The sequence below is a fragment of the Lissotriton helveticus genome, chromosome 11, assembly GCF_964261635.1.
Source record: "Lissotriton helveticus chromosome 11, aLisHel1.1, whole genome shotgun sequence".
In the NCBI taxonomy this organism is placed as follows: Eukaryota; Metazoa; Chordata; class Amphibia; order Caudata; family Salamandridae; genus Lissotriton; species Lissotriton helveticus.
In genome coordinates, this window is record NC_136072.1 from 292,946,349 (window position 1) to 294,099,781 (window position 1,153,433).

The window sequence follows — 1,153,433 nt, forward strand, 5'->3', positions numbered from 1 at the left end:
AGAACAGAATAACAAGGGGCATTGTTTATCGACCTTGCACATCGTGCTCAGACTAAACTCCAGGAACCAGCAGAGGACACAGAAAGCAGACCGTTCTCATGTGAAAGGCTCAAACAGCCTTGCAAAATTAAGTCATATGATAACGTGCGCAAAAGCAGCATCATGGCTGCAGGGCTCAGGCTAACTTAGCAATGCTGATAATGACCCTAATGGCCATATAACACCCGCCCCCTGGTAAGGTCATAGTATATAGACAAAAGACCAAAACAGATTTCAAAGCCAAGCAGAGTTCAGAAGCACTTGAAAAACCCAAATTGGAAAAAAAATGTTGGGGGATGTTCATTTTTTGGGGGTTTCATGACAAATGGGATTAGGAAGGAGGTGGCAAATGCATCAAAGTACGGGAACCTAAGAATGCAGTTAGTTTCAAAAGGTCATCCATATCGTTAGTAGAAAAATGGTATGCCATCAAATCAAGTAGGCCGAAGGAACAGACTTGCTCCTTGTAATCCGATGCTTCCAAGAGCATTTCTGGGCAACTTGCGTAATATTCGATGAACTCTGTTACATGAGGTTCTGCGCAGCCGCACAGATATTCTACTCAGCCAAGACTCCAAGTGCAGCCGCACGTGCCAAATGGCCATTACCAAAACAGGCCTTCTCAAGGGCCACTAAGGGACCCATTAACTGGTCATAATCCGGGTCTGAACATGATGTATTTAAGAGGCATAAGTCCTAAGCCCAATTGAAGGGGCACCGCTGACCGTACGACTCAGGTTGCAGGCAAGTGAAGTAGGCAAAGTGAAAAGTCAGTCCATAACTAACGCTAAGGGTTGCTAATGGCAAGCATCCAAAAAGTTGTTGCATTCGGTCATGGTACAGTTGCAATTGTCCTGGTCTGTGCATTACCACAAGATGAGCAGTCATTGCGTAGTAGGAGCTGAAGAATCAGGATTCCACCAGCTAGCGCCAGTACCAAAGGGAACCCTCAGAAGACGCTAGAAAAAATGGAAGGAATAAAATCCATTATTACTCCAAATATCTTCTAAAAAGAAGTCACAAGGCCGGATCCCACAAGTTTGAAAAACATTAGCAAGGCCTTTGGTGCCATACGCATAAAATATTTGATGTATAAGCTCCCCTAAATGAAGTGAGAGGTTCTTGTTCAGAAGTGACTGAATATCACTAGATGTTCTAGCCACCTGAAATTCGAAGGTCTCTCAGGCCGAAGGGAGAGCCACTTCCTGTTGAAGCAATAGCACTTTGAGTCTGCGTAATTTGTTGAAATCTGTTTTTAAAGTCAGAATGGAAGGCCAAAGGGAACTATCTACCTTCCCAAGCAGGGGCGGAAAAAGCACATTACTATAACAAGTAACCTGTTGTGAAACTCTAAGTATATATGGGATTCCTGCCTGTAAAACACAGCAGTCGTGGTTGTTCAAAATAAGATAACTGCCATTAGTAAGCAAGGTAAAAGCGGGAATTATTGCTGGGACTGGAGTTCCTTCAAAAAAACAAGCAAGATTAGGAGCGGATACATTACAAGCGCTGTGCAACTTAACGTGTTTACAAACCAGGGAATGTACTACTGTGGAATCACAGTCCTCCCCTGTTAGGAAAAATTCCTTATCCTCCCGTTGAAATCTGTGAGCGAATAGTAGCAAACATAATTCATGGAGAACTACACTACCCAGGGGTTCAAAGCAGCCTATCAGATAATGTTTCTTACATGATTTGAATTGAAACAGCAAAAATGGGAGAGAGATAACCACATGAATTAACCATATAGATGAATCTGTCTCCGCCACAGAAAATGGCAAGTGTTCTAATCGTTTAATGTGTAATAGCGTGTATATAGCATCGTTCATGGACATAAATCTGTTTCTCAGTTAGATTAAATGGTAAAAACAAAGCATTCAAATAATCCCAAGCGACTTTTCCCATTTTGTGAGTCTGTAACGCCCATGCAAACTGCATCACTGATTGTAATTAATTATGACCATGATATAACACAGATACATCATTATGAACAATATCAATAACAGATGAAACCATATTATCCAAGATATAAATGTGTGAAGACCGTGTATTGATACTATTGTTGACCACTGCAAAGACTTTTTCTAAATTTGCTTTGTCAATTTTGAGCAGACGAAGCGCAGCCTCAATATGCAAAAGTTTCCAAACTTCATTCTAAGCTGCATAGATGAACCTCTTTGTTCTAGGAATCCTAGGACCTAAGATAAAATCAGCCAAATTGAAGTCACTTGACAAGAGTAACAGGTGTTGTTTTGCTGATGACAAGGTGGAATGTTCCCACCATTGTTGGCAATTTACCCACCGAGTATGTGGTGACCGAATATGAATGTGGAAAACGAAGATCCGGTCTAGTCTGTGTGAAACCAGGCGTTACATTAGAAAAACGCAATCGGCATGCATTTGAATCGGTTTGCCACACTAACCATGCAGACAGGCCAACATTAGAGACACTGAAATTGTCATTTCAAAACATAGCTTGTAATACATCAATCATAACATTTGTTTGTGTATGCCAATTGACATATTCTGCTAAAGACAAAATGGATGGGATATTCAAATGTTTTTGGCAGTTGCCAAGCTAAAGCAAGCAGTTTAGTGCACTGTATAATTTAAAAATATTTGAGTCAGGATTAGGCAAGCATGATGCAAAACTTCCATTCCCTGAACCTGCCTAGCCTTGGTGCCCCAAATTGAATTTAAATCCATGGTATCTCTCAAGTGATCATAACCCTGTTTGGCTAATTGAGTTCTAAAGGAATTGGAATAGATTTATTTAGTGTGGGTTAGAATAAATTTGGGCTGAGATGACAACTGCAATTTAAAGAAATGGGATTCCAGACTGGATGTGTTATAATCTGTGAAATAGGTGAATTTATCCCCAAGGGTTTTAGAACACCCCTGTATGGAAATCGGACAAAATTCCCATTGCGTGTAATTAAAAACTGGTCTTAACTTGTTTGTTTTGTGTAACAAATGATGCCCATAGTGTTGATAACAGAATAAATCTGCATAATTGGCAGAATTTAAATATAAATCTTCAGCATAAAAAGCAGCATAACACTTTAGATCAGAAAACAATGAATTTACTGCTTGTACATCCCAATCATCAGAATGTATGTCCTGTGTTACCACATCTCCTAAGGAGACGCAAAACACGTATCCTATCTTGAGGACTTCCGTTGGGCTGTGAATTTCAAAAGCTACTTTATCCCAAACGATGCCGTCTGCAACCAGGAAAGCTAAAAATGTTCACAAGAGTTTGATCACGTTACATGATATGGTGATGTATGAGGGGCCAGAATTCCATCGACCAAGCACACAGCAGAGTGTTCTGGCAATTAATGACCATTGATGAGCAAGAAAAATATTGTCACAAATCCAATCGACATGAAGCGGAAAATCAGGATAAGTACCTACCAGATGTAGGTGACTGGGGGGACCAGGTAAGTCTTTTTGAACCAAAGGAGGAAGTGCCAAAGTGTAAGACAAGGATGAAGAGTTATAAGAGAAGCTTGCACAGTCCCCCAAATAACCGCTGGCACCCATGTTAATTAAAAGTGGTAGGGCAGCATCAACTTGATGTTGTTGAGGACTGTTCGGCTCTTCACTGTGGGACTCATCTGCAAGGTAAGTATACTCTACTTCTACGTTGGGAGAGGATGGAGGCAGAACAGGCAAAAGGTCAACAGTAGTTTCCATCTCACCCTCAGTGATACGGGCATTAGTCGAAGAGGATAAAATGACTGGATTCAAAGAGAAAGCGTTGCAAGAAACTGCAGTTGTTACACAATTCAGAATCGGCCAGACTGTGTAGCTTGACATTGCCCACTGAGATGTATCTGTTGTCTTTGCAACCAGGTAAAGGTGGTAAAATGACTGTACGAGTAACCTTCAATTTCTAATACTGGAACCAGTGTATGATAAAACGGACCAAATTCCTTTTTGTTCTCCAGCTTATCTTGTACCAGATCTCCAATCTTAGGAAGGCAACCGGCAACCGGAATCAGCAGTGCTGCATCATTGGATGAGGGTAAATGTTCAGTCACTAAGCGGTCACAGGTATTTTATAGTTCCTGTAACATAGTAGAATGATTATCTACGTCAAAGGTTGCAGCAGCTGCCACAACGTCTAGACCATCAAGGTCTGGCACAAACATTTTATTGCCAATTCGTATGGGGTCCGCCCACCCAGAGAGCTTCTAGGGAGATTGAGTGCACACTGAACTCCATACAAATGGGCCTGCCACTTCCTGCCAGTACCTAAGACCCTAGCTGTTAAAGATTGCTTTAAGTCATGGTTCATTTGCTCCACTATAGAGTTGCCATCAGGCCTGTATGGAGATGAAAACTGCACCAGCACCTCCATCAACTTCGTGTCCTTGTACGCCTTAGAGGGGAAGGCTGGACCTTGGTCTGAATGGAAGGTGCCATAGGCAAATATCCCGTCAAAGACACGCAAATCTCTAATGACTTTTCGTGCGTCAGCACTGCGTTGAGGCCTAATCCAAAGGAATCTAGTGCATGAGTCAACCTCAACAAAAATGTATTTATATGCGTATCAGAAGGGAACGGACCGCAGTGATCAAGATATACACAGCCAAATGGCTGATCAGAAATACATGGTTGTATTTGTGGTGGGCCTGAGACCATAGACGGTTTGATTTGCTGACAATTGTCACAGGAGAGTAAATATTTACGGGTCGGTTTATATAAACCACGCCACCAGTAACGTTGCTGTAAATTGGAGACAGTCGCAGACACCCCACCATGGGTTGAAGCCATGCCTTTGTGTGCGGTAATGATCAAAGCAAGTCTGCGGTCCATGTTGGGAATCGGCTGATCCCACCTCGTGGTATTTTTGCAAAAGGAACTTGTTCGGGAGATAGATGATAAGAATACTTTGAAGGAAAGCCCTGCTGAGAAGCAGTTCCATCCTTCGTAGCAACTATAGCTGCCAAAAGGTCATTATTTATCTTAGTCATGGACCTTGTAACTGCTGCACCGGAACACGTGGCTACTGCAGATTCGGCTGCCTTGTCAGCCGAAGAATTACCAACAGCATGTGCTCCCTCACGCTGATGACCAGGAGTATGTATAACTTGCGTGAGTGGCAGACGTTGTTTAAGTTCTGCCACTCGAACCCAAAGTATTTTATGCTCGATTCGGCTGCGTTTAGAGTCTCTATATTCATTCTGAGACCAAAAGAATAAGTTGTTATTAAAAGACTGAACAAAGTAGTAGAAATCGCATACAATAAGAGTTTGCACATTAGGATCAGCAAACTTGAGAGCTAGAACAAGAAAACGCAGCTCCTCCAATTGCGCTGTACAGTCTCCAAGTGCCTGTATATGCACTATGGAAGACTTAAATTCTCCATTAACAATTGTACCAGCCACAATTGCGCTGGCTGCCGAATAAGCATGTTTGGAACGGATGGCTGGTGAGCCGAGCCATAGGTATAAATGATACGTTTGTACTCATCCAAAGAAGCAACAACACGGAGGAGGATGAACATGTTCATACTCTAAAAACTCCTGTGTCTGAAGAGCTGGATCAAAGATAAACGTGACATCAGCTGATGTCAAAGAAATGGCCCATTGTATCCAAAAGAAGCAACACAATGGAGGAGGATGAACATGTTTATACTGTAAAAACTCCTGTGTCTGAAGAGCTGGATCGAAGATAAACGTGACATCAGCCGATGTCAAAGAAATGGCCCCTTGTATCCAATGGGGATGTAATGCCTTAGAGTTAGGCACACTTGCCTTAGTCACTGCTTCTAAAGCAGGGAGAGGTGTGACCATAAGAATGCGTTTTCCCTGCGCCAGCGAGCGTTCTTTCAGTATCGCCATTTGGACCGCCATCAAACCTTTTCAAAATTCAAAAATTGCATTTCAGCCACATTGTACAAATGTGATTTGTATGAAATAGGTACTGTGTCTCCCTCATTGAACGTCCAAGTAAGTGAAACCAACTGTCCCTGGTACTATACGTATCACCAGGTTTGAGTTATTATCTCGCGTCAACAAGAAGTTAGTCGCAAGCAGATCTGACTGCAAAGATTGTAGAATAGAGGTATGTTCCAGAAGCCAGCTGACAGAAGAATTTGTAGGTTGTATCACCGCATAGAGCGGTTTGATACGCTGGGCGTAATCAGGGATGTAAGTCCTCCCAAAATGCAAAAATCCCAGGAAAGACTGAAGTATCTTCAGCGTAGACAGAGGTTGAAGTTGTACACACTTCTCCAGAAAGTGAGGGGCTAAACCCCTGCCTTCATTATTGAGCTCGTAGCCCAAAAAGAACACTGCAAAACAAGCAATGTGGGATTTAGAAAAATTGAATTTGTATCCATAGTCGGCAAACAACAGAATAATTCAGTTGACTCGGACAAGATGCAGCATCAGTTCGTCTGTCAGATAATATCATCAACGTACGGGAACGCATCAGGATCTATGCTTTCTAACAAAGAGACATGTGCAGCATAAGCCCCGAGGTAATTCTTATACCCCATAGGCAAACGTGTAAATTTTTTCTGATTTCCAACGGCGGGACATGCTGTCAAGTCACGGCTCTCAAGAGCCAAGTTGTAACTATAGACACCATTATATATATATCTAGTGTAGTTTTGTATTTCTTACAAATAATGCTGTTAACTAGTGCAGAGCTTCGTGTGTTTTGTACCGCAAATGTACGACAATGACTATTCAAATTTCAATATTCTAGTACAATGCGATACGCCCCATCAAGTTTTGATACCGGAAAAAGAGGATTATTCATCGTTGATTCAATCACTCCTTGATACTCCAACTGAGTTAGAATGTCACAAACCGAAGCGTTAGTCTCTCGTGTGATAGGATATTGCAGCTGTGGCATAGACCGTAACTGTATTTCATGTGCTGGTGAATCTCTATCCCAGCCTACCTGATTATGGTACACCGCGGGGCAAAAGCCAAAGCCCACTCAGATGTGTAAGCCTTTGAATGTTCCTCAGGGATGTAACGTGAATAACTCAGAAGAATGACGTCCTCCCCTCTAGACACAGTTTGCACAAATGGTGGAGGCTAATCTGCCTTTCCGGAGGGGGGGTGGGGTCAACTCTTGTATCTGCTGTTTCTACTGAATTAAGAGGTATCAGTTGCTCTCGCCTCCAGAAAGGGACGCAGTGCCTCCCGCACTATGGTAACCTCTGCTGCGCTGTCGAGCAGAGTCCCTGCCCATGTCCAGTCTAGAAGCCGCGTTCCTACCTTCTTAGGCATACTTCGTGGTTAAATCAGCAACTTTTTTCTTCTGATACAGGGGTCAAACACAAGGTAGATCCTCTTGTTTGGCTTTAAAGTCAAACTGCCACTGTTGATCCCGTCCCTGTTGTGTGGTTGCACCTTTGCCACAATCCTGGTGTTCACCACCACCGACCTGAGAGGCCGATGTGGCCTGTAAAGAACGAGGAGAGCACTGATCAGGGACTTCAAATCTATCAGGCGTCTTAATTTTCTAGCGGTCGTGCAGGTCTTAAGTACACTCAGAAGACTGGTGTTGGTAAATTAGCGCGCGAACCCTGCTTCTGTGGTTGCTGCTCCTGTTTTTTATTTCTCCAGTTTTTTAGCAAAGAACGGGCCCCATCTTTATCAGTCTGGGCTTTTTGTTGAGTTTGAGCCTGAGTTTGCGGTTGAGTAAAAGACTTAATTCCGAGGCTCTTGCACCCTAACATTTTATAGAAATAATCTTTGGCAATGTGCGCTGTTTGTCTGCGTCGGCCACATCCTCCAAGCGCCACTTGTAAGCTCAAAGCATCACCATTAATATTAGCAAGGATCATATCGCAAACAATATCGAACACTCCCACCAGTCTCATTCCCAACTCCAGGGCCGTTTTGGCCCCATGTTCATCTTGAACACGTATAATTACGGAAGGGAGAATGGTCATTGAGGGAGTGCAGAAACACATTGAATATACTGCTGCAAACACTCTACCCCAAGTGTTACAATCAGCTAATTCCGGAACTAAGCCTTTAGGCAGACTCATGGTCAATATCCTGTGTTTCTCCACAGGCGTGGTATTTGGTAAAACAGCTTCGAGTTGTCCAAACTTTTCAGCAAGCCAATAAGTAAGTTCATCCTTATTTTGTGGACGCTTGCCCATCACAGAATTAATCATTAATGGACTAATGATTACACCACCAAGTGCAAGTGGTTGTGCAGCAACACAAGGTGGTCTCACCTGGAAGTTGCGCGACATGAACTGAATAATAGCTATATGTATATGTACTAAGGAAGTATGCATTACACGAAGCCCACCACAAGACATTGGCCAACCACAATAATACAGCACCTAGACTACCAGGACGCACCTGCATACCCTGGTGACTTGGAACCTGGATGCAGCCATAGATAAGTATTTTGTCGATCAGTACTCTTGTAGCGATGTTTTGTGACAATCAAAAGGCTGCTACTATCTCGCACATAATTTCTGGGGAGCAGAGTAGCACCTGTTTGTGTGTTCTGTATTGTGCCTCTGTTGAGGTTGTGTGTTTGGAAGTCAGAAGGATGTGAAGAGATGGGGGAGAGACAGCACACCTGACATAAAATATGTCATATTTCTTATGGTAGGTTCCTGTTCTAAATGTACTACATCATTTATACATACATGTATTGACTATTAGGAGAGTGTGTGTCAATTATGTTATAATGAGAGTATGTTTGAGAAGCAATCCTCCTGATTTATATGTGAAATATTATAACTTACCTATGAGTTCCATGAAAACAACTGATGTGCAAGAGATGACTTAAGGAAGAGATAGCTGTTGTGTGTGCTTCCATGATTTGCAGTGTACACATCAGTAAAGCTGCTACTGGAATTGCAGACTACTTGCTTGTTGTTCGAGTTCCAGAGGTGGGTGTTGCAGAAAAGGTGTTTCCTTTGGGAGGTGGCTGAAGTGAAACATGGGTGCAATTGATGGAACCTTATAAATGGGTAAAAGCATGGAGTTCCCTTAAATGCTTTGCCTTCCCTCCAGCCATAGTAGCATGGTGTTAAACTGCTGAACTTTGCCAGTGTTGCATCTCGGTGCCTGCTGCCAGCATCATGATTGGATTGCTTTTGAGATACTGAAGTTGTCAGAAGTGACCTGTTGTAAAGACCGACTGATCATGAAATTGGGAGAAGCCAGTATTTTGACATGGGCAATCATGTAGGAACAGGCTGGAGATGAACCAACATCCTGCTCCCAGGGTGCAACCCTGTCTGGTCACTTCAGGTGTCAATTGGCATTGGAAATTACTGCTTCACAGACTGCCACCAAATATATTGATCCTTTGCCTTTAAAATCTCCTCCTCCTCAAATAACTGTTCCTCAAAATAACGGGTGAAGACATCCACTGTCTGAAAACCACAAAAAGTTGTTTGGTGTGTGTTTTTTTTTCTTATGTGGTCAGCCTCCATGTGAATGTTGAATGTTTCACTTGTTGATGGGTGGAGACGTCACCCATTTTGCTGTAATTATTTTCCATCTTCCAGCCACTGCCCCACCCCTGCATGTCTCCTACATGTAATACAAAAACATATATCAAAATGTGCATAGACCGCCACACAAGTAGAAGAGATGGGCATCTCCAGGTCACAAAATATCCCTATCACCTCTAGAATCCCCTAGTACACCATACCGTCTCATTTCATCTTCAACCTTTGCATGGAGCTGCTTGGTGCTCTACTCACAGATACCAACATCAAGGTTCACGAATATACTGATACAACTGTACTTTTAAGTGTCCTCTACTTCAGCCATCCAACACCTCAAACACTACCTGCACATCATACAGAACTGAATGTCCAGAGCCTATCTGAAGCTTAACCAAACAAAGACGGAATTCCTGTTATTTGCCAAAAACAATTGGGAGACGATGTAGCCTTATGGCTAGAGCGGTCTACCTCGAAGCTGCGTAACCGGATTCAAGTCTTGGCAACGACGCTCAACTTCCTGTGATTCTGGGTAAATCACTCACTCTACCCGTGCCTAAAAAAAAATTCATGTGTCGTCCTGTAACGAAAGCGGTGCTCATGTAAAGCACTTTGATACCCGATGTCTCTGGTCTAGTTCAGGCTATAGAAAACTCCCAAAAAAATAAATAAATACAGAGCATACAGTCCAAACCGGGCTCAATTACAGCTTTGAACCCCAACTTTCATGAATGCCTAGTCACTTGAATTTACCCTGGCCACCAAATTCACCCTCCAGGAACACACTGCTAAAAAACCAAAGATGGCCTAGAGCCAGCTGTCTTTTGCACAGAAAGTGTAAACATTTCTTCCACAAATTAACTGCAGAACTGATGTTCAAGCTGGTGGTGATGCCCTTTTCCATGGCCTTCCAGGCTGCAGACTTCCACCTCTTAGGGGCACCCCACATGCAGCAGTACACCTCACCGAAGGACTAAAGAGAATTGATCATAGCCCCTCTTATTGTAACTCAATTGTCTCCCTTTGCTGGCCAGCACCATCTTTAAAACAAGAAGCATAATTTACAAAGATGTAACCAACACCCCTGCTTATCTTGCAGACAAGTTCACCATCTCTGGTGAATCTCTGCACACCCGCAGCCAGGACACTATCAGTATGCAGATCAAGAAGTGTAAAAAAAAAAAAAGACAGCAGGCCTTTTCCATTTATAAACTAGGATCTGGAAAATAATCCCTGTATCCACCAGGACCACCCCAATGCACCTCTAATTTAGGAAACAGTTGAAGACTACTCTGATTAAAAATAGATTGATTGTCCACATCTCAGCTTCCTATCATTGACGTTATGCTTGTCTTTGATTATTATTTTTGTGTTTTATAGAGCGCGAACGTCCCATGAGGGTATCAGAGCGCTCTACAAGGTATACATTGTTGAACAAACAAAATGATTAAGGTGCAGGGACAAACAAGAACAACAAGTATGGTTACAGTCATCGTCCGAGTCAGAAGCAAAAACAAGGTTCCAAATGTTCTCGTTGAGGGCGGTTGGTGATAAGGGAAGGCGGTAGTCATGGAGTAGCCGGCTCAATGGGGTGGTTGAGAGCAGGCCTTAGGCGAGGAATTTACCCATGAGGTAGGTTTTGGTCTCATTTTTGAAACGTGCTAGAAGAGGGATTTTCCTGATGGAGGGTGGAAGAGAGTTCCAAATTCTTGGTGCTACTCCGGTGAACGCCCTGTTGTAGTTTTTTTTTTTTATTTTTTTTTTTTATAAAGGAGGCAGGTTGGAGCTGGAGGTTTCTGGCAGACCTGGAGTTCCTGCTTCCCCCGGATATCACTAGTTTCTGTGCCAAATAAGCAGGGGAGTTTGTGTATAGGGCCTTGTGTATAGTGCAGGCCAATTTCAACTGGATTCTGGCTTCCAGGGGGAACCAGTTCAGCGCCTTCATGTGTGGAGAGATGTGGTCAAACTTCCTGGTACCTGTGAGTAGTCTGGCAGCTGCGTTGAGGCAGGCTTTTAGAGGCGCTAAGGAGGTCTTAGGTAATCCTGTGAGGGTGGAACAGCCATATTCAAGTCTGGAGATGACAAGTGCTTGAACTGCCATTTTTAAGTCCGGTGCATCGATGAAAGGTTTCAGTTTCCAGAGGTAGCTCAAGTGGAACCTGGCCATCGAGTTAATGTGGCCTCTCATATTGAGGTTACTGTTGAGGATAATGCCCAGGGATTTTGCAGAGTCCACAACGGTCGGTGGGCAGTTCAGGGCTGTGATGGCCTTAATCCAGGTCTGAGTCTCTGGGTTGGCCTTTGATGGGGAGATTAGGAGAAATTCAGTTTTCTTTACATTCAGTTTGAGTTGGTTATTGGCTAGCCATTGGACAGTTAATTTCAGAGTCTCGTTCAGGGAGAGGATCTCATTGAGGGAGGAGATGTTGATGTATAATTGGGTGTCGTCCGCATACATATGGTAGAAGATGTTGGCGGAGTGGAGAACTTCAGTGAGTGGCTCTAGGTAAAGGTTGAAGAGGGTGGGGGAGAGGGTTGAACGTTGGGGGACTCCCACAGTGACCGGGGTGGGAACTGATAGTTTGCCGTTGATGAGGAATCTCTGAGAGCGGTTGTGGAGGAAGGACCTGAACCATCTAGTACAACGCCATTCAGACCCATTCTGAGTCTGAGGCGTTCAAGTAATTTTTCATGGTTGACCGTGTCGAAGGCAGAGGATAGATCAAGGAGGATTAGAAGGCAGGTTTCGCCTTGGTCTGGGGCTTGGAGGGCATCATCCACGAAGTGAAGCATAGCAGTTTCGGTGCTGTGACCTGGTCTGAATCCAGATTGGTAGTCATCTAGTAGGTGGAAGTTGTTGATGTGCTGGCTAAGTTGCTGTTGAACACACTTCTCCAATACTTTGACTAGTAGCGGGATATTGGAGATAGGTCTGAAATTGTCAGGGGAGGCTCGGTCCAGTGAAGGTTTTTTCAAGATGGGGAGGACTTGGCCGGCTTTTATAGGGTCCAGGATCAATCCCTGCTGGAGAAAGGCGTTGATAATTGTAGTCCATCAAGGAACGATGGATTGGGAGGCAACGGCGAGGCAGTTGGAGGGTAGCGGGTCATTGAAGTGGTTGTTTGGTTTTAAGGTAGAGAGGATTTTTGAGATGGAGTTTTCATTATAGTATTCGAAGTCAGTCCAGCGGGCTTTGTTTTTAGGAGAGGCCGAGATGGAAGGAGCGGAAGAGTGAGGCAGAGCAGGCGGGGGTTGGGGGAAAGTGGTGGTACTGAGTTCAATTCCTAATGTCGTGATTTTATCAGCGAAGAAGGAGGAGAATTCATCTGACGATATTAGCGATTTGGGGGGATTCTTTTGGTGTTTCAGCCAGTTTATTAGATTGGAATTTGACCAGTTCAAAGAGCTTTTGGGGTCTATTCTTGGCGTTCCCCAATTCCGATCTGAAGTATTCTTTTTTGCAATTGATGTGCTTGTTGTATGCATTTCTTGCCTGACACAGACGTTTTAGATGCGCTGCAGAGGGGTGTTGTCTCCAAATTCTTTCAGATTGACGTAGGGATCTCCTCTCTATGTTAAGGGAGCCAGTGAACCAAGGGTTTCTGTCTTTGCCTTGTGTTCTTTTTAGTTTTAGAGGGGCAAGGTTGTCCAGAATGTTTGAAATGGACGATGAGTAGTGTTCATTGAGATCGCTAACCTTGGTTATGTGCAGGGGGGGGGGGGGGGGGTAGGTCAGATCTGCAACGAGCCTCGAGTTTCATAAAGTCTAGGTTCTTAGTGTCTCTGGTCCAGCGTTTGGGAATCACCGGTTGAGATGACTTTGTTTTGCGGGTCCCAGGTAAAATGAAGGATATGCAGTGATGGTCAGACCAGTCACAGGGGTCTATGGAGATAAGCTTGATAGCGGACTCCTTTGAAATGATCCAGTCAAAGATGGCTCCTTTTGAGTGGGTTGGCATAGAACAGGCTTGGGTCAGGGCTTGGTCAGTTAGAAGGTCTTTGAAGGCATTGACGTAGGGATCTTTAGCGTCATTCCAATGCAGGTTAAAATCACCCAGGAAGACCTCTGTGGCCTTGGAGGAAATCCTTGTTGTCATGATTTCCAGAAGGTGATCAGTGAAAGCGTCGTTTGGACCTGGTGGGTGGTAGAAGATGTGCAAGTTAAAGAGGAGTAATGAGTTGCTGCAAACGGAGAGTGCAAGGTATTCGCAGGAGTCTGATCTGTCCGTTACGAGTTCTGTGACAAGCAAGGAGGAACGGTAGATGCAGGCTATTCCTCCGCCTTTCTTATTGGAGTGTCTATCCAGTCTGGCGATGTTGTAGTTGGGCGGGACTAATATATCCAGGCAAGGGGAAGAGTATTCCTTTAGCCAGGATTCGGTTAGTATGGCTAGGTCTAGGTTTTTGACCAGGATGAGGTCCGCAATATCAGCGGCATGTTTGACTGCTGAACGGCAGTTATTTAAAAGACCAGATAAGGGGGTGTCGGGAGGAGAGTCAGGAGCCTGGACAGATAGAATTACAGGCCCTAGATTGCTTTTTACCACACTTCTGTTGTGTAGGGTAGCTAACCTGTTTGGGTTGATGGTGACTGTGCTGATGGGGTGTTCGGGATTCGTATTTAGCGCACGGGGGATGGCTGGGGTAGAGTTGTGGTCTTGGAGGATGGCTAGGATTTTGTTACCCGTGAGGTCTAGAGGATTAGAGGAGGTGGTGGGAGCGTTGTATGGGAGTGCGAGAGACAGGGATTCCTCTTCAGAGAGGAGGCATGGTTGTTTGCGTGGGTGTAGATGTCTCAGCGGTAGCAGGAGAGGTTGCTTGAGAGGCTCGGTGTTCAGTGGGGGGGGGGGTGCGGTGAGTTGAGGTTAACCAGTGTGATCTTGGCAAGGTGAAGGAGGTTCATAAGGTCCAGAATGGAGCTATGAATGTACTGTCCTTTGCTTCCTTTTGTCTAGGTTTGTGATACACAAGTACAATATCCATACATATCTGGTATGTCTATATCGCAGAAAAGATGTCCAGCAGGCGGTTTATGAATTGCATCTTGTAGTAAGTAAATAGTATTGCTAAAGTACTACTTTAGGTACTCCAAAATGCAGTTTGTGAGTTAGGTCCAAGTACCACATAATTGTTATGGATTGCCTCCATCAATAATCTACATGAAGGAAGTAAGTGAGGTGGGCAAAAGAGGTTTCAGTCATCTCTCTAGATAAAAGAGAAAGGAAAATGTACGGCATCATAGAGTACAGCATCACTTAGGATGATCATCAATCGACTTTCAACAGTGCAGTAGTTCAATCAATTCAATTCAAAACTTTATTCGGCAGCATTGTGGCAGCCATAAAAGTTATTCATGAACAGAAAATGATAAAAGCATTTTGCAGTAGTTATGTGAGTGTAGAAATATACACACAGTCTGTACTGTAGGTGATTTTGTGTTCAGAGCTTGGTATTCATTTAAATGAAGTAGTGTGCTGAGGCCTCCTAACCTGATTTCCTGGCCAGTGCTTTGACCCTTAAAAGTATATGTTTGATTGGTTATACTCAATTGTCATAAATTAACTTACTTGTACGTCTCTAGTATATGGTACTAGCATTACTTCGAGTCTGTAAGTTAAAGTGTCCCTCACGGATTGCAGCAATATTTCTAGTACCACGATTGTGGCAAAGAACGGCTCCCTGCCTAACATTGCTGGCAGGCAGAGCAGTTGCTGAGCTGCTAACTGGACCTGGCCATCGAAAATCATGACCAAGCCCAGCCCTTCCTTTTAATATATACATATTTCCTACTGGTTGGTCATCAGTAGGAAGTTAAAGATAGGACCTAGTTTCTGTAGACAAAGATATTATGTTTTGCTCAGAACTTGGACACCTTTTGATGATTCTTCTCAGGATTTTCAACACTAGTTTGCCACTCACATGACCTGCTGTCTAGAAAGTTTCGGGGTGATCTGTTGATCGGGGGCTGAGAAAAAAGAGGGCATCGCAAAACTTGTTTTCCAATTCAATTTCCCCTAGGGACTTTAGATATCACTACAGCCCGAACCGGAATGCAAATCCTATGTGGATCTGACAGATCTCATACTGAGAACTGATTGGCAGCCAACACTTCAAATAAGAAGTGTTGGCAGCCATCTGAGGACTCTGACTCAGCCAAGTCCCAAGAAAAAAGGTGAAAAACCCATAAGGGGGCAGAGTACGAATACCCTGACCCCCTAGGCCTGGTGGTGAGGGTCCCATAAACTTTTTTTCGGATTTTTCCACGGCACTGCGGTCTCTCGCTCTTGTTTTCTATATGCCCCTGGGTGGGTCAGGTCCCAGAGGGTGCAGTTAATATTCTAAAATGGGGAAGGGGGCTCATGGGCCATATTCGGTCTCAGGGACCACCACCTTCCCAGAGGCCCAGAGGTGTAATTGGAAGGGGGGCATGCAGCCCCCTCCCCTGGCCGCAATCAGCCCCAGGGATCCAAACACCCAGGGCCTGGCCGTGCATTTGAAAACGATGGGGCCGTGTGGCCCTCTATCTGGAGCCATTAATGGCCCTGAGGACCCCATCCCCCAGGGCCGTGCTCAGCTATGCCCTGGGGTGCCCACCCTTGACACATAGCGGAGTACCTGCCCATACTCTGGAGCAATTTAAAGCTCCTGCAAGGCAAGAGCAAACAGTCTTCTGCCAGCTGGGGGAAACTTAAAAAATGCTCCTGCCACCTGGGATAAGACTTTTCAAACAGATGAAAAAATTGCTCCCTCACACAGTGTGTGCGGGAACAATGCCTGCTCCTACTGGAGGTGGGGAGCCGGCTGAGGCCGTGGGGGGGATTGGATCCCCACATCACCTCTTTGTAGTCTTGACTTCTCTACAGTTAGGTTCAGATTTTATACGCACAAAAACACAGAAATGTTCCAGTTATAGTTATACTTATCTCAAAAAACTATAGCTCATGCCCAAAGGTACCTCTAACTTGTGCCCTTGCCATGCACTGCTAATTACCCCACATATTACATCACTGACCTCTCCTATTAAATAAATAATATCACTGCAAATTCTGCAGTAAAATTATTGGAGAGAAAACAGTGCATGGCGGGGGTGCACGTTATAGTTTTGTGAGAAGTATAACAATAACTGCTGAATATGGTTTTGTATGTGTAAAATCTGAACCAATCTATAACGTCCCTGTAACCTTTGTTTTTTTAGCGAATTTCTGTGTTTTTATAAATTAATGGTATTTCCTAATTCTAAAGTCCATGTAACCTTTGTTTTTTTCCAGTGAATAGATATATATAGATGTCACGCCAAAGATAAGCTTTTCAAACCCTACGGCACGGTACTATATGTTAAAATGCAGAACATGTGCTTAGCATGTTCATGCAGTAAAAACCCATAAATTGCCGTTTTTACTTTAGAAAGGCTAAGTAGCCCCACTAGCGAGTATAGGGTTACAAGCTGACAACTCAGCTGTGCTAACGTCTCAATGGGACTGCTTATGTTGGTGCTTCAAGTTATGGAAACAATTGTTACATTAAACCTGACTTGATGCCCAGGCCAGATTTAATGTAACTTTTATGTAAATTGCAACTTTAGATAGTGGCCTCTCTGTTCCCGAACGTTTTATGGTGACTGTTTATGGTTGCTGGCATTCTGCTCTTCTGGGAGGAAGTGTTAATGACTCGGAATGCGGGGGGGGGAGGGATAAAAAGTACCTGTCCTGAGAAGGTGTGACCTCTTTCTGGCATGAAAGCCAAAAGGGGTATGAGCCCAAAAGGCAAGCCTCAAAGGGAAAGCCAACTTTGAAGGGAAAATTGTGGACACACACTGGAGGGGCTGCTCTTTAGTTCTGGTAGACAGGCTGGTGTTGGGGACAGAGAGGTGGAAACAGTTGTCAAATCAGTTTTCCTGTGGGATGTGGCCCTCAGGTAGCCACATGTCTTGGGTGGGCTACTAAGCTCCACTAACTCAAAGGGGGTTCTGCCATCTTAGGAGTGGGCAGAATATTGCATTCTCGAATTGCTAGATTGCACACTTTGGTAGAGCTCATCATCATGCAGGAAGGGACCTGGTAGTGATGGAGCGAGATAGAAAACAGAATTCTGTTTAAACTCGTGAAGTTCCATTTCCATAACATAAATAATAATATTAACGTTTTGTGTTTCGTTTTGCTAATACAACCTAGATTAAACTTTACACATGGGTTGGTAACGTGTGTGCTCATAAACGTGCATAAACGTTGCATCTTTTTGTTCGTGCAAGAATAATAAAATAATTTGTCGTTTTCGTTTTTGTCATACTAAACTGCAGCAGATTTTAAAAGAGCATGTGCTTATTTTGCTTTCCTTGTCTATGTGATGTCATTTCTACTATTCTAGGTGCACATAAGGTTTCATGGATTCATGAAGACTGGTAGATATAAAATGCTGCTTATATGTTGCTTGATGCTAGGTAACGTTAGACTAATTGGGTGGGTTAATCAATTAGTAAATGAAGGGTGGATACAGAATAAATGACAATTCTTACATTAATACTTTCCTTGTGTTTGTTTTATACTAGAAAATTAAGTTGCCTGCTTTTGGGCCTAGTTTGCTCGAGTTTGCTAAACGATGAATTTAATTCTGCAAGGAGCACGAGATGTCTCTGAGAAAGAAAAAAAAAAAAAAGCTTTCCATCAAAGTTGCATTCATTCAGCAAAGATGATGTGCTGTCATTATTCTGGCGGACGTGGCCAAGGTCAGAAACCGGTAGAAAAGACTTTGCTATGTTGGCATCCACGGAAGTGCAATGGAGTCAGTATGAACTCTTGTTCTAAAATGTTGCAAACCAAGGATGTGTTGGAACTCGTACAAGAAAGACAATGGTCCCAAAGAATATGACCGAATGGAAGTTTTGAAATGTAGGTGACATGTCACTTGTCACCCTTCGTCCAATAAGATCTCGTCATTTGCAGAAAATTTTCTTTTACTTAGATTAGCTAGCATAGAAAGGTATAAAAAGTCCATGCCCTGGGGATGGGCTGGCTGCTGCTTTCTGACTTTCTGATGAGGGTGTCGTGCTGATGGACATTGCGTGGAGCACGTAAGAATCCTCCAAGAACTTTACTTTATTTCCATTTTATTTAGCTCAGTTAGGGACTTAGGTTTTAGAAATGCTAAACTTATATTTTCTTGCTTAAACTATATTTTCTCATGATTCTTTGCAAACATGCTTTCTACATTGCTAATAAAATTGCATTTATAAAATTATATTTTGAATTATCTACAATTAGTTAATAAAATCTTACTTTTGAAACAAGCTGGTCTTGGTTATTCAGAAGTGTAGGTTACTATTAGCTAGATGCCATCGCCATGGTGGTCATTTAAATAGTTAGGGTTTGTTCTAAATGACGTCAACATTTACCGCGGTTGTATATAATGTGTATATAGTTTGTGAATAAGGTGTATAAAGATTTAATTTGATCACCTGATTCAGTAGGTCAAATATGTCATGTTTGATTAATGGGTCCATGAATTAGAATAGTATTTTACGTAACAGATTATAGAGTTGGGTAGCGTTGGTTATGGCATATTTCCTATAGGCCGCTGGATCAATTCTTCTGGTAGCAGAAATTGATGGTTGCTAAGGGTAACCAAAGCGTTGCTAGGGGTAACTAAGGTGTTATTGATATGTTATGGTATAGAAATAGGATCGATGTTTAACATATGTTGAGTTAGTTTTCGTGCTATACGTGAATTGTACCGGTACAGATTGTGTGATGAGAAGGTAGTCACGCAAGACATCTGATCTGTTTGTGATATCGTCGTGTATCACAAGTGATATCGTCGTGTATCACGTGTTGTGGTCGTGCAACACCGTGTTGTGGTCGTGCAACACAGTTCTAGGGCTAGGTGTGAATCTTGTTTAGTGAGGGTTTTTCTAAGAAATTAGAGCAGCATGAGAATAGGGACAAAGCGCCTGTTATAAAACTCACTGTGATAAAAGTATTCGTTATATTCGAGCTTGAGTGAAGGGTAGGATAGCGTCGGTATATGATTACCTATAAACAGGTGAGAGTCCTGTAAGGGTACATATTTTATATCTAGAAACAGGTGAGAGTCCTGTAAAGATAACGTCGTTATTTTGCCAACGGTGCATGATTTCTATAAACAGGTGAGAGTCCTGTACGGATTTCATGTGTGTTTGAAGTAAGGGATTTTTTCCGTGTGAAAGTGCGTGATTGTTTTGTAAGGTGTGTTCAAGTGGAACTTTCGAGCAGTCACTTAGTTGTGCGTTCAGAGGGAAGTGAGTTCATATTTTACTCGATAGAAGGGTAGAGTAAGAGTTGCTCTACTGGCGAGTGGAAATTATTCTATGAGAATAGCGTCGACTATTCCAAGTTGTGAATACTTGAATGCGTGCAAACTATCCTAATTAGAGAAACAGTCAGATGAGTCCTTATTGTCATTGTTAAAGATTAATTTTAACAGAAAAAGCGTTCTCAAAATGGCGTTGTGAAAAGATTTTGTGAAGGAGGGGTAAGCGCAAGGAGTGAGAAGCGAAAAACCGCAGCTGCTGTGTACGTCACAGAGCCGCGCTGGGATTGGGTGACATACGTCACAAGCTGTGCTCTGATTGGTTCTTGAGTCTCTGATGAACTGTAAGCCGATTGGTTCTTCAGAAAATCTTCATTTTGATTGGTTGAACAGAAAAGTGACGTAGCTCAACCCTCATTGGCCTGTCGGTGTGTTTCGCGTACGGATTGGTTGTTTTAGCGGAACATCCCGGAAATATTTTACGAACAATTTTGTTAATTGAATTTAACTCTTAAAAATGAGTTATCATTTTAAACACGTTGAGAAAAAGCCAACGTTGTTTCAGAAATTTAAAAATTTTATATCGCCTGACAAGAAAATTGAAACGCGAGGTGGTAAATTACTTCATAAGTACAAAACACCTGCAGCGTATATGGAAGGTGAATATGGTTATCATACTGTTTTGTGGTTTGACGCTTGGAAACAATATACAAAGGATGATGGTGTTTTAGCCTGGCCTGATGATGGTTCATTTAATGTAAAGGTTTTGAGAAATTTGCGAGAGAAAATGAATGCTCTTAAACCCAAGCCAAGAACAACTCAATTTGAGGCTTTAGTTGAGTGGGAAGATGAAATGTACCAGTTACAAAGGGAAGCAAGTGGAATGAAAAGATCTTCTAAACCTCCAAGTTGGAGGAGAGAGACACATGAAGACAGGATGCGAATGTGGAGACAGGGAAACATGAGTGAGGGACTTTTTGTAATTAGAGAAATGGTTTCAGGTTCTCCTACTGGAAAAGAAACCGAAAAAAGAAATAGTGCTCCTTTGGAAAGTGAATCGGAAGATGCAGTTTTAGAAGAAATATACACTACAGATAAAAGGAATCAGCCTTTTAGACCTCCTAGGTCATGGTCTACTCCGGTGGTTTCTACAGAAACTTCACCAAGTGCACCTCCAATGAATGAAGCTCCGAGACTTTACCCAAATAATTGTGAAATTGTTGAAACTCCAAAAAGACCAGAATTTGAAAATGTCCATAATGAGGGTAGATATTTTTCAGCGACTCCAAGAGCAAGGAAAGCTCCAAAAAATTATGTGAGAGAAACAAGAAATGTTGAGACTGTTGACTCTTCTGAGTATTTAAGATCAAAAGAAGAATTAATTCGACAAATAACGAAAAGCATGGAAGCTGTGACGGTTCCAGTAACAATTGGTCCTGTTCAGCCTGTTTTTGAACAAAGAGAAACTAATAAGACAGGGTTAACTGTTCCTTTAAATGCAGAAATCCAGAAGGTTGCTGAAAAATTTTATTCAGATTTATCTGAAATTAACTCTTCAAAATCGAGAATGCCTGATTTAACTTTTAATGAAGATTTATCTCCAAAAACACCGATGGGTGCAGAATCTGATGCTGAGAGTCCTGAAGTTAGGGTGACCAAACCTAAACTTGATGTTGCAAAATTAAAAGCAAATATTGAGGAATTAATAATTGGCACCATTGGTCCTGACAGTCTAAATTACTACCGAGATGATGAACTACTGTTCATTTGCAAGAGTATGCAATGGAAAACGAAAAATAAATATGACCAGTTGGAAGAACTGGCAGCTGAACTAGAAATTGATGTGAGCAGACAAAAGAATTTTGCAAAGCATTACAGATTAGACTTTTCAGAAAATGACATTGAAAGCTTGAATTCAATGGGAAGAATAATGCACATAAAAGACCTGATTGTGTACATTAAAAAATTAGGAGAACTGAATAAGTGGAGAGTAAAATGGACTAAAAAGAAGGAAGATGAGAAATTGGAAAAATTGTCAAAACAATTTCCAATGAGAGAGATTGCAGGTGGAGGATATGTTCAGGTCCCATGGTCAAGACAGGACATACTACTGTTCACAAATGATTTTCCAAAACTGAGGGAAAAGCCAGTGGAGTGGTATAGGCAAGTGGATAGATTTATCAAAGTCTCTAAAGTTCTGTGGATTGATCTGGATGGATTTTTTGACATAGTTGTCCCATCAGATCTTTGGACAGAATGTAAAATATCCATAAGCTGGCCAAAAACGGAACCTGAGAGGGTTAAGGAAACAGGTGCTCCAAATCCTCTTGTAATGGATTTTTATGAAAAAGTGATTGTTTGGATGAAAAACAAAATTCCACCAAAAGAAGTTCATTGGGTTAAAATAGAAAGAACAAACCAGGAAACAAAAGAATCAGTTCATTCATTTTATGAAAGGTTACTGTTGATTTTTAAACAATACAGTGGCTATGAAAAATTAGACGAGAAGGATATGAGTCATTTTGTCTACAGATTTGTTTATGGTTTAAAACCAGAAATTGCAGATATGATCAGAAATAGTATTGTCGGATGGCAAGCACTATCTGTTGATGACATTTTGAAAAAGGCGAAGTACTGCAGTGACGAGCTGGAAGTCAGACAAAAGAAGCTCAAAGAAAAAGCCATGTGGGCTCAGGTAAAGGTGGCTGAGCAACAGATTGCCAGTCTTGGTAATAAAAACACAAATTTTGTGCAGACTACAAATCCGAACCAAGGGCAAGGAAAGTTTAAAAATAATACTTTTGTGAGAAAATTTAATCCAAAAATTGAAGAGATGAAACAAAGGTTACCTTGTTTTAATTGCGGCGAAATTGGACATTGGAAAGACGAGTGTAAGAAACCGCCTAGAAATTTAAAAAGCCCATTATTAAATCCACAGATGCAGAATGATGTTGACCTGCAGCAACAGCTACAGTTGCAACAGAGTTTAAATGAATTGAGTCTTCAACGACAGTTGCAGCAACAGGTAAATCAGCAACAGGTGAATCAAGTGAATAACCGTCAGAATCAGTTGCCTCAGGCACCGTTTCCAAATTGTGGGGGAACGCAGAAATATAATGTAGGTGTGGGATTTCAAGGAGAAGATCAGATAATAAAACCGAAAAAACAGAGAGTGCAAAATACCGCACAACAGTTTTTGTTAACAGAAAGTCAAGAGAGTGATTCTGATGATTGTTACTGACGGTGCCCGAGAGAGGAGGAAGAGTGTGTTGTTGGAGCCACTCTTGAGGTTGACCAGTCTGGTCCATTTGTAAATGGGAAAGTTAATGATGTAGACATCACTTTTCTAGTGGACACTGGTGCTACCCGTTCTACTGTTAGATCAGTGGAAATTGAAAACCTACCTCTCTCTGGGGATACCATCCAAGTTGTTGGAGTAAGTAATCAGCAAATCAGGACTGATTTGACTGAACCAGTACCAGTTGAAATTGGAAACTTCAAAGACAAACACAGATTTGTGGTTTGTAATAGTAGTCCAGTGAATCTATTGGGCAGAGATATATTGTGTAAAATGAATTGCAGAATATATTGTTCTCCTGAAGGAGTTGAATTACAAACAATGGAAGAAGATGGTTTGTACAGATTGACAATGATGTTGATGGAAACAGAGGAAACAAAATTGTTTCCTGCATTTGAAAAAGAAAATCTACCAGAAGAACTTAAAGAAACAGTAAAATCTGAAATTTGGGATTTGACTGGGAATGAGATGGGTCTGATGAAACATGTCGATCCAGTCAAAATTACATTGAAACAGGGAATAGAATTTCCTAATATTCCTCAATATAAAATGAAAGCGGAAACAATTGAGGGAGTGATACCTGTGATTGACAAATTCATCAAACAAGGTGTCTTAAAAGAAATTGAGAGTAGCTCTTGTAATTCACCAATTATGGGAATTAAAAAGTCAAATGGAACGTATCGGATAGTTCAGGATTTAAGAAAAGTTAACCAAATTGTGGTTCCATGTTGTCCTTTGGTTCCAAACCCAGCAGTAATTTTGTATCAGATTCCACATGATGCTGAATGGTATACTGTCATTGATCTTTGCAATGCATTCTTTACTGTTCCTTTACATCCAGACAGTCAGGAGATTTTTGCTTTCAGATTCCAGACTAGGACCCTCGCATGGTGTAGAATCCCACAGGGGTATACAGAGAGTCCTTCTATCTTTAATGAGCTGTTGAAAAGATCTTTAGAAAATTTGGACTTACCAGGTAGGTCTACGTTGGTGCAGTATATTGATGATCTGTTGATAGCTGCTAAAACGAGAGAGAATTGTGTGACAGACACAATAACACTTTTGAATCATCTTGCAGATGAGGGACATAAAGTGTCTCCAGCAAAATTACAGTTTTGCAAACAGGAGGTGAAATATCTTGGTCACAGAATTGCAAAAGGAAAAAGACAGGTGACAGTTGAGAGAATTAAAATGATTCAAGCAATGCAACCACCCAGAACACAGAGACAGGTTCGAATGTTCTTGGGAATGGTTGGTTACTGTCGACAATGGATAAGTGGATTTTCGGTAATTGCGAAACCACTACAGAGACTGACCAGATCTGATGTGAAGGATCCAATTATTCTCAATAAGGCTGAGATGGAATCCTTTGAGAACCTGAAAAAGAGTTTATGTCAAGCTCCTGCTTTGGGTATGCCGAATTATGAGAAAGATTTTGAACTGTATTGCAGTGAGAGAGAAGGATGTGCATTGTCTGTGTTAATTCAGAGACATGGGAATCTAAAGAAACCAATTGCATATTTTTCTGCAGTTCTTGATCCCATTGCAAAAGCATTACCAGGTTGTTTAAAAGCAGTTGCAGCTACAAGTGTCAGTCTTGAGCAGAGTGAAGGAATCATAATGGGATTTCCTGTGAAAGTTTTTGTGCCTCATTCAGTTGAAATATTACTGACAAGAGGTAAGACTCAACATTTAACAAGCAGCAGACTAACAAAGTATGAGAAAATCATACTAGGAGCAGATAATGTTTCCATTTCAAGGTGTTTAAATCTGAATCCTTCAACATTACTGCCTGATTCTGAAATTGTTGATGAAAATGAAGTGGAACATGAGTGTTTGGATGTCATGGAATTTTGCACCAAACCAAGGCAGGACATTAAAGATGTACCATTGCCTGAATCAGATGTTGTCTACTTTGTGGATGGCTCCTGTCTGAGGACAGAAGGAGGTGTTTTGAAAGCATCATATTCTGTCTGTACAGTTGCAGATGTTGAAGAAGCATCATGTCTTGAAGGAATTCGTTCAGCACAAGTGGCTGAATTGATTGCTTTGATTCGTGCATGTGAAATATCAAAAGATATAAGAGTTACCATCATTACTGATAGTCAGTATGGATACGGGGTTGTACATGATTATGTACAGCTCTGGTCTCAGAGAGGTTATTTGACCTCAGCAGGCTCACCAATTAAAAATGCAGTCTTTATCAAAAGATTAATTGAGGCCATACAGTTGCCGAAAGAAATCGCAATTGTTAAATGTGCTGCGCACACAAAAGTAGTGGATTATATCTCAAAAGGCAATGCCTATGCAGATGAGACAGCAAAATATTGTGCAAGAAAAGGTCGTGCATTCAATCGGGAAAAGAGTAAAGAAACTGATTCAAATTCATTAATGCTAACAACAGTGGTAGAAACATGGAATGAAATCAGAGATTTACAAAATGAAGCAGATGATGAGGAAAAAGATCTATGGTTGCGATCAGATTGTAGACCACGTGATGAGGATGGAGTATGGGTCTATAAAGATGGCAGAGTAGTTTTACCAAATTGTTTGATTGCTGATATGGCCAGATTGTATCATGGCCCAGCTCATCTTGGAAGAGATTCTATGATCAGACTTTTCCGAGAGACTTGGTTCAATACAAAATTTAGAACCATTGCAGAGTCTTTTTGTCAAAGGTGTTTGTCATGCCAACAAATGAATCCAAACAGAAAATCAGTTGTGGGTACAGGGATAATTGGTCGAGAAAGTGGTCCTTTTACCAGATTGCAGATGGATTTCATTGAAATGCCCTTACACAATTGTTTGAAATATGTTCTTGTAATTGTTTGTCTGTTTTCAAGGTGGGTGGAAGCTTTCCCTACAAGACATTGTGATTCAATCACAGTGGCTAAACTGCTACTGAGAGAGATCATCCCAAGGTACGGTTTTCCAGTCACTATTGAGAGTGATGGAGGAAGCCATTTTGATAACAAACTGATGAAATTGATATGTGAAGCATTAAGCATTGAGCAGAAAATATACTGTGCATACAGACCAGAGGCATCTGGGGTGGTTGAGCAGATTAATGGAACAAATAAAAATAGAATTGGAAAAATGTGTATAGAGACAGGTGTAAAGTGGACTGATGCTCTTCCGCTTGTTTTAATGTCACTGAGAAGTACGCCTGATAAAAAGACAGGTTTGAGTCCTCATGAAGTACTGATGGGAAGAGTCATGAGACAGGCTTTTGTACCTGTAGGCAAATTGTTGAGTATAAATGACAGTGCTATTTTGGATTACTGTAAAAGGTTATCTGATATAGTGACTTCTGTGTCTAATCAGGTGGGAACTGAAGGACAATCAAATGAGAAAGTTCTAACTCATAATTTGAGACCTGGTGATTGGGTCAGAACAAAAGTACATCGGAGAAGAAATTGTCTGGCTCCTAGGTGGCAGAAGCCTAGACAAGTAATTCTGGTTACTACAAACGCAGTGAAATGCAGAGGATTGAAAAGGTGGATACATCCGAGTCATACCATTCCAGTGCCTACTCCTGAAAGTTCTGATGTTGAAAGTGATACTACAGATGATTCTGATTCAGAAGTAGAAGGTGAAACAATTCCAGAAACTGAAGATCGACAGGGAGGTCGACATCTGGAACCTGTGTCTGTGAATGAAGGATTAGTAACAAGAAAAATGTCACGATCTGTCTCCACAGGATCAGGGCGATGCTCAAGGGGGTCCACCTCCTGACTGCCCGAAACTCTGACAACTAAGTACACAGAGCCTCTAGGAAATCAGGCGAGGGAAAGGTAAGGGAAGGGGCTGGAACGGAAGGGACCACTGAAACGAGAAAAAAAATAAGACACAACGTTATAGCACAATTCACTGGCTACTCTCATATATTTCTCGCTAGTGGAACACCTACCCCAGTTACTCCACTGGATGCAACCCCCTCTCTTGAAAGTAAACGATAGATACGTCTCTATCCTTATACCTAATAATCAGAAAAACACAAACAGTATTATTCCTGGTTGATGCATATGGAATCCAGTAAATCACCACAAACGCACCATACATACCATTCCCACTTCCTTTTCACAACTAAAAATAATCCCTTCTCCAGTAACCGAGTATTGAAGGAAGACGTATAAAATAGAGTTCCGCTGTCAGTAAGTAACCCAAAGATGACTGACAACTCAGAAAGTTCCAATGTTCCAAAACAAACAAAAGTCAGAATGCCCGTAACCAGTACAAGCAATGTTCCAAGCAAAAGTTCCAGATTCTGGCTATTAACAGATCAGCAAACGCAATGTTAGCAATGTTACTTATCTTTCTCACTGGGAGGTTTGGAAAGGAAAGAAGCCGCCCGCTTCTGTGAAGATGAGGCAACGTCTCAGCCGAGAACGCTTGTAGGCATGGACCGCCGCATCCGCAGGCGGATAAATCCAAAGTAGGTTTCCTTCTTGAAGAAAGGCAGCCGCCCTTCTTCCGTGTGAGTACACTGAGCGTCTCAGCCGAGAACGCTCACAGGCAATGTCCGCCGCAGCCGCAGACGGAATAGCAGCAAAGTCCTTGCTTGATTGCAGAGAGACAGCCGTCCCTCCTCTGAGAACAAACACAGAGCGTCTCAGCCGAGAACGCCCGGAGGCAGAAACCGCCGCAGCCGCAGGCGGAAAGGAACTCCGGTATAGTTCAGGACCCGAGAGAGAGCAGCCGCCCTCTCCGAGCACAAATGTCCAGCGCCTCAGACGAGGACGCCTAACCAGGAAGAATCCAGGGACACCAAAGAAACAACAAGGCAATCAGGAACAGTTCCGAAGGGAATCACGTACAACTAACGTCTGCATCCCAGAAGCCTATATACTATTGACTCCTCCTACTCCACAGCCTCCTGGGAGTTGTAGTCCGTAGGCGCAGCCTGGCAAACCGTGACAAAAAAGTTCTGAAATAATTGAAATAGATTCTGGAGAAGAAGAGAATCTATTAGAAAGAAAAACGACTGAGGAGTCAATTAAGAAGAATAATGGAGTGATTTCCATTGAAGACAGTGAGGCTGAACCGAAAGAAATTTCTGACCAGGAGAGTATCGAAAAGCAGAAGTTAAGCTCTGAAGTAAGGAACAGAAGTCCAGAATCTGGGAAGTTGGAGGTAATTGAAGAGGAGGAGGAAGACGAATTGCCGAGTACCAGTGCTGGAAGACAAAGTGTTCCTGAAGGAGTGAAACTGCCGAATAGAGAAGTTCCTGAGTCAATAATTGAAGTTTCAGACAGTGATTCTGGAGAAAGTGATGTGGATGGTGAAAATAGAGGTTCAAAGAAAAGATCTTGGAAATCTGAGTTGAAAACTTCAGAACCAAAGAAAAGGTTTGTGAAGAAAGCAGATTACTGGCCTGGTGGAAGATTGAGAGTTAGGTTGATAAAGAAACCAAAGGACCAGGTGGAAGAAATCAGTAGTCAAAAGGATTCTGAGAAGGAAGTTGGAGTTGGAAGGAAAATTGAAGTTATAACGAGAAAAGGGAAGAGGATTGTAAGGCCAAATCAAAAGTACAAATCTCCTGAGTGGACTTATCTAGTAATTCCACCTGTTATTGACATTTACGATAGTAGTCAAGAAGAAGAAGAAATTGAAGAAATCAGTGACAATGAGTAGAGTACAGAAATTTTAATTGGGTTTTAGTTTTGGCAAAAGGCTGAAGAAATCTTGTTAGGTGACACTAGGTCGAAGAAAAGTTGTTTAGTTGAAGAAAAATTATTTGTGACATAAGGTCGAAGAAATACTGTTAGGGTACTTAAAAAAAAATTTATTTTAAAAGGGGGGTGTAAATAAAATCTTTTAGTTAAAATTTTATTTAATTTTAAAATAGTTGTAATTTTTTCTTTTTAAGGCAAAACTAATCAAAGATGCCTTATGTTATGGAACAAAGTACTTCGAGATGTTCCATTTTTAGGAGATGCTGTAAGATGACTCTGGTGTGTCTGCTCATTTTAATTCTGCTCTGGGTAGTTTTAGCTGTTATTATTCCATTTGAATATAACAAAGATTTTCACAAAGTCAATATGACAAGCAAAGCTTCAGTTAGTCAAAATAAAAATAGTGCAACTGGCAAAGTTATTGATCATCAACCTAACATTCATCAGGATAATTCTATTAGTGATTTTTCAAGCAATACATTCACAAAGCTTTTGAGTGAATACGTCAAGGTAATGGATGCAAAAGACTGCTATGTCTGTGTCAAGTTACCTGCTTCTGTTTCTGAGGGAGTGACATACAATATGCTTCCTCTTACATATGGTGTAACATGCAGTGTGTTAGCTAGTCTGTTCTATCAGACTGGACGCTTAGAATACTATTATTCAGATTTTGACGAGATTTTTGCTAATTTAAAAATTGAGGGTGCTTTGAATAAGCATAAGAGAGCCAAAGAGATGAGGGAATTTTTCCTTGTTACTAATGAACTTACCTATGAGTACGCTTACAAAAATAATTTAACTTGCAAATTAAGTGCTGAGGGAAAGAAGTTTTTGAACCTGGTCGAAGAAAGGAGAGCAATTTACAAGAGAAATGAGATAGTCAAGCAGACTAAATCCAGGTTCTGGCAGAAAGAAGACGAGAAACTTAATGGCAGAATGCTTGATAATGTTGCAATTCACATAGACAAACCAGTTAGTGGTAAGCTTTGCATTAGAAGAGACAATACACTTTTTGATAACTACTTTGTGGGTGCGAGTAATTGTGAAGATACTTATCAGATCATGGGAGGTTGGGGATTCAAAGGTGGAAAAGATCCAATTTTCCCTGGGATTTATTTTGTGTGTGGTGACAAAGCTTATTATAATCTTCCGGACCATTGGTACGGAACCTGTTATGTTGGGATTGTGTTTCCTAAGATATTTCATGTTGACAGAGATTCAGAGGGTTTGTTCAAAATTCATAACCATGTAAATAGAGTTAAAAGAGAATCTTTTACAGAAGTGATGGGAGATATTTTTCAAGCAGTGATACCTATTGTAGGTATAACCCTGAACTCAGGTAGGATCAGAAAATTGTCCACAATTGTTGACAGATTGTCAACAGACACAGCTGATGGGTTCCAATTAGTGAATGTTGAGGTCATTGCAATTAGGTCCATGGTGATTCAAGATCGTCTTGCTTTAGACATACTCCTGGCAAAAGAGGGAGGAGTCTGTGGCATATTACATGTGCAACATTGTTGTACCTATATCCCTGATGAGAGTAAGAACCTTGAGATGTACATTAAAAACATCACAGAGATGCTTTCAGAAATAATTCCGTTAGAAGAAGAAGATTTTTCAGAAAGACTTTCAAAAAGATTCCAATCAATCAAAAATTGGTTTCATGACATTGGAAGTTCAGTTCTTGGCAAGATATTGGCACCTTTGATTGTGATAATATTCATTTTTATTTTGACAAAAATTGGTTGTTTGTTGCATAAGAGAAAGAGACAAATGAAAGAGAAGAAAAGAATTTATGAACTCAAAAAGGAAGAGGAGAGGGAGATTGAGTTGCAGGAATTACACCGAGCTCGTTACGATAATTGCAAGGATTTTGCAGAAACAGATTTCTAGAAATACTGACACAGATGAATTTGAATCATTTTCCTGAAAGTTTAAATTTCCAAATTTTGGGTGGTGGTGTGGTGATTTGTTAATCACCAGATGAGGGAGTTGATGGAGCGAGATAGAAAACAGAATTCTGTTTAAACTCGTGAAGTCACATTTCCATAACATAAATAATAATATTAACGTTTTGTGTTTCGTTTTGCTAATACAACCTAGATTAAACTTTACACATGGGTTGGTAACGTGTGTGCTCATAAACGTGCATAAACGTTGCATCTTTTTGTTCGTGCAAGAATAATAAAATAATTTGTCGTTTTCGTTTTTGTCATACTAAACTGCAGCAGATTTTAAAAGAGCATGTGCTTATTTTGCTTTCCTTGTCTATGTGATGTCATTTCTACTATTCTAGGTGCACATAAGGTTTCATGGATTCATGAAGACTGGTAGATATAAAATGCTGCTTATATGTTGCTTGATGCTAGGTAACGTTAGACTAATTGGGTGGGTTAATCAATTAGTAAATGAAGGGTGGATACAGAATAAATGACAATTCTTACATTAATACTTTCCTTGTGTTTGTTTTATACTAGAAAATTAAGTTGCCTGCTTTTGGGCCTAGTTTGCTCGAGTTTGCTAAACGATGAATTTAATTCTGCAAGGAGCACGAGATGTCTCTGAGAAAAAAAAAAAGCTTTCCATCAAAGTTGCATTCATTCAGCAAAGATGATGTGCTGTCATTATTCTGGCGGACGTGGCCAAGGTCAGAAACCGGTAGAAAAGACTTTGCTATGTTGGCATCCGCGGAAGTGCAATGGAGTCAGTATGAACTCTTGTTCTAAAATGTTGCAAACCAAGGATGTGTTGGAACTCGTACAAGAAAGACAATGGTCCCAAAGAATATGACCGAATGGAGGTTTTGAAATGTAGGTGACATGTCACTTGTCACCCTTCGTCCAATAAGATCTCGTCATTTGCAGAAAATTTTCCTTTACTTAGATTAGCTAGCATAGAAAGGTATAAAAAGTCCATGCCCTGGGGATGGGCTGGCTGCTGCTTTCTGACTTTCTGATGAGGGTGTCGTGCTGATGGACATTGCGTGGAGCACGTAAGAATCCTCCAAGAACTTTACTTTATTTCCATTTTATTTAGCTCAGTTAGGGACTTAGGTTTTAGAAATGCTAAACTTATATTTTCTTGCTTAAACTATATTTTCTCATGATTCTTTGCAAACATGCTTTCTATATTGCTAATAAAATTGCATTTATAAAATTATATTTTGAATTATCTACAATTAGTTAATAAAATCTTACTTTTAAAACAAGCTGGTCTTGGTTATTCAGAAGTGTAGGTTACTATTAGCTAGATGCCATCGCCATGGTGGTCATTTAAATAGTTAGGGTTTGTTCTAAATGACGTCAACATTTACCGCGGTTGTATATAATGTGTATATAGTTTGTGAATAAGGTGTATAAAGATTTAATTTGATCACCTGATTCAGTAGGTCAAATATGTCATGTTTGATTAATGGGTCCATGAATTAGAATAGTATTTTACGTAACAGATTATAGAGTTGGGTAGCGTTGGTTATGGCATATTTCCTATAGGCCGCTGGATCAGTAGCACATTGACTAGTAGTCACCAAATTAACCAATGGCAAGTTGTGAGCATAAACGTGGCACCCAGACATCAGATCATGTCCGCTCCGGAGAGAGGATCAAAAAAGGACTGCTCTTCTCTGTACCTGGCAAAGAGTGACTGCACCAAAGACTGGACTGCTCCTGCTGATGCTTGGGTAAGCAAAGAGAGGTTTGTGACTGTAGTGCTGTGCTTGAGGAAAAGTTGTCCCTGAGCACAGACAGAAGAGTTGACTCCAAGAGTCAGTTGGCTGACTTCCTGTTATAGCTCCAGGGCCACAAAAGCTGCAGAATTCTGCCTTGACAAGTTGATAGCCTCAATCGCTTGATCACCACTGAAGCACAGCCTGGGAGACAGAGCCTTGATGCTCAAACATTCCAGAGTCTGCTGTACCAGAGAGCATCATCAGAGTGCACCTTGGTTGTCCAAGACGGACACTAGTCTCAGTTGAAAGGAACTGCTGGATCCGCTCTAGCAGCAGACCAGTGGCAACTGGTTCTTGGCTGGATTCCAAACGGTCTTCGACGGACATAGAACTCTGTGGCCAAAGTTGACCCACCATATTTGTGAACCGAGAAGTGGCCCAGAGAGACCCCCTGTCACTGGATCAGCATCCTATCTCCCTTGCTTCAGGACCCTCCCATTGATTTCTATAGCAGTGCACCCATGGAGCCTGGAACTGGACTGGAGACTGCTTTGACTGCAAGGTAACTGTCCTGCTAAGCCATATTGGCCCCTGTGACTTGCCCGCTGCTAGAGATGATCAACCAAAGCAGGCCCAGAGTAACTAAACTCAACTTTACAAAAGTGTTTAAAAATTCCCTAAGTAAACGCTAACCGTGGTAGTTGCCAATTCTTGTTTGTGATTTCAATGAAAAGTAGTGATTTATAATTTGCATAATAATTTTTCTCCAGAATTCTCCGGAGGATTTTGTTCATTTTGATGTCTAAAAATTCATAAAAATAAGATCTATTCATTTCCTTTGTGCCATGTGTCTTTCTTATTAAAATGTTTTGGTACGTCCAACTGCTTTGCACTTGTTCCTGTGACAAAGCCTGACTTCTTGAAGCCACAGCTACCTCGGATTGAGCTATGGTTTTGCAAACAAGCCTGAGAGGACTTAATATAGAGTTGTGAGTGTATTACACGGTGAGGTTGCACAGTCGCACAATATAATAAAATGCTTTCCTCAGAATCTGTGAACATCCATTAAGTGATTGATAGTAGTATGAGACTCAGTGTTATATCATGAGTTTCAATAAGCAAAATGCTCAAACCTCATAAAGCATGGAATATTGAACCAAGGAGAGAACTTGGGGTGAACCTAGGAATTGAGGGGTAAAATCAAGGCAACGGTAGAACATACACCTGGTTTAGAGAAGGAAGGTTAAGTATAGTTCAAGGCCTACTGAAAGGGAAAAAATGACTGCTGAAAAGATATCCTCATCACTACCTGCGTGAACTCTGTTCCAAAGCAACTTGGAATTAAATTCATAGCAAGTGAAAGATGATGATGAAACGGTTTTATAAAGCGCACAGATGCTCCAAGGAGTGTCCCCACGCTAGTCCACGAGCAAGCCAGATTACATAGTGCATAACCAAGTTTTTAATCCCTTCCTAAAAATAGGTTCTGACATTTCTCGTCTCAGATGTTTCGAGAGGAAGTCCCACGCAGAAGGCCCTAACAAGGGAAAGGAGCGCCCTCCAATACTTGACAGTCTCATAATGGGCTCTCTGACCAGAGCCAGATGAGAGGACCATAGGCTCCTCGCTGGATTGTAGAAAAGAATACGAGAAGCCAGGTATCCCAGGCCAATATTGTGGAGAGCCCAAAACATCATTACCAAGGCTTTAAACAGAATTAAAAATGGAGAATGGGAAATGGAGAAAGCACACACTAACAAGGGACATATTTCAAAGAAACAAATGTATAGTCAGACCTACGATATATTGTGATGCATAGGCCAAACTGACAAGATAATTTTTTTAAGCTCTCCAAATCAGCAGCCACCATTCCATGTTTCTGCTTAGCCATATGTTTCATAACAAAAGGCAGAATGCATAGTTGACAGAAATACAAGAGAAAGGGAGGCCTGTAGAATGCTGGCCAAAATGTGCATAGCAAGCAAGCACCTGGTGAAAGACCTCTGTGTGTTACTGCGTGCATATTGGGCCAGTAGCAGAAACCATACTTGGAAAGCATCAGGAAATATTGAATGACGTACCATTATAACTCTGATTGTTAGTAATCATTTGTCCATTAATCTGCAAAAACCAAAGGTATGTGCTTTAAAACCTAAGTGCTCGCAAATGCAGTCCAGAACCCTACAAAAGAAGGTCCGCATGTCAGGAAAAGGTCAACAGGCCCATACCATTGGAAAAAGATGGACTATTGGGAAGGGGACCCATTACAGTGGTAAATAATAACTGTCAGTATTATCAAAAATTGGAAAGCAAATATAGTGGACCTGAGTGGGTTCCAATACATAGTTTGCAAGGAAGTTTTACTACCTATGATTTTAAGAAGTTTAATAATTTTCATCTTAAGCTACATTTTCTCAGATTTTCTTGTCAATGGCAGCCATCACGAATTGTCAAAGGGTTGTCAAGGGGTCTTGTTCTGTATATATCTTTCAAAGTCCATAATAAACTAGGCAAATGACAAATTGATTGCCCAATTACTAATCAATGTTGGAAAAGAATAAGCAAATTCTTAGATATCAATAGACAAAATGTCAGCTCTCTTAAGAACACGCAGGTGAGTATTCTGTATTAACTCTTCACTTTAATTCCAAAAGAAGCCAATGATGGACAACATCAGCAACACTACTTTTTCCTTACACATCTGCAAATTGATAGTCCAGAACAAAAACCAATCATTGGCCATCAAGACCTCTGTAATCCTCCGTGATGTTTCCCTCACCCTTCATGTACATCAGTTACTCCGTCTGAATGCTTTTTTGTCACTCATGTTTCTGCTTTGTGCCTGCATTATAAAACAACATTCTTTTATTAATCCACTACAATACCTCACGGTCCTCATATAAACGTAATCACCAGTAAGAGTGTCATCTGTTATTCATACATCAATTAACTTCATAAAATGTATACGTACGCATCAAATGATTTACACCAGGCAGCCTATCCAGAAACCACCACATCTTTTATAACAATGTTAATGCCTGGTGGGATAACGCTTGACTTCGTGTCCCTAATAGAACGCAAACTTTTGTTTATGCTTGCTGGGAAAATTTTTATTTCTTCTCTGGACCGAAGGCAAGGATTATGCTAGTTTAAAGCTTTCTGGCCACCAGCAAAGCTGTATCCACTACCGGCTTTAAAATAAAACTGATTGAATGTAGAATGGGATGGAGAGTCCACTGCATTTATAATGTTATTCAAGTGGGTGTCAAAAGCCTTAGATGCCACTGCTTCTTTGGCCAAGTGTGTCCCAAGCATGAACACAACAACACTGCTTCCTGCATTACCCATCTCACTCACTGTTCTATTGTAGGTAAACAGACTGCAGAAAAAGACTTTCTGATAGAAATCAAAAGTTGTCCTACTCCCGGAGGATGAATCTCCTCTGTCATCTTCTCGTATAGCCTAATACACTGGACCACTCCCACCTTTGGAGTCTCAGAACGTTGGGTATGATATCGTTCAAGTGGTTTTCTGGACTAGTGGTGGTAAATGTAACCCTATGTGGGGTAAACATCCTAACTTAAATGGCCATGATTGAACATTAAATTGTATAATAAGTTGTGTTATACTTTTATGTTTCTGTTTTTATGAATCGATATAAAGTTTTCAAATGAATGATTGAACATCCAGGACTCTTCGACATGATTTTACACGTTGGAGCATAGCAAGTGCCCCTGACAAAAAGTTTGCTTGTAGACATTCATTCTGCCACCTTGACATGAACCTGTTCAAAACTCTGTTAACATCCCAGACACTAGAGTACCTCACCCCTCAGTACCAAGGTGTTAACACCCCTTAGCAATCTATGAACCAGGGAGTACTTCCCAGCAGAAAATGCAGCTTAAGAGAATTTGCCTCACCCTGCAAATAAATAGCTGATCTGAAGGTGTTTACTGACATGTAAGCCTGGCTTTCTGTTTTCAGTTATGACCAGAAGAACATATACAAGATCGCGCCCGACCAGACCCTTTCCGCACACCAATAAGCCCATTGTCCCATAGCTGACTTGTACCTCTTGAACGTACTATAAGCCAATTATCTTCTGATGAGCTCTGATGTACAATCCTGAAATGCCTGGGAAGGCCCCGATGTGAACTGTAATCTTCCAGGCCATTAGGAGAAGGTCCCTTCTCCACCAACAGAAGTACGGAGAGTAGGGGGAATGAGTCAGCAAGTTCTGATGGTGTTTAGCTTGAGGTAGTTCACTTCATCCAGTTGCCGACTTCGGTCATGCAGGCTGTGAACTTTTTCAGTGCATTTTGGGTCTTGTCCAACAGCGAGATTTTGAGTTGCTTGTCTTCGGTGTAGGAGAGGATGTTGATGCTGTTGTCATGGATGACCATGGCTAGAGGGATGTAAGCATTGAAGAGTGTAGGGCTGAGGGACAAGTCTTGTAGCACTCCACTGAGTTTCTGATGAGTATGGGGCCAAGCAGACAGCTTATGTTCTGATTGTCAGAAAGGAGCAGATTTGGTGGAGAGCGGGCCCTTGGATGCCAATCTCCTGCAGGCATCACATAAGGATGGGATGGGTAACCATGCCAAATGCTTTAGAGAGGTCCAGGAGAATGAGGCCAGATGTGTCTCCTCTGTCCAGGATCATATGTATGCAATTGTGTTGTGGTGATGAGTACTCTTTCTGTGCTGTGGTCTTTTGTGGTGATACATGGCATGCATAGGTTTTCATTAGGTTCAGGCATTGCCTACAGGTGCTAAATACATGGATTTTGGCAATTTTGGAATAAACCAAGCAGTAATAGTGTTTTGTGGCTCTTTTCCTTTGGTGATAAAGCATTGTCCATGAGGGCTAGCTCAGGTGTTTGGAGCAGAACCTCTTGATTTACTGAGGGACAGCATGGCTATGTGAATGCTATATATACAATGTATGCGTAACCCGAAGCACATCTCTGCTGCCTACAGCAAGAACCACTGCAATCTGATTTTCCTAGTGCAAACAGATCTAGAAATTGCTGGAAGGGTGTCTATGGAGAGGAAGTACAGTGTAACAGCAGTACTTCCCTTGTATAGGTATTGCATCACTCTGTCGTGCCTTTCTAACTAGGGTAGTATTTCTATAGCTGTTCACCCATGGAGCCTGGAACTGGACTGGAGACTGCTTTGACTGTAAGGTAACTGTCCTGCTAAGCCTTATTGGCCCCTGTGACTTGCCCCGCTGCTAGAGATGGTCAACCAAACCGGGCGCAGAGTAACTAAACTCAACTTTACAAAAGTGTTTAAAAATTCTCTAACTAAACGCTAACCGTGGCAGTTGCCAATTCTTGTTTGTGATTTCAATGAAAAGTAGTGATTTATTATTTGCTTAATAATTTGTCCCCAGAATTCTCTGGAGGATTTTGTTCATTTTGACGTCTAAAAATCCATAAAAATAAGATACATTTTCCTAAATTGGTGTCAGATTTCCTTTGTGCCATGTGTCTTTCTTATTAAAATATTTGGTACGTCTAACTGCTTTGCACTTGTTCCTGTGACAAAGCCTGACATCTGGAAGCCACAGCTACCTCGGGTTGAGCAAAGGTTTGGCAAACAAGCCTGACAGGACTTAATATAGAGTTGTGAGTGTATTACACGGTGAGGTTGCACGGTCGCACAATATAATAAAATGTTTTGCTCAGAATCTGCTAACATCCATTAAGTGATTGATAGTAGTATTTGAACTCCGTGTTATATCATGAGTTTAAGCAAAATGCTCAAACCTCAAAAAGAATACAATACTGAACCAAGGAGATAACTTGGGGAGAAGCTAGGAATAGAGGGGTAAAATCAAGGCAACGGTAGAACATACACCTGGTTTAGAGAAGGAAGGTTAAGTATAGTTCAAGACCTACTGAAAGTGAAAAAATGACTGCTGAAAAGATATCCTTATCACTACCTGCGTGAACTCTGTTCCATAGCAACTTGGAATTAAATTCATAGCAAGTGAAAGATGATGATGAAACAGTTTTATAAAGCGCACAGATGCTCCAAGGAGTGTCCCCGTGCTAGTCCAAGAGCAAGCCAGATTACATAGTGAATAACCAAGTTTTGAATACCTTTTTATTTATTTATTTATGTGTATTATAGAGCGCGAACTTGAACCGTTAGGGTATCAGAGCGCTTTACAGAAGAGCAAAGCAATATACAGACAGGTTTAGAATCAACCAGTAACAGATCGAATAGTAGGGGGCGGGGTGCCGGATACATTAAGGAAAGAAGAGCACGTATTTGCAGTTTACCTAACCGTATTCTTGGGCAAGCCCCATAGAAGGCCCGATTGTAAGTTTTTTGTTTTTTTCCGAAAGCATGCAGGTTGGAGCAAGAGGTCTCTGAAAGATCGGGAGTTTCTGGTTCCTCCGGAGATTAGGGGAGTTAGAGTATAAGGCTTTCTGCGTGATGCATGCTAGTTTGAGCTGTATTCTTGCCTCCAGGGGAAGCCAATTGAGAACTTTCAGGTGTCGGGAAATATGACTGTATTTCCTTGTGCCGGTAAGAAGTCTGGCGGCCCCATTGAGACAGGCTTTAAAAGGTGCCAGGGAGATCTTGGGGAAACCCAAGAGGGTTGAGCAGCCGTATTCCAGTCTAGAGATTACATGTGCTTGGACTACCATTTTTAGGTCGGGAGCATCGAGGAAGGGTTTTAATTTCCTAAGGTAGCTCAGGTGGAATCTGGCTGTTTTGACCATCGAACTGATGTGGTCCTGCATGTTCAGGTTGCTGTCAAGGGTAATTCCGAGGGATTTGGCTGAGTTCACAATGGTCGGTGGGCAATTTAAGGCGGATGGCCTTAATCCACGATTGAATCTTGAGGTTGGTATTGGGAGGGGAGATCAGGGGAAATTCTGTTTTCTTTGCATTGAGTTTGAGTTGGTTGGATGCGAGCCATTGGACGGTGAGTTTCAGGGCTTCGTTCAGGGAGAAAATCTCTGCAAGAGATGAGGTTTTGATGTAGATCTGGGTGTCATCAGTGTACATATGATAGGAGATATTAGCTGCACATGATACTTCGGTAGGCGGTTCTAATTAAAGGTTGAAAAGGGTGGGGGGACAGGGTTGATCCTTGAGGGACTCCAACCGTGACCGGGGATGGTGATGATTGGTTACCATTGATTAGGAATCTCTGTGACCGGTTATGGAGGAAGGACCTAAACCATTCTAGAACAGTGCCACCCAATCCCATCCTGAGTTTGAGGCGTTGGTAGTTTTTCATGGTTGACCGTGTTGAAGGCCGAGGATAGGTCCAGGAGGATTAGGAGACATGTTTTGCCTTGGTCAAGGGCTTGGAGGTCATCATCCACGATGTGGAGCATGGTGGTTTCGGTGCTGTGCCTTGGTCTAAATCCGGATTGGAAGTAATCAAGCAGGTGGAAGTTGTTGATGTGTTGGCTTAGCTGCTGTTGCACACATTTCTCCAGCACTTTGGCTAAGAGGGGGATATTGGAGGTGGGTCTGAAGTTGTCCGGGGAGGCTGGACACTAACTCTGCTGTCAAATGCAGCATAACTGAGCATAATAGGTTACGAATACAAAAGCATTACACAAGGAAACACACTTCTTTGTGCGCAACACGTTCCAATGTCTCAATATGTACATCACACTTTTTTCTGTAATTACTAAAAGACATTTAAGAACCTTTTCTACAGAGACTGTAGTCATTCTCCCAGAAGGCGTTCTGAAGAAATTAGTTACAAATGACACAATTTATCAAGCACATTGCCCATTCAAGATTTACATCTAATATATTTTAGTAGTTTTGATACTGTATGTGCTGTGGGTCTTAAAGAGAATTGAAAGCTGGTTGTTATAATGTACGTTATTACAAGTGTTGGACCTGACCCTTATGGCAGGATTATCCCCCAAACTTTTAGCCTTCTTCCTCCTTTTTTTCTGACCTGTTTTTGCTGGATTTAGGACTCTAGTAGTGGTAAAGTACCCTGTCAGTGCTAAAGAGCTGATGCTCTCTGTGTAAATTGTATTTGTGATTGGTTTATCCATGATTGGCATAGTTTAATTACTAGTAAGTCCCTAGTTAAGTGTACTGTGTGTGCCCAGGGCCTATAAATCAAATGCTAATAGTGGTCATGCAGCACTGATTGTGCCACCCACATAAGTAGCATTGTAACCATTTCTCAGGCTTGACACTGCAGAGGCAGCCATTGCAGTTTTAAACTGCCATGTCCACCTGGCAAGGGCACCCACTTTGCAGGCCCAACCTTTCTCTTTTACTACATGTAAGGCAACCCTGCAGTAGGTCCGAGGTAGCCCCATGAGCAGGGTGCAGTATATATGGAAGGTAGAAGATGTACTGGTGTGTTTTACCTGCCCTGATAGTGAAATACTGCCAACTTCATTATTGAAAGGCCTATCTCTCCCATAGGTTATCATTGGAGGTGCATTGTAACATCTTATATGTGTAAGTTTTAATTGGGAAGAGATTGAGATTTGGAGTTTGGGTTCCCTGAACTCGGAAATTTAAAATACAAGTTGTTTTTTAAATTGTGTGTTTCAAAAAGCCACTTTTAGAAAGTAGAAAGAAAAACCAAAGGAAATTATGGACGGAGTGTTGACAATGCAAGCACTCACCCCCAGTCAACTGATCTGGGTTTAATCCATCACCGTTCTTTAGCCCACTCTGCCACCCCAATTCAGACATGGCCATATGCAAATCAGTCTGACCCTGTGCCTCATGGGAACAGTCCAGCCCGAACTGCCAAGCCATGCCTTCCCTGGACCGGAAACAAGCTACCGAGGACCGGTTTCTGGCATTTCAGACGTCTTCAGCCCGGCTTGCTTGAATCCAGTGGCAAAGTGAGCAAGGGACTCACGTCTGAGCATACCCAGCCAACTTATGGCGAACAAAGAAAAACCAAAGGAAATGATAGACGGAGCGTTGACAATGCAAGCACTCACCCCCAGTCAACTGATCTGGGTTTATTCCATTTGTCACCCCGAGTGGGATGGGTATGCTCAGACGTGAGTCCCATGCTCTCCACACCACTGGAGTCAAGCTATCCTGGCTGAAGACGGCTGATAGCCAGAAACCAGTCCTAGGATGCTTGATTCCGGTCCAGAAAAGACATGGCTTGGCAGTTCGGGCTGGACTGTTCCCATAGGGCACAGGGTCAAGGCTGATCTGCATAGGGCCATGTCTGAACTGGGGTGGTGTGGAGTGCAAAAAAACGATGGATTTAGGCCCAGATCTCTGTACTGGGGTGAATGTATGACATTGTTCTGCATTCTGTCCATTAACTGTTGGTTTTGCATTTGTCACCCCGAGTGGGATTGGTATGCTCAGACGTGAGTCCCATGCTCTCCACACCACTGGAGTCAAGCTATCCTGGCTGAAGACGGCTGATAGCCAGAAACCAGTCCTAGGATGCTTGATTCCGGTCCAGGAAAGACATGGCTTGGCAGTTCGGGCTGGACTGTTCCCAAGAGGCACAGGGTCAAGGCTGATTTGCATAGGGCCATGTCTGAACTGGGGTGGTGTGGAGTGCAAAAAAACTATGGATTTAGGCCCAGATCTCTGTACTGGGGTGAATGTATGACCTTGTTCTGCATTCTGTCCATCAACTGTTGGTATTGCATTTGTCACCCCGAGTGGGATGGGTATGCTTAGACGTGAGTCCCATGCTCTCCACACCACTGGAGTCAAGCTATCCTGGCTGAAGACGGCTGATAGCCTGAAACTGGTCCTAGGATGCTTGATTCCGGTCCAGGAAAGATATGGCTTGGCAGTTCGGGCTGGACTGTTCCCATGAGGCACAGGGTCAAGGCTGATTTGCATAGGGCCATGTCTGAACTGGGGTGGTGTGGAGTGCAAAAAAACAATGGATTTAGGCCCAGATCTCTGTACTGGGATGAATGTATGACATTGTTCTGCATTCTGTCCATCAACTGTTGGTTTTACTTTTAGAAAGTAGGCATTTACTTGCTTTACCATTCTGTGTCTCCGCCTGCCTGTGGAATGAATGTCTGGTTTAGACTGACAGGGGCTGTTTGTGCATTCACTCAAGACAGTCACACAAAGGGAGCTCAGGTGTGCCCTGCATAGCCTAATGGCCCATCACCAGGCTGATGGGTCTTCCTGAGCTAGACTGGTGGGTGGGAGGAGTTGTCACTGACACATGGATAGGGCTGTGCCTGCCCTCTCACAATGCTGTCTCCACCTCCATATGTTTCTCTGGAGTCAAGGCAGGGCCAGGCAGGATCTTCTGCAAGGCTTTTCTTTGAAGTATGCTTACTTCAAAGGCCAAAGGGGTATACATATTCGACTTGTAACCCCACATTTTTTAGAACGCTTCTGGATCAAAAGGAGATTCTGCCAAAAGAAGAGCTGAAAAGCTATCAGGAGGAGTACTGCCCCTTTGCTGTGTTGCTTTGCTGGAATGGCCTGCAGTTGTTGCTTCTGTTATGGGCAGTGGAATGACTAGATTGTCATTCCTATCCTGAATGCCAAAGGTTCTCCGAGGGCTGTGTGTGCTTGCCTACGATTTTCTAGAGGTCCCGGGACATAAGAAATCTCTTACTACAACTGACTGACCAGGGTACTCAAGTTTACAGGCGTGTGCCAGTTGTGGCCGAAGACTTGAGTGTTTCCTGTGGGCCCTACATGCACTCACTGCACGGAGCTGCTTCTTTGACTTGTGGTTTTCCCCAGTGCTCCCGTTTTTACAAGTACCATGGACAAGCACTGGGGAATTGTTGGCGCCTGTTGCGAGCATCACGGAAGGCCACCCTGGTACTGCCTGAGAGCAAGCCAAAATATGCTTGAGAGGATCACTGCCCCAATGCCCCAACAGAGAACCTTACCCACCCATGCTGCTGTCTCCCGCTGGAAGGTACTGTGACAAACAAACCCGCTGATTCCCAGCCACTCAAGGGCACTTTGTTTCCAACAACATATTCTCCATCATATAGTGCCGTAGTGACAGCACAGTTGCACATCCCCTCATGAGGCCCTGAGCACCGTACTGGAGAGGCATTAGATTGTAGTCTCTGTCGGGGAAAGACTCACTTGTGCTTTGTATCCCTGGGCAGAGCCGCTCCAAATCTCCCCGTTCTCAGCAGAGATGGCCGTAGGGTGGGGGAAACCTCCAGCAGTAGTGTAAACTCCCTTAAAAGGAGTGCCCGCACTTTGTGTTCTGAAATTATAAATCTGTGGGGCATATCGCCTGCTGTTGAAATGTGCTAGCACTGCTAGCTGAGATTATTGTGATACTTGAGGACAGACTGCTTTTCTTTACTTCGAACCCGGTGGGTTCCAACGTGCTTCTTTAACGGTCCTCGCTGACTTCACAGATACCAAAATTGCTGTGCTAAAAGTGCACTAGCTAAAAGAGTCATCATTATCCATGCCACAGGGGGTGTTTAAGTCTCCCAAAGTACAACAAAATCATTCCTGCTTGAAATAGGTGATATCTATGTTTATGTATGTTGGATTTTTGTCGCTTTGCTCTTGTTTGGTTTAGATAAAGATTGGTTATTTTTCTAAACAGGTGTGGTGTACATTTGTAGTGTTTGCAATGTGTTACTGTATGTTTTATGCACAAATACTTTACACATTGCCTCTGAAATAGGTCTGACTGCTCGTGCCAAGCTACCAAGGGAGTGAGCAGGGGTTACCTTGGGTGTGTAACTTCCTTACCCTGGCTAGAAAGAAGGGTTTATACTTGGACAGAGTGCAAGCCACTGTCAACTAGAGACCCCCATTTCCGACAACAAGACACTATTTCAGTTTTTTTCAGGGTGAGGTAGACACAGGAAAAAGCACCAGCTTGGTGGCTTACTGCATGGATGAAGATCAATCATGTATTACATATGAGAATAACTCCATGTGGGATACTAACAACAACAATGTTATGCTTAAGATAGTGCAGATACATGGCATTTCAAATAACATGTTATAATATTGCTTACTAACTGGTATTCAGTCTATTTCAGGAGGAATAAAGGATGAATCCGGAGTCAAACCTTTCACTTGCTAGTCGTACACCCCAACTAGGTGTGTTAACCCACTAAGCTCAGTTTTGTGAGACGTGCATGAGTGCAGCTTCTAACAAGCATATGTTGCAAAATCCTGATGAGCAGACTGTAAACATACCTTTGGCCAATAATCAGGCAAAAGTGCCTTTCTATAAGTAATGAGCATGTTATTCTGCCAGGAAGGAATTGTCAGAGAATTGTCAAAAAGGGCTAACATTGTTAAATAACTTTATGAAAACTTGCTTAATGTGCTTTGTACTGACATCTGTTCAACTTGCTTGTTACTTCATTTCTCTCAACCCCTCCTTTAGAGTTCTGTGTAAGTAGTCTATAAACGTCAAATCCAAACAATCTTATTTGCTCTAATAGTATTGGGTTTGTCCATTATGTTTAAATTACACAGTTCATCACTATTTTGTTGTATTGGCTCTGAGGATAAGTCTGCTTCCCATTGTTTGAAGTATTAGCTCCTCCTCCATTGCTTGAGGTATCACCCCCCCCCCAAAGTTCCGGTCTAGTTGCCCCCTGGCTGTGCATACTTGCCAACCCTCTCGATTCAGGCGGGAGACTACTGTGGGTGGAAAAATCTATTGAACAAACACCAAAAAAAAACAGATTGACACAGTAATATGGGTTCATTACAATACTGTAGTGTAAATCACTCACTAGATCAGTTAATCTCTGAGGAGATGAACTTGATGTCTGGAGTTTTAGCTCAGAAGCAGACCTATTCATTCTTCCAAACCACAAAGGAAAAGGTTGCAAGTTCAGCACTGATGTAACCAAAGTTCACACAGGACATACAAAAATAGCATCAGTAGATGTAACAATTTCTGGGAAACAGAAGCGCAGGTATATGGGTCTAGCGTCACAGGATGAGTGTGGAAACCCCCTATGTGTGTTTTGGCTCTCTGAATTAAAGCGGAGTAAAGATATATTTATCTAACTGTGAAGTGAATGGTTATGTCCTGCTCAACGCTGATTGGCCAAGCTTATCTGACCTTTTGTATTTAGTTTCTTCCATCAAACCATCTAGCTGGTTAGGTGTGAAGCTGGGGTTTCTGCAGAAGCGACTGACCAGCTGTCTGACCATTATGTGTGATCTCGGCAGAAGTGTGCACATACTAAGTGTACGCGTGTAAGTACTAAGGCAGGATGTGCACCTGGTATTTCATCCTATGTACATGTTCAAGCTAAATCTGTAAGAAACTGCAGCGCTTCAGAGGAAGCTTGAATCATTCCTCCAACAGATCGAGATTGTGGTAGCCTATTTTTGTCGGCTCTATGCTTAAGCACTGATGGTTTCCTGAGTCTGGAGGGAGTTGAAATCTAAGCTTTATGCAGTAGCTCAACTTCAACCTGCCATCTGCAAACATCGCTCATTCACACAAGCCCTTGAACGCCACCCTTCTTCAACCAGATTCTCCGAGTAACCCAACTACCTACTCTATTCCAACCATCACCTCTGTCAGAACCAAGCATCCACCTAAACCCTTCCGTGCACCCCCATATAGGTATAATATCCCTATCACCCGTCTTAGCCCAAGTGCCCCTGTCACCAAAACAGTCTCGACAGAACTGCGCTGTCTGCTCCACAACTGCAGATCCGCAATTAAACACAAACTCGAAATCTCTGATACCATCACCCTTCACAATATTGACCTGTTGTTCCTAACAGAGACCTGGATCAACGATACCTCCCACACTGTTTGATCTCCTGCTACCCACAGGATATTCTATTTTCAGGAATGACAGACCTATCAAAGTTGGGGGAGGTGTTGCAGTCATCTTTAGAAACTCCCTTCAACTCAAGGCCTTTCCCATTAGCGCCTTCCGCACTTTTGAGTGTATCTCTTGAGCTTCAAGTACACCACCGCTCACCCCTCAGATTCCATGTCATATACCGCCCTCCTGGCAGCAGCCCGTCGTTTATGGAGGAACTCACTGACTTCATCAGCGACCATTAGCACAAAGTGACAATCAGACCTTCGTGGGGGACTTTAACCTCCACTGGGGCTCCCTGCAAGACTCTTCCGCGAACTTGCTGGCCACCTTCCTCTCTACAAACGATCTTATCCAACACTGCACAGAATCCACACACTCTAAGGGCTCAATCCTGGACCTTGTTATTTCTAAAGCAGGCATGCTGTCTATCGCCACCCCTATTCACGTAGACTGGTCTGACCACCTCCTCATTCCATTCTCTCTTCACCTAGCGCACTCTATAACTCTTGGCCAACCTAAGAGGGCTACCTCCTGGTTCCGTGACGCTAAAAACATTGTCACTGTTTCCCTCTGTGAATCAGCTTTGCTGTCACTTCCAAGGTTAGACCCGAACCTAGATGTTGATGAGCTTACCTCACAATGCCTCTCAGTCCTTGCAGTCGAAATCAATAGCGTCGCTCCTCTCCAAAGCAAAAAGAAAAGGCCCATTCCCTCAGCACCCTGGTTCAACAAATCCCTATATGAAGAAAGGAAGCACCTAAGACTTCTGGAGAAACAATGGAGGCAAGCACCCTCCACCGATAATTTGGCTACGCTTCGTTCAGCAAGATCCAAGTACCACAAGCACATCTTCCTTGGGAAAGCATCACACTTCAGAACCCTCCTTGACTCAGCCAAAAATAGACCCAAAAAGCTATTTGACCTCATCAAGAATACTAACTATTCTCCCCTAACCTCCAAATTGGAGGATTCTACTAAGAAAGCTGCTGATTTTGCTGTAGTCTTTGACGGAAAAGTGAAATCACTTGTGGTTCAGGTTGCTCATCCTACCCCTCCAGAGGAGTGCAAATCTCTAGCCATTTGGCAGAACTTCGACCCCATCTCTGAAGAGGTCCTCCTCAAGTGCATCCTCGAAACAAAGCCCTCCAACCACTCGCTTGACCCCATCCCTAGTGCCATTGCCATTGACTTCTATACCCGTTCTCTTCCCTATTGGACCACTTTGGTCAACCTCTCCCTCTGTCAAGGCTCCCTTCCTGTTCCCTTCAAAACTGGGCAGGTCACCCCCCTGCTTAAAAAACCCACTGCGGATGCCAATGACTTCAACAACTTCCACCCCATCACTAACCTACCCTTTCTTGCGAAGATCACAGAAAGATGTGTTGCGAAACAACTCTCTCGTCATATCAAGGACAATGATCTTCTTGACAATCTTCCGTCCGGCTTCATCCAAAACTGCAGCACTGAAACTGCCCTGCTGCAAGTGATCGATGACGCGCTGCGAATACTAGACTCGGGGGGGATCTTGTCTTCTAATTCTCCTTGACCTTTCGGCAGCCTTTGACACTGTCAATCACAACACTCTCCTCAACACTCTTCAACAGAGAATGGGCATGGAGGGCACTGTACTTAAATGGTTTAATTCTTTCCTCTCTGATAGATCCCAAATGATCAAAATAGCGGACTGTCTTTCATCTCCTCTGGTGGTGGGTCAAGGTGTTCCCCAAGGCTCTATTCATGCACCCACATTGTTCAATCTCTATTTTGAACCTCTGGGAAATCTCCTAAGTAAATCTGGGGTCAACTATCATCTCTACGCAGACGACACTCAAATCTACCTCAAGGTTGCCTCCACTCACGATCTCTCCGTCCTAAGCTCTACCCTCGACTCCATTCAATATTGGATGTCAACACATCAACTGATTCTGAATCCCTCCAAAACTGAATTCCTCCTCCTCTCCTCCTCTCTTTCTCCTCCCCCGGTTCAATCATGGATGGACCAGATGAATCTGCTGAACAACAAACCCAGCATTGTCGACAGCGCAAAATCCCTCGGTGTCATACTCGACACAAAACTCAATCTACTCTCCCACATTAATTCAATTGCAAAGTCTGCCCGATACCAACTGTGCCTTCTATGGGGGATTCGTCGCTTCTTCCCGGAGCATGACCTTAAAACCCTGGTCCAATCGCTGGTCCTCTCTAGACTGGACTACTGCAATTCTCTTCTGACTGGCCTCCCCAAATCCCACCTATCCCCCCTTAAGTCTGTTCTCCATTCAGCAGCTCGTTTCATTTATGGGGCCAAAAGAAGCGACCACATCACTCCCATGTGATCCACCCTCCGCTGGCTTCCCATCGAGGCTAGAGCTATCTATAAGACTGCCTGCATCACCCACAAAGCCTTGCACTCCTCATCTCCGCGCTACCTGGCGAATAAACTGAAACTCTCTCGAGGCTCTAGACCATCACGAAATGCGGAAAATCTACTGCTGGAACCTCCCATTTTCAAGAAGGAAAGATCGATGGCCCAATCCTTTTCAGGCAGCGCAGTGAGAGTCTGGAACTCACTTCCGCCTCAGCTCCGGACCACCACCTCCTCCCAGGCCTTCAAAACTGACCTCAAAGTTCTCCTCCTTCAAAGACACTTCCAAATGTAATCCATGCCCTCTCTTTTATCTGTAGGAAGCCCTTTTAATTATTGAAAAATCTACTTTGCATGACTTTGGAAGTGTCCTCTCAGTGTGTTCTTGTGGTTTGAGAGTTTGCCATTTTTTGCAGTATTATCCTACGTGTGTTTGGACTCATGTGTAACATGCACCCGTCACTTTCTCTTGTAACACACTGTTTTCTACCTCTTAAATTTGTTTGTTTTGATACCTGCACAAGTGCCACCAGTGCCTACGTAACGTTTGATCTTGTGCTTGAGTGTCCTCCATATATTACTGTATTTTACCTCTATGTTTATTTTGTACGCTTTTGTAACCTGCACACGTCACTTTTTCCTCCTGTAATGCACCGTTTGCTACCTCTTGTATTTTGTTGGCTCACGATTGTCACTTTTGTAATGCACAGTTTGCTACCTCTTGTATTTTGTTGGCTCACGATTGTCACTTTTGTAATGCACCGTTTGCTACCTCTTGTATTTTGTTGGCATTTAATGTAACGTTTGCTTTTGTATTTTGCTCACTTGTAATATTCTCATGTATCAGTTCTGTTCCTATTGTGAAGCGCTCTGACACCTTCGGGTAAAGTCTGCGCTATATAAAAACGCATAAATAAATAAATAAATAAATAAATAAACAAACCTGCTAATTGCAAGATGTATCCTGACCTGTTTCCTAACGAACAATGTGACCTATTTATCTCAGCTAGACATATTGTTCTCCTAAGTCACTACTTCTGTGCAGAGGACTGTACTGTTACAGGGACCTAAAACTGTCTCTAACCTGAAAACTTTGCATGGAAGTCTCAGGCCTCGGGTCTGTGTATAATGTATGACATTTTTCCCTATATCATTCCCCCCTCTAGTAGATTTTTCAACTACTTCTCATGACCAGGACAACCTCATACTCACTACTCTGTCCCCTTCCATCCCTGGCACCTTTCCTTACCATAAATACTCTGCCTATGTTAGCTGTCATCCTTTTGCAGTACGCTTTTATCACCTGAAAAATAAGAGACGTCAAGGGCAAAACAACAATCAGAGGCAACAAGGCCTTAAACAACCCTAACACCCAGAACGGCGCCCAGTCAAACAAGCCCTTGAATCACTCATCCGATGCACCCCGATCTTCAACCATCTTCTTGTGTGGATCATGCAATGTCTGATAGGCCTCAGCCCATGTCTCACTGTCCTCTTGCACCCCCCCCCCCCCATCATGACTGTCATTATCAACTTAAATCTGGTTCTACTTCAAAAGCAAGTGCGGGCGAGCTCACAGGGGTCTTCCAAACTGTTTCTAGGCCTACCCAGACAGTCTCTGCTTCTCTTAGGCCAAAACTCCGGTGGCTACCCTAACAACTGCCACCACGCTACTTATGACTACATGCGTCATTGAATAGTCTGTGTTCCTGTGGGATGTTTACCCAAACTACACTGCAATAGTATGCTGCAGCTCATTTCTATTGTTGATGGTGAAACAAAGTCTTTTAGACGGCTCATGGGATGGTCATACAAATTGGAGTAGTCCTCTGCAGGCATCACCAGGAAGAGCGTGTGTACAGTCACAGAGGACATTCCAATTTGGGGGTAGTTGCATGTGGAGCTGGGTCCTGTACCGACAAAAGTGATCCATCAGGCCCGAGGTACCCACCTGCATGTTGGCGTTATCCATGGTAGTGTTGCAGTTGAGGTTACTTCCCACCTTTACTGTCCCATTTCCTCTGAAATGAAGAGACCGTTGTGTTAGTTTCATTGCTGTTCTAGGGTGTTTGTTAGTTCCTGTCCATGTATATCCCTGTATCCCTGCCCTTTATTGTGTATCCCGTGGGGAACCCCCTTCTATGGTCCAGTATGTCATTTGTCATAAGCAGATACTGATCCTGTGACATTGAGTACTGGCCTACCTGTGCAATCGGAGGGCAGAGGTTTAGCCAAATAATTACTACAGTCGGATGATGGTTGCGCTACCCCAGTCTAATATCCGTTTTTCACACTTTGGCCAATCTCTCTTTTGACCTACTTTCCTCATTCCTCAGATCTGATCTCTTTTCTCAAGTCTATCTGTCAAGAGCTGTAGTACTTTAAGGGATGGTATCAAATGGGGATGTATGACACTACAACGCATGCATTTACATCGCATGCCTTTACAACGCAAGTATTACAACGCAGTCCATTACAACGCACAGTGCTTTGGGGCGCTGGATAGTGAATAGTTTAATTTACTATTCCAACTCCAGTCCCCGTGGACACTAGGGAAGGTTATTGGATAGTAAATTAACCTATTCCCTATCCTAGAGCGCCCCCCAGAGCAATGCGTTGTAATAGTTTGCGTTGTAATGGTTGCGTTGTAAAGGCTCTGCGATGTAAACGTTTCGTTGTAAGTGTTGTTCACCATCAAATGGAGTTGTTTTAACTTGCCCAGTAATTGGGGTAGTGTGTGTTGATTGCGCCTGTGCATTTATTCTAAATAAAAAAAGGTGCAAGAGACAGTATGTCAATGCTTGGGGATACCTCTTTAGGGTAATGCAACATGGGGGATGAGAGAGCATATATAACAACTGGTGTTAGATGTAGATATGTGCATGTGTTGGCACCTGGTACCACATATCTTCAAACAAAGCAGTGTGGAGAGGATGATGGTCAGTATCATTATCATCAGTTCTGTGCATGTGAATAATAGTTGATGAAGCATAAAAGACAAGTGCCATAAGCATCAGTATTACTGCACCAAGAAAGTAAAATACAGAACTAAGGTACATAACTTTGAATAAGTCTCTGTTGTTAAAGCGGTGGAGAGAGCCTTTACTCCAGTTGATTCTCCTTTTCTCCCACCACTTTTTCCTGCTCTGGGTCCGAAGGGATGGATGGCACAGCTGGGGCAAAGCAGATGTTGGAGAAAGAGATCCATGGCTTGTAGCTGAGAATTTTTTCATGTTTCATTCCAGTGACTGTGCTGTCAGAATCTGTCCACTGGTGAGAAAGTTTCTGTTGCAATTGGAGTTCCCAATGGCAAGGGTGACTGTTGGTCATGCACTGGAGGGGCGTTGACGCATGTGTCAGTGACAGTGTACGCTGTTTAGAGATGAACTTGACACGTGTTAGCTGAGACAAATAAACAGACATTTCAGGTTGTACTACTTCAGGTGCACTCCCAGTCTGCCACCTATGTCTAGTTAGTGACACAACGGCGTTCATCATTCTCCCTGTCACTATCTGATATGGGGTCAAATGGTGGTCTGACCCTGTGGTGCTTCTCAAAGTGAACAGTGCTAGTGGGAGACAGTACAACCATTTATTTTCCAATGTTATGCACATTTTACTTGTTTTGTTTTTAGGAGGCTGTTGAAGCACATCAGGATGTCATTATTGGGATTGGTAAGCTAATAAAAGTTTGTGTGTCATTCCTAGCAAAGTGGTGAGGTGGGAAAAGATATTATTGAGGGAAGTCTGTATGGCAATGTCGAATCTAATCACCTCAGGAATGCCCCACCCGGGCCTTACCCTACAGACCAGAAAATTAACAGCAAATTGGCATCACAATGGGCATGAGGTCTGACTTTATCAATGACGGCACACAGTGCAACAATGTTTGTAGGCACTCCCCAATGACCACCTCTGCCACTGATTCCCTCACTCAAACCCATTAACAGTGCCCCTGAAGTCTCCATAAGCACCCTCTCTCAGATGCATTTAATTTGTTCTGTAGCACCACTCATATGAGGGTAGGCTGTCAGAACACTTCATACCTCACCTACATTACATAGAGACAATCAAGAACAAGAGGGGAGGGAGACTTGCAATTATCGCAAGAGAAGGTTTGAGAATAACGGGAGGTATGAGCAATGGTTCACCTGACTGTGAAACGCTGCCTTTCCAGATAAAAATCAACAATAACTATACTTTTAAAGGGCTTCTTTTATATCGCCCGCAAAAGCCCAAGCTTCGCTGTTGGAAAATATCAGTCTTTTTTTAGAGGATAGTATAAACAACTCTGACTATACAGTCTTAGGAGATTTTAATTACCATCTGGAAAAGATAGATGACACCAATATCACTGCATTTACTGATGAAATGGCTAGCTTGTCCTTGAGGCAGATGGTTAAACAAGGGACTCACAAGGCAAGACACACACTAGATGGAATATTTACATCTAACAACAGGATAAAAGTATTGGAAATCACCCCAGTGACTTGGTCAGATCACAAAGCCATTATATTCATAATACGGGACACCCAGCAACGAATAACACCATTAACTGCTCCAGGCATAGGTTTTTTTGTGTGCTTTATTTAAACCTTTATTTGTCATTTTAAAAAAAAAACAGTTGCATTACAACAGCACTTAAACGAGTTGCGAGCTCCAGAAAATAGCACCTCGCAGGGTGCGACAACATTACCAACAGCAGCCATCTGTGAAACAGTATGTAGTGAAAAGGCAGCCGGTATGCTGCTCAGGTGATGGTTAGGTGGTATTATGCCAATGTAGTGGCCGCTCCACTGGGCTTGACCAGCAGCCAGGTAGGAGCACCGATGTCATAGATGTAGCTTGACCAGAAAGGCAGAGGGGAAGGGTCAGGCAGTCGCCGGCACCAGCGGCCGCCACGGGCCAAGGGCCGGCAGGAGGCGCGGGAGTGACAGTCGATAGAGGGAAGAGCAGGCAGCGCATGCGTTGAACGGGAATAAATGGGGAGATCAGGTAATGGCCGCCTCCACGGCCACCGTGGACCCGGGGCCGGCGGGGAGCGCAGGGGACGCAGCACCACCCGATGAGGAACGGGAGAGAAGCTAGGCAACCAGGGGACCCCAGATGTCAACATGACGCAATTTAGCAGGCATCAGATCCCAAAATTCGGAAAGGAGCGTTTGACAACGGGACGCATCAGCAAGCCAGTCCGCAACGGTAGGAGCGGGTCGGCGGCCCCAGCACACTGCCACCCTGCATCTCGCCAGCAGCAGGGGCATAGCGATGAGCCGACGTGAGGCATCTGGACACGGCTTGACAAACCCGAGAAGACATATTAGGGGGTCTGGGCCTACAGCGGTGCCAGAGATCTCCAATATCGTAGTGCATGCCCCCATCCAAAACCCCTGCACCCTCGGACAGAGTCAGGCCAAGTGAGCAAAATCAACAGCTGGCGTCGAACATCGCCTGCAGGAGTCCTCCGGGCTCAGTCCCAAGCGGTGAAGCAACGCCGGAGTGCGATACAACCTGTGCAAGAACTTGAAGTGAATCAAGCGGAGTCAGTAATTCGGGGAGGTCTTAGTGGTCTGATTGCAGCAGTACGACCAGTCAGCGTCGGGGATGTACATGCCGAGGTCAGCGCTCCACGCATCCCTCGCCAGGGTTGACGAAATGGGGGAGGCCTCCAGCGCAAAAGCATATAATCTAGTGACGAGCTTACATGGGGACTCCGAAGTGTACACGAAGTCCAGTGCCGGGAAAGTGGGTGGCGGGTTCGGGAAAGTCGGTGCATTTTCCGACAGGTGGCACGCAGTTGGTAGAAAAGAAGCGTATCCATCAAGGAGGGGGACTCAGAAAGGTTGTAAAAGGACTCGTGCGGATAAAGATCCGCAATGGTCTTTAGTCTACAAGATGCAGCATGACGAGACATGCTGGATGACTGCAAGGGCGGGAAAGCCGGATGATCGACGATAGGCACGGCGTTTGCGGATAGAAGAGTAAGACCTGATAGTCGTCAGAGTTGGGGCCATGCCCAGCGTAGTGTCTCGACGGTGTTTATCTCCGCCCGAAAACGAGCCGCAGGAGCGAAGAGCACTGTGGAAAGAGGCCAGGGGGAGGCAACATCAAGTTCCACTGCCACATGAGGCTGGTACGGGTAGGGATGCAGCCAGAAATGGAGGAAACTAGCCTGCGCGCAAAGAGCGTAAAGTTTGAAATCCGGAGCGCCCAGTCCGCCCGCCGACATGGGCAAAGTGAGAACTTCATAGGCAATCCTGGGTTGTCGCCCGGCCCAGATCAGTGACACAAGCAGTGACCGAAGACGGCGAAAGAAATAGGAAGTGAGGGGAATAGGTATGTTGGAAAAGAGGTAAAGAATTTGGGGAGCACCACCATCTTGGCTATGGCAACTCGGCCCGCCAGTGAAAGTGGGAGCCGACTCCACTGGGGGACCATAGTCTTGAGCCAGTACACCGCCCAACCAAAATTGGAGCGCCAGAGCGCGTCCGGGTCCCTGCTCAGCCAGATCCCCAGATAAAGTGTGGGGCCACCCGCCCTTCAAAAGGGTAGTCCGGCGTGAAAAGGTGAGTGGCGTCAGTCAGGGGAAAAAGCACTGACTTGTTCCAATTAATCTGGACTCCCGATAGGCCACCGAAACGGATCACCTCCCGCACCAAGGGACTCAGATTATCTTGAGGGTGCCGGACATAAAGAGTAACATCGTCCGCATACATGGAGACCAGGAGGGATTGAGATGAAAAACCGATACCCCTGTCGGTGTGGTGCTGTCGCAACCGGGCAGCCAGGGGCTCCATTGCGATGGTGAAGAGCATGGGCGACAGCGGACACCCCTGCCTGGTACCGCGCGAGATGGTGGTAGGGTCAGAAATCTGTCCATTTACCCGAAGGCGAGCCGTCGGAGCCGTATAAAGCAAATGGATGTTCTGCAGACAATGGGGACTGAATCCCATTCGGGGTAGGATGTAAAAAAGAAAGGACCATTCCAGGGTGTCGAACGCTTTCGTTGCGTCGAGCAACGCCGCCACAGCCGGAAGATCGGGGTTAATTTGGTGCAGTACAGAAAAGATGGTGCGAAGGTTATGTGAGGTGGCCCTGCCCGGAATAAAGCCGGATTGGTCAGGCAGAGCGATGGTGGGCATCAGTAAAAGAAGACGGGAGGCAATCAATTTAGTGAAAATCTTATTGTCAATGTTGATGAGGGAGAGGGGGCGGTAGGAGTCGCAGCGGTCGGCGGGTTTGTCGGGCCTGAGAAGAAGAGTCAACGAGGCCTCGCGGAGAGACGGGGGGAACACCTCAGTGTCGAAGGATTCATTAAATACTGCGGCGAGATGTGGGACAAAAAGATCGGAGAACGTTTTATAAAAAGCAGCTGGCAGGCCATCTAGGCCAGGTGCCTTTTCACTCGGGAGGCAGCTAATCGCTGCTGGAATCTCCTCCCTCGAGAAGGGCTCATCGAGAAACTTCCAATGGTGATCCACCAGCCAGACCAAGGGTATAGATTCAAAGTATTGGTCAAGATCCGCCGATGAGGGGGAAGAGCCCGCGGAGTATAGGGTGGAATAAAACTTAGTGAACTGGGTTAAGATTTCCTCCGAGGACGTGGTGCGATCCGGGCCACCATCGCTGAGGGCGGTAATATACGAAGCACGCGGGGGGGGGTCGCATAAGATTGGCGAGACTGCCCCCGGATGATCTCCCTCCCCGAAGCGGCGGGCACGGCCCTCTCTGCCCAGAAAGGACAGCTCACGACCTGCCTCATCCGAGAATTTGGTGTGTTTCTGTGGCAGGTGTGCAAGCGTTTCGGGGCTGGGATTAAGCAGCAAAGCCGCGTCCAAGTCGTGGATCTCACCCTCCAGACGAGCAAGCGCAGAGCGGATGGACCTAAGAACGCCCGATTGCTTGGAAATGCATTCCCCTCGATTGAAGACATTGAAGCTCTCCCAGAGGGTCGAGGCTGAGTCGACCGATCCCACGTTAAGCTGAAAAAAGGTAGTGATGGAATTAAGGACTTTGTCACAGAATACCGCGTTCTTGAGGGCAGTTGGAGAAAGGCGCCAGGAGAACGGCTGTCGCCGAGAACCAGGTGGCCTGAGGAGGAGCTGAACCGGCACGTGATCGGACAGGGTATGGGCCATATGAGTGGCATCCACCGTCCAGGACAGTTCGTCTGGCGAGGCGACCCAGAGGTCTTTCCTCGACCAGCAGCCTCGCGCCCCCGTGATGCAAGTACCCTCCCTGGCGTCCGGGCGCAGATGACGCCAGACATCCGAGAGCGCATTATCGGAGAGGACAGAAGACAAAGCAGTAGCGGCCTGCAGACTAGCTCGAAAGGCGCCCGACCTGTCCAACGTCGCTGAGAGGGCGACATTGAAGTCCCCACCCCAAATAACAGCAGCCGGACCGCAAGAGGAGATCAAGTGCCAGATGTGGTGGAAAAAATCGGGGTCGTCAGAGTTCGGGCCATAAACCGCGGCAATGGTGACCGGCTGCGCTAGCAGGAGGCCGTGGAGGATCACATTTCTACCCCCAGAGTTGATGCAGGCCTTAGCAAAATGGCGTAACAAAATGGAGACCCCTCTGCGTAAGAGGAGTACGTTGAGGAGTGGGTTTCTCCCCAGTAGCGTGCCTGTAGCCTGGACACCAAGCTGGGAAGCAAATGGGTTTCCTGCAGTAGGCAAACATCCATGCAGTGGCGCTGTGAGCATGGGTCAGGCGGGCCTTACGATAGTCATTCAGGCCTCGGACATTCCATGTCCAGCATTTCAGATTAGCCATGAGGGGGCACGGAAAGGGAAGTGTCGCTAGGGGAGCGTAGCGGAGAGTCTAACCAGGCCGCACAGCCGGGGAGCGCGGGATAGACCGGTGATCCACTGAAGGGAGCAAGACAGCTTGCAGCGCTATAGAAAACAAGCCACTCAGGGGGAGGAAGGGACTCCCACCTATGAAGGAAAGGGCCTGTGCCAGTGCAGGAGCGCCGGTGTGATGTCGCAGGCAGGTGGACGGGGTCAAACCATCTACCCCGCGAATGTGCGACGGACCACATCAGGGAGCCACCCAAGCCCGACAGGAATAAGCAGAATTGCAAGCGCAGCATGGCACATATCAAGGAGCATACATAGCTAATCAAAGGCAACATAGAGACATTTAAATAGTTCGACCATCCCTCCAAGAAACAACACCACCCCCGCCCCCCCCCCGGCAGCATTGCAATCCCCGCACAATAAAGGAATAGCTAACCTTAAACTAGATGAAACAGGAGCATTGGCACAACTGGTAACACAGAGCATCATTAAAAAAACAGTGCGACAAAGCCTTTTTGCTGCCAAGAAAACTAAACAACAAACCCACCCTCCACCAGGCAGAAATAACCCCACATATGGTGTGTCAGGAACGATCAAGCATGCAGGAGTACAGAGCATCAGTAAAAGAGCAACCCAAGGAAGTCATAAAGGCGGCAAAAGAACGAGACCACCCACCCACCCTCCACAAGTCGCAGACCTAGGTCCGCAAAGAACGGCACAAGCGGAAACATCACCCAAGTCACCCCCCCACCACCCACTCCAACCCCCCCAATCAGGTTGAGAAACCCCCCCATCCCACCCCAGGGACCCCAAACTTGGACGGGGTAGCAAAACCAATGAGTAGGGAATCATCCCTGGTAGGGCATGGCAGGGCTCGGCGTACACCCCCGTGGTAAGGCAGGGTGGCCAAGCTAGAGAGGGACAGCAGCCTATTAACAGACAAAGAGCTAACAGTAAGTCCACACTGCCCAACCGCTACAAACATACACAATGGTAAAAAACTACCTGTGGGAGAGAAGGTCCAGAGAAGAAAAAGGGTCGCACACAGCAGCGACGCATTATCCAGGAGAACATCACACACAATGCAAGATAAGGGAGGGGGCCCATGAGCAATAGAAATGATATTAAGATGGAGGAAATGCGGGGCCAAACCAGGGCCAGCAGGGGAGAAGCAAATAGCAATAACAAACAAAGAGCACATAACGGAGCCAGCAAAACCCATCAGTCATTGTCACTCAGCTGGTTGGCGGCCTCGCGTGAAGATCCGGCAGGTGAGTGTCTGTATTCCTTGTCCAGTGCTTCCCTCGGGTCTGGGAAAGTCAACGTTTTTGTGCCCTGACGAACCCTCAGTTTGGCCAGATAAGCCAAGGAGTAGGCCACCTCGTGCTTCTGGAGAATCTTCTTAGCTGGTAGGAACTCTCTTCTGGCAGCCTGCACCGACCCGGTGTAGTCAGGGTAGAAAGAAAGAGTGTTGCCCTGGTGGGTGATGGTGCCCCTGTCCCTGGCCGCCCAGAGGATGGCATCACGGTCGCGGAAGTTTAGTATTTTAGCCACGATTTGGCACGGGGGCATGGCAGTACGAGGGCGCAGCCCCAGCGAGCGGTGTGCCCGTTCCACTACGAAGAAGGATGAAAGGACGTCGCCGCACAGTTCTCTGAGGAGGTCCTCCATGTAGTCCTCCATCTTCGAGATACTTGTGGATTCCGGAAGACCCGTCAGGCGGAGGTTGCTCGGGCGGGAGCGCGCCTCAAGGTCCTCGTTTTTCTCTCGAATAACAGCCAGGATTTTGTCCATCTGGAGCAGCTTCTGTCTGTCCTGGGTGGCAGCGTCCTTCGCATCCAAGACCCTGGATTCGACGTGAAGAAGTCGATTGTCGTGCGAGTCCACCTTGGCTTTGACCGCGTCGAGACGAGCCGAGAGCTGCTCCAGTTGGAAAGCAATGCCGGTGACCGCTGACTTTACCTCCAGCATGATCGCCTTGAGATCGTCATCTCGGCCTGGGGGAGCCTCCGAGGCGCCACCAGAGTCCGCCGACTCGGGGCCCGCGCCATCCTGGCGGGAAGACCTGCACAGGTCAAAGGCAATTTTAGGCTGCTTGGGATCTGACTTTCCCATGACGCAGCAAAGCACTGTGGAGCCGGTGAACAGCAGGAGAGGCGTCGGGGCCCAATCGGCGCCACAAGGAGTGGAGTGCTCAGGATCGCAGCCAGGGGGCCCCAGGGGGGAGTCGAGGCTATCAGGCGCCAGCAACCACAGCACCACGAGTCCACACCGTTGAAGGGGAGCAAAACGGACCAGGAATCGCCGATCCCACCAGGCCAGCCAACCCCAGGGCTCTGGGGCAGCTCAGGGGGCACGGGGTGGAGGCACAGAAGAGTGCCAAGTTGGGGCAAGGAAGGGGCCTCTGGTCAGCGTCCTCTCCAATCAGCACTGGCACACCACCCGGGACGATAGCTACCAGACCAGGCAGGGCACAGCAGGACTTAAGCACCAGGGACTGTCACCAGAGCAGGCCACAGATCCTCAACACTGGGGCCGGTATTGCACCCCACAGCACAAGTGGCCCACCAACCTGCAGGCTGCGAGCAGATGTCAAGGAGGAGGCTCACAGGCAGAAGCAAAACCTGGAACAGCTGGATGCCGGAAGGCTGGGGCCCACACGTGGAACTGAGGCGCCGCCTCAATGGGCCCCGTCGTGAGAGCAGTCAGAGGGGTGAAGTGTCAGACGGCGCCCCCCAGCGCCACTCCTCGCCGACGAGTAGATGCTCCCCGAAAGGTAGGAGGGTAGGTCGGGGGGCCTCAACCAGGGAGCCCCGTAGCCGCCGGGAGCGCCGCGCCACCAGAGTCGGGGACGCGCCGGAGGCCCCAACCACGCTCGAGCCGCGATGGCAGAGTCCCCAGCCCGGCCCGACCACAGCCCGCAGAGTCCAGAGGCCCGAGCCCCACGGAGGGAGGTGCCGGCCCGGTGGGACTCAGAACTACCGCCGCACTGCCGCCGCAGCCCAGCTAGCCCCGTGTCCAGGCCGGGACCAGGCCGCCAGGCAAGGCCGCAGCCGGCACTAGGCCCCAGCCCGACCACAGCGCCCCAGGAGCAGAACGGGCAGCAGCAGCCCACAGCCCACCCCCAGCCGCCCCCCCCGGGGAGTGCCACTCACCGGTTGGTGATAGATGTCCCACCGCAGACGCCCTCCTAGCGCCGCTGCCTCCGGCTCGACACCGCAAGCGGGACGGGGAGACACACGAGGCCCGAAGGCAGCCCCGGACCAGCAGCCCCGTCCTCAGCCCCAGCACTTCCGGGATCAGCAAGAATGGCGGCAGCCGGTTCCAGACGCCCATGCCAACAGGTAGGCAGTGTGGGATAGCAGCAGAGATCACTCAGGCTGCAGGATTATTGTCGGATGGAAAGCTTGGCCGGCAGAGCCCGCTCAAGGTGCGGCCATCTTGCAGCCGGCCAAGCCACACCCCCAACTGCTCCAGGCATAGTTGTATACCAGGACTGTAGTAAAATTAATTCCACAAACTTTCAGACTCAGCTAAAAATAACTAAACCAAATCGAGATTTAGGTGTTAACAACATGGTCAATAAAGTAAATTCCTGGATCAAAGCAGCGGTAGACCTAACTGTCCCTAAAAAAAGGTTACGATCAAAAAGGAAAAGGCCATCTGAGCCTTGGTTCACGGATAAACTCAGAGAACAGAAAAAAGTATGCAGAAGATTTGAAAGACTATGGAGAACAGACTACGCGGAGGCAAGCAAAAGAGAATATTCAACTAGTTTATCTGATTATAAAAAAATGATTGTCAAGGAGAAAAGTAATTATTTTACTCAAAAAATCTTAGAATCTAAAAACTCCAGCAAGGACCTTTTCAATACAGTGAAAACATTTGCTAAACTTCCTGAGAATCAACAAAAGATAGAAAACCCTGAATTCTGCAGTATACTGGGAGAATGTTTTACCTACAAAGTGGAGGAAGTGTACAAAATGTTCAGAGATAACATAAATAAACCGGTGGAGATAAAAACGCCGGGGTTTCACTCCTCAGCCAATGTTTCAACCTTCTCTTTTCTCCCACCAACAGATGAACAGATCGCCCAAGTAGTAAAGACAACAAAGGCAGGAGCTCCGTCAGAACCCTGCCCTCCAAAAATCTTTCATTTATGTCCAGAGCTAATTGGTGAACAACTCAAACCAGTTTTCCTAGAAATAACTCAGTCAGGCATTTTTCCAGATTCATGGAAAATGGCTTCGGTTTGGCCATTATTAAAGAAAGAAGAATATGGATCCGACAGAACCCAAAAGCTGCAGGCCAATATCTAGGATTCTCTTCTGCGCTAAAGTGTTGGAAAAGCTGATTAACAGGCTGATCATGTCCTTTATCACAGAGGGTGAACTACCAGACCATTCCCAGTATGGGTTCAGTGAAGGCCATGGAACCGAGACCGCCTTGGTGATGGCAGTAGAGGAATTAAGAAAAACTCTGGATGAGGGAAAGAAGGCTGCCTTGATCCTATTAGATCTATCGGCGGCCTTCGACATGGTCAACCACCAAATCTTGATCGGTAGACTTGTTGAACTGGGTTTTCAAGACAGTGCCATTAAGTTACTGACTTCATTTTTAACTAACAGAACATTTTCGGTAGAAATGGATGGTAGGATCTCCAAATCTTTTGAGCTGCCATGCGGGGTGCCTCAAGGCTCATCTCTGAGTCCCACACTTTTTAACATTTATGTGGCCACGCTGGCAGAAATTATTAGACAATGCGGCTTCTCGGTTATATCATATGCCGATGATACACAGGTGGTGATCTCAGTATCAAACAATGTTGAGGAGACGGCAGACCATTTCATTATTTGTATGCTGCAGATTAACACTTGGATGCAGAAGAATTGCCTCAAATGGAACAGCGATAAGACAGAGGTTTTGATACTAGGCAATAATACCTCCTTTGGTCCCCAAAGTGGTGGCAGGCCGATTTGGACGATTGCCCAGTACCGGTTTCAAAGGTTAGAAACCTGGGGGTCATATTTGAACAAAGACTGACCTTCGAAGGTCAAATTAACAAACTTACCTCCACCTTTTGGGGTATCCTAAAAATCATTAGGAAGATTTGTCCATTTATTCCTATGGATGCTTTAAAAACGGTGGTAACAGCATTAGCTATATCGCGGCTGGACTACGGAAATGCTTTATATATAGGACTTCAGACACAGCTCCTGCTTAGACTCCAACGGATGCTGAATGCAGCGGCAAGATTAATCTTGGATATCCTTAAACATGAACCAGTAACTAATCGATTGAGGGAACTCCACTGGTTGCCGGTGGGCAAGAGAATTATATTTAAGTCTGTGTCTTGCATTTAAAGCATTACAGGGGAAAGGTCCCCTTTATCTTAGAACACACCTCAGGAAATATGCTCCTCTCAGAAACCTAAGATCAGCACAGGCACACTTATTGGTAGTTCCAAGGTACAGGCAGCTACGCTGGGGGGGAGGAGTTTTGTCGTTGGCACGGCTAAGGTATGGAACTTCCTTCCCTTACAGATTAAAAACAGCAACTCCTTGATGTTGTTCAGAAGTCGGCTGATAACATGGCTGTGTAAAAACTAATTAGCCATACAAAATAAAATTTAGTTGGTATTCTATTTCAGCGCCAAGACTCCCTTGGGCATATGCTGCGCTCTATAAAATGTAAAATAAAATAAAATAAAATTCCTCACATGTAAATCAATATATAAGAAATGTTAAAGAGAAATAAAAGGTGTAGGAATCACAAGTCATCCATACTGATAGGTAGTATAGTTTAAGAGTGCTTGATCTGGAGAACCACAAACTCAGCATTTTAACTGTTACACCATGGTTAGGAGTTCTCTTAATCAATAAGAATTTCTTTCTACCTTTTGCAACATTAGAATAATGAAAGACAGGAAAACAAATATCACTCTAATTTATACCTTGTAGTATCTCTACAGCTCTTTGGTGACAGTTAATAACTTACTGCTATATATTTTGAGTTAAACTCAAGAAACTGTAACAAACAAAAGGATCTTGCTGAAAAAAACAGGAACCCATTGTGCTATTTACATTGTGTGCAATTTGTGATTTGCTGGAGGCAAGGAATGCTAGCAGATGCTTTGAAGTCTATAATGTACTTGGTAACCCTTAACCCAAAGTCCAGTGCCCGGTGTGGTAGCACCAGTCACACTGCCCTGATCCTCAATGTCAAAGTATTGTGAAAATTATAGCCTAGAAGGTGGAGTTTAATAATCCCTGCTGGCATACAGCAAAGCTGTGTACATACACTTTGGTCATCTCATGCAAGTTGGGAACAAACCAATCCTGGCGTATTTGGAGAGACATGATGTCTTTAGCAGCGTGTAAAGGGAAATGTAGCTGGTTTAGGGCTATACGCAACAATGCTCGGATATCTGTCTATATATCAAACCACTTCCTGTCTGTGTGCATCCAATGGGCCTGAAGGTGGCAATGTTTTACTAGCTAACAAAGCTATGGTATGTGTGTTGCTAAGGGGGTGTTTTGCACTGTGGTGGTGCCATAGGCTATATCAAAGTACATAGTTATTGCTTCTTCTTGCCCTTGTTTAAGTGCTGGCACTAAAAGCTACTAGTTCAGCACCCTGAGTTTAGTAATAAGGTGGCAATGTTATCTGGTCTGGTATCAACAATATAGCCGAAGAGTAATGCTGCATGGCTTTGTCCACTACTGCACCAGTTTGTCTTAATCTTATGTCCTAATATATTGTGGAAAACCCATCTACTAAGTATACAACACTGCCTGTAATGGTGTCTTCTTGTGCTTGGCTACACTCATCTGGAGTATATGTAGCCCAGTCATGGATATCATCGCCTGTATCTGAAATGGGGTATGCAAAGAAAACAGCTGTGTAGACTTTGTGACACTTAACAACCTTAATGTGAGTCAACTGAGGAGGACATTGGTTTTCTCTTGATGTCCCTTTTTCTGCTTTATGGCTAGGACCCTCTGGCTTTGGCCATTTTGGGGCCTCCCTCTTTATAATGCCTTTTGGTCTGCCTCTGAGTCTCTTCACGGTGGGATAACTGGCAGACTCCTCACTTTTCTTTGTACTACCCTTAGGTTTGGCCTGGTTCTCTTTGGAGTGGGAGGGCTGGAAGGCTCCTGGGGCCATGGGTATGTGTGGTATTTAGTGGCTTTGTGCCATTCTGTACAATGTTTTCCTATCTGGGCTTTGTTTTCTGTTTCTGTTTGCAGGGAACCAGGTGTTCTACAGGGGACCCCATGGCACTTTGATGGACCTTGTATTCATATTTGAATATGGAGATTACACTGGACAAAGCATCAAAATCTATTCCATTAATAGATCATCCACCTCTCTTTCCCAAACCTCAACCCCCCCCCCCCCCCACCTTTAACAGGTAGGGAGGCCTGTTGACTTAGTACCTGTATTTATTTCAACTTTTTATATTCCTAAATTCTTTCATATGATCATATCCTTACATGTATTCCTCATTATCCTGGAGACCCATCCGTCTCCTACTCTTTGCACACTTTCCCATAAATACAACCTGTTTTTCTTCCCTTTTAACTCACTTATTCTCATACATTCTTCCAAATAATCCAGTTTCTTTTGGCTACTGACCTATAAGCAAAGACTAGTCTAATGTCTTAGACTCTACACATTTAGATATGTGAGACAAACATTTCATTCCCCTTTTATATTTATATGTTAAAATGTGATTGCAATCTCAACAAGCATTTGTAATGCAATTGGTCCTGCCTTTTGGACCTTGTAAGTGTTTAGCCTTTCAACACATATATGACATCTTACGAACAATGTACTTATTTTAAAAATATGCATTGAATTGCTGCTGCATTGGGCAGCCCTATGTGAGCTGAAGAGATATTTCTATGTATTCTATTTCTATTTATTGTACTTATAGAGTGCCCAAATCACCCCATTAGGGTATCTCCACGGTAGGACCGCACAGTGAGCTGGAAAGGACGATTAGAACAGTGAGGTTTTCACCAGCCTTCTGCATGCCAGATAACCCAAGCATTGACACATATGAATGGGGAATTCATTCCAGTAATGTGGGGCTAGATGGTTAAAAGATTTTCCACCTAGTCGTTTTTTTTTTTTAAAGCGTGGGACTTGGAGCAATGCTTTAGCTACCGAGCGGAGGGGTCTGGCAGGAACATAGTTAACAAACTTATCGTTTATGCAGTTAGGGCCTAGGTTGTTTACTGCTTTGTATGCCATACAGCAGATCTTAAATTTGATCCTCTTCCATATTGGCAGCCAATGCAGTCTTTGAAGTCGAGGGAGTGATGCAGTTCTTGGGGGGGGGGGGCATTGGTCACCAGTCGGGCCACTGTGTTCTGAACCACCTGGAGTTTGTTTAAGGAACTTTCATTGGCTGAAATCAGAAGGGCGTTACAATAGTCCAAGCGGCTCAGGATTAGAGTCTGGATCAAGGTTTTCCTGGTTGAAAGTGGTAATAAAGGGAAAACTCTTCTGAGTAGGCTGAGGCTATGGAAAACATGCTCCGGTAGTGGAAGAGGCATGATCGCCCAATGTGAGTTCAAACTCCGAGATTTTTTTACCACTTGTTTCGGTCATGGAGTAGGACCTAATTCTTCTGGCCACCAGCTAGGGGACCATTTCAAAGTGGCTTCACCAAATAGCAAGATATCCGACTTAGCAGCATCGAGTTGGAGAAAATTGGCTTTCATCCACTCCGCTATGGCCTTCATTCCTTCTGCAAAGGTGTCCTGAATGTTGGAGTTGCATTTGCCAAATGAAAGGAGTAGTTGGGTATGTTCAGCGTAAGATAGGTGGATAATTCCCAGCTTCCTCAATAATCTCACCAACGGAGTCACATAGATGTTAAACAAGGTGGCAACATGTTCTGAGACGCTGGACTCAGCCAATATTAAAAATGGGGGTCTCTTGTTGGCAATTGTTTGCACCATTGTCCAAGTAGGGACACTTCTTCCTAGTCAGGATATGGGAGTTACACTCCTAAAATACCCCCTGCTGAACCCTTTGTAGTTTGGCACGAGCAGTCAGACTTATCTCAGAGGAAGTGTGTAAAGCATTTGCACATAACCGTAATATAGTGAAGACTCAACAACAGGACACCACACCAGTGTAGAAAAATATCCAATATTTCTATATATCCAAAACAAGACCAGAACGATAAGAATCCAACATTCAGTACTTAAAAATATAGACTTCACAAGATATCCTTAACATTGCAGAAATATCTCAAAAACACAGTTCTTCTGAGTCAGTAGCTCCTTCCGGGGAAGACTCTAACAGTTCCAGCCGATGCAATGGTACGTGCCAGCTAAATTGTGGACAGACTCGTGAACAGTACCTTTTGTAGTTGCAGCTGGCACGTTGTTGCGAGCCGGTCGTGGCAACCATTGCGGTTGCTTTCCAAAATGGAAGCGGTGCAGGGTGCATTGCCCTCATGATGCGGTGCAGGCAGCGGCTCGGTGACGATTGTACAGGTGGTGTCAGTGAGACCAAGGTTCACGGTGCAGGGCGAGGCAGTGCTCAGTGCGGTGCTGGCAGGTTGCGGTGCAAGCGACCAAGCCGGTTGGCAGAAGCTGGCTTCAGTCAGCCCAGACTGCTGTGTGGGACAAGGCGGTGCATCGTGAAACTTACGAGTGGTGCCCCAATCCACAATGCTGTCATTGGTGTAGAGGTCAGTAGGCAGCAACGTCGTCAGTGAGACCAGCATGGTGAAGTGAGGTGAGGAGTTGTGTTGCGCAGTGCCCACAGGTCATGGAGCAAGCATCAGCTCAGTGGCGACAATGGCGGTCATCGTCGGTGAGACCATGGTTGCGGTGGGAGATGCAGATGGTGTCCTCTGCGGTGCTGTCAGGACACAGATCCAGCGATGGAGTTGGTTGCTTTTCCCTTCTCTGTGGTAACTGAAACAACAGTTCCAGAAGCGGTACCCAGAGGTTGGTGAAGTCTTTGCAGTCTCTGAGATTTCAGAATAAGAGGCAAGCTCTATTTCAAGCCCTTGGAGATACTCAGCACCAGTACAGAAAGTCCAGTCCTTTCACTGCCAAAGGCAGAAGCAGCAACTGCAGACCAACTCAACAAAGCAACAGCACACTAAAAGGGGCAGTACTCCTCCAGGCAGCTCTTCCAGCTCTTTTTCTTGACAGGTTCTTTGAGTCCAGCGAGTTATCTCTGTTCTCTGGTGGCAGAGAAGCCATGTGCTCGGTCACAACCAGTTCTGTCCTCTCTGGTCCGGCTTTCCAGCAGGAGGTGGAGATAGCATTGTGTAAGGCAGGCCAGGCCCATTCAGGTGCAAGGAAATCTCCCCCATACTCTAAATTAAGCATGGGCGTAAAATTTGTTCCGCTCGCGGATTTTGCGGATTTTGGGCAAATTTGCAATCCGTGAACTCTCGCAAATTTGCCGAAAATTCGTAAATCCGTGCGAAGCGGATTTTTTGCTTGGTCGCACTTGCCAACTAGAATACTATACAATTTTGCGGCGCGCAGCGTTCACTTGCCGTCATTCAGCGTTTGCAGAGTTGTTATTCTCCATGTTTGCGTGTGCTGCGCCATTTTGGATCTTGCTGCGGGATCCCGCGGGAGTTTGTCGACGTCATCGCGGCTTGCCACCTTGCACAGCGAGAGTTTGGCAACGCGAGTACGTCATTAAGGCCCGTGATCACGCATCGTGGGAGTAAACACTTGCGAACACGTAGATGCGGCGGGCAGCGACAATCTTGCAATTGCGAGATTGCAAAATTTGCAATTTCGCACAAGAAATCCACCAGCAGGCAGCATAAACCTTGAAAATTATGATTTTTATCAGAATAACTCCTCAGGTTGACATTTGCCTGCACTTTTTTTTTGCAAGGAGTCCATTGGGGGGGCGGGGGGGTGGGAGGAAGGAAGTGCCCCACAGTCTCCAACTTCCTGTTCCTGTCCAGCAGGCTCCTCCCAGTGCTTTCTTCATGTGCTGGTCACTTTTGATTTGGATCTTGACCTGGAAGGGTTACTTTTTGTGGATGCTGCTGGATATTTGGATTTTTGCAAAACTGAAAGCACTCAGCAGGTGCAAAAGTTCAATCTTATCATTAGTAACCATTCCCTGTAGTGCTTCCTGAGGGGCCCCTTCAGAGTTCAGTTGCCTACTTGCAACTATTCCATGACCCTGCTCTGACCCTCTCAGCAGGCGCAGAGAATAGCTACAAGTATACAACAAAGGTCCTGTTAAAAAAATTACACTGCAACAGAAAGCAATTACAGATAAGGAAGCAGGTGCCAGCCTGAAAGTTCACAAATTCAGTGACACATTAATCAGCCCCTAATTCATTCATGTCAGTTGAGGCAGGGCATGTGTGCTTTTCCCCCCATAATCTACAGTGATGAACTAGAGGGTGGCATGGGTGAGCCAGAGGGTGGCATGGGTGAGCCAGAGGGTGGCAGTGGTGAAACAGAGGGTGGCAGTGGTGAAACAGAGGGTGCTGTGATGAACCAGACGTAGAAACAACATGGTCGCGACCGTTGCTACTCGACAAGTAAGTTCGCGTTTGCCAACTGGTAAAAAACCCTTGTGAAATGGCAGAAACACTGGCGAATACAAAAAAAAAAGGAATCCGCAAAATTTGTGAGAGTTCGCGGATTGCGAATCCGTAAATACGCAATTTCGCGGATTGCCAATTCGCAAAATCCGCCCATGCTTACTCTAAATGCAGCCCTGGCCTATTCAGCCCAGCCCTGACTCATTCAGGAAAGGCAGGACACACATCAACCACAGCCCCATCTCCCCGGTGGCTGTCTGAGAGAATGCACATCCCCAGCCCATGTCACTCCAAAGCCAGACAGTCAACACACAAACCTAGCAGAGGCACACTGGATGGCTGAGTTACAAAATACCTACTTTCTAAAAGTGGTATTCAAACCCAGAATATAAAAATCATACTTACTAAAAGATGCATCTTTATATTTTGAGTTCAGGCATACTAAACTCCATTTTCCTATCTTGTCCCAATGGGAAGTTATATTTCTAAGATGTTATAAATAACCTCCCATTCTATCCTATGGGACAGACAGCCTTTCAATAGTGAAAAACGAGATACACTGTATTTCACTATCAGGACATGTCACACACCTCAGTACATGTCCTACCTTTCACATACACTGCACCCTGCCCATGGGGCTACCTTGGGCCTACCTTAGGGGTGTCTTACATGTAAGAAAATGGAAGGTCAGGGCCTGGCAAGTGGGTGCACTTGCAATGTCGACATGACAATACCAAACTGCACACAGACACTGCAGTGGCAGGTCTGAGTTACATTTACAGGTTGCTCATGTGGGTGTCACAATCAGTGCTGCAGGCCCACTAGCATCATTATGGTTTACAGGCCCTGGGCGCACGCAGTGCACTGTACTAGGGGCTTACCAGTAAATCAAATATGCAAATCATGGAATCTCCAATCCATAAACATAATTTACAGGGAGAGCATATGCACTTTAGCACTGATCAGCAGTGGGAAAGTGCCCAGAGTCATAGAACCAAAAAAACAAGGTCCAAAACAGGAGGCCAAAAAGCAAAAAGTCTGGGGATAAACCCGCTGGACAAGCCAGGTTTAACAGCCAAGTAATGAGCGCTTGTACTACATGAACCATCCTGGCGCCACCATGCTCATGGTCACCCAGAGGGGTGCTCCTCAAGCTTCCTGAAGTATGGATGTGAGTCACAGTTGGATTGTGAAAAGCAACACTGGTCTATATATGTAAATCTTGAGCTTGTTTGTTTGCCATGTAAGCGTCATGATTTCCAGAAAAGGAGCATAGACAAACCTCATAATTTGTCCTCTCCATGATGGTGGTTTGCCTAGTGGATATTAACAGAGGTTACCAGTCCAAGAAAAAGTAGAATATATTCCTCCCAACTCAGTTTCATTAGTACCATATATAATGAGGCACTTTCAAGGTCAAGGGTAAATCGCAACACATTTGTACGCTTATTTTTTGTTACATGCATCACCCTTTTAATACCTTTTTTGTCCCTCAATTTTGCTCTGTGAAGTTACAACATTCTACAAAATGCCTCTTCTCAATAACTTTTCATTACTCTTGTCTCCTTTCTGATGTTTGCAGGAGTTTGGTGCCTTGCTATTCTCTTTGGTACTAATATTCATCTTCAGTCTGACCTGCCAAAGAGGATTTTTGAACCCTTTGTGAATCATTTCCTTTTAGTTGGGTACTTTTCAGAAGACACTTGTCAACTTTCACGTATATTAGATCTGCTGTGCAGTGAGGCAATGACGCTACTGAGAGGAGTCACCCTTTCTTCAGGCAGTCAGGAAGCGGACACACCGGACCTTCTTAGGGACTCCTCATTGAACATTTACTTAGCCAAGCAATTGTATAGAAACAATAAGATGCAGGCACATCCTTTTATTAGGGCAGAGAACTCAGAGGTGACTTGAACTAATGGAGAATAACATAGTCACATGGCTGGACTAGCCATTGCGCCACTCTAGCATGTTACACTTGGCCTCTGGGATAGAGGGGCTGCTTTAAAAGTTGGATGCTCTGATCCAACAATGAAAGCCTCAGTGGACACATTTTAGTGTTGGACTACTACTGCAGTGTGGAGAAGGGCTCTTTTGGTACTTTGTATTTCTTACAACACATGGGTCACTGCCTCACTTTGCTTGAATGTCGCTTTTGTCGACTTCCTCACCTCCTTCCATTGCTATCAAGAGACCCATAAATGCAAAAATATAATAAATAAATCAACACATTTTCTAAAAATGGGCTTATACCGTGGTCTTAGTTAATCAATCAATCCTTTTCAGAACGCATGTCACCAGGGCTTTTCGCTATGCCGTGGTGTACTTAACAGCTGGATGCAAAGCAGCCACACGGGGAGAGCAGGCACAGCACTGTACAGGTCCCCATGCAAACATTCTGTGACTCCATGGACTTTACAGACCCCGGCGAACACGTCTCCTTCCCTGCCTTTGCAGCCCCTCTGTACTGTTCTGCCTTCATGTCCTCGTTTGACTAAGAGGACATTGCTTTCTTCCTCTGTTTCACATCATTAGAAATTTTGAAAAGTTGTAGACAGAATGGAGTGGTGGTGTGCAAGGAATGATGTGTAACCAGGCGAGGTCGCCCCCACACACCCCTGCTACTGCCTCCATCAGCCCTCTGGTGACCTCTGCTGCCTTCGTTCTTTGCTGCCTAGTTCTTTTTTACCCGTTTTTTTACTCGTTTTTTACTCGTTTTTTTACTCGTTTTTGTCTTGCGTTTTGCCTCTTTCTTCCCTTTTACATCTGCCATCTGGTGCCCTTAGTGCCCTTTGTTACCTTCATTTCTGCTGCCTTAGTTTTTTTCTTCACTCGTTTTTTTTTCATCTTGCGTTTGTCCCACAGGGCGACCCAGCCGCCGCTGAGCCGCCCTCTGCCCTCCTTTCCCGCTGCTGCCTCCCTGCGGCCCCGCACCCCTCCTGCCCATTCGCCGCCCCACTCCCACCACCCAGCTGCTCCTCCCTCCCAGCTCCTTCTTAAGGAGACAGCGCAGAGGTGCAGGGAGCGACCGCTGAGCCTGTAACCAGGCGAGGTCGCCCCCACACACCCCTGCTACTGCCTGCATCAGCCCTCTGGTGCCCTTGGTGACCTCTGCTGCCTTCGTTCTTTGCTGCCTAGTTCTTTTTTACCAGTTTTTTTACTCGTTTTGTACTCGTTTTTTTACTCGTTTTTGTCTTGCGTTTTGCCTCTTTCTTCCCTTTTACATCTGCCATCTGGTGCCCTTAGTGCCCTCTGCTACCTTCATTTCTGCTGCCTTAGTTTTTTTTCTTCACTCGTTTTTTTTTTCATCTTACGTTTGTCCCACAGGGCGACCCAGCCGCCGCTGAGCCGCCCTCTGCCCTCCTTTCCCGCCGCTGCCTCCCTGCGGCCCCGCCACCCTCCTGCCCATTCGCCGCCCCGCTCCCGCCACCCAGCTGCTCCTCCCTCCCAGCTCCTTCTTATGTCGCTCCCACGAACGCGCAGCGTTGACGCGCAGCGGGTGCGCCGATTGTGCGCCGAAGGCGCGCCAAAGGCAAGCCCGTCTGCGCCCGTCTGCGCCTGGCCCGCGCCGAGCGCCAGGACCCCTGGCCGACGCAAGACGACCCGACAGACCCGACAGACCTACGACGCCGCCGCCCTCAACGCACTCAATGCCGGCCGGAACCCCGCCTGCTGCCGGGCCACCCCGAAACGCATCCACGGACCCTTCACCTGCAAAACCTGCAAGTTCACCTGCCTCCGGACCTGCACTGCACCCACCAAGCCAAACACCAGCAGCAACCACCTCAAGTGCATCCTGCTCAACACCCGCTCCGTCCACAGACACGCCGTGGAACTCTGGAACCTCCTCGACACAACATCACCAGACATCGCCTTCCTCACAGAAACCTGGATGAACGCCTCTTCAGCGCCCGACATCGCCATTGCCATCCCGGACGGGTACAAGATCATCCGGAGAGACCGCGTCAACCAGACTGGAGGAGGCATCGCCATCGTACACAAGAACACCATCCGCATCATGAACGACTCCAACGACACCTTCGCCGCCGCCGAGTATCTCCACTTCCAGATACACACCGACCCAAAGAAGACCCTCAGAGGCACCCTCGTCTACAGACGCCCGGGACCACGCACACAATTCAGCGAAGACATCACGGACTTCATCAGCCCGCACGCCCTCCCCTCCGCTGACTACATCCTCCTAGGGGACCTCAACTTCCACCTGGAGAACAACAAGGACTGCAACACCGCCACCCTGCTGGAAAACCTCGCCAACCTGGGACTCAAGCAACTAGTGAACACCCCGACCCACTACGCCGGCCACATGCTTGATCCCGTCCTCTCTTCCAGCAAGCACATCACCTTCAGCCACGCCACCGGACTCCATTGGACCGACCACAGCTGCGTCCACTTCAGCTTCAGAAGAACCACGACCCACCACCACCCGCAACAGGTTCCTCACAGGAGCTGGAGCAAGATCACCGCCGACCAGCTCACCACCTCCCTCAGCCAGAGCCCACCCGCCAGCACAACGGACCCCAACGAAGCAGCCCGCAACTTCACACAGTGGCTGACCGCCTGCGCCGACGACCTCGCACCACTAAAGAAACCTCCCAGCAGACCCAGAAGCAAGAAGGCCTCCTGGTTCACCGACGAACGCAAGGACTCCAAGAAGAACTGCTGCACCCTCGAGAAAACCTGGCTCCTCGACCAGACCACAGACAACATGACCGCACTCAAACAAGCCACCCGCAAGCACCACCAACTTATCCGCACCACCAAGAAGAAATCACTGAAGGAACGGCTGGACAACAACACCCATGACAGCAAGGAACTCTTCAACATCGTCAAGGAGCTCTTCAACCCAAGCACCGGCAACAACGACATCACTCCTTCACAAGATCTCTGCGACTCTCTTTCCTCGTTCTTCCACCGCAAGATCGCCGACATCCACAACAGCTTCGGCGCACCATCCACACACCCAACCGCCGAACCAACGCACCCCACGGCCACCCTCCGCACCTGGACCACGGTGACCACCGAAGACACAGCCCGCACGATGAACACCATCCACTCCGGATCTCCGACCGACCCCTGCCCCCACCACGTCTTCAACAAGGCCAACTCCACCATCGCACCCCAACTCCGGAACATCATCAACACCTCCTTCAACACCGCCACCTTCCGGGAGAGCTGGAAGCACGCCGAGCTCAGCGCCCTTCTGAAGAAACCAACAGCGGACCCCACCGACCTCAAGAACTTCCGCCCCATCTCGCTCCTCCCTTTTCCTGCGAAAGTCATCGAGAAGATCGTCAACAGACAGCTGGCCGCCTTCCTCGAGACGAACGGATCCCTCGACCCCTCGCAGTCCGGTTTCAGAGCCAACCACAGCACCGAGACCGCCCTGATCGCAGCCACCGACGATATCCGAGCCCTGCTCGACAACGGGGAAACATCGGCACTCATCCTCCTGGACCTCTCCGCAGCGTTCGACACTGTCTGCCACCGCACCCTAGTTCAACGCCTCAGCAACATCGGCATCCAAGAGAAGGCACTGGAGTGGATCATCTCGTTCCTCACCGGAAGAACACAGAGAGTTCGCCTCCCCCCGTTTCGATCAGAGGCCACCGAAGTCATCTGCGGCGTACCACAAGGATCATCACTCAGCCCCACCCTTTTCAACGTCTACATGAGACCTCTGGCAGCCATCGCACGCCAACACAACCTCAACATCATCTCCTACGCCGACGACACCCAGCTGATACTCTTCCTCACCAGGGAACCCGACACCGCCAGAACCAGCCTACACGAAGGGATCACCCAGGCACTCGTCACCAGCCGACTGGACTACGGAAACACCCTCTACGCCGGAACCACAGCCAAGCTACAGAGGAGACTCCAACGCATCCAGAACACCTCCGCCCGACTCATCCTGGACATCCCCCAGCCACATCTCCGGCCACCTGAGGGACCTGCACTGGCTCCCCGTCAACAAGAGGATCACGTTCAGGCTCCTCACCCACGCACACAAGTCTCTCCACGACCTGGGCCCCAAGTACCTCAACGACCGACTGACCTTCTACACGCCCACCCGCCAGCTACGATCTACTAGCCTCGCCCTCGCCGCCGTACCACGCATCCGAAGAGCCACTGCCGGAGGCAGATCCTTCTCCTACCTGGCAGCCAAGACATGGAACTCCCTCCCCATCCACCTTCGACTGACCCAGGACCATCTCGCCTTCAGGAGACAACTCAAGACCTGGCTGTTCGAGCAATAGCGGACCCCTTCCCCCAAGCGCCTTGAGACCCTCACGGGTGAGTAGCGCGCTATACAAGTGTTATGATTGATTGATTGATTGATTGTGTCTGGGAAAAGCCATTTAATTCAAGCCTCAAAGGTGGTTGAGTGCCCAACAGGTCTGCCTCGCTTCAGTGTGCTGCAGACCGTGGGGTAAAGGTGGGTGGGAGCTGCAGGGTGTTGATGGTGGTACAAAAGGGGTGGTGATGGACAGAGCATCTGAACCAATCAAACACTCACACCCAGTCAAACAGATCTGGGTTTAATCCATCACCGTTCTTTAGCCCACTCTGCCACCCCAGTTAAGACATGGCCATATGCAAATCAGTCTGACCCTGTGCCTCATGGGAACAGTCCAGCCTGAACAGCCAAGCCATGCCTTCCGTGGACTGGAAACACGCTTCTGAGGACCTGTTTCTGGAATTTCAGCCGTCTTCAGCCCGGCTTGCTTGAATCCAGTGGCAAAGTGAGCAAGGGACTCACGTCTGAGCATACCCTGCCAACTTATGGCAAACAAAGTGGTACAAAAGGGGTTGGTGATGGACGGAGCATCTGAATCAATCAAACACTCACACCCAGTCACACCCAGTCAAAGAGATCTGGGTTTAATCCATCACCGTTCTTTAGCCCACTCTGCCATCCCAGTTCATACATGGCCATATGCAAATCAGTCTGACCCTGTGCCTCATGGGAACAGTCCAGCCTGAACTGCCAAGCCATGCCTTCCCTGGACCGGAAACAAGCTTCCGAGGACCAGTTTCTGGCATTTCAGGCGTCTTCAGCCCGGCTTGCTTGAATCCAGTGGCAAAGTGAGCAACGGACTCACGTCTGAGCATACCCTGCCAACTTATGGCGAACTTATGGCAGTTCGGGCTGAACTGTTCCCATGAGTCACAGGGTCAGACTGATTTGCATATGGCCATGTCTGAACTGGGGCGGCAGAGTGGGCTATAGAACGTGATGGATTAAACCCAGATCGATTGACTGGGTGTGAGTGTTTGATTGGTTCAGATACTCCGTCCATCACCACCCCCTTTTGTACCGGGTGTTGATGGTGGCATGCATTGCTCGCTCTGGCTGCAAACCCAGCAGGACGTTTACTGAATTTCGGAACTCCAGAAGGGAGAGGCAGGGAAGTATAGGTTTGGGTGGGTGTCCCTGGTCCTGGGAAGTGTACGACAGCTCAAGAGACCCAATTTTTGCACACAAATCTTTTTAGATTCCATTCAAGGGGTTTTCTTTTTTTTAAAAAGCGCCATGTCTGAAGTCTAGCTTTTCAGGGGAGAGGGGGGTAGGTGGGGGAATCAACAGCATGCTTCTTTATGAACAGCCGTCGATAAACCCTGACACTGCTGCTGACAGGCCTTGTTTGTCTGCCTGCCACTTGCAGTGCTTGTAAATTGGGATGCAAAACAGCTGGAAGTTACATCGCAGCTTAGGGAAGTTATACAGAACCAAGGACCACTGTCACATTATGATTGAACGCCCCTGGCATTTCAATTCCTATACAGGATAACATTGACAGGCCATCACACGCTGTACAGTATGATGGCCAACCAAAATGTTCTCTAAGTGAAATTGCAGGAAAGAGAGCTAAGCACACAAAGGAGGGACATTTACAGAATGCACAAATAGCAAGCCAGCATTTCTAAGTGCCACAGGAAATAACCAATGGCAATTGGGGGGTGGACGAGACCCATAGAAGTGGATACAACAGGTCGATCAAGGCTTGACCTAAAAATAATCCAAAAAAGCATATGGTTGAAGGGGCTGATCCACAGACCACTCTGTTTATTGTAAAAAAAAAAACGTTTTGCCCCCAGCTGCGTTTTAAACTGAGACCTAAAAATGGGGGTAAATCCACTCTGATCGAGGTGCCTTACATAATTTCAAAAATGGTCTCTCTGTGGAAAGAAAGGAATTAGGAACCAAAAGAGAAAAACATATGAATGCTGTTTACAAATGTGATATGCTTTTTTTTCATTTCCATTTTTTGCTACACTCAGCATAGGAAGAAACACGTCAGATTGACAAAATAGTTATTCTAAGATGTACAGTTTCCTTTCCAGTATATAAGGCATAATTAACACCCATTTCGATTTAAATTACTTCCATTCAAACTACTCAGCAATGTCTTTTTGAAAACGCATTTAACCTGTTTCACTGGATACGTGTTGTACATGGATTTATATAAGACAAAAGCAGATGAGACTGATATTTAAGCCTGGAACCTATAAATTAGCACGACAAGATGACAGGGAAAGAAATCTGACATTATTACATCAATGTATGTTGTCCTTAGACCTAAAGGTGATGTGGTGTCAATTCCTAGATGCTCAAGAATTTTTCCCATAAAGGGATTATTAGGTGGTACTGGTAGTCTACTGGGTTCGGTGCTGTTGGAGAAACCTGCAACCTGACTGTTTTAAAGATAGACAATTAATAAAGGGGCCTTTTGTGATTGATCACTCAGGAACTCTTCAGAAAGTTGCCTTACTTAACATAAACAAAATAAAACAGCAACATGACATTCATATGTGGCCACATTTTTGTTTACATTTACATAGACATACTTATCTACTCTAAACTACATACTAGAGCAAAAAGACTACTGGTCATCTCTCCAGGACTCAGGAAAGAAAACCTTTCACTGATTGTACCTACAAACTCTGACTTCCAGGCTTAAAGTCTGGGGAGTCTGACTTTAGTGTTCTGCCTTTCAGAATGTACGCCTGCTGTCCAGCCTCAAGTCCTACTAGGCAAGAAGAAGTGGGACTACTGGCTGGCTCACCAATATGTGGGAGGGAAAATCTATTGAGCAAACACCAAGGAAAACAAATTGACACAGCAGTATGGGTTTGTACTGTAGTGAAGATCAGTCACTACAGGAGAGATCAGTTTACCTCCACGGAGATGAACTTGTTGTCTGAAGTTTTAGCTCAGTAGCAGTCCTATTTATTCTTCCAAACCACAAAGGAAAAGATTACAAGTTAATCACTGATGTAAGCAATGTTCACACAGGACATACATGATAGCATCAGTAGATGTAGCAACTTATTGGAAACAGAAGCGCAGGTAGATGGGCCTAGCTTCAGATGATGACCGTGGAAACCCCCTATGTGGGTTTCAGTTCTCGGAATTTAAGCAGAGCAAAGATATATTTATCTAACTGCGCACCGCGTGATGTCCTGCTCAATGCTGATTGGCCAAGTTTATCTGACCTTTTATATGTGGTTTCTTCCATGAAGCCAACTAGCCGGTTAGGTTTCTGCAGAAGCAAGTGACCAGCTATCTGACTATTAGGTGTGATCTTGGTAGAAGAGGGCACGTGTGCGACAGTATGTACTAAGGCAGGATGTGCACCTGGTATTTCTTCCAATGAATGTGTTCAAGCTAAAGGTGTGAGAAACCGCAGCGCTTCAGAGGAAACTTGGCTCATTCCTCGACCAGATGGAGATTGTGGTAAGCTATTTTTGGAGGCTCTTCGCTTAAGCACTGATGGTTTCCTGAGTCTGGTGGGAGATAAGATCTAAACTTCATGCAATAGCTCAACTTGCTAACCACAAGATATTTCCTGACCTGTTTCCTGACCTTCTTTCCTAACAAACAATGTGACCTATTAATCTCTGCTAAACATATTGTGCTCCCAAGCAGCCACTACTTCTGTGCAAAGGTCTGTATTGTTACAGGGACCTAAAACTGTCTCTAACCTGAAAACTTTGCATGGATGTCTCAGGCCTCAGAACTGTGTGGGGCTGTGTGTAATGTATCTCATTTCTCCCTATATCACTAGTGATTTCACGGCTGGTCTTCCACCTGCTGATTCCTGCATGAAGTAACCCGATTCCTTGGTGGGCTTCAGCTGACCGGGACTGATCTTGTATGATTTGGAGCATTCATTTGAGCACTCACTACCAGTAATGTGCTCCTGCAGGCCAGTGCACAACACCTTTGTCACGCTCTCTCCATCCGCCATAGCGCTTTCTCTGGGCGCCTGACAGAGAAAAACAGATATTTACATTTCTGATACCTGATCCTGCAGCAGCATGCTTGTAAGTACCATACATGTGGCCAATAGGCCTGATTCAGGGCTCAGTATAAGTAAATAGGAGAAATACATTCTCCCGATTATTTTTGTTTAATATATACCACTTTCCTCTTCTAAAATATTGGCATATATGGGTGTGTGGTTGGGAGGGTGTTGTTTTTGTTCTGATCCTATACAGGAAGCATTTTCATGTTTTGTGTGAAGACCATGGATGTCTGGTGATCGTGTTATGAAAGGCATTGCCTGGAGGTGTGATGGGTGACAGACACACACATTAATATAAGAACGAACCTGTGTTGCCAAAGTGGAAGTAAGATGATGGGTGTCTGTTAACAAAGTAGGGTAATCTGAGATGGGCCAGTAATTCATAGAGCAAGATGCTCAAGGCAGAGATGCTGTTGAATGAGTATAAGGATCCCCAAAGTGCAAGTATGGGAATTGGTAACATAAACATCAGACCTGTCAGCTCGCATGTGCAACCGTGTGCCACACGATTTCTGATCACTTCACACGGTCAGGGGCTGGAAACAACTGTAAACTGTAGGTTTCCAGCTCCATGTCCCTAATAGGTGTGAAAACACCCCATGACATGATTGGCAGGAGCCTTAATGACCCTTTTGGTTTTTTTGGAAGGGGGTGGGGAAAGGGCTTGGTGAGGGGCAGGGTACCTTTTAGTTAGCTCTGGGCTCCAGGCCCCGCCCCCTCCTCATAATGTGAAAATATTTTGTAAATTAGCAGGTACGAAGGGATAAAGCAATATTCAATTGCACGAATTAAAATACTTAAGTGTTACAGTGAGTTTTCTGTGTGCTTCTTACACAAGAGGACGAGTGGTGACTGCTATTCTGCAACTATTACAATAAATGTAACCCTCTATGTTACGTAATACATTTTTTCAGTGACCCAGTTACGAGCATAACGGCCCCTATAACATTTGACAAATTAAACTCCTAAACTAAAACACGAGCTACATACAGTTCATATTTAATGTTTTAATTCACACCCTTTACGTTTTACAACAGCAGTTTTTAAAATACTGTACTCAAGTCTCAAGTGTACGAAACATGCATCAACATAGGTGTCAGGTGTCATTCCTTACCCGTGGGCGCGCTACCTTCCGTCCTTCTTTTATTTCCCTGACTTGTGTACTGTAGTCAAAGCAACAGCAGAGGAAAGAGAGGAAAGAGAGGAAGGTCCTTCCAGTGCTGTCTTCATTGGTTGCTTCCCGGCGTTTATTTTCTCATGGCTGCAGTAAGGAAGGGGGCTCCCTGCTGTCCTTCAAACCCCGGCTCTAAGTTACCAGGTCCGCTCTCTCTATTCACTGAAGTTCCGGAGGATGTGGGCACAGCCGTGGAGAGGTTGCTAACTGAGAGCCGATCTGCTGTGCCGCCGCAAGGGACCTTTATTATGGGGAGAGGTAGGAGTCTCTGGGTAGTGCAGTTTGGAGACAAGGATATAGGAGACGCTGCCTAAATTAACTACAAAAGATTACGTTACTGAACTGAGTTACATTTAATGAAAGTATAAAATAAAACATGAAGCATTCAATAATATCCCATGCTATTGCAACGTTACCACGAGTTACCCAACATGCCTCAGTTTGCTATGTATCTTATTTATAATAGCCTGTATTGTTATTAAATCGGAAACAAGATGATTATAAATTGACCATATATAAGTGAGTATTAAATAGAGTGCAGATCCTGTCCTGAATTACTTTATTGTTTTCTCATACAGGGTGGTTAAGAAAAATGATACACAATGAGGTAAAGTAATGGGCCGTGAATCACACAATTTGGTCAAGGGTGGTGTGGTAAATAAATAATTAATTACCGGTACTATTTTTCTATACATTAACTAAAACAGATAGCTCAATAAATAAGAGGCAGGATCCGGGGTATCTGAGTTGAACAGGCTTTAATCAGGCACAAGGGAAGGGACAGGATCGGAATAGCCTGGCATGAAATGGAATGGCAGCTGCAACGTTTCATCAACAGTACATGATATATATAGTAAAACAGTACAATTATATTGCATACAGTAGGCGTAACAAGTGACAAACGTAAGATAAGAACACATGGGCGTAAAAAGAAGGCGTGCACAGGGCGTGCACGAAGACATGTGATGTAGACGTCACAGAAGTGTCATAAATGGGTGGATACATGGAGGGGGCTACCTGGGCAGCTGGAACCTTTAACCTAGTGGTGCGCGCAAACGGACCATGACGTGTAACTGGGGAGAGCTGGGGGCTCTGACTTCTGCACTAGAAGAGGAGACTAAAGTCTGCGATGTCAGGACGACATGTACCTATAGCATATCTGGTATCTGGTGTTTGGAGTACATGTTGATAGAATCTAAAAGTCATCAGAGCAAAGGCTACTTGACACTAAGGCTGGTGCATGCATATATTCCTCATGTATTGCGTGTGCTATGAATCTTCTATGAATATTAATTCAGTAGTTCTCTTGCATGGAGACAGAAAGACTAGACTATAGCTGAAGATGTTTATGCGGTTCGTTAGCTTAGGAATGTGAAGACGGAGAGCTGAACTGATAACTGGAGGCATAACATATTCTTGGCAGACAGGCAGGCAGAGCCAGGCTGGGCACCGCGCTGCGCGGCAGGAAGTAAGCGAAGGGTCAGGGATGCAGGTGGGGGCTGCATCGCTCCTCGGAGTGGTTTCAGGAGACTGGAGCTTGAATCTGGTGTTCGGGCCCTTTGAGGCCTAGTAACGGGGACAATTCGATGAATTTAACGTGCACAATGTAAAAGGTTGGCAACATAGGACTAGAAGCCTAATTCACGTTGCTTTCACGGGGACTGGATAACTGACATACTAACGTTGGACACAACTATAATGGCGTCTTTATTCGGTCATAGGGGGATATATGCATATTAATCATGCACATATTACATAGGATGGGGAACACGTAGGCACACATGAAAAGGCAAAATTCAATTTTCCTCAGTGGATGTTGGGATTTGAGTCCATGACTGCATATTGTACAGTTCAGAGACTAAGATTATATATTTCTCTCTTCCGTTTGACACCTAAGGTCCTTCTTTTTATGTTCAGTCATTCAAGTATTGTTATTCAGTTAGTTTTAGTATTTGTAGTTCGATAAATAAACTTAGCACACCTTAAATCAACCTGACAGGATATACATGTGCTTAGTAAAGTTATGCTTTTCTATTTGGAATGTTTCCACAGGCACTGATTATCAACTAGTGACAGAATATGCCTGTCTGAAATCATGCTGCAGGAGCAATCTCTGTGGGGGCTCTGAGACCTCTTCATTTTTTCTCATTATTTAATTGTCGACATTGAGGTGTGACAACAGTAACATTAACATGAAATAGCATCCTCTTCCTTCAATGCTGGCTCATCTGGCTTGACAAACAGACCAAATTTAGGAGAAGCTGAATACCTTTGTGTTTGCAACTAAATAGTTAACAACCAAAGAGGTCATAGAGCCCCCACATCTTGCTCATGAAGTTACAGTATTTAAAGGAGATAGCTGATGTGTAGCATGGCTTCAAAGAGACATGTTTGTCTGCCACTGTCTAATCTTCAGTTTCCACTTCAAAATCTGGAGGTTATTTTGTTCTCTGCACTTCGAAAACCGGGGGAGGGGAGGATACATTCTCCCTGTCCCCAACAGTTTCTATTCTCATGAATGAAGGCAATGGAAAGGAGCCACCAGTCAAATCTGGTGCTGAATTTGAGGGCACAGATTGTTGGCTGCATTGCCGCCTAGGTGACTGTGATGTTTATTAGCATTACTTAATTTGTAGACCTGTATGCTTCATACATAACACTTCCTCTGATGGTAAAGGGCAAACGTGAAATTCCTTAACAAGTCTAAGAATGTACCCCAGAAGCAGCAAACAACATAGTGAAGGAACGAATGTTTGAAATAATCTCAACAATTGGTGATCATACAGGGCTGTGTTACGTCGTGGGCTCTAGGCCCACATGCTGATTAATGACTGACGCAGACACCTTGGCTATCGTTGATCAACTGGCCTCAAGCACGTGCACTTGGGCCCTTTTTATTAGCAGGCTTACGTCACTTGTGACACCTGTGAATGATGCATGTGGGGTGCCAGTGTGCCCACTCCCACAGGGGAGTGGCTACTAACTCTGTGCCTGTCGAGACACTAGAACGTGTCTCGCAGGACACAACATTCCTACCAAATTTTAATAAAAACAAAGATTCCCTAGTCCAACCTGTAGGGAGAAATAACAATGAAATATACACCACAGGGTCCATCAGCTTCTCAAGTCAGGCATCCAGAAGACAGCAGACCAGGATTGGGGACTCCGACGGTAGCAGGACGATCTAGGTGGGCCCTCATCATTTAACCTGTGTGTTTCAGGACAGGAACACTCGCTTGGAGATGTCCTCTGCAGTCTAGTAACAGGCCGGTGGAAGCATGCCCTTTGGTCCCAGGTGGCTTCCTTTCGCTGACCTTGAGGATGGTATGTGGTGATTAATAACTGTTCATTAACTAGGTGCGTCAAGATCATGGTTGGAGTCCATGGTGAAAGTTCACTGGATTATTTCTGGATCACCTGAAGTCTCTCTTAGGCTGTCTTGCTGTGTCCGGTGACCTGTCGGTGGGGAAATGTCTCTTCCAGCTCTCCCGCCTGGGGAGGCCCTTCTTCGGGCTTGCCACGGGACTGCTGGTAGGCTGCGATTGGGGCTGCGTATGTGCCGGCTGGGGGCAGCTGCAAGCCCCGAGGAGCCAGTAGCTAGTCTCTCGCACAAGCCTCAAGGGTGTATTGAACTTGGTCAGGACATGCTCTCGCTGCCGCAGTTCAGGTGCAGACCAGGACAACGGCGGGTGATGACTTGCCTTGATGGATGCCGGTGTCTAGTCTCGAGTCGATCCCTTGAGGCAGGGAGTGGCCAGGTACCTCCATGTTCTCTGGGGAAGCACTTGCTTTAATGTACTTTGACTTCTTGGGCTGTTGGGACTTCTATGATGGAGGAGTGATGAACATGCTGAGGAACGTACGACTTGAAACTCGGTTCGCGCTGGCTGTGCGGCTTACTCTCAGACTCTCGCTGTGCGGTTGCCAGTTCCTTCTCGGGTTATCCCCCTCTTCCCTTGCTGTTGCGGTGTCAGGACTCACTCCTGTTGTAGTTTGGGTTTCTTCATTGTCCGGCCCTGCCACTCACAACTTCCCCTTCTGACCTCAGCTGGTCATCCGATTCCTGGTGTAGACCCTCCGGTTTCACTTCCACGTTTCTAGCTGAGTGCGGTGTCACGCACATGGCACTGATGACGTAGCTGCCATTGGACCTGGACATCAGGTGGCGATGATGAACTAGGAGAGGAGGTTTCTGGTTGAACGTCATAGTCACTTGACTGCCTCTTCGGAATCTTCTCTTGCACCTCTGGCATTTGTGATCAGGGGCAGGGATGCCGTTCGACTCCAACTGCAGACACTCAGGACTGGACAGTCTCACTGTGAAGCGATATGAGCAACGCAGTTTGCGCTTGTTGTGGCTTACGTGTGGTTCTCCCTTGGTGCTGTCTCCAGGGCCTTCGGTCTGCCTTGGTGGTTGTCTGGTGTCTTTGGAGGTGTTCTTGTCTTATGGTGCTATGAGTCCTCGTGCTTCTCCTCTCTTTGTCTTTGACACACCTGCATCTGTGCCGCTTCTTCTGGGTGACACGGTTTCCACTCTTCTGCTTCTTCTCCGGGTGCAGTGACATGCACCATGTTCTAACAAGGCCAACGGCCCTATTAACTTCAATGGTCTCTTGACCATCCAGGCGAAACTTCAGTTGCTCTACTCAGCTGCATTGCAAGCAGCCACTCATCTTTGGTGCTCCTTCTTCCCGCAACTGCTTGACGCTCCTACTCCGGGTGTTCCCTCTCCAGGGAATGTCTTCCACGGGCAGTGGAGAGCTGTGGTGGCGGCTGGCCACTTGTGGTGTACAACTCTCCTCTCTTCAGCCTTGGGTCACTGACGACTCCTGCGTGAGGCAGTTTGAGGGAGGACACTGTGTTCGTTTGGCCCCTTCCGCGCTCCGTTGCTGTTGTGGAGATGTATGGGATCTCCCTGCTGGTTTCAGCTGTGCTTCTTTCCTTTGGAGAGATCTCTTTCCCTCCTGGGCGTTCCCCTCTACTGACATTCGTCTGGGTGCACACGTCACGCACTTCGGACGGCGTGCGCTTCGCCTTTCCCTCTTCCGGCACTTGCCATGCCTGCTCTCCTTCTTTGCGGTGGTGCTTGTTGACCGCCAGGGGCATATAACGCTCTTCTCACGCGTGGTGGCGTTGGGCCGCCGCTGATGATGCGCTTTTTGCACGAGTCTTTTCTTGCACTTTTAGCAGGAGGTAGCCTCCCTTGAGCTGTTGCTTGATCAGTGACCACCTTGCTGAGACTGATTCTTGTCAGCGTGGCTTCTGTGGACTTTTAGCCTCTCTTCTTTGGCTGGACGTTACATGGCAGCACCTGGGCAGGCTTTCTGTAGAGTGAGCAGTCTCTCTATGTCAACCTGACATGCAGTCCATGGGGCAGGTGGCACTATTCTGATCCGTCTATTACTGTGACGTCTTGACCATTGCACAGTGTCTCCCACTCTGTCCTCTCTTTGTGTTTGGGCTGCGCCGTGACCAGTACAGTGGGTGTGGGCGCTTGTTGTTTTAGGTGCAGTGTTGTGTTACTTCATGCACTCACTGTGTTGCTGCGCACGTGCTTGGCGCTGTGTTCCTGAAGTTCTGGCGCTTAGCTGTGCATTATCTCTTCATCCTTGAAGCTGTGTAGAGGCTTGGCACCACTCTGGCACTCACCTTATGCACACGTCAGTCCTCACTGTGTCCTTGTCCAGTGTTGCCTTTCATTTTTTCTTTTTTTAAACATCTACCTTTCACTTTATTTAATACCCCCCTTTGAGACCTTTGTTACACTCGTAGTCTGTTTTTCACTTTCTTTAACGGTTGGAATTCACTTCCGAATGACGCGTATTTACATCCGAAGCACGCCTAAACCATTCAACTTCCTTTGCGGTGTTCAACGATAACTACCATGCTTGATGGATTACTGGGTTACTGTTCTCAGGTACGCTGGGTGACCTTTAGATTTTCCTTCCCTAACAGGGTCTCTCTGGTATGATAGTACGCGGGCATGCTGCATGGAAGATTTCTTCTGCTTTTTCTTTTTACGCATTTGTTTCCTGCATTCGATAAGCACCAGTTGAGTTTTAACATTGACGTGTTAGTGCGTTTTTCACGTTTTAGTTCTCTCTTCACATGGGCACAGGTGGTACTTGTTTGATTCATTCTACATCACATCACTATAATTGGGGATATTTTGCGGACTTTTTTGTTCACGCTCCCTTCTCACGCTGCTTCTCTATTTTTCTGATACAGAGACTTGTATCCCATCACTCTGTAGACTCTGTTCTAGCGCATTCAGGATATTCTTGGTCCATGAACACACTATTTTTCATTCATTTTCAGAAATTCCCCTGGACGAAGAGCAAACGCCCGAAATGCATCGGGACAAACCTAAAATTCTGTGACGTAACTGTACATTTGTATACTCCTCAAGATGTTTACATTTCTTTTGGATTGGATAAACACATAGACAAAACATACTCATATGAAGAAGTATGTATGGATCATCTGAAGAATACATTTTGTTTATTGGAAACTGCAAACCTTTTGCTGTGAACCTTTATTAAAGCGACACGTTTGCCTAAGGAGTGCTTTAGATATAGCCCTCCCAGAGGAAGGGTATACTCTTCATTAGTTTGATTCATCACCTCATGAACAGGAGGCGATCATCTTCAACACCCTAACTTTCATTAGTTTTTGTGAAGAAGAGATTGCACATTTGTCATACTCTTTGGAGTGCAACGGTTATTTCATTTTTTGCACATTCAGCATATGCCATGGTGACGTGTCCTAAAGTCATGGATGACCAGATAGGAGTTGGGATCATCACTATCCTAGAATACCTAATGGACTGAGGCAAAATATGCATGCACATTGCTTCCTCCAGATCTTCTAATAGTCTGTCCCTCACGGTGTCACAATACATTAACAAAACCTAATTTGGGAATCATCACCACCAGTTTTATTCTGCGGACAGTCCTTAATGACAGCAAGGATCTCCTTCCTATTTAATGAAGCATCCATAATTACTCAGCGCTTCTCTGGGAGTTTCAATGCAAGGGTGACTATATGACTTGATGTTTAGTCATTGTCTGAATTTGCGGTTATAGCGGATTCAGGTCATCATTAAACGTCTTTATGATGCTCTCATCATTGTGCAACATATTTTAAATTTCAAGGATGATGGATACCATGGGGAAGGTTCCTTCTCCAGGTGACAGGCCAAGAGTCTTCTCTGTTTGTTAACTTCCTGTGGCACCATTTGCCAATATGACCTGTTCTGCAACATGTCCAGCGTGTCCACCAGCGTCTTTAGCATGTTTCAGATCTGCCATCCGACCTTTCACCCCTTTTCAGCTTCAAATCTTTTTCTCAGTCTAAGTTATACGTCTCAGGCATATAATCACAAGTCGCATTGTGTAGTGAAAGTCAAAATATAAATCTCATGCTTCAATATTGATTAATCCACTTATATTATATTGGATCTTCATGCATTATTACACATTCCGTTGTGAACTTGTATTCCAAGAATGAATTGATTCCAATTATAGGTGAAGAACATGATAACACATTTTAATCTTTAAATACATTCATGAAATGCCCAATGCATTTTGACCAGGTAGTCCTTCGTCAGGGTCAATAGATCTTCCATTCCAATGCAAAATCTAGAACCAAACATAATTTAAGTAACAAAACTATGTATACACCTTGTCGCCTTAATGACTAACTTTGTTCATGAATGTAACCCATGTTGAAAAATAGATTCGAAGAGTGCAAAACCACATTGGCTTCATGATCTTTCTATCTATAAAAAGCATCACACGCAACTAGTGCCAATTTTTAGACACCATAAAATGGTTCGGTGTTCCAGTGTGTTGGAATGAAAAATTAGAACTAATCAATGGGAAAATAAACAATAGAACAAACCACACACGTGAAAATAAGGCTATACAGTACCTAAGTCTTTCGGTGCCACAAGGGATTTAATTACTTCTAATATTACAGTTTCTAATTACAACGAACAATTGAACAGAAGGTAAAAAAAAAGCATGTGAATGTCAAAAATACCAACAAAATGGCACAAGTAAATGCAGTGTCGAAATAATAAGAGATTTGGTTATCTCACATGTTTGTGAGAGAATTTACCATCGGACCGAAGGTCTATCATTTCCTAGGCACCAGGTTAGTGTCCCATAACCATTACAGACCAACTAAAGGGTAGTGTTCGCATATGTTGCTGTGTGCAAAGCGACGCTAGCTCTTGTTAGTCGAAAAGCGATCAACACCGTAGCGGCCATATTGAAAGGCTGTAAAACATTCTTCTAGACTATATGAAAACATGCTATTCTGAAATGCAAGTCGCGGTTTGTCACTGTTGAGATATATGAATTTGTATTGCAAAGACGTAAAATCTAATGATTGGAGAATCAAGTGCAACTATGAAATTTGTTGATATAATAAGAATTGGTGATTATGTGCAGCAACAAAAATATTGTGGAATCACATGAAATTAAATGTCAATTGTGTGTGAACAAATCCCACTAGGTGTAATTAAATGTTAGGGGCTCAATTGTCGATGTATGGTAACTTGTGTGGCGTGTTCACCTTTGGTGTTTAGTATACATATATTAATTCAACAAAGAAAAATCATCTACTTTAGTTTGTTGGGCTGCTCATAGGAGAACTACTTACAGGTAGCTGGAGAAGCCTGGTTTATAGCATGGTGTAGGTCAGTGCTCTCAGTTTATTAAATAAGAACTCTTAACAAGGAGCAAACATGACATAATTCTAAAATGTACTCAATCATCCATAAAAACAAGCTATTTCTATAGGATCTTTAAGTCCTTTTGTTTGTATCGTATCTAATCTTCATATCCCGTATAATTCTCTTTGTGATAATCTTTTTTTCTGGTGTTCATTTCTGGATTGCTTCCCTCTTGTTTCAAAATCTGAAATCTAAGCTGTGAGACGTTTTACCCAATTGGTTGCTTACACCAATTGTTTTTTATTGCATAAGGTTACACAATATTTTTCTACTGTATCCGATCACCAATTCACATTTTATTCACAAATGTTACAGCTATACTCCCTTCTCTTATCATTAGATTTCAAGTCTTGGAGCGCTTATATAACATCTGCTGCCTCCTATACGCAATACGTATCTGCATATCTTCACAAAGTGGCAAACCCCCGTCGCATTTCAGAACAGCATTGTCTCGAAGAATGTTTTACACCCTTTCAATATGGCTGCTTCACTGAAAGGCTCTAGCACCATTATGCACACACCAACATGTTCAAACACCACCCTTTAGTTGGTCCCTAATGGTTATCGGACAGAAACTTGGTGTCTAAGAGATGATGGACCATTTGATCTGAGGTTAAATGTATTATTATTTCGACACCACATTTACATTTGCCATTATGACATTTGCATGCTTTTTTCACCTTTTGGTCACTGGATTGTTGTCATTATAATATTAGAAGTAAGGCACTGGAACATCTAGGGAATTGTATAGGCCGATTTTCACATTTCACAGGTGTAGTTTGGCCCATTGTTTACTATTTCAATGCATACTTCTAATTTTTCATTCCAACAAATTGGAACACCAAAACATTTTACAGTGGCAAAAAATCGACACTTTTGGGGAGGTAGTACTTTCTATTGATAGAGAGCTCGAGGTCGATGTGATTTTGCGCTCTTTCAATCACCTTTTCAAATGCGTTCAAATTGTAATCAATTCATTCATGTAATACAAGTTCACAATAAAGTGTGTAAGAATACATGAAGATACCAAAAAATATAACTGGATTAATAAGTATTGTAGCATAAGGCTAATATTTTGAAAGGCTCAGCCTTTACACAGTGAGACTTGGTATTATGTTGTCTGAGACATAAAACCTATATTGAGCATTATTCTAAGGCCGCAGGACAACAGGCCTAACATGGCAACACAACACAAATTACACATTTTTGATGAAAGCATTACTGATCAGCAGTGCCATAAGAATCTTACACATCTTATTATTCTCTACACATCCTTTGTTTATTGTCCACAGCCTTCCTTTCTAGAACCCATGAGTGCTGTGACTCTTCCAGTGGTATGCCTTCTCCCTACCAAGTTCATCGCCTCCCACTCTAAATGCCCTATGGAGCCAGATTCCACATTGACCGTGAAATAATGGACACTTACCCGAGTTTGCTTGTAAAGTTGGGGGTCTAATAGAGAGTCATTGTTGTGCCACCTTGTAGGGACTTTGGGTCTCACTTTCCCACAATTCCACATCAGTATCAGTGGGCAGTGATTGGTGGTAACAGGTGGCCAAAGTGATGCAGTAAACTGTCTGCTGCCTAGAGTCTTGAATGGAAAAGGGCAACTAAAACATGCAGGTGGTGGGGATTCAGAACCAATTTCATTCTGGTTCTTATAAACATTCTGGTTTGCCATGGAAAGCTGAGCCATTTCTGGATGAGTTCAGATGGTCTCCATGGAGTTGGGTCAGATGTGAGCCACCAGTACATATGGAATTTCCGGACATGCGCCTCCTGAAGGTGCAGGGTGCAACCACTTACAAGGTTTGAAGATTGAATGGAGTCACAGGATTTCTGCCATCCACCCACAGTCTCCCTCTCCTCCCACTGTCAATGTTGTGCGCTGCCAGCCTTGAACAAATACAGCCATTAGCCACTCTAGGTGTAAAAAGTGCCTTAAAGTTGGTTTGTATTTTCTGCCATAGCTGAAGCCAAGAGTTGGCTGTGTGATCTGTGTAAGAGTTGGGTTTTTGCCGGTTAATTGGGATTACTTTCTTTTCTGCCTATCAAGGAATTTCTCTGGTTGTGTGATGGTCTCCTATTCCGCTCACCCATAGATTTTAATAGGATAGTTATATAGGCACCTGACATTCCTATATTTGTTCTAAGATTGTTTCCATTGTGCTCCTCCCTTTAGAATGCATACCCTCATGTCTTTAAATTATGATTACAGCAGTTCTGGATATATAAACTGATCCAACTTTTAACATTGTTTCTTAGATAAATTGTACAAATTTGATATACCAAAACATTTTCTTTGACAGGGCTGTGCGAAGGTCAAATACTTATGAAAAGTAATGAAAGCAATGTGCTTATAAAGAAGGCTTATGCATTTTTTATAATAGGTACCTACTAAAAACATGCAAAAATAATAGTCTGAGGGTTTTGGAAAAAAGAAATTAATACCACTATGACTATTGTGACTTTGTTTCTTTCATTATCTTATTGTGCATTATGTGAAATATTCTCTCCATTTTTCTGTGGCTAGGTTGTTTAAATCTGCCCTGTTAATATTGTTGAGCTGAACTTGTATGGCAAAAACATACTACTGTTTTTGTTAAATGGAGCTGAATATATTTTATTTTTGTGTGTCGAATTTTTATGATCAAAGGCCTGATCACGCATTCGTGGTCCATCGGGCTGCCGAACTCCTGATGGAGGTGAGGTGGTGGTAGGGGACCGCCGCACCAGTGGTCCAGCTGAATTAAACTACGGCGGTCAGACCTCCATGGTACCACCGCAAACAGTCAGGGATCCACTATCCCTGGCGGTGGTGCAGTAGTGTGAGGCCGCAATATGCTTGGCAGGGCAGCTGCGGCCCCGCCAAGCATATTACGAGTTTTCCTCTCTGCCAGGATTTCATGGAGGTGTTTACGCCATTATATTCTGGCAGTGAGGAAACAAAGGGGGCCCTGCAAGGGGCCCTGTTGCCTCTGGGCCATTGGGCGCATGCAGGGGTGCAAATAGTGTGCCCCTTGTGTGCATGCACTCCCTTTCCTGCACGGCATGGACTTAACAGTCCATGCCGTGCAGAAAAGGGCTTTGGCATCCCCATTGCGGTGCTTTTTCAAAGATGCTGGTGTAGGAACACCAAAGGACAGCCTGCGAGACCAGGAGAAAACTCCTAATCTGGCAGCCCAGTTACGTTTGGCGGTGCGGGAGTGGTGGCGTGCTGCCCCGCTCCTTCACCGCCAAACTCGTAATCAGGCCCTAAATCAAAATTGTACATTTATAATTTGATTGGTTGTATATCCTATGCAGCTTACTTAGCACATAGATAAACCAGGTGTATTTCGCATTCCACATGTTCAAAATGGTAAAGGACCCTAACTCCAAAGTGGAAACCTTTTACTTTTTTATAGACACTTTTTGGCATAAATAAAAATTGCCAAACTCCTTATATATTAAAAAAAAATCCCAAAACGTGATTTACATTATTATTTAGTGAATATACGTCAGTTGATAAACTAATATTTATTCCCATCGGTCAAATTATAAAGGCCCAATGTCAGAGAACCTTACATGGTAGATTATAATTTTGGAAAAATAATTAATTACTTGACTGGCGATTAACGTTTGCACACATAAAAGTAAGTTCAGTGTAATATCGCAATGTTTGTTCATAAATGTATTTTTCAGTACTTCTGTTTTCTAATACATTGTCTTTTTATTGTGACTGCCAAGTGCCCTCCTATGCTTTTACATTCATTTATCCAGAAAAAACTTTCTGAAACGAAAAAGATTTTCACCATCGGAGTGGTTTTAAAGTGTCAACGTTAAAATTACTATCTACTGAGGTACGGGCATGGTTCTCACTTGCTTCTGAACAAATACGTGTGCCACTGCATGCATGAAATCATTTATCACGCAAAGGATGCACTTTGGGAGCTTTGCCTTTAATTCATGTATTACAATGGTTCATATAATTAATGTTCTGTAGAATTTAGTGAGTGACCTGCAGACAGAGAGAAAAAAGTAATACAATCCTGGAACTGCATATTGAATTAAAGCTTTCAGAGTGAGAATTTAATGGAGGTTCCATTGGTAATTTACCACAATCATTTTCAAGTATGTGCATGCAGAAAGATTACTTGATTTTTGCACGTGTTTCAGAGTCAATCTTTTTACAAGTCTGATTAGTGTGTTTTAAGTTTTCTGTTTGAATTGTTTAAGACAATCATTGGTAATGTTTTGTGTGGTAGTACTGTGGTTTATGTAATCATTGTTTACATTAAATGTGCTATATTTACTTTTCTAACCCGTGTACTTATAAATCATGTATCAGGTAATTTTCTGCTGTTAAAAAAAAAAGTTTTCAATATTATTTCATGCTATTTTCACAGAACACTAGTTAAAAGCCCTATTGGTGCATTTCAAATATAATAAATATCAACAGGAAAAAATACATATAAAACATTCTGGGAGCTGGCAGAACTGTAGCTTATCAAAATCACAGGCCAACTTTGTTTCAGATTCACAAAAAATGCACATACAAGCAGTGGGACTGTAGGACTGAATTTCTCTCTAGAGAGAGCATATATAGTTATTTTCTAGAGGAATGACCAGTATTTAATATTGAAAATGATGACTAGGTATTGAGGAATAAGGAGAAGGAGAAGTAGTATTTTGCGTAAACTGGATATTGATGGCCATTACTAGTTTATTTGTGACAAGAATCATGCTTCATTTTTATGTTGCATTTTTCTAAGTTACTCTAAGTATCCCATACTATTCTCTTATTGGTCATGACCTCCTTTAACATTACTTCACTTCATCAACATGACTAAAATCAAATTTACACTACACTGTTTCATCCATTTATTCCACAGAGATTTACTTTTATTTGCTCACCTTCAGGTCTAGACACAGATACTTCATTTTGGGATTTTTTTATTTATTTTAAGGTACTGGATTGGGTTTATGGCTAAATTGAATATGCACTGGCATTGTCAAAATGCAGAGAAACGTGACTAGTTTTTCGATAAGAGGTGTGATAAAAATGTTAGTGTTGGGATTCTTTTGAGGGGTTTATTTTGGGTCTCCGGTCATGTTAAATACATCCTAAGCTAGCTCCTCTGCACTAAACACACTCTTTTAATTTCATTAGCACATAAACTGCACTTTACTTGGACTTACCTCTTTCTATAAGCTCCTCCTTTTTGGTGAATGATTGAAAACATGCAGGATAATATAAATTACATGATCGTAGCATAGAAAAATTATCCAAAATGTATAGTAATAGAGAGATCTACCTGTGCAAGCCATGTCTATTGTAGGACCAAGTGGACTGACAGACAAAGGTGAGGCCATTGGAATCTTCAGCCACACATGGAGGATGTCAAAACTTGAACTACCATAGGCTGCAGGACACAGAATTGTGGCTACTGTGGATTTATGGTTTACCCGCACATTCCGTTGAAAAGGAATATTTGGATTTGCCTATACCTTTTGACCTCCTGGACGAATTTGCACCAGATTTGTCCGTCAATTGGCATAGTTAGCTAATGTCTAGACAATTTTGTGTGGATCAGTGAAGGAGGAGAAACTTAATGGAGGGGAGGTGAAAAGAGGTGTTTTCCCTTTCCCACAGCCCACACCGCTGAACTTACTTACACCAAACTTGACATGAAGGTAGAACTTTACTCAGAAAGTGTGTTTTTCTTGGTTTGGTGTAAATCCATGTAGTAGTTTTTGAGATATGTGAACACAAAGAGTTGGGGTTAAAGGGTTAAACACTTGTGCGTATCTGTGTCATTTGAAATTTAGTGACTCCTGTCAATCACATTTTGAATTTCTTGACAATTTTAATTGGCTGGAGAAGAGGTCAGAATTTTTTTCCTGCATCTTCAAAATCGCCTACATATTAGCTATTTTTGTGCTCTGGAAAAGAAATTGTGCAGCCAATAGAGCCATTCACACAGGTGTACAACACAAGGGAAGTGCTGAAGAGTATCCAAAGGCATTTTTGTAAACATTTTGTGATCTGCTTATTTTTGATGTTGAAACGAACATGCATGACTATGAAACTACGCTGTGAGAGACATGTGGCCCGAGCATCTACTATCAAGCGTCAATCCCTAGAGTTTGGCAAAAAATACTCATTGTGCTCCTTCACATCAAGTGAGTGGTTCTTGTGTAGTATGTTTATCTAGGGACCTGTATCGATACTCCTATTTTCTGACCCTTGTCCGGTTATTATTCACTAATGTCCATATAACGGCACAGAAACCCGTTTTCAAATTAAGTCATAGCGCATGCTGTCACATTGAGCAAGCACTATTCCTCCAGCCCCCTAGAAAGCACACCGAGTTCTCTAAACAAACCAAGCCTCCAGCAAACCTGGGAAATCCCCGCTGCTATTGTTTTGATTTCGTTCGAGAACTCCTGTAAAGAATGTAAGAACGACCAGTTCTTCATGACATCTTTTATTGACGTCTTATGTCCATCCTTACGTCAAACCCGGCACCTTTCAGGTATAAATATACCGACGCTGCCCTAAGCAAAGACACGGTGGTGATGAGCTTGGAGCAGTGACTACTTGCCGGAGAGCCCAGCTGATGCAGGAAGCCCACGGACACTGCCCCTCCCTCTTGACGCGCTGAGAGAGACGCTGCCTTTTCTCCTGCCGAGAAATCCAGCTTCCAGCGTTTCCAACTTGCCCTTGCGGGTGATTGGGATACCGAGTCCTGAGACAGAGATACCAGCCCTCCTACCTTCTAAATCCCAGGTACTGAACTGACTAACCCCTTACAGAGAATTCTTGAGTCAGATTCTTGGCAAAACAAACTTAACTTAAACTGCTACTTACTTACTCCCTCCCACGTATTAGGCTTAGGTCAGGTACACCGGGGTAGGCGTAGTTAGAAGCACCAGTTGAGTATGATTAGTCAATGTATATATGTATGTATATCTTTTATCCATTTTAAAGTATCATATGGCTAAGAAACCATATCAATGCTTTTACAGTATTATTTTATAATCCTACTTTTACTGTATGCACTTTACTTAACCTTAAGTATTGCTACTGTAGCGATTCATTTCTCTTGTATGAGAAAAAGAGACTGATCAATAAATAACACCTTTTATTGACCACGCCCATCTCTTATTTCTCTACAATCTGGTGGAACTAAGTATGCACGTACTGACTGAGTAAAATAGTTGTCTTTTGTTTTCACACGACTCTGGAGATATACTCTTGATTAGGGAGAGCAAAGTTGTCATGTTCTGTGGTTGTCAGAAACTAAATCCCTTCTTGTCTATCCAGGGAGGTTAAACTCCTCCTCGCCTATTCGAGAAAGTTTCTAGTGAACTCTGAGCTAGCTGGCTCTGTGGTTCTCGAAAATCCGGACCCTGGTGTTTTCCCGATATCGAGGTCCAATACCCGTGTCACAAAATCTCAACGCACCAAGACGATTTTGGTATCTATGAACCGATAATAATTAGGACATCATTCCTATGTATTTGCGTCACAATCAAGGGTTGCCAACACCCCAAAATCGTAGTTTCCGTCCCCATCCCTTAAACTCCATTTTGTGAACGGCATCCATCTTGCATCTTGCCCTCATGTTAAGTCAATTAAAGGTCGAGCTTGATCAAGAGGGACACGTCCACCTTTTCGTGACTTCCCCCTGACCTGTCCCAACTGACTCCATTGCCTTCGGCCAAACCTGTTTGGGCAGCTCCTCGCCCAGAGGCCGAATACGATAGCATCAATACATAACATTCCACAAACCATTCACGACATACAGACCATGCTTTCTGCAAACATGCACCTGTCCACATTCCTTGTTTATGGCCAGTTTTATGACTGGGTTGTACCTTTCTTTATTAAGGTTTCATCGATATCTGATGGGAGTTCCAGGCCTAACTGGGTAATCTATCAACAAACTGGACATCTAAAATATGGGCTTGCTTACATGACTCTGCTCTTTGTATTATTGTAGAAATATGTGTATAGCCATATCATAAACTCAGGAATTCTTGCTTGCAGCTATTATTTTTGTATATAAGGAGACGGCTGGTTCTGTAAAAACGAACAGTCTCCCGAGAACCTACACTCCGTGTGGTGTACTTCTGGGACACGTGTTACTTGGTAGCTACCAATAAAACTTGATCTTTGACGGTAACTAGAAGACTCCGTGTTTCTGTGGTCCGGAACAAGGGAGAACTCAGAGGTCCTCGGGTGCTACCCCCTGGCACCACCGGGTTCCTAAAAACCCGGCACCTCAGTTGGCGCCCAACTCGGGGCGATATCAAGCGGTGACGGTCCAAGCCAGATGTTCGTGAGGAGCTTCGTGTGAAAATTCCGGAGGACGGCCAGCCACTTCAGCGACCCCTGTATGTCGACGTGGTTCCGAAGGTCTTTGCTGCGAGGTTCCCCGCGTCCCGACGGCTACGAAGGACTGCTGCCCTGACTATCGCCTTGTTTTGGACCCAGTGATCCTTGGTAGAGCGAAACGATAGACGAGTCTTCTAGCGACGTCACAGATCTTCAAATACTTCAGTTAAGTATAAGTGGAGCGTCTCCCAGTCCTTAGTTTGTCCTTAGTTTTTGGTATCCTTGAGATACGCTTTGATTTGGTACTTGCAAGCCCCAAAGCCGAAGGACTCGTGTATTCACGAGATATATCGTAACAGATAATCCTTTGAAGTTTGAAGCTAGACTAGTGAGCGAAGATGCCTGGTTTTAGCAGACTTGGAAACTTGTTTTGTCTTGGTTGTAGTAAGGACTCCCGATTAGAGGAATCTTGTCCGGTTCCTCCAATTGGAACTCCAACGTATGAGCTCTATGTAAAGCACGGCGTAGGTCCTATAACATATAACGAAGTATGGATAAAATACACCCGCAAGGATGGTGTTTTAAAATGGCCCCAATATGGTAGTTTCGACTCAGAAGTTTTAGATAACCTAGAAGTCAAACTATTCAAGAAGAAAGCCCGACCGGCGATGTTTGACTCTTTCCGCTTATGGCTTAAAGAGGCCAAACAGAAGGAAATTAAATTAGAAAAGAAGAATAAGATGGAAAGAGGTATTTCAGTAATGCAAGCCGCGATAAAATTTAAAGACAACGAAGAGGATCAAATAAGTGAGCAGTTGCACAGGCAACGTAAAATGGCAATAGATAAATGCTATCCCGTTTTGCCATCTCTTCAGCGAGAGACAGTAAAAGAGCGTGAGAAAGATCCATTAATGGCTCATTTGCTAAGTTCGGCACCACCCTATGCACAAAATGCCACAGCACCTCCGCAACCTTTAGTTGCACCTCTGGTAGCTGTTATACAGGCTCCTTTTTCCGCACTCACCGGCTACTCTTCAGCTGGCTCCTGTTTCTCTGGCGCAGCCTCCTCAAGGCTCACCGATCACATCTACTTCTCCTACTGTTCCTTCTAAAATTTCGCCTAGCACATCTTCTAGTCTCTCTGATACTCGTTCTACGAACATTTCTGTTTCTACTTTGCGTGACTCTGTTCTACCACCAGTTATTCCCCCACTTTCACCTTCCGTCTGGCATAAAATGACCAGCATTGTTACTAACCTTCCTTAACCACTTTTTCGGTCGCCTAAAACGACCCCTAACACGGAACGAAGACAATTACGAAGCCAAATGCCCGATTATCAGGAAAGGGAATCATTGAATAAGTTAGCACGAAATTGGGCTATGGACACAGCAAGATATGATGTAGAGTCTGTCATGAACGTTTTCCGTCAATGGGATGAACCAACGCAAAGATACGTCTTTGAGCAGATGTGTGTTTTTCTGTGTGAGGATTTGGTAGATAATGGTTAGAAGACCAACGAGCAAGAGTTGTGTAGTGTACGATTTAAATTTGGGGAGGGTATGATAGTTGGTCCCGACGTTGAAAAAGCAGTTGAGATATTATTATCACATAGAAGTACGGGTGGTAATTCTGGGTCATCCTCTGACAGTGGTACATCCAGCAGGAAAAGAGCGAGACAGTACCCCATGAGAGAGGTTCCTCCGGTCTGGAGGGAAGGTGACGCAACTGCAGTTCCACCGGTTCTGCCTCATTTCCAGCGTGTATGGGTACATGTCCCCTGGAAAAGATCAGAAGTTTTAGCACTAAAGCAGACGCTACCCGATCCCCGTAAAAACCCGACTGGGTATTATAAGGAGTTATCCCAAACTGCCAGCTCATGTATAATGAATTTAGCGGATATAGACATGTTGTTTGGTAACGTTGTTCCACATCCTTTATGGAGTAAGATACGTCATACAGATCATGACCAAGAATTAGGTGACTCGTGGGCGAACCTTGCGACTACAGATGCTAGACAAGTCGGTGGTTTCAAGCCTGAGCCGTTAATAGCTGAACTTCCCGGTAGAATTATTGCGTACATGAAGACAATTATGCCTGAAGTACGCGTAAACTGGGACAAGCTATCAGCGTGCAAGCAGAAGAAAGACGAGAATGTGTCTGACTTTTTCACGAGATTTGAGGAAACTTTCACTGACCATAGTGGTCAGGATATGGCTACCGAGGGTGGCCAAAGATTGTTTGTAGACAAATTTGTACACAATCTGCTTCCCGAACTATGTGCTAAACTAAAAGATTCAGAGAGTGCTTGGGCTGTCTCTACGTCAGCGCAGATTCTAGCAACAGCTCAGTACTACGAAAACAGGCGCAAAGACGAGCTAGACAAGGCAGACAAAAAGACGAAAGATTTAAAAACTAAAGTTCTTCTCCAACAGGCCTATCCGCCTCGTATGGCTAGCCAGCCCAATTATCAACAGAATAAGCAGTATTGTAGAGACGCGCAGGGAAACGAGTCTTCCCACCAGCGTGTTCCCTATGGCCCGAATCAATGTGCGTATTGCAAGGAAGAGGGTCATTTTAGGAGTAATTGTCCGGCTCTTGCGCGACGCTTAAACGGTTTTTCAGCTGTAAGAGGGAGAGGTGTTCAACACGCCCCCAGAGGTAGGGGCCGTGGAAATTTCTCCCAGAACACAGTTTCTTTTCCGCCTCAGAATTCCATGAATAGCTTTGACCAACAGAATAACGCATCGTCTAGGTCAGCTCAGTACTATGCTGACGACTATTACACCGAACACGACAATGAGGGTAACGATTGCTAGGACAGCCATGGACAAAGAGAGGGAGTTGTTTCAGTTCCAGTAGACCAGGATGGACCTTATGTCAAGGTAATTACCTCAGGAGTGTCAGAGCCATTTCTGCTGGATACTGGTGCTACGAAAAGTTCTATTATGCACTCAAAACTTCCTGGCGCACCTTTGTCTGGCGAAATGAATGTCTCAGTAGGCTTCTCTGGCGCCCCTGTTAGGAACCCGATCTCTAGTCCTATACCCCTTTCTGTTGGCCCCTGTGAATTAGAAGCACCCCTCATTCTTACAACAGGTTGCAGTGAAAATTTGTTAGGATTGGATTTGCTAAAAAGGTTGTATGCGACTTTGTACTGTTCTCCCTCGGGAGTACAACTTACCTTAGGGAAAAAAGTCATTTCTCCAATGTATTTGTCGAAAGAAGGTATTCCAACCGAATTGTCATCACTTCCTGATATACTGTGGGCTAATGGTTCCAATGACGTAGGTCGTTTGGAGATAGCACCGTATGTCATAACTTTGAAAGCCAACGTCGGATTGCCACGTATTCCCCAATACAAAATATCTAACGAATGCGAGAAGGCGTTGTTAACGATCATTTATGATTTGATCGATAAAGATGTTATTGAAGAAACAACAGGGAACGTTTGTAACAGTCCAGTTTTACCGGTCTTAAAACGTACTGATCCTTCACAGCCCCCTGTGTATAGGTTTGTGATTGACCTCAGAGAGGTAAATAAGGTAGTTATCCCACGGTTTCCAGTTGTCCCCGACATTACTGCTTTATTGACAATGGTTCCAGCTTCAGCAGACTGGTTCTCGGTGATTGACCTGAAGAACGCTTTCTTCAGCATCCCGATCGCCGAAGAGAGTAGAGACCTTTTCGGCTTCAATTTAGGAGGACGAAGCTTCCGCTTCAAATGCGCTCCTCAAGGCTACTGCGAAAGCCCATCTATATTCAGTCAGGCACTGAAAACACAACTAGACACAATTGTGCTGCCAGATGGGTCAACTTTGATCCAGTACGTAGACGATCTACTGATCGCCGCAGACACTGAGGAGATTTGCAAACAAGCCACGTTGTTACTATTGCGTCACTTATGTGACATGAAGCACAAAGTCTCTCTTTCAAAGCTGCAATTTTGCCGACAAGAAGTAACCTACCTAGGTCACATCTTATCAAAGGAGGGAAGGAGACTGACACCAGAAAGAATACAGGCAATTACAGAACTAAGTGCCCCAAGGACACAGAGAGAGGTTCGAGCCTTCTTGGGCATTACATCGTACTGTAGACAATGGATACCGAATTTCTCACTACTAGCCAAGCCCTTGCTGGCACTACTCCGCAAAGACACGCCTAATCCTATGCCTTGGTCTGAAGATTGTCAGACGAGTTTCCACGAGTTGCGCGATGCATTGTGTTCGGCCCCTGTGTTGGGAAACCCCAACTACAGTAAGCCTTTTACATTGTATGTCCACGAAAAAGAAGGTTGTGCATTATCAGTCTTAACGCAACACTTTGGGGACAAACAGCGCCCATGCGCGTATTTTTCGGCAACTCTGGATCCAGTGGCTAAGGCACTGCCAAGTTGTCTAAGAGCAACCGCCGCAGCAGCTGTCTGCATTCAACAGTCTGCTGGATTAGTCATGAATAACACTCTGATCGTTATGGTTCCGCATTCAGTTGACATTTTGCTAAATAGGACCAAGACACAACATCTTACTAGCGCTCGATTATCCAGTTACGAACTTACCCTGCTAGCAAGTCACATCCACATAAAGAGGTGTGATACACTTAACCCCGCTACGTTATTACCCATCCCGACAGAGACAGACAAGATTGACAAACACGACTGCTGTTTCAGGACAGAAGAAGAGACAAAAGGGAGAGTAGACTTACAGGACACTCCCCTTCCCGAATGCAATGATACTTTATGGGTTGATGGTTCATGTTTCAAGTTGCCGAATGGTGATACGACCACAGCATACGCCGTAACGACATTACACACCATTGTAGAGACTGCACGCATTTCCCACAATTCTGCACAAGCTGCAGAGCTGATTGCGCTTACTAGAGCATGTGTGTTGGCGAAAGGAAAGCGAGTGAATGTGTACACTGACAGCCAATATGCCTTTGGTGTGGCTCACAGTTTTGGGAGATTGTGGCGTGAACGTGGGTTCCTTACGTCCCATGGTACGAAGATACAACATGGCCAGCTAGTTAATGAGCTCCTTGAGTCACTCACCTTGCCCCTACAAGTCGCCATTATAAAATGCAGTGCACACAAAAAGATTCAGGATGATGTTGGCCGCGGAAATGCATTGGCAGATGAGGTTGCGAAAGAAACTGCAAGGAACACAATGAGTCGGATGTATGTTATGGGTCCCGCTAGATGGACTACTGACGTGGGAATGTGTGAGGACACCATTGAAAGCGTAAAATCGATACAAGCCGAAGCAACTGAGAACGAGGTGAATGAATGGAGAGAAAGCACAGGTAGATTGGATGCGAATGGTTGTTGGGTCGAACTATCAGAACACCAGCGATGGCTATTACCTAATGCATACGTACTTGCAGTAGTAACGATGGCTCACGGAATTGCACACATCAGTTCGAAAGGAATCTGTAAACTATTGGCCCCAGTATGGCAGAATAGCAATATCCCAACATATGCAAAGAATGTGGTTAAAAAGTGTATGGTGTGTTTGAAGTACAATCCCGGTAGGGGAACCCCAACTCCAACTGGTCATTTTGCGCCTCCAACGTACCCGTTCGAGGTTTTACAGCTCGACTTCATCCACATGGAGAGGTGCAACAACCTCAAGTATGTGCTCGTTGTTGTCTGCGCCTTTTCAAGGTGGGTGGAAGCGTACCCCCTTAAGGACAATACCGCTTTATCACCTGCCAAAGCACTCGTCAAAGAGTTCTTTCCGAGGTTCGGAATGCCTAGAATTGTCTGGAGTGATAACGGAAGTGAATTCGTAGGATGCGTGATGAAGAGAGTGTGTGAGTGTTTAGGCATCCACCAAAAATTCCACGCTGCAAATCACCCCCAATCATCTGGATTAGTAGAGTGCTACAATGGCACTCTAAAACTCAAACTAGCCAAGATCCAAGCCAGTACAGGTCTTAAATGGCCTGACGCCCTGCCTCTAGCGCTTTTGTCAACCAGAATGACTGTGCATTCCAGATTAGGACTTAGCCCCCATGAGATCGTGTTTGGCCGCCCAGCCAACGTCTGGGGCGTGCCAAGACCCAAGAAACTAAGTGAGATAGAACACCCCGTACTACTTGACTATTTGTGCGAATTGACAACTAAATTGCGTGTTTTACACCAACAGGTTCACAGTTCCTCTCCACCAGCCTCTGACGATCCAGGTCACCTCATCGAGCCCGGTTTGTGGATTTTGGTGCGGAATTTCCAGCGCACCAACAACGGACAGCCGAGGTGGACCGGACCGCACCTAGTGCTGCTTTCAACGAGATCTGCTGTTCGGGTGGAAGGCAAGAAGAATTGGGTACATGGGACCCACTGCAAACGGGTCCCTCTACCCCTTCCATACGACCGGTGGGTCAACAAAGGACTTGCCGACTCCGAGACCGAATCCGTACCTCGCTTCATCCCTTTCAGCGATGCACGTTTGAAAGAAACTAGTACTGAAAAGGAGAGTGATCATATTTTACAAGGACTTGTGTCACCGTCTATGCAATTGGACACTACCGAACCTGAGACGCTGTTTGAAGACCACACCATACCTGGGAAACGACGATACGACCTGCGGTCTAAACAAAGAGACTAATAAACGATTGACCTAATGTGTATTCCCTTTTCCCCTAAGAACTATTTTTTTTGATTTTTCAGCTCTCTGGTCCCAGGGGAACTAGCTCATTTTTGATTTTTCGAACCGCCATCCGGTTCTGCTGCTAGGGTCGCGGTTGAAGTCTGGGGAGTGCAACTGGGAAGTTCTAGGTCCACGGTTCTGATTGGTACACGGGAGTTACCCCGGACTGAGCAGAGCGCGCTCCCTGGGAGAATCAATCAACCACCGCGGGCAGCAACCAGAGGATGGAGTTTACAAGGGTAGAGAGACCTATCAGACTCACGAACTTCGGAAAACAGTTATGTACAATACTGTCCAAAAGAAGATTCCTGATGCTATGTGTTTTAATGTTATGTAGCATACTTGTGTTTTTTACTGGTTATACTCTGTTCGTATTTAAAGTTACCTTTTCGAATGACACCCAGCCACCATCTCCTCCCACTATTTCTCCACACTACTTTCACCCTCTACCTGAACACGAGTCTGCCCGAAGACTCGAATTTGTAAACAATTCTTTCATTCAGCTCCTACACCAACACCAGTCCGTAATGAACATATCAAACTGTTGGATATGCGGACTTATGCCACACACAACCGATAAGGGGATCCCATACCTCATTTTGCCATTCAGCTACTATGGTTCTCTGTGGGCTTTCCAGACCATGTTCCTATTCGCCCTAGAACCATACCCGACCCGTTCCACTGCGAGCGATTCCAATAACAAGGCACTAATTGCAGGGATAAGAAATATGAGTAGGGATATCGACACATATCTGACAATGCCCAAAGATGAACTCAGTCCCTACACCCGTCGGAACGTGACTAAACATGGGGTTTACCTGGTCAAGAGCCAGGCAGCAAAGAAATCCCGCCCAGTTTGGATAGTGCCCCACCGAGGTCACTTATGCTTACAGGGTATTGGTAGGGACCCCACAGCACAGTTAGGAAAGAGCATTTGTACGGAAACATATGTATTTACTTCCCAAACTTCCCCTATACTTTTGGCAGCCAAAGGCACGTATTTCGTTTGCCACGACCAAGCCTACACGTGGTTGCCCCCTGATTTCTCAGGTACATGTTTTATCTCATTTCTGCTGCCTCCCACCTACACGGCCAGAGCAGATTACCATCGGACAAGGACAGCTAGGGGTGTCGTGAGTAAAGACGACACCGCGGGTCAGGAATTCGCTGACTTCGCAAAGGGTTTTCTGCCATTTTGGGGGCCTATGGTGAACAGCAGAAATATTCGCCAGTTATCGAGGATAGTTGAATCCGCCGTGACTACGACGGCCGGAGCACTTGGCAATCTGACAACCGAGCTTCAGTCGGATCGACTTATGACCCTTCAGAACCGAATTGCCTTAGACATCATACTCGCCGATCGTGGTGGTGTGTGTAGAGTCATCCAATCCAGTTGTTGCATATTCATCCCTGATAACGCACCGACAGTATACCAGGCCATCTCCAAACTACACGAAATATCTGGTTCCCTTCACGTTGAGAAAGGGGACTGGTCCCTGCTGGGGTGGTTCTGGGAGCTGATCACTGCCTGGGGATGGAAAGTTTTGATCTTCATTGGGATGACCTTGGCACTTCTGTTCATGTTTTGCCTATGTATACAGTGTGCTCCTGCACTATGTGGCCTCTGTGCTACCTCGTGTGTACGGAAGCCTGTGTCACAGGACGAGCTGAGTAACAGAATGATGCTACAGCAACATCTCCACGAATTTCTTCATACCGATTTGGACTCAGATTAGCATGAGTTTTTGCCTTATATGAGGGCAAAAGGAGGGTCTGTGGTTCTCGAAAATCCGGACCCTGGTGTTTTCCCGATATCGAGGTCCAATACCCGTGTCACAAAATCTCAACGCACCAAGACGATTTTGGTATCTATGAACCGATAATAATTAGGACATCATTCCTATGTATTTGCGTCACAATCAAGGGTTGCCAACACCCCAAAATCGTAGTTTCCGTCCCCATCCCTTAAACTCCATTTTGTGAACGGCATCCATCTTGCATCTTGCCCTCATGTTAAGTCAATTAAAGGTCGAGCTTGATCAAGAGGGACACGTCCACCTTTTCGTGACTTCCCCCTGACCTGTCCCAACTGACTCCATTGCCTTCGGCCAAACCTGTTTGGGCAGCTCCTCGCCCAGTGGCCGAATACGATAGCATCAATACATAACATTCCACAAACCATTCACGACATACAGACCATGCTTTCTGCAAACATGCACCTGTCCACATTCCTTGTTTATGGCCAGTTTTATGACTGGGTTGTACCTTTCTTTATTAAGGTTTCATCGATATCTGATGGGAGTTCCAGGCCTAACTGGGTAATCTATCAACAAACTGGACATCTAAAATATGGGCTTGCTTACATGACTCTGCTCTTTGTATTATTGTAGAAATATGTGTATAGCCATATCATAAACTCAGGAATTCTTGCTTGCAGCTATTATTTTTGTATATAAGGAGACGGCTGGTTCTGTAAAAACGAACAGTCTCCCGAGAACCTACACTCCGTGTGGTGTACTTCTGGGACACGTGTTACTTGGTAGCTACCAATAAAACTTGATCTTTGACAGTAACTAGAAGACTCCGTGTTTCTGTGGTCCGGAACAAGGGAGAACTCAGAGGTCCTCGGGTGCTACCACCTGGCACCACCGGGTTCCTAAAAACCCGGCACCTCAGCACACAAAACTTAAGTCTAATATTGTTAGTAGAAGACCTAGTTAACCTCTGTCCTACGTCTATACTATTGAAGATATTATTCCAATGCGCAGAGCCTATTGGGATAATAGGAACTACACTACACTTGTCTCCAGTTATATGAACTTGTTAAATATGAAAGGTCACTGATATTATGGTTCTCGACTCCTCCTGTTTCCTGTGAGTGAAATAGGGCGAATAAGTGTGACTAGTTTCTCAGGTCGAGATAAATTAGTATATAGTTATCCATTGTTCATTTTTAGCAGTGTCATATAAAGCACAGTAAGTTCAGTGCTATACAATTTTTAGTGAACAAATGGAAAGAGAATAAAATAACTTTAGCATGAAGAAGAGTGATTAAAGAGAGCGAATGTTTATTTCATTGACCTGATTTAAAAACGTATCCCAAACCAAATGACTGAATGAGAAGTGACAGAAGGTGATTGTCTAATTAAAGGGCATGCCAGTTATCTTTGATATAAAATTTGTATTAGCCCTTTCAGTAGAATGCAGACACTGCTGCACCACGTGTTTATGCTTGGGACTTTTCTGACAATGTCTGTTAAGAATCTCTTGCGCTGGGTTGTCATCTATGTTTTTCTTTTGTTTGTACTACACTTCACACTTTTGGCACTACAAATTTCATCAATCCAGTGCCCAAAAGGGGGATGAATACCCTCTTTTATCTTTCTACCAGTCATCACTTTAGCTTGTTCAGTAGCTCATAGGATCAGGTATTCCATCACTTTGGAATGAGCTGCAGGCGAGGGCCTATCACAAGGAAGAGGGCATTTAACAACTTGTATAGCCAGAGGCAGAAGGGCTAGAAGGCTATTAGAACATTACACCCACTAAGGGTAGAATGTTCTAAGTTGAAAAGGGAGAAACAGAAAGACAAGCATTGTTGGAGCGGAAGACTTATATTAGCTATTGTAGTCCCTAAGACACTTCATTGTTTTCAGTGGCGCTCCCAAAATTCCAATGTTCTTGTTTTAGATTAAAGTGAATAAAGACTTGGGTTGTGCAAAGTTTGCATAATTTGCTTCCATGTAATTGTGCATAATTTTGGATAAAGTGTGCAGAATTCCGTGTAATTACACAAAACGTGGAGCTGTTATTTACCACTATAATTTTTGACGCTGGGGCACATTTTAAAGAAACAAAATAGCACAAAATCCTCAGCTGCCACAAGCAATGGCTGCTCTTTTTCCAGTCATTTTATGCGTTGTTCCTGAGTGCTTGTGGTAAACTTTTGCCAGAAATAAGTAATTATGCATTGTTTAATAATGGCTTAATTTAAGAAATTTCACATCCAAGCGTAATGCAAAATTCCCAAATTATGCAAATTTAATTTAAATTTCACCCAGGCCTAGTAAAGAAGTTATCTGAATATTTTAAATGGTGTGTCGAAAAAAAAGATAAGGAGAATTTAGAATTATTGCCTTGATATTCAAACAAATGATTATTTTCAGCTTGCAAAAGCAACATCATTTTGTAATCCTGATTGAGCTACAGAATGGATTGTAATGAAGAGCATATCTGACTGGAGAAATTGTGGCTTTGGACCACCTATTTGGGATAACAATTTTTGTAATGCATTATTTGCCAACATTAATGGGTTTTTTTTCGGGTGGGCAATAGTTTCTTAACGCCTTTAATAAATTATACCTGTACACCATCTGTACGTAGAATCGTTGTTATTAACAGTGCCCTTATTCCTCTAAGTAATTTCTCTTCTCTACTATTTGATTTTGTCTAAGTCTCTTGCCTCTGACTGGTTGGAATGAAGATCCTTACACTCATCACAAAACACTTCTGTTGTTTTCATCGGTTTTACAAGATGCTTTATTCATTTTACCATTCCTTATTTTTCTAAAATAATTTAATCTATATTTTTGTTTTGTTACCACGTTCAATATTTTGATCTGGTAGAGACTATTTGTCTTAACTACTGTTACTTTACTGTTACCGGTTCTTTTTCTCGTTGAGCGTGCTGAGCCGGTCGTGGCTGTCCAGCTTCCTAATTGCCGCGGGTCCATCACGTTGCCGGTGATATCTCCCACCCGTGATTGTTGTGGAGCAACCGGGCACAGTTGCCTAGTGCCTGAAGTTGTAGTCTCTCCTCATCGATGGGCCTGTTCATGTACACTTGCTCGCACTAGAGGTTGGATCAGGCGGTGTTTGCTTGGCACAGGGAGTGCTAGGATCCACCCGGCTTGTACTTTTTGGAGCATATCTGTACTTGACTTGAAGTGGGTCGTCTTGCTGTGTTTTTTTTTACTTGGGTCACCTGGTGCCTCTCGCTGATGCAGGGCTTGCTTGGGTGTTTTTTTTTCTGCTCTGTTCTCTTTTTGACCATTGTATTTGAACCTAGATGGGGGTGCTCTGTGGTGGGCCCTATCCTGCCCATCATTTTGATAGCCTCCTCTTCTTTTTACCTTTTGGGCTTCACAAGATGGCGATTCAGCAGGCCTAGTGAAAGGAAAACAGGACTCTTTCAAGCTCAGGTTTCTATTAAAACTGAGGTAGGACTTTGCACATTGCATAGAAATAGAAGAATGACTTCCTACCCTTTGAGCCAGTAAGAATTCCACTGAGTCTTAACTGGTCGGCCAGATTGGTGCAGTAATTTTGGCGTTCCCTCAATCCCTTTACTTCCTTAACTCAGGCAGGACTTTGAACATTGCATAGAAATTGAGGAAAGTCTTCTTACCCGTTGCACCAGTAAAAATTCCACTGAGCCTTTAACTGGTCTGCCATAATGGTGCAGTAATTTTGGCGTTCCCCCAACCCTTTACTCCCTAAACTCACACTACTATCCAACTAATTGTCACATCATCCATATTTAAAGATTCTTTCCTCTCCCCCTACCCTGTACTAACCCTAGACGGCTCCTTCCCTCTCCTCTGACTCAATGTGTCTCTGAAGTGCATCCCTGCAGAACCACTCTTTACAGTGACAGTGCCTGAGGTGTGCATTATTGACCTCTCTAATGCTTTGATATTACCTGTGTGGCTCTTTCATATTGTGGTGGCTCTCTCTGTCTAGCATTTTCTAGCAGAAATTCTCTGTCCAGTGTTTTCTAATAAGAAACATCCCAGTCTTAGACTGCAACTTTTCTATTCTTATAAATCCCCCTGACTCTGCTCTCGGTAGTCATGGCCCAAACTTGTGAAGCATCATTTATCCAACAAACATCTCTAAGAACGCCAAGAAACATTTCAAACATAGACTATTGAAACGTATCCCTGAAACGCTAATAGTGGATACCTACCACAGCCTGTTTAGTACCGCGAAGAAAACGGACTTTATATTCTACTCCAAACGTCCGACTAAATGGAAAAACATCTTCCTTCTCCACCGTCCGATTACTAAAGCAATCAAAATTCCATATGGAATTAAACTGATGACTACCCCCTCCCTTTCGTTCAATGGGGAAATTGTTATAATCATATTCAGTACTGGGAATATTCTCATTCAAGCATCTGACCCTCCCCTCAACATTTGTGACAGACATTTCAGCACTATGGCCACTTTGCTCTCACAACTGGGCCAAAAACCCCAATCACCCCAATGGCCTCTCTCCTATGTGACTCAACTCACTCTCCCCGATCAGTCTCACGTTCCGCCTCCTCGTAACCTGCTATCCTTATTAAGGCCCCGCTGGAATTGTTCCATCAACCCAATCTCCCCTTCCAAATCACACTGCCGTTCCTTGTCCTCCTTAGTGACTTCTCTGCCCTTCCAATGTTCAACCTCTCTAACACTATCCTTAATAACTCGCATGCCTCACCTAGGTTTGTGGGCCCCTCTCACAGTCCTGCTTCAGCAAATCCTAGAGCTGATGCCTTCCCTCCCAGCGGTACCCCCTCTCCACCCTTGCTGATGTGAGTCAACCTCAGAACCTCAGACATGGATTCACCTCACAAACTAGAAACGCATACTCACCTACTCTCTTCAATGCTCGATCACCCCCTGACCCAACCAACTTCCCAGTTTCACCTTGAACACTCATCCTATTCAATTGCCTTCTTTATAGTATTCTACTGCTCTCTCCTCAATGTGCAGTGATACAGCAACTAATGAAGTCCATTTCAACCAGCACAATGAGGCTTTTTCACTGAGAACACCTTCTTACAATTACTCTTCCAACTCGAACCCCCTACTAATGGCAGACCCTTAGCAAATCACTCAGAGCTTATTAAATCCTAGTCAGAATGTAATTAACCACCATACTAACGTGGGTTTTCCCTCCCCCGTCATTGACCACTCTCCTATTGTATGGTTTCCTCTGCATCTACACTGATCCTCTGTGTCTCCTCTCACCCTCACTACGGGTTACCCCTCAAAATCTCTTGCACAGATTCCTAACAGAATGGATCTCAAACTCAACTCCCTAGCTACAGAATTAACATATCTTAGACTGGATCTCTCTAACCAGAACACCCGGACCCCCCCAACACTTATGATACTTCACCTTCTAGTTCTCCCAAGATCTCTCAAATTCCCCCCTTGGCTGACCATCCCCCTTTCCAGGCAGGCACACCGGCCTTACCAAGCTCATTGCTCTCTCTCCACTTTGGAACTAAACGCCCTTAGCAAATCCTATCTCTTTAAATTCAAGGCGACCAATCATTTCCCCTCCTCCAACATCTCAGTAATAATGGGCTTATATCAAGTCCCTGCAACTCACAACTCACCCAGACCTCCTGTGCAATACACCACCATCCACACCCTCAAATTGGCTAAGGATAAGCCTAACCCTCGTTCTTGCATGCTGGTTAACTGCAGGTCCTTGGATGTTTGATTCCGGTCTAGGAAAGACATGGCTTGGTAGTTCGGACTGGACTGTTCCCATGAGGCACAGGGTCAGAGCTGATTTGCATATTGCCAGTGTCTAACCCAGGGTGGTGTGGAGTGCAACAAAATTATGGATTTAGGCCCAGATCCTTGTACTGGGGTGAATGTATGACATTGTTCTACATTCTGTCCATCAACTGTGTTTTTTGCAATTTTCACCCCGAGTGGGCTGGGTATGCTCAGACGTGAGTCCCAGGCTCTCCACACCACTGGAGTCAAGCTATCCAGGCTGATGAAGGCTGATAGCCAGAAACCGGTCTTTGGATGCTTGATTCCAGTCTGGGAAAGACATGGCTTGGTAGTTCGGACTGGACTGTTCCCATGAGGCACAGGGTCAGAGCTGATTTGCATATAGCCAGTGTCTAACCCAGGATGGTGTGGAGTGCAAAAAAACGATGGATTTAGGCCCAGATCCTTGTACTGGGGTGAATGTATGACATTGTTCTACATTCTGTCCATCAACTGTGTTTTTTGCAATTTTCACCCCGAGTGGGCTGGGTATGCTCAGACGTGAGTCCCAGGCTCTCCACACCACTGGAGTCAAGCTATCCAGGCTGATGAAGGCTGATAGCCAGAAACCGGTCCTTGGATGCTTGATTCCGGTCTGGGAAAGACATGGCTTGGTAGTTCGGACTGGACTGTTCCCATGAGGCACAGGGTCAGAGCTGATTTGCATATAGCCAGTGTCTAACCCAGGGTGGTTTGGAATGCAAAAAAACGATGGATTTAGGCCCAGATCCTTGTACTGGGGTGAATGTATGACATTGTTCTACATTCTGTCCATCAACTGTGTTTTTTGCAATTCTCACCCCGAGTGGACTGGATATGCTCAGACGTGAGTCCCAGGCTCTCCACACCACTGGAGTCAAGCTATCCAGGCTGATGAAGGCTGATAGCCAGAAACTGGTCCTTGGATTCTTGATTCCGGTCTGGGAAAGACATGGCTCGGTAGTTCGGACTGGACTGTTCCCATGAGGCACAGGGTCAGAGCTGTTTTGCATATAGCCAGTGTCTAACCCAGGGTGGTGTGGAGTGCAAAAAAACGATGGGTATAGGCCCAGATCATTGTACTGGGATAAATGTAGGACATTGTTCTACATTCTGTCCATCAACTGTGTTTTTTGCAATTTTCACCCCGAGTGGGCTGGGTATGCTCAGACGTGAGTCCCAGGCTCTCCACACCACTGGAGTCAAACTATCCAGGCTGATGAAGGCTGATAGCCAGAAACCGGTCCTTGGATGCTTGATCCCGGTCTGGGAAAGACATGGCCTGGTAGTTCGGACTGGACTGTTCCCATGAGGCACAGGGTCAGAGCTGATTTGCATATAGCCAGTGTCTAACCCAGGGTGGTGTGGAGTGCAAAAAAACGATGGATTTGAGCCCAGATCCTTGTACTGGGGTGAATGTATGACATTGTTCTACATTCTGTCCATCAACTGTGTTTTTTGCAATTTTCACCCCGAGTGGGCTGGGTATGCTCAGACGTGAGTCCCAGGCTCTCCACACCACTGGAGTCAAGCTATCCAGGCTGATGAAGGCTGATAGCCAGAAACGGTCCTTGGATGCTTGATTCCGGTCTGGGAAAGACATGGCTTGGTAGTTCGGATTGGACTGTTCCCATGAGGCACAGGGTCAGAGCTGATTTGCATATAGCCAGTGTCTAACCCAGGGTGGTGTGGAGTGCAAAAAAACGATGGATTTAGGCCCAGATCCTTGTACTGGGGTGAATATATGACATTGTTCTACATTCTGTCCATCAACTGTGTTTTTTGCAATTTTCACCCCGAGTGGGCTGGGTATGCTCAGACGTGAGTCCCAGGCTCTCCACACCACTGGAGTCAAGCTATCCAGGCTGATGAAGGCTGATATCCAGAAACCGGTCCTTGGATGCTTGATTCCGGTCTGGGAAAGACATGGCTTGGTAGTTCGGACTGGACTGTTCCCATGAGGCACAGGGTCAGAGCTGATTTGCATATAGCCAGTGTCTAACCCAGGGTGGTGTGGAGTGCAAAATAACGATGGATTTAGGCCCAGATCCTTGTACTGGGGTGAATGTATGACATTGTTCTACATTCTGTCCATCTACTGTGTTTTTTGCAGATCTACAGCACTTCATGCTACGGAGCTTGCGAAACGATCCTCAGCGAGGTTATTGACATTTCTTTCCTCTCGGGAACCTGGCTCAATGACCACTCGATTGCCATCCTTGACCTACTTACTCCGCCCGGCTACTCCATCATTATACATGACAGACATGATAGAACAGGTGGAGGTCTAGCCATAATCCACAAAACCGAATTTCAACTCTCCATTCAAAAGAATGCTGAATTTTGGAACTTTGAATACCTCACCGTTAAACTCAATGTCAAAGGCTCGCCCACCTAACAAACTGCATAATATCTACCACCCTCCTGGCGAGCTCCTACCCTTCGCCCAATAGCTATCTGACCTTCTTTCTCATTTCTCCCTTTCTGACTCGAAGAGTGATTTTTAGGAGATTATAACATTCATTGAATAATGCAGAAGATCCCGCTGCCGGGCGCCTCGCTAACCTTCTTGAGATGAATGATTTAAAGCAACTCTGCAACAAACCTACCCATATCAAAGGTGCTACACTTGACCCCATCATCACTAGTAATGATCTGGTCTCCCTTACTGACATCAGCCCCATCGACTGGTCTGACCACCATCTCATTCTGTTCAACATCTTGACCTGACGGCCACCAATGAAGGATGTACGGAAATTGCCAGCTTCTTCACAGCCACAATTGATCAATCCTACCCTCAAACCATGGCTTTTCCTATTTGCCAAATCTCTCTTACCACTTCCCTTTCTCCACTACAACCCTTCCTCATGATCCTTTCTTCAATCAATCTACTCCAATTGATACTGGTGTCATCCTTTTCAACACGCAACTGAAAAACGACACCACTCGGACTCATTTCAAACCCATTTCAAACCTCATTGCAAAATTAAAGTCAACCTCTCACACCAAAGACCCACTCCCTGCAAGTACATCATTGCCCCTTGTTGGACAAAAGTTATTTACACCTCCTTCGCCTCTGCGTGTGTCCCTGACTCCAACAACCTCTGTCCCATCTCTAACCTCCCACCCCTAGCTAAAACCTTGGAGAAATGTGTCTTACAACAACTCGACAGACACATGGCCAAATACAAACTACTGGAATCCTTCCCGTCTGTTTTCAGGAAAGGTTGTAGTACTGAAACCGCCATGCTTAACATTGCTGATGACATTCATCGGCCCTTAGAGAATTTGGATTCTTGCCGTCTTATCAAGTTCAAGTTTATTTATTTATGATTTTGGAACTCAAATGAGATCCACATAAAGAAACAACAGACGCAAATACATTTACAATACAATCACAAATAAAGATTGCAAAAAAGAATAAACAATTAGAACCCTCTAATATATTTCTAGAAAACATTTTAAAAAGTTAAACATTTTATGACAGAACATTTCATTAGGGGGATTATAGATGGAATCTAACAAGGCTGGGGCTGAGAGAATACTTAATTGAAGACAAATTGGTCTCAGCCATTTACGCCTATAAGGGATTAAAGCTGGACATACAAAGAGCACATGGGTGATATCCTGGGTAGAAACATTGCAAAGATTACACCTAGCTGAGGAGCCGTACCATCTGGACAATAATTTATTCAATGGAAGTAGATCCTGCCTTAATAAAAATAGAAATCTGCGCACACCATGGGGAAGATTCCGGGTAACATATGGTTGCGCTTTCTTTATTAGGCAGGTATCAATGATCATAGAGACATCTTTCTTCATAATACGAGCTTCCCTATCCATCTTAAAACTTAATTCCCAAGATGCCAGCTTCAAGGTGGATTTCAGTTGATATGCAGATAAAGTGAATAAAACTGATTCATCAAGTTGTAAAAGATTAACTGCGGTTCTGAAGTTTTTCACAATTAAAGAGTGCTCTTTAAAGATTCCTAACAGTTCTTTTTGAATAAGATGTCTTAATGTGCCAGATTCTCCCCTTGCAAGGTTAAAGACCCATCGCACTATCCCTGCTAGGCCCTGGACCCAGCTACTACGCAGGCCAAATTCCAACCTAAGGGCGGCTGTAGAACATGACTTATTGACTGTGGTTAGATACCGCAGAATGTTGCCTTCCGTAGTATTTAAGAAACCCCAATTACTTATATAAAGTAGTTCAATACCATATAGTAACGATGCTGGGATTTTAGCGCGGTAAACTTCTAACAAAATAGCAAAGTGTCTTTTACCTGTAGAGTTGTAGAGGGAGAATAAACTTTTACCTTGAACAATTGCTTTCCGGGTGTTATTTGCTATGTGAGCCTTTTCACTTAGATTACCAACGATCGTTTTTTCCGAGGAAGACATAAGATTTTACCACTTCTAGTCTTTGTCCACCTACAGACCAAGGAAAGCTCACATATTTTGGTTTTTTCCTTCACGTCATGCACATTACTTTACTTTTTGATACATTTATCTTCAAATATTGTGCCTCAGCATATGCATAAAGTGCCTTCAGACGATTATATAATCCTTTTGGTGTTAAATCCAGAATTAATATATCGTCAGCATATAACAGACAAACAATTGGTAAACCCCCCAGGATAGGTGCAATTCCTTCACTTGTGGACAAGACATAAGGGAGATCAGATATATAAAGGGAAAATAGTAAGGGGGCCAGTAAACAGCCTTGTTTTAACCCATTAGCAGAAGGGATTACTTGGGACAGTCCTCTTTCCCCACCTAGCAAGATTCTACACCAGGTGTTAGAGTGGAGAGCCTGAACTAGATCCAAAGGTCCGATAGCTTCCTCCACAGCAAAGACCGATCTACTTTGTCTAAAGCTGTGGAGAAATCTATAAACGCTCCATAGACTCCCTCCTCGAACCTTGATATATTTTTCACTTATGATCTGCAATGCCGTCAAATTGTCCATGGTACCATGCCTTTGTCTGAAACCCGTTTGCTCAAGGGGCAGGATTTCCTCCTTAACCACCCAATCATTAATCAACTTAAGCAGACATTTCGCAAAAACCTTACCTATGGCATCCAAGAGGGCAATTTGACGGTAATTGTTTGGGGCATCCCGTTTTCCCTTCTTATGAAGGGGAACCAATATGCTCCCCTTCCAGGAGGGGAGAACCAATTTACGGGTGAAAAATTAAAAACTGGGTAGAGAATTTTGCTCCACATCTCACTGTTTTGTTTTATAACTGAGATGGGAAGCTCATCCGGACCCATTGCTCCAGAGGATCGCAAGCCCTTAATAGCCAATTCAATATCCTTTTCGGATGGAGGTCCATATTGGGAGCTATCCACATACGTTCTACCATATTCATGCACCAGTCCATTACTAGCATATACATTCGCAATGTACCCAACCCAAATGTGTTCTTCAATTGGTATTGGTAGTGGTCTAGATCTTAATCCGCAACCTTCCCCAATAAGTGACCAAAATGTCCTAGCTAGACTCTTGCAAACTGCTTCCCGTAGTTTAACCCATAAAGAATCTTCACTCTCACGTTTCAATTTGGCCTTCGCCCTACTCCTCCTTCTTCTTAATAAAACTATACTGTGGTATCTTTCAGGAGAATAGATCAAATACTGTTCCCTTACTAATTTATTTATTTCGATATTAAGATTCCGAAGACAACTGGGAGTTGCTTTAATATTACTTATTGGATAGGATTTTTTTGCCATAGAAGTTACTCTAGTCATAAAATCGGCAAAGCTTATAAGTTCAGAGCCCTTCCAATAAATCAGATTCTCCACAGTTGCCTCTAAGATACTTGCCATCCCCTTAATAGCCCTGAAATTCCAATGGCATCTACCAGATTTGTCTCCAAAGCTTACCAATTCACTATTTAGTGACCACGAGTCCGTTGACGGTAGGTTCAAATTTACTGTAATAGTGAGTACCTTGTGATCACTAAATACGGTATTGGAGACCGACAGGTCTTTCAGAATGGAAAAGGAAGAACTTCCTACTACCACATAATCAAGGATGGATTCACTATTGTTGGACTTGTGAGTAAAATTTGCCGGGGTATCAGAGGTCATCCTTCCATTACCTATAATACCATCTACTTCTAACAATTCTTCCAAAAGTAATTTCCCTCTCTTATTAGTTTTTATATTTCCCGGAAAGATGGCTTGAGGTATCTGTAGGGATTCTTCCTTAAGCACATTTCTAAAGAGCTCCAAACTACAATTAGAGATTTTACAATTAAAATCCCCTATTAAAATTATGTGGGGAGAAGGATCAGTATCAAGTATTTTCTTTATATAAGAGAAAACCTTCTTTAAGCCTACATTATAACATGTTTCTGGGGGAATATAGACATTTATCACTATAATTTGTTTACTAGGGTTGTCGTTTACGACATTGCGCAGTGTTATTGCTTGAAAGAAATTACTAGGATCTAAGTAGTGAGCAAAATTCCATTGTATCTTGTTAGACAACAAACAAGCTACTCCACCCTTAGCATGGCCTCTCCTAGAAGAAGTGGCTCTACCATCTAGCGAATAGTAATCCTTACCCGCAAATAATTTCACATCACAGCAGGTCTCTTGGAGACAAATCATGTTGGCATCTAGGGTGTGCAGGTATTGTAACTTTTCTGGACTATTCTTTATACCGGCCACATTCCAGGATATTATTTTTAGGTCAATGCTAAAGATGAGAGTACAATTTGGAATTGATCTTAGATTTACTTGACAAAACCCCAGGCAATCAATTCCATTTGAGACACTTCTCTGTCGCACTCAATTGACAGGCGGGGGGGGGGTTTAAGTATGTCACATGCCTTACATTTTGTGAGATACAGATTTTTAATTCATCGGTTACACCAGGCTTATTTATACTACTCCTTGGTGCCTCCGAGGGTAGAGACTTATTCGCGGGATTTCTATTTCGGGAATCCGCTAGATAAGGAATGACATCAATCCCCCTACTTTGTAATCCTTCAGACCAATGTAAGATATGGTTTACAACAAGTTTAGAGTACAATCTAACCCTTGTTAAATTCCCAGCCTCTAGTTGCATAATGGTAACTATATCTATATCATTAGTTTGAATAAGTTTCAAGCTTTCAATCTCCCAGAAACATTTGAGGAGCGAGTATCTATTTAACATGACATCTGAATCAAACAACGCGAAAAAATCAAGATGAAGGGTGTCTATATTTTCTTTTTCAAAAACAGTATTTGGCTGGAAAGTATCTATATTTTCCTTGTCACGAACAATATTCCTTAGCTTAGTTGCCTTCTCACATTCAATCATAGCGGGGAATGGTTTAGCTAGAGGGTTAAGAGCTGTTAAAAGAGGGCTAACTGGTTTTATTTGTTCGACTAGACTAATACTGTTAGAAGGCCCCTCTGGTACAGAGAACATAAGTTCTAAATCCGATTTAGATTGCCCGGTCGTATCATGGGATACATTAGGCAAAGGGTTTAGAATGGAATTTTTTCCTACGGAGGTATCTAGATTTTCTTCAAAGTTAAATTTCCTCAGTCTTTTTTTGCAAATCTACGATTAGGTTTCCTCTTTTTTCCTCTAAACTTTTTACTTTTCCCTTTTATTTCGTTTTTCTCCTCATATGAGGCATCCAATGTACCCTCTTTCTCTTCCTTTATATGAGGTTTGAATATAGGGAAGGGCTCCTTATCTATCATTTTTTCAGGGCCCATCAGGGTTTCAATTTCTTGATTAAGCTCAACAGCACAGTTATTTACTACTGTTTTTAATATGTTTACCTGGGGATTCCCCAGAGTAGCTACTGATTTCTTCCTATCAGTGACGAGGGAAATCTCATTTTGTCCTATTTGAACTAATCCTAAATTTTGAATAGTGCTCTCGAGCTTCTTCTCTACCATCTTGTCTTTTAATACTTGCTCCTCCACTGGAGATGAATCAAACTGTGCGCTAGATTTAAACCCTGATTTACTTGTCAGTAATACATTGAGTATTTGTGTTACAGTTTCCAGCACACAGTCTGAGCCGCCAACAAATTTTTCCAATAAAAGTAAAATAGAGGAGAGCAGATGTTCTAGGGAGATCAAAGATTCAGAAAAAGGTTTGTCCTGCCTAATGGAATGGTTAACATGAGTATCAGTAATGTTACACTCAGGACTAATGGATATGTTTGACTGAGACATAGAAAAATGAGAATTATTAGATGGGGTACTACTATAAAGTTGGAGCCCTTTCGGGACCGGGGCTACAGGAGTATTTTCTAGATCTATTACCTTGCTGGAATCATGGGTGACATATCTCTTACAGAGCTCAATATCTATATCGGGGAGAGTAAAATCATTACCAGAGTCGACCACGGGATTGGATAGACCAAGAGAGTTTTTTATATCTTCGTTTTTGTGGAAGGAGGAGTTGTGCACATGCACCTCAACTGTTTTGAAAGTGAGACCGGGGAGTGGCCCCATACCATTTATGCATGTTTCCCTGGATACCTGCTTTAGTGGCAACGGTAGCATAAAAGGGTCAGAGGGCCCATCCACCCCAACGTTGGGAAGAACATCAACCTCAATAAAATTTACCAAAGCAATAGAGGTGTCTTGATTACTATTCTCTCTCGTTGTAATTCTACCTTGTTCAATATTTCTTTCATTAGTATTTGCTGACGTTAAATCCCCAGTCTGGACCATCTCCTTACCTCTTTCCCATAAGCTATATAATTGACATTTTCCCTTTAACTGCATGACAGCAACGTCCTTATTTCGTAGGGGATTTGATTTGGTCTTAGAGCAAGTCTTACCCACCAATAACCGGCCCGACCTCAACTTTTTTGCCGTCATTTCAAAAATCAAATCACTGAGAAAGAAGTACGAAATCCCAAAAAGTTAAAAGGCAGTAAAAAGGGAGCTACAGCTTTACACCTATTGGGTATTCCCTGGTTTCAACTGTATTACAAATCACAACTAACTCTAGGTAAAGCAGCCTTTAGCACACAAGGACCACAATACAATAATAGTACAGTCACCCAAAAGGTAACATAAAAAGGTGAATACTAAAAAAGGCTGCCCCAGCCCAGCCGTCTCCAGCCTCGGAGGGCCTCAGAGGGCCCGCCCTTGGCCCGGGCTTCGCCCCATGCTCCGTCCCTCGCACGTCCCGCGGGCCGCAAGAGAGGACGTGGTTAAATATGGGGAAATAGGGGGCGGGAAGAGACACCAGCTGCGCTGCGTTGGCTGAGCGCTGGGAATGCTGGGTCTCGCATTCCCGGCCCCTGCAGATGTTGGTAGGTCGCCCTTAATCGGCTTGCACAGCTCACCCCCGGAGTCCTCTGTGGCAATCCTTCAGTATCAGCAGCAAAAAATCCCAAAGTCTGAAGAGCAGGGAAGAATCCACACACACAATCGGCTTACGAGCGGCACCCGCGGAGCGGGGGCCTCGAGCCGTAAGTAGCCTGCGGGGGAACATGGAGCGGGAAGAGACACCAGCTGCGCTGCATTGGCTGAGCGCTGGGAATGCTGGGTCTCGCAGTCCCGGCCCCTGCAGGTGTTGGTAGGTCGCACTTAATCGGCTTGCACAGCTCACCCCCGGAGTCCTCTGTGGCAATCCTTCAGTATCAGCAGCAAACAATCCCAAAGTCTGAAGAGCAGGGAAGAATCCACACACACAATCGGCTTACGAGGATACCACCTTGCTCGAGGCCTGGGCGATTCAGCGGCGACCCAGCCAGAGCCGTACGCCGACCCCCGTCTGGCAACCGGGACTATGGTGGCCGTAGCTGTATCTGCGGATTGGTGCAGATTGATGGTAAAGGTCAAAGGTGAAGGCAAAGGGAATGACAGCAAGTCCAAGTGCTGCCCATTTGCCTACTCAGCTGCGACTATTCTCCACTACTCACCAATGACCGATCTTAGATTCAGACCATGGATGTTGCTATTAGCTATTAGCTGAAATCATCAACCACTTAGATGTTTAATCTTTAAAGTAAAAAATGTGACTCCTACTGCTTTTCCTAATTTAAATTTAGTGGCTCCTGGCTCCTCGCGCCTGGCTTCCGGCTCCTGACTCCTGTCACGTTCAGCTCGGGTGCCCAGTCCAAATAAATGACAGTTTTTGCGGCAATAACAATTTCGGTTCGCAAAAAGGCCCCGGTTCCCACTGTGTTCCAGTGTATACTAGTGATACTAGTAATACTCCTGCATCCTGTAGCCTATGTCCTGACCCCGCTGGGTGACGGCAGAGCACCCAGCAGCAGGGACCGGAAACCACGTCCAGCCCAGAGCACAGCTCGGAGCACAGACAGAGTATGGCAAAACACCCACGAGCCCAGGGGCCTGAGGCTGACAAGAGACCCACAGCAAGAGACCCACAGCGGCGTCGATGGAGACCGGGTCAGGTGCAGGCACAAACACTCGGCAGTATGTAGGGTCAGTACGTGGGGGGGGGGTGGAAGCGAGCAGCAACTCCTGACTCCACCTCGCTCACCTGCCGACACCGCGGCGGCCGCCACCTCTCAAAGTTTGTCTCAGCCGCTTGACCACCGCAGACAGTCCGCATCCAGCACCGGGCACCGGACTCTCCAGGCCCACCGGGCTCTCCCTCCAGGCTCTCCCAGACTCCACTGAACTCTCCCGGACTCCTCGGGTTCCTCGTCTCCACACCTCCTCGCCCCTCCGGATGGCCCCCTCCTCAACTCCGGGCTCCGGGCTCTGGGCAGCGAGATGCGGCGAGATACGGGCCACAGCACGGCTATGAGCATGCCACGCCAGCTGCGGCTCCGTCCGATTACTCCGTCTCCAACGCTCACAATAGCTACCAGTGTGGCTTCACAGTACTCCCGTCTTATCCTACTAGACCTCTCCGCTGCTTTCGATACAGTCAACCATTCATCCTTTCTGGAATCTCTCAAGTCTCGTTCTGGCCTCAATGGCACAGTCCTAAAGTGGTTCACTTCCTACTTCCAACACCGAATACAACACATTAAAATCAACTCCTGCCTCTCCAAACCTACTCCTGTCTCTCTGGGTGTTTCCCCAGGGCTCAATTCTCTCCCCGTCTCTCTTCAACCTCTTCATGGAACCCCTTACTATCATTTTGAAACAAGCCAGGATCAATTATCTCCTTTACGCTGCTGACACGCAACTCTACTACAAAATCAAATCACACAGTGACATCCTTCATCTTAACAACACATCATTCATTTCTCCCCCAAACAGAACCACCTCCCTATCCAAAGTTGGATCACCGACCTCCTAGCCCTAAACTGTCCGCTCACTGTAGCAAACACAGCTAAATCCTTAGGTTTCATCCTAGACAAAAATTTGTCACTGAAGGGCCACATCAACAACTCAGCCAAAGGAGCACTAAACACCTAAAAAAAAATCAAACCCTTCATCCCTTATGATGACTTCAAATAGGTTTTTCAATCACTAGTGCTTTCTAAACTTGACTACGGGAACGCTATACTCACTGGAACCCCTAAAATTCACCTCGCTTCCCTCAATAAGGCATGCCAACTGGTACCACAAGGCATGTAGAAAAGCTTACACGTTTTTGGCTGCAGCAATCAAATCAAAAGCTATGGGTAAAATCAAACAAGCACAATCTAATTATAGAGCCACAAAGCTAAAAGCAAAAAAAGACTGGGATGAACAAAGGTGGCTCTATCTCTCTCTGACTAGCACAGAGAAAAACCCACAATCGTTCTGGCATTTTGGTTAAATGGGGGAGCCGAGGGCAGGCGCCAACACCACAAAACCATGTAGCACCGGATTTGTGGGTCACACATTTCGAGGCATAATTCGCTGCCGATGAAGAGGGGGAAACTGACGAATTGGGGAACCATTGGTTACATCACGGTCTTCACACAATGACTTGCGCTGGATGGCGCTCGATGCTAAGGAATTGTATGATTTACTATTCCAACCCCTTCCCTACTGTAACGTAGGCTAGAGTTGGAATCGTAAACCATACTATTCCTAAGTCCAGAGCCCTCCAGCGCAAGTCGTTGTAACACCTTGAGTTGTAATGCCTGCGTTGTAAAGGTAACATCACATATTCACAATTTGTCTATAGTCCGCCAACCCAACATAGCCTTGTTTTTTGACATTGAGGAGGTTGCATTAGCACTGGGAGCAGTACCTGGAGGAAGAGCTCCGGGTCCCAATAGTATACCAGCAGATTTATTCCTGCATGACTGGGATAGCTGGCAAAGATACATACAGCAGCTAGCAAATGCAATAGCTAGTGGAGCCTCAATACCCGAATTCTGGCGGGGTGCAGACATCCTACCCATTTACAAAAAAGGTGATCGATCCAGCACCTACAGGCCAATCAGTCTTATAGACTCAATACAAAATATAATGGTAAAGTTAGTGCTGAGTAGAATACAGGAATGGATTGCTGTTGCCACATATTAACTCAGCTTCAGGCAGGATTTTGCACCCATGTGAGCACCATTGACCAGGTTTTCCGCTTCATTGTAATCTACAGGCGGGTTGTAACGATAGCCGGTGGTACCATCCACGCAGCTTTCATGGACCTTAAGTCAGCATTTGATATGGTTCCTCGGAATAAACTGTGGGTGGTTCTAAAGGACCTAGGGATGCCACTTGAACTACTATCTATTATTGTGAGACTACATGAGGACAAATATGCCCAGGTGCGCTGGGGCACACAGGGTAACAACACAGATCACGTTCCCGTATCCAAAGGGGTCCGTCAAGGGTGCGTTATGGCTCCAACACTATTTTCATTATTTTTAAATGGGGTCTTAAACTACTTTTCCTCCTACCTGACAGATGACCCCTTTCTTGCAGGTATAAAAGGACCAATACTTATGTTTGCGGCGGACACGCTTGTCATTTTGAAAACCCAAAGTGGGTTGCAGAGAGCACTAACGCGCTTCGACTGTGGCCTTGTGATAAACAGAACAAAATGTATGGTCCTTCACAAACACAGAGTAATAAAGAGTAGGGTACACTTAAACAAGGAATATTTTGGACAGACAGACATTTTAACTACTTAGGGATCACCCTTGAAAAAAACACTAAATTGGAAACCCCAGATCGAAACAATGGCCCTAAAGCACCGCCAACTAGCAGGTGCACTGCTGAGAGAACATAAGACCTTGCAAACCAAGCCCATAGGCCCTGCGTTGCAGATTTATAATATAAAAATTACGGCCTCAGCACTCTATGGTGCTGAACTATGGGGCTTCAATAACCTGACATCGTTAGTCCTAGCTCAGAACAATTTTTTGAGAGCCTCAAAGGTCTTCCGCAAAATACCCAGCTAAAGCCCTTATATCATGATTTAGGATGGAACCGCCTGGATGAGATAGCAAGGTTTTGTCCGATTGCATTTTGGTGCAGATTATGGTCCACTCCAGAGCTATCACATTATGCCAAAGCACTAAAGGATGTTAGAGAAGCCGACACCTCCTGCAAGATAATCTGTCTACAAAAGGTGAATGCAAAAAACACAGTTGATGGACAGAATGTAGAACAATGTCATACATTCATCCCAGTACAAGGATCTGGGCCTAAATCCATCGTTTTTTTGCACTCCACACCACCCTGGGTTAGACACTGGCTATATGCAAATCAGCTCTGACCCTGTGCCTCATGGGAACAGTCCAGTCCGAACTACCAAGCCATGTCTTTCCCAGACCGGAATCAAGCATCCAAGGACCGGTTTCTGGCTATCAGCCTTCATTCAGCCTGGATAGCTTGACTCCAGTGGTGTGGAGAGCCTGGGACTCATGTCTGAGCATACCCAGCCCACTCGGGGTGACAATTGCAAAAAACACAGTTGATGGACAGAATGTAGAACAATGTCATACATTCATCCCGGTACAAGGATCTGGGCCTAAATCCATCGTTTTTTTGCACTCCACACCACCCTGGGCTAGACACTGGCTATATGCAAACCAGCTCTGAACCTGTGCCTCATGGGAACAGTCCAGTCTGAACTACCAAGCCATGTCTTTCCCAGACCGGAATCAAGCATCCAAGGACCGGTTTCTGGCTATCAGCCTTCATTCAGCCTGGATAGCTTGACTCCAGTGGTGTGGAGAGCCTGGGACTCACGTCTGAGCATACCCAGCCCACTCAGGGAGACAATTGCAAAAAACAAAGTTGATGGACAGAATGTAGAACAATGTCATACATTTATTTTTATTTAATTGCTTGTATCGCGCCAGAATCGACCCATGAGGTATCTCCGCGCTTTGCTCGCATACGGGCTGAAATATGTTGTCTAAGTGGAGTACCACAGGGTGGATTATGCTTCCTGAAACAGAAAAGTTTTTAAAGCTTTCCTAAAACACAAATGGTTGTCATTGTGTCTTAGGTCAGATGGAAGCTTGTTCCACATGGTAGGGCCTATAAATGATAGGGCACGTCCACCTTGTCTGACTTTTTTTATAGTGGGGATTTCCAGTAGACACTGGTTGCTGGAACGTAAAAGGTGCTCAGGTTTGTATATCTGAAATTTTTGTGCCAAATATCTAGGGCCTTGCCCATAAAGGCATTTGTGCACTGAGCAGCAGATTTTAAATCTAACACGTTGTCGTATGGGCAACCAGTGAAGGTATCTTAACAGGGGTTTGGACGGGGTTCTTGCAGGAGCATTTAGAATTAGTCTGGCCGCCGTATTTTGGACTACCTGCAAACGATTAAGCGCCTCCTCATTTGCTGATATGAGGAGGCCATTGCAGTAGTCTAAGCGGCTTATCACCAGGGCCTGTACAAGAGTCTACCTGTGGATGTCAGGCAGCAGTGGGAAGACTCGCCTTAACTGGCCAATTGTTCTAAAACAAGCTCCTGTGACATAATTAGCATGCTCCTTTAAACTCAAATTTTGATCAAGTTTCACCCCCAAGTTCTTAACAGTAGGCTTTGGGCATGGGACAGGGCCAAGATCTAAAGGCCACCAATCGGGAGACCAGAGCATGCTAGCTTTCCCAAAAAGCATTACCTCTGTCTTCCCGACATTACACTGGAGGCAGTTGGTAGCCATCCAGTGGATACTGCTCTCGGCAAAATTGTTCTTCACATCAGGCGTAAGAGTGTTGAAAGGGAAAAGCAGCTGGGTGTCATCAGCGTATGACACTGGAGTGAACCCAAACCTTCTCACAATCTCTGCAAGGGGGGCCACATACACATTAAATAATGTGGGGCTTAGACATGAGCCCTGTGGCACCCCCTTGGTGAGTACAAACAAACTCATCTGTGGGGCGATAGTTGGTGGCCAGCTGAGCTCGGTCCTACCCCTACCCCCGTTTCTGAAGTGAAGAACCTCGGGGTTTGGTTCGACTCCCAATTGAGCTTTTGCACCCATACTAAAAAGATTGCTGCATCCTGCTTTGGGATTTTGCGTCAGCTTCGGTCCACTTTCAAATACTTTGACGCTCCCACTCGACAACTGATTGTGCAAGCCATGATCTTGTCTAAATTAGATTATGCCAGCTCCCTTTTTCTTGGAGTCAATCACGCTGAGCTCTCCCGTCTCCAACGCGTCTAAAACGCTGCTGCCAGGGCCCTGGTTGGCTTGCCCAGATTCTGCTCAGCTAGAAAAACCATCTCTAATCTTCATTGGCTTCCGGTGGCACAGAGAATAAAGTTTAAATCCCTGATACTGACATTTAAAATTTTAAAGCTCTCTTCCCCTCAGATTTTGCAGCAACTTATTTCCCCTTATGTCCCTGCTCGTTCTCTGAGGTCCTCTGCTCTCCACCTTGCCATTGTTCCTCGTTTCAAGAGATCCAGGACTGGCGGTCGATCCTTCCAAGTCCTCGCCGCCAAGTTATGGAATTCCTTGCCTGTCCACATTCGTGCCATTAATGAGCTCCTCGCTTTCAGGAAGGCTGTTAAAACCTTTCTCTTCCCCTTGGGTCCTTAGTTCTGTTGTTGTGTTGTGTTTTCCACCTTCTGTCCGTTTTTTGTTCTGCTCTAGCTCCAGGACGCCCCTTTGCTGGGGCATCTGTGCGCTCTATAAATCCGGATAACATAACATAACATAACATAACAGTACCCTCGAGATGGAACGATAGGGTCCCACGCTGACAGATTGTGAGCGGCCAGGGAGAAAACTCTCCAACCAGGACAGTGGCAATCCTCCAATACCCACTCTCTGCAATCGGCCGAGAAGAATCTCATGAGACACAGTATCAAAAGCAGCCGACAGGTCTAACAGCACCAGAATCATCGATCCTCCTCTATCCTGTGACATCTTGATGTTATCTGTCACGGAGAGGAGTGCCGACTCTGTGCTGTAGTTGGGCCTGAACCCAGATTGTGATGGGTCCAGGCCCCGTGTCGCCTCTATGAACCTGGAAACATGGATGTTTACATGCTTCTCGGCCAATTTACTTAAAAAGGTAAGAGAGAGATGGGGCGGAGGTTGGAGAGTTCTGTCCATGGCAAGGCCGTGTTCTTCCGTATTGGGTTCACAACTGCCTCCTTCCACTGCCGAGGGAGCTGACCTTCTTTAAAGGAGAGGTTTAGAATCTTTTCAATTGTGGGGCAGAGTATATTGTTCAAGGTGACAGTTAGCTTGGCTGGTATCAAATCAAGAGGGGATCCTGTTTTCATGTTGTTTATTAGTGTCTGAATATCACTGTAACTAAGCTCCGGGAAGGTGAGTAAGGTGCCTTTGGATGTGTCGGGGTGTGTCATGCTGGAATGATCCAGGTCCCTGGGGCATTGAGCAGTGATGATTTTTTTATAAATTGTCTCAATTTTATCCTCGAAAAATTGAGAGATGTTATTACACAAAACTTGTGTAAATTCGTCTGGACTTTCACATGCAGTTGGTTTAGTGAAAGTATCCAAGATTTTATACAGCTCTCTGGAGGAGTTGCCAGTTTCAGCTAACTGCGCAATAATGCTGTTCTTTCTTGCCTGCTTAATGCTTTTATAATAGACAGACATAGCTTTTTGGTAGTTGATCTTATTTTCACTGGTATGGGTTTTCCTCCAGAGTTTTTCCAGCTTCCTACATCCTTGCTTTTCTAATTTTAAGGATTCCGTGTACCGTACCTCTCTCTTAGCCGCAGAAGGTTGTTTAATTGTTTTTTGTGGCGCCAAATGATTCAACATGTCAGATAGAGTGACATCAAATTTAGACAAGGCTGACCCAATGTCATCAGAATCCAATATTACAGGCTCATTCCAGACTTCTTCTACTGTTTCTAAAGTGATCTTGTGCCAGGGCCTTCGTTTAATGGTCGGGACGGTAGGGGGTTTATTTGGTTTATTTAGACCCTTGAGGATGAATTCAAGCATACTATGGTCTGACCAATTAACTGCTTTAGGATGATGACAATATACCGAAGTGCAATTAGTAAATATTAGGTCCAATGTATGGCCGACTTTGTGAGTGGGCCCACTATTCTGCAGCTCGAGACCCAATAAAGCCAGGTCGGACATTAAGGTCTTTGTCTCTGGATGGTCTACATTGTCCACATGAAAGTTAAAGTCTCCCAATAAAATGAACTTTTCTTCAACTTTCATATGTTGTGCCAGTATTTCCATCAGCGCTAAGGTGAAGCCGGCATTGGGTCCAGGGGGGCGATAAACTAAGGCACCCTTCCAGTGCTCCTTAGGTCCTATCACAATTTTAAAAATCATAACTTCCATAGCAGGCTGATTGATCTGTTCAATGACGGTCACTTTGAGATGTTCTTTATGTATAATGGCGATACCACCACCGATTTTCTCAGGACGATCTTATCTTAGAATTTTATACCCAGTGGGAATCCCCAATGTGAATGAAGGGGTAGTATGCGGTTTTAGCCACGTTTCAGTAAGGAAGCTGATTTCAGGTTTAAGGGTATGGATAAGATCCCATATTTGTAGGTGATGTTGCGGTAGGGAGCGGACATTAAGCAGGAAGCTTTTCCAGCCTTTCATCATAGAAGTGTTCTCCCTAACATAACCCCTGATAATTGAAGTATGTGTAGCCTGAAACCTACATATAGCACATGAAAAAGGTCCTTCTGGACTTGGCCAACAGGTACTAATACATCTCTCCACCCCCTGAGGCTGCAGGTTTAATAAAACTTGAGAGGAGTACCTGAGTCGTGTGGCTTGCAAAGATTCCATAACCATAAGAGAAGAGTAAGAGGCCCCTGGCCCCGTTCTGGCACGGACGGGCACAGACGGGCCACTCTTTGGCTACTCTTCGGCTCCGCTGCGCGCTCCCGCTGCGCGCACACAGAGGGGCGAGGGCTAAATAGCCCCGAGCTAGTGACCAGCTAGAGCGCTAACCGCTAAGCGGTATCCAACCAGGAAGTGGTGTCCTCCCACCCTTTCTAAATCAGGGCTCAGGAGGAAGCGAGTAACGGGCTGCAAAGCGGCTAGAATGTGCAAATGAACCACCAGCAGTAAGTGTAGAGGCAAATGTGTGCAATATAGAGTCTCACAGATCAATTTTAAAAATTTTCGTACTTTTAAATCAGTAGTAATAAAAATGTATCAGAGCATAAGCGCACTCAGCACAACATAGATTTTCTATCTGGAAGCTCAGGCGAGTGAGCGGATCGGGATGACGCTGCCACAATCACCCTTACCGCATCGCGCCGATGTCAGGCTCCGCCTAAATAGCCCCGAGCTAGTGACCCGCTAGAGCGCTAACCGCTAAGCGGTATCCAACCAGGAAGTGGTGTCCTCCCACCCTTTCTAAATCAGGGCTCACGAGGAAGCGAGTAACGGGCTGCAAAGCGGCTAGAATGTGCAAATGAACCACCAGCAGTAAGTGTAGAGGCAAATGTGTGCAATATAGAGTGTCACAGATCAATTTTAAAAATTTTCGTACTTTTAAATCAGTAGTAATAAAAATGTATCAGAGCATAAGCGCACTCAGCACAACATAGATTTTCTATCTGGAAGCTCAGGCGAGCGAGCGGATCGGGGTGACACTGCCACAATCACCCTTACACAATTCATCCCAGTACAAGGATCTGGGGCTAAATCCATCGTTTTTTTGCACTCCACACCACCCTGGGTTATACACTGGCTATATGCAAATCAGCTCTGACCCTGTGCCTCATGGGAACAGTCCAGTCCGAACTACCAAGCCATGTCTTTCCCAGACCGGAATCAAGCATCCAAGTACCGGTTTCTGGCTATCAGCCTTCATTCAGCCTGGATAGCTTGACTCCAGTGGTGTGGAGAGCCTGGGACTCATGTCTGAGCATACCCAGCCCACTCGGGGTGACAATTGCAAAAAACACAGTTGATGGACAGAATGTAGAACAATGTCATACATTCATCCCAGTACAAGGATCTGGGCCTAAATCCATCGTTTTTTTGCACTCCACACCACCCTGGGTTAGACACTGGCTATATGCAAATCAGCTCTGACCCTGTGCCTCATGGGAACAGTCCAGTCCGAACTACCAAGCCATGTCTTTCCCAGACCGGAATCAAGCATCCAAGGACCGGTTTCTGGCTATCAGCCTTCATTCAGCCTGGATAGCTTGACTCCAGTGGTGTGGAGAGCCTGGGACTCACGTCTGAGCATACCCAGCCCACTCGGGGTGACAATTGCAAAAAACACAGTTGATGGACAGAATGTAGAACAATGTCATACATTCATCCCAGTACAAGGATCTGGGCCTAAATCCATCGTTTTTTGCACTCCACACCACCCTGGGTTAGACACTGGCTATATGCAAATCAGCTCTGACCCTGTGCCTCATGGGAACAGTCCAGTCCGAACTACCAAGCCATGTCTTTCCCAGACCGGAATCAAGCATCCAAGGACCGGTTTCTGGCTATCAGCCTTCATTCAGCCTGGATAGCTTGACTCCAGTGGTGTGGATAGCCTGGGACTCACGTCTGAGCATACCCAGCCCACTCGGGTGACAATTGCAAAAAACACAGTTGATGGACAGAATGTAGAACAATGTCATACATTCATCCCAGTACAAGGATCTGGGCCTAAATCCATCGTTTTTTTGCACTCCACACCACCCTGGGTTAGACACTGGCTATATGCAAATCAGCTCTGACCCTGTGCCTCATGGGAACAGTCCAGTCCGAACTACCAAGCCATGTCTTTCCCAGACCGGAATCAAGCATCCAAGGACCGGTTTCTGGCTATCAGCCTTCATTCAGCCTGGATAGCTTGACTCCAGTGGTGTGGAGAGCCTGGGACTCACGTCTGAGCATACCCAGCCCACTCGGGGTGACAATTGCAAAAAACACAGTTGAAGGACAGAATGTAGAACAATGTCATACATTCATCCCAGTACAAGGATCTGGGCCTAAATCCATCGTTTTTTTGCACTCCACACCACCCTGGGTTAGACACTGGCTATATGCAAATCAGCTCTGCCCCTGTGCCTCATGGGAACAGTCCAGTCCGAACTACCAAGCCATGTCTTTCCCAGACCGGAATCAAGCATCCAAGGACCGGTTTCTGGCTATCAGCCTTCATTCAGCCTGGATAGCTTTACTCCAGTGGTGTGGAGAGGTTGGGACTCACGTCTGAGCATACCCAGCCCACTCGGGGTGACATTTGCAAAAAACACAGTTGATGGACAGAATGTAGAACAATGTCATACATTCATCCCAGTACAAGGATCTGGGCCTAAATCCATCGTTTTTTTGCACTCCACACCACCCTGGGTTAGACACTGGCTATATGCAAATCAGCTCTGACCCCGTGCCTCATGGGAACAGTCCAGTCCTAACTACCAAGCCATGTCTTTCCCAGACTGGAATCAAGCATCCAAGGACCGGTTTCTGGCTATCAGCCTTCATTCAGCCTGGATAGCTTGACTCCAGTGGTGTGGAGAGCCTGGGACTCCCGTCTGAGCATACCCAGCCCACTCGGGGTGACAATTGCAAAAAACACAGTTGATGGACAGAATGTAGAACAATGTCATACATTCATCCCAGTACAAGGATCTGGGCCTAAATCCATCTTTTTTTGCACTCCACACCACCCTGGGTTAGACACTGGCTATATGCAAATCAGCTCTGACCCTGTGCCTCATGGGAACAGTCCAGTCCGAACTACCAAGCCATGTCTTTCCCAGACCGGAATCAAGCATCCAAGGACCGGTTTCTGGCTATCAGCCTACATTCAGCCTGGATAGCTTGACTCCAGTGGTGTGGAGAGCCTGGGACTCACGTCTGAGCATACCCAGCCCACTCGGGGTGACAATTGCAAAAAACACAGTTGATGGACAGAATGTAGAACAATGTCATACATTCATCCCAGTACAAGAATCTGGGCCTAAATCCATCGTTTTTTTGCACTCCACACCACCCTGAGTTAGACACTGGCTATATGCAAATCAGCTCTGACCCTGTGCCTCATGGGAACAGTCCAGTCCGAACTACCAAGCCATGTCTTTCCCAGACCGGAATCAAGCATCCAAGGACCGGTTTCTGGCTATCAGCCTTCATTCAGCCTGGATAGCTTGACTCCAGTGGTGTGGAGAGCCTGGGACTCACGTCTGAGCATACCCAGCCCACTCGGGGTGACAATTGCAAAAAACACAGTTGATGGATAGAATGTAGAACAATGTCATACATTCATCCCAGTACAAGGATCTGGGCCTAAATCCATCGTTTTTTTGCACTCCACACCACCCTGGGTTAGACACTGGCTATATGCAAATCAGCTCTGACCCTGTGCCTCATGGGAACAGTCCAGTCCGAACTACCAAGCCATGTCTTTCCCAGACCGGAATCAAGCATCCAAGGACCGGTTTCTGGCTATCAGCCTTCATTCAGCCTGGATAGCTTTACTCCAGTGGTGTGGAGAGGTTGGGACTCACGTCTGAGCATACCCAGCCCACTCGGGGTGACAATTGCAAAAAACACAGTTGATGGACAGAATGTAGAACAATGTCATACATTCATCCCAGTACAAGGATCTGGGCCTAAATCCATCGTTTTTTTGCACTCCACACCACCCTGGGTTAGACACTGGCTATATGCAAATCAGCTCTGACCCCGTGCCTCATGGGAACAGTCCAGTCCTAACTACCAAGCCATGTCTTTCCCAGACTGGAATCAAGCATCCAAGGACCGGTTTCTGGCTATCAGCCTTCATTCAGCCTGGATAGCTTGACTCCAGTGGTGTGGAGAGCCTGGGACTCCCGTCTGAGCATACCCAGCCCACTCGGGGTGACAATTGCAAAAAACACAGTTGATGGACAGAATGTAGAACAATGTCATACATTCATCCCAGTACAAGGATCTGGGCCTAAATCCATCTTTTTTTGCACTCCACACCACCCTGGGTTAGACACTGGCTATATGCAAATCCGCTCTGACCCTGTGCCTCATGGGAACAGTCCAGTCCGAACTACCAAGCCATGTCTTTCCCAGACCGGAATCAAGCATCCAAGGACCGGTTTCTGGCTATCAGCCTACATTCAGCCTGGATAGCTTGACTCCAGTAGTGTGGAGAGCCTGGGACTCACGTCTGAGCATACCCAGCCCACTCGGGGTGACAATTGCAAAAAACACAGTTGATGGACAGAATGTAGAACAATGTCATACATTCATCCCAGTACAAGAATCTGGGCCTAAATCCATCGTTTTTTTGCACTCCACACCACCCTGAGTTAGACACTGGCTATATGCAAATCAGCTCTGACCCTGTGCCTCATGGGAACAGTCCAGTCCGAACTACCAAGCCATGTCTTTCCCAGACCGGAATCAAGCATCCAAGGACCGGTTTCTGGCTATCAGCCTTCATTCAGCCTGGATAGCTTGACTCCAGTGGTGTGGAGAGCCTGGGACTCACGTCTGAGCATACCCAGCCCACTCGGGGTGACAATTGCAAAAAACACAGTTGATGGATAGAATGTAGAACAATGTCATACATTCATCCCAGTACAAGGATCTGGGCCTAAATCCATCGTTTTTTTGCACTCCACACCACCCTGGGTTAGACACTGGCTATATGCAAATCAGCTCTGACCCTGTGCCTCATGGGAACAGTCCAGTCCGAACTACCAAGCCATGTCTTTCCCAGACCGGAATCAAGCATCCAAGGACCGGTTTCTGGCTATCAGCCTTCATTCAGCCTGGATAGCTTGACTCCAGTGGTGTGGAGAGCCTGGGACTTACGTCTGAGCATACCCAGCCCACTCGGGGTGACAATTGCAAAAAACACAGTTGATGGACAGAATGTAGAACAATGTCATACATTCATCCCAGTACAAGGATCTGGGCCTAAATCCATCGTTTTTTTGCACTCCACACAGGTGAAGAGCACATTGTCCAACATGGGCCTGAGCCACCTATGGGAAGAAACAGAAAGCCCTTCTAAAAGAGAAATTAAGAAGCTCTATTGATCCATGGTCACCACAAACAGCAGACCTACCATAGAGAGTACCACATTGTCAGGCATTTCCATGGAATTAAAGCCCAGTCCCATGTACGAAGCCTACTGGGATGTTATAACTAAACCTATTGATAGGAGACTATTCTTCCAATTCTGGGTTGGCACACTCCCGGTTAAATCTAATACCTATAAATGGTATAATACCAAATACAGCAGATGCCTTCTTTGTATAGAGCAGGAGGAGACAGTGCCACACATCCTTTTTGTATGTCCGGCATATAAGGCCCCAAGGGATAAATGGCTTAAACATGTATGCAAAAAGCTGGGCACAAGATCCAGCGCCACAACTGTAATATTGAAGTCTAATACTAACGAGCTCTGTGTGATATCCATCGCTAAATTTCTAAGCTGGACATGGTTAATTCACAACAAAATGCTAACAATGTTGGTGGTAACCCAAATTAGCAGCTTACAGTAAGATAAAGTTGGTGCGTCTCTGATAGGCGTACAACAGCAAATGGCTCAATTAGGACTATGGCCCAGCCCAATATATGAATAGGACAGCTGAAGTAATGGCCAATTACAGTCACTTAGTCTGTATTGGAATACACATATTTGATAGTATGGTCATATAGATCCATATATGCACTAACCCCTTGTCCTATCGGTCCAAGTACTACCTTTTCTTATCTTCATGATTTTTTAAACAAAATAGATATCTAAAAAAAATCTTTAATAGAAATAAGTGAAGATAAAGTGTATAATGGTTTTTACGGGTTCCTGTTTTAATAACAATTTTTAAACCTTTAATGATCTTGTATTTGATATTGCTTTTTATGTATATTTGTATATTGACAAGTGCTGAGGCCAGAATGGACGGTTTATTTTTAACAAAACAGTTCATTTATTTTATGTAATATTGTGAATGTCTTTTAAGATCTGTGTGATCGAAATAAAGATTATGAACTGAGCTGAACAATTGGGCATTATTTTAAGGGTTCTAAAAGTGTCTTTCACTTTTTTTTTGCAGCAAAACATCTGTTGCTTATGTATTTGCATTCTCCCATGATGAGAGTATTCATTTGGTGCAACAAGACGTCACCCTTCATAAAGCTTTTCCTTCATAACTTGAATTTCTTAAGGGGAAAAAAGTAGCCCTCATTAAAAATGCAATGTGCTTCAGAATTAACTTTTATTTCTTGACATCCTAGACACTATATTCTCATGCAAATGTGTATGTGTTGAGCACTATTCCCTTAGTTTTTTGTTTTGTGTGTTAGCTCTAAATTCGAGGCTGTTAAAGGTATTTATCAAGGATGTTTCTATTTTTCTTTTATGACTATTGATATAGTTATACATGTTTGTAAATTCCCAGTTTCCAAGTAAAGATTTTTTGAGTGTTTTATGCCCATATGTACACCTATCAGCCCTACTAGAATAGCCTTTGATAGGTGTTCATGCAGTTTTAAGTAGCAAGGCAACTTCAATTCTCTCAGGGGTCCCATGGCACAAAGTTTGAATTGCAAGCTCATATTTTTTGATTCTTCTATTTTGAGACACAATTTTGTCTGCATTTGATATTAAATACTGTAGTATTGCTCTCTCTTTCATTCCCATCCTCCCACTTAATGTTCTGTGAATTTAAATTCATAATTTGGACTGTGATAGGGAAACCACAACTCCAAATTGAGAAATAACTAAAGGCTTCAGTAGCAAATTGACAATTGCTTCACATCAAGAGTTAAAATGAAGAACAAAATACCCTTTTGGGTTAGTTATGCATTGTTAAGTTCCTTATGCAGCACCTAAATACATCTCAAGTCTCATCAGTTCTGTGTGCACAGGTCCAGATCAGAGCACCTACACACAAAGTTGGTAATCGTGGAGAAATCAGCACAATAACTGCCATTAATTATTGTGCCTCTGAATATTACTTGCATATGTGTGACTTCCCCTGAACATAACCCCTCTCTTAGACCTGTCAGCCATAGGGTGAGCTTCTACTAAACGTTTGCCTTCTCCCTTCCTGTTTTCTGAAATTAGATTTTGTTCGCTCAAGGACTCTGCACGTTACCACTGCTATTCAGTGCTCACTACTTATAAACATGGCAAAATTAGACTACACATGATTGGTACATTTAATTTACCTAAGTCTCTAGTAAAGTGGTACATCATGTACCCAAGTCCTGTAAATTAAATACTACCAATGTACCTGCAGCACTTACTATGCCACCCACTTAAGTTGCTTTTTAAACACGTCTTTTAAACTGCTAATTCGACCTGGTTAAATTTGCCAGGCCTATAACTCCCTTTGTAGAACATATAAGTCACCTCTATGGTAGGCCCTAAACAGCACATTGGGTGAACTGTGTTAAAAAAAAGTTGGATATTTGCTCCTAAGTTTTACATGTCCTGGTAGTGTAAAACACCAAAATGTGTTTTTCACTACTAAGATGTCTACCTCTCCAAAAGGATAACATTGGGTTACCTTTTTGTATTTTGTGATAACTTTTGTTTGGGAACAGGTAGAAATCTCATGCTTTAATTCACAGTTCTGTAAATGCCATTTTACAAAGTTGAGATTTTCTTCCCTAACCATTTGGTGCATGCAGTCTGTGTCCTGGGTCACTTGACAAGGTGTGACTGGCAGTTGGCCTTTTCCTCCCAGACACTAACACAAAAGTGGATTAGTTGCTGGCAGGATGAGCTATTCTGACAGTATGGGGTCACTTACATTTCACAGGAGCTGCCTCAGCACACTCACAAAGAACTTCACACCAGCCTTTTGCGACCCCCAGAGCCTGTGGAGCCTAGGCAGTGAGGAAGGAAAGTACAGAACCGGGGGCGCTAGAGGGCGCACATGCAGAATGGCCGCACGTGAGTGAGGCTCCTGCAAGCTTGGAACATTAATCTTTTAATTATCCTATAAACTGACACCAATTCCGATATAAATGCTCACAGAGGTCGGAGATAAGCAGCCCCGGACTGGGTGAAACTTTGGCTGCATTCTGTCGCACCAGGCCGGTAGAAACAACGATGGAGTGACTGACCGGGAGCTGCGCTGGAGACTGGGGCGCTGGAGGTCCGGACACCGACAACTACTTTACCCCGCGGCTTCCGGCCGGACGTCTAGGCCTTGAGAACGAGGACACGACAAGCGGGCCTACTCTGACAGCTTCTCCCCACATAACCCCGAGGGTGATATCAAAATAAGGAGGAGGGTCACCAACTGCCCTATGAGACTAGCAAAAAGGTACCTGCATTGCTGGAAACGGTGAGAGCACAAAGTGAGCCCGGAGGCCGGGGCGCGATTGGAGGCCGCAGCGGGCTCCACCAGGAGACCGCCGGAAGCAGCGATAGCTGATACCGCACTGGAGGGTGTAGAGACGCCGGAGGCCTTGCGACAAGATGGCAGGGGCTAGCGGGGCGAGGGTGTCGCCAGCTTGCCCCCCCCACACGCAGGGTCGCACGAGTGGAGTGTCACAGAGGAGGCTGGGTTGTGCGTGCCACGGCACCCTAAAGGGCCCGCCCGGCTCCTCCGCCATTGCTGCCAGTGCGGGAATCACCCTGACCGGACTGCAGGAGTGAAGGTTGCTGGTGCACTCTGGGGGGACTGACCCTTGCGGCTCTCAGGCAGACATCCGATCGTCCGTCCCCCTCGCAGCAGAGCGGACCGGGAAGTGGAATTTCTTGATGTGGCTCCCCACGCTGACTGCAGGTTGCAGATGTAGATACCTCACCAGACTTGTGAGTACCTGCAATAAGGGAGCTCGGAGATCCGCTGCCTCCACCTCACTCCCCAAGGGATAGATACCAGCTTTATTGGGGTGAAGCGCACCCGGTGCACCTGACCGCACTCTGCTGCCTCCCCACCCCCCCCCATGACTTGGCGAATACAACAGCGGTTATACAGCGGGGCTGGGCCTGATTCTATACATACTTCAAGAGGGCAAACCGGGATAAGATGACGAATTGAGGAGTGGCGGCGGGGCCTTACCTGGTCGCGCTGGGCCGACCCTCCCCCCCCCAGGGTGTCGCACTTCTCAAAAGCGTTGCGGCAAGCACCTACTTAAATAACTGTACGTCCTGCGAGGGTACCGTTTAATGTAGTGCTGCGCACTTTCACTTAAAAGTACATGAGTGCCTTCCAGACATAGATCATCGGATTGCGCGCCCATCACCTCTCATTGAAAAAATTGCATAACGAATGGGCATCGGATGACTACGCCTCGCTACCAATATCTCTTCTGCCTGCATGCCACGCTCCCTCCTCGGATGGGCTGCAGTGACCACCGGTGGGGCATGACTACACTCATCTCCCTGCCTCTACGGTGCCTGAACTACTGATACCACGGGCCCGTGTGATGTGATTGGTAGGGTCTCCAATCTAGCGTGTCCCGAGGCGTAGCACGTCGACATTCTATCTGTGGCTGCGGACTTCAGGGCCCCGACTCATGAGGCTGATCTCAGAAAATACCTTGGACCACCACAGCACATTGCGGCCCTTTCACACCCAGGCATAGAGACATACAACAGGTGCTTCTGGGCTACGTCCACCTACTCCCTGCGGTCCACGAACAGACAGCACCGAATTGATGAGCAAAGGCTCCAGCCACCTCCGGGATACCAGCATAAAGCACACACAACCGGGCACTCACAGCCCCAGCAGCTGCATCACCATGGGCAAACTGGACAATCGTCAGTCAAAACTATCCTTTGACTCCACGACTACCAAAAAAGGGTCAAGGCACGCACCGGACACTGGGGGTTCACAGAGCCCATCGACGACAGGGGCGGGCCCAAGCTCTCCCACCGCAGATATACAACAGTTGGTACAGGAAATGAGGCAAGGATTCGCCACTGTTGTGGATAAAGTGGACCGCATGACGTCCAGGATGGATGCTATTGCACACAAGTTAGATGTACACGATGAAAGAATTAAGGAAACCGAAAGAAGGATTTCTGATAATGATGACACCACGACCTCTCATACCATACAGCTCTAGAGAATGGACAATATCCTCAGAGTAATCGCTGCTAAGAACGAGGATTTGGAAGCTCGCAGCCAGCGCAATAACATCCGCGTGATAGGCGTGCCAGAATCCACAAACACGGGGTGCATGGAGGACTATGTAGAAAAGATACTCCTTACGGCGGTCGGACCCTAGGTGTTTTCTAAACAATTTATAGTTGAAAGGGCGCATCGCTCACTTGGTCCTAGGCCTAAACCTGGGGCCCCGCCCAGACCTATCATTGCGCGACTCCTAAACTACCGGGACCGTGATGTGGCACTAAGAGCAGCACGTAATAACCAAAATCTTACATGCGAGGGCGTGGGCTTCTCAATTTATCCTGATTTTACGCCAATGGTGCAGGAGCAGCGGCGTAAATTTCTAGAGGTAAAAAAAAAAGCGAAGCTGCGAGTAACCCACCAAGGAAAACAGCATTTCTTCGTGAACCCGCAACAAGTGGATGACTTTTTGAAGAATCTACGAAAAGCGCAGCAAGGGAATGGCAATCGCGAGGAAGACCGGCGAGAAGACGAGCAAGCATCGGATGGCGATCTTTGATCTGGCGGACTGGGTAGTCAGATGCTGCATTTTCCAAGAGACGTTCTCTATGTGGCCCAGTCGAAGACTTCTATTGATCTGGGAGCTGATGCAGGGCCGGAGTATCATGGATGGCACTTGGACTGTTGGTGGTAATGTATTCCAGGCACCACTCCCCTCCCTTGATTAAGCCCACACAGGGCCGGACAGGACGGAGGGCCAAGGTGAAGGGAGTGGTTATGTGCATACCTTAGATGTCTCCCGAAGGGAATTCCCCTAGGTTAATGTCTGGTACACGGCAGATACTGGGCTGTTTCACTACTGATGTGGGAGGGGGGCGGGATGGGGATTCTGGCAAGTTGGGGATGCTTCAGTGGGAGGGGGGTGGGAGGGTGTTCATTGGGAATTGCATAGCATTGCATGCTGTTAAGAGAGGGTATGATATTGTTTTACAAGTTAGCTACAGACATGACCATAGGCTGCATGGGATAGATAGGTCATTCATGGAAGGGACGTTAGGGCCGACCATGGCGGAGCAGTGCATAGACTCTGCGAGGTACGAAAACATGATTATGACTCACATTGCGATGCAGGGCAGTGCAGGGTAGACCACATATGCCGACCTCTCTTTATGAGGGGGATACCAACCACTTAGGTCATATATGATGGCACTTACTGATTTAAATCTTATGACATGGAACGTTAGAGGACTTGGAGATCCGCGGAAAAAAACGCCAGATCTTGGCGTATCTTGACAGGCACCACATACATATAGCTCTTCTGCAGGAAACCCATATCAACCCCGGACTAATAATACCTTTGCCTGCAGGTGGGCTAGTCATACTAATTTCTCTTCATACTCCACCTATGCGAGGGGCACTGCTATCCTAATTAAGAAGGGGACATGATTCACTGTCCTGGGTATGAAAATTGATGCGCAGGGCAGATATTGCATGACATGGGGCCGTGTGGGACACTTGTCGGTTACACTGGTATGTTGCTATGGCCCGAATACCGATGATCCAGGGTTCTTCACAGAACTGTGGGCTGCCGTTGTAGATATAGGATCCGACCAACTTATATGGGGAGGTGACTTTAATGTTGCAAGAGACCCAACACTCGATAGGTTACAGCCTTGCCCACATCATTACACCCGCGCACAGGCCGCATTACACGTAATACTACAGGAACACTCGCTGATAGACGCATGGCGGCACCTACACCCTGACAGGCGGAAGGGTACGCATTTTACCGCTCATGCCGGGACATGGGCCAGGATAGATTATATCTTCCTGACGGTAGGGCTGTGTCCGGCACTTACTACGGCCACACACCTTGCTAGAACGTACTCTGATCATGCACCGGTCTGTCTAACATTGACAGGTGACGAACTAGGGCCACAAAGATCGAGCTGGAGGTTACAGCCCACCATGCTGTTGGATGAGGTGTTTCAGGAGGAGCTTCGAGAAGAGGTATTAGATTTCTTCCAACGCAACAAAGACACTGTGGATAGCGTAGAGACTATCTGGGAGGCGTTCAAGGTGACGCTGCCCGGGATATGTATTGCAAAGCGCTCTGGAGTACTTAAAAGCATTCAGCGCTCATTGACTATTCTAGAGCAGGAACTGAAGGCACTGGAGCACTCCCTAATTGACAATCCAGAGGGGGAGACCTATTCCAAAATTAGAGAGAAATTTTCGGAATATAAGGAGGAAGCTGTCAGGGAAACGAAATTCAGGGGGAAATACTGGACAGCGAGACGATATGGAGAGGGTGAGAGGCCGTGGAAGGCTCTTGCCGCAACAGTCAGACTAGAAAGGCCCATAAATGTAGTGATGGAAATTGAGGATTACGAGGGGAAGGTATATAGGGACACGACACACATTCTGAACTCCTTTGTACGACACTATGCAACTCTGTACACATCTATGAGAACTACCTCACCAGATTTCTCTGGGTACCTGAGTGATGTGACATTAGGATGGCTAAGTGATGCCCAACAACGTTTTCTGAGTACCCCATTTGAGCTGGACGAAGTCCGTGATGCAATTATGCATATGCAATCTGGCAAAGCCACTTGTACAGACGGGATACCAGTTGAATTTTACAAAATTTACATAGAGTTTATGGCCCCTATACTGCGGGAAGTATATAAAGATGCGTTTGAGGTGGGACATCTCCCCCTTCCAAGAGGCTAGCTCTCATCTCCTCACTGATAAAACCAGGTAAATCACCACAGAGCTGCGACTTTTACAGACCGTTATCCTTGCTTAATTGCGATGTAAAAATTCTGGCTAAACTTATAGCGACACGGCTCAGTCCCCTTATAGAAAATCTAATCCTACCGGACCAACCAGGGTTTGTACCTGATAGGGCAACATCCCATAATTTGCGCATCTTTTTTACCGTATTAAATAATATCTCTGACGACTTACCCATGGCGGCCATTTTTCTAGATGCTACGAAAGCATTCGATTCTCTAGAGTGGGATTACCTGTTCGCAGTGATGACTCGCATGGGATTCCCACCAATCTTTTTATCCTGGATCAGACTTCTATATGACGCCCCCACAGCTAGAGTTCTGATAAATGGGAAATTGTCCGATGAAATACCAATCTCGAGAGGCACGCGACAAGGTTGCCCATTGTCACCCTTCCTTTTTGCGATTGCGGTAGAGCCGCTTGCGTCTAAACTGAGACAACACCACAATCACAAGGCGCTGAGGTGCGAACTGCGACAAATATTGATATCGTATGCGGATGATATCACCCTGTACATACGAGACCCCCAACAAAATTTGAATCCCATTCTGAGAGAATTTGTAAAGTTTGGCAGAATGTCCGGAATCCAGATTAACTGGGGGAAGTCCTGTTGCTTCCCTCTAACGGCGGGGACGACAGAATTCCATATGGACTACCCCATACCTTGGTGTGAGGGCGATTTCAAGTACTTGGGTATTCGCATAACGAAAGATAGGGATGAGCTGTTGAGGCTGAATTATGGGACTACTATGTCCCGGATATCGAACAAAATCTCGCGTTGGATTACGCTACCGTTGTCCATGGCAGGGAGGGCATCCCTCATAAAAATGGTCATTCTTCCACAACTTTTATATCTCTTCCTAAATATACCCTTTTTCCCCGGGATTTTTTTTTTTAAGGTCTTGAAGACCGAGCTGACCCGATTAGTCTGGGGAGGTAAGTCCCCAAGACTTGCATGGGAGGTGCTGACCCGACCATACATCCAAGGGGGTTTCGGGATTCCCGACTTTGAAATGTACTATTACCGTGCACAAGCCCACTACGCATACTTCTGGATACATCAGCCCCGATACATGCCTCAAGTGGCGGCGGAACATTGGCTGGCCTTACCAGTACCGATAGAAGGAGCGCTGTATGCGCCGACGAAAGGCAGAGACAAGACACCCTCTTCCGTAACCTTCAGAAACGCATTTGAGTCGAGACTTGGGGTGATCTTTATCACGAAGGTAGAGTCCGCACACTAGACCACCTCTTTGCAGGAGTTGCCAGAACGCCCCTTGATGTCTTTTTATACATTAGACTGCGACAGGGTCTGAGGGTTATCACTCCAAATTTCCCTGATGAGCCTCCGGTCTTTGAGCCCCTGCAGAGGATTTTGCAGGGTGAACAGGCTAAAAAATTGGTGTCGGTAATATATAAAACGGTACACGGGTTACGGGATCGCCCAGACCCCATTGCTAGAGCCAAATGGAACCAAGAGCTGGGTATAACGCTAACTGATGACCAATGGGGCTTCTGTGCGCAGCCGACAGAGAGGGTGTCTGCTAATAGTAGACTCAGAATTATACACTACAGGTACCTACATAGGCTTTATTGTACTCTTGCGCGTATGCACAGACATAACTTGCGAGACACAGATAACTGCGATAGATGCCCAGCTCCGGGAGCTGATTTTCTACACCTCGCTTGGGATTGTGAGAGCGTCAAAGCGTACTGGGAGCAGGTATTTAGCGCACTGTCCACAATGATAAATACTGCCTTGACTTTGTCACCAGTTCTTGCACTCCTGGGGCACGTGACACCGCTACCGACGGTGCACCGTAAATTCGTTGCCTTTGCACTACTGATGGCAAAACGGCGGGTGGCTTGTCGATGGGGTCGAGGGAGGGCACCTAAGTTTAAGGATTGGCTGAATGACCTGATTTATTGTCAGGAACAATTATTGACATATGCTGAACTATTGCCTGTGGCCTCCAGACCAACAGACATCTGGGCCCCCCTGAAATGCTATCTGCTAGGGCAAGAACGGCCCGTTACCCCGTTATGATATTCTTCCTTCCTATGACACACCCGCTGGTATGGTATACAGTGATTGCTGTACACACGCTGATGTAGTGATGAGGATGTAATGGAGTTGGATGTGTGGTGTTGCCTTGTTGCTTTATGTGCCCCGAACTGTGCCAACCTTGTCCTCTGTTTATTGCCATCTATACTAATTCCGATGTACTGTCTGTGCACTGTGTTTATTATGATGACTTCTTATTCTGTGTACCTGACCTGCCTTCTTACTTGTGTTCTTTGTATGCTTTACAAAACCCAATAAATAAAGTTTAAAAAAGAAAAAAAAAAGTACAGAACCATCTCTGGGGAGAAAACTCCACACGTTTCTTCCACTTCAAAGCTGGCACCAGGTATAACAAGCATTGGCATAGCCAATAGGTCTCGCCTTTGGGACCTTATAAGTGTTTAGTTATCCAGCACAATATCCTTGGTGCAACAACATCAAGTGTTGCATGGCTAAACACTTATAAGGTCCCAAAGGCGAGACCTATTGGCTATGCCAATGCTTGTTTCAAGAGAAAGTCCTTCTGTTCCCTTGCCTACCGAACTTGATAGTGTGTTAATGCAGTAAAGTTGTCAATGGCAGGCAGGCAGGCAGGCAGGATCGTCCCAAAGGGGACCTCTTTTTCAAGAAGTCCTAGCTATTGTTTAGTTGCAATTTGGTCAAAACAGAATGTGGATCTATACTGACCATTTCTATATGCAGCATAGTGAGATCTTAGCAGCGTTTGACAATTATTCATCTCCGACCACTCAGCAAGGGGTGTCGGGACCTAACAACTTTTGAGTCCTTTGAGGAGATAGAAAATGTGCCTGGACCATTTCACGAATAGTAAGGTCTATTTTCCTGTGACTTGAACATCCAGTTACTTGTTTATGGTGAGGGGAACAGTCAACAGTGTAATATCAGAGGAGGAGGAGCTTCGCGCGCATCCGTGATGGCCGCGTGAGCACAGGGCTCCCGAGAGCCTCGCCGCCTCCCGCATCTATCCTGGATAATATCCTGATTTGAAGGACGATCATTGAGGACACAGCCCGGCTGATGTACTAGCTGCTTTCAGAGACAAAATCGGACCTCGGGTTCCCGAGTTACGCCATCCTGTACTTTGTGGCCTTCTCCTATGGAGCCGCCTGGGCCTTGAGTTGTGGCTACACCCGGACAGTAATTCAACAACAACGGACAACGGGGTTCAGCCCTCAGCCCCACTCCACTTTCGGTTTTGTTTCTCCTGCCTAGCGTCTCCCCTCATCGGGGTGAGTGCTGATCGCGACTGGCTTCCATGCCAGTTCATTGGGCTTGGGGCTAGCAAAGGCGCGGCTGTGGACTCATATTGACTCGTCTCTGCCTCTGGCGTTCTTGTGGGTGAACTCTAAGGAGCCATTTGGACCAGGTCTCAAGCTTCCCTTCGGGGCACTCGGCTTGCCATGACGGGCAGGCCCGAGGGTGACAAACGGAAAGTCAAGACCACCTTTCGAGGAGGCTCAGCCCAGACGAATGTCATGGACCGCTACACACTTCCTAAAGGATCCCCCGGTGGCACACCTAGGATCCGTGATGAAGCGATCGACGACCCTACTATGTCGGCAGACTTAACGCTACAGGACGTAATGGGCGCCATTGCTGGCATCAGGACCTCGATCGGCCAACAATATGAAGCCCTGGCCCTGAAACTGGATACAGTGGCCATTGATGTCAATCTAATCAGAACAGATCTGTCTAAGACAAACAAGAAGGTTAAGTCTCTTGATTTAAAGACATCCAGCCTCACGACGGATATGTCTGACTTGCAAACAGAAGTACGCAACCTGAGAACTGCCAATGACTTCTTTGCTCGTCGCTTGGAGGATTTTGAGGGCCGTGCACGACGCAACAGCGTGCGTATTATTGGGGTCCCGGAGAACTCTAGTTCACCCTCCACTGATCTTCGTGTCGAGGACCTTATCCTCAATCATCTCGCGCCCAAGGAACTGAGCAAATTCTTTGCGGTTGAACGCGCACACAGGGTGCCAGGGGGACAGGCAAAGCCGGGTTTCCCGCCCCGTCCGATCATCGCAAGAATCTTTAACTTCAGGGACCGAGACGCCATCTTGCAGGCTGCACGGACAAGAGGTCCTACGCAGTTCGAGAACGCAGCGGTGAACTTTTATCCGGACTTTTCCCAATCTGTTCAGAAGCAACGAATGGGATTTCAAGGGGTGAAACGGCAACTCAGAGACATGGAGTTGAAATATGCGATGTTGTTCCTGGCCCGGCTGCGTGTGGAATATGACGATCGGACATTCTTTTTTGTCCGGCCTGAAGAAGCGAGTGATTGGTTGGACACGCTGCCTGCTCGTCGTGCTGGCCGAGACCAAACCGGTGGCGCTGAGGGGGGCCTAATGGACCAAGAATAACAATGGTGCCTTAATCCTGAACACTATCCACCATGGACAGCTGCGGCTCACTGACTTCTCTGATCGTTCTATGTGTAACCTTGGGGGCGGCGGGACGGAGGGACCCTTTCCTCCTCTGGGGTTTCTTTGTGTAGATTAGTTGTTTTTTCCTAGGGCGACAGGCACACTGCAAATTGGGGGGGCTTCTGAGTCTGTGCAGGGGTGCAGGGTGGGGGGAGTTTTGGGTATTGCTGGGGGGAGGGGGGAAGTGTGTGGGGATTGTTTCTTTTTTCTTTTTCTTCAAGGCAATGAATTGTTACGACTTCGGACATTGGTGTGGTGCTCGTTCTGAGATGGGAGTTCATCGTGGGCTTGGATGGGGATAGGGGGTTGAAGCTACTGTGCTGGAATGTGAATGGGTTGGGAATACTTGCCACGCTCTTAACAGGCGGGGTTATCGTCTTGTTGCTCATTCTGGATTTACTTCTAGTTCTAGAGGGGTGGGTATATTGCTTAAGACCTCACTCCCCCTCGAGGTTGATGACGTGGTCTTTGACACTAGGGGTAGATATGTCGCACTTGTGGGTAGGTGGGAGGGGAGAATAGTTTCATTAGTGTCGGTGTACGTTCCTCCTGGCTTACAATCCACAACATTTGCAGACTTGGGGCGGGTGGTGTTGGGTCTCCCGGAGGGTGATCTGATATTAGGTGGTGATTTTAACTCAGTCGTTTCTGGCAGAGCGGATCGCTATCCACCCAGAGACCTTACAGTTGCGCAATCCTGGATGGGTGACTTTTTGGAGACATTAGGGCTTGTGGATTGTTGGCGGCTTATGCATCCAGAGCAGTCGCAGTTCACTTTCCACTCGGGTGCATATGGTAGTCTTTCTAGATTAGATTATATCCTGGTGCCGGCGGCCCAATCCTCTTCGATTGGGGAGATTAGGCACCTAGCTCGGGGTGTATCGGACCACTCCCCTCTCTGGTTTCATTTTAACCTGAACACAGGCGCTGAAGGGAGGGTGGCCCCGATTAACCCCTGGTATCTTCTTAACCCCAAAACCCGTACTGAATTGATTAAATCATTAGATTTGTATTTTGCTGAAAACGTGGGATCTGTGTCCTCGCCCGTTTCATTGTGGGAAGCCTTCAAGACTGTTATCAGGGGATAGGCATTGTCTTTGATTGGGTGTGCTAAGAAATGTAGGAACGAGACAGTTGTACGACTCGAGACAGAAATTATTGAGTTAGAGAGTGCATTGGAGCGAAACGTTACTCGAGACGCATTGCATATCCTCAGTCTTGAGCAATTAGAATATAAAAATTTAGTTACTGATGCGGCCAAGATGATGAGTAGGGAACAGCAGGGACGACTGTATGATGTGGGCGACAAGGCAGGAAATTTGATTGCCTGGTTAGACAGAAAGGAGAGAGCGAGCCGTGTGATTCCAGTGATTGAGAAATCGGATGGTGTGCGTGTGACAGACCCTATTGACATTGTTGAATGTTTTGCTGATTATTTCCGAGAGGTTTATACCTCGGTGTCCGACAGGCCCGAAGAGGATTCTTAGTCGTTACTTAGGGATATCGCATTGCCTTGTTTGTCAGAGTCTGATCAGGACTGTTTGGGTGCCGCACCCTTGGTGGATGAGGTAGCTCTTGCGGTGCGCTCTATTCGCTCCGGAAAGGCTTTGGGTCCCAATGGCCTTCCCATCGAACTGTATAAACTACGCCCTGACACGCTAGCGCCATATCTCCGAGATATGTTTTTGGCGGCGCGAGAAACTGGCTCCCTCCCTCGGGATCAGCGTCTTGCGACCATTGTGGTGATTCACAAGGAAGGTAAGCCACGGGATCGTTGCGCCTCTTATAGACCTATCTCGCTCCTGAATGCTGAGCCTAAGATTCTTGCCAAGTTACTCACTAACCGCCTGATTACAGTGATCAGTGATCTGATTCATCCGGACCAGTCGGGCTTTATCCCACATCGTAACACAGCATTGAATTTGCGGCGTTTGCATGGTGTTCTCGCGAGGGCAGCGTCATTGAGTGAACCGGCCATCTTGGCGTCCCTGGATGCCACGATGGCCTTCGACACAATCGAATGGCCGTATCTTTGGGCCGCACTTGCCAAGTTCGGTTTTGGCGCTGGCTTTATTAGCTGGGTGAAACTCCTGTACGAGACACCACTGGCGCAGGTAGTGGTGAATGGTCGGGTCTCCGTGCCCTTTGCTCTTGGGAGGGGCACGCGGCAGGGTTGTCCTTTATCCCCACTTCTCTTTGCTCTTGCATTGGAGCCACTTGCTGCTTGGCTGCGGTGGGAACCCTCGCTGAGGGGTATATCTTGGACTCCGGACTTTGAAGATCGGATTTCATTGTACGCGGATGATATTTTATTGTACCTCACGTCTCCCCAAAAATCGCTTAATGTGTTGTTCGACGTGCTTAACTCCTTCCGGAAGTACTCGGGCCTTGTTATCAACTGGTCCAAATCCCATATTTATGTGCTCGCGGGTGGTGTCCCCCTTCTGCCCTGGGGATGTCCCATCCAGGTGTCGCAGTCTGGTTTTAAATACTTGGGTGTGTTTATCTCATTGGACCCTGCGGTCCGCTACGAACGTAATCTGCTCCCCCACTCCAACGTTCGGATGTAGTGAGCTGGCGCAAATTACCGTTGTCTCCGCTGGGGCGTGCGGCCCTTTTTAAAATGATGTCCTTACCGCAGTTTCTATATGCACTCCAGAACAGTTTTGATGTGATTCCGTTGAAGTACTTCCGAGAGGTAGAATCCTTGCAGAGGCAATTGATATGGGGTGGACATTCGCGCATCGCTCTTCCAAAGTTAACGCTTCCCTGGTATGATGGCGGCATAGCACTTCCGGATATTAGACGGTATTATTGGGCTTCCCAACTTGCTGCCATCAACCATGGGATGTATGGTCCGGCGTTGAATCCAGCGTTTGAGATGGACAGGTGGCTGCTACCGGGTGGTGACTATAACAGGGCGCTCTATTCGGGATCCTCCCGTCTGCAACTCTCAGGTCCTACCGCTATAGCTGCGAGTGTGGCATAGCGCGACTGCGGCTATGGGCTGGAGAGATAGACTAACCCGTGCAACTCCGCTTTATGCCTCCGCAAAATTGGGTTGTAAAAAAAACAAAAACAGTGTAATATCAGTCCAACTTTGGTGGCATGGATTAGCTCCTACTGAGCCTCCAGACTGCTGAGTCTGGCGACATTATTTGTGAGAAGTGGAGGTCGCAGAGGCGGGCGAGATGGAGTTGCCAATCTCACCACTTGTGTTTACTATGGCATTGGAGCTGTTGGCAGCTAGCCTTCACCACAACTTGTTTAGATTGGTGAAAGATTGGAAGCAACCCGACATGTGATGTCCTTGCATGTAGATGATGCCGTGATGCATTTACATGACCTGATTGCTGCAACCCCCCACTTTTTGGTACAAATGGTGATCTTACAGATAGATCTCTGTGGACTGACCACGTAAAAGGTGATGGGTATCTTCTAAATATTTGGGTACATGGATCACGCACAATCTGAGGGATAACCTGGATTGTAATATAGGGCCCACGTATATTTCAGTGGCCCAGCCCGTTCTGCCAAGGGGAACAGAGTAGTCTACTCTGGTGGAGGGATTGTCTGCCAAATGTATAAATGACTGCCAAGTTGGTGGTCATTTATAAAGCATCATTTATAAAGCATCATGGTGGTTCCTGTCAATACTCTTCGCTGTTTGGTGAAGGGCTTCAGCTACATGATGGTGCAGGGCTCAGGCTATATGACGGAGCCCTGCTCCAAACAGTTTTATGAATCAGGGGGGCATATTTACAATGAAATGGCACAGCTTGGTGCTGCAAGCAATTTTGCTATGCCGAGCTGCGGCATTTTAAAAAGTCAGGGATGTGCTGTATTTACAAGAAAACGGTGCACCCCAGTGCTCTCCCCTGCGCTGCTACTAAAACAGCAGCCGTGCTTCAATGCAGGCACCATTGCATCATGATGCAAGGTTGCCTTTATTGCAGGGATGATTGTTTTTGTGCAGGAAGGGACACCTTCCTGCACAAAAACAATAATTAATGGCATTTTGCTACTTCTATGTGTGCCACAGAATGCAGCACACATAGAAAGAGCAAAAACGAGAAGAAATAAAAGTTTTTCTCCTTGCACATCTGGGGCAGTGTCAAAAAGCCATATGTGTTGGATGGGAACACCCACAGCAACACCCATAACACGCCCCTTTAATGCAGAGTAATGAATGAAAGAGGGCCATATTTCCAAGGCTGTGTAAAGCCATGCACAGTGGCTTTGCGTGGCCTTGTAAATATGGGCCAGCACACAGCGCCACCAAAGAGTCAAAAAAAGCGATGCGCCGATGGCGCTAGGGGCTTTTAAATATGCCCCAGGATTTTATTATTGAAAAGAAAAAAGACAATGCACCCCTCACCATGGGATTCATCTCCAATGGTGAGTGGTACATTATTAGTTTTTTTACTTTCCCTTACCGGCAGGATGTGCCTGGCGGTGACGGGCAGTAAAAAATGGCTACAAGTCCGCTCATCTGAATTGGGTGGGTGGATGTGTAGGTATTTCTCTAACGGCCCTTACACTGTTCTGCTGTCGCAGAGGTCTGGCTATGGTGGTGACGGAGTAGTCTCCACTGTTGCCAAACCTATGGTCAGCCTGCATCTAAATCGTAGGGGTGCACCATTGTTTTGGTGGTAAACATACTCTTTCACGGTTGCAATAGAGTATGCTTAGTGCCAAGCTATATATTGAGACCATAATCAGAATTATGGAAGTTTTTTGTAGATTAGAACTGGCATTGTTCCTAATGGACACAATGACGCTGGTTAAAATTATAATGTTGCCCAGAATTCCCCATGTGCGACAAGGGGTGATGGCTGTGATTTCATGCAAAATATTTAGGTGTTGAAGACATCCTATTTGATTACACAACACCCTGAAGTACCATGTCTTTAAAAGGGAAGATGTAGATACACGCTGGTTTCAAAAAGGAGGTACTGATATGGGGCATCAGAGGCTCAAACACAGTGTGAAGTGTAGAGTGTACAGTCCTTAGTTTATTCCATGTTGTGTTTGTGTACTAGTTTGACATGGGCAGAATCCTCACAACAACTTCAGGGACAATCAATCAATCAATCAATCAGGGGTTTTTAAAGTGATAGGGTCTCAAGGCGCTGGAGGGGGGGTTGCACTGGAAGTAGTTCTTGGTTTAGTGTTCAGTAAACATAATATGTCTAACTTATACAGGGCACTGCAGGTTTCCAATTATAAACACTCTATATTAAGAATTAAAAGACAGTAGGGTGAAGATTCTCGCAGGTCCCTTCCAGACTTGGAATAGAATCAATCAATCAATCATTCATATCACTTGTATAGCGCGCTACTCACCCGGAAGGGTCTCAAGGCGCTTGGGGGAAGGGGGCCGTTACTGCTCGAACAGCCAGGTCTTGAGTTGTCTCCTGAAGGCGAGGTGGTCCTGGGTCAGCCGAAGGTGGATGGGGAGGGAGTTCCATGTCTTGGCCGCCAGGTAGGAGAAGGATCTGCCTCCGGCGGTGGCTCTTCGGATGCGTGGTACGGCGGCGAGGGCGAGGCTAGCGGATCGTAGCTGGCGGGTGGGCGTGTGGAAGGTCAGGCGGTCGTTGAGGTACTTGGGGCCCAGGTTGTGGAGAGACTTGTGTGCGTGGGTGAGGAGCCTGAACGTGATCCTCTCGTTGACGGGGAGCCAGTGCAGGTTTCTCAGGTGGCCGGAGATGTGGCTGCGTCGAGGGATGTCTAGGATGAGTTGGGCGGAGGCGTTCTGGATGCGTTGTAGTCTTTTCTGTAGCTTGGCTGTGGTTCCGGCGTAGAGGGTGTTTCCGTAGTCCAGCCGGCTGGTGATGAGGGCCTGGGTGACCGTCTTCCTAGTTTTGATCGGGATCCAACGGAAGGTCTTGCGGAGCATGCGGAGGGTGTGAAAGCATGAAGAGGAGACGGCGTTGACTTGTCTGGTCATGGAGAGGGAGGAGTCCAGGATGAAGCCCAGGTTGCGTGCGTGGTCTGTCGGCTTGGGGGCGGTGCCCAGGGCAGGGGGCCACTAGGAGTCGTCCCAGGCAGAGGGTGATGGTCCAAGGATGAGGACTTCCGTCTTGTCTGAGTTCAGTTTCAAGCGGCTGTTCTTCATCCACTCGGCGACGTCTTTCATCCCTTCGTGGAGGCTGGTTCTGGCGGTGTCGGGGTCTCTGGTTAGGGAGAGGATCATCTGGGAGTCGTCGGCATAGGAGATGATGTTGAGGTTGTGTCGGCGTGCGATGGCTGCGAGGGGTCTCATGTAGACGTTGAAGAGGGTGGGGCTGAGTGATGATCCTTGCGGGACGCCGCAGATGACTTCGGTGGCCTCGGAACGAAACGGGGGGAGGCGGACTCTCTGTGTTCTTCCAGCTAGGAATGAGATGATCCACTTCAGTGCCTTCTCTTGGATGCCGGTGTTGCTGAGGCGCTGGACTAGGGTGCGGTGGCAGACAGTGTCGAACGCGGTGGAGAGGTCCAGGAGGATGAGTGACGCTGTTTCCCCGTTGTCGAGAAGGGCTCGGATGTCATCGGTGGCTGCGACGAGGGTGGTCTCGGTGCTGTGGTTGGCTCTGAAACCGGACTGCGAGGGGTCGAGGAATCCATTCGTCTCGAGGAAGGCGGCCAGCTGTCTGTTGGCGATCTTCTCGATGACTTTGACAGGAAAAGGGAGGAGCGAGATGGGGCGGAAGTTCTTGAGGTCGGTGGGGTCCGCTGTTGGTTTCTTCAGTAGGGCGCTGAGCTCGGCATGCTTCCAGCTCTCCGGGAAGGTGGCGGTGTCGAAGGAGGTGTTGATGACGTCTCGGAGTTGGGGTGCGATGTGGAGTCGGCCTCGTTGAAGATGTGGTGGGGGCAGGGGTCAGTCGGAGATCCGGAGTGGATGGTGTTCATCGTGCGGGCTGTGTCTTCGGTGGTTACTGCGGTCCAGGTGCGGAGGGTGGCAGTGGGGTGTGTTGGTTCAACGGTTGGGTGCGAGGATGGTGTGCCAAAGCTGTTGTGGATGTCGGCAATCTTGCGGTGGAAGAACGAGGCGAGGGAGTCGCAGAGATCTTGTGAAGGGGTGATGTCGTCGTTGCCGGTTCTGGGGTTGGAGAACTCCTTGACGATGCTGAAGAGTTCCTTGCTGTCGTGGGCGTTGTTGTCCAGTCGATCCTTCAGTGATTTCTTCTTGGTGGTGCGGATGAGCTGGTGGTGCTTGCGGGTCTCGTGTTTGAGGGCGGTCATGTTGTCAGTTGTCCGGTCGAGGAGCCAGGCTTTATCTAGGGTGCGGCAGGTCTTCTTGGAGTCCTTGAGTTCGTCGGTGAACCAGGGGGCCTTCTTGCTTCTGGGTTTGCTGGGGGGGGTTCTTCAGTGGTGCGAGGTCGTCGGCGCAGGCGTTCAGCCATTGCGTGAAGTTGCGGGCTGCTTCGTTGGGGTCCGGTGTGCTGGCAGGTGGATTCTGGCTGAGGGAGGCGGTGAGCTGGTCGGCGGTGATCTTGCTCCAGCTCCTGTGAGCAACCTGTTGCGGGTGGTGGTGGGTGGTGGTTTTTCTGAAGCTGAAGTGGACGCAGCTGTGGTCGGTCCAGTGAAGTCCGGTGGAGTGGCTGAAGGCAATGTGCTTGCTGGATGAAAAGACGGGGTCGAGCGTGTGGCCGGCGTAGTGGGTGGGGGTGTTGACCAGTTGCTTGAGTCCGAGGTTGGCGAGGTTGGCCAGCAGGGTGACGGTGTTGCGGTCCTTGTTGTTCTCCAGGTGGAGAATGAACTTAGTTAAGTTCAGGAAGTCCTATAAAGTCAGATTTTAGCTTACCTAGTTTAAATTGTTTTCCCAACGTGTACTTGATCCTGAAAATCTCTCATAAAATTCATCCTGCTAGTGTCCGAAATGCTGTGAATCGGGAACCAATTTTATATTCATGGTATGGACGTGTCTGGTGATTACGAGGTAATTTCCACACATTTAATTAAATTATAAATATATGCTCATACTTTGACGTCTGTCGTGTTTTAGCAAACTAAGCAGCCAAATATAACATAACAATACAACCACAGGTAAGCATTGACATTAAACTACAAATTGATGTTGACATAGGTCAATATTTAATTATACCTCACCTGTTTTTAAATCCCCATGCCATCTGTCTATCTGGTCAGTTGTCAGGCTGTAATTAATTAAAGACATTATGAAAAGGAACTCAAAAGAAGCATTTTTATGTAGAGATCAGTAAAAACAGAAAACTGGGAGCCCTATTTTTAATGCATATTGAATTATTAAGCAACTGTTGTGGTGCTCATCTCTAAATAAAACAAACCGTGCCACCATGTGGCAGACTGTCATACCGACAGGCACAAATTATGCACTGAAGTCAGGCCCTACGTCTTCAGGTTACAGTAAGGGAATGGACATAGCACGTTTTCTTTGTGTCAATAACAATCATACTTTCTTGTGATGTACACTAAAATTTGACTTTCCATTCCTGCTCCAATCGTTCTATTACCATTAAACACAATTGGTAATTTTTATAACTTAATATGTTAACGTGATGGCAGCGTTTAGGCACGACCTTGTTTTATTTTCCTGACTTCTTTTTGTGTTTGTAACATATGGTTTTTTGTTTTCTTTTAAATGCTTATCGCATCCACTTTCCAAGACCAGTCCCATATGTAAGATAGTTACAAACTTACAATAAACAAAGGCAGTGGTTTAAAAACTCTGCAACTATTGACGCTTTTTTCTTCCTTAGGTTCTAACTGCAATTTAAATCCTTCCTTGCTGCTCTGCAAGTGAAAATAATACTTGTTGTAGTCTATGCAAATTTGAATCTCAACTAAAAAAACATCGTGTCAAAGAAATATTCTCTTCCTCTTAGAGATTTTTTCAGAAAATGACTGCTCCCTTATTTTGCATGAATACGAGGGTATCTTTATTAGTCCCTAACATATTTGTAGCTGTGAGACTCGCTGCCTGATGGCAAATCCGGAATAGCTGTCAGCGGGAACCGGCAAAGTAAGAAGAGTGCGAATATAGATATATATTAAATTACCCAGTAAAAATAATGCAGTTCTCAATTACACCACGGCTGCAGGCAGGACAAAGGCACTGTATTTGTTTTCCGAAACGAGTGCACAACATTTTAAACATTGTGTTTCCTTATCTTTCAACCATCGCCTGAAGAAAAAAAGAATTTACAATTAAAAAAAAAGTCTTTTGAGGAGACATTTTAAGTGGGGCGCACAGGGCGGTAATTAGCAGCATCTCATGTTCGGTGTAATCTGACACTGGGCCCGCGGAGGAAACACTTTTGTTCTGTAGCCCACTCCTTGGGTTGTCAGTTCATAATTTTCAATAACGGCGCTGTTCTTGCAGGGGGAGGGGGGTGGTCGGCAGCCACCTGAGCGCTCTGATGTCCGGCGAGGCTCAGGTACAGTGCTCTGTTTATGTACTCCCCAAAGTGTATCTGTGAGAAGTTGGCCTGATGTGTGATGTCTCCAATTCTGGGGGCACCTTATATCAGTCCAAACAGTCCCTTATGGTGGTGGTTTTAAGTCAACCTTAAAGACAAGCTATCCTAGAGGTAGCATGGACTAAGCAGCCTAAAGGCTTAACTCAAGAGGACATGTGAAGCCAGCTGTTTTACCATATGCAATCCTGTAATATCAAATGAAAGGACACCACGCAAGTTATATATTATAAAAATATATGTATTTATTCTCAGAATAATCCCCTGTACTCTTTATGAGTATAGAAGCACAAGCGTTTAAACAAAAGCACAGTATAACATACGAAAGTTGCACAATTATGGATGAGGCCGGTGGCCACTCAAACCATATATCAAAAAAGTGGTATAAGTATCACTATTCGATCAGTGGTAAGGCCTAGGGCCTTGGGAATCGCTGGGACTACACTGGACTAACAGCAGTTAGGACGGGAGTAGCACGCAGGAATCGGGTGCAGCGCTAAAAGCACACGCATGCACCAATGCAAAGTCCATGGTGCGTAAAAGTTATCGAGTTACAGTTTTAAGGGTCTTCCGACTGGACTAGAAGAACAAAACTTTAGACTTAGACACTAGAGGTGTAACCCACTACAGGAGCACCGGCGTTCAAGAGTTACCTCACCCACAGGAAGCGGGTGCACAGGTGCAAAAGCGTGTCGGGTCTCGTCGTGTAGATCTAGGCTGCCTGGAGATGAAGATGCTGCAGGCGGCCAGTAGAGAAGAGTCCGGTTGGATCCAAGGGTGGATCGAAGATGTAGAGTACCTGAAAGCAGAGGGGACAGAGTCTGGGTCACTAGCCAGTGACCAGGAAGGAACCAGGAAGGAACCAGGTAATGTCGGGCGCAATCAGGTGGTTGTCGTGAAGCTTGTCTCCGCTGCCACGTGGACTCTGGGGCACCGAGGATGTCCTGGAGTGAATCACGAGCTGTCCCACGAAGGCTCTCGCTGTCGGCGGTGTCGGCTTCCGGATCGGAGTCAACAGGCCTTGGCAAATGCAACCCACGCAGGCTTCGAAGATCGCTCCTTACTCAGACCAGCAAGGTCAGAGCGGGTGCTCCTTTTCAGGGGAGCGAGGGCCAGTCTGGAGCAACCAGACTAGCAGAGCAAATTCAAAGGTTTGTCGGTACTGGGGCCACAAGCCAACGGGCAAGCGACCGGACCAACGCGTCAAGCAGGAAAATGCAAAACACGCAGCACTCGATGAGTGTGGAGGGGTGAGCTTCGGTGCAAAAGCTGCTCGGGGCTGGAGCTTCTCAAATTCCAATGCACAGCTTCGAGGGAGCCTCGGATGCTGCACGGTCAGCACTTCGTCGTTTTTCCAAGATGGCCGGCCCCACGCTTCAGGTCGCCTCGACGGGTGTCAGCTTTGCAGGGACTGTGGATCGGGCTGTTGGAAGGCAGGAACGCTGGGTCTTGTCGATCTCTGTCGCTCGAGTTCCGGAAGGAACTGCAACAAAGCAAACGGTGACGAGCTGGATGGTGCCTGTTTGCACAGGGTGGTCACTCCTTGACCACAAGGGAGATTCTTCAGTCTTCCACGTCGAGTGGGATGTCTAAGGGTCCAGAGTTTCGTTTCATAAGTTTCAGTCAGGATAATCTGATGTGCATCTGCACAGCTTCTACCTTTATTCCAAATCAAGGGGCTGGATTACCTGCTAGGTCCCTCCTATGGGTGGGACCCAGGAAGGGGGTGGTTACACTCCTTTCCCTTTGTCCAGTTTCGCGCCAGAGCTGGGGCTGGAGTGCCCCAGGATCGGTTTGACTGGATTTTGCATGGGACACCTTGTGTGCCCCAGGCAGTGTCTAGTTTCTTTCAACCCTCCCTGCTCCAATCCACTATCTCCTGTCTGGGGTGGTGTAACACCTCCCTGTGACAGGAAACCCTTTGTCCAGGCCTCCCCTGCCAAGTTTCGGTCAGCAGCAGGAGGTCAGACTTGTGTCGGGGCAGCAGCATCCATTTTGTGATGCTGAGGCTCTGGTTAGGATTAACCGCGTTTTAAGTAAAGTAACATGTCTTCTCCCTCTAGAAGGGTGGAATGCTACCCCCGTCGCCAGAACTGGCGAGTGTCACAAAGGATACAGATTGACTAACCTTAGAATCCCGGTACAGCAGGAGCGATGCAGAGGCTAGATTCGCTCCTCCCTAGATATGGTACCACAAGCGAGCGAAAGACTCACACACGCCTATGAGGACCTCACCCAGGGAAGGGGAAAAATGGAGAAATAAAACATAAAGGAGTGGCAGCCAGAAACCATCTACAGGACTCGACAACAGGAGAACGCCAAATGTTGGGTCTGTAAGTAGGTACCTGCACAGAGACACAAAAGTAGGAAAGTTACACACTTCCCTATGGTACACTACCACTTCTATGTATACAAGAGGAAGACATACACTTACATTATAAGGCTTTCACAATCGTTCTGAGCAAAGAGGGCAAAATAGGAAAAAATAAAGTAAAAGGAAAAGTAAACAGGGAACTGCCCAAGAACCCTAAATCCAAAGAGAAGCAGGAAGCTTCTCACGTACTCCACAGGACAGTCAATGGAACAGCAACTCCATGAATAAGGCAGAGTTTGTCCGTGACTTCAAAGAATGATGTATCACTAAAGCCGAGCCTCTCAACAGCTCTCAAGGAAACAAAAATGTTCGGCAGAGTTCAAATGCCAAAACCCCAAAGGTCCAAGTCTTGAACAAAAACACAAAGAGTTAATATCACTCTTCCTACGCTAGCTATCCGCTAGCTGCTGATCCGATTAAAAATAAACGAAGCAAGGGAGAATAGCGTGTTAGAACTATCACTGGCCGTGAGTTCTGTATACCTTTGCCTTGGCTCCAGCACGGCTCTCTCCCCGACTGCCAGCGCGGTTACCAGCGCGAGTCCTTCTCCGGCTGTCAGCGCGGCTCCTCGGCGGCACTCAGTTCAAAGGTCGGAGCACCACACAGCTGCTCCGTGGCGCCCGACAGAAGAAATGCCCCCAGAGAACGGCCAGGAATAAAGTCTCCCCAACACACTCTCAAGGACTCAAATACTCCAAATGCGCACAAAACTCCTGATAATCAGAACTCGAAGATATGGCTAAGCACAGGTGACAAGCACCGCGGAAGGCATACAGGAGACTGATATAGAAAACAGGCAGAGGGAGAAAAGAATAAACAGTGAAAGCGGACTAGCACCAAGCATTCTGGGACCTGTAGTCACCCTATCCGTGATTGAATCGTGACAGCGAGGGGGTAGTATTCCAAAGTGTATGACACCAAACACAACATGTTTTGATAAAGCCAAACCAAAGTTAGCATTAACCGCGAGGATTATAATGCACTTAAGAGTATGTGGTATGGCAGTATCACTGGAACAGCAGTAAGGAAATGGTTCCGAACACTGCAGACAGGCTCAGCTCATGCTAGATCACCATCTCACATAGAACCAAGCACTCTGCCTCTAGGATTGTAAAGGCCTGCCATAGGAGTGACTTATAGGTGCATATGTGTCCAGATATAGGTTTAGACATAGGTATACTATATCTAAGCAAGGGGTGAGTACACCACCTTGCCCCAGCTGTGTGAATAGCCAGTTGTGTCGATTTAAGTACCAGCCAGGGGTGGCAAAAGATATGCTGCAGCCCCTGGTAGGCCTTGGTTGCACCTATGCCCTGAGCACCTATAGTGCATGGTACAGGGGCTGACAAGGTGTCCAGTACCAAATTGGTGATGTACCTATAGCACATGATTATGAATTTAGAGAGAGAACAGCAGGCTCTGGGTCTGATTAGCAGGCCCACAGGCACTTTAAGTCGAAAACCAGTGAAGCAAAAAGCAAAAATTGGGGTGACCATAGGATAGCAGACCCTACTCTCCTACACGACCCCCCCCCCACCAAATGCAGGGACATTAAACTTAACCTTGACCAGATAAGTCTTCATGTTCTAAGTGGAAGTACCTGGAGAGACCATCTGCATTACCATGGTCAGTCCCTGGTCTGTGCTCCACTGTAAAGTCCATCCCCTGTAGGGAAATGGACAACCTGAGTAGTTTGGGGTTTTCACCCTTCATCTGATTGAGCCACAAGAGGGGCTTATGGTCTGTCTGAATTAGGAAGTGAGTACCAAACAAGTATGGCCTCAACTTCTTCAGGGCCCAAACCACAGCAAAGGCCTCCCTCTCAATGGCTGACCATTGTTTCTCCCTGGGGTCAGCCTTCTGCTAATGAAAGCAATGGGCTGGTCTTGACCATCTACATTAAGTTGTGAAAGCACAGCTCCCACCCCCAACTCAGAAGCATCTGTCTGAACAATGAACTGTTTGGAGTAGTCAGGATTCTTAAGGATTGGTGCAGAGCACATGGCCTTCTTCAGGTCATCAAATGCGCTTTGACAGCTAACTGTCCACTGAACCTTTTTGGGCATCTTCTTGGATGTCAGATCATTCAATGGTGTCACAATGGACCCATAGTTCTTTACAAATTTCCTGTAATGCCCAGTCAGGCCCAAGAAGGCTCTGACTTGTGTCTGGGTAGTTGGAGGAGCCCAGTCCTGTATGGCCTGGATCTTGCTCTCAAATGGTTGAACTTGGCCTCCACCTACTAGGTGGCCCAAGTACACAACCTTGCTCTGCCCTATCTGGCACTTGGTAGCCTTGATAGTCAGGCCTACCTTTTGCAGGGCCTCCAGAACCTTCTTCAGGTGGATCAGGTGATCCTCCCAGGTAGAGCTAAAGACAGCAATATCATCTAGATATGCTGCACAAAAGTCATCCAACCCAGAAAGGACTTGATTCACCAACCTTTGGAAGGTGGCAGGTGCATTCTTCAAACCAAAGGGCATCACCACAAACTGATAATGTCCACGGGGGGTAGAGAACGCTGTTTTGGCCTTAGACTCCTCAGCTAACCTGATTTGCCAATAGCCAGCTGTCAAATCAAATGTGCTCAGATATTTGGCAGAAGCCAATTTATCAATGAGCTCATCTGCCCTTGGAATGGTATGAGCATCTGTCCTAATGAAAGCATTGAGACCTCTATAGTCCACACAAAATCTCATTTCTCTCTTTCCATCTTTGGTATGAGGTTTTGGCACAAGGACTACTGGGCTGGCCCAGGGGCTCTCTGATGGTTCAATCACTCCAAGTTCTAACATTTTCTGCACCGCAGCCTTTATACAATCCCTGACATGGTCAGGTTGCCTGTAGATCTTGTTCTTCACAGGCAGACTGTCACCAGTGTCCACCACATGGGTGCACCAGTTAGTTTGACTGGGTGTAAGAGAAAACATATGTCTGTGGGACTGCAACACCTGTCTGCAGTCCATCTGTTGCTGTTCAGAGAGGCTGCCTGCCAAGGCTACACCATCCACTGAACCATCATCAGGGTTTTGGGATAATCAGTCTGGGAGAGGATCACTCTCTTCCTCCTGTTCCCCATCTGTAGCCATGAGTAAACCCATGTCTGCCCTGTCCACATATGGTTTCAATCTGTTTACATGGAGCATCCTGTGGGGGCTCTCAGGGGTGCCAAGGTCCACCAAGTAGGTGACCTCTCCCTTTTTCTCAAGTATGGTGTGGGGTCCAGACCATTTGTCTTGGAGGGCTGCTGGGGCCACTGGCTCCAACACCCACACCTTCTGTCTAGGCTGGTACTCAGGCAGGACAGCCTTTTGGTCATGCCAAGCTTTCTGTAATTCTTGGCTGGCCTCCAGGTTTTTGGTTGCTTTTATCCATGTACTCAGCCATCCTGGAGGGGAGACCAAGTACATAGTCCACAACATCAAGTTTAGGCTTTTTGAGAGGTAACTCCCATCCTTCCTTCACAAGACACAATGGACCCCTCACAGGGTGGCCAAACCAAAGTTCAAAAGGGCTGTAGCCAACCCCCTTCTGTGGGACCTCTCTGTAAGCAAAGAGTAAGCAGGGTAAAAGGATATCCCATCTACGCCTGAGCTTTTCAGGTAATCCTTTTATCATTCCCTTTAGGGTCTTGTTGAATCTCTCCACAAGCCCATTGCACTGAGGATGATAGGGTGTGGTGAACTTATAGTTCACTCCACACTCTTTCCACATTGCTTTTAAGTATCCAGACATGAAGTTGGTACCTCTGTCTGAAAGTACCTCCTTAGGAAAGCCCACTCTGGAGGAAACTCCAAGTAAGGCCCTTGCCACAACAGGAGCTGTTGTGGTCCTCAGGGGAATTGCCTCTGGGTACCTGGTGGCATGATCCACTACCACCAGTATAAATCTGTGCCCAGATGCTGTTTGGGGATCCATTGGTCCAACAATGTCAATCCCAACTCTCTCAAAGGGCACCCCCACCACAGGTAGAGGTATAAGGGGGGCCTTTGTGGTGCCACCTGATTTGCCACTGGCTTGGCAGGTGTCACAGGAGCGACAAAACTCCTTGGTATCTTCTGACATGTGAGGCCAGTGAAAGTGAGGGACAAGCCTGTCCCAAGTCTTGTTCTGGCCTAAGTGTCCTGCAAGGGGAATATCATGGGCCAAGGTTAGAAGGCAGCCCCTAAATTGCAGAGGTATAACCAACCTCCTGGTTGCACCAGGCTTGGGGTCTCTAAACCTCTGAATAAAGGAGCCCATCATCCCAATACACTCTATTGGTACCTTGAGCATTCCCAGCAGGCTCAGCAACAGCTTGCTGTCTGAGGGGTTCAAGAGAAGGGCAAGTTAATTGAGCCTTCCCCAGATCTGCCCTTGAGGGTCCCCCTGTCCCAAGAAACTCAACCTGATCAGGCTCAACCTCTTCTGGGACAGTCTCCTCTTGGATCTCAGAATCACCCTCCTGTGAGGTCTGATCCTCACCCTGGGGCAAGTGGGAAGGCACTGCCTTGACCTTCTTGCTCTTTCTCTTGGGTTGTGGTTGGTCTATTGTTTCAAGATCCACCACAGGTTCGGGTAGGCACTTGTTGTCCTGGGACCTGGTTACAGCAAGGACATGTGCTGAAATCCCTAGCATTGCTGCATGAGTCCTGTACTCCACTTCTGACCATAAAGATCCCTCAAGATCATTGCCCAAAAGACAGTCAACTGGGAGGTCTGCACTAACAACAACTTTCTTGAGGCCAGTTACCTCTCCCCAGGAGAATTTAACGACAGCCACACTATGTGTAGTAGTGGCATTGCTAGCATTGGTCACTAGGTATTTCTCACCTAGTATCATCTGATCAGGGTCCACAAAGTTAGGTGTCACCATAGTGACACTGGCACATGTGTCCCTGTAGGCCTGAGCCAGTTTCTCATTGATTAAAGGTGTCTGCCTGTACTTGCCCAGAGTATTAGGACTTATATTAGAGGACATAGCTATGTCCCCATCACAGATCAGTATTGCCTGAGTAGGGATTCTGACTAAGCCAGACTCCATCTCAGTTCCCAGGGTTAACCCTACTATCCCCTTGGGTTGTGCACTACCACTGCTAACTGTACTAGGGGGTGCAGGTGCCTTAGGGGCTGCAGTGGTAGGAACTGGATTTCTCTTAGTGCATTCCCTTCCCCAGAGGGAAGTGGATTTACAAGTATTGCACCAAGGTTTCTGTGGGCCATCAACCTTCTTTTTCTTGTTTCCATTTTGGGAACCACCCTCCTTATTAGAATTATTTTGGGGGCCTGTAGAAGACTTCTGGTCTTTTTCTTTCTTATCTCCTCCCTTCTGGTCTGCCTTCTTTTGATCACCTCCTTGGTTCTGGGGTTTCTGCTTAACCCTTGTTCTGACCCATTTGTCTGCCTTCTTACCCAATTCTTGGGGAGAGGTCAGATCTGAGTCAATAAGGTGTTGATGCGGATGTATGACGGTACCACGCGTACTTTTACAACGCGTACCGTTACAACGCTACTTTTACCACGCAAGTCGTTACCACGACTTGCGTGGAGGGGCGCTGGATAGTAAATTTTTTAATTTACTATTCCAACTCCAGTCCCCGTGGACTCTAGGGAAGGAGTTGGATAGTAAATTAAACAATTTACTATCCTGGAGCGCCCCCCAGCGCAAGTCGTGGTAACGACTTGCGTGGTAAAAGTAGCGTGGTAACGGTACCGCGTTATAAAAATGCGTGGTAACCGTTGCATACCGTTGATGCAATTGCTGGTTAGGGCAGTTATTAAGGATCTGCTCTCTCATTATAAGATTGTACAATCCTGTATAGTCTGAGACTTTACTTCCCTGCAACCAACCCTCCAGAGCCTTAGTGGCAAAATCAACAAAATCAGTCCAGTCCTGAGTCTGTGCTTTTTGGGTGTCTCTGAACAACAACCTGCATTGCTGAGTGGTTAGGCCAAACCCTTCAATAAGAGCACTCTTCAAGACAGAGTAGTTTTTAGCATCCTCAGGTCTAACAGTGAGGAGCTTATCTCTCCCTTTCTCAGAAAAGGAAAGCCACATGATTGCTGCCCACTGATCTTGAGGGACCTGCTGTACCATGCAGGCCCTCTCCAGAGCAGTTATCCATTTGTGGATATCATCCCCATCTCTGTAGGGGGGCACAATCTTACTCAGGTTTCTATGTTCATAGGACCTGTCTTTATCCTTAGGGATAATGCTGCCACCAGTGGGTGTCTCCCCACATAATCTTTGTTCTCTTGCCAAGGCAAGTTTACCTTGGGCCAGGGCTACTTCCTCCCTCTCTATTTGGAGTCTAACAGCTCTCATCCTGGCCTTATGCTCTTTCCTCTGGGGGGAAGTCATTCCCCTCTGAGATTCTCTTGAGGCACTAGAAATGTGAGAATCCCTGGAAGGATTTCTCTCTCTTCTATTGCCTGGGATAATTCTGCTATTGGGTCTGGAGAAGTGGTTCCCTTCTCCATTCCCATGTAGGACCAAGTTGGCTTGGCTAAGCCTCCCAATTGGTACCTAGTTATCCCCTTGATGATTTTCTACATCATCATCTGACTCTGGGTCCTCCTCCTCCTCTTCTGGGGTGGTGTTCTCAGTATCTGGGGGATTCACTCCTTCTCCTGACCCTGAGGGAACTATTCTAGCTTTCTCAAGATCACCCTTCTCCAGATGCCTATCAGGATGGGAATGGTAGGGTTGTGATCCTTTTTCAGCTTTCTTGCAGTGCACAAGGCACTCAAGTCTCTATGGCTGAATTTGTCATAGCTGGAGGTTGCCTGTGGAAGGTCAACCAACACAGGTAGAGAGCTGGGAGCATCACCTGTGCCAGACATGACTCTAGTGAGGTGTAAGTGATGCACTTACCTACACTAAGTGTTTTCCTACTGTACCTTGCTAGTGAGTTTTAGTCAGGGTGTGCTAAGCCCTTCTACCTACAACTACTAAGTTCAGTAGAACTTAAATATGCTAAGCTTTGTTTATATGTACCTATGGTACTTAATGTGATCTTTCAATTTGATAAAACAACAGCAAGCTCAAATCCGCACCGCTGCTCACCAATGTGAGACGTTGGCCTGATGTATGATGTCTCCAATTCTGGGGGCACCTTATATCAGTCCAAACAGTCCCTTATGGTGGTGGTTGTAAGTCAACCTTAAAGACAAGCTATCCTAGAGGTAGCATGGACTAAGCAGCCTAAAGGCTTAACTCAAGAGGACATGTGAAGCCAGCTGTTTTACCATATGCAATCCTGTAATATCAAATGAAAGGACACCACACAAGTTATATATTATAAAAAATATATGTATTTATTCTCAGAATAATCCCCTGTACTCTTAATGAGTATAGAAGCACAAGCGTTTAAACAAAAGCACAGTATAACATACGAAAGTTGCACAATTATGGATGGGGCCGGTGGCCACTCAAACCATATATAAAAAAAGTGGTATAAGTATCACTATTCGATCAGTGGTAAGGCCTAGGGCCTTGGGAATCGCTGGGACTACACTGGACTAACAGCAGTTAGGACGGGAGTAGCCCGAAGGAATCGGGTGCAGCGCTAAAAGCACACGCATGCACCAATGCAAAGTCAATGGTGCGTAAAAGTTATCGAGTTACCATTTTAAGAGTCTTCCGACTGGACTTGAAGGACAAAACTTTAGACTTAGACACTAGAGGTGTAAACCACTACAGGAGCACCGGCGTTCAAGAGTTACCTCACCCACAGGAAGCGGGTGCACAGGTGCAAAAGCGTGTTGGGTCTCGTCGTGTAGATCTAGGGTGCCTGGAGATGAAGATGCTGCAGGCGGCCAGTAGAGAAGAGCCTGGTTGGATCCAAGGGTGGATCGAAGATGTAGAGTACCTGAAAGCAGAGGGGACAGAGACTGGGTCACTAGCCAGTGACCAGGAAGGAACCAGGCAATGTCGGGCGCAATCAGATGGTTGTCGTGAAGCTTGTCTCCGCTGCCACGTGGACTCTGGGGCACTGAGGATGACCTGGAGTGAATCACGAGCTGTCCCACGAAGGCTCTCGCTGTCGGCGGTGTCGGCTTCCGGATCGGAGTCAACAGGCCTTGGCAACTGCAACCCACGCAGGCTTTGAAGATCGCTCCTTACTCGGATCAGCAAGGTCAGAGCGGGTGCTCCTTTTCAGGGGAGCGAGGGCCAGTCTGGAGCAACCAGACTAGCAGAGCAAATTCAAAGGTTCATCGGTACTGGGGCCACTAGCCAACGGGCAAGCGACTGGACCAACGCGTCGAGCAGGAAAATGCAAAAGGACCCCACGCAGCACTCGATGAATGTGGAGGGGTGAGCTTCGGTGCAAAAGCTGCTCGGGGCTGGAGCTTCTCAAACTCCAATGCACAGCTTCGAGGGAGCCTCGGATGCTGCACGGTCAGCACTTTATCGTTTTTCCAAGATGGCCGGCCCCACGCTTCAGGTCGCCTCCACGGGTCTCAGCTTTGCAGGGACTGTGGATCGGGCTGTTGGAAGGCAGGAACGCTGGGTCTTGTCGATCTCTGTTGCTCGAATTCCGGCAGAAACTGCAACAAAGCAAACGGTGACGAGCTGGATGGTGCCTGTTTGCACAGGGTGGTCACTCCTTGACCACAAGGGAGATTCTTCAGTCTTCCTCGTCGAGTGGGATGTCGAAGGGTCCAGAGTTTCGTTTCATAAGTTTTAGTCAGGATAATCTGATGTGCATCTGCACAGCTCCTACCTTTATTCCAAATCAAGGGGCTGGATTACCTCCTAGGTCCCTCCTATGGGTGGGACCCAGGAAGGGGGTGGTTACACCCCTTTCCCTTTGTCCAGTTTCGCGCCAGAGCTGGGGCTGGAGTGCCCTAGAACCGGTTTGACTGGATTTTGTATGGGACACCTTGTGTGCCCCAGGCAGTGTCTAGTTTCTTTCAACCCTCCCTGCTCCAATCCACTATCTCCTGTCTGGGGTGGTGTAACACCTCCCTGTGACAGGAAACCCTTTGTCCAGGCCTCCCCTGCCAAGTTTCGGTCAGCAGCAGGAGGTCAGACTTGTGTCGGGGCAGCAGCATCCATTTTGTGATGCTGAGGCTCTGGTTAGGATTAACCGCGTTTTAAGTAAAGTAACATGTCTTCTCCCTCTAGAAGGGTGGAATGCTACCCCGTTGCCAGAACTGGCGAGGGGGTAGTATTCCAAAGTGTATGACACCAAACACAACATGTTTTGATAAAGCCAAACCAAAGTTAGCATTAACCGCGAGGATTATAATGCACTTAAGAGTATATGGTATGGCAGTATCACTGGAACAGCAGTAAGGAAATGGTTCCGAACACTGCAGACAGGCTCAGCTCATGCTAGAGCACCATCTCACATAAAACCAAGCACTCTGCCTCCAGGATTGTAAAGCCTGCCATAGGAGTGACTTATAGGTGCATATGTGTCTAGATATAGGTTTAGACATAGGTATACTATATCTAATCAAGGGGTGAGTACACCACCTTGCCCCAGCTGTGTGAACAGCCAGTTGTGTCGATTTAAGTACCAGCCAGGGGTGGCAAAAGATATGCTGCAGCCCCTGGTAGGCCTTGGATGCACCTATGCCCTGAGCACCTATAGTGCATGGTACAGGGGCTGACAAGGTGTCCAGTACCAAATTGGTGATGTACCTATAGCACATGATTATGAATTTAGAGAGAGAACAGCAGGCTGTGGGTCTGATTAGCAGGCCCACAGCCACATTAAGTTGAAAACCAGTGAAGCAAAAAGCAAAAATTGGGGTGACCATAGGATAGCAGACCCTACTCTCCTACAGTATCAAAGCTCAGATCCAGGGAAATAAAAGAAAACTCAAGCAAAACAAGCATTAGACTGTGTTATAATGAGCAGATACAAAATATTACCTGAAAGGAATAGATACCGAAATACAATTCCATGTTACAGCGAATGCCGCGAAAGTGAAACTGATCAAAGTGATCGCGTGGCCAGCAGAGAGACGCGTCTGTGTTGGGGGAGGGAAGTGAAGCACAGAGAGAGGCACGCAAGGGGGGGGGAGGGAATTGCACCCGGAGAGAGAGACGCAAAGCGCTTGCCTGCGCACATGCACTCAAGCTCTAGGCCGGCCATGGCAGCATCTAGTAGCACTTTTTTTTACCCCTTACTAAAAGTCGAGCAAGCAGCGCATGCGCTGCTCTAGGCTCGACCTAAATATTGGACCCTCAGACCCACTCTTCAGTTCAGCCCTGGACCTGCAGAGGCACTCAAAAGGCCTGTCCTGCACTTTATGGGACTTCGTTCCTGCTCCAAGTCTGCTTTTAACTTCATAGGACTGCCCTGCTGCTTAAAGCCTGCCTTGAACCCTCAAAGGACTGCCTTTCTGCTTGAACATCAAAACTACCAGTGTGACATCAAGCAGGGCTCGACAAATCCGAAAAATGGTACTAGTCCTGCAGGTCTAGTACCATGGAAAATCCCCTCGACCTGACTGCAACCCACTTGACCTCCGTCTCTGAAAACGGAGCAAAAGTGACAAGATAACAAGGTTTAAAGGCATCTTTATTTCTCATTCCCTTTGTGAGCAATAAAAATGCCTTTAAATCGTGTTATCTTGTCACTTTTGCTCTGTTTTCAAAGACAGAGGACAAAAGTTAGTTTGACTTCCTACTCGCCAGAAAGGGCGAGTAGGTCCTAAAAATAGCTCGTCCTCATCCATTCTCCCTCGCAAATGCGAGCTGGCGAGTGGATTTGTCGAGCCCTGTCAAGGGCTGGTTTGCTGGCCTCCTGTTCAGAGGTACATGGATGTAACCACCTCTAACAAATTGAACCCTGCCTCAGACCCTGCCTGAAGTGAGTCCTACCTTCCAAGTGCTACCCACTCAGTCCTTGATCCTTGGAAGAGCTGCTAAAGGTACCCAAATAACCAAACTTGGGACTTAGAACATCTCTCCCAAAAAGTGCAGAGAACCTACAGAAGAATGAGCCCTACCTGCTTGCCGATCCACCCATGGTGCATCGCTGGTCGGCCTGACTTTACGGAAGCACCTGCTATGTTTTTCTATGTAGCAGCAAATCCTGTTCAGCTGCTTCTCATTGGAAGGGTATCGTGGAGCACTAGTCGGCTACAGCATGCAGCTTCATCCCACGAGATTTTTGACTTACAAATAAGAGACTTAGGGCTAGATGTAGGTAAATAGGACTTACCGATTCTAAAATACCGAATTTTACCGATTCGGTAAATGCTATGTAGCTAATAATTCGGCCTGGAGGCCCATAGGAATGAATGTCAATTACCGAATCGGTAATTACCGATTCGGTAAAATAGGGAAAGTGTCCAGGGTGGCAGGGTGTCACTTTGACACCCTGTTGCACCCCTGAATAGTGCTTGTATGCACATGTGGCACACATACATGCCCTGTCTGTCACATGGCACAGGTGTAAATGCACAGATTTGCATTTACAGAGGTATTCGTTATTTACCATCAACTAATAGTTGGTGGTAAATAACGGATCCTTAAAGCACAGAAGCACTCTTCAAAGTGCTTCCTACATGTAATTTACCGATATGGTAAATACCGAATCAGTAAATGATGATTCGGTAAATACCGATTCGTTATTTACCGAATCCTCCCCTACATCCCAAATGCCCAATACCGGTCGGTAACGACCGAAATTCGGTAATTTCGGCCGTTACCGACCGGTATTGGGCCACCTACATCTGGCCCTAAGTCAGACATAGAAATCTTCACCACGACTGCAGCCAGTGGAGGGGCTCCCTGGGGACCGCTTTTCCTCCTCCGACTTTGTCGGCTGTTTTGCCCCACTGAACTTTACCTTCTGTGACAATTTTACTTCAAATTCCAAAGTAAAGGTAGGCAGAGACAGGGCCCAATCCACCTGGTGTATCCGAAGTGCACTTCATGGCGGTCAGCCATACCTTTGGACTTTTTCTTGTCTTTTGACTTACTCTCGAGCGACTAGATGCCCTCAGTTAGTTCTTTGATCATTCAGGTGCTAGGGTTTACTAAAAACTTTAAAAATTAATAACTCTGGTTCTACTGATTGGAATTTTGTTTTGGGTGTCAAATAATTTATTACATTTCAACTCTATTTTTGTAAATTGTTTTGGGGATGTTCTTGTGCTGTGTTTACACTTTATTACTGTCTTAGTATTGCATAAATACTTTACACATTACCGCTAAGTTAAGCCTGACTGCTTTTGTGCCAAGCTGTTTGAGGGTTAAGCACAGGTTCATTTTATAACTTTTTGTGGTTCACCCTGGGGAGGATTGTCGTTTCTGCTAGAGAAGGTTTCAATTTCTAACACCCTCAATGGCCCACCACAGTGTGGAGCCATAATCTTTCATATCAGAGAGGGGGAGTGAATGCAGTTTGCTGTGAGATTGATTTTATGCAGTAGCCACATGTTGTAGTGTAGGATTGTGGTCGTCCCATTGCATCAGCAGCAAATACAGCACTGGAGAAGTGGTTTGAGTGTTCTAATATTAGCAAAGCATGCAAGATGTCCACACCACTGCAACAATTATTTTTCTTTGCAAAGCTGCAGCAAACATATTAATATCACAAATTCACCTCTTCTTCAGTTGATAAAGAATTCCTACACTTCAGATACCATGTTGCATCTGATAAATAAAAGCCACCAAAGCTGATAGTTAAAGTGAAAACCTCGAGAGCCAAATACCAAATGAAACTTCCAGGTGTGAAAAGGTATTTAATATCTCATTCACAGTTGTGACAAGTCTGTTTGGCGCATTCCATGATTTCTTCAATTGTTTAAAGTTCAATATATGATTGTCGGAAGAATAGCAATGTTCTAAATGTTATGTCCCAAAAACCATCTCTAATAGCGCAGAGCAAAATCCTAAGAAAAAGCATTTGAGAACTTCATCATCAACAGAAAGAACTGAAACACAGTCCAGCCAGCTTGCTCACAAACGTGGCTCTCCTTCAAAAGGCAATCCTGTTCTGTCCACTTCCCCGTAAGTGGGTGTCAGAATGACTACTGAAAGTCTTCTTCCCCAATTCACTAAAGATTTCATGAGTAAGGCAAGCAGTACTACAGGAGTACTCTTACACGGTTTTTGTAAATCTGCCATGAAACGTCCAACTCCCTATAGTAAAAGTGCAAGGTGAGCAAAAATACGTCTGTTTGCACTAACAGTGTGACAGTTGTGTGAAAATTCCCATTTTCGATGTTTTTGTGCCACTTCACAAAGGCATGTAAGTTGATGTTCAAGAGTACTACACGGGTACTAGTTTATGTACTCCAAAACAGCTTTGTGAATAAGCCTTTACACATTTTGCATGTGGAAGATGAAAGGTTTTTAAACTACACTTCATTTTCAGTCATAGATAAGAGAAGTTTAGTCACTGCACAAAATAGATTTACATATTCTCTGATGTAGAATGTGATAATGATGACAAGTGCCTTAGATAAATGCACCTAAAATAGCAAGATAGTTTCATAGCATCAACAACAGAGCTATTGTACTTGGTTCTTTTTAATCCTCACCAGAGGCTAAAGAGTTAATTTACAACCAGGTAGGTAGACCGCAGGCCTGCTGGGTCAGTAGATGCATGATTCTGCACCTTGTGGCAGACTGTGCCTGCCATATTTTAAGTTCCCTGCTACATGGGACAGGCCTTGAAACTTTCATACATTGATTGAGGCTGCCAGTCAAAGGTATCAGACAGCTGAATGAATTGAGACTCAGCTCTTGAAAACCCGGTGATTTGCCCACCTCACAAGACCAGCTTGGAAATTTGTGAGAACTGCTCATTTACAGTCAATCAGTCAAAACTCTTTATTTCGGCTATATGCCATAAAAGAGGCATACAAATAAAAAAATAAAAATACGAAGTCAATGTGACTGTATGCAATATACAAAATCAATATAAATGGCCTGCAAACTTAATATACATGCATTAAAAGTAGTTAAACCTATCAATAAAACGTTATCCACATCATGTATATTCAAACGTGACACTGCATGTAAAAAATAGAATCTTTGATTGTCAGAGGCCAAACAGTAAATCTATCAATTTGATACAATGCACCAGTGCACAGATTTGGGTCAAAAGGTTAATTGGAGTTTCAGCCCAGACACCAGTCTCACATGTGAGGGTCTCCTAACGACTTTACATCGTTATTGCCCTTTCAAATGGCCAGTAGTAAAACATTTTTCCTCATTCGCCACATAGCAAATAAGTATCTAGTGACTACAAATCCAATGTGCTTCTAGTGTCCGTTTGTAAAATTCTGCAGGCCTCCATGCACTGTGTGGTTCCTGCAAATTGGTATAATCCATTTGGCCCTGACCCTACTATACTCAGGACAAAAAAACAGGGCATTAGACACAGTTTCTTCACCGTGGCCACAGGATGGGCAGACCATCTCAGCCAGACTATCTGAAGTCACATGATTGATTGAATTGGTAGTTACCCATCCCTACAGTGAACATACAGCTTTTTGGTCACATTTGGTTCGACTTCATCTAAGTACTGCTCAGTTTTGTAAAAGACCTTTACCCTTAAAAAGGAATCAGTCAAAGAGCCCAGGGCCAAGCTTGACATGAAAATACCAGATTGGAGGTTCTTGAAATGCCTCTTAAGCTCCAATTTGCTTGTTAGTTAGCCAGATCCCCCGGCATTTTCCAAAGTTTAACTAACCCCCTGCTTAAAAGTGTATCTCTAACATATTTAATCCAGGGATGGTTGGCAGCCCCTGGGAGACTAAGTATCTCTTCTAGACCATAGGGGTAGTGAAGCAGTTCAGGAGTAGCCCAGAGGTTTCTCCAGTGCATTTCTGCAATTCTTTCTGAGATTGGCCTGAGCCCAAATCGAACCTTAACGGTACCAGGGGAGTGCTAACCGGAAGGCTCTGCACTTGGCTCAGGAAATTATACTCAACTACTTCTACGGGTTTAGTGGCCTTATATCCCCAGAGCTCGTCTCCGGAAAAAGCCACACCCAGTGCTTGATAGGTATATATCTGCACTATCAGAGTGACTGGTTTGAAAAAGAAGCCTGTGTGAACCTTTAGCAACCCACCGACATATTGGTCCAACTTAATCCTTCGTTCTGAGATAATTGGTGCCCACTCTAACTTCTTGTTCAGAGCGATACCTAGATACTCAAACAGATGGACCTGCTGTAGCGGGGACCCATTCAAGGTGAGATTTGCTTGTGTTGTACGACACAGGTTGAAAACCATATACTTTGTTTTGCTGACATTTATTACCAACATTCTTTGCTTACAAAAACTACTGAATTCATCCAGGATTCTTTGTATGCCCATGACCGATTTAGATGGAAGTAATGCGTCTTCTACTAACATTAACGCTAGAACCCTCATATTTACTGTTCTAGGGGCATCATTATCATAGGTGTTCAGGAGGGCAACCGAATCATTGACAAACAATGTAAATATTGTTGAAGCAAGAACACAGCCCTGCCTAATGCCCCTATTGACTGCAAAGGGTTTTTTCACTTCTCGTAGCCGGCCACAGTGGAACTGGGCAAAGTTCTGTTCATGGGGCCTTTCAATGATTCGGCATAAATAAATTGGGACACCCATCTCAGCCAGCACCTTCCATAACACATTTCTGAGAACCAAATCGAATGCAGATCTTAGATCGACAAATATAATGTAAAGTCTGCCTCTTTCAGTAACAATGTTTTTCCAATATATTAGCTGCAGCTTAAACACTTAGTCTATTGTTGATGTGCGATTGCGGAATTCTGCCTGCATTGGGCTTAAAATGTTGTTAGCCTCTAGCCATTCTTATAGTCTTAATAAAAATGTTTCTACTGAAACGTTTCTGTGGTGTAAATCAGGCTGATAGGCCTGTAATTTACTGGCACTAAGTAGGAGCACTTTTTTGATATAGGGATTATTTCCGGCCCCGCCCATGTTTGAGGGGTTGGTAGACCACTCATGATGGCATTAAAAACTACCAGGAGATAGGGACCCCAAACATCCCTCTCTGCTAGAAACATGTCACCTAGATTTTTGATTAGGCCAGGGGCTTTGTGTGAACAATCTTCCTAATAGCCAGGACCACTTCATTGTATGTGATAGTCGGGTACTACATTAGTGGTGGTGACCCCCTCCATAGCTAACAGTTGGGGCCTCCTTTGGAGGACTCGGAGTGCGGTATCTCCCGGAATTGTAAAGTGTGAATTACAGTCATCGGCGGCAGTGTTACTTTCGATAGTAACAATCTCCTCAGTGTTCCCTGTAGCAACTATGTTCCAAAATGCCACTTGGTCTTTGTCCTTGGAGGAGCAAGGAGTGTCTCCCATTCCCCTTGATCCCATTCTCTCTTGGCATTATTGATAGCCCTTTTAAAAGCTGCTCTTGTGGCTTGAATTGCATGTCTACCGTGGGACTTAATTGCAGTAATCAGATCGAATTTGGCAGAACTACAGTGGCTGTTAAACCACGACGGCGGGTTTCTCCTCACTCCCACATTTTTTTTAGATCGGCAAAGAGTTGGTTATGGACTTCCCTAATCCTTGCTGATGAAGTTTCCTGGTCCGAGCTAGAAACTATATTACATAGGTCTCCAAGACTCTTCGTCCCTAGCTTTTAGATAGACTTGACTGAGTCCTAGGAACTCACCACTACACACCAGTTTATCCTGCACCTGTTTGTTGCAAGTTAATATCTACCATCAAAGGGTTGCGCTTGCTTGGCTGTGAGCCTGGTGAAGGGGAGGCCCAAGTCTAGTGTGAGTGCATTGTGGTCGCTATCTTGCTTTGTAATATCTGTCATGTCAGTGATGAATCGCCATAATCTGCCATTGATTACTATATAGTCCATCATGGTGGTACTTGCCAGTCTATTAAAAGTGTGCCTCCCTTCCTTGTATGAGCGTGTTCTTCCATTACAGGTGCTCATGCTGTGGTTCAAAGAAGGGGCATTAAGTTGGAGGGCCAGCGATGACCAATTCTTTATGGGGCGTGGTGCTAGGTTCTAAAAGTACCCTATCCTCCTTCATCACAAGGTCGCTACTGGTAATGTCCCGGGGCTCAAACGAGCAATTAAAATTGCTGCCCACTATTTTTAAAAGTACTACCGGGAGACCCGGCATATGGGATGTGAGCTGACCAACTTTTGGAGATTCCTGTCTGTTGCTCATAGGTCTGAAATAGATGTAATAGATACAGATTGGTAGGCCTGATGAAAATGAAAGAGTGACACACAAAATGTCATCTAATATTACGTCAGCCTTTTCTACTTTACAACTCAAGTGGGTTCCCGCCCGTGCCAGCGACCCCCTAGGGGCTCTACCCTACCCCTGGCTTTAACTTCTACATTAAATGTTGCAAAGCAAGCTTCCTTTACCTTTGGGTTAACCAGATCTTTTGGAAGAGACAAACTTCAAACTAGTTGCTAAAAAGCCCCAATCTCTGCTAGCTAATTTAGTGCTTAAGCTTGTGACATTCCATGACAAGACCCTTAAAGTGAACTTGGGATCTGCATCTCTTGTCAACGTTATGTCATGTACTCGAGCCACTATTTCATTGAGATTTGCAATTACAGCTGCTGGAAAGAAGGCCCTGTTACTATGTTCACCAGTTCTACTTCATACTGGGAATTGATATTGTCCAAAAAGGATATAGGGGCATATGTAGGTAGGCGTTTGCGAATCGCAAACGCCCTTTTGGTATGTAGGTGCCACTTAGCAAAATAAGGAATCGCAAAAATTGTGATTCCTTATTTTGCTCAAGCATTTAAGGAATCGCAATTTTGCGATTCCTTAAATGCTATGTAGGGGTGCCTTTCAAATTGCGATTTTGGCTTAAAGAATCGCAAAATACCACCTACTTCAAGCAGATGGTATTTTGCGATTTCCTGTCAAAATGCATTTTTTAAAAAAATTCAAAGTACCATGTGGCGCACAGACATGCTCTTAGGGCATGTATGTGCGCCACATGTACTTACAGGCACATTCCAGGGGTGGAACAGGTGTCCTTTGGACACCCTGGCACCCATTAGAATTGCGATTCTCAAATTGCAATTTTCTCATAGAAAATCGCAATTAGAGAATGTATCCCCATTCATTCCTATGGGCCTCTTGGCCCATAGGAATGAATGGGACACTAATTCCTTAATTGCGATTCGCAATTTGCTAATCGCAATTAAGGAATTTTAGAGATTTGCAAAAATATTGCGATTTTTTTTTTTTACCTACATTCCATTTTGCAATTCTCAAATAGCGATTCCTTAAAAATCGCTATTTGAGAATCGCAAAATGTGAATTACCTAGATATGCCCCATAGGTCGTACTGTAATGACCTCACCACCCTCCACAGGATCTGGTTCAATGCCTTTAGTGGCTGCTTGGGGAAAGGGTGGAGTATCAGGCAAGGGATCTACTTGGAGGCCACCCAAAGATGTGCTGTGCTTGTTTCTATTGATTTGTGAGGGGGGTCTACCAGACTCTCAACCCCCTTTTTTCGAAGCCCTTCTATTAGAACAGAAAGAAAAGAAGAGCCATCTATGTCATTCTCGATGGAGTTGGGGAGCGTGACTCCTCCTTGTTTGCTAGTCAGTCTACTTAATCGAGAACATCAAACTGATTGAACACAGGGACAGTATACGGCCCAGCAGGCCAATGCAGTCCATTTGGGGTACACTTGGATAAGTGTGTTGTTGTGGCGAGGAACGGTTGCAAGACCTATGAAATAGTGGACCTATGCAAAATGGCGGCTTGTAAAAATATCCCATAAGAACGAAAGTAGATTGGCCCACTCTTATGTGCGCCAGATCAGATAACAGCTTTCGAACCAGGGTGGGGTGATTGAAGTTGATAATAACACAATCCCCTGGTTGATCCTTCCGACTTTTCTCAATTCACCGCACTCTACGAGTAAAAAGTATATTATGACAAAGTAAAACCGGTAAATTCTTATTCTTCGTGAGCCATTTCAGACACTTATTAACCACTTTTTCATGTGTCTCTTTCTACTCTTTACCTAGTCCTGGGACTCCTGTCAAAATTGTCACATACTGGCATGCTGCAGGGGGCAGATAACAGGAAAATCCCTAGTCCCTTATGGTGGAGCAACATCCCCATTGCGCCCAGTGCTGCTCCCCTATTGGTGGTTTTGCATTGGTCATTGGCCCCTCTTTGAGTTATCCCTGTTTTCATTGTGTTTGTACTGTTGGTTGTCATTGGGACGTAACAGTTGCATTTGCATTGGTATTGCTCGACTTATCATACTCTGTTTGTACAATTGGGGAGTTTAGAGGGGTTGGCACAGGGTCCCTTCTGTCAGAAGACTGATGGGGAAGTGGCAGGGATTTGCTGATGTCTTTGAGTACTTGATCCATTGATGACAAACATGCCAGAATTAGTGATAGTTCCATTCTCAAAATCCCTTCAAACCTGCCACCTAGCTCTTCCACCCAATTTGCCGCCTAGCTTGGTTTTGTATTACGATCTGTACCATCCGCTGTGCAGTGGGGTTTCAAGCTGCATGAGAGACAAATGGAGAGTTAACATGTGAACTATACTTTGGCTGTTTATTTTGAAAAGTCCTCACACTCTGTTGGCAGCTTGCTGGTGCTCCTCATGCAGGATCTCAGGGAGTGGTAACCATTGCAAATTATCAGACATTTGATCGAAGTCCTCATTCGACCCGCTAAGCTCTACCTCGGGGGTGCTCCCAGTTGCTCCTGGTTGGGACAGCTTCTCACGGGCCAGGCAGTGATTATGCAAGCTCTCCAGGACCAATAGAGAGTTTCCACTCGGTCAGCTCGATTTCAGTAGCTACAACCCTAATCGCCCTCCGGAGCATCACATCTATTGAAGTTGACCACGTCCAACACAACACCTGTAGCCCTTCCCCTCACCTGCAACTGTGCCATACCTGCCCGTCTCCACGAGCGAGTTCGATACAGTGATGGCAAGCAGAGACAAAAAAGCGTCTGCATCTTTAACAGTGGTGGTAGCCTCAAGAACCATGAGAGTCCTAGGAGCTTCAGCAGGTCCTCAGAGAAAGCGATACATTCTGGAAAACAGAATGAGTTGACTGCAGCAGGATCATGATGAACCAGAAAACCCTGGTAGACACCGATGCGAAGAGGGATAGGCGCCCATGGCGTCAGAAGACTTTTTCGGTACCCAACGGACCATCAAGCAGCAACCAGGCAGCTGCAGCCTCCCTCCAGCTCTCTCCTGGCATATGGGCACATGTGGGCGGGCACGAGCAAGGTTGATTTACTGTGATTTTCCTGGTCTTCCAAACCCTAAATTACTCCATAGCTCTCACACTCAACAGCTCGTCCCAAGATTTGTACTATTGTCCCCAGCTGACCAAAGTACCGTTTGTGCCAATAAACTCTATGGCGAGCATTCAGCTTTCTTGGAAATGGAATCTCACCACTTAAACTATTTTTCAGTTTTGTGTGCATTCTCAATTTACATTTCATGATGTCCTTGTAAAGATTGTTTATTGCAGCGGCTATATCTTGAACATTTGTGCTGTTGAGATATTTTACTTTGTTTCTTTAGCTTACATTCTTGTAATTTTCAATGCCTAGAAATTAGAATTTTGTTTCTTACCTTTTTTTAATAGTATAGTGATGTCTTGAACAGACGCTTATGTCCGGCTTCCTATCGAAAGGTTAGTTATGATAATTGTGACAAACTTTTGCTTTCTCTTTGTGTGTGAATTTTTGGTTAGCATGCCTAAGTCTCTATCCATACAACTTCACAGTGATGTTGATAGTGGTCTGAGAAGCACCCGCCCTCTACGACTTCCGAAAGGAGCTGAAGAGTCGCCCCTTCAAAGGAACATCTTGTCCATCATCAGTCATGTTTACAGCACAGCTGTGATACCTCGTGAAACAGAACTAGTATATCTCACTCGCTCTGCACAGGGCTCTTTTGCTTTATAGCTAGGCTTGGGCTATGCAAGTATGAATGCATGTGATCATGTATGCATGCAGGCATACATACATAAAGGTTTTGTCAGCTAATTACCTCGCTCCCCTCAAGTACTGCTGCCACTTCATTCCCACAATGAAGTCTACAGTCTGCCTGAAGTTTGTGCTGGCTAGATGGCTAAAACCGCCTGTATTTGCCATGTTTCTTGGTCACTTCTGAGAAGAGTGACCCCTCTCCAAAGCCTTTCCATAGTTTTATCAGTGTAAATGAGCGAGAGATTCCATCAGCTGAATTTACACTAGTATTGAGTGAAACCAGGACTATGATCCATTCTCCCTCTTCGGTCAGACCGTTCTTAAGCCATTGCAAGGCGGTTTGCAGTGCTTGACAAAAATCACAAATAAGCAACATTTTAATACCACCCGAAGCAGTATCTGCTCCCTAATACCCAAAACAAAACACACTCAAATGCATATATGACTGTTATCCTTGCAGTTACTAGGCCTCTCCAGAAAAAAACAAAAAAAACACAAATTTGTTTCGGAAATATATTTTCATTTCAGCGTATAAGACTGTGTGAATTTCCAATCTGTCGCTGTAAATGGCTTATGGCCTTGTTACAAGTTTGTCATATATAAGACACAAATGGTGTTTGCACTTGAGGACATTCCGAGTGCGGCAATAATGTCAGTCCTACCGTGCACTTTTCCCTCGTGCAAATTCATCTAATTTCTTTGGCGGAATGGAGAAAAACAGGCATCTTTCCCTTATGAGAAACCCAAATTACATATTATCCTCATTCAGACACGTGGCACTTGGCATGAGGAGGCAAAATTGCACTGGAGAAAAATGCAAGGTCTAGTACCTGGGGCAGTTTTATGACTCTCTATTTCCCACCGGCCCTCAGACCAAGAACTTAAATGGTCTGCATAAGACTACTCTTGTATCACCACAAACTATTCTAGGTCCTGCAATTATGAAGGTGGAGAAAAATATGATCATAATACTCTATCCCCACACTGCGTGAGCACCCCTTGGCTCCATAAAAAGATCCATACTCTTTAAATCCCTCTGTTTATTTTGCAAATCACTGATCACAAAGAGGCCCTTCTACCTTTCAGACAAGTGCTCTATCTCTGCCTGTACAGTATACATTGAGAAGTACAACCTGTCCCCTGAAGTTGATGGAAACAACACCCACTACAAAATAGCGATGCCCCCTCACTCTTTCATTTGAGGAAGGAATTGAAAAGGTATTTCTTCGATTCATTCCTCCTTTACTGTGGCTGAGGAATAACCTTACTAAAATTATGTGATGTCTTCCACAACCTTTCCACCGATACCTTAAGCTTCTCTTCCAGGGGATCCTCATTAATAGTCCTAAGCACTAGAATATTCCCGCCTATGCGCGGGCCCCGGAAACACAATCATATATTTGGCCCATATATATATGTATGTGTGTATATATATATATATATATATATATATATATATATATATATATATATATATATATATATTCACTGAAAAAACCATAGGTTATAGACCATATATAGTTAGGAATTAGCATTTAAAAAACCTTATTTTACTCACACAAAACCATTGAAATTCCATATATAGTTAGTTGCACTAACTATATATTGCGCACCCGCAATCCACTGCTGATCATGTCACATATTACATCATTCATGACATGGTCAGTGACATCACTGATGACATCACTGATGACATCTCAAATGACATCACTGATGACATCTCACTTGACATCAATGATCACATCACTGATGATATCATTCATGTGATAATACAATGCATCTCCTCACACTCTAATATAACCTCCGTTACACCCAGTGTTAAATACAGAGTATAATTTTTGAAACCATTGACACACCAATACTAGTTACTACATACGCACTCACTGATTCCTATGTCTACACACACATTCACTCATACAATCATTCATACATACAATCACTCATCTTGACAACACTATCATATGCACTCATACACCTATACAGACACTCACACTCTGCCACTCATCCATGGAGTTACTCACACACCTAGTCAGTCCTGAAAAGAATCAATCACACTTCCATTTTCTCATCTATACAGTTAAACACAGAACACCTTACATTTTTTAAACATATACTAACACATACTTACTCTCTTATAGAATCACTGATACAAGTACACATTGATCTGCACAGAGTCACACACCTCCCAGCCAGCCATACACACACTCAGTCTCCCATACAAATACTTGTGCAACCAATCAATAACCCATATAGCTACTTATATAGCTACTGATCAACACATGAAGCAGCTTGCACAACAACAGACATACTGATGCACACTTTCAGACAGTTTAGTCACTAACCCGTGCATTCAGTAAGACGCATTTAATCACTCACTCATACAGTCAATCACGCACCTACTAAAACCTTCATTCAGACACTTATACATCCACTCATTCTTCAATATGTAAAACATATTTAAACTTTACACAAACACATAATCACTGGATGTTGTCATCAGTGATGTCATCAGTGATGTCACTGACCATGTCATGAATGATGTAATATGTGACATGATCAGCAGTGGATTGCGGGTGCGCAATATATAGTTAGTGCAACTAACTATATATGGAATTTCAATGGTTTTGTGTGAGTAAAATAAGGTTTTTTAAATGCGAATTCCTAACTATATATGGTCTATAACCTATGGTTTTTTCAGTGAATTTTCAAGGTTTTGTAAATGCTAATTCCTAACTATATATGGTCTATAACCTATGGTTTTTTCAGTGAATTTCAATGGTTTTTTAATAGCAAATATCATAAGCTGTCGAATGTCAAGTACGTGGTAAGTGAAAACATTTTCGTGTTTATGCACACTGATCTGCTTTGAATGGTGCCCCCCCCCTCATTTCTATTAGGAGTACTCTCTCTTTGCAGATAGTGAAAGGTAGTTAACGCAGGCCTTTGCCCCCGTTGTAATCCGTCGTGCCTGCTTCTCTCTCCATTTGATTGATTGTTATCCAAGTATTTACTGTTTTAGAATTAGTTCTCTTTGGTTCATTCTCTATTTACAAACAAACACAGAGTCGCAATACTCTGTTTAGTCTTTGCAGATAACGAAAAATCGTGTAAAAAAAAAGAAAAGGAATCGAGCAAAATCAGTAGGCCACTAATGGGATCTCTTTTTGACCTCGCTAAAATAGAAACATTAGGAACAACCCCTCATGACAAATACAAAACTAGTGAGATGAACTGAACTCCACACAATGATGGCTGCAAAACAGCTCGGCTCCGCCACCCACCCCGCCCAAAATAACGATAAAGAGCGGCTGCCATGATTGGTTGCGGAATGGCCACGACGGAGCTACGAAATGATGCTGCTCTCATGCTAACCCCAGCTTCAGTCTGAAACATCCAGAAACACTGTAGACTACCAATTCGATCAGTTCCGGTAGCGCCCCAATGTAACCCGGTAGAGAAGAACTAGCCCTCCCCTCTTTCACTGATGGTTCTTGTTGCCTGTCCCTTCTGTTCTCATTTAACAGAACTATTTAGCCTGCTGAAAGGGGTTGTGTTCCGACCGCTGGTTGGTGGAGACATTTTGACTATATTCTGGACCTGCGTTGTCGCGTAATGCGTCATATGACGCGCCGCGTTAGCGCATCCGGAAGTCATCCGGGGCGCGCAGCGCGTAACGTAAGCATAACAAGTCATGTGACTTGTTAATAAAACTTTTCATTGGTTCATTTTACTTTTCTTATTGTAATGATGAAAGGCTTGGTCATATGACCTAAAAATTACGCTTTTCATTACTTCCGAACATTATTTTTTCTTAAATATATGTTATAATGTTCCAGGCTAATGTACTTTCCCGGAAATTTTACAACTGTCCTGCAAGTAAAATATATTCTTTTTTCGAGAAAAAGAGCGTTTCTTCGTCCCATGATGGAGCCGTTGAGCAAAAGAGGGTCGACCTGCTGTCTTAGTCGCCGATACGCCTGAATATGAGATTCTTATCGATCACTTTATGTTGCAGGAATAGAAAACACAACAGCCCTTGACCATTTATCTTTACTGCGTTCCTTCGTATTATACCTTTTACCCTTCATGTAATTGGTCTGCTTTATTTCACTTGCCTTTTAATGATTCTAAAACAGTGACTATTATTACAAACTTTACCAATGTATATACTACTACCATGTTTTCTTTTAAAAACCTTTATTGTGAAAATTTCATTATACAAATACGAGCCTATAACCACGTGGGCCGGCCACGGAGCAAACTGTAATCGTATGTGATGAGTAGACATTTACACTGTAGAGGAACGTAACGGGCGGGCCATTAGGTTGCAAGAACTAAGGTGTCTAACAGTTACGGAATCGGTGGACGTACATTTTATAATTAAAATACGACAGGGCCAGTTACAATAAAATTATCTAGATATACATTTGCGGGCAAGTACCATGGGTGACGTTAATTCGAACTTTCAACAGTACAGTAATCAATAACACATCAGAACTTAATATCAATAGGGATGTCGAAATATTCAATCAATTCTCGTCCCCGCCCGCCATGTGCTTCAAAACTGCATACGTATCTCGTGATTTCAAGGTTCTGCAACCAGTACACAACAAGGAGTTACGAGTCCCATTTATTCCGGCGCCATTTTGGGCGAGGACGGGCAGGTCCAGGATATAGTCAAAATGTCTCTACCAACCATCGACTATGATGATGTTCATATGCTGTATTTATTAGAGTAACACTCATCTGTCCACATGAAATTAATTTGCCACAATCTAAACATGTCATTTTAATCTTTCCAAAGTTCTTCTAAATATTTGGGACCGTTTCCCTTGCCTCTGAAGCTCTCAGTGCCACTTCTTTGATGAATGTACTAGCAGGTCAGGGGTTCTCCTCCAAATCTCTCTTTTATGCAGCACTATAATTAATTGGTGCCACCTCTCCATATGACGATGCATGGTATAGTTACCACAACTATATTTTTTTTCGGTTCCTCTGGAGAGTTCATCGTGGCAGATGAAGCGTGTAACGTACCGGGCATTTACCTTTTTTTGCATGTACAGGAAAGGAAAAAAAAATCGAGCGTCCGAGTTCTAAGGTGTCCCAGGGCCATTTTAGTGGAGGACATGATACAGCGATAATGCCCTGGATAAGGACACTTCCTTCGGGCACCCCACGCCGTCTTTCGGCGCAGCATTGTAGGATGGCCACACCAGTGCGGCAACTTGCTAGACACCACCTCGGTGCCATCCGGATCTCGGCGCCCCACTGCAGATGAACTGCCTCCACATGGAGAAGCGGGAGAGGCTCGTTTGCGCCGCCTCCCCCCCCCCCTTCGGGCACCCCACGCCGACTTTCGGCACAGCATTGTAGGATGGCCACACCAGTGCGGCAACTTGCTGGACACCACCTCGGTGCCAACCGAATCTCAGCGCCTTGTGTTGTCTTCCATTCCGAAAATATTGTTGGCAGCATTTTGAAAGGAAAGACAAACAGCCGTTTGTGGCCCTCACTACACCGTTCTCCTAGTGAGTCTCACATTGTTACATTTAGGAAGAATGTTGAAGAGTAGTATGTTGAAAATCTGAAGCCATTGTTATACAAACTCTCAACCAGCCTTGGATGGAAAAATCCTGAAGAATGTACAAACTGAAAACCAGTTTTTCTCTGTATAGCATCAGCAGCAACGCTTGAGTCAGCTTTGTGTGAAGCCGCCATTTTGATTCAATCAATAGCGTCCCCCTGCACACATTCAGGGACCTGGTCGTGTCTTCAGGTCAAACGGATTGTGGGACAAGATGCACAAAGGAAAAGGAAAAAAGTTCCGCCGGACCCCGGGAGGTGGCCGCCTATGTCATGGGCGATCCTAGGCCACACCAGGGCAATAGTGAAGCTGCAGCAGGTGCAAATAAGCTTCAGACAGTGTTACAAGCGCTGCTCAGAACTCTCAACTATGACACCACCTCGGTGCCATCCGGATCTTGGCGCCTTGTGCTGGTTCCGGCCTATTCACACATCGGTCCGCTACTGACGCCACCTCACAGGCCAACGGGGCACCCCACGTCGACTTTCGGCGCAGCATTGTAGGATGGCCACACCAGTGCGGCAAATTGCTCGACACCACCTCGGTGCCATCCAGATCTCGGCGCGTTGTGCTGCCTTCGGCCTATTCGCCACAAGTGCGCACGCAACTCAGCTGCATAGCGAGTGAAACACCAAGGGGCGCCCCACTGCAGCCGAGGAACCTCCATCTTGGGGGCGACGCACAGCATCACATTGCTTTCCAATGCAGTCAGATCCTCAAACAGCCCCCACTGACTGACGCGAACTCACAGGCCAACGGGGCGCCCCACGCCGACTTTCGGCGCAGCATTGTAGGATGGCCACACCAGTGCGGCAAGTTGCTGGACACCACCTCGGTGCCATCCGGATCTTGGCGCGTTGTGCTGCCTTTGGCCCCATTCGCACATCAGTCCGCTACTGACGCCATCTCACAGGCTAATGGGGCGCCCCACGCCGACTTTCAGCATTGTAGGATGACCACACCAGTACAGCAACTTGCTAGACATCACCTCGGTGCCATCCGGATCTCGGCGCCCCACTGCAGATGAAGTGCCTCTCAACTATGAAACCACCACTGTGACATCCGGATCTTGGCGCGTTGTGCTGCCTTCGGCCTATTCGCACATCGGTCCGCTACTGACGCCATCTCACAGGCTAATGGGGCGACCCACGCCGAGTTTCAGCATTGTAGGATGACCACACCAGTGCAGCAACTTGCTAGACATCACCTCGGTGCCATCCGAATCTTGGCATCTCAACGCCTAGTGGTATCTTCCATACAGAAAATATTGTTACGCTACCTTTGGCCCCATTCGCACATCAGTCCGCAACTTAGACATCACCTCGGTGCCATCCGGATCTTGGCATCTCAGCGCCTTGTGGTGTCAGTCAGAAAATATTGTTGCGCTGCCTTTGGCCCCATTCGCACATCAGTCCGCTACTGACACCATCTCACAGGCCAACAGGGCGCCCCACGCCGACTTTCAGCATTGTAGGATGGCCACACCAGTGCGGCAACTTACTAGACACCACCTCGGTGCCATCCGGATCTTGGCGCGTTGTGCTGCCTTCGGCCTATTCGCACATCGGTCCGCTACTGACGCAAACTCACAGGCCAACGGGGCGCCCCACGCCGACTTTCAACATTGTAGGATGGCCACACCAGTGCTGCAACTTGCTGGACACCACCTCGGTGCCATCCGGATCTTGGCGCGCTGTGTTGCCTTCGGCCTATTCGCACATCGGTCCGCTACTGACGCCGCCTCACGTGCCAACGTATTTTCTCCGCATTTTATACCCTATGCCGCATAACAGGTCATGTGACTTGTTTATAAAACTTTTCATTGGTTCATTTTACTTTTGGTTTCCTAATGATGGAAGGCTTGATCATATGACCTAAAAACAACACTTTTCATTGGATGAAAACTTTTTTTTTTCCAAACGATGAAAGCCCCACCTTGTTTCTGGATGTTTCAGACTGAAGCTGGCGTCAGCATGAGAGCACCACCATCTCGTAGCTCCGTCGTAGTCATTCCGCGAGCAATCATGGCAGCCGCTCCCCACCAGAAGCCTGCAGGAGTCGGGGGCCCCCAAAACTTTTGATGAATTCTCAAGGCGGAGGGGACGCTTTCGAGAATGGGGTCCAAGACCTAGCAGACAAGCGTCCGATTTCCAAGGTGTCCCAGGGCCATTTCAGTGGACCAGGCCCAAAAAGGAAAGAGCCTGCCGCCATTTTGAGAGTCCTGTGACAGCCGCCTATCGCTGCACCGCAAGAGTGGGCGCAACTCAGCTGAATTGCGGCTTTTGACACAGTGGACCAAAAACGGACGGAATGGCAACTGAAACGGTAAAGGGGCGCCCCACTACAACAGATGACACTCCACCTGGAGAGGCCCGTTCACGCCGCCTCCCCCGGGGCGCCCCACGCCGTTATTCGGAGCAGCATTGTAGGATACCAAAACCAGTGCGGCAACTTACTGGACATCACCTTGGTGCCATCGTTCTGCTGCCTTGGAACTATTCGCACAACAGTTTGCTACTGAAGACCCACCCCCCGCGACGCCCCACGCCGTTATTTGCTGGGTGGCAACTTACTAGACATCACTTTCGTGTCATCTAGATTTCAGCGCGTTCTGCTGCCTTGGAACTATTCGCACAACAGTTTGCTACTGATGACCCGCCCCACGCCGGAAATCTGGACGTTGTGCTGCGTTGGGACTATTCGCACAGCCGACCGCTACTTCGTTGTTTTTCCCTAAAAATGTTTATATGTTATTACTATTTTTGTTTTCTTGTATATATTTATAAATTATTAAAGTTTTATAATCTTACTACTTTGTCGGAGTGCTATATATTTTTAATGTGACACATAATTGTAAAAACTTTGATGTACAAAGAGTCATCCCTGGAATCTTCCGCTTCACGCTCGGTCCCCTCCCCAATCACAATACAGGATGGTTTTCAGATAATAGCAACGCTTCTGCTGTGACGGATCTCATCGAGTGTGGGCCTTGATCTACTATAACTCCTTTGAAGAGGGGTGAATCTTTACAGCTGTGGCCATAAACTACATCTGCAGGGCTAGCTGATACCCTAGGACCAGCCTGGACAATCGGACACAGAGGAAAAGGAGTGTCAGAGGGTGCAGTAGTGAATAGGGCGAAAGGGAGGTGTCGGGCGGGCACAGGGTGTGATTCTCAGGAAAGAGCAGCGCAGATGGGGGGAGGTTTATTACCCATGCATAAGACAGAGAGCGGGGGTGACCACTGCCTGGGGGAGATGCTTGCGAGTGTGGGGAGCCATGCTAAGGATCGACAGCGTGCACAGAGTGGGTCTGGTCAAGGCATCTAAAATGGCTGCCGTGCACGACAAAAGTGTGGCATTTGAAAAAAGACAAGATGGCGCAGACAATGTTTTTCAACACTTCCTGATTTCCTTCGAATCGAACGTTAACAGACGTTGGGGCATATTACCAAAGTTAAGCGATATTTATCCCTAACGATGCATTGCAAAGATTTTTTTACCGTCAGAAATTATCGCAGATAAACCTTGCTATTATCAAAGTTTATCGCAAATACGATAAAAACCGACCGCAATGCATTAATATCGCTGAAAACTCAGCGATATTCATGCATTACCGAGCTAATCCTCTTAGCCATGTTATCCACCTCCCATAGGATAACATGGCTAAGAACTGCTCAGGGCAGCTGTTACTTTTTGGAGATATTCGCGCTTATCTCGAATATTTCCAAAAGTTGATAATAGGAGATAGCGATGTTAGCGACTGTTTCCAGTCGCTAACATCTTGGCATGCCCACTTTGCATGTCATTAGTGATAAATATCACTCACATGCAAAGTGGGGCCCAAGATGGTCGCTATCTCCTACTAGCCGTCGCTAACTGGTGTTAGCAACAGCTAGGTAATACAGATATAATTTTATCTCCGCGAAGCGGAGCGCTGTTACAGATATATATCTTGTTTTTGAACGTTAATTTCTCAAAATGCACTGAAGCACATATATTGAGACCTAGCAAAGGCACATCGGGCTACCAGTCCCTAATATTTTACCAAGTTTCGTGCAAATCCATTCAGCCGTTCGATTATTATTATTATTTATTTTTTTTTCCCCGCGGGGCCCTTTTAAAACCTCCACATCAAACCTAGGGGATCAGCGAGGATCTACTATGCCCCCTTATGGTCATTTGCCCCTTCGCTTTGGCCTCCTCTTGTCTCTCGATCCTACCGAGAGACAAGATGGCGGCCGCTACGGACTGTTTGGAATGTTTACAGACACCGGAGAGCCAATCAGCTTCGCTTCGCAAAGCTCCGTAACGCGAAAAGTACGCGAAGCGGTGCGCTGTTACAGATATATATCTTTTTTTGAACGTTAATTTCTCAAAATCCACTGAAGCACATATATTGAGACCTAGCAAAGGCACATCGGGCTACCAGTCCCTACAATTTTGCCAAGTTTCGTGCAAATCCATTCAGCCGTAAGATTATTATTATAATTTTTTTTTTTTGCCCCGCGGGGCCCTTTTAAAACCTCCACATCAAACCTAGGGGGTCAGCGAGGATCTACTATTCCCCCTTATGGTCATTTGCCCCTTCGCTTTGGCCTCCTCTTGTCTCTCGATCCTACCGAGAGACAAGATGGCGGCCACTACGGACTGTTTGCGGCCACTACGGACTGTTTGGAATGTTGACAGACGCCGGAGAACCAATCAGCTTCGCTTCACAAAGCTCCGTTGCGCGAAAAGTACGCGTCCTAGGCCGCTGCCCGGTCCGCGCTTACAGATATATATCTTTTTTTAAACGTTAATTTCTCAAAATCCACTGGAGCACATATATTGAGACCTACAAAAGGCACATCGGGCTACCAGTCCCTACAATTTTGCCAAGTTTCGTGCAAATCCATTCAGCCGTTCGGGCTAAAAGTGAGGCCAACCGCCCTATGGAAATTAACATGGGAAAAACGCGTTTTGGGACCCCCCTTTTTTCTCGGCCCCCCCTTGACGAACCCCCCCCAAATTTTCAAAGGCTGCTCAGAAACAAAATGTGCCATTTTCCTGAAAATTTCAGCCAATTCCGTCCACAAACGGCAAAGTTATTAGACATAGAATTTTCAAAAATCCCATAGAGAAAAAATCCTAACTATATATACCTACTGGCGACCGCCAGTAGGTAATATATATTGTGATGACTATGACGAAGACAGAGACCGGACACTAGGACCCTGTGGGTCACAGGGCGGTGACCAGGTCACCAGACCACTTCCTGTGGACGGACAGGAAAAGGACATTATGCAGCAGGACGAGGACGAGGGCGGACGTGCCCAGACAGACGGAAGACATACAAAATAAAGGAGTACCTGTACACCCGATCTGTGTCCTGTGTGTTTCCTGTGTGTGGCGCGATACACAACACGACATCTGGCGACGAAGGTTCGACGGACTGCATGCTGTGCCCATCGGAACATCGTGATTTAAACCAGGAGCCCACCCTGGATTGCGTCGTGGTCAAAAGGAAGAGGGAAGAGTGAAGCGCCATCCAGAAGAAAGCAGCGACGTGGGAGCCCACCCCGACCGCCGCCGCAACCGAAGAAGAAACGAGCCCGGTAAGCGCCAGCCGAAGAGCGCGAGTTTCAAAGAACAAAGGGAAGCCAGCGCGAGCTCTCGCGAGAGTCTCGGCGGCCATATTGGGGCCAGGCGCGAGGACCAATAGGGACGAAGAACAAGCGCGGCGGCCATTTTGAGGTCAGGCTGCATCGCGATTGGCCGCGAAGTCTCGCGAGAAGACGGCGGCCATCTTAGAATCAGGCTGTACAAGCCAATAGAAATAGAGGATAAGCGCGGCGGCCATCTTAAAGTCAGGAAAAGGCGAAAAAACTGTGGAAAGTAAGAAAAAGAAGGAAAGTAATAAAAAGACACAACAAAGCATAAGCAAAGGCAAAAGGAAGCAAATTAAGAAAATAAGGGGTAAGAAAAAGACACAACCAAGCATAAGCAAAGGCAAAAAGAAGCAAATTAAGAAAATAAGGGTTGAACAAGCAACAATAGAAGAAAAGAACAAGAAAAAACAAGAGAAATGTCAGAAACAAAGCAAAGCGCACAATTCCGCAGACCAGTGCCTTTCATTGTATCGGAACCACAAGTGGGCATCCGATGGGAGAAATGGATCATAAAATTTGAACGATACATGAAGGCGACTGACGTGGTGAAAGAAAAAAAACTGGATCTATTCCTAAACTACGTGGGGGATGAGGTGGATGACCTCCTCATTACACTGCCACAGAGTGAATTAGAGACCTATGAGAAGTTAAAACAATGTCTAACGGCCAAGTTTGACCCCCAAAGAAATGTCGACTTTGAGAGATATTCCTTTCACATGGCATATCAGCAACCAGAAGAGTCAATGGATGATTTCGCAACAAGGCTGAGAAAGCTAGTAGCACATTGCGAATTTGAAAAATATGACAATGAACAGGCACTTCGCCTCAAACTGATAGAAGGCTGCCGAGACACGGAATTCCGCACAAGACTACTAAAAGAACCGATCACCCTAGAAAATTTTTTAGATCTAGCAAGGGCCGAAGCAAGAGCAATGATACAAGCGAAAGAAATGGACCGAAAGGGAGAGCAAATACATAGACTGTCAGACGTAGGCAAGAAAGGGAACTGGAAGGGAGGACACAAGGAACAAGCGGCGAAGAAACAAGGTTCCCAATGCTACAGGTGCGGTCTGGAATTCCCTCACAAAGGACCATGCCCAGCATTCGGTCAAACATGCAAGAAATGCAACAGAAGCAACAATTTCGCTACCATGTGCCAAGGTGGGCACTTTAAATATGAACGTGGCAGGCCCGGAAGGCCAAGAACAGCAACAACAAGACATGTAAGGCACATGGACGCGACGGAGAGGAGCTCGTCTGGAGAGTCAGGAGGAGAAGAGGAAGAGGAAGAAATAACAAGAAAAGTAGAACGCCTATACCTCATGACCACAGATGGAGAGCATGAAGAGGAACACATCAGGCTAATAGACAGGAAGTCAATAAAGAAGACGGACTGGGTGACCATTGAAGTAGGGCCCCACCAAACGGAATTTGTACTGGACAGCGGAGCCACGTGCAACATCATGTGTGCCACCGAATATGACAAGATGAAGAGGAAGCCACCGTTACAACCATCAAGCGTAAGAGTATTTACGTGGGGTGCACAAAATCCCGTCACGAACATGGGAAAATTCACGGACACCATGACGCACAAGGGCAAGACTGTCACAGAAGAAATACACGTGTTACGAGGAGACATTCCCGCACCGTGTCTACTAAGCAATGTAACAGCAAAACGAATGGGCCTACTGAAAATGACGTACCACATGTCGGAAAAGGAGAGCATACTCCAGGAATTCCCGACCCTGACGGAAGGACTAGGAAAGCTGAAAGGAAGACAAATACCGCTGCACATAAATGAAGCTGTCAGGCCAGTCGCACAACACCACCGAAGGGTACCAATACATCTACAACCTCAGGTGGAGGAAGAAATAAAGGCTCTCCTAGCACAGGACATCATTGAGCCAGCAGAAGGGCCAACGCCATGGGTGTCCCCAATAGTGGCTGTACCAAAAAAGGACACCACACAGATAAGAATCTGTGTGGATATGAGAATACCAAACACAGCCATCGAAAGAGAACGGCACCCAGGGCCACATCTGGACGACATGATAAGTTGCCTGACGGGAATGAGAAAATTTTCCAAACTAGACCTGTGCAAGGGATACCATCAATTGGAGCTGGACGAACAGTCCAGATACATAACGACGTTCTCAACGCACCTAGGTTTGTTTCGCTACAAAAGGCTGAGTTTTGGAATATCTTCAGCAGCAGAAATATTTCAAGAAAGGATCAGGCAGATAATAAGACCGATAAGGAACAGTCTCAACTACAGCGATGACATTCTGGTCTTTGGGAAGTCAGACGGCGAACACGACACGGCACTAAGGGCAGTGTGCTCACGGCTAGTAGAGGTGGGCCTGACAGTAAATGAGAAGAAATGTGAACTGGGAAGGGAAGAATTAGTATTTTTCGGACACATATTCTCACGGAAAGGAATGAGGCCAGACCGGAGCAAGATAGACACGCTTGAGAAAACGAGTGAACCAAAAGACGTCGCTGAAGTGCGATCCTTTCTGGGCCTTGCCAGCTACTGCGCGAGGTATATCAAAGACTTCGCAACGGTGAGCACACCATTGAGAGAACTAACAAAACAAGGACACGCATTTGAATGGACCACAGAGTGCAAAAAGGCGTTTGAAGAAATAAGAGCGTCCGTAACGGCAGTAGACCATCTGGCATATTTCGACCCGAACTTATGCACTGAACTAACAGTAGACGCCAGCCCGGTAGGTCTGGGCGCAATACTAGCACAACACAAACCTGGAAAAGATTCACCTCGACAGATAGTAGCCTACGGAAGCAAGAGTCTGTCAGATGTCGAGAGAGCATACTCTCAGCCAGAGAAGGAGAGCTTGGCAGTAGTATGGGCATGCGAACACTACCACATGTTCATATATGGAAAACCCTTCACAATAGTGACGGACCACCAAGCACTAGTGACCATATATGGCAACCCAAATGCGAAAATACCACCAAGAATAGAAAGGTGGGGAATAAGGCTGATGGACTATAATTTCAAAATAGTGCACAAACCAGGCAAAGACCAAAACCCAGCTGACTATATGTCGCGGCACCCGCTCCCGCACCAAAAGGGCGGTACCACAATGGCAGAAGACTATCTGAACTTCATTGTGAAGCAAAACACTCCAGCGTCAATAACAAGTGAAGAGTTGGAGCGGGAGACAAAAAGAGACCCAACAATGAAAGCAATAGGGGCGATAGTGAGGCTACAAAGATGGAGACACATCAATAGCAACACTGTCACAGAAGAAGGGGTCGACAAAGAAGAACTGCTGGCGTTCAAAAAGATTGGCGAAGAGCTGTCTGAGACGGAGAACGGAGTCATGATGAGAGGTCCAAGGATTGTAATACCGCATCGGCTGAGGAAAAGGACCGTTAAGATAGCTCATGAGTCACACAGAGGAATGGTAGCGACAAAGAAGATGTTGAGAGAAAGAGTGTGGTTCCCAGGACTGGACAGAATGGTGGAGGATGAAGTGTCACAATGCCACACCTGTCAAGTAACAGGGTCGTCTAGTAAGCCCACACCACTGAAGATGTCGGAACTGCCCTTGGCAGTATGGACAGAACTAGCAGCAGACTTCTATGGGCCACTAGAGACTGGAAAGTACTTGCTGGTAGTGATTGACGAATTTTCAAGATTTCCAATAGTGAGGGAAGTGTCGTCGACATCGGCAGGTGCCACCCTACCGGTGTTAGACGACATATTTGCCGCCTGGGGATCACCACAAACACTGAAAACAGACAATGGGCCTCCATTTTCAGGAGAGGAATTCCGCAGGTTCATGGACTACCTGGGAATAAAACACAGGAAAATAACTCCTCTGTGGCCACAAGCAAACGGAATGGCAGAACGGTTTATGGGGACAATCAAAAGAGCAATTCAGCGAGCAAAGCTGACACAGATCTCAATTGGGCAAGCGCTTTGTCAAGTGCTGCGCGACTACAGGAACACCCCTCACAGCACCACGGGCAGATGTCCGGCAGAACTGGTGTTAGGAAGAGCAAGCAGGACAAGGCTACCACAGACAGAGGCCACCGCGGACAACAACAGAAGAGAGATTGCCGAAAGAGACAGTCAAGAGAAAAAGAAAATGAAAGAATACGCTGACAAAAAGAGAAATGCAGCTGAACACAAGCTAAAAGAAGGAGATTTGGTAATAGTGAAACAAACACAGCAAAGGAAATCTGACAGCCCTTTTTCAAAAGACCCTCTAGTAGTGACTGGAGTAAAAGGGTCGATGGTGACTGCGATCTCAGATCATCGGAAAATAACAAGAAACAGCTCACACTTCAAGGACCTCAAGATGGAAGAAAGGGAAAGGGCAATAACAACACCGGAAGGGGAAGACAGAGAGCAAGGAACAAAAGGAGAGATGACAACACACAAAGAAGAAGGCGGAGAACATGAACAGAGCGGAGAACAAAGACCACGAAGAGAGTGCAAAAAGACAAAGAGACAGATAGAAGAAATGTAGAGTCTCTCTCTCTCTCTCTCTCTCTCTCTCTCTCTCTCTCTCTCTCTCTCTCTCTCTCTCTCTCTCTCTCTCTCTCTCTCTCTCTCTGTAATGCACGCACCTTTGTCTCGGAGATGTCCTGGATCCTCGCCGCTAAAACCCTGCTTCCCCCTGTCACCCCTCGGAACACAGGAGTGAACACTGAATCCCAAGTTGTAACAAGGGGGAACACAGGGGAACAAAACAAGGGTAGGAAAAGGGAAAAGAAATACGCCTCTTCTTTCTTCTTTGGGTCTGTGTAAGACAGTATGTGTCTACTGCACCTGGATCTACAATAAGACAAAAGAAAGAAAACGTGAAAACCACCCCCCTATTGCTCTGTTATGTGTTTCTATTCTGTTCTAGAAGAACTACCTACGTGTACCTGTAGTAGAATGTACCACCACTCGAACCAGTATTCAAACTATACCAGGCGAACTTCCTGTAAACGACTTGAGTGTTTTCATCACACACAGCGTCTGTATATAACATAAACGATTAAGGCACTGCTTCCGAAATGCTGACTTTAAGAACCCTACTATTATGCAAGTCACTCACCACTTAAATGTCCGAACCGAACTCAAAATGGAAGCTAGAGTCTCTGACCAAAACACGGAACTCAAATATAATCAGACTCTACTTTTCTCCAAAGGAAAAATACAGCTCCACAGGACGTGAGTCTAATGGGGCAGACCTTCGCACATGAAACCAAGAGGCAAAATAGCATACAAAAGAAACTCTGCGAGCCCACAACAAACTGACTCGACTATCTACTGAATCAATCCCAGCCCTCTACACCCGGAGCCTGGGTTTCTGCGATACAAAGTGCCGACACCCTACCTCCTCGGACGCCGACCTCAACAACCGACCCGGAACGAAAACAGGAACAGCTAAGCAAAACGCGAAGCACTTCCTTCATTCATGGGGCGGGTTTTATTTCGTTTCATTACCTAGTGCGCATGCGTGCAGACTGCGCATGTGCACCAATCTATGGGGCTTCTTTTGCCAACCACTGCCAACCACTGTTCGCGTTGGGTCATACCCCCGTTTCTTCTACTTGCGCTTCACCTATTTGCCCACGCAATCGGCAGGCATGACACTCTCTCTCTCTCTCTCTCTCTCTCTCTTATATATATATATATATATATATATATATATATATATATATATATATATATATATATATATACCAGGGATTTGTGCATGCCGAAAAGACTTTGTTGCGACAGGGGGGGAGATGTGATGACTATGACGAAGACAGAGACCGGACACTAGGACCCTGTGGGTCACAGGGCGGTGACCAGGTCACCAGACCACTTCCTGTGGACGGACAGGAAAAGGACATTATGCAGGAGGACGAGGGCGGACGTGCCCAGACAGACAGAAGACATACAAAATAAAGGAGTACCTGTACACCCGATCTGTGTCCTGTGTGTGGCGCGATACACAACACGACATATATATCCAACAAAAGAGTCATCCCCATTTAAAGAGCCACATCCAGGTAGGTTTTACAAATTTCGTTTTTTAATTGCAGGAAACCAGCGTGAAAAGATAAGAACACAGTCCCTTCAAATTGTAAGCCTGACGCGTTTCATGCTCTCCCCGAGCATTTCCTCAGAGGCTTCTGTGAACTCTGTTCGGAGGCTTGGAATTTCAATCATTAGCACCTGCTCTGAGAAGCAGCTTACTGAAGCTTGATTTATGTGACTACAAGCACCAGCAGGCTCCGGGGGCGCCAACGCCCACTTGAGCAGGTGCTAATGATTGAAATTCCAAGGCTCCGAACAGAGTTCACAGAAGCCTCTGAGGAAATGCTCGGGGAGAGCATGAAACGCGTCAGGCTTACAATTTGAAGGGACTGTGTTCTTATCTTTTCACGCTGGTTTCCTGCAATTAAAAAACGAAATTTGTAAAACCTACCTGGATGTGGCTCTTTAAATGGGGATGACTCTTTTGTTGGATGTGTTTACCGGCCGATCCCCGGTCGGAGAAGAGCCCCAACCACATGAAAGTGGTCCAAGCTGCAGTCACCTGGCTTTCAGCAATATTTGGCAGGCAAGGTCGTTTTGCAGGATGTTACTTACAGCGCCGAGCAGATTGAACATTTTCCAAGCCCACTGAGGTTTTTATTTTTTTAACAATTACACTCTGAGAAGCAGCTTACTGAAGCTTGATTTATGTGACTACAAGCACCAGCAGGCTCCGGGGGCGCCAACGCCCACTTGAGCAGGTGCTAATGATTGAAATTCCAAGGCTCCGAACAGAGTTCACAGAAGCCTCTGAGGAAATGCTCGGGGAGAGCATGAAACGCGTCAGGCTTACAATTTGAAGGGACTGTGTTCTTATCTTTTCACGCTGGTTTCCTGCAATTAAAAAACGAAATTTGTAAAACCTACCTGGATGTGGCTCTTTAAATGGGGATGACTCTTTTGTTGGATGTGTTTACCGGCCGATCCCCGGTCGGAGAAGAGCCCCAACCACATGAAAGTGGTCCAAGCTGCAGTCACCTGGCTTTCAGCAATATTTGGCAGGCAAGGTCGTTTTGCAGGATGTTACTTACAGCGCCGAGCAGATTGAACATTTTCCAAGCCCACTGAGGTTTTTATTTTTTGAACCATTACACTCTGAGAAGCAGCTTACTGAAGCTTGATTTATGTGACTACAAGCACCAGCAGGCTCCGGGGGCGCCAACGCCCACTTGAGCAGGTGCTAATGATTGAAATTCCAAGGCTCCGAACAGAGTTCACAGAAGCCTCTGAGGAAATGCTCGGGGAGAGCATGAAAAGCGTCAGGCTTACAATTTGAAGGGACTGTGTTCTTATCTTTTCACGCTGGTTTCCTGCAATTAAAAAACGAAATTTGTAAAACCTACCTGGATGTGGCTCTTTAAATGGGGATGACTCTTTTGTTGGATATATATATATATATATATATATATATATATATATATATATATATATATATATATATACATATATATATATATATATACACACATATATAAAATAAGCAACTGCAGCCTTATATACTCCAGAGCTGAATAATGCTGTAACGACTCCCCATTATATCATAAAAGCATACATTAAAAACAGGGAAAAATAACAGCAAAACATGTTTTGAATCTGTTTTAATGCTTAGCAGTCAGAAGAAACTCTCACATAGGACTGAAAGCATATACAGCTCCCAGGCTGCATTGCAGAAACATAGTCTAAAAAGATTGAAAAACTAACTCATAGCAACATAGAGATAAACTGCCACCGTGCCTTTAAGGCAGTCATGACCCCCAGCTTCCCATCATGCCTCAGGGGTGACAGTTAGGCCAGTTGTTCTTTCCGGATCCTTCAGGAAGGATCCTGGTTACACAGCTCCATTTCTTTCTGATTTTAGTCGGAAATAATCTTCACTTTTTTTAACAACTTTGACTTACTTCGACGTTTTTCACCTTCTGAAGTAAGGTTCTGTCTTTTTTGACAGTTTTGGGCATTTTATTCCACTCAAAATGCCCTCACTTTTTGACCCCTGCCCTTCTTGTGGTAAAAAGGAGGCCAGGTCAGACTCTCATGAAGTCTGTATCCTTTGTTTGCCTAAGGACCATGTCCCTAAGGCTTGTCCTCATTGTCAGACCCTGTCCAAAAGGACTTTAAAGGACAGAGAAAGAATTTTTCTGTATGGGCTGGCAGAAAAGTCTTCAAGAGGCAGGTCACTGGTGAAGAAGGGTTCCAAGAGGTCTAGATCTCCATCCAGAAGCAAGATCCCTCTCCCTTCTACCTCAGTGTCGGGCTTGGCGCTGAAAAAAATACCACCGGTAGGTCATTTGTCCAAGAAAAGGCCATCTACGGCGGGCTCACAGTCGAGAAGATATCGACTTTCAGGTACGTCGTCGACGTCGAAGACTTGTGATCCTCCGCCATCGTCAACCTGGCGAAGATTGACGTCGAGGAACAGAAGCCCTCCGCCATCGTTAACTCTGCGACGATCGGCGTCGAGGAGTATCAGCCCTCCGCCGTCGTCAACCCGGCGACGATCGACGTCAAGGAGTAGAAGTCCCCCGCCGTCGTCGGCACGACGTTCGGCGTCGAGAGCAGGCTCCCCTCCGTCGTCGTCAGTCCATCGGCGGTCGACGTCGAGGGGCAGGAGTCCTCTGCCGTCGTCAACCTGGCGACGATCGCGTCGAGGATGGGAACTCCTCAGCCGTCGTCTCGACGACGATCGGCGTCGAGGATCGACACCCCTCCGCCGTGGTCTCGACGATGATCGGCGTTGAGGAAGAAGAGCCCTCCACCGTCGTCAACAAGACGACGTTCGGCGTCGAGGAGCAGAGCCCCTTCATCTAGATCTGCACGACGATGTTCGACGTAGAGTCGACGTTCGACGTCAAGACGAAGGGATGTCCAGGCGTCTTCTGCAAGGGATTCGACATCGAGGGGTAGAGAAGCGTCGAGACCGGTTCCAACATCAGACCAGAGATTGACGTCGAGGAGGAGGTCCAGTTCGACGTCGAGAGGTGCACGTCCGACGTCAAGGCCTACCTCAGTGAGGTCTGGAGAAGGATCAGTGGTTCTGGTGACAGAATCCGCCTTACGCCATTCTTCCTCTCATTCCTCCAGACATCCTTCCACGAGATCAGCTTCTTCAGAAGGACGTTCCAGCAGACCTGCTCATAAGTCTCCATCACACAGGGAGGCTTCCCCTGCGGTGCGCTTGTCTCCAAGATGGCTCCTCCCCCTGCATCACTGGGACAAGGATACGGGGGCGACGCAGCCGATGCAAGAATATGCCAGTCCCATCCAGTCCCATCCATAGGTCACGTTTACAGAGGTTGGTGCAGGAAGTGGACAGATCGCGTTCCCCCAGACGTGAGGAACACACAGGAAGGTCCCGGGAACGAAGACATAGTTCCCATCGCAGAACGAGAAGGACACTGTCGTGATCTTCTTCCACCCGATCATTGAAGAGGGATTATTCCCCTACCCTATCGGACAGCCCAGTTTCGAGAGTGTCTCCAATAGATGACATCAACACCTACCATGATGTGCTTCAGAGAGGGGCTCAGAATCTGAACATTGAGATGGCCGCCCCTCAGGTGGCCACAACGGTGATCTTTGAGACTCTGCATCAGAGGGCCAAAACCAAATTCATGGTTTTGAGGGGGCACAAGCAAATAAACGCCAGGGTTTTCATGGGGGATATCCCCCTGGAGCAAACTAAGCATTTCACCTACCTGGGAGTTACCTTCAGTGACACGTTGAGCTGGACCCATCAGATTGAGCTCATGACTTTGAAACATCAACAGCTGGGCGGGGCACTGATTAAGGAGCACAAAGGGTCATTTACGAGGCCAATGTCCCCGCTTATAAAGATCTATGGTGGGAAGGTACTATCAGCGGTCCTCTATGGTGCGGAACTCTGGGGTGTCAGTAATCTGAACCCATTAATACATGCCCAAAATAAATTTGTAAGGTTGACTACAGGCCTGCCACAGTCGACCCCTTTAACCCCTCTTCTTTATGATCTTGGGTGCCATTCGGTGGTGGACCAAGCAAGACTTCGTCCTTTGACATTCTGGCGTCGTCTGTGGACAACACCTGAACTCCACTATTATGCTGAAGCATGCTTGGAGGTTAAAAATAGTCCTGGTGCCACGAATATTGGTTGGTTCAGAGACCTTAAGGCTACTTTATTAGCTTTGGGTCTTGGCTCTCTGTGGTCCTCGCCTGAGTCAGCCATTTTTCCCTCTAAAAGGGATCTTAAAAAATGTTATTGGGATTGGGTGACTCTTAATATGTACCCGAAGTCGAGCCCTAGCAGCCTTACCGGTCTGTTTATTGTACATAAGGATGCGCCCAAGCTTGAATGGTATTGGGACACTATAACTAAACCCCTGGACCGCAAACTATTCTTTCAATTCAGATGCGGTTCGCTTCCCATTGGGGAGTTCACTAAAAAGTGGGGAACAGAAAGGACGGGGTTCTGTCCTAAGTGTTATGGTACTGGGGAGAGCCTGAATCACTTTTTGTATGTATGCCCTCTATATTCTGCCCCCAGAGCCAAATGGCTTGGACCGGTCTGCAGACATTTAGGTACCAGAATGGCTGTGGAAGCAACCAGATTGTTAAGAACTAACTTAGACTCCCTTATTGTTGTCGGGGTTGCTAAATTCCTAGGTTGGGCCTGGGTGCTTAGAAGTAGGCATATTAAAGGTACTCAAATGGTGACAGCCTAGTTTTTGGTAACAGCCTGACCTACGGTTGCATTAGAGCTCCTATGTAAAACTTAGCATATTTGTACAAGAAATTGATTAGTTTTAAATGATTTAAATACTCGTTTTAAATTGATCTTTGGTTGTATTTAAGTCCTTTTATAAAATTGTTTGTTTATTTGTACAAGAAGCTGATTAGTTATAAATGATTTAATACTTGTTTTTAACTGTTCACATGTATGTTTATATTGTATTTTATGTCTTTTATGATGAACTAATCGAATAAAGACTTCTTGAATTGCATCAGAGGGCAGCGCCTCGTCAATTACTTCCCTTGATTCCTGGGTTTCTGGAACCCATGATGGACATCTTCCTGATGCCAGCTACAATCAAGGCTGCACCAGTTCGAATTCAGAAAAAATACAAGCTGGCTTCCTGTAGGAGAGTAGGGTCTGCAATCCTATGATCACCCAGATTTTTGCTTTTTGCTGCACTGGTTTACGACTTTCCCTGGCTGTGGGCCTGCTAATCAGACCCACAGCCTAGCTGTTCTCTCTATCCAAATTGTACTCAGGTACTGAATTGGCACTGGGCCCTCTCCAAGTCCCTGTACCCAGGGCTGAGGTGCACCCAGAAGTCTCCCAGGGGCTGAAGCATGTATTGTGCCACCCCTGGATTGACTAACTAAAACTGACACAACTGGCTGCACGACAGCTGGGGCAAGGTGGTGTACTCACCCTTTGCTTTAGATATAGTATACCTATATCTAACCCTAAAATGGACACACAGATCTCCTATCAGTCACTCCTATGGCAGGCCTTAACAATCCTGAAGGCAGAGTGCTTGGAATCGTGTGAGATGGTGCTCTGGCATGAGCTGAGCCTGTCTGCGGCTTTCGGGATCCATCCCTTAGCCGTTTCCATGATATCGCATACCATATACTCTTAAGTGCATTATAATCCTCGCGGTTAAATGCCAACTCTGGTATCGCTTTATCAAAACATGTCGAGTAAGGTGTCATACGAATTGTAATACTAACCCCTCGCCAATTCTGGCGACGGGGTTAGCATTCCACCCTTCTAGAGGGACACGACATGCATGTAACCTATAACCCGGTTAAAAGTCAGACAGAGCCTTAGCATCCACAAAATGGATGCTGCCACCGAGACACAAGTCTGCCCTCCTGCTGCTGGGAGTCCTCCCAGAGCAGGAGATAAGGACAAAGGGTTTCCTGCCAGGGGCGGTGCCAGCACCGTCCCAGACAGGGTTTTGTGTATTGTAGGTAGGCAGGGCTTTAGAGGAAGGTGACTGCACGTGGCACCCCGGTGCTCACTGTGCGTAGGCTGGCTGGAACCAGTTCCAGGGTCACTCCAGACCCTGTGCTGGGGAAAAGCCCGCCAAGGAAGTGGGTGTAACCACCCCCCTCCTGGTCCCACCCATAGGGCAGGACCTAGTCGCGTGCCAGCCCCCTTTTCCAAGATAAAGGTAGAGACTGGCCCCCTTCCAAATCAGATCATCTTTGAATCCTGAAACTACTTTCCACGAAAGGAACTCAAGACTTCTTCCTAAGATTTCTCCCTTGTGACTAAGGAGTAGTCACCCTGCATCCGCAGGCACCATCTAAAGAACACTGCGGTCTGCTGCAAGTCCTTCCTCCGGAATCCGACTGCCCAGCTCGACGAGAACCGGCTTCCCTGGCACCTCCGACCTCTACCCACCTCTACAGCCCAGCTGAGAACCGTGGGTGCGACGAGACCTCAAGGGACCGGCCATCTGCAAGACTGCACGACTTCTTTCCAGCAAGCCCGCCGAGTGAATTCCTGGTGAGTGCTTTGGGGTCCGAGAAGCCCCGACCCTGAGCAGCTCCAGCACCGAAGTGCCGCCCCCCAGCATCTCCACGATCTGCGTGGGGCCCTTCTGCTTTTGGCTGCTCACCGCGTTGTTTGGCTACTAGCCCGCTGGCTTGTGGCCTTCCTGACGACGCCCGACGACATTTCTGCTGCTGGTCTGGTTGCTCCAGACTGGCCCTTGCTTCCCTCCATCGGAGAAGTACCCTGGACCCTCCTGGTCCGCCCAAGACGCCATTTTAGGTCCACCGCGTGGGCCTTGCATTTGCCAAGACTTGTTGCCCAATCCTGGGTCCAGCGACGTCGACAGCAAGAACCTTCGTGGGACAGCTCGCACCTCCATCCTGGTCGCCGACAACGCCTCCTGGTCCGAGAGACTGCAGAGCCCAGCAGCGCCCACTCACCTGACGGCGGTGACTTCGCCCGGTGCCATCCTGGTGCCCACTTAATCACTGGCTAGTGATTCAAGAACTTGGTCCCCTCTGCTTTCAGGTTTTCTTCTTCCTTGATCCAGGCTTGGATCCATCGAACTTTCCTTCACTAGTCGCCTGCCAGCAACTTCCTTCTTCCAGGCTCCTGGTCCGGCAACGAGATCCCCGACGTCTTTTCAGACCTATGCAGCTGCAGCCCCTGGGCTAGGTAACTTCGGCACTTCGGTGTCCCAGCATAGCCTCACTATCCTAGGGTCAGGATCCACTGTCGTTTTCTTCCTACCAGGTCGGGTTCGCCCGTGAACACTAACTTTGCCTTTACTAGCCTCCATAGACTTTGTCCCGCATCCCGCGTGAGAGTGCACACTCTGCACCCGAGTCCCCTAGGTCTCCTAGAAGTAATCTAACGATTCCCTAGTCAAGTCCTAGCGATTCCAAAGCCTATTAGTACTGTTACTTACCTGCTAGTAATTCGCATTCCACTTTTAGAGTATATGGTTTTTCGTGCCCCTCGGGCATTTGTGTATAACGTGCTAACTTAAGTATTTTCGTAAGAGTTTTGTTGTGTGCCTAGCACCCTGTCCTCATAAAGAGTACAGGGTTGTTGTGATTCTTATAAATACACTGTTTATTTTCATAACAACTGGTGTGGTGTCCTTTCACTGGGTGTTCAAGGGGTAATGTGATGGTAAAACAGCTGGCTTAACACGCCCTCTAGAGTCTTAGCCTTAGACTGCTCGTATCCATGCTACTAGGATAGCTGGTCTATAAGGTTGACTTACAACCAATCATCAATAAGGGTTGTTTGGACTGATATATAGTGATCACTAGAATAGTGAGCACTGCACATCAGGCCAACTTCCCACACTTCCTCAGACCCTGTCTTCTTGAAGACGAATCCGCCTGCAGACTCAGTGATCATTGCGGCAGCGAGGAAAACTCATGCGGTGGCTGTGTCTTCATCAGTTCCTCCCGATAAGGAAAGTAGGTCCCAGGATTCTTGGGGACGTAAGGTGTGCAGCTTGGCAGCTTCATCATTAAAGGTCTCCAGTGCAGCAGCCTTATTAGGTCGCTATGATAGGGCCTTGTGGGACTCCTTGGACCGCTTCAAAGAGAAGCTGCCAAAAGAGGATCAGAAGGATTTTGAAGAGATCATCACAGAGGGGTCACTTGTTGCCAACCAGGTGATCAGTACGGCAGCGGATGGCGCTACTCTATCGGCGCATTCATATGCCCATGGGGTTTGTGCCAGAAGATCCTCCTGGTTGAGGATGACAGCACTCAAGTCAGATGCACAGCAGAGAATCCTAAATCTCCCGTTTTCCGGCTCCTCTCTATTTGGAACCCATACAGATGAGGAAAAGGGCAGGATGAAGGCGGAACTCGACACCCTCAAAGCCGTGGGCTTGGAGAAGAATAAGGAGTACAAACGTCGATACAGGCCAAACCAGTGCAAGAGATACCAGCTGAGGCTTCAAACCCCTCAATGGTCCTAAGGAAAAAACCAAGGCAAGTCACAGTATCAGGGCCGTAAATCCAACAGAGGTAGAGGTGGTCACCAGCAACAGTCCTCTAGCACGGCCAGATCGGCAGGGAAGCAATGAACAGGAGCTTCCTCTGGCGCCGTTGCCCACTCCAGTGGGAGGAAGTGCTTCACATCATCTGGCAGAGTGGTGCAGCATCACAAAAAATCGTTGGGTGCTCAATATACTGCACAATGGATACGCACTACGTTTTCCTGTGCTTCCAAAGGACATTCCTCCAAAAAGATCTCGTCCTCTCCAACTAAAGTTGCTCCGGCAGGAAGTGGCAACCCTTCTGCAAAAAAAGGCCATAGAAGAGGTTCCTTCTGCACAGCGAGGGACGGGAGTCTACTCCAGGTACTTTCTTGTACCCAAAAGAGACCAGGAGCACAAGTTCAGACCTATCCTGGACCTTAGCCTGCTGAACAGAGTTATCATGAAGGAGAAGCATGTTGGCCCTTCATCAAATATGTCCACATCTGCAAGCAGGAGATTGGAAGTGTTCGGTGGACCTCCAAGATGCGTACTTCCATATACCCATTGCTCCGCGTCATCGCGAGTATCTGCGGTTTGTGGTCGGAGACAAGCACTATCAATACAAAGTCCAACCCTTCGGGCTGAAATCTGCCCCACGAATCTTTACCAAGTGCATGGCAGTGTTGGCGGCCGCCCTACACAGAAAAGGTCCACTCGTCTGCCCTTACTTAGACGATTGGCTCTTCAAAGGGCCATCTCATCAACAAGTAAGGAACGATTTCCAAGTCTGTCTACAACAACTACAAAAACTGGATCTTCATGTCAACATAGAGAAGTCTGTACAAAAGCCCACCCAGATGATCCACGATCTGGGATCGACTCTGGATACAAACAAAGGAAGAGCGTTTCCTTTGGAGGAGAGACTTTCTTCAATGCAGCAGAAGTGCAAGGCTCAGCTTCAGATAGATCGCCCAGAAGTCCGACAAGTGGCATCTCTGCCGGGGTCGATGGCCTCCTGCATATTTCTCATCCCCAATGCCAGGCTGAGAATGCGTCCGTTGCAACAAGATCTAGAAGACAAGTGGGACCAAGCAACGGGTCACTGGGAGGATCGGATCGTGCTCTCCCAAGCAGCGAAATCCTCCATCGAGTGGTGGACTCGGCCACAGAATCTGTTGGTGGGAGTCCCTTTCCATCAACCAGTTCCAGTGCAATCGTTGATAAAGGATGCATCTCTACAAGGATGGGGGGCACACATGCCTTCAAATGCAGGGCCGGTGGTCCACGAAAGAACAGTCCTACCGCATAAACATGTTGGAGCTACGAGCAGTCCATCTTGCTCTGAAAGATTTTTTGCCTTCGGTCAGGTCCAACTCGGTCCTGATCCAAACAGACCACACGACCACCATGTATTATCTAAACAAGCAGGGTGGTACGCGCTCTCGCCCTCTCTCCCTGGAGGCTCAAGCGATCTGGCACTGGCTTCTTGCTCGGAACCTCTCCATAATGGCAGTGCACCTTCCGAGAGAGCAGAATGTCAAAGCAGACACACTCAGTCGTCACTTCGAAGATCAGCCAGACTGGGTGCTGCACGATGAGGTGGTGCCAGACATTTTCCAACAGTGGGGTCGTCCATCAATAGATTTATTTTCAGACGACAAAAACAAAAAATGCCACGCCTTCGCATCCAGATTCCACCGTCCAGGGACAAGGGGGAATGCGCTTTTGATGGATTGGTCAGAGACATTTGCCTACGCCTTTCCTCCTCTTCCTCTGATCCCGAAGGTGGTGTCCAAGCTCATCAGATCCAACATGAAGATGATTCTGATAGCTCCAGACTGGCCACGGCAGTGGTGGTACCCGGACCATCTTCAGTTATCGGTACCCTCCCACAGGAGGCTGCCGCACAGAGCGGACCTACTGACCAAGATGGACGGGAAGATTCTCCATCCCAGCCTTCCCTCCCTGAACTTGGCAGCATGGCTCCTGAGGTCCCACAATACGGACACTTGAATCTGCCGCAGGACTGCATGCATATCCTGACAGAGGCTAAGCGACCCCCCACAAGAGCGTCATATGCCTTTAAATGGAAGAGGTTCTACCTATGGTGTGTTGGCAATCATTTTGACCCTACGAAGGGGCAGGAAGACGTCATTCTTCCTTACCTTCTATATTTGGCAAAAACGGGTTTGAAATATGCCTCAATCAGGGTTCATTTGTCAGCCATTACGGCATACTGAAAGTAACCCAGCCACCCTTCCTTTTTCCAAATGCAGGTGGTTAAGGATTTCTTACAGGGGTTGAAGAAAGTGTACCCCTGTTCGAAACCCTTCTCCTTCCTGGGAGTTGAATCTGGTGCTGTCTAGATTAATGGGTCCTCCTTTTGAGCCCATTCATAAAGCCTCTTTGCAGCACCTGACGTGGAAGGCCTCTTTTCTGGTAGCAATAACATCAGCGCGCCGAGTAAGTGAGATCCAAGCGCTGTGTGCAAAAGAACCTTATACTGTGTTTCACCACAACAGGGTAGTGTTAAGGGCTCACCCTGCCTTTTTGCCAAAGTTGATATCTGATTTCCATATTAATCAGTCAATCTCCCTACCGTCCTTTTTTCCAAACCCCGCGACTCCTGCAGAGAGGTCGCTGCATTCCTTGGACCTCAAAAGAGTGCTTTAATTCTATCTGGAAGGTACCAAGGGCATAAGGAAATTGGATCAATTGTTTCTGAATTATGGTGCCATGAGAACAGGTTTCCCAGCCTGCAAAAGATCCATTTCAAGATGGATAGTGTCCTGTATAAAATTGGCTTACCAGTTGGCACATAAACCCTTGTAGTCTCCTAAGGCACACTCTACTATAGGAAAAGCGTCCACAGTAGCTTTTTAGCATGATGTTCCAATGTCAGAAATTTGCAGGGCTGCAACCTGGAGATTGGTTCACACTTTCACAAGGCATTATTGTCTAGAATCCGATTCCAGGGCTGATACTCAAGTGGGCCAGGTCTCCCTGAGGAATCTATACGGATATTAATCTATCTATCTATCCAGGTTTAGTTATCTGAGCTGATTGGTTAATTTACAGTTATGTTTCCTTTGCCCGCAGGGGGATGAGGTGAGGCTCGCTATTCTATTCTAGTGCTTATGACTATTGATCAGGATCCCCTGGAAGAGAAGGATTAGTTACTTACCTGTAATCCTAGTTCTCTTCCAGGTGTATCCTCATCAAAGTCATAAGCAACCCTCCCACCTCCCCGGGCAAAGGATCATTGTGTTTTTTTTTTTCAAGGTTTTTTTTTGGGGTGGAAACTTTTTTTCTATTTTTATTTTTATTTGCATTTCATTATCAGGGTGTTACATACATCAATCAACTACAGTCTTCTCCGTGTACAGTGATATAATACAATTTTCAGACACCGTCTACTCCACCAGGTCGTTCAATACTGTTAAATCTCCCTTTCCTTGGTATTCAACCCTCCCTCACCTCCCCCATCCCCACCCTCACAATTGCCGGCTACAAACTCAGTAGGAGGGCTCCCCACCAGTCAAGGGCTACTTTCAGGGGTTGATGACTCACACAGTGGTTCACAAACGTATCCCCAGGATTCATTCCACTTCCCCCAGATTCTCGTCTACTTTTTGGGGCAACCTCGATGGGTGTAAACTGCTTTTTCAGCTACCATAGCTGTGTCCATATCATGTTCCCATTGTGACTGCGTGGGTAGTACCCCAGACCCCCAGTTCTGTGCTATATTCCGCTTCGCTGTCACCATCCCCAGTGTTGCCCATGCTTTCAGCCCCATGTTCAGGTCCGTTGGTCGCCATATATTCAATAGGCAGCACTTGGGGTCTGTCTGGATCTCCACCCCACTCACTTCTGAAATCTGATTTACAACATGCTCCCAGTAGGATTGTATCTTTGGACAGTTCCATATTATATGAAAGTATGTTCCGATTTGTCCGCAACCCCTCAGACAGAGTAAATCAAGTGCGTGACCCAGTTTGTGTATCGTGGTGCGGGGGTAATATACTCGATGCAGTACTTTGAGCTGTTTTAATTTTAAGCGAGACGGGATCGTCGCCTCCCTGGCCGATGCCAACGCATTTAGCCAGTCTCTGTCCTCTATATCCCCAAGTTCCACCTCCCATTTGCTACGCAAAACTACCGTGGGATCTGGGAGATTATTTATTAATTTGCGAAATGTCTGCGATATGGCTTTTTTGTCCATGTGGTCTATCTTCAAGGGGTAAAGGGTCAGCCAGTTTAGTGCCCGGGGGGATAGCGCTTTGGAGTTCGTGTCTGATTTGGATGTAACGGTATAATTCCGAGTCAGCCAGTCCGTATTTCTCTTGAAGTGCTGTAAACTGGATGATTTCACCTCTTACCCACAGATCGCCAATGCTTGTGATGCCTATTAGGTCCCATTGCTTGACCCCTTTAGTGTTTGCCAAGGTGCCCAGTCGGCGTGTCTCCCAGAGTGGAGTGGCCAGTGTAAGCTTCCCTTCCCATTCCAGAGCTCTCTGTGCGGTGTGCCAAATGTTGATCGTGTGGGCCTTAGGACCTGTCAGGTTGTGGCGTCTCTTGGTTGTGTAAAGGGCCTTCATTAAGCGATCTACCGGCAACACATCCCTGTCTAATCGGTATGCTGGGTCGTCGTGTGGTGCATGAAACCATTGATTGATGATCGCTAGCTGTGCAGCCCAGTAATACAACTTGACACTTGGTAGGGCTATTCCCCCGTCATACCAACTGCGTATCAATTTGGAATGTGCTATGCGAGCCGGTTTCCCATTCCATAATAAGGAGGCGACTTCTGCATCGATGGCCTTAAAATACGAGAGTGGGACCGGGAAGGGGGTATTTTGGAGTGAGTATAGGAACCTAGCGAGTGCAAGCATTTTAAAGAGTGCTGCCCTTCCCAGCAGTGTTAGGGGGAGGGACCGCCAATGTGAAACGTCGGCCTTCAGTCTCCTTAGGGGTCTCATTAGGTTTTCCTCCACAAACACATTCTCCTGGGGGGCGACATATATTCCTAGGTACTTAAATCTCCTGGTCACAATTTGCACGGGACAGTCTAGGGGAAGTGTTGGCACTGGGCCGTGCAACAAATAGAGCAGCGATTTCGACCAATTTATGGTATAGCCTGACTTCTCCCCATATGCTGTGAGGATATCTAAGAGGGCCTTCAGGGACTCTGTCAGGGACGTCAAATATATTAACACGTCGTCCGCGTAAAGGGAGATTCGGTCTTCCCAACCCGCCTCCCATGCTAGCCCCCGGAACAATGGCGTCGTGCGTATCCAAGTTGCAAGAGGTTCTAATATTAGGGCAAAGAGGAGTGGTGAGAGCGGGCAGCCCTGCCGTGTCCCTCTACCCAGTGCAATCTCCCGTGATATATGACTATTTGCCATCACATGTGCCAAAGGTGCTGTGTACAGCAACCTAATCCACCACAAAATTTGGGGCCAAAACCCATCTTCCGAAGCACTGCGAATAGGAATGGCCATTCCACGAGGTTGAACGCCATTGTCGCGTCTAAGGACAGCATGGCCACATTGTCTTGGAGCAGTGGGGTACGGGCCAGAACCCCGTTGAGGCGTCGCAGATTAAGGGAAGTGTTACGGCCAGGCATAAAGCCTGATTGGTCCGGATGGACCAGCGCCGTAAGATGGGGCTGCAGTCGTAATGCTAGTGTTTTCGCCAATATCTTAGCTTCTGCGTTTATTAGGGATATTGGTCGATAGGAAGAGGGTTGCTCCGGAGGCTTCCCCGGTTTGTGTATCGTCACAATGGTGGCCAACCTTTGGTCCCTGGGCAGCGTCCCTTGTGTTAGGCAATCAGTGTATCAGATGGGGGGGTATCTTACTTGCCACCTTTTTATAGAGTTCCACCGGTAAACCATTGGGCCCCATTGCCTTGCCTGTGTGCAGTGCCGCCAATGCCTTTCCCACCTCTTCTGCCGATAAGTCGGCTTCGAGTGCTTCCATATCTTCTATCGATAGAGTGGTCAGTGGTTTGTCCTCTAAAAACTGCATGCACTCCTCTGTCGCTTCTACTCGCGGTGTGTATACCCGCTCATAGTAGGTTGCTAACTCTTCCACAATCAACTGGGGGTCTGTTGTTAGTGTACCGTCCTCTGGTGTCAGTTGGGCTATCCACCTATCCGCCCTCTCATTTTTTTCAAGCCATGCGAGCATTTTCCCGTCTTGTCTCCTAGTTCGTAGATCCTGTGCATGGTGTCCGAGTGCCTCGTCTTTGCCATGTCCTCAGCATATGCCCTGAATTCCTGAGCTGCTAATGTCAGGGTCTGTGCTGTGGTCTCGTTGGGGTCCATGGCGTGAGCCCTTTCCGCCTGCAACGCTGCCGCTTCTAAGGATTCAATGGTTTGCTTTTGTTCCCGCTTGTGTCGGGTGATAGTCGAGATGGCTTGCCCCCGGGTGAACGATTTGTATGCCTCCCAAAGCGTGCATGGTGAATCTACTGTCGCCGTATTTTCGGCAAAGTAGTGATCAGTGGTTGTTACTAGGGCCTTAGCAATTTTACGGTTCTGGAGGTATCCGGGATATAGGGGGTAGATTCGCTGTCTTTTTGGGAGCTGCATAGTGTAGGTAAGTTGTATCGGGGTGTGGTCCGCGATTCCCCTTGCTAAGTGCTCAATCACTGTGACCTTCTCCGGGGCTATCACTAATGTCAGCATCTAGTCTATACGGGAGAGACTATTATGTGCTCCAGAACAGAATGTGAATTGCTGTTCTGTGGGGTGTTTGAGTCTCCACATGTTCGTTAATCCCATGGCGACAAAGAAGTCCCTAAGGGCCTGATTGGATCTATTGTCCTCTCTGGGTGGGTTACGGTCGATGGCTGCGTCACATACTGCATTGAGATCCCCCCTAAGATCAGTTCGCCCTCGGGTAAGTCTAGTAATAGTTTCCCATGATCGTGAAGAGCTGTCTGGTGAAGTGTCGGGGGATATACACTGAGATCAGATTGTAGATGCGCCCCTCCCATTGACAAGTAAGTGCGGCGAATCGCCCATTTTCATCCGTCCATGTTTTCGTGACCACCAGCGGAGAGCTTTTATGAATTAGTATACCAACCCCCTGGGATCCTGAGGAGAATTCTGCCTGCGCTGCCATTTTGAACCCACACCTGTTTAGTGCTTTACTTGCCATCCACGTCAAATATTTTTCCTGAAGTAATACCACCGCGGGACTTTCTTTTTAGATATTGCAGGACTAGACCGCTTTTAATTTTGTGGCCCAACCCGTTCACATTCCATGATATGACAGTCAGGGGAGGGGTGACCATTCGCGGTGTCTGGGAGCTATGTCCCGATACTTCGCTGCTTGGCATTGCGTTCGTGAGGTGGAGTGTGTCTTACGGTCGCTTTGTTCATCACCTGCAGCGTGAGGACACTCCGTCTGTATGGAGGCCCGCCATTATCATTAAACCACATCTGTATTCGCGCACCGAGTGCCCGGGTCCATTTGAGTGTCGATCTGAGGAGAGACTGTGTAACTTTAACCTGTAAACAAAAACGCACAAACTTTGCATTACATAAAACCCCAACCCCCCACCCTGCCTCCCTGCCCGGCGATCCAGAACCGTCCACCTCCCCAACTAAGCAGAGCGCTTCTATTCCCCCGTACCCTGCTTAACTTGTGAGGGTGAGACCTTGGTGACCCTTACGAAGCCCCCCTCTAGGAATTAGTCCCGTCATTGTACTTAGGTCCGATAGTTCCTATCTGCTGCAGTCTTCGTTGTCTGTCCGGCAGTGTCTGCTGCATGCTCCGGTAGCCTTCAATTTCAACATCACCCCCGCCACCCCCAGCAAAGCTCGCCTACGGGTCGTGTTCAATGTACATGACTGTTCCTCCGGGACTTCGGTTAAAACTTCAGTCCGTGGTCTGTGTTGAAATCGCCTGTTCTACCCATCCTTCAGTGTCCATCAACTCTGTGATGCCTTCCTTCATCCGGATCACTGCGCGCCGTACCTCGATTCCTGGGTCCACGTGCCGGCCTCCAGCCCTCCAGCCAGTCCCTCGCCTCCCCTGGGGACTCAAAGAACCAAGTCTTTCCTTCGGATTCCACGCGTAGTCGTGCTGGAAAAATCATTGAGTACTTCATTTCTCTGGTGCGAAACTCCTTCTTCACCTCTGTGAAGCTCCTCCGCTGTTGCGCCACGGCCGCTGTGTAATCAGGGTAAAAGGTGACTTCTGAATTCTCGATCTTGATCGACGGGGCAATCCGTGCGGCTTGTAATATAGCGTCACGGTCACGAAAGTTAAAAATGCATGCCAAAATCGGGCGTGGCGGATTCCCTGGGCGCGGTTTACCTCCTGGCACGCGGTGGGCCCGTTCCACTAAAAAGTAATTAGATAGACCTCGAGGTTTAAGCTGGTTTTGAATTATGTCCTCCACGAAGAGGTCAAGGGCCGTACCCCCGGTTGTCTCCGGCACGCCAACCAGGCGTACACTATTGCGTCAGGATCTACCTTCTTGCTCGTCCAGCTTAGCCTTCAGCATGGTGTTGTCCTGCTCCAGTGTGCGCACTCTGACCTGTAAGTCCGCCGTGTCTGCCGATAGCCCAGTCACTGTTTTCTCCACTTCTCCCAATCGGTCCGATACTTTGGCGAGGTCAGCTTGCATGAAAGAAATGTCTGTGGAGATTGTGCCCATGGAGGATTGCATCGTCTGTAATGTCGCCATTACATCTTTGAGGGTGATCTCACCGGTGGCCCCAGGGCTGTGGGGCGCTTGGGTGGATGGCTGCGGCGCGTTCACTTTTGCCGAGTCCGCGCTGTCTTTGTTGTAGGCATATTTCTCGAGTCGGGGAGCCTGCTGCGCCCGTGACCCCCTGCCGCTCATTGTTGCTTGCCGTGGCGCACCTGAATTTGGTCTACCTGGGGCTGAGGAGTAGTAGTATGCCACTCAGTATCTTCGTCGCCCTCACCACATCGGCGCCGTCCTGGGACCAGAGCCGGGTATTTTCGCCCGGCACCCCCTTATCTGGCCTTCGCCTTTCACGACGCCTCTCTGTTGGGGCCCCTGGATGTCTATGCGTGTCCCTGTTCATTTGCGCCACAAACGTTAGGAGGCACGCCTGAACAGCGTGTATGTGATTACATGTAGGCCTGTGCAGGAGCTCCTCCCGGGTTTTCCACTGGCGCCGAGTACCTCTTAGGATTGTGAGGCCTTGCAGCCTGGTGAACCTCTCTGCTTATGTGGCCGGTGTGTCTTTGCTCCACTCAGGGGGGATGCCGTTTGTAGCGGGGCAATGTATGGGTCTCCGCTTACCTCCTCAACTGCTCCAGGGCCCTGGGTGTGCCTCAGGCCGCCCGCTCCGCTCCCGCCTTAATTCCGGGCCTGCTCGTGTCCGTTTCTGCTGCAGGAGTGCTCCCCCCACCAGGACTGATGTCATCTAGGGTCCCGGTGCGCGGCGCTGGCCACCGGAGTTTGGTGCCCTTCCCGCCGCACTGGCCTCCAGGTCTCCATCCTAATTTAGTCCCCGGCTCCGGCGGTTAGAGTAGGCCTCGATTTTCACAGTGGTGGAACTTGGCCGGGGCAGGGTGCTCCGTGATGCAGGTAGGCTCTTCTTGCAGCGCGGAAGCTCCGGTTTCTAATCTTCTGCAGTGTCGCTGTTTTCGGGCAGGATAATTATGCAGAGTTTGTGGGGAAGCTCTCCGGGTCACAGAGCTCTCCTAGGCTGCGGCCATCTTGGTTGGACGCTAGCCACGCCCACCGGATCATTGTGTTTTTAATGTGGTAATGTCAACTCTTTGTGTCATGGCTTTTTGAGTCACCGCAAAGAACAACTGGCCTAACTGTCACCCCTGAGGCATGATGGGAAGCTGGGGCTCATGACTGCCTTAAAGGTACGGTGCCAGTTTATCCCTATGTTGCTATGAGTTAGCTTTTCAGTCTTTTTAGACTATGTTTCTGCAATGCAGCCTGGGAGCTGTATATGCTTTCAGTCCTATGTGAGAGCTTCTTCTGACTGCTAAGCATTAAAACAGATTCAAAACATGTTTTGCTGATGTTTATCAATGTTTCTAATGTATGCTTTTATGATATAATGGGCAGTCCTTACAGCATTATTCAGCTCTCGTGTATATAAGGCTGCATGGGTGGGAATATTCTAGTGCTTATGACTTCGATGAAGATACCCCTGGAAGAGAACTAGGATTACAGGTAAGTAACTAATCCATTCTTCCCACACTGTTTAAGTGTAAATGCCCACTAGGGTGCACGCTTGCTGCTCATCCCAAAATCTTAGTTTCCAAAAGGTCTGTGTACGTCAATACCGGGTGCACCTTTTAAAATGTGCGCCAGGCTCAAACCATAACAATACGCCCTATTCCTAAGTATGCTCTGCCCCCAGGGCAGCCGTGAAATTGCGCTGCCTCGAGAGTAGCCGCAAACTCGCACTGCCCCCAGGGCAGCGTTTTCATGTGAAAATATGGAGGGGCTGCTGGCAGCCGCTCTGTTTTTTCAAAGTGCAGGCGGCAACCTGCCTGCACTTTTAAAGAGGATTAGAGTTCCTCCGGCAAGGGGATGTCTGGGGGTCCATAGGACCCCCTATCTTCCCTCCAGAGGGCTGTCTCAAGGGGCGCATTCACAGTGCACCACTCACAGTGAGTGTGCCCCCTTAGAGCTTCTTTGTCCCTGCGCCTGCATCTGTAATATGGCGCGGATAAAGTGGCAAATTAATTCCTTCATTTGCTTAGGGCAGACCCCTATGCAAATGAAGGAACGCCCCCCTGAAGGTCGCATCGGTGTCACTGAAGGGGTCGGTCAAGCGTCTGCGCCCCCTTCAGAAATACCAAAGTGTCCCTGGGGTGCGCAAAGCTAGCGCAAACGCCTGTTTCTCCCCCAGGGCTCTTATTGTACTAGCCTCTGTACTAGCATGCTATTCCTACTTCCATTTATATACCTCAGCTACTTCACAAAGCTAGGTATGTGCTTAATTAATGTTTGTAGTAACATTCAAAAAAAAAAAATGTCCTTCCTCTTTGAAAGGGTAGAGAAATAATGACCTAATCTAATTTAGTCAGATGCCAGGAAACTCTCAGTCTTTGTGCTAGTTACATGAAATAGTCTGTGTTCTGGTTTAATGCACTCTGCACTCCTCCATATAACATAACATAACACGTGTATTTGTAAAGCATACGTTCACCACTACGGGTATCTTGGCGCTGAATAACAGATGTTTGTTGTTACCCGACTCAATGGTACTCATTTTATCGACCTCAGAATGATGAAAGGCTGAGTGGACCCACCGGGATATGAACCTGTAACCATGAGGTCGAACACAGGCCCCTGCAGTAGACGCATCAGTCCACTGAGCCATCAGACCCAGCTATAAATTCTAATTTGAAGATACATCCTGACAGACTGGCTACATTGTTACCCGACTTGTCCAATTACCAGCATTTCTGTAACACAATTGACCTTACGATATACTTGTGCTTTTACAGTGGTTATTGTTTGTCAGTTGCTGTGCTACTAGAACGTCTGCTCTCTTTGGAACCCTGCACAATTTAACTTCTCTTCAGGCAAAAGTGTTTGCCGAAAATAGCGTGCTGACTTTTTATAGTATTGAGAAGCCTAGAGAACTTTATTTTTTTAGTTAAATTATTTGAAGGTACTAAAGGATGTAGGTTGAATCGGTCACAGTGGAAAGATTGGCAAGATAAATCAAAGGATACGATGTTTAATCCAGAAACCAGGAGATATAGATTTCCCAATTTAATAAATACAGACCACAGGTTGCACACAATTGCCAGCAAGGTATACATAAGAATTCTCTTTACTACATACGCCTGTTTAAATGCCTGCATTGCTAACCATTGTAAAATCAATGACATTCTCCAATACCTTTTCTGTCAGGATTCTCCACTAGGACGGTGTTGTTGCCTAAGCCCCTTTTCCCTAATCAATTATATTTTAATAAGATACCACCCACCATGTTCTCATGCAGTTTCCTGTGTATAGGTCATCCTCTGTGACATGATCCTAGACCCTGTGACCTCATCCTGCCTTCCACAGGTGAGACTCTCATATTCTCCACATTTCTCTGTTCTCAGTTTGCCAGGATGATGACGGCCAACCTTGGGTGCCTACTGTTGTGAAGAAAGCCTGGCTGCAGATCACAAATGACCCAACGCTGAACCACGAGTACCTTCCTGCGTTGGGCAATCCGGAGTTCTGCAGAGCAGCCTTGGAACTGGCAATTGGAAAGGATAGCACTGCTGTTCTGGAAAACCGGGTATAATGTTATTGTAGTCTTATAATAAACAGTCATACCTGTGCTTGCGCTCCGGATCTGTTACAATGGCTGGAGGGGGATATTGATTGCTCAGAATTCTTTTTGCAAACTACTCATAACATTAGGTTAGTTTTGTATAAGTATAAGGTTCGATGTGTAAAATGAAGCGAATAAAAGAAGTTATGGGTAAGCAGAAGTAAAAGGCAGAGGTCAAGAGAAACAGATACGTTGCTGTTTATTTCAATTGTTGGTGCCGAAAGTGGGCAAGTACCTATACCCCTTCATCAAAAAAGATCACATCAGTTTGCCTTATCATGAGGACATTTCATGCTCCTAAGTCAAGTCTGTGCAAAAGTGACCAGAGAAATGTGTAGATCTTGGTGCAGAGAAAAGGATAAATAATGAAGTTACAGTTTATGCTTGGAGACTGGATACTACATGTTTTAGTTCAGGCTGTTACAGCAACTGTTAACAGCTACTGCAAAACATATCTTAGTATTACCCTGAAAGGCCTGCCTTTGCACCTGAATTCTAGGATTATTGGGACTAGGATGTGCCTATTGCGTCCACTGTGCACCTATTGTCTTTAGTCACTTGAACGATAGTGGCTGGTTTTTTACTCCTCAATGTTTGATATAGACTTCTAGCATCATATTCCATACCTTAGAATATCCCCAGGTGTCACACTGGATCTGGACATTTTTCATGAGCAGTACCCCTGTGACCCGGTAGGTGGCATTGTTCAGCTCCACATGGAGTCAACTGTGCTGGAAGTGACGTGTGCAGTGCCTATATAGGCACCACCCCCATACTGTTGTAAGTTCTTTTCTTTCCATGCCAGTCAGCGCAGAACTGGGAAGAGTGACCCCCCCAGTCAATTTTGACTGACCCTTTTTCGATTTTTTTTGTCAACAATTTTTCAAGACTTGTCTCTTGGTGTGCCGAGGATGTCAGCTAGTAAAGGTGGTTTCAAGTTGTGTGGTGCCTGTCACCTATAGATATCATTGATAGACCCGCATTTAGTGGGCCTTTAGTGTTTGGAGTGCGACCAGGACCCCCAACACCTGAGTTGATTGCTGCACGATGCACCCCAAGGCCTTGAGGTAGGAGTCCCTCAAGCTCCTCGCTGCTCGACATGAGACGCTTACAATCTCCGTAGAGAGGAATGTCCCAGGAATAGTCTCGGAGCCACTCTAAGTTGCATTTGAGGTTGTTGGGGAAGTTCCACAGATGCAAGAAGTCAAAGAGATCTTTGACTTCGCCACATCTGTCGCAGTCATCCGGTGGGACGAGGGAGCATCGCCACTCAAGGCCTAGCTCTGTGGTGGAGCTAATGTCTGGGCTGTCTCTGCTTCTACCAGAGTTTCCAGGAGCAGAGCGACCCCTGCCTGTTTCGTGCATTTTATAAGGCCATGCACCTCATATTTGGGGGGGCCTGTCCCCGCTGGAGTACCTTTGGGCCCCACAGGCTAGTCATCCTCCGGCGGGTTCCTCCCAGCACCAGTTGAGCCCCCTCAGATCTGTGGATGGATCTGAAGCAATGCGACTCAAGCCACACTGACCTTCCCCTGTGCTGCTCTAGTGCTGACACCCACGGCTTCGCTGGAGCCCCACGTCGGCGCCATCCCCATTGTCATCCCAGACTCCAACGCAGAGCCCTACAGGCGTCATCCAACGCCGACACGGGGCAGACTCCCCATGACAGAGCCAGTGCCTTATTCCTACAATAGGCCTGTACTGGGAAATGAATGGAAGGCGGTGGTCCCTTGTGGATACAATTTAGAAGAGCCTTAGGGCAACGTGTATGAGGATCTGGTAAATCCCAGTGGTCTAGACACCTCTCCCCATACACTGGTCTGGTCTCTCACCTAACCGTAGCTATGGAGGAGGGTGCTTTTTTCGCAGCAGTGGTGCAGAGAGCAGCTGAGGTCCTAGTCCTTAGGCTACCCTTGGTAGCAGTCAGGATGAACGTCTTGATGGAGGTGCATTTCAGCCAAGGATTACAGATTTTTAAGCATTACTCCCATTCAATGAAGTCGTACAGAAGTCCTGCTGGGGGTCTAGTTCAAGGCCTGCACAGGGGCTCCTGTACAGAGGATAATTGCCAGCTGCAATTGCCCCACCCCAGGGGACTCCTGTTTCCTCATCCAGAACCCACCCTGGATATCTTGGGGGTCTAGGTTTCCACCATTAAAATGAACCATGATCATTCTTTACCACTCCACCGTACAGGGAATCAAAAAGACTGAATACCTTCAGGAAGAAGATGCTCTCTTCCGTGAGCCTGGCACTGTTGTCAGTGAACACAGTATGCCTCTTGGGCCGATACGCCCACACCATCTCGGACTCGTTTTCACAAGTGTTGCCCTAGTCTCAAAGGAGGCCTGAGCCATACTCTCTCAAGCAGTTGCTGATGGGAAGGACACAGCCAATGTGACCATCCGATGTGTACTGGATACGACTGACTCGCTGAACCGAGCAATTTCATAGACAGTGGCCCTTAGACGCCACGCCTGGCTGAGAACCACTGGTTTTTCAGGGGATATTGTAGTCTCATTCGGTTGTTCAAGCAGAAGACTAACTCTGTGCTTGAACGCTTTAAGGATAGCAGAACAACAGTTGGGTCCTTAGGCCTTTCCGTGGCCCCGTGCCAACCCCCAGTTTGACTTCCTCCCCTTTCATGTCCACAGGAGGGGCTTCCAACTGCCTCGTTACATGCCCAGCTACCTCGGCTAGCAATCCTCAATCTTTTCATGGCAGCGTACATAGTTTCCGCAGACCACGTGGGGCAGGTAGCCAGAGGTTGAGCCAGTCCACTATCCCCCTGCCACCGCAACTCCAAACCACTTTAGTATGCCCATCGACCATCAGGGGCATCCAGTGGGGGATAGAATACGCCATTTCCTGCACCACTGGAGGTCCATAACATCCGATCCTAGGGTTTTGAAGCGCCTCCAAAGGGATCCCTCCCTTCCCTATGTGACCACCCAACCCCCATGTCATCTACTTATGACAAGCTGACGGAGGGCGACATCTCCTTGCTTTGTCAGGAGGTGTTTACTCTCTTGGTCAAGGGAGCCATACAGAAGGTGCCGGCGTCAGAAGTACATGTATTAGTAGTTTGTGGTTGCTATTTCTGCTCTTTCTGGTGCCCAAAAAGGATGAAGGACTTTGCGCTATTTTAGACCTTCTTCATCTAAATCTCTTCCTCAAAAAGGAGAAATTTAAAAAAAAAAGCATATTTTTACATGCCCGCCCTGCCTGCCCACAGGTGCTACCTGCGGTTCACTGTAGATTAAGAGCACTTTCTGCTTGCTGTTCTCTCTTTCTGCCTTAGCAGCGCCACTAGTGTGTTCACTAAGGTGATGGCGGTGGTTGCAGCTCTTCGGCAGAGGTCAGAGATTAGTCTTTCCCTACCTCAACCATTGGCTGTTAAAGGCAAGCTCGCCTGGCCTGTCGTCACCCACCTCCAGACTATGGTGAAAGTTCTGCACTCACTGAGGTTCACTATTAATATGCCAAAGTTACACCCGACTCCCTCTCTGATGCTCCCTTTTCTCTGAGCTATTCTGGAAACAATGCAGTTTCGGGTCTATAATCCTGAGCAGTGAGTCCAAGATATTCAGCCCATGATACTGATGTTTCAGCCTCTATCCTGGATTTTGGTGAGACTGACTTTGAGGCCTCATGGCCTCCTGCATCCTTCTTGTAACACATACCTTCTGGCATATGAGGGCTGTGCAGTGGGACCTGAAGTTCCAGTGGGCACATGGCATAGTCCAGTTCTCAGAAGGAACTGTAAAAGACCTGCAGTGGTGGCTAACAAACCACAAACCCCTTTCCCTTCCCCACCCAGAGCTGACTCTGGTGACTGATGCATCACTTCTGGGCTTGGGTGGCCATCTGGGAGATTGGGAGCTCAGCGGACTGTGGTATCATGCGATATTTCGACTCCACATCAACCTTTTGGAGCTCTGAGCGATCCCTCTAGTATTGAAGGCCTTTCTTCCTTCAAAAAAGGAATGCTGGTTCAGGTATTCATGGACAACGCCACCGCCATGTGATATTGCATCAAACACGGTAGGATGGAGAGGTGGACCCTTTGTCAAGAGGCTCTGCCCGCTGGACATGGCGGGAACATGGTGGCATATCCCTGGTGGTTCAACATGTGGAGGACACTGAATGCAGGGCGGGCAAATTCAGCTGTCCATGCCTAGCGGTTTACGAATGGTGTGGAGGTGGTACAGTGTCTCTTCCAAGAATCAGGAGGGCCTTTGATGAATCTGTTTGCCTCAGTCAAGAATGTGCAATGCCAGCAGTTTTGAACGCTGGAGTTTCCAATGCTGCTCTCGCTTGGAGACACTTTTCTTCTTGAGTGGAGTTCAGGCCTCCCGTACGCCTGTCTACCAATTCCAACCTGCCCAGAGTTCTCAAGAAGATCAGGAAGGACCGGGTCCAAGTAATTCTGGTGGCTGCAGATTGGGCACAGAGAGTCCGGTATCCCGAGCTGTTGAGCATGAGCCCTCCGATCACACTGCCTCTTCGGGTGGATCTTCTATCACAGCAACAGGGCAGGGTGTTACACCTGAATCTGCCAATGCTTCGCCTTCATGCATGGAGATTGAGCTGTGACAGTTGATAGCTTTCCACTTTCCCCCAGAAGCCTGCTTCATTAACTTGACAGCAGGTGTCACTCCAAGAAGACGGTATACGCCTTCGTTTGGAGCAATAAACATCTATTATTTAGCGCCAAGATGCCCTTCTGGGTGAACATGCTCTTTACAAAAACACATGTTATTTCATGTTAAGTTTGTGACATGATGTACAGATAAACAAGTTGTCCCCCTATCTGCACCCCTTTCCAGTTTTTTTAGTTTATTCGTACTCCAGCCCAGCAGTGCTCTGCTTTGGGCATCTTTCTGCATTCCTGCAGACCAGCCGTTCTTGTTCAATTCCCCTATTGTACATAGGTGCTTGAGAGGTCTTCAATACTTGCTCGCACTTTCACCCTTCATTGTACTTCAGTGGGACCTCAATTTAGTCCTTAATTTTCTGATGTGCACTCCTTTCGAGCCATTACACAACCGCCCTATCAGGATCCTGACTATAAAAACAGTCTTTTTAGTGGTAGTAGCATCTGTCCTGAGAATCAGTGAGCTACAGGCTTTGGCATCTCAGCTTACGTACCTTAACATCTACCTAGACAAGCTGGTTCTTCGGACTAGAGCATCTTTCCTACAGAAGGTGTTCACTCCTTTTCATGTAGTCCAGTCCATCACCCCGTCTACCTTTTATGCTCCGCCTCACCCCTCTAAAGAAGCGGAGAGAGTCCATTGCTTGGACCCAAAAAGAGCTTTGTCATTCTACCTTGACTGCACAAAAGAATTCCGGGTGGACAATTAACTCTTTGTGTGCTACGGCATAGAAATGGACCTTCACACGATGGATAATGCTCTGCACCACAATCTGCCACTCATTGGCCAAAAAGTAGCCTTCTGAAGGTTTGCGAGCCCATTCTACCAGAGCCAAAGCTACGACCACTGCGATAGCTCGTGGAGTACTCGTCCTGGATATGACGGGCAACGTGGGCTTCCCTACGCACTTTTATGAAGCACTACTGCCATGACAATTCGGTTAGTCAAGACAAGCATTTTCCTCATTCGGTCCTACATGACTTTCTAGTATAATCTGTGTCGTAGCCAAACACACCAGGGAGTTATCTATTCTAAGGTAAGGAATATACAGCTAGAAGTTTCTATCAAATGAACAAGATACTTACCTTTGGTAATGCCTTATCTGGTAAAGACTCTCCCTAGCTGCAGATTCCTTACCGACCCACCCATCCCGGTGGAACGGGATTCAAAGAGAAGGGCTGTGCTGGGGTGGAGCCTACGTAGGCACACCTCACACCACTTCCGGTGTGGGCGATGCCACATGGAGTCTGACAAAGCCACCTACTCTCTTGTTGGGGTAGTACTCATACAAAACACCTCCATCCATCCTGACGCCTGGGAATTATTCTAAGATCACAAATCTGCAGCAAGATAGTAAGTACCTTGTTTGACAAGGAGTTTGTTTATGGTTCAAACATATCACATATGTAAAGTTGTCACATTATTGTTTTTCCTGTCATGATTGCATTCTTGGTACTGATTTCAAAATCTGTATAAACATATTGTATATCCCTGTAATAAATGTAGAGAATTCTTAAAGGTACCTCAATTGTTCATCCCAAGACACAGATTTTAGGCTAACATTGAGTTCTCGCTATATATTTTGCCCCTTATCAATTTTTTAGCATTTATGAGGAAAATCTGATTTTTACTGCATAAAGTCATGATGAAATTCAGAATGACTAAAAGCAAAAATGACGAAGAGCAAAAATGACAAAGAAATTGAGCAGAAATCATAACTAACTGCAATATTCTGCCAACACCCATTACCGTCACACTTTACAGCCAGCATATCAAATTAATCTTTACTATACCGAGGTGAAGGGAGAACACACTACAGGCTTATCAGCATCCCCATTGCATTCTTGTAATTGCAGATCGTAATAGTTTCATTAACTGACAACAGTGTAGCCAGTAAAAGTACTCCGACTATCTCCTAAACTATATTTTCCTCACATTGATAACAGTGCTTGAGCAGTAATAACAAACTCTAGTGGGTAGTGCATGTGTCACTAACTAGACAAGTGTACAAGCCAAATGTACGATAAAGCTCAAGCTCCAAATCTAGCTTGAATAAAAAGATATTTATTGATAATTGAGGAGCTGAAGCAATCATTTTGGAATCCGAGAACCAGTAGGTTTTAATGACCAGAAGATGACCCAAACTAAACTGTAGGCACAGTAAGGGAAAGAATCAATACATAATTAAACAAAAATCCAGGTCACCTCAAGATGTTGTCGTATTCACACTCAGATTGGTGGTTGTGCTGGTGCTGTGCTCTATGGAGAGAACAATGTAGACTGCTGATGCGAGGTGCAGATGTGGTTCAGAGTATAGTAATGGCTAGGAAGTTGAACTTCTATGGGCTAACCATACCTGTGTCTGTAATTCCCAATCACATGTCCTGTGAAAATGTTGCAAATCCTTGTTGAGTTTCTGGGTTGTCTTGAAGCTGAAAATCACCCAACCTGGCCAGAAAGTTTCAAACTTATTTCTAAGCTATCCTAAATGTTCAGGTTCTTCTTAAAGGAGCTGACCACACGATGAGTAGTAGCATGGACTTTCCTAAATGGCAGTTAAGACAATGATAAAGAAGCCATACAACTACCTTAGGGTCAGTAGTCTTCAAAAGCCCCAAGGGAAACTTGCAGGTTATAGATACTTTTAGCAAATCATGCTTTCATGATTTTCTTCCTAAGAAGCCAACAGGAGGTTGTCTTGTTACAACTTGAAGTCTTTTCCAGAGTCTGAATTCCTATCTTCCAAAGGTGATTTTGTGGAACCGGCAAGGCTTTTTGAAGGTTGCAAGCCTATTCTGTAGTTAAAGTTGTGGAGTGGCCTAACAGCCAGAGCTACCGCCTTTGAATTTGAGAAACCGGATTAGGCAAACCGGGTCCGAGCCTCTGCGTCGGCTCAAAATAATGTGATTCAGGGCAAATTACTTATTCTCCTTGTACCTTTCAAAATGAATGTGTCCTTGTGTGATTTAACTGCTGCTCGTGTAATGCACAACAAAAGTCCTGTTTAGGTGGCGGGGATAATCTTGAGTCAGTGCTCCTTCCGCTTCTTAAGCAGTGGCGGCTGCCGCAAAACTCTAGTGGGCATGGGGAGGGGGATGGGACGGAGGATTACTGAAATAATTGTAACAAGAAAAAAAAAGTACTTATTCTGATGCTTCTGCCGCATAGGTGCTCCTCTTCTCTCCTGATGGTGTCCCAGCAGCCCCTGGGACACGAGCAGAGGCCCCCCACCCAATGCAGGTGGTGCTCTCAGTAGCATGAGAGCAGCTCCAGGATTGGTCTGAGCTGCTTGGTTTGACGCTCAGACAGCACCTGGGAGTATGTGCTATTTCTCCAACCCGGCTGTGCAAAACAGTGGGTTGGAGCAACATAAGTAAGCATGACGGTTTGGCTGGCTTAAGACGTATGGCCAAACCGTCATGCACACTTACACTGTGCACTACCCCTCTCCTGCTTGCTGTGATGACAGGCAAACTCCACCCTGACCAGACTTGGCTGACTCTAGTGGGAAACAGGAAAACATAAAATGATAATAAAACCAATTACTATTCCCGTTTCCCTCAGCAGGCTCTCAGCAGGAGGGGGCACTCCTCCCCCATAGAGGAGGAGCTGCCACTGTTCTCAAACCCTGTTTGCTTACAGCAGCCACGTGAAGAGCACAGAAATCTAACATCTTTGTGCAAACACTTCAAGGGTCTTTGTTGTGCACTTGTAGGTATATTGCAAGTAGCTTGAACAGAATTGGCTGGAGAAGAAAGAAGTGCATTCCTTAGACTCCGCCCACCCCTTGGCAGGCTGCTATTTTTGATGATTCTTGCGGGGGAGAGGCCAATTGGCCCGCTTGAAGTGTTTGTATTTTGTAATTCTGTGCAATAATTGCCTATTATACTGTCAGCAGAGGTGGCCATACTTTGACCTGCGAGCCGCGTCACACCAAAAACTGTGTATGTGACATTATTTATATTGTAGATAGCTTGTCTTTGTCCTACATACTTTAACTCTTACATTTGTGGCTAGGCCAATCCATGCGCAGTCAAATTATAGTGATGACACTTTTGTGATAGAAGATTGGACTGTTAAGGTGCAGACGGCCAGATCCATGTGCCAGTGGCTGAAATACAGATGCGTTACAGCTTTTAAACATAATGTGCATTTGTACGATATATAACACAGTCAAATCTCACAGCAAAAATATAGACTCCTTAGCCTGTATTATGTAAAGTAGCTGTGTCCTTCAGTCAGCCCTCAGTTTGGTGTGCCCAGGACTGTCAGGAACAGTGTGCAGTGTACTGTCACTAGTAGAGTTGCAAATTTATGCTCAGCAGATTGACACCACTGGTCTGTCTTTTGATGCAGGTGGGCTCAAAGAACTGTGATAAAAGGGACATGGACCTCCTGCCCACGCAGGTATGTGACTAATCCCACTTACACGGGAGGCCAGGAGAGTTCCTAAAACTCCTGTATCTCTACACAGCACCTTCGTGGAGAGAGTGCACTGACTGGGCGCAGCTTAATATATAGCACCCAATCATGCTGCATCCTGATGGCCTTTACGACACTCTGCCCCTATTTGTAATACTGTGCAAGGACAAAGGCTTTCCTTTATTTGAAGGGAGCCAAACCCCACATTTCTTGCATGAGAGGGAATGATACATTGGGTTAGCGAGGGTGCAGAACGTCTTATGATGTGATATATGTTAGACCTGGATCATCACAGTGATTGTGAACCTTTCTGTAATACCAAAATGGCAAAAATGGAAGCAGTCACCCATTGTGTCCCTTTAGTTACATACTGTAGTAGGGTCCAAGCCATCCAACAAAGGCAAAAACTGAAGGGGAAACATGCTAAGCAGTGGAGAGTTCTTTCATCTCCCTTCAATAAAATCTGTGTTCCCTTGTCTTTTTTTAGGTCGAGCATCAGCGTGCATGCGCTGTCTGCAAGACCTATTGTCATCAATAAAAGCACTCTATTCCCACCCCCTGCTTACAGTTGGCTCATTTCAGAGTAATTCTTTTTTGCAGGCTCCTCTTTTGTACTGGCAGTGGATACGTCACTTCCGTTCAGCCTTCCTTTCAGCTGAGGAGCACCGGTAAAGTACGGTGTTCGTGCTCGTACTTTCTTCGTTTTCTTCAGCTTCAGTCGTCGCTGCTTATTTCCTTTTACTTGGTCTAACCTAGGGAAGAGGTGTGGCGCCGCGGCCAGGGCGACTGACGCTGGAATCTGGGGACCACGGTTCGATCCCCGGCTCCGGCGGCAGGTTAGCCCAGCACCATGTGACTCTGGGCAATAGCTCGCTTAATCATCCCGACGGCCCCCAGCGCCTAGAGACCCTTACGGGTGATTGTGCGCTTTACAAATGTGGACTTTTTTAACTTAGATTCTGAAAATTCAAGGTTTGTTCTTTGCTTCCTGCTTCAATTACCTCTTTACAGCTGAAGCCACACAGGCGGCTGCTCCGAAAAGAAACATTTGCAATGCAATATGTCTAAATCTACTCGAAATGTGAGCTATTGGGCTGCAGATACAATTTTTTTTTCTCGTTTCACATTATGCCAGCAGTAGCATAATAAGAAAAGAAATTCCTTTCACAAAGAAAAGGGCGAAGTACCACAAGCTGTTTCAAGGTGTCCGTAGATTTTCTTTTCTAGGTGTCCCAGGGACACCTAGTAACAGCTGGTGGTTCTGCACCCTTTCCTCCTTGCAAATAATTTATTTGCTTATTATGCTTCTTCTGGCATAATTTGAAATGGAGAAATCTATTGACATTGATCCCTTTACAGCCGCAGCTCCTCTCGTTGGCAGAGGCCCTGCGTGGAAGGTTCCTCCAGCGCCAAAAAAACACAAATAGTAGCATATAGAGCTTCGAGGCAGGTCACGCTAGTAGCTCAGAGAAGCTTCAATGCAAACAAATCTTGCAAAAAAGTTTCTAAATAGCAATGCCACGTATGGGATGGTGAGCGCTATATACATACAACTCATGTATGAGCACAAACGTCTACAACATACGAAACTTTCAAGTATGTTTCTGATCAGACGTCTCTGGTATCCTTGTAAAGGAAACCTTCTTACCCTAATGAAAACAAGCAATATTGCAAGCACAGTGCTTCTCAGAACGTATTGTATTTATTGAAATTAATATACATTTGGAGTTGTAGCATAGCGACGCTGTATGTTGCCCTACGGTTACTTTAGGCCGCTATGCTAGGAACAAAATGTGGGAAGTTAGCGTTATAGGTTTTGTATGGTCTATTTGAACAATGACTTAGCTGAGAGCTTTCAAAAATGCTTCAATTACTCCTTTTCATTGCACGCTCAAAACGCACGTTAAAATGATAACACGCAGCTAACTCTAAAAACAACAAAAAAAGAAAATAAGCTGGAGGGCTAACACAGTTGTGTTCTCCAGAAGCCTGTGAAATAAGGCGTGCATTTGTGGGAAACGAGGCTTTCCAGCTACAGTTATCAATATGAAAACTATGCCCTGTGATAGATCGGTCAGGCTCCTAGTTGCATGGTCCAGTGAAACGCCGCAGATACATTTGCAATATTATGCAGTTCGTCTTTAGTGCCCAGTGTTGCAAACTTGTAAATGCGTGTTTATGTTGGCACAGCACTCCCATATCGAAGTTGCGACAGGGAGATAAAGCTACTTTGAAAAGATGAAACTGCAGTTCATGAAACGAGTTATGACAAATGTAATTCAAAAAACGTTTGTTTCATGAAGGAAAGGGCGCAGTAGCACAGGCTGTTACCAGGTGTCCCTGGAACACCTAGAAAATAAATTCCTTTCATGAAGGAAAGGGTGCAGTACCACAAGCTGTTACTAGGTGTCCCTAGAATTTCTTTTCTTGGTGTCCCAGGGACTCCTAATAACAGCCTGTGGTACTGCGCCCTTTTCTTTGTGAAAGTAATTTCTTTGCTTATTATGCTTCTGCTGGCATAATTTGAAACAGAGAAATCTATTGACATTGTTCCCTTTACTGCTGCAGCAACTCTCGTGGGCAGAGGCCCTGCTTGGAAGGTTCCTCCAGCACCACAAAAACGCAACTAGTGGATTCATGCAGCATATAGCACTTTGAGGCAGGTCACACTAATAGCTCAGAGAAGCTTCAATGTAAACGAATCTCGCAAAGAAAGACTGTACATAAAAATGCCTCGTCAGTGGTGGGGAGCGCTATATACATACAACTCATGTATGAGCACAAATGTGGTACAAAAGGGGGTGGTGATGGACGGAGCATCTGAACCAATCAAACACTCACACCCAGTCAAAAGATCTGGGTTTGATCCATCACCGTTCTTTAGCCCACTCTGCCACCCCAGTTCAGACATGGCTATATGCAAATCAGTCTGACCCTGTGCCTCATGGGAACAGTCCAGCCCAAACTGCCAAGCCATGCCTTCCCTGGACCGGAAACAAGCTTCCGAGGACCGGTTCCTGGCATTCCAGCCGTCTTCAGCCCGGCTTGCTTGAATCCAGTGGCAAAGTGAGCAAGGGACTCACGTCTGAGCATACCCTGCACACTTATGGCGGCCGAAGCGGTACAAAAGGGGGTGGTGATGGACGGAGCATCTGAACCAATCAAACACTCACACCCAGTCAAAAGATCTGGGTTTGATCCATCACCGTTCTTTAGCCCACTCTGCCACCCCAGTTCAGACATGGCTATATGCAAATCAGTCTGACCTTGTGCCTCATGGGAACAGTCCAGCCCGAACTGCCAAGCCATGCCTTCCCTGGACCGGAAACAAGCTTCTGAGGACCGGTTTCTGGCAATACAGCCGAGCACAAATGTGTACAACATCTAAACTTTCAAGTTTGTTTCTGATCAGAAGTCTCTGGTATCCTTGTAAACGAGGACGTTCTTACCAACACTCCTAATGGAAACACCTCCATTATAAAATGCAAACATTCAAAAAGTCTATTTTTCATTGATTAAAACAAGCAATATTGCAAGCACAATGCTTCTCAGTACTGTGCACAATTTAGCACCAACGCCTCTGCCCCGTTCTCAGTCGTCTTTTACAAGAAGCATACGTTCCCTTATTGTTGCGTAAAGAGAGATACCAGTACAACTGAGATAAGTAAACACACCACACTGTGCCAAGAGTGGCGGGACAAATCACAGGGCCTAGCTCTTCATCAAGTTTCCTAACAAGCAGCTGTGGTTTCCTGCTCTTCCACACACGCGACTCTGCGCGCCCCTGTTATCGCTTGGGACCTCAACTCTGTCCCTTACAACTTAATCTTGGTATGCCTAAGGTTTCCTACGACCTTGCGCCCATCCACCCCGGACTTCTGATAGTGTGCCCCCAGGCCACTGCCATATAAATTATCGTAACCTGGTCCTGATGATGGCCTAACACCTCTACAGGCCGAAATGCCGCCGACTTTTACAGCGGAACTCTCGGCGCTCCCCTCAAGGATACCCTACTTGATTATTTTTGTATTCACTATCATTTATTGCTTGGCCACTCTTATTCTGTATAATTTGAAACCTCACTTGCTCGTCATTGCGCCCTTCACCGTCGCTGTACATAATACCTCACGTGTCACTTGCGCTGTCACAGTCCTTCACGAGCACTTGTGCACAGGATCCAACAGGTTACATGTCATTCAATGATATGCAACTCTTCCTTTGTTTGACCATATGAAACTGAGTATGTCAAATGTGTAAATGCACTAATACAATTTGTATTGCAAAGAATGTCAAAGTCAAAGTCAAAGAATTTTTATTTGCTTTGGTACTCAGCTGAGGACCACAAATTTGAAAACAATTTACAAAAAATAAGCATACACATCAATATAGTATTAAAGAAGATTTTAAAAATTTGTAAAAATTATAACAAACCCATTCGTCTGTCGGTTGTTTACATAATAATAATAAGCTGTTTACTGTAGTAATGTTGCATTTCTGATATATCGGCTCAAGATATCTTATCCGTGCTTTAACTACACTTGCGTGAGGACAAACAAATAAGATGTGCACAATATCTTGATCACCACCTAGACAGAGGTTACAAATAGGGGAGTCTCCTGGTGACCATTTAAATGTAAAAGCGGAAACAGGTAGAGTGCCTAAGCGCAACATAGTTATAGATCTTCTTGCACCGTGTGTAAGACAAAGCCCCAGATATGGCCGTAGTTGCTTATATTCCAGTGACTCTATGTAAATTTTATATGTAGATAACTTGCTACAATGCATAAAGTCGAGATCGTAACTTAATCTTGGAGTAAAGCATTTCAAAAAAAGTTTTAACTGGGATTTTGACCAGGTTAACAGAATATCTTTAGTAAGGTTCGCTATTTTAAATGCTTCAGACATATTCTTGGAAAAGTTAAGTTGTCAGGAATCTGTTATAAATATCTCAGTCTTTAACAAGAATCTCAGTGTTCCTTCCTTTGCATGCAAGATGTTGTAGGCCCATCGGATTACATTTGCCACAGCTGTGGCATACAAGCTTGTTAATGCAAATTCCAGTCTGAGGGCCTGTACAGATGTTGATGTAGAAACCTTAAGTATTCTTTTCAAGATGTTTCCTTCGGTTATGTCCATGAAAGACCATTGTTTTGTTGGTAAGTGTTCAGTTGCATAAGACAGAACCGAGGGTATTTTTACTTTGTACACTTTGAGCAGTGAGGAGAAATGCCTATTTCCTGTGGCAGTATACAATCTAGAGAGTGCCCCAGCATGGATCTCAGATTTTTTCATTAGATTGTTCATTTGTTTAAGATTTTGTAAGTTCTTTGTAAAGGTCCTCCCAAGGTAAGTATATTCATCTACTTCCTCTACTCTTATCCCGTCAAGGTTCCAGCGATATTTAGCACTTTTTTTCCGGCCAGAGAACGCTACCACTTTTGTTTTCGTTAAGTTAGGGATTAAAAAGTGGTCCTTCGAGTAAACATTTAAGGATTCCAATAAATTTTGGAGGCCAAAAGGTGTGAGGTCTAACATAACTATATCATCAGCGTATAGCAGCGCATGTATGCTGTGAGAAGCAACCTTTGGAGGCAGGCTAGTGCATTGTTGCAGGTGAGATGGTAAATCGCTCAGATATAGTGAAAATAGAATTGGTGCAAGCAGGCATCCTTGCTTGAGACCGTTTAGAGTATTAATTGGTTTCGTCAGACCTTTTTCACTTCCCATTTGTACCTGGGACCAGGTGTTCGTATGTAACATGATTATAAGTTGGAGTAAATTGTCAGAGATCCCCAGTTTTCTCAATTTTTTCTATAAGGTTAGCCTATCAACGCGATCAAACGCGGTGGAATAGTCTATAAATGCAGCATACACTGGTTGTGATTTCCGCCCAATGTATTTGTCAAGTATAGTCTGAAGAATTGAGATGTTATCTATTACTGAGTGATTAGGACGAAAACCGGCTTGATACATCGGTATTATTCCCTGCGAGAAGCACCAGTCTTTTAATCTATCCAGTACCTCCGCAGCGAAGATTTTGCCTGTCGCGTCCATTAGTGCAATTTGGCGGTAGTTACTAGCAACGTTATGATTCCCTTTTTTGTATATGGGGATTATAGTACTTCCCTGCCATGATTTTGGTATTCTCCTGGTACAAAAAATAAAATTAAACAGTGATGTTAACATCTGACTCCATTCCTTAGGATTTGACTGCAAAACTTTGATCGGTATCAGATCAGGGCCTGACGCAGAAGTATTCCTGGCTTTTCTAATATGTGTTTCGATAGAAAATGCGGTACTTTTTTCTATTGGTGATGATTTATTGTCCAAGAAGATTTCAGCAGCATTACTGTCGACTTCGGTTGAGTTTGCTTTATATAGGTCAGTTAGATAGGCTTCCCAATCCTGGGGTGGTACTGGTATGGCGTATAATTTCTTATTAGTCCCAGTTATTTTGCCTATCAAAGACCAATATTTTCTTTGGTTGTATTGTTTTGCCGCCTCGTGAATATCCACCCAATTTTTGTCCTGTAGCCTTCTTTTTTTACTATTCTTATCTCTTCTATGTTGGTTTTTTAATTTATTTATTTCTTGCTGTATTGCAGGTGAATAATTTAAAAATTGCCCTCGTATAAGTTTGTTGAGTTTCCTCCTGTTTACATTTTCGTTGGAGGTCTTGTAAATTTTGTTTTTGCATGGTTTTTCCCTGTTAAGCAAAGTTCTTTTAAGATTTGTCATGATACATTAGAAATTTATTATTTGATCTTCCGAATGTATATTGGTTAAAATATTATTTTGTAGAATCTTTCCATTTATATAGTTCAGGGTCCCAGAATTCCAAAAGATGCGCCTCTGCTTATTATTAATTTCAATATTCCCATTTAGGTGCATAGTTGGATTCAGCGGAGAAGATTTTAGCGACCATCCAGTATTTAGGCATAGAAACGCGTGGTCGCTGTCTTCTGTAAAATTAATTTTCAGGTGATGGAATGTGTCCGCTATCTCTATGCTGCATATTAGGTAATCGATGATTGAAAGGGAACCGTTTCCTCGCCTTGTGAAAGATGCAGGTCTATCACCCTCTACGTAACCGTTCAAGATTGACCCATTTATGCTTGGGAGTGATGCTAATAACATTTTCCCTCTTTTGTCGGAGACTTTTCCTTTTGGAAATATCGGAATAGGTATGTCTAATGTTTCGTCTTCGTATGTTTTTGCCCATTTGCCAATTTCAGCATTAGAAATTTTCCCATTCACATCGCCCACGATCAAAAACGGAGTGTTTGGTCGGTCTTCAATTAACTTAGACATTGAATCAATAGTTTCTAAGAAAATGGCATCCTGAGGGGTGCCTGGAGGAATGTACATGTTAAAAAACAGAAGGGCCTTTTTATGGTCAGAAGTATTTGTTTTTAATATAACCTTGATGCACTGAAAATTGTCAGATTTAGAGTTGATTATTTCTTGAGACCATTGATATTCCTCGCTTAAGAGAATAGCCAGACCACCCTTGGCATGTCCTCTGCTTGTTGCTATAGCCGGGATATCATAGACGTAATAACCCTTCTGTTTGAATGGTTTTGTAGCCCATGTTTCCTGTATGGCTAGAATATCAGGGTTGTTTTTTAGTACTATGTTCATTTTATTGGTGGTTTTTCCGGCTAAATTCCACGAGGTAATCTTTAAATTACTGTTAAACAGTGCAATGCGATCGATGTATTTGTTTGTTACTGTTTAAGGCCTCGGATACCCAAGCCCAAGATTCTGTTGTTTTTCTGACCTCTTTCTCTTCGTAATATTGGCTCCATACATTCCTTTGTCCGTTATTTACTTGAATTTTCAAAATATCCTTCCTAGAGCTAATTCGTCCCAAATCAACATGATCAAAGATGTTTGTAGACCAGTTGTTTGATGTGGTATTCGTGATAATATTTTGGGAGCCAGTCAATTTAGTTGTATACTTCTTTGATGGTAATATTTCTATGACATCATAGCCATGTTTATGTAATATCTCTTTTTCCCTTATGATGATCCCAGGAACAACAGATGACCAAAAGGCTACTTTCGCGATTTTACGATTTTCTTTTATAGGAAATGTTACTAAATCTATTTCTTTACTAGTGATGGATTGTAGCGTATAGATTTGCTGCAGCAGATTGATTATCCTTCCTCGATTTAACGGTAGATCATCAGTTGGGAAAAGTTCTTCAAACTGTAGATGTTTAGTCATAGATTGGTCACCACCAAAGGATAACATCATATCAGTCCCGCTTTCTTTATTTGTTTGATCAGTACTACTTTTTGTTCTGGAGGGTATATATTCAGGAGCTTTATGATTCAATTGTTTTATGGGTAGTTTGTTTTTTACTTCATTTAGTTCCTCTACCGAAGATTGTTTAGTTGTTGCTTTGTCAGAAAGACCTTCCTCATTATTGTGATCAATGGTTGCATTTTTAAATCTGATCTTTCTCGATTTCTTTTTATTAATTCTTCTTAGTGGTTTCCTATTTCTGATTTTTCCTTTTGATCCTTTGTTACATTTCATTTGGGAGGACTTTTCTGCTCCAACTTCGTCTGGTACAGGTGCGAGAGTAGTTTTTTCATCTCCTTCGTCAGTGACTTTTGTCGTATTGGTATTCTTTACCACTGAGAAGATCGGATACTCCTTAGTTATCAATGAAGGCTCCTCTCTAAATAGTTTCTTTAAGGAATATATTCGGACCTCCTTAGTGTTTTTCTTGGTTTTAGTGTTAAATTGATATACTGATTTTTGGTCAGATGTTTGAGTACTATTGTCACATTTATTTTGAGAATCAGGAGTAGAAGTTTTAGTTGAGAGAGAGGATTTAAAGACCTTCTTTCTTTCCTCCTGGGACTGTGTACTCTTTGTTAATTCCATATGTTCTTTTTCTTTTTTCCTCTTTTCTTCTACCAAAAATTTCAGAATGCCAATTTGAACGTCCAGAGTTTGATCCGAATTTTCTAAGATGTTACCTAAAAAAGAGAGGACAGATTCAAGTATTTCTTGTAGAGTATACAGAGCCTTTGAGATGGGAGTTGCCGTATTAGTAGAGTTCATATTATTTGGAAGAAATGTATCCAGTGATGTGTCCAGATCAATTTTAAAATCAAGGCGTTGTTCTTGAGATTCAGTTTGTAAATTATCCGGATTTAATAGTATCTCAGAAATATTTTCCATCGGTTTTATACCGTTTGGACAGAGATCCTCGATGTCCGAGAGGTGATTTATTTGTTTTATTGGTGTGATAGTATTTAGATTTGAGGAATCGAGAATAGATATTTGAGACTCCTGAGTGGAGCGTAAGATCTGAGGTTTAGAATGAGAACCTAGATCACTTGCAATTGAAGTAGTCTGTACATCCAAAGAAGACATGTCAACAGCCTCTTTGGATGGAGTTTTTCCCGATGTTACAGGCAATTTGCGAGATGGGTGAACAGGATTGAATTTTAGGAGATAGAGCTAAAAAATATTTGCTGATAGCAGGGGTTCCAGTTAACTGACCTTGTTTTACTGCTTTCACAGAACTTTTTCTTACAGCTTCTTCAGTACCCATTCTCCTCATAAAAATGGTACGAGATCTTAGTTTTTTATATGCCATAGAAATTATCTCAATCAAATAAAAGGTATTATGTTGATAGTTACCGTTATGAAGTTAGCTGAAGAGATTAGCAGTATAGATGGTCAGCAGGCAAATATTAAAAAGGATAACTTTCCGCGTTTTAGCTGGTTTCTCCTGTTATCGAAGACTCTATGGCAAAACCGTTTTTGTCCAGGTGCAAGATACAAATTTAAGATCAAAATAAAAAATGAAAATGGGGTGGCCCGGCCCGTCCTTATACGACCTTTGATGGCCTTAGACGGCCCGCCCTTTGCCCGGGCTTCGCCCCGTGCTCCGTCCCGCGCGCGTCCCGCGATGCGCGTTACAGGTAGGAGTTATATAGGGCAATGGGTTGTGGGGGCGTGGCACTGGTCAAAAAGGGTTGGTTTAAAAATTGGGGGCCGGCGCCTCTCCCTCCTCTGCGGCCACACGAGTCAAAAAGGGTTGGTTTAAAAATTGCAATAACAGCAGCTGCAGCGCAGGGTAGATGCTACTCCAGTAGCGAGGACAGAGAAACGAGCACTTCTCACAGCGTTCTTCACGAGCGGCTCCCGCGAAGCGGGGGCTGCGAGAAGTTATCCGGATTGGCTGGGGCGTGGCACTGGGAGGGGGCGCGGCTCCCGCGGGAAGAGGACCAGCTGTAGATGTGGAATGCTGGTCCTCGCAGTCCCGGGGCCGGCGCCTCTCCCTCCTCTGCGGCCACACGAGTCAAACAGGGTTGGTTTAAAAATTGCAATAACAGCAGCTGCAGCGCAGGGTAGATGCTACTCCAGTAGCGAGGACAGAGAAACGAGCACTTCTCACAGCGTTCTTCACGAGCGGCTCCCGCGAAGCGGGGGCCGCGAGAAGTTATCCGGATTGGCTGGGGCGTGGCACTGGGAGGGGGCGCGGCTCCCGCGGGAAGAGGACCAGCTGTAGATGTGGAATGCTGGTCCTCGCAGTCCCGGGGCCGGCGCCTCTCCCTCCTCTGCGGCCACACGAGTCAAAAAGGGTTGGTTTAAAAATTGCAATAACAGCAGCTGCAGCGCAGGGTAGATGCTACTCCAGTAGCGAGGACAGAGAAACGAGCACTTCTCACAGCGTTCTTCACGAGCGGCTCCCGCGAAGCGGGGGCCGCGAGAAGTTATCCGGATTGGCTGGGGCGTGGCACTGGGAGGGGGCGCGGCTCCCGCGGGAAGAGGACCAGCTGTAGATGTGGAATGCTGGTCCTCGCAGTCCCGGGGCCGGCGCCTCTCCCTCCTCTGCGGCCACACGAGTCAAAAAGGGTTGGTTTAAAAATTGCAATAACAGCAGCTGCAGCGCAGGGTAGATGCTACTCCAGTAGCGAGGACAGAGAAACGAGCACTTCTCACAGCGTTCTTCACGAGCGGCTCCCGCGAAGCGGGGGCCGCGAGAAGTTATCCGGATTGGCTGGGGCGTGGCACTGGGAGGGGGCGCGGCTCCCGCGGGAAGAGGACCAGCTGTAGATGTGGAATGCTGGTCCTCGCAGTCCCGGGCCGGTGCCTCTCCCTCCTCTGCGGCCACACGAGTCAAAAAGGGTTGGTTTAAAAATTGCAATAACAGCAGCTGCAGCGCAGGGTAGATGCTACTCCAGTAGCGAGGACAGAGAAACCAGCACTTCTCACAGCGTTCTTCACGAGCGGCACCCGCGAAGCGGGGGCCGCGAGAAGTTATCCGGATTGGCTGGGGCGTGGCACTGGGAGGGGGCGCGGCTCCCGCGGGAAGAGGACCAGCTGTAGATGTGGAATGCTGGTCCTCGCAGTCCCGGGGCCGGCGCCTCTCCCTCCTCTGCGGCCACACGAGTCAAAAAGGGTTGGTTTAAAAATTGCAATAACAGCAGCTGCAGCACAGGGTAGATGCTACTCCAGTAGCGAGGACAGAGAAACCAGCACTTCTCACAGCGTTCTTCACGAGCGGCACCCGCGAAGCGGGGGCCGCGAGAAGTTATCCGGATTGGCTGGGGCGTGGCACTGGGAGGGGGCGCGGCTCCCGCGGGAAGAGGACCAGCTGTAGATGTGGAATGCTGGTCCTCGCAGTCCCGGGGCCGGCGCCTCTCCCTCCTCTGCGGCCACACGAGTCAAAAAGGGTTGGTTTAAAAATTGCAATAACAGCAGCTGCAGCGCAGGGTAGATGCTACTCCAGTAGCGAGGACAGAGAAACGAGCACTTCTCACAGCGTTCTTCACGAGCGGCTCCCGCGAAGCGGGGGCCGCGAGAAGTTATCCGGATTGGCTGGGGCGTGGCACTGGGAGGGGGCGCGGCTCCCGCGGGAAGAGGACCAGCTGTAGATGTGGAATGCTGGTCCTCGCAGTCCCGGGGCCGGCGCCTCTCCCTCCTCTGCGGCCACACGAGTCAAACAGGGTTGGTTTAAAAATTGCAATAACAGCAGCTGCAGCGCAGGGTAGATGCTACTCCAATAGCGAGGACAGAGAAACGAGCACTTCTCACAGCGTTCTTCACGAGCGGCGCCCGCGAAGCGGGGGCCGCGAGAAGTTATCCGGATTGGCTGGGGCGTGGCACTGGGAGGGGGCGCGGCTCCCGCGGGAAGAGGACCAGCTGTAGATGTGGAATGCTGGTCCTCGCAGTCCCGGGGCCGGCGCCTCTCCCTCCTCTGCGGCCACACGAGTCAAAAAGGGTTGGTTTAAAAATTGCAATAACAGCAGCTGCAGCGCAGGGTAGATGCTACTCCAATAGCGAGGACAGAGAAACGAGCACTTCTCACAGCGTTCTTCACGAGCGGCTCCCGCGAAGCGGGGGCCGCGAGAAGTTATCCGGATTGGCTGGGGCGTGGCACTGGGAGGGGGCGCGGCTCCCGCGGGAAGAGGACCAGCTGTAGATGTGGAATGCTGGTCCTCGCAGTCCCGGGGCCGGCGCCTCTCCCTCCTCTGCGGCCACACGAGTCAAAAAGGGTTGGTTTAAAAATTGCAATAACAGCAGCTGCAGCGCAGGGTAGATGCTACTCCAGTAGCGAGGACAGAGAAACGAGCACTTCTCACAGCGTTCTTCACGAGCGGCTCCCGCGAAGCGGGGGCCGCGAGAAGTTATCCGGATTGGCTGGGGCGTGGCACTGGGAGGGGGCGCGGCTCCCGCGGGAAGAGGACCAGCTGTAGATGTGGAATGCTGGTCCTCGCAGTCCCGGGGCCGGTGCCTCTCCCTCCTCTGCGGCCACACGAGTCAAAAAGGGTTGGTTTAAAAATTGCAATAACAGCAGCTGCAGCACAGGGTAGATGCTACTCCAGTAGGGAGGACAGAGAAACCAGCACTTCTCACAGCGTTCTTCACGAGCGGCTCCCGCGAAGCGGGGGCCGCGAGAAGTTATCCGGATTGGCTGGGGCGTGGCACTGGGAGGGGGCGCGGCTCCCGCGGGAAGAGGACCAGCTGTAGATGTGGAATGCTGGTCCTCGCAGTCCCGGGGCCGGCGCCTCTCCCTCCTCTGCGGCCACACGAGTCAAAAAGGGTTGGTTTAAAAATTGCAATAACAGCAGCTGCAGCGCAGGGTAGATGCTACTCCAGTAGCGAGGACAGAGAAACGAGCACTTCTCACAGCGTTCTTCACGAGCGGCTCCCGCGAAGCGGGGGCTGCGAGAAGTTATCCGGATTGGCTGGGGCGTGGCACTGGGAGGGGGCGCGGCTCCCGCGGGAAGAGGACCAGCTGTAGATGTGGAATGCTGGTCCTCGCAGTCCCGGGGCCGGCGCCTCTCCCTCCTCTGCGGCCACACGAGTCAAACAGGGTTGGTTTAAAAATTGCAATAACAGCAGCTGCAGCGCAGGGTAGATGCTACTCCAGTAGCGAGGACAGAGAAACGAGCACTTCTCACAGCGTTCTTCACGAGCGGCTCCCGCGAAGCGGGGGCCGCGAGAAGTTATCCGGATTGGCTGGGGCGTGGCACTGGGAGGGGGCGCGGCTCCCGCGGGAAGAGGACCAGCTGTAGATGTGGAATGCTGGTCCTCGCAGTCCCGGGGCCGGCGCCTCTCCCTCCTCTGCGGCCACACGAGTCAAAAAGGGTTGGTTTAAAAATTGCAATAACAGCAGCTGCAGCGCAGGGTAGATGCTACTCCAATAGCGAGGACAGAGAAACGAGCACTTCTCACAGCGTTCTTCACGAGCGGCTCCCGCGAAGCGGGGGCCGCGAGAAGTTATCCGGATTGGCTGGGGCGTGGCACTGGGAGGGGGCGCGGCTCCCGCGGGAAGAGGACCAGCTGTAGATGTGGAATGCTGGTCCTCGCAGTCCCGGGGCCGGCGCCTCTCCCTCCTCTGCGGCCACACGAGTCAAAAAGGGTTGGTTTAAAAATTGCAATAACAGCAGCTGCAGCGCAGGGTAGATGCTACTCCAGTAGCGAGGACAGAGAAATGAGCACTTCTCACAGCGTTCTTCACGAGCGGCAAAGAATGTTGTCGCCCTGCATTTCTCCCCTTCTTGATTTTTTCTTCAGCAATTAATTGTGCTAATTGTATTTGACCTCCAACTGACACTCTTTTGAGACATTGTTGTATGTTACAGATGTTTGCCCTAGTCTCCTTAGGGTATATGGGCTACCTCTTGTAGTCTGATACTGTTTAGCTGCCATACCTAGCATACTATAACTGCCTACTATATTAGTATTAGTATGTTTATTATTTGATTCAATATTTACCATTTAAAATAATAAAAACACACAAATCTGATAGATCATGAGTAAATTAGCTATCGGCGTTTACCTAGCTATTATGTCTAACCTACCTCCTCTTCTGTAATATATACGTCTTACACAGTCCAAAGACGGTGGTTTTATGAAAAGTGGAAATGTTGGGGCCAATGGGTTCTCCATTAACCCGTTCCATGCTGAAGACGGCCCCCGGCCGACCGACGTGACTGTGGGCCCGATGTCCCCCGCACATGCCCACAGTCACGTCGGTCGGCCGGGGGCCGTCCAAACCCCGCCCACTGATTAAAATGCCCGCACCACAGCGAAATTCGTGCAGCGGTCAACGGGTTAAGGGCTTAAGCTGCTGCAACCTGTTACAGAAAGCACTTGTGTCTAATTTGAGGGGCCTCTATTTATACGAAAGTGCAGATTAAAGCTTTTGAAGGGCTTTAAACTATAATTGTAGTTGCTTCTTTAAACAAGCATTTGCAATGCAATAGGTCTCGCATTTACGCAAGTTTAAGCTATTGGCATTGTAAATGACAGTGCCTCTTATCTATGTTTTAAAAACGAAAACAAAAATAAAAAGCATTGTTATTTGCAATGTCAATAGCTCAAACTCGCGTACATGTGAAACCTATTGCATTGCAAATGCTTGTTGTTTTTTTTTGCAGTTATCTTGTTTCCCCAGAGGACAGTTTAAATAGGGTCTTAATGTCTTGATTTTACAGTAGGTTTGTGAATAATTTGAACTTATCTAACTAACACAGTTGGTATTTACATGGTTCTTACAAATCAAATTCATGACTGATTGGTGAGTAAGGCCAGTAGTATAGCCTTGGGATTAGGAACTCACCATATCTATACTTTTGATTTCAATGTCTACATAATCTGAGGCTTTTCACACAATACAGTAATAGTGTCTTGAAAACAATTGTGTGCCTCCATGTATAATTTGTGCATGGCTGTGTGCAATATGCCAATAACAAGTAAATTGTACTAACCCTGGATTCCTAGGCTGCCTGATCATGATATAGGTATGTAGGCGAATAATGAAGCGTACTAGTGTGGAAGTAGAAGCTTTGTTGTTAGTTGTTGTTTTTGTAACCATGGTCTCCGAGAAATGTTGACTTCACTCTGCACACAAATAAAGAAAATGCTCAGTCTATCAGGGAGGTTATTTTATTTTTTTATTGTGCGAAGAAAGACCCTTCCTTGTCTTCGGAAGAAGGAGCAATTGCTGAAAGGTTTGCATGCCACCAATGCAGGGTGAACTTACCCCAGCTGTTTTTTGTCATGCAAAGAACCTCCATGGAGGCAGGAACTGCTTTGGAGGTGGGATAGTATGGGTGAAAAAACAGCAACCAATACAATGTGAAACTTAAAATTTGGCAGAATTGGGTTGTTGGACTGAGATCTTTCTACAGGGCTACCCCAGATTTTGGGCTCTCTTTGCCTTCCTTTGCTGAACTTCTTTCTTTGGGCTTTTAGGACTGCACGTTTTTCTTGCTAATCAGTGGTAGAGTACTTGCGCTCTCCCTTATAACCATGATTGGTACATCATGATTGGTACATTTAATTTGCATGCTATTCCCTAGTAGATGGTGCTACAATTACCCAGGGCCTATAAATTCAATGCTACTAGTGGACTGTATCCCTCATTATGCCACTCACAAAAAATTGCCTTTTAAAACATGTCTCAGGCCTGCCACCGCAGCCTGTAATGCAGTTTTTAAATGCCATTTCGATCTGGCAAAATAAATCCTTTGCCACGCCTAAACCTTCCTTTTTATTACTTAATGTCACCCTTAAGTTTGGCCCTAATGGCTTCTAGGGCAGGGTGCATACTATTTAAAAAGGAGGACACGTGTACTTAAGTTTGAATCTCCTGGCAGTGAAAAACCCCTAAAGTCATTTTTCACTGTTGTAAGGCCATTGTCTCCCATTGACTTACACTAAGTTACCTTATTAAATTGAAGAAGTGCTAACTATTGATTGGTATAATGAAAAAAAGAGGAAACCCAGTATTTATACAACCGCAATTTCTTTACTGCACATAATCAGAGTAAGAGAATCTTCATCTGATTCGTTTTTTTATTAAACATGAAATATTTTCACCTTATAAATGTATGTAAATGTTTTAGAAAAATGTGGATATGACCCACTTTTAGTCCATCAACACAACCACATAACAACATTACATATATTTACATACATTTACAAAATTTACAACATTTGACACAACCACATGTAATCACAATAACATCAATCAAGTACATCACCCAATGTGGACCAGCTAATAAATTCTTAGCTGAAATACACAGCCAAATTCAAATGCCAATATTTTTCACTGATGATTTCTTTTAGTGACTCGAAACACGAGAATTGTGACTAGAACATCCAAACTCATTAAGATGCCAATTAGTGTAACTGCCAACACGTTTCAAGCCACAGAAGACTTTGGGGCTCTCATCAGGGCTTCTTAATTATATAAACATTCCAGTGATCTAAAAGAACAAACAAACAAAATCAAAATCACTAAGTTTGCTCCCTTACCCAAAACACAAGTTAATGCTATCCATTCAGAAAAGTCTTTTTTGGAAACTAACAAGCCATACCTGATGGTGGGCATTTCTTTCCATCAGTCTGACTGCTGTTTAAATCATAAATGGGACAGAGGAGGCCCTATCTTCATTGCAAAAAGGGAGCACAACAATTCTTAAAAAGCTTTCCTCATATTTCCATATGATTATGTGCATTAACACCTTGAATGCTATGGGGATTTTTCTCCTGTGCTGGGATCCTACAGATACCACTTTACATGACGAGCTGGGCTCGTCATCAGCGTAGCAGGAGGCTACTGCATGACGAGCCCAGCTCGTCATGAGCGTCGAAGGGGTTAAAGAAATTGTGGAAGTTGTATAAATACTGGGTTTCCTCCTTTTTTTCATTATAGTATTAAGGCCCTACCCGGTGTTTGTCCCCCCAGACCCAAACCCCTTTTTGTGTCAACTACTGATTGGTAGCACATATGTTGTTTACACTCAAATGAATTGTAATTTAAAATACTTTCAAGGATAACATTGGATTTTATGTCACAATTCTGAAAGTACCAGTTTTAAAAAAGTTGGAGTTTTCTTGTCCCAAAGATGTGTGCCTTCGGACAGTGCCTTAGATTACAGGACTGGGAATGGCTCTGCTGTTGGGGTTTGGGGTTTATGTATTACTCCCAGACATTGAGGCAAAGAAAGCCTAAGTTTGACGGCATAGTGTCTTCCTGTGATACTATGCCGTCAAACCTAGGCTTTCTTTGACTCAATGTCTGGGAGTAATACATAAACCCCAAACCCCTAGGTTTGATGGCATAGTGTCTTCCCATGACACTATGCCGTCAAACCTAGGCTTTCTTTGCCTCAATGTCTGGGAGTAATACATAAACCCCAAACCCCTAGGTTTTATGGCATAGTGTCTTCGTGTGACACTGTGCCATCAAACCTAGGCTTTCTTTGCCTCAATGTCTGAGAGTAATACATAAACCCCAACAGCAGAGGAGCTGTACTCTGCTCTGATTACACTTCAAAGGGCTCTGCCTGTTCTACACTCAAAGGAGCCTAACACCAGGCTTGCTCTTGCCTTTGTCATCCTAGACAGTTTGGAACCAGGGGAATAACTGACCAGACCAGTTTAAAAGGTAGCCCAGGGTATTCCCCCCCCCACCTCAAAGGTTGGCACCAAATATAAATGTGGGAGCTTCAGAACCTCTCATCAGAACACTCCAGTACCTGTGGAAGATTCAGAAGAAGGGCTGCCCTGCTACCCGATGGACTGCCTTGCTGTCTGAAGAAAAGAAATTGGATCTGCTTACCTTAATCCCATGCTACACAGAGTGACTCCAAGGGTCAGTTGGTCGACCTCCTGTGTAAGCAACAGGGACACAACAAGCTTCCAGAGGCCTCCCTGCACCTGTCGAGCTGACAAGCACCAACATGACCTGCCTGTGCCCTGCTACTGGTGTCTGCTGGAGTGAGTCCTGATCCCCCAAGAGGTGCCCCCTGTTCCTGGGCACTTGACTGGCGTCAGTGAGAAGTCCCATGAAGAAAAGGTGGAGATTCAGAAATGTTGGTCTCTTTGTGACTGCAAAAGAACCTCTTCAGGCTGTAAATAGACCACCCACCATGACGATCCAGCGGGATCTGCTCTTCGTACCGACTGTGACCGTCCGCAACGACCGGCAACGCAAGACCTGCTCTTCATGCTGATAGCGACTGTCTGCGATGATTAACCATCGCAAAACCCCAGTGACTACTGGCTCTTTGTGCTGTAGCAATCGCCACTCTCTACCTGCTTCTCACGCTAAAAGTCTCCTCCTTATGCCGAATGCCTCCTCTTTGCGCCCCCCTCCAACTTGAACTGTACTCTACATATCAGACTTGAGAAGGTAACACTTCAGAGAGACTAACCGGGCCCCTTTATCAGTCCCGCGCTCCAGCACTGTCGGCTTGAACTTATGACTTATCCCCAGTCTAGCGTGGTCAAATAACCACAAGTGGCTCTTTGTGCTTCTTGGTCTTATTTTCACAAAATAAAAAAATTAAAAGGGGTCTCTGTGACTTCTAAAGAACTGCAGAGCACCATCACTGCACTTTATTTCCAGCTGGTTTAATAAAAAGTATTGGAAACCTCTTCAGGAATTGTGGTTAGAATTTCAAAGACAGAAGATATGTGGTAGTAATGTGAAGGATCTTTATTATTGGTTACAAACTTTGAAATCTGTACTTATTTTACACCTGCAGGAGTAATAGTATTTCGTGCAGGCACTCTTGGAGGACCCGCTCAAATATGAGTAATTACTCCTCCTTGTCATTTGTTTTTTCAAAGACACCAAGGAAAAAGATATGTTTTGGGATTTAAGTTAGTTTGCCCATATTAATAGTGTAAACATACAACACCATTTAGTTGTTATTACTATTAATGGTAATTGACCTTCAAAAATGTAATTAATAATATATGTTAAATTCACAAAAATTACTGTCACAATTTCAACACACACATTACTTTTATGACACATCTGATGCTGCCCCATGAAATTCTACACAATGTTGGAACCCAGTCCAGATAGTCAAAAGGATAGGTCAGTAAGGGGCAAGTTGTTAAGCCTGGTACTGCCAGCTCCTGAAAACCACTCGTGGCCCACTCTCTTGTCTCTTGATCTGAAAGTGTGGCTTCTGCACTTTGTGGAAAGATATTTGTCTGTTGATGTACCTAGTGACTCCCAGGTTCTTTACAGAGAGCATAGCGAGAGGGTGTTACAGTGGAACCTGGCTAAAAAGAGCAGACTCCCATTTTCCTGTGGTAGGACAGCTGAGGAACTCCCAGTCTTAACATTCGTCAGGCTCAGGGTAAGCATGCTGTCCAAGAGTTTGGTACAATGTGCAATGATATAGCTAAACCACTGACCAGGAGAGCACAGCATAGGGAACCTCAGTAGGCCCGATGGTTCAACTCCGAATGCACCAGAGCCCATAAAGAATTGCAAAAAGGGCACTCCATGCACTTGCACAATAGAGATTTGATTAAAGCTGCAAGGCACTAGTACAAATTTGTAATTGAGGAAAGGAAAGCTGAGATGAGAAGCTCTGCATTGGAAGATCTAGAGAGAGCCGGAGCCTTAAAAGACACACAAAAAAATTGGGAATTCATTAACCGCCCGTTTTTTACTGAAGAAGTAAGGCAGATAGACTCACTTATTTTGTCCGAGGCTTGGGTAGCTCATTTTTCTGGTATCTTTAACCCGCTAGGCAAGAAGGTAGAATGTTTTTCAGGGCATCGGCCTGAAGATTCATCTGCAACCACCCAACTTAGTCTCTGTATCACAGTATCCGAGGTGGAGGAGGCAATAGCACAGGGGATCTGTTCGAAAGCGCCAGGCTCAGACGGGGTGCCTCTCGATCTTTGTCCCATGCCCATGTCCTGGAAAAAGGTTCTAGTGGTCCCAGTTTTTAAAAAGGGCTCAAATCCAAGTTGCTACAGGCCGATCTCCCTGATCGATAATACTTTGAAAATCTTGGGGAGGGTATTGTACAATAAGATTAGGTCATGGGCCGAAGAATGTCAGATCTTACATCCGTGTCAGTTGGGATTTAGGAGCAACATTGGCACTGTGGAACAATTCCTTCACCTCAACTTGATTATTAGCAAATACAATATAGCTAAGAAAACACCTGTATATCTGGCATTCATGGACATTACGTCGGCCTTTGATTTTGTTAATAGATCTCGGCTGTGGACTACTCTTTTAAATTATGGATTGGAAGAGTCCCTTGTTTCTTTTTTAGCTTATTTGCACAAAGATCAACATGCCTGGGTACGTATTAGCAGGGGTGGTGAGGTCTCTAAAGCCATTTAGGTAGGTAGGGGGGTCAGGCAGGGCTGCGTCCTGTCCCCCCTCCTATTTATTTAATACATTAATGATCTAAACAAGTCTCTAGCGACAATAACTCAGGATGTCCCACTTATCAATGGTAATAAACTCCCTGCATTTTTATATGCTGATGATGCGGTGCTGATGGGGTGTACCCCAAAAGCTCTTCGCATCTTGATGTATGGTTTCATAGAGTTTATGGCAGGCCTGGATCTCTACACCAATTTAAAAAAATCTTTTTTAATGGCTTGTGAGTCTAAGAAGTATTTTAACTTATTTATAGTTTTAAATTTTAATTGTTTACAGAGCACTCGCACTTTCCCATATCTTGGTTTGGTATTTGCATCTAATGGGTTGTGGACTGATCATGTGGCCTATTGTAGGAAGAAGTTCACAAACTCTATTAACACAATACTTGGGCTTCCTAAGCCGAGGAATATAGAGATCGTGTATGCAACTGTTAAGATCTTCAGACTCCAATGCATACCAGTGGCAACCTACGGTGCTGAAGTCTGGGGGCATGCCAACAGTGTTAGCATCCAGGGTGAAGAGAATAGATTTTGTCGCAAAATCCTGGGTGCACCCATCTCATCATCCAAATATGCTAGTCACTGTGAACTAAACCTGCCTTATATTGAAGACTACATTAAGGCTCGCCCAGTCCTATTTTGGTTGAGAATCTGGAAAACTCACCAGAGAGATAATTTCAGACTGTCTGAAATGCGATAGGGGGATGGATATACCATGGCTGGCTGTGGTTCACAAAAGCTTAGTTAGTGTGAACCACAAATCCGTATTCCTTAATCCCTCAGACCTTGGTACCATCAGTAGTAAATCCCTCCAAAGGGCCCTCTATGCATGGTACAAAAATGCAAGACTGGCCACAGAGCGTACAAAAGTCAGTCTTCAAATATATGCACATTGAGAACATCTCTTGCGCGGTCTCCAGTTATTTGTTAAAACTAATTGGCCGTTGGGAAAGGGACTTACTCTTCCAGCTGAGGACTGATACTATGAAATTTATGCTCTCATTTCCCGTGGGTTTTATTCCTAATCTTGACCTTCTGCCTTGTCCATGCAATAACCAACACAAACAATCGATGCTGCACTTTTTATTTTTCTGTTCCTTTTATATAATTCTCACTAAAAGGTTTTTGATCCCTTATTTTAAAGCTTCATCTGTGATTGATTATAAGGCAGTTTATGGGATGGTCATTGCTCTAAATGATGATGAACTAACCTTTCGAGTTGGCTCTTTTTTTAAGGCAGCGGTGCGCACCCGTAACTCTATGCGCCCCTGCTGAATTATAGCACTTTATTTCATTGTTTTTAACTTGAACTGTCAAATGTTTTTAATGATTTGTTTCATTATCAGATTGTGCACAGTATTACTGGAGGTCCAATTTGAATGTTAATTTTAGTGGATGCCCTAATTGTTTTTCTGTTACTGTACTTTTATGGATATGTATTTTTATCTGAATAAAGTTTATGTTGATATTGATTGATTGAAAAAGGGCAATAGAAGTTACCCAATTTCATTTCTTGACTCCACGGTTAAGGTCTGGTGCAGAGTCCTCCTCGACCATTTGGAGACCTGGGCATTTAATGTAGGGGTCTCCCTAATTATTAACAAATATGCAAAGGCCAGGAAGGGTTCAATCCACTTCGCCTTCATGGACTTGTCTAGTGCCTCTGATACAGTTAATCGGGACAAGTTGTGGGCCATGGTGAAAGGTATTGGCGTAGAAGATGCACTGGTATCCCTTCCCCAGAGGTTTTACTTTAACACCACGGTCGCCATAAGATACGGCATCCAAGGGCAAACAACAGAGTTGATCGCATCAACAGAAGGTGTTCTCAAGGGTGTATCCTAGCCCCGTCCTTGTTTTCAATATATATTAGTGGTTTGGAGGCCATTTTATTAAGCAGGGAGCTTGATTTCCTTAAAATTGGCAGCAAATATGTTCCTTTATTAGCTTATGCAGATGACACAGTGCTAATGCAACAACAGCTAATAGCCTTCAGAAAGCCCTGAATATTTTTACAGACTTTATGTCTTCACTCAACCTAAAGTTAATTTTACTAAATCCTATATAATGGTATGTGGTCCTACGTCTACAAGAAATAGGAACTTTGTTGTACGGGGCAAGAAACTAGGAAATGTAGACAATTTCATGTGTTTGGGGAACTTGTACAACAATCAGTTGAATTGGCATCCACTTGTTACAGCAAGGTTCCCATCTTACAAACAGGGCCATGGATAGGCTATTTAGTTTTGCACACAGATTGGGCCACAAGCCAGTGAGGGAATTAATTACTGTATATAAAGCAAAATGTCTTTCGATTTCAACCTATGGGGCAGTTGTTTGGGATACCACTCAAGCCGCCAGCCACAAACACTGGAAAATAAATTTACCAAAAGGTTATTAATGACCCTGAATAGTGCTTCCAACCACCTATAACATCTGGAATTGGGTCTAGAGTTTGCAGAGGATCGTATATTTAGTGCTCCCTTGTTTCTAGGGTAAAAAATGTGTCTCTCAGAAGAGTTAACGTTCTCTTGTGAAGTAATCACAGATTGCCATGATTTGGCCCAAAAAATTCCATGGCTTTGCTTTGTGAAGGACACTTATCAAGAGATAGGATTGGGGCATTAATATGATAACCCGGGAAACATTCCACTAAATGCTAAAGCCATTATTAAAGAGGTGCTCTTTTCTAGGGCCAAGTCGCGACATTTTTGTACAAGATAACTACTACAATTTTCCCTTGCCCGCTACTATTCCATTTAACTTTTACTACCGATTTGCAAACTAGGTTTTATTTGACAAGATTCCGTTTATGCACTGTGCACTTTTTACTGGCATTTCCATGCCAAAGTGGTTGGGCTGAGAAGCTCGTACTTTGTCCGTGTGACAATTTAACAAACCAAAGCACTATGCACTTTAACTTAATTTGCACTTTATATGAAACGGTGAGGAGACAATTTGTATTCCCATTATTAAGGAAAATTCGCCCCTGCACATATGTGGATGGTTTTAATCTTTTGCACTCACTGGCTGCCCCTAACATGTGTATTATGGTATCCAATTACATAAAAGCTTCTTTGGCTATCAGAAAACACTACAAGGAAGTATCTTTGCATAGTGAATGGTTCTTATAGTAGGCTGTTTAAAATTGTTTATTATAGATCAAGAACTTTTATCAATTTGTATAAGCCATATACTATTACGCTGTTTTACTGTAATTATTGTATGTAAAGAATTCTAAATTTTCCTGTTAATTTGTGAAATACTCTTCTTTTAATTTACCGTTTGCAATTGTTGGGTAAATTATGATGATCTTGGTTTGAACTTTTATGGTTCAGATGAACCGAATAAAGTTGTTCTCGCCTCGGGTGCTGTACTTTTTAGGTGCCTAACATAGCACCTACGTTCTGGTGGGCGCTATAACAGGTGAAGGAGGCTGCTCTGGGAACCTGATGGTAAAGAACAAGGCCGTATTTGGAGTGGTGTTTTACTTTAAAGTAGTTAACTGACTTCAAAGCTCGCAGGACAGTGGATAACCCTTGCCTATCATTCCACACGTCACGTATGAAGCAAGTTTTGCTTTGGAGGGGCCTATAGATTTCCTAGTTAGAATCAAGGTTAGAGCTGCTTCATGTGAGGGAGGCTGCTCCATGGACCTGTCAGTAAATAACAAGGGAGCACAGAGTGCAAATGATACACGTAGAACTCACACTACCTCAAAACTGACAGGACAGCTGAAGAGCTATGCTACTTCATTCATTCCATGTACCCTTCTCAGATTTCCACAGAAATGATTGCAGGAATTTGGCACATGAGCTCATCATTTATTTGCTTGGGCATTGACACAGGTGAAGAGATGGAATCTCATTATGCTACCAAAACTTCAAAGTTATTTTCAACAAGTCACTTGGGTCTGAAAATTGAGTGACTAAGCAGGACTGGAAACTGCACGGGCAGAAGTGGCTATTATTGAAGACTTTTCCGGGGCTAATATATGTGTTCTAATTAGGCCTGGGCTGAGTTCTGCTACGCGGAACTCCGTGAAGTGACAGAAAAACTCAGCGCAGTCCCACAAGTGGTGGAGTGCAGAGCAAACTGTAGTTAGTGCTAATTTTCCTGCCACTCGAGTAGAAATTCTACTTGAAAAGGCAGCTCGCGCGCGCCAACTTACCGCTGGCGAGCCGGGAAAACACTCCCACTCTGTGAGCTCAGCTCAGGGCAGAAAACTCCACAAACGGAGTTGAGTTTACCGCCCAGGCCTAGTACTGATGAGTCTAAAGATTTGCATTCAGAAAACTCTAACGAAAAGCATCAATAATGGCAAAACCTTTTGGTGTATGTTATCCTTTGTTTTGGTCAGGGACTGAAAGGGTGAACATCCTTAAAACCTATGCATCTCAAGAGGTGGTTCCATGATAAAAGGGATCTCATTACAATATGACCCACATTTTTGAGGATTCCGTTTATGCTTTATGCACACAGGTTTGGCTCTGGGGAACAACTGACGGGCTCTAAAGAAAATTACTGAATATTGTCCATTTCCTGTGTATTCATTAGCCAGCAACCATCTTTGGAGACATACATCTTGTATTATTTGCATCCTGTTCAGCACTTATTATAAGCTCTGTTTTCTGTCTTTTTTCAAATAAGGCATCTGGAATTCAGACCCCTGGAGGGAGTGCAGCCATCTGGATTGGAGCTGTATTCCTCCACCGCTGGTACAATGCACGTGCTCTAAATGGAACAGCAGTTTACATCTCTGAGCTCACCTGGGGTAAGTTGCTATGCACAGTTTTGGGAGGGTGGTGTATGTTGATGGCTGTCATTAGAAAGGTATTACTATAACCCAGAGAAAGAGGTTTAGTATACTGGAAGACTGTGGCATAGCTGGATTCAACTTGAGTCTTCTAATTTGTTGTGGCCGGACCAGATTATTGAATGTGTAAGTTAAGCGATCTTTACTAGATCTTCAGGTTGGGGTGACTCGTGGTACTTGGGCTAGTTGGAGGTGGGTCTTCTGCTGAGTTTTGTGGGGTATTTTATAATAAGAACCTGTTGATTTTGTTTGCCTCATCAGTTGCAATGATCATGATACAGAGAGTCATTGGGCAGCTGAATCCCTGTTTTTCTGATGGGACATTAATCTTACTGTTCCGAAATTCATCTGAGTGACTGTGGTAAGGAAGGAAAGGTGACTACCGCAAGATTAATGCACCCTGGTGTGCTTTAATATTAGCCGTGCAGCACTGGAGGTTACCCGTTCTTAAAATATCACCTAATGGATAGAGGCAATAATTTTCCACAGGTATCTTAATAACTTACTCTGAGAAGTCCTGAAGTTAGTCCAGTTAGGTAGGATGTTGCTACTGTTTGTCCTCAACAATCATTGCAGCTTTGTTTGAGCATTTGAGTTGCCATATGTTTGATTTGCCCATGCTACACACCAGTTCCTATGGAGGCTCGTACTGGAGTTTGTGTAGCATGTACATAGGCTGACATTCAAGGATATTTGCATGCTTCTTTCAGGAAATATTCCCTTCTTACAGAGACCTATGCATTCAATGGTAATGTCAGTGTGACAACTCGTAGGCAACCTTGTTATTGTCTACAGTGTTTATTTGAGTGCTGGGACCTTGTCCAACATCTGTGCCCTCAGATCAGCTCCTCTACAAATAACTGAACTCCTATTTCAAATATCTACATTTTGTATGTTAGCATGTGGATTATGAACACATGCCATTCTATCCATTACATTCTATCCTTACATCACTTCATCTCCCCCCTCCTTAATAAAAAAGAACAAATAAATAACAATAGCAAATAAATACATAATATATAAATCAATGAGTCTTTTTGGTTTTTTGAGTATTTATGTTGTTCTTCTAAAGGGCCCACAGTCATTTTCTTTTACATTATCTCCAATGTATTTGTTTTATGTGTCTTTCTGTTGTCTCTGTATTTGTATCTTTTGTTCTTGAACAGGGAAATACATTTTTCAAATGTGCTTTATTTCTCACTATTATTCTATTTTCCTTCCGTGCAGTTATTGCAGATTCTTTTATTTTTGTTATTTCTAGTTTGGATGTAAGAAATCTACTCGCAGATTCCCTTAATTGACTTTGTTTCGCTAATGCAAGATCACCAACCTGATAGCTTTTTCCTTGAATGTTTTTCTTTTGACCCGCATATTGTTTAATTTTTTTCCTTCATCTCATCTTTCTTTGCAATTTGTTCACGTTCTCTAGGGGGTTTCAACGGTAATTGCGGCAAACATGTTTTTCTGGATTGCCCAAATAACAACTCTGCAGGACAGTCCACTGTAGAACTGTGAAATGTGTTTCTATAGTCACAAAAAACCTGGCACACAGCTTGATATTTTGAGATTTTTGATAGCTTGGCTTCTTGAATAGATTCTTCATAGTATCCATCAATCCATTAAAAGGTGGACCATTGTCTGTCTTCAAAATGTTTGGTATACACCACGCAGAAAAAATGTATTCAGAATTGGAAGTATTAGAAATTCAGAAGTGGGTGATACCATCTTTACAATTGGAAATCAGGAATATTCCTCAATTATGACAAATATTGTCCAGAATGTAATGGTCCATACAAATTACATGCTAATTTAGACCACTCAGTATTTTGGAGTTTAGACATATGTAATTCAAAATTTTTCTTTTCTTTCATAGTTCATTGACAAATATGGCAAGCTTGTACAATTTCTTCAACTTTATTATCAAGTCTTGAAAATCACACCTTTTCTTGTAGAAGACTTTTTGTTGCTAATAACCCTCTATGACTTTCATGTGCTAGATTATTCACACATTTCTGTAAAGTATGTGGAATAAAAATAACGATAACTAAGACTTGATTATGTTAATTTTTCTGTTGTACCAAATACTAGTATGTCATCACTGTTATTCATTGAGTTTTTCACAGGTCTGGTGACATTCTTTGATTTCTTGAAAAATGTCAGCCTCTGAACAAATCCTAAAGTTAAGTCTATTATAACAGAATGACCCTAAATGTGTAGAGAAAGTAGTGATATATATTGAACATTCATCAATTTCTAATAGATAATCTCTTTTAAACAGAGGTCTAATTGTGGAAAAACTGTTGCTCCATTCAAGATGCTAATCATATCATTCAGGGGTGACCCTGGGTGCCTTTCCCTCTTAATTGCTGTGTTTGATACCCTAATATCTACATAGATCCAAATTTGATCTGTATTCTTTTTAGGCACCACTACTATTGGGGCTACCCAGGGTGTTGGACCTATTACTGACTCAATGATGTCTTGTTTAAGTAGCAAATTTATCTCTGATTCCACCTCCTTTTGTAAATTAATCGGAACTCTCCTGTGCATGTGTGCCACAGGTTTTACTGTTTTGTTTATGTGCAGAGTAATGGTCCTATTCTTTAGTTTGCCTAGGCCTTCAATCAGAGCAGGATCTTCTCTTAATATAGGATGTACTGCTACATTGAATGCCATTGCCAGTAGTCCAATTAACTGAGCAGTGACATTACTCAGTAACCAAGGACCAGCAACATCTCCTTTTAACGCATGCACTTCTTTTTTTAGAGACTTATATGTTACACTTTCTTCAAATTTTCCCAAACATGTAACAGGACGTTAAGCTCCCCATTGAAATACATTGACATTAGAAGAGGCAAGCAAGGGCTTCTCATGCATCTTATCATATTCAGTCATGCACATAATGTTACGTGTTGCGCCACTGTCAAGAACAAAAGGTACTTTTTGAGATCCTACTAATATCTCAACAGATGCCATGGAAAGGGCTTGGAGCAGGGTTTCCTAAATAAAAACAAATATGCGTTCTTCAATAAAGATCACCCTGGTATACCGGTACTCTATACCCTACCCACAATTCATAAAATACTGGACAGTCCCCAGAGGAGAACCATTATGTCGGGTGTGGGTCCATTCTTGAGCCACTTTGCCAATATCTAGATATATTCCTGAAGCCCTTTGTGCCACTTACTATCGCCTACGTCAGGGTCAGCATGCATTTTATCAACATGAATGAAGGGACGAGTTTTGATACCAATAAGGACATTCTAGTCACCATGGATGTATAATCCCTCTACACTAATATACCACAGATGGATGTGGTAAACATAAGGACTGACATACTAAATAGGCTGGACAAACCTGTTCAGGTTAAGACTGATTTCTTGATATCACTGCTAGGAGTAGCCATGGGCAAGCACTATTTTCCATTTGACAACTGTTTCTACTACCAAATTGAAGGAGTTGCCATGGGTGCAAGCTTCGCTCCCGACTTAGCGAACCTTTTCATGGCACATTGCAAGATGAAGAGAATCTTAACTGATGAGAATCCATTCTGAGACAAAATACGAAAATGGTCTAGATATATAGACGATGTGTTTATGGTTTGGACAGGCACACTAAAGGATTTACATCTTTTCCATACATGGCTCAATACCTGGTCAGTTTACATACAATTCACTTTGGAACATAGCAAGATCAGCATTCCACACCTTGACCTCACGGTAGACTCTGATCAGGGCACCATTTATGTATCATTATTAGGGTTCCCCAGTTTTATGGTATTTATTTTTTTGCCATTCCTGTCTGTATTTAACCATATTAATTTTTTCCTAATTTTAACTGTAATTGCCCGTATTTATTTTCGGTTTTGTGGAAAACTTAAGCGGAAATTAGTATATTTCCACATTTATTTAACCAATAAATATGCACTCATGCACAAATGTATGCCAGGTTTCAGTGCTGTGAACACCGGCAGAAGATAAAAAAGTTATGAATCAACCTTGTTCATAACAACTGCTGTTAAAGGCTCTTTAGAATTACTCAAAAAGCAACTAAATTTCCATTTGATCCATGTTTAAAAATAAGTACAGGCAAGAAAATGAATGTTTTCTGTCTGTATTATCTGTAAAAATCAGTAAAAATGGCAAACAGGAAGCCTTGATCATTATACAGGAAACCGACAGAGGAACACTCTGCTACATTATTTAAGCAGCCAACCAAGAAGCCTCAGGGATAACTTACCCTTCGGGCAATTCTTGCGTATTCTTCAGGGAGTCAGATATCCTCATTGATAGGCTCATTGACAGAGGATGCCCTAGATGACTGGTCAAAAGGGCCAGAAAAAGAACATGGTACAACCATCAGGAGGATTTACTCGAAATCAACACGAGGGCAAACACCACTGATAGAATTGTCTGTTTTACTTCCTTCAGGCCCATTAATAACAAGGGCAAAAAGGTAGTAAGAAGACATTGGGGTCTTGTCGAAGATCATCTTCCCACTGAGGAGGAACCATTGTTCTCCTTTAAAAAGGGAACACATTTAAAGGGCTCATTAGTCAGGGGGTCTCTACTTGTACCACCGAAGGCCACCCTGAATACTCCATGGGGATTATCAGCAATTGTAGGCAACTTCAAATGTAACCAATGGATGGCATGCCAGTTTTGCATCAGTGCCAAAACGTTTATCCATCAAGATGTGAATGTGGTCCTAAAAACATTTAGTAACTGTAATACGCAGGGTATGATAGATGCTATATGGTGTCCGTGCAATTTATTTTACATTGAACGCTGAAAGTAAAATGCAGAATCCTCCAGCATAGGATTAAGTGCCGTACGAGTGGAGCACCACTGGTTGAACACTATAAAAGCCAATGAGACAACAGTGAGGACATCAAATGGCAAGTGATTAAACAAGTCAAACTTGCACCAAGCAGTGGTGACAAGGCAAGCCTGTTCTCAAGAAAAGATGCATGTAGACTTGGGTTTAAATAATTGATACTTACAAGTCATTGACCAACATCCAACTGGTATGTACGACTCAATTGTAGCCAATATCATAGCTATTACGAATTAACATGTAGCATGGGCGATACACATAAACCCATATCTTACACTTTTTTCTTTACTTCTAGGTGTCTCCTTTCACTTTTCTGTCCTGATGATGACCCCATTTTAAATCATTATATTAAGGGGTCGAAACGTTGACAAGACTCTATGTGGACTGATTTTAAATTGTGATTGTGTCACGTGATGCTCATTTCAAGAGCCCTGGTTGTAACAACATATTGCCACAATCAGTCACATGTATATATTCTGTATATAACACAAGTGCACCACTTAGTCACTATATTCACTTACACTGCGCTGACGAATTATAGGAGCACCTTGTTTCTGTCTATTGAAAATATTTTTGGAAACATTCTGAATGGATATACTTATCGCAGAATCAAAGGCAGAACTGTTCAATTTCTTGAGTATATCACTATTGCTGTGGAAGTCCAAGATTACACTTCCCCCCTGGAGACCACTTCTTTTGATCAACACCTAGCTGGGCTCAAAGCTAGCTGGATTGTGTGACGACAGTGAGGCCACAGAGAAGCCTTTTGAGAATTTAGGCTTATTTAATTGTCCTTGAGTCAGACCGAAGTATACATCACGTCATCCCTGGTTGTTGATCACCTTTCAAGGTGAAGCCATTGACCTGGGACCCCCTTTTGGGGCCCCCAAATAGTGAAATGTCACCATTTTGGAGATCAACACCATTCATCCTAAACCCAGGAGCTATATTTACCTTTTGTGAGCCAGTAAATGAACCCTACAAATCATGGGGCATTGTTTCCTTCTTTTGCTAATTACCAGGTATGCTCTCCATCATTTGCCATTCCATTTTTTGGCAGTATTAAGTTCACTCATTTTCCAGTGTATTGAGCAGGATCAGCTTGTGGTTATCGAAAACAAAGAGAGCTTGATTGGGATGGATATATACAAAATTCGAATTGGAGGTTGACTTATTATTTTTAACCTCTGGCGGGTTAACTCACCTCATAATATGAAATCGTTTTTGTTCAAACAATGTGTGTCGCTGTAGATAATAGAGGTATTGCTGCACCACAGTAAAAAAAGGCACTGACTACAAATATTATTTATCATATAAACGTTTACTTATTTTAATTGCCTTGGTTGCACAGTACATTTATTATTGCTCCACCTGCTGCTCTGAGCCTCTTACTGCACGACGTTTCAATTGTCATAACAGAGGCGACAATGATGGGCCCTACCTTGTAATAACGACGTGGGGGGAAGATTCCTTTTAACGTCTGGGTCAGACTTCCAGCTGTGCTTCTTAACAGTGCAGCTAAAATACTAAGCTAAATAGCTTAGCATACATAACAACACGTTTAATATGCTAAGCTGTTTCTCTTAATAATAAACGAATTACATAATAGCTTGTGGCAGTGTTTGCCACTGAAAAGGGATTATTGTGATTAAGTATTGGGACAATTCACTGCATCGCTGTTGTATTATTTAGAGGTGGGCGAGCCAACAAATAATAGAGAGAGGTAAGCCAGAGCTAGCAAATGATATGGCTCGATTCTTGGACCCCGTGCATTAGCCAAGCCCTTAGAATGTTTGCTATGTAAATTATATAACAAACATCACGTAAAATATTATAAAGTCTACTCAAAATTCCAAAAAGTGAATTTCTTTAACACATGGAGGTTTTCACATTAATACATCACATTATAGCATTGCACTGAGAAGTACTTATGTAAAGTGATGTTTTTTAAACATGAAACACCAGTGAACTATGAGGCAAGACAGATGTCCTGTAAACCCTGTATGTGACCCAAAGTATTATAAAGCAACACTATAGCCTAGTAAATCAAACACAATAGGTTTTTGTGCAAGTGGTATTCTGAACTTACAGATTTGAAGCTGCTTTCATACACGATAATGATGAAAAAGGAGTTTTGGTGAGATAAAATATTGGTCTAAGATTACACAATGTAAGCGGGGAAGCCACAATGTATCTAGGTATTGTGGTTGCACTTTGCAAATCATCCAAAAAATGAAGATCTATTTTCTTTCATTAAGTCATTATTTTTACCTCTGTGTGAATTTTTCTGCAGATTTTATATAGTGCAAACTCAACCCCCAGATTTTGAAGCGTAATTTTTTTAGGCACGGGGAAATTAAGTGATTTGCCAACAATCACAGGATTTTGAGCTAATGGTGAGATTCGAAACTAGTTCCCCAGTTCCAAAGTCAGCCGCCTTGACAATGATGCCACATCCTGGATAGATGCAGGGTTGCCGGCATAAGCCGCATGAAGCCTCGGTTCGTCATGAGCTTGCAATGTCAACAGAACCTTGAGCTGAGCCAGAGCTACATCTAGTATTATCTAACCATGAGTCAGTGTTAGTGGCTTGCACCCTGTCCAAGTAGGGACCATTATTCTAGTAAGTGTATGGGAGTTACACACCCAAGAAACCCCTGCTCACCCCCTTGGTAGTTTGGCACAAGCAGTCAGGCTTATTTCAGAGGCAATGTATAGAGCATTTATATGTACACAGACAGTAACACAGTTAAAACACTGCAGATACACCAATTCAGTTTAGAAAAATAATCAATATGTATCTGAATAAAACAAGACCATGTAAGGATCCACAAGCTGTTTAAGCAGGAGTGCCAGGAACCGAAGGGAGGCCCAACCCCTCCCTCCCACACCACTGTGTCTATCAAACCATAGAACACAATGGTGAAAAAGAGGGAAAGGAGGGAAAAAACAAGGTAAGGAAGGGAAAAGACTCCGTGGACAGGACGCTCCAGCAGGTTAAACACAGGCACTGTAAGAAAGGGGACAGTTAACAACTAACAGGAAAAAACAGATATAACACCCCCAGTTCCCTAATCCTTACCTTAATTACCTAAGGATGATCTTGAAGTCTTCTATATTTCTGGTCAACAAACATGTATTCCCAGGTGAACGCAAGGACTGGATCTCAACACTAGCTACCTTTAGTAACCTAAATGGCAAAAGATAATATCTATACAAGGTATGTTATCCAAATCTGTGTGAATTGTACCTAGTAATAGAGGACTTACCCCAGTGTGAGATGTAGGGGCAGGGAAGGAGGTCACAATTTTAATGAGGCGTTGATCTGCTGGTAAACTCTGTAACCAAGGAAAACCTACTCACACCACAGTTATGTATAAGTAGAAAGAATATAATAAAAGTAGCGCCAGGCGCCTGTACCAGCTCTTCAAGCACTCCAAAGCGGTGACTCCTGCCAGTTCTCAAGCACCCACTGGATGTCCGGTGGAAAGGAGTAAAAAATGAAGGGGAACAATATCACAAAAAAAGGGAAGATCACAGGCGAACCACCATTACCATAATGCCCCTGGAGAGTCTCCCTGCCTGTCCTACCCATGTCCGGCCGGCCGACGGAACCTAGAGTCCGGCCGACAGGCGGAACCGGGAGAAACAGACGGGATACTCCCCCCAGGGAGCAAAGGAGAGGATAGCCGGCACTGTGGTGAATGACTACACCGGGAGACGACAATCCGCTTAGCAGGCAAGTAGGCGGAATCGTCTGACAGGAGTACGGCATACTCCCCCCAGGGAGCAAAGGAGAGGATAGCCGGTACTGTGGTGAATGACTACACAGGGAGACGACAATCTGCTTTGCAGGCAAGTTGGCGGAATCGTCTGACAGGAGTATCCAGATTTAGAGGGCTGAGCGGGGATACGAACAAGAGCACGGGGCAAATACCAAACGCTCAGTAAGGATAAATCCGGTATTTCTCCCGGGAAGAAATAATACCAGCACGGCGAGTTCCCAGACGGGACAGAGAGTGAAAGTGGCTTGGGCGGAACTGACGCGACGCGGACGGTCCACACACTAGAGCGCGAAGCGTCGCTCACTGGGGAAGTCAGGCTTTTGACTGCTGCCTGGCTTCCTCACTCATGCGCAGTGCGGGGCGGCCATCTTCAGTGGTGCACGCAAATTGGCAGGCGTGACAGACCAAAAGGACAAAAAGTAAAGATATCACTTTTGAAGATTAAAACAGTTCAGTTCATAGAAATCTATGGATGTGTCACTTTTAGCACAAAGTACCTGGGATGCGTCAAAATCAAAGAAAAAAACAGGGGCAGGTGAGGTGATGTGCTGGAAAAGGAATGTGATGTGTTGGTTCTTTACTTCCAGGGGAGGTGATGCGTTGGTTCCATACTGGCAGGGGAGATGATGTGTTGTTTCTTTACTGCAGCGCAGGGGAGGTGATGCGTCTGTTCCTTACGGTCAGGGGAGGTGATGCGTTGGTTGCTTACTGTAAGGGGAGGTAATGCGTCGATATCCGTTCACGCAGCCTCTGTTCCTTACTTTTGGGTAACGTTGATGCAGAACTAGGTGCGCATGTGCCAAAATCCAGAAGCACTGGGTCGATGCAGCAGTATCGAAACAGGCGCTGCATCAATTTTCCAGCTGCGGGGCAGTTGATGCGTCTATTTCTTCAACCACACAGCAGGGCCTGTGACTGAGTCGGGCGGTTGTCTCGGACATCAGAGACATGATGCTCAGGACTTGGGCTGCAGCAATCTTTCAGCTGCACAGCAGATGCTGCATCGATTCTTCGCTCCCACTGTGGCAAAGTATTGATTGTTCAATCGCATGACGCGCTGCGTCAGGAAAAGCAGGTGCTGGAGGTCGATGTGTTGCATTTCAGGCTTCTTTGAAGCAACAGCCACCTCCAAGGGCTACGGACTTAAATTGATACCACTTGGCAGGTCAGAACGCCCAGCAGAGGAGTTTAGGTGGTGCAGATGAAGTCTTTGATGGCCCTGAAACTTGTTAACAGGAGTCAAACACACAGCAGCCCTTGGAGAACCTTGGCACGCAGGATACAGAATATAAAGTCCTGTCCTTTCACTGCCTAGGACACAAGCAGCAAGCAGTAGGCCTTCACAACAAAGCAACAAGCATAGTGGCAGTTCCCCTCCTACTGCATCCAGCTCTTCTTGGTAGAATCTCCTCTTAGTCCAGAAGTATTCTGACATTTTGGTGTCACAGATCTAGTACTAATGCCATTTTCTGCCTTTGAAGTATGCAAAGTTCAAAGAAATGTCTTTGTAGTGCACAAGACCCTGCCTTTCCCTAAACTTGCTCCAGACACACTACAGTGGGGTGGAGACAATTTTGTGTAAGGACAAGAACAGCCCTATTGAGATGTCAGTGACAACTCCACCCACCACTCTAGCTCAGGAAGACAAACCAGCCTGGTGATGGGCCATCAGGATATGCAGGGCACACCTCGGCTCGCTCTGTGTGACTTTCTAGAGTGAATTCACAAACTACCCAACAGTCACCCTCCCTCAGACGTGGATTCCACAGGCAGGCAGAGGCTCAGAATGGTAAAGCAAAAAAATGCTCACTTTTTTAAAGTGACGTTTTCAAACATGCAATTTAAAAAATAACTTCACTAAAAGATGTATTTTTAAATGATGAGTTTAGGGACCCTAAACACTGAATCTCTATCGCTTCCCAATTGGAAGTTATACTTGTAGGAGGTTACAAGGGAGCTCCAATGATAGCCTATGGCAGAGATAGTCCATGCAACAGTGAAAAACGAGATTAGCAGTATTTCACTGTCAAGACATGTAAAACACAGCAGTACATGTCCTACCTTTCACATGTGCTGCACCCTGCCCATGGGCAGTAAAAGGGAAGGTTTGAGACTGGCAAGTGGGTGCACTTGCCAGGTCGGCATGGCAGTTTAAAATTGCACTCACAGACACTACAGTGGCAGGCCTGAGACACGTTTGCAGGGCTTATCATGTGGGTGACACATTTGGTGCTGCAGGCCCTGAGCCCTGGGCACACCTGGTGCACTTTACTAGGGACCCACTAGCGAATCAAATATGCCAATCAGGGCTAAACCAATTTCAGATGCATTTTAGATAGAGAGCATATGCACTTTAGCACTGATCATCAGTGGTAAAGTGCACAGAGTCCTAAAGCCAATAAAAACAGGTCAGAAAAAATAAGAGGAAGAAGAAAAAACATTTGTGGATAACCCAGAAAAAAAGGACCAGGCCCAACAGTCAGCAAAAATAGGATATTTCACAAAGACCAGGCATGCTTATTGTAAAGACCTGCTTGCAGAACTGTTGGGTTTGCACTTATGGTACGCCCATACCATTGAAAGGGTATTTAGGAAAAGAAACAGACTCCTGGTGCATACAGGTACACCTTATATGCTAATTTCAACTCAGACCATAGTTTGAGCACATGTCTGAACCTCTTGCAAATGACACCCACATGTAGCCCCTCAATGATTCAACTATATGACTGCTCTCTCACCACAGTGCATTGATGAGAGCACAGCCAATCTACACATTCACAAAATATGCTTTTGCTACACATATGTTTACTGTGTATGTTTACTGCAGCTGTAGAACCACTCCAGTACTCATTAAATGTGAGAGTTTAATTCAGGGGGTCTTAGAAGAAGGGAAGAGGGTGCAGCAGACTACACAGACCACTTTGGTTGGAGAATATGGAAGACCGACCCTTAGAGGCTGGTCACACATTCACAGACCTACAGATACGGACACTTCTGGGTTAGGAACAACAGAGGCCGGTAGTCATGGGCAGTATTTCCGGATCCCTGTGTAAAGACAGAACCGGAATGATGGTGCTTGGTAACTTTTGTGCTATGTTTTGTTCCCACTCGGTTCCCCCTGGCTTGGCGTTCTTCACATTTGTTATTTTGTATTCCTTTGTTTGGTTTTGCCTTACTTCTTCAGTGACTTCTGATGTTATTTCCTGCATTACCTGCAAAGATTCTGAATGCTAAGACCACTTATTTGTGGTCTTTCGGGTCTACAGTCACAGTCTTATACTGCATTGCACTAAGGTTTCTTCAATGGTCAATAAATCCTTATTCGATTTGTGGTTTTGACTTATTTGCATTAAGGAGCAGACAATACCCAAGTGTAAACAGGATACCATAATTAAATTAAATATTTTCTGAGGTGTGACAGAAGACCGCAGCATCTTTGTGTCTTTTCTTGTTTCCTACTTTGTTCTCCCATTTTTTCCAGGCAGGACCCTCCCTTGAGGCGTATGTATATATATATATATATATATATATATATATATATATATATATATATATATATATATATATATATATATATATATATATATATATATATAGCACTCTGGGGATGTGCGTTTGAATAGATGTGGGATTGATTTCTGAATCTATACCTCCGTGATCCTCTCATCAAATACCGTTCATTTGCTCCTCTGATTCACACATACAAACTCTGCATGCCTCCGCATACAATTCTCGAAGGCAGTGCCAGGACAATCACAATGGCAGTAATCAACGTATTCTTGAAAACAAAGAGGTGATTGATAAAACACTTCCATTTAGCATGGCGCTAATGGATGGAGGATCCCTTTCTTTGATTTTGTTTAAATCCAAGCTGTCAAGCAACTATAATATCAGATTTGGACATGTTGTGCCTATTAAATAGGAGAAGTCAACATACACACAACAAATCCATATTAGATCAAGAAGGGTTTGAACCTTATTCTGTGATGAAATTCAATTTAATATTTCAGCATGAAACTTTTGCTCCACCTTTTCAATCTAGTTCTGCATCCCGAATACTGTAACAAGAAAGCAGTTGGATGGTTTTTCACCTTTCATTACTGTTACAATCTTTACTTCACCTTTTACTCTAACTGTAAAGCAACCACATGATCTAACCTTAAAGTCCAATGCACCATGGAGCCTCTGGGATAAAGCCTAAGCTCCACGAATGCTTTGCGATCAAAGAAAATTCTCCCCATATCACTTTTCCTGGGGTTTGAGATACATATGGGGGTTATAATGAAAGTGAAACAGATGTCACTTGTGGGGGCCTGCGACTCTTTGTCAACTGCCTGAGCCATTATTTCCCATTAGTGGTGCCCCTGCTTCTCATGGGGTAGCAGTTCATCACAGTATGCACATTTTTATAGCCCTGTTAGTTTTATGGGTACACTGACCTGTGAGCCATTGAGTAAGCTGCCACAGGCTGGTACATTGTTCCTAGGGACCCCATATGGACATTTCAGTTGGCCATGTGGGAGCCTATGTTTATGTGGTTTGTCTGGCATCCCTGTACAATCCGGCTGCCAGTCAGGTAGCCAACAGTTCTTGATCTCCTCTCGCCTACCTACATGGTTGTGCCGCTGGAAGGAGCCTGGTTTTTGCACTTGACTCTCTTGCCTCTGAACTGTTGAGTACAATAAAGTATTTTCAGCCAGGGGGAGCCCTTAGCAAATGAGCCACCCTTAGTGGCCATGGGCTTCCTGGATCTGATGTAATTGTCAGAGTGTTTCGCACCTTTGATGGCTTTGCCCCCAGGACACTGGCACTCAACTGCAGATTATTTCTGAAAACCCCTGAATGTATTACACATTTTCTTGGCTTGATGACTTTGTGGACTCTGCAACTCTTCTGCTAAGAGGAGCAACCCCTTTTTTTCTGGCCCCAATTTCAACAATTTTTTTTCTTTCCACTTCTGGTAGAATACTCCAGCCTCCAGGAGAGTCAGACTTGGGTCTCTGGGCCTCTTAACATTGTGAGATATTTCCTGGAGCTGATTTTTGACTGCTTTTCCTCTGAAGAAGGAGAGATCATGGACTTGCCCTCCTGCCTCCATATCTCCTAATAGTCTTTTTGGAGCTTCTAGACTCTTTTTAAATCTCTAGAACAAAGCCCTGCCTCCTTCCAGGAGTGGGGACTTGTGAAGATCCCAGGAGTTGCTCTCCTGTCTGGGATCTTGGAATTCTCCTCAATCTGCGTTGTTCAGCAGCACCCTGTAGTCATCAAGGAAGTTTGAAATGCCTGCCAGCCAGCCTCCTGGTCACTTCCAGGCTACCAGTGTATTCCTCAAGAGGTAGCTCCCTTCAATGGTATCCACCATAGGAACAGTCCACCGAAGACCAAGGGAACACTCTCCTTCAGGGTCTCCAGCATGTTCACCCTCTACTGTCTCACAGACGAGTGGTGGAGGTTGGGGGGTGGGTAGGGCTACTTGCCCTGGTGACAAGAGACTTTATTTCTCTCCCAATGATTCCCTATCAATCAATCAATCAGTAAACTTGTAAAGCGCGCTACTTACCCGCAAGGGTCTCAAGGCGCTGTGGGGAGGGGGTGCTGCTACTGCTCGAAGAGCCAGGTCTTGTCTTGAGGAGCTTCCTGAAAGTGAGCAGGTCTTGCGTCTGCCGCAGATGGGTGAGGAGGGTGTTCCAGGTCTTGGCGGTGAGGAAGGAGAAGGATCTGCCGCTGGCGGTTGTTCGTTAGATGCGCGGGACAGCGGCGAGGGCGAGGGCGAGGTTGGCGGAGCGGAGCTGGCGGGCGGGGTGTAGAAGTTGAGTCTGGTGTTCAGGTAGGCTGGTCCGGTGTTGTGGAGTGCTTTGTGTGCGTGGGTGAGGAGCTTGAAGGTAATCCTCTTGTTGACGGGGAGCCAGTGCAGGTCTCTTAGGTGGGAGGTGATGTGGCTGCGTCGAGGGATGTTGAGGATCAGGCGGGCGGAGGCGTTCTGAATGCGTTGCAACCGTTGTAGGTGTTTGGCCCAGATTCCTGCGTAGAGTGCATTGCCATAGTCCAGCCTGCTGCTGACGAGGGCTTGGGTCACCGTTCTTCTTGTTTCGGTTGGGATCCACTTGTAGATCCTGCGAAACATTCGGAGGGTGTTGTAGCAGGAGGAGGAGATGGTGTTGACCTGCTTCGACATGGAGAGGGAGGAGCCGAGGATGAATCCAAGGGTGTCGGTGCTGTTCCCAGTGTGGTTGCCCACCAGGAGTCATCCCAGGCATAGGGGGTGGGGCCGAGGATGAGGACTTCCATCTTGTCCGAGTTCAGTTTCAGGCGGCTGCTCCTCATCCACTCAGCGACAGCCTTCATTCCCTTGTGGAGGTTGGTTTTGGCGGTGTGCGGGTCCTTGGTGAGGGAGAGGATGAGCTGGGTGTCGTCGGCGTAGGAGATGATGTTCAGGTCGTGCTGGCGGGCCAATTGTGCGAGGGGGGCCAGGTAGACGTTGAACAGGGTCGGGCTGAGGGATGAGCCCTGGGGTACGCCACAGATTATGTCAATGGCTGTGGATCAGAAGGGTGGGAGGCGGACTCTCTGGTTTCTGCCGGAGAAGAAGGATGTGGTCCAGTCCCGGGCCTTCTTCTGGATCCCGGCTTCTTAGAGGCGAGTTCTTAGTGTGCAGTGGCAGACCGTGTTGAAGGCTGCTGACAGGTCCAGGAGGGTGTGGGCTGAGGTTTCGCGACGTGGGTGCTTGTGGAGAAGACTGGGTCGAGCGTGTGGCCGGCGGCGTGGGTGGGTTCAGTGACGAGTTGTCGGAGGCCGAGGTTGTCAAGATTGTCGATCAGGGTGGCGGAGTTAGCGTTGTTGTTCTCGAGGTGGAAGTTCAGGTCCCCGAGGAGGATTTAGTCAGTGGAGGCGAGTGCGTGGGTGCTGGCGAGGTCGGCGAGTTGACCGGAAGTGGTCGTAAAATGGGGCTGAATAACAGAAGCACACAATATCTACTTGACAATGAACACTACACAGGGCTAAGTGAAGAATACAGCACACAGAGCAAACCCAAATGTCATGGCGGAGAGCAGCGGTAGATAGGACACACAGCGGGCACGAACTCGCGCACAGGTAGCAGCAGGCAGTCAGATGGTGGAGCTGTTGGGCAGAAGGGAGGTGACCTGGCCTCCAAGCAGGGTCAGGGGTCACTCCTGCTGTCGAGCAGCGGCCGCCATTTAGGGCGGGGAGGGAGGGAGGAGCAGCTGTAAGGCGGGAGCGGGCCGGTGAGGGGCGTGGCCGCAGGGGACAGCGGAAGGAATGAGCGGGATTCAGAAGAGAAAAGGTGGGGGGGGGGCGAGTTGACCGGAAGTGGTCAAAAAACGGGGCTACATAACAGAAGCACACAATATCTACTTGACAATGAACAGTACACAGGGCTAAGTGAAAAATACAGCACACAGAGCAAACCCAAATGTCACAGCGGAGAGCAGCGGTAGATAGGACACACAAAGGGCGCGAACTCGCGTACAGGTAGCAGCAGGCAGTCAGATGGTGGAGCTGTTGGGCAGAAGGGAGGTGACCTGGCCTGCAAGCAGGGTCAGGGGTCACTCCTGCTGTCGAGCAGGGGCCGCCATTTAAGGCGGGGAGGGAGGGAGGAGCAGCTGGGAGGCGGGAGCGGGGCGGCGAGGGGCGTGGCCGCAGGGGACAGCGGTGGGAATGAGCGGGATACAGAAGAGAAAAGGTGGGGTGGGGGGGCGAGTTGACCGGAAGTGGTCAATAAACGGGGCTACATAACAGAAGCACACAATATCTACTTGACAATGAACAGTACACAGGGCTAAGTGAAAAATACAGTACACAGAGCAAACCCAAATGTCACAGCGGAGAGCAGCGGTAGATAGGACACACAAAGGGCGCGAACTCTCGTACAGGCAGCAGCAGGCAGTTAGCTGGTGGAGCTGTTCGGCAGCAGGGAGGTGACCTGGCCTGCAAGCAGGGTCAGGGGTCACTCCTGCTGTCGAGCAGCGGCCGCCATTTAAGGCGGGGAGGGAGGGAGGAGCAGCTGGGAGGCGGGAGCGGGGCGGCGAGGGGCGTGGCCGCAGGGGACAGCGGTGGGAATGAGCGGGATACAGAAGAGAAAAGGTGGGGTGGGGGGGCGAGTTGACCGGAAGTGGTCAAAAAACGGGGCTACATAACAGAAGCACACAATATCTACTTGACAATGAACAGTACACAGGGCTAAGTGAAAAATACAGCACACAGAGCAAACCCAAATGTCACAGCGGAGAGCAGCGGTAGATAGGACACACAAAGGGCGCGAACTCGCGTACAGGCAGCAGCAGGCAGTTAGCTGGTGGAGCTGTTCGGCAGCAGGGAGGTGACCTGGCCTGCAAGCAGGGTCAGGGGTCACCTATGGAGAGTGAAGGGGGAACTCCTGCCCAGCGTCTCACATCATTGCCACAGATCACTAGCTATGCCTGTGCTCAAGAAGCGTAAGTAAGGTGTTGCCATTTCAATTTCCCTCCAAGCCTGATTTCTGTGAGTTATGATGGCCTTGCAGCTCTAATTAGTGCACGTAGCCCTGCAACCTTCAGAGAATGAAAAATTGCATTTCTATGGCTAAAATAATAGTCAAAAATAAATTCAACAAATCAACTCTAAATCTTAGCCAGTTGCGCAACCTGAAGTTAAACTTAATGTTAGCTTTAGGCATAACCCTGAGTCCAACACCAGCTCCGGTTATTCCTCCAAATCCCCAGGGACTCTGACATACTGGGTAATCCTTCTGACAAGTATTGACTGCTATCTTTATCTTCAGAAACTGAGTTCTGCTCTGCAACACCTTCCACCGATCTCCCTTCTGGGGTCTTACTCCTGGGAAGTAGCGTCAGTTCATCTGCCAAGAATAAATCTCGGAATGTCAGTTAACTTTAGCAACTCAGACAGTTAAACTGTGAGTAACACAGAATAATGATTTGCTTAGGAAACACTGTTTCTCAAAGCATATATTAAGAACATGTATTGTGCTTCATTTGAAGAGTATGATATAGTAGTCCTCAAGCATGTTTACTCAGATCGTGCAGATTAGGATGGTATAATGTGGCTCTCTTCTAACTTTGTGTGCTGCCTAGAGTCAGAGGACCTAGGACTCCCAGTTAAGAGTAGTGTGCACATTTTAGAACAGTGAAGTACGTGTAAATTCTCCTCTCTAGTGTCTAGAACTATCATCATATACTGGCAACCACCAGCCTCCTCTTAGCCTGCTAAGCCTTCTTAAGAAAGGATATGATGTTGCATACCTCTTCTCCAACAAATTCTAGCACTCTTTTACAAAGCAGCATCTAACTCACCATTCAGAGGCCCTCAGAGATAGGTTTCACTGATCACAAACGGCACACAGTCTCCCAGAATTGTACAATCAAAACTGGCCCCTACTAACACTGTCCAAAAGTCCTGATCTTGTCCTTGTGTTAACCTTAAACGTTACTGTAGTATTGTACCTAAGCATAACTCTAACCCTAGGCCAAATGTGAGGGAAATGTTAAACTCTCAGCAAATATGGTAAAGCAGAATACATTTTGTGTATTTCAAGGTTAAAACAACTGTTAGATATTGAGTAGGATGTTACTGTCATTGAACAGATCTAGTTTGGTTTATCGCACACAGTGGTCTTAAAACTACTGTAGCCACAAATCGCTGGAAGTCGTGAAGCATCCTTGTTTCCTTATTGGTTGCTGCATTTTACAAACTGGAATCTCTGCAATGTGATTGCGCTGGCTATCACTACAGTGGATGCTGGTCTTTGCTTCTCTGCCTTCTTTCTCCTTCCAAGAAGGTATACTAGGTCTCACAAGAACATGAGTTATTAATTACAGATTTTAACACATGGGAAACCCATTTTTCCATGCAGTACTTCATACGTAGCACATTTATAATAGTCCAATAACTCCATCTTTGGTTCCTGGTGGTCTGCATTATGACTGCCCCTGTGGTTGGAATAGTTCCCGAAGCCTCCGTAGATCCAAAGAGCTCCTCTGCTCACAGCAGATTTTTCAAGAGGACCGCATTTAAAGTTTTGGTTCCAGCCTCACGTCACGTTTGGGACAGTTTATAGATTTTGACAGACGGGAGACTTCATCACAAATGTGGTGGAAGTCCCATTCACTGTACTACAAGAGCATTATAGTTTATGCAGGGCCGGCTCTAGGCTCACGGAGGCCCTGAGCAGGGAGTGTAGGTAGGAGGCCCGAGGCCGCCAAATCCCTGCCAGGGGCCGCCACGCAAATATGTATCTAAGGATATATATTGGCGTGGCGGCCCCTGGGGTTTCGCGGCCCTGTGCAGGTGCACAACTTGCACTTGCCTAAGGCCGGTCCTGGTTTATGGTAGTGGTCTGTAACATTTTCACTACTGAGGATCCCACTAAATAGATACTGGAACCCGGGGTCACACACTGAATTATTATTGGATTCCAAGGACCCCCACTGAATCATTACAAGAAGCAGGGGAACCCACCCTAAGCATTTTCAAGGATTTGAAGCGCAAAACTATACACAAAAGAAAACATGTATTCATCATTTAACACACATATTATGACATTTTATTTAAGTCACAAACAAAGATAAAAATCTGATTTTAATAGGAAGATAGGAGTGTTTCTAAATTCAATTGAGGCCATTTATTGTCCATACTATATTCAGTTTGATGCACTTGACTGCTCCCACTATTCAATCAGACGTTATCTACTTTTTAGCTTCCATTTTCCAATTCCTTCACATTTACAGCAAGTTTTAAAATGTTCATCTGTACATTTTGCTTTTTCACTCATGTACATTTTATTATTCTGTTAATACTAATTTCCAAGGCAGTCGTGGACCCCAGAGTAAGCTTCACGGACCCCAGGGTTTCCCAGACCACAGATTAAATACCCCTGGTCTATGGCACTTATAATATGATGGAAGGGATATCTGTCACGTTTTGATGGAGTATCCTGTCTGCCAAACTCTAATCAAAACCCTTAGTCTTGTAAAAGTAAGGGCTCAAGCGAAGCACCAAATGTGTGAGTGTCACTCTCAATAAGTGATAATTGAGGTGTTAGTCACCAGGGGGCATATGTAGGTAATTTCCATTTTGCGATTCTCAAATAGCGATGTTTAAGGAATTGCTATTTGAGAATAGCAAAATGGAATGTAGGTAATAATTCGCAATTTTTTTGCGAATCTCTAACATTCCTTATTTGCGATAAGCAAATTGTGAATCACAATTAAGGAATGAGTGTCCCATTCATTCCTATGGGCCTTTGAATGGGGATACATTCTCAAATTGCGATTTTCTGTGAGAAAATCGCAATTTGAGAATCGCAATTCCAAGGGTGCCAGGGTGTCCAAAGGACACCTGTTGCACCCCTGGAATGTGCCTGTAAGTACATGTGGCGCACATACATGCCCTAAGGGCATGTCTGTGCGCCACATGGAACTTTGAATTAAAAAAAAAATGAATTTTTAAAGGAAATCGCAAAATACCATCTACTTGAAGTAGGTGGTATTTTGCGATTCCTTATGCCAAAATCGCAATTTTTAAGGCACCCCTACATAGCATTTAAGGAATCTCAAAATTGTGATTCCTTAAATGCTATAAGCAAAATAAGGAATCGCAATTTTTGCGATTCCTTATTTTGCTAAGTGCCACCTACATACCAAATGGGCGTTTGCGATTTGCAAAAAGCCTTCCTACATATGCTCCTACATGCTCTGCCTTAGACTTTATGGTTTATTTTCATGTCACTGGAACTCCTCAATTGCATTGTAGGACTTTAATACATAGTAACCAATTGTGACGGTGTATGTGTGTATATGTATACAACTCTCAAGGATATCAAATGTTCTTCTCTGATTAAGACCTTTGGTGGGATGCCCATCTTGAAATTCAGACTGATGAGTGCTGTAACTTCATATGTTCAGTGGCATGCCAAGTGTTTTTTTTAGACCATAGCTTAATGCATCAGCGGAGCGGCCCACAATAAGGTGATGTTTAAGTGACCTGTCGCTGTTCTTCTTTCAGGGAGCCACCGCCAAATATTTGAGGAAGCGGGGTTCACAGAGATTCGCTCTTACCGTTACTGGGACAATGAGAAGCTGATGCCTGATGTGAAAGGACTGATGGATGACCTTGAGGTACATGGAAAAACTTGAAAAATATTTTAATATTGACTCTACAGTAGACAGACAAAGCTTCCTTATTCACTAGTTCACTTTGTGAACAGAGGGAATCGTGGACAAGTCACGCACACAATAACTAACTAAGGATTTTGATTTAAAAAGGAACAAGGTTCAGACAATGTGGCGAATAACATGTTGGGTGTTCTTCTGGCCACCAGAGCAGGAGCACAGTGCAAACGTTGAACCACTGCATAATTCTCCAAAATGAGTGAGTAGAACTACTCAGTAATAAACCCTATACAAGAGGTAGGTATAGAGTTCAGAAAGGCGTGGTTAGTTTTTTAAATTTGTGTAAGCCGTCAAACTCATGAGTTTGTGGACATTCAAAAACTCCTACATGACACTTTCCCACCCCAGGAACTGTTGGAGTTTTACTTCAGTAAAGGACTGGAATAACTTCTCTAGTAGGGTGAAAAGTGTGATAGATCACCTCCAAACATTGGTTCTTGAGATTGGAGGGAGAGAGATTTGCAATATATTTTCCCTCTGTGGGAAAAAATTAATAAAATGTGCATTTGCACCTCAGGTTGCATTTATGCAGTCCTTGAATGTATGCTATGTATAGATTTGGAGAGACAGGCGAAAAAGCAACCTCACACAACATTCCTAGTAGTACGTCTGGAAACCTGCACCTTGTCCAGCCTTCCTAGCATACTACTGGCTTGTTTGCGAATAACCCAAAAGTAGTGAAAACTGCACGTATTCGGGGATATCTTACTATTGGCACAGATTTACTCATTTTTTGTGTGGGTCGGGCCCTGTCTCCATTGTAGATGTAATGAAACAAACGTAACGTGGTTATTCTTATAGGTTTCAGGCGCCAAGGGTTTGGAATTGCACTGACTGTAGGAAACTCTCAAATTAATATCACGGTGCTCAAAGGAATGGGGAACCACTCAACCCCATAAACCAAGAGACGATGTCCCTCATAAGACAATTTCAAACTCCCAAGCACACGTGGATTCTTAACAAACGGTTTCCCTTTTTCTTTCAAAACAGATAAGCATATATGGTAATCAAAAATATAAATCAATAATTTCGATTTTCAAACAAACGCTGAGTATTCCTTCGCCATCACGTCATTCGTGACGAATGATGTGATGGCGAAGGAATACTTGAGGAGCCACGCTACTCGAAACCTTTAACTAAAGAATCAGATACGACTTTAAAAAGAAGAATATTTTGCATGAGGGAAACCAGCAACGCATACTGAGCGTTTGTTGCCATCACCAGAACCCACGAGTGGTTTGGAAATATCACCACGCGAAAAAGCACAGCATTGGAGAATATAGCCTTGAGAAAGTCGCAGGACTACCACCTGTAGCGACGAAACGCGTTGGCTGTTGTTTGCTGTTTGGAGAAAAACCGAATAAACAAAGACAAGAATTTGTTTGAAAATCGAAATTATTGATTTATATTTTTGATTACCCTATATGCTTATCTGTTTTGAAAGAAAAAGGGAAACCGTTTGTTAAGAATCTACGTGTGCTTGGGAGTTTGAAATTGTCCATTGTAGATGTAGTCTGTCAGCGGAAGGATGTCTGTCATTTGAGGGTGTAAGTTCCTTTTAAAGACATCCATCTCTTTCCCCAGAACAGACGTCTTTAGACTGTGGCACAAGCCTTCTGGAGGCCCATAATGATCCGGGAGCGCCAGACTCCAGCCAAGGGGGCATTTATTATGCCCCTGGGAAATATAAACTAATGCCAGGGTTTGGCCGGAAGTAGGTGTCAAAAGGGGTGTGCTTAGGCTCAAAACATCCCTCAAAGTTCCTCCCTCATATTTCTAATAAAACATCACACTTCTATACTTTAACACTTTTATGGCGATCTGGCTGCCAAAAGAATGTCAATAATCTTGTATTTTAGTGCATTTTCAAAAAGGGTAAATTAACATAACTTTAATGTTTGACTTGCTATCTTCAAAGCTAGCAGTTTTGAGTTGTGAGAAAATATGTTTGACATTCTGGGGGCCCAGATTAGTTTTTTTTCTACTTTTATGGGCACATGCATCAAAGGAAATTGCATTCGCAAATGGTGCAAATCGCAAAATTCGGTCGTTTGCGAATGCAATTTCCATTTTTGGGATGCATTAACATTTTTTTATTTTTCGCTATTTAAGAAATCGCACAATTGCGATTTCTTAGATTGCGATTGCATTTAAGGAATCTCAAATTGAGATTCCTTAAATGCAATGCATCAAACTCTAAAAATGTGCGAATTCGCAAATTAGTGGAGCAAATTACCATGAAGTTGACCTTCATGGTAATTTGCGAAAACTTTGAAAAATGCACTAAAGTGCATTTTTCAAAGTTCCATTTTACACACACACATGCCCTTGGGGCATGTGAGTGTGCAAAATGTACTTCTAAGCAGATTTCAGGGGTGCAACAGGGTGTCCTGTGGACACCCCTGCACCCTTGAAATTGCATTCTTAATTTGCGAATTTCTAATGGTGAATTGCAAATTAAGAATGTCTTTCCATTCATTCCTATGGGCCTCTAGGCCCATAGGAATGGATGGGGAGGTATTCCTTAATTGCGATTCTCAATTAGAGAATCGCAATTAAGGAATTTTAGGAAATCGCAAATTTTATAGCGATTTCTTGATGCATTGCAGTTTGCAATTCCTTAATTGCGATTCCTTATTTTTTGCAATTAAGGAATCGCAAAATGCAATATTGATGGATGTGCCCCTTAGTGTGTGTGCGGAATTAATACGTTTGAAGACATTTGCGCCAGAAGATAATAACAGTGGAATCAACACTAACGCCTGTGACTGTAAATTTCAAGAGAGATGGCCTATGGCATATCAAAGATACTCTAAATTAATGTGGGTACTTCTGTAATCATCATTGAGGGCCCAATTATAATCTTAATTACCGTCTGAACTATAATTGTTTATTGGTATTCTGTATAGGACTTCTCAATGTCCTGGGTGCCCTCTGTTGTCTCTCCTGCCCCCTGCCCCTACTTTAAAAAACACGTGTCCCATCCAGGCACATTTCTAGGAAACCAGTAAGACAACATTGCGCAATTGTCCTCGATTCCAAGTATTAGTCGGTGAACCATGGCTTTGCGAGGTTTTCATGCTACTTTTTTGGCGCCTGCGCTAGAACCTCCTGGCACATGTTTCTAAGGATTTTAAAGGCTGTGTTGTACTTGTTACTTACAGCTGTATTTCGCATCTGTTTTAATATACCATGGTTGGAAAGTAGAAAGATTTACGTTGCTGAAACCTTGAAAGGAGACAGAGAGAGAAAGGCAGTGCTGTATTCCACACTTATGTGGGAGCTTCCTTTTCCTGGCATTTTAAAGTATTTTAACGACATCTTTGTTCTTATGTTTTAGTGCCCAATGTGCAATAGATGATTGTTTTCCCTCCTTTGAAGAGTAAAGCATACCTTGCTGGTCTGTGAAATTCTAAAATTACAGATGCAATGTAGCATCTGATTTAAAGTTAGATGGACCCCTCCAGATCCAGCCTGCCGGTTGCCAACCGGCTAATGCTAGTCTCTGTTATGGTATGTTATGTTATGTTAAGTGCAACTTATGGAGCGCGCTAACACCAAAAGGCTTCATGGCGCTTTAAGACAGAGTGAGTGAGGGGGAAGCGTGAGTGGCGATGTTTTTAACCAAGGGGTGGGAAGAGGTGAGTTTTGAGTGATTTTCTGAGTCTCTGCTCAATTAACTCTTCAAAAGTAATTTAGGGAATTTATTTTAATCAGAAAAAATGGTGTACTGCAATGTGGAAAATGAGGAATACAGGAGGAGAACGTGGGTCAGGGTAAGCATACTTTTGGTATATTGTGTACATATTTATTCAGGTTTTACCTTAGATACATTTCTAGTACAATAAATCCTACATACCGAATAAGAGACTGACCATTGAGTGACTTGTAGAGGAGCTAGAAGGAAAGGATCCTTAGGTTGGTTGTTATAATATGGGACTAGTGGATCTCATGAGAACAGGTGGATTACAATAATGACCTTGCTTGTACAGCCTTTCATATACAGTTGTGTGGTATTGGAGTTATATTGTTTCTTGATTCTATAGTCACAAGGAAGGCCTTCAAGGTGCTTCTTCTACCAGGTAAACACCACAGGGAAAAGGATGGGTAGTTTGGTTACTCCACCCGCAAGTAATTGGTCCCATTAGGATTGGAGGTGGCATTCGGTGCTCATTTTGTGTTGTCATGGGTTTTGTAAATGCTAATATATTACCTACTGGCGGTCGCCAGTAGGTATATATAGTTAGGATTTTTTCTCTATGGGTTTTTTGAAAATTCTATGTCTAATAACTTTGGCGTTTGTGGACGGAATTGGCTGAAATTTTCAGGAAAATGGCACATTTTGTTTCTGAGCAGCCCTTGAAAATTTGGGGGGGGTTCGTCCAGTGGGGGCCGAGAAAAAAGGGGGGTCCCAAAACGTGTTTTTAACATTGAGTTTTCCATAGGGCGGTTGGCCTCACTTTTAGCCCGAACGGCTGAATGGATTTGCACGAAACTTGGCAAAATTGTAGGGACTGGTAGCCCGATGTGCCTTTTGTAGGTCTCAATATATGTGCTCCAGTGGATTTTGAGAAATTAACGTTTAAAAAAAGATATATATCTGTAACAGCGGACCGGTTAGCGCTCTGGTTCGCGGACTTTTCGCGCAACGGAGCTTTGTGAAGCGAAGCTGATTGGTTCTCCGGCGTCTGTCAACATTCCAAACAGTCCGTAGCGGCCGCCATCTTGTCTCTCGGTAGGATCGAGAGACAAGAGGAGGTCAAAACAAAGGGGGAAATAACTATAAGGGGGCATAGTAGATCCTCGCTGACCCCCTAGGTTTGATGTGGAGGTTTTAAAAGGGCCCCGCGGGGCAAAAAAAAATAATAAAAATAATAATCGAACGGCTGAATGGATTTGCACGAAACTTGGCAAAATATTAGGGACTGGTAGCCCGATGTGCCTTTGCTAGGTCTCAATATATGTGCTCCAGTGGATTTTGAGAAATTAACGTTCAAAAAAAGATATATATCTGTAACAGCGCTCCGCTTCGCGTAACGGAGGTTTGCGAAGCTGATTGGTCATTCTGTCACTGGGCTATAGTTGGGCTACATCTGGCTGATATTTGGGCTACATTTGTTTTTTTGTGTGTCTGGCGGCCATCTTTGGGCTACATTGGGCTACATTGGGCTTCATTGGGCTACATTCGGCTAATTAGCAAATAGCTCATCGCAAACTAGGAATGGTAAAGAATCGCTATTTATTCCTTAAAGTTCGCTATTTAGGAAATGCAAATAACTTTGATGATACATATGGCGGTTCATCTCTAACAAGATAAGAAGCATAGGGATAGATTTATGATGACTGGCGCATCACCAGGGATGTGTTAGTCATTCTGTGCCGCTGTTCCGTCACCTATGGTGTGCTGCATTTACAATGCGGCGCATCACGGGGCAAAAACAGCACAGATGCGTGATGTATCTGTGCCGTAAAGGTGGCGCATTGCTGGAGTTGTATCGCAAGTGTGATGAAGGTCCAGCAAGGGTCGGGGGTGCCCCTGTCGCAGGGTTTCTGTTCTCACACAGAACTGTGGACAGAGGATTGGAACCTCGGCGAATTAGGGTGTCCCAAAACTCACGTTAGTAATCAAAAACTATTTAGCAAGCTAGGTACAGTGTCACATTGGATATAACAAACTCTCAATGTTTAGACAATCCAGAATATGAACTTATAGTACCTCAGGATACGTGGAACTCATGAACAGTCGGTCGTTATAGATTTCTTAGAAACCAGAACATGGAGTTAAGAAGAACACATCTGTATTTGAAATGTTTATTTACTAATGCCGTCTTCTCAGGCGTAGTACCTTAGATAATAAAAGTACACATATTATCAGTAGCAAAATTACCAGCATAGTTACTAGTACATAAAAAGTGAATGGTGATAGTATGTTAACATGCTGTAAATGAATAAGAGTTAGCAACACTTATAAGCAGCCGCGGGCCGTGGAGGGAGTTACGGTGAGGCAGGGAGGCGGGGAGGGGGAGAAGCAGGGTGGAGAATACAAGTACACATATTATCAGTAGCAAAATTACCAGCATAGTTACTAGTACATAAAAAGCGAATGGTGACAGTATGTTAACATGCTGTAAATGAATAAGAGTTAGCAACACTTATAAGCAGCCGCGGGCCGTGGAGGGAGTTACGGTGGGGCAGGGAGGCGGGGAGGGGGAGGGGCAAGGTAGAGAGGGCTCCACCCTGCTTCTCCCCCTCCCCGCCTCCCTGCCTCACCGTAACTCCCTCCACGGCCCGCGGCTGCTTATATCTCACCCTCCCTAATACACATATTATATTATTTGCTAAGAAGGTCTCTTTGTGTTGGTTTAGGGCGTGCCCATACTTTAGTGTCTTAGATTTGAAGGAATCACATCAGCATACACCAGCTCTCTCTTCATGTGAACCGCATCAACTGTTGTGTATGTGTGTTCGGCAAAGCAATATAAAACCCGCCTCATGCCCAGAATTGGCAGAAGTTGCACTTATGTTATGAGTATGAAGTCGTGGAGATCAGACCTCATAACAATTCTGTACCGTGTTGTTCTTGAAACTTTAGCACTCGCTGTACAGATATAGTTTAACAAGTAAAGCAGATAGTAGACCAATAACATATTATTCTCATGTAAACCACGATGAACTACTAGGTGGAAAGCTAAAGCAACAACTAAATGTCGTGTGCAGAAGTTGCAAAAAAGGAAAAATGGCGTTTAAACCGGTAATGAGCCCATGCTAACTTAACACGGTGTAAAGATATCCAGGACCTAGATGACACCTCCTCATGATCCGGAAACGAACTGAATAAGATAATAGAAGTGCCATCTCATGAGAGCAGATTGCAAGTTTATATGTGGACGGTCCGCAAGGTAAAGCATTAAAAACTAGGAAAATTCAATGCTAAAGAAAAATAAAACAGCCAAGTACTTTATCGAGTCTTAAGCCAATAGGCAAGGTAAATAATAAAAACTTGACAATTAAGTCAATGAATTGTCAATGAAATGCTAGTACTCAGCATATGAAACATGAAAAAGGTCTATGACATAACTGTGTATGCAAAATAAGCTGCAACAGCCTCCAACAGGAAGTCACCGTCTTCATCCGAAAACAGTTCAGCCATCCAATTTAAAAGCGGAAAAGAACATACGTGCTCTCCCAGCACCGGATCCTCTATCACCATCAGAGGACAGCTCGGTGGGTTTTCAAGAAAGCTGTGTTCCAAGAAAGACTGTGCTGCCGCCAGTAAATTCCAGGGACCAAGTAGTCCATGCATCAATGCCACAGCCATAATCCTTTCGCCAGGACAAATCAACTCGTGAGTAATGATAGCAGTCATCAGCTGATTAAAGTCGACGTCAGGAGAAACCGGTCTGCAGAGACACAAATCAATGGCCCAATCGAAATCACAGGTCAGGCAGTGAAATACAGGCTGGACACAGGTGAAGTAGGAGAACCGAAAAGATAATCCATATGCCGTGCTTAATATCGCCAACGGCATTGTGCCATAATATTCTAGCATGCGATTGCGGAACAGTGTCAGCAGCTGCAGGGTCGGAGGTTGCATAGGAGGGACATCCATATTTAAAAATGTAAAAAAGCACAAGAGCGTCCGCTGGTAATGCAAGTAAAAATGCAATCCACGAACCAGAGTGGAGAAAATGGAATGAAAGGGAGCAGGGATGACTCCAAAGATTTTCTCAAATGAAGTCACGAGACCACTGGTAACAACTTTAAAAAAGTGTGCCAGGGATTTTGTGGAGGATGCGTTAAAGATAGTCGGAAACATGTTGCTGAAATTGAAAGGCAAACCTGTGTACGGGTGTTCGCTATGTGAAGTACGAAAGTTTCACGGGCCGAACTCAAGGCCACCTCTCTCTGAGACAAAAGAGCTCTTATTCTTGTCATGCCGTTGAAACGTGTCCCAAGGTTGGTATTTGTGGCCAGATTGAAAACTCCCTATGTTCATGTGTGGGAGGAAATAGAACATTTCTGCAGCAAATAACCCGTTCACTTACTGTTACGATAAAAGGAATACTTTTAATTAACTCAGAACAATCTTCATTATTGAGCATCAAATAACTACCATTTTCCAACAACTTGAACGTGGGGATGATAGCAGGAACTGGCGTGCCTTGCATCACGCAAGCCATATTTGGTCGGTGTTTGTTGCATGAATCGTGTAACTGTATGTGCCTACACATTAGTGAATGATCTGGCGTCTCAGTGCATTCCTCTCCATTCAGATAAACTTCTTGATCATCTTTGAAACATCTGTATGTGTATGGAAGCGACCAGACCTCATGAACAAAAGCACTACCTAAAGGTTCATAAAGACCTATTGGTATATATTTCATACAATTTGAAAACTTATATAAAGCAAAAGGCAGCGTTATTAAACCGTCGATAAGGCATGTTGCCAAAAAACCCGCAATCCTCTGCTGATGATGTCACTGAGCATGTCATGAATGATGTAATATGTGACATCATCAGTAGTGGATTATGGGTAATAGTATCTCTAGTTTACTCCCCTATAGCTGTCTTTCTTTTAACATAAGTGTGTGTTTCCTTCCCTTATACTTACTGTTTTTGGTTCGCTTCCAGTTCGCGTACCAGCGAGCGAACTAGGAAGCGAACTAAGAGAAATAGAGGTTGGCACAGTTCCAAATATTGTACCAATTTTTTAATAACGGGGAGGTAGTTCTGAAAAGAACTTTTTTTTTTATTTTTCTGAACATTTTTTTACTGTAAGGTTCCCGATTCGCGAAGCGGGAACGAAGAAAAAAAAATATTTAAAAAAATAATTATTCATAAACATATAAAATATATTTTTGGATTTAAAGAAGAATAAATTTTACAGCTACAGATATTAGCTGTTAAAAAACCAATGAAATTCACTGAAAAAACCATAGGTTATAGACCATATATAGTTAGGAATTAGCATTTACAAAACCTTGAAAATTCACTGAAAAAACCATAGGTTATAGACCATATATAGTTAGGAATTAGCATTTAGAAAACCTTATTTTACTCACACAAAACCATTGAAATTCCATATATAGTTAGTTGCACTAACTATATATCGCGCACCCGCAATCCACTGCTGATGATGTCACATATTACATCATTCATGACATGGTCAGTGACATCACTGATGACATCACTGATGACATCTCAAATGACATCACTGATGACATCACTGATGACATCTCATTTGACATCAATGACCACATCACTGATGATATCATTCATGTGACAATACAATGCATCTCCTCACATTTTAATATAACCTCTGTTTCACCCAGTGTTAAAAAGAGAGTATAATTTTTGAAACCATTGACACACCAATACTAGTTACTACATACGCACTCACTGATTGCTACGTCTACACACACCTTCACTCATTCACCCATACAATCATTCATACATACAATCACTCATCTTTACAACACTATCATATGCACTCATACACCTATACAGACACTCACAGTCTGCCACGCATCCATGGAGTTACTCACACACCTAGTCAGTCCTGTAAAGAATCAATGACACTTCCATTTTCTTGTCTATACAGTTAAACATAGAGCACCTTACATTTTCAAACATATACTAACACATACTTACCTTCTTATACAATCATTGATACAAGTACAGATTGATCTGCACAGAGTCACACACCTCCCAGCTAGCCACACACACACTCAGTCTCCCATACAAATACTTGGGCAATCAATCAATAACCCATATAGTTACTCATATAGCTACTGATCAACACATGCAGCAGTTTACAGAACAACAGACATAATGATGCACAAATTAAGACAGTTTAGTCACTAACCCATGCAGTCAGTGAGACACATTTAATCACTCACTCATACAGTCAGTCATGCACCTACTAAATCCTTCGTCCAGACACTTACACATCCACTCATTCTTCAATATGTAAGACATATTTAAACTTTATAGAAACAAAAAATCACTGGATGTTGTTATCAGTGATGTCATCAGTGATGTCATTTGAGATGTCATCAGTGATGTCATCAGTGATGTCACTGACCATGTCATGAATGATGTAATATGTGACATCATCAGCAGTGGATTGCGGGTGCGCGATATATAGTTAGTGCAACTAACTATATATGGAATTTCAATGGTTTTGTGTGAGTAAAATAAGGTTTTCTAAATGCTAATTCCTAACTATATATGGTCTATAACCTATGGTTTTTTCAGTGAATATATATATATATATAATATGATTAAACACCCTTGGAATTGATATCTGGTTGGTGAATCTTTGTCTGAGAGCGCACAAAATTGTGGAAAACTTTTTACGGAGATTGATTACCGGCGTGCTCCGCCGGCGTGTGTGCCAATTCCCGTGGGGCCGTGGGAGGTCAGAAGGAGCGACAGTGTGGAGATATATATATATATATATATTTAAAATATATTCCTATTCCTGCTCAGTGCCAGTCAAAAATCGTGGTGGTGGGTCCACGGATTAATAGCCAGCTCAAAACTCCCAAAAAGGAAGAGACTGCACTCAAGTGAGAGGTGAAGGACTCGATTTATTCACTGAGTCACACAACAAACAAGAAGCGTTTCGGCTCCCGCCTTTTTCGACTGTTCGTACATTTGCAGCATCGCCATGCTTATATTTACAACCATGATTCAGATGTCCGGTTATGTATTCATCATTTTATAAAAAACAACATTCTGATGGCAGTAAATGATTCTGTTCATTATCATTCTTATAAAATCTAAAGAACTACATTTATAACTAATCATGATTCATTGGTATCACAAATTTAAATAAAATAAAACAGAGTACTGTAAATTGGACTTATTGTCAATTTTCTAAACTAGTTTAAGGTATCCTAGATGAATTGCTGATTCTTCTTCTGTGTTCAGACCCAAGAGCACCCTTGTTTGCAGGTCTGCAATGAATTTCTATTCCAGTCTACGTAACCTCGTTATACTATCTCCACCTCTCTAATTCGGCAAGACTTGATCTAGGCAGTAGTCTGTTTTTATTTATATTTTATAAGAATGTTGTAAATTCACTATGAATTGATGTCCCAAGATTTAGTACTGATATGGATGAATAGTCGTTTAGTAATTGGATATAGGCTCATATAGAGCTTCATTACTCAGTGAATTGTGAAAGGATGAAGTGTAATGATAATGAACTGAATCATTTATTGCCATCAGAATGTTGTTTTTTTATAACATTTTGAATTCATTCTCAAAAGCCACATAATACACAATGGCTTGTATGCATTTGCAAGAATAACAATGTGACATTTAAAGATGGCGCTCTTTTTCAAAGCATTGGTCTGCTCTTAAAATGCAAGTCTGTTTTCTATGCTTATGTACGTAATACGTAACCAGACATCTGAATCGTGGTTGTAAATATAAGCATGGCGATGCTGCAAATGCATAAACAATCAAAAAAGGTGCAAGCCGAAACGCGTCTCCTGTTTGTTGTGTGACTCGGTGAATAAATCGAGTCCTTCACTTCTCGGTCTCTTCAGAGTGTGTTCTCTTCATTTTTGGGAGTTTTGGCCTGGAGCGAGAGATATATATATGTGACCAAGAGCTGGATAGCTCGAAACGCGTCTTCTTTTTTGCCCGAAAATAAATACGTGTTCCCGAAAACTGGATTGGTGTTGCTTGTACTTCTTCATTTTAAGGAGTTCCCTGTTTGATATATATATCTGGTTCTTCTGCCTTGTGGAGTTACTAAAGCGAACCCTTCATTCAGGGCCTGCCTGAGAAATTGTACTGGATGCAGGATCAAACAAATAATTTTATTGCTGAGGAGCGCAGAGACACCACCAGCTTCACTGGTGTCCCTCCAACAACTGCCCCTAGAAACCATCAGCAGGTTGAATACAAACATTCCAGGAATGCTTGCTAGTCAAGTAACCAAGCAACACAACACATCCCCCCTTCTTTTCAACAAATTAAATAAAAAAACAAAAAAATATGAAAAGGTAACAAGGGAAGTTAGGAAACAAGAAAAAGAACAAGGGGAGGAAGGATGAATAAGAACATATGTACAAAGGACTTTTGATGTGTCTAGTATAACCTTGACTAAGAATTGCTATTACGAATTCCTCACCACATAATCTTTCATCCAACCAGGTACCTTCCTTTCCCTTACATTTTTTTTTTATTTAAATCATGGTCAGCACGAGGAATTGTTTTACTAACAATGTCATTAGTGGTAAGGGGTATGATTGCCCTTCCTTGCCTAGCTGACTCGGCCATTTCTTCAATTCCAGTGGAATTGGGCGGAGTAAGTACACCTTGACTCATTCTAGATTCATTACTAACACCATCATTCATCCATTAAAAATTACTGCTTGAATTCCCAACTTCACTCACACCGCCGCATTTGGCCATTTTTTTAAAATTCCAAACTTTCCCATTCCTGAGTTGAACCACATTCCGCAAAACTTTCACCACTTTTTCAGCGTTGAAAGAGGTACTATCTACTTTACTTACAAATCCTGGCTTCTTAATGCGTGCCTAATCACCAACTTCAATTTGGGCTGGTCTCACACCGTGTTTAGCATCAAAATATTCCTTGCTCCTGTCATGCATACTTTCCATTCTATTCCTTACCTCTTCTATTGACCATTGTTCCACACCAGATGCACATAACCACTCAAGATTAAACTTAGAACTGGGTTTGTGCTCCCGCATTATCACCTGCACTCCAATTACAGCCATGCTTCACTAAATATCCGGTGGGCAGAGGAGTCCATTGCCCCTGTTTGCACTCGGGCCCATGCCAATTCTCTTGGGACTCTGTAAACTGTGTCAATAAGACCAACAGAAAACAGAAGACTTAGAAGGCTATGCACCAGCGTCCGTTTTTTTACGCTTTAAAATCGAGCCAACCCAGTATAATTCAGAGTTCGATAAACTGAGCACCATACATTTAGTTATTAGAAGGCTCTGATATATTTACATAGCAGCAAATTGGTGACAAGGCGATACATAGAAACACCTGAATACATTAATTATATATAGGGTCTTTTTGATGATTGCACAGGCAGCTTCTGCTCCTGTGACCAGGTTTTTCTAAACGTGAGGCTGTGAACACCCCTATATGTATGTGCATGATGTGTGCAGTCATGAACTTATGGGTGAGGAGTGTACTGTCTTATTGTATGGTGTGTAAGCTAATTATTTCTAAGAAATGTTTACAATTACAGGGCCAAGGCCCAGGGAGATTACCTGTGCCCTCTGGTCACTAGTTGAAGCAGGACATAGAACGCCTGCCTGTGGGATGAAAGTAAATGCTTTTGGGTGTATAGGATATACTGGCGCTCATATAGTTATCTACACACACTTTGTCCCAACAAATAATACGTTTGGTGCATCCAAAAGCTGGGGAAGAGAACACCCTACTTTCCTTAACTCAATCAGAGATTGAACAATGCTTAAACAGTATTTCGGAGCACGCATGCACTTTTAAAGTTCAGTATTAGATATGATAAAATAATATTTGTGGATAAGAATACTGAGATAACGACGCATTAATTCTTCAGTGAGGTAGGATTTGACTTACATAACGGAATGGTTGTTGACTAAGTGCTAAACTGATAAAGCTTTGCCTCACGTGTTCTGTTTAAGCTGTGGGATGAAAGGGCAGATAGAGACACCAAGATGCCTTATGCCACCTGGATCAGATTGTACCTCGCCAGTCCTGTTTTTTTTTAATAACAGTTTGGAAGCTTGCTCTTGCTGTCCACCAGCAGTGGAAATCAAAACATCAAGTGTCAGAATGTACAGAAATCCACTCATTCAAACCTGCCATAGGCCGGTCTGAGATCTCTGGTAAAGTGTTGTTCATGTGTGATGTTAACTTTCTGGGCTTAGTGTTCAAGCTAACAAGTTTTGAAATTGCATATACAAGCACACTTGGATTTTTTTCAATTTTGCTGGGAATTCGCCCAAAAATCATGGCAAATTTGAAAAAAAGTGCTTTTTGGCCCTAACGGGACCCCAACACCACACCAAGGCGGTCAGGGTATTCCGACGTGACCCCTTCTCTATTTTTTTTTAATGTTTTTTGTTTGGGACACAGCTCAGTCTGACTCCCAAGATGGCTGCCAACACTTTCTGGTTGAAGAGTTGTCAGCCAATCCGATCTCTGCACAAGATTGGGAAGATTCGCTGAGGGTTCGTGCCTCTAGATATACAAATTTGTTTTTTATGTAATTTCTCAACTAACTACTGAATGGATTTATGCCAATTCACGGTCACTTTCTGGATCAAGATCTACCTTTCTGCCAAATTTGGTGTAATTCCGTACAGCGGGCTGTATTCATGTCTAAAATCTGTATCGGAATTTACATGGGAAACACACGGACGGGGCCTTTTTCTCGGCCTCGCTTGACAGTTGCCCCCAAAATTTTCCATGCACAACTAGACAGAGTACAGACCTGGCACCATTGGCGTTGGTCTCCTTCCATTTTTTGCTGTTTCCTCCTGTGTTTTTGCTATGTTTTTCTTGGTCTAGATGCTCTGGGCACTTTGCCACTGTTATTCAGTGCCAAAGTGCAAGTGCTCCCTATTGTAAATTGTTGTAATGGATTAGTGACTCCATGATTGGCTATTTGATTTACTTGTCAGACCCTAGTACAGTGCACCATGTGTGCCCAGGGCCTGTAAGTGAAATGCTGCCGGTGAGCTTGCAGCACTGGTTGTGCCACTCATAGAAGCAGCTTGTAAAATATGGCTCAGGCCTGCCATTGCAGAGCCTGTGTGCAGTCTGGGACTGCCATTTCGACTTGGCAAGTGCACACACTTGCTAGTCCCTAAACCTTTCAGTTTCTACATGTTTGCCACCCCTATGGGCAGGGTGCATTGTATGTGAAAGGTAGGACATGCCCTGGTGTATGTGGCATGTCCTGATAGTGAATGACAGCCAATTTCTTTTTTCATTATTGCAAGGCTACCTGTTACCATAGGCCAGCATGTGCAGTTTAATTATAACATCTTATAATCCTAACTGACACAGGGAACAAGGTAGAACAACAAGTTTAGTATGCCTGAACTCAGAATGTTAAAATACATATTTTAGTGTGGTTGATTTTTACATTCAGTGTTGAAAATACCACTTTTAGATTGTAGGTATTTGCTTGCTTAACCAACCAGTATGCCTCTGCTAGGTTTGTGTATTTCATGTCTGGGTTGTGAGTGACAGGGGTCTGGAGAGGGCTTTGGCTCCAGAAGTCTCGTGAGAGGACATTTCTTTTCAGCTACCTGGGCCAGGTCTGCTTTCAACAATGCTGTCTCCACCTCCTGCAAGGAAGCTGCACCAGGGAGGACAGAACTGGTTTTGACTAGGTACAGAAACTCTCTGCCTTCAGAGAACAAAGGATTTAGTAGTATAAATATTGGGGCCCAGACCCCAGAACTTTAGATCACTTCTGGGAATCAAGACGAACCTTTGCCAAGGAGAGAAACCAAGAAAGCTGAAGGAGAAGACTGCCCCTGTGCTGATTGCTGTTTGGGGTTGGCCTGCAGTGGTTACTTATTACCAAGGAAAGGAGAAGAGGAACTTTGTGTGTACTTTATCATCTTGAGGAAGATCTCCAAGGCCGTGAAGCTGAGCTTACCTCCTGTTCTGAAGACTGAGGGACACAAAGACTGCTCCACCAGCTCCCCTGAATTTCCTTGATGGGAATTCTACTTGCAGAGACGTGCCTGATGCTGTTTCTGGGACCTCTAAAGACTGCGTGTCACTGGGAGTTGGAAGCGCGACGCAACGAGGAAGAAGCGTGTCGCTGCTGCAGCTGTTGCTGTCGCATCGCAGAAGAAGCAGAGGTTGCCGTTGCATCACCAGAGAAGCGTGTTGCAGGGCCTGTTGCGGCTCAAGAGTTTATTGAGTTCGCTGCATGGCCGTCAGGAGTGCACGCATCGCATCCAAGTTGTCGCATTGCATCAAAGACCCCATTTTGTCGTATCGCTCCGGATCACCACATCGCATCGAGGCGCCATCTTGTCGCATCGTAACTGGAAAGCAGTAAGAAATAGACGCCTCGCCTCCTCTCCGGTAAGTAACAGATGCATCGCCTCCCCTGCGTCGCAGTAAGGAACAGGTGCGCCGCCTCCCCCAAGCAAGGAACCGACATATTGCCTTCCTTGTGACCCTTTTGTTTGTTTTGCGTGACGCATCCAAGGTACTTTGAGAGTAAAGTGTCGCATTTACCATCTACGTTGAACTAAGCAATTTCTACCATTTTAAAGTCATATTCTTGATGGTGTATTGTGGATTTTTGTTGTTTGGTCTTGTGTTAAGTCTAGTAAAGATTACTTATTTTTCTAAACTGGTGTGGTGTCCATTTGTAGTGTTTTCACTGTATTACTGTATGTGTTCACAAATGCTTTACACACTGCCTCTGAGATAAGCCTGTCTGCTCATGCCAAGCTACCAAGGGGGTGAGCAGGTGTTATTTTCGGAGTGTATCCCCCTTTCCCTGACTAGAAGCAAGGGTCCCTATTTGGACAAAGGTGAAAACCTTTGCCAACTAGAGACCCCCATTTCTAACAAGAACTGTTTGGGGGAAATTTCACGAAGATCCATAAAACGACACCAACGTTATAAGCAACTAAAAAAAATGCTTTTGCCATGGAAACTAGCTCTAACTATAACTGCCTACTGGTGACACACACACATGTACAGTAAGAAATTGGGTTACTAGTTGTAATGACCTGATAATTCGGCCAATCACCAGAACATACTGACCCTATCCCCTCCTGGGACCCAAAAGGATATGTTTGTTTGTATAACTTTATTCGATATACAATATCATAAAAGTATAAAAGCAATTTATAAACAGGTTAAAAAGGGGATAGAGAGAAACAGCCTTTAATTATTACATTCACAAAGTATATACAAAAGATATATAGCGTTTCAATCCTCAATATTTGATATATACAAATGATCATGATAAAAAAATACGGAACATGAATTTAAAAAGTGGCTCATCATTTAAAACAGAGCACAGCCCAGTTGGAGATGACGATCTACAAGAACACGGCCTGGCCCTGGGTCCCCCTAGAAAGCTTCATTCTTGTCAACCAGGCACAGCCCAGGTACTTAGCTGTCCCACAGATCACGCTAGGGATCGAGGTCTCAGATGTTAGGATACGCAGTGCCTCCCTATGGTTTTTACATCCCAGATTGGAGCAAACGGGTTTCAGCCACTTTCTTCTCTCCTGGCCATACGCTGGGCAGGCGAAGAGAAAGTGGGCAACGGATTCCGTAAGGGAGGCACAGCCCGGGCACCCTGTATCCCTCTCCCTAGACCTCCTCCAGCCTGTTCTAAAATCGTTCAGTGGGAGGGTACCAAACCTAAACTTTAAATAAAGTGCCCTATCTTTCGGGGACTCAATAAGATCCAGGAAGGGTTCTAGTTTAGGTGCAGACTACGTGTCCAAAAAAGTTTCCCTCAAGGTGCCATGATTCTGATTTCTTGATGCACCTGCAGAGACCCAGTCCCAATAGGCCTTCTTTACAACCTGCTTGGACGGTGGGTTCTGGCTCGCCCAGGCCTCCCCCAATCCAATGTCCCCCACTAGCTGTTTCAGCTTGGATAGCCAAGCTATCTTATGTCCTACGTCTAGTTGGATTAGCTCGGACAGTGCAGAGGCATAATTACTTAATTCCGGGATCTTTCTGAGGCGTGTCCAAAACAGTAGGGGGCGCAGCCTTTCCACTTCATTTATTAGGTGTCTCCCGAGATCATAACGAAGCGGGACTAATGGGGTCGATGGTGGAAGCGAGACCAGATCTCTGAGAAACTTGTTCTCTGACCTTAGTAGATCTGTGACATTCTCGAAACCCCACAGTTCCGCCCCGTATAATGATGACGGCAGGGCTTTTCCCTCGTAGTCCTTAATGGCAGAAGCCACGGACCGACTATGCGAAAGGCGCTGATGTTTAGCAATGGCCCCCGACACGCGTTTTGGATTAAGCAGCATTTTTGCCAGATGGGAGGACCACTTCATCCGGCTGTTAATCCGCACTCCCAGGTAGTCAAAGGCTTTGACAAGTTCCAGAGGGGAATCGTTCAGCTTAATGTTGTTTCTAAAACTTTTCTATGGCGCCAGTGCCATTAACTTTGTTTTAGAGGTATTTATAGTCAGGCCTCTGGCATCACAGAACTGGGTGAAGCGGACGAGAAGTTTTTGTAGCCCCATGGGGTTTTTTGAAACCAAGAGGGTATCGTCCGCGAAGAGCAAGGTGGGTATTTTTTCCCCCGCCAGGGTTGGGGCATCGGCCGTGTCCTCCCTCAAATGGTCCACCACCCCATTGACAAATAGGGAGAACAGGGTCGGGGCCATCACACAACCCTGGCGGACCCCCCTCTCGACCGCTATCCTCTCGGTCAGTTGGCCCTGGCTACCCCACCTCACTCTGGCACAGTTCCCCTTGTGGAGACGTTTAATAAGGTCCAAGATCAAGGGGGGGTACCTAGATCGAACAAAATCTGCCATAGCTTGGCACGAGGGACCAGGTCAAAGGCCATCTTAAATCTATGAACGCTAAATAGAGGCTGCCTTTTTTGATGGTAACAGACTTCCAGAAAATTGCAAAAAATCTGAAGACCTGGTCCATCGTGCCAACCCCCTGTCTGAACCCAGCCTGGAAGTGTGACAGAATGCCAACCTCATCAATCCACGTCCTCAGTCTCATCAGGAGGACCCAGCCAACCACTTTCTGAGCTACGTCGATCAAACTGATCGGTCTGTAGTTGGCAGGATCCTCCCTGTCCCCCTTCTTGTAAATGGTCCCCACCTCGGCACCCTTCCAGGAGTCTGGCACTGGATGGCCGCTCACAATGAGGTTGAGAATCCGTAGAATAAAGAGCGCCCATAGGTTTTTATCATAGAGCATTAGATCACCAGGGAGTCCATCGGGACCGGCAGCCTTCCCCGGCGCGATTGTTGCAATTGCCGATAAGACTTCACTTAAACCAAACTGATCCCCCTGCTTATGGGATTCGGTAAAGGCCAACCCGATTTCTTGCTCCGAAGGCACATTCACTGCCCCACTGGAATACAAGCCATAGAAATGCTCATACCATTGGCGCCCTTCAATGTGATTTGGTACAGGGTCTACTCCTTTCCTTGTGCTAATCCTGATTAGCTCCCAGAATCTAGTTGGGTCTTTCATCGGGGCCGCAGATTTTAATTCTTGCCAATGCGTTTCTTCCCACAGACGCTTGGCTTTGTCAATGGTCCTGTAGTAGGTCTTTCTCGCTACAATTATACCAGGCTGATCTTATGCTCCTAGGGCCATCGACAACTCCTGTCTCCTTACCCTACATATCTCTGAATACCACGGGTTTTCAGCCTTTGGGCGGGGGGCTTTACGGCCACCTTTTTCTTTAATCAAGAAAAACTCCCCTACCTTCCCCAGAGACTCCTGGTAAACCTCTGTGAGCTTCGAGTCCTGTATGGCCACTAAGATGGGACTCGATATAGCATCAAGTTTTGCGATGCTCTTTTCCATAACCTCCCTGATGGTTACCAGTATTGCTTCTTGCTTTGCGACCTTAGGCCATCTCAAGCGACGGCTGCAATTGGAGGGCGGCCTCGTGGAACCAGCCAGCTCAATAAAGGCAGTAGCCCATGCTCTCTTCAACTGCATACATAGAGGGTTGTGGTCGCTGTCGCACCTGGGGATCACCTCCATGTCAATAAGGTGAGCCCACAGCCCCACATCAAGTAGTATGTATTCGATGCGCGACGGGGAACTAGATCTATTGTAGGTGTATGCTCCCATGGGGTCAGATCGAGTTCTGCCGTTTGCTGCTCGTAAATTGTGCTCCAACGTCAGAGCATTTAATTGTATGGCTCTTTGTGACCATCTTTTAATTGGGGCTAAGCTAAGTTGAGGAATAGCCCACTTGGAGTCCTCGTCACCAGTGCCCAGGATATCTTCACTGCACAGGGGTTCAAAGGTGCAATTGAAATCGCCAGCAACAATGATCCCTGTATCAGTGGTGATGGCTGACAGTTCCGTATCAAGAGTTGATATAGTAGAGCTAACTTGGGCTCCTCGTGACCCTCTGGCATAGATGTTAAAAATTTCCAATTGCGCATTATTTTCGTCCCCTCCAGTAGATAAATGGAGGATGTCCTGGGAAAGGGTGTCATGGTTAGATACTAGCCAGTTCAGCTCGATGTTCACCCAGATCATAAGTCCCCCCGATGGGCGTCCCCTACCCGAGGTGGTCGCGGGGATATGGTATGTGGTAAACCCCGATTTATAAAGAGGAACTAGACTCCATGTCTCCTGGAACAGGATGATATCATAGTTACCTATGAATTCATTCCATTCAGGATCGGCTAGGTTTTTTTGGAGGCCCGCTATATTCCAGGATATTAACTGGATTGCCCCCGGTGTTTTACTGCTAGAATTGGCCTTGTATAATAACCCTTCACCCACTGTACCAGAATTATCAGGCGCGGTCTCCTCGTTGGTCGTGGATACATCAGCAGCTTAGTCAGAGGGAGCTAGGCTCGTGGCCTCCCCACCTAGTAGGTGTAGATCGAGACCCAGGGGAAGAATGGGTACACTATCTAGTCAGTCATTTTGGCTCAGCCCGGAGTCATCTGGCACATGGGCCTGCTGCCAAAGAGGAGACCGGCAGATCTGGATGGAAGAGTGTTCAGGAGGAGATGTTCTGAAGTTCATAATTAATAGATTTTCTGCTATAGTGGGGTCCAGCAATTCAATCTCCACGCAATCGGTCGTGGAGTCAGCCCTAGAGATCCGTCTTACTCTAGCCATATCTTCTCTTATAATAGATCTGCACCCCCTTGTGTGCCTCAGCCAATGGATTGCTTTATTGTGGATTGACTCTTTACTTTCAAAGCCCCCAGCCATGACCAATTTAGGAACATGAGTCATGTAAACAGTGGGCCTAGCAGATAGACAGTGTGGTGGAATGGCTTGTGCGCCCAGATTTAGTGGAAACTTGTTCACAGCTGGAATAGGGCGAACCACTGGTTGCTTAGGCCTCGTGAGTGGGGCTTGGACCAGGGGGGGCCCTGTTGACCTAGGGCGTCTCACAGAGGCTGCATATGAAGTGGGGATGTGAGATGGTCTGCATACCCTCCCACCAACCTTTGTGTTGTTAGCCATTGGTGAGGGGATATTTGAAGAAGCCTCTCTAGGTTGAGCAGGACCTACCTTGTTAACAGTTTTGAGTTGTCCCTGTGGGGTGGATGGAACAGAGTCTAGACACCTGGCCCTGCTTCCTTGAGCTAGACCCGCCACCTTCGCAATTAAAGATGTCACTAGATTTTCCAGAGACTGGATCCTATCTAGGAGCTCCAACTTAGTGGTCATGCATAGGTTGTAGCTAGCATCTCTCCCTCCAGAGACACTATCAGAATAACCGCTCACTGCCGACTCAGAAGTGACTATTATGTCTGTGGGAACCGAGTTCAGGGGAGCAAACCTATTTGAACATGGGACCAAAGGCATAACGTAATCCTGATCAGGCCCCTCACAGGGGTCTGGCTCTAGTGCCTTATGGACAATAATAACTTGTTCTGATCCTACCTTTGGTGAGGCACTAAGGCTCTGCTTGCGGAGATTCTGTTTGGCAAACATTGGGGGAATTAGTTTTCTTTGCAACTTAGGCGAAGCCCTGGCATACTTTTTTGCAGGAGCATCTAGCACATTAGTACTATTCCCAGCTAAAACCTCTTCACAATCATTAACTAGGTCTTCAATTCTAGTTAACACACAGTTCATTGCTGCATGGGGCGTTTTTTTTGCCTTTTTCCCCTTTTTCCCCTTTTTACTGGAGGGTACACCCCCACCCTCCATGACTTTCCGTTTTCCCATACCAAGGAGGTAGGGTTAAAGGGAGACAGACAAAAGTTATTACCAGCGGGACAGAGGCAATGTCAACAATACAGACAATTGGACCTGTAAAGAGCAGCAAGGAGTGTCCAGTATGGATGAACAGTAACTCCAGCACCCCCTCTGATAGCAAGGTTGTAGAGACAGTACCTTAGGGGGCCCGCAGCATCGATCAGCAGATGAAATGGGGTAGGCCCAGCCCGGCCTCCTCTGGCCCCGGACGGCCACAGACGGCCCACCCTTTGCCCAGGTTGTGCGCATCCCGCTTAGCGGTGGATACAACCACTTAAGTAGTACTGGTGGGCGGGGAAACAGTGGCCTCAAGTGTATGCTGCAGGGGCTCTCGGGCGATGTAGTCCCCCTGTCCGCCTCAAACAATGTCCCAGCAGCGCTTCTTCGGCTACGAGCGGCTCCCGCGGAGCGGGGGCCGCGAGCCGTAATACGGGAGCTGGAGGCGGAGAACCAGTGGCCTCAGGTGTGTGCTGCAGGGGCTCTCGGGTGATGTAGTCCCCCTGTCCGCCTCAAACAATGTCCCAGCAGCGCTTCTTCGGCTATAATCTGAAACTCTTTGCTGAGGACGAGTGCTGCTTTGCCTGTGATCCTCTGGGACTGTATGGTTGTATGGGCTGAGGAGTAAAACACAGCAAATCCCTTCCAAGTATTACGTGGTGTCGGACCACGAAGCACCCGAACGTGGAGCGGCGATTCTGTCATCTGATAGTTTCTGCGGAGGATTCCTGAAAAAGTCGCCTGCTTCGAGGCCCTGGACCCGAGGAATTCACTCAGAGCAAGGTAACTGGATTAACTGGCGTTTGGTGGGGCGGGAGGCTTTGGGATAAGAGCTAGGGGTAGTAAAATGGTTTCTCCGGTGGGGGGGTCACTATTGCTTTGCCCGCTATGCTCTACACCCGATAACCAAACGCCGCCGAGATTCCAGACCAGGATGCCGGTTGCTTTAGGATACAACACTTCACGATACTTACCCAAGAAAGGAATAATACTAATGATTACCTAGAATATATGGCTATTGCCAAGGAGCTCGCAGACAGCAAAAACAACGCAAGAACAATACAAGTAGCGACAACAACGCAAACAACCCGGAAAAACAATGTAAACAAGGGGCCACTCTGTAAAAATACACAAAACAAAGCCCACCCAGGTGGGTCTGTATAAACAACGTATGCCCCTCCTAACAATGCCTCGGGGTAGAATACTTACCACTTTAGGCTTCCCTGGATGAGAGCGGGACCTCCCTCTTTCTACAATTACCTGCATGAAGGCAAACTTACCATCCTTCCGATGCTACAGCATTTGGCTCAGAAGGGCCCTGACCTCCCATCCCAAGGAACACAGACACATAATTATATACTCTGGGGTTTCTTTATTTCACAATGATAGAATGACAAAAGAAAGAAATTACTAATATGTCACAATAGGCCTTCCTCACATCAATCCCTAAGCAATTGCTAAATGCAATTAGGATGTACATATACAGAACTTATATGTATATAAATATAAGGAACCCGAAAATAGGAGAAGATAGTTAGATAAGAACAGCTTGAAAATAAGAGTTACTGGAACACCTTACCAAGTTTCTACACATCCTGCTTCCACATCGCCAGAGGGTAGTCCTTTTCTCCAGCCGAATCAGGATTCTCTGCTCTACTGTCACAGCTACACGTCTGTACTGTGATGAACTACCAGTGGTCGAGACCCGAACACCCCCTTTAGTACAAGTGGAAACGTTGGTCAAAGCTTCTAGCAAGCCTCACCCCCTGTTCCCATCAGATTCCGTACCACTCCGCGCCAAGGCCACAGCATCAGCTAGCTAGGCATTTGTTATGACTCCGGGGCAGAGCGGGCACATTCCTCCGACAAGAACCGGTTTCTACCAGCATACGAAGTGCAGAAAACAAGTGAGAAGTAAAACATGACTCCTCACCCAGAAAAGCTTAGAAGATGGCGACAGCTTAGAAAATGGAGTCACTTAAGCATAGAATTATACTCCCAAGCACATGTTTTAAATTATAGCAAGGTTTCCCTCTTAGTAACAAGCAAATGCAATATTATAGAGACAGGATATACACAATTTCTTTCCGTTTTCTTGTTCACGCTTTATTCTGGTGTTTTCAGCCACAACCAACACGTGTTTTGTTGCAACAGAGTGTGATCCCGCGACCAAAAATTTAAAGGAATTGTACTTTGGATCGATCCTGAAAGTGACTAGAACCCCTGTGTGGGTCGGAATTAACACCACATATAAACATCACGTACTTGGACGTAATAGCCTTGAGAAAGTTACGGGATCACACCCTGTTGCGGCGAAACACGTGTTGGTTGTGGCTGTAAACACCAGAATAAAGCGTGAACAAGAAAACTGAAAGAAATTGTGTATATCCTGTCTCTATATTATTGCATTTGCTTGTTACTAAGAGGGAAACCTTGCTATAATTTGAAACGTGTGCTTGGGGGTACAATTTTTTGTTGAGAGCCTCGCACTTGTCCTGCGGAGTTTAGTGGTTCTCCACACCTTTATGCACCGTTAATCTAACTAAGAAATAGAAAATAATCAGTGCAACTCAGCCCTGTGGCCTCAAATTCCCTATACGCACAACCACTCCTTTGTATCGCTTAAGCATAGGCCACTATTCCCACAAAGAGCCCGAATTAGTATGCAAGATGGCATTAGAGTATGCCAAAGCCAATAGGTAAGCCCTGCCTTTGAGCAAGATACAGTTAGACACAGAAAGAACATTATCGAGTCTTCCTTTACAGCTAATTCGTATTATGTAGGCCTACGCAGCACTATATTAGAGCAAAATATACTAAGATGGTAGTGGGCAACGGTCATAATCGAGCCGTTTCCATACAAAAATGGCTCAATCACTACACTAGTTGACTGGGGTGTGAGCCCTGGTCAAGTCAGCAACCACAATCCTAGTTAGACACAAGCACCCCCACATTAACCTGTGCTCAGCCCTCTGGTAACTTCGCACATAGCAGTCAGGCTTAACTTAAAGGCAAGGTGTAAATATTTGTGCAACACTTCAAACAGAAAAACAGTGAAAATACTACACATCGTACACCTGGTTAGAAAAATAAAGGTTAGTTTGATAACTAAATCAAGAAAAAAAACACAAAAAAATCCAGTTATAAATTTTCAAGAAATAAACTTCAATATAGCACCTAATAGCATAAAGTGTAACCCGCAGCTATCTGATCGCACTGGACATCGGAGTTGAAAGTTCAGACCAACTGCGATGGAGTGCTGGTCGGATACAGTCTCAGATTTGCCGCTGAAGTTTTACCTTTGTAAGTTTTTGTGCCAAGAATCCTGTTCTCGTTGGAGAGTGTCATGGGGCACAAGAAGGACGTTACTGGTGTGGTTGGTGTGGTGCGAAGAGCAGTTTGATTGTCATGAGCGGGCTGGAGCTTCGCATTGCTTGCTGTGCACATAGATGGGCTGGCGGCGACTGCTGCAGATCTTCGGTGCAAACTGTGTACACAGTCCTGTTTGGGGTCGCGAAGAGCCAAAAAGCTTGATTTCAAGAACTCATGAGCCACACTAAGGGTCCAGGACTTGAGGGACGCCACTTTTGGGTCAGGAACTCACTGAAGACAGATCCAGGAGCATGTTGGGGTGCCTGTTATGTCCCTGTGGCTCAGATACGGAGGCCAGCAGACATGGAGTCACTCTGGGATCCTGGGTTCAAGCTGAAGTTGCAGGCCCAGTTCTTCTTCCCCAGGCAAGAGGGCAGCAGGTCAGCACAACAGGGCAACGGTTCCTTTTGAGCAGCAGTCCAGAGGAGTGTCAGTCCTTGAACTAGTACAGCAGTCCTTCCTGACAGAGTATCTACAGGTCCAGAAGTGTGCTGAAGAGTTGGTGTCTGAGGTCCTTCTTTTATACACACTTGTGCCTATGAAGTAGGGGGGAAGCTTCTAAAGGCATGCCTTTAAAGTGGACAGATGCCCTGCCTTCCCTGGCTCCAGACTGACTACTGGGCATATGCAACCCTTTTTGTTGAGACAGGACAAAGCCTATTCAAGTGTAGGTAGGGCTGTAACCAGCCCCTCCCTCTTACATATTACAGAGGAGAACAAAAGTGAAACCTTTGTACACCCCTTATATTTCCAGTTCTCAAGCAAACTATGGATTAGATGCATTTCCGCAGTCGATGTACATACCCATCAAGCTTATTAAAAAGCTGAAACATACCTGGTTTAAAGCTCTTTGTGCACATGCGGGTGGAAGCCATGACAGTGCACAGCTGGCCGTTTGTTGGCATACGTTACTACGCAACATTGGCACGTGACTGCACAGCTGCCGCAGACTACTTTAGTCGTATGTTGCATAATAATTAGACCAAGATTCAAATTGTTTTGTTCTGTGGTGAAGCAGGAATGAATATGCTCTTGATGTGTGTTGTAATGATGTCATGGGTCGTGAGCCCATCTGCTTTGTGACGCACTACATTCCAAGGCCCCCTATTGGCATCCTATGTCACCCCATCCCCAACATTCCTCTGCTGAGGGTTACTGCTGTCAGTGTACGGCAACAGCCAGCACCTCACAAGCACGTGGCTGGGGCTTTACCTTATTACACTTATTTTCTTATACTTACTGCTACTTGTCATCTCTACAATGAGTTAGTTGGTTCATTCATCATTCCCTGTTAAGTCTTGTTTCATTTGGGCTTTTTTACATTTAACTTGTCCTCCAACTCCCCGTTTTCTTCTCTGAATCTGATGTCACGTCTGTTTGTTCTCAGGGCACGAGGCTTGTCTGGGCCTAATACATTCAAGATACCCTGTCCCATGTATTTGTTTTATAGAGCGTCAATCTCAGATGATATACAATGGAGGTTTGGAAATGAAAGGGTTCTCATTAAAAGTTGGGTGGAGTAGGGTGCGCTATTTTCCACATGTGGTAAATAACAATTCCTGAGAGTTGAGGTGTTTACCACGAGGGGTAAATGCCTCATATTCCAAGTTTTCAGCCTCACAGTGACGCATAACGTGCTACATCCGTATTAAATATAATACATTCTACACGTATTTCCTTTTTATGGTCTTTTTATCATAATAGATCACAGGCCGGGCAAACCTGCGCTCATTTGTCAGGGGGAAACCTCGAGGGTCACACAACTCTTAATTCCGATCCCTTATGAATATACTACACTTGACACTTAATACACGGTCTGATTCATAATTTGCTTTTTCATTAAATTATTTGTGCTGCAACATTCCAAGAGTTCATTAAAAAAAATGCCTGCTATGGTGCTGCCCGGGGACAGACACTTTCAAAGGTGAACTGGCCACCTTTTAATTGCTGATTCCTGTAATCAGGTGTTAATCTGGTACTAATGAGGTGAAACATTTGCCCAGGCTGGATCATTATGTGTTATAATGATAAAAAAAAAGAATAACGTGCTACATTACACAGGAAATGTTTCCTTTCCTGCCTAATTAGTCATTGAACCCCACTGCATAATTTGACCCCCGTTGCCACATAATTCCAGTGGCCCCCGCATATAAAAAACAATTGTATTTTATGTACAACATTTGCCATAATTTTCACAGCGGTATTAATGACTGGATCCCTACTGGTATGTACAAATAGTATGGATGATTGATACAAATCAAAAATATAATGCACAACTAAGCAGAGTTTGACATTAATACATTGGTTTTACACAACTCGGCAAAGCGTGCACTGTGAACCAGAAAACAGACGAGAAAGGGGAGATATTAGGGAGATGTGAAAAACACAGTGAGGATTAAAATACTGTAGAGAATGAGAGAATGTCAATTGTGGCTCCCAGAGCACTAGTTTATGTTCTTCTGTTCAGTGGCATTTAGACAGCACTGTCATCCAGACTCCTAAGCCACTCCATGTAAATCAGAGGTCTTCAAAACTTTTTTGCTGTGAGACCCACTAAGTAAAATGTTTTGAAGTTGGGCGCCCATCCAAAACTTTATGGTAGTACTTGGGAGAACGGAAGGGACAGGGCTGAATGCAGATGGCTGGGGCTTATATCAGGGTAACATTTCTGTAGCTCATAATCCACACTAAGGGGCTCATTAGGATGGCGGACGGAAGAGCTACCGCAGCCCTGGAGTACGCGGAAACTGCCTTTTCCGTGTCCGCCTGCCGCGGACACTCCGTCCGCCATATCAGGATAGGAAAGAGAGTCAAAATTCCGTCCGCGACGGAAGAGCACGCACCGCCGCCCAACTACACCCGACCACGCGGCGGACGTAACCAATCCAGATACTCCGCCGTACGGACTAACGTCTACGACCGTCCCCCAAATCAAGATGGCGGAAAATACACATAAAACTGCTGCGGAAAAACAACCTGTCTGAACACGGCGGATTCCCCACAGCGAAGATAACATACATAGCAGAGATACCCACCGCAAGCTGTTCGCCACCATGGACCCAGCGCTACACGCTTTCCCGATGCTCTTCGCGATCCACCACGTCCTAGTCTTGGCCCACTATCGACGACGACGCAGGTAAGGCACACACCATTGGCTGTCTGGAGGGGAATACCTGCAAGGGTCGTGACGTTGGAAGGGGGAGTGTCATGTTACCGAAACCACTGATTCGAAGCAAATAGAAATACACATTTGTAGTACTCAAGCAGGAATGACTACGACAAACCACGACACATGATTTACTACCTTTATTACACATAATAGGGGTGCAATCACAGTGTATGCGTGAGCATGGGCAAAGCGGGCACCAGAGCATGAACATCAGAGGCAGCACATCAGAGGGCAGAATGCAGTATCAGAGCATCAACAGGGCATTGTGGACAACAGAGCATGAACATCAGAGGCAGCACATCAGAGGGCAGAATGCAGTATCAGAACAGCAACAGGGCATTGTGCCCAACAGAGCAGGTACATCATTGGCAGCACGTGAGAGGGCAGAATGCAGTATCAGAGCATCAACAGGGCATTGTGGACAACAGAGCATGAACATCAGAGGCAGCACATCAGAGGGCAGAATGCAGTATCAGAACAGCAACAGGGCATAGTGCCCAACAGAGCAGGTACATCATTGGCAGCACGTGAGAGGGCAGAATGCAGTATCACAACAGCAACAGGGCATAGTGCCCAACAGAGCAGGTACATCAGAGGCAGCACGTGTTCCAAGCAACCCGTCCCAAGGACCACAACAGTGCAAGGCTGTTATCAATGGACAATGTCCACACCATGTGCAATAACATGTGAGTGAAGTGAACAGCACCTCACATCACAGAATCAGGTGGACTGCGTGAACTACCTGCCTCGGACACACTGCCAGCACCAGAAACAGGAGTGTGAGACACAGCCACAGCCTGAGTGACACACACATGGGCCACATACCCAGACACACTGCCAGCACCAGAAACAGCAGTGTGAGACACAGCCACAGCCCGAGTGACACACACATGGGCCACAGACCCAGACACACTGCCAGCACCAGAAACAGGAGTGTGAGACACAGCCACAGCCCGAGTGACACACACATGGGCCACAGACCCAGACACTCTGCCAGCACCAGAAACAGGAGTGTGAGACACAGCCACAGCCCGAGTGACACACACATGGGCCACAGACCCAGACACACTGCCAGCACCAGAAACAGGAGTGTGAGACACAGCCACAGCCCGAGTGACACACACATGGGCCACAGACCCAGACACACTGCCAGCACCAGAAACAGGAGAGGGCACAACGGAGACTGTGCTACTACATGATGCATGACAGCAAACAACAGACACAGTGCCACTATCTGATACATGAGAGTCAACTGCACCTGCGCCACTGGGACCACTGATATGATGACCCACAGGGCTGTATGGGCCAGGAGGCATGGTAGCCCTGGGAGCTGGGGATAGCTGTACTTGAGCGACATCGGGGTGGGCAGGTGTCAATGGTGTGTGTCTGCGTTTCTTAGGGATATGTGAGTGCACCCTGGACAGGACAGGACTGGCAAGTGGTGTGGACTCAAAAGAAATATCACCCACCATAGGTGGAGCATCTGCTTCCGGGGATCGGCTTTCTGGGGACGTGCTGGAGCCTGCTTGTCGTTTGCTGTGTGCCTGCCGCCTGGACTCAGAATCATGTGTAATGGGGGATGCAAAAACATGGGACTCCCTCCTCTGCTTCTGACTGGCCTGGATGGGAGTGGAGGTATGGGGGGACTCCGCCGCGGTGACATCTGTTTTCCGTTCCTTCAACAACATCAGCCTCAGTGCAGCCAGGGGTGATGTATGCCTGTCCTTGATTGCGCCAGTGTCCATGGGAGAAGCCTTGTCCCTAGGATGTGCCTTATCCGTAGGAGGAGTGTTGACTCTGGACTTTCCCTGTGCCCTGGACGGTGCCCTGTTCCTGGCAGCAGACTTGTCGTCTGTGGTGTACCTGTCTCCAGAAGACACCTTCCCTCTGTGTGTGTCACTGCCCTTGGGTGATGGCCCTTGCTCTGTTGTGTGCCTGTCCTTGGGACTCTCCCTGCTCTTAGGAGGTGCCTTTGTCTTCTGACTGTCCTTGTCCCTGTCCTTGGGAGTGGCCCCTTCCTTGGTATTGACCTTGTCCTTGGGACTGTCCCTGCTCTTAGGAGGTGCCTTTGTCTTCTGACTGTCCATGTCCCTGTCCTTGGGAGTGGCCCCTTCCTTGGTATTGACCTTGTCCTTGGGACTCTCCCTGCTCTTAGGAGGTGCCTTTGTCTTCTGACTGTCCATGTCCCTGTCCTTGGGAGTGGCCCCTTCCTTGGTATTGACCTTTTCCTTGGGACTCTCCCTGCTCTTAGGAGGTGCCTTTGTCTTCTGACTGTCCATGTCCCTGTCCTTGGGAGTGGCCCCTTCCTTGGTATTGACCTTGTCCTTGGGACTCTCCCTGCTCTTAGGAGGTGCCTTTGTCTTCTGACTGTCCATGTCCCTGTCCTTGGGAGTGGCCCCTTCCTTGGTATTGACCTTGTCCTTCGGACTCTCCCTGCTCTTAGGAGGTGCCTTTGTCTTCTGACTGTCCCTGTCCTTGGGAGTGGCCCCTTCCTTGGTATTGACCTTGTTCTTGGGACTCTCCCTGCTCTTAGGAGGTGCCTTTGTCCTCTGACTGTCCTTGTCCAAGGGAGTGTCCATGGACTTGGGAGTATCCTTTGCCTTGGGAGTACCTTTTGTGTGGAATGCCCGTGTAGCATGTGAAGGCATGTCCCCCAACACCACTTGTGGATCCTGTGTGTGTACTCCAGTGTATCTGACGTTGTCTTTGTTAACAGATTTTGCAGACGTAGGGGATGGTGTCTGTGCCCTCCGTGCCCTGACGTGCTGTCTGACGCTGCTTCTAGTGCAATAACCTGTATTAGAGTCCTGGTCAGAATATTCACTTCCCCCTGAGACATCCAGTGGTGTAGATGGGGAAACAGAAGTAGCACCCTGTCCATGCGACTGTACAATGGCAGACGACACACTGCTTGCCAATGACTGAACTGTCCTGTGTAGTCCAGCAAGATCGCCATGCATCCCTTCCATGAATGCCACCACCTGCCCCACCTTCCTATCATGGTCTTGGAATGCATTTGTCATATTGGTCTGCCCCACACACAGCTGTCGCAGCAGATCAACAGCCTCAGCACAAAGTGCATTTTGGGTCACCGTGGCAGGGGCAGCGGTGCCTGCACCGAACGCCACTCTGCTCCCCCTACTCCTGCGTGCACGAACAGTACATGGTGCAGTTGGCGGCAGTGTGGGCCCTGTGTGCTGTGTCCCGACCGAAGGTGTTGATTGCCCACTCCCAGTCTGTGACAACAGTGCTGGCTCACCAACACTGTCGGAAGATGAGGAGGATGGTGTCTCCACATGCGAGTCCTCAGGGACGGTCCTGTCCCCCTCTCCGGCGCTGCCCTCCTCTGTGTCAGTCTGCGTGTGCGCGAAGTCTGATCCGGATGCATTGCCTCCACTCATCTCCGCCGTCTGTGGCTGAGTGCCCTCTGCCAAAGCTGAAATGCACAGAAAAGAGGTGTAAGTCATGGGCACACTCACGTACAGAAGGACAAGGAATCCCTAATTCCATTGCTGACAAAGTTCTTCTGGCCCCCATCCTGCACACGGCCCACCTTTACCACCTCTACCAGTCATCCTCAAATTACATAAGCGTTGGTGGTCGTGACACATGTACAGCATGCGGACAGGGCAGGAGCACGTACATCTGCACACATGTCTTGCCATGGGGCCACGGACCACTACGGCATGTGCTTACATACTCAACTACTAAGCAAGTGGCGTGTCAACATGCCGGACCTGAACGTCAATTCACACTCACCCAATGGCACCAACATGGCATCGCAGCGATACATACGCACCACGGAAGTCAATACTGTGTCTTCGCACCAATACATGCATTGCACTCCCAAGTAACATACACAGACAGTCTGCTCACCGCTAGTTTGCTGTTGATCCACACTCAGCCGTTCGGACAGGTCAGGATGCGTCACAGCAATGATACGGTGCATGAGAGGGGTCATGGAGCGTCGGGCCAGACGTGGCGTCCTTGGGATCATCCCCAGTGTCACTTCCGCTACATTCTTGCTCAGCCTGGAAATGTCGTCCCAGCGTCTGTTGCACACCCCCAATGCCCGTACATCACGTGCTATGCTCCTCCACACGTCCTTGCGAAGGTGCAGCTTGACCTACCATGATGGGAGACAAAAGGGTGCAAGTCAGTGGACAGTTGGCCTGTCACACAGATAGGGGCAACACGTATCTGTCAGCAGCCATGCACATTCCTAATAATATGTCTAGCCCACAGTACACAGCTAAGATTGCAGAAGCCAGGAGTCATTGACCACCTCATGCACACCAACATGTCCCACACTGCACTTACCACCTGTCCGGGTGCGCCGTAGAGCCGTCCATAGTTGCGGAGCACACCGTCCACGAGGACATCAAGCTCCGCCGCGGTGAAGGGACGAGACCGGATCTCTTTGACTCTCGACATGGCAAGATCACGGAGTATGGCAGTAGAGCAGCAGTCGGCGGTCAGCTCAGCAGCAGCAGGTCGAGGTGATGGTCACAGGCAGCAGTCGGCGGTCAGCTCAGCAGCAGCAGGTCGAGGTGATGGTCACAGGCAGCAGTCGGCGGTCAGCTCAGCAGCAGCAGGTCGAGGTGATGGTCACAGGCAGCAGTCGGCGGTCAGCTCAGCAGCAGCAGGTCGAGGTGATGGTCACAGGCAGCAGTCGGCGGTCAGCTCAGCAGCAGCAGGTCGAGGTGATGGTCACAGGCAGCAGTCGGTGGTCAGCTCAGCAGCAGCAGGTCGAGGTGATGGTCACAGGCAGCAGTCAGCGGTCAGCTCAGCAGCAGCGGTCGAGGTGATGGTCACAGGCAGCAGTCGGCGGTCAGCTCAGCAGCAGCAGGTCGAGGTGATGGTCACAGGCAGCAGTCGGCGGTCAGCTCAGCAGCAGCAGGTCGAGGTGAACAGGCAGCACTGGTACCCAGGGTAGGATGTGTGCTTTTTGACATCACACGTGTCAGTGGCATACGTCGCAAGCAATTGGTCAGCCCTGGATGCGTGTTCGTAAAAGGGCCAATGACTGGCCCTGGTGTTGCGGTGCACTGCTTCCGCTACTTTTGATTGGCCATACGCGGCCAGCGTTCCCTCTCCCCATTGGCTGCATGTGCAGGGACCGTCACGCTCACACATCGGCAACCGCATGTGCAAGCTTCCGGCACGGATGCTTCAGTTGCAACAATGTTCTATCACTGGCGCCACCATGGCGGTGCACGTATTCTGCGGGGGAGGTGCAGGCCTACACACCCTTTAGATGTAGTCAATGGACATGGCAGTTCATGACCCCCCTTACAGTCACATTGCATCCTCCACCGTACACCGGCCACACCAGCCCGGCCTGGGACCGCCGTGCCAGGCCATGTCCACAACAGCCGTGCCAGGCCATGTCCACAACAGCCGTGCCAGGCCATGTCCACAACAGCCGTGCCAGGCCATGTCCACAACAGCCGTGCCAGGCCATGTCCACACCCGCCGTGCCAGGCCATGTCCACAACTGCCGTGCCGACCATGTCCACAAGAGCCGTGCCAGGCCCGGTGGTTGTGGACATGGCCGGCACGGCTGTTGTGGACATGGAAGGCATGGCGGTTGTGGACATGGCCTGGCACGGCGGTCCCAGCATTTGGTAAATGAGGAGGAATAAAAGGTTTCCATTTTTATAACACACAAAGAACAAATGAAAGAACCCAAAAGAAAAAGAAACGAGGCAAATTTACTAATATAGAGGCTGCTACGTGTGACATGAGGGGGAAAACGAAAAGCGAACATCAGGAAATCATGGAGATGGGGTGTGGGGACCAAGAGCGAGCAATACTTTACATTGGACAAAAATTCAAAATTACTGGAACGTACAATCAGGGAGAACCAGTATCATCATGGGACTCTACAAAAGGAGGGTCACAAATCCCACCACGATACGAATTCCACGGACCCCAAATTCTACCCCACTTCTTAGGCCTACCCTGGGAGACGTATACATTTTTTCCCCTAAATATGCACCAGTCCATGTTCTCCTCCCAGGTCAAACCAGTGGCGCCCTATGAGACCCCCAGAGTTGAGCAATATCTCTTTTGGCAATAATATTTCCCAGTGTGACCCATTGAGTCTGGGCAACGGTGCAGTCATTCGGTTCCCAAATATTCAGCAAGCAGCGCCGGGCCTCAGGAAGTAGCCCGACGCCCGTCACCTCTCCCATCACCTCATGCACTCGATTCCAAAAAACCGCTACCACCGGGCACTCCCATATAATAGGGAGGAAAGTAGCAAGCAAACCACATCCACGCCGACATAGCCCATCCATCGAGTAACCCATATGCATCAATCGTGGACCCGTGACATAGGTGCGATGAAGAATCTTTAGCTGCACCAGTCGGAGACGCGCCGGAATAGCAACTTCCTTTGGGGTAGAAACTGCAGCCTGCCAGTCTTCGTCGTCTAGCTCCAGCCCGTCACCAGTCCATGCCTCACGCAGCTGTATAAGAAGGTCCGAACGGACATTAATAAGTTTCTTGTATATGAGGGAGATAGTGCTGTCGGGGCATGTCCATCAAGCACTCTATCCTCCAAGGGAGAAGACTCAGGGATCGAGGTGCCAGCAGGGAAAACTGAATCGAGCGCATGGCGGATCTGAAGGTATCGAAAATATTCCCTATCACTCAGCTTATATTCCCGTTGTAATTCGTCAAAAGTTTTGACTCTATTGGTGGCCCAAAGATCACCCACTTTGCTGATACCGATAAGGTCCCACCTATCGAATCCCTTCGAGGACCACAGGCCACCTAATCTCTCAGCTGCACAGAGAGGAGTCGCCCTAGTGAGTTTATCAGTCCAACCCGTGGCCGATGTTGCACTGCCCCAGACACGCAGTGCCACTGCAGTGGGACCTGTCAAACACCTTCTGTCACTCTTGGAATAGAGCGCTCTATTATAATCGCCCCCCGGGAGTTGCCACTTATCCATATCATAAGCGGGATTAGGGACAGGGCCATACATTGCGTGATTAATAGCACTCAACTGGGATGCCCAATAATAACGTTTGACATCCGGTAAAGCTATCCCACCATCATACCAGGGCAAAGTCAATTTCGCCAGTGCTATACGCGGTCTCCCGCCCCAAATCAATTTCCGCTGGAGGCCCTCGATTTCACTAAAATAGCCAGCTGGAACCGAGTCCAGCGTGTTCTGGAGTGCGTATAAGAATCGGGGAAGAGACATCATTTTAAACAGGGCTGCCCTCCCCAGAGGGGAAAGAGGCAGTCCACACCATGCCGCCACATCCGACCGAAGTCGGGCAAGTGGAGGCAGTAGATTTAGCTCAAATCGGACCTTAGGGTCCATAGAGATGTAAATCCCCAAGTATTTGAAACCACCACTGGAGACAGGTATAGGGCAGAAGCGAGGCAGAGAAGGTTGTCCACCCGCAAGCGGGTAAATACAGGATTGAGTCCAGTTAATAACCAAACCAGAATTCTTCCCGAAGGAGCTCAGGACATCGAACAGAACTCCCAGTGACTTACGGGGAGAAGTGAGGTACAACAAAATATCATCAGCATAAAGTGATACCCGATCCTCAAAGGTAGGAGACCACCGTATGCCCTGGAGCGAGGGCTCCCAACGGAGCCACGCGGGAAGGGGTTCAAGAGCAAGCGCAAAAAGGAGAGGCGACAAAGGGCAGCCCTGTCTTGTGCCACGTCCGAGGACAAAGGGATCCGAGGCCCTTCCGTTAACCACCACCTGCGCAAGCGGTTGTTCATACAACAGTTGAACCCATCCAATGAACTTAGGACCGAAGCCAAATTTAGCGAGGGCAGCCCACAAATAGGGCCATTCCACCGTGTCGAAGGCCATCGAGGCGTCAAGGGAAACCAAGACGGCCGGTTCCGCAAGAGACCCCGCCCTCGCCAAAACACCGTGTAGACGGCGAAGATTGAGGGCAGTGTTACGGTGGGGGATAAACCCAGATTGATCAGGGTGCACAAGGTCGCCGATCACCGTGATCACGCGGTTCGCCAAAATTTTAGCAAGAACCTTAGGCTCCACATTCAGAAGCGAGATCGGCCGATATGACGAACAATGTTCCCGGGGCTTTCTGTCTTTGTGGATGACCACAATGGACGCCAGTCTCTGATCTCGGGGAAGAAGCCCGAGATCTCGCAACGCCAAAAATGCCCGACGAAGGTACGGCGCCATTTTATCAGGACACAACTTATACAGCTCCACTGGTAAACCATTCGGGCCCAAAGCCTTACCAGAACGAAGTGCACGGATAGCGAGCGCTACTTCATCGGTGGAAAAATCCCCCTCCATAAGCTCTCTGTCCGAATCCGAGAGGCTAGGCAACGTGATATCGCGGAGCAACAGGTGCGAGTCCTCCCCAGGTCTGTCTGAGACCGGCGAATACACCTTCCGAAAGTGCTGGGCAAAGACCTCAACGATCTCGACCGGGTCCACAACTCGCATACCATCCCCTCGCTCAACAACAGGCACAACACGATTCACTCTATCCCGCTTATCAAGCCAAGCAAGTAATTTCCCCGCCTTATCACCCAAATCATACAAGCGTCCCTGCTGTTCACGATTCATCGCTTTAGCCGCATCAGTCACCAGAGCCCTGTATTCAAACTGTTTAAGCGCCAAGGAGTGTAGGCTAGCAGGCGTAATCCCCGATTCCATCCGTTCTTCCAATTCAGAGATATCGTTTTCAAGCCGTACCACTTCTTTAGTTCTGTGCCCCTTTCGCTGGCAATCAAAGAGAGTGTCTGCCCCCGGATCACAGTTTTACCCGCCTCCCACAGAGTAACAGGCGAGGACACTGACCCTTCATTCTCAGCAAAGTAATAATCCATACATTTAACCACTTCCTTGCGAATGTTGGGGTTACGAAGATGCCACGAATTAATAGGAGCAACACGACCCCCGGACTCTAGCCGCACATCAATGGTGAGCCACAGTGGGGAATGATCTGAAATCCCCCTCGCAAGATGTCTAATTTCTCTCACGGAGACCATCTGTGCCGCCGGAATAAGAATATAATCGAGTCGCGATAGACTACCATGGGCCCCCGAGAAAAAGGTGTACTGGAGCTGGCCAGGGTGGAGTTGTCTCCAACAATCCGCTAATCCCAGTGTATCCATGAAACGGCCCAACCACAACTGCGACGTGGGGAGGGTTCTACAAGGGTGTCGATCCTCCTCTCCACTGACCACCGAGTTAAAATCTCCACCCACTACTAGCAAACCATCGGGGAGCCCCAGGATTATTCCACCCAAATCCGAAAATGTGGTAGACTGTAGACCGGGGGGAACATACACAGACAAAATGGAAATCGTCTTCCCCTCCCATCGACCCACGACAGCAGCATAGCGACCCCTATCATCCAGCACCTCGTCATCTACCTCGAGGGGGAGGGAGTTCCTAACCAAGATACCCGCCCCCCTCGACCCAGTGGTGAATCCAGAGTGGGCCACCAAACGGTAGCCTCTTCTATTCAGCGCACGGCACGTATTGCCCACCAAATGCGATCTTGTAGTAGAACAATATCCGGGGCGTGGCGCTTCAAGAACTGCAAAACTATCCCCCGTTTAATTCAATCCCCGAGACCATTAACGTTCCAGCTCAGCACCCGCAGCCCCCTATCCCCCATCCCATACAAAAAACAACAGTCCCCCCCCACCACAGAGCAAGCACAAAGGATAAAAGAGCGACCAAATCAGAGCCTCGAAATAAACAAACAAGAAAAGACCACCCCCCAAAGAACCCTAAACACACAACCCCCCTCCCTGCACCCCTGCGGTAGACCAGAAAGCCACCCCAACTTGCAGTGTGCCTGTCGCCCCATTTAACTAACCTACAAGAAGAGAGAAAAGTGTCCCCTGAGGAGGAAGAGTCCCGAGTCCAACCACCCCCGGGTATTCGTTGCGTATACACATCAATATCACAGAGCCACTGCAAAGCGTCCAATAACGGCTCATCGGCACCGACTCACTACTCCAGGTCTTCCAGGCCGCCCTCGGCACCCCTCATATTCTCCGAGCTGGCATGCTGTGTCGGCAAATTGTCCAGCCAGTCACTGGCCGCCTCAGGGCGATCAAAGAAAAATGTACGTTCGTTATGCTCAATCCGCAGGCGAGCCGGAAAAAGCATGGCATATTTCAGGTCCATATCTCTAAGGCGTCGTTTCACCCCCGTAAAGGCCATACGTTGCTTCTGCACTGCCTGGGTGAAGTCCGGATAGAAGCTGATCGAAACATTTTCAAACTTAGTGGGACCATTGACACGGGAGGCCTGCAGGATAGCGTCTCTGTCCCGGTAGTTAAAGATCCTGGCTATGATAGGCCTCGGAGCGGCCCCAAGCTTGGGCTTCCCGCCTGGAATCCGATGAGCGCGCTCCACTGCAAAAAGACTACTAAGACCCTTTGGTGACAAATAGTTCTGGATAAGGTCCTCAACCAGAAGATCCGTCGGTACTTCCGTGGAAGTCTCCGGAACGCCCACGATGCGGACATTATTTCGTCTGGCCCGGCTCTCGAAATCATCCAGCCGACGGGCAAACGAGTCCCTGGCCATGCGAAGGTCACGGACCTCGGTCTGAAGATCCGAGACATCCGCAATTAAGCTCGCCGTCTTCACATCCAACGATTTGACTCGTTCGTTGGTTTTCCCCAGGTCTGTCCTGATAAGGTTGACCTCAATCGCAACCGTATCCAACTTAGTAGCAAGAGTTTCATATTGCTGCCCCATCGCAGTCTGGATATTGGCAATGGCGCCCATAACATCTGCCAAAGTCGGCTCCTCATTCACAGGGGTACCGTCACCAGCCTCTCCGGGGGACTTACTCGATCCCCCCGGGGATCCCTTCGGGCGAGTAAAGCGGTCTATAGTCTGGGTCTGAGCGGCTCCCCCTCGATTCGTGCCTCTGGCATGGCGCCTCTCGGGGTCCGTCCTGCCCGTCATAATGGTCGACGAGCTCCAAAGGGTCTTCCGAGACCTGGTCAGAATGATCACCCCTACGGCAAACTGAAGGAATCGAGAGGTCGAAGAACGACAGCCGAATGAGAGTCTGCGACTAGAGCAGAGCAGCAGTGTCTACCAGCAATGAGTCGGCACCAACAATGACCGAAATCGAAACCGAAAGTACCACAGGGGCAGCGGAGGCGTCACTCCAGCCGTTGTTGTTCAATTGCCACCTGGGCACCTCGGGAACGCGAGCCCCTGGATGGCCACTGCCGTAGGCCTCAGATTATGGGGTGCAACAAGTCCAGTTCCCGGCGGCCAAATCGAATTTTGGAAAAAGCTTTCGATATCAGCAGGGCATCAACGAGAAGCACCCGTCGTCTAAATCAGGATCTGTGGCAGGATAGATAAGGGTGGCGGAAAGGGTCTCGGGAACCCTCTGCTCACGCGTCCATCTTGGATCCGCGCGTAGCTCCTCCCTTGACGATGTTTTTATATTGTCAGACGCTGCACCGTGGTGGTGTGTTGTCTGCAGTTGCGTCATGAGGGTTGTGAGCGTGATAGGGAAACTTCATATGTCATGCACTATTCCATGTGTGTCCATACTATGCCCATCGGTGGGCACACAATGTGCAACAGGTGTGCATGTCGACGTGTTGACGTCGGGTGTGCCCTACAGACGTTTTTACATCTTCACATCTACACAGTACATCACGGCTGTATCGCCACATTCTGAATCGGTTGTCAGTGTGTGATTCATGCGTGATCACTACAATGGTGGGGGTACACATGCATTCAGTGTATGTGTGTTGCCTGTTGTGTCAACATGCGTGTAATGACCGTATGCTCACCATTATTGCTGTTGGCATTGGTGCATGATGACATGGTGTGTGTGTATCATTATCGTTTGTGTGCATGCACTTGCATGTGTGTCTGTGATGTTGCTTCCTCACATTAGGGTCATGACACACGTCTTGTCAGTAATGTTGACATGAGACTAAGTAGCGTTCTACGTGTTGACACACTTCCTGTTGCAAGTGGCTGCACATTGTTAATGGGACACTCCGTATTGCAGTAACTTTCAGAGATGTCACACATATGACCATTGTCTAAAACATTTTTCTTCTTGCTAATGTTGGCTTACATGTGATGGAGTTGCACACCTATGCGTCGTTTGTAAGTTGACTCAAGTTACATCTCTCTCCCACACAGGAGGGCTCCAAATGTGCATCGGCCATACACTGTGCTGGAGGATATGGTTGACGAGGAGGTGATCAGGAAATTCAGGCTAGATCGCCGTCGATTGATGGAGCTTGTTGCCCAATTGTCTCCTCATCTGCAGCCACGAAGGACGTATCCTGGTTCCATTACACCCACAGCAAAGGTGATGGCGGCACTACACTTTTTTGCTACTGGCACCTTTCAGTACACAGTTGGACATGCCGGGGGGATGTCACAGGCCATGTTCAGCACGGTACTTTGGGATGTTCTAAAAGCTATGATGCTGTACAAGGATGACTACATCCATTTTCCACGGCCGGAAGAGTTGCCAGCAGTCAAAGCAGACTTCTATGCACTGGGCCAGATACCACACGTAGTGGGTTCCATTGATGGCACACATATCGCTCTCATTCCACCACGGGCACGTGAGCAGGTTTACAGGAATTGGAAGCACTTCCATTCGCTGAACGTGCAGGTGGTGTGCCTGGCCAACAACATCATCTCCCATGTGTGTGCAAGATTTCCAGGCTCCGCACATGACGCCCACATCATGCGGAGCAGCATTGTCCCCCAAATGATGGCAAATCTGCGTCTGCAGTGTGGACTATTGTGATTTCTGTGTGGCATGGGGTACCCACCAAATCTGGTAGTGATATTTGTGTCTGTCATCCCCCTACATAGGCGTCGGCGTACCCAAACCGGCCCTGGCTCCTCAGTCCCATACGTAATCCTACTACAGCGGGTGAAATGCGCTACAATGATGCACATGGAAGGACACGTAGAGTGGCTGAACGTACTTTTGGACTGCTAAAGTCTAGGTTTCGGTGCCTGGATAAGACCGGAGGGGCCCTGCCTTACTCACCAGGCAAAGTATGCAGGATCGTGATTGCCTGATGCATGCTCCACAACCTGGCCGTGCGCAATGACATGGAACTGCTCTTGGACCCTGAAGACGAAGAAGTTCCTCGGCCTCCCATCCCACCCATGTCGACTGATGAGGATAGTGGTGAGGAGGAAGGTCTGGACCAGAGGCGGCAGCTCATTGATCGCTACTTCCCTTGAATGTGAGTAACTACCTCTTGTGCCGGTTGACAATGCCTTATGTATGTATGCTGGTGTTGTGTGGATGTGGTGTGCATCACCTGTGTGTTCTGCTGTGTGATGTTTGCATGTGTGTGTGTTCATTTATTTGGACATGCAAGTCTCCATGATGTGTGTCCTCTCATTCAATGCTTTAGTGATGAGTGTGGTTTGTGGGATGTTGCTGTGCAGTGTGTTGTGATGGGTGTGAATATGTTTCCTGACGTGTGTTTGCTGTCTCTGGTGTTCCCTAGGTCACTCCTGCATCGGCATGATTATGTACGACTTGGATCCCTGCACCTGGTTACGTCTGTTTCTGAGGCAATCATGTGATTAAACATGGAGGCAACACATCATTGAGTGTGTAAGTGGTATTTATTTACAGGTTGTGCATTGGTGCTGGTGAATATTTACAAGTACGTGTGGGGTGGAGGAGTGGGAGTTGAAGGTAATGGCAGATGAAATGTCCGTGCTGACACCACATTGGGTGGTGTCAGGCTAGTCCAGCAGACCTGTGGCAATGATTGGCTATGTGGGACAGGATAGTTGGCAGGGTGAATGGCTGGCTCAGGCAGTGTCAGAGTCATTGGCGGCCCCTCTTGGACCGTGTGGATGGAGCACCCACACTGCTCTCACCCACTTCCAGCCTCGGACGGCCCCTCCGTCTTTGAGGTGGAACGGAGTCAGCTGGGGGTGCAGGTTGTTCAGGGGCCACATCCGTCGCCAGGGGCACAGGTGGTGTTGGCGGTGGCGGTGGCGGTGGTGTTGCTGGCCGTGGGCTCTGGACACTTGGTTGAGGGGGGAGGGGGATTGTTGCGGGCTATCCATTCCCTCCACATTGTTGTCTGCTGGCCCATGATGTCCACTATCTGGCCAAGGTAGCCCGAAATATCCCGCAACATGTTTGTGTTGTCCACCGAGTCCTGGTGGGCACGATCTGCCTGTTCCTGGCTACGGTCGTACGAAGCCTGGCACCTGGCTAGGGCTTCAAGCGGCTCTGCCACAGGATGGGGTGGGTGTCCTTCCTCAGCGCGGCGGAGTGTGGGTCTCCTGATTGGCTGATGTGGCCTGGCCTCGCTCCTTTGTGGCCCACTCTCCCTGCCTGGGTGGGAGGCCGATGGCCCAGCGTCGTGCGGTGGGTTAGGCAGGGTGGCACAGGCAGGAGTGGTGGTACTAGTGGTGGTGGTTGTGGTGGGTAGTCTGCAGATCACTGTGGCCGGTGTTGCGGTAGTTACACGGGCGACGGTTGTCGGGGCCGGGATTTGCTGTGAGCCAGATGGCCCTGGCTGTCTGCTTGGGCCCGCACCATCCTCAGCACCAGAGCTGCCGGTGTCATCGTCCCCAGAGAGTCCGGTATGGGTGTGCGGCGAGTCTTGCGGCCGGGTGCTGGTTTCACCAGTCAGAGTGCGATCACTTGAGGGACAAGATTGTGCTGATCAGTACTGTGGCCATTACATGTTAATATCCATTTGATTACATTACAGTGTCCTCTCACACACACCCCACACACCACCACCGCCCTCCCTGTGGACATGGGTGCCTGTTGGGAGTTGTAGTGCTGGTCTCTCACACACACCCCACCTTCCACCACCCTCCCTGTGGACATGGGGGCCTGTTGGGAGTTGTAGTGCTGGTCTCTCACACACACCCCACCCTCCACCACCCTCCCTGTGGACATGGGGGCCTGTTGGGAGTTGTAGTGCTGGTCTCTCACACACACCCCACCCTCCACCACCCTCCCTGTGGACATGGGGGCCTGTTGGGAGTTGTAGTGCTGGTCTCTCACACACACCCCACCCTCCACCACCCTCCCTGTGGACATGGGGGCCTGTTGGGAGTTGTAGTGCTGGTCTCTCACACACCCCACCCTCATCTCACACACACCCCACCCTCCTCTCACACACACCCCACCCTCCACCACCCTCCCTGTGGACATGGGGGCCTGTTGGTAGCCATTTACATTTTGGTGAGTATGTGTCCGACGTGCATGGGTTGGGGCCTGGGAGATGTGTCTTCTCAGTTGTGTGAGGCTGACCATGTCGTTCTGTTCGTGGTGCTTGGTTTGTACTTACCAGCCTCTTCTCCTTCCTCATGTCCGTCTAGGCTCTCTGGGTGAAGTATAACCAGCACCTTCTCCTCCCAATCGGTGTAGGGTATGGGCTCCGGGGGTGTGGCGCCGCCAGTGTGATTGGCTCTCGCATGGTTTTTGGCACGGATGCCTTTCACCCTGGTTTTCAGGTCATGCCACCGCCTCTGTATTTCGTGCTTTGTCCTTGGCACGGTCCCTGACGCATTCACTCGACTGACGATTCTGTCCCACATGTTATTTTTTTGCGCCACAGTGGTCTGCTGGACTTTGGCCCCTAATATGTGGGGCTCAACACGGACTATTTCATCGACCATTACCTTCAACTCGGTGTCCGTGAATTTAGGTTTTTTTTTGGGTGCCATGGTGTGTTGTGCTCAGTGTGTGGGTTGAGTGAGTTGGGGTGTGCAGGTGTGTGGTGTGTAGGAATGGTGTGGTGGGTGTTTGTGTGGTGGGTGTGGTAGGGTGGTGGTTGTGTGTCTTCAATTGGAGTATGCTGTCGGTCGTATTGGGCCTCTTGCTGGCAGCTATGCTGTGATGCAAAGGATTGTGGTAGTGGGTGGGTGTCATTTTATAGTTGTGTCTCAATGGTTGTTGGCAGTCAGGTGGTAGGTGGGAGTGTTGACTAGTGTGCATTATTGGGTACTTGGGGGGGTGTCATTGTGGCTTGTGATTGGTGTTGGTGTTTCAGGTGGGGGGGTTGTCCTTTTTGGTGTGTTTGCAATTTACTTTCGGAGAGACTTTTTGTCATTGGTTTGACGTTAGGGATGTTGTTCGTGTTGGCCTTCCGCAGTGATGCACTGTTTCTCGTTGCATTATTTCCGCCGCGGACGTGAATGGCTGTGCGTACCGTGGTACAGGCGGCGTTATCCTAATCGCGGACACGGAGTCTTCGCAGATATGGCGGTAGATGTGGCTGTTTCCGCGGTCATGTCCGTCCGCGGCGGTGGGTGTTCATTTGGTTATGTCCCCCGCGGACGGTGTTGGATGTGTTCCGTCCGCCGCGGACGGTGTTTTATGTGATCCGTCCGCCGCGGTCGGAGTTTCTTGATATAACTATCCTAATCGCAACCGTGGATTCTCCGCGGTGTGGGCGGGAGTGAATTTGCCGCGACCTTGGCGGACAGTATCCGTTTCCGTCCGCCATCCTAATCGACCTCTTAATGTGAGACTTATGAAAGAGAAAATACAACAAAAAATACAGATATTGACCAAAAAGCACACTACTCCCCACAGTTGGGATGTTATGAGGCCCTCTCACTCCTGGGACCCAGAGCAGCTATATTTGCTGCACTAATAATGAGTAGCAGGCTGTGACCTCTGCCTCTTTCACCAATTCCCCATCATGCCTGGCCATCACACCAATCTTGAAACAGATTCAGTTTCCATTTCAGAAACAAAATGAGCTCTACTCTATTGCCCGCCTCTTTAAAGCAAGGGTGCCCACAACCCTAATGCTAGCAGGGAAATGAGCATCCATGCCTTTGATTTGTAAGACAGTCATAATCGTGATGCTGGGGGCTCCTTGAACTCCTGGGCCCAAGTACCACTGTACCTGCTTCACTAATGACAGCGACTGCCTTGCGAAGCGGACAGCCTTCCTTCTCCCTTGTTGAAAACAAGGGCCTCCATCTTGTCCAATATCCCCGCTCTGCCCTTTCTCTGAGGCCTAAGCTAAGGCCTATCCTCTGATTCAATTTTCCCCTCTCTCTGGTCATTGGTTTGAGGCCTAAAGCAACTCTGGCAAAGCAATGGTGCACTAGGCCCTAATATAAACAAGGAAGGAGGATAAACAGCATGAATCAGGGTTTATTTGGCCCCTCTCACCTCTAAATCCAGTGTCATTACACCTGCAGCACACATGATACCTACTCCCCTGCCCACTCCACTGGGCCATCACTCATTGGCCTCAAGTGGAAAGTAGGTTGTCTACGTCTTTCCGTAAAAAAAAGGGGGAAAAGTCCCACCTCTCACCCCTATGTTACTTGGGACCTGTTCCCTACTTAGCTAGGGCGACCAGAGCCATAATGCTATCAAGGAAAATTACTCCCTACCCACCGGTTTGCTACTAACACAGCCATGATTTGGGTACAGTGCTCCTTCATACCACTTCCCCAGTGCCACTGCATCTGCTGCACTAATGGCAGCGATGCTCACTTAAAAATAAATTGCCCAATTCTGTCTCCACCTTCTTCAGGGCATCTCTCTGAGGAACCTGTCTCTGTCTATTTCTAAACACACAAGTGAGCTCCCATATACCTCACCCTTCATTGGGTTACCTTTATGAAGATATCCAGTGATCTCGCTCCTTTCCGCTTTCTCCCGGCACATGTTGCCGCACAGATCAGATGAAGCCCATCGCAGAGGTTGACTGGCCACCTTTCGGTGGCTTATTGCTGTATGTGGGTATTAAACTGATGCTAATATGGGGAACCCTTTCCCAGGACCGTGTTAACATATGTGAATGTAGGCGTGGGATTAGGGACGACCGTGACACCAAGTTGAGGGGTTAACGATGGCTTTATTTTTAACACCCTGACAGGTTTAGACATTAAGGTCTTTTTGTTCCTCAGAGTCAGTCTTTCACGGGCAAACGCGCTGGGGTCCGTGGCGGAGGTCTGTTTTCTCCTTTCCTTGGTCGTGGAAGGGGTTAAGGCGGTTCTGCCGTGGCTTCGGAAGATGGATGGCTCTCCGTGGCTTCAGGCTCCGGTGCATGCAAGGGAACCAACAGAAAAGGGAGCCGTTAGGGTTCAGTCCTCAATGAGGTCTCACCAGGGGGGTCCGGGGGATGTGAGGGAAACCCAGTGTACAGTGCCGCTTCACTCTCCAGTGCTCTCTGTGCTCGTGAAGGGGAGGGAAAATTAGGTAGAAGTAGGGGGGGTAGGGATGCGTGGAAGGGGAAGGAACACAACACAGGGTAGGTACGAACTGGGGCTGTACACGATCTACACGTTCTCACTTCTCCTCCCCAACCAAGCCGCCCAACGCCGCCGTACCTGTGACAGCCACACTCCTCCCTCGGGAGCGTGGCACGGCGGTCCGCAGGGTCGTTGGCCTCCTGGCTTCTCTCCGTTCCTTCCGGGTTGGTCGTCTGGGCTGGGCTTCTTCACGCTCTCCTCCTCACTCTTCTCCTCGCCGCCTCCGTCCTCCGTTCCGCTCGCTTCCGCCTTTCTCTCCTCCTCCTCCGGGGTGCTTGCACACCCGACGTACAGGACTTCCCGGCTTTTCTCCAATCCCGTCGCCCTTACGTCACTCGGGGGCAGGTCCTCCTTACTCTCAGCATACGCCCAGTTAAAGGAGCCGCTGATGTTATCTTCTTCTTCCGGATAGCACCGTCCTTCGTTCCGCTGACCTGGCTGAAAGGAAGGAGTCGGTGGATGGTCAGCATTGCGAGGAGTCGGTGGAGGGTCCCACCAGTCATGTATGGTAGGCGCACCCACCCCGTTACACTCCTCCCCCCCTGGATTCTCCCGTTTGGGGGGAATCGGCATCCTGGAAAGGAAGTCTGCGTTCCCATTGTCCCTTCCTTTCCTGTGTATCACTGTGAAAGAGAATGGTTGTAGAAACAGAAACCACCTTAGGATCCTTGCATTCTGTGACCTGTTCTTCTGCATCCATTGCAGTGGGGCATGGTCAGAGAAGAGAACGAAGGTCTTGCCTTCCAAGTAGTAACGCAGTTTGTCGACTGCCCAGCGGATGGCCAGGCACTCCTTTTCCACCGTGGGATATTTACGTTCCCTTGGGTGTAGTTTCCGACTCACAAACAGTATGGGGTGTTCCACACCATCCTCACCTTCCTGGGACAACACAGCACCAATACCGCAATCGGATGCATCAGTAGCTAGGGAAAATGTTTTTTCGAAATTCGGGGGTATGAGGACCGGACTGGTAGTCATAGCTATCTTTAGCGCCTGAAAGGCGGTTTGGGCTATTTCGGTGGGAGGCATCGGTAGGGAGTTTTTGACGTTTTTCTGGAGTAGGTCAGTCAGGGGACTGGACAGGGCAGCAAAGTCCTTAACGAAGCGTCGATAATACCCAATTAGGCCTAGAAACGCTCGTAGTTCCCTTTTTGTAGACGGAAAGGGGGTCTGGGTGATGGCTTTAATTTTCTCCTCTTGTGGGGCTATCACTCCTTCCCCAAGCATGAATCCAAGGTATTTCACCTTGGGGAAAGCAGCTCTTGATTTTCGTGCGTTCACGTGCAACCCCGCTTCCTGTAGAGCCTTCAACACATTGGCCAGGTGTCCTAGGTGTTCCTCCCATGTGGTACTAAAAATGACTATATCATCCAGATATACGGAACTATATCGGACATGGGGAGCTAACACCTTGTTCATAAGCCTTTGAAAGGTGGCAGGGGCACCGTGCAGTCCAAAAGGGAGTACATTAAATTCAAAGAGTCCATCCTCTGTTGCGAAGGCGGTTTTATGCCTGTCCTCCTCCCTCAATGGGACCTGCCAATAACCCTTGGTAAGGTCAAGGGTAGTGATGAAACGAGCCTCCCCTATCCGTTCGATCAATTCGTCCACCCGCGGTATGGGGAACGCATCGAAGGACGAGATAGCATTCAAAGCACGGAAGTCCATACAAAAACGGGTGGACCCGTCAGGTTTCGGGACCATGACAATGGGAGACGCCCAGTTGCTCCTGGATGGTCGTATTACCCCCAGGCGTAGCATGTCCTGTACCTCCCTCCTCACATCTGCCCTTTTTGCCGCCGGTATGCGGTACGCCCTTTGTTTCACTACCTGTCCTTCCTTGGTTTTAATCCGGTGCTCTGCTAAATGTGTACATCCCGGGGTGTCCGAGAATATAGCAGAAAAAGGGCTCAATGTATGGAACAGTTCCTTTCTTTCTGCTTCCTTCAGCTCGGTGTTTACCGGGAGATCCCCCAAAGTGGTGGTTGGGACGCTGGAGGGTAACACCAAATGTGCGGTTCTAGGAGGTGGTCCTAGCCACCGTTTGAGATGGTTTATGTGGAAAGATTGTCTTCGAGAGGGAGACATTTGTAACTGGTAGGTTGTTTTCCCATAGGTGTCTAGAACTTTGTATGGACCCTTCCATTCACTTTTAAACTTTTGTGTCGAAGAAGGAAGGAGTACAAGGGCCCAGTCCCCTACTACTAGGGTTCTCCACTTCTTGCCCTTGTCATAATATTGCTTCTGGCCTCGTTGGGTTTTTTCCAGGTTTGAATACGCTAAGTCTCTGAGCTTTCCCAGTCTGGACCTCAGTTGTTGAGTATACTCCAGAAGACTCCTTTGTTCGGCCGCCTCCTCCCTCTCCCAGGCTTCCCTTGTGATTTCAAGGAGGGATCTTGGTTGCCGTCCATAGAGGAGCTCAAAAGGTGAAAACCCTAGACTGCTCTGTACTTGGGCTCTCACTACGTACAGGGCTAGGGGCAACATCCTATCCCAATCCTTGTTTTCAGCGCTCAACAATTTCTTTAGAGTGGTTTTTAGTGTCCTGTTGTACCTCTCCACGAGGCCGTCCGTTTGTGGATGGTAGGCTGATGTTCTGATATGGTGGAGGTCCAGCAACTTGCACACCTCCCCCATCATCCGAGAGACAAACGGGGTGCCTTGGTCCGTTAGGATCTCACGTGGAAACCCCACCCTGGAAAACAGCTCTACTAGTTTTTCCGCTACGTTCTTTGTGGTCGGTGCACTGAGAGCAAAGGCCTCAGGGAACCGTGTATTGTAGTCCACCACCACTAGAGCGTATGTATGCCCTCTGGTGGTCCGGGGTAAGGGACCAATGAGATCCATCCCTACTCTATCCCATGGGTTGCCGATAATCGGCAGAGGTTGTAGGGGTACCGCTGGGGGTCGTGTCAGGTTCTTTTTCTGACAGACTTCACACTGCTTACAGTATGTCTCCGCCTCTTTGTATATCCCGGGCCAGAAGAATAAGCGTACTATGTTCTGGGTTGTTTTTTCTGCCCCACTGTGTCCGGCCGTAAGGTGAGCGTGGGCGTAAAACAGGATCTGTTCCCTGAACTCTTTTGGTACGACCAGCTGGGATGGATCGCCCGCTTTCCCTTCTCGGTACAGTAAGTCGTTCACTATCCTGAACCTAGGGAACCCCGGGGTAGGGGTACTTTGCGCGACATGAGCCGCTTCCCACGCATTCAGTAGGGTAGGGTCGTTAGATTGCGCAAACTTAAAACCCCTATCTAAAACCCATGGTTCGACCGACAGGTATGCTTCGGTCGGGTGATCTACAAGTTCCCGTTTGAATAGGGACAAAAAATCAGGGTTATCTACCCCCAATATGAGTTCTTCGGGCAAGGACTCCACCACCCCCACCTTCACCAAACAGGGCTCTCTACCTATCGGGTGTATGGTTATGTGGGCTAGAGGGTACGACTTTACGTCACCGTGTACGCATCTAATATGCACGGTGTCCTTCCGGCCTATCTGGTCAGGACGTAACAGTTTCCCCTGTATTACCGATTGCCGGCACCCTGAATCTAGGAGGGCCTTTACTTGTTTGTGATTTATCCGTACCTGTATGTAGAATGAAGGACCCATTTCGGCCGAGTACATCACGGCTTTAGGTATGTAGCCGACCTCCATAGGTTCCTCGGTGCTTCTTCGATGGGAGCACATTCGGGCTATGTGTCCCCACTCTCCGCACTCATAACATTGGGGCCCTCTCATGGGGGAAGGTCCTTCCTGTCGATATTGTCGGGGTTTAGGAGGTTCGGGGACTGGTTTCTTTTTCTCCGGCTTGGCAGTACTCGGGTTCGGCTTGCCGCTCTTGTCCATATCCCATGTAAAAGACCTGGGAGCTGCCCTATTGTAATTGGAGGCCATCTCAATGGCTTGTGCGGCCGTTAATCCCGGATGCTGTCTGAGCCATCTTTGGGTGCCATATGGCAGTACTTCCATGAACTGTTCAAGGATAACACTGGTCATTATGTCTTCCTTGGTATGGATGTCGGGTCTCAGCCATTTCTCTGCTGCCATTTTCACCCTCAGATACATGGTTTTGGGGTTCTCACCGGTGATTCCTTTCTCTTTTCGGAAACGGAGCCTGTATGCCTCCGCATCCATGCCTAGATGGTCTAGAATCACTGCTTTGATGTCGACATATGAGGTCGTACCGGAATGGTTGGCCACTTGATAGGCGGCCTGGGCTTCTCCTGTCAACAAGGGAGCCAGGAAGAACGGCCATTTCTCCTCAGGCCACCCACATGCCCTCGCCGCCCGCTCAAAGTTCAGCAGAAATGCGTCCGGATCTTCCCCAGTCATATATTTCTGCAGGGCCACTCCCGAGGGGTGATGTCCTCCTAGTCGGGGTACCGCTGCACTTGGGGTCTGTACTACTTTATGGAGATTGTCCATCTGTTGTGTCATGGACGTTCTGAACAACTCTCTGTCGGCATCCGCCGTGTTGATTTGCTGACCTATTGCCCACTCCAGTTTTTGTTGCCCGTCTATGAGGGTCTGGATTACTTGTTCCATTGCCATGGTCGGTTCTGTGGAGGTAGATCCCACTTCTGACACCAGTGTAGGCGTGGGATTAGGGACGACCGTGACACCAAGTTGAGGGGTTAACGATGGCTTTATTTTTAACACCCTGACAGGTTTAGACATTAAGGTCTTTTTGTTCCTCAGAGTCAGTCTTTCACGGGCAAACGCGCTGGGGTCCGTGGCGGAGGTCTGTTTTCTCCTTTCCTTGGTCGTGGAAGGGGTTAAGGCGGTTCTGCCGTGGCTTCGGAAGATGGATGGCTCTCCGTGGCTTCAGGCTCCGGTGCATGCAAGGGAACCAACAGAAAAGGGAGCCGTTAGGGTTCAGTCCTCAATGAGGTCTCACCAGGGGGGTCCGGGGGATGTGAGGGAAACCCAGTGTACAGTGCCGCTTCACTCTCCAGTGCTCTCGGTGCTCGTGAAGGGGAGGGAAAATTAGGTAGAAGTAGGGGGGGTAGGGATGCGTGGAAGGGGAAGGAACACAACACAGGGTAGGTACGAACTGGGGCTGTACACGATCTACACGTTCTCACTTCTCCTCCCCAACCAAGCCGCCCAACGCCGCCGTACCTGTGACAGCCACACTCCTCCCTCGGGAGCGTGGCACGGCGGTCCGCAGGGTCGTTGGCCTCCTGGCTTCTCTCCGTTCCTTCCGGGTTGGTCGTCTGGGCTGGGCTTCTTCACGCTCTCCTCCTCACTCTTCTCCTCGCCGCCTCCGTCCTCCGTTCCGCTCGCTTCCGCCTTTCTCTCCTCCTCCTCCGGGGTGCTTGCACACCCGACGTACAGGACTTCCCGGCTTTTCTCCAATCCCGTCGCCCTTACGTCACTCGGGGGCAGGTCCTCCTTACTCTCAGCATACGCCCAGTTAAAGGAGCCGCTGATGTTATCTTCTTCTTCCGGATAGCACCGTCCTTCGTTCCGCTGACCTGGCTGAAAGGAAGGAGTCGGTGGATGGTCAGCATTGCGAGGAGTCGGTGGAGGGTCCCACCAGTCATGTATGGTAGGCGCACCCACCCCGTTACAGTGAAACAGACAGAATAATGAAGCAATGCTATCACAACAAAAAATGGTACACTAAGTCGTGTATTTTGCCTTTTATTGCTGCGTAATTTGGTCAACCCTGCCACATTATTTGATTGTCCCCATCCGGATAAGTCCAGTGGACCTGCTTATACTGTCTGTAATACAATTGTTACTTGCATATTCTCAGTGTTTTGTGCTACAGGCTGGGACATCATAGCATTATGAATTCAAGTCACTATTCCACACTGCACCAACCAGAATGAAATTATTTGACTTTCTAGTCTTACAAACAGATATCTGCAGTGATTGCATTAACTTATTCAGGTTTTAAAATGCAAAAGAGAGCATTCCCAACGATTAGCCTAATTTGCATTAATTTTTCATTTGTTATGTTCATTTTTTTATATGCAGCTGGCTAAAGGTGAAGACATAGCAAAATACTACCAGAATACATTATTCTCTTAAGCCACAGCTTTGACCACAGAATCACAGTAACCATACTTTTTTGTTCCCTTTAACTGCTAAAGGTAAATGCTTCCATTTCTAAAGATAATGGCATTACTCCTAGTCCTACTCCCTCGCCTTCCTTCGAGGACCCTCCCTCCCTCCCGGTGCAGTTCAACTGAGTGCTAGCTCGGCTTGTTTACGTACAGGTGGAGGTGGGGGCGGGCAGAGTTTTTATGCTGGGGGTGGGTCTGGGTGGGAGGCGGGGCCTCACTTGTATTGAAGGAAGGCGAGGGAGGGACGGGAGGTAATAAAGTCAGCCTGGAAACACGATAAATAAAAAAAGCTGCGCTTCCAGACCATCTTCAGTTACAAGTACTTACAGAGGTATATGTGCCCTCCTGGGAACACAGCCATGGACCGCCATGTGGGAATGCCCCACGGTCTGATGTAATACCCTGCAAGAACCCTGACGGAACTAGCATTCTATGTCGTTAGAATTTGTTAGGGATTTGAGAGACAGTGGAACATTTCAAATGAAGACAAGTCTTGTGTGGAAAAAATACATTTATCACCTTTTTACCTGTTGTGATAAAAATGGATGAAGAGCTAATGCAACCTGCGCGTGCTTGGTTTCTCACACATTTTTCCTCAACCACAGCGCTAAGTGCTGTCATGAGATAAAAGCACCACTCTGGTCACTCATGCACAATACCAAAACGCATTCCACCCAGGGCCAGGGCAAGTACAGCACCCTTCCAAACAAGCATTTCCTCACAGTGTAGCATGCTACCTACCTGATAATGGGCTTCAGTGGACCGCTCTGGGGTATTAAGTGCTAAATAAATGCAAATACAATGCAATATAAATACATATTTATATTGTGCTATAAACTTTGAATCCCTCTGTTGAAAAGCTTAAAAATCTGTACACAAATGTGCTTTTCTCCCGAAACCAAGCCTGAGGTCTTAACAGCATTGCATTGGGTTGTATTAGGATGTACTACAATTCCATCCCGGTGTTCCCCGATTTATCCAGGAAAAACCTGCATAATGGCAACATATGCTACACCTACATGGCAGAGAAAAAAGGCGAACGAGGAGACCGATGGTGGATGTGCCCACATGATGAATATTTCCAATCTTCCACATATTCGCTTTTGTACGCTATATCGTTTATATAAGTAAAGCTGCATGTCTGTGTTAAATTAGTGGCAATTTCAGTGGAAAATGTGCTGTCTAAAAATTACAGTGCGCTACATTCACCTGGCGTTAGTAATACATATTTGCCACTGTGCTCCAAAATGCACAACCGGCTGTTGGACTTGGCCCTTTTTGCCTAAAGTTCCTTAAACTTTTTGCCTTTCTCCTAGACCTTTTTCTGACATTATGTTGCCGACTTAGATGATTTGGGCATTTTGCCACTGCTGATCAGTGTCAAAGTGCAAGTGCTCCCTGTATAAAATGTTATGGTAATTGGTTGTCCATAATTGGTATGTTTGTCTTACTAGTAAAGTCCTTAGTAAAGTGCACTATGTGTGCCAGGGCTGGTAATACAAATGCTACTAGTGGGCCTGCAGCACTAATTGTGCCACCCACACAAGTAGCCCTAAAAAGAGATCTCAGGCCTGCCACTGCAGTGCCTGCGTGCAGTGTGTTAACTGCCTTGTTGTCCTTACCAGGCACTCACTTGCCAGGCCTTACCCTTCCCTTTTTATGCACATCAGACACCACTATAGTAGGCCCAAGGTATCTTCCTGGGCAGCGTGCAGTGTATGTGAAAGTTTGGACATGTAATGAGGTGTGTACCATGTCCTGACAGTGAAATACTGCCAAATTTGTTTTTCACTGTTGCAAGGCCATCTTGCCCATAGGACAGACTTGGGAATGCTGCGTCCCATGTTTCCAGCAAATCTTCCATTGGCATAATATGGAGAAATGGTGCTTAGTGCGCCTAATCCCATAATTTAATAACACATCTTTTTGTGAAGATGGTTTTTAAATTGTGTGTTAAGAAACTACGCTTTTAGAAGTGGCTGGTTTCTTGTTTTAAACCATCCTGTGTGCCTCTGCCTGGTTGTGTATTGCCTGCCTGGGTTTGGATGTGACAGGGTCTGGGAAGTGTCATGACACCAGGGAAGAGTAGGTGAGACAGCAACAAGTTGGCCTGCATTTGATGTGGGGAGAGGAATAGCCCCCTGGATGTGAAGAGGGCTGTGTTGCTGCCACCAAAGGATGGCTCCACCTCCTGTGGAGTGTCTGAGGCCCAGACCTTGACTATCAAAAGAAGAGGGTGTGCGCTGGCAGTAAGACACCCAGGTCTGGTTTGCACCGGGCTCAGAGCCCCCTGAACACAAAGACTTCAAAGACATTTAGGGGTATAAATGTAAGAGCGGAAACCCCTGAACTCAAGAGTGAAATCCAGACTGAAAAAGGATTGAAACTACTTTGTGATCAAGAGGAACCTCTGCCAAAGAATAACAGCTGAAGAGACTGAAGAGGACTGCCCTTGCTGTGTGTTCTGGAGCTGGCCTGCAGTTTGCTGATTTGACTAAGGAGAGGACAAGGGACTTTGCTGTGTGCTGTGTCCCCCGCTTAAGAGGACTTTGCTGTGTGCTGTGTCCTGAAGTAACTTGTCTCCAAGGGCCCGAGGAGAGCTGGTCACCTGTACTCCGGAACATCCAAGTTTCCAACCGTGTCTCAGTGACGCTTGGTGCGTGTGCTTTTGCACGCCTGAGACTGCCTTGTGGTCCGTGGTGCTGTTTACGAGGTGCCCCGTGACTGCATTGCCCCTGCAGCGTGAAACATCGTCCACGCTGCTGCATTGCTGTTTGTGGCCCGAGCCGTCATCGTATCTGAGGCTGTGAGTAAGGATCGCCACTGCCGGCCCGAGCCGCAATGTGCTAAAGGATTACTTGAAGCTAAGGAAGCTGCAGGGTGAAAGGGATCATGATTGTTGTTCGCCAAGAGGAATCTACCCAAGATCGTCAACGAAGGAGAAGGCAGCGCTGTAACCTGTCCGGCTACAGCATCCATTAACAACGGAGCTGCAACGTCATCGGGCTGCCCAGCAGGACGTCTGACGAGCAAGGAGAAAGCGAGAGTGAGTCAGCGCACCCCCCAGGTAAGGCTTGACCTCCGGTCTGGAGCTGCAAGCATGTGTGGCCTGGGGAGGCGTGCAGGAGGAGTACAGGAGTGCTCCGATCTCTCTCCTGCTGTACCGCGTTAGACGCGCTGAGTCCCAGAGCGGCCCGTACCTGCCCAGCAGTACCGGGCCGCCCCTTTAAGCTTATGACAGTTGTCTCTGCTGTTGGGGCCTAGTGGTGCCCAAGTTGACCGTGCAGATTGGTTTAATGCATTATTCCTTGCATTACGAACTGCCTGATTCTTGCAGTACAAACCGCATTATTCCTTGCATTACGAACTGCCTGATTCTTGCATTACGAACTGCATTATTCTTGCATTACGAACTGCCTGATTCTTGCATTATGAATAGTGTTATTCTTACATATGAATTGCCTTATTCTTGCATTACGAACTGCTTTATTCTTGCATTACGCCCTGCATTATTCCTGCGTTACGAACTCCATTAGTACGTGCATTAAGGACTGTCTTATTACTACATTATGAACTGTATTACGAACTGCATAGCATTGCATTAGGACTGCATTAGATCATCGTGAACTGCTCATTAATACCGCTAGAACCTAAAAGTAATTGCTGGCCTAATAGCCGGCAAAGTGAAATATTATGAATACGCATATGTTAAATTTCTATTGTTTGGTCTCATCGTATTCCTTTTGATAAAGATACCGCTATTTTTATAAAACCAGGGTGGTGTCCATTTGTGGTGTTATCACTGTGTTACTGGGAGTGTGGCTGCAAATACTTTATACATTGCCTTGGAGATAAGCCTGGCTGCTCATGCTAAGCAATCAGGGGGTGAGCAGGAGTGTGTCCCTCCTTTCCCTGACTAGAAGCAAGGGTCCCTATTTGGACTAGGGTAACTACCTCAGCCAACTAGAGACCCGAGTTCTAACACCGGCTACATGCCATACCTTTATCACTATCCTGCTGAATTGGCATGACTCATTTGCTACATTTGGTCTATGTGTGGCTCTTGGATTTTTCGCAATCCCTATGACTTCATTGATGTAACATTAATAGCTGCACCCTCTCTCTGAAAATTGTTCCAACACCACCAGTGTGAACCGGAGTTGCTGCTGCAGATAAATAATGCTCCAGGACATGTGTTAGGGGTTGTAATAGGTGCTGCCAGTGCTTAATTTGAACTGGTGGATTCTGGTGCTCGGCACTGGCACGTCATTGTCAACACTGGTGCTTTTGACAGTCTCCACAAGGTGGTGGTGTCTGGCTAATTTAGAGATGACCACAACTACAGTCAATTATTAATTCAATATACATTAAAAATAACTCCTATTTTCCACCCAAGCTATTTTTAATAGCTTTGGTGACCTCAAATAGCCCTAATTGTTACCCTTGTAGGAGTGTGATGGGTAGTAATTGTGTTGTTGCTATCATTGGCATCATTGCCAGGGTAATGTGTGGTGCAAGCTGCAGTGGTGTCCTGACAAGTACCCTAGTAGGACATATATTATTTTTTTTATACAAATTAATCCCTGTTGGCACCATTCCCCATGGTGTCACACTTGGGACCTGTTGCTCAAATGTCACAGGGCAGAGCCAGGAACAGAAAGTAAGCAGCGCTTCGAGAAAACATCTGTGGTTCCCATGCCTTGCCCCTTTCCTAGCCATTCAAAAAAGCTCCTATTTGGAGCTGAGGCGTTTTTCTCCTTGTCAAGCATGTGTATTTTGCAGCAATCATTGGTGCGCTCACCCTGCGGTGTGGAACAAATAATTGATGATAACGTTTTTATCAAAATTTGAATTGCCTCAGTGTGCTCATTTTGCAACCAAGGTTTATTTATATACATTCTCGTTTCTTAGAGAGATCCTTTTGCTTCCGTGAAACCGTTTTTTCTACATAAATAGAAAATAATCTCCAACTCGCATTTAAACAGTTCCCTTATTTTCTTCCCAATGCATTTTGTGAGCGTTTCCTCCGGGGAAAACCTGTAAACAGCAGGAGAATTAGTCAACCTTCAGAATCGTTCTGAAAAGAAATAAGTAACCTCATTTCTATGTTAAAAAATAATACATAATTTTTTCGATCTGCATACTAATTTCGAATTGCAGATAATGATGTGTTTGCCTCTAAACGAACGATGTTTGTCAATATTTTAACTGCAGTAATATTATTCTCTAGCTTAATAATTCATGCTTTCGAATGCACATAATGCCATACACTGCTACTGTTAGAAAAAGGGGGTCTCTAGTTGACATAATTAGGTACCGTTGTCCAAGTAGGAACCCTTGCTTCTAGTCAGGGTCAGGGGCATACACACTTTAGATAACCCCTCCTCACCCGCTTGGTAGCTTGGCGTGAGCAGACAGGCTTATCCTAAAGGCAATGTGTAAAGTATTTGTTCTCCAAATACACAGTGGAACAGTGTAAATATCACAAATGGACACCACTCTCGTTTCGAAAAATGAAGTATCTTTATCTAAACCAAACAAGACCAAAGTGACTAAAATCCAACATGTATATATCAAAATAGCACTTAAAAACAGTTACTTGCAGAAATAGATCTTGAAGAAACAAATAGCTCCACCCAGGGCTATTTCGACGTAGTGATTGGCATAAATCCAAAGTAAGGCGCCGACATGTGGTGCTTTGCGTCGGGAATGGAGTCACACGGACAGCCAAACAACAGTACCTTGGAAAAGGAATTCTGTGCACGAGGCACGGCGTTGTGGAGGTGAAGTGTCGATGCCGAGGCGGTTCCCTATTTCCACGGGGGAGGCGAGGCGTCTTGTCTGCGAAAAGGCGACGTGTCGAGTCCAGGACAGGGGATGACGGTGGCAACGGCGGTGAGGCGTCGGTTCCAATGAGTTGGTGCGAATTCTAAGAGTTTGTGAAGTCACACTTGTCAGATACTGGATTTGAGATTATGGGATTCAGGCATTGGCAGAGACGGTGTCTGTGCGAGCGCTGGCGTCGGGAAGGCTGATAACTGCAGGTGTCGGCAGGCATCGAAGGGCGTTGGAGCTGTGGTGCAGGTGGGGTGATGCATCGTGCACGTCACCAGTGGTGCCCGTGGCCTTGGTGCAGGTTGCAGCATCACTTGCAGCGTCGCTGAAGGCGTTGGAGTTGTTTTTCTTGCCTTTTTAAGTTTCTTCCAGCTCCCAACAGCAGTAACAACCTCCAGAGGCCCAAAACTGGAATAGGCACCTCCTGGCAGCTCAGAACTCCCAGCAGTGGAGTTCAGGGAAGCTGACGGTGAAGTCTTTGTGTCCCTGAGACTTTAAAACAGGAGGCCAGCACACACAACCCTTCGAAGAATCTTCTTCAAGCAGTTTCTCAGCAAAGTTCCAGTCTTTATCCTTTTCCTTGGCCGAAGCAGCATCTGCAGGCCAACCCAGCAGAGCACCTAGAGAAGGGGCTGTACAACTCCTTATATCTCTTTTCCTTGGCAAAATGTTCCTCTTGGTTCCCGAAGTGACCTAATTCTCTGGGTTTAAGGTCCACTACTCATACCCCATTTTGTCTTTGTTCCCTTTGTGGCAATGGTCTCTGAGCCCAATCCAACCTAGTTCTGTCCTCTCGTGCAGTATCACTACAGGAGGTGGGGACAGCATTGTGCAATTCTGAGTTCAGAGAGCCTAAACTCCATTTCTCTATCTTTTCCCAGTGGAAGGTTATACTTGTAAGATGTTACAAAGTAACTCCCATGTAAACCTATGGGACAGATAGCCTTTCAATTGTAAAAAACAAAATGCACAGTATTTCACCATCAGGACATGTCATAAACACCAGTATATGTCCTATTTTTCACGTACACTGCACCCTGCCCATGGGGGTACCTTGGGCATACCTGAGGGATGTCTTACATGTAAGAGAAGGGAAGGTTAGGGGCCTGGCAAGTGGGTGCACTTTTCAGGTTGACATGGCAGTTGAAAACTGTGCACAGACACTGCATTGGCAGGTCTGAGATACCTTTACGGAGCTACTCGTGTGGGTTGCACAATCAATGCTGCAAACCCACTAGTAGCATTTGATTTACAAGCCCTGGCCAACTCAGTGCACTTTACTAGGTACTTACCAGTACATCAGACATGCCAATCATGGATAACCAATCCTTATTCTAATTTACACAGGGAGCACTTACACTTTGACACTGATCAGCAGTGACAAAGTGTCCAATGCATCTAAGCCATCAAAAATGAAATCCAGCACAGCATCAAAAATACAGGAGGTAGAGACCAAACATTAGATGAAACCATGCTAACGATGCCAAGTCTAACAGCTTCCTTCGCTGTAAATGCTTGGAATTCTTAATCTTCGTTCATATTACTGCGTCTCATGTCTGGTTTGAATTCGTCCTCTACTCATGTTTGCCAATATACTCCAAGCATACATCTTTGGTTCTGTGCATAGTACATGTATAAATATTCTGGTTTGCTTTATACTCGCTCTTTCTCCCTATTTTCAGAGTCTTTTGCCTCAAACTGGTTCTCAGTTCATGATGGGACTTTCATATCCTGACTTGGGGGAGATAGTGCCTCAGCCCTTTCTCTCCTTCCTACCACGATTAGATTGGCTGCTCCATAAGGCACCTCCCGTGCTTAGATTGAATTTGGGAACAATCAAAAGGACATATCCTTGCTGTGCTGTCCGGTAAAGAATTATTGGGGGCAGGCAGCCTGGTGCTAGAAGGTTTAAGAATTTGTATGTTAAGCAGGCTATCTTGATTGTGGAAGTTGTCCATGGCTGGAAGCCAAAGAAAAGACCTCAGGACAACTAAAAGTGGCCCCTTTTATAATGCCATACATCAGCTATGTTGTTTAGTCCATAGTAAAGGGGGTTACTGTAATTGAGGAGAGAATTAATTTCTGTTCCTACTATCAAAGCTCCCTTTACCAAAGTTCATTCTTTCATGACGAGTGGGAGAATAGACTCTTAATTCCTTAAGCGGGTGAAATTTCTTTACAAAAACCTAGATGATCTGAGAAGACAAGCAAATGTCAGCTCCAAACTCCTCTGCAAGATTTTTGACTTTCTCTGCTCTTTCCGGGTTAAAATCAAAGAGTCTTGACCTTTCTTCCCCATTCCGTTCTTCTTTTTTTTTCTTTGCGTTTCGGATCTATGCTGTTCTTACCTTATATTTATCTTCACCTGAACATTTATTCTTTATTTGAGCCAGGGACTCAGTAGTAGCTCCCCTGGTGGTGTGACTTCTTTCGGACCACCAGCTGGCCATTCCAACTAAAGCAACCTTTAAAACCAAACAATCTGTATAGATGAGTTCCAATCTAGCTCCAGCGGTAGTCAACGTACATAGAATACCATCGTGCAAATTACCGAAGATTCTTTCGGAATTATGTACAATGAAGAATCTTGCCTGCTTATCCTTCTTGACATTTCAATGACCATTGATATGGCCAACCATGACATCAGGGTCTGTACCCAGAAAGACCTTATGGGTTTTGACAGTAAAGTCCTAGAGTGGTTTATGCCTTACCTAGAGAATAGCTCACAATCGATTAAAGGGAAATGTTTTGGGTCTAATCCTTCAGCAGTCTTCCAAGGTGTCCCTCAGGATTCTGTTTTATTCCCAGTCCTCTTCAAACCCTACCTGGAACCATTGGGTGATCTCATAAAGGATTCGGATATTTTCTATCCCCAATTCACAAATGACATTCAGCTCTACTTGAAGATCTCCTCCCTCCGCTGACTTCTTCTGACAGAACTCTACTCTGGACAAAGTTCAATCCTGGATGACCTTGCACCATCTCAAACCTAGCGCATCTAAGAAAGAGTTCCTCCTCTCCGCACTGAATTTTTCTTCCACATCAGTCTAAGAATGATGTTCTACCAGCATCTCCTAAGTGCCACATTTCTTGGTTTCACCCTAGACAGACTTAATTTCCTTAACCTTATTAGCGCCTCTACAAAGAATGCAAATTATCATCTTAAACTTATCTTTCCCTTCTTCTTGCCCAAGAGTAGAAAGTAGTGATTCAAGCCTTTGTCCTATCTAGGCTGGACTATGGAAATGCCATTCTAGCTTGAATCCCCTAGACACACTGTTAAAATGAAGGCATCACTAAATGCTGATGGTTGCCTGGCCTCCCTCAGGGTCTTTCTATTTTGACCGGGTCACTGCTATCTTGCCTTCTCTTAATTGACTGCCTATTGAAGGAAGATCTATGCTTAAAGTTGGCTGCCTAGTTCTCAAAATTGGCCACTCCGATCAATTGTGCTATCTTGCTTAGAAAACTGAAAGCCTGTGGTGGGCTCGGGAACCTCGTAGCACTGACTCCTTACTATTTGAAATACTTCAGAAAAAAACTGAACTTGAATCAATTCTTCTCTGGATGTACCCACAGAATGTGGAACTCAGTTTGAACCTTAAACTCTCTACCGGTTTTCAAAAAACAACTCAACTGTTCAATTTGATCTACCCAAATGCGATCCATATCTAGATCGTTTTGATGCTCTATAGCATACCTAATTGCTTTCATGCATTTTTTTTAATATTACCTTCTCTTTGAATGGATCTGTGGCTAGGAATTGACTCTTGTCCAATGCCCCCATTTCGTAAAGCATAATTATTTATCTGATTCTGGATTAGGGGTGCACTTGCCTCCCTCTACCTTCTGTGTGTGCATCCAGTCCTGCTTAATAATTTGTGTTGGCGCCCCAGATATGTCATAGATTGTACATCCCCCAGTACCTACTTATGTGCCCTCCTGTTGTACTGTAACTTACAACCCTGGAGACTTGCCCTCATACAAGTTGTCAGTGTGCTTTCTTACAATTTCTTTCCATACTCTCCCTTCTATTGCTGGCTATCTGTACAATGTGTGCTGTGTTCTGTAAAGCATTCTGATGCGTTCAGCCCTTGTACTTGCTATTTAAAAGTTTATAAATAAATAACTACATTGATCCACTTCTTCCCCTACTGATATCTTACTACCCCAGCTCTTTTATCCTCTACTCTAGGCCTTTCCAGCATCATCTCCAGTGTTCCCCTGAAGATCAAGCACTCCTTGAGCTTCTCTTATTACTATCCATATTCATTTCCTTCAGCAACTCCACCCATGAATTCTTCGTATTCCTCCCATACTCATCCACCACCGTTCTAGTGTGGGGATGAGCTATATGCAGGACAACTGGCAGTGCTAAAGCATTCTCTTTCGCTCGGCTTGGAGAACCTGCAGGGATTTGGCTCCCTCATCCTCCAAAGAAGTTCTGTGACATGTTTGGCTTTTTTAGCCAGCGCGTAAGACTGAACCCTGTGGGGTAGTGATTGGATGATTTAATTGTGCTGCATGGTGGCCAGGTAGTTGAGAAATCAGCGGTAATGAACAGTAATGAGTATTCATTACCTACCTCATTTTTATCAGCGGAAAGAGGTAGTGTTCTTTCTTAACTCTGTTCTTCTTCCCTCCCCAGGTCCACTTCCCTTTTTCTGACAGGTCACTATGTGGTCAACATTTAATCTTTGTCAGTTTGTTTCTTTCTAGAAGAGGGAAAGGGAACTCCAAACTCTAGAGCCCTTTACACACCGTCTGCCACACAATTGTAAACAGTGACTCCTTTGCGTAAAGCTTGGAGGGGCCATGTGTCCTGTGGTACTTGAGGAAAGGCAAAATATGGCAGGTGGCATTTTCATTTGCTTGTGCTGTAAGACTTAAGGCCTCCTGAAGTGGATGATCAAGCTCTACATATTACACAGTTATTGCTTTAGACGATGCTGAAGCTGTGTTTATTAACAGATCACACGGTCACCCATCGCTGGCTCCTCCGCTTAGGCGGAGGCGCGTCACCTCACACGAAAAATAAAATGATAATAACATAACGCTATTATCATTTTATTTTTACGGTACTGGCCCAGTTTTGTTTAAGGGGCGGGACTGGCCTGGGACCCAGTGGGGGGAGGAGTTATATGTGCATGCAAGTGCGCATGACGATGTCACTGCTAGTTTTGGGCCGGCCAAATCGTCATGCACACTTTGCATGTTCTCCACTCAGACTGTATTACAGCCTGGGTGGAGAACATGCCTAGGCTCCCACTGCCTGTCTGAGCACCAAACTTCGGTGCTCAGAACAATCACGACGCGGCTATCAGCAGCGTTGTGATTCACTGGGATTGACTGGGAGCCTGGGTGCTTCCTGTTCCTGGTTGTTGACGGAAGAAGAATGTAAGAGAGGTGCCAGCCAGGTAAGTGCAATTTCCTTTTTTTTTATTAACCCCCCACCTGCCCACGCTTGTTCCACCACCATTGCCCCGTAGCAGCCACTACTGATGTCACGTATGGTGTTCATACAGATCAAGTATGTCGTCTTTGCTGCATAATTTGCGTTGGCTCAGGCCAAGTGACTGTGATTTGAAATGTTGGTACCCTTGATGCACAACAAGGAAACTAAGGAGGAACATTTTCCATTTCAATGCAATCATTCTTATTCTAGCACTGCGAGGAAGGAAGGCACAATGGAAATAAGAATGCATTGAACAGGTAAAAATAAATAGCTTGCAAGAAGGGAACACTGAGCTCTTAGGGAGAACATGAATAGATAATTTAATAGCGTTCATTATTGAACAACAGGAGGACGAATAGGGAACGATGGTTTAGAACTTGATATAAACATTCTCAGTTGGTAAGATTATTGACCTACTTAATGGATATTTTGTTTATCTTTCAAGTGGAGTCCCTAACTGAGAACTCTCAGCATTAACTTAGAATCCCATTCTGTTCAACTGGGCTTGGGCATGAAAGAAAAGGTTCTTACGCGTTCTGATATAACGTCAGGATGGTAGTCTTCCTTTTAATAGTGTTTCCTTGCTAACTCTCCATGGAGTGGTTCAAGAGTGCTAACCTACTGCCTTTGATTGTCGAGAGTGCTTTGCCTTTCTTATATTGTAATGTAATTTCCTGGTTGCTATTGTAGGTTGAATTACTGCCCTCCAACCAGCAGAGGTCACTCTAGCAGAACTCACTATCACAACATGTGCCTGACAATTTCTTCCACCATTTACACTCTGGAGCGAGGGTTGGATTGGGATTATAAATCGGCCCTGTCACGCAAAAATAAAGTGCCCCACATTTGCATATTGCCCACCCCGACTATGACAGCCCCACCCCGAATGCTACCTGCACCAACCAGCTGACCTCCTGGTCCCACGTCAATGACGAAGAGACCCGCAAGGTAATGAACTCCATCCACTCAGGCTCACCAACAGACCCCTGCCCACACCACGTATTCAACAAAGCAGACACAGCCATTGCACCCCAACTACGGAAGGTCATCAACATCTCCTTTGAGACAGCGACATTCCTGGAAAGCTGGAAGCACGCCAAAATCAACGCCCTCCTCAAGAAACCCTAGGCGCACCCCATGGACCTCAAGAACTTCCGGCCTATCTCCCTGCTCCCTTTCCTGGCAAAGGTCATTGAGAAAATCGCCAACATGCAACTGACCCGCCACCTCGAGGACAACAACATCTTAGATCCATCCCAGTCCGGTTTCAGATGGAACCACAGCACCGAGACAGCCCTCATCGCCGCCACAGACGACATCAGATGCCAACTAGACAACGGCGAAACATCAGCCCTCATCCTCCTGGACCCGTCAGCCGCCTTCGACACGGTCTGCCACCGCGCACTAAGGACAAACCTCCAAGAAGCCGGAATCCAAAAGAAGGCCCTGGACTGGACCACGTCCTTCCTCTCCGAAAGAACCCAGAGAGTCCGCCTCCCACCCTTCCGATCCGAAGCCACAGACATCATCTGCGGGGTACCCCAGGGCTCATCCTTCAGCCCGACCCTGTTCAACTTCTACATGGCCCCCCTCGCACAAGTGGCCCGACAGCACGACTTGAACATCATCTCCTATGCCGACGACACCCAGCTCATCCTCTCCCTCACCAAGGACCCACACACCGCCAAAACCAACCTCCACGAAGGAATGAAGGCCGTCACCGAGTGGATGAGGAGCAGCCGTCCGAAACGGAACTCGGATAAAATGGAGGTCCTCATCCTTGGCCCCACCCCCTCTGCCTGGGACGACTCCTGGTGGCCGACCTCACTTGGAACAGCACCAACACCTACGGACCACGCACGCAACCTAGGATTCATCCTCGACTCCTCTCTCTCCATGTCGAAGCAGGTCAACTCCATTTCCTCCTACTGCTACAACATCCTCCGCATGCTACACAGGATCTACAAGTGGATCCCGGCCGAAACCAGAAGATCGGTGACCCAGGCCCTCGTCAGCAGCAGACTGGAGTATGGCAACGCACACTACCAGGAATCCCGGCCAAACACCTACGACGGCTACAATGCATCCAAAACGCCTCCGCCCGCCTGATCCTCAACATCCCTCGTCACAGCCACATCACCCCCCACCTAAGAGACCTGCACTGGCTCCCCGTCAAGAAGAGGATCACCTTCAAGCTCCTCACCAACGCACACAAGGCACTCCACAACACCGGACCAGTCTTCCTGAACAGCAGACTCAGCTTCTACACGCCCGCCAGCTCCGTTCTGCCAGCCTCGCCCTCGCTGCCGTCTCGCGTATCCAACGAACAACCTCCGGCGGCAGAGCCATCTCCTTCCTCGCCACCAAGACCTGGAACACCCTCCCCACCCATATGCGGCAGACCCAAGACCTGCTCACCTTCAGAAGACTCCTCAAAACCTGGCTCTTCGAGCAGTAGCAGCATCCCCTCCCCTCAGCGCCTTGAGACCCTCACGGGTGAATAGTACGCTCTACAAGTTCACTGATTGATTGATTGATTTCTGCAAAACACTGTTTCTGCGAAATTTAAAAAAATGCACAGATTAGTTTACACTGGTGAAACACACCTGAAAACAAGTGAGACCACTTCTGCTCATTGCCCCCTGCCCCCGCTCAATATGCATACATTAATGAATCATCCCAGCGAGAGAAAGGGAGTGACACCATTGATAAAAGGGAGGTAATGGATGCCCATCTATCTCCAGAAAGGCCACTCAGGCACCCACTGGGCCGCTGGCGGCATCGAACAATGCAGAAACCGGCCAAATCGGCCCCCCCAGGCTGCTCAAAAAAGCAACCCTCAGCTGGAATTCGGATACCGGCCCCTGGGGCATTGCCCGAGTGCCCGCTTTACCAATCTGACGCTGTCTGGAGCACAGAGTTGTTGTCCAATAAAATATCCCACCTCTGAGGTAATCAGCAGAGAAGCACATGCCCACATGCCACGGATCAAGTACCACGGACTCAAGAATAGGAAAACATAGGCCTGAATCCCACCAAATCCGCTGGAAACGTGAAAGCTTTGGTGAACTCGGCTTCATGTGTCCTACTAACCCAGGTGATCCAGAAGAATGTTGTCGTGAAGCCGAGGATTTGTCTGGTGCTCTGTGTTCGCTGCTGGAATATAATTATCGGAGGTGAGCCCCAAATCGGTTGGGAGCATTTGAATCAGTATTGTCTTCCTTCGTGAAGGTGGTGAGAGATTCTTTGAGGAATGCATGGAAGGTGTGCCTCTCCCTGGTTGGGCACGGAGGTTTTGCCCACAGTATAGAGTTGGCCAATAATTGTAAAAACCTTCATTGTCTTATCGAAAAGAAAAAAAAAAGGTCCGGTGCATTTGATGGCAGAGGAAATTGAGAATGAAGAGTTAAGGATTAAATTAAAATAATAACAAGGAAAAGAGGCAACTTTGGTAATGGTTAGAGATGAAAATATTCATATTACGTTTGTGGTGTAATGGGAACAAGGAAATGGGGCAGCGTGTAGAAAATGAAATAAACATAGCAGCTTTTGCCTGGTGAAAATCTGAGAGGGATGTTATTGTCCTAGAAGATCACCAAGGCATATATGTTAAAAAGAGCTGTTTATATAGAAACGGATGGTCGGGGGGCGGGGGGGGGGGGATAATCTATCTTAGTCTGACACCAAGTCTGTTGCATATGGTTTTTCTGAGGCCTTTTTGCTGCTTACACCACAGCGCAAGTCATGTTGCTGACTGAAAGAGTAACGCAGTTGTAGCAGGCAACAAAATATGTGCAGACACAGTACACAGGAGCAGAGGTACGAAGGGGGGGCCTGTACCTCTGCTCGGGTGCAGAGGAAACTCCCATTAAGAAACAAAAACCATGAGGGCACACGGAAGACTCCCTCATGCACCTAAAAATACTAAAAATAGAAAAAGGCGAGCCACGGAAGCCCGACTTCTCATCCTGGGTGAGGTTCACCCCCCCCCCCCCCCCCAAATAGAAACAAAAAAGCTACTCTTCCAGTCAAAATACAGAAACGTGGCAATAAATTAAATAAAAGGTGCACAAGGCAATTGAGATATGGGAAGCAGAAAGGGAACAGGAGACAGGCATATCTCAGTGAGACAAACAGCTACCAAAGAGTAAGTCATTATGAGCCATGTAGTGAAAAGTATGTATACTGTATTGTTTTGAGGACTCCTCCCTCTCGATGACCAGACAAGTCAACGCCGTCTCCTCATCGTGCTTCAACACCCTGCGTATGCTTCGCAAGATCTTCCGCTGGATCCCGACCGAGACCAGGAAGACTGTCACCCAAGCACTCGTCACCAGCCGACTGGACTACGGAAACGCCCTCTACGCCGGAACCACAGGCAAGCTACAGAAAAGACTCCAGCGCATCCAGAACGCCTCCGCCCGACTCATCCTGGATGTCCCCCGACGCAGCCACATCTCCAGCCACTTGAGGAACCTGCACTGGCTCCCCGTCGACAAGAGGATCACGTTCCAGCTCCTCACCCACCCACACAAGTCTCTTCACGACCTGGGCCCCAAGTACCTCAACGACCGCCTGACCTTCTACACGCCCACCCGCCAGCTACGGTCCACCAGCCTCGCCCTCGCAGCCGTACCACGCATCCGAAGAGCCACCGCCGGAGGAAGATCCTTCTCTTACCTGGCTGCCAAGACATGGAACTCCCTCCCCATCCACCTTCGGCTGACCCAGGACCATCTCGCCTTCAGGAAACAACTCAAGACCTGGCTGTTCGAGCAGTAGCATACCCCTTCCCCCAAGCGCCTTGAGACCCTCCCGGGTGAGTAGTGCGCTATACAAATGGTATGATTGATTGATTGATTGATTGCCTCTCTATAGGTACATCGGTATTTCTGTTCAGATTGATTTTTAGCTACTTTATTTAAGACTTGTAATGTCACATCAGAGCTAAGGTTTATATGTTGATGAGAGGCAGGCTTTCCTTGCCTTGACTTCCGCATCTGTGCTGTCCTGCTTGCTTATGACATTGCCCACGTAGGTGAAGGTCTCAACCTCTTCCAGCGCATCAACTGCAAGAGTGTCTGCAGTTGTGCTGGCTGTGTTGGCCTACAGGATGTTGGTTTACCCTTGTGGATGTTGAGGCCAAGTTCTACTGAAGTGGCTGCAACTTTGTTGGTCTTCTCTTGCATCTGCAGATGGGTTTGGGAGAGTAGGACCAGGTCATCTGCAAAGTCTAGTTCATCGAGGTACGTCTACGGTGTCCACTGGATCCCATTCCTTCTCCTTGCTGGACTCTCTGTCCATGCTGTCTAATACCTTCTCATATGCAATTAAGTTGAGATAGAGGGGAGAGTTCCATTCCATCGACTGCTCAATGATGATGCACAGTGTTGCAATCTGGTCTGTGCAGGATCTATCTTTGTGGAAGCCAGCTTACTGGTCTTGCAACTGAGCGTCGACTTGTGCCTACATTCTGTTCAGGATGACTCTTGTTGGACTTGGCCCTTCTGGCAGGTTCACCCCTAAAACTTTTTGCTTTAAATGGTGAATTGGTGATGGTGATTTTTGGGTTCTGCGCACTTTCACTGTGTCCCAGTGGAAAGTGCGTGCACACTTTGAGTGCATGTGGTGAGATAGGCCTGCCCTCCCATAGGAATGAATGGGGAATGTCTGTGTCCCTGGTAGTTCCTGATGCGTGAGGTGTGCATGCTCGAGTTTGGTATGTGCGGACTAGTGTGATTAAATGCTTCGCAATGATGCATGTGGCATGATTGTGTCTTGTGCGGAAGTACCACTTCTAGACATGGCTATGTGTGTGCTGTGAAGGTGCTGGCGTGTGATTGGCTGGAGCTGGCTGGGATGCCAGGCTCCATGAGTCATGATGGGTCTGCCCGGTGGTGAGAGTGGAGATTAGCATGCTGATGGCTGGGGAGGAGTGAACCTGTGTCCTGGATGGGGCTGGGTTTCCCCCACACAATGCTGGCTCCGCCCCCCTGTGGTGCGTCTAACGACCCTAGCCCTGCCAGTGAATAGAGTGAAGTGATGAGCACATCCAGGGTGCTCCAAAACCAGCTGCGACTGTTTCTCCCCCACCCTGCACAAAGACAAAGGAATGTGATGTATAAAAATGGGGCTGTGTCCCCACAGAGGTTGTTCTCTTCCAGGATCCTGCCTGAGGGGGCTGCTGCTGTTGCTGGGCCAGAGGACCGCCACTTGGACTGTCTCCCTGCCTGGAGACCCAGTGAGCTGGCTCTGGGCCGAGCCTTCCCCCCCCCTATCGTCCTTCTGCATTTCTCTACGTTGTCCCTGGACTTTTGGGACATCTGCAGCCTGCTGGCGCTTGGGAGCGCTGTAATTGTCTTATAGCGCTTGGGAGCGCTGTGCCTTCACCCCAGCGCTGGGAGCGCTTTACTTTCCCTTTTGCGGCTGCCCACGCCAATTTTAACGTCTCCTGGCAGGTGCCCACCCCGCTAGGGACCTTGCGCTGTTTTTAGCCAGATCGAGTCCCCACCTCGATTTATTGTTTAATTTTAACCAGCCGGTGCCCACCAGGCATTGCCCCTCGAGATTCACCGCCGCAGCCCGGGGTGTTTAGAAACGTTGCCGGGCCGCTGCCAAGTGCGACCCGGAAGTGCCCGCCTCCCTGCTCGGGGCCGCGCTGTCATTGGCGGACACCCGAGGCAGGAAGCCAGGCAAGCTGCAGCAGGACGTGGTCAGGCCTGTAACAACCCGGAAGTCCCGCCCCCGCAGCCTGGGAAGAGGAGAGGGCTCCCGGAGCCGAGGAGAAGCTTGCTGGTGCCCCCGCGGGGTCTCTCCCGAGGAAGAGAGCCCAGCCCGCTGCCAGTACCCGGCCCTAGAAGTGGGACCGGGTGAGGAGGAGGCCGCCGCACCAGACGAAGCCAGAGGAGCCGGCTCGGGAAGCAGCAAGGGATAGAAGTCCCCGCGCCAAGTCCCGGTGAGTGGGGCCGCGTGGTGTTGGGTCTTCAAGGAGGGGGAGGCGTCGGGGCACATTGCCGGTGCCCGCCCCCCCCCGCATTGCTGGCCTAAAGTGTTGGGGCGCTGGTGGTCGTGAGAGCCCGGGCAGAGTCCTTGAGCGGCCCGAGTGGCAGCCGGCCGCTCCAGCGGTGTCTCCACCCCCCCCAGGGCCCGAGGGCAAATCCTGGTTCGAGCCCCCCGAGTGGGACTCCAACGAGCAGGCCAGAGCAAAGTCAGAGCCACAGAGGCTCTTAGGGGCATGTTTGCGCTCCACCAAGCGGGCAGTAGTTGGCTCGAGCCACGAGGCTCTGTTGTTGTTTAGAGCCCTGAGAGGCTCAAGGCAGGCGCCACATTTGTTTGAAGAGCCCACGAGGCTCTGGGGGCATTACTTGGTCTAGAGCCACGAGAGGCTCTTGAGGGCATTTTTGTATTTAGAGCCCTGAGAGGCTCGAAGTGGCAGATTGTTTATTCAGAGCCCAGCGAGGCTCCAAAAAGGGGACAGTCATTTCTGCAGCGCATGTGAGGCTCCCACATCGTGTTCGCCCTGCCATTGCTCTTGAGCCCAGAAGGCTCCAACGTTGTCCCCACCATTGTTTCACAGCTGCCCAGCACTTCGTGGGCAGCTGCCACGTTTAGGCCCCCTGACTGTGGACACAGGGCGTCCTAGCCCTAGAGAGGCCAGTTGGCCTAGGGACTGCCACAGGTTGTGGCTAATGTGGTTCTGGCGCATTTGTAATTTATGTGCCAATGTGATTACTGCGCAATTGTTATTGCTACACCTCTGAATGTGTTTTGATGCATCATGTGTTTTCCTTCCTGACACCGCTGAATGTAGGTTCTGCATCACGTGTTTTGTCCCCAGGTCTATGCCCCTACTTGTATTGTGATATTTAGGTGGTTGTTCTCCTAGTGCAGGTGGTGCTAGTGAGGTCCTGGTTACCAGTGATTACTGGTTGTGTACTACAGTGATTTTACACTCTATGTTTTGTATTCTAAGTTCTAAAAGTGCTGATTCCTGACAGTGGTCCAGGTGGCCCTGTCTTGTACATATCCCCTGTAAATTCTGCCCGTGCCTCTGGCACATTGTAAAGTGTGTGTTTTTATCTAATGTGTTTTGGTGTAATACAAAGGCTATTTTTAAACAACCTTGTGTGGAGTTTCCTTTGTGGTGGGCCTTGGGGGTTGTTGCTGGGGTGCATGCGCAAATACTTAACTCACATCTCCTCCGAGTTTAGCCTTGCTGCTCGCGCCACGTTACCTAGAGGGTGAGCAGGGGTTATCTTGGCGTGTAACTCCCTTGCCCTGACTTAGGAGTGGTGGTCTCTGACTGACTTTGGCGAAAGCCCTGGCCAGCCAGGGATCCCATTTCTAACAACTCTGTTGAACACTTTGCCTGGGGTTGATAGATGAGTTATCCCTCTTTAGTTTGCTTAGTTTCTCAGGTCACCTTTCTTATGGATCTTGATCAGGTATCCCTCCTTCCAGTCTGACAGCACCCTTTCCTCTTCCCAAATCCTTCCAAACATGGAGTAGAACATGTCTAGTGATGTTTTAATGTCTGTCTTCAGTGCCTCTGCAGGAATATTGTCAAGTCGTGCTGCATATTCCATTTGTCAGATGTTTGAAGGCTGGACATATTTCTTCCTTGGTTGGTCTGCTGCAGCCGATTGGCAAGTGCTTGTCAGCTGAATGTATGTCTGCTAGACACTGTGGCTCAGGCTGGTTCAGCAGTTCTTCAAAGTGCCCCACCCATCTTCGTTGTTGGCCTTCTTTACCCATGATTGTCTTCACAGCTTTGTCTTTAACAGGTCTTACTGGCTTGCTGTAACTGCCTGAGAGTATCGTTGTTATGTCGTAGAAAACTTTCAGGCTTTCGTGGCTTGCTGCTTCCTGGGCTTCTGTGGCAAGACAATCAATGAATCTCTGTTAGTCTGCTCTTAAGCTTCTCTTTTCTTCGTTGTTGGTTTTAGTGTATTGAGCTTTCGCTTTTACTTCTGTTGTTCTATAGATGTTGACTGCAGCTTTCTTTTCCTTTCTCGCTTTCATTTTGCAGAGTATTTGTGGAGATCCATCCTTATGCTGGTTTTTGCTGGCCGGTTGATGTCACTGTTTCTTTGATCTTCTTCCACTGGCTTCCTACTGGGTCTCTTTCATCCTCTAGTTCTTGCAGGACTTGAAACTTGTTACTGAGGGTGACTGAGTATTCACTCGGTTTCTGTGCATTATTGAGGAGGGTGGTGTTATATCGCTGTTGTTGGTTTTTCGGTTCCTTCCATGCTTTCTTCACCTTTAGCTTTAGCCTTAGCCTGGCCATGACAAGTTGATGGTCTGACGCCATGTCCCCTCCTGTCATCAATCTCACATCTTGTAGGGACTTTTGGAACTTCTTGGCAATGCAAACATAGTCAATCTGATTCTCTGTTTAATGGTCTAGTGACACCCTCTTTGGCTTGTGTATTCTTTTGTGTGGGAATTCACTACTGCCTATCACCAAACTGTTCAGGGCACAGAGATCTGCTAGCCTTTCACCATTCCCGTTCATGTTGCCAAGGCCATGGTTGCCCATGACTTTGTGTTTTCACTTCAAATCTTGGCATTGAGGTCCCCCATCAGTATGGTGATGTCTCTCTTAAGGCATTTCTCCAGGATGGACTTAAGTCTGTTGTAAAACTGTTCTTTTTTCTCTTCTTAGCTGTCATTTCTAGGTGCATAGCACTGGCTAACATTCATGTTAATCCTCTTTTACATTTTTTCTTTGTGCAGAAGGTCCCTGTGATGATTCTAGGACCGTGGGCTTCCCATCCAATCAGAGCTCTGTTGGCTGCTGGCTTTAGCATCAGTGCTACTCCCAGAGTATGTGGGACAGTCTCTTCCTCATGTCCAGAATACAGCAGCATTCCTCCTGGAGCCAGTTTTTTTCTGCCCGGACTGTGTCCATCGAGTTTAACTGATGCCAAACTGGGAAAGGTTGCATTTTTCACCTCCACTGCCACTTGGGCTGTCTTGCCTGTCTCGTACAGCATCCTCACATTCCATGTCCCGATTGTAAGGGTCTTGGTCAAAAGCAGGTTGATTGGGTTTGTCTCCTCCAGGGATCTCTGACTTTCACCACAAGCCGTGCTAGCTCTCAGTGAAGGAGATTCCTCTCTGCCCAAAGCCAGGATGTCTTTTGGTTGACGTTTCTGTAGCTAGGATTTATTTTAAATGGTGGGATAGCTAGCCCTATGCATAACCCTTCTCCTTTCGCAACTGGGCTTTGGACTGGTTACGGCATAGTTGTGATAAGGAACAGTTAAGATCATTTCTTTGGGTGGATCTTTCCAAATTCGTACCAGCTTTACATTAAGTATATGCATGGCGAAAGTTATGGAAGGAAGAAAATATTTGGGAATGGAGCAAAGAATTAAAAAAGCCATTATTGGGCTTAAAGAAGGATCTCCTTTTGTCACATTTATTATAGATTTGCATAGTTTAATGCAGAACAATGTTGAATTTCATTGGGCAGGGTTATGGTGCTTGATTGACTAGTTTAGAGGTTGTCAAAGAGGAAAAGATTGGAATTGGCCGTATGAAATCTAGAATTATAATGAAACACAGATAAGGAGTGCTGAAGGACAGTGTAAGTGGCGCACAGATGAGTTATGAGGGTGTGAGCTAGTGGCTACCCCGATCGCCCTGCTCTCCTGCCAACATGAACACTGGAGACAGTATGGATAGTGTTTGGTCTCTTTTATTAAGGCTCTCTTCCTGTTTATCCCAAAGCTCTTTGGGTAAATAAGTCCAGTCATGGACTTATGGTTGTAAAGAAATGAAAGTCACAAATGAGGGTAAAACAAAATGAAGTCCCGGGGCACAGGAAGCTATCTTCTTGATAGGACTCTGTCCCAGCCTTGCTTTTCTCCTCAGGGGGATACCGGGAAAAGGAACACAAAACCGAAAGTACATAGTCAGATCACTTTGATCTGGTGCCATTTGTAGAGAAGAGTGCTCCCGTCACCCGTCCTCTCTATTGTGTCGTACCTAGGTTCCAGGAGGGATTCAGTGTTTCGAGGTGATGTGGCCCATAACCCTCGCCCACCAGCCCCTAAAACTACTGCAATGCCCTATTTCTTGGAGCTCCTGAATACTTTATAAATAGACTACACAGAGTCCAAGTAGCAGCAGCTAAACTTGCTTTAAACAGACACTGTAGATCCTCTGCATACAATGCCCTGAAGGAGTTGCACTGGTTTCCTCTGAAGCAGAGTATCATCTACTTGGTGGCTTAAGGCGGCAAGTGCAGTGATTTTATCGATGGTAGACGCTCCTCTCCAAAAGCCTGTATGAAAGAATGGATGGAGCTCATTGTCCAATACCCAGGCCTCTAGTTTTTTTAGTAGTAATCAGGTATATGCTTTGGCCTCAAATCAATCGATAATTGGTCGGGATTGTTGGGTTTCCTTTCTTAAATATCGGGCATAAAGTAGAACCTCTCCAAGCCTATGGAATTTGCACAGAAATAAAAGCATGGTTAAATAACGGGGTTAAGTCAATTTCCCAGCCCTCCGGGGCACATTTCAAAATTCCAGCTGGAAGTCCATTGGGACCTGTCGCCCTGTACTTTTTAATAGCCTTGATACGTTTGGTGATTTGGGCTGGTGAGGTTGGCTCCATTTGGCCCAGTGGGAAAGGTCCCTGTTTGTCCATACAGCCTGATACTACGGGGTGGCTAGAGAAAGATCTGTTCCATGTCTCATCCATCCGCCTTCTGAGACCCCATTTCCCCTTGTTGAATTTGAGGGTTTTAGTTTGTTCACTTAGTTGCAGATCCGCGAACGAGTTCTGTCTTTCAGCATGTGATGTATTTTTAACCACTCCTTTTCTTCCAAGGCTTTCTTTGCTTGCCATATGGCTTTCTGATATGCCTTACGTGATTTTGTCACAGGCCTCACAATTTTGATAGTAGGGTTGAACTTGCATTTGCCATGGCTGCTCGTTAGCTTCTTCTGCTTCGTAATGATTCCCTGATTTGACAACTGATTATGCTGAGCCTTCCTTGTTGAAGTTAGGAAATGTTGACGGCACCCAGTACCCAGTATGGAATCTGTCATGTGATCAGTGCACCCCAGTTATTTTACAGCACCCCTGAATAATATTGGGGTTAGTGGTCACCGTGTAGCCATTTGGAGACCTGGGAGGTGTCCATAGGCTTCCATTTGATCCTCCTGGCTAGCTTTCTTTCTTCTGTACTTGTTGATGTGCCCACTGCATGATATTTGGCAGGCACTGGAAGTCCAAGGGTCAGGGGATTGTGATTACTTTTGTCCCAGTTGGGGATTTTTTTTAATTAAATAAATGAATTGCCAGGCAACCAGATATGAAGATGTAGTATATACTAAATATTCCTTTAAAAGTTGCGCTGGGCTTGTGGTGAGAATCCAAGCCCATTAGCACATGTTCAGCAGAGATTAATTTGAAAGAGGCCAATAGATCATTCATTTTTTCCTGTTCCTTGGTTATTCAGTGGTGATTGGATCTTTTCCTAATGCTTTAATATTGAAATCCCCTGCAAGCACAATTTCATGAGAGGGATGGGCCAGAAGTATATCTTCTAGACTGTTACAGAGGACATTGATTGCTCGTTGTTTAGGATTCTTCTGCGTGTTATGATATCAGTTAATCAAGAGCAGGGAGAAATTCTTCTGACCTAGTGTTAACCCTGATATTGTTGCAACTTGCGTCTTCAAGTTTGTCAGTTTGCTATATGAAGATTGAGAGGCTGCTCGAAGGCCATCCAAATAAGTTGGTACGTTTGGCAGCTCAAAGAAGCCATACAAGACTGTGGGGTGAAGTGCCCACGTTTCCTGTAGGCAAATGATGTTACTTTTATGCAAAAATGCCAATCCATGTTTAGATGACAGGGTTGTTTTCAATCCTGCACATTATATGATGTAATTAAAAATGTATTCTCCATTAACTGTTCATGTGGATGGGAGCAAAATGGTTGAAGGGTGCTAGGAATAAATATGTTGGGTGTTGCTCTGGGGGTTATCCACTGGTTCAATCCGTTGGTATTGTGAGACCTTGGCTAATATCTATCCCTAGACGAGAGCCAGTACTATGGTTGGTTGTGGAGCAGACTTGGCGAACTAGAACTGGCTACTGATACCAGGAAGCAGCTCCATTGGCTTCTAGTCATTGATGGCGTGAGTGATCTTCAATTGACCTTTTTGGCTAAGCAAAACCATTGTTCTGCCTACGACAGTATATATAACGATCCTTCGAATTCTAAATCGGTAAAAAAAGCATTTGCTAATTAATTAAGTTCTTACGGATAGATGGTTCGCTTAGCAGTTGTTTGGAAATGTTTGATCTGCTACCGGTTAACTTTTTACTTTCTCCTCTTATCACTCCTTGAGCTCATAATGTTTTTTAAACTAAATCCTATGTAAAATCCCTCCGAGTTATGCCCTCGTGACAGCAGGGCGATCCGTCCAAAGCAGTTCATGCCTAGACTCTGGTGTAGTCTTCTACGACCTAGATCAGGGTTCTCCAAAGTCGGTCCTGGAGGCCCGGATCCATGCCAGGTTTTAAAGATAACTACATTTATCTAAATGGGGGTATGCTAAAAATCTGGCATGGATCCGGCCGCCAGGACCAACTTTCGAGAACACTGATCTAAAGCAGTGGGTATTAACATTTTCGCTTCTGTGGTCCTGCACTGAATGACTGTTGGAAGAGAGGGGCTCCAATCTAAGTAATATTCGCAAAAAAAGAAACGTCTAATTCTATTTAATTTCTAAAAAGTCGTATGTCCCCAGCAACGGCATAACACACAATGATGTCCCCACCCCTGCACAATGTGATGCGGGGCCCCCGAGTCTCCCATATCTTACGTATATCCTTGGCCATGGGCTGAATAGGGCCTCTTGAATGGTTGGGGCCTCCTGGAGGGCTTGGCCTCTGTTCTTGCGCAAGAGGGGCTGCCAGGGTCGGAGTGGGACAGAAAATAGGCCCGGGCTAAAAAATAAAAGTAGCCCTCATTACTTAATTAGCTACAAAAAAAAGTGGTCCCTGTTTGCAAATTGGGGCCAGTTATGACATTTTTAAGGCACGCTATTTAATTGTTTGATAAGGCGTTGAAGGTTGCATGGATTTGAGTTTGATACAGGCAATATTTGTTTTAGTGTCAGTAAAACCCGGCCCAGAAGACCATAAAACAGACTCATTAATATCCAAAAAGCCGGCAACACACTGACCCTTAAGACAAGCCAGGGGCCACTGCCTGATTGCCCTATAGGCCTTCCCGACCCTTGGGGCTGTAGGGGCCTGTGGTACCCCCTGGGCCCCGGAGGTATGGTTACTTCACGATCCACAAGAGTCGGATTCAATGTTGTTTATACACGAACATTGGGTCGTTTTCCTGCACACCACCACCATCTAGTGGTTTCAGATTCCATTGAAATGTAATGAAGTTAATCAGAAAATAAAATTTTAGAATAACAATGCAATTCCCTTGGTATTCTACTTACAGAGCAACATCAGTGATGAAATGTAACTCAAAATAAAGCTACAGCAATCAACCAAAACTTGGAGCCATCACAGTCAAAACAAACAGTTATGTCTATTTGGAAAAAACTTCAAACAAGAAAACTCGTTTGCAAATTTCTAATTCTAATTACCAACAGATGCACATCAGGTAAGTAGGAGAGATAGGACTTCCCAAAAGGGGCAGAATAACCTTGAGGTCAACCTCCGTTATACGTCACGGCTGCTCATTTGAGCGTCAGCAATGGAACACACATTGAAAATAGGATGAATTAAGCAGGCACAATAAGTAATAACACAAACTGAGATGGCCAATGCACAATATCGTAACAAGCATTCAATGCAATCGGTCCCGTATTTATTTGAGTTAAAGCTATTGGCACTGTAAATGTTAATGTCTATTACCTATTTATTATGGAGCGTATGTATGTTGTGTGTAATGGAAATATGTGAGTTGGATTGGATTAGTTAGTTGTGGAATTGTGTGGTATGAAGTGGATTTGTGGAGTGTAATTATATGGCCTGGTGTACTGTGGAATTATGTGGATAGTAATTATGTGGTATTGAGTGTTCTGAAATTATGTGCAGTGGCATTGTGTGTTATGGAGTGTAATTATGTGGAATTATATTTTGTGGAGTGGTATGTTTACAGCAACAAAGGATTTAATTACATATGAAACATTCACCTACATAACAAACACACATCTGCACAATCCAGCCCGTCCCTAAAATACGACACCACCTATAAAGAAAGAGTAAAAAAAAAAAATCACACCAAGCACAGTATAAAATATTGCAAAACTTGCCTGCTTACAAAAGATGGCTTACAGGCGAACCTTGACCCTTTTCTTCAGGCAGGTCTCTCCCCACGCTGTACACCACCACCTGTGTGTCCATACCCCTGAGCCGGCTGCTGCCACTTGCTAGAAGTTCGAGGACCTAGGTTCTGTGTGCTCTCTCTCTGCCCCCTTTTTGCCTGTCTGCCTTGATGTGATTTTGCTTTCTGTTACTGAGTTGTATTCTGTTTTGATTCTGTTATTGTGTTGTATTCTATTTTATTCTGTTTTTTTCCCTTTTATTCATCTTGCATTGTACTGTGCCCTTCTGTTTTTCCGCCAGTTCTAACCTCCCGTTTTTCCCGCTGCTGCGTCCCCTGCCCCCCAGCTCGCCCATTCGCCACCCCGCTCCCGCCTCCCAGCTGCTCCTACCTCGCACCTACCCTTATGTGACGGCCACTGCGCGGCCGCACCGCTGGCGTGCCAAAGGCGCGGCTAAGGTGAGCCAGTCTGCGCCCGTCCGCGCCTGGACCGTGCCCAGCGCCAGGCCCCCGCGAACGCCACCACTCCTGGCGCCACTACAGCGCCAACACCCTCCACGCACTCAACACAGGACGACCACACACCTGCTTCTTGGCCGCCCCGAAGCACTTCAAAGGACCCTTCTCCTACCGGAGCTGCAGCTTCATCAGCCTCCGAGCCGCCAAACCGCCCACCGTGACAGGACGCAACCACCTCAGATGCATACTACTGTACACCAGCTCCGCACGCAAACACGCTGGCAAACTCTGGGACCTGCTCAACACATCCTCCCGGACGTTGCTTTCCTGACAGAGACCTGGATGAAGGCCTCCTCGGCACCCGACATCGCCATAGCCATCCCGGATGGCTACAAAATCACCTGCAGGGACCACACCAACGGAGTAGGAGGTGGAATCGCCATCATCCACAAGAACACCCTCAGGGTCTCGCCCAGCACTGACGACACCCTTTCGGCACCGCCAAACACCTGTACTTCCAGTTCCACACCAATCCCAAAACCACCCTCAGAGGAACTCCGGTCTACAGAGACCCTGGACCCTGGGCTCTGTTCAGCGACTCCATCGCCGACTTCGTCAGCACCCACGCCCTTGCCTCCACAGATTACATCCTTCTCGGAGATCTGAACTTCCACCTCGAGAACAACAACGACACCAACTCCACCACCCTGATTGACAACCTCGACAACCTCGGACTCAGACAGCTCGTCACAACGCCTACCCTCTCTGCCGGCCACATGCTGGATCCCATCTTCTCCGCAAGCCCCCACGTCTTCTTCAGCCACACCACGGAACTCCACTGGACCGACCATCGCTGCATCCACTACACCTTCCAGAAACCCACCACGCACCACTGCACACAACAGATCCCCCGCTTCAGCTGGAGCAAAATCACCAAAGACCAGCTAAACACCACCCTCGCCCTAAGCCCACCCGCCGACACCACCGACGCCGACACCGCCGCCTGCAACCTCAGATGTTGGATCGACAACTGCGCCAAAACTCTCGCCCCGATCAAGAAACCCTCCAAAAGACACACCAACAAGAAAGCCAGGTGGTTCACCGCAGACCTTCAGGCCTCCAAGCAAACATGCCGTACACTAGAAAAGAAATGGCACCGCGAACAGACACCAGACAGCTACGCAGCCCACAAGAACGCCATCCGCAGACACCATGACCCCATCAGATCCTCCAAAAGGGCCTCCTTCAAGGACCGACTCGACAACAACGCACGCAACAGCAAAGAGCTCTTCAACATCGTGAAGGAACTCTCCAACCCCAGCTCCAACACCAATGACATCCCACCATCACAAGACCTGTGCAACTGTGCGGTAACCACCCACATCAATCCCCTACACCATCAAAATCATGAACACCATCCACTCTGCCTCTCCGTCAGACCCATGCCCACACCACATCTTCAACAAAGCTAGCACCCCCATCGCACCCCATCTCCACCAGGCCATCAACATCTCCTTCAAGACCGTGATCTTCCTGAAGAGCTGAAGCACGCCGAGATCAACGCCCTACTGAAGAAACCCAGGGCGGGTCCGAGGGACCTCAAGAACTTCCGGCCCATATCCCTGCTCCCGTTCCCAGCTAAGGTCATCGAGAAGACCGTCAACAGACAGCTGACCGCTACCTCGAGGAGAACAACATCCTGGACCCATCCCAGTCCGGGTTCCGCAGGAACAACAGTACTGAGACTGCACTCATCGCCGCCACCGGTGACATCTGGGCCCTGCTGGACAACGGCGAAACCGCGGCCCTCATCCTCCTGGACCTATCCGCCGCCTTCAACACCGTCTCCCACCGAACCCTACGCATACCCCTCCAAAACGTAGGGATCCAAGACAAGGCTCTGGAATGGACCACCTCCTTCCTCTCCGGCAGAACCCAGAGCGTCCGCCTCCCCACTTTCCACTCCGAAGCCTCCGAGATCATATGCGGTGTACCCCAAGGATCATCCCTCAGCCCAACATTGTTCAACATCTACATGGCACCGCTCGCCCACGTCGCCCGACTGCACTACCTCCATATCATCTCCTATGCCAACAACACCCAGCTGATCCTCTCCCTCACCAAGGACCCCCTCACCGCCAAAACCAACCTCCAGGAAGGAATGAAAGCCGTCGCCGAATGGATGAAGAATAGCCGTCTGAAGCTGAACTCGGAAAAGACAGAGGTCCTCATCCTCGGCTCCACCCCCTCAGCCTGGAACGACTCCTGGTGGCCGTCCGCACTAGGAGCAGCACCAACACACACCGACCACGCACGCAACCTGGGGTTTATCCTCGACTCAACACTCTCCATGTCCAAGCAAGTCAACACCGTCTCGTCCTCCTGCTTCAACACCCTCCGCAAGATCTACAGATGGATCTTTACCAAAACAAGAAGAACGGTCATCCAGGCCCTCGTCAGCAGCAGGCTGGAGTACGGAAACGCCCTTTTGGCAGGAGCCTCGGCCAAACTACTGAAACGACTACAACGCGTACAGAACGCCTCTGCTCGCGTAATCCTCGACATCCCACGCCAGAGCCACATAACACCACACCTGAGAGACCTGCACTGGCTCCCCGGCAACAAGAGGATCACCTTCAAGCTCCTCACCCACGTGCACAAGGCACTCCACAACACCGGACCGGCATACCTCAACAGGCGACTCACCTTCTACACCCCGAACTGACAGCTCCGCTCCGCCGACCTTGCCCTCACCACCGTCCTCCTCATCCGAAGAGAGACCACTGGCGGCAGATCGTTCTCCTACCTTGCCACCAAGACCTGGAACACCCTCCCCATCCTCCTACAGCAGACCCAGGACCTACTAACCTTCAGGAGGCTTCTCAAGACCTGGCTTTTCGAGCAGTAGCAGCCCCCCTGCCCCCCCCCCCCCAGCGCCATGAGACCCTCACAGGTGAGTAGTGCGATTTACAAATGGATTGATTGATTGAGTAAATGAACACCTTATAATGAATTATACATGGACGAACCTACATAAAACAAGGCGACTTAAAAGTTTAAAAAGTGTGGGCAACCTTTTATTGCTGTTTTGCCAGTTAAAGGGAAGATTGCTATGACATCAGTCCTGCACAATGGAAGCATCCACTGCTGTCTGGCCTACAGAAGTAAAGTGTTTACCACAGTCTGACCTGTAAAAGAGGAGACTGCACTGCTGGAAAGCTTCTAAAGCTGCCAGACACGCGTAATGGAAGGTTGCACTGCTGTCCTGTGTAAGGGAAGCTTTCACTGCTGTCAGAAGGTGAACTTTCTTTGTTGTCTGTTCTTGAAAAGGGCATTTTTCACTACTGTATGCAGGGCACAAGTCCTATAAAAAGAAGTGGGGGGACTGACCAAGTAAGACAGTATGCAAATGACATCATTACGTCATGATGTAGCGCTATAAAAGAAATACATTTGTTGTTTTTAAATTATTTGTGTAAATACTGGGACAGACTAACCCATCTGACAGTCTTACAGTGTCTGCACTTATATACAGGGACAGAAAAAAAGCTGCCTCATTTAAGTACCTGTGAACAGAAGGCAAGCTGTGCATCTTTGTTTCCCTGTGTGGCATTTATATTTAAGTGTGAGGTTCCAGGAGGCCACGAGTCAGCATATGCAAACAAATGGAGGCTGGATGGCCCCTCAATTTCGGCCTGGCTCGAGGTGAAAAAAGACTCCCTCGCTGCCTGCACGTTGCTGCTGGGAATGGAAAGTAGACAACGTACAGGCGCTGCTGAGCATATCCCGGTGTCTTACACTGGGACAAGTTTAACATATTTCTGTGGGGCCTAACTTCCCGGCAGGGGGGACAGCTTGCACCCTGTGAAAAGCGTGGGTGGACGCCGTGTACCTGCGTGTACCCCCGACTCGTGCCCTGACTGTGTGTCCTGTGTAACAGAAGCTTAGGTACCTGTCCTGCTTAAGTGAAACTAGCACTGGTCTCTGTCCTCATGAGAACCTTGAATGAAATTAATCCAGTGCAAATTAAGCTTGTGCTCTTGTCTGTGCTGGGCAAGGAAAGTAGGCACTGCTGTACAACACTTAAGGGTGAGAACCATGGCGTTGCCAGGCATTTTAAGGAGCAGCATCAGAGTAACTCCTATCGCCCTTAAATATTTTGTGATAGATGCAATCCCAGTGAACATTAGGGAAGGCAATCTAGAGAAGTCATTAAGGAGATTAGAATCCTGATATATAGTGGAGTTAAATTCCAAAACTCTGCATGGGCTCAACATAGAGGAAAACCTCCATACTCATCTTTTGTCCTCAAATCCCTCTCATAGAACATGAGATAAAATGCATGACTGTTAAATCTTTACACAGGTGTAGGGGTGGCATATTTGGATGCAACAGGTACATAACACCCATGTTAGGGGTCTATGATTGTAGACACTGATTCAGTTTGCCAGAGAATTATCATCACACACTAGAGAAATACTGTATGTTTAATATGAGAATGCGGAACTGGCCTTATGGTACATCTCAATTATTGACAATATATGTTTGATTCAGAAATGTTGTTGATAACAAATGAGTAAACTGATTTTGTAGCACACCGATGCCCACTTGGACTTAACTTTCGTTATGAGTCTATCTTAGTGATAGTCAAAGTGATATGGTCTTTTATAGCGCAACATATCACTGTTAGGTCTCAAGGCGCTTGCAGACACAGTAAGGGTCATCAAAGCTATTAGTTGGGAAATAGCCAGGTTTTTAATTCCTTACGAAAGGACATGTGATCTGAAATAGAAGAGATATGTGGGGGGAGCTTGTTCCAGAGATGAGGGGCCAGATAAGAAAAAGACCGTCCACCTTGTCTCGTGGTGCGCACTCTCAATGGTGTTAAGAGATATTTAGAACTAGATCTCAGGGTTCTGTTCGGTTGGTATTTCCGCAATTTATTACCTAAGTACCCTGGGCCAGAATGGTAGAGGCTCTTGTGTACGAGGCAAAGAGTCTTAAATTTGCCTCTCAGCTTAATTGGTAGCCAGTGTAGAAATTTCAAATTGCACTGGAGGATGATCTCCTGGGTAGATCCAAAATGAGTCTGGCAGAATTATGGCTATCATATGGCACGATGGATAGGAACCTATTGTTTATGTAGCCGAGTATCGTTGCTCTCTTTGGACATCATGAGGTATATTTTAGCACCTCACAGAAACGTTTTTAAATCTGTATGTTTTGTGCCACAGCCCACTTGGGCTAGATTGTTTATGAGGTTGTTTCATTTCCACAGCAATTCATTCTGGATCTTTTGTTACAATTCTTATTTATAGCAACATCCTGTAGCAGCGTATTTTGGAATATCGGAATGAACTATGACTACTTTTGTTGCATAATAATGCCCAGGAAAATGTGATTTGCAACAATCAGTGTATGAAGGATTTAGTGTCCAATGTGATAGACGTAAGCCCATTCGGTGTATAAAATTAAATGAATTTGCCCGCCGCCTGGTAGCAGCTTATAGACATATGTAAGCCCACTTGGGGCCCAATATGCAATGAATTGGCCTGATCGAGTTTGCACACTGGTACCTAATGTACGAAGTACAATATTAATTTGTGGTTTGTGAAATCATGTTTGTGTTCACGTGTGTTTATATAAGACATGAGATATATACATTTAACGTATTTAATTTATAAATGATATACGGTGATTGTAATAATGTGAATGACAGACACAACCCTATTGAAAGCATTGACCATGATGATGTCACATGCCACTCTTTGTAAATATGTTTGAAAAACAATGTTCCAATATCAGTGAGCAAGGCTGCTGGACAGCTGAAACGTTTCCGGTGGTTTCTCGGCAGCACACAATACATTTGGAGCTATAAAGTAAAACCGCATGACTGCAGTTTTCTTTGGCACAGCTTTGGCTCCTTCCCCACAGCAAGAAAAGGACAGGCCACAGTGTTAGGTGGAGATTGCTGACTCAACCATTTACCGATGCGCCCTTTGATCTGGTGCACACTGAAAGCCAGTAGTGTTTGGAAGCATATCTGACATTCACCGTAAGCTACTTATAAATTGTGTCCCTGCCATGCACTGCTTATTACCTCACATATTTCATCACTCATGACATGTTTATGAGGAAAGTGATGTATTATGTGGGTTGGTTGTGAGGCCTCACCATGTAATACACTCACAGTACTGCCTTAGGTCCAGTCTGTCTCATTTTTAAAACCTTTAGCTCAACCCTAGGTATCTCTGGCTCCGAGCAGTAAGGCTTAAACAAGGAACCAAGTGTAAAGCATTTAGAAGTAGCAAACTCTCACAACACAAAACAAATACAACATCAATTTATAAAAATAGATCATATTTTTATGAATTTTTAGATAACATAAGAAAGAAAACCCACCAGAGGGTTCCGGAGATATAGATTTCAAAGTAAAACGTAAATCACTGTTTTTCAATTAAAATGTAAATTTGGTAACTACCATGGGTAGTGAAAACTTTGGAAATCTTTTATAGCTTTGTGTTTGGGTACTCTGGCCCTGTTTGGGTAACCAGCTCTGGTAGGTAGCAGGTCAAGGGGGCCAGTAAGCAGTTGTATGACAGTTACCTCGTCACCAAAACAGTGTCAAGTCCAGTACCAGGTTCTATGAGCGAACCGCCATCTACATCAATGGAGTGGTCCTGATGCAAGGTACAGAGGATGCTGAAGATGCTTTAAGATGCTGAGGATGCTGTGCAGTCGGCGGGGGACTTCCTGGGGCTACTCATTGGTCCACTGTCCTGGTGGGGCGACTTTGGCCACAGGGGTCAATGTCCCATGAAGTCCTGGTGGGTCCAGCAATAGTCCAGTTGACACTGGACTGCTGGTTTCCGAAACAAGTGGTTCCCTCTGGTGGAGGCTAGTGTCCTCCTTGGCTGACCAAACTGCAGTATGACAACTGTCCCTGGTCTGGTAGAGTCAGGTTCAACTTTTGACCCTTTAGGACTTGGTCTCCCCAGCTGCGCGTATGTGGTCAGTGCTGATCAAGCGAATATGGCTACTGACTAGCCAAGGCGGCTTCATCAGCATTTGTGGATCTGGAGCGGTTACAGGAATCAGCCCACTGACTGTTGGAGTTCATCCCTTCTCTCTGGGGCTCAGACGTGACTTTTTCTCGAGCCAGGCACCACAGGCACAGTCCAGTCGTTGGTGCAGCATCTCTTGACCGGGTCCAGGGAACCGCAGGGCAGTCCTTCTTCGGTCCTCTCTCCAGTCCAGATGTGATTTGAGGACTGGGTACCAGGGTTGTCATATTTATTTCCAGAAAGTACCCTCCGTGATGCTGTGATTACTAGCCAGTGGGCCACCAGGTCCCCTCACACCTGACGATATATTCCTGCCGTGTTAAATGAGCAAACTCATAGACATATTCAATTTGTTGGAAAAAAAGCAATATCTCTTTATTTATTTTAATATTTTTCTCTCACTCTATCTAATAATAAAACCTATGTAAAAAGAAAGAGTCATAGACATGTATTTTAATAAGAATTTATCAAATATTTTTCAGGTAATAAATATTAACAATCATTGCATTGTGAGTACCACTGCGGCTAACCCCTGCCTCCTTCATGCACTGCTAACTACCCCACATATTACATCACACATGACATCTATGACATCATTGATAACATCACTGCAACATTTTCAATTAAATTATTGCTAAGAAAACTGTGCATGGCGGGGGTTTAAGGTAATGTTACCTTAGGGCACAAGTTGTAGTTATCTAATATGAAGCCACCATAAGTCACGAAGCCACAATAAGGCACATGTTTAACTTAACTTACACTTAACTTTAATCTCTATTTTAATTACAATGTTGTATTTATGATACCAGAAAAAATATGGTTAATACTGGTACAAGCTCTTTATTCTTGGAGATATTTAGTTAGTTCTAAAAAACTTTTCCGGAAGTTTTTTTATTTATTCAAAGGTCAGCATAACCCCGGATCTGTGTCTTGATTGTCTAGCCGCAACCTGAGACACAGGCACTCATACTGCCTTAGAGCTTTGCATGCAGCCAGGCCCTGCCACCAACCTCCTGCATGCAGCCAACCCCACGCCGCGGATCCGCATACAGCATACTTGGCTGTGTGAGTGGGTGCGTGAGTACTTGTGTCTCAGATGGTGGCCAGCCATTCATGGCATTGCCATGGTGGATCGGCGTCTCTAGGTATACATAAATCTTTTTTCTTTAATAACTTCAAAACTACTGTACAGATGTATACCAAATAGAAAAAAACACTCTTTCCGGCCCAAGATATTGCTTTCTGCCTAATTTGGTGTAATTCTGATCAGTGGTTTGGGCTGTAGTTGTCTTAAAAATCTCTTTGAGAATTTGCATGGGGAAAACGTGTTTGGGCCCCCCCTTTTTTTCGACCCCACTTGACGGATCACCCAGTAAGTTACCAGACAGCAGCTGATGTATGCAGCAAACTAGTCTTTAAAATGTTGTGAAGATTCTGCAAACTGCGCCAAAGTTATTAGCTAAACAAAAAACTATTTTCCAATGGAAAAAGTTCTAACTATAACTACCATATATATGTATATATTACCTACTGGGGGTCCCCAGTAGGTAGTTATAGTTAGGACCATAGTTTCCATAGGAAAAGCGTTTTTTTTGTTTTGCCAAGAACTTTAGCGCTGCTCGACAAACCCCATGTTTTCCCAGGTCAGAAACCCTCTACCGAATGAAAAAACCATGGTAAGGTGCTTACTGCAATAGAACAAAGCACCTTACCATGTTATTTTCATTCGGTAGAGGATTCCCGACCTGGGAAAACATGGGGTTCCCAGAATGCAACATAATGTAATGCTTATACTTGGTTATAGGTCCCCTACTGAATAATAAAGGTAGGGATATATGCCGATACACAGCTATAACAAATGTATTACCTAAGAATGTCAAGATGCATGATTTGGATAAACACATGTGAAAGTATTTGACTGAGCAGTCTAACTAGCGCATCTAGCTACGTTAAAAGATGGCGCTCATGTTTTGCTTAGGTAATGTTGTCCCTCGTTTGTGTTGACATATTTGGGGCTGTGAAAAACTTTATTAACGCTCTAAATTCAAGGTGCTACGAACACCGAAGAAGGCTTGACACCGAAACGCGTCTGTTTGTATTGCATTAAAAAATCTATGAACGCGTCCCCCCGTGTGTGCGAGTCTTTGTACAGATTGTGCAAAATTGAGCGAGCATATATATATATATATATATATATACATATATATATATATATATATATATTGCTGCAACACATTCGTTTTTTAGCGAAAGTAGATGTCACTTCAAGTTGCTTTTCCAAAGTGATTTTATTGGCAGACCCCTTGCCCCCTCGACAGACGCGTTTCACCTATACGGCTTCGTCAGTGTCAACCAGTGCATTGTAACAGACACCATTTTATCTCCGCCCGTCTCCCAACATAGAAAGAGGACTAGTCGTGTTAATACATTTCAGCGGCCATCTTGCAATATACTTCATATTAAAAACAATTCAATACTATATATATTCGAAGAAATGGTGTCGATAAAGTGCTCGTGCCATTAAAAACAACATGGTTTTAGCCACAGTTCATCATTTGTTGATTTTCTCTACAACGCATTCCACATATAGTAAATATCGGGAAAAACAAGTGAGGTTACCCAACTTTCCAGATCATCAAGTGTATTTTGATATATCCTTGGGCCCCAATCATGTGTATGTTATATTCTAAAAGGGCACACACTGATTTCTCATTATGGAATATGCTAAATAATTACACTAGTTGATAAATTCTGTGGTAACTATTTGTTTTGATCATATTTATACCAGTTGTATTCCCTTATTTATATGTATGTTGGCGTTGATATCCAGCCCTGAATGGGCCTGCTCTACTATGAGATATCAATTCATAGTGTGGTTTCGCCCTGAATGGGCATACATGTCGGGGTGGCCTATACATCCATTATACGATAGAGGGGATGGAGAGGGATACAGTCTTCATGTCTGTCTGCCTATGTACTCAGTATGGTGTATATCTGTTATCTGTCTGTACTATGCTCATTCTAAGTGTACCCACAGTTCTTCATCGTTATTTAGCCCTGTCGGTTGCATGCTTTGGAGATCAATGATGTATTTTGATTCCAGTACCCTCAGGGCTCTAACCCTGTCTCCACCTTGTTCCTTCCTGTCTATTTGATCTATGAGAAAGAAAGTCAATAAATCTCGAGAAAAAAAAAAAATATATATATATATATATTACCTACTGGCGGTCGCCAGTAGGTATATATAGTTAGGATTTTTTCCCTATGGGATTTTTGAAAATTCTATGTCTAATAACTTTGGCGTTTGTGGACGGAATTGGCTGAAATTTTCAGGAAAATGGCACATTTTGTTTCTGAGCAGCCCCTGAAAATTTTGGGGGGGTTCGTCAAGGGGGGGCCGAGAAAAAAGGGGGGTCCCAAAACGCGTTTTTCCCATGTTAATTTCCATAGGGCGGTTGGCCTCACTTTTAGCCCGAACGGCTGAATGGATTTGCACGAAACTTGGCAAAATTGTAGGGACTGGTAGCCCGATGTGCCTTTTGTAGGTCTCAATATATGTGCTCCAGTGGATTTTGAGAAATTAACGTTTAAAAAAAGATATATATCTGTAACAGCGGACTGGGCAGCGGCCCAGGACGCGTACTTTTCGCGCAACGGAGCTTTGTGAAGCGAAGCTGATTGGTTCTCCGGCGTCTGTCAACATTCCAAACAGTCCGTAGCGGCCGCCATCTTGTCTCTCGGTAGGATCGAGAGACAAGAGGAGGTCAAAACAAAGGGGGAAATAACTATAAGGGGGCATAGTAGATCCTCGCTGACCCCCTAGGTTTGATGTGGAGGTTTTAAAAGGGCCCCGCGGGGCAAAAAAAAAAAATAATAATAATAATCGAACGGCTGAATGGATTTGCACGAAACTTGGCAAAATATTAGGGACTGGTAGCCCGATGTGCCTTTGCTAGGTCTCAATATATGTGCTCCAGTGGATTTTGAGAAATTAACGTTAAAAAAAGATATATATCTGTAACAGCGCTCCGCTTCGCGTAACGGAGGTTTGCGAAGCTGATTGGTCATTCTGTCACTGGGCTATAGTTGGGCTACATCTGGCTGATATTTGGGCTACATTTGTTTTTTTGTGTGTCTGGCGGCCATCTTTGGGCTACATTGGGCTACATTTGGGCTCCAACATATATATAGGCCAATGTAGCCCAATATATATTTTTCAAAGTTAATTTTCGTAAAAACCACTGGAGCATATATCTTGAGACATAGCAAAGGCACATCGGGCTACCAGTCCCTACAATTTTGCCAAGTTTCGTGGAAATCCATTCAGCCGTTCGAGCTAAAAGTGAGTCCAACCGCCCTATGGAAATGAAGGAAATGAATGTGTAATTTGTAATTAGCAAATAGCTCATCGCAAACTAGGAATGGTAAAGAATCGCTATTTATTCCTTAAAGTTCGCTATTTAGGAAATGCAAAAAACTTTGATGATACATATGGCGGTTCATCTCTAACAAGATAAGAAGCATAGGGATACATTTATGATGACTGGCGCATCACCAGGGATGTGTTAGTCATTCTGTGCCGCTGTTCCATCACCTATGGTGTGCTGCATTTACAATGCGGCGCATCATGGGGCAAAAACAGCACAGATGCGTGATGTATCTGTGCCGTAAAGGTGGCGCATTGCTGGAGTTGTATCGCAAGTGTGATGAAGCTCCAGCAAGGGTCGGGGGTGCCCCTGTCGCAGGGTTTCTGTTCTCACACAGAACTGTGGACAGAGGATTGGAACCTCGGCGAATTAGGGTGTCCCAAAACTCACGTTAGTAATCAAAAACTCCTTAGCAAGCTAGGTACAGTGTCACATTGGATATAACAAACTCTCAATGTTTAGACAATCCAGAATATGAACTTATAGTACCTCAGGATACGTGGAACTCATGAACAGTCGGTCGTTATATATTTCTTAGAAACCAGAACATGGAGTTAAGAAGAACACATGTGTATTTGAAATGTTTATTTACTAATGCCGTCTTCACAGGCGTAGTATCTTAGATAATACAAGTACACATATTATCAGTAGCAAAATTACCAGCATAGTTACTAGTACATAAAAAGCGAATGGTGATAGTATGTTAACATGCTGTAAATGAATAAGAGTTAGCAACACTTATAAGCAGCCGCGGGCCGTGGAGGGAGTTACGGTGGGGCAGGGAGGCGGGGAGGGGGAGGGGCAAGGTAGAGAGGGCTCCACCCTGCTTCTCCCCCTCCCCGCCTCCCTGCCTCACCGTAACTCCCTCCACGGCCCGCGGCTGCTTATATCTCACCCTCCCTAATACACATATTATATTATTTGCTAAGAAGGTCTCTTTGTGTTGGTTTAGGGCGTGCCCATACTTTAGTGTCTTAGATTTGAAGGAATCACATCAGCATACACCAGCTCTCTCTTCATGTGAGCCGCATCAACTGTTGTGTATGTGTGTTCGGCAAAGCAATATAAAACCCGCCTCATGCCCAGAATTGGCAGAAGTTGCACTTATGTTATGAGTATGAAGTCGTGGAGATCAGACCTCATAACAATTCTGTATCGTGTTGTTCTTGAAACTTTAGCACTCGCTGTACAGATATAGTTTAACAAGCAAAGCAGATAGTAGAGCAATAACATATTATTCTCATGTAAACCACGATGAACTACTAGGTGGAAAGCTAAAGCAACAACTAAGTGTCGTGTGCAGAAGTTGCAAAAAAGGAAAAATGGCGTTTAAACCGGTAATGAGCCCATGCTAACTTAACACGGTGTAAAGATATCCAGGACCTAGATGACACCTCCCCATGATCCGGAAACGAACTGAATAAGATAATAGAAGTGCCATCTCATGAGAGCAGATTGCAAGTTTATATGTGGACGGTCCGCAAGGTAAAGCATTAAAAACTAGGAAAATTTAATGCTAAAGAAAAATAAAACAGCCAAGTACTTTATCGAGTCTTAAGCCAATAGGCAAGGTAAATAATAAAAACTTGACAAATAAGTCAATGAATTGTCAATGAAATGCTAGTACTCAGCATATCAAACATGAAAAAGGTCTATGACATAACTGTGTATGCAAAATAAGCTGCAACAGCCTCCAATAGGAAGTCACCGTCTTCATCCGAAAACAGTTCAGCCATCCAATTTAAAAGCGGAAAAGAACATACGTGCTCTCCCAGCACCGGATCCTCTATCACCATCAGAGGACAGCTCGGTGGGTTTTCAAGAAAGCTCTGTTCCAAGAAAGACTGTGCTGCCGCCAGTAAATTCCAGGGACCAAGTAGTCCATGCATCAATGCCACAGCCATAATCCTTTCGCCAGGACAAACCAACTCGTGAGTAATGATAGGAGTCATCAGCTGATTAAAGTCGACGTCAGGAGAAACCGGTCCGCAGAGACACAAATCAATGGCCCAATCGAAATCACAGGTCAGGCAGTGAAATACAGGCTGTACACAGGTGAAGTAGGAGAATCGAAAAGATAATCCATATGCCGTGCTTAATATCGCCAACGGCATTGTGCCATAATATTCTAGCATGCGATTGCGGAACAGTGTCAGCAGCTGCAGGGTGGGAGGTTGCATAGGAGGGACATCCATATTTAAAAATGTAAAAAAGCACAAGAGCGTCCGCTGGTAATGCAAGTAAAAATGCCAATCCATGAACCAGAGTGGAGAAAATAGAATGAAAGGAAGCAGGGATGAGTCCAAAGATTTTCTCAAATGAAGTCACGAGACCACTGGTAACAACTTTAAAAAAGTGCGCCAGGGACTTTGCGGAGGATGCGTTAAAGATAGTCGGAACCATCTTGCTGAATTTGAAAGGCAAATCTGAATTGAAAAGTGTGTGCACCTCTGTACGGGTGTTCGCTATGTGAAGCACGAAAGTTTCACGGGCCGAACTCAAGGCCACCTCTCTCTGAGACAAAAGAGCTCTTATTCTTGCCATGCCGTTGAAATCTGTCCCAAGGTTGGTATTTGTGGCCAGATTGAAAACTCCCTATGTTCATGTGTGGGAGGAAATAGAACATTTCTGCAGCAAATAACCCGTTCACTTACTGTTACGATAAAAGGAATACTTTTAATTAACTCAGAACAATCTTCATTATTGAGCATCAAATAACTACCATTTGCCAACAACTTGAACGTGGGGATGATAGCAGGAACTGGCGTGCCTTGCAACACGCAAGCCATATTTGGTCGGTGTTTGTTGCATGAACCGTGTAACTGTATGTGCCTACACATTAGTGAATGATCTGGCGTCTCAGTGCATTCCTCTCCATTCAGATAAACTTCTTGATCATCTTTGAAACATCTGTATGTGTATGGAAGCGACCAGACCTCATGAAGAAAAGCACTACCTAAAGGTTCATAACGACCTATTGGTATATATTTCATACAATTTGAAAACTTATATAAAGCAAAAGGCAGCGTTATTAAACCGTGGATAAGGCACGTTGCCAAAAAACCCGCAATCCTCTGCTGATGATGTCACTGAGCATGTCATGAATGATGTAATATGTGACATCATCAGCAGTGGATTACGGGTAATAGTATCTCTAGTTTACTCCCCTATAGCTGTCTTTCTTTTAACATAAGTGTCTGTTTCCTTCCCTTATACTTACTGTTTTTGGTTCGCTTCCGGTTCGCGTACCGGGGAGCGAACTGGGAAGCGAACTAAGAGAAATAGAGGTTGGCACAGTTCCAAATATTGTACCAATTTTTTAATAACGGGGAGGTAGTTCTGAAAAGAAATTTTATTTTTATTTTTCAGAACATTTTTTTACTTTTTTTTAATTTTTCTGAACAGTTTTATATTTTTTTGGGTTTTTCTTGGAGGGGGCAATGAAAACGATTCATTGTAAAGGGCTCAACAGGAGCAACAAAACAAAAAAAAGAAGTATTTATTATTTTGGGCGTTTCGTACAAACTTGCATATGATAGTCAATAGCTCTGTTGATCAGAGTGATGCTTTTTTCTCCGTAGGAAATGAATCCATCGCAAAATACGCAGATGTGTTTTACATCACCAAATCTCATTTGTATATTTGGCACCATCTCCCTGCCCTCTGGTCCCGTTACTTCCGGTACAACAGATCTTCTGGCCATAATAGGGAGGTTATCTAGGTCGTTCCGAAACTGTGCAGCACTGTAGTTGTTAGGATGCCACCTAGTCATATGGCGATGCATTGTGTAGTTTCCGAAACTGTATTTTTTGTCGGTCCCTCTGGACAGTCTATCTTGACATATAAGGCAAGTTACGTATCTTGCATTTACTTTTTTCTGACCTTTGGGAATTTTAAAAAATTGCCAAATGAAGTTTTCTTTCCGGTGAGACGTCCTGGGCTGCTCAGGCAAAAACTGCCTCTCTTCGTGCTCGTCCTCCTGTTCCTCTTCTTCCTCTTCTTGTTGAATTATAACTTGAGCAGGTGGTCCACTCTTCCTTGGATGTGGTGGAGGTGGTGGGGAAGCACCAGCTGAAGCTACTAAAGAAGCCATTGCTCAGTGATCACAAAGGGTCTTTCTCTCACAATGATGAAAGTCAGAGTGAGGAAAGAAGGAGGGATTTTCATCATTTGGGAAAAACAAGAGTTCTCAACCAATCAAAAGTGTTCATTTTAGATTATATGACCTAGTCTTACATCATTAGGAAACCAAAAGTGAAATGAACCAATGAAAAGTGTTATTACCAAGTCACATGACTTGCTGTGTTTACGTTAAGCGCTTTGCAGGGCCTCCCGGTTTGCTTCCAGAAACCTGCGCTTTGCGACTCGCTTCGCGTACCAGTTCGCTAACGTTGTACGTCATATGACGTATCACGCGACAACGTGAAACGTCATGCGGACGGGAGGCGTCACGATGTTGTTTTCTAACGCGGCACTTGCGGTAAAGAAACGTTTACCGGCTCGCGGTCTATTTCGCGGCATCAAGGTCAGCTAACGGGAAGCTTCCCGATTCGCGAAGCGGGAACGAAGAAAAAAAAATATTAAAAAAAAAAATTATTCATAAACATATAAAATATATTTTTGGATTTAAAGAAGAATACATTTTACAGCTACAGATATTAGCTGTTAAAAAACCAATGAAATTCACAGAAAAAACCATAGGTTATAGACCATATATAGTTAGGAATTAGCATTTACAAAACCTTGAAAATTCACTGAAAAAACCATAGGTTATAGACCATATATAGTTAGGAATTAGCATTTAGAAAACCATATTTTACTCACACAAAACCATTGAAATTCCATATATAGTTAGTTGCACTAACTATATATCGCGCACCCGCAATCCACTGCTGATGATGTCACATATTACATCATTCATGACATGGTCAGTGACATCACTGATGACATCACTGATGACATCTCAAATGACATCACTGATGACATCACTGATGACATCTCAAATGACATCACTGATGATATCATGACACACCAATACCAGTTACTACATAAGCACTCACTGATTCCTACGTCTACACACACATTCACTCATTCACCCATACAATCACTCGTACATACAGTCACTTATTATTACAACACTATCATATGCACTCATACACCTATGCAGACAGTCACACACTGCCACTCATCCATGGAGTTACTCACACACCAAGCCAGTCCTGTAAAGAATCAATCACACTTCCATTTCTTCATCTATACAGTTAAACACAGAACACCATACTTCAGTGACATCACTGATGACATCACTAATGACATCTGAAATGACATCACTGATGACATCTCAAATGACATCACTGATGACATCATGACACACCAATACCAGTTACTACATACACACTCACTGATTCGTACGTCTACACACACATTCACTCATTCACCCATACAATTACTCATACATACAGTCACTTATTATTACAACACTATCATATGCACTCATACACCTAGTCAGTCCTGTGAAGAATCAATCACACTTCGATTTCCTCATCTATAGTTAAACACAGAACACCATACTTTTCACACATATACTAACACATACTTACTCTCTTATACAATCACTGATACAAGTACACATTGATATGCACAGAGTCACACACCTCCCAGCCAGCCACACACACACTCAGTCTTCCATACATCCAGTCATTCTTCAATATGTAAAACGTATTTAAACTTTACAAAAACACACAGACACTAGATGATGTCATCAGTGATGTCATTTGAGATGTCATCAGTGATGTCATCAGTGATGTCACTGACCATGTCATGAATGATGTAATATGTGACATCATCAGCAGTGGATTGCGGGTGCGCGATATATAGTTAGTGCAACTAACTATATATGGAATTTCAATGGTTTTGTGTGAGTAAAATATGGTTTTCTAAATGCTAATTCCTAACTATATATGGTCTATAACCTATGGTTTTTTCAGTGAATTTTCAAGGTTTTGTAAATGCTAATTCCTAACTATATATGGTCTATAACCTATGGTTTTTTCTGTGAATATATATATATATATTGCGCTCAAACCTTCCTTCCCTTTGCAGAAAAGGCACAGCACTCAAGGAGGATTGTTATAACCACAAGATTTAATCAGGGAAACTGCACAGAAGCGTTTTGGCGTGCTGCCTTCGTCAGTGTGTCAGTTACACAAAACAATCAGCATGTTGATAAAGTTTCACCAAATCATGGACACAGACATAGGACTAACCCCTCAACCAACACCATGAGCGCCATATTGGAATATATTTCCTAAGTCTCATTACATATGTAAGATACTCACTACGCCCACTGATGGACTGCGTATTCATGGATAGAGGGTCTATTCATTACATATGTCTAAAGATATAGACAAGAAATAAAGCCGTGGATCGGCTAATGTCCTATGTCAAAATGGTCCCATCATGATTGTAGTACAGTTAAAACATACCGAAAAATATACACTCATTCATCATATTCAACATTAGAGCTAATCAAATTGCACGGGCAGTTGCAAAATACATTGATGGTACATGTAATAAATTGGTTCAATCAATAAATACAATCTATTCAATTTAAAGATTTCACTGATGAGATCCAAATCGGATAACAGTAACCACATGGCTAGTGTGATGTTTTCGCCAGTCTAGTAACAACTAGATAGATACATGAATGCAAATCAGACCAAAGAAAGAACCCAAAAATTAAAAAATTAAAAATTCAAATTTTCAGAAATTCGAACATTTAAAAATGAAACCAAAGAAAAGGCCCAGAGATAATCTGTGTATGTAAACACATCTTTCATATATGATTCTCAGAAGAAACCGTGAGATTCATTAGTCACAGAATTAACAGATTAATAGTAGACCATCACTATATATTTGGGTGATCCCTTCAGAGATGGTGCATACAGGTGGAAGATGTAACATTACTTTCCTAAATGAAACGCCATCTCTTCTCCACTGTTAAGCCCCCTGGGATGTTTAGTGGAGAGAACTAAGATGTACCTCGACTCCAACCTGCGGAGTCTTCTCAGGCGATCACCTCCCCTAGCATTGGGTGGGACGATGTCCAACCCAAAAAATTGGAGTTTATCTCGATCCCTGCTGTGTGCCTCGGCAAAGTGCCGGGCCACCGGGTAGGCAGGATCCGCCTTTTCGATGGCCCGCAGATGTTCTAGTATCCTCAATTTCAGTTCTTTGATTGTACTGCCGATGTAGCGAAGGCCACAAGGGCAGAGCAAGCAATATACTGCAAATTGTGAACTGCACGTTATGAACTTTTTGATGGCCATTGTTCTCCCTGTATCTGGTATTATGTAAGACAAGACTCTTTTGCTGTCGGCACAGGCCTTGCAGCGTCCACAGGGAAAGAACCCTTTCATCTCTTTGAGAGTCTTCACTTTGGATATAGGTTTCTCTAAGTGACTAGTAACTAACATATCTTCTAAAGACCTCGCTTTACTGAAGGTCAGGAGTGGGTATGTCGGTAGATCTTCCTTCAGTACACTGTCTGTTTGCAGGATATGCCAGTTCTTTTTTAGCATGGCTCTGAGATCGTTAGCACCTGATGAGTAGGGGGTGATCAGCCTAAATTTCCCCTTGTTGGTAGCTGCATTCTTCTCACGGCCACCTCCCTGGGTTTTGGCGGTGAGTAGGGTCCCCCTCTGAATCTTTCTCACCTTTCTAAGTGTGCTCTGTAGCAATTCCTCACCATAGCCCTGATTGCAAAGCACGCTATGCATTCCGAGGCATGTATTATGTATGTCGTCCCATGGCATTCTCCTCCCGAACAACCACCCAGCGGCACACAGATTCCAAGGCAGCCAGGTGTCTTAGCAATTCAATTTCATTGTGTTTAACCAACTTTTCTTCTTGGCACAAGAAATGAAAGATAATTAATCGACTGATGCGTTTCTGCTGATGCCTTCCACTGGTTCTCAAAGACTCTTTGATGTGTCATGTTTAAAGCATTGTCCTTCCTTCACATCAATGACCCTGAGAAGCTAGAACAGCACTCTATTTTTCATCCTCCATATTGAAATTTTCACATACACTGTCAAATTCAAACACTAACAGTGGAAATTTGAGTCCAAACATATCGAGTCCAGATTTAAATCCCCAAAATATAAAAAATAATATATATATATATATATATTCACACAGCACCTTATTATATACAATCACTGTGAGAAATATTTTTAAATTTTTTAAAAAGTTTCATTTTCCTCAGTCCATGCCACCTACTTCTCCCACCACCCCATGAATAAATTAGTGTTGGTAGGCACGAAGGAGGTGCCCATCGCTGTGCTTTGCTGTTGCAGGTAATATTTCCCATCAAAAATAAAAACATTGTGGGTCTCACATTAGCTCAATATTTCCACCATCATTCTAGTGTGATAAAACTGTTCAACTGGACGATCCCCGAGAAAATGTTCATAAGCCAGGATTTCTTTGTCATGATCTATAGATGTATACAAGACTGCATCTAGTGTACTACTATGTAATCTTGTTTCCTGTATTTTAGGTACGATGGAAGGTTAAGTACATACTCCTGTAAAAATTGATCAAAATATCTTGAACTGTTCTCTAGCAAAGATCCAATGAAACTCACTATGGGTCTCCCCGTGGATTATGGAGATTTTTGTGAATCTTCGAAAGAAAATAGATGGTGGCTATCTTTGCATTTTCTACCCAAAAATTTTGATATTCCTCCCATTCCAAAAGATGATTTCAACTTCAAATTATTTTCCTTCTCTAATCTTTTCATGGGGTTCCCAACCAAGCAAATGTAATGCAATATGTTGTTTAACTGCTTTCTCATTTCCAACAGATAGGTTTTTCGATCCATTAGAACGATGTTTCCACACTTATCTGAGGGTTTTATCATTTTTGATGGATTGTTTTTTAACTCATTAATATTCTTCCAGCCTTTTTGGGAAAAATAATCTTGTTGGGATTATTCTGCCATTTTTTGCAGAGCTCATTTAGGTCATCTACGACTAATTTCTGAAATAAATCAACCCGATTCCCTGGGGGAAGTTAGGGACAGAATCTACTACGTGGTTTAAATCCACTCTCTACACGATGATCTGTTCTAAATCCTATGTCCCTTAAGATGTTCCCTTGTTTTACATATCCCAATTCGTGAATTTCTACTCTCTCCATCATCTTGGTGGATACTCACTCTTTGTTTATGGGAATGTCAGTCGGGCTTTCTGTTGACAATTGCTGAATATTTACAAGGTCAGGGACAACTGAGATCTTGAACAGGGAGGGTGCAGATTGTGTTGTAGTCATAACTTCAGTCTTCTTGGGTTTCATTTGGTGGTACTTATGGAGCTTTAATTTTCTTACATACTTGTAAATCTCAATCCTTGAATTTGTAAAGTTAGGACGTGGTGATGGACAAAATGTTAAGCCCCAAAAGAGTAATCTTTCCTGATTGCTGTTTTATGTTGTTGATATATTTGCAACCAAGGGCTTATCCTCTAAATGCAAATCCAAATCCATTGTTGTTATCTGCGGTTCCTGTTTTTTCCTTGCCACCTTCCACTTACTCCTCCATGTTCTACTGTTTCTTCTCCGAGGTGCTGCTGTAGTTTCTCTCTTCCCCCTTGTATATGTCAAACAAAGGGAGGATTTTGTTTTTAGTTAAGGGAGGGCTTTTGAGTAGGTCCAGCGTACTAGCCCAGTGAGCAGTAAACAAAAGAGAGGGTACGCAGTTCCTAGGTAACAAGGTAGTCACCAGTCTCCAGCTAGTCAGGGGTGTCTAGCGGAGAGAGTCAGAAAGGTGGTGACTAAACAGGGGCTAAAGAACAAATGGAAGGAGGAGGGGAATTCCTCCTTGTGGAACTAGGGCTCTCACACACCCAGCAAGCTAAGTGTCATGCTTCATCATTTGAGCCTGCTCCTCGTTGGGCCGGCGCTGCAATGCCCAACGGGCACCCTTAAAGGGGCTCTTTGTCGGAGATCTTTTGTTCTGCCATAAGGGTGCAGTGGGGGTGAGGGGCCTAGTCTAGTGTAGATGTCGGTGTCGTGAGTTAAAATAAGGTTAAGGATTCCTTAGTGATACTTTATTCAATTAGGTACCTTACCTAGGTTAAAATACTAACAGAGAGGGTAATATGTTCTCTGAATTAGGTGCAGGAAACTCTACTCTACTCCCTAGTGGTCAACATGTTTCTCGCCATCTAGTTGTCTAGGAGAGATCTGGGGCGATTCTTCAGGATCGTGTGCGAAAGTGAAAAGGTGTGTACTATCTACCGTTGTTCAGTGGAGAGTGTCAAAGTAATACTTGCCACTTGCTAAGTCCAACTAGGGTGATCCTTCTAGGGACATATGGCCACCTGTGAAAAATAAAAAGGTTAGGCAGAGCTGGCATATACCAAAGTATCGCAGTAAACACAGTACATTTGATTAGTGAGAACCTGCGAAGTAAGCCAAAGCGAACTGCCAGTTAAAAACAATGATTGCACTCCTAAAAACCAGGAAGAGATTGTGATATCATATACAGTTGTGCATTGATAATAGCACCGATGTAGCGGCTATCTATACAAGACTCACCTAAAGTGGTGTAAGGACAGACTTCATCTGGAAGCAACGGTATGGAGACACGCAACAGTAGTGTCCCTAGGATAGGTTAAAATAAACACTGTTATAGGTAATGTGACAATTCAGACCCGCCTTCTTGAGGGGTCGTCAGACTGTTCCGGCGTACCGCCGCCAAACGCCACTAGAGGTTCAAGCAGTAGCCCATAGAGCGTCCGCTAATTCTAATGACTGTAGGGCATAGCCTAGGGTGGCGACACAGGGGTGAGTGGGCACCTCTTGTCACCATCACGGGGAACATGGCTCGGCACAATCTCTCAGTCGTCAGGTCTAGACCCGGGTCAGAGGGCAAGCATGGCCCACCCAGTAGCGTCCCGGCATGAGAGAGAAGAATCTGCAAACAGCCGTTGAGCAAAACGTGGCGGACCCACAACAGAGCCCCCGGCTCGAGTCCAACCTCGGATAACCACCTCAAAGGGCCGGAGGGGAGGGGGTTGTAAAACGTAGGAGCCCGAGGACCGTGCCGAGTCTATTAACCTTGCTTGGTGGTGATCTGCAAGGGTCCATATCAGGGGGGTCACCCTTAATCTACTCCGCAAGCAGCCTCAGTGACACGAAAATGCTATCTGAGCCGTCCTCTTCCCTCGTTGGGTAAGGAGCACTAAACCGACTCAGTCTGAACAAAACCCCCCGCACCCAGAAGGATCCGTATCGTTGCTTACCTCCATTATAGCAGACAATGGCTAAACAACCTACCCCAACCGCCGCTCATCAGGGTGGTGATGGCTAATTCCAGGTCGCTCCTATAAGTACGTTTCGCGCTAAGGTGGTGGCGCGGTGGTTCCGCAAAAAAGGGGGGGTGTGGCTACGTGATTAGTAAGTCGGGGCTGAAAAGGCCCTTGCGTGGCGGTGCAGATGTCGGCCATCTTAGAGTGTCGATACTCCCCTATAAATGAATGGTAATCACTAGTAATTCCTCCGGTATAACTCAGAACACGTTAGGATGCTGTGTGTGATCTACATCTAGACAGATGTTATTTAATCCTAAAATGTTCTGAAAATTCAGGATTATGATTGATCCTGATAATAGTAATAATACTGGCAGTCGAGGTACAGAAAAAACGCTACCAGGTTGGCGGCCATCTTAAAGAGGGGAGGAAAAATTCATGAATGTACTAAAAAATGTTGAAAGACCATAACAAAAATCAATGGTAAAGGTGAGTGATTGGTAATGGTGCCGATCACTGGTCTCATTTTGTGGTTGACTAGATGGTGGATGTAAATGATATTTCATCCTAAAATATTCTGAAAGGCCCTTTTCAGCCCCGACTTAATAATCACGTAGCCACCCCCCCCCTTTTTTGCAGAACCACCGCGCCACCACCTTAGCGTGAAACGTACTTATAGGAGCGACCTGGAATTACCCATCACCACCCTGATGAGCGGCGGTAGGGGTAGGTCGTTTAGCCATTGTCTGCTACAATAGAGGTAAGCAACGAATACGGATCCTTCTGGGTGCGGGGGGTTTTGTTCAGACTGAGTCGGTTTAGTGCTCCTTACCCAACGAGGGAAGAGGACTGCTCAGATAGCATTTTCGTCTCACTGAGGCTGCTTGTGGAGTAGACGAAGGGTGACCCCCCCTGAGATGGACCCTTGCAGATCACCACCAAGCTGGGTTAATAGACTCGGCACGGTCCTCGGGCTCCTACGTTTTACAACCCCCTCCCCCCTCCCCTCCGGCCCTTTGAGGTGGTTATCCGAGGTTGGACTCGAGCCGGGGGCTCTTTTGTGGGTCCGCCACGTTTTGCTCTACGGCTGTTTGCAGATTCTTCTGTCTCATGCCGGGATGCTACTGGTCGGGCCACGCTTGCCCTCTGACCCGGGTCTAGACCTGACGACTGAGAGATTGTTCCGAGCCATGTTCCCCGTGATGGTGACAAGAGGTGCCCACTCACCCCTGTGTCGCCACCCTAGGCTAAGACCTACAGTCATTAGAATTAAAGGACGCTCTATGGGCTACTGCTTGAGCCTTTAGTGGCGTTTGGCGGCGGTACGCCGGAACAGTCTGACGACCCCCAAGAAGGCGGGTCTGAATTGTCACATTACCTATAACAGTGTTTATTTTAACCTATCCTAGGGACACTACTGTTGCGTGTCTCCATACCGTCGCTTCCAGATGAAGCCTGTCCTTACACCACTTTAGGTGAGTTTAGTATAGATAGCCGCTACATCGGTGCTATTATCAATGCACAACTGTATATGATATCACGATCTCTTCCTGGTTTTTAGGAGTGCAATAATTGTTTTTAACTGGCAGTTCGCTTTGGCTTACTTCGCAGGGTTCCCACTAATCAAATGTACTGTGTTTACTGCGATACTTTGGTATATGCCAGCTCTGCCTAACCTTTTTATTTTTCACAGGTGGCCATATGTCCCTAGAAGGATCACCCTAGTTGGACTTAGCAAAGTGGCAAGTATTACTTTGACACTCTCCACTGAACAACTGTAGATAGTACACACCTTTTCACTTTCGCACCCGGTCCTGAAGAATCGCCCCACTAGGGAGTAGAGTAGAGTTTCCTGCACCTAATTCAGAGAACATATTACCCTCCCTGTTAGTATTTTAACCTAGGTAAGGTACCTAATTGAATAAAGTATCACTAAGGAATCCTTAACCTTATTTTAACTCACGACACCGACATCTACACTAGACTAGGCCCCTCACCCCCACTGCACCCTTACGGCAGAACAAAAGATCTCCAACAAAGAGCCCCTTTAAGGGTGCCCGTTGGGCATTGCAGCGCCGGCCCAACGAGGAGCAGGCTCAAATGATGAAGCATGACACCTAGCTTGCTGGGTGTGTGAGAGCCCTAGTTCCACAAGGAGGAATTCCCCTCCTCCTTCCGTTTGTTCTTTATCCCCTGTTTAGTCACCACCTTTCTGACTCTCTCCGCTAGAAACCCCTGACTAGCTGGAGCCTGGTGACTACCTTGTTACCTAGGAACTGCGTACCCTCTCTTTTGTTTACCTCTCTTCCCCCTTGTCTCATAGTTATTCTTAATAGTCGCAGTTCCTTGTGAAAATCCGCCTTCTCTGTTAATCCTTTGCCCGCACTGGATACTGCATCTGAACTCATTTTTCTCTCACTTGGGATATGATTTGATTGTGTTTATGTCTTTTCTTTTTCTTTTCCTCTCAAGCTATCAAACATTTCAGGGAAAAGTATAGACACGACCATACTGATAATCCAATCTATCCCATGTGATCTTCCTTGCTTTGTGTCCCATGATCTTTTCATCATATTCTCTCAACGTTTTTCCATTTTTATAATTAAATCCTTTATCATCACATCAACCTTATGTTTCGCCAATTCTTTATTAATCATCTTGCTCTTTGCAATTCCATTTTCTTTTGGCATGTTTAGTCAAGGTTTTCATAAATCTTACTGATAATTCTTTGTTTTCACACCATTCATTAATCAGATCTTCATCCATGTCTTCGCATGTTGGTAATAGCATGATCCTTAATCCTCTCGGAACTCTTTTGCATTCCACATATTTGGTGAGGGATGTCATCTTCCACCATTGTTTGGCGTCTGTTTTTTTTGCTCTCTCCAAATCCCTCACCTATTGAGTCAATGTTCTATTCACAGCATTCCATGTGCTCTCATTTTCCATAGTACTCGAATTCTTTGAAACTGTACGCTCTGCAACTAATATCCATTTTGCTTCTCTGTCCTCCATCTTATTTGTTTCTTTAGGTTTCTTTTGGTCTTTTCTTCCAACTGTGTATATATTACAATTTCATGAGTGTTTTGACTTCACTCGCTCTGGTTTTAACTGTGACTACCACACCGCATTCCTCACAGTCTTTCAACTTCCTTATTTTGTGCCAATCATTTATTTCCCAGCATATAGCAAATTTTATTCACATCTCAATGCTTACTTTCTAACTGTTGTTCTATGGGTGCCATACGCTGATCGTTTGACTCATTTTCTGATAGACGTTAGTGCATATTAGCAATGCTTCTGCTTGCCTTTTTCAATTTAGGACTACACTCATATTTCAAGTCCTTCTCCGGGTACAAACAACATAGGGGAGCACTGGCTAACGTAGTAGGCAGTTAGTGGTTACCCCTGCCCCCTCCAACGCACAGACAAACTTACCTCTGTGTGTGTGGTGTGTATATATATATATATATATATATATTTTTTTTTTTTCCAAAAGTCCACAAGGTTGAACGCACACTCGGAGGTTATGGATGCTGTAAATAGGTTTTATTTCTTAGAACCGCTACGTGTTTCGACACACACCTGCACACACCTGTGTCTTGATCAAGACACAGGTGTGTGTCGAAACGCGTAGCGGTTCTAAGAAATAAAACTTATTTACAGCATCCATAACCTCCGAGTGTGCGTTCTACCTTGTGGACTTTTGGAAATTGAACATTTGACCGGCATGGGTTTTGCCGGCTAACGCACCACCTGACTACGGAAGGACCCGCTCTGCTTTGATTCATATATAAATATATATATATATATATATATACACACACACACACACACACACACACTCCCCAACAGCAGTAGTTTTTTTGCCTTTAATGTCTTTCTGTTTAGACGTTTATGTTGTTTGTTTAGTTATGTTGACCTTTGATTAGATTGAACTAACTAAATATCTCCAAAGATAAAGAGCTTGTTCTAATATTAACCTTAGTTTTTCAAGTAATGGGAACTCAACATTTTAAATAATATAGAGATAAAAGGTAAGTGTAAGATAAGTTAAACATGTGCCATATGGTGGCTTTATTCTAGGTAGTAAGTTTATAATAGACTATTACAGTGATATCTGTATTTAGAGTGGAGTACACTGTTGTAGAGTGGAGTGTCATTAAGTGTAGTGTCATGGAACTCTATTGTAGAGTAGGTGTCGTTGAATAGATTTCCATACATTGGAGTGTCGTACAGTGGAGCGTGGTAGAGTGGAGTAGCAGAGTAGAGTAGAGTGTCATTTCGTAGAGTGGAGAGTTGCAGACTGGAATGGCCTACAGTGGAATAGATTGTCGGGGTGTGGTAGAGTGGAGCGGCACAGAGTGTAGTAGAGTGTAGAGGCAAAGAGTAGCGTACAGTCGAGTGGAGTAGAGTGGAGTAGTGTGTCATAGAGTAAAGGGGTGTTGAATGGTGTAGTGGAGTAGGGTGGGGTGGGTGGCGTAGATTGGAATACAGTATTGTAGAGTAGAGCTGCTTTTAGAGGCACAGAGTGGAGTAGAGTGTAGTAATGTGTCATAGAGTAAAGTGGAGAAGAGGATGTTGCATAGAGTGGAGTAAGTGTTGTAGAGTGGCATGTTGTAAAGTATAGTGGAGTGGTGAGTCATAGACTGTCTTAGAGTGGAGTGGCTTGTCGTAGAATGGAGTGCAGTGTCATAGAGTGGAGTATTATTATTATTATTGTTATTAGAGTGGAGTAGTGTTGTAGAGGAGAGTGATGTATCAAAGGGTAGAGTGGAGTGGCATGTCATAGAGTGTCTTGGAGTGGAGGGATGTGAAGTGGAGTAACGGGTGGTAGAGTTTGAGTGGCATAGAGTACCATAGGATGGAGTGGCATGTCATGAGTAAAGTGGCATTGACTAGCAGAGAGGGAGTTACGTAGAGGTTTTATTGTGGAGTAGAGTGGCATAGAGTGTTGTAGAGTGAAGTGGAGTGAGAGTTGTCGGTCATGGTAGGTGAAATCATAAGAATAGAACTAAAATTGTTTGTAGTCCTCGTTCACAATACTTCTATCAGTCAGAAAAGGGAATTGTGGGCCTGAATAGTAGACAGATTGAATGCTGGAGCTATCACCCAGTGCATATTTGAGGACATTTGAAAGAGGTGGACTGACCTGAGGGTGAGGGTGCTTACCCTGGCCTTCAAGCATCACCTGGAGGCCCAGAGGACTGGTGGGAGTCTTCCCAGCACCCAAGCACATCTGTTCCCTGGGAGGAGAAAGTCTTGCAGATCCTACATACTGAAGGCTTGACAGGAATACCTGGGGAAGTGGAGTCTGGTAAGTTACACCTCACTAACTGTCACAATGCCTCAATGTCCTGTTTGCTCTCAACTCAGATGTTGCCGTTGTAATGTGTACATATTTACCTAACAAACAAAGCTCAAAGTCTCAGAGATGTTGGATTGTTTGTGTGAATGTTTATTGTTGCATATACGATCACTTGTATCAATCTCCAATACATGGCACATGATGGAATGGTGTCTGCACTTTATGTTAAAAAAAACTATATTTTCCGATTGTCACATTGTAAATATATTGTCTTTCCCAACTGCATATTGTCAACAGATATGATACACTAACCATTTTGCTAGTGTTGGCAAGGTGACTTTCACATTACTACAAGGACCATGATGCCCTGTTTCTGTAACTCGAAACCAGATGAAAATGTGATTTTGTCCATTGTCACTTGTCTGACATATCTCAACAGATGTTCAGTTCTCATACTCTGAGCAATCTACATTCAATGTTTTCTCCAGAGACATGTCTGCCTTCTTTCCTATATGTTGTCCTGGTCACCTCAACTGAACAACTGATGGCATGAGTGACACCTTACCAAGTGTATTGCTCCAATATTTGTAAGGTGTGAAGTTAACTCAGCTTATTAGAAGTGGCAGGTAACCCATTGGCTCTGCACTGCTCACATTTTTTTTGAAAATCTGTTTATTAGCAAAGTATGTGAAGCAGTTACACACATTTCAATTTCAGCACATCAAGATAAACCATGGAGATATCCGCTTAAAACAAATCTGTAGCTTTGTCATTTCGATTTCACATTTTACATTTTATGGCGATCAGAACTGTCGCAGTTAAACAAACCCCCATCTTTAGAAACCCTCCCACCACCCTCGAACAACCCACCCGACACTCTCTTTGCAGCTATCAAATGAAGTGAATAGAACGAACATTTATCTGGGTCACCCTTATTAGTACAACATGTAGTCTCTTTTTCAGTACACTTAGTCGGTGCGAGGCAGCAAGCCAGTGATTGGACGGTCCTCAACCCATAACCTTGCAACACAGCCGGTGACAGTGTGTGAGATGAAAATCCGGCTTCGGACATTTTATTCCATATTCGGTGTGTCACTGTTATCCCCTTCCTCCCCATCATCCCCCGTTTCAAACTCCCCCAACATGGTAAACCAGTCCAGTGAGATCGGCCTTTTTCGCAGCCCTCTGTATTCTTCGCGTTGCAGCGCTTCTCCCTCCGCCCTGCTCCAGCGCACTACCTCTGCCTTCCATAATTCAGGGTTGGGTGGGTTAGGTGACTTCCATCTCATTGTGATAGCTCGCTTCGCCAATAATAAGGCCAGATCTGCAAAGCGTGACGCCACTGTCCTGCTGCGCTGGGAGGGTCTCAGCCCCAACAACGTGCCTTCTAATGTAGGAGATCGGGACAGGGCTCCTGCGCTCTCAAGTGATGTATGGACCGTGGTCCAGTAGTATCCTAACTTGGGGCATTGCCACATCATATGTATCAGTGATGCATCTTCAGTGTCGCAGCGGGGGCAATTGCTTTTAGCATCAGGAAACATCGTATGTAAGCGGTGCGGGGTCAGGTAGGCCCTATGTAACAGCATTAATTGTATGAATTTGAACTTGGGGTTCCTGGCTACTTTCCTGGGAAACTGCAGTATTCGGTCCCATTCCTTGTCTCTCAGGGGTCTACCAATATCCTCCTCCCATGTCTCCTTGAGAAACGAGAGAGGGAATGTCCTCCCTTCTCTGATGCCCGCAGCAAGCCATCTCGTCAGATGTGCACCCGGTCCCATTAGATAGTGCATCTTAGTGAGGGGGTTTGTGTCAGGTTCCTGTCCCTCAGGTGCCCATGTATGTGTGATATAATTGCGAAGACCGGCGTACAGAAGGAATGATCCCCCGGGTATGCCTTGTGTGGTTCTGAAGTCTTCAAAGGACAACAAGTGGCCGTCTGTAAACAGGTCACCTACATGCGATACTCCCACGTCATGCCATGTGGTTAGTGCGGTCATCGTGAGAGCTCCTGTGCCCAATGGGATGCCCAGAAGTGGGATAGTGGGGGCATAGGAAGACTTAGGCGAAGTGTATTTCAGAGCCTTCCTCCAGTAAAGGATCGCTAGTCTAAGTAGTGGTGGGGCATCCCTCGGTATGTTCGAATTAGGTAGGAGTAGTGTGTGCAATTTCCCTCCACCGTAGCCCTCCACCGACATGTCGATCTCTTGGAGATTACGGCCAGCCACCCAGTAAGCCAGCCATTGAAGCTGACACGCGTAGTTGTAAGCTCTAAAGTCCGGCAGGCCCATACCTCCCGCGCCAGAGGGGAGTTGCAACTTAGACAAGCTTATACGTCTGCGGCCGTGCCCCCATATGAGCTCAGTAAGGAGAGTGTCCAGGGTCTTAAATGTCGCCGCTGGGATCAGGTAGGGTAAGTTGGTGAAATAATAGATAAGACGGGGAAGCATCACCATCTTTGATATCGCTATTCTGCCGGGTATGGAAAGTGGGAGTGTCAACCAGAATTGAATCTGTGATTTCAGTGCTCTGATGGCCCTCCCAAGGTTTCCATCAATCATCAGGTCGGACTCCCTATATATTTGCATCCCCAAGTATCTAAAGGTGGTTTCCGCCATCTGGAATGCATGAGGGGCGAAGGGTAAGGGTGTAATCAAGCCCGTTGCCGCAAACGTGTAGCCATAGGACTTAGATTCGCTTATGGTCAGACCAGAGATCGCCCTAAAGTCCTCGAAGACCTGGGAAACAGAGCTCAGGTCTCCCCTCAGGTCTCGGAAATACAATATAATATCATCTGCGTAAGCAGATACAATATGTGCAGTCCCGTGTCTGCGTATTCCATATTGGGGAGCCATCAATCGAAGCCGACAAAGCATGGGCTCAAGGGCAAGGACAAAAAGGAGGGGGGATAGCGGGCAGCCCTGCCTGGTGCCCCTTGCTATGGCTATAGGAGCCGATATAAGTCCAGAGGTGCGTACTCTCGCTGTGGGGACGGTATAGAGCAATCTGACCCAGTCAAGGAATTCAGAGGGTATCCCGAATTTGGACAGGGTGGCGAACATAAAGTCCCACCTAAGGGAGTCAAACGCTTGTTTCAAGTCCAGGGATATGCAGCCCTCTGAGTGTACGTCTCCACCGCCTCCGAGCATCAGTTGTGCTAAACGTCTAAGGTTCATGGCCGTGCTACGACCCGGAATAAAACCGCATTGATCCGGGTGGATCAGTTGCGGCACGTATTGCACTAGTCTCGCTGCCAGTACCTTGCTCAATATCTTGGAGTCAGTATTGAGGAGGGATAGTGGCCTATAATCCGCCATTTGCAGCCCTTCCTTGGCAGGCTTTAATATAGATGTGATCAACGCCTGCATTGACGACTGTGGAAGGGACGACGTCCGTAAGGCCTCAATATAAATAGTGTGCAGGCGCGGTGCCAGGAGGTCTACGAATGTCGCATAAAAGTCGGCCGGTAGGCCATCCGTACCAGGGGTTTTGCCCTTGGGGAGAGCTCTTATCGCCTGCCTAATTTCAGCGATCGTAATGGTGCGTTTCAGGTCTTTGGCCTGACTCTCAGTGAGTTGAGGTAGAGTCAGGTCCCTCATGAAGGTCTCGAATGCATCCTCGGGTAGGGGCTGCGGAGGGCTGTAAAGTGTTATATAGTAGTCCTTGAACGCCGTATTAATCCCAAGTTGGGTGTTAGTTGGGGTGCCCGCCTGATCCAGAATATTCAGGATGGGATGATGAATTGGGGAGTCACGGAGAATGCGAGCTAGCAGGGGGCCGGCCCTATCCGCCTGTGTATGCTGCCTGTTCGTGTACTCCTTGTAGTCTAGGAGCCTCAGGTCTTCCAGTAGTTCCGCTTGCCTAATGCGAGCCTCCTGTAGTGGCGTGAAGGGTGCATTGGTGCCAGCTGCCTCATTTTCTAAGGGCGCAAGTGAGTTCTCCACTTCCTTCAATTGGGCAATTACCGCCCGTTTCCTACCCGTCCCAGCAGCCATTGCCTCCCCCCTCAGGCAAACTTTAAATGCGTCCCACTCTACTAGTCGGGAGCTGGCCGTGTTAGTATTTGTGGAAAAGTATGAAACTATAGCGTCAGACAGGGAGGCCCGAAATACAGAGTCCTCAAGTAGATCTGGAGATAGTCTCCAAGTTGGGATGGGGGTCAGACGCCTACCCCACTGCCAGGTGAGTTCTACAGGACTGTGGTCAGACAGAGTTTTCCCCATGTGTTGGGTTCGGACTATGGAAGCCGCTAGGGAACGGGAACAGAAAATGTGGTCGATTCTGGTATGGAGCTGGTGGGGTGGTGAAAAAAAGGTATATTCCCTGTCTCGTGGATGTGCACTACGCCACACGTCTGTCAGATCCCATCCCTCGGACCATCTCGCTAAAACCTCTGCCTGTTTTTTACTCTCAGCCGCCTGCAAAGGGGGATGTGACCTATCCAAAGCAACATCAAGCACAGCATTAAAGTCCCCTCCAATCAACAATTGATGATCCGCCCAGTCTGCAAGTACCCCGTTCACTGTCAACAAGAACTCCGCCTGATTCGAGTTCGGCGAGTACACACACCCAAACACAATAGCCTCCCCGTCCAGCAGCCCCCGCACAAATACATATCGCCCCTCAGTATCGATTCTGTGTTCCAGCAACTGGAAAGGGACAGAGCCGCGGAACCAGATCGCCGCCCCCCTGGAGAACGCAGAATAGGAGGTAGCAAAGAGCTGACCCCTCCATTTCTTTCGGAGTTTCATGTTCTCAGCAGCATTCAAATGCGTCTCTTGGAGGCAAGCAATCTGTGTCCCCCTGCGGTTAAGTTGGGCTAATATCCTATGGCGTTTATGAACCGCCCCCATGCCACGCACGTTCCAAGTGCACATTTGGTATTTATTAAGCGGCCCCATTTCCATCTATGAGACTCAGCCGGATGATAAACCCGGGTACCCATGGTAGTCCGGTTCCGTGAAAGGATGAGAGTGTCTTACAACCCTGGATTCCCTGAACAAAAGGGTTCCCAGGCAAACGTGCCCGAGATCCAAACCATGGTGCCCAACGTGGGCACAAGTCAGTTAAGTTTGTATGCATCTCGGGGGCGACAGGCCTCTGTCAGTAGTCTCTCTCTCTACGGCCTGCATTAGTTCAACAGCCCACCCAGAAATAGGCCCCTCATGCAACCCACCACCTACCATACAAGTGGGGGGGAGACAGTCATACGTTACCACCCGGAGGGGAGCATACTTGCAGCAGTTCAGAACTCCTCCGCCATCTGGGCTGTGACCTTCGGGAAGAGCGGCAAGCTGTCGACCGAACCAGACACCTCAGTACGGGTGTCAGTGGAGATGGTGTGCCTGTCTGCAGCTGCTACCGCGTCGTGCGCTGCCAAGGCCTCCTCCGTTAGCCGTTGTCGCTGTAATGAAGATGGGTGTCTGCCTGTGAGGGCACCAGAATGGTGCGGCTGCGCTGGTACACCCTGGGAAGAGTGTTGTCCCGGGCTGGGGCCTTTGTCCTGTCGAGTCGGAGGGTTCCCACGGTTTTCGCCCTGGCGATCTTCAAACGGGTCCTGTGAGGCCGGCGGTGATAGGGTGACTTCCATCCATTCTTCTGCCTCTTCTGGCGAATCAAAGAAGTGGGATCTGTTTGCGTGCAGAATTTTGAGCCGTGCAGGGAACAGGAGCGCATATTTCATGTTTCTGTCTCTTAGTTTGCGTTTTACATTCATGAAGGTGGACCTGGCACGCTGTACAGTAGGAGTGAAATCAGGGTAGACCGAGACGTTCTTGTCCTCAAAACGTATCGGCGCCTTCTCCCTGGCTGCCCGCAGGACAGCGTCACGATCCTTGTAGTGAAGGAGGCGTGCGATCAGAGGACGAGGGGGAGCTCCAGGTTTGGGGGGTCGCGGCGGCATCCTGTGTGCCCGTTCCACACTATAGAGGGCAGTGAGATCTTCTTGGCCCACTAACTGCCGCAGCCAGTCCTCCACAAATTGGGTAGGGTTCCTCCCCTCGCTTCTTTCCGGAATACCTAGGATGCGGACGTTGTTGCGACGGGCCCGCCCTTCGGCATCGTCCACCCTATCCCACAGTTGTTTAAGTTGTTTCTCCACACCTTCCAACTTAGTGGAGTGTTCCGTCTGTTGCGGTACAAGGTCATTCAGTGTGATCTTTTGTTCCGCTACCCGTTCTGCCAGTTTGTTGTGATCAGCCCTTAATAATGATAGTCCCGTCGCCATAGTATCTATACGTGATTCCAAGGCTTCGCGAGTCGCGCGTATCTCGTTTAGGATGAGGTCCAATTTTGCATCCTGGGAGCCCCTTCCGGTCGGTGGGATGATGTCCACATTGGAGGAGGCCAGTGGGTCTTCAGAGCCCGTGGATTGCACGTCCATCGCGGCTCCCTGGCCATGGGTCTTGCCCCTGGGCTTGCCCATGGATCTCGTGTGCAGGGTGACGCAGCAGTGGGTACCTCCGGACGCCGTTGCCTACTCCGGAGACCAACCAATACGCAGTCCACGGCCACCGGGGATACAGGATGTAGTGGTCAAAGAGGGCAGAGCGTATATATGGTCTATGCGCGCTGCACTGTAGTTGGGGAGCCTGTAAGTCTACTGGGGGCAGCAGACAGTCGTCTCCCCTGCTTCCAGGGAGTAGAAGAATAGGGACCGTGTGGCCCTAGGTGTTGTTAGGCACGACTCGGAATCCTGAACAGGAGCGTGATGGGCAGCTATGCTGTGAGTATATGGCCAGGCGGTAATGCTCACGTCGCACTTCCACGCAACGGGCCGGTGCGGGTCCTCCGGCTCTCAGTGGTGTGTCCCACCCTGCAAAATGTCCGGTCCGAGGGGAGCAACACCTCGGTTCAAGGCTCCGTCTCACCTTCAGGGCGCCGAGGGTACTGCTCGGCTGTGCTGGCAAAATGGCGCCGGAGGCAGTCAATACACCATAGCTCCGGTGCACTCAGAAAGGTCCAGTCAGGGTCGGGTACTCCGGTCCGATGGCCCAGGGAGCGGTAGCACTGTACCTGCAGGCCCAACCAGAGCTGCCGAGGGCAGACGCCGCAAGGACGAAGGGCGAGCCGGCAAGCCAATCCGGTGAGGTTCCCGCGCGTCCCGCAGGTCTCACAGCAGGGAAGCCGGAAAGTGCGCAGTGTTGGAAGGCAGGCAGCAGGGCCACGGACATGTGAGGGTGTCCGTGCGTGCTCCGGAGCCTCCGCTGGAGTCCACAGTCACTTCTGATCAGGGGCCCCGTTTGGACCGCGCTGATGGTGCAGTGCGAGTCGGGCAGGCCACCCAATTGAGCCCGGGGCTTCGCCTCGTCCCGAAGGCCGCTGCAAGGGCCGGTGACGCAGCGCTCTCGCGCTGCTGGCCGAGTGGAATAACACCTCACCGCTGCTTCCAGCACCCCCCCGGGGGCTTCCGGAGTAGAAATCAGGTGGGCTGCCGTATGGGGCTGCAGGATATATTGCTAGTATTTTTGGGCTGTGGACGGAGCTCTGGAACTACGCGTCCACCATCTTCGGCTCCAGGCCACGCCCCCCGCTCTGCACTGCTCACATGATGACTAATGGCAAACATGCAACCAAGTTGTCTCATCAGCTGTTTGTACACAGCTAGGCCTTGGAATGGCAAAATACACTTTGCCTCTCCACTGTGTTGGCTTAAATGTTTGGGAGATGTCATGTTCATTTCCTCATCCAAAACATCTCAGGAAATCTAATGAGCTGCTTAATTCAAGTACATCTAAGCTAAATCTCGAAATTTTTGGTTAACAAGTTCAATATCACTGACATTTATCACAATAGTAATCTCTACCTATTTTGTTTTTCCTAGATTTCTACTTACTAGGTCACAAATGAGTTGATGTAGATACCACACTTCTATCAATAACAATGTTCTCTATTTTTCAACAGGTCTATCTAGAACAGCATGTGGCCAGATTACAGCCACAGAAGAGATATCCACTTCAACCGATGACCCAGCCTTCAGTGATGACAACACTCCTGTTGATCTGGATGAGGATGATGGTACTGGTCCATCTGGTCAGCCAGGGCAGAAGGCAACAGTGAGTCTCACTGGGCCCACAGCAACACTTCCCACCCCAGCTGCAACACCTCATCCAACATTAGTCCCACACAACCTGTGTACCATTGCACAGTAACACCGATCAAGTGCCTCCCAGTCCTGGATACTGATGTGAGAATTACCACCCTAGCTATAGAAGAGCCAGGACATAGTGGGATAGGGTGGCCTGGGCCAAGGGCACAGGCTCATGGGGGTAGGTGCTGTGGGAGGGATACTCTGGGGCGGCAGAGTGAGGCCACTGGGGCCACTTACACCCAGACCCCCATTGACCAAGTCTTGGGAGCCTGTCATGAGTCCCAAGGCGTGATGGGTCAGGTACTAACCAAAATCCGGGAGATGAAGCAGTTGCAGAGAGACATACACAATCAGACAGAGGCCCATAACTCTAACATGGGCTCCCTAATTTGGGTGCTACATGACAGGCACACCCATCTGGTCAGGACAATTCCAGCACCTTCTATCTCAGGAAAGAGAGTCCTGCCTGAGGAAGACACACCTGCAGACACCCCAGTCTGTGCAGCTGTGGATCCCCCGCACTGGCAGGTGGGGAAGTTTGTGCAGATTTCCAGGAGGTACGGCAAGACCACTACCTCCACCAGCAAGACACATCAAACCTAAATCCCACCAGTGTGTGTAACACATTCACTCTGTGGACTATTTCTGATACATTCACCTTTCTGGTGGCAGTAGTGTTTTGGACATTGAAGGTCAAACAATTTGGCATCTACAACTATGGCTTCATTGACCATGACCGTTTTCTTCACTTTTGTTTTTCCTGTTTGCTTTTCCCAATGTGTTATTCCTTCTTGTTAACTTAAATAAATTCACTAGGCTGAAACTTCTTGCCTGCTGTAGTATATCTTAAATCTAGCAATGTATACATGTACTCCCATCTGAACTTCACAATGCCAATAAGATTAACTTGTGTCAGGATGAATATTTTGCATGTACATAATGTTTCGCTCAGGTTCACAACCATGTCTCACGAAAACATACATACAAGAGTGTTCTCATAAACCATCTTTATTCCATCGTACCAACAACAGGCTGGCATTATGTCAAAAACATACTAAATCATATATGACCCCAATGTTCTGTGCCAGTTATCACATTTTCAGTTCCAGACCTTACTGACATGGAAGAAGGGGATACATCAGACAATTTCCCATTGATTAGGCACATTAATATTGGTCAGTATCATCATCTGGAACCATATCACTTAGCTCACAAAAGGAATCCCACATCTGTAACACTAATAGACAAACACACGTCAGTACAACATTTTGTGATCACAGGTTCATTTCAATCCATTGATTCAGTATCTGGTGGAATGTCACCACCAAATCTGAGTGGTGTGCCTCAAGAACTTTGGCCTACTATGAGGAGGCACATCAACAGCTAAACCCACTTTACACACAATGAGGATTTAGCTAATGTGAAGAGATTAGCTACCACTACCACTACCACTTTTTTTTTAGTTATTATTGTCACAAGTATTGCATTAGGACTAACACACTACAGGGTACAAGTCCAAAGGATTCCTCAGAACTTCTATCCTATCACTTTACAAGCTGTATTGGAACAGGATTTGTACACCCAAAGTCTGTCTCTCTCATTCCCAGTAAAAACGCATGTCTCATTTTTACTGCCAAACAGCACCATATGCCAACAAATGTCATAACTCTGTAATGTCCAAATGAAGATGACATGGTGAAGGTACCTAAACAGACCACAACAAAGAAATTAGCTATCAAACCACACACAAAAGACAATTCACATAGTCAATGTCTGGAGAACACCATCTATGACAAAATTCAGAGCAAAGTAACAGTCAAAATGACTATGTGTTTATACCTTCTTCAACAAACACCCTTCCCTAGATGTCCCAGATCTTGTCCTTCCTAAGTTTTTACCTTAACATACTCCTCTCATCATCAAAGCAAGAGTAGCTGTTACAGTCAAAGTTATGGCATTTGATGAACTACTTGCACTCATGAGAAGAAGCTGTTGATGAGATATTGACTCAACTCCTCCCTCTTCACCACTATCTTCTTCATTTGGCATTTCAGGATCGTCACCCGGTGGCTCTTTATGGTCTCCATCCTCTGCAATATTTGGGATGTTCCGTCTTAGTGCGATGTTGTGGAGCATGCAGCAGGCCACAGTGATTTGACACACCTTCCGGGGTGAGTTGAGGAGGGCTTCCCCAGTTTTGTCCAGACATCTAAATCTGGCCTTCAGGAGCCCAAAAGCTCACTTAAGGGTCAGCGGACTCGACAATTCTCGCCTCGGTGCCTACTCAAACCAGGGGATCACACTCGGCAACTCTGGGCATTAAGCTTGCCTCATCTCTACAACGGCCCCCCACAGACACCAGGGATGCCTGGTTTCACCTTGGAGATACCCAGAAGGGACCATCTCACAGGGAAAGCCAGGACGGGTTCCCCAGCGGTCTCCAGCGCCGGGACGCTTACGGGCAGCCGCGCGCTTTACATGTCCAACACATTTACATTTACACACATTACATTTACATTTACACCCTGTCCTTCCATGGGCCTCATTGAAGCGGGCTTCCCCTGGCGTTGTTGAATTCCTTAGCAGTGCCAACAACCATGGACAGTCGGGATAGGCTGAGCCTCCTAGATGGAAGACAGACATAAGCACAACAAAAAGTTACACACTTTTAGATTATCATACTTGACATTACCCATACAAAGTTAGGACAGATCATGCTTACCAACAAGCCAGGCCCTCTCTGGTAGGAGTTGTGACATCAGCTGGGGTATGGTGCTGTTACGCAGTATAAAGGAATCATGGGCTGATCCGGGGATCCGGGCATAGACGTTTGAGATATACAAATGTACAAGGAGTCAACATGCACGTTGATAGACTGGAAGTTCTTCCTGTTACGGTAAAATTGTTCCTTGGCATGCAGTCGTACTAAGGCAATATGGGTGCCATCAATGGTTCCAACCACATGCGGTGGGCGACCAAACCCTTAGAAGTCAAACTTTACATTGGCTAAATCTCCATGTCTGGGGAACTGGATGTAGCTGTCAATGTGTCTCATCATTACCGAAAGCACATCTTGTTGTACACCACTGAAAGCTGGTTGTGACATACCACCAGATATTGCCATAGTGTATTGAGAGGAACCTGTGGCTAGAAAATGCAGTTACTTCTCCCATGGTCTAAAGGTCTGTCACAATGTCCACTGTAGCATATGTGAAATTAAGCACAAATAGTACATCACTGGATCAGAATGTGAAAACCATTTTTCACAGAGACAGGGCATTATGTCCTTCATCCATCACTAATCCCAATTGTGGCCTTGACATATCTATTTAAAATAAATGTGTAAGTAATACATCTCAAATGTTTTATTTACACCTTTATTTTTATTTTAATGTAATTTCCTATATTACCATCAACTGAGCTGTACACTATACCAAGCAAATATAGCATTCGACAACAGTAACAAACTACACAAAAGATAAGTCTTAACAAAATAAAATCTCAAAGCATGTGTCAATACATCAACTTGTTAGGCCTCAGGAGTGTTGGTGATGGTTAACAGTCACCAACCCAGTTGTTTTCACTGCTAAAAAGGCAGCTACCTAACCTCGCAGAGTGGACATTTGGCATCAGATGCCGCCAGTGGAAGTCGACTGTGCAGTGACTCCGTGACAGACCCAGCCATCGCCTAACGTTGGTGATTGTAATGGTAGATCCCCAATTGCTATATCCGTCTTAGGTGATGACCGTGTACATGTACGCCACAGTTTGAAAAATAGCTCACTTGCCTCCTGACACTGCTGATATCAAGACCTTCTCCACTATTGCTCGGTGAGCAATCATGCCAGTCCAATCAAGTGAGAGGGCCACTACCTTCTCAGCAGAGGAGCGGGTGCTGCTGATAGATTAGGACCTTTCCCTCTATGGCCAGCTCTATGGTTTTCTAGAGAAGCAGGCTATTGTTTGACATACATATGTTAGTCTGTTTGACTGCCTTATTGCCATCTCCCCAGGCTAAAATGTGCCTCTGAGTTCCAGAGTTGTAACATATTGTGGGCCTTACATAAGACACTATTTTTAGGAATTGTTGAGCACTATACATTGTGTAACTAACATCTGTGGAATGTGTGAAATGTTGAAAGCTTTAGATTCTACTTGGGTTATATGTAGCCATCTATGCATGTATACATTTCTTGGTCCCTGTACCATTTGGACAACTCAGATAATGCTAAACGTGATGACAAATCTATACCCCCTTACATCATGAGCTATGAATGTACTCTTTCCAGTGCCAATGAGGATGATGTTAGCTATATGTATATTCCCACATATAACTCACCCCAGGTCAGGGCTCTCCAAACTGATGTCTGGGACCTATCAATAGCTCCCAGACTCTTTCAAAGTGGTACACAGCCTTGACGTCCCGTATTGGATGGTCACAAACGTAACATTTTTATTTTAAACAGGTGAAAGGTGCTGTTCATATGACATCATTATGCTTAGCCTGCAGAGAGCAAGGCCTGACAATGAGCTGTGCCCAGAAAGTACCATGGGCCATGCTGGGGCTAAGTCTCTGTGGCAATACAACTGATGCACTGAGTTACAACCCTATTAAACTCTATATCCTTTGCTGGAAACAAATTGAGTTGTGACCAACTATTCTACCCCTGCACTACATTTGCAAAGGTGAGTGAGGTAACCTCTTGAGTGGACACCTTATTCATCAACATTTTCGAAGTGTCTGCTTTCCTAAAAACAGGCCCCTTACTCCCACAGGTCAATTTTTACTGGTCCATAAGTCATGCTTGCACTGTACAGCCCTATCTCACATGTGACACTTTAACAGCGCAGAGACTTGGTTACATAATATGAGGTGTTGTGTAGGAGATTACTCTACACATTCATAGTTCCCCAATACAATGGACGTACAATGGTATGTTAATGTCATCTGTGTAACAGTGCCACATTTGGAAAAAGATGTGTCGTGTGATGCTGCTACATACCACACACTCAATCTGCCGTAGTAGGATATCCAGTTAATAGGTACACATGTCCACACATCCCCAGAGAGGAAGCTCTCACTCACACACATGGCAGCCCTTTCATAGTGCCCTTAGTCATAGGATGTAGTCTAATGTATGGTACCCACACCCACGACCCTTAGGCAACAAGTCAGTGTGGCAGGCCGTGAAGGTGTCTGCTAAAAATGTACGCGTTGTTGAACCTTCAAAAGGTCACAATGTTTTACCGTGTTTCATAGTAGCGCACATCACAGTAAATATAAGAGGCCCCCGCGCTAGATGGTGTTACTGGACTGGATTATTGAGTTTACGACACAACAAGGTATGCAGATAGTTAGCAGCTTACAACAGAAGTGTGTATTTATGTATTTTTTTGTAGTGCTCTGCATGTGAAAACTACACAAGTATGGTAATCTAGGAGCTATGTTTGTGGTAGATGTAGTCACATAGTGTGAAATCAAAACAGATATACAAAAAGTTACTGGAATATTCTTTTTCTTGCATCTCTTGTATCCATACAGGTCAATGCCATCAGAAGTGGTACATTTGGGCCATCCCCAAGAAGGTGTGGATTCTGAGGTTCTACAGGCGGTGCAGCGTCCATTGTCGGAAGAGGTAGGAGGACCTAAGGCGCTTGACCTGGAAGATGGCAGAGGCCCAGCTGGGGCTGTCCTCCTAATGTGTTTGGGCGTGAGCCTCATCCTGACCCCCCTGATGGCCCACATCCTTGCAGTGGCCTATCCTGAGCTTGATTGGAAGTTGAGGGCCCAGCATCAGCAACAAGAGGATAAGACATGGCCAGAGTTGGACCTGTTACATGACCCTCTTTGGGTACAGCTAGACATTTCTACAGCAACAGTTGTGAGCCATGTCCAATGCACAAGACGAACTCTTGCATGTGTAGCTCTAGTAGAAGGTGCATGATGATGTGCTTAGCCTGTTGTCTTTGCCCAGTAACCTGGCAGATTCCTGTCCACTACCAATGTACTGTATTGAGCAGACACATGGTTGACTAAAGTCCTAAATCACCTCATCTAGACTGATGCTATGGGTGGCAGTTGAACAAAACAGGCCACTGCTCATTATTGTTTTAGGTATGATTCTTCTTTAGTACTGTTATTCATGTACTGGTACATGTTACATAGCATACATTGCACTTTTGATACATTGACTGGATAACACTTCCCATTGGTAAGTTGGGATTCTTCACAAACATGAGTGCGCATACATCACTGGTGCCATCAGTAGTAGTGCCTATGTGTTGGTATGTCTACATTTCACTCTTGTTGTTTCATCCGCAATACTGTTTCATACCTGATTGCAGTGTCTTTATCCATTGGTGTCTGGCTCCTTCACAAACATGTATGTGTAGGCCAGTCTGTATTCTCACAAATAACTGTGATAGGTATGCAGTTATTGTGAAAACACAGACAGGACTGTGTACACATTGCTGGGTGTGTGGCACATACCCTAAGGCATTACTCAATGTTGTTGGACATGTCAAAATGATGAAGCAACAAAGGACACAACTGGTAGACTTACAGTGATTTGGCAATATTGAAAAAGTTACATAAGGTGTATGTGGGAGTATTCACCAATGTGAACTTGACATCTTGATTTTTCCTAATTCATTACCTGACTGTTGACATGCATCGAGGTGTGACGTGTAGAAATGTAGGAATCATATGTGAGTGTTTACACTCAGTATGAAATGACAGTTGGTGATAGAGTAAAAATGTTAGTGTGATGTGCCATTGCATTAGGACACAAGTGAAACCATCTCTTTTTGTCATAGATATTTACTGAGACACAACAACCTTCAATGGTCTTCCACTACTTTGTCACTGAATGTGTCCAGGCTAGTTATCTATGCTGCATGTGAGACAGCAAACCTACTTAGGTCCAGCTTTCATTGGCCTATTTTGACAATGGGCATATGAGGAGGGGTTAACTACAAAGCATCATCATTGTGAAATGCCCATTTGCAGGTAACCTGATTTTTTGGGGGACATATTTGAGCAACAGTGCAGTATTAACTGACTCTCATTCCATCATGCTGAAGTTTTAGGAAAATGCCACGTTGATTATTTCAGGGACTTGTGTCAATACTGTCCAAATGTATTTTTCTCTACATATCTTATTTGGTGACATCAGTTCACTATTCTATATTACAAGGTTCAAAGAATGCAAAGTGATAAACTGTCCTATTGGATGCATAAGGTGGGAGTGGAGACAAGTTAATTCATGATATTTGAGCTATCTGGGTTAATTAGATCAGTGTGAGGCAATGTGGTACGCATATGCAGCATGTGTGCATGTGCTCATGCTAACGGTGAAGCCAAATGCTATTAGGTCACCTTGAAGCAGGTATTATCTGTACACTTTGGAAACCGTTTGTGTTCATAGGTCATGAATAGTTGTGTTGAGGCAGATTCCATAAACCTATTGTATATGTCATCTCAGCATCATCACAAGCAAGCGAAGGAGAAAGGGCCAACATCGGCGGCTAAACAGCTGGCCACAGTGGTTCCGGTCCTGAGTCAACGGACAATGAGGGAACCAGTGGCCCAGAGGGTGAGGGGAGTGTCATGGAGGACAGAGGCTCAAGATCATCATCAGAGTTAACCTCCAGTGGACAATCCCTAGTCATGGCTGATGCCGCAGGAACTTTGAGCCCACCATCCTTGTCCGCCACCCCCTTACCATCTCCAACTCCCTGTTGCTCCCCACCCAGTTGGCCTGGCCCTCACCCCAAAGAGGGGTGCTGTCTTCTTCGCTCCAGGCACCTCAGCCCGTGCCCCTGTCACCCCCATAGTGCTGAGGGAGGAGGTGATTTTGTTGAACTCTAGAGGAACATTTCTGTAGGTCAGACTGCACTATTAAATGCCATCAAGGGGCAAGGCAGCCAACTGCAACAAACAGTGGTCTACCTGGAAGTCATTCACAGTGCAATGTCTGGCCTACAGAGATCTTTTCAGACTCTGGTCTCCTTCCTCACTACAGCCTTCCATCTCTCCCAACCTTGTGGCCCATTCCCCATCCCAATACCCTATCCCAATTCCCTATCCCTAAACCTGTCCCAAAAACACACATGTGCACGCACCCACCCATACAGACCCAAGCAGCACATCTACACAAATCATACAAGAAACAGTTACGCAGATCAAAACAGACCCCACACACACACCACCACATCCAGAAGGCCCACTACCCACATTACATCCACACCCAGCACAGACAACACCACACCCCACCCCATCACACCCACACACAGCACAAAGAACAACACACACTCATGCTCACACCCCACCCCATCAAATCCACACACAGTACAGACAACACTGCACCCACAATCACGCACCCCACCCCACCACATCACATCCACACATAACACCGATGACACCACACATACTTGCACACACCCACTCCCATCACATCCTTACATAGCACAGACAACACCACAGACTCATGCATACCCCACACTACCACCATATCTACACCCAGCACACATACCACCACACCCACATGCACCCCAATTGCATCTACACACACTGCACACACAACCACACCTACAGTCCCCAATACATCAACTTGCACAACACCTACACCTTCTCATCCACAGCAACACCCTCCACAGTCACACCAATCCCACAGTACACACCCAAGAAACACTCTCACAATCACGTACCCTACAGACACATGAGACCCAAGACACACCCAGACTTGCAGTACATACACCCGACCCACAAGCAACTGCACCCTCAACAGTCTCAAAACCTCAAACCACCTCTTCCAAACACTATCCCACCCCTCACACACACCAAAACCACCCCTTCCACATCAAAATCCTCCCCTATTACAGACCCACCCACCCCTTCCACTTCCTAACGTACCCCTTTCAAGCAGCAATCCACTCCTTTCACTCTCAAAACCACCAATGCTAAACACTAGTCCACCTCTTCCTCTTCCAAAACCCCCTTATAAACATTATGCCACCTCTTACTCTTCCCAACCCACCTCTTCCCAACAGAAGGACACCCCTACCAAACCCAAACATCCCTCTACCAAATAACATCTATGAGGTGCCTGCCCTGCCCAACGAATGCCCCTTACTGAGGAGGTTTCCCTGGCAGTGCACTTTGAGGCAAGATTGGTGGCACAGCACTCTGCATAACAGAAATGTTTATTGCAGGACTGGCTAATGGCCTTCAGTTCTGGACAGGAATTGTCTCTTTTTGAAAATAAATGTTTGTTCATATTTGAACACACTTGTCCTAGCATTGCTCAGAGAATCTGGAATGCCCTGCCTACAGAAATCAGACTGAATCCCTCAACATCCTCTTACAAAAAAGAAGTCAAAGCACTTCCTATGTATACGTTCTAAACTTGTAATGTACTTACTCCCCCGGAAAAATGCGCTGAGGCGCCCTCCTCACACGTCTGCTCTTTTACTGTATTTACTGTATTTATATGGTGTTCTGATACTGTGGTACTCTTGTTTACCCGTTTATCCTGCCCTGTCAGATTGTTATTTTACCCACCTGTCTCCCTCACTGTTATCCTCGTCATTATGTGAAGCGCTCTGATACCCGCTTGGTTCATGTTCGCGCTATATAACATTTTATAAATAAATACATAAAATAAAATTACTTTAGCATATCTATTATTGGGTACCTAGCAATGTTGCTGAGCTTAGATTGTGTAATTTATTTGTTTGCACATTATAACATAATGTAACATTACATGTGTATTTGTCAAGTGCACATTCACCCAGAAGGGTATCTTGGTGCTGAATAACAGATGTTTATTGTGAACTCAGTGGTGCTCATTTTAGCAACCTCTGACGGATAAAAGACTGAGTGGACCCGCCGGGATTTGAACCTCTGACCATGAGGTAGAACACAGACCCTTATAGTGGACGCATTAGTCAGGTTATTCAACATTTACATTTACAGTGTACTTTGTTATGAACATACAGAGGTTGATATGCTATGTGATGGTCATTAGATGTTATGCTCAGCCATTTATCATAGTAATGATGACTTGCACCACCCAATTGATGTGAGATGATTCCTTGGGATGTGTGACTACAGGTGTGTTTGTTTGACTCTCACTGCTGATCAATATGAAGAGGTTTGTATCTATTATCCTTGGATCCAGTGCAGGAGTTACACAGGAAAGGGAAACTGTTGCATGGAAGGATATGTGGCACAATTCTAACTTGGAACTGACATTGATTTGGGTGGTATTTCAAATGCTAAAGGTTACAGCTTGTCTACAGCAATATCAACATCCTGTTTCATTTCGCTTCTCCCTATGATGTGTGTTGCATATGTGTTAAATGTGTGCAAGTTAGATATTTGTCTATCCACACCTAGGAGGTGAATAATTGTCATACATTTTCAGTGCTCTTTGATGCCTGTGGCCCTTTTTAGGTCTCGCTAGACGTAAGCAAAAGCGAAGCTTTTGCTTGCTGTCTATGCGAGACAACTATAGTAGTTACTTTTCGGGGAATGAGGACAGGAAAGTGCCACGCGCATTTGCAGGCCGAGATTCGACCTCGTGAGCGCGCACGTCGTCACTCACGCATGCGCACAAAGAAAGCCATACACACACTGCATATACTCACACGCACCCCCCCTTACAACATACACACGCGCACACAGACAGACAGACAGACGCACGCACAAACACACTCAGAGACACACACACGCGTACACCCCACCCCCACTCACCCCTCCTCTCACTCAACACACTCACCTGTTCTGGCGGTGCTCGGCGGCGGATCTGCATCTCGGGTGGCGCTTCACCACATGAGAGCCCCGCCTTCCCCATGCGCCCGGCCGCTCTTCACCCGGTCCCCCATCTCGGGACCGGGACTCAATGCGGAGCCTTCGTGGCTCCTCGGGCAGCTCTCTCTCCCTCTCGCCGCGATGGGGCGGGACTTCCGGTTGGGGCCGCGCTGTGATTGGCCGGCTTCCCAACCGCTTCCGGGTCGTCGCAGGCAGCGCGGCGGGCCGGCGGGGATTTGTTTTTTCATTTGCAGTTACTTTCGTAAATTTTCCTACGCCAAATGAACACTTGTTAATTTAGAAATTAACTAAATCACAGTTGCAAACATTTGCAACGTTGTAGGCATTATGGATATTAGACATTGTTGATGTTACATTTGTGGTGTCGTGTAATAAACAAGCACGTCTGCTGATCAGGAGCCTTGAGCAGTATCCTGGAGAAATTAAATGGCCTTTATTATGTTTGTGATCATCAGTCGTACTTGAAATGCACAAGCACCTAAAACGTCTTTCCCTCAATGAGTGAACGGAGAATGCAACACCTGGCAGTGCAGAACTCTAATATAAAAGAATGAAAATTCGGCGGTATCACTTTAACGTTCAGAAGTTCTGCTGCCATTAACAATACAAGCATTTGCAATGCAATAGGTCTCGCATTTCCGTGAGTTTAAGCTATTGACATTGTAAATGACAATGCCTTTTATTTACGTTTAAAAAAAAAATAATAGGCATTGTCATTTACAATGCCAATAGCTTAAACTCGCGGAAATGCGAGACCTATTGCATTGCAAATGCTTGTTTAAAGGTAGGTTCCACCAACTTTCAACACGGGAATCGAGTGCTGTTACAAGTGTGTTTGTTTTGATACCTTGCACTTCAACATTACCCACATATGCATTGCATTTGGTTATGCTATTGGTTGTCCAAGATATTTTAAAAAAACACGAGTCCTGTATATCTGTTAACTGACACGTCAATGAAAACGGGCAAGTGTGGGGCTTACCGTCGGTTGCGTCGACAACGGTGTTGTTTTGGACGTCATCAAGCAGCAACGGCAGGACTTGTAGGATCGGTTCATGGTGGTACAGGAAGTGTGAAGGTGAGTAATGGTCAGTTTGTGCCTTATATCCCTTCCATTCTGCCAAATCAGGTGTGGAGGGTTGACCCCCACAGTCATGTCGGAGGGAAGGAACATCGTGATTGGGCCAGCGGGGAAAGAGGCGGACCTTCCTCCGACAGCAGCTTTACCCTATCCCGCCGACAACACTGTCGAGATTTCCTGATGCTGACGGCAGGACCGCAGAGTCTTTCCTCTATGCAAACACATGCTTCGTAATAGGGCGAGTGGACCGCCAAGCTGGTAGTCAGGAAATCCAATGCTGTTTTGACGGCTGGACCATTTCCACCAAACTCATAATCAGGCTCTTCTTTTTTAAAAGAATTGAAGTAACATGGATTTGTGAAAGAGATTTGAAATGGAATCAGTTACTCCCTCTACTTACATATGTTAGTAAATGCGACCATCCCTTTTTTATTGCCATCCACTGTGGTGGCAATAATGTAAAACAGTTAACTGGAGTAACGATTTAAATTGAGATGGAGAGCTTTTCCATCTTAATGTCTGTTTCCGAACACATATTTTGTGTTTTCAAATACTTGTCAAAGATAAAAGTGGAAATATTCTATTGTAAATGCTGCTAAGTTTGAAAAGACTCAGACATGTCAGCAAGGCAGTGTCATCATTTCTTCAAGATCGTAAACTGTCTTCCATTTTTCATTTCAATATAAATTGTCCAATGCAGTGCTGTATCATCACAATGGTGTACATTTTACAACCTATAGAAAAAAGCTTTTCATTTCAAACCTAAAATCTTGGCTTGATAAACATATTTAAATATGTTTAGTTAAAAAAGGCTCTTTTAAGAGTCACCCTATATAATGTCTAATTGTAATTTGTCATATATAATTTTTTTTTTTTTTACATTTCAATAAGTACTTTCTAGATACTTTTGTGTGAGTAATACCAGTACTCCAAAAACGTTAACAAAATATATAAATCCACAAAACTACTTTTCCATACCTCTACAGAGTTTGCCAAACTGCCTCACTTGTTCCTCTACATTAAAACAAAGGTAATATCCTTTATTGCAGATTAAAACACAGAACAAAGTAAAAGTGTGGCCTCTACAATATAGGTGCATTCTCATTTTGCAAGGGCTTTCATTAACCAGTCATATTGGGTTTCGTCATTGACAGGTACCGCCGTATGCTGCTATGGTACTGCTGTATACTGTTGCCCAATATATCTCACATTAAATAACAAAAATGACCCTTTCCACACCATAATCCATATGCCTGCCAAATTGCATGAAACTCAGTACAGCCATTTTGCAGTTACGCCTGTCTATAAAGTCTATGAAAAATGCATTGGTAGAAATACTGGTTTTGGGATCCTTCTTTCATTGATTGTACCCCTTAACTAATCACCACAAAATGTTGCATCATTAGCCAAAGTAGGAAGAGGAACAAGTCTGCAAAGTTTTCTAGAGATTCATCAAACGGTGGCAAAGTCATTACCAATCAAAAACCTGAGAATTGATAGCTTATGGAATCTTAACTACTATAACTACAGAGTGGGTAGGGAGCAGGTTTGTATGTGGGTAGATATGCACATGATCAGTGATTGCAGTGATCTGCTGTCTAGTGGATATTTCATCATCCTGGCCCTCTAACAGATTCTTCCCTTGTCTTTAAAATAAAAATAAAAAAGTGTGCAAGGAAAAATAATTAACTAAAGGTTTGAAGTGGAAGATGGCTCTTAGGAGAACCTTTGGTATAAAAAGAGTTCGGTTCATTTATAAAATAATGACATGAAGAATTTTTTGTATATATTGAAAAAAGAAAAGATGTGGTTGCCAGAATCAGTCAAGTAACATTTTTTTTCTAAAGATATTTTGCGCTTCAAATTAAGTATTATTGTGAAAGTTTGGTGGCGTACTATGAACTTGCGAGTATGCTGTGACAGCCTTGCTGACACTGTCTGAGCTTTTAAAAACTAAATACAAAGCTTGGTAGTCCAAAGCCACTTTTACCTCTGTGTTATGTTTGAAAACATGATGGATGTTGAAGGGTAAAGTGACTTTGTTTCCCTGAAATTTACATTCATATCATTTGTTAGACTAACACCAGCACAGAAAACATTAAACTACTTTAACCCTGTTATGCCTGTCAATAAGTAGGAAAGTTATGCCTGTCAAAATAATGTGCTAATCTGGAAAGCCCAGTGAGAAAAGCACTACCAAGGTTTTCAGCATAAATACTCAATCAATGGATTTTCATGTCTGCAAGCGGACAAATCAATGTCTTCTTTTGACCAACAGAAAATTAGAGAGCACTTCTGACTCAACGGTCCAGAAGATGAAGCCGGGACATATTTGAAAAGGCTGTAAAAAAAAGATGATTTCATTGGTGGATGGACTAGGTTATAAAGACTATACTGCTGATGGGATTGATGCAAGTTCTGCTAGTGCTTTGCTGAGATGAAAAAGAGACTATTGCTAGGGAGCAAAGAAGGGACTACTAGCATGGGATTAAAGTAAAGGCAGTCAGACAAGGAGCAGTCACTCACAGCGGTTACATAGCACTGAACCTGTGAGGTGACAAGTATTCCCATACTTCAAACATAATTTTAGGAACAGTGAAAGCCGTTTTAAATCATTTCTGTTGAGAGACCAATGCCTACCCGAACTTTTACAAGCAGAAGAAACTGATGAACAAACCTGAAAAACACTTACAGCTGAGATAAATTAATCTATTTCAGAATTTCTTTTTGAGTTTTCAAAAGACAAAAAGAACACCAAACTAATAGTGTCTAATAAAAAGGTAGGAATTAAATCAGATCATCAGCTAAGGATGAAGCGAAGAGAAAAATTAGAAAGTTAACTATGTGCAAAACATGTTATATTGATTGAAAAGGCTGTAAGCATGTAATAAGAAAACATGTAAGGAGTACATTTTACTTTAGGGGCGCAAAGCTGAATAACATTTAAGTATTCACAATTCGGACTCAATTAATTAGAGCAATAATAGTCCCGAGTACAACCACTCCAATAATTGTAAAATACAAAAAATATAGAGTCCATCCAATTCTTCTTGTGTTCCAGACCGCTTTATTCTTATGGACTTAGTTTCATCGGTAGTCCCTTAAAGCCAAAGCCAACATGTGTTTCATCAGATCGATGCATTAGCACTACTGACTTCATCAGGGCTACAAATTAAGTATATACATAATTAGAATATCACACAATTAATTTGCATCCATCACCCAAGACACCCAGGTGTTCAGGTTACGGGGGAAAAGTGTTAATTCTCAAAGTCCTATTCCCTGACAACAGTATTCCTTTACAGAATAATAAATAAATAATAATGAGCTTATAATGCGAATGGTTACACTGAACTACTGTGTCCCATGCACCGGCCCCTAACCTCATCTTGTGTGGTACCCTCAAAGTCTTGTTAGCAGGAGCTCCTTATGTGCGAAAAAGCCAGGTCTTTTTTTTCCCGAAAGATCCTCTCCACTGGTTCTGTCCGGAGGTCGAGAGGGAGGGCATTCCAATGTTTAGCTGCCAGATGGCGAAAAGACAGGCCACCCATTCTTGCTCTTTTAATAATTGTCATCTTAATCAATCCAGCCCCCAAGACCGCAGGGCCAGAGTTGGAGAGTAAGGGGGCAGTAGGCTATGTACGTAGCTAGGTCCTTAACCCTGCAAGATACGGTAACTCGTGCATAAGGCTTTAAAGATTATTCTCTCCTTCACCGGGAGCCAATGCAGGGTAGCGAGGGCATTTCTAGAAGACGCTCTCCTTGGTAGCATCAGCACAAGGCATGCCGCTGCATTCTGTATGGAAAGGGAAATGTCATCCTCAGTCTTGTATTTGTTAAATAAGAATGCATTGTGATTTTCTCCCAAAACTGTAATAAGTTACATGTACAAAACAGTTTTATCGGTGAAGAAAAGCATCCTAGAGGGAAAAGAATCAAAAGAACAAAAAATACCCGAAGGTGCATCTCACTGTCATCCATGTGCAATTATCGGCATAAAATACAAGAGTCGTAATATCGATGTTCAGGCTCACCTTATCGTGTATTAGCAGCAAAAAGTGTCATATAGGTACTGTGTGGAATTGTCTACCTATAATCAAACGCACATCAAAAATAAAGAGCTAGAAATTCACCCAATCATCAAAAAGTTATGCGCCCTGGTCCTAGTTTAAGGGAAGTAATCTTACCTCCACAAATCCAGCAAATATCATATTTTGACATCCGTTTGTTAGTTGTGTTATTCACCTGTAACCAATATATCCCCATTTATTAGTTTCCTCTTCGTATATTACTGTCATATAACCTGTCTCTTTGTCATATATGTCTAAAATATCTGCGTGCTAACAGGGATCCCTGTTTTTACTAGTTATCTTATCAGAGACACTGCCAAATTATATCATGTGATGATGTAAATAAACATCCTAAAGTAGTATGTATAAATACTTCAGCGCACCTTCTGTTAACTATGATACATATCCTAAAAGCTCTTCTCGCGCATTATAAGTCGGTATCCGTGTGCACAATTTCTTTTCAATATGCCGTGTATTGCTAAATATCGTTTTTTCCCCTGTAACCTGAACACCTGGGTGTCTTGGGTGATGGATGCAAATGAATTGCGTGATATTCTAATTATGTATATACTTAAATTGTAGCCCTAATGAAGTCAGTGATGCTAATGCATTGATCTGACGAAACATGTGTTGGCTTTGACTTTAAGGGACTACCGATGAAACGAAGACCAAAAGAATAAAGCGGTCTGGAACACAAGAAGAATTGAATGGACTTTATATTTTTTTGTATTTTTAAAATTATTGGAGTGGTTGTGCTCGGGACTATTATTGAATTAGCGTTGCTGGGTTTCCCAGCCACTGTGGGAGCGAGAGTGGCCGCTCTCTCGCTTTGAGCACAACATGATTTGGAATACGTCCAGTGACTTTGGGAAGAATAATTGGGTTTTGTGCAGGTGGCCCAGCCACATTATATGCTTAAACTAAATTGATTTGAGGTTTCAAAATTAAATAACAGAGAAGTTGAAGAAAACTTGTTTGAAATATTTAAATAAATATACAGTTTTTTATGAAGTTGAAATAAAATTAAAGTCATGTTATAATGTAACAAATCAATACACATTCATAGTTTGGTTGTATTAGAGGGCCATGAGCTTTATAACTGAGAAGATAACTTTTTAAAACATGGCAGTGGGTTATAATCCTATAGTATAGCCTGTTGTGAGTTAGGAAATAAGATATTTATTGGCACGAGGGATATATGTTGAAGTTGTAACTGAATATGTTATATTGAAAAATATGTATTTTCTAAAACTATGTTAAATAAGACAGTGGAAATAAATGTGAAGATGGTTTAGAAGTGAAGTCGGTAGTCTAATATTCTGTCTGACAAAATCATTGTTTTACATGTTTTTCAAACATTTGAATGTGGAGAGCTTCTTTGAAGACAAAAGAATAGCCGTGGTAATAATGTCTGGTACAGATGCTGTGCTCGAAAAGTCAATCAATCAAAATAAGCTTTATTCAAATTCACACATAATTCATAAAAGCTACAGATATTTACATATAGAAAATTTAAAAAGCAGAGAGTAAAATGTAAAACATGTTGATAATAAAAAGGAATGCAATACATAGATACTTTTGCAAATACAACAAGCCAGTGTATACTCAATTTCATTTTTTTGGTAATATATTGATTAAAAAAAAACTACAGCACATGGATACTAGTGCAAATACAATCGTCAAATGTACACTCAGCTACATTTCCTGGTATCAATCTGTAACATCTTCCTGCAATTAATTACAGCCCATAGAAATCGAGACATTACAACACATATATAGATATTAGGTAACATTTGCAGGTATAGGAAGGCTGGCTGGCATCGCACAAAGCCAGCTGCTGTAACAGGGGTATCTCATGTTTCTAAATACCCCTCACACACTAAGAATCCCTTAGTGTCATGCTTCATCATGGGGGTCTTCCTGTCCCTCTACGGGGCGGGGCGTGCTGCGACCTACGAGCTATGTGGGAGCACTAATTGTTGTGACAGTAGGCTATGTGTGGTGCAGTGTAGGTGATATCAGTGAAGTGTAGGGACCTATATATGTGAATGCAAAATAAAAAATTCCCTGGCTAGTAGAAAAATATTATTTATTAACTTCTCTGACTGGGAACATTAAAAAGGGGGTTTTGTTGGTAGAGCTTTTTATGCTTGCTACCTGGTCAACATGTTTCGTAAGCAGTCCCCTACTGCTTACTCATCAGGACCTCTGATGGTCCCTACTAAAAAATACTCAATTTTGAATTCTAAATAGTATGCCTAAAGTTCTACAACTAAGTAGCAAAAATTAGCTAACTAGTTTGGATTCCGGGCTTGAGTGGGCCCAAGGGGAAGCGTAGAAAAAATTGACCTAATGTGGTCTCTGTAAAGGAAAGCGGGAGAAAAAGGAATACAAGAAACATGTAAAATCAATGCTACATGAGTCTTTTCACATAGTTCTCAACGTCTGCATTCTTGCGAGGGTCACACTGTCATTGCGTGTGTGTTCCTCCATGACATAAGCGTTAGTGTTTCGCTTAATGCGAGGAGAGAAAAGCTTAATACACTTTTCTTGGTGATTATGTTACTCGTATTGGCATAATTAGTCATACGTTTTTTTCAACCACATTATACGTGGGCAAGCAGATCTCAGAGCGCACACACACATGTCTCAATACAACCGAGTCACACCCCCAACAAAAGCGGACCAGGGCCAGGGAGACACAAGTGCTTTCACTGATAGTGGCGATGTAGTGGTTCAGGATTAAAATTAAAGGGAAAAGCCTTCTTTGTATCTCAATGCTTTGGTGAAAATGCAGATACATTTAAAAAAAAGTGTTTATCACGTGTGACTGAATAAAGAGTGCATACATACTGGTAAGACACATCTAGCGTGCCTCATGAGCTGGCAAGCGAAGGGTTTTCCACGCGGTAGACTGAAAAGAAAAACCGCATCCTTCAGTCATTTCACGATACTCGCAAGTTATTTTACCTTTGTAGTGTACGCGACCAAGTTTAGAGACTTATGGTCAGAGTCTTTTACTTACGTTACCACTTCTTAGAGCAATGCCTTAGTCATACCCTTGTGCCGCTCTGAGGGATAAGGTGGCCGTGTCTCTGCAGTCTTTTAACCTGAGTGAGAAACTGTGTGGTCATCTCTGACTCTGCATCGTATCGGCGGTATAGGCTAGAGCGCTAACCCAAGATGGCCAAGGTTCATGGCATAGCAGTGTGAAAAAGACATGCTAGTGGAGTCTTTCTTCTGTTTTTACGTCAAGTTTCTACATGCTGAAAATTAATTATTTTCAATGATGAGGAAGACCAATGTTATTCATTGGGCCTAGGTTTGAAATACCTCGGTGATTTTCTCAATAGTGAGAAAGGGCGGTTCCTGCATGTACTGCATTGTCTACGTTGGTTATGAGGAAGTACAAAGGCTAATCGTGGTACATTATTAAGAAACACATTGTCAATTTCCCAATGGTGAGCCATGGCAGATACTTGCACACACAGCTGGTTTTGGGCTAGTTATAATCTAGGCAGTGCTCGGGAGGTGGTAATGCGTGAAACCTGCTCCTCATGGCGGGTTTTGATGTGACTTATATTATATGCAACCCCCAAATTAGGATGATGGCGAGCACACACTATAGTTGTCCCCATGGGATTTCATCTTTAAGGCCGGTTTTATTTGAGTTAATGCGGAACACCCATCTCTGTTCTTTCTCTAAGAGGCTTTCCTCATTGTTAACTGATTCAATTACTGTCCAAGTTATGTCCTCGGGTTTGTGACTGCTTTCCAGGAAATGAGTGGTCAGCTTGGTACTGGCTTTTTTGCATTTGATCGTGCTCTTGTGTTCCCCTAGTCTGTTCTTTATAGCCCTGCTAGTCATGCCAACGTATTCCAGATGGCAAGGGCATGTGATGAGGTATACCACGTTGAGACTGTTACAGTTTGTGAAGCATCTCTGCTCCCAGGTAGTCCCATTCTGGAAGGTCAGTCTCTTGCTCCTTTTGGTTAAACAGCAGACTTTGCATTTACCACATGGGTAGTGCCCTTGTAAAAAATTTGGGTTTTTATTGGAGTTGTTTTTTTCAGTTTTTGGTCTCGTGTGGACCAATATGTCCCTTAAGCTCCGCCCCTTTCTATGGGAAAAAATGGTTTTTGGTATCTGTAGGCCTCCACTGTTAAGGATCTTCCAATTCTTGTTCAAAATTTTGTTGACCTGGTTGGACCTGGTATTGTATGTGGTTATACAAATAGGTCTCTGTTCCTCCTCTTTAGGTGCCTTCGCTTCCAGAAGTCTCTCTCTGCAGTTGTTTCTCGCCCTCTTATATGCCTGGTTAATAATTTTGTCCGGATATTGGCAGGTTTCCAATTTTTTCCGTAGATCTTTGGACTGGAGTTTGAAATTCTCAATTTCTGTGCAATTCTTCCGCAAGTGCAGAAATTGACCGTAGGGCAGATTGTCCAGAGATGAGTGTTCCGCATTAACTCAAATAAAACCGGCCTTAACGACGAAATCCCATGGGGACAACTATAGTGTGTGCTCGCCATCATCCTAATTTGGGGGTTGCATATAATATAAGTCACATCAAAACCCGCCATGAGGAGCAGGTTTCACGCATTACCACCTCCCGAGCACTGCCTAGATTATAACTAGCCCAAAACCAGCTGTGTGTACAAGTATCTGCCATGGCTCACCATTGGAAAATTGACAATGTGTTTCTTAATAATGTACCACGATTAGCCTTTGTACTTCTTCATAACCAACGTAGACAATGCAGTACATGCAGGAACCGCCTCTCTCACTATTGAGAAAATCATCGAGGTATTTCAAACCTAGGCCCAATGAATAACATTAGTCTTCCTCATCATTGTAAATAATTAATTTTCAGCATGTAGAAAGTTGACGTAAAAACAGAAGAAAGACTCCACTAGCATGTCTTTTTCACACTGCTATGCCATGAACCTTGGCCATCTTGGGTTAGCGCTCTAGTCTATACCGCCGATACGATGCAGAGTCAGAGATGACCACACAGTTTCTCACTCAGGTTAAAAGACGGCAGAGACACGACCACCTTATCCCTCGGAGCGGCACAAGGGTATGACTAAGGTAGTGCTCTAAGAAGTGGTAACGTAAGTAAAAGACTCTGACCATAAGTCTCTAAACTTGGTCGCGTACACTACAAAGGTAAAATAACTTGCGAGTATCGTGAAATGACTGAAGGATGCGGTTTTTCTTTTTGGCCTTGTAGATGCTCAGACTTTCTCTTGGATGTTTAATTCCTTGAGTGGTAGCAACCTATAGCAGGTCCCTTGTAGTTCTTTTAAATTGAAGTTGCCTAGATTCTATAGCCCATTGCTACTTTACGTTATGACTAAATACTATCCCAAAATAAAAGAAAGTGGCTGTGTGCTGAATTTTTGTGCCCTCAATGAAGATATCCCGACATCGAGAGGCCGTACGCCAAACATTCATGGCAAAAGTTTTGCCAATGTTAATTTTCAAGCCATGATCCTGCATGAAAATAGCAAATTTGTCACCTATGCCTTGGAATCCGAGGGGAGAGCGAGCAATTAAAACGGCGGCCTCCGTGTAAAAAACTGCTTGGATTGGGCGATGACCTACTTGGGGTAAGTCAGCGCACTTGCTTTTAAAGGTTGCCCCTACCTATTCAAATCAAGATTAAGCAAAAAGGGGGCTGGATTCATCCTTGTTGTACCCCTCTATTTACATTAAATGCCTCTGTACTATTGCCTTTGATGGCGTAGCGTACTCTTCCGCGGCCGAGCGCGTACAAGTCTCTGAGAAAATATACAATAGTGCAATATCCCAGGTTAGTCATAGTGAACCATAGTTTTTCATGTACCACAAAGTCAAAAGCGGATGATAAATCCACAAAGACTAAGTGCAAATTACCTTCCTTAATGTGCGTGTATTTGCCAATTAAAAAGTCCAAGTTGATGGCTTGTTCTGTGGTCTCCAGCCCAGGCCTAAAGCCGTACTGCCGGTCAGGGAGAATGCTTTTAGATTCTGCCCAGTTCTGCAGTTGGTCTAAAGGAATGAGTCCCACCCCCTTAACTAGGGAGTCTAAGAGGGAAATTGGCCTTTAGTCTGCTGGACTGTTTCGATCGCTCTTTTAGTTTATTGGGGCAATGAGAGATTCGGGCCAGGTTTGCAAGAAACCATTTTCCTGACAGGCTCTAAATAGCAAAGTAATAATGGGGCCCCACAGGTCAATGTTCGGTTTAAATAGGTCAATAGGGATCCCATCTGGACCCGGGGCTTTACTGCCCTTGCTAGATTTCAGTGCTGCAACCACTTCATCTAAAGTGAAAACCGGGTAATTCCTTTGTTTAGGTAGTGAGGTTGGTGCCGGCTCCCCAGGAAAAAGTACAGTGTTCTGGGGGGTCATAATGTCATTCGTGGTGGAATATAAGTCTTTAAAGTGGGCTAGCCAAGTGGCCTCAGAAATAGCTATCTCGACACGAGGGCAACCCACGGGGTCATAAGAAGGAGAATTATTAATGCGCCAGAACTTAATGTTATTGTTAGAAAAACTGGCTTCAAGTAGACAACCCCAGGTATCCTCCTTTAAAAGCTTTTTCCGTTGCTTAATGGCCAATTTATACGCGGATCTACATTTGCGTACCTTTCGCGGCTTTCTAGCTAGGGCGAGTTTTAAAGTTCTGTGTGCTTTAGAGCAGGCCGAATCAAACCAGCCAGGGTGGGATGCCCTGGTTTTGCTTTGATTAACATGAAGCTCTTTGCCTGTGCCCTTCTTTATATGGTCAAAAACTTGGATGAACTCATGTGACTCTGTGTTCTCATCAAGGCATTGTTTGAAGGCCTCCCTCATTTCCAAATTAATTTTGCTAAGAAGTTGGATGTGTCCACCAGGGACCATCTTATAGTGTACAGATTAGGGCAGGAAATATCAATGTTCTCCAAAGTAATGGCTCTATGTGGGTCCCTCCTCTGAGTCAAAAGATTGATATGTGGAGTAACACTTTGGGGGGAGTGATCGCTGATTATGTTATCATGTATAGAAAACCCTAGGACCAGCTCAGCGTGCCACTAGGAAAAATTTAGAAAATCTATCACGCTGTTCTCGCCTCTACCATTATAGGTGCTACTCGCTATGAACGGAGTGCTGCTAAGCTCATTGCAAAAGGACAAGTTATGTTTAAAATGCAAGTCGTTTAGGGAATAACCATAAGCTGAATGGTAAAAATGGTTAATGTCACTATTATCAGAGGATACCAAGCCACAAATCTTATTGGATGGGTGCGGGCATGTGCGGACATTAAAATCACCCCTCCCCCCACAAGATTATTGGGTTCTTACAGGCCACTGGAAAGGCTGTCTCAAGGTCATGATCTAACTGATTGAGGGCTAAAATAATTTCCTGTCTGCAAGCATTTTTATAAAAGTTGACAATAGCAATGGAGGAGTGCACAGACAATTGTAAAATGACAATTTGGTCAAAAATATTAGTGGCAATTACAGTATTATTCAAAGGGGACAACACGTTTGATTCATTAAATACACAAGCCCCCTTCGGGATGTCCGCTATTAGATTGAATCACTGGACAATGATGTGTTTTAAAACCATTTAAATGTATTGGGTCCACTGACCACGTTTCCTGTAGACATAAAATGTAAAAATCATTAATAAAATCCAGCCACTCACTCATAATAGTTTTGTTGCTTAAGCCAGCAACTTTCCAGTGCAAAGTTGTAAGGTCTTCCGTGGAAGGCTTAGTAACAGGAGGGGTAAGTCTCGATGATGTGTGATCAACAACAGTACTAGAGTTGGGTAACCTGACAGGGCAAGGATCATGGAGATTACAAACATCATTGATTTCCGGGCAGTGGACCCGTGAACATTCTGAATGTATGGTGGGACCACACAATTTACCATCACTAGTATGGTTACAATCCTTCAGTCAGCCCACACCACAGAGAGTGGAGAGGGGATCAAACCTGTTAGAGATTTCAATCGGTGAGAATTGAGAGGCAAGAAGATGTGCCTGGTGTTGTAGGCAAGCTCCAGGTTGGGATGGGGCAGGTGGCTTATAAAAGAAGCAAAGAATTAAGACAGCAATCTGCTTAGTCGTGAGAGGTGGTAGACTAGCTCTCTCTAATATTAGCTTTACTACATTAGGAGATGTGAATGAGAGCACCACACTATCACCCTCCAGGGTTTTGCTACCTTGACCTACCCATTTAACTCTCATTTTTAAGTCTGCAAAAAGTGCCCCACCAAGGCCTACCCTTGCATGTAGCCAATTTGAGCTTTTGTTTCACCTCTAAAGAAGCAGGAGTGGGAAGGGTAGGAGGCAAAATACTAGGGTCAGATTGAAATGATATAGGCAATGGAACAGGATTAAGTCCACTCTCCATGAAGTTGTTTATAGCTCCTACCCTCTCTGGAAGAATAAACAGGGGGTGCAATTTGCTTTGTAGGATAGACGGGGAGGGACTGTTTGTGTCGCTGGCCTTGCAGGAACTATAGAAGGAGGGTAATAAATGCCGTAGGGGGTTTTGCGTAGATTCCAACTGAGAGGGATGTTGTGTTGGTGCTGAAGGAACCCGGGGGTGCTGAGGGTGGGCTGATATTGTCTGAGTCAAACCCAGCTTATCTAATCGAGATATCACGTTCCTCTCGAACCCCTTTAATTGCTCAGTAAGGGAGCCGAGAGTGGTCAGGAGTGGATGTACGACATTACAACGCATGCTTTTACCACGCATGCTTTTACATCGCAAGTTTTACAACGCATACCATTACAACGCATAGTGCTTTGGGGCGCTGGATAGTGAATTATTTAATTTACTATTCCAACCCCAGTCCCCGTGGATAGTAGGGAAGGTGTTGGATAGTAAATTAAATATATTCCCTAACCTAGAGCGCCCCCCAGCGCGATGCGTTGTAATGGTTTGCGTTGTAAAAGCTGCGATGTAAAAGCATTGCGTGGTAAAAGTTGCGTTGTAAGTGATGTTCCCCGTCAGGAGTATATCACAAAGGGTCTGTACAAGAGCAGTTAAGGCAACATGTTCAGGGCACTGATGGTTAGCTAGGTCTTTTGTGGATTTGGACTACCAGGGGTGTCAATAGGTGTTACGACTGGGACAGATGGTATCAGAGCAGAGTTACCAGTACTACCAGATATTGTTTGCGCAATTAGTTAAGGATTCTTCAACACATGTGATCTGCTTTTCCAATGCCCCCATGGCACCCATGATATAATTCAAAATGGAAGAGTACGGCAGAGGGTCCCACAGTGATGTTGCCCCCCCCACATCCTCCCCCCGGATGCTTTCTTTTTGCCATAATCAATGTAGATGGAAAGGACCCAATGGGTAGCGTTGATGGGACATTTTGTTACTGTTATTCTTTTTTTAAACTAAAGACGGATAGCAGGCAAGTAACGGTTATTCAAAATTAGAACAATGGACAGTGGAAAGTGATTGCGCTATCAATCAATCAATTTCACTTTATTTCGCCAACGGATAGATCGATGGCATAAAAAGTATACTACATAAATACAAGATAAAATACATTACATTGATCATTATATCCATAGATAAGATATAAATTACAGATCATGATAAAAAAAAGATAAATAGTTAAAAGAAAGTAGATAAAAACTCTCAGAGCAGGCAAAAAATAATTTTTCATGACAAAGTCAATTTCCTCCTTTTTAGAGCACAATGTATAAAGGAAGCCAAACAAAAGTATGTAAAAAGATTTGGTAGACTTTAAAAAAAGTATAAAGCTGGGCGATACTGTCTGAAATTAATTCTGCGCAAGAGTGGCAATATATATCTCTTTCTTTCCTCCCGATAAAATCTATAAAAGAATAAAAAATGTAGGTCACAAGGGCAGGGTGAGAGTGCCTCCATAGAAAATGTATTAGGGGGATAGGCCAGCATTAGCGGAATAAAGTTCATACGAAACCTGACTAATAGAAATCTATGTTTAAGATTTGTCACACAGTTCCGGTACGTGCAGTCCTGCATGCTTGGTCTAGGTGCTGGAAGATATAAATTGGCCCTAGGCTTTTTATCATTAAGGTAATTGCTTAAATACTTCTCTTTAGCCAAGAGAAGGCCCTTCAACTTGCTTCCTGATATAGCGCTGCATGCAAGGGTATGACCAAAAAGATTGGCTTGCCCAACCGAATAAAAACTATTCTTAATATATTGCAACCATTTAACTTTAGCTACGCCATCATGGTTTAATAAATCAATTAGTATCTCATGTGTCAACATTAAATCTTCCCTTCTCCATACCGAATGCCACAAAGTGGGGGAGCAATATGGATCAGGTCAGATATGAAAGGAACGTCCAGTTCCAAGTGACAGATATATGAAGAACAAGACTTTTGGGGGGCCTAACAAACGCTTCCAGAAACAGTCCTCAGTTTGTTGCAAAGCCTGGGTACTGGCAATTCCCCAAATAGCAGACCCATAAGTTGCAACAGATGTGACTTTTGCTTCGTAGATATTTTTGATTACTTCCACTGGCCTTGTTCCCAATCTTTTCAAGAATCTGGACAGTGCCCCAATACTTCTCTCCATCATATATCTTCTGTTATCCACCATAGCTTGCCAGGTATTTTTGTGATCAAAGAGAACCCTAAGATAGGAAAATGAATCCACCACTTCCAATATTCAATTTTGGGATTTTCCTGTGCACTATCACTCCTCAGACCCCATGGATTTCGAAACCAAATATCTACTTCCTCGGCGATCGTGAAGCACGGGTCAATGACAGCAGTAGAAACAAAGTCTAGTATATGAAAGACAAATCTTGGCTGAAGGGTCAGTACGCACTAGATGCTCCAGGTCCTCAGATCACTGATTCAATATAATAAAAGCCAAGGGAAGAGGCCCTGCCATGCCTCTTCTGTCGCTGATGGGCTAGATGGGCAGGCTCGCGTGCGTCCCGCGTCGGGGGAGGCTGCTGTTGATTTTAAAGCGCCTCCAGGCCTGTAGGCCCATAGGCCCATAGAAATGAATGGAAGGCATTTGCGAGTCACAATTAAGGAATGTTTAGGAATCGCTATTTGTATAGCGATTCCTACATGCATAGGCTTTTGCGATTCCTTAATTGCGATTCCTTAATAATCCATTTAGTGTTTTTCTTTTGCAGCCACGGCCCGTGGAGGGAGTTACGGTGCGGCAGGGAGGTGGGGAGAGGGAGGGGTAGGGTGGAGGGTGATAAAAACCAGCATATGGATAATTGCAGGTAAGTAAACAATTTATTAATAAAACGAATTTGGTCGTGCGCCTTGCATCACAAAATGCGATGCAGTGGGTGCTACGTAATTTGTTTTATTAATTAAATTGTTTACTTACCTGCAATTATCCATATGCCTGTTTTTAGCACCCTCCACCCCGCCCCTCCCCCTCTCCGCCTCCCTGCCCCACCGTAACTCCCTCCACGGGCCGCGGCTGTTCTTTTGTGAATTAGGTAGCGGTAACAGTGCAAGTGGGACATATCATAAAACTATTAATATTGCAAAATTATGATACATCAAAAATGAAGTTGCAATCTTTTGAGTGTTGGAAAAGAAATCAGAAGATACTTTTAAAGATAAGACAATACATGTGTGTTAAAAAAAGCGGCACAAAATCCAATAAGAAAAGCAATGAAGGAAGCACAACTGAATATATTGGGAGGTTTTTGTGTCAATAGTGGTTAATAAACTCCAGTGATTGCCTATATATTTCTTCATATTTATTCTATAAAATTCTATCCCTTAGTATGTGGAATGTGCTATTACTAATATACACTAATGCTTAACGGCGAACTGCTTATTAAAGCGATTCTCCTTTGTTGTATGACATCAGTTGTGGTCAGGTCTATAAATACCATTGAAGAGGAGACCTGTGAAATTCAGTACTGTTTTGGGCAGTGGGTATAATGCTACGCATTAGTCTAATGTTTTGCAAAATTACAGGTTTACATTGAAAGGCTAGAAATATGTTGAAGACATATATGGATTTATTATTGTAAATGTAGCAACTCACTGGAAAAACTAGATGTAACTTGAAAGTAGACAGGAGCAAAAGCAACAAAGGAGACCTTAGAAGTTGCTGCTTAGGGTATACTTGAATATGGAATGAAATATAAAAAAGGAAGCAATTGCAGATAGGAGAGCCAAAGAGGTTATGTGTATTATATAGTATATGAAAATTGGTAGGAAACATGACAATGCCAAAAGGTGACATATTAGGGACAGAAAAAAACGAGAAACAAGAACAATTCAAATATATAATACAAGTTGACAAGTAATGTGATCACGACTAGCCAGAGTAGTAAATCTCCAAAAACTAAAAGGATAGGAGAAAAAACGGATATATTTAGATTGAGTTATTTTTTTAAGTAAGTAAATGGGATTCAGCAGCAGGCAGTGTAATACATGTAATTAAACTTCACAGGACCCTAAAAAAAAAGAAAAACATCCCTAAAAGAAAACAGCATCAAAACAGGTATTCAACAGTGCGGAATAGCAAATCAAAAGGGAGCTCGGAAACAAACACAACAGCAATAGAAGAAATTGATACTCTAAGAGAATAACTAAAAGACTCGGGGCTCACTGATAAATTCGGTCTAGGGTTGCTTATGTTCCCATCTGGAGGTGGTCTGGTCCTGGCAGTTAGGGGTGGACTATTCCTATTGGAGCAGGACCAAAACTGATGTGCCTAAGCAGGTTTCTGTCTCCTTATTTATTTCCCTAAATGTATTTTAACTAATTGATTGTGGCGTGATATAGTTTAGTGTACACTATTGAATAACTCATCAAGTAAAAACATGTTAAATCATCGATGCTTGATGAAACAATAGTCTGGTTTCTACAATTGAGAAAATATTTGATTGATGGTCTTGGAGGTATTCTCTATGATAAATTATGCATTTATCCAGCCCCCTAATCCTCATCTGGATCACGCTGCTTTATGATTAGGGTACTTGGTTTTATGGTATTTATATTTTTGTCATTTCCGTCTATATTTATCCATATTTCTTTTTTGCAAATGTTACCTGTATTTATCCATATTTATTTTATGTTTTGTGAAAAAATGAAGTTGCAATGTGCAATTTTCTGCATTTATTTAACTAGTTATTGTGCACTAGTGCCTGAACTCCTGGCAGGTTTCAATGGCAAAATGTGCACTTGTAGGAAAATATATTCATTTTTATATCAAGGTTGTTGAAATCTACTGCTGTTAAAGGCTCTTTACTAAAATCCCTTTTTTTGTTTTTTTAGATCTCCTTGCCTGTCAATTCGCACAGCTATTGGCCTGGCAGTCATGATTGACAGCATTTAGAATCACTCAAAAACAACCCAATTTCCAATTTTGTACCAACATTTAAAAATAAATACAGACTGGAAAATAAATGGTTTTTGGTCTGTATTTATCTGTAAAAATCAGTAAAAACAGGGAGGAGCCAAGCTGGCGACAGAGATGGCTGCATAGACGCTCGGCTCCGTGAGCCTTCTCACCCCGCGCATACATCCTGGCAACTATCCTGAGCCGTAACGGCATATTTAAGTAGGCGAAGGACAACTTTCACTGACCGTTTGCTCCTGAGGCTTTCACGTGCGGCAGACCCGTGGAAATGTCCCCGACTGTTTTGCGGCCTTCACAGAGCTGGGACCGGGGTGTCGAGTGGGGAGAGTAGCCGGCCGCGACTGCGACAACAGCGGCCTCTGGTGGAGGTGAGGAGTCGGCCGGAGGGCACCGGAGATCTGATGGGCCGATGGCGATAGTGCCGACCCAGTCCATCTAGCGGAGTGCCTTGTGGGATGTGCGGTAAAGCAGGGTCGAGGGGAGTGCACGATACTTGGCCCCCTTTCCAGTGTTGTATCCGGGCATGACTAATGACTTCTCCCGGAATCGGCGGGCGGCTCCCAGGGAGCGGCGGAGATTTTGTTTAGCCTTTTGGTGATTGTTCGCTGGGAAGCCTGCCTTGACTTTCGGGGTCTTCGTGGTGAATCCTGTTGCGCCCTGGTGTGGGGCCCGGTCCCGAGGTGAGGTGGAGAAGGACGAGGCCGGATCAGCTAAGATGGCGGATAGCACCCTCTTACGCAGACCACATCCAGGCAGAGAAGCTGCTGTGCGGGAGAGTCCTGAGGTCTGGCGACACGAGACAGAGCCCACGTCCAGAGATATACTGGCTGCGCTAACAACCCTGCATACGACCCTGATCCGGGACTCCCGGGATCTGGGAAGAAGGATGGCCGCCATTGTTGTCCCACCTTTCCACACGGGCATAGTTCGATCTCAAGGAAGCGCCGATGTGCCCGCCTCTGCGTCAGTGATGAGTGCTCCAGCTACGCCTATGTTCGTGGAGACGCTGGAAGACCCGGTTCATGAGATCGCTTTGGACAGATCTGTTGTACATGTGAGTGACTCGTCGGGGCACGTATCTTTTCGGCGGCTGGGGAAACAAAGTCGATCTATGGTTTGGGCTGCCCTGGCGGCGTTTCAGCGCTTACCGGATGGTGTGACTCTCCATCCCTGGCTGGTGAGACTGTGTTCGGACTGGAGGATGTTTTCAGGGTCGATACTGACACAGACGGATTTCCGCCATACATATTCGGCTGGGTTTTGGTGGCTGAAGTCCCATGGAGTAACAACACTGCCCGGTCCGCCCGGATCACTTGGACCCTCCACGTTGCTCTGTATGCCGATTGATAAGTGGACGTATGTTGGTACTACTGATAGAAAAGGCCAGGGGTGAGACCGTCTAGGACATAGTGGAACTTATTGTTGGCTGACGGTGATTTGGGGGACACTCGGCGGGGGTGTTATTGATTGTGCTATCGGTGATTAATGTTTTCCATGGCTATTCTGATCTTGCTTTTAGGATGTTTACTGTGCGCGGTGGTGGTGGGGGGGCCGGGTGGCCAGATCGATGGCCCTTCCCCACATTTTTCCTCTTTTTCTTCTTTTCTCTTTTTCTATATTTCGGGTCTCTTATTTAGGGCGACAGGCACGCTGCTGGGGGGATAGGCCGTAGCCTTCTGCAGGGATGCAGGGTGGGGGGTAGGGGGATGGGGTTTGTTAATTTGTCCTTTCTTTGTTTCTATGGCCCTTTGTCTTTCTTCCTTTTTGGTGTCGTCGTTTTTCATGTTTCCTACAGTATGTTTCGTTTTGAGGGGTGGGGTGCAGCTTTGCTACGAAACGTGTTTGTTTTTACATTTATCCTGACTCGTATGCCTTACCCCCAATACTTCACACGTATTTGCACTATTTGCGGATTTCCGGCTTCATGCTTGCTATTGTAGGACCATGTATGACCGTATGGCATTGATTCTGAGTTTTTCTTTATTGTAAAATGGACCTTCTCGAATCCTGAATCTTGCACAGTACGCTTGAATACAAGTTATATCCTGGACACTTATTAGACTCCGATTTTCGGGCTGCTGTATTTTTCTACATTGATTTGCTGTACTTACGACTTGACTAGCGGCCGGCCGGGGTGGTTGTAGGCCCATGCTTGTATTTACTTGAAGTAACAATAAAGGTTCTAAAAAAACCAAAAAAAAATAAAAAATCAGTAAAAACGGAAAACAGGGAGCCTTATTAATGATACACACAATTGGAATATCATGGCATGAACTTTGCTCCAGGTGTAAGGCTGGGCTATAAATTAGAAAAGAGAGGGGTTGATCTGGAATAAAGTGTCTTGTTAATAGCAGGACAAAAAAAGTATTCCAGCTGAGTATTAACTCTTATGTAGAGTCAGATTTCATGTAGAGCCATGTGTTGTAAATAGAGCAATGGGATATGTAATTGTCTACTACAATTCCAAACAGGAATGACATTGAGTTCATCCTAATACAGTGTGGTCTTATAGTGAAATCACAGATAATAGTGAAATATAGCAAAGGGTTCTTGTGTGTTGGGATATGTATGTGTTCAGGCAGAAATTTCCACTATGCGTGGTGTCTGCCATGTAGGGATTCTCAGGGATGAAGAAAATGTACACAAATTAGGAAAGGTTTCCTGTGCCAGGAAGTAAAAAGTAAGAAAACACCTGAAACAAGTGTTGGATTTTGATTTTCAACCAAAAGTGCAGTTAACTCTCACCGTTTGCCTTAGAACCACTCAATGTCTGGAAGGAACAGGACTAGAAACATTTCCAGACAGAAGAGCAGTGCACAGTGCAACATGCATTTGACAAGCAATGTCTGCAGTCTGCCAGAAGCAAGAATACACAAATGAAGAAGCAACGGTATGTTCAAAATGTAATGATCGATCGTTTCAGTAAGCTGCAGGAGAAAGTTAGTGCACTATGATTTTTTTTTAATTTGATCTTTGATTGGAAACACACAAGTACAGATTGTACCCACATTGAAGAAACAGATGTAGGGCAATACAAGTTTGTCTACCTAAAGGTTTGAAAGGAATGCAAATTACAGTTTGAATGTCTCACAAAAGATGCAAATAACAAAATTGTGTGTTGATGTGTGCACATGTATTACATCAACAATCCTGAGAGTAAAGCAAATTGAGAAGAATCTCATACTAATGTTACTGTGATGTAATGAGGTTAGTGCAGTTGCGAAGAAATTTACAATTTCAAGTACAGCCAGATAGAAATCTTTGGATGGCAAATGTATTCTATTGTATCCATCATTTTCCACAAAGACAGCACTAATACTTCAGGATGCTTAACAGTCTTCTTGAAGAAGATTGTGGGGTGAACAGAGGGCAATGAAAGCAGTGAGAGCACATTTGCCATGAACGTTGTGGAGGAAATTTTCAACTTAAGACTAGTCATGTAGGAAAATAGAAAATGTTTATGAACCCGAAATGAATTACAGATCTTGCTGTATGACTGCCTAAGTATGGAAATTAAAAAAAGACCTACATCGCAAAAAAAGAAAGGGAATGAAAGAACAAGATAATGAAAGACTAAACATTACTTACTAAAAGAAGAGGGAACTTAAGTAAAAGAAATTAGAGTAGGGTTTGGAAAAAGTTGACAGATTTGTCAGCAGTACCATATTCTATTCTGGCATGTTAACAAAAATTTAAGGTATTGACCTTCAAATCTGCCATACGTTAAGGAGGGAATTTTTTTCTCCTTCAAAAGGATTATTTCCTGTCCTTCAAAAAAGGAACTAAGATGATGAGAAACTAGAAGTAACCACTTTCTATAATCAAAGAGCTGTACAAGTGAAGGTTGTGCTAGTTAATGTGCTAGATAAATCTATGAATCCCCCCAAAAAACAAAAACCTTTTTCCGTACAGTAAAAAAAAGGATAATATTTGTTAACCTTGTCTTTTTGCTCCGGTATCGTTCATTTTAAAAGAAAGACTAAAGTAAGGGGCAAAAAGGGTAGTTTGAGGGAGGGCGATAAGCAAGCCATTCATCCTGAAACTGCAAAAAGGTAAGAAGCATAAAAATGCAAGATGAGCATATTATAATTACCGATTTAAAAGTAATATTGAAAAGTTAAAAAACAATTGATTTAAAGACAAAACTACAAAGGGCACTATTCACAAAGGCAAGTTTGCATGTGTAGATTGCCTCACATGTAGACCTACATTTGTAACTCGTCGTAAATCACCTCATGGGTAATATTCACCATTCTCACTTGTAGATTTACACCTAGATGTAGAATAATAAGTCGCCAAACCTCAAACGAGAGGTTTAGATTCCTTCCATAAAATTTATGACTGAAAAGTTATGATAAGTAACTTTTTGGTGTGTTACTTGAAATGTCTTCCGTCAGAGATCTCCCAATATTAAGTAATAGGGATTTTTGCAAAAAATATTTTTACACTGTAAAACATTTATATTAGAGTTAAAAATATTAAAACACATTTTCAGAGCTCATATTCGTCTAGCGTTACCACAGTAACAAGGAACAGCACACTTGCGTTAAATTTTAACAATATATTACATTTAAAAAAATTTTTATTTAAATTCTTTTTTCAAATTAAATAACAATTTGATTCCAACCCATCGTTTGCAGAATTATTTGTATTGAATGGGTCACAGTCTTGGATGCAAGTTATATATTATTTTATTTGTTATTTAAGTCAAACAAAATAACTTATCAATTACAGAATATTTTATTAGAAAGTTTTTATGAATTAAAACATTAAGGGGCATATTACTACGGTCGGAGGCTTTCTGACCGAGTTCGTCGGTTTCACTTCCGACCACCTAATTACAGTTTAGGCGGTCGGAAGTGAAACCAGCTGGTCATTCCGACTGGATTCCGATGGGATCCTTGAGCCCGTCGCCCAGTTGTTGACCGGCCTGTAATCTGTATGGACTGCGTTTTATGCCGTCCGGATTCTGATACACGGTTTCAGGCAGGCTTTCTATGCCGGGCTTTCTGACATGGAAAACCTATCAGAAAGTGTGTTTTGGGGCCCCTAGCAGGGCCCCCTTCTCTTTGCGGCCTCCGGTTGGGGCCCCTGTCCATACCTGCACCATGTAGCAGGTACCCTGAGGTGCCTGCCATGTGGTGCAGGGATGAACACAATCTCCCTTTTCTGTATGGGAGCTTGTGCTATGGCCGGTTTACGGTAGTATTTCCATCCCTAATCCTGCCTCCAGTTTCCCATAGCCACACCTATTTTGTAGTAAGTATTCCCTATTTTCCAACCACTCCTCCCATACCGTCCATGTTTACTACTAAAACCATTTGTGGGACAGCTATCTCTGTGCAAAAAAGATAGGAGAGGCAAAGGCTGAGATCTCTGAGCTTTTTAAATTGCATTTTAGAGTGACATTACGTAAAGTAGCTCTACTGTATGTACCCCAAAATTACGCTTTGAGTGTAGGCCACAGAGCTTAAGTTCTGGCTCAAAATCATGAAACAAATTACATTTACATGTTATGCTTTGCAGCACAAACTATAACTCATGGTACCCACTTATGCTGCACATGGCGGCACATAAAGCATCATTGATGACCTCACTGATGAGTTCACTTACATCAGTAGTGACATCACTGATGACATTATTGTCATTAAACAAAGTTCGCTACATGAGAGTATAATAAACCAACATAAAAGAAAAAGACCTGAATATTCTTTTTTTAATTGAATAGAAAAATAACACATTGAGTAGTACTATAGAATACAGTTTAAAAAACAGCTTTAGTATGCTAATATAGGGATAGAGAAAAAAAGCAAATATAGTTAGGTAGGAAATCTGTACCAAAAAACAAACTCTAACCACAGCTCATTAATACGAAATGTGAAAAAAAACATTTAAAAATACGTTTGTCTTTAATGATTTTGGTGTTGTCACCACTGATGACAATATAACTACAGAAACAAGTACAAAACAAAATATACAAAACACCTGTAAAGTAAATGCAAACATAGCGCTCCTTAGAAGAAAAGATAAAAAAAGTAACTCAATTGGGCATTCTGAATTAATATCAGGCAAAGGAAAAGAGGAAAAAATAGGGAAAATTTCAAACAATTGATTTTATGACCAAATAAATGTAAAGGATTCCAAAAAGTTATGGAAAGGTACACTTAAATAGCATAGACAAAATATCATCCAAAGAATCAACAAAGTTAGTACATTTCAAAACAAACTAAAAACACTCATCAAAAAAAAACACAGAACGATCCCCACTGTGTAGTAATAGTTAGGTCTGAGTTTCCATAGGGTGAATATTTCTTTTGCTAAGACCTTTGGCACTTTGTGACAAACCTTCTCAAAAGTTTCTAAAAAAAGGTCATTCACCTTTGAACTATGCACTGAGGGCTTGCAACGGTCGTACACCGTCAGACAGCCCCTCATTGTGTACTTTCAATAGGAAGGACCATGAATCGAGGTTGGACTACATTTTTGTCGACCTCGGTCTGTGGTCCAGGGTCCATGATTTCAGAGTATCCCCAAGAACGGACAGTGACCATAATGCTCTCATACTGGATCTGAAACACCCCGCTCCTGCGCCTGACCCACAACCTCCCAAATCTCTTGATGACCCAGGTAATTTGGCTCTCTCTTCCAATAGGCGAAGGGTTAAATGGGGCAAAATTGTAAGCTCAGAGGAAAACATTAGAAACATTTTTGAAATAGCTCTTCCGAAGTTTATAGAAATAGATGTTCTAATTGAAGAGCCTAGATCCCAAGATTTCAATAGTAAATTGGCAAGCATCCATGAAAATCTGGTAGGATCTCTAGCGGAGGTCTTTTTCCCAGTGGCAGCCCCACGGCGCAAGCAGACCCGAGTACCAACGTGGTATAACTCAACCTGTAAAAAGGTTAAATCTGAGATAATTGCCGCTATTAAAGCAGGAGTAGGAAGGACCCCAATTGCCAAACTTAGGAGCCAGTATAAGGAAACAATGGCCTTGGCGAAAAAAGAGTGGGATTGGAACCACTGGCATGACCTCTCTTCGGCCCTAGAATCTAGGGATTCGAAATTTTTTTGGACCCTGGTGAACAATGGCTCGGGAGAGGTCAAAGCGGCAGTGGACACCAACATCGCATCATCCGCCTGGGAAGGCCACTTTGGCAGACTGTATCAAGATTTTGAGCAGCCTGCCCATGAAGTGGCCTTTAGTGACACATCCACCTCCGGAGAGGGCCTAGTATTTACCCTTGCTGAGGTGGTTAGTGCAATAGAGAGATTGGCAATGGGGAAGGCCCCGGGATTAGATCGATTACCGGGCGACCTTTTCAGACAACATCCTGAGATCTGGGGCCCATACCTCCTTATTCTCTTTAATGCCATCCTAGGAGGTATGGAGATCCCCTGTACTTGGCTGGGAGCAGAGATAGTGCCTATTTACAAAAAGGGTTCCCCTCTTCTCCCAGCCAACTACAGGCCGATCAGCCTCATAGACGTTCCCCAAAAACTCTTCTCTCGCCTCCTTTTGGACCACCTCAACGATTGGATGGAGGAAAATGAAATCTTGAGTCCCCTCCAGGCTGGCTTCAGAAAAAACACGTCCACCATGGATCAGGTCTTCCGCCTCATCCTCCTGTATTGGAAGACGGTGAGGATTGAGGGGGGGAGGCTATACATGGTGTTCGTGGATCTGAGGTCAGCCTTTGACCTAGTCCCTCGGAAAAAACTCTGGCAGGTCCTCAGGGAGATGGGTGTCCCATCCCATTTGTTGCACACCATAACTAGGCTCCATGATGGCAATTTTGCGCAGGTTAGGTGTGGCAGGGACGGCGCGTTGTCATCAAGGTTCCCTGTTCGCAGAGGGGTAAGGCAGGGCTGCGTCTTGGCGCCAACCCTGTTTTGCCTCTTCGTTAACAGCGTTATATCACACCTTGATGACGTTAAAGATAATGACGCCCCCCTTTTGGCCGGCAGGAGGGTTCCAGCTGTCATGTTTGCTGATGACACCCTCCTGCTCTCCAAAACCCCCATGGGGATCCAAAGGATTCTAGATGGATTTGATCTTTTCTGTAGACAACATGGTCTAGAGATCAACACAGAGAAGACCAAGTTTATGATCTTCAATCCATCTACAAAAACTAGACCCAATCCCACTCTGGGTTCTGTTAGTTTGGAAAGGGTCACAACCTTCCAATACCTGGGAGTAACACTACACGAGAACCTATCCTGGGAACCCCAAATTGTAAGATCTCGGCTTAAGCTGTCTCAACTCTCTGGTGCTATTTTGAAGGTTGCAAATTCGTCAACATTCAAACCAATAAGCCCGGCACTGGAAATGTATAAAATGCAGGCCAAAGTGGCCGCTTCATATGGCAGTGAGCTATGGGGGCATAAAGCAGGTTCGGCTCTCGCCACCGTCGAAAATAATTTTCTTAGACGTCTTTTGGTCCTCCCCCGGAGTACACCTTTGTTTCCTCTGAGACTCGACATGGGTCTACCTTCCATCACTGCAGAGCTGGAGTCTAAGCCAATAAGATTCTGGCATAGGCTGTGGTCCACCAGTGAGCTTGCCCATTATAGGAATGATCTTGTCCATGTAATGGGACTGAATCAACGTGACAAAATTCCCTGGTTGACCTACATAAAAAAAGAACTGTATCGGCTAAAATTACCTGAACTATGGGAGGCACCTGAATCGGGATGTCAAAGGCTTTCCCGCAAGCGTTTGGTACAGATCCATAAGGAAAAAAGCTCGGACCTCCTCCTGACCTCGACTAAACACGGCACCCTAACCGAACGCTTCCTACAATCCAAAAATTTATATGAATTCGAAAGTTTTATGGATATCATTTACCCAATTTTAGCAAGGAAGCTGTTTATACAGTGGAGGTATGGCACCTTACCAGTCAAATCCTTCACTTGTAACTGGATTCACGTTGATGATAAAATCTGTCCAGGGTGCAACTCCCATGATGAAGATGAAACACACTTTTTCTTTTTCTGTCCTGCATATCAGAGACCAAGGAAACGCTGGTTGGTCCCACTATGCAGGAATCTGGGATTTAGGAGCCACATGCATGCGTATAGAGTATTAAGAACTAGTACCTTGCCCCACATAGTTTTCGCAGTGGCAAAATTCATCCATGCTATGTGGCTGATTAGGAAAAAATTGTTAAATGCACAACTGCCGTAAATACTGAAAACTGTTTCTACATAACGGACTGTGCTTTTAAATTATCTCATGAACTGTCTTTCCCAATGATGATCTGGTGTTTCTTCCCATCTGATTTGAACATCCTGGCAATCAATTTGCATGATGTTTTTTATTTTTTATTAGCAATCAATTTTTATGGTGTATTTTTATTGCATTTCTCTTTTTTATGTATGTTTAAATGTATGCGCATTGTATCTTTTATGGTCTAGATGACCGAAACAAAGAATTTTTGGATTGGATTGGATTATTACATTTAAAAAAAATGTTGTTTTAATTATTTTTTCAAATTAAATGACAATTTCATTCCAACCCATCGTTTGCAGAATTATTTGTATTGGATGGGTCACAGTCTTGGATGCAAGTTATATATTATTTTATTTGTTATTTAAGTCAAACAAAATAACTTATCAATTACAGAATATTTTATTAGAAAGTTTTTATGAATTAAAACATTAAGGGGCATATTACTACGGTCGGAGGCTTTCTGACCGAGTTCGTCGGTTTCACTTCCGACCACCTAATTACAGTTTAGGCGGTCGGAAGTGAAACCAGCTGGTCATTCCGACTGGATTCCGATGGGATCCTTGAGCCCGTCGCCCAGTTGTTGACCGGCCTGTAATCCGTATGGACTGCGTTTTATGCCGTCCGGATTCTGATACACGGTTTCAGGCAGGCTTTCTATGCCGGGCTTTCTGACATGGAAAACCTATCAGAAAGTGTGTTTTGGGGCCCCTAGCAGGGCCCCCTTCTCTTTGCGGCCTCCGGTTGGGGTCCCTGTCCATACCTGCACCGTGTAGCAGGTACCCTGAGGTGCCTGCCATGTGGTGCAGGGATGAACACAATCTCCCTTTTCTGTATGGGAGCTTGTGCTATGGCCGGTTTACGGTAGTATTTCCATCCCTAAACCTGCCTCCAGTTTCCCATAGCCACACCTATTTTGTAGTAAGTATTCCCCATTTTCCAACCACTCCTCCCATACCGTCCATGTTTACTACTAAAACCATTTGTGGGACAGCTATCTCTGTGCAAAAAAGATAGGAGAGGCAAAGGCTGAGATCTCTGAGCTTTTTAAATTGCATTTTAGAGTGACATTACGTAAAGTAGCACTACTGTATGTACCCCAAAATTACGCTTTGAGTGTAGGCCACAGAGCTTTAGTTCTGGCTCAAAATCATGAAACAAATTACATTTACATGTTATGCTTTGCAGCACAAACTATAACTCATGGTACCCACTTATGCTGCACATGGCGGCACATAAAGCATCATTGATGACATCACTGATGAGTTCACTTACATCAGTAGGGACATCACTGATGACATTATTGTCATTAAACAAAGTTCGCTACATGAGAGTATAATAAACCAACATAAAAGAAAAAGACCTGAATATTCTTTTTTTAATTGAATAGAAAAATAACACATTGAGTAGTACTATAGAATACAGTTTAAAAAACAGCTTTAGTATGCTAATATAGGGATAGAGAAAAAAAGCAAATATAGTTAGGTAGGGAATCTGTACCAAAAAACAAACTCTAACCACAGCTCATTAATACGAAATGTGAAAAAAAACATTTAAAAATACGTTTGTCTTTAATGATTTTGGTGTTGTCACCACTGATGACAATATAACTACAGAAACAAGTACAAAACAAAATATACAAAACACCTGTATAGTAAATGCAAACATAGCGCTCCTTAGAAGAAAAGATAAAAAAAAGTAACTCAATTGGGCATTCTGAATTAATATCAGGCAAAGGAAAAGAGGAAAAAATAGGGAAAATTTCAAACAATTGATTTTATGACCAAATAAATGTAAAGGATTCCAAAAAGTTATGGAAAGGTACACTTAAATAGCATAGGCAAAATATCATACAAAGAATCAACAAAGTTAGTACATTTCAAAACAAACTAAAAACACTCATCAAAAAAAAACACAGAACGATCCCCACTGTGTAGTAATAGTTAGGTCTGAGTTTCCATAGGGTGAATATTTCTTTTGCTAAGACCTTTGGCACTGTGTGACAAACCTTCTCAAAAGTTTCTAAAAAAAGGTCATTCACCTTGACTCCGTCTGGGAAAGTTTTGTGCTGTCAACCAAGGGCCGAGAAAAAGGAGTGGGGGTTCCAAAGTGAAGATGTCCTATAATAATTCCCATAGAAAACTTTGCTCTCCGATACTGAAAAAACAGCTGACTAGAATTCTACCACATTTTAGAAAAAGTTAGAACTTTAATCAGAAAAGAAATATTTTTTGTAATTTGATGTTAATCCATTCAGCCTTTTTTCGAGAAATTAGCATTTAAGAAGATGATCTTGCCAGGATCGAAGGGGTTGAAAAGTTAGGCATATCTGGAAGATTGGTCCATCTGTTTTTCCATGACGACAAACATTTTAAAACGAATTCAGCCATCTAGCCCTCTAATTGACTGAGGGAGCTTTCAGTATGTTGGACATCTGCACTGGATGGGCGCCCCATTTGGCCTCTGCTGTGCATGGCCAAATGCTGTGTGCTGCTAGGATAATTGCCCATAGGGGGCAGTTGGATGCAGCAGGAGGTTGGCCACTTGATGGTGGTTGGGTGCAGGTCCTGCTAGCATGGTAATCCCTCCCTTCTATTCCCCCTCCCCCCGCCAGTGTGGACACTTGGGCTTAGTTTGGGGTACAAGCTTTATCAACTCTCCCAAATTTTCCTTCATTCGAATTGATAGGATAACTCCTGTGATTTTGCCAAATGAATTTCCTGTGCAGTGCACAGTCATGACATTAGGGTTCCCACAGTTTGAAATGCTTACCATCACAAGCAGTAGTTGATGCCATGTCATCCCTCCATGGCAAATCCAAGCATTGTCCACTTTGGGAAACACTAGGTGCTTGTCATTGTTGCAATTTGTTGCATACTCACAAGCCCAAAGGTCAAAGAAGTGAGACACAATATAGATGCAAACCATGATGCAGGTATCATAGGGTTACACAGAGGAGTCTGTACCAGAATTAGATGTGTTCTGGAAGAGTATGTGATTTGTGATACGTTGCTTTGATGAGTTAGAACAGTAGGTTGCATAGCAAATAACTGTCATCTGTATTGTGAATTGTGATCGAAAAGAGGGTGTTTCAAGTATGGGGCTTTCTACTATTGGTTTAACCTCAATTGTAGGATTAAAGTGCTACCAATTATAATATTTGGAGACTTCTTTGGAGCACATTATACTTGTTGAACGTTTGAACTGGAGGCAAACTTTTATCAGGGTCTGATTTGGTTGCTTAGGAAACTGGTGTAGAGTAAGGGGGAGGGTTCAATGTGAACGATTTGCTGCAGTTTAATAAGTTATTTTTATTCAAGTACAATGTAATGTAAAGGTCTTTAACTTCTTATTGAAAATTAAAGTTGAAAAATAGCATGAGGATTGTATAAAGAGGTGTTTAGACATAATATCGGAAAAGAAATCTCGTGTGGGCAAAATTTCATATCACGGATATCAAGGACAAAAATATTGTTGAGATAAGCTTGTATGGGAAAGCAGAGATTTACCATATATAACTCATTGACCTTACCTTGAAGGTAGAGTTGAGAATAGTAAACCTTCACTTACCTATTTGCCCTTACCTTCTCAATATTTTGGTCTGGGATATTTTTGACACGATATTCTGTCCACACAATATGTTAGTTACCGGTATTCTGTCAGTGATCCATAGGAGGATAGAAAAAGGGTCAAATTATTCGAAATTTATAAACAGATAAGCAAAGACAACAGAGTCAACCAAAAGTACACTCTTGTACAGCCTCCTTTTTTTTGAAGATGTATTTTATTGATGTTTAGTCCACTCAAACAAACAAAAGAGAGTAGCAAAACAAAAGGTGCCTTCAGCTATAAACAAGCGGTCACCGTTCAAGCTGACATTGTATACAGTCATAACCATCTACATTGCACGCATCTGACATTTCATACAGTCTCTGTTAAGTGCTATATAAACAACCAAGTGTCTTGTAAGGGGATTGAACCCTTCCTGGTTCGCATCAATTATTGTACACATCTACAAGAAGGGAAATAGACAAGACTGTGCCTGCTATAGGCCAATTTCCCTGTTGGATTCATCAATAAAGATCCTTGGCAGAGTGATTTTAGTTAAATTGCAAAATTGGGCGGAGGAGGCGGGGGTAATTCGCGATGTACAATTTGGATTTCAAAAGGGCATAGGAACAATAGAGCAGGGCCTACATTTGTTTCTGATTCAGCAGAAACATATTGTGATAAAAAGGGAGCGTCTATATTGTACATTTGTTGATCTTACATCAGCTTTCGATTGTGTGTCCCATAGTAAATTATGGGACGTGATGTCACAATTGGGCGTGGAAAAGCCGATAATCCAATTCTTAAGGGAACTATATGCAGGAGCAACTGCTGTTGTACGTTTTGGCAAGAGGGGGGAATGCAGCAGATCTTTTGGAATAGGGCGTGGAGTGCGCCAGGGGTGTGTCCTGGCGCCCTTCTTATTCCTTATCTATATAAATGGTCTGGAAAAGTGCCTGCTGCAAGAGTGTAGGGATATGCCCAAGATCGGAAAGAGATTTATCCCCGCACTCTTGTACGCAGATGATGCTGTTTTAATGGCACGTACCCCCATGGCCCTACAAAAAATGTTAACATCTTTTAATCAGTTTATGCTTAACCTTAATCTAAAAATAAACTGCAGTAAGACTTTTTCAATGAACTGTGGCATGCGCACTAAAAAACAAATGAAAACAATGTACATAAACAATGCCCCCTTAGAAAGAACATCTACCTTCCCCTATCTTGGAATTTTGTTCCACGAAACTGGTACCTGGTTAAGTGCGTTGAAGGTACGAACGCTCCTGTTCTCTAAGACAATCATGGCATTAAAGAGTTTTATACGTAAACTGGGAATGAAACCAATCAGGGAAATTTTAACTGTGTACAACGCAACGTGTGTATCTGTGGCATTGTATGGAGCTGGCCTCTGGGGTTATTCTAATATAAAGGCACTTCAAATAGTTGAAAATAAATTTTTAAGGAACATTCTATCACTTCCGGAGAGTACAGCGAATTCTATATGTCATGACGAGTTGGGGTTGCCTTATATTACGGACATAATTAGAGTACAACCCATCTTACTATGGCACAGAGTATGGACAGTGAATGAATGTGTATTAAACCGTGCCATAATACAGGATGTCCTAAAAACGGGGAGAGCAAATGGCGTCGAATGGCTAAATTACATTAAAACGTTTCTTAACGAAATAGACCGTTCGCATTATTACGATGATCCGCCTTCTATGGCATACATCCCCAGAAAAGAACTGAAAAAACTATGTATGGAATTCCTCATAGATAAAAGACAGCTTGAAGAATTGAATAAAAATGCTGTCACTTCCCCTCATCTAATTTTAATAAGTGACAGATTACAGCCATACTTAAGTTTATATATGCCTAATTTTGACAGATTACTTCTGACACGTTTTAGAGTTAACATTATTTTTAGACTATTTACTTTCCCTGTAATGAACTCATGGTCCAAAGAACTCCCTCTATGCCCCTGTGATGAAATATCTATGCAATCCAATATATATGTTCTATTTTTTTGTAAATTCTATACACTGCCTCGTAGAAAATTGATTGTCCCCATTTTAAAGGAAATGAATGTGAACAGGTGTCGCCTGGCGTATTTAGAACTGCAAAAAATGGACAATGTTTTTACTGTGGCCTCGTTAATTGAGTATTTTAAACAGGTTTTTAAATTTAGGAAGTCGCTTCGTCTGAACGAAATGTAATAGTGTAAATACTATGTATTGTATTAATACCCTCCTTCATTGATGTAATACTGAAAACTGTAAATGAAATGTGATTGTCTGTTGCTTTTATGGTTATATCTTTTTTAGCCGAATAAAGTACTTTTTGACTTTGACTTTGAAACAACCAAGTGGTCTAAAACTGCACAGTTGCACACAGAGTGGGTCTTACAAGTGTATTATTATAGGATGTGGTCATGGAAATATACTAAAAACTCTGAAGAGGCTCAAGCGTCCTAATTCATCTATATTTTCCTCAATTGACTTTCAGGATATAGGAGATCATTCTCCATTCCCCCTCCCCGACCCCCCCCCCTCCCACACCAGCACACTTGCCCTATCCCACCTCTTCCCATTCACCCACTATGATTGAAAGAGACAACTGGTCCTTGGTCTTCCCTCGGTTTTTTCTGTTTAACATAAGTCCCAAATCTCCCAAAAAGATATGTCGCTGTATGACCTGATGTGCAATAGGATTGCACAGGTCTTGGTATGGACATTGTCCTTTCCATTTCCTGCCCTCGTTTGTGTTTTCATGCCTCAAATATAAAAATATTGCTATAGTTCAGTTAGTTTCTTACAATTCATTTTTCATTATATTTGTGCTTGACCCTTTAGTCTTTTTCTTTGCCAGTGTTTTAAATTAATTTCAATATCTGTTTTAAATGTTTTCCTGTATTCAAATTGTGTAAAATTGAAATGTAAACCGTTGAATATATTTATATGCTTGCATAAAAGGGTCTGCGAAACCAACATCGCTTACAAAACTTCACACAGTCTAATTTTCCCTAATGTCACATAGAGGTCTCGATGTAACAAAGATACTCAATTTCGGGAATGTTTACTAAAGGGAGCACAGTTAAAGAGAATGTTTGCAGAAATGTAACAAAGGATTGACCAACTTTGTGGCCATTTTTTTGTATTTGTTTATAGTTGATTAAAGAGAGAACTATAATTGTTTCTGAAGCAAATCTTCTACAAAAAGATTTAAAAATATAGGCCCGAAATACTAAGGAGGGGTTGTATAGCAGTCGGTGTTCTTTGGACATTGACTGCTGTGGCTGACCATTTCAGAGACCCAAAAGCTCATAATCTGCAGTGCATGGCTGCAAATGCAGGGATGGATGCCACTGAATATCATATTTTTTCGAATATTATCTCTGACAGGAAAAGTGTCTGCTTTCAAAGCTAAAAGTTGCCAACCCATAAATGGCATTGAGTGATCATGCACAGGTCCTCCGGACCGCTTTCTGCTCCTCCTTATTCCAGTGGCCTCCAATCACTAGGTGAAAGCTGTCCGTTTGGGATCGAAAGCAGTTCTCCACTTTGCGACTGCCCAATCACCCCTTTTCGTGAGTCAGTAACAGTTCAATGTTTTTCGATCAAAATTTTGATTGTAAAGCATTGATAAATTACTTAGCGAATTCAAAATTGGAATCGGATGCCTGTTTCTGGACTTCTTTGGTTTGTTGTGGGATGCAGAGTGCACTGTGCAAGTCAGAAAAACAACTCCAACTCCCAACGTGTCTTTTGTACATTGGAACCTGCATTTTGTGGTCTCAAGGCTTGTGATTTTGCAACTCGCTGGTTTTAGACAACAACAATTCCTCGGACATGTGGCCATAAAATTGTTCAGGCACCTGTGCTGCTTACTACCGTTATCAGGTTCTTTTATTGATTTTGCAGAGGAGTATGACAACTGGATTCTATGTGTGTCTTTGTTTTGGCGTTTAAGAACAATGGGGCACATGCATCAACCTAAGGATTATGATTCCTTAATAGCAATTTTTAAGGAATCACTATTAAGGACTCGCAATTACCTATGAATGTAGGAATCACTAAATAAATTGCAATTTCTACACATTTCCTATTAGCGAATCGGAAATTGCTATTCACTAATAGGGAATGCCTTCCCATCCATTCCTATGGGCCTTGAAGGGGAAACCACTTGCAATTTGCGATTACCAAAAAGGTAATAGCAAATTGCGCATGCAATTTCAAGGGTGCTAGGGGGCCAAAATGGCCGAAATGGCATGAGCGCACATGTGGTGCACACACATGCCCAGAGGCGTGTGTGTGCCACATAGCACTTAGAAAAATACATTCTTGAGCATTTTTCTAAGGAATTGCCAATTACCATCAACTTGAAGTTGATGGTAATTTGCGATTCCTTAATGCAAAGTCCCATTCTCAGAATGCTTCTTGTATTGCATTTAGGGAATCGCAAATTGCGATTCCCTAACTGCATTCACAAAATAGGTAATCGCAAAAATAGCAATTACCTATTTTGCGAATGCCTCAGGGCTTGATGCATCCCAAAAAGCTAATTAGCAGTCGCAAACGGGCTATTTGCGACCGCTAATTAGCTTGATGCATGTACCCCAAGATCACATGTAGCATAATTACGCACTAACCTATAGAAGTGTGTGTGTAATTGCAGTAGGGTAGTATGCTATGGAAGTGTTGTCTCCAGGTCCCCTAAATTTTGTTTTGTTTTTTGGTCATTCCCCGTCCTTGTAACTGGTTTCTTTTGCCGTAGCACAGAAGTCAAAGCCATTCCACAAAGGAGGAGTAGTGGTTGCAATTTCTGCTCACCAGTGGCATGCAATGTATCACTTAGCCACTGCCTACCTACCTAGTTATTTCCAATAGTATACATGTATGTCTAAGTCTTCCCACCTCATGTGTGATCCCCAGGATAGCTGCCTTCGGGTCAAGTGCTATAGGCCGTCCCACAACTCTCTTAAATGCACAGTGTGTCCCTGACCAGTATTTGATATTAAGGATGTTTCTGGGCTAAGTTGGAATGATTAATTGCCTCCTCAAAAGCCCTAACATTGTCTATGACCAACCTAGAATCCAACTTGATAGTATCAATCTCTATGTCCGGTAAGGCAAGAGCGTTTTGGGACACTTGCATTTCTTTGGCACTAATGGTACCCCCTGGTTTTCTTCCATGGCCTGAAACATGCTCATCTGTACTCCGCATATCTTTGATTCCTTTCTCCCTATAGCCTTATAAGCATAAAGTCAATCGCAAAGTGTGCTGTGCCCTGCAAACCACTCTCCTCTACTCAGCATTACTATAGGAACATGTGCTGTGCTCAAACATAGCGTGTAACTTGCACACTCTATGGACAGACACATATCAAAGTAGCACATGCTGAAGCCCAGCAAATCATCTACTTTCCAAAATGCGTTTCCTGTCTGCTATTGCCAGCAGTGCAGTTTCAACCCTCTCTCTCGCCATAATCATGACTTTATCAAATAATGGATGGGGCGCCACAAAATTCCCCCATCAAATATGGTGTTTCACTGAGTTCAGGTATCACATGTACTCTCCTGAAACCTTCTTTGACACCACATCCAAGGGAATATCTTAATATCTTCAAATGGAATGACCTTAAAAGAGGCTTGATCTATTTCCCAATTTCCTTTGTTAGAGCTAATGGCCTCATCCATGATTATTAGGGCTTCCAGTTTTGTAGTATTTATTTTTTTGCCATTTCCGTCTATATTTATCCATGTTTATTTTTTGCTAATTTTATCTGCATTTATCCATATTTATTTTAGGTTTTGTGGAAAAATTTAGCTGAAAATAGTATATTTCCACATTTATTTAACTGATAGATATGCACACATGCTTGAATGTCTGCCAGGTTTCAGTGCTGTGAACACCCACAGGAGATAAATCAGTGCACTCACATGAAAATATGCAAAGTTCAGTATCAACCTTGTGCATATCTACTGCTGTTAAAGCCTCTTTACTAAAATTCCTTTCTTTTTTAACCTCCCTTATGTATCAATCCACACATATTAGCCTGGCGGTCATGACAGTATTTAGAAGTACTCAAAAAGCAACCCTATTTCTGTATTTATCCACATTTAAAAAGAAATACAGACAAGAAGATGAATGTTTTCTGTCTGTATTTATCTGTAATAATCAGTAAAAATGGAAAACAGGGAGCATTAATGATGATTAGTAGCTACAAAGGACACCAGCATCCCCGTATAAGGAATAGAGACTGTCTGTAAAACACTACTGTAGGTAAATTGATTCTGCTTCATTCCCAAATCCTTCAATGACTTGTCCAGCTCACTGGTACTGATTGGGGTGGAAGTAACCCATCAGAGCTCTCTCTCTCCCTTGATTATGCTACTGTTGTTCCTTAGTTTCTTGGTCCTGTGTTGTTCCCTTTTACAGGAGCTCTTCTGCTACGGTTCAGTAGGTAAGGAAAAGTCTTGTTCATTGTCTGCAGGCTTGATTATTATATTTATTGTCCTTTAGCCTGTTTTGCTCTGCTTTAGAACTGACTATGCTCTGGATATTAAAGGTATCTCATCATAGTCTTTCTCCCAGTTTGGGTCAAGCGCTCATGCGTGGAATGCCATATATTTTCTTCTCCTAAGTTTTGCTAGCAAGTTGCCTTTTGTAAATGGGAAATATAAATAGTTATGGGTGTTAGCCGTGTGTACCTGCCATGGGAATTGCTGGCACAAAAGCCTTTGATTATCTTTTATGCTTGGAGCAAAAATAAATGTATATTGTGCAATAAATTCATGATCCATTTTCATGTGATTTTTTTCCAGAATGCTCCAGATTTCTCCATTGTTTTCTTAGATTGCTCAATGTACAATCCGACTGGGATTGGGCTGGCCTCCAATGAGTGGGAGTGGATCTCAGAAATGGCCATGGTAAGGACTTGATGTTTTTAATTTACAAACTACTTAATCACTCGTTCACCTTCTCCATTCAGAGCGGCCATCCTTTGGAACTCGCTGCCCGCCCACATTTGTGGGCTCAACAATTACTTAGAATTGAGGAAAGCCATAAAAACCTTTCTCTGTCCCACTCGGTAGGCCTTCCCTGGGCCCCCTCCCTTATCTTGTCCACCTCATCAATATCAGCGCTGGGACGCCTCTTTGCTGGGGCAGCTGTCGCGCTTTACAAATCCTTTACCATTAACATTCATATTTCAACCTCAAGAACTTCCCAAACCTGGATGACTGCACTGTGGTATTCACCCAAGTATGGCCCAATTTAATATATATTTGTGCTTGAAGCTCTACTGTGGTTGTAACATCTGACCCATCGTCCTAGATATTAACTCAAGATGCATTTTCGTTTTGAAGATGAAATTCTGTCTCAGCAGTTCACGATGCGTTTACTCCAGAGCATTGTAATCAATTTATCTTTGTGTCTTTCAGCGGAAGAATTTGTTACCCTTTTTTCACGTTCCTGCCCAGGGACTCATTTCTGGCGACCCAGACCTGGATTCCGGGCCAGTTCAGTTCTTTGCCGAGAAAGGGTTGGAGCTCTTTTGTGCCCAGTCATTCTCCAGGAACTTTGGATTGTATGGTACTTCTTCTTTAATAATGTATATAATGTTGACAGGGAGTTACATTATGTTTTTACACTGTTCAATCTGTGTTCATTCCTAATACAAAATTAGGCTCATGGGGTGTTAGAAAGTTATGATTATGGTTTGGCAGGAAGCACAGCCATACCTAAATAATAATCAGGGATATCTATTCAGTCAAACTCTCTTGGCAATGGCTTAAATAGGCATCAAAATGCCACTAATGCCTCACCAGTATATGCAGAGATTAGAAGTAATGTCTAGGATTGTGAACTTTGCTTGGTGGCACCACTTTAAAACATATCAAACACCTTGTGTAAGAGAAAGGTCATGAGCAAAATACATATATCCTGAACTCCAGGCTTGTCCTCCAGCTGCCAGAGTATCTCACTCCTTATAGGTGGAGCAGGGTTGGGGGGGGGGAGAGAGAGAGAGAGAGAGAGAGAGAGAATCATCTTTATATCAGTCTGATATGCATACCCTGTTGAGGACAGTCCCTGTTCTCCATTTACATGACATTCAACAAAAATGAATTTAAATAATTAAAGTTTGTCATAACTGTTTTCAAAAGTCTGTGTGAAAATGGGAGGAAAAGCTTACCTTAGAAGCGGATGATTTCTAATTGGCCTTGAATTGCTCTGGTTTGTTCTGTTAGATATACTTTGGGCTTGATTTAGATTTCGGCGGGCGAGTTACTACCTCTCAACCGTGAAGGATAGCCTGTCCCCCGAAATATAAATCCCATAATTTCCTATGGGATAACATTGCAGTTTTTTAAAATCCAATTTCGTTGGGAATAACTCCATTGCAGAACACATTTCTTGCAGATAAAAAAATGTAATTATTATGTTCAAATATGTTTTTACACTTTTCCCTTTTTCCGTGAGTGTGAGCACGCTTGTTTAACGCTGCATAGTTTTTACTATCCCCTTTGCAATCCATACTTTGGAGTCAGCGAGATGGGGCCTTCCGATGTGCTTTCTACATATTTTATTTAAGAAATGCCCAGGCCAAATGTTTGTCTCTTTACCCACAAGACTATGATTGCAAAAACACCCTGGTTGTGCGATTCCCTTTAGTTGTTTCATAAAACTGGCAAAAATAACATTTTATTTTTTCATATGAAAAATAATTTTCCACAAACTATGTTTTTCTATTAATTACTTCAGTGGTCAATTTGTATCTGTGATATTGTTATCTTCTGGCTTGTCCAAAAAACGGGTTGAGTCACAAATTTATTTTCACCACTTTGTTGTAAATTTAGTAAAATTGTATTGCTGTTTATCAACTTTTCATGTTATATTTTGACGTTGTGGTGGCAATTAGTCATTGAAACAGGTGGAAAATCATTAACTGAACCTAGTAAGAGGTCAGTTTCTAAAAACGAGATAATATTCTAAATTCAGGAAAGGGCTATCTCTATACACAGGCAAACATTTGCCTGCTAAGGATTTCCCACAAATTCACCAACACATTTTTAGGTCGAGCCTCAAAGATCTGTTGTATCCTATTCTGTTGGCTTTTGGAACACCCACCGATTGCCATTGGGTGTTATATGTGGCATTCAAAAATGCTGGTGTTATTGGTGTTTGTCTGTTTTGGTCCCTCCTTTCTCTGTCTGTTCCCACCCCATTGCGATTTCACTAATGGTTTATTTTGGTCGGCTGCAATGCTTCTTCACTACGTGCAATGGCACCTCCTCCCATCTGGGCATTGCAGCCTTAGTATTCTTTTGGGTGTCCATAGTTGGCCCTTAGCTGGTGCCGAAAATAGAGCAAGCAACAGAAACAAAAGTGGCCCTTGAGGCTTCTTTTACATGAGGACTCAACAGAGTGCTCTCAAGCGTCTCCGTGATTGCTGTGGGCTGTTTCTCCTGGTCAGCCATTTTCAAAGAAGGCGATCAAAGACGGATGAAATGCACTCACAACTATTGTATAATTGTGCTGCTCATAGGAGCAATAAATAACAAGGCCACTAGAGGACAGTATGCCATTAAAGATCAATGTACACTTTTCAGATTACACCTTTGCAGCTTCCTTTTGGAACTGCATTCCTTCTAATTTACATCGCAGATGACTTTGATAGATTAAATCCTGAACCTTATCTTATTTTTAAGTGATCATTTGCACCCACGCACAATATTAGAGCTGCACAGTTTAAAGGTCGCCAATTGAAAGTTAGAAATATATGATGTTTAAAATAAAATCAGGGAAAAATAAACCGACACGAGGTGACCTCCTGGACTCGAGCCAACACGGTCGCTCCCCCACGCCTCCAGACCTCCTAGCATAGCGCCTACTCTCGAAGCGCTTCCCCTGCTTTCAGCCACTGCAAGATCTGAGATCGAGACCAGACGCTTGGTATCGTTACATTCTATCGATGTGATTTATCATTGTGAGCCCCCTCTGCCGGTTTCAACAAATTACTCCGCAATATCACATTTAACTGAGCAGTTTGTCAGCGCGACTTCTGTTTACCATTTAGAAAGCCTGCGCTTGCCGTGATTGTTTATTTTGCATCTCTGTTATCAGCCCAGCCTAAGTTTCGTTTTTGGGTGCCCCGACCACCATCTTGTGTTGTGCTTCCCTGACCCCGCCTACCCGCCCCACTACCGCCTCCCAGCTGACCTCCAAACCACGGATACAGCGCTCACCTCCTCCTGTGCCGCTGTGACCGCCTGGACTCGAGCCAACACGGTCGCTCCCCCACGCCTCCAGACCTCCTAGCATAGCGCCTACTCTCGAAGCGCTTCCCCTGCTTTCAGCCACTGCAAGATCTGAGATCGAGACCAGACGCTTGGTATCGTTACATTCTATCGATTTGATTTATCATTGTGAGCCCCCTCTGCCGGTTTCAACAAATTACTCCGCAATATCACATTTAACTGAGCAGTTTGTCAGCGCGACTTCTGTTTACCATTTAGAAAGCCTGCGCTTGCCGTGATTGTTTATTTTGCATCTCTGTTATCAGCCCAGCCTAAGTTTCGTTTTTGGGTGCCCCGACCACCATCTTGTGTTGTGCTTCCCTGACCCCGCCTACCCGCCCCGCTACCGCCTCCCAGCTGACCTCCCACGCTCCGCCCCCCCACTCACCATTTATGACAGATGTCCCAACGCGCAGCGTCCACGCGCTGCGGCCGCGCCGAAGGTGCGCCAAAGGTAAGCCCGTCTACGCCCGTCCGCGCCTGGACCGCGCCCAGCACCAGACTCCCTGGTCCCCGCACCACCCACCCCTCCCGCATTACATACAACGCCTCCACCCTCCTAGCACTAAACCCCGGCCGACTCCCCAACTGCGCCCAAGCCGCACCTGGACACACCCATGGACCCTTCACATGCAACTCCTGCAAGTATGACGGCACCAAGACCAACTCCACATCCACAAACACCAAACAGAGATCCGACACTAACCACCTAAAATGCATCCTGCTGAACACCCGCTCGGTCCACAGACACGCCATCGACCTATGGAATCTACTAGACACCATTTCTCCGGACGTCGCCTTCCTAACAGAAACCTGGATGAACGCCTCTTCAGCTCCGGACATCACCATAGCCATCCCAGAAGGCTACAAGATCATCCGAAAGGACCGCACCAACCAAACAGGAGGAGGCATCGCCATCGTCCATAGGAACTCCATCCGCATCTCAACCAGCTCTGACGACAACCTCGCTAGCGCCGAACACCTTCACTTCCAGATCCACACCGACCCCAAGACCACACTCAGAGGCACACTCCTCTACAGGCCACCAGGACCCCGTGCACAATTCAGTGAAGACATCACTGACTTCATCACCCCACACGCCCTCCCCTCCGAGGACTACATTCTACTGGGAGACCTCAATTTTCACCTAGAAAAGAGCAACGACAGCAACACCATCACTCTTCGGGACAATCTCGCCAACCTCGGACTCAAACAACTAGTTAACACCCCCACCCCCACCCACAACGCAGGACACACACTCGACCCTATCTTCACCTCCAGCAAACACATCTCCTTCAGTCACACTTCAGTTCTCCATTGGACGGACCACAGCTGCGTTCACTTTGTCTACAAAAAGACCACACCCCACAACCATCCTCAACCTACTCTGCAAAGAAACTGGAACAAAATCACCATCGACCAGATCTCCTCATCGCTTCTTCAAAACCCCCCTGCCCACTCATCGAACGCCAACCAAGCAGCCATTAACCTCACTCAATGGCTAACCAACAGCGCCGACAACCTAGCACCTTTGAAAAAACGTCAAATCAAACTAGGCAGCAAAAACGCCCCCTGGTTCAACGATGATCTTAAGAAATCCAAGAAACTCTGTCGCTCCCTTGAGAAAGAATGGAAAAAAGACCCAAACACCAGCACCAGAGACGCCTTCAAAAACGCCACCCGCATACACCACCAACTGATCCGAACTGCCAAGAAAGCTGCATTCAAAGACCGACTAGACAACAACGCCCACAACAGCAAGGAACTATTCAACATTGTCAAAGAATTTACCAACCCCACTGCCAACTCCAACGACATCACTCCCTCTCAAACCCTTTGCGACTCCCTAGCTTCGTTCTTCCACGACAAAATCGCAGCCATCCACAACAGCTTCGACAACCAACCCGAAGACCAACCCACCCAACCTTCTACCGTACCTACACCCCCCTTGAACATCCTTAATGACTGGAACCCAATCTCCACTGAGGACACCATCCGCCTGATGAACTCCATCCACTCAGGATCCCCCACAGACCCATGTCCTCACCACATCTTCAACAAAGCAGACTCCATCATAGCACCCTATCTCCAAGACGTCATCAATTGCTCCTTCAAATCCGCCACCTTCCCGGAAAGCTGGAAACACGCCGAACTCAGCGCCCTCCTGAAAAAACCCACAGCTGATCCCACCGAACTCAAAAACTACCACCCCATTTCGCTCCTACCATTCCCGGCCAAAGTCATCGAGAAAGCAGTCAACAACCAGCTTGCCACCTTCCTCGAAGCCAACAAATCCCTCGACTCATCACAGTCCGGCTTCCGAGCCAAACACAGCACTGAGACCGCCCTCATCGCAGCAACAGATGACATTCGAACACTACTGGACAATGGAGACACAGTCGCCCTCATCCTCCTTGACCTCTCCGCAGCCTTCAACACAGTCTGCCACAGCACCCTTTTACAACGCCTCAACAACATCGGAATCCAAGGAAAAGCACTGGACTGGATCACCTCGTTCCTCGCCGGAAGAACTCAGTCCGCCTTCCACCGTTCAAGTCGGAGGCCACCGAAGTCATCTGCGGCGTGCCACAAGGCTCTTCACTCAGCCCCACCCTCTTCAACGTATACATGAGCCCCCTCGCGGCCATCGCACGCCAACACAACCTCAACATCATCTCCTACGCTGATGACACTCAGCTGATCCTCTCCCTCACCAAAGACCCAAACACCGCTAAAACCAACCTACATGAAGGAATGAAAGAAGTAGCCGAGTGGATGAAGAACAGCCGTCTTAAACTGAACTCAGACAAAACAGAAGTCCTCATCTTAGGTACTTCCCCTTCCGCCTGGGACGATTCTTGGTGGCCAGCTGCCTTAGGAAAAGCACCCATTCCAACGGACCACGCACGGAACCTGGGCGTCATCCTGGACTCCTCCCTCTCGATGTCCAGACAAGTCAACGCAGTTTCCTCATCTTGCTTCAACATCCTCCGCATGCTCAAAAAAACATTTCGCTGGATCCCCACCGAAACTAGAAAAACGGTCACCCACGCACTAGTTACAAGCCGCCTGGACTACGGAAACACCCTATACGCCGGTACCACCGCTAAACTTCAGAGAAAACTCCAACGCATCCAAAACGCATCAGCCAGACTCATACTAGACATCCCGCGTAAAGACCACATTTCCGGTCACCTAAAAGACCTCCACTGGCTCCCTGTCAATAAGAGGATAACGTTCCGCCTCTTCACTCATGCACACAAAGCACTCTACGAACTTGGACCAGAATGCCTCAACACGCGATTATCCTTCTACTCCCCCTCCCGCCAGCTACGTTCCTCCAACCAAGCCCTCGCTGCGATTCCACGCATCAACAAATCCACCATGGGGGGAAGATCCTTCTCCTACCTAGCGGCTAAAACTTGGAACTCCCTCCCCATTCACCTCCGCCTCACTCAAAACCGCCCAGCCTTCAGAAAGCAGCTTAAAACCTGGATTTTCGACAAATAATTCCCCACCCTTCCTCAAGCGCCTTGAGACCCTCTGGGTATGTAGTGCGCTATATAAATTATTTGACTTGACTTGACTTGACTTATTTTTAAGTGATCATTTGCACCCACGCACAATATTAGAGCTGCACAGTTTAAAGGTCGCCAAATGAAAGTTAGAAATATATGATGTTTAAAATAAAATCAGGGAAAAATAAACCGACACGAGGAATCACGAAAAAGAAGATGATATGAAAAGTGCTGGTACTGAAGAATAAAGCAGTTCAAGCAAAGTGAATCACCTCAGGGTGCTCTGCATCTTCACACCGCCTTGTTCCTCTGACGTGTTATAGCACTTCTACAGAGTACTGGGGTGCAAAGTAATTGCAGTTGTAGAGTGGTTTAGCCACTGGTGACATGAACCCTAGTGCAAGCAGTGGTCGAAGTGGGCGGGAACTGCAGGGCACTGCGTTCCCCTACTTCTTTAATTCTGTAGATTCGGTTCCCCTACTTTTTTATTATGAACATGCGTCCCTGGACGTTAGAAATATTCTGTTCGTGGACGGGCGGAGAGCAGAGAAGGAAAAGGTCTCTGTCACTTACTTCCTGCCCAGGCAAGACAAGGAAGGTGTCCGCTTCTGCTCTGCCGCTGGCAGCTGCCCCCTCTTTCTTACTCCTATTCCCTCTCCTTCTGTCTAACTCCTTCTCACTTTTCCGAAAATCATGAATCAAGAAATGGTTCTCACCGTCTCTTCCTGTTGTCCATTTGTACCCCTGTGAAATGGTTGCAAAAAAGAAAATCACTTTTGCTGGAAATGCAGTTTTGACATTTTTCTATTCCAAAGTGCAGCCTCAGTAATAAAATGTTCAAACTCTGAAAAATAATTAAATAAAGCAAGATGGAGTGTTCTTAAAGTGGCCAGATAATTTTTTTCAAACCCCAACACATTAGCGCCACTTTACAGAGTTTGCCAGTAAAGCGCTACTTTTGTTTTCTTGTCTTTCTTTGAACAGCATTGTTTTCCTCCAGTACCTCCTACCTGGAGGCAGGGCGGCGCTAGGCATGGGCAGTGTGGGCAGCTGCCCAGGGCCTGGCACTCTGCCTGCCAGGATGGGGCCCCCCACAATGGCAATTTACAGCCCACTAGTCCTCGTGTATGTCTACCGATCATAGTGAAAGAAATGCTTCACAAACGGGCTCATGGGAGGGGGCCCCCCCCTCTTGGGGCCTCTAAGGGATAGTGTGAGAAGGCCTAGGGGAAGGTACACCTCTCAGGCAGCCAGTTCAGAGACTCGGCAGGGCGCCCATTGTCAGCACTTTAGCCCACACAGGTTTAACTCAGCCCCCAAGCAATTATCACACCTTCAGTTCGAAATGGGCTGTACAAGAGTTGCTTGGGGTGGCTGAGAAGAGGAGCTGCGGCCCAAGTGGAGTCTGCACAAAGCAGCTTCCCAGAGATCAGAAGGTGTCACTTATGTAGATTTCAGGGGCCTCCCACATTCCCTTTGGCCCAGGGCCCCGAAAATCCTAGGACCGGCCCTGCCTGGAGGTACTGCAATACCTGGTTGATGGGTGGATTGGAAAACGAAATGTGTACGGCGGCTTTGTGTTCACAAATGTGGTCTTTTGAAACCATATTGCTTACGTTTTGTAAGCATATAAGCAGTTGACATAAAAATGGGTCCTTTCTGGGCACTGTAGTTATGTCCTTAACTTTTCAGGCAAAAATACTTGTTGATTTCTGAATAATGACTGTAAAAGCGTTAAGTTCACCATGTTCCTGCTTACATTTTACATGCTTTATTATGTGCCTGCTGTAAAGAAAATGTTCCAGGCCCATCACAAAGTGCACTTATTTTAAATAGGTCAGTGGGTTACTGCTTTTGTCAGTGAGATCCTTTTGCTACTTGCAGTTTATAAGTTAAAATCCTAACAAAGAACAGTGAGCTGTTAACTTTCATCTAAGAGCTGCATACAAACTGCAAGGTATAAACTAGAGCGTTTTGGTTTTTTCCTAAGCCTTTGATTATCCTAATGTTGCAAAAAGTGTTATTTTTGATACAAATCAATAATGATTTTTAAAGAGAACCCCCAATCACGGTATTAAGTTTTAAATTCTGAGTTTGTGTTTCTCCAGGCCAATCACTATTAAACTATACTGTCTACTAGTATGGTTATCATGTGACTCCTACACCTTGCAGTCCTTTGTCTTATGTAACATTTCCTTTACAGTCATTTACACACGTAAAATTGATTATCTCTGTGTATATTGCTGACAACAGAAACTCCATGGCTCGGAAACAAATGGCTCGTGCTTCCACTGTTAAGCATTTTTGGGACATTCTGTGATTAAAATAAATTCACAAAGTGTAATATGGTTCTAATGTCAATAGCTCATATTAATCGTTAAATAATCATGTGTATCCATTGGTTGAATTACACAACATAATAAGCTGTAACTGGTCAGTGAAAAGCCACACAAATACTAAAGATTGGGATGTTTTGCGCATCCTGGCCACACCTCTAACTCCGCCCACTGATCCAATCCTTAGGTTATTCCCGCCCTCTGATTTTCCGCCCACGGTTCCCCTACTTTTTTTTCCCCACTTCGACCACTGAGTGCAAGAAAGGAAACGAGTTCCCCAGCTGATAAAATGATAAAAAACATCAATAGTCATGGTTCAGTTGGCCCTCTCAGACCCCTGTGCCCCGGTGCCACTGCCCCTGCTGCACCAAGAGAACTATGCCCCCTGCATTTCCGCCTTTTGGTATGTGGCGTATTCCCTCAAAAAGGGGTAAACCTCAAACATGACTTCCACAGCAGCCGGAATCTGCCTGTGCTCTCTCTGCAAAGCGGTGAGTCTTGGGACAGAATGAACTATGCATTCTTGAGACTAAGCTCAATAGCCAGATCAACCAAACAGATCCCAGCGGCCAACCTCATCACTTTCCCTTGGTGCCCCTGTGGACCACATGATCATCCGTCTTGGCAAGATCATGGGGCATATGTATGAATGTTTGGTTATGCGACTCTCAAATAGCGAATTTTAGAGAATCGCTATTTGAGAATCGCAAAACAAGATGTATGTAGGATTTGCTAAAAAAGATTTGTAAATCCTACATATGCCTTATTTGCGAATCACAAAGTGCGATTCACAATTAAGGAAGCCCTCCCCTAGGCCCATAGGAATGAATGGGAAGACATTCTCAATTTGTGATTAGCAATTAGAGAATTGCAAATTGAGAATGCAATGTCAAGGTTTCAAGGGTGTCAAAAGGACACCCTGTTGCACCCCTGAAATAAGCATGGGTACACATGTGACGCACCTACATGCCCTTAGGACATGTACTTGCGCCACATTTCCCTTTGAAAAATGCATTATTCAAAGAAATCGCAAACTATCACCAACTTGAAGTTGGTGGTAATTTGCGATTCCTTAAGGCCAAATTGCACTTTTTGGTGCTTCTTACATTGCATTTAAGGAATAGCAATTTACGATTCTAAAATCAATTGAGAAAATAAGGAATCGCAAATTTTGCGATTCCTTATTTTGCGAGGCAGTTTTTCATTAATACATACCACTAAGCCCAATTGCGATTGCAAACGTTTGCGATCGCAATTTGAAATGATACATATAAAACACTGGAAAGGGGTTTTTTTAGATTCAGAACTTTCCGGCGCACTACCTCACTTATACGTTACACGGTATGGATTGACATGTAGGTGTGCAGTGCGTAAAGAGCAGGCGGAAAAACACCCTTAACCGCCTAAAAAGTCAAGGGACTAAGCAAATATATACATTTATGCTCTCGCTACTACAATAAGTTATCACACAGCAGTACAATGACTGGTAGTTATTCAATGAGACAGAAGCAGATTCTTTGGTGTGTTCTTGGTTACAGCAATGAGATGATTTATTTTTCCAGACTCAAGGAATTTCATACAAAGCCAGCCGACACGTGTTTCGTCGTGTACAGTTGAGTCAACACGACTCTTCAGGGCTTCAAGCTCAGTACAATCTTGGTAATCAGGTCTGGACTAGTATTCAGGTATTTGACGTTTGAGTCAGAGAGAGACAATGATTAGTAAAAACGTGACTAAATAGAGACTGTAGGTTCTTTTAAGGATAGTCACGAAGAAAGCACTTGTGACTAGGCAGTCTGCCTAGTTGATTGTCAAAAGTCTTCTACTTAGAGCACTCTGACTACTGGTGTGTGTCAGGCAGAAACCGGGAGGGGATCCTTCTTGTCCAAAGCTCGCTAGAAACGGGTGCGTTTCTTATATGTCGAGGCGCCGTTATCTGGCATCCCTCCTCCTACAGTTCCCGGTCGCCGTCTCTCTGTACGGACCAAGAGTCGTGTTGACTCAACTGTACACGACGAAACACGTGTCGGCTGGCTTTGTATGAAATTCCTTGAGTCTGGAAAAATAAATCATCTCATTGCTGTAACCAAGAACACACCAAAGAATCTGCTTCTGTCTCATTGAATAACTACCAGTCATTGTACTGCTGTGTGATAACTTATTGTAGTAGCGAGAGCATAAATGTATATGAAATGATACATATGGCCCTATGTCTTGAAATTACTGCACGCTAAAGTAATCAGATGCACACACCCATCCAGCCTCTCAGATTTTGATCAACTACTCATCCATCCAACAATCTCTTCACAAATGTGCACATTCATCAATGTGCCAACTCATTCATCCATTTATCCCTTGAGCATCCATCAACTCTATGGTCGACACACGGCCATTCACTCACTCATCTTGCACCCACCTATCTAGATAGAGGCCTGTGCACTCGCATACCTTCTTGAACTAGTCACTCAGTGACCCACTAAATCGTCTACTCAATACTCCATCTATTGATCACCATGCATTGTATCAACCCTCACTCAGCTTTCCACTCACTATTTTTGAGATCATTTTAGCAGTTTTTTCACCGATTCCGTGACTACCTGTAAATTGCATAATCATGAACTCACTGAGTGGTTGGTCTGTTTACTGATGAACTTGTATGATTTCTAGTTTAGGGAAGACATAACGCAGCAGTGAGTTTTGTTTTCATCCATGTGGTGTTGGGACTTGCTGGCATTTCAGTCGCTGGTTCCTGTGCCATTTGAAGTTGAGTATGAGAGGGAAATCCTCTTATAATAATTGGGGTTCCTTTGTCCTCAAACGTTGAATGCGTGGTAGGAGGTATAATGGTAATATTTCTTTGAAGATCAAGAGGGATTTATTCAATATCCTCTCCAGACTCACAAACAGGCTTGTTTCAGTCACTAGGAGGCGCTGTGCTGCAGGCAGGCCATCTCCTGTGGTTAGTAAGTTGCAGGTCTGTGTTACACTCTCAGGTGGCCCACTTCTTTCCCTCTTTGTTGAACAGTTCTCCATACCTACAGGTGGGTGTAAGAAGCATAAAGCTGGAGGTTGAACCCACCCCACACTTTTCAAGAAGTCAACAGCTCCTTCACACTTTATTTACTCCCTCAGGCAGTGCTTTAAATGGGCCGGTACTCACTGGTACTGAGTACCAGCACTTTTTAATTTTCGCCCCTAGAGTACCAGATCTTTTCCTAGGACAAGGAGAGTACTGGTACTCATTGTGGGCCTTGCCTTGATACAGGTGGTGCTCTTCATTTTCTCATGCCTCTACAGCACTTTAAACACGACCAGATCTTATTTTGCAATCCTGAGCTGAGTTCGTAGTGGAGCGCCAGAAGAGCAGCTCTTGTCACCAGGACACAGCAATCTTGTGCTTCTCTACAACTCTTCCAGCAGCGTGGGGCGGCAAGGTGTTTTGTTTACCCTTTGATCCTGCACAGTAGGAGTTGAGAGTCCACTATAAAACTAATGGAGAGGGCCTGGGGCACATTCTACAGGGCAGTACAGCTTTTTAGCATGCCATTGTTTTAAATGACTGTAAATGTTAGTTCATCATCCATTTAAATTAGGCATTGTTAATCGAATGCAAATCCCTGCCCTTGCCACCAATTTTACGATTACCCTTTAACAAAAAACACTTTAAGGGCAACACAATTTTTTTTGGTTTGGTGCATTTAAACTGCTTTTTTAGTATGGAAAACCATGTTTAACCCAAATGCGACAGGCAACTCCATGGAATGCTTTAGACTTTCAGACAGTTATAGATTTTAGCTGGTAATGCTTTTGCATGCTGGGACTCGTAGTTCTCCTTTCTCATAAGTAAGGGTTTCTGAAAATTCCAGCATGCAAAGCGTTGATGGCAAAATTCAGAGACGGTTTTGAACATACCCTTATTATTAGTAGGGCCATAACCATAGGACAGATAATTCAGATTTTTTTACTCTGCACTTGGATTTCTTGCATATAAAGTTTGGAAAGGTTGAAACCCTAGCCCACCCCTGGCTCCGCCCCTAGCCCCGCCCACACTCCACCCCCACTCCACCACTCCTTTTGGTGAGTACCTACACTTATTTTTTTCCATTTAAAGCACTGCTCCAGGGGTGCACAATTTTACTTTATATTAGCCGCCAAACTAGCCCATGGTGTAGAATTTTAGAGGGGGCTGCATCTGATTATTTGATTTTGAGCTTACACAGTGATACATTTATAGCCACGGAAATCAACGTTGCACTAATGTGCATTATGCTGCATCACTAGATACTTATTAGGTCCCAAAGTCGAGACCGGTGGCATTGCAAATGCTTGTTATTAAATAGTAGTTACTATATAAGTGTGTGTAGCTGTAACTTTATTTTAAATGTGTTCATGAAAGCAATATAAACAGTCTTACCCCTACTGATTATTATTACATACAATTGATTTTTTGTCTTACATGCAAAGCCTTTTTGCAATCAAAACACTGCAGTTTGCAAAATCACACGGTTTTTGTAAGAAAGCTTTTACACAAGTCGGAACAGTATTTCCAAATTGTAAAAGGGCTTTGTACCCTTTCCGAATCACAAAGAGGGGAGGGGGGGGCGTAAAAGGGACATCCCCTCCTATTTGATCTTTGGGAAGGCATGTATCAATGGTTTGTGATCACAGATGTTTCACCAACCATTGATCAGTTAACGACCTCCGAATTGGGATGGGAACCACTGCGTGCAACCTCCGATGTAGTGCAAAAATTGAAATATTTTATTTAAAGCAGCACTTGTCCATTTAGTGGGCTTAAGTTGCTTTTAAAAAATCTTTCCTGTTTGGGGGTGGAAATGAAGATATAGAGGTCTTCCATGCCCTGCAGGCCCCCATCACTGCATTCACAGCCATCCAAAGGGGACATGCCTAATTAATATTCATTAAGCAGGTGTTGTGAGACCTTAAGCCGTTTGGATACCAAAGTAAGCTCTGCATTTGTGAAAAGTCGGCTCGATAGTGACCTACCTAAAACAAAACCATATAACATTTCCCATAAAATCATACTCCGATAATGTGGTAACAAGAAATGCCATCACACTTGTATTTTCTCATTTCCCAATGAACATTATACCTAACACCTGTGAACTGTTCAGTTCAGTTAGTTTTTATTTCGACAATTAAAAATCATCATAAAAATACATAATATCAATACATTTTAACAATACGCCTAAAATATCATTAAACTACATTTCTGATCTTTACAATAGTATTTTAAAATACAGTTAAATAATATTAGATAAAATTAACCCCCAGCAGCGGGACATGTGAATCAGAAGTAGAGGTGGGCATTAGTTTAAATTCACAGTTAGATCAGTTTCTTGTGTTTCTCAGTCTAACCGCTACTTTTAAAAAACTTGAGATGGCACACAAAGTGTACATATCACTTGCTTTCTGTAGGAATAGCAGGGCAGCTTTCACGTGACGTAATTTCTGTTTTCTCAGGATATTAACCAAGAATCAGCGCCTAGGCAATTGATAAAATGAACATAAAAGTACAAAATGAAGGGTGTCCTGCGGAGACCTATTGTCGCAGCCGCAGGCACCCTTCTGCTCAATCGTTATGGTAAAACCAGAAGGATAAGCTAAAATGTTAGGTAAAAGATTGAGCCTAAAACGAAACATTAAAAATCTCGCATGTTGGTTATGCATCAAGAACAAATAAGGTTCCATGCCTACCCCATTGGCTACTAGGCCATATGCCATTACTGTCGTTTTGGCCTTTGCCGCATTAGATCTGCATGTTTCAGACTTTTCTAGAAGCAAATTCTTTATAGTAAATGTACAATTATTCGTAATTTGCGACACGTCAAAGAACAAGTGTGACTGATCAATGTCTATCAGAGTATTTTTAACGTATCTTAGCCAGGGGATTTGCATCGCATTGTCCCTTTGCAGGCAGTCTTTGACAATTTCCCTTGTTAATTCAGCCTCAGGGTTAGTCCATATTCTGATCCAGGCCGTGATTGGCTTAATCTTCACTTGATCCGAAATGTATTGGATCCCCAGTTCTGAGTGGGCAATATCACCGGCAGTGGAGGGGGGGCTTTAAGAATTCTCCGAAGAAACTTATCTTCTTCGATTTGCAGTTTTTTCGCATCCCTGAATCACCACACCTCTGCACCATATAGTGCCTTTGGCATTGTAACTGATCTGTACAGGGTCATTATTTGTTCAGGGCACCACCGACCCAGTCTGTGCGCAAAACCTAGGATTGCTCCATTTGAAGACACCAATTTAGAACAATGTTCCTCCAATAGGGGTTTAAAATGCATATCGCCATCCAACAAGAGGCCCAGATAGGGAAAGGTATTCACTATTTCCAACTTGTGTGTCCCAATTTTAAACATAGGCTTCTTGGTTGGTTTCTTGCCGGCCATCATGACAAATGATTTTTTTAGATTTACAGACAAATCCAGGTCGGCCATAAACTTCACAAACCCATTCACCAGATGTTGTAGGCTGTTCGGTGTACGGGCCAGGAGGACCGCGTCGTCCGCATATAACAGTACTGGAATCTGGCGCGGTCCTACTCTCGGTCAGTCCAGGGCAAGGGAAGTGAGGTTGCTTTCCAGGTCATTGATATATAATGAGAAAAGAAAAGGCGCAAGGATACATCCTTGCCTTACGCCCTTTGAACAGGGGAATGGTTCAGTTCGCCCCCCCTCGGAGCTGTAACGGACCCTAGCCGAGGTGTTCCAATGGAGCTCCTTTAAGATATTTATGAGCTCCACCTCCATTCCCATGTTATACATCATAGCCCATAGTTTATTTCTGTTGACATTGTCAAAAGCGGCAGCCAGATCCATAAATCATATATATATTGTGCCGCTGCTAGCTTTCGTGTATTTGGCCGTTAAGAGATACAGATTCAAACACTGATCACTAGTAGATCTGCCCATTCTAAAGCCGTACTGTGTCTCCGCTATGGTGCGATGTTCCTCTGTCCAGTCCGTTAGTCGATTTAAAATCACACGCCCTAGTATTTTCGCAGAGACATCAATTAAAGAGATCGGTCTGTAACATTTAGGATCTTCTCTGCTCTCTTTCTTGAAAATGGGCATAATCAGAGCGGTGGACCAAGAACGTGGAAGGCCTGACCTAATGGCTGCATTAAGGGCCATTGTTAAAATTGGTGCCCAGAGATCTATGTTACTTCTGTAAAGGTCTGGGGGTGTACCATCGGGTCCTGGTGCTTTATTGGGGGTAAAACCTTGGATCACCGTTTTTAGCTCTTCCACTGTAAAGGTTACTTCTGCACTCCTGCCTCCCTCCCATTCTCCCTCCTGCATACCTGTGTTAGTGTTGTTATACAGGCCCTCAAAGTGCGTAACCCAATCATCTGGGAGGATTGTAGACGTAATGGCTGGTGCTGTATTGTCGTGGAAACAAGGTCTATTCACAATTCTCCAGAATTCCGAATAATCCCTGTTTTCACCTGCCTCTCTTAGATCTGCCCAGACTTGTGCCTGCAGTGCTGCTTTCCTTGCCCTAACACAAGACTTGTAAATTTGCCTACAGTTGGCTACTAGTGCCGTGTTCCTTGGTTTAGATTTGAGGGCTTTTTTTAAATTCCTCAATGCCTTAGAACAGGTGGTGTCAAACCAACGTGGGTGGTTCATTTTTGGCTTGGCAGAATCTTTCACTTCCAGTAGTTTATCTGCTAATTTTGTTAGGGCTTCAAACACTGCTACTACCTCTGTGGCTTCTATTTGGGGGTTCAGGCATTGATCTACATATTTCTCCCCTTTTTGGACTAAGGCTTTATAAAATTCCTGAGGGTTTATTTTTGTCCATTTTAAACGCCTCCCCTGGTCTACCGGCTGCAACCTACCCTCCATTTTTTTTAATCTTTCTCCTGCAGCCCATGTACCTTAGTTCTAACACTAGTGGGTTGTGATCACTAAAGGGACTCCACTTTGTAATAGCCTTTGTAATGCGGGGTGTCGCAAAAGCTGATATGAATATATAATCAATTATTGATGAACACCCTCTCCCCTTAAATGTAGGGACAAGCGTACCCCCCTTCTCCTGTCCTGCCATATCAATAGTGTGGACTAATGCATGAGTCTCTATTATTGTAGATAGGCTTGTACCTTCCTGGGTGTGCTCAAAGTGCGGCCCCTTTTGTAATGGGCAAGCATCCCAGTCTGGTAGTATAGTGGGAAGGTTTGGGCAGAGGTGAGAGTTAAAATCACCCATCAGAAGTATTATTGGGGTCCCCCCATCTTTTCTCTGGTCAACCTTTTCGCTTAATCTATTGTTTAGCTCTGATATAGCAGCGTTCTCCCCTTGTGAGGACCCTGGATTATAGATGTTAAAGAGTTCTAATTTCAGTCCTCTACTTTGGAGTGTTACTAACTGCAGGGTATGTGACGCCCATAATGGCACTACCCATTTCCCTTCTATGGTTAGGTGAACATAGACAGATAAACCTCCTTTCGCTCTCCCTGCTCTACTTTCCTGTGCGGGGACAGCAAAGCACTTATAACCCTCTAGCTGGTACAATGCCGGGTTCAATGCCCATGTCTCTTGAAAGGCGAGTATCTGATAGCCTTCAAGTTCCTTCCTCCATTCTGGATTTTCAAACTTAGCGGCTAGCCCTGCTACGTTCCAGGATATAATGTTTATCTTTCCCTCCTTCTCTTCTTCTTCAATGGGGACCTGGGGCAGTGGCTTACGCTTGATCACTTGACTGTTCCTTTCCCCATTTTTTCCTCTATCTATGTGCAGTGCAGAATCCGTTTCCCCCCCCCCCAGCGCCAGGAAGCCGCTTGGCCACAGTGCGCTTAACCAAGTTTCTTTTCATTTCATTTCATTTCAGGCCTTCCCTGGTTAGTCCCTCTGGTTGCAGTGCAGAATCCGTTTCCCCCCCCCCAGCGCCAGGAAGCCGCTTGGCCACAGTGCGCTTAACCAAGTTTCTTTTCATTTCATTTTTCATTTCATTTCATTTCATATCCATAGGTGGGGAACAATGTATCTCCCTAGAAAGGGAGCAATCTACTTCAATGGGTGGGGTGCAATCTCTCTCCCTATCTTTGGAAGGTTCTGTAGCTAGCATTCCTTGTCCCTTGCTAACCTCACTCGCTGCCGGATCCTTATTCGGGGCCCTGCTCCTCTTAACCAGTTCAGTCTTAGCTAGTAATGCTAGTCATTCATTGTTGTCTAAGGTCAGTAAGGGGCTAAATCTATTGGTCCACTGAGGGGGTGGCTGATGTTGGTAATACTGGGTCGTGAGATCATTGTGCCTAACCCAATGGTCATCTACTATTCTGCCTCTGGTACCCTGCTTGGGGTTTGGGGGGTATGTATCAAATATTCTAGGGTAAAAGTAGCCTAAAGGCATTGTCCTAATTGTGCTTGTGGAGTTTCTATTTTGATTGTCTAGAATGTATTGCACTAAGTTTGGGTTTTTGAAGTTTGCAATAATGCAATTACCTTCTCTATCTTTTCTCCTCCTTCCTACCCAACTTACCCTTCTTACATTTAGAATTTCCCCCTGTTCACCCCCCTGCAGTGGTCTATGAATATTTAGCCAATTGACAATCTTGCCTTTTAGTTCCATCTGCGATTCTCTCTGTCCTATTCTAAGTTCAGGAACCCCCGCGAATATAACTAAAAAAGGACTAGCTTCTGGCGGTAGGTTTACATATGGCAAGTGAGCTTGGTGTCTATCATACTGCTCAATACCAGGTTGCGGGTCAAACTGTTTGGAGCTAACAGATAATCCTCTATTCGGGTGTCCAGAGTCTCCCTGTCCCGGTCCTTTAGTATTTTCTCTAGTTCCCTGATGTTTCATACTGCCTTCCTGCCCCCTATTAACAGTAGGCGTTGGCTCGGGATGCACCTCAACGATGCTGCATTGTTCATTACTCACACAATTGTTGTTAACTAGGCGAGTTAGTTGGGGTGGAGCAGCAGTTTCAGTGTTAACATTCCCTTGTTGATTGACAGTTTGTGCCTCCTTGATCTTACCCTGCTTCAATATTTCATGCGCTATTTTATCCAGTCTACTGGTCAGTGGTTTGATTTGGCTTATGATAAAAGTTTCTAAATGCTTTTGGAGATCTAAAATTATCTCATTCACCCATCCCGGAGGTATACAACGGCCTCTCGTTTCTGTTATATAAACATCTTCTCCCCTATCTCCTGGTTTTTCACTCGTTGTGGATTTCTTCCAGTTTTGTGTTTGCGGGTATTTCCGCCCCCCTTTTCTGCTTCTTTTGTTAGATCTTACAGTTTTCCCTGCCTTCCTCAGGGGTTCATCTTCTATCGCTATCTGGGCACATGGGACGTCATTGATGGAGTCATTCTGGGTATCGTTTGGAGACGACAAACTACCGTTAGCATCCTCAGTTGGCGTGGGCGAGAGCGGCACAGTGGTTAGTGTCATAGATATACGTCTTTCAGTCCGTTCTATCTCGCCCGCCACCTTTTGCAGCATTAAATCTATTGCAGTTGGGGTATTTTTATGGGTTGCCGTGATAGTAGTCAGTGTTCCTAGCTTTTTTGCTGTCTGTGGTGTGTCTGGTTTACTTTTAGTAGAACGAGTTTTAGGTTTTGTAGCCATGATATTTGTATGGGTTTTTTTTACCGTTCGTTCCTCTTCGGACCCAGACGCCTTATTCCTCTTTGGTGTAATACTATTCAGCTCCCTTGTGGGCTTTTAATAGGCACACTTTTGTATCGTTCACTAATTAATACCCCAAAGAATTAGAGGCCGGAGCAATAGTACCTTATCATGCAGCCAAGATTTGTTGCCCGTCCTGTCCCTGGTCGTCCCCGGACGGCCACAGACGGCCCGCCCTCTGCCCGGGCTCAGCCCGGCATCGCCCGCGTGCGTCCCGCAACGCGGAAGGAGCGTCCTGTTTTTGTAGCGCCTCCGGGCGCGCAGCGTCAGGCAGCAGGAAGTGGGCGGAAGTGGGCGCAAGGCTCCCTGGGAGCTGTGGTCTCCAGCCGCAGGCCACGAGATGGAGCTTTGCGGCGCGGCGAAACCACAGCGTTAGGAGCCCAGGAGTCACGAGCGCCTGTCCAGCAGGTAGGAGTTGTTACAGCAAATGCCCGTGAATGCCAGTAATGGTCCCCCCTTCCAGGCTGCCTATTGAACCACTCCCTTTACCTCCTACACTTCCTCCTGCGCTTGTATTGTTCGCACGCCGCCTGCTGCACCCTGCAGCCAACGCCGGTCCTCCTGGGCTCCTGGACTCACGGAGAGGTCGCAGCTCCTGGTTCTCAGTCGCGGCCGATAGTTGGTGGGCCGCGAACAGTGATTCAAATCCCTCAGTTTCGCGTTGCCGGTCACACAATTCCTTGGCGGCACCACGGCACAATGGTTGCGGTTACTGGTCACTGATCACCGCTGCCGCCACACAGCTCGCCACTGGTTCTGGTGCAGTCCGCCCCCTGCGTGCAGTGCACTCCTCACTCCTCCAACCGCTGGTATCGAACCTGCCGCTGCCACTCTGTGGCTCCAAACAGACCGGCAGGACCAGGGGATCCGAGCGGCAGTCACGGTGGCAGTTTCTGTGAACTGAGAAGATGTAGAGGTATGTAACCTTTACAACGAAACTTTTACAACGACCTACCATTACAACGCAACTTTTACAACGCAAACTATTACAACGCATTGCTCTGGGGGGCGCTCTAGGATAGGGAATAGGTTAATTTACTATCCAATAACCTTCCCTACTATCCACGGGGACTGGAGTTGGAATAGTAAATGAAACTATTCACTATCCAGCACCCCAAAGCGCTATGCGTTGTAATGGTATGCGTGGTAAAAACCGCGTTGTAAAGGTAGGCATTGTAAAAGTATGCGTTGTAACGTCATACATCCGATGTAGAGGAAGGCTAAAACAGAATCTGCATCAAGTGTTTTGCCCACTGCAACCCATACAGAAAGCCTATACATTTTTTAAAGTCTATGTCCTGTTTTTATTTTTTTTATCTCCTAAGAAATTCTGCAAGATGTAAATGGCGCTGATTGTGCAATTGCTTAATATATGTATTTGTCAACCACTTTCAGTAAAACCTTTAAAGACACCCTATTTCCTCAAGTTTACTTTCTGACTAACTCAAAGCACCAAAAGACCCATGGGCACAGCTGGCACTCAAAGCATTAATTTAAAAAGGAGAATAGTTGGATCATACTTATGTGTCCCTGATATCAGCTTGGCCGCCACTTTCTGGAAAACTGGAGCCATGTACAAAAGTATTGAGGTAGCTCCAGTAGAGGAACTTGTACTAGAAAGTCTAGCTCCCTCTGCAGTTGCAATCGTAGTAATACACTCTGAACTGTTAAGTAAAGCAAGATCCTTCTTAAGAGTTTAGAATCCTTCAAATTGAAAAGACTACGATCTAGGAAACTATTCAAAGGTCACCATCTAAATTGACTTTTGGGTTACAACCACTCCTACAGAATAATAGCTGTTTCCCAGTTCCTAGAGCCGAAAGCATGACCTTGCCTATCCCAACTGTGACTGATGACCATTACGGTCTTCATAAGATGTAAGCATACAGTAGTTCATGGGTACTCACAAACTTTCTCTCGGGGGCCAAATTTACAGTGTGGTTTGTGGCTGAGGGCCGCACTAGTGGGGGCGTGGTCAGAGGGGGAGGGGGCGGGGCTAAAACAAAAAATGTGTGACCATGAGGTTGAACATAGGTCCCTGCAGCAGACGTCTTCGTCCACTGAGCCACCAGACCCGGCATACACACATCTCTCTCTCTGTCTCTGTCTCTCTCTCTCTGTCTCTGTCTCTCTCTGGCTCACTCGCTCTCTCTCTCTCTCTCTCTCTCTCTCTCTCTCTCCCTCTCTCTCTCCCCCTCTCCCCCTCTCTCTCTCTCTCTCTCTCTCTCTCTCTCTCTCCTTCTCTTTCTCTCCCTCTCTCTCTCCCTCTCTCTGTCTGTCTCCCTCTGTTGCCCTCCCTATATCACCCTCCCTCTGTCGCCCTCCTCCCACTGTCTCCCCCCGTCTCACTCACTCTCTCTCTCTCTGTCTCCCTCTCTGTCTCTCTCTCTCTGTCTCCCTCTGTCGCCCTCCCTCTGTCTCCGTCCCTCTGTCTCGCTCTACTGTCTCCCTCCCTCCTCTGTCGCCCCCCTCCCTCTGTCGCCCTCCCACTGTCGCCCTCCTCCCACTGTCTCCCTTTCTCTGTCTCCCTCTGTCTCCGTCCCCCTCTGTCTCCGTCCCCCTCTGTGTCCGTCCCCCTCTGTCTCCCTCCCTCTGTCTCCCTTTCTGTCTCCCCCCTCTCTGTCTCCCTCCCTGCCTCCTACCCTCTGTGTCTCCCTCCCTCTCTGTCTCCCTCCCGCTCTGTCTCCCACCCTCTCTGTCGCCCTCTGTCTCCCTCCCTCTGTCTCCCTCCCTCTCTCTCGCTCTGTCTCCCTCCCTCAGTCTCTCTCCCTGTCTCTCTCCCTCCCTCTGTCTCCCTCCCTGTCTCCCTCCCTCTTTCTCCTTCCAGGCCTGGAACACAACCATACATTGTTGAGATTTGGTTGAATGACACCAAAGGTTAGATCCCTGGATTTGGAAACAATGAGCATGGAGATAATTTGTGACTTTTTAGTGAGAAAGGGCCTGGGCAATTAAACTATATATTAATTCCCAAGGGCACGGAGACGCTAAAACAGGACATATAGTCAAAAGAGTCAAGTGCTGCCGCTAAATCTAGAAATTTTAGTGCACTGACCGTGCCGACTCGAACACTACCTCCAAGATTGAGTTTACACCCTTGTAGAGTTCGACCTGTTATCGAATTCCATTTGGCTTTGGAGTTGGTGAGCTCCAGAACCTTTCATGCAAGAGGGAGAAGAGATATCAGGCCGAAACGCTACAAGTTAGAGCTGCACTACCTTTCAGACTATAGCAGGGACTGCCCCAGCATTCAGCTCATCGGCCATCAATGTTTATCGTCCCAATAGAGAACTTCGTTCCTCCACTAAATTCCTTCTTTCTGTTCCCCGGTTCAAAAAAAGCAGATTAGGGGGTTTGAAATTTGCTGTTCTAGCCCCTACTTTTTGGAACACCCTCCCCCTGTATATTAGATCCATCTCCTGCTATCTTGAATTCCGTGGGGCCCTTAAGACTTTTCTTTTTTCACACGCCTTCCCCCCCCCCCAGTAATTCCTTTGCTCCAGCCCTCGGTTAGGCATCTTCCAGCACCACGAAACCGCTTGGTAGACGTGCGCTATATAAATGCCTGTAAATTCAAAATTCAAGTTATTGAATAGTTTTAATAGCAGAGGAGTAACTGTGACGGTTACATATTTAAATTTGTGGCCACACCTTAGACACGAGATTTATTCAAACACAATCTGTGCTGGAATATTAGAAGACCCACCTTATAAGGATATTAGCCTGGTATGGATCCAAAGAAAAAAACAGATCTTAAAGTGCCCAAAAATGTAAATACCTGATATTCCTCTAAATAAGTAAAATCGCCCAGTAATTTGAGAATAATTTTGAAGACTCCACTTTCCTGTTCTGATAAGCTGTTATCTTAATGATGTTAGCTAAACAAATGAGAGTGGTCATCTAGGAAGGTCTGAGAGAGCTCTATAACCCTACAAAACAGAGAAAGACTATGCAGTTCGACAATAGTAATACTGAATGCTTCTTTTTATCCGTTGGTTAGCTTCAGTGCTCAATTTGAGCATTTATATGCACTAAATGTACATTATATCTATAGGAATTTATTATTAAGCAATCAAAATATTTTCCCAGCTCCAATCCACTGGATGTAGGCTGGTTTGCAGGACAGTAGTGTAGAAGGAAACATGGTGCAGGCTTGACAAAAGGGGCTTTGATGTTTAATTGGATAGATACTATTTGGACAAATGCAGTAGATAGCCATTCCGGGGAAACTTATTCTCTCTCCACATTACCTACATCCGCCCCCTACCTATGGCACCTCAACTATCACAAGACAGTTGCTGATTGTTTCACTAGTTGGACAGAATGCAAATTGTTTCTTCAAAGACTATCCTTTTGCTATATTGCCTTCTGATTTAAGCCTGTCTTTGTGTTTTTAGTTTTTAATTGGTATGGATCTTTTCTTTTGCATCAACCCTTATTTAGTGCAAACAGGAGGCAAGTCGTACTCGGCAGCTGGCCCTCATAAAACTAGGACCTCAAGCGTAGGTCATTTTTAACTATTGAATACCTGGTCATTTTGTGCACTTCTTCAGATTTTCCTCAGGGACCAACTGCAATATATGTCTAGAAAAGTTCTTGTACCTCACAAGACACTAGTCTTCATAGTTAGACGAAAGCTGTTTTATTTAAGTAATATGGATTTACTTATAGGAGGAAACAGGTGCAGTGGATTAATTTGATGAAGGCTGTGTTCCGGAAGGTTCATGTTGAGGTCATCTATTCCGTTTGCTTCATTCTTATTCTGGATGTATCCATGGCGTCTGAAACCTGACCTTTTATATGCATGGTAAAACATTTGTAAAAGCTATTAAGACTTTTCAAACAAACCGTAGAACACCAGCTGCAGCTAGCTATGACCAACAGTATGTACTTTGGTTAAAGGTCAGGGTACAAGTCGTTTGTTCGTTCATAAGTGTTGGAAGGAATGATGTGAATCATGGCAGTATATTGTGATAGTCAAGAGAGGTGAGCTGTGGCAAACATCCTGACAGTTCTTTTCTTTCCGCACCAGCAGTGCAGATCCGTGAAGAGGACTACCCTCTGTCACTTTTTGACAGGCGTTTTTTGACGTTTTGTCGAGCATTCTTTGGTGTGTAGGTTTTTTCCAACATGTCAAAGAAGACTTCTGGATTCAAACCTTGCGGTGCCCGACACCACACCATGTCAGTGACAGATCCACACCTGATTTGTCTTTAATGCCTGGAGCACAGCCACTACTCGAAGTAGTGCTTCGACTGCTGGGCCATTACTCCGAAAGCTTTGAGGGAGCAGTCAATTAGCTGCTTGTGGCCCGGCACTCGGCTCCGCGTCAATTGCTTGTTCTCGTCCCGGTCAAAGGGATGGTCCAGGCACCACTGCAGGAGCCCCAAGTACTCATCCTCCCATTTGTAGTCCTAGAGTAGGTTGGGTAAGAGAAACGAGAAACACAAGAATTTGAAACGTGCTTCGACTTCTCCCCGTCTGTTGGCTGGCGTGACGGAGGTACCATGGCACTCGAGGACTCGCTCTGCAGAACCTGTGCCTCAATCGGCTCCGTGCTTCCTTGCCTTCCCGGGTGCCGGCACAACCACTGCCCTGCTCAAAGAATTTTTATGACATCATGTGCCTCATATATAAACGGGCTGACGCTCCTGGTGCAACTTCAGGCTACGGAGGTTTAGAGGGGGCTCAATTGGGTACCCTGCAGGCTGCTCTGCCCCCGGTGCCGGTGACCCCCAATGGATCCTGTAATGGATTTGGACCGGTGCTGGTCGTGCCACTGTGACCTTCCCTGGCACCAGCTGCCGTGCCTTGACTTCTGACACCACCGAATGGGCGCCCCTTGGCAGCGCCAGCTCCATTCTTATATCTATCGACCAGAGATGTATCAGCACCTACCGATGCTGATTCCAGTGTCAATAGAGCTCTTGGGTCATAGGTTGGTTCCTCAGCCTTATTTTGAACGGCTAGGGATGGAGGAAGATTGGGAGGGATTGCTGGACCCTTTACAAGACCAGCCTCTATACAAAATGGACTGGTATGAGAAATTGGATGACGTAAGTGGACTGGATACCTCTCCAGATTCTGGCCTGCTTTCCCCCTACCGTGGCTATGGAGGAGGGAGCTTCATATGCTGTGGTGGTGAGATGGACAGCTGAGGTCCTGGACCTTCAGCTCCCTTTAGTGAAAGTCAAGACAAACATCTTGACGGAGGTCTTGCAGCTGGGTGTCTCCTCTTCGAAACCTTTCCTGCCATTCATTGAGGCCTTTACTGATGTTCTTCTGGGAACCTGGTTCAACCCCAGCACAGGGACACTTCTGACTAGGACAATCACCCACCGCCATCACCCTGCACCGGGTGACCCAAAGTACCTCATCAGCCACCCTACCCTCAAGAGCTTGGTGGTCCAAGCCTCTACTTCTCAAGGCGTGTTTCCTTCCGCATCTCCCGGACAGGGACTCCTAGAGTCTGGACAGTAAAGGGTAGGAGAATCTTTTCTTCCGCCAGCCTAGCATTGTGGTCAGTGAACACCTCATGCCTATTGGGCCGTTATTCCCACTCCTGTTGGGAAACAGTTGCACAAGTGCTGCCACAGGTCCCCGAGAAGGCCAAGGCCATTTTCTGCCAAGCGGTATAAGACTGGAGAGATGCATAAAGTTTGCCATTAGTTGTGGGCTTGACATCACTGACTCGCTAGGCAGAGAGATTTAATCGACGGTAGCTGTTATGACGCCACACCTGCCTTAGCACATCTGACTTTTCTGGGGATGTCCAGGCTTCCCTCATGGACATGCCCTTTGATCTTCCCTCATGGACATGCCCTTTGATGGCACCCTTCTCTTCAGAAAAAAAGCAGACAAGGCCCTGGAGCGCATTAAGGACTCATGAGCTATGGCCAAGTCCTTGGTCTGTAGGTTGCCACACGGCCCCATCTGCTTTCCACCCCTTTCATGGTGTAAGGATCCAGGTGGTGTTTCTGCAGGAGTGCCTGGAACTGATGACAAGCCCAAGCCCTTCCCCCCTTCACCTCTTGTGTCTATCAAACCCTAGAACACAAGGGTGATATGGAGGGAAAGGAGGGAACAAAACAAGGAAAGGAGGGGAGAGGCTCCTTGGACGGGAAGGACGTCGTTCGGTTGGCAGAATACAGTCACTAAGAGGATACTTGTGGTCTCTCTGTACGTAGATGAAAGCCTTCTTCTGTTGTATTTTTCTCTAAATCTGAAGGTGCAACTAGACTCGCCCTAATAAACCATCAGTGGCAAGTGAAATCTGAATATCCTTCTAGTAGCCTGCACAACTGTAACATCAAGCAGCTGGGAAGAGCTGTAAATGTATAAAGACTGTTACGCCTAGATACATATATAATGCCTTGTACTTCAGAAAAATTAGCGCTATGCGCCTGTACCTATTCTTTGTAATGGTGCAGCTGCAACGATTGCCAGGAAGCCAATAATTCAATGGGTCCAAAGATGGATAAAAAGTGATGACGTACCAAAACAAGGGAAGGGTCTTAATAATGGGTAGGGACCACAACTCCCATAATGCCCCTAGTGGGCCAACGGAACCGCTCCAGCCCAAGTCCGGCTGGCCGGCGGAACAGCAAGTCCGGCCGGCAAGCGGAACCGAGAGAAGCAGCCCGGCCAGCCCACAGAGACTCTCAGAGAAATGGCGAGTCTAACAGAGAAGGAGCTGGAAGGAAATGAACGGGAAACAAATGGAATTAGATCAAAGAAATACCACCCGCACGAGTTAGGCTCCGATAATTGGGAGGGAGCTCGGGGGCGGCCAGAATAGTCACGGGGCAACTCGGCACCCCAACAGGATCAAATAGCCAGGAAATGAGGTACGCTTGATCCCGAAGCAAACAGGGAAAGGAGTAACATGGCGAAAGCGGCAGTGACGCAGGAGATGCGGACACTAGAACGCAAAGCGCCTTGTCAAGGGGAAGTCAGGCTCTTATGGCTTGCCTGACTTCTTCGCGCATGCGCGGTACGGGGCAGCCATCTTGGAGGGAACATCGGAGCTGGCAATCGTGACACATGGCTACAGAAGGGACTTTCAGCCGCGCTAGCCATATCCCAGTCATAAAGCAGTGCAAGTTCAGCAACCTCTGTGCGGCCGTGGGTGCAGCTCATCCCAAATCCGTGGGTCGGGTGACCAGAGGCCTCCAAACCCAGGCGGCCAGTTGGTGGCAGGATCAGCCATCACCTCCATCACTGCTAAAACATTACATCAGACAGGTTGGTTCTTCAGATAGTTCAAAGGGGCTACACCCTTCCCTTCGAAAATACCCCTCCCTCCATGCCTCCAGCTTTTGACCGGCTGACAGAGGATCATCTGCCTTTGCTTCAGGAGTAAGTCTCAACTCTCTTGACCAAGGGAGCTATAGAAAGGGTTCCGGTGCCAGAAATAGGCGGTGGTTGTTATTCCCACTACTTTCTGGTCTCAAAGAAAGAAAAGGGCGTGCGTCCTATCCTAGAACTGCGAGCCTTCTATCCTAGAACTGCGAGCCCTCTATTACTTCCTCAAAAAGGAATAGTTCAAAATGCTCACTCTAGCCCAGGTCTGGTCTGCCATGTACCTCGGAGACTGTATGCTAGCTTTAGGCTTGCAGGACAACTATTTTCACATTCCCGTCCAACCTGCCCTTTGCCGCTACCTGTGGTTTATGTTAGATCACACGCACTTTCAGTTCACGGTGCCCCCCTTGGACCTTACCTGCATCCCTCCGGTGTTCACCAAAGTGATGGCGGTGGTCGCAGCTCATCTGTGCAGATCAGGCGTGCTGGTCTTCCCCAATCTTGACAACTAGCTGTTGAAGGTGAGTTCGCCCCAGGCTGTCGTCTCCACCTCCAGACTATGGCAAACCTTCTGCACTCGCTTGGGTTATCTATCACCATGCCAAAGTCACACCTGACTCTTTCTCAGACACTCCTTTTCATCAAGGTGTTCTGGACACTGTCCAGTTTCAGAGTTATTCTCCCGAGCAGTGAGTCCTGGATATTCAGGCTATGATACTGATGTTTCAGCCTGTATCCTGGATTTCAGTGAGAATGGATCTGTGGCTGCTGGGCCTCATGGCCTCCTGCTAATTGCTAGTGACATAAGCCTGATGGCATATGCAGACTCTACAGTGGGACTTGAAGTTCCAGTGGGGGCAGAATCAGGGAAACTCTCAGGCATGGTCCAGATCTCGGAGAGAACTGCACAGGACCTGCAGTGGTGGCTAACACACCGTGATTAGGTCAAAGGCAGACCCCTCTCCCTTCCCCAACCAGACCACCCAGTAGTGACAGATACGTCACTCCAGGGATGGGGCGGCTATCTGGGAGAGGTTGTGATCAGAGAAATCTTGTCTCCACCGTAATCCGAATCCACATCAACTTCGCTTGGCATTGAAAGCCTTTTTTCCTTTAATAAAGGGAAAGCTGGTTCCAGTGTTCACAGACACCACCGGGGTGGGGTCTTGGACTCTTAGTCAGGAGGCCCTGCATCACAGGACATGGCTGGAACAGCAGGGCCTTTCCCTGGTGGTTCAACAACTAGCAGGTTCTCTGAACCCCAGGGCGGACAAACTCAGACACAAATGCCAAGCAGGTCACTAATAGCGTCTCCAGCAGTGGGGAGAGCCTTAGTTAGATCTGTTTGCCTCTGCCAGGAATGTGCAATGTCAGCAGTTTTGCGTGCTGCAGTTTCCAAGACAGCACTTGCTCGGCAAAGCTTTTCTTCTTGAGTGGAGCTTAGGCCCCCAGTATGCATTTCCATCTTTATTATTATAATTATTATTATGGATTTGTAGAGCGCATGGCTGCCCTGGGGCTTCCCAGCGCTGAGCAGTCAGGTACTGAGTATGGACAGATTAAACCTTAAAGATATTGCGTAAAGAGCAATGTTTTGATTTTTTTTACTTAATTCTATATCTCCGTCTCTCTGCCTGTATTCCAGTGGTAAGGAGTTCCATAGTTTGAGAGCAAGGTGGGTGAAAGATCTTCCTCCCCATTTTTCCCTTCTGACCTTTTTCTGCTTTAGCTGTTCTTCTATGCTAGATTGCAACTGCCTCTTTGGAATATAGGGGGAAATTAACTCTAAAATCTTTTGGGCCCTTTATTGTGTCGTGCTCTATGTGTAATGACTAATGCCTTAAATTTTATTCTGGCCTCCACTGGAAGCCAGTGTAGTCTTAATAGATGTTTTTTTTACCAATTCCCGAGCTGGGATGTCACACAATAATCTTGCGGTAGCATTCTGGGCTATCTGCAATTTCTGGGTGACATATTTAGGTGCCCCCAGGAACAGTGAATTTCCATAGTCCAGTCGTGAGGTTACCAACGAGTGGATGACTGTTTTCCTTAGTTGTGTGGGTATTCTGTCTAACATGTTTAGTAGACTTCTGAGAAATGCAAAGCAGGTTCCTGTGACCTTGTTGGCCTGTGAGATCATAGAAAGATCTTTTTCTAGCCAGAACCCCAGGTTTTTTTTACAGTTTCTAGCGGGGTGGGTGGTTTACCTAGGCATGCGGGCCAGTCTATTGTGGGCCTGGGTATTGCCTTTTTTCCAATGAGCAATAGCTCAGTTTTGTCTCATTCAGCTTTAAGCAGCTTGCTGTCATTAATTCTTTTACTTTAACCAGGCAGAAAGATAGTCTCTCCCCCATCCCTGCAGTTTTTTGGGTCCAGGGAGATAATCAACTGCGTATCATTGGCGTATGAATTCATGAATATATCAAATTCTAGTCCGATTTTGGCAAGCGGTTCAACATAAACATTGAAGAGTGTTGGACTCAGTGAGGAGCCCTGTGGGACTCCACACTTCAGGGACATGGTTTTGGAAAGAATGGTATTTTTCTGTACTTGAAATGTACGATCACTCAAGAATGATGTCAACCATGTGAGTGCCGAACCCCTTACTCCTTTGTCTGAGAGCCTTCTACACAGTATACAGTGATTTACTGTATCAAAAGCAGCACTTAAATCTAATAAGAGCAATGCAGCTGGTTTTCCTTGGTCTAGTGACCATTTTAACTCCTCCACTACCACCAGCAGGGCAGTTTCTATACTGTGCTGTGCCCTGAAGCCCATCTGTGTGTGGTGGAGGCCACTCCTGTCAAGAGTGCTCAAGAAGATCACGAGCGACCGGGCCCAAGTCATTCTTGTGGCTTCGGAGTGGACACAGAGAGTCCGGTAACCCGAGCTTCACCAACTGATAATTGATCCTCCGATCAGGCTGCCCCTTCATGAAGATCTTCTGTTGCAGCAGCAGAGGAGGGTCCTCCACCCGAACCTGTCAACTCTATGCCTTCTTGCGTGGAGATTGAGCGGCGGCAGTTGACAGCATTTGACCTTCCCCTTGAAGTCTGGTATGTTATTTTCGAAGTCAGACATCCCTCTACCAAGTGTCCGCCTGTCAGTGTCACAAATTTGGAAAACATTGTACAGAAAGATCTATTGGTCCTCTTTCTGCTTCCATTTTTCAAGTCCTTATTTTTTTTTTACCCTTGCCCAGCAGGGCTCTGCTCTGGGCACTCTCAAAGGGTACCTTTTGGCCCTGTCTACCTTCTTGAGGCTGCCAGACTGTGGGAGGGAACAGAAGCGAGGAGCCCGTATGTGCGTAGTTGCGAAGGGTGTTTATTCCAAATTATAAATCCAACATATACAAGTAGGAGCTCTTCTCCAAATAACTAATCAAGTTATAGCAATGGGGTTCTTCTCCCAGGGAAGGGCTGCCAACGAGTGTGAGATCCTTCCCGTAAGTCCTTTTCTTTTGGTTCCATCTAGGCATTCCGGTGTCCCAGAGAGGGTCCCAGGAGGCTTGTTGGGGGAGCAGAAAAAGAGAGAAAAAGGCACAGTAAGTATAGTTGTAGCCCCACGTAATTTTTAAGTTGAAGTTAAGGGTTTTATGTAGCGCTCGATCACCGTGCGGTTTCTTGGCGCTTTTTAATGCTTTTTAATTTTAATTTTAATGTCATATCCTTCACCACATCGCCATGGAGGTGTTTGTGCCAAAGAAATTAGGAAACAGCTTGGAGGTGTTAGTGCCAAATAAATGGGAAAACCAGTCAATCGTTGTGTTTCTAGAAGACAGATTTTTTCGTGAAAGTGAGTGAGGTTTTCAAAACCAGTATAATTACCGAATTGCATTTATTCAGAAAGGTAACTATATGGTATTAAAAATACAAGGACGGTGAGAGTGGGGGAATATTATTGCCCCCTACTGTAGTGGTTAATTCTGAATAAATGTAATTTGGTCATTATACTGGTTTTTAAAACCTCACTCACTTTCAAGGGCCGCCACTTAGTTTTAGAAGTGCCTCCCTGTCTTCAGGTGAAGGCCCGCCTTCTACCAAACCTGTTTCTAGAGAGCGAGGACTGCCGATGATGAAGCATGACACCTGGTGGTGTGTGAGGACAGTCCTTCACATTTTGTTAGATGCCAGCATCTTCACTTTGGATTTGAGAGAGTTTCATTCAAATAATTAGGAGCAGCTTCTTTTGGGTATTCACCTTAATTTGGTTCTCACCTTCCTGATGTGTGCTCCATTTGAACCTCTGCACAACTGCCCCCTCCGGCTGTTCAGCATCAAAACAGCTTTTCTAGTGGCCATATCTTCAGCCAGGAGGTTCAGCGAACTTCAGGCTCTGTCTTTCAGGCCTCCTTACCTGACCATCTTCCCTGAAAAGTTGGTGCTTCACATTAGGGCCTCTTTCTCACAGAGAAAGGCGTAACTCCCTTTCACATGGGGCAATCGGTCACCTTGCCCACTTTCTACAATCCTCCTCATCCCTCTAAAGAAGAGGAGCAACTCCACTGTCTGGACCCAAAAAGAGCGTTGTCATTCTACCTTGACCATACAAAGCAGTTCCGGGTGGGCAACCAACTCTTCCTGGGATACGTTGGATCAAAGAAAGGTTGTGCGGTGCACAAGAGGGGTATCCCACGATGGGTCATCCTCTGCATCACACTCCGACCAAAAAGCAGCCTTCTAAAGGCTTAAGGGCTCATTTCACCGGAGCTAAGGCTGCTACCACTGCATTGCAACGTATTGTTCCAATCCTCGATATTTGTCACGCAACAGCGTGGGCATCCCTGCACAGGTTTTCCAAGCACTACTGCCTGGACCGTCAAGTCCAACAGGATGGCCTTTTTGACTGCTCTGTCCTTCAGGACTTACTGGTCTAAACTTGTCAGCCGTCCCTCCTCCGGGGATGGTATTTCTTGGGTATCGATTCTAAGGTCAGAAATCTGTGGCTAGATGAATCTATCAAATGGACAAGTTACTTACCTTCTGTACCGCCTTATCTGCTAGAGACACAATCTAGCCAAAGAATCCTTACCTTCCCACCCATCTTCCAGCACTGCAGACAGGTTTTTGGGGTCAGGACAGTTCCATTTCGAAGCCCTAGTTGTTCTAAACACACCATTGTCAGTGCATTTCATGGCTTCGGTCTCAAGGCGTGGAAAGATGTGAAAAAGTAACGTCAGCGAGCTGAGGTGGTGCCTACATAGGTGATGCAGCGTGTACGATGCCAACAATGTAAGCGGGGTCAACCGAAGCCACCTACTGGCGCTCAAGGGTATTGCTCTAGCCAAAATCTTCTGGATTCAGCCTGACGCCTGGGAAATTCTAAGGTAAAGAATCTGCGGCTGGATCATGTCTCTACCAGATAAGGTGGTACCAAAGATAAGTAGCTTGTTCTTTCAGAAGAAGAATCAATTGCTGATGATGTCTCTGCTCCACAACAGCTGATTGTCACAGCTAGGAGAGAAGAAAGATCACCTATACCTTCATTTTCATGTGATACTTTGGGTTCTTCATCACATTTCTGCATATTCCACATTACTTCAAGAAAAGAAGCAATGCTTACTAATGGTGCAGAAAATATGGCAGAGTTGTAATGCAGCATTTATGACTTTTGTTTTATCAGAACAGTTTGTATTTGACGTGACAAATCATATTAAAGTCAAATTCATCTAGTACAAGTTACAACGGGGTACAATAACCGCACCCTCAGAAGCTGGATCTTTAACAGAACCTTAACCACTGCCTGTTGAAAATGAGTATTCTTATCCGACACTGCTAAAGAACTAGACGATGGGCCCAGGTACGGGACCCCGATGATTCTGCCAAAGAGGATCTATGCATCCAACCAAGCAATCTCAATTGTCATGGAGGTGGTAAACCTTCTTCAGCCTTTTAGACATATTTCCTCCAGTTTTTTTTGTGTTTCATTTCAGCATCTGTAGTTATACCCTTATTAATCATGGAGTCAGTCTTAATGATGCAATCATTATTTGCATGGATAAGAGCTTATCAGGGCTGTTTGCTTCTAAAGCTGTGGATACTAATTACAAATTAGCTCTAGATGAACTATTTGTCATTTTGGGGAATTTTGCAGACAAAGTTGCTATGGTTGCTATAACCCTGTGAAATGGTAAGGGAAAAGGTTCTGCTTCTTAGACTTCATCTATTCTGGGAAGAATGGCAGAGTAAAATGTCTTGCCCCTTTTCCCTGTCTTTCCACTGACAGATTGGTGTCTCTTCAATCAACGTTCCTTCAGAGATGGCACTTATAAAATGTAGACTCTGGAAAATGCAGGAATGTTGCCAAATTCCTTACCGCAGTTGCTGCAGTGAAGTTTCTCTTCTGGTAGCCCTTCGGCAATAGCAAAGTTGTAGACAAAAGTGCGAACTCTGTGATTAGCTATGTGTAGGAAACTGGGTTTTTGGTTGAGTAGGGTGAAGACCCTTTTCAAACAGCAGCCACAATCCCTGTCAGGGTGAAACACAAAAGGTCATTAAATTAACCTGTGCTTAACCCCTCTTGTAGCTTGACCCAAAAGCAGTCAGGCTTAACTTAGAGGCAATGTGTAAAGTATTTACGCAGCACTCAAACAGTAATTAAGTGAAAACACAACGCAGGAAAAATTACACACAATTTAGAAAAATGTAGTACATTTTAATAATTAAAATGATAACAGATCATCAGAAAATCCAGTAAGGTAATTCCCTTTCAAGATTCATGTACCTACAGCTATCATCATGGGTCGCTGCCAATGTACAGGAGATTGGGGGCGGGGTGGGAATTTGACTCAAAACTACAGGATGGGTCCCCCAGGAAAAGGAGGTTTCTTATTGGCACTGGTCACTACATGACGCAGATGACAGGAAACTGAAATCACCATGCTCGGTATGGGAAGGAGTCATTCAGGGGACTGTGCTACAAACAATTTGGCAACTCTCTTTAAAACTGTTGTACTCGCTGGTTAAACCAGCTGATCTGAAACGGAATCATTTTTTTACCATCAATAGGCTTTACTGGACGCCCTAGATGATAGCAACATGTGTCCAAGAAGGCATACAAAGATGCTGTAGATGTGGTCTTCTGGCAGCAGATGACCAACATATGTTTTTTAAGTGCCCAGCACTACAGGCCTTTTGGCAGATGGTGGAGACAGTGGTTAAGGATATATGCGGGGCAAATATAATACTGAGCTTAGCATTGGTGTTGATGGGGATAGAAGTCTGCCCCAGTCAACTCTTAACAAGAGTTAGGAGGGCCCTGCTGTTTTATTTGATGCTCCTAGCTAGAAGAGAGATTTGTAAGTGTTGGACGGATCCCCAACCTCCCAAGGGGGTCGATTGGCTCCAGGCAGTCAGAAGCATACGAAAGAATGGATATTGGCTCTGGATCTGGGGGGGAGGGTTTCGTAGCAGGATATGGGACAATTTCCAAAGATGGTGTGGGATGGCAATAACTTAAGGAAGTGTCCTATGATTACACCTGTGTGAAACCAGTAACCTGGAAACGGGTAAGACTGGATCGGCAGCGCCAGAGATACTATGCAACTGGCCTGACGGTAGGACAGGTTCTACAGAAAGGCCTGGTTTTGCAGATATTGGTGATACGTGGATGAAAAAAAAACAAATCCAGTCAGTAGAACTGGAGATATGCAATTTCAGTTTTAGGTAAGTATTTAGCGTGCTAGACCTCTAGAAAGTCACATGGTCAGGTAGACCGCAATAGAGGGTAGGCTAGATACAGGGACCAGGTTAGTTGGCTGAAAAAGTTACCTTCTCAAAGTCTGTTGCGAAGTCTTCAATTCGTGATTGAGGAGGCAGCAAGAAGAACGTCACAAATGGTAATTGCTGTAGCGCAAAGAGCTGGCTGGGCGTCGGGGACGGTCATCGCTGTAGCACGTGAGGAACGGCTGTTCCTGGACCTTTGCATTGGCGGTCACGGTGGGTTGTTGCTGTTGTAGGGAGCAATGCAGATCTTGCATTGCCGGTTGTTACTGGAGACCGCTGTAGCACAAAGAATCAGGTTCACCAGAGCTTCACATTATTGTTTGTCACAGGCAGCAAAGTCTCGGCACAAACAGGCCCATTTGTGATCACAAAGAGCCCAAAATTTCAGGATTTCTCCTTTTCTTTCAGAGAAGTGCACTCTTATGCCAACCAACGTTCCAGGACCTGGAGAGGCACCTTATGGGGATCAGGAACTCACTCTAGCAGAGGCCAGCAAGGCTCAGGCAGGTTCAGTGGCAGGTTGAGGCACATCCAGTTGCAACAGGTTAGCTGAACAGTTGCAGGAAGATCCTTGGAGCTTGTTGTGTTCCTGTAGCTCAGAACAGGAGGCCAGTCAGCTAGCCTTTAGAGTCACTCTTGCGGTCCAGAGATAAAGGAGCAGGGCCAGGCTTCCTTTCTCAGGCAACAGTGCAGCAGAGTGGTCCTTCCAGCATCAGGATAGAAAGACAGTCTCTCTTCTGAGTCTTCCACAGGTCCAGAGTGATCAGGTGAGTGGTTGAAAAGGTCCAATATTTATACCTGGTGACAGTTCCCTTCTTACCACTGCACAGGCTTCAAAGGGTTTAGAGTGACAATAGTCTGGTGTGTTCTTGAGGTAACCTCTTTGAAATGTAAGAAGACGGGAAATAGCTCTGCCCCAACCATCCCGCCAGGATAGCCCATCCTGCCAACACCTAGTAAATCTTTGTCTCGCTGTTTGGCAGGACTACACAAGGGCAGCTGCCAACTATACCCAGTCAAATTACCCCAAATAAAGGCTGCAGGCACCAAATTGTTAGGACAAGATAATTCCACCTTCTAAAAGATTTTTTTTCACATTTGTGACTTAAAATGCGATTTTACCATTAAAGAGGGTATTAAATTTCAATTTATTTGAGTGTAAACATAATTTTTGTATCTCCTAAACTTAAGGTATCACTTATTAAGTGTAGTGAGGTGACCCAGGGTTATCCTATGGGAGATGAGCTGTGCAATAGTGAAAAATGATTTTAGGAGTTTTTCACTACCAGGACATGTATCACTTTAACTCACATGTCCCATTTTTAAGTAGAAGGCACCCTGCCCTACGAGCCTTTAGTGTCTACTTTAAGGGTGACCTAAATGTAATAAATAATAAAAAGAAAAGTTTAGGCTTGGCAAAAGGTTTATTTTGCCAGGTCAAAATGGCAGTGGCAGGCTTGAGACATGTTTTAAAAGGTTACTTTGGTGTGTGGCACAGTATGTGCTGCAGAACAAGTGGTAGTGTTTTATTTACAGGCCCTGTGTGCATGGAGTACCATTTTCTAAATATTTACAGGTAAAGTAATAAAGCAAAACAGGAGGGGGGAGGCAAAAGATTTGGGGGCTACCACAGTTGGGTGTCAGGTCTAACACTATGTTTATATGTAGGGCACATGGTTACAGACCGTACATTTATACAATAATATTAATGACTATGTCATGAATTTGCCCATTAATGGTATGACCTTGCTTTCAATGGGAAGACCTTGCTTTCTCCTTGCGATGATGTCTTGGTGAAACGCGAGACTCTTGTTATTGCTAGGCCTTGACAAAAATGTTATTTTACTTGTACATTTTGCGCAGTCGCAGGTGCTACCTGGAAGCAGCAGTGGGGCGTACTGGGGGGGAAGGGGCGGGATCGGGAAAAAAATCACTTACCTCCCAGCAGCCCTCATTGCCTTTCCTGTGTCCTCTTCCTGGTTTCTTGGGGAAACAGGAAGAAGTAAACACCAGGGCTCCCACGCTCCCTGCAGCCAATGCATTGCAGCGTTGTGATTGGTCTGAGCGCCGTGGTACAGCACTCCAAGGGAGATTCCTTCTAGTATCTTTATTGCCCACAGTCCTGGAGAGGAACCTGGATGAAGCACAGGCACAGGTGACGAAGAAGGCTTGCAGAACAGCAGAACGAGGAGCAGCAGGAATCTTGCTTGATGCAGGCTCTGTTTCAGGCGAAGTCCAAGGCGCCCAGACGGTCAAAGTTGAAGTGGTTTTGGGTTTGAATCTTGTCCCACAAAAAATCTGAAGAGCCACCCACAGGTTGGCCCTTGAGTACCCTACGGAAAGGGTTGGTACATATCAAGGGTTCTTCCCAGAGGAGGGGCTGGACAGAGGGAAGGATACTCCCATGTCCTTTGTCCAGTTTCGTGTCAGAGTGGGAGCCAAGGGCTCGCTGAACTGGTTCCAGCTGGAGTATGCAAGGAGGGCACCAAATGTGCCCTTGAAAGCAGTTTTGTGGCACTGGCAAGCGCACCCACCCCAGCCCAATACACTGCGTCCTGTCATGGGTGGTGGTCACACCTCCCTGTGACAGGAAACCTATTGTTTTACCTTCCCCTGCTTGAGCCAAGCTCAGCAGCAGGAGCGCAGAATCATGTCTGGGGTCGGCAGCAGCACTAGATTTCTGGCAGACCCTGGAAGGCTGTTACCGGGAGCACCAGGGGCTTCCCGGAGGAGCCCCCTGGTGCATGAAATCAGACCTCCAACACCGATAACGGTATTTGGGTATGGTTCCAACATGTTTGATACCAAACATGCCCAGGTTCAGCACAGCCAATAAATAGTTAGCCTGACGCTGGCCACAATATGCATCAGAATGGCTGACCGCACTTAACTTCATCTTAGACTATGAGGGATCAGAAGCCCTTATCCTGCTGGACTTATCCGCAGTGTTTGACACAGTAGATTATTCCACACTGATACACCGTCTGGAAGCAAACAGCATAAAAAACCTTGCCTTGAAATTACTTTCATCCTTCCTGTCAAATAGGGGAAACACTATTAGTTTATATGCCTTCTCTTCAAGCTCATTTAGCCTGCCCTGCTGGGTTCCACAGGGTTCCTTGCTCAGCCCGACTCTTTTCAACTTATACGTCACAGACCTAGCCCCCCTAGTCGAATCCTTCAGGTTTTCTCTTACCTCCTATGCGACAACACGCAAATCGCGTTAACAGCCTCCCAGGATGCCAACGGCACTGGTGCTCGCATACATGACTGCATGAAAGGTATCAATAGTTGGATGAATAGACACCATCTTTAGCTTACTGTGGGAAAGACTGAGGTGATCTTACTCGGCAATAACCCTAACCTTTGGTCTGCCCCGTTTTGGCCTAGGGAGATGGTCCCCCTTCCCATACCGACCAGGAAAGCGAAGAGTCTGGGCGTCATGATTGATACTCTTGGGAAACCAAATTAACGCAGTGGTCTCCTCCTCATATAACATATTGAGAATCTTATTATTTTTGCCTATGTCAGTCAGAAAGTCAGTTATTTCCACACTTGTATTATCTAAAATTGATTATTGTATTGGCCTGTACATCAGCCTGCAAGCTCAATATCTGAATAAGTAGCAGATTCTTCCGAATTTGGCGACCAGACTCCTTCTTGACGTGCCTAGGCAGCCTTTTGATTTCCACTGCTTTCAAGAATCTCCATTGGTTGAGAGTCAAAAACAGGATCACATTTAAAGCCCTTTCCCTGACCTACAGTGCTTTCCATGATTCGGGCCCCTGCTTGCTCAAGAAAGCCCTATCATGGTATACTCCCTCAAGAAATTTAAGATCAGCAGAGCAAATACTATCAGATTAAAAAAATATAAATGGGGTTGACGCAGTTTCGTGGTTAGAGCTGGGACAGCCTGGAATCTCCTTCCACTCAATCTCAGATCAGTTCCCTCCCTATCTCAATTCAGGAAGCTGCTGAAAACCTGGCTTTTTAAGCAATGAGTTCCCTTCTCCCCTCTCGCTGCTTACCGTATCAGCGCCAAGACACCCTCGGGTATTCGCTGTGCTTTATAAATAATTTAAAACTTACAAATCTTGGAGAATCGACTCCGGGATTTGTAGTGGGTGTCCTGCTCGTGCAGGGCACACTCACACTTATAACTTAGCACCCTGCCTTCAGGATTGAAAGGCCTACCTACCTTAGGGGTGACTTATAGCTTTTAAGTGCAGTGACCTCAAATGTATGAAAACCTATATCTATCATAAGTGGTGCTAACATCAACTTACACAGACTGCAATGGCAGGCCCGTAGTCACTGTTTGAGTGTTCTCTCATGGGTGGCACAATACATGCTGCAGCCCATAGGATGCCCTGGGTACCTCAGTACCATATACTAGGGACTTAGAAGCGCACATCAGTAGCCAATTAGGACAGTACCAATGTACCTACTATAGTCCTATATAGGGAGAAGGCACAGTGACTGGGGTCCTAATTAGCGGGATCCCTGTCAGACTAGTCCAAAACACTCCAACACCAGGCAAAAGTGGGGGTAACCATGCTAGAAGGATCCTACCTTTCTACAACGGCTAAACCCAAATTGAAGGCAGCCTTATTATCAAAGCTTGCTGGCCACTATAATCATGTATAAATATGAAACATTACAGGTTGAACAAGGAAATCGTAATGTAAAAAGTAACAATTGATACCACCTGAGATACCGAAACTCTGAGAAGGCACAAATGGAAGGGAGGCACAGTGTTGAGGTCCTATAGCTCTATCAGTTTCTACTGAATGAAGCTCACACTGCTGAAGTTTTACAGGACGAAGAGGGCAATGATGAAGCATTGAGATATCACTGTTCCATGAAACTCATACTGCTTAGGTCCTATCACTTTGAGAAGGCACCTCTGAGAGAATCATCACACTGCTGGGGTCCTAGAATACGAACAAGACACTGGTGAAAGAAGCTCAACCTGGTTTCCTCTAGCAGTGATGGCACTCATGGTGGGGACACTTTCTAAGGCTGCAGTGGCCTTCTAAAGGACAGCCAAGGCACTTTTGATAAAGCATACACTGCTCTAGCCATCTATCAATGAGAAAGAACTCCTGGCTAAAGTAGAGAAAGGTCACATATTGTGGTGGTGCAATTGCAAATTGCACTGACAAGACATCACTGTGCAAAGCTCGCACTATTATAGTACCTTGTATTTTGAGAAGGCACTACTTAGATTAGATTAAAGCTTATAAAGTGATTGGTTACTCCAATGTATTGTCCCCGCGCTGAGACACCTCAGCCTAACAGAGCCATATCCCCCCCAGAAAAACCCATGATCCCAGCATAGACGGTATATCCGCAGCAAGAGCGCTTAATGCCAGTCCCACGGTGATGACTGAAGTCTTAAGTTTTCTGCAAAACATCACTTCAGACAGATGCACCCTCAATTTCAAAGGTAGCTTGTACCAAGCTTTGGCTGCTAAAAAGCTAAAGGATCTGCTCCCAAATGTGCTTTTTGAACTTTTGGCACTACTAACTTAGCAGTTCCCATGGACCTGAGATTCCAGGTAGGTCTGTAGAAGGTGAGTAGAGGGCGCAGTCACCTAAGCCCTTTCTCATTATAAATCCTGTGGCAGAAACATAGAGCTTTAATAGTGGCTGTTGCCTGTGCTGGTAACCAAATTAGCTCCCTTAAGGCAGCTCCCACCGGGGTGTGCCTCGGAATGTTCAGTATCATGCAGGCTGCTGCATTTTGGACCTTCTGTAGTATATTCAAATTCAAATTAGCTTTATTCGATGAAACCTTTATCATAAAAGCATACTACAATATAAAAAATCGCATTTTAAGATCTTAAAAACAATTTTCATAAAAGTATACAACATATATGGAGGTCACATTCTAAAATCTTAAAAATAGAAAAAGCAAATTCATCCTGTATATGAGAGTTTTTTACAATTTTACAAAAATAAACATACAGTTAACCATAAGTAGCAACTGTGGGAACAGGTCAAACAGCAATATAAAATAGGTAGATTACTGAGGTGGTAAAGATCGGAGCTTATGTCTTATTATCCAAGCATAGCCCTGGTACTTGGCCGCGCCACAAACCAGAGATAGAGAGGCAGTGTTGGTTTTTAAAATGCGGAGTGCGACACGATAATTCGTGCAGCCAAGTTCTTTACATACTGAATTGAGCCATTTGGCCCTTGCCGTCCTGTACGCACGACACGCAAAAAGAAAGTGAGCAACAGATTCTTTGGGAGCAGCACATCCTGGGCAGGATTCAAGTAATGTATTTGATCTATTCCATGCAGTGGTCATGCTGTTATGTGGAAGTGTCCCCAATTTCAAGTTCATGAACAGAGCCCTGTCCTTAGGAATTTGTATAAAATCTAGGTAGGGTTCTTATCTTTGTATGGATTTATGCTCAAAGAACTCCTCAGTAAGTTTCCCAAGTTTAGGGTTACAAATCTCTCTATTCTGTACCCATTTCCAATAGGCCTTTTTGAGCTCCTGCTTGGTCAGAGGAATCTGGCTAGCCCAAGCCTCCCCAAACCCGATGTCAGCTAGGAGCTGCCTAAGGTTAGTCAACCATCAAACCCTATTCCCTGTATCAGCTAGAATCACTTCACTGAGTGCTGCTGCATAGTTGGCAAGCTCTGGGACCCTTCTAATACGGGCCCAGAAAAGTAAAGGATGGAGACGTGCAATATCCTGGATGGAACGCCTTCCCATATCATAATATAGGGGTTTTAGCGGAGTAGATATCGGAAGGGAAACGAGGTCTCTAAGAAATGTATTCTCTGATTTGACAATTTCACCAGCATTTTCAAAGCCCCATAATTCCGCCCCATAAAGGGCTGGAGGCAACGCTTTACCCTCATAGACCGCGAGTGCGGGGGCTACTGGTCTACTCGAGGAATGGTGTTGCTCTCTTGCGCTATTTCCCCCGAAACCCTTTTGTGGCTATTCAAATTGCCTTTTGTAGCCCCTAAATAGAGGATGTTGCAATAATCCAGACGAGATGTAACCAGGGCCTGCACAATGGTCTTTATGGCATCTAATGGTAGAATATCTAAGATTTTGCGTAGCATTCTTAGAATGCCAGAACATGTGCTTGCCAGAGCTGATATTTCACATGTAAACAATAAGGTGACGTCAAATCAGACTGCCAAATTTGTACTCTTCGGTTTGGGAGTCGGGGTTGGTTCTAGTTCTTCCAGCCACCACATGTGGGACCTGATGGAGGGTTGTTTGCCAATTACCATGACCTCAGTTTTGCCTGCATTTAATTGCAGGCAGCTGAGCTTCACCCAGCTCGCCAGAACACTCCGGCAGGCTATGAATTTGGCGCTGCCTCTACATCCTTTTGTTCTAATGTGACAATCAGCTGAGTGTCATCAGCATATGACACCAGTTTCACCCCATGTTTCAATACAATATCCGCCAGTGGGCGCATATACAGATTAAATAATGTTGGACGGAGGGCGGAACCCCGGGGTACCCCTTGAGACAGAGGACATATCTCGGACTCAAAGGGATGTTGTAAAAACTGTAACGATCTGTTCCGTAGGAAGTGTTTAATCCATTCCCATGTGCTCCCTCTGACACTGGCCTCCCAAAGCCCCTCCAGGAGAAGGCTGTAGTGTAGTTCCTAAATTCCCAATAGGCTCTGCGCATTGGAATAACATAAACGATAGTTTAGACGTAGGACTGAGGTCGACTAGGTCTCTACTGAATATGTTAGACTTAATTATGAATGTCAGCTAGCTCAGAGGTCACTAGAAACGTTCTCGAGTGAACAGGAAGGAGTTAACTTTCCTGAATAGACAAGAAGGGATTAGTTTCTGACAACCGCATAAACATGACAACTTTGCTCCCTCCAGAATAATGAGTATATCTCTAGAGTCGCAGAAACAATAGATAACTATTTCACTCAGTCAATCGTGCATACTTAGTTTCACCAGAAGCGCAGAGAAATAGAGGGACGGCGTTTTCAATAAAAGTGGTTATTTATTGAATAGTCTTCTTTCTCATGCAAGAGAAGTGAGTTGCCACACTTGCAATACTTGTTATAAAGTAAAGTGCGTACAGTAAAAGGAGTATTATGAAATAATACTGTAAAAGCATGGTACAGTTTCTAAGCCATACCGTGTTTAAAATAGATAAAATATATACATATATAAAACAATGACTAAACGTACTCAACTGGTGCTTCTAAGATACGCCTACCCCGGTGTACCTAACCTAAGCCTAGTACGTGGGAAGGAGTATATGAGCTGAAGTTTAAGTTGAGATAGTTTTGCCAAGAATCTGAATCAAGAATTCTATGAGGATCTAATCAGCTCCGTACCTTGGTTAGAGAATGAAGGAGGTCTTGTATCTCGTTTCTCAGGACTCGATCTCCCAGCAACCCGCAAGGGTGACTGGAAACACTGGAGCTGGATTTCTCGGCAGGAGAAAAGACAGCGTCTCTCTCAGTGCGTCAATGGGAGGGTCGGCTTCCTTCGGCTCTTGCCACAGCAGGGCTTCGGGCAAGTAGACAGCTGATCTGCTCCAAACCACCGTGTGTTTGCTAGGGCAGCTGTTGGTATATTTATACCTGGAAGGTGCCGAGTTTGACGTAAGGTTGGACATAAGACGTCACTAAGAACTTACAGTTCTTTCAGGACTCAAGGAGTTCTTGGACAAATCAAAACAAAAGCAGTGGGAATTACCGGGCTGCTGGAGGCTTGGTTTGTTTAAAGAACGCGTTGTACTTTCTAGGAGTCTATGGGAGTAGCCTTGCCGTATTTGGACTGCATTGGCTCTGACTAAATATGGATACGATTCTTATGCCTTTATAAGGATATGATTTGTTATAACCACATAAGGGCATAAATCGGGAATATTTAAATAGGGTCCTAGATACGTTCACAACAAGGCCAAGGGAGACAGTATTGAATGCCGCATTCAAATCCAGCAATATCAGTGCTGCCTTCCTTCCCTCATCTGCTGCTATTTTTAGCGTCTCTGAAGCCAGGAGTAAGGCCGACTCAGTGCTGTGAAGTGCTATAAAGACAGATTGAGTTTCATGAAGTACCTGGTTCTCCTCCATGAACTTAGTCAGTTAGGTATTTAAGAATTTCTCTGTAATTTTTTCAAAGAATGGAAGCAGAGATACTGGTCTCAGATTTTCTGGGAGTGCAGGATCTTAAGATGTTTTTTTTTACTAATGGCACCACCATTGTGTGTTTCCAGTTATTTGGAACCTGCCCAAAGTCGAAGGACATATTCAGCAAGTTTGTGAGCACCGGTGCAATAGCATCCCTCCCTCGCAATAGCATATTTGGAGGTCTAGCATCCAAGGGAGAACCCGATTCGACTACTGACATGAGTTGGAGTACGTCCCTTTCTACTGGTGGATGGGAAATAAAACTTCCCTCACCCAATGTTTTATTTTTTGGTGGAGCAAAGACATAGGGCCAGACGTAGGTCGGTCGGTAACGGCCGAAAATTGGTATTTTCGGCCGTTACCGACCGGTATTTCAGAAATGCTATGTAGGGGCATTATTTTACAGAATCGGTAAATTTACCGATTCGGTAAATTTACCGATTCTGTAAAATACCGAATCGGTATTTTTACCGATTCGGTAAATCTGAGATGTAGGTGGGACTCTTCTGAGTCCCACAAGCCTTACTGAATCGGTATTATACCATCAAATCCAATTTGATGGTAAAATACAGATTCCGGTGCCCGAGCCTGTTTTGGGGGGGCCAGAGGGTGTCAAAGTGACACCCCCTGCACCCTTGTGAAAATCGGTATTTATCGATTCGGTAAATACCGAATCGGTAATGCCCATTCATTCCTATGGGCTTCAAAGCCCATAGGAATGAATGGGCATTACCGATTCGGTATTTACCGAATCGGTAAATACCGAATTGTTCCGATTCGGTATTCCAGCACATCTGGAATACCTACATCTCCACCCCTCTGATTTACCGATTCTTAATTACCGAATCGGTGAAATTCGGTAATTAAGAATCGGTAAATCAATTCTACCTCCATCTGGCCCTAAGTGTCTGCTGGTTTCAGGGAAGGTGGCATATATATTCTCAATTTGTCCCAGCAAGAAACTTGCTACTTTATTACAGTAATCTGCAGATGCTGGCAGTACTGTTGTGACGCGCTCTAAGGAGTTAAGTTGTTTGATAATATTGAAGATGTTTTTGGGATGTTTTTAGCAGAATCCATTTCTGTATATAGAACTTCCTGTGTGTTCTTCTAATTTGTTTGTGATAAGACTTACGGCCAGATTCATCAACGTAAAATCAGCTCGCAAAGGGCCAGATTCTGAGAATCTGGCCCTTTGCGAGCGCAATTTTTGCATTTGGGATTCCTCATCCCAAATGCAAAAATCGCTCTTATAAAATTCGCAAATTTGCGAGGAATTGCATTTAAGGAATCTCTATTTGAGATTCCTTAAATGCAATTCATGAAACATTTAAAAATTGCGAATTCGCAATTTTGGGCCGCTATTTACCGCAAAGTCAAACCTCGTGGTAAATAGCGGAAACTTAGAAAAATGCACTTAAGTGCATTTTTCTAAGTTGTATGTTACACACACACATGTCCTTAGGACATGTGTGTGCGTAACACCAGCGTCCAATATCATTTCAGGGGTTCAACAGGGTGTCCTTTGGACACCCCTGCACCCTTGAAATCACAAACTCAAAATGCGAATCGCTAATAGCGATTCGCACATTGATATGTCTTCCCATTCATTCCTATGGGCCTTTAGGCCCATAGGAATGAATGGGGAGTTATTCCTTATTTGCGATTAGCAATTAGCGAATCGCAAATAAGGAAGCTGTAGGAATCGCAAAATAAATTGCAATTTGTACATTAATCCCGGTTTTGCGAGTCTGTAATAGCGATTCCTTAATAATCGCTATTACAGACTCGCAAAACTGGACTTTGATGAATCTAGGTGTTAGGCACCTCAAGATAGTTTAGCTTCTTCTCGATCTGATAGTTCGCCCTCCAGCAGCGTTCAAGGTGTCTACATTCTTTTTTAAGCAGTACTACTTCCTCTGAGAACCATTCCGCTGAAGGTTTTAAGCGGGCACTCTTTCAGGGTTTCAGAGGTGTTAAAGAATCCACTGCATCCTTAATCCAGCAGGAGACTTATTTATCTGCCTACTCGGTGTCGGCCACTAATTCTGATGCGATTGAGGCCATTTTGCCCCTAAACTCTTCAAGAGTGAGTAGCGCCCATTTCCCAATCATTATGGACTCTGACCATTGTCTCAATTTACCAGAGACGTTTATAGGGTTCTCAATCCAAAATGGGAGGAATGAGTGGTCAGACCAGACTATAGGCATAGGTGGCAAAGCTTCCACTTGAGTACTATTTAAAAAGATACTTTCTAAGATATGACCCTTAATGTATGTAGGGGTATGGACTAGCTGTTCTAAACCCAAGGCATGTAGTCCCATTGTCATCTCACCGATTTCTCGGTTTTCCTTGTTATCCAAGTGTAAATTCAAATCCCCTAGGATTATGAATAGCGGATGGCACAAGTGGGCACTGTTTTGACCAAATCATTGATAAATGCTCTAGCCGGGCTCGGAGGTCTGTAAATAAGGAGACCCGCAACTGACCAATCGCTGTTAGGAGACATATTAAAAAACGCTGCTTCATATCCAGACCTTGGCAGTTGAACCATTTTTACCTGGTATTCCTTTTTAAACATCACTGCTAGCCCCCTCCCCCCCACCCGGATCTATCGCCCCTCACAGTAGCATATCCTTCCAGCAATGCTTCCAGAATATCTGGTGCTGATTGTTCATGGAGCCAAGTTTCTACTAAAAATAACCCTGCTGGTTTTTGATCTATTAATAGGTCACACGTATCAAGGCTATGTTTACTATGAGTCCTGCAGTTCAGAGATAGGCAAAGTACGTTGTCATTGACGGACTCCAGAACCCTTTCCCTTTCCCCTCCCTCTGTATCTGCCCTAGCCAAAAAACTGCATTTCCTACAACCTTTCAATCCTGAACCTACTGTAATGGAGTGAAGGCAATCTTTGTCAACTGTGTTCCTTAGAGCCCAAATCTCTGCTGATGAGTAGCACACTGGGTCACTTGCGAAACAAGCAGGGGTCCTGGCCCCTGGTGCCGTCCAGGTGCAGACGGGCATGCCTTTGGTGCACCTTTGGCATGCCCGCGGTGGGTCCGCTGCGTGCGTCTGCTGCGTTCCCGCTTTAGCATGCCTTAAGTAGTGTGTAGGGTACGTCGCAACGCCCACTGCTCAAACAGCACAAGCCGCGGCGGACCAGGGCAGGAGTATCCTCAGGCTGAGATTGCCGTGAAATGAAGAGCAGAGCATGCAGTAAGTGACCCCACCTTTCAGGTCAGGAATAGTAATGTGCTTCCAACAAAAGCATTTTAAAAATGTATTTCTAAAAAGCCAGAATCAGAATCATACACCTAAAAAGCCATAAAGAATACGAAGACGCACATGCAATGCAGTAGAGTTACTGATGTCCGCTGCACGCCCGCTTTAGCATGCCTTAAGCAGTGTGTAGGCTGGGAGCACTAGACCGTCCCACCGAAACACGCACACTGTGACTGGAGACAGGACCTGAGGATCCGACGCAACGCCAACTGCTCAAACGGCACAAGCTGCAGCGGACCGGGGCAGGAGTATCCGCAGGCTGAGATCGCCGTGAAATGAAGAGCAGAGCGCGCAGTAAGTGACCCCACCTTTCAGGCCAGGAATATTGTTAGAATTGGGGGTCTCTAGTTGGCACAGGTAGGTACTTGTGACAAATAGGTACCCTCTCCTCTAGTCAGGATAAGGGGATTACACTCCTAAAATAACCCCTGATCACCCCCTTGGTAGCTTGGCACGAGCAGCAAGGCTTTATCTCAGAGGCGTTGTAAGTTAAGCATTTGTGACCACATACAGTAACCCAGTGACAACACTACAAATGGACACCACACAAGGTTTTATATCAAAAATAAGTATATTTTATATAGAGTTACCACAAGACCAATAAATGAGAAAAAGAATCCACAGTACTATTAGATTTCAAGAGTTCTGGTTAAAAGGCTTAATTCAAGGTTCTGTGCGAGTCGGTAGCCCGGTCTTGCTACCGCGTTGTTGAAATAACACAGTGTCTAGCAAATCCAGCGGACCGCGTCTGTACGGGCCCACTCCAATGTCGACAGACTAAGTCACAGTACCTTTTACTTGAGGCAGCCGGCACAGATGTGCGATCCGGTTCCGGTGTTCGTTGCGGTGCAGAAAAGAAAGCGTTTCAGGACGCCTTGTCCCTCGATGCGGTGCAGACAGCGACCCGTTGACAGAGTCGGTGGATCCAAGGCATGTGTAGCAGGGCGAGGCGGTGCTTCAATGGGGTGCTTGCAGCTTGCGGTGCGGCGACAGAGCCAGAGTTCGGGAGCTGGCGTCGATCAGTCCGGACAGCGGTGCGAGTCGGGCTGTGCGTCGCAAAGCGTGCAAGGCGGTGCCCAACTCCGGTGCATTCACAGGACTCGAAGTCAGCAGCAGTGACCGCGTCGGTCAGACCAGTACGAGGTGGTGTAGCGAGGCGTTGCACATCGCGGTGTCCACCAGTCGCGGTGCAGGCAACGGCTCGGTGACGGTGTCAGGACGGAGTCGTTGAGCTCAGAGCTTGCGTTGTTCGAAGTGGGCATTGCTTGATGCGGTGCCTACTGGACACCGGGCCGGTCGTGAGAGTCGGTCACAGCTCCCTGCCTCTGTAGCCATTGAAACAGCGTTTCCAGCAGCAATCCACAAAGGCTGGTGAAGTCCACTGGTCCTGGGACTTCGGTCAGGGGGCAAGCTCTGTTCCAAGCCCTTGGAGTTCTTTGCATAAGTTGAAAGAAAAGTCCACAAAGTACTTTCTCCTCTCTTTGGCAGTCAGGCAACCACTGAAGGCCAATCCCCCAAGCAGCACTTCAGCTTGGGAATAGTTTCTCCTCAGTTTCTTCAGGTTCCTCTCCTCAGCAGAGGTTTTGTTTTGTAAGTCCAGAAGTGATCTGATTTCATGGGATCAGGGTCCCAATATTTATACCTCAAAATCCTTTGTTCTCTGAGGGGAGAGGGGCCTGTGCCCAGTCCAAACCAGTTCTGAAGCACTCTGATTACCAGACTTCTCCTTTCCTTTCACAGCACTGGGCAGGCACATCAGACGCCCCGCGGGAGGTGGAGCCAGCATTGTGGAAGGCAAGTACAGCCCTGGAGCACTTTGTTGACAGTATTCCTTCTCTTCTTTCAGTGTGCTGGGCAGAGACAGCGGACACACCACAGGTGGTGGAGCCGGCATTGTAGATGGAAGGCCCAGCCCTACTCAGGTCCCAGGTGCAACTCCTCCCTCCCATCTAGATGCAGATCTCTCTATTCACCACGGGCTGCCCCAACCTGTCTCCTGGAATCCCCCAGCCCTGTCACTCACAAACCGAGACAAAGGAATACATAACTAGCAGAGGCAGGCTTTGGATAGTTAGACAAGCAAATACCTACTTTCTAAAAGTGGTATTTGCAAACACAGATTATTAAAATAAACTTCACTAAAAGATGTATTTTATTATTCTGAGTCCAGGCATACTAAACTCGAATTTCTACCATGTTCTCTGAGTCTGTTAGGATTATAAAATGTAATAACTCTCTTAGCCCATTCTGGCCTATGGAGAACAGGTAGCCTTGCAATAGTGAAAAACGAAAATGGCTGTAATTCACTACTAGGACATGCCACATACATCAGGGCTTGTCCTATCTTATACTTACAATGCGCCCTGCCCTTGGACCTACCATAGGGGTGACTAATATGAAGAAAAGGGAAATGTTTAGGGACTGGCAAGTGGGTGCACTTACCCAGTCAGCATGACAGTACCAGACTGCACACAGGCTCTGCAATGGCAGACCTTAGACATGTTTTACAAGGCTGCTTCTGTGGGTGGCACAATCAGTGCTGCAAGCCCACTAGCAGCATTTGGAAGTTCATGCCCTGGGCACACTCAGTGCACTGTACTAGGGTCTGACAAGTAAACCAAATAGTCAGTCATGGAATCACCAATTAGTACATTCATTTACAGTAGGGAGCACACGCACTGTGGCTCTGGACAGCAGTGGCACAGTGCCCAAAGCATCTAACACCAGCAAACACAAATGAGGCAACAGCAAAAATGGAAGGGAGGCCCACGCCAATGGTGCCCGGTCTAACAAATAGTAATGTGCCAGAATCAGAATAATACACTTAAAAAGGTGTAAAGTATACCAAAACACACATGCAATGCAGTAGACTTACTGATGCTTAACGGAATGGGAAACCTCTGTGACTCACAATTACTTGCTTTTACCTTCTTAGGAGCCATAAAATATTTATAATACATCACTTGTGGTCTGTGCCACAGTGTGTTGTGGCTTCACACATGCTTCTCCTGCCTCTGGTATTATTTGGGAGCTAGCAGAAATGTATTGTGGTTCATGTACAGGTGTTTCTGGACAGTTTTATCATGACCTTTCCCTTAGTCAGACTACTCTGAAGGTTGGTGCTTGACATCAACCTGTTTTTGGGTCTACAGTGGTTGTGCTTTGGAGATGGTTCTAGCTTAGGGCTTTATGGAGCTGTCTGGGAAAGAAAAATGGAGATCCGCCACCTATCCCTCGACCTTAACCAGCCGTATTTATTTGTTTAAATCACTTCCCTTGACATTGAGTCGGCCATAGCACCACATTTTAGGTGATGTTTTTTGAGTTGCTGTCTGAATATTCCTGATCGTGGTGATGCAACCTAAAGCACTGACAGTGATAACTCCCTGTCATTGTGGTAAAGTATGGGTGCAGTCGATTACCGAACTCTGCCTCCCACTTACATCAAGTTATGAGAGTGGTCACAGATGTTCTATCCGGATATAGCTGAGCTCAGTTTGAAGAGTTAACTATTACTACTTATTAGGCACCTATGTGCCAGTTAGGTGAAAGCAGCTTGCACTAAATTGCTTTTTTCCCATACTTGCTAGCTTTTTACTTAAAGAAACTTTTAAGAATTACTTTGGTGTTTTAAAAATCAATCAATCAATCAATCAGGACATTTGTAAAGCGCACTACTCACCCGTGAGGATCTCAAGGCGCTGGGGGAGGGGGGAAGGACTGCTGCTACTGCTCGAATAGTCAGATCTTGAGTAGCCTCCTGAGGTTAGTAGGTCCTGGGTCTGCCGAAGGAGGATAGGGTCTTAGCGGCGAGGTGGGAAAACGATCTGCCACCGGTGGTCGCTCTTTGGATGCGGGGGCCGAGGGCGAGGTCGGCGGAGCGGAGCTGGCGGTTCGGTGTGTAGAAGGTGAGTCATCAGTTGAGGTATGCCGGACCGGTGTTGTGGAGTGCGGAGCTTGAAGGTGATCCTCTTGTTGATGGGAGGTCAGTGCATGTCTCTCAGGTGGGGTGTGATGTTGCTGTGTTGAGAGATGCCGAGGATCAGGCGTGCAGAGGCGTTCTGTATGCGTTGGAGTCGTATCAGGAGTTTGGCCGGGGCTCCTGCGTAGAGGACTTTTCCGTAGTCCAGCCTGCTACTGACGAGGACCTGGGTGACCGTTCTTCTTGTTTTGGTGGGAATACACATGTAGTTCTTGCGGAGCATGCTGAGGGTGTTGAAGCAGAAGGACAAGACGGCATTGACTTGCTTGGCCATGGAGAGTGTTGAGTCGAGGATGAACCACAGGTTGCGAGCCTGGTTGGTGGGTGTCTGCTCCCAGTGCAGTCGGCCACCAGAAGTCGTCCCAGTGTGTTAAACGATTGCTTTTACCAAATCAGATTGCCTCATTAGCTCCTTGGAGGGAACCAATCTAAGCTAATCTGAGAATCACAGATCAATCAGAACACTGCCTTTTATTCATTGTTGGTGGGGCTGCAAGAGCTATTGGCAAATGACGTAAGCAGAGCGGATTCGCAGCAGAGACATTTAGGTGAAAGCCACTTGCACTAAATTGCTTTTTGCACATACTTGCTAGCTGTTAGACCTGTCAGCCTTAGGGTGGTCTCCCTTACATTTTTGCCCTTTTTGCCTCCCATTTTTATCCTATATTTTGTTGGACTTAGGACTCTGGGCGCCTCACCACTGCTAAACAGTGCTGAGGTGCAGGTGCTCTTCCCTAAAACCTTGTGAGGCTGGCATATCTGCCACAAGCCACTGCTACCGCAGTAAGGTTTAATCCTCCAATAGGCTAACATTGGAAACCTCCACTTATGGAATAACTTCTGACAGGGACCTAATAAGTCTATCATGTTTGGTCTTGTTGGACTCGGGGCGGGGAACCCTTTCCAATGATATATAGGGTTTGGGCATTACTACGCTAGGGATCCCACTTTTATAAAGGGGACCTTTTCCTGCCTACACTTAGATTAGGCTGCAGACTACCCCCTCCCCTCTGCGTACTGATAACCTGCCTGGGTTGGGAGGTGGGAGTGGTGATTCACACTTTCTTCCCTGGGATGAGCTGTGACGGGCTGCCCACTGTAGCCTTAACGGCCTGTCTCTCGTCACTGTGACAGCTAGGTCAGGGAAGGTAGGGAACATACCAGAACACCCTGGACTCTTCCAGAAGCCCCTGCCCCCAGACCCTTCCAGAGACTTCCACCACTTTCTAGCCCTTAGACTAAAAAGATATATAAGGGAGGGTCCTGGCCTCACATTCTTGTTACACTGCTGGACCTGGAAGAATCCCTGCTGGAGTGAGGACTGCTGCACAAGAGGATTGCCACTGGGAAGGAGGCTGACTGCTCCAAGGAACTGCTGCCCCACAACCAGCTGAGCTGCCCTACTGTCTGCTGATCCTGCCCTGCATGGGAGACTGCAACATCACCACCAGAGTGTCTCCACAACATCCCAAAGGAACTGCTTTTCTTTGAACCACATTTTAAAGAGTTTTCAACCTTTTAAATATTGCCTTTTTGGGACTGCACCCTTTTTAAGCTAAAGGAAACTACCTGTCCTTGGACAACAGCGTTTTAAAGACTGCCCTTTGGAACAGCAACAACACTCTCAAGATTTGCCCTGCAACGCTGTGCCTGCCCTCAGCACTGCTTGCCCCGTGATCCTCCCGAGGGCTCTGTGATTGCCTCTGCTTCTGGCGCAAGCCGACTGAAACTGGCCCCGAGGTCACCGCCACTGGGACCGGAGCGCGCTGTGTAGCGCTGAGAAGCGAAGCGCTGTGTGGCAGGAGGCTCCGTCGTTGCCCAGGACTTGGAGGCACTGTTAAGCGCTGTGCTAAAGGAGCGCTGTGTGGCTGTGACCCCCACCCATGCAGCGCCTGCTGAGCCCAAGGCCCCAGGGGGAGAGGAGCCTCGCACCCGCGCCCGCAACCACCACCCCAGGTAACGCCTCAGTGCAACCAGGCTGCTGCGAAGGGGCGGGGTGCGGGTTGGCCGGGTACCTGGAGTGTGAACTTTGTGCTTGGCTGGGAACCGTCCTTCACTGACCGGCCTACGGGGGCATAATTACTTGGTAATTGACACTGGGGCATTTTTTAGCATTACCAGCAGCGCCTGGGCAGCCGCACTTCCTACGCTGGGAGCATCATTTCTATGAGAGGCACACTTATTACGCTACAAGGGAACTTTGGCCTAAGAACCTTCCCACAGTGAATTTTGACCATAAGAACCTACCTCAAGTGAACTTTTGCCATCCAAGGACACTGTGAGAAAGACATTACCAGCAGGAGCCCTTGGCACACATGAGCTTTTGGTGATTTGATCAGGCCTGGGAACTGGATTCATTCTTATTGATTATTAATCTTGCTTGGAAACTGGAATCCTTTTTATTATTGATCAGGCCTGGGAACTGGATTCATTCTTATTGATTATTGATCTTGCTTGGAAACTGGAATCCTTTTTATTATTGATCTTGCCTGGAGCTGGATTTACCTGCTTTTGGTTCTCGCATAATTTTTAGATAAAGAAATTCTTATTCTTTTACAAAACTGGGGCCTCATTAGGATGGCGGTTTTTCCGCATCCTCCGGGCCGGCGGAAGTGTCCGCCGGCCTGGAGGATGCGGAAACACCGCGGCGGAGACTCCAAAGACCCACCGCCAAATTAGGATGGCTGGTGGGTCTGGAATTCCGTCTGCCGCTTTTCCGCCGCGGTCGGCTTCCGACCGCGGCGGAAAAGCTATAACATGGCAGGCGGTGTCTATGAGACACCGTCCGCCATATTATGATGTTGGTGTAAATATGCTTTTCCACGGCGGCTTTTCCGCCATGGAAAAGCATACGGACATTCACTTTGGGGGCCCGTTGCGGGCCCCCTGGGTGAATGGGGGGTGGGGGGTGCACATGGGGGGTACCTATGGTACCCCCCTGCATTTGCGTACACAAAGCAGCAGGCACCGTGCGGTGCCTGCCGCTTTGTGCATGTAAATGTAACACATGCATTTTTAACATTGCGGCGGGTGCAGCTTGAAGCTGCACCCGCCGCAATGTTAAAAATAGAGGATGTGACCGCCACCCTGGCGGTCACATCCTAATCAGCACGGAGGGAACGCCGAAGCCCCTGCGGACGTTCCCTCCTCCTCAAGGGTGGCGGACGGACGCAAGTCCGTCCGCCATCCTAATGAGCCCCCTGGTGTGGTGTTCCTTTTGTGAGTGTTTTTACTGTGTCATCGCCGTTGTGTGTTGCACAAATACTTTACACATTGCCTCTGAAGTTACGCCTTTGCTGCTCTGCGCCAAGCTACCAGGTCGGAAGCGGTGGTCCCTACTTGGACTAGGGTGCATACCCCTGCCAACTAGAGACCCCGGTTCTAACACTAGCTTTTTACTTAAAGAACTTTTTAAGACTTTGGTGTTTTAAAAACTGTTGTGTGTTTAACGTTTGTTTTTACCAAATCAGTTTACCGCATTAGCTCCTTGGAGGAACTAATCTAAACTAATCTGAGAACCGTGGTCCAATAAGAACACTGCCTTTCATTTGTTGTTTACAAAAAGAACAATTGATGGACAGAATGCAGAACAATGTCATACACTCACCCCAATACAGAGATCTGGGCCTAAATCCTTAGTTTTTTGCTCACCAGGCCATTTCTAAGTGCTCCAGGTATCCCCAGACGTGGGTCCTGGGCTCAGTGTGCCACTGGAATCAAGCTATCCTGGCTGAAGAGGGGTGAAACCACAAAACCAGTACTAGGATGCTTGCTTCCGGTCCAGGGAAGACCAGGCTTGGCAGTTCGGGCTGGACTGTTCCCATGAGGCACAGGGTCAAGACTGATTTGCATATGGCCAGGTCTAAACTGGGGTGGCATGGTGAGCAAAAAAATGATGGATTTAACCCTGATCTTTTGCTTGCGGGTGAATGTATTGATTTGTTCTGCAGTCTATCAATTGGGTGCCTTTTGCTTTCATTTGTTGTAGGCAGGGCTACTAGATCTATTTGCCACAAATGACCAAAGCAGAGCAGATGCACACTGTGGGTGCACACTGTGGGTGTGGTGATGGTGGCCACAGACAAGCCTCTCTACACCCGTCTGACTGGGGCCAGGGGCCAGCCACTATGACCTAAATACCCATAATCTCACTTATTCATCTGGCGACATTAAAAACCTACACACAATAGAGTATAAAATTGGCCCCTCAGTCCTGCAAAAGTTAGATAAATTAGGAATCTTAAAAAGCATTGCCACAGCAACTGAACTCACAGAAATCAAATAACTTGCGCTGCCCATTAAAACCACCAAGATCAGCCTCAGCACCCGTGGTCCCAAAACTAATCGATTAACATTTATCTATCTAAATACTCGATTAATAGTGAAACATCAAATAGAGATCTACAACCTACTATACAGCGAAGCTCCGGACATTCTACTACTCACAGAAACTTGGCTCACTGGTGAGTCTACTCCTAACATCCTTGCTGCCCTGCCCAACAATTATTACATCCCTTATACCACCGACCTGCTGGTAAAACAGGTGGCAGCATATCCCCAGTGATAAACTATACAACCTTATAGTTTGCCCAAGTGCATGGTCCGACCATAGTTCCATTACATTCTCAATGACAGAATTGCTCCCCCAAAATCTTTCCCTCTCCCAAAAAAACTCTCTAGGAGCTAGTCACAGGTCGATCTGAGTATATTCTGCGACTAAACAACACAACTGTACCTCGGCACTCTCCAAAATTTATATCACTATTTTTAATAGTGTAACCAGTTTATGATTCAAAAAACAATATGACCACTCACAGGAAATTAGTACAAGAAATACATTCTGCAAAATTCTATTTAATAACAAATGACAATGTTTCATTCAAGTTGTGATAACCCAATATTCAAGATACAATCCAAAACAAAGACCTATATTGTTTTACAAGAGTGTTAATATTGCTAGTTGTCCCACGGAGGTCCTATTCATAAAACCTCCCTGTTGGCAACGATGGAAACAGCCGACACATGTTTTGTTTCGATTGTAACTTCTTCAAGGCTTATACGTACAAACCTGTTGATCCAAAAGATTTGGATTGTCCAATATGTAAACATTTCGCTACTTAAGAAACAGAGCTGGAAGACCATTTGGATTATGTCAATCTCTGGCCAGTCATAGGAAATGTCCCCAATAAGAAAAGTAGATTAAGGAAGAAGTATCCAGCATTTATCTTCACACAATAGGTACGTACTCTAATATGTGTGTCCCCCACTTTATGTAGGTGGCGAGTGTATTTCAGAGCAAATAGATTCGTAGTGAAGGTCTTGTCAGTGGAGTGAAAAAACGATGGCTATGATATGCCCCTCTATTCCCGGCGCAATCGCCGTATTTCGGCGTTGTGTCTACAGTCAGGCAAAGATTGTTGTACCATTGCCTTGAGCGGCACCAATACTGCTGAAAACCTGGCTATTCATTCAAGCATATAACGAAACCCTTTCCTACAGCACTCTTACCGTACTGGTCCAATTTCAGCGCTATGAAACAGACTTTGTGTACGTGTGCTCTACAAATATTCATAACATAATGTGCTTGACCCAGGGGCAAAGCACATATATGAGAGTGTTGACCTGACAACAAAGTGCTTTGTATGCAGTAAGTATCACTTCTGCCCCTCACACGTGCGATTTTTCTGTGTAATGTTGTATAAACTGAAAGCCTGAGATCACACACATTGCAGACTATTGTAATTTTTGTATATGGTTTCCGAATTGCAGTGACCCACACATTACCTCTCATATACACTAATTATGCCCTTTGTAATTTGTTTGCAGATGCTAGAGTTGGTAACCTTATCATCGTAACAAAGCAAAAGGAAGCCGTCCTAAGCAGTCGTTCACAGCTGGAGAAGCTTGTAAAGGGGGCATGGGGAAGTCCACCTGCCCTTGGAGCGCGGGTTGTAGCCACCATTCTGAATAACCCCACTCTTTATGCTGAATGGTGAGCAAATTACATAAATGAATATTGTGGTCTCTTAAGCGGAATATTGGCCAGTGGACCAAATTATTTCATCTGGTGCTCATGAACCGGCAGATAAAACTCCTACAATATCTAGCAGCAGTGACATCGGAAAGACATATTCTGTACCTTTTCCTTAAAAAAATGTAATTGGACAAAGGTAGAGTTTCAGAATTTCCTTTTGACCGTAAACTGGAGGTAAACATTCAAGGATTTAGCAAAAGTCTAAAGGTGTCAATTTTCAATCCGTTCCAGCAAAATATAACAGATTAATGGCTCATCACATCAACTATCAAAACCCCTTGTGCTTATGGCACCAACAATACTAGCATGCTAGAGCAGCCCTTGCCGGTATGGCACTTTCTATAAAAAAATCCTCCAGACGTCACCTGGTTGGTTGCACTGAAGGGATAACAGTAACATTTAATTGTACTTCTTTTTGATGTATTTTGCCCCACACTCTAAAAAGGAGTAACCACACAGCACCACTGATTTGACATTCTGCCCTTTGCCTTGCCTTATACCACACAGCACTGCTGCTACCTCTCTCTACATGACTCCTCTACTGTGTCACCCCCATTGTTCCAAAAATACCTCCACTTGTTTCTTCTACTGTTTTTACGTGGTGGGCTAAAACTGTAAAACATAGTAGTTTCCATTTTTTAAATTAAAGGGTACGTCTAATTCTTTCAGTCTGCTTGGGGCAGATAACCTTGACCAAAGCCTGATTTAGACAAAAAATACTCCTAGTTTACCTACTGAGTGCCCTTTCATAGCAACTACAGCCAAAGGGTGAAAGCGCTACTTACCACAAGAGTTTATTTCTCTTCAGTTAGTGCTGCTCTGGGCGAAGGAGTGTATTCTGGGTTGGTGGACGTAAGGAGGAGCTGAGTTAGAATCGTTTCAGGAAGCTTGATGTCGCGTAAAGACTTTTGTGGCTGATCCAAACATATAAAGAAATTGTTACTCTTCTGTCCAGGTATTGATATTGCAACCTTGCCAGTCCCTGCCTGTGTCTCGCACAATGACATGGGGGTTCAGGTATAGTTTGCATTATCATGCACAAACCCTCCCAGCTCCCACTGTTTTGGCTGGCTGGGCTTTCAAAGGATCACATGAGCTAGGTAACTGGTTGATTAAGTCCCTAATCACCCCTCCTTGTGAGGTATTTTCTGGGATGGCAGTTAGATATTTGTCCAGTTCCCACCTCTGACCTTGCTCTTTTGTGGCACTAGCACAACACATAGTTCGAGGATGTGTGGCTGTAGATACACATGCTCTGCATACTTCCACCATCTAGTGTTGGGTCCGAATGTGTGCAAGTCTTTTTTCTTCGAAGAAGTCTTTCATGTCACAAGACAAAGTGACTTCGCCTCTTGGTGATAATCTGGATGGGCATCGCCTTCCTTGCTAGATTGTTTTCTGTCTGCCGTCGGATTCGGACGTCTTTTGTGGTGCTCCGTTTCGAGACCGTCTCCGGCTCCTTTCGGTTCACTGTTAATTTCCACCCTTGTCTGTATTATTTTGCTCGTGTTTTCCATTGTCATGTCCTGAAAACCAGAGAACTTTAACCCGTTGATTCGATGTGCTCCCATTGCAGCCTTTGGGCCTCACCTGTTCGGGCCTACTCTTTCTTTCAACCAGCTTTGACCGAGAAGGAGCTGTTAATGGAATGAATTCTATTGAGCTTCTGCCCCAGGTGCCAGACAAAGTACCCGAGAACCGACCTCCATCAGGTTTGCAACTTATGTCTGTCTTTGAACCATCAGGAAGTGGACTGTGAAGCGTGTTGATCCTTTTGTTTGAAAAAGACATTGCAGGACCATTGGGCGCATTGCAGAGAGATGCAGCCCAGAGAGATCGAGGAGATACCCGACATCTTCGGTCAAGGTGTCGAGCAGGAATGGGAAAAGCTTCATGAGGCCTCCGCAACTGAGGAAAGGGCCTTTTCCATCTATCACTCTGGATCGGGCTTCGCCTCTGTCTCTGACCTCAACACTGGTCTCCAGATTCACCATCTTCCTTTGGGCCAGTGTACATTGAGTACCCATGTCCCTGTTCTACCTCCCAAAAAGCATTTAGTTTTGACTGACTTTTCAGCTACTGGGCCACCACTGCCAGTGGGCCATGGTAAGCACTGACCATCTGCTACAGATGCCCGCCCTCAGGATCAGCGCCAAAAGCCGAGCCGAAACAGCTCCCCCCTGCACCAAGCCTATTGGACTCGGCACTGAACCGACCACCTACCTCTTCAGTTCCAAGCACTGTGCTCCCAGCCCCAGCTCCGACCACCTCGGATCGGAAAAAGAAAAGTGCGTTGGTACCGAAACCTTAAGGTTCGACATCCAAGTTGCCTGCAGTACCAATCCTCCAAATCATGAGGTAGCAGCTCGTTCTAAAGCAGCCTCGCACAAGCTGTATTTTTGCTCAGTCTTTGCACTCAGTGTCCAAGGCACCAGCTTTCCTTTGCGGAGGCCCTAGATGTACCTATGCCTGCTAAAAAGAAGGACATTGAAATCAGCCCTTTGCATCCTCCTCTTCCTCCTTCTCCACAACCTCAATCACCACCTCCACCATCTTCTCCACCACCTTCACCCTCTTCACCCCCACCTCCACCCTCTTCACCACCACCTCCACCCTCTTCACCACCACCTCCACCCTCTTCACCACCACCTCCACCCTCTTCCTCACCACCACCTTCACCTTCACCACAGCATTCACATGGTGAACCAGATGTCTTCACATCACAAGGGTCTCCACAGCCTCCCAGCGATGATCAGGGGGGAGGAGAGGATTCGTATCCACAGCCCATAGATCCTTGAGATAATTAGGATTCCCTAGGTGATACAGTCCTAGATCTCTACCCAGCCAGACCATCACCCCCTGATGATTCTTCATCTTTTCAAGACCTCATCATTATGGCAGCATCATATCACCAGGTTTCCCTGCACAATTACCATGTTGCTGGTGATTTCCTTTTTGAAACATTATCCATTGTGCATAGATCTTGTCAATACCTTCCTATGCTTAAAAGTATGCTTAGACACGCGGAGGAAGTTTTTAAAAGACCCAGTGCGTTCATGTATAATTACGCCCAGGGCCGATAAGAAAAATAAGCCTGCACCCTCAGACCCTATTTACATTAAAGGTCAGCTCTCCCCAGACTTAGTTGTTTCTAGTACCCGTAAAAGAGCCAATTTTCAATCCTCAGCAGATGCTCCTCCACCTGAAAAGGAATCCAAACTCATTGATGCTTTAGGGAAAGGGGTGGCAGCACATTCCTCCAGTCATTGGTGGATTGCTAACACTCAAGCCTTGTTAGCAAGGTACAACAGGGCACATTCGGATGAGGTGGAGGAGCTTCTCCAACATTTCCCTCAGGAGTATAAAAAAAGGGGACATGAGATTTAAAAGAGCGAAAGTTAATCTGTAATAATTCCATTAAATGTGCCCTAGACTCAGTGGACACAGCAATCAGGGAAGTCAACACTAGTGCATTATTGTTCAGACATGCTTGGCTACGTATATCTGGCTTCAAGCCTGAGGTGCAACAAATACCATTAAATCTGCCTTTTGATAAAGAGCAGCCCTTTGGTCCCCAGGTGGACCAAGCATTGGAAAAAATGAGGAAAGACACCAATGTAGCTAAATCAATGTGGGTGCTACAAACTCCTGCTTCACATGGATCCTTTTGGCATCCCTTCTACAAACAGGGCACCAACCCCAAACCCCCTGATACCTCTACCTCCTTCTATAGGCAACAACAAATCTCCATATCAAGCGGGTACTACAGAGGCACATATAGAGGAAATAATTCAAAAGGTAGAGGTGTGGGTGCCTTAACACATTTTGCCCACTCCACCTCCAATCAGTGACTCTCTGCTCATTCGCCAACCACTTAACACCTGTTGGGGGATGAATAAAACATTTCTTCGTTGCCTGGAAAACCATAACATCAGACCAATGGGTGTTGGTGTTGCAAAGTCATCCTCTGCCCTGGGCACCCCCATTTTTAGCTGACGGGAACTGGTGGTAAATGACTGACTGTCCCTGGGCTCTACTTAACCAGGTCCAGGACCCACATTAGGGTACCCTATGGGTTAGGGTACCCCTATGATTGGCATGACCTACCCTATAAGTCCCTACTACATAATAGAGCACGGGCATTGAAACTACCTTTAAGTCACTATTATATATTAGGGCATGCAAGTTTAAAGGCCAGCAGCCCTTGCTGCACTTGCATGTGTGCACTGCTGAGAACCCGAGGTCATTTTAAAAGCAGCCCTGTGTTGCAGGACTGCTTTTCAATGTGAATTGTGCCCAAACTCGACTGTGGCGGTAGGGGCACTTAAAAATTGATAAACTACAATATTGTGGCATATTAGAAAGAGGACCATTATAAAAGATGTTGTACATGCCCTGGGGATAGAGAAACTGTCCATTTCCCTTCCCTCATTGTAGTAAAGTGCTTCCCAAAACCGACTATTGAGGTAGGAGCACTGTGGAGTGAGGATCTACATTGTTTGCATATTCAGGACCCCTAAAGATGACTCCCCTAGGTGTCCCAGGGTAAGGGGCCATGTAGCTATAAGCAGGGTCCTTTTAAAAGATGTTTTATAGACCCTGGTGTTGGAGAAATTGGACATTACATTTTCCCCATTGTAGATCCACAGACACATAGGTTAACATTGCAATAGTTTATGAACTCATACCTACCACTAAGAATGAATGAAAATATCTTTCAAGGACTTAGGAGAATGGTATAGATAAAACCAACAATATGTTGTTGTTAAAATGATCCTGAAATATACAGAAAAGAAGTTATAAGACTTTCTTCTCTGTAAGCCAAAATTCAACCTTCCTGTGGTCTCCCCTGATTGGTCAGTGTTAAGAGGATTAGCCAGGCTGCTTTGATGAAGTAATAATTGGCCCCCGGGTGAGGGGCTATCTGGGAGGAGAGGGTTCTGCTGCACAGGAATGCCAGAGCAGGGGGAGGGGTCGTAAACCATGAGCTTCTAAGGAAGAAGGGGACAGGCAGAAAAGGCGAGGTCCATCTACACCCATCCCCTCTGAATCCAGCCCGATGGCAGGATTAAGGAATGAATTTGCAGATGTCAGGGGTAAAGAGCCATGTAAATGAGCCATACTTGAGGTATGTTTAACTAGTTCTTGCTCTTCTGCTGAGATTTCAGCCATATTGAATTTTGGAATACTGCTTTCCGTTAGACCATTATGCCACACTTTGGAGGAACCTGCCATGCTCTGGGGTGTTGCCTTGCACCTCATTGGACAGGAATGCCCTCCTGCTTGAACCCTGCACACACTGAATTAATATCTGGGAGGGGCGTGCCTCTCAGATCTGCTTCTTGAAACTAAGAGAGGAAGAAGGAAGGGTCCATGCTGGAAGTTTCATTTGCACCAAACAGGCCCTGCACTTTGACTGAATGCGCCTGCTGCAAAATCTGGAACTACAGCCCTGTGGACCTACCTTGCTTCAAGAGAAATAAAGAGTGTACTCTGCCACAGTTTAACTGAGGTCAACTGGATCATCACAATCAAGTATCCCCAGCCTGGAGCGTTCCAGTGAATTTGTAAGGGTTTTATCCAAGTGGATTGTGGGAACTGAAGTCCCAAAATTTCAAGAACCATCTTGGAGATTTCAGACTCATTGACTGTGTGTTGGACACTTCGGAACCCCCCAGAGAAACTTGAGGAAGAAGTTCCAAAAGTTTTGAGCAACTTTGGAAAAAAGCTCCATAAGTGGACGGACCCAAGCCGGCGACCCTCAACAGTGAGCTGGCCTCCCTGCTGATCTTCCCCACTGAAAAGCTCCGGCGGTCTGACTTCCCAAATTTGCCCGGGAGCTCGTCAACAGTCAAGCTGGCATACCTTCACCGATCCCAGCCTGGTGAAGAGCATCAAGGGACCCTGGTGGAAAAAGCTGCATAAATGTTTCTAAGTCCCAAGATAAAATATGGACCGGCTCCACAGCGAGAGTCAAGCCGCCCAACTTCAACCAAGAGCCAGCCTGGGTCCCTGGCTCATCCCACTGAAAATCTACACAGGTCCGACTTCCAGAGTTTGTCCGGGACCTCCTCAAAAGTCAAGCCGGCAAACCCTCACCAAACCCAGACTGGTAGAGCGCATTGAGGGACCCCGGCACATAAGCTACAGGAAAGTTTCTAAGTCAGAAGGTAATAACTTTGAGCGAGTGGTAGCTGCGCAGGGCTCTATTGCGGTCAGCCTAAAGCTTTGATTTTGTCCCGGTTTAGCGCGACTAGATGTCTCAATCCGTGCCGTAGGTTTCTAGGTGCTATATAGTGCTAAATCTTTAAGAATTCCTATCTCCGGTTTCCTACATTGGATTTTTTTCATTTTGGTGTCGTTTTAAAGATACAAATATTTCCTATTTTTATAAATTGATGGTGGGTTTTCATTTTGTGTTGTGTTTTAATTATGTACTCTATTTGTGTTTTTAAATGCTTTACATGTCTCTGAAGTTAAGCCTGCCTGCTAGCAGCCAAGCTACCAAGGGTTGAGTATGGGGAATCATTTTCCGAGACCTATTATGAGCCCTAGACTGTGTTAGTGGCCTTATTGCCAGTGGTAGATGCACATTTACCACTACTTATATTCCACTTTCCAACAGTTGAACATTATCCAACATGGTTATTGTCTGGAGCTCATAACTACACCTCCAAACATTCCTCCTCGCAAACACAATCTCTCCTTAGAACATCAAAACCTGCTGAAACAGGAAGTGGAGGCTCTTTTTTGATAAAAAGGAGCCATAGAGCCCATCCCTTTTCAATATCAACTTGAGTACTCCCTATACTTTCTAATTCCCCAAAAAGATGACTCACTACAGCCCATGTTAGACCTCAGGTCCTTGAATCATTACATACTATGAGAACACTACCATATAGTCAGTCTTCAGGATGTGATCCCACTGTTTCAGGAAGGCGATTTTATGTCTGCACTAAACTTAAAGAATGCTTACTTCCACATTACTATCCATCCAGCACACCGCAAATAACTCAGGTTTATTATATCTGGAAGGCATTATAAGGTCAAAGTTCTCCATTTGGGGTCACTTACGCACCCTGAGTGTTCACGAAATGTCTAGCAGTGGTAGCAGAAATTTACACAGACAGAACATTCATGTCTTCCCATATCTAGACGACCGGCTCATTGGAGGCAGTACACATCTCATGTGTCAACAACACACACATTGACTACTCTTCATCTTCTCCATCAACTGGGGTTTACTGTCAGCATACATAAATTGCATTACCAACCTTTACAGATTCAGCTGTATTTAGAGGCCATGCTCAACACACAGTTGGGTTTGGCTGACCAAAATGTGGCTACAACAGTTTCAACCCAATCAACACATAATAGTCGAAACAATTATGAGACTCTTGGTCATGATAGCATCTTGCATTGTAATAGTACCACATGCTCGACTTTATAGGCGATCGCTACAAGAGTGTCTGGCATGACAATAGTGTCACTCACAGGGTCAGCTACAAGATCTAGTGTTGGTAGACAGCTCCATTCACTGCTCTCTGCAGTGGTGGAACACACAAAACCTATTGAAGGGGCAGCCATTTCTCGACCCTGTTCCCCAGATCATTCTCACAGCAGATGCATCTCTTTCAGAATGTACTACTCACCTTCAGGATTTCACAGATCAGGGTCTATGGGATACCAAATACCATGTGTAGGAGACTGTCTCAGTATATAGTGTCCACCGATAGTGAGGTACTGTGCATTGAGTCCAGGCAACCCTAGGTGATCGTGTTCAGGTCCCTGGAAACCAAAGCTTTCGAGGGGTAGCTGTGGAGAGCAGCCAAGGCTTATCCTAATTGCATGTACCACAATGTCGGTCAGTAATATTTTCACACAAGAAAGAACAACACCAGGTGAGTACAAAAATACTTTACATTTATTACTACACACTAGACACTAACTTGGTACATCAATTATACACAAAGAATACTTAGAAACGAGGTACGTAGCCTAGAAAAACACATAGGTCCCTACCAGGGGGCCAAACCATATAGTAAAATAGTGGGGTGTGAGGTGACTACCAACACGGAACTAGTACCCAGGGTTGGAGGACCCCAGAGGAAACACCCAAGGTGAGTAGCCAGGGACACCAAGGTGCCAGGGTGCGGACTGATTACACCGAGTCAAACCTCCATAGGACAACACAGGGTAAGTTGCAGCTGGAAAGGTTGTGGCCCCTTCCCAAAGGACTAGAAGGAACCACTTGGATCAAGGAAGGTTGGAGAGTCACTTCACCTGTGGATACCCAGAAGATACGGATGCCTGCATCAGGGAACCTGGGTCCATAGGGGTGAAGTGGTGTTGGAAATCTTCATCGCCGCCAATGGAGGATTGTGGAAGTACAGCAGCTACAGCGCCTGGTGGACCAGGCCAGTGGAACCGGGATGAAGATTCCAGCCAAGAAGAACATGAAAGCAGAGGTGACAGAGTCCAAATGACCCGGAGAGGAGCAGGAGACACAGGAGAACAATACCAGCCCTGGTTTAACGTCCTAGGTGTAGCACGGAGTAGAAGAACTACAGCTGTGGAAACCAGGCGACATTTTAGGAGCCTTTCACAAGCTGTTCCACCCCGGTCAACTAGTGCAGGAAGGTCAGTGGCTGGCAAGACCACCTACAGGTCTTGGCAAATGCAAACAATGGTTCACAGGAGAAGGTGCTTGGTTGCAGACCAGCAATATCTGTGGGACTAAACCAGCAGAAGTAAGTCAGGGCTAGCCCTCAGCACACAGAAGGGCCAGCAGGAATCGATGGAGGCCCCTCAAGGACCCTCTGGCAGCAGCACATAGGCAACAAAGGCTCATGATGCAAAGGATGCAGGCAGGACGATGTGCTTAGAGCTGTGCCGTGCTGGAGGCAGGGGCTGCTTGGAGCTTGAAGATCTTCGGTGGAAAGGGCAAATAAGCCTTGGTAATGCCAAACAGACACGGTGCACAGTGAGGCTGTTGTACGTTGGCTGGAGAGGGATTACAGTCTCCCATGGAGGAATGGTCAGGCCTTTAGAGAACCAACACACTATCACCTGTGTTGCAGAGTGTGCAAAGTCCCTGGGACAACAGGATCAGCAAACGTCAACGTGCCTGCAGATGCAGGGAAGTGACTCCTTCACTTTAAGTGTGATTCCTCAGGCTAGGATGCAAACTGAGTCCTTGGTGAATCAGTGGATGCATGGCCACGGAGTTGCAGATATTTGGGAAGGCACAGGGACGAAGATGTAGCAGGACTATTCCTATCGGAAGCAGTGTTGTCATTAGTCCTGGCTTGAAGAACAGGAGAGTTCCAGTGTCCACCAGTAGAAGAGTCTTAGAACAATCGTCAGCAACAGGTCGTCGGTTCCAGAAGTTGTTGTCGGGATGAACCTATGGACCCACCCTCAAGGGGAGCTCTTAAGTAACCCTAAAAAGAGGAACGACCTTCTCTGGTGACCCACCTATCAAAGACGGTGAGGGGCGCTACTCAGATGTCCTAGCCAGTCAGATGCACCCAGGGGCCCAGATTCAACATGCCAGAGTCAAGTGGACACCCAGAGGAGCTCTGGGCACCTCCCTAGGGAGGAGCTGGACAGGGGAGTCGTCACTGACACAAATATTGTATCCTGTTGTTTGCACAAATATCATCCCATTGGCTATTTGTTTTCTATTCTTGCCTTCTTTGTAGGAGATATTTAAGAGGCAATATTTTTGTCATATAAAATTCTGAAAAAGATATTCTGTTACTCCATCTCTGCAAACCCTTGCCCATACTGCATGCCAAACATACAGATCAATGATCGAGATGGAAGTTCTGTAGAAACTGTTGGGGTCGGGGAGGCTATCAATATTTCACCTTTTCAGAGTGTGTGAAAGGAGAAAGAAAAGTTCTGATGGAAAACTAGTTTCTAGGAGAAGAAACACGGGAAATGTTAAAAATGTTTTAATAATTTTCCATTGCCGAGCTTATAAAATTATCTGCAATGCAGGAACTTCTCAAATTAGGGTGGGGTAAAACTGATAAACACCAGTAATGTTTGTGCTAGTATGTTCTGAAAACTTTATCCACGATATCTGGGATTTCTGTGAAGCTAGCAGTTAGTGGCATGCACCAAAGTAGCGTCTAAATGTACAAATCCTTGTAACTCAGATAATTAATCTTCAAATCTGAATCTCGCCCTTAAGAAATTATAATAACCCCCAAAAACAATATCGGAGGTTCTTCTATGTGTGCTATTGAGATGCTTTTCACTGCCTCGTTTATCAATACGTGTCATTTTCGGATAATTTATTGCATATTACTTTGAATGTTGTCCTGAATTACCCCTACTTTTTGGTATATTATCGAATCCTTATTTTGCATTCCTAATTAGTAATATTCATTTATGTTCAGTGTACGTAATGAGGAATCTACATTTGGGTTAGTGTGTCTAATAAGGATTGTTCACGTTCTCTAGTTATGCTTTAAGAATGTGGATTCATTTCAGATTTGTGTGCATAACAACATGTATCAATTAAAGTTCATACATATTTTAATAACATGCACATAGCATGAGGGTACCTAGGAAAGGAGGTGCACTACTTGTCCATGCATACAATGACCGTTCATTCCCTTTTATAGTAATGAGGATATAGTATTGGCCTGGTATATATTGACCAATTTAACTTTACCCTATTTACTCTATTTGTGTTTTTTAAACATCTTGTGGGTGCCAGCGGCTGTACACTATTTTGTTCAGTGGGACAGTTCCCTGTATTTAGTTTCATAAAATACTCATCATGCTGCCTGTTCTGTCTATAGGAAAGAAGACCTGAGGGCGAAGGTTGAGCACACAATACTGGTCAGAGAGAAAATAAAAGAGGAATTGAGAATTATTGGAGCTCTGGGGAACTGGGATCACATCACTGAGCAGGCTGGAATATACAACTTCCTTGGACTGAATCGTGAGTAACATGTCCTTGCCGCATATTCTGTTGGGTATGTCTTGAGATGTAACAAGATCTTCAGACTGGAATCTTTAGCATCACTATATTAAACAGTCATATGTTGTTGCACCATCTGTACTTATTTATTTAAATTGTTGCAAGAGTTTTTAAAAGGATATTTTTAGCATAAGGAGAATATTTACTATGATATGAGCTTTATAGTAATGCTGCTTCTCATTCTCTCATTGATCTTTTGAAACGGTATTGTTTAAAACAAAGGACTCCAAGTTATGGCTCTATATTTTTAGCAAAATTTCCGCAAACACAGCAATTCCAGGTCCGGAAATATTACTATTCTTTCCCAGCTGCGGATTGATAGAATCTCATCATACTTTGAACTGTGGTAAACTAATTAAAACCACCACCAACAGACCAACTAAAGGCAATACTTCGTCTGTCCCTTGGGTAAGTTCTGCTCTTCAGGAAAGGCCTAACTCCTCCGATCCAACCCAGACTAAAGGCAAACTGCTTCTGTGGTCAGTTGTGTGCCTTTCTGGGGGTTGGGTTGCATCCCAGAACTCCTTCATTCCTAAAAGGAGCACAGCCCCAAAAAAATTCTTCCCATGCTTCAGTTCTACCTTCCTTCCGAGTAGTGTTGTTCCCTCCAGGGAGTGTCTAATCTAGACTTGGAAGCAGCCTCCAGAGTTGCTAGAGATTTTTACTTTCTCTATTCAGGGATTGGTTCAGCAAAGGTGAAGGGCAGGTGCATAGAGCAGGTGTCTCACCAGAGTTAAGCTTCTCTTTAGTAACAACAATGGGGCACTGCTAAAGCATCACACTTTGTTGGTGTCTACAGTAGTATGTATTGGATGCCCGTCTAGTCTCAAGGATACATTTAGATAGCAGCCGACTGGTCAACCTGGGGCAGAGGAGGAATTATCAGGGCTGAGTGCCCCACGAGCAACTGCACAGAAATAAAACAACATATATGTGAATCAAAGATAATAGACAATCATAGGTATTTTCCCATTATGAGAACTGATGGACTTGATCAGAAAATCAGTAGCATAAATAATTAGGAGCAAATAACTTCCTAGCCAAAATCCCCAGAAAATACCTCCAACCTTCCGGTCCAGAAAGTAGGCCTCCTCAGGTGGACAGTGCCAAACTAGACACCAAGGTATTGCCAGCCTGGAGACGAAAATTTGTGAAAAGGAAAAAAACAGAAGGCATGCTTTCTCTGTGTACACTTCTGTTTTATGGAACCGCATCCCACATGACATCAGACTTGGTCCAACTCTTGTGCTGTTCAGAAATAAACTGAAGACCCACCGCTTCATGGCATACCACCTCCGCTCAGTAAGAACTAACTATGGGCCAGATGTAGGTAGCCAAATACCGGTCGGTAACGGCCGAAAATACCGATTTTCGGCCGTTTCCGACCGGTATTGAGCGTTCGGTATGTAGGTGATAGGAAATAGTCCGAATCGGTAAATTTACCGAATCCGTAAAATTACCGATCGGTAATGTTACCGATCGGTAAATTTACCGATCGGTATAGTTACCGATCGGTAAACTTTCCGATCTGTAAACTTACCGATCGGTATAGTTACCGATCGGTAAATTTACCGAATCGGTAAATAAGAATAGGTAAAATTGAACATTGAGATGTAGGGAGGCTCTGAAATACCGATTTTGCCTCAAAATCGGTATTTAAGAGTCGGTATTTACCATGGATTCAAATCAGGTGGTAACCAGGTGCAGCCTATAAAAAAGGACCCAAAATGCAATTCAGTTTGCACAATGGCGGCATTTTATGTAATTGCAAGACGGCTACGGCTACGGGAGGAAGGAGAGAGGGAATGGCTGAGACAGGAGCAGGTCTACAGGCAGAGGGTGACCCTGTTCATGCTCACAGAGGAAGAGATACTTCAAAGGTACAGGTTGGCTCCAGACACCATCTTGGAGCTCATCAGGGACCTCAAACCACTGTTGGAGCACCCCACCCCAAGGGCACATGCAATTCCAACACATGTACAGGTGCTGTGCAGCCTCCACCTGCTGGCGTCCGGGAGCTACCAGAGCGTGGTTGCTGCGGTGGGAGGGGTGACCCAGAGCAGCCTCTCAAGGTTTTTTCACAAATTCCTTGACGCCATGTTGCATAGGATGGAGCATTACATTTCTTTTCCATCCACCCATGCTGAACTTGTTCAAACAAAATCTGAGTTCTACCAGATGGCAAGATTTCCCCATATCATCGGATGCATTGATGGCACACACATCCCCATTTGTCCCCCTGCTGCCACAGAATACATTTACCGCAATAGGAAGTCAAGCCACACCATCAACGTCCAGGTGATTTGCAATGCAAAGTACGTCATCACAGACCTTGTCGCTAAATTCCCAGGAAGTACCCACGACTCCTATATATTTCAGAACAGCGGCATCTATGCACGGCTGTCAGCAGGGGAATTTGGCGAAGGATACCTCCTAGGTAAGACAGAGTCAGCGACCCCTTCCACACCTATTGCAGTGAGAATGACAAGTATGCATGTGAGTAATGTATTCCCATTTCCCTTTTAGGAGACAGTGCATATGCCCTACGTTCATTTATCCTCACTCCCTACCTCAACCCCTCCACACCCAGCCAAAGGAGGTATACCCGGGCCCACAAAAGTACACGCAATGTGGTAGAACGGACCTTTGGCATCTGGAAGAGCAGATTTAGATGCCTTCACAAGAGTGGAGGCGCAAGGCAGTATACCCCCACCACCTGCTTCAAGATCATAGCTGCCTGTGCCATGTTGCACAACTTGGCTGTGAGGAAGGGTACAGAGGTCGAGTTGTCTGACTACGAGGATCATGACGACGACAATGCTGTGCCTGACAGACAACCTGCTGGAGTCACAACACCAAGTGATGGCAGATACAGACGTGAGGAAATAACAAGCAACTATTTCTGAGTAAGTAATGAGACACAGACAGGTTGTGTATGGGACAAAAGTATTTATATGTTGCCACAAAGTTAAAGCACTTAAGTGCATCAATGTAAATTAAAGAAAGGTGGGGACAACATGTCCTGGGTTACATCACCCACTGGCAAAGTCATATTCGCGCGCGCTTCCCAGAGCCACTGGGATGTTCCCCACTGCCTTCCTCCTGGCCTGCAGGCTCAGCTGGGCGCCTGCTGCTCCTACGGGGCTGCACCACAGCGCTTCCCAAGCTGCTGCGGCTACTGCTGTCCTCTCCCTCAGGCACATCCAGGGCAGGATTGTGTGCTGTTTGAGAAATCATCATTGCCTCTAGGGCACTGGTGATTCTGGCCATGCCCCTGGTGACCTCGGCCGTGTTCTGGGTGAGGCTTTCCTGCATGTTATTGCCTCTACGGCATAGCTGTGCTGTGGCAGTGGCGAGGCGATTCATGGCCCTATTGGTTGCTCGGGCGTCCCTGCGCCTTGTGTGCTCTATGTTGCCAGTTTTGTGCACAGCTGCGTGATTGCAGAAGTAATTCCTGCAGCTAGGTCTGCATTTGATTTTACAATGTCCCTGTTGCTTTGTGCAATGTCACTGATGCCCTTCCCCATTTCTCCTATTGTTTGGTTTAGGGCACGGAATTGGCGGTGGCAGGCCTGTATATATTTGCCCTGCATGCGCTGGATGCACACCATGCTTCCCTCCAGCCCACAGAAGACAGTGCCATCTCCAGAGCCACCTGCACTGCTGGGCATGCGGCGACGTCTGCGCATGGTGTCAGATTCTGTGTTGGGCTGCAGTGCAGCATGAGGCATAGGTGCAGTGTCTTGAGCCTCAGCTTCTGCTGCCTCCATCATTGGCAGTGGGGCCACGAGTCGCCTCCTGGCTGGTGGGGTTGCAGGTGCAGCCTGTAACATTGATGGGGATGTCTCAGGAGAGAATCGCAATGCAGGGGATTGGGAAAGGTGTGGGGAGTGTGGAAACTCGGGGGTCTGGACTGTCTCCTCTTCCTGTGTGATGGCAGTTGTGTCCTCCTCATCCTGCGATGCATGGACATGGCTTGGCCCTGCCTCGTCACTCTCCTCCCTCGCTGCTGCAGTCCCTGTTGTCGGTGTGACTTGACTGGCTGATGGTGCCCCTAGGTGTAAATAAGCGTATGTCAACTGAGTGCTACTGTGTCACAGTGACTAAAATAAAATCTTTACACATTTTACTTTCATTAATCGACATTACTTTCACTGCCTTGCTGATGTCTGTTCAGTTATACATGGTCTAATATTAGCTGACTACATTTCCCATAATGCATTGCTCCTGTATAGTGCTAGCAGTACTGGACTGGGGTTGGCCTGTGCACAAAGGGTTAAGGGATGCTGCTTGGTATGGGGTGTTATGCTGCGCATGCGTCTTACCTTTTGCTTTGGCTCTGGCTGAGCTGTCCACTTCTCCCAGTCCCACGACACTGTCTGGCTCGATGGTTGACGCCACCAACTCCTCCAGGTCAGTCAGGGGGGGTGCTGGGTTCCTGCCTCCACCGGTGAGACCAGCCTGTTTGTGCAGCTCTGACATCTTTTTCTTTGTGAGGCTCCTGATGTCGTAGAACCTTTTCTTTAAATCTTCCAAGCTCCTGCTGGTGACTCCCACAGCATTCACCCTTTCAACAATGTGTAGCCAGAGCTTGCGTTTTGCTGACTCAGCTAGAGTGAGGGACAGCTTTCCAAATAGTTGTGTGTGGACTCTAACCACCTCCTCCACTAGTACCTGCAGCTCCATGTTGCTAAACTTTCTTTTTCTTTTTCTGTCAGCTCTCTGTGCTGCTTGCCATTCTTTCAGTATTACACTCAAAACAAATCTCTCCCTGCTGCTCTGTCTCTCTGCTCAGCTCTGCCTGCCTCCAGAACCTTCTAATGAGTTGCAGCTGCCTGGGCAGGCACTTCCTGGTAGGAAGGGGGAGGGTGGTTGCACCTGATTGGCTGTTGTGTTAAGTTTCACTTTTGTTTGCTGCACGTTTTTGAAAATACCGATCGGTATTTACCGATCGGTATTTACCGATCGGTATTTTCAATGCATTCCTATGGGCCAAAAGGCCCATAGGAATGCATTGGAAATACCGATCGGTAAATGCCGATCGGTAAATACCGATCGGTAAATACCGATCGGTATTTTCCGATCGTCCGATACCGACTTTTACCGAATCGGTAAAAAATACCGATTTTTTTATCTACATATCATTTACCGATTTTTAAATACCGAATCGGTAAAATTCGGTATTTAAGAATCGGTAAAATGAAATTACCTACATCTGGCCCTATGTCCCTTGGCACAGCTAAAACCCCTGATGTATTGGAAGGTATTTGGTCAACTCCTGAGTTACTAGAGTATAGAGATACATTGAGGGACTTGATGAAGATGACTGGTGCTCCAAAAATCTCTTGGTTGAAATACATTTTGACGTGGTGTTTGAGACCTGTGCTAACCAGATTGAGGAACAATCCTGGAAAAATGTGTAAAGCCAAGGCTGCTGTTCTAAAGACAAGATATTTGGCATTTGTGTATGATCTGTATTCACAGCCGGACTGGGAACAACAACCAGCCCTGGCAGATTGCTGCTCAACTGCCCTGGGATTTTTTCTGCCTCATGGTTACACACCCCATTCTTATCAAGCACCTGCATGAGATAGGCATCCAAGGACCAGCTCTCTGCTGGATCTGCTCCTTCTTAACAGATAGAACACAAGTTGTTAGCCTGGCATCTTAGCCCCCAGAAGCCCGTAAACTCATCTGTGGACTGCCCTAAGGTTTCTCGCTCAGCCACTATCTCTTCGACACATACATGATCCATCTGGCCAACATCATCCGTGCAAACAGCAGCAACATCATATCCTACACAGACGACACACAACTCATAGTCTCCCTCTCGGACAAGACTCACAACACAATAAACAAGTCCACCACCTGCATTACAAAAGTCTCCTACTGGATGAAAGCCAATTGTTCCAAGCTCAGCACCAACAAGACAGATATAGTGATCTACGACAAGAATATCTCAACAGGACACTCCTACTGGTGGCTGGCTGAACTCGGACCCAAACCCACACACAAAACCCATGCCAGAAACCTCAAAACACTTGAAGATGCTGAGGAAGTTCTTCAAATTGCTCCCTGGCAACTCTAGAAAAACTGTGACTCATGCCCTAGTCCCCAGCAAGTTGGACTATTGAAACATCCTTTACGCAGGATCAGCACGCAGCTTACTAGAAGACTACAGACCATCCAGAACTCAGCAGCCAGACTCATCCTCAACCTCCCACACAGAACTCGTTTCACACCACACCTCAGGGAACTACACTGGCTCCCAATACACAAGCATGCTCAATTCAAGTTCCTCACACATATATTGAAGGCACTAAACAACAGGCCCCACCTATCTGAACAGTTGCATCTCCTTCCATCAACCATCCAGACACTTGCGCTATGCAGGACTCCTACTTGCACACATCCCATGAATACAGAGAACTAGATCAGGAGGACGGTTGTTCTCTTACATCACTCCTTAGCATGGAATAACCTCTCACTCCACATCTTAGCCTCCTCCTTTCTTCTTGAATTACGCCACATGCTAAAGACCTGGCTTTTAAACTAACCAACCTACTTGGCAGGGCTAGTCACACATACTTTTTCAGTTCAGAGCCAGGATACCCTCAGTGGTGATAGTACGCTTTATAACACACTAAAAATAACCTAACATGGTGAGGCTCTCTGATCCTATTTTGTGAGGTTTTTACCCCGTTTTTTTAAATAAAATAGTCTGCATTCAACATTGCTCGCTTAGCTTTTGCTTTTCCACTTTCGTTTTGAAAATTTGAAAAGCTATTTCGGAGCTATGTCTTCACTATTTCTGAAGTGTGCTGTCTTTGAAAGGAAGTACGCTAACTCTGATCCACATAATTTATTTGCGATGTTTTCCTATTTGATCAAGAGTTATGAGTTTTGTAGGAAAGTGTCCAGAAGGATGTTATATGCCTCAGAGTAAAGATCGAAGAACTCAAGGTGATGAAGAAGAAAAAAAGACGACATAGGATTGCCAGGAAACTAGACATTTCCATTGAAATCGGACTCTGTCAATAGACTCCTATAAAGGTAGACCTAGGGAGCAGAAGAGGAGTTGTTATTATCATTATCGTAATCGTCATCATCATCATAATCATCACAATTTAAGTGCATTCCTGCCACTCAGTGATCATCAAGATTGTACCTTTTGGTGTCAAAGCTCACCAAAATACCAGAGTTTACACTTTTGAAGACCAACAATACTGCAGAGTCAACAATAGCTCAAAGATGTAAAGACTTCATAGGAGGTGTCCCATCAGCTATAGGCATCAAAGCATTTAGCATCATCCCAGCATTCCATGTTGCGGAATTCCTCTACTCATTGTGTGATGACAAAAATATTAAAAAGACATTCAACATCAAGGATATGTTTGGTGTCTTCGTGTGATATCAATATTTATATCGCCGTCACCACTGGTAGATTGTCTTTTTATGCGTCACCGGCTCCATTACCATCATGACTGTCTTTTATTGTTAAACCAGCAAAAGACCCAGTGCAGGATTTGTTTCAACCTGTGCACCTTCCTCAAAGCTGCATATGGTGCAAAGGCATATCACCATGCCGCTAGTTTGAAAAATGAACCTCCTGTCTTTTCTACCTTGACTAACAGGGGAGGAAATATTTCCTGTGGTTTCTCCACAAAGACGCAAGAGGAAAACAAAAGCATAATTTTTATCTCCAAGTAGGATGAATTGTCCTGACACAGCATCCTCATTCTCATTCTATGCTCCTCCATCACCAACAAGCTTGTCACTTATGAATGACATCATCCTTCAGGACATTTTGCTGAGGCAAGCAGCAAAATTATTCACAACAGATAAGTTACCGCACACCTCAGTTTCGGGAATTATGGAGACAATGTAGCCTCACTCATCTCCTAGACCACTTTTGCCTTTAGTGTTTGGGTTCACCAACAAGATCTTGACATTTGCAATGACTACAATCACCCTACTGAGACTGCAAAAATGTAAAGCATCAGAGTAGGACCCAATCTTCCTCCAATAGGAGCCAAAACAGGACTCTGTTATAGTGCCAGCAGTAAAGAGGAAACATGCAACAGCAGCAAGATATCTGTTCGGCCTGACAGGAAGTGCAAACAGATTGATGTGATGGGAAAAAAGGTTGGTAGCACAGCATAACCAGACTTCAAGATGGGCAGCATTTTGGCACTTCTGATAGAGCCTTGTAACCATAGATTTTTCACCATGCGAATTCCCCCAGGAATCAGACTAGGTCTGGAAGATTTTCATAGCAATTCCCTTGGGCGATGATAGGTGGCATTGTGTGGCTCCTCCCCTGGTCTGTCCGCCCCTGGTATGATATTGGGGACACTATATCTGTGCCACCTCTGTGCTTAAATGAAAGTTTTTTCTTTCTGCACTTTCTGATGGAGATCTGAGCTTTCTCCCTATAGTCAAGGTTGACAGAATTTTAGTGACCCCAAAGATTTTCCTGTGTGCAAGTGCTGTGTTTCCTCCTAATATTTAAACCATTTAAGGATTGCCACAAGCAGATGTCTGTGACAGACCCACAGGAGGTCTGTCTCTGGTGTCTCAAGGACCATTTAGGGTTGTGTGACACGTGTGCCAAGATGAACCCTATTAGATTTGGCAACCGCTAAGCCAAGTTGTATGTCATGGAATGTCGATGGAAGTTAAACGGACCAGGCGAGTTTGTGGACAGGCCCCCTCTCCTGGGTTACCCATCTCAAAATCAGTCATCCTCGAAGTCGAAGCCGCCAGGTAAGTCTAAAAAGAGTAAACAGCGTTAGTATTAGAAGCCCAAACAAGCTCTCCCTCATCCCGCCACTCCTATCACTCTAAGTTACGCAACACCTCGGCCAATTCTGTCTCTTGTGCCTTTTTTTCCTGACTTTCTAGGACCCTGGGCAATGCTACAACAACTTTGTGACATTAAAGAGGGGGTGGAACAAATGTTGTGCCTGGTGTGCCTTTGGGCACCAAGTATTTACAATGACCTCCTTTCAGGACCACCGCCTGTGGTTCTCCCCCAATGCCAACTGTGGCATCCACCTCAAAGTCACCACTCCCTGCTTCTAGCTTGATGCCGGAGGACACCATAGTCCTCACCACAGGCCAGAGCGTTGATTTGTGCAGCAGAGCTGAAGGGAGAACCTGTTGTCTGTTTGGACTCATAGGCAAACCCGGACTGACCTCCACAGACGTCTCACTGACTTCACCTCTACCATCATTCTGACCTTGAATCATTCACTTAAGACCAACATCAATTCGGAGAAGATGATGATGATTCCAATAATGTTTATGATGAGGAAACCTTATTTATGGACCTGCAGGAGGCCCGTAGAATGGAGACATCTCTTGGCAATGGCCTCCACTCTTCTCTCCCAAATGTAGCCACAGAAGAGTCTGCCTCCTTTGTCACAGTGATATGGAGGGCAGCAGAAGTCTTAGACCTCACACTAACCTCCACTGAAGTAAAGACTAATGTGTTAACAGAAGTGCTTTATCCTGGACAAACTAAGCCAACGCCTCTTGCTGTTCAATGAGGCCCCTACAGACACACTTTTGGGCTCCTTGGCTAAACCAGGATCTTGCCCATCAGTCAATGGGCAGATCACAGTGCAGTACAAGCTTACTCCAAGGCACCCTGTCTTCTGCCTCCAACATCCTTCACTTGAAAGCCTGATGGTACAGGCTTCTACCAGCCATCTGTACCCCAATTTGTTTCTGAGCATCCAGCAGACAAAGTCAAAATACATGGAGGCATTCGCCAAAAGATGTTCTCCTCAGTAAGCTTTGGCCTCTGTTCCGTAAAATCTGTGTTGCCTCCTCATCAGATACATCCCTGCCTTATGGGACATGGTGGTAGATAGCTTGACCACGGTCCTAGGTGATGGAAGGCCAAACCACCAACGCCTTATTCAAGATGGACAAGACACTGCAAGATACTCCTGAAGAGTGGGTCTTAGGTGCCTGGCCATGTTTGGACCCTTTCCATTGGATCCTCCAGTGACGTCCAGCAGTCACTGATGGATTTGCCCTTTCATTAGAGCTGTCTCTTCAGAAACATGGCAGATTAAGCCGTAGTGGCATGGGCATTATTCAGTAGGTAGGAATCACAACCACAGTAAGTGATTCCCTCACTTAATGAAATTTAGTAGTTATTACATTAAGTGAGGCAATCACTTACAGTGGTTGTGATTTCTATCTACTGAATAATGCCCACAGCACTCTGAAGATACATATAATACTTACCCCTGTCCAGGTGGTATAATAGGTGGCCCTTGTCATAACATGCAAGATTCAGCTTTAGAATGTTTCATGAACAGCAAGGCAACGGCACGCTGTCTTGAGCTTGCTCTGGAAGTGCACCACTTCCACCAGCTCTTGTTCCCCTTTTGAAGCTCCTTGAGAGGACACCACCAGAGGCAACTCCAGAACGTGGCCATGGTATTGGAGGAATGTAGAGTTCAGAAGGGAGACAAGTAACTTTTATGCTTGTGGTCTTTGGAGAGTTTGCGATGAGTTGTTAGTCAGTAATAATCTGCTCTTGAGGTGAAAGTTGATTCTACCATATGGAGTTAGAGATCAACTAGTTGACCTTGCACATGAGGTTCACATCGGTATCTGTAAGACTTAAGAAAGGTTGAGGAGTACCTACTGGTGGCCAAGGATGAATATCTGTATTGAAAGGAAGGTAAGGGATTGGATGAATGAAGGTTGAGTGATAAAACCCCAAAAATAAGGACGTATCCAATGGTATGTCACAGAGTCCCAACTAAAGTATTTGTTGTTCCTGAGGTTTTGAGGTGTCCTGAAGTAGGTGTAATCCATGAAGTTACCTCTGCGTCTGTGATGAAGTTCATATCCGAAGTGTTTTACAGAGAAGGGTGTCCAAAGTGTATTCCCACGGATAATGGTGTGCAATTGACTTCTAGAGAGTTTAAGAAACTCTTAAGCGAAAGAGGTATTCAGCACAAGAAATGCTCTTTATATCATCCCAAGTCAAGCGGGATGTATGAGAACTTCAATTGCACGCTGAAGAAGCTGTACAGATTGCCTGATCTGGAAGTAAAGACTGGATAGGGGTATTAAGGAAAAGGGTGGAGGAGCATAGATTCACACCCCACAGTATGACAGGAAGTTGTCCTTTTGAACTGTTCAGAAAACGAAAGCCCTGTAACATGGACTGCCCTTCTTGGACACGTCAGTACTGTTCGAGGTGCTTTGATGCAGAAAAACGCATTGGAGAGGGAAGGAGGAAAGAAATCTTGTTGCAGGAAAAGAGGGAAAATCGTTATGGTAAGTGCAAGCCTGTGAGACCTCTGCAGGTCAAGGTAGGAGATTTAGTAAAGGTCAAAATGTCAAGGAGTGCAAATAACTCGAATTTGTCTGGTTTACACCATGTAACAAAGGTATTCAAAGGGGTGGTGAAGCTGTAAAATGGGAATATTTGGAATTTTAACAGAATTGTCATTGAAATGCTTTCTTGAATAGTCACCCATAGTGTTTGTGTTATCAGCATTTCTATTTTTGTATTTTAGTGCCTTCGCAATTCTACTTTAGAATCATATATTTTCAACGTCATGTAGTATTGTTGTCAAATGTAGTTAGTAGTTTAACCTTTAGAGTTATGTAGGTGTTCTTACTTTTCTCATTGTTGGGGAAGGGGGTATGTGGTATTGAAGAAATGTGTAGTTGGTATGCTCCTTTCTCCGCCTTTTATTGTTTCCTGTGGGTTGTTCTGTAGGACTGGAATGTTTGTGAAAAATGTATTGTTTGGAATTGTAGACAGCTCTAATGAAAGGGCAAATCCATCAGTGACTGCTGGACGTCACTGGAGGATCCGATGGAAAGGGTCCAAACATGGCCAGGCACCTAAGACCCACTCTTCAGGAGTATCTTGCAGTGTCTTGTCCATCTTGAATAAGGCGTTGGTGGTTTGGCCTTCCATCACCTAGGACCGTGGTCAAGCTATCTACCACCATGTCCCATAAGGCAGGGATGTATCTGATGAGGAGGCAACACAGATTTTACGCACAACAAGGGTCACACCCTGGACCAAGTTTACTATACCATTCTCATTGACCTTCAAGCACCACAGCCGGTGTTATGGTCTGATCATTATTTAATTACTTTCCTCCTTTCTTGTGTTCCATCTTCTAGATCTAAATTTACTACCCCTCTCAAGCGAACATCTAGACCCTTCCACCTTCTCTCTAACGAGATGCTACTGCAGGCTATGGAAGGTGCACCCTGTACCTTGTCAGGCAACGTGGAAGATGATCTAGCTCACTTTGTCGAATGGCTCACGTCAAGACTGGCGTTTCTTGTTCCCGAGAAAATAGCCAAGTCTGGGTATAAACGGCCTTCTGCCCCTTGGTTCTCCTTTCAGCTCAGGGAAGCTCGCCAAAACTGTAAGAGAGCTGAAAGAGCTTGGAGGAAGGAGTATAATCCCTTGGAGAAACTAAAATTCAAAAATTTGACTAGATATTACCATAAGTTGTTGTGGAATGAGAAAAAATCCTATCTTGAGCGTCGCATTGATGAATCGGGAAACACATGTAAGGAAATTTTTAGAATCGTTAAAGATTTTACGTCACCGTCTTTAGGCACCCCGGTTCAGTTCCATTCAAAATCTTGGCTGAGTGAATTGGCTCTCTATTTTGTTAATAAGATAAAGTCCATCCAAGCTTCTCTTGCTGTCTATTCCAAACACAATAAGGTTGATCTACCTGTTGCCCACTCTTCCTCAAAACCTGTTCTGACCCCCACCCTCTGGGAATTTCCCCCGCTGAGTCTTGATTCCTCTTTAGACCATCTGTCCGGGTTGAAGTCCGGCTCACCTCTTGATCCTTGCCCAGCTTCATGTTTCAACAAAATAGCCCCAGCCCTAAATGGTCTTATTAATTCCATCCTTAACTCCTCACTGTCTTCTGGTGTAGTCCCTAGGGCTTGGAAGTGTGCTCTCATTCTTCCACTTCTAAAAAAACCAGCCCTAGATCCTACCATCCATGCCAACTACAGGCCAATCTCCCTCCTCCCCGCTCTGGCGAAAGTGGCAGAAAGACATGTGCACAGATCAATCTCGAATTTCATCGAGGAGAATCATCTGTTGCACAACACTCAATCTGGTTTTCGTACTAATTACAGTACGGAGACCGCGTTACTGGAAGTCACAGTCGCTATTAGAGAGGTGTTGGATGCTGGAGGAAAGGCCATGTTGGTCATGTTGGACCTGTCGGCGGCGTTCGACACCGTTCCCCATGATACCCTCCTAATACGACTCTGGGAGTGTGGTCTTCGGGGGACGGTGTGGAATTGGCTGAAATCCTTTCTAGCCGACCGCCGACAAACGATCTGGGCGCCCCCACACTCCGCCGTTATGGCACCTCTGGAGGTAGGGGTCCCTCAGGGGTCTATTCTTAGCCCCCTGCTTTTTAACATCTTTCTGGCCCCCCTAGCAGAGGTGGCGGAGTCTTTCGGCGCTCAGATCGTGTCCTACGCTGACGACACCCAACTCTTGTTTACATGTGGCAAGAATGAGGTGTTTGATGGGACTCTCATCAGAAGCTGTTTAGAGACAGTCTTTGGCTGGTTCAGAGGGCATGGATTAAAATGCAACTCCGACAAGTCGGAGCTGCTTTTTTTTGGCTGCACCACCGAACCAAATTGGAAAAGCTGGTGGCCGCAAGACCTGTTTCCACCTGCAAATGCGAGTATCAAAGCTAAAAACTTAGGAATTATCGTCGATAATGACCTAGCTTTCGGACCCCAAATATCTTGCCTTTCCGGGAAATGTTTCGGCATCCTCCGGATGCTTAGAAAATTTCTCCCACTGATCTCAATCAAGCATAGAAGGGTCATTGTGCAATCACTGATTGGGTCCAGATTAGACTACGCAAATGCCCTTTACCTAGGACTCCCTAAATACCTTATGAGGCGACTTCAAGTAGTCCAAAATTCAGCGGCCCGTGCCATTTATGGGCTCCCCAGACGTGCTGGTGCCTCTGATTTGTTAAAAGAACTGCACTGGCTTCCTATAGCCAAGAGAGTCCTTTTTAAAAGTTTGACGTTGACCTTCAAAGCCCTTCACGACATTGGCCCTAGTTACATTAGGAATCGCCTGGTTTTTTATAAACCTAACAGAGCTTTAAGGTCTGCCTCCTTGTCTAAAATGATGGTCCCGACCATCAAACGCGCAAGACGGGGTGGCCGTTCCTTTCACTACTTGGCTCCTCGTGCCTGGAACGAGCTTCCCCTCTCTCTGAGACAGATCCCTAGCCTTATGTCGTTTAGAAAGGCTTTAAAGACTTGGCTTTTCACCCGATAGGGCCTTCGCCTTTCCTTACTTCTGTTATGTAGTTGCCCCCGGAGGACCTCTTCGCTAAAGCGCCGGGACACTCCGTTCGGAGTAGCTGTTGCGCTATAGAAGAATGTGTTAACATAACATAACATAACATAACAATTATGCGAGTTGAAGAAAGCTGCATGGGAGCTGTGATTATGGCAGGAGTTTCTTAGTTGTACAATAAATCTTATACTCTTCATCATCACATGAGACTGCTGGGACTAATGTCACAGTGCCCCAATAACAGCAGGATTCTAAGTCCATTCAATGTAGAGGCAAGTGATCAGGTTGCCAGAATACACACACTCAAGGGAAACAATCTACCCAAGCCCCGCCTTCAGCAGAAGCGTCAACATTGCTTGGCGTGGCCTGGCGTGTGAGGATGGAGACGTGCTCTAGGCGAGCTTCCAGAATTCGGCGTTATCTGCCCATTTTCCTGCCCACCACGCCGTCTAGGATGGCAGCTACACTGTCAATGACTTTGAGGTCAGGACCACAGCTATTGGAGGAAGTCCCGGTGATGTGGACCACCAACGGGGAAGCAATGTGACAAGCGACCGGGGTTCGCACCTTGGGCCTGCTTGGTGTGCAGCGCTATTGTCATGGGTGCAGCTCTGCTAGGCCAAGCTGCGGTGCTCCAGAGACCCACCTGTGCCTTGGATCCGGGCCCGTGGTGAGTGGTGTCACTAGTGCTGGCTTGCAAAGGAAGGCAGGCTGCACAAGCTGCGGAGGGAGCTGAGGGAGTTGGGCCGGGCCTTGTGATCTGGTCTTTCCGGCTCCGGGTCCTATAGAAGAGGAACCTCCTGCTGTAACAGTGACGCGCCACCACGGGGCTGTTGTAGCTTCTTGGACCAGGACCCGCAGTGAAGGGGATTGCTGGCCGGACCCTGCTGTGAACCTAGTGGGTTGGCTGCACCGCCGGATATGATCATTGGCAGCAATCAGGTTTGTTAAGCTGGTGATTGAACTGCGGTGGGCCTGCCTTGCTGAGGACAAGTGGGTGCGGCCGGGGTTGCACTGCCCCTGCCTCTCTCTGGAGATCCAAGCATCCTGGTGGGCCCCCTGACGATTGAGGGAAATACTGGGACTGGAGGTCAGGTTCCATGGCCTACCCCGCCTTTATCAACAGCTCCTTCCTGAGTTCCATGGACACATGTGAGCGAGGCCTCTTCAACTTGGATACTGGCCGCTTGGCAGTGAGGCGGTAGACTTACGCTGATCCTTGGAGGGCCTATTTGGTGGCAGGGGGGGTAGCCACCGTTGGTGTGGCCATTCCGGTGTGCAGGGTATTTCCCTCCCACTTGGCCCTCTCTGTCATGATCCGCCAGGCAGGGGGGGTTTTGAGACTCGTTTTCCATGATTCCAAGACATCGGAGTAGCAATAGACTACAACTCCCATCATGCCGAAGGGCGTCACGCAAGGTACGCACAGGACGTGTGCAACGAATCATCAAAAGAGCATAGAGGAAGAAGCTGTTGCCGATAATTCCGAATGCATCCTGGTGAACGTTTGGTGAAACACAGAGGAAGCGGTAAGGTAGCGGTCTCATTCCGCAGCTGGGATACGTTGCCGACATTGCATAACAAGTTGGAGCTCTCGCAAGAACGTGGGACTCCAGTTTCACGTTGATTTTCCTCTCGGCGGAAGGGAAACAACCGGGCTGGGTGTGAGGTTAACACCCGGCATCTCTGTGTTCTGACTTTTGGCTTTTGGCGTGCTCAGCACAAGTGCGCGAACTATTGACTCTTTTGGGTTTTTTCCCTCTCGGCTGAGGGGAAGAAACACCCGGACATCTTTGTTTGTCGAGTGAGGTTTGCCCTCGCCAGAACCTCGCTAGAAATTTAAATAACGAGTGGTTTGCTAAGGAGTTTCTCCGAGCTCGGAAGACAGCATCCTTACAAGTACAATACATTGTTTAACCCACGGGTGACCAAAACATTCCAACCACGAACGTGGGGGTTTACCCGTTTCTGGTGTGACTTAACGCCAGGTTTTGTGCAATAACCTTTTCTGTTGTGCTTTACAGTGATTTTGCTTTCCATTACATGTCACTTGTTTATTATGTTTTGCATATGTAGGAGACTCCGAGCGGGGTGTAATCAGAAAGAATTAACTCCCCCATTGAGGATTGTATTTTGTGCACCTTAGGTAGGTGTAGCCGGTAAACCAGTATAAGAACAGTCCCTTGGAGTTAGGGTCTTTTCCTGTAATCGTGTTTGTGCTTTGTCATTCTTGCAGTGGGGTGGAGTGCCTGGTACCTCAGCCCTGAGAGTCTCCTACTACATCACTCACGTCTTTTTTTCTTCTTTACAGGTACGACTGGGAGGTAGAGGTTCATGCCTGGGTGGTAAAGAGAGTGAACTAAGAAGGGGGAGGGCTAGCAGTACCTGAGTGGGTGGGTTTGACCTAAACCCGTTGTTCTTTGTCGTTTCAGGTCTCCTTCCCTGCTGTTCCCTTCTTTTCCCTCCCCGGTTGAACACCCTTAGTAGTCTGTGCATTCTCCTTCAGACTCTGAGGCGGTTCAGATGGGGAGGTTATAGGTCTAGCAACACAGCCCCGAAGAGGCCAGAAAGCAGAGCCTGACAGAATTATCGGCCTAAGAATTCTATCCACTTCTTGGCTGTGTTGACCCCTAATATGACGACCTTAGATGATGTGTTAACAGCGTTAGCGCAGGTCCAGGTGGAATTAACCGCGTCCAATAGAGAAGTGGCCGCATCCCGAGCCGAAAATGCTCAACTGCGAGCACGCATAGATAGAATGCCTACCGTCCCGGCAGCAGGGGGTGGGGGAGCTTCGGCAGCCACCTCTGTAGTGGTTGAAATGCCCGCTCAAATCCCATTAGCCCCACCTGAAAGGTTCTATGGGGATAACAAAAAGGTGCAGGTGTTCATAACGCAACTTTAATGCACTGTATGTGCAAACCCAAGATGTTCGCCACTAACCAGGCTAGGGTGGCCTTTCCGATCTCGTACCTAGGGGGTGAGGCAGCTCAGTGGGCAGTCCCTGTGGTTCTAAGAGACGATCCCCTTCTTTACGACTGGGATGAATTCCGTGCAGAATTTGAAAAGACATTTGATAGAAGAGGGGAAACGTTCACAGCGGATCGAGAGCTGCTGAAACTCAAGCAGGGAGATACAGACTTGGTTACATATCTAAACCACTTTCGTCGGTTGGTGGCAGAAACCGATTGGCCTGAAGCAAAACAAACCGCCTTGTTCTATCAGGGACTGAACGAAGAACTCAAAGATGTTCTGGCCCAAATCGATCCACAACCTCGGACGTGTAAAGCCCTTATCGAACTTACCTTACGTCTAGATCATCGAATGAAGGAACGCAAGGGGGACCATAAGAAAAAAGACCGACCTGTCACACCCTATGAAAGTCCTAGTTCGGGAGAGAAGGCCAGTCCTCAAACTGAATCCATGGAGATAGGAGCGGTGAGGGCTTCCCTTACAGCTGGAGAAAAAGACTATCGTCGCAAACAAGGTTTATGCCTTTACTGTGGGAAAAAAGGACACTTCCTTCGGGAATGTCCAGTAAAACCCAAGTCTGGGAGGACGAGACCCGGACAATCCTCAAGTGTTCTCTCCGGGATGGAGTCGGGAAACTCCAACGCTTGAAGGTGTATGAAGGGGAACCGTCAAGCAAGTTCACTATCCCTTCTATAAATCCTGACGTGGACCAAGGAAAAAACCATTTATTTTTGAAAATGACACTGGTGATGGGTGACGAGGAGAAAGAGGTGCGTGCCATGGTGGATTCAGGGGCTACTGGGTGTTTTATGGACTATGCTGAAGCCCAGAGGCTGGGAGTGAAACTTCTTCCCAAAGAAAAGCCCGAAATCGTGTACGCTGTTGATGGGAAAGAACTCGAGGCCGGACCCATCACACATCACACAGCAGAATATGGGCTGACACACGAAGGGGTTCATCACGAAACCTTGGCATTCAATATAATTCAGGCACCTCAATATGGCATAATCTTGGGGCTTCCATGGTTACAAAAACACGAACCGGTGATCCAGTGGATGAAAAGAACGGTTCAGTTCTTGTCTCCTTATTGTATGGAACATTGTCTCCCTGGGCTACGCAATCCATCGCAGGCACTGGCCACGGCAGCCCGGATAGCGACGGCCGCCGAAAAAGAAGTGTCTCTCCCACCATGTTACCAAACCTATGAAGCGTTTTTTAGCGATAAAGAAGCGGAGACGCTCCCTCCGCATCGGGCATATGATTGCCGTATCGACCTTGTACCAGGGGCGGCCATTCCCAATGGTCGGATATATGCCCTCACATTACCAGAAAACGAAACCCTCCGGGCTTACCTAGACAAGTATCTTGCATTGGGGTTTATCCGTCCTTCTAGATCACCTGCAGCTTCGCCATTATTTTTCATCCCGAAGGCGAACGGCGAGAAACGATGTTGCATCGATTATAGGGCGTTGAATACCATCACCGTCAAAAACCAATATCCGTTGCCGTTAATTCCTGTTCTATTAGAACAGGTAAGATCCGCTGCAATATACACCAAGTTAGACCTTCGAGGTGCCTATCACCTTGTACGGATTAGAAAAGGAGACGAGTGGAAGACGGCTTTCAAGACGCGGTATGGGCTCTACGAATACCTGGTCATGCCCTTTGGGCTCTGCAACGCACCAGCCGCGTTCCAATACTTCCTCAATGAAGTATTGAGAGAATACCTCGACCGTCACGTCATAGTGTATATCGATGATATACTCATCTATTCCAACTCCACAGAAGAACATGTACAACACGTGCGGCTGGTCCTACATGCCCTGCAAGCGCATCACTTGTTCTGCAAGATCACGAAATGTGAGTTCCATGTGACTACGGTGGAGTTCCTAGGAGTGATGCTCACCCCCTCCGGTCAAGTGATGGCAGAAAGGAAGGTCCAAGCAATCAAAGACTGGCCTCGTCCGTGCAACGTCAAAGACATTCAGAGCCTGTTAGGGTTTGCAAACTTTTACAGGTGTTTTATTCAAGGATTTTCGGGGATGGTGGCCCCTCTGACCCGTCTCACGAGGAAGAACGAACGTTTCCAGTGGACTGTTGACACACAATATGCCTTCGACAAATTGAAGGCAGCCTTTTCGGCAGCGCCCGTGCTTTCGCATGCCAACCCTGACCTGCCTTTCATCGTAGAGGCAGACGCCTCTGAAGCCGCTTTGGGAGCCGTGCTGTCACAAAGAGAAGAAAAACCAGGCCTGTTACACCCCATTGCCTACATGTCGAGAAAACTCAGCCCGGCGGAGAACAACTATACCATCGCGGAAAAGGAACTACTGGCCATTCGCGACGCCTTCTTGGAGTGGAGACATTGGTTGTTGGGGGCGAAATATCAAGTCACCGTGTATACGGACCACGGAAATCTACAATTCCTTCGTGCAGCAAAACATTTAACTCCTAGACAATTACGGTGGATGTTTTTTTTTGAGGAGTATCAATTCATAGTAACCTACAGACCCGGCACACAAAACAGAAAAGCGGATCCTCTAACATAGCAGGAAATTCCTATCCAGCATACCAAGACACCCGTGCGAGCCATCATTGAACCTTCCAATGTCATAGGAGTAACCCAAACGCAAGACTTTCTAACAAAAGTGAGAACCGGAAGTCAGACGTGTGTGTGGAGGACCTGGCTAAGGCTCCACCCTGAGTGGAAGTTGAAACACGGAATCCCGATGAGGGGAGCGCAAGTTCTTGTTCCTACAGTTGCTTTACGTCGAACCGTTTTCTCGTGGTGCCATGAAGTTCCCTGCGCAGGACACATGGGATATGTAAAGACACTTGAGAAAGTCTTGAGACAATTCTGGTGGCCTTCGGTTAGGCTGGATCTCCATCAGTGGGTTGCCGCATGCACGAAGTGCGCTCAGATGAAGGCGGATCGTCAACAACCACAGGGACTGCTACAAACTATGCCCACTCCGGAGCTCCCCTGGGAAAGGTTTTCAGTTGATTTTATAGTGGGACTTCCCAAATATCAGGGGAAAACAGCCATAGTGGTAGTAGTCGACTACTTAACCAAAATGGGGCACTTCATTGCGTGTTCTCAGGTTCCAACGGCAGGCCAGTTGGCACACATACTCCTTGTGAATGTTGTTAGGTTACACGGGCTCCCGAGGGACATAGTATCAGATCGGGGAGCGCAATTCACAGCTCGATTCTGGAAGGCTTGGTGTTCTGAACTGCATATTCAGTCTTCTTTGTCCACAGGCTTTCACCCTCAAACCGACGGACAAACGGAGAGGCTGAATCAAACGTTGAAACAGTATCTTCGTTGTTACGTGCAGGAAAACACTGATTCGTGGGTGGATTGGTTATGGGTGGCGGAAATCGCCTACAACAACTCCCAACATTCCTCTACTCTACATTCCCCGTTCCATAGCTCTTATGGTTTTCACCCCCGGTTCACTCCCATGTTCTCGCCTAATGCCTGTACTAAAGTGCCTGAGGTCAGGGAGAGGTTGTTACGTGTTCGCAAGGTTCTCCTGGCCACACGGAAGAACCTGATGAAAGCCAAGGCTCGCTACAAACATCAAGCGGACAAACACCGTAGACCTGGTCCGGTGTATAAGAAAGGGGACCTGGTGTGGTTGTCCAGCAAAAACATCAAGTTCAGGAAACATAGTGTGTTCAACCCCCGGTTTATAGGGCCTTACAGGGTGTTGGGACATGTGAATCCGGTGGCGGTACGGCTACGTTTGCCTGCACACTTTAGGATACACCCTGTGTTTCATGTATCTCTTCTGAAGCCCTCTCGCTGTCCTGTGCGCCGGGCCCCCCTGCCTCTCTGGGTCCAGCAGGACAGGGAATACGAAGTACAGAGGGTGCTTGATTCCAAGTGGGTGCGGGGTCGCCTACACTACCTGATTTCCTGGAAGGGATATGGTCCTGAGGAGAACTCGTGGGAGCCGGCTGGGTCGGTGCATGCTCCCAAGTTGGTGGCCCAGTTCCATCGCCTTTGTCCGGATCGTCCTGCGGCCGGGTCCGTCCCTTTGTGAGGGGGGATGTACTGTCATGATCCGCCAGGCAGGGGGGGTTTTGAGACTCGTTTTCCGTGATTCCAAGACATCGGAGTAGCAATAGACTACAACTCCCATCATGCCGAAGGGCGTCACGCAAGGTACGCACAGGACGTGCGCAACGAATCATCAAAAGAGCATAGAGGAAGAAGCTGTTGCCGATAATTCCGAATGCATCCTGGTGAACGTTTGGTGAAACACAGAGGAAGCGGTAAGGTAGCGGTCTCATTCCGCAGCTGGGATACGTTGCCGACATTGCATAACAAGTTGGAGCTCTCGCAAGAACGTGGGACTCCAGTTTCACGTTGATTTTCCTCTCTGCGGAAGGGAAACAACTGGGCTGGGTGTGAGGTTAACACCCGGCATCTCTGTGTTCTGACTTTTGGCTTTTGGCGTGCTCAGCACAAGTGCGCGAACTATTGACTCTTTTGGGTTTTTTCCCTCTCGGCTGAGGGGAAGAAACACCCGGACATCTTTGTTTGTCCAGTGAGGTTTGCCCTCGCCAGAACCTCGCTAGAAATTTAAATAATGAGTGGTTTGCTAAGGAGTTTCTCCGAGCTCGGAAGAAAGCATCCTTACAAGTACAAATCATTGTTTAACCCACAGGTGACCAAAACATTCCAACCACGAACGTGGGGGTTTACCCGTTTCTGGTGTGACTTAACGCCAGGTTTTGTGCAATAACCTTTTCTGTTGTGCTTTACAGTGATTTTGCTTTCCATTACATGTCACTTGTTTATTATGTTTTGCATATGTAGGAGACTCCGAGCGGGGTGTAATCAGAAAGAATTAACTCCCCCATTGAGGATTGTATTTCGTGCACCTTAGGTAGGTGTAGCCGGTAAACCAGTATAAGAACAGTCCCTTGGAGTTAGGGTCTTTTCCTGTAATCATGTTTGTGCTTTGTCATTCTTGCAGTTGGGTGGAGTGCCTGGTACCTCAGCCCTGAGAGTCTCCTACTACATCCCTCATGTCTTTTTTTCTTCTTTACAGGTACGACTGGGAGGTAGAGGTTCATGCCTGGGTGGTAAAGAGAGTGAACTAAGAAGGGGGAGGGCTAGCAGTACCTGAGTGGGTGGGTTTGACCTAAACCCGTTGTTCTTTGTCGTTTCAGGTCTCCTTCCCTGCTGTTCCCTTCCTTTCCCTCCCCGGTTGAACACCCTTAGTAGTCTGTGCATCCTCCTTCGGACTCTGAGGTGGTTCAGATGGGGAGGTTATAGGTCTAGCAACACAGCCCCGAAGAGGCCAGAAAGCAGAGCCTGACACTCTCTTCCGTGGGCCGGTGGTAGCGCAGACGTCAAGTGCATTTCACAGGGTGGTGCTCCGCTATGGGCAGCGCACCTCGGCCCGCTCTTAGTTGCGGAAGCGGTCAGGCTAAGTCCTGGTGCAGTTTGTGGCTTTGGAAGACCAGGACTGCAGAGGGATCGGCGATTTGCTGCCTTCGCTTTCCTGCGGTCCCCGGAGTGGGAAAGGGCCTGTCTTTCCCTGGTGGTAAGGAGTGCCTGCTCCTCCACGATGTCTAAAGATAAGTCTACATCAGCACCAGCTAAACAGAGCACTATGGACCAGTACACAAGTGCCAACCGTGAGAGCACTGATCGGGTGAGGTCCCTGTCACAGTGTCCTGACAACGCCATGCTGCTTGTGGCCATCACTCAGTCCAGAGAGGCATTGGAGGCTAGGATCAGGGCGGTGAGCTCCAATGTGACACTGTTAATCCAGGATCCACAGAAGGCGGTGGACCATATCCCAGGGGCAGAAACGAGAGAATCTGGGGTCGAGGACTTGATGCAACCTTACAACAGAAAGTTGCCACCTTAACTAACGGCCACAGCCAGGGAACTGGCAATACGGGTTGAAGACGTGGAGGGCTGCACTCAATAGAACAACCTGCAATGGAAAAATTCCTGATGCAGTGGTTGAAATCAGGGGGTCCCACTGGAGAACCGGGTGCCTTGTTTTTTGATTGAAAGAGCCCACCGGGCCTTGGTGAAAAAAAAAAACACTGGGCGCGTGGCCTAAGCTGGTCATTGTGAAACTCCTGAACTTCTTAGACATGGACGCTATTCTATGTTACGCCCGGAGACAAGAAAACGTTATATATGAATCAGCCCATATCATGATCTTCCTGGATTACACCAGGATGGTCCAGCAACAACGACACTCCTTCCTGGCGGCTATACAAAAATGATCAAACCTTAAGATCCAGTACATGCTCCTGTATCCGGCTCGGTTGCAGGTGGTCTACAACTCCCAGACATTGTTTTTCGACAGGCTGGAGGCTGCCTTCCAATGGATAGATGAGTCCGTGGCAATCAAACCTCATGCTTCGCCCAGGATAGACTCCAAATCATCACAGAGTGATCAACGCAACCCTCCCAAGAAGTCCACCTCCAAGCGCTGCAACAGTTCACGATCATCCTGGAGAAGTTCACGCGCTGACGATGAACATTGACAATGTCATTATGTAGCTGTATCACATGAGACTGTTGCATTGGTTTCTATATCTGACTGCTACTGTGATATTGATTAGAACTTCCTGTTTAGATGAGATTGCATGCCTTCTCTTTCCTTCTACATAGTGCCTGTGCACAATGTGCTCATGGTTTGAGTACTAACATGTTCTGGGCGCTGGCGGGTCGGGCGCCTTCATGTGACTGCCACTCTACAGAGACATAACCAGGAACCCCTCTATAGACTGTTTTTTGGGGGTTTCGGCACCGGGACGCAATAGGTATCTTGACCTTAGGAGATGTTTTGCATGGTTCAGTTCTGAAGTCTTTTCAAGAACTACATGCAGACTTTCAACTACATAGACACCAATTCTACAAATATCTTCAGCTACGCCACACTCTCACCCCCTGTCTTCCTGACCTCCATCACCTACCAGAGTTCAACCCTAAGGAGGGCAGACTACTGTTGGGGGATTGGAGTACACATAAAATCCCTTGGTAGTGTTCTAACCCTTGCCTCCTGTTGGGGCTCGGCGGGACACAAACTTTGAAGATACTTCTTGTTCATTTAAGTAGGGGGTTGGGGGACAATTGTTGAAATTAAGTGTTGTTTATTCATTTGTAGATGCAGTAGCGTCGCTCATGTTCAGACACACATTCAACAACGACACATACTTATCACTACACCCTCGCTGGGGATCTGCTCCGCATCCTTACATGGAATGTCAGGGGTGTTCTTGATCAAACGGGGAGCGGTCCTCCAGCAGGCGAAATGCATGGGGCCGACGTTGTCCTATTACAAGAAACCATCTCCTGGGGACGAAGACTCCATGCCTTGCTCTCCATGGCTATACACAGATATTCCACTCGGGGTTCAAACGAGATTCCTGGGTTATGACCATTTTAATCCACCGCAGGGTACCTGTCTCACCTCAGAAATTCTGGTCGGATGCCTATGGTCGTTATGTTGTGGTTGTTATGTTGTGGTGGTGGGTGAACTTCATGGAGAGAAACTCACTTTAGCCAGCATCTATGCCCCTCTCCACTGGGTGCCACTTTCATTGAATATTTCATCCGTGTGGGGCAAAATGCCTGGTGGTCTCTGCCTGGTGGGGGATTGGAACAACGTTATTTACCCTGAGGTGGATGGATGGCAATCACGGAGTGGACGGGATACCCCTGATGATTTCAGGCTGTCTACACTTGTGGCCACCTTAGGCTGGGCGGATACATGGAGGGTCTTTCGTCCCGCAGAGAACGGATATACATATTATTCGTTGGTTAACAGGTCTTTCTCCCTAGTAGATTACCTGTTCATCCCTTCTAGATATCACCGTAAGGTGTCATCGCCCGCATCCACCCGCAAGGACTTTTGGATTACTCCCTCGTGTCACTGGATTTCCATACTGGGGCAAATCAACCCCAGATTCTGATGGCGAATGTTGCCATGGCAGCTTCAAAACCTGACGTATAAGGCAACTCTACAGGAAACAATTACAGAATACCTAACATTCAGTTCGCCCACTGCTTCTTTGTAAGTGGTTCTGTGGGAAGCTCTTAAGACAACCATTAGAGGGGTCGACATCAGCTTCTGCGTGGGTGACCGTAGGTGTAGAGGTCAGGAGCGGGGGGACCTTGAAGCACAGATTGAGAAATTGGAGGGAGACTGACGCGGACTGGGAAACAGGGCGGCAAGATTGCAGCTAAGCCTGACCCAACAATTATATCAACTGCATCTGTTAAATGAGGCAAAGACGGCGTGGCAGGCCACGCAGCACCGAATATATTAATGGGGGGATAAATTTGGCTGTATGCTGCATTGGTTGTGCCAGGCAGCCAGGGCAGTGTCGCCAGTACCGGTGGTGCAGAAAAGGGGGGTTGGTATAGGGGCCCTGCAGGGATCGCCCAAATCTTTCCAGACTATTACAGAGTTACGCTAAAAATTACCATATTAGTGCAGAACTGGTTTAGAAATTTCTTAGAGGTATTCTGCCGCGCACCCTGGCAGCCGATGCTCGCACACAACTTGAAGAAAAAAATCACGATTGAGAAGCTGTCGTGGGCCTTGGCCGAGTTGCACACGGGGCGTATCCCTAGGCCCAATGGTTTCCCGAAATAATTTTTGAAGCTTTTATGCCACAACTGGGCAGTGCTCTTCTGAGGGTTATCCAGAAGGCATGGTGCAGTTCCATACTTCCTCAGCACTGGTGACATGCGGAGATCAAAATATTTCCGAAACCAGGGCGACCAATCTCCCTCCTCAATATTGAGGTAAAGCTTTTGGATAAGACCTTGGCTATTAGGCTGTTGAAACATATGCCTGATCTTGTTTATTTGGACCAGGCAGGTTTCATACCCCAGAGATCCACACGCCGCAACTTCTGGCGTGTTTATAATGTCTTGGCTATGGACTGATTGGAGCAGCCGGCAGCTGTGCTTTTACCCGACATGGACAAAGCTTTTGATTCAGTCAGCCGGCAATATTTATTTGCTCTGCTTCAGAGCATCAACCTCAGTCTGCACTTCTTAAACTATGTCTGACTCTTGTATACTGAACTGACTGCCTCGGTTCGGGACGCAGGGGCAACAATGGATACACTCGGACCATCTAGTGAGAGGGTTTGAGTGGTCACAGGAACTCTCGGATAGGGTCGTCCTGAATATCGACCATGCATTATTCTTCCTTACCAGTCCCTGATCTTCTGGCCCTCGGCTGTTGCAAATTCTGCTTGTTTTTGGTGAGACCTCGAGACTGCGCATGAACGTGGGAAAATCTGTGGTGTTTTTTATGAGGGAGATATCAGGTGACTGGACCTGGGCCTCTAGGTTGACCTTAGCTGCCTCCAACTTTAAGTATTTAGGGGTATACATTGCCCTGGATCACGATATGGCTTGGGTCTACTATATCGCTCTGATCTTACCTAGAGTGAGACGTGAGATTAAAGTATGGTCCCGCTGCCTCTCTTTCTCTATTGGGCCACTATGATATTCAAAATGGTCTCCATGCCGCGAATCTCATACCAACTACAAAACTATCCCTTCATTATCCCTCTAACGTGGATCCAACAAGTCAATGCGGCTCTTACGCAGTTCCTTTGGGTCGGGGGTGGTATGCATTGCCCACAGGACGTGTTTCCAGTCTACCTTCAGTAGGGGCATCTCTGCCCCAGATGTCTACTTAAATTATGTTGCATCCCATCTCTTACTCAGACCCAGCATATGCGACGGAGTGTTGGGCAATGGGGGATGTGCCACTCTTAGACCTCGTCTATGGTGGGAGGATGGAGAGCCATATTCCACCGGCAACACAAACTGTGCTCAGTGTATGGATACAGGCACTCATGCAGATGAGTTGGTGGGCCTGACTGACTCAGATGACACCGCTATCGGGCGGAAGCTTCCTAGGTCAGGTAGCCTCCCTGTTGGAGCTTCGGCAGTGGGACGCAATAGGTATCTCGACCTTAGGAGATGTTATGCACCGTTCAGTTCTTAAGTCCTTTCAAGAAAAAGCAGACGTTCGGCTACATAGACACCAATTGTACTAATATCTCTAGCTACGCCACACTCTCACCCCCTGCCTTCATGACCTCCATGACCTAACAAATTTCAACCCTTTGGAGGGCAGACTACTCTCGGGGGATTTGGATACACATAAAATCAGGCAGATTTATCAGACATTAGTAGCACATAGTACAACCACACTCCCAACCCTACAAAAGACTTGGCTGAAGGACATACCCACACTTGAGGGTGATGATTGAACTTAGGCTCTAATGGCCCCACGTGAGGTGGCAATATCGTCCAGACTTTGCCTTAGCGAATTAAAATTCCTGCACAGAGCTTATTTTACCCATCATCGCCCGTGGCCCATGAGTCCCATAGCCTCATCGGTGTGTGGGGTGAATGAGGGTATCCTTCTGCATGCAGTGTGGGAATGCACAACGCTTTCGGGTTTTTGGCAAAGTGTGGTGGCGTGTCTGGAATGTGTCCTGTCCTGGGAGATCCCATTTCACCCAAAACAGATCTTACTCCATAGCACCGAAGGAACTGGTGGCGATAGGTATAAAGGACACCTACTGTTCCTTGGCCTAACTCTGGCACAACAAGATGTTTGAAAAGCAGTGGAAAGATGTTTCGCCACCCACAGTGGGTACCAGGATGAATGGAATGGATCTCTGTATGGGTATGTAAATAGTGGTTCATCAAGCTAAGGGGTGACCGCAGAAACATACAAAAATATGGCAGTGGTGGGCGAATCAGGGAGGCATAGTCTTGGCCCCGGTCCCCATAGTGGATTCTCTTATTGATACTGAGGTTGGCAATGGGTTGTTACTGCACTGCATGATTTACCGAGCCATGTTGGCCGGAATGTAATGTCAAAACAAAAATCAATGTGAAAATTTGTGACCCAAAAAATTGCTTTAAGTCACACTCTGCAGCGGATGATCGCTATGTGGGAGGTTGCATCACCTTTCTCCTCCCCAGAATGAAGAGCATCATATCCGACCAATTGGTGCTCCAATATGTGGGATGCATTCTTCATTTAGCACATTCAAATCTACAGTTTGCTTATAAAAGCTTTTCTAGCAGCTATTCTGGTCATAAATTACGTTTTGGAGGGATATAAGAAAACCTGTCCTCCTAAAAATCAGCCTTCTCCACCGTGGGAGCTCAGTTTGGTTTTATATAAGTTGATAGCTCCCACTTTTGAGCTAAAGCAAAAGGCTCATTGTAACATCATACCAGGAAAGTTTCTTTTCTAGCACTCATTACTTCAGTTTGCAGAGTAAATGTGCTTCAGATTCTCTGCCTTTGAGCCTTATGTAGTTTTACATAGAGTGAAGGTTGTTATGAGAACGCATATTTTCTACCAAAAGTAGTATCTTATTTCCACATCATTCAGCCTATTTCTTCACCAGTTTCTTTAGCAATCCCATGTCTCCTTCAGAAAGGTCTCTTGATTCTTGAGTTGGTAGCAGAGTCTTAAGATTTTATATTGACAGAACAAAAGATTTGAAGAAATATAACTAGTTTTTTATTAATCACGGACAACTGCGAGCTGGATTTGCCATTTCTAGATTGATAGTCTTGTGCATTTCCTTGTGCTTCAATAAACCAAACAATAAATCTCTACCAGGTATAACCAAAGCCAGTTCCTCCCTGGACAAAGTGACTGCAGCATACTGTTTGAAAAATGTTTCAGTGTTAGGCGTGTGCAGAGCAGCTTCATGGAAGTCGTTTCATACCATCACCAAACATTATCATCTGCACGCAGACGCTAGAGCAGAAACTGTATTTCGTCAGACGGCTCCAGGGGATATTTTAAACGTTTTTGGCTGTTTTACCATTTAGAGCATGGAGACAACAGTTTATTTAGCATAAGGTTGCTCTTCTCTTCTTAGTGAATGACTGTGTGTGACGACCCTACAATGCAGAAGGAAATGTTACTTACTTGTAATCCTTGCTCTGCATCATAGGTATCCTCATTGAAGTCATAAGCAACCCTTCCTCCTCTCCGCTTTTTTCTTGCTTCTTTGCATGTTTTTCCCTAAAATAGAGCTGGGGCTGTGAGGCAACTGCCAGTGCAAGGTATGCTGGGGTATGGAAATTGATTGCTCCTTGACAAAGCAGTACATAGTTTCATTTCTCTGTGTGTAAGGGTGATTATTCCTTTATGTACTTTAATTCTGAGTTTACAGATTTGATGCTTTGTTGCAACACATGCGAGGGCGTATATGCCAATGTTGCCTTACATATTATTAAAGGTTAAACAAAGAATTCAGGAGAAAAAAAAAACATCCCTGCACTTCCAATTCTGAAAATTCAATTGAACGTGCAGGTAAGCATCTCTCCTACTATTGCCCATAATTTGTGACTCACCTTTGAAGACTCCTTGCTTTTTCACTTTCCTCTCTATGTCTACTAGTCCAGCTTTCCCTGACCTGTGGACTCAATGCCAACTGGCCAATCTTGCTACAAGTATTGCTTGGTATTATATAAGCACAAGAACAAAATTCCACTGGAAATGTGATTATTATTCCAAGGCCTGACTCGGTTTCTATTTATTTCTACATTGTTTAAGTTAACCTTTCTCCTCAGTATTATGCTTGACATCACTGCATTCTTACATACTTGCAAAACTGTTTATAGAATTTAAAGTATTAGGTAAGCCAATTAGGTGAATCCAATGGTCACTCCATGTTTTAGGAGGCGAGTTCACAGAGTCTTAAAGCCAGCAAAGCCATAAAGGAACAACTGGAAGGAACCATGGCAAAAATGGTGCCTTTTCCGGTGGATACTTCTAACCTCAAATTCCTCAACTTTAGAACATTCCCCAGGTGCCAGATTGGATCCAGAAACATTTCATAGTAGTGCCCCTAGGTGGTGCCATGTAGCTTCATTTTGACTTCATTCTGCCCTGGAAGTGACTTAGCATAAAAGCTGCACCCCTGCACATCGAGGTAAGTTTCTTTCATTGCATGCCTTTGAACGCACTCCACTATCTCTTCTGTCAGTCTTCAATGACTTTCCAATCTCTAAATCCATTATGCAAGGGAATTATGTTCTTCAATGCCTTTCCAATCTCAAAATCCATTGCACAAGGGAACAATGTCCCCACCGAAACTACAGGGTTCAAAACATGCCTTGACTGGAGAAAACAGGTTTCAATACCAGACCTGCACAAGGTGCGAATTCAGTGTTTGGTGTCAGGGCACGTGCAGTGAGTGCATCATCACGCACCCAAAAGCGATCCAGGACTGTGAAGCAACACTGTATGTTCCCGAACATTGGAAGAAGTCACACTCCACTCAGGGCCACAGACCCACACTTTCACTCTTACTAGACAAGGTAAAGGCTTAAGTAGCACACCAATTATTGTTCAATGTATCACAAACTAGATTATCCTAAACTTCTTTTAGGAAATCAAAGAGTCCAAAGTTCATCAAATGGATCTTGGGAAATCAAGTATAAACAAAGTCCAATTCTTGTATAATATCAACGGATTCAGAGATCCAAACCAGGTAGTGTTTCTTCACATTATTTATTAAAAGTTCATATATAAATAAGACTTCTCAGCTCACACCGCCGGTGATTTCCTAAAAGAAGTTTAGGATAATCTAGTTTGTGATACATTGAACAATAATTGGTGTGCTAGTTAAGCCTGTACCTTGTCTAGTATGAGTTGCACCTTGTGTGCTTACTAACACTCCTGGTGGTGAGTGTCTATCAGGCTATGTAAGCACCCAAAATTGGTTGATGAAACATCCAAGAAAAACTCATAAATTCACGTATAATTTTGGAAACCTGAGATCTATTACTATATGTGCGGATGTTTCTCCTTGTTAACGGGGACACTACCACCGACCTCCACACTTGCACTCTGCCAATAGGCAGCAAGTCTTCTTTACGGTCAAAGTCATCCTGTAAGTCGAATTCAGAATCAAAGAAGAAACATAAGAAGACAAAGCAGGACTCAACCTCCATGCCACCACTCTGTTTCCAAAGACTGGTCACGAGGATATCAAGGTGACACTAGATCTCACTTCTGATCCCCGATTAAGAAGCTTATTCTGCAATGAATCCTAATATGCCCAAATTCGCCCGGGCCATTGCTAAGTCCACAGCAGGTTGAAGTCTTTAAGGAGGCAATGCTGCATATTATTGACACTATTCGTGTCCCCTCTGATGCGACTTCGGGCTCCAAGGATCCGCAGCAGCCTCTAGTTTTGTTACCCCTAGTGGATCTTATCTTGGTTTCTGCAACGACTCCAATGCCAACTTTCACTCCAACTCCAATACCTGTGCCAGTTCCTCTTTCATTCAACAACAACCAGAAAACAATTGCCAATACTGCTACTATTTGCTACACTAAATCCACAATGATATAAGAACTGACCATCAAAATATCATAAAGCTCATGAATTGCTTTTTATTTTATAGTCTTATTTCATTTTTTAGAAGAGAACTTTATCAATTTTTTATATACATAATACATGTCACAAAAGCCCACGAATTAACTGTACACAATACCACATAATACAATACTATCACATCAAACACTCTTCTTCAGACATACTTCATTCATACTCATACCGTATAGTACATCATATACAATAAACCAAACGAAAATTTCACATAAAGGAAAACTTTTTCCTACAAGATACAAATATATACATTTATACACATTGATAGCATTCAATTGAACTTTATCGAATTGCACAAATCCTTTTACTATATGTGATAGCCCTTAATGAACACAAAATAGTTTGGTTTATCCTAAGGTGTACGCGTTTCAAACCCCTCTGTTTCTGGGGGTTCTCATCAGGACCAAAACCTCACTCTCCGTGAAGACAATTGGGCGTGTGCCTACTAATGGCACAAGTTGTAAGTGATGATTGTGGAACTCAGGCTGTTGTGCGGGAATTGTTAGAAATTGATGGGTTTGTTAAATCATTGGAAGCGCCGAGTCTGATTGGAGACGTTTGCTCTCTCCTCTGTTGTAAATTATGCTCACGTCTCCGGAGGGGGACCCGGAAGTGTCTCTCTAATCACCGCACGTTTTGGCCAATCAAAGCATTGATTAACAAACCCATCAATTTCTAACAATTCCACGCACAACAGCCTGAGTTCCACAATCATCCCTTACAACTTGTGCCATTAGTAGGCACACGACCCAACTTAGGACTAACACCAAACTAAATCCATTTCTAGTCAGGGCAAGGTCAAGCTCGGACCCCACTTCAGCCCGCCTGCTTCCTGTACAAAAATGATTCTGACAGTACACCTCCACAACCACGGAGCCATCCTCAAAAGCTTTATCATATTTTTAGTCCTGAATTTGACTAGAGCTTACCACCATCCAGAGATGGGAATAGAGACAAAGGGGATGACTTAGGCCTAGATTATGTTGATGGCAGTTTATATATGAATTTACGAGAAGCCTGTGGGCTGAATACTTCCCCTGATACAGGGTTGATTCCCTCCCCCCCCCCCCCCCCCCCCCAGGGCTGTCATTAGAAGAAAGTGTTTTCTGTGCTTTGTATACTAGACTGACGGCTGTGGTCCTGGACCTAAATTGGCTTCTGTTGAAGTTAAGACAGATGTCCTCAGAGAAGTTCGGCGCCCTGGGCTAGCTTCCTCTGAACCCTTACTTCCATTCAATGATACCCTAACTAACACTCTAATGGGCACTTGTTCTAAAGCTTGCTCTAGCCTGCCAGTGACCAAGCAGGTGCCCTGATGCCACAAATTGGTTCCCAATGGCACTGATTTTCTTATACAGCATGCTGAGAGTTTGGTGGTCCGAACTTCCACCACCACAGTGAATCTTAATGCATTCCACAAGATCCCCCTCCCCCTCACCCCTCTCACTCCAGACAGGGAGACAAAAGTAATTGAGGTGTTTGGAAAACAAATGTCTTCAGCCAGCTTAGCCTTCAGGTTTGTCAACGTGGTTTGCCTAATAGGCGATATACACCTGCCCTCTATGACATACCCAGCAACATCTTGCAAGCGGTCCCGGAAGACCTCAGGGCCTCCTTGGCCGTTCAACATGGTCAGGATGCAGCCAAATACATGAACCATGGGTGCCTAGATGCTACTGATTGCTTGGGGCAAGCAAGTGCCACTAGGTGGTTATCTGCTGCCTTCTTGGATGAGATCCACAGGTTTTTCAGGAGATGTGCAGACACCTCCTATGGATATGCCTTTTGATTGATCCCATCTAGTCAGCAAAAAAGCTGATTCCACCGTAGAACCCTTTAAGGAAAGTCAGGCGAAGGTGCCTTTTTACACCTCTTGACCCCTGCCAGGCAAGCTCCTCATCAGTTTTTGGCTTTTCTTTAGGCTACTTCAACGCCATGCCCCCACAACTCCACTGAAGATACACCAATTCCTTCATGGCCAGGGACGTGGATCCTGCATGGTAACCTGCTCGTTGGTCTTCCCAGTCCCCCTTCCCTGTGTCAAAATCCTCCAAGCTGCTTTAGTTTTCCCTTAGCAGCACACAACCATCCTGTACTAGGCTGGACCCAACTCTTTCTCCCAGGATGGCAATCTATCACATCTGACATATAGGTCCTCCAGATCGTTCAACATGGCTATGCCCTTCTATTTAGTTCCAACACACCACAGCTTCCTCCCACATCAGAGCGGCTGTCAGAGGAGCACCTAACCATCTTTCTGCTAGAGGTGCGAGATCTACTTTCCATAGGGGCAATCAAGAGAAAAATGGAAGGGTTGTTATTCTTGCTATACGCTAATGCTGAAGAAGGATGGAGGCCTTCAGCCTGCTTTAGACCTTTTCACCTTAAATGCATTCCTGCGGAAAGACAAATTCAAAATGGTCACGCTGGCCCTGGTATTGTCTGCCCTCCATCAGGGCAAGTGGATGGTAGCCTTTGGTTTGCAGGATATGTATTTTTATATACCTAACCCGCAGTATTATGAAAGTGATGGTGGTGGTTGCCGCTCATCTTTGGAGGTGTGGGCATACCACTTTTCCTCTACATCGAGGACTGGCTGTTGAAGGTTGGCTCACAACAATCAGTGATGAACCACCTCCCAACAATAGCGACCCTCCAGACATCATAGGGGTGTTCCATAAATGAACCGAAGTTGCACCTGATTTCTTCGCAAACATGTCCTTTTATAGGAGCTATCTTGGGAATAGTGCAGTTTAGGGTCTTTCCACCATCACTATGAGTCAAGGACATTGGGGCTGTAATCCTGATGTTTCAACATCGTCATGGATCACAGTGAGAGCAGTCCTGAAGCTTCTCTTCCTCTACAGTGGAATCTGAAGTCTCAGTGGGGCAAACACCAAGGAAACCTGCCAGGTGCCATCCAGTTTTCGGAGGAGACGTCATAAGATCTACAGAGGTGGCTGCTCGACTACAATCTGACCACCGGCAGACCCCTCTCCCTAACCCATCCAGAGCTTGTGAAGGTGATGAATGCATCACTGCCGGGCGTGGGAGGTCATCTGAAAAGATATAGCCCAGAGGACTCTGGTTTCTGCTGGAAACATGGCTCTATATCAGTCTGTTGGAGTTCCAGGCAATTTGTATGGTTCGGAAGTCCTACCTTCCATACGTCAAGTGGTGATTGGTGCAGGTTCTAATGAATAAATCCACTGCCATGGGGTAATGCAACAAGCATGGTGGAGTGGGGTTCTGTTCTTGAAAACTCTGCGCTTTTGGAGGTGGTTGTAGTCATCAGGGCATCTCCCTGATTGCGACCACCTGTCAGGATCCTTGGACACCAGTGCACGCTAGCTCTGATGGCGGGTCCGAGCGGATCAATAATGGCATCTGCATGCAGAGATGAGACAGGGTGTTTTCCTCCAATGGGGAGAACCCTGGCTGAATATCTTCACCACCCTCAAGAACACGCAGTGTCCAAACCTTTGTGCATTGTAGTTTCTGCAAGGGCTCTCACTAGGGTGATGCATTTCTGCTGTATAGTGACAAATGGGACTTTCAACCTCTGCTTTGCCTGCTCAGAGTTCCAAAGATTATAAGGACTAACCTGGCCCTAGTCCTTATAGTGGCTCTAAATTGGGCCAGGAGAGTGTGGTACCCAGAACGTTTAGGTATGCGCATCAGCCCTCTGATCAGGCTACCATTGGGAGGATCGGCTGTTGAAGTAGCAGGGCAGGGGTTTCCACCTGACCCTACATAATCTGCATCTTCATGCATGGGTTTTAAAATTAAGAACAGAACACAATAAAGCAATCACACCAAATTTTCTAAATTGGTTTGTGAATGTTATTGTGCTGTGTTCTTTATTTAAAAATAGTTGGCAATGCTTAAACCCAACACACATTTCTTTGGTGGAATTGCCAACTGCTTGTAGAATAGCAACCAGGGATTGAGCAGACTTTTGTTCTCTAACCAATTTAGAAAAATAAAGAAACATTTGATGAGCAAAAAGACACCAAAATCATTCAAACTGGAAAAGAAAAACTGAAAATGTGAATTTACAAAGGTGTACGGTAAAAGTGCCAGGAAATTGTAAAGTGCCATTACAAATAGCAATTCACCAGTTCCTAGGTAGAGCAGTGGTCAGATACACTAAGTGGGTTTTCATGTTCAAAGTGGATATCTTCTGGCTTGAGCATTATATAGCATTTTGGGGGCTTTACCATCCTAGGGTAATACAGTCTTGCTAAACTGGATGTAGACTGTGCAGAATGCTGCAGCCCAGCTACGGTGTCCTATCCCTTGTAATAAACCTGTCTGTCAACACCTTTGCAAGCTCAACAGGCACATCAAATGCAAGACACTGTGCTATGTCTTTAAAGCCATGCACCGAGTGGGTCCTGCATATATACACTCTTTTATACATCCTTGCATCCCTAAGCGAGAACTTTTGCTCTGGGAATTCCAATTTAGCCTTTACTCTCAAAATTAAATGGGTAAGATAAGGAGGTTGCTCCTTTGCTTGCTTAGGCCATAAGTTATGGAATAATTTGCCAGTCGAACTGCGCTCATTCAACTCATATACACTGTTCCGGAAATCACTTATGACTTGGTAATTTTGAGGTCTTGAATGGCTTTACTGGTCACTGATCCAGTAGCTCTGGCAAATGCCGGTGGGGTAACTAAGCGCTCTAGAACTCTGATTGAGTGAGTCTACTCTGATCCACCAGGGCAACGGAGGCATGTCCTCTGCTCCCCTGGCAGACTACAGCCACCAAATTTGGAGATCTCCCCTAGCCTGGTGGAGATCGCTATGCCTTCAGAGGAGCTGCCACCATAGTGAATCCCATGAAGGCAGTTAAAGTTTGTTGCTGAGTCGATGCCTTGCTTCAGGAGTCCACTCAGCAAACATTTGTGCTTTTAAAAAGCAAGCTCACCAGGTTTGGGGGTCATTTTAATTTTTTTAGGTCTCGCCTGCCAATGCGCTTGTGCATTGCTGGCGAGAGATATAGAGGGGCACCAGAAAATCCTACCAAGAGGGCTTTGGTATGCGATTATGGCCAGTGCATGTGCGACGGGCGCGCGCTCGCCATTTGCTTCCCCCGCCCCCCCTTCAGACTTGAAAGGAAGCCGCTCGCAAACCACCATTTGTCTGAGCCTCGGCATCAGACTTCAAAGGCTGCCGCTCCCCCGCCCACCCCCCTGCCACAGCAATGCCGAGAGCTTGTTTTTTTAATATTATTTGATTTCGCAGCCACTGCTTGTTATTAGTACATGCCTTTGAGTAACTTTTTGTGGGGTTCACTTTTTAGCCTGCAGGGCTTTGTTTACGTGTGTGGCTTTTGAAATCATCGTAACGCTTTGTATTTCTTCCGTTTTAGCAACAGCACTCATTTTTTAAATGCGTCTATGGTACAATTCTAACCAGTATTTTTTTTATACCTACGCTTAAACAGCATCATAATACCCCGTAACTATATCAGTTTTAAACTTCATGCAAACACTATAACTATTAAAGCAGGAGGAAACATACAAACAGCACATCTGTTTTATTTTATTAGTAGCTCCTTCAGCCTCTTTCTTCACCGTCCCACGTCTGCCCCATTCCCCGTCGACTCTTTCTTCCGGATTCTCCTCCTTTCCTGTGTATCCTCTGCCTGCATTCCACAGTCTCTCGCTAACCGTTTGCTTTCAAGCTCTCAATTACCCTTCCCTCCTATCGCAGTCTGCCCTTTTCTATAGGTCTTTCTTCTCTGTGTGCCCGCTCTGCCTCCTCAGTTTCCTCCTCTGTTTCACTGTCAGTCTTTCTTTTGCGACCTTCTCTCCCTCCCTCTTTCCTTTCAGTCTACACACTATTTACTTCACCCTCATTTCTCTTTCGCCGTGTGCCTCTCTTGTCTCTCTCCCTTCCTATCTTTCCTATTACTCTGCCTTGAACCTCGCTCCAACCTGTCTCACTTCCTCTGCCTCTTTCTAATTCGATGGATCCCCACCGAAACAAGGAAGACGGTCACCCAAGCACTTGTCACAAGCCGACTGGACTACGGAAACCCCCTCTACGCCGGAACCACTGCCAAACTGCAGAAAAGACTTCAACGCATTCAGAACGCCTCCGCTCGACTCATCCTAGACGTACCCCGCCACAACCACATATCCAGCCACCTGAGAGACCTACACTGGCTCCCTGTCAACAAGAGAATCACGTTCCGTCTCCTCACCCACGCACACAAGACCCTCCACAACCTAGGACCAAGTTACCTCAACACCCGCCTGACCTTTTACACCCCTACCCGTCAACTACGATCATCCAACCAAGCCCTCGCCACGATTCCACGCATCCGGAGAGCCACCATGGGAGGAAGATCCTTCTCCTACTTAGCGGCCGAAACCTGGAACTCCCTCCCCACCCACCTCCGCCTTACACAGAACCACCTCTCCTTCAGAAAGCAACTCAAGACTTGGTTGTTTGATCAGGAATGAACCCCTCTCCCTCAAGCGCCTTGAGACCCTCTGGGTGAGTAGTGCGCTATACAAATTCCTAACTTGACTTGACTTGACTCTCCGTTTCACCCCCTTCAAATTCTGGAGTTTTGCGCTTCTTTCTCCAAGTCGCCTCCCCGTAACCTCTATTTAATTTTTTTCATTTTTTCTTTCTCTCTATTTCATCTCTCTTGGTCTCATATTTATTTTGCTCTTTCTGTTCCGGCCCACTTAAGACTGACTCTTGAACATCCCCGCCTCACACTACTGCACGCCTCACACTGCTGCACACCTCACACTGCTGCATGCCTCACACTGCTGCACGCCTCACACTGCTGCACGCCTCACACTGCTGCATGCTACACTGCTGCACGCCACACACTGCTGCACGCCACACACTGCTGCACGCCACACACTACTGCACGCCACACACTGCTGCATCCCTCACACTGCTGCACGCCTCACACTGCTGCACACCTCACACTGCTGCACACTGATGCATTACTCACACTGCTACATGCTGCACACTGCCGCACGCCTCACACTGCTGCATGCCTCACACTGCTGCACGCCTCACACTGCTGCACACTGCTGCATTACTCACACTGCTGCATTACTCACACTGCTGCACGCCTCACACTGCTGCACATATCACATTGCTGAATGACACACACAGCTAAATGCCTCACACTGCTGCACGCCTCACACTGCTGCACGCCTCCCACTGCTGCACACCTCACCCTGCTGCACGCTGCACACTGCTGAAGTACTCACACTGCTGCATGCTGCATACTGCTGCACTCCTCACACTGCTGCATGCCTCACACTGCTGCACGTTATTGGGGTTGTGAGGAGCACTCCTGTTTAAACCCGGAGTTTTTTTAAATTTTCCAATGGTGCACTGGTTAATCAGGAGAGTCACTCCTGGTCTGTGTAATGAGTAGTGATGGTGAGTTTTAGCCCACCTAACCTTGCACTGTTCACCTGGTGCTCCGCACCTTAATAAATAAAATTGTTTAAACTAACTCTTTGTTGTCCATTGTGAACAATTATTCTTGCATTTATTATACACTTTTTTTCAATTGATTGCTGATGTTATTTTATATTCATAACATTTGTATTAAACATTTGTCAACATATGAGCGTCAAAACTTATGTACACAACATTATTCTTTAAACGATCATGAATGAGCACACATTTGTGATATAGGCCCGATGCATTTCGGCACCCGAAGTGGTGCCTTCATCAGGGGCAATGCTGTAAGAAATGAAAAAAATTCAATGTAATGATGTACTGCATTAGGTTGAACATGGGGGTATGTATTTGCAAGGAAATATCAGCATACCTGGTTTCAAGTGGGGTTGTTGAGAAAAATGTACTCAAGTGTTAAGCTGTATGCCTGGAACGCTGTGTGGATAAATAACAAGAAGCTAATAGTATACAGCTGAAGGATAATATTATCCCGATCATATCATGCGTTAAGCCTGTTGCCCTATTTAAACATACCTGTTGGTTTGATGCTTGTGTGACTGAAACGACAAGCGATATTGAAATGAAAATCCCAATCATGTGTTTGAAACCGCAGCATTAGCGTGTTTCAATAAAATCAATAAATGATAAAAAATGAAATGCCCTACCTTATCTTCATTAACCAGAGTTCTAAATCTACGGAAGCGAAAAAATAATGACGTCGTTAATAACTAAAAACGTCTCCAATAGCTCGATACTTGTGCTATGCATTATTTTAATGGTAAATACCTGATTCGATGAAAACACGCGTGGTGTATAGATATTGCCACTGCTCGTCGCGTGTTGGTTCAACATGAACTGAAGAGCACTGAGTTTTTGACCCCGATTCTTCCCTACGCGTATTGCAAAAATTGCAAGAAAAAACGGACTTCAAGCGAGAAGGTCGCTTGGTAAAGAGATTGTTCTAAGCGCCATCTTAGAGTAGTGTTTATACCGATAGAACTGGCTAAATTCCGTAACTTATTGTTAGTTGGGCAAGAGTTAGGCGCCCATACTTCGATAAGAATAACTGTAATGATGTTCCCGAATCTTAGTGTACGGTAATAAGGAAATTGAAGTGTAAAGCTATGACTATTGGGAATTAATGATAATGTGCGTGCTTACAGGTACTACCTGCTCACGAGAATCGGGGATGGGTGTTAAAGTGTATGTCGGGTAATGTATTTATCTCGTGCAATCAGTACACGTTAACATCAAGTGAACAATTGTGGAGGAAGTCTCAAAACATGTGGAACATGCGAAACTCAAAATATACATGAAATACATATTGACTAATACAATTAAATGAATCCCTATATCAACAGTGCTACAACAAAAAAATTTTGTGTAGACCATTTTACCATAAACACTAGCAAAACTCTGATTTAGACAGGTCTGATGCTTATTAGAACGTTATAAAAAAAACGTTATAACATAATTTAGGGCGAACATTATCATATAGACAGTCTAAGTTGGTATACTTGTTGTAAATATGACTTGGTGTTATTAACAGTTTAACATGATCCTGATGTCCAGTGAAGCTTCCTATAGGAAGCACGTCAAATCATATTTGTCATTGAGACCTGTTGGTGTTAGGGTTTTTAGAAACTTAATCCAAAACAATTCTCGCTGCAATAACCTTTGATGGTTATCTCGGTCATTGTGGATTTGTACGTGTTCAATGATGAAAAATCTCAATTGAGCTATAGTGTGTCGTTCTGCTCTCCAATGTGTTACCAATGGTGAGGTCATGTTATCATTACGGATACGACTCTTATGTTCCGAAATCCTCACTTTGATTTTGCGTTCCGTTTTCCCTATGTACAGTTTGCCACACGGACATTTAATGGCGTATACCACATTTTTAGCGTTACCATCACAAGAATGTTTCAAATTGATGGTTTTGCCCGTGGTAGGATGTCTACAAGTGTTACCAGTGATTACGTTATTGCAATTGATGCAATTTAAACATCTGATGGTGCCTTTATGGTCAATTGATTCTGTGGTTTGATGTTTCCGTTTTAGTCTTTCTCTCAAGTTTGGACCACGTGTATATGCATGTAACGGTGCATCTTTGAATATCCCATGGAAATCAGGTTCCGTAGAGAGAAGTTCCCATCTTTTATTCACAATTTTTTTAATCTTTGTGGACAAGGTTGTGTATTTTGTGACAAATACCAACCTGTTTTGAGATGTTTTTGGTCGTGGTTTCAACAAGTCCAATCTGTTCATTCCTTGTACTTTAGTCAGTTGTACTGCTAGTTCATCTGGGGCATATCCCCTTGCTTGGTATTTCTGTGCTTGTCGTTCTAGTGTAGTTAGACAAGTTTGTTCGTTAGAACAAATCCGTTTGATACGGATGAACTGTGATGTTGGTAGATTCCGGATTAGATTTTTTGGGTGGAAACTTGTATGTTCAAGTGCGCTGTTGCGGTCTGTGGACTTGGTGTACAACGATGTTTCAAATCCATGCGTTGTTTTGGAAATCCTCACATCCAAGTAATCAATGGTATCACTGCTTATTTTGTAAATGAACTGAATCCTGGTGTCCACCTGGTTTAAATGATGGATTAGTTGTTCTAGTGATGCTGAAGTGTCGTCCCAAATTAAAAAAATGTCGTCAATGAAACGACTATACATTTTCACATGACTCCATTCAGTAGATGACATAATGTTGTTTGCTTCATACTGAGCCATAAACGTATTTGCGTACGCAGGAGCCCCCGCGAAACCCATGGCTGTGCCATTCAATTGTGCGTAAAACTCTCCCTTCCATGAGAAATAACTGTTATGTAAACAAAATTTCAAAAGTTGTAACAAAAAATTTTTGGGAATGGTAGGTGAGTCTTCCATTTTGAGCAATGCCCATTCGGTCGCTTCTAATCCAGCTTGGTGTGGTATAGAGGTGTAAAGTGCCACCACGTCTATGGTGCACATGATCCAGTGTTCTTGATATCCTTCCTCTGTCCATCTCAATTTGTTTAAAAAATCTGTCGTGTCCCGTATATAGGATCCCCATTTTTGTACAAATTTTTGCAGGTGGTGGTCGATGTATTTGCCAAGGGGGTCAAATATTGACCCACACCCTGACACTATCGGTCTGAACGGTGGATTTGTAGGGTGTTTATGGATCTTTGGGATCATGTACAGAGTCGGTCGTCTGGGTTTTTTTTGTGTGAGGTACAATTCTGTTTGCTGGTCTATCCATTCATTCTGTTTGGCTGTATGCAGTATGGTCTTCAACATTACTTGTAATGTTATGGTTGGATCAGCTGGTAATTTGAAATAAACATCTTGATCGGCCACATGTTCATTGACTTTGAATTCGTAGAATGTTGTGTCCATCAGGACAAGGGCGCCGCCCTTGTCGGCCGGTTGTATTGTGATTGTATCGTTGTGCGCCAGATTATTTATGGTGTGTAGTTCAACTTTGGTTAGATTGTTATAGTGAGTTCTTTTGTAGGTTAATGCTTGTAAATCCTTTCTAACCATTGTCTCAAATGTGTCAAGCATTTTGTGAGATACCGGCGCTTGAAACAAGCTTTTTGGTTTGAATATTCTCTCAGCTGTATGTTCACTTGATTCTGTGGGTTCCACCACATTCTCGAAGTAATGTCTTAGTTTCAATGTGCGCATGAATCTAAAAAACACACCTTCAGTCTCTAGTTCATTGGTTGCCACTGTGGGTACAAATGATAAACCTTTGTTTAACACTTTCGTTTGTGTTGTTGTAAGTGTCATTGACGAGATATTGATGATCAGACTACTGTCCGGCCGCTCCGCAATTCTTTTCCGGCCAGTTCCTCGCCTTGTTTTCCTTTTGCTGCTGATGTTATTGTTTGAAGCGTTGGTGGTTGTCCTTGAGTCTGGACCTGTGACAAAAAAGCCGGGTCTCTGCTAGTAGTAGCTTGTGTGATGGCCTCAGTGGGTAATATGACACCCTCTTGTGTAGCTGATATTGGTCCCCTACGTATTGATGTTTCTCTGTCTGTAACCAGACTTTCTTCCGACGAACGATTTGATGGTGGTGTTTTCTTGGGAATGTATTGACGTCGGGCATAGATGTCGGCCCATGTATATACTTCGTTGAGTTTATAGTCTATAGTGTCACGTTTATATTTACGTAATTTACCCTCCTGTAATTCTTTCTCATATTTGTCCAGTTTAATGTTGATATTGTCCAGGCTGATCTTCCACGTGTCTGTTTCCATTCTCGCCTCAAGCTCTGACTTCAAAACGTAAATCTCTTCTTCCAATTCACGGATCGTTTTGGCCAATTCCTCAATGATAAGCAGAATCAAATCTAAAGAGCATTTATTCAGTATGCTAAACCATTTATCCATGAATTTAGAATTGAGATTGAAGCGGAATAACATTGGTTTTATTGAGAGGCGCAAACCTCTGGGTATCCGTTTGGCACGGTGATATTGGATGAGGGTGGAAGCATGCATCCTCTGATTCAGTTGGCGTCTTGTTAGGTATTCCAATTGTTTTAATTGCTGACTGATGGTTCCCCCATGAACATCCATGTTTTTCACTTCTTTAATGAGTGCATAGATCTGGTCTGCCTGATCATTCGTGTAGGCCAAGGTGCTGGCCCTGTTGTCTGTTATCCCAGTGATTGTATCGAATTGCATCTTTATTTGGTCAATGGGTGCTTCCTCACTGTATGACTAATTGAAAACTGCTGGTTATTGGGGTTGTGCTGCACGCCTCACACTGCTGCACACTGCTGCATTACTCACACTGCTGCATGCTGCACACTGCTGCATGGCACACTGCTGCACGCCTCACACTGCTGCACGCCTCACACTGCTGCACACTGCTGCACACCTCACACTGCTGCATGCTGCACGACACAATGCTGCACGCCTCACACTGCTGAATGCCACACACTGCTGAATGCCACACACTGTTGCACACCACACACTGCTGCACGCCACACACTGCTGCACGCCTCACACTGCTGCACGCCTCACACTGCTACATGCCTCACACTGCTGCACGCTGCACACTGTTTCATTACTCACACTGCTGCACGACACACTGCTGCATGCCTCACACTTCTGCACGCCACACACTGCTGCACGCCACACACTGCTGCACACTGCTGCATTACTCACACAGCTGCATGCTGCACACCGCTGCACGACACAATGCTGCACACCTCACACTGCTGCCCGCCACACACTGCTGCACGCCACACACTGCTGCACACTGCACACTGCTGCATTACTCACACTGCTGCATGCCACACACTGTTGCATGCCACACACTGCTGCACGCCACACTGCTGCACGCATCACACTGCTGCACGCCTCACACTGCTGCACGCCTCACACTGCTGCACGCCTTACACTGCTGCACGCCTTACACTGCTGCACGCCTCATACTGCTGCACGCCTCACACTGCTGCACGCCACACACTGCTGCATGCCTCACACTGCTGCACGCCTCACACTGCTGGACGCCTCACACTGCTGGACGTCTCACACTGCTGCATGCCTCACACTGCTGCACGCTTCACACTGCTGCGCGCTGCACACTGGTACACGCTGCACACTGCTGCATGCTGCACACTCCTGCATTCCTCACACTGCTGCATGCTGCACACTGCTGCACGCCTCACACTACCATACGCCTCACACTGCTGCACGCCTCACACTGCTGCACGCTGCTCACTGCTGCATTACTCACACTGCTGCACGCCACACACTGCTGCACGCCACACACTGCTGCATGCCACACACTGCTGCACACTGCTGCATTACTCACACTGCTGCATGCTGCACACCACTGCACGACACAATGATGCACGCCTCCCACTGCTGCACGCCACACACTGCTGCACTCCACACACTGATGCACGCCTCATACTGCTGCACGCCTCACACTGCTGCACGCCTCATACTGCTGCACACCTCACACTGCTGCACGGTGCACACTGCTGCATTTCTCACACTGCTGCATGCTGCACACTCCTTCATTACTCACACAGCTGCATGCTGCACACTGCCGCACGCCTCACACTTCTGCACGCCGCACTCTGCTGCACGCCACACACTGCTGCACGCCACACACTGCTGCACGCCACACATGGCTGCTCGCCACACACTGCTGCACACTGCTGCATTGCTCACACTGCTGCACGCCTCACACTGCTGCACGCCTCACACTGCTGCACGCCTCACACTGCTGCACAGCTCACACTGCTGCACGATGCACACTGCTGCATTTCTCACACTGCTGCATGCTGCACACTCCTTCATTACTCACACTGCTGCATGCTGCACACTGCCGCATGCCTCACACTTCTGCACGCCACACTCTGCTGCACGCATCACACTGCTGCACGCCTCACACTGCTGCACGCCTCACACTGCTGCACGCCTCATACTGCTGCACGCCTCACACTGCTGCACGCCACACACTGCTGCACGCCACACACTGCTGCACGCCACACACTGCTGCACGCCACACACTGCTGCATGCCTCACACTGCTGCACGCCTCACACTGCTGGACGTCTCACACTGCTGCACGCCTCACACTGCTGCACGCCTCACACGGCTGCACGCTGCACACTGCTACATGCTGCACACTGCTGCATGCTGCACACTCCTGCATTCCTCACACTGCTGCATGCTGCACACTGCTGCACGCCTCACACTGCCACGTGCCTCACACTGCTGCACGCCTCACACTGCTGCACGCTGCTCACTGCTGTATTACTCACACTGCTGCACGCCACACACTGCTGCACGCCACACACTGCTGCATGCCACACACTGCTGCACACTGCTGCATTACTCACACTGCTGCATGCTGCACACCACTGCACGACACAATGATGCACGCCTCCCACTGCTGCATGCCACACACTGCTGCACGCCACACACTGCTGCACGCCTCACACTGCTGCACGCCTCACACTGCTGCACGCCTCACACTGCTGCACACCTCACACTGCTGCACGGTGCACACTGCTGCATTTCTCACACTGCTGCATGCTGCACACTCCTTCATTACTCACACTGCTGCATGCTGCACACTGCCGCACGCCTCACACTTCTGCACACCGCACTCTGCTGCACGCCACACACTGCTGCACGCCACACACTGCTGCTTGCCACACACTGCTGCACACTGCTGCATCACTCACACTGCTGCATGCTGCACACCGCTGCATGACACAATGCTGCACGCCTCACACTGCTGCACGCCACACACTGCTGCACACACTTTTATTTTTTTCTGTTTGGGACCACTAGGCTTTATCTGGCGGTCCTGAACAGGGATCTGTAAAATTATTCCAGAACCAGTGTGACTGGCTGCAGCGAAAGGTACACTGCTCTAAGACCTAGATTGAAGAGGAAGAACTATATATGTGCCAGTTTCAGAGTGGAAAGTGGCAGGCTACAGCCTGGTAAGGGTTGAATGGTGTAGGCTGACCGCATTCATGGTCCTGATATTCCTCTCTACATGTCCCAATTCTGTGGTCAGAACAATGGGTTCATTTTGGTACTGAGCAGCTGTGCTGAAAGGTCTTTGTGGGTTCTGAGTTGCTGTCTTTCTCAAGATGATCTTGCCCACAGACATCAGTTAGGAAGACTTTTTCCTCTCCATACTGGACTGTACAGTGTCCTCTTCCTCCAGGGCAGAAAGCAGAAACACCATTTTCTATATGCTTTTAACGTGTGGGGGAATGTCAATAGACAGTGTATTTTCTATGGGGTAGTTTTCAGAGCTCCTTCTCGAACTATAGATAAAATATAATGAATTGTGTCCAAAGGGACATTATTTATTCTTCGTTGGGTGGCAATGGTGGAAAGGCAAAGTGTAGTAACCACGCTGGTCAGGAGTGAGTTAAGTAGTTTATTAAGGCTACATCGTGAGAAGAGACGGACAGGACCGACTACAACAGCAGCTCTAACTAAACTGAATCATCCTAGCATAGTTGCTTGGAGCTACATAACATTCTAAGAACAGAGAGTAGAACAACATTCACAACAGAGACATCACATAAGATATTACACGAGACAAATAACAGGCTAAGCTTTCTGAACTTCATGATCCAACCTCCCTTAATAACAATATGAAGGTTGTCGCATCCTTCAGAAGTACAAGCACACCTTGGCAGATAACTATCATTTTTTTCTAGCATTCAGGGTTTCCACTCTATAGGGCGTCATTGGCCCTGTAGAGTCTTCTAGTCATAATGCATTTGTGTAGCATGTCAGGAATTCGACAGTCCCCAGTACACAAAAAATGAAAAGGAGAGCTAAGGACCACAGTTATATAAACAGAGCATATTTTACATAGATGAAAGGGTAAGCTATCTCTCTTCCTCCTCAGGGAACTAGGTAACAAGGCTCGTGCCCCTAAACTATAAGCTCTTGCAGTGTGCAAAGTATTTTTCCGTGTGCAAAGCCTTGCGGAGATATCAATAACTCGCAGACCAGATTGCAGTCTTTTGTTTTACCTACATAATATCCTGATGTAATTTATCTGCACAAACTGGCAATAATTCCGTATTGGCTCATCTAGGTGTATTTGTTTTTCTTGTCTATATAAACGTTGGAGCAGTTTTCTCCAAAGAAGACTTTTAAGCTGTCCACCTCTTTAGCCAAGGCACAATTTTGAATACCACATATTAAAAGTGATTTGGACGGTGAGCTATGTGCATTGACTCAGCGAGCATAATTCCTGAGGCAAGGCGGCGCTTCTGCTGTTGCCAGTTACAATAACTCTCTGACAGCTGAACAATAGATCGTTTGTTACACTGAGCATAGTGCACACACAACCTCATTGTGTAGATTGTTTGCCTTACCCTTCTCTTTATATAGATTAGTTAAAGTTTATAAAATGGTGACTGTCATAGGATCCCAAGACTGTAGTGGACGAATTATGGTAATGTCGATTGAAGCTTCTTTGACCTTCAGAACAAAAACTTCAATAGAAGCTCATAGTGAATCAAAAATGAGGCCATAAATGCTCAAAATGCTTGGTTATGCCCAATGTGATCCAACAAAGAATCCACACATTCTCATACCTTTCCACCGACAGATACCCTCCATGACCCTTTAAGATCAAGAAAGTGCTAAATCAGCAGAATCCCTTAACAAACAATCCCTCATAACAGGGAGAGACATATTCCCCATGAAAGTCAATACCCACGTATCTTTCAGAAACAAGCACATAACGGTATGATCCATGAAAACCTTATTGATTGCCCATGCCTCATAATCTAAACAGGCCACTATCCACGTTCCCCATCTTTTTTATCCCACAACATTTATTGTTTTCCGAAAAGAAAATACCATGATAGAGAAACATAAACAGATGCCATAACATACATACCCCTAATTAAAAAACAAAAGAACAAAGTCTAACAATTACAGTGATGTTCAATATCTGTATGGAAGAGATAGGACGGTGTTATTGCCATTGGGGTCCGGTAGAGCAACATGAGACAGTTCAACATATATCAACCTGCCACAGGTTATCAGCTTTCAGCCTTTGTTTCTACTCTTTATAGTTCTTCAGATTGTGTCCTATCTCAACATTCCAAAAAAACAGCATGAAAATAATCCTGATTTACAGCAAGGGATTATTCTTTCTCCTGCCTGCCTGTTAAAATGATACTCTTCTTACACTCCATCCTCTACATACCTTAGTGCCTCTAAATTTACTCTACCCGTGCACATGTCTGCCACATTACACACTACCAAATATTAGTAAAATAACCATGCCCCTCCTTACAATGCATAAACTTTCTTCCAGAATAACCATTCCTGCCACACCAAATCTGTCTATGCTATATACTCATCCCGCTTTCATAAATTGCAATTCCTCATTCTGTTTAACTTCTCCTTGTTATTACACAATTGATAATCTCCTTCACCCTATTCCCTCACCACTCTTTTCTACTTAAATTAACGCTAATAATTACATCTAATTCCTATTATTGTAATACATCACCGCTTAAAAATGGAAGAGATTCCCCAGTTTCATTGCAGTACAAGATGAAGTTAATAATCAACACATCTACTACAAAAGTTAATAATTACTGGATTAACCATTAACTTTGGCCTACGGAGTAGCGCTACCCACTATGAAATGCTTCAGTACCTCATTAGAGATAGAAGGCGCTATATAAATGTAAATTCAAGACAATTGCAATACCTCTTAGAATTAAGTTTATCACAAATTTTAGGCATTATGTGCCATGAATATTTTTATTTGTTTTTGTGTGTGTGAGAGAGAGAGATGTTGGGAATTGTCCTTGTTCTCAAAATAATAATTATTTTAGATAGTAATTGAAATGTGAGTTTAGCCCCTTTGCTGATTCTGACGGCCAACAGCCGTCGCGCACACTACCTCCATAGTGCTGCGAACGTCCGTTGGCCGTCGCAGCCCCGCCCACTGCACTAAACCTCCGCACTGCGGGGGAATTGCTACGCGGTTAAGCGGATATAAATGTGTTTTTTTCTGCAACGCATTTCTAATGTATTGTTTATATGGAAGGGAGCTCTATTGCAAGCAGATATAAAATGATAAAGTAAGCTTTTCTTATAGTACTTGAACTAATAGTTTTTTAATTCTGTGGACCTTAAACGGAATCTGCATCTCAGTTACAGATAATTGAAGAGTGATTAATGTGTGTAAAACATATTGTTAGAAAATAATTTAGAACATATATCAACATTAATGTGAAGGTCTGTGAGGTCAAAAAAAATAAAAAATGTTATAATACAGTGTTCTATTTCATTATAATACATGTTATATTTGGGCAGTACACTTTAACTGCGTACAAGATTGGCGGCTGGATAAATCCCCACCAAAAGAGGGACTTGAAGCCCTGCATCGACAGGCACTGACGTAGGCCAAAGCCCACATATAACTATTAGGATTTTGGAGACATCACCACCCAACGGGCAAGGTGTTCTCATACTATTTGCCTGTACACAGGGTATATAGTCGTATAGAGATAACGGAGGATTTGGACTGGTATACGTCTTCAGCTTATTTAAATAGATACCTGTCTGACCACTTACCTTTACTCTTGACTGTCTGACCTGGATGGATTTTGGAGATTGAGAATAGATGTGCTGACGGGCTGTGATGTTATCACGAACATTAGAGAGTACACCCTCCAATTTATGTTGTAAAACTCGGACACTACGGACAGTAGAGCAGTGGAATATGAGGCATACAAGTTTGCATTGAGAAGGGGGTGTACGGCTCAGGGTTTTGGAGAACGCAGACAGCTAACTGAAAATGAACAGCTCTAGACTAGAGATGGAACAGGAGAGACTGGGGAATCACCCAGTGGCTGAGTCAGTTGGGTTGCACCAACTACTAGACATCATTAGACAGGTAGATGAGGTATGGACAAGGCTAGATAAATACACACATGCACCGTACAGACAGAGATTGTTCAAAGAGGGTGACAAATGTGGTAGATTACTGTCATGGTTGGTGAGCAGGGAGAAGTCACATACGCTTATGTTGTTTCTCCAGGGAGAGAGCTAGGCTACCCTGATATCTAAAGACCAGATTCATGAGGTTTGTCATGCCTACTTGCAGGAGTGTTATCATGCACTGCATTTAGCATGATGCATTGGGGCAAATTGTGTTCTGGGATGTGAGGCAGTAGGCTCCCACCCTCTTATTGGTTTTTTTAAGTGCAGCAGGTGTTTTCCCACACTCATGAGTTATCAAGGGACGCCTTGGAGCGGTTCCTAAATGGAACGGAGTTGATGAAACTGATAGAGGACCATGAGGGCGGGAAACATCCTTTACAACGCAACTTTTACAACACACTACCATTACGACGCAACTTTTACTACGCAAGTTATTACAACGAATTGCACTGGGGGGCGCTCTAGGATAGGGAATAGTTTAATTTACTAACCAACACCTTCCCTACTATCCACGGGGACTGGAGTTGGAATAGTAAATTAAACTATTCTCTATCCAGCACCCCCAACGCAAGTCGTTGTAACGACTTGCGTTGTAAAACCTGCGTCGTAATGGCATGCGTTGTAAAAGCATGCGTTGTAGTGACATACATCCCATAAGGGCAGCTGATAGACCGCTTGAGCTAGGGGAATTGAAGGAGGCACTTTCGGAGATGAAGCGAGGGAGAACGCCAGGAACGGATAGGCTGCCAGCAGAGCTGTAGCAGGCACTATCAGATTCAATCTTTGAGACACTCCTGGGGCTGATTATGGAGGCATGGGAAAGAGGAGTGCCCTCCTGACTATGAGGGAAGCATTGATGGTCCTGATTCCCAAGGGAGGCAGAGATCTAACATACCTCACCTCCTATAGGCCATTATCTCTGCCAAATCCAGGTGTCAAGCTGCTGCATAACGTTTTACCAAATAAACTGTTGCGGGAGGTACCCAAGTTGGTCTGCTCAGACCAGACAGGTTTTTTTCCAGGAAGGAGCACAAATGAATATCAGACGACTTTCCCATGTCATGCACGAGGTTGCAGAATTGAGGACGACTTGGCATTGGTTGCAATGGATGATTTATAGCATGCATTTGACACAGTGAACTGGAATTATCTGTGGGCGATTATGCACCGAATGGGTTTTGGTCCAGGGTTTGTCAGATGGGTGAAGTTATTGTGTACTGAACTGTTGGCTGGAGACCGAACAAGAAACTTGATTTCTGAACCATGGTGCATGGATAGGGGACTAGATAGGGCTGCCCTGTGTCCCTAGAGCTCTTGACGCTAGCGATGGATCCACTGCCCTGCCACCTTCGAGAGTCCAATGTGCCGTGGGGCAAACGAACTGTGAATGGAGTCCATGTAGTATAAATGTATGCAGATGGCACATTTGTTTATTACTGGGACTCTGGGCGTTCGATTCCAATGCTGCTGGAGGTAATGCATGACTTGGCTGAGATGTCAGGGCTACAGATTAACAGAGACAAACCTAAACTATTGCCACTGGGTTGACTGGTACAGGAGGAAGCCTCTTTGTGGGACGGTTGCAAACTCAGCTGGGAGTGGGAAGAATTCTGGGACTTGGGTGACCCAGGCCCGATAGGAGCAATATGATCTGAATGTTGGAAGGGTGAAAGAGGGGCTGACGAATTCCCATGATTTCTGGAAAACGCTCCTGTCGTCTCTAATGAGAAAGGTTGCCCTGACGAAGACAGTGTTCTTGCCACAGTACCTGTATGTTCTGCAAATTGTGAATTGCCCTGTGCTGGCGGCGTGGTTTGCCCTATTGATGGGTAGCTTTCTGATTTAGTGTGGGGGATGGGGTCAGGAGAAGTTGACTGTGCTTGTCCACATTGAAACTCCTAATGTCTGAAGGTAGGATGAGGCTGCCAGATATGTTCCTCTAATATGCTGCCTCACAGTTACAACATGCAGTCCATTAGCTGGACTAAGGCCCATACTGGGAAGGGCACTCGTGGCAGGTGCACACGGCCCTTACACACTCTCTGAGGTGCTTTAAATGGGGGTGGGAGTCCCGAAAGAATCTCCATACTTGCTCTGGCACATGGTGGTGGTGTGGTACAAGGTAGTTAATAAGATCTTCTGCAGGTCCCCCTTTGTGGAGGACCTTCCTCTGTGGGTGTTAAGGCCCTTTTACAATATAAATAAGGACACACCGTGTGCGGCGTGACTGGAGGGGGGGGGGAGGCTGTACTTTAGTCAGGGACCCATTTTCCAATTACCTATTTGTGACTTTTACCAAGGCCCAGGAGTTGTTTGGTGTGAGACCGGGATAGTTCCTGGTTTTTTGTTAGGACAGCACACACTGCACGAGTTATCTAGCCCTTGTCCCAGACAAGCCACAGGAACATGTCACAATGAAAGCGTTGGTTGCACTGGCTGGTGTAGACAGTTCATAACTCCTCTGTAGTGGCAGATTGGGGAGAGAAGGGGGAGGCCAGAACGTGCTTGGTCGTGCTGGGATGAGGATTGCCCTGATAATCTGACAATGACAGACTGAAAAAATGCTTATGCTCAGGTTAAACAAGTGTCATCTAATACACGGTTCAAGCTTATACAGTTTCATTACTTGCATAGGACGTACATGACCCCACAGAATCTTACTAAGATATATCCAGAGACCCAAGTGGCATGTGACCAATGCAGCCATGTTGCTGCGGACTTCTTGCACATGACTAGGGGATGCCTGCATATATTCTGGAGAGAGGTTGTACTGTACCTGACAAAGATTATGGGGCTGGCACTGGAGCTGTCGGTTAAACAGTGCCTCTTGGGCATTGTCTCAAGGAGGCAGCAGACGAAGATGAAAACCAGGCTGTTTGCTTTGGGAGTGGTTTTGGTGCAGCACTGGATAGCTATATATTGGGAGTCAGCAGGACCCCCGGTGGTGGCACAGTGTAAGAAGGATGTGACAGAACGGGCAATAGCAGATGAAATGCATATTAGGCTTACGAGCAAGGCTTTAAGTGGGATGAAAAAACTGGGGGGTCTCTCAAAGGGGCGTGGCTAATGCATTTAGGGGCGTGGCTTACACACTTAAGCTAAAAATCTGTGTTTAGCATAGTGTGCCGCCCGACTTGTATTTTGCTGTTTTGGTCATTGCATCCAGATATATGATACAACAAGTAACATCATACCTACAAGTCAGGACCATTGGCTTTGTCAATGACTGTTAGTTGCATACGATAAATAAGCAGCAACTATGGCTTGTATATAATATTGAAAAAGCTTGACTTAAAGCCCTGGTTACACCAAGACAATGTTGCTGCTCCTGAGTTTGAAAAAGAGAAGGGAAATCCAGAGAGAAAATGACACTCTTTAAAGGATTTCCCTTCCCTTACAACACTCACCTGGCATGACGTCATGCCGTAACTTCTCCACTAGTGAGAAGTAGGGGTGAGCGGAATTTGCGAAATTGACTTTCACAAATTATCGCGAAATTGCTAAAAATCTCAGCGAGCACGCGAAGATGCGAAGATTGCTTTTCCCACACGTTCGCGATGTGTTTTTGCATGCGCGCGGGGAAATTTATCTCCAACTTGCCCATCGCTGATGAGCGCGGCCATCTTGCTCGCGATGCTTATTTCCTGTTCCGGTTCGAATGACGTATTCGCGGGATAGTGCGACCGGCTACCAACAATCCAACATCTCGTGGCACACGCAAACGGATAGGGAAACTCGTCGGCGAATGCAGGGACCCGGTAAGTTGCTACTGCGGGCGTGAGAACGCGTTCATAACGCGCAAACAATAAAAAAACTTCTGTTTCGCCACAGATTGCGAAACTTTTGACATTTTCACGCTCTCGCAAAAATGTCAAAATATTGCAAATTCCGCGAGTGGAACAAAATTTACCGCCCAGGTCTAGGAGAAGTGAGCAGTGTGAGCATGCACACATTGATAAGCCTGCTGTCACTGCAGTCCGGATAAAAACGGACACCTGTGCCAGGGCTCAAAACTGAGCCCGATAGAGACCCGTTTCGAGGCGTCCTTTGAAAAACTGCCGGTGCTCAGACCCAGTGAGACCCAGCCCACTTAAAGCCCTGCCTATGAGGCAAGATGAGACCGCGAAGGACGATTTAATAACTTGGGGTGAGATGATTACTAGGATGACAGAGCCCTCTGACAACATATCCATGAAACCAGCGACATTGAGGGGCCAGAATGGGAATGGTGGAAACTCAGGGAGAATTGGACTTAGACTTAGAATGTTCTGTACATTATTCCAAGTGAGATGTGGATTGAAATTTGATAATGGATATTTATGTATATGCGGAACTACTTACAGGTGCGTGGCTCAATTGTACATGCTTGTTCATAAATGCCAATCACATTTTTTTTTTTAATTAACGCCTTTCCGACTGCCAGCCTGGTGGTCAAATCGAAATGCGGTGGTCGGACCACCACATGCTCGTCGGACATTCACCCGACTGCCGCAATCGTGACCAGCGGTCCGACCCCGGACATCAGAGTCAGCCCCTTGATTTTTATGGAAATCATATTGTTGCAGTCAGATGAAAATATTCCAATTTGTGAGGTATATATATATTTTTAGTAGTTGCTTAAAGTTAACAAGTTTATTTCATAAAAGCATCGCTGGGCGTCTATCTACTACCTCTCAACTATACCCTTCATTTTCAGCACTCATTTTCTGAGCAGTTCTTGTAATGTTCTTGCTATCTGCTTTTCAAGAAATCACATATTCTATATGTTTAACAAACACCTTGTCTTGCAACCGAAGAACTATCACAGTTTTTTATGCATTTCATCTCTTTTGCCTATTTCGGATGACTTTCATAAAAAGTGATTAAGAATTACTCTGAATATTTTTTTTCTCTATGTTTGAAGTGGACATTTTGGCTTTTTCTAAGTTTTATTGTGTGGCAATTTAGGATGCAGTTGTGTGTCTGCATTCTCCAGAGGAATTATGAAATCTTTCATGACTATATTTTAATTATAGATCACACATTCACACTGACTTCTAATATTAACGACCCAGTGATATTCTAATTATTTGAATGTATAGTAGCTACACCGATAAAACTATTAGTGCTACATGCAGGTCATTTTTTTTAGCAATCCTAGAGAGATTGTATTGTGACTGCCCAGAACTGGACATAAATAGCCGCATAGCTCGCACATTGATATTCCAGCAATAAATCACAGGTAGGGCATGCCTGATATTTGGCCCTTGTTCAGTTGTGTTGATTACTGTCTTCATAATGCCTTGCAACCTCAACCGTTGAGCATTTTGTAATACAATTAACAAAGAGAAAATCATATTGAACTTTGGATTTTACCAAAAATGGTCTTAACTGTTGACTAGCTGTTTACTTCACTTTTACAAGGAAGATTTTTATTTGTATTTCAAATGTTTTGAAGAAAAACTGTATGACGTTTCATATACCATATGTCTTCAGCTTCACAGGTAGAATTTCTGATTCAGCAAAGGAACATCTACCTATATAGCAATGGGCAATTTAACATCTCATGGCTGAACCATGGCAACCTAGATTATGTTCTACACAGCATTAAAGAGGCAGTAGCTGAAAACGACCAGAACCATTGACGTCAAAGTGACTGTGACCATTGTTTTTAGACTTAATTGTTTAGAATGGAAACCATTTTTGTGAATTGCTCCAGTGTACGTGTTAATATAATGTTTATTTACTTGAACACCTGTTAATCTTCCTTCTTGAAGGAAGGTTTGTGCCCATTTATTTAAAAAAAGCCTGTGGATGCCTACAGCTCATTGCATGATCTTATTTGCTCAATTTTTTAATTCAATTGTTGTATGTTTGTGTCATTGTCAATTAAAGTGGTTTAACACTATTTTATTGTATAATCTCAGTTATGTTATCAAAAGTACAGTCAAATCTTTTTTTTATAATTTTTTTAAATTATTTTAGACATGGGGAGATTATGTGATTTGCCCAGAGTCACAGGATGTTGAGCATCCGGGGACTCAAACTTGGTTCCGCAGTTCTATTCTGGCCATTAGGCAGCATCTCCGCTGCTGTGTAGAGCAGAAATGCTGGCCTTGCCTGTGTACAGCAGTGCAGACACTCATCCATCTATCCTCTGGCCCATTTCACATCGACAGGACTCTTCCTACAACTGGAGCTTTGGGACCTCTAGGTCCACTGCAACTGAAAATCCCAGAGAGTGAAAGACAGGGGGTAGCACCAACAGGCACCCCTGCAATCTTGTGATTGAAGTAGGTGATTGCTGTACTCAATCAATCAATCAAACACTTGTAAAGCGCGCTACATACCCCTGAGGGTCTCAAGGTGCTTTTTGGGGGGAAGGGGGGGTGCCGGGGGGGGAGGGGAGCTGCTACTGACCGAAAAGCCAGGTCTTGAGAAGTCTTCTGAAGGCCAGTAGGTCCTGGGTCTGTCGTAGGCCGGTAGGGAGAGTGTTCCAGGTCTTGGCGGCGAGGTAGGAGAAGGATCTGCCACGGTGGTTTTCCGGATGCGTGGAACTGTGGCGAAGGCGAGGTTGGCAGAGCGGAGGCTGCGGGTGGGGGTGTAGAAGCTAAGTCGGGCGTTTACGTATGCTGGTCCCAGAGTACGACTTCGAGGGATGCAACTGGTGGCATTGCGTGTGCTGAGAAAATGGGGCTAGTAAGTGAGCAGGGTATGTATCCTCAAAGCTTGGTGATCCCGACACAATAATCCCTACCTCAATTTGCTCCACTCTCTCGCAACTGTCCATGACTCTCTTTCTTGGAGGACTGTGACTCTCACCTGTCCACCAAGTGCACGGAGATGTTTTCCTCATTTTTGGAATTGTTTGGGCACACTGACATTGGAGGCTTCATGTTTTAATTCTGAATCCTGACTGTCCCAAAGATGTCTGTGAGCCTATTCAGATAGCAGCTTCACCGGAGTCACAATGGTCACATTATGTGCCCGTCTACTGCTGATATTTCCTATTAATGTTTTCTTGATTTACCCCCCTTTTTATGGTCATTTAGAATGACAAAGGAACCTGTCTGGTTTTTGTCTGAAATCGCTTTTACTCTATTGTCATCATGGAGCATAGTTTTATTTAAAGTGATTTTATTGATTTTGTGCTGATAGTCGCTGATCCACTTGCTTACCCTGTAGAAAGCAACAGCAGCTCCAGAGATAGTTTAGTAGCTTTGTTCCACCTGATTGATCCTTCTGGACAGAGATGAATACTTGATAATTGAGAGGAATTACAAACAAACTGAAAATTAATGAATCAGTGCCTCTCAGAATCACATTGTGTTTGTTTATTTCAATGCTACACATTACTGCTTTTCCCGTATCAACGGTATAATGAATTTAAGCAATAAATATTGAATACTCGACCCATTTCCTCCCCTTCTTGATACTCTACAAATAAAAATATGTGAAAATCCTTCGCTCTGAATACCATACATTTCGTTTTATACTTATGCAAAGGCTTTTAAAATAAGTACATAATGTCAAAACATTCTTCAAATTATAACATATTGGTGAAATTGTTTAGGGCTCCAGGCAGAATACACGTTTTGGAATTGTCCTGCATTTCTGAAGGCTCCCCAGACACTCAACTTTTTAGAACAGGAATAATCCTGGTCAGTAAGTAAGGGTTGCATACATAAACCTAGGATGTATTTGTCCATGTGCTTCACATTTTTTAAGGTTCAACAAAAGTTTACAGCATCCGCTCCAAGCTGGTAAGAAATATTTTTTGTAAATATCTCTGGCTAGAATCGTTTGCCCTGGTCATTTATGCTTGTACATTGTGTATAGCATGCCTTCTTAGCGAATGTGTAAAGGATGTTGTAACACAAAAAATAAAGGAAACAATGGCCCCTGAAGGGGGAAGTGTGAACCTCAACTTCCTCGGTAACCAGTAAGTAACCATCAGCTGATTGGTCCTATTAGGAAAAATGTCAGTCTTATTCAATTGTTCATCATTTAAAATCACAAATGGAAGCACTCATTTAGGCTCTATTGAAGGCATTTGCAGTTGAAGTGGCAGGTGAGCATAAAGTGAGATAGTGCTACACAATATATGTGCTTCAATAGTGACTGCTGAGGATTCAGTGGTGTTTGATACACACTCTGACTCAACAACTCCGAGCTACAGGCTCCAAAATCACATAAAAACAATGCACTATTATTATTGTGTCAATGTTTCGACCCTCTGAGATTATTTATACAGAGTCATCATGAGGACGAAGGATGGAAAAACACCTACGGAGGAGAGACCACATATCATTTCGTTTGGGATGTCTTACGTACATAGAATAATGCTATGGGAGGGAGCGCAACCTACCCATTGGATGATATTCATGTCATTAATGTCAATAAGTACATTCCAGAATGGATCCACCACATCTGTCTGATGCATTTATATGTGTGAATGACAAGCTAGACTTAGCGGTGAAACCAAGCTTGAATGTTGAACAGGAACAATTATCTGATAAAATAGTTTTGCTGCAAGGGACTCCCCTACTGTATGTCCCCCTTCAACTAACAATGAAGTTTATGGAGGTCTTATATTCTAGGTCCTTAATGGCATAAATGAATGTGAGCACCCTTACACAAAAGCAGGAGCAGATGTGATGGGCGTATGTACTCACCACACAGTATGTGAATTTTTAGATTTAATGGTGTGCCTGTAAACACTAGGTTTCAGTCAGTGCCACAGAGAATGGTAACCCTTAATGAGAAAGGTAGGCATAATGAGACTTAACCACATCAAAAGTGTGACCAACAATGCAATATATGTGTGTGTGAAAAAATCTCACCCAATTATAAGCGCCACTGTGAGAAATCGTTGTACTGTAACTCCAGGCCAAACACTCCTAAGAGGCCGGGAGAACAAAGGTGGTAACATAGTGCTTCCAAAAGCTTTATTGTTGTGTTGTATTAGATACTTGAAAATATGAAGGATCTCTCTTGTCTGGTTGATAGGATCTGCACTTTGAGAGTGACTCTTGTTGCCCCTTTCCTGGATACAACCTAGGAGTTTGTCATGGGTTGGGAGGAGGAACATTTTCACTATTGCCATTCTGTGTCTATGCTTTTGTTACCACCTCAGCAGAAACCAATTGTTTTCAACCATCAATATAAGAGATACCTCCCTGCACGATTAAGAGTTGACCAGGCGCTGACGTGCACCTAATAGCAAAGCCTATAAGTACTCAGATAGTTATGCTAATATGTTGTTCATGACTCATTCTAAGTTGTCTCTTGACACAGCACCATTGGCATCATCTTGGTGGATCAAGTAGCCCTGGAAATAAGTCAAAATTGGTACTGCATACCCAGCTCTTAAGTCCACGCTGACAGTGGCTAAACACCAATATGAGGGTTACCTTTACCTAGACCGCCATTAGTCCTTCATTCTTTTGTGTTCTGTTTTTCTTTTTAGGTCTGGTCTTTGAGATAACTTTGAATGTCTCGTCAGACCATTGTTCTCTAAAAAGAATGGATGCATATTTACTTAATAAAGAAGTTTTTGGTCAGCAAATAAGTGAAAATAATGTTAACCAATGCCTGGTTAACAGGGGCAGCGGACTGCTGGCTCCTCTCCAAGAGCTGAAGAAGAGGAAGGGTGGACTTTCGGCACCCTGGCTCTCTGCTTCGCTGGCCAAGGAACGTAAATCTTGCAAAAAGTTCAAATATATTTGGCGTAAGACTATTCATCTGATAGTAAAGCCAATTAAAGATCCTCTTTTAATTCCGCTGCTCCCATTCTATCTTTCAGATCCTGACGTCTTTCATCTCTTTGCAGTCCTGCCAGAGGGCGATTGTTCCTTCCCAAAAGCTTTGCAACGGGCTTGCAACGGTCTTTGAAACAAAAATCGTCAATGTTCATAGAGCACTGCTGGTCGTGCAGGAGATATCCAATCTGCCTGCCAGGCTGATCCTGATAGCTTTTTAACCAGGCTTACCCAGTTCAGGTCCATCTCCTAGGAACAATCCAGGGAAGCTATCATGAAGTGTAAATGGGGGTCCACTTTTGATGCGCACCTCCCTTCTCTGTTAGCTGCGGCGTAGATATATTCAATCCTATGATCAACCCTATTTTTAACCTTTCTCTATTTTCGGGAGTTATGCCTGCCAACTGGAAACTGGCTAAAGTGATCCCTTTGCTCAAGAAGCCTGCACTTGACCCCAGCATCTTTTGTAACTACAGACCCATTTTGCTCCTCACGAAAATGCTGGCGAAACTAAGCAATGCTCAGCTCTCTGAGCATCTTGAGCAAGGCAAGTTGTTGCATCGAAGTCAATCTGGTTTTCGCCCTGTTACTACTGTAAGGAATCTGCAGTACTGGAGATCACAGACCTTATTAAATGGGCAATGGATTTTGGGAAAAATGCAGATTGACTTGTCTGCTTCCTTTGACACGTCCCACACTCTATCCTCCTACATTGACTGTCCGCCATGGGTGTGGGGAGCACTGTGTGGCACTGATGCAAGTCTTTTTTGGTCTCCAGAGGTCAATTGGTTTGGCTCACCCCTTTCTCCTTGGAGGTTAAAAGAGTTAACCAAGGGGTCCTGCAGGCCTCTGCATTAATCCCCACCCTCTTTAACATTTTCATGTCAATTTTGGCTTTTGTAGTTGAGCTATTTGAATCTAAAATCATCTCATATGCCAAAGATACCCATTTAGTCATTGCTTTCAGTAGCTCCCAAGCCTCTCTTGCATCATCTTTTACAGATTGCTGACTGATTGGATGCAGGGCAGTCAACTCAAATACAAACCGTAAAAGACAGAAATCCTTCCATTTGGATCACATGGGTCAAACTGATGGGAAGACCTTTGGCCCCCTGTGTTGCCAGCCCCACTCCCCCCATCTGTAGTAGTTAGAAACACAGGGGTAAAGCTGGACACCACCTTCTCCATGAGGCTGCAGATCGCAAAGGTGGTGGGCCAATGCTCCGCACTCTTAAGAAATTTCTGCCTCTCGTTCATCTTGAGGCTAGGAGACTGGTGATCCATGGGCTGATCACCACACGCTTGGATTATGCTAACACCCTTTATCTAGGAGCAGTTGAATACCCTTTAGGTGGTCCAAAACGCAGCAGCTAGGCTTCTCGTATGTTTACCTAGGCGTTATTCAATCTTGTTGGCCTTTAAAGCGCTCCACTGGCTGCCCATCAGGAAACTAATCCTATTCAAAACCCTGGTTTTGGGTATCTGGCACAGAGATTTGTCTAGTGCCTCCGCTCCAGAGCGCTCCACTCTTCCGCTTGCCTGCAAATCCCTTGCTTTAAGCATATCCGAAGAGGTGGCACAGCTTCCTTCTTTTGTGCTGCTAAGCATGGAATGAGCTCCTGAGCAAACTGCGCCTGATCCCCTCTGAGCAAATATTTTGCATAAAACATAAAACTTGGCTCTTTGCAGTGGGGCAGTAAGGGTTTCTATCGAGTGCAAAATATCTTAGTACAAAAAAATCGACTGTCAGAATATTGTTGACAAGAATATCGAGTTGAAGGTAAGTAATATTGTTTTTCAAAACATCGAAGTGATTAATATCGTTTGCTAAAATATTGTTGTTAAAAATATCGTTGTTTTATTTAGTATTATGTATTTTTGTTTGTATTGTAAATGTATGTGTTCTATTTATTGTGTAAGTATTGCATTTGTTTTTTAATATGTGTTACATTTTTAGAAGTTATTATTTTTCTGTTAAGTAATTTTTGCGTTTTAGTTTCATAGTGGGTTGTGTGTTTATCGGATATTAGGGTGGAAAGTGATTTAATTATAATAAATGTAATAATCATTTTTAGACGTTATTAATTTTTTAAATTACATTTTACATTTATGTTCCGTAGCGGGTTATGGGTTTATAGGTGAATAGGGTGGGAAGTAATTATAATTAATTAATTAATATCTTTTATTAATTAATATTTATGTATTCACTATTTTATATTGTTAATTGTGGTAATTATTATATTAATTTGTTATTAATTGAATGGTAATTAATAATAATAATTTTGTAAATACATTAACTGTTTTTTTAATGAGTGGTTTGTGGGTTTATAGGGGAGTAGGCTGGGAAGTAATTTAATAATAATTAATATATTTTTTATTATTTAATATTTATGTATTTAAGATTTTATATTGTTAATTGTGAAAAATAATGTATTGGTAATTATGTATTAATTAGTTAATAATTAACCATGTTATTTGTGTCATTTTTGTTAAGAGTGGGTTGATAGGGGAGTAGGCTGGGAAGTAAATTAATTGTAATATATTTGGTAATTTTCTTTATTATAAAATGTATTTTAGATTGTTTTATAGTGTTAATTGTGTGATTTAATTTATTCTTGATTGCTTTTAAATTGATTATTATTTAATAATTAATTAGTTATTAATTAATTATGTTAATTATGTTATGTTTTACATAATTAGTGGAATCATTTATAGGGGAATATGGTTGCCGGTATATTATTTTTTATTAATTAATTGTTTGTTAATTAATGTTAATTATTTTACTGGAGTGGGAATAGTAACTTATTCCCCTCCGCTATCCAACACTTTCCCTATTGTTGCACTCCTTGGAGTGGGAATAGTCTATTATTCCCCTTCGCTATCCCAAACTTTCTCTACTTTTGCAATCGCTGGAGTGGGAGCAGTCATTTTATCCCCTCCACTATCCAACACTTTCCCTACTGTTGGACTCACTGAAGTGTGAATATTAAATTATTCCCCTCTGCTATCCAACACTTTCCCTACTGTTGCACTCGCTGGAGTGGGAATAGTAAATTATTCCTCTCCGCTATCCAACACTTTCCCTACTGCTGCACTGGCTGGAGTGGGAATAGTAAATTATTCCCCTCCGTTTTCCAACACTTTACCTACTGTTGCACTTGCTGGAGTGGGAATAGTAATTTTTACCCCTACTCTATCCAACACTTTCCCTACCGTTGCACTCGCTAGAGTGGGAATAGTAATTATATCCCCTCTGCTATCCAACACTTTCCCTATTGTTGCACTCTTTAGAGTGGGAATAGTAATTTATTCCTCTTCGCTATCCAAAACGTTCTCTATTGTTGCAATCGCTGGAGTGGGAATAGTAATTTTATCCCCTCCGCTATCCAACACTTTCCCTACTGTTGCACTCACTGAAGTGGGAATAGTAAATTATTCCCCTCCGCTATCCAACACTTTCCCTGCTGTTGTACTTGATGGAGTGGGAATAGTAATGTTATCCCCTCCGCTAATCAACACTTTCCCTACTGTAGCACTCTCTGGAGTGGGAATAGTAATTTTTACCCCTCCGCTATCCAACACTTTCCCTTCTGTTGCACTCTCTGGAGTGGGAATAGTAAATGTTATCCCCTCTGCCATCCATACTTTCCCTACTGTTGCACTCCCTCGAGTGGGAATAGTATTTTTAAACCCTCCGCTATCCAACACTTGCCCTACTGTTGCACTCTCTGGAGTGCGAATAGTACATTTTATCCCCTCTGCTATCCAACACTTTCCTTACTGTTGCACTCCCTGGAGTGGGAATAGAAATTATTCCCCTCCGCTATCCAACACTTTCCCTACTGTTACATTCCCTGGAATGGGAATAGTAATTTATTCCCCTCCTCAATTCAACACTTTCCCTACTGTTGCACTCGCTGGAGTGGGAATAGTAATTTTTACCCCTACTTTATCCAGCACTTTCCTTACTGTTGCACTTGCTGGAGTAGGAATAGTAATTTTATCCCCTCCGCTATCCAACGTTTACTCAACTGTTAGTTATTGTAGCGTCAAATGTAATTGTAAAAAAATAAATAATAATAAAATTTTATTTTTAGTTTATTGGTGTACATATATATGTATATATATATATATATGTATATATATTTATAATTTGTAATATGTTTCGAACATTTTATAATTAATTACAATAATTATTTAATAATAATATTAAGTAAATGTATATATTATATTTTATATATATGTATGTTTAATTTATTTTTACATTGTATGTATTACTTATAATTTTAAACATTTTCTAGTAATTCTATCTTTTTTTAATTATATGTATTATTTACTTTATTTTACATTATTTTTTACACATTAAAAAAAATGATATTTTTAACAACGATATTTTCCCCCCGATATTTTTGTACTTACTATTATGAAGATAGGACTTTGATATTCTTGACAACGATATTTTTGTCACAATTCTTTTGGAGGTCAACATTTCTGTTGTCGATATCCTGTCAGTGATCCATGCTGGGCACATACCATGGAACACATGCTTTAGTGCTGGACACTCCTCGGAGTAGCCGGGCGCTCTGTAAATCTTCCATTCATTGATTCAGGCTTCATCCATTGGTCTGCTTAATTGTCATTCACTTTTTGCTTTGACCCGCCACCTCCTTCTGCTTGGAGCAATGGGTCAGTCCATTTCATCCATTGGTTCTCTTATATTTGAGTGACTGCACAAAGCGTGTGCACTTTGTTCATATCCCCTCAAATGAATCCCTTTCTCTTCAATGACAAAGGTCCTTCAATGTTGGTGTTTTTTAATTTTGTAAAAACAGCTGTTTATTTTCCTTCAAATTCAGATGCCTTAATTAGATGATGATTTTTTTTTCCTGTCTGCCTTTTAAACTTGCTGTTATAAAGTGTTGAAGGGACATTGTGAAATTTTAGCTGCCTGCTATTTGAGTGTATTATTGGGTGAAGATTGCTTCTTGTCGCCTTCATGAAAAGTTATGGTAAAATGTAAGGCTCAATTTAAAGTCTTTAAAAGGCAGTAAAACAGCCACATCAGTAAGTGCTTTTTAAGTGCAATACTATTATTGCAAGCTTATGTGGCCACTTTTATGTGGCGGCCAGTTTTCTTCCCTTTTTTCTTTGTGGTAAATGTTTTCAATAAAATAGGTAAATAACATAACCAATGCATAAGCATACAAAGGCTAGATCTGGTAGCTTTGCCAATGCTTGTTTAAATACTTTTGTCTTGTTTCTGTGCGCTTATCCTCATGCATTTTCTATTGTGCTACAATCTAGGTAATGTTCCTTTTCTTTTACGACTTGATGCATCCAAACTAAGGGGCCTATTCGGATGGCGGGTCGATGGAAACCCGGAAAACCGCCTGTCCGATTAGGCTGTGTGATTTTCGGCCCGCCACTTTTCTGCCGGGTGCAGTCTGCCCGCTTGCCTCGCAGGGGGAAATGGACCGCTACAATTGTGGCGGATCAGGGCCAAGCATCGCTGGTACGATTTTGATGCCGGCGGCAGCTAGCCTTTCCGCTGCGGTGGAACCGCCTTGGAAAGGGTGGCGGAGACATGTTCGGGGGGCCCATTGTGGGCCCACAATATGTGTGGTTGGGTGTGGGAGCATGGGGGGGTACCATCCCCCCTACATTTCCCTGTGTTAGGTGGCAAGCAATGTGCAGTGCCTGCCACGCAGTGCAGGGAGATGCAGGACATGCTCCTTTTGACATTGTGGCGGTGCTGCTGGCAGCAGCGACTGCGGCAATGTAATCGCCCGAATCCGACCGCTGTGGTCAGATTTTGACTGCGGAGCACCCTAATTGGACCGGCGGTTATGCCGCAGTCCTTGCTGGCGGCCTTTTCCCGCTACCATGGTGGTAGGAGAGGTTCTCCGACCGCCATCCTAATTGACCCCTTATGTCTTCAAATACCTATGTACAGTATTTTATGTACATTGTTGCTGTGACATATGGTTCTCATAACGAAGAAGTAATGACACCACAGCCTTGTGGCATCATCATTCAATGTGAATCGGTATGAGTGCTCCGCTCTAAATCAATGCCAGGAGAAGCGCCTGGATGTCTCCCTTCTCTTTCCCCAAACACAATAAGCAGCATTTCCTCTCATGTAAATCAGTGTGTAGGTGGCAAATAAAATTGGCACATACTAGAAGCAGATTACACTTTTGCCCATTGTGTCTGAGTATGGCGTCAAGTAGATATCTGTGGTGCATTTAAACTAGTGAGTGGGTACGACTGGATTGAGACCTTCAAAGATGAAAGGATTTTGTGTTGTAGCTTTGGTGCTTGGAGTAGGAGCATGTTTGTCTCTGTATCAGATTGTGTTTATTAGTCAACTCAGTAGTATTAGGAAGAATGGGAGTGTTGGAATGAGATAGGATCGTGTGGTATAATCCTTGAGAGAATGATTGTTGAGAAACAGTATGCAGTGGCGTAATGAAAGTTGAAGGGCCCCCCCTGCAAGGTACACAGAGGGGCCCCCTCCGGATTTAATCCGTAGGTCTCCAGCGTGAGTACATCGCTGAGGGGGCCTCCTGCAGCTCGTGGTCCCCCCGCACTGCGGGGGATGCGGGGGCCTGTGTTACGCCCCTGACAGTATGGATACACATGTTCGGCTAGCAATGAGGGAAAAGATCAAAAAGCGCTGAACGTGTGAATTGAGTAGGAGTATGAACCAATATGAAGAATAGTTATAAAGGGAGTAGTTAATAGAAACTGCTGGTCAAGAAGGCCAGAGTAAAAGAAATCAAATATATGAAGCCACAAATGTGTGAACAGTAAATGAGGCAAGTAAGTGTGTAGCAAAGCTTGTTGGACAGGAAAAAGGGTAAGCTCGGAAGATGCTAGTATGTAGAATGAGAGAAATATGGGGCTAACATACCACAGATATGGAAACAAAGTTTCAGATCATTGATAGAGAGCTGAGAGCTAAAGTAACTTCATAACTACCATTGTGGGAGTTGAAAAAGTGCAGTAATTTCACAGGCAGATCAATTAATAGAGCTACCCTTCACTTTATGCCGAAAGCAGCAAGTGTCTGTCCATGTTTATTTTTATAAAGATCTCCCACTCTGTGATGTCCGATTTTTTTGCTGCTAAGATTAAATTCAAGTTGAGATGAAATGTAATCTTAGATGAAAGTTAGTTTGATACATGCATAGTATGATTTGATTTGCAAGTGTAGAAAAACTGTTCCTGAATATCACACAGACTGGAAGAAGATGGGCAGGGCCATGTCCTATACCATTAAAACGTTTTTTCTTCATTCCTAAATCTCAGAAACTCTTTTTCTTCATTCCTAAAATCTCAGAAATTCTCTTTGAGTGTAAGTTTAAATGAGGTGGAGTTCCAAATGGTGGAGCCATGGGACTTGAGTTTTCAGTCACCACAGAATTGCAAGTGGCCATAGACGCCTTATGGCTAGTATTGCTGGAAGACCTTGGTTAGGTTGATCAATTTCATCCAATGTAAAGGCATCCAATGGACAGTACACAAAGTTTTGAACTGAGTTTGCTGTTTCATCAGTAGACGATGTAATACTGAGAGTACATGGGTAATATGTTCTGATCAGTGCAGACTCCGGTTAAGTTATGATGCTTGATTCTATGCCTTATCTTTGATGGTTTAAATGTACATCTAATTCAGTTGCTGTTGATGTAATCCATCAAGCAGTCAAAAGGTGGTGTGAGGAATGCTTTTCAATCAGTCTAACCACTGGCAATGGCTCGGGTAGTATTCCAACCCATCTTTCTTTTGTCCCCTATGCCACCTAAATTTGGACTTTGCCATATGCAAATCAGTCTTGATCCTGCTCCAATAGGAACAGTCCAGCCCGAACTGCCAGACCAGGTCCTCCCTAAACTGGAACACAACAAATCAAAGAGCGGTTTCACCTTGATTAGTGCTTGTCAGTCGGTGTAGCTTAGTTCTACCCTAAGTGGCAAGTGTATGCCCAGACACGGGTCTTGTGCTCACTGTGCCACTGGAACCAAGCTACACCTGACTGAAGAGCCCCAATCAGGGCAAAACAGGTCTTTTGTTGCTTGTGTCCCAGTTCAGGGAGGACCTGAGCTGGACTGTTCCTGTTGGAGCAGGGTCAAGCCTGATTTACATATTGCTGGTTCCAAACTGAGGTGTCACGATGGGCAAAAGAACGATGAGGGGAATGCTACCCCTAGTAATTAATTGCAAGTAGTTACACTTCTACATGTATTGCAAGCATCCTCTCATCATCTTGAAGTAATTCAGTCTGAAGTCGGCTGCTGCTGTTAAGACAAGTGCAATCCAATTTGGAGAGTCAAAAACTTTAAGATGCTCCTGAGTAGCATTAAATGGTTGAAGAAGCCGTTGGCCACATTGTTAATTTGAGAAATGAAGGATAGATCTGAGCCAAAGATTGTCCCAAAGTCTCAAACGTCTTGAATAGAATGAGGATGGTGTCTGAAAGAACACACCCAGCTGAAAGAGGTTTTGGATGATATAGTGGGGCTCACATGTAATGCCTCAGGCTTTGAAATGTAGAGAATGTTTATATGTTGCATACAAGCAACAAAACGAGTCCATTAAAGTCAGTCCTTCGTTGTGTAATGCACCATCAATAGGCAGCGTTTTCTTTTAAGTTCAAGTTTATTGAGACCAAAAAAGAAGAAACATGGAATAAATACACTCAATAAATAAAAGGGATATGAAAAGGACAAAAGTATGATTTGAGAAGATATAATAAAACGGAATCAATAAACACCTATATCTATATCATGAAAAGGGGAAAACAGGGGGGAACAAGGGGGAAAAAGGTAAACTAAGCATAGCATATTTGTAGAGAGAAAACATTGTATGCAAATAGTAAATGAGATAAACAGTGCAAAATAGATAGCGAACATCAAATAATTATACAACTAGTTAAATCAAAAACAAGAATAAACGAGAAAAATCATGGCGGTTTATGAAAATCATCAGACAAATGTTGGTGAGTAACAATAGAAGTAACGGGGGTGGGGAAGCAAGCTTGGAGAGGTAAGTAGTAAGAGGAATCCATAAGAGATCCCTTTTCACAGCTAAGGAAACGGGGGTAACCTAATTGGTATCAAGTCTATGATGGAAGCAAATAGCATTCCACCAAGCCGAATAACTACGTTTTGTGGAGTCTTTCCAGTTGGAGGTAATCAGGTGAAAGGCGACAGCCAAAAATAAATCAAACAGCTTAAAGTGTGAAGGGGAATGAGGTAAATCAGATGAAAGGGAACCCAAGAGGACGTTGGGGAGGGAGAAAGGAAGTGTGAAGCCAAATATATCGTGCATGCGGGACCAAACTGATTGCCAAAAGGAAGCAGTATTGGGACAATGAAACAACATATGGAGTAAATCCGCAGTCTGGCAAGGACAGGACGAGCACTTAGGTGAGAGGTTATGGGAGAATGATGCCAGCTTTTGCGGGGTTAGTAATAAACGTTGATATACGAAATGAAGAGTTTGGGTGGTATTAGCAGCTCTAGACGTTTTATGTATTTTTAACCACAGCTTATCCCATAAAGAGACAGGCCAAGATATTGATAAATCCTGTTCCCAGGCCAATTCAGTCTTCGTCTTGAGTCGCTCAGAAGGAGTTATAAGACATTTGTAAATGCTAGAAACGGAAGGAGAGTTCTTCAAAAGCGGGGCAATAGAAGAGTGAGAAGAGGGTAACTCAGAGGTAGAAGGAAGAGACTGAAGATATTGATGAAGAGCCGGTAGTAAAAGGTCATATTGTTTCCTAGAAGAGGTAGGGAGAAGAAATTGAGCACTTGGGAAGTACTGTGGAAAGCCATCGAGAGGCTTGTTAGAGGATAAAAGAATAATGGTAAGACTTGAAGTCTGGAAATTTAAGACCTCCAAACGTTTTATCTTTTTTGAGAGAAGACAAGGCGATCCGTGGAGGTTTATTCCTCCAGAGAAATTTCATTAAGAGTGAACCAGGGTCCGCGGACTCGATAATTCTCGCCTCGGTGCCTACTCTAGTCAGAAACCACACTCGGCAACTCTGGGCATCAGCTTGCCTCATCCTCACAACGGCCCCCCCAGACCGCCGGGGATGCTTGGTCGCACCTTAGAGATACCCATCAGGGACCATCTCTCAGGGTGAACCAGGACGGGTTCCCCAGCGGTCGAAGCGTGGAGATACTCCTCCGGGAGTCGATTCCTAGCGCTATATAAACCCGCAATTAAATTAAATTAAATTAAATCCAGCCGTCTAAAATAATAACAAGGTATTCGGACAGGAATCATGGAAAGAGAGTAAAGGACAAGAGGAGCTAACATCATTTTGATGGAATCCAAACGGCCCCACCATGAAAGAAAAAGGGGATGCCATCTGATGATAGAATCCGTCAATTTCGTTGTAATATAATCAAAATTAGCTTTCAAAGTGTCAGAGATAGAAGGAGAAAACCATAACCCTAAATATTTTACCTTAGTTGGCTGCCAGGAGAAACCAGCTTGATCAAAATAATGATGTTGACATAAGACATTCAGGGGTAAGACCTCACATTTATCACGATTAAGACGGTAGCCCGAGACTTGGGAGAAGGCATCAACTTGAAGTAGAAAGGCAGGTAAAGTGGATTCAGGATTGGAACAATAGAAAAGAATATCGTCTGCATAGACAGATAATTTAACTTGGTAAGGGCCGAGGTTGAAACCATTGATGAGGGCATCCTGTCGTATTTTGGTAAGAAATGGTTCCAATGCCACAAAAAACAATAGGGGGGATAAAGGACATCCTTGTCGGACACCTCTGGAAAGGGAGAAATAGTCATAAATTTTCCCATTGGCAAAGATAGAAGCCCTAGGGCCGGAATACAAAAGGGAGATGAGAGAGATTATTTTAGGGGAAAAGCCAATCCAAGAGAGAGCATGGAACATAAAGTCCCAGCTGATCCTATCAAACGCCTTTTCAGCATCTAGGGTAATGGCTGCAAGCGGATGTTTAAGGGAAGAAGCCGTACTAAGTACATTAAAGAAGACTCTGGAATTGTCAGAGGACAAACGCCTTTAACAAAACCCGATTGTTCAGGGCCTATGAGTTCGGGTAGAATGGGATCAATACGTAAGGCAAGTAATTTGGCAAATATCTTATAATCTGTATTAACAAGGGAGATGGGACGGTAATTCTTACAAAAAGAAGGGTCTTTATTATCCTTAGGGATGAGACAAATCATAGCGTCTTGAAAGGTACCTTGAGAATAACCACTAGTAATGAACAAATTAAATAAGGCGAGCATATGTGGAAGAAGAAGTTTGGAAAAGTGGTCATAAAATTCAATAGAGAAACCATCGGGACCGGGGGCTTTACCGCGTCTTAAAACAGAGACTGCATGGGAGATTTCCTTGAGAGTTATATCCGCATCAAGCGAAGTAAAATCAATGTGGGGGGAGGAAGGAGAAGAAATCGACTGAAAGTAGGAGGATAACTCAGAGGGGAGAGGAAAAGATTCAGGTGTGTAGAGGTTCTTGTAAAATGTGACAAATTCTTGCAAAATCAATTATGGAAGCAATCCGAGTTCTATCACAGCGAGTTTTCAAATAATTAGCCAGGAGCTTGGCCATTTTGTTTTGACCTCCATAATAACGAGCGCTGCTTTTCAAAAGATAAGAGGCAGCAGCGTCAGTAGATAATTTATTGAAAGCGACCTTAGCGGTGATAAGATCCTTCAAGGAAGCGTCCGAAAAGGAATGAAAGTAGACGTGTTCTAAGTGCTTAATTTGGGCTAAGAGTTGGGAAGATTGGTTCTCGAAATTCCTCTTTTTCTGGGAAACTTAATTAATTGTAAAACCCCTAGCAGTTGCCTTAAAGGAGTCCCATATCATGGTCGGAGAAGAGTTAGGAGTGGAATTCGTAACAAAAAAGTCCTCAATAAAAGAACTGAATTGGCCAGAGAATTTAGAGTCCGCAAGGAGGGAATTATTAAAACGCCATCTGTCAGAGGAGGGGGAGAAAGGGATTTGATCAAAGTCAACAATGACAGGAGCATGGTCAGAAATGAGGATAGAGCCTATCTCTGAGGAAAGGGCACATTGAGCCAAGGACTTACTAAGGAAAAGATAATCAATACGGGACTGTGTTTTATGAGGCGGAGAGAAATAGCTAAATTCCTGGAGGTCGGGGTGACAAAGTCTCCATACATCAACCATGGGTTTATGGCGAAAAGTGGAGGTAAATTGAGTATGCATTTTAGAATGGATAAATTTAACAGGGGAACGTCTGTCAAGAATAGGATCATGAACCTGATTACAATCTCCACCAAAAATGATATATTCGTCATCAATAGAAACTAATTTATCAGCAATAAGTGGCCAAAAAGTATTGTCAACTAACACCGGAGCATATACATTAAAAATAACTAAAGGTATATAGTCAATTAGTAATTTAATAAGCACCCAGCGGCCATCAGAATCAGATTCCTGATGAAGAACAGAAACCGTGAACTTTTTGTGAACTAAAATGACCACCCCATTCTTTTTCCCTAAAGCAGGGGAAAAGAAAACATTGCCAACCCACAATCTCGTTAGTTTAGCAGCTTCAGTATCAGAAAGATGGGTCTCCTGTATCATAGCGATGTCTGTCTTTAACCTAGCTAAATGAGATAGCACTTGCTGTCTTTTAATAGGATTGTTTAACCCCTTAACATTCCACTAGATAACTCTGAATGTAACAAGATAAAGATATTATAATGATACAAAAAAGCATACAATGTAACAGAATCTCTGTAAAACCAAACTATGAACAGTGTAGAAAAATATAGAGCCATAAGAGGGAGAAGTAAGGAAGAAATAGAGTAACAGGGAGAGAAAGAGCAGGGAAAGAAAAGGAAGAGGAAAAGGAAAAGAGGAGGGTAAAGTCCACAGAAGAGAACATAATAGATCATTAAAAGATCATTAAAAGGAAGAACAAGAAAGGCAAGAAAACTTACAGGAATTGTGGATCAAACGGAGGGAGGGAGGGTGGGAGGCCATACGAAGGAAAGACGCCATCCAGACTCACGAAGGAGGAGCGGGAAGGGAAACAGCACCGACTGGCCACTGATAAACAGTAGGAGAGGGAGAAGGGTTGGACAAACAACCTGTTGAAAGAAGAAACAAAGTTAATTGAACAAAGCCAAAAACAGGTGATTAGAAAAAAAATAATAATAATCTGATTGCAGAGAGACCGAGGAGACTATAAAGTGAAGGAGTCAAGAAACAGAAAAAGAAGAGAACGAAAGCACAACCATAAGAATATCAACTGTGTGCATCACATGAACGAATGCAGGAGGTGAGAATCACAAGAGCATTTCCTGAAAAAGAGAAAACATATGCAAATATCAAAAATGACACGGAAGCCAAAATACACTATCTAGAGGTAGATGGAGTTGTAGTATCCTCTAGGTTTAGTCTCTGAAGTAGAGGGAGTATTGTGGGACATGGAGCCCTGTCTATGAGCTCTTTGGATATTTAGGAAGGTGCTCTCTGGAAGCTTGAGGAGTTTAGGTAGAAAAGACTTGAAGAAGGAGATAGAATCTGACCCCTCTGATCCTTCTGCCAAGCCATAAATGCGGAGGTTGTTACGTCGATTCCTATTTTCCAAATTGTCAATCTGTTTATGTAAGGTGGACACCTGGGAACATAGGGAATCAACTTTGGACGCAGTGGCGCTTAAGGACTCAACATTTTGCTCCAGCGACGAAACACGAGTCTCTACGGTCAACCATTTATTAGAAAGTTCTTGTGGAGTAGAGGTATTCTCCTGAAGTGTGGTAGTAGTTTCCTCTACAAAAGGGCGCAAGACTCTGATTTCCTCAAGTAAAAGGTCCATGGTGACTGAGGAGACCGGTGCCGGAGGAGAAGGCGGGTCTTTCTTAAGTCTTTTGGTAGAAGCCTTATTACCGATAGAGCTTGGGGTGCCCCCTGATGTTGGAGCAGTCTTAGAGGAAGAGGTGCCGGGGTCATCAATGTCCAAGCACTGGTAACGTGAGCTAGTGTGCAGTGAAAGTTTACGTGAATTAGACTGGGGCAGTGGCACCTGTTTGAGTTGTCGTCCCATATGAAAGTAATAGAGAGATAACTAACTGCACAACAATTAACATCCAGGTCTGAGAAGCATCCAATGATTGCGACTTCCTTCAGTTCTGTTAGTATCTAACAGGCACGGCCCGTGCAGGGCGTTATACCGGGGTGGTGACGTCAGGCGGGGGAGGATCAGGGTGGGGGGTTGTAAAATGCGGGATATGGACCATTACAGGTAAGTACCGAAAAAAAAAAAAAACGAAATTTGTTACCTGCGCTGCATCGCCAAATGTGATGCAGCGCAGGCAACAAAATTTGTTTTATTTATTTTTTCGGTACTTACCTGTAATGGTCCATATCCCGCATTTTACAACCCCCCCACCCTGACCCTCCCCCGCCTGACGTCACCGCCCCGGTATAACGCCCTGCACGGGCCGTGCCTGGTATCTAAGGAGGCACATGAGGAAGGAGAAAAAGCATCAAAAACCCAAAAAATGTAGAGAAGCCTTGTCAGAGAACAGTAACCATCGTAGCAATATGGACAAAAAAAAGATGGTCCTTCAAATAATCAGCAACAAAGATGAATAAACTGCACACAGAAAGCACATAATGTCTGTGAAAGGACCTATTAGCGTGTGAAAATTGTCAAAATGGCGAAATTTGAGAGAGGCTTCAACCTGAGGAGAGGAAGACTGCGCAGAGAAAGATGACCCCACCAGCAGCAATATACAAATATCGAAGAAAGTATTTTCAGCGTCATGCAGGTGTCGAAAATCCCCAGGCAGGAGCAAAAGTGAGCTTAAAGATGAGAAAGGAGATCCAACAGAGTATAAATCATGTTAAAGGAGCGTTTACACAAAGCAGGCATCACAGAAGTATTTCGCTGTAAATTCGGCAAGTCAGTCAGGAAGCGCTCAAAATGGCGGGCGCATTACTGTAAGCGCCGCGTCAGAACTTCAGAGCGGAAAAGAACAAAGCAGACCTGGTGGGACGTTGGAAAAGGCTCGTTGCGAATCATGAGCGCCTCATATTCCCTCTCGCACGAAGCTGCGCGAAGACAGGCATAAGAACTGCTTCGTCGGCCCGTCTCCTCTCCCGTCCTCCTCGGAGAATCACGGATGCGCGTCCACCATCGCTGGGCGCAAGCCACACCCCCCCAGGCAGCGTTTTCTATGCACTACTATGTACATTTGTATGTTTAAGCCTTTATCCACAATGACTAATGGCCACTGTATGCAAAGCAGTATAATCATGCCAGCAAGGGTAATCCCCATCATATAAAAAAAAAAGAGACAAGGCTAGTATCTTCATTGACATAATATGTTAAGCACTAAACCCAAGGCAAAATGTGTACTGCATCAACTTTGAACTCCAAAATGCAGCCCAGTATGTGTAATCCAACGGCAAGTAAAACCCTAACTTTAATACACCAGTACCTGAAGTAATATCCCTTGGTCAGTTTGCAATAGCCGAAAAGTCACCAGAATGGAAATCACTGTAGCAAGCCAGTATTTCCTCAGTATGTGCTCTCAGAACCTAGAACTGTATCTACAGTACTCAATGAAACATCTTTAGGCCAGTATTAGTATTCTTCCAGAATGATTGCATTCTGGGAGAATACTAAAACTGGCCTTAGGATGTTTCATTGACTCATTCTTCTGACCAGAGACTATGATACCCTAGTATGCATAGGAGCACCAACAGACCAGGGACTGCAATGCCTCGGTGTGTAAAACACTACTCAAGGGCAGTATCAGTAATGATCCAGCATGCTATATAACAAAACTAGGCCAGTATATTCTGTTCCCCAGTAATCAATGCACCATCCTCAGATCAGTTGCACAGTGCCTCAGCAATTAAAAAAGATAGACTAGGACTGTTAATGTCCTATTATGTAACACAAAACCCCCAGGCCAGTATCCAAATTTACCACGACTGTTAAAAAACAAAAATATGCCAGGAATGTAACACTTTACCACCAGGTAAATAGGTGGACTGCCTCTGGAAGTAAAGTAATAAAATGATGCCAGTATGTGTAAAGACCTGGCATGTAAATCCCCATTCCCAGGGCAGTATCCGCAATGCCCCATTATCTCAAGTAATTCAGTTGAGCCTGAAATATCCCAAAAGTCCCAGTATGTAACGCGCTATCCAAATGCCAGTAATATTAATGTCTCAACATGTAAATCAACAAAACTAGGCCAGTATTACCAGTACCTCAGCACTGCACTATTCCCAGGCCAGAATAAAATGGACTAACCCCTTCCTTCACTGACACCACTGATCGTAACAGAGAGGCCTATTAGGATGGCGGATGGACCTGCGTCCGTCTGCCACCCCCGAGGTGGAGGGACCATCCGCAGGGGCAGCGGCGGTCCCTCTGTTGGAATTAGGATGTGACCGCCACCCTGGCGGTCACATCCCGTATATTTGACATTGCGGCGGGTGCTGCTTTAAGCAGCACCCGCCGCAAAGTCAAATATGCATGCTGTGCATTTGCATGCACAAAGCGACAGGCACCGTGCGGTGCCTGCCGCATTGTGCATGCACATGCAGGGGGGGAACCATAGGTACCCCCCATGTGCACCCCCCACCCCCCAACACCCTGGAGGCTTGCAACGGGCCCCCAAAAACAAAAGACCACATGCTTTTCCACAGCGGAAAAGCCGTCGTGGAAAAGCATGTTTCCGCCTGCATCGTAATATGGCTGGCGGTGTCTTGCAGACACCGCCACCATATTTGCGTACACCCACCGCAGATCAGCGGCGGACGGACTTGCCGTCCGCCGCTGATCCCAACGCCATTGTAATGTGGCGGTTGGTGTTTTCCCTCACCAATGCGGTGAATCCGCATCCTCCAGGCCGGCGGTGGCTTCCGCCGGCCCGGAGGATGCGGCTTCACCGCAATCCTAATCGGCCCCAGAGTGCGGGAGTCCCTCAGGTGTTCTGAAAAGGGCTCTCACTCCACATAGTCTGCTTCAGTCTGCTGCCGCTGCCCACCGGTACACGAATACATGTCGCACCCGGAATATCTAAAGCTTTGTGGTTGCCCTGCCTGGTGCTGGCGTCTTCATGCTGGACGCAGGCGTGAAGATGCATCACCAATTAATTATACGTGAAAACAACATGTATGTATCTCCTATCCTCACTTCTACATGAGAACCAAGACTTTCCCTTGGGAAGATGGAACAAAACCTCTCTTTCACAACCCTCTGCTCATCCCGCGTCCTGATGGCTGCGAGAAGGATGGTCATGAGCAGCGAGTGTGAAACTTGGACGCCAGCAGCACCTGAGCCCCTACCCTGAACTGGAATATAGGCCAGGGCTGTTCATGTTATCTGTTTAAAGTTGGGAAATGTGTGGTAACCTCTCTTGTGAGGTGAAGTGTCATCCAGAATCACTTGAGTTTGACATTTCAATAAACAAATAAGACCAAGAAATATTTACCCAACCCCAGATTAGTATGCTATTCTTCTGCACGAAAGCCAACACAACTGGTTAGTATCTACAGTGCCTTGGAGTGTAATTGATTATCACCAGCCCCGTGGGTGCATTGGTTTATCACCAGCCCCATGTTTCCTGTGATTTATAACCAGCCTAGTGAGTGTAGTGATTTATCACCAGCCCAGTGAGTGTAGTGATTTATCACCAGCCCGGTGTGTGCAGTGATTTATCACCGCCCATTAAGTTTAGTGATTTATCACCAGCCCGGTGTGTGCAGTGAATTATCACCAGCCCGGTGTGGCTGCGATTTATCACCAGCCCAGTGAGTGTAGTGATTTATCACCAGCCCGGTGTGTGAAATGATTTATCACCAGCCCCGTGTGTGCAGTGATTTATCACCAGCCCAGTATGTGCAGGTATTTATCACCAGCCCAGTATGTGCAGTGAATTATCACTAGCCCAGTGAGTTCAGTGATTTATCACCAGTCCAGTGTGTGCAGTGATATATCACCAGCTCGGTGTGTGCAGTGATTTATCACCAGCTCAATGTGTGCAGTGATCTATCACCAGCCCAGTGTGTGCAGTGATTTATCACCAGCCCGGTGTGTGCAGGTATTTATCACCAGCCCAGTATGTGCAGTGATTTATCACCAGCCCACTGTGTGCAGTGATTTATCACCAGCACAGTGTGTGCAGTGTTTTATCACCAGCCCGGTGTGTGCAGGTATTTATCACCAGCCCAGTGTGTGCAGTGATTTATCACCAGCCCAGTGTGTGCAGTGATGTATTACCAGCCTAGTGTGTGAAGTGATTTATCACCAGCTCAGTGTGTGCAGTGATTTATCACCAGCCCAGTGTGTGCAGTGATTTATTACCAGCTCAGTGTGTGCAGTGATTTATCACCAGCCCATTGTGTGCAGTGATTTATCACCAGCCCATTGTGTGAAGTGATTTATCACCAGCTCAGTGTGTGCAGTGATTTATCACCAGCCCAGTGTGTGCAGTGATTTATTACCAGCTCAGTGTGTGCAGTGATTTATCACCAGCTCATTTTGTGCAGTGATTTATCACCAGCTCAGTGTGTGTAGTGATTTATCACCAGCCCATTCTGTGCAGTGATTTATCATCAGCCCAGTGTGTGCAGTGATTTATCACCAGCCCAGTGTGTGCAGTGATTTATCATCAGCCCAGTGTGTGCAGTGATTTATCACCAGCCCAGTGTGTGCAGTGATTTATCACCAGCCCAGTGTGTGCAGTGATGTATTACCAGCCTAGTGTGTGAAGTGATTTATCACCAGCTCAGTGTGTGCAGTGATTTATCACCAGCCCAGTGTGTGCAGTGATTTATTACCAGCTCAGTGTGTGCAGTGATTTATCACCAGCCCATTGTGTGCAGTGATTTATCACCAGCCCATTGTGTGGAGTGATTTATCACCAGCTCAGTGTGTGCAGTGATTTATCACCAGCCCAGTGTGTGCAGTGATTTATTACCAGCTCAGTGTGTGCAGTGATTTATCACCAGCCCATTGTGTGCAGTGATTTATCACCAGCTCAGTGTGTGCAGTGATTTATCACCAGCCCATTCTGTGCAGTGATTTATCATCAGCCCAGTGTGTGCAGTGATGTATCACCAGCCCAGTGTGTGCAGTGATTTATCATCAGCCCAGTGTGTGCAGTGATTTATCACCAGCCCAGTGTGTGCAGTGATTTATCACCAGCCCAGTGTGTGCAGTGATTTATCACCAGCCCATTGTATGCAGTCAACCTGAATGTAATGTACGAACTCCGGGCTGGTTAAAGCCTCTGCAAGTAAAATCATTCAGTTGGACGAGTATCTTCAATGCTTCAGTAGTTCAAATTGACTTTATTTCGGATATATTGCAATCCATAAAAGTACACACAATAGACAATTCATAATAAAACATCACAGTGATCACAAAAGTCAATCTTAAATTACATACAACTCAAATGTATCATAAAAAAGAGTGCATTGACAGAATCAGAATAAAAAATGCAAGTAAGGTCCATATACAGAATATACGAAATAAAGTGCGATAGTGCCATAAACTGCAGTTAATGCACATTTACTCATCCAAACAATTTCTTAGTCTCATGGTCATTTTTAAAAAGTCTAACACCTGGAGGACACTGTCAGGATGCAGCAACTGTAAGTACATAAGGGCGGGTCTAATTTGGTTAAAATTTAATTTCTTTAAAAGAGTAACCAGATACCGCTTTCGGGGATATTCATAAAATGTACATAAAAATATAAAATGCAGCATATCCTGTGGAGACTTCCCGTCGCAGCCACAGGGAGCTGCTGGTTTCTTAAAAATGTCCGACTTGGGTCTAATTAAAAGCTGATGAAAGATGTTAAACCTGAAACGGGTCAGCAAAAATTTTTCATGGGTGGTGAAGGAGCATGTTAGATACAATTCCATTGAATTACAAGTACTCAACATAATATACATTCTAACATTAGGTTTCAGGAGCTCTACTTCATCTCTTACAGCATTACGGTTCAGGAAAAAAGCTCCCTTAATTGCAGCAACATCACCCTTAACTATATCCCCCGGGTTATCAAACAGGTTCAGGCGGCCAAGCTTCAAAAATTGGGACTTCAAATATTTAAGCCAGGGTACACGCATTGCGTGGTCAAGCGATAAAAGATCCTCCACTATCAGGCGGGTCAGAGGGATTGCATCACTTAACCATAGTTTTGCCCAGCACAACAACGGTTTCAGTCCAACAATGTCCGATAAATGCAAACAGCCAAGTTCTTCATGAGCAGCTAAATTCGGTGTGCTCCCAGGGACACACAACAGACGCTTTAAAAATTTATTTTCAACTATTTGAAGTTGGTCATCGATTGTGTAGCCCCATATCTCGCTTCCGTATACTGCAGTGGCTACGGATTTAGCGTTATATAGTTTCATCATAGCCACATTTGGCTTTTTCCCCAATTTAGAGGCAAAATTGAAGATAGAAGCATTTACCCTGGACATTTCCCCCTTCTTCTTGGCCAGATGTGGGGCCCAACACATCTTCGTATCAAATAAAACACCCAGGTAGGAAAACGACTGGGTGATGGGTATCGGAACATCATTCAGTTTAAAATTGAACTTCTTCTTAGGTTGACGGCCAACATGCATTATAAAAGATTTTGAATTGTTGACCGTGAGGTCCCTATCAGACATAAATTTATTAAAACCATTCAAAAGTGCCTGAAGACCTAATTCTGTTCGTGAAATGAAGACCGCATCATCGGCATATAAAAGCAGAGGAATACCCCTCGCACCCGCCCTAGGACAATCAGATTTTATCTCCTGTAATTCAGCCTCCAGGTCATTTATATAAAAATTAAAAAGGTAAGGGGCCATAATGCACCCCTGACGTACACCTTTATTAATTGGAAAACAACCCGTGGTTTCCCCAGTCGAAGAATACCTCACGTTGGCTCTTGTTTCATTGTGCAGATCCGCAAGGAACTCCACAATACCCCCATCTATTCCCTTGTCCTTCATGGTCCTCCACAGCCTCCCCCTGTTAACGCAGTCAAAGGCTGAGGAGAGATCCATGAAGGCAAGATGAATTGCTCCCTTCTGAACGACAGTATATTTATTCAGAATAAGGAACAGATTGAGACACTGCGTTATGGTTGAGCGCCCCTCACAGAAGCCATATTGAGAGATTGTCAAAATGTGGTTCTCATTCGACCAACTTATTAGGCGTTGAAGTATAACTCTCCCCATGATCTTAACCATTGAATCAATTAGGGATATGGGTCGATAGCAAAGTGCACTTCCCCTATCTCCCTTCTTGAATACAGGGACTATAGTTGATAGTCCCCAAGATTCTGGACAATCCACAGTGGCCGCAGCATTAAATACGGCGACCAGAATGGGAGCCCAAAAAGCTGGATCAGACTTGTAAAGATCGGGGGGTATTCCGTCAGGCCCTGGCGCTTTATTAGCAGTGAGGCCCATTATGGCTGCCAAAACCTCACTTTCGTAAAAAATAATAGGGCTAACCCTGTCACAGGGGGCATCAGTCATAGATCCAGCATTTTCAGAATAATATAAACTTTTAAAGTGGCCTTCCCATTCCTCTTTGGTTATACAGCAAGCAATTCCGTCACCAGGGTCCTCGGTCAAGAAAGGTTTCTTAACCAAAGCCCAGAATTTGGTGCTGCTATTCAAAGTAGAGGGGTCAAGCAATTCCTCCCACACCTCTTTCTTCAGTAGCTCCTTACGGGAGATAGTAATAGCCTTATATTCCTTTCTACAAAGTTTTACAACCTCCCGATCCCTCGGGGAAGCTGACAAAGCAAGCCTCAGCTTGCGAGCAGCTACAGTGCAATCATGGCTAAACCATCTCGGTCCTACTTTTGTGTGGGTTTTATTAGGAACAGATAGGAACGCTGACACCTTCTCCGCTATATTTTGATAAGCCTCTAGAACCGATTTAGGTTCACCTCCCCCGTTAATACAAACGTCAATGTCCTCTGCACACCCTTCAGAGATGTTTTTATAGAGTGCATCCGCGGAGTCAATTGACCATTTTAACCGCCTCCTCCCATCTGTTGTGCCCAGACTTCCTTGGACAGTATTTTTAGGACATATTTTCCCCCATGGACAGTTCAGACAGATTGTGACAGGATTATGGTCACTAAATTCACTAGGGAGGATACAAAAAGAATCTAAAAAAGTTTGCATAGTCCTCGAGACAAGTATATGGTCAATGAAGGTACCCCTACCATGTCCCTTAAAAGTAGGGATATCAAAACAGTATGAAGGGTCCTTTAAAGACATAGCCAAAGAGAGGTCAAGGTCATTCATTAGGTCATTACACATTTCCCCCTCTAAGGTGTGCTCCATATGCAGACAATCTGCACGCGCACAGATCATTTCTGGTAAACACTTGTGCAATGGATCGACACATGGATGCAGATTAAAATCCCCCAGAATCATGAGGTTATGGCCCACTTTTTCCATAAAATTAGAGACAAAGGAATTAAGAACATGGATATGTTTCGGACCTGCACTATCAAGAGCAGCATTGTAAAAATTCACCAGTCCCACAAGAACATTACCACCAGATAGAATTAGTCCCATGACCCCTGTGTGCTGAGCTTCCAATCTCCGTACTTCACACGGTATCAGTATGGAGACAAAGACTACAAGACCCCCCTTGGGCCTTCCCCGCACTGAAGGAAAGGCCGGCACAAAGAAGGCCCTATACCCTTCTAAAAACAGATTACAGCCCAGCTCCCAGGTCTCTTGGAGACAAATGATAGAAAACTGCTTGATGTAAGTAACCCAGTTTACATCAGACATTTTGGCCGCAAGACCAGCAATATTCCAGGAGACAACAAGAATTCCTGAAGTTCTACCCACCGGATTCAAAGAATTTATAGTTTCACCTGAAGCCCTAGTAATCTGAGCCGCAGGTGCCCCCAGTCAGTCACACTGCTCAAGACCGGATAACATTTCGAATCTATTCTGTGTATTTACATTCGACCCATAATGATAATGGCCGTTACTTGGACTCCTGTTATGAGTTCTAATGGGCCCACCTGACCCACAAGGATTAGTAACATTATAGAAAAACTGAGACTCCTGCACAGGAGTATAAGGTTCAAGCCCCCGCCTGGTTAAATTCTGTTGTGATGTAGGTTTACACAGATGCGCATAAAAATAACCCAAGGGACGTACACAAATACTATTCGTGTTATATACCAATGCAGAAGCTCTCAAAAGGATAGTTGCCACGTGCTGGGGGTGTTTAAAATTTACGACTATACAGTCCCCTATCCCAGTCTTTTTAGATGGCCCTACCCAATTTACACGTCTTACTGTCATAATTTGTTCCGAGTATGACACAGGGAACCCACAATTTTTGTTAAGCCAAGACACACTCTTATTTTTCAAAGAGGATTGGGATTCATCAAAAGGAGATGCTGGATGTGTCCCGCAGGGGGGCACATTAGTTAATACAGCCACAAACTGAGCACAATCTGGTGGTAAATTAAGATATCGATTGTACCTCGGGGGTCTGGGCGCTCTACTGTTTATTTGCTTTGTAAATGGTATCAAAGGAGCCGCTGCCACAGGGATGTCTGGACGAATAGGGGTTTCAGAACCAGTGGCTACTGCAACAGCAGCATTCCCCCTTGCCTTATTACATATATCGTTGATATCGGCAGGTTCTTTACCTTTCCTCCCAGAGTGTACACTTCCACTAGATGTAACACTATTCTTTGCTGATAGCAGACCACCCAGCCTTGTCACTTCCTTTGCTAGGTTATCTATCTTACTCGCTAATGGTTTAATAAGCTCCTCCAATTTAGTTGTCAAAGAAGCTTCTAGATTTTTTATAAGCGAAGCTAAAAAATCAGGGGTTATGCTTACACCATTATCATTACCATCATTATTAGTGCCCGTAAAAACAAAAGGGGTTGGTATTACAGGGCTAAAAATAGCCTTACCATCCCTTTTTTTTTTTACTTATCTTGCTTCCCCTTTACCTTTTGAGACAGTGTTCTACAAGTTCATATGGCCCTGGTTTCTGGTTGGGGCTCATGTAACACAATAGTATCAGGACTAGTATCAGGACATGACAGCACCTGAGGATCAGAATGAGCCTCCACATTAACTAAGATGGACACTGGAGGGTCAATGGAAATAACATCAGTCGAGTTAATTGCACATCCTTGTAACGAACTGATGGGGGAGTTTTCCAATGACGTTTCCCCTACCACAGTGTTTTTCCCCAATGATGCACGTCTGTTGTTATTTATCTGGCTTACTTTCCTAACCAGGAAATTATCAAGAGTAGCAGGGCCCACCGGCACCTTGTCATTTTTGGGTTTTGACATTGTAAATATAAATGGAACTAATACTTGCAGACAAGTACCCTTCAATCTAAGCACTCTATACTAAAACAACCTATAAAACACAAAATTAAAAGTTAAACAGATGTCTTACACGCTCCAGGCGCGAGATTGGTCCGAAAGGGAAATATAAGGGTCCAGGCCCAGTCCAGTCTCCTACGGTCCCCTGAGGGCCACAGAGGGCCCGCCCTTTGCCCGGGCTTAGCCCGGCGCACGCCCGCGCGCGTCCCGCGGGACGAGGAGGCGTGTTCTCCTTTATGCGCCTTCTGGCGCTCCCTGGTTGTGAGGGCGGCGGCGTCCTTGCCGCGATGGGGCTGCTGGGGGTTGTAGTTTGTCAAAACCCCCGGCGGAGCCAAGCCCGGCCGGGAGCACCCACCGCAAGGAAAAGAGGAATGGCGGAGCCAAGCCCGGCCAACAGCGCTCAGCGGAGCCAAGCCCGGCCACACGCAGCTGCAGGTAAAAGTTTCTGCGCGTGTGCAGTGATGTATTACCAGCCTAGTGTGTGAAGTGATTTATCACCAGCTCAGTGTGTGCAGCGATTTATCACCAGCCCAGTGTGTGCAGTGATTTATTACCAGCTCAGTGTGTGCAGTGATTTATCACCAGCCCATTGTGTGCAGTGATTTATCACCAGCCCATTGTGTGGAGTGATTGATCACCAGCTCAGTGTGTGCAGTGATTTATCACCAGCCCAGTGTGTGCAGTGATTTATTACCAGCTCAGTGTGTGCAGTGATTTATCACCAGCCCATTGTGTGCAGTGATTTATCACCAGCTCAGTGTGTGCAGTGATTTATCACCAGCCCATTCTGTGCAGTGATTTATCATCATCCCAGTGTGTGCAGTGATGTATCACCAGCCCAGTGTGTGCAGTGATTTATCATCAGCCCAGTGTGTGCAGTGATTTATCACCAGCCCAGTGTGTGCAGTGATTTATCACCAGCCCAGTGTGTGCAGTGATTTATCACCAGCCCAGTGTGTGCAGTGATTTATCACCAGCCCATTGTATGCAGTCAACCTGAATGTAATGTACGAACTCCGGGCTGGTTAAAGCCTCTGCAAGTAAAATCATTCAGTTGGACGAGTATCTTCAATGCTTCAGTAGTTAATACATTATCCCAAACACTCTTTGCTTGATCTCTGTCTCCTCATCCCTTTTTTCTTTTACCATCATTCTATTTCTTCTTCACTTGTTTTTCCAGATCTGTTCTTACTGCTCCCCATCACCCTTTCCTTTTCTCTTTGTGTTGTCATGTACCCACGTGTCCAACTAGCTATGACATACATATTCCCCTGTAGCCATGCAAGCCAATTTCCAGCAGTATCTGTTATCAATGGAAAGTGTGTTTTACAGTCCTACACATTGTGATACCTTGGACTGTCAGCGTTTTCTCCCTATGCGAGCGCAACTGAGGCACCGCCATAGCCAGACATACATATAATGTAATAATTTAAAAATTGTAATGTGATTTATTTGTAGCAATTGAACACATATTTCATTTAAGAGTAATGTAATTTTGGACTATTTTTACTGACCCCTAAAAACTCCTTACTACCCCTATCCACTTCCCTAAAAAACATGTACTACCCCATACACTGCCCATTCCTGAACCCTAAAAACCTGTTGCTAGCCCTATAGCCTGCCTATCCCTCAATCCTAAAAAAAAACTTTATTATCCCTCAACACTCACCATCCCTGATTCGTTAAAAACCCTTACTACACATAAAATCTACTAATCACCATATCCTATAAACTATTTACTATCCAAATACACCACCCATCCCTGCACCCTTAAAAAGTCTACCTAAACCCTCTAAACTCTTTACTACCCCCTATATACTACCATCGCTGAACCCTACAAATGGCTTCAACCCTTTCAACAGACTTATAAAACATATAAATAATGGAAAATATATCATAAAGTAAGATTTTAAAAGATTTAAATACATTTGTCCTAGTCGAGGAATTGCTAGCCCTTGACAAAGGCCTCACCTTCCCGTAGTTTAAATATGCCCACCAATGGTTTGAAAGATTTGACCTTGGATCTTTCTGGTCAGAAGCTGCCTCGCTGGTGGCTACTTCTAAGCTGCTGCTCATAAAACGTTATTGGGAGCCTCTCAAACCAGTCTCTATTGAAGTTCCCTCCTTGGTACTTTGACAGACCAATTTCTGCTCACTAAGGATAGTCCGTCTTACGAATCTTTTCTTGACCTCCCACTCCAACAATTAGTGAAAACTTTGGGGCAGATTTAAAAGCCCCTTGCGACACTTTTACGCCGCTGTTGCATCACTTTTGTGGCGCAGCGGCAGTGTAAACAATGCGCCACTGTGCAACATATTTACAACATGACCCATCTAGTGACATGCGTCACATTGTAAAGCCCTGCGCTACATAATACCTGCATCAGGTATATTTAATGCAGGGTGGGCGTTCCTTCTCAAGGAAGCCCCATAAAAGTGACACAGTGAAATCTACAAGATTTCACTGAGTCACTTTTACGTCCCTGCTGCGTCAGCGTAAGGAGTGACGCAGCACAGCAAGTATAGGGCACCCCTGAGCAGTGCTGAAGTTGTGTCGCGCTTGCAACACAACTCCAGCACTGCGTCACCTTTACGACGTCAGATGCGTCATGTATCTCTATATTTGCGCCACGGTGCGCCGCATTGTAAATGCGCGCATCCATGGTGGAGCAAGGGGTTTCAACTGTCACGTAAAATAACTGGCGCATCCCTGCTGATATGCAGGGAGGCACCAGTTATTGTAAATCTGCCCCTATATATCTAAAATGTCGCTACCATATATTGGAATTGGGGTCATTCACAGCACTATGGAGCTTTTACAGGTGTTCTGTTCATTTATTTGTATGCACGTTGTGTCTGCTATCTGCAAATGAAACTACACATCATGTGCTATTTTTCTGTCCATCATATGCAAAGCCTAGAGGAAAATGGACATGTCTACTGTGCAAGTATTATGACGTTCGGAGATACCTGGAGGCAATGAGAATCTTGAGGGGTGACGCATCCGTTTACACTGTTTTTGCTGTGAGCTAGTTTCTTTTAATGGCAGGGCTTATAAGGAAAGCTAATGGTCTCAAATTCTAGACTAGGAGAAATTGTTTGCTTGCACTGGTTGCTTCCTTTGCGCATTTTCACGTTTTAACTCCTTGCTGTGTTATGAGAAGTGTTTTATACTTCTTAAAGCGTTTTTTTATGACAGCCCTGAAGGGATTTTAATTGGTTTCAACAATTTTAAATATTGTGTTCTAATGATTATTTTATTTTCTGTACGTTTTAAGGAATCAATTTTCTGAAATGAATTTTTATATACTCAAATAAATTTGCCTAAAAAAATAGATAATCCTATTTTATTATTTGCATTTCATTTACTTTTTTGAATATATCTAAAATGTATTTGCTTTTGCACTAGTTTTTAGTAAAAAATATATGAATACATGGTCATACAAATGGATATATAGTAATATATTTAGACATAAGTTACTTTTTTTGTTGTTTTAAGGAAAAACATCTGCATTATAGACTCCAGATGTGATGCAAGCGAAGCAACGGTAACAAGCTTACCTATTCTTCACTTGTACATTTCAAAACTAATTTTAAACCCTGGTAAAATTAGACTCATAAGTTGAATTTGTGTGTTATAAAGTAGTCAATTTTTTTTAAACATTCTCAGCGCTGTATTATAGACGTTTAATCAATGAACAATAATATTTCCTGTATATATTGTGTCTTTATATTGGGGCTCTCTGACGAGGTCTATATAAATGAAATTTGATTTGATTTGACTCATAAGTCATGATAATATTCCCTTGCTTTGTGTTCCGGTATTGATCGTGCAGATAAGAAAACATTGCGGAAAATTACCGAATTTTGTTAGGAACTAAACAGAGCGTCTTATTTCCCATTATACTTTCACTGCGCAAACAGACATCTAGGAGGGAGTGAGGCGGCTCTAAGTTAGGCCAACGAAGAAGCCCTGATTTACAAAAAACGTATGAAACACACTTATTATTTTAGTACGACGCAAGGCAAGGAATGCAAACATGTTGGAACAGGATATCGCAACGTCTGTCACAGGGACACCCGTTTACAACAACCATCTCGAATAGTCCCTCTATCGAATCACTTAAAAGTAAAAAAAGAAATATTGAGGAATACTGTCTGTAACATCCTTGTAAGAAAACTGCACTATCTAAAAATGCCCACTAGATGGTGGAAAGCAAACACTTTTAAGAGCGATAGCCATCAGAGTTGCATTTCTGTATTCCACTCGTCCTTCACGCTTACTATCCAGATACTCCGGTATTCTGTAGTAGGTATACAGTATACTAATGGTATGATTTGCAGTGGAGAAGTGTGGCTCAATGGTTAGAGCGGCAGACCCTGATGCAGAGGTCTAGCCCGGGACCAGGGTTCAATTCCCCGGGACCAGGGTTCAATTCCCCGCCTCGGCGGGGCTTGGGCTCAATTTCCTCGGACCTGATAATTCTCGCCTCGGTACCTATTCCAATCATGGAGTCCCACTCTATAACTCTGGGCAATAGCTTGCTTAATCTCCACAACGGCCCCCACAACGCTATGGATGCCTGGCCTCCACCTTGGGGGTGCCCAGGAGTGGACACCTCGCAGGGAAAGCCAGGATGGGTTCCACAGCGGTATTTGTACAAGCGCCTTGAGACCCTTGCGGGTGAGTAGTGCGCTATACAAGTATCCATTTACATTTGAATTAACATGATTATTTTTTGTGCTTGTTTCTGGAATGTATGTTATTTGGTCAAAAGTTTCTGGCGCCAGTATAATTATATTTTTATATACATGTCCTCCCCATCTCAGTAATCATAAAACGATTGCCATTGCCTGTTAGAGCTCTCCCTAGAGGGAGGACTAGGGCTGCGAGCTACCAGGTGATCAGCTTCGAATACCTGCGACAGTTTTATGAATTTTAGATCGTGTTTCTTTGCCTTGTGAATTTTAAAAAAACTTTGGGGGCTTTTACCTTGAGAATTTAAAGGGAATTGATTTTAGGCATACTGACACCTCTTAACACTCTACTTCCTTGATACAGCCTCGCCCAGCCGATCTTTACTCCCGGTTCGAGGCGGCGGCGGGCGCCATCTTGGGTGTGGGCAGGGGCAGCGCTCTAGTCGCGCCGGCCTCCCACCCTCCTCATCACCTATAAAATGTGCGTAGGGTTTAGACGGCGCAGCGGGCTGGCGCAGCGGGCGCGCCGGATGCGCGCCGAAGCCGCGCCTAAGCCAAGCCCGTCTGCGCCCGTCCGCGACCGGCCGGGACCAGGGGCCCAGACCCCTGCTTCGCGGGCATGCTGCTGGCAAACCTATACAAGTAAGAGGCTGAGAGACTTATGTCCCGTTTTACCTACTCATTGTCATCACTTGATGGAGCCCTTGGACCTAGGTCCATGTCCTCATTGCTCATTTAGAGGAAGCTGCTTAGTGCCAGCTGTTCCTGACTCTGATTCGATTCTGGCTAAAGGGGGTCTCCTAAACTGCAGATCCATCAGCAAACACACTCTTCAGCTGTGGGATCTCTTACTGGATGAGGACATGCAGATATTGTTCCTAACTGAGACCTGGCTGGGAGAACACTCTGACCCGGATGTACTTGACACCATCCCACCTGGTTACACCCTCCACAGACTGGATAGGTCACTAGGAAGGGGAGGCGGGATTGCCATTATCGTCAAACACCCTTTCGAGTGTATTCTAAAGCCAGTAAAAATTGATGACTGCGAAGCAGGTGAATTTAGTATCAAACTGACGCAACATGACACTATCTCTGGCATCCTAATCTATAGACCTCCTGGGTCCCTGGGCAACTTCCGTAGTAGCCTACTCGAAGGGGTTGCTCAGACCGCTATCAAACACAATAAGGTTCTGGTGCTGGGTGACCTGAACCTACACCTAGAGGACCCCGTACAGAAGGAGGCAGAGGATGTTCGCCTTGTTTTACAAGAATTACAGCTAACCCTGCTAAGTGTAGCAGCGACACATCAGAGGGGTCACTGTTTAGACCCTATCTTTGCGAGCTGGGATAAGATAAAAGTACTTACCCCTCGTCAGCTCCCTTGGACTGACCACTTTCTGGTCCCTTTTCAATGTTTTTATCAGACCGCTAGGACTATGGACAATGGGATAGGATATTTTATGAAACGCAAATGGAGACAATTCTCCAAAGAAAACTTTATAGGCGCCATCCAGAAAACACAACCAATAAGTGCCCCAGATAGTGATCAGGCGAACAAGGAACTTAACCTACTTGTAACTGCCACTCTGGATGAGCTAGCCCCCATGTGTAAGGGTAAAGTCAGAGAAGGCAGACAACGCACTGCCCCATGGTTCACTACCGAACTCCAGCAAATTAAATCTAAATGCAAAAAGCTAGAAAGGAGCTGGAGAAGGAACCCGAGTGAGCAAGCAAAAAACAGCTATAGCTCAGCACACCGGAGCTATCAGTATGCGGTGCGTAGAGCAAAAGCCAAACATTTTCAGACTTGTATTGAGGATGCCGAGAGCTCCTCGCGAGAACTGTTTAAAATATATAAAGAAATATCTCTGGTCTCTAGCTCCAATACCCCCTTAAAGACCTCCAAGGAGGGATGCAATAAAGTCGCTGACTTTTTCTCTAGTAAAGTTAAAAAGATTTATGCTTCCTTTTCTCTATTACCAGATAAGGGTACAGATTTCAGAGCAGACAACTCATTGGCAGCCCCGGATTCCTCACTACGAATGTTCGAGGTTCCCGCAGCTGACAAGCTAATAAAGATCTGTCGAAGTGTGAAGTCCGGCTCCCCTAATGATCCGGCTCCGGCCTGGGTCATATCAGAGGGCCTGACAGCCTTGGAACCTCACATTAGACACGTCCTACATACCTCCTTTTCCACTCAACAAGTCCCTAGGGAGTGGAAGAAGGCCATAGTACTGCCAATAAGGAAAAAACCCAATGTCAGCTTGGAGTTACTAGAAAATCTTAGACCCATTTCCTTATTGCCGTACGTGGCGAAGGTGGCCGAGAAGGTGGTTAACGCTCAGCTCACGGAGCACCTGGAAAAATGGAATTTACTCCATCCCTCCCAATCAGGATTTAGGGCGGGCTACTCTACGGAGACGGCCCTCCTAAGAGCCACTGAGACTTTAAGAGCGGGGGCAGATGCTGGTCATACAATGGCCCTGATCATGCTCGACCTAAGCGCGGCTTTTGACACCGTAGCGCACTCCATCCTGCTACGGTGTCTGAACGAAGCTGGGGTTGTTGGTCCTGCGCTGGGCTGGCTGCAATCATTCCTTACGGAGAGATGTTTCCAGGTACAACAGGGGACCTGCCGCTCAGTGGAGATGTCACTAGACCAGGGAGTGCCTCAGGGCTCAGCTCTGAGCCCCACTCTTTTTAACCTATACATAGCCTCTCTGGCGAAAGTTGTACACTCTTTTGGGGTGGAATTAGTGTCGTACGCTGACGACACTCAGCTGCTGATCTCCCTATCGCAGAGCACCTCCAACACCCCTAAAAATTTTAAATCCTGTATGCAGGCATTAGCAGAGTGGATGGATGCCCACTGCTTAAATCTCAATGGCTCTAAAACAGAGGTGCTGGTGGTAGGGGGAAAAAGCGAAAAATGGTCGGATGAGTGGTGGCCTTCATGTCTGGGCCCTACCCCCATACCATGTCAGGAGGCCAAGAATTTAGGAATTTGGATGAATCCCTCTCTCTCTTATGAAGGCCACATAAGGCGCCTCGTGGGCAAATGCTTTGGAGTTCTAAAGACCCTAAACAAAACCTTAGACCTCCTCCCTTTACCGGCCAGAAGGACACTAACGCAGGCACTGGTGACCTCGCGGTTAGATTACGGCAACATTCTGTTCCTTGGGGCAACCGAGGGCAGCATAGGTCGTCTACAAGTCATACAGAACTCCGCCGCCAGACTGGTGTTAAGAAGACCCAGGAGAGCCAGCTCGAAATTGGCGCTGGATGCGCTTCATTGGCTGCCTGTGAAGAAGCGTGTGCTATTTAAGTGCCTCCTCTTCTGCCACCATATTGTCTGGGACAAGTCACCGACATACCTGAAGGATCTAGTCAGCCGCTATGAACCTACTAGGACCCTCCGTTCAGAGGGTACAGGACTGTTGACAGTCCCCAGGATTAGGAAGGCTAGAATGGGTGGACGTTCCTTCGCTCTCCAAGCAGCTCAAAATTGGAACAAACTCCCTCCTGTGTTGAGGCTGGAGAGCAATGAATTGCGGTTTAGGGCTCTGCTCAAAACACATCTATATACTGCATAGAGTCTGGGTTTTCTATGCTGCTTCATTGGTAGCTTAGCGCGGGGACACGCCGTGATGGCGTTACTGAGCGCTCTATAAGCTCTTTATTATTATTATTATTGGAGGAAGCAACCTTAAAGTCCAGAGGCACAGCGAGTCCAATATTGTTTCATTTCTTCAGTGACATGTCATAATTGATCATTTTAGTTTGTTAGATACTTAAAATTCCCCACAATCATCACAGTGTAACCAACTAAAAATGAAAACAGCTGCAGCTAAATTTATCAAGGTATTGTATTGCCATTGCGCCCTGCATGGGGACGTATGCCAGTGCAAAATCTAGAATAAGATTTACCAAGCCACGTGACACCTTACGTGGCCTTGTGAAGCTTCGTAAATCTGGACTAAGACAAGGCAGCGACTTGCGCTGCCTTGTGTTACTCTGCTCTGGGAAGGCCTTCCATGGATAAAGCGAGATTTTTCCCATGCATCCACCAATGGATCTTGGCACATTTCCAGATTTTGTGAACCTTGGAATGCATAAAAATATTACACTGCACATAAGCAGGGGGTGCGAAACAAGGCAAAATATCCTTAGAAAGAGGAAAATGCCTATAAGGATTGTTTTTATGAAGGAAGGTGCCTACAATGCAGGCACCTTTGCACTACGTCACGAGGGTGCCTGCATTGGCGCAAGGCAGTGCAAGGAGAGGACAGGAGTGCGCTAAATGTTAAATATGGCACATTCCTGCCCTCATCTTTTCACGCAGCGCAACATGGTGTTTTGCTGCGTTGCATTGTGTGAAAGTATGATGAATCTAGCCTCTGGTCTTATAATGTGCATGTGTTGAATGTGTATACATATGGCTGTCATTTATGTGCATGCCCAGACACTGTACATTCACAGTATTTCCACACATTCAATGCATTGCGTGAATTACCATCAGGCACTACTTTACATGCTACAATACTCCCAGCATCATCTGCATATTTCTCAGGGTCAAACTTTGCTAGCTGATAAACTACCTGCTCAATACCATATAGCAAATCCATATTAAAAGGCTGGAGGGGCAAATTTACTAATATTTCACAATTTGCATTGCATCAAAGGTAGAGTGCAGGGCAGCACCATAGCTATTAGGAAATGGCACTGCTGCATTGGCTTTAGAGCCTCTCGGTTGCAAGCTTCACCAGCTGCATGGATAGGCAGCATTGCGTTTCTGACAGCGCCCGCTTTTAGTCTCGCTTTATGCTGACAACATGCTCTTGTACAGTCGCGTCCCTGCAACCTACCTACCGGCATTGCTTCATGAATATGTGAAATTTGAATGTTTCTCCTGCTTAGGGATTAACTGGGCTAAGTCGACGGTGTTTCCCCTGACTGCTGGCACTTGTGCGATCAAACTGGACTTCCCGCTGTCCTGAAACCAGGGCCCGGTGTCTGGCTACACAGGGACCCTGAGTAGGTAAATTTCATGAACTATGGTCACACCATTTCACAAATCACAGATAAGGCTGAGCTCTGGGCCCAGCTACCTCTCTCGCTTGCGGACCGCATTGCGGTGACAAAAATGACCATTTTACCCAAATTATTGTATCTGTTTGTGAGTATTCCTATGCGTCTGAATCTTTCTATTTTTAAAACGTTACAGTCCGCCCTATTGTCGTTCGTCTGAGGGGGTAAAAAGCCTTGATGTAGCTGGAACACTCTTGTACAACCATTTGACAGTGGCGGCTTTGAGGCACCGGACATGCGTCTCTACTATTTGTGCGCCCAAGCGCAATTTGCATATTATTGGTCTTATCTGCAGCGGTTCCTGCCCCACACGGCGATAGAGGCGGATGCAATTCTCCCACTGCCACTTGTGGCGGCAGCCCTCTCGGCAGGTGGTGGCGGCCCCCGGGCAGAGATTAACCCAGTACTATGTACCGCCTGAGTCTGGCAGGCCCTTGCTCGAAGGGCACAGCTAGACTACCTTTATGCCCCAAAGCTGCCTGCGGCGGCCTATCCAGATATCTCGGCAGCACGGGAGCGCTAGGCTCTGCGTGCGCTCGGTGTGGTGCAGATGGGTGACCTGTACAAACAGGGCCAGTTGCGTTCGCTGCCGGACATTCAGGCGGGTTGGACTCAAGGCCTGATGCTGTGCTTCACATATGTAAGGGTGCAACAGGTGTTCAGAGCAATGTATCCAGCAGAGCCACAGCCATTGCAAGCATCGCAGGCGGTGCTGTCTGGTGAGGAGTGCAAGGGTCTGATCACTAGACTATATGCTGCATCCCAACGTGAGAAGGAGCCAGAAGAACACCCTTCATATCTTAAATGGAATGCAGCCTTGGGGTACATCTTGCCACTTGACCATTGGCAGTTCAGCTTTACGCTAACTGGGCGCCTCGCTGCCAACTGTAATCTGTGTATCTCATCTCAAATTAACTTTTTTAGGCACACAGCCATAAAAGTTTCAGCCAAAAAGACAATTCAAGTTCAAAATACCACAATTCAAATTTAAAATACATTCTTTCGTCCTTTAAAAATATTATAAAAGAGATAAAAGTACATAGGCTAGCTAGCTAAAAACATTATTGTACAAAGATGAAGTAATGACCGTCGAGCATAGTTCTTATTTAACATGATTCATTTCCTCATTCCCCTTTAATTACTGTCTTCATATCGTTTCCTAATGCCCATTGCTGATTTGGTCAAATTTAATACTGCAGTGCAAATAACAGGATTAGTCAATGATTGCAAATGTCTGAAGCCCCTTAAATATTTACATGGGCGAATGTTCTTTAACAAGGGCACCAAAAATCTGCTCCTTGGATCTTTGTAAAGTGCACAAAAAAGAATAATGTGCTCTGGGTAGTACTATTGTCGCATGGGCAAAGAGTAAGGTTGTCTGTCCACCCGGATTGTTTAGGGAACCCTACCAGAAAGTGCAATGTGCTAAGACGGAATCTTGTTAAAAGAAAATGCAACTGGCTGTTCGTGGTAAAGGAAAGATAATACTGCTGTTTATGCATGAAAGTAAACAACAACACAAATGCCAGTGCTGGACTCAAATTTGTACCTTATATGCAAAACAATGATACGAATAAAACATACCAGTCCGCTATCACTTACGTCACTAGTTTATTTTAGTCATTTATAGTCACTAGTTCGAATATTTTTCATTTTTTTTCAAAGACAGTATTTTGTGCATATATACATTATATACAAATACATACAATTTTTACAGTAACACACAAAATCTTTACAAATTTACAAAATGACATCACATCCACAAAACCCTTTCTCACTCCAAGCATTCAGCTCACATTCATACACTCTAAACCTCTGAGGTATGGCCCTTTGTCAACAGAAGTACTTCATTATATAGAATCGTAAATCCTATTTGTCTAGTCATAGAATTAGTATAGTGAAGACAAAATCAGTGGGGATTATTCCTATATTTTCCTAACATAGTTAATAAAGTCTTGAATGGTGACAAAAAAAGCCAGAAGTGGTCGACGCGTTTCGAATCCCTGTGAATTTGTGTCTCGTATGAGGAGTGTAGTGGTTTTATCCAAATATTCTGATAAACGATGTGACCGGACAGGAGGTTCCCGGTTTTCACTTTGACGTCCTCCACCGGGACTCGATGTTTCCGCCGGTGCGTCTTACAGCAGGGAATCGTAACTTGTTCCTCGTACTAATTAATATCAGACGGTGTCTTGAATCATTTCTGAACCGCGAGATTGTCTTGCGGTTCAGAAATGATTCGATGATCTCCCTTGAAAACTGTAACTCTACTGAAGATCAGATTTTGGCCCACAGAAGCAAGGGGGCAACACCCATGTGATCTTCTATATATTCCATCCCCACTTCTTGATGAGAAAATGAGGTGGCAGCACTGCTAGGAATCATCAACAGGGGTTTTATAAACTTGTTCTCCACCACTTGCAACAGGCGGCTTCTTTGGTAACCCCACACCCCTGCCCCGTACAATGCAACCAACATGCATTTTGCCTTGTATAAGGTAACAAGCTCAAGCACTGGCTTGTGGCCTAACTTACAAGCAAACCTAAAAAGGCCCTCTACTGCTCTACTTGTTTGCTGTGCTCGAGCTGTGATCAGCGAATTCCATTACGTATCCTTACTAAACGTGTTACCCAGATATGTAAACTGTTCCAGCCTTTCAGTGGGCTTGCCCCTTGCGTTAAAACTTCTAGTTTTAGTCTATTTTGGGCCGCAAACCATTAGGTAATACTTTGAGAAATTAACCCTCAAGTCTAGTGCTGCCATGATGTTTCTGAAGGCGTCCATGGTGGTTTGGAGGCTGTTAGCCGTAAAGGCCATGAGTACAATGTCGTCCTCATATGAAAGTAGCAGAACTGGCTGTTCTTTGATGCGTGGGAAATCAATTTTCTTAGCTAATAAAAATGCTTCTAGGCCATTCGTATATATTAAGAAAAGAAAAGGGGTTAAAATGCACCCCTGCTGGACTCCTTCTGTTGAGGCAATGGGACTCATATTTTCCTCCTGTGAGCCAAATCTTATAGAAACAGATGTGTTGGTATGTAACCTTTTGAGGAGCAGGATTAGAGTGCTTTCAAAGCCCATGTCTGTCATTAGTGCCCATAATTTACCCCTGTTCACAGTATCAAATGCACAGGACAAGTCCATAAAGGCAAGGTGGATGGAACCACTCTTTGCCTTCATGTACTTGCCCATGATCAGGGATAAATTCAGGCACTGCTCTGTAGTTCTAAGTCCCCTCCGAAACCCATACTGCGTTTTTGTAATTTTCATTTTCAATCTTTATTTTGATCTATTTGGATCATAAAAGAAATACAGACAGTATAAAATCAATTTAAAATGATACCAAATAAAACAAAGATTAAAGAGCATTACAATAAGCCTGTTAAAATCAATTACAGTATGTTACATTTAAAAATCATCAGTTTATTTCATTTATCGCGAATCTGTCTCTGACTTCATGTAGCGGGTACGGGTGTGCCACTTCGCTGTTAAAAATGTTGCTGCGCAAACACAATCGGGGGTGATAGATCCGTCTCTAAAATTCTGTAAGCTGGGAGGTAGTGCCTGAAACCTAGATTTTTAAGAAGAGGAACAAGCCAATATTTCTTCGATCTTTGATAAGCATTACAGAAGAATATGATATGCAAATCATTTTCCTGATGGTATGGGCATAACGGGCACTGTTCTCTAGACGATGACTGGGCCCAACGGTAAGTGAATGCCCTAATGGGGAGTGTACCGTATCGCCACTGCATAAATAATTTTCTGGTCAGAACGGGAGTAATACCATCAAGAACATGCTCTAGATAGTATAAATCTTTAGATTTAATAAACAGATTTGTAAGGGACCCCTCCCGTGTACTCCCTATTAAGGCCAGTAACTTTAGCTCATAAAAATCCCTCGAGAGGAGTTTGCGTGGGATCCTACTGCATGCATTTCCTGGATCTAGCCATAATTCTGGTCTTCCTAGGCTCTCGCATGTTTGTTTTATGTATCTCAGCCATGGGATTTGTGTTGCATTGGGTAGGCGTAGGATCTCTTGGAGCTCAGTCCTATAATTCATAAGTTCTGGCATGCTCCAGATACGGCGCCAAAAGGTTATTGGTTTTAGTCCCAGCTCTTCTGTAATTGGTCCAAGACCCAGGTCCAGTCTCATCGGGAGAAGCGGGGTGCCTAGGGGTAAGGCCGCCAACTGCCTGATGAATTTGTTTTCCGTGGTCAACAGGTTTTGGGCAGGAGTGTGACCCCACAGTTCCCCTCCCTATATAACTGCCCCTCTTGCCTGCATTTTATAAATTTGAAGCACGGGACCAAAAGGTTTATAGGTCGACCTACTTGCCATCCTACAGATGCCACCCGTTAGCTGGATCAATTTCATATTGGCCCCGGTCCGGTGCGTGTCCCAGGTCATATCCTGGTTGATAGTTACCCCCAGGTAATCGAAAGTGAGAACCCTCTCTAGTCTCAGTGCGCCTATGGTAGGGTTGGGGCGTGTTGAGGAGGGGGGGGGGGGGTTGAGAATCATGTATTTGGTTTTCAAGGTGTTGATCTCAAGCCCCCGCTCCACACAAAAAAGCTGAAAACCCATCCAAGACCCGTTGTATTCCCATGGGGGACAGCAGCAGGGTGTCGTCCGCAAACATAATAGCGGGCACCCTGCTGCCATTGAGCTTGGGAGCGTCAATGTCACCCATCCTGGTCAAATGGGCGATTACTTCCAGAAAGTGCCCCATTTCTACCGCACCTGACTGACCGGAATACCCAACTCCGCCAGTACGGTCCATAGTCTGCCTCTTGGCACTAAATCGAAGCCGGCTCGCAAGTCCACAAATACTGTGTACAAACTGCCGCCCTCGATTACCGCGGTCTTCCAGAACAGAAGATTCAGACGGAACATCTGGTCCGTAGTTGAGACCCCCCTTCTGAATCCCAACTGGTAGGGACTAAGGATGGTGAATTCCTCTATCCAATTTTGGAGGCGGTAGAGTATCAGCCTGCAAAATAATTTCTGGGGTACATCTATGAGGCTGATGGGCCTGTAGTTGGCTGGGAGCAGAGGTGACCCCTTCTTGAATATGGGAACAATCTCTGCGCCCAGCCAAGTACAGGGGACCTCCATGCCCCTCAGGACAGCGTTGAATATCATCACCAAGTAAGGGGCCCATACATCAGGCTCCTGTTTGAATAAATCGCCCGGTAAGCCGTCCAATCCAGGCGCTTTGCCTGATGTCAGCCCTGCAATGGCTGCTCGTACCTCCATCTCTGTGAAGGGATCCCCTTCCACTAATACGCTGGTGGTAGGTGGAGGGTTGTTAGGGGCCTCGTCAACAACCCTGTAAAGGGACTGGAAGTGATCTTGCCAGGCCTTGGCTGAGATATTAGGTTCGATAGCCGAGGCTAGCTCCTCGGACCCCGTGTTGACAATACTCCAAAATTTACGAGAGTCCCTGCTAGCTAGTGATATAGTGAGGTTTTCCCATTTTTCCTGTTCCCATTCGCTTTTGGCATGGGTAATCAGGCGCTTATAGTCCCTTCTCCTGGCCTGTATCGCAGATCTATCTGTACCTTCCTTAATCGAAGTCAGGAGGTCTACTTTGGCCTTGCGGCATACAGCATTATACCAAGTGGGGCGGTTGTAACGACCACCCCCACTCTTTCCTGTGGAAAAAAGGACTTCGGCCACAGACTTGATAAGGTCCTCATGCGCCAACCACAATTGCTTGTGTGTGCCCTGGGAGGTGGGGTGCTCCATTATTGCAGACACCTTTTCAAGAGTGGGGATGAGCCGGGCGTATAGCCCAGAAACCTTCTCTGGATTCGAGGCTAACTTCTCCCACCTCACTCTCCGTCTATTACTCATCAGCGCCAGCCCTGGGGAAGCGGCGTCTGCCACAGCCCCTCTATCTTCTAGGCCGGGAAGGGCGGATTCCAGTTCGAGCGCATTGTGGTCGCTATTTTCCCTAGGTATCACCCGGAAGTCAGTAATATTCGACCACAGAGAGAGTTGGACCAGAATATAATCCAGTTTAGACTCCCTGCCCTCTCTATTGTATGTACATTTGGGGGGATATCGGAACTTATACGTCCATTACAAGCCCTCACGCCGTGATTCAGAGTTAAGGCAGTAATTTAGACAGCTAGAGTAGTCCAAGCTCTAGGGGGGGGCTACCGAAGGGGGTACCGACCACGCGGCATCCTCCTCCTGGGATAATCCATCCAATAAACCTAAGAGGGGCTCAAAGTGGCAGTTAAGATCACCTCCTACCAAAAAGGGTGTACCCTGGGGGATGTCACTGAGAAAGACTGAGAGTTCCTCGATGGTGTGTGACTCTTGTGTGATGTTTACCGGCCTGGAGTAAACATTTACCACGACCAGTCTACTCAAGTTCGGCCACTCCAACAAAACACAGAGAATATCCTCTGAAGCTGTGGGGAGTAATGTGGCCTCACAGCCCAGGTCGACAGCCACCCAGGTTGCGAGACCTCCTGAAGGACGCCCCTTACCCCCCCACTTCGCAGGAATGGAGAATACAGCGAAACCTGAACGGGAGACAGCCTCTCTTGCCCAGGTTTCTTGTAACAGGCATATGTCTTTGGCCTCAATAAGTGAACTCCAGTCCGGGCAATTCAATTTATTCCCCAGGCCAGCCACGTTCCAGGATAATATCTTAAAAGAGGGTGGTCTGGGATTCAAGATAGGAGGAGTGACCGTATCAGTTAGACTCGTCAATGATTTAACAATGTGCGGTCGTTCCCCTAGTTCGACTATGGGTTCCCTCGGACTGGATAGGGGTCCTGTAGTATTCAAATGAGCCACTTTAGTATTGTTTTGCTCCTCGCAATGGACCTTCTCCAGGGTTTTGGCAAGGCATTCAGTAGGGGGAGTAATTGTTCCTTCCTTGGGGCCCCTATGTAAGCAACCAGCCTCCCCCTCCTGACCCAGTTCTGTCAATCCACCATGTCCAGACAGCTATACCTATTGAATGTTGGAAAATAGGCAGGCTGCTGGAATCTGGGACGGTGGAAGTCTCCTCTCTCTCTATCGCCCCAGCCTCCCCCCCTCCTGGAGATTGTTTCCATCCCTCCTCCTCGCGTGCATGGAACGGTGGTGGGTAGAAGAAAGATAGGCGTAGGGACTGGATAGATGTCCCCTGCTCAGGGTGCGACCATCTACATATGTGGGAAACGGTCCTAGGATCCCTGAAGTTAATTAGGACACAATCTCCGTTGATTGATTTCCTTGTGTTGCCTAGCCATGGGACTCTCCTTACCATAAGAACCTCGCTCGATATTCCATAGGGTAGAGGTCTATTTATGGTAAACCAATTAGCCACCTTGTTTTTCAGAGCAGAGACAAGTTCTTTGGAATCGGATATCAGCTCTGGTACACCAGCTAGAATGACTGTGTATGGGCTCGCCTCTGGCGGCAAGTTCACTGGCCTAGGTTTTTTGGTGATGACATGTGCTCCCTGTGTGCCTATAGCTTTCTTTTCAGGGTGACTAGATAATGCAGCGCAATCAGTCGGCTGAAGGGTTGCAGTGTGTGGTATAGGCGGCTGTGTTTGTGATGTCTTGGGAGCTAAACCAGCATCCTTCTCTATGGGCGCTGGTGTAACCTTTTTATTCTTGAGCTCTACCCCACCTCTAACTACATTGTTGTTTATTTTGAAAGTGTCAGCAAGTTGCACAGTTGCTTTTTCTATAGTCACTAGCCTGGCTTCAATCTTTAGTAGGCGTGCTTCTAGAGGGCTTAATAATGTCTTAAGAAGTGGGTCAATGTTGGAAATAGTAACATCGTTGACACCTGTGGTTACACTGGGAGAAGAAATTATCATATCTGTTGTCTGCGGAGAACTGACTGCTGCCACACTTGCCACGGAGTGCCACCGCTGCTTGCTGCCAGAGGAGGAGTAGGAGGAATCCAGCCCACGACTTGCCGCACCCGCTGTGCGGGTGCCGCTTCGCCACTCCAAACTCCGGGAAGGCGCATGATTAGACGAGGACACAGAGAGCGGTGTTTGGTGTATTTGTTGTCCTGGACTAGCGGAGCGCCTGAAAGGAGTGTGAGAGAAACTGCAGGTACTCCGTTTCCCAGGAGCCCCTGCTTCACCTTACTCACCAGGTGTGCGTTGCCTGCACAGCCCCGCCCCCTGCACCGAGCGTGCCTATAAAATCGTTTTAGGTTACCGCTGCGCGGGAGCACGCAGGAGCGTCGCCGGGCTAAGCCCGGGCAAAGGGCGGGCCGTCCACGGCCGTCAAAGGCCGGCACAGGCCGGGCTGGGCCACCCCCTCAACAATCTTGATGAGACACTGACAGACTGTTCAACCTGGGTACGAACTAAGTAAGGTGACATTATACTGTTATTCTGACAAAAGCTTCAAACTTTAAAATTGTTTAACATTCCACGTTAATCACCTTACTTAAGGGATGTAAAACAAGCACTAAGTGTTAGATCATAATTTGTGGTAGCAAAAATGAGCCCCGGGAAGAAAACTTCAGTGGGAGGGTCTGTCCAAGAGACCTTGGATTTATTTATAAGTAGGGCGGCAAGTGCTTAGAACGTGAAATAGCCCTCACGTAAAGCCGCCTATCCATAGAGCTCCTGTATAACAAGCGCTCGTCGCTGGGCCTCACACAGCATACTATCACCCCCCGAACACACTTATAGAAACGGTCTCCTTGGGAGATATCGGCATTCTGCCACAACAACTAGAGCATAGTGCTCCTACCAACACCAGTAGGGTGTCTGTTAGTGATGATTCGTATGTTGAGAGCCCTGTGCTTACTAATACTAATACCGATACATACCCCAAGTCAACCACTATGTCAAGCATTCAAAATTCACCGGGTCCCATACAAACTAACAAAAGGAAGCGAGGGGGAAATAGGCAAAAGGGCAGGTGCGCCAAGTCCTCTAAAAAGGTACCTACAGTTATAAGCCCTCTTAAAGGTTCCGTCACAAATTTACCCCAGCCAAAATCCCCTGCCCCCCCCACCGATGTTGACTCAAAATTACTTGGAAACATTGAGCAATTAATTAGATCTCTTATATTGCCCCTATTGGAGCGGGTGAAAAAAATGAACGAACAGCTGGGGAGTATGGAGGAGGAAATTAAACTAAAGCTCTACATTAATTGACAGCTATTAAAGCAAAACCCATTTTACAAAAGCAAATCTCTGATGGGCAAAACATTAGTCAGGGAGCAGGGAATGGCATCATACCACAGACTCAGCCACTCCACACATCTCCCCCCAAACAAAACAGTACACACCCAAAAGCTGGAGAAGGGAGGGAAGTACAACTAAAGAAGCCGATTAATAGTGCACCAGACAGTAAATTTGGGAAACCAGCTAGATCCCCAGATAGGGACAAGCAAGGCATCTTTCGTAGAGTAGACTTACCACCTGAATCATCTGCCTACGTTACAGTCCTTACTGGAGTCCCAAAACTACCAGATGGTATGAAAGAAGGGTATCGCGAACTCAAAAACAAGGTTGTCCATTGGCTCATACATAATAGGCCTTTACCGCCCAACATAAATGGAGAAATTTTATATGTCAGGAGATTGGGTTGGGTGGGCCAGAGGCCAAAAGATGTATTAGGGGATGTGGTTGTTGTAAACTTCAGGGATCGTAGGGCTACCGCGTACTTAAAAGACTGGTACTTGGAGAGTGGAAGGGGAGGAATATCTACCAAGGACCTAACATACTTCTACCCCCAATATCAGATGAATAACATACAAGTCCCAAGGCCTCATCCCGAAAGGGGGGTACGAGTTCCAGGATTTGATGTTTTGACATCAAACCGCTTTGCTTCACTGTCTGGACTAAAAGGGGTGGATTGACACACAAATAGGACAGTTGGAAAAAAACAAGTGCCTGGAGGATCTGACTTACTAATAATGATGAAGGGAATTCATAACTGGGCCAATAAAACCCCTAGGAATGAAAGAACAGGGGGAGATGGGAACGGAATTGATGTTCAACACAGTACGATACAAGTAGACACTGGGAGGGCTTTAGGCACAGATAATAATTCCAGAATAGAACACAGAATAAATCACACTGCACCCATTAGGACGAAAGCCATTTCCAGGAATGCCCTCATAGGGAGGTATCCAATTACTAATGAGTCCTCCAGAAAAAATGAAACAGCCCAACTATTGGTGTCCTGGAACATAGCAGGACTAAAGAACAAAATGGAATCCCCGGAGTGGTCAACCTTCATTGATAAGTATACTGTAATAATACTCCAGGAGACCTGGCAGATGTCACCCCAGTTTAGGCAGGGTTATCTGAATTTCTTTACACAAAATAAAAGAGGCAAGCCCATGGGCGGCCTGACCACCTGCATAAAGCAGGATGGAAGGTATAAAATTAAACAAATCAATTCAAATTGCGCAGACATCCTTATTGTAAAACTAGAATCTCCTGATTATAGAGATTTAATTATTTTTAACGTCTACGCCCGGGGTAAATCAGGAGGCAAACCATCCGAGACAGTCACTCAGCTGCGCCTACACCTGGACACATTCAATGGCAAGGCAAACCTATTGGTAGCCGGTGATTTTAATTGTTCATTTGAGCCCCTGGATCAATTTGATATTGAACTAACCAAGGCTGAAGATCGTAGTTGGCAGATCCCTGAATTAACTATCCCCCCAATAAAAAAGTGGACACAGGCTGCCCTTCAGCTCAAAGCCCTAACTCTTGAACAGGGCCTTAGAGCAGTAAATGGCAGGTCAAATGCAGATAAAGAGGGAAGACCTACCTTTGACAATGGATCGAGCACCAGTCGGATAGACTATATCCTAGTTAATTTAGAATATTGGTCATCTATATGTGATATGACCATTATAAAAAGAATAGAGAGTGATCACAACCCTCTCAGTTTAGAGCTAGTACTATCCAAGGCCAAGATAGATATAGCTTGTCCGGTTAATATAGATATTTTTCCCACAAATGATACTAGAAGACTAAAATGGGCTGAGTGTCTTCTAAAACAGGAATATATCACCGAAAGGGACAAGCTAGTAGCAAGTGCATCTGCAGATCTGGAGGGATGCACTTCTGATGAAGATTTCAAGTCCAAGGTTATTCCAATACACACCACACTTTTTTATAAATCTTAGCAAATATTTTATTAAAAAAGTAACTGGACCACGACGACAGGATAGAAATAGGCCAGAATCTTGGTATGGAAAAAGCTGCAGGGCTGCATACAAAACACTAGCTGCAGCGATTAGGTCGAAAAATAGAGACTCAATACAAGAGGCTAGATGAAATTACAAAACAACCCAGCAGAAAGCTAAAAAATCTTGGGATGAAAAATACTGGGAAGAACTTTTCGAAGCCAGTAAAATGAGAAACATGGCAAGTTTTTGGGACTTAGTAAAATGGGGTAAAGGGTGTCACAGGGCCCACCCGCAAAATTTTGTTGCACCTGAAGTATGGGTATCGCACTTCAGGACTCAGTTTGCACATACGGACTGGGAAAAAGGGGTTAGTAGAGATATCTCCCCCAACTGTGTAAATACTACTCCATTGCAATTTAGCCTGAAAGAAGTTGAGTATGCTCTGACCACTATCCCCAAAGGAAGAGCCCCGGGCCGGACATGATACCAGAGGATCTCTTCCTGCACGGTAGAGAGGTATGGGCACCGTATATTCAGCTACTAGCAAATGCCATTGCTAAAGGCTCCCCAATTCCAGATATCTGGAAGGGAGCCGAAAGAATCCCGATTTTTAAAAAGGGAGACAGTGCAGACCCTGCAAACTATAGGCCAATTAGCCTGATAGCCTGTATTCAGAAGGTGGTGGCCCGGCTTGTGCTTTTTAGGATTCAGAGTTGGATTGAAGATGCGGAGGTTATGTCGCCATTGCAAGCGGGTTTTCGCCCATTTACGAGCACTGTGGACCAGGTCTTCAGACTTGCCACTATTTACTGGAAATGGGTAGTTTTAGGGGGAGGTACACTCTATGCAGCTTTTGTCGATTTGAAATCGGCTTTCGATCTAGTGCCCCGCACCAGGCTGTGGAGAGTTCTCCAGGAGCAAGGTATGCCATTGGAACTTCTAGCCCTCTTAGTAAAATTTCACGAAAACAACTATGCACAGGTCAGATGGGGGGAGTCAGGCCAGGTCACTGACAAATTTCCTACTGAGAGAGGAGTAAGACAAGGGTGTGTCTTGGCACCGACATTGTTTACACTTTATATCAACAGGGTTATTGAATACTTTAAAGACTCACCTACTGATGCCCCTAAGTTAAATGGAGTCCAAATACCCCTGCTGATGTTTGCCGACGACACTCTTTTAATTTCCAAAACACAACAAGGGCTCCAGAAAGCAATAGGGTGTTTTGAGGCCTTTTGTACAGATTATGGCTTAACCATCAATGTTTCGAAAACAAAATTTATGGCTATGCATAGACATAAGACCGTGAAAGGAAGGGTGTTAATGAATGGAGAGCTCCTTGAACAGACCCAGTGTTTCAGCTATTTAGGAATTACTTTGGGGTCTAGATTGGAATGGAAACCACACTTGAATTATTTAACTACCAAACATGCACAGTTGGCAGGAGTGCTCCTAAGAGAATTACGATCCTCGCCCACACAACCAATAGCTCCGGCCCTAAAAATATATGACACTAAAATAAGGGCCTCTGTGTTATGTGGGGCAGAATTATGGGGGGTGTTTAACATCTCGGCCCTGACAAAAGCTCAGAATAAGTTCACGAGGGGCCTGGCAAGGCTTCCTTTATCCACACCATTGATACCTCTTTACCTAGATCTGGGCTGTCAGAGAATTCAGGATGTTGCACGCTTTAGATCGATCGCATATTGGCGGAGGATCTGGGTAACCCCTGAACTTTCTCACTACGCTCAAGCCCTGTTAGAAACCAGAGATTTAGACAAAGGGGATAGAATACCCTGGTTTAGAGAAGTGAGGTTGATTTATAAAGCAATGGGATTGGGGGATCTTTGGGACAATCCATTACAAAATCCATTCCCATCACGCAAAACCCTAAAAGAGCTCTACTGGGCCATGGTAATCCAAAGAGACTTCCAAAAATGTACTGCCCCATCAAAAACAAGGGATTTTTTTGAGCACAAACATACACCGGTCTATGAATTATACTGGGATGTTATTACTATCCCAGAAGACAGGAAATTGTTCCATCAGTACAGGGTAGGAACTCTCCCAATTAACACAGCTACTAGCAAATGGACAACAAATAACAACAATGTCCTTTGCCCCTTCTGCAACTTGCAACCAGAAAGTATAGCTCATGTCCTCTTTATATGCCCTGAGTACAAACTTCCTCGCTCCAAATGGCTAAGACCAATATGCATTGAGAAAGGCATCAAAAGAGGCACTGAAGCACTTAGGATATTAAGAACTGATGGCTCTGAAAGCCTGGTAATCGCCGTGGCGAAATTTTTAAAATGGATGTGGGTAATTCGCAGGATTAAATTAAAATTACTGAACACTCCATCAGTTTAATCTGGTTTTAAATTTTAATTGTAAATAATTGGAAATGTAATGTAATAGTGTGTTTTTTTTATCCAGGTTTTATAAAATATATTGTTTTAACCAAAAGTGTATGTAACAATCAATGGACTGAATCAATGTAGTAGTGTAAACGAGAAAATCACTTAGATTCTGCAAAACTAATAGATGAAATATTCATCCCCTGTTCCACTATGGTTTTGATGCTCTGATTTTAATTCTACTTTTGTTGTGTATTTATACATATATGTTGTCTTTTATGACTTGCAGTCGAAATAAAGTCCTATTTGAATTGAATTGTTGTCTGTGGAGGTAGATTCACAGTAGGTGGTACTGTGATTTTATCCGGTGGTGTGCGTCCTTTTTTACTTAGTCCTTGTCTGTTACCCTCCACTATGCAGTTGTGCTTTGCAATTTTAGCCTTTCGCCCCCCAGGATTTTGTGCCCCTCTTTTCCTTTTTGGTATAGCTCCTTCCCTTTCCCCCTGCATTGGGCGGCTAACTCTATCATTGGTGTCATCCGTGTTGGCCGTAGTGGCAATAGGTAGGGGGAGAATGGGCTGTGCTTGAGTCTGGGGTAGGGGTAAAAGACTAAACTCTTCGGGGGCACTAGTATCATTGTCAATGTTATAAAAGGTAGAATTGGTTAAGTCAGACAGGGCTAGCGTCCCACTGACCACATTTTCCCCGTTATCTGAAACTATGCGATCCAATCTATTTTCCGGAGTCCTTGCGTGCGCTATGGGACCCATGGAGTATCTTTTTACCCATTCTATTTCTTGGGATATAAGCCTTTCAAGTATCGTGATTTCATCAATCAAAAGAGACCCTGCTTTAGCAAAATAAGTGTCCAAAGTACCTTTTGCTGGTCCGGCGGCCAGCGTGCTCTTGCTCCTTGTCTCTCTGGTAGCCATAGTTCACAAATTTAAGCAGAAGAAAAAGAACTCAAAGATGACAGCAAGAAGCAAGGGGGATAGTCTGGTCCCGGTCTCGACCGTTCTCGAACGGCCTCAAACGGCCGGCCCTATGCCCGGGCTTTGCCCCGAGCTTCGTCCCGCGCCCGCGTCCCGCGTAGTGGAAAGGAGAGTTTCCTAAATAGGAGAAGGAAGAGGAGGGGCGGGAAGAGTCACCAGGTGCGCCATGTTAGCTAAGCGCAAGATCCTCTGGTACTCGCAGTCCCGTCCTCCCCATTGGGTCCGATAAACTGGCAATGCTCCTCCAAAAGTTCACGGCAGGCTCCCACCTTCCGTCCCGCAGCAGTTCCACGTTCAGCTACCAGCGATTAGAAGCTAAAAATCCACAAGGGTTCGGTGTTAGCACATCCACGACTACGAGCGGCTCCCGCGTAGCGGGGGGCGCGAGTCGTATTTGAGGAGGAAGACAGGAGGCAGCTGAGAGGAGGGGCGGGAAGAGTCACCAGGTGCGCGATGTTAGCTAAGCGCAAGGTCCTCTGGTACTCGCAGTCCCGTCCTCCCCGTTGGGTCCGATAAACTGGCAATGCTCCTCCAAAAGTTCACGGCAGGCTCCCACCTTCCGTCCCGCAGCAGTTCCACGTTCGGCTACCAGCGATTAGAAGCTTAAAATCCACAAGGGTTCTGTGTCAGCACATCCACGACTACGAGCGGCACCCCTGCTAGTCGTCAAGGTCTCCAGTCGGCCCAGGATTACCCTACCTAATACTTTGGCCGTGGAGTCGATTAGGGAAATGGGCCTTTAGCAGGCAGGATCATTTCTGTTCCCTTTTTGTAACACGGGTACCACTATGGCCTCTTTCCAGAATACTGGAATTGGGCCAGTCACTACGATAATGGCACTCCATCTGGACCTGGAGCTTTCCTACTTATCCCCTCCGCAAGTGCCTCCTCCACCTCAGTCACAGTGAGTGCGACACTAAGCTCTACTACCTGTGTCATGTCTGCCTGGAGATCCTTGTTATACATCAACAACTCCCTACCATTTGGATTAAAAATGGGCGCAAAGTGTGATTCCTAGGTATCACCTAGGATCGTAGTCTCCATTTTTCCCACATCTTCAGTGAATTGAGGACGGTTTATAATGGCCCAGAAACTTTTGCTATCTTTAAGAGCACTTGCACTTTCCAAATCATCCCACGCTATGCACCTCAACTCCTCTTTCCTTGCGCTGATTGTGGTTTTATATTGATGTCTCGCATGTTTTATTTCTTCTATATTTCGAGGGTGTGATTGTTGAGCAATTTTCAAGATTTTGTGGGCTCTAGAGCATTCTACATTAAACCAACGTGCCTCACGGTCCTGCTTAGGCCTAGCTGGGCAGGTTAATCTTTCAGCTACATTAGCACAGAGCCATTCATAGTTATGAACAATTATGGATGAGGAAGAATCCTGTTCCAAGCAAGCCATAGTCAGGTCTAAATTAGAACGGACTGTTTCTTCCTCAAAGAGTGTTGGATTTATTTTCCCCCACTTTACTCTTACGCCTTTATTACGATTGTAATCAATCGAACGACCATCATCCCCTGAGGTTCTTGCTATTACTTTAAGCGAGACAATTAGTGGGTTGTGGTCACTTGCTATTTCCGGAGCCACATGAAAATCACACACCAGAGAGGAGCATTCCATAGAAATAAGCATAAAATCAATCGAACTTTCCCTACCCCCACCAATAAAAGTTGTACACTGGACTGGAAAACTATTATTCAGGCTAACCAGGTTGTTCTCATTGACCATATTATTCAGAGCCTCTCCCTGCGGGGTATGAATGAAATGCGCCAATGGCTTGTCATCAGTGTCCAAGAAACCACAAACTCTTTGGTTACTAAATTCACAAGATGTACAATTAAAATCTCCCACCCATAAAACACATAAAGGTTGCCACTTCCCAGAAACATGAGCAATTTCCAATTTGCAGGGCTACTATAACATCACAATTTCTCGGGTCAAAAATGTTATAATACCAGTTTACAAGAAGGACTCTCATCTGCAGCATATTAGTGATCATAATCAATTGGAACCACTGAGAGGATCCTGCACAAGAGACTTTTGGGGAGCCGAATCTAACTGAGATTAGGGTTACCAACCCTTCTTTAGTCCTCCCCGACAATGATGCTGTAGCGGGCACCTCAAAGGCCTGGTAACTAACCATCTCAATACTTTCTTTGGCCCACGTCTCCTGTAAGCAGATAACATCAAAACCCTGATATATTCCATCCAAACACCGTCTGTTAATTTAGAACTAATACCTGCAATGTTCCAGGAGATTAACCTAACTTGGGGTATAGAGTGGCCTAGATCCGTATCTGGTGGTAACACTGAAGGAACCAGGGGACTAACCACGTGTGTCTGGGACAACCCCTAACCTGGGCACCTTTTTTCGGGGGTTATATTTACATCCACCCTACAAGATGTAGGGTTATTCCTATTCACCTTTCCCGAGCGACCCACAAAATGTATACTAATATTTTTAAGAGGTTTTGCTTTACCAGGTACCACTTTAATCCCAGCTCCCCCTGCGTCAGCATATACGTGACCCTTTCACTCATTGTCCATGTGCCCTCCTGATTGTCTAGTTAGTCAATCAACCTCAGTTAGGTCTGAGAGAACCTCATACCTATTTGGATGGAAGGAGGAGGAGCACATAGGGAGGTCAATAATACACCTGGGCTGAGTGGGCTGCAGGCCAAGGGACATCATCTGACTAGGAGGGTAAAAGAAACCTGTGTACCATCCATTTCAAATTTTTACACCAGTTATACTACACTCCACTACAATTGCGGAAATATGGATTGCGTGATACAGCCTGTTGCGATGTGGTGTGGACAAGATGATGCCGATTTTTTGCATCTATCATGGCAGTGCGCAGGGATAGCTGCCTTCTGGGCTAAAGTGGTGAGTCTTATGATGGATGTGGTGTTGGAACAAGTGGGATGAGTGCCGGAGGTATGTCTGCTGGGGGACGTGAAGTCCCTGAAACCGTGTAACCGGCGACTGGTTGCTGTGGTGACATTACTGGACAAGCGTGCTGTGGCACAATGCTTGGCCGCTAAGAGCCTCCCTACAATTCGAAAATGGGTCCAGGACTTAAACTTCTGTAGGGATTATTTGGAGGCCTAAGCGGAAGACCTTCCAGAGTCTTCTCGTCCAAAAGATTTCTGGGCCCCACTGACGATGTATCTATTGAGTCATCCTGATCTGTGAAGTGTCCTGCTTTTTGTTTCCTTTTGTTTTTCTTTCTTCTTCTTTTTGGTTTGAGCCTCATCGGGAATTGCTGCAATTGGATTCATATGCTTGTAATATTGAACATGTGTGTAGATAATGCTCTAGATATTTTGTTTATATGGTGCCATATCTATCAAGCGCTGGGGGACTGGGGGTGGAGGGTAATTTGCTCCCAAGAGCTGTTTGTTTAGGTTTGCACTGCATATTTCTGCTGCACTTCATGCTTAAAACGTTTGTGTTGATTCACGCTATGTTGATGGCTCCCAATTGGAGCATGTGCACTGTAACAGCAAGCTATTCAATAAACAAATAAAAAAAAAAAAAATGGCACTGCTGCTCCCCCACTATTGGGCTGCCTATCACCAAACCTTTGCATCATAGTGCAGAATAGTTTGTGATATATTTTATTGGTTGTATACTATAAGGTACTCTTCCAGTTCAAAATACTATGCGCACACTTACTTTAAATCTTCACACATATGAGTGCTGTATACGCCTGCAAGCATGCAACAAAGTTTAAAGAAGAGAATATTTTCTCCTGCTTATTTGCATATTTTTTGACACTGAACCCTTTCTACAAATTTTAGAGGATAGATACTAGCAGCAAAAACCATTGGTGAATGCCCATCTACAAACCTTGGAGTACCCCCATGACACAGGTTTACCTGCATTACTTTTATGTAAATGTCCCACCCAAAAACATTTTGTGTTGAAAAATAAATAGTTTATCAAGACTTTGCACTGTTTTGAGCCACGTTTTATGACTTTACACCAGCCTTGGTAAAGCTGCCTCAAAATGTTTAGCCTTCTTTCGTAGGTGCAGAGAGAATAGAAACAAAATAGCACAATGAAACATAATTGTTCCCAGATCTAATAAACTGTCCCTCCACATAGCTCATTTACTTAAAGCACCTGAAAAGATCTTGGAGGACAAACTTTATTCTTTCATGATAGCACATACAACTTTTCTTCAAGAAATGGTGAAGCAAAACCTTTGAATCTGATAAGACTGTGCAGCCATAATGCTAGCATAAACCTTTCATGTAATAGTGTATGGCAAACTAGCAGGAATTCCAAAAGAAACAACCGGCCTAGATGGAAGCACCTAGGTTCGAAAGCTATAAAGCAAACGAGACTGCATGAGAAGTGGTTAAGGAGGACTTTGCAGACTATAGAACTAACCTGGAAACTTAGTCACAGGAAAAGGTTTGTGCCCCATTTATATCGAAAATCCAACCAAGGGTACACTGGTCTAGAGTATTGGTATCTCTCTGGGGCAATGAAAAGGGGAAAACATTTTGCCCTTTTCGACCATGCATGAAGTCTAACTCGGCCTTTCTACTGGTAGCTACTTAGATTTAACTTGATGAAGCAAGGTGAAGAACAAAATTTTGTTCAAACTTGTGAGGTTAATCTCTCATAACTGTAATTAAATTAATAAGCTTGTGGTGAAATTACTAATCAACTTAGTTTAAGAACACATTCATCAGTACACGCGGGACAAACTAATGTGCTTTATGTTGCAAACGCAAAGGAAAAAAAATTATAAACTAACCTTGTCTATTGTCTTTGTCAGTATTAAATGCTGCTGTTTAACTAATGGCATGTGCTTATTGTGTGTGCTTATGTTATGTCTTTCTGTGACAAAAAGCTCATGGAGTTTGTGCAGTTCCTAAAGGAGAAGTAAATATAATGCTGCTTGATTGTGCTTCTGCTAGGTAACATAATTAACAGGATTAATTAGTAAAGGGGGTGGGTAACAGAATGGGTCTCAATTCTTTAATTAATTTATGTCTTGTGTTTGTTTAATAATAGTTTCCAAAGTGAGGCCTAAAGGTGGTTCAGAAAAACATGGCTGACAGAGCTGCAGACGCAAAAGCTTGTCCAGAGTGAAGCCTTGCGCATGCGTAGCTGTGAAGATTTTTACTGCATTGTCATCGTTAATTGAAAAAGCAGTTCTTTGGCTGAGTTGAACGTGCTCATGAAGAAAAGGCTCAAGGACAGAAACTTAAAGTGTCTGCCAAGGCTAGGATGAATGTTCAAAACTCGAGGAAAAGTAACTTTCTTGAGGAAGCTGAAAGATGTGAAAGTGAAAGACAATAGGGCTTATGTGAAGCCTGGACTTGGTCAAGAATCGGAGATGACCTAATATTTTATCATGGACTGACACAGGACAGCCAATGAAAAGCTCGGATTTGCTCTAAAGAATGTAAAATGTAGAAAGTTTAGCTAGAAAGAAAGGTATAAAACCTGACACTAGGAGCAGGGAAAAAACTCTCTTCTTTCCGATTCCTGATTGACGTGACATGCTGTTGGACTTTTGGCGCACGTAAGGACAGCAGACTTTAAATGATTTTTCCCTTCTATGTGGAGTGAGAAACAGACCGGGAAATAGTTTTAGGGAATGGAAACTGTTATTCTGCTAATATTTCATGTTTCTGAGCTTGCTTTGAAAATGTCAGTTGTTAATTCATTTCCTTAATAAAATGCTGCTTTCTTAATTGCTTATAAAATAAAGATTCTAAAACATAAATGCTTTTACTTTATGGAAAATAAAGTTAATAAAATTAGATTTGAAATGACAAGCTGGTCTTGTTTATTCATGATCTAGTTACCATCAGTTGATCCAATCGCCTTGGTGGTCTGATTATTAAATAATAAATGTTTAAAACCATGGTAAAAATAGATAAACTGCAGTTGTATATAATTTTGTAAATAATATGTGAATAGTTTAGTTAATCATATCACCTGATTCAGTCGCTCAAAAATTGTCTCATTGGTAGTATGGGCCTGTATATGTGATTCATGATTAATGTTGAGTATTGAGGTGATAGGTGGCGTTACTGAGACAGTTTTTCAAATAGAGCGCTGGGTCAATTTCTTGGTAGCAGAGTTACGGTTACTATGGTAATTAGTATGTTACATGGTAATACATAGGATTGATGTCTAAAACATGTTAAGTTTGTTCAGTTGTTATATGTAGTCGAAAGTTTTTTCCAGTAGTGTGAAAATTCCTGGTTGTGCCGGCATGAGAAGTGACAGGTGAAGTTACACAGTGCATTTGTTCTGTTTCAAAATAGTGGTATCGCCATATATCACAAGTGTTGTGGACGTACAGCACAAGTTTAGGGATTTTAGGTGTGTAAGGTAGAATGCATAGTGAGGATTGTCTATGAAATTGAAGCTTTTGAGTATAGGGACTTGTGTCCTGTTTTAAAACTCACTGTGAAAAGAGTAGTAGAATATATCTAAGCTTGAGTGAAGGGTAAGGAAGCGTCGTCTATCTTACTGGCGAATGAGGATTTCTATTAGTGGGTTAAAGTCCTACTAAAGATTTATATATGCATGGTTAGGGATTTTTCTGTATGAATGTGGGTAAATGAATTTGTAATATACGATCGAGTGAAACTCTGAATTGTATAGAGAAACAAGTTTGTTATTACCTGCTAGAAGGGTAAAGTAGCCTTACTTTATCAACAAATTTAAATATTCTGTGAAAATAGCGTCGTCTATTTCACACAAAAAGAATACTTGAATGATTGGGAAAGCTATCACTTTATTTTAGTGAAACAGACAAATGGTTTGTTTTTGTGGAATTATTAACAGAATTCAATTGAAGGATTTGTAAATATGGCGCTTTGAAATCTTTTTTGTAAAGGAGGTGTTAGTTTAAGGAGTGGAGGGAGGGACAGAGAAGCTGCAACGGTAGCATACGTCACAAGTGTTGTGCTGTGATTGGCTAACATACGTCACAGTATTCGCCCACAGATTGGTTCATGTGACTAAGGCAAGCTTACATCTGATTGGCTCATCCTGAAAAACAGTAATTCTATTGGTTGAGCAAAATAGTGACGTGGCATAACTTGATTGTTTTGTTGGAAAGTTTCGCGCACGGATTGGTTGGTGTTGCGTAATGACAAGGAAGTTGTTACAATCTTTACTGAAGTAAGCGAACATGGATTACTATTACATGAAAGAGAAAAAGAAGCTTTCATGGTTTCAGAAATTGAAAAACAAACTTAAACCTGACAAGAAAATGTTAACGCATGGTGGAAGGTTACTTCATAAGTACAAAACACCTGCAGCTTATATGTTGGGTGAATATGGTTATCATACTTTTCTTTGGATTCAGAATTGGATGAAGTATACTGAAAATGATGGTGTATTAGCATGGCCAGAAGATGGATCATTTAACGTGGCAGTTTTGAAAAATTTAAGAGAAAAAATGATGAAACTTGTACCAAAGCCTAGACCTACCCAATTTGAAGCTCTAGTTGAATGGAAAGATGAGATGTTTGAATTACAACGAGAGAGTAGAGGAATATCAAGGAAAACAGGATAGAATGCGTCGATGGAGAAGTGCAGACATGTGTGATGGCTTGTAACCAGTGAGACTAATTGATGAGGTAACTGGACAAAAGAGTGCGCAAAAGAAAAATAATATTAATGAAGAAAGTGATTTAGAAGATGCGGTATTAGAAGAAATTTATACTAGAAAACCGCCACCTTATCAACCAGTTTGTTCATGGTCTTTTCCAAGTGCCCCTTCAAGAGAAATCATTGATGAGACATCTCCTAAAACAAATCCAAATTATAGAAAAACACCTGAAAGTGTAGAAACAAGATGTAATTCAAATATATTAGGAGAAAATAGAAATTATATTGAAACCCCAGTTCAAAGAAATGAAACCCCATGAAATGGAAAAAGAACAGAAAGGTATGAGGAATTACCAAATACCTCAGAAAATATTCGTTCTACGAATGAATTAATACAGCAGTTAACTAAAAGCATGGAAGCAGTAACAGTACCTGTAATGATTGGACCTGTTCTTCCAGTATTTGATCAAAAAGAAATTAGGCAATCGGCTTTAACTGTTCCATTAAATTCAGAAATACAGAAAGTGACTGAAAATTTTTATTCAGATTTGTCTGAAATGCATCGAGAGGAAATGATGATGCCTGACTTAACTTTTAATCAGAGTTTGTCAAGTAAAACTCCATCTGGTGCAGAATCTGACTCTGGAACTCCAGAAAAGAGTCTGAGTAAAATAGATTTAACACAAACCCCAGAATGTAAATTACTTGATGTTGCAAAATTGAAAGCAGATTTAGAGGAATTAATAATTGGAACGATTGGAACTGACAGTTTGAAGGCATATCAGGATGATGAATTATTATTTATTTGCAAAAGCATAACATAGACAACGAAAAACAAATATGATCAATTAGAGGATATGGCTGTTGAATTAGAAGTAGGTTTAAGTAAGCAAAAGAATTTGCAGAACACTTATAGGGTGGATTTCTCTGAAAAAGGTATTGAGAATACGAATACCACAGGAAGAATCATTCATATAAAAGACTTAATTGTGATTTTGAGAAAATTGGGTGAATTAAGTAAATGGAGAGTGAAATGGACAAAGAAAAGAGATGAAGACAGAACAAATTTAGCTTTTCCTATCAGAGAAAAGAAGGAAGAAGTAATAAATGAATTTCCAATTAGAGAAATGCCGGGAGGAGTGTATGTGCTTGTCCTATGGACAAGACAGGAAATTTTAATGTTTACAAATGATTTTCCTCGATTAAGAGAAAAACCTGTAGAATGGTATCGACAGGAAGACAGGTTTGTGAAAGTTTCAAAAGTTTTGTGGATTGCCCTTGATGGATTCTTTGATATAGTTGTCCCATCAGATTTTTGGGCAAAATGTAAAATTACTATAAATTGGCCTAGAGAAGAATTGTAGTATGTTTATCTAGGGACCTGTATCGATACTCCTATTTTTTGACCCTTGTCCGATTACTATTCACTAATGTCCATACAACGGCACAGAACCCCGTTTTCAAATTAAGTCATAGCGCATGCTGTCACATTGAGCAAGCACTATTCCTCCAGCCCCCTAGAAAGCACACCGAGTTCTCTAAACAAACCAAGCCTCCAGCAAACCTGGGAAATCCCCGCTGCTATTGTTTTGATTTCGTTCGAGAACTCCTGTAAAGAATGTAAGAACGACCAGTTCTTAATGACATCTTTTATTGATGTCTTATGTCCATCCTTACGCCAAACTCGGCACCTTTCAGGTATAAATATACCGACGCTGCCCTAAGCAACGACACGGTGGTGATGAGCTTGGAGCAGTGACTACTTGCCGGAGAGCCCAGCTGATGCAGGAAGCCCACGGACGCTGCCCCTCCCTCTTGACGCGCTGGGAGAGACGCTGCCTTTTCTCCTGCCGAGAAATCCAGCTTCCAGCGTTTCCAACTTTCCCTTGCAAGACAGAGATACCAGCCCTCCTACCTTCTAAAACCCAGGTACTGAACTGACTAACCCCTTACAGAGAATTCTTGAATCAGATTCTTGGCAAAACAAACTTAACTTAAACTGCTACTTACTTACTCCCTCCCACGTATTAGGCCTAGGTCAGGTACACCGGGGTAGGCGTAGTTAGAAGCACTAGTTGAGTACGATTAATCAATGTATATATGTATGTATATCTTCTATCCATTTTAAAGTATCATATGGCTAAGAAACCATATCAATGCTTTTACAGTATTATTTTATAATCCTGCTTTTACTGTATGCACTTTACTTAACCTTAAGTATTGCTACTGTAGCGATTCATTTCTCTTGTATGAGAAAAAGAGACTGATCAATAAATAACACCTTTTATTGAACACGCCCATCTCTTCTTTCTCTACAATCTGGTGGAACTAAGTATGCACGTACTGACTGAGTAAAATAGTTGTCTTTTGTTTTCACACGACTCTGGAGATATACTCTTGATTAGGGAGAGCAAAGTTGTCATGTTCTATGGTTGTCAGAAACTAAATCTCTTCTTGTCTATCCAGGGCGGTTAAACTCCTCCTCGCCTATTCGAGAAAGTTTCTAGTGAACTCTGAGCTAGCTGGCACACAAAACTTAAGTCTAATATCGTCAGTAGAAGACCTAGTTAACCTCTGTCCTGCGTCTATACTATTGAAGAGATTATTCCAATGCGCAGAGCCTATTGGGATAATAGGAACTACACTACAGAATACCCTCGACATAAAGGCACAGGTGCTCCTTCACCAGAGGTAATGAGAAAGTACGAACAGGTAATTGTGTTTTTGAAAAACAAGATTACCCCAAAAGAGATAGATTGGGTTAAAATAGATAGAACAACCCAAGAGCCAAAGGAATCAGTACATTCATTCTATGAAAGATTACTGCTGGTATTTAAACAATACAGTGGTAATGAAAATTTAAGTGAAAAAGACATGAGCCATTTTATATACAGATTAGTATATGGCTTGAGACCTGAAATTAGTAAAATGGTAAGAACTGGAATAGTTGGTTGGCAATCAAACACAGTAGATGATATCTTGAGAAAAGCAAAATACTGTAGTGATGAAATAGATGCTAAACAAAAGAAGTTAAAAGAAAAGGCTATGTGGGCACAGGTAAAATTGGCTGAACAACAAATAGCAAATTTAGGAAATACAAATGTTGAGCAGAATCAAGGGAAATTTAAAGGTAATTATAATAAACCAAAATTGATGGGAAATATAGAAGAGTTAAAACAGAAACTCCCATGTTTTAATTGTGGCGAAATTGGACACTGGAAGAGTGAATGCAAGAATCCGCCCAGAAATTATTTAAAAAATGCATCATTAAATCCACAGATGCAGAATGAGATAAATCAGCAGCAACAGCTACAGCGACAGGTAGTGATTCAGCAAAGTCAGTTACCACAACCGCCACTTCCAAACTGTGTAAATGTGCAGAGATACAGTACAGAAACAGGATTCAGCGGAGGTGAACAGGTAAACAGATCGCCAAGAGTGAATGTGTCAAATGTATCTCAACAATATTGGTTGAAAGAAGATGGAGGGAGTGATTCTGAAGATTACTTCTGACGGTGCCTGAGAGAGGAGGAAGAGTGTGTGCTTGGAGCCACTCTTGAGGTAGATCAATCTGGTCCATTTGTAAATGGTAAAGTGAATGATGTAGAAATTACTTTCCTAGTAGATACAGGTGCTACCCGTTCTACTGTTAGATCAGTGGAAATAGAAAACGTTCCTCTCTCTTTAGATAAAATCGAAGTAGTAGGTGTAGCTAATCAGCAAATAAAAACAGATCTAACTGAACCAGTTGAAGTTGAAATAGGTAAATTTAAAGACATGCATAGATTTGAAGTTTGTAATGGCAGTCCTGTAAATCTATTAGGTAGGGATATCGTTTGCAAGATGAATTGTGCAATCTATTGCTCACCGGATGGTATTGAGCTTCAAACTCCAGAAGAAGATGGGCTTTACAAATTAACAATGTCAATGGTTGAGGCAGAAGAAAGTAAATTATTTCCTGTGTTTGATAAGAATAATCTGAAGAATTAAAAGACACAGTGAATGTAAAAATTTGGGATTTCACTGGAGATGAAAGGGGTTTGATGAAAAATGTAGACCCAGTAAAAATATCAGTAAAACAGGGAGCAGATTATCCAAACATTCCTCAGTATAAAATGAAAGCAGAAGTGATTGAAGGTGTTACCCCTGTAATAGACAAATTCATAAAACAATGTGTTCTAAAAGAGTTTGAGAGTAGTCCATGTAATTCACCGATTATGGGAATTAAAAAGCCAAACGGAACTTTCAGGATTGTTCAAGACCTTAGAAAGGTTAATAAAATTGTTGTTCCATGTTGCCCAGTTGTACCAAACCCAGCGGTAATTTTATATCAGATTCCGCATGATGCAGAATGGTATACAGATATTGATTTGTGTAATGCATTCTTTACTGTTCCATTGCATCCAGAAAGCCAGCAAATCTTTGTGTTCCGGTTCAAAGAGCGTATTTTAGCATGGTGTCGAATCCCTCAAGGGTACACCGAAAGTCCATCTATTTTTATTCAGTTGCTAAAGAAATCATTGGAAAATCTAGACTTACCTGGAAAATCTACGTTAGTGCAGTATATTGATGACCTCCTTGTGGCTGCAAAAACAAGAGATAATTGTGTAACAGATACCATTACTCTTTTAAATCATCTGGCAGATGAGGGACATAAAGTATCTCCTGCAAAATTACAGTTTTGCAAACAAGAAGTAAAATATCTTGGTCACAGAATTGCAAAGGGAGTCAGACAAGTGACAACAGAAAGAATAAAAATGATTCAAGCAATGCAACCTCCAAAAACACAGAGACAGGTTAGAATGTTTCTAGGAATGGTAGGTTATTGTCGTCAGTGGATTAGTGGATTTTCAGTAATTGCAAAGCCACTGCAGAGACTGACAAAAGCAGACATAAAAGACCCGATTAGCCTAACAGAAACTGAATTAGAAGCTTTTGAACAGTTGAAGAAAAGTTTGTGTGAAGCTCCAGCATTGGGAATGCCTGATTATGAAAAATAATTTGAGCTGTATTGCAATGAAAGAGAAGGATGTGCATTATCAGTTCTGATTCCAAGACATGGAAGACTGAGAAAGCCAATAGCATATTTCTCAGCTGTTCTTGACCCTGTTGCAAAAGCATTACCAGGTTGCTTAAAAGCAGTAGCTGCAACAAGTGTAAGTTTGGAACAAAGTGAAGGAATAATAATGGGATTTCCTGTAAAAGTATATGTACCACATTCAGTTGATATTCTCCTCACAAGAAGCAGAACACAACATTTGACAAATAGTAGGCTAACAAAATATGAAAAGGTTATCCTTGGCTCGGACAATGTTTCAATTGCGAGATGTGTGAATTTAAATCCTTCCACATTATTACCTGACACTACTGAAACAGAAATCAGGGATGAAGTTGATCATGAATGCCTGGATGTATTAGAATATTGCACTAAACCTAGACAGGACATAAAAGATGTCCCATTAGCTGAATCAGATTATGTTTCGTTTGTTGATGGTTCATGCTTAAGAACAGATGAAGGTGTTCTGAGTGCAGCATATTCGGTATGTACAGTTGTAGATGTAATTGAAGCTTCCTATCTCAAAGGAATTCATTCAGCTCAAGTAGCAGAATTAATTGCTTTGATTCGTGCATGTGAATTGGGAAAAGAGTTAAAAATTACCATAGTGACTGATAGTCAATATGGTTATGGCGTAGTCCATGACTATGGTCAGCTCTGGTCTCAAAGAGGTTATTTAACTTCTGCGGGATCACCAATTAGAAATGCACAGTTGATTAAAAGATTGATTGGTGGAATTCAGCTACCAGAAAAAATTGCAGTTGTAAAGTGCACAGTACATAAAAAAGGTGAGGATTACATAACAAAAGGAAACTCATATGCTGACACAATAGCAAAATTCTGTGCAAAAGAAAATGTGTCTATTAATCGGGAAAAAGAAAATGAACATGTTTTGAACTCACTTATGCTAACATCTGTAGTTTAGACTTGGCAGGGAGTAAAACAGGTGCAAGATGAGGCAATTGATGAGGAGAAAAACACATGGTTAAAAGCAGGATGCAGACAGAGAGAAGAAGATGAGGTTTGGGTTTATAAAGATGACAGACCAGTAATTCCAGATAGTATGATTTCTGACATGGCACGCATGTACCATGGTCCAGGACATATTGGTAGAGATTCAATGATTAGATTATTTAGACAAACATGATACAATCCAAAATTCAGAATAATTGAAACCCAAATAGAAAAACTGTTGTGAGCATGGGAACCATAGGACGGGAGGGTGGTCCATTTACCAGAATACAGCTTGACTTCATTGACATGCCACCTCACAACAAACTCAGATATGTCTTGGTGATAACCTGTTTGTTTTCAAGATGGGTAGAAGCATTCCCAACACGCCGCAATGATTCAATTACTGTGGCAAAATTGCTTTTGAGAGAAATCATACCAAGGTATGGATTTCCATTCAAGGTCGAGACAGATCGTGGCACACATTTTGAAAACAGATTGCTAAAATTGATTTGTGAAGCACTGGATATAAAGCAAAAACTACATCGTGCTTACAGACCAGAAGCATCAGGTGTTGTTGAGCAAGTGAATGGTACAATAAAAAACAGAATAGCAAAGATGTGTTTAGCAACAGGAATGAAGTGGACAGATGCTCTTCCACTTGTTTTGATGTCTTTGAGAAGCATTCCAGATAGAAAAACAGGATTGAGCCCTCATGAGATTCTAATGGGTAGGGTCATGAGGCAAGCATTTGTTCCAGTTGATAAACTGTTGAGCATTAATGATAGCATCATTATGGATTACTGCAAAAATCTAACTGATGTGGTGACTTCTGTGTTCCATCAAGTGGGAACTGAAGTAATTACAAAAGAGAAAGAACAAGCTCATGATCTGTTACCTGGAGACTGGGTGAGGACAAAAGTACATCGAAGAAGAAACTGCCTAGTACCGAGGTGGCAGAAGGCAAGACAGGTGATATTAGTCACAACAAATGCAGTAAAGTGTAGGTGATTGAAGAGATGGATTCATGCTAGTCACACCATACGAGTGCCAGCACCTGAGAATCCTGACGAAGGTGAAACAACAGCTGATTCAGATTCAGAAGAAGAACCTGAAAGAAATCCAGATCCTGAAGATCGACAAGAAAGTCGACATCTTGAAAATTCAAATGCGAATGAGGCATTAAATGAAGAAATTGTGATACAAGATTCTGAAGAAAATGAAAATGATGAAGATCTGCTAGATCAAGAAGCAGAAAAGGAAACTGAACAAAGAGTGCTTCAAGATCAAGATCAGGAGAGTATTGAAAAACAGATTGGAAGCTCTGGAAGAAGGAACGAAAATTCTGAAACTGGTGAATTGGAAGTAATTGAAGAAGAAGAAGAAGAAATTCCAAGTACCAGCTATAAGGATGATGTTCCTAACAGAGTGAAACTGCCGAGTAAAGAAGTTCCTGAATCTAAAGAAGAATCTGATACAATAAAACTGATTATTAATGAATCAGCTGATAACACAGAAAGTGAAACAGATGAAAGTGGAGATGAATCAAAAGTGAAAAGATCAAGGAAAAGAGCTTGGAGAGTGGAGTATAATTTAGCGGAACCGAAAAGGAAATTATCAAGAAAAGGAGATAATTGACCAAATGCAAGCAAAGGCCTAAAATTTAAATTAGCAAAAGAGCAGGTGAATGAGATCACAAGTCAAAAAGAAGAAAACTCAAATAATAAAAAACAGGCAGGAAAGAAAATAGAAGTGATTAACAGCAAAGCAAAAAGAATAATAAAGCCAAATCTGAAGTACAAATCACCTGAGTGGACCTATATAATAATTCCACCAGTAGTAGAAGTAAATAGTAGTCAAAGAAATTTTGATGATGCAAGTGATAATGATTGATTTTGTTCATTAGGTGACACAAGGTTGAAGAAATTGTGTTAGCTGGAAAACACATTGATGTATGACATAAGGTCGAAGAAAAGCTGTTAAAAAATAAAATTATCTGTAAAAAAAAAAAGAGGGGAGTATTATATTTTTAGTAAGTTTTCATTTTTTTATATTTAGTAATTTTTCATTTTTCATTTTTTATTTTTAAAAGATGCCTTATATTAATAATAATTTGAGATGCTCAATTTTCAAAAGATGGTGCAAATTGTCTTCAATATGTGTAATCTTGATAATTTTAGTTTGGTTAATTTTAGCTGTCAGTTTTTCCTTTTGGAATAGATAAAGAGATGTATAAAACTAACATGACTAGTAAAGTTGTGGTTAATTATGATAAAGTTGATAAGGCTGATAAAATTATTGTACATAAACCAGAGATTCATCAAGATAGATCTGTTGGAGATTTTTCTAGTAATACCTTTTCTAGACTTTTATCTGAATATGTTAAGGTGATGGACGCAAAAGACTGCTACATTTGTGTGAAGTTACCTACTTCTGTGTCTGAAGGTGTTACGTATAATATGCTTCCTCTTACTTATGGCATAACATGTAGTGTAATAGCTAGTCTGTTTTATCAAACTGGACGTTTGGAATATTATTATTCAGATTTTGATGAGATTTTTGCAAATTTAAAAGTTGAAGATAGCTTGAATAAAGTGAAATATGCTAAACAGATGAGGGAATTTTTCATAGTAACTAGTGAACTCAATTATGAGTATGCTTTTAGAAATAATTTAACATGTAAATTGAGAACAGAAGAAAAGACGTTCTTAAATATGGTGGAAGAGAGAAGGGTAATTTACAAACAAAATGAGAGGATGAAACATACTAAGTCTAAATTTTGGCAAATGGAAGATGAAAAGCTCAATGGTAGAAATGAAAATGTTGCAATTAACATAGATAAACCTGTTAGTGGAAAATTCTGTATAAGAAGAGATAATACTTTGATGATAATTATATGGTATGTGCAAGTCAATGTGAAGACACTTATCGTATTATAGGGGGATGGGGATTTAAAGGAGTCAAAGATCCAATTTTTCTTCGATTTTATTTTGCTTGTGGGAATAAAGCTTATTACAATCTCCCAGACCACTGGTATGGGACATGTTATGTAGGTTTAGTTTTTCCAATTTTTTTTCATATAGATAGAAATGCAAAAGGTTGATTTGAAATTAGCAATCACCTGAATAGATTTAGAAGGGAAACCTTTTCAGAAATAATGGGAGACATATTTGGTGCATTAATACCTATGGTAGGGATAACTCTGAATGCAAACAAAATCAGAAAAATGTCTACAATTGTTGATAGATTGTCAACTGATACTGCAAGTGGATTTCAATTAGTAAATACAGAGCTTATTGCTATGAGAACTATGGTGATGCAAAATCGTCTTGCTCTTGACATTTTGCTGACAAAAGAGGGTGGAGTTTGTGGAATTTTGCATGTTCAACATTGTTGTACTTACATACCTGACAAAAGTCAGAATATAGAAATGTATATTAAAAATATCACTGAATTACATAATGAAGTTGAACCTTTAGAAGATGAAAGTTTTTCAGAATGTTTAAGTAAAAAATTCGTAACAATTAAACACTGGTTTCAAGAGATTGGTAATTCAATTATAGGTAAAATAGTTTTTCCTTTATTAGTCATAGCTATAGTGATACTTTTGTTAAAAATTAGTTGCATGATTCACAAGAGAAGAAAATATGTAATAGAAAAGAAAAGAATTTGCAAACTTAGAAAGGAGAAAGAAAAAGAAATAGAATTAGAAGAGTTTCGGAGAACCCAATATGATAAATGCAGAAAAACAGATGAATCTAAAGTTTAGAAATACTAATATTAAGAAAGTCCAAAACATGTTCAAGGGTTGCAAATTTATAAATTTTGGGTGTTGTTTGGTGATTTAGAAATCACCAGATGAGGGAGTTGATGAAGCAAGGTGAAGAACAAAATTTTGTTCAAACTTGTGAAGTTAATCTCTCATAACTGTACTTAAATTAATAAGCTTGTGGTGAAATTACTAATCAACTTAGTTTAAGAATACATTCATCAGTACACGCGGGACAAACTAATGTGCTTTATGTTGCAAACGCAAAGAAAAAAAATGTATAAACTAACCTTGTCTATTGTCTTTGTCAGTATTAAATGCGGCTGTTTAACTAATGGCATGTGCTTATTTTGTGTGCTTATGTTATGTCTTTCTGTGACAAAAAGCTCAAGGAGTTCGTGCAGTTCCTAAAGGAGAAGTAAATATAATGCTGCTTGATTGTGCTTCTGCTAGGTAACATAATTAACAGGATTAATTAGTAAAGGGGGTGGGTAACAGAATGGGTCTCAATTCTTTAATTAATTGATGTCTTGTGTTTGTTTAATAATAGTTTCCAAAGTGAGGCCTAAAGGTGGTTCAGAAAAACATGGCTGACAGAGCTGCAGATGCAAAAGCTTGTCCAGAGTGAAGCCTTGCACATGCGTAGCTGTGAAGATTTTTACTGCATTGTCATCGTTAATTGAAAAAGCAGTTCTATGGCTGAGTTGAACGTGCTCATGAAGAAAAGGCTCAAGGACAGAAACTTAAAGTGTCTGCCAAGGCTAGGAAGTAAATGTTCAAAACTCGAGGAAAAGTAACTTTCTTGAGGAAGCTGAAAGATGTGAAAGTGAAAGACAATAGGGCTTATGTGAAGCCTGGACTTGGTCAAGAATCGGAGATGACCTAATATTTTATCATGGACTGACACAGGACAGCCAATGAAAAGCTCGGATTTGCACTAAAGAATGTAAAATGTAGAAAGTTTAGCTAGAAAGAAAGGTATAAAACCTGACACTAGGAGCAGGGAAAAAACTCTCTTCTTTCCGATTCCTGATTGACGTGACAGGCTGTTGGACTTTTGGCGCACGTAAGGACAGCAGACTTTAAATGATTTTTCCCTTCTAGGGGGAGTGAGAAATAGACAGGGAAATGGTTTTAGGAAATGGAAACTGTTATTCTGCTAATATTTCATGTTTCTGAGCTTGCTTTGAAAATGTCAGTTATTAATTAATTTCCTTAATAAAATGCTGCTTTCTTAATTGCTAATAAAATAAAGATTCTAAAACATAAATGCTTTTTCTTTATGAAAAATAAAGTTAATAAAATTAGATTTGAAATGACAAGCTGGTCTTGTTTATTCATGATCTAGTTCCCATCAGTTGATCCAATCGCCTTGGTGGTCTGATTATTAAATAATAAATGTTAAAAAGCATGGTAAAAATAGATAAACTGCACTTGTATATAATTTTGTAAATAATATGTGAATAGTTTAGTTAATCATATCACCTGATTCAGTCGCTCAAAAATTGTCTCATTGGTAGTATGGGCCTGTATATGTGATTCATGATTAATGTTGAGTATTGAGGTGATAGGTAGCGTTACTGAGACAGTTTTTCAAATAGAGCGCTGGATCAAACTCAAGGAGATATTTTTATCAAGAGACAACAGGAGAAATGATGAAAGCTTGTGAACTTGAAAAGGTAAAAGGCCTACATTCAAGGAAAGCATCACTATAACAGCGAATGATAGACTTCTGTACTCACAGGAGTCACTTTATGCAACTAATCTGGTGCAAATCTGATCCTGTTGTCCTGGTTTATATTTTTATTGCAGAAGTGACCTTGTGGGATCTGTCCCTTTGGACCGTATGACACTAGAATATCTTAACAGAAACATTTTCTGACAGACGTATTGTATCCTAACTACCATTTACATATGTATCACCCTATTTGAGTTAATAATGCAAGGTCTACACTCAGTGGGACCATATTGTTGTAAACGATGTTTAGGACACCAACACATTTCGGTATAGATAGTCTGACATACAAACTTCTTGGGATGCCGTAATCAACTCTGCACGTTCAGGTGAAAACCTATGATCTCTGCTCGGCACAGATGGCTATTATAAATTTATTTTCTTTCTTTCATTTTTTTATTAGGAAAGTTCATCAATATTCAAAGTGTATTGACATATAACAGACAAGGGCAGCAGAATTTAACATAATCTCACAGCTCCCAAAATCTCTAAAGTTCAAGACATACCGACAGAACGTGATAAAATATGATCATTTAAAAAAATGAATCACGTAATTACCTTAAAAAATTTCTAGATTCTTTAACTTTATCAACACATTACACCATAAAACCCCTCCTTAGTCAAATATTTGCCACAGCTTAAGAAATTTCCTATGTATCCCAGATCTTAATGCGTATCTTTTGTCCAACTCCTTAATCCTATTTATTTTTAATCTAAAATACTGGAATGTAGAAATTTCCTCCGACCTCCATTTTTGGAGAATTAAACATCAAGCTATTAAAGTCACAATGTACAGTTGTTTTTTTCAGTGGAAAATCTGCTTTTAGGTCAGGTGAACACCCAAAAACAGCTGTCAGAGTGTCTAATGGTTGTTGCAATTGCAATGTGTAGCTGCAAAATTGACTAATCTTATCCCAGAACGTACTCAACATTGGACAGGTCGAAACCATATGTGTCCAATTGGCCCTTTCCTCTACATCACATTCTTATGAAACATTTTGACATGAAGATGAATGCAGAGCTCTCAATAAATGCAAAGAAAGGTGAGTAAAGTGGCAGGCTCTTGTTTTTAGTTATCTATTTTTTTAAGTTGTTTTTATTAACTTTTCGAACAGAGACAAGCACAATATTACATTATTGTCAGGCTCCTGGCAAAGTGATATTATTGACATGTATAGTACATTAAACAAATAGATATGCAATAGAGCTGCAGTATTCCCACATGTAGTCGCAGGTCCATCAGGTCAACATGATAACTTATCATCAATCCCTTTCATGGTGGTCCCACATGTGGTGAGTCCATAACCTTCACAAGCATTTCATACTAGGTCATCAGGTACTCCGCCACGCTGCAGGCTCCTGTTTCACAAGTTAAAAAATCTTTTGTGAAACCTTCCATAGGCACCTAGATTTCTAATGTTGCAACTTTGATTTTTTTATCTCTTTGATTTAAGTAATTTCTTATACTTTACTGTATCATGCACCCCTCTCAGAGAATTCAAAACACAGCTATTACTGTCGGAGTGAGGTTTATCCTCTCAAAACAGATCTTCTGTAGTATAAAAATGATTTGCACGCTCCTTCGTGCCCGACACATCAGCTTCTGGAGGATGTACATTGTTCATTAAGCCTAGTAAATGCCCATACCTGATCTGGAATCCACCCAGCGATGACGAATTACAGTTCCCACCTTTCTCTAACTTGCCAATTGGCAGCGGAGACTTCCTGTTCAGTCTTCCAACATATGGAACTGGCTTCTCACCATAAAACAAATGACTGAGGATCATATAGCATTAGCCTTTACACAAAGAAATGAAAACCTGTATCCAGTCTTAAGTAACTCTCATTCGTTCACAGCAGATGGCGATTGCAAACCAAATGCATTGTCAAAAATGTTAAAATCAGCCCCACAATGCAGAAATGAAGACTAGAACAAGAGCCACCATACCTTAGGTGACTTACCGCATGTTGTGTGATAGGGAGTCTCCCTGAGCTCTGCTCGGTTACAGTATTTCTTCTCAACTTTTGACCTCCAGTCTCAGCTTTAGCTCCTCGCAAGATATTTCTTGGACTTTATACTTTTGACCTTCCTGCTTTTGAGATGCCAGAGCCTAAAAAAGGGCTGTTTTGACCCTGTAAGACCTGTGGGAAGTGTAGGCTGTTCTCTGAAGGCCCTCACAAACAGTGCCTATATTGCCTCTACCCTGACCACAAACCCAGGGAATTCGATTGCCGCACTTTTCTAGCTAAAACCCTCAAAGATAGAGAGGGTAGGCTGTTACTTTGGCTACAGAAGAGAATGGCTGCTTCAGACTCAGATTCTGAACCTGAGGAAAAGGCCCATTCTTCCTCAAGGAAAAGAAAGGAAGACAGTCTCTCCACACATCATGGGGACTCTAAGAGATCTAAGTCCCAGGACAAATCTGAGCCAAAACACCACAAGAAACCTCAGTCAGAGGCTTCAAACCCCTCCTCAGCTCCTGCGTCTGCTTCTCTGACTCCTCTCAGAGATCAATCTTCCCGACCATTGACGGCGTTGTTGTCGAATATTCCACTCTCCTCAAGAAAACCAGAGGTTACTGCACCGTCAACGGCTTCGACGACAATGGTCAAGACGGCAAAAGGCAGCAACGGCGGCAGGATTTTCGATGACGATAGCAACGCCGTAATCGATGAGGCCTTCACCATCAACGAGAATTTCACAGTTGACCACAGGTTCATCAACGATTCCAGCGACGACGTCCCTGCAGACGAAGGCATCTATGCACGGTAAACGGTACCACAGATGAACACATTGGCAGTTGCACCGTCTTCGAGCCCGTCGACGGAGGGAAAAATCTGTCTCCTTCAGCCCAGGCAGGTCAGGATTTCTCCAAAATATCTCCTTTACCTCGCCTTCTGGACTTCCAAGAGTCAGAGGATGAAGGTATGTTTGGCCCTGCTTACAGTCCATCACAGTTAAAGGTCAAGGGCCAAGATATTGATGATGAGGACATTGAGGGCAATGATCCATCTTCTTATCTGGCAGGGGAATTTTATTTTGCGGAAAGACACACATCCGTCATGCAGAGGCAGGACTCTTTCCAGGAACGTTATCCTTACGATGACAGAGAGGAGGAGCGTCATCAGTTTAGGAAACCATCAATGAATGTTCCTGTGTCTCTGGTGTCTGTTCTCTGTCACATGCTTAATGACTATTGCAGGTGTTTTCTGGACACAAATGCTTCTCAGAGGCCCTTACCTCTCCAAAAGGTACCTACAATTCTTCCGGGCCAAAGTACTCCCTAATCCACAACAGAGAAGAACCTTCCTCCTCTTACAGTCATCACGGAGGATGCTCAGGATGCTTAGACAGAAGAAGGTGAGCTTCATATGGACACAGATACCCAAGATGAATGGGATGACTACAAAGCCCCTATACCTCTATCTCCTACTCCTCCTGCTGCAGATTCCCCTCCGGCAGAGATCGAGGGATTTCATGATCTTCTAGAGCGTGCCTCCAAACGTTTTGATTTGCCAATGCCAACTAAACAAACAGAATGTTTTCTATATGATTTTAAGCCAGGCACTCAACGTTTAGTGAGAGCAATTCCTATAATTGACTTTCTAAGGCAAGAAGGGCTAAAGTTAATGAAAACACCTGCCTCCGTTCCAGCTGTTATTCCAAAACGGGACAAAAAATACAAACCTCCTGACAACTCGCCTGCATGCCTCATTAGTCATCCTAGGCCGGACTCTGTGATCATGCAAGCAGCATAGAGAAGAGCCAAGAATACAGCATCTCCCTGCACTTTCCCACCGGATAAGGAGGGCTGTCGCCTCGACAATATTGGAAATAGGTTGTCTGATCTGGCGGCTTCCTTATTTTTGATAAAGCGCATACTCCATTAGAGCCTCTAATGCCATGGCTATTTTAGGAGATATGACCGGCAGATGTGGTTGAACATCTCTACCCTGTTTAAGTATCTCCCGGAAGATTAAAAAAAAGAGGAAACAGATATTTTTTTGGAGGGAAAAAAAGTATCTTCCGAGCACATTGAGATAGCTATGGACATTTCATCCATTGCATTTCGACAAATGGCAGGACCGATGGTTCTGCGTCGCCAAGGATGGCTAAAAGTAACCACCTTTCGTCCCGAAGTCCAAGCCAAGGTTTTAGACATGCCCTTTTATTTGGAGTGCTTGTTTGGTAAGCACATAGACGAGGAGCTACAATCTAATAAGAAAAACACACAGATACAGTCAAAGCCTTAGGCAATCTCCAGCAGCACCGCTTTCAGTCCTTTTGGGCTAGAGGTCAGGAGCAATTCTTATACCGTCCACAGTTTTAACAGCGGTACCAGCCATAGCCGCAGAGTACCTACCAGCCATACAACTGGTCCTTCCAGTCCAACACCACTCAGACTTATTCAAGACCGGCAGGATGCAAGGAATAGCAATCTACCTGAAAGTCCCAAGACTCCAATAGGAAACAATGAAGCTCATCAGGCCCCTGCTACCATAGTCCGACACCACAATCACTTCTCCGCATCTTTTCACTCCATTTCTTCAGACAGATGGGTTCTAGATATCTTCCAGCATGGCCACATCCTAGAATTCAGCATCCTCCAAATGTTCCAGAGTGCAAAGTTCTGCTCCATCACCTTCCAGATCTAAAAAAAGAAATGCACTTGCTTCTACTCAAGCAGGCCACAGAGGAAGTACCCCTCAACCAGCAAAATTGAGGGTTTTATTCCCACTTCTTCCTCCTCAAAAAGAAAAATGGAAAATGGAGGCAGGTCATATACTTCAGAATGCTGAACAAGTTCATCAAGAGTCAATCTTTCAGGATGCTCTCTCTTTAGGAGATTCTTCTTCTCATGGAAAAAGGCGATTTTCTGGGTTCTCTTGAACTCCTCGATGCCCATTTTCGTATTCCCATCCACCCCCAACATCGAGAATTCCTCAGGTTCAAAGTGGCAGGGAGCCGTTACCAATTCAAAGTGCTTCCATTTGGTTTGAAGTCCGCTCCCAGGGTGTTCAAAAAGTGCATGACACCGATGGCAGCCTTCTTAAGATGTTCAGGTCACCAGGTGTTCCCATACCTGGACAACAAAAAGGCTCTGTGTTTTCAAGCAGCAGAAATTTCAACGAGAGCCTGTCGAGTTCTCTTTCAGTCTCTAGGTCTTCGCATCAATCTGGAAAAATCGTCCATTATCCCAGCCAAATCGTTGGTCTTTCTGGGAGCACGTCTCGACACAGAGCTGGGCAAGGTCCTTCCCACTCAAGAAAGAATAATGTGGATTCTGGATACGACAAAGCTTCTTTCAACAAAAAGGTTCGTTTCTGTGAGGCAGTATAAGTTCATGCTGGGTATGATATCCTCTTGCATCCCGCTCATTCCTGATTGCCATCTTCGCATGCGAGCGCTGCAGGAACAGCTCGATGCACAGTGGGTTCAGTCTCAAGGCTCATTCAACAACAAAGTTAGCATTTCAGCTTCAATGGCGGCCGCTATGACCTGGTGGATGGTCAAGGACACCTGTCGCAAGGCCTCTCTTTTACTCACTCTGTGCCACGGCTGTTGATGACCTTGGATGCATTGATTGATGGATGGGGGGCTCACCTACAGGAATTGCAGGTTCATGGCAAGTGGTCCAAACAGGAAGCGGAGTGTCATATAAATATTCTGGAGCTCAAAGCAGTGTTTCTAGGTATGAAGGCGTTCCTGCCTTGGATCAAAGGTGCGACAGCGCTTGTCAGGATGTACAACAGTACAACAATGTTGTACCTCCGAAACCAAGGCAGAATTAGATCTTGAGCACTTTCCCTTCTTGCTCAACAGATATGAGAATGGCTCCTTGTCAACCACATCTCCTTGGAAGTGGAACACATGTCAGGGATTCACAATGAGAAGGCCAACTCTCCCAGCAGTGCCTTCAAACAGTGCTACGAATGGGAGCTCAACGACTAGCATTTGAAGAAGATTTTATAATCCTGGGTTTACCCAACATTAAATCTGTTCGCTATGTTCCTCAACAAAAAGTGTCTTCTTTTTGCAAGCAGACTTCCTCCACAAAATTCATGGGGAGATGCCTTCCAGCTTCCTTAGACAGGGATGTTTGCCTCCCATTTCCACTCATTCCTTGAGTACTTCATAAAATGAAGCAAGAGCATAACATAACATAACATAACATAACAGAGCCTTGTCGGATCATTCTAATTGCTCCAGGTTGGGCAAGACAGTTCTCGTACACTGAGCTACATCGCCTATCAGAGTATACTTCAATTCTCTCCCCTCCAAAGCAGAATCTTCTATACATGAACCACAGCCAAGTGGTTCATCCACAAATTCCCTCTCTTCGTTTGTTGGCTTGACTCCTCACCATGCTGAATTTGGGGATTTGAGGCATTACAAGGAGAGTACTAAGATATTACAGAAGTCTCAAGCTCCGTCTAGGTTGAAATGTTACACAGCTAAATGGAAGAGATTCTGTGCTTGGTGTGTCTCGCAAGCATTGCATTCATTGTCATCATCTCCGGTACATGTGCTGGCTTGTCTCTTACACTTAGCAAAATCAGGACTTTCTCACTCTTCCATAACAGTTCACCTTGCTTCAATTTCTAGGTATAGAAGAATCTCAAGTCAAGCTTCTCTGTGGTCTAAGTAACTCGTCAAAGAATTTATGAAGGGACTTTTTAGAGCTTTTTCATCTGTTAAGCTTTCTACAGTTTTGTGGCAATTAAACACCGTTTTGTCACACTGATGCGTCCTGCCTTTGAGCCAATACACAAATGCGAATTGAAGTTCCTTTCCTGGAAAGTTGCTTTCCTCTTTTCCATTACGTCAGCGTAGGTTGTGTAGGAAGTTTTCTCCCGCAAAGGCATGATGCGATGAATCTCGGGTGCTTGCACAATCTCCGGGGCTACGATGCGCGGTCCAGCGGCGATATTTCTCTTGCAGCGCCTCGATGCGATGGCTCTGCGGCGATTTCCGCAGTGATGTGATGCGATGATTTCACCCAGCGATGACAGGCTCTGCGACGATGTTCGCTGCGGCGGAAATATTCCCGCTAACGAAGGGTGCGAAATCTTCAGGAAGCGGCGACAGGCGCTGCAATGATCTCGGTGTTCGTAGCGGTGGGAATTTTCTCGCTCGGCCGGGTTTGCGATAGATTTTCTGTAGCAAAGACTTTAAAAGCTTGATTTCCAGCTCCGCAACACAGGTACAACTTCCAGAGGCACCACACATGGGCCACACACTCCAGGAAGGACAGAACTCTCTCAATAGAGTTCAGGAAAGCTGGGGGTGAAGTCCTTTGGTTCCTGGGACTTCAAAACAGGGAGCCGGCTCTTGTGAGGCCCTTGGAGATTCCTTCAAGCAAGGGGACACAGCACAAAGCAAAGTCCTTCCCCTCTCCTTGGCAGCAAAGCAACAGCAGGGCACTCCAGCAGAGCAGCAGCAGAACAGTCTTCCTTCTTCAGTTTCAGCTTTCTCTTTGGCAAAGGTTTCTTCTTGATTCCAGGATGATCTAATTTTCTGTTGTCAGGGGTCCTGTACTTATACCCCTAAAAGTCTTTGTTCTCTTTGTGCAAGTGGGCCCTGAGCCCAGTCTAAACCAGTTCTGGGTGTTCCTTGAGCACTTTGCTTTCCTGGCTTCTCCATTCCTTTCAGTGTGAGGGGCAGGGTTGTCAGCCACCCAGCAGGAGATGAAGCCAGCATTTTGGAAGGCAGGCACAGTCCTATTCAGGCCCAGGTGCTATTTCCTCCCACCACTCAAGTGGCAAATGCAGTCATTCAGCCTAGGGCTGACTCAGCCAGCCTCCTGGGGAATCCCCAGCCCCTGTCACTCTCAAACCAGACAGTCAATTCACAAACAGTCCAAGGCACACAGAAAGGTCAGACAAGAGAACAGCAACTTTCTAAAAGTGCTGTTCTCAAACACAGGATTTAAAAACAACCTTTCTTAAAAGATGTGTTATTAAATTCTGAGTTCAGGGATACCAGACTTTTATGTCCTATCTTGTTCCTATGGGAAGATATGCTGGTAGCCACTGTAGCCAGCATCCCCCATGATAGCCTATGGAGCAAGATATCCTTGCAGTAGAGAAAAACGAAAATGGCTGTAATTCACTACCAGAGCATGTCACCTGCACAAGGACTTGCCCTACCTTTCACATACACTCCACCCTGCCCAAGGGGGTACCTTGGGCCTTCCATAGGGGTGACCAATGTGCACAGAAAGGGAAGGGTTAGGCCTGGTCAGTGGGGACACTGACCAGGAGGACATGGCAGTTCACAGACTGCACACAGGCACTGCAGTGACAGGCCTGAGACACCATTTTAGGGCTACTCATGTGGGTGGCACAATCAGTGCTGCAGGCCCACTAGTAGTATTTGTCATCACCAGCCCTGGCACACCCAGTTCACTTTACTAGGGACTTCTTGGTGATACAAATATGCCAATCATGTATATCCAATCACAATAACAATTTACACAGGGAGCACTTACACTCTGACACTGATCAGCAGTGGCATAGTGTCCAAAGCATCTAAACCAGCAAAAACGAAATGCAGCACAGCATCAAAAATATAGGAGGTAGAGGTAAAAAGATAGGGGGCAACCACGCCAAGAATGCCAGGTCTAACAGGTAGTTTTCATGAACTATGGTCACACCATTTCACAAATCACAGATAAGGCTGAGCTCTGGGCCCAGCTACCTCTCTCGCTTGCGGTCCACATTGCGGTGACAAAAATGACCATTTTACCCAAATTATTGTATCTGTTTGTGAGTATTCCTATACGTCTGAATCTCTCTATTTTTAAAACGTTACAGTCTGCCCTATTGTAGTTCGTCTGAGAGGGTAAAAAGCCTTGATGTAGCTGGAACACTCTTGTACAACCATTTGACCATGGCGGCTTTGAGGCACCAGACATGCGTCTCTACTATTTGTGCGCCCAAGCACAATTTGCGCATTATTGGTCTTATCTACAGCGGTTCCTGCCCCACATGGCGATAGAGGCGGATGCAATTCTCCCACTGCCACTTGTGGCGGCAGCCCTCTCGGCAGGTGGTGGCGGCCCCCGGGCAGAGATTAACCCAGTACTATGTACCGCCTGAGTCTGGCAGGCCCTTGCTCGAAGGGCACAGCTGGACTACCTATATGCCCCAAAGCTGCCAGTGGCGGCCTATCAAGATATCTCGGCAGCACGGGAGCGCTAGGCACTGCGTGCGCTCGGTATGGTGCAGATGGGTGACCTGTACAAATAGGGCCAGCTGCGTTCGCTGCCGGACATTCAGGCGAGTCGGACTTTTGGCCTGATTCTGTGATTCACATATGAAAGGGTGCAACAGGCGTTCAGAGCAATGTACCCTAATTATCCTGCTGAACCACAGCCATTGCAAGCATCGCAGGTGGTGCTGGCTGGTGAGGAGTGTAAGGGTCTGATCACTAGACTATATGCTGCATCCCAACGTGAGAAGGAGCCAGAAGAACATCCTTCATATCTTAAATGGAATGCAGCCTTGGGGTACATCTTGCCACTTGACCATTGGCAGTTCTGCTTTACACTGACTGGGTGCCTCACTGCCAACTGTAATCTGTGTATCTCATCACAAATTGACTTTTTTCGGCACACAGCAATAAAAGTTTCAGCCAAAAAGGCAATCTAAGTTCAAAATACCACAATTCAAATTTAAAATACATTCTTTCGTCCTTTAATAATATTATAAAAAAGATAAAAGTACATAGGCTAGCTAAAACATTATTGTACATAGATGAAGTAATGACCGTCAAGCTTAGTTCCTATTTAACATGATTCATTTCCTCATTCCCCTTTAATTACTGTCCTTCATATCGTTTCCTAATGCCCATTGCTGATTTGATCAAATTTAATACTGCAGTGCAAATAACAGGATTAGTCAATGATTGCAAATGTCTGAAGCCCCTTAAATATGTACATGGGCGAATGTTCTTTAACAAGGGCACCAAAAATCTGCTCCTTGGATCTTTGTAAAGTGCACAAAAAAGAATAAAGTGCTCTGTTTAGTACTATTGTCGCATGGGCAAAGAGTAAGGTTGTCTGTCCACCCGGATTGTTTAGGGAACCCTACCAGAAAGTGCAACGTGCTAAGACAGAATCTTGTTAAAAGAAAATGCAACTGGCTGTTCGTGGTAAAGGAAAGATAATACTGCTGTTTATGCATGAAAGGGCATCTGGGGCCAGGTGCCTCCAATTGTAAATGGCGCATTTTTGCCCAGACACCATACTTCTCTTTAATTTTGCCTTTCGCATTAGTGGGGATGCTTGACTGAGTATGAAAGTACTCACCCAGCCCGATCTGTAAAAACCTATCCCTCACAAACTGAAGCCAAGGGATCCTCAAAGACTTGTCCAAGTTAATACAGTCTTCGATGATCTCCCTTGAAAACTGTAACTCTTCTGAAGCCCAGATTTTGGCCCACAGAAGCAAGGGGGCAGCGCCGATGTGATCTTCTATATATTCCATCCCCACTTCTTGATGAGAAAATGAGGTGGCAGCACTGCTAGGAACCATCAACAGGCATTTTATAAACTTGTTCTCCACCACTTGCAACGGGCGGCTTCTTTGGTAACCCCACATCCCTGCCCCATACAATGCAACCAACATGCATTTTGCCTTGTATAAGGTAACAAGCTCAAGCACTGCCTTGTGGTCTAACTTACAAGCAAACCTAAAAAGCCTCTCTACTGCTCTACTTGTTTGCTGTGCTCTAGCCATGATCAGCGAATTCCATTACATATCCTTACTAAACGTGTTACCCAGATATGCCAATTGTTCCACCCTTTCAATGGGCTTGCCCCTTGCATTAAAACTTTTAGTTTTAGTCTATTTTGGGCCGCAAACCATTACGTAAGACTTTGAGAATTTAACCCTCAAGTCTAGTGCTGCCATGAAGTTTCTGAAGGCGTCCATGGTGGTTTGGAGGCTGTTAGCCGTCAAGGCCATGAGTACAGTGTCGTCCGCATATGAAAGTATCAGAACTGGCTGTTCTTTGATGTGTGGGAAATCAATTTCTTAGCTAATAAAAAGGCTTCCAGGCCATTCGTATATATTAAAAAAAGAAAAGGGGCTAAAATGCACCCCTGCTGGACTCCTTCTGTTGAGGCAATGGGACTCGTCTTTTCCCCCTGTGAGCCAAATCTTATAGAAACAGATGTGTTGGTATGTAACCTTTTGAGGAGCAGAATTAGAGCGCTTTCAAAGCCCATGTCTGTCATTAGTGCCCATAATTTACCCCTGTTCACAGTATCAAATGCACAGAACAAGTCCATAAAGGCAAGGTGGATGGAACCACTCTTTGCCTTCATGTACTTGCCCATGATCAGGGATAAATTTAGGCACTGCTCTGTAGTTCCAAGTCCCCTCTGAAACCCATACTGCGTTTTTGTAATGATCCCCCTGCTAGTCGCCAAGGTCTCCAGTCGGGCCAGGATTACCCTACCTAATACTTTGGCCGTGGAGTCGGCTAGGGAGATGGGCCTTTAGCAGGCAGGATCATTTCTGTTCCCTTTTTTGAACACGGGTACAACTATGGCCTCTTTCCAGAATACTGGAATTGGGCCAGTCACTACTGATTTAAAAACCTGAGTAAGCAGGGGTGCCCAAAGATTTATATGTAACTTAAAAAAGTATAATGGCACTCCATCTGAACCTGGAGCTTTCCTACTTATCCCCTCCGCAAGTGGCTCCTCCGCCTCAGTCACAGTGAGTGCGACACTAAGCTCTACTACCTGTGTCATGTCGGCCGGGAGATCCTTGTTATACATCAACAACTCCCGACCATTTGGATTAAAAATGGGCGCAAAGTGTGATTGCTAGGTATCACCTAGGATCATAGTCTCCATTTTTCCCACATCTTCAGTGATTTGGGGACGGTTGATAATGGCCCAGAAACTTTTGCTATCTCTAAGAGCACTTCCTCTTTCCAAATCATCCCATGCTATGCACCTCAACTCCTCTTTCCTTGTGTTGATGGTGGTTTTATATAGACATCTCGCATGTTTTATTTGTTCTATATTTCGTGGGTGTGATTGTTGAGCAATTTTCAAGATTTCGTGGGCTCTAGAGCATTCTACATTAAACCAACGTGCCTCACGGTGCGGCTTAGGCCTAGCTGGACAGGTTAATCTTTCAGCTACATTAGCACAGAGCCATTCATAGTTTTGAACAATTATGGATGAGGAAGAATCCTGTTCCAAGCAAGCCATAATCAGGTCTAAATTAGAACGGACTGTTTCTTCCTCAAAGAGTGTTGGATTTATTGTCCCCCAGTTTACTCTTACGCCTTTATTATGATTGTAATCAATCGAACGACCATCATCCCCTGAGGTTCTTGCTATTACTTTAAGCGAGACAATTAGTGGGTTGTGGTCACTTGCTATTTCCGGAGCCACATGAAAATCGCACACCAGAGAGGAGCATTCCATAGAAATAAGCATAAAATCAATCTAACTTTCCCTACCCCCACCAATATAAGTTGTGCACTGGTCTGGAAAACTATTATTCAGGCTAACCAGGTTATTCTCGATGATGATAGTATTCAGCGCCTTTCCCTGCGGGGTATGAATGAAATGCGCCAATGGCTGGTCGTCAGTGTCCAAGAAACCACAAACTCTTTGGTTACTAAATTCACAAGATGTACAATTAAAATCTCCCAGAAACATGAGCAATGTCCATTTGCAGGTCTACTATAACATCACAATTCCTTAGGTTAAAAATGTTATAATACCAGTTTACAAGAAGGACACTCATCTGCAGCATATTAGTGATCATAATCAATTGGAACCACTGAGAGGATCCTACACAAGAGACTTTTGGGGAGCCGAATCTAACTGAGATTAGGGTTACCAACCCTCTTTTAGCCCTCCCCAACAATGATGCTGTAGCGAGCACCTCAAAGGCCTGGTAACCAACCATCTCAATACTTTCTTTGGCCCACGTCTCCTGTAAGCAGATAACATCAAAACCCCTGATATGTTCCATCCAAACACCGTCTGTTAATTTAGAATGAATAACTGCAATCTTCCAGGAGAATAACCTAACTTGGGGTATAGAGTGGCCTAGATCCGTATCTGATGGTAACACTGAAGGAACCAGGGAACTAACCACGTGTGTCTGGGACGACCCCTCCTCTGGGCCCATTTCCGTATGTGGTGGTAACAATGAAGGAACCAGGGGACTAACCACGTGTCTCGGATGACCCCTAACCTGGGCACCTTTTTACGGGGGTTATCTTTACGTCCACCCTGGTGTAGGGTTATTCCTATTCACCTTTCCCGAGAGACCCACAAAATGTATACTAATATTCTTAAGAGGTTTTGCTTTACCAGCTACCACTTTAATCCCAGCTCCCCCTGCATCAGCGTATGGGTGACCCTTTGACTCATTGTCCATGTGCCCTCCTGATTGTCTAGTTAGTCAATCAACCTCAGTTAGTTCTGAGAGAACCTCATACCTATTTGGATGGAAGGAGGAGGGTCACATAGGGACGTCAATAATACACCTTGGCTGAGTGAGCTGCAGGCCAAGGGACATCATCTGACTAGGAGGGTAAAAGAAACCTGTTTACCATCCATTTCAAATTTTTACACCAGTTATACTACACTCCACCGCAATTGCGGAAATATGGATTGCGTGATACAGCCTGTTGCGTGCGGTGTGGACAAGCTGATGCCGATTTTTTGCATTTATCGTGGCAGTGCGCAGGGATAGCTGCCTTCAGGGCTAAAGTGGGGAGTCTTATGATGGATGTGGTGTTGGAACAAGTGCGGTATGCCTGCTGGGGGACGTGAAGTCCCTGAAACCGTGTAACCGGCGACTGGTTGCTGTGGCGACATTACTGGCCAAGTGTGCTGTGGCACAATGCTTGGGCGCTAGGAGCCTCCCTACAATTCGGAAATGGGTCCAGGACTTAAACTACTGCAGGGAACAATTGGAGGCCTAAGCAGAGGACCTGCCAGAGTCTTCTCGTCCCAAAGATTTCTGGGCCCCACTGACGATGTATCTATTGAGTTATCCTGATCTGTGAAATGTCCTGCTTATTGTTTCGTTTTGTTTTTCTTTCTTCTTCTTTTTGGTTTGAGCCTCATCGGGAATTGCTGCAATTGGATTCATATGCTTGTAATATTGAACATGTGTGTAGATAATGCTCTAGATCTTTTGTTTATATGGTGCCATATCTATCAAGTGTCGGGGGGCTGGGGGTGAAGGATAATTGGCTTCCAAGAGCTGTTTGTTTAGGTTTGCACTGCATATTTCTGCTGCACTTCATGCTTAAAAACGCTTGTGTTGATTCACGCTGTGTTGATGGCTCCCCATTGGAGCGTGTGCACTTTAACAGCAAGCTATTCAATAAACAATTTTTTTTTTAAAGAAATGGCACTGCTGCTTCCCCACTATTGGGCTGCCTACCACCAAACCTTTGCATCATAGTGCAGAATAGTGTGTGTGATATCTTTTATTGGTTGTATACTGTAAGGTACTCTTCCAATTCAAAATGCTATTGTGAGAAAGTGCCATCTTTCTTGCCTTGGTATGCCTCCACTTTTTTCTGAATTGCTGATGTGCTTTGACTGAGTGTGCCCTGGGCTCCTGCCAACCAGGTACCCAGGGCCTGTGTTCCTTCCCTAAAACTGTACTGAAACAAAACCCAATTGGCATCTATGGCCACCTGTCAGCCCTTAGTAGTTGGTACTCTAGGTACCTAGAGCATGGTGACCAGAGAAGACCCCTGAGGGCTTCAGCACTTATCGTGCCACCCTCAGGGGCCCTGTACCCTGGCACCCACACACTGCCTTTGCAGGCTGAGTGCCTAAGTACAGAACTAAAACCAGAGTCGACATGGCACACATCCCTGTGTGCCATGCCCACAGAACCCACTGCCCTGGCATACTTCAGTCACCCCTCTAGCTGGATGCCCTATTCCAGAGGTGTGAGCACAGGTGCATGAGCCCTTCCTGGGCACTGTACGTGCAGTGATGCCATTAAGAGTATATAGTGCTGGGAGGTTGGCATTACAAACTCCACAGCACCATAATGGCTACACTGAAGACTGACAGGTTTGGTATCAAACTTCTCAGCACATTAAACCCACACTGATGCCAGTGTGGGATTTAATGTAAAATGCCCCAAAGGGCATCTTAGAGATGCCCTCTGAAACCCTAACCCACAATCCACGTCTGGCTGAGTGGCTGCAGGGGCTACCACACAACAGACATGTTGCTGGAGCCCTGGGTAGAAGATCCCCCGCTCTTCTGGGCCTGCAACAATGCACATCCTGGGCGAGGTGCTAGGTCTCCTCCCCCAGGATGGGCAGGGGGATGCTTCAAAGGCATGCCGCCTCTGTGAGCTTCTCCAGACCATTTGCTGTACCCAGCAACCAGCCCCCACCAGTCCTGCCCCTCACTCTGGCGGGAAGACTGGCGGGAAAAACTACATCAGGAGGGGGGGGGGTGCTAGCCTGTGTCAACCCCACCCCTCAGGTGGGGGAGACAAGGTGAAGCACGGCCCGGGCTCCAGCCATCTTGAAGATGGGGAGCCCTGCCCTATCACAGCTAGGCTCCTGCCCCCCTCCCACAGGAGAGGAGCAGGCTAGGGGGTGTACCCACCCGAGGGCAAGGACCCATTTGTCCCTGTCCTTGGCCTACCTGTAACGCCCCTAAATTCAGTAATCATGGGCTCCCTGAACCTTCCTTCCTCAGATCCTGATAGGAAACGAAGAAAGAAGATCAAGAAGAAGAAGACCCGCCGTGCAGCTACTCACAACAGGATGACAACAACTGACTTGGCCCCAGCCCTACCGGCCTGTCGATCCTGGAACATGCTCCTGCTTAACCCCGGCGACTCCTGCGGACAGCAACCTTGGGACACCCGGAGGACCTGCCTGCCTTGACCCTCTTGAAGACTGGGACTCCCATCAGCAGAGGCTCTGCTGAAACAACCCACCTGATGCCAACCAGGAGCTCCGGACCAGCCTACTCTGCACCCGCCGGGCCCGGGCCTGCCCCAACCAAATCAAGACCACAAGGACGTCTTCCCGGCCACTGAGACCTGAAGTCCAGTGCCCAAAGACCCTCCTTGACGAACCAGCCAACGCCTGCAGACTCAGAACCAGGGGCCACCCCAATCACGACCAGCCAAGGGTAAGCTTTTCCGACACCCCTGCACCCGGCACCCTACAACCCCCTGTGCCTCCCTTTGGGGTACCTACCTGTGCTCCAAGATCCCAACTTACCTCTCAAAGTGCTGGTCACCCCTGGAGAGTCTCCGTCCCCGAGCCTGCAGTCTTTGTTTCTTTTTGACCTTTCCCATTGGATAACATTGAGCGCCCGACGGCTCAACAGCACCCTGCACCCAGCCGCCCGAGTGCCGCTGGCTGTGACCCCTGTGTCCTATCCTACTTCCCCCCTTGCCCTGAGCAAGTGACCAGGAGCCCAGCTCCCACAGCTTTGTGGCCTGCTAGCCAGCAGCCTCCAACCAAAGGCCCCCCTTCCTTCACTGGATATCATTGGGTCTACCTACCTCTGCACTCGACTGCCCCTGTGCGGCTGGGAGTGAATTAACTGTACTTACCTGACCCTGGGGGACCCCTGAGTCTATGCACGGAACCTTAACTTCACCAACCAAGTACTCACCTGGAAACCGGTAATTTACCTTCCTGCCATTGGATAACATTGACTCATTTTGACTCGAAAATGTTCTGTGTGAAGTTTTGAAACCTGAAAATATTCACATAAAATCAAACAAAGTCCGAATTCCGAAGTACTCACCTGTGATCAGGGGAGAAGCCAGTGCTGCACCTTTCAGCCCAGTACATAACCGCAAAAGTAATCCCTAGCGGGGTTACTAGTAATCTGTATTTTCTCCATAGGAACCCATTGTCTACTTTTATATGAAATTTCTTTTAAGTGTCTACTTTTGAAAACTTGAAATATTCTTTAAAAATCACACGAAATACTGAAACGCAATTACCTACCTGTTTTGAGTTAAGACCCCAGTGCTGGCCCTAGGAGACCAGTGCTGGGTTACAAAAGTAACGCGATCGTACTTTACCTGCAACCTGAATTTTCTCCCATTGAATAACATTGTCAGATTTCCTTTGAAAAGTTTCTGTGTGTGAACTTTTAAAACAGCTTTATATTCATGAAAATTCACTACAGTAACTACAACGTTTTTGCTAACCTGGTTTCAGCTTAGACCCAAGGACTGAATCTCAGATCTAGTCCTGGGACTACTAAAGTAATCTATATAGTAATCAGCTGTGCTTAGATGTGGAAAACCCATTGAGCTCAATGCTATAGTGTGTTTTAGGATTGTGTTGCTTACTGTCAATCTTGTATTAATTGTGTGCATGATCTTTATTGCTCCTTTGCAAAGTAATTAACATGAGAGAACTCATAACAAGGAAAGTATATTTTTATAACTGTTGGTTCTAAAAATAAAACACCTATATCTGTGGATATAAAAACAATTGGCCTGGAGTTCAGTCCTTGAGTGTGTGAAACCTTTTGCTGACTGAGTGTGTACAACAAATGCTTTACACCGTCCTCTGGTACAGCCTTACTGCTCGACCAAGCTACCACTTTGGAGAGTAAGGTCAGTTCTGACTTTAACCTCTGTTATACATCTGGGGTTGGTGGACTCTATACACACTGTACTTCATTCTAGTCCAGTATATGTAGACCCACTTTCTCACAACTATGCTCAGACTTACTTTAAATCTTCACAGAAATGTGTGCTGTATACTCCTGCATGCCTGCAACAAAGTTTAAAGAAGAAAATATTTTCTCCTGCTTATTTGCATATTTTTTGACACTGAACCCTTTCTACAAATTTTAGAGGATAGATACTAGCAGCAAAAATCATTGGTGAACGCCCATCTACAACCCTTGGAGTACCCCATGACACAGGTTTACCTGCATTACTTTTATGTAAATTTCCCACCCAAAAACGTTTTGTGTTGAAAAATAAATGGTTTATCAAGACATTACACTGTTTTAAGACACGTTTTATGACTTTACACCAGCCTTGGTAAAGCTGCCTCAAAGTGTTTAGCCTTCTTTCGTAGGTGCAGAGAGAGAATAGAAACAAAATAGCACAATGAAACATAATTGTGCCCAGATCTAAAAAAACTGTCCCTCCACATAGCTCATTTACTTAAAGCACCTGAAAAGATCTTGGAGGACAAACTTTATTCTTTCATGATAGCCCATACAACTTTTCTTCAAGAAATGGTGAAGCAAAACCTTTGAATCTGATAAGACTGCAGCCATAATGGTAGCATAAACCTTTCATGTAATAGTGTCTGACAAACTAGCAGGAATTCCAAAAGAAACAACCGACCTAGGTTTGAAAGCTATAAAGCAAACGAGACGGCATGAGAAGTGGTTAAGGAGGACTTTGCAGACTGTAGAACTAACCTGGAAACTTAATCACAGAAAAAGGTTTGTGCCCCATTTATATCGAAAATCCAACCAAGGGGACACTAGTCTAGAGTATTTGGTATCTCTCTGGAGCAATGAAAAGGGAAACCATTTTGCCCTTTTCGACCATGCATGAAGTCTAACTCGGCCTATCTACTGGTAGCTACTTAGATTTAACTCAAAGAGATATTTTTATCAAGAGACAACAGGAGAAATGATGAAAGCTTGTGAACTTGAAGAGGTAAAAGGCCTACATTTCAGGAAAGCGTCACTATAACAGCGAATGATAGACTTCTGTACTCACAGGAGTCACTTTATGCAACAAATCTGGTGCAAATCTCATCCTGTTGTCCTGGTTTATATTTTTATTGCAGAAGTGACCTTGTGGGATATGTCCCTCTGGACACTATGGCACTAGAATATCTTAACCGAAACATTTTCTGACAGAAGTATTGTATCCTAAAAGCCATTTACATATGTATCACCCGTTTGGAGTTAATAATGCAAGGTCTACACTCAGTGGGACCATATTGTTGTAAACGATGTTTAGGACACCAACAACATTTCGGTATAGATAGTCTGACATACAAACTCCTTGGGATGCCGTAATCAACTCTAGAATTGCACGTTCTGGTGAAAACCTACGATCTCTGCTCGGCACAGATGGCTATTATAAATTTCTTTTTTTCTCTTTTATTATTTTTTTATTAGGAAAGTTCATCAATATTCAAAATGTATTGACATATAACAGACAAGGTCAGCAGAATTTAGCACAATCTCACTGCTCCCAAAATCTCTAAAGTTCAAGACATACCGACAGAACGTGATAAAATATGATCATTTTAAAAAATGAATCACGTAATTACCTTTAAAATTTCAAGATACTTTAACTTTATCAACACATCACTCCATAAAACACCTCCTTAGTCAAATATTTGCCACAGCTTAAGAAATTTCCTATGTATCCCAGTTCTTAATGCGTATCTTTTGTCCAACTCCTTAATCCTATTTAATTTTACTTTAAAATACTGGTATGTAGAAATTTCCGCAGACCACCATTTTTGGAGAATTAAACATCTAGCTATTAAAGTCACAATGTACAGTTGTTTTTTTCAGTGGAAAATCTGCTTTTAGGTCAGGTGAACACCCAAAAACAGCTGTCAGAGTGTCTAATGGTTGTTGCAATTGCAATGTGTGGCTGCAAAATTGACTAATCTCATCCCAGAACATACTCAACATTGGACAGGTCGAAACCATATCTGTCCAATTGGCCCTTTCCTCTATATCACATTCTTATGAAACATTTTGACATGAAGATTAATGCAGCGCTCTCACTAAATTCAAAGAAAGGTGAGTAAAGTGGCAGGCTCTTGTTTTTAGTTATCTATTTTTTAAGTTGTTTTTATTAACTTTTCGAACAGAGACAAGCACAATATTACATTATTGTCAGGCTCCTGGCTAAGTGATATTATTGACATGTATAGTACATTAAACCAATAGATATGCAATAGAGCTGCAGTATTCCCACATGTAGTCGCAGGTCCATCAGGTCAACCGAGTCCGTCGTGGTATCGGTCCTGAACCATCTCAGGGAGGGCATGGACCAAAACAACAACCAGGCCTTGGTGCTCCTTGATCTCTCCGCCGCCTTCGACACGGTTGATCATACCATCCTACTGTCCCGTGTCGGAGCGGCGGGGGTCGAGGGCCCAGCCCTGGTGTGGCTATCGTCCTTCCTGAGGGACCGTGCCCAGGCGGTTCGGTTGGGGGATTTCTCGGCCACTCAACTCAAAGTCACTTGTGGTGTCCCCCAGGGTTCTTCTCTCTCTCCTCTTCTGTTCAATCTCTATATCTATCCTTTGATCTTTGCCCTCCAACAGCTGGAGGTCACTGTGTTCAACTACGCAGATGACCTCCAGCTTATCTTTAATCTGTCCTCTTCTTCTTATTCTATCTCTAACTTTCAGTCTATTATGATTTTCATCAGGGATTGGATGAACCACAACCATCTGAAGTTGAACCCCGATAAAACAGAACTGGTCCTTACAGGTGGTTCCTCCGGTCCCTGGAACTCTCTCTTTTGGCCCTCTTCCTTGGGACCCCCCCCCTACACCTTCTCCTTCAGTTAAAACTCTGGGCATCAAACTCAATAATCATCTCAACCTTCACTCACAAATTAGTTCTGTGGTTTCTTCCTGTTTTTTTGTTCTTCGCACTATCCGCTCTGTTTCTCGTTTCTTTTCTCCCTCCGCTCTTAGGTTAATCATGTCCGCTCTGGTTGTCTCCCGGCTGGACTATGCTAATGCCCTTTACAACGGTATCCCGGCCTATAGTCTGCAGAAGCTCCAGCTGGTTCAAAACCAGGCGGCCAGATTGATTTATGGTCTTCCCCGCTCTCACCACTCTACCCCCCTGTTGAAAGCATTACATTGGCTGCCTGTTAAGGAGCGATCTCTTTTTAAGACTGGATGCATGGTCTTCCAGGCACGTCAAGGGACTGCCCCTGCCTTTATTTCTTCTCTACTTAAAGAGTACACCCCTGTTCGCGAGCTGCGGTCATCCACCCAATCACTTCTCCATGTCCCTCGATACAGACGCAAGAAATGGGGCGGATCCAATTTTTCTGTATTGGCACCTTCCTTTTGGAATTCCCTCCCTGATCATCTGCGTCTGGCTACACACTACTCTGTTTTCCGAAAAGATCTTAAGACTCTTCTTTTTACCCAAGCCTTCCCAATGTAATTTCCTTTTCTTCCCGTTCACCCCTTCAGTTTTTGTTGTGTTACTGCTAATTTTGCCTCCACAGCGCCAAGAAACCGCATGGTGAACGTTGCGCTTAATAAATATTTTAAATTCAATTCAAATTCATGATAACTTATCATCTATCCCTTTCATGGTGGTCCCACATGTGGTGAGTCCATACCTAGACAAGCATTTCACACTAGGTCACCAGGTACTCTGCCACCCTTCAGGCTCCTGTTTCACAAGTTAAAAAATCTTCTGTGAAACTTTCCATAGGCCCCTAGATTTCTAATGTTGCAACTTTGATTTTTTTATCTCTTTGATTTAAGTAATTTCTTATACTTGACTGTATCATGCACCCCTTTCAGAGAACCACAGTGAATTCAAAACACAGCTATTACTGTCGGAGTGAGGTTTATCCTCTCAAAACAGATCTTCCCTAGTATAAAAATGATTTGCACGCTCCTTTGTGCCCGACACATCAGCTTCTGGAGGATGTACATTGTTCATTAAGCCTAGCAAATGCCCATACCTGATCTGGAATCCACCCAGCAATGACTAATTACAGTTCCCACCTTTCTCTAAATTGCCAATTGGCAGCGGAGACTTCCTGTTCAGTCTTCCAACATATGGAACTGGCTTCTCACCATAAAACAACTGACTGAGGATCATATAGCATTCGCCTTTACACAAAGAAATTAAAACCTGTATCCAGTCTTAAGTAACTCTCATTCGTTCACAGCAGATTGCGATTGCAAACCAAAATGCATTGTCAAAAATGTCCAAATCAGCCCCACAATGCAGAAATGAAGACTAGAACAAGAGCCACCATACCTTAGATTTCTTACCGCAAGTTGTGTGATAGGGAGTCTCCCTGAGCTCTGCTCGGTTACAGTATTCCTTCTCAACATTTGACCTCCAGTCTCAGCTTTAGCTGCTCGCATAGTTTGTCTTGGACTTTATACTTTTTACCTTCCTGCTTTTAGATGCCAGAGACTAGAAAAGGGCTGTTTTGACCCTGTAAGACCTATGGGAAGTGTAGGCTGTTCTCTGAAGGCCCTCACAAACAGTGCCTATATTGCCTCTACCCTGACCACAAACCCAGGGAATTTGAATGCCGCACTTTTCTAGCTAAAACCCTCAAAGATAGAGAGGGTAGGCTGTTACTTTGGCTACAGAAGAAAAAGGCTGCTTCAGACTCGGATTCTGAACCTGAGGAAAAGGCCCATTCTTCCTCAAGGAAAAGAAAGGAGGACAGTCTCTCCACACATCATGGGGACTCTAAGTCTCAGGACAAACCTGAGCCTAAACACCACAAGAAGCATCAGTCAGAGGCTTCAAAACCCTCCTCAGCTCCTGCACCTGCTTCTCTGACTCCTCTCAGAGTTCAATCTTCTCGACCATTGACGGCGTTGTTGTCGAAGATTCCACTCTACTCAAGAAAACAGAGGTTTCTGCACTGTCGACGGCTTCGACGGCTACGACGACAATGGTCAAGACGGCAAAAGGCAGCAACAGCGGCAGGATCTTCGATGACGGTAACAACAACGTCATCGATGAGGCCTTCACCATCAACGAGAATTGCACCGTCGACCACAGGTTCATCAACGATTCCATCTACGACGTCCCCGCAATCAAAGGCCGTCCATGCACCGTAGACGGTACCACAGACGAACACATGGGCAGTTGCACCGTCTTCGAGCCCGTCGACGGAGGGAAAAATCTGTCTCCTTTTTCTATATTATTTTAAGCGAGGCACTCAACGTTCAGTGAGAGCAATTCCTATAATTTACTTTCTATGGCAAGAAGGGCTACAGTTAATGAAAACACCTGCCTCCATTCCAGCTGTTATTCCAAAATGGGACAAAAAATACAAGCCTCCTGACAACTCGCCTGCATGCCTCATTAGTCATCCTAGGCCGGACTCTGTGATCATGCAAGCAGCATAGAGAAGAGCCAAGAATCCAGCATCTCCCTGCACTTCCCCACCAGACAAGGAGGGCTGTCGCCTCGACAGTATTGGATATAGGTTCTCTGATCTTGGGGCTTCCTCAGTTAGAGCCTCTAATGCCATGGCTATTTTGGGGAGATATGACCGGCAGATGTGGTTGAACATCTCTACCCTGTTGAAGTATCTCCCGGAAGGTAAAAAAAAAGAGGCAACAGATATTTTTTTGGAGGGAAAAAAAGCAATTCTTATCCCGTCCACAGTTTCCACAGCGGTACCAGCCATAGCCGCAGAGTACCTACTAGCCATACAACTGGTCCTTCCAGTCCAACACCACTCAGACTTATTCAAGACCGGCAGGGTGCAAGAAATAGCAACCTGTTGGAAAGTCCCAAGTCTCCAATAGGAAACAATGAATCTCATCAGGCCCCTGCTACCATAGTCCGACACCATGATCACTTCTCCGCATCTTTTCACTCCATTTCTTCAGACAGATGGGTTCTAGATATCTTCCAGCATGGCCGCATCCTAGAATTCATTCAGCATCCTCCAAAGGTTCCAGAGTGCAAATTTCTGCTCCATCACCTTCCAGATCTCAAAAAGGAAATACATTTGCTTCTACTCAAGCAGGCCATAGAGGAAGTATCCCTCAACCAGCAAAATTGAGGGTTTTATTCCCACTTCTTCCTCCTCAAAAAGAAAAATGGAAAATGGAGGCAGGTCATAGACCTCAGAATGCTGAACAAGTTCATCAAGAGTCAATTTTTCAGGATGCTCTCTCTTTAGGAGATTCTTCTTCTCATGGAAAAAGGGGATTTTCTGGGGTCTCTTGAACTCCTAAATGCCTATTTTCGTATTCCCATCCACCCCCAACATCGAGAATTCCTCAGGTTCAAAGTGGCAGGGAGCCGTTACCAATTCAAAGTGCTTCCATTTGGTTTGAAGTCCGCTCCCAGGGTGTTCAAAAAGTGAATGGCACCGATAGAAGCCTTATTAAGATGTTCAGGTCACCAGGTGTTCCCATACCTGGACAACATAAAGGTTCTGTGTTTTCAAACAGCAGAAATTTCAACGAGAGCCTGTCGGGTTCTCTTTCAGTCTCTAGGTCTTCACATCAATCTGGAAAAATCGTCCATAATCCCAGCCAAATCGTTGGTCTTTCTGGGAGCACGTCTCGGCACAGAGCTGAGCAAGGCCCTTCCCACTCAAGAAAGAATAATGTGGATTCTGGATACGACAAAGCTTCTTTCAACAAAAAGGTTTGTTTCTGTGAGGCAGTATAAGTCCATGCTGGATATGATCTCCTCTTGCATCCAGCTCATTCCTGATTGCCATCTTCGCATGCGACCGCTGCAGGAACCGCTCGATGCACAGTGGGTTCAGTCTCAAGGCTCATTAAACAACAAAGTTCGCATTTCAGCATCAATGGCCGCCGCTATGTCCTGGTGGATGGTCAAGGACAACCTTTTGCAAGGCCTCTCTTTCACTCACTCTGTGCCACAGCTGTTGATGACCTTGGATGCATTGATTGATGGTTGGGGGGGCTCACGTACAGGAATTGCAGGTTCACGGCAAGTGGTCCAAACAGGAAGCGGAGTGTCATATAAATATTCTGGAGCTCAAGGCAGTGTTTCTAGGTCTGAAGACGTTCCTGCCTCGGATCAAAAGTGCGACAGCGCTTGTCAGGATGGACAACACTACAAGAATGTTGTACCTCCGAAACCAAGGCAGAATTAGATCTTGAGCACTTTCCCTTCTTGCTCAACAAATATGAGAATGGCTCCTTGTCAACCACATCTCCTTGGAAGTGGAACACGTGTCAGGGATTCAAAATGAGAAGGCCAACTCTCCCAGCAGTGCCTTCAAACAGTGCTACGAATGGGAGCTCAACGACCAGCATTTGAAGAAGGTTTTATATTCCTGGGTTTACCCAACATTAAATCTGTTCGCTATGTTCCTCAACAAAAAAGTGTCTTCTTTTTGCAAGCAGACTTCCTCCACAAAATTCATGGGGAGATGCCTTCCAGTTTCCTTAGACAGGGATGTTCGCCTCCCATTTCTACTCATTCCTTGAGTACTTCATAAAATGAAGCAAGAGCCTTGTCAGATCATTCTCATCGCTCCAAGTTGGGCAAGACAGTTCTCGTACACTGAGCTGCATCGCCTATCAGAGTATACTTCAATTATCTCTCCTCCAAAGGAGAATCTTCTATACATGAACCACAGCCAAGTGGTTCTTCCACAAATTCCCTCTCTTCGGTTGTTGGCTTGGCTCCTCACCATGCTGAATTTGGGGAGTTGAGGCTTTACAAGGAGAGTACTAAGATATTACAGAAGTCTCGAGCTCCGTCTAGGTTGAAATGTTACACAGCTAAATGGAAGAGATTCTGTGCTTGGTTTGTCTCGCAAGCATTGCATTCATTCTCATCATCTCCGGTACATGTGCTGGCTTATCTCTTACACTTAGCAAAATCAGGACTTTCTCACTCTTCCATAACAGTTCACCTTGCTTCAATTTCTAGGTATAGAAGACCCTCAAGTCAAGTTTCTCTGTGGTCTAAGTGACTCGTCAAAGAATTTATGAAAGGAATTTTTTGAGCTTTTCCATCTGTTAAGCTTTCTACAGTTTTGTGGCAATTAAACACCGTTCTGTCACAACTGATGCGTCCTGCCTTTCAGCCAATACACAAATGCGAATTGAAGTTCCTTTCCTGGAAAGTTGTTTTCCTCTTTTCCATTACGTCAGCCAGATGTATCAGTGAAATCCAGGCTCTCACCATAAAAGAACCGTATCTCAAGTTCTCGCCGGACAGGGTAATCCTACAAACTAACCCTTCTTTTATACCTAAGGTGCCTTCAACTTAACACCCCAATGAGCCAATTGTTTTTACCAACGTTCTTTCCTAATCCATCCTCAGCAGCGGAAAGGGCATTGCATTCTCTGGACATTAAACATTGTTTAAAGTTTTATCTGCAAAGAACGGAGACCTTTCATTAAATCCTCTCAACTAGTGATATATTTCTCGGAACCTAGGAAAGGACAAGCCTTGACACGCAACAGCATTGCTCGTTGGGTCACCTCCACAATTTCCTTCTGTCATGAAAAAGCTGGTTGTCCTTTTCTTGCGAAAGCACAAGCTCACTCTACTAGGAAAGTGGTGACTTCTTTGGCTCTGTTTGCTCGAGCATCACTCCTGGACATATGAAGGGCAGCAACATGGCCCAACACTCATACATTCATGAAACATTACTGCCTTGATGGTTGGAAAAAGGCAGATATTGTTGATGGGCAAGCTACACTCCGACATCTCTTTGCCTAAGGTAGGCAGCTTTTAGCCTTCTATGTTCTTTACATGCTGTTTGTAGATTTGTATGCTTATTATTCTCTTCTTGGTTTCTGATGCTACAAGTTTATGTCATGGTGGGATGGTTTGCCTGCCCACCACCTTTCTTTTTCTCCTATTGAGTTTTTACTGCTTCCTAGTCAGATTCAAGCATGTGAATCTATAAAAGATTCAATACTGGAGAAAAAACAAGTTACTTGCCTGTACACTGTGGTTCTCCAGTATTGATATATTTATTAGATTCACAAGCGACCCGCCCTCTTACCCGATTGGGCTCACCAATTACCTCAGAGTTCTTGTATACCTATACACTTGTGCTCAAAATCTGAGGAATGGCTCTGTGGAGAAAGGAACTCTGGTGTCTTAGCTGTGACTAGCTGAAGTTTGGATGTTTTAAAAAGAGACTGAAAAGTTACTTAAGTGATTTTCCTGTTCTGTGGAGTTATATGATGATGTTGTATTACCGCTATTTCTTATGTTACTGTGGGACTCCCACCATGACGACGGGGAAGATTCAAGCATGTGGATCTATAAAAGATATCAATACTGGAGAACCACAGTGTACAAGTAAGTAACTTGTTTTTTTTTCTGAGTGACATCAAACAGACAAGAGTGAAGCACTGAATGAACTAATTTGGAATCTGATATGTATGCTAGTGGCTCTCCGTGGGAGCAGTACATAATAGACTTTAATCCTCATAACGTCAGAGCACATTTTATTCAAAAGGCTCCATTTACATTCCTTCTCACTTATGCCCTTTTCTTTTGACTGGCTCCATCTTTTGACCCCTGCCCCCTGGTGCTTTGGAGTGGTCTTATGCTGGCATAAAGGACTTTACAACCAACCAACCTAAGAATACGCAACGGTCCTTTCTGTGGCAGTTCGATAGCGACGCACATTTGAGCACGGAATAATAACTTTATTTTGTTTTTACTTCTAAGGTTGTTTTCCCCTCAGACTTAATCTTTCTTTTCTTTTTCAATGAGAAGTACAAAGCGGAGTTGCTCAATCCTCAATCAAAGAAAAGACATGTGGGTTATTTCTGTCCAGCCAGGCATTCAACCGTATTTTTCTTACAAGCACTCACACCACCAACCGGTGTAGTACATCACTCTGCCAGCGTCCAGATGTTATCCCGCCAAGCTGTGATTACTTTGAATTTCATTGCTGCTGTTCTCATGAATTCTTAATAACTCTCTTCTGGCGGGTATTTCGTTGTTGTCGTTGTTGTTGTTCTGGTGACTGCTACACAGATTTATATGCTCTGCCTCTCAAGCACAAACCAATTTCAGCGAGGGTAGTATGTCAGAGGAAGGGCTGTTTGTCAATATGCCTGTACAGGGGTGTGTGGCAGCCTCGGTGGGAGTCAGGGAGACCTCTGACCCGCCACCTCAACAGCCGCTACTTTTCACTTTAGGCAGTCTCCTCTTACTTATTACCAGGGCAGAGGGGAGTGAAGGGGGCACGGATTTGTAAGTGTGGGGTGTTGATAGCAAAGGAACAGACATCATTTTGAAATAATCCATAAAATATGCTGCGTTTTTAACATTTCAGTAGAGTTTATTGGCTGTTAAGGTATTAGTGTACATAGCCTAACATTTAAAACTACCTTTTGTGGGTCATATATTTTGTAAATCTGAATACCATAGATTATGTTATCATTGCCAGAGATTCTGGTGGACTGTGAGATATATACATGTGTAATGTTAATCCTCACTGAGAGTGTCTTGAAAGCACTGCTTTGCTGAAAACTTTTGCAGTTGTGAACCTTTTCTCTTCTATGCCTGGTTTGGACTGGGAAGGTGTTTGGCAACGTATACTACCAATAGTTCGGAGTTATTACACCGGGGGAGTTATATTATGTTGCAGTTTGTCATTATATTGAGGGTAATATTTACTACTTTCTGGAAGACTTCTACTTTGCAGGTAAGTAATTTTTCAAATGTTTAAATGTAGATACAGATAGATAGCTAGATAGATCGATAGATAGATAGATAGATAGATAGATAGATAGATAGATAGATAGATAGATAGATAGATAGATAGATAGATAGATAGATATTCAAGTTAATGCTTTTAATTACAATTTTAGTGGTAGTTATTTAAATAGTTAAAACATATATGTGTATGTGCAAGACATAAATGTACACACATAGATGTGTATGTGTTAAAGGCATTATTGGCATATGTGAAAATATAGATATTATTAATTTCCCCAAAATTACAATCTCACACCGAGGTTGACTTTGCACAGCAATCATGTTTCTATTTTTTTTAAAGAGTTCATCCAGTTGTTGCTTTTTAAATTCTTTGCTGAATTTCAATAAAGAAAAGCAATTTAGCACTGCAGATCCTGTAAATGTAATGTCTAACATGAATTACTTAATGGTTCGATGAAGGCAATCAATGGTCATGCAATTTTCATCATTGGCAATATACTGCTCTTTCAGAAGCCACAGAAACACGCTTGTAAATGTGCAGTCCTCTATTTCCTCACCCTTATACTCCTTTTCATTTGCAAATATGCCTTCTACATGGTTCATTTCTTCGGGGTGTGGTGATTCAAGGTCTTGCTCTTTCAAAAGCACAGTTTTTACGGTGCTTGTGTTTCTTTCGAGCAGGCTTTTAGCATCCTTCCAAAAACACTTTCAACTAAGCCTTTTTATGATTTCCCCAACTGATTGTCCATGATTCACAAGGTCGACTGTCAACTCTTTCTTATAAGTGCACTAAGACCTCTAATAAAGCCAGTGATATTTACTAACTGCAAAAAGTCCTATAATCAATTCCTAGACACTATTTTCGGGACTTTAGCTATATCAAGAAAACCATTTTAAAATGTTGTTTCCATGCACATCTCAGTCCTTTGTTAAAGTTATTAAATCATCTCTTATCCCGTTTTAATTGAAACATGTAGTACTTCATGCCCGGCATTTTAGAAAAAAAAGAAATTTGCAGCTTTTTTTTTTTTAAAGCTGATAATATTTTTTTGTCAATTCCCCAGCTTAATATAGACAACGTTTTACATCCTTTTCTCTTTTGCAAAAATGTTTAACCTGTTCAGTTTATTCAGATTCTGAAAAATATTGGCCTTCAGAGTCCTGCGCAGAAGATACAAGTATTTAGGGGCCTATGACCTGACTTGTTTCTTGAAGGAAAATGGCCTCTGCTTGTTAAGATGACATTTAAGCTACTGGTAGTGGCAGAATGGCCCAACACCCGGTTAAAGGCTAGGCCCGCTGGAAGCCTATAACATGGGAGAGAGCATTACAAGGACTTGCGTTGGAGGGCGCGGATTTTGGAATATTATACTTTTATATTCCAACACCAGTCCACGTAACAGTAGGGAAGGTGTTGGAATTTAAAATTACAACATTCCTTGCCCAACAGCGCCATCCAGCGCAAGTCGTAGTAACGACTTGCGTTGTCATGGCATCGTTGTAAAAGCACTGCGGTGTAAACACCACGTTGTAAACGATGTTTACCCTTTTAGGTTGCTGGGGGGCATACTATGCATAGGGCTGTTATGGGCCCAGCTGGCCTGTGTGCCTGCTTTGTTCACCCCCAGGGCACTATGGCATTGCAGAAGGGGTCGCAGATGCATTTGCGCTCCCTACTTTAATGCCATGGGTAAATACCTAGTGGCACACAAAGTATAGAGGCACTTTATTAATTAAAATGTGGACATTGGCTCAGGGCTGCCTTTGTTACTCTTGTTGAGAGCGGTCTCTCCTCGTTATGAACATTTGTTACTTTAAATAGAAAAGTGAAACAAGGTGAAGAAGAGAAGTCATTTTTAAGGCATTATCTTTGGTAGATATGGAAAAAATGCTGATGTACAGAGATGTACTGTGTTCTTGTGCGGTTTAAGAAAAATTAATTGTAAAAGGGGAACATTCTGGGGTCGCTTATGGAAAAATTCAACCTTTTCAAAAACATCAAAGTTTGATGCAAGGATGCAAGTGCATAGGTGACTTTAAATTGTGCCAGCGGCACTTCAGCTGCCGTCTCTGTAAACCAGCTGTTGTCTGCAGGGCAGGTGGCCTTTCCTGACACTAGAGAGTTCCTGCCCCAGCACTAACATCCACTCAGAAACACTGGTAGATGCACTGCCCCAGTGAAGCAGAAACGTTCTGTTGTTACTCGTTGTCTCCAGCAAGGCCTATGTGTCAATGTGATGGCTGATTCTTTTGGGCAGGCGTGCCACTTTGCAAGAAGCTGGCCCTCTCCTGGCTCAAAGCACTGTGGAGTCCTAGTGGAGATTCTAGATTGGAAGAATTTCCAGTGATTTCAGTGACATGAAGAGTAGTGTTCCTAAGGCTTTGGAAAACAGTGTGCAATATGAACTTAGAAGGCCTTCAGAAGCTTAGTGTGCATGTGGTGATTGACGGGCGTGAAGTAGACAATCAATCAATCAAGTGGCTTGAAAAGCGCGACTACTCACCCGTAATTGTCTCCAGGCACGGGGGTGGGTGACTGCAGATCTGTTGCAAGGCACTGTGGTTCAGTTGAAGAGCCAGGTCTTGAGGTCCTTCCTGAATTGGGGCAGTGACAGTGATTGCTTGAGTTGAAGAGGCAGGGTGTTCCAGGTCTTTGCTGCGAGGTAGGTGAAGGATCTCCCCCCGGCTGTGACCTTGCGGATACGTTGGAGAAGATGCACACATGTACAGATTGTGAGAACGTGCCAAAGGAGAACTCTGTCAGTCTTAGTAAAGTAATAGAATAGAATAGTGAAGAGAGGGGCTGGAGAGCACAGAGAGAGCTGTGTGTGGGTCCCAGGTACTAGAGTAACATGGTGTGCTGCAAAGCAGGACTTGAGTGCATGTACAGCTGTGTGTGGGTATACAGTACTTGAATAACATAGTTTGCTCACAAGCAAGGCTGGTGTGCACTGACAGATCTGGGGGTGTGATTCTACTAAAATATTGTGATGTGCTGAAAGGCGGATTGTAAATGCAATGCCACAAGTGGGTGTGACTATGGTACTAGAGTAAGAAGGTGTCCTGCAAGGTAGAGCTGGAGTGCGCTGACTCAGCTGTGTATGGGTCTCAACGAGAGGCCACAGGCAAAAGGGGGGAAGCGAAGATAAAAAATGAAGAAATAAAAGAAAACATAAACCACTAGAATAACAAACCTTTTGTGCATGTGAGAGATTAAACTGTGATTGACACAAAGGGGAATGCATAGTTACTGATGCATAGCTCATGTGTACACTTCAGCTCATTAGTTCTAAGTTTAGTTCAATAGGGTAAATAATAGGACTGCAGAGATCTATGTCTAGCAGGCCAATCACATATTACAACTTCATTTTGAAATATTACTTGAATAATACATCAATAGCAGCAATGTATGTGCCAGAACCCCTTTCAGAGGGACTTGGGGCACACAGGCGCTAATGGGCCCAACTGTGGTGGTTAAGGACATTACTCCTGATGTCCTGGTGCCCAACCTATTATGAATTCTGCTCAACAGGGCCAAGTACCCCTTTCAACACTTGACTCTCAGTGAGGGGCGGTTCCTTCATAGGGGTGTAGTAGCTTTGGCCCACTGCCTGTGAGCTATAACATCCCACACACATCTAATGTTCCCAAGCCAATTACTTCCCCCGTACCGTGTGGCATGCCATTTATTTGTTTATCCTCCACGGAGCCACCACTGAGCTGTCTCTCCCAGCAGGCAGTAGGCATACCTGTAGGCGTGGTTGAGGGGCGACCAGCTGGAGCTGTGTAACTGAACTGCGCATGTAAGATTGACCAGTATTTTGCTTGTGTCCAACCCAACATGCGCAGTTCAGGCTTCCCCAATGACTGATGTCAGAGAGCCGGGGAAGCAGAGGCACAGCCCCATCAGTCAGGTATGGAGCTCTGTGTTCGTCTATCCCAGCCAACCCTTGCACTGCTGTCATGCTGTTTTCTAGTATAAACAGCATAAGAGCAGTGCTTGCATTTGCTGGGATGTGTGACACTTTAGGTTCCACAAGCTTGCCAGGCGATGGATTTTAAAGCATTGAACCGCAGGTTTGTAAAGAAGCTCATCAGGTATGCTGGTTATTTCCATCATATTAAGTAAACTATGTAACAGCTAGTGCAGTATGGATGCCCCAGCATTGTTTAAAGTCACCAGCCACCACTGCATTCAATGATTGCTGTGGTTGAGCAGTCATGGCTCCCTCACGGGTTGGAGAGGGGGTGTGTATACAGGTCAGTGAACATGACTCATAACTCAAAGTGCACACAGTATGAGCAATAAATCAATGTCCAGTCAAATACTTGCTTTTATAAGAAATGTTATTTCTAACTCTACACATGCAAAGGAAAACGACATTCAGAAGCAACAACACTATCCCCTTGAGGTCGGGTCGGTAGCAGTTTTGAAGCAAATCTCTGTCCAACCCTGCTTCAAATAACTTGTTCCGCATTATTCCCAATTCACTGGTGGCGACATCCATGGACTGCTCACTATTAGGTCGAACTCAAGAGTTCCCCTGTGACCCTTCAGGACATAGTCAAATGTGTCTATGGTACCACAGCACCAGTAGCAGCGAGTCTCCAGGCATCCAACTGGCCAAGTTCTCGTCTTAGCAAATTTTGCAACACAGAAGGCTTCAGTGATGCAGCAGATGCCCTCGGTGTGAGCTCCCAGGAGTCCTTCTCTGCTCAGAGAAGTCAGGCTGCCCAAAACCCGTGCTTCAGGACCTGCCGCACAAGCTTTCTCTCCTCCAAGCTCCCAGCTTGCAGATGCAGTAAACTGGCTTTACCCAGCCGGGGAGTGGGGAAAATTCTTTTATCAGCTCCTGACTAAAGCCCATCAAGGATGTGATGTCATCTGAGGCGTTTGCAGTCCTCAGTTGTCAGTCAGGAGCAGTAGTCTCACAGTGCAGGGCCAAGCCACTGAACATAGCCTCATAATGTCCTTCAGGCGGCGGTCCGAATCCTTGAGCAACTTTGGTACCGGCAGCCCCTCCTGGTATACTGGGTTGCCGCAGCACTTTATGGTACGAGCACAGACTCCTCTTGTACAAGCACCTCTGCCAAGAGGATTACAAATCTCTGCGCTTTTCCACAATAGCAATTTTACCAGTTGTCCCCTCCGGCATATTGGGTAACAGCAGCATGACTGTACGGGCTCCTCCAAGCCCTGCACGGCGCTTAACTCATGGCTTGGTCCACGGCAGCCCTCTCCTGGCTTTGGGGGGGGTTGCTGAACAACACTCCTGCAAACGGGCTAAGACCCGATCAGTGCGCAGCTGAATCCTCCCACCTCACACAGTGAGCCCTCATGGTAAGGCTCCCATGGGAACTCATTACCTCCACCACCCGCCTCTTCCTCATCGGACACACTGGTCTTGGCATGCAGGCAAGCCCTGATGCTCCAGAATTCATGGCAGGTGATCTTGTTTTCCTAGATGATGTCCCCTCACCTATCAGGGGGACTAGTAGGCCTTTCCTCCCAATCCTGGTCACAGGCTGAAGTCTTGAAGAGCTTCCCCTTCTCACACAGCTCCTCTGACTCCTTTTGATAAGACAACATTAGGGGTCTCCATCTCCCCTTTTTATAGTCCAGACACCAAATTGTGTTTCAGGGTTTGGGTCTTTGAAATGTTATGTTGGGGTTCTGCTTTTTTTGAAGTGTTCAATTCTCTTTTTCTTCTTTACCCTTGAAAGGATGTCTGTCACAGCAGGCCTGACTCCAAAGCTGATTGACCCACAGCACAATGTATTGGAGTGACCAGTCCCAGGCTCCCAGCCCTTCTCTATAAGATTCCCTTATCATCCCAATCTCCTTTCCTGAGATCTGTCAAGGCTCTCTCCTTGTGATCTATCAGAGAATCAAAAAGCAACATTTTGAAGTGTAAAGGGTGAGTCTCTTCCTCCTTTCCGTCAGTGTGTATCCCACCCATCGCACAGAAATGCAGTAATACACAAATTGTCCTGAAACCTCATGTCTTCACCAAGCAGACCCGGGTTTCCTAATATGGGACCCACAGTCCTTCATGTAATGTACCAATGCATGCCCTCTTACTAAGTGCACATTCACAGCACAGTTACTGTCCAACACTATTCCCTCAATGTATTGCACTATTACAAGTATACATGCATTCAGGACACGCATTCATACTGCATGCACTGTTCAGCCCTGAAGCGTTGTTATTTTGTATCAGGGTGTGCCATTGCAAACACACACACACTGCCAGCACACGCACTCACCATGTGCATGCTGCACAACACTTCACCCTTCATATATTGTACTTCATACAAGCACATACACCCAGGACATGCTTTGGTTACGCAGGCACTGCACAGCACTACATCTATCATGTAATGTGTTCCTCGCAAGCAAACATACACCTAGCACATGCATTAACCACACGTATACTGCATAGCATTTCTGCATCCTTGTACTCTACCCTTTCCAGGTACACATACATCCAGCGCAGACTCACTACACCTGTGCTGTGATGCATTTCACATCTACCTGGTGTAGGCCAACGGTGAGTTAAACACACAGCAGCGAAACATTTACAAAGGTGAGTGAGCCTTTAAGCCTCACTCAAGTGACAGAGGGTTTAAAGCACCTGTTCCCTTCTCCAGATCACTACACAGTATGCTGCCACCACTGCACTTGTGCTGCTTAACTCCTGAAGTTAAGGCAGTAGCCTTTTACCACTATGATGCAGCGTTTTGGGTGCCTCTCCCGGTCCAACAAGACCGCAATCTGTGAGAAAGGCCTATGTTATGGAGCACACACATAATCCGTGTTTACCTATGACAAAAAATGAACATTAGGGATCCAGACAACAGTACAGTTGGGCACTCAGGGCAGAGGACTTTTCTGTCCCAACAGTATGATTTTGCCAAATTGATAAAAATTGATAAGGAGGGAGGAAGGGGGAGGAAGGGAGAGAGAAAAAAGAGAGAGAGAGAAATGTGTGTTTGTGTTCATGTTTATCAGCACCCAACAGCAGGAGCGGATGTGTCTGCAGGCCCCCAAATGCCATGCTGGCAGATTTATTTGTAAGTCCTAGAACTCATCGTCGTTGTTGTCTATCGCAGTAGTTCTGTCTCTCCGGTTGACTGTCTATTTGTTAACAATATTCTGTCAATCTGTCTTTTACGGTTTGCTTAATGAATTCCACCGGAGTAATTCTTTCATACCAAATCATTTGGAGATGGGGAACATCCTTTACAACGCAACTTTTACAATGAAGTGCCTTTCCGACGCAACCATTACAACGCAACTTTTACAACGACTTGCGCTGGGGGGCGCTCTAGGATAGGGAATAGTTTCCAACACCTCCCCTACTATCCACGGGGACTGGAGTTGAAGTAGTAAATTAAACTATTCACTATCCAGCGCCCCCCAACGCAAGTCGTTGTAACGACTTGCGATGTAAAACTTGCATCGTAAAGGCATGCGTTGTAATAGCATGCGTTGTAACGTCATACATCCTTTGGAGATATAATAACAAGAATCCACGAGGATGTGCTGTTGGTGGAATTGCTGGCTGTGTAACTGGCAGAGTGAGAGAAGAATGCAAGGGTCATCCCTCAGAGATGGAGTTTAGCAGCTAGAAACAAAGGTTTTCTTCCTAATGTTCATAACATGTTTTTGCAGCTGTAACAGCCTGCGCACACTTTTAGTCTTGATGCACCACAGTGCTAGAACAGTAACACAAACATCACATGGCCCAATTAAACAGATTTTTGCACTAGACCGAGTGTCCACTGTGAACGTGAATAAGCATGAGGCTTTTTCAAATTGTATCTATCTTTCTAAGCGTGCATTTTTGGACTGCTTAGAAGGCATTTTATGCAACTACACTTTGCATTATGGAACGTTTTCCTTACAAGTACAAATTTAAACAGTTTAGCATGAAAAATGCATCCAAACAGAACTAGGTGTAACTGAAGGTGTCCCACATGGCATTGATGCTCCTAGTAGCTATGCCAGTCCCTCTGCCTTCTCTCTAATATTGAGGAATTTGGTGTCCAACAATTTATCTTGAGTCTCACCCATTCAGCAGGCCATTCTGTTATTGCTGTATTTGCCCCAATAAGTTCAATCTTGATCACAGGAAATACCTCCTTTCATGGAGCAATTATCACATCAACCTTTTTTTTTGATAATCAATTTTATCAGGTTTATTACAGCAACTAAACCTTATCCAGTCCCTAATACAACTACAGCCATCACACCCTCGTTGAAGAAATTAATTGCAAACTCAATCTAGGAATCGCTTTCCACCTCCCAATACCCGAGCTTGGAAATGTTTGTAAAAGAGTTTCACGGGTGGGTAAATGGGTCCATTAATTTGATTGTCCTGCAGCTTAACGGAAGTGCCAGATGGTTAATTATGGTTATAAAACTAAGGAAAATAGAAGCCAGAACCCTTGCAAGACCTTAAAGGAAAACACTCACCCTCAAAGCTTAAAGCAGCTTCATAGGCAATTCAGATACTACTCAATCTCCAAAGAAAAAGACCAATAGTTCTGCCATCGAGGAGGGGCAAGATGGCAGCCGCTTGATCCCGAGTGAGCTTCTCCCCTGTCTGGTTTCGACGGAATGAAGGTTTTTCCGAGAGTATGACGGAGCAGAACGGAGAGAGAAAGGATTGAGACTAGTGCGGAGGAGTGAAGAATTCTGTAGTACTGTCGGTTTTGGCAGAATTTGTGCAGTTACCTGGAGAGTTACATGTTAACATCACGGCGAGATTGCAGCGTTTGGGTGCGGGCGTCTCGGCTCGCTCTGACCATTCTCCGGAGTCGGGCGCACTTGTGTGCGTGGAAGGTGTGGTCTCCGAAGAACCTGCAGCAGGAAGCAGCGGAGTTTGGCAATTTTGGTGTTTGTATGCCGCCTTGCAAGAACGGGAAGGTCCCCGCTGGCACCCTGGAAGAATCACCGGCTGCTTCTCGGAAAGGAGCGCTGGTACCTGTAGAGAGCCAGGCGGGCTCTACCCTACAATGTATCAACATTCATGCATCCACTCCACCCCTCAGGGCGGGCACGCCCCGAGGGTATAATAAACCCCGGGGAAGATCGCTCGTGGTCTTCCCGGCAACCGGATCCCAGAGTGTCTGTCCAGTCATTTCATACTAATGCCCCATGTGATAAGGCCCTGACCCCATCACCACATTGGCGACGAGGCCGGGATGCCCTGCGCGTGCTGGTTACGACTAGGAGTGACGGCGCATCACGGAGCCCGCTCCCGCTCTGCTCCGGTTCGCGGCCTGCCCACGCGCCTTCCCGTCGGAAGCGCTTTCAGCTGGCAGGGCCGGGACCGCGGAGCGCCCAGGGTGAGTGCGCGATCATTGCCCCCCTGCGAGCGCCTCTCTGTTTACCTTGCTGGTTGTCCGGGCGACGGCTGCCTGTGTCGAGGCATACGCCGGACCGTGAATCCGGCTGCAGAGGTCGGTGAGGCTCCGCGCCACGCCTCCGACCCGCCTCATGGACACCTCGCACCTGTGAGTGCGTCAGGCGACGCTCACCAAGCTCCCTCAGGAGTCTCTCCCTCAGGCGACGCTCTCCCGCCTCATGTGCACCACGCACCAGTGAGTGCGTCAGGCGACGCTCACCAAGCTCCCTCAGGAGTCTCTCCCTCAGGCGACGCTCTCCTGCCTCATGTGCTTCACGCAACTGTAAGTGCGACGCTCACCAAGCTCCTGAGCCTCTCCCTCGGGTGACGCTCTCCTCCGGAGTCTCTCCTCCTGTCAGCTGCCCTAGGCCCAGCGCGAAGAGCGCGAAGAGCGAGAACGAGCGGGTGGCGGCCCCCGGTGGCTGCCAGTGGTACTGCACGCGCCACCATCTTCACGTGATTTTGGCTGAGGAAAGGCGCGAGGAGCGCAACCGTGCTTGTCATCTCCTTAAAAGGTGCATACTGTGCCCCAATGGGTGTCATATATTGCTAATAAAGCTCCTATCAGCATACTGATAGCCAAACATTTGGTGGAAAATAAAATATAAAATAAATAAATACATAATTGGAAAAAAATAAATAAATAAATAAAGAACGCACCATGTCCCAGGACGAGGGAGCCCCAGCGTTGCAGGATGGGGCACCAGCACAGGCTGCACAGCATCCACTACCTGTCCAAGCAGGACACATCCCAGCACAGGCCCCAGCCGCAACACCCGGCCCGCAGACTGGCCATCATACCCATTCAGGCGCGGCGCCGTTGCCGCCGTTCAGTGAAGCGTCTGACCCGGCCACTGCGGCGGTGAGATGGAAGGCGTGGGTTCGCAGGCTGAACCATTATTTCAAGGGCACCAGGGAGACAGATGGCGAGGTCAAGAGGTCCCTTTTGATCCTATATGGTGGAGCAGAGATAGACGAGCTCTTTGAGACGCTCCCCAACACAGGAGGTGACGGCGACTACGAGGCCGCGGTGGCCGCGCTAAACAAACACTTTGACCCCCAGCTAAACAACGATTTCGAAAAGTTTAAATTCAAACGGGCGTGGCAAACGGGCTCCGAGTCGGTAGACATGTTCTACGCACGGCTACGCCGGCTGGCGAACACCTGCCCGTTCACGGACCCGCGTGAGGAAATTCGGGATCAAATCATTGTGGGGTGCCGTTCAAAGCTGCTCAGGAAACTTATCCTGCGCCAACCAGGGATTTCGCTCGATGAGATCCTGATTCTCGCAAGGTCGCATGAGCTGTCAGACGTGAGGGCTGAAGAGATGGAGGCGGCGCTATACACCCCGGTAGCTACCCCCGCACAGACCAAACCAGTGCAGATCAAAACGGAGAGAGTGGAAGCAATCCACCGGAAACCTGCGGCGAGTCGGCCGCATCAGGTGCCTACGACAAGGAATCTGTGCGGGTACTGTGGAGAGGCCCACTCCGCCACCGCAGCGTGTGCAGCAAAAGGGCGCACGTGCTCCAAGTGCGGCAGGATGAACCACTTCGCGAAGGTATGCCGAGGCGGAAAATACAGGCCGGCAGGGACAAGGCCGAGAAACATACAGAGGAGAGTTCATCAAATGTCACTTGAAGAAGATGCCGACCCGCCACCAGACAGCCATGCTCAAGAACGGCCTCAGTGGTACGAGGATGATGAAGACGACGAAGTCTACGTCGTCTCATACGTAGGCAGAGCATCCGCAGCGTCCACGAGGAGAAGACCCCCACCGATGTGTTCAGTCAAGGTGGATGGCACGACAGTACAAGCACTCATAGACACTGGGGCATCCGTGAATGTTATGGACTCGGAGCAGTACAACCAAATGATGCCGAGGCCCGAACTGGTACCGTTCCAAGCGAGAATATACACGTATGGAGGAACAGAGCCCATGCCGCTGCGCGGAGTGATCACGACAACAATCAGACAAGGGGAATACTCCACGGTAGCTAAGTTCCACGTCACGGAAGGAAAGAAAGGCACGCTACTAAGCTGCCACACTGCCGAGGACCTCGGATTAGTGTTTTTCGCTAATCAGGTGCACCAGTCACATGCAGAGTTCTTGATGGAGGAGTTTCCAGAACTGTTCCGAGGACTAGGGAAACTCAAGAACAAGAAGTTCAAACTACACATAGACAAGTCTGTGCGACCGACAGCCCTAAGGCACCGGCGTGTCCCGTTCAACCTGCGGCCGCAGGTGGAGGAGGAGCTGAGGAAGCTTGAAGAACTCGGTGTAATCGAGAAGGTGACCGGGCCCACACCGTGGGTCTCTCCACTCGTCGTGGCGCCCAAGCCCAAGCAACCTGGAGCGATACGGCTGTGTGTGGACATGCGTCTGCCAAATGTAGCGGTGAGGAGGGAAAGGCATATCACCCCTACCATGGATGACATCATAGCGGACCTCAACGGTGCCAAATGGTTCTCCAAACTCGATTTAAACGCAGGTTACCACCAGCTGGAGCTTGAGCCAGACAGCCGCTACATTACAACCTTCTCCACACACGTCGGGCTAAGGAGGTATAAACGACTAAGCTTCGGAGTGTCCTCGGCAGCCGAAGTATTTCAGAATGCAATCAGAGAGGTGCTATCCGGACTGAGTGGGGTCATCAACTTGAGTGACGACATCCTGGTGTACTCTGGATCGCTTGAAGAACACCACGTACACCTGAGAGCGGCCCTCAAAAGGCTATCAGAACAAGGCCTGACACTCCACAAATCCAAATGTGCTTTCTACCAGGACTCGGTGGACTTCTTCGGCTACATCTTCACCCGAGAAGGCCTGAAGGTTGACCCCAGGAAGGCCGAAGCCATCCGGGCTGCCAGCACCCCGCAAAACCCCACAGAAGTCAGGAGTTTCCTCGGGATGGCAACGTATTGCGGGAGGTTCATCCCCAACCTTGCAGACCTGGCCGAGCCACTGAGGCTACTCACCCGCCATGATCAAAAGTGGGACTGGACCGTGGCGGCGAACACGGCGTTCCAAGCTATCAAGAACAGCCTCCTGAACACCACAGTGATGGCGTATTTCCAGCCAAAGAGGAAGACTGAACTAGTGGTCGACGCAAGCCCGGTGGGCCTGGGAGCGGTGCTCCTTCAAGAGTACGGAGCTGATGTCTGGAAACCGGTGGCGTACGCCAGCAAGGCTCTATCGGACACCGAGACCCGCTATGCACAGATCGAAAGAGAAGCCCTGGCCATCAAATGGGCGTGTCAACACTTTCACTTGTACCTATGCGGCCAGGAATTCCGGGTGATAACGGACCACAAGCCCCTTGTGCCCCTCTTTGCAGGATCAGCGAGGCTGGCCCCTCCAAGGATCGAGAGGTGGGCCGTCCAGCTACAGGGCTATAACTTCAAAGTCATCTTCCGCCCGGGGGTCAACAACCCAGCGGACTACCTGTCCAGACACCCGGACTGCACCAAACCAGCCACTAGACTAGAGGAAAGTCAAGAAGCAGACGCCTTTGTGCGCTTGATCTCAGAAAACGCGTGTCCAGAGACAATGACACTGAAAGAAATTGGGGAAGCAACGGAAAGAGACGAAACACTATGCTGAGTCAAGCACGCGCTCAGGGGGAACCAATGGGCGCTCTTCTTGGATGGAATACATGGGCTCAGGCCGGAGGTCAGTCATGCCCGCCAGCAAATATGGCAGATCAAGAATGAACTGAGCATCGGGGATGAAGATGTGGTTCTACGAGGGCATCTAATAGTGATACCGGAAGACCTCCATCCCAGGATTCTGTCCCTCGCTCACGTTGGGCATCAGGGAATGGCCAAAACAAAGGCCAGGCTGCGGTGCCGAGTCTGGTTCCCGGCGATGGACCTCAAAGTAGAAGAGATGGTGAGGGCCTGCCACGCGTGTCTAATCACCGGAGGAGATCCCACCCCGGCCCCTGTTATAACGGAGCCCTCCCCGACGCTGCCCTGGACCAACCTGAGCCTGGACTTCGGGAGTTTCCCGGATGGTCGCCATACCCTGGTACTAGTGGACTCTTTCTCCAAGTTCCCGGTGGTGGAGGTGATCCCCTCCACGGCTTTTCCCCAAGTCAAACGGAATCTAGACAAGATCTTCGCGACCATGGGATTGCCGGAGGAAATTAAAACGGACAACGGTCCTCCCTTTCAAGGCCGAGACTTCCAAGCCTACTTGGACGCCCTCCAAATCAAACATCGAAAAGTCACACCCTTGTGGCCGCAGGCCAATGGAGAGGTAGAGAGACTTATGAGGACCATTAATAGAGCCCTGAGGATTGCCGTAAGTCAAGGAGAAGATCCGGAATCAGCTCTAGACCGGTTCCTGGGAGCCTACCGACAAACGCCCCACAGCACAACCAAGTGTGCCCCGGCCCATTTACTGTTCAAAAGGGCCCCCAGGGACATCATCCCGTCCGCAAGCACGTGGACACCACCTGAGCGAGATGGGGACGCCATTCAGTCCAGAAGAGATGTAACCAACCAGAAGGCCAGTGCGGCCAGACGTGCGAAGACATCAAATCTACAGGAAGGTGACACCGTAGTGGTCCATGACCGACACCCCGGATGGAAGTATAGGACCCCTTATGAACCAGACTTGTGGACCGTCGAAAGGATCAAAGGAACCATGGTGACCGTCAAGAAAGGCGAACAAAGAGTCACGCGAAATGTGTCATGCTTTAAACCAGCAAGGGGAGGAACAGAGGACCAAGGCGAGGAAGAAGAGGTCGGACCACGACAAGCCGGTCTGTCTCCAACAGCCTCATCATCGGCGAGAGGATCTGATGATCAAATGTCGGTCGAAGACCAGAGGAGAAGCCAAGATCCATTGCCGTTGCCGGGCGCATTGGCCGACAATTCCCCGACCTGCGGAGCGCAAGGAGAGGTGTCCCCGGCTGGGGACACTCAATCACCAAAGGGCCGAAGCCAAAGATACAACCTTCGGCCAAACCCTGGCCCAAGCCACAAGTTACGGGACTTTGTGTGTACCTCCCCCTGAAGACCAAGAACTGGTGATGAAGCAGACTGAAATGAAGGAGGGATGTAGAGAGCCAGGCGGGCTCTACCCTACAATGTATCAACATTCATGCATCCACTCCACCCCTCAGGGCGGGCACGCCCCGAGGGTATAATAAACCCCGGGGAAGATCGCTCGTGGTCTTCCCGGCAACCGGATCCCAGAGTGTCTGTCCAGTCATTTCATACTAATGCCCCATGTGATAAGGCCCTGACCCCATCACCACAGTACCGATTTCAGAAAAAGAAAAAAATGGCAAATTGGGAAAAGCTGGCCCCAAGGCTTTACCGAGAGTCTCAAGAAGGGCTTAATTAAAGGGAAAGTTATGGAGAAGATACAGCCCCCGGTAAACGGGAGTGAGGACTGCAAAAACAGGGGTATGGGGGCTCAGGCATTTGCTGTGGCCGTTGTCGGACGGGGGAAAGCGGCAACAATTCCCGGGATGTTCTCTGGGAAGGGGCCCGGGAGCAGAAATCAGCACCCAAATTGAAAAGCGTTGTCTGGGGCTGTAGGAGAGGCGGAAATTTGTAAGAATGGTGAGGCGCCGGCAACGGAAAAGACAAAGGGGGCACAAGCACCCACAGAAGGGCTAAAAGGCACATCACAAGATACGAGTGATACTGTAACTTTGGAAGTGGATGGTGAGATAAAGCGGTGCACGGTTGCTAATATAAGCTCTGAGCCACTGATGTTTGATGTAGCTGAGCCTGGAGAAAATGAAGGAATTATTAATATCGCTGAGAGCTCAGCACAGTACTCCGAGACTGATCAGAGTGAAACCTCTAAGTTTTCTACGCCCTATGGAGGAAAATTACATTCAGGATCAGCCGGGGGTAACCTCCATGAGGCTCAGGAGGGAGATAGTTTCTTTTCGGTCCCAGAAGACTCTGAGACTACTGCGGATTCTGCTGACTATGCTGAAGGGGACGTAACGACAGGAGATGAAAGTGGGAGTCCTCCTAATACTGGGGATACGTTAAGGAAGGTGACCCCCCGGCGCGCCAAAGGAAGAAAGATGTTCAAAAAAGGATGCAGGGTAGCAGATAGTGATGGGTCTGAGGCTGGTAATAACAATCTTCAATGGGACTATTTACATGCTACCCCCTCTCTGGCCGGTGCAGATGGTTTGAGTGCTCAGGGAGAGCAAGGGGGGCGGCGGATGCATCTCGCCCCAACTCAGTGATATATGATATGTTGAAGTCCATTCAAAGCGAAGCATGGCAAGAACATAAAAGAGCCCAGTTGGCCACTATGAAGATACAAGGGGCTATACGCAAGAACACTAAGTCTTGTGCGGAGGTTATTGCCAGAACGACTGCCCTGGAAGAGCGGATTGTTGGGCTCGAGGCTGGATTACAGTGTGCTGAACGGAAGACTACTGCCAACGATGACAAGTTAACAGACATAATGTGAAAGTTGGAAGATTCCGAGAATCGCCTACGCAGGAATAATTTAAGACTGCTCGGAATTGAAGAGAATGTGGAAGGGCAGGACATTAGAGGTTTTGTGGTGAAACTATTCAAGACCGCATTCCCGGAGCTGTCGCATTGGTGCTGGGAAACAGAAATTCAAAGAGCACATCGGTTTCCTTTTATGCTAAAAAAGAATCCAGGCACTGAATCCAAACCAAGGGCTATATTAATTTTTTGAGGTAATTTTCTGTTAAGGCAAGCTATTTTTGAAAAAGCCCGCCCTGATGCTAAGAGAAGTGCAGAGGGGCACTCGTTTTTTGTACGCCCCGACTTTTGCCACGTAACAGTGGAGCGGAGGTGGCGACTCCGTACACTGATTAGTCCTTTTCAAAAGAAGGGATGCGAGGTTTATTTAATGAACCCCGCAAGGTTAAAGGTTGTTTATCGTGGCAAAACACGGGTGTTTCTATCTGAAATACAAGCCGAGATATACTTGAATGAATTGCCTGATGGTTAACTACGGATTTAAGTATAGAGGACATTGAGTCCACTCTTTTAATGGTGTATGCTCTTTATGTCTCATAGGAGCTGTATAAATTCTTTCCTCTAATTTTTTTTTTTCTTCACTTTCTTCACTTTCTTTCCCTACTGATCCATTGGTTGTTATATGTCTTCTCACTCTCATGGTTTGATGTGCTACAGACAGGGGGTGACCATGGCATTTGGGAAGCGGGAGTCATCACACGGGTCCATGGACCCCTATTGCCTGTTTTTTGGGTGGGGGGGATTTGGGGGGTGGGTGGTTTTGGAGGGAGGGTTGGAGAGGGGGGGAGGGGGGATGCAGAGGGAGGGAAGATTGGATCTTGTTAATGGAGGGAGTTTGTTTAACATGCTACTTAAGACTGGCAGGTCTAATTCTAGAAGGAAGTATTTAGTAGTATGGCTTTACGAGTAGCATCTATTAATATATGTGGCCTAAATGATCCCAACAAGCGTAGGCGTATTAGAGAAGATCTTCAGTTTCTGCGGGCAGATATCATTTGCTTCCAAGAAACCCATATTGCGGCCAGTCAACACAAATGTATGGAGTTTGAGGGGTTTCAGCTAGTTTCATGGACTAAATTAGAAGCCAAGACTAAAGGGGTCGCCATTTTGGCAAGACTTGGGAAGGTAAATATTTTTCGGACAGCAGTAGATTTATATGGGCGCTGGGTTATTGTACATGGCAAATTTTCAAATAAAGAATTAACCTTATGTTCAATATATGGGCCTGTTCTGGATGACCCAAAAATGTATAAACGGCTGAATTTGGAGTTGTTAGGTTGGCCCTCGCCATTGGTAATTTGTGGTGATCTCAACATTAATATTGAATGTGATCTGATGAACAAAACCAGGGCAACCTATGCAGGACTTAAACCAAGGGTTTATAGGGCCCTACAGTACATGATGGATTTGCATGGGTTAATCGATGCCTGGGCATTTTGTAGACCCAAGGACCCTGGATTTACTTATTTTTCTGCCCCACATAAAATGTGTTCTAGATTAGATTATTTTCTTATTTCTTCTGTACTTGCTGCTAAATCTAATATCATCCGATATCCTAGAGTGATGTCGGATCATAATCCGCTTTTACTCGAGATTAGTGTACAATGTAGTAGGGATAAGCAGATTTATTGACGTTTAATCGGGGTCTGCTAAGAGATAGTACCTATAAAGAGGTTATGGCCGGTTGGATTATAAGATTTCTGGAGGAAAATTTGGGCAGTGCCGGGATACAAAATGTGTGGGATACATTAAAGGTTGGGATAAGGGGCGAGACTACTCGCTTTGGGTGGGAGAGTCAAAAAAAGGAAAAAGCTGAATTAGTTAAGTTATATTCTAAATTAGAGAAGGCCGAGGCCAATCTGGCCCGTGCACTTGCTCAGGATGAGGATAGCGATCTTGTCCAAACCCAGATTATTTTAGCTAAAGCAGCGATAATAGAAATATCCCAAAGTAAGGCGGCTAGTACATTTATGGCATGGAGAACTAAAATGTTTGAAAATAGCGAAAGAGCTGGACACCTACTTGCCTCTAGAACCAGGGAAAGAGAATCTGTAATGCGTATTAAACATATTTATGATCCCGATGTTGGTCTTGTGTGTGAGGAAGGTGCTATTGTTGTAGCATTTCAGAGATTTTATCAAAAACTGTATAAAGATATCCAGGAAAATGAGGCAATACAGGAGGAAATTCTGGATTATTTGAGGGAAATAGAGGTTGAGGCTTTGTCCGCTGAGGAGAGGAATATGTTAGATACTGATATAGGAATGGATGAAATTTTGCTAGCTATTGACGCCCTTCCGTCTGGCAAAGCTGTAGGTCCTGATTTCTTACCAGGGGAATTTTACAAATGTTTCCGTTCTCAACTTTCACCAATTATGATCGAAATGTTTCAGAAGATTCAGAAAGGAGATTAGCCTCCTGAATCGTGGAGAAGTGCCCGAATCATGACATTTTTAAAGAAGGGTAAGGAACCCTCAGATACAGGGTCTTATCGACCCATTACGCTAATAAATAGCGATATAAAGATATATGCCAAGATCTTAGCGAACCGGCTTTCGGGGGTGATTAAAAAGTTGGTTTCCCCTCAATAGCATGGGTTTGTTCCTGGACGGAAAACAATAGACCACATTCGGCGCACAATTGCATTGTTTGATTTTACTAAGGTTTCAGGAGACCCTATGGCTTTAATTCTGCTCGATGCAGAAAAAGCTTTCGATAGGGTCTCCTGGCCTTTTTTATGGGCCACTATGAAACATTACGGGTTGGGGGATAAATTCATAGTTGCAATAAAGAGTATGTATAATCAACCCAAAGCCCAGATCTCTGTTATGGGAATACAGTCAGGCATAATTAACATCCAGAGAGGTACAATGCAGGGATGTCCCTGCTCTCCTTTATTATTTGCTATTTATATAGATCCCTTAATTTAAAAACTTTTTTTTAACAATATGATACGTCCAATTTGTGCAAAGCCCCCCTTTGCACAAATTGGACGTATCATATTGCCCCCCGCGATACTAAAGTTCTCGGGTACGCGGACGATTTAGCTATATTAACTGACTCCGCTTTGGCCGCTTTACAAGAAATCCAAACCCTTACGTCACAGTTTGGGGCAATTTCAGGATATCATCTAAATGAGGCCAAGACTCAAATTATACACAACAATAAAATTGTTCTAGTAGATCCTCTGGTGTTGCATCATGCGAAATACTTGGGGGTAGAGATTTGCGCTAATCCAGATGAGATAATACCGATTAATTTAAATCCACTGTTAGATAAAATTGATGTTGATGCCCGTCGATTGAATAAACTTCAACTAACACTAATGGGCCGATGCAATGTGGTCAAAATGATATTCCTACCTAAAATATTGTATTATTTAAGAGCTATTCCTTTATTATTTCAGCAAATTTGGTTTATGAAGTTGGATCGGATCATCTCCTGGTTTTTATGGGCAGGGAAACGGCCCAGACGGGCCATGAAATATATGACATTGCCTAGGGAGATGGGGGGATGGTCTGTACCCAATTTTCAAATGTATTATTGGGCAATCACGGTTAGGCATATTGTGGAACTTTTAGATTTTGAAGATTTAGAATGTACGGATATTTCAATTTATCATTTAATTTTAGGCGAGGGTTATTATTTAGACATATTGATTTCAAACGGGTTAGGTTTAAGGTGTTGTGGGGGGCTTTTAAAGTCTGGTCCAGGATTCGGAAATTGTGCAGTATTGGACGGCCCCATATTTATTCTCCTCTGGTTGGGAACACCCTATTACCTGGAATTTTTCAAGATGCATATTTTAGAGAATGGGTATTACAAGGGGTTACAGTAATTGGGGTTATAGTTTCGGTATCCGGCCTGCTGACATTTGATAGTAGAAAACAAGCGTTTGGAGTTAGCAATAGACATTTTTTTAAGTTTCTACAGCTCCGAGATTTTTTTTCTAGAAAAACGGGTAATTGGTGTCGAATTCCGCTTATCGATGTTGTAAAAGTGGGGCAACCGACTATTTCTATGATTTATAAGTTACTAAATGAGACTCGGACTGACGATCTTGCTAAACATTTTAGTCGGTGGCAGATTGGATTAAATGCTGGACAGGAGGCCTGTGAGGAATCTTTAGGCTATAGTCAAACAGTTTCCATTTCAGCAAACCTCCAGGTCTAGTGTTATAACACCTGGTTTAACCTTTATATTACTCCACATAGTATTCAACAATGGGGGGGTACAGTTGGGGTTGATTGCCCCAGGTGTGGGGAATATGCTGTCGATGGTAATCATATGTTTGCATCTTGTTCTTGTTTGACGTCCTGTTTAAATAAGATTGAACAATATTGGGCGCAAATGCTAGAGCAAAGGGTACCATTGACCCCTCAGGCCATAATGCTGGGTGTAGTAGACCAGAATTTGACTGAACCTGAACGTAATTTTTTTTTATAACTATGGCAATTTTGCGACTTTCAATTGCTACTATTTGGCTGGACTCTACCCCCCCGAATGTATAGGAATGGCTGGCCAAATTGGTCAATGTGAGCAAGTGGGAAATGCTGGTTTATAGGAGAAGGTGCCCTAGGGTTCGGAGGGAGGGAGAACGTATATGGGAACCTTTGAACAATTGGATGTCTGTTGAGAATTAGGGATCAAGGACTTTCCCTTTTTTCTTTTTGGTAGTGTCAGTTTTTTTATGCTTTTCTATTTTTGAAGGGTTTTTTCTTTTTGTATTGTTGTTATATTCAATTGTGTTCTCTTTCTTCTCTCTTTTTTTTTTTTTTTTTTTTTTTTTTTTTTTTTTTTTTTTTTGTTTTTTTGGGTTCAACACTGCTTTATTGGGTGTGATGATAAAGAGTACACAGCTGTTCGTGCCTACAACCCGGAGGCCGGCAGCATAGCATATGAAACAGTACACAGCCTTGTAGCCGGCATCCCTGAGGCCCGGAGGCGTAACATAGGTATGTGCAAAGGGTACAGCACAGTCAGTGTTGTGTGGCACTTGAAGGATGGGCAGCAGTAGAACAGTGGTTTTAGAGGTAACATTCAGTGTTGTAACATTAAAAACAACGAGAACTCCCCAACCATAAAGAAACTCAGAGGCAAGTCAGACATCTACGGAAGACAGTAGGTATGAAATCAATAAAGCATCTGCGAGAGGCAGATTCACCTATGACATAGCAGCAGCATTGTGGTACAGTCCAGTTTCAAGCCAATGTAACCGCCAACAGTGAAAGGCGTAGTGTTGTGGAATGTAACTGTGGTACATAAAGGGTAGAGTTGTGTGGATGTGTCCGTTGAAGCGTTGGGGGAGGGCGGCCAAGCCGGCGGGGAGGGAGAAAGGGGTACAGCCACCAGCAGGAAGAGGGGTTCCAGTACCGAGAGCCGTGTGGTGTACTAGATGCATAGCAGTGTATCCCAGCACATGAACAGCAGGACATGGCTACCATTGCCCCACGGGAGTGGCGTATAGGGGGTCAGGGTCAATGGTCAGCGGTAGGGTCGGCAACACCAGGGCTATCATCAGGGACGCCAACCTCATTTGACCGAGTTAGAAGATACGTCACCAGAGGACCCCATATATCTTTAGGTCGGCTGGATATAGGCAATAATTCAGTAAACGTGGTGTATTGGTCTTGACAATGGGTCATATCAGCCATCCATTCCTTGAACTTAGGCGCCCTGCCTCGGCCCCACCGACAGGCCACGCGCCGTTTGGCCAGCAGCAGTGCAGTGTCAATGAATTTTCGGCATGTACTAGGGACCTGCGGCGTATATCCGAGAATTGTCACCAAGGGGTCCATGGGCACCTTGGTTCCAGTCATGTCCTCAAGGGCTCCCACCACCTGCTGCCAGTATAGTGTCACCTGAGGGCACTCCCAGGCAAGATGCAACATATCCGCACGAGCAGCACGACAACGCATGCAGCGATCATCCTCTGCCAGACCAAATCTATGCTTTTTAACTGGCGTATAATACATCCGTTGTAGAAATTTGTAATGTATGATTTTCAATCTGCTGCTGGCAGATATGCGGGAGGTGAGCGCGCAACAGTATGACCATTGTTCGTCGGTGACGTCGGCGGCCAGCTCAGCGGTCCAGCGCGATCGAGCACTAGAGTCTGGCGTCGTGGCCGCGCTCCTGAGCTGGCGATAGAGGCCAGAGACCAAATGAGTCCCATCTTGGGAGCATAGCAAGAAATGAAGTGGAGGTAGAACCTCAGGTTCATTAGGGAAAGAAGGTAAGATGCTCCTCATCCCCGTACGTAATCGCACATAATAAAACAAGTCTAAGGGAGTACGGGCATGTGCCGCAAAGAAAGCGTCTGCCGTTTTAAAGCACCCGTCAGCAAACAGGTCGCCCCAGCAGGAGACATGTATCTTTGCACAGAGGTTACGAAAACCCTGTTCCCACAGTAGCGTGAGACTAGGGTGGTAGGTAAGCGGCAGTTTCGGTGAGTAGGGTAGGGGGCAGGACAAGCGTTTCGTTATACGGCGCCATGCATCCATTGTACATGATACCGAGGTATTCGGCGTGGTGATGGACGATTCCGGACACTGGAGTAGTCCACTCAGCGGAAGGGGGTGTACTATCCAGTCTTCTACCGCTATATGCGGCATAAAGGGGGTGGGAGCCATCCAGTGGTAAGCGTAGTGCGCCTGCGCACATAGATAATACTCCAAAAAATCAGGGATATCAAAGCCTCCCTTATCATAGGGTAAGGTAAGCGTGGACCATTTGAGTCGGGGGTTCTTGCCTCCCCAAAAAAGCCTACACACTTCCATCTTCAGTGTCTTAAAGAAAAAGGCGCCCGGGAAGTAGGGAATGTTAAGGAAGAGGTAGAGAAACCGGGGAAGAATGACCATTTTGACAAGGGATGCTCTGCCAGCCATGGAGAGCGGTAGGGTGATCCAACGATCCACGGTGGAGGTCAGCTTGGTGATAGCCACTCCATAATTAGATCGCAGTGTCTCCTCCCTATCCCGGGATATACGGATTCCCAGGTATCGGAGATCCGTCCGGCACCACTCCAATGGGTAGTCAAGAGGAAACTCCTCCACCGCATCTGTCAAGGGGAAGAGTTGGGATTTAGACCAATTGACGTGCACCCCTGACATCCCGCCAAATATGATGAACTCCCTGAGTAAGGGATTCAGGTGTGTCTCGGGGTGTTTAACATATATGGTAATGTCGTCTGCATAAAGGGATACGTCGATTTGTCGCTGTAGGCACTGTACCGCCCCGTCTCGATGTAGTTGACGCAGGCGACAGGCGAGAGGCTCTACCGCTATGGCAAACAGTAAGGGAGAGAGTGGACAACCCTGGCGCGTGCCTCTGGTGATGTCAATAGGTTGCGACAGGCGACCGTTGATCGATATTCTCGCCGTGGGCTGAGTATAAAGCAGACGAACCCAAGATAGAAACAAAGGCGGGAAGCCCATGCTAGTCAACACCGAAAATAGGTAGGGCCATTCGACAGAGTCGAAGGCTTTAGTCGCATCCAGGAAGATGGCTGCGACAGGTATATCAGGATGAACCGTGCGTAGGAGAGAGAACAGGGTACGTAGATTGTGTGAAGTAGACCGGCCAGTCACGAAACCAGATTGATCCGGTAGAACGATTCGAGTCATCAGTAAGGACAGCCGGGTGGCCAGAACCTTAGCGAGAATTTTTACATCGCAGTTGAGAAGGGAAAGCGGGCGATAAGAGTCACAGGAGCAGGGGTCTTTACCGGGTTTCAGAAGAGAGGTGATGACCACTTCACGCATGGAGCCAGGGAGAATGCCATCACCAAGAGACTCCAAGTATACTTCGCGTAACACGGGAGCCATTATATCAATATAGGCTTTGTAAAACTCGGCAGGGATGCCATCTAGCCCAGGGGCCTTACCATTCTGAAGGGACATGATGGCATCGCGGATCTCGTCGAGTTCGAAAGGTGCCGCCAGGAACGCTCTATCCCCATCGCTGAGCCAACAAAGCGCCACATCTTTTAAATAATTAGTATAGGACGCTTCGGAGCCTGTGACAGAAGTGTATAACGCATGATAGTGTGTAGTGAACGTGTTGAGGATGTCATCCGTGTCTCTAATGGTGGCGCCGGATGTATCCTTGAGTTCAACAATAACATTGCGGCCTTTAGTAGTCTGAGTGAGCATTGCAAGTACCTTCCCAGGTCGATCCCCTTCGCAGTATTTCCTAGCCTGCCAGTGTTTACCACGGAAATTGATTTCCCTGGAGACCTCCTCCTCATACCTAGAAAGTGTTTCCCTGAAAGTTGCATGTAGTGCAGAATCAGTGTCCTCCACCATCCGGCATTCCAGGTCCCTCAACTCCCCCTCCAGTGTGCCAATAGTGCGAAGTATGTCGCGTAGGACTCCATAACTCTTAGAAATGCAGTATCCCCTGATGGTGACCTTAAAAGCCTCCCATATGTGCTCTACCGAGTCTACAGAGCCCCTGTTTCTAGGGAAAAAAGCAGCAATCTCTTCACCTAGTTCAGTTCGGAATACAGTGTCAAGCAATATGTTAGGGCGGAGTCTCCAGTGTGGTCTAGGGTTATCCCACCCCGGAATGTGGAGTTGAAGCATGACAGGGCTGTGGTCAGAGTATGTTCTGGGTAAGTGCATTCCCCCTTTCAATGTTGATGCTATCTCTTTGGTGACAAGAATATAATCCAGGCGTGCCCACGTTCCCGTGTGAGACGTAAAGTGTGTGCCTTCCCTCCTGAAAGGGTGCAAGTGTCTCCAAGCATCAAGCAGCTCGCCCTCCGTAAGCACCCCCTCCAACGCCTCGCGCGCTCTAGGTTTGTAAATGCACATCCCATCCGCCCTATCTAAGTGGGGCGCTATCGCCAGGTTGAAATCACCTCCCCATATGACGTGACGTGATCCTATAGCCAAGATCTTGCCCCATAGTGTGGAAAAGAAGGTAGGGTCATCCGTATTCGGTGCATATGCAACAACAAATGTAAAGGTATCTCGCCCCAACCTGCCCCACATTATTGCATACCGTCCCTCCCCATCCACCAGTTCCCCACATTTATAAAACGGAACATTGCGGGCCATAATAATAGCTACCCCTCTCGCATAAGTGGAATACGAGGAGAATACTCGGTCTCCAGCCCATCTACTCGCAAAAGTAGGTTTAGTACGTGGCGGCAAATGAGTTTCCTGTATCATGGCGACCTGTACATGATGTCTATCCAGATAGGCCAGTACACTGCGACACTTCTTAGCATTATTTAGACCACGAATATTCCAAGACATAATCGTCAATTGGGAGTTAACATTCAGAGTAACCATAAATAGTTCAATAGCAAAAATGATAGTACCAACCAATGCAATAGGTGCAGTTCAAAAGCATTCCACCAAGTCAGATGCATAAGCTGTCGCACAGTCTGCATACCCCTTCCGAGTAATAGTCGCCTCATCTTAAAACAACCAACCCCCCCTCCCACCCCAGCATCCCAATCATGCCAGTAGCCGATGAGTCCCTCCCACCCTCCCCCCCACCATCCATCCCCTCCCAGTCTCTGCGACAACAACAACAAAAACAGTAGTAGTCTCAGGGGGAACACCCTGTAGGGGTTAGGCATAGAGTGTGCACAGCACCCTCTCGGTCCATAGCTCCCATCTGTACCGCCCTCGGAGGAGCATAGGGCCTAGAGAGTGGGCCTCGATTTACGTTACCACAGGTGCGTTGCATCCGCGCAGGTTCGATGCAGGTATTCATCGCAGTATCCGCTGGTAGGATGATGGGCGCCATGCAATACAGAGAAAGGAACTATCCAACATAGTCCGCCCAGGTATTCAAGGAGCATTCTGTGCCGGCGGTAAGTCCTCGTCAGACACCTCCGCCCCGGCATCTCGCTCTTCTCTGCGTGCTCTTCTGAGCGATTTTAAGAAGTCCTCAGCCTTCTGCGGATTCGTGAAGAAGCGCTGTGTGCCCTGATGCGTGATCCGTAGCTTTGCCGGATACAGGAGAGCATAATCCACCTGTGCCTCACGCAACTTCTTTTTCACCGGGAGAAATTTGCGTCGTTCGTCTTGCACCATCTGGGTAAAGTCCGGATATATGGAAAACGCGATACCATTGTAATTCAGCGAGCGCTGGGTGCGGGCCGCCCTCAACGCGGCGTCCCGGTCTCGATAGTTCAACAGTTTGGCTATGATGGGCCGGGGTGGCAATCCAGGTTTCGGCATAGGCGCTAAAGACCGGTGTGCTCGCTCAACGATGAATTGGGGTGAGAAAGCTTCGTCACCGATTGATCCCTTAAGCATCTTCTCGACGTACAGCTCCATTCTGCCTGTGTCTGTGGATTCCGGCACATTCGTAATGCGTATGTTGTTCCGGCGGCTGCGGGCTTCCAAGTCCTCATTTTTAGCCGCTATAATTCGGAGCAAATTGTCCATGCGGGCTAGTTGCGTTGTGTGTGTTGCGGAGACATCCGCATCATCAGAGACACGTTGTTCCACGGCCGTCAGTCGCTCCTCATGGCGATCCACCTTGTGGACCAGCGCGTCCAGCCGCGCCGTGACACCGTCCACCTTTTCCACAACAGTTGCGAACCCTTGCCTCATCTCCTGAAAAAGGCTGTGGAGGTCCAAGTCAGCTGTCGGGGGCGTAACGGCCCTCGAAGGGGCTCCGCTAGGACCGGGGCCGGTGGGGACTGATTTGGCGCCCCTTTTGGCGCCTTCAAAACTCAATTTGGCTTGGCGGTTATCTGGGCGCCCCATGATGGACGTGGTATCCAGCCTTCAGTAGGGTATATAGGTAGAGTGGTCAGGCAGGGAAGTAGATAAACAGCCGGTGGGCCAGCCAGACACTGAGATTTATGGAGGCCTCCGACGAGGACTTCGAGGATAGAATGCAGCCGCTGTCGGGGGAAGGGCGCAGTGCTCCAGCCCCTCTCCGGCACCACAATGTCCTCTCTGTAATGCTGGGGCGCCACGTGTAGTGGGGGTCCGAATATCTAATAGACAGCGATCACGAGGGAGCTGACCCAAGCCTCAATGTAGCTAGGAGGAGGGCCCACAGCCAAGCAGCACACCGGGAGCAGCGGGCGAGGCCCGGGCGTCTCCCGGTCAGTCCGGGCTTTGCGGTTCCTTCTGCCCGGGGGGTATGGGTTAGGAGTCCCACTGCCGCACAAGAGCACCGCACGGCGTCCGCTCCTCCGCCGCGAGGCCCGGAGCGCCGCCCGCCCCCCAGACACGCGGGAAGCACCACACAGCTCAACCCGCTCCCGGCGAGAGAGCCGGCTTACCCGCAGCCCAGGCGCCGACGGTCAACGGTCCACGACGGCAGAAGAGGGGGGGTACGCAATGCCGCCGCACCTCGTCCCCAGCTGTTGTCCAGGCACAATCGCAGCTCCGGGCGGATGATGGACGCGGCCCAGCCCCTCGTGGCCAGCCGCGGTGTCTCGTAGCACGCCACAGCCGGGTCCAGGCGCTCCCAAGGACCAGGCTGTCACCGGTGTTGGCAGAAGCGGTGATATCTTCGGCCCCACAGCTCCCAGCAGCGTCAAACTCGGGTCGAGTGTGGGGATCGCCTTCCCACACCTTTTGCTGGCCGTACAGTCCGCAACAGCACCTCGTGGCTCAGGATACTTGCAGGATCAGTTGTCGAGGCACGGGAGCTACCAGCCTAGGCAGCCATTCCGATTGCGCGCCCTCTAGCGCCCCCTCTTCTCTTTCTTCTCTCTCTGTTGCATTCCTTCTGCTGGATGGGGGGACTGGGTGAAAATGAAAGAAAAAAAGGGGATGTTCGACATGGTTATTATGTATGTTAATTTGAATATGTGAATGAACTAATTATCATGTCTTATGTCTAATAAATATGTTTAAAAAATAACAAAAATAAAGACCAATAGTTGCCTCTACACCCAATGCATCTCAGAGGGTGACCTCACCACTCTTTTTTTGTGCCAAAAATGAATGGGGAACTCAGTCCCAACAAAACCCCAAGGGTCATATTTATGACCCTTGTGGCACAGGGCAGCACAGCATGTTACCCTACTGTGCTGCCCTACGTCACAGGGAAAGGTCAGGAATGTGCTGTATTTAACCAATAAGGAGCATTCCTGTCCTTCCCCCATGCACTGGTGCCATTTTGGCAGCCAAGTACCGAAGCACATACCCTTGCACCATGGTGCAAGGGTGCCTATGTTGTAGGCAGAATTGTTTTTTTGCAGGAAGGCGCATCTTCCTGCATACAAATAATCCTGAGAGTCTTTTTCCTCTTTTTATGTGTGCTGCGATAAAAAATAGAGATATTTTTGATTGTTAGGCCTCACCTGGGAAGGCATATATTTTTGGCGCATTCCCAGGTTTACCAGGTTTGGTAAATCTGGAATTGCATCAAAAACCATGAGAATTGCATGGAAACACTCACACAACACCCATGGAACACCTTCCTTGCATAGAGTAATGCAACGCAGTAATTTGCAATGCGTTGTATTACTTTATATTTTTTAAGCCATTCAAAAGCCACACAAAAGTAGCTTTGCGTGGCTTCAAAAATATGACTTTAGGTTTGTGTCGCTCTTGCACCATCTTGAGTGGTGCAAGAATGGCTCAAACTAGGTCATAAATATGGCCCTAAGCCTGGAAAACTTAATTCATTTCTCAAAAACATTGCTCCCCACTGAGTACTATTGCATCATTATGGAGAAGGCGATATTAGCGAATCTATGACAAAATATCGACTACAAAAATAACTGCCTACCAAAATATCGCAACAAAAATATCGAGGACAATAATATCGAGATCCTATCTCTAACAACGTAAGTACAAAAATATCGAAAAAAATATATCGATGTCAAAAATATCGTTTTTTAGAAAATATTGTTTTATTTTAATAAAAAAACAATGTAATATTAACAAAATAATACTTATAAATGTAATAAACATAGTTAAAAATGTATTATAATATTTAAAATTAATACATATTGTAATAAAAACTAATAATAATAAAGATATAATACATAGTATATACTTCATTAATAATAACTCTAAAATAATTATTTTATTAACTTATAAATAAATAAAAACATAATAAATTACAAATAAATTTATATACATAAAATAATAATATAAATAACAATAACAATGTTAAACTAATAAAAATAATTAAATACATTTCGGATAGCGTACGGGTAAAAACTTACTATTCCCACTCCAGAGAGTGCAACAGTAGGGAAAGTGTTGGATAGCGTAGGGGTAACAATTACTATTCCCACTCCAGAAAGTGCAACAGTAGGGAAAGTGTTGGATAGCTTAGGGGTAAAAATTACTATTCCCACTCCTGAGAGTGCAACAGTAGGGAAAGTGTTGGATAGCGTAGGGGTAAAAATTACAATTCCCACTCCAGAGAGTGCAACAGTAGGGAAAGTGTTGGATAGCGTAGGGGTAAAAATTACTATTCCCACTCCAGAGAGTGCAACAGTAAGGAAAGTGTTGGATAGCGTAGGGGTAACAATTACTATTCCAACTCCAGAGAGTGCAACAGTGGGGAAAGTGTTGGATAGCGTAAGGGTAAAAATTACTATTCCCACTCCAGAGAGTGCAACAGTAGGGAAAGTGTTGGATAGCGTAGGGGTAAAAATTACTATTCCTACTCCAGAGAGTGCAACAGTAGGGAAAGTGTTGGATAGCGTAGGGGTAAAAATTACTATTCCCACTCCAGAGAGTGCAACTGTAGGGATAGTGTTGAATAGCGTAGGGGTAACAATTACTATTCCCACTCCAGAGAGTGCAACAGTAGGGAAAGTGTTGGATAGCGTAGGGGTAAAAATTACTATTCCCACTCCAGAGAGTGCAACAGTAGGGAAAGTGTTGGATAGCGTAGGGGTAAAAATTGCTATTTCCACTCCAGAGAGTGCAACAGTATGGAAAGTGTTGGAAACCGTAGGGGTAAAAATAACAAACTTATAAATAAATGTATTTTTTTAAAGAATATAAATATTAACTATTAAATAAATATAAACCATTTACAAATACCAATACATAATTATTACAAACATGATTAGCAAAATATTTTTAACCCAAAAAATAAAAAATAAATACCATATAATAATATTTAATTACCAATTAATAATTAATTAACAATTATATAATTAACAAAACAATTAATTAAAGAACATTATTACTTAATTACATTTCAATTACTTCCCACCCTATTCCCCTATAAACCCACAACCCGCTACAGAACATAATTATCAATTAATCAATTAATTAAAATTAATTACCAATTAATTAAAAATATTTATCAATTAATTATATTTAATTTATAATTCTTACTAATTAATAATCAATTTAAACATAATTAAATTACTTCCCACCCTATACCCCTATAAACCCACAACCCGCTACAGAACATATTTATCAATTAATTAAAATTAATTACCAATTAATTAAAAATAATTACCAATTAATTAAAATATGTGATATTTCCTACTAATTATTAATTAATGAAACATAATTAAATTACTTCCCACCCTATTCCCCTATAAACCCACAACCCGCTCCAGAACATATTTATCAATTAATTAAAATTAATTACCAATTAATTAAAAATAATTACCAATTAATTAAAATTATTTGATATTTCCTACTAATTATTAATTAATGTAACATAATTAAATTACTTCCCACCATATTCCCCTATAAACCCACAACTTGCTACAGTACTAAAATACAAAATTTTATTAAATTACATAAAAATAAATTTAAAACATAATAAATACATAATAATATACACAAAAATAATTTAAAAATCGATATTAGTAACATCGAAATTATTAACATCGATATTACTGACATCGATATTTCTAACTTCGATATTACTAATATCGATATTAAATTTATCGATATTACTTACCTTCTATATTATGTTCCTTTGATATTTAAACTTCAATATAATTGTATATCGATATTTAAATATCGATATTTTGTCTGCATACCGATATTACCCATTAAAGCAGCTAGGAATGGAGGCATTACCTCGTACCATCCGCCGTACCGTGACCATTTTTCTCAATTACACAAGCCTGCAATCTCTATGTTTGGTGAGGGCACTGTCTCCCAGGCAAATCCACTGAATGTTTTTTTCAGTGAACCTGAATTTGGCATAGCATATCCACTGTTAACAAAAAACACACACAAATGCTGATGCTTTGTCCATTCTTAGAACATGGGCTGCTGCCCATTCAGGACCACTGATAATGGGAGATCCAATAATCATAAGTAAACATATACCTAAGTTGGCCATCAATCAATCAACTCAGATCCTGGGTTGTGTTGTGTTTTAACTATTGTAGAAATCAAGGAATTACTCATGCAGGCACTGTGATAGGTGCAACAGACTTCAAGAAATGTATTGATGCCGTCCGCTCTGACTCTGTTCACATAGATCCCTCTGAGTGGCTGCAAGATCACAAAAATACCATATGAGACGGTCTGTACTTCAGAAAAGGAGACTTGTATGTACCTACCCCAGACATCCAGGACATAGTGAAACTCTTCTATCCAAACAACATGGTTTTGTTGGAACCACAGACTATGGATGCTCCAGTGGTTGTCCAGAACTACATGATCTAGGGTTATAATTAAAGCACGCATTGCCATTTTACTGGACTGCCACAGTCCTTATCTGTGCTGATTTCCCATTGGCATGCTGTCAGTGTGGACTTTGTAACTGTTTTTCCCTAGTACATGGCAGAGCACAATCTTTGTCAAAGTGGGTCTATTAACCAAACATTTTGTTCACCTCCGTAAGTTACCTAGTGCCAAGGATTTGGCAAATATTTCCATTTAGCTCATTCAATTACTACATGGGGTTCCTTCTGCCATAATCTCCAAGTCCTGTCTTCAGCTGTGTGCCAAGTTCTTGCATGTGTTATGTGCATCTTTAGACATTCGTCAAAGCGATAGGCAAGGGAAACGTGTACACCAAATGATGGAATAATTGCTATGATGGTTTCTGGCCCTCCGGAACACAGACTGGTCAGAAGCCCTCAATCTTAATGAGCTTGCTTATGACTCAACTTATTTGGTTACGGAGTTTCACCCTTGTTTTGCCTTTTTGGGTACAACCTGAAATCTATTCTTCTGCAAGTAGAGGTTCAGAGGCAGGTGCCCTCTGTGAAAGAACACCATTAGCATCTCTAGGACATTTTGGAACAAGTTACGAAAAAACATTCATATCAATATGGACAACCATCACCTCAATACAAACCTGGAGAATATTTTTGGTTAGCCACCAAGGACGATGGCTACAATGGCCAAGAAAGTTACAGCCACAACTTTTAGGTGCCTTTGTCATAGAATATATGATTAACCTAGTGGCAGCTAGGTTAGTTCTGCCCAATGATCTCCAAGTTCATGCTATTTTTTTATTTTTCACTGCCCAAGTCCTATAATGAATACAGTAGACTTGATCAATTTTGTTCTCTAGTACACATGGTTGTCATGAGAAACATGTGGTGAAAGCTATTTTGGGCTCCAGGTTGATCAGAGGATTATTTTTTACTTAGTAAACTGGAAAGGATAGGTCACGGTTACTAGTCCGGCATGTCTATGCTCCATGTTTGAATTGGCTTCTCCGCTCTTGTCATCTAGAAAAACAGCGGCCTGTTGGATGGCATTTTGGGGTGGGCTAAGAGGGGGTTCTGTCATGGCTTGTTACAGGTGGTCATCCCCACCCAATCCACCTCTGTTCCTGGACATTATTGGCCCTCAGGATGTCATTGCCTTAGCATAACAGGAGTCATGTAGTCCGGCAGGAGTGGCTGTCACACGCGTGCTTCCCAGGTGTTACCCCCCCCCCCCCATTAGCAGTACAGTCAAGCCAGTCCCCAGTCCAAATGTGATGCCATTTGCCCTGTATGAATCACAGAATACAGAAGGATTCAAGGATTTGAGGATCATATGATTCAAAGATCAGCCCCAGGATTGAGTATCCTACAGTCCATAAAAGCCATACCTAAGGTGTGGTCAGGTATTTGGCTTTCCTCTTATGTTGATGAGAGGACATCTCTGCTTGGGCTCTACTTTTTTGTACCTCTGCTTGAACTTAGCTCTTCATCTGGTTTCAGGGCTCTCTAGTAGAGATTATCTTTAAGCCAGATATCAAGAACCTCGTCCCAGAGCTTTGATATTTTGAGTGCTTCTTGAAAATTCCTCTCTTCCATCACTTTCTACAGAGATTAGTGGTCGCTAGGGAGAGATATATATTACATGTTTGAATTGTAAAAATGCCACTGGGCCCTGTGCTGTATTCTGCACCTATGTAATGGGATTCTGTCATGCTCACAAAGTTGTGGTGTATCAACTATCTCTTAGGTCTCCATAGAGGCATTTGCAGATCTTATGTGAACCTTTGATTCTCATTGGTGTCTCAAGTTGTGAAGCATGCTCAATTACTATAGGGCATCAGAACAAGACGGGTCTCATTACATTTATGTTCGCTCTCAAGATAAAGGTATTGTGTCGCTGAAATGGTGAGTGTTTTCCACAGTGCATCTGTTACAAGAGTTCATCTTGTGTATATCTAATTTCCTGTAGAATTCTACTACTTAGGGGAAGTTGATGTGAGTGAAAAAACAGTGTGTATTTTAAGTTGATGTAACAAAAAAAACGCAACAGAAGTTTAACATACAAAAGCCGTCACTCATGAGAGACAGAAGAAAACCAAGACCTCAATCTGATGAGACAAGCTGTGTAACTACAAATTGATAGTGTCTCTTGTGCGCCTTTTCTCTTGTCCCTGTATTCTTTGTACTGTCTTCGCCATTAGCGCAGAGCACCTTGACATGCTCTGCACTTTCCGCTATGAAGGAGACTAGAGGGTTCCACCAGGGTCATAGCTACCATTGGTACAGCTGGTGCAGTGGCACCAGGGCTCAGATGAGTGAGGGGTCCCAGCCTGCTCTGCACTATGAACAATTATTTTAAAAAGCTGCCATGTCCAAACTTCTTTTTCAGTTAGTTTTTCTTTCATTTTCATTTTCTGTGCCTACCTGGGGCTTATGTGTTTACAAGATGGTTTATGATTGGATGACTACATCACCAGTCATCCAGTTAAAAAGCTGCTCAACTGTAGTGAGCGCAGAGGACCAGTGCCAAAGGGGCCAAAACAGTCTGCTTGCACGTGTGAATGTGTATTCTGAGGGTGGCTGATCAGCACGAGCACATGTGAGTAGCAGGAGTTCTAGTCACACTGGCAAACTGGCCATTTAGCTATCTTGGTGGTCCTCGCTCCCTTACTGTTCTATTTAAAATCTATTCCATTATTTTCACTTTCAGTTGAACACAATTTGTATAATTTTTGTTCATATAAAAATAATCATTCCGTCCACGAAATTAGTCAGGCTTCTTTTTGTGGTGTACTTTAGGATTTTTTAGATTTAGAGCGCACTGTGGGCAGAGAAAGAGCAAGATGTGCAATCCTTAAGTAGTTAGATAGCTCAGCGGAATCACCACCTCCTGTAGAGCTTTGTGTGTGAACCCAACAGTACAAAGATTTGACCTGGACTGAAACAACTCTGTCTTTCGTATTTTCCACTGTGATAAAAAAATCACCAATAAATTGAACAATATTTACACTTTCTTAATACAGCAAGAGGCATTTTTTGGTCGAGCATTCGAGACCTCTTGCATATACTTTAGTAGCATCATCATCAATAATCTTTATTCGGTACTTAAAAAGACACCATAAAAGCACATACACAATATACACTTAAAAATAATTGATTTTTTCACATAAACACATATTTCATTAGTTTAAGAAAGGGGGATTACCAAAAAAGTTTTTAAAAAATCAACGTTCTTCACTTGTATTCCTTAACCGTAGTGCAACTCGAATAAAATTCACAGTACAAAACAGTGTGTGGGCATCTGGTGCTTCCTGCAGAAATCTCAAGGCCTTTTTAGCTTGTCTAAGTTTTGTTTCTTTCAGAATCCCTACTAGGAACCGACGCCTTGGGGCAGAATAAAATGGGCATAGTAAAACAAAGTGAAGGGTATCCTGCGGAGACCTAGAGTCGCAGCCGCAGGTACCCTACTCCTCTACTGTAAGACTAAAACCAGAGGGGACCAAAAATAAGTGATGGAGCATATTCAGTCTAAAACGGGTCATATAATAACGATCCTGTGCATTAAACATAACCCTCAAATATGGTTCTAGTCCTTGTTTCATTGTTAGTTGATAATAAGCAGAAACAGTGGGCTTTCGTTTTTCCCTCTCTGCCCTAATCGCGCTTAAATGTTCTAAAAAAAGTTTTTTGACCATTGTTTTGTTCTCAATATTAAGGGATTCTGGGTCTGCAAAGAAATTTGTGCAGTTAATGTCATACATTGAGTCCTTAATATACTTCAACCACGGTATATGGGGAAATTTTTCCCGTTTAAGGCAGTCTTTTATAATTTGTTTTGTGAAGGATGCGTCCGGGATAGTCCAAATTTTGACCCAGGCTAAAAGTGGTTTACTTCTGATCCGATCTTCAATGTACAACTCTCCCACTTCCTGCCGGCACACTTTGGGGCACTTTAAGAATTCTTCTCAGAAATTTATTTTCTTCCACCTGTATTGGTTGCAGTTTTTTATCAATGAAGCCCCAGACTTCTGCACCATAGGTGACCTTGGCACTACATATTGATCTGTAGAGGGTTAGTATCTGCTCTGGGGACCATCTGCCCAATCGTCTCTCATACCCCATAATAGCTCCAGTTGACGCTGCCAGTTTAGTTGCATATTTCTCCACCAGGGGTTTAAAAGTCAGCTGATTGTCAAATAGTACCCCTAGGTAGGAGAAAGTTTTAACCTGCCCAATTTCATGTGAGCCAATGAGGTAGATAGTTTTCCCTTTTTTCTTGGGTCCGGTTACCATAATGTAAGATTTTTCCAGGTTAGTTGAAAGATCTAGTTGGGCCATAAAATCAACAAAACCGTCAATCAACTTCTGTAGCCCCCGGGGGGTTCTGGCTAGTAGTACTGCGTCGTCGGCATATAATAATACCGGCACCGCACGATGGCCAATTTGGGGGGAGTCAACCTGTAGCTTGAGTAGTTCCTTTTCTAGGAGATTTATGTAAATGGAAAACACTTTAGTATATACTAATATGTGTATGTACTTTGTGGGCTCTGGAGATCAGCCCTAGGACTTGTCTGCTTCCGCTTAGGGACTTTTCTTCTTTTCAACTGCCTCTATTTAACTGTCTTGATAGAAAACTACCAGTAGAGGTCAGTAAAATACCAGAATTGCTTTCTGCTTGTTCAACTGCCTCTATTTAACTGTATTGATAGAAAACCACCAGTAGAGGTCAGTAAAATACCATAATTGCTTTCTCCTTAGAGACTTTCTTTTTTCAATTTTGCTGGCAACTGACTCTATTTAACTTTCTTGAGAGAAAATGATCAGCAGAGGTAAGTAAAATACCAGAATCACTTTAGCATTCGCTAGATTCTAGTCCATAGAAAATGTCTTCCACAAGCCCCGTAGACAGTAATATTTTTTCCAAATCTTGTATTTTCAGTGATATGACCACCGAAGGCCCTGATTTTATATTAAAAACATAACTTTGGACTATGTCATTTCCAACTGAAAGGTAATATTTCTCTCCATGTGTTCCCATACCTGAAGTGTCACGCAGTTTGGTGCTTACTTTCCCTCCATGATAAAGAACAGTAGTTGTTTCAGCACCCAGGCTAATGTGCTGCATAGCTAAATACATATAAGGTCCCAAAGGCAAGACAGATTGCATTGCAAATGCTTCTTGCTGTTCTTTCTGTTGTGTTATACAAATTCTGTGAATCTGCTCTCAGATCTCCGAGGACGCCAGACTGATCTACCACGTTATGACACACGAGGGGAATCTAAAAAATGTAGATATGAAGAAAGTCATTAGGTCACAGTATCTAATTAGGCCATACAGTTTGAGGGGAGCCCATTCTAATACCTTCATTAGGAGTGCTTTGCTAATTACTGATCCCAACACACATTTCTGTTTGCACAGACACTGAAATTACAAGTGGTGCTATCTTTATGGCACTTTTAATTATTGGGTGTGAGAAGGACAGGGTCACTGAGTTTTTCTTCTGAAAAAGTTTGCAGGTCATGCCTGCTGAAATTTAATAAGGGAAAAGGCCAGTAAATGCCAGGACATGTAGATTTTTCTGCAAAAGCCTAAAAACTCTGCATTTTCCAGGGAACAATTTATAATAGATGTTATGTATCATACTCGTTAAACTCCAAACCCTGGAGTATTGGGTGTGATAAATCACACAGCATTCTCAGCATCACATCATTGTTAATTGAGGCAAGGATCAGCTGGGTAGGTACATTACTTTCCAGTTAGTTCAGTGGCCATTAGTTTGCACCCACGTAATACAAATAATATCGTAACAATTTGTTAAGTTTTAAAAACACTTGTTCTGTATTAGGTGAAATTGCACTTGAGGCATGCTTTCATTTTTTGCAAGGACTAGGTATCAAAAGTGGGCGAATACAGTTATCACGGTGTATTTTTCAAAAGTCACATACAGGCTGAAATGCTCACCTCAGGGTAGAAAATGAGCACTTCCAAGACGTCAAAAGGTTACATCGCAGTGCTCTACAAAACATCTACTTTAGCTAAAGTCACTATAACGCATTATCATTATCATTATTGCAGTTTCAAGTTATGTTTAGTTGAGTAGTTAAAATAACCTAATGTTGCAATTGGGTAAAACTCCTACAAGTGCTGAGTACACTAAGCTGTGTCACTATCAAAGTATCACTGTGAGATGCATGTTGCACTTGGATTGTTAAATTACTATCCAACATTATCATTTTACAGCCTGACTGTGCTGGTATGAAGGGCTAAACAGCTCATGTGTTTCCAGCATAGGTCCAGGAATCACCGGCATAGGTCAGGTTTTCAGGGTAAACACTATCAATGAAAACACTTCAAAATAGATCTGGAGTCTGTATATGGGTAACATTGAAACCTGGCATAGATCTGGCACTACTGGACAAATGTTGGACACTTCTATGACAGATCAAAAGGAAAGTTTCCCTGCATTTTAAGGATGGGGGTTTATTGATCACAGTCCAAGCTTTTTTTCCCACTTCATCCAACCATTCAATACCTTGTGGGCATGTAGCGGGTCTTCAAGTAACAGATGGCATCAGTAGTGATGTCTTCATCTCGGATGTCTTTGCCACTAGAGAGATCTCAATTTGCCCCAATCCAGAGTGAGAAGCTGACCCATATTTGTAGCCCTAAGGTATTAGGGTCCTCCTGAATGACTGTCCTCAACAACGATTGTACCTGCTTGTAATAGGGCCTATGGCACCCTAGCTATGCCTCTGTGTTCCACATTAGTTCTGCAGCAAACAGTCGGATCCCACAGGTTAGTGGTGGCTAGGGTCTGAGTTACAATGTATTCTTCTGTGTGTGTTATGTTTTCCTCTATGCACGTCTTTGTGCATGGTCTATGATTGGCACTGCCTGTTGATCTTTTGACTGTCTGAATGTGTTCCTAAATGTGTATTGTCCCTGTTTATAGGTGCCTGCGTGGGGATTTCTCAGTGTGTACATGGAAGCGTCCCCTTGCTTCCCTCTGTCCAGTAGTGCTCATGTGCTACTGCATGGTATTTGCCTTTTGTCTAAGCATTAATGAAATCAGGAGCGCCGGCGTCGGGAGGCATCAGAGTTGCAGTGAGAAGTGGAATGGTACAGCGTGCAGTGCCCTCAGGTCACAGTGCAGGCAGCAGCTTGGTGACGGTGTCCACTGGTGCCAATGAGAGCAGGGCTGCGGTTTGAAGCGGAGCTCGGCGCGGTGCCGGCAGGTCCCTGTGCAAGCACAAGCATCATTGTTGCTGAAGGGCTGTTGTCACTAGATGATCTGGAGTCAATGGCACTGGCGTCAGTGGGCCATGGCTGCATTGAGTAACTTACGAATTGTGCCATTCTCTCGCGTGGCGCCTGCGCGAGAGAATAGCGCTTCGTTACACGCCGACAGACTGTGGAGAGACCGTGTGGGATTGACTCCTCAAGTACACTCCGACTATCCGGGGATGTGCTGACGTTGCCTTTTGATCACCGCTCTGGGTTCCACAAACGCGCCTGCGTGAAAAAGTAGCGCCGGGCTACTCATCCACAGAGTTTAGAGTAACCCCGCTGGATTTAAGTCCTAAGCACACGCCGACTGAATTGGTATGTGCTGACGCTGCCTCCCTAATACGCTACGGAGACCGGTATCAGTCTTCGAAGATATAATTCCCTTCTGGAATGTTGACCTAGGTGACAAGTAAATACCAAGTTGAAACACGAAGCGTCCTGCCCTCTCCTATCTTCATCCACGCCACAGCTCTTCATTTCCGGCAGTTGCCTTCAATTCACAAGGTCATTTCACTCTAGAGAAGCCTCCAGTCTATGACTTCCTTAGACCACATATTCAGGCAATTGGGTATGTCTGAGGCCCTGATGAGAATCCCTGACGAACAATAGGGGATTTGAAACGCGTAGGCCATTGTCTTACTGGTCTGCTTGGGTATCTAGGGGGCAAGAATACTCCCTGGCTCCTCACCATCCTATGTACATTACCTTTTACTGTATTAAGTTCTAATGAATGATTCTAAATTCATCAACAGATAGGAATGTAACTTCTTTAAATTGTACTAAATGATTGTATAATTTGTGCAGATCTAGTATATTCTTTGTTTTACTATAGTGGTAGTATGTGGTATGTCTAATTGAGATATGAATGTGGTGAATGCTGTGTGGATTGTGATATGATTGAAGGTGTAGAATGTATGAAGTTTCTATTGAATGTGGTTTTTTTGATGTGTCCTCATTTCTTATATGCTTCTCTTTTTATAAAATACAAAATTTTTGTAATAACTGTTAATCTTTAAAAATAAAAGTGCGAGTAATAAGCAAATACCCCATTTTGAATTAGTTTTCTTGGTGTGGATGTTAAGTGTGATAATTGAATAAATATCATCAGTACTGGCATTTCTTTCGTTACTTGTTGTATAGGCTCAGCCTTGCTGATTAGAGCCAACCCTACTTTTGTTTTCACACAACTAGGAACTTCATCAGGGCTTAATATAAATTGTAGTGTATTCACAAAGTTTCCAGTGCTAACCGTTGTATCATCACCAGGTAGTCACCCGCAGGCTACGCGACACACGCTGATACAGCCTCTGTCTCTGCTTCCCTGCGCAGCCTGCATTGGTTGCGCATAGAGTCTAGGTCTAAATTTAAAGCATTATGCTTCATGCATCGCATCAAAGCTGGAAAATCCCCTCACTATCTATCCTCCTTAGTTCATCTCTACTGTCCCTCCCGCACCCTCAGATCCTCAACTCAAAGCAGATTCTGTGTTCCCCGTTTCAAGCGGGCTAGAGTCGGTGGGCGCTCGTTCTCCTACTTGGCGCCCTCGCTCTGGAATTCGCTACCCTTCCCTTTGCGGTCTGAAACTTGTTATCTCAAGTTCCGCAAAGGAGTGAAGACCTGGCTGTTTTCTTTGTAACCTGTTCCTTCTCACTCCTCTGCCTCTGCTTCTCTAGCGCCGGGAAACCTAAGGGTAGCTGCGCGCTGAATAAACTCATATATAATAATAATAATAATACTGCCTAGGACTCGGATCTTGAGCTGGGACTTCACATGGTCCTTATATACTCTCTGTTGATGGGATGAATTTAAACCCTTATTTTGGGTGACTACCTGGTGATGATACAACAGTTAACACTGGAAACTTTGTGAATACACTACAATTTACATTAAGTCCTGATGAAGTTCCTAGTGTGACAGGAATGAAATGCGTTGGCTGATTTTAATTCATGTGCAACAATTTTGAAAAATAAAAGATGATGGACTGAATTTTGCCATATTGAATTTATTTCTGGTGAACCTTCTATTTTGAAGTATTTCAGTCGTCGTCGGGGATACCATGGGGGTGATGTGAAGCGAGGTGTTGCGAAGTGTGGTGCCCTCAGGTCACAGTGCAAGCAGCGTCTTGGTGCAAGCAGCAGCGCCAGTGGGTGGCATCATCGGTGAGACCAGGGCAAAATAGTACCTTTGGAAATGCAGGGCATTGCGACCTCTCGCTGAGCTCCGAAGAGCTGGTGTTGGCATGGGTCGATTCCGGAGGAGTCGTTGGGCCCTTGCAGTCACATGCGTTGCAAATCGAACTCCTCGCAATTTGAGTCAGGAGCGTTGGTGTCGGCAGGCAACAGGGCTGCAGTGCAAAGTGCAGTGGTGTGGTGAGTGGTGACCTCAGATCGCAGTGCAGGCAGGGGCTGGGAAGTCACAGTGCATGTGGTGGCGGCATTGTTGCTGAAGTGCTGTCGTCAGCTGACAAACTGGAGTTGATGGCACTGGCATCGGTAGGCTAAGGTTGCTGTGCGCCGTGGCACCAATGTCGGTGTGGAGCAGCAACGACGTGAACTGAGGCGGTGCGAAGTGGGGTGCCTACAGGTCGCGGAGTTGGCAGCGGTGTCGTTGACAGTGTCAGGTTGCTTTTTCTTCTGTTGCAGAGCAAAATACAAAGGGCCATATGTAGGTAATACATGTTGTGCGATTCTCAAATTGCTATTTTTAGGGAATCGCAATTAGAGAATCGCAAAACGCAATGTAGGTAGGATTAGCAAAATATTTTGCGAATCCCGCCTATTTCTTATTTGCGAATCGCAAATTGAGATTCGCAAATAAGGAATACCTTCCCATTCATTCCTATAGACTAGAAGGCCCATAGGAATGAAGGGGAAGACATTCTCAATTTGCGATTCTCAATTAAAAAATCGCAAATTGAGAATGCAATTTCAAGGTTGCAAGGGTGTCAATAGGACACACTTTTGCACCCCTGAAATTAGTATGTGTGCCACATGGCACTTTGAAAAATGCAATAAAGTGCATTTTTCACAGAAATCGCAAATTACCACCAACCTGAAGTTGGTGGTAATTTGCGATTCCTTAAGCATAAATTTGCACAACTTGGGTGCTACCTAGATTGCATTTAAGGAATCACAATTTGGGATTCCTTAAATGCATTCGCAAAAGAAGGAATTGCACATTTTGCAATTCCTTACTTTGCGTGTGGGTGTTTGTGTGCTACATAGCACACTGCCCAAATTGCGATCCCAAACGCAGAAATTCTGTGAATTTCTGCATTTGCGATCGCAATCAGGCTACACTCAGTGTCGGTAGCAGATGAACTTGAAGTCTTTGCTGTTCCTGAGACTTCTTGAACATGGGGTAAGCTCTACCTCAAACCCTTGCAAAAACTCAAACAAAGAAGTTGCAGAAAGTTCAATCCAGTCCTTTTTCTGTCCAGCACAGAAGCAGCCATTGTAGGCCAACGCAGCAAAGCACACAGCAAAGTGGTAGTTCCTCCTCACAGCTTCTCCAGCTCTCTTCTTGGCAGGTTCCTTGATCCAAAAGAGTTCTAAAGTTATGGGGTCTGGGCCCCAATGTTTATACCACATTTCCTTTTGTTCTCTTATGGCAAGGAGTCTCTGTGCTTAGTCCAACCCAGTTCTGTCCTACCTGGCCTTCTTCCTGGCAGGATGTGGAGACAGCATTGTGTAAGGCAGACCAGGCCTATTCAGGTGCACAGAAATCTCCCACCACTACTCTAAATGCAGCCCACGTCTATTTGGCCTAGCCTTCACTCATCCAGGAAAGGCAGGACATACCTCACCCCCCCAATGCCTGTCTACAGTGAATGCAGATCCCCAGACCCTGTCACTCCAAAGCCCGACTGTCAATCCACAACCCAGCAGAGGTTCACAGGATGGTTAAGCAAGAAAAAACGACTTTCTAAAAGTGGCATTTTCTAAAAACATCTTTACTGAAAGATGTATTTTTAAGCTTCAGGCATACTAAACTCCATTCTCCTATCTTGTCCCAATGGAACGTTATGCTTGTAAAATGTTACAAAGCAACTCCCATTCATTCTTATGAGACAGATAGCTTGTCAATAGTGAAAAATGAAATATTCTTTATTTCACTATCAGGAGATCTCACACGGGGGGCGTGGCTTGCACGCTGAGGGTGATGGCGGCGTGAGCCCGGAGCTCCGCGCCTATTCCCCGAACTTATCCTGCCTGCTGCTGCGGAGGGCCCGGCGCTGTGCCTGGAACTCATCGGGCCGAGCGTGGGCGTCACTGGTGCAACAGCGGAGCGCTCGAGGGGCCGCCGCGAGGTCCGACCTCCGCCACACTGCAGAGCCGCCGGGGCCAAGCCGAAAGAACGCCCAAAATGGCGTCCGCAGTAACGGACCCGAGAAGCCCGGCTGCCTAATCTGTGGGCCGACACCTGGGGACACGGCCGGGACCCGCCGAGGACCGAAACCGGGGAGGAGGCGCCCCTTTCCCCCCCCCCCCCCCCGGGGGCCCTGAGGAGCTCCCTCCTGGGGGAGCCGAGGAGCGGCGGAGCGGCCGCGACCGAGCGGCCTGGGAGGCTGCGGGAAGAGCGCTGCGCGCTGAGGACATCCTGAGGCCTGACGGCCGCGGCGGGGGCCCGGCGCACCGGAGGAAACCTGCATGCTCCCCCCCCCCCCCTGGACTGTGAGGTGAGCCGCAAATCGGAGCGACACGGAGGGGGGGTTGAGAGAGAGGGAGCCCAAAGTCCAGGGGCGCCCTGTTTGACCGCGAGGGAGGCAAGCACGCCGGGGAGTGCTTAGGACTGCCTGCTGGAGGGCCACGAGAGCTGGTGAACCTTGGGCCCTGAACAGTAGCGGACGACGGCTGGGGGGGGACCTGCCCGTGGCGGCGCTGCGCAATTGGAGCCGCGCCACTCGCGGCCTGGAGCCCCACGCTTGTGCCCCCTGGAGGCTGTCCCCTGCCCGGCGACACTGGCTGCCAACGCTGGAGGCCTAATCAAGGAGGGTGGCCCGGCTTTGTGAGTGCTCGCGCCACGCTAGCGGAGCAGTGAGACGAGTGGGTGCTGCACCGAGCCCCGAGACCACGCGTGGGCCATTATGGGGAAGCCTAGAGGCAAGCAAGAGGAGGCGACGGCTTCGGGAGCGGCGGAAGGAGACGGGGGGAGCCCACGGACCTGCAGAGGCTGCAGGATCGGATCCTGGAGGCCATCACAGCAACGAGAGAGGCGCTGCATAACGACATTGCGCAGGTGGCGTCGGGGCTCGGCCTGCTCCGAGCCGACCACGACAAATTGAAAGACAGAGTGACGGAGACTGAGGGGGCCCTGAAGATACTAGCACCGGCCCACAAGACACTTGAGGGGAAACTCACGGAGGCTCTGGACCGGATTCAGGTATTAGAGCGTCGTGCAGAGGACGCGGAGAACAGGAGCCGTCGCAGTAACGTGCGAATCGTAGGTGTGCCGGAGAGCGAAGGGGGGACGGACCTACTGGCCTACTGCGACAACTGGCTAAGGACTGTGGTGGCGCCTGAGGGCTTGTCGCCCTTCTTTACCCTGGAAAGGGCTCATCGGGTCCCGTCCGGGCCACCTAAACCAGGCCTCCCACCGAGACCTATCGTGGCTAAACTGCTACACTACAGGGACAGGGACCTGCTGCTACAGAGAGCCCGAGACGATGGCCCGTTCCAAATCGCGAACAGTAGGGTTACGCTGTTCCCTGACTTCACGTTCGAAACGCAGAAGCAGCGGGCCTCCTTCCTGTCGATCAAGAAAGAGCTGCGCACAGAAGGTATCCACTACTCGTTGCTGTTCCCTGCCAGACTCCGAATTGTGGTGGACGACAAAACAATGTTCTTCAACCTGGCCGCAGACGCTTGGGACTGGTGGGAGTCCTACAAAGCGGGTACGGATGGCGCCAAGGTCCGGGAGGAGAAGGCAAAGGAACGGGAAAGAGCACCGGCGGGGCCGCGCCAATCGCAGAGACTGCGCAAGCGACGCCGCGGAGCCGGGAAACCGACCGCTTCACAAACGGAAGCCGAGCGCAAAGCTGCGCTGCAAGCAGTGATTACCATTGGAAATGGGGGTGACTCTCAATCCACACGAGGCACGGACACGGAGACGATCATATCGGCTTCGGGCTCGGAGTCGGACCTGTCGGGGCTCCATGATGCCAAGGATCCGGTGGTGACGCCGCAAACGGCAGAAGAAATCCTGAACATTTGATTTGGACCTGTTGGGTAAGGGGACTGGGCCTTATGGGAGGTCCGCCTGCTTAGCGGGGGGGTTAGTTCCAGGCGCGGGCGCTGGGTGACCGATTACGCGCTGTTCTCCGTAGTGGGGGGATGGCGGCGGGCCTGGGTCACGCAGCCCCCTCTTGGGCGAGGCCTCGCTCCGCACGCCCTTAAGGCGATTGCAGCTTCGGCTGTGAACTAAATACCTGGGGGTTCTGAGTTCAGGGTGTTTGGATGGGGTCTGGTATCTTGATATTGGGGCCTGTTCTGGGGGGAGGGGGAGCACCACAGTTGGGGTTTGGTGATGGGGGGATTCTGCAGACGCTGATTTTGATTTTCTTGAGGGCTGACCAGTTGGGAGGTTCTGTTTTGGGACGGGGAGGGACCATCATCCGCGGGAGTGTGACCAGGGAGGGGGAGGAGAACCGTGACTCATGGGACAATGGCTAACTCGAATGTTTTGAAATGCATGACCTGGAACGTGAGGGGACTCCACACAATGCAGCGCAGGCATACAGTGCACGCCTACCTACAGAGGAGAGGGATACACATAGCGCTCCTACAGGAGACACACATCACGAAGCAGGAAGGGGTGGCACTACAGAGGAGATGGCGAGGGCAGGTTTTCCACACCTCTTACTCGGCCTACGCAAGGGGCGCTCTGATCTGGGTGAGGGCGGGGACGCCTTTTCAAATGACTAGACAGCTGATAGATCCGGAGGGGAGGTTTGTGGTCGTGGAGGGCAAATTGCGGGGTAAAGCTATAGTCCTATGCAGCGTATATGCCCCGAACATAGACCAATTAGCCTTTTATGCGAGCTTGTCGGGGACACTGGCGCACTTCCTGGTGGGTCCGATACTCATGGGAGGGGACTTTAACTCCGTGGCGGATGTACGACTGGATAGGTCCCACCCTCCCCTGAGAGATTCCCCGGTGTACCGTATAGCTAAGGGTAGACATGAATGGCAAGAGAGCTGGGGGTTGACCGATGCATGGAGGGCGCAGCACTCAGCAGACCGAGATTACTCGTTTTACTCCGGGGTACACGAACTCCACGTTAGGCTGGATGCGATATTGTGCACACGAGACGTGCTGACGCAGGTTACCTGGTCGGAATACCTGACGAGAACGGTCTCGGACCACAATCCGCTCCTGATCCATTTAGACTGGATGACGGAAAAACCTAGGGTACCAATCTGGAGGCTCCGGCCGGAGACTTTGGAGGACCCGATATTCGGAGCGGCCCTGGAAGAGGGGTTGACACAATACTTCGCCAATAACGAGGGCTCCACGGGCTCTAGAGCAGTGGAATGGGATGCCTTCAAAGTGGTGATGAGAGGGCAGTGCATCACACAGTTCGTAGGCACGAGGCGGGTGCTGCTGACCGACCTAGAGAGGGCAGACGCCAAGCTGAGGGCAGCGGAGAGGGACCGACCAGGCAGGCCGGAGCTGCAGGACACGGTGAGCTCGGCCAGGGAGGCGGTAGCGGCTGAGGTGGAGAGACTACGGGCTTACGATTACCGAGCATACATGCTGAGATCTCATGTGGAAGGCGACCGATCGGGCACTCTGCTGGCATGGCTCTCCAACCCCACGAAACGCTGCGCCCCTGTCTTGCAACTTGCCGGGGAGGGGGGTAATATGTCCTACACCCAGTCGGCCATAGTGGACGGCTTTCAGCGATACTATGAGACGCTCTATAGTAGCACCCCGGGCGACCGGGAAATGGAGGCGGAGGCTTTCCTGGATGACCTTACCCTACCGCGCCTGGAAGACGAGCAAGCGACGGACTTGGGAAGGGACATCGAATTAGGGGAAATCCGAACAGCTATTAAGTCCATGGCCCGTAATAAGACGCCGGGTATAGATGGCCTGCCCATCGAGTTTTATGGCAAATATGTTGACGCCTTAGCGCCGCGGCTTCTGGCTGTGTACAAAGAGGCAAGGACCGCGGGTCGCCTCCCCCCATCGATGCGGGAAGCGATAGTCATCCCGCTACTGAAACCTGGCAGGGAAGGTAGTAGTCCGGCCTCCTATAGGCCGCTCTCGATGCTCACGGCCGACTATAAAATCTTGAGCTCTATACTGGCATCGAGACTCCTACCGCACATGACCGCCCTGGTCCACGAGGACCAGAACGGCTTTATCCCTACCCGGAACACGACGCTGAACATTAGACGGCTTATCCGGCTCATGGAAGACCTGCGGGAGGGGAATGGAACTCCACTTGCCCTTTCGGTCGATATCGAAAAAGCGTTCGATAGCCTGGAGTGGGATTATCTCTATGCAGTTATGGCGCGATTCGGGCTGGGCGCAGGATATATCCGGTGGACGCAAGTGCTTTACACGGCGGCCGTAGCGAGAGTGCGGGTTGGATCCCTGGTGTCCCACCAATACCCAGTGGAGAGGGGCACCCGGCAGGGTTGCTCTCTGTCCCCGTTACTGTTCGCTTTAGCGATCGAACCGCTGGCTATGGAAGCCCGCAGGGGGCGATACTTCGCAGGTGTGCAAACTGATGACGGGCGACAGTTTATCTCGCTGTACGCCGATGATCTCCTGCTGTTCCTGGACAACGACGCGACTGAGCTTGTGGGGGCGGAGGAGCTGCTAGGGCGTTTTGGAGACCTCTCGGGCCTCAGAGTTAACTGGGCGAAGACGAGCCTCTTCCCACTGAGGGAGGACGTGGTCCGCCCAGAACACAGGCCGCTGCTTCGTTGGGAGCCGACTTGTCTCCACTATCTTGGAGTATACGTCTACCACACAGCGACGGCTTTATTCGAGGGCAATGTGGAGAGATGCGTCAGGGGGCTGAAGGGTAGCATGGCGTTCTGGGCCACACTTCCGCTATCCATTGCTGGTAGGATAGCGCTGCTGAAAATGGTGGCCCTCCCGAGGCTGCTATATCTCTTCCGAACGCTTCCGATCTGGATCCCCAGCTCCTTTTTCCGCCGACTTCGCTCCCAGCTCACTTCATTCCTGTGGGGGACGGGCAGATGTAGAGTGGCGCTGGCGACGCTCACCCGCCCGAAGGATGAGGGCGGCTTGGCGCTCCCAGACTATGAGCTCTATTATCTCGCTGCCCAATTGCAGATCTTCACGCAGGAGGTGGCTCGGGTTTACCGAGGCCCGGAGGATACACGACAGCGGGGCACGCCACGACACATTCTAGCCTATATTGCGCTAGGACAGAAACTCGCCACCCGGGATCTGTCCCTTGAACAGGATACATTTCGGCGCTGCTGGAACAGGGCGCGGAGGCGGGCAGGGATTCAGCACCCCTATGCCCCGGAGATGCCGCTGGGCATGCTGACAGCATTGCCCCATGGAGGCGATTGGTCCCGCCTGCAGCAGTGGGAGGAGGTAGGCATACAGGTGATAGGGGACCTCTTCGAAAACGGGGAGCTCCTCCCGTACTCGGCCCTCCAGGAACGCTTTGACCTCCCACGCGGGGGCTATCTCCTTCATGCTGCTGTGACGGGAGCAATGCAGAAGCACTGGGGAATGGGACTGGCGGAGCCGGAGACGGCCATGGCGTGCCAATACACCATGATGGCGGCGGGAACGGTGAAAGCGGTATCTTGCTTATACAACAGAATGCTCCACGAGCGCCTGCCGCCCCTCGATGCACTGAAACTCAAATGGGAAACTGACCTAGGTAAACCCATCCCAGACACGGCGTGGGCGCAGCTGGTGCGGAGGGCACGCAATAGCACGAGGAATGCTCGTTTCCAAGTTATCCATTTTTACATACTGCACAGGGCGTACATGACCCCTGGGAGAATCCTGAGATACTTTGGTGCGACTGAAGCGAGGTGCCCCCGCTGCGCGGCTGATGGAGCCGAGCTGGTGCATATGCTCTGGTCATGCCCGGCCCTGTCGGATTATTGGCGAGCCGTGGGGGAATCCATGAACGAGGTGACGGCCCGGACTGTTGACTTTGATGCAGCGGCGTGCATCCTGCATTGGTTTCCACACACCCCCAAAAACAAGCTCTCGAGCAAGTTCATAGATATGGGTTTGATGGTAGCCAAGCGCGAGATAACCAGACACTGGAAGGCTAGGGCGAGCCCGACGTATAGGAGGTGGTATAATGAATTCCTGAAGTGGGCGGCCTGCGATAGCACGCATAGGTATCAGATGGCGCGCAGAACAGCCAATGAGAGAGCGCTGGAACAAGCAACGGCCTGGGAGGTAATGGTACAAGGCCTCAGGGATAGTGGGATAGAGGGTGACGGGGAGGGCCTAGACGCGGCAGGGGTCAGCACAGTACAATAATCTGGTGTTAATAGGACCGATGAAGGGGAAAGCCTGGTACCTGAGATTGGAGTTACGCAACGGGAGGTTCCTGAGCGGATGATGGGGGGGAGGAGGGGAGGGGGGGGGAGGGGTAAGGGGTTTGGGGACTGAGGGGCAAGTTGGGGGGGGAGTTTGGGGTTTCATTAAGGCAAGGACAGAAAAGTAGGCACACACACTAATCCGAGTCCATACTCCTGAGGAAGACCAACCAGGCATGGGGGTGCGAATTTACTGCCGCCGCCCGGCCCCCGGGATGTGGGCCTGCAGGCTGTGTACACGAGAAGTGGATGAACCTGACTATAGCACTGTGAATGATGCTGAATATGTGCGACTATTGGCCTGTGTAAAGTGTGTCTACAATAAAAATTACTTTAACAAAAAAAATCAGGAGATCTCACACAACCAGGACATGGCCTACCTTTTACATACACTGCACCCTGCCCATGAGGGTGCCCTGGGCCTTCCTGAGGGGTGCCTTACATGTAAGGAAAGGGAAGGTTAGGACTTGGCAAGTGGGTGCACCTAACAGATCAACATGGCAGTTAAAAACTGCATGCAGATACTGCAGTGGCAGCTCTGAGATACACGTGCATGGCTACTTACATGGCTACTTCAATGGGTGGTACAAACAGTGCTGCAGGCCCACTAGTAGCATTTGATTTACAGGACCTGGGCACACCTAGTGCACTGTATGAAGGACTTAGTAGTAAATCAAATTGCCATTCATGGAAGGGCCAATCCATAACACAATTTACCTTAGGAGCACTTGCACTTAAACACTAATCAGGAGTGAGAAAATGTGCAGAGGCACTAAACCAGCAAAAACAGAGTCAAAACTAGGAGGTCAGAAAGCAAAAAGACAGGGGGAAGATGCCAAAAGATGCCAGATCTAACACCTCTCTAGTCCAGCTGCACCACAGGTGGTGGAGACAGCATTGTTAAGAGCCGCCACAGCCAATTCAGGTGCTATTAAAAACTCTTCCTACCACTCTAAATGCAGCAAGGTCTATTTAGCCTGGCTATGAGTCACCCAGGAAAAGCAGGACACACCTCAACCCCCGTGGCTGTCTACAGTGAATGCACATCCCCGGCCCCTGTCACTCCAAAGCCAGACTGTCAATCCACAACCCAGCAGAGGTACACAGGATGGTTAAGCAGGAAAATGCCCACTTTCTAAAAGTGCCATTTTCAAACACACAGTTTAAAAATGACCTTTACTAAAAGATGTGTTATTAAATTCTGAGTTCAGAGAGCCTAAACCCCATTCCTCAAACTTGTCCCAATGGAAAGTTACACTTGTAAGATGTTACAAGGCAGCTCCAATGATCACCTATGGGAAAGACAGACTTTCAATAGTGAAAAACGAAAGAAAAGAAAGGGAAGGTTAGGGCCTGGCAAGTGCGGGCACTTGCTAGGTCAACATGGAAGTAAAAACTGCGCGCATACACTGCAGGGGAGGGTTAGGTGTGGCACAACGAGGAAAAATACTTTATTTCTCCTCGTTTTTGCTCTTACGGATAGAAAGAGAAAAATGCCATTAATCATTGTTTTTAGGCAGGAAGGTGCAGAAGCTGCACAAAAACAATCATTCCCACAGTGCAGGTATCTCTTTCAAAATGACAAAACGGTGGCTGTGCTGGCGCATGGCAGACAATAATGCGTCAGTGCAGGGGAACGCACAGTGGTGCATCGTATTGTTGTTAATACGATGCATCCCTGTGCTTTGAAAATGATGCAGCACAGCATAGCTAAATGGCTTGCGGTGTCAGGTCATTTTCTTGTAGATAAGGCCCTCCATTTCTACATCACCGTCAATATTTCTACCTCATATATCATACAAAGTCAAACATCATAGTTTGAATGACAAAGTAAACTAAACTAATGTAGCTGTCGCATTCTATCCAAAATAAATAAATATTAAGTCATTTTGGGAACACAAGCTGTTCCACCAATTGCTTGTAAAAGATTGAATCCCTTATTGTTTGGTTGCCGTCTATTAGCCACAAAATCTCCTTTAAGGCTATTCATATACAAGCGGTGCCCTCCTCAGCTACCTGCAAGGTGCTAGCTTTGGCATCCAAAAAGCTAGTAGCCAGCGTGCAGTGAAAAGAATCCTTTTCTGCATTTAAATTGCTTCTGCCCCCTGAATATTGTTGATGAATAGCATGTTCTAGTAATGAAAGGAGTAAGCAGACAATATGAGCAATCAGACCCTATGAATCAATGCTGCTACAGTCCGATCTAATGTCTGATATTGTCTTGCGGCTAGTAGCTGTGTCTCATTTCCTGCAAGCAAGGCCTGGTGGAGTGGACATTGTCTCATCCAAAAACAAAGGCTCTCTGATTAAAGGCAGGTGGCACTGATGCACCACAGAATTCGCTTCTACTGCACTGTCTGGATTTTCAATGGTTGCATAGTCTCTTATATTGTATTGGCTTTTGCTGGGATACTCACTTAACTTAATGCACCTCCCACAGACAAGGGCAGTACCCACGATCACACTTTAATAACGTGACGTCCTCAGTGAAGGCATGGCCAGTAGCGGCCCGTGGTGGGAGTGCTGCCGGGCGCTGACTTGGGGCAGGGGAGGGAAAGGGTGGGGGTAGTAAACTCCGGAATACGGCCGCACAGAGGTAAGTACACAAACAAATAAATACAAATGAATTTCGTTGCGCGCGCTGCATCGCATTTGGCAATGCAGCGCGTGCAACAACATTTGTTTTATTTATTTGTTTGTGTTCTTACCTCTGAGCGGACCTATTCCATAGTTTACTACCTACCTACCACCCTGCCCCTCCCCATCTCAGCGCCCGGCAGCACTCCCACCACGCGCCGCTACTGGGCATGGCAATTGTGCCTGTTCTGAGGAGAGTATATTAGCAAAAGGCATAGCTACCGTTTGAAACCATGGCTCTGACTTTCACTGACATCTCTCTGCAGGCCGGTGCAGTGCATGATTGCACCTAAGGGAGTAGCCAGAAAATTAAAATACCCCCACTTCGAAGTTCTTATGGCAGCAAGCAAGCAAAGCAAGCCATCACGATCCTCCCCAGATGAGCTCTCTTGTCTCTTTCATCCAAGCATCTATCCATTCATCATTTCATCCACCTGCTGATATCTACCATTTCACCTTTACATTCTGTCATCTATTCACTCTTTCATCCATCATTCAGTTCGTCTGTACACCATCTATATCAAAACCTATCCATGAATCTCCAAACCTTTCCATTAAATCTATCTATCCATCATCCATCCATCCTTTCACCTAACCATCTTTCCATCCTACCTTTTAGTCATCCATCTAGCCTTTCAGTCATTCATTCATCCATCCTTTTGCTCATCCATCTATCCACTCTGTCACTCCATCCAGCCACATTTTTACTCCATCCATCCTTCCATCCATTCATTCATCCATCCATCCTCCCTTTCACTCATCCATCTTTTCACCCTTTCACTCAGCCATCCACCCTTTCACTAATCCATCCACCCATCCATCTACTTTCCCATCCATCCATGTACCCTTTCACTCATCCAGCTATCCTTTCACTCACTTATCCATCCACACTTTCACACATCTGTTCACCCATTCACCCTCCCTTTCACTCATCCATCCATTCTTTAACTCATTCTTCCATTATTTTCTCCATCTTTCCTCTATCCCCTTTCACTTATCCATCCATTCTTTCACTCATCCCATCTGTCTTCACTCACCCATCCTCTCTTATCCATCCATCCATCCTCCCTTTCATTCAACCCATCCATCCATCATTTCATACACTCATCCATCCATCCTTTCCCTCATCCATCTGTCCACCCTTTCACTCAATCATCCACCCTTTCATCCATCCAACAACCCTCCCTTTCACTCATCCATCCATTCCTTCTCTCATCTACCCATCTACCATTTCATTCTTCCATCCACCCTCCATTTCACTCACCCATCCATTCATCCACTCATCCATCCTTGCATTCATTCATCCATCTACCCATCCATCCTTTCACTCACCCACCCATCCATCCACCTTTTTACTCACATCAATCCATCCACCTATTCACTCACTCACTTTTGTCTGCCAAGTTACAGACAGATGAGGCCCATCAAGACCCTCACTCCCATTGGGGAAACATCCTTTACAACGAAACTTTTTCCACGCAGTACCTTTGCAACGCAGGAATTACAAAGCAAGTCGTTACAACGACTTGCGCTGGAGGGCGCTGTAGGATAGGGAATAGTTTACTTTACTATCCAAAACCTTTCCTACGATCCACGGGGACTGGAGTTGGAATAGCAAATTAAACTATTCACTATCCAGCGCCCCCCCAACGCAAGTCGTTGTAACGACTTGCGTTGTAAAACCTGCGTTGTAAAGGCATGCGTGGAAAAAGCATGTGTTGTAACGACATACATCCCTCCCATTGTAGCTGCTAAAGTTAGGGGTTTAGGACTCCCCACCATCCATCCTTTTACACATTTAGCCATCCATCCTTTTGCTCATCCATCTATCCACCCTTTCACTTAATTCATTCCCTCCATCCGTCCATCCATCCATCCATCCAGCAGTTGATCCATCTATCCATTCTTCCACTCAGCCATCCATACTTTCACTCACTCATGCATCCATACTTTCTCTCATCATCGATTCACCCTTTCACTCATCCACCCATCCACCTGTTCATCGATTCATCTACAAACCCTCCCTTTCAGTCATTCATTCATTGTTTCTCTCATCCATCCGTCCATCCTTTCATTCAGCTATCCACCTTCTATTTCATTCATATATCCATTATTTCACGCATCCATCCTGTCACTCACCCATCCACTCTATCACTCACAAACTCATCCCTCCATCCATACTTTCACTCACTCACGCATCCATTCACCTTTTCACATTATTTATCGGCTTTTGATTGCCGAGTTACATACAGAAGAGGCCCATCAAGAACTCCACACCAGCTGTAGCTGCTAAAGGGGAGGGGTTCGCAGCACCCCTAATTGCAAACACAAGTAGAGTGATTCCTGGAGGGTTGCTCTGATCCTGTGTCCCGCTCTCTAGGGTTGCCCTCTGGGGGCACACTGACGTTGCGCCACTTCTATGTTGGCGCTCAGTCAGTGCACCTTCCTAAAGATTTTTTGCTTCTCTGCCCAGGCCCATAATATAGCATGAATAAAATTACAGAGTTTTGCCCTCATTTGCATGGGGCCATGTACTCATGAAAATGACTGAATGCATCATTGTGATCACACTGGTGCAAAATGTGTGTAAACCGCGATCATATTATGGAAGCGGCTGTACAGGCATCTGCGACATCTTGTATAAAACCAGAGTGCTGCACCAGTCTCTGCGGTATGTTCTTTATTACCAAAGTGCCCTATGGGGGCAAAATACTGGTACAAAGGTGAGTTTTGCCCCAGGGGTAGCTCCTGTAAAACAAACCCTATTGGCATTTGAAGCATCGCATTAAGACACACTAGATGAAATATTAACCCATCTTCCACACGACTCTTGCATCAAACTTTCACTGCCCTTTTCTCTCCTGAGAATCAACACAACAGTCCACTCAACTCACAACCACAAATTCCACACACATCTACACTTTACAAATGCCACCGCATCCTCACCCATGCTCTTTCAATGAAAAACGCCATTACAAAGGGCACCCATATGATGCTCACCTTGGCACTCTCTTAGTAGGTGAACAACTGAATTGACGCGGAGTGTGATCTCCAGTCCCTTCTGAGAAGCTTGAAGTTCACAGAATGTCTCAAGAGACTCAGGGGCATATTTACAAGCTCCTTTGGCCACCACAATATCACTTTCAGTGACGTTGTGATGGCGATAGGGGCCTCTTCTTATTTACAAGGCTGCGTTAAGGCACTTAAAATAGCTTAACGCTGCCTTATGTAAATAAGGCACCCTTTCATGCTGTATTTAGCATGAAAGGAGAGGGCAATGGGTGCTGCGGTGGGCGTTCCACCGCAACACCCATTGATTTTGATGCTGCCTCGTATTTACAAGGCCAGCATAAATAGGAGGCAGTGTCAAGATTAAGACCAGGGAAAACCTTGTGTTAAACAGGCGAAACAAGGAAAAAAGCTTACTTTTTCCCCGTTTTTGCAGTTTCCATGTGTGCTGCCTTGTGCAGCACACATGGAAACAGCAAATTGCCTATGATTGTTTAGGTGCAGGAAGGTCCCCCTTCCTGCACATAAACAGTCATTTAAAAAATGCCGTTTTGCAACTTGTATGTGTGATGCATTAGGCAGCACACATAGAAGTTACAAAACAGCATTCAAAGATTGTTTATTTGCAGAAAGGGGGACCTCCCTGCACATGAACAATCTTCCCCTCAACACTGGCACCCTTGCAAGGGTGCCTGCTTTGGTGCTAGGCAGCTAAAGTTAGTGCCAGAGCAGCGGGAAACGCAGGGCTGCACCATATTGTAGTAAATATGGTGCGGCCCTGTGTTTCTAAAGTGACGAAGCATGTCGTTAACTTTCTTGGCTTAACAACACGCTTCGCCACTTTATTGCAAATATACCCCTCGTTGTGCTCTTCAAATATCTATCCTGAAGCAAGCCCTTTTATAAATTTACATCAAAACGTTGTTGACACTTTTGCAGTCAATTTTGGGGAACAATTTGTCAATTTAAATATTTAATTTGAGTTCCAAACATTGGGTGTTAATCTTGTTGTTACCCCTTGGTAAATTACATAACTCTCTATATGCATGCATACATACACTCTTTTATTTTGTTTCGCAATGCTTTACTTGGATTTTACAGAGGGAAGAACAGCAACAGGGTACACCAATCAGTACAACGGCCAGGAAACATAAGGGCACACATAACGTGGATTTGTAAAGCACATGTTCACCTTTAGGTATCTTGGCACTTTATAATAGACGTTTAATGTTACCCAACGGTACTCATTTTATCGATCTCAGATGGATGAATTGACCCAACAAAATTTCAACCTGCGACTATGAGGTCACATACAGGCCCATACAGTAGACACTTTAGTCCACTAAGCCACCAGACCCAACATGGTACTTAGCTAGGACAAGTAGAGGCCATAGACGCAGTGACAAACAGGGACGGCTCCTCCATGTGGGCAGAGGAGTGTCACCCCACTGCTTTCTCGCAGTGTGAGAAGCAGTAACATAAAATGGTATGAATATCATTTTATGTTATTGCTGCTTCTCGCACTGCGAGAAAGCAGAAGAAGGGTTTGGTTGGGGCAGGCGGATGGGAAGTCCTACAACAGGGCAGTGGAAGAGTGGCTAGCCCAATGTTGCGGGCCGCAACTGTTTGGTAGGCCCTCTGGGGCTGACCAAACCAGTCATGTGCACTCTGCCATTTTCTCCATGTACGCTGCATGCCACCTACATGGAGAAAATGGTCTCCCCATAAGTGCCTAGCTGGGCGCTGTCCCCACCAATCACAATGCTGCCATTGCAGCGTTGTGATTGGCTTAGGGGAGGGGAGGGAGGCTGCCTGCTTCCTGCGAGGAGCAGAGAGAGAAGGAGACGCGAAGCGGGACCAGATCGGTCCGGCTAAGGTAAGTTATATATTTTTTAATTATTAAAATTAAATCTCCCCCTCCAAACCCCCTATGTGACCCCCTCGCTGCAGCAACCGCCCATAGCAAGCGAATCATGCCAGCTGCTACTGGTGCCAAAGCTCAGGGAACCCCGCCAACTCAGCATGTCCACCCGCCATGCTGCCATTGTATGCCGCATTCGTACACTCCTCAATTTGTTACTGCGTGATCACCTTTCAGCACTGAATACTTTCCACACTTTCACCCGTCAATGCTATGAATAAATGTCTTCAACAACTTGCATCAATTACCTGCTAGGTTCAGCTTTATATATGGCATTCAATTCCTCATTACGAATGGCCCATTAACGTCCCCCTTATTTTACCACCCCCAGTAATTCTGAGGGGGGAAATAATGTAGATCACGTTTTTGAAGTACAGTATGCGAGAACAGGTGTTTCTGCACCAATTTCTGCATTGTTTACCTCAGAGTTTCAGAGGTTTCGTCTGCTTGAATACATAATTCAATTCATGTTAGAAAGTTTAGAGAAGCTGTAATTGAGTAGGTCCATAGTGAATGATAGTGCTTACAGATAATGTAAATATGGTACACAATAAAGACTGGACGTGTATGCAAGAAAATATAGGTTGTACAGAATAGTCAATGTTAGATGACACATTCAAAATAATCCACAGCAGAAGCTGCGATCACGTTTGTTTATTTAGCTTTATATCTTAAAGACAGCATGCCTAGCAAACCAGGAGGAGCCAGGGTTAAAATAGAACACCACAGGTAAAGCTGGGTCCTTTTTACTCTCACCCCAGGAATGTTACTTTTGGCATCCCTCATGGGTCCACTGTTTCCCCAGCATTATTTAACAACTATTCACATCCTGCATTTGACCGTCCCCCACCATCAGCTCTTCTTAGGTCTGGGGTTAACATTCGGTCATCTAAATTCTAGGTCCATACTTTATTTATGCCAGCATAATTCATAAACTTCACGATATATGAAACTCACCAAAGTTCACATTGTGCAATTCATGTATTATTCACCCAGCAGGAGACTAGATCACACAGGAAATAGCATGCGGTAAAAGTAAAAGGGCACCCACAACATATTTTCTCTTCCAGCCAGTTTCATGGATCTCCTCTACCATTTGCATGTTTGGTGTGGGATCTTGAGTAACTTTCATTTTAGATACTGGCAAATCAAATGTCCTGTTCTTTCATTCACGTTTGCATACTTTTCAGGAAATTTCATAGATAAAATACTCAATTTCATACATCCATGGTTATGACACACAACTTTGCATGGACCAGTCAGTGAAAAAACTTTTTTTCAAATCATAAAAGATAACATTCAAAGTATAACATCGTACATGATATGCAATAAAACGATACGTAACTGGCTGGATAGAAAATAAAACTTTCCCGGTAAAACAGCTGTCTTGAGAAAGCTGCTGACCCTAAAACACACATCACTATTTGGCTATAATTGTAAAAATCTGAGGCAATTCTGCACTATTCAAAATTGTGAGCTTTAAAAAGGGGTAATAAATATCGCACACTAAAGACTTATACAGCGTATAAAATATCGTAAAGTGCAGCAAAGATTGAGTCGAGACATTGTCACTGGCTTGTTTACTAAGCTCCCAAAATATCCCCGAGGGCAGCACAGCAAATGATAAATGGTGCCTGCTCTTAATTTCAGTAGCAGAACTCTTTCCCAATTGTTGGTCACATCTAAAAGGTAAGGTTCTGGGCTGGTACTAACTTTCAAAACAATGTAGTTCTTGCCAAACGGCATACTCCTAGGCGTTCCCTCTCAGCATACCATTTATCAATAAACAACCGTTTCACGACGAATTTATCACCCTTACATATAGATAGGGGATAGTCGAACAAGGTATATCCAGAGCAATAAAATTTGGTTTAACATACATGAGCCAAGGGCTATCCAGACTCCGAGCACAACGCATGCAATCATTAATAATGTTGTGAGTAAAAGATGCCTTGTTGATGTTCCAGGCTGGGAGCCACAACAAAAGGGACCCAAGCTTGATGGAGTCCTCAATATAAAGCAGAGCTAACTCTACATGACAGATGAAATGGGGTGCAGAATGTGGGAGGGAAAGAAGACATCTGCAGAAGTGTCTCTCTTCCACTTGTAGCATGCTACTGTCACTATAGCCCCATATTGGGGCAGGCATACGTGGCAACTCGTACACATTGCTTAATATAAATATCAATGAGGGGGGCTATAGGCTTACCCCCCACAGATTTACAAACATTGAAGAGTGAGCATATAACTTGCTTGAATTTAGTGTTTCTGAAACACACATTCTCAGCACAGGAGCAATTCGAATCGAAACATAACCCAAGATATGGGAACCTAAAACCACTCTCCAGACTGTTCCCGTTCCCCTGCAAAGTGTTCAGAAAATAGCGTTTGGGATCACAAGCCATGGTGTGTGATTTGGTTTACTTAGTGAGAAAGTCTAAGTCAAGCATACATTCTGAGAAAGCTTGGACAAGACACCTCATGGTATTGGGAGTCCACTCTATAAACTCGGCACCATCGGCATGCAAAAGTACGGGAAAAGGAAGAGAATGGACATAAGGAGCATCGTGAGTGACGGAGTTTAAAAAGGCATTACATTTGATTTATTTAGCATTCCATCCATCATTTGTTGCTGCACCATTTTTTCCCCTAAGTGAGATGGGTATGCTCAGACGTGGGACCCTTGCTCTCTGTGCCACTGGATTCAAGCTAGCCTGGCTGATCAGGGATTATACACCGAAATCGGTCCCAAGATGCTTATTTCCAGTCCAGGGAGGTCCCTACTTGGCAATTCGGGCTGGACTGTTCCCAAGAGGAAGATAGTCAGGACTGATTTGCATATGGCTGGGTCCAAACTGGGGTGGCGTAGTGGAAAAATAACAATGGATTTAATCCAGATCTCTTGACTGGGGGGTGAATGTTCATTTATTCATCATTCTGTCCATCATTTGTTGCCACAGCATTTTTTGCCTGACGTGGGATGGGTATTCTCCGACATAGGTCCTTAGCTCACTGTACCACTTGATTCAAGTTAACCTTGCGATGAGGGGTGATACCCTCAAAACCAGGCCCAGGATGCTTGTTTCTGGTCCAGGGAGGACCCAGCGTTGCAGTTCGGGCTCGACTGTTTCCATGAGAAGCAGGGTCAGGGCTGGTTTGCATACGGCTGGGTCCAAACTGGGGTGGCACAGTGAACTAAAGAATTATAGATTTAACCCAGATCTCTTGACTAGGGATGAATGTTTGATTTATTCAGCATACTGTCCATCATTTGTTGCCATAGCATTATTTAACACCTTCGACGCTTACGACGAGCTCAGCTCTTCATGAGGCACAGTGGAGCTGTGCTCATAACGAGCTGAGCTCGTCATAACTGCCGCTGAACTCCCATGCTGGGCTAATTCCCTGCCTGTGCGGGCGTTCTACAGGAGTGGGCGGAGTCGTGACAAGCTCAGCTAGTCATGAGCACAGCTCCACTGTGCAGCATGACGAGCTGGGCTCGTCGCGAGCACCGCGCGCCGTGCATGGCCCCTATCCCCGCACCGCGGGGCAATTAGCCCCACGTGGAAGGGGTTAAAATGATGGCACTACCCTGTTGTCTATACACACTCCAGAATACAACCTACCTACTCCCAAAATCCTATTTCCAGGTGATCATAAGTTAAACCTGTACACTACTCTGGGATGGGGGACCTGCGAGGATAGTCACTAAACATTTGATGAGGAGCTGTTATGACAGCAGAATTCCCCTACAAGACATACAGAAATATTATTGGGCAGCGCAGCTCATAGCCATCAACCACTGGGTCATTCCCTGAAGGGGAACCAGCTTATCACATGGATAGGCAGGTCATGCACCCGGGAGATACCATTGGGCCATTTATGGAGGAGCGCGTAATACATACTTCATGTACCCAACAGCAGTCACGATTACCCTTTGGCACACAACCCTGAATGCCCTGGGCTGATCAGGTAAAATTACATGGGCTACTCCCCTGTGGGGCACTGTGCAACTGATCACACTAGGAACACAGCGGGGCTTTGACAAATGGAACCTTATTGGCCTCTCCAAGGTGGGAGACCAATGGGCACAGGGAGGGGTGATTCTGTTTGCTGATATCATCTGGCACACACTGAGACTTACCTTTACCTGCAACTATGTCATGCATTGCAGAGGGCAATGCCAAAGGGAGAGGAGCTCCCGGAATCATCACTACTTGAGGATAGACTATTCGATGACTACATGCCCAAAAAGGGAATCTCCCTTACATTTTGTTAATCTGCTTAATAACACCTGGCACCCTAGCTCAGCTACGGGAACAATGGAAGTGCGACCTTGAGGACTTGGAGGATAAGATGAGTGGCCTGAGGCCTTGGCATCCTCCGGGATGTAGCTAAATGATCCAGGTTCCACCTAGTGCAACTGAAAATTCTAAATAGATGCTATTATGCCGGCACTACCATGGTAAAGATGGGCAGGGCAATGACTGCATTGTGTCTTAGACACTGCGGTCAAGCAGGAATGTTTTTTTACATGAGCAGTCTGGCCTTTCAACGATACTGGGAGTCAATGGTAGCGTGTCTGAATGTCATTTGTGGGAGCATTGTGTAGGCCTCCCCCAAGTGGTGCCTCCTGAATGTATGGGAATAAACTGACGTTACCCGAATGGACCAAACCTGGATGACATTGGAGTTAATATTGGCTAAGCAAAATATTGCATGTGTGGAGGGCAGAATTGATACCACACCTGAGCGATTGGAAGTGGGACATGGATTGGTGCATGCTAGCCTAGAGTGTAGTCTATGAGGGAAGGGGCTGTCCAAAGTATGGAGTAAATTGAATGATCATGGGGTGTATTGTGTGCCCCTTTCAAGAGCACCTGTATTGATGCTCTGTGCTTGAGCTCCCAGCCTCTAATACTGCCATGTGAATTGTTGAGGAGTGGGTGCTCGAGTGCGGGGTTCTAGAGGCTGAAGGAAGATCAATTTTAAATGTCTGACTTGGTGCTACAGTGATTTATGTTCATTTTCACGGTTCTGTTATTTGCTTTACCCGCCATAAAAAGATTTTTTTTAAATTGCAATGGGGAAAGATTAAGGATGTGTCTATATTTAACCTAAATCCCAATAGTTTCCCACATCTCAGAAATGCTGACATCAGGAATCTTACTGCTTGTTCCTGGTGCTGCAGAAACACCAGGGCATCATCAACATACACAGAAATTATGGTAGTGAGACAAAATATCGAAATTAAAATATCGATATACAATAATATCGATGTTTTAATTTCGATGGTATAGAATATCGATGTCCAAAATATCGACAGACCGAATATCGTTTTTTTTAAGGTATGTATGTTACTAATATCGAAAATATCGAAATTTTTACCCCTACGCTATCCAACGCTTTCCCTACTGTTGCACCCTCTGGAGTGGGAATAGTAATTTTTACCCCTACGCTATCCAACGCTTTCCCTACTGTTGCACCCTCTGGAGTTGGAATAGTAATTTTTACCCCTACGCTATCCAACGCTTTCCCTACTGTTGCACCCTCTGGAGTGGGAATAGTAATTTTTACCCCTACGCTATCCAACGCTTTCCCTACTGTTGCACCCTCTGGAGTTGGAATAGTAATTTTTACCCCTACGCTATCCAACACTTTCCCTACTGTTGCACCCTCTGGAGTGGGAATAGTAATTTTTACCCCTACGCTATCCAACGCTTTCCCTACTGTTGCAATATGTGGAGTATGTATATATATTAATTTATATGTCGTTTTTAATTTATTTTAAATGTATATGTATTAGTTATAATTTTCTAAATATGTTTTAATGTTTTTATTTAATATTTGTAAAATTATATGTATTTGTAAACTATTTTTACAGTATTATTAATACATTTAAAAAAACGATATTTTTACTTTCAATATTTTTGTACTACGATATTAAAATTTCAATATTTTTGTACTTACCTTTATGAAGATATAACTCCGATATTTTTGACTTCGATATTTTTGTATCGATATTTTTGTAGGTAGATATTCTGTCTGTCGATATTATGTCATAGATTCGTAACTTATATGTTCTTTATTTACCACACAAAATACTACTGTAGAACATATAAACCTTCTCAGGGGTCTCACTGATACACCTGGTTCTTTAACCCAACAAAGAAGAGATTGGCACAGAAGCTGTAATATAAAAAGAATACATATATTAATCTCAGATGAGGGAGACTACGTCACACAGTACCCTCAAGAACTGTAGGAGGCATTCTAAGGAGTACAGGAAACAGGGGCCTTATATATGCTTAGGTTACATTAGTCAGCATAAAACCAAGGGGAGGTCCTGGCTCATACCAGCATGCAAAATGACTAATATGGGCATACACGATTTGCTTGCTCAACAAAGTGGAAGGAGAGTTACTTCTTGTTGGACTTGGCCCATTTTCTCCCAAAATGTTTCGCTTTTCACCCCCCTGTGTTAGGATGTCTCCCCCATGATAAATACATATATAGGCCATGTGTGGTGTGAGATGCCCTGGTTAGTGTGAAAATGTAATGCAATGGTGTGTGCACTTATTACCCCCCCCCCCATTGTGGAAAGGCACCCTGGTGAAATGTCGCATTTAAAATGGATGCCATGGCTTTCTGTTGCGCCACCTGACTGCGGTGGGTTAGCGGTCTAGTTGTTTGGTACCCAGCCATCCCAGCATTTGGAGGGAAAGCCTGGCACCCAGGGTGCTCTACTCCTCCCCCTGAGCCAGCTAGAACCAGTTCCCCAGAGGATTCTAGAAACTTCTGGCACTGCCTGGTAGGTGGGATGAGGGGCATATAAATAAGGGGGCTGTGCCACCATGTGCTCAGTCAGAGCAGGGACATGAAAGTGAGGGGACCTGCTGCCAGGGGATACCGCCACTTGGGCCTGTGTGCTGGACCCTGCACCTAACTAGAACCCCTCTGCTGTCCCCCAGGGCTAGTGAAAGCCCCACTGCAGGAGTACAGGCTACTGTACAGGAGGAGGGCCACGCTACAGTGGAGGATGGTGAAAGCCTACCCCCATGTCTTGATGAGTTCCCACTGACTGCTAACCTGGCCTAGTAGTGCCTGCTGCTCTTTTCTCTGGCCCCTGAAGAAGAAAGGAGCGCCAGACGGGAATTGTCCGTGTGCCCCGGACTCCTAGCGCCTCGTGAGTGCTGTAGGTGGGGTGCCAGGAGAGAGATGCCAAGTTGTGCTGTCCCTGGAGATTTCTATTGCCCAGGAGGTGAGGAGCCGACACCTACTGCTAGCGCTGGGCTGCTGAAGCGCTAGACTGGAATAATTTACTGCCCTCCTGCTAGCGCTGTGCCAATTAGGCGCTGACCTGACAGAGAGAGGCGCTGTCGTGTGGCCCTCGGAGTCGGTGGGGCTACCTAGTGCCGGTGGGTTGCTAACCTTCACGACCCTGCAGAGGTGAGGAGTGCTGGGGGCCTGCAGCGCGAGGCTGTGACATGTGTGGGACCTATAGCGCTGCCTGAGGGAGCTGAGCCTCTGGGAGGACCGCGGGGGCCTACCAAGCATGTGCGCTTGTGCCCTGGAGGGAGCCTCCCCCTCATTGCTGCCACGAGAGAGGTGCCTGCCTGAAAACCCTGCGGGAGCCTACCCCGCGTTATCGCCGCCTCTCCGCTTTATTCATATGGTGGGTGCCTACCCTGCAGAATGCAGACATCACCGCCGCGGCCGTGCCGCCAAGCGTGCCTGGAGAGCGGGAGCCTACCCCACACAATGAGCGAGGACGTCGGAAGGAAGTCCCGCCCTGCAGGAGCTGGAACCCGGAAGACGTTGGAAGCAAGTGGCATTGCGGGGCTCCCGTGGCAACGAGGGAGCCCCGTGCGGACCGAGGAGCCAGGCAGGAGCCTATCCCACGCTGGCCCAGAGCCCCTGAAGACGCCTGCAGCCCGGGAGAGGGCTGCGCGGAGGGCAGGAGCCTACCCCACCTCCACCAGCGAAGGAGTGCTGGAGGTCTGCCAGTGAGTGGGGCATGTGACGGAGCTGGAGGGTGTGTTGGGGCACGGAGTCGGTGCCCACCCCTGGACCAGTGTTGGGGAGAGAGCCCCCCGAGGGGCCTGAATTCCCTCACGCGCTGCCCAGGCGCCTGTGAACATTGGGAACTGCAACGCAGGAGGGGACCTGCCCGGCATCGCTGCAGTCCTGCGGGCAAAGGAACGCTCCCATCTCCTGTAGTAAGGCCTAGGGGTGTGTAGCAGCCTGGATTATAGACCCACAAAGTTAGGGTATCTGTTTTGCTCACACCCACTGATGGCCTGACGATACTTGCCTTGACCAGCAGAGGCACACCCTGAATTAATCCCTGCCTGGGAACAGTTGATGGCCCTTCTTTAGTGTTGCTGAGGCCCATGGGTCTAGGGAAAAGTGCCTGTTGCCCTGGCCATACCCCTGAATCAGGCCAGTATTGCTTGTGCATGTTTATGAGGCCCCTGTTGAGCTGCTTTGGGGAACCTTGTTCACCAACAATGGTTTATCATAGAACTGGTCCCAGGAAATGTGGTTTATACTAAACCTGCATAGGTGAAATGGTATGGTTAATGCCCTAGTTTTTTGGAAATTATATGGTCTAGTCTGCCCCGAGCAGAGAGTCGTGTTTATTGAAGTGATCTTATGAAATGTGTTCCCTGCTCATGGTTCTGCACCTAACATTATAGGCCTGATAGGGGTCCACCTAAGGCGTACGCCGGATGTTAAGGCTTGCAGTTTAATTGCAACATTGACCCTGATGGGTTCTAACGCCTAATGAGTTCTCATGCTAACCGAGAATGCTTTATGTTTTTCTATTTCAGTATTGACCCTAATGGACTTACCTTTTTCTTCTTTTTCATTCTCCCTGTAAGTAATCCCCCATGTAAATATTGCCCTGGCGCTGGTTGGCGCAGCATTGTGATTACTGTGTTTGCTTTTGCATATTTGAGACAATACAAAAGTTATTCATTTCCATTGGAACTGGTGTTGTGTCTCTTTTTGTGGTGTGCCTTGTGTGTCGTCTGTGTGTACTGCGTGGATGTTTCACACATGTCCTCAGGAGTTTGGCCTGCCCACTCTGCACCATGCTACCCCCCGTAGAATTGGCAATCCCATTTCTAACACTTCTCCTTACATCAGCAAGAAAAGCCTGACAGTTCCATACTAGGAGCAGGTGCATTCTGCTAGCTAGGCCCCTCTGAGCATGTGCAGGGCTCTGGAAGAGGGAAACAGCACATGGCGAGCACATAGCTAACTAAAATGGCTGCCAAGTACAAAATGGCTTTCAGCTCATGCTAAAAAATCCCTGCAATCTTTAACAGATAGTCCTTTTAGCATAAGCTACAGACATTCATATGATCCAGTAGGAACATAGAAAATATTTGCACATTTATTTTTATAAATTTATCAATCCTAATTCATTGCTAGGTGGCCATTTTTCATTATAAACATTTCATTAAGCGGGTACATATGAGGTATAAGCAGGAGTGCAAAGGGAACAAAGCATTGGGTCATAATTAACATACAGATAGTAGGAGAGAATAATGACTATTATCACAAACAGAATTATCATTTTTCACAACCCTAAGCAAAAGCGAATCCTAGAATCATCTAGTAAAAACATTTTCAGGGCTCCTATGCATTTCAGTGATCATCCATTTCAATTTCCGAATAGCCAACAGCACACATATAATAAAAACATTTTCATTAATACATTCAAGGAAAGGGCAAAGTCACATTTTTCAATTGCTCACAAAAAAAATTCTCGTGTAGAATAAACATAACTAATGCAAATTTTAAAGCAGTTAGACAGATTATTACAAAAAAATCCTGGCTCCAAGGGACCAGGAGCACCACACAGGGTCATAGGAATTAGGACGAGGAGCCGCAAAGGGCTGCTCCTCCTCAAAAACGGAACGTCCAAAGGGGTACATTATTGACGAAAAAAGAAGTCCTTGGGGAAATTGAAGCCGCTGTACAATCAGCCAGAGGGGAGTCTTCTCCCTGTGTCCATTTGAGCCTCACAGGCAGGCTCTTGTTGTTTCCACGGTGGAGCTGCACAACTCGCAACTCAAGAATCACAGCCCAGTTTCAAGGAAAAAGTTTCTTCTTTCAGGATAGGGCAATCACCCACCAGGGCAAATGCTCTCAGCGATCCTGTCCAGGGTCTTAAGCAGTGCACCAGTTTTCTTCACTTCAATCTAACAGGCACCAGAGACACAGCACCTGTACCCTAAACTCAAGTCCTTCCTTAATTCCTAAATTGCTCTGTTTGCACACTGCTTCTTTTGCTGAGGCCACACAATGCATCCAGTGTGCCCAGGCACCTCTTGACCAACAAACCAAGGTGCAAACTTGCATTCACTTTGGAACCAGGATTCAGAGGCCTGATGCTAGGATCTCTGAAGCAACCCTTGTTTCAAAAGGGGTCACCTCAAGCAAGGCCTCCTCGCCGTTCTGGTCGGTCTGTGACTCTCAGCTAGGCATCAAAAACGTAATCGACAATTTCTCCTTTCTGATTTGTGACCCTGTCTTTCGCCCAAGGCAGTGGCAGGGGTACACAATTCATCCCAGGGCTTCCGCTTTCACTGAGGTTCTAGTTGCCAGCAATGCCTGTGTTATCCTTCGAGTCCTCGGGATCAGCGGGATGATGAAAATAAAGGCCACCTCCTGATCTAACCGAACCCAGAAAGCTGTAACAGCCTGGGTCGAGGAAGGATCAAGTGAGGGCAGAAGGGAAGGAAGCAGGAGGGGAAGGAAGGGGACAGCAGGGAGGGAGATCTGGAACGACAAAAAGACAATAATGATCGTACCTCTTTTAAAGTAAATGATGGACACAAGAAAATACTCGAAACAACTATACCCTATACCTGTAAGGTAAATAAGAGTTGGCCCTGAAGATACTTCTCTTCCCCTACTATCTGGTCCTGGATATTTGTATGAAGCGTGTATGATCTCCACCTGAAATACACAATCAGCCGTGACCTTAGCTAGGATATACCACTTGCCTGTCACCAATGTAATACTATTCCATAGTACATACCCTGAGTAATCTGATGGATAGCTGAGAACACGAATCACCATATCATATCAAGGACCAAGTTATAAGTACGTGAACCAAACAAATAAAGTAAAGAATTGGGTTACGTCACCCCTTATAAATGTAAGTACTGTACCTGGTAGAAGATCCAACAGGTCTGGAAAAAGGCAGGGAGGTCTGCCCACAAGGTGTCAGAATCAACAACAGAGCTCCTCCGCACGAGCTGGGGCAAGAAGGCTCAGCCAACGGAGAGCGCTGAGATCTGACGAACCAGGAACGATTGTTACAGGTAAGGAGTCTTAGCGTCCACCGCACAAGCCGGTGAAAGAAGGCTCAGCCAACGGGGACGCTATAACGAAGAAACAATAACTCAGGGCGTTCTCCGCACAAGCCGGGGAAAGAAGGCTCAGCCAACAGAAAACACCGTAAACAAGAAACACGCCGAACCTTGGCGTGAAGCAATACGGAAAGCTAGGACCAAGGTAAACAAATGCTTCCCCCGCACGAGCCGATGCAAGAAGGCTCAGCCAACGGGGAAACAATAGAAAATGAATGGTAGCGAGGAGAGGTTCAAGGCGACGAGACGATCAGGAACTCCGAATGACGAACCAACACTCCGACACCGGGTCAGGTACGAGAATATCCGACGCTTTGCATCAGCAGACTCCACCCTTTATACTCCTCCCATAACACCGAGGATTCTGGGACATGTAGTCTTGATAGCCTGGAAATCGTAAACAGAGGCGCTTTCCGACTCCTGACAGTACATCCTCCCCCACACCTAAGAGCGCCTCCATTGGCCAGGACGCAAAGGGAACCTCCTATGATAGGCTGCCACCAGGAGTGGAGCATGAACCCCAGACGCTGGTTCCCAAGAGTTCTCCTCCGGGCCATACCCCTTCCAAGAAACCAAATAGCGCAGGCCTCTACCTCTCCACCTAGAATCAAGAATGCCATCCACCTCGTACTCCGGACCATCCTGGACAACAAGAGGTGGGGGTAGCTTGCGCACAGGTGACAAGGAGGGTTTCAAGAGTGACACGTGAAACACCGGAAGTAATCTCAAATGGTGTGGCAACTTAAGTTTCATGGCCACAGGGTTGACACGCCGTAGAATGGGAAATGGGCCAATGTATTTCGGATTAAACACACTGTACTTCCGGAACCTGATATTCCGTCTAGATAACCACACCAGATCCCCCACCTGATCCAGCGGACCCGATCTTCTGTGCTTATCCGCCGTTCCCTTGTAAGCCACCTTGGAAGCCTTTAGATGTGCTTGGGCTTTCACCAGCGTGTCCTTGACGTGAGAAACCCTCTTGGCCGCCTCAGGCACTGAATGCTCCCCAAGAGGATGGAGAAAAGGAATGAAGCGTGGATGGCGCCCATAAGTACAATAAAAGGGGGAGACACGAGTGGCACTATGGGTGGCATTGTTATAAGCCACCTCCGCCAGCCACAAATAACTCACCCCTGATAAACATAGCATCTCAAAAACTGTTTCAATGTTTGATTGAGACGCTCCATCTGCCCATCCGTTTGAGGGTGAAAGCTGGTCGATAAAGCTGTCTCAATATGTAACTATGAACACCAAGATTTCCAAAAACGTGCTGTAAATTGAGAACCCCTATCAGAGACAATAACAGCAGGTAGACCGTGCAGTCGTACTACGTGTTCCATTAATAGACCCGCTAGATGACCGGCTGAAGGTACTTGCGGGCAAGCAATGAAATGCCCCATCTTGGTCAGATAGTCAATAACCACCAACACTGCCGTGCATCCCTGATCCTTAGGCAGACCCACCACAAAATCCAAAGAAATGCGTTCCCAGGGAACAGAAGGAGTGGGAAGCGGTTGTAGAAGCCCAGCCGGGCGTCTATGATCTGCCTTTACCATTGCACACACCTCACACTGGGAAATCCATCCCTTGACATCAGTTCTCAAGGAAGGCCACCAACAACTACGAAGGATCTGCTCAGTTGTTTTGTCCACACCCATGTGACCCGCACTAGGAGACTCGTGGCACCATTTGTAAACCTGTTTACGGAGAGGTAACGTGGGAATCAGCAACCGCCCATTGTGCACTGGATAACCATCCTTGAGTTGCCATTCCGGATGCATACGTATCCAATCCCTCCAGTAAAAGGTTCTGATTCCATCGCGGATTCCCTGCAGGAATGCGTCAGGCTGGATGACACCTATCATCTTCGCCGGATCAATGATGGCCGATTCCACCACATTCTCCGGAGCCTTAAGAGATGACTGGCGGGTCAAGGCATCAGCCTTCCTATTCTCCACCCCAGGGCGGAAGGTGATGGTGAAATGGAACCCCGAAAAGAACAACATCCACCTGAGTTGCCTAGGCGTGAGATGTCTAGCCGCCGTCATATACTGAAGATTCCTGTGATCAGTATACACAGTTACCATATGTCTGGCTCCCATCAAAAAATGCCTCCATTCAGTAAATGCCACCTTTATCGCTAAAAGTTCTTTTTCTGCGATACAATAATTAGATTCAGCCCCATTCAGCTTTCTAGACATGTAGGCGACAGGATGCATCTGCCCTGTTGACTCATGTCTTTGTGAGAGAATGGCCCCAACAGCAACATCCGAGGCATCCGCCTCTACAATGTAGGGTCTCTCTGGATCCGGATGCGCCAGCACCGGAGCCGACACAAATGCAGCTTTCAAAGCCTTAAAGGCCTCATCAGCATCCTGAGTCCATAGAAAAGGCTGTGTCTTCCTCAGTAAATGTGTAATGGGAGCCACCACCTGGGAGAACTGTTTGATAAAACGCCTGTAAAAATTGGCGAAGCCTATGAAGCACTGAATGTCCCTGATGTTTTGAGGAACAGGCCACTCCTTGACTGCTCTGATCTTTCGCTCTGCCATCTCCTGCCCCTGTGGACTGAGAATCACACCCAAAAACTCAACTGTAGTTACGTGGAAATCGCATTTGCTCAATTTGCAAAAGAGACTATGCCGTTGTAATCTCTGCAATACCTCCTTGACATGCTGAACATGTAAATCCACCGTATCTGAGTATATCAGAATGTCATCTATGTAGACGATGACGTATATGTACAATATCTCTCGCAGCACATCGTTCAAGAAATGTTGGAACGCCGCCGGGGCGTTGCAGAGCCCAAATGGCATAACCATATATTCATAAAGGCCATATCTGGTTTTAAAGGCTGTTTTCCACTCATCCCCTTTCCTCATTCTTACAAGATGATAGGCACCCTTTAAGTCAAGCTTGGTATAGATGGTGGCCTTCTTCACCTGTTCCAAAAGCACATGAATGAGAGGAAGGGGGTAGCGGTTGCATTCAGGGCCCGAAAGTCTACACAAGCACTCAATTCTCCATTGGCCTTCGGTATAAAGAAAAGAGGGGACGCAGCAGGAGACTTAGAAGGCCTTATGAACCCTAACTTCACCAGTTTGTCCAGATAAGACCTCAGATGTGTGTTTTCAGGTTCGGTCAAAGCATACAAACGACCACTAGGTACGACTGCTCCAGGGACTAGATCGATTTGACAATCGTACTGCCGATGGGGAGGGAGTACCTCAGCTTGGACCTCATCAAAAACACTCGAAAACACTTTATAATCTTCTGGCAACAACACTTCCTTTTCTGCTGCTGTGGCCACATGTATGCTGTTGGCTAAAGAGAACGAGGGACTCGCAACATCTTCATAACAATGGCTTTTACAAAATGAAGAGTTCATGGTAATGATGCCTGTTTCCCAATCAATGTCAGGGTTATGCAGTTTCAACCAAGAGATCCCTAAGATTATGCCATAATGAGGTGCCTTGATAATACTAAACGTGACCCTTTCTTTATGACATCCAAATGCCATTTCTGTCTCTCCAGTCTGGTAACCAACGGGGCCGATGTCTAACTTCCTCCCATCAACTGCATACACCTCTTCAGGAATGGCCCTGGTTAAGAGCGGTATACCAATCCTTCTAGCCTCAGTCAAATCCATAAACATCCCTGTGGCCCCCGAGTTCACCATGGCATGTACCGCAATCCATTCGGTTCGTATGAATAACAGGATCTTAATAAACAAATGTTGTGCTCCAACAATTCCTTTCAGTAGTGAAGGGATGGCTGACTGACTCCAAGGAACCCCTTCGTTCACCTCAGAGCCCTCTAGTTTTCCGTCGACTTTTCCACCACAGCAGATGCCCCTTTGTTACAGCGGAATCTAGATACCATAGGTTTAACAGGGTATTCTCTGACGAAATGCCCGTTTTTGCCACAGTACAGACAGAGCCCGTTCTTCTTCTCTGCTCTTTCTCAGACACAGTTAACGCTGCTCTCACCGCCCCTATATCCATAGGTTCGACCCCTGAAGCAGTAGTATTATCAGCGGGTTTGGATGGAACAAAAGAAGGTACCGTTCTGCCCTTGTCTTTATGGTCTCCCTTGCGTGCCCTTAACCTGTGATCCAAACGCAGGACCAAATTAATTAAATCCTCACAAGTCGCAGGTTGTGGATCTATTTGGGCAATGACATCTTTCATGTCTTCATTCAATCCTTGATGAAACAAGGAAGCCTGTTTGGCTTCCGGCCACTTGGTTTCTGTGACCAGCCTCCTAAATGAGTTCAGATAGGTTAACAGGTCTTGATTACCCTGTCTTAGTCTCAACAACTCCCTATCAGCTGTATAAGAGTCTGCCCGTCTGTCAAAAACCTTTACGAATTCATCTCTGAACGCCTCCCAATCGTGAATGATGGGGTCGTCTCTTTGAATCAGGGGAACTGCCCACTGTGCAGCATCACCTGCCAAATAAGATACTAGAAAGGCCACCTTGGCCTGGTTAGTGGGGAAGGATCTTGGCTTACATGAAAAGTGTAAGGTAACTTGGGTAAGGAATACCTGAATGGAGCCAGCATCCCCTTTAAAACGCTCCGGATTAGCCAACGGTATAGTGGTCGGCATTTCTACCACCACCGAACTTGGCGGATTTGCCCCTTATGGCCCTGCGCTGAAAGGATTCCTTTGAATTGTATCCAACCTTGTGCGTAAATCTGCTGTCTCCTGTTTAGAGGAGTGTAATTCAGATTGCACTAACACCAAGGCTGCTAAAACATCATCCAGAGTGGCCATTTCCAAAACCCACTGATCAGGAGGACGTATAATCTTGGGTCGGATATTCTGTTATCCTTCGAGTCCTCGGGATCAGCGGGATGATGAAAATAAAGGCCACCTCCTGATCTAACCGAACCCAGAAAGCTGTAATAGCCTTGGTCGAGGAAGGATCAAGTGAGCGCAGAAGGGAAGGAAGCAGGAGGGGAAGGAAGGGGACAGCAGGGAGGGAGATCTGGAACGACAAAAAGACAATAATGATCGTACCTCTTTTAAAGTAAATGATGGACACAAGAAAATACTCTAAACAACTATACCCTATACCTGTAACGTAAATAAGAGTTGGCCCTGAAGATACTTCTCTTCCCCTACTATCTGGTCCTGGATATTTGTATGAAGCGTGTATGATCTCCACCTGAAATACACAATCAGCCGTGACCTTAGCTAGGATATACCACTTGCCTGTCACCAATGTAATACTATTCCATAGTACATACCCTGAGTAATCTGATGGATAGCTGAGAACACGAATCACCATATCATATCAAGGACCAAGTTATAAGTACGTGAACCAAACAAATAAAGTAAAGAATTGGGTTACGTCACCCCATATAAATGTAAGTACTGTACCTGGTAGAAGAACCAACAGGTCTGGAAAAAGGCAGGGAGGTCTGCCCACAAGGTGTCAGAATCAACAACAGAGCTCCTCCGCACGAGCCGGGGCAAGAAAGCTCAGCCAACGGAGAGCGCTGAGATCTGACGAACCAGGAACGATTGTTACAGGTAAGGAGTCTTAGCGTCCACCGCACGAGCCGGTGAAAGAAGGCTCAGCCAACGGGGAAGCTATAACGAAGAAACAATAACTCAGGGCGTTCTCCGCACGAGCCGGGGAAAGAAGGCTCAGCCAACGGAAAACACCGTAAACAAGAAACACGCCGAACCTTGGCGTGAAGCAATACGGAAAGCTAGGACCAAGGTAAACAAATGCTTTCCCCGCACGAGCCGATGCAAGAAGGCTCAGCCAACGGGGAAACAATAGAAAACGAATGGTAGCGAGGAGAGGTTCAAGGCGACGAGATGATCAGGAACTCCGAATGACGAACCAACACTCCGACACCGGGTCAGGTACGAGAATACTTGACGCTTTGCATCAGCAGATTCCACCCTTTTTACTCCTCCCATAACACCGAGGATTCTGGGACATGTAGTCTTGATAGCCTGGAAATTGTAAACGGAGGCGCTTTCCGACTCCTGACAGCCTGTGCTGGTTACCTTCACTTTGGCTTCAAGCTGGACTGGTGCTTGCGCTGACTCCCAAGGCTGAATCTGATATCCGGGCCCCTCTGGCAGTGGTTGTAAGGCAGCAAATATCTATTGTTGGACGGAACAAAAGGTCGGTAAACAAGGCACAGAAACGGTCTATCAGAGAGACAATAGTCTCAGAATACTTCCTAGTCTTCGGATGCCCCATATATTAGCAAGGCACCCAACTCTTTGGTGAACTGACAAGAGTAATACATCATCCAATCGCAAGCAGCCAAGGAAGTCTGTCTTCATTTACTAATTTCTGAGGAAAAGAGAAAAACAACACAGACATGCCCTAAATCCTTACATCTGTGTATTCCTAATCTGAAGACCCTCAAGAAAAAAGGAAATGTTCTACACTTTACCTTATAGAATTTTATATTACTTGTACAAGACTGCAGACACTTCTAAAATGATTTCTCTTGATAAAAGCACCTACATTGTATGCTTAGGACCATGCCCTCTTGTTATAGGTGCAGCAGGAAAATCTAAAACTGCTAATTTAACAGGGATTACATTTTCCCCAGCAGAACATGTTGTGACAAACAAACTCCTATAAAACAATATTTCCTTCAAAAATGTTTGCTAAGGATCACATAGGCATCTTCCCTGCGTTCTACTTTTCACAATGCAAACTATGCAACATCAGGTCTAATACGGACTGTCAGTTTATTTACACAGACTAGCTAATAAAAAAACTAGCAATGCCCTTGGGAAACTATGTACCATGAGAATAACATACAATAATGGTGTTATCACCTAAGAATTTTAGAACAAAAACTACCCACATCTAGTTCCCCTTAAAGGTCAAATAAGGGAACAGCAATCTAGACTACTCATCCTTTCATAATTTCATCAAACAGGATGGGCAGTAACATAGCATATATATTTTATTCATTTTATTAATGCTAACAATGTTTAAAACAGTATTACTGAATAGCCAACTAAATGTGTTATGGCTATTTCACAGACAGCTTAGACAGGCTAAGAAAAAAAGTAAGAAAAAGAGAGGGAAAACATAAATTTGCCTACCCTTAATTTGTAGATGAGCTAGCCTCCTTCCCCCATTTTGATAGTAGGAAACCTGAAACAGGTTTCACTTCTGTGAACACTATCAACCCCTATTTGTAGCAACTGGGCATAAACAAAGTTATAGGACATAAATAGCACATTTGAGCTAGCTAAAGAACATGAATAACCAACCACCAATCCCTTTAGCAAGTATACTAGTTGTAACATGAGGGCACATGAATTCAAACTAAATCTCATTGCCTCAAGCCTTGTACAGTAATCTTCAGACTAAAAGAATTAGTGCTGTATATATGTCAAAGATATCTGTTAATCAAAGCTCACATATACAATTATGTTGCTGTTTATTCATATCAGTGCATCCCTGTCGTCTTTCAAAAAGTTTCAGGGGTCAAAATGTTTATTTTATTTTATTTTATTTTTAACATTTATAAAGCGCACTGTTACCGAACGGTGTCTTGGCGCTGTAGTGATTGTTCCCCTAGCTAAGCCTCAGGTTTAATTTGTAGACAACCACGTTTTCAAGCTTCTCCGAAACATCATAAGGTCCGTGGACAGTCGGAGGGCCACCGGGAGGGCATTCCAGGCCAGAGTAGCCCCTCGAATAAAACGTCTGCCCCCCAACACACTTTCCTGATGCGTGGGGTCTTAATCAGCCCAAGCCCGGCTGACCTGAGGAGTCTCCCTGGTCTGTACCAATGGAAATGTTGCCCAAAGAATGGTGGGCCAATTCCATGGACTGCATTAAAAACAATACACATTGTTTTGAATAAAATCCGCTTCCGCATTGGGAGCCAGTGAAGCTTCACCAATTCCTGCGAGATGGAGGCGAACTTAGGTAGGCCTGTGAGAAGGCGAGCTGCTACGTTCTGTAGTATCTGCAGCTTGTTGAGCACTCCTTGCTGGGCTTCAAGCAGTAGGCTATTGCAATAAACAAGTCGTGACAGCACTAGGGCCATCACCACCGATTTTTTGCAGTCTTCTGGTAGGAACAGGAGGACTTTCCGGAGGATTTTCGGCGTCCAATGAATGGATGAGGATAGGGCGTTTACTTGAGGTCTGAAAGAGAGTCTATCGTCTATCGCGACCCCCAAGTTCTTTACCTTGTTTACCGGGGTGGGGGGGTCCCCATCTCTTCCGGCCACCACCGCGGGCTCCAAAAGTTGACTGTGGAGCCAAACAGTATCACTTCGGATTTGTCCGAGTTAAGCTTTAGGCAGTTCCCGGCCATCCAAGTGCTCACTGCTATCATGCACTCTTGGAACTTACCGGCCACGTCATCCTCTCTCCCTGGAAACAGCGACACCACAATCTGTGTGTCGTCTGCATAAGATGTTAGTTCAAACCCATAGGAGCGGATAACCGAGGCCAAGGAGGATACGTAAATGTTAAATAGGGTAGGGCTAAGCGAGGACCCCTGAGGAATCCCGCAAGGTGGTTGGAATGGTTTAGACTCGTATTCCCCCATTGCCACCACCTGAGCCCTGTTGGTCAGAAAGGCCCTCAAGATGTCTAAGGCCTTCCCCTGTACCCCACACTCTTCTAAACGGTCCACCAAGATGGTGTGGTAGACCGTATCAAAGGCCGCCGATAAGTCCAGCATGACAAAGGCCGCCCGACCCCCTGAGTCCATCACTTTCCTGATTTCTTCCGTTGATTTGATCAGGGCGGATTCCGTACTATGACCGGGTCTAAACCCATGCTGTGAGATATCAAGGCCTTGAGAAGTTCCTAAGTATGCACTGAGCTGGGTGTTCATAGCTCTTTCTATGATTTTCGCCGGCAATGGTAATCTCGCGATCAGCTGGTAGTTGTTGGGGTCGGCAATATCCAGGGTGGGTTTTTTAATAGCGATTTAATCGAGGCCAATTTCCAGCTGGATGGAAAGTCCCCTGTCTCAAATAGCTGATTGAATAGCTTGGCTAGGATATCGGCTATAGGAGCCGCTGCCCGCTTTGCCACTGTTGCCGGACAAGGATCATGTGGCGAGCCCGTCTTTACGCTTAGCAGCTGCTTCATGACCTCTTCTCCGCTAACTGGAGCGAACGAAAACAATTTGGTCTCCTGTCCGTTTGTTGTCCGATTCTTGGACCTGGGTTCTTACAAGCTCTGCCTGACTTGGATTTCCAAAGATACAAAGATGTTCTCCACCTTGCTCATAAAAAACTGAGCAAGGTTCCCGCAGAGTTCCGGGCTAGGGGGCGTGGTCACTGGCTTGGGCGTAGCCAAGCTTGCAACCGTATGAAAGAGTTCCTTGGATGAACTCTTTGCCCCAAGAATACGATCCGTGAAATAGGATTGTTTAAGTTGTCTAATCCTCTCTTTATAAGCCCGTTCTAGCTTCTTACACTCGAGTTTTTGCTCCCTGAGTTCCTCTGAAAACCAGGGGGCTGACGGGACAGTTTGTGAAGGGCGCCAGATTTTTGTTGGAGCTAGAGTAATGCAGGCCTGATCTATCCAATTGGCATATGTGGCTGCCGCTTCGTCTGCCCCTAACGGCATGGTAATCATGGAGGCTACCAACAGCTCCTCCAATGTGGGCCCCTCTATCTTATTCCAGGCTCTACAGGTCCTGGCTTCCTTCTTGTCCTGTCTCACCCTCTGCGGTGTTGTGGCTAAGATGCTGAACTGAACTCTGGCTGGCTCTGTTTGTAAGAATTTTAAATCTGGATGATTTGTATACATACCATCCAGGGTGTGGCCAGCCATATTAGTGGGGCCCATAACCACCTGTGCTAGACCTACCCCCTCCATTAACTCTTTTAGGTCCTTTGTATCGCCATCCTGACTATTTTCTAAATGAAAATAAAAATCCCCCAGGACGGTGTAGGCTTTTGCAGACAGCGCTTCTTCCAAGAAGTTACCTGCTGCGCCCAGGAAATGTGTCTTAGTGCCGGGGGGTCTGTAATGTAAAATGTCAAAGCAAAACTTGCTGTGAGCCCTGCTAGGATTCTAAATGTAGAACCTGACCTTTAACCCATTAGCAGCTGTCCCATTTTGTGTGCAAAGGTTTCCATGCAGTTCTCCCAATTCAAAGTGACACTGGAGACAGAGAGCTAGAAAGCAGACCTATTCCCTTGTTTGCCAGTTTAGGGGGTAAGATAATAACTTCTGCTGTTTTTTTATATTTATTTTCAATTATAAGCAGTGTGCGGTATACTTTTATAGCAGTATATAGGTCAGCTGTTTGTGTTATACTTAAATGTGTGCATTTACTGAAGCCTAAGGTAGTTTAAAAGCTGCTCTGAGTGGCAGAATTGCTTTTAAATAGTGAATTTTGCCCAATTTTGACTTTGATGTTTGGGGCACTTAAAAATGAATATCCTACAATATTTTTGCCTAATAGTCATGCCCAGAGTGTTCTCTAGATAGCCCTGGAATGGGAAATCAGAAATGTACAAGGTATATCCTTATAGAAATTAGTTGTGTATGCCTGCGCAGAGTGGCATTTCACATGCAAGTTTCCTCATATTGCGGTACAACACTGCTTAGATTCAATTTTGATGCTAGGAGTCCATAGTATTATTATTAGGCTTTATAAAGATTAAAAAACACATTTAATGCACATCCTTGTTAATAACTTTTTTTGTGTCATATAATTTAAACATTTTTTTTAAATACATCCAATCATTTTGATAATTCCGCATATGAAAAGCAAGCTTCATCCCTTGCCTATCATATTTAGACGCATTCATTTATAACCCTAGGCACAGAAGCCTAACTTGAAACAGGAAAAATGTACGTCACTTTTTAAAGGACAGTCATTATCTAAACATCAGAACCACGGATGTGCTTATGTAAAAAGGCATTACGAAAGGAAATCCCTACTGTCAATCTGTTCTCTGTTATCCAAAATAATGAAACTATATTTTTTAACTTTTAAAACAGCAATCTGAAATGCACAGTTTTACACTGTGTTTGCACTGACTTGAATCCTAGCTGAGTCAACATCCCTTGCTGTCTGTGGCCTACAGTTAAAAAGACAGCTGCTTCTCAGTGACAGTTAACACACAGCTGTTGGAGAGTTTCTTTTTTAGTGTTGAAATGTAAGGATGGTGACAGTCTATTTAAAAACTGAGGCATTTCAATGCAGTTAAATCTATCAGTCTATAATGTGTGTTTAGTTCAGCAACAACCAAATTCACTCATATGATGTGATTGCCTATTAATATCTAATACAATGTATCGAAGGAAAATACTGTAGCATTTTATAGTTCAGTTTATTTATTGCAAAACACACAATTTAGTTTTTTTAGGCCTATTTTAGTCCTATTCAATGTGAATTCTAATTTTATCTTTTTAGCATTTATGGCAGTTTGTACATGTGCATAGTTTCTTACTCTATCAATTTAATAGTAACATGCAGCTATTTAGCATATGTCATATGGTTCATTTCTGGATTTTTAATTTTTTTACTTTTATTTAATATTAATTAAATGACATTTTGCATAACTGAATGATAATAACTAAAAAATAAACAAACACATTGAGCTCATTCCAGACGTTTACAGAAGGGGGGTCATACACTCAGAACACACAATACAGTGCGCTTAAGGCTAGCCATTCTTACACAAAAAGCGCAAACGCTACTTACTCACACAAGTACCATCAATGTGAAACCACAAACCACATAGACATTTAAACACACATTTAACCCACAGATCAACACTTAGGACAGAAACAAAGTTAGGCGGTAGGGGGACTGTGAGAGCGTCTCCCCGACCCGCTGACGCCCAGGTATCCAGCAATTGACTTCTGCAGCAAATGATTTTAAAATTTGTATGTGATATAATGATGTGTTTTTAAATGCACGTATCTTACTAGCGCTGCATTTTAAATTCAATTTCTTCTGTCATTAGTAAAAGTGCTACTCGCTATTTTGGTAATACTATAAAATTACTTGTGAATAGCCTGGGCTCGATGTCCCGTCCTGCCCGCCCCGGTCCGACTCGGCAACCAGTGCCGTTGAGCGGAGGGCGGGTCAGGCAGAGCCAGGTCACTTCCGCATTGACAGAGCGGTCAGCGCTCTAGTTGCTGTACCTGAGGGTATTTAGGCAGCGAGGAGCAGGCGGTGAACTGCGGTAGGGGGACTGTGAGAGCGTCTCCCCGACCCGCTGATGCCCAGGTATCCAGCAATTGACTTCTGCAGCAAATGATTTTAAAATTTGTATGTGATATAATGATATGTTTTTAAATGCACGTATCTTACTAGCGCTGCATTTTAAATTCAATTTCTTCTGTCATTAGTAAAACCGCTACTCGCTATTTTGGTAATACTATAAAATTACTTGTGAATAGCCTGGGCTCGATCTCCCGTCCTGCCCGCCCCGGTCCGACTCGGCAACCAGTGCCGTTGAGCGGAGGGCGGGTCAGGCAGAGCCAGGTCACTTCCGCATTGACAGAGCGGTCAGCGCTCTAGTTGCTGTACCTGAGGGTATTTAGACAGCGAGGAGCAGGCGGTGAACTGCGGTAGGGGGACTGTGAGAGCGTCTCCCCGACCCGCTGACGCCCAGGTATCCAGCAATTGACTTCTGCAGCAAATGATTTTAAAATTTGTATGTGATCACAAGTAATTTTATAGTATTACCAAAATAGCGAGTAGCGCTTTTACTAATGACAGAAGAAATTGAATTTAAAATGCAGCGCTAGTAAGATACGTGCATTTAAAAACACATCATGTGTTTTTAAATTCACGTATCTTACTAGCGCTGCATTTTAAATTCAATTTCTTCTGTCATTAGTAAAAGCGCTACTCGCTATTTTGGTAATACTATAAAATTACTTGTGAATAGCCTGGGCTCAATCTCCAGTCCTGCCCGCCCCGGTCCGACTCGGCAACCAGTGCCGTTGAGCGGAGGGCGGGTCAGGCAGAGCCAGGTCACTTCCTCATTGACAGAGCGGTCAGCGCTCTAGTTGCTGTACCTGAGGGTATTTAGCCCCCTCGTCACAGAAAGCGCGCAGCGGTCGCGCGCAGCGAAGCGCCTGAGACGCGCCAGAGAGAAGCCCGTCTGCGCCCGTCCGCGACAGGACGTGGCTAGGGGCTATGGCAGTCTCATATGTGTCAACTGAGGTATGTAGGCGGTTCTATTCTGCTCAGGCTCTACTGCGCCTTCGCCCTACTTTGTTAAATCCTAAATGTAAGTTTCCACCTCATTGTCTCCCCGAAGGGCCATTTTCATGTAGACACTGTCAAATACCATTCTCGACGGATATTTACTCCTCCCAACATTGTGCCAGGATTACTTCTACTGTACCGGCCCAAGGAGGGAAGATTATATTGTGTAATGTGAGATCGCTAGTTAAACACTCCTTTGAGGTCTGGGATCTTATTTCCACATATAAAGCTGATCTCTGTTTTATAACAGAGACCTGGCTCAAACCCCATTCAACCCCCGCTGTCACGCTTGGAATACCGGAGGGTTATAAGATTGTCAGACTTGATCGACCCAAAAAAATAGGGGGTGGAATAGCTATTGTTTTTAAAAACGAGATTTCGGTCACGGTTATTGATCAGTGTTCTAATTCAACCTTTGAAATGCTGATTTTTAGAATTGGCTCGTCCATAAAAGACAGCAGGAAAGGAGCCTTGGTTTATCGCCCGCCAGGCCCCCTAAAGGATATGTCTAAACAGTTAGTGGAAGCATTAGCCCCCCATGTGTGTCAAGATAAAGAATTTCTGCTGCTTGGAGATTTTAATATCCACAGTGAGGATGAGACAAATAGTGATGCACAGTCATTCCTAACTGATATATCTCTTTTAGGTTTTAAAATATGTAACAATGGACCCACACACCAAGCGGGACATACCTTGGATTTGATATTATCCAACTTTCCGGGCATTAAATGTTGTGTACCTAAACAATACCCCTGGACGGACCACTTCGTGCTTGAGTTTTCTATGCCGATAAATGGCCCTCCACCTAACTCCCACCTACATATTCCATCCAAACGCAGACAGTGGCACAAATTAACTGCTATTAATTTTGTACAAAAATATCTCCCTCCCCCTACTGTTGGCATAGATGATATTAATACTGCTCTTTTAAATTGGGAACATGCAGTTAGTGCCGCAGTACAACAAATTGCCCCGATAAAGACTTTTAAAAGTAGCCTAGCCAGGAAACAAGAGATTTGGTATTCTGAAGAATTGCGTAATCTTAAACGCCTGTTGGAAAGGCGACCCCAGGGGAGACAGAAGGTGTCTGACTGTCCGCCCCGAGGCCCACCTCTCTGTATGGAATAGGCCGAGCGCCGTAGGGAGGCCTCCTGGGCGAGGCTCCTCTCCTACAATCGTAACAGCAGAGCAATCACACTACTTACAGTTAGACACGACACAGGAAAGATGTTCACAAGAAGCTTTATATGAGTACTCAAAGCAAGTTCTTGGCAGGGTAGCAGCAAGGATCGAGGGATCCGTAATGTCGTGGTCTCGGGGGAAAGGGGGTAGCGGGACAGTCTTGGCACCCACTGGTGCGTGGATAGTTCAAGGGTTCAGGCCGCGACAGCGTCAGCAGGGCCTCGAAGGTGGTTCAGCTTGGACAGGCCGCGACAGCGTCAACAGGGCCTCGAAGATAGTTCAGCTTGGACAGGCCGCGACAGCGTCAGCAGGGCCTCGAAGATAGTTCAGCTTGGACAGGCCGCGACAGCGTCAGCAGGGCCTCGAAGATAGTTCAGCTTGGACAGGCCGCGACAGCGTCAGCAGGGCCTCGAAGGTGGTTCAGCTTGGACAGGCCGCGACAGCGTCAGCAGGGCCTCGAAGGTGGTTCAGCTTGGACAGGCCGCGACAGCGTCAGCAGGGCCTCGAAGATAGTTCCAGGTGCAGGAGTTAGGACCAGGATCAGCCGCGACGAGGTCAGCAGGGCTTCGACTCCAGATACAACTGCCGTCTGGATCCGGGGCTGGCCCAGATATAGGACTGGAGGGCTTTGATGTCCGGACCCTCGCGCCTGGGGGTCGGAGGGGCCGGGATGAAGGTGTCCAGACACCCAGCAGGGGGGCGGAGCCCGCGCCCAGGGAGCCGGGAGAGCGATCGATACCAGGCGTCCGGGGGCGGTAGAAGGCCCATCGAGACTCTCCTCCTCTGGGGTCTGGTCGAGTGGCCACTTTACCACCTGGGAGGATCCTGGTGCCTTAATGTCTGGGCTTCGCTGGGGCCGGGCCCGGGATGGCTGCGGCCACGTGTTCGGGGCGTGAGGGTCCCAAGATGGAGTCGGGCCGGAAGGGTGGCCTGGTCAGGGTGCCAGGCTGGCAGCGTTGGCGAGCAGGTCCTGCCGGGGTACCAGGGAGGGGGAGCTGTAGGTGGCCCGGGAGGCTGCTCGCGCCGATGGGTCGTGAAGGTGCGTGTCCGGGGGGTCAGTAGTAGGTAAAGGGAGGGCCGATGTCGTTCCGGGCCCTCCATGCGGACGGGGTCGGACCATGCCACGAGGCCGTGTCCAACACACGTCCCCTCCAGCTGAAGGCGGGGAGAGTCACCCATCTTCCTGGGGGCTCTCTTCGTCGAGGCGGAAAAACCGGGACAGGCCGTCAGCGTTGGCGTGGTCACTGCCAGGGCGATGCTCCACAGTGAAATCCATGCCTTGGAGGGAGATGGACCATCGCAGCAGTTTGGGATTTTCGCCACGCATGTGCATCAGCCACCTTAGGGGCCGGTGGTCAGTCTGCACCCGGAAGTGGGTGCCGAAGAGGTAGGGCCTGAGTTTCTTGAGGGCCCACACGACAGCGAAGGCTTCTCTCTCGATGGTGCTCCATCGCTGTTCTCGGGCCAGCAGCCGCCGGCTGATGAAGGCCACAGGATGGTCAGTTCCCGCGGAGTCCATTTGCGATAGGACCGCCCCGATGCCGTGTTCCGAGGCATCGGTCTGGACCACAAACTCTCTGCTGTAGTCGGGGGCCTGGAGCACAGGGGCGGTACACATGGCTGCTTTCAAGGTCTCGAAGGCCACCTGACACGCGGGTGTCCACTGCACTTTTTGGGGCCGGTTCTTCGAGGTCAGTTCCGTGAGGGGGCCCACAATGCTCCCATAGTTCTTGATAAAACGCCGATAGTACCCCGTGAGCCCCAGGAAGGCTCGGACGGCGGTTTGGTTGACCGGGGGTTTCCAGGCTAGGATGGCGTCGATCTTGGGTTGGAGGGGAGCCACTTGGCCGCTCCCCACTTGGTGTCCCAGATAGGTCACGGACCCTTGGCCTATCTGGCACTTGCTGGCCTTCACAGTTAGCCCGGCCCGGCGGAGGGCTGTCAGGACTTCCCAGAGGTGTTTCAGGTGCTCAGCCCAGTGGAGGCTGTAGACCGCAATGTCGTCTAGGTAGGCGGCACTGAACTCTTCCAGCCCCGCCAGTACCTTGTTTACTAGTCTCTGGAAGGTGGCCGGGGCGTTTTTCATGCCGAAGGGCATCACCTTGAACTGGAAGTGGCCGTCGGGTGTGGAGAAGGCGGAGCGCTCCTGGGCGCCAGGGGTGAGGCCGATCTGCCAATACCCGGCGGTGAGGTCGAAGGTACTGAGGTACTTGGCGGCCCCCAGGCGGTCGATCAGTTCATCGGCCCGGGGGATGGGATGTGCGTCGGTTCTCGTAACAGCATTCAGCCCCCGGTAGTCGACGCAAAACCGGAGTTCTGGCGGGGTGCCAGGTGCGGCGGCCTTGGGGACCAGAACCACGGGCCTGGCCCAGGGACTGTCGGAGGGTTCGACTACCCCCAGGGCCAGCATCTTGGTGACCTCCGTCTGGATGCAGGCCCAAACCCGGTCGGGGACCCGGTAGGCCCGGTGTCGTACTGGCTGACTGTCCCCGGGGTCGACATCGTGGACACACCATTGGGTAACCCCGGGGGTGAGGGAGAACAGATCTGTGAATTGTCCCAACAGTTCTTGACAGTCTTGGCGCTGTGCGGGGGTCAGGTCGGGGGAGAGAGAGATCCCTTCGACTGAGCCGTCCTTCTCAGTGCACTTTAGGAGGTCGGGCAAGGGCTCGGAGTCGTCTTCGGTCCCATCGTCGGTAGCGAGTAGCAGGCTTAGTTCGGTGCGGGCAAAATGAGGTTTGAGCCGGTTGGCGTGCAGAACCCGGAGGGGGTTCCGGGGAGACTCCATATCCACGAGGTAAGTGACGGGGCTCTTGCGCTCGATCACCTTGAAGGGCCCCGACCATTTGTCCTGGAGGGCACAGGGTTCGACCGGGGACATGACCCAGACCCGCTGGCCCGGCTCGAACTCGATGGAGGAGGAGTGCTGGTCGTACCAGCGTCTCATGTCCTCCTGACTGGCCTCCAGGTTGGCCTCTGCAAGGGCCCGGAACTTCCGAGTCTGGTTTCGGAGGGTCAGGAGGTATCGGTAGACATCCGGTGGTGCGCCTTGGACGGTAGTTTCCCAGCCCTCTTTGACCAGGCTGAGCGGACCTCGGACAGGGTGTCCGTACAAGAGTTCAAAGGGGCTGAACCCCAGGGATTTCTGTGGTACCTCCCGATAGGCAAACAGGAGGCAGGGCAGCAGGACATCCTATCTGCGTCGTAGTGGCTCTTCTAGACCCTGTATCATTCCCTTGAGTGTCCGGTTGAACCGCTCCACAAGTCCATTCCCTTGGGGATGATACGGGGTGGTGAACTTGTATGTGACCCCGCACTGTTGCCACAGGGACCGCATATATTTAGATATAAAGTTCGTGCCCCGATCGCTCATGACCTCCCGGGGGAATCCTACTCGGGAGAAGATCCCCATCAAGGCTCGCCCCACCACGGGAGCGGTGATGGTTCTGAGGGGGATGGCCTCAGGATAGCGGGTGGCGTGGTCCACCAGGACAAGTATGAAGCGATGCCCTTGCGAGGTTTGAGGGTCCAGGGGCCCCACAATGTCTATTCCCACTCGCTCGAAGGGGGTGGTTACGACTGGAAAGGGTTGGAGCGGGGCCTTCACCTTCCCTCCGCTCTTTCCGCTGGCTTGGCATGTTGGGCAGGTGCGGCAGTGGTTATGTACATCCGTGCGCATTTTGGGCCAGTAGAAGTGGGTCACCAGGCGGCTGTAAGTTTTGTCCTGCCCCAGGTGCCCTGCGAGGGGCACATCGTGCGCCAGGTTCAAAAGGAAGTCTCTGAATCGCAGGGGAACCACTAGCACTCGGCTGGCCCCCAGCTCGGCAATTTTCTGTTCACTATATAGGAGGTCGTGGTCCCAGTAGACCCAGTGGGACCCTGAGGTATCCCCGGTGGCTTGGGCAGCGGCTTGTTGGCGGGTCCCCTCGAGGGAAGGGCAGGTCTTCTGTTCCTGCCGAAACTGTTCTCGGGTGGGACCACCCTCTTGGCGCCATTGGGCTAGTTCGGGGATGTCGCTGAGCTCGTGGTGGTCTCCGGGCTCCGAGGGCCTGGTCTCGGAGTCGCATTCTTCGGGGATGACAGAGGGTGGTGGCTCGGGCCACTCCGGCTCCTCGGTCGGGGCGGCCTCGGTCGCTGCCGGGGCTCGGGCTGCCATAGATCGGGTCGTCGCACAGACCCACTCGGGTAATCCCATCATTCCTAGGTGCTCTCTCCGCTCGACTTGGGCCCAGGGAGAGCTCTCGAGGTCGTTCCCAAGGAGGCAGTCCACGGGGGCGTCGTCCCGGACGGTCACCTTGAGGGTGCCCGACACTCCCCCCCATTCGAAGGGAATTCTGGCCATCTGGCATAGAGTTTCTGAGTTGTCGGCGGCCCTCACGGGGCAGCGTACGTTCGGGATGATCTGTTCGGGGGTCACCAAGTGGCAGCGGACGGCCGTCACACTGGCTCCCGTGTCCCGGAGGGCTTCGGTCCGTCGTCCATTGATGTGGACCCACTGACGGTATTTTTGAGTGTTGCTTGGTAGCGGGGCCTGGGGGACCAGGTCTCTATTGCCCAGGCAGGCTAGGGCCATGGCGGCCGGTTCATACTCTATTGGATCTTCCTCGTAGACCTCTACGTCTTCTTCTCTCTCTTCTCCCAGAGCTGCAGCAGCGAACTGGCGGGTCGGAGGCCCTGTGGTGCCGGGACGCTGGTTCATGGGGCAGAGGGGGTCACTGGCATAGTGACCGGTCCGCTGGCATCTGTGGCAAGTAATGTTCGGGTGGGGCCCCGGCCGGGCTGGGGGGTCCCTCTTCATGGACGGCGAAGTGTTACTCGGGGGGTTCCCTGGAGGGGGACCCCGGCCCGAGGCTGGCGGGAAGCTTCGGCTCGGGTTCTGTCCTCCTCCGCCTCCCCGCTGGCTGGGGTGGCCCCGGCCGCCCTGACCGGTTTCTCCTATCGGTGTTCGGGGGACCCGGGTGCTCACCCATCGATCTGCCTCGACGGCGAGTTTCCGGGGCTCGGTTAGCTTGCTGTCGAGTAGATGCTGTCGGAGCTCGACAAAGCAGTTGTTGGAGAGGTGCTCCCAAACGATGAGGTCGAACAGCTGCTCGTAGGTGGACACTTTGCTGCCCTTTATCCATCCTTCCAGGGCCCTGCTATAAAAGTTCACGTACTCGACCCACGTGGTACCGGGGATTTTCTTGCAGTCTCTGAATCTCTGCCGGTACATCTCGGGGGTGAGGCCATACCGGACAAGCAGGGCGTCCTTCATGTGGTCATAGGAGGACATTACGTCGTCGGCCAGCTCCAGCAGGGTGTCTCTTCCTTCGCTGACGAATCTCCCCCATAAGCCGGCACCCCAGTCTGATCGCGGAATGCGGTGCGCGGTCATGGCAACTTCGTACGCCTTGAACCATTGCTGGATATCGTCATTCTTGTAGTACTCCTTGACGATATCCTTCGGGATGTGGACCTTTGGGTCGGCAGGAGGTGAGGGGTTCCGGGCTACCGTGGCGCCAGCTTCTTCGAGTTTGGCTTTGATTTCGAGTTCTTTAAGGCCACGCTCGTGTTCGTATGCGAGTTTTTTTTCTTCCAATTCTCTTTGCCGCCGCCTCTCTTCTAGATCTCCCTCTAATCGCCGTTGTTCAAGGGCCATTTTCTTTTCTGCTAATTGGAGTTCTCCGTCCAGCCGGAGTCGGGCGAGCTCTAGTTCATGGAGCCGACTCCTCTCTCGCTCCCGGGCATCTTCGTGGGAGAGGCCCGGGTCCCTGTTGGCGGTTCTTTCCTCTATGGGGGCTATGACGGTACTCACGGGTACCTCTCGGACAATGTCATCGTTCGTTTGGGGTGGGGTCTCTCTGGACTCCACCCAGGTTTGCAGCGCTTCTTTGAAATCGTCCTTTGTACTTAGTCCAGTGGTAGCGATACCCAAGTCTTTGCAAAATTGTTCAAGTTCTTTATGGGTATACTCCTCTAACAGGTCTTTCTGGAATTCTACGGTCGTTCCGGCTTCCTTAGTAGTCATCGTGGCTGTGGGTCTCTGTCAGTAGTGACGTGTTACTCGCTGTACGATTTGCGTGGGCTCGTATCCCGTCGCTTGCCACCAATGTTGGAAAGGCGACCCCAGGGGAGACAAAAGGTGTCTGACTGTCCGCCCCGAGGCCCACCTCTCTGTATGGAATAGGCCGAGCGCCGTAGGGAGGCCTCCTGGGCGAGGCTCCTCTCCTACAATCGTAACAGCAGAGCAATCACACTACTTACAGATAGACACGACACAGGAAAGATGTTCACAAGAAGCTTTATATGAGTACTCAAAGCAAGTTCTTGGCAGGGTAGCAGCAAGGATCGAGGGATCCGTAATGTCGTGGTCTCGGGGGAAAGGGGGTAGCGGGACAGTCTTGGCACCCACTGGTGCGTGGATAGTTCAAGGGTTCAGGCCGCGACAGCGTCAGCAGGGCCTCGAAGGTGGTTCAGCTTGGACAGGCCGCGACAGCGTCAGCAGGGCCTCGAAGATAGTTCAGCTTGGACAGGCCGCGACAGCGTCAGCAGGGCCTCGAAGATAGTTCAGCTTGGACAGGCCGCGCCAGCGTCAGCAGGGCCTCGAAGATAGTTCAGCTTGGACAGGCCGCGACAGCGTCAGCAGGGCCTCGAAGGTGGTTCAGCTTGGACAGGCCGCGACAGCGTCAGCAGGGCCTCGAAGGTGGTTCAGCTTGGACAGGCCGCGACAGCGTCAGCAGGGCCTCGAAGATAGTTCCAGGTGCAGGAGTTAGGACCAGGATCAGCCGCGACGAGGTCAGCAGGGCTTCGACTCCAGATACAACTGCCGTCTGGATCCGGGGCTGGCCCAGATATAGGACTGGAGGGCTTTGATGTCCGGACCCTCGCACCTGGGGGTCGGAGGGGCCGGGATGAAGGTGTCCAGACACCCAGCAGGGGGGCGGAGCCCGCGCCCAGGGAGCCGGGAGAGCGATCGACACCAGGCGTCCGGGGGCGGTAGAAGGCCCATCGAGACTCTCCTCCTCCGGGGTCTGGTCGAGTGGCCACTTTACCACCTGGGAGGATCCTGGTGCCTTAATGTCTGGGCTTCGCTGGGGCCGGGCCCGGGATGGCTGCGGCCACGTGTTCGGGGCGTGAGGGTCCCAAGATGGAGTCGGGCCGGAAGGGTGGCCTGGTCAGGGTGCCAGGCTGGCAGCGTTGGCGAGCAGGTCCTGCCGGGGTACCAGGGAGGGGGAGCTGTAGGTGGCCCGGGAGGCTGCTCGCGCCGATGGGTCGTGAAGGTGCGTGTCCGGGGGGTCAGTAGTAGGTAAAGGGAGGGCCGATGTCGTTCCGGGCCCTCCATGCGGACGGGGTCGGACCATGCCACGAGGCCGTGTCCAACAACGCCTGACTAGAAAGTCGGAAAAAAAATGGAGAAAATCCTCCTCGGAGGAAGATAAAATCAATTACAAAGAGAACCTTAATAGCTATCATAAAGCAATCCGATTGGCACGGAAAAACCATATTACTGCTCAGTTAGAAGCAGCAGGTAATAATTCAAAAGTTCTTTATCAGATCGTGAACACATTTACAAAACCTACAGCTTGTGAAAGTGCAGATATGGCCTCACAACATCTCTGTGACAGCATCTCCTGTTTTTTCTCTGAAAAAATTGATGCCATCTATAACAAAATAGAGGCACTTAGCTCTGTCATAAGTAGCCAGGATAACCACACCGTGACCAAGATAGCACCCACTAACATTTCCTCCTTTGACGACTTTCCTGAAATTTCGTTAATCGAGGTCCAAAAACTGTTCACTGATATTAAAAGTGGAAGCCCGGCGGACATGCTTCCAGCCAGACTTATGGGTCCATTGGGAAGTACACTAGGCCCTGACGTTCAGAGACTGGTGAATCTCTCACTGACATCTGGAGTTGTCCCACAATGCTGGAAAAAAGCCCTAGTTAGACCCATTAGGAAGAATACATTGATTCCTTGGACCAACATGTCTAACCTGAGGCCTATCTCCCTCTTGCCATTTTTAGGGAAGATTATTGAAAAGCACACCAATAAACATCTATCCACCTACCTAGAACAATCTGGTAGTCTCGATCCATCACAGTCAGGTTTCAGGCCAAAATTTAGCACTGAAACGGCCTTGCTGTCGATAACGGACGATCTGCGGCTGTACCAGGACAGGGGTTACTCCGTTGTCCTGGTGCTGCTAGATTTATCGGCAGCGTTCGATACGATCTCTCATGCCATCCTGATCGAACGCCTGTCTGTGAGTGGTATCGGCGGTAGGGCCCTGGACTGGATCAAGAGCTTCCTCTCCCACCGCACCCAATCTGTCACCATGGGTGAATTTAGGTCGGAAGAGGTTAGCATTAACAAGGGAGTCCCACAGGGCTCTTGCTTGAGCCCGACTTTATTTAATACCTATGTGGCTCCCTTGGCAGATGTTACTAGGGCTTTTGGTTTCCATCCAGTGTCCTACGCGGACTATACGCAGCTGCTCTTCCCCTTCAAACATCTTACCCCAGAATCTATTCAATCATTTTCGGATGGGATGAAGGCAGTTGCAAGGTGGATGTCGTCCAACTTTCTCCAATGTAATGTTGGAAAGACAGAGGTGATGCTTTTCGGGGAAGCCAGGGTTCAATGGTCCCCGACTGGTGGCCTCCTGATTTGGGCCCAGTTCCTGAGCCAAAAGCAATAATCAAGAACTTAGGAGTCAGATTGGAGCCGGACTGTCCATGAAGCAAAATGTTAATACTACTGTAGGATCTTGCTTTCATGTGATTGGTCTCCTTCGTAAAATCTTTCCTTTTCTCCCTGACTCCTATAGGAAGACCTTAGTTCAGGCGCTGATTATAAGTCGCCTTGATTATTGTAATGGTCTTTTGGCAGGTGCAAATGAGGAGGTTTTGGACCGCCTACAGGTGGTGCAAAATACAGCAGCTAGGTTGGTGCTAAATGCACCCCCCAGATCCCCTTCAAAACCATTACTTCATAAACTTCACTGGCTACCAATACGCTTGCGAGTGAAGTTTAAGACATGCTGTATTATACACAAGGGCCTAAATCAATTGGGACCAGAATATCTGGCCAGGAAATTTGTCCCTTATGTCCCTACCCGTGCTCTTAGATCCAGTGACCAGTTGCTACTAAGCGTCCCAAAGATAACCAAATCAAGGCTAGGTGGCAGGGCTTTGTCCGTAGTTGGCCCCAGTCTTTGGAACTCACTCCCGCTCTCATTGAGACAATGTCATAACCATCTTCAATTTAGGAAATATTTAAAAACCTTCCTCTTTAACCTATCCTAAATAGCATCTGTTGGATCATAGGAGCTTATACTGTATTTTATTTCATTGTTTCTGTTGTCAGTTTCTACTGGTCGTTATCAGCGCGGAGATACACCTACGGGAGTTTATTCACAGCGCTTTACAAACATGCAAATAAATAAAGGAAAGCCCATAGACTGTACTTAAACCAAACCATTTGTAAATCCTAGTTGTAAGTCATATTTACAAGAGCTTCTCAATAGTATTCCAAAAGACTGCATAAAAAACAGCCCAAAGATTATTCCATTTTGAAGAAGCTAAAATACACCAAATTCACTAGCTTTGGCTGGCAGACCACCAAAAAAAACGGTCTGCATGTCTCTATTTATAAAAGTGCGCAAAATAGGATCCTGTACATATTTTAATTCCATGGGGTAGTGAGTCACCAAGGAAGAAATATGTTTTTTAAACCTGCCATATTAATGTCCGGGCCAGGACTATCCTTATGCCATGTTTCGGTGTTAATAGTACATTGAGGGTATCCTCCTCTAACAGATTTCTGATGTCAATGGCATGTCTGGGGATTGACTGGGCATTAATCAGTCCAAGTTGCCAACAGGAGTCTTGGGGCTTGGGGGCCATTTGGTGCTTGTCCTTGAGGGCAAGTATCTTAAAGCCACACTGCTGAGAGTCTCCTTTGGACGCATGCAGCTTGGTGGAGCCCATCCGCTGTTCACATGGAGGGAGATTTAGAGGCCTGAGTGCTAAGAGCGTCTCTCTCGTGTATTTCTGCAGACCTGCGTGTGAAGGAGCAAGGTTCCTGGTCCCTGGTCCCGTTTGGGCATAGACGGGTGCAGACGGGCTTGCCTTAGGCATGCCTTCGGTGCGGCAGTGCTGCGCCCGCTGCGCGTCCGGCTCAGCATCAGAGTTTTTTTGCTGGCCGGAAGTGGAAATTGCCGTGGAGAGTGAAGGAGCTGTGTATCTCTACGCAATCGGCAGAGCCGTTGCAGTCCTGAGACACAGCGTGAGAGCAAGAGTGTGGCCGCGGCGACTGAAGTCAACACGCACACCACAAGCCCGCTCGGTGAGTGAAGTAGAGTACAATGAATTGGTCCTCACCTTAGTTAAATAGTCCATAATCGTACACAACCAAGGCAAAGAGTGGCATGAAAACGGAATGCAAGCGTACAGATACCCAATCCCTCATCGTCACTGCACTAGCTACAGGGATTAGCTACGATTTGAGGAAACAAATAAAAGTGTTATCAACATTAAAAACTGGATAGCAGCATAGAAATATCAAAGTTTTTATATTTTTTTAAACGCAAGCTAAGCGCAGGCTATACCTCGCACTCACTGGCACTCATCGTCCAGGTGGACTGCCAGTGGCTCTATGGCCAATGCAAATAGAAGGAGTGAAATGGGACATCCCTGCCAACTTCCTCTTTGCATTTCCCACCCGTCAGAGATATGTCTTCCCGACTGATCCATGGCTGTTGGTTCTGAGTATAGCATGTTCGTGCCGAACCCCATGTATGATAAAACCGTCCACAAATAGTCCCATCCAATCCTGTCAAAGCTTTTAATCGATGTATTGGTAGACTAGCACCATCTCTAGCTGTGATTCATGTAAAGGGTGCATGACACTTAGGAGCTTATAGATGTTCATGAATGTATTTCTGTTGGGAATAAAACCCCTTTGGCCTTCGGGAGAATTTTCCCATCTACGTTAATCATGGACAGTGGGTGGTAGGACACGATCTTTCCCTGATCCTGATCTAGTTTGGGGATCATGACTATTAGTGCCTTTTTCATGGTCTGTGGAAGCACTTCTGTATCTCAAGCTTTATTGTATACTTATAGAGTTCCACTGAAAGCACTGCTGCATATGTAGCATAAAACTCTTTTGGTAGCCCATCAGTGCCTGGTGTTTTGAACCGGGGATGTCCCTTATCCCCACCAACATCTCCTCCTTAGTAAGAGCCAAATCTAACTCCTCCCTTTGTTCATTCGCTAGCCTAGGTAGAACTAGTAGACCCTGGAAGTCTCCCACTTTGATGCTGTCGCTGTCATCTCGTCACTGGTACAGTCAGTGCTTTAACCCCTTCGCTGCTTGGCTTTTCCCCCCCTGTGCTAAGCCTTTTTTTGGCTATTTGGTGCAGTGCGCGCTTAGGCCCCTTTAACTTTTTGACCACATAAGGTATCCACGCCAAATTTGCGTCCATTTCTTCCAACATCATGGGGATTCTAAAGGTACCCAAGGTTTGTGTATTCCATTGGAAGGGTCCCAGAAATTAGCCAAAATACAGCAAACTTTTGTTTTTTTTTGGAAAAACGGGCTACAAATAAAAGTGTCTGGGTTTATCCCTGTAAATGTTATCAAAAAAGGGTCTGTGGGGTTGAAATCACAATTTTCCCAGCTTTTAGGGAATGAGACAGACTTTTGTCAGAAAACCAACTGTTTTTTACACAGGTTTGGCATTTTTCTGGGACATAGCCTATTTTTGCTATTTTTTGTGCTTTCAACCTCCTTCCAGTTAATGGTAGAAATGGGTGTGAAAGCAGTAATGGATCCTGGACAGCTATACATTTTTAAAAAGTAGATACAATTCTGAATTCAGCAAGGGGTCATTTGTGTAGATCCATCAAGGTTTCTGTATAGAAACTACCAGTTAAATATTGGAAAAATTGAAAATGAGTTGAAAAAAACAGCCTTTTGTGTCAACGTTTTCACCTGTAACTTCTTGTAATTATGACAGCTCTTTGAAATCAATATACTGTTACATCCGCGGGATCTTCCTGGTTGTAGGGATATATAGGACTTGTAGGTTCACCAAGAACCAGACGAACCCAGAGTCATAAACTGAGTAGCAATTTGCAATGGCTTTTTATTATGTACCAGGTACATAGCAATTATTGTGTGAAAATGTATACATGGAAAAATCGGTATGAAAGACACCTATGTATTTCTTAAATGGGAACAAATTATAGAGTTTAGAAACAGTATATATTTGCACATTTTCAAAATTCGGAATACTCATACTAGCATGATAATTATTGGTCATTTTTCAAAATGACTTCTTTTTTACACAATGTCTTTCATTTGGAAGGCAGAAAAGCATCACAAATCAATAGGTAATAACAGTTGCTTTACAAATTTGAATGATCCAAAGTCTCCCGATAAACATGGTACCTCACTTGTGTGGGTTGGCATAGTGGCCAAGACCGGAAATGTCTCAAAACCCAACATGAACACACCACATTTTCACAATGAAAATTTACCCTTTTTTTGCGAAGTGTGTAGCTGTCGTTTTTTAACCCTAGCTCTGCCGGCACCTAAGAAAACCTAGCAAAACTATACATTTTTTAAAACTAGACACCCAGGGAAATCCAAGATGGGGTGACTTGACTGCCTCCCACCAGGTTCTGTTACCCAGAATCCCTTGCAAACCTAAAGAATTGTTCAAAAAAGCCATATTTTCCACACATTTCTGTGGTGAAAAGTTCTAGGATCTGTGTGGATCCACAAATTTCTACTCACCCAGCATTCCCCAAAGTCTTATGAGAAAAACTGTACTTCACTTGTCTGGGTCGGTCTAGTGCCCGCTACAGGAAATGGCACAAAACGCAACGTGGTCACACCTCAAATTTGCAGTGTAAAAATGACCCTTTTTTGGCAAAGTGCAGAGCTGTAGTTTTTGAACCCTAGCTCTGCTGGCACAGAGGGAAACATAGCAAACCTATACATTTTTTAAAGCTAGACACCCAGGGGAATCCAGGATGGGGTGACTTCACTGCCTCCCACCAGGTTCTGTTACCCAGAATCCCTTGCAAACCTAAATAATTGACAAAAAAAAACATTTTCCCCACGTTTCTGTGGTGGAAAGTTATGGAATCTGCGTGGATCTACATATTTCTACCCACCCTTTGTTCCCCAAAGTCTTACAAGAAAAATGGTACCTCACTTGTATGGGTCGGCCTACTGCCTGCGACAGGAAACGGCACAAAACACAACATGGTCACACCTCAATTTTGCAGTGAAAAATGACCCTTTTTTGGCAAAGTGCCTCCCAATAAAAATGGTGCGTCACTTGTGTGGGAGGCGCAAGTACCTGCGACATGCAAGGGCTCAAAACGTAGCATGGGGCATCAAAATTGCCTATCTCAAAACCACCTGCTTTTGCAAGGGGGGTCAACTGGGCTTTTGGCCCCGTGCTCGGCGGCCATCTAGAGAAACCTACCAACCCTACACATTTCCCAAAAGTAGACACCCGGGGGCTTCCAAGGAGGTATGGCTTGCATGAATGCCCCAACGTTTCCTTACCCAGAATCCCTTGCAAACTTCAATATTAGCTGAAACAATCAGTTTTTTTACACATTTTGTGTGGGAAAGTGTGGCATCACCGGGCTCGCACACATTTTTTGCCACCCAGCGTTCCCCCAGGTCTCCTGGTAAAAATGGTGCCTCACTTGTGTGGGACGTGCAAGTACCCACGACAGGCAAAGCCCCAAAACGTTGTGAGGCTACATCAAAATTGCCTTTCTCGAATCTGTGTGGGTCCACAAATTTCTACTCACCCCGCATTCCCCAAAGTCTTATGAGAAAAATGGTACCTCACTTGTCTGGGTCGGTCTAGTGCCTGCGACAGGAAACGGCACAAAACACAACATGATCACACCTCAATTTCGCAGTGAAAAATGACCCTTTTTTGGCAAAGTGCCTCCCAATAAAAATGGTGCCTCACTTGTGTGGGAGGCGCAAGTACCTGCGATATGCAATGGCTCAAAACGTTTTGAGGCGACATCAAAATTGCCTATCCCAAACCCACCTGCTTTTTCTTCCAGTAGGAAGCCTAGCAGCCTATAGCTGCAACCCAGATGCCTCTTGCACCATTGGCACAGCAGTATCCTCCTCTAAAACAGGCACTTCATCTGCACTGAGAGAAAACTCACTACCAGAATCTTCCCCTCCCTCCCCTCCCTCAGACGCACTGTCAGTCTCATAATCCGGCTCAGAGGAAGATTCAAGAAGCATACCAACCACCTGCTGAGCAGTCATTCTACGGCTAGCCATAATGATTACTAATAAAGGTAACTTGTCAAACAAGTCAACAACGTAGTAATAAGTAATAAACAAAATGCACCTTTATCAAAAATACCTATACACTCCAAAACGAAGCCACTCACTTGCCAGAAGTAGCTAAACTCACCACCACTTACTCTGCACAGACACAGTATGGATCATCAATATCCCACTAAAAAAGAAAGAGATAAGAAAATTACACATAAGACAATGCAAAACACATAACACATATTTTCATGCTCAAAACACAAACTAAATATGCTGCCACTATGACACCACTTACAACAAAAAAATTATTCATACATTACAAAATTACTAATTTGGAGTAAATACAACACAAATGTTTTTCTTACCAAAAAAATACAACTACACAAAACTGCAGAACAACCACTGTCGAAACCGCAAACAGGAATCAAAAGGTTCACACTAGATTTAAAAGGAGAAAAACACATTACAATCACATATGCAAATAATGCACCAGTCGACCTGCCAAGCAAAGGGGTAGGTGGGCCTAAGAGTATAAATTAAATATTCACCCCCGTAAAAGGGGAGCAACCCTTGCCCATGAGGCCACCCCAAAACAAAAATTAAAAAAACTCTGGTGTCTAGTGGCTTCTGCCCCCCTTGGTGGCAGATGGGCCTAAAACATACTGCTACTCTGCCACCCAAAGAGGGCAGAAATGGCCACAATTATCCTCCCATAAAGGGGAGCGACCCATGTCCAAAGGGCTGCTCCCCAACATAAAAATAAACCCTGGTGGCCTAGTGGCCCTACGAAAAAAAAAAAACAGCCGAACTGCCCCTCAGGGTGATACCAAAGCGGATGATGGACGGAGTGCTTGAGCAAATCTAACGCTCACCCCCCGCCAACTGATCTTGGTTTAATCCATCATCATTCTTTAGCTCACTCCACCACCCCAGTTCAGACATGGCCATATGCAAATCAGTCTGACCCTGTGCGCTTTGATTGCCCTAGGTTGGCAGGGTATGCCCAGACGTGGGTCCCTTGCTCACCTTGCCACTGGACTCAAGCTAGCCTGGCTGATGACGGCTGATTAGCCAGAAACCGGTCCCAGTAAGGTTGTTTCCGGGCAGGGAAGACATGGTTTGGCAGTTCGGGCTGGACTGTTCCCATGAGGCACAGGGTCAGACTAATTTGCATATAGCCATGTCTGAACTGGGGTGGTGGAGTGAGCTAAAGCATGATGATGCATGAAAAATAAAATGTGCCCCGCAGGGGGCAGACAGAGCCAAAATGTAAGCCCCCAAAAGGGGAGTGACCCTTGCCCAAGGGGCCACTCCCCATTACATTTATTCTATCGGCCCAGTGGGCCGAATACATTTAAAAAAATGTAAATCTGCCCCTCCAAGGGGGACAAACAAAGCAAAAGTGTAGGTCCCCAAAAGGGGAGGGACCCTTGCCTAAAGGGCCGCTCCCCCAACCAAAACCTAGCATCATGGGGACACTCCCCAGTACATGTATTACATTAGTCCAGTGGGATGATTTTTTTAAATAAAATTAAAACTGCCCCCGGGGGCAGACAAAGCCAAAATATATGCCCAAAAAAGGGGAGTGACCCTTGCCCAAGGGGCCACTCCCCACTACATTTATTCAATTGGTCCAGTGGGCCGAATACATTTTTTAAAATTCAATTCTGCCCCCAGGGGGACAAACAAAGCAAAAATGTTGGCCCCCAAAAGGGAAGTGACCCTTGCCTAAGGGGTTGCTTCCCAAAACAAAAAACATTGTGGGCTTCCTAAAATGGCCCCCAAAGGGGAGTGACCCTTGCCCAAAGGGCCACTCCCTAGCACATTGGGCCAGTGGGCTGATTTTTTAATAAAAAAATTAATTCTGCCCCCCCAGGGGGGCAGACAAAGCCATTACAAATGCTCCCAAAAGGTGTAGCGTCCCTTGCCCATGGGGCCGCACCCCCAAACCAACAAACGCTGGCAAGATAAAAAAAAAATCCCTTGCGCTAGTGGGCATTCCTGCTGCACGATTGCGCGATCTTGGAGCAGGAATGCACAAAAGAGGCATTGAGGGAAAGGAAAACCCTTTCCTTTCCCCCCGATGCCTCTTTCGTTTAAATCCCCCCTCCCCAGCCCCAAAACTCACCTCTTAGTTCACCAACGAGTAGGAAGCAAATGGCTTCCTGCGCGTCTGTAAACAAAGGGGAACGTCCAATGACGTCAGCGCGTGAGGCGCTGGTGTCATTGATGACGTGGAGGGGGGCGGGGGTAGGCAGGGGAAGACACATTTAAAGATCGACCGCCCACAGGGGGAGCGCCAGCGCTTCCCCCATGGGTGGGTGTCATGACAAGCTGAGCTCGTCATGAGCACACAGCGACTGTGTTAAATGGGAAAAAATAAGTGCAGGTGCTCATTGATATGAGCTAGAGGTGTGGTGAGTGGGCGGACTCAGGGCAACGTATGATGATACATAATGACTTCTATATCAGTTGCAGCAACTATGAAAAACACATGAGAAATTTGTTTATGTAAACGAAACAGGTTTACTCATTACACAAAATGAAACCCAAAAAGGATGATGTGTGAACAGTCCCTCATTTTGTAATATTTGCTGCTTCTTAATGCCATACTGTTATTTGTTGTTGTTTGGCACAACAATATATACTCTTAAGCACGTACACACACTTTACTTACCAATTGGCTAACCTCCAATGCTGTGCCACCATCGATCACATGCTGCCGACCCAGGATTTGAACCCTGGTTGTCTGGTTGGAAGGCAGGAACTTACCCACTGCACCGCACTGGTTTCCATATCCCTAGCCTATCAAATCATCCCTATATCATGGTCACCCTTTACATGTGCAATGGAAGCCTCAGGCAATGACTCCAGGGCCTGTATGTTGCTTATAGTTACTACTGCAATAACCTTAATCACCAAGGAGCTATACCTCAATGGTAAGTCTTGTTCCTCTGGTGGTGAAAGCTCTCACAGGATGGGGGTTTGAATGCTGTCATAGTATCCTAATGTAGTACAATTTCAAACAGTGCTACTTTTTTCATTTGCTAAGTTTATTTTTTCACATGGAAAAATGGAGGAAATAAATGGCAAATCTTTTTGGCACGTGTGCCCCAAAATTAAAAATCTTTTCCCTCATGAACTTCTACCAACCCCCTTTCTTCTCAAGTAGGTGCGATAGGGGCAAAGCCTTATCTTCTTTTATCAATGTATAATTCTTTTTCCTTTAAATTCGGTATATTGTAGAGCCAAATGTGGCCTCCAGGGGTATAACTGAGCACAAAATGTGAGGAAAGTGCTGCACCATTTTGCTGTGAGCTGATCTCTCAAATCAGGGGTTTGGTGCCTATGAGGTTGGTTAGGAATAAAGGTCAAGTATGAGCTCTGGCTAATGAAATGATGGGCAAAGTTTGAGACAAGTGAAAGTTTCTTTAGTAGGTGAAATAAGAAGCTGGAAAGATTGTTTTCTTCAAGAGGCAAAAAAGAGCAGAGACAGGCCTTTACTTCTGTAGGTCTGCATCAAGCCTTCTGCAGCAGGTGAAAGTATATAGAATCACATCGCTGCACTGCACTGGGCTGGGCTGGGCTTGGCTACACTACACTGGGGCTTTAAACACCCCATTCCTTTGAAGAATGCCCACGAACACCCAGGTTCTTTATAGAGGATGACTGCAGGCAATTTAGGACCCTGCTAAATGAGGGTGACATCACCATGTGCGGACTCCGAGTGGCAAATTGTTAAGGCATCCCCTGGCAGGCTACCCTGTGCAAGGGGTATGCTGGCTTAGCACTGCCTGCTCCCGGGGCAAGCAGATTCGGAGAAAAAGGGCCATTGGAAAGGGGCTGAGAGGCAGGTGCATGGGCCCCGGCTGGCAGGCCCGGGTTCTGCCTTCCCCTGTTTCAGAATCACTGAACCTCACGGAGGTCTAACTGAGCAAACTCGGATAAAAAGGACCATCGGGAAAGGGCTGAGAGGCAGGTGCATACCCAGGCCCGTGGGGGCCCCGTCAGGCAGGCCTGTGTGCTTCCTTCCCCTGTTCCAGAATCGCCGGCCCTCACAGAGGTCTGACTGACCCTCTCCCTAGTAATCCGGAGGAAAATTACCCCCCTTTCTTGTAATCCGTGCACATGAGGTGACAGAGGGGACCCAAGGCGCGAAAGTACATGACCTCCTGGAGCCCTCGCTGGGATAAGGGAGGCAAATGAGCCCTCATCGGGACTTCCAGGGAAGTACGGCCATCTGGCTACTCCATAGGAAAGCATTGGGAGCGACCAGATGGCCGAGGGGACATGTGCGACCAGATGGCCGAGGGGAAATGTGTTACCTGATGGCCGGGCACGAAAGGGAAGCCATCCGGTCACTCTGTGCCCCAACAAAAGAGTGAGCTGGCACCGGAGCATGGGGGACCGGAGGCCCAGGGCCCCAGCTGGGCCCCAACCATGGGGGCTGCGAGAGAGACCCAACAGGCCCCCCAACCTGGGGCCCACGGACACCTTGACAAGCAGGGGAGGCCTGCACAGGACCAACGGACCCCTGTCCTGGGCCCTTGGTGGAGCAGCAGGCTGGGGGACAGGACTCAGGGCCGGAGCACCCGACCTGGACCCAGCCGGGGCTCCCAGGCCCAGAGGCGCAGGGGACACCTTCCTGGGCCTTCCAGACCCCGTCCCGGGCAGTCTGCCACACAGCAGGACCAAGGACAGAACCCAGGGTGGGGAGGCTGCCCTCCCTGTGGAAAAGTAAATTTTGCCATGTTCTGTGTCCATACGTGTCCCCCATGTTATGTTATGTGTGCATGATTAATATGCATATGTATTCCCATGATCGATTAAAGACGCAATTACAGTTGTGTCCAACTCTAGTATGCCAGTTCCCAGTTTTCGTGAATACAACGAATATCAGGCCTATGTAAAGCTACGTTGCCACGTTTCACAGTGTGCACGTTATTTCATTGTAAAGTCCCCGTTTCTAGGCCTCAAAAGGGCCCAGACTCAGATTCAGCTCCTGTCTCCTGAACCCTCGCTGAGGAGCGATACAGCCCCTTCCTGTATCCCTGACCCTTCACTTACTTCCTACCTCACAGTGCCCGGCTCGGCCTGGCTCTGCCTGCCAGTCTGCCAAGAGTATGTTATGATTCTAGTTATCAGTCCAGCCCTCCTTCTTTGCATTCCTAAGCTACTGAATCGCATCAATAGTTTCCGTCATGGTCTAGCCTTTACGTCTCCATGTAAGAGAAATACTGTATTAATGGTCATTTAATATTCCTCAACACGCACTACATGTAGAATAATGCATGCCCCAGTCTTAGAATCTGTTAGCCTTTACCCTGATAACTTTTGGATTCTATCAACATGTTCTCTAAACATCAGATATTAGATAGTGTTTAGGTACATGTCGCTCTGACTCTCCAGACTTCAGTCTCTGCTCCTAGCGCAGAAGTCATAGCCCCCAGCTTCTCCTAGTCACACGTCATTGCCAGTTTGCGCGCACCACTAGGTTAGAGGTCCCGGCTCCTTAGGTAGCCCCCTCCATGTTTCCGCCCCGTTTATGACATATTCTGTTACGTCTACATCACATGTCTATGTATACGCCCTGTTCACGCCTCTTGTTACACCTACTTTCAGCCTTATCTTTCGCGACTGCTACGAACCCCACCCACTGCTACGCCTACTGTATGTACTGTAATACGATTGTTTTAGTATATATACTTGTGCACTGTTATTAAAAAGTTGCTAGCCATCCCAGATCTTGCCCGTGCAGGTTGTCCTGTTCCTGTCCTTTATGCTGTATTAAACCTGCATACTCCTACTACCTCGAATCTTGACTCTTATTTATTGAGCTATCTGTTATTATATATCTAGTCAAAAATAGAGGTATTATTTATTTATTTACCACATAATGGCGCCCGAATAGGGACTTGCCCTTTCCCCACGCGCCGGAGAAGCCACGCAAGCCCCCTGATCCTCTGCAGTCGTGACGGAACCATCCTGCGCAGTGGCAGATATTTCTGCTTCAAGTATCCCTCAGGCCCACGGAGGAGACGGAGGTTGCGGTCCAGCATCCAGACGAGGCGGTGGAGGAACGCGGCGAGTCCCGACCAGAGCCCAAGCCGAGAGTCCAAGGTCCGAGGTATCCGGAGGCCCACCCGTAACAGAAGTCCGAAGTTCGTCCGTCCGGCGTCGTAGCAGTCCAGTCCAGTCCGAGGCCTTCCGTTCTTGCTGCCCGGTGAGTACCGTTGCTGGGGTAGTATCTAGACAGGGTCAATTGCATTGTCTCTGGTCCGTGGGTTTGGGTACACAGATCCAACACGAAGTGTCCACTTAGGTGGATGCGGGTCCTGACGTGTCTCTTTATGAGACCGGTAAGTTTCGTACTGTTTTAGCAGTACATCTAGTTTCTGTTCTAGTCCGTTCTGTTCTCGAGAAATTCATGTATTCTGTTTTTGGTATTCCAGGTAGTATTTTGTCCGAACTGTTATCTTAAATGTCATTCATGTATTTCAATGTCGTGGTATGAAAGTGGTGTTTTTCAAGTCATTATTGTGTTCATTGTGTATTGTATTGTGTCTAGGCTCCAGCCCAGTCATGCCTTTGTTCTCAAAATTACGTCAGTTAAGAACTAGAAAAGGTCTGTTAGAAGAAGCAGTTCCTGTCCCGCCTAGGGACAGTCCAGGTCATTTTATGTATCAAAAGCATGGCATAGGCGCCATATTATATCTAGATTTATGGGTGGAGTACACCAAGGAATTAGAGGAGAAGTATAGATGGCCCGTATCAGGTACGTGGGATGCCGAGTGCATCATGCGAGTAGAAGAAGTATTATGGAAAAAGAAAGCCAGACAGTCACAGAAAGATGCCATCGAGTTATGGCGCAAAGAATCTCATAAAAGAACAGAAAAAGAAATCAGGAAGTCAGAATTAAGTAGGGAATCCGCAGAAAGAGCCCAAGAAAGGGAACTAATCGAGATAGGTGAACGAGTTAAAACCGAACAGTCAGACAGACAGAGAAATGCCCTTATTAAGGGTATGTATCCTCTTCTTGCCGAGGGCTTGCCAAAAGCAACCCCGGAAGCATCCAGTAATTTTCCGCCACCTTTAGTTCCGACCAAGCTACGTCACAAACCGACCGCAGCTGATATTTTTCTCTCGTCCTATTTGGACGACACAGTCTCAGAATATGCAAATCCTGTTCCACCAGCTCCTGTAAACAATGTAATTCCTGCTCCTCCAGCCACCGGGGCACCTGTTACAGTACCTGTTACGGTACCCCCGGTCCAGCCCGTAGTACAAATCCCCGCCACATCAGTCACCTTGCCAGCACGAAGAGTATCAGTCGATGATTCCAGTATAGGGGCCGCAGGAGGAGGTCCTCCTGGTACGCCGCCGCCAAGTAGACGTCTAGGAGCAGTCGAGTTACATGAACGTGCGTTACAGCGTACGCCCAAATATCAGTCCATTGCAGAAATCAGGCGAGTTCTTACGGAATGCTGTTATGATCCAGTCCCAGGCGAGGATAGTATGGTTATATATTCCGTACGTATAAGGCGGGTGTCCGAGTATTTGGTCACCCTACCAAATATGAAAGAGGATCTAGACAGAATGTATCGTTTCATTCGTACAGGACAGGATCCAGAAAGTATCGGTGAAGTCATGTCTCACAGAAAATCTGAGATCCAGTTCATGCTATTAAAGTTTCTGATCAATTGTTTAATATGGGAACAAGATTCCCCGACTAAAGATCCGGCCGAAATGAAAGTTCTGACAAAGTGGAGTGATAATATAGCCGAGGGTAAGCACAAGACACTCAATAGTATAGAGAGTATGTACAAGAAAATACGTAAAGAAATAATAAGGTTACACGAACAACGCAGAGAAGCACAAGTAAGCGAGAAAGAAAATGACTCTCCTACTGAAGAGGAAGACGACGAGAATACCGCCAGAATAGCATATGTAGGTAAATCTAGATTTCCAGACCGACATTTACGCCTAGAACACAAGAAAGTCTTTCATCTTCCAGCACCAGAACAAGGTTCTCTAGAACAAGTATTTCAAGCTACCGATCAAATTCTGAAATCACGAATCGGTTATAGTGAGTTAAGTACTATGCATGAACAAGAACTAGCCCGATCAGCAGTCCGATGGATTACTGATTCTACCACTTTTCCAGACGAAATAGTGGCACAAATGTTTCTGAAACTGCCCCCAGCCGAGCAGCGACTGGTGGGTATGTATATGATCCAGCACCTCATTACACTGTATGAGGGTCAACATTCTGATCCAGGTCCGTTACATGATGTCCTGAACGAGTTACTCCAGTATAGATGGAAAGGTTTAGGTACTGATTTAATTAGTGTCATTCTAGAACAGCGCCATAAATATAGAACGTTTTTGAACCCGCATTTTGTTCACGTCTCACCCCCAGAAAGTAAACCGTTTTACATAGACAGACAGAATCCGTTACGAGAAGTACACCCAGTTAGGACAGCGGGTGGTGAAATGCAACGAGTATTTGTTTACACCCCAGTTACCAAGATGGAACTCTTAGAAATGAAGAAATTAATTCCCTGTCACGACAAAGATCCAGCAGGGTTCCACCGAGAGTTAAAAGACATGCTCCGTATGGGAGAATACACGTATCCAGATATTATTAAAATGCTAAAAGTCCTGTTGCCTGCGGGCATATACGAAAAACTCAAGGAAAAGGATTGGGAGGTGGGAGAGAAAAAGATCGATTGGACAGCTCTAGAAGCTGAAGAAAATACACGTGTACCAGATACCGGTCTAGGAGGCAAATGTAAAGAATTACCTGAACTATTAATACAAGTTTTGCCTAGATTATTAGCTACTAAAAAGGAAGACTGGGATGCAATCTCAGCCTGTAAACAGAAACCAGACGAAGATACTAGTGATTTTTATTCTAGATTCGAGAAATGCTTTAGCATTAACAGTGGTCTCAAGACGAGTAGTGAGTCATACCCTCATCTTTTTGTTACTAAACTAGTCGAGAATTCAAGTCCACAAGTTAAAAATCGAGTTTTGAAAGTCGAAAGTACATGGCAAGCTAATACTCCGTCCCAAATGCTTCAGATGCTCCAGTATCACCAGAATAGAATCAGGGAAGAGCAAGAACACGAGAAAAGACGTATGAAAGACACGAAAATGAAAGTACTAGTTGCACAATCTGTTCCACAAGACAGCCAGAAGAGGGGTCCGAATCAAGCCAGTCATCCTGCAGTTCCCGTTAAAGGGACATGCAATTACTGTAAACAGCCAGGTCATTTTATAAACGAGTGTGCAGTTCTGAAACACAATATAGCCACTGGTAAAACTAAAGAAAGACCACGTCCGCCTAGACAAGAGCAAGTTTCACAGACTTCTCAGTCACAGAATGCACAACAGACAGTTCCAGCACCTATAGCTGCAACTCAGCATGTTACACAGCAGATGTACCAGTACGCACAGTCCGAGTATCCAGAGTATCAACCGTATTCATGAAACAGCCTTGAGAGGGAGGTAGGCTTGCCTCTCATCGAGATACCTGTAGATCAAGAGGGTCCCTATGTTCACAGTCAAGTATTAGGGAAAGACAGAAAGTTTCTGATTGATACAGGGGCAAGTAGGACGACTATTAGTCACGACGAGGTTCCAGGGGCTCCGCTCTCAGGCTCAAGAAATGTTTCCCTTGGATTATTGTAAACGAGATATCAAAACCAGTTACTCTAGAAGTAGGTCCATTGTCCCGAACTACTGATCTGTTACTTACGAAGTCATGTCCAGAAAATTTGTTAGGCATTAAGACACTGAAAGAATTAGGTGCAGTTATTTGTTGTTCCCCAGAGGGAATACGTTTGTTTTTACGTGACTTCAAGGGTCACTATGTTTTACGAGATTTTGATCCGAGATTGTCTAATGTCCCCCAGCATCTATGGGCGCAAGGTCCAACTGATGTTGGTTTTATGCAAATCACACCCCATCGTGTGACTCTCAAGCCAGGTGTAGTGTTACCACGAATCAGACAGTATAGATTGCCACCTGAGGCTGTAGCAGCCTTATCCAAAATTATTGACGAGCTTATGGCTCAAGGAGTAGTTGTAGAAACTGACTCCAATGTATGTAATTCTCCTATCATTCCAGTCATGAAACGTACTGATCCAAATGCACCCCCAGTAAATCGATTAGTGATCGATCTTCGAGAACTCAATAAATGTATCATTCCCCAGTACCCAGTTGTTCCAGATATTTCTTCCCTGTTGACAGCCATTGATTCTGAAGCCACATTTTTTACAGTCATAGACCTCAAGAACGCATTTTTTAGTGTCCCAATTCATCCAGACAGCCAGTACCTTTTCGGTTTCTGTTTAAATGGAAGGAGCTATAAATTTACACGAGCTCCTCAAGGTTTCACAGAAAGTCCTAGTATTTACAGTCAAGCACTTAAAAGACAACTGGACAATATTCACATGCCAACTGACACTGCCCTGCTCCAATATGTCGATGATCTACTGATCACAGCCCGTTCTGAACGTGCTTGCGAGCGAGCATCACTTACAGTTCTGTATTTCCTAGCCGAGATGGGGCACAAGGTGTCCCCTTCGAAGCTTCAATTCTGTGTCCAGCAAGTGATCTACTTAGGCCACTTACTGTCCAAGTGGGGTAGGCAGTTGACACCCGATCGTATCCAGTTAATAGCGAGTCTTCCTCAGCCCAAGACCCAGAAGGAGGTACGTGCTTTTATCGGCCTTACTTCTTATTGCAGACAATGGATTCCTCAGTATGCATTTCTAGCCAAGCCACTGATACAGTTAACGACACAGGAGGCAGCCGTATCGACTGTTCTCCCTTGGACATCTGAACATACACTTAGTTTTAATGAGCTAAAGAAAGCTTTATGTCAAGCACCTGTTCTAGCTACACCTAACTACAGTAAGCCTTTTACACTTTTTGTCACAGAACGTGATGGTACAGCATTATCTGTTCTCACACAAGATCAAGCAGGACAATACAAGCCCTGTGCTTATTTTTCAAGCACACTAGATCCAGTAGCCCAGGCTCTGCCTGCGTGCCTCAAGTCAGTTGCAGCCACAGCACTAGCTATCAGACAAAGTGATTCCATAGTATTAGGACACTCCCTGACAGTACAAGTTCCACACTCCGTGGAAGTTCTTTTAAACCGAACACAGACTCAGCACTTGACAATTGCACGTTTAACAGGTTATGAACTGACACTGTTCCAGCCACACATAGAAATCAGACGCTGCAATGTTCTGAATCCTGCTACACTGTTACCGTCAGTTATTTCAAATCCTGCCACACATGACTGTGTGGAAGTTGTTAACACCATGACCAAGACAAGACAAGACCTGACAGACATTCCATTACCAGATCCCGACCTGACACTTTATGTGGATGGTTCATGTATGAGAACAAGTACAGGAGAACTAGTAGCCGCGTATGCAGTGACTACTGACACTAAAGTTATTGAAACACACCGTATTGACACTCTGTCTGCCCAAGCAGCAGAGCTAGTCGCTCTGACACAAGCCTGTATACGTGCCAAGAACCTGAACGTTAATATTTACACAGATTCACGCTACGCATTCGGAGTCGTACACGACTTTGGAGTGCTCTGGCAGGAGAGAGGTTTCATGACTTCTCATGGAACCAAGATTCAGCATGGTCTCCTTATTCAAGCTCTGTTAGATGCAATACATTTACCGACAGCTATCGCTATCATGAAGTGCAAAGCACATACTAAGGTTACTGACATTATTTCCCAAGGTAATGATCTAGCAGATCGAACAGCCAAACTTACAGCTCAGACTCCAGACATACCAGTTAACAAGACACCGACATCCACTCTAGAACAGACTACTTGTATGACAGTTAAGGACCCCACTCAAGATATCATAGATATCCAGTCACATGCTACTCCCGAGGAAATCAAGAAATGGTCCGAACAAGGAGGGGTCCAGACAGATCAGGGATGGTTGACGAAGGGAAAAGCCACATGGTTTCTCCCCGACTCAATGGTTCAAGTCATTATTAATACCGCACATAGTCCAGCACATTTAGGAGAAAAAGCCATGTTAGACAGTATCCAGAACATTTGGTTCAACAAGCATTTACGAGCTGCAGCCAAGCAGAAAGTCCGTACCTGTATGATATGTTGTCAATTCAATCCAGGTAAAAGTGTCCCGGTGGAACAAGGTGGATTCCAGCCCCCTGACCACCCTTTTGAAGTCCTCCAGATGGATTATATTCAGATGGAGCGATGTCGAGGTTTCAAGTATGTCCTTGTAGTTGTATGTGCCTTGTCCAGGTGGACAGAAGCATATCCAGTCCCAGATTACACAGCCGCGACCACTGCCAAGCAGTTGGTTCGTGAATTCTTCCCCCGCTATGGACTCCCTAGGGTCGTGTATTCTGATAACGGCCAGCCATTCTCATCCGAACTTATGAAGCACGTTTCCCTTCTGTTAGGGTACCAGTGGAAGTTCCATTGTGTACGCCATCCTGAAGCAGCCGGTCTCGTAGAGAGACATAATCAGACCCTAAAAATCCGCATCGCCAAAATATGTAAAGAGAAAGGTGTAGACTGGCTAGTAGCTCTGCCAGTCGCCCTATTTTATATGCGCATGGTCGCACATTCCAGATCAGGTCTGTCCCCGTATGAGGTCGTATTCGGCCGCCCCCCAAATATGTGGGGTACACCTAGACCCCGAAGTATTACAGATGTTTCCAGTAATATGCTGACAGATTACCTAGCTTCCTTGATGTCTGCCCTACACGCTTGTCGTTCACAGGTTGCCGCTGCATTTCCCGACAATACTGAAGTCAAGCCACACGAGATCCTTCCCGGCACCCTGGTCCTCGTCCGCAACTTTGATCGTTCAAGTCCGCTGGAGCCTCGTTGGAAGGAGCCGAAGCAAGTCCTTCTGACCACCCGTACGGCCGTGAAGTTGGAGGGCCGTAAGGGGTGGGTCCATCTGTCTCACGTCAAGAAATTTCACGGACTAAAACCTAAAACTTTTGCCAAGGACTGCATTTTACCTAAAGACTGCCAAGACACTTTTATCAAGGACTGTCCCGCAAATGACATTGATACCAAGCCTCCCCTGTTAGAGGAAACTCCGCAGCAGGAGTATAAAAAGAAGCTACGGTCTAGTAAAATAAGTCAGCCAGTTTAATTGTCTAAGTCCTCCCCTAGGTGAAACGGTTAGACAGGTATCTGACATGTATGAAATAGACCCCCATAGTGAGAGAGTTAGTCAAAACTCAATCCGATGTATCGTTTTCCTAAGTTTCATATTATTTTTAAGCTTGATGGTTACCTGCACGAGTTATGCATTTCATTTATGTTTTCCAATTTCTCATGTACATATGTTTTCTAATGCTACAGTAGAGCACACGTTTAGTGATCTGCCTCCTCATGAACTATCTTATCGTCTTGCTATGCGCAACAATTCCTTTATCCGTATGTTACATTATTCACACCAGACCAGCAATGCCACTAATTGTTGGGTGTGTGGTCGACTCCCCCCTTTCCAGACACCGAAGGGAGTTCTGCCACTGTTTCCTTATCCATTTTCACATAATGGTTCATGTGGAGCCTGGTCCACGTTAACGTCATCTTCAACAGATATGTCCTTTCTGAATAGTACATGTTTTCCAGACAAGCAAGGTCTTTCCCATAGAACAGGGTTAGATCTAGAAAATGAAGTTTATAATTTAGGTAATTATTCTTCGAATTTCATGGTCCTGAATGTTCAGTCTGATCCTACTCCAGACTTACCTGCTATTTCAGTACTACCAGTCAAAGGCGAATTATGTGTCAGAAATAATGGTTCCGTACATGTAGGACATAGTGATTGTACTACTATTATCAAGTATAGTGACAGTGGGAAATCTATTTTTAAAGCTTCACGTCATTCTTATTTTGTTTGTGGTCAGACCGCATATGTTCGTCTGCCCCTCGATTGGGAGGGAACCTGTTAGATTGCCTTCCTACTGCCACCAGTTTTCCTAGCCCCATCCGATTATCATAGAAACACACATCTAGTACACATTAGACATAGAAGGGAGATCGAGTCCTCGATTGTCGATCAAACTGAAACTGCTCTAGAACAGTATACGGATTTCAATAAAGGATTCTTCTTCTTTATAGGCCCTATCCAGAATAGTAAGTTAATACGTAGGTTGACAAGAACTCTTGAAGCAGTAGTGAATGAGACTGCCTCTGCCCTAGGTAACTTAACCGAAGAGCAATCTGCTATGAGATTTGTCGTGCTCCAAAATCGTCTCGTTCTTGACGTCATACTGGCCGATAGAGGAGGAGCATGTAGAGTCATCGGATCTAGTTGCTGCATTTTCATTCCTAATAACGCGCCGTCTGTTTATTCAGCTATAACCAGACTTCATAAAATTGCCCATCAGTTACACCAGAATCCAGGTACCTGGACATGGTCCGGTTGGTTTTGGAGTATAATTTCTGCCTGGGGATGGAAAGTATTGTCATTTCTAGGTATTGCAGTAGCGATCATATTCAGTTGCTGCCTCTGTATACAATGTGGCCCTGCGATTTGCGGCATTTGTGCTACCTCTTGTATTCCTAGTCCTAAGTCCCGTCCTAGATCCCGTTCCAAGACAATTCGAGACGAACAAATGATACTGTATGAAATGATAGATGGTATCATGAATATTGATGTTTCCTGATGGAAACGTAGTGACAAGGAGGGAATGTGGAAAAGTAAATTTTGCCATGTTCTGTGTCCCTACGTGTCCCCCATGTTATGTTATGTGTGCATGATTAATATGCATATGTATTCCCATGATCGATTAAAGACGCAATTACAGTTGTGTCCAACTCTAGTATGCCAGTTCCCAGTTTTCGTGAATACAACGAATATCAGGCCTATGTAAAGCTACGTTGCCACGTTTCACAGTGTGCACGTTATTTCATTGTAAAGTCCCCGTTTCTAGGCCTCAAAAGGGCCCAGACTCAGATTCAGCTCCTGTCTCCTGCACCCTCGCTGAGGAGCGATACAGCCCCCACCTGTATCCCTGACCCTTCACTTACTTCCTACCTCACAGTGCCCGGCTCGGCCTGGCTCTGCCTGCCAGTCTGCCAAGAGTATGTTATGATTCTAGTTATCAGTCCAGCCCTCCTTCTTTGCATTCCTAAGCTACTGAATCGCATCAATAGTTTCCGTCATGGTCTAGCCTTTACGTCTCCATGTAAGAGAAATACTGTATTAATGGTCATTTAATATTCCTCAACACGCACTACATGTAGAATAATGCATGCACCAGTCTTAGAATCTGTTAGCCTTTACCCTGATAACTTTTGGATTCTATCAACATGTTCTCTAAACATCAGATATTAGATAGTGTTTAGGTACATGTCGCTCTGACTCTCCAGACTTCAGTCTCTGCTCCTAGCGCAGAAGTCATAGCCCCCAGCTTCTCCTAGTCACACGTCATTGCCAGTTTGCGCGCACCACTAGGTTAGAGGTCCCGGCTCCTTAGGTAGCCCCCTCCATGTTTCCGCCCCGTTTATGACATATTCTGTTACGTCTACATCACATGTCTATGTATACGCCCTGTTCACGCCTCTTGTTACACCTACTTTCAGCCTTATCTTTCGCGACTGCTACGAACCCCACCCACTGCTACGCCTACTGTATGTACTGTAATACGATTGTTTTAGTATATATACTTGTGCACTGTTATTAAAAAGTTGCTAGCCATCCCAGATCTTGCCCGTGCAGGTTGTCCTGTTCCTGTCCTTTATGCTGTATTAAACCTGCATACTCCTACTACCTCGAATCTTGACTCTTATTTATTGAGCTATCTGTTATTATATATCTAGTCAAAAATAGAGGTATTATTTATTTATTTACCACATCCCCAGGGCCCTAAGGGGCCCCGGACAGAGCTCCTGAACCCAGCCAAGCAAGGGGAGGCTCCCCAGGCACAACGGAACCCCGTCCCAGGTCTTTGGCAGAGCGTCAGGCCAGGGGACCGGCCCAGGGCAGGAGCACCCAACCCAGGGCCCAGCAGGGCCCCTGGACCCAGTCAGGGCTCCCAGGAACAGAGGTGAAGGGGAAGCCTTCTCGGGCACGTGGGACCTCATTCGGGCACCCAGTCATGCAGCAGGACCGAGGACAGAGCCTGGGGTGTGGAGGCCACCCTCCCCGGAGTCCCTGGACCCAGCCCGGCAGTATGAGGCTTCTCGGGCCTGCCGGACCCCAACTAGGGCAGCCTGCCACGCAGCAGGCCCAGGGACGGACCAAGGGCTGGGGCGGCATCCTGGCTCATCCAGCTGCTGTCTGAGGACCACTAGGTCGAGAGAAGTCCCAGAGTACCTTGTCCCTAGTAATCTGGTGGAAGGCTACCCCTCTTTCTGGGAACCTGTGTACACTGAGAGACTCAGGAGACCCAAGACCCGGATGCGACCGACCTCCTGGAGCCCTGGCTGGGATTCAGGAGGCAAATGAACCCTCATCAGGACTTCCAGGGCAGCCCGGCTATCTGGTCACCCTACTGGTAAGCATTGCATGTGACCAGATGACTGAGGGGAAAGGTGCAACCAGATGTCCGGGACCGAAAGGACTCCCATCTGCCCACCCGGGTCTTCGCGGTAGGGCTCCTGCCTGCCCAAGCAGGGCTCAGGGGATCCACTTTCCGGAGGCTCCAGGACCCCAGCTGGGCCTCAGGCATGGGACGGAGAACCGGAGCTCTCGGGCCCGAACAAAGACAGCCGAGGACCCATGGAGCCCATCCCGGGCACTTTGTCACGATGTGGGCCAGAGGAGGGAGGCCCCCCCGGACAGAGGGAACGTGTTGTCCAGGCAAACGGGACCGAAAGGACTCCCATCTGCCCGCCCGAGCCTTCATGGTAGGGCTCTCTCACCTACCCACGCAGGGCTCAGGGATTCCCTGTCAAGGGGGGCTCGGGGACACCGGCTGGGCCTCATCTGCCTGCCGGAGCCTTTGTGGTAGGGCTCCCGTCTTCCCACTCAGGGCTCGGGGCTCTGCGTCCAGGAGGGCTCAGGGACCCCAGCTGGGCCTCAGGCATTGGGAGGACCACAGGGCCCGGACGCCCAGGGGAGAACTGCCCAGGACCGATGGAGCCTGTCCCGGGCACTTTGCCACGCCGTGTGCCAGAGGAGGGAGCCCCCCCCCCCGGATGGAGGGGAGGTGTTGTCCAGGTCATAGATCATCTGGTCCCCAGCAAAGAACCGCCAGCCCGGGGGGTAGTGTTCTAGCATACCCTGCCCCTACTAATCCGGAGGAAAGCCACCTCACTTTCTGAGAACCAGTGGCCTGGACGCACCCAACCTTCTGGAGCCCTGGCTGGGATTGGAGAGGCAAATGAGCCTCCATCTGGACTTCCAGGGCAGCCCGGCCATCTGGTCGCCCAATTGGAAAGCACTGCGTGCGACCAGATGGCCGAGGGGAGAGGTGCGACCAGATGGCCGGGACCAAATTACTTCCATCTGCCTGCCCCGAGCCGAGGCTTCCCGGTAGGGCTCCCGTCTGCCCTAGCAGGGCTCGGCTTCCCCGGGGCTTGGAGACCCCGGCTGGGCCTCAGGCATGGGGAGGCCCGCAGGCCCAGGGGAGGGCTGCCCGGGACCCATGGAGCCCGTCCTGGGCACTTTGCCACGCTGCTGGCAGGAGGAGGAAACCACAGAACCCTGGGAGGTGTTGCCTGGGCATAGCCCATCTGTTCCCCGGCAGAGAACTGCCATCCTGGGAGGGGTGTTCCGGCATACCCTGCCCTTAGTAATCTGGAGGAAAGCTACCCCTCTATCTGGAAACCTGTGCGCACCAAGTGACGGAGGGGACCCTAGACCCGGATGCGTCCGAACTCCTGGAACCCTGGCTGGGATCGGGGAGGTGAATGAGCCCCCATCGGGACTTCCAGGGCAGCCCGGCCATCTGGTGGCCCCAATGGAAAGCATTGCGTGCAATCAGATGGCCGAGGGGAGAGGTGCGACCAGATGGCCAGGACCGTAAGGACTCCCATCTGCCTGCACCGAGCCGAGCCTTGGCGTTAGGGTGACGGAGGGGACCCTAGACCCGGACGTGTCCGAACTCCTAGAGCCCTGGCTGGGATCGGGGAGGTGAATGAGCCCCCATTGGGACTTCCAGGCAGCCCGGCCATCTGGTCTCCCCATTGGAAAGCATTGCATGCAACCAGATGGCCGAGGGGAGAGGTGCGACCAGATGGCCAGGACCATAAGGACTCCCATCTGCCTGCACTGACCCGAGCCTTCGCATTAGGGTTCCCGCCTTTCCACGCAGGGCTCGGGGGCTCTGCTTCCCGGGTGCTCGGGGAGCCCGGTTGGGCCTCAGGCACGGGAAGGACCAACGGAGCTTTCGTGCCTGGACGCCCGGGGCAGGACTGCCGGGGAACAATGGAACCCGTCCTGGGCACTTTGCCACGCCGTGGGCCGGAGGAGAGAGCCCCGGACACCTAGGGAGGTGTTGTCGGGCATAGCCCATCTGCTCCCTGGCAGAGAACCGCCAGCCCAGGAGAGGTGTCCCGGCATACCCTGCCCCTAGTAATGCGGAGGAAGGAAACCCATCTTTCTGGGAGCCGGCGCACACCGCGAGGCTCAGGGGACCCTAGGCGCGAATGTGCCCGACCTCCTGGAGTCCTGGCTGGGATCGGGGAGGCAAATGAGCCCTCATCGGGACTTCCAGGCCGGCCCAGCTACCTGGTCGCCCCATTGGAAAGCATTGCGTGCGACCAGATGGCCGAGGGGAGAGGTGCGACCTGATGGCCAGTACCAAAATAACGCCAATCTGCCTGCCCCGAGCCTTTGCAGGAGGGTTCCCGCCTGCCTTTGCAGGGCTCGAGGGCTGTAGGGCTTGTGGGCTGTCGGGCTTGGGGCTGCAGGTCTCGGGGGCTGCAGGTTTTGGGGCTGCAGGGCTTGTGGACTGCAGGACTCGGATGCTGCAGGGCTCCGGGGCTCTGGGGCTGCAGGGCTCGGGGTGCTCAGAGACCCCATGCTGGGCCTCAGGCATGAGAAGGGCTGCAGGTGCTCTTGGGGCCCAGACACCCGGGGGAGGACTGCAGGGGACCCATGGAGCCTTGCAGGTCTCCTGGGCTCTGCACCAGGGACCCTTGTCCTGGGAAGATGGACACTTGACAGGCTGCAAGATGGGGGCTCTCAAACCCCAGGCCGTGACTGAAATACAGGTCCGTGGCCGGTCCCTACTTCTCAATCCAGGCAGGCCGGGGATATCGGGGAGCCTGTCCAGGCACAAGGGACCCCTGTCCAGGGCACACAGACCCTCTGGGCGTGCGCTTGTTTTCCACTCATTTTTTACAAAATTCTGCCTAGTGGCACTACGCCAACTCCGCCCTACCCAAGTTCGAATCCTGCCAATGCTGTCACAGTATCCTAATGTGTTAAATTTTCAAACAGTGCTATTTTTTTAATTTTCTAGCGGTAATTTTTTTTACATGGAAAAACAGGGGAAATAAATGGCAAACCTTTTCGGCATGTGTGCTCCAAAATTACAAATCTTTTCCCTCATGAACTTCTACCAACCACCCTTATTCTCAAGTAGGTGCGATAGGGGCAAAGCCTTATCTTCCTTTATCAATGTAAACCCCGGGCGTAGTTCGCGTAGTAGCGCTACTCGTTGCTACACGAAGCAAACTTTGCACTACGCGAGCTACACGTAGCTATGCGAACTGCGTAGTGCACTGTGCAAAATGCTGATCGCACTGATTGCACAGTGCTGGATGCTTGTCTGCACTGTGCAATCAGTGAAAACTGCATCTTGCACAGTGCAAGCGGTCGTTTTCTGCCGCTCGAGTAGATTTCTACTCGAGGGGCAGCTTTCTCAACGCGGACTTATAGTTTCTCATCGCAAGCAGTTGCGAGCATACGCGACCACTCGCAATGAGAAACCTGACCTCCTTGCGTTGAGAATCTCGCTGTGAGGTTTATTTTCCATGCACGCGATCGGCAACTTGATGTTGCTGATCGTGAACGAGGAAAAAGTCTCACCAGGATGTCATTTTGCTCGCTCGCGGTCGCCAACTTGACCACGAGCAAGCAAAAAATTACCGCTGCACTATGCTCCGCTCCGTATGTTTGCACTGTGCTAAGTGCAATTCGCGTAGAGCGAAGTAGTGCAAACTACGCGAGCGTAGCATAGTACCTCGCTCAGGGTGATGCATAATTCTTTTCCTTTAAATTCGGTATATTGTAGAGCCAAATGTGGCCTCCAGGGATATAACTGAGCACAAGAATGCAAGGAAAGTGCTGCACTGATAGTAAAATAGGTATGGTGATTGTGAGAAGTTGGCCTGGTATATGATGTCCACTATTCTAGTGGGCACCTTGCACCAGTCCAATCGACCCTTATTGATGGTAGGTTATAAAGTCAACCTTATAGAAAGCTATCCTAGTGGTAGCTGTGGGAAGCAGCCTTCAGGCTAAGACTTGGAGACGAGTTGAGCAAGTTGTTTTACCATTGATAATCTCTTGAGTACGAAATGAAAGCACACACATAAGGTATATATCGAATATATATGTATTTATTCTAAACACAACCCCTCTGCACTCTTTATGAGGTCAGAGGTAAAAGTATAATACAAGGACCTTAATTGGCATACGATAAGTTGCACAGTATACGTTATGCCCTAGGGGCCTAACAAACCATATACTAAAATAGTGGTATAAGAGCCACGTGAGAGTTAGAAAGCAGGCCTGGGGCCTGTGGAATTGCTGGGGCTTCTAGGAACAACGAAAGGTTAGGATGTAGGAGGCCCACGGGAGACGCATGCAGTGTCTAAACACAGCCGCAGGTTACCATTGACTTTCTTTGGGAAACAAACAAGTTACAATTTCAAAGATTAAGGGTACAAGGAGGTGAACTACGATGGAACCCTTTTAGACTAGGACCCTTGGAGAGTCAATACCCACGGGAGCACAGGAGTACTCGTGTTACCTCACCCAGGGAAGCCGGGTGCATAGATGTCTTTTCGTGTCCGGTTTCGTTGTCGATTCCAATGGAGAGCTGCGAAGAAGTGCTGCAGGCTACCAGAGGAAAAGTGTCCGGGTGGATCCAAGGGTGGATCGGAGATGTGAAGAACCTGAAAGCAGAGGAGACAGAGTCTGGGCCACTAGCCAGTGACCAGGATGGCGATAGGAAGATGCCACCGGATGTCAGGTGATTTCAGGTGAGAAGGTGAAGTTTGTCTCTTCAGCCACGAGGTCCAGGAGGCATCGGCGACAACCAGGAGCTGGATTCGAACTGTCCTACAAAGGATCTAGTTGACTGCAGTGTCGGTATCTGTATTGGACCCAACAAGCCTTGGCAAACGCAACCCATGCAGGATGTTGAGTTTGGCTTCAGTGCAGACCAGCAAGGTCTGAGGAACTTCTCTTTTGCTGGGAAGATAAAGCAACCTGGAGCAACCAGATACGCAAATTAAATCAAGGATTGGTCTTCTTGGGGACTCACTAGCCAACAGACTAAGAACTGCGAAGACGCATTGAGCCGAAATGCACAAAATAGGCCCCTCGGGACACTCGTGGATTGTGGGCCTCTGAGCTTCGGTGCAAAAGGTGCTCGGGCTGGGGCTTCAAGCACCCCAATGCATAACTTTGGGAAACCTCAGAAAGTCAGTGCAGGTAGCCACAGGTCTCAGCTTTGCTGGGAGTGCAGGTCAGAGATGTCTGGAAGTCTGTGTCCTGTGTCGCAGGTTTTTCAGGATCTGGCGGGACCATCGAAAATGCAGACCGGCAAAGATGCTGTTGGTGCCTGTTTGAACAGGGTGGTCATCCTTGACCAAGGGAGATTTCTTCCATATTCCAGTCGATGTGGAATGTCGAAGGTCCAAGATATATGTTGCAGAGTTTTGTCCAGGGTAATCTAAAGTTCTAGGGACTGGGGTTCTATACTTATAGTACGTTTAGGGGTTGGACTAACTCTAAGATACCTCCTATGGGTGGACCTGGGGAGGGGGTGGTTACACCCCTTCCCCTTTGTCCAGTTTCACGCCAGAGCTGCTGCAGAGTGCCCCAGCAACCGGTTTTAACTGGGAAATGCATGGAGTACCTTGTGTGCCCCAGGCAGTGTCTGGAAAGCATTCAAAGAATGCAGCCCTCCCTGCCCCAATACACTAAAGCCTGTCTGGGGAGAAGCTGGCACCTCCCTGGACAGGAAACCTATTGTCCAGATCTCCCCTGCCGGAGTTTTGTCCAGCAGCAGGAGGGCAGACTCGTGTCTGTGGCAGCAGCATCCATTTTGTGATGCTGGGGCTCTGTTTACCTTTAACCGGTTTACCAGTAACTACATGTCTTCTCCCTCTAGAAGGGTGGAATGCTACACCGCCGCCAGGACTGGCCGGGGGGGGGGGGGGGGGTTGTATTCCAAAGTGTTTGACACCTTACACAACATGTTTTGATAAAGCCAAACCAAAGTTAGCATTAACTGCGAGGATTATAATGCACCTAAGAGTATATGTTATGTCTATATCATAGAACAGCTATAAGGAGATTGTTCGGAAAGCTGCATAGGGGCTCAGCTCATGCTAGGGCACCCTCTCACATAAAACCAAGCGCTCTGCCTCCAGGATTGTTAAGGCCTGCCATAGGAGTGACTTATAGGTTACTATGTGTCTATATATAAGGTAGATATAGATATACTATATATAAGTAAGGGATGATTACACCACCTTCCCCATGCTGTAAGGAAAGACCTGTGGTGTCAGTTTGGAAGGCTAACCAGGGGTGGCACAATACATGCTGCAGCCCGTGGTAGGTTTAGGGTGCCCGTGGTAGGTTTAGGGTGCCCGGGTACCTTTGGTACACTATACAAGGGCTCACAAGGGTGACCCACTAACCAATCTGGGATGTACCTAAAGTACATGCAATCAATTTAGAGAGAGAACAGCTAGGCTGTGGGCCTGATTAGCAGGACCACAGCCATACTAAAGTCGAAAAACCAGAGAATCACAGGAAAAAGTGGGGGTAACCACAGGAAGCAGACCCTACTCTCCTACACAACCCCCCTTCCAACGCAGGGACATTAAACTAACCTTGACCAGTTGAGTCTTCATGTTCTAAGTGGAAATATCTGGAGAGTCCATCTGCATTGGCATGGTTACTCCCGGGTCTATGTTCCACTGTATAGTCCATCCCCTGTAGGGAAATGGACCACCTGAGCGGTTTGGGATTTTCACTCTTCATCTGTTTTAGCCACAAGAGGGGCTTATGGTCTGTCTGAACTGTGAAGTGAGTACCAAACAAGTATGGCCTCAGCTTCTTCAGGGCCCAAAACACAGGAAAGGCCTCCCTATCAATAGCTGACCAACGTTTCTCTCTAGGGGTCAGCCTTCTGCTAATAACAGCTACTGGCTGGTCCCGACCTTCTTCATTCAATTGTGATAGCACAGCCCCTACCCCCAACTCAGAAGCATTTGTTTGAACAATGAATTATTTGGAGTAGTTAGGACTTTGCAGAATGGGTGCAGAGCACATGGCCTGCTTCAGGTCATCAAATGCCTTTTGACAGCTGACTGTCCACTGAACTTTCTTAGGCATTCTTTTAGAAGTTAAGTCATTCAGGGGTGTCACAATGGAACCATACCCCTTGACAAATCTCCTATAGTACCCAGTCAGGCCCAAGAAAGGTCTGACCTGAGTCTGGGTGGTTGGAGCAACCCAGTCCATGATGGTCTGGATTTTGCTCTGCAATGGTTGAACCTGGCCTCCACCTACAAGGTAGCCCAGCTATACAACCTGACTCTGCCCTATCTGGCACTTAGTAGCCTGGATAGTTAGGCCTGATTTTTGCAGGGCCTCCAAAACATTTTTCAGGTGGATCAGGTGATCTTCCCAGGTAAAGCTATAGACAGCAATATCATCAATATAAGCTGCACAGTAGTCATTCGGGCCTGAGAGGACTTTGTTCACCAACCTTTGAAATGTGGCAGGTGCATTTTTCAGACCAAATGGCATCACCACACATTGATAATGCCCACTAGGGGTTTGAAAATGCTGGTTTTGTCTTGGCCTCCTCAGCTAGCCTGATTTGCCAGTAGCCAGCTGTCAGATCAAATGCACTCAGATATTTTGCAGAGGCCAACTTATCTATGAACTCATCTGCTCTGGGTATTGGATGGGCATCTGTCTTAGTGACAGCATTGAGACCTCTGTAGTCTAAACAAAACCTCATCTCTCTCTTACCATCCTGGGTGTGAGGTTTTGACACAAGGACTACTGGACTAGCCCAAGGGCTATCTGAAGGTTCAATTACTCCCAATTCCAACATTTTCTGGACTTCTGTCCTGATACAGTCCCTGACATGATCAGGTTGCCTCTAAATCTTATTTTTAACAGACATACTGTCCCCAGTGTCCACTTCATGAGTGCATCAGGTAGTCTGACTTGGAGGCAGTAAAAACATATGTCTATATGCCTGCAGAACTTGTCTGCAGTCACTCTGCTGCTGGTCAGTGAGGCTGCCTGCCAAGGCTACACCATCAACTGGCCCATAATCAGGGTTCTGAGAGAGCAGGTCTGGGAGAGTGTCACTCTCTTCCTAATGTCCTTCATCAGTAGCCATGACCATTTGTCTTGGAGAGCTGCAGGGGCCACTGGCTCCAACACCACACTTTCTGTCCTGGCCGGCAAACAGTTAGTACAGCCTTTTGTTCATGCCAAGCCTTTTGCAATTCCTGGCTAGCCTCAAGGTTTTCTGATGCCTTTTTCATGTACTCAGCCGTCCGGGAGCGGAGACCAAGTACATAGTCCACAATTTCTTGTTTGGGAAGTTTGAGAGGTAACTCCCATCCTTCCTTCACTAGACACAATGGACCTCTGACAGCGTGCCCAAACAGAAGTTCAAATGGGCTGTAGCCAAACCCCCTTCTGAAGCACCTCCCTGTATGCAAATATTAAGGCAGGGTAGCAGGATATCCCATCTTCACCTGAGCTTTGCTGGGGGACCCTTAATCATACCCTTTAATGTCTTGTTGAACCTTTCAACTAGACCATTGCACTGTGTGTGATAGGGTGTGGTGAACTTATAGTTCACTCCACACTCCTTCCATATTGTAGTCAAGTAACTAGACATAACGTTTGCACCTCTGTCTGATATAACCTCCTCAGGGAAACCCACTCTAGAAAAAACTCCCAAGAGGCCTCTTGCTGCAACAGGTGCTGTAGTGGTCCTAAGTGGTATAGCTTCTGGGTATCTGGTGGCATGATCCACTACAACCAGAATAAACCTGTACCCAGAGGTTGTTTGGGGATCCATTGGTCCAACAATGTCAATCCCTACTCTTTCAAAGGGAACCCCCACCACAGGTAGTGGTATAAGGGGGGGGGAGTGCCACCTTCTTTGCCACTGGCTTGGCAGGTTGCACAGGAGCAACAAAACTCCTTGGTGTCTTCTGACATGTGGGGCCAGTGAAAATGAGGGACACGCCTGTCCCAAGTTTTATTCTGGCCAAGATGTCCTGCAAGGGGAATGTCATGGGCTTGTGTCAAAAGGAAGCCCCTGAATGCCAAAGGTATGACCAACCTCCTGGAAGCACCAGGCTTGGGGTCTCTACCCTCTGAATACAGTAGCCCGTTATCCCAGTAAACTTTATGGGTTCCACTCGCATTCCCTGCAGCCTTAGTAGCAGCTTGCTGTCTGAGGGGTTCAAGAGAAGGGCAGTCCAGCTGCGCCTGCCTCAGATCTGCCCTGGAAGGTCCCCCTGTCCCAAGAAACTCAACCTGATCAGGTTCAAGCTCTTCTAGGACAGTTCCTTCTTCAGGCTCACAATCAGCTTCCTCAGAAGGCTGATCCTAACTCTGAGGCAGCGGGGAAGGCACATCCTTAACCCTACTGCTCCTTATCCTGATAGGCAACTGGTCCATTATTTCAGAATCCCGTGCCTGTTCAGTGTTGCAATTTTTGACCTGTGACCTAGTCACAACAAGAGCATGTGCTGATATGCCTAACATTTCTGCATGTGTCCTAAACTCCACTTCAGACCAGGCTGAAGTCTCTAGGTCATTGCCAAGCAAACATTCTATAGGGAGGTCTGAACTAACAACAACCTTCTTAAGGCCAGTTACCCCTCCCCAGGAGAAATTATCAACTGCCATACTATGTTGGTAGTGACATTGCTAGCATTGGTCACTTGGTAGGTTTTACCGAGTATGATCTGTCCAGGGTCCACAAAGTCAGGTATCACCATTGTGACACTAGCACCTGTGTCCCTTCAGGCCTGAGCCTCTTTTTCATTGACTAAAGGAGTTTTTCTGTACTTGCCCAGATTACTGGGACTCACAGAGGAGGACATATGCACGCCTCCATCACAGATCAAAACAGCTTGAGTTGCTGTTCTGACTAGGCCAGAACTCATCTTAGTTCCCAGGGTTAACCCTACTACACCCTTCTGTTGAGAACCACCACTTGGAGCTGAACTAGGGGGAACAGTTGCCTTAGGGGCAATGATGACTGGAGCTTTCGCCTTTTTTGTTGCACTCACTGGTCCAGTTGGTATTATTCTTACAGACCTTGCACCAGGGATTCTTTGGACCTTCTTTCTTTTTGGATTGTTGAAGACCCCCACCATTAGAAGCTTTTTTGGGACATTGAGAAGTGTTCTGGTCTTTTGCTTTTTCCCCACCCTTCTGGTCCTGCTTCTTCTGGTCACCACCTTGGTTCTGTACCTTCTGCTTCACCCTGTTTCTGGCCCATTTGTCTGCTCTCTTACCCAATTCTTGTGGAGAGGTCAAATCAGAATCAACCAGGTGTTGATTCAATAACTGGTTCTGACAATTATTAAGAATCTGTTCTCTCATTATAAGGTTATACAATCCTGTATAGTAACTTACTTTACTGCCCAGTAACCAGCCTTCCAGAGCCTTCGTAGCACAATCTACAATGTCAGTCCAGTCCTGAGTCTGTGTCTTCTGGGTATCTCTGAACAGCAACCTATACTGTTCAGCGGTTAGGCCAAACCCATCTATTAGAGCACTGTTCAGGGCATTGTAATTGTCAGCATCCTCTTCTTTGAAAGTGAGGAGCTTATCTCTACCTTTGTCTGCAAAGGAGAGCCACAAGCTTGCAGCCCACTGCTTAGGAGGTACCTGCTGTAGTTTGCAGGCCCTTTCCAGAGCAGTTATCCATGTGTGGATGTCATCCCCACTCTGGTAAGGAGGGACACTCTTGCTTAGGTTTTTATGGTCCTAAGACCTATCCCTACCACTAGGGATTATGCTGCCATCAGAGGGCTCTAGCCCTACTAATTGTCTCTCTCTTTCAAGAATCAGAGTAGCTTTTTCAAGGGCAACTTCTTGCCTCTTGAGTCCAAGCTTGACTTCTTTCATTCTAGCCTCATGCTCTCTTCTCTCAGGGGAAGTTCTCCTCCTGTGAGATGAGGCAGAGGACCCTATTGATGAACTAGAATGGTGATATTCTCCTGAGAGAGATCTCTGTCTTCTAGGTCCACCAGTAGGCCTACTTGAGGAGATGAAGAAAGGACCACTGTGGCCATCTCTATCCTCAAGTAGCTCTGTGTTTTCCAGATTGGGTTCAGGAACCACTTTCTGGTCTTCATCCTCATCATCTTCAGTGTCCTGGTGGGGTGCCCCACTAGGATCTTCCTCAGATAAGGGATGCCCCCCCCCTCCCTACTACCTAGTGTATCTGTATCTGATGCTTTTGCTAAGTCATCTGCCACCAGGATATCTATGAGGTGTTGAGTGGTTGGACTCTGTCCTTGCTTTAATTTTCTTATGGCATTCAATCCTCTCAATTCTTGGAAAGTAAATGTGTCATATTTAGATGTCTGAACCTGGCTGACATCTGGCAGAGAGGCACTAGCTCCTGCCCCTATAGCCATGACTAGTGAGGTGTGGTGTGTGCACCTACCTACACTATTTGTTTTCCTACTAGAACCTCTCTAGAAGTTGTAGTCAGGGTGTGCTAAGCCCTTACCACTTACAACTGCTAAGTTCAGTAGAACGTATGTATTATAAGACTTGATTCATATGTACCTACTGGTACCTTAATGTGATTTTTCAAATGATATTCTCAAGATTATTTGGTAAAACAAGTGCAAGCTCTTATCCCATCGGCTGCACACCAATGTGAGAAGTTAGCCTGGTATATGATGTCCACTATTCTAGTGGGCACCTTGCACCAGTCCAATCGACCCTTATTGATGGTAGGTTATAAAGTCAACCTCATAGAAAGCTATCCTGGTGGTAGCTGTGGAGAGCAGCCTTCAGGCTCAGACTGAGAGACAAGTTAAGCAAGTTGTTTTACCATTTATAATCTCTTGAGTATCAAATGAAAACACACCACACAAGGTATATATCAAATATATATATATATTTATTCTAAACACAACCCCTCTGCACTCTTTATGAGGTCAGAGGTAAAAGTACAATACAAGGAACTTACCCCCAGATTCATGAAACCCATTTTCTGCGAATTCTAAATTGCGAGAAATACCGAATCGCAATTTAGAATTCGCATAATGGGATTCATGAAAATCTGCGAAAAAAATAGCGAATCACATTCGGCCGCAAAAGCCGATTGCGATTTTCCCTAAATCGCAGAATAATCGCTAAATCGGACAATTTCCGTGTTGAAATTGCCATCTCGCTATTAGCGAAATCGCAAATTGCGATCTTGCTAATAGCGAGATTGCAAAAACGGGAAGTCGCATTTCGAGCACAGTGATGCAGGAAGCAGGCAGTTCCCTTACTCATTCTGAATACTGAGGCTGATTTGGAAGCAGCACTGCCTAGAGCTCCACTCTAAACCACCTCCAGCTTTGAATCAGGATACACCCCAATGCAGCAATGTCACAGGAAGCAGCAGGGACCAGTTCCACAGGGAGAAAGAGAAAAATTAAATTCTCTGAACAGGAGCTTGAACATCTGATTGAGGGAGTCAGTAGAGATCATGACAGACTGTTCGGGAAGGACTCCAGGAGGGTGCCAGAGGCCGACAAACGGCGAATTTGGTTGTGCATCCGCGCAAAAGTCAATTCAGTTGGAGTCACCCAGCGATCAATCGACGATCTCAAGAAGAGGTGGTACGACCTCCGAGGTCGTGCCAAGGAGAGGATCGCCGAGAGGCTGGGTGAGCGTGTTGCAACAGGAGGGGGAGACCCAACAGTCGCTCCCAACACCCCATTGGAGGACCTCGTTGAGGACACCTTGCAACCTGAGGCATGCGTGGGGGTTGCCCGGCTGGACTCCTCCCGACCCACCCAAGAAAGCCAAGGTAAGTGCCATGCGACTGCGACCCTGTCCCCTAACAATGGCCATGACCCTTTAGCTACCCATTAGAAACCCCAGTCATGCAGCCCATGCACACCAGAAAATCCCTATTGCATTGTGGGACATGTAGTCTGACCACAACTTACATTCAGCCCCATACAGCCAGATATGTCCTAATAGAGTCAATCCAACAGCCAGTCAGGGAATGCTAGCCTGCATGCATGTAGCAACCTTCCATGTGCAAGATACATGTTATTAATCAACGTCCACTTTACATCACAGGTGGCGCTGAAGATACCAGCAGCGACAGTGAGGGGCTGCTAATCCTAAGGATTCTGAGGGTGACGCACATCCATCCTCCCAACCAGGTCCATCAGGGCAAGCACCAGCGCCAGCAGCCTTACTACCACCTGCAACGCCAGCGACAACAGGCGCACCACAACCGCCAACTGTGAGACCCATGCCAGTGGCATCGGCAACACCAGCAGCCGCCAGGCCACCAACACAACGCACACCTACTGTGCCCACCCAGTCCAGCGGACAGGTCAAAGAGCGGCGCCAAACTACACCACGCGCCGGCAGGAGGGAGTGAATGTGCGTGTGCCGGGTCTTTCAATAGAGCACCGCATGCTGCGCGTCCACCAACAACAGGCACGACACCTTGCAGCAATACATCTGCACAATACAGCCAGGAATGTTGGCCAGCTGTCCGACCGGATGGAGCGAATGACCACAGCAGTGGAGGCAAACACTGAGGCCATGCTGACCCAACGGGACCTCACCCGGCGCCGCCAACCCCAGCTCCTAACACGCCTCTCGCCGTACACGCTCTCCAATTATATAATTGGCAACGCAACATCCCAGCTGTCCCGAAGATCATTGGCCATGCAAATCCAGATGGTCCAATGCTGCCAGGACGTGGCACGGGCACTTGAGCAGGCAACCACTGCAGTTCAGGCTCTGCAGGCAACTGGCCACGGCCAGGCAGGAGGGGAGGACGCTAGTGAGGGAACATCTAGCCACATCTAGCCACAGCAGCCTGTCTTTGCCACCGGTTAGAGTTCCCCGCCGCAGCAGCAGGCCCACTGTGGCATCACGGGTGAATCCGGAGGACGATGTGGAGAGGCGAATCGGAGCCTCGGGCCGGAGGCGCCATTGACATTTTTGCTCATCATGCAGGGATATGCTGATGAGAAAAGCATGCCCTCTAACAAATCAGGAGATTGACGCAATACACCTCAAATGTATCTTTTGAAAATAATGCAATATTATTGTGAAAACAACAATATTATTTATTCAATAACAGTACATCAGACTCATGTCATTATTTCAATTGTCATGCATGAGTGAAGTGTTGGGTGAGGGGAGTGGGTGGACTAGAAACAGTTATTTGTGATTTGGTTGCGGCGTCTGTGTCCTTCAGCTGGATTTTCCCCGCGTGCATGACGCGCATGTGGAGGTGGGCGGTTGTCCCCTTCCAACTCACTGCCAGATATCTCAACAGGTATCCTGCGCTTGGTAGCAATGTTGTGTAGTATTGCACACACGGCAACAATGCAGCAGCAGACCTCAGGCTCGTATTTGAGGGCCCCACCAGTCTTATGCAGTATGCAGAAGCGGCTCTTCAAAAGCCCAAATGTCCTCTCAATTCAATTCCTAGTGCGGATGTGTGCTGCATTGTAACGTTGTTGCTGTGGTGTTGCAGGGTTGAGGTGTGGGGTGGGGAGGTACTCACCGAGACCGTAGGCGCTGTCACCTGAATGAAAGGAGCAGAGGGTGAGTGCATGTTCTGCGCAGCTTCATGATCACAGTGTATTATATGGGGGCATGTGTACTTAACTAGTAGGTGCTCTTCGCCAAAGTCTCCCCTGGCCAGTCGTGTGTGAATGCCGCTGTGCCGGAATATGAAGGAGTCATGTGTGCTCCCCGGGTATTGTGCCACTATGTCCGTGATGTAAGTCTTTGTTTTGCACACCATCTGGATATTGAGGGAGTGGTAGTTTTTGTTCCGGAGGCCAGTAGGTGCAGACAGCACAAGACCTGGACATGTGTGGGCACGGCATTGGTCCTCCTTGTTGGGTGCTGCATCAGGGGGTCTAAGTCCCGGATCAGCTTTAGGATCATTGGCCCATTCAGGCGGTACTTTTAGTAAATTTGCTCTGCTGTTTGGCCCAGCAGGGTGACCCGCAAGCGGAATATTCTCTCATGGATCCTGCGTCTGTTCCGTGCTGCAGCCTGGAGCCTGCGCCGCCTGATATCCATGTAGAGTCCTGGCATTGTGAGAGTCCTCATGCTACTACTGTGTTTCCTTAAGTGTGTTTGTTCAGGACTGCACCTGTGGCTCGTTAGTAATTTATTTATTTTTTTCTTAATGGTTACCACCTGATTTTGGTTCTCCTTAAATTGCGCCTCGCAACTAGCGATTTTCAGCTTTTTCGCTAATTGCGAGTTTTCATGAATGGCGTTTGCGATTATTAAGCGAATTCGCAAAACAAATCGCAGAATCCATGGATTCTCGCAAATTCCGAATCGCTATTGGGGTTCCTCCTAGATTCTGCGATTTTTTTTGCGAATTCGCAAATTTAATTTTGCGAATTCGCAAAATCAGTGTTTTTGACATGATGAATTGCTTTTCTGAAAATTGCGATCGCAATAGCTAATTCACAGCTATTTCGATCGCAATTTTGCTTCATGAATCTGGCTGTTAATTGGCATACAATAAGTTGCACAGTATACGTTATGCCCCTGGGGCTCACAAACCATATACTAAAATAGTGGTATAAGAACCATATGAGAGTTAGAAAGCAGGCCTGGGGCCTGTGGAACCGTTGAAGCTTCTAGGAACAACCAAAGGTTAGGATGTAGGAGGCCCACGGGAGACACATGCAGTGTCTAAACACAGCCGCAGGTTACCATTGACTTTCTATGGAAAACAAACAAGTTACAATTTTATAGATTAAGGGTGCAAGGAGGTGTACTACGATGGAACCCTTTTAGACTAGGATACTTGGAGAGTCAATGCCCACGGGAGCACCGGAGTACTCGTGTTACCTCACCCAGGGAAGCCGGGTGCATAGGTGTCTTTTCGTGTCGGGTTTCGTCGTCGATTGCAATGGAGAGCTGCGAAAAAGTGCTGCAGGGGACCAGAGGAAAAGTGTCCGGGTGGATCCAAGGGTGGATTGGAGATGTGAAGAACCTGAAAGCAGAGGAGACGGAGTCTGGGCCACTAGTCAGTGACCAGGATGGCGATAGGAAGTTGCCACCGGATGTCGGGTGATTTCAGGTGAGAAGGTGAAGTTTGTCTCTTCAGCCACGAGGTCCAGGAGGCGTCAACGACAACCAGGAGCTGGATTCAAGCTGTCCCACAAAGGATCTAGTTGACTGTGGTGTTGGTATCCGAAATGGATCCAGCAAGCCTTGGCAAACACAACCCATGCAGGATGTCGAGATTGGCTTTGGTGCAGACCAGCAAGGTCTGAGGAAAATCTACTTTGCAGGGATATTGGAGCAAGCCTGGAGCAACCAGAAAAGCAACTTAAATCAAGGATTGGTCTTCTTGGAGGCTCACTAGCCAGCGGAGTAGGAACCACAAAGAACCGTTGAGCGGAAATGCACAAAGCAGGCCCACGGGACACTCATGAAGTGTGGGCCTCTGAGCTTTGGTGCAGAAGGTGCTCGGGGCTGGGGCTTCAAGCACCCCAATGCAGAACTTTGGGATACCTCTTGAAGTCAGTGCAAGTAGCAAAATGCAGGATGTCCAGGAGTTCCGGTCCCAAGTCTCTCGTGTCCGCACAGGTGACAGCTTACCACTGTGTCTCTGACACCTTTCTTGGCCTCTGGATAGCACCAGCTCATTACCACTCAAATGTTCCCTAATGGTTCCCCAGCTTTGATAGTGCACCAACCACGTTTCAATCCTTTGAGTTACAACAAACACCCTTCCTATGTGCCCCCCATTTACATACCGTCAGTAACCCAGCTGCTTTTCTCACTGTTCAGTCTAAAAAATCCTGTTGGATGCACATTGCTCAGGTATACAGGCATTTACTGCTCTGTGCAGCCCCTCGCAGCTCACTCAGACTACACTTAAAGTCCAAAGGGCAACATTTCAAGTTAATTGAATATATCACAATTGGGCATTTATTCCAGAGAAGGTGTGTAATATAAAAAGAAAAAATAATAACAAAGAGCGTCACAATACTTGTTACTAAAGGTTTAGCTTCCATTGACGTTGATTTATGCAATGAGAGTGGAGCTTGTCAGTTTCTTGAGACTGGGTATTATGCAGTGCAGTTAAAATAATATTAACAGAAAATCGGGGGAGGAGCTTCGCGGGCGACCAAAATGGCCGCGTGAGCTCGGAGCTCCGAAGACCTCCCGATCCTCCGCAACGATCCTGTCACCCATCCTGTCCCACGACGGTGGGTATCATCTGTTGAGCCGGTGCTGAAGCGGTGCCCGTTCCCGGATTGCATATCCGACCTTCCTGGGCCAAGTTGTGCCGTTGTGAAATCTGCGGACCCTGCCTGCGTCACTGGCCGCCATCGTTGGACCCGGGAGGTGACCTGCCACGGGACGCCCGGTGCGGTGCCTGTTGAACTGACTAGACCAGCCGGCCCGGGCACTCTCCGTCGCGCTCTCCCTTGGGTGGCTCTTGGAATACTCATTGCTGTAGCTCTCGCACCGATTGGAGGTGCGCTTCGCGACCGTCCCATCCCCCCCGAACTATCCTGCCCTAGTGTGTCAATATGGCGGGCAGAGGGGACTCGGACAAAGGCAAGCCTCCAAGAGTCAGCAGGAAGCCGAATCAATCCCAATCCACCATTCCGGAACGATTCTCTCATTCGAAGGGATCGCCGGTTATGCCGGGGCGCACTAAAGACTCATTGCGGGAAGCGTCCCCTGAGGATCCTGAATTTACACTTCGGGACGTGATGGGTGCTATTGCGGGAGTAAAGGCTGAGATGCATAGCCTACACGAGGCGCTGTCCTGCAAAGTGGATACCCTGAAGATCGAACTAAATCTTATTAGAACCGATCTTGGCAAGACAAATGATAGGGTGAAGTCTCTGGACCTCAAAACGTCGAGCTTAACCAACGACATGTTGGATGTGCAAAATGAGGTCCGCGACCTGCGAATGGCTAATGGGATGCTGGCACGCCGGCTTGACGAATTCGAGGGACGGGCACGGCGCCAGAATGTCCGCATTACGGGAGTGCCGGAGAAAGCCGAGGAGGAGTCCACTGAACTCTTTGTGGAGGACTTGGTGGTCAAGAACTTGGCGCCGGGGGGTCTGAGCAAGTTTTTCTCAGTCGAGAGGGCCCACAGGATCCCGGGTGGTCCACCGAAGTCGGGCGCATCTCCCCGCCCCATCATTGCGAGACTATTCAACTACAGGGACCGAGACGCCATTTTGCAGGCGTCGAGGAGCGCTGGCCCGCTACGATTCCAGAATGCGGACATCAACTTTTTCCCTGACTTTACTCAAGCTGTCCAGAAGCGCCGGCAGAGTTTTACTGGTGTGAAGCGGCGGCTTAGGGAGTTGGGGATGCGCTACTCCATGCTTTATCCTGCAAAGCTTCGCATTGAGCATGGTAACCGGACGATGTTTTTTGATCTTCCGGATGCGGCAGGCGACTGGTTGGACACTTTGCCTCAACGACGGACCGAGCCAGATGAGCGGACGGAGGATGCTGCTGGAGGATCAGGTTAAGGTTCCCGGGAATAGACAAACTGCCCTTGACTTTTCTGGGGGGGTTGCTGCGATGGGCACCGACTCTGCGTATTGCCTCTTCTGTTTTTTCTCACTTCTGTATTGGATATGGAGGATGACGGGGGGGGATAGGATGTCTCTTTTCTCCTCTAGGGGGCTTCTTGTAGATTAGTTTCAGGGGCGACGGGCACACTGCTAGTTGGGGTGGCTTCTAGTCTGATGCAGGGGTGCAGGGTGGGGGGTAGTTGGGACATGTTTTCTATGTTTGTTCTATTTTCTTTACACTCGTTGTGGCTGAGGTCTTACTGTTCTACGGCTTTTGGTTTGTGGGCTGTACTCCGGGGGGGGTTGATGGGGTGGAGCGTCCTTGATGATGGGGGGTAAATCATTGAATTTGTTGAGTTGGAACGTTAATGGGTTGGGGGACCGAATCAAACGTGGTGTTGTTCTGCAGATGCTTAAACGCTGTGCTCCAGATGTCGTTCTTTTGCAGGAAACTCATATTGTTGGCAACACCTGTGGGGCTCTGAACAGGAGGGGGTTCAAGATGGTGGCCCATTCGGGATTCTCTACGGGGTCCCGTGGGGTAGGCATCATGGTGCGAACTTCCCTTCCCCTGGAGGTTGAATCTACCCTGGTTGATGACAGAGGCCGATATGTGGCGGTGGTGTGCAAGTGGGAGGGGCGCACTTTGGTTTTGGTTTCGGTGTACGTCCCCCCGGGACTGCAAACATCCACTTTTCAGGATCTTGGTTGCGCCATTTTGGGTCTCCCGGAGGGCCTGCTGATTCTGGGGGGGGACTTTAACTCTGTGGTGTCGGGTGACCTGGATCGCTTCCCTTCCAGAGATCTACGTGGTGCACAGTCCTGGCTTCCGGATTTCCTTGACTCTATGGGCTTGGTTGATTGCTGGCAACTTCTACATCCCGCTCAGAGACAATACACCTTCCACTCTGGAGCCCACGGTAGTCTTTCCCTGTTAGACTTGGGCCTTAGGGCAGGTTCACCCCTAATCTTTTTGCCTTTATTTGTGACCCTGTGTAGTGATTTTTGGGTCTTGGCGCACTTTTTCCCTGTGTCCCAGAGTGAAAGTGCGTGCGTGTAGTATGGCTGGCCTGCCCTCCCATAGGAATGCATGGGGAATGTGTGTGCCCTGGTAGTTCCTGATGTGTGGGGAGTGCAGGCTCGAGTTTAGTATGTATGAACTCGTGAGAGTGAATGCTGCGCAATGGTATGTGCGGCTTGTGTGTGTCTAGAAGGGACGTGCTACTTCTGGACATTGATGTATGTGTGCAGTGAGGATAGTGGAGCGTGATTGGCTGGAGCTGGCTGGCATGCCAGGCTCCAGGAAGTCTGGATGGGTCTGCCCGGTGGTGAGTGTGAGATCAGCATGAGTGATGTGTGGGAGGAGTAGATCTGTGTCCTGGATGGGCTGGGTTTTTCCCCACACAATGCTGGCTCCGCCCCCCTGTGGTTTGTCTAATGACCCAAGCCTCCCCAGTGAATGAAAGGGGTGGTTGGGCCATCAAGGGTACTCCCAAGCCAGCTGCAACTGGTTTCCCCCCACCCTGCACCTCCTAACAAAGGATTTCTCTGTATAAATATGGGGCTGCGTCCCCACAGAAATGGTTCTACTTTTGGATCCTTGCCAGAGGGGGCTGCTGCTGCTGCTGGGGCCAGGAGGACCGCCACTTGGACTGTCTCCCTGCCTGGAGACCCAGTGTGCTGGCTCTGGCCCTGCCCTGCCCCTCTGCCTGCCTCCAGTCCCTGCTGGAGCTTTTGCTTTGACTTAGAGTGCCTGGAGGCGCTCTTATTTGATTTATAGCGCTAGGCGCGCTTTCCTGGTGCCCCAGCGCTCAATAGCGCTTTGCTGATATTTCTAGCGCTAGGAGCGCTTTCCTTTAGCCCCCAAGCGCTGGGTGCGCTTTATTTCTATTATAGCGCTGAGGAGCGCTTTTGCCGCTTTTTGGCATTAGCGAGTGCCACCTCGCTTTACTTTTTATTTTGAGCGCCGGTGCCCACCCGGCATTGCCCCGTTGTTGGATTTTCTAAATATCACGAGGGAGCCCACCCCTCGGATACTGAGCCCCCGCCTGCCTGCCTAAAACGGGCCGCCGCGCTGCCCGCGACGACCCGGAAGTGCTGGGTCAGTCTGCCACTCCCTGCGAGCGCCGGGAAAGGCGAACCGGAAGTCCCGCCCCCGGAGCCACGCAGTGAGCAGAGAAGCAGCCGGCCGGCCCCGAGGCTCCCGAGCGAAGGGAGAGCCCCGGCAGAGGAAGAGCAGCCCAGGAGCAGAGTCAGAGCGTCCCCGCCGTCCTGGTGAGTGAGAGGCGTCTGCATTGTGTGCAGAGCGGCCCCGGTTGGCAGCGGGCCGCTCCGCAGGATAGAGCGGGCATTATTGGATTCTGAGTCCCCCGTGAGGGACTCTAACGAGAGGGGCCATTCTTTGTGCCCGAGGGGCTCCTGGGGGCAAAGTGTATATTTCGAGCCCTGAGGCTCGCGCCCACAGTGAATTTACGAGCCTGCAAGGCTCGAGGGGGGCAGTCCTTTGCTCTAGAGCCCCGAGAGGCTCAGTGTCCCATTTTTGTTTTGCGAGCTCAGAGAAGCTCGAGGGGGCAGTTGATTTATTTAGAGCCAGAAAGGCTCACAGCGCCCACAGTTGTTCTAGAGCCCCAGAGAGGCTCTTGGGTGCCATTCCTTGTTCTTGAGCCCACGCGGCTCCAACGTTTGCCCAGTCCTGCTATTTACAACTGTCCAGCACTTAGTGGACAGTTGCTACGTTTAGGCTTTGTGTTCTGTGCTGCCTGCGCAGACCCCTGACTTTGAGACTCAGGGCATTCAGCCCCTTTCGAGGCCAGTTGGCCTGAGGGACCTTTCTAGTGTTGTGCTACATGCACCCTGCGCATTGTGATTTCTTTGCTATATGATTCGTGCGCAAATGTTCTACCTGCACCTCTGAATGTGTTTTGATGTTACATGTGCAATTCTTGTTTGTTATTACCTTTGCTAAAAGTGACCTGCTTAGGTGATTCTTTGTTCTTTTATTCCCCTTTGCTAAAAGTGACCTGCTTAGAGGATTGTTGGTGTCATTACCTTTGCTAAAAGTGACCTGCTTAGGTAATGCCTTGTTCTTTTATTTCCCTTTGCTAAAAGTGACCTGCTTAGAGGAATGTTGATGTTTACTTGCCTTTGCTAAATGTTACTTGCCTAGGTGATTATTTTAGGTTTCCTTCCCCCTGCGTGATTTCCCTACAGAGACTAGGGTGGCGTAGGAGGTGATAGGTTTTCCTTCCATAGGTCCTGATGATAAGGTCCTAGCTCCCTGCGTGATTTCCCTACAGAGACTAGGGTGGCGTAGGAGGTGATAGGTTTTCCTTCCATAGGTCCTAGCTCCCTGCGTGATTTCCCTACAGAGACTAGGGTGGCGTAGGAGGTGATAGGTTTTCCTTCCATAGGTCCTAGCTCCCTGCGTGATTTCCCTACAGAGACTAGGGTGGCGTAGGAGGTGATAGGTTTTCCTTCCATAGGTCCTGCTGATAAGGTCCTAGCTCCCTGCGTGATTTCCCTACAGAGACTAGGGTGGCGTAGGAGGTATTTTCTCTTTACCAGTAGTTACTGGTTGTATGCTACATTTACTATTTCTGTGTTACAGTCATTGTATGTTTATGTGCTAAAGTGTTATACCTACAAGTATTATTTCTAACAAGTGCATACCCCTGACAGTGGTCCAGGTGGCCCTGTCCTGTACATAATCCCTTGTAAATCTTGCCCGTGCCTGTTGGCACATTGTAAAGTGTGTGTGTTATCTAATGTGTTTTTATTATTATAATACAAAGGCTATTTTTGATATAACCTTGTGTGGAGTTTCCTTTGTGGTGGGCCTTTGGTTGTTGTCGCTGGGGTGCGCGCGCAAACGCTTTACACATCGCCTCTGAGATTAGCCTTGCTGCTCGCGCCACGTTACCTAGAGGGTGAGCGGGGGTTATCTTGGTGTGTGACTCCCTTGCCCTGACCTTGGAAATGGTGATCCCTGACTGACCTTGGCGCAAGCCTTGGCCAGCCAGAGGTCCCGTTTCTAACATTGGTGGCTAGCGGTGCGGATTGGACTTGCGTTTGCGCTGTACCACAGTGGCGACAGGCCACACTTCAAAACTCTGCAATTTTAGATAACCACATTTTGGGATTATTGTTTTTTAGGGAAGTTCAGTTTTGCTTCTCCTGAAAGGTGTCATTTGTATTTTGTCCAGTACCTTGTTCCCCGCCCTGCTCCCAGAGTTTGGTACCTGTGTCGCTAGTGGTCAGGTTGAGATAATCAGGGGTGGTAGAAACTGCCTTACCAGTCCGAGGGGAGGGTTGTGTGTGAATGAGTGTGTGTTACGCTGGACAGTGGAGTGCAAGTTCTGAGATAGGAATCTTGCTGAATTTTGTTGATTGTATACTCCTGTTTAGCTCAGACCCCCAGGTTCCCTGTGTCAAACTCTTCTTGAGAACGTCCGCCAAAATGGAGCCTGTTTTTGATCTCTGTTGTCTTTTTAGGTACAGTAGGTCAGAGCTGGTCAGATTCTGTGAAGAGGGAGGCATGGAGGTGAGTGTGTCGGATGCTCAGTCCCAGCTTAGGGACAGCCTGATCCAATGGCAAAAGGGTCAGTGGGATCTTGAGTACAGTGAGAGAGAGAGGGCCCGGGCCGCACGTCATGAGGATGGTGAGTCTGTTGGGAGCCCTGAAGAATGTGAGTTGTATGATGATGACAGTGGATGGATGTCAGCAGATGGTGAGGACCCCATAGGTAGGGAGTCCCTTGCTGAGTCCAGTGTCAGTACCAGCGCCACATCCCTTGTCCTGTCCCCAGAGGATTGGTTAGATAGGAAGGAAGAGAGGGAGCATCAGTTAGCGATGGAAAAGCTCATGTTGGAGCATGCCCAGGCTATGGCGCAGCTAGAGATCGAAAAACTCTTAGCGCAGGAGAGGATAGAGGTGGAGAGAAGGGCCATCATCCGTGAGAGAGCAGCCCTAGAGGATAGACTCTTCCCTGCGCATAATTGTAATTGTCTGGATTCCCCAGGGAGGGTGGAGTCCAGTGGTGGCAGCTTTTTAAATATTTGTGTAGACCGTCCCACTCCCAGTTCCCCGAGTATGGTACCTGTTTCCCTAGAAGAGGAGTATAGGTTGCAGTTCAGGGACAGTAGGAAACTGTCTCACCAGTCTTGGGAGGAGTTTACAGAGGACTGTCAGTGTGCACTGATTGAGTGGTTAGAGGTTCCCACGGAACATGATTTTGACAAACTGTTTTGTCTTATTCTCAAGGAAAAGGTGCTCAGTCATTGTCGGCCGGAGTTGCGGCAACACCTGTTGGGGTTGACCTTTGATCCTTGGGAGCTTGCAAAGGAAGCAGACCGATGGGACAGTGCGAAAGGTTCTTTTGAGTCACTAGTGAGTGATTCCAACAATAGTGGGTCAGGTGTCTTCCAGCCCAGTGTGGTGGAGGAGGGTGAGAGTAGCCCAGCTAGGTCCTTGGTTAGTGAGAAGGGTGTAGGGGCTGACTGCCTGTCTCAGTGGAGCGGGAGTGAGTGTGTGACTGAGAGTCCCCAGACGCCCGAAGCCCTGTCACAGAGCCTGGATGGTTTCTTTAGGGAACACCAGGAAAGGAACCTAGACTTGCCTGTTAGTTCACTTGAGGGAGATCTCCTAGTGTGTAGAGAACCTGGAGCATCTGTAAGCGGAGCTTCTATGGTCCTAGAAGCTGGCAGTACCGCTCCAGGAGGGAGAGTACAGAAGTCCAGTGAAAGGAGTGATTTGGGGATAGGATGTGAGTCCCCAGAAGTCCTGGAGTGCCAGGCATTGGTTCCACCAAAGGTTGTAGACCGGAGGTTGGGAGGCCAGGTTCAGGATCAGCCTGACCTGAAGGGTGGGACTACTGTAATCAGTGTCCTGACCAGTTCTTTCTCCAGAAGTACCGCCCCGGTTGGGAGGGAGCAGGACTCTGGAAGGGGGTGCAGAGGGTGGGAGAGCCCACCTCTGACCCCGGTACCACCTGAGGGGTTAAACCCTAGGTTGGGAGAATGTTGTTTAGAGGGAACCCCTCGCAGGAGGAGGAGGAACCCTAGGAGAAGAGGTAAGGGGGGGAGAGCCTTCCCTGAGACTCCTGGTCCACCTAAGGTTGTAGACCCTAGGCTGGAGAACCAGTGGCAGTCTAGCCCTGTCTTGCAGACAGGAAGAGTGGAGCATGGCTATTATGTGCCAGGGGTTACTACCCCCCACTTTATGAGTAGGCAGGATCCAGTGGTACCTGGATGGCCTAGGGCCTGGTCCTGGCCGAGGGCAGCTGGAGAGTATCAGTGGGGTACCCCAGTTAGTCCCTACAGTAGTTTTAGAAGGAACCCTAGGGGTTCACCGTGGCGTAAAACAGGAGGGTGTCCCTGCAGTTGTGGGCCCGCGTCCTTGTTTTATCGCCCCAAGCAGGGAAGCCCATCACGGTGGTGATCGGTCTGCCCTGCGTTTTGGCTGGAAGGGGGTCGTGTTAGACTTGGGCCTTAGGGCAGGTTCACCCCTAATCTTTTTGCCTTTATTTGTGACCCTGTGTAGTGATTTTTGGGTCTTGGCGCACTTTTTCCCTGTGTCCCAGAGTGAAAGTGCGTGCGTGTAGTATGGCTGGCCTGCCCTCCCATAGGAATGCATGGGGAATGTGTGTGCCCTGGTAGTTCCTGATGTGTGGGGAGTGCAGGCTCGAGTTTAGTATGTATGAACTCGTGAGAGTGAATGCTGCGCAATGGTATGTGCGGCTTGTGTGTGTCTAGAAGGGACGTGCTACTTCTGGACATTGATGTATGTGTGCAGTGAGGATAGTGGAGCGTGATTGGCTGGAGCTGGCTGGCATGCCAGGCTCCAGGAAGTCTGGATGGGTCTGCCCGGTGGTGAGTGTGAGATCAGCATGAGTGATGTGTGGGAGGAGTAGATCTGTGTCCTGGATGGGCTGGGTTTTTCCCCACACAATGCTGGCTCCGCCCCCCTGTGGTTTGTCTAATGACCCAAGCCTCCCCAGTGAATGAAAGGGGTGGTTGGGCCATCAAGGGTACTCCCAAGCCAGCTGCAACTGGTTTCCCCCCACCCTGCACCTCCTAACAAAGGATTTCTCTGTATAAATATGGGGCTGCGTCCCCACAGAAATGGTTCTACTTTTGGATCCTTGCCAGAGGGGGCTGCTGCTGCTGCTGGGGCCAGGAGGACCGCCACTTGGACTGTCTCCCTGCCTGGAGACCCAGTGTGCTGGCTCTGGCCCTGCCCTGCCCCTCTGCCTGCCTCCAGTCCCTGCTGGAGCTTTTGCTTTGACTTAGAGTGCCTGGAGGCGCTCTTATTTGATTTATAGCGCTAGGCGCGCTTTCCTGGTGCCCCAGCGCTCAATAGCGCTTTGCTGATATTTCTAGCGCTAGGAGCGCTTTCCTTTAGCCCCCAAGCGCTGGGTGCGCTTTATTTCTATTATAGCGCTGAGGAGCGCTTTTGCCGCTTTTTGGCATTAGCGAGTGCCACCTCGCTTTACTTTTTATTTTGAGCGCCGGTGCCCACCCGGCATTGCCCCGTTGTTGGATTTTCTAAATATCACGAGGGAGCCCACCCCTCGGATACTGAGCCCCCGCCTGCCTGCCTAAAACGGGCCGCCGCGCTGCCCGCGACGACCCGGAAGTGCTGGGTCAGTCTGCCACTCCCTGCGAGCGCCGGGAAAGGCGAACCGGAAGTCCCGCCCCCGGAGCCACGCAGTGAGCAGAGAAGCAGCCGGCCGGCCCCGAGGCTCCCGAGCGAAGGGAGAGCCCCGGCAGAGGAAGAGCAGCCCAGGAGCAGAGTCAGAGCGTCCCCGCCGTCCTGGTGAGTGAGAGGCGTCTGCATTGTGTGCAGAGCGGCCCCGGTTGGCAGCGGGCCGCTCCGCAGGATAGAGCGGGCATTATTGGATTCTGAGTCCCCCGTGAGGGACTCTAACGAGAGGGGCCATTCTTTGTGCCCGAGGGGCTCCTGGGGGCAAAGTGTATATTTCGAGCCCTGAGGCTCGCGCCCACAGTGAATTTACGAGCCTGCAAGGCTCGAGGGGGGCAGTCCTTTGCTCTAGAGCCCCGAGAGGCTCAGTGTCCCATTTTTGTTTTGCAAGCTCAGAGAAGCTCGAGGGGGCAGTTGATTTATTTAGAGCCAGAAAGGCTCACAGCGCCCACAGTTGTTCTAGAGCCCCAGAGAGGCTCTTGGGTGCCATTCCTTGTTCTTGAGCCCACGCGGCTCCAACGTTTGCCCAGTCCTGCTATTTACAACTGTCCAGCACTTAGTGGACAGTTGCTACGTTTAGGCTTTGTGTTCTGTGCTGCCTGCGCAGACCCCTGACTTTGAGACTCAGGGCATTCAGCCCCTTTCGAGGCCAGTTGGCCTGAGGGACCTTTCTAGTGTTGTGCTACATGCACCCTGCGCATTGTGATTTCTTTGCTATATGATTCGTGCGCAAATGTTCTACCTGCACCTCTGAATGTGTTTTGATGTTACATGTGCAATTCTTGTTTGTTATTACCTTTGCTAAAAGTGACCTGCTTAGGTGATTCTTTGTTCTTTTATTCCCCTTTGCTAAAAGTGACCTGCTTAGAGGATTGTTGGTGTCATTACCTTTGCTAAAAGTGACCTGCTTAGGTAATGCCTTGTTCTTTTATTTCCCTTTGCTAAAAGTGACCTGCTTAGAGGAATGTTGATGTTTAATTGCCTTTGCTAAATGTTACTTGCCTAGGTGATTATTTTAGGTTTCCTTCCCCCTGCGTGATTTCCCTACAGAGACTAGGGTGGCGTAGGAGGTGATAGGTTTTCCTTCCATAGGTCCTGATGATAAGGTCCTAGCTCCCTGCGTGATTTCCCTACAGAGACTAGGGTGGCGTAGGAGGTGATAGGTTTTCCTTCCATAGGTCCTAGCTCCCTGCGTGATTTCCCTACAGAGACTAGGGTGGCGTAGGAGGTGATAGGTTTTCCTTCCATAGGTCCTAGCTCCCTGCGTGATTTCCCTACAGAGACTAGGGTGGCGTAGGAGGTGATAGGTTTTCCTTCCATAGGTCCTGCTGATAAGGTCCTAGCTCCCTGCGTGATTTCCCTACAGAGACTAGGGTGGCGTAGGAGGTATTTTCTCTTTACCAGTAGTTACTGGTTGTATGCTACATTTACTATTTCTGTGTTACAGTCATTGTATGTTTATGTGCTAAAGTGTTATACCTACAAGTATTATTTCTAACAAGTGCATACCCCTGACAGTGGTCCAGGTGGCCCTGTCCTGTACATAATCCCTTGTAAATCTTGCCCGTGCCTGTTGGCACATTGTAAAGTGTGTGTGTTATCTAATGTGTTTTTATTATTATAATACAAAGGCTATTTTTGATATAACCTTGTGTGGAGTTTCCTTTGTGGTGGGCCTTTGGTTGTTGTCGCTGGGGTGCGCGCGCAAACGCTTTACACATCGCCTCTGAGATTAGCCTTGCTGCTCGCGCCACGTTACCTAGAGGGTGAGCGGGGGTTATCTTGGTGTGTGACTCCCTTGCCCTGACCTTGGAAATGGTGATCCCTGACTGACCTTGGCGCAAGCCTTGGCCAGCCAGAGGTCCCGTTTCTAACATTCCCGCATTGATTGTGTCCTGACCCCAGCGGCCCAGGCACAGACGGTTTCCAACGCTCGTCTCATGGCCAGAGGTATTTCTGACCATTCCCCGGTTTGGGTGTCTTTTGACTTTCGCATCGTGGCGACGTCGAGAGTGGCACCTATTAACCCCTGGTACTTCCGTAACCCTACGACCCGCGATCTCCTAGCGAAATCTATAGAGCTGTACTTTGCCGAGAATTCTGGCTCCGTTGACTCGGCCGTTTCCCTTTGGGAGGCCTTTAAAACTGTTCTCCGAGGGGAAGCCTTCTCCTTGATAGCCGAGGCGCGCAGAAAACGGGATGAAGACTTGGTTCGGTTGGAATCAGATATTGCCGATCTGAATTCTCAGCTGGCCCTGGGGCCGACTCCGGACTTGCTCCATGCTCTTGCCCTGAAGCAGTTGGCACTTAGGGCCACTGCTACTGACGCGGCTAAGGCGATGGGCAGGGAACAGCAGGGCAGGATATATGACGCTGGTGATAAGGCGGGTAAACTTCTGGCGTGGTTGGACAAGAAGGAGCTAGCGTCCCGAGTGGTACCTGAGATCTTGGGTGAAGACGGCCTGCTCATGACTGACCCTGCCGCTATTGCAGATGCGTTTGCGAACTACTTCGAGACGGTCTACACATCTGTTTCTGCCCTGTCCGAATCTGACTCGGCTTCCTTTCTGGAGAAGGTCGAGCTCCCTTGCTTGTCTGATGCTGAGCGGGAAGATATGGACCGGGGCGTGACGGTTGATGAAGTAGCGCTGGCTATCAGGTCGTTGCGCTCCGGTAAAGCACCGGGACCCAACGGCATTCCTGTGGAACTGTATAAGCTTAAGGCTGACACCGTCGCTGCACCCCTGAGAGATATGTTCCTTGCGGCCCACGAGACTGGTGAGCTCCCACTCGATCAACGACTGGCCACCATTGTGGTCATACACAAGGAGGGGAAGCCTCGAGATCTTTGCCGTTCCTATCGCCCCATCTCCCTGTTGAACGCCGAGCCCAAAATCTTGGCGAAGCTACTGGCCAATCGACTGGTGGGAGTGATCTCGGACCTGGTCTACCCGGATCAGTCCGGTTTCATACCACATCGCAACACGGCCCTCAATCTCCGGAGGCTCCATGCGGTTATGGCGCGGGTGCAATTGCTCACGGAACCGGCGGTACTTGCCTCGCTTGACGCAACTATGGCGTTCGACTCACTTGAGTGGAACTACCTATGGGCCGTGCTTGCTAAGTTCGGGTTTGGACCCGAGTACATTGGCTGGATCCGGCTCCTCTACTCTTCGCCGCTTGCCAATGTGACGGTGAATGGTCGACTGTCTGCCTCTTTTGCCTTGCGCAGGGGCACCAGACAGGGTTGTCCGCTGTCGCCTCTCCTGTTCGCTCTAGCGCTTGAGCCGTTGGCAGCGTGGATCCGGGTCCATCCCGATGTTGCAGGTATCACGTGGTCTCCGGGATTTGAGGATCGAATATCGCTCTATGCCGATGACATCCTTTTATATCTTACCTCTCCATGCCGGTCCCTGATTATGGTGTTTGATTTACTGGGCACTTTTGGTGGCTACTCAGGCCTAGTCATTAATTGGTCCAAATCCTCTCTCTACGCGCTGTGCGGGGATACTCCGCGCCTCCCTCGTGGCTGTACTATCCAGATTGCACAACAGGGCTTCGGGTACCTGGGCATTTATGTTTCAAAGGATCCCCGTGCACGCTATGCTCATAATCTGCTCCCTCCTTTGGCGAGGCTGCGGCGAGACGTTGAGGGCTGGAAGAAGCTACCGATATCTCTGTTGGGCCGGGCGGCACTGTTCAAAATGATGTCCTTGCCGCGGTTCCTCTACGCACTCCAGAACACGCAAGACCCGGTGCCGGCCAAGTACTTTGGAGAGGTTGAGGGCCTACAGCGTAACTTGCTGTGGGATGGTAGGCCACGGATATCCCTGACAAAGTTAACCATACCGTGGTACGATGGCGGTATCGCCTTGCCTGACATACGCCGCTATTACTGGGCGTCTCAGCTGGCGGCAGTTAATCACGGCTTCTACGGACCGGCAGTCAATCCTGGATATGCCATGGATCGTTGGCTTGTGAATGATGGGAACTACTATAGGGCACTATATTCTATATCTCTGGATCGGAAGCTAACTGGACCCACTAAAACAGCGGTACATCTGTGGAGGGCGGTGACCAAAACTTTGGGTTGGCAGGGTAAGCTCACAATGGCCACTCCCCTATACGACTCTGACCTGCTTGGGAAATTGTGGCACTCCAAGGGATTCGACAGGTGGGATCTCATTGGTATTTCTAAGGTAGCAGATGTTATGGTCAGAGGGGAGGTGAAATCCTTTGAGGCGCTACGGGCCGAGTTCCAATTGGGTAAAGCGGAATATTTCCGTTATGCACAGCTTCGACACGCTCTCACATCTTCTATGCCTGTGGGGGAGAATTTGCCTGCTTCGTCTCCGCTGGAGGACAGAGTACTGGACGGCCATATGCCGGACAGTGCCATCTCCTTGACCTATAAAAAGCTTATAAATGTGAGGACTGACCTGCTGATGAAACTGAGAGGCCTTTGGGTGAATGACGGGATTGAAGTGGATGATGAGGAGTGGCAGTCAGCGGTTTCCTCCCCTAAGGAGGTGGCCATCTCAGCTAGGCTGAGACTTGTTCAATTGAAGGTACTCCACAGGATCTATATTACGGGCCCCAGGCTTATACACATGGGACTCTCCCAGGACGGGCTGTGCAGGAGAGGGTGTGGCGTAGTGGCGACCTTCATGCACATCATTTGGGAATGTCCGGTGGTGGCCTTGTACTGGGGTCGAGTGCATGAGGTTATGAGAGATGTGACTGGTGTGACCCTGCCTGCGGAGGCCCGGCGCTGTCTTCTGAACATCTGGGGCCCGAACGATTACAATGTGGCCCAAACCCGCTGGGTCACCCTGGGCAATATGATAGCCAAAAGAGACATTGCTCAAAAATGGGGCGCTTCTGCGCCCCCCACGATCGGCCTGTGGGAGACCAATATGGATTGGTGTATGCTCCGTGAGAAGACTGTTTATATGGCCCGGGGCAAGCCCAGGATGTGGGGGTCGGTGTGGGGAGCGTGGAACTCGTATAGGGGAGACATCTGTGTACCCCCTGAGATGGCACAGCCTGAGGTCTGATTGTCTCCATAGCTCCCCCTTCCCAATGTTCCATGCTTGGTATCCTGACTTTTTGCTCCCCGTCTATATTGCTGTCGAACAGTATGTTGTTGATGAGATGTGCGATCCCCGGCCCCTCCCCGCGATATGAGCCTTGAATATTTCTTTTGCCCTCAGCTTTGCTTCTTCTTCTTTGATTCTTTCTTTGTTCTCTCCTCTTTTTCTTTCTTTCTGTTTCTCTTTTTGGACCCTGGTTGTACTTATTGTTAATTTTTGTTTCTATTGTAAAATTAAACCTGACCGATCCTGTGCCGTGTTTTTGTACTTGGCTCCGAACTACAATACGATGCTGCCTGGCCTCCGGGATGTATGGCTGAATAGCGGTGTACTTATTTTGGTAAATAAAGGTTTTCCAAAAAAAAAAATAATATTAACAAACTTCCCAGCTCTTGCTCGAACTTGGGCTGAATTGTTACAGAAGCACAGATCAGATGCTTCCCTGCAAAGTCTTAGTAACTTTTCCCGAAAAACTGGAACCAGTAAGAGTCAGCGATCATTGGCAAGTTGAGGGCAACAACATAACAGATGTAACCAGGATTCATATGGATAACTGCAGAGCCTACATGTTAGTTGGCCATTCCTCCAAGCCCACAGCGGGTTAAAGTCATGGATTGGAAGGGCTAGCAACCTTATATAAATGATTTTATTGCGAGTCTGTGATTGAAGGGAATAGTAAAAATATGGTTGCGGTTTTCCCTTAATATACGAGTCGTTCAAAGCTGCAAGGAGTGGTTTTTTGGGGAGCCAATCAACATCTCTCTCGAATGACACTAGAGTAATTTAGTTTTTTATCGTTTTTTTCCACATTGACAGGGAAACGATTGGATTAGAAAAGTTGACGATTTCAATCTTCAATGTGGAAATGGCCAAGTGCAGCTGTCTGTGCCAAGGGGAGAGTTCATCCGTAAACAATGATTGCAATTGCTCTTTCATGGATTAAGCTGGAGCACGTAGAATGCAGATGCAAATTTAATTAAGTCTCCCAGACAATGAAGATCTGCGCTTGCCAAGCCCAGCTCAAGTCCCAGCCTCGCCCTCCTAGCATGCTGGGGAGCCAAAAATATTTTCTTATGGGCCATTATTTGTTAGTTCGCTAAAAATGAATCCATTTTGCCAGGGAAGGCCAGATGGCCATAGGACATTGCCGGGAGTAGTTTGGTGCGTAGAACCCTTAATATTGGCTCGGCTGTCGGGCTGTGCAATTGCCGATTCAAGCGCCTCAGACTATGAATAACCCCTGCTCCCTTGGAGCGAAGATGTTTGAGATGAGAAACTTGATTTGCCTTTTCATTAGACCACACTCCTAGATGATTATAGCTAGTGCAGGTCGTCTGCTTGCCAGGACAGATTTTTCTTTTTTTTATGTTTCCCAAAAATCATGACTTTGGTTTTTGATTCGTTCATCGAAAGATTGTTTTTTATGTTATATTTATTGAGGGCCGTGAGCGCTCTTTGTAGGCCTGTTTTTGTATGGTCCATGATAATAATGCCGTCAGCGTATTGCATGACCTGTAGACGTATGCCACCCAGTTTTGGGGCAACCAAAGGTGCACCTGTAAGTTCTTTAGGCAAATCGGCTGTATAAAGATTGAATAATAGCGGAGCAAATACGCAGCCTTGCTTTAGACCATTTTTTGTTGCAATTTTTGCAGATACTGTCGGGGCACTTGTTTTGATCCTCACCCAGTTTTCTGATGCAGAGATATCAGTGCAGAGAGAAGTGCAGGTGGTATCCCCCATAAGTATAGTTTGTTCCATAGTGTCCCTCGGTTGACTCTATCGAACGCTGCACTGTAGTCCACAAAGCAGCAGAATAACGGTAGTTGATTAGCCAGAGTAGCTCTCCAGGACAGATAGGACTGTGCTATTATATTATTCGTTGTGGAACAGCCTGGTCGAAAGCCTGACTGAGTGCGGGGAAGAATGCTATTTTCTGTAACCCAGTTTTTGAGTTCTACCAGCAGGACTCTAGCATAGGCCTTAGCTTCAATATCCAGTAAAGCTATTAGCCTATAATTAGCCGGATTTGAGCTATTACCCTTTTTATAAAGTGGATGTAATAATGAGCCCTGCCAAGTGGATGGGATTGTAGCTGTAAGGAAGGCTTGTTTAAAGAGAGGTGTATTGAGCTCTGCCCAGAACGATCGGTTTGATTTGAAAACTTTGGCAGGTATTCCATTTGGCCCTGGCGCGCCATCATTCCTCATGCGGATAATGATCTTATTTACTTCAGCTTCAGAGATGCCTGACCCTGGGTGTTATCGTATTTTGGTGCTTGAGTCTGTAAAGCTCCTGACTTTACCTAAGGTTTTCAATTGAATTGACCCGATCGATCCCAGAACGCGCTAAAAAGAAAACAAGGCACCAAAAAAGACACACGTCTTCTCGCCGAGCTTCTAAGTACTCCAGGAAATAATTTTCTTCTGATAGTCGTAAGCATCAGTCCAAACAGTAAAGAAAGTGTGCCTTCGAGAAAGACCAATCACAGAATGTGCTAAAAAGAAAACAAGGCATCATAAAAGATATACGTTGACTCGTCGAGTCATTAAGAACTCCAGTGAATAACATTCTTTTGAGAGTTGCAAGCATCAGTCTAAACAATAAAGATAGCGTGCATTCCTGAAAGAATAAAGATTCGATTTTAATGGCTGAAGCAAACCTGTATGATACACTTGAATACGGTTGCTATCACCTGATATCAGGGGTCAACTTCCGTATATTTGTATTGTCCTGAAGATGGTCTCAGTATTGAAAAGATAGAGACCGAAACGTCGACCCACGCTTTTTTTTCTATTAATTTTTGTATCCAATTTTAACAAAGAAGAAAAGTGTTACAAAATGTTACAGTGAATGTGTTTTTGATTACATATTGTTTCCCTTCTTGTTACATTGTTTATATACACTTCTAGTACCCTCTCAAATATATAGAGTGACTATATTTTTTATACACACCGGTTTCTGTGCTCTTTTGTTCAATCAAATAATAACCACTGTAAATTTGTGAAGTGATTTGCTATTGCTTTGCTGGGGCCAAAATAACTTAGGCCTGTGATTTATTTCTTACAAAAATTTGTGAAATATTTTGACCCAAACAAAACCCCTTGAAGGCAACCTTTACCTGAAAAGAGGCCTGTCCTATGCAAATAATGTCCTCCCATGCATACTTTCTTCTGAGACGTTCGCCAGCTTGCGCCGTGATACTGACTCCAACATCAGATCTTCAGCCGAATTCAAAAGCAGCTATCTTAGGCTAAGAAGTTTGCCACTCAAAGGTTACACTTGCGGACATCACCCTCATTTAGCAGGGTCCCAAATTCCCTGCAGTCATCCTTTGTATAGAACATGGGCGTTCAAGGGCTTCGTTTAAAGTAAGGGAGGGGCTGTTTAAAGCCTCAGACCAGCTCTGCCCTGCCCAGTGCTGCCCAGCACTGTGATGCTCCAGTACCTACCTGCTGCAGCAGACATTGTGCAGACCTGCTTTAGCAAAGGCCTGACAGTGGCCTTTTCTGCCTCTTGAAGAAAACAACCTTTCTAGCTTATTGTTGCACCTAATAAAGGATGTTACACTTGCCTCAAACTTTACCCATCATTTCATTAGTCAGAGCTCGTACATGACCTTTATTCCTAGCCAACCTCACAGACACTAAACCCATGATCTGAGATTTCGTCTCACGCCAAAATTAAAAGTCAGCACCATCCAATTTATTTTACTATCAGTGTATCACCTTCCTCGCATTCTTGTGCTCAATTTTACCCCTTGAGTCCACATTTGTGCTCTAAGTACAACAAATTTAAAGGACAAAGAATGAACACATTGATAAAGAAAGATAAGGTTTTTTCTTTATTGCCCCTACTTGAGAAAAAGGGGATTGGTGGAAGGTCACGAGAGAAAAGATTTGAAATTTTGGGGTGCCACACGTGCCAAGAAATGTGGCCACTTTTCTCCTCTATTTTTCAAAGTGAAAATAAACTTTACAAGTTAAAATAAAAGCACAATTTGAAATTTTACCACCTTTGCATATGTTGAGAGCATTGGCAGGATTTGAACTCCTGTCCTGTGAGAGCCTTTGCCACTAAAATTAAAAGACTTGCCACTGAGCAATAGCTATGTGGTGGTCTACATATTTGCAGCAGTAACTATAAGCAACATACAGGCCATGGTGACATTGCACTTGAAATGGATGACCATGTTATAGGGCCAATTTGAAAGACTACTGACATGGAAACCAGTGTGGGCCAGTGGGTACGTTTCTGACTTCCAGCCAAACAGCCAACGTTCAAATCCTGATTTCGGCACCAGGTGACTGATGGTGACGCAGCAGAGGAGGTGTGCCTGCCTGGCCAATTGGTAAGTAAAACATGTGTGTGTTGTGTAAGAGTGACGTCACCCTTGTAGAATGGTGCCTTGCACCAACCCTTGCTCTCTCCTACACCACTCTTATGCTACATACACAAACCACACACACACACACCTACACACACACACACACACACCCTAAAATCTACTGAGTGTCCTGATTCTCTCACTTTTCCCTCACAGAAAAACAGGCACACACACAAATCGACAAGCGCACAGACATAAGCAAACACTAGCAAAAAGTCTCAGGTGGGATTAAAACAATTTTAAACTCCTTACCTCGCATGATTTTCTAAATTGCCACTGTCCATGTGCTGCCTCCATACCTGTGTTTGCACAGATTCACACAACAGGGTGAATGTGATTAACAGTACAGGGCCTAAATGGGCCCTCCATTGTCAAATACAGTGTGATGGTGAAAACAGGGGCATCATCATGCAAATGATCTCACGTGGAATAGTTCAACAGCTGCTCTGCTCATGACTATAGAAGCGCCTTGGCTGTCAGATAGGTTCCAACCATGACAGCCTAGTGCTCACCAGTACTAGCAGCCAGTGAGGAGAGTATCATGAGTATCAGTACTCTTCTCAGCAGTAGAGAAGTGCCAGTACTAACAGGGATGAAAATAAGAAGTGCCGGGACTCAGTATCTGTGAGTACTGGCCCATTTACAACAATGCCACTGCCCCTTTCCCTACAACCAGGCTCTACCTGTCTCTTGCTGGCTCTGTGACTTTACATTCACATGTCTTCTCCACTTGCCTCTAATCTTTACCCAGCCTCTAAGCTTCTCTCACTAGTTCTGCTCCTCTTCCTCCCACCTTTTGCTTACTCTCCACGAGTCTTAAATTTTCTCCCTGTTTTTTCTGTACTTGTCTCCTGTTCTCCCCTCCATGCTGTACGCATCCCCTAAATTTGCCGTCTGGAAAAATAATGTTAAGAAATAAAACAGATTTATGACTTTACAGAAATGTGCGTTCAAATACCATTTCTAAGACGATTCATGATTTAAAAAATCAAATATGTGGTATTTTTATCTGAAAATAAGTGGCAATCCTAACTTAACCTGCCACCTCACTTCTTTACATTCATCCCTACTCCTTCCTTCCACAAAGAGAAGCAGCTCCTAGCCTGAACAAAAAGATGAAAAGAAAACCGCTTTGGCGAAGGCAGAGGATTTTGTTGGGCTGTCATTCGCTTTAGAATGGCCAGTGCAATCAATATCCTAAATAAGACTGGATTCCTGACTGACTACCCGTCCCAACCCATTTACACACCTAACCGAGAGGGGCGGGGTGAGGCTAAAGCACTTTCTGCCGAATAGTCGTCGGACACCGATCGACAGTGCAGGGTCTGTCTAAACCCTGTCCTGTTAATCACAGCGTGACACAAGGCAAGCCCTCTTAGACCCGTGCAGTCTCAGGCCATTCACATGGGCACCCCTGGAATCTCCAGCAGGGACTCTGCAAGAGACTTGGCGTGCTTTCAATCTCCTGAGAAGCAGAGAGGCATCTACCCTGTGCTAGAGAAGATAAATAACTGGAGCCTGTAGTGCCATCTATTAGGGTACCAGTACTCTCCCTGGCTAATGAGAAGTTCCGGTGTTGAGGGCCAGAAAATTCAGAAGTGCCGGTACTCAGTACCGGTGAGTACCGGTCCATTTAAAGCAATGGGTACAGTGTCTCCAGGTATCGTTGGAGTTCCCTGTTTATTGTGGCCTGTGATCGGTTTACCCTCATTTGTCTCAAGGGACAGGTTTTTGGCCTCTCCCTCCGGAGGAGCCCAACTAATAACTAATAGTCACCCAGGTCTGTCCCATTCCTTATTCAAAATGTGCCTGTACTCTTTCAGAATAAATCCATCTAAACTATCCAATGTCTCCCCCAATGTGCGTTTAACGTCTACTTTTTAACCCTCCAATTTATGGCCATCCTGGTCCCCCTGTTAGAGTGTTGTGCCAGATTATACTCCTTGTGAAGGAACAGTTCTCGATTTCCACTACTTATCCCATGCTCACCCACAGCTCCTGTCGTTCCTTTCTGATGCGGGACCTGTCAAAACAAAGAAAGAACCATTAAAAGGAAAACAGACACCTCAAAAAACAGAGGACTATGATTGTCTCAAACAGAGAGGTGGAGTTTCAGGAGACACCCATTAATTACTGGATCCTGGAGAAGGTGAAATAGCCTTCGAAGTAGGAAGGAAGGAAAGAGAGGACAGACAGCATGGAAGTGAGAAAGGAATGAGAACCTAATCCAGAGAAGAGGTTGGCAATTGTGTTCCATGACTGAAAAGAGGATGACGCTGACTATGACGAGGGCCAGACTCTTGGGTATGCTGGTAAGTTCAAAGAGAAAGGGCGGGGCTGTACTGAGGCAGGTCCGGAGGGACAAATATCCCGGTGATGGGGAGCACAGTGGGTAATTAAATACATGCATCGTATATTATGGGAGGACATGCCCCGGGGGTTACAGCTACAGTAGACAGTACTATTGTAAGCAGACCAATATAAAAAGTCATTAATACAGAAGGAGTGGTAGTATTCATGTAGTTCCCAAACTGTGAAATTAGGAGTTGGAATTTACAAAAAAAGGAACACTGGCACATAGAGAGGGATAGAAAGCATGTTTATCCCCTCAACCACCGATTTCACTTCATTAGATGCACAGTCTTTCTTTTTTGGCATTTTCCTCTTTCCCACTTCTTTCATCCCCCCTTTTTTTATTTTGCCTCAAACACCCGTCTACAGTCTGTGGTAATGGTTCTGTAAGAAAACTATTGCAGAACTTTTATGTACCACTGTACTTTCTTTTCCTGAGCCTCCAGGTGACCACCTCTTGACAGACTAGGAAACTGAAGGAAGGAAGAAAGAAATGAAGAATTGTGAAAATAGTTGGATTCCTTTTAGACCCAGAGTGTTGTGTTACAAAACTATTTGTTTAGAGGACATATCAAGAAATTCTTCACCATTAAGAAATATATACAGCCTCCTCGCCTATACATCTGCCTTGTCCTCCCACAGATGGTGTTATTGGTGGGATCCAAGGATATGGATGCTGTGATATATTCAAAATAGCAGAGGGGCAAGAGAAATTGGAAAAGGTGAAGGAGAAAATCTTATCTGTAGCCAAGGAAGACCGGGAAAAACTTCATGAGGCCTTAACTGGCCAAAGCCAGATGCTGGAGACGGCCATAGGAAACTAGCAGTGGTAGTAGGATACCACCCTTCATTAAGTTGTCATGTTAGTGGGGGGACCCTGATTTTTATTTTCTTCAATATCGAATGAATAGCCATGGCTGCAGCATGGCCTGCAGACAAGTGGGGCCAATATTTGAGACCTCTGTTATCAGGTGATCTACAAGCCTTTTCTCAAGCTGCAAATCTACAGGGGACCACCCCATATAACGATATTAAGAGTAGGGGTGGGAGGAATTTGCGTAGTCGCGCTATGCAAACTCCATGAAATGGTTAAAAATCTCTGCGAGCACGCAAAAGATCAGCGAACACGCGGAATTGCTTGTTCTGCCCTTTCGCGATGCGTTTTTCTTGATTGCAAACGCTGTGTGCATGCTCGGGGAGAAATATCTCGGGAACACACATTTTGAAAGCAGGAACAAGCAAAAAATTCCGCAAAGTCGCGAATTTTTGGGCAATTCTGCGTTCTCCGCGAAACACGAACTCACCCAAATCCCGCTAATTCCGCGAGCAGAACTGAATTTACTGCCCAGGCTTAATGATTTCATAGGCTATTGAAACCAGTGTGGTCCAGGGGGTAAGTTGCTGAATTCCAACCAGACAAGCTGGGTTCAAATCCCGGGTTCTGCAGCAGATGCCCAATCGTTGTACAACAGGGGTAAGTTGGAGGTTGGCCAATTGGTAAGTAAAGTGTGTGTGTGTGTGTGTGTGTTGCGTGAGAGTTGCGTGAGAGTTGAGTGATGCCTCCCTGACCATGATATAGGGATGATTTGATAGGCTAGGGATATGGAAACCAGTGTGGTCCAATGGGGTAAGTTCTTGACTTACAACCAGGGTTCAAATCCTGGGTTCGGAAGCAGATGATTGATGGTGGCACAATGGAGGTAAGTTGGAAGGTTGGCCAATTGGTAAGTAAAGTGTGTTTTGAGTGAGAGTGGAGTGATGCCTGCCAAATAGTGGATTGCAGACTGGTTGGGAGTTAGTGAGTGTGGCCAGAGCAAGGAGCGGAAAGAGTTTGACAGGGTAACAGGTGTACAGGGTAACAGGTATAGAGTGAGGAAAGGGTGTAGTAGGAGCTGAGGCAGATTGGGTGGGGTCAGGGAGGAAAAAAAGAGGTGTTAGGGGGAGCATAGATAGATGGGTGGGGTCCCAGTGACTATAAAAATGTTCCTAGATAAAGTAGGAGCCTGGGGCACTCATCAAGAGGAGGGCTAAGCACACGTACAGTGCTTCCCTCCACAGATGGCTCAATTACATAGGATGGATCTTATGGTGGGGAACCCAACTTTTTTTGCTGCACCCCCCTACATTCCTTGATTTGGGAGAGGCAGTCAAATTTGGGAGGCAGTATCAAAAGGGGCTTGGCGTGCACTATAAAGTGTGTAGGGGGCACAGAAGGTCATGGCTTTGGCTAATTTTTTTTTGGGGGGGGGCTAAAACAGTTTTTATGGCTCCCTTCCTCCATTATTGGGTGCACCCCAAAAGAATAGGGCAAACAAGGGGGCAAGGGGATGAACGGGTTTGTGACAGTTTCTATTACCAGCCACAGGGGGGCACCATAGTATCCTAATGCGGGTATGGTATTGGAAAGTACAACAAGGAGCATGTGGTGGTATTTTTGCAGGGGGTGGGGGCTTCCCAAGATTTTACTGCCGTCACCTCCCCTGTGTGGCATGTTATAGGTACCCTTGGGAAATTTAGATCCAAAACAGATGGTATAGACATTCCTGCTATGAAATCTGAAGAACATTAACATTTGCTAAATGAAGGGTGGCAGTGGAGCAGATGAATGGGACAGGGAAAGGAAACCTGTGGCAATTGGTTGTATGCCATAGAGAATAATCATAGCATGAAAATAGGCAGCAGTCCATGGACTGGCAGTGTCTGTAGAGAGTTTGGTGTGTTTTTCAATTTATTTGTCCTCCTTATGTTTGGTATGATCCACCATGTATTTATGAATTAAAGAAGTGTAGTCTGAGTGAGCTGCGAGGAGCTGTACAGAGCGGTAAATGCATGTATACCCGAACAATGTGCATCCAACAGGATATTTCAGACTGAACAGTGAGAGAAGCATGGGTTACTGACAGAATGTAAATGGAGGGCACATAGGATGGGTGTTTGTTGTCCCTCAAAGGATTGAAACGTGGTTGGTGCACGACCAAAGCTGGTGTACCAGGAGGGAACATTTGAGTGGTAATGAGATGGTGCTATCCAGAGGCCAAAAAAGGTGTCAGAGACACAGAGGTATGGGGATCATGGTCCCACAGCGAGGGGTGGTCAAAAGTACCTGCTAAAGATTTCTGTCCAACTGTGTCCAAATATTGTACAGCCGAGCTTCCTCTGTAACCTTTCCCCAGTATCTTTCTATCCTGCATTTGGCTGGAGCAAGCTTCCAAAAGCTTTTCTTGGCCTTATTCCCCCAAAGTAGTGGCTGAAATTTCGGACCTCAGGATACTCCCAGCGGGTGCGCTACTGACATTCTGAGAAAAACCTCACTAACCATGCATATTTATGCACCAAACATTGCAAATCCTTACACCTGCAAAGCCTCATATCAAACTTGTCAGCTTTAAAGTGGTGTAAGTGTTTTTATTTGAGGGAAATATTCATCTGTACTTCATCTCCCATCTGAGGACTTTGGTAGTGCTGTTCCTCTCCCACATGTCCCTTCAGAGAGACAGATGACACACTCACTCAATAACTCAGCAAACATTTACACATTGACACTTTCATCTTGCTGTTTACTTTCCAAAATGTAACCCTTCAGTACAAATACAGGCAAGCCATTCTTCATTACTCATTCACACAGTCATTGCAGTCCTTCACTTTGTAGACCCAGCAAGACCAACATGAACAAGAGGTATGTCAGCTAGCAGAAGAAAAGCCTTGGTATGCTATTATGTTCATACTGCTGCCCTCTAGTAACGGCACAAGGCAACTTCAGCATAATAATTGGACTGGAAAGGGGTCTGTCCTAAGCAAATAATGTCCTTCCAGGCTTACTTTCTTCTGAGACGGTCGCCGGCTTTTTGCCATGATACTGCCTCCAACACATGGTTCGTCAGTCAAATTCAAAAGCAGCCTATTTATCTTAGGCTAACGATTTGCTACTCGAAGTCCGCACAAGGTGATGTCACCCTCATTTAGCAAGGTCCTAAATTGCCTGCAGTCATCCTCTATACAGAACCTGAGCGTTTGTGGGCGTTCTTCAAAGGAAGGAAGTGGGTGTTTAAAGCCCTAGTGTAGCGTAGCCCAGCCCAGCCCAGCACAGAGCAGCGATGTGATGCTCCATACTTCCACCCGCTGCAGCAGGCCTGATGCAGACCTGCAGAACTAAAGGCCTGTCTCTGCCCTTTTTTGCCTCTTGAAGAAAACAACCTTTCTAGCTTCTTATTGCACCTACTAAAGAGACGACTTTCACTTGCTTCAAACTTTGCCCATCATTTCATTAGCCAGAGCTCATACCTGACCTTTATTCCTAACCAACCTCATAGGCACCAAACTCCTGATTTGAGAGATCAGCTCACACCAAAAGAAAAATTATCACCATACAACCTATTTTACTATCAGTGCAGCACTTTCCTTGCATTCTTGTGCTAAGGTATACCCCTGAAGGCCACAGTTGGCTCTACAATATACTGAATTTAAAGGAAAAATAATTATACATTGATAAAGGAAGATAAGGCTTTGCCCCTATTGCACCTACTTGAGAAGAAAGGGGGGTTGGTAGAAGTTCATGAGGGAAAAGATTTGTAATTTTGGGGCATACATGTTGAAAAGGTTTGCCCTTTATTTCCTCCGTTTTTCCATGTGAAAAAAATTAAGTTAGCAAATGAAAAAAATAGCAGCATTGATAGGATTTGAACTCCCATCCTGTGAGAGTCTTCACCACTATAGGCACAAGACTTACCATTGAGCTATAGGTCCTTGGTGATTAATTTATTGCAGTAGTTATATAAGCAACATACAGGCCCCTGTAGTTATTGCCTGGGGCTTCTATTGCACATGAAAAGGGTGACCATGATATAGGGATGATTTGTAGGGGTGGGCGGAATTTGCGTAGTCGCGCTACGCAAAGCTCTGTGAAAAGGTAAAAAATCTCTGAGAGCACACAAAAGTTCTGCGAACACGCGGAATTGCTTGTTCCGCCCGTTCGCGATGCTTTTTTCCTGTTTGCGAACGCTGTCTGCTTGTTCGGGGAGAAATATCTTGGGAACACGCAAGCAAAGAAATCCCCAAAGCCGTGGATCGTGGAATTTTTGATGCGAAATTACCCAAATCCCGCATATTCTGCGAGCGGAAAGGAATTTACCGCCCACGCCTAATTAAGAGCCTCTGTAGTCTTGCCTACCTATTCTGAGGATGTTGTATGGGAGACACACAGGAATTTCCAAGCAGCCAACAAGAAGATCCCACACTATGGGAAGCCTGGAACAATGCTAAAGAATCTGAAGACTTTGAACAAGTAGGTCCTCAGTTCCACCTCAAAAATGGGTTTGCTTTACCAAAGCGGGGGGAATGCTCAACCCTCACAGCTCATAATTCCCAAACCCTTCCGTATTAAGGTCCTATTTTTAGCTCAGAATCATTTATTGGGGGTCATTTCAGTGTAGAAAAAACAGAAATAGCTATTCTAGAGAAATGTTATTGGCAAGGGATATACCAGCAAGTATAAATGTATTGCAGGGAATGCCCTGTTTGTCAAAGGAACAGTCGTACTCCTCCAAGCAAAGTACCCCTAATGCCCTTACCTATAATAGAGGAACCCTTTTCCAGACTGGGTATGAATATAATAGACCCTCTTCTTCCCTCTCGAAGTATTTGTAGGTATGTACTGGTTCTGGTTGATTATGCCACCCGTTTCCCTGAAGCTGTAGCTCTTAGACAACCTAACACCACCCAGATAGTGAAGGCTATGATCAATATCTTCTCTAGAGTTGTATTTCCATGAGAAATTTGGATGGATCAGGGAACCCCTTTCATCTCCAAGCTCATGAGACAAGTCTGTCAACAGCTAGGGATTAAACAAATACAGACTTATACTTATCATCCCCAAACAGATGGTGTAGTTGAGTGTTATAATGCTACCCTAAAGACCACATAAAAAATTGCTGGAGTTGGAGACAAGGAAGCGGGAAGACATGCTTCCCCTTGACTTATTTGCCATCAGATGCAAAGAACAAAAAAGTACAGGCTATTCTCCCTTCAAACATCTCTATGGTCGGCAACCTCGAACCCTGTTGGATATGGCCAAGGAGGAGTGGGAGAAAAAAAAGGATTAGGCTAAACCCCTATTGGAATATGTGATTATCCTAAAGACCCATTTTAGTCAGATATGGAGTATCGTTAAATCTAACTTAGAACAAGCACAAGAAATACAGAAGAAACCATATGATAAAGAGACTAAGTCAAAGTCTTTTAACACAGGAGACCCTGTGCGCCTAATGATGGCCTCTTCTGATCACAAATTACTGGTTGTTGAAAATGTAACTCCTGTAATCTATCAAACTGAACTAGATCCCATGAAAAAACCCTCCCAAATATACCATGTCAATATATTGAAGAATTGTGAAGAGTCTATGTCAGTAATGATAGGAGTAGCTGAACAAGATCCACCTCTATACGAATTAAGTATTGACCCCCAATTACCAACCAATGTGAAGCATGAGTTGGTCCAACATTTACACCCTCTTCAGGAATTATTTTCCTTATCGCCAGAAAAGACTACCTGCAAACTCTCCCAGAGAAAAAGGTCAGATTATGACCTTATCGCATACCTGAGGCTAGGAGAGAGATCACTGAACAAGACGTTCAGCAGATGCTCCAAAAGGGGGATATTGCACCTTTAAGTTGTGACTCGAACTCTCCTAATGTGCTAGTTCCTAAACCAGATGGGTAGTCACTAGTCAGATTCTATATCGACTTCAGAGAAGTTAACTGAATATCTCAATTTGATACTTACCATCGCCTGTGGGTTGATGAAATGGTGGAAAGGTTCAGGGAGGCCAAATCTATAAGTACCCCTGACTTATGTAAAGTGTACTGGCAAGTACCCCTTAGAAAACAAGATAAAGACAAAATGGCCTTTTCAACCCCAGGGGGACTCTATCATTTTACTGTTCTGATTTTCAGCCTACATGGGGCCTCTTTCCACTTTCCAAAGTATGATGAACAGTATACTCAAACTCTGTGAGCAGTATGCAGCAGCATACATAGATAACATTATCATATATAGCTCTTCCTGAGTTATGTTAGTTGTATGTATTTGTAGAGCGCACGTTCACCCTGGGGTTTCTTGGCGCTGTGTACCGCTGGGGAACCCGTCCTGGCTTTCCCTGTGAGATGGTCCCTATTGGGCATCCCCAAGGCAACGAGGGGGCCATTGTGGAGATTAAGCAAGCTATTGCCCAGAGTTGCCGCGTGGGACCCATGGTTAGAGAGGCACCAAGGCGAGATTTATCGAGCCCGCTGACATCGGTCCCGTACCCTGCCGCTGCGGGAATTGAACCCTGGTCCCAAGCCGACCTCTGCTTCTGGGTCTGCCGCCTCTAACCGGTGAGCCACACTGAGTACATCACTTATAACACCTTTAATATTTGAACCAAACACTAGATGAAAATCAACCCTGCCAAAAGCCACCTGGCGACCAGATCGGTCAAATATGTGAGTTTCCTGTTAGGAGAGGGACATATCAGGCCCCAAGGAGAGAAAGTAACGGTCATCACCAATGAACCATTACCTAGAATCAAAAGAGATCTTCGAGCCTTCCTTGGGAACCTGGGTTACTAGAGGCACTTTATTTCGGGATTCTTGCAGGTAGCAGCACCATTGATAGATCTCTTAAAAAAAACTGTTAAGACTGAGATAGAGTGACAACATTCCTCGCCAGAAGTCCTTCAGGCCTTTCAGTTATTGAAACATATACTTATGTCAGAACCCCTATTGATCAGCCCTGACTATTCCAAGCCGTTCATCCTCCAAACTGATGCCTCTGAATAAGGACTAGTAGCTGTCCTATCTCAACAGGACAATGAGGGAAAATAACGGCCTATTATTTACATCAGCCGCAAACTATTTCAGAGGGAAATTAATTATGCGATGGTACAAAAAGAGGCATTAGCCATTATATGGGCCATTGAATTGCTACGTTATTATCTTGAGGGTCGAGGGTTCATACTTAATTAAACATTTGTAAAGGACGCTACTCACCCGTGAGGTTCTCAAGGTGCTAGAGGGGGAGCAGCAGCTACTGATCGAACAACCAGGTCTTGAGAATTTTCCTGAAGGTCAGCAGGTCCTGGGTTTGTTGCAGGTGGGTGGGGAGGGTGTTCCATGTGTTGGCGGCGAGGTGGGAGAATGATCTGCTGCCGGTGGTTGTTCCGCAGATGCGTGGGACGGTACAGAAAGGGTTTTGGGGTGTAGAAGGTGAGTCATTCATTGAGGTATGCTGGTCCGGTGTTGTGGAGTGTTTTGTGAGCGTGGGTGAGGAGCTTGAAGGTGATCCTCTTGTTGACTGGGAGCCAGTGCAGGTTTCTCAGGTGGGTGGTGATATGGCTGTGGTGAGGGATTCCAAGGATGAGGCATGCGGAGGGGTTTTGCATGCGTTGAAGTATTTTCTGGAGTTTGGCTGTGCTTCCCGCGTAAAGGGCGCTGCGAAAGTCCAGCCTGCTGCTGACGAGGGCCTGGGTGACTGCCCTTCTGGTTTCAGTGGGGATCCATCTGTAGATCTTGCGGAGCATGCAGAGGGTGTTAAAGCAGGAGGAGGAGACTGCGTTGACTTGCTGGGTCATAGAGAGTGTTGAGTCCAGGATGAACCCCAGGTTGCGAGCGTGGTTGGTGGGTGTTGGGCTGTTCCCAGCATGACCGGCCACCAACAGTCGTCCCATGCTGATCGGAATGGGGGGAGGCGGACTCCGGGTTCTGCTTGTGGGGAAGGAGGTGATCCAGTTCAGGGTTTTGTCAATGGATTCCTGCGTCGTGGAGGCATGTGGGCAGGGTGTGGTGGCAGACAGGTGACCTTGCTTTGTTGAAGATGTGGTGGGGGCAGGGGTCTGAAGATGAGCCGGAGTGGACGGTGTTCATGATTTTGATGGTGTCTTCGTCGTTGAAGTTGTTTCAGGAGAGCAGGAGGTTGGTGTGTTTGATGGCCGTTGAGTCAGGGGTGTCGGCGTATGTCGTCAGTGTCTGGGTGTCGAAGCTGTCGTGGATGTCGGCGATCTTGCGGTGGAAGAAGGTGGCCAGGGAGTCACAGACTTCTTGCGAAGGCGGATGTCATTGGAGCTGGAGCTGGGGGTGGTGAGTTCTTTCACGATGTTGAAGAGCTCTTTGCTGGTGTGTGTATTTTTGTCGTTGTGCTCCTTGAAGGAGGTCCTTTTGGTGGATCGGATGAGTTGGTGGAGCTTGCAGTTGGAGGGCCTCGGGCAAGGGTGGTGATAAGCTGGTTTTAGGTGACTTTGTTCCAGCTGCGGTGTGGGATTTGTTGTGGTTGGTTGTGAGCAGTGTGTTTCTCGAAGGAGAAGTGGATGCAGAGGAGGTCGGTCCAGTAAGTTCGGTGGTGTGACTGAAGGTGACGTGGTTGCTAGCAGAGAAAATGGGGTCGAGGGTGTGTCGGGCGGAGTGGGTGGGTGTCGTGACGAGCAGTTTTGTAGTGTAGTTCCTATTTTCCCAATAGGCTCTGCGCATTGGAATAATATCTTCAATAGTATAGACGTAGGACAGAGGTTAACTAGGTCTTCTACTGACGATTTTAGACTTAAAGTTATGTGTGCCAGCTAGCTCAGAGTTCACTAGAAACTTTCTCGAATAGGCAAGGAGGAGTTTAACCTCCCTGGATAGACAAGAAGGGATTTCGTTTCTGACAACCATAGAACATGACAACTTTGCTCTCCCTAATCAAGAGTATAGCTCTAGAGTCGTGTGAAAACAAAAGACAACTATTTTACTCAGTCAATACGTGCATACTTAGTTTCACCAGATTGTAGAGAAAAGAAGAGACGGGCGTGTTCAATAAAAAGGTGTTATTTATTTATCAGTCTCTTTTCTCATACAAGAGAAATGAATCGCTACAAATGCAATACTTATGGTTAAGTAGAGTGCATACAGTAAAAGCAGGATTATAAAATAATACTGTAAAAGCATTGATATGGTTTCTTAGCCATATGATACTTAAAATGGATAAAAGATATACATACATATATACATTGACTAATCGTACTCAACTGGTGCTTCTAACTACGCCTACCCCGGTGTACCTGACCTGAGCCTAATACGTGGGAGGGAGTAAGTAAGTAGCAGTTTAAGTTAAGTTTGGTTTGCCAATAATCTGACTCAAGACTTCTCTGTAAGGGGTTAGTCAGTTCAGTACCTGGGATTTAGAAGGCAGGAGGGCTGGTATCTCTGTCTCAGGACTCGGTATCCCAGTTACCCGCGAGGGCAAGCCGGAAACGCCGGAGGCTGGATTTCTCGGCAGGAGAAAAGGCAGCGTCTCTCTCAGCGCATCAAAAGGGAGGGGCAGCGTCCGTGGGCTTCCTGCATCAGCTGGGCTCTTCGGCAAGTAGCGCTGCTCCAAGCTCATCACCACCGTGTCTTTGCCTAGGGCAGCGTCGGTATATTTATACCTAAAAGGTGCCGAGTTTGACGTAAGGATGGACATAAGACGTCATTAAGGATGTCATAAGAACTGGTCGTTCTTACATTCTTTACAGGAGTTCTCGAACTAAATCAAAACAATAGCTGCGGGGGATTTCCCAGGTCTGCTGGAGGTTTGGTTTGTTTTGAGAACTCTGTGTGCTTTCTAGGGGGGGCTGGAGGAATAGTGCTTTCCTAATGTGATAGCATGCGCTATGACCTAATCTGAAAACGGGTTTCTGTGCCGTTGTATGGCTTTTAGTGATTTATTAACCGGACATGGGTCAGAAATAGGAGTATCGATACAGGTCCCTATATAAACACACTACACCCACTCCACGATTTTATGTACATATTTACTAACCTAAGCAATAGTAAACATAACTAACAGTGCATGTGTATACCGAACCACCCCAAAATACATTTGTTTGCATTCGAAAATGGTAATTGCGAAATACACGAAAATGAGTATAGGTACTGTATGCATTCAAGCAGTGTAATCATTCAAAAAAGATGCACATTCTAAATCGGCATGAATGATTTGCGAAAATTACACATGAAATGGCTCTTAATACAGAAGAAAAAGTGCGAGACCACTTCATCACATATAAATACAATTTCTTGTAAATAGGCTAGAGGTTGAGGTAACGTAACGTCTCTAGAGTTTCCTAAAAATAGAAGCTCTGTTCTCTAGGAATAGTTTTACTTTAAGCAGAAGATAAGTGCCAAAAAGGTAAATATGTTGGAGTTGGAGAAAAGTTTTCGTTTTCAGGGGAAGAAGGAAAAAATAGTTCTCAGTAGCTTTGTTTTTTAAAGCTGAACGCCAAATGCAGAGTTTAGGGAACGCTGTGTGCACGTTGCTTAAAGTCACTCTCTCTGTTCTGGTGAAAACATCATTTCAGACAGACTCTCGAAAAAACAGTCTACAGCCTCTGGTGAAAGTTCGACTAGGTTGGAAAATGTCGCTACCATGCAGTCATGCGCATGTTCGCTTTCAGTGATGGTTTGATCAGTATTGCTAACAGAAGGTCGTACCTGGTTGATGCTGCTTTCATCCTGTACTTCACTACCCCTCAATCGTAGTGGTGAAGTCTCCACGAATGCCGTCATCAGGATAGGTAGCCGCTGGGGACAGCACAATGCATGAGCCTTTACTGGACCCAACAAAGTATCTGCATCCAATGGTACTTCTGATTGTAGTGTAAGACAGGTGTCCAACACGCATTCTTCGCTGCATAGCATGCACCTCAATACAGGCATAACACAATTCTGCCACATGGGTCTGAACGAAAGAAACCAGGTCATATTTAGATCTCTTAGCCGGGCTAGTCCAAGGACTTTAGTTATGCGGTCCCGGTAGCGGATTGCTAGGATAGTTTCTTCCATTGTCGCTGGAGTCTTGTCTGTGACATGGCTTGCCATAACGAAGCAGGAGTAGCAAAAATAAAATGCCTGCTACGAGTCCCAACAGGAGTGGAAGTCCGCCAAAGATGGAATGGACGAAATTAGGAAAAATACCCAGGACTGCTTTGAATGGTGTTAACAGTCCCGAAAAAACTGTCTTAAATACACTTGCGATACCACTTGTATCAGAAATATTTAAGATTTCGTTTAGCATTTCTGCGAAGTGTAGGGGGCAATTTGTTGATAACAATGCATGTATCTCACCCGTTGTCCTTGCAACTTGGAGATCATACGTTTCCTTTGATGACGTCAAATGGGTTGGCGTTTGTAGGAGCACAGTCTTCATTCTGCTTAAAGTATCAATTCGAATAGAAAAGATTTTCAAACTGGGCCATAACCTTCCCTTCCTGTCTGGAGCATCATTCGGGAACAATACCCTTTCACAGCAAATGACCCTGGAAGTCACGCTTACTAGATAAGGTTTTACTGGCAGCAAGCCACAACATCTGTGATCTACAATTAGAATGTAACTCCCGTTAGAGATCCTTTTAAAGAATGGTTCTATTTGTGTTGCAGGTGCGCCGAGCTGGTGACATGAAAGGTTATTTGAAGTCCCTTCACAGGCCCCATGCAAACTTATACCCTGACACAGAAGTATACCACTTAGTGATTTTTCACAATTATTACCACTAAGAAATACACTCTGTCCTTTATTACTGACACATGTGTGTGTATAGGGTAAGTTCCATGTTGATTTAATGTATCCTTTACCCAACCTTTCATACTGGCCTGCCTGTATATATTTTTGGCAGTATCGAAACTGGAAAGTCGTTATTGGAATAGTTATTATCCCATGTATTATCCATTCAATGACAGGTCGTTCTGACATTGTCAATGGTAATCTCTCAAGTTTTTCAATGCTCAGGATTGTATAATCAGCACCCTTTTGTGCCAAGCTGATTTGGGTATCAGTAAGGTTAAAGATACTGAATAGTGACGTTGTGTTGATTAAACGTCAAGGCACATAGCCTGAACGCAGATTTTGTAACGTCCAGCCAAGCTGTACAATAGAACGTAATTGGGACTGACCGTGTTGCAACATCAGTAAGTCTCGCTCTATTATATCGATTGCAGAAGATACAATACTGTCCAGTGAATATATTCTGGAAGACAGAGTCATTAACCCATTGTCCACAACAGAAAGTGTTCTTTCCAAATTAACACGGTCAATTTCCCGTATTTTCTCTGCTGTCTCAATTTGAGTTTCTTTCCAAGCTTCGTTGTAAGCTGCATATATAGAGGCCGCTATGAAACGTTTTTGACGCTGTTTGCGTTGTCCCATAATGAAATCACGCAAGTCAGCACCTTCTTTAAGTAAAGTTAAGTGTTGCTTAATTTCTGCCAGTGTGGATGTATGTAGCCATTCGAGGCAGAGTTTCCCTACACTGTAAGTAGTTACAATCCCTGGATGTTGTCTCTGGGAGTATCTAGGGTCTGGCCTGGTCAATGTGAACCCCTGTATTTTGTTCAGGAATCTATCTTGACATTTATTTGTGTCTGTGGGCCAGATCAACCATTTTTTCTACTCAGGATGTGTTCTGTTTTAGTTTAAAATATGGGATACGTCTATATCAACATCTATAGTGCTATTACTGTCAGTTGTTGGCTTTGGAATAGACGGTTTGTTTAAGTCTTACATTTTGGCTAGGCCAAGACAAGTTGTCTGTTGAATTGTATCATTCAAGAATATAATTTGTTCTGGGATCATGCAGGCTCTAAATAATGATTCTATACCTTGCACTTGCCAATCTCTTGTACCCCAGATTGTTTTCGTTTCAATATTTTTGTTCCAGAAATCAAAACCGAATGTTTTCATATTTTCAAAAAATGTTTCTGAATATATCAATTTTGTGTTTGTAAGCATGGTTTTCATACCTGTCCTATTTAATAATTTGAAATAAAATGTTTCTGCATTGCTTGTGTTGAACCCTGAAAAATAAGAACATTTTTCATAAAATGTTTTTGAACTGCCTTTTGGTGGAGTTGCACAATGTTCCCATTGGTTATAATTTAAAACATTTCTAGGTTGAGCAGATTTATGCAGATAATGGTTACCATAGTGGTTAAAACAATACATCTGGTCATAATTAGATGAACCTTGTAAATAATCATGTTCTGTAAATTTAGCTGACATCACTAGATCTGACATCATATCATTAATACTTTCAAAGTCCCAATCATCAGCGAATGTGCTTGGTTTTACAAAGTCACTCAATGAAATCTTGAATTGATGAGGATACTTCAGGAGCTCAACCGGACCATAGATTTCGTAATCAGTTTTGTCCCATGCTACCCCACCGGGTATAGGATTGGCTGTGAAGTTTACTGAAGAAAGTTCTCTTTTCTCGATGTGTGAAGACTTGTGTGGTTTCAGGACCAAGTTGATGTTCTGACTTGCTGTGTCCATTGTAACATATTTTCCCTCAATGAAATGTCCCAAGCATAGTACCATGATGAGCCAAAGTATGAGGATGAATACACCTAGTGCCACCCAAAATTCAATCCATGGTGAGATCAGATAGGTTTCTTTTAGTTGATGAAAGAGTTCCTTTGCTTTGTCTTTAAAAGTTCTTGTTGTTGGCTGTTCCTCAGGTTCACTCGGATCCTCAGAAAAATCATCGAAGTTGATGAAGTAGCCAGATGCTGTTCTGTCAATTGTTTCAATTGCTTCTGGATTTCTTTTTGCTTTTGGAATTTGCTTTGTTTCATTAGCATAGTCAGTTGTTACATCATTGTAGATTGGTGTTTCTTGATGTAAGATTTTGATTTGGGTTTCAAGATGTTTAAGTTCTATGGCTTTGTTGCATAGTCCTTGTTGATTCACTGTAGGTTTATCAAATGTGATTAGTCTCTCAGTTTGAACCTCTGTAGTTGTAGCAAACTTTGGTGTTCTACTACTTCTTGGGAGTCCACTTGGCCTACTACTTGTTATCGGCCACATGATTGTAGTTTAACCAGGTCGATGGATACAACTCGGTTCTCCTTTTTAACAGCAAGGGGCGGTAATACCACTGATCTTGTCCCGTTGACAGACAAGACAGGAAATGTTTTTCTGTAAGAAGGCCCAAATTCCTTCTTTACCGTGATCTTTTCTCTGACCAGATCCCCGATTTTTGGAATCCAGACAGGCCTTGCTGGGACAGGTGGTTTCTCTTCAGTGGTTGTTGGCTGCGGTTTCAACTTTATGTTGCTCAGGTCTTTTCTTGTTTCATTTAAGTCCTGTAAAATAGCCAAACGATCTTTGATATCAAAGCATTTTTCTTTAACCACTGAAGTTTGACTATCGAGGTCCTGGATTAACATTCTAGTCCCAAACAATAGTTCGTACGGACTGAGACCTCTCAGAGAATTTCTTGGTAGATTATTAAGACTACGTTGGACACTTATTAAATGTTTGACCCACCCAGCTCCCGAACCTAATACCTTTGCCGTTATAGATTGCTTTATGTCACGTTTTTTTCTTTCCACAATTCCATATTCCTCAGGATGAAAGGGACAAGAGTACCGCAATGCAATGCCCATGCTGGTCATGGCCTCCTTATAAGCTCGAGAGCTAAAAGCAGGGCCCTGGTCAGAATGTTGCATGTCAATTGCGTATGTGCCGATAAAGACTCGCAAATCTTTTATAACAGTTCTGGCGTCAGCCGAGCGCTGGGGCCACATCCAAATGAATCTCGTGCATGAATCCACTGCGACCATGATATATTTATAGTTGCCGTCCCTTTGTAAGGGACCGCAGTGGTCCAGGTAAACGCATGCTAATGGTTTATCTGAGATTAGAAGGGGCGTCTGTGCTGGTTGTTTCACTGTTGATACCTTCATTCTTTGACATATTTCACATTCTAGAACATAGTTCCTGGTTTGTCTTCTCATTTGTGGCCACCAGTATCTCTGTTTTAATAACGATACTGTGGCTGAAACGCCAGCATGTACAGAAGCGAGCCCTTCGTGTGACGCTATAATGAGTCCTAACCTATATTCCATGTTTGGAATTGCCCTATCCCCCACTCCAGGGATTCGAGCAAATGGAACGTTATTCGCATCAGTTATGTATGAGTACTTTACTGGAAAGCCTTTCGGGAGTGTTTCTATCGCTTCTTTTACCGTAGCGCTGACAGCCTGTAATATTTCGCTGTCTATTTTTGTTTTTGACCGGGTGATAGCAGCTACGGAAGCCGTTTGCACAGCTGCCTTCGCTGCTTCATCAGCCAATGAATTCCCTGCAACGTGAACGCCATCACGTTGATGACTCAGTGTATGTATCACGTGAGTCTTTTGCAGTTCTTTTTGTAAAAGAACTACTTGTTTCCAAAGCGTTTTATGCTTGATTGTGCCACCTTTTGCATCTTTAAAACCGTTCTGAACCCAGATCTGCAAGTATTCATTGTAAGACTGAACGCAATAATATGAATCGCACACTATGAGTGTGGGGAATTCGCGATCGGTATTTTCAAGCGCCATCTTAAATGCTAGTAGTTCAGCTCGCTGAGCTGTACAATCTCCTAGAGATTGCGTTTTAGTGACCAGTGGTCTAAATTTTCCTCCGTGCCAGCGACCTTTAACAATCGCGCATGCAGCACTGTAAGCTTGTTTACCCCCAACTGCGGGTTGTGCTGATCCGTCTGTATATATTATACAGCCGTAATGTTCAAGAGGCAGGATTTTGGTCGGCAGAGGACATTCAAATTCATATTGGAGAAATTCTTGTGTTTTTAAATTAGGATCAAATTCGTATACCACGTCTGTTGCAGCAAGAGAATTAGCCCACTGTATCCATCTCGGATGTAGTGCTTTAGCATTCGGAATGCTTGCCTTTGTTACCGCCTCTAGGGCTGGTATTGGTGTAATGATGATTATTCGTTTACCTTGTGCTAGGGCTCTTTCTTTCCCTACAGCAGTCTGTACCGCAGTTAGAATTTTTTCCGTTGGGCTAAATTTCATTTCAGCTTTTGTGTACAAATGTGATTTGTATGCTATTGGTACCGTTTCTCCCTCATTAGAGGTCAGGTATGTGAATCCGCATCTTCCTGGGATGACTCGGATCACAAGGTTGCGTGTGTTATCATGTGTTTGCAATTTTGTTTTAGCTAACATGTCTGTTTGCAATGATCTCAAAATTTCTGTGTGTTTTTGAGTCCAATTGATTCTCTTAAAATCTGGTTTTATTAGGTCATAGAGAGGTTTAACCCTCTCTGCATAATTTATAATGTAAGTTCTTCCGAAATTCAGGAAACCTAGAATTGATTGTAAGTTTTTCAGCGTTCTTGGTGCTTGGAATACAGCACATTTCTCTAGGAAATTGTCAGCCAGGCTTTTGCCTTCACTTGATAATTCATATCCTAAAAACAGGACAGTTAGATGGGCAATTCTTGACTTCTTGAAGTTGAATTTGTAACCCTCTTCTGCGAACCCGAGTATTATGGTGTTCACTCTTTTCAAGTGAGTATCCAAGTCATCATCTGTTAGATAGATGTCATCGACATAAGATAATGCCTCATCATCATATATTTGTAGTAACTCTGTTACTCTTGCTGAGAATAATCCTGGGCTGTTCTTGAACCCCTGTGGCAGACGACAGAAATTTTCCTGCGAGCCGTTTATTGAGAACGCGGTCAAATATCTGCTTTCTGGTGCTATATTTTGACAAAAGAATCCATTAGAGATGTCTAATGTTGTTTGTATTTTTTGCGCACTATGTTATTCATTAGTGCTGCACTGTGTGAGTTTTGTACTGCAAAAGTCTTGCAACATGAGTTTAAGTGTCTGTAGTCCAAAACAAGACGATATGAATCATCTGGCTTGGAGACAGGAAACAAAGGATTGTTCATTTGTGAGGTGCAAGTTTCAATCACCCCCTGGTATTCAAGTTGATCTAAGATCTCCTTGACCTGTTTTTTAGCTTCTTGCTTAATTGGGTACTGCCTCTGTGCAGTTGGTTGAGATTTTAACTGGATTTTGTGAGAAGGAGAGTCCTCATCCCATCCCACATGATTTTTATATAATGCAGGAGCCTGGGCTACTGCCCACTTTCTTGCAAGTGTATATTTTTTATGAATTGGAATATGATTTGAGAAGGCAGGCATAATTATTTCTTCGCCATGAGGGCACTCCCTGACAAACTCTGGTGGCCAATCTTTTTCAGCTAGAAGGATGTCATAGCCCTTGGAGAGATTATCCCAAAATAGACCACTTATTTTCCTAGTCTTATCTCCCTCTATACGCAATGTTATTTCATATATTTTATGAGGTTTGCTAACTCTGGTATCTGCAGTTTCCACCTGAATGTATTCATTTGTGTCCACTGTCTCCAGATGATTCATCAGGATCTTGCGAGCTATGCTCACTTCTGCTGCGCTATCTAGCATTGTCTGAGCCCACTCTCCGTTTTTCAGCTGTGTCCTCGGTATCCTCGGCATGTTTGATTACTTTAATACTGGCTACCTTCTTCTTTGGAAATTGTAACTTTTTATTTTGATGAGCAGGTTCCTTGTCTTTGGACTTGACGTGCTCTTCCCTGTGTTCTGACCGTCCTCTTCTTTCCGATTTCTGCGAGGAAGTCTGAAAAGATCGAGAGGGACGTGTATCAATATCTTGATATCTATCAGGTTTCTTCACATTATCCCTATTTCTAAGGTTGTATCTTTTCTCAGAGGGCTCCCTTTGGGGAGTCTTGTGTCCTTGGTCCGGAGATCTTTCTCTCCGCCGAGGAGACCTTCCTCTGGACTGGAATCTTTTTTCTTTGGGAGTAGATTGTTTATTTCATCCCAGCTCTTTTTTGCAGTGTTTAGATTATTTTAAATAAATACTTTTTCAGGATTTTCAATTAGTTGGGGTTTCACTGGTTTCCCACCCAAACTATCTCTTCCTAGTTCTTCATAGGATTTTTCTATGATTCTGACAAGTTCAAATGGTTGGTCTGCTATATCTGTCTCTTTCAACCTTTGGCGGATTGCCACATTTGCTGCTTCCCCCTTTATGTTGGCTAGTAATATTGCCGAGACCTGCTTGAAGTCTTTCAGTAATTTCATACCCAGAGTTAAGGCAGGTTCTGGACCGTATTCGCTTTGAATCTGTTTTAGCACATCTGGTATTACCGACATGGACGGAACACCATGTGTTTTTGTGTAAATGGAAGCAAAGACTGTACCCCAAGTGTCACAGTCCTCCACATGTGGTGTGATTCCCATTGGAAGACAGATAGTCAGAATTCTGTGTTTCTCAACAGGGTTGGTATCCGGAAACACCGCCTCTATTTGAGTGATTTTTTGTGCTAACCAGAATGGAATTTGTTCCCGTTTAATGGGTACTTTACCTAGACAGGACTGTATGTTCTGTGGTGTAATTTTATTTGTGTTCCCCTGATGAGGGGTCAGCTGTGGAATTTTAATAGCGGTTTGGACTGTTGAGGTCCGCATTACATATTGGACTAATTGTCTGTGTATTTTAATCAGTTGTTTTAGCTGTGCTAAAAGATCTGGTGCAGACATTTCTTCAATGTCTGGATGTGGTGTGTATCCGGCTAGAACTGGCCACGTTGCTCCTGGTCTACCTAGTGGACCGAGCCTAGTGATGTGATCATTATGTTTTAGGGCGCCTTTAAACCAGAGCAGGTGCTCTTGGTATTTTAGTGGTATTTCCACCTCCTCGAAAGGAGGGTACTCATCCGGAGGTTACTCTATCTTGTAATAGTGGAATTCCTTTGTTACAGCGTTTGCTGCTGGAAAGTTTATCCATGAATAGAATACCTCTGTCTGCCGATATTCATGTGCCTCAATTACGAATATGACTGTACCACCTCTTGATGTCAGTCCATTTTCTATAAGTTTTAAGGTTATAGTTTTTCTTATGCTGACCGGGATGAGTATTGCGTCCGGGTCAGATTGCAGGAGACTTGTGTCATCTGCTAGGAGTTGAGCCGCTATTCTAGCTGTCTCCCTCTCTTCTTCAGTTTCTGACATTTTTACTGATAGAAAGGTTTTTGTTGCAGATCAGGTTTCCACGGAAACAAAGATTAGATGCACAATATTTTGGAACAGTGTATCCTTCAACGTTGAATAAACCAAAAACTATACATAGGAGTCTCCTCCTACTAAGTTTGGCGGATTTAACCTTTGACCCACTCCAGACGTCTTTGGAGTATTACGGGAGAAAGGGTCTGTGTGAAAAAGCACGACTGAGTTACTCTAATGCCTTGCGTTAGATTTATCGCCTATCCAAACCGTTGGGCGCCATGTAGTGTAGTTCCTATTTTCCCAATAGGCTCTGCGCATTGGAATAATATCTTCAATAGTATAGACGTAGGACAGAGGTTAACTAGGTCTTCTACTGACGATATTAGACTTAAAGTTATGTGTGCCAGCTAGCTCAGAGTTCACTAGAAACTTTCTCGAATAGGCAAGGAGGAGTTTAACCTCCCTGGATAGACAAGAAGGGATTTAGTTTCTGACAACCATAGAACATGACAACTTTGCTCTCCCTAATCAAGAGTATATCTCTAGAGTCGTGTGAAAACAAAAGACAACTATTTTACCTCAGTCAATACGTGCATACTTAGTTTCACCAGATTGTAGAGAAAAGAAGAGACGGGCGTGTTCAATAAAAAGGTGTTATTTATTGATCAGTCTCTTTTCTCATACAAGAGAAATGAATCGCTACAAATGCAATACTTATGGTTAAGTAAAGTGCATACAGTAAAAGCAGGATTATAAAATAATACTGTAAAAGCATTGATATGGTTTCTTAGCCATATGATACTTAAAATGGATAAAAGATATACATACATATATACATTGACTAATCGTACTCAACTGGTGCTTCTAACTACGCCTACCCCGGTGTACCTGACCTGAGCCTAATACGTGGGAGGGAGTAAGTAAGTAGCAGTTTAAGTTAAGTTTGGTTTGCCAAGAATCTGACTCAGGAATTCTCTGTAAGGGGTTAGTCAGTTCAGTACCTGGGATTTAGAAGGCAGGAGGGCTGGTATCTCTTTCTCAGGACTCGGTATCCCAGTTACCCACGAGGGCAAGCCGGAAACGCCGGAGGCTGGATTTCTCGGCAGGAGAAAAGGCAGCGTCTCTCTCAGCGCGTCAAAAGGGAGGGGCAGCGTCCGTGGGCTTCCTGCATCAGCTGGGCTCTTCGGCAAGTAGCGCTGCTCCAAGCTCATCACCACCGTGTCTTTGCCTAGGGCAGCGTTGGTATATTTATACCTGAAAGGTGCCGAGTTTGACGTAAGGATGGACATAAGACGTCATTAAGGATGTCATAAGAACTGGTCATTCTTACATTCTTTACAGGAGTTCTCGAACTAAATCAAAACAATAGCTGCTGGGGATTTCCCAGGTCTGCTGGAGGTTTGGTTTGTTTTGAGAACTCGGTGTGCTTTCTAGGGGGGCTGGAGGAATAGTGCTTGCCTAATGTGATAGCATGCGCTATGACCTAATCTGAAAACGGGTTTCTGTGCCGTTGTATGGCTTTTAGTGATTTATTAACCGGACAAGGGTCAGAAATAGGAGTATCGATACAGGTCCCTATATAAACACACTACAGTTTGGGTCCGAGGTTGGCGAGGTTGTCGATCAAAAGTTGTGGAGTTGCTGTTGTTTGCTTTCTCGAGGCGGAAGTTCAGGTCTCCGAGGAGAATGTAGTCTTTGGAGGCGAGGGCGTGCGTGCTGATGAGGTCGGTGATGAAGTCACTGAACTGAGGTCGGGGTCCTGGGGGTCTGTAGACAAGGGTTTCTCTGAGGGTGGTGTTGTGATTGACATGGATCTGGAGGTGTAGGTGTTCGGCCATGCTGAGGGAGTCTTCGGTGTTGGTCGAGATTCTGATGGTGTTCTTGTGAACGATAGCGATTCCTCCTCTTGGCTTGTTGTTTCGGTCCCTGCGGTTGATCTTGTAGCCACCCGGGATGGCTATGGCTATGTCAGGCACCAAGGAGGTGTTCATCTAGGTCCCCATCAGGAAGGCGACATCCGGGGAGGATGAATCGAGCAGGTCCCAGAGTTCGATGGCGTGCTTGTGGACTGAATGGGTGTTGAGCACTATGCATCTGAGAAGGTTGTGGTCTCCTTTGGTTGGGTGGGCAAGACATGCAGGGGTGCACTGGCAGGTGTAGCTACAGTTTCAGCAGGTGAAAGGTCCGTGGGTGAGCTTCGGGTTGGCCTGGAAGCAGGTGGAGGATCTGCCAGCGTTGACTGCTTGGAGGAAGTTAACGTCGGATGTTGTCGTGCTCGGGAGAGGGGCAGGGGGACTGGTGCTGGCCACTGTCCAGGCACGGACAGGTGCAGACGGGCTTGTCTTAGGCGCGCCCTCGGTGTGCCAGTGGCACGACCATGCATCTGTCGGCAGTTAAGTAGGGGAGGAGGGAGGGGCGTGTGGCTGGGAGGCGGGAGCTGGGTGGGGCAGGTTACGGCAAGAAAGGAAGGAAACACAGTGGTAGCATTACGGGTAGCGGGCAACACTCAGCCAAAGAGCCAATAAGGAGAGGAGCTAATCAGAATAAAATAAGAAGATGAAAAAGCGGGACCCAGCAGGGGAAGGTCTCGAACCCTGCCTGTGAGGACCATTGGCAGAGAGCTGACGAGTGCAGCTGCAGGGGAAGAGCTGATCACTGACCAAGGGTCAGTGGTATAACTGTTTATAGACCATGACCCTTTGTAGTAGATGGCTCGTAACAAGGGAAACAACAACAAATCTTGAAATGGTTTCTCGCCTGACAACCATTTATTTCAGACCCATCATAAGAAAGGAACGGAGCAAGTGAATGCAGGTCATATGTCCAGGTATCCACAGACCTTGTTTCTTACCAGCAAGCAAGAAAGTTAGGGAAGAGGGATGTGAAGAAACAGTCCCTGATTTCCCTTATTTACTCCAGTTCTCATTGGTGGCTCTCGTAGATCCTTCCCGATGCGGGACCTGTCACAACAAAGAAAGGACCATTATAAGGAATACAGACACAACATTAACAAAGGGCTACTATTGTTTCAAACAAAGGGGCGGAGTTTCAGGAATCACCCACCAATCCCTGGATTCTGAAGGAGGTGATAGATCCCTCGAAGCATCAAGGAAAGAGAGGGCGGACAGCACGGAAGTGAGGAAGGAAGGAGAACCCGCTCCAGAGAAGAGGACGGCAATCGCATTCCCCAACCAAAGAAAGGAAGACGCTGATTGTGGCGAGGGTCCCAAATCCTAGAGCACAGAGTGGTGAAATCCAACAGAGGGAGCAGATGGGCTTGCGGCGTAGTGGGTAAGTTAAAAGGGAAACGGCAGAACTGTACTGCAGGAGGTCAGGAAGAACAAAGATCACGGTGGCAGGGCGCACAAGTGGGTGATTGAATACAGACATCATATATTTCGGGAGGAAATGCCCCAGAGCCCTGATTGAGTTACAGCTACAGCGGAAAGTACTATTGTAAGGAGACCAATTTAAAGGGCCATTAATGCAGGAGAAGTGATAATACTCCTATAGTTTCTAAACTCTAAAGTTAAGAGTTGGAATTTCAAAGAGGAACATTGGGTCAAAGAGCGGGATAGAAGGCATGTCTAATCCCCTCAACCACCTGATTATAGTTTATTAGTGGCACATTCCTTCCTTTGTGGAATTGTCCCTTTTCCCGTTTTTTCACCCCCTTTTTTTATTTTCCCTAAAACACTAGTCTACAGAGTGTGGTGACAGCTCTGTAAGAAAACTATTGCAGACCGTTTACTTACCGCTGCTCTTACTTTTCTTGAGTCTCCAGGTGACCCTCTCTTGATGGACTGGGAAACTGAAGGAAGAAAGAAAAGAAGAATCGTGAAAACAGTTGGATTCCTATTAGACTCAGAGGGTCATGTTACAAAACTATTTATTTTGAGGACAAATCAATAAAATCTTTGCCAGTAAGAAATATATATATAGCCTATATATCCACCCAGCCCTCACACTCTCCCAGGCCTACAATTTCCTCCATAGCTGATTTTTTATGCCCACATAGGACGGCTTTAGGTGTGTGTCTCTTGTTACCTCTGGTTGTAGTAGATGCCAAGTTATGTTCAAAGAATTGTCCAGGACCCCTTGTATGTCGGCATGAAATACAATCTCTTGCGGTGCCTCTGGATTTAGGCACCATGTAGGGATGGGTAGGATATCATGACACCAGACAAAGGTAAGTAGTACTGGGACGTGATTGGATAGGAATCTACCCAGGTGTTCTGCTGTAACCACCTGTTTGCCCAGTGATCGAGCCACCAGTATTCTGTCCAGTATACTGTGCATGTTATGTGTTTATTGAGTGGTAGGTGAATTCCCTTCCTGGGGGATGTAATGTCCCCAAGCATTTAAACAGTCCACACATGATACCACCTCTGCCAGCTCCCCGGCATGCCCATTCTTGTGCTTGGGGGGGGGGGTGACCTGCCTATCTCTCCATCTAGAATTCAGTTAACGTCCCCTGCCCAGAGTAGAGGTGTCTCTATATGTGGAGTCAGTATGTAGAGCGCCTTCAATAAAATGGACTTGACATTGCAGTTGGGGGAACAGACATTTAACAAGCATAGATCGATACCGCCCAAATCTACAGAGATCTACCCACAACATATGCATGTGCTTCCTGGAGCCTGATTGTCACCCCATGGGCCATTCAGATGGCCACTCTTTTCGTATATGAGGAGTATGTGCATGTATATAACTGTCCCCTCCATTTTATTTTTTGCTTATCAACTTCAGAGTCAGTTAGATGAGTCTCTTGAAGGAAGGCTATCCCAATCGTGTAACTTCTAAGGTATGTGTAGACTTTGTGGCATTTAGTATAGTCCTGAAGGCCTCTAATGTTCCAAGTATTAAACATCACTTTTCCAGCCTGCTTCAACTGTGGTATTGCCAGTTCAGCTGAAGCCCATCACCACTCAGGGCTCCTAAATGGAGATCCCAGCCTATCTCTGACCCGTAGTCCTCATTCTCCCAAGATTATGTGTGCTTGTACTCCACTTGTAAGTTATTATTGCCCTGTAGTAAACTCTGAACGCTAAAACCATTGGAATGTGTAATTCCCCACTTTCCCCAGGGTAAACACCTAAACTTCTGAACATGAGATGCTTCCTCACATGTGATGATACTGAGCATCCTCTCCCATCAACCTCTCAGTTTGAAATCTATATCTCTATATGGCCTATACCCAACCAACATACAAAATATGAAATAATATGTGGAAGGTCCTATTGTTCTACAAGCCAATCACTAGTATAAACCTGCTAAGGCCACACAGTGCACAGCTCCCCAAACACTTTTATATGTACAAGAACTGCCGCTAACTAGCATTAGCGCTAGTTAGCAGCAGTTTTCTTAATACAGCCTATAGCCAAAAACGATCGCCCTGTTAGCGATGTAGTTAATGTCGCTACATGACGATAGTAACAGGTGACCGGGGTGAAAACTGCCGCTAACACTAGCGTCAAGGTGATAGCCTTTTGACATTAGCGAGAGAAAAGTGACGAAAGGACCATTAGCGGCAAAAAACTCACGTTAGTCAACCCAACATGATCTTTTTGCCTCTAGAGACAAAAATAGCCTATAAGTCCACCTCCAATGAAAAATAGGTATTAAAATCAATGTAATGCAGAATGGAGCAGCCGGGGCCAAGTTCAGCACAGATCATCAACCCCCCCAAACCACCCAACAGCCAGGATGACTAGCCAGAGTCCCAGGGAAAGAGGAAATGCAGATTCAGGGCTACAGTTATAAAACGAGGCGCATCGCTGGGAAAAAAACATTGATGCATCACTTTTCATAGCGCTCTCCTTGCAACACCATAGCAGCCAAAACCTTGTAAGCGGGGACAGTCCTCGGGCCCAGAGGCCTCGCTGGACCTGCGTCTGACTCGGAGTGAGAGGCGGAGGTGCTGTGGATTTGCTGGGGCATGGTGGTAGACTTGAGGTGTCTGCGATCGCCCCTACCTGGTGGTGAAGTCTGGCAGGTCACATGGAGACTGCCTGGTGCATTTTGGAGCTGTGAACAGTAGAGGAGTGCCTGCGCACCAACAAAGGGAGGTCTGCATCGCACACCACGTGCCACCACTACACCAGGGTGCACAGAGGAGATTATCAATGGTGGGCGGTACCTCTCAGCATCACAGGCCGGAGGATGTTACGCTGGCCGGACACTGTCGAGGGTGAGGCCACTGAGCTGTGCCACACTTCTGTACCGGAAGCACTTCAACTTCACACCTAAGTGGGCCCTGTTGCATCACCTGCATTGGGAAGTTCCCCAGCAGACTTTGCGGTGACTGCTGTACCCAGTTGTGAGAAGTTGGCCTGATAGGTGATGTTTCCAATTCTGGAACCACCTGTTATCAGACCAAACAATCCCTTATGGTGTCTGGTTGTAAGTCAACCTTATTAGACAAGCTATCCTAGGGGTAGCATGGACTAAGCAGCCTAAAGGCTTAACTTAAGAGGTCGTGTTAAGCGAGCTGTTTTACCACATACAATCCTGTAATATCAAATGAAAGGACACCACACAAGTATATATTATAAAAATATATGTATTTATTACTAAAAACAATCCCCAGTATTCTTTATGGATAAAGGGGTACAAGCGTTAAATCAAAAGCACAGTATAACATACAAAGTTGCACAATTATGGATGAGGGCGAGGGGCCACTCAGACCATATACTAAAAAAATTGTATTAGGGATACCAATCGATCAGTGGTTAGGCCTAGGGCCTAGGGAATCGCTGGGAGCAGTCAGGACAAGCAATGCTGAAGTCGGGAAAAGCCCGCGGGATTCGGGTGCAGTGCAGAAAGCGCACGCATGCACCAATGTTAACCAATGGTGCGTAAAAGTTACAAAGTTAAAGTTTAAGGACACTTCCGCTGAACCTAGAGGAACAAAACTTAAGACACAGACCCTAGAGGTGTGTACCAGTGTGGGAACACCAGTGTTGCAATGTTACTTCACCCACAGGAAGCGGGTGCACAGGGTCGAAGTTGAGTCGGGTTCCGTCACGCAGGCTCTTGGTGCTTGGAGCTGAAAGGGCTGCAGGCGGGGTGAAAGAGAAGTGTCCGGTGGAGTCCAAGGGTGGACTCAAGTCGAAAAGTACCTGAAAGCAGAGGGGACAGAGTCTGGGTCACTCAGCAGTGACCAGGGTGGAACCAGGACGGAACCAGGCAATGTCGGGCGCAATCAGGTGGTTGTCGAGGATCTTCTCTCCGCTGTCACGTGGGCTCTGGGGCATCTACGATGTCCAGGAGCGGGTCACGATCTGTCCCACGCAAGCTCTCGCCGTCGGCGCTGTCGGCTTCAAGATTGGAGCAAACAACACTTGGCAAAAGCAATCCACGCGGAACCGGGAGATTGCTTATCACTCAAACCAGGAGGGTCAGAGTGGGGGCTCCTTTTCAGAGGAGCTGGTGCAAACCTGGAGCAACCAGAATCGCAAGTCAAATTTCAAGTTTCATTGGCACAGGGGCCACAAGCCGGATGGCAAGGGACCGGGCCAACGCGTTGAGCCAAAAGTAGCAGAAGGGCCCCACGCAGCACTCGTCGAGTGTAGAGGGGTGAGCTTCGGTGCAAGAGTGGCTCAGGGTTAGGGCTTCTCAAACCCCGTTGTACAGCTTCGAGGGTCACTTGTGGGCTGCACGGTCAGCGTCTCGTGGTCTTTCCAAGATGGCGTGCCCCACACTTCCGGTCGCCTCCACGGGTCTCAGCTCTGCAGGGACTGTGGATCGGGCTGTTAGAAGGCAGGCAAGCTTGATCTCGTCAATCTCTGTCGCTCGAGTTCCGGCGGGAACTGCAACAAAGCAGATGTCGATGGCTGGATGGTGCCTGTTTGCACAGGGTGGTCACTCCTTGACCACAAGGGAGATTCTTCAGTCTTCTACGTCGAGTAGGATGTCGAAGGGTCCAGAGTTTCGTTTCTTATGTTTCATCAGGATAATCTGAAGTGCATTGGCACTGCTCCCAGTCTTATACTAATCTAGGGGGCTGGATTACCTGCTAGGTCCCCTCCTATGGGTGGGACCCAGGAAGTGGGTGGATACACCCCCTTCCTTTGATCCAGGCCGCCCTGGCACGAGGGCTGGAGTGCCCCAGAACCGGTTTGGCCGGATTATGCAAGGGGCAGCCTTGTGCGCCCCAGGCAGTGTCTGGTTTCTTTCAAACCTCCCTGCTACAATCCACTATCTCCTGTCTGGGGGGGTGTGACCCCTCCCTGCGACAGGAAACCCTTTGTCCAGGCCCCCTTGGCTGAGTTTCGGTCAGCTGCAGGGGGTCAGACCTGTGTCTGTGGCAGAAGCATCCATTTTGTGGATCTGAGGCTCTTTTCAAATTAACCGCATTTAAGCAAAGTAACATGTCTTCTCCCACTAGAGGGGTGGAATGCTATCCCCGTCGCCAGAACTGGCGAGGGGATAGTATTCCAAATCGTATGACACCTTACACGACATGTTTTGATAAAGCCAAACCAAAGTTGCTATATAACCGCGAGGATTATAATGCACTTAAGAGTATATGGTATGGCATTATCCTGAAACAGCTTAGGGAGTTGTTCCCGACAGCTGCAGACAGGCTCAGCTCATGCTAGAGCTCCATCTCACATTAAACCACGCACTCTGCCTCCAGGATTGATGAGGCCTTCCATAGGAGTGGCTCACAGGTTTATATGTGTCCAGATATAGGTTTAGATATAGGCATACTATATCTAAGTAAGGGGTGATTACACCACCTTACCCCAGCTGAGTGATCAGCCAGTTGTGTCAATTTAAGAACCAGCCAGGGGTGGCAAAAGATAAGCTGCAGCCCCTGGTAGGCCTTGGTGGCTCCTATGCCCTGGGCACCTATAGTGCATTATACAGGGGCTGATAAGGAGTCCATTTCCAATTGTGGTATGTACCTAGGGCACATGGAATCCATTTTACAGAGAGAGCAGATGGCCTGGGGCCCTGATTTGCAGGGAACCAGGTCAACTAAGTCAAAAACCAGCTAAACACAAGGCAAAAAATCTGGGGTAACCATAGTCAGGTAGCCACCTTCCTACACCAGTCTTGTGAAATCCCATCTGGTGGAGGCTCCTGCTGGCTTAGTCACAGATTTGGAGAGAGTGCAGCGCATTGAGCCCCAGTGTCAATGTCCAGGTGAGGAGAAGGTGGGACGTGGAGCGTAGGAGGCCTGGAGGCCAGTCTACACACAGATCTAGCACCTGTGGGGGACGAACACAGTGCCCTTAGCAAGCCCTGTGCGTGGCTGACCCACATCACCGAGGGCATTGAACAAGACTGGTGGGGGACTCCACTAACTGGCTCAAGTCGCTGAGATTGGCCATTGGTGTCAGTGGGTGCCAGGGGCAAGGGGGCTAGTTCTGGCCCAGGCCCGTGGCTATGCAGCTTGATCCGCCGTTACTTGCTGAGGAACACGGAATCTGGTAACCACTGTTAGATTGGAAGAGGCAACCGGGTGGTGCTGTCTTTCCTTGCCCCCTGTTAGTTTGTGTTTGGGTGTACGGGGAACTAACACTTAGTGGATTTCCTCTTCTCACAGCGCTGCGCCATCTGGTTGCTGCTGCTGCTGCTGTCCCCATCTGCTGCTGCTGGTTCCTCTGACATGGAGATCAGGTGTTCGAGTACCTCCTCCACCCGCAGGCTCCAGCCTTTGCTTCATCCCTGGTGGTCCAGTGGTAGAGCATCACTGCTCTGCAGCTTGACTGCCCTCTTCCCCCTTTTTTCGCTGTTCCTGTTCATCTTTCTGCTCTTCTCCGTTGCTTTTCTACCTTTGTCTTTCTTTTTATTTTTGCTTTGTTTGGCTTTGTTTTTCTTGTGCTTTTTTGCAGTTCCTTTTTGCCTATCCTCTATCTCGTTGTGATCCCCTGCGTCCCCGCCCTTCCAGTGTACTTTCCTGTGTTTACCGCCTCCCAACTGTCCAGCCCCCCGCAGCACTACTTAATGGTGGACTCTGTGTAGCCATGCACAGTGGATGTGCCGTTGGTGCGCCAAAGGCAAGCCCGTCTGCATCTGTCCGCCCCTATACCACACTCAGTACCTGCCTCTCAGACACAACACTGCTACAACGCCCTCAACCCTGGATGCCATGCTGCATGCCATCTAACATCACCAAATAATACCCTTGCATACTGCGCCTGCTGAAACTGCAAACACACCTCCTGCCACATCAGCACACCAGCGCCTCTTGCCACCCCGCCGACCATTAGCGCACCGACCTGCTCAACTGTATCCTCCTCAACGTGCAGTCCCTCCACAAATACGCCACAGAAATAGGGGACCTCCTCAACGCCACCTCTTCAGAAATCACCTTCTTCATGGGAACCTAGACCAACCTCTGCCGTGGAACGGACATCGCCGTCACCATCCGTCACGGCTACAAAATCACCCACAAGTACCACCCCGACCGTCCACGAGGAGGCATTGCCATCATCTACAATAGCACACTCTGACTGATCACACAATCTAATGACCCAACGGTGGCCATGGAACACCTTTACTTTCAGATACGGACCAACTCCAACACCACCCTCTGTGGCACCCTCGTCTACAGGCCCCCGGGCCATGAACCCACATTCACCAATGCCATTGTACACCTCATCCCACCCCAGCCTCTCCCATTCACCATCTACATCCTACTCGGAAACCTCAAGTTCAACCTGGACAACCTCAGTGACCAGAACACCAGCCCCTTCCTGGGGAACCTTGTCAACATCAGACTCAAGCGCTAGTCACCGCACTAACCCACAAAGCCGGACGTACGCTCAAGCCCATCTTCTCCACCAGTGGGAACTTCAACTACAGCTACACCACAGAACTCTCCTGGACAGACTATTGTATACAGCACACCTTCACCATGCCCACCATACACCACCGCCATCATCGCCCCATCGCACCTGGATCAAGGCACTAAAGAACTTCTTGTCAACAAAATGAATGTGTCCTTCTGTAATGAAACTAGTGCTCATGTAAAGCGCTCTGATTTGTGCTATATAAAACTTTTTTTTTAAAAAACCTCCCTTTGCACCACTACTCCGCCAACGCTTATAGACGCCAACACTGCAGTGAGAAACCTCCACGGATGGATACCCAACTGCGCGACACCCTGGCATTCCTCAAGAAAAGACCAGCCAAACAACAATCCAAGAAGGCCAACTGATTCACCTCTGCCCTCCACTAGTCCAGATACACCTGCAGATGTCTCGGGAAGAGATGGAGCCACAACAATACCCCTGAAACTAACACAACCTTCAAATCTGCCATCAACGCACACCACAAAGTGGCTCAATGGTTAGAGCAGGCAGACCTCGATGCAGAGCTCTGGCCAGGGACCAGGGTTCGATTCCCGCCTCGTCGGGTCTCGGGCTCATTAATTTCCCTGACCGGATATTCTCGCCTTAGTGCCTATTCTGATCATGGGTCTCGCGCTGCAACTCTGGGCAATAGCTTGCTTAGTCTCCTCAACGGCCCCCACAACGCGAGGGATGCCTGGTCTGCACCATGGGGGTGCCCAGGAGTGGACACTTCACAGAGAAAGCCAGGAAGGGTTTCCTTGCGGTATTCGTACACGCGCCGGGAAACCCACTGCGGGTAGCTGTGCGCTTTACAAAAACATTTACATTTACAGAGGAAGAGGATTGATAGGCTCTGTGCAGGTAGGTGCCCCTTCCTGCATAACATCAATCAACTCTGCAACACCATGGTGCAAGGTTGCCTGCCTTGGCGCATGGCAGCCATTGTGCATCAATGTAGGGGAAAAATACAGGGGGGGCTTATTCATGAGCCCCTTCCGACAGTTTAAAGCCGCTGGTTTGTCATTTTCTTTTGCACCACGTTGCACCGAATTTGCAAAGTGACACATCTAGGCATATGGGTGACCCTGTGCCACATTATACCTGCAACAGGTATGATGTATGCAGGGTGGGCATTCCCACGCAACAAATCCTGATAGGAGTGGCGCAGTGAAATCCATCAGATTTCACAACGACAATTCTAGGAAGCCACGGCGTCAGAACCTTACGCCTGTCTAATGGCAGGCGTAAGGATGACGCAGTGCCATAGGGATAGGTTGGCCCCATGCATTGCAGGAGTTGCATCATGCTTGTGACACAACTGCAGCAATGTGTGACTTTAGTGCTGACAGATACTTCAGGATTCCAGACGGATCTGGCGTTAATTGCGACATGGAGCACTGTACAGTAAATATGTTGCATCCATGGTGTCGCAAGAAGGGCGCAGTCAAAAGTGTCTCAATTCTGTTTTGTCGCAGCGATGCAACAATTTTGAGAATGAGGGCCAGCAATGCGCTCTATCTTATTGATAGTGCGCAATCCTGCCCTTTTGTTTTGTCGAAGGGCAGCGCAGCAACATTCCTTGCAGCGCTGTCCAGCACCAAAACTTCTAAAATGAGGCCCCAAGTGTTTGCACCAATTTTAAGATCAGCTATTTTCTGGTCTTAAAAAAGTGCCTCTAACTGGACTTAGCTGCAGTTTTGTGGGGGCTATCGCCGTATGGGAATTTCATTGTAAATATCACGAAGTGGAGTTAATGGCAGTTTTTGCACCGGAACGCCCACCTTGCATTTTCGTTAAGTCCCGCTAACAGAAGTAGCAATCTTAAAAATTCACGTTTGTGCCAGAAAAGTTAGTGGCAACTTGTAAATATGTCGATAAAAAATAAAATTGATACAACGTCTGTGTTAAGTTCTTGTACATATGTCCCACTATGTCTCCCCACCCAATATAGGTCATGAAAGAAGTTGAAGGGAATAGAGAGAAAAGGAAGAAAGCAAGTTAAAGTTCAAAGAAGAAAGCGAGAGGCTGTATTGCGCTAGTGACGCCCCTATGTTAATGGCTCTGGATTAGTGCACTCCTGACCTAGTAAGCAAGAGTGAGGGTGCTCCCATTGCCAAAGACTTTTCATACTAACAAAGGGGGGGAGGCAATTGTTGTGCACCCTAGGTATTAGGCAAGGACTAATCATAACATTGAATGTTCGAATGTCACAGAGGTGTGTATGGTCTATGATGGGTAAATGTCAGGTGCCCCACAAGTCTTACCTTTGCTTTTGACGCAATTCCGCAGAGACGACAAAGGCACCCGTCCCTGTACCCACCTGACCCTCGTGGAAGGTAAGACCCAGCAGGGATGAGATGGACGCAGGGATGGGAGCCAGGGTGTAGAGGCTAAATGATAGCGTGGAGCTGGCGGGGCGTCCCGGTGTCAACTAGAAACCAATAAAGAGCCAGATCAGAGAAGGATTCAGACCAGAAAAAGAACCACCCCACAAATGCACACACAGACCTAGTAACCCTCATAGAACTCACCAATGCTTCCGGGAATAATGGTCCCCAGACAGGTTCAGCTCCGGATAAGAATATCCAAGGTGAGGCGCTCCTGCGCGTATCACCCAAGCCCAAACCAAAAGAAGCGCTCCTGCGCAGGTGAAAAATGAACTAAGTCAAAACTGGTAAGCAAGCGCTCCGGCGCGTGTAGCAGGGAATAGTGCGTAGTCACTCAACCTGTGGCATCCCTAATAAGTAACACAAGCTTCTTTACAGTACTCTTGTTAGCAGAGCTGTTTCCCAAGCAGCGCTCCTGCGTGGTGGGAAACCGAAGTTGTACAAAACCAAAACAAACACTCCTGTGCAAAGTCTATTAACCCCCTCAAGGCGCTCCTGCGCGGCAAGGGTTAAAGAAACAAAAACAGGTACATCCCTGGATAACGCAGGAGGAAGAACAAGCAAGCGCTCCTGAGCAGCGCAGACGTGAAAGCAGAACAGCGCTCCAGAGCGGCGTGACTCGGTGAGTAACAGACGAGTCTCAGCAAGCGCTCCTGCGCGTGTAGCTGACGTGACAGCAGTGCAGCGCTCCAGCGCGGCTTGACTCTGCAGGTGACTGGCAGGTCTCAGCAACGGCGAATGAAGTCCGCCTCACAGGAACCTCCAGCAAGGAATTCGAAGCACAGAGCCGGCGGGAAACGCGATGTTTAAGCGATTATCCCGGAAGTGCTTCTGTGCTCCCAGGTAGCTGCCCGGGACTAGACCGGGACTCAACTTCCGGCCGGAAGTGAGTATTCCGGCGTTCTGTGTGTGTGATTGCGGGGATGGCCAGACGCGGCATCGCCGCGAACCGTGACAGTAACGCAATCGACTAGAGATTCAGCATACATTTGCTTGTACTAGAGGGTCCCTGGGAATCCCCCAGGGTGTCTTCAGCATCCTGTTGTACTTCAATGTGGGTATGGCAGGCACTGACCTCCATGCCCCATTTTCATCTTTTCGCAGAACATCCTCTGCACAAATAAAGAAGCGTGACTGTCTGTTGTGCACCACCTGCAACTTGGCAGGGAAGAGCAACATATATCTGATGTTCATGGATTGTAATTTCTGATTGACAGCCAGGAAAGAACGCCTCTGGGCCTGGACTTTGGGGTGTATAGTTGGGAAACATTCAGATAGCATGACCCTCATATCTGGGGTCACCTTGCTTATGGGCCCATTGGAAGATGCCGTCTCTATCTTGATCACTGAGTACCATTGCTATCAGGGCCTGTGGTGGGGTGCTGGGTGGCGCAGCAGGGCAAACACACAATGGGCACGTTCTATCATAAAAAGGCAGACATCTGGGTGGGCTTCATGGTGTTTTGAAACCATATTTCCAGGAAGGATTCTGCTATCACCCCCTTCTGCCCCTCAGTGAATTCTAGTAATTGGAAATTAGATCCAGAGACCTACCTTCTGAGTTCACCAGGTGGCCATTGGGGTGCTTCAACTTTTCAGTCAATGTGCGAACCGTTGTCTTGCAGCTGTTTTACTTCTTTGGACAGGCTCTTAACTTTAGCTCCATGCCAATGGAGTCAAGCTATCCTGGCTGATGTATGGTGAAACCCCGAACCGGTCCTAGGATGTCAAGACTGATTTGCATATGGCTTTGTTCAAACTAGAATGACATGGGGAGCAAAAAAACTATGGATTTAGACCCAGATCTCTGTACTGGGGTGAATGTATGACATTATTCTGCATTCGGTCGATCAATTGTTCTTTTTGCATTTGTCACCCCGATTGGGACGGGTATGTCCTGATGTGGGTCCCAAGCTCTACAGGATACTGGATTCAAGCTATCATGGCTGTTGAGGGGTGAAACCCCAAAACCGGTCCTAGGATGCTTGTTTCCAGTCCAGAGAAGACCTGGCCTGGCAGCTCGGGGTGAGCTGTTCCCAGTTGGCGCAGGGTCAAGACTGATTTGCATGTGGATGGGTTCAAACTGGAATGACATGGAGAGCAAAAGAATGATGTATTTAGGCCCAGATCTCTGTACTGGGGTGAATCTATGACATTGTTCTGCATTCTGTCTATCAACTGATAATTTTTACATTTGTCACCCCGCGTGGGACGGGTATGCCCAAATGTGGGTCCTGTGTTCTTCATGCCCCCTGGAGCCAAGCTTTCCTGGCTAATTAGGGGTGAAACCCCGAAACCGGTCCTGGGATGCTTGTTTCCAGTCCAGGGAGGACCTGGCCTGGCAGTTAGGGCTGGTCTGTTCTCATTGGGCGCAGGGTCGAGACTGAGTTGATACGGCTGGGTTCAATCTGGAATGACACGGGGAGTTAAAAAGCCGATGGCATTAGACCCAGATCTCTGTACTGGGGTGAATGTATGACATTGCTGTGCATTCTGTCCATCAATTGTTCTTTTTGCATTTATTAATTTAACCAAGCAAAAGCTTTCTAATTTAATATGCTGGGCTGCACATAAGTGAGCTGCTCAGAGGTAGCTAGAGAGTTGCAGTAGCTCACGAGCTATTAGTTGGAAACACCAGGACTAACTTAAGGCCTTGTGGCAGCATGGATGCCAGTGGGCTTTCCCCTATCACGCTCAGGTTTAGCACAGTGCAGAAAGGCATCAACATGAAACCAATAAGACACAAACTGGCATTGTGCTGCAAGGTAGTAGACTTAAAAATCTGGGACTCTAGATCCACCCCAGTCATAGGGGAGCATAAGTGTATTCCACCTTATCTGTGGCCAACAACCAGACCAAATGTGTTGCAGTAACAGACCTCATAGGGTGAGGAAAAATGTGTTGAGGTGGGAGGTTCATCTCCTGTAAGAAAGCAATTTTCATGCCATGTCCAGTGAGGTATGATTGTACTTGTTTGCCTTTGCAAGGATTGTTAAGGCCTCAAAGGCTCCATGTCAAAGGTGTAAGCTCAGCCAGTCATTCCCATCCTGTCGTATTCAACTAGGAAAAAGTGGGTATGGAATGGTATGCATGGTAACAACAGTGTCCCCTTCCAAAGAGGTGGCAGAATGAAAAAGAAGTAACAGTACCCTAATAAACACCTTTTTACCTCCCCCACACCCATGCCAGTCACCCAAACTACCCAGATAATCCCAGTAAAATCCAAAATCCAAACAGATACCCAAGAATTGCCAGTGTGGCATACACCTTGGGAGGTGGGCAATGATAAGGCAAATGTAGCCCATATGACGAGTGAAACCTCAGGGATAGTAAAGATACATGAGTAACAGGAAATTATCACAGCAAGACCAAGTCAGAAGGCACAAGAAAGGAGATACTGCCCATGAGTAAAGAAAACCAGAATACAATACACAGGTAGACAAATGTGAGATCAGCTCAGTCAGGAGGAAAGAAGTCCGTTCTCGCGGGGTGTGCCGATCTGGGCGGGAACACTCGGGTGTGGCATGTGGGGAGGCGGACTTGCCAGTTCCATGCTGTTTGCAGTAGTTCATCACCTCAGCTGGGGTGTCGAAGAACCGGGCCCTCCCATTTTTACATCTAGATGCAGTCTGATAGGGGTATAGCATGCGGTATTTCAGACCCTGCTTGAGTGTAGAGCTTTAACATCAATAAACTTGCAATGCACCTCTTGCACAGCTAATGTAAACTCTAGATAGAATGAGATGGCAGAACCCTGATATGCGTTCCCAGGCCAATGGAAGTGTCATGTCCCTGTCTCTCTGGTCTAGTAGGTGCATGGCAATGGGGCAAGGAGGGGTGATGGAGCAAGGATTCGCATATTACGCGACTTGCTTGAATTCATGAACCTCAAATAACACTAACAAAGTAAACCAACATGTTTTGTCTTACTAATTTCCCTTTATTTTGATATTTGGGGTGTCCTAGAGACGCTTGCCTATGTGTTTACTAACTCAATAACGCTTGTCCTTAAAAATGGGCGCTGCTTGGCGGGTTTCTTTCTGCGCATGCGTTAGTCACATTCACGTGACGTGACGTACTTGCAGTTCTGGTGGGAATCTTTGCGCTTGCGCATTTGCTTTAAGATGGCTGCTTTGTATCCTCACATGGTGAAGCTTGCGCTGATGCTTCTGTGTTATTGTTTTATTTGAACTAAAAACCTAATGCCATAGTTTATATAAAGTAAGGGGTATAGAGTAGCTATTCATGGTATACAGTGTATTCATTTATTTCTGTGTTTTAATTTGTTTTCGCTTACTTTTCATGTACCGCAATTTTGAGGGTCTGAGGGACACTCGTGAATCCATATTGAGCTACCTTTCTGCACAGGACAGTCTTCTGCCGGTGGCATTGAAAGCCTGCCAACTGGAGGTCCCAGCCAAGATGTGCCTGGGAAGATGCACCTTCACCCAGCAGAAGAAGCTGAAATGTCCTGCAAAAGTTACATTTGTATAAGTTTTCATTGTATTCTGTAAAGTATGTCATGGGAACCCCAAAATCAATAGGCGGTCCCAGAATATGTTAATGCAGGCTTGTAGAAATGAAATGTGATTGGTGTGTTGACCTATCCTACTTGGGGACCAATCGAAATTGGGGATTCTTACACTTGCAACATTTGGGGGGTGGTACACTGACCCGAAAACAGTATAACTAGCCTAGGTTTGGCTAGAGAATTTGTCCGACTTGTCCGAATAGCTGACCTGTCACTGACCCAACGCACTCAATAGGTGACTGATACAGAGAGCTGCGGAGCACTCTGTCTGAAATTTCCTTAGACTCAAGAGTTTTTTTGCTAAGAAACCTTAAGTGCTGGCGGAGCACTTTGCCGGGGAATTCGCTAACCCAATCGGGGTTCTGACTGATAGCTGCAGAGAGGGTGGAGTGCAGGCGTTGCTTCCGAACTGCGGGTGCTGGTCTTACCTTGGTGGTCCTGTCCTGATCCTAATCTGGGTTTCCTGTCCTGTCCTGGGGTGTCCATTCTGCACCTGCTGTCCCACTGATGACTGTCCTTCCTTGGGGTTTCACCCATCCTTAACTGACCCGTGGCCCGGGTTGGTCTTCACACCATTCTAGGTAAATATAGAGCTAAACCTCTATTCTGCACCTTCTATCTTTCTGTCTTTGCTTTAATAAAAACATACCTTTGCGCATATTTGATTTTCCATGCTTTTCGCAAAACTACTGAATGAAAAGCTCATACGTTATTGTTGTTATTTAGCATGTTCCTATTTTTCCCCTTCCTTTAAGTACATTTTTCTCGATACTATTCATGAAATATAGATGTATCTGATCATTACCTTTAAGTCGACTAAATGATGGTCCTGAAATTCTAGTATGTTCCATTTCTTCCCCTCCCATAGGTATATGTTATCTAGAGCTCTCGTAAGTTAAAGTTCAAGGTTCTTTCCCATTTTCCAATTATCCAAGGTATAGGTTTTCCCTTGTGACATTATAATATGTTCTACAATCTTCCCGTGTTTAGTTATTCCCAGTTAAAGACTAACTCTGAGATTTCTGATTAAGCAGTTTCCCTGTTCATAATTTCTCCTTAGACTCACAAATGATTAGCTTGATCTATTTTCTTTATGGATACGTGCTCTTTATTATCTTGGTTATTGATTGTTTACTGGTCATAAATCTCATGCTTTCTGAATCTGAAATCTAGATAAAATCTTTAAAACTTCCCCGGAGTCCGTGGTTTTTTATGAAATCCAGAAGAATATAAAGTTGGTATTTGTATTTGTTTGCCTTTTTCCTTCACAGCTAGCTCCCTGATTCATCGTGGTCATTAGGTACCCGTAAACGGTGGATTGGTAAGTTGAGTACAATAGAAATATATAGGAAGGAACTGGGTTACTGGTAGTAGAGTGTAAGGTCACCTGATTAATGTATATGATCTATTGAAATTATATGGGCCCGATACGTGTATGGTAAAATTTGTTGGTTGGGTGACCTGGGCGCTCTATCAGGGGCACCAGGTGTTCTCTGGGCTCTCTCTACCATGAAGGTGGATGTGAGTTCAACAAGAAGACATTCCACAAACTGACCATGGCACACCATGTCTGCAGATTCAGCGATACCCATTCTAAGTATGTTATTTCTGTGCGATCTCACTTCTAGATCCTCATTTTTAACAGTGACCACTTAAAGGAGCCGCTCAGTCTTTTCTAAACATTTAGTAAGGGAGACGGCACAATCCCCCAAGCCAGATATACGTTCCTCTGCCCCATCAAGCCGGATGTTGTGGCAATCAAGCCTCTCCCCATACGATCCAGGTGTCCAGCTAGTGTAGCAAAACGTTATCGATGGAACGGAAACAGGCGCACTGCTCCGACATGCGGCAGGTACCACTCAGCTGGTCAGTGGCAATTGTCTCCATCATCCCCTCCTCAGTGTCTGACAGAGAATCTGTCCTTAGTGTCACAGGATTTTTTGCCTATTGGGGTCCCCTCTCCCATGATGTACAACACACAGATGGGATGGGGGATGTCGATTGTGGATGGGAGATACCGGAACCAGGTGCCACACAATGTAGAGAGATCCCAGCCCAGCAGCTGAGCCACGGAGCCCAATTTTGCCAACTGATTCATTCCAGGCTGAGGAGACCCCTGACCAGTGAGGCCCCCCAGCACACGACGCAGCCACTGCACCACTCGCTCCTCATTGGCAAGCAGAGAATTCCTTGGGGGGGGGGAGCAGCGCCATCCCTTGCACCTCTAACATGGCTGATGCTGCATCACCTCACTCTGGTCGCTGTAATCAGACTGCTCCGACCGGTCGTCAGTCTACGCTTCAGGCCCTGTATGCCCACGAGCCAGCATGCATCACAGCACTTGGGAGCCACACCCACAGCCCTCAGGGATGTGGAGGCACTTTCATTGATGCAGGCGGGGGGCCCAGTGAGGCTCGATAACCTAGACCTCAGGCTCACCTGTGGCCCCTGTTTCTGTGGGGCCTCAGAGGTGAGCGCTAGGCTGAGCCTGGCTGGTCCTAGTTACTATACTCCCCAGTGGAGCAACTCGGCTAGAACTGCAGTATTCAATGCCTCCTGAAAATATGTGACCTGATCCTGCATTCCCGATGCAGGAAGATTACATTTGCGACCCGTAACCCAGCTCATAAGGGCCGTCAGAGCCGGAGCTTCACTGCTGCTCAGCTGTCTTGGTCGCTGGCTATGTCCCCCGTTCAAGATCAAATCTAAAAACAGTTATCAACAGGCACCCAAAACCAATATTAATACACTAATAATTTAACATCAATATATTATAATAATGTGCAATGTATAATTTCGAATAAAAGCACAAACCCCATACATTAAAAAAACAACGTGTTACGAAGGCTAATAGCACATTTTAAAAAGAAGCCAACCATAAAACATAGGGGCATATTACCAAGAAGGGCGATAGGCGAATATCGCTGCGTTAGCGGCCGTTTTCGGCCGCTAGACGGCGATAATTCTATTGCCCTATTCACAAGCTGTCGCTAACAGCAGTTAGCGACAGCTTGTAGGCGATAGCCAGCGGTTTAGGGCCTGCTTTGCATGTCAGCAATATTTATCGCTAATGACATGCAAATAGGGCGTACCAAACCCGTTAGCGACTGAAAGCAGTTGATAACAACGCTATCGCCTATTAGCAAGGCAGGCGTAACGATGGAAATATTTGCGCTAAGCGCGAATATCTCCAAATACTAACACCTGCCCAGACCAGTTCTTAGCCATGTTATCCAATGGGAGGAGGATAACATGGCTAAGAGCATTTCGTCGCTAATGCGTGAATATCGCTGTATTCTCAGCGATATTCGCGCATTTCGCTGCTAAAGCCTGGATTTTTATCGCTTTTGAGATAAACCTTGCTAATAGCAAGTTATCTCAGCGATAAAAAACGGTGATGCGCGGCGATAAAAATATTGCCGCTAAGCCTACTTAGCGATAAATATCGCTATTTGTTGGTAATATGCCCCAAACTTCCTATGTGCTTAAGGACTGCAAATAAATCAGTGCTGCTCTGCATTTTTTGATCTGTAGCCTCTTTAAAATTGAATCAAAAGGCCACTTGTCAAATGTGTTTAATATTTACAAAAATACAAAATGGACCAAAGTTTCGTGGGAGGTTTCGTCAGAAGGACAACAGGGTACACTAGCAACATCGCGCTGGCCGAGGGGAAAGCAAAGTTTCCACCTAATTGATTCCAAACTAAATGTAAGAGAGTAACATTCTTTCCCAGGGATGGCTAATCCATTAGAGGCATAACTCCAACCCAGGTCTGATTTGATTCAATGCAAATTCCTTAAAGGAGTGCTTTGCAGACTCAGTTAGTTCCCTTTCCCATGCCCTGTTCATCCGAAAAATTTTCTTGATCAATACTTTATCCTATATTCGAATAGAACTTGTGTTTAAAAGAGATTGGGGCTACCCATCTTCAGAAAATTTTACTGGATATATTTGAGCCAGGGTCTTGTGGAGTCAAGAGCACACACCATCCAGACCTCAATATTATCTCAATTAAGAGCCTGATTACAAATTTGGCGCTGCGGGAGTTGACCGCCATGCCGACAACCGGCTCCTGCACCGCCAAACCTGTGTGCACACCGCCCACCCGATTAGAGTGTCTTCATGTCTGCAGGCCGTTTTTTGTCAGTGCCTCTGAAAATGGGCCCTGCAATGGGAACGCCAAAAAAGTTTCCTGCACGGCATGGCCTGCAATGTCTATGCCGTCCAGGAACTGGGGTGCATGCACTCAGAGGGGCACATGTTGTGTCCCCCTGTATGCATCCCCATACATTGTTTCAGGACCGGTAGACTTTTCATGGAGTAAAGAACTCCATGACACCGCTGGCGATCCTGGAACTCGTAATATGCATGGCAGGGCGGCAGCGGTACCACCAGCATATTACTGAGGCCCTGACCGTCGTGCCACTGCCAGGGAAGGGTGGTTCCCAGGCTGCAGCACCACTGCAATGGCGGTCTGACCGCCAATGTAGTGATATGGGGTTCTGACCGCCGGTGCGGAGGTGACTAGACCACCGCCACTGCGCCACCGACAGGACTTTTAATTAGGCCCTAAGTGTGGCCTGCTCATTATTCCGAATAGAGCATCAAAGGAAAAAAGGTGCCAATTTAATATAATCCTCTACATAATTCCGGCCTAATTCTTCATGCACCAAAAAATTGTGACTACTTGGGTGGCCCTCAAAAATTCTTCTAAGCACTCTGTTATCCTTACTCTGCAGGTCTGTAATATTACAGCAGCCCAATACCCCTGTACCAAAACAAAGATACATCATTGATGTTCTCGAGATTGCAGTGGATGGTCTGGCCATATAGGTTTAGTACTGCTGCTGATAGTTATTCATGGTTGAAACATAGGTGTCTTGGCCCTGCCAGAATTGCCTCTGTCCTTAGAAAACTATTTGTCCTCTGGTTCTCTTCATTGTCACCAACCAATTAGAACAGTCAGGGTCAGGCTTGTTTAATGAATTCTACTGTTCGTGAATGTGCAGATGTACTAGCATTGAAAAGATGATCTGTAACTTGAACCCCATTGTTCTAAAAAAATGATGGCATCCTATGTCTAATGTATGACAATAGTAAAGTTCATGAGGTATGTACACAGTCTTGTGATGGACAACGTGGTCATTTGCATGATCATATTTCATAATGACATTTTCTGAGGTGGTAGATATACTCAAAATGAATGCCATTGTGGGCTCTTCAATCAGCAAATGTAAGGAATAAGTGAGCAGCAACAAGAAAACACAAATTAAGAGCAGTACTTTACCATGACAGGAGATGTTCACAGCTTTGGCTGTTTTTCCAGGCCAGTATTATTCAGAAAATGACATCATAATTTTTCCTCTTGATTTTTTATAATCATAATAGACGTGCTTGTCAAATATTTTTCAGTACTTAAGAATGAAATATTTGAAATACGAAATATGAAAGAAAGGAATGTTTGAATAGGTAATGCAACTTTCAAGATTCTCTAAAAAATGTGCTTTCACCCTCATGAATGGGATTTACGAGTATGGAGCTGGCATCAGTGTAAAATGCAATATTTGTATATTCAGGTTAAGCGAAGGCTTTGTCAGCGTTCCTGGGTGGGTATGTTATGTTATGTTATGTTAGATGTGCTTGTATAGCGCACGGCTGCCCCAGCCAAGGGGCGTCCCGGCGCTAGCTGCCTATGTCCAGGGGACAGCAAGATGGAATTGCAGGAGGTCCAGAGGTGTACACAACAAAACTAGTTAAAAAGGTAAGTTTTTATGGCTTTGCGAAAGGATAAAAGGTCATTCATTGCGCGGATATGGGCTGGAAGTCCATTCCAAAGTTTGGCGGCTAAGTATCCAAACGAGCATACCTGCAAAGGTTGAGGAACACTCACTGACTCGTAGTAATTTGGGTATTTTCCAACAATATGCCATTAGCGCACCGCCTTGGATATCCATTCAGAATTTTTCCCAGGCCAAGGCAGGTTTAAATGTATTTCCAGGTGGAAAGAAGAGAACACAGACCAGAAATAATGGTGTTCAGGAGAAGAGGTTTTCCACAGGGAAAAACATTTTCTATGGAGAAAGAAAGTTGAAATTTCAGCTGCACATTTTTGTTATATTTTTCCCTGAGAATCTGTAACCTTTGTGAAGGAATAACATTCCAGCACCCCTACGCAAATGTCACAAATTTCCAAGACTTCTCCTGAAAGTCTTTGTAAATTTCAAAAAGTGAGATATCTGTCCCAAACATAAGAGCATCCCTATGGTAACATATTTTGCATTTTATGGGCCTTATTTATGAGAAGTGACGCATTGCTGCGTGAAAACATCGACACATCACTTCTTAGTGTGTCCTCCTTGCGACATGATAGATGAGTCATATTTACTGTATGACACATCATGTCGGAAGGAGTTACAAATACGTCAGTATTTCTGAGGTATCTGTAGGTGCAAAAGTGGCGTTATGCTGGGGTGAGTCTGAAAACAGGCACAACTCCAGCAATGTGTCTTTTCCCATGTGAAAGGGCTTGCATCAGTCTTACGCCTGCTGTGAGGCAGGCGCAAGATATTGACGCAATGGCGACCTAAAAGTGGCGCACTGAAATCTCATGGATTTCAATGCGCCACTTCTATGAGGATTTTTGCGGGGGAACGCCCACTCTGCATACATTATACCTGACACAGGTATAATATGGGGCTGGGGTTTACAAAGTGACGCATCTGCATAGATGAGTCGCTTTGTAAATAGGGTGCAGCATGGTGCATACTTATGCCGCCATTGCGTCACAGAAAGAGACGCAACAGCGGCACAAAAGTGACTCAAGGCCTCATAAATAAGCCCCTGAACGTTGAAACCACTTTTGTAGTGCTTGCTCCTTCCCCTGTGACTTTGGAAGAAGGCAGTGTTTTGGAGTAGGTATAACAACCTGCGTTAATTTTTATATCACAAAGTAGTAAATTAATTATAGTAGTGGATTCACCGCAGGCATGGTCCACCTACAGAGAGCAGAAGCAATCCATTCCTTGTTTCATTATTTTCAATCAACGTTTCCTGAAGCTGCACGTATGCCTGCTATGAGAGGCTGCCTTAGTAGATGCTGTTTTTTTCTCTCACTCATGCCACCCACCACATGGTGTTAACCTTCGATTTGCTCCGGCGGGAATCAGCGGTGATGCCAACAGCAGGTGGCAGAGCTGACAAGGATCCGACAAAAAATTAATTTAAAATACCCAGCAGGATGCAAGTCAGTGGGGGCTAAACAACATCAGCTCGCTTTTGATTCGTTGCTTACATAGACACAGAACCCAACCTTTACCATCAATTTCATTCCTGTTTGTCAATGCTTACATTGTTAAAAAAGAAAAGTAAGTGCTGTTGTCCAAAGTTTTTCTTAGGAGCCTTTTGCCGTCGCTGCTGCTGAGTGCTGGAGTTGCCAAATAGCTGCTGAATGCTGCTGTTGTTGAATTCCAACCCTGCCCAGTCTTGATTCAATCTCAGGACCCTTTCTTCCACTTTCAACACTTACTGTCTCTTTCCTTCAATCCTACAGGCTGTTCTTCATCCCTGCTTTCGTCTTTAGTCACTATTTTTCTGTCTTTCTCTTCTTCTGTCCTTCTCCTTCGTTGCCTTTCGCTCTCATTCTCTGGGTCAAACTCTGATCATGAAGGCTACATCCCTATCCTCAAAAATGAGTGCAGGTCCTGATCACTTGCAAACAGTTAATACTGAAGTTTGGATGTGTGTGTTTGTTGTGTCGTATCCAAAGCATGGTACATGCATTTTAATGTATGGCCTTCTGAAGAGCACAGATTCTGAATTATAAACTTTAGGCTAATTCCTACACGGAGCAGGCTGCACACCTCTGTCCCACTAACCACAGAGCGAGCCGAAACATATCTATACTTTTTTATACTGCCTTTTGAGTTATACAATGAACGCTTTTAGAGAAGACAACTGGGTGGAAGGGTGCTTCAGAAAGATGGCAAACTCTTTGGTCTTAGGACAAGTCTGAAGTTTCACAGTTGAACGTTCCGCTGGTTTTAACTGAACATTAAAGGTAAACCATTCCAGTCATTGATAAATCAATGCTACAAGCTTTGACATGGAATTTGTGCTCACTCACCTATGTTCTGTCGGTATGATGACCTCATAAGCATGTAATCTGCTTTCCCCACTAAATGAACATGTTCATGCCTTGTACCACTCCAAATCTTACCACTTTTAATATGACATATCCCAGTACGGGAAACATCCTTTAGACGCAACTTTTACCACGCAGTGCCTTTACAACGCAGGTTTTTCAACGCAAGTCATTACAACGAATTGCGCTGGGGGGCGCTCTAGGATAGGTAATAGTTTAATTTACTATCCAACACCTTCCCTACTATCCACGGGGACTGGAGTTGGAATAGTAAATTAAACTATTCACTAGCCAGCACCCCCCAACGCAAGTCGTTGTAACGACTTGCGTTGAAAAACCTGCGTTGTAAAGGCATGCATAGTAAAAACATGCGTTGTAACAACGTACATACCCCAGTACTGACTTATTTTCCTTTTCCAGATAATGTTCTATTGTTCGACAATCGTCTCCACCTATCCTTCCTTTGGTAAGCATGTCTAGCTACCTGTGAATCCATAACACTTTATGGCCAGAAGTATCATTACACTGGTCACAAAAACTGGTAGCATATTCACAGTATTGAATTTTGCAAACCGGCCTACTTACTAATAGGTCAGTTTCTAAAATTCCAAATTGAAGTTGGCCGCAATCCACACTACTTAATTAATATTCATTAGGGAGGTCAGAAACTGTAACGCACTTTGAGTAGATGGAATCACAGGGATAGTCCCAACAAGGGTCAACAGACCAGCTTAAATGTGATTGCATTTAAATAAAGATTTTTTTAAAGCAGCCCAAGTCCCTAAAGGAGGCTGGGATGTTTTTTTTAAGTTTCCCTGAGATTTGGCACTAGTCTCCTGGACCCCAGCCTACTTCCCAAGAATTTTTTTCCACAATTGAGAATTGGGGAAGTGTTCCAAAGTGCGCTGGGGTTAGTAACTTTTCAATTGTTTGCGACCGGAATTGCTGTTACAAATCACTGATGTATTCGGTGCAGATTCATTATTTGGAAAGGACGCTCTGAAACGGCGCCTTTCAGATATCAAATTGGTATGCAGTCTCGATCCCTTTTTAGGAGTCTATAAAACTACACTGACTTCTAAATGGGACTGATAAATAGAAAACCATTTTCTGTGGTCACAAATTCTGATTCAACTTCTAAATGGGACTGATAAATAGGAAACCCTTTTCTGTGGTTGCAAACTCTGATTCAGAGCGTTTAGAACCGTAAGAAATGTTAGTACACCTGGCCCAAAATCCAGTTTCAGGTGTAGTCCACGCATTCTCTTTTGCCTATCCGTACGTGACTTTTCCTCTTTCTACTCGGAGATGACATCAGTGTCCATTTAGTCCCTTTTTAGATCTCGCCTACGCCTACGCAGTGGGTATGCGCTGCATAGCAGGACCTTTAGCCGTCGTACAGCTCTTTTTCGAAGCACATACTCATGCATGTGGTGGCATACAGCTTGCAGGAGTGCGCAGTGGTGCACCACAAGCACGAGTATGTGCTTTGAAAAAGAGCAGACTGCTCTCACCAGTTCACGCGCCCCTCTCGCGGGTGCACCTCTCAACCTCTCTCTCCCGCTGCAGCGTGGGGAGCACGCGCTTGTTTCATTTGTTTTTTACACTCGACTTTTGTCCACTCCAGTGGCGACCGTGGCGAAAACCTGGCTCGAAATTTAGACAGGCCGCCAAGGCAGTCTAACTTCGTTCCCTTTCTTTTTCTGCTGTCACATTGTTCCATTTTCTGTCCGCATTTCTCTTTTCTTCTTCTTTTCATCTCTCTTCCACCTTGATCTTCACTTTTTGTTTCACTCTCTGTCCCTTCTATTTGTCTCTGACCCTTTTGTTCTTACCTTTTTCTGGTTTCTCCCTCTGACCCATTTATCGATATTCTAACCGCTTATTTCTCTGTCTTTCCTTTCGTAACCCTTCCCTCTTGATCTACTTCTTTTTATTTTCTCATGTGTCTATCCCTCTCTTCCTTTCTCGCGTCGAAATGTGCCCCCAACACTGCTCTCTCTGTCTTTTCCCTTACTTCCGTAATGTCTCATTTTCATGAATAATGGGGTTTCAATGGCAGCCGCAGCAATACGGTTTCTCTTCATACTTTGGAGAAGTGTGCAATGAAGTAGATCTTCCATCTCTGCTCTGGCAATGCCACCTTCTGGCGACCTCCATTTGGCAGTCACTATAAAGGTTGCTGAATGTACAGTATGGCCGTACTTCATAGATAGGACATAGTTCCTCTCACAGTGAGAATTACATGGAGACATTCAGCGACTGACGCTGGAATCTGGGGATCACGGTTCGATCCCCGGCTCCGGCGGCAGATTAGCTCAGCACCATGTGACTCTGGGCAATAGCTCGCTTAATCTTCCCGACGGCCCCCAGCGCCTAGAGACCCTTACGGGTGATTGTGCGCTTTACAAATGTGGACTTTCTCCTTTTGTATTTGGTTCTTCCAGCATTAATAAATACTTTAACTAAATTTGTGGATCGTCATAGTTAACACTGTGTTCCTCTGGTAGTGACAAGCTTGAAAATGCAATTGAAATTAATTTACCGGAGAAATAATTTGGAAAGTCACGGTGGGACAATAAATGTTTTATTTTTTATTCTGAGTAGCATATCTCCCGATTCACCAGTGGTCCATCTTTGTTGGGACCTTCTCTGTCTATTCCTATTGTAACTGAAGCTCAAGCTTTACTTGACGAGTTGGAACAGTGTAGAAAGAAGCATGTTCAAACGAATTTACATGCATTATTGATGACGGAATATCTTAAGAAAGATGTTATACATATGGACCTTCAGGTCCGCAATGTTCCGGTCATCTTTACCAATGATCCAAAATTTATGAAAGGATTTAGTCACATTGGGGTTACTTGTTCCCGCCATTGGCTAGTACACGGTATAGATACGGCCTTAGAGCATAGTAAACGTGAACTTGAAATTATTGCCGATTTGGAAAAAAGGTTCAATGAAGGAAACATTATAGCTGATGCCAAGACTGCTTTAGAGAAAGTCAACAAAACCATCGCTGAGTTTGAATCTATTGAACGTATAAAAAATCCCAATAAGGTTCAAAAAGATATTGCCACTTTTGACCAGACAAAATCACACCCCCATCTGCTTGCTGATTATTTTTCTCAGCCCAGACAATCATACTACAACCAAACTGAGAATTGGGGTGGTTTCCGTCGAAATGTGGCTAATCATTTTCTGAGTCATCTGCGAGCTCCGGTGACGAAAATTAGAGCAATGTTAATCAAGCTCAAGATCCCTCATCCTACAATCCTTTTTTAGGCCAGCGTGGACGGGGCAGGGGACAAGGGAGAGGGCGGGGGAAAAGTCGTCCACCACCACAACAATGGAATTTCCAGGCGGGGGAACGTCAAACCCACCGGAAGTTCTATCAGTGGGGTCCCCCCCCAATAGATGATGCCAGGAATGTTGCAAATCTGCCCAACACTATACCAATCTTTAATCTCTCTGAACATGAGTTATCATCTGTTGAAACTTCTTTGTTAAGTAGGGGTTTTAGCTTTGTTCTTACTGAGAAAACCTGTTTATTTGATACTCAAATTGAATTGCTACAGTTTTTCCATAAACTACGTTTAAAGTATTTCTTTATGGATAAACCTAGTAATGTGATTTTTAATCCATCTAATTTACGTCTTCCTTCTACATTTAATCCCCCTACTGTACAGATGCCTGCTGAACTTTTGGCATTTGAATCTATGGTTCTTCGGGATGTTACTGCATTGAGTCCTGGATTTGAATACATTCCCTATAATATCACTCTCCTTGAGAGAAAGGCCTTAAATTCTTTGAAAATGAACAAAGAATTGATAATAAAACCGGCTGACAAGGGGGGTGGAATCGTGTTGCGACTCTTGGAAATGCACAAATCCGAAATTCATTGTCAACTTGCCAATCCTGATCACTACACTATTTTACGGAGTAATCCCCTTTCTGATTTGCAAAAAGTGATCTTGCAAACCACATTGGAGGGCAAAGTAGCAGGCTTCTTGAGCCCTAAAGAATTTGATGTTTTGAACACTAAAGCACCACTAACACCGGTGCTTTACACCTTACCAAAGGTACACAAGGATGTTAGAAATCCCCGGGCTGACCCATAGTCTAAGGGTGTGGGTCGGTCCTGGAATCCTTGTGTAAGTATATAGATGTGTTCATTAAGGAGATAGCTCCAGTAACCCATAGTTATGTCCGAGATAGTGGCGATATCATCTGCCAACTTGAACAGATGTAATTTGACCCTCTGACTGAGTTACTTGTGTGTTTGGATATTGAATCTTTATACACAAATATACCACAGAGAGGAGGGATTGAAGTTATCAGACAGGTTTTAGATACCCGTCCTGGTCCAGTAACAGTACCCACTGATTTCATTGTTGAGCTACTGACCATCTTGCTCACTAGAAATTATTTCGAATTTGATGCGGTATTTTATTTACAAATCAAGGGTACTTCTATGGGGGCTTCTTATGCCCCCAATTTCGCTATCCTCTTTGTAGACAGTTTTTAGCGCAAATATATCTATGATCAAGATGAGAATCAATACTTTTATAACGTGCGCCATTGGCGCCGTTACATTGACAATATTTTTTTTATTTGGACTGGTGATCTGCCTAGTTTACAAGATTTTTTGGTATGGCTGAACACGTGTTCACAGGATTTGAGGTTCACCTCTCATGCCAGCAATGAGAGTGCTGATTTCCTTGATCTAACGATTATTCCTCACGAGGGTAAGCTGGCCACTAAGCTTTTTACTAAACCAACGGCCCGAAATACACTGTTGGAAATAAACGAGCCATCACCGCAAGGTCTGAAGGACGGACTGCTATTTGGTTAGTTCCTGCGGATCCGCAGGAACTGCCAACTTAGGGATGACTACTTCAGAGAGGCTGAAATACATGCCAAAAAGTTAGAACATCGTGGCTGCCCCAGGCGACCTATTAAACGATCTTTAAAAAGGGCTTGGTACAACCACCGCAAATTCCTGTTGATTCCTCGGGCCCCTAAGAAAATTGAACGTATACCCTGTGTCACTACTTTTGGGACAAAAAGCAATCAAATAGTGAAAATAGTGAAAAGACATTGGCCCTTGGTGCAGGCGGTCAGAATTTCTAATGAATTACCCCTTTTTAGGTCTCGCCTCTCAATGCGCATGCGCATTGAGCAGAGCGAGACTATATGCACTTAAACAGACTTTACCCAACTGGCGATTTGGTGCTGTGCCCGTGCGCTTTTAGGTCAATGCGCAAGCGCATTGACCTAAAATGCGCGTGCACAGCATCAAATTGTCAGCCATCTGTTGCCCAGCTTGGTGCCGCTCCACCCCCTGCGGCATCTTAGCTTTCACGGCCGGCCTGCCGTGCTTTCAGTTTCACAGCCGGCCGTGTGAAGTGCACTTCAAAGGCCGCTCTCCCTGCTCCGCCCCCTGCTGCGGCCCTGTCGCATTTCTCCTCCCCCCTCCCCACAGCAATGCCCTCCGTCTTGTTTAATTTTATTCTGAATGTCTAATTTTACCCCGTGTAGAGCTGTGTTTATTCGACGGGTAAGCAACCTTGGAGACTGCAGCCCATGTCTGCTTGCCTTAAACTGTGTTTTTACTGTAATATATGGACTTCGTGGGCTGTATTTGATTCGTGTTCTATTTTGAATGTACAAGTGTGCGCAGAACATACGTACTGGGGCTCTGTCTACTCTGTTGTTCAAATGGGTGTTGTTTACGGTTCCGCAGGTAGCTGAACCTTTTCCTCCTGCTTGCATCACCAAACACGCCCTCATTGCCCCGTTGGAGGTGGGGAGCGGCGGGTGTTGAGGAAAATTATCTGATAGCTTCTGATGGGCTTGTCACAATTCTGCTTCGATAGTTTTCAGTGACACAGCCTTGGCTTAGTCCTCCGGCTTCGCTTTGTCAAACACAGTTGAATGTTTTCCAGCTGACCACAGGCCGTTTATTATGTTGCAGTCACTTCAAACAAACTGTTGTTCAGCCATTGCCTTTGTCCTCGCTCTGATAATGTTGATCTCTCATCAGGCCGAAGCGCGGCGGCCTTTCATGGACTGACTCCTAAGCAAATATTTACTATTTCACAATAACAGAGGCTGCAGTACACAGGCGGTTCGGGAAATTACGTTTGACTTCATTTGCTAAAAAAGTGTTTATTGTGAATCAAGCTGATGTAATTTCACCAAGCTCGCCTGATTAAGAGTTTTTGTGTGACTTTTATTTTTAATTATGGGTTCTTACTTTATTTAAGAGGATTAAGATGCAGTTTGAATCTTTAACGCGACATTTTATGTACGCCTAAACTCGGACCTATATATGCAATATCCGTATATATATGGCGTTCAGTTGCTAAAATGCACATGGATAAGGTGATACAGTGTTGCCCTACTTTGTTTTAAACTTCTCGTTCGAGGTAAGTGTTACAGACTGCACCCTTTATTTACAAAGCTTTACCTCAATAACATTGTTTCCGCCATGTGTACGCTTGTTGTGTTTACCAATTAATTCGAAAGTATATATATTTTTTTCTGGGAGGGTCGTTTGAGAACTGCTCCGATGGTTTCTTCATACCAGGTTTCTAATGCAATTCGCAACTGTAGTCGGGCGTTTTTGGTATAGAATTAACACCTTTACAGACAGACTCTGGGCTAGAAAACGTCATTTTTTTCTGCCACCCGGCTTTCTTCCTATTTCGAATTGCTGAGACATGTAAAATGTACAGGAAGTGCATTTTAATGAGTGGCTGATTTGTTAGATTAAAAAAAGAACTGTAGATTTTAGAATGATTACACCGTTCCATGGTATTATAGATGGATGATTTTACCAACCGATCTATTAAAAAACTATTAAGCCTCAAAATTATCTTAACACTAGTGCGATGGACCTACTTATCAACCATGTCTTCTGAGGCAATAGAAAAGGCTACCTTCTCTGCCTGCAAAGCGCCTCCTATTATAAATTGTATCTGAAAATATCCAGTTTCTATAAATCCACCCATTCACACTTTCATCCATCTCCGTGTGACTTGCCACTCCTACCCATCCACCCTCGCATGCAGGCACGCCCATCCAACCTTATATTCATCCATGTATACACCTATCAACTATAAACGTATCCATGCATCCATTCACCCACCCATTCACATTTGCATCCATCCATGTGTGCATCCATCCACCATCACCTCCAAATATACCTCCACATGCACCACCACATCCACCACCACATCCAACACCACATCCAACACCACATCCACCATCACATCCACCATCACATCCACCACCACATCCACCACCACATCCACCATCACATCCACCATCATATCCACCACCACATCCACATCCACCGCCACATCCACCGCCACATCCACAGCCACATCCACCACCACATCCACCACACCCACCACCACCACATCCACCACACCCACCACCACTACATCCACCACCCCATCCACCACCACCCCATCCACCACCACCACTGCATCCACCACCACCACCACATCCACCATCACCACCGCATCCACCATCACCACATCCACCGCATCCACCACCACCACATCCACCGCATCCACCACCACATCCACCAACACCACCACATCCACCAGCACCACATCCACCATCACCTCCAAATCCACCTCCACATGCACCACCACATCCACCACCACATCCACCATCACATCCACCATCACATTCACCACCACATCCACCGCCACATCCACCGCCACAGCCACAGCCACATCCACCACCACATCCACCACACCCACCACAACCACATCCACCACACCCACCACCACTACATCCACCACCCTATCCACCACCACCACCACCCCATCCACCACCACCACTGCATCCACCACCACCACCGCATCCACCACCACCACATCCACCGCATCCATCACCACATCCACCATCACCACCACATCCACCACCACATCCACCATCACCTCCACCATGACATCCACCGCCACATCCACCACCACATCCACCACATCCACATCCACCGCATCCACCACCACCACATCCACCACCACCACATCCACCACCACCACCACCACATCCACCACCACATCCACCACCGCATCCACCACCACCACATCCACCACCGCATCCACCACCACCACATCCACCACCACCACCGCATCCACCACCACCACATCCACCACCACCACCACATCCACCACTGCATCCACCACCACCAAATCCACCACCACTTTCACCACCACCACATCCACCACCTCCACCACATCCACCACCTCCACCACCTCCACCACATCCACCACCACATCCACCACCACCACCACATTCACCCCCACATCCACCACCATCACCACCACATCCACCATCACCACCACCACCACATCCACCACCACATCCACCACCACCATATCCCCCAGATCCACCACCCCATCTATATGTGTGTGTGAGTGTGTGTGTGGCTCTGTGTGTATGTAGGTGCAAATGCAATGTTCTTGGATTTTCGTCACAATAAAATACACTGAACATAATCTTCACAAAAGTTATTTACAAACATTTAAGCTATTGCCATTATAAATTACAATAACTTTTAAGTATTCATTATTTGCAAAATCAAAAGCCATTGTTATTTGTAATATCAATACATCTAAGTCACTTAAATACAACACACATTGCATTACAAATGCTATAGGTGTCACATTTGCGAAAGTTAAAACTATTGACATTGTAACTGACAAAGCTATTAAATTTGCTATTTTCAAAACCAACACATAAATAAAAAAAAGTGTCATTTACAATACCAATCGCTCAAACTTTCCTAATGCGAGACCTATTGCATTTCCAATGCTTGTTTCATTTAAGCGAGGCAAAAACATACGAGATCATCTGGTCATAGCTGCTTTACCACCTAAGACATCCCCTGATTTAACTACCTTGTGGGGGCTTAATAAAATCGTCGGACACTACAGATGCGGTAATTGTCTAATGTGTGACTCTACAAACAACACTAAATACTTCACACATGGAAACATCCAATATGTGTTGCGAGATCACACTAACTGTAATTCGCAAAACATGGTATATGCGATCTGATGCCCTTGCGGCCTAATCTATATCGACCACACAACACAAGGTGTAAAGTATCGATTTTCTCAGCATAAAAGTCGCATCCAATGCAAAAACGATTGTGCACCCTTGGTGTCACATTTTCTGGAGTATGGCCATACTCCATCCGAGTTGAGATGGCAGGTAATCGAATTGATCAAAAGTCCCACTAGAGGCGGTGACATTGCACGAATCCTTGACCAAGCGGAATGCTGATGGATATTCCGATGCAATAGCATCAACAAGGGACTGAATAGCCTTGAAGAATGTACGGCTGTATTTTTCAATGAGGGCAATGATCATTCTGGAACATATGACTTAGATTTCTTGACTAGGAAAGCTGCAACCTTGGGATTGGTATATTTATGGTGTATAGCCGTGAGGAATATATCTATGTCTATACTAATCAATGTTAAAATTAACTGTAAAACATTGATCAGATAAGTGTAAATTTGCCTATCATGCATACATTATTGTCACTATAAGGCCTTGAAGAATATATTTATGTACCATCTAACTGAAACTTGAACTAAAAATATGCACTGGATATGTGTAAAATATGATTGCTGTTCGTATTAACATTGCTGAAACCCCTCTAAGTTTGTACGGCTGTACTTTCAATTGGAGTAATGAACTGTCAATTTTGTAATTTGAGAAGGCTTGAAACATCTGTAACTGTCCAGATAAGAATGCTGTTCTACGGCGGTATAGTCGGTTCAGATGCACTCCATAACGTGTGTAATTGAAATACTCAATGACAGGATACTGCTTAATGTGATGTTGTTCCAATGATGCATTATTTCATTTATATTCACCAGATTAGATATCAGGCTGTGATGATCATACTGTTAAGGTTCTGTTGAGTTTATGTTGAGCCAATAATGTATTTTAGCAATGTTAATTTAACATGAATGCTTAGGAAAGAGACCTCAAGCCATCGGCACAGCTTTGGGGGCAAAAAACGTGAATGCGTTGCATTGCTTCCGATGGCAACGCGTGCACGTCTGGCGATTCCATTGCGGGAGCGAGCAGCATCATATGGTGGCGCCATATGGTTACAATCATCGCACCTTGCTGCTCGCTCCCGAAAGGGATTCGCGCAGGCCCCCTCCCCCTGCTGCCGTGCGAGGCGCGCGCTTGTGCTGGTTTATTTTAATGCTGTGGTTTCTTCTGCCGTTTTAATGCTGGGGTTTCTTTTCCCAATCTGCCGTTGTCATTCCAGTTTTGTGAACTGCTGTGGTGTTTCACTGGAGGTGGCGAATGTAGCTCGTTAAATAATGTCATGAGAATGAAAGACAACGATGTGAAGCTCGGCCTACCAATGTTAACCATAAAATGCAGCTAAACAGACGTCTTCTGTGATCAATGCCATAAGCGTGCCGTCTTTCTTTGCAATGAACACATATGTACAGCGTTCACCTAAAACTGAAATGAACGAGAGCTCTTTTGATGTGTCCCCATTGCCTCTGGGATTCTGCCTGCCATCTGTCAGTACAGTGCTACCTTTGGCGGCTATTACTGCAAGAAAATAAATGGGTGCCGGTGACTAACACAATAAACAATACCTTTACCAGAGAGTAAAACTGCAATTTTTATCTTGTCAGTTGCAATCGTCAGAGGGAGGCAAAGCAGACCGCAAGAGAGCCGAAGAGTATACTCCCAGAGTCACATCTACAAACTGCAGGGCAATTTCCATTCTACACCCTTAAATTAACAAGCTTACACCTTTATAGAAACAGTCAGTAGGGTGTCCCAGCTTGCGCGAGATTTACATCTTCCTCAACAAGTGAATTGCTCTGGTTCTGCTGTGTTTATTTTCCGCTTCTACTCAGAAGCGCACATATATACGAATGAACGGGCTCAAAACAAACTCAACCTATTAGGAAGGGAGATGGAAATCAAATTAAAATAGCACGTGCCTTTCATGTACTGCAGTTTGAAACAGGAAAGGCAGGCTTCGTGTTTTAGAATATGGTTAACAAGATCGAGCATCATCAGCTTTTCTTGTTATTTGTTTTTCCTGCCCTCCATCTAGGTGCAACACTTTTTGGTGGCTTTCATGCTTTGTTGAGCACGTGTTGGGAGGTTTGTGTGAGCACTTTGCTTTGACACATGACAAACATCGACACTGAAAGCAACCAACATCCATCTGTTAGAATTACACAGTAACGGGAATGCCCTTACCGAAGTGGAATACTACATTTAGTGGTTAACCTGTCTTTTTATAGCATTCGAAGACTATTTTATGCCAATTTTAGTATTCAGTACTATTCTTTTTGTGAAGCTTACTGTATGAAGACTACTGGAATGTGAGTGATAGTTCTTGAACACTAACAGAATACTTCTCAAATACTTATTTGCTAATCAAATAGTCTTCCTTTACAATGCAGAAAAATCAGTGAATATGAATACTACAGGAATGTAATGAATATTAACAGACTACTGATCACATTCTTCTATTCAAGTGTTGCATGCTGAATTGAATGATTTTGTATGCAGAGATTTGTATGAATATGAGCTATTATGTGCTTACTACTAACATATTAAAAAGATGTATGTGTAAAGCATTTTCGTCCAAACTTTGAAAGCTTAACTGAATGGTATGGCTAGGTTAATAATATTCTATCACAATACTAACAAACAAACATGCATGTGTGTGTATATATTTTCATTATTATTAGGATCAATTTAAATTATTAGAGCCTTAAATGTACTATTCTGAAAAAGATGTACCATCCAACTAGTAATAAAGTTTACAAACTATGGGGTCGATTAGGATGGCGGACGGAAGAGCCACCGCGGCCCGTGAGTAGGCGGAAAAAGCCTTTTCCGTGTGCGCCTGCCGCGGATACTCCGTCCGCCATATCAGGATAGGAAAACGTGTCAAATTTCCGTCCGCGACGGAAAAGCACGCTCCGCCGGCCAACTACACACGACCACGCGGCGGACGTAACACATCCGGACGCTCCGCCGTACGCACTGACGACTAAGACCGTCCCCCCAATCAAGATGGCGGAAAACACACATAAAACCGCAGCGGAAAAACAACCTGTCTGAACACGGCGGAATCCCCACAGCGAACATAGGTGACACAGCCGAGATACCCACCGCAAGCTGACCACCACCATGGACCCGGCGCTACACGCTTTCCCGATGCTCTTCGCGATCCACCACGTCCTAGTCATGGCCTACTATGGACGACGACACAGGTAAGGCACAAACCATTGGCTGGCTGGAGGTGAATACCAGCAAGGGACGTGACGTAGGGAGGGGGAGTGTCATGTTACCGAAACCACTGATGAGAAGCAAATACGAATACACATTTGTAGTACGCAAGCAGGAATGACAACGACAGACCACGAGACTTGATAGACTACCTTTATTGTCCAAAATAGGGGTCAAATCACAGTGTATGCGTGAGCATGGGCAAAGTGGGCACCAGAGCAGGTACAACATAGCAGGTAACGAGAGGGCAGCATGCAGTATCAGAGCATCAACAGGGCATTGTGCAGTACAGAGCAGGTACATCAGAGCAGGTAACGAGAGGGCAGTATGCAGTATCAGAGCATCAACAGGGCATTGTGCAGTACAGAGCAGGAACATCAGAGCAGGTAAGGAGAGGGCAGTATGCAGTATCAGAGCATCAACAGGGCATTGTGCAGTACAGAGCAGGTACATCAGAGCAGGTAACGAGAGGGCAGTATGCAGTATCAGAGCATGAACAGGGCATTGTGCAGTACAGAGCAGGTACATCAGAGCAGGTAACGAGAGGGCAGTATGCAGTATCAGAGCATCAACAGGGCATTGTGCAGTACAGAGCAGGCCCATCAGAGGCAGCACGTGAGAGGGGCAAAGTGCATCAACAGTCCATTGCACAGAGCAGGTCCATCAGAGGCAGCACGTGAGAGGGGCTAAGTGCATCAACAGTCCATTGCACAGAACAGGCCCATCAGAGGCAGCACGTGAGAGGGGCTAAGTGCATCAACAGTCCATTGCAGAGAACAGGCCCATCAGAGGCAGCACGTGAGAGGGGCTAAGTGCATCAACAGTCCATTGCACAGAACAGGCCCATCAGAGGCAGCACGTGAGAGGGGCTAAGTGCATCAACAGTCCATTAAACAGAACAGATCCATCAGAGGCAGCACGTGAGAGGGGCTAAGTGCATCAACAGTCCATTGCACAGAACAGGCCCATCAGAGGCAGCACGTGAGAGGGGCTAAGTGCATCAACAGTCCATTGCACAGAACAGGCCCATCAGAGGCAGCACGTGAGAGGGGCTAAGTGCATCAACAGTCCATTGCACAGAACAGGCCAATCAGAGGCAGCACGTGAGAGGGGCTAAGTGCATCAACAGTCCATTGCACAGAACAGGCCCATCAGAGGCAGCACGTGAGAGGGGCTAAGTGCATCAACAGTCCATTGCACAGAACAGGCCCATCAGAGGCAGCACGTGAGAGGGGCTAAGTGCATCAACAGTCCATTGCACAGAACAGGCCCATCAGAGGCAGCACGTGAGAGGGGCTAAGTGCATCAACAGTCCATTGCACAGAACAGATCCATCAGAGGCAGCACGTGAGAGGGGCTAAGTGCATCAACAGTCCATTGCACAGAACAGGCCCATCAGAGGCAGCACGTGAGAGGGGCTAAGTGCATCAACAGTCCATTGCACAGAACAGGCCCATCAGAGACAGCACGTGAGAGGGGCAGTATGCAGTATCAGAGCAACAACAGGGCATTGTGCAGTACAGAGCAGGTACATCAGAGCAGGTAACGAGAGGGGCAGTATGCAGTATCAGAGCAACAACAGGGCATTGTGCAGTACAGAGCAGGTACATCAGAGCAGGTAACGAGAGGGCAGTATGCAGTATCAGAGCAACAACAGGGCATTGTGCAGTACAGAGCAGGTACATCAGAGCAGGTAACGAGAGGGCAGTATGCAGTATCAGAGCAACAACAGGGCATTGTGCAGTACAGAGCAGGTACATCAGAGCAGGTAACGAGAGGGCAGTATGCAGTATCAGAGCAACAACAGGGCATTGTGCAGTACAGAGCAGGTACATCAGAGCAGGTAACAAGAGGGCAGTATGCAGTATCAGAGCAACAACAGGGCATTGTGCAGTACAGAGCAGGTACATCAGAGCAGGTAACGAGAGGGCAGTATGCAGTATCAGAGCATCAACAGGGCATTGTGCAGTACAGAGCAGGTACATCAGAGCAGGTAACGAGAGGGCAGTATGCAGTATCAGCCCGAGTGACACACACATGGGCCACGGACCCAGACACACTGGCAGCACCAGCAACAGGAGTGTGAGACACAGCCACAGCCCGAGTGACACACACATGGGCCACGGACCCAGACACACTGGCAGCACCAGCAACAGGAGTGTGAGACACAGCCACAGCCCGAGTGACACACACATGGGCCACGGACCCAGACACACTGGCAGCACCAGCAAAAGGAGTGTGAGACACAGCCACGGATGTAGTCACTGACACGTGAGCCACTGACCCAGACAGACTGCCAGCACCAGAAACAGGAGTGTGCAACACAGCCACAGATCTCCTAACTGACACGTGAGCCATAGACCCACATACCCTGCCAGGATCTGCAACAGGAGAGGGCACAACTGACACTGTGCCACCATCTGATACATGAGAGTCAACTGCACCAGCGCCACTGGGACAACTGAAATGATGAGCCACAGGGCTGTATGGGCCAGGAGGCAGGGTGGGCCTGGGAGCTGGGGATAGCTCACCTAGAGCCAAATCGGGGTTGGCAGGTGTCAATGGTGTGTGTCTGCGTTTCTTAGGGAGGTGTGAGTGCACCCTGGACAGGACTGGACTGCCAAGTGGTGGGGACTCCAAAGAATCACCACCCAGCATAGGTGGAGCAACTGCTGCCGGGGATCTGGTTTCGGGGGACGTGCTGAAGCCTGCTTGTCGTTTGCTCTGTGCCTGCCGCCTGGACTCGTAATGATGTGTAATGGGGGATGCAACAACAGGGGACACCCTCCTCTGCTTCTGACTGGCCTGGATGGGAGTGGAGGTATGGGGGGACTCCGCCGCGGAGACATCAGTTTGGCGTTTAGTAGAAAACATCAGCCTCAGTGCAGCCAGGGGTGAAGTATGCCTGTCCTTGATAGCGCCATTGTCCATGCTAGATGCCTTGTCCGTAGGATGTGCCTTATCCTTAGGTGGAGTGTTGTCTCTGGATGTAGCCTGTGCCCTGCTCGCCGCCCTGTTCCTGCCAGCAGGCTTGTCGTCTGTGGTGCACCTGTCTCCAGCAGACACCTGCTCTCTGTGTGTGTCCCTGCCCTTGGGAGTGGTCCTATCCACTGCTGTGGGCCTGCTCTTGGGAGTCTCCCTGCTCTTAGTAGGTGCCTTAGTCTTCTCACTGTCCTTGGGAGTGTCCCTTACCTCTGCTGTGGGCCTGCTCTTGGGAGTCTCCCTGCTCTTAGTAGGTGCCTTAGTCTTCTCACTGTCCTTGGGAGTGTCCCTTACCTCTGCTGTGGGCCTGCTCTTGGGAGTCTCCCTGCTCTTAGTAGGTGCCTTAGTCTTCTCACTGTCCTTGGGAGTGTCCCTTACCTCTGCTGTGGGCCTGCTCTTGGGAGTCTCCCTGCTCTTAGTAGGTGCCTTTGTCTTCTGACTGGCCTTGTCCAAGGAACAGTCCATGGACATGTGAGTATCCCTTGCCTTGGGAGTACCTTTCGTGTTGAATGCCTGTGTAGCTCCGGAAGGCATGTCCCCCAACAACACTTGTGGATCCTGTGTGTGTACTCCAGTGCATCTGACGTCGTCTACGTGAACAGATTTAGCTGATCTAGGGGATGGGGTCTGTGCCCTGCGTGCCCTGACGTGCTGTCTGACGCTGCTTCTAGTGCAATAACCTGTATTTGAGTCCTGCTCTGAATAATCACTACCCCCTGAGACATCCAGCGGTGTAGATGGGGAAACAGAAGTAGCACCCTGTTCATTCGACTGTACTATTGCAGACGACACACTGCTTGCCAATGACTGCACTGTCCTGTGTAGACCTGCAAGATCGCCATGCATCCCTTCCATGAATGCCACCACCTGCCCCAACTTCCTATCATGGTCCTGGAAAGCATTTGTCATATTGGTCTGCCCCACACACAGCTGTCGCAGCAGATCAACGGCCTCAGCACACAGTGCATTTTGGCTCACCGTGGCAGGGGCAGCGGTGCCTGCACCGAACGCCACTCTGCTCCCCCTACTCCTCCGGCCACGAACAGTACATGGTGCAGTTGGTGGAAGTGTGGGCCCTGTGTGCTGTCTTCCGACAGTAGGTGATGAGTGCCCACTCCCAGTCTGTGACAACAGTGCAGGCTCACCAAGAGTGTCCGACGAGGAGGACGATGGTGTCTCCACATGCGAGTCCTCAGGGACGGTCCTGTCCCCCTCTCCGGCGCTGGCCTCCTCCGTGTCAGTCTGCGTGTGTGCGAAGTCTGAGCCGGACTCATTTCCTCGGCTACTCTCCACCGTCTGTGGCTGAGTGTCCTCTGTCAAAGCTGAAATGCACAGAAAAGATGTGTGAGTCATGGGCACACTCACGTACAGAAGGAACAGGATAGCCAAATCACATAGCAGACAAAGGTTTAGGAGCCCTCATCCTGCACATGGCCCACCCCTACCAGTCATCCTCACATTTTCTGCCATGGGGCCATGGACCACTAGGGGATGTGCTTTAACACTCAACTACTAAGCAAGTGGCGTGTCAACATGGCGGACCTGGATGTCAAATGAGTACCACCCAATGGGACCAAAATGGCATCACAGGCATACATACGCAACACGGAACTCAATAGTGTGTCTGTGCACCAATACATGCATAGCACTCACAAGTTTCCTACACAGACAGTATGCTCACCGCTAGTTTGCTGTTGATCGGCACTCAGACGTTCGGCCAGTTCAGGATGCGTCACTACAATGATACGGTGCATGAGAGGGGTCATGGAGCGTCGGGCCAGACGGGGCGTCCTTGGAATCAGGCCCAGTGTTACTTCCGCTACATTCTTGCTCAGCCTGGAAATGTTGTCCCAGCGTTTGTGGCAGTGTGTATGTCGTCTGTTGCACACCCCCAATGCCCGTACTTCCCGTGCTATGCTCCTCCACAGGTCCTTGCGAAGGTGCAGCTTGACCTACCATGATGGGAGACAAAAGGGTTTAAGTCAGTGAACAGGTGGCCTGTCACACACATAGGGGCAAGACGTTACTGTCAGCAGCCATACACAATCAGGAACATATGTCTAGCCCACACTACACAGCTAAGATAGAAATAGGCCTGATCATTTGGCCCCCTCATGCACACCAACATGTCCCACACTGCACTTACCACCCGTCCCGGTGCGCCGTAGAGGCGTCCATAGTTGCGGAGTACACCGTCCACGAGGACATCAAGCTCCGCGGCGGTGAAGGGTCGAGACCGGATCTCTTTGCCACTCGACATGGCAAGATCACGGAGTATGGCACTAGAGCAGCAGTCGGTGGTCAGCTCAGCAGCAGCAGCAGGTCGAGGTGATGGTCACAGGCAGCAGTCGGTGGTCAGCTCAGCAGCAGCAGCAGGTCGAGGTGATGGTCACAGGCAGCAGTCGGTGGTCAGCTCAGCAGCAGCAGCAGCAGGTCGAGGTGATGGTCACAGGCAGCACTGGTCCCCAGGGTAGGAAGTTTCATTTTGGCCAACACACATATATAGGGCCCTCAGCACGTGTCAGTGGCATACGTCGCCAGCAATTGGTCAGCCCTGGAAGCGTGATCGTGAAATGGGCCAATGACTGGCCCTGTTGTTGCGGTGCACAGCTTCCGCTACTTGCTATTGGCCGTATGCGGCCAGCGTCCCTCTTCCCATTGGCTGCATGTGCAGGGACCGTCACGGGCACACATCGGCAACCGCACGTGCAAGCCTCAGGCACGGATGCTTCAGTTGCAACAATGTGCTATCACTGGCGCCTCCATGGCGGTACACGTACACAGCGGGGGAGGTGCAGGCCTATACACCCTGCAGATGTACTCAATGGACATGCCAGTTCATGACCCCCCTTACAGTCACCTTGCATCATCCACCGTACACCGGCCGGAGCGGCCGGGCCATGAACAACCGCCGTGCCCGGCCATGAACAACCGCCGTGCCCGGCCATGAACAACCGCCGTGCCCGGCCATGGCGGTTGTGTTCATGGCCGTGCACGGCGGTTGTTCATGGCCGGGCACGGCGGTTGTTCATGGCCGGGCACGGCGGTTGTTCATGGCCGGGCACGGCGGTTGTTCATGGCCGGGCACGGCGGTTGTTCATGGCCGGGCACGGCGGTTGTTCATGGCCGGGCACGTCGGTTGTTCATGGCCGGGAACGGCGGTTGCTCATGGCCGGGCACGGCGGTTGTTCATGGCCGGGAACGGCGGTTGCTCATGGCCGGGCACGGCGGTTGCTCATGGCCGGGCACGGCGGTTGTTCATGGCCGGGCACGGCGGTTGTTCATGGGCCGGCCGCTCCGGCCGGTGTACGGTGGATGATGCAAGGTGACTGTAAGGGGGGTCATGAACTGGCATGTCCATTGAGTACATCTGCAGGGTGTATAGGCCTGCACCTCCCCCGCTGTGTACGTGCACCGCCATGGAGGCGCCAGTGATAGTACATTGTTGCAACTGAAGCATCCGTGCCTGAGGCTTGCACGTGCGGTTGCCGATGTGTGCCCGTGACGGTCCCTGCACATGCAGCCAATGGGAAGAGGGACGCAGGCCGAATATGGCCTTTGGGAAGTAGCGGAAGTTGAGCACCGCCATGGCGGCGCCAAATATGTGATCTTGTCAGACGCTGCACCGTGATGTGTTGTGTGCAGTTGCGTCATGAGGGATGTGAGCGTGATTGGGAAAGGTCATATGTCATCCAATATAGCATGTGTGTCCATACAATGGCCATCGGTCGGCACACAATGGGCAACAGATGTGCATTTGTACGTGTTGACGTCGGGTTTGACCCTACAGACGTTGTTACATCTTCACAACTACACAGTACATCACGGCTGTGTGGCCAATTAATGCATCTGTTGTCAGTTTCTTGTTGTGTCGAGGTGACTACAGTGGTGGTGGTACACATGCATTCCGTGTATGTGATTTCTACGTTGTGTCACCATGCATGTCATTACCGTATGCACATCATTATTGGTGGTGGCATTTGTGCTTGATGACATGGCGTGTGTAAACTTATCGTTTGTGTGCATGCAGTTGCATGAGTGTCTGTGATGTGTCTACGATACATTAGGGTGAAGACTGAAGTTTTGTCAGTAAGGTACACATGTGATGGAGTTGTACACGTATGCGTCGTTTGTTAGTTGGCCAAAGTAACATCTCTCTCCCACACAGGAGGGCTCCAAATGTGCTTCGGCCATACACTGTGCTGGAGGATATGGTAGACGAGGAGGTGATTCGGAAATTCAGGCTGGATCGACGTCGGTTGCTGGAGCTTGTGGCTCAATTGTCTCCTCATCTGCAGCCACGTAGAACGTATCCTGGCTCGTTTACACCCACTGCAAAGGTCATGGCGGTACTACATTTCTTCGCTACTGGCACATTTCAGTATACAGTTGGAGGTGCCGGGGGGATGTCACAGGCCATGTTCAGCACGGTTCTTCGGGATGTGTTAACAGCTATGATGCTGTACAAGGATGAGTACATACATTTCCCACGGCCGGAAGAGTTGCCAGCTGTCAAAGCTGGTTTCTATGCACTGGGCCACATACCTCACGTTGTGGGCTCAATTGATGGCACGCACATCGCGCTCATTCCACCACGGGCACGCGAACAAGTGTTCAGGAATCGCAAACACTTTCATTCGCTGAACGTGCAGGTGGTGTGCCTGGCGAGCAACATCATCTCCCATGTGTGTGCAAGATTTCCTGCATCCGCACATGACGCCCACATCATGCGGACCAGCAATGTCCCACGACTCATGGCAAATCTGCCACCCGGTCAAGCGTGGCTTGTTGGTGAGTGTGCAGTGGGGACTCTTGTGATCTCTGTGTTGCATGGGGTACCCACCATATCTTGTTCTGATGTTTGTCTCTGTCATCCCCCTACATGGGCGACTCGGCTTACCCAAACCGGCCCTGGCTCCTCAGTCCCCTACGTAATCCGAGGACGGCGGGTGAAATGCGGTACAATGAGGCACATGGAAGGACACGGAGAGTCATCGAACGTACCTTTGGACTGCTCAAGTCTAGGTTTCGGTGCCTCGATAAGACCGGAGGGGCCCTGCCTTACTCACCAGGAAAAGTATGCAAGATCGTGATTGCCTGCTGCATGCTCCACAACCTGGCAGTACGCAATGACATTGAACTGCTGTTGGACCCTGAAGACGAAGGAGTTCCTCGGCCTCCCATCCCACCCATGTCGACTGATGAGGATAGTGGTGAGGAGGAAGGTGTGGACCAGAGGCGCCCGCTCATAGATCGCTACTTCCCTTGAATGTGAGTATCTACCTCTAGTGGCGGTTGACAATGCCTCATGTATGTTTGCTGGTGTTGTGTGGATATGGGGTTAATCAGCTGGGTGTGGTTTGTGATGGTTGCACATGTGTGTCTTCATGTCTTTGGACATAGGAGTGTCCATGATGTGTGTGCTCCCATCCCATGCTTGTGTGATGGTTGTCGTTTGTGTAATGTTGCTGTGCATTGTGTTGTGATGTGTGTGAATCTCTTTACTGACGTGTGTTTGCTGTCTCTGGTTTTCTCTAGGTCACTCCCGCAGCGCCATGATCATGTGCGACTATGATCCCTGTACCTGTTTACGTCTGTATCTGATGGCAATCATGTGAATAAACATGGAGGCAAAACATCATTGTGTGAGTAAATGCAATTTATTGACAGGTTGTGCTTTTGTGCTGGTGAATATTTACAAGTAAGTGGGGGGGAGGGAGTTGAAGTTGAAGGTAATGGCAGATGAAATGTCCGTGCTGACACCACATTGGGGGGTGTCAGGCTAGTCCAGCAGACCAGTGGCAATGATTGTCTATGTGGGACAGGATGCTTTGCAGGGTGAATGTCTGGCACAGGCAGTGGCATTGTCATGGTCGTCCCCTCTTGGAGCGTGTGCCTGTCGCTCCAACACTGCTCTCAGCCACTTCCTGCCTCGGCCGCCCCCTCCGTCTCGGAGGTGGTACAGAGTCAGCTGGGAGGGCAGGTTGGTGATGGGCCACATCCGTCGCCAGGGGCTCAGGTGGTGGTGGCGGCGGTGGAGGCGGAGGCGGAGGTGGCGGGGGAGGCGGAGGTGACGGTGGCGGTGGCGCTAACACACTTGGTGGAGGGGGGGGGGTTGTTCCGGGCAACCCATTCCCTCCACATCGTTGCCTGCTGGCCCATGATCAGCAACATCTGGCCAAGGATGCCAGAGATTTCGCGCAGGATGTTGGTGTTGTCCACTGAGTCCTGGTGAACACGATCAGCGTTTGCCTGGGACCGGTCGTATGAGGCCTGGCACCTGGCAAGAGCTTGTAGGGACTGTGCCACTGGCTCGGGTAGCTGTCCTTCCTCTGCACGGCGGTGTGTGGCTCGCCTGATTGGCTGTTGTCCCGTTGCCTGTGTTTGTGGCCCACTCACCCTGCTTGTCTGTGGGGCCGTTGGACCAGCGTTGCGCGCTGGGTTATGCTGGGTGGCACCGGCAGGAGTCGTGGTGCTGGTGGTAGTGGTGGTACTGGTGGTACTGGTGGTACTGGTGGTGGTGGGGACTGTGCAGATCACAGAGACAGGTGCCGCTGGAGTCACACATGCGACGTTGGTCGGTCCCGGGAGTCCCTGTGAGCCAGATGGCCCTGGCTGCGTGCTTGGTCCCGCTCCATCCTCCGCCCCGGAGCTGCCTGTGTCCTCGTCAGCAGAGAGTCCTGTAGGTGTGGGAGGCGAGGCTGGCGGCCGGGTACTGCTTTCCCCAGTCAGTTGACGATCACCTGAGGGACAAGATCGAGCTGGTCAGTAATGTGGACAGTACATGGTTACATTGATTTGTAGACATTTCTGTTTCCTGTCGCACACACCCCACCCTCCACCACCACCACCACCACCACCCTCCCCGTGAACATGGGGGCCTGTTGGGAGTTGTAGTTTGGGCCTCTCACACACCCCACCCTCCACCACCACCGCCCTCCCCGTGAACATGGGGGCCTGTTGGGAGTTGTAGTTTGGGCCTCTCACACACCCCACCCTCCACCACCACCACCACCACCCTCCCCGTGAACATGGGGGCCTGTTGGGAGTTGTAGTTTGGGCCTCTCACACACCCCACCCTCCACCACCACCACCACCACCCTCCCCGTGAACATGGGGGCCTGTTGGGAGTTGTAGTTTGGGCCTCTCACACACCCCACCCTCCACCACCACCACCACCACCCTCCCCGTGAACATGGGGGCCTGTTGGGAGTTGTAGTTTGGGCCTCTCACACACCCCACCCTCCACCACCACCACCACCACCACCCTCCCCGTGAACATGGGGGCCTGTTGGGAGTTGTAGTTTGGCCCTCTCACACACCCCACCCTCCACCACCACCACCACCACCCTCCCCGTGAACATGGGGGCCTGTTGGGAGTTGTAGTTTGGCCCTCTCACACACCCCACCCTCCACCACCACCACCACCACCCTCCCCGTGAACATGGGGGCCTGTTGGGAGTTGTAGTTTGGGCCTCTCACACACCCCACCCTCCACCACCACCACCACCACCCTCCCCGTGAACATGGGGGCCTGTTGGGAGTTGTAGTTTGGGCCTCTCACACACCCCACCCTCCACCACCACCACCACCACCCTCCCCGTGAACATGGGGGCCTGTTGGGAGTTGTAGTTTGGCCCTCTCACACACCCCACCCTCCACCACCACCACCACCACCCTCCCCGTGAACATGGGGGCCTGTTGGGAGCCATGGACATGTTAGTGTGTTGGTGTCCAACGTGCATGGGTTGGGGCGTGGGGGATGTTTCTTCTCAGTTGTGTGAGCCTGACCATGTCGTGCTGATCGTGGTGCTTGGTTTGTACTCACCAGTCTCTTCTCCTTCGTCAAGTCCGTCTAGGCTCTCTGGGTGTAGTATCACCAGCACCTTCTCCTCCCAATCGGTGTAGGGTATGGGCTCCGGGGGTGTGCCACCGCCAGTAAGATTGGCTCTGGCGAAGTTTTTCGCTCGGATGCCCTTGACCCTGGTCTTCAGGTCATGCCACCGCCTCTGAATGTCATGCTTCGTCCTCGGCACAGTCCCCGACGCATTCACCCGAGTGACGATCCTGTCCCACATGTGGTTCTTTTGCGCCACGGTCGTCTGCTGGACTTGGGCCCCGAAGATGTTGGGCTCAACACGGATTATTTCATCTACCATTACCCGCAACTCTGTCTCCGTGAATTTCGGTTTTTTTTTGGGTGCCATGGTGTGTGGTGCTCAGTGTGTGAGTTGAGTGAGTTGGGAGGTGCAGGTGTGTGGTGTGTGATGTGTAGGATTTGTGTGGTGGGTGTTTGTGTGGTGGGTGTGGTAGGGTGGTGGGTGGGTGTCTTCTATGTGATTTTATGTGAGTTAGCAGTGTCTCGAATGGCCCTCTTGCTGGCAGCAATGCTGTGGTGCAAAGGATTGTGGTTGTGTGTGGGTGTCTTTTTGTAGTCGTGTCTCAATGGTTGTTGCGAGTCAGGTGGTAGGTGGGCGTGTTGACTTGTGTGCATTATTGGATAATTGGGACGTGTCATGGTGGCTTGTGCTTGGTGGGGGGGGGCCTTGTCAATGTTCGTATGTTTGCTTAGGACTTGCGGTGCACTTTCTGACATTTGTTAGGCGCTAGGGATGTTGTGCGTGTTGGCCTTCCGCAGTGATGCTGTGGTTCTCGTAGCATTGTTTCCGCCGCGGACGTGGATGGCTGTGAGTTCCGTGGTACGGGCGGATTTATCCTAATTGCGGCCACGGAGTATTCTCAGGTATGGCGGTACATGTTTTATTTTCCGCGGTCATTTCCGTCCGCGGCAGTGGTTGTTCATTGGACTCCGTCCGCCACGGACGGACTTGGTTGTGTTCCGTCCACCGCGGACGGTGTTGGTTGTGATCCGTCCGCCGCGGTCGGAGTTTCGTGACATGAATATCCTAATCCCAACCGCGGTTTCTCCGCGGCGCAGCCGGGAGTAAAATTTCCCCCACCATGGCGGACAGTACCCATTTCCGTCCGCCATCCTAATCGGCCCCTAAGTTTTTTTCTCTAATCATTTTAGGTACTCTAAAAAAAAAACTAATATATGTAGCTGTCATAGTAAAGGAATACACAGTTCCACAATAATATTGTGACAGTTGTAGTAAAAGAATAAGTGAAGTGTTGAAACAACTTTGTATTTCGAATCCCGAACTCTGTTCAACATCCCCTAATAGAGTAGAGGAAGTGGAAGCACAGTGCCAGTGTGAACGAGAGCAAGGGGGATAGAGCTGTTGTGCCGAGCAGGTTGTGGATCCGGTGCCCTGCTCACTAGAGAGGGGATAGAGCAAGCATTCTTCCATTCAGTTGTTTTTTTGGGGGAGGGTGGAAAGGAGGGAGAGGCAGGAAGTTAGTGCGGCGCTTTGTGTGAAAGGCGGGAGCACATGACTTAAATGCAGCCATTGATTGTTCTATTTCCCACGTCAAACATGATTACTTTAGAAGCCATCCTAGAATCATTGAACGACCCTTTGCTATTTATTATATTTGACTAATCTAACTTTTACAAAGTGATGAAAGCCCACATTTACTCAAGTGTTAATTTTAGTCTTAGCTGTAGAATCTTTTCATTGGTTTATGTCATAAAAATGCATTTCTCTGCCCGACATGTGCCTCTTATAGGCCCGGGGTGCAGAGAAAAAGCAGCCGGCTAACCAATATTGTTGTTTCAAACAGACAAACACTCATGCAGAACTTCTCTTGATACCTACCACTGTTCAAACTTTTCTTAAGCCGCTCTAATTTAATATTGTGTGTCAGAAACCTAAACCCCCTTCTGTTAAGAGGTAGGATTACAATGCCAACAAATTAGCTCAGGGTAAGGAGTCCCTGCTGCAGTGACCCTGATTTATCATGCAGGGTAAAGATTGAACCCCTATGGGCGTCGGGGTGAATCGGGCTTTCAGTCCTCAAATCCGTGTTAAAGGAGGAACTTTCAGCGCAGTTAAAAAAAATATCAGGGTGGTTTCATTATTTAAATCCAGGCTGCATACATTTAAATGTGAACTGCAGGTCATGATCCTTGGATAATAGTCGCACCGATTACTGACAGCACGTGGAAATAACAACACCAACACTATAGCCTGTGTGATGTTTGTATCAGTATATCTTGAGAAAATTAACAATGTTGCATCAGCTGTCAAATTGGTCATTTTCTAAGGACTTTAACTCCTGTGATCGAGTGCACTCCCCATTAGTTTTTCTGGAATAAAAACGTGCACACCTTTTTCCTTCGCATCACAGCGTCTTCATTTTGGAGATGGTACATCTGATCAGCTGAACAGCAGGTAAGTATTACCTGGAGAGTCCGATGAGAAACAGCATGGTTGCACAGTCATTCACTGATATTTGTAAGAGGAACAGAAGGAAGTATTGTTGTTTCCTTAATTATCTAATATTCCCCGACAGGACAGTGAATTACCCGACTACACGTTCGAGTCCTTTATGATGCCTTAAGTGCCACAAAAAGTGATTCAGGCCTGTCCTCTTTAGGCCAATCTCAACAAGCATTGGCATAGCCAATAGGTCTCGCTTTTGGGACCTTATAAGTATTTAGTTATGCAGGACAATATTCTTGGTGCAACTTCAACTGTTGCATAGCTAAATACTTATAAGGTCCCAAAGGCGAGACCTATTGTCTATGCCAATGCTTGTTATGAATTGGTTCCTCACTTGTGCCTCACCTCTTATTTTGAAAATATACCCTTACACTGATATATAAATGTAAATTGATACTTGTATAGCGCACTACTCACCCGCAAGGGTCTCAAGGCGCTTGTACGAATACCGCTGTGGAACCCATCCTGGCTTTCTCTGTGAGGTGTCCACTCCTGGGCACCCCCAAGGTGGAGGCCAGGCATCCTTAGCGTTGTGGGGGCCGTTGTGGAGATTAAGCAAGCTATTGCCCAGAGTTACAGAGTGGGGCTCCATGATTGGAATAGGCACCGAGGCGAGAATTATCAGGCCCGTGGAATTTTGAGCCCAAGACCCGCTGAGGCAGGGAATTGAACCCTGGTCCTGGGCTAGACCTCTGCATCAGGGTCTGCCGCTCTAACTATTGAGCCACACTTCTCCACACTTCTCCATATATCGCAAACCAGTTTTTTTTACCTCTTTTGTTCTGGCTCGACAGTGCCACTGACTGGAATTTCACAAACTTAAGTTTTAAAGAAGTAAATATGATTTTTACTGTTTCGACTTCTACCAATGTATTTCTATAATGTTTTCCAATCTGATAGTGTAGAGGTGAGCAGCATTACCCAACTTCAGGGCAGACAGACTTGCCAGTTGTGGTTGTTTTCCCGTGGGAAAATAGTCCTCAAATAGTAACAAAACTAAAGGGTTACGAAGGGGTGGGGGGGGTTGTAATTTGACCTCATAGCCACTCTTAAACACTTAAATTTGGGCACCAAACCACGATGAGCATTTTTTCCGCATCTGTACATACCTCTTCCTCTAAAGGGTACATTCAAGCAAAGGATGGATGAATAGGTTTAAGTGTGTTCCTTCGCCAAAGAGATTTTTTCTAGGCAACATTCCATTCCATTCCTTGTTGCTTGACAATTGACAAGGTATATTCCGAATGGTATTACATTAGTTTACCTTGTCTGTACATTTATTACTTGAAGTGGAGCAACCATAGACAAATCCACCTTGACCCAGCCCCTGAATGGTGGACTTCACCACTCTAAATGGACACACCTACTGACACCTTCTGGCCTTTTTAGGCTTCACTGTCGACTTGCATCTGGAGTTTCCAGGTGCATCGAGCTCTGGGCCCTCGTCTGGACCTATGTCTCCAACTTATAGACTCATTAAGACAAATTAAATGATGATCTAAATCCTAAAAGCACCGCTTCATAAACACTGCAACGTCTTGTTCGCAATTCAGTTCTTTATTTCATAATAATTTATACCGTAACAGAAGGGGGCTATTGCTTAGGAATCAGCTGTAGCCTTAGCCTGAAGAGGCAACCCCATACGTTATGTTATGTTAAAATGTATTTATATAGCGCACGGCTACTCCGACAGAGTGTCCCGGCGCTTTCCACAAACAACTCAGTGTGTAATAACATAACACGAAACAATACAGAAAAGAAAGACCCACCCAAAGAGCAACTAAACATTAAAAAGCCATGTCTTCAAGCTCTTCCTAAATTGAAGCAGATTAGGAGTACTGCGTAGCGCCAGTGGTAGGGAGTTCCACAACTGAGGTGCCTTAAAGCCAAAGGAGCGGCCCCCAGTGCGGGCCTTCCGCACGCGAGGAACCACGGCAGTAAAGAGAGCCGCAGAACGCAGTAGGCGAGCAGGGCGGTAAAAGATCAGCCTGCGCCGTAAATACCCGGCCCCGGAGCCAAACAGTGCCTTATGCATCAACGTAAGGGATTTGAACATAATCCGCTTACGGATAGGCAGCCAATGGAGCTTCTGTAGCAGCCCCGAAGCTCGCGATCGCCTATGCAGGCCAAAAATCGCACGGGCAGCAGAATTTTGCGCCACCTGTAAACGCTGGACCAGGTAGTCTGGAAGGCCAAGGAAGAGGGCATTGGCATAATCCAGCCTGGACCCAATGAGCGCCTGCACGGTAATCCGCCTATGCTCCGCAGAAAGCAATGGAAGAAACTTGCGGAGCATCTTCAGAACACCGAAGCAGGTGCCCACCAGACCAAGTACGTGGGCTCTCAATGACAACTTATTGTCAAGTTTAACCCCGAGATTTTTGGCAACCAGAGATGACTGTGCCGGAGGGCTCATTTCAACCGGCCACCATTGCCGCCACTCAGGGTCAGTGGCACATCCAAAAAAAAGAACCTCCGATTTGCTGGAATTGGCCTTCAAGTTGTTGTGCTGGAACCAATCGAATACCATGGCCAAACAGGCCCGAATACCCTCTCCATCAAATGGCTGATCTTTGCCACATGTGAAGAGGAGTTGCGTATCATCGGCGTAGGACACGATCTGGGCCCCTTATGCCTCCACCGCCGCCGCCAAAGGGGACATAAAGATGTTAAACAATGATGGGCTCAACACCGAGCCCTGTGGAACCCCGACCCCCAGAGGCGGCATCTCGGCGGAGCGCTGCGAGACCCAGATCGTCTGGCGGCGGCCTTCCAAAAAAGATGTAAACCATTTGAACACCGTCCCCCTAATGCCGATGTCATGAAGCCTGGCGAGGAGCGCCGCATGAGGGACGGTGTCGAAGGCCGCCGACAGATCCAACATGACTAGCATGGCCTTGCCACCAACATCCAAAGTCTCCCTGATGATCTCCGAGACCTCCAACAGCGCCGTTTCCGTGCTAAAGTTAGGACGGAATCCGGATTGGGAAGGATGGAGCAGATGGTTAGTTTCTAAAAAGCTCGACAAGACGCCATGAACATGTTTCTCGGTGATCTTAGCCAACGCCGGCAGGAGTGAAATTGGCCTGTAATTGGCCAAGACCTCAGCATCAAGACCTGGCTTTTTCAAGAGGGGGATGACCATCGCCCTCTTCCAGGTACAAGGCACCCTCCCCTCCCTCAAGGAGGCGTTGAGGATAGGATTAACCAGAGGATTCACCACCGCCGCCATCTCAGCCAAAAATTTGGCGGGGCAGGGGTCAAGTGGCGAACCCGATTTAAGGCTGGCAAGCAGCACCCGCGACGCCTCGCTCGTGACAGCAGGGAAGTCTGTCAAGACAGCGACAGGCGTGGGCGGTAGCTCACATCCCGCACCGGGGCCGCAATCACTATCCACGGCGCTCTCCGAGAAAGAGGCTTGAATCGCCTTGATCTTGTTGGTGAAAAAGCTGGCAAGATCACAAGCCCACGCCTCCGATGATACTAACGGGGGTGTCTGGGAGCTGGGGGACGTGAACTCCTTCACCACAGTGAAGATCTCCTTACAGGAGTTCGCCGCCGCCTCAATCCTCCTAGCAAGGTATTCTTTCTTGGCCCCAAAGATGTCCCGGTGATAGGCCTTAATAGCCGCCCTGTAGGCAAGTTTGGCCTCCCCATTATACTGAAGGCGCCAGGCCCGCTCAGCAACCTTGCACTGGCTGCGAGCCACCCTCAGCGCCTCTGTAAACCACGGCGCAGATTGCCGTGCTACCGAGGGACTACTTGCGGGGCAAGATCGTCCAGCCTTTCGATCAGCCACGACTGCAAGGCCTCCGTGTCTTTTTCCAGAACACCCGAGAGCTGACAGGGGTGTTCCACGAGCGCCTGCTCTAGCATATCAGCTGTCACTCTATGCAGCGCTCTCGAGGCTGGTCTGGGTAGCACGGGAGCAATATTGTCCGGCCGCCCATTCTCCGACACAGAGAACTTGATCAGCCTGTGGTCCGTCCAGAGCACAGGCAAGGTTTCTACATCAGCAATCGGAACTGATGAGAACACTTGATCAAGGGTGTGCCCTCTCTCGTGCGTGGGACCAGACACATATGGGACGAGACCCAGTGGGGATGTTATATCCAACAGTTTAATCGTGTCCGGGTCGCCTGTCACATCAAGATGGAAGTTGAAGTCGCCCGCCACTATACAATGCTGAGTGGTCAGCGCCAACTCAGAGGTGGCTATCATACAAATTGATAGCCATTGTCCACTATGGTGTTGGCTACAAGCAACCACAGTGGCATTTTGATCTTACTGCATCTTATAAACGGGGAGTGGGTTTAGTCTGTAGGCACATTGAGTATTTTTCGTAACAGAAGGGGACCAATCTTATGCAAATCAGTCTTGGGTGTGTCCCCTCCAGTCGAACCCGATCTTGCAGGATATACCCCCTCTGAACAAGAACACTAACAACCCTAACAGGTTTCTTCCTTAATGTGCCTCAGTGGTAAGATGCAGCTTAAATCTTTGTCATTGGTAAATGTGCCTATATATGGGAATCCTATCAGCTAAACATATCCCAGATCATCCAACGTCTGAAACACCAGAGATTTTGGAGCTTTTCCAGAAACACACTAACTCTTTGAACTCATCAACAGTAGCTGATCTTCTGGAAAGTCTCTGATAACAATACATGCTCACGTCCATCTTCACATGTTTAGGTGCTGAAACGCTTGTACACTTACGCTTCCATTCTCTATCCAACTAAGTGGAACTATGGGAATCAGAAAATTGTATCTGTCTTATTTGCATAAGTTCTTTAGTAATAGGAAGTATTTGTCGTGCCATGACCTACTGAGATTGCCAGTGCTTGTTATTCTTAGACTGAAAGAGCACAAAAACCCTTATGGGAAAAAACGTTATACATGTTATGTTACCCTATTTGTAAAGCGCAACGTATACCCGGAGGTGTCTTGGCCCTAATTCCATGAACAACAATGAGCAGTAAAATTAGCCTATTGTTTGAAAAGCCATGTTTCCAAGAGTTTCCTAAACTGAATCAAGCAAGGAGCCGACCTTAAGTTGAGTGGGAGGAGGTTCCATGATGTAGCTGCTCTGTCCTCTAAGAGTGTACCACCCCATTTAGACTTTTTAAATCTAATAGAGTTTGTTCTGAAAGTGCCTGTTGATCTTAGGTTTCTAGTTGAGGTGTACCATTAAAGGGCTTTCTTAAGGAAGATGGGTCCAGGATTGTGGAGGGCTTTATAGATCAGACAGAGGGCCTTGAACTTGATTCTATTTGTGACCTCCAGCCAATGAAGGTTTTTAAGAGCAGCAGAGACCGAATGGTGCCTGGGCAGGTCTAGTAAAAGTCTGGCTGCGGAGTTCTGAAGAACTTGCAATTTATTCAGATATTGGTCCTACAAACCAATGTAAAGACCATTGCAGTGGTCTATCTCTGATAGTACTAAAGTGGAAATCACTGACTTCCTAAAAGAGATAGGCAGATTATTATTTTTTCTAAGTATTCTCATGGTGTTGGAGGAAGAGGAGATCACGGAGTTGATTTGATTGCCTAAGAGTAAGCGATCATCGATGATGACCCCCAGACTCTTTCCTTTCCTGGTAGGGACAGGAAGGGGACCCATATCTGCAGGGCAACAAGAGGCAGACCAGAAGTTAGAATGATTGGCGCGCATGATTACCGTTGTCTTTCCGGCATTGAGCTTAAGGTGATGTTTACTCATCCAGCCATCGATATGTTTCATGCAATTGTGGATGCAAAGACAGGTGCCGTTTGCATTATTAGAGGCTGATAGCACAATTTGCGTGTCATCCACATACAAGGTGAAAGAGAACCCGAAGGATAGGACCAGAGGAGCCAGAGCTGTAACGTATAAATTAAAAAGGGTGGAACTGAGTGAAGAGCCCTGTGGAATACCGCAGGGCAGGCAAAAAGAGTTTGAAGAGAAGGCATCAATGTTGATGAAGTTTTCCCTGTGTGAATGGAAACTAGTTTCAAGGCAAGATTTTAAATACCTTTTGCTTCCAGACGGTGGATCAGAGTGGAATGATCCACAGTATGAAATGCCACAGACAGGTCCAACAGGATGAGAGCAGCTGATCCCCCCTCATCCAAGATGAACTTTAGTTCATCAGTATCCTTGATCAGGGCAATATCTGTGCTGTGTTCAGATCTAAACCCGAATTGAGTGGGGTCCAGGCGATTATAAATCCTTGATGAACTGATTTAATTGAATGTTCATCACTTTTTCGTCAATTTTAGCAGGGAAGGGGAGTCTAGAAATAGGCCGATAGTTGGCAGGATCTTCGGTGTCCAAGTTAGATTTTTTCAATAGAGGCAGAATGGAGACTTGTTTCCATTGAGATGGAAAGATGCCTGTTCTGAACATGCAGTTGAACATGTTTGAGAAATGAGCTGCAATAATGTCGGGACCAAGTAAATAACTGAGGGCGGGCAAGGATCATCCGGAGAATCTGACTTGGTAGTCAGGATGAGATTTTTTTATTTGCGAGGTAGAGACTGGGGGAAATGAATCAAAAACGTTCCTGAAAAAATTATTCTCAGAAACGCCGATCCCATTGTCTTGAATGTTGGGCAGAGGAAGGTTGACAGAGTGATCAAAGGAGTTAAATTTTTTATCGATTTTACCCCTGAAATGCGAGGCGATTTCATCACAAAAGGACTTAGTAAGTAAGTAAATTTTCTTTATTCGGTATTTCATAATAGAAATCCATAAAAGCGACATTATCCATATTGTTACAGAATTAAAAAATCAATTACACAATAAAACTGGATTCCTATAAGAAATAGTTAAAAATTAATCTGTGCACATTTCATTGACCTCGTTGTTCTGTGTTTTAGATGTATTTCTCACAGGTTTTTCCTATGCCTAAAAATACATTTCAGAAAATTGACAACATGATAGCAGGTACATTCAGACTCTAAAAGCTGAAGACGCAGCATAGCAGGGCGGCACTGTCTAAAGCCCCACAGCTTTAACAAAGATAGCAGCCAGAATTTGCGATGGACATGATAAAACTTGCAAAACAGTACGGTGTGTATGGTAGTCTGTACTGATTTGTCATCGCAAGGGCAAAGTCCTAGAGTTGGGTCCCAAGTATTCCTCGTTGGGAAGGCTACTAACCGATGAAAGAGATTTAATCTAAAAAAAAAAAAAGGACTTGCTAACCCAATCCCTTTTATAATCAGGTTATTTAGTGAGCTTGTTGATGACTTAATAAAGTTCTTTTGCTAAGTTTTTAGCTGCCTTTTCTATTACTAAAAGGTATTTATATTTGGTTAGAAAGAGTTTATAAATGTATCTCTTGTGGGATTCATATTGGGCTCTCCATTTCCTCTTTTGGCGTCTGCAGCATTGTTTTTCAAGCCTGAGGGCCTCTGAGAACCAGGGGCAGACGGAGGGGTCCTGCCTTGGCCCCCTTTTTTATAGGGACTATTTGAGAGAAGGCAGAATTGAGCCAGGTGGAATAAGACTCAGCTGTGAGTTCCGGATTTCCAACAGCAGGGAGGTTGACGAAATCAGTAACTGCTCTGATTGATTTTGATCAACTTTTGCAAAAACTCTATGCTGAGCTGACATAATCCTCTTATTCGGGGCTGTGTTAACTGCAGAGCAGTTAATCGTGAAGAAGATTGCTGAGTGATCGGACCAGGCCAGAGGAACCACTTTGAGACTAGAAATATCATTATTAGAAAAAATTGCATCAAACATGTGACCTCAGCTGTGTGTGGAATCCGTGCTAGGAAGTTTAAGGTCAAAAGCATCCATGCTTTCTAGTAAGGAGACTGTGTCCTTGTCTTCATCATGTTCTAAGTGAAACTTAAAATCACAGAGGACAGTAAAATTAGCATTACAAATATCTGCCATCGCATCACCCTACAGGAACATTGGTTATTCATAAATCGGTTTTCCACTATGAACCTCCACATATTCACCACATTGTTTGATAGTCTGAATTTGATAACACCTTTTACCATGGATAGGGATATTAACACTGTTACAATGCTTTACATCTTTACAGGCTACAAAACCACTAACTCACCATTATCACCCAAACGCTCTTTGGGATAAAAAACCCAGACAGCTTCGTGCAAACATTAATTAAGGTAGCTGGACAATAACCTTGATCCAAGGTACTCCTGCACTGACACAGAGCAAAAACACTGCTAAAGACCAAAACCACAGCGATCCTGATAGCCACCAATGCCCCTAGATACAGACTTCTTCAATTAACCACAATACCAGTCTAGTCCTATCACAACAGAACACAAACTGATTCTACACAGAAGATTCTCACCACAAAGCATAATTCACATGGGAAGCATGATTATGCAACTCATACTTCAGTGCAGCCACTTACAAAAGGCCAGAGCACAAATCTATTATCTGCTCCCAAAAGTGAAAGGCTGACCTGTCCAGGGGTGTGTGATAATTGGTCTCCCTTTGTTCATAAAACCTGAGGCAAGTGTGATAAGGCATGCTGACATCACAAGCCGAGATCGAGGGGTGGCTGAGCGGAATGGCTGAGCAACTGAGCCGAGCAACAAGTGCAACTAGCGCCGTCACCGAGGCTCTGGGTTCCCAGATTTTAGCCCAGATTTCAGCCCGGCCCAGTCCGGATTAATTATATTTCAACAACGTTTGTTGGTGGTTGGTGTGGGCGTGTGAGCCGCCTCGGAGCCTACTGAAGCTGCTGAGGTCCATTGTGGTCCAAGGCAACGGGGCAGAGAGGCGGAGAGAGAGCCCAAGAGTTTGAGAGCTAGAGAGCCTAGGAGTGTTAAGGGAGGTAAGCGGCCTCAAACTCGACCCTGAGAGCATTCCTGCCTCTCTACTGTAAATTAGCACGAGCGCTGGGGCCATAGTGGTCGGCTGAGGGGAGTGCGCCCAGTGACCCCGTGGAAGCTGCCCAGTTAGTACTGGGTGCAGCATGCTGGGGTGTGTCAGCTGGCCCTGCACCCGCCCACCGCCTGGAGTCCTGTACTGTTCTGTTCCTCTGAGTTATTTAACATCAGGTGTGCCTCTTCCATGGGCTAATCAACAAATGCATTTAAAGTGATCTTCCATAAGACTCTGCAAATATCGCATGTTAACAGGTGGTAGTGAGTTGTGAATTGACTATTGGCCCTGGTCTCCGGTCTCTTGAGCTCCTGTGTTACTCTGCTATTAGCTGCCATTGGCCATTGGTCATATGATAAATCGGAAGTTTGACCGGAGTGTACATTATTTTCGGATTGAGAAATTCAAGCAAATAAGCTCTCCACCTACAGCACGACCGACTCCCCATCTACCACCAAACACCTCCATTTCCATATCCAGGCCAGCCCCAGAACGACCCTACGTGGCACACTCGTCTACAGACCCCGGACCCCGAACCTTGTTCACCACCACCATTGCTGAACTTATCGCGCCCCACCCCATCACATCCATGGATTACATACTCATCAGAGACCCCAACTCCGCCACCCTCCTGGACATCCTCGTCAACCTCGGACTGAAACAGCTCATAACCATCCCCACCACCCACCCACAAAGCAGGACACACCCTCAACCTCATCTTCACAGGAGGTAACAACATACACTTCAGCCACACTACACAACCCCCTGAATGAACCATCACTGCGTACTCTTCTCTTTCGACAAAGCCACCGCCCCCAAACCTACCATTGCATTACTGATGATCCAGGAAGGAATGAGCTAGATGCTCAACACTTAAGGTTCAAGCTGACAGGCCCTTATCAAGGAGGCCTCCACAGGATGCATCAACACGCTCCTGGTTCACATTCATTCTCATGGATCACCCAATTTCAGCATTTACATATCGCACTCTTCATCATCACCGTTGTTACCAGTTGGGTAACCAAGTACCACGGCTCTCCATCCAGAGTCATAGCATTTTGCCCTGATGAAGTTAATTCTTCAATGAACGAAACGCTTTGGCTGGAGCTCATGTTGTCTGACAAAATCAAAGATTACCTGTGAGAAGTTGGCCTGGTATATGCTGACCACTAATTAAAGTGGGCACCTTGTACCAGTCCAAACAACCCTTATTGATGATTAGGTTAAAGACAACCTTTATTGAAAGCTATCCTAGTGGTAACTATGGAGAGCAGCTTCAGGCTAAGTCTTGAAGGAATGTAAACCAGCTTGTTTTACCAGATCAGAACCTCCTGAATGACCAAATGAAAGGAGAACCACACAAAATATATATAAAATATATGTATTTATTACTAAACACTCTCTACTAACAACTTTATGAGATTAGAGCAAAAAGCACACAATATTAAATCACTAGAACAACAGTAAATAGCACAAAAGACAGTGGGCTCCAGGGGGAGTCCAAACCATATACTAAGAAAGTGGTATAACAACCACAACTCAACTAGACACAGTGCTTAGAGCACGTAGAATCGCTGGGACCCCAATGAACCACCCAAAGTAGTGACACAGGCGAACCCACGGAGGACAGGTGCAGTGTGTGAACACAGGTTCGAGCTCCATACAATCCTATGGGAAAGTCGAGGTTGGAACTTTAGCGATTAAGGACACTTCGGAAAGGACTTGAAGCAAACCCCTTGGAACATAGAAGGTTATAAGGCCAGCACCCTTGAGAGCACCGAGATATCCGTGTTACCTATCCCAGAGGAGCCGGGTGCATAGGGGTCAAGTGTTGTCGGAAACCTTTATCGTTTTCAATGACGTGATGTGAAAAAGTGCTGCTGCCGGGAAGATAAATAGTGTCTGGTGGGATCCAAGCCTGGATATGAGGTTATAAGAACTTGAAAGCAGAGGGGACAGAGTCTGGGTCACTTCAGGGTGACCAATGCCCACCGATGTCGGGAGCTTCAGGTGACATGATGCAATGCTTGACTCTGTAGCCACCCGGACCAGGAGACGTCGACGATGACTAAAGTCTGGAGGTGAGCTGTCCCGCGAAGGATGTTGAGTGCTGAGGGGTCAGTGTCTGGATTGAACACCAACAAGCCTTAGCAACTGCAACCCACGCGGGCAGAGAAAATAAGCTTCAGTGAGGACCAGCAAGATGGAGGGTCAGGGCACATCTGGAGCAACCAGGAAAGACCACTGAAAGCCAAAGGGACCTTGCGTTGAATCACAAAATACCAGCCCACAGAACACTCGTGGAGTGTTGGCCTGGAAATCTTTAGTGGAAATACTGCTCGAGGTCAGGACTACACGTAGCCCAAAGCACAGCCTCAGGGGTTTCCAAAAGGCATATGCTGCTGCAAAGTTACACGGTGCACAGGGGTTTGGGTTGCATGGTCCCCACGAGTGATACGGGTCTCAGGATTGCTGAGAGAACTGATCGACCTCAGGGATACTCAGGAACCCACCTCCTGTGTTGCAGAAATCTTCAGAGTCCACAGGAGCTTGGGAGATGCAAACCGGTCAGATGCGTTAAAGGTGCCTGCCTTTACTCCAATGGAGATTCTTCAGTCATCCAGCATAATGTAGATCGTCGAAGTACTTGGTTTCTGTAACAGACTTTAGTCCAGGTAAAATCTAAAGTCCTGTAGTCAGAGGTTCCTACCTTATATCCAAGGAAGGGGTGGAACAAACTCTGGGGACCCATCTATGGGAGGGTCAGGACAGAGGGGTGGCTACACCCATGTCCATTGTCCAGTTTCACGCCAGAGCAGGAGCAAATGTGTCCTGCAACCATTTTGAACTGGGCTATGCACAGGGACGCCAAATGTGCCCCCAGTGCAGACTTCAAACACTCTCAGAGTGCACCCACCCTGCCCCAATACTCTAAATCCTGTCTGGGGGGTGGTCACACCTCCCTGTGACAGGAAACCTATTGTCAAGCCTTCCCGTGATCGAGCTTGGCTCAGCAGCAGGAGGGCATACTTGTGTCTGTGGCTGGCAGCATCCATTTTGTGATGCCCAGGTCGAGAAAGCTGGTACCAGGTAGCCTGGTGACCCACAGTAGTGGTTCTAGAAGGGAGGAATCATACATCCACACCACTTACTGGTGTGGAGGTATGATTCCAAGGTCTTTGGCACTAAACAGAACATGTTTCTAAGCAGCCGTTTTAAAGTTAGCATTTACCACGAGGTTATAATTCACTTAAATATATATGGTTGGCTGCATCACAAACAACCCTGGAGAATCGGTTCCGAAGGCTCCAGAGGGGCTCTGCTCATGCAGGTGCACTTTCCCACATAAAACCCAGCACCCTGCCTTTAGGATGGATAAGGCCTGCCATAGGGGTGACTGATAGGTTTATATGTGCAGTGATTTAGAATAGATATAGTGAACCTATATCTAAGTAAGGGGTGCATAAACCACCTTACACAGGCTGCAGTAGCAGACCTGTGGTGTCAGTTTGAATGGTCTCTCAGGGGTGGCATAATATATGCTGCAGTCCCTGGGAGGCCTCTGGGGTACCTAGGCCCTGGGTACATAGTATATCATATACTAGGGACTGATACGGATACCCCAGAATCCAATCTGGAGTGTACCTAAAGTACATGAAATCGATTTAGAGGAAAAAGCAGCTTGACTGGGGTACTGGGTAGCAGGATCCCAGTGGGTCTAAGTCAAAACCAGTGATCCATCAGCAAAAAGTGGGGGTAACTATAAGATGTAGATCCTACTCTCCTACATTACATTACCTTACATAAAGGAATTGGTCAGTCTTACTCATTGGAAAAGACATGTTGGTAGTGCACCTCTCCACACTGCCCCCAAACCTACACTGCGCCCTCCACAAAGGAACTGGAGCAAGGTCACCGAGGAGCACCTCAACTCCACCCTCATCCACAATCCCCAACCGACCTCGACCAAGGCCAATTTCGCAGCCAAAGAACTTCACAGATGGATCACCAACTGCGCAGACAAGCTCACCCCCTCCGCAACCCCAACAGACAGCGCCTAAGTACGGCCCCTGGCTCACCACCGATCTCCAAGAATCCATACGCACCTGCGGACGTTGCGAGAAGCTATGGAGAAACAGCAAAACCTCAGAAGGCAGCACCACCTACAAGAACACCCTAACGTAATACCACCAACTCATCAGATTCACCAAAAAGACCTTCCCCCGAAACAAAATCCACACCAACGCCAGCAACTCAGAGGAACTCATCAGCATCATTCAGGAATTCACCAAGCCCCCCACCGAAGCTGTGGACATCACACCCTCCCAGGACCTCTACAATAAACTCCGCTCCTACTTCCACCTGAAGATAAGGTCCCTCTACAAGAACTTCAACGAACAGACTCTGTACTCCGAATCCTTTCTTCCCCCCACCAACGACAGCCAGCCTACCATCTCCTCCTGGACCCCAGTCACCACCGAAGACACCGCATCAACCATGAAAGGCATTCACTCAGGAGCCACCACAGACCCCTGCCCTCCGCACATCTTCCACAGAGCTGCTGATGCCATAGCATCTGAGGTACGACACACCATCAATGCCACCTTCGAAGCAGGCACATTCCCCGAAGACTTGAATCACGCAGACGTCAGGCCCCTCATCAAGAAGCCCTCAGCAGATCCGATGACTTTGGCCATGAAGATGAGGAGAGAGATGGGTTGGTAGCTCCTCATCTTCATGGCCAAAGTCACAAAGAAGATGATCAACGCCCAAATAATGAACTTCATTGTAGAGAACTCCATCCTCGACCCCTCTGAATCTGGATTCTGCAGTAACCACAGCATCAAGAACACGCTACTTGCCACCACAGACGACATCCGCACCCTCCTCGACCAAGGCCATACCGCGGCCCTGATCCTACTCGACCTCTCTGCAGCCTTTGACACCGTCTCCCACTGCACTCAACACCAGAACCACAACGCCGGCATACAGGGAGCCACCCTCGACTGGCTCCGCTGCTTCCTCACCGGCAGAACCCAAAGAATCAGACTCATGCCCTTTCTCTCCAAACCCACAGAGATCAACTGCAGAGAGCCCCAAGAATCATCGCTCAGCACCACAATGTTCAAAATCTACATTGCCTATCTCGCCACCATCGTCAGACAGCATGGACTCAGCATAGTATCCTATTGCGACAACACCCAGCTCATCCACTCCCTCACCAAGGACTCCCACACCATCAGACTCAGCTTCCAGGAAGAAATTAAGGACGTTGCATTCTGGATGAACAGCAACTGCCTCAAGCTCAACTTGGAGAAGACAGAAATCCTCATACTCGGACCCTCCCCCTCTGCATGGGACAGCACCTCGCCCTCGGCAGCCCCCTCAACCCAATGGACCACGCCAGGAATCTCAGCATCATATTCGACACCTCCCTCACTATGAAAAGGCAGATCAACGCATCGCCTGAACCTGTTAGACACCCTCCAAATCTTTCGCAAGACCTTCAAATAGATCTCCCCCAAATCCAGAAAGACCATCACCCACACACTCTTAACCAGCAGACTGGACTACAGAAATGCCTTCTATGCCAGAATCAACAAATCCCTGTTCCGCCAGCTCCAGACCACACAGAACACCACAGCCAGACTCCTTCTCGGCATCCCTCAACATGAACACATCACCCAACACCTGCAACACCTCCACTGGCTCCCCATTGAGAAAAGAGTAACCTTCAAGATACTCACCCACGCCTACAAATGCCTCCACAACACTGGACCCCAATATCTGAATGAAAGAATCTCTTTCCACGTACCTAAGAGAAACCTCAGATCTGCTTACCTCACCCTCGCCAAAACCCAGCGCATCTGTAGAGCAAGAACGGGTGGAAGAGCCTTCTCCTACATCGCGGCAAAGACCTGGAACCAACTCCCTATCAACAACAGACTCACCCCCACTCTGCACACCTTCAGGAAGAGCCTCAAGACGTGGCTCTTCGACTGACCCGGAGCTGCACCCCGTGCACCCTGAGACCCTCACAGGTGAGTAGCGTGCTTCACAATTCCCTGATTGATAAGGCTGGGGAGCAAGAGTGGCTTCAGATTGTCTAGGTGGGTCAGGAAAGGGCTGAATAGACCTGGGCTGTAATTAGGGAAGGGGGAGGAGATATCTTCGCACCTCAAAGGGCCTGGTCTGCTCCGACAATGCTGTCCCCACCACTTGCCAGGAAGTCACACCTGAGAAGGCAAAACTGGTTCTGGCTGGGCACAGAAACTATCTGCCTGAGATCAAAGGACTTTGGGAAATAAATATTGGGGCCCAGACCCCTGAACTTGAGAACTCTTTTGGATCAAGAAGCCTGCCAAGAAGATGAACTGGCTAAGCTGTGAGGAAGAACTACCACTTTGCTGTGTGCTTTGCTGTGTTGGCCTGTAGAGGCTGTTTCTGTTTTGGGCAGGGAAAGGACTGGACTGAACTTTCTGCAAGCTACTTTTGGGAGTTTCTCAAAGGACTTGAGGTAGAGCCTGCCTCCTGTTCAAGAAGTCTCAGGAACAGCAAAGACTTCACGCTCTTCTGCCCTCAGCACTGGGGACTGTGTGTTTTGTGCTGCAATAGAGGAAAAAGCAACCCGATGCCGTCTACGACACCACTGCTGACTCCGTGTCCTGAAGGCCCCGCAGAGGGCACCGCCGCGACACCACACCGTGACCCTGATCTCACCAACGCTGCCTGCTGATGCTGCCAACGAGCCGCTATTCGCACCGCAATCTATGGGCACCGCTCTCCACACTGCCATGATTCACGGCGACGCCTTGGTATCCCTGACGATGCTGCTCCACGCCAAAATCTACGCCGCTGCTTGCACCATGGTTCGAGGGCACTGCTCGTAAAGTTACACGCCTCACCCCCGTCATCCAGCACCACAGCCTTGGCCTACTACCTCTGGCTCCATTGACTCCAGTTCATCAGCTGATGACAGCACTTTAGCAACGATGATGACGCTGCTTGCACCGCCACCTGCCAGCATAGCGACGAGCACCGCATTCACTTCGCACCGTGACCCTGGTCTCACCGATGACACCATCGGACGCCGCCACCAAGCCACTGCTCGCACTGCGACCTGAGGGCACCGCACGCCGCACTGCTGCACTTCGCACCGCAGCCATCAACGCCTGCCAACACCAGTGCTCCTGACTTTATCAGAGAGGAGTTCGATCTGCAATGCGTGTGACTTCAAGGGCCCAGACAACTCCTGCACCGCCCTCCGGAACCGACGCCTGCGGACGCCATGCTTTCAGAAGCTCAACGAGAGGTCACCAACACCCTTATTTCTAAAAGGTACTATTTGCTTTAATTCCCAACACCGCAGCTGGCCCGTAACGTTGCAGACAGCCAGAACTGTTTGGATTTGTATCTTCACGATGTCGCGATAGCCCCGGACGGAGCTATTGACATCAAGGAACTGTTTTTCAAGGCTATTTTGATAACTGAAGATTTTTAAGTACTGTATGTGGGCTTTTATAGTTTTTGGTCTTGTCTTAAGTATATATAAATATTGGATATTTTTCTAAACTGGTGTGGTGTCCTTTTGTAGTGCTTACACTGTATTACTGTTTTTTATGTCCACATGCTTTATTCACCGCCTCTAGATAAATGTGACTGCTCGTGGCAACCTACCAAGGGGGAGAGGAGGGGTTATTTGAGGAGTGTAACTCCCTTATCCTGACTAGAGTGGTGGTTTCTGCCCGACTTTGGCACATGCCCTAGCCTACCAAAATTCAAATTTTTAAAATTCTAAAATGAGGCGTGCCGCTTTTGAGGATATTTCACTTACCAAGGCCGGCTGCTCGTCACTCGGTAAGTGAAATATCCAGAAAAGCGGCACACCTCATTTTAGGAGATAAGAATTGAAGTGTCAGTAAATACTTTAGTTTAAAGACAGGGAAGAACTAGTGTAGTCTTTCCCATCAGATTTTTGGGGTATCCAATTTCCACCAGGATTTTCCTTACATTGTAGTGACAAAGTGAAATCTTTTTTAAAATATAACCGATAGTCCAAGACAGGTTTTTCATACATTGTAGTGACAAAGTGAACCTTTTTTTTAAATATAATTGATAACTCACGATCTGTAGTTTTAGTTGTTCAGCCCATTTTAACAATGTAATTTCGCACTCGCCCACTGTGATGGGTAAAGAAATTAAATATTTACAGTATGCAGATGATACTATTTTACTCAGTCATACTATAATAGGCTTGAAAAGACTAATACATTCATTTAACATATATGTTACCCAAAATGGCTTAACAATTAACGGAAAAAAAACTAGAATAATGTTAATAGGAAAGGGTAAATTAGGGGTAAAGGATTTGAATATTAATGGTCTAACAATAGACTGTGTAAAATCCTACAAGTATGTGGGAATAACGTTTGACGATGGACTGTCCATTTAGACCACATTTCAATAATTTGGAGACTAAAGGAACTTCTCTTGCCTTTGCCTTTCGAAAAATGCGAGATAAGTTACTATGTCCTAATTATGACCATTTACTTAAAGTTATGAAAGCAAAGCTCATTCCCTCCCTAGACTATGGATCAATAATTTTTAAGGGTAAGGATGCAAAAATGTTAGAGGATATAGTTATAAGGTCTTACAAATCAGTTTTTAGGATACCCAGACAGATCCCGCGTGCCAATGTAAGACTGGAATATGGCTTAAGGAACCAGATTTTGGTCCGCCAAGCAGCATTTTTAAAAACTTTACTGGTATTATCTCGAGCGGAGGAGGGCACGTTAGCAAGTCTGTGCTGGTGCGAGATCTCGAAAGGCCAATGTTCGAGAAGCTGGCAGGATTACCTATCTGAGTGCCTTATACGTTTCGAATGCCCAAATCCGGTCGATGAAGTGAGGAGCACCATGGTATATAAAAAGATGTTGAATACAACTGTGGCTCTTCTGTCTTCTTATGGATAAAGATGAGTTAAGAAAAAGATCCCACTTCTGGACTATAGCAAATTCTTTTGAGAAATTGTATGTTCAACCATATTTTCTTTTTCATTTAAAACCCTTGTTTAAAAAGAAATTTATGCTATTAAGGCTCGGTATTTATCCAACCAAAGTTGGAACCCCTAAGCGGGAGTATAAATGGTCATCAAACGTCTGTAGGCTGTGCGGGCTCTTTGAGGAAACGTTGCTGCACATTGTTACACTATGTTCAAAAATGTGTCAGGAAAGGAAGCTAATTTTAAAACCTATCTTTAAAGAATTAGGAGTTAGAACCTGTAGATCCGCATTAATATCCTGCTTAAGTGGCGTCAATGTCTATAATACACAGCAATTTGTACAATTTATCTTTAAAGCTGAAAAGAAATTATGTAAGGCTGATTCCTAAAGTAATGGATAAATCTGCAGGGTGCGAAGTAACTATTTTATTGTTTTTAGGAAGTATGTGGGCAATTTTAATGTACTTTTGAAATTAGTTTAAAATCTTGCGATATTTTAATGTTGTTTGATAACTTTTGTAACTATGATCGACCTAATGATTTTAAAGTTCTGAGTATGGTGCTATTATCTACAGATCAGTTTTAAAATGTATTAGTAACTATGTTATTGTAAGCACACAGCACTTTAGTTTCATCAGTAGAAAATGTATTGTATTCTTTAGTTGCTGCTGAAAGCACAGGCCACCTTAGCATTGACGTTGGGATACTATTGTATTGCTGTTGCCTATAGTTATAGTCATTTTAGAAATTTAGTCATATTGGTTGCTTGTATTTAGCAATTTAATTTGGAGGAAGACATTTTGCACATGTTTTATCTGTATATAAATTCAAAATCCTGCCACTATTGAGTTATGCATGTGAATCGGTGGATGCACAGTAGTGGGACTTTTTTGAGAGGTAGAAGAGCGCATTTGGCGTCAAATATGTAATCTGAACTGTGCAGCCAGTATAGTGGTCCTTCAGCTTGAATTTGGGCTCCTCTCAACTTACGTGTTTGGCAAGGCAGCATGTTTACGGTGGGGTAATGCTTTATCGGATAGTGATGTAAGTTCTGTATGGGCTGCGCTAAGACAGGAAATTTTATCCAGCTTGAAGGGGAAAAGTGTTGTTTTTAGAAACTTTTAAAATGCCTTGGACTTTATTTAAATCAGGCACAGTTTTAAAATGTTTATTTTGTTTAAATAATTTCTAGTTTTTTTAGAGAGGTTTATTATGCTGTGCTTAGTTCTGGTATGCTAATCATGATCCCTGCTGGATAGCATATTTTGCACATTATAAACTGAAACTTAGGGTACTTGAATTTCATAAATTAAGTTGTTAAAACATTTATTGGGATAAAGCAATTTGCAGATTTTGCACTGCATCATACCTGATTGTGTAAAAGTTTCTACATATGCACACTTGCACTTTATACATTATGTACTGTGATTATATGTGGAGTTATTCTTATTTTTTCTTAATACTGCTTTAAATTTTGTATTGCATAGTGGATTTTATAATCATTAGGTCCCCAAACGTATTTTATTCTGTTTTGAAGAACAGTACGATATGGTATATTGGGAATCTTCCTTTTTTTCTCTATATTTTATGTGGAACTCCTTAGAGTTCCGAATCATATTAATTGAATCGAATTAAAATCTGAGGCTCCCATCTTGGTGGCTTCGGCATCTCTCTGCACAGTCGGCGTAATACAATGTTTTGATCCCAGAGTCAGAGGGCGTTGGTATCAGTTTTGGCAGCATTGTCAATGCAGCATTGCTGCATATTTAGAGATTCTTTGTGCAGCCAGTGGCCGGAGAAGTGATGCACAGCAGATGAAATCAGAAGTTTGGAGGGACTGGACTGTTATGGAGGGGAAAGACGCCAGAAGCAGACGCGGTGAGTGCTCTGAGCAGCCAGCTGTGGCTTTAAATATGTTTAGCTTTGCAGCTGGAGCAGGAGGATAAAACATGAGCCCAGCATTATCTGGCAATAGTACAGAAACAGACATCGGATTCCTCCTTGGAGACTGGCTGGGGCTGAATGGTGTGATAAACACCCTGATCCACTGTGATCCAACTTGAGACAGGTCCTAGCAAACACCTGAAGTAACAGTGGCAGAATAAGCGATTCCCTACTCAATAGGGACCAGTGTTTTCTTATTTCTTTGTTTGCTTTGTTTACTCTGATCTCTGGAGTGAACATTGAGGTACTAGATCTTGTTCCCCAAAAACCGGGCTGGGCTGGGTACCCCTCTTAGTCTGTTGTCTCCAAAATCATCAGGCTGTAAGAGCAAGTCTCACTGGTTACATCTGAGTCTATTTGGTAATCGGGAATGAAGATCCCTAAAGATCCTTTTGCACAATGGGGAAACGTAAGTGTGCGGGTGGGGGGCATTCTTCTTCACCTCCAGCAAAAGTAACCACCATTGACAAAATGCTACAAATGGCCATAGGTGTAATAGCCACTAAATTAGAACTCTCAGAGAGGAGGATATCATTAGGAGGTGGTGGTAGTGGAGAATCTTCCTTGGTCACAACAGCTTTTACTCCTTCAGAGGCCCAACTGAATTTTTAGATGCCACTTAATCTGATATTGACTGTAACCCAAACACCACCCCTAGTAGGTCCTGTGTAGTTGCTGCTCCTGACGGGGTAAGAACACAAAGGAAGCACAACAACCAGGGTCTAAAGCTAAGCGAGTTGGCCCCAGTATGCAGCCTTCTGACAGTGCTCTATCCACTCCCACGCTGCCAGTCAAATCTAAAGCCAAAGAACGTAGAAATGTGCAACCAAAAGTAGGGAAAAGAGCCAAGGCACCCAAACCTGATTGGCTAGATGACTTTGTGGGTGCCATGATGAACCAATTCCAAGAAATGATACACCAGGAACTAACCCCAATTCTGGAGAAAATAGCAGCTCTTGAATCTCAGCTTAAATCTCTCTTCAAAGTCAGTGTAACCCAAGAGCACCCTTAGCCTAAAGCCAAAGCGAAAACCCCTCATGTAGAATCTTCTATAGGAGATGGTATGCCTGTATCCTTGAAACCTATGATCCCCAGACGTAACCCAGGCATGTCCCGGGGCCAGGAGATGGAAGGGCGTGTGGACTTAATATGTACCAACAGCTTGGCTGACAATCAATTGAGATCTTCAAGGACCAACAGCGGAAACAAACAGGCCGATATACTCCTCCTTGAAGCAAGGAATCTTGTGACAATCAATCTGCCTCCTCAGACATGTCCATATGTGGTTGTGTTGACTGGGGTTTCGAGGCATGTCCGTATGTGGTTGTGCTAACTGGAGCTCCAGGCCTAAGGGATATTCGGAGGGAAACCCATACGGAGCTGAGTAACAAGTACCTCAATTGGATGGGGAAATTTAGGAATGTTGCCTTCACAATGGCTAACAAGATATTGTTATGTTATGTTAATATGTCTTCTAAAGCGCTAGATTACCTGAGGGTGTCTTGGTGCTGGCTTTGCTAAAGTAGATAGAACAAACAGATATGTATAATCTACCAAATACTAAAGAGCCAGGTTTTCAGATCTTTCCTAAATCTCCACAGATTGGGCACATTATTAATGTGTAGTGGTAAAGCGTTCCATGCTTTTTGATGTGCCTAAAAAGAAGCCCCTGCTGCCGCAGGTGAATAGTTTAAATCTAGGTACAAAAATGTTATTCGCAGAGAGAACGTAAAGTTCTGCATAGGATCTATGAGTTTAAACCTTTTTGAAGACAGGTGGGGCCTAGACCATAAAGTGCTTTGTAGGCAATGCAGAGTGCTTTAAAAGTGCATCTCTGCCTGATAGCGAGCCAGTGCCGTTTTTCAATGGCTATGGCTATGGAGTGATGTTTAGTTATTTTTAGCAAGGAGTCTTGCTGCCACATTTTGTAGTACCTTTAGCTTGTTGAGAATGTGCTGATGTGCAGTGAGTAGTAAGCCATTATAATAATCCAACTCAGACAAAACTAGTGATGCAATAATAGTTTTTTGAAGGTGCAAGGGGATAAAAGGCTTTTTTACTGAAGATGATAGGGCGCTGACTTGATTTGTGTAAGTTAGTTTATGGTGAATCAAAACTTCGAGATTTTGGGCCTTGGTGACAGGGGTCCATTTCTACTGGCCAGCAGGATGGAGGTCCAGAAGGAAGTTTTGAGTGGCTTGGGAACGGTACAAAGGATTGCCTGGAAATTGTGTGCTTATTAATTTTTGAGAATCTGTAATTATCCATAAAAAGTTGTTCGATGGTGTGTCTGGAGACACGGGGGTTCTGGGGTGAGTCTCTTACCCTGGGATACTTTTACAAGCCCCCCCCCCCCCACCGGGACTTCGTCAGAGGAACCCTCATATTTCTAAAAACACCACTATCTTGTGCTCTTTGTATCCCAGTTCTAAACAGTCCCAAATAGGTGATATGTATAACGTCCCAGTGTATAATAGGTTCAGTCCTTTGGACCTTGTTGAATGACTTGATGAAGATAGTAGTCAAATCATTGGTATGCCTATCATGGAACCCAATGGGATAATACACAGGAAGGATATGCCCGTATATTTTAATGACTCTAATTTTGGTGGAAATTTAAGCCACTGACCCCTAGTGCCCTCAGTGATAGTTACTGAGGAAAGGGTCTCCCACGATATACCTCTGAGGGCCAGATCATCTTCCAGTGCCTTTTCTGTAAGTTTTAATATTATAGATTTTTTATCAGCAGAAAAGACACTGGATCAAGTAGGAGGGGGCCATATAGCAAAACCGGAGTAAGTGGAGCCAAGTAGGCCTGCCCCAGGGAACCTCAGAAAACGACAGCTACTTTCATGAAATCTTGCTAGCTTGGGCCCTAAGCTGGGGAATCCTGATTGGGAATCATATATTAACACTTTCGATATTTGTCTTTTCTAAGAAATGTGGCAAAGTCTGGAAATTAGCCCCGCCAGGCTTTGCCATATATTGTGTTAATGCCAGGTCCCATGCACAGGGAAGACCTGCGGAGGGCCCAATGATATGGATAGGGTCCCATGTGGGGTGCATAGTGATGGGGACTGAAACAGTAACCAAAGATATCTTATGTGTAACCATTAAACTCCCCAATCAATGTCTAGCCAATATTTACCACATTTACTTAAGACCTTCTGCTATGCAACAGGAATCTATCATCATTGATGCGTTAGTTGCACATATAGCGGGACTCCACCCAGATACTTTTAAAATAGTGGGAGGTGATTTTAATTGCCAGTTTGCACCACTAGACCTGCTTAGTCAGCATTCTCTCCCAGAGGAAGACAGTATTTGGTTAATCCCTGCTCCCGCCATTCCCCCAATGAAAAAATGGTCTCCCTTGGTGGTAAAACTTAATGCTCTATCGCTGAATTGCAGTATCTGATCATGCAATGGAAGACAAAATCCGATAGAGTGGGGAATCACACTTTTAATAGAATAGGAAGTACTAGCCTAATTGATTTTATTCTTTTAGATTTTACGATTTGGTTATTCTTAGTGGACATGGCTGTGGTGCATAGGCACAAAAGTGACCAAAATGAACATAAGATGGACTTGGAGCCTCCTATGGCCCAAACCCACATAGCTCTGTTTCAGCCACGCTGAAGGTAGGTGTAAGCTTACTCACAACAAACACAGAATCCATTGGACACAGGGGTCAGGTCTTAGAAGTCTTTGAAATTCATGTATACTAAGGTGGGTGGGATATTTTTCTGACTTAATGTAGTGTCAATGAGGAGACAGTGTTACAAAAGGTTGAAGACATACATAATTACCTCTTCAATAGCCTAAAGATGGACTTCTTTAGAGAAGCTAGCAGCCAAGTAGGAGTGTACCATCCTGGTTCAACAAACAATGTAGACTGGCCAAATGTGCACTGATAAACTCCATCAAGAGCAACTGGAGGAAAGAGATTCAAGAAAAGAGAGCCACATACAGAATGTACTTACAATGGCAAAAAGGGAATGGGACAGTCAAAATTGGGGGCTTCTTTTAGCAGCAGCAAGGGAAAATAACCAAACCCTTTTCTGGAACTTAATTGCTACTGGGAAGAGGGAAGAGACATCGAAAACCAAAAATAATGTTGCTGCTCAGGACTGGACAGCCCACCTAACTAACCTATATCAAAGAATGCCTGAAGAGGGCACACCATCAGTATCTCTAGTCATTTCTGTGCACAACGTACCAGGGAGGGACCTGGGAGGATTTCCCCTGATAATGTGTACAGAGGTAGAAGAGGCCATAGGAAGATAGCCCCTCATAAAGCCCCCAGAATTGATAAGTTTCCTGGAGATTTATTTTTCATCAGAAATAAACATTTGAACACCCTACCTTACAGTGGTTTTTAACACCATTTTAAATGGAGCAAGTATCCCCAAAACGTTGGCAGGGGCTGAGATTCTTCCAATTTATATGAAGAAAAATCTGCTGTATCCAGCTAATTACATGCCTATCAGTTTAATAGGCACCTCCCAAAAACCGTTTAGCGAAGTTATACTCAACAGGCTTCAGTGTTGTCTTGAAGAGAGAAACATACTTTGCCCCCCTTCAATAGGGGTTTCGACTTAATACTTCCACTGTTGATCAGGTCTTTAGACTGCAGATGATATATTGCAAGGCTGTTAGTATTGAGAAGGGAAGGGTTTATGCCGCTTTTGTTGACCTCAGAGCAGTGTTTGATTTGGACCTGTAACAAGGTCGGGATGGGTGGCCGGGAGGACTGGTGGACACCTGATGGTATTTCCCCTTCTACTCTACAGACTGGAACGAGGGATGCGTGGGAGCTTCAGGAGGAGGAGAGCGAAGAAGCGCCCTCGGGCTCCTTTAAGTGGGCGTATTGCAACGAAGAGGAATCCCCGCCTCCTGATGACGTCTCCTCTCCCGGATGGATGAATTCGGGGGAAGTCCTCTACACGGCGTGTGACGACACCGGGAAAGGAAGGACCGGCGCAGGCGAGGCGAGGAGAACGGAGACGCGAGCTGAAGACAGAGAAACCGAAGGGACCGACTGTGGAGGAAAGCCAGGAGGCCAACGTTTTCACGCTCCGCCGTGCCATACTCCCGAGGGAGGAGTATGGCTTAGCCAGGTACGCCGGCGTTTGGCGGGCTGGTTGGGGAAGGGTCCCCCTGTTGCTAGCGTAAAAGAATCTTAGTCTGTGCGCGTCCGACCTCAACTTTCCCCCCCCCCTCTTTTCGCTACCCGTACCTGCTACCCAGTTTCCCGTACCCCTGTACCTCACACGTATCCTCCCTCCTCAGAGCACGTAGTCAGTACGGGTGTCCCTGCACATACACCGGGTTCCTTTTGGGCAAACGCGATAAGGACAGTAGTAGCTAACGGCGTCCCTCTCTCCTTCTTCTCTTTCCATGACCGGAGTCCCGAGACCTCACGGCGGTGAGAGACGATCCAGGAGGGAGACCAGTAACCCGGGACACTAGAAAGACCAAGAAGACCAACAACACGGATAACTCAGTGTTTGCGAGGGAGAGACTTACGTATAGAACACGTCGTACCATAAAAATAAAACCCAGTTTAAAGAAGTATACTGGTCAGCCTCTTACTGCTGTAACCCCTGTTCCGATACCGGAAACTGCTCCTAGTACCCCTCCCACGCTCACAGGACCCCAGAACCCTGCTCTGAAAATGGGCATCCCAGCTTATCTGTGCAGTATAATTGAGAAACTGCACCAGAACAATTACGCACAAATAATATGTGGTAAGCTTGGTGTAGTAACCAAATTCCTTCCTGTATAGCGTGGCGTAAGACAGGGGTGCATATTGGCCCCTACCCTTTGTACTCTGTTTTTAAATGATCTAGTTAATTTTTCACATTGTTGTGACAATGACGCCCAGTGACTGGTAGGCATGAGAGTTCTGGCTATCATGTTCGCCGATAATACGCTTTTGCTGTCAAAATCACCAATGGGGCTTCAAAACGACTGTACCGTTTTAGTAGATTCTGTGTGATCAGGATGCTAGAAATTAACATCAATAAAGCTAAGTTTTTTTGGACTTTAACCCTTGTCCTACCACTCACCCAAACGCCACATTATACTTTGTCCCCTTAGAACCAGTACACTTTTTTGAGTATTTGGGGATTACTTTTGACGAAAAGTTGGACTGGACCCACCATGCTGTAAAAAGGAGATTAAAACTGAAACAATAAAGTGGGGGCTGTTGTAGCTTCATAAGGGGTCCCACTGCCTATTTGTATTAACAGTCGTTCAACTTTACACATATCAGGCACTTGTGACTGCCCTTTATTTTGTGGAGCTTTGGGGACCTAAAACTCTTGTGTTTACCGGTTAGCACCCACCCCAGTACCATTGAGGCTAGACTTAGGCTTCAGTCTGATCTCTGATAAGCTTGCACTCCACCCGCTAATTTTTTAGAGATGCCTTTGGGCTATTCCCGAACTTTTGCTTTATCAGAGTGGGCTGCAGGAAATTCTTAGATCCCTGATTGCGACAAAAAACCCAGGATTAAATTTGTCAAAGACTCCCTACTGGGGAAAGGCTTGACAAATCTTTGGCATGATCCTGCGGGTTGTTGTACCTTAATTGGCACCAAGGAGTTAAAAAATAAATGTAAAAATTATACATATAACAATTTTTTAATGTACGCACAAGGCACTTTATCCATCTCGTTTTTAACGGCAAAGAATAAGTACCGGTTTGAAAGTTTTTGTGACGAGATAGAACCTAATTTAGCCCAAAAACGATATGTCCAATTTAGACATGGAAATCTACCCTAGCATGGTTTTTGTCAAAATGGCTAGGACCATTAAACAATACGGTCCAGGGGTGCCCAATGTGTGGTTATAAGCAAGGAGGATGTTTGCCACCTGTTCTTTTTTTGTCAAGCATATATAGGGGCGAGAGCAAAATGGCTGATTACTATTTGCAGGAAACTTCCTACAACAAGGAATGAGGAAGCCTACAGGATCCTTCAAACCGATACAACCCCACTTTTGGTATTTGCTGAATCTAGATATTTGTTTTACATTTGGCTGATGAGGAACAGAGAGGCTACTGAACTTAAGCACAATAGCCATCTAAGTGAATTTTATAAATCTTGTCGCTACTTGTTATCCAGCAATTGTTCTAACCCTTGTCTTTATTTTACTTTGGAGCATGATGGGGTCATTCAGTGTTTGTAGAGCGTGTATTTTTATTTGGTTCTTACTGAGCAGGTGCTGTCTTTACCTTTTTAACAGATGCTAATTTTAACCTATTGTAACTACTGTGTTTTTTGTTTCTTGCATCACTTTTAAGGTATATTACCAAAATTAAGAGATTTATGATGATGATTCTCCACAGAAGAAACCCACCACAAAGCATAATTATGTATCTCATACTTCATTGCAGCCACTTACAACAGACCAACGCACAAATCTATTATATGCTCCCAAAAGTAAACAGCTTGCCATGAAACTGATCACCTACATGAGATGATACAAAATCTGCATGCCACACTTTCCATCTCCGTCTCACGTGCTTTCTACTCCTAGGAACTGGTTTTCTACATTCACATTGTCCCTTTGACACACCTACTCCAGAAGAGCCCCATCATAATGCTTCAGAGTATTCCTTCTGACACATTACCTTTAAATCATCTCACACACCTGTTTACTCTGTGATCAGAGATCCCACAACACATCCTTTTACCAGACATTTAGAACAGTCAATCTACCCATGTAGTCTCAGAAGAATCACTTCTTAACAACACCCTGATCCGTCTTCCAAACACCCCATTAAAGATTCCCACAGAAACTGTATGGATGATGTCTGTGATACAACTCCCATTTCTGCCCTAATCCTAAAATGAAATGCTTTTGCACTCACATAAACTTCATTTTGCTCATCATATATACCACTATCTTACCAATAGTATATACCATCATCTAGGACAATACAATAGCCAAAACTTGTGAGGGGAATGGCTTTATGCACTTGGAGTCCTTTAGTTGCAAACTTAATAAAACATTCAACTCCTCCTAGTTACAATACCTCACTATAGAGATTACAAGCATGACATGTAAACCACTGAGGCTGAACATCTTGTACCTCTCCTCGGATAGCAAACATAGATTAGATAGTTTCCTTGATTATAGCACTGATCAACTCACCTCACCTTTTTGATTGGATTTTCCTGAGACATTTCAACCTCCACTGGGAAAAAGATAAAGGCACCTACACATCCTTTCTGCAATCCTTCCTATCAGACAAACACATAGTACATGATTGCACGTTCCTATCCAAAATAAAGGCTTTACCTTGTACCTGAAGAAACAACACTTACAAATGTATAAGCCTCTCAAATTGAATTGGTCTGATCACTTGTGCATTCTTTTCTAAATCCTGACCTTAACTGACCCTATCTTTATGATAACCTAGAGGTGGAAATTGTAATATCTACTGATTTCGAACACATTGACAACAAGCATTGGTAAAGCCAACAGGTCTGATTTTTGTTTGTTTATACATGCAAACAAAGATATGCAAAAACGTGTACACAATTTGTTACATGTGTCTGTGCAACCTGTCTTATTTGTGCCACTTGTGCTCTATTTTCTATCACCTAAGCCTGGGTACTGCTGCTTTGAAAGTGGGCGAGCAGAGACTTCCTCTACTGTGAGGGTTGGTTAATATAGAGTACATTTTATATACAGTGTGACCCGTGTGAATTGGCTAAACCGGCAACAGTTGCTGCTGTTGCTTTAAGAGGCCCCTCTAGTGCAATATAAGTGCAACTTAAGTCAGTAATGGTCTTGCCCAGGGGAGTTTTATAGTCTTTCTGTCTATTAGACCCTGTACACTTTGTTTCTGTAGGGGTCTTCCTCTTCTTTCATACTACAGAGTGATCCTACAGCAAGAGCTGGTGAAACTAGCACAGTCTATGCAGAATAAAAGATGCCAATAGCTTTGTTTAACTTGTTTTAATTAGTATTTGGCACAAAGATATGGCACACTAGAACATAAACCGTATAGTGAAGACACACAGGGCTACAGTATGTCTGGTATGACTCCCAGTGTTAGCATATGTATCAAGGACCCCCTGAATAGACAATTCCTAGGTCAGGGAAAGAGCAGCATATGAAAGCAACAACCTAGGCAATTACAGATGGCTTGTCATATGGAAAAATCCACAGAGAGGAAAGAAACAGGTGTATTTCACGTTCTATAGTTATTAATATTCTCATTAAAAACAGACATAAAAAACATTTCAAACAGAAGTAAATTCTTCTGAAACAATCATGCCAATATATTTCGACAGAGAAATATCAGTCACAAAATTATACAAATCAATAAAATAAGGAAATAAATTAAAAGAGTTACAAATCACGACGCGCGTTTCGGCGACCAGCGCCTTCTTCAGGAGTAGCCACGTACTACCTACAAATAAAACATAATACATAAAAACAAAAATCATATAATCATTTAAACATTAAAATACAAATTCACTCTTATTACATTGATTATTTTTCAATTTTTCAACATTTATAAGCAACCATTGGAACCTCTCTTTATATGACAAGCCATTATGAAATTCTAATTAATAAACAGACATATTCACAATAATTTTAATTTCATTGCTCATTTTCAATATAGGCCTCCATAAAGGAAAAAGTATGAAGGGTAAGAATCACAAAATTGTGAAAGGACCAAATCTTATAGTGTCAACCTGCAGCAAGTACATCTATACTTACAGATTTTCAAAGTATTATTAGCTCAACGGGATACAGAGCCAGTAATCATTCTTTTAGGGCTGATAACTAAAAGAGGTGAAAAAAAGGGGTAGGGGGAAAGGAGAGGAAAAGATAAATACAATGCTTTAGTCATATGCTTGTTGAAGCTATACTATAGATTTCGTGTGAAATATAACTTACAATAAAGAATATATCTCAGTTTCCAATATATATGTTCATCTGTGAAACTGCATATTTTTGCGGGTTTCTACTTTCAGGCTAGTGACTTATATTGCGATGTTACAATGTCTAATGAAAAAAACAAGATGTAATACCTCGTTAATATTTAAACACAGCAAGAAAATAAATGGCTGCACCTAATTCGCGAAGATGGATATACTATCGTTTATTTTGTGGAAGCTGGCCTTCTTTCGGTATTGATGATTACACGATCGCAGCTAAAAATGAAGGCATATATTCTTTTTGTCGAAGAGAGTAGACAATACTCCCTAGAAAATAAGATATAATATCATTTGATATTCAATTCATTTAAGACACATTTATTGGAGGCCAAGATGATAGAAACCGAGTTAATAAAGATAGAAACATCTAACGATACTCGGCGCAGGTATGCTGATGTAACTACTATGTAGTAGTGAGACAATACTTGCATATAGAGGGTCGTATATTAATTCCTTGCATTTCTTTGCCCTTTAATAGTTGTAGAGCGCATCTTTTATCTTCTAAATCACCCCTGAGGCATATCTTGAAATTTAAAATTACCAGGTAATTCGCCGCTTTCTTGATATATATATTTTCGGTGCAATGTGAGGCATTGGCACAGAATTCGTATCCTCCGTTATCTTTTTATATATTTTTGTCTAATATGAATTAAGTATCGAGTGAAATTATACCCATTTTCTTGTTTTGGGAGCATTGTTTATTTTCTCCGATACTAACATATATACATTTAGTCAAATCATGATCATACAATTTCACGGCCACAACCGATAAATATTTCTATCTTTATTAACTCGGTTTCTATCATCTTGGCCTCCAATAATTGTGTCTTACATAAATTGAATATCAAATGATATTATATCTTGTTTTCTTGGGAGTATTGTCTACTCTCTTCGACAAAAAGAATATAAGCCTTCATTTTTAGCTGCGATCGTGTAATCATCAATACCGAAAGAAGGCCAGCTTCCACAAAATAAACGATAGTATATCCATCTTTGCGAATTAGGTGCAGCCATTTATTTTCTTGCTGTGTTTAAATATTAACGAGGTACTACAATCTTGTTTTTTTCATTAGACATTGTAACATCGTAATATAAGTCACTGGACTGAAAGTAGAAACCCGCAAAAATATGCAGTTTCACAGATGAACATATATATTGGAAACTGAGATAAATTCTTTATTGTAAGTTATATTTCACACGAAATCTATAATATAGCTTCAACAAGCATATGACTAAAGCATTGTATTTATCTTTTCCTCTCCTTCCCCCCCTCCCACCTCCCCCCCCCTTTTTCACCTCTTTTAGTTATCAGCCCTAAAAGAATGATTACTGGCTTTGTATTCCGTTGAGCTAATAATACTTTGAAAATCTGTAAGTATAGATGTACTTGCTGCAGGTTGACACTATAAGATTTGGCCCTTTCACAATTTTGTGATTATTACCCTTCGTACTTTTTCCTTTATGGAGGCCTATATTGAAAATGAGCAATTAAATTAATATTATTGTGAATATGTCTGTTTATTAATTAGAATTTCATAATGGCTTGTCATATAAAGAGAGGTTCCAATGGTTGCTTATAAATGTTGATAAATTGAAAAATAATCGATGTAATAAGAGTGAATTTGTATTTTAATGTTTAAATGATTATATGATTTTTGTTTTTATATATTATGTTTTATTTGTAGGTAGTACGTGGCTACTCCTGAAGAAGGCGCTGGTCGCCGAAACGCGCGTCGTGAGTTGTGCCACTTTTAATTTATTTCCTTATTTTATTGATTTGTATAATTTTGTGACTGATATTTCTCTGTCGAAATATATTGGTATGATTGTTTCAGAAGAATTTACTTCTGTTTGAAATGTTTTTTGTCTGTTTTTAATGAGAATATTAATAAACTATAGAACGTGAAATACACCTGTTTCTTTCCTCTCTGTGGATTTTTCCATATGACAAGCCAACTGTAATTGCCTAGGTTGTTGCCTTTCATATGATGACTCCCAGTGTGACAGCAGAGTGACTGATTGCCCAAATTTGCAATATAACTGTAGATAATAGAACAATAGCAATATATATCCCATGCTAAAATAAAACAGCAGAAGAAGAAACAAAGCAGCAGGATTGAAGACCCTCTCACGCACCACCACTGGATGTAGTGCCCTACCTCTAAATTGTAACTGTATATATGTATATGTAATCATGCATTTAAACGTGTATTGAAATGCTTGCTGCACTAGATTGACCAAAGGCCTTAAGCATTTGGATTTCTAAATGTTTAATTTTAACATGAATGTTTGCTTTGTATGCCATGTTTTTCCCTAATGTGCAGGTGCAGTTGCATGAGCTCAGAGCTCATGGTTAAAAAAGGCACATTGTGTGAAAGATGGTGATGCTTGAAAGGAGTATCTTTTGGCAAGAATAAGATTTAATGAAAAAAGGGAGGACTATTGTTCATGCGGAATAGGGGAACGGGAGGAATCTAAGGATGTTCAAATGTGTGGGGCAAAGGAAAGAAATCTTGAGTGTAATTGTCAAGTTTTAATGTTTGAAGGTGGAAAAATAATGAGATATGTGACATGGGATTCTGGAAGGTTGTGTTGTAGCTATAATTGAGGATCACACTTTAGCCTTATTCAGTTTCCCTTTAGACTCTGAGAGGTATAGACCTCTTAATGAGATCTCTGTTGTGTGGCTTCATGCTATACAATGCTCTTTCACTGTAGAGAACTTTTACAGAGGTCAGCTATGCTGACACCTTTCTCTGCACCCTGACTTGAATAGGGTTGTCCTGATTCTTAGTCTAGAATAGGGCTTAGTAGTTTTCTTAGACAACTTCACGTATGACCAGAAGGATCAAAACTTTGAATCTACTCACCAAACTTTGGGGCATATTTACAAGGGGATATCTCCACCAGAACGTCAATTTTAGTGATGTCCTGGTGGCGATATCTCCTTATTTACAAGGTGGCATTAAGCTACTTAATGTAGCTTAACGTCACCTTGTAAATAAGGCTCTTCTTCACTTCACATAACCTGAAAGGAGCATGCAATGGGTGATGCAGTGAGCGTTCTGCTGCAACACCCATTGCTTTTTGATACTACCCCATATTTACAAGGATGGAGCAGCTCCAAAAACTAAGACCAGATAAAAACTTGTCTTTGGACGGCGATACAAGGAGAAAATATATATTTCTCCTTGCATTTTGCTCTTTCCATGTGTGCTGCATTTTGCAGCACACATAGAAAGAGCAAATCGCCTTTACAGATTGTTTATGTGTAGGAATGTGTCCCTTCCTGCACATAAACAATTGCCCCTTTAGCGCAGGCACCCTCGCAACATGGTGCAAAAGGTGCCTGTGTTAGTGCTAGGCAGCTTTTTTAATGCCAGCCCAAGGGGAAATGCAGGGGTGCCCCATATTTTTCTAAATACAGCGCATCCCTCGATTAAATGAATGTTGGAGCGCAGCGTTACCAATTTTGGAGTAACCACGCTCCAACATTTTATTGTAAATATCTCCTTTTGTGTCAAATCTTTGAATTACAGCTCCAAAAATCCTCATTTGCTTTCTGTTTTTAATAATAAACTTTGTAAGGCGTTTCAGCAATCCTTTAGTGATTCTATATTTTTACACTATGTTTCTGAAACTGATTTATATCTGCTTGATTTTGAATTTGTAATAAATCCATTCCTAATCCTAGCTTCCGACTCAGAGCCTGGTTACGATGCGGTTAGGAAAACATTCCCACCTAGGGCCTAATTACCAAGCGTTTAGGAAGGCCTCCTAACAGCATTTGCTCCTTCCGAATTGGATCGGATCGGGAACGTGTCTTCCCGACCGAGGGCCAGATTACGATGCGGTTAGGAACCTAGGCTCCCATAGAAGTCAATGGGAATACAACCGAATGGTATCGGGAAGCCAATGATTCCTTAAATGCAATTCTGTAAGCACCCAAGATGTGCAATTTTGCCTTAAGAAATCGCAAATTACCACCAACTTCAAATTGGTGGTAATTTGTGCTTTCTTTGAAAAATGCCCTTTTATGCATTTTTCAAAAAGTGCCATGTGGCGCACATACATGCCCTTAGGGCATGTATGTGTGCCACACATGCACATTTCAGGGGTGCAACGGGGTGTCCTTTTGGAACCCTTGCACCTTTGAAATTGCAAGCGCAATTTGCCAGTACCTAGTGGGTACTCGCAAATTGCACATGCAATTCCCATTCATTCCTATGGGACTCCTGGCCCATAGAAATGCATGAGAAGCAATTCCCTAATTTCAACTCGAAATTTGCAAGTTGCGATTAAGGAATGCTAAGGATTAGCAAAATATTTGCTAATTTGTAATTATAACTCGTTTTGCGTTTCTCAAATAGCGATTCTCTAAAAATCGCTATTTGAGAATCGCAAAACCATTCTTTGATACATATGCCTCAGAGTGCATTACTGTATAAATTTGGGACTGAATAAACATTAAAGAAAAGTATGTCCCTCACTAAAAAGTTTCAAAAAGCTGTTTATCACTGTATAGGCAAACTGATATTTTCACTGACCCGACCAAATTGGTAAAAAAATTCGATGATTGAAATTCAAATTGGGAATATGGTACAAACTTGTTTACCTTTTATTTTCTAGTTTGTTTTATTCATAGCAAAAAAGTAACTTTTACAACTTCTGCCTTGTGTTGCCTAAAGATCACTTAGATCCAAACAAGTTCTGCTGGCTGCCTTTCCCCTGACTGTAACTAGCATCTTAATTAGGTGTGAAGATAACCCCTGCACTCTTTTAGATCATAGTTCACCTGAGGATACCCTCCATATACATATGACAATATATAGGGGGGGTGCCCTGTGCAATTTGAGCTTTTTAGAGAATGTCCTTCTGATACTTTTGACACTATACATTTGCCTCTTGTTTACCCCTATATCCAAGAACAGATTATGCTGAGATGCTCTGTACTTACAGGCCCTCTTGAAGAGAGCGCTTTATATCTGCCTTTTTTTGTCCCAAGTCCACATCATTGTGAGAGGGTGTTTAGGGCTTGTCAACGAGTTTGATGAATTCATTCCATCACGCCAATGGTGGTCATGTCACGTGCTGCACACTTAAAACACTGTTCAGGCTCTGGTTGCTGTGTCCAGGGGCATTAGCTGCTCAATGTTGTTACAGGGATGAGGACTCACCTGACTTAGGTACACATAAATCCACAGAATTTATGTGGTAGAAGAAGACCAAATTATGCGGCAAGGTTGAGCAAATTATGGTGCAAGAAAAAGCAAAACATGTGGCGTAATGCAGCACATTTTTAATAGTATTACTTTATTATTTCAGCATTTTTAAACTTGGTAATACACTGTTGGCATTGTTTGCAACTCTAGATTAACATTCCAAAATAGCAATAAGCTTAAAGCTTGTTTACCGCGCACCAAATCCTTGTCTAAAGTGGCACACCGCTCTCGAGGAGTGTACACGGATATAATTCTGAGATTACAATTGAAATGTTCATGGTATCAGTTGTCATGTGGGTGCAATGTATTGTATATGAACATGGTCTGTACCTTCCGAGGAATAAAATTAATAAAGAAATAAAAAAATTATTTTAAAAAAAGCAACAGAAAAGTGACTAGTCCAGGTTTGCAAAGAGCCTTCCCCTTCCTGGAAACACATGTTGCTGCAATTTTAGTATCTTTTGAACTATTTGAGCTAGAAACACATTTTTTTTATCACTGACAGAATATCGACGGACAGAATATCGAGCTACAGGAATATTGAGTTTACAATATCGATCGACAGAATATTGACAGCCTATCTCTACAATGGTAAGTACAAAAATATTGAAACCAAAATATCGTTGTTTAAAATATCATTGTTTAAAATATAATTTTTTCTAAATGTCTTAAAAATAATATAAAAATAATTAAATAATAAATATAATTAATAAAAACATAGGGCCCCATTATGATTTCGGGCAGATCGCCATCGCCGGCCCGGCAGTGGCGATCCGCATGCCATATGTCCCTTGTTATCCCCCCGCCATATTAGTATGGCGGGGGGACCACGGCGGATGGAAAGACCGACTGCCGCTTATCCGCTAATCGAATTCTTGACCGGGCAGAAAAGGGACACATTATGGTGGGGGTGTCTGCAAGACACCGCCATCCATATTATGATGTAGGCGGATAAGTGCCCATCGCCGCCATGGAAAGGCATGCAGTGTTTGACATTGTGGGCCCGTTGCTGGCCCCCAGGGTGTTGGGGTGGTAGAGGGTGCACATGGAAGGTACCCCTCATTGCAATGCACTACGTGGCAGGCACCACGTGGTTCCTGCCTTGTTGTGCATTGCAATGCTGGGCACTGTCCTGTTACGTTGCAAGCAGATCTGCAGCCAGCAGATCCACCCGCAATGTAAAAGGCCCAGAATGCGCCCACCAGTGTGGCGGGCGCATCCTAATGTGCATGGCGGGACCAACGCAGCATCGGAAAATGCAACAGTAGGGAAAGTGTTGGATAGCGAAGGGGAATAATTTACTATTCCCACTACAGCAAATGCAACAGAAGGGAAAGTGTTAGATAGCAGAGGGGAATCATTTACTATTCCCACTCTAGTGAGAGCGACTGTAGGGAAAGTGTTGGATAGCATGTGGGTAAAATTTACTATTTCTACTCCAGTGAGTGCAACAGTAGGGAAAATATTGGATAGTGGGTGGGTAAAAATTACTATTCCCACTCCAACAATTGTAACCGTAGGGAAAGTTTTAGATAGTGGATGGTTAAAAATCACTATCCCAACTTCAGCGAGTGCAACAGTAGGGAAAGTGTTGGGTAGCGGGGAGGTAAAAATTACTATTCCCACTCCAGGGAGTGCAACAGTAGGGATAGTGTTGGATAGCGGGTATCTAAAAATTACTATTCCCACTCCAGTGAGTGCAACAGTAGGGAAAGTGTTGGATAGCGGGTGGGTAAAAATTACTATCCCACTCCAGTGAGTGCAACAGTAGGGAAAGAGTTGGATAACAGGTAGGTAAAAATTACTATTGCCACTCCAGTGATTGCAACAGTAGAGAAATTGTTGGATAGCGGGTGGGTAAAAATTGCTATTCCCACTCCAGCGAATGCAACAGTAGGGAAAGTGTTGGATAGCGGGTGGGAATAATTTACTATTCCCACTCCGCCAAGTGTAAAGGTAGGGAAAGTGTTGGATAGTGGAGGGGAATAATTTAGTATTCCCACTACTGCAAAATAATTAACATTAATTAACAAAGAATTAATTTTTCAAAAATAATTTACCCTCCCACAATAATCCCTATAAACATCACCACAATATTGTAAAATATAACACAATTAACATAATTATTTAACAATTAATTAATTAACTAATAACAATTAATAAGCAAATTAAAAACATTCAAAAATAAATTAGTTCACACAGTTAACAATATAAAATAACTTTAAATAAATATTGTATATAAAAAATAATAACAATTCTATTAAAATTAAATTACTTCCCATCCTACTCCCCTATCAACCCACAACCAACTCATAAAAAATAACACAATTAACATATTCACCAATTATGTATTAATATTTAATGTCCAATTAATAAGTAATTAATATTTTCAACACAATTAACAATATAAAATATTAATCGCATACATATTAATTAATACAGTATTAATTCATTATGCTTAAATTACTTCCCACACTACTCCCCTATAAAACCACAACCCGCTCCTCCAAAAATTACACAATTATCATATTTACCAATTAATTATTAATTAATATTAACCAATTAATAATTAATGAATAACAAATTAATTAACACAAGCATCAATATAAATGATTCAATACAAACATATTAATTAATACAATAATTAATTAATTAATTTAAATTACATTACTTCCCACCCTACTCCCCTATCCAACTTCGACCCGCTCCTTAAAAAATTACACAATTAACATATTTACCAATTAATTATTAATTATGAATAACCAAAGAATAACACAATTAAAAGTATAAATTATTAAATACAAACATATTAAATAATACAATTATTAATAAATGAATTAGTTTAAATTTCATTACTTCCCACCCTATTCCCCTATAAACTCACAACCCGCTACGGAACGAAAACACAATATTTATGTTTTTTTTTCAAATCAATAACTTCTAAAAAAGTAGTATTACATACAATATAATTAAATTAATTCCCATCCTAATCCCCTATAAACCCACAACTCACTACGGAACTAAAATATGCAAAAATTAGTTAACATAAATTAATTACTTGTAAAAGATTCAAACATATATTACAAAAATAAGCTATACTTTTAACACATATACTAACATACAAAACACACACAAAAATCGATATTATTAAAAACAATATTTTTACTAATGTTATTACTAACATTGATATTAATTAAAACGATATGTCTTACCTGCATGTCGATATTCTGGTCGACGATATTCTTGATGGTCGATATTCTATCATATTGATATTTAAATATCAATATAATGGTATATCGATATTTAGGCATCGATATTATGTCTGCCTACCGCGTAAATTGCTGCAGCCGCACAATCACATAATTCCAGTAGCCCTGGCTAAAACCCATTAAGGACATTGGAATTCAGTTGCTTAGTTAGGCTAAATAACCTTTATCTCCTTCCATCCCGTAGCAAGCTGACCCATCTAAGCATCACTCTCACCAACCTTTGGGAAAATCTGATACCCAATAGGATGGGGTAAGATTATTAAGTATGAACCTAGTCAGTTTACTTTACTTGTGATGATGTACGTTTCTCACCCTACTTTGCGTGTGGAGAGATTTACCTAATTTGCATAGTATTTTCTATTCACTCGCACATTATACTCATGTAATGAATGATGGGACAGTGTATATGAGGACCCATTGCAATATGAAGATGATAGTGTTTTTTTTGCCTAGTGACACTTAATAGTTGTCCTTTTAATCATAAATGTGTACATCACCAGAGAAAGTGGTATGAACACGGCTCTAGAAGCAAGGCCCTCTGTTTCAAAATGCAGGAGTGTTCTTCTCCTAATTTGGGGTAATATACTGGTTCGGTTCACGTCTATCTTGTAACACCTTCTTAGTGACAGGTAGTCCATAGGGACAGTAAACACACAGAGGGTTCGGTCCTGAAGAAAGCGCTAGTCCTTGTATGGACTATAACTGTTGGATGAAACGTCCACCCTTCTGGCAGCCACAGAGGAGATTAGGTCAATTGTGGAATTGTGGACAAAGAAGACAGTGCAGCCCTGGTCTTACTGGACCTATCGGCTGCATTTCACACAGTGGACCAAAGCTCCCTCATTAAGTGCCTTGAAACAGTAGGCATAAAAGGACCAGCTCTCAATCTCATTAGATCTTTTTTCATGAATAAAGAACAAGTGGTCTCCCTGGCGGAATTCACTTCTTCCACTTTTAAGGTCGCGTGTGGGTTCCCTAAGGGATATTCGCTGAGCCCATCTCTTTTTAATGTTTATATCAGTCCTCTAACCCAACTGACTAATTCCTCTGGGTTCTCGGTGTGTTCCTACACCGATGATTGGCAGCTCAGTTTAAGCCATGCATGAACAGCATAGCCCAATGGATGAAACTAAACTTTTTAAAATTGAACACTGACAAGACAGAGGTCTTGTTGTTTGGCAACAATGACACCTTCTGGAACTTGTCCTTGTGGCCACCCAACTAAGGACCCCAATCAGTACGAATAGAAAGCTAGAAAGCTAGGTGTGGTGTTTGATAGCCGATTAACATTTGTGGTACACTCCAATCAGGTTACATCTTTATGTCTACTTGTGTTGAGGGTTTTGAGAAAAATTCTCCCCTATCTTCCACTTGAGTTAAAAAAAAAGTTATCCTAGCACTTGTCATCTCCAAAATTGAGTGCTGCAATGCATTATTTGTAGGAATTAAATCAAGAGTCCTCAATAGACTTTAGATGCTCCAAAATGCAGCAGCCAGAGTGCTTCTAGATCTTCCAGAATTCTGCACAGTCACAAAAACTATAAAAAAAAGATACACTGGCTCCCTATCCGAGCACACATTCAATTTAAAGCATTCTGCCGAACACACAAAGAATTACACAAAGAAGGTCCATAATTTCTTCAGGACATCTTCAAGTGGTACATCCCCCTCAATACCTATGCTCTAGCACATCCAAGAAGGTGCAAGTGCCCAGAATAAAGTAGTGGGGGGAGGGTGGGTATCCTATTCTGCTTCAAAATGGTGGAACCTGCTTCCAGACCACCTGAGAACCCAAGATAGCCTTCTGAAACTTAGGAAAGATCTAAAAACTTGGTTATTTAAATCTTCTTTCTAACTGCACGTTGACAACAATAATGCACTCTCTGCTATTATATGATAGTGATCTTCTACCATACTGTCTGTTCATCTAGGTTGACTATGTGCTCAAGGATGTAAGGACGCTAGTGCCAAGACGCCTTTTTGGTATTAGCACACTTTATAAAACCCTTATAATATAACACCTTATAGTAGAGCCAAAGAACTCCCTTGCAGTCACGGCTCTTGGATGCTAGCAACTAGTAACGAAAGAAAATGATGGGTGTCAGCTCTTAGATAGTTTTAAAAGCTACCCTTTTCCCCCGTACTTGTCTCATACCAGTCATAAATGATTGGGTCCCTTCAACATGGAGTGGTCTCACCTATTTCACAATACTGGATTATAAGAGCTCTCCTACTACTGGTTGAGCCAGCACATATTGGAATGTCTGCGCATGTGGGAGATGGGGACCTTCTGATGATGCGTACCACCAACTGATGGGTGAGGTTTTTTTTTTCTCTTTTTGAACTACCTGGATCAGTAACAAGGATTTCGCTCTTTGTGTACCCTGTCATAAGGGAGTTTCACATATAGGAATAATTAGGTCCCTTTTCCTGCCATGGGGTAATTTTTTATTAAGTTTTCTATGGGGTGTAGTGTGGTAGGGTTTTCCCACTACTCTCCCCTTATAGTATCTAACATCAATTTGATCAGTTGACATGAATTGCACACAAATCATCCATCCATAGGCATGTCATGATCACGCTCTGAGGAAAGTGCCCAAAACTTGAAAGTGCTCAAAATGAGCCATGAATATTTTTTTTGTAAAAGGAAACATTTAGTTGAACTTGAGGTATGAGATATATGAAACAGGGTCAAAGCAAAATTTTTGAGCGAAGTCCTTAAAGAATACCATCTGCATGCTTGTGCATACAATGAGCTTTTTCCCTACAATCGGAAAGAGGTAACTTTTTTTTATTAGTATAGTTGCATACCTTTGTCAATAGCAAGGGGGGGTGAAAACGCAGTAGAGTGAATTTTTGTCGACAATATATGTCTCCTCCTGCCCCTAACTTGTGTGCTTCTTCCTTATCATACTGTTTTCAACATATTTGTGTTCATGTGTTTGGACTCCTTGCTGAATCAAGACCAGGACAGGATTACTCTTTTGGGGGATTACGAGGCCCATAGCAGCACTTTTGCGCCGCTGGAGCGTCACTTTTCTATGCTTTGGTCGCGCAATGTGCCGCAGTCTATTTCCAAAGCCGCTTTGCGTGACTTTTTATGGCCTTATAAATATGTGCCCATTGCATACAGAGCACTGCGTGAAAGGGGCGTTCCATGGATGTTCCCACGCAACACCTATGGAACCTGAAACATTCCCAGATTCACAAGGAATCATAAACCTGGGAATGCGTCAGATCCTAATGCCACCCCAAGGGAATGCACGTGTAACCTGCCCTTTTCTTTTGACGCAGGGCAGCGCAGCAAGATTCTTTGTGGCACTGCCTTGCGCCAAAACCTTGTAAATTAGGCCCTTTGCTTGTAGAGACAGGGACAGCTACTTGGGGGTATATATCCTGTATGAAACTGAGATATGCTTTGCTTGGTATTTCGTGACCTCATGGCTCTGCCTGGTGACTGAGGTTTTCAGGATGTGTTCTGTCTTTTTCAAATTGTGTAAAAATCCTCTGTGGCATTGCATCTTCGTTCTTCTCAAAAAGAGTGCCATGCGCCCCAGAACAAAAATTAAAAATGTGCCTTTTGCCATTGAGTTGAGTAGAAAAAACGAGTCAAAACTATGGTAATTGGACTCCTCCGGGACCCACTACTATTAATATACCTGCTGCACCAACGATAGCTGCAAACGTCTGTCTGCTTTGCTCCCACCCTAGCTCATTGAGACTTGACATGTCACGGTGGCACCCATTTGCAAGGATTTCCACCTGCTTGCAAACAAAAATACCAAGCACGGGCTTGTCCCAACCCTGCTGGGATATTATATCGAGGTTTTCATATCAACCTGCCAAATAATGTATCCACAATATCGACTATTTGGAAGGTCAATAGTGAAACTAATTAGTGAAATAGAACCCCATCAACTGGTACTCATCTTCAATGTATATATGTGAAGTACATAGCGCAGATCTAGCTATAAAGCAGCAGTACATTGTACAGCATTGGAATTTTATAGTAAGTGGTGCAGATGGAGGTACAAGGGTAGAGGACCAGAGATATAGAATTGTGGATGGAAATGTACAGAGGCACATTTACATCAGTCAGTCAGTGGTGACATATACAATGATGCAGTGAGAAGCCCCAGAGTCGCTCTTATATTACAGATATTACTAGGCCTTCAGCTCAGTGGGGCCCCCTTAAAGAGACGGGGGTCCCCTGGGGGGTTGGAGACCCTCTGCGCTGCGGAAGCTGCTGGAGCCTGTGTTACTCTCCTGCAGCCAGTGGTAGTTAGGAGTAGATTGCTTGTGGTCTATCTTGACCCTGCATGTGCAACACCTAACTGCAGGGTTCAACAAGGAAACAGCAGGAAAAGAAAGCGAACAGGATTCGAACAGTCCGTGTTTTTTTAGGTCTGGTGGTTTCTTCTCCTTGTTCTCCCATTACCCCCTCAACAGCCGATAAGAGGCTCTTTTCATGGCTAACAGCGAAACAAGTAGTGAACGCAGTAATGGCCCCAAACAAAGACACATGGCCCCCACCTGAGAGACCTCCACTGGCACCATGTACAAAAGATGCCAGTTCAAGATCCGCAGGCACGCCTACAAAGCTCTCCAGGACCTAGGACCTGACTACTTCAGTAAATCGAATGAACTTCCACCATCCTGCTAGACTCCTGCACTCAGGGCCAGCGCTAGGCATGGGCAGCGTGGGCGGCTGCACAGGGCCTCACACTCAGCCCACCAGCATGGGGCCACGCACTGGTGATGTGTCCTGTTGTTTCCCTGGGGATCTATTCCAAAAAAGGTGTCGCCTTGCAATTAAGGTCCATTGAAGGGGGCCCCCTCCCCGGGTCTCTCAGGGATGGTGGCTGTCTGGAGGCATAGGGGAGGGAGACGCTCCCTCAATTGCAAGGAGACCATTCACAGACACTGTGGGGGGCCCATTGTCCAGCATTTTGGCACCCCCACAGTTTTAACTTTTAGACCACAATCAATTCTCACACCTATCGGACTGAAGGTGTGAGAAATGCTTGTGGAGTAAAAGTTAAAACTGTGGGGGCGCAAAAATGCTGGACTATGGCCCCCCCACAGTGTCTCTGAATGGTCTCCTTGCAAGGGGCCACTTATCTAAATTAGAGGGGGCCTCGCACGTTCCCTTTTAGCCCAGGGCCTCGCAAATCCTAGGATCGGCCCTGCCTGCACTCCTCTTCACTCGCCCACACTTCCCGCATTTGTCGCCGCTGCAGCGGTGACCGCTTTTTCTCCTACATCGCTGCCAAGACCTGGAACGACCTTCTCCTCCAGCTCCATACAGCCCCTCGCTGGCGGACTACAGAAAGAGACTCAAGACCTGGCTCTTTGATGGAGTCCCAGCGCCCAGATACCCCTAGGAGGGACACGTTTGCACTTTACAAATAGTGTTTGATTGGTTGGTGTCATAAGGAGTCAAAAGGTATATGATGTCACTTTCGCTACCCCATTTTGTGGACAAGAGAATGGTAATGGAGAGGGGGTCACTGCAAGGATGGGGCAACGAGGGGTACGGCAGAGTTCCAAGCAAGAGAGGGGTGTGGGTGAAAGGGTGGAAGCTTCAATTCTTATTAGGGTCTCCGCCAATGGGGTTTTTACCTTAAGCCTATGTCATATCTGGAACAGACGCAGCTTTGAATACACAACAGTTCCAGCCACATAAAGGCTTTGGCTTACCTTCATTTCCTCCGGCACACACACACACACATTCGTCCACACAATAGGGGCCGAGGCAGATGAGCGTTTTTCATTTTCTCCTTTCACTTCTTGGCAGCCGAGTATGAATTACAGCTCCGCGTTCATGCTGGTGCAGCCTGTTTATCTAGCCCCGGAGAGGAGCGGCCGCAGCCCCCTAGCAGAGAGCTAATTACCTTTCCGAGGACACATTTGCATCATAAAGCCTGTCGGGAGTGCTAATGGCTATGGATCTGTGATACCTCAAACGATATTTTGGCAGTAAAAGGTTGGCGGAAACACTGATTGTGAAGAGAGTTACGATTGGATTTTGAGGCAAGTTGTTTTAACACATTTTCCTTCTCACGTGTTTTGTTGTTTTTTTTTTGGGGGGGGGGGATCTTCATTCACAAAACTGAAAGCGAATAAAAGGAGCAGTGGGGAATGACCGACCACCATGTAGGTGTATGGTACTGAAAAGTCGATCCTGAATAGAACGTCCAGCATCGAGAGCTGAAGTGGGCGCTACTGCGCATGCGAACATATGTGGGTGCAGACCAGGCCTTTTATGACGATATGAATGAAGAATAACATGCATGATGAATGTCTGCGTGGTGGATGGCATGGATCCCTCTCACTGACCCCATATGCAGGCCACAACTGCTCAATAACACTTAGGCCATGATGCTGATCCACCCTAAAAGTTAGACTCACGTGCTGAGTCTGACATTCCACTGGCATGAATATACGTTAGACGGTGAACCTTTTAGCCGGTTATAGGAGTGCACACTACACAATTACACATTGTGTTGCCTAGAAATAAATGCCAATTTTGTCTTTCATTAGACTGGTACTCTGTTCTAAGAGATTTGTATGCCTACGTGAAGTAAATGTCCCTGCATCCTTCAGCTACACTACTGTGTATGTGTTCACAAAGACTGGTACAATATGGGCACGCGAATTCTCTGGGCTGGTACCCTTCCAACCAACTGCATTGCAGCTTCAGTTATATGAGGCTACGGGCTCTAGATCGTCGTGTTATTAGATTCAGAAGCGGTCATCCAAAAAACCGTTGCCACCTGCAAATTGCCTAAAAAGTTAATTAGAACTAGCGATGTTGGCAGCTGCATTGAAAACAATGAAGGGGCTCAGACCTTATATCGGCTGGTACAAGCCTTTCCTCCAACATTCCAATGTGTGTCTTTCTGTTTCTTTCTTTAGAAAATCCCTCATACCTAGAACTTTCTACCCCTAGTGGATGCAATGTGCTAGGAGCCTTATGGGCATTCTGCCCAGGTTAGACCAGTTGCTACGGGCTATCTCACTAGTTATAGGCCCTTGACTGTGGCTCAGGCCCATACATTAGGTTTAGGGCCTTTAACAAGTGGTATAGTGCTTTGTGGCAGGCAATGAGGCTTTATTAACCCCTTCGCTACTAGGCCTTTCCCCCCTCTGTGCTAAGCCTTTTTTTACTATTTGGGATAGTTTAAGCTTAGGCCCCTGTAGCTTTTTTACCCCATAAGATATCCACACCGAATTTGTGTCCTTTTCTTTCAACATCATGGGGATATCAAAGGTAGCCAGGGTTTGTTGTTTCCCCTGGAGGGGACCCAGAAGTTGGTCAAAATACTGCAGTTTTTTTGGGTAGTAAAATGGGGGGAAAGTGCTGCAGAAGAAAGCATCTGTTCTATTCCCTGGAAATGGTATCAGCAAAGAGTTTGTGGTGCTGAAATCACCATCTTCCCAGCTTTTGTGGACTGACAGACTTTTGTCAGAAAACCTACATTTTTTACATAGTTTTGGCATTTTACTGGAACAAATCCTGCTTTTTTTTGCTATTTTCTGTGCTTTCAATCTCCTTGCAGTTAGTGGTAGAAATGGGTACGAAAGTAACAATGAATCCTGAAAACGATTTTTTTTTAAATTCAGCAAGGGGTCATTTGTGTAGATCCTTCATGGCTTTTTCATAAAAACTAACAGTTGAAAATAAGAAAAATTGAAAATGAGTTTAAAAAAACAGCCATTTGTGGCAACGTTTTAACCTGTAACTTCTTCTAAGTATGACATATTTTTAAAAGCATCACATCCGCTGAACCCTTCTGGTTGTGGTGATATATAGGATTTGTAGGTTCAACTAGAACCAGAGGAACCCAGGGCCAATAACTGAGCAGCATCTTGCAATGGTTTTTCATTTTTTACCGGGTATATAGCAATTTATTTAGTAAAATATTAAGAGTTAAACATAGATATGAAAGATACCTATGTATTTCCGAAATGGGAACAAAATATAGAGTTTAAAAACAGTAGCTATTTGCACATCTTCGAAATTGTGGGTACCCATACTAGCATGTGAATTATAGGACATTTTTCAAAGTGACTTATTTTTAACACATTGTCTTACATTTGGAAGGCAGAAATGCATCGAAAGTCAATAGATAATAACAGTTGCTCTACAATTCTGTGTTCCACTAAGTCTCTCGATAAAAATGTACCTCACTTGTATGGGTAGGACCAGTGCCCTCGACAGGAAATGGCCCAAAACGCAACATCTCTTAGTCAAAACAGACCCTTTTTTTGCAAAGTGGCTAGTAGTTAGCTATGGATTTTGAGCCCTAGCTCAGCTGGCACCAAGAGAAACCTAGCAAAACTAAACATTTTTTAAAACTAGACACCCAAGGGAATTCAGGATGGGGTGACTTGTGTGGCTCTCCCCAGGTTCTGTTACCCAGAATTCCTTGCAAACTTCAATCTTTGTAAACAAAAAAACACATTTTACTCAAATTTCTGTGATGGAAAGGTCTGGAATAGGCAGGGATCCACGGAATTCCACCTACCCTGCATTCCCCTAAGTCATACAATAACAATGGTACCTCACTTGTGTGGGTAGGCCTACTGCCCGTGACAGGAAACAGGCCAAAATGCAACCGGATGGGTTGACTTGTGTGGCACTCTCCAGATTCTGTTAACCAGAATGTCTTGCAAACCTCAAACTTTGTTAAGAATATTTGTTCCTCATATTTCTGTGATGGAAAGTTGTGGAATCTGCGTGGATCTACAAAATTCCATGCACCCCCATTCCCCAAAGTCTTTGAATAAAAATGATACCTCACTTGTTTGGGTAGGCCTAGTGCTCGCGACAGGAAACAGCCCAAAACAAAACGTGGACACACCACATGTTTACAGTGAAAACTGACCCTTTTTTTGCAAAGTGCCTAGTTGTAGGTTTTGAACCCTAGCTCTGCCAACACCTAGGGAAACCTAGCAAACCTATACATTTTTGCAAACTAGATACCCAGTGAAATCCAGGACGGGGTGACTTGTCTGGCTCTAATCAGGTTCTGTTACCCATATTCCCTTGTAAATCTCACACTTTGTAAAAACAAAACATTTTCCTCACATTTCTGTGATGGAAAGTTCTGGAATCTGTGTAGAGCCACAAAATTCTACCCACCACGCATTTCCCAAAGTGTTCCGATACAAATTGTACCTCACATGTGTGGGTAGGCCTAGTGCACAAGAAAGGAAACGGACCAAAACGCAACATGGACACACTACATCTTTACAATGAAAACTGACCGTTTTTTTGCAAAGTGCCTAGCTGTGGATTTTGAACTCAGATTCTGCCGGCACCTAGGGAAACCCAGTAACCTATACATTTTTGAAAACTAGACACCCATGGAAATCCAGGAGGGGGTGACTTGTTTGGCTTTCACAAGGTTCTGTTACCCAGAATCCAATGTAAATGTCACACTTTGTAATTTCTACACATTTCTGTGTTGGAAAGTTCTGGAATCTGCATGGATCCACAAAATTCCGCCCACCCTGCATCTCTCAAAGTCTTCCGATACAGATTGTACCTCACTTGTGGGGGTAGGCCTAGTGACTATGACAGGAAACAGCCCAAAACACAATGTGGACACACCACATTTTTACTGTGAAAACTGACCCATTTTTTGAAAAGTGCCTAGCTGTGAATTTTGAACCCTAACTGTGTGGGTACCTAGGGAAACCAAGCAAACCCATAATGTTTTTTAAAAAACTAGACAACCAGGGGAATCCAGGATGGGGTGACTTGTGTGGCTCACATTTTCCCCATATTTCAGTGATGGAAAGTTCTGGAATCTGCATGTGTCCACAAACTCCCACCCACCCTGCATTCTCCAAAGTCTCCGGATAAAAGCTGCACCTCACTCGTGTGGGTGGGTCAAGTACCTGTGACAGGCAATGGCCCAAAACATATTGAGGAGACATCAGAATTACCTATCACAAAACAACCTGGTTTTGCACGGGGGCTCCTGGGTTTTTTGCCCCGGACTCAACAGGCATCTAGGGAAATCTAGCAAACCCACACATTTCTGAAAACTAGACAACCTGAGGAGTACAGTGAGGTATGGTATGTGTGGATCCCTCAACGGTTCCCTACCCAGAAACCCCTGCAAACCTCAAATGTATGACAAGACGTGAATCGCGCTGTGCTTAAGCTGTACCCTTTAATCACTGTTTGTCTGCAGAAAAGATCGCCGCTTTTTAAAACATTCACTGTTTTTAAAATTTGTTTGGGCTGATTGAAAGCTCATTTAGACCCCTACCTGCGCCGCACGCCTCCCCTCCGACACTGGTCCACCGCAGCTGAGGCTGATTGAGTGGAGGGCGGACCGGGCTGAGCGAGGACACACCCCCTTGATACATTACCAGCAAACATATTTAAGGCCAGTAGCTTTCCCCTGACGCGAGAGACAAGACGTGAGTCCCGCTGTGCTTAAGCTGTACCCTTTAATCACTGTTTGTCTGCAGAAAATATCGCCGCTTTTTAAAACATTCACTGTTTTTAACATTTGTTTGGGCTGATTGAAAGCTCATTTAGCCCCCTACCTGCGCCGCACGCCTCCCCTCTGACCCCGGTCCATCGCAGCTGAGGCTGATTGAGTGGAGGGCGGACCGGGCTGAGCGAGGACACACCCCCTGATACATTAACAGCAAACATATTTAAGGCCAGTAGCTTTCCCCTGACGCAAGAGACAAGACGTGAGTCGCGCTGTGCTTAATCTGTACCCTTTAATCACTGTTTGTCTGCAGAAAAGATCGCCGCTTTTTAAAACATTCACTGTTTTTAACATTTGTTTGGGCTCATTGAAAGCTCATTTAGACCCCTACCTGCGCCGCACGCCTCCTCTCCGACCCCGGTCCACCGCAGCTGAGGCTGATTGAGTGGAGGGCGGACCGGGCTGAGCGAGGACACCCCCCTGATACATTACAAGCAAACATATTTAAGGCCAGTAGCTTTCCCCTGACGCGAGAGACAAGACGTGAGTCGCGCTGTGCTTAAGCTGTACCCTTTAATCACTGTTTGTCTGCAGAAAAGATCGCCGCTTTTTAAAACATTCACTGTTTTTAACATTTGTTTGGGCTGATTGAAAGCTCATTTAGACCCCTACCTGCGCCGCACGCCTCCCCTCCGACCCCGGTCCACCGCAGCTGAGGCTGATTGAGTGGAGGACGGACCAGGCTGAGCGAGGACACACCCCCTGATACATTACCAGCAAACATCTTTAAGGCCAGTAGCTTTCCCCTGACGCGAGAGACAAGACGTGAGTCCCGCTGTGCTTAAGCTGTACCCTTTAATCACTGTTTGTCTGCAGAAAATATCGCCGCTTTTTAAAACATTCACTGTTTTTAACATTTGTTTGGGCTGATTGAAAGCTCATTTAGCCCCCTACCTGCGCCGCACGCCTCCCCTCTGACCCCGGTCCATCGCAGCTGAGGCTGATTGAGTGGAGGGCGGACCGGGCTGAGCGAGGACACACCCCCTGATACATTAACAGCAAACATATTTAAGGCCAGTAGCTTTCCCCTGACGCAAGAGACAAGACGTGAGTCGCGCTGTGCTTAATCTGTACCCTTTAATCACTGTTTGTCTGCAGAAAAGATCGCCGCTTTTTAAAACATTCACTGTTTTTAACATTTGTTTGGGCTCATTGAAAGCTCATTTAGACCCCTACCTGCGCCGCACGCCTCCTCTCCGACCCCGGTCCACCGCAGCTGAGGCTGATTGAGTGGAGGGCGGACCGGGCTGAGCGAGGACACCCCCCTGATACATTACAAGCAAACATATTTAAGGCCAGTAGCTTTCCCCTGACGCGAGAGACAAGACGTGAGTCGCGCTGTGCTTAAGCTGTACCCTTTAATCACTGTTTGTCTGCAGAAAAGATCGCCGCTTTTTAAAACATTCACTGTTTTTAACATTTGTTTGGGCTGATTGAAAGCTCATTTAGACCCCTACCTGCGCCGCACGCCTCCCCTCCGACCCCGGTCCACCGCAGCTGAGGCTGATTGAGTGGAGGACGGACCAGGCTGAGCGAGGACACACCCCCTGATACATTACCAGCAAACATCTTTAAGGCCAGTAGCTTTCCCCTGACGCGAGAGACAAGACGTGAGTCGCGCTGTGCTTAAGCTGTACCCTTTAATCACTGTTTGTCTGCAGAAAAGATCGCCGCTTTTTAAAACATTCACTGTTTTTAACATTTGTTTAGGCTGATTGAAAGCTCATTTAGACCCCTACCTGCGCCGCACGCCTCCCCTCCGACCCCAGTCCACCGCAGCTGAGGCTGATTGAGTGGAGGGCGGACCGGGCTGAGCGAGGACACACCCCCTGATACATTACCAGCAAACATATTTAAGGCCAATAGCTTTCCCCTGACGCGAGAGACAAGACGTGAGTCGCGCTGTGCTTAAGCTGTACCCTTTAATCACTGTTTGTCTGCAGAAAAGATCACCGCTTTTTAAAACATTCACTGTTTTTATCATTTGTTTGGGCTGATTGAAAGCTCATTTAGACCCCTACCTGCGCCGCACGCCTCCCCTCCGACCCCGGTCCACCGCAGCTGAGGCTGATTGAGTGGAGGGCGGACCGGGCTGAGCGAGGACACACCCCCTGATACATTACCAGCAAACATATTTAAGGCCAGTAATTTTCCCCTGACGCGAGAGACAAGACGTGAGTCACGCTGTGCTTAAGCTGTACCTTTTAATCACTGTTTGTCTGCAGAAAAGATCGCCGCTTTTTAAAACATTCACTGTTTTTAACATTTGTTTGGGCTCATTGAAAGCTCATTTAGACCCCTACCTGCGCCGCACGCCTCCCCTCCGACCCGGTTCCACCGCAGCTGAGGCTACTTGAGGGGAGGGCGGACCGGGCTGAGCTAGGACACCCCCCCTGATACATTACCAGCAAACATATTTAAGGCCAGTAGCTTTCCCCTCACGCGAGAGACAAGACGTGAATCGCGCTGTGCTTAAGCTGTACCCTTTAATCACTGTTTGTCTGCAGAAAAGATCGCCGCTTTTTAAAACATTCACTGTTTTTAAAATTTGTTTGGGCTGATTGAAAGCTCATTTAGACCCCTACCTGCGCCGCACGCCTCCCCTCCGACACCGGTCCACCGCAGCTGAGGCTGATTGAGTGGAGGGCGGACCGGGCTGAGCGAGGACACACCCCTTAATACATTACCAGCAAACATGTTTAAGGCCGGTAGCTTTCCCCTGACGCGAGAGACAAAACGTGAGTCGCGCTGTGCTTAAGCTGTACCCTTTAATCACTGTTTGTCTGCAGAAAAGATCGCCGCTTTTTAAAACATTCACTGTTTTTAACATTTGTTTGGGCTGATTGAAAGCTCATTTAGACCCCTACCTGCGCCGCACGCCTCCCCTCCGACCCCGGTCCATCGCAGCTGAGGCTGATTGAGTGGAGGGCGGACCGGGCTGAGCGAGGACACCCCTCTGATACATTACCAGCAAACATATTTAAGGCCAGTAGCTTTCCCCTGATGCGAGAGACAAGACGTGAGTCGCGCTGTGCTTAAGCTGTACCCTTTAATCACTGTTTGTCTGCAGAAAAGATCGCCGCTTTTTAAAACATTCACTGTTTTTAACATTTGTTTGGGCTGATTGAAAGCTCATTTAGACCTCTACCTGCGCCGCACGCCTCCCCTCCGACCCCGGTCCACCGCAGCTGAGGCTTATTGAGTGGAGGGCGGACCGGGCTGAGCGAGGACACACCCCCTGATACATTACCAGCAAACATATTTAAGGCCAGTAGCTTTCCCCTGACGCGAGAGACAAGACGTGAGTCGCGCTGTGCTTAAGCTGTACCCTTTAATCACTGTTTGTCTGCAGAAAAGATCGCCGCTTTTTAAAACATTCACTGTTTTTAACATTTGTTTGGGCTGATTGAAAGCTCATTTAGACCCCTACCTGCGCCGCACGCCTCCCCTCCGACCCCGGTCCACCGCAGCTGAGGCTGATTGAGTGGAGGGCGGACCGGGCTGAGCGAGGACACACCCCCTGATACATTACCAGCAAACATATTTAAGGCCAGTAGCTTTCCCCTGACGCGAGAGACAAGACGTGAGTCGCGCTGTGCTTAAGCTGTACCTTTTAATCACTGTTTGTCTGCAGAAAAGATCGCCGCTTTTTAAAACATTCACTGTTTTTAACATTTGTTTGGGCTCATTGAAAGCTCATTTAGACCCCTACCTTCGCCGCACGCCTCACCTCCGACCCCGGTCCACCGCAGCTGAGGCTGATTGAGTGGAGGGCGGACCGGGCTGAGCGAGGACACACCCCCTGATACATTACCAGCAAACATATTTAAGGCCAGTAGCTTTCCCCTGACGCGAGCGACAAGACGTGAGTCGCGCTGTGCTTAAGCTGTACCCTTTAATCACTGTTTGTCTGCAGAAAAGATCGGCGCTTTTTAAAACATTCACTGTTTTTAACATTTGTTTGGGCTGATTGAAAGCTCATTTAGACCCCTACCTGTGTCGCACGCCTCTCCTCCGACCCCGGTCCACCGCAGCTGAGGCTGATTGAGTGGAGGGCGGACCGGGCTGAGCGAGGACACACCCCCTGATACTTTCCCTGGTATATATTATGACTAACCCAAGACCGCGCAGCGGACGCGCTCAGCGGGCGCGCCGGCGGCGCGCCAAAGGCAAGCCCGTCTGCGCCTGTCCGCGCCGGGACCGGGCCCAGGGCCATAAACCCTGTCCAAAAAAATCATAATAGGGGTAGGAAGAGCTACTCTGCAGAGGAGCTATTATCCCTAAGACCCAAACACCATTGCAATCCGCTCTCCCCGCTAGCCGAAATCAAATATTGCACCAAATGCCAAATCAAATTTGAATATACTCACTGCAGCAATTGGATGCCACTCCCTCAGCCTATGACCGGCGAGACAAAATCCTTTAAAGCAGGGCTCATCAACGCTCGATCTTTAATTAAACATAATACCGACACAGCAGAGCTTATAGAGGCATATAGTCTGGATTTAATATTCATCACCGAGACCTGGGCCGATGAAGCATCCAACACAGACCTACTACTGGCTATACCAGAGGGATACACACTAGCTAGAGCTGATCGGAAAAAGAAACGAGGGGGGGCCTGGCTATCATAGCCAGAAGTGATTTAAAAATGAAGAGCTGCGCCTCAGGCAGCACCCTGGACTGCGAAACGCTGTCCTTTCACATCAAATTAACTCAAAGCTATACTTTCAACGGCCTTCTGATCTACAGACAGCCAAAAGCCGAAATCAATTTGACATCCTCACTAAACCCCTTCTTAGAATCCAGCGCGCAATACTCCGACTATACCATCTTGGGGGATTTTAACATTCATCTTGAAAAAAGCGACAATACTGAGACAGCAGTGCTGACCGACACATTAAATAATCTGGGCCTAGATCAGCTAGTCCACACAGACACACACAAAGCAGGACACACTCTGGATGGTATCTTTACCTCCAATAAAGATATTAAAATACTGGACTGTCTTCCCGTCCCTTGTTCGGATCACAAGGTCATAATCTTTTCTTTGACCTTGGACAATAAAGAAGGAACTACGTCGGCACAGATACAAAATACACCTACTTTATATCTAGATTGGTCCAATATAGACGACATAAAATTACGAGACCATCTAGCGTCACATACCCCAACATTAACTGAGGAATGTAACATGGCCACCAACCAAATTTCTAGCTGGATAACATTTGCCATAGAAACAGCAGTACCACAAAAAAAGGCAACCTTTAGGAAAAAACAACCATCGCAACCCTGATTCTCAGAAAACCTTAGGGCTCAGAAGCGTATATGCAGGAAATTCGAAAGGACATGGAGAGTAAATTATAGCCCAGATAGCAAAACGGAATACAAGACCTCTCTGAACATATACAAGAAAATGATCTTTACCACAAAAAGTCAATATTTTACCCAGAAAATAGAGGAAGCGAAAAACTCTAGTCAGGAATTATTTCAAACAGTAAAACAACTTGCTAAAGTTAAAACCGAAACCAATATGCCAGCCACTACAGAGTTTTGCAACACCTTGGGACAATTTTTTATCGACAAAGTGACCCGAGTCTATGAATCATTTAAATCTGCCACCCCACAATCCCCTATACAAGACACAAATGTCCATACTAAGGACCCAGCTATGAACACAACCACAAAACCAGAGTTCAAATTTCTCCTACCTGAGAAGGAGCACGTCCACCAGACTGTAATGGCAACCAATTCAGGGGCATACTCAGATCCATGTCCTCCGAGAATATTTCACTTGTTCCCAGAGCTGTACAGTGAGCAAATGATCAACCTTCTGGAACTCATATTGAACTCCGGTACATATCCAGCCATCTGGAAATCTACATCAGTCCTGCCTCTCCTGAAAAAACCCAATCTAGATCAAGAAGAACCTGGTAACTACAGGCCAATAGCGAGAATTCCTTTTGGTGCTAAGGTAGCGGAGAAACTGCTAAACAAATGACTTGCCCAATTTATCACCAAGGTGAACATACTGGACCCCTCACAGTATGGCTTCCGTGAAGGTCACGGCACCGAAACAGCTTTGCTAATGGCAGTGGAAGAGCTCAGGAGCGTGTTGGACGCCGGGGGGAAGGCCGCTGTGATATTATTAGATCTATCAGCAGCCTTTGATACGGTGAACCATGACACGCTCCTGGACCGACTAACATCAGTAGGGGTCCACCAAGAGGCTAGAAAGCTGTTGGCATCATTCCTGGACAATAGAACTTTCACAGTGGAACTGGGAGAAAAAAAATCTAAATCCTTTAAATCCCCATGTGGGGTCTCGCAGGGGTGTTCGTTAAGCGCCACGCTATTTAACCTATACGTAACCCCGCTAGCCGAAATCATCAGAGATTGTGGCTTTTTGCCAGTGTCGTACGCCGACGGCACGCAGATCGTAGTCTCCATAAAAAATGACACCTCAGCCACGGCAAAAAACTTCAACAATTGCATGAAATTAGTAAGCCAGTGGATGGAGCAAAACTGTTTGAAATTAAATGGGGATAAGAGTGAAGTCATGTTACTAGGAACAAATACAGAAATCTGGTCCCCTGAATGGTGTCCGGCAGATCTCGGCAACTGCCCGTCACCGGTGGCCAAAGTAAAAAATCTGGGCATTTTGCTGGACAACAAACTCACCTTTGAGGCCCAAACCAATAAACTAGTATCTACGATGTGGTTCATCCTAAAAATGATCAACAAACTGCTGCCATACATCCCCAATGACTCCCGAAAAAAAGTGGTGACCACATTAGCCTTATCAAGACTTGATTATGGCAATGCATTATATGCTGGGATGCAAGCCCAATACTTGACTAAATTACAACGCCTGCAAAACTCAGCATCACGACTGTTACTAAATATACCAAGATCAGAGCACATCTCGTACCATCTAGACACACTACATTGGCTCCCCTTGGCAAAACGAATTAGATTCAAATCGCTGTGTCTAACATACAAAGCACTACAAGGATCGGGACCTCAGTTCCTGAGAACACACCTCAAGTTATACGTACCCATAAGAGACCTTCGGTCCAGCCAGGCAAAATTGCTACAAGTACCCAGGTTCAAACAAACGAGGTGGGGAGGAAGAAGCTTCCTGTTACATGCTGCCAAAGACTGGAATCAACTTCCTCTCGCAATCAAAAACAGTACCTCTCTAATGTCATTTAGAAAAGCGGTTAAAACATGGCTATTCAAGGCCCTGTAAACCAATGTCACCAGTTTAGGACAACACGTCTTTTTCTACAGCGCCAAGACGCCCACTGGCATACGAGCGCTATACAATACCACAAATCAAATCAAATGTGGCTTAAAAAATCAAATTTTTCTCACATTTTTGTGGGGTAAAGTTGTAGGATCACTGGGCTGATACAAATTTCCTACCACCCAGCATTCCTCAATGTCTCTCGATAAAAATGGACCTCACTCGTATGGGTGGGCCAAGGACCCGTGACAGGCAAGTGCTCAAAACGTTTATAGGAGACATCGGAATTACCTATCACAAAATGACCTGGTTTTTCAAAGGGGGCACCTGGGTTTTTGGCCCAGGGCTCAGCGGGAAACCTAGCAAAACCACACATTTCTGAAAACTAGACATCCTGGGGAGTCCATGGAGATATGGCGTGCGTGGATCCCCAAATGTTTTCCTTCCCTGAATCCCCTGCAAACCTCAAAATTAGCTGAAAAAATCAAATTTTTCTCATATTTGTAAGTGAGGGAAAGTTGTGGGACCACTGGGTTGACTCAAATTTCCTACCAACCAGCAATCACCCAGGTCTCCCGACAGTGGATCTTCTAAAGAAAGCCTCAAATGTATATTATAAGCTTATTAAGAAGATTATAGCAAGCAAGTGTCCAGACTCTGATGGCTAGATGTCTGGTATTTTATTGATGACTCCATCATGGTGTAAAGAATTTTGTCATAAGTCATTTCTACAGCGAATACATCAGGCAAGGTACTGCTGAACATTTCAGATGAAATGTGCTTTAACTGATACCTACAATATATATATAGAGGACTATCGCATAATAATCACTAGCAAAACTACCAGAGTTTAGTTATTTCATAAGTGATAGTTATTCTTCATCGAATGGACAGTTTGTGTTTGTGGTTGAGTGAGTGGATAACCTGATAATGAATCAAATGCTAGATGCATATGTCAGTGCATGGGATGCATGAATGGTTAACTGAGTACCTGAAAAAAGCCGACAGAGAGTTCATAGACGTATTAGTGGGTGGATAATTGCCTGCATGGATGGATGAATATTTGAGTGAATTGATTAATGAGATAGATGGATGCAGACAGTTTACACCAATTGCACAGACAGAGGACACAGACAGCAGTTGAGATAGTGTTATATGTATGTCAAGAATAACCAACATTATGGCAGTGCAATGACCTTGATACTGCTCCTTGTCCCTTTTCTTATGTGATTTAAGTATGGCGGCACAGCCATGGGACAATCTTGTGCTTATCATTTCCCTTTCCTTTCTCCTCCTGAACATATACCGAGAGACACAAACACTAACACCTTCACAAACAACTAATTGTCATCATGATGGACAACCAATAGCTGGGTTATGATGATGAAATGGTAGCAGGGATATCAAGAACATCATCTCTACTTGGGGCAGAGGGTATCACGCGCACAGGTAGCCAGATAGATGACTGGAACATGAGTGCAACATTTACGAAACAACAGATTAAGATAGTCTTACATGGCTCAATAATGACAGATTACATATGGGCAGGTATCACCACTCATGTTCTCCTTGTTAGCATTACCCCAAGCATTTCCTTGAAGATATTACATTTAGACTAGAATGGTCCAGAATAGTGTGGAAGTGCACAAGGGACTGGCTGGTCCTGATAATCAACACAGCTAAGCGTCTTTCTGAAGCACTATTAATTAGGATCACCACTGCACAGAATGCTCTAAAACAGGAATCAAAATAACAGCATTTAAATCATGACTGGTGGAAAATAATAGTGAAATGAATGAACACAAGGATGAACTAACCCAGCACAAAACCTCCAAGTTACAAAAAGATATCAAGAGGTGCGACAGAGAAAAATTGACCCCTACACCAAGGAAGACTACCAAGCCCCAGGAAGAGAGATGTCTTCTAAAAAATGCTTTGTGATGTCCCACACAAAGAACATCTCCTTCAGCAGCACTTCAAGCAATGACAGTTGGGGGTGCAACAGAAACCAGCGAGGTAACAAACCACCACCTTTGTTAAGTTACTCAGCGGCTCCCTTTTAAGGACACCAACAAATGGGCACCTTCCCTGGACAAACACCGAAGTGGCACCAAATGTACCTGATGGCCATACAACCACAGATTCCAATGTACCAACTACCCTTTCCTCAGCCACCTTTTTTCAACAGAGGGTGAAGCAGAGGCAAAAGAAGAGGCGAAAACAAGAGGGTACAGTGGAAACAACCCAAGCCACAAATGTGACTGAGGAGCCACATAGCCAGTCAGTCAGTCAATAAGTCTTTATTGCGACACAAGTCATAAAAGACAATACAATAAAATAACAATCAATTAAAATATAGAACACTTCATACTTATTACATCCAAATGTCCTAACGATCAGTAATAAACATGGATTGGCTGTTTAATCGTACTTTAAACAGGGTGGTCTAGACAGAATTATTATAAAATAATAAATATAATATATCTTAAAAGGTTGAGTAAACCATTTAAAATTGTTATAAAGTTAAAAACAAATACTTTCATTAGAAAAAGGTCGGGATAGGACACTACAGTCTATTTTTGCTTCATTTTGTCTCTTCGTATGGCCCACATCCATTTTAAAAACTTTGCAAGTGCAATAACCATGCTATCGGAACAGTGAGTTATTACAATCCTGAGTGCCTCAGTACCACTGTGGATACCTTTTTGTATACATATAGGTTTGATCCATTTATGACGTGGAGCTTTATAAGCTGGACATATGAACAGTACATGTGCTAAGGTTTCTGAGTGGGCAGTACAGAACGGACACTGATGGTGATCTTTGCTACTACTTGACCATTTACTTGTAAATGTGTTAATAGGGAGAGTTCCAACCCTATATTGGTGAAATAGCTTTCTGTCATTAGGGATGCTGATAAGGTCCCAATATCGCTCATATTCAGGGATATGTTTAAGTTCCAGAAAAGCCCTGGTTAATGATGCATCTGTGTTTGATTGAAATTCCCTTTGGGTAATGTTTGTCCAATACATCTCTTTAAGAGCCTTTCGTGATGGGAAGGTATTTTCTGATGGATTATCCCAAAGTTGCTCCATTCCCAGGGCTTTATATTGCGACTTGACCTGTTTGAACCATGGTATTTTGCCCCCTGTGTCCATGTTTCTGGTTTCAAGAAGTGCCAAAGCATGATGTGTTAGTTCGGGCGTAACCCAAAGCCTCCTCCAATAAGCCATTGAACAAAAACTCGCTATGCCCTTAATTTTCTGACATCCCAAATCCATATACAAGGGTAGCAATGGTGTTGATTTGGGAAGTTTGGTTATGCACCGCAAAAAATTGTTTTGTGCATTAGACAGAGCGGAAACGTCAGTGACCCCCCATATTTCTGCCCCATATAACATCGAAGTCCTGACTTTCGTGTCATATATTTTTAAAGCTGGGGCTAATGGTTGGGTAGCTGATGATCTCAATTCTCTCAAAAGGACACCTGCTAACTGTGCATGTTTCACTGTCAGGTAGGTCATATGTGGCTTCCATTCCAGCCTGGATCCCAAAGTAATGCCCAAGTAGCTGAAACTGTCTGTCTGTTCTAAAAGCTCATCATTCATGAAAACTGTACCCCTCACTTTCTTATGTCTGTGCATAACCATAAATTTAGTTTTGGACACATTTATGATTAAGCCATGATCTTTACAAAAGCACTCAAAACAACCAATAGCTTTTTGTAGCCCTTCCTGTGTTTTTGAAATTAAAAGGGTGTCGTCTGCAAACATTAACAGGGGTATTGGGATGCCATTTTGTTTAGGTGCATCTGTATGGGCATCCTTAAAGTATTCAATAACCCTATTTATATATAATGTAAACAGAGTTGGTGCTAAAACGCACCCTTGTCTGACTCCCCTTTCGGTATTAAATTTGTCAGTGACCTGGGCCTGGTTACCCCACCTGACCTGTGCGTAATTATCTTGGTGGAATTTGATTAGGAATGCAAGAAGTTCTTGTGGCATACCTTGGTCAAAAAGCACTTGCCACAGCCTTGAATGTGGAATTAAATCGAAGGCCGATTTCAAATCGACAAATGCTTCGTAAAGAGTGCCCCCCCAAGGTTAACCCACTTCCAGTAAATATTTGAAAATCTAAAAACTTGGTCCACGGTACTGGTGAAGGGTTGAAAGCCAGCCTGTAGGGCTGACATAACCCTGGAATCTTCAACCTATTCCTGGATCCTGTGCAATACCAACCTTGCCACTACCTTCTGGATGCATGCAATTAGGCTAATTGGCCTATAGTTTGCAGGGTCTGCGCGATCCCCTTTTTTAAAAATTGGAATAATCTCGGCTCCCCTCCAGACATCTGGAATCGGGGAGCCTTTGGAGATTGCGTTCACCAGCAACTCTATGTATGGCACCCATACCTCTCTGCAATGAAGAAAAAAATCTGCCGGAATTTTATACGGACCCGGGGCTCTTCCTCTCGGAATAGTGTTTAAAGCGTGCTCCACTTCACTACGACTGAACACTAGCGGGGTGGTTCCTACACTTTTAGTTATGAGATCCAAACATTCCCCACTCACCCGTTCGGTGTTTGCAAACTGGGATTTAAAATGTGATATCCATCTTTCGGGTGGAACTGAGTTTTCGGGCTGTGTTCTACCTGATCCCTTACCCCATTTCACTAGGTTCCAGAATCCTATCATGTTTCTGGCCTTACATGCCTCATATAACTCTTCCCAGTATTTGTTATCCCAGCTTTTTTTTACCTCCTGCTGGGTTACTTTATAGTGTCGCCTCGCATCACATATAGAGGGCCTGTCCTTTGATCTCACGGCCATTGCTAGAGATTTATATGCAGTTCTACCTCTTTTATCATACCAAGATTCTTGTTTCTTTCTACCTTTGCGTGGACGATTACTTTTTTCCTTTGTAAAAAATTTAGCAAGATTTAAGAATAAAGTTGTATGAATATGGACCACCCTGGTCTCAAAATCATTAGTAAGCATGCAACGTTGTAACTCACTGGTTGCATTTATGACCATTTCTTCCATTTCTGGGATGCATTGACAGTTATCCATGCACTCCGACCATTTTATCCTTCTAGTATCATTTGCGAGGACTATATCATTGGATGTATTTGTATCAGGGACTCCCATATTTGTGAGAAACTGGAACTCTAAGCTAAGAGGGTTATGATCACTCTCAATTCTATCAATAATGTTCATATCAGTGATAGCCGCCCAATATTCCAGATTAACAAAAATATATTCAATCCTACTTGAGCGAATGCCATTGTTAAAAGTTGAATTTCCATCCCTATCCCCTTTAGTTCTACCATTAACTGCTCTTATCCCATGTTCGAGACTAAAGGATTTAAGCTGGATAGCCGCTTGGGTCCACTTCTTTATAGGTGGTATGTTTAACGAAGGGATTTGCCAGCTGTCATCCTCTGCCTCTGTAAGGTCAAGGTCGAATTGATCCAATGGCTCGAAAGAGCAATTAAAGTCTCCTCCTATTATTATGTTCGCCTTAACTCTGTATTGTTTTAGGCACTGACCCAGTTGTTTAACTGTCTCAGAGGGTTTACTGCCCAGATTACCCCTTGCATATACATTAAAAATTATTAATTCTCCAGACTCAGGCGAGTAGAGTTTCACAATTAGTATATCCTTCGAATTGGAGTCTATATGCTCTGTAGTATACCTGGCATCCTGTTTGACCCAAGTGGTCAGACCCCCCATAGGCCTGCCCCTCTGTGTTTGGGTCGCAGATATAGAAAAGTTTAGGTAGCCTAGGTGGTTGTAAGATTCCATTGCCCAGGTTTCCTGCATAATTATTATGACATAATTGTCAATGAAATCTAGCCAGTCCTGAGAAATTATCTTATTCCTAAGGCCTGCTATGTTCCAGGACAGTAAATAGTGACCAGCCTTGTCATATCTCAGGTCTCTACGGGCCAAATCAGACTGTGCTTCCACATCCCTTATAGAGACTGGATTCTGTATTTTGTTGGTGAGTTCGATGGGGATGTTACTTAGTAAACTGACCTGTGACTCTGTATCTACCTCCCCTGTCTGGGTGCGACTAACAATTTTTTTCTGCGCTAAGAACATATTTGATGTAGAATGCAGGATGAAGTCATCTAGAACCCCCATGGCTAAGTTATCTGAATTTGTAACACAAGATTGATCACCCATACCCATCCCGGTCTGTGACTTTCAATCACAGTCGTCCATTCCATACCTCACTCACTGAGACTTAAGGTGAGCTATCCTTCCCCCTAGCTCCCAACTCTATTACCTCTAGACGCTTCTCCACTATTTTTAGCCTTTCAATGATAGGTAAAATTAAGAATCTAATTAAATGTTCCATGCTATCTAGTGAAGCACTTGTATATGCTGGTTTCAGTGCAGATTCTGTGGGAGCATCGTTGGGTACGCTAGCACTGATGTCCATTCCAGTATGTAAAGGTGATTGTTGGGTTACCAGATTTATTGGGCAGTCTTCTGCAACAACTAGGGCCTGTTCAACCAAGATCCCTGGTTTGTTAGATTTACCTAAGTCTGAATGGCTGGTCCTGGTTTTATGCTTTACACCTTCTTTCCGTCTTCTTTTACTGGGCGGTGGACCTTGGACTAGAGGCAAGATAGATCTTTTTTTCTTACTACGTTTTATTTTATCAGATATATGATTTGTTCCAACTGGATCCTTTTTTTTGCTAATAAAACTAGTGGGGGAAGTAGGACTCGAGGGCTGCCCTGGAGAGACACACGATGTAGGGGTACAGTCTCGCAGCAAGAGTGGAACGCTCTCAGGCAAGGTAAGGTCTTCAGTTCCAGTCTGCGTAGAATCTATGGCTGTTTTATGTTTCATGTTTTCTACCGAGCGTCGACGCTCCATCCTTCGTTCTGCGATCATGGTCTCTTTTTCTACATCATTTGGTGCTTTGGTAAAATAATTGTCAAGGGTGCCCTTTAGTGATAAACCTCCCACCTTGACTGTAGTTGTCTTTTCTGGACTCATACCTGTAGCAGCAGCAGCAGACATATCGGTTTTCAGGGGGTTCGAAGTTGAATGCAAGAGAATGGGCCCAGCCCAGCCTCAGTCAGCCTCGGACGGCCACAGACAGCCCGCCCTTTGCCCGGGCTTCGCCCGGCGCGATCCACGCGCGATTCGCGACGCGGGGACTGTCGCAATTTTGAAGCGCCTCCGAGCGCGGGACCAGCAGTGGCGGCTTCCGGTGTCCAGCAAAGCAGGCTGGTAGCTGTAGTCTCCCTCCACTCGGCGGCCGTTAAGGTGGCTGACTACGGCGGCGGGAGGGGACCTGAGAGACAGCGGGAGCAGTGCTCTGCAGCAGGGGCAGGAAACAACAGGTAAATTCCCCCTCCAAGATCCTTTAGGTAGAAGTGAGCAACAACACCATAAAACTAGTGGTGAACCTATTGGAACGGAACCTGACTAAAAAGGAGGACACTTGAGAATGGAATAGGCTTCATACCTACTCCATGCATAGACAACTTTTGCCTTTACAGCAAATTACAATTCTTCCTCAAGATTCCCCTATGGGCCTTTTTTGAAGACAAACCCAGCATAGACACAGAAGACTCGAGTCTACGTAAATCATCTAAATTTACACCAACTATAGCCATGATACCCAACGAGGTTGTAACCTTTGAGTAGCCCGTACTTAAGGATGTAGAACATTTACAATATCCTACTGGCTTCAACAAATAGAGAAATGAATATCATGAAGACACTGACAGAAAATCCTACCTTCATCCTGAAACCTGCAAATAAAGGAGAAGCCATCGTACTCATGTCAACGGCTACCTATGATGAGGAGTCTCTACGACAACTCTCGAACATCCAATACTACCATCCTCTCGAACAAGACCCAACCACGAGACTAACAACAAAGATTAAACACCTGATGAATACAACAGAAATAGAAGGATGAATTATCATGAATGAGGCAGGTTTTTAACTAACTCCAACCCTACAACACCATACCTCTATATCTTGCTCAAGATACATAAGGGGACCACGTCCCCACCAGGCCGCCCCATAATTTCTGGTGTTGGTTCCCTTCCCAAAGCACTGAGAAACTTCTGCGAACATTTCCTGAGACCCCTGGTTGGCAAAACTACCACAAACCTTAAGGACACAACAGATGTACTAAAAATTCTCAAATATTTAGAGCCCCAACAGGAGATGCTTTTCTAATCACCTCCGATGTGGAGGAGCTGTATACCAACATACCTCAGGATGCCACTGTCGAGGTGATGGAAACTGGCCTCTTGGCCAAAACACAATGGGATTCAAGAACACTCCTCAGCTTCGTTGTGGTATGCACCACCATAGCTCTCAAAGATTTCTTATTCTAATTTAAGGACGAACTATACCATTAAATACAGGGTACCTCGGTGGGCAGTACTTTTGCTCACAGTCTAGGCCTGTCCTTTAAAAGTGAACATATTGTTGGAGGAACAAACCCTTACTACACCAACATCCGGACGTGGCAACGGTTTACTGACGACATCCTGATCCTTTGGCATGAAGATATGAAAACATGTGAGAATTTCTACTCCTAGATCAACACACTTAATCCATACTTGTGATTTACCAGCACTATATCTACCCAAGTTGTACCCTTTCCGGACCTACTGATTACCAGGAGTGAAGGGAGACTAGCTACTACTAATTTTAAATAAAGGAACTGACCAGAACAGCCTCCTTCTTTATGGCAGTCACCATCCAAGAGCACTACATAATAACTTACCTTTTGGCCAATTCCTGTGTCTTGGACGAAATTATGATATCTTTAAAGGATATTGCCCAAAACAAGGAACTTTCTGTACATTTGATTACTCATGACTACCCTCAAATAATAGTCACACAAGTATGTAAGAAGGCTAGAAATACCCACTGAGACGCCATTTTGGAAAAACAAGAGAAGGAGCCTGATGACTTAATCATCTATGTGGCCACTTTCACACCATTGTACGATCATATCCAAAAGATCATCAGGAAACATTGATGCGTCCTTAAAACAGGCACTCTGAATATTCGAACCCCAGGTTCACTTTCAAATGAACGCAGAACCTGAGAGACTTTTTGGTCCACACAAGGCCACAATCACCCCTTAGACTAGATTACCAATTCTATTGGGACTACCACCAGTGAAGGGCCATTATCCATGTGGAATGTGTACTCTATGTAACCTCATGAGAGCAAGTAAAGAAATGTATCCAGGAGAAAGCCGACCATGGATACAAAAAGGACATACCAACCGTAACACCAAAAAATGCATATATATGATCACCTGCCCATGCAAGTTATAGTATATTGGAATGACCACAAGATCAAAAAAAACTAGGGTCACAGAAAACCGTAGTAACATCCGATGCAAATGAGCCACTAGAAAAACGTCAAACCATGCTGTAACCAGTAACCACACACCGGAAGAAAATAAAGGGAACATTCTGGAGGTCAGGGATCGCTGGAAGCAGAGGTCGCTATTTATAAGAGGACAACGCTGGAATTTCTGCCTTAAGACCCATATACAGGGACTGAATGATGAAATTCCCTGGCATGAATGTAACAGATGACCCAAGGCTGACATCTGAAGAGTGCACAGCATGATTACTACCTGATACCCCAACATACGAAGAGGTCATGATCCTAGGACATTGACCTCTCCAAGTATTATTTTGAAAAAACAAAATTCTTAATTTTAGCCAATTTAACATTTATGGAAGATTTAATTGTAAAATGTAATGAACATTTTTCTCTGGCACATATTTAAGTAACCAAGTATTAATTTGCAAAAGCACAATTCAATATTTGAAATAATTTATCATTTAAGGAGGATATAATATAAAAAAACATTTACAATATTTTTTATCTGGCAGGTGATGCCAGTGAAATAGAGGTTTTGACTTGGGAAGTTTTAATACTTGGGTAATTTTTGAAATACATAAGTATTAATCTTTATTAGTACTAAAAATAATTTGAAAAAATATCCAAAATATGTTTATTACAATTCTTAAAAGTGCTTTACAAATTTTGTCTGGCATGAGATGCCAAGCAAAAATGTTTTTGGGGTGTGGTTGTTTACTAATATTTATAAATTATAATACCCGAATAATAATTTTAAAAACAATTATTAGTAATATAAACTTTTTGTAATTTAGTCTATAAAAATATTTAAAGGCTTTTACACATTTTATTGTGCAATGGGATGCTACGGAGAAGGGGTTTTTGGGTGTGAAAGTGTATTAATACCGGGGAATGTATTTAAACACTTATGTATTAATTTCTTAATAATGATTTTCAATAGATAACTTCTATAAAAAAATGGAAATAAAATAAAATTTAATTATATAATTTTTAAAAGAGTTTCATTTACATTAATTCTGGGATAATTAGTATTTTAACATAGTTAAAAATATTTCAAAGATGCATAGTTGTTATTTTAAAATATATTGAATAATAAAATGTTGCCTACTCTTAATTTATGTGTTAAATGATTGTGTTTGTAAGTACAGAGCAACTTGTAAAAAAAACAATTTAAATTTGTTGTTAAAAATTTAGATTTATAACACTATACAAATAAATAAAACAATTGAAATACTTTTATATTATTAATGATTTATTAAAAAAAATATAAAGCAGTAACTTTGGGCTTGATTATGATTATGGAAGTGCTTCAGTCCATGCTCCATTGTTTGGTATTTGGAACAGTCCGTCTACAAGGCAGCGGTCCCACAGGGCAAATTACAATGCGACCACCCCCATTGAGGTTGCATTGCCCATGGTTTGTATTGTGGCAGGTGTTGGGATCTGCAGCACCCGCCGCAGTACAGAACAAACACTGCACACATATCCCTCCACCACATGGCAGGCACCATGCGGTGCCTGCCACATGGTGCAGGATTATGTAGGGGGTCACAATACGTGCCCTCTAGGTCCCGTATCTGCGGGCCAGGGAGTAAGGAGGGCCTGCTATGTAGTGGTTCACAGCCCTGAAAGGGCCGGTGGAAAGGAACATCGTAACGCCTACGGCGGTGCCTGGTAGGCACCGCCACCATTGAAGGCATTACTAAGCCTCAGAGCCCGTCGGATCCATGGTAGTCAGTCTTTCAAACCGCCATACAGCTGACCGCTATCCAATGTGGCTGTCAGTAAAGTTGGTTGAGATGGCGGAGAGATAACCATCAACAGCCTGTCAGTTGGCAGTCTCCCACGCCATTGTAGACACAGGTATATTTATATATTATTATTTTAAAATATAAAGTTTGACAAACATTTAATATATCATTTTTACACATATTTTTTACAGTTTTATCATGGTTTACAGTTGGATTCAATGAGTGAAATTGTCCTTTTTTTTTTCCTTTTACAGGTGACGTACGCAGTTGGGCGTTTCTTTCTTCAGTCGGTGGAGCATCGCGGTCAAGATCAGATGCAAGGAAGAGCTTCATTAAGTTGAATCAAACTTTATTTTTTTTTAGAGACAGTGGCTGGCTAAGTTTATTTTAAGGATAGTGGAGGGAGGTATTTAGATAGATGTAAGTATTTAGAACTGTGTTGTTATGTTTTTATCAAAAAGTTTATTCCTCTGCAGGTAGTAGTTGTACGCTTAAGTTTTTTTTTTCTGTCTGTTTTAAAAAAAAAAAGAACTCCCTAAAAAGAGCTAGTATTATTTCTTTCAAAAAAATGTTTTTATTGTGTTGCAAACTTTATTTTAAAAAAAGATCGTTTTTATGGATCGTCAAGCACGTGCATTTTAGTAGTACACAGATGGAAGAGATCATCAGAACGCACCTTTGGGGTACATTGGAGTACTTTTGTGAATGTTTTTTTTCTTCAGTATAGTTTGTGAAGAATTAATAGCCTTTTTTGGGTATTTTACACACTGGATAGAGGATTGCAATGTTGGATTTGTTGTTGCATTTTTTGCCAATCTTGCAAACTTTTTTTTTTTTTAATGGATGCATTTCGATTGGATTGTGGCTTTTGGTGATACATTTTGGATATTTGGCAAGCTTGGGTCTCTTTCAGGACTTTGGATTTTTACAGAAGAAATGAGTCAAAGAAGGAAGACATCTGAAGGTAGGAACATATATTTTGGAATGTTTTAGTAAAAATTCCAATTAGTATTTCATTTAATAAAATGCAAAACAGGCAAGTAGCAAGGATTATGTGTTAGTAAGGTTAGAAGTGTAGTAGTAGGGCAGTATTGTCTATGTAGTCTGAAACCACCATCAACAAAAAAACAGTTGGGTCTATCCCAATAATCTCTCAAACTTTTCTTTTGTTCTTTTAGAAATTCGAGGGTTCAGACTACCAGTCAATGATTGCGCTATTCTCATTTCTTGGAAACTTTGCTCCTTCTTCACGATTTCCCATAAATGCTAAAAGTTTGGGTGAGGTTTTCCGATTGATTTGTTGAAGTAGTTGTGCCATTCCTCTATGTCATTATTGGTCTTTGATCCATCATCTAAGCAGGTTGTGTAACAGTTCCATCATTGATTAATCAGACCGGTTTCCCAAAATATATAGGGACTACAACAAACCTTTTGGGCCTCTCCCTGCTAATAGATTCTACAATCAAATACAAAAAAATGCTATATGTGTGCTTTATCGACTACTCAGCTGCATTTGACAGTATAGATAGAGGAAAACTCTGGGCCAAGCTCTCAAGTTGGTACGTAGATCCCAAACTCCTAAACCTACTAATCTTACTGCACACAGAAACCTGGATCCAAATAAAATTGGGGGCAGGCGATTGTCTCTCAAGGAAAATAAAAACAACAAAAGGTTTGAAGCAGGGGTGCGTTCTCGCACCGACCCTGTTCAACCTCTTCATGTCCGACCTTTCCAAAGACCTTGACAATTGCAACCATAAATCTCTAAAATTAGGGGGCCTTATTTTATCAAACCTATTGTACGCGGACGATTTGATACTGATAAGTCAAACTCCTGTTGGTCTTCAACACCTCATCGATACAACGATCAACTTCTCAGACAAAAACGGACTAAGCATAAATCAAGGGAAATCAAAGGTGATGATATTAAACCAAAAAATGAAAAAGCGACACCCACAGTGCTTTCTGCGAGATCAGAAGATGGAAACTGTTATAGAATATAAATATCTGGGCGTAATTTTTGACTCAAAAGGCTCTTTTAAACAACAAAAAAAGGCAATTAAGAACAGAGGGGTATCGCTGGCCATTGCACTAAAGAGCATCAAGAGCAAAATAGCTGGTCCAAATTTAATCCCCCTGCTAGATGTTCTACAAGCAAGATTACTGCCATCGATAACCTACGGTAGCGAATGTATGAGAGGGAGAGATAAAGTAGTCGCAAAATCAATGCGAATATTATTCAGTCTACCACCGTACACCTCCCCAGCACAATTAAGGCTTGAGTTTGGCCTACAGCAACAACAACTAGCACGTAAAGGTGCCTATGTAAAATGCTGGCACAAAGTAAAGAGTGCTGAGCTGGGCACCCTGAATACTTATCTATGGAAGGAGCTGGAAAGAGATAAGAACAGCCCTGCAATGGTCTATCTCCAGGCAGCAATAAATACCCTTGCGCTAAAAGACCTTTGGGATGCAAGCTGCACGCAAAAATGTTTCAATCGGCTCGTTAACAAAACTGTTAAGATCTTATCCCTAGAAGAAGACAAAGCAGTATTAACCGGGAGGACGCATGGATGGTTCGTGATTCAGAGTTACACCAGGCTGCAACCACAGGCCTACCTAGGTACTGGCTTCTCTCGGGCGACGAAGGAAACCTTCTTGCAGTTGAGAATGGGGGTAATACCATCAAAAGAACATCTACCCCCATGGAAACGCTTGGATTCCAACATAAAGTGCAGACTCTGCAAAATAACTAAGGAGGATGTATTGCATTTGCTATGCAGCTGTAAACCCCTTGATACTGAACGAAGGAGACATCTAACACAGCCGTGGAACCAAAAACTCCTGCGAACCCGTCGACAGGCATTGCTGGCCTGTTTTAACGGGGAGGACATTCAATTAGCTTACAGACTGGTTTACTTCATGAAGTCAGTAAACATTGCACTAAACCCAGCCGTTACTCTATGAACTGGGAACACTATGACCAGCGAAAAATTCCGACAAGTAAAGAACTTTTCACTAGTGAGTGTTTGTCTGAGTTTTTAACTTCCCTGCTACTGCAACTACAAACCTACCCACGGACAGTGCCTCACAGGTTTCATTGTTTTTTTTACTTTTTCTCATTTAAGGCCAGCGCAATATGTACTTTTGCACACACTGATTCTATTTCATATTTATTAATATTGCAAATTAAGAAATGTTTTTATACTAATGTGATTGTATGAAATGTAAAAAAATTATATCTAGTTTTTATGTACTTTGAATGGTGTTCATTAAGAATTTTTATGAACAATTGCAAAGATTTTTATTAATCAAGCAATAAAGAATTTACCTTACCTTACCTTTACCATCATTTGATAGAAAACCTCAGGTTCTTCCTGTGACCCGACCCGCTTAGATGGCCAATCCAAGTTTCTTCGAAGTAATTTAGGGGTCGATTATGTTGGCGGTGAATCCACATCCTCCGGGCCAGTGGAGGCCACCGCCGGTCCGGAGGATGCGGATTCACCGCCGCGGACATTGCAAACACTCACCGCGACATTAGGATGCCGGTGGGATCAGCGGCGGATGGCAAGTCCGTCCGCCGCTGATCCACGGTGAATGCACGCATATATGGTGGCGGTGTCTGCAAGACACCGCCAGCCATATTAGGTTGCAGGCGGAAACATGCTTTTCCACGGCGGCTTTTCCGCGTGGAAAATGCATGTGGTCTTTTATGTTTGGGGACCCGTTGCGGGCCCCCAGGCAGTTGGGGGTGCACATGGGGGGTACCTATGGTACCCCCCTGCTTTGGCATGCACAAGGTGGCAGGCACAACGCGGTGCCTGCCAAGTTGTGCATGCCAAAGTGAAACATGCATATTTTACATTGCGGTGGGTGCTGCTCAAAGCAGCACCCGCCGCAATGTAAAATGTACGGGATGTGACCGCCAGGGTGGCGGTCTCTTCCTAATTGCTACGGAGGGAACGCCGCTGCCCCTGCGGTCGGTCCCTCCACCTCGGGGTGGCGGACGGACGCCATCCTAATCGACCACTAAGTACGGTGCCCAATTTTTCTTCATTTTCAGTAAAATAGTCAGATTCAGTAAATGATGCGTAGTATTCATCTACACATCAGGCGGAACAAAGTACAATGATGTTAGGTTTTTTTTATTCAATTGCAGTTTATTGTCTGGTATGTAATCCTCAACTAAGAAAGCTTTTACAAATTTTCGCCAATGCCTGTGAAAAGTGAAAAAAAATCCTTTAATTTGGTTTTCCGGATTCATTTTAGTAAAGGTGTTAATCATTGATAATTCGTAGCCAGTGAACACTTTTCTAGGACTTTGTTTTGTGTTTTAGATTTCAGCACTGTTAATATTTCAGTGTTTCTTGAGGATTGCTTATCTGGGAGTAAAATTAACACTAAGGGATCTACAGTGTTGTTAATGTAGGCATGTATAGTGTATATTTTGGTGAATGGATGGGGTGTGGATTTAAATGTCCCATCCATCATCCAAATACCACTAATATCCAATTTTAAAAGGTTATGGGGTGTGTTAAATATTAGTATTCTAATTTCAGGGTTTTTATTGTGGTGCAAGAGAAAGCTTTCATTAGTAACAGTGACAGTTAATTTAGGAGGAATGTTAATATCAGAGTAGGTTTGGGGTGTTATATGTTGTGGGTTACTTGCCTGTTTTTTATGTTGTATAATTAATCTTAAATTTGGAATTGTAGGCATAGAACTTGCTTCATGCAAAGGAATGTGTTGTGACACCTCCCTCAAAACTGCGCCACAGTGTTCATTTGAGGTAGATGCCATTTGATTAATATTTTCTCTAACCTCAATCTTCATTGCAGAGGCAGAGTGATTATGCTCTGTGGTCTTTTCAACAATGTGCCCCAGAGTAACCTCTCTGCCTGTGCAATGGGATGAATGTTATTGCACATACCTCTAATGACTCCTTGGCTCAGTTAGTCTATCCTAGCCATAAAGTTAGCCAGCGTGTTTAAGGAGTCAATTTCCTCTTTTGGATTTTCAATTCGTGGCTTCTCTTTCTGATGCCATTTTCAATGTCTTAAAAAGAGAAGAAAAAAAAGCCGTTGAGTTTTATTGTTTAAGAGCAGAGTTTATCCGTTAGAGAAAACATTGTTAGCGTTACAGGTTTGTTAATGTTTAGCTCACTAATAAAAGTTTTACAATGTTTACCTGTTAATAAGAGAATGTTTGCAACCTGCAAAAAGATTGTTAAAAGAACATTGGATGTGTGTTACTTTTTCAAAAAACATGTTGTTTTGTGCTTTGGTAATTTCCTTTCTCACAGCAGTTTTTATTCAAGTATGCTTTTTGATTGGCTCTCTGGAAAAAGATAAATAGCTTTCATTATTAACCTTAGGTGGTATGCCTCACCTTTATAAGGATTGCTTGTTCGCTTCTTCTTCCTTTTGGTTGTTGATTTTGGTGTATTCCGCTTTTGCAGAATTATTTTGATTCCTCCGGGATGATGTTGGGTAGTTCTAGAATGAAAAGTGGGATTTCATTGGTTGATATTTACCTGACATTTAGATTTCTGAAATAAACCATTTTGTGTTAGTTTTGGTTGCAACATTAAGATTCTGATCTGCTTTGCCTGCGTAAGGTCTTCTGATTGATGAACCAGTCTTTAAATGGATGTTTGAATTTCTTATTGATGGGTTGATTTTGTGATTTTATGAAGATGTTGATTCAAGCTGTATAATACAAAAAAATCAGAGTCTACATTTTATTATTTTTATGTTTTATTTAATAAGGCAATAAGTGATACGTACAGTTAACTTGAAAAGATTACTGAATTCGCAGCATGCCACTAACCAGCACCCTCCTTAGGCATGCATCCTGTGGAGTTACAATAGTTATTTTGTCCAATAACATTATCCTGCATCTTCCATCAGGTAAGCACCATGAGCAGATAGAATTTTAATGTTGTACCAGAACAGTGAACATCACCTTCCCTAACGCCAGCATCCTGTGGTGGCAGATTACACATTTTTCTACCCACCACTGTCCAGCACTTTCCCTACAGCAAACACATGTTGGAGATAGAATAGCAATTTTGTCCCCACCACTGACCAGCACTTTCCCTGAGGCAAACACCTGTTAGAGTTAGAATAGTAATTGTGCCTCCCACCACTGTGCTGCACTTTCCCTGAAGGCAAACACACATTAGAGTTAGATAAGTATTTTTGGCAAGATGGCGTCCGTGCGAGTGGACGCGTGAGCTGACATTTCCAGCCGCTCTCACCCTCCTGCAGGGATACTCTGAAAACGGGCGATTAGGAGATTACTTTTTGCACGTCCTTACCTGGAATCGCTGATGAGGAAGACATCATCTGCCTAGTGTGAAATCTGAAAGTTGCTGAAATCTATAGCTGATTCGGTTCTGTGCTGACTGCCGGTCACTGTGAGAGAAAAAGTTGCTGGCTGCCGACTCACGGATGTTTGGTGCCTTCGGAGTAGCTCACGAACTCTCCACACTATCGCGCGGTGTGGCCGCTGGTAATTACCACAGCTGCAGACGGCCTGCAGAGCCTAAGGCATTTGGTGAGAAGAGTTCGAGCAGTTAGAAGCAAGCACGGGAGAATGGCTCCTAAAGGTCAACGTGGAAAGAAGATTCAAGAAATGCCGGCAGGTGCGGTAGGAACCGTAGCCGGAGCCGACGCTGAGTTTGCATCAGAGAAGGAACTGTTACCGAGTAAACCAGCCGCGGCTGCCACTGAGAAAACTAAAACAGCCGCCGAGAAGAGAGTTGAGGCTGGTAAGTCTAAGATTACCACGATACCGGCAATATTTAATGTGGCTGAGGAAAAGCGCAAGGGGAGATTAGACGCTGCTTCACCCAAGCCGGCAATTGTTAAATTGAATACAGCGACCGGCGCGAACGGTGATAAGGCGGATAATTGGACTTCGAGAGAGTACAGTGCAAGTGCGAGAGTGACTAATGAGAATGAGAACATAGACACAGTGTCAGATACAAATATAGCTACTAGAAATATGCCTGCAGCATGCAGTAGCGATATGACTGCAATCCCCAACATGAATGAAACACAGGCACCGGCATTCATGCAGACTCAACCTATTCTATTGTCACCGCTAGTTATGACAGATTATCCTCCACCTATAGACGCCGAATCAGGGGATTTCTACTCTGTATCAGAAGGGTCAATTTCATCATGCGAAGACTTAACGGCGCAATACTCTAGAAAAATGAATATGGGAGATGATAGTGAGGCTGAGTTAGAGGACTCAGTTGAATTAGAGGAAAGCAGCCATGCTACTATACGGGAAAGGGGTCAATCGATGAATGAGAGAGTGGCAGATAGTAATTCACCAGGAGAAGTTCTCAGTGGCAGAATACCAGTGTCTCCAGAAGAGGACATTACCCTACATACTATCTATCAAACTATTCTTGCACATATGGATAAGACGGAGCAGGACAGTGCCTGGATACAAAACTCCTGTCGAAGACTCCAGAACTCTATAAGACGGTTGGCAAAATCCCAGACTGACTTTGGAGAAAGAATCGTGAAAGTTGAGACTCGGATCTCCAATATAGAGGATCAATTGGTACAACAGAAATCTACAACAGAACTGCTGAGGGCGGATAAAGATGATGTACAATGGAAACAAGCCGATTTTGAAAATCGCGCCCGCCTAATAATTTGAGAATCATGAACATTCCGGAGGGGAAAGAGGGACAAGATCCACGGAAATTTATTGTACAACTTTTTCAACAGACTTTCACGGAGATTACCAAATGGGATTGGGATAGAGAAATAGAGGGGGTGCATAGGTTTCCATTCAACATTCGTATACAATCTGGTGCATCTAACGCCAAACCTAGGCCCTTTCTGGTAGCTTTTAATAGCTTTTTGGCTAGAGAGGACGTGTATCTGAATACACGCCCTAACAAGAAAAGAAAGGGAGACGGCTTTAAGTTTTTTACAACGCCTGATTTTTCTAAATACACAATGGATACCAGATGGCAGTTACGGCAGATGGTTATACAGTTCCAGAGTAAGGGGTGCAGGCTTACATAATTAACCCTGCCAAATTGAAAGTGATTCATAATGAAAATTCTCGCTATTTTACTAATGTGTTGGCAGCAAAGGAATATTTGCATAGTATGCAGGGAAAAATCGGGGTATAATGTGTTAAGCAGGTAATTTCGGATGTTAACCTAATGGCGTTAGTTTTCTCTTGTGATTAGTTAAGGATAATTATTCTGTTTTGTGTTTGGTATCCCTGCGGGGGGGGGGCTGGAGACTGGGGAAGCTCTACATCCAAGGACTACAAGTCCTAAAGTCTCGGTAAGTGGGTGGGGAAGGGGAGAAGTGTGGGAGAGGGGCACTTTGGGTGGTGGGGTTTGGAAGGGGGAGAGGCACGTTGGAGGTTAAAAAGGGGAAAAAATCCTGATGGGGACAAAAAACAGCACAGATTAGGAAAATTGTTTGATTTGAAAATGATATGCATCATGAGTTTTTTTAATATAAGAATATAAGAAGGATGGGCATAATAGGCTGGAATGTTAAGCAGATTCTTTATGGGCCGCAGTATTAAAATATGTTCTTTAAATGTCTCCGGTTTAAATAATGTGAAAAAGCGTTATAAGGTGGCTTCGGAGCTTCGCTACATTCAACCTGATATTGTATGTCTCCAGGAGACACATTTATCTTGGGGGAATCGTCTTTTAGCAAATGATCTGGGGTATTCGTTAATCTGTGCATCTCAACAGACTACTACTACTCGGGGTGTTATGATTTTAGGTAAATTACAATTATATACAATAATTCGTACTTTAACTGACAAATGGGGAAGATGGGCTATCGCCGAGATAAAAATTAAATCTTCACATATAACTCTGTGATCAGTGTATGGGTCAAATTTGGATGAACCTGAGGTACTAGTTAATTTGAACATGGAATTAGCAAATTGGGCCACTCCTCTGATAATATGTGGAGACATGAATATTAATTTAAAAAATACAGAGCTGGAGGGTGGTCCTGACAATTATGTGGGACGTAAACCTCGGGTCTTTGAAGGCTTTATATAATTTGGTTACAGATCACGGCCTGGTAGATACCTGGAGTAATCTGAAATCTGCATTACCCGGTTATACTTATTATTCGTTCCCACATAAAAAAAATGGCACAATAAGATTATTTTTTTGCCCCCTTATCGATATTAACAGTGGCCGATGTTGAAATATTCCCTATAGTAACATCTGATCACGCACCTATCATGTTAAGGATACCGGATGCTTCGACTGATTATAATGTTAAATCCTTTTCTTTTGATAGGAAATTATGTTTTGATGCAGAGTTTAAGACAACTATGGCTAACTGGATAACGGAATTAATTGATTTTAACGCAAATACTGCCAGCATTGATATAGTGTGGGACACACTTAAAGCCTGCTTCAGAGAGGAGGTGATGAGTTATGGGAATTTTCGACAGAAAAAATTAAGGGGTGAAATGCAAGATTTATACATGTTATTAAGAAACTCTGAAGAGAATTTACAGAGGGAAATTCAAAAAAGGGCTCAACGGAATATTGTAGAAGCTGAGGATTAGGTCGCAAGATCTCGAGCTAAGATAACTGGGGTGTGGAGCAGGGAAAATGCGAAAAAGTATTTGGTTCACCAACGACAAGTGCATAAATATGGTGAGGCAATTGGGAGATCATTGGCCCTACGGTTAAAGATGCAGTCTACCTCAAGGTCTATTTCCAAGATGCAGGATAAATATGGTCACTTACATCAGGACCCTGATAAAATCCTGGACATACTTCAACAGTATTATGCAGAATTATATACAAAACAAACAGCTGATCCAACAAGTGCAAGATTTGATCTAGGGGAGCTTGTGCAGTTGAAAGATAGTGATAAGGAATGGCTGGATAGTCCATTCACTATGGAATAATTGGATAAAGCAGTAAAAAGCTCTGCAAACGGTAAAGCAGCAGGACCAGATTATATTCCTGGTGAAGTTTATAAATTATTCTTTGAACAATTAAAACATATTATGATAGATACTTTCAGAGCTGCGCAGAAGGGCAAATCACCAAAGTCATGGAATGATGCTCTGATTGTTGTGTTTTAGTAAAAAGGGCAAGTCTCCAGAACTCCCGGGATCATACCGCCCAATTTCATTACTCAACTGCGATAGTAAGTTATATTCCAAAATGCTAGCAAATCGAATTTCAAAAGTCATAACTCCACTAGTTTCTCCAGATCAACATGGATTCATCCCTAAACGCAGCACAGTGACACACATAAATAAAGTCATTACTCTCATGGATGTGGCTCAGGCTGAAAAACGCCCACTATCTTTGATATTATTAGACGCTGAGAAAGCGTTTGACCGTGTTAAATGGCAATATTTATGGGAGGTAATGAGAAAATCAGGCTTTGGAGAGAAGTTTATCACAGCAGTGCAGGCGCTATATACAGCTCCTAATGCAAGAATTGCTGTTATGGGGAGGAAATCAGCAGTGATTAATATCACAAGAGGTACAAGGCAAGGTTGCCCTTGCTCCCCCTTACTATTTGCCTTATTTATTAATCCGCTATTAAATAGTATATCTCATAATCCTTTAATCAAGCCTTTTGTAGTGCAAAATATCCCACACACGGTATTCGCATATGCGGACGATGTGGCAGTTATGACGGTTAATCCGCATGAAACATTAATAGAAATTGAGCGGTTGGCCCTAAAATTTGGTTCATTATCAGGGTATAAATTAAATTCTGGTAAGACTCAAGTGTTATGTACGGAAAATATGTGTTTTATTGAACCCAGAGCTGTATCTGAAGTAATATATCTAGGCATTATAATTAAAACCTCTATGACTGACATAGTGGAAGCCAATTGGAATAGTACATTTCGGCACATTCAGCAGTCGCTAGAAAGGTGGGGACGATTGCCACCACGGAAGTTCCATACGACAAGTGAAATACGAGTTGAAACATGTCTAATCTAGGTCTTGCCTTTACCGAGGATGAAATTTCAAACCTCATGTCATCACTAGGCACTTTTGAGGGGCTTAACACGGCGGTGCCTAGTACGAGTAACAGCGACTGGGATGAACTGGAGGAACTGAGGAGAACCCAGATCAAGACTGCGCTCCATGGCCTACTCATGTCTGAGTATCTAAGAGTCAATATAGCACCACCAGACTTGGTGGTCCATAATGAACCGTTCATTTTCCTTGAGGATAAAACTTTCAGAATCGACTGTTCCCAGATCTCGTGGCGATGCACCCGGGACTGGATTGTAATAATTATAAAAACAGCCAGCAGACTAGCATCTGATTTAAAAATTTAAATTCAAGCCATTGAGGTTCGACTGAAGAACTACGAGTCCCCTGCCACACTCAAAAAACACCTGGATGAATTGAATAAAACACTCAATGATTTCGAAACATCCTTGAAACTGAACAAGTACGAGAAATTCAAGAAGGATACATCCAGATGGACACAAGAGAAGGTCTATCCCTACATCAAGGATGATCACCGTTCCACTAGAACCAACACCACTGATGATGACTCCTCAGACAGTGGCTCCACCGGCTCAAACTCAAGTAGAGGAAGAGGACGAGGATACCAAGGCACTCGCCAGAACTATCGACGATCACACTACCAGGGGGTAAGAGGTTGGAATAACCATCAGCCGCCAATGATGTACCCACACCAGCAATACGGGCCCCCACCATTTCAACACCCACAAGGACCATACCCACCATGGTCTTACAAACAACAAGACTATGGCTATTACAATCAGAATCCTTTTTTAGAGGTGCGCCATGGAGGCAACCGGGGGCGCAACCGGAGGGGAACGACCGTACACTGGACCGAAGGAGAAGAAGATCCTCCGAGAGTGTCAACAAGGAGCATGACAGGGGCATCCAAGAACAAGAAGTAAGTCTTGTTGTAAACCTGACCGACTCAACCCTGACAGAAGCTCATATGCGAGTTTTGGAAAAAGGCCTGGGGTATGTCACTACAGCCAACATGGACAAATTCCTTCTCTGCAAGGATATCCAAGAGTTCATACGACGTTTGAAGATACAGGTTTTCTTCAAGGACAAAGAAAAAATAACGGATTTGGGAGACACAGGTCTCCGACCCAAGTCCAATTTCACACCTTTGGATAGCACCCTACCTGTGGAACTCCTTACTTTTGAGAAGGCGGTTATGAAAGACATCAAGGATATGGACCCAAAGGAAAAGAAGGTTTTCCAAAACATCACCAAGGATGAACGAGAAGCATTACATGAACTGAGCAACAACCCCGACTTGATAATAAAACTAGCGGACAAAGGGGGAGCGACGGTCATACAGAGCAAATTACAATACAACAATGAATGCGTGAGATTGCTTCAGGACCAAAGAAATTATGAAATACTCAGGACCGATCCAACCGAGAGGATCCAAGTAAAAATCAACACCATGGTGGAAGAAGCACTGGCCCACAGCTGGATAACAAAGAAGGAAGGTGATTTCCTGTGTCAAAAAAACCCAAGGACACCATACCTGTATACGTTACCCAAGATACACAAACGACTGGATAACCCTCCAGGACGACCGATTGTATCTGGCATCGGTTCAGTGTTAGAACCGATCTCAAAATTTGCAGATGCTTTCTTACGCCCGATGGTACAACGCACTAGTACATACCTCAGGGATACTAAGGATGTACTGAATTTGCTGGAAGACCTCCCCTTTGATCCAAATTGCCAACTAAGGATCAGTTGTGATGTGGAGAGTCTCTACACGAGTCTCCCCCACAATGAGACGCTCAGTATCATTGAAGACGTGCTATTTGATGACGACTGGGAATACCAGACACCAAGGAACATCGTGATGGAGTGCTGCTCCCTCGCCTTGAAGGAGAATTTCTTCGAATATGATGGGACTCTGTACTTACAAAAACATGGGACCAGCACGGGGAGCACATTTGCTCCCAGCATAGCTGATATTTATGTACACAATTTGGAAACCAGGAGGATCCTACACCCCAACAACCCATTCAGATAAAGGATAAAAGTCTGGAAGAGATACATCGACGATATTCTGATCATTTGGGATGGGGATGAGGATACATCAAAACAATTTCTGACGTGGTTGAACTACCAAGACGAATTTCTCAAGTTCACCAGCACGGTCTCCAGAACCAGTCTGGTGTTCCTTGACCTGAACATCTTCCCAAGAGATGGAAGGGTAATGACAACAACACATTTCAAAAGTACAGCCAGGAACTGCCTCCTCTTGTACCAGAGTTTCCACCCCAAACATCTCCGAGATAATCTTCCCTACGGACAATTCCTCCGTCTAAGACGGAATTGCACGGAAATTGATAGTTTCAAGGTCCAATCAAAGGATCTGAAGAAGAAACTAGCAGCCCGCCAGTATCCAGAAAGGATAATAGATCAGGCATGTAAGAGGGCACGGAATAATTGCAGGGAGAGCCTCCTGGAAGAAAAGATACTCAAAGAAGAGGAACAGAGACCCATATGCATTACCACATTCAATACCTGCTCAGACAGGGTTTCGAAAGTCATCAACAAACATTGGAGTATTCTAAACAGTGGGGGACTCCAGTTACCTAAACCTATGTTCTCCCACAGGAGGGGGAGGAGCATACGGGACATCCTTGTACACACTAGACCAAAGACCAACAACAATAACCAAGGACAGGACACTAACTTTGTGAAAGGCCACCATCCATGTGGTCAATGTAAAGTATGTTGCCTGACAAAGAAGACCAACAACCTTGTTTTTAGAAATGGATCTACCTGAGAACAGCGAAACTTCACAACGTTCAACAGTTGCAACGTAGTGTACCTCATCACGTGCCCCTGCCGCCTCGAATATGTGGGGATGACGAGCAGGGCAATCAAGACCAGGATAGGGGAACACAAGAGCACAATCAGATGCCAAAGAGCTAGTACTAAGCTGACCGCTCACTTTCTGGAAAAAGGTCACAGGCCTGATGATATCTCATGGACAGTGATAGAGCAGGTATCCAGGGAACATATGCTCTTGGAGAAAGAACAAAGGTGGGTGTTCCGCTTGGACACTAACAACTGCGGCCTTAATGATGATATTCCATGGGGCCAACTCTGACGTTTGGCACGGCCATCCCCCACATTAATGATTGCGCCATATACCCACCCCATGGCATGCCACAGCAACAGTAATCATGATGACACGAGAACGATGATACCCTGAGATCTCAAACTATGAGGCTATCCGTATTATAGTTTCAGCAGAAAAAAACAATAGGAACATGGGCTAATGTGAGACTCAGCATAATGCTGACGAACATAGTGCAACATGTCTTGCGGAAGGACCCATGAATAGCTCCCCATTTATCAAAGACAGTGCATAGACTCTGACCACCCTGGGAGTATGGATCATGCATTCAATATAACACCTTTCACATTTAAGAAAGTTCGAGCCTGCCTATCACATTCAGTGAGCCTCCTGGCAGACTAATTCAAAACAAAATAAAAACAAAAATCGCTCCCAAATTAATTTAAGATGTTGCGGCATGAATGAGATGTATTTAGAAAGTACTGCGCAAATTTTCCTAAAAAACACGATCAAGAGAAGAAAAAATAGATGACAGACTATAGACCAGCAGTATCCTGATGGACGCCGCCATTTTGGGTCAGCTCTCTAGTCTTTTTTCAGAGGCAATCATGACTAGGCTTTTTTCCGGCATAAGAACACAAGCCGAGGCAGGACTCCGGTCACATCCACGGAGCTGCTGAAGGGTATGACGCCTTCCTAACAGACGTCGCCTTCCTAACAGAAACATGGATGAACGCCTCCTCAGCCCCAGACATCACCATTGCCATCCCGGAAGGCTACAAGATCATCCGTAAGGACCGCACCATGCAAACAGGGGGAGGCATCGCCATTGTCCATAAGAATTCCATCCGAATCTCAACCTGCTCAGACGTCAACCTCGCTAGCGCCGAACACCTCCACTTCCAGATCCACACCGACCCCAATACCACACTCAGAGGCACCCTCCTCTACAGGCCACCAGGACCCCGTGCACAATTCAGTGATGATATCACTGACTTCATCACACCACACGCCCTCCCCTCCGAGGACTACATTCTACTGGGAGACCTCAACTTTCACCTGGAAAAGATCAACGACAGCAACGCCACCACCCTTCTGGACAATCTCGCCAACCTTGGACTCAAACAACTTGTTAACACCCCCACTCACTACGCAGGTCACACACTCGACCCCATCTTCACCTCAAGCAAACATATATCCTTCAGTCACACCACAGCTCTCCATTGGACGGACCACAGCTGCGTTCACTTTGTCTACAAAAAGACCACATCCCACAACCATCCTCAACCTACTCTGCGAAGAAACTGGAACAAAATCACCATCGACCAGATCTCCTCATCGCTTCTTCAAAACCCCCCTGCCCTCTCTTCGAACCCCAACCAAGCAGCCATTAACCTCACCCAATGGATAACCAACAGCGCCGACAACCTAGCACCTTTGAAAAAACGTCAAATTAAGAGAGACTACAAAAACGCTTCCTGGTTCAACGATGATCTTAAGAAATCCAAGAAACTCTGTCGCTCCCTCGAGAAGGCCTGGAAAAGAGACCCAAACACCAGCACCATGGACGCCTTCAAAAACGCCACCCGCACACACCACCAACTGATCCGGACTGCCAAGAAAGCAGCACTTAAAGAACGACTAGACAACAACGCCCACAACAGCAAGGAATTATTCAACATCATCAAAGAGTTTACCAACCCCTCTGCCAACTCCAACGACATCACTCCCTCTCAAACCCTTTGTGACTCCCTAGCTTCGTTCTTCCACAACAAAATCGCAGACATCCACAACAGCTTCGACAACCAACCCGGAGACCAACCCCCCCAACCTTCTGCCATACCCTCACCCCCCTTGAACATCCTCAACGACTGGAACCCTATCTCCACTGAGGACACCATCCGCCTGATGAATTCCATTCACTCGGGATCCCCCACAGACCCATGCCCTCACCATATCTTCAACAAAGCAGACTCCATCATAGCACCACACCTCCGAAACGTCATCAACTGCTCCCTCAACTCCGCCACCTTCCCGGAAAGCTGGAAACACGCCGAACTCAGCGCCCTTCTGAAAAAACCCTCAGCTGACCCCACCGAACTCAAAAACTACCGCCCCATATCGCTCCTTCCATTCCCGGCCAAAGTCATTGAGAAAGCTGTCAACAACCAGCTCGCCGCCTTCCTCGAAACAAACAATTCCCTCGACTCCTCACAGTCCGGCTTCCGAGCCAAACACAGCACTGAAACCGCACTCATCGCAGCAACAGACGACATTCGAACTCTACTGGACAATGGAGACACAGTCGCCCTCATCCTCCTTGACCTCTCCGCAGCCTTCGACACAGTCTGTCATAACACCCTCCTACAACGCCTCAGAAACATAGGAATACAAGGTAAAGCACTGGAATGGATCACCTCGTTCCTTACCGGAAGAACTCAGAGAGTCCGCCTTCCACCATTCAAGTCAGAGGCCACTGAAGTCATCTGCGGCGTGCCACAAGGATCCTCACTCAGCCCCACCCTCTTCAACGTATACATGAGCCCCCTCGCAACCATCGCACGCCAACACAACCTCAACATCATCTCCTACGCTGATGACACTCAACTTATCCTCTCACTCACCAAAGACCCGAACACCGCCAAAACCAACCTACATGAAGGGATGAAAGAAGTAGCCGAATGGATGAAACAAAGCCGTCTGAAGCTGAACTCTGACAAAACAGAAGTCCTTATCTTAGGTACCTCCCCCTCCGCCTGGGATGACTCTTGGTGGCCAGAGGCCCTTGGAAAAGCACCCATCCCGACGAACCACGCATGGAACCTGGGCGTCATCCTGGACTCCACACTCTCGATGAACAGACAAGTCAACGCAGTCTCATCATCCTGCTTCAACATTCTTCGCATGCTAAAAAAACATTTGTCTGGATCCCCACCGAAACTAGAAAAACGGTCACCCACGCGCTGGTCACAAGCTGCCTGGACTACGGCAACACCCTATACGCCGGTACCACCGCAAAACTTCAGAAAAAACTCCAACGCATCCAGAACGCATCAGCCAGACTCATACTAGACATCCCGCGTAAAGACCACATCTCTAGTCACCTGAAAAACCTCCACTGGCTCCCCGTCAATAAGAGAATAACATTCCGCCTCCTAACCCACGCACACAAAGCTCTCTACGAACTCGGACCCGAATGCCTCAACACACGACTTTCCTTCTACACCCCCTCCCGCCAGCTACGCTCCTCCGACCAAGCCCTTGCTACTGTACCTCGCATCAACAAAACCACCATGGGAGGAAGATCCTTCTCCTACCTGGCAGCTAAAACCTGAAACTCACTTCCCACTCACCTTCGCCTCACTCAAAACCACCTAGCATTCAGAAAGCAACTTAAAACTTGGATTTTCGACAAGTAATTCCCCACCCTTCCTCAAGCGCCTTGAGACCCTCTGGGTATGTAGCGCGCTATATAAATTATTTGACTTGACTTGACTTGACTATGAAATAAAGCCAGATTAGGCATGCGGTCACGTAAGTGAGACCCTGACCATGGGTCTTTAAAAATTTGGTCATGTGATAGCGGAGGGGTGCGTCTCTGACGGTGAGAATCTGCCGCCCAAAAACAGCGTGAGTGACTATGTTTAAACTTTCCTCCTTAGTAACCAGTCAACTAATCACCCTGAGACGCAGGCTCATGAGGTCCTATCACCACGCTTCAAATGTATGTATCAATTGTAGCATGCTTGCACATTTGGAAGCATTTGCCATCATTTGGTTTTGTTCGTCTTTACGATCATTATTTCAACCAGCATGTTTGACTACGGCGCATTTGGGAGCTTATTAGGCTGATGTCTGGGAGGCACTAAGCCATCTTTTATTCACGAATAATACATCAACCGGCATGTGTGATAAATGACCCACTTATTAGTATGATGAGTGGATGTTTTGATGTCATGCCGCTAGTGAGACGTTTTTCTTGATTAGACACTTGTCCTGGAACTGCAAGGCCCACACCCTTGCTTGTTTAAAAACCCACCACCAGATGGGTCGTTTTGGATTGTGAATATGTGTTTGTGTTTGAAGTGTGTATCACGCTTTGTGTTGAAGTTTTCCAAGGGTTCATACCCTTTGGCCACGATGGCGAAAGGCAGTTCATCAGGTCATATACATAATTAATGTTGAGAATACTTTGGGATACTAAGCCACATTGTGAGTAACGCAAAAATGACCCATGTATGAATTGTGCTTGACAAATTGCAATTCTACAACCATGTACCCCTTTTTCTCCCTTTTGTCTTTCCACAGAGACCATATTAGGTCATTTTCCATGACAATTTTTCATGATAATGCCTCACTAAGGGCCAACTCAAGCCCAGAGGCTAAACCTAGCAGCCGATTTTTGCTGTTAAGTTTTAGGACCATAGGCATTTTACATTTAGTTTAGAATTGAGCATTTTTGTAGGGATCAACAGAGGTCCTGATGAGTAGGCAGGAGGGGTCTGCCTATGAAACATGTCATGTCGACAAAGTAGACTACACTTGTAATTCTACTTACTAACCCCTTTTTAATGTTCCAAGGTTGCGAAGTCATTAAAATTAATTTTTTCGACTAGTCAGGGAATTGTAACCCTTTTTTTACACCACCACTCACGTAAACAGGTCCCTACAGTCCCTAACACATATCACTATCCTTATCACATCACATAGCCTATTGTCAAAAAATAGAAGGGCTCCCGTGTCACTCGTAGGTTGAAGCACGCCCCGCCCCGTAGAGGGACGGGAAGACCCCAATGATGGGAGAATGACACTATGGGATTCATAGTGTGTGAGGGGTATTTTAAAAACACACAGTGCCCCCATTCTGCCACCCGCAGAGAGGCCTAATTTTCACATTGTAGTTTTTCACAAGTTTAGAGAATATCGTATAAAATTAGTCACCACTCACATTGATAGAATCCCATTGTTTACAAGACGATTGCAATTAACACTCATAGGAAGAGGGAATATTATTAAGATGAGTATCTTGCCGAAAGCTCTTCATATTTTTAGAGCTATCCCATTGGCGATTCCCTCTAAATATATACAACAGCTACAGTCCATCTGCACAAGATTTTTATGGTCACCTGGGAAACCTCGGAGAGCGATGAAACTGATGACTCTCCCGGTTAAGAGAGGTGGTCGGGCGATTCCTGATTTTTTGTTATACTTTTATGCTTGTTTTTTACAGAGATTGCGATTGTTATTAACAGGGGAGCCGGTAGAGGAGGTGGCAGAAGCACCCTCAATATATTATTTATTGTTAGGTATTCATGCCAAACGTAGTTTATTTAAAGAGCTAGAGGGGAATTACTATAAGAGAACACGGTAGAAAGTGATGGAATCAGCTTTCGCAATATGGCGAAAGGTGGCTAGATTGATAAATATAGGGAAAGTGTCATATTATACGCCCTTTAATGCGGAGAAAATATTACCCTCTGTGTTCCAGGATCGGGTTGCTCTAAAGTGGACACATCGTGGGATATCGCAAATTGGGGATTTGTTTGAATTAGATGGGACATTTTCCACTTACGAGAGTTTGACTCTTAAATATCATTTGACTAAATCATCTTTATTTAAATATCTTCAATTAAGGGACTTCATCAATAGAAGACCCATGGATGTCGGAATAAGCCCCATAGTAGAAGCAATTCGTAAAGGGGAGAAAATAGGACTGCTCTATAATTTACTAATGGAACATAGACCTGACGACTTGCTGAAGTTTAACCTGTATTGGCAGAATCAATTAGGGGAACCTTCTCTGTTAATCGAAGATGTTCTAATTATGTCTAAGGAAGCTTTCCTTTCTGTTAATTTGAAGGCTCAACTTTTTAAGACTGTTTTCTGTTTATATTATACACCAGAACGTATGATGAAGTGGGGTTCACAATATGACGGGAAATGTTTCCGATGCAAAAATGACAATGCTGACAGTATTCATATTGTTTTTAGCTGTAGCAAATTACGCCAATTTTTGATCCATATGGAGAATTTTCTTTCTATGGTCACACATACCACCGTCAATATTTCTCCAGCTTTGATGCTCTAGGCATGGGTGAAAATGTGAAGAAGGGCACTGCTTTATTTAAATTTAGATATTTGCTATTTGTTGCCATGACCGCTGCCCGTCTTTGTATTGCATCTGATTGGTTACAAGAAGAACCCCCGCTTTTAAATTTTGGCGATCGAAGATGTATAATCTTTTTGAATTGGAATGGTGTCTGTTCGCCTTGTAGGGGGCTAGGAAACGCCAATTGGGAATATTAATTTGGGGTGCAATCCAAGAACATTTGGAGATGTGAAATGCTAATCATTGTAATTTTATGTTTGATTTTTTTTTTCTTTTCTGACGGTCAAGCTATGTAAATATTGCCTATTTCTGTGCTGATGTCTTGTCCCTACTGTGGAATAAAAAAAAAATAGATAAGTATTTTTGGCATACACCACTGACCAGCAGTTTCCCTGAGGGAAAGACCTATTGGAGTTAGAATAGTATGTTTCCCCAACCCCTGTACAGCACTTTCCCTGAGGCAAGCCCCTGTTGGAGTTAGAATAGTAATTTTGCCCCCAACCACTATCAAGCACTTTCCCTGAGGTAAACACATGTTGGAGTTAGACTAGTATTTTTGGCCCACACCACTGACCAGCACTTTCCCTGAGGCAAACACATGTTAGAGTTATAATAGTAATTTTTCCCACACAACAGTCCAGCACTGTTGTGTGGGAGAAATGAGGCTGAAGGTGAAAGACTGAGCTCAAGAAGGTCCAACAGGGTTAGCGTGCCTTGTCAAAGGTACTCATTTCCTGAGTGAACTTATTTAGCTGCCAACACCGACGAGGGCAAGCCCCGGGACATCGCTGCTGATAATCAATGTACTGCTGAAGATTCTGGGTACAGAGTTGCATGCTCTTCTTTCATTGGCAGTCCCTTAACCACCAAGATTTAGTGGCCTGCGATCCCTGATATTAAATGACACAGTTTTCCCTCCTTTGGGTGTAGAACCTTCATCATCAGAAGTTGCGGAATTGAGATCTGATTTATTACAAATTATCATAGATCAACTGAGTTCAGAGCATTTCAGGGATGTTGAATAAACTTTCATGAACTTCATCAAAAGTGTTTGAAGAAGAATACCTAGGCCTGAGTGGACAAAGAATACATTTAGGGGTTACATCTAGAAGACGACAGAGGAAAGTCTTATGAAGTTGTGTAAATAGCTGCAAAGAAATAGAAGAAAAGACAAAACAGAAAATTGCTGGAAGCCTGCTTAAGAAATGTATTTGTTTTCCTGCTTTGTATGAGTGGAGTCTAATCGAGATGACAAACTCTGTGACTGCTGTTTCTCCATTCAAAATTTGGCCTGAATCTGCCTTTGAATGGAGTCTGGAAAGCCTAACCGTAGACACACATGTATTATAGGCACACTTATTACCATTGTAGTGGTAGTGATGGTGGTACAAATAGTTTCAAGATCCTCGAGGGAGGAGACACATAGGGCTAGTATCCCTGATGTGCTTACACCTACATCAGTGATTTTAAAGAGAGGTTCTCTAGGATGAGAGAGAGATTTAATCGCTCAAGGAGAACAGCATCTCCATGTAGATTTGTCTAAGGCTGAGTATACATTAAATGCTTATGCTAGGCTCCTGTATGAATATGTAGACACTATGGAAGCTAGAGATTGTTATGTATGCATGCAGGTACCACCATCAGTGGAGGAAGGTATTACATAACATCACTTACCTGTGACCTATGGCATTATTTGTAGTTTGCTTCTTAGCATGTTTTCTAAGAAGGATCACTATGAGTATTATTTCTCTAACTATGATATTGTACTTTCTGAAGTACCAGTATACAAACACCTGAATAAATATGACACAAAGAAGACAATTGAAATGATAGGAAACAATTTCTTACCCACTGCTACGCTGGGTACTGCTAATGCTCATAGACATAATTTAACTTGTACATTAACTGACGTCGAGACGAAATTCATAGATCAGGTAGAAGATGGATTTAGAGTTTTAGTTAGTGGGGGAAATAAACCTTACAAATCTTCCAACTGGACAAAGGAAGAATTATGTCATCGTGCTTCAGGGAGTTCAGGACCCGTAGCTTCGAATTGGCAACAGAGGGGGAGACTATGTATTCACCAGGCTGAGCGTGCTTATAGCTCTGTGTTTGTAGAAAACAGTGCGTCTGTCAGATGCTGCCGGTCCAACAGTGTGGTACTTCTATCCCTGACAGGAATAAAGACTTACAGAAGTATATTTGCAACATTACTGAGTTACATTAGGACATGAGAGATTTAGCTACTGAAGGTGTTTGGAATCAAGTTGGACAAGGATTTGATGCAGTTTTTATATGTTTTGTAAACTTAGCAAGTGGATTGTTTGGTTATATTGTGCGACCATTATTGATTGCTATCATCTGCACCACTTTTTTGATCGGAATAGTGAGGTGATCCAAGTGAATAAAACAATGCAAAGGGAAAGTGCTCAAAGGGAAAAAGACTGGAAGATAGAGAAGCTGCAAGAAAGACGGCAACAACATCTGTTTAGATCGTTCCGTCTGAATAAAAGTACCTAAATGATCATCCGATATGCTTATCTGATGAGATAGGATAATTATTGTGATGACTTAATGTCATAGAGGGGGGCCTGATAAAGCGGAACTTTGTATCCTACAAGGGGCACTTGTTAGGAGTGCATTGTAATCGCTTTTAGTATGCACTCATATTATTCAGTGTTTTGGTGAAACTAGTTGTTAGAGATAATGCAAACCAAGCAACATGTTCTTGTAAAATTAAGCTTAACAAATTATTCATAGGATTGTACTGCATACATATAATCAATGTAACACAATTACAGAGGGCTCCATAGTAATGTGGCCCTTAACATAATAAATGTCTTTTGAATGTTTCTTAGGCCAATGATGTTGTTGAAATAGACATAATATTATAGATTAGTGAACGCATATACTGAACATGCTAATTGTTTTATAGAAATACTTAAGGTAAATAACATGGTGCATGAATATTTTAGCCTAAGTTGTAGGCCTGAATTCACAGTACATTTTGAATGTTCTCGTTTCAGAAACTAATGCTAATATACTGATATAAATTGTTCTATTAGATAGTTGAGGAATGAAGGCGATACAGTTAGCTTGGCCTGGCAATGATAAGGTAGAGAGGCATGTTCACTAGGGAGAAGGAGAAACGACCAAGGACAAACATTTGTAGAGGGTTGTACATGGAGAAAGCTGTGAAAGTCATGAACATTTTTGTGGTTGAGTCTACTGTAGACTATGTGTGAGAAAAGCATTATGGGAAGATTGCTGAATACAACATGGAGTATATGATGCTTTGTGAAGAGGTCCCCATTCCTTTTGCCTTTCTGCCAGAGAGCACCTGAGTGCTTACTTGCTCGTCTTCCGCTTGTGCTTTATGCAGCTGACCCATGTGATGGTGCAGTGACTTCTTCGGTAGACTCTTACCACTGACACCTTTTCTCTTAGAAAGCCTTTTGCTTAAATGCCAATTTAGGGATGCCCGTCTAGCGTTAGAGTAGGGATAGATAGAATTAATGCTTTACTACAACGAAGTGCGGATGCAGGGGAACCTTAACGTTTGCTTTCTGATTTCATGCATAATAATCATAGAACTTGTTGCTCTTTTCTTGCTGCACCAAGTAAGTCGCTTTAGGAGATTTGGATTTCCTCTTTTCCTTTGTATTTTTATACTCTCATGCTAAGATTTTTGAATTTGTAATACATTTTGACTGACCTTCATTTGGTTCTCGACCTGAGTTATTGTGTAGCCAATTATTGAGTTAGATTGCATACTAAATTGATTTACGAATTTTGCTCCCCTTTACACTGTCATGCTGCTAAAAAGATCCATCGGAGAACCACTATCGAAGAAGAACTAAACAAGAGGGACTAGGTCCTTTCATCTTTTTAGGTCTTGCCTAGGCAGTGCTTGCGCTGTCTCTTCGATTCCTGCTGTATTCAGGATATGAGCATTTAGCAACACCTTCTTTCTAATTGGCTCCTTTTACTGTCCTTTGTAAATGGCTGCTTTTCATTGGTTAATATGGTCATTAGTCCCACGAGGACTGCCCCTCTTACATGTGGTGCTACTCCTTAAGTGATTTATTAGTGTCTGAGCACTTGCCTCACGCCGCGCTTTCAATACTATACTTTTTTACAGTGGACCACACCATGCTTCAGATTTAACAGGGCAACTGTGAACCTAACTTTCGTGCTGCAAGGCTCACCTGCATCAACTTTTACAACATTCTTTTTTTTCAACGCCGTGATGTCAATTTTCTGTATAACCCTTGATCCCCCCCTTGGCTACATCATAAGTGCACGCCTCTGCGTTGCTCTTTCTGGGGCTTACTAGCCCTCTGGGCCAAGAGGGGTGAGAGAGCAATAACATAAATGGATGGGAGCAGTGCCGCTGCTCTCAGTTCTTTCTAATTAAAACAGGAGGCTTCAACTCCTCTATATAGGCAGCGCAACTGGCCCTTGTTGAAAAAAAGTTTGACATGCTTTTTACTGCTTGATTCAGAGCAGTTGTCCCTTAAAGCTGAGCTCTGAATAAAGCTAATGGTAGTGGGCGGTAGTGGACAGTGTTGCTCTTTCTCGTGAACATCTGTGGCCCGCCTCTCTGCACTGGAGTTTCTCAAAGCAGAAGTCACACTCAGCCCCATGACTCTTTGGTGCTTCAATTTGATGCAAAGCTAAGAGCCTGTGACTCTGGGTCAGCAGATCAGCTCCATAGCCCCACTCGTCTCTGCTGGGCTTCTTTTATCAGGCTGAAGTAAACTGTTGGACTTGGCCCTTTTTGCAGGGTCATTCCTGAACTTTTTGCCTTCCTCCTGTCTTTTTTAGGTCTCGCCTATCCCATTCCACAAAGAATGGATAGGAGAGAATTATAGTGGGCAAAATCGTTCTCAAACCATCGGGCGGATTTTAAACAGTTCACGTGAACACAAGCACGCGCTTTCCCCTCGCTCCCGACCTGCCTGCCTCCGAGAGCTTCACTTCAAAGGGCTCCCCCGCCCACTGATTCACACTTCACGGCCGCAGGCCGTGTCTCGCATTTCTCCTCCCCCCCTCCCCACAGCAATGCCAAGAGCTTGTTTCATCTGTAGTTGCTCATGCTGTGACTGGGGCTCTCCGAGCAAGCCAACGATCTTTAAATCTGCAAAGGCCGAGAGCTTGTTACTTTCATGACTCTTTTCCTTCACTAATTGCTGCGCGTCTTCATGGTATCCACTCCCCGCGGCTCTCCGAGCAAGCCAACTATCTTTAAATCTGCAAAGGCCGAGAGCTTGTTACTTTCATGACTCTTTTCCTTCTCTAATTGCTGCGCGTCTTCCGGGTATCCACTCCCCGCGGCTTTCCGAGCAAGCCAACGATCTTTAAATTTGCAAAGGCCGAGAGCTTGTTACTTTCATGACTCTTTTCCTTCACTAATTGATGCGCGTCTTCCGGGTATCCACTCCCCGCTTCTGCCCCCAGCACAACTCAACCTACGTAACTGCTTACTCCGTCCCCCCTTCTCATCGCCACCACCTTTCATTCATCAGATCACACCCCGACTTTCCTCCAGTCACCCTCCTTTGCCGTGCTCGTGACCCACCCGTCCCCCTTGCCTCCCCCCCATCACTACTACACGATTGGCACATCTGACCTCCGCCCGGTTTCCAATTAGTGAAAAGCTGGTAGTACCTATCCTTTAACAACAATCACCAGTGTCTCTTGTAGTTCAGGCACTAAGTCCTGGACATTTAGTTAACGTGTGTTGTTAGCACCTCGTCATCCACGGTTGACTCCGCTTTGTTTTGTTGTGCAGCCGCTAGCTTAAACCTTATCCTCAATTTTTGTATGCACGTTGTGAAGCGCGATGTTCTGAGTTGTATGTGAACATCGAGCTCCATTTATTTATTTTTTATTTACATTTAAATCATTGTGTCTTCATAAGTGCAGTAATTGTAGCGGCCGCCTGTTTAACTTTACGTTGTATGCACGTTGTGAAGCGCGATGTTCTGAGTTGTAAGTGAACATCGCGCTCCGTTTATTTATTTTTAATTTACAATGAAATCATTGCGTCTTCACAAGCGCAGTAATTGCATCCACGCATGAAATATGGCGGACGCGTGTTTTGTGTTCTACACATGTGACAGCGTGTCCATCTCCTCTGTTGCACGAGGGACTAAATAATCTGCGTGTTCATGTGGGGGCACTTTTATCAGTGTTTATTCTGCTCTGTTTACAGTCACTACACGTTAGTTGTGTGCGCATCCAATTATGTGTATGTCTATTTCTCTGTTGTATGCACAGTTCTCAGCGGGCTGATAGCTGTGCATTTGTTCATAACAGAAGTGTGTGTCTAGTCCTGTGTGTTTCAATATATCTGATTCGTATCAATATGTACCTGGGTCTGTTTCTGTTCTGAATAATTTTATTTTCCCTTGTCTCTCCTTTTAATTTAATGGGTGCTTTTTCTGTTGCCTCTTCAGTGTCTACACAGTACATGTGTGTGCATAATGAACCACGTGTTTTTGTACATGTGTTTCCCTTCTCTGTATACGTTTTACTCCTGTCTATGTGTTTTGTTACTTTGTTGTGTGTCTACTACCGCGTTCCTGTGTTTTTAGGTCTCGACTAGCTCTAGGTCTCATCTGCAACCCACCCCATCGGCGCATCTGTGCACGCCCTATTCTCTTGCCCCTCACCCTATTTCCATCTCTATAGAATCACAATCTTCGCTTCCCAGTCCAATTTGGTCTCATTATCTCCGTGCGCCCCCCCTTCTTTCTAATCACTCTGCTAGTTCGACCCCTCACTTTCCACTTCTGATCGTCTCTCTCCCACCCCACCAGTCTCCCACAGTCAGCTCGCCAATTGCACGACTATCAAACCCCCACTTCAATCTTTTTCTCACCGCCACCTTCTACCCACTTCCCTCATGGTTGTACGGAATGCATGCATAGTGCTTACTACCCCTAACAAGCCCCTAAAGCAAACCGCAGGCCCCCTCACCTCACCGTGCAGCAATCCCACCCTGCGGGTGCCACCTTCCTCCTATTTGTAAACCTCACCCTCACAACCCTCTCACCCTCCCTCACCCTCACACCCCCTCACCCTCACACCCCCTCACCCTCACACCCCCTCACGCCCTCTCACCCTCACACACCCTCACTCACCCTCACACCCTCACCCACCCTCACACACCCTCACTCACCCTCACTCAACCTCACACCCCACAGACCATCACCCCCACTCACCCTCAGACACCTCCTCACCCTCACACCTCCTCACCCTCACACCTCCTCACTCTCACACTCACTCACCCTCACACCCCCTCATCCTCAACCTCACACCCCCTCATCCTCACCTCACACCCCCTCACACCCCCTCACCCTCACATCCCCTCACTCTCCCTCACACCCTCATCCTCACACCCCCTCACCCTCACACCCCCTCACCCTCACACCCCCCTCACCCTCACTCTCCCTCTCACCCACGCTCACGCACCCTCTCATGCTTACCCACCCTTTCACCCTCACACACCCTCACACACCCTCACCCTCACTCACCCCTCACACTCACACACCCTCTCACCCTCAAACCCCCTCTCACCCCCTCACCCTCACACACCCCTCACCCCCACATCCCCTCACCCTCACACCCCCTCACCCTCACACACACCCTCAACCTCACTCACCCTCTCACCCACCATCACACACCCTCCCCCACATCCTCACCCTCACACCCCCTCACTCTCACCCTCACACCCCCTCACCCTCACACACACCCTCACCCTCACCCCCACACCCCCTCACCCTCACCCACTCCTTCACCCTCACACACCCTCTCACCCACCCTCACCCACCTACACCCTCACACACCCTCTCACCCTCACACACTCTCTCACCCCCTCACCCACCCTCACCCACACTCACCCTCACACCCCCTCACCCTCACACACCCTCACATGCCCTCTTACCCCCTCACCCACCCTCACCTACCCTCACCCACACTCACCCTCACATCCCCTCACCCTCACACACCCTCACCCTCACATGCCCTCACCCTGCCTCACACCCCCTCACCCCCAACCACTCACAACCCCTCACCCACTCACACCACCACACCCCCTCACCCTCACACACCCCCTCACCCTAACACCCCTCACTCTCACACACCCTCACTCTCACACACCCTTAACCTCACACACCCTCACCCTCACACACCCTCACCCTCACACACTCTCAGCCTCTCACACACCCTCACCCTCTCACACACCCTTACCACTCTACCACTCTACCGCACTCACTCGACCGCACTCACTCTACCGCACTCACTCTACCACTCTACCGCCCTCACTCTACCGCCCTCACTCTACAGCCATCTCGCCCTCACACTACTGCCCTCACTCCCTCACTCTACCGCCCTCACTCTACAACTCTACCGCCCTCACTCTACCACCCTCACTCTACCACTCTACCGGCCACACTCTACCTCCCGCCTACCACCTGCACTCTACCTCCCGCACTCTACCACTCTACCGCCCTCACACCCTCACTCTACCACCCTCACCCTCACTCTACCGCCCTCACTTTACCACTCTACCACTCTACCGCCCTCACTCTACCGCCCTCACTCTACCGCCCTCACGCTACCACTCTACCACACTCAATCTACCACACTCACTCTACCACTCTACTGCCCTCACTCTACCGCCCTACCTCTACCACTTTACCACCCTCACTCTACCACCCTCACTCTACTGCCCTCACTCTACCGCCCTCACTCTACTGCACTCACTCTACCGCCCGCACTCTTCCACCCCATCTCCTTCTTTAAGTCCCTGTTCTCTTCTGCTGTGCTGATCTGCTGCTCTCTTCCACCCGCCTCCTTCTTTAAGTCCCTGTTCTCTTCTGCTGTGCTGATCTGCTGCTCTCTTCCACATGCATCCTTCTCTAACCGCACACAAACATACATACAACCATGCACACACACATACAACACACATACAACCACACACACACAACCACACAAACACACACAACCACACCACACCACAATCTCACACACAACAACACACACATAACCACACACACACAACCACACACACAACCGCACACACAACCACAAACACAACCACACACACAACCACACACACAACCACACACTAGACTACACACAACCACACACTGAACTACAAACAACCACACACTCAACCACACACTCAACCACACACTCAACCACAAACACAACCACAACAACACACACAACCACACATACAGCCACACATATAACCACACACACAGCCACACAAACACAACCATACACACACAACCACACACAACCACACACACAACCACACCCAACCACACACACAACCACACACACACAACCACACACATACACACACACACACAACCACACACACAACTACACACACAACCACACAACCACACACAACCACACCCACACACCCCCACACATCTATCTATCGCCCTCACTCTATCTATCTATCGCCCTCACTCTATCTATCTATCGCCCTCACTCTATCTATCGCCCTCACTCTATCTATTGCCTTCACTCTATCTATCTATCGCCCTCACTCTATCACCCTCACTCTATCTATCTATCACCCTCACTCTATCTATCACCCTCACTCTATCTATCTATCGCCCTCACTCTATCTATCGCCCTCACTCTATCTATCTATCGCCCTCACTCTATCTATCTTTCGCCCTCACTCTATCTATCACCCTCACTCTATCTACTGCCCTCACTGTGGTATATAAATAAATAATACCGGGACTATTTTTGAATTACATTAACAATAACAGATAGCTCAATAAATAAGAGGCAGGATCCGATGTGTCCGAGTCAGAAGGATTTATTCAGGCAAAAGGGAAGGGACTGGATCGGGACAGCCTGAAATAAATGGAGAGGCAGCTGCACACGTTTCATCACAATTCAACATATATATAGTAAGACATTTCAATTACATTACATACAGTAGGCGTAACTAGTGACAAGCGTAAGATAAGAACACATGGGCGTGAAAAGAAGGCGTGCACAGGGCGTGCACGTAGACATGTGATGAGAACGTCACAGAAGTGTCATGAATGGGCGGAAACATGGAGGGGCTACCTAAGCAGCTGGGACCTTTAACCTAGTGGTGCGCGCAAACGGGCAATGACGTGTTACCAGGGAGAACTGGGGGCTATGACTTCTACACTACAGGACGACATGTACCTATAGCATATCTGGTATATCTGGTATCTGGTGTTTGGAGTACATGTTGATAGAATCTAGAAGTTATCAGGGCAAAGGCTACTTGACACTAAGGCTGGTGCATGCATATATTCTACATGTGTTGCGTGTGCTATGAAGCTTCTATGAATATTAATACAGTATTTCTCTTGCATGGAGACAGAAAGACTAGACTATAGCTGAAACTGTTTATGCGGTTCAGTAGCTTAGGAATGCGGAGAAGGAAAGCTGGACTGATAACTAGAAGCATAACATACTCTTGGCAGACAGGCAGGCAGAGCCAGGCCGGGCACCGCGCTGCGCGGCAGGAAGTAAGTGAAGGGTCAGGGATGCAGGTGGGGGCTGCATCGCTCCTCGGAGTGGGTTCAGGAGACTGGAGCTTGAATCTGGTGTCCGGGCCCTTTTGAGGCCTAGAAACGGGGACAATGCGGTGAATTAACGTGCATACTGTAAAACGTGGCAACATAGGCCTAATACTCGTTGCTTTCACGAGAACTGGAAACTGGCATACTAGAGTTGGACACAACTATAATTGCGTCTTTAATCGATCATAGGGGGATTTATGCATATCGATCATGCACATATAACATAGGATGGGGAACACGTAGGCACACATAACAGGGCAAAATTCACTTTTCCACATTCCCTCCTTGTGCCCTACGTTTCCATCAGGAAACATCAATATTCATAAGACCATCTATCTGTTCATATAGCATCATTTGCTCGTCTCGAATTGTCTTGGAACGGGACTTAGGACTAGGAATACAAGAGGTAGCACACATGCCGCAAATCGCAGGGCCACATTGTAAACAAAGGCAGCAACTGAATATGATCATTACTGCTATACCTAGGAATGACAATACTTTCCATCCCCAGGCAGATATGATACTCCAGAGCCAACCGGACCATGTCCAGGTGCCTGGATTATGGTGTAACTGATGGGCAATTTTATGAAGTCTGGTTATAGCTGAATAAACAGATGGCACGTTATTAGGAATGAAAATGCAGCAACTAGATCCGATGACTCTACAAGCTCCTCCTCTATCGGCCAGTATGACGTCAAGAATGAGACGATTTTGGAGCACGACAAATCTAATAGCAGATTGCTCTTCGGTTAAGTTACCTAGAGCGGAAGTAGTTTCATTCACTACTGCTTCAAGGGTTCTGGTTAGCCTACGTATTAACTTACTATTCTGGACAGGACCTATAAAGAAAAAGAAACCTTTATTGAAGTCTTGATACTGTTCTAGAGCAGTTTCAGTTTGATCGACAATTGGGGACTCAGTCTCCCTTCTATGTCTAACGTGTACTAGATGTGTGTTTCTGTGATAATCAGATGGGGCTAGAAAAACTGGTGGCAGTAGGAAGGCAATGTAACATGTACCATCCCAATCGAGGGGCAGACGAACATATGCGGTCTGACCACACACAAAATAAGAATGACGTGAGGTTTTGAAAATAGATTTCCCACTGTCACTATACTCGACCACAGTAGTACAATCACTAAGTCCTACATGTGCGGAACCATTCTTTCTGACACATAATTCGCCTTTGACTGGTAGAACTGAAATAGCAGGCAAATCTGGAGTAGTTTCGGACTGAACATTCAAACCCATGAAATTCGAGGAATAATTACCTAGATCATATACTTCATTTTCTAGATCTAACCCTGTTCTATGGGAAAGACCTTGCTTGTCTGGGAAACATGTTCTATTCAGACGGGACATATCAGTTGAGGATGATGTTAACATGGACCATGCTCCACACGAACCATTATGTGAAAACGGATAGGGAAAGAGTGGCAGAACTCCCTTCGGTGTCTGGAAAGGGGGGAGTCGACCACACACCCAACAATTAGTGGCATTGCTGGTCTGGTGTGAATAGTGCAGCATTCGGATAAAAGTATTATTACGCATAGCAAGACGATAGGATAACTCGTGAGGAGGCAGATCACTAAATGTGTGCTCTACTGTAACATTAGAAAACATATGTACATGTGAAATAGGAAAACATAAATGCAACGCATAACTTATGCATGTAACCATAAGGCTCAAAAACAATAGAAAGAACAGAGTAACTATACATCGGCTGCAAAGATTCTTTCGATAGCGTATTCTCTTAGAGTTTTGACTAACTCTCTCACTATGTGGGTCTGTCTTATACATGTCAGGAACCTGTCTAACCGTTTCACCCGCGAGGGACTTAGACAATTAAACTGGCTGACTTACTGGACCTCAACTTGGATTTATACTCCTGCTGCGGAGTTTTCTCTAACAGGGGTAATTTAGATTCAGAGTCTGGGCAGTCCTTGAGAACGGGGCAGTCCTTGAGAAAAGTCTTTGCTTTAAGTCCATGAAACTTTTTCACATGGCTGGCGTGTAGCCACCCTTTTCGGTTTTCCAGTTTCACTGCTGTCCGGGTGGTGAGAAGAACAAGGCGGGGCTCCTTCCAACGGGGCTCCAGCGTACTTGAACGATCAAAGTTCCGAACCAATACAAAATCACCCGGAACGACTTCATGCGGTTTTACTTCGGTGTTGTCTGGAAATGCAGCGGCAACCTGTGAACGACAAGATTGTAGTGCAGACATCAAGGAGGCAAGGTAATCTGTCAGCATATTACTGTCAACATCGGTAATGGTACGGGGCCTAGGTGTACCCCACATATTGGGGGGACGACCAAACACTATCTCATACGGAGATAGACCTGAACGGGAATGAGCGACCATTCTCATATAAAAAAGGGCGACTGGCAGTGCTACCATCCAATCTACGCCTTTCTCTGCACACACTTTTGCGATTCGGACTTTCAAAGTCTGGTTATGTCTCTCTACGAGACCGGCTGCTTCAGGATGGCGTACACAATGGAACTTCCACTGGTACCCTAACAGAAGGGATACTTGTTTCATGAGCTCGGATGAGAATGGCTGGCCGTTATCTGAATACACAACCCTAGGTAATCCATAGCGGGGAAAATACTCACGAACCAACTGCCTGGCAGTGGTCGCAGCTGTGTAATCTGGAACTGGATATGCTTCTGTCCACCTGGACAAAGCGCATACAACTACGAGGACATACTTGAAACCTCGACATCGCTCCATCTGAATATAATCCATCTGGAGGACTTCAAAAGGGTGGTCAGGAGGATGGAATCCACCTTGTTCCACCGGGACACCTTTACCTGGATTGAACTGACAACATATCATGCAGGTACGTACTTTCTGTTTGGCTGCTGCTCGTAAATGCTTGTTAAACCAAATGTTCTGGATGCTGTCTAACATGGCTTTTTCTCCTAAATGTGCTGGACTATGTGCGGTGTTAATAATGACTTGAACCATAGAGTCGGGGAGAAACCATGTGGCTTTTCCCTTCGTCAACCATCCTTGATCTGTCTGGACCCCTCCTTGTTCGGACCATTTCTTTATTTCATCGGAAGTAGCATGTAACTGTATATCTATAACATCTTGTGTAGGGTCCTTAACTGTCATACAAGTAGTCTGATCTGGAGTGTGTGTCGTGTTAACTGGAATGTCTGGAGTCTGAGCTGTAAGCTTGGCTGTTCGATCTGCTAGATCGTTACCCTGGGAAATGATATCAGTGACTTTCGTATGTGCCTTGCACTTCATGATGGCGATAGCTGTCGGTAAATGTATTGCATCTAACAGAGTTTGAATGAGGGGGCCATGCTGAATCTTGGTTCCATGAGAAGTCATAAAACCTCTTTCTTGCCAGAGCACTCCAAAGTCGTGTACGACTCCGAATGCATAACGTGAATCTGTGTATATGTTAACTTTCAGGTTCTTGGCATGTATGCAGGCTTGGGTCAGAGCGACAAGCTCTGCTGCTTGAGCAGACAGGGTATCAATACAATGTGTTTCTATAACTTCGGTTTCAGTAGTCACTGCATACGCGGCTACTAGTTCTCCTGTACTTGTTCTCATACATGAACCATCCACATAAAGTGTCAGGTCAGGATCAGGTAATGCAATGTCTGTCAAGTCTTGTCTTGGCTTTGTCATGGTGTTAACAACTTCCACACAGTCATGTGTGGCAGGATTTGAGGTAACTGATGGTAACAGTGTAGCTGGATTTAAAATGTTGCAGCGTCTGATTTCTATGTGTGGCTGGAACAGTGTCAGTTCATAACCTGTTAAACGTGCAATTGTCAAGTGCTGAGTCTGGGTTCGGTTTAAAAGAACTTCCACGGAGTGTGGAACTTGTACTGTCAGGGAGTGTCCTAACACTATGGAATCACTTTGTCTGATAGCTAGAGCTGTGGCTGCAACTGACTTGAGGCACGCAGGCAGAGCCTGGGCCACTGGATCTAATGTGCTAGAAAAGTAAGCACAGGGCTTGTATTGTCCTTCTTGATCTTGTGTGAGAACAGATAATGCAGTACCATCACGTTCGGTAACAAAAAGTGTAAAAGGCTTACTGTAGTTCGGTGTTGCTAGAACAGGTGCTTGGCATAAAGCTTTCTTTAACTCATTGAAAACAAGTGTATGTTCTTGGGTCCAAGGGAGGACAGTCGATACGGCTGCCTCCTGTGTCGTTAACTGTATCAGTGGCTTGGCTAGATATGCGTACTGAGGGATCCATTGTCTGCAGTAAGAAGTGAGGCCGATAAAAGCTCGTACCTCCTTCTGTGTCTTGGGCTGTGGAAGACGTGCTATTAACTGGATACGGTCTGGTGTCAACTGCCTACCCCTCTTGGACAGTAAGTGTCCTAAGTAGACCACTTGCTGGACACAGAATTGCAATTTGGAAGGGGACACCTTGTGCCCCATCTCGGCCAGAAAATACAGAACTGTAAGTGACGCACGTTCGCAGTCACATTCAGAACGGGCTGTGATCAATAGATCATCGACATACTGGAGCAGGGCAGTGTCAGTTGGCATGTGAATATTGTCTAGTTGTCTTTTAAGTGCTTGACTGTAAATACTAGGACTTTCTGTGAAACCTTGAGGTGCTCGTGTGAATTTATAGCTTCTTCCATTTAAACAGAATCCGAAAAGGAACTGGCTGTCTGGATGAATGGGGACACTAAAAAATGCGTTCTTGAGATCGATAACTGTAAAGAATGTAGCTTCAGAATCAATGGCTGTCAATAGGGAAGAAATATCTGGGACCACTGGGTACTGTGGTATAATACATTTATTAAGTTCTCGAAGGTCAATCACTAATCGATAAACTGGAGGTGCATTTGGATCAGTACGTTTCAGTATCGGAATGATAGGAGAATTACATACATTGGAGTCAGTTTCTACAACTACTCCTTGAACAATAAGCTTGTCAATAATTTTGGATAAGGCTGCTACAGCCTCAGGTGGCAATTTGTACTGGCGGATTCGTGGTAAAACAACACCTTTCTTCAGAGTGACACGATGGGGTGTGATATGCATACAACCTACATCAGTTGGACCTTGCGCCCATAAATGCTGTGGTACATTCAATAATCTTGGATCAAAATCACGTAATACATAATGACCTTTAAAATCACGCAGAAACAAACGTACCCCTTCTGGGGAGCAGCATATGACTGCTCCTAATTCTTTTAGAGTTTTAATGCCTAACAGATTCTCTGGGCAAGATTTTGTGAGTAACAAATCTGTAGTTCGGGACAATGGACCAACTTCTAGAGTAACTGGTTTCGATATTTCATTAACAATAGGCTTTCCTGAAAATCCAAGGGAAACATTTCTAGAGCCTGAGAGCGGAGCCCCTGGAACCTCGTCATGACTGATGGTAGTCCTACTTGCCCCTGTATCAATCAGAAACTTTCTGTCTTTCCATAATACTTGACTGTGTACATAGGGACCCTCTTGATCTAAAGGAATCTCGATGAGAGGCAAGCCTACCTCCCTCTCTAGGCTGTTTCATGAATATGGCTGATAATCTGGATACTCTGACTGTGCATACTGGTACATCTGCTGTGTAACGTGTTGTGTGGCAGCTATAGGCTGCGGTACTGTAACTGTCTGTTGTGCATTCTGCGGTGGCTGGGAAGTCTGTGAAACTTGCTCTTGTCTAGGCGGACGTGGTCTCTCTTTAGTCTTACCAGTAGCTATGTTGTGTTTCAGAACTGCACATTCGTTTATATAATGACCTGGCTGTTTACAGTAATTGCATGTCCCTTTAACGGGAGCTGCAGGATGACTGGCTTGATTCGGACCCCTCTTCTGACTGTCTTGTGGAACAGACTGTGCAACTAATACTTTCATTTTCGTGTCTTTCATACGTCTCCTTTCGTGTTCCTGCTCTTCCCTAATTCTGTTCTGGTGATACTGGAGCATCTGGAGCATCTGTGACGGAGTATTAGCTTGCCAGGTACTTTCGACTTTCAGGACTCGATTTTTAACTTGTGGACTTGAATTCTCGACTAGTTTGGTAACAAAAAGATGGGGATACGACTCACTACTTGTTTTCAGACCACTATTAATAATGAAACATTTCTCAAATCTAGAATAAAAATCACTAGTATCTTCGTCTTGTTTCTGTTTACAGGCTGAGATGGCATCCCAATCTTCCTTTTTCGTGGCTAATAGTCTTGGCAAAACTTGTATTAACAATTCGGGCAAAGCTTTAGCTTTATCCCCAAGACCGGTACCTGGTACTCGTGTACTATCTTCAGTTTCTAATGCTGTCCAATCTATCTTTTTCTCTCCCACCTCCCATTCTTTTTCTTTGAGTTTTTCATATATGCCCGCAGGCAACAGGACCTTTAACATTTTAATGATATCAGGATACGTGTATTCTCCCATACGGAGCATGTCCTTTAATTCACGGTGAAACCCTGCTGGATCTTTATCATGACAGGGAATTAACTTTTTCATTTCCAAGAGTTCTATTTTCGTGATAGGGGTGTAAACAAATACTCGTTCTAAACCACCATCTTCTCCCTTAACTGGATGTACTTCTCGTAACGGATTCTGTCTGTCTATGTAGAATGATTTACTTTCTGGGGGTGAGACGGAAACATAATGTGGATTCAGAAACGTTCTGTATTTGTGGCGCTGTTCTAATATGAGGCTAATTAAATCGGTACCTAGACCTTTCCATCTGTTTTGCAGTAACTCGTTTAATACATCATGTAGAGGGCCTGGATCAGAATGCTGTTCCTCATACTGTGTAATGAGGTGCTGGATCATATACATACCCACCAGTCGCTGCTCGGCTGGGGGCAGTTTCAGAAACGTTTGAGCCACTATTTCGTCTGGAAACGTGGTAGAATCACTAGTCCATCGGACTGCTGATCAGGCTAGTTCTTGTTCATGCATGGTACTGAGCTCACTATAACCTATTCGTGATTTCAGGATTTGATCGGTGACCTGGAATACTTGCTCAAGAGAACACTGTTCTGGTGCTGGAGGATGAAAAGCTTTCTTGTAATCTAGACGTGAATGTCGGTCGGAAAGTCTAGTTCTACCTACATACGCTATTCTGTCGGGATTCTCGTTGTCTACCTCTTCAGTAGAAGAGTCATATTCTTTCTCGGTTGCTCTTTTTGCTTCTCGTTTCTCGTGTATACTTATGATTTCTCTACGAATTTTCTTGTACATACTCTCTATACAACCTTGTGTCTTGTGTTTTCCCTCGGCTATATTGTCACTCCACCTGGTCAGGGCTTTCATCTCGTCTGGATCTTTATCTGGACAATCTTGCTCTCTTATTAAACAATTAATCAAAAACTTTAAAATCATGAGCTGAGTCTCGACTTTTCTTTGAACCATGGCTTCGTGAATACTTCCTGGATTCTCTCCTGTACGGATAAAACGATATATTCTGTTTAGATGTTCCTTCATGTCGGGCAGGGTGACCAAATAACTGGCAACCCGTCTTAAACGTAATGAATATATGATCATGTGATTTTCGCCTGGGACTCGATCATATATACAGTCAGTAAGAAGTCGCTTGATATCTACGTATGTAGACACTTTTGGCGTACGCTGTAACGCTAGGTCATGTAGCGTCAGACGTCTTGGTTGAGGCAGGGTGCGAGGAGAACCTCCCCCCGCGGCTCCTAAACTAGAATCGTCGGTGAATACTGTACGGGCTGGTAGAGTGACTGGCATAACGGGTGCATGTACTGTGGGCTGGTCCGGGGGTGCTGGAACATGAACTTGGCCCCCGGGAACAGTAGTTGGCGGGACAGGAATTACATTATTTACGGGAGCAGGCGGAACAGGATTTGCATATGCTGGGACTGTGTCGTCCAAATAGGACGAAAGAAAAATTTCAGCTGCGGTCGGTTTATGACGTAGCTTAATCGGGACCAATGGCGGCGGTAAATTACAGGGTGCTTCCGGGGTTGCTTTTGGCAAGCCCTCGGCAAGAAGAGGATACATGCCTTTAATAAGGGCATTTCTCTGTCTGTCTGACTGTTCTGCTCTAACTCGTTCACCTTCTTCGATTAATTCCCTTTCTTGGGCTCTCTCTGAGGATTCCCTACTTAATTCTGTTTTTCTGAATTCTTTTTCGGTTCTTTTATGAGATTCTTTGCGCCATAACTCGATGGCATCTTTCTGGGACTGTCTGGCTTTCTTTTTCCATAATGCTTCTTCTACTCGCATGATGCACTCGGCATCCCATGTACCTGATACGGGCCATCTATATTTCTCTTCTAGTTCCTTAGTATAATCCGCCCATAAATCTAGATATAATATGGCATCTAAGCCATGCTTGTGATACATAAAATGTCCAGGACTGTCCCTAGGGGGGACAGGAACTGCTTCTTCGAGTAACCCTTTTCTGGTCTTTATCTGACGTAATTTCGAGAACAGAGGCATTTTCGGAAAACTAACTTGCGAACACAATACACAATAATCACAGTAATTAAATGGCAAAACAAATCACTCATACCACGACATAAAAACACATTAATAACAGTTCGAACAGAAATACTACCTGATACACTGAAAACAGAACACATGAATTTCTCGAGAACGGACTTACTAGAATTACTGGATGCACTGCTAAAACAGTACAGAACATACCGGTCCCATAAAGAGACACGTCATACCGTACCCACCTAGGTGGATACTTCGTAATGGATCTGCGTACCCAAACCCAACGGACCAGGAACAAACTAATGATCCTGTCTAGATACTTCCCCCGCAACGGTACTCACCGGGAAGCAGAAACTGGAAGGCCTCGGACTGGACTGGACTGTTACGACGTCGGACTACGAACTTCGGACTTCGGAAACAGGTGGGCCTCCGGATACCTCGGACCTTGCACTCTCGGCTTGGGCTCTGGTCGGGACGAACCGCATTCCACACCGCTTCGTCTGGATGCCGGACCGCAGTCTCCGTCTCCTCCGTGGGCCTGAGGGAGACTTGAAGCAGAAATATCTGCCGGTGCGCAGTAGAGTTCCGTCACGGCTGCAGAGGGTCAGGGGACCTGCGTAACATCGCCAGCGCGTGAGGAAGGGGCTCGTCCCTATTCGGGCGCCATTATGTGGTATATAAATAAATAATACCGGGACTATTTTTGAATTACATTAACAATAACAGATAGCTCAATAAATAAGAGGCAGGATCCGATGTGTCCGAGTCAGAAGGATTTATTCAGGCAAAAGGGAAGGGACTGGATCGGGACAGCCTGAAATAAATGGAGAGGCAGCTGCACACGTTTCATCACAATTCAACATATATATAGTAAGACATTTCAATTACATTACATACAGTAGGCGTAACTAGTGACAAGCGTAAGATAAGAACACATGGGCGTGAAAAGAAGGCGTGCACAGGGCGTGCACGTAGACATGTGATGAGAACGTCACAGAAGTGTCATGAATGGGCGGAAACATGGAGGGGGCTACCTAAGCAGCTGGGACCTTTAACCTAGTGGTGCGCGCAAACGGGCAATGACGTGTTACCAGGGAGAACTGGGGGCTATGACTTCTACACTAGAAGAGGAGACTAAAGTCTGCGGTGTCAGGACGACATGTACCTATAGCATATCTGGTATCTGGTGTTTGGAGTACATGTTGATAGAATCTAGAAGTTATCAGGGCAAAGGCTACTTGACACTAAGGCTGGTGCATGCATATATTCTACATGTGTTGCGTGTGCTATGAAGCTTCTATGAATATTAATACAGTATTTCTCTTGCATGGAGACAGAAAGACTAGACTATAGCTGAAACTGTTTATGCGGTTCAGTAGCTTAGGAATGCGGAGAAGGAAAGCTGGACTGATAACTAGAAGCATAACATACTCTTGGCAGACAGGCAGACAGAGCTAGGCCGGGCACCGCGCTGCGCGGCAGGAAGTAAGTGAAGGGTCAGGGATGCAGGTGGGGGCTGCATCGCTCCTCGGAGTGGGTTCAGGAGACTGGAGCTTGAATCTGGTGTCCGGGCCCTTTTGAGGCCTAGAAACGGGGACAATGCGGTGAATTAACGTGCATACTGTAAAACGTGGCAACATAGGCCTAATACTCGTTGCTTTCACGAGAACTGGAAACTGGCATACTAGAGTTGGACACAACTATAATTGCGTCTTTAATCGATCATAGGGGGATATATGCATATCGATCATGCACATATAACATAGGATGGGGAACACGTAGGCACACATAACAGGGCAAAATTCACTTTTCCACATCACTCTATCTACTGCCCTCACTCTATCTATAGCCCTCACTCTATCTATCGCCCTCACTCTATCTATCTATCGCCTTCACTCTATCTATCTATCGCCCTCACTCTACCTATCGCCCTCACTCTATCTATCTTTCGCCCTCCCTCTAGCTATCTATCGCCCTCACTCTATCTATCTATCGCACCACCACAGCATCACTCAGGGGCACCACAGCATCACTCAGGGGCACCACAACATCACTATGCGCTACCACAGCATCACTGAACGCCACAGCATCACCCGTCGCCTCCACAACACCACTCAGCGCCACCACAGCATCAATCTGTGCACCCATTCAACAACAACTGGTTCAAATATGTTCCCTCAATGTTTCAAACTTTATTACAAATGTCACAAAAAGATGTTAATATTTCACTTCTGTTCTTGGATTTTCGTCACAATAAAATACACTGAACATAAGCTTCACAAAAGTTATTTACAAAAGTTTAAGCTATTGCCATTATACATTAGAATAACTTTTATTTAAGTATTAATTATTTAAAAAAATTAAAAGCCATTGTTATTTGTAAAATCAATACATCTAAGTCACGTAAATACAAAACATGTTGCATTACAAATGCTATAGGTGTCACATTTGCAAAAGATAAAAGTATTGGCATTGTAAATGACAAAGCTATTAATTTCACTATTTTCAAAAAGAGCATAAATAAAAAATGTGTTATTTACAAGACCAATAGCTCAAACTTTCCAAATGCGAGACCTATTGCATTGCAAATGCTTGTTCTGACCTGTTGCTGGATGTTTTATGACTCTGGGCACTTTAACACTGCTGGTCAGTGCTAAAGTGCATATGCTCTCCCTATTGTAAATTGATGTATGGATTAGTGATTCCATGATTGGCTGATTTGGTTTACTTGTCAGACCCTAGTACTGTGCACCAGGAGTGCCCAGGTCTGGTAATCCAAAGGCTGCTAGTGGGCTTGCAGCACTGGTTGTACCACCCACAGAAGCAGCCTGTAAAAGTGTGTCTAAGGCCTGCCATTGCAGAGCATGAGTGAAGTCTGGTACTGCCATGCTGACTGGGCAAGTGCACCCACTTGCCAGTCCCTAAACCTTCCCTTTTCTTCATATCAGACAGCCCTATGGTAGGCCCAAGGGCAGGATACATTGTAAGTATAAGGTAGGACATGCCCTGGTGTGTGTGGCATGACCTAATAGTGAATTACAGCCATTTTCATTTTTCACTATTGCAAGGCTACCTGTTCTCCATAGGCCAGAATGGGCAGTTAGATTTTTACATCTTATAATGCTAACTGACTCAGGGAACATGGTAGAAATTCAAGTTTAGTATCCCTGAACTCAGAATGATAAAATGCATATTTTAGTGAAGTTGGTTTTAACATTCTGTGTTTGAAAATATCACTTTTAGAAAGCAGGTATTTTCTTGTCTAACTATCCAAGATTGCTTCTGCTAGGTTGTGTATTCCTTGTCTGGAGTTTGAGTGACAGGGCTGGGGGATTCCAAGACACAGGATGTCAGCCCAGTTGTGAATAGAGAGATCTGCATCTAAATGGGGGAGAGGTGTTGCACCTGGGACCTGAATAGGGCTGTGCCTTCCCCCCACAATGTCGGCTCTACCTCCTGTGGGGCGTCTGATGTTTCTTCCCTGCACTGTGAAAGGAAAAAAGGAGTCATGTAAACAGAGTGCTCCAGAACTGGTTTGGACTGGGCAAAGGTCCCTCTGCCCTCAGAGGACAAAGGATTTTGGGGTATAAGAATTGGGACCCTGATCCCAAGAATTTATATCACTTTTGGACAACAAGAAGAAACCTTTGCTGAGGAGAAGAACCTGAAGAAACTGAGGAGAGACTATCCCTAAGCTGAAGTGCTGCTTGGGGGATTGGCCTGCAGTGGTTGCCTGCCTGAAAGGAGAAAGGACTTTGTGTGCACTTTATTCAACTTGTGAAGGATCTCCAAGGGCTTGAGAAAAGAGCTTGCCTCCTGCTGAAGTTTCAGGGACAACAGACTTCAACCCCCAGCTCCCCAAGAGTTCTTTGGAAGTGCCTGCTGCTGTTTTGGGCCTTCTGAGGGACTGCGTGTCGCAAGGAGCTGGAATCGCGACTCAAGAGGAACTAATCGTGTCGCGGTCGCAGACTCTGCCAAGGGTGTCGCCGCTGTAGCTGACGCATTGCACCGCATTGAGAGAAGCATCTCGCACCGAAGAAGAAGCGTGTCGCCGTCGCAGCCGATGCATCTCTGAACAAGGGTGTCGCCGCTGTAGCTGACGCATTGCACCGCATTGAGAGTAGCGTCTCGCACCGATGAAGAAGCCTGTTGCTGTCGCAGCCGCTGCCGTCGCATCTCTGAACAAGGTTGTCCCCGCTGTAGATGACGCATTGCACCGTATCGAGAGAAGCATCTCGCACTGAAGAAGAAGTGTGTCGCTGATGCAGCCGCTGCCGTTGCATCTCTGAACAAGGGTGTCACCGTTGTAGCTGACGCATTGCACTGCAGAAGAATTGTGTCATCGTTGCAGCCGCTGCCGTCGCTACTCTGAACAAGGATGTTGACGCTGTAGCTGAAGCATTGCACTGCTTCGAGAAAAGCGCCTCGCATCCACGGAGAAGCGTGCCGCCATTGGAGCCGCTGCCATTGCATCTCTGAACAAGGGTGTCGCCGCTGCAGCTGTCGCATCGAGCGGAAGAGTCTCGCATTGAGGGAGAAGAGTGTCGCAACCAAAGCCGCTGTCATCGCATCTCTGAACAATGGTGTCGCGGTTGCATTTGACGCATCGAGCCGAGACTTCTCGCAACATCGGAGAAGCGTGCCGCATCAGGAAGAAATTGCTGTCTTTATTTCTGTGCATCGTTGCAACACTTTCGTTGCCCTGGGTGTCGCATCTTAAGGTACATTGACTCAAAGTGTTGCATTTTAAGAACTAAAGAGAAATAAGCTAAAACTACAATTTTAAGTATAGTATTGTGGAGTCTTGTCGTTTGTGGTCTTGTGATAAGTCTATATAAAGAATACTTATTATTTATATAAAACTTGTGTGGTGTCCATCTGTAGTGTTGTCACTTGGTTACTGTGTGTGTTCACAAATACTTTACACACTGCCTCTAAGATAAGCCTGTCTGCTCATGCCAAGCTACCAAGGGGGTGAGCAAGGGTTATTTTAGGAGTGTACCCCTTTACGCTCACTAGAGGAAAGGGTCCCTATTTGTCACAAGTACCTATTTGTGCCAACTAGAGACCCCCAAATCTAACATTGTGGTCAGCAGTGAGGATTCTGGACTTGCATTTGTGACTCATGTACAGTGATTGGTGAACACTACTAGTGAGTGCAGACCAAAACGCAACCACATACTTTTGGTAGTTTTCTTTTTGGGATTTTTGAGAACTGCCAAGTTTAACCTTCAAGCAGAGAGCAGAATCCATAGCCTCTGTTGATCTTGATTGGAAAGAGGAAAAACTAGAAAGCTACAAAGTAAAGCAGCTGAAGTACTTTTGCAAGAAATCCAATGTTCTCATTATTGAGCTCTCCAAGAAGGAAGAGTTCTACAAGGTGCTGAGGGCTTGGGTAGAAGCAAGGAATACCACTGAGAATGAGGAAGGGGGTGAGCATGCAGATGTGCAGCTGGAAGAGCCATTGGGTCCAGGAGGAAGGGGAGCACCTTCCCCCGCAGGTAGAAGTGTTTCTGACAAGAGTCTGTCTCCAGGAGAGCTGGAGGACAGAGACAGATGCAGAAGGCATGAGATGGAGCTTATGAAGCTCAAGTTAAATGGGCAGTTGGAATGGGAAGTGCAAACTAGGAAGTTAGCCCTGGAAGAAAAGACATTTCAGTCTGAACATCAGTTGAGAGTGAGGGAGCTTGATTTTAGCTGGAGAGGCTTGAAGCCATGAGTGTCTCAGCCCAGCAACAAGAAGTGTGTGTAGCTCAGAGATTGAGATTTGCTGAGTTGGAGGTGGAATCCAGCTCAGATGGTAGCAGTAAAATTGAAATTTCTAGTGCTGAGGGAGTAGTACACACACCCAGAGATGTGGCGCCTGACTTGGAGGGGGTTAACATACACCAGGAGGTTCAAGGACATGAGGTAGCTCCAGTAGTGCACAGTGTCCCTGAGGAGAATGGGGTAACTGGCGCAGGGGTACCTGGTCCTAGTAGTAGAAGGGACACCCAACTGATTCCAGAGGAGAGGTGCACAGAGAGGAATTCCCCCAAGGTTGAAGACGGGGTATGTGAGTGTGAACACCGCCCAGAAGGGTGTGGGTTGAGTGACAGAGACAGTCCGATACTGTCTTGCCAATCTCAGGAGAGTGGTGTGGAGTATGTGTGCGAGGCACTGGATGGTGAGGTGAAGGATAGTTTGGCTAACCCCTGTGGGGGGGCTGTGTAATCCAATTGTGGGAGAGCATATTGTAAGTCCCTGTTTTCCAGAGCCATGCCAACACCTTTTGGAGATTGAGTTCTCTGACCCCAGGGAGCTCACATTGAAGGCAGACCTTCTGGTGGATTCCAGAGGGTCTGGAGAGGCATTGGGGAATGACTCTGTGGGGAGTGACTCAGGTATCTTCCAACCCGGAGTGGTGGAATTGGTGTAGAGTAGCCCAGCTAGGTCCTGTTGTAGTGGGAGGGGTGTAGGGGCTCACGTCCTGTCTCAGTGGAGAAGGAGTGAGTGTGGGGCTGCGTGTTCCGTTGTGCCCAAAACCCAGTCTCAGAGCGTGGATGGTCCTTTAAGGGAACACCAGGTGGGGAGCCTAGGATGTTCTGAAGGGCCGCCCTTTGAGGGGGATCCCCTAGTGCCTGGTGAACTGGGAGTGTCTGTAAGCAGCCCTCCCTCAGTTCTGCTGTCTGGCAATGCCACTCCTAAGTGGAGGGTACAGAAGTCTAGACTGTGGGGTGAGAGGGAGAAAGAGTCCCCAGTGGAAGAACCAGTGGGTCAGGGGCCAGCCAGAAGGGCTGCAGCACCAGTGAATGACCATGGTGACACCACTTCTGCCCTGGGGATCTTTGCGCACTGTCAGATTGACAGGGGTCGGGAGATCTGCGCCAGGCAGACTGTCACACGATACATGAGTTGGGTGTCACCCTCGGGGTGGCATATGTGCTCCCAGTGAAGTCCTGGTGTGCCGACAAGGGTTCAACCCCAGGGTTTGGTCCCTGGGTTGGAGAGCCAGGTTCAGGTGTTGTCTGACCTGGTGGGTGGGACAACTGTAATCAGTGTCCTCACCCATGTCACTTCTAGGGGTACCACTCCAGTTGGGAGGGTGCAGTGCTCTTGAAGGGGGTACAGATGGAGGGAGTCCTCGCCTCTGACCCCGGGGCAGCCCGAGGGTTTAGACCTTAGGTTGGAGGGCCAGGTTCAGGGTGTCCCCCCTGACCTGGAAGCCCAGTTGCAGTATAGAACCCCTGAACTGGTGGGCGAATTGTGCAGGACACCTTCCACAGGTGCCTTGACAATTCTGGCAGGAGGTACTGCTGCAGGTGGGAGGCTACAGAGCCCCAAGGAGGAGGACCGGGTATGGGAGAACCCACCCAAGTCTCTGGTCCAGCCACCGAGTACAGGCCTGGGGCTGGTGGGTCAGTGCCAGGATGTCATACCTGACCTGATAGGAGGGAGAGTGGACAAAGGGTGCTAAGCACCTGGGGCTACTGCCTCCTGCTCTCTGACGCCACAGAGGTTTGAGAGCCCTGAGAGGCATAAGACCTGGGTCTCACTCCTTACTACTGTCAGTGGCCACTGTGGCTTGCTGTCTGTCTGTTGGGACACACCGGTGAGCAAGTTAAGATTAGATGCTGCACAGGTGGTGTCCACAGGTGAGGAGAAGGGTTCCCTGTGGATTAGCATGGTGGGCACTGAGGGTATGGACAGAGGAATCGAAAGGGGTTCAGATTGGCGTAGAACTAGAATATGCCCCTGCTGTGCACCAGGTCCAGGTTCTATCGCCCAAAGCAGGGAAGCCCATCACAGTAGTGATTGGTCTACCATACGTTTTGGCTGGAAGGGGGTTGTGTTGGACTTGGCCCTTTTTACAGGGTCATCCCTGAACTTTTAGCTTTCCTCCTGTCTTTTTTTCTGACCTGTTGTTGGCTGTTTTATGACTCTGGGCACTTTATCACTGCTGATCAGTGCTAAAGTGCATATGCTCTCCCTATCGTAAATTGATGTATGGATTAGTAATTCCATGATTGGCTGATTAGGTTTACGTGCCAGACCCTAGTACTGTACACAATGAGTGCCCAGGGCTGGTAATTCAAAGGCTGCTAGTGGGCTTGCAGAACTGGTTGTGCCACCCACAGAAGCAGCCTGTAAAAGTGTGTCTAAGGCCTGCCATTGCAGAGCCTGTGTGCAGTCTGGTACTTCACTACACTATGAAAGATCCACGGGTCTGCAGGGCCCAGGAAGCCCCAACTGAATGCAATTTACAAGTCAAGTAGTCTTGAACTCACAGACCTATATTTATGAAGTGTCAAAAAAATGGGAGAAAAAGAGACCAAAGGAAAATCCTAAAAGGAAGACGGATTCCGATCACTCACCGAGGTGACATGCTTCATCATCTGGGATCTCCTCCGGGTTACTCACTAGAGTAACCAAGGGCTGCGACCTTCTATCTAATAGAAAGGAGATCACAGATGTTTTGTAGTTCCCACTTTACTAAAAGGAGCTATGCAGCTCCTCTCCAGGGTGAAGAGCTAAAATGGCTGAGTGACAGGCGCAGTGCAAAACCTAAATATCAAAAGGTGATATGTGTAGATTAAAATTGAACATCACAAAAAAAATATGTTTAATGAGTATCCTATGACAGTGGTTCCCAAACTTTTGCCTCCTGAGGACCCTCATTGAGTCACCACTGGAAGCTGGGGACCCCCAAGCAATTTGATGGATTTAAATTTCAAACAGTAAAAGAGTAATTTGAAAAAAATTAACACATGTGTGCACACAAAACTAATACTCAAATTACTAATGATTTTAGGGGCATATTTACAAGCCCCTATCACCATGGGAACATCACTTTTTGAGACGTTCCCTTGGCGATAGGGGCTTTGCCTTATTTACAAGGCAACGTTAATCCACTTAAAGTGGCTTAACGGTGCATTGTAAATAAGACCCCCTTTCACCCAATGCTTAGCGTGAAAAGGGAGGGCAGTGGGTGTTGCGGTGGGCGTTTCCCCTGCAACACCCATTGATTTTGACACTGTCCCCTATTTACAAGGGGAGCATAAATGGGAGGCAGTGCCAAAATGAAGGCCTGGGAAAACCTGATCCTAACTTGGCAAAACAAGGTGAAATGCTTCATTTCTCCCCGTATTTGGGAAATGCCTTGGATTGTTTATGTTTAGAAAGGTGACCCTTCCTGCACATCAACAATCTTTGAAAGAAATTACATTTTGTCACTTCCATGTGTGCTGCATTAATCAGCACACATAGAAGTGACAAAACGACATTTCAAGATTGTTTATGTGCCGAAGGGGGACCTTCCTGTACAGAAACAATCTTCCCCTGTTAAGTGTAGCGCCAGCGCAGGGTAAACGCAGGGCTGCACCATATTCTTGTACATATGGTGCAGCCCTGCGTTTCTGAAGTGGTGGAGTGTTTTGTTTAAGCCAAGGAGGCTAACAACTCTCTCCGCCACTTCTGTTGTATTTTATATTGAAAGAATTTGCAAGAAAATGAAAAAGGTTAATGGGAAGGTTGGTGCTGCATCTCCGTAACTAAATTTTCAACAGTTGGTTTTATTTTCAAGTATGAGGCTCCTGTTCCTGCCAGGGTCAGACTTGAAACCCAAAGCAGCCCTGGCAAATGATTTCAGACCAGTCCCCATACAGAGCACACCAAGTGCAGTGAGTGAGCTTGACCACTAAAAGGGGGATTTGCGAGGTTCTCCCCCTAGTAAATTCAGGAAACAATGGTGCAGTCTACAAGACATTCATCATATATATTTAATTGTATTAGCTTTCAAAGAATAGTAAATGAAGACCTGAATACCAGAATACGAAAATCTTTCTGGAGGTTCTTCAATGATTCCCCCACTATCACCCTCCAACAGTGCTTCTCATCTCTCCATAGCACCTCTGTCACATGTATTTCACTTTTGATAGCATCTCTCATACCATTGTAGGATGTCAGAGCAATTTACATCACGCACATATAGAGACAGTGAATCATACGTGTAAATCAGTGTATAGAAAATATTACATAAGGCAAAGGGTACTAATAGGTGTAGAACTCACATGTCATTCATACTAGTAGGCATTTTTAAGAGTGCTTAGTCTGGAGCAGCACAAACTCAAGATTCAGAACATAACACAGTGGTTAGCCACTGATTTTAACAATAAAAATGTATTTCCACCCAAATAAACCTTTTTAGCAGCATCAGGATATTGAAAGACTGGGACAAAACATAAGTCACAAACTTGTACCTTGCAGTTTGCAAGCAGCGGTTTGATGACAGTTTATAGGTCACTGTGCTAGATTACGATTGTCACTTATGAATTGCACTTTAACAAAATAACCTCTCTGATAAAAGCAGTAACCCACTGACCTATGCATATAAAATACTGTTTTTTAAAAGGCAAGGTACAAGTTCTTTGTAGTAGGCATATTAACCCTCTGTGTTACATTAGATAAGTCAAAGTTGCTACTGGACAAAATTCTCATCTCTCTCCAGCAGGGACATTAATCACTGGCGTTATCCTGACGCTTTTATTGTTCTTTGAAAACTGTTAACTAAACAAGATACTTTGCAGTGCTTTTAAAGCTGCTGCCTGCAGACCCCCTGGGAATGTGTCAGGGACCCATGGGGTCCGCAGACCACAGTCTGTGAAACACTGTCCTATGATATCCAAACTAAAAACAGTGCAGGAGCAGTTTTGACAAAATAACTGCTCAGATTATAGGGTCTACATGTTTCGGCCAACGGAGTTAGATATTCCAAGGCCTTCCTTAGGACCACTGTATGTATTAATGCTACTGTGTATTTGAACTAACGTGTAGTGTCAACAGAACAAAAACAAAAATGCAAAAATGCAAGTACAACCTCAGTTGGAATAAATACAACTAGGTAACCTGAATTTTCAGGCGTAGAGATCCTCCAAACACCACTGGATGCCGTTGGCACCTGCAAAAAGAATATCTATGAAAAACAATCCTACTCTTGAAATGTAAAACTGCTTATTAGGAACGTGCTATAAATACTGTCATTGTTCCATTTGCATCTAGCTGTTTCCTGGATAAATAAATTAAACTGCAATTGCTCACCCATGAGTTGCGAGGACCCGACCTCACCTCACCTGGCAACAGCTCAGGAAAAAGAGGGGCCCACTCTGTGGAAAAGGAAGGAGAAAAGATGGACAATCAAAGGCAGGCAAAAAGCATTTCTCTTTATGCGGATCTCCAACCCTCATTCAACCACACACCTGGGTACACTACAAGTTAGTTCACATACATAGTAGCCATCAAACATACAGTGGTCCTGGTGAAGGCCTTGGAATATCTAACTTCCGTTGGCCGAAACATGTAGACCCTATAATCTAGGCAGTTATTTTGTCAAAACTGCTCCTGCACTGTTTTTAGTTTGGATATCATAGGATACTCATTAAACACATTTTTCTTGTGATGTTCAATTTTAATCTGCATATATCACCTTCTGATGTTTAGGTTTTGCACTGCACCTGTCACTCAGCCATTTTAGCTCTTCATCCTGGAGAGGTGCTGCATGGCTCCCTTTAGTAAAGTGTGAACCACAAAACATCTGTGAGCTCCCTTTTATTAGATAGAAGGTCGCAGCCCTTGGTTACTCTAATGAGTAACAAGGAGGAGATCCCAGATGATGAAGCATGTCACCTTGGTGAGTGATAGGAATCCGTCCTCCTTTTAGGATTTTCCTTTGGTCTCTTTTTTTCCGATTTCTTCGACACTGGTCTAGTTCCTTCATAAATATAGGTCTATGAGTTCATTATTACTTGACTTGTAAATTGCATTCAGTTGGGGCTTCCTGGGCCCTGCGGAGCCATGGATCTTTCATAGTGTTATGCATTATGTAGATGGGGAATAGGTCCACGCCTGGTCTTTAAATATTCCCTTAGACCCTCCTTATTGTAGTTTTGTATTTGCAGTCTGGTACTGCCATCCTGACTGGGCAAGTGGGTGCACTTGCAGCACCGGTTGTGCCACCCACAGAAGCACCCTGTAAAAGTGTGTCTAAGGCCTGCCATTGCAGAGCCTGTGTGCAGTCTGGTACTGCCATGCTGACTGGGCAAGTGCACGCACTTGCCAGTCCCTAAACCTTCCCTTTTCTTCATATCAGACACCCCTATGGTAGGCCCAAGGGCAGGGTGCATTGTAAGTATAAGGTAGGACATGCCCTGCTGTGTGTGGCATGTCCTAATAGTGAATTACAGCCATTTTAATGTTTCACTATTGCAAGGCTACCTGTTCTCCATGGGCCAGAATGGGCAGTTAGATTATTACATTTTATAATTCTAACTGACTCAGGGAACATGGTAGAAATTCAAGTTTAGTATGCCTGAACTCAGAATGATAAAATGATTCTTTTAGTGAAGTTGGTTTTAACATTCTGTGTTTGAAAATACCACTTTTAGAAAGCAGGTATTCTCTTGTCTAACTATCCAAGCCTGCCTCTGCTAGGTTGTGTATTCCTTGTCTGGAGTTTGAGTGACAGGGCTGGGGGATTCCAAGAGGCAGGATGAGTCAGCCCAGTGGTGAATAGAGAGATCTGTTCATAGATGGGAGGGAGGAGTTGCACCTGGAACCTGTGCTTTCCCTCCGCAATGCCGGCTCCACCTCCTGGGGTGCGACTGATGTCCCTGCCCTGCACTGTGAAAGAAGAGAATGAATCATGTCAACAAAGTGCTCCAGGGCTGTGCCTTTCCTCCATAAAGCTGGCTCCACCTCCTGTGGGGCGTCTGATGTTTCTGCCCTGCACTGTGAAAGGAAAGAAGGAGTCATGTAAACAGAGTGCTCCAGAACTGGTTTGGACTGGGCAAAGGCCCCTCTGCCCTCAGAGGACAAAGGATTTTGGGGTATAAGTATTGGGGCCCTGATCCCAAGAATTTACATCACTTTTGGACATGAAGAAGAAACCTTGCTGAGGAGAGGAACCTGAAGAAACTGAGGAGAGACTATCCCTAAGCTGAAGTGCTGCTTGGGGGATTGGCCTGCAGTGGTCCCCTGACTGCCAAAGGAAGGAGAAAGGACTTTGTGTGCACTTTATTCATCTTGTGAAGGATCTCCAAGGGCTTGAGAAAAGAGCTTGCCTCCTGCTGAAGTCTCAGGGACAACAGACTTCAATGCCCAGCTCCCCAAGAGTTCTTTAGAAGTGCCTGCTGCTGATTTGGGCCTTCTGAGGGACTGTGTGTCACAAGGATCTGTTAGCGCGACTAAAGAGGAAGAAGCATGTCGCCGTCGCTGCATCTCTGAACAAGGGTGTCGCTGCTGTAGCTGACGCATTGCACCGCATTGAGAGAAGCGTCTCGCACCGAAGAAGAAGCGTGTCGCCATCGCAGCCGCTGCCGTTGCATCTCTGAACAAGGTTGTCGCCGCTGTAGCTGACACATTGCACCGCATCGAGAGAAGCGTCTCGCATCGATGAAGAAGCGTGTCACCGTCGCAGCCGCTGCCGTCGCATCTCTGAACAAGGATGTCGCCGCTGTAACTGATGCATTGCATCGCATCGAGAAAAGCTCCTCGCATCCACGGAGAAGCGTGCTACGTCGGAGACGCTGTTGTTGCATCTCTGAACAAGGGTGTCTCCGCTGCAACTGTCGCATCGAGGGAGAAGAGTGTCGTCACCAAAGCCGCTGTCGTCGCATCTCTGAACAAGGGTGTCGCCGCTGCAGCTGACGCATCGAGCCGAGACTTCTCGCAACATCGGAGAAGCGTGCCGCATCCGGAAGAACTTGGCGTCTTTATTTCTTTGCACCGGATTTTGCCGCTTTCCATCGTTGCAACACTTTCATTGCCCTGCGTGTCGCATCTTAAGGTACATTGACTCAAAGTGTTGCATTTTAAGAACTAAAGAGAACTGAGCTAAAACTACCATTTTAAGTATTGTGTTGTGGATTTTTGTCGTTTGTGGTCTTGTGATAAGTCTATATAAAGAATACTTATTTTTGATATAAAACTTGTGTGGTGTCCATCTTTAGTGTTGTCACTTGGTTACTGTATGCTTTACACACTGCCTCTGAGATAAGCCTGTCTGCTCATGCCAAGCTACCAAGGGGGTGAGCAGGGGTTATTTTAGGAGTGTACCCCCTTACCCTGACTAGAGGCAAGGGTCCCTATTTGTCACAAGAACCTACCTGTGCCAACTTGAGACCACCAAATCTAACATAAACCTATCGGGTACTGGCAGAGTGAGACTCAAAGCAAGCTTTTGCAATGCAATACCTCTTGCATTACTGAAAGTTTGATCTATTTGCGTTGCAAATAATAATGTTTGTTAGATTATTTTTTTTGTTAAAAAGTATCCCAGCAGTAGCATAGGCAAGGGTGCGGTACTATATATGACTAATATAGGTCCCTTCACAATTCGACAGGGACACCTAGTAACAGCCTGTGGCACTGCACCCTTTTGTTGCTTCATGGATTTTATTTTATTAATTATGCTACGATAAAGCCAATGGATCAAACTTTCAGTAATGGGAGACCTATTGCATTGAAAATGCTTGTTACTGTTACAATTGGCATGTTTAGTGAATTCCAGTGGGTGAGCCAGTCCCAGTTCTATGATTCATATGCTGCTAGTAAAACAGCAAACATTGCAGTTTCTTCATGTATTTAGTCCTGTCACTCGGAGCACATCCAATAAATTCATTTGTCCTTTATATTTAGTCCTACTTGGAGGTCTCCTATGGACTCCTTTTCCTGACTCTTTTAAAGTCAAAGAGTGGTGTCATATTGGTGTGTTTCTGCGTTTACAATATGGCAATGGTTATTGATGTTTTTCTGATTGTGATCTGAGATGATTGTGAACATAGTCAAGCATGCAATCTCTGGGTTACATAATATGTTTGTCTCTATTGTTATCGCAAGCCCTTTTCTGGACTGTCTGCACCAGTCATTGAGGGAAATCTCTTTCAGCCAGTTTGTTAGTCGATATCTCAGCTTGTTCTTCAAACCTATCAGTAGAAGATCCATTTTTTCCAAGTTTTAAATATTAGCTTTTGAGAAATGTTTCTTAGTGTTAGATGTCAAAGAACAGAAGAGAAAATTAAGACATGTTAGTTGTATAAAGACCTCTACCATTAATTTCTCTACATGCGGAATTACTAGAAGGTCCAGAAAAGCTTGATTGTCTAGAGTACTGGTAAACCTGTGGCTGGGATCATGTGTTGATCTACTTTGTGAAGTTATTTGCTTCCTTGTGGCTATATTATGAATGTAAAAACTACAGTTGATGGACAGAATGTAGAACAATGTCATACATTCAACCCAATACAGAGATCTGGGCCTAAATCCATTGTTATTTTGCTCACCACACCACCCTAGTTCAGACACGGCCATATGCAAATCAGCCTTGACCCTGTGCCTCATGGGAACAGTCCAGCCCGAACTGCCAAGTCATGTCTTCCCTGGACCGGAATCAAGCATCCTAGAACCGGTTTCTGGCTATCAGCAGTCATCAGCCAGGATAGCTTGACTCCAGTGGCGTGGAGACTGCTCTCATGGGGCACAGGGTCAAGACTGATTTGCATATGGCTGGCTTCAAACTGGAATGCCATGGTGAGCAAAAAAACGATGGATTTAGGCCCAGCCCTCTGTACTGGGGTGAATGTATGACATTGTTCTGCATTCTGTCCGTCACTTGTTGTTTTTGCATTTGTCTCCCCGAGTGGGACGGGTATGCTCAGACGTGAGTCCTGGGCACTCCATGCCACTGGAATCAAGCTATCCAGGCTGATGAGGGCAGAAATCCCGAAACCAGTCATTGGATGCTTGATTCCGGTCCAGGGAAGACATGGCTTGGCAGTTCGGGCTGGACTGTTCCCATGAGGCACAGGGTCAAGGCTTTTTGCATATTGCCATGTCTGAACTGGGGTGGTGTGGTGAGCAAAAAAACGATGGGTTTAGGCCCAGATCTTTATACTGGGGTGAATGTATGACATTGTTCTGCATTCTGCCCATCACCTGTTGTTTTTGTATATATTATGAATGTATCATTGATATATAGTATCCACAACTTGATGTTGAGTCTGTAAGGATTAGTTGAATCGGTCATACATTGAGTTTCAGATTTATGCATGCATATGTTTTCAAGACAGGACACTACGATATATTCTAGAGGTATCCCTCCAGTTTGGGAAACAAAATATCTTCAAATTGGGAAAAGCTTTCCTAAAGGGCTTTTCGGGCACTTTCGACAATGAAGGAAACAGAAGTCGGGTTAACGTAAAAACAGATGACCATGTGGTAAGTGGTACTGCAGCTGATGGGAAAACCTTTTCAGAAATAGCAAGATTCCCGTATGATACATTTTTTGCACCCTCTATCGTCCATTCCTTGCTCCACTCGCCCCTCTCATGCAAGATGCTCCGCTTCCATTTTTGCACAGCTGTTCCGCACCTTAAAGGTACATTTGCGGTTTCTAGTCTCCATACATTCTATCAGAGTTTTATTTGTGCAGGTGGCTGCACCTGGTGACACCGACACTCATTGTCAGGGACGAGAGCTTATTTTGTGACCTAGAGCAAGAGAGAGAAAGGCAGGAAGGGGAGGGAGAAGGAGTAACAATGTGGTAGAAAACCAGCGAGAAAGGGAAAAGGAGGGATAACAAGGAATCTGAATGCATCCGCTGTAGAGACTGCTGGTGTAAGGTCGTGGAAGAAAGAACCATGAGGTGGAATCAAAGGTGGGCAACCTCAGCCTACAGCAGTGCTAGATTATGGCTCCTGCCTTGTGTCTCAATAATGATACATCCAAGCGGTTACAAGAGAAGGTGGTTATGAGGTACAGCATGCAATGTGCAGTGCAGATCATAGAAGAAGACCCTTTGGAGGGAAAAGAGTGGCAGATGTATTGCATTGCTTCCTGCAGTAGAGGAATACACAGATGCTTTTACAATTGTTGTTTCTGTTGGAGTTTTGAATCTGCGAAGATTGATGCTCATGGGGCAGTGTTGTTGGCAAAGACTAAGGGGCATATTTACAAGGGCTTTATCTCCGCTTTTTTGGCTTAAAAAAACAAAAAAGCGGAGGTAAAACTATCACCCTATTTCCATGAGGGTGCTAACATGCATAATCACATGTTAGCACCCTTTTTCCCAACGCCTCCCTTTGCATCTCTAATGAGATCCAAAGTGGGTGTCACTGGGCGTACCATGGATGGACAACCTTGCAAATATCGCTGATGTTCACATCGCAATATTTACAAGGCTGCCCCAGCATTTTAGCACACGTTAGTTTTTGGAGAAAACTGCTGTTTTCTCCAAAAACTAATGTCTGATAAAATGCAGACTTACCTATCCCTAACATTGGGGCGGATTATGCTGATACGACCCAATGGGTCGTATCAGCAAGGTTATCGCGGTTTTGCGGGGAACATAGCTTGAAAACCAGCGACGTTCCCTGCAAAATGGCGATAACCTCGCTATCTCAGGAATTTTTATCGCCCTGGAGAAACGGGTGGTTAATAACGCGCTACCAGGGTGATAAATTCCAGAGATAGCCTGCGATAATAAAATTATCGCTAAGTCTGGCCAGCGATAATTATCGCTGGCCGTTGATAATATGTCCCAAGATAACTTGGGAGTTAGCACATACAGGGATCTTAATATTTCATGGTGAAAAACATGAGAAGCGGTGTTTGAGGGGTTGGCTCACTGGAGAATGGTCAACGCAATTTGTGAGGTGTGAAAACATTTGAAGTAGAAGGAGTAGAACTGCAAAGGAATTGGTAAAATGACTGACAGAGGCGATGTCAGACCTGTTTTTTTCAGTTTCAATAGCAGGTAAATTGCAGGTTTGGGCCTTGTGAACTAGTAGTAATTTGAGTGTAAGGAAAGCATGAGTGTTGTATAAGATCAAGGTTGGTAGTGGGCATATTTTTAGTAATGAGCAAGCTGAATGAGTGTATATGTGGAGGTGCATCCACATGCAGGGCTTCTGTTTTTGGGTAGCTATTTCAAGTTGGGAACAAAGGAAAGAGGGTCTGGACTTTTGGAGAACCTAGGACACATTTAATGAGTTAAAAGAGTGATGGAGACGTCAGAGGTTACAGGGAGAGTAAGGATGATAGGTGAATCTGCTTTATGTAGTGAGGGAGTGTGTGTGTGATTTATTTTTCTAGAGAGGGGGGAGGGGGAGGTAGTGGAGGGGATGAGAGAGGCAAGGAAAGGGATAGCTAGTGAAGTGGAAGAGGGAAGAAGCAAGGGGTAAACTAGTGAAGAGAAAGAAATAGGGAAGCAAGCGGTAAGTAGTGGAAGGGATGATAGGTGTGAGGCGCATGTAGTTAAGGGAATGGTAAAAGTAATGCAGATTTTCGGCTCCTAATGATGATAGTTTTTAGGGCACAGCAAAGAACAATTGCACATCCCAAGACCATTCTTGGTTTAAGCACAGGTCACATGGCAAGAGCTGATGCCCATGGAGAGTTTTGAACAGCTATTCTTAGGAGAGCTGTAGGTGCTCTCTGAGTCTAGAACTGCCTTATTCATGTCCTTGTTACATTACTCCATCTTTATCTCTGAAATCCAAGTGCTGCTAGGACATTGATGATGCAAACCGCTCTCGCAGGCACATCTTCGGGTTGTTTAAGTAGAAAGGTTTACAAAACTCCTGGAGAGAGAAAGCGAGAACATCGTGTTTGCAGTTTGACGTGGATGAAAGTCATTAGGTGGGAGCCTGGTGTCGAAAGGAACAGAATTTGTTTTTACTGCAGTCATTGTGTATCTTGAAAATGAATCAAGAGTTGTTTGAGAACTGTGTTAGGGCGCCCTAGGAGGAATCCAATTTTCATTACCAGTTGCAGTGCTTAGGTTTGGTTTTGTACTTGTCTGACTTCGCTCTTGTTAAAATTCGTTCTATTTTTTTTGTAACATTGCTGGAACATCTGTCCCTGGGGTTCAGTAGCCCAAGCTGTTTGCAAGCAGACGCATTATTGAAAATGTGTCAGTCAGCTCACCTAATTTGATTATGCATTACATGGAGAGAAAATTGTATCCTGTGCATTTATTGATGTTCCCAAAAGTGGTCTTCACCACGTGCCATCAGACAGGGACAAAGTCATCCGATCAAATCGGAATTTCGTGGCAATATTTGGAAACCTGAATGGAGCCTGCTCGTGAAATTGGAATAATATGTTCCTCTATTTTGACTTATGGGCCTTTTTAGAATTTGGAAGGTGAGTTACTCTATCCCAAACGAGGCGGATGTCCTGTCCCCACTGTTACAAAGGCATTTGAGACTATGGCACTTGTAATATGGCGGGTGAGATATCGGTCACATTTTTCCTCTCTATCCAGTCCTCAAAGTCTAAAAAAGGACCTGAATTTGAACTATTGGACGCATACACACCACTGGTCCGAACCTCTACATCCACACATTCTGTATCAATGTGTGGTTGATAGCATGCTTGTCATTAAGTGAGTTGGGAGATTGTTCATGATAGCAAAAAATGAGTACACCTGTTACTCTCCTTTACCAGCCACATTGGCTCCTCCTCCCGGATAGAACTGCATTTCATTCCTTTCATATAACCTTAATTAGAACATTGGAATGTTGGGAGCTCGATTGAAAACAATGGAGTGCTCCGGGCTTATAATGGCTGGTATAAGCCTGGAGCTCCAACCTTCCAATGTTTCTTTGTTCACAACTCTGGCTGTGAACAAAGGCTTCAGGGAGCCTGAGGGGATTCCAATTCCCTCGCGCTCCCATAAGGCTTTGTTTTTTTTGTTAGAACATTCTGTCCTCTAGTGGCAGAATGTTCTAATGTTCTAATAGCCTTATAGCCCTTCGTAGCTAGGCTATACCGGCTATTAAAGTCCCTCTCCCTTGTTAAAGGCCCTCGCCTTCGGCTCGGGCCTTTAACGCTGGAGAGGGCCTTTAATAGCCAGTATAGCCCTCTACGGCGGGCTATAAGGATATACTAACAACTCCGTGAATGAGCATTAAACTTTAAGCCTACAGGTCGCTGTAAAAAGTTCAGGCCAGTCTTTGGTTTAATGAAATGTTAAAACATGGGTAGAAACAATGTAAGGTCCTGGAAAGGATTTGCTGAAAGTCTTATACAGAGGACACCAAAATCAACTACAGAGCAGCATGTAAATATGTTCAAGCTGATTTCTACTCCAATAACATTTTAAGCACTCAAAATTGTGCAAAAGCACTTTTTAAAGTAGTGAAGAAATTCTCTGACCCCTGCAATCTGCCTTACTCTCCTCTCTCTCACACTTACTGTGAGGAGCATGCCCTCTTCTTTATTCAAACCCCCCAATTGGCTTGTGACCATCTACATGAGTACTATCGAACAATACTGAGGTAATGTTCGACACTAAGAATCTCTCTCTTGTTGCTGGCCAAGATTCTCAGCTCACCCCTTGTCAATCACCTAAACTTAATACTTGATCCTCTTTGGACAACACATCTTTTAATTGTATTCTCCAGTCCATTAAGTCTGGTTCCCCATCAGATCCTCTAACTCCTTACATGTTCTGCCAGCTGGACTCCAGCTTATTATCAATGATCATGGATCGTCTTAATACATCTCTGAATGAAGGGGTTGTCCCCAGAACTGGAAACATGTGATTGGCCTCCCTCTTCTAAAAAAGCTGATTTGGACCCAGCTCATCTGTCTAATTTCTGCCCTATTTCTTTGCTGCCTATTTTCTCCAAGATCTTGGAGAAACATGTTAACGGACAGTTATCTTCTTTTGTGGAAGCTCAGAATTTTCTTTACCCTTCCCAGTCTGGCTTCAGGGCTGGGCATTTGACGGAATCCACCATTCTGTGGGTAACTGAGTCGCTAAGATAGCGCTTGGATGAGGGAGAAACAGCTGAGCTCATCTTATTAGAGGCTAGCGCTGCCTTTGACGCCATGTCTCATCCTATTTTAATGGTTATACCGATGGCTCTTGGTCTTGATGGCGTGGCCTTTGAGTGGTTCGATCTTTTCCTGAAGATCGATCCTTTCAGGTTTTTCTTCTACTACCAGGTCCAAATCACAAGCCCTTTCTTCTGGAGTTACGCAGGGCTCTGTGTTGAGCCAGATGTTATTTAACATTTATATCCGCCCTCAGGCTGATTTGGTAGAGAGCTGAGGGTTGTCCCTTTTTGTCTATCCTTATGACCCCCAGATCCTCTTTACCATGTCATTAGCTAAGTCATGGACCTTTGACCTCAGTTTGGGCTTGAGTCAGATTTCCTCCTGGATGTCTATCAACCTATTCAAGCTAGGGTTAAAACAGGGGTCATGATTCTGTGCAAGAACCCCGCTCTTTGGGGCCCGCGTAATATACTGACCTCTTTAGGTGTTCTACCAATGCCAGCGGACAAGGTTAAGAACCTGGGCTTTCATGTGGATGTAAATGTAAATGTAGTCGCACTTGTATAGCGCGCGAATCACCCATGAGGGTATCTCGGCGCTTGTACGCATACCGCTGTGGAACCCTTCCTGGCTTTTCCCTGTGAAGTGCCACTCCTGGGAACCCCCAAGGTGAAGCCAGGCATCCCAGCGCTGTTGGGGCCGTTGTGGAGATTAAGCAAGCTATTGCCCAGAGTTGCAGAGTGGGACCCATGATTAGAATAGGCACCGAGGCGAGAAATATCAGGTCCGAGGAAATTGGGCCCAAGACCCGCCGAGGCGGGAATTGAACCCTGGTCCCAGGCTAGACCTCTGCTTCAGGGTCTGCCACTCTAACCATTGAGCCAAACTTCTCCACATTCCACATGTGGATGAATCGTTATCCATGAAACCACAAGTGGCTAAGGTGAGGGCCATCTGCTTTGCACTGCTTAAATGTCTTAAAAAGATCCTTTATCTGATCCCCATCTCTGCGCTAAAGACAGTAATTCAAGCTCTTATCATCTCCAAACTTGATTATGGTAACGTGCTGTATTTGGGAGCTGACAAAACTACTATCCGTCACCTGCAGCTACTGCAGAATTCTGCTGCTAGGCTTCATCAGTTGCCCAAATTTGTCTCAGCCTCTAATCCCCTTTATGAGCCGCACTGGCTTACTATCTCTAATCCCATCATGCTTAAAGCTCTATGCTATATGTTTAAGGCAAAAGCCGGAGGTGGTCCTAAATACATTTTGGATCTCGTTTGCCCATACCATCCATCTCGATCCTTGGGGTCCTCGCAACAGGTCCTGTTTACCTTATCAAGGTTCCATTTGTCCTGCATGAATGGGCACTCTTTTCCTTATTTAGGCCCAAATACTCCCTTCCAGATTCAATGAGCAACTGTGTGCTCTTTTCTGTTTTCCGCAGGGGTCTGAAGACCTGGCTTTTCTAACCTGATCACTTAGCTCTCTGGATCCTTTCCTCCTGTCATGAACCAGGAACCCCTTTGGGTAGCTGTGTGCACTAAGTTCTAAATAATAATAATAATTACCCACACAAGAGATGTGTTCACCCCTCAGAAACATGAGTCATGAAAATGAACACAAAAACACTGAAAAAAGGGCCTAATATTCCTGGACCACACACTCTGCAGCACTCTCCTCTACAGTCCTAGTACTTTAAATGGAAATAAGGAAGTGCAGGTACTGACTATTTAAAGTACCTCTTTGCTCCAGAGAAGGGCTGTACTCTCTCATTAAGTGTATTGCAGCAGTACTGAGAAGTGCAGGTACTCTCCCTTTCAAATTAAACAAGTGCAGAAACTCCGTACAGGACACTACCTGCTTCACTGGTCCTAGAGAAATTCAGAACTTCAAAATCATCTTAAAGCATACAATGCCTAACAAACTAACCTATGGTTCTATAACTATATAAAATGCGTTTGTGATGCATACATAAATAAATACTAGTACGTGGTGGGATGGTGAATTATGACTGATGTGCACTAATTGTAAATCCAAAGGGCCTCTATTGTAAGATTATTGGAACAACACCAGCACGTATGGCACCATCTGAAACCACGCAGAGCTCCAATAGGGTCAATACCTTTGTGACATATTTATTTAGATTTTTTCCAGAGTTTCCTTTATGTTTTGCAGTGCCTCGCTTCATGAATAACAAACACATAAAAGGTTATGGGAGGAATACTTGCAAATAGTCTAAGCACTGGCAATTGTTCAGGGTAGTATTCCAGATCATTGTTGATCACCCACTATACCAGCCTAGACAGTGGCCCGCGTATGCAAATCAATACTGACTCTGCTCCTCCAGAAGGCAGTTCAGGAAGGACTATTTGCATGAGGAGAAGGGTGGCTAATGATGTGCATAAGCCAGGCCTCTGGCTAGAGTGGTATGGTGGGCAAAAACAATGTACCTGAATGTGCTCCAGATAAACAGCCTGAGTAAACGCCACCAGCTGAGATTATTTCAAGCATACCATCCATCACATTGTTGTTCATCACTACATGTATAAGGCATCTAGACAAAGAGTAGCAAAAGATACATCTTTTTTCTATATAATTTAAAATATTGTGAACAACTTGCCATCAGCACAGTGTCATTGAAGACACATTGCACAATATAGCATATTAAAATAGGGAAAGAGGAGAAATACGTGGTGGCTGGTGACCTTTAAATTGGTGCACAGACATAATATCGACTCCAAAATATCGTTTGGACAGAATATCGAGTTTTAAATATCGTTTGGACAAAATATCGACAGGACAGAATATCGACAGTCAAAATATCGTTTTTAAGGTAAGTGAAGTAATATCGACTGTAAATAATATAGAAAGTGAAAATATCCAAGTATATAATCTAGATAGTAAAAAATATCGATTTTTAAATAATATTTAATTATTTATAGTGTTTTTATGTTATAATATGTGTGAAAAGTGTCATTTTATGTTATAACTATTTTTAATTAATGATTTTTTTTATTATTGTGTAATTTTATTCTGTAGCGGGTTGTGGGTTTATAGGGGAATAGGGTGGGAAGTAATTTAATTATAATTAATTAAATATGTAAATTTATTAATTGGTAGTAATAATTAATTAATTGGTAATTAAATAATATTTGTTAATTATTTAAAATTTAATTGGTAATTAATTTAATTTAATTGATGAATTGCTAATTATGTAAATTAAAATAATTTATTTCCTGTAGCGGGTTGTGGGTTTATAGGGGAATAGGGTGGGAAGTAATTTAATTATAATTAATTAAATATGTAAATGTATTAATTGGTAGTAATATTTAATTAATTGGTAATTAAATAATATTTGTTAATTATTTAAAATGTAATTGGTAATTAATTTAATTTAATTGATTAATTGCTAATTATGTTAAATTAAAGGGGTATTTTTAGGGTTCAGGGTCAGTTTTTGGTTTTTGGGTAAAGGGGTATTTTTAGGGTTCAGTGTCAGTTTTTAGTTTTTGGGTAAAGGGGTATTTTTTGGGTTCAGGGTCAGTTTTTAGTTTTTGGGTAAAGGGGTATTTTTAGGGTTCAGGGTCAGTTTTTAGTTTTTGGGTAAAGGGGTATTTTTAGGGTTCAGGGTCAGTTTTTAGTTTTTGGGTAAAGGGGTATTTTTAGGGTTCAGGGTCAGTTTTTAGTTTTTGGGTTAAGGGGTATTTTTAGGGTTCAGGGTCAGTTTTGGGTTTTTGGGTAAAGGGGTATTTTTAGGGTTCAGGGTCAGTTTTTAGTTTTTGGGTAAAGGGGTATTTTTAGGGTTCAGGGTCAGTTTTGGGGTTTTGGGTAAAGGTTTTTTTTTAGGGTTCAGGGTCAGTTTTGGGTTTTTGGGGTACAGGGGTACAGTGTAAAAATAAAGTAAAATTAAATTTACATTAATTTAATTTCATGAAATGAAATAAATTAAATTATATTAAATTAATTTTAAATAATTGAAATTATAAAAATTATTATATACTTACCAATACTTACGTTGTAATGGTAGTGCGTTGTAAAAGTTGCGTTGTAACGTCATATATCCACTGTTGCACTCCTTGGAGTGGGAATAGTAATTTTAACCCCTACGCTATCCAACGCTTTCCCTACTGTTGCACCCACTGGAGTGGGAATAGTAATTTTTACTCTTTTGTATTTGTACGTTAATAATATTGGCTATTATTTAATTAAATTTTGTTACTATATATATACATGTTTTAAGAAATATGATTAAAAAAATATTATTTTTTTACTTTCATTAATTATTTAATTATTAAAAGTTATTTTAAGTATTGTTAAGTATATTTTAGTAATTAATTTTTTATATTAATGTCATTAAACATTGTTTTTATTAAAGTCGATATTTTTTACAACTATATTTTTGTAAACGATATTTTTAACTCGATATTTTTGTACTTACCTGTTTGTAGATAGAAACTCGATATTTTGTCTCTCGATATTTTGTCAACGATATTTTTGTTGGTCGATATTCTGTCCCTCGATATTATTTCAGTGATCCCTTTAAATTGATGGAGCATAATCCTTGGCTCAGTTTCAAGTGACCGTGTCAGACTTGTTTGAGGGATTGTGGGTTCTCATACATTTGTGTTCACTTAGTGTTACTCTCACTTACTCTCATTCACGTTTGTACTCACTTTTACTCCCTTTGATTCACTCAGTCTCACAATCTAACTCTGATCCATTCACTCTTGCTCAATCTCACTCATTCTGATTCACTCAATCTCAATATGACTCTCACTCAGACTCAGAGTCATGTAGTCTCATTCATACTCACTCAGTCCCACTTATTCTGACACGATCTCACTGTGAATCACTCATTTCACTTAGTCTCATTTTGACTCACACTGGCACTCATTCTCACGGATTTACTAAGTCTCAGTAAATCGCTCAATCTCACTCATTCTCAGTCAGTCTCAAGCTCACTAATTCTCACCTAGTCCCACTCATTCTTACCTAAGCACTCTCACTCTGATTCACCTAGCCTCAGCTATTCTCACTAAGTCTCACTCAATCAATCTCACTCTAACTCACCTAGTCTCACTCATTCTGACTCACTTATTCTGACTCTGACTCACTTTGACTCAATGTTATTGTTTCTCACTCTCATTCAATCTCACTCATTCTGATTCACTCAGTCTTACTAGCTCACTCAGTCTCACACACAGTAAAACAGTTGCACCCACTCATTCTCCCTAATTCACCCTTATTGACTCGAACTCATACTCATTCTTCCTGTCACTCATTCCCACTCACTCACTCCTTCGCTGATTCTTTTTCGTTCACTCACAGGCACATAGACATGCTCATACATACACACACGGTCTCTCAGCCATAGGCACACAATATTTAAAAGCAGGTCCTGGTTGGAATCTTGCTGTGCCGTTTACCCTCGGTGACAGACCCACAGCTTATTTCTGCTTCCAGTACTGGAGAATAAAACTGTAACCTCGATCGACCTTGCACAGTCACAGATACCAGGTTCCTGTCTCTGCTCGCTCATCCCTCTTTTTCCCAACTCTGTGATGAGTTGGGGAAGGGAGTGGTAACAGTCTGATTGGCGTGCAGCCCCAGGCTTTGCAGGGCTGATGCTGACAGAGCCCATGGCTACCTTTCGCAGTGACATTTTAGCATGCCACAGATGGGCAAGGCACTGCGACATGCAAGATCCATGAGACCAGGGCTGGGATTTCACCAGCCCTGGACAATCTCAAGATGACAGGTCCAGGGGGCATATTATCAAGGACGGGCGATACATTATCGCCGCTTTTATCGGCAGGAAACTGCCGATAAAGCGGCGATAATGGGCTTGATAATATGCTCTATGAATTCCTATCGAAGCTCATGTTAGATGTGAAGACATCTAACATGAGCTTCGATAGGAATTCCATAGAGCATATTATCAAGCCCATTATCGCCGCTTTATCGGCAGTTTCCTGCCGATAAAAGCGGCGATAATGTATCGCCCGTCCTTGATAATATGCCCCCAGGTGCCTTCATGCACCAGTGCCAGCATCAGACAGTCACAAGCTTCCTCAGGCAGCTGCTGGTTATCATTTTGTTTGTTATAGCAAGAGTCAATAAAATACTAGTATTCACTCTTGGTATAATAAAAATTGTCCAGAAGAGAAGGCGAGCATAGCACAGGTGCAAATATGAGAGAGCCACCAATGGGAGAAGGAAAACAAGGGAGAGAAGACAGAAGGAAGAAATGTCAAAGCAATTAGGCCTGGTTACTTGCTAAGTGAAACTGCTTTTTTATGGATTAGCATGTTTGTGAATGTATTTGAGTTGATGAATCTGAAAATACTTGATTGGTAAAAGAGAGCATGGAGAAATGAATGATTGGTCTAAATCCATGGATAATGAATGGTCACGTAAGTGCATGGGGGGCTAGTTGAACACATGATTGATTAACTCAGTGGATGCAGGAAACTTAAACAAATATAGGCCAAACTCAAGGCAGAAATGATAGTGTTATTAACATTCTAAGATTTGCCTATCCTGTGCCTTTGCAAGAATTACAGCAGGGCATGGCACCATTGCGCCATAACATCCACAACATTTAAACAATTACTACAGTTATGCCCATGCAAGCACTATGCAGGAATCATGGCATCACACCATGTGTGTCAACAGTTGATCAAGTATTACCATGATTATGCTGTGGCCAGTTTTGTGCTTTTGGTGGGCATGAACACTGCATTGATGATTACATTTCTGTCAGAAATTCCAAACTTGATGCCAAAAAATTAGCACAGAAATGCTATTGTATTGCTACACAGCACAAATGTTTGGCTGTTTTGTTATTTTATTAATGTGTTGTGTTATGTTGTCTGTATTTATATGCTATTGTTATTGTGTGGCTTCGTAGCTCTTGAGTAGCATGTTTTATTGAAATGTTCTGCTGCTCTTATTTGGTTGATTGCTTTGTTTTATTCCTGTGTTTATGTTATTATTCCGTGGTTAAAGTGGCTATGTGTTTTGTGTTGTGTTACTACGGTGTCAGTTGTCATATGTGTTGTTGGGATTCTGTTAATTTTGTATTGTATGTTTTTGTTGCCCTGTGGTGTGGGTTTTGTATTAAGTGGTTATGTTGTTGTATCATTGAGTGTAAATGTGTTGCATTTTATTGGTAGGTTGTGCAGTGTTTTTTGCATTGTGTTTTCTGTACTATTTTGTGTCTTATTTAGGCGTGCTGTTATTACATTTGTATGTGCGGTTGTTGCCTTCTCTTGTGGAGTAGTTTAAATCATAATACTGTTATTTTGTTATGTCAATGGTCGTTATTTTGTTGTGTGTAGTTAGTTTGAGTTTAGTGTTACTGTGTTGTGTTGTTATTGTGGCGTATTGTTTTCTGTCTAGTGTGTAATGTTGTTTGGCACAGTGTATGGTATTGTGTGTTTTGTGTGGTACTTGTCTGGTCGAATTGCATGTAAATACTCCCGGGAAAATATGAGATTTCGACAATGTTTGTTAGATCCAAAAACCTAAAGTCTTTTCTTTATTTTGCTTTATTTCAATGCATAAAAGTACAAACAAACATGAATTTAAAAATAAATTGTATCCATTAAAATTCCTCAAAAACATACACCATCTTAAAATAAATTAATTCGTAAATGAGGGGCCCTTGCGGCTGCGACTATAAGCCTCCGCAGGACACGCTCCATTTTGTTTTGCTGTGCCCCTATTGCGCTTACTCGAGGAAGTTATTTTTAAAAAGAATTTTTCAAGAATGCTAGGTTCAAACATGCAAAGGTGGCACTGTTGTTTTTGAAATTTTCCGAAGAAGCTTTTACACTTTTTTGCACTGTTAACTTTTTAAGGATGGCCGCAAGATTGAGAAATACTAAAGATATGGGATGATGGCACCGGTTGTTAAAGTTTTTTTTTGTACTAGCATTTATGATGTCTTTTCTATTTCTTTTTTTTTACAAATGAATTTTAATCGTGGGGCTCCCCTTTTAATTTGTTAGTTTTATATTTCCTTTGCTCCGTTACCGGCCCGTTTTGAATGTAATATGTTTAGGAGTTTTTGACGCTCTAACTTTTAGCACAGTTTTTAACTTTATCATCTGTGATGAATTATATCGTTACTTGTTAACATTTTGTATTAATTGTATAGGCACTTGGTAGTGGGCTCCGTTTCGTGTGCTTTTTAATTGTATTGTACTTTTATGGTATTTTTGTATACCGAATAAAGTAATCTGATGATGATAATTCGTACATTCATATATTTAAAATGACGACCAGTATAAGGAGAATGTTAAATCATCGGCGCTTAGCTACCGCCAATGAGAAGATGCTAGAGAATAACATACAAAGGAATTTACCAACTGTTGAATAAAGTGCAGTGCAGGTCTACATTGGACACATTTATATTTACACAGCTTAGGGACTAAAAAAGTTTTCCTTTTAGGGACCATAAAATGTACCAAAGAATATAATTTGTAAAAGTGATTGACCTGCTTTCCCGTCACTGGGGCACAGCGGTAAGTGCTTCACTGAGTGGGTAATAGCTGGAAAGCCAAACATTAAAGGAATATAATTGAGTCGAAACCTAGTCAAGATATACTGATGCTGGGAGCTCTGTAAAAATGACAAAAATACGATTGTAATACATCTATTACTGGGGGAAGCAAGCTATAAGCAATTACTGTGCTTTTTGCTTTATTTCTTTCGCATCTATCCCCTGCGGCTTTTGCTAAGAAGATCTTTTTTAATTTTGTTTTTGGGAAATTAGCACATACGCTTGTAGTGTCAAATGAAGCACGAAGTCCCAGGGCACAGAAAGTATACTCCACATACTTTATCCAGGAGATCCTCTGGACAGGATCCAATTTTAAACAGTGCCTCATGATCGCCTGGTTTAGCGGTACACACTTCCTTTTCCATATAGATAACCAAAGTTGTAGAGGGGCTAATCTAATTTTGCTCTCAAGATATGGTAAATCCAACTCCATCTGTGCAGAGTAATTTGCACGTAAACAGGGAGCGAAAGGATGGTTTTACAAAAATAATCCTTTATATGCTGAAGTGGCCTGAAATCTATCATACCCCCAATTGCTGCCTCATAAATTGCACTAGCCTTCGCTTTTGTACGATAAATGTATAGCATTTCTGGTATCGGTTTGGATCCCAGCTTTTTTAGGGCTTTGCAAGGGCCATGATACCATTTTCTAAGAGGCTCTTTTTACTTAGGGCCATATTTTTCAAGGATAGTTTATTGTTGAATAGTACCTTCAAATAAAAGAAAGTGTCTACCACTTCCATCCTCCTCTCCTCTATGTAGAAATTGAAAGATTTCATTGGACATGTTCCCGCAATTAAAACAAAGGATTTAGACACACTCACACATGGGTCTAAACCAGCCTTAAATCTTGTATACTTCTCTATGTGCCTTTGCAACGCCAATGGAGTCCTTGCCAAGAGTACTGCATCATCATAGAGGAGTATAGGTAAAGGGGATTCCTCCAGATAAGGGCCATCTTTTGACGTTTTGCTTACTATTGCCTCCAACCCGTTAGTATACAGGGAGGATAAGAAAGGGGCAAATACGCATCCCTGCCTCACTCCTCTCTCAATTTTAATAGCACTTGTGCATTCACCTTCTCTTCCATAATGAACACTGGCTGTAGCTCCTGTATATAACAGCCAAATAAAACCAGTAATTGGGGGGGTCCACTCCCATTTCCTCCAAAATTGCCCATAGTTTATTGTGTGCCACACAATCAAAGGCAGCTGTCAAATCTATAAATGCCATACAAATTTGCCCCTCTTTGGCTAAGGTGTATTAAGAGATGATCGCCATTAAGAGTAGGCACTAGTCCATTTTGCCCTTCCCTTTTCTGAAACAATACTGGGGCTTTGCCATGATTCTTTTTCCACTTCTTTAATCTGTTTAAAAGCACTCTACCCATGAATTTTGCTGTGCTGTCGATTAAGGAGTTAGGTCCCTAGTTTTTTGGCTCTGCCTTATCTCCCTTTTTATAGATTAGGACAAATACGGAGTGTTTCCAAGAACTTGGCAGGCTTCGTTTGGTTGCAGCATTAAAAACATTAGTCAAGGCAGCTCCCCAAGTGCCTTAGTTTCTAAGAATACATCTGCTGGGACCCAGTCAGGGACGGGCGCCTTCAGAGGATTGGTCTGGGCCAATGGGCAATTTACTTCTCCCACATCAAAAATTAGATATATGAGAGACTGATATTCTGTGCTAACACTATCACTTATAATAAGAGCGGGATTTTAAAATATGTTTGAAAGTGTAGGACCCATTCATTCTCCTCTATATGTGTCTCTAAAGAAGGAAATCCCTCTTCCTGTAGAAAGTGGCCCTTCATCGCTTTCCAGTATTCCCGACTATCCTTTCTCTGTAATGCCTGTCTCAGATCTTCTCAGAGCTTTAACCTGTAGCCCAACTATAAGTCTAGCCCAACTTGCCATTTTACAACTTACTCGTAGGTATCTTATCAGACTCTGATCCCTAGGTACTGCATGCAAGGCAGTATGCAGACTGTTAGCACACCTAGAACAATTGTGATCAAACCATGAATGTTGAAGCTTGTATTTGTTCTTAAATGGTTCTGTCAATTGGGATCTAATCCCCTTCAATACTACTTCAAATGCTATTATCACCTGATCTGGGGGGGCACTATCATCTAAGCAGATCATGATCTCTCTATGATTATCAGCTGTCAGAGCATGAAGGGGGGCTTGTATTAATGTATAATTGGGCCCCCATGACAATATGTTACCCCACACACAGCATTGTCCAATAAATGACAAGGACTAATATTAGGATCACCCATCCAAATGATTCTCACCATTTTAGGATGTTGGGTGGTAATTTCTACAATCTCCTTTTTCAATTCCATTGCCACAGTCTCTATCATCCCCTCAAATTTGTTATTACAAAAAAGTATTATCAATAAATCCCAATCTTCCGTCTCCTCAACTAATAAGTCATGGAAACATATTGAGTCATTAAAAAACATCAGTATTCTAATATTAACTGTGTTTGCCACCAGTGTCACTTTAACACCGCTTGCTCTACCTGCTCTAGATGGAACCACCAAAGTTTGATTTGCTCTAAAACCGTCCATGGATATCAGTGCTATATTCCAAGTTTCCTGGAGGCACACAATATCATATTTGTTTATTTCAGTTTGCCATTCTTGTTCGTCCCTCTTGCAGGCAAACCCTGCAATATTCCAGGAAATTAACATAATTTTCTTCTGCTCCTCCTTGCTGTTCTGGGGATCCCTAAATGCCTTGCCTTTTCTCTCACTACCTCTTATATTAACCTGACTTGGGAGTCCATCATATTCATCTAAACCTTCTAAGGTGCAAATCTGTTATTACTAAATACTTCATTAGTTCTTCTCAAGGATCGAGTCTCTATCTGGGGACATATCAAGTAATTTCTTACCCCATCTTAGTTCTACAAACATTACAAAGTTTGTAAACGAAACCTAACATTAGGGCATATATCTTTGTTCCTAATGATGGGAAAACAGGTAAGTGTCCTAATAGGTCTCTGAGTGTTGAAGTTTACCACAATGCAATCCCCTGGTATAGATTTCAATGACCATTCAATCCAAGAAATTCTCCTAGCCATCATGATATGCCTGCGAACAAACGTGTCCACTTTACCAAATTTTGTCAGCCAGTAAAGTGCTTTCCCCATGAGTTGTTCTGTTGTCTCATATTGTGATTTCCTTAATTTCGGGACATTCACCAAAATAAGAACAAACTGGCTAGCTTCCGGTAGGAGAGAGAGGGTCTGGTATCTATTCCCCCCATCCCCTCCCAACTGATTGACCAGCCCTTTCCTGTCCCTTAGGTGCACCCTATCTTCCTCTCTCCCACAAAGCCCTCTAGGACCCAGATTAGCCCGCATATTAGAGGGACGAGATACTGTATGGGTACTTAAACCTTCAGGTCTCTCACTATATGCATAGCTCTAACTTGGGACTAACTCGTCCCTATTCTGGGCAGCGGATTGCGCACATATATCTGAGTATTCTGGGATTTCTGATTACTTCTTTATTCCCTATCTTCCTTCATTTCACTCGGATTTGGGCCAGTTAAAATTGAAATATAATTTGAGTCAATTAAAGCTTCCTTAGACCTAGTGGCTGTACCAGATGTCTGGAGTAATTTGCCCTTCTCTATTAATGATTTAATTGATTGGTCTATGGATTCTAATCATTTTATCAGGGCTGAATTGAATTTAATGATAACTGTTCTAATTTTGTGTGGATTTCTTGTGTATTTTCATTTTAAAGTACCTGGATGTTCACCTGATCAATACCGTAGTCACCAAATTGCTTTTAAAAGCTGTGGTTGTCAAGTCCTTCCTCATTTCCTTTTCACTGGTGGTTCCTTTGGAGAAGTAATGGTGCTATTTGGACCAGACTGAGTACTTGGTGGATCAGGGAAAAGGTGCCCCAGAGAGTCAATGGGTACAATATTTGAAGAGCTCTAATTAATAATGCCCCCACTATTGGGTTCTCCAAGTGACAGTCTACGTTCTGTCAGTTCTATCTCTTTGGGCAAAACATTAGCAGCCCTTACCAGAAATGAATCAAGTGTTGTGATGATCTCCCCACCTGCATCCGTTTGCTTGGTTTTTCTTTTTCCCATATTGGGCAGTTTTTAGAAGTCAAGCACTCAATGTTAGGGGGATTGCCCGGCCTCTTCTGGGTTTTGATGGGCGTGGATGGGCCATCCCTTGGCCCGGGCTGTGCCAGGCGTTTCCCATGCCGTGGGGCTGCAAAGCGCTTATGATCACGGGGAGGCGTGGCCTAAACTGCAGGCTGCTGGGAGTTGAAGTCCTCCTGATGACAAAGTCCCCCATCAGGCAGAGTCCTTGCATTTGCGGCAACAAAGGCCGCAGGGCTGTGACGTGCTTATGAGTGTGTGGGAGGAGTGGTCTAAACTGGAACAACTTGGAGCTGGAGTCCTCCTGGTCCCTCTAATGACAAAGATCCCCGTAAGGCAGAGTCCTTGCGTTGGCGGCTACCTAAAGTCAAAAGCACAAGAGAAGAAAACGAAGAAGCTCAAGGTCTTAAAAGTAATACATTTAAACTATTCTAAATTATTCAGGATATAAAAGAATACGTAGATCTTATGCCCAGTATATTTGCAGATGGTTGTGTTTTGAATCAATTTGTTGACTCTCGGGGCACTCATTACAATGATGACGGATGATTTGTTCAGGGTACATTTAGAGAACAAAAAGCTTGATCCAGATATGATGGATAGGAAATTGAGTTACTTAGACTTTTTTTTAAACTATGCTACAATTTAAAGGGCATAACATAGGCAGCAACATATATGTGACAAAGAAGAGTTTAGATATGTTAGGGTAGTTTCCTCAGCGGTTGTTTAGTACGACTTCATAACCAGGGGCAAAAGGATAAATATTGCTATTTGGAGAAGAGGCATCAGAGGAACGTCACACTGTGCTTAACAATTTTAAGTAACTGTTTAACTCCAATGTAGGCACTTGGGATGAGTCTCGCATGATAACTAACGGCGGGGACACTGAGGGCACTTGGGATGCACTAATGAGTGTTCGAATTGTGCGGGACCCGCCCCCTTTTCCTCAGCAGCTGCCTTATAGGCTGGAAAGAAAATAGGAAGAGGTGGGTAGGACCAGGGTTGTGGTGCCAACGTTTCTGCAATGAGGAGTCATACTGATGGACAGAGAAGAAATGGATAAGGACGTAGCCCTCCAGGGAGTGTTGAGGCGGGTAGAGAGGCCAGACCTGGATGCATGCTGACGTCGCAGGACAGCTGTTAGGAGAAGAGGGAGTCCGGTACCACTTCTCAGGTGCACCCGAGGGAAAGCGAGAAGGCAAGTCATGCAAGACAGCGCACGCAACATTTATGGTTGGTTTGTTGCACGTGCCTATTTGGTTGGGATTTAGTGCTCTGTATTGAAAGCACAATAAGGGCCACTGGGAGCAGGGTCTACTTATGGGCACTATCGTTTGCATGTAGTGCACTTATGGCTGGATGTGGTAGTGGGAGGAGTTTCCTTCCACGAGCCACTAGCATGTTATACAGGAGGAATGAGCCTGTCACAATAGGTATCAGATTTGTTTTTTAGGATACAGGAGGTGGAGTGATGATGGATTCATCTGAAATGACATAAATGATTCTAATAGCCTTAAGCCTTTATTTCCTCCAAGGGTGCTATCCTGGCACTGAGAGAGTTCCTGGGAGAAGAACCTAGATGTACCTGGAATAGAGGAAACCAAGAGACGAAGAGATTATGTAATGATTTGCTCAGGAGACTCAGACTTTGTGAAAATAAAATACTTCTTTCATCAATTGTGTGTGGGCGAATCTTTCTTGTCCTGTAACAGTGATGTCAGAAGTGGGATGTATTTCCCCCACAGGACAACAAGATGGCTCAGCCAATAATGCTAGATGATGTGAATAAACAACTAGCTGAAGGCCAGGGACATCTTCAACTAATGGTAGAAGGACAGGACCACAGAAAGACCGAGAGAGTTTGCAGGAGACCCCTCAAACACAGGCAGGAGAAACAGCTTACAATCAGGTAGTACAGGATACCACTATACAAAGACTGACAGATACCATTGCTGGTAGTAAAGTACACTTTAATGTTCCTAGCTCTGTGCTACAGAAATACCAACCTGGAGATGATCCGGATTTTTTCTTTACGAATTTTGAGCAGGTAGCCAGTGCTGCAATGTGGCCTGTAGAACGCTGGGGGCAGTATATTGCAACCCCTTTGTCTGGAGAGCTGCAGACAGCGCATCAAGCAGCAAACCCTGCTTGGATAACTATTTATAAAGAAACAAAGAAGATCATCCTGAAACGATTAGGTAATGATAATAAGTACTATTGCCTAAACTTTCATAGGGAGAAATGGATGCCCCAACACAATCTAGAGCTTTATTTTATTGAGTTCATGGTATTGGACCTCGTTGGTTGCAATCAACTACCTCAACAATGGAAGAAGTAATTGATACCATTTTTTTGTAACAGTTTCTTAATGACCTCTCCATTCCCCATGAAGCCTAGATAAAACAGTACCCTAATCTATCAGTGGCTTGTGCTATAGATCCAGCCTGAGCCTAGCATAGGGCTCCTGATTTCAGGGTTTCCCAACTACGATCCTCTACTCCTGTTGCCCTATATTGGAGGTTTTCAGCACCGAATCCCATTAATCCCAATCCCAGACCTACCTTTGAGAACAGGCAATCCCCTCGACCCTCTAATAGCGAAGGGCAAAGGCCACAATGCTATCAGTGTTCAGAGAAGGGTCATATTGCCTGGAATTGTCCTATAGCAGAACCAATGAAAGTGGGATATTCTGGAGGTCAGGTTTTGGGGGCTGGGGGTATTCAAGGTCGATATCCTATGACAGTCCGAGTCAATCAAGTACCTACCAAGGTATTGATTGATTTGAGATGTCATAATTTGGTTATTATGCGCGACAGAGTTAAAACCCATCTGTGCCATGCCAGGGAAACTGTAGCTTTATCCTGTTGCTATGGTCGAAATAGAGTGGAAGGGTAGAAAAGAGTGCATATGGGTAGGTGTGTTTCCCCAGCTAGTAGAGGAAATGATTTTTGGAAACCGACTATGAGGAGTTTCCTATGTTGTTGGTTACAGCAGTTAAACAGAAAATTGAGAAAGCTTAGTTGGGGGAAGCCCCATTTGTGACTGAGGATCTGATGGGTGGTAGGTATAAGGGGAAAGTGTCCTACAGAGAAAAAAGCATTCACAATAAACAGGTTGTTTTGCCTGGTATAGCTATTGTCTCGTTCCACCCTATAAAGAGAGGAAGGAGGGAAATATTCTATTTCGACCTTCCTATAAACAACTATTCACACTAAAAGAAGTAAGAGTGGAAAAAAGGATTGCTTCAAGAGTTATATAAGGCAAAGTCAACATGTTTGAAAAACTGCCTTCACCCCACACAAATGTCCATCATTGGGCTGCTGGACACACGCCTGCGCAGACCAAAGCATGGGGTGGAGCAATAGGGTGAGGGAGACAAAACAAGCACAAAGAATAGTAGGGATCAAGTGAAGAGTAAGTGCAGAAAATGATGTTAAAACTAGCTCCGCGATATCCCAATACCTATTTTATTCTAGACTCCCTGGCCTGGGTTAAGAAGGTCTAACAACCTGGAGGATGGTGGTGAACATAGTCAATTATGCACTGTTCGCCCCTCCTCTCTGCAGAGAAGTCAACATGTTTCAGCTGGCTATTGTGTCTTCCCCAGCTTTCTTCAGGACTGATAGATCCCTGTAATCCTGCCCTCCTTTCTACATAAGAGGGTCTAGAACTAACCCTATACTCAGATATGGGTCTTGTATTCACACCTAGTATATGATCTGCAAGTAAGAAAAATAAAACAAAGTCAAAGATTTTTGTGCAAAAAATCATTATTATGTATACGTACGTGATTTCATAAAAACAAGTTGCTCTGCCACTCTCAACTGAGTCAGGACATACGGTTAATCACATTTGCATTTAATAACCATATGTCTGGACTATTTCCCCAAAAAAGTCTAATTAATTTGTTACATTTAGAATTCATCACATCAATACTCGGGATTCACCAACACACCCTTATACTCCACAGGGCGTATTTATTTTCCACTCAAAGATCAAGTGAAACCAGCCAATCTGACCGAATTTCACAGCAGTATGTGCTCGAAAGAGAGTCGGAGCGAAGGCAGCCCCCTGTATTCATACACTGATATGACTCAACATTGGGACTAGAACAACTTAAATCTCTCTAGCAAGTACGTTTCACGGTTATTATCCTGACATATTTATTATTAGACCAAAAACTGCTGGCTATTCAAAGAACTCTGCAGCAGGTTACTTTAAACTTGTAATGTATTTTACAATGTAGCGCCGAACCCTCCACCCCTCCAACTTTGCGCTCGGTGCCGTAGCAATGGTTGCGCTGCTCTAAAGCCAGCACTGTATCCAGCATATTTTAACAAACTTCTAAAACATACAATCATTTGAGAAAAGTATATGTATATACATATTTAGCTTGATAGTGACCACATCAAGAGTCGAATTGCCATTAATAAAAGAATCTATTGAAATTGTCTACTCTTGCTGCAAAGCAAACTTGAATGGTTTGCTCATTTCAACAGCTATGCAAACTTTTTGGTTTAGCAGTTACTCAGCCTTGGAACGTGGACTCCGTTTCTTCTCTTCATCTGGTATCGCCACATTTGATTTGTATGAACACTTCCCTGTGGCTTGCTACGTGCACGGTAAATCAGGAGGCAAGCAAGCATTGCGAGGCATATTACCAAGGGCCTTATCGCCGCTTTAGCGGGAATTTTTCCCGCTAAAGCGGCGATAATTTTATCGCCTTATTACCTAGCTGTCGCTAACACCAGTTAGCGACAGCTATTAGGAGATAGCGATCATCTTGGGGCCCACTTTGCATGTCAGCGATAACTATCGCTAATGACATGCAAAGTGGGCGTGACATCGCTATCTCCTATTACCTACTTTTGGAAATAATCGCGCTAAGCGCGATTATCTCCAAAAGCTAACGCCTGCCCAGAGCAGTTCTTAGCCATGTTATCCAATGGAAGGTGGATAACATGGCTAAGAGCATTGTCACGATAATGCATATATATCGCTGATTTTTCAGCGATATTCATGCATTTCCCACGATTTTTACCGCTTTTGAGATAAACCTTGATAATATCAAGGTATCCCAGCGGTAAAAATCATTGGTTCGCGGCGATATTATTGTACCCGCTAACCAAGCTTAGCGATAATTATCGCTATTGCTTGGTAATATGCCCCTCGGTGCCTGAAACTTTGCAGAATGAAAAAAATGGTTATGCGTAAAGCAAAGCAGACAAGTAACAGCAGAGTACAAGAGGGAGCCGACCAAGACACAACTGACTTTACAATATTAACATGACAGAAAATACCTTAGATCAAAATCAGTGAAGAGGCAAGCTGCTCAGAGTTGGGAGTAGAATTGGAACACAGCAGGAAATTTAGAAGTCAAACATTTTGTTTGAAAACTATAAGCTACTCCAAACATAGAATAAAACATTCAATTAAAAAGTAATAGCGTTTGAAGATGTTAGTTAGTAATTCTGTGAAAGATTGGGTTGCTACACTATGACTATGTACAACTTATATGATACACAAATTAGCTAGCTGTTGCATTGCTGTAAACAAAAGAGCTCACATTTGGGTGCTTTGAATCAAAACAATTCTCGAACAGAAAGAGAAAATTGTGATAAAATATTAAACTAATTCCCAGATTAAGAATTCTGCAGAATATTACCTGGGATGAGGTATTTACCGAATGATCTAAATACTTGCTTGCCTGAGTTTGCAACGTTTACATTAGACTTGTCACAGTGAATTCCTTATGTTTTCCTTTTCTCAGAGGTAAATTTCAGTAGATGTGCCAAAACCTCTCAGGGGAAAACAGCAGGGGTGTGATAATTATAACAAAAATAAAAATGCCAATCCCTGTGCAAATTTCTGCAGCGATCAGAATCTATCCCACAGCTCAACATGGGGGCCTTAGCGAGGTGATTAGAGTGTCTGAAGTTGACAATAGACATGTCTGTTTATGCATGGGAGTGGAAAGAGGAACTAAAAGAAACAGGCGTAATTTACTGGTTGAATCTACTTTCACCACTAGGTGTTAGTCATTTATTTAATTCATGGAACCTTTACGGCTAAGCCATTTACATGAGGCCCGTTGCGCAAAGAATTCATACAATTTGGGTGCAACAGTGTAATTTTCTAACCGATGGGAAGTGTAGTAACTGGGGGGCATATTATCAAGGGGGTTTATCTCTGCTTTTTTGGCTTTAAAAGCCAAGAAAGCGGAGATAAAATTATCTCCCTATTACCTAGCTGTCGCTAACACCAGTTAGCGACAGCTAGTAGGAGATAGCGACCATCTTGGGCCCCGCTTTGCATGTCAGTGAAATTTATCACTAATGACATGCAAAGTGGGCGTGCCAAGATGTTAGCGACTGGAAACAGTCGCTAACATCGCTATCTCCTATTACCAACTTTTGGAGATATTCGTGCTAACACCTGCCCCTGAGCAGTTCTTAGCCATGTTATCCAATGGTAGGTGGATAACATGGCTAAGAGCATTAGCTCGGTAATGCATGAATATCGCTGACTTTTCAGCGATATTCATGCATTTCGGCCGATTTTTATCGCTTAGGAGGTAAACCTTGATAATAGCAAGGTTCCTAAGCGATAAAAATCGCCGCAGCACGGCGATAAAAATATTGCCGCTAAGCCAACATAGTGATAATTATCGCTAGTTATTGGTAATATGCCCCTGGGTCTTTAGTTGTATTGTAGAATGTTTAGAATGTAGAGTGTCAGTAGTAGGTCATGTGGAATTAGTATAAATGTTAGACCTTGGAATGTATGTGATCCATTCTGTTTACTGCTGCACGTACCCTTTTTACTGCTGTACCTGATAACTTCAATAAAGAAGAATAACCACTATGTTGTCTGTGTGGTTACTACATGAATCTACTAGGGAAGCGATAGTTTGTAAACAAGAAACTAAAAGTGGGATGGTACTAGAACAAACTCCAGAAAAAATACGAATGGATAGATTTAAGTCTTCTAGACACTCGCACAAAGTCATCTAGGCAGCCATAAGTCGATTTATTCCTGTGTAATAGTAGAGCGCAACTGCAGATAATCATGCAGGAATAAGTACAGTGCAAGAGGTGGGAAATGGGAGGCTCAAGGGCCACAGTCCTATTACTTATCATCCCTCACAAGAAACCTCACTGCAGTTCTAACTGTTAAACATAAGTAAACCTACATTTCTCCCTAATCCCATCCCTTAAAAAATCTCTATTCCCTGCATTCTTTCTTTTTTTAACTTTTTGGTGTATTTAGCTTTTATATATTCTACTTTTTACTTTTCTTCTTTATTGTCTTCGCTCTGTTTGTTACTCTACCTCGTAGTCCTACTTTTATAATGCAGAACGTTATACCTCCGTACTGATCTTTGGATGCGTATCTTCCACACCCTGTGTGTGGGAGAGTGAACCTGAAATGGTTGGAGTGTTGTGAAAGAGTGCATGGAATTGACACTTGGAGACCGTTTGGAGAAGTTCTCCCGACGCCTCATGTATTTACACTTCTTACTTGCATCGCAATTGGGACTACATGAGCACCTTGCAACACTCATTTTAAAATGATCCTCAGAGAGTTCCACCACTTTGGGGGCTTTTCTGTGAGGCACGGTGTTTTCTTGCTTGGTCTGGTATCCAGGATCAAATCATGCGTTCACTCACATTGGCTATTCAATATGTTAAGCTCCCTCTTCCCCCATGGTGATTTATGATAAGGGCTGTTCATATATTCCAGAGCAATTGATGTTTCTAATGTAGACGATGTTCTGACCGAACAGATGGGTTGATTAGGGAAACATCCTTTATAACGAAACTTTCACAATGCAGTACCATTACCACGCAGGTTTTACAACGCAAGTCGTTACAATGACTTGCGCTGGAGGGCGCTGTAGGATAGGGAATAGTTTAATTTACTATCCAACACCTCCCCTACTATCCACGGGGACTGGAGTTGGAATAGTAAATGAAACTATTCACTATCCAGCGCCCCCCAACGCAAGTCGTTGTAACGACTTGCATTGTAAAACCTGCGTGGTAACGGTACGCGTTGTGAAATCACGCGTTATACCGTCATACATCCGTTGATTATATATACATTGTCAAGCTTATGTGTTTTTAACATAAACCTAGATAAAATTAATTAATACAGTTATATATTTTTGTGAAGCATTTGCTTATGACTTATAAGATAAGGTTCTGGGTGTGCAGTTATACTGCTCTCACCCTGTGTGATGGCAGCCTGAATGAATGTAAGCTTGATGTGTAATAGGATATATAGTGAATAGTTTTAGCCTCTGAGTTCTTTCCAAAGGAAACATTTCTTGCTGACATAATTGTATAGTACCCTATTCCTTTGGTATAAGGGGTCCTTCTCGGTTTTTAACAAGTCCTTGTACCTGCCCTGGCCCTGCCAGCAGCGCGCCTCAATATTGGTTTGACCTTTCCACTGTTCTCTCCTGCACACTCTGGCTAATTTACTCAGCCTGTACAGCCAATTGAGACTGCACTTACCAAGCAACGCGGAAAAATACAGAATATTAAAAAGGTCATGCTTTTCATTTCAGCACATCTGCAGCCTAAAAAAAATGTTTTTCTCTTTTAAAGTTAAGAATATGGTGTTTTTCCACAGTGTGTGAAGTGAACACATAAAGTCCTGGATGATCAAATTATCTCAGTCGGAGGACATATATCAACATTTCTTTTTTAAACTTGGCTCTGTTTATCACTCACCCCTCCTGCGCTACTTATTTGGCTGTATTGTTCTTCCAAGAGTAACAACTTTTACAAAAAGAGAGTGCGTTGTTTGACACTGCCTATGTGCCCAAGAACTTCAAAAGTATCCTGCTTTGCAGACTTGTGGGACGCAAAATGTTTTACAGCTGGTAATGTGGCTACATCGTCCCCACAAGAGCAAGCTGGGGAACAAAAGGAAACATGCTTTGTCAAAGCCAGTAGGTCTGGCTGTCTTATGTGTGGTAATGCTTCATCATTTCTGTGTGCTGCGAGAAGCGTGTGGTTTTGTAGGTGGGTGACTGGGTGAATGCTATAGTGGGTAAATGATTAGATAGAGGAATGATTGCATGGATAAATGAGTGGATGACTAAGTCAGTAGGTATTTAGTAGGTTCGTGAGTGGTGGGCTGGATGAGTGCATGGATTAATTGTTGGATAGGTCAGTGTATGGATGCATGATGAATGGGTGCATGGACGACTGCAGGCAGGCTACATCATTCTTGTGGACTGAAGCTTTGGACGGCAATGGTAAAAATATGCTAAAATACCAAGAGTTACTGCTGTGCCAGTGCATGCATTCTACTAGGGCTGAGCATTATCGTGTCGGGTGGTCTTATGTATTTATTGCAGGGATCTGTGTTTTTAGTCTATGGTCTCAGGATCGCAACCCAGTGGGGGCACTCAGTCTATTCGCTTTATGGGTTCATACAATGGGTAGCATTTAGTTTGGCATGAATAATCACTTTGTAAACCATATTCAGATTTCCACAGCCATTCATTAATCCTGGCTCATGCCTATATTTCTATATTACTCAATAGTCCTTAGTGCTTGGTTAGATTTGCCCCATCACCCACTATTCCATCATATATGGTCAGATTATCATCACCACACAATCATCTTGAATGCCTGATTCAATCTGGACTCATAAATCTTTGTTACCTGCCCAAATTAATGCAATCACTTATAATTATAGGCTCCATAACCACATTTGGACCATCACTCAATAACCTTGGTGCGTATTCAGGTATGCCACTTCCGTCACTAAGCATCATTTCATGTGAACATATGTCTAATCCTCAGAAGAAAAATGAAGGCAAAAGAGGGTGGCTGGGCCAACAACCCTGCAAATGTCAGAGAGTGTTGGACATTTCTCTAGATTCTTTAAAAATAATAGCAGGAGAATGAAGAGTCGTGTGATGAACTTCAGAGCAACAGTGAAGAAAGGCTGTGTAGCAGAAAGGTGCAATGGTTGCGAAGGCCTAATATGAGATGAGGGACAAGGCAGAAGGTTTGAGGAAGAAGTCAAGATCAGACTGGGAGAAGAAGCATGGCTGTTGGAGGAGGAAAGTGATGTGAAGGACGAAGGCAGGATCAGCATAGATGGTGTACAGTGATTATCTAAAGAAGTGTGCAGGTAAACCTGCAGGTGGTCAGATTTTTTATTTCTTGTCATGACGTGAGCTCTAAACGACATCTAAAGCAGTCTCTTGTTGGACCCTAAGCGAACGTGGAGTGGTCACTTCCCCAACAAGCATTTTCAATGCAATAGGTCTCGCAGTTGTGAGAGTTTGAGCTATTGGCATTGTAAATGTGTGAGTGGCGTTGCGTGTGTGAGTGGCGTTGCGTGTGTGAGTGGCGTTGCGTGTGTGAGTGGCGTTGCATGTGTGAGTGGCGTTGCGTGTGTGAGTGGCGTTGCGTGTGTGAGTGGCGTTGCGTGTGTGAGTGGCGTTGTGTGTGTGAGTGGCGTTGCGTGTGTGAGTGGCGTTGCATGTGTGAGTGGTGTTGCATGTGTGAGTGGTGTTGCATGTGTGAGTGGCGTTGCATGTGTGAGTGGCGTTGCATGTGTGAGTGGCGTTGCGTGTGTGAGTGGTGTTGCGTGTGTGAGTGGCATTGCGTGTGTGAGTGGTGTTGCGTGTGTGAGTGGCGTTGCGTGCGTGAGTGGCGTTGCGTGTGTGAGTGGCGTTGCGTGTGTGAGTGGCGTTGCGTGGATGAGTGGCGTTGCATCGATGAGTGGGGTTGCGTGGATGAGTGGGGTTGCGTGGATGAGTTGCGTTGCGTGTGTGAGTGGCGTTGCATGTGTGAGTGGCGTTGCATGTGTGAGTGGCGTTGCATGTGTGAGTGGCGTTGCATGTGTGAGTGGCGTTGCGTGTGTGAGTGGCATTGCGTGTGTGAGTGGCATTGCGTGTGTGAGTGGCGTTGCGTGTGTGAGTGGCGTTGCGTGTGTGAGTGGCGTTGCGTGTGTGAGTGGCGTTGCGTGTGTGAGTGGCGTTGCGTGGATGAGTGGCGTTGCGTGGATGAGTGGCGTTGCGTGGATGAGTGGGGTTGCGTGGATGAGTGGGGTTGCGTGGATGAGTTGCGTTGCGTGTGTGAGTGGTGTTGTTTGGGTGAGTGGCGTTGCGTGGGTGAGTGTGGTGTTGCGTGGATGATAGGGGGCTTGCGTGGGTGTGAGTGGCGTTGCGTGTCTGTAAGTGTTGCTGTGTGGGTGAAAGTGGCACAGAGCGTTTGATGTGGCCACTTACTGATTAGCATTATTAAAATCTGCATGAAAATGTATTTTATTATTACTATTTATTCTTTGCCAAGCACTCATCACTGATCTGGGCAGCAGTCAAAGTGCATAAATAAAAGTAAGTGAACTCTGATCCTGGGGGATTTTGGTAGATGTTTACGTACAGACATACACAATACAACGCACATACCTTAAATGGAAAATATAAATGCAACTTACCTTTATCTGTCTGGAAAAAAAATTGGGTAGGAAAACTAGTTTGGTTAATGCAATCACTTTAGGCCCCTGCATGCTACAAGCGGGGACGCATTTTTAGTTTGAAGAATGTGATAAGCTGAAGGAGGAGGGGGTGCGAGGGATGAGGGAACACGGCCTGGGGGAAGCTGGCTGGGGAGGGGGAGGAGAAATGCAAGGAAGTTAGGGGAGGAGAAGCCGAGAAGCCGCAGAGCGCACGCTGGGTGAAGCCCTTTGATGTGCTGTGCGGCAAATGGAGGGAGGCTGATGCGCGTTCATGTTTGAACACGTGGTTCACATGAACTGCATGAAAACGCCAGCAAAAAGCTGGTGGTTTCATGAACATTTTGAGCACTTGAATTCTCGTTCCTCAATGCGCTTGCGCGCATTTAAGGTCACGAGACCTAAAAACTAATGCAGGCAGAGAAAAACAGGTAGGTCTGAAGGTCAAAGTGGGCAGATGGCTCTGATGGTCATGTGCAAAGTGAAGAGAGATAATTTAGCAATGTTATTAAGAGTAAGCACTTCATAATGATTCCTACACATATCGGGTTGCAATTGCCCACCCCTTAAATACTGATCTCACTCGATGTGCTATTTAATGAATGAGCAATTGCATCTATTAGAGTTCCCGACCACGGAAAGAGGGGTAGTGGAGTAATTCCACATGCTTTAATGAATTCCACAGTTTGCAAAATACAAATATGCAGTCTGTGCCTGCACAACTTGAACCAGCTTTTGCCTGTGTGAGCAAACACCTGCCTGGTCCTATAAAACAGTTACAGATTTGGGCGCAGATAGGACTTTACAAATAAATTAGATCTAGTAATTGATTTGGATTCAGCACCCATTTCATTGTAAAAAATGGTTCTACAACATAATATTCAATACAAAAAAGTCATCTGCAGATCTCTTCTATAATTTACTGTCTAACTGAAATACTTGATCCCACTCCCATTTCTATTTCAAATTGATAAGTTTCCACCATTCCTTCTATGCAGATTCCTGTCTCTTACAATCTTTCCAAACTGGATTAGCATTCAAATCGTAATCTTGGCCAAGCAGAATTCACTTTTCCTTGTAGATTTTATAAAATTTTGAAGATACTTAAGTAATGTAAATCATATAATTCAATTCATAGGTCATCTCTTGACATGAAGGTTAGGGGTGTTTGAAATTGTGACTTTAGGCCTGATTTAGGTCTTGGCGGTCTGACTGCCAGCCCACTGCAGCAGCAGGACTGAGTGCTCCACCAAGCTGACGGTCTTCCGCCTGCCGTATTTAGATGTATACCTGATACACAGAAGCCCGCTGCAGCAGCAGTCTTCTATGCTGGTGAACCGCCTGCTGTGGCCGACTCAATGGCGGGGTCCCGCTGAGCAGATTTGGATGTCCCATTGGGCTGATGGTGTCCTGTCTGCAGAGTACTGATGGGTGGACCATGGTGGTGGTGAGACAGGTAGGTAATTTTTTCTATTTACGTTAAAGACATATATGTTGTGCATGTATACATATGTATATGTATGTTATGTGTAGTGAGCATATTTGTACATTCTGCATTGCACCCCACCAACCTACACACACCATGCAATGTATACCTGCAAACACCAAGAACAACTTCCTTTTGTGTCTGTCAAAATGGGGTGCTGGTCCGTCGTGGTTAAGGTTCAGCAGGCAAGGGGGACCTAGGAAAAGGAGTAGAGAACAAAACTGCAGGCTGTAGTTTTCACCCCTTTTCGTCCCTGTCTACCAAATCAAAGGAGGAGGGATTCCCATAGGACTGCCCTTTGAAACAGCCCACATCCTAATCTGGAGGCCAGGAATCAAGGCTGGAGTCCCGCCGTCTTCTGCAGCCATCCCACTGTAGGGATGGGGAGCAAAGTCCTGGCGGAATCGGTGGGATAACAGCGGTCTTCTCTCTAATTGCCAGACAGCATCGTAATCGGGCAGGCGGACCGCCAGGAGGGTGTGTGAGAAGACCGCTAAAAAAGCTCGTTCCATCACAGTCCTGCCAAGATCTGAATCAGGTCCTTTGTCTAAGAAATGTCACAACAATTGCTCAAAATTAGGTGAAATTTCACAACCTTAATTTTGTGGTATCTTGTGTAAAAATTAATTGAATGCAAGGGGCATAATTTGCAGTCAGAATTCCCTTAAGATGTGAGGAAGGGGACTGGTTCAAGCAGAAAATGTTTCAAGGAAGCCATTTTGTGCTTGAAGCAGTCACCCATTAAATAATTCTCAAGACAGTGCCCTGCTGAGTAAAACTTTTTTGCAATGTTGTGAGCGTTATAAATATTCTGCACACCCTTCTTGAAGGTATCTCCCATGTACAGATTTGACAGATTAAAAACAACTCTTAATATAGCTTGAGCTAACACGCCTTCTAAGAATAGCAACTTTGAGGTACTGAAAGAAATTGGACGTTTTTAAAACCTGTGAACAGCAGCCAAAGTAATTACAAGACAGGCTCTTAACTTTTAAAGATCTGGTCTTAAAGGGAAACTTTACATACACCCTATGTGTTATGATGCAAAATTGTTTGCATCTTCGATATTTAATTTCTCTGTCTGCAAGATGTTATTTGTTTTATGCACACTGCATTTTAGGATTCTAACCATCTAAATTGCTTATAAAGGTGGGTGCATGAAACAGGCACCTGACTACTTAGTCCGGTCTCCTCCTATACGTAGTGTCCTCCCCAGACTGGGAACCCGCATTAACTATGCCATGCATGGAGCTTAGTATTACATTTCTTTATTCGTCTGCGTGTAACTGCGAACTCAACATTCTAAACCCGTCTTTATTGGATTCTGCTATGTCACAGTTCTATGGAATCTAAAAGGGTCCAAAATAGTGCCATCATTCCTAATTCACAAGACACTACATCTCCCCCTCTGTTAAATTTAAAAAATATATATTTTACAAAATATATATAAACATGTGCTATTGAATCTCAATCAATCTTTTTGGTGCTTTAACTGTTCGACATGATCTTGCTCTTAGAAACTGGGAACTGTCACTACCACTGTCACTGATGTTTTAGACCTAGTCCATTCTTCAACAGTTAGGTCTGATGAATGATTAGCTAAGTGCCTGAAATGAGAAGTGTCTGGTAAAAGACTTCCTAGGGGGCTGGGCAGTTACCATGTGTCTTTTATTAAAGACCACTTGAAAAGGTTCTGTATCAAATGGAGCATCATATATTCTTCTGAACTTGTCGTGTAAGCAAGGGATCTCCTTTCCTAAAGGCAAGGTTTTTCACATGTCATCTGTTGTCAGCATAGGCTGTCAACTTTTATTTGTTAACCAAGTCCTTCTCATGAGTCGCTGTCTCATCTTTCTTTCTCTGAAAGATCCATTGAGGGAACTTCATGTACATTGCTCTCCAGAACATCAGTGTTGCAGGATTTTCACTTGTAGTTGAGTGAGGTGTTGAACGATAAGAGTTCAAGTAGAATTCATAACCGTTTTCAAATCTCGCTTCTCAAGAACAGCACACTGCACTGCTTTCTTTATCGTACTCATTATATGTTCAACAAGTCTGTTAGCATGTTGCCACAAAAGTGTGCTCTTCTGATGCTTTATATTTATATTCTCCAAGAAATCTTTAAACTCTCAACTGTTGAAAGGTGGGCCATTGTCAGACTTAACACTATCAATGCTAAGGCAAATCATCTCTGGTGCTGAACTTCTTTGAATTCCATTGTTCATGACGAGCTCAGCTCGTCATGAGCACACAAGCAGTGTACTGCATGACGAGCTGAGCTCGTCATGAGCATGGAAGGGGTTAATTATGGCTGGAACATGCATGTTGAAAAGATACCATCTCGTCTTTCAATGACTTGCTCTTGAGTAGCAGATGAAAGATCTTCAATTAATGAAAATCATGAATATTGAGCCATAATCACCAGCAGGTGATGTCCATTGTCGAGTGGTCTATAAAAAGTCACTGGCTATTCTCTCCCATACATGCTTTGGGAGTTCTGACATGCTCTAGATGTGGTAAATAGTTTTTGTAGAAAGGCAGTTGCATAGATGACAGGCCTTTAATTCCCTGTCAACCCTGTTATCAAGATAAGGAAACCAGACTCGGTCTTGGAGAGCTTGCTTAGTGGCAATGATTCCAAAATGCCCTTCATGTGCCACTTCGATTATCTTCTGTCGCAGACTCTCCAGGATCAACCCTCATAGCATAACTCCTTTCTGAGTTATGGACAGTCCATCCTTGAAATTTTTAGGATTTTTGATATTCACCATCACTGGTGTGCAATTGAGTGTGTTGGCGCCATGACTGATATGTAATGATATCCTTCAACTTCAAAATGTCACAATCATGGCTCATGGCAGTGACAATATGGGCTAACGAAATGGCAGCTGATGTGTTTGATTCTACAATGAAGTTGTATAGGCACTCTGGAAAATTAGCCAGAAAGTTTCTGAACCTTCCCTGGACAATGCACAATGGTATAATTATACTCTTGTAACCAAAGTCCCCAACGTTCAATGTGAAGAGGCATTTTGGCCTCTGGATTGCCAAATATAGTCAGTAAAACCTGATCAGTTATCAGTGTAAAATGGTTTCTATATATAAATACATGGAAATGTTCACAAGCCCATACCATGGCTAAACTTTCTTTTTATGGTTGTTAGTAAGCACATACTGTTTGGGAAAAACGTATTCTTGCAAATGCCACAATATGCCTTCGAGCATTCGGATGTCCGCTGTGCTGTGCTAGCACCTAACCTGATAGGACAAGCTTCAACAACAACCTCTGTATGAAGCTTCAGATTGAAATATGCTATTTCAGTGGCATTCTTAATAGCTTGTTTGATGTTCTTAAAACGTTCCTCACATTCTTTTGACCAATGAAATGAAACATTCTTTTTTGCCAAGTGTCTCAAAGGAGCACTTACAGTGGCAAAGTCATGTATGTATCTGGATTAGTAACTGGCCATGCCACAAAATGAACACAACATAGCAACATCTTGTGGGTTATCCGCATTTGACAGCACTTGTACTTTAGCAGGATCTGGTGTCTTACCCACATTGGAAAAGATATGGCCAAATCAGTTTTGCTTTGTCTCATGGAACTTGCACTTGTCTGCATTTAAAGTCAAACCTGCTTTGGCAAGTAAACAACATACTTATGTAAGAACTTTGTTGTGTTCTTTTCATGTTGTTTCAAAAACCAATATGTCATCGCTGCAATTGAACCAATTCATGGCAGGCTGTGTGATACATCAAATGACATCTAAAAGATTCAGCAGCGGATGACATGCCAAAGCATAGTCTTTTGTATCGAAACAGGCCAACACAGGTCAAAGACTGTAATGTACCTTAAATCTTCTTTCAAATTATGATAACCCTTATTTAGATTAAGGCAAGATAAGACCTTTGCACCATTTAGTTGCATTATCATGTCAGCAATGTGTGAACCTGGATGTCATTCTCGTTCAAGTGCATGTCAACGTATATGCGTACAACTTCTTCACTGTCCTTTTCAGGTGTTAATATTGATAAATATGATGTTGATGTATGCCATGATATATGTACTTATTACAACTAACTCGCATCGCTGTTGTCAAATTCACCTGATTTAATACGAGTAAGAAATATGTGACCTAGACCTGAAGGAACACAGTTGGGATGACATGTAACCCTTAGACAAAAACACAAACAGCAAAACCCAGATCGATCCCACAGATAGGCAGCAACACCACAATGGTCTTAGGAGATTGACCCCAATAAAATATGTTTGACCAGAGGGGCATGCATTCTCAAAACACCATGAAGTCAGATGCCACACCAAGAGGCACATTACGATGGAGGATTTTCCGCATCCTCCGGGCCGGCGGAAGCCACCAACAGCCCAGAGGATGCGGAAAATCCTCTGCGGACCCACCAAAGACCCACCGCCACATTAGGATGGCTGGTGGGTCCTGGTTTCTGTCCGCCGCTTTTCCGCCGCGGTTGGCTTACAACCGCGGCGGAAAAGGCCTAATATGGTGGCGGTGTCTCTCAGACACCGCCAGACATATTAGGATGGCTGTGCAAACATGCTTTTCCGCGGCGGATTCTCCGCCAAGGAAAAGCATGTGGATCTTCACCTCGGGGGCCCGTAGCGTGCCCCCTGGGTGAAGGGGGGGTGGGGGGTGCACATGGGGGGTACCTACGGTACCCCCCTGCCTTTGTGTGCATGAAGCGGCAGGCACCTCGCAGTGCCTGCCGCTTTGTGCATGCAAATGCACTGCTTTCAGCACCCGCCGCAATGTAAAAAATACAGGATGTGACCGCCAGGGTGGCGGTCACATCCTAATTGCCGTGGAGGGACCGCCGCAGCCCATGTGGACGGTCCCTCTTACGCAGGGGTGGCGGACGGACGCAAGTCCGTCCGCCATCATAATAGGGCCCCAAGTTAGGAACCCTCAGCCAATCAGAAAACAGCATGCACACTACATACATGATCACATGCTCCCCATGACGGACATCTGACCACGTACCCACTGGCCCCACATTGTTTCCATGCCAGGTCGAGACACACCTGCAAATTACCAGATTTATGGCCCTGTGACTATGCGCAGATTTCAGTCTCCAAAGGAATGCACAAATTGTTTTATGACGCTTTATGTCATGTATAAAAAGGCGTCCGAAACCAATGTGTTTTTAGACAGTTTTCAGATCCCTACTCAGTTGCCTGTTCTCCCAACCACTGCATTTTGTTAAACCAACTGTTCCTGTTTTGCTAAACACCCTCTTGTTTTTATCATTTTTGTAAGCTAAATTCATATTCGAGCTACATAAGCACTTTGACTATGGGAGAAACCCACAGCGTTGGACCAGTAGAATGCTCAATAATATCATATTTGAGTAACAATTCAAGTTCTTTCTCAACAGCTTTTTGCAGATGAAAAGCAGTTTGTCTATGTCTTTGAGCAACAGGACGGACATCCTCATTAATCTGCAATTTTACTTTCATAGTCTTAAGACTTCCCAAACCATGAAATAATGAAGGGAACTGACTTTCTTTTTTTGGGGTGAGTGTTCATGTTGTAATTTACGGAAATCAGTTCCATATCAGCAGCTGTGCTGAAGCTGAGGAACAGGCACTTGACGCTGTGCCTTGAAGCACATGAATGGGTGCTTGTACCTTTATTTTCACATCTTTCATTATCGCTACAAATGAACCATGATTTTTTAAAGGTGTAATGCAGCGATGTATACACTTTGGTTTTCAATGGCATAAGTTGGGGCAATGGAGATAATTTATTGTAATTCTCCTCACGTATAATGTTTATCAATGCACCACTGTCGATAATGAAAGGTGTCAAACCACCATTTAGTTGGAGTGTAATCTTTGGACTATGTTTAAATGACTTTGGTTATTTGACTTGTCAATCTTTCTTTGACTGACATTTTTCTTCACAAGCAGCTAATCCAACATGTTCACGCTTTCTAATGTAAACACTACATGGCACAATCATTGTCTTCACTTTCACTTGATACTGATACAGAAGAACTGTTTGATGATTATTTAGATGACAATTTACTTTATTTAATGTCGATTTCCTTTTACTGATTTCATAATTTGGCCTTGTGGGTGAGTATAGAAAAGATCGAGAGGGACCCCTTTCACCAGAACAGGGGATTAGGTTACTATCAACCAGTAGAAAATTCAAATCCCTTAGTGAACAATAACACTTAAAAATCAATCTATGTAACCTTTACACAGATTATAGCCCATGTGTTAGAACTTGCACATTCCTAATCAAAACTGCATTCGTTCTGAGGTAAGTAAAAACTGATATATATATATATATATATATATATATATATATATATATATATATATATATAGATATATATTTCAAAACATAAAGCATCCCACTAATAAACATACAACATACAGCTTTAAAAATTAATTAAATAAAGGGGGGAAGATACTAACCTATTCCTCGCTATTTACTTGAAAAAAGCTTTTTTTCTAAAGAGACTATAATTACGGTATGAGTTACCTTATCTCATATTATTCCATCCTGTCATATGTCCCTCTTATTGGCATGTCTCAATTCCTATAACCCACAGGTTTCTGAAAGTGAGTTGTATATGGTTAGTTCACTCTTCATATCAGGAGCTACCAACAAGAACCTTTTGGAGATAGGTGAGTTCCCTATTATAAATATTTCAGATAAAATTCGAATGGATAAGGAACAGGAAGTCTTAAAAAATGGTTTTAGCTTTGTCCCTACCGCTACTCCTAATAAATTTGAACTAGAAAAAGACATGAGAAGCTTTTTCAGAAAGATTAGACTAAACGGGTTTTTTTCGGACAAAACGCCATCCTGGGACCAAGGATTCTCCCCTGTGGAGGCTGCTGTCGCTCTTGTCCCCGGGGTTTAGGGGGTTCGGCTGTTAGCCCGAGCAGCTGCACACGCGGGGTTGCGTGCCCCCCCTCGGGCCTTGAGCGACCTTACACTCGTTGAGAGTTGGCGACCTCTGGACCTGGTGGGCCCTGGCGGTACCCGACGCTCCCGTTGGGTGGGGCAGGGGTACCCGCATCGTTACCCGCTCTGGGAGTGCAGCTGGTCCTGAAGGCCGACCATCATCCGGTGTTCGCGCCCTCCGCCATCTTGGGGCCCTGGAAGACTTGCGGCGGCTGGAGGGCGCAGCCTGTGGCATTTTCGAGCTGTATTCCTCTTGCGCTGGAAGCAGGGAGCTGCAGACAGCAGACCCGCAAAGAAGTGCGCTGCCTTCTTTATTCATCCGGGTGCCGGAGAGGGGGACTGCCCGAATTTTGGGGCCCGCCGGGTTCCTGACCTGCCCTGACACGCGGACTGAAGGGTCCCCCTTTCCCCCCACTGGACTGCATGTTGAAGGACGCGCTGCTATTTGGAGAGGGGTAGATCGGCCGCTGAGTCGAGTGGCGCATATGTGCCTGCCCCCCTCTTCTCACCTGGGGGCCTTGGATCTTGGAGTTGTGACCTGTAGAGGGGACCTGGGGCCCTGGGGCCCTGGGCCTATTGGGGTTGCCCCAAGGGCCAACGTCGCCTGAGCGAGGTGTGTCACCCTGGTGGACGGCCGCCTTCCTCCATCCGGGGAGTGGGAGAGGGATCAGCCGCCATACCGGGCGGTGAGACCGTGGCATAGGCGCTGCTGCGTACCCCCTCCCCACCCCAGTCGAGCGCCTGCACCTGACTCTCCGGGAACATGGGGAAGAACCGCACTTCTCAGGCTCCTGGCCCCTCAACTCAAACTACAATAGACCAATTCACCAGGCCTGATCGCGACCCAGCGGCCGGGTCTGCGGCGACACCTGAGGCAGGCGGTGGGGGGGACCTCTCCACTACCCTGCAGGCGATCAGTGGATGCAGGCGTCGGTGGAAACCAAGATTGGGGAAGTGCGGGTTGATGTGGCACTGATCCGACAACACCTTCGTAATGCCACGGCCCGGATCTCAGAGGCAGTATCCCGTCTTTCCACGGTAGAGGACGACATGGCCTCTCTTAAATACCAGGTGACCCGCCTACAGGCACATACCGCGGAGGTACACCGTAGGGCTGAAGACGCAGAAAATAGGGCCCAGATAAACAACCTGCGCCTCCTGGGTTTTCCGGAGGGAGTGGAGAAGGGACGCACTGACACATTCATCGGAGGCCTGGGTCCGGTCCTGGATCCCCAAGGAGAATCTCTCCCCCTGGTTCGCGGTGAAGAGAGCTCACCGCTCCCTGGCTCCTAAACCCCCTCCTGGAGCTCTCGCTCGCCCCATTATCCTTCGAGTCTTCAACTTCTGGGACAGGAATGCGATTCTGGAGGCCGCCAGGGTGCAAGGCCCAGTGCATTTCCAAAATTCCAAAATCATGGTCTTCCCGGACTACTCTAGGGAGGTGCAAACACAGCGCCGGTCCGATGATGAGGTTAAGCAGAAACTCAGGGCCATGGGTCTTCGTTATGGGCTCCTCTTCCCGGCTCGCCTTAGGGTGTTTTTCCAGGACAAACCCTTTTTCTTTGACACCCCACAGGCGGCGTGGACCTGGCTTATGGAAGAGTGGCCCCTCCTACCTGGTGCGACCCCAGCCCCTGTACCGAAACCGACGACCCAACCCGGCCAGGAGGCCCCCAAAGCACAACGACGCCGAACTGGATCCAGACGACGAGGCGCCCGCCAGGGGAGGAACTCTCGGTCGCCGGGGATGCGGTCACTGCACTCCCAGAGTCAGTCCTTGAGCCAGAGGGACTCCTCCCCTACCATGGTGTCTTCCCTTATAGACATGGGTAGCGCCCCTATACCACATGTTACCCGGCGAAGGGCCATGTCGGATTCGGATCTATCTGGGAGCCCTGTGATCCGTGGCTCTGGGGGGGAGGAGGGGGTGTGATTAGTGCTCCCAGTTGTATGTCTTTGCTCTATCCTTTTAGAGCAGTAATGGGGAACCTATCTCTGACTCGGTGAACGGGGCTCTCCCTTGGCTCTGCCGGACAACTCAGCTATGGTTTACCTTCACGCTGCCATCCTGGACTTGAATCATCTTGTGCCTTTTGTTATCCATGCCATGCTTCTCCATTGTGGGCATGCATCCATATATATATGGAGGGGGTCCGACTCAGCCATGCTCCTGACTGATTGTAACTACTCGTTTTAAAGTAGTGAATCACCTTTTTGTGGTGTAGTTAATAGTTGGGGTTTTGGGCGACAGATGCTTCCACTTCAGAAGTGTAGGGTGGGGGGAGTTGGGGGGGCTGGGTGGGACGGGGGACCATTGTCCCTTGACAGTTTGTTTGTTATTTTTAGCCGCCTACGGGCCGCTGTTTACGTCGCCCTTGGGCCTCTGGTTGCAGTTCTCCTTGGTAGCCTTCTCTCATGGGTGGGTTCACAACTGACACGCAGGTCATTGCCTCCACCAGTTTGTTATTTTCGGCCGCCTACGGGCCGCCATCGGGAACAGCTGCTAGCGGCCGTTCCCCCCTCCTCTCTCTGGGTCTCCACCATTGAAGATTATATCACCAGTTCCAAGGCCCCCTCCCTGAGCATCCATTTGGACGGATACCCTCCTTTGGCTTGGGGTGGCCCCCTGTGGTTCTCCGTCCCTCCCCATCCTATCCCTTCCGATAACATACACTCTCACTAGGCCCGTCCACATCCTTTTCCGGAATGTCAATGGCCTCCTAGACCGCATCAAACATACGGCTGTCTTCCGCGCTGCCCACCGCCACACACCGGACATCCTCTTCCTCCAAGAGACACACCTCTTAGGTACACAATGTAACTTCCTAGCCCGCTACGACTTTGACAGGGTCTGGCACTCCAGCTTCACATGGGGCTCCAGGGGGGTGACTAACTTACTTAGGAAAGGCCTTCCCTTTACCCTGGCTGCCGCTGAGACAGATGTACAGGGCCGTTATGTGGTAGTTTCGGGTACTATGGAGGGACATCCCCTAAACCTCCTGAGCCTTTACATTCCCCCAGCCCTCCTGTCTCTAACGCTCCGCCACCTTACCCGGGTGCTTTCCTCCCTCCCTCCCGCAGATTCTTACGGTGGTCGAGGGGTGACTTCAATGCCGTTCTGCAGCCCCTGCGTGATAAGACGGGGACACTGTCCGAGGCCCGTGTCACCTCCGCTAAATCCCTGTCAAGCTGGACCTCGGCCCTGGGTCTCTGTGATGTGTGGCGGGTCTGGAACTCCTGCATGAATCAGTACACCCATACGTCGGCGTCCCACCATTGTCACTCCCGCATTGACCTTCTCCTGATGCCGGCCACCAACTGTCAGCTGGTCTCAGGCGCCGCGATCCTGCCCATGGGGATTTCAGACCATTCTCCTACCTCTCTCCGGCTCAGATTTTCCTCGACGGGCCCACGAGCGGTCTGGCAGTTGAACGCCTGGTTCTTACAAGACTCGGAGTTGGTGGAATTACTCGGCCAGGAACTCAATCACTATTTTTCCACCAATGCGGGCTTGGTTCCCTCACCGAGGATTTGATGGGAGGCAGGCAAGGCCGTTGTCCGAGAAGTGGCCAGGGGCTTGGTCCACGCGAAGCGATCAGAACAGATAGCCCAGCTCGCACAGCTGGAATCCCGAGTGACACAGCTGGAAGCTGCTCAACTCTCTGGTGGGCAGGAAGATTCTTCCCGGCAACTAGCAGCGGTTCACGAAGAGATCCGCCGAATCTCGCTGGAATCGGCCAAGATGCTCTGGCGCTCATCAGTAGCTTGGGTTTATGGGTGGGGGGATAAGAACGGCAAACTCCTCCACAATCTTTTGTCTTACCCCAAAGCCAACCGTATTATTCCTGAGATCCGCTCAAATGATGGAACCCTCCAAGTGACTTCTGCGGCTATAGCACACACTTTTGCTACATTCTATGCGCACCTCTACGATGATCGGCCCTCGGGCGCTCCTCTGGGTGCTCTTATGGACAAAACTGGTACCCGACTGCCTTCTATCTCTCAAGACACTGTGGACACTCTGGACTGCCCCTCCACCCTGGAGGAGGTCCAGGATGCCATCTCCCTCCTACACCCCAGTAAAACGCCTGGTCTCGACGGGTACCCTCAGGAGTACTACGCGGCCTTTCATGATACTTTGGCCCCCCGTCTGCTGGATCTTTTCCTCCATGTGGTGGAGACAGGCACATTCCCCCCTGAGTCGGACATGGCCACGATAGTGGTTATTCCGAAGACGCAGCCGCCATCCCTGAGTTGTGCGGATTACCGGCCGATCTTGCTGATCAACATGGAGATTAAGCTCTTCGCCGTCTTGGCTCAGAGACTCCGATCCCTCTGGCGGACCTTGTCCACCCGGACCAATGCGGGTTCATGCCGGCTAGAGGCACCCGCCACTGCATTCGCCGCCTCCATCTGGCCCTGGCTCACCATGATCGGCTAACCCCCTACCTAGCCCTCCTTTTCATAGACTTCAAAAAGGCCTTCGACAGGGTTAATTGGGACTACCAGCAGGATGTGCTGAACAGGATGGGTTTCTGTCCCTCGTTCTGCCATCTCATCAGAGTCCTCTACACCAACCCCCGAGCCCGTGTGCTCATTAATGGAGAGCTCTCCGAGGCCTTCCCAATCCGCAGGGGCACACATCAGGGGTGCCCTCTCTCGCCACTCTTGTTCGCGATGGCAATGGAGCCCCTAGCGGCGCTCATCCAACAGGACCCACTCATTCAGGGCTGGGCCTGGGACTCGAGCCAAGTGGACAAGATAGCCCTATATGCGGACGACGTGCTGCTATATCTGGCGGATCCCGAAAGTTCTTGCCCCAGGTGCTTGAAGGTCCTCTCGGCTTTTGAGGAGATCTCTGGACTTCGTGTCAACGTGGCCAATTCCTCTCTGGTCCCACTGCATCCCTCCAGGGAGTGTTACGACTGGCAGTGGACTATCCCCCTTAGGAGGAACTCGGTCAAATACCTTGGCGTCTGGGTTGCTCTTCTACCGGAGCTTGAATGGGCCCTGAACATCACGCGCTTGGTCGTCAGGATGAAGGCGGACCTCAAGAAGTGGCAGACCCTTCCCCTGAACCCCCTGGGCAGAAGTGCGCTCTTCAAAATAATGGTCCTCCCCCATTTCCTTTACAAACTGCAGAACATCACGGTCCACCTTCCGGGTAGTTGGTCCCGCGAGCTTGACGGGTCCTCACCCGGTTTCTCTGGGGAGGCGGGAGGCAACGCATGTCCCTGACACACTGCCGCATTCCCCCCTTTGACGGGGGTGACCAATCTTCACCTCTACTACCTGGCCACTTAGGACTACTTATCGTCATACACGATTGGTATGCGGGCGGCTGGTCCGACCCTGCCTATCGTGTGGAGCTCACTGCGTTGGACTTTACACAGGTCCAGGCGCTTCTGTATGGTAGTCCTGTGCCACAGGTGATGGCCCCAGTCACTAGGACGGTGTTTCAGGCCTGGCGCACGGCCCTAAGGCACGAGGGATGGAACCAAAAACTCAATCGACAGACGCAACTCTGGCATGGGTCTTGGATGCAGGGGGTCCCGTCCCTGCAGGGGTTCCGTAGGTGGGACCTCATTGGAGTTTTGGTGCTCGGAGATGTCTGAGTGGGGGATCAAATCCGCTCTTTCGCAGACCTACAGCAACGTCATGCACTTCCTCATTCCCAACTCTATCGGTACTTGCAACTAAGACACGCCCTCTACACGCATGTCTCGCCTCCTGTCTCCCTTCCAGAGTTCAGCCCATTGGAACCTCTGGTGATGATGGGGAACCTGGGCAGGGTCAGGTGATCTACTTTCACCTCAGCCTGTGTCTACAACTAAGGCGGTTTATTTCTAAAGTGCAATGGACAATGGCTAGTTGTTCGTTAAGAGCAATGGGCGATGGCAAGTTGCTTGCAATCATATAACTATACAACACCATAGGCTGGCCTTAACCGGGGGTACCATACATCCTGGGATACGACCCCACATCTCACTCAGTGTGTCTAATACCAACTTAGGATCCACACCCAATAGGAGCTAGTACCTGCATTCTTAGTTATCACCCACATTGGAGCAAGACCAACATCCACACATACTGGACATTACCAGGTCCACTTGACAAAATGGGGCACATACATAAAAATCTACCATATGAACCACTTGTTATATGTCACTGATCCTCATTGACTTCCCTCCCCAGCCCAAACACATTGGCTTCATGCCCGATGCCAGATCCGCCGGGTACTGTTGACACCCCTTTTTCCTAACCCTTAGGTGAGTAACATACACACCTTTCAAAGGTTATTGTGATATATTTTAATGGATACTGCTGCATTGTGTTTTCAACTTGATTTTAATCACATACTAGTCACTTTCTTCACTAGTATGTCACCTAAGCACAGTGTGTTCACGGCCACGCACGGTGTTTTCACGGTCACTACAGTATCACTTGTTGCTACTTACCTGCTGTAATACTCTCTTTTGTCTCCCACTACTTTAGGTAGGAACAGTGTAAGACAGGTAGTACAACTAATGTGCCTTGTTTAAACTGATACTTATGAATAGATCACGTTTAAGTAGATTGTAGTTTTTTATATGGGTCCTGAAGAATCGCAGTTAATGAACTAGATGCGAGAAACATGTCGACCACACCTTTTGCACCTTTAGCCCTGGATCACTCTGGGAAACTATAGTTCCCACGAGTACCGGCTATCCTTGATTTTACTTGTGGCAGGGGACCACCAGAATAAAAAAAATTCCGGTACCTTGAGCCACATTTTACCCTCACCCACACTTTCTACTCTTTTCTGGCCCCTCACCCGCACTTCACCATAAGGCAGTTGGATAAAAGATCTCCGATAAAGAGCCCCTCTTTGAGGTGAGCCCGTTGGGCATTGCACCGCCTGCCCAACGAGGAGCATTGCCGATGATGAAGCATGACACTCGCAAGGGTGTGTGAGGCCATTATATCCAACAAATTGGATACCCAGGGGTGGTCGTCCACTTGAGCACCAGCCCCTCCCTAGTGACCGTCACCTCCCCTTAATTCTTTTAGGAACAGCCCAGTCACCTCTTTGTTGTCTTCATGCCCTCATGAAGCCCAAAACCTTGGCCACATCCTCCAGACTGCGCCTAGTCCAATTATACTACCTCCATACGACATACCTCACCCCGGCACGTCTGTTCCAGGCCCGGTTGAGGCCCTCCTCAGCATGCCCGTGATGTGCCTCAGCCCTTGCTGATTTCTATCACATGTATGGTATTGTCCGGGGCTGGCCCCGTTTTGTAGGGGGGTGGAGCTGGGACTTTCGCAGGCCTTGGGATGGGAGGTTCCACACGACCCAATGTGTATGCTGTTGGGGGTCTTTGACGGCCTAGATGGTTCTAGGATGGACAAGCCTCTCTTGGGGATAGCTGTGGCAGTGGCCAAGAGGGACATAGCAGCGCAGTGAGCACAGGCTAAGGCACCCACTGTGCAGAGATGGAGGAGGGGAGTGGACTGGTGTGGGATTCACGAAGAAGCCCTATTTGAGGCTCGAGGATGTCCGGACTTATTTAACAAGGTGTGGGGTAAATGGTTTAATATGCTACCACCATGATAAAATGTCTTCTTTTACTTTGTGTCACACTGTAATCATCATCCAGAATGCTGTGTTAGACTCTGATGGACCAATCCTATTTGTATCATCAATCATCCCTGTCATGTTCCCTCTGATGTTTACAGATGGTTTCTGAATAGCTTATGATTCGGTATCAGATTTGGGAATGACGAAGCAGATATTTTTTATGATACCAAATGCATATGTTGCCAGGACTACAGTCTTCTTTGAACTACTAAAGAATTGACACCAGCAGGAATTCACAAAATGGTCGCACGCTCCATTTAGTGTGTCAGTCAGCGCAACGTGCAAAGCAAGGCTTTTCGAGAACAAACACGCCAGCTTCCAGCTAGCTATTGCAAAACCTCACATTTCAGTAATCATGTCGACATGACCTGGCTGGTCACGTACTTGCCAAGTCCACGTATACCAGAGGCACAGATTTCACCTTTAGGGGAAAACCCAAATCTGCTCTTGTAGATGGCACGTGGGCAGCAACACCAGGGTATAGACATACTTCGAGCCTTAAAAGGGTATCATGCCACAACTACCCTTCATTGATTGGTCCAGCAGAACATAGTCTGATCTAGGTTACGTATGCTATGATGCCCATCCGGTAGGGCTTTTTACCTATAAAATGTCTCTGCACTGTCATGCCAATTGGGCACTCAGTAAGCTATGCTGAGGTCTCTGTGCCGCACGTATATTGCATTCTGATTGGGTTCCCAATAAACCTTGCAAAACCATGTGCTGAGAGCGAATTGTTTATTTCAGTGTATTCATTTATCCTTTATTTTCACAGTTTCATATGAGCTTCAACATTTGGTGGAGAATGCGGACCCATTACGACTGACTGGCTCCATTGACGGAACGGACACTGGTGGTCGGACCCTTTGGCACCCTTCTGAGGGCGGGGATTTGAGGTGATAAAGTTCTGTTTGTTTATCTCTCCCCGATCTCTCTGGTTGCTGGACGGGTCGGACCCGGTGGATGGTCTGTTTGCTGCCTCTCTGTTGTCTTTGGTGTGATCCGGCGCTTTTCACTCTCAGCACGCATGGGTTGTTTCTGCCTCTTCTGACCCTTCTTGTTCTTGGCTTTCTATGTCTGGACCGGTGTGCCTGTGTCCTGGGGACATTTACGCTGCCTGTCCAGACTACATGTCTTTCGTGATCCCTTTTCTGATCGCTTTCTTCATTCTGCTGTTATTGGCTCTGATTATATTTTTGTTTCTGTCATCACGCTGCCCAGGAGGTAACTCCTGTTTAGCCGTTTCTCTCGCTCCCTGCGCTATTGACTTTTCTTAATTTCTGTGCCACTGGCGTGTGTTCACCTCTGTCATTGCTACCTGAGGTCCGCTGCCTTTTCTCATGAACATTTTTTTGTCCTGTAGGGTCTGGCCTTGGTCTCCTGCGTTCCCTGGCTGGTGAAGGCAAGTTTCTGCAGGATTCCTGGCCGGCAGTAACTCTTTGGTGATTTCGGTATCGGAGGGCCCTTGGCCTGCCATTGAGGGCGAAGTTCTGTGCCCCCCTTTTTCCCACCACCCCCGCCAAGCAGAGAGTCACCGGCCACTGGGAGTGGAGGACACCCTCGCCAGATCGTTTCCTTTGGTTGCAGCGGATGTCGGTATGCTCTGACAGACTGGACGAAGCCCGGTGAGTGTACTTGGGGGGGGGGGTTTCATCCTCCGGTATTGGGTTGTAGCAGTTGGCCCCTCGTTGTTGACTTGTGGCAGTTTTTGCTCCCCTGTGGGTGGTAGCAGGTAGCACGCCATTTTAGGGCGTGGCAGTTTTGCTCCCCAGATTGGCACATAGTGTTTGGGCCTATTAGGTATCGCAATACAAGTGGCCAGGTTGGCTACTAGGTTTTGTTGTCTACTGTGTATTTGTCGATTGTACTTTTATCTTGTTCTCATGAGTTCTGACCTGGGTCCAGCACTATCGCCCCCGCGCCGCTGGCCCAATATTTGGGCATTTATGAGGAACGCTCCAGGCGCTCCTGGCTCTTTGGCTAACGCCCGTCGCCCTGCCTGGGTTCTGCCTCCGCCCTGGAGACGTCCTTCTAGGCACCAGAGTGGTTCTAGGTTCGTGCCTCGGGATATTTCTCGGCACGAAGAGGGTGGTGTGATGCTTGGTACACCAGTGTTTCTTTTCTCAATCATTATATGTTTCATTGCATTCTTTTATTGTGTCCTTGTGATGTGCTTGGCTTATTTAGTGGCCAAATACTGTTAGGTACGTGGGGTGTTTTCACTTGGTGCCAGGTTCTAGATTTCCTTTGCCAGCTTAATCATTTATTCTGGGTATTAGAACGTTACTTGACGGAGATCTGATAAAAGACCTTTACCTCACACACCCATTTACCAACGTTGCCAAATAGGCACCTCCGTCCATAATACTCTCTGGCCTCTAAAAAGGGACTGGCTGTAAAGACCGATTAATGTGCACTTCTCTAAATTTCCAAAACTAAAAAGAATTTCTGTTATTCCCCCTACTCCTTTGAGATTAAGTACAGCAGACCCACACGCATTCTCAGCACAGAGGGTTTTTCTACAGCGCTGCCACGTAGGATCCCCAGAATTTGTCCTAGGTGTTTTGTGTGATTGTCTGAACTGCACGAAGCAATTCACCACTCTTGCTCTATTATTGAATGTCAGCACCCTGTGGCACAGCCACAGACAGGGTCTGTTTTCCTATCTTACGTATTTCACAGGCCGTCAAAGCTCAACAAACAACCAGGATCTGACTTTTTTCTTCCTTGTGAAACAGCTTTGGTGAATTGGCACAACATGACCTGTTGGGGTGACTGATGTACGGCTTTCTTTTTTTTTTTTTTGTGTCCTCATTCCCGCCCTTGGTATCTGAGTCGTAGTGCGTAGAGATAAGCGTACTGTCACAGTTAAACTGGTAAGGGCATTGGATGTTACGAGGTGGCTCGCCCCACAGTACTACAATATACTCCCACGGCACCACATCAAGATAACCCTCGGGGTAGTTTGCTGCAGTCAAATACCCAATCATGTATCGATTCGCCCTATTGGGTATACAGACATGAAAGAAAAAGATAGCCAAACAGCGTAATCATTGGACTTCGGAAAAAAAAAAAACCCAGACTACATGCTCAATTATGGCCAGTGTAGTAAAGACCAAAAGTTTTTCTTATCTGGATTGCCTGATCTTTGTAGGTCCATTTTTGATGTTTGTAGCACAGACGTATGCCAGTCCTGCAGGGAAGGGGGTAGCGGGTCTTTCCACTTCTTACAGATTTCCCGTCTGGCTAACAAGATTCCAAAGAAGAGTAAGTTCTTTGCTGAACCCTGGAATTCTGATGCAACCCCAAAGATTATAAGAGCGGAACATGGCCGGACTTGGGAACCTAATGCAGTAGTGAGTGTAAGACAGACCGCGTCCCAAAACGAAAGTAACAAAGGGCAATCATAAAACATGTGTAGATCTGAAGCTGCTCCCAGACCGCATTTAGGGCATGCCACCACTGGACTATTTGGAAACTTCGAGAGTCTCTCGGGCGAGTAGTATGCCCTATGTAGGGTAAAGAGGTGGTTTCGGCGTAGCCACGATGGTTTTACTATGTTCCACAAGATCTTAAAGGACTCAAACCATAGATTATCCACATTTTGATTCATAATGTGTGCGGCCCACAATGTATCAGGCAGATGAAACTCGCCATCAACCTCCTCCAGTAGTAAGTTGTACCAGAATGAGACCTCTTTCTTTGTTGGAGGCTTGTCAATTAAGAGGGAGACCATATTGTTATTACCCCCTAGCTGAAATCGGCCCTTAGCAGGAACCTGTGAGAGTACCCAGCTTCGTATTTGGAGGTATTTAAACTTGGAGAGCCCTGGCCCTATCCTAGAAAGTAACACATCCCATGGGAGTAAGCTACCCTCCACAAAGAGATCCCCCCACTCCTCCAATCCTGCCTCTCTCAAAGGTGCTGCAAGCCCATCCAGAAGCCAGCTCGGGGACCCAGGTGAATTCCAGAGTGGAGATCTACCAGAGAAATAATCCAGTTTTATGGAACACCTAAGTTTCAACCATGTTTTAGATATATCTCGCAATACCTTCATTTTTATTTTTTTTTAAAACTTGGGGTCGCCAAATTTAAACAAAAATGCACTCTTTAGTAATAAGCGAAAAATTTGATGGAACTATTTCGTTTATATCGTTATATATATTTAGGCCCAAGTAACGTAAAACAGGGCTCAGCTGAGCCCCTGCCACAGGCTCCGGGTCATTCCAAACCATGATGTCAGTCTTCGAGGCATTAATTTCATACCCAGACACGTTACCGTATTCCTGGGCCAGAGCAATTATAGCTGGGAAAGCCGAACGGAGTTCAGAAGTGAAAACAAGGACATCGTCTGCGTACAGAGATACCTTCTTCTCCCATCCCTCAAAAATAAATGGCTTGATGTTGCAGTCGTCCCGTAGCCGCTGAGCAAATGGCTCAATATATAGATCAAATAGGAGGGGAGAAAGAGGGCAGGCCTGACGGGTACCCCTCATGATGTTAAATGGGTTAGTTAATTCACCATTGACTAACAAAGAGGCAGATGGATTTTGATACAAAAGTCTCACTGCACGTCTAAATTTTTCGCCGATGTTAAATTTTCCCAAGACTTCCGATAGGTATATCCAGTTGACCCTATCGAAAGCCTTGGTGTCGTCTAGGGTGAGAACAGCCAGTGGAAGAGATTTTACAGAAGCCATATCAATTGCTCCTATGAGATCATAGGTCAATTCATAGAGCTGGCGTCCCTTTACAAACCCCTTTTGATCTGAGTGCAGGATACCTGGAGCAACTGCCCCCAATCTATTTGCTAATACTGACGCAAAGATTTTATAGTCAGAGTTCAGAATAGAAATTGGTCTATATGACCCACTACAAGTTGCCGGTTTTCCTGGTTTTAATAATAATGTTATCGAAGCACTATTCCAAGAAGTGGGAGGGAACATTCCGTCTTGGAGGATAATATTAAACAACTCGGTCAGGAAAGGGAGGATTGTTGAATTCAGAGCCTTATAAATTTCTGATGGAAAGCCATCTGGGCCAGATGCCCTTCCCTTTTTACTATTAATAATTGCTAATCTAACTTCTTCCTGGGAGATTGGATCATCCAAAACAGCACGTTGTTCTGATGAGAGTACGGGAAGAGAAACTCCCGTCAACCAATCCGCAACTTGTTCAATTTCGATATCTTTGTCCTCACGGTATATTTCACTAAAAAATTCCCGGAGAACCTCCCTGATTTCTTCATCCGTAGAGTATGTTACTCCATTGGAAATAATTGAATAGATGTTATTCCTGACCTGCTCCGTCTTTGTTTTCCAGGCTAGCAACTTTCCAGCCCCCTCACTATACTCAAAATGAGCCAATTTGCTTGCCTCCCATCTCCCTTGAACACGAGCATTCAGAACTGAGCCAAATTCCCCCTTTAGAGTAACTACATTATTTTGCCACTCCTGTACTTTGGTCATTGGGGTCTCCGGGTGCATAGCTATTTCTGTCTGCAATTTGGCCATTTCCATTTCTAAGGAAGTCACAGCTTCTCTATAGATTTTATTTTTATGTGCAGCTTTATTTGTTATTAGGCCCCTTAAAAAGGCCTTTAATGAATCCCATACACTACCGGGAGAGGCTGTTCCAACATTATCCTTCAGGTAATGCTGCACCTCCACATTGAGGGCATTATTAACATCCAACGCGGAGAGCAATGAGCGATCAAATGACCAGTTTCTCATACGACTCTTAGGGAACCCATCCAGTTCTAAATAGATAGCCGCGTGGTCTGATAAATGAAAAGGAAGATGAGAGACTGATGTCACCAAATTAACCAAAGACTGACTAATCAAAATAAAGTCAATTCTTGACCGATGATGGTATCTATAATTACGAAAAGTAACACCTCGTTGTTGTCCATGCAAGGATCTCCAGATGTCATTGTATCCTAGTTGCTTCATAGTATCCTTCAAAAAAGACCTGGTTTTAGATAAAGGTCTGGCACGGTTAGAAGGGGACTTATCCAATATGGGATCTAAAACTATATTAAAATCTCCTGCCAGAATAACCGGCTCAGGAAATTAATACAGGTGGGAAAAAAGGGTCTTCAAAACTGACGGGTCGTCCTGATTTGGACCATAGTATCCTATAATGGTGAATGGGGACCCTGCTATGATCACTGATGCAATTACCCATCTTCCACCGGGATCAACCAGTTTAGAAACCAACCTAACTTTTACTGATTTTTTTAAAGATTATTGCCACACCTCTAATATGTACAGATTGGGACGTCGTTATACATAGATCAATCCACCTATTCTTTTTAACCAACAGTGCCATTTCGGGTTCATCAAGATAAGTTTCCAGGAGTACTATAATCTGTGCGTCAGCGTCTCGAAGGTACTGCATAATGTTATCTTTTCTGGGACTGACACGCAATCCGTTAGTATTCCAGGAAGAGGATAGCTAGTTTACTCATTATAACGAAAGAACCACACCAAGCCTTTTACCATCAAAACCAACATAATAGTATCTATAATTAGACAACAGGGATCATTTGTTAAATACCACCAGGAAAAAAAAAAACAATCGTATAATCTTCATACCGCACCCACAAACTCAAAACTGGATTAGGGCGATAATGAGGAAGTTTTTTGAATTTTTTCCTTAACCTCCCCCCCCCCCCCCTGTGCCCCAAACCCCCCCACCCCTCCTGAGGAACCATTGCTCTATCTATCTGGATGAACCAGAAGATAGCACCCCAACCTGGGTCCCCGCCCTTCCCGTGAATATATAAAACCAAGACACTATACCTAGACTATATGCCTTACAGCTATTCTGAAAATGATATTTTATGTACCACACTTACTTTTTTTTTGTGTGTGTTTATTATATATGTGCTTATGTGTTTTTTTTTTTTTTTTCAAATTTTAAACTAACATCATTTTCAGGACCCTATGAGATCACTGAAATAATAAATTGCAGAGAAAATTTACAAACTGGAGTCACCGGCCTGGCAAACTAACTGGCACCTTTTTTAACCTGATGCTCCTTTGTCCTTGCCCATGATTAGCAGTAGCTCATCCGCAGCCTGAACCGACCTTATGTTATGCATGCTGTTTTTATACATTACTCTCAGAGTCGCTGGAAAAATTAATTGAGCGACCGCCCCGTGGTTTCTAAAGGCCTCAAGCCTCCTCCCAAACTCCCACTGCTTGTCGAGTGTGACCCTTGACAGGTCAGATCGGATCTGAAAACTAATTCCCTTACCACTCACAGATTTCTGCTTTAGGGCCAAATTGAGAATGGTCTCCTTAAGCGAGTAGGTATGAAAATTGACCAATATTTTTCGCGGTTTAGGCCTTTGGGGGTTCTTCTTGAAAGGCTCTCTATGGATACGCTGAATGTCTAAGGCTAATTCTTCGACAGACTGATCCAAACGTAACGCATCTTTCAGCAATGAGGTGACATATTGTTTAATATCTGAGCCTTCCTTGTCCTCAGGAATATTTAGGATACGAAGATTATTTCGTCGGGCATTATTCTCGAGAATCTCCATCCTCTCTGCCATAGCTTGATCTTCTTTCCTAAGTGATGTAATGTCCGCTTTTGCTTGCTCTAAATGTATGGACAGACCCGTTACCCTATCCTCTATTGATTCTGTTCTTAAAGTAAGATCACTTAGTTTCTTGTCCAGGGACTCACAAAAGCATCTGATATCGGCCTGATTGGCAGCAGAGGTCTCAAATCCCTTTTTTATATCGGCAGATATAGTAGCGAACATACCCTGTATGGAAGTCTGGAGGGAAGCGGTCATAGATGCATTATCACAATTAACTGAGAGAGCACTATCGGTAAGAGAGGAAGCCAGTGCGCTGCCTTGTGTGCCATCTTGTGTACTATACCCTTGTGATTGAACAACTGAGGGACCTGCGACCAAAAATGGGGGAGCCAACAGAAGTGGCGGGGCCAATGGTGGGGCCAAGACCAAGGCTAGGGGTGAAGGATAACCGGATGTGCCAGAGGGACCCAAAGAATTTAACACAGGGGCCAAAATCTCAGAATCTTCAGTGGGAGTAAGAGTGTCTACTTGCGCCAACTCTCTACCTCCATTCAAGTCTTCTGCAACATCAGCTACCATGTTAACTTCTAGAATATCTGTCACCATGGCAGTTGAATTGTTGTTATTACACGTTACTCCGATATTCACTGTCTCTTCAGGGCCCTCAGCCTCTAAAAGAGTCCCTACTGAGCAGGACGGGGAAGAAGGTTTATCTGGTAGAAATAGGACTTGAGGAATTGCCTTGAAATATGACCTAAGTGATGGGGTTATCTTAGTATCTGCACAGATGGGGCTAGTAGATTTACATTTTGAACTTGTTTTACATGTATATGCACGCTTAGCCTTAACCTGTCCTGTTAAATAGGAAGAAAGTTTCTTTTTTGCGCTATCTGCATTGCCAGCCCCAGCAGAAACTACAAGTTTTACCACCTCTGAACCTGAGGCAGGAGTTGGAATGAAGCAACTAGACGGGGAAGGTGTGATTTTTAGGTCTCGCCTGTCGATGCGCATGCGCATCGAGCAAGCGAGACTATTGCGGCTTATCCACTCTTTATCTACACTGCAAGGAATCGTGGCGATTCCTTGCAGTGCCCGTGACTTTTAAGGTCAATGCGCATGCGCATTGAGCTTATGCGCATGCGCATTGACCTTAAAAGCGCGTGCACGTCCGTCGTTGTTTACCCGCTCCGCCCCCTCCCGCCGTGTCGCATTTCTCCTCCCCCTCCCCTCTCTTCCTTCCGTCTAACGCCGTCTAACTTCCTTCCGCGTAACACCGCCGCAACGGTCACATCCTGCCGTGTCGCACCTCTCCCCTCTCCGCCCCCTCCCCTGCCCGCCGTGTTACGGTGAAAGGCTTGTTTTTGGTTTGTATAATTTAACCCGCTCCGCCCCCTCCCCTTTCCTCCGTGTCGCATTTCTCCTCCCCCCTCCCCTCTCTTCCGTCCGTCCGTCTTGTTTTCTTTCTCTCCTGCCTCTCCTCGCCAATTTGGTTTGTATAATTTAACCCGCTCCGCCCCCTCCCCTTTCCTCCGTGTCGCATTTCTCCTCCCCCCTCCCCTCTCTTCCGTCCGTCCGTCTTGTTTTCTTTCTCTCCTGCCTCTCCTCGCCAATTTGGTTTGTATAATTTAACCCGCTCCGCCCCCTCCCCTTTCCTCCGTGTCGCATTTCTCCTCCCCCCTCCCCTCTCTTCCGTCCGTCCATCTTGTTTTCTTTCTCTCCTGCCTCTCCTCGCCAATGTCTTTCTACTTGTTTCCTTTGCACCTGTCCATCCACCTCTCTTACTTCCACTGCTTGTTAAACCTTTCACCTCCCCTTCCTCTTCCTCCCCACTCCATACCAGCATAGCCGCAATAAACACGGACGCTGGACCCTGAATCATCGCTGACTCTGCCCCTCTCTGTTTACTTGGACCTCTTCTCCCTGCCCGAGTCTCCCTTCTGAGATGGAGCTCCTCTTTAGCATTGAAGTAACCCCCTCTTGCGTCGAGATGCGCCACCCAGTACCCCCCAACGAACCTCCTCTCCCCAGGATTCAAAAAGTCGTAAACTCTTCCACGCTCTGTGTTCTCCAGCCGGTTCTAAATCCTCAGGCATGTCCTCTTCCTCCACTCATTCGCAAGCCCCTGTCCAGCCTGTCATTAATTCAGGGCCCCCCTCCACCTCATTTTCGTGCTCCCACCCCTCTTCCACTCCTGGCATTCCACCTTATGTGCTGCTTGCCTCCCCAGGCAGCCCAAACCACGACGGCTCGCCTTCCTCTTTTCCTCCCACTCCCCTCCCCCATCCTTTCACCCTTTCTTTATCTTACTAGCGAGCTCTTCATCGAGGTGGCTCACTGTACTTGACCCCACCCCTAATTTGGGCCCTAGCGGGTTGGCGTTACAGCCGCCAACTCTACTCCCTTTCTTCCTCCCCACCCTCCCTCCTCTCAGCCTTTCTTCTTTTCTTTATAATTTTTTCATCGCTAGCTCCTCCGTCGATGAGGTTTGCAGTGCTTGGCCCTGCCCATACTTTGGGGCAGAGCGGGGCAGCATTACAGCCGAGGCTGCTCTGTCCTCCCTTCTCTCCTCGTGCGGCCCCATACCAGAACACCCTGAGGCTGGAGGCACCTTCACCACTCTCCCGGCCGCAAGGACAGACACTGCCTTTTTCTCTGCCCGAAAGGGCCCAGCCACTCCCCGCCTCAAGACTCAAAACTGGAATCACAGAACGCGACCCGGCATCTAAGCGCCTCATTCCCCGAGGGGCCGCTCTCTTTCCATATGGGAGGCCCCTCTCACCCTTACCTGGTGGCTTCCTGCCGCTTTCACTTTCTACGGCAGGGAGAACTCCACCACCGCAGTGGCTACCCCCGCTGACGCCTTCCCTGCTGGGGGTGCCGGCCCCATGGCTTATTCCACTAGTAAGTCAACACGACCCGCCTCAAGGAGGCGGCGCAGCGCCTCACAAACCCTCTCATCCTCCATCACAGGTAAGCACAACTAAATTAATCTGCACAATATACGTTCGCTGTAGTCACCAACTCCTTACAATCATTCGCTAAACACGCAACATTTTTTGAAAAATTATGATAAATGCACCTCCCTGCCACCAAGTTCTTCAGAACCTAAAATGGTGGCAAGCAGTCTAAAATCTTAACCCTATATAGCCTGTAAGCGATTTGTGGGCTATACCTATGAAGCCCAAACAAAACACAAAATGGCAGTCCCATGGACTGAACCACCCTCCCGATCTGCTCAGGGGGCAGACCTCCCTCCTGTCGGCTTCCCCCCAAATCCCTATTGTTGTAATCTTTTGGAACTGTGCAGTTAGGCTATATTACTTTGCTTCATTTTTTCGAGCCGTACATTTTGTAACCACTGCTTAGACGACTGTGCCTATTGTTTGATATTATTTTGTGGATAGTTATAATGCTGTAAATCAACACTTCAAAGGTCATTTAGATTTCTCTTTATTGTGAACTCAGCTATCAACAGGCAGAGCTTTACTCCGCTGAATTTGTGTTGTGAGTTCCTCATTTAGAGGTGGGGGAACCATGAGGCTTTGAAATGGCATGGCCACTGCTTGCTCCGCCAACAGGAAATCTTTACCTAGCTGTCCGTCAGCCACCCTTGCAAGTGCCTGCTTCCACTGATTCTCCCTACTCAGGCCTTGGAATCCACCAAGATCTAAACGACCTCCTATGTTTTTCTGTTTGACTTTTTCAGAAGTGGGGTTTAACTCGTAATGCCCTTCTCGTGCCTGTTGACTGTTTTTTTACGTGAATGACTTATGTATGTAAAAAATAATTAAGATAACAGTATAATGTTTCATCTTGTCATTCACAAAGATTCAAAAGGTAAGCACCTGCACATGAAGATCTGACACTGAATTTAAATAGCAGTTTTTAGACTGCTGAATCTATATATGGCACCTTTAGTGCAAAAGTGGCACACTGAAGATTGCTCTAAAGTGAATTCCATTGCTCTTCTTTGAAAAGACCCTGTTAATCAACTAAGGAGAATTTAGTTTGAAGGACACTCACTCCCTTATCCTGTAGAGGCCTGCGGTCTATTGGCCCCGCCAGTACTCCCCATGCAAAATGTGCTCTTGGCCTGGCTCTCATAAGGTCAGAAGAGGTCAAGGATGCGCTCTGTCCCCTGTGGTAAAAGATTGAAGCGCAGTGCCAAAAGATAAGTAAAGGACAAATTAAACTGTATGTATACATATGTGTGTGCATATATGTATGTATGTATATATGTCAGAAAAGGTCCCCACAAGTATTTTTGGAAACACAAAAGACTCGCACTCCAGGGTCCGTATATATATATATATATATATATATATATATATATATATATATATATATATATATATATATATATATATATATATATATTTATTTTTTCTTTACTGACAAAACAAAAGGTTATAGGAACGTTAGACTAATTAGACTTTTAGACTAAAAAACAACATAAACCATAAACAATTCTAAAAGCACTAACTCGAATGCTGCGAGACCTATTGCATTTCCAATGCTTGTTGGGGTTTGTATCCCTTTATTGTTCTTTTTCCCTTTTTTTTAAATCACTTTTGCCCCTTTTTGTTTGCCTTTATTCAAATGGGGCGACCCCCCTGCATCCAGCCTGGATAGAACACCAACTCAACCCCCGGCCGACAATATGGCAATGGACTCACCTTGAGTGATACCCCCCCGACCGGCACTGAGCTCTCACCACCTTTAGCGACTTCCCCAGAATCAGCAGGTAACTCTCCCTCCTCTGGTATCTCCTCTGCCACCTCAGCTGTTGAGCACAACTCGGCTGCTGGACCTCCAGCGGCCCCCCGTCTCCCCTGGAGTAAAAAACGGATCTTGCTTCCTCGTCGCAGCTCCAGGGCGGCGAGACTCCAAATCGGCAAGCCAGACCGCGGTGAAGTTGAAGAATCAGATATGCTCCAGCTCCGTCTCTGCCTGCAGCCCTTCTGCCTCGGTACCGAGCCAACGCCCACAACAGCAGGGAGCGCCGGCGAGGAACGCACTGAAGGAGACGCCCCCTCCAAACACATGGGGTCAATCGGCAAAGAAAGGAAGCCAAAATGCCAAAAAATGCCGAAAAACACTTAGTTTGTAAGGCGGTTAAGGTTTAGCAGACTGCGCAATGGTATTTCAGACAAGGCATTGAAGTTAGAAGTCAGAAGCTAGAACAGCGCGCGGACGGGATCGGGAACCCAGGAGCAGAGCACCGCCGCAGCTCAGCCAGCTGCCGCCATGTTCCCCTTCCGAGCACCCAGGAGAAAGATGTATGGCTTTCTTGTTGCTCTCTTGCAAAATACTCTGTGGCTGAAATATATATGAAGCATTTCTGTCAACCTATTGTATCACATGTTACCGTGTTGAAGTCCACCCTGCAACCCATCTGTCTGTTATACTTGAACAGTTATTTGTAAGGCGTTTAGGACTAGCTGCGACACACAACTCAACCATGGGAAACAGCAATAGTAAAAAGAATTTAGATACGTCTCAGCCAGCCCCACCCAAGAACTCACCTGCATATATTGTGGGTATAAAAAGAGGCTTATGCTCAATTATGTACACACACAAGTGGCACGATCTCACATCTAAAAACCCGGATCTACAGTTCCCATGTAATGGAGCATATGACATGGCAAAATTATCATATTTGCGCCAGATGTTGAATTTTAAGGGAAAGAAGGTTAGAAGCGGGGAATGGGAGGCTTACTATAGTTGGGACTGTGTGTTAAGTGAGATGCGTTCAACCAGCGCAGTCAAATCAAAGGTCCACAGTGAAATTATGGAAATTAAAAACAAAGTATTACAGGCAAAACTGGAGGGCAGATGGAGAAAACATCAGCTAGACGTAGTAGGCGCATTCCCATGCATCCAAGTTAAAGAAGAAAAGAAGGTAGAAGGTGGGGCAGGGGTGGAGGATCAACTCCTAGAAGATATTCTCTTGGGATGCCTGGGATGCGATTCACCGCTGCCTGCATCTGAGCCAGAACACACTGAGCTAACTCCCGTGGAAAAAGAGGCAGCCATAACCTTTGTACGCAGAGCGCTGAAAGATAAGGTTGCGAGATCAGAGTTGGACGCTGTCCAAAACCTGGGTTCTCTGAAACTAATGAGAGAAACAGCAGTCCAAGCTGCTTCAGACTACAACGATAAGAAACATAGCATTCTCAAAGAATGTGTTAAAAAACAGGTTAAAATACCTAAATTAATAGACAGACAGTGGCAGCAATTATTTGAGGATGAATCACAGGATGACTCATTCAGTCAGGCACAGTGGCACTCACTAATATGGGATATATTTAAATATGTCCACCACACAGAGCATGACATTTCGACCTTAGAGCAGTGTTTGGCAGACACAGAGTCAACTCCAGAGAACAAAAGAAGAGGCAGTTTGGGGGGAGGGGTGGAGGAGCTTCTGCGTCCAACCCAAACTCACCAAAATTGATGTTAAAGAGCGATTCTTTAAATTGTAAAGCACTACTACAGCGGCTCGTGGAGGGCTCACTAACAGTGGACTCATTTATATAAACACAGGGTAGAAAGTATTTAGAGAAAACACTGTCTTTAGCACGAGCAGAGTTAATGAACAAGGGACCTTAGGCCCATTTAGCATATGCGAAACAACACAAAGAAAAAGACAGATTTCCCTCAATGGCCACACAACTTTATCGTAAATATATCTCTAATTAGTAACAAGATATTGGTGACAAAAGTACAACAATCTATTTTATTTCATTCAAAAAGTATGATGTTTATTTCATTTTCTCTAAATTATCATTGCTCTTTTGTATAGGAATATCTTTCCTTATTTTTTCACAAGTAGAAAGTTACTATTTTTTCAGAAGAAAGTTTTTTTTAAAATATGAACATTTTTTAGATTCAGACAAGGAAAAAAGAAAACTTGAGTAAATACATACAATACATGACTATATACAAAAAATAATTTGTTATGCACTACATCCAGATCAATGTGCCCCTGGTAGAAAACAATCTATCACAACATTCTGACACATACACACCCTCACTACATACATCACCACACCATCTGAAATAGAGAAACTGGATCATAAATGGCAGAGGAACTCTGCCAAAATACAAGTCTCAGAGCTAAATCTAAGACCCCGCACTTGGTCGACGCGCGTTTCGGCGGCTCAAGGCCACCTTCTTCAGGACCTCTTTCAGATAAGCAAGCAAAATATCCAGGGGACGTTAATATAGTACATCTATGGATTCAGGGGGGGATTCTGTGATTGTATCCTGTGTTTATTCAGAATTTCTTGAGTTATGCATCTTTCAAATTGATTTTCCCTAAGAAAGATGCTAAAACGTACAACTGAGTCTCTTCACCCGGTTAGATAATCGTATTATCTTTAGCTATTAATGCTGATTAAAATTTCCATAGTCCTGGTATTTTCTATACATGACTTCTTTTCCAAGCGTTTGTAGTGAGATGCTTACTGGTATTCCCGATCGCCTTGATTTCACAAAATGATTAAGAGCCGGCGTGTCCTTCCGCTTGTTAACCCGGTGAGAAACAAGCCAAGATCCAGACAACCACGGGTAACAGTACCCAACTACCAGCACAATATGTTTGGGAAATAGGGAAGTTCGCATTCACAGACTCAGATTTAATAACATGGGAGGAGTCTAAGTTGCAGGACACGTTTAAATATGCTATAGAAAAATTACAACAATGGAAGCAGCTAATACACACATGTGCAGTAATTGACGTAGCCCACTCTCTTGCCCACTCCATGAACACAGCCAACATAACAAATTCCTCCACCACAACAGAAGTCCCATCACTTATCATGCCCTTACGGGAGATACCGCCACCACCTGGCAGTGCGCCAAATGATTTAGCATATGTTTATGTCCCATGGTCCAGGCAGGACATCAATTGTTTTTCTAAAGACTTCCCCAGACTTAGAGATGAACCTCGAAAGTGGGATGAAGAGCTTAATAGAATGTCTGCATTAGGGGGGTTACTATGGAGAGATCTTGATACGTTGTTTAATATCATTATCCCAAAGGACCTTTGGGAAGAATGTAAAGGGAAGGTCTGGTGGCCAGATGTGGAGCCAAAGAGGGGCAAGGGAGGGATGCCAGGTCCAGAAATAGATGAGTTAAAGAAGAAGGTGGTAGAACACTTGAAGGAGAAGGTACCTGAAGATAAGGTTGATTGGAGCAAAATTACGAGTACTAAACAGGAGAAGGATGAAAGTGTGAACACATACTTTGACCGCCTCCTGCAAGTATATAGGCAGAACAGTGGATTGAAAAACCCTATGGGGGATGCGATGCCGGCCCTGGTAACTACATTTGTACAAGGCCTTGCACCACCTATCAGAACACACTTACAAACTTCTTTTGTCTGCTGGCAGCAGGAATCTATAGAAAAAGTGCTGTCATCGGCTAAATACTGCTCAGATTTCCAGTCTAGTGCGCAGGCGATGGAGACAGAAAAATTAAAGAAAGAAAAAGTGAGACTAATGGTAGCACAGGAATGGTTTCACAGCAATAACAGGGGAAGGGAGAGGATCAGAGGAGGGGCAGGAGGCATAGGAAAACAACAGACAAGTAGGGCACCTTCCATACCCCGCAGATCAGCCTCCCTGCCACCACAAGGAACAGCCTGTTTCTATTGTATGGACCCCAATCATTGGAAAGCAGATTGACCAATATTAAAGAAAAGAAAAGAGGACAGTAGGTACAAACAGAACAGCGGGCAGGAGGGCAGACACCAGCACACGAACTACATTCGGCACACAGGGTACCGAGACAATGCGCAACAGGAAAATGACCATCAGCAGCAATGGACAGGAGGGGAAGGATGGACACCAGTAACTACTGACTGGCCTCCACCACTGCCCCCAACATCATTCTAGGGATGCCTGAAAGTGGGAAACTGCGTGATAGCACCAGCAATAGCAGTAGATCAATCCGGACCATATGTAGAGGGAGAAATGTTGGGTAGGGTTGTTCCATTTCTAATTGACACAGGGGCTCAAAGATCAATGCTGAAGGCACTAACAATGCCCGAGGCTCCACTTTCTAGGACTACGATAACCGCAGTGGGCATGACTGGCCAAACGATTACAGAATACCTTACTGAGCCACTACAGTTTGTAGTAGGCACAATAACAGTGTACCACCAGTTTATTCTTAGCATATTTTGCCCCGTGAATTTGCTGGGGAGAGATTTGTTATGCAAATTGCAATGCACCTTACACTACTCACCAACAGGGGTCTTTCTAGAGAGCAAGGCCAATGGCCTAATGTTGCAAGCTTTCATGACATGCACTGACCTCACAATACCACCAGAACTACGCCATTGTGTGCCGCCTGAAGTCTGGGCAAAAAAGCGCCAATGACATAGGGCGAGTGTTGAACTACCCACCAGTACAGATAAAACTAAAGCCGGGGGCAATTCTCCCAAGAGCGCCACAATACAAAATATCTAAGGAGGGGGAGGAAGGCATCGCACCAGTCATACATGACCTATTGAAGCAAGGAATTTTAAGGGAGATTCAATACAGTCAATGTAACAACCCGATTCTCCCGGTGAAGAAGGCAACCAAGGGCCCGAACGGGGCCCCTGTCTACTGATTCACACAAGATTTGAGAGAATTAAACAAAATAGTGTTGCCCTCCTTCCCAGTAGTCCCAAACCCAGCAACAATATTATCCAACATCCCAGTGACAGCCACCACTTTCACAGTGATGGATCTCAGCTCCGCCTTCTTTACCATCCTCTTGCACATTGAAAGCCAACATTTCTTCTCCTTTAGTTTCAGACAGAAGAGATTTTGTTGGACAAGGCTCGTGCAGGGCTACACAGAATCACCCTCCATCTTCACACATGCCTTAAAAACAGATTTAGACTCCCTGGTACTTAAGGAGGGAGCCACACTTATCCAGTATATTGATGATTTGCTATTGGCTTCGCCTTCAAAGGAGGCTTGTGTAAAGGACACCATCGCTGTCCTGTGCCACTTAGCACTAAAGGGATACAAAGTCTCCCCAAAGACGTTACAGTTTTGCCTCACCTCTGTGAAGTACCTAGGCCATGAGTTAACAGAAGGAACAAGAAAACTGTTGCCAGACAGAATATCGACAATAACACATTTTCCCAGACCCCGCACTCATAAGGAAGTTAGGGCGTTCTTAGGGGTTGCAGGGTACTGCCGTCACTGGATACCAAATTTCTCTCTCATTGCCAAACCCTTACAGGCACTGACACACAAAGACATACCTGACACAGTACCCTGGTCACAAGAATGTGAGAAAGCCTTCAATGAGCTGAAAAGAGGATTGCGGGAAGCACCAGCACTAGGCAATCCGGACTATAGCAAGGATTTTCACATGTTTGTCACGAGAAGGGAGGATGTTCAAGGGGGTCTTGTCTCAGAAACATGGAGCCTTCTACCGCCCAGTGGCGCATTACTCTGCAACGCTAGACCCAGTGGCTTCAGGGCTCCCGGCGTGCCTGAAAGCAGTGGCAGCTGCAGCACTTGCAGTGGAACAGTCAGACAACATAGTGTTAGGACATACACTAGTCCTACACGTTCCACATGCAGTGGGCACACTTCTCACATCCACCAAGACACAGCATTTCACCAATGCACGCCTCACCAGGTATGAGTTGGTACTCTTGACACCACACATTATATTAAAGAGGTGTACCACCTTGAACCCTGCGTGCTTGCTACCAACTGAACATGAGCTGGAGGATTTTGATTCAGATGATTCCTTTCATGATTGTGCCTTGGCCATAGATAAGCACACTAAGATACGCCCAGACCTTAAACATACACCACTCCCAGATGCTCAAGGAGATTTGTTTGTAGATGGATCATGCTTAAGGGATGACACAGGAGTACTGCAAGCCTCCTATTCGGTGGGCACAGCTACTAAATTATTGGAAGGAGGGAGACTGACAGCAGCAAAGAGTGCACAGGCAGCTGAACTTGTGGCACTTACCAGAGCATGTGCATGGGCTGAAGGAAAGAAAGTGAACATATACACGGACACCCAGTATGCCTTTGGGGTGGTCCATGACTTTGGCCAGCTGTGGTCAATGAGGGGGTTTCTTACATCAGCAGGCCAGCAGATACAACATGCACAATTAATTTGTGACCACCTCCATGCGCTGCTACTACCTTTCAAAGTGGCTATCATAAAATGGGCTGCCCACACTTCATCAAAAGACCCCATTTCCAGAGGCAATGCTTTCATTGACCAAGAAGCGAAGAGAATAGCGCTTACAGGCTGCCAGCTAACCATGGTACAATTAGTAGACAACAGGACAGACACGAAAGAACATAGTTGTTCACTACATTTTGACCCAATACATATTCAGATGAATGCAGCCGACCAGGAAAAAGAGGAGTGGGCGCAACAGGGTTGCACACAAACAAAGGAGGGGCTATGGATGGGGCCTAATGGCAGGATATGTTTGCCTTCCACCATGCTCCCTTCAATGAGCAGACTGTCCCATGGGCCTTCACATGTGGGACGTGATGGTATGATCAGATTGTTTTCTCAATGTTGGTATAACTCAAAATTTCACCAGACAGCAGAAAGGCTTTGCAAGCAATGCTCTGTCTGTGCCTAATACAATACCGGAAAAGGTACACCAACTGCGCCTGGCCACTTCTCACCTCCTCATGGGCCATTTGAAAGCCTTCAGCTTGATTTTATAGACATGCCCCCCCCACCCAGACATATAGTTTGGTCGTCGTCTGTATGTTTAGCAAATGGACAGAGGCCTACCCCACCAAACATTGTGATGCACAGAGCGTGGCCAAGTGCCTACTAAAGGAACTACTGCCAAGGTTTGGGGTACCCTCTCTCCTTGCGTCCGACAATGGGCCTGCATTTATCTCTCATGTCATAAAGGGAATATGTAAGGGGCTTGCTATAACACAGGAATTGCATTGTGCTTACCATCCACCAGCAGCGGGCGCTGTTGAGAGGAAGAACGGGATGTTGAAAAACAAAATAGCTAAAATGTGTGCGTCAACAGACCTCTCCTGGGTAAATGCGCTGCCTTTAGCACTTCTAGCAATGAGATGTACACCAGACAGAGTAACAAAGCTGAGCCCACACGACATTGTGTTTGGAAGGCCAATGCACAATCCTGGACACATGTCAACAGCCCCCCTGTCAGTGACAGACAATTTATTATTGTGTTACTGTAGGAGATTAACAGACATTTTACGTTACCTCCATTGTCAGGTGCTGAAGTCCCTGCCAGAAGCCGCGACTCCTCCAGCTCACGATCTGCAACCAGGGTATTGGATCTGGGTCAAAGCTCACACACGGAGAAATTGCTTGCAGCCCAGATGGAGAGGACCCATGCAGGTTATTCTGACTACGGCTACAGCCGTGAAATGTGATGGTCTAACTTCATGGATTCACGCGACACACACCAAAAAAGCAACGCATAAGGACGAAAGACAGGTCCAACCAACGCTGGTACCAACAGCAGGGCCTCGCCAGGAATATAACCTTCACTCCAACAAATAGAAAACTGCTGACACAGATTAATCATTAATGAACTGCTGCCTAAATGCAAAGGCTCAGGACTGATAGACTTTGATCTGTGTCAATACAAGCCTGCGGACAACGGTCCAGGATACAATTAACTATTTTGTGTCCGGGAGGAGATATAAGTGCAACATTAACATTGCTTATCCCAAGGCCGCTATTGCTCCGTAAGACTAATTTTTAATGAGATTTCCTTTCCTACGGGCCAAGAGCAAGTCCCTGAGCAAGAATTAACAGATCTACGTTTTGACATTCTCAATGGTGCCATTTTTGCAATAGAAAGCACCGGTTCTAGCATTATTCAAAACCTTGAACATTCTCCATCGTGCCGTTTTTGCAACAGAGGTCACTGGTCCTAGACTTATCCGAGACATTAAATATAAGAGACAAACAGTGGTTAAGCACTTGGCTCTAAGGGACAGTTAGCGTAGCGCCAAGAGGATGAAGAATAAAATTAAGGTCTATTCACCTGCCCGAATGGACCAAGAATAAACTTAGGGTCTATTCACAAGAAGATTGCAAAGCATAGAGAAGGGTCAGGTTTGTTCAGAGCCATGCCATCCACTGAAAGACACACGTGTAACTGGTGATCCTTGCAATATTGTTACCAGCACCAGCAATACTAGTAACAACGATGATAATAGTGTATTCTGCTGAGCTTGAAATACCACATCTTAATGGAAGAGTGGGGGATGGTAGTGATGGAACTGAGCCAAAAAAATCCCCAAAAGACTATGAACAGAATATAACAACAAACATTATTGATATGGGGGTGGATGTGAATAAAGGGGACCAAGAAAGATTGTGGGATACATATGAAGGAAATCAATATATTGAAATGCTGAAACTATATGTGACAATTTTGAATATATCAGATTGCTACGTTTGCACATACCTGCCCACAGATGCCACACATAGTTTGGAGTACCACGTGCTGCCGGTATCCAAATATGTAGGCTGTGTCCTGGCGCGTGACATGTTACTAAGTCAACACAGTGTGTCTGTGTCAGTATCGATAGGTGTGACTTCATATGAAGTACTGGCTGCTGATCCCAGCGGTAGCAAGGGCTATAGCTATAGCAGAAAGACAACAGGCCCTCCTCTCAGACCTAAGAGGATCCCCTGCCTGAATATACAGCCAACTAAGGGAGACCTAGAGATGCTAAAAGGATTTGACAGGGCTTCTAGGAATGAGGAGTGGAGAGGCCGAGCGGGCTGGGATGACATTGAGGCAGGCCACATGAAAGTGCCAAGGTTCACGGTAGGGGAAGTTTCAGCCCCCTCCTGCATCCTCAAGGATGAAATGATAACACCAAAAAGAATACCGGTTTTGCCAAAGGGAGCTACCAGAACATGCACCTTTTCGGAACGGCTGTCCAAAGACAACTGGAAAGAATGCATTTCATTTGGATGCACCTTCGAAGAAGTCGATAAAGGGGAGCAGGGATGGTTTGACTGTGAAGACAGGATAAACAGGATAAAGGGCATACTACCTACCAAGGCAGTTCCCCAGATTTACATGGGGACAAGCACCTGTAACCACACAACCAGACTAACTCGAGTTAGGAGTCGTGACGAGCCGTCACCAGGGATGGTAGGTTACAGGGGCCTTTTCTTTGTCTGTGGTCCATGGACATACTTCTACCTGCCCCCACGATGGTATGGAAGTTGCTACCTAGCATCCATCATCCCACAGATGACCCACTTCACAAAATGAGTGCCAGCGGGAAAGAAAGAGTTGACACTAGTTAGGGCCAAGAGAACAGCAGCATGGGTAGACCACATGTTAACAGGTTTTGGGGCAATGATCCCAGTATCAGGCAATATCTATACCTCAGGAGGGATACATCAGTTATCCAGGATGATTGAGGATCTAGCGGACTCTACCACTTATTCCTTAGGAAATATAACAGAAGAGCTCACCTCCATGAGGGCAGTCGTGGTCCAGAACAGGATTGCTCTCGATATCATTCTGGCCAAGGAAGGAGGAGTCTGTTCCATCCTTCATGAGGCATCTTCCCCTGCATCTTCCCTGGCCCTGAGCCAATGCTGTGTATTCATTCCGGATAACAGTGGGAATATAAATAAAGCAATAAAAAAGATCAAAGATATTAGAGATGAGGCCCACGGTATACACACAGGAGGCTTATGGGAAGACATGATGAACTGGTTCACGGACTGGGGTTCCTGGATACTAAAGGCGATTATAATAGTGGCAGCAGCCTTTTTGACACTGTGCCTCCTGATAAAAATATGCCCAGCTTGTTGTACAGTAATTTCCTGCTCCTGTGCCCGCTGCCTATCCAGGAAAAGTGGCTCACGACACCACACCCATAAGGATGAGGAGGAGGGACAAGAAATGATGAGCACAGATGGTTTCTGAATAGCATATGATTCGGTATCGTATTTGGGAATGATGAAGCAGATATTTTTTATGATACCAAATGCATATGTTGTCAGGCCTACAGTCTTCTTTGAGCTACTAAAGAATTGACACCAGCAGAAATTCACAAAATGGTCGCACGCTCCATTTTGTGTGTCAGTCAGCGCACCGTGCAAAGCAACGCAAGGCTTTCCGAGAACAAACACGCCAGCTTCCAGCTAGCTGTTGGAAAATCTCACATTTCAGTAATCATGTCGACATGACCTGGCCGGTCACGTACGTGCCAAGTCCACGTATACCAGAGGCACAGATTTCACCTTTAAGGGAAAACCCAAATCTGCTCTTGTAGATGGCACGTGGGCAGCAACACCAGGGTATAGACATACTTCGAGCCTTAAAAGGGTATCATGCCACAACTGCCCTTCATTGATTGGTCCAGCAGAACATAGTCTGATCTAGGTTACGTATGATGCCCATCCGGTAGGGCTTTTTACCTAAAAAATGTCTCTGTACTGTCATGCCAATTGGGCACTCAGTAAGCTATGCTGAGGGCTCCGTGCCACACGTATATTGCATTCTGATTGGGTTCCCAATAAACCTTGCAAACCATGTGCTGAGAGCGTATTGTTTATTTCAGTGTATTCATTTATCCTTTATTTTCACAGTTTCATATGAGCTTCAACATCACCAACTTTCTGACGTTAATCGTTGAAGGTTTATAGTTCAACATGGTTCATCAGGTACTGTTGAGACAAATTGAATATAAACAATATTTACCAAGTTTTTTGGTTTATTGATTGATTGTGGTTCGAAAGATGATCTATGAAAAATCATTTCTGGTGATCTAATGTTGGTTCTGTTTTTAATGTCATCACAGGTCTTGGGAACAATTGAGAGTGAAGAATAAGAGTATAGAACCCCCAAAGCCCTGACGAAGTTGCGTTAATACTTAGCAACGAAACATGTTGGCTAAAATCATGGTATATTGGTAACCATTTTTAATTGGGAATGCTTACAGCCAGGAATAAAATTGGATGGCCAGTAAGCAGTACCCGGTTTTAATGAGTGAGAATTCTAAAAATTTATTTTATTGGTTTTCACTAGGGTTCATTGAGCACGTACATGTTTTGTACAGTGGGCGCATCCATTGTGTCTACTATTTCTTCACTATATGAGTTTTTGAATGTAAAGGGAGCACACACGTTCTTTTCATTTATTCTTTCTTACACACAACAAAGAGAGAGTGGCCAATGATGATAAGTGGGTAGACTGGCAATCAATAGCCAGTAACCCCCTCGGTTGCAGCTACCGTGAGGGACTCTCTCTCCACACACTACATTTTTTCCACTAGTTAGAATAGACCTGTTATGACTTTTTAAGTATTGAAAGGGCACCATGACTAATCATAGTAGTGTAAATGAACACACTACGAGGACAAGGAGAAAGTATTACTATAAGATCCTTTGTGTTAGTCAAGACAGGTGCAATTTAGGTGAGGCCCCGAACTGTTGTAATTTGTTTGAGTGGGGGGCGGCCTCCCCTGTATTCCCCCTGTAACTCCTTTGATTGTATGCTCTTTGTCTTCACCATTTTCTGACTGTAACATTATTTTGCAATTGTTAATTATCAAGAGCCGCTCTTTGTAAACCTGGTTGTCTCTGCCGTCAGTCTTAACACTTCTGATTACATATGACTATATATTGCGTGGCAGCGCAGTACTTCTATACACGCTCTGACAAGTGGGTTCTCTGTCACCAATCTGTAGATTTCTTTGCAATGCTTTCATTGTGTTCAACTTCTCTACAGCAGCTGGATTTGCGCTTCGACTCCACAAGCATTAAGCATCAGTTCCGTACTTCGACTGCAGCACATGTGGCATGCATGAGCAGTTTGCTTGTAGCCATGGCAAACTCTTAGGGGAGAGCACTATCGATCTTTGGGTTACTTATCCCATCCTCGTTGCCAGTTGAAGAGTCCTCCCCAGCTTGGATACTGGATAATGACCACACCACATATTTGATATGTGACGATTACTAAAGCTAAAGAATAAAAAGATCAGTGAACCTCCAAAGGGTCTTTTGAATGATTTGAGCAAGCAATGTTCACATCAGCGCTCTAAGGAAAAAGGCACTCCCAATAAAGCTCACCAGGGTATGATCCTAAATTGCCATTCACTTAATAAACATGCAGAAGTAGTTGCTTTTCTCCTGAAAACGTAAACTCTAGGGATACAGACCGTCAGTTACAAGAGGCCTGTGCCACCGGAGCGCTACTTTCTGTTATGATCCGGTGGCACAGGCCTCTTAATCACATCTATGAAGCGATGCAAAGCCACCCTGTGTGGCTTTGCATGGCCTTACAGATATGGAGTAAGGCAAGCCAGCGATTTGCGCTGCCTTGCCCTACTCAACACCAAGGAGGCATCCTGTGGGTATTGCTGTGGGTGTTCCCTCTCAACACCCAGGGAATTTGACACTGCCGCAGATTTACAAGATCACGTATACCTTGGGTCAGTGCCAAAAACGTAAGCCTCCCCAGACCATGTGTACAGAGAAGAATTATTTAAATTTATTATCGTTTTTTTCTCCTTCCATGTGTGTTGCATTCTGCAGCACACATAGAACGAAGAAAACTCCTCTTGTAATTGCTTTTTGTGCAGAAAGGTTCCCCTTTTGCTCAAAAAAACATCATGCCAACAACACAGACACCCTTGCACCATGGTGGAAGTGTACCTGTGTTGGTGCTTCTCTGCAAATTGTGCCCTGGTGCTGGCTAAAATGATAGGAACACATCATATCTTGTAAATACTGTGCATTCCTCCCTTTCCAAATTGACATAGGGCAGCACAGTAAAATGACTTGTGGCTCTGCCCTACTCCAATTTTCACCTCCCTGGGCATTGTGCAAGTTTCAGTTCTGCATTAGCTGATTTATTTGCTTTTAATTCCATGAAATCCAATAACCTTTGTGTACTAGGAGATTTTAATATAAAATGGGATGAAAAAGGGTGTGGTGAAGCTCTAGAGTTCCAGTATTCTCTATCTGCTTTAAAAATGAAGCAACATGTGACCTTGCCCTCTCATGAAAAAGGACAGAGGATCGACCTTATCTTTACTACTAGTGAAACTATGTCTGTCAGTCAACCTGTTAAAATAGTTTGATCGGACCACTGTAGAATTCCATTTGATTTGCTTTTTGTCTAACTGCACACCAACATGCTAAATAGTTAGACTGACAGAAGGCAGAACATGGTCTAAAGTAGCTAGCTTTAATCTGATGTTAAGAGACCTACAAGAAGACTTCCGTCCGCTCATTGATACTGCAGGGAGTTGGCCATGGAAAAAGGAAGATATAAAAAAAATTGAAAGGGTTTGGAGATTAACTGGATTTGATACTGATAAAGCCATACATAAACCTGAATTAAAAAGGTATAAACATTTTGTAAAGCTGATAAGAAAAATTACCTCTCAGCGGCAATCTAGCCGCAAAAAGGTTAGTGTTTAAATGAGTAAAAATATGTTCTTTCCAGCCTTCTCTGGCTCCGAACTTGATAGTTCTGACCCCTTATGTGAAGAGTTTATTCTTTCATTCGATTGATAAAATTACTACTGATTTTATTGGGTGCAATTACAGGGTGGCTATAGAATTGATCCAATGGCGGTCAGACTCTCTATTAGCTGGTTTTGAATGGTGACATCATAAAGTTAGATTCTGCTCTCTGTTGGATCCTTGTCCAGCCTCAGTTTCCATATCGGAGTGGATTTGCTTGCATTAGTATTAACTGAATTGCAAAACCAAGCAATCACTGCTGCTTTATGTCCACAAATTTGAAAGGCAGCTCAAATTCTCCCCATTTTAAAGAACACATATGCTAATCCTGAGCAACTCTGTATCTATAGGTTGAGTTCCCGCCTGCCTTTCCCAGCCAAAATAATGGAAAAGGAAATCAACAGAGAATGGTTCAAACATATAGAAATAATAACTTACTGGACAAAGATCAGTATGGGGCAAGGTCCCATTACAGTAGAGACACCGCCCCTGTAACTGTGTCAGATGACATAAGGAACCTACTGGATAGGGGTCATATTGCAGCACTGATCTAATGTTGGTGCTGCTTTTGACACAGTTTCTCACCTAAATCTGATAATGAGACTAAATGCGTTTTGTATTAGAGGAAATGCCTTGCATTGGTTCTCCTCTTTTTTTAACAAATCAGACCCAGGCTGCAAGGAAAACAGAGAGTTTTAACATACAGAGTGCCACAGGGTTCTATTTTAAGGGGAGATTTAACAAATCTCCCTCAAAGCAACGCAGCCTCCTGCAAGGCTGCACTGCGTTGCACAACAGTGAGGGAGCGGGAGAGCGCCATATCTTCATAGCTATGGCTCTCTCCTCCCCTTTCCCTTGCTCCGGCACTGATTACACCTGCCGTGTACCACACACATGCCTTAGCGCCATAGCGCTAGGGTGTGTGTGTGAGACTAGCATAGGTTTTGTACAGGAAGGGTCCTGTACAAAACACTATTCTAGACACAAGGGAAAGTGTTTCCCACTTTGTATGTGTGCTGCACAGTGCAGTACGCATGCAAAGTCGCAAAAGGAAGGAGAAATTAAAGCATTTCTCCTACCTTGTGCCTGGTTTAATAAGGCGCAGTTTTTATCACTCTAAACCCAATCTACTGTTTTTAGTAAATTGGGTTTAGCGTGAGAAACCTTGGGTGGTTGCAAGGGGACGCTCATGATCCAGCCGTGGTACGCCCCATGGCGCAAAGTAACTCAGAGCAGCACATTGTGCAGCTTTGCGTTACTTTGACGTTATTTCCGGCGCTAAACAGGTAGTAAATTACCAAAAAAATGATTTTGCTTTGTTTTGTGTCACTTTTGTGACGCAAACACAGCGCAAAAGCTTAGTAAATCTCCCACAAAGTCTCACATTATTTAATGTATGTATTGCGCGTTAAAATTAAATTTGGCAAAATTAAAATGGAAATTTGGGCTGTCATTCATATCCTATGCAGATGATACACAGGCAGTAGTATCAATAGCCGAGGAAACTAATTCGGTAATACATTTTCATAACTGCATCCAAGTAGTTAAGAAATAGATGAATACAAATGCACTTGAACTAAATGGTGATAAAACTGAACTACTGTGTTTTGGTCCCTTATCTATGACAAAAATATTGGTGATCTTGATTTTGCACCAATGTTGGCTCCCGTAGCAGAAAGTCTGAGAGTGAAAATAGATTCTGATTGAAATAAGCAGGTATCTTTCATGTCAGCATCCTGTTGTGTACATTTAAAATGACTACAAAAATAAGACCCGCCATGCAGTAGTCAGGCACTGTTTTTATCCTGCCTGGACTATGGTAATGCTCTATATCTAGACTTACCGTTAACACATTGTCGGGACTCCATCCAACAAGTGCAAAATTGGACTGTAAAGCTCAAAACAGAAAGGAAAAAAATATAATTCTGCTTCAGCCTCCTTGAAGGGGTTACACTGGATGCCAATAAGCCGAGAATACTCTTCAAATCAGCCTGTTATCTCATTGAGCGGGCCCTATTACTATCTCTGAGAAATAACTATATTCCAAGGAGGACACTGAGATCGGGAGAAGCTTTACTCCTTACTACTCCTAAACTAAGGAGGACGTGCAGTAGATCATATTCTGTGCTGGCTCCAAAGCAATGGAACAGTCTCCTCATCTTCCTCAGGACTAAAATAAATCACTGGGAATTCAATAAACTGCTGGAAACGTATCTGTTTCAATAGGGCATAATCTCGCACTGTAATTAAATAGTGAAACGTATTTGTTTCATTAGGGCATAATTTTGCACTCCAATTAAATAGTGTCAGGATATCCTTTTAAGGTGTGCAGTTCACGCTTTATAAATATCCATCATCAGCATCATCATCATCTTTAAATTTGGATTCTTCCACATTGGAAGGTGGCTTGAATAATAGCTTAGATTATTAAAAGATATTACCTTTATCAAGGTTTCTCGATTTCTTTGAAGATTGGCATAATTTATTAAGGGTACATTGTTTGCTTCAAGTCTTTCTGAAGATAAACACTCTGTTTTTTTTTGGAAGGTTATCGGTTGTTCTGGTTCTCATACAACAACTGCATCTGTTAGTCTCACACAATTGTTCACTGTTTATCTGTGAATTGGAAATCAGGCATCGCTTAGTCATCGCATTCATTAATGAAAAGTGTTGATTTTTCTCCGTACTATTCTGGGCATTGATCCCACATCAAACAAATGATTGACTGAAATGCCTCATGATTTTGTTAAAGAAATAATATGGAAGAGATAACTAGATATTACCCAGAAGGAATATGTGCTTTTGTAACATTGACATCTTGGTAGTTTTTATTTTTTCCACAATTGTCATTGACAGACCTTTTCAGTTGCTACATAATTTCCCTAGGTAGCCTAAAGTTTAAGAATGGTATCTGCAAACATTTAATTAGAAATGTGTTTGATCCCGTGTCCCCAGATGACTGAAAGAATACTTACAATAGTGGTTGTAAGAAACAGTGAGATTTAGCCCGTTCTTACAACTCTACATACTCTCAAATGTCTTGATGTTGGCTCACCAAAGTTGGGTCAAGACCGTTTTCAATCCGCTCAAACTTTTTAACCTTGGAAGATGTGCCACCTTCTATCTTCCTATGGGGGTATTCCTTGGTGGTATCACAATGGACCTGCTCTCAACACGTGCTGGTAAAATCCATGACTGCACCTGCTGATCACAGAATGACATATGATCTCATTACACAAGCTCCAGTACAGCTTTGACTGACGGGTGTCATGAGATGCCAGCACAATAACCTCTTTTCATCTGAGAATACCCTATGTTTTTGGTAGCAAGTTAGTGGCTATCTGTCCATGCATCCAGATCATTTAGAATGATTGTAGGCCACTATAGCAGTTCATCCAATAACACTTTTCATTAACGCCCTTAACAAACGTCCAACAGAAAATAGACAGTATGCCTCTTATGCTTCCAACACCGACCATATGCAATACAGTTATATTTTAACTTCCAATACACACAATACTTACCATCATGTTGAACCACACTAACAGCCAGCATAAAAGTTTACACAAAATCCCCTTACATATACCTGAAGTAGGCTAAATATACCTTATACTGTTATCACAGTGACCAAAGCCACAACTACCACCAAAGAAAAAGTCACAAACAGATAGTCACATTATACAGACTTTCAGACAAAAATGCCTGAAAGCACATTTAACAACATTGTTAAGCACCAGACATGCTTCACACAAACTAAATGACTGAGTTGGCACTATCTATATATGATCATAAGGCTTTCAGTGCTGCATTGGTTGGGTTTCTGGTACACGTCTGTCCACTACTTTACAGTATGTTGGACAGAACACCTGACATATATCTAAAACAGCCTTATACTTAACTAACACAGTGTCCCCTACAGCACATAATACCAAGAATCACCAAACAATCATGCATTAATACACATGAGCCAGACCGCAACACACGTATCCAGTACAATTCGGTGATGCCATATTGTTACCACTAAAGTTCAACAGCACTAACCACTGAACAATGCATATTACTTAATACTGTCCAGATATACCTATAATCACCTCTAACACGATAGAACATGCTAGACAGCTCTCCTGATTACCACAAACACACTACCTGGGCTCGAAGCTTAAACAACCCACTAACACTTTCCTCATATCACACCAACGTACGTGTTAGGGAAATTCACTACATGGTGGTTTAAAAATGCTAAGTTATCCACAACATTGCACACACATAACATTGCGCAAAAGCTATGTATAACTAGAAATGCCAGTCACAACTATTTCTCTATATCACTTGTGTGTGTCATTCTTCTAAGCACTGACCACAGTCACTTTTACAGCTCACAATACATTATGATTAATTGTTGGATGGAAATTTGTATACATATAAAATTACTTAATCATAAAAAATAATGACTACTTGACTCCATGATATGTTGTTGTTGCTGGGGACCATTGTTCTTTTTTCTTTATATTTACCAGGCATGGAGTATACCGCCTAGTCTGAGTTTTCTACTTGAAAATGAGGCATAACGTGCAGAAATGGTATATAAATTCTGCATGTTTTGCCTTTATATTGAACTCTTCCTCCCGAAAATATTTAGAAGGCTTAGACCACTGGGCTCATCATGAGAAATCTGCGAACATATCACAATTATCGCAGAGCACGTAACAGGTAATTCCATTCCTTGCACAAGAAAGGAAATGTATCCCTGAATTTACAGTCAGAGCTTTGCTGTTCACATAAACAAATTTGACCCAATAATAACAATTAACCATAAAAAGTTACATTTTGACAAACGCAATGAAAAGCAATGAAATTCAACAGGTCGATAAAAAAGGGTGAGGGTGTCAAGACTTTGAAAAAGCGTGGTGCCATACAAATAGTAGAGGTTTTCTACACAAATGCTGATAACATTACAACATGTAAGTATTAGCATTGTGTATAGGTCTCGCATTGGCTGCTAGCTGTAATGCTAAGCTGTTCTAGTTGTTTTCCACATTATGATTCCATTTAGAACATGGAATGTTTGGAACGTCCTGCTGGATTCCTGGCAGTTGAGCCTGTGCATTCAGTGGGTGAGGTTTAATAAACCGTACCTTCTTTATTTATAATAAATTGTCTCAGTTTATTTAAGTGGTAAACACCACATATATGTGGCGAACCCATCCTACCTCAACACGAAGCCTGCTCGACGAAGTCGTCCCTTCTATCACATTTTCACTCCTCCAGCGGCGGTAAAATACTAACGGAAGCGTTGTCTTTCGAGCGGCTGACAGAACACTCAATCTTCAAAATATTACGGTGAGGAGTGTGGCGGGAGGCCGTAAATGGGACTAATTAAATGAATTGGGAAGAAAGAAGATATATCGTTAAGAACGCGGTGAAATGAAAGCACAGTGCGTCTCAATGACGTTGCTTTCGCTCCTCTATGCGTTTCATTGCCGTCAATAGAACGTGCTTGCGTTTCAGTGAGATCCTTCACTGCACGTCTGCGCTCCAGTGAAGTCATAATCGACTTCATCAAAGACATTCTACAAGCCTTTGAGTGACAGCGTGAAGGTAAACGCTCGCGTTTCAATGATGTTGTCTTCCCAGCGTGTCTGCGTTCCAGTGAAGTCACAGTAGACTTCGACAAAGAAATTCTTCGGCGTATGACTGACAGCGCAATTGTGTGAGTGTGCACACGAAGGAAACAACTTATATCGTGAACAAAAGAACATCGCATATGACGTTTATGGCAATTTCTTCAAGTTATGAGTTATGTGATCTATAGAGAAAGATTATTTTTAAAAAAAGGAGACAAGAAATTAGAGAATCTTTCTCAAATCGACGATGACATATAAATTAAAAAGTTATAATTCTTGTGTTTTGAATATCCAGTTCTTATTTATTAAAATAGAATTTTTGAAAAGGAAAATAATTTCTCTACAGGAAGAAATAAAAAAAAAAAAAATTGACACTATTTAAAAAAAAATATATAAGCAGTTAAAAAAAAAGTGTGATATTCAAGTGAAAAGTAAAAAAAAAAAGAAAAAAATGCAGAATGTAACACAACCTGCGTTTTTTTGATTAGTCCAGGAGAACCTAACGTGAAATGGCAGAAATGGAAAAAGATATTTGCAAACTACGCAAGAGTGTGTGGAACTAATTTAAGTGCAGAAAGGAAGCACTCTTTATTACTCCATTGCTTGGGAGGGGAAGGACAAGATGTTTTAGAACATTTACCGAAACTAAGTGCTTCTGAACAAAGGAATTTAAACGAATACGAAATAGCAATTGAACAATTAGATAGACATTATCTTCCGTTTTGGTTTAAAAGGCCAAAAGAAAGATGAATCAGTAGAAGAATATGTTTCTGCGTTACGGAAGTTGGCCTCTTCGTGTAAATTTGGTCAAACATTGGAAGAGAGAATAAGAGACCAGTTTGTTTTAAAATGTGCACATGACAGCATCCGGAAGGAACTCTGGTTAAAAGATGAACCTCCTTTGGAAGAAGTTTTGGTAATTGCAAAACAAGTTGAACATATGATGAAATGTGTGGATGAATTGAAAGGGGAAAAAGAACATGTATCAGACACGGAAAAGAAATGCGAATCGAAAGTGGAAGAAGTTGTCTGTCAAGTAAAAAAAGAAGACAAAGCGAACATGGACAAAAGTGATTCTCTATTGAACAGTAGTAATCCAAATGTCACAAATGTTAATAACAAGTTTTCTTGTTTTAGATGTGGAAATATAGGACATTTAGCGAATTCTCCCACCTGTCCTGCTCTAAAATCTATATGCAACACTTGTGGAAAGAGGGGGCATTTTTTGAAATGTTGTAGAACTAAGATTAGTAAAAGGGAGAATGTTAATAGGATATGGTCCCAACCTCAAGTAAAAACGGTGACGTTCCAGGTTAATGGTGGACAATTGGAACATCCCTCACATTTGGTAAAAGTTGATGATGTATTAATTGAGTTTAAATTTGATTCCTGTTCTCAAATCACCATGATTGATGAAGCACTGTTACACAAAAGTTTTGGGAGAGAGGTTAAACTTTTATGAAGTGACATTTTACCATTGGGTTATGGGAATAAACCTATCAAATTATTGGGTTATTTCATGGCTACCATTGAATTGGGAAGTCGCATTATTCCTGGAAAGGTTTATGTAACTAAACACGGTGATGCTTTGATCAGTTGGAGACATCAACGTGATTTAGGAGTGAAGCTTAATCCAAATGCTTCACCTCAGGTACAAATACAGGAGGTAGAGGATTTATCTTCCATGTTTGCTGAAAAATTTCCCTCAGTTTTCAATCAGAAATTAGGTTGTTTAAAAGGATATAAACATTGCGTAAAATTAAAAAGTGACGCAATCCCTGTTGTGGCTAAAGTAAGAAGGATTCCCTTGGGGGAACAAGATACGGTTCAGAAAGAAATCGATAAACTTATTGAGAATCAAATCATTGAACCTGTTGAAGCAACAGAGTGGTTGGCACCCATCGTGATAGCTAAGAAACCCACTGGCGAGATTCGCTTATGCATAGACTTGCGGGCCTTAAATAAGGAAGTTATAGTGGACAGGTTTCCGTTACCAAATATTGACGAAATTGTAGGAACATTGGAGGGTGCCAGGTACTTTACCACATTAGATTTAGCATCTGCCTACCACCAGGTGGAGTTGGACGTGTCATGTCAAGACTTAACTGCATTTATTACTCCTATGGGTACCTTTAAATTTAAAAGGATGCCTTTTGGGCTGATTTCGGCTGCTTCAGTCTTCCAACGCATAATGGCGTGCATTCTTAAAGGTTTGCCTGCTGTAAAATGTTATCAGGATGATTTATTGATTTATGGAACTGACATGTCTGAACATAATGGTCGAGTGTGTGCAGTTTTAGATAGGTTGAGTAAAGCTGGGTTGTCTCTTAAAAGGGAAAAATGTAAATTTGGCTTAGAAGAGGTGAACTATCTTGGACACTGTATAAAGAGAGAAGGTGTGTTTCCAAAAACTGACTTGGTTGGATCCATTGATGACATGGCTGAACCTGTAAATAAGGAAGAGCTACTTTCTTTTCTAGGCATGGTAGAATTTTATGGAAAATTCATAATGCATTTTGCTGACAAAACCAAGAACATGAGAAGGCTTACTGCTAAGAATGTGATTTTTGACTGGTCAGTTGAATGCAAGAGAGAATTTGTTGAGATAAAAGAGGAATTGAGAAAAGCTCCTTGTCTTCAAGCTTTTGTTCCAGGATTAGCAACCTATTTATTCACTGATGCTAGTGATAAGGGTCTTGGTTCTGTACTAGTTCAAAGTAAGCAAGGCAAAGCTTCGTTAATTGCTTGTGCTTCAAGGTGTCTAAGGGGTCTAGAGTTGAATTACTCTGTGATAGAGAAAGAGTCTTTAGCGATTTTCTGGGCTTTGAGGAAATTTAAACATTTAATCTGGGGTACTAAAGTCTTTGTCATGTCTGATCACAAGTCTTTGAAAGAGGTTTTTTTTAAAAAAGGTTTAGATTCGATCTCGTCTAGAATTAAGAGATGGATTATCTCTTTGCAGGAGTTTGATTTTGAGGTGCAATATATACCGGGAGTTGCCAATAAATCGGCGGATTGTTTCTCAAAACATGTTAAAAGAAATGATGTGATGGCGGAGAATGTAGTGGAGGAGGATGATGATGTTATAAATGTATGTGAGGTTACTGAAGGTGTTGTTGAGGAAAGTGAGTGGAAGCGTGAACTGGCAAAAGATGAGGAACTTGTTAAGGTCATGGATATGTTAAAAGAAAAGAAACGCTTAGAGAAACCTTGGTCTTTAGTTTCTGATGAATTATCGATTAGTGATGACATGTTGACACGAGGGGTAAGACTTATACCTCCTTCGGTTTTGCGGAAAAAGTTGTTGTTGCATGCACACTGTGGACACTTGGGTATTGTAAAGACTAAGGAGATGTTACGGACACAGTTTTGGTGGCCGGGTATGGATTTGGAAATAGAGAGAATGGTTAGAGAGTGTGTTGAGTGTTGTGCAAGCGATAACATTTTAAAAACTAAACAAATGCCAATGGTCTGCAGGAATCTTCCAAAACATCCCTGGGACGAGATTGCCATTGATATCTTGGGTCCTCTCCCTGGTGTGTCTGACACACCTTATTTAATAGTTGTGGTTGATTTGTATTCCAGATGGATTGAAGTGTGTGCAGTTAATGATATTACATCTCACTCTGTTATTAGGTTTCTAGAGGAAAGTTTCAAAAGGGAAAGTTTTCCTAACAGCATATTGTCAGACAATGGTCCTCAATTTTGTTCTTCTGTTTTACTGAATATTTTAATCTTCGTGGGGTTATCCACAAGAAATCTTCATTATATCACCCCGAGACCAATGGTACTGTTGAAAGGGTGAACAAGACGTTGAAAGAAAGTATTCAACTCGCGAGAGCTAGTGGGTTAAATTGGAAAGAAACTCTCAAGGAAAGGATTGAGGCTTATCGTTGTTCACCTCACTCCACCACTGGGAGATCTGCTTTTGAGTTATTCAGAGGGAGAATTCCCAATACAATGTGGTGTCCTGGTTGGATGAACTTGAATAAAGGGTTGGTGGATAATCACATTGGTTTGTGGAGGGATAAAGAAGTAGTGAAACAAACTAATAGGAAATTGTATTTTGATAAAAAGAAAAATGTTCATTTTCAAGAAGTCAATATAGGTGACTTAGTAAAAATAAAAGCGCCTGTTGGACGTCAATCTTGGTCTAAGTACACGAATGTAAGATCTGTAATAAAAAGTTTTTAAGAATGCTGTCAAAACCAATGATGGGAGAATCTGGAACAAAAGTCGGGTGGTTGTTGTGAGATCCAAGAATTGCAGACTAAGTGATGGTGACACTGATGTACACTTATTTAGTCCTGCCACTCTTCCCTCATCTAATTCCAGTACTCCGACTGTTGTTCGCACTAGGAGTCAAAGATTACGCAGGACACCTACTTACATGAAAGACTATGTATGAATTGTTTTTTTTTCTTGTCTTGCTTCCTTTAGGTTTTATTAGTTAAAAAAAAAGTAAAGTTTTTATTTGAAAAGAAGTAAGATGTGTAATGCTAAGCTGATATGAGGATTTCTTTATGAATTGTTTTTTTTTCTTTTATTTGATAAGAAGGAAGATGTGTAATGCTAAGCTGTTCTAGTTGTTTTCCACATTATGATTCCATTTAGAACATGGAATGTTTGGAACGTCCTGCTGGATTCCTGGCAGTTGAGCCTGTGCATTCAGTGGGTGAGGTTTAATAAACCGTACATTCTTTATTTATAATAAATTGTCTCAGTTTATTTAAGTGGTAAACACCACACTAGCCTTTCTACTTTCACAATGCTCACTTTGGTTGCCATGGGTTTTATAATTCTCTATTGTTGGAGAAGCAGAAAGTTCTGTAGGGATGAGCGGAAAGAAGTCCCTATTGGCGGACCTGACTGTCCAGGCAATAGTGCTTTGTGTAGGTATGGAGGGACGCCCACGGGGCTGAATGAATGAATGAATGGGGAATTTATAGTGCGTAAACTTAACCCAAAGGGCATCAAGGCGCAAGATACATACAAACATACAGTATCAGAGAAGCAGATGCTAGGACATTAGTAAGCCTGAGAGCAGAGCCAGGTTTTTAAAAGTTTGCGGAAAATCCCCAGTGAGGGTTGACTAGAGAGTTCAGGTGGGAGGGAATTCCATAGCTTAGGGGCCAAGGTGGAAAAGGCTCTTCCTCCCCACTTCGCCTTTTTAAATCTGGGAACCGAAAGCAGATTTCTAGAGGCAGAGCGAAGGGTTCTGCAGGGAATGTAGGAGCTGACAAGAGACCTGCTACCTTCAGAGCCCAATTCAAATACTGCCCTGTGGGCCATGCAGAGGAGCTTGAAAGAAATTCTGAAATGGATAGGGAGCCAGTGAAGATCTTTCCTGGCCTGAGTTGCAGATGCGAGCCTAGGGAGGTTCAAGACCATCCTGGCTACGGCATTTTGCACCATCTGGAGGCGATGGACGGACCTCTTATTTATGCCGCAATAAAGTGCATTGCAATAGTCAAGCCTGGAGGAAACAAGGGCAACTGTTGACTCTTTGCGGGCATCAGGCGAAAGATAGGGGGCAATCTTTCTAAGTGTCCAAATGATGGCACAACAAGTGGACACCGTTCTGTTTACCTTAAGGTCAAAGGAGAGGGCTGGATCTTTCAATACGCCAAGATTCCTGGCGGAACGGGTCGGGTGGGGGCAGTCCCCCAAAGAGGAAGGCCACCAATCCTCAGACCAAATATCTTGATTTCCTCCAAAAATCAAGACCTCTGTCTTTTCCCTGTTCAGTTTTAAGAAATTTTGTACCATCCATTGTGATACTGTCTCCATACATGCTCTAAATTTAAGGGCTGAGTCGTTTACCGACTGAGTGATTGAGCCCATAATCTGAGTATCGTCGGCGTACGACAAAACCTGGAATCCAAAAGATCGTACCACTTTGGCAAGTGGGGTTACATAGATGTTAAATAACAGCGGGCTTAAGGAGGAGCCCTGCGGTACCCCACATTGCACAGACTGGGAGGGGGACAGAAAGTTGCCCGATTTTACTCTCTGCTTTCTTTGGTGAAGGAAGGAAGAGGGGAGACTAAGGGCGATGCCGCCCACCCCTATCCCTTCAAGCCTGTCCACCAGGATCGAAGGAGACAGGGTGTCAAAGGCTGCCGTGAGATCGAGCAGCACCAGCAGCGTCGTCTGGCCCCTGTCGACCTCAGAACGGATGTTGTTGATCACAACTGTGAGGGCCGACTCAGTGCTGTGAGCAGCACGAAACCCATGTTGAGAGATGTCCAACAGGGCCGAGCTCTCCAAATAGGGTGCCAGATGGCAGTTGAGATGGGCCTGAAGTATCTTGGCCGGGGCTGGGAGAAGTGAAATAGGCCGGAAGTTTTTTAGGACTCCCGGATCCAGAGAAGCCTTCTTAAGAAGGGGCTTGACAACTGCGGTTTTCTAGGATATGGGGAAAATCCCCTCGGTGATGGCTAAATTCATGACCTCTAGAAGAGGAGGAAGAGCAACCTCTCTGCAGGCCTTCAGAGTTTTTAGAGGACAAGGGTCCAAAGGCGAGCATGACTTGGTGGCATCAAGGAGGCAATTTAATTCTTCCAGGGTCAGAAGATGAAAGCCTGCGAAACTGAAATTGGGGCCAGATTCAGAGACCTCATCCTGGGAAGGGAAAGGAGGAAGAAGTGGGGATGCACAGTTAGTATCCAACTCCAAATTGAGGATTTTAAGGGAGTTGTAAATCTCGGCAATTTTTGAGTGGAAGAAGCTCGCCATATTATCGCAGAGCTCCTGTGTCTCGACTACAGGGTCAGCTGCTTTAGGTGTCGACAGAGTATCAATGATTTTGAAGAGCTCTCTTGATGATTTTAGCGAGGCAGTGATATTGCTAAAATAGTTCTTTTTTTCATCGGCTATGGCCCTCTTATATTCCCTCAGGGAGAGTTTGTGTTGTATTTTTCCCAAAGAATCGGGATGTGCATGCCAAGTCCTTTCTTTTTGTCTGCACTTCTGCAGTAGGAGTCTTAGACGTTCAGTGTACCAGGGCAGCGAGGGACTCTTCCTGGCAGAATAGTATTTCTTGGGCGGCGCTAGGGTGTCCATCGCGTTAGAAAAGGCGTTGGACAAACCAAGTGCAGCTGCATTGGGATCTGACAGAGAGAGCGAATTAAAGGCATCCATAAATGGGGCAAGGGAAGTAATATTGACCTCTTTATAATTTCTTCTGGTTTCCCATACATTCCTATTCAATTGATTCGGGACAGAGGGAGTGATGTTAAGGTGAAAGTACACTGCCCGATGGTCAGACCAGGACAAAGGAAAAGAAATTCCCGTCACCAGTCTGGTGTCATTTGAAAAGACGCCATCCAGCGTGTGCCCAGCAAGATGCGTAGGGCCTTCAACCAATTGGGTCAGCCCGCAAGCGGTCAGACCTTCGACCAAGGACATCGTGTCTCTGTCATCTACCACCTCAAGATGAAAATTGAAGTCACCAAGGAGGGTTAGATTGGACCTATTAATGAAGGGCTCTAAAAGTTTAAGTATGTCGTGAGAAAAAGTAGCCCTAGGGCCAGGGGGTCTGTAGCAAAGAATGCCAGAAAAGGAGGCTGTGGGGGCACACTTTATCGAGAAAAACAGTGCTTCAAAATTATCGGAGGAAGAAGTGATAGGGTCAGTGCGACAAGTAAAACAATCTCTGAATAGAATTCCCAGCCCTCCACCCCTACGACCGGTTCGGTCCATTCTGGTCAGGGCGTAGCTCTCCGGGATGGCATCAACCAAGTCTGGGCCTAAGGAATCCGAACCCCAGGTCTCAGTTATAAAAACCCAGGGGGGATTCCTCTGTAAAACAAAATCACTGAAGGCTACATTGTTTCTGACCAATGACCTGGCATTAATAAGAAAACCTGCCTCCTTGGCGGGATTATCAGAAGGCTTCACTACCCCCGGAATAACCTGATGTTTTCTAAGATGCCGAATCCGAGCAAGTCTAAGGACGCTACTGCAACAGTTTCTGGTTAAAACATCATCCGGGGATAGAATGTGATGACATAGTTTTGGAGGGGGCCTAACAGAGAGCAAAGTAGAGAGAGTGTAAAACTCACGGTCGGCAGGAAGGGAAAAGCGGGGTCCAGACCGTCTGGCCCGTGGCGCGGTCTCAGCGCAGACGGGCGCAGACGGGCTTAACTTTGGCGCAACTTCGGCGCGCGCACGCTGTGCGCGACCGCTGTGCGCGGAGAAAGCCATTCGTACTAAATAGGGTGGAGCCTGCGTGTGGATACCCGCGTGACCCTGAGGAGCCAATCAGATGCGGGACCCCCAATTTATTGCCTGCGCCCTCCACAACAATCGGGAGATCCCGTGGTGAAAGGGGGAGCCAGCACCGATGATGTAAAAGCGGTAAGAGCTACGGGGACTGCGGGGGAAAGTGCACAACGGAACACAAGTGGTGATTTTAAAAAGAAACACACTGTATTATTATATCAGGCAGCAAAGCTAATCAACATCTAAATCATGCGCTACAGGGCGATGCTATGCAAACAATACTGGCGGCAATTAAAAAGGTTCCAATAACTTTTAAAACAGGATATCACAAGCATCTAATGCATGCATGCGAACCTGAGACACAAACAGGCGCAATTCCAGCCACCCGGACTAAATAGGGTGGAGCCTGCGTGTGGATAACCACGTGACCCTGAGGAGCCAATCAGATGCGGGACCCCCAATGTATTGCCTGCGCCCTCCACAACAATCGGGGGATCCAGTGGTGGAACGGGGCGCCGGCACTGATGATGTAAAAGCGGTAAGAGCTACGGAGGACTGCTTGGCCTATTTCTAGGACAGGGACACTGCATGCCAATGCAGGGGTAGCAACTTTGGCCCTGGTAGAATGAGCACACAGCCATTCCAGAGGCTGATTTTTGGTTAATGCGTACCAAATCTTAATGCTGAGAATGATCCATCAGGAGATGGTTCTCTTCAGCCCTGCCTTGCTGTTTTTCGCTCCAGAGAACCCCACAAAGAGCTGAACTTCAACCCAGTGTTCCTTGGAACAATCAATGTAAAAAATGAGCGCTCTTTTGGAATTCAAGCAATTGAGCCTTTCCTCTCAGTTAGAGGAGTCATGTGGATCACAGAATTCCAAAAAGGTGATAGATTAACTGACGTGGAAAAGTATCACAACTTTTGGCAGAATCTATGCTCATCTCAGCAGACCCAGATTGTCTGGGAAGATGGTGGTGTTTAGCGGGTTGGCACAAAGAGCTTGAAGCGCACTCATGGGACATGCCAAGGTGATGGCGATGAGGAACACAGTCTCAATAGTAAGGAGCCGTAAGGGTTGGCTGCGAAGTGGCTTGAATGGAGTGCACATCAAATAAGTGAAGACCAGATTGAGTTCCCATTGGGCATTACAAAGGGCGAAGGAGGAAACATATGTTGTAGCCCTTTCAAAAATTGTATCTCAACTTGTTACTTAAAAGACAAGGGCTGATCTGGCAACTGTAAGAAAACCGAAATGGCCAAAAGATATCGCTCAGCCATGCCCAAAGGAAAGCCTTGCAGAGCAAGAGACAAAGCAAACAATGGAGCGTCAGATAACCATTGGGGGAGGTCAATCTGGCATGTGTCCCACCATACTACCAATTTGTCCCAATAGCAGGCATATACATTTATTTGAGGGATGCCTGGCTGCCAAGATGACATCAAACACCTCCGGAGAAAGGTGTTCAGCTGTTGTCACTCAATCTCCAAGCATGCAGGTGGAGATTGCGAAGGACCGGGTGCAAAACATAGCCTTTTTACTGCGACAGCAGATCCTGCCAGAGGGGCAGCTTGGTCAGAGGAAATATGCTCAAGTCCAGAGGTTCTGGATACCATACCCTCCATGATCAATACGGAGCAAATAGGATGAGTTAGGCCTGGTCGGTCCTGATCTTCTTGAGACTTCAGGGCAGGAGTGGTAATGGCGGAAAAGCATACAGGAGTCCTGAGTTCCACTTGAGACCCAATAAGCCTCTGAACTAGAGACACCTTGGAAACCCCAACACACACAGACATTGATATCTTGCATTCTCTATGGTGGTGAATAGATCGAGCCAAGGTACTCCCTATTCATGGAAGAGGTCTAACACCACCTCTGAGTGTAATTACTGCTCATTATCGTAGCATACAAAGACCCTGCTAGGTTGTCTGCCAAAAGGAAAATTCACTGATGATCCAGTCATTTTCAGAGGTACAGGGTCTGGGTCTTAGACCCCTTCCAGCCCTGTTTTTGCAATACCACATGGCTGAACCAGCCTCTCATAAATGGGTTGAAGAGGGCTTCCAGTGTCAAGCCGATGACACTCAGCTCCAGTAGGTTGATGTGGAGCCAGAACTCTGCCTGATCTCAACTTCTCCTAGATGGTTGCACCAACTCAGAATGGATGCTTTAGTCAATATTGTCAGTTCTGGGTAGGGTAGAGAGGCAGGTTTGCCGCTGACCCAACTGCAGTCCAGCAGCCACCACTTCAGGTCATTCGGAGTCTACTCTGAAATATGAACATGGTCAGAGAGGTCCCCTTGGTGTTGGGACCCCTGGATTTTCAAATTCCACTGCAGAATCTGCATATACTACCTGGTGTGATCAACCAGCAGGTTGCAGGAGACTATCAGCCAAAGTAGCCTTAAAGTCAACCTGACTGAAATTCAGAACAGGGATCATTGCCAGAATGTCCTGGGCTCTCCTTCCTGGGGCAAAGACACAGAACCAAACTGTGTCCAAAATGTCTCTGATAGAGTCAGATGTGACTTTGGCATGTTGATAGCTAACCTCAAGGGTGAAGGTGGTTGATGACTGCCTGGGAGAGACACCATCAACAGCCAGTCATCAAGGTAGGGGAAGACTTGCATCCCTGACCCCCAAAGGTATGATCATACCACCTCCATCACTTTTGTCAAACACCCAAGGTGCACTGGTGAGACCAAAGGGGGGCATCACAAACTAAGAATGCTTGAATCTCACTACAAACCGCAGGTAGCGCAGGTGGGTTGGCAAGACGAATATGTGGAAATATGCATCCTGCAGGTCCAATACCACCATCCAATCTTCAGGGTAGGGGGTAGATAAAAACCTGGGCAAGTTTGTGCATTTTGATTTTTTTAAGGTGATGGGAGGGTGCTGGTCTAAAATAGGCTGCTGGCCTTCATTTTCCTAGGCACAAGAAAGTATTGTGAATAACACCCAATGTGCTACTCCTGGCACTGGCACCCTCTTGACAGCCCCTTTGTGGAAAAGTAAATTTTGCCATGTCATATGTGCCTACGTGTTCCCCATCTTATGTTATATGTGCATGATCGATATGCATGTATTCCCCTCTGATCGATTAAAGACGCAATTACAGTTGTGTCCATCTCTAGTATGCCAGTTTCCAGTTTTCGTAAATATAACGAATATCAGGCCTATGTAAAGCTATGTTGCCACGTTTCACAGTGTGCACGTTAATTCAGAATAAAGTCCCCGTTTCTAGGCCTCAAAAGGGCCTGGACACCAGATTCAGCTCCTGTCTCCTGAACCCTCTCCGAGGAGCGATACAGCCCCCACCTGCATCCCTGACCCTTCACTTACTTCCTGCCTCACAGTGCCCGGCTAGGCCTGGCTCTGCCTGCCAGTCTGCCAAGAGTATGTTATGCTTCTAGTTATCAGTTCAGCTCTCCTTCTCTGCATTCCTAATCTACTGAATCGCATCAATAGTTTCAGTCATAGTCTAGCCTCTCTGTCTCCATGTTATAGAAATACTGTATAATATTCATAAAATATTCCTTGCACACGTAATACATGTAGAATAATGCATGCACCAGTCTTAGTGTCTGTTAGCCTTTACCCTGATAACTTTTGGATTCTATCAACATGTACTATAAACACCAGATACTAGATATGCCTAGGTACATGTCGCTCTGACCCTCCAGACTTTCGTCTCCTCTTCTAGTGCAGAAGTCATAGCCCCCAGTTCTCCCTGGTAACACGTCATTGCCAGTTTACGCGCACCACTAGGTTAGAGGTCCCAGCTGCTCAGGTAGCCCCCTCCATGTTTCCGCCCCGTTTATGACATATTCTGTTACGTTTGCATCACATGTCTATGTATACGCCCTGTACACACCTCTTGTTACACCCACTTTATGCCTTATCTTTCGCGACTGCTACAAACTCCGCCTACTGCTACGCCTACTGTATTGAATGCAATGTAATTGTTTTAGTATACATATGTTGTGCACTGTTATTAAAGCGATCCCCTTTTCCAGACCCTGCCCCCGGCAGCTGCCATCCTATTCCCGTGCAGGTGGTCCTGTTCCTGTCCCTTATGCTTTATTAAACCTGCAAAACTCAAGATACCTCGAATCCTGACTCTTATTTATTGAGCTACCTGTTTATTGATTATTCCGAAAAATAGAACCGGTATTTAATTATTTATTTACCACATAATGGCGCCCGAATAGGGACTTGCCCTTTCCCCACGCGCCGGAGAAGCCACGCAGGCCCCCTGATCCTCTGCAGCCGTGACGGAACCATCCTGCGCAGCGGCAGATATTTCTGCTTCAAGTATCCCTCAGGTCCACGGAGGAGACGGAGGTTGCGGTCCAGCATCCAGACGAGGCGGTGGAGGAACGCGGCGAGTCCCGACCAGAGCCCAAGCCGAGAGTTCAAGGTCCGAGGTATTCCGGAGGCCCACCTGTAACTGAAGTCCGAAGTTCGTCGTCCGTCGTCGTAGCAGTCCAGTCCAGTCCGAGGCCTTCCGTTCTTGCTGCCCGGTGAGTACCGTTGCTGGGGTAGTATCTAGACAGGGTCAATTAATTTGTCTCTGGTCCGTGGGTTTGGGTACGCAAATCCAACACGAAGTGTCCACCTAGGTGGATGCGGGTCCTGACGTGTCTCTTTATGAGACCGGTATGTTTCGTACTGTTTCAGCAGTGCATCTAAGTAATTCTAGTAAGTTCTGTTCTCGAAAAATTCATGTGTTTCTGTTCTCAGTATTCCAGGTAATATTCTGTCCGAACTGTTATTTTAGATGTTATTTCAATGTGTATTCAATGTCGTGGTATGAGTGATTTGTTTCTTCAAGTTATTTTTGTGTTTATCGTGTATTGTATTGTGCTCAGATTCAGCCTAAAGTATGCCTCTGTTCTCTAAGTTACGTCAGTTAAAAACTAGAAAAGGGCTGCTCGAGGAAGCAGTCCCTGTCCCGCCTAGGGACAGTCCAGGACATTTTATGTATCATAAGCATGGCTTGAGTGCCATAATATATCTAGATTTATGGTCTGATTATACCAGACATCTCGAAGAGAAATATAGATGGCCTGTATCAGGCACATGGGATGCCGAGTGCATCATGCGAGTAGAAGAAGTATTATGGAAAAAGAAAGCCAGACAGTCACAGAAAGATGCCATCGAGTTATGGCGCAAGGAATCTCATAAAAGAACCGAAAAAGAAATCAGAAAAGCAGAATTAAGTAGAGAATCCTCAGAAAGAGCCCAAGAAAGGGAATTAATCGAAGTAGGTGAACGAGTTAAAGCCGAACAGTCAGACAGACAGAGGAATGCCCTTATTAAGGGTATGTACCCTCTTCTTGCCGAGGGCTTGCCAAAAGCAACCCCGGAAGCACCATGTAATTTTCCGCCGACATTGGTTCCGATTAAGCTACGTCATAAACCGACCGCAGCTGATATTTTTCTCTCGTCCTATTTGGACGACACAGTTCCAGAGTATGCAAATTCTGTTCCGCCAGCTCCTGTAAATAATGTAATTCCTGTTCCTCTAGCCACCGGGGCACCCGTTACAGCACCTGTTACGGTACCCCCGGTCCAGCCTACAGTACAAGTACCCGCTACATCAGTCACTCTCCCAGCCCGTACAGTACACACCGACGATTCCAGTCTAGGAGCCGCGGGGGGAGGTTCTCCTCGTACCCCGCCTCAACACAAACGTCTAACGTTACTCGAGTTACATGAACGAGCGTTACAGCGCTCGCCCAAATTTCAGTCAGTTGCAGATATCAAGCGAGCCCTTACAGAATGCCGTTATGATCCAGTCCCAGGCGATGATGATATGGTCTTGTATTCATTGCGGGTAAGAAGGGTGACCGAGTATTTGGACACCCTGCCGAATATGAAAAGTTATCTAGACAGAATATATCATTTCATCCGTACAGGAAGAGATCCAGAAAGTATTGGCGACACCATGGTCCAAAGAAAAGTCGAAATTCAGCTCATGATTTTAAAGTTTCTAATTAACTGTTTAATAAGAGAACAAGATTATCCAGGAAAAGATCCAGAAGAAATGAAAATTCTGACAAAGTGGAGTGATCATATAGCCGAGGGAAGACACAAGACACAGAACAGTATAGAGAGTATGTACAAGAAAATCCGTAAAGAAATAATAAAGTTACACAAGATCAAGCAGGACAATACAAGCCTTGTGCTTATTTTTCGAGCACATTAGATCCAGTAGCCCAGGCTCTGCCTGCGTGCCTCAAGTCAGTTGCAGCCACAGCTCTAGCAATCAGACAAAGTGATTCCATAGTGTTAGGACACTCCCTGACAGTACAAGTTCCACACTCCGTGGAAGTTCTTTTAAACCGAACACAGACCCAGCACTTGACTATTGCACGTTTAACAGGTTATGAACTGACACTGTTCCAGCCACACATAGAAATCAGACGCTGCAACGTTCTGAATCCCGCTACACTGTTACCGTCAGTTACTTCCAATCCTGCCACACATGACTGTGTGGAAGTTGTTAACACCATGACAAAGCCAAGACAAGATTTGACAGATATTGCATTACCAGATCCCGACCTGACACTTTATGTGGATGGTTCATGTATGAGAACAAGTACAGGAGAACTAGTAGCCGCGTATGCAGTGACTACTGAAACTGAAGTTATAGAGACACACCGTATTGACATCCTGTCTGCTCAAGCAGCAGAGCTAGTCGCTCTGACCCAAGCCTGCATACGTGCTAAGAACCTGAAAGTAAACATATATACAGATTCACGTTATGCATTCGGAGTTGTACACGACTTTGGAGTACTCTGGCAGGAGAGAGGTTTCATGACTTCTCATGGAACCAAGATTCAGCATGGTCTCCTCATTCAAGCTCTGTTAGATGCAATACATTTACCGACAGCTATCGCTATCATGAAGTGCAAGGCACATACGAAAGTTACTGACATCATTTCCCAAGGTAACGATCTAGCCGATCGAACAGCCAAGCTTACAGCTCAGACACCAGACATTCCAGCTAACAAGACACAGACATCCACTCCAGAACAGACTACCTGTATGACAGTTAAGGACCCTACACAAGATGTCATAGACATACAGTTACATGCTACTCCTGAAGAAATCAAGAAATGGTCCGAACAAGGAGGGGTCCAGACAGATCAGGGATGGGTGACGAAGGGAAAAGCCACATGGTTTCTCCCCGACTCTATGGTTGAAGTCATTATTAATACCGCACATAGTCCAGCACACCTAGGAGAAAAAGCCATGTTAGACAGTATTCAGAACCTTTGGTTCAACAAGCATTTACGAGCTGCAGCCAAGCAGAAAGTCCGTACCTGTATGATATGTTGCCAGTTCAATCCAGGTAAAAGTGTCCCGGTGGAACAAGGTGGATTCCAACCTCCTGACCACCCTTTTGAAGTCCTCCAGATGGATTATATTCAGATGGAGCGATGCCGAGGTTTCAAGTATGTCCTTGTAGTTGTATGCGCTTTGTCCAGGTGGACAGAAGCATATCCAGTTCCAGATTACACAGCAGCGACCACTGCCAAGCAGTTGGTTCGTGAATTTTTTCCCCCGTTATGGACTCCCTAGGGTCGTGTATTCTGATAACGGCCAGCCATTCTCATCCGAGTTAATGAAACATGTTTCCCTTCTGTTAGGGTACCAGTGGAAGTTCCATTGTGTGCGCCATCCTGAAGCAGCCGGTCTCGTAGAGAGACATAATCAAACCCTGAAAATCCGTATTGCTAAGACATGTAAAGAGAAAGGTGTAGACTGGCTAGTAGCCCTGCCAGTTGCCCTATTTTATATGCGCATGGTTGCACATTCCAGATCAGGTCTGTCCCCTTATGAGGTCGTATTCGGCCGCCCCCCAAACATGTGGGGTACACCTAGACCCCGCAGTATTACAGATGTTTCCAGCAATATGTTGACAGATTACCTAGCTTCCTTGATGTCTGCCCTACACTCTTGTCGTTCACAGGTTGCCGCTGCATTTCCAGACAATACTGAAGTGAAACCGCATGAGGTCATTCCAGGCGACCTCGTATTGGTCAGGAACTTTGATCGCTCAAGTCCGCTGGAGCCCCGCTGGAGGGAGCCACGCCTAGTCTTACTTACCACAAGGACCGCGGCCAAGTTGGAGGGCCGCAAAGGCTGGGTACATATGTCCCATATCAAGAAATTCCATGGATTGAGTATAAAAACATTTGCCAAGAACATTTCAAAGGACTACCTTTTTCCGAAAGACTGCCTAAAAATTGACACTGAACTCAAGCCTCCCCTGTTAGAGGAAACTCTGCAGCAGGAGTATAAAAAGAAACTCAGGTCTAGTAAAATAAGTCAGCCAGTTTAATTGTCTAAGTCCCCCTCGGGTGAAACGGTTAGACAGGTTTCTGACATGTATGAGATAGACCCCCATAGTGAGAGAGTTAGTCAAAACTCTATCAAATGTATCATTGTTCTAAGTTTTCTTCTATTTTTGAGTTTAATGGTTACCTGCACAAGTTATGCATTACATTTATGTTTTCCAATTTCTCATGTAAATATGTTTTCTAATGCTACAGTAGAGCACACATTTAGTGATCTGCCTCCTCACGAGCTATCCTATCGTCTTGCTATGCGAAATAATACATTTATCAGAATGTTACACTATTCACACCAGACCAGCAATGCCACTAATTGTTGGGTGTGTGGTCGACTCCCCCCTTTCCAGACACCGAAGGGAGTTCTGCCACTCTTTCCTTATCCGTTTTCACATAATGGTTCATGTGGAGCATGGTCCACGTTAACGTCATCCTCAACTGATATGTCCCTTCTGAATAGTACATGTTTCCCAGACAAGCAAGGTCTCACCCATAGAACAGGGTTAGATCTAGAAAATGAAGTATATGATTTAGGTAATTATTCCTCGAATTTTATGGTCCTGAATGTTCAATCCGATACTACTCCAGACTTACCTGCTATTTCAGTACTACCAGTCAAAGGCGAATTATGTGTCAGAAAGAATGGTTCCGCACATGTAGGACATAGTGATTGTACTACTACTGTCAAGTATAGTGACAGTGGGAAATCTATTTTCAAAGCATCACGTCATTCTTATTTTGTTTGTGGTCAGACCGCATATGTTCGTCTGCCCCTCGATTGGGATGGAACATGTTACATTGCCTTCCTACTGCCACCAGTTTTTCTAGCCCCATCTGATTATCATAGAAACACACATCTAGTACACATCAGACATAGAAGGGAGATTGAGTCCCCAATTGTCGATCAAACTGAAACTACTCTAGAACAGTATCAAGATTTTAATAAAGGTTTCTTCTTTTTTATAGGCCCTGTCCAGAATAGTAAGTTAATACGTAGGTTAACCAGAACCCTTGAAGCAGTAGTGAATGAGACTACTTCCGCTCTAGGTAACTTAACTGAAGAACAATCTGCTATGAGATTTGTCGTGCTCCAAAATCGTCTCGTTGGAAAAGTAAATTTAGAAGTAAAGAAGTTTGCACTTCTCAGTGTAAAATGAAGATATGGTCCTCTGTCAGTTGCTGGGGGGGTGGAAAGTGCAGTGGTGGATAGGAACTGTAAGGCCTATCCCATGTGAACGATTTTTAGGGCCCACCTGTCTGATGGTATAGCCTGTCAACATGAGAAGAATTTGTGGATTCTACCTCCACTGGATGGCTGTAGCCCTGTAAAGAGGTTTGGCAGATGGGGCAGCAGGGAGAGGGTTAAACTGCCCCCCAAGGGGGTGACTTTGGCTGCAGGAGCAGTGTGCACAACGGTCTTAACCACAAAACTGCAGGGTTCCTTGTTGAGGTTGGACAGGCTGGCAGTAAGGGGCATCTCTACCAAATCTGCAAAAGAAGCATTAGAACTGTGACAGTTGCCAAGTTGGGGGGACAGACGCAGAAAGTGTGTGCTCATTCGGTCCTCTTTATAATGCTCCATAGTGAAATCAGCCTTCTCCCTGAATAAATAAGTCCTGTCAGAGGGCATGTACATTAGAAAGGACTGAACATCAACTTAGAACCTAGTCAATAACATGCACCGATGGCGATGAATAGCAACACTGGTGCTGATGGCCCGCACAATGGAATCAGTGTTGCCCAAGATGGAACGAATTGCGAACTTGGTCACATCATGACCATCTTCAATCTCCTGAGCATGAACAGGTCAGAGAACAGGTCAGAGATATTCGAAAACACCAGGGAGGACTTGTGCCACTGACTCCCAAAGGGCATGGCAATAGCTAAAGTCAAATGATCAAACTGTCAGAATGGTAGAGGAAACACTTTTTCCCACCCACTTAGATTCCCTATCAGGGGGAGTGGTCGGGAGGGTGTTAAACATGTTCATGGAGGTTTGCACCACTAGACTTTCAGGGGACTGGTGATGTGAGAAAAAATCAGGTTGGCCTCAAGCAGGGCAATGGCACCTGGCAATTAGTTGGTCGACTGAGGGCCAAAACAAGGTTTTGCTCAAGCTCCCATTAAGATATCCATCAGTGTCTCATTAAATCACAGAAGGGGTTCTGAAGATATTTGCCCCGACTGGAGAACTTTTGTTAATACATTGGTCTTAACCTCAAGGTTTGTGAGCTATAGGCAAAGTACTTCTGCCACCCTACTCATTACTATGGCACTGAAATCAGATTATTTAGTGGCTGGTCCAGGAGGTGAGGATAGGCCTGTTTCTGGGAGGCATTGTGACCACCAGGATCCTGTAAGTCATCGTACCAATAATCATCCTGGTAGGGTTGAGCAAACTCATCACCTGGGTCATATTTGTCGCCTGGTATCATACCAAAAAGGGAATGCAGTGTGTGTGTTCTTCCTTGTGGAGACAGTAATTCAAATAGGGAAGTGGGTCCTTGGTGGTTGCGGGTATGAATTTGGTTGAGTTTGGATTGGCGTTGAAGAGAACTTTTAGGAACTCCTCCTCTGGTGTTGATGTAGTCTGCATCAAAATGTCTGAGGACAGCACAGTTTGTGGTGTCGGAGGTGAGTTTAGGATTGGAGCCAATGGTCAGACAAGCTCAGATGGTCCAAATGGCAACAAGGTGACACCCCCCAGTGGTTGTCCAGATGAAGAGGCTCTTGGCTCATTGGTTCCCGAACACACACCAGAGGGAATCAGTAAGGATCCGAAGCCCCGGCGTACAGCTGCACAGAACTTTATGATCTGATGTGAAGTGGCTCTTGTCCCTGGCAACACTCATTGTGCCTGAACCAGCTGCAGGATAGGCTCCAAATTCGGGCAACTTCGGTAGCAAGATTGGTAGTTGTGGCACCACCCTCACTCCAGTTCAAGGGACAGTGAGAGGTTCGAGCGGCGGAATCCCACTTCCATTTTTTGTGCTTCTTTTTAAACTTCCCTGACAGTTTGGACTACAACAAAGGCCAGCCTCAAAAGTGGTTTCATCGACTTCGGGTACAGTAATGGGATCGAACTTTTGACGCGGATCATGAATTGCAGCAGTCCCAGTGAGGAGCCTTTTTATGCTTGCCAATGTAAAGCTGCTCCTCTCAGTCCCTGGTGGCCTTTTGGTTCATCGACAGGCAGTCGCTGCAAGGACTTGGAGTATGGCTGGATGTCAGACACAACAGACAAACTGGGTGGGGAGCTATCACAGACCTTGGTTTGCGACTGCCCCTACCGGACTTAAAAGCTGTTATTTTTAGAGGTGACAAACCTTACACACTGAAGGTAAATTTCTACCTAACTGTCTGAGAGACATGGAGAGAGCCCTGAATCTGCATCTGGTGGTGCAGAAAGAAAGGAACTGACATCAGCATGCATGCATGGTGACTCTGCACACCATTTCCTGAGGGGAAACGTGTCAGTATGGAGCGGCATGGTGCCACCTTATGGTGCGCCGAGGCACTGCTGAAAGTTTCTGGATCCAGTCTGACGCCTGGGGAATATTCAAAAGGTGAGGAATCTGTAGCAAGAAATCTCAATCAGAAAGTCCCTATACTGAAAAGCGCTTCTTTGGGTGTGGATGTGTACCTCATGGAAGAGCAGAATGCCATCTCTTAAAGAGAAGGTAGCCAATGGCTAAAGTTGGCCAGCCCATTACCCCATTGTTTATGATGTGGTTGACAGAAGAAAAATATGAATGACACAAAAACAGACTAATGGATGAAGAGCACTGGCTAAAAGACATTCTTGGTAAATTTATAACATAAATAATTTTAGTAAAAACAAAAGGTCTTGACTAAAATCATACCTAAATATGTAACATAACAGAACATAAAAGAATAGTACAGAAAACATGTCCTCCTTTGCAACCATTTGTACCAGTTTGAACTACTCTACAACGTGTGTGTCACTATGCAAAGCAACAAGCATTAGCTATCAATCAACAATTATTATACGTTTCATATTTGTACAAATACTTCCCAAATTATGTATAACCATCATGAATAAGCCTACCCATTTCCTTTAATTGGCACTTCAAGGAGAGAAAACATGGATTTTTACCTTTTAGCACATGTTTGTCAACAGCCTGGCCCCAAATTTCCTGCCTTAATGCCTTCTGTCTTGAACTATAAGTGTAATTTGCCATCTCGGTGTAAAGTTGCTCTTTCACTAATGAATCTTGTTGATGGAAATTCGAAATGGGTAGCAGCAGCCATGATAAGCTTTTTACTGCAATGTGGTGGAAAGTACAAATACTGTCTGTTTGTGTTAAAAAACAAGTTCATTTGCAATTAATAAACTTTTTTCTTTTACTGCTCTTTTTAGAAGGGATCATCCTTAATGTGCCAGGTATGTAAAATCGAGGTCCATAGGCCCTTGGGTGAAAGGACATTTTGTTATGTTATGTTATATTAATTTATGTTAGAGTGCGCATAGCTACCCAAAAAGGGTTTCCCAGCGCAAGTCAACTGAAGCTCAACAATGATCTGACATTAGCAGGGTTAATTAAAAAAACAAGTTTTAATTGTTTACGGAAGTTGGGGAGCAGCTTCTCCCTCCGCATTGCAGCAGGTAAGGAATTCCACATGGTGGGCCCCAGCAGAGAGAAGGATCCACAAGATGGCTGATGATAGCCCACAAATAGCCCACCTGTAGCCTTGGCTGAAGCATTCTTCCAATCACCCTGGGGGCAGACCTTTCTCCCGTCGGCTCCCCCCCAAAACCAGTTGAGTGAAAGGGGGCAGCACAAACCACATACTAATATTTTGGTGTGGAAAAGGCTGCTTTATCAAAAACACAGTTGCTTTACAAAATAAACCATAGACCTTTGCCTGTACAAAACTAAACCTCACTATACACAAAACCTCCTACAAGCACTGATTCTCCTACCGCTTAACCTACATCTATTAAGATCTAACTATCTACATTCCTATATGTAACTCTTAATTCCTTGTTTCATACAGGTTCAACTTTTGGTTGACATGACCAAATTCTCCTATTCACATATGTCAACAACAATACCCTTGCTCCAGAATCATGTAAACTTGAAGACCAGCCGCCACTCAGAAAAGCCCCTCCGTTCTTCTGACCCCCCCACCAGGATCTCCTTTTCATCTGTGCATGTTCAATGTCTTATCCAATGCCTCCCACAGTTGCATAAAGTACAATTCTATCCTGACGTGAGACAAATGCACCCCATCCCCCTGAAAAAATTAAACAGAGTCATACCTCAAATCAGGGTATTCCACCCTGCCGAAACCTTTTTTTCTGCAGACAAAATGCATCTCTTTGTTTACCTTCATCCTAGTCTTGTCAATTTCGAAGGGTTTCTTTGCACCCCTTCATTCCCTCCTAAGAACATACTCCATCCAAATGATATGACACCCTAACCACTGGCGCTTTATCTCCTTAATATCCTTTCCGATCTGTTTGAGGACTGCTAACCCTTTGCACAACACAATGTCATTCTCCCTGAGGTGAAGCAACAAAATATCTGGACATCTAAGTCATCTCCACAAGCCATTTAAATATTTCAGCAATTCTTTCAATATCATATCCCCTCTACCGTGCCATAACACCGTGCAAAGTCCGTTGTCAAGATCCAAATTCACTCCTTGACCTCTCTGAGCTTCATGTCTTTCTGCCCATTTGATGAATTAATGTCCTACAAATCCGATTAACAGCCTCTGGCCCCGCAACAGCACCTGAAAAACACAGAAATGTGACAGACACAAGACCTAATAACATTAAACATTCCCTCCAAAGCACATAGCGGCAATAGCAATCCGAGGACCATCTCCCCAAACTCATGATCATGTCTCTGCTCCAGCCACATCTCGCTGCCTCAGTGGCCACCCTGATGATGAAGGAGTGCATTCCAAAATCCCCCGGGTCATCCCCAACATAGACCAGGACCTTGCGCAATACTTCCAAAAGCTGAAACTATGTCACACGTGTCCCACTAGCGTGGCGGTAAACACACCCACTCACATCACCCAAGAGTCTTGCATCGCTCGCCCTACAGAACGGGACAGGTTCCCCGAACCAGAAATCCCTGTAACACCCCCATCTTCCCTTGTGATCTCTGATCAGTCTTGGACTTGTGGAAGCTGAGATCCACACACAACAGTTTTGCTCGAGGCCTCCTACCACTGAAACCCCAATACTCCCCTTCCACCAAGCAATTCCAAAAGGCTTGAAGATCAGACAGGACATCAACATGGAGAACAGGATAGTCTCATCCACCCGGTAGCAAATGGTTGACAAGAATTCCAAAACATTCCTAAACAAGCCTCTCATCAGTGGCCTTCTTCTCTTACCCCCCCACTGACCCTCTCTCTGACCCAACCCTCCAGAATCCTCCAGCCCAGCTTAACGCAGACAGTGCATAACGACAGCACAGCTTACCCATGAATGCGGTCCCAACCAGCTTCCCTGTGATCGTACCTGTAGATAAACCCTTTTCAATCAATGTCAGAATGAACTGGATGATGTCCTCCTCCCTGCTCCAGCCCACCGGTCTTCTCTGAGCTATGGATGCATTCCTCCTATGCCTGTGCATGAGAATGCCTAGTAGACTCTGCCAAAGACCCTTCCACCACCTGGAGCATCCTTTGTCTCCCATCTTCCACATTTCCCCGGGGAAAGGCCTCTTGAACCTCTCCACTTCCATGGCCAGCCCATGGACCTCTTCCACTGCGAACTAGACTAAGCACCCGCAATGTTATTGTTCACTAGTGGTACATGTCTGACTTTAAACACTACGTTAAGCTGCAGACAACCCAAAACAAACAGCCGCAAGAGCTTGAGGGCCTCACTGGCAGATTGTCTGTTGACAACAAACACCAAAGGCATTATCATTGATCCAAAACAGGACTTTACGGTGTGCCAGCTGTTGGCCCCAAAGTGTTACTTCTACCACCAGGAGAATAAATTAAAGAAAAGAAATGCTTCACCCTCCTTGCTTCCAAATGGCTGGCCATTCTTCTGTGCACGATCTGCCCTGCCAATACAAACTGAAACTCTATCTGTCTGTGGCCTCAGACGAAATCTGAATGTCCCATTTCCAGCCTTTTGGAACCTCCAGTGGGATATCATTGAAGAAACCAGTGACACATTTGCAAATCCTCCTTTGCATCAGGGGAAAACCACACAAAGTGATGGAGTTGATACAGATCTTCTAGTGATAAAAAGCCATCTGCAAAAAGTCCTACCCACACTGACTACTCTGCAAGCACAGTTCATGTGTCCGAGCATTAACTGCACATCCTTTACTGTTACCTTTTGTCTAGCCTACATTGCGTTCAGCAAAAGTAGATATGGGCCTTCTTTTCTACAGGTAACCATGCTTCCATTGCTGTTGAATCCAATGTAATATCCAGAAATGATAGAGCTGTACTGGGACCCACTGTCTTTACTGGTGCAAGGGGCACTCCCAGCTCACCCATGAGCTCCTAGACCTGTACCAACAGCCATTGGCAGTCCCTTGAACCGGCTTGACCCTAGGACATGAAGTCATCCAGGTAGTGCATCACTGTACTCTGACCTGTGTGCCGTGTGAAGACCTATTGTAGAAAAGAGCTGAAGAGCTAAAGCAATGCGCATGGAATGGAACACCCCATGGGCGGCGCCTCTTCCACGTACCACTATCCCTCACACTGTATTCCCAGCAGTTTGAAATCCTCTGGGTGTACAGGCAATAGCCTAAAAGCAGACTTTCTGTTGCATTTAGCCATGTGCCAGCCCTCCTTTTCCTGCCTGTTCGACCATTGCCATCGCTACATCCACTGAAGAATATGACACTCAAGCCACCTCTTCTGCAATAAAGTTATTCACTGAATGTCCCTCCTTCTTGGACAGGTGTCGGATGAGCCTAAACTGACCCTTTTCTTTCTTGGGAACCAACCCTGTTGGCAACACAATCAAGTCATTCATTAGCCAATTGTGGAAAGGACTTGCCACCTTCCCTTCTTGAATATTTGTTTGCAGTTTAATGGCTCCCACATGTTTATGTGCCTTAGCACACTTCAAGTTCTCTGCCAACCTGTGCACCCTCAGGCCTTAGTAACCCAGTTTGAACCCCTCGAGAAACCCATCGCTTAACAACTCAGGGCCAGATTTACTAATTTCTCACGCAGTGTAGTACAGCAGCTGTAAATGCTGCGATGCACTGCGTGAAAAGGAGAGAGCAGGATAGTGCCACATTTATTGAAATATGGCACTCTCCTACCCTCTTGCAGCTCCTGCGCTGAAAGCAGCTGCCCTGCACCACTGAGACACCTTTGTGCCATGGTGCAAGGGTGTCTCCATGAGTCTAGCATAGGTTTTGTACTGGAAGGATGACCTTACTGTACAAAATGCTATGCATAAACTGACTTTAAACCTTTTCTCACTCTGTATGTGTGATGTAAAGTGCAGCACATGTACAAAGTCAGAAAAGGAAGAAGTAAAAGCATTTCTCCTTCTGTGCGCCTACTTCAATAGGGCACAGTTTTCTGACACTAAACCCTGTCTACTTTGTTTTGTAGATTAGATTTAGTGTCAGAAACCTTGGGTGGTTACATGGAAACACCGATGCACCACCCATGGTATGTCCTCTTGGGCCTAAGTAATGTACAGCAGCGCTCTGTGCTGCTTTGCAATACTTTCAAGTTATTTCTAGCGCTTAACAAGTTTAGAGCTGGAAGGTAAATTGGAAAAAAATATTTTGCACTGATTTGCATCACTTTTGTCATGCAAACATTGCATAAAATCTTAGTAAATCTCCCCCAAAGCATCTTCCTTGTCTGGGTATTTGGCCATCATGAAATCCAAGCATCCTAAGTCAATTGGCCCTACTTCCCCAGAATCCCCATTGTGCATTGTGTGATGTTCCAAAATTCCTTGGGTGCGGAGTCCACTGATCCCCTTGTTGACCCTGTCCACTCAACAAAAGCCCTGTAAAACTTCATGAGACAAATGGGCTACCCCTCTGTTCGCCATGTAAAGTGTTTGACCATTGTCTTCACCAAATTATTTCACATTTGATGCTTTATATTGTTAGGCATGCAAACTTGCATACTGTGCTGTCAGTGCTAATTTTTCTTTAGTTCTCAAAAATCAATAAAGTTGATTATCAAAAAAAGACAATTGCATGAGAGCGTGCCTCCCAGCGTATTTTGAGCATTTGTGTTCGAATTTGCAATACTCCTGCATGCATTGTCTTTGTTAAGATCCCAGCACTCCCGAGCACTCCTTCCTGACTTTTGTTTGCTGGTCTCATTCTGCCTCAAGTGAGACAGCCTTGAAAGGGCCAATACACTATAGGAATGTTGCTGACCATAAAAATGGGCTTCTCAAATTTGTCTGAAGTCATTGTTGATCTCCCCTCATTTTGTTTCCGAGACCCATGCCAGTCGTGGTCAAAACTCGTGCTCATATTGTGCCCCTGTCCACCCCCTGTATGTGATTTGGGCTCTTCTGATCATGTCCATATACTTGAGCCTGGCAACTGACCTCATTGGGTATGATTTGCAGTAATCTCTAGGCACCTTGGGACATTGAGCCGTCTCATAATCCTCATCCTTTTACCCTTTCTTTGCTCTAAGTTCACTATGAAAAAGCTTAAACATCTCCACACACTCTACACATTTTCCCCTGTGTGGACAACATCAAATGGGCACCAAGAGGTATTGTCACCTGCATATATGCCAACTTTTTGATTTTTAGCTCCTTACTCTCCGAGTGCTCCAGTTCTGTTACTCCATCGCCCCCCAAACCTTTCCAACGGCCTTCCTTCCCTGCTTGTTCTGCTTTCCCCCAAAAAGCCATGGACGTGGCCTCCCTTCTCTCGTTCTGTTGCCCCAGTCATTTCCGTTGTGTTGCGCATGCTGTTTCCTTCCTGCCCCGGCTTTTCTGTGCCCACCCCTGAGTCTTTGACATACAAATATTTGTTCAACAACAGCTCCCTGTTGTCCCAGTGAACTCCCACATCTACCCCAGTAGACACCATTGCCATGCTACCTCCGCAGCTCCTGTTAATCTCACCTCGCATCAAGGTCTGCCTCATCCAGCTGCTTAACCAGTCCCGAAGGTCCACCATGGCAACCATCTGTGCCACGCTTCTTCAGAGCAGTGGTTACCTCTTGAAAAAACTAGGACCAACTACATTATTCCCACTGCATGCACCACAAGCCCCTCTGTGCCACCACATATGCTCCTCCCCCATATGAGGGTATTCATCCAAAATTGAGCTTTTTTCAAGGCTCCCTTCTTCATAATTCAACTGTGTGTCTTCACCCAGTGTAACCAAACACTATGGACCTTCACCCGACCTTACTCCTGCAAGGCAGTTTTGCACAGTCACATACACCCTCCAGCAGCGGCTTTCCACTGGGCCATTATGCACCCTTCTGACTGCCCCTCCATGTCCTGAGTTCCTTCTCACTCATGCGTACGGGGATTGTACTGTACCGTTCGGTCTGATGCACTATCAAGGCCATCCCAGACCTTGTTATGGCAGTGTCGAGTATGTTCCCCGTTGCCGATCGGCTGGCTGCACATCCCCCTTTGGTCACTTCACCTCAGGCCACTGAGCCATACTAAGATATCCTGAGTCCACCTGTCTATTTATCCACACCTCCTGCAAAGAAAATGGGAGGACCGGTGCCCCGGAGTTTCTCGCCCTAAGCTCTAAATCTGTCCCTGTCTCAGGCACCCACAACCACTATCCTCAAGTGCCCTGCCCTTCTACACCTCGCCAATCTCCTACACCCATTCGTGACAGGGCCCATATGGTTCCCATTGCTGCAGCATCCTTCTCAATCCCCGAGTCACCAGCAGATGAGTGTCCCCCAACATGCCACCCCCAATTCTCAGCTTGTAGAAGACTGCATGTTCACCCTCAGTGGCATCTTCCGCTCCAGACCCTTCTGGCACCCTTGTCCATGCACCTCGCCTCATTCTTGAGTCATCACCCTTCCTCCTCCGCACTCTATTGCAGCATAGCTGCGATCAATACTGATGCTGGGCCCTTGGGGTACCCCAATGGAGGTTCCCATGCTGCACCTCCCCCTTCCCACCTACTATGATGTTTTGACAGCATTACCGGAAGGCTTCTGTGCCCCCAAATGGACTCCTCAGACCAATGAGCCTTGATACCCTGCGGTGCCCTTGTCCAAATACCCATCGTTGTCCGGATATGCTCGAGTCAGGGACCAGAGATCAAAATACAAGATACCCCTTCCCTCGCTGGCCCTCCATGCTGAGGCATGTACCTGTTTAATCTCCCCATTTCCAGGGCCCAGTAATATAGCCTATTCCCCCTCCCCATACAATCTTGGTCCTAAGCCTCCTGGGATGGGCCCATCAAAACCTGTTGCATGGCTCCCCCACACCCTCTGTACTGTGTTGGAGACCCCCCTCAAATCCCCTGTCTCCTGTGTCCTCTCCCCCTAGTTGTGAGAAAACTGCGAAGCGTGGCTAGGTTAAACCTTGCACAAACCAATACTAAATAGTAATATAACCAAATTTCAAGGATAAATGCTCCAGGGAACAAAAAGGCAACAACCATCCACGTGCCTGAAAAAATCTATAGATAGACTATAAACAAAAAGTATTGCCCTCGAGCAACCAGAACCTAATAATCAGATTCAATCATATCAATTTCATCAGTCCAAATGAACATCCAGGTTTGATAGTTCACAGTGATAATTCCTTTATTTTCTTATTTTCTTTGTCACAAGTGCAGGAATTTGAAGCACTGTCTCTCAATGATGATCCTGCATAATTGACATCATCAAATGTAGCCAAGCAGCCGACACGTGTTTCGTCTCGGGAAAAAATCACCCAATGACTTCATCAGGGCATAAGCTATTCTTGGATGTTCATTTGGGCTGATGAAATTGATATGATTGAATCTGATTATTAGGTTCTGGTTGCTCGGGGGCAAAACTTTGTTTATACTCCCCCTAGATGTGGTCTGCAACCTAACTTACACCCAATATTTTGGCAGCCTGCTCCAGTTCCACGTGGGTCTCGCATGTCCGTTTGCAAGCCATACGACATGCAGCAGATGGTGGCAAAGGGCCCGCCGGCCTGCCAACCTCCTGATGTATCCCCACTGCCTCTTCCCTCCGCTCCTCCCATGGACTCCCTGTGTTTGCTGCTTTTAGAGCGGCTCCACAGCCCATGTTCAGTGCCGTGGGACCAACTGCTTCAATATCACTGGTGATGTGAGAGAAAATCAGGTTGGCCTCAAGCAGGGCAATGGCACCTGGCAATTAGTCGGTCAACTGAGGGCCAAAACAAGGTTTGGCTCAAGCTCCCATTAAGATATCCATCAGTGTCTCATTAAATCACAGAAGGGGTTCTGAAGATATTTGCCCCGACTGGAGTACTTTTGTTAAAACCTTATGGTTTGGGAGCTATAGGCAAAGTACTTCTGCCACCCTACTCATTAATATGGCACTGAAATCAGAGTCTCTTGTGGCTGGTCCAGGAGGTGAGGATAGGCCTGTTTCTGGGAGGCATTGTGACCACCAGGATCCTGTAAGACATCGTACCAATTATCATCCTGGTAGGGTTGAGCAAACTCATCACCTGGGTCATATTTGTCGCCTGGCATCATACCAAAAAGGGAATGCAGAGTGTGTGATCTTCCTTGTGGAGACAGTAATTCAAGTAGGGAAGTGGGTCCTTGGTGGTTGCGGGTATGAATTTGGTTGAGTTTGGATTGGCGTTGAAGAGAACTTTAGGAACTCCTCCTCTGGTGTTGATGTAGTCTGCATCAAAATGTCTGAGGACAGCACAGTTTGTGGTGTCGGAGGTGAGTTTAGGATTGGAGCCAATGGTCAGACAAGCTCAGATGGTCCGATTGGCAACAAGGTGACACCCCCCATTGGTTGTCCAGATGAAGAGGCTCTTGGCTCTTTGGTTCCCGAACACACACCAGAGGGAATTAGTAAAGATCCGAAGCCCCGGCGCAGAGCTGCACAGAACTTTATGATCTGATGTGAAGTGGCTCTTGGCCCTGGAAACACTCAGTGCCTGAACCAGATGCAGGATAGGCTCCAAATTCTGGCTACTTCGGAAGCAAGATTGGTAGTTGTGGCACCACGCTCACTCCAGTTCAAGGGACAGTGAGAGGTTTGAGTGGGCGGAATCCCACTTCCATTTTATGTGCTTCTTTTTAAACTTGCCTGACAGTTTGGACCACAACAAAGGCCAGCCTCAAAAGTGGTTTCATCGACTTCGGGTACAGGAATGGGATCGAACTTTTGACGGGGATCGTGAATTGCAGCAGTCCCAGTGAGGAGCCTTTTTATGCTTGGCAATGTAAAGCTGCTCCTCACAGTCCCTGGTGGCCTTCTGGTTCATCGACAGGCAGTCGCTGCAAGGACTTGGAGTATGGCTGGATGTCAGACACAACAGACAAACTCGGTGGGGAGCTATCACTGGCCTTGGTTTGCGATTGCCCCTACAGGACTTAAAAGCTGTTATTTTTGGAGGTGACAAACCTTGCACACTGAAGGTAAATTTCTAGCTAACTGTCTGAGAGACATGAAGAGAGGCATGAATCCGCATCTGGTAAGTGCAGAAAGAAAGGAACTGACATCAGCATGCAGGCATGGTGACTCTGCACACCATTTCCTGAGGGGAAACGTGTCAGTCTGGAGCGGTATGGTGCCACCTTATGGTGCGCCGAGGCGCTGCTTAAAGTTTCTGGATCCAGTCTGACGCCTGGGGAGTATTCAAAAGGTGAGGAATCTGTGGCTAGAAATCTCAATCAGAAAGTCCCTGCACTGAAAAGAGCTTCTTTTGGTGTGGATGTGTAACTCATGGAAGAGCAGAATGCCATCTCTAAAAGAGAAGGTAGCCAATAGCTAAAGTTGGCCAGCCCATTGCCCCATTGTTTATGATGTGGTTGACAGAAGAAAAATATGAATGACACAAAAACAGACTAATGGATGAAGAGCACTGGCTAAAAGACATTTTTGGTAAATTCATAATATAAATAATTTTAGTAAAAACAAAAGGTCTTGAGTAAAATCATACCTAAATATGTAACATAACAGAACATAAAAGAATAGTATAGAAAACATGTCCTCCTTTGCAACCATTTGTACCAGTTTGAACTACTCTACAACGTGTGTGTCACTATGCAAAGCAACAAGCATTAGCTATCAATCAACAATTACACGTTTCATATTTGTACAAATACTTCCCAAATTATGTATAACCGTCATGATTAAGCCTACCCCTTTCCTTTAATTGGCCCTTCAAGGAGAGAAAACATGTATTTTTACCTTTTAGCAAATGTTTATCAACAGCCTGATCCCAAATTTCCTGCCTTAATGCCTTCCGTCTTGAACTATAAGTGTAATTTGCCATCTCGGTACAAAGTTGCTCTTTCAGTAATGAATCTTGTTGAAGGAAATTCGAAATGGGTAGCAGCTGCCATGATAAGCTTTTTACTGCAATGTGGTGGAAAGTACAAATATTGTCTGTTTGTGTTAAAAAAACAAGCTAATTTGCAATTAATAAACTTTTTTCTTTTACTGCTTTTTTTAGAAGGGATCTTCCTTAATGTGCCAGGTATGTAAAATCGAGGTCCATAGGCCCTTGGGTGAAAGGACATCAGCCGAAAGAAGGCTGGTGATAGCCCACAAATAGCCCACCTGTAGCCTTGGCTGAAGCATTCTTCCAATCACCCTGAGGGCAGACCTTTCTCCCGTCGGCTGCCCCCCAAAACCAGTGGGGTAAAAGTGGGCAGCTCAAACCACATACTAATATTTTGGTGTGGAAAAGGCTGCTTTATCAAAAACACGTGTGCTTCACAAAATAAACCATAGACCTTTGCCTGTACAAAACTAAACCTCACTATACACAAAACCTCCTACAAGCACTGATTCTCCTACCACCTAACCTACATCTATTAAGATCTAATTATCTACATTCCTATATGTAACTCTTAATTCCTTGTTTCATACAGGTTTAACTTTTGGTTGACATGACCTAATTCTCCTATTCACATATGTCAACAACAATAACCTTGCTCCAGAATCATGTAAACTTGAAGACCAGCCGCCACTCAGAAAAGCCCCTCCGTTCTTCTGACCCCCCCACCAGGATCTCCTTTTCATCTGTGCATGTTCAATGTCTTATCCAATTCCTCCCACAGTTGCATAAAATACAATTCTATCCTGACGTGAGACAAATGCACCCCATCCCACTGAAAAAATTAAACGGAGTCATACCTCAACTCAGGGTATTCCACCCTGCCGAAACCTTTTTTTCTGCAGACAAAATGCATCTCTTTGTTTACCTTCATCCTCGTCTTGTCAATTTTGGAGGGTTGCTTTGCACCCCTCCATTCCCTCCTAAGAACAAATTCCATCCAAATGATATGACACCCTAACCACTGGCGCTTTATCTCCTTAATATCCTTTCCCATCTGTTTGAGGACTGCTAACCCTTTGCACAACACCATGTCATTCTCCCTGAGTTGAAGCAACAAAATATCTCGACATCTAAGTCATCTCCACAAGCCATTTAAATATTTCAGCCATTCTTTCAATATTATATCCACTCTACCGTGCCATAACACCGTACAAAGTCCGTTGTCAAGGTCCAAATGTTACTCCTTGACCTCTGAGCTTCATGTCTTTCTGCCCATTTGATGAATTAATGTCCTACAAATTCGAATAACAGCCTCTGGGCCCGCAACAGCACCTGAAAAACACAGAAATGTGACTGACACAAGACCTAATAACATTAAACATTCCCCCCAAAGCACATAGCAGCAATATCAATCCGAGGACCATCTCCCCAAACTCATGATCATGTCTCTGCTCCAGCCACATCGCGTTGCCTCAGTGGCCACCCTGATGATGAAGGAGTGCATTCCAAAATCCCCCGGGTCATCCCCAACATAGACCAGGACCTTGCGCAATACTTCCAAAAGCTGAAACTATGTCATACGTGCCCCAGTAGCGTGGCGGTAAACACCTCCACTCACATCACCCAAGAGTCCTGCATCGCACGCCCCACAGAATGGGACAGGTTTCCCGAACCGGAAATCCCCGTAACACCACCATCTTCCCTTGTGATCTCTGATCAGTCTTGGACTTGTGGAAGCTGAGATCCACACACAACAGTTTTGCTGGAGGCCTCCTACCACTGAAACCCTAATACTCCCCTTCCACCAAGCAATTCCAAAATGCTTGAAGATCAGACAGGACATCAACATGGAGAACAGGATAGTCTCATCCACCCGGTAGCAAATGGTTGACAAAAATTCCAAAACATTCCTAAACAAGCCTCTCATCAGTGGCCTTCTTATCTTACCCCCCACTGACCCTCTCTCTGACCCAACCCTCCAGATCCCTCCGACCCAGCATAACGCAGACAGTGCATAACGCCAGCACAGCTTACCCATGAATGCGGTCCCAACCAGCTTCCCTGTAATCGTAACTGTAGATAAACCCTTTTCAATCAATGTCAGAATGAACTGGATGATGTCCTCCTCCCTGCTCCAGCCCACCGGTCTTCTCTGAGCTATGGATACATTCCTCCCATGCCTGTGCATGAGAATGCCTAGTAGACTCTGACAAAGACCCTTCCACCAACTGGAGCATCCTTTGTCTCCCATCTTCCACATTTCCCCGGGCAATCAATCAATCAATCATGCCATTTGTATAGCGCACTACTCACCCGGGAGGCTCTCAAGGTGCTTGGGGGGAGGGGTATGCTACTGCTTGAACAGCCAGGTCTTGAGTTGTTTCCTGAAGGCGAGATGGTCCTGGGTCAGCCGAAGGTGGATGGGGAGGGAGTTCCAAGTCTTGGCAGCCAGTTAAGAGAAGGATCTTCCTCCGGGGGTGGCTCTTCGGATGCGTGGTACGGCTGCAAGGGCGAGGCTGGTGGACGTAGCTGGCGGGTGGGCGTGTAGAAGGTCAGGCGGTCGTTGAGGTACTTGGGGCCCAGGTCGTGGAGAGACTTGTGTGCGTGGGTGAGGAGCCGGAACGTGATCCTCTTGTCGACGGGGAGCCAGTGCAGGTTCCTCAGGTGGCTGGAGATGTGGCTGCGTCGGGGGACATCCAGGATGAGTCGGGCGGAGGCGTTCTGGATGCGCTGGAGTCTTTTCTGTAGCTTGGCTGTGGTTCCGGCGTAGAGGGCGTTTCCGTAGTCCTGTCGGCTGGTGACGAGTGCCTGGGTGACAGTCTTCCTGGTCTCGGTCGGGATCCAGCGGAAGATCTTGCGAAGCATACGCAGGGTGTTGAAGCACGATGAGGAGACGGCGTTGACTTGTCTGGTCATCGAGAGGGAGGGGTCCAGGATGAAGCCCAGGTTGCGTGCATGGTCGGTTGGCTTGGGTGCGGTGCCCAGGGCTGGGGGCCACCAGGAGTCGTCCCAGGCGGAGGGCGAAGATCCCAGGATGAGGACTTCCGTCTTGTCCGAGTTCAGTTTCAGGCGGCTGTCCTTCAGCCACTCCGCGACGTCTTTCATCCCTTCGTGTAGACAGGTTCTGGCGGTGTCGGGGTCTCTGGTGAGGGAGAGGATCAGCTGGGTGTCGTCGGCGTAAGAGATGATGTTGAGGTTGTGCTGGCGTGCGATGGCTGCGAGAGGTTTCATGTAGATGTTGAAGAGGGTGGGGCTGAGTGAAGATCCTTGCGGGACGCCGCAGATGACTTCGGTGGCCTCGGAGCGAAACGGGGGGAGGCGGACTCTTTGTGTTCTTCCGGCGAGGAACGAGATGATCCACTCCAGTGCCTTCTCTTGGATACCGATGTTGCTGAGGCGCTGGCCTCCTGAACCTCTCCACTTCATTGGCCAGCCCATGGACCTCTTCCACTGCGAACTAGACTAAGCACCCGCAATGTCATTGTTCACTAGTGGTACACGTCTGACTTTAAACACTACGTTAAGCTGCAGACAACCCAAAACAAATAGCCGCAAGAGCTTGAGGGCCTCACTGGCAGATTGTCTGTTGACAACAAACAGCAAAGGCATTGTTATTGATCCAAAACAGGACTTTACGGTGTGCCAGTTGTTGGCTCCAAAGTGTTACTTCTACCACCAGGAGAAATAATTAAAGAAAAGAAATGCTTCACCCTCCTTGCTTCCAAATGGCTGGCCATTCCTCTGTGCACCATCTGCCCTGCCAAAACAAACTGAAACTCTGTCGGCCTGTGGCCTCAGACGAAATCTGAATGTCCCATTCCCAGCCTTTCTGAACCTCCAGTGGAATATCATTAAAGAAACCAGTGACACATCTGCAAATCCACCTTTGCATCGGCGGAAAGGCACACAAAGTGATGGAGTTGATACAGACCTTCTAGTGACAAACAGCCCTCTGCAAAAAGTCCTGCCGACACTGACTACTCTGCAAGCAAAGTTCAGGTGTCCGAACATTAACTGCACATCCTTTACTGTTATCTTTTGTCTAGCCTACATTGCGTTCAGCAAAAGTAGATATGTGCCTTTTTTTCTACAGGTAACAATGCTTCCATTGCTGTTGAATCCAATGTAATATCCAGAAATGATAGAGCTGTACAGGACCCACTGTCTTTACTGGTGCAAGGGGCACTCCCAGCTCACCCATGAGCTCCTAGACCTGTACCAACAGCCATTGGCAGTCCCTTGAACCGGGTTGACCCATGACATGAAGTCATCCAGGTAGTGCATCACTGTACTCTGACCTGTGTGCCTTGTGAAGACCTATTGTAGAAAAGAGCTGAAGAGCTGAAGAAGTGCGGGAATGGAACACCCCATGGGCAGCGCCTCTTCCACGTACCACTATCCCTCAAACTGTATTCCCAGCAGTTTGAAATCCTCTGGGTGTACAGGCAATAGCCTAAAAGCAGACTTTATGTTGCATTTAGCCATGTGCCAGCCCTCCTTTTCCTGCCTGTTCGACCATTGCCATCGCTACATCCACTGAACAATATGACACTGAAGCCACCTCTTATGCAATAAAGTCATTCACTGAATGCCCCTCCTTCTAGGACAGGTGTCGGATGAGCCTAAACTGACCCTTTTCTTTCTTGGGAACCAACCTTGTTGGCAACACGATCAAGTCATTCATTAGCCAATTGTGGAAAGGACTTGCCACCTTGCCTTCTTGAATTTGTTTTTGCAGTTTAATGGCTACCACCTGTTTATGTGCCTTATCACACTTCAAATTCTCTGCCAACCTGTGCACCCTCAGGCCTTAGTAACCCAGGTTGAACCCCTCGAGAAACCCCTCGCTTAACAACTCAGGGCCAGATTTACTAAGTTCTCACGCAGTGCAGTACAGCAGCTGTAAATGCTGCGATGTACTGCGTGAAAAGGAGAGAGCAGGAGAGTGCCACATTTATTGAAAAATGGCACTCTCCTACCCTCACGCAGCCCCTGCGCTGAAAGCAGCTGCCCTGCACCACTGAGACACCTTTGTGCCATGGTGCAAGGGTGTCTCCGTGTGTCTAGCATAGGTTTTGTCCTGGAAGGATTGCCTGACAGTACAAAATGCTATGCATAAACTGACTTTAAAGCTTTTCTCACTCTGTATGTGTGATGTAAAGTGCAGCACATGTACAAAGACAGAAAAGGAAAGAAGTAAAGCATTTCTCCTTCTGTGCGCCTACTTCAATAGGGCACAGTTTTCTGACACTAAACCCTGTCTACTTTGTTTAGTAGATTAGATTTAGTGTCAGAAACCTTGGGTGGTTGCATGGGAACGCCCATGCACCACCCATGGTATGTCCTCTTGGGCCTAAGTAATGTACAGCAGCGCTCTGTGCTGCTTTGCAAAACTTTCAAGTTATTTCTAGCGCTAAACAAGTTTAGAGCTGGAAGGTAAATTGGAAAAAAATATTTTGCACTGATTTGCATCACTTTTGAGTTGCAAACATTGCATAAAATCTTAGTAAATATCCCCCAAAGCATCTTCCTTGTCTGGGTATTTGGCCATCATGAAATCCAAGCATCCTAAGTCAATTGGCACTACTTTCCCAGAATCTCACTTGTGCATTGTGTGATGTTCCAAAATTCCTTGGGTGCGGAGTCCACTGATCCCCTTGTTGACCCTGTCCACTCAACAAAAGCCCTGTAAAACTTCACGCGACAAATGGGCTGACGGCGCCGAGAGGAGAAACATTTATTCTGGTTGTACTACCCCTCTGTTCGCCATGTAAAGTGTTTGACCATTGTCCTCACCAAATTATTTCACATTTGATGCTTTATATTGTCATGCATGCAAACTTGCATACTGTGCTTTTTGTGCTAATTTTTCTTTAGTTCTCTAAAATCAATAAAGTTGCTACTCAAAAAAAGACAATTGCTTGAGAGCGTGCCTCCCAGCGTATTTTGAGCATTTGTGTTTTAATTTGTAATACTCCTGCATGCATTGTCCTTTGTTAAGATCCCAGCACTCCTGAGCACTCCTTCCTGACTTTTGTTGGCTGGTCTCATTCTGCCTCAAGTGAGACAGCCTTGAAAGGGCCAATACACTATAGGAATGCTGCTGACCGTAAAAATGGGCTTCTCAAGTTTGTCTGAAGTCATTGTTTATCTCCCCTCATTTTGCCTCCGAGACCCATGCCAGTCGTGCTCAATACTCGTGATCATATTGTGCCCCTGCATACCCCCTGTATGTGATCTGGGCTCTTCTGATCATGTCCATAGACTTGAGCCCGGCTACTGACCTCATTGGGTATGATTTGCAGTAATTTCTAGGCACCTTGGGACATTGTGCCGTCTCATAATCCTCATCCTTTTACCCTTTCTTTGCTCTACGTTCACTATGAAAAAGCTTAAACATCTCCACACACTCTACAAATGTTCCCCTTTGTGGACAACATCAAATGGGCACCAAGTGGTATTGTCACCTGCATATATGCCAACTTTTTGATTTTCAGCTCCTTACTCTCCGAGTGCTCCAGTTCTGTTACTCCATTCCCCGCCAAACCTTTCCAACGGCCTTCCTTCCCTGCTTGTTCTGCTTGCCCCCAAAAAGCCATGGACGTGGCCTCCCTTCTCTCGATCTGTTGCCCCAGTCATTTCCGTTGTATTGCGCATGCTGTTTCCTTCCTGCCCCGGCTCTTCTGTGCCCACCCCTGAGTCTTTGACATACAAATATTTGTTTAACGATAGCTCCCTTTTGTCCCAGTGAACTCCCGCATCTACCCCAGTAGACACCATTGCCATGCTTCCTCCGCAGATCCTGTTAACCTCACCTCGCATCAAGGTCGGCCTCCTCTCTGGATCCAGCTGCTTAACCAGTCCCGAAGGTCCACCATGGCCACCATCTGTGCCACGCTTCTTCAGAGCGGTGGTTATCTCCTGAAAAAACTAGGAACAACTACATTATTCCCACTACTTGCACCACAAGCCCCTCTGTGCCACCACCTATGCTCCGCCCCCATCTGAGCGTATTCATCCAAGACTTAGCTTTTTTCAAGGCTCCCTTCTTCATAATTCAACTGTGTGTCTTCACCCAGTGTAACCAAACCCTATGGACCTTCACCCGACCGTACTCCTGCAAAGCAGTTTCGCACAGTCACATACACCCTCCAGCAGCGGCTTTCCACTGGGCCATTATGCACCCTTCTGGCTGCCCCTCCATGTCCTGAGTTCCTTCTCACTCCTGCGTACGGGGATTGTACTGTACCGTCCGGTCTGATGCACTATCAAGGCCACCCCAGACCTTGTTATGGCAGCCTCGAGTATGTTCCACGTTGCCGATCGGCTGGCAGCACATCCCCCTTTGATCACTTCACTTCAGGACACAGAGCCATACTAATATATCCTGAGCCCACCTGTCTACTTATCCTCCACTCCCTCAAAAAAAATGGGAGGACCGGTGCCCCGGAGTTTCTCGCCCTAAGCTCTAAATCTGTCCCTGTCTCATGCACCCACAACCACTATCCTCAAGTGCCCTGCCCTTCTACACCTCGCCAATCTCCTACACCCATTTGTGACATGGCCCATATGGTTCCCATTGCTGCAGCATCCTTCTCAATCCCCGAGTCACCAGCAGATGAGTGTCCCCCAACATGCCACCCCCAATTCTCAGCTTGTAGAAGACTGCATGTTCACCCTCAGTGGCATCTTCCGCTCCAGACCCTTCTGGCACCCTTGTCCATGCACCTCGCCTCATTCTTGAGTCCTGACCCTTCCTCCTCCGCACTCTATTGCAGCATAGCTGCAATCAATACTGCTGCTGGGCCCTTGGGGTACCCCAATGGAGGTTCCCAAGCTGCACCTCCCCCTTCCCGACTACTATGATGTTTTGACAGCATTACCGGAAGACACCTGTGCCCCCAAATGGACTCCTCAGACCAATGAGCCTTGATACCCTGCGGTGCCCTTGTCCAAATATCCACCCTTGTCCGGAAATGCTCGAGTCAGGGACCAGAGATCAAGATACAAGATACCCCTTCCCTCGCTGGCCCTCCCTGCTGAGGCATGTACCTGATTACTCTCCCCATTTCCAGGGCCCAGTAATATAGCCTCTTCCCCCCCCGTTTATCTTGGCCCTAAGCCTCCTGGGACGGGCCCATCAAAACCTGTTGCATGGCTCCCCCACACCCTCTCTACTGTGTTGGGGACCCCCCTTACGTTCCCAGTCTCCTGTGTGCGCTCCCCCTAGTTGTGAGAAAACTGTGAAGCGTGGCTAGGTTAAACCTTGCACAAACCAATACTAAATAGTAATATAACCAAATTTCAAGGATAAATGCTCCAGGGAACAAAAAGGCAACAACCACCCACATGCCTGAAAAAATCTATAGATAGACTATAAACAAAGTATTGCCCCCGAGCAACCAGAACCTAATAATCAGATTCAATCATATCAATTTCATCAGTCCAAATGAACATCCAGGTTTGATAGTTCACAGTGATAATTCCTTTATTTTCTTTGTCACAAGTGCAGGAATTTGACGCACTGTCTCTCAATGATGATCCTGTATAATTGACATCATCAAATGTAGCCAAGCAGCCGACACGTGTTTCGTCTCGGGGAAAAATCACCTGATGACTTCATCAGGGCATAAGCTATACTTGAATGTTCATTTGGACTGATGAAATTGATATGATTGAATCTGATTATTAGGTTCTGGTTTCTCTGGGGCAATACTTTATTTATTCTCTCCCTATATGTGGTCTGCAACCTAACTTACACCCAGTATTTTTTGTGCAGCCCCAGTTCCACGATGATTCTCGCATATCCTTTTGCAAGCCATACGACATGCAGCAGATGGTGGCGAAGGGCCCGCCGGGCTGCCAACCTCCTGGTGTATCCCCACTGCATCTTCCCTCGACTCCTCCCATGCACTCCCTGTGTTTGCTGCTTTTAGAGCTGCCCCACAGCCCGTGTTAAGTGCTGTGGGACCAACTGCTTCAATATCAATGCAGCCAGCTCTCCCCTGGCCCTGCCCTCCCTCAAAAAACTAGGAACAACCACATTATCCACCCCACTTGCTTTGCCACCTCCTGTGCTCCTCTACCATCAGCTGTTTCTAATTAGAAGTGCTGCCGCCGAGGACGCTATTCTGTTGCCCGCTCGTTTTCTCAAAGTTTTGAACTCTGAATATCTGATATATCAAGCAAAACCCTCATCTACATCCAACCTGATTACGTTGCAGATATCAAATAAACAAGCAACACAGTGTTTCTGACCTTTGACCAGCCAATTGGCAAAGTTTCTTTATTGCTCCGATTTAATCCGTACAAGCATCACTGACCAACTGTGGAGGTCTATGTTGTGTTATCCTCATCAATCTTTCCCCTGGGTCATCAACTGCAATGCATAAAGTCTCTGTCCTGATGATGGTCTTATGAATTCATTTTCCGAAAGACCGAAACGTCGACCACTAAGTCTAACTCTACCCATTATTCATCAACCATCATTGATTTTCTTATATTGATTTGAAATCAGTGTATTATCATTTATCAGCAGTTTAGACTTGTTTTGTGATTTTAGTTCGGAGCATTTTAGTTTCTCCTTCTATATCTCAAATGCATTTCACTGTACCCCCTTTTATTGTTTGAATTTAATCCTCTAAAAGAAAATAATAATCCTTTGAAATAAATCACCTGGTTTTTGTTATTCTTTTATTCATCATCATGTTAGTGTGGTAACATTGTTGATCTGTTTTTGTACTAAATTACTCTCAGCCACTAACTATTGGTAGTTGGGTACTCTATTCAATTTGAGTCTCTCAGTGCTGTCACTGTGAACTTGAAACAAAATCCCTTGCTGGCCCTTCTTCTTAATAACCTCTACCATGTGAGCATCATCATTCAGAATTACGCCTACTTCAATGCTCCCTTCTTCATAATTCAAGGGTATGCAACCCCTGTGACCCTTCACCCGACCTTCTTCCTGTAAAGCAGTTTCGCACAGTTGCATGCGCTCACTAGCAGTGGCTTGCCATGGGGCAGTAATGTGCTCTCTCAGCTCCCCCTCCATGTCCTGAGTTGCCTCACGCGAATGCGCACTGGGAGTCATACTGTACTATCCGGTTTGATGCACAGACAAGGCCACCCCAGACATTCTTGTGAAAACATTGAGTACATCTCTCGTTGCTGTCCGGCTGGCCTCACAGCACCCTGCCATCACTTCACCTCAGGCCATCGAGCCTTATAAGCTCTCCTAGTCTACCTGTCCGCTTATTCACTGTTCCTGCAAAAGAAATGGGAGGTCATAATGGATCATCTGGTTCATAGGCTGTGGCAACATCCAGTTATACTTCTATGTCTATTGCCTATTCCGTTTTTAAGTCTCCATTGAGATAGAGCATGAGCAGTCGCAATCGCTTGCCAACGGTTGACTTTATCATCCTTCTAATTTCCTTGCTTCTCTTTGGTCAGCATGTGCCAGCTTCACTTCACATTTGTGTGTTTGTCCCTCCCCTTCAGCACGGCCCAAGTACTGCTTCTTTGCCCAGTGTCTTTTCACTGCTTGCACTTTCAGAGCTATGTTTTTTCTTTTAGTTGCACTACTCTATAAAAGTGCATGTGTTTGCAGACCATCTGTCTCCCGACCAGCTATGCGTTGGTGCCTGCCCCCTTATGTTCCTTTTCTTTCCACCTCTCCTGCATTGTTGTTTGCTTGCCCCGTCCCTTCAGCCACTCCGCCATGTTGTTACTTGCCCAATCCCTTTCACCCCCCAAACAGTTGCTGCTTGTTCCGTCCATCCAGTGTTTTTAATGATGGCTCCACCCCTCCAACTCCCTCCCTCATTATTGCTTGCCCTATCGTGCCCAACCCCCTTCAGCCCCATTGTTGCTTGCCCCATCCCACCCATATTGTTGTTGCTTGCTCTGCCTACACCAGCATTGTTGTTGCTTTTCCTGTCACTCCCACCTCTTCTGCATTGTTGTTACTTGCCCCCACCCATCCCACCAGAAAAGCTGTACTATGATGCAGTCCACACTGGCAGTGTCTTGGCACTTTTACCCCCTAACTTTTCGGCAGGTGGCACAGCAGTGATGGGCAAAAGACTGACAAATACAATAGCTCTCGGGTAGGTGAGACCTACTGGCTTTGCCATTGCTTATTTTATTTAGAAACCTTGTCACCCTACCTTCCATCCTGTGATGGATATGATTTCTCAGTAGGCTAATGTATAGCTGCGAAGTTATGCATGTGGTTATGTGTGATTTTCCTTGTTCCTAAAGTGCTCATGTGTTACATTTTGATGCTATAAGTGTGACAATACCAGTGACACTTTATCACAAGTAGAATAAAGCATTTTCCACTATGCACTCTGATTAATACCAGGAACTAATCTCTTATATTAAACCTAATGTTCCAGACAAGTCCTTAAACTAGTTACAAAGTCCCAAAGTGCTGAGGAAATGCACCTAACCTACTTGCATTTTCCAACAGAGTCGTACAGGATTTTTAAAGATGTGGGTGTCTGATGCAAAAGTAATGATGGCTTGTGAGATTAACCTTTAATGTGGACTTGACCTGGTAGACAAAGCTCAGCCATCCCCCACATCATCCATAGTAATCGTTTTATCAGCAGCCACATATTTGGTTTCTTTTTCTCTTGGAAGTCATCTGATTCAAGAACCAGGCATCAAGAAAAAGACACCCTGGCTGGTCATGCCCCGGCCTCACTGATGGCCATATGGGACAGGTGGTGTGGCGAGCCACCAACAAAAGAGGCAAGAAGGAGGCACTGAGGTGTGAGGAGACCTGGATCAGAACCGCAGCCAGTAATAACATAACAGCCCAGTGTGTCTAATGAGGAGGGACTGAGGCAGAGCAATTGAGGTTGAGGAAGAGGGGACGGGACTGACTGTAGAAGCAGCGGTGCCCCTCGACCCTTTTCTGACACAGCTTCAGAAAACAGTGGAATCCCATTTGGACCAAAAGAAGACAAGATGCTCACTCATGGAACAGAGCAGGATGCCAAGAATGATAGCTGTAGAGCTGCTGGTTTTGGAAATCAGAGAAGGGTATCCTGACGGCAGGTGATCCAGCAATAGTGTTGGTCCAAGTCTCAAAGAAGGGGAGAGAAGTTGGATCTATGAAGCTGGTGTGTGGTCGGGAGGGACCACTCCTGGTCCTGTCTTTCCCTCCCATCAGTGTTGCGCCCTGGCAAATACAATGAGGCAGGTAGAGGTTGAAGCGTGGACACTCGGCAGGCTGGAGCATCACTGAAGATGTGGAGTATTTGTAAGAAGTGGAGTAAGAAATAAGACCCCTACAGGAAGCCTATACCAAAGCTTCAGGGAATAAACAGGATATTAGATGCCACCTCCCCACACCAAAACCACTCATGGAAAATTACTAGAAGTGATAGAAATATTTGCATACTCTGAAGTGCCATATAAGTAAAAAGAACAGTGATAACGCCTTAGGAAAGAAAGAGTACTAATAATAACCTGCAGGCCAGTAGCACTGGAGCAGAAGTCATAAGGGACCTAACAAGAGGAAGACAGAAATAGCAGATGATAGAGGAGGCAGTGGGAAGGACTGGGAGTGCTAAGCCTCCTCAACTATATAGGGTCCAGGGAGAGATACTTTCCTTAGACACAGGATAATGCAGGAAGGTCTGGAAGGACTAAGTGTACAGCTCTAGGCTGGCCCAAGGCACATGTTAGAGGATGTGCCGGAGCTACCTCAATTGGCAAGTAGAGGTCTGTGTCCCCTACTTACTCTTCGTCAATACATACCTCCTGTATATAAACATCAATATGCTGGAAGAGAAAAATCATACAATGTACAAGTAGGGAACAGTCGACACATTCACCACAACTGAGGCTCGGACTTCTGTTCAGACTGGGAAACAGACAGAAGGGGGTTGGGACCATGCTGATGATGATGTCTCCCACCAGAAGGCATCCAGAGAGGTATTGGGGACACAAATTAGTCAGGTGGGTAAGGATGTAGCGCCGAGACACCCATGGGTATTTGCGCGCTTTAAAAGTCGCATAAATAAATAAATAAATAAATGTAAGCCTCCACAGACAAGACCTCTGCAGTACAATTTACAGGGTAACAGAGGCTGAAGGCAGTATCCCCAAGCTGGAGGATGCAGTAACAGAGCAGTAAACCTGCAGGCTTCCAAACACTATCAAACAAAGTTTAAGACACTTAGAGAATGCTAACAGGAATTATCTCTGGCTAACTGCTTTCCCTGAGCAAATGGAGGGATCACAACCATAAACATTTCTTGAGAAGTGGCTGCAAGGGCAATCCTGTAAGATCAACTCTCAAAACACGTCACAATAGAGAGGTCCAGGGCATTGGTACAGCTTCCACCCACTTGTGCTGCCCTGATACCCATGATCACTAGAGGACTCTCAGTTACAGAGAGAGAGAAATACTGAGAACAACCTCAATGTTGTGCAACTCCTATATGAAGGATGTTAAATATGACTTTTGTTATGTTGAGATGTAGAGTGTGACTACTCACCTGTGAGAGTATCCAGGCACTTGAGCAGGTGAGATGGTGTATGGTCCTCTCAGAGCTATTTGAAGAGCCAGATATTCAACATCTTGCAGAACCTACGATCATAGGAGGCTCTATGATGCTATGGGGGAGGGCCTTTTTATGTTCTTGGTGCAATGTAGAGAACAAGCGACCTCTCGCTCATTTTTTGTGAGTGTGTGGAGGGGTGAGTGAGAGTGAGGTGGAGCTTAGGTGTCTGGTCAGCAGGTGAAGGTGTATGAGGCTGTTGAGGTATGTTGGCCCAATGTTGTGTAATGCTTTGTATGTGAGCGAGGAGTTTGAATTGGCTGCATTTGTGAATGGCGAGCCAGTGACGCTCTCTGAGGTGAGGTGTGATGTGGGTGCATCATGGGAGGTCCAGTATGAGTCTATTAGCAGTGTTGTGGATGGTTTGGAGTCTTTATATGAGTTGCTTAGAGATTGAGGCATAGTGTGTGTTGCCATAGTGGAGCCTGCTTGTGATGAGTGCTTGGGTGACGGAGTGTCTGGTGTTCTCTGGCAGCCACTTGAATATCTTGCATAGCAGGCATATAATGTGGAAGCAGGAAGAGCTTACTGCTTTGACGTGTGCCATCATGGAGAGTTTTTCATCTAGGATGATCCCTAGGTTTTTTGCGTGATCAGTGGGTTTTGGTGTTGATCCTAGCTGCAATGGCCACCAGGTGGAGTCCCATGGGGAGGTCCTGTTTCTGAAAATCACCACTTCCGTCTTATATGAGTTCAGGTAGTTTGTTCTCATCTACGTCTGACACCATGGTCATGTAGTTTGTAAATTTGGTTCTGGAGGTGCTTATCTTGTCTGTCAGTGAGAGGATGAGTTGGTTGTCATCGACATATGAGATGATGGCAACGTCTTGGGCTCGAATGATGTTGGCTAGTGGGGTCAAGCAGATCTTGAACAGGATGTGGCTGAGGGATGATCCCTGGGGGACTCCGCAGATCAGTCTCTTGACCTCTGATGTGAGTGGTGGCATTCTATTTCTTTGGTTTCCTTCCATGAGGAACAAGCAGATCTATTGGAGTGTGAGTCGTTGGATGTCTATGTCCTGAAATCTTCTATTCAGAGTGTTGCGGTTAATGGTGTCAAAGGTTGCAGAGAGGTCAAGTAGGATGAGAGCTGAAATTTCTCAATGGTCCAGGATGGTCCTGATGTTGTAGGTGGCTGCAATGAGTGCTGTTTAGGTGCTGTGATTCTTTCTGAAACCTGATTGGTGTTGTCCAGTAGGTGGTGAATGTCAAGGTGGGTTAAAAGTTGACTAGTTACAGACTAGTCTAGCTAGAGTGCTGGTCCTTTGAAAGGGTGAAACAAAAACTCTGAGCCATTTACTCAATATTCAGAGTTCTTTGCTCAGCTAAGCTAAAGATAATCTTTAGCTTAAACATCGCCTTTCCAAAATGCCAAAAGAGGCAAGGAACCCAATAAACAGAATCAACCCCATAAACTGCCCTTACAAATAAAAGGGACTCCTTTGAGAAACAGAAGGGATCATGAATAGAGATAAGCTGGATGGTGCCAATACTACACATGCTGAAGTAGCACAAACTACATATTGGCAAAGCTCCCCCAGCCCAAAACCCAGGACCTGGCCCACAAAGGTAAAGGCCATCCAGCTGCATTCTCATCCATTGGACAAAGACCAGAATAATGCCCAAAAGAAAACAGCTGCACATACCAAACAGGAACTGAAGGCACTGCCTGTGAAACTGTTCGATTCAAAGGTGAACAGTGATGTGCCTTATGTTACATCCAAGAGGTTTCTTGTTACTTGAATGTGATAGATTCTTCAGGTGAGAAAGTATTGGGTAAGGGGTAGTTGTTGTTGAAATATTTTTTTTTTTTTTTGTCCTCATAACCACCATGTAGACAAAGTGCAAAAAGGAATCAACGGAGAATAACTGACTCAGTTTAGCTGAAAAACTGGAGGGGACACATATCTTATGGAAGCCGACTATCCCACAGTCTTCCACCGTGATCCAAAAAAGCACCAAGTCTTTGATTTGCCAACCCACAGCAAATCTTGGGGTAGTTTTAGCAGCCAAATGGGAGCCGGGCATGAACCGGGTAGCGGCTGTTCCAATGGTGCAGCATAACAGAGCACCTAAGGAGATCAATCATTGGACTCGGGGGGGAAAAAAAAGAAAAAAAAAACCCGAATAAGTCACTGAGGCCACGTTAGTAGGTGCCAAAATGCCCTTTTTCTGCGATTACCGGCTCGGGCCATATCTGTGACAGAGGTCTGCAGTACAGAGTTTTGCCAATCTCTAAAGGTGGGTGGTGAGGAGTCTTTCCATTTCCTGCAGATCTCTCTTCTTGCGAGCAAGATGGAATAAAAAACTAAACATCTGGGTAAGTGTTGTACTCCTTCCAAGACTCCAAAGATAATCAGGGGCAAATCCATTGTGACAGATCTTCCTAAAGACTCAGAAAGGCACTTGCTGATATCCTGCCAGAACACTGTTAGTTCTGGGCAATCCAAGAACATATGAGTATCCGAAGCAGCAATCAAACCACATTTTGAGCAGGACACTGGCTGTCCTCCTACAAATTTAGAAAGTCTTGAGGGGGAGTAATACGCCCTATAAAGGGTGAAGATGTGATTTCTTCAAAGCCATGATGGCTTGACAATGCTCCACAGAAGCTCAAAAGAAGACTTCCAAAGAATTTGTAGGTTCAGATCCACCAGAACAGAACCCCATAATGACTCTGGCAAGACAAAGTCTCCATCTGCCTCCTCCATAATAAAGTTATACCATCTAGATATTTCTTTCTTTTCTGGACCTCTGTTTAATAAGTCAGAGATAAATGGGCTATGTCCACCAAGTTTAAACTTATTTTTATTGGCAAGAGATGTTTTGTAGGCTGCAGTCCAACTATACATCTGGATATATTTGAAGCGTGAAAAATTATGGCCAACCTTGGCTTGTAAATGTTCCCATGATAATAGATCACCCTCATAGAAAAGGTCACCCCAAACCTCCATGCCTGCCTCTCTCAGAGGAATTGCCAAGATGTCATCAAGCCAGGCAGGACTTTCAGGCAAGTCCCACAACGGATTTTTTTCACAAAAGTAATTTACTTTTATTGATTTCATAATTTCAGCCCATGTTTGAGCAAGACCCTGTAGGGTCTTCAGTTTAATTTTTTTTAAAAACTTAGGATTTCCAAACTTAAAAAGAAAACTAGAATGATTAATATTTCCCCCCTCCAACATAGCTGCATACATCATGCCCACCCCCGAGGCGTCGAGAATCTTCAACAACATCCTTGAGTGGGACAATTGGAAGGCCCAAGCATAGATTTTTAAATCTGGAGCCGCCAACCCACCCTTTTCACGTCGCCGTCTTAGCTTTTTCCAAGCGATACGTGGAAGATGGTTGTGCCAAATAAAAGATGAAACATTTGATTGAAATCTGGCTAAAATATTTTGATCAAAGTATAAGGGAATGGTATTGAATAAAAAAGATATTTTGGGCAGAATAGACATTTTGGTAAGATTGACCCTACCTATTAATGAGAGAGGGAGATGCGACCAAGATTGGAGATGCTTACGGCAGTCTTTAAGTACTGTGGACAAATTAACTTGGACTATTTTGTTTATATCTTTTACAATTGTTAAACCTAAGTAACGCATTGAAGTGCCAGGATGGAGTTCCATAGGAGGATTTTCATCATTCCAAATAAGCATTTCCGTTTTAGCTGCGTTTATCTCATACCCCGACACCTGTCCAAAAGCGTGAGCCAATTTCACTATAGCCGGGAGAGCCGTAGCAGCCTCTGATGTTAATATAAGTATAAGTACGTCGTCGGCGTATAGTGCCACCTTCCTCGACCAGCCTTGATAGTTAAATGGTTTGATGGAGATCTCCTCCCTTAGGTACTGCGCAAAAGGCTCGATGTAAAAATCAAAAAGTAAGGGGGAGAGCGGGCACCCCTGTCGGGTTCCCCTAGTGATAGAAAAGGGGCTTGATAAGTCTCCATTGACGAGAAGAGATGCAGAAGGATTGCTATACAACAGGCTAATCGCCCTACGAAAACTTGCTCCCACACCAAACTTGGCCAAGGCCTCCGACAGGTACACCCAATTTACCCTGTCGAAAGCCTTGGTTGCGTCCAGTGTTATCACCGCCAATGGGAGCCTATTAGATGTTGCTATATCTGTGGCACCAATTAAATCAAAGGTCAGTTCATACAATTGTCTACCCTTTAAGAACCCCTTTTGATCTAAATGAAGGATAGATGGTGCGGTGTCGGCCAATCTTGATGAAAAGACTGTGGTAAAGATTTTATAATCCACATTCAGAATGGATACTGGCCTATACGACCCACATTCTTCCTTAGGTTTACCTGGTTTTAAAATGAGGGTAATAGAGGCATTATCCCAAGATGCTGGGGGAGACATTCCTTCTAAAAGTATTCTATTGAACAACTTTGTAAGGAAAGGAGCTATCTCTGAGTCTAAGATCTTGTACAACTCAGCACCTCAATCTCTGTTATGGGGCTATCCAAGTATTGGGTTTGTTCAAGAGAGAGGGAAGGTAGAGTAATATTGTTCAACCAACTCTTGGCAGACTCAACCGATATCACTTTGTCTTCTTTATATATTACCTGGAAACATTCCCTGAAATGCCTTCCTGATATCCTCGTCTGAGGAGAGCTTGGTGTTACCTATTTTAATAGATGCAATGTTGTTCCGGACCTGATCTACTTTGGTCTTCCAAGCCAGCAGTTTACCAGCACCTTCGCTATATTCGAAGTGGGCCAACTTGCTGGCTTCCCATCTCTGTTGGACCCTCAAACTCAAGGATGATGCCAGACTACCCCTCAAAGTCGCCAATTTATTATGTAGGGGATCTAATATCGACCTCGAAGATGTACTATTTAGGTCGATTTCATGTTGAACACAAGCCATATCTGATTCTATAGAAGAAATCATTTCGTTATATCTCTTCTCTTAAAGGCGACTTTGGCAACAACCAACCCTCTCAATGTTGCCTTAAATGAGTCCCAGATAATTTTATCAGAGGCTGTTCCATTGTTAGATAAGAACAAGTTGTGTGTCTCTGTCTTTAGGAACAAAATGTCCTCCTCATTAGTGAGTAGGGAATGATCAAAGGACCAAACAATCGAGGTTTTTTTACTACCAAGTCCCATCACCAATTTAACAGCAGAATGGTCTGAGAGATGTGACGGGAGATATTCTATTGTTTTAACTGAATCGACCAGTCTTTGAGTCATTAAAATATAGTCAATCCTTGACTTATGGTGATATTTATAATTCCTGTAAGAAACCCCCTGTTGGCTTCCTGACCTTTGTCGCCAAACGTCAACGAACCCTTGCTGTCTCATGGCGTCTAATAGAAAGGATCTGGTTTTAGACAAAACCATGGAACGATTATAAGGGGACTTGTCCAAGATGGGGTCCAAGACAATGTTAAAGTTGCCGGCTAAAATTATAGGTCCAGAGATTGATAGTAACTGCAAAAAAATTGTTTCCAATATCGAGGGGTCGTCCTGATTCGGACCATAATAGCCGACTATTGTAATTGAAATCCCAGCAATAAGAACTGACGCTATAGCCCATCTACCAGAAGAGTCTACGACCTGTGAGATTAGCTTAGCTTTGGCTCCTTTTTTAAAGATAATCGCGACCCCTCTTGTGTGGGATGTTTGTGTGGTAGAGACCATAAAATCAATCCATCTATTCTTTTTAATTATTACAGCCAATTCAGTATGCATAAGATAGGTTTCCTGCAACACCATGACCTGCACATCCGAGTCTTTCAGATATTGTAGAATTCTGTTTGCTCGGGGCTTAGTGCGCAGGCCATTGACGTTCCAGGAAAGGAAACCTATACTACTCATCTATTAACCGATAGGACAACATGATTAGTGTTATATCAGAAAGAGATAATTGTAATCCTATTAAATGCTTATGTCCAGCAATTATATGTAAGATATGTGAGATATGTAAAACATGAGTTACCATTCCAAAAACTTCTATACTAGTTATTGAGGACATTTTATATTTTTGCCCCCCTGTGCACTCACCCGCTCAAGGTGAGAGCCACCCCCCCGTGAAGAACCCTTGCATTATCTAACCGGAACAAAGTCCAGTAGATAGTGCCCCACCGGTTGATCCCCTACAGAAAAGTCTAACCGCTAACTATTCAAGTAGGTAGATCTAAGTGAGTGAAGATTTTTTTTTTTTCCCTTTTGAACAAAAACAAAAAAAATTTATTAAAGCTATAAGTTTTTTGACTAATGATTATTTTAGTGCATATATAGTGCATTTAGGTATATGTGCCTCTACTCACTTATATTCAAAATTAAGAATATGAGAGAATAAACATCAGAACTTACTAAAGCAATTTAGTAAAAAGGAAAGAGGAAGTTATCTAACATTAAAGCATAAGGTTCTTTTCACCCAAACCCATTGATGGCTCCTTACTGGTTATTCGGGTCAACATTAAACATTAAACCTAACAGGCTATTTTACCAAGATCCATTAGCAACTCATCTGCTGCTTGCACCGACCTGATGTTATACATCTTATTATTGTGCATTACTTTAAGAGCTGCCGGAAACATCAGCTGAGCTGTTGCACCCAATCTTCTGAAAGCATCTAGACGTTTACCAAATTCCCATTGCTTTTCGAGTGTTGTTCGGGACAAGTCTGATCTAATCAAAAAAGTAAAGCCTTTCCTAGACAAAGACTTTTGTTTCAAGGCCATATTCAAAATACGTTCCTTTAAGACGTAGGTGTGGAAATTAACCAAAATCTTTCGCGGTTTAGAACGCTGTGGATTAAGTTTGAAATGGTCTCTATGTACCCTCTGGATATCAACTGACAGCTCTGCGGTAGTATGTTCTAATGACAATGCTTCCTTCAGTAGTGAGACGATGTATTGCTTTATGTCTGACCCTTCGGAGCCTTCTGGGACATTCAAAATGCGGATATTTCCTCTTCTCGCATTATTTTCAAGGGTCTCCATCCTCTCACTAAGAGCCAGATCTTCCTTTGTAAGTTTGTTAATATCCTGCCTTGCCTGATCCAGATAAACTGAGTGAATGCCAACTGTTTCTTCTAATACTCCCGTTCTTATTGTGAGACCTTCGATTTTATTGTCAAGGGATTCACAATAATTTTTAAACTCTTGTTGATTGGCAGAAGATTCAGCGAATCCTTTCCTTATCTCCACAGTAAGAGCTGAGAACATCTCTAATACAGAGGCTGCCGTCATCGGGGCTTGAGAGGTTAAAGGAGAGACTAGTAGGGAGTTAATATCGGGCCGAACCGGATTTACAGAATCATCCTCAAGTGGACCCCCAGACGCGCCACCCAAGTCAGTAGAATCTGATTCTTCAGCCTCTTCAGGATAAACTGTAGTGGGAGCTTGAAGTTCACTCAATTGCTGCATCAATGACGACTGGGACTGAGGTTGACCTGTCTCTCTTCCTGTATCTAGCGATCTTCGCGAACTGGGTTCTACATCAGAAGTTACATCAGTAGCTACAACCATTTCCATTGTTTGACCAAGGAGTTTCCGAGCTTGATCCGACTCCACGGATAGCAATGTATCCAATGATATGGCAGGTTTACCAACAGATATAGTATTGCCCTCCGATGTCGACGCCATAACTTGACTGTTTAAGCCTTCAGATAGATGTAGTATCTGTGGAATGGCTTTAAAATAGGCGCGGAGTGAGGGTGTTAATTTGGAGCCTGCAGGAAGTGGTGCTTTAGCGTCCTTGGTTTTGGTCTTTGCTTTAGTTTTGGTCTTCACGCTTGGGGTTTTGGGCTTGAATTACGTATTTAAATAAGAAGAAGGTTTCGTCTTGGATGATATATTGGCCACTTCTCCAGTTTCTATCCCCCCTTCTAAGATTCCGACCTTATTTAAATCTGTCTTCTTTTTTTGTCGGCGGCCTCGGCCACGTTTAGACCCACTTTTGGGAGTATTAAGTAAGCTGTCGGAGGCGTTAAATGCACCAAAAGTAACTGGAGTATTCTTATCAGGGGGGGTCTGTAAATGTTCCTCAACACTGATAGTATTAATGTCAAAATCAGACAAAACGGGAGTATTTTCTAGCAGTGCCTGGTCTATAGAGCTGGCATTAGCCAATTCCTGCCCAAGAGACCCCTCCACCGCAGAAACAAAAGCGGGAACTTGTGAATATTGGGGCAGTTCGTGAATATCTCCCTTAAAGGCTGAAACCAAACTTAATTCAGTATCTATGTCAGAGCGTCTATCAGGCTGTAACTCTGACTCTGTACCCTTGTGGGGGAAAAAAAAAAGATTCCTCAATCTTTTGCCCTTTCTAAGCTCCAGGGCGGCTATGCAAATCCTCGGACTAAATGAAGTGTCCGGTGTACTCAAACACTTCTCAACAGGAGGAGAAGGAGGGATTAAGGTGCTGCTGAAACCTGGCTGTTGAACAGTAGAAATGTTTTCGAAATTTCCTCTAACAAAATCCAAGCCACTCTGGCTGCAGCAGACCCCGAAGTTCAAAGCATCAAAAAACAACTTACTTGTAGCTGATGAGACCTCACCGTCCCCCCGCAACACCCGCTACCTCTGCAGCCGCGCCCGCAGCCGTCCTCGTCACAGCACTCACTCCGACCGAGATCGAGAGCAGGAGAGCATGGAGACAGAGAGAGGACTCCCACGCTCCACCAGCCGCTTCGCCAGGCAACCACCATCGGTGCGAGAAATTGGAAGAACTGGGTCAGTTTTCAAAAATAAGCAGAGCTTTTGCTCAAAAACTGCCGCCGCTCATACCCAGGAAACACGCCTCACTTAGGCCCCCATAAACGTGCAGTCTTCAGCTTAGCGGGAGACAGTCCCGCTGGGGATCAGCCCGGAGCACCGCGGCGAGCTAGTTTGCCGCCGCCATGTTCTTCCCCACCCCCGCAATGCAACTGTTTCCAGTTGTTGTTGAAATAGTTAATGTTTAACACACTATTAACTATTTCAACAACAACTAACTATTTTAACTAGTTGTTGTTGAAATAGTTAATAGTGTGTTAAACATTAGACATTTGAAAAACTCCAATAGGTTTCAAGAGTTTTATTCAAGACAAGAGTTCAACCTCAAAGCCACTGCTCCTGACAGAACTGTACAGTTACAGTTCCAACTTGCATAAGAGAAAATGGAATGTACCAATATGAAGGAGAGGCAGGGGATTCAGGTGAGGCGGAATGGAAAACTAGAAAATAGATTACGCATAGACATATATTACAATGTGATGATAAAATTGTACTTTACAATTACAACACTTCTCCTTCCCTTAATTCATGGAAAACATAATCTTTGTGGCAAGCAGGTGCATTGATGATCGGAGAGCCAAGATCAAATTCTAAACGATCCAGATGCAGTGTTAAAGAACCATCTGGGACAACCAAGGCTTTAAGAGCGGTCATAGTATGAAATCTTGTCCATGGGCTCCCATCTTTCAAATGTTCTATATGTCTGTTCAGTTTGGTCACTCTCAAAGGTTTTGAGTATCTACTGACATCTCTTTTATTGGAATCATTAATTTAACTGGGAAACATCTATTAGAATGCAGGCATTACATGTAATGCCTTTGCAATACAGCCATTACAATGAATATGCCATTACAATTCATAGTATTAAATGGCATGCTATTACAACACCTATGCCATTACAATGTATGCTATTACATCGAGAATTAAGCTAAGTGATTAGGTAAGTACTATGAAATATTATTTATGTAGTTTTAAATATGTAGTATTGTATTTAATATTAATATTGATTTTGTTTCCAAAAGGTTTAAAAGAATATTTTTTAGGGTGTAATTAGTATCCTCTGACACAGGAGGCAGGGTAATTAGTGGTTTTGGGTGGGGGAGTGTATTAATACTCTGGTGTTAATTTTAATACCAGGGTATTAATACATTTCAAATGTGTTATTGAATTTTAGTAATATAATAATATTTAAAAATAATACTTCTGAGGGTGTGGCACCTTTTCTCTGGTATGGGATGCAAGGGAATTAGGAGTTTTGGGTGCAGTGGTGGTGTATTTATACCCACATATTCGTTATAATACCTGGGTATTAGTGACTATAACATTTAGGTGATGTTTTAACAATTTATTAATAATTCTAAATAATACTTATGAGGATGTGCCACCCTTTTTCTGGCATCGGATTGAAGGGAATTATGGGTTTTCGTTGGGGGAGTGTATTAATACACATGTATTAATTTTAATAACTGGGTATACATGAATAATGCATTTAACATTAATGTACAGTAATTTATTAATAAATAAAAATATCTTATGAGGGTGTGACACCCTTTTTTTCTAGCATGGGATGCAGGGGAATTAGGGATTTTGAGTGGAAGATTGTATTAATACTCAGATGTAAATTTGTATACCTGGGTATTAATGAGTTTTAATTTTTATTAATTTAATTATATTAAAAAATAATACTTATGAGGTTGTGACACACTTTGTCTGGCATGAGATCTAAGGTAATTAGGGGGTTTGGGTGGGGGACTGTAGTAATACCCAGTTATTCAGTTTAATACCTGGGTATTGATGAATGCTAAATGTAATAGTATTGTTTAGCAATGTATTATAATTAAAAATAAAACTTATGAGGGTGTGACACCATTTCTCTGGCACGGAATGCAAGGGAATTCGAGGTTTGGGTGTGGGAAGTGTATTAATACCCAGGTTTTGATTTTAATACCCTAGTAGTAATGACTAACTCCTTTAATGTTAATGTGTAGCAATTTAGAATACGTTAAAATAATATTTATGAGGGTGTGACACTGGATGTGAGGGAATTAGGGGTTTTGGGAGGGGGGTGTATTAATACCCATGCATTGATGTTAATAGAATTTTTTTTAATTACTTTATTGTTTGATTATTTAAAACCTTACAATATACAGTTACAAAAGGACTTTTAGTATAAAACCAATAAAACTTTCATCATAAAATTCATTAAAATATATCCTTAGTATACTTCATTTAGGACTTAGTCTACTAATTTGTTTTTACCATTAATACAAATTTTACAAAGGTAGCATTCATGGCTATATCATTTGATTGAAGGCAACATTTCAGGGCTTGCCTACATGATCGTATTCCGCTTACATTAAAAGGGACTTTAAATAGTTTTGTCCTTTCATTTTGCACTCCCGTACAAATACAGAGCAAGTGGACAATATTCTCCTTTCCGTTGTTACATAGTCTACATATTAAACTCCTTTCAGAGATTTTCCAAGGTGGGAGGTGGCAGGTTCCCGGAAGGATTCCAAATCTTGCTTTGAGAAGGATTTGTTTGTTGTTTCCTGACCATGGTATTTCTAAATAGTCTTGTACCTTCTTTGTTTTATATCCATTTATTATTGTCCAGGCATGTTTTCTTTTTGTCAGACTATCTTTATCATTTAAAATTGATAGTTGATTTGACGTTCTATTAATTATTTTCTTAAAGGAAGCGTTAGTTATGGTATTATTCCAAATTGAGTTGAGTTCAAACTCTTCTATAGCCTCTTTAAGAAAAATCCATGGTGTTGCCTTTGTGTTATTACTTATCTCCTTCCATAATAACTGAGAGATTTGGTTATCTTGGTCGTTTTTAATCCGGTTCCAGGTTTTGATAAAGTGTCCCTTCCTCGCATAATATTGGTTGGTTAAGCCAAACTCAAGTCTAATTTGGGCTGGTGAGGCATTTGTTGGGAGATGAAATTGTAATTTATATGTTTTAGATACAGCATTATTGATTGTTTCCGTATCCCTTCCCATTAATGACTCACTGCCGTATGTGATTGTTGGTAGTAATCTTGCCGCATTAACCTTTAAAAATGGCCCATGTGTGAGGTTGCCCAGCGATCTCTGCAAGATTCTAAATGCGGGTGTTAGGGAGTTGGACGTCCTCTGAATATCTTTTATTTGTGTCTTGTAACTACCCTTCTCATCAAAAAGTACGCCCAGGTACTTATATACTTCAACCTGTTCTAGTTTGGTGTTTTCCATATACCAATTACATTTTTTTCTTAATTTTTTGCTCTTTGCGACAATCATGATCTTTGTTTTAGTTTCATTGATCACCATCCCATTTTCCCTTGCGCAGGTAGATGTTCCAGAAATTAGTCGCTGCAGTTCAATTTTTGTTTGGCTTAGCAGGATGGCATCGTCGGCATACAGTAAGTTTGAAATATGCCTATCTGCTAATTTCGGGGGGTGAGCATTTAATTCATCTAATGTCCCTGACAAATCTGCCAAGAATAAATTAAAAAGAAGGGGGGCCAGTACACAGCCTTGTTTTAGTCCTTCGTTGGATGGGATTTCCTTTTACAGCGTTTGCCCATCCCCCATATTTACCCTAACCAAGTTTTGCTATACAATAGCTGGATCATTTTCAGTAGGGCCGTTGGAATGTTCATTTCTCGGAGCTTTTTCCACAGTAAATTTCTTTGAACACAAGCGAAGGCTGATTTAAAATCAACGAAACAAAGATACAAGGGCTGTTTAAAACTAATTGACTTGTCCATTATTAGAGATAAAGCCAAGATGTATGTTGATGTCCCCAATCCTTTAATAAAGCCTGTTTGATTCAGTGGCAGGATCTTACTTTCTATTGCCCAGTCTCTCAACTCATTCAGTAAGATCCTAGCAAACAACTTGGCATCTGTATCTTGAAGTGTGATGAGCCTGTAATTTTCTGCAAGGGCCCAGTTCGCTTTTTTGTAAATTGGCGTTATTAATGATCCTCGCCATGACTCCGGGATAACGCCTTTTTTTATAACTTCATTAAATATCTTTTCTAAATGTGCTGCCCATAGATCTGGATTCTCTTTGAATAGGGCAAAAGGGATACCGTTGGGTCCTGGTGCTCCATCTTTCTGTTTTTTAATTAATTTTCTTAGTTGATCCTTTGTTACTACTATTGGGGTTTCCATATATCCATCGTGGGTATCTGTCGGTTGAGATTCAATTTTCTCTATTGTCATACTATTTTGGTTTAAATGTTTTTTAAGAAATGTCACCCATTCCTGCTCAGTTAGAACGGAGGAAACAACCATTTTATTTGGTCTAGCCAGACCATTTATAATTTTCCAGAATTCTCTTGTGTTTATCTGTTTGCTTGCGTGGTATATTTTTGCCCAGAGTGCTTGTTTTGCCTGATTTTTCTCATCCCATATTAATTTCCTTAGATTTTGATTCTCAGTTTTCAGTTTGCCTGATGTTTCCTCCTTAGGAATAGTTTTCTTGATTTGCCTTATCATCCTATTCCGTGCTCTTTTTAGTTTAGTAATGGTATATGGCAGGTTTATGTATGATTTGTTTTCCTTTTGATCATCATTTTGATTAGTTTTATCCCGTCGCAGCTGAGGTTGGGGTTTAACCAGCATCATGGTAAATTTCACCCATTGTTCTATATAGGTTTCAGATGATCTTTCATTGAAGCACAATTTTATTATTTGGCTAACTTGATCATTCATCACATCCTTGTTCTTAATAGTCCAAATTAGTTTTTTTTATAGTTTACTGTTCCAATATGACCCGGGACAGTTTCATATGGTTGATTTGTCTTATTCATAAGGTTAATCGTTGTTATCTGCTGGCAGTGGTCACTATCCGTAACTTCCCTTATTTGATATGCAATGATATTATGGAAGGCATTAAGAGATATCATTGTGTAGTCAATCCTTGACCTTGACTTGTTCTTAAAATATGTATACGCTGGAGGTGAATCTTCTTTAAATCGACCATTTAGTATTTTACCAGGCCCATCGCTTCCATATCTTTTACAAAGGATATTGCAATTTTATTTCTATACGGCAAGGTTTCTTTTCCTAATTCCTGTTGTGAGATAGACCATTGATAATCCTGTGTTTGACAGGTGTCATCCCTTGTGAAGGATGGCATTAAGTTAAGGTTAAAGTCCCCAGACACAATAAAATCCGCTAGTGGCCCTGACAGCATTAAAACCACGAGAAGGTTATACAGTATGCCGCAAGTTGACTCCCTACTTGGGCCTGTTGGCTGAATATAGACATTAATCAGATATACAAACTTTAATTTCTGTTTTGATGTTTTATATTTCAACGTAATTATTAAAATTTAACGTATAACGTATAAATCTTTATTCGGTAAAATTGATCACCATAAAAGACAACAATAAACATTTTAAAATACATTCCAACAAGATATACTAGCAACAACAAGGGTTGACCATAATTAAAATACGACTGAGCACTATCATAATTAATAAGACCACGGACAAAAAAAAATACTCCAGGCACTCAGAATTAGCAGCTTCAAATAACTCCACTCTAGGTAGGTAGAGGCCTTGCAATCATTCCCAGAGATCTTGATCTAATAATCCAGGCACTACCTAAAAACTTTGCCACCCCGCATATCAATGGGGTAGATGATAGATCCGATGTAATCACTCGTAAGGCCGAGCGATGGCACCTCATCCCCAAACCTTTACATACTGGTTTCAACCAGTTATTCCGCGCCACTTTATACGCGGGGCAGGCAAAAAGAAGATGGGCCACGGACTCTTTAGGGGCCGCACAGCCAGGACAAGATCGCAAGTGGCCGTCCTGGTTGGACCATTTTGAAGTAAATTCATGTACCGGGAGGGTACCGTACCTTAATTTTAAAAAGAGGGCCCTGTCTAGAGGCTCGGTTATCAAGTCAAGGAAGGGTTCAAGTTTCCTTACACACTTACACTCCAGAAAAGACTCTGTAAGTGAACCCCCTGTTATACCACGTGATGCTTCGGCCTGAACCCAATCCCAATATAGTTTCTTGATCACCATTTTGGGCGGGGGCGCTTGAGACTCCCAAATATCTCTCAAACCCAATTGGGAGACCAATAGCCTCAAATTTTTCAACCAGCCAATTTTACACCCAGAGTCTAGTAAAATTAGCTCGTTCAGTCCTTCAGCATATTTGGCCAACTCCTTAGTCCTTCTCAGGCGGACCCAAAAAAGCAATGGTCGCAGCCTCACTATATCCTTTAGGGCACGTCTACCAAGGTCTAACCGCAGGGGGATCAGCGGGGTGGAAACAGGGAGTGCCACCACATCTCTCAAAAACTTATTTTCTGCTAAGGTTAGCTCATTAACATTGTCGAACCCCCATAATTCGGAGCCGTACAATGCAGCCGGGAGTATCTGGCCATCGTAGATGGCCATTACCGGGGACACTGGTTTACTAATTGATGCCCGGTACTCTCGTAAGGTCACCCCCGACACTCTTTTGTGGCCCAATAGCATTTTCGCTAAGTGATCCTTCCAGGTCATTCGGCTATTTATCCGGACCCCTAAATAGTCGAATGCCTCGACCAACTCCAAGGGAGTCCCATTAAGCAGAAAATTGTTTTTAAAATTTTTGGCGGGTGAAAAGGCCATCAATTTGGTTTTGGTGGTGTTGATGGTTAGGCCTCTCTCTGTACAAAAGGAGGAGAAACGCTGCAGGAGTTTGTGCAGGCCTATCGGGGATTTAGCTATCAGTAAGGTATCGTCAGCAAAGAGCAGGGTCTGAATCTTTTCCCCCGCCAGGGTTGGGGCATCCGTCTCTTCTCCTCTCAGATGGTCCACCACTCCATTCACAAACAAGGAGAAGAGAGTCGGAGCCATGACACACCCTTGACGGACTCCACTCCTCACAGGTACCCTATCTGTCAGTTGGCCCTGTGTACCCCATCTGATCCTGGCGTATGTCCCCTCGTGGAGTCTTACAATTAATCTTAAGAGTGAGCCAGGAAAGCCCATACTTTTCAGAATCTCCCACAGTTTAGCACGGGGGACCAGGTCGAAGGCCGTCTTGAGATCTATGAAGGCCATATATAGGCTCCCCTTCTTGATGGTAACTGCCTTCCAATAGATCCCAAACAGCCGAAAGACCTGGTCCATCGTGCCCACCCTTTGGCGAAATCCGGCCTGCTGATGAGAGAGAATGCCTTCCTCCTCCATCCAGTCGGCCACCCTGGCGATAATGACCCTGCCAACCACTTTCTGGATTATGTCTATCAGACTAATCGGTCTGTAGTTGGCAGGGTCATCTCTTGCCCCCTTCTTGTACACTGTGACCACCTCGGCACCCTTCCATGAATCTGGCACGGGGTGTCCCTTTACTAACAAATTCATTATGGTGGCTATTAAATTTGCCCAGGCTAGGGGTTCAGCAATCAAGAGGTCCCCAGGGATCCCATCCGGCCCAGCTGCCTTTTTGGGCGTCAAATGTTTAATTGCTGCCACTACTTCGGAGGCCATAAATAAGCACTCCGTCTCCCCGCCAGGATCCCTTCCCTCCCCACAAGCAACCAAAGGGCCAGATGTATCTTCACTGCCGCCATACAGAGATGAGAAGTGATTGAACCATTGCAGGCTGGTTATATGGGTTGCTAAAGGCTGGGTTTTACCCTGCCTAGCTCTATTGATTAAATCCCAAAATAACGTCGAGTCCCTCCTGCTGACGGCGTCTGTTATTTCCCTCCAGTGCTCCTCCTCCCAATCGCGCTTTGCCATTGCAATTGCTCTCAAGTACTCCCTCCTGGCCGCTCTAACCAGAGTAGGATTCCTTGAGAGCAAGGCAACTGACAAACTTTTCCTCTTCCCCCTGCAGTCAGCTGAATACCATGGGTTGCTGGATATGGGGGGAGCCCTATTTGATCTGGGGGTTTTCCCTTTAAAGGTGAAATAAAGACTCACTTGATCTATCGTGCCTTTATATACAGAATCTAGTTGTGAAGAAAGGCACGGAGGACTAGCAGCCACCCGATCCATTGCCTCCAAGTCCCTGTACAGGGCTTCGATGGTAAATTTAATGGTCTCTAGTTGGTCTGCATTTAACTGAGCCTTGTCCCACTTCAATCTACGGTTGTTTTCGTAGGGGATGATCTCTTTGGTTAATTTCAATGGTGCACTCATCCCTTTCTCTTTAATTTTGCCCCATTTAAACTTGCAGCAAAGCGGATTATGGTCGCTATCCTGGGTGGGTACCACCTCCATATCAATAAGGTCCATCCACATACTAACACTCATTAAAATATAGTCAATTCTGGACGGGGCCGATAGCCTGTTAAAAGTCATTGCACCTGATATATCAGACCGGGTCCTGCCATTAAGGGCTCTTAATTTGTGCTCCCTAGTGAGGGCGTTCAGTTGGATTGCCCTAGCAGACCATTTCCGGATGGGGGGTACCGTCAAGGGGGGGATAGACCACCTGGAGTCGTCCTCCTCAGTACCTAGTGGATCATCACCAAGAAGAGGTTCGAACGTACAATTAAAATCGCCACCCACCATAATTCTGGCTGAGGGAGGGCAATTAGCTAGAGCAGAATCAAGGCTCGATATGGTTGCCGAAGTATTATCCCCCGCAGCCCCTCTAGCGTACATATTAAAAAGTTCGAGCCTAATCCCCTCGATATGACCCCTGGAAGAAAGGTGCATTAAATCATTACACTGGGTGACATTAGAGGCCATGTCCCAATCTAGGTCGGTTCTTATCCAGACTAAAAGACCTCCTGCAGGTCTACCTTTCCCTCTACTTATCGCTGGGGAAAAGAAGGTAGTGTAGCCAGATTTATCAATTGGTATCAAGCACCAGGTTTCTTGAAACAGGCAGACATCGAACTTCTCGATGAATGCATGCCATTCAGGAATGTCTAGCTTCCTTTTTAGCCCGGCTACATTCCAGGAAATCAGGTTTATTACCCTAGGACCCTTGTGCACTAGAGAGAACCCTTCCGTGATCACCCCCCCCGGCTCCATTCCCACACCTCTCGATTGGTGGCTATTACTCACACAACAAGATTGCCTGTCGGGTTCAGAACAAACAACAACAGTAGACATACCCGGGGCATCAAAATGAGGCATATTCGAGTGGATGACATTAGAGACATCTATGGTTACCTCCTGGGAATTGTCACAAATAATTCCTCCTTGCTGGGGATCCACTCCATGTCTATCGCCTCCCTCCTCCATAGGCTGTAAGCATCAATCGCAGTCCTCCATGCCACTAAGCTGCGAAAACCTATTGAAAGTGTCTAAGGGGGTGAAGGGTCTAAGATGCTCCATTGCACCATTGTGGCTTAGGTGATGTCTCTGTGGAATCGTAAACCAACCAGACTGACCATTAGGGTAAAGCTGATGCTGGCCAAATACCTGATGAGTACTATTGTAACCAAACTGCTTGGGCCATGGGGCATAAGATTCTTCCCTATGTTTGGGGGGGTAAGGAACCTGCCTCGGGTAAAAGTAGGTTAAGGGCCTAGGTGTAATAGAGTTTCCTCCTCCTGCATATGGCCAGTTTAAAATGTAGTCCACTGCACGGGGGTCTCTAAAATTGACCACCACTAGATCCCCGTCAATATCTTTCCTAGTGTTACCCAACCACGGGATCCTTCTGACATGTACAATATCTCCATCCACATTTGGGGCTATAGGCCTGAATGTCCTCAACCAATGTATTATTTTATTTTTCAATTGGCCGTAACCTTCCTTCTTATTGTCTGCTAATGGAGGAACCCCGGTCATGACTACTACATAGGGCACCGCCTGAGGTGGAATTTCCACTTGAGGTACCCTAGTAAAAGGACCTCTGGTGCGTCCCCCTTCCCCCTGTCTCTCGCTTCTGTTTACTAGGGGAGCCTTTGTCATTGGCCTTTGGGGGCCACCTTCTGTCCCAGCTACAGAAATGTTCGGGTTCATTGTAGGATTTTCTTTATGTATAGCAGGCACCGCCTTTCCCTGATGCTGAGACGACTGTTTAGACGGCTGGAGTAGAGCAGAGGGGGTAGCTACTGGGGGTTTTACAGTCTCGCTAGACGAGACCCCAGTACAAGGTGTTGGTTGTGTTCCCCCACTCCCCTGAGCCCTGGTCACCGTGGCCATACTATTTAAGGCAGCCTCTACTAAGGTCAATCTATTTTCGACTTTCCTAAGACTCTCAATCACGGGTAGCAACAGAGACCTCAGTAAAAGTTCGAAATCCCCTACAGGTGGAGGAGGAGTCGATGAGTTTGTAAATAAGGGCCCCTGACTGTTATCTAAAACTGCTATATTGGGGACCTCAACAAGCGGAGCAGCCACCATTGGTGATGCCTCAGGTGTTACAGTAGTTGCAACTACCATGGTAGCCCTTACATGCGGTGAAGATAATTTAGGGCCTTTGCCAAAGTCTAGATGGGAAATTTTAACTTTGCCTTGTCCCGCCCTTAATTTCCTCCTTTTTTTATTTGGTGGTGGGCCGTGTATCTGTGCAACCACTAGTTGCTTGGATTTCAATGATTTAAGCTTCGGGGGAGCAGCAGGGTGGCATGGGGTCTGGGTGGGGGGGTCAATCACAATAGGATCAAGGGGCATACCAGGCGAAGAAGTGCAGTCACGCAGTAAAAGTGGGAAGCCTTCTTGACTAACGGTTTCCCTCCCAAGGTCGATTAAGTCCCCCTCGGTGAACAAGGATACAGACGCAGAGTCAATAAAGGATCTGTTTTTCAAGCTTTCGATTGAACGCCTCCGCTCCGCCCTGCGTTCAGCCATGGTCAATTCCTTCTCCCCCTCGGACAGTACCTTGGGGAAGTAATTGTCTAGTGACCCATTGCGAAGTTTGCCCTTCTTCCCAGGTGACCCCCCATCAGGTAGGGTAGCCATTCACTAACCTGTAACACGAGCCCACGGAGTGGATTTTAGAGAGTGGGCCCAGCCCGGCCTGCTCTGGCCTACGAGGGCCTCAGAGGGCCCGCCCTTTGCCCGGGCTTCGCCCCGGGCGCTCCCGCGCAGCGGGTTACGAAGGATTATATGGGCCTAAGGCTGGAATAAGCTGGGCGGGGCGGTCAGGGAGAGCGGGCCAGGTGATAGGCCGGAGGATTGCCGGGACTCCTGGGAAAGCGAGTCCCGGTTCCTTCGCTCGCAGCCCTGTCACACGCTCTCTCACCCAGCTGGCTCCTGTGACTCCTGGGCTCCGGTGGCGGCAACAGCGCAGCGGGACCCGCGAAGCGGGTTCCGCAAGTAGTAAAATTGGTCTCCCAGCGGCAGCAGGAACACACACAGCAAACGACCCCAATGTCAATAGGAGGCGGGGATTTTTAAAAAGGTGAGCTGGGCGGGGCGGTCAGGGAGAGCGGGCCAGGTGATAGGCCGGAGGATTGCCGGGACTCCTGGGAAAGCGAGTCCCGGTTCCTTCGCTCGCAGCCCTGTCACACGCTCTCTCACCCAGCTGGCTCCTGTGACTCCTGGGCTCCGGTGGCGGCAACAGCGCAGCGGGACCCGCGAAGCGGGTTCCGCAAGTAGTAAAATTGGTCTCCCAGCGGCAGCAGGAACACACACAGCAAGTGACCCCAATGTCAATAGGAGGCGGGGATTTTTAAAAAGGTGAGCTGGGCGGGGCGGTCAGGGAGAGCGGGCCAGGTGATAGGCCGGAGGATTGCCGGGACTCCTGGGAAAGCGAGTCCCGGTTCCTTCGCTCGCAGCCCTGTCACACGCTCTCTCACCCAGCTGGCTCCTGTGACTCCTGGGCTCCGGTGGCGGCAACAGCGCAGCGGGACCCGCGAAGCGGGTTCCGCAAGTAGTAAAATTGGTCTCCCAGCGGCAGCAGGAACACACACAGCAAACGATTTTGACTCGAGTCGTTCATGTTCAACCTGTAAGTCCATGGAAACGAAAATTGCTAGCCCTCCGCTGGGACGGCCAAATTTGTGGTTTTTATTTGCATCCTCAAAATAACCTTTGAATCCATGTAGAACAAATGGTTTGGTTTCCCACGTTTCTTGTAAAAAAATAATCTGAGAGGGGAGCAATATTGAGCCTATATGAGCATTGTGAACCTTTGCTCCAAGCCCATTTATATTCCATGAACACAATCGGACATGAGGTTCCGTGAATTCCGACCCTAGGTCATAATGGTCGTGGTTCTATTACGAATTTGGTAACAGCGAACCGTAAACAGTGAGCTCAGCAAGCATGTGTGTTTCCGTCATGTTACACTGATGGATTCACTGTGTATTTGACGATTTCGTTCTGAAACCCTAGGGTTCCATTTTGTGTGTGGCAGCCATTTTGTGGTTGCCCTCACATAGCCCCATGACTGTGGCTGAACAAGTTTCTGGGACACGTGCAACTTAGCTTGAGTTTGTGCTGACTCCTGTTTGACCTGAAATGAACTGACCCTGCTGCCTGAAGCTGACCTTGCCAAACCAGTTCTTGCCCTTTAGCTGATCGAGATAGAGATCAAAGAGCAGGACATTGCTGAGTTTATGATACACACACACACCTTTCTATCTTGCGTCTCATCTCTTTCTGTTCCTTCGTTATGGCCTATTTACGATGGGGAGGTGCCCGTTTTTATTATGGGTCCAATCGACCTGTCTGATGAAAAATGTTAAGATTAACCAATGATTGATTATGGGCTGGACAAACTGAAAAATGGGCTTGTCATCATGCCCCTGCTTTTTGTCGTGGAAACATGTGAGTGGTCAAACTGTAAATAAGGAATGTTTGCCTGAAGCACAATTTTTTGTATAAAAAGGGATGGCTTGCTTTGTAAGTTTGAGCAGTCTCCTGAGAACTCATACTGTGTTGACTTCTAGGACTTCTGTTACTGGCTGCAGCCAATAAATTTGATCTTTGACGCCACCAAGAAGATACCGTGTCTCTGTGTTCTAAGACAGGTGATACCCGAAGACTTTGGGCGTGCCCCTGGTGCCGCTGGGTCTTAAATAACCCGGTTCTTCAGTCAGGACCTATCTCATCTACTTTGTCTGTGGAGCACCTATTAATATTAAATCATTGTTCCTTCTTACTGTGTAGTGACTTGGTAATCCATTTTTCATTTATTACAGGGTTTTTGCCCATATCCTTTTGAGACAACCATTCTCCTCGTTTATTGGGTGATTTTCCTCGGGCATTTTTTAGTACTGGTACTATTTGTCTGTCTATTTTTGCCTGTTTGGTATTTTCTTCATCAATGAGCGGTGTTGGGTAAACCTTTGGACCTTGTTTCATAACTATTATACCCCAAGCTTTAAATGCGTGTTTTTCTGTCAAAATCAATTCCGCTATTACCGGGGAGTTTAATGTCATTAAAGTGGGTGGATGAGAATTCTCGTTTCCTGACATAAATTCAATAGAATGGATATCCTTACTCACTATCTTCGAGAGGGATGGAATTGACTTGAATAGTCTAAGTATATTG

The 1,153,433-nt window shown here is 45.6% G+C and overlaps 1 protein-coding gene across 1 annotated transcript; it reads left to right on the plus strand.

Annotated features, from left to right (window-relative positions):
• Positions 1-80,424: 80,424 nt before the first annotated feature.
• GOT1L1 (glutamic-oxaloacetic transaminase 1 like 1) lies at positions 80,425-564,528 on the plus strand. The gene is made up of 9 exons (XM_078666696.1): positions 80,425-80,665; positions 217,843-218,024; positions 252,486-252,609; positions 273,294-273,406; positions 438,476-438,580; positions 439,094-439,244; positions 496,744-496,909; positions 507,769-507,911; positions 564,117-564,528. The coding sequence occupies exons 1-9, from the start codon at positions 80,491-80,493 to the stop codon at positions 564,263-564,265; spliced, it is 1,308 nt and encodes a 435-aa protein (XP_078522822.1). The 5' UTR covers positions 80,425-80,490; the 3' UTR covers positions 564,266-564,528.
• The last annotated feature ends 588,905 nt before the right edge of the window (positions 564,529-1,153,433 follow it).

What these genes read in the sequence shown, in the direction of transcription:
- GOT1L1 (XM_078666696.1), top strand. Translation starts at nt 80,491, where the DNA reads ATGGCTGCAGTAAGGAAGGGGGCTCCCTGCTGTCCTTCAAACCCCGGC. An exon ending in CTGCTGTTCTGGAAAACCGG is followed by an intron (nt 218,025 to 252,485) that starts GTATAATGTTAT and finishes TTTTCAAATAAG; the next exon opens with GCATCTGGAATTCAGACCCC. An exon ending in GGATCTCAGAAATGGCCATG is followed by an intron (nt 438,581 to 439,093) that starts GTAAGGACTTGA and finishes TGTGTCTTTCAG; the next exon opens with CGGAAGAATTTGTTACCCTT.